Source organism: Pezoporus wallicus, unplaced genomic scaffold (genome assembly GCF_028554395.1).
Source record: "Pezoporus wallicus isolate ANWC-B61680 ecotype Strahan unplaced genomic scaffold, APGP_CSIRO_Pwel_v1 contig_3568, whole genome shotgun sequence".
Taxonomy (NCBI): Eukaryota; Metazoa; Chordata; class Aves; order Psittaciformes; family Psittacidae; genus Pezoporus; species Pezoporus wallicus.
Genome location: NW_026637826.1, coordinates 1 through 975,087, shown reverse-complemented (window position 1 = coordinate 975,087; position 975,087 = coordinate 1). Strand labels below are relative to the sequence as shown.

General features: G+C 47.0%; 29 protein-coding genes and 1 long non-coding RNA gene across 65 annotated transcripts; 21 read left to right on the top strand and 9 right to left on the bottom strand.

Moving 5' to 3' along the window:
- Positions 1–11,958: 11,958 nt before the first annotated feature.
- Positions 11,959–125,252, top strand: MAPKAPK3 (MAPK activated protein kinase 3). Of its 4 annotated transcripts, none has more exons than XM_057407691.1 (13): positions 11,959–12,150; positions 14,859–14,935; positions 77,608–77,958; positions 94,046–94,099; positions 111,453–111,592; positions 112,383–112,447; positions 114,560–114,639; positions 116,320–116,443; positions 117,972–118,047; positions 118,224–118,348; positions 120,163–120,248; positions 122,829–122,909; positions 124,429–125,252. In XM_057407691.1, the coding sequence occupies exons 3-13, from the start codon at positions 77,734–77,736 to the stop codon at positions 124,585–124,587; spliced, it is 1,215 nt and encodes a 404-aa protein (XP_057263674.1). In that variant the 5' UTR covers positions 11,959–12,150; positions 14,859–14,935; positions 77,608–77,733; the 3' UTR covers positions 124,588–125,252. The 4 variants fall into 4 exon arrangements, with proteins under 4 accessions (XP_057263674.1, XP_057263676.1, XP_057263678.1 ...); XM_057407693.1 differs by having other exon boundaries at positions 11,959–12,154; XM_057407695.1 differs by lacking the exon at positions 94,046–94,099 and having other exon boundaries at positions 11,978–12,150.
- CISH (cytokine inducible SH2 containing protein) lies at positions 59,856–67,335 on the bottom strand. The gene is made up of 3 exons (XM_057407698.1): positions 67,144–67,335; positions 62,802–63,028; positions 59,856–62,287 (listed from the first exon to the last, which is right to left on the bottom strand). Exons 1-3 carry the CDS (start codon positions 67,188–67,190, stop codon positions 61,785–61,787), a joined length of 777 nt encoding a protein of 258 aa, XP_057263681.1. The 5' UTR covers positions 67,191–67,335; the 3' UTR covers positions 59,856–61,784.
- Positions 125,253–179,480: 54,228 nt separating the features above from the next.
- DOCK3 (dedicator of cytokinesis 3) lies at positions 179,481–383,061 on the top strand. Of its 9 annotated transcripts, none has more exons than XM_057407679.1 (55): positions 179,481–179,775; positions 199,651–199,734; positions 209,458–209,498; positions 211,473–211,528; positions 213,795–213,891; positions 244,251–244,399; positions 252,488–252,572; positions 257,407–257,448; positions 259,390–259,544; positions 281,536–281,617; positions 288,050–288,110; positions 290,991–291,138; positions 297,262–297,350; positions 300,918–301,043; positions 310,737–310,861; positions 316,643–316,805; positions 317,284–317,390; positions 318,068–318,239; positions 318,916–319,013; positions 320,890–320,973; positions 321,322–321,422; positions 322,716–322,797; positions 328,509–328,679; positions 332,267–332,459; positions 334,270–334,397; positions 335,363–335,467; positions 337,566–337,664; positions 339,745–339,839; positions 340,652–340,727; positions 341,666–341,766; positions 342,038–342,096; positions 344,051–344,199; positions 346,086–346,171; positions 347,999–348,025; positions 348,146–348,241; positions 349,855–349,915; positions 350,340–350,433; positions 351,302–351,450; positions 356,313–356,399; positions 358,049–358,153; positions 361,710–361,851; positions 363,109–363,275; positions 363,818–363,904; positions 364,364–364,543; positions 365,485–365,568; positions 366,796–366,912; positions 368,037–368,158; positions 369,627–369,762; positions 370,308–370,389; positions 372,327–372,479; positions 375,971–376,089; positions 376,997–377,084; positions 380,375–380,497; positions 381,083–381,165; positions 381,662–383,061. In XM_057407679.1, exons 1-55 carry the CDS (start codon positions 179,739–179,741, stop codon positions 382,166–382,168), a joined length of 6,255 nt encoding a protein of 2,084 aa, XP_057263662.1. In that variant the 5' UTR covers positions 179,481–179,738; the 3' UTR covers positions 382,169–383,061. The 9 variants fall into 9 exon arrangements, with proteins under 9 accessions (XP_057263662.1, XP_057263665.1, XP_057263660.1 ...); XM_057407677.1 differs by having other exon boundaries at positions 179,482–179,775; positions 335,363–335,509; positions 375,989–376,089; XM_057407676.1 differs by having other exon boundaries at positions 179,482–179,775; positions 335,363–335,509.
- On the bottom strand, positions 382,662–383,868 carry LOC130598355 (uncharacterized). The gene is made up of 2 exons (XR_008971990.1): positions 383,615–383,868; positions 382,662–383,492 (listed from the first exon to the last, which is right to left on the bottom strand). It is a non-coding gene; the product is annotated as an uncharacterized LOC130598355 (long non-coding RNA).
- Positions 383,869–395,054: 11,186 nt separating this feature from the next.
- MANF (mesencephalic astrocyte derived neurotrophic factor) lies at positions 395,055–399,269 on the top strand. Its single transcript, XM_057407839.1, has 4 exons — positions 395,055–395,247; positions 396,996–397,123; positions 397,921–398,062; positions 399,030–399,269. The coding sequence occupies exons 1-4, from the start codon at positions 395,055–395,057 to the stop codon at positions 399,212–399,214; spliced, it is 648 nt and encodes a 215-aa protein (XP_057263822.1). The 3' UTR covers positions 399,215–399,269.
- A 291-nt stretch (positions 399,270–399,560) lies between these two features.
- Positions 399,561–402,716, top strand: RBM15B (RNA binding motif protein 15B). Its single transcript, XM_057407690.1, has one exon. The coding sequence runs from the start codon at positions 399,687–399,689 to the stop codon at positions 402,450–402,452; it is 2,766 nt and encodes a 921-aa protein (XP_057263673.1). The 5' UTR covers positions 399,561–399,686; the 3' UTR covers positions 402,453–402,716.
- A 4,952-nt stretch (positions 402,717–407,668) lies between these two features.
- DCAF1 (DDB1 and CUL4 associated factor 1) lies at positions 407,669–463,631 on the bottom strand. Of its 4 annotated transcripts, XM_057407688.1 has the most exons (25): positions 463,474–463,631; positions 458,088–458,205; positions 453,671–453,747; positions 453,063–453,136; positions 451,964–452,077; positions 448,613–448,750; positions 447,097–447,600; positions 445,838–445,939; positions 444,459–444,617; positions 441,832–442,011; positions 440,816–441,025; positions 439,590–439,759; positions 437,752–437,876; positions 435,414–436,674; positions 434,281–434,479; positions 433,501–433,583; positions 432,534–432,618; positions 430,917–431,150; positions 430,295–430,388; positions 429,721–429,825; positions 428,926–428,999; positions 427,619–427,723; positions 412,269–412,524; positions 409,537–409,592; positions 407,669–408,673 (listed from the first exon to the last, which is right to left on the bottom strand). In XM_057407688.1, exons 2-24 carry the CDS (start codon positions 458,195–458,197, stop codon positions 409,573–409,575), a joined length of 4,479 nt encoding a protein of 1,492 aa, XP_057263671.1. In that variant the 5' UTR covers positions 458,198–458,205; positions 463,474–463,631; the 3' UTR covers positions 407,669–408,673; positions 409,537–409,572. The 4 variants fall into 4 exon arrangements, with proteins under 4 accessions (XP_057263671.1, XP_057263669.1, XP_057263670.1 ...); XM_057407686.1 differs by lacking the exon at positions 409,537–409,592; XM_057407687.1 differs by lacking the exons at positions 409,537–409,592; positions 463,474–463,631 and adding an exon at positions 460,364–460,385.
- Positions 463,632–500,125: 36,494 nt separating this feature from the next.
- RAD54L2 (RAD54 like 2) lies at positions 500,126–552,501 on the top strand. 4 transcript variants are annotated; one of them, XM_057407675.1, is made up of 23 exons: positions 500,126–500,314; positions 506,682–506,888; positions 531,931–532,129; positions 533,482–533,621; positions 535,256–535,387; positions 536,149–536,381; positions 536,848–537,030; positions 537,305–537,438; positions 538,704–538,900; positions 539,416–539,758; positions 541,569–541,746; positions 542,335–542,586; positions 543,192–543,310; positions 543,617–543,732; positions 544,708–544,807; positions 545,153–545,358; positions 546,515–546,690; positions 547,398–547,594; positions 547,709–547,905; positions 548,384–548,473; positions 549,028–549,120; positions 549,339–549,803; positions 552,396–552,501. In XM_057407675.1, the coding sequence occupies exons 2-23, from the start codon at positions 506,738–506,740 to the stop codon at positions 552,461–552,463; spliced, it is 3,969 nt and encodes a 1,322-aa protein (XP_057263658.1). In that variant the 5' UTR covers positions 500,126–500,314; positions 506,682–506,737; the 3' UTR covers positions 552,464–552,501. The 4 variants fall into 4 exon arrangements, with proteins under 4 accessions (XP_057263658.1, XP_057263655.1, XP_057263657.1 ...); XM_057407672.1 differs by lacking the exon at positions 552,396–552,501 and having other exon boundaries at positions 549,339–550,439; XM_057407674.1 differs by lacking the exons at positions 500,126–500,314; positions 506,682–506,888; positions 552,396–552,501 and adding exons at positions 520,397–520,966; positions 527,376–527,483 and having other exon boundaries at positions 549,339–550,439.
- Positions 552,502–555,013: 2,512 nt separating this feature from the next.
- LOC130598339 (semaphorin-3D-like) lies at positions 555,014–584,821 on the bottom strand. Of its 4 annotated transcripts, none has more exons than XM_057407653.1 (18): positions 584,202–584,821; positions 566,238–566,446; positions 561,639–561,799; positions 560,932–560,994; positions 560,588–560,707; positions 560,190–560,292; positions 559,873–560,001; positions 559,437–559,582; positions 559,130–559,244; positions 558,904–558,973; positions 558,413–558,557; positions 558,111–558,333; positions 557,602–557,690; positions 557,140–557,181; positions 556,776–556,933; positions 556,541–556,605; positions 556,214–556,344; positions 555,014–556,129 (listed from the first exon to the last, which is right to left on the bottom strand). In XM_057407653.1, the coding sequence occupies exons 2-18, from the start codon at positions 566,359–566,361 to the stop codon at positions 555,713–555,715; spliced, it is 2,301 nt and encodes a 766-aa protein (XP_057263636.1). In that variant the 5' UTR covers positions 566,362–566,446; positions 584,202–584,821; the 3' UTR covers positions 555,014–555,712. The 4 variants fall into 4 exon arrangements, with proteins under 4 accessions (XP_057263636.1, XP_057263634.1, XP_057263635.1 ...); XM_057407651.1 differs by lacking the exon at positions 584,202–584,821 and adding an exon at positions 577,696–577,836; XM_057407652.1 differs by lacking the exon at positions 584,202–584,821 and adding an exon at positions 577,696–577,836 and having other exon boundaries at positions 558,111–558,300.
- A 396-nt stretch (positions 584,822–585,217) lies between these two features.
- On the bottom strand, positions 585,218–640,565 carry RBM6 (RNA binding motif protein 6). 3 transcript variants are annotated; one of them, XM_057407645.1, is made up of 23 exons: positions 640,483–640,564; positions 638,725–638,833; positions 635,350–636,688; positions 634,710–634,799; positions 633,658–633,727; positions 621,214–621,287; positions 601,569–601,643; positions 599,817–599,877; positions 598,669–598,737; positions 597,342–597,590; positions 596,680–596,840; positions 595,907–596,004; positions 595,399–595,441; positions 594,748–594,808; positions 593,695–593,786; positions 592,824–593,003; positions 591,708–591,797; positions 590,827–590,916; positions 589,935–590,204; positions 589,286–589,360; positions 588,621–588,718; positions 587,263–587,374; positions 585,218–585,494 (listed from the first exon to the last, which is right to left on the bottom strand). In XM_057407645.1, exons 2-23 carry the CDS (start codon positions 638,766–638,768, stop codon positions 585,369–585,371), a joined length of 3,567 nt encoding a protein of 1,188 aa, XP_057263628.1. In that variant the 5' UTR covers positions 638,769–638,833; positions 640,483–640,564; the 3' UTR covers positions 585,218–585,368. The 3 variants fall into 3 exon arrangements, with proteins under 3 accessions (XP_057263628.1, XP_057263627.1, XP_057263629.1); XM_057407644.1 differs by having other exon boundaries at positions 597,342–597,593; positions 640,483–640,563; XM_057407646.1 differs by lacking the exon at positions 590,827–590,916 and having other exon boundaries at positions 597,342–597,593; positions 640,483–640,565.
- A 3,460-nt stretch (positions 640,566–644,025) lies between these two features.
- On the top strand, positions 644,026–648,958 carry MON1A (MON1 homolog A, secretory trafficking associated). 3 transcript variants are annotated; one of them, XM_057407660.1, is made up of 6 exons: positions 644,026–644,185; positions 645,104–645,245; positions 645,516–645,983; positions 646,185–646,950; positions 647,041–647,188; positions 647,625–648,958. In XM_057407660.1, exons 2-6 carry the CDS (start codon positions 645,119–645,121, stop codon positions 647,763–647,765), a joined length of 1,650 nt encoding a protein of 549 aa, XP_057263643.1. In that variant the 5' UTR covers positions 644,026–644,185; positions 645,104–645,118; the 3' UTR covers positions 647,766–648,958. The 3 variants fall into 3 exon arrangements, with proteins under 3 accessions (XP_057263643.1, XP_057263644.1, XP_057263645.1); XM_057407661.1 differs by lacking the exon at positions 644,026–644,185 and adding an exon at positions 644,213–644,460; XM_057407662.1 differs by lacking the exon at positions 644,026–644,185 and adding an exon at positions 644,213–644,494.
- A 1,313-nt stretch (positions 648,959–650,271) lies between these two features.
- MST1R (macrophage stimulating 1 receptor) lies at positions 650,272–658,494 on the top strand. 3 transcript variants are annotated; one of them, XM_057407643.1, is made up of 21 exons: positions 650,272–650,373; positions 650,875–652,179; positions 653,198–653,386; positions 653,468–653,593; positions 653,671–653,841; positions 653,973–654,142; positions 654,234–654,420; positions 654,524–654,669; positions 654,772–654,933; positions 655,097–655,190; positions 655,283–655,510; positions 655,591–655,737; positions 655,810–655,969; positions 656,051–656,143; positions 656,217–656,444; positions 656,704–656,784; positions 656,862–657,043; positions 657,127–657,236; positions 657,342–657,507; positions 657,582–657,718; positions 657,788–658,494. In XM_057407643.1, the coding sequence occupies exons 2-21, from the start codon at positions 650,962–650,964 to the stop codon at positions 658,068–658,070; spliced, it is 4,278 nt and encodes a 1,425-aa protein (XP_057263626.1). In that variant the 5' UTR covers positions 650,272–650,373; positions 650,875–650,961; the 3' UTR covers positions 658,071–658,494. The 3 variants fall into 3 exon arrangements, with proteins under 3 accessions (XP_057263626.1, XP_057263625.1, XP_057263624.1); XM_057407642.1 differs by having other exon boundaries at positions 654,751–654,933; XM_057407641.1 differs by having other exon boundaries at positions 654,751–654,933; positions 655,591–655,969.
- Positions 658,495–662,029: 3,535 nt separating this feature from the next.
- On the top strand, positions 662,030–663,351 carry LOC130598422 (uncharacterized). Its single transcript, XM_057407838.1, has one exon. It carries the CDS (start codon positions 662,350–662,352, stop codon positions 663,349–663,351), a length of 1,002 nt encoding a protein of 333 aa, XP_057263821.1. The 5' UTR covers positions 662,030–662,349.
- Positions 663,352–665,535: 2,184 nt separating this feature from the next.
- CAMKV (CaM kinase like vesicle associated) lies at positions 665,536–672,298 on the top strand. The gene is made up of 11 exons (XM_057407668.1): positions 665,536–665,711; positions 668,673–668,781; positions 669,914–670,045; positions 670,125–670,199; positions 670,275–670,413; positions 670,493–670,613; positions 671,036–671,111; positions 671,194–671,330; positions 671,413–671,491; positions 671,575–671,662; positions 671,869–672,298. The coding sequence occupies exons 2-11, from the start codon at positions 668,687–668,689 to the stop codon at positions 672,163–672,165; spliced, it is 1,239 nt and encodes a 412-aa protein (XP_057263651.1). The 5' UTR covers positions 665,536–665,711; positions 668,673–668,686; the 3' UTR covers positions 672,166–672,298.
- Positions 672,299–672,663: 365 nt separating this feature from the next.
- TRAIP (TRAF interacting protein) lies at positions 672,664–691,693 on the top strand. 2 transcript variants are annotated; one of them, XM_057407665.1, is made up of 16 exons: positions 672,743–672,798; positions 673,774–673,831; positions 674,879–675,018; positions 675,105–675,188; positions 679,161–679,200; positions 681,778–681,905; positions 684,605–684,699; positions 685,200–685,313; positions 686,254–686,341; positions 687,878–687,967; positions 688,194–688,282; positions 689,016–689,171; positions 689,372–689,420; positions 689,919–690,044; positions 690,580–690,630; positions 691,426–691,693. In XM_057407665.1, the coding sequence occupies exons 3-16, from the start codon at positions 675,016–675,018 to the stop codon at positions 691,552–691,554; spliced, it is 1,242 nt and encodes a 413-aa protein (XP_057263648.1). In that variant the 5' UTR covers positions 672,743–672,798; positions 673,774–673,831; positions 674,879–675,015; the 3' UTR covers positions 691,555–691,693. The 2 variants fall into 2 exon arrangements, with proteins under 2 accessions (XP_057263647.1, XP_057263648.1); XM_057407664.1 differs by lacking the exon at positions 674,879–675,018 and having other exon boundaries at positions 672,664–672,798.
- A 3,010-nt stretch (positions 691,694–694,703) lies between these two features.
- On the top strand, positions 694,704–790,053 carry BSN (bassoon presynaptic cytomatrix protein). The gene is made up of 12 exons (XM_057407670.1): positions 694,704–694,888; positions 718,241–718,640; positions 744,446–745,228; positions 774,052–774,483; positions 775,946–782,578; positions 783,276–785,385; positions 785,699–786,447; positions 786,748–786,841; positions 786,963–787,103; positions 787,269–787,323; positions 787,409–787,505; positions 787,970–790,053. Exons 1-10 carry the CDS (start codon positions 694,719–694,721, stop codon positions 787,307–787,309), a joined length of 11,553 nt encoding a protein of 3,850 aa, XP_057263653.1. The 5' UTR covers positions 694,704–694,718; the 3' UTR covers positions 787,310–787,323; positions 787,409–787,505; positions 787,970–790,053.
- Positions 790,054–790,799: 746 nt separating this feature from the next.
- LOC130598342 (acylamino-acid-releasing enzyme-like) lies at positions 790,800–794,681 on the top strand. The gene is made up of 21 exons (XM_057407659.1): positions 790,800–790,955; positions 791,038–791,164; positions 791,250–791,340; positions 791,434–791,509; positions 791,575–791,732; positions 791,804–791,941; positions 792,021–792,112; positions 792,187–792,227; positions 792,304–792,425; positions 792,552–792,612; positions 792,682–792,776; positions 792,867–792,918; positions 793,004–793,092; positions 793,166–793,304; positions 793,378–793,461; positions 793,543–793,623; positions 793,729–793,817; positions 793,921–794,111; positions 794,180–794,282; positions 794,350–794,456; positions 794,525–794,681. The coding sequence occupies exons 1-21, from the start codon at positions 790,826–790,828 to the stop codon at positions 794,628–794,630; spliced, it is 2,172 nt and encodes a 723-aa protein (XP_057263642.1). The 5' UTR covers positions 790,800–790,825; the 3' UTR covers positions 794,631–794,681.
- Positions 794,682–794,695: 14 nt separating this feature from the next.
- APEH (acylaminoacyl-peptide hydrolase) lies at positions 794,696–800,298 on the top strand. Its single transcript, XM_057407836.1, is given in 22 exon segments — positions 794,696–794,771; positions 795,054–795,162; positions 795,463–795,544; positions 795,661–795,736; positions 795,864–796,006; positions 796,352–796,492; positions 796,566–796,657; positions 796,767–796,807; positions 796,873–796,994; positions 797,576–797,636; positions 797,739–797,833; positions 797,916–797,967; positions 798,038–798,126; positions 798,668–798,809; positions 798,930–799,007; positions 799,079–799,159; positions 799,237–799,410; positions 799,413–799,616; positions 799,695–799,797; positions 799,870–799,976; positions 800,067–800,219; positions 800,222–800,298. Coding segments are annotated over 22 exon segments (2,298 nt in total).
- Positions 800,299–800,359: 61 nt separating this feature from the next.
- On the bottom strand, positions 800,360–804,867 carry MST1 (macrophage stimulating 1). 4 transcript variants are annotated; one of them, XM_057407656.1, is made up of 18 exons: positions 804,743–804,867; positions 804,236–804,377; positions 804,000–804,112; positions 803,801–803,915; positions 803,439–803,575; positions 803,247–803,367; positions 803,020–803,138; positions 802,764–802,929; positions 802,539–802,669; positions 802,366–802,468; positions 802,106–802,242; positions 801,948–801,983; positions 801,754–801,865; positions 801,609–801,686; positions 801,395–801,541; positions 801,212–801,318; positions 800,675–800,814; positions 800,360–800,595 (listed from the first exon to the last, which is right to left on the bottom strand). In XM_057407656.1, the coding sequence occupies exons 1-18, from the start codon at positions 804,789–804,791 to the stop codon at positions 800,434–800,436; spliced, it is 2,115 nt and encodes a 704-aa protein (XP_057263639.1). In that variant the 5' UTR covers positions 804,792–804,867; the 3' UTR covers positions 800,360–800,433. The 4 variants fall into 4 exon arrangements, with proteins under 4 accessions (XP_057263639.1, XP_057263640.1, XP_057263638.1 ...); XM_057407657.1 differs by having other exon boundaries at positions 802,764–802,926; XM_057407655.1 differs by having other exon boundaries at positions 802,764–803,138.
- A 276-nt stretch (positions 804,868–805,143) lies between these two features.
- DAG1 (dystroglycan 1) lies at positions 805,144–857,728 on the top strand. 3 transcript variants are annotated; one of them, XM_057407648.1, is made up of 3 exons: positions 805,144–805,268; positions 841,715–842,119; positions 854,862–857,728. In XM_057407648.1, exons 2-3 carry the CDS (start codon positions 841,838–841,840, stop codon positions 857,268–857,270), a joined length of 2,691 nt encoding a protein of 896 aa, XP_057263631.1. In that variant the 5' UTR covers positions 805,144–805,268; positions 841,715–841,837; the 3' UTR covers positions 857,271–857,728. The 3 variants fall into 3 exon arrangements, with proteins under 3 accessions (XP_057263631.1, XP_057263630.1, XP_057263633.1); XM_057407647.1 differs by lacking the exon at positions 805,144–805,268 and adding an exon at positions 808,230–808,373; XM_057407650.1 differs by lacking the exon at positions 805,144–805,268 and adding an exon at positions 818,266–818,284.
- Positions 857,729–858,835: 1,107 nt separating this feature from the next.
- NICN1 (nicolin 1, tubulin polyglutamylase complex subunit) lies at positions 858,836–862,202 on the top strand. The gene is made up of 6 exons (XM_057407669.1): positions 858,836–859,015; positions 859,514–859,687; positions 860,132–860,245; positions 860,666–860,737; positions 861,803–861,907; positions 862,058–862,202. The coding sequence occupies exons 1-6, from the start codon at positions 858,851–858,853 to the stop codon at positions 862,097–862,099; spliced, it is 672 nt and encodes a 223-aa protein (XP_057263652.1). The 5' UTR covers positions 858,836–858,850; the 3' UTR covers positions 862,100–862,202.
- A 404-nt stretch (positions 862,203–862,606) lies between these two features.
- AMT (aminomethyltransferase) lies at positions 862,607–864,754 on the top strand. The gene is made up of 8 exons (XM_057407666.1): positions 862,607–862,925; positions 863,047–863,127; positions 863,238–863,369; positions 863,523–863,601; positions 863,720–863,865; positions 863,947–864,127; positions 864,252–864,407; positions 864,519–864,754. The coding sequence occupies exons 1-8, from the start codon at positions 862,641–862,643 to the stop codon at positions 864,695–864,697; spliced, it is 1,239 nt and encodes a 412-aa protein (XP_057263649.1). The 5' UTR covers positions 862,607–862,640; the 3' UTR covers positions 864,698–864,754.
- A 54-nt stretch (positions 864,755–864,808) lies between these two features.
- Positions 864,809–865,508, bottom strand: TCTA (T cell leukemia translocation altered; the record flags this gene model as incomplete). The annotated part of the gene is made up of 2 exons (XM_057407835.1): positions 864,809–864,902; positions 865,165–865,508. Coding segments are annotated over 2 exons (387 nt in total), but the record flags the coding sequence as incomplete, so codon positions are not given.
- Positions 865,509–865,518: 10 nt separating this feature from the next.
- UBA7 (ubiquitin like modifier activating enzyme 7) lies at positions 865,519–873,762 on the top strand (the record flags this gene model as incomplete). The annotated part of the gene is made up of 23 exons (XM_057407857.1): positions 865,519–865,577; positions 865,651–865,816; positions 866,425–866,693; positions 866,881–866,971; positions 867,055–867,196; positions 867,295–867,392; positions 867,486–867,632; positions 867,713–867,871; positions 868,060–868,167; positions 868,246–868,326; positions 868,406–868,561; positions 868,677–868,842; positions 868,920–869,116; positions 869,353–869,417; positions 869,553–869,736; positions 869,840–869,914; positions 870,270–870,450; positions 870,621–870,730; positions 870,817–870,903; positions 870,991–871,182; positions 872,979–873,080; positions 873,151–873,251; positions 873,542–873,762. Coding segments are annotated over 23 exons (3,063 nt in total), but the record flags the coding sequence as incomplete, so codon positions are not given.
- Positions 873,763–873,796: 34 nt separating this feature from the next.
- Positions 873,797–876,039, bottom strand: INKA1 (inka box actin regulator 1). Its single transcript, XM_057407667.1, has 2 exons — positions 875,973–876,039; positions 873,797–874,713 (listed from the first exon to the last, which is right to left on the bottom strand). Exons 1-2 carry the CDS (start codon positions 876,021–876,023, stop codon positions 873,847–873,849), a joined length of 918 nt encoding a protein of 305 aa, XP_057263650.1. The 5' UTR covers positions 876,024–876,039; the 3' UTR covers positions 873,797–873,846.
- A 722-nt stretch (positions 876,040–876,761) lies between these two features.
- Positions 876,762–882,901, top strand: CDHR4 (cadherin related family member 4). Of its 2 annotated transcripts, none has more exons than XM_057407849.1 (20): positions 876,762–876,893; positions 877,200–877,220; positions 877,354–877,544; positions 877,620–877,782; positions 877,863–877,948; positions 878,067–878,162; positions 878,602–878,705; positions 878,778–878,914; positions 878,995–879,160; positions 879,251–879,401; positions 879,799–879,901; positions 880,133–880,348; positions 880,420–880,559; positions 880,636–880,783; positions 880,858–881,060; positions 881,147–881,286; positions 881,371–881,406; positions 882,375–882,441; positions 882,540–882,570; positions 882,700–882,901. In XM_057407849.1, the coding sequence occupies exons 1-20, from the start codon at positions 876,842–876,844 to the stop codon at positions 882,768–882,770; spliced, it is 2,322 nt and encodes a 773-aa protein (XP_057263832.1). In that variant the 5' UTR covers positions 876,762–876,841; the 3' UTR covers positions 882,771–882,901. The 2 variants fall into 2 exon arrangements, with proteins under 2 accessions (XP_057263832.1, XP_057263831.1); XM_057407848.1 differs by having other exon boundaries at positions 877,354–877,550; positions 880,639–880,783.
- A 4,176-nt stretch (positions 882,902–887,077) lies between these two features.
- IP6K1 (inositol hexakisphosphate kinase 1) lies at positions 887,078–922,335 on the top strand. Its single transcript, XM_057407640.1, has 6 exons — positions 887,078–887,282; positions 913,192–913,537; positions 915,825–916,035; positions 916,649–916,833; positions 918,963–919,138; positions 919,988–922,335. The coding sequence occupies exons 2-6, from the start codon at positions 913,315–913,317 to the stop codon at positions 920,495–920,497; spliced, it is 1,305 nt and encodes a 434-aa protein (XP_057263623.1). The 5' UTR covers positions 887,078–887,282; positions 913,192–913,314; the 3' UTR covers positions 920,498–922,335.
- A 265-nt stretch (positions 922,336–922,600) lies between these two features.
- On the top strand, positions 922,601–924,822 carry GMPPB (GDP-mannose pyrophosphorylase B). The gene is made up of 7 exons (XM_057407639.1): positions 922,601–922,835; positions 922,910–922,958; positions 923,412–923,713; positions 923,790–923,868; positions 923,964–924,091; positions 924,284–924,466; positions 924,636–924,822. The coding sequence occupies exons 1-7, from the start codon at positions 922,626–922,628 to the stop codon at positions 924,765–924,767; spliced, it is 1,083 nt and encodes a 360-aa protein (XP_057263622.1). The 5' UTR covers positions 922,601–922,625; the 3' UTR covers positions 924,768–924,822.
- Positions 924,823–924,899: 77 nt separating this feature from the next.
- On the bottom strand, positions 924,900–972,221 carry RNF123 (ring finger protein 123). 3 transcript variants are annotated; one of them, XR_008971989.1, is made up of 39 exons: positions 972,004–972,221; positions 971,151–971,235; positions 969,019–969,098; positions 968,099–968,196; positions 966,985–967,039; positions 966,575–966,660; positions 965,749–965,835; positions 965,198–965,265; positions 964,186–964,311; positions 963,487–963,601; positions 962,627–962,731; positions 962,371–962,496; positions 961,302–961,394; positions 961,034–961,107; positions 960,505–960,622; positions 959,955–960,054; positions 959,441–959,502; positions 959,280–959,351; positions 958,486–958,606; positions 957,555–957,656; positions 956,289–956,395; positions 955,552–955,750; positions 954,115–954,260; positions 953,857–954,021; positions 953,124–953,231; positions 950,174–950,351; positions 949,063–949,137; positions 948,555–948,642; positions 948,210–948,297; positions 948,009–948,093; positions 940,683–940,822; positions 940,304–940,492; positions 938,585–938,660; positions 937,830–937,914; positions 926,102–926,244; positions 925,660–925,754; positions 925,459–925,544; positions 925,164–925,345; positions 924,900–925,132 (listed from the first exon to the last, which is right to left on the bottom strand). XR_008971989.1 is itself a non-coding variant. In XM_057407635.1 (38 exons), the coding sequence occupies exons 1-38, from the start codon at positions 972,083–972,085 to the stop codon at positions 925,246–925,248; spliced, it is 4,008 nt and encodes a 1,335-aa protein (XP_057263618.1). In that variant the 5' UTR covers positions 972,086–972,221; the 3' UTR covers positions 925,145–925,245. The 3 variants fall into 3 exon arrangements, 2 of the variants coding, with proteins under 2 accessions (XP_057263618.1, XP_057263620.1); XM_057407635.1 differs by lacking the exon at positions 924,900–925,132 and having other exon boundaries at positions 925,145–925,345; XM_057407637.1 differs by lacking the exon at positions 924,900–925,132 and having other exon boundaries at positions 925,145–925,345; positions 953,857–953,940.
- On the top strand, positions 927,184–929,968 carry AMIGO3 (adhesion molecule with Ig like domain 3). The gene has a single exon (XM_057407638.1). It carries the CDS (start codon positions 927,948–927,950, stop codon positions 929,601–929,603), a length of 1,656 nt encoding a protein of 551 aa, XP_057263621.1. The 5' UTR covers positions 927,184–927,947; the 3' UTR covers positions 929,604–929,968.
- Positions 972,222–975,087: the final 2,866 nt, after the last annotated feature.

The window sequence follows — 975,087 nt, the reverse complement described above, 5'->3', positions numbered from 1 at the left end:
AGGTGCTCTGTCCGGGCTGAACCTGCAGTACATAGCCAAAATAGTGGGTAGGAGATGTATCAGCAAACTGCATCTGTTTAGGAGGCTGCAACAGATTCAAAGGACTTTACATGAGCACTGATAGATGTGGTCCCTTCCCCGCACTCCACACTCCTTCATTTGCTCTTTAACTCTTAAACATTGGCCCTGCTTTTCCACAGAGACCCAAGCTCTGTCTGATGTACCAGTGCTCAGGTCTCTTGACTGGATCCTTTGCCCACCCTGTTCACAGAGTGGCCTTTCACCCATCCTACCCTTCACACTGTGTTTATTGTCCCCACCACTCTGTGCACCCCAGCCCCAGTAGTTCCCCACATCCCAAACACTCTTTACTCGAAGTTACGAGCCTCTCTGATCTGCAGTACCTGCCCTGGTTAAAGACAGTGGAGGAAATCTAGGGAAGGAGAGAACTAACACAAGTTCAGTTAAAATGCACATGGTTCTAGGTTTAGAAATAAAGTTCCGGTGCAGCTGATTTCTGGCAGGTTTGCCTGTCAGAGCTGAGAGTACAGATTGTAGTCAGAAAGGTGGTTTGGTTCGGGGATTTTTAGGGGTTTATTTTTTAAATAGTAGCTTAGGGTCTTTTTTTAAGACCAGTTTGTCAGACTTGGTTTAAAAATTGAAAGAACTGAGTTCACAGATTTCCTGTGGGTGTTTGCAATGTTTATGTATGAAGCAGCAACATGCACAGCTTCTGCTGGGTGGTTTACTGGCTTGTGAGGAGAGTGTGAAACAGCATCATGTTGCATTCTTCAAGGGGTAGGCTGATTCCCTACAGCAGGCTGGGGTTAGATGTCCCTCTTGGTGGCTGGGCTGCAGAAAGCAGCGTGCCTTTTCTGGGAAGCATCAGTCACTTGTCCAAGCTCTGAGCAGCCCGCTTTCCCTGTGAGACAGACTATTGGTCTAATCCAGTAAGACAAGTGTTAAATTCCTATATTTATAGCTGAAGCAGTAATAAAAATGCTTGCATTTCTGTGGGTTTGCGTTATGCAGTGCTTATATGTCTCGGAAAATCACATGGTGCTGCTGACCTTCTCATAAAGACAAGACAGGAGAAAAATTATCCTTCCTCCCCAGAGGCTGCATTTGTCATTCTCGCATCCGAGGGAATGCGCCGGTGCAGTACAATGTGTTCTGCAGTGCTTTACGCAGATTGGCCCAGGCTAATTTTGGTACAGAAGCACTGCAGAGCTTTTTGGGGCTGGTGGTTTTAAGGAACCAGAGGCACTGCCAGACCCTGGCTGAAGCACTGGGCCGTGCCTGTGCTGTCCTTGTGCCTGTGCGCGGGAGGCTCGGCTGACGCCAGCGCTGTGCTGTGCACATGAGCTCTCTGCAGAGGCATAGGCTGTAGCTGCTTCCTGGAGCCACACAAGGCTGGTGCTTCAGTCATCACTTTACCTAATCTAGGATCTGACATGCATTTAAATTTCTGGGAATTTCCTGGGTCTTTGGAGCTGTATCAAAACACTGATTTGTTTCCTGAAGTGATGCTGCCAGAGGAGCGCTTTGTTTTGCGCTAGGACCCTGAAGAGGGTGGCTGTGTGTGTGTGCTCAGGTCTCTGTTTTGGAGAGTTACTAGGTGTGAAGTATCTCCTAGGATAACGCTGGCCTTCCCGGTGGAGCTGGTGGGAGCTTGGTCCTTGGCAGAGCCCTGCAGATGGTGCTGTGTCCCAGCCTAGGTGCATCTGCGCTGGAGAACAGTCCTGCCACCGCTTCCCGCTGTATGGGGAGCACGGCAGGGTGCAGCCCCCAGTGAAAGAGCTCGGGCCAACAGAGGGCTTCAGTGTTGACACAGCTGCAAAGGGGGGCTTTAACCTCTAGCCCTGTGCCAGTCAAACAGCTTCAGTGCAGGGACCTCACAGCTTGTGACTGCGGTTGTATCTCATGCTGTTAATGGGAGGCTCGAAGCCCAGCTGCATTAATCCATGGGTTTGGACAATCCCTGGTATACTGGAGGACAGAGATGGTTACCGTTCCTGCCTCTCTGAAATGATAAGTGGAAGTGTGGAGCTGAGGACTTTCATACAGGAGGCAGACTGAGCATCTCTGCTTAGTGTCTGTACTTTAAAGCGTTACTGGAGGCCCTTCTCCAGTGTGGATGGCTTTCTGCTGGACCATGGGCAATGGGCAAGCAACAGCAAACAGGGTCACAGGACTCTGAGGAGCCTTGTCGATCAGGAGCAGAGCACTGCTCAGTGTCACAAAGGTGCCACTGCCCGAGTTTCTATCAACACTAACTGCACAGTTAGATAGGAGTATATGAGAGGCAGAACTCTGCTTCTAGTGGTATATCTTCAGCAGTTCTTACATGGAAGATTTTGATTTCCACTTTATGCTAGCTGCTGCCTATAATTTTAGTTCCCCACCTGCTGCTGCTCCTTTCTTGATGGTTAGCTCACTCCTGTGTTTTGTATATACTCTATAGCATGTGCACAGTGGGGCATGCTCATCAGTGTGACAGCACAGTGCCTGTGCAGTGGAGTCTTTACCTGGCAGCCTGAGCTGCTGCAAGAGCTGCAGTACCCAGCAATGCTGGTGGAAGAGTGGCTTCTGCCATCAAAATCCTCACTGTTTATTTGAAATACTCATCCAAGACAGTCAAGAATGTGAACACAATTCCTTGGGTTGTTGAAAAAGGCTTGAATTATTATAAAATTCCTGGCCTGTCATTTGGTTTATGATTAATTACTTTGGTTTGTGTGGTGATTTGATGTCCCAGCTGTAAATCCAGAGTAAGCTGCTACAGCTCTGTTGTCCTCAGTGGAGTCAGCCCACTCACGCCAGTTGGGTTGATGTTAGCTCACCTGGTGATATGTGGTATTTGTGTTCTGTGAAACAAGCATCCAGTCATTGATTTAAGCCTTTACAGGGACTGGAGGCTGTTAAGCTGTTAATCTTTTATCCTTTTCTGTATTGCTCTGCCACTTACCTGGGAGTTACCTTCTTGCCATAGCTTTTGACTTTGGGCTTGCCGCCTCTCTGGAGCCCTTTGCTGAGCCTTTGCAGCTCATGGTGTGTTTATATTGCTGTAGTGCTTAGAAGCTTTGCTTGCAGGTTGCTCCATCTCTAAGCTTTCAGTACTCTATTCCCCTGCCAGTCTCTTGTTGTGTAACTGTCCCCCTGCCAACGTTGTTGGCTTGCATTGATAAATTTCTCCATGCTAGATAACTGAGAGTAACCTTGTGACTGAAACATCCTGATGTAAAAAGCAGTTCAGCCTTGCATTCTCCTTCACATGATTTTGCTGCTCCTGGGGTTTGTCGGCGTGGGAGTCATGGCACTGGCATGTGCTCTCTGCTTGAGAAGAGCAGAATAAGCTCATACTTCACTCAAACAAGGCTTCTTCATTTAATGTGTATGGGCAACGGGCACTCAGGCTGAAAGTAGATTTTGTACTTTAACTTCCAGGTCAGTGAGTTTTTTGTCTCGTTCATGTCAGCAGACAGCAGGCCTTTGTTCAGCATCACAACGCACACGTGATGCAGATCCTGAATCGTGCAAGAAACTCCACGGTAAGGTCCATAAGCCCAGGAAATACATCATCTGTTCTGCTTCATGGCTTCATTGTGTGCCGTATTGACTGGCACTAAAGCCAAGAACATAGTTAGTTACTCATTTAGTTTGGCTCTTCCATCCATCATTGCCTGTGTGGGAAATAAAAGGGGCATAAACACTTGGAGAGTGAAATTTCTGTCTGTGGAGAGGTGGCCTTTGCAGCTTGTGGGAGCCGAATCATTTAGTGAAATTAGTCAAGTATTAGATTAAGTAGTTAATGTAGTAATTAAGTCATTTTGTTACTAAGTAGGGCCAGGATTGAGGCCATGAGCAGGAATAGTCATGAGTCATGCACACAAAAGTTAAAGGTTAGTGCACCCGGATGAATGCCCTGTGGCCCATTGTTGGTGTTCTGATCACAGAGCTGCTGGAAACCCCACCTCTGCGGTGGGTGGTGCTTGCTGGCACGCTCCTCTGCTAATGCAGCTCCGGAAAAGCAGGAAGGGAGGCACCATCTGTGGTGGATGGCGTTCCTTTTCCTGAGCACCCCTTGAGAAGGTGCAGGCACTTGCCCATAGGGCCTCGATCATCCATGTATGGATGGGTAGTGGTATATGTTCCACACAGGACCATTACACTTCTCCCTCTTGAGGTCTCACCTGCTGCACTGCTGCAGGCAGTGGGCAGAAGAGTGAAGGCAACCCCTTTTTCCCTTGCTCTTCTATTCTGGCAGTGCCTTAGTCCTCCACTGAAGCTTTGCTCAGCCCTGGCTCATTCTCACACCCAGCTGTGCCTGACCTCCCATAACCTCTCTGTTTGTGCTGTGGATCCCTGCAGAATTCCCTCCATCCTGAGCCTCTTGGACTTTGTCCTGGCAAAAAATCCTACTCAAGCTTCTCAGAATTAATGCACATCAGCCTAACTCAGAATTGCCTTTTCCTGGGAAGCTCTGGCACTGTAAAGCCTGTTTGGTGTCCTGTGTCTACCCCCACTTCCCCCCCCCCCCTTGAATCAGAATTAACTAATTTCTCTTTCCCATTTCCTTTGAGCACTTTGTGTCCCAGGCTGGGGCTTTTAGAAATGTTTTGCTGTGGGATTTCTGTTTCGGTTGTATCCACTGTAAGCTGTTGCGCTGCTTATGCTTACTGCTCCTTTGCTAAGGACAGACTGGTAGCAGGTCACAGTATGTGACCTATATTATATATAGGTATAAGAAAACCCAAGAGTTAGTCACCTCCCTTTTTTAATCAATTAGAACAGCTGCTGCTTAATATGACTGAAACATATCCTCTTACTCTCTAGATCAAGAAGTCCCTTGTTTGCAATGCAATGAAAGTCTGACACTGCCATTACAACGCCCAGGAATGTCCATCTAGACAAGCAGGTAACATTTCATTCTGTAGTAAGCAGTGATTCATCTTAATGATCTAAAAAGTAATAAGATATTTCACTGCTTCTGTCATGTTCGAGCAGGGTAATAACCCTGCTTGTGGGGTAGCAACCTCCGAGATAAAATATGTACAGTTTGGAAGTTTCAAAGGAGAGCTTCTGAACTGCCAGAAACAAAGCTGCTCCAAGTAGCTTTGACAGGAACTTTTATCAAAATCAACAGGTTTTCAAAACAAATTTAAAAGCCACCTAAACTGTTCTTAAAGGAAGGGTTTTTTTCCCAAGAGGATGTTTTGGTGCTGCTTTTCCACTAGCTGTCTTTCTGTCCTAGCAAAGGCACTCTTTGTTATGCTCCATTCTGAATAGAGAAGACCAAGACATTTCCCGCTATGACTTAAACCCAAGTATCCACAGTGAAAGACCTACAAATTCCTTCCTTCCACAAGCTGCCCATCTCTGGCTCCCATGCTGCTTTTGTGCCGCTTGTAACACGTCACATCAGGTGTGAAATAATTCTGCTTATCCTGAGGCAGGAGCATGCTAGTCAAACAGCTGCTGTCTTTCCTGGCCCTCACATGGGAAAAGGGCAGTGTGCTCTCACTGTTGGACCCCTTCCATGAAGGCTTCCCTCCATGCAGAGGAAATGACAAATGTCATGCCTGTTTCTCCTTTCCAAGGTGCTGCCCAAACAAACAACACAAATAAGTTCCAAAGAAACTCCAGGATGGCCTGAGCAGGGAAGGATAGCTTGCATGGCTGGGAGGCCACAAAATTAATAGAGCCAAAGTTTCCTTTCCTGTCATGCTGTGTGTGACATGAGTTGATCAGATGAGATTTGATGACTGGTGGGTGGGCCTTTGCTGCTTTTGTGAAGGAAAGTGTTCCTGCAGTTTGCTTTCAGCATTTATCACTGCAGACACTGGTGAGAAGCCATGGACTGGGGAAGCAAATGCCAGTGTGGCTCACAGCACAGATGAAGAGTTTGTCAGTCTTACAGTAAATCCATGCAACTATTATATCCTGTAGTTAAAAAGAAAACAAACTGATACCATAGGAGCAGCTTGCTTGTTTTGAGCAAACATGTTTAATTTGGGAATGGTATTCACAGTGGAGGAGCAGACGAGGGCTGTGGCATGGCAAAGGGCTGCAGTGGCAATGGGCTTTCTAAGTAGGGTATTTTCATGGGGGTTGGAGACAACCCAGGCATCAGTAGTTGTAAGATGGGAAGTATCCCAGCAGAGAAGCATGAGGCAGCAGTGTGCCGCCAAATGTGGCCTGCCTTTAGAAGACATAGCTGCCATGTTCATCCCACCACACTGATTTAGAGGCTTTCTTCTTTTTAATAGTATCAGCGAAAGAAACTTACTTAACAGGGAGGGCTAAGCTCTCCTGAAGTCAGAAATAAAGATGCTGACAGCTTTCTTGCAAAGGCAAAGATAAGAAGATGAGCGACAATTTTTGAGTTACTGTAGAACAAGCAGATTTCATGAACTGGTTTATGCTGTGTGACCTTAATGCCACTGTTACTGCAAGGGCCTGGGAGCAGTGCACGAGTGAGGGCAGGGTGCGAGGGCAGTTTGAGGAGCCGTGCATTGAAACAGCCCTGGACAAGTTCCCATGGACGTGCTCCTCTGAATTTCATTTTCACAAGACAACGGATGTCCCTGCTTGCCCCAGTTCACAGAATTAGACTGAGGGTTGGAAAATGGAAGAATTCTTTATTCCCTAGGGTAAGATCTGGGTTTAGCTATGTCCAAATTGATTCTTTATGCAAGTATGAAAATGCTTTTGCTTGTTCTTGTATGGTGTTTTGTATGCCCTTATTGCCCTGTCTGCGTTTATGCTGAAAGTAGATCTTTGAAAGGCTAAGCAGAAGGCTGTCATCTGGGAGACATCACCAGCTTCCTCTACAACACTAGGAGCTACAGGGAAGCCGCAGTGTAGTGAGGACAGCAGGAATTCTGCCCATGAGCAGGGAACGAGTGTTTCATTAGCAGGGAAGCCTGAGGAGAACTGGCCCATGTTAGGAAAAAGATGTTCCCATTGTTCATGGCAGCATGGAAGATCCGGTGGGTGTATCTGGCCGGTCTGAGGGGGTGGTTTTGCTGCATTTTAGAGCTTGCAGAGTCTAGTTAAGGGCTGTGTTCTTTTAAGTAGGACAGAGATTAGAGGGTCTAAGGGAGGCCCTGTCCATCTGTCAGCACTGTCTGAGCCATATAAATCCAGGGTGGAAAGCCAGTGAGTCAGTGGTGTTCAGAGCTGCCTAGAGCAAAGGAGGGGGACGCAGGAGGCCCAGGATCAGGAGAGTCTTCTGTGGGAGTTGTGTTTAAGTCGAGGAGCAGTACTTGCAGTGTGCGTGGGAAAGCCCTGAGGAAGCACAGAGAGCTGGGGGCTGAGTGCTGGCACTGGCTTCACACCACGTGTGTCCCCAGCTAGGGTGGGAATGATGCGCATGAGGTGCATGAGGTGCTGGCAGGCAAGAGCAGAGGAGGGAATGATCCAAGTCAGCGCTGAGGAGGCTGCTGGAGGCAGCAGAGCAACTTTGATGTATGGTGGAGCAGTGTCAGGGCTCAGGCGGTTGCAGAGTAGCTTCAAGGGGACAACCCTGCTACAAACAGGGAAGTTTAAAACCAAGATGCAAGAGTGTGCCAAGAACACTGTGTACAGCTTGTGCAGGAGCAGGTGCAGAGCAGGGCTGTGATGAGGATGAGAAAGGGACACAAAGCTTAGCAGAGGGGAGAAAACCCAAAGAGATGAGCTTGTTTTGCCGAGCAAAACAAAGACAGGGAGGAATGTGATGTTCCCCTGTAAACATTTTGTTGCAAAATGAATACTAGAGGGGAAGAAAAAGTCTTTGTAATTAAGATCAATGGTGGCGCAAGGGCAAATTGATACAAATTTGCTATTAATACACTTAGCCTGAAAGTTAGATTTTCAAACACTAGAGGAGTGAGATTCTGGAGCAGTCTCTCAAAGGGAGAAATGGAAACCAAAGGAGCTTTGTAAGGAAGTCTGAGGAGCCTGCAGTACTGAACGGAGAGTAAATTAAATCTCTGACACACTCTCATTTTATTTTCTGCATGTTGGTGCTACAGACAGCCTGAACCAGAGTCTAGGCAGGAGGGCAAGTTGCAGCAGAAGATGGAAGCAGTCAGCAGCTGTAATTAAGAATCAATAGCAAAGTTACAAGTCAGCTGCAAGAGATGGGGAGTTTCAGGATAGCCGAGCTGTGCACATACCCAGCTTTGGCTGTATCTAGTGTTCGAGAACAGAGACTTCACCAAACTGACTTAGGGCCTTTTCAGAGCATCTTTAAGAACCAAACCTTGCACAGTAGGGCTCTGCTAAATCTTCCTTCTCTACTTCCCAGTTGCTGCCTTTTTCTGCTCCATTTTGGCATGGGTCTACATTGCAGCTGCAGTAGCTTTGTCTCTGTGCTCCTAATTCCTTGTTCATAAAATATTAGGATATGTTTTAAGCCATATTTTAAGAATGCCTCCAGTTTTGCTGGAGAATTCCCAAGAGAGCCTTTTGGCATGCAGTTGTAGAAGGAAGGTTAGCAAAGGTTAGCCGAGCTGCCTTTGTCAGAGGAGGTGCTGGGATCCTTTTGCAAACCAGCTTGTTGGCTGCAAGAAGCTTGGAATTGTGTTGGTAAGTTTTTGGATTAAGGGAAAATGAAGTCATTTCTTGAAATTGTTTTCAAAACTTCAGTGTTATCCCAGGTCAGAACTGAGGAACACTCGCCTATAGGACAAGCTGAACTTTTCAGGCTAGAAAATGAGGGGGAAATGCAAATAGATAAGCAAAAAGCCATCCAGCTAAAATAAGAACTTAATGGTGATACACAGAAGGATATTCCCAGAACTGGCAATTCTTTGGAACTGGGATGCAGAATGCAAGAAGCAAGCAATAAGATGCACTTGGACAGAAATGTGAGGAATGCAAGAAGGTTTAGTAGGGCAGGCAGAGCATGTATTGGTTTTTCAGCTCCTAATCAGATAGGGGCATTCAAGGCAAAGAGTTTACTTCTCACTCATGGGAACATGAGCATTATTGCCCATCTGAAGAAGAAAGTCTGCTGCTGCTTTGAATTTTGCCATAGTATCTATGGTATAGCTTTGCTGAGTTTGGATTTCTGTGCAGCATTTTTCTCTTACTAATAGCCTTTACTTGTCCCCCAGCTCAATCCTGACTTGGCAGAAAACTAAGCAGAGCATTGGGAAGTTGCCATCGATCGATGGAGTCAATGCATTGAGGGATAAAGTTAATATAAAAATTGCATTTCCCAGAGGAGGCTCTTTCTGATGATGTGAGAAGTCATAGGTCTGTCAGAAGTTTCCAGCTTCTCTTGCTCCAGCTCATTAAAGCCTTCTGTCCTTGCATTTTCAAGTGATCATGGGGCAGTGTGCACTTGCAGCCCAGAAGGCCAACTGTATCCTGGGCTGCATCACAAGGAGCATGAACTGCAGGTCAAAGGAGGTGATCCTGCCCCTCTACTCTGCTCTTGTGAGACCTCACCTGGAGCATTGTGTGCAGTTCTGGTGTCCTCAACATAAAAAGGACATGGAACTGTTGGAACAAGTCCAGAGGAGGCCACAAGGATGATCAGGGACTGGAGCACCTCCTGTATGAAGACAGGGTGAGGAAGTTGGGGCTGTTCAGCCTGGAGAAGAGAAGGCTGCATGGAGACCTCATAGCAGCCTTCCAGTATCTGAAGGGGGCCTATAGGGGTGCTGGGGAGGGACTCTTCATTAGGGACTGTAGTGACAGGACAAGGGGTAACGGGTTCAAACTTAAACAGGGGAAGTTTAGGTTGGATATAAGAAGGAAATTCTTTCCTGTGAGGGTGGTGAGGCACTGGAATGGGTTGCCCAGGGAGGTTGTGAATGCTCCATCCCTGGCAGTGTCCAAGACCAGGTTGGACGAGGCCTTGGGTGAGATGGTTTAGTGTGAGGTGTCCCTGCCCATGGCAGGGGGGTTGGAACTGGATGATCTTAAGGTCCTTTCCAACCCTAACGGTTCTATGATTCTATGATTCTAAGATGTATTGAAAAAAACAACCACAGTTTTACTGTCACCTGAATGCTCCTATTGGTGATTGTCAAGATTTTTCCATTAAAAGGATAAAATCCCTGCACTTAGTAATGACAGGTCTTTATCCTGGAAGTTACAGTCCTCACTTGTGGTCTTGCTTAGGACATTAGTGTATGTCTGATACAAAGGACACCCCATCTCCTGTCCAATCCTCCTGCCAGCTATTCCTGTCTCCACAATTAGCTTGGCAGCTGGGGTGATTCTTTGTGCTGGTGCAGCGTGTTTGCTCAAGCTGAGGTGGTTTCTTGCTGCCATGAAGGAAAAGGTTAAGAACTAAAACAAGCTCTTCCATCATCTCTAAGGCATTAGGAGTGTGGTGCTGCTTCTGCCTTGCAGAATTCCAACACCAGATGGACTGGACCTTGCTGCCTTCTCTGGAAGGCAAGCCAGCTGCGGGGGTATTATAAATACCCTTTCCTGCGGTGGATGGGAGCGTGGCAGGATGGAACTCGGCACATGCTTGTGGCTTGGTTCAGATTCAAGCAATGTGAGCCTGTTCTGGAAATATGTCAGTTACAACCAGTGCCATGTCATCATACTTGGTCTAGAAATATCTGAGGGGGTAAATCCTGGCCCATTTGGAGGTGGAGGGCCTTCAATGCTTATTTCAGTCACTGCTTGCAGTCTCCTTGAGAGGATGCAGCAAATCAAGAGGAGGAGCAGATGGCATTAGAAGATGGATGAATAAAATGAGGAAGAAGGCTGCTAGCACTGCAGATTCCCCCCATCTTTCCCTCTTCCTGGGAAGGCTTCTGCACTCTAATGCAGAGCTCAGTGCCGAGCTGAGAAGGATGGTCCAACTGCTGAGGTGGCTATAGTGTTTAGTGTGCCCACTTCCTTATCTAGGATAATGGATAGTGGCACTTCTTTTTAACATCTGAATGCAAGTGAGCCTGCATTTGGTGTTGTCTGCTGCCCAAAGGTTAGACTTAAAAGTAGCTGAACAGTCAGGGAGGAGGATGAAGGCATGTTTGTATGATGCTGAAGTCACTGTTCAAGGCAGTAGTGCTGGACTCTGGAGAGGAAATCCATTTAAGGAAGCGAACTAACATGATGCAATGCTCTGAGAAAAACCACCAAATCAGGAACTGCACCAGCCTCAGTGCTGCACCTTTTGGTCTGCCTCTTCTGCTGTTGACCAGGAGGTGCAGTGCTGCACAGTCCCTGCAGGTGATGGGGATTTGCCTTTCATTTCACTGGGTCGGGATACTGGATATCAAATAGAGACAGGACATCATCTGTAAAAGTTAAGTTTAGCTGCAGCTATCACAGTGATACTTACATGAGGTGCTTCTCTTCTAACCCATACTATGCAGGTGTAACGCTTCTTGGTTTAACCACTTTTCTGAAGTGGTAAACCATGCCTGAGCCATTCATGTTGACACCTGGTAGAAGTATCTGAAGTGCAACCAGGCAGATTGACCTGGTTACCCAATGGGTTGTTACACACCTGAATTTTCTACCTTAAATCCTAATACTGCAGGAGGAGGGTTAATGATAAGTGTGACTCATGACCTGTCTGTCTTGACAGCTCTGATAAAATCTCTGCAAAGGGGTTTTGGAGGATCACTTGCTCTGATCACACCAGCTTATGTGGGTGCTTGTCTCCAAACTCTTGTCTCTGCTGGCAGAAATCTTATTTGAAGATTGGAAGTTGCCAGCTCACATCAAGCTTGTCAGTGACTTTAGCAGAAGGATGTTTAAGCTGCATTTATGATGTTGCATCACAGGTTGAGCATCAAATAGTTTGGGATTTTTTTTTTATTCTCTTCGAAGGGACAACAAAAACATTGGCCAGGTTATTGGAAAATATTCTGGTTCTTGAGCTTGTCTCTGTTGGGTTCTGCCACTGCTCGGTGCTGAGCTCAGTCCACGCTGGGGATGGATGACATTTGTGAAGTAGTCAAGTGATTGGATTGGTAACTGGGGCACCTGTGACAAATGACCTTTTCACCTGGCTGTGAGGGCTGCTAAATGCTTGCCCTCCATGCAGGTGTTACTCATAGCCAGGCAGGAGCTAAGTGTGAGTTAGGACTGTGCCTACTGTAGAGAGCATGTGGAGCAGCTTGGGTGCAGGTCTGGCTTGCAGCAGTGCTTCTTTACGTTTCCCTGGTAGAGTCAAGGTGTCTGAAAGTAGGTATGAATTAATTTGTCATCTGCTTGACCTTCTTTCCTCAGTGACAGGATGGTAGAGAGGCACTGTGACAGGAGGGCCGAGCAAGCTGGTCAGTTCTGCTCAGCAGGGTGGCATGATGGGGCTGCGATTGTGGGCTGAAAAACTGGTGGTGTGTTGGTTTGTTCCAAATGCTAGCACTGTTCCCATGCAAGGAAGGAAGAGGTGAAGAATTGTGTTTAATATTCATTTTCAGTGAAACAATTAATTGTAGAGTTCTCTAAAAAGTGAATGTATCCCTTTTCCTAGCATTCTTCTCTTTGTTAAACTGAGCCTAGATGAAAGCATTGGCTTCCTAAGACACCTATATCAGCACAAGGGCATTTTGGTTTTGTCTCGTTGTTTCATGTGCATTAAAAGGAAACAAATCCAGCTTTACTTGTACACCTGGAAGATGAGAGTTAAATTTAGTACACTTCCTTCTTCAGAAAGAAGAGCAGGACCAACCCTGATTGCCTTTGAAAACTGAAATGTTTGGGGTTCAACATATGTAAAAAAGAAGAGGTTTTATGTAGCTCTGCACAAGAAATGGAAGAACAACAACAGTCCTTAAACATACTGGGAGAGAAAAGTATTTTCCACGGAATTGAAAACATTTGATTAAAAAGGCCATGCTTGAAGGCAAAGTTTTGGGTTTTTTTTTTAACTTGAATTGTTTCCCTATTATTGCTAATCTGTGGTTTGACCAGCGCGTTATGCACTGCACTTAACTGTGAGATGGTTATGGCAGCTTATCTGTAATAGCTGTACCTCAGCCTGGGTCAGACTTGCAGCAGGCAGTTGTGTTTATTTGATAGCTGAGATCAACTATTTATTCTTTGTGACCTAGTGAGAGATACAGAAGAGATAGTATATAGAATGATAATATGTTCAGTACAGCTTTTATGTAGCAAGAATGGCACAGGGTACGCAGTGATCCAGTTTACAGTGGAGCATGAAAATGGCTGTGCTGAAGGCTTTGGGAAAGGGAAAATGGCTGTAGGAGAAAGTAAAGGCATTGCAGGCTTGTGTGGCAAATTACCAGTTTCCCTTCTGTAGCAGTGGAATGACAATCGAAACAGCCATTTCCTTGCACACTCTTGTTGTGTTTGAATGAGCGTGTTTTGTCTAGGAGCGTGGTCCCAGGCTTCAAATCGTATCTCAGACATCTGTGATAAAGTGGGGATCTCTGAGCTGCTTTGTTCTGTCTTATTTCAGATTAAATACTGTGGCCCCATAAATGTGGGCCGGCTCAATCTTGTGCTCTGTAAGGGAATAGTGCTGGCTTTTTATATTACTCACAAAAATGTGTATAATATATCCTCATAGGGCGTGGTGGTGGTTGAATTTTGATACTCAAAAGAGGCACTGAGATGTAAAACCATGAGGATGTTGCATCCCATTTGTTTCCCAAGGAGCTACCCCTTTGTGCTGCAGGCTGCCACGTAACTAGTGGTGGTTATGCCTGAAGCCCCTAAGTGAAACTCTTCCCCAGCAAGTGATCCAGCAATGGTCTGACCCTGGATTGAACAGGGAAACAAGGAAAGGCCAAGTGCCTGAGCAGTCCTGCACTGCGAGGCTTACAGGACTCGTACAAATGGAGAGAGCATCTCCAGTCTTTCCCGAGGTTGATGAACCTCCGCAGCAGTAGACAGCAGAGCCCTGCTGCTGGCTCAGGAAGCTGTGACACACAGAAAGGCCTTGGTGGTGGCCACAAACATGCAGCGTTCAGTGACACCAAGGACAGGAGGCACTGGCTGTACCTGCCAGTGAGCCCACAGCTTGTCTGAGTGTGCCAGCGGGACCATGGCTCGGAGTGGGAGGAGCCCATTCCTCACACTGCTTAGGAAGCTGCCAAGTGCAGTTCATCTTAGGGCTTCAACGGGCACAGCAGGGACAGAGTGAAGGGGAAGGGAAAGTTTGGGACGTGGTTCCAGAAGCATTACAACTCCTCCTTTGCAGCCCATCGGCAGGTTCACACCTCTGGGGTGGCAGCAGTTCCTGGCTCCCACTGTGCTCCTGCAAGGTCAGGAGCTGCTGCCTCACCCAGGACAAGCGCTTCATTCTTTCCACTTTGAGGAAGAAGCAAGAAAAGAGTATGTTGGATTTCAGAAGGGGGCAGTAGCCGTATCAGTCCATGTCATACAGCAAATTGCAACCGAAGTTCCCAGTTCAGGGGCATTTATGAGGTCTAGAAAATGCAGAAGCAGGTCCTGAACAATGAGGTGCTGAAAATGGGCTCAGCTGCCACGGGGAAAGGAGCAGAAGGAGGCTTAAAAAGATATATTTTTTTTCCAAACAGGCCGGGTAATCAGGCTCTTTGCCTCTGATCCTTGAAGGGACAGCAGAATAAACTTGGTAGAGTCATAGGATATGAGCCTACAAACTTAAGAAATGCTGGATCCTCCAGCAGGGCAATCTGGGCGTTGCAAATGATAGGGCAGATTTGAGTAAAATGTGTCTTTCTGTCTTCATTAGAGATGCTTAAAGAAGCTCATGTTCTAAGAATTTCAGTTAGATGCCTACATTTAGCTGGATCAATATAGGCATTAAGGGCTTATAGTACTCTTGTGCTGAATTAAAGGGGGGGGAAAGGTCCAATGTGTTTAGTGAATCAGTTTTTCCTGGAAGAACATATTCCCAAAGTGTAAAATTACCTTTTTCTTTTTTTTTGCTTCCTTTAAATCAGTTTCAAAGACATGAATGGAGCTGAAGTGATGCACAAGTCTGGGAAGAATCCTCTCCCAGCTCAGAATTTCTCCCCAGGTAAGTCACTGGCCTGCTTTAACATCGTTACACCATCAGTGTCGTTCTTTGTGCCCTGTGGTAACAGTATAAAGCCAGCAGTGCTGGGGAGACGATGATGTTCTTTTATGCCTGTTCTGTTCTAATGGGCCCAGCAGGCTAAAGACACCTTGGGGTGCTCACAAATGAAACACAACTCTTGAGGTGAGCTGTGTGTGCAGGTGGAAATTCCTGTGACTGTTTCTAACGTGATGTATAGTTGGTACACAGCTCCTGCCCTGCCCTCTGCCCTCTGCGCTGGGGCTTGCTGGAAGGGGACTCCCAGGAATGCCTTCAAAATAAGGGAATGTCACGCAAAGAAAGAGTTGGGATCTGCCTCAGGTTCTCCCATCTACTTATGCTGTGTCCCAGGAGTTGTCTTTGGCTGTTTTCTCTTGCTTGTTCTGTGTCTGTGTTTCTTATACTGAGTTTAGTGAACATGCTTCCCTCAGAGTTTTTTCCTGTCAGTATCACAATGAAGTAAAGATATGTGGGTAAAACACAGAGGTTCCTTCCAGAGCACTCTTTCTGTGCACAGGACAATTCAAGGCAGCAGCAAAGCATCACAAAACCCACAGTATGCTGGTACTATATTATAGTACCTCTTGAGCAGCAGTTGTTGGTTATGTTCGGTTGGCTGAGGAGCCAGGAATTATCAGCAAGTGGTAAAAGCCAATCTGACTGAAGAGTAATTGTTCTAAACAAAGATATAAAAGCATTTATGTGATTGGCTGGGAGGTATTGAGTGAATTTAATAAATCTGTTTTCCAGTTTCTCAAAAAGCTGTTAATTTTTAACAAATTCTGTCTGTGAATGTATCGATGAAAAATGACAGCATATTTATTTGAGGATGGAGTGCATATATTTAAGTTATAATACTGTTGGCTGTCTGATAAACAGTGAAATAAATCATGAGAAGAACTTTTAGAAGTAGCTCACAAGGCTGCAGAGCTCCATGGGAACAGGATGGGTCCACGGGTTGCAAGCTGAAATGGGCCTTTTGGCTTTAGCTTGACTTCTCAGGATTGATTAGTGAATGCTGCTTAAAGAATCTTCCTCCTCTTAAAAGTCAGCATTTTGACTTAAAACCTATTTCATTTAATACTGAGTGATTTTTATATGAAAAAAGGACTGTAGCTGTCATTGCTGAAAGCTAAAAGTACAGTTAGAGCGGAAGTAAATAGCCACATACCGTAAAGGCTACATGCTGCGGCTCAAGAAGCACCCACAAAACCCATCTTTTCTCATGAATGGCTTTTTCTTCTCAGACTTCTAGTTCCTGAAAGAGTTGGTATGTAGGAGACTGTGCAGTACATCTCAAACTTCATCAGACCCAGTTAGCCAGAAGAGAGCAAGACAGGTTCCAGACAGAAGGACAAAAGCTCTTTGGTTTCCTCAGAGAGGTTTCCCATTACTGCAAGCATTCTCACATCACCCCCTCCTCTGCACAGAAGGGAACCTACCAAAGCACTGAAACTAATTGCCTTTCTCCTGGATGAAGGATCAGGGTGTGATCTAGAAAAACCTATCCACAAAGACTGCTTTGGGCAACAGCACAGGATCCCCTGGTTGCTGTCAATATTGTTTCATTCCTGGAGACCTCTGTGGCCGAAAACTTGGAACTGAAAGAGAGTAGATCTAGGTTAAATGTAAAGAAGCAGCTCTTCCCTGTGAGGGTGCTGAGGCACTGGCACAGCGTGCCCAGAGAAGCTGTGGGTGCCCCATCCCTGACAGTGTTCAAGGGCAGGTTGGATGGGGCTTGGAACAACCTGCTCTAGTGGAAGGTGTCCCTGCCCGTGACAAGGAGTTGGAACTGGATAAGCTTTAAGTCTCTTCCAACCCAAACCACTCTGGTTCTATGATCACCATGGCCAATGACAGGAAAGGGAAGATGCCTTGTGATTTTAGGGTGAATCTGACCAGTGGTGAAAACAGCCATTCATGTCTTATGGAGTGATGGCACTGCAAGTAAGGATATATCATGGGTGACACGTCAGCCAGCCAGCCTGACCTGAGTGGTGCTGTTTGCTAAACCCAGGCTGTCATCAGAGTCTCAGAGATGAGGGGTGTTGGGGTTTTAGGGCTTTGAGATAGACTTGTCTCAGCTAAAAGAAGTTAAATAACACCCAGATGACGCAAATGTTCCTCACAGGCTTTTTGTTGTGTACGTGGATGTTTCCAGTAGTTAGGAGCAGCCCTGAGTACTGTTGTTTCTGTTCCTATGTAACTACATGACCATATAGCTGTCTCCACAGACACTGGTGTTGACACATTTACCCAGCTCTAAGTCACTCTGCTGCAAAGGATTGAAAGTGGGGCCATACACCGAAATCACTCTGAAACTGAACTCACTCTGAAACTGAAGCCATCACAAAATAAGGGCTGCTTGTTATGCAGTGCGTCATGGAGAGAACATGTGGCAACAGTTTCTGAGAGCTCATATTGGCTTAACTGGTATCAAATTGGAATTCAGCCTGTTGTAACCTGTGCCAGGGGTTCCCAGATTTGTGTTGCTGTAGTGCACAGGCAGTAGCAGTCATAGGTATTAGCAACAGCCATCATTGTAAGTACTGGAGTCAAGGGCAGATCATGAGACAGTGGCTGCTGGAAATGTGCTGTTCCATGCCTATGGGGAGGTGTGCCTCCCATCTGCACCTTCCCATCATATACTTTCCTAATCCTTAAGCTACCATATTCCTTCCCAGAGGTACCCATCCTCCCTGTCTTGAGTCAAGATCCACACTGCACTTTGATTTACAAAACCCCATCTCTGTCAGCTATAACTGTGTTCATGGAGATACCTTCGCTGTGACCTGGGTAGTTACGCCTTCAGGGATTCCAGTACCCCGGGTTAGGAACCACTGCCATGTGTGTTCACAAACATATCGAGGTGATCTCTTTATCTTTTCACTTTCGGAGAGTGCTTCTATCCCTGCAGGAGGTGGATCCAGCGGAGGGATGTTCCTGTGTGGGTTTTACACAGAGCCCTTGAGATAAGTTTAAGGCAGGCCATTGCTGAGATATACTAACCAGTGAATGCCAGAAATGCATCCCTTGTAAACTGCATTGCATTAGTAATGAATTAAATGAATTGCTGAGATATCAAAACAGTGCAGGCTGGGGTGAAATGTAACTTGTAAGTGGGAAAGACAGCGATGAGTGGAAAAAGCCTTGAAAATAAATCAAGCCACGTTGCTCTTTCCTGATTTTTCTAGGGCTGGTTGGTTCTTTAACGTCTTTATTAAGTCTATAGAGGTGAGCTGACTCCAGCACAGAACTGAAATAAAACCAGTGGACAGGCACTAATGCTTTCAAGCAAAGGGCGTAACAGCTTTCCGAGTTTGCCTGTATTCCACCTTTCCAACCTTTAAAGGAGATTGCAGTGAAAAAAATACCTTCATAAAATAGAGACAATCAATTACATTTAGTAAAGCATGAATGAATTACAGAAAATAAGGCAGGAAGGTCTGTGTCTCTTGTCCCAGGGCAAGGCCAGATCTCTGACCTCTTTAATAGCCTCTGCTGCATAGGAGAAAGGTCCCAGGGACAGTGTTTCAGTGAAGACTGGTGCATTGCAAAGCAGGCTCCTCGAACACCTGCAGCTTCAAAGCAGCACAGGGTGGCCAGCTCAGGTGTTTTGTGGTGAAGTAAACCTTATTTACTGTTCATAAAGCTTCTCATGTGGCATTATGCTTGATAGATCCTAGCTTCCAGAGGCAGAATAGCGCAATGTTCTTTATTTGTCCTTTTAAGGTTACAGTTGATAATGTAGGTGACCGATCCAGACAAAACTGATGTTCTAATGACTCGTAATGACATTCCAAAAGAGCTTGAAGATTTGAATTGAAGCACTGGCAAGGCATACATGTTGTAGGATGTACTTTGCATGTAAGTGGATGTGTACAGTTGCCACAGAACCAGGAACTATTGGTAACTATGTGTAGAGAGTACTGGGTGCTTTATCTTCTTCTGTCCTTAATATTGTAATTAGTGCAAGGAATTAAAACTGCAAAGAAAAGTTTTCCTCTCGGCATCCATGGTTTTGCTAGTTCAGAGTCAGAGTGCGGTGTCACCAGACGTGGGTTTATTTCTCCACTTAGTTCTCCAGTAAAAAACTGATGAAAGTCAAACATGTCAAGGACGGCAGCAGATTGCCTCAGAGTTTAGAACAGTTCTCCATTTGTATAGTAAAGGATGGGGCTGAGGAGGTTTTAAAAGAAATGGGATTGTGCAGTATGTTAATCTGAGAATTCTTTAGTGGCTTTGTGCTGTTTCTGTAACTCAGATGTATGTAGCATTGACCAGATAAAATGACAATTTTATATGATACTCTGTTATTGCATGGATGGCCTGTGAGTGTGAAGTAACATTTGGAAACCACTTATGGAAGCCAAAAGGTCATCAGGGAGCTCTTGGCTGTTCTCCCTCCTGGTAGGCTGCTCTCCACATCCAAGAGTAAACACCAGTTTGGCTTTCAGGAGCTGTGGCTAAACACTTGTCCTGGTTTGTAACAATGCTTTCACTCTACAGATGGGAAGAACTCCTTTGGAAATGCCACAGTTTGTTAGTTTGGTCCAGTATTTGGTCTATTTGTATATGTCTCCTCTCGCAACAGAACTAATTGCGGACCTGATGTGTCAGAACTCATATGGATAATGTCCTGAGCAATCCGGTCTAATTGGAGGTTACCCTGCTTTGAGCTAAATTGGTGGACTCAATGAAACCCAGACATCCCTTCCAAACTCAATTACATCATGACAGACATGCTGAATTACTCTGGTGCTGGTTGTAGCACTCACTTTTTAGTGCCTGGCTATGTAGTGAGAAGCTGAGAGTCTTTGTTTAGCCACTGACAATTGTCTTTACCTTTAAGCCTGAATCTTCTCCATGGTCGTTTTCAGCAGCTGGGTGTATTCTGTCATCTTTGCTACGTTCTTCAGAATCAGGCTTTGTGAATTCTTGTGCAAAAAACCTGACAAGATAGAGAGGGGGCTGGGGAAAGCAGAAGAGTTGAGGTCCAAGCACAAGACAAGCCTTTAAAAGAACCTCTCCCTTAATTATACATAATGGACTTTTGTTTGTTTTTTCCTTCCCTTTGAAGTCCTGGGAACTGTCAGATGTGGGGGAAGATTTGGCTGGATCCTAGCATTGATCTTGTTGGGCAATTTGGGGGGTGATTTTTAAGTTACCCTAAGATCTGTGGTTAGTTCTGAACACACCAAGTGCCTGAGCTGCTTTTCAGATGAAACCTCTAATTTGCCTGCTGACATTCCAAACCCAGATTTTTTTTTCTACCTCCTTCTACCCTTCTCTAAGACCAAAAAATGCAGTTCTTCAAAGAAGAACTTTGAGGGATCATTTCGGGCTCTAACATACAAGTATCAGCAAGAAGTGTAGGCAAGGATCTGTTTGGTTGGGGTTTGAAGTGTTCCCATGGTGAGATTTAGTGAACACCCTGAGTTCCTGGCTAGGCCTGGCTTCAGCCCACTGGAGGTATCTGGGGCAGCTGAGGCTGGCAGCTCAGAGGGAGTTTGTGTTTGGCTTTGCACAGGATGGTTCAGTGAAGGTGCTGGGGGGAGCAGCTCAACCAAACACTTAATTGAATGCTAAAAGCAACAGTTCTATGAGTAGTTTCTTGTTGGGTAGCATGAGGTACCTGTGCTCCCAGGATTTAAAAGCTTTTCAGTAAATGCAGTTGTTCTTCTGACCCTTTTCCATTCTTTTCTCCTCTGGGCTCCACCTAGGAGGGTTCTGCCCCAAAGAGACACCCAGCAAGATATTTCTGCTCCTTTCACTGATGGTCTCTTCCTGTTCCTTTCCTTTTGTCCTTGCGGGAATCCCCCAGGCAAAGTGGGATCTTAATCCCCAGCTGCCAGTCTTCATCATGATCAGCACTGGTCAGAATCCAGGTTCTTACATTGTCCCTCTCTGCTGTTTTCCAGCCATGATGTTTTTCTTCCCTTTCTTTCACATCCATTTTAGGAGCACTTCTTCTAAGGTCTGGGTCTAAGCCCAGCACCCAGTCAAAGCAGTGGGAAGATGGTTTGCATGCCAAGGAGAGCAGAGTTCTCACTTGGTGGTGGGGGTGGAAGTGAGTATTAGTCCCTGCTGCTACATTGACTCAGTGGCTGTTCTGCAACTGGAGTTCACGAATCTGGATCCAGAGAAGGTAAGTGCCTGATGGTCACACAAATCACCAGGTGTAGCCTCTTGGACTGGAAGGATTTATGTGCTGTGTGGCTTACAAGAAATCACTGGGTAGTGTTTCAACAGACAGGGCACATCTGAATTGGAAGTTGGGAGTATTTCCATGATTGCAACCTCGTTGAAGATAAATCTAAATAAAAAGACTTTCCCAGCTAATAATGTGATGTGTAATTACCCAGAGTTGAAGGACTTTTTCAGTTAAGCTTGAGGAATGTTTCTAGTAAAAAAAACCACCAAATTAGAATTAGATATTCTTTTAGAACAGTGCTTTATATGAAAAGAACTGTGATTCTGCCCCCAGGAAAGAGGCATCTTCGTGAAAGCTGATCGTTGTTCTGTTGTGAAGACAGTATTAGGAACAGAAAAGTAAAAGCAACGTGGAAGGGAGCGTGGGGTACAGTTAATATAAATGAGCAATGAAGTGCAGAAAACTGGAAATGAAAAGGAAAACGTAAAATTATCCTTGGCTGCTGTCTTCAAGGACGACAGAGAATTCAAACATCCGGCTTGAAACAGAAAAAGGATTGTGTAAGGCCTCTTTGAAATGGAAATGGTGCAATTGTTAATGATGAAAATAAGTAGAAGCCTTTAGTGAGTAGTTCTGATCTGTGTTTGGATGACAGCAGAATAATACGCTAGAATCACAGGAGGATAATGAATTAATTTCTAAATTATTAGGCCTCAAGAAAAAGGTATTATAAAACACTGACTGGTAATAAGCTTTTTAGAAAGTACATGTTCAGATAACTTGCAGACAAGAGCCCCAGCAGCGGTGTTAAGATAGGTGGTTTGCAGATGGCAGTTTTTAATACTGGGGAAATCTGGGACATCAGATTTTTGGCTGGGGTTTCAATGTGCCAAAAGGGATTACTCAAGAAAAACAACTATATGGGAGTTCAGAGTGAAGAACTTTTCCCCTGGCTTCTTCCTTCTGTATGGCTGTAGGGATGAGCTCTGGGGGGATTATCCTTCTGTGTGCCTGCTGGATTTAAGGCCTCTCGTGACTCTTGCAGGCCAGAATGACACTTCAGCTCCTTTAGGAATAGGTTGTTCATAGCTATTGAATCAAAATAGAAAATAAATGAAAAGGCTCTGGGTCAGGAAAGGTCACAGCGTGCTGCTGGTTTGAGGGGGAGGTGAGCTGGCTGGGATTCAAAGCCATCACCCCCCCAAAGCAGTATCAATTTTGGATTAAGTGTCAGTGGGAGGTGGTAGCCCGGTGGTTATTCTTGGATGTTCTGTTCATTGGCGAGTTAAGCTCCTGCTAAACTCATGAATTGATTTCCTTTGAAAATGTTCTGAATGATGGTGCAGATGCTGAAGCTATAATTCCTCTTTTGATGAGCTGGGAAGGGAGCGTGGGGTCTGTACAGCTTCGAGCCTCCCTGCTAAAGCAAAGATGCTGCGCTCACTGTTGAGCTTTTGTGCATGCCATGGCCCTGTCCAGCTGCATGAGAGAGCATGCCTGGGAGCTGAGGGAATTCTCCCACCTTTGTACCTGCTCCAGGAAAGGATTTATAAGAACGATAGGCAGGTCTTCCTATGTGCTGGCTGTGCCTCCGCAGGGACATGTTACAGGGGTTTGCCTGCTATGGGCGCAAGGCCTGGATGAGATTTGAAAGCCCAGACTGCTCCTACATAACAAATTGCAGCAGAAGAGCGTGAGATGTTGCCCCAGGAAGCTCTTCAAAGGTACAGGCACGTACCCCAATGCCACTTACCAGCTGGTTCATTTGAGCTCCTTGCTGCCAAAGCATGCAACAGTAAGGAAAAGCCTGTTCAAAAGAACAGCAAGCCTTTGGGCAGAAAAAGAAGACAGGGCTAAGAGTGAAGTGTTAAACTAGTTCACATGCTGATTCTGCTTTGAGTTGTATGATAAGAGATACTTATTATATATATGTCTGTATGCTCCCCTACCTCCCCATTGGCTTTGCCTCACAGCTTCTCATTGGTCTTCCAGTACAGCTCTGCTGTTCTCAGCTTGAATAGGTTCACCACAATGGCAGAAGTGGTAATCCTGCTTCTGTTTCCTCACTGTTCTCTTGATGAGAAGGTAACTTGGCTTTTCTTAAAACACTGCAGTGTGTTTCCCTGAATTGCATGACGTGTTTTTCAAAGGTACTTAGGTCTCCAGTGGGTGTTTTGTAATTTAAGAGTAAATGATTTCTCCTCAGTCTTCTTCTAGGAAATGCCAGTATCTGTGGATATCAAAGAGGCTTTTGTGTTGCGAGGTTAACTTGGAGGTTAGGGCAATCCATTTGTGCACTCTCACACTTCCCAGTTTGCGCCTGGTATTATTCATCACCATTCATCACAAATACGATTCTCTGCCTAATCGTTTGTTCCTCCTATCAAGCAATGATGATGAGAAAGCAATATTAATTATTAGACGAATGGAAGGAACAGAACTAGGCATGGAATGAAAATGAATTATTAATATTTATGAATGCTTTATTATGCTGTAATGTTTCGTGGACCTGCATTCAACTGCACCATACAAGAAACCCTTTCCCTAATGTAGTTTTACATAATCAATTCTGAGTGTCTGGAGCTTTGAGTGTTTCTTAGATTCAGCTTTAGAGCCCAGTGCTGCTTTTCCACTGCAGGTGATGAAGGAGAGCGGCTGGGCCCTTCCTGCTCATCTGTCTTGCCTCAGGCTGAATCAAAGGCACAGTGGCTGATTTAGGTTTGTGCTGCTGCTGTCTGGTTCCTGTGTCCTCTTTCTCTCTACTTTCTCGCTTTCCCTGCTCTGTTTTCACCTTGGGGTGAGAGTATGAAAGCAGTGCAGGGGAGCTCTTAATCTTTCTACCTCATCTCTCTTGATCCAGTAGCGATCCCACGTTACACAGGAGAAATTTGCCAAGAGAAGTCAGTAGCTTCTACATGTGGGAAGTAAATTCAGTCCTAAAACGTCTTTGGCAGAGGCTGCTTAGAGGACATTTCTAGGGACATGCTCTGCGCATGCCAGGCTGCTACATCTGCTGGCAGAACAGTTGCATACAGCATGAGCAGAAGAGGTGGGGAGATACAACTGACCTCTTCAAGGGTATTGCCAAAGCTAGAAAACACAGCTCTAAAATACATCTGAAAAGACCTTCCTGTGACTTAGCTCTGCATGCATGGTGTCTTTGCATGTCCTAACTGGCACTGTGAGGCTTGAGGTGCTGATACTGTAGAAATACATAAAAATGATGCTTCTTTGCATTCACTGTCAGCTGCAAGCTTTGACAGTTTCTGAAGCATATCAACACTTCTTAAATGTCTCACTGTTCTCTGCTTAGAGAATATTTTCTTTGTCCTATTCTTCTAGCATTTAGCTTAGAATATGAAGAGCTCTTCCTAACAGTAATATGAAAGCTAGTGACAGAAAAAGAAGATATTTTTAAGTGTAATTCTCTTATTCAGGCCCCCCCCCCCCCCCCCCCCAGTAAAATGTAGAGGATTAAGAAGAAGAGAAAGAAGAAAATGGAGTCTTCTAGTTTATCTTGTAAGATTTATTAACAGCGAATTTGAACAAGTGCAGTGCCACAAGTTCCTGCCTTCTTTTCTTGCTTTAAGTGCTGCTGCAGCACTGTTGCCGCCTGCTGTATGCGGTTTGTACACTGGATTAGTCTTTCAGTCTCTGTTTTCTAAACCTGTTGCTGTTCACAAAAGCCACTGACAGAAACAGGTTAGCATTATTGCAGAGGTACTTCAGACAAGTCATTTCCTTCATCTATTAAGGATGAAGGGTTCAAGGACGTTCTTATTGTACAGTGAATTGCAGACCATGACAGTTACATCTGCTCAGTAATTCCTTGTGCGTGGGCTGTGCTCTCTGAAGTGTTTCATGCAATCCCTAGCCTGGGTCACTGAAGCCACGTTTCATTTGAACAAGGGTATATTCAGCTGGCCAGGATGAGTGTTTGGACTTGAAACTCATGGTGGTTTCCTCCTGTCTCCATGGGGCTGATTACCACACATTCCTTTCTTTTAATTTCAGCCCTCTGCAGTTCTAGGAAAAGGTCTTTGATTAAGTACTGAGAAACCAGTCTATTTGCAGGTCTAATTTTGTTGCTTCAATTACATTACTGTATGCTAAATATAGGAAGGCACCAAGCAAATCCCCAGTTCCTGAACTGAACAGGGTGTTCAAGAGCACTGAATTTCAATCTTGTGGCTTGGGCCTCTGTTTAATTCTAGCTAATGAGCCTATTTCTCATAGAGTGTAAATCAGCATGTCCACATTGATTTATGGACAAGTAGCCGGGTCATCACAGTTTCACACAGCTAAAAATGAGCCTAGTGCCCAAGTCTTTGCTTCCTGTTCCTAATTGAAGGTAGCAGAGATAAATGGTGTGTCATGCTGGTGGAAGTCTGAAGTCCCAGAGGGACAGGAGAGCGCTTCAGTGTCTTAGCTGGTGTCTGAGAACCTAGAAATCAGCAAGTGGAAAATGTCTGACAACCTGTAAACTGGTCTTGCAGTTTGCTGCTGACTCTACATTGCTTTCTGTGCTGTTCCCTGGCTGGGTTTTGGTTTTATAGCCCCCAAATCTATGAAAGAGAGCACTGAAGCCTGCTTGTCTTCTAAACATTGGCATTGCAAGGAGCTTCAGAGTCCTGTGTAAATGCAGATTTGCATTTTCCTTCTGTACAGCAGGTGAAAAAACACACCCGACAAACACAAAAGCGCAGCATTTTAAGTGCATGGGGCACTTGTGTTAGGTGGGAGACCGATTGCACTGGAGACAGGCGGCTTATCTGCTGAACAGCTCCTGTGTATCTCAGGCAGCAGCTCCTCCCGCAGTGCCTCTCGCAGCCCTGGCCCTGTCCTGGCGTGACCAGTTGTTAGTCTGAGCTGCTGTCTGGCCCATTCATTCCTGGCCTCTTGGCCAAGATGCCTGGCAAGGGAGCCCGTTTGCTGGGTGCTCAGCTGGGGCCTGTGGGCACACATGTCACAGCCTTTCTTTTCTCTTCCTGCAGGGAGACTTGGGTCTGTATAAAAGATGGGGTGAATTCTCCTCCAGCCACGCTGCTGCCTGCAGACTGCAGCAGGATTTCTCCCTCTGTTCACAGCTCTGTGCTGCTGCCTTGTATTTCAAGGGCAGCTTGTGAGGAACAAACTCAGCCTGATTCCTGTTTTCCTTTTGTGTGCGCCTCGAGGCTCTCCTCGCAGCTGGTGACTGCTCTATTTCCCTGAATCTCATTCAGAGTACTGTACCTACAAGCCAGATACTTGTCATCTCTAAAAGATGTTTGTTTCCACAGAAGAATAGCAATGAGGTTACCGTCTGCTCCCTTCGCAGTCAGCCAGGCTGGGAGAAGTCCAAATATCCAATCATCCCTTGGAATTTGTATTGCATGAAGATAAAGCAGCCAAAAATAGTTTCCATGAGCTGGATGGTTCTATAGCTTTCTGTGTTTATCTAACAAGAAAATGTTAAGAAGTACAGTAGGTCGTGCACTAAAGTGAGCAAAATCATGGGGCATGTGGGAGTTCATGGAGATGAGCTTATCGTTTATTTATGAGATTAACTTAACCTCTCTCTGCTTAAGAATTGCCTGCAGTTTTCTTGCATTGCTCTTATGTTTATCTGATAAAAGGAAAAACCAACCCAGCTGTTCTGTGAGGAATTAGAGATGCTGAAAGAGGCTTTTGGGGAGGGGAGAGAGGAGAGTTTGCACAGCTCTGCCAGAGCCTTATTTTTTCCTGCCTTCCAAGAACAGGGCTGTGTTCCATCTCCTGCTGCCCCCTCAGCTGGTGCTGGGAAGAGCAGCTGAGTTTAGCTCACTGTTCCTGGAAGTCACTGAGACACTGAGCATCTAGAAACCAGCATTTTCTGTAGCAGGCTCTGCCTGAATGGAAAAGATGAGCTGATCTTCATCCCCCTTATTCGCTAGCCTGGATTAACCCTCAATGCACCAAGGCAGACTACAGGGGCTACAGAATGTGCAGTCTTAGGAAGGGACAGCAGCTTTCTTCCTTCACTGGGGCCGTGCGCCTGGAAGCTGCTCTGAAATACAATGTCACATCATCAGCCAAGTGTATCCCTGGTGTAAGTCAGGTTCCCTAGCTATATTCTGTCTTACTATTTCTTCCCCTTGCCTATCAGATTTGTAGCAGGAGCAGCTGTTCAGCCAGGCAGTGGCCAGCGTCCTCTTGGGCTCCACACTTCTGTAAGGAAAGTGCCTTTTAGGGTGCAAGAAACTGCTCAGCCACAAACTCCCCCCCAGTTGTCTTGGTTAAGGCATACTTTGAGAGGGTAATTACAGGATGGTGCTGGGTACTGGTGCACAAAGGGTTTGATAATGTGCTTTTAGAACCATATAAAGACTGTCCGCGCTGTAGGGTAAATTTCAGTCAGTTAAATGAAATTACTTATATGAGAGTCTGCATTTGTGTTATAGATAGGGAGGAGGAGTTTGAGGTTTGTAATCTTGTTATTTGGATTCTGTTCCTTGCTGCATGATTGGGACCAAGTGCTGTTCTCCTCTGCCTGGGTTTGCCCTGTGCAGTATAAGAGGTACTGATAACTGTGGTTCAGCTGGGGATTGTGAGGGTTCATAAATGCCTGTGAGTCCCCAGGCAGAGATCTCTCTGGAAACACAAACCATTACTGGATCACTGGGAAGGCGCTGGCTCATTTGCTTCTTTCTTAGGGTGACTCAAAGCTTATTGTTCCACAGCTCTGACTGTCACAGCTGCAGCCCCAGTGCCAAATTTATCTGAGTTTGATGCCTGTGATGAATCTGACAAGGTCCAGAAAACAGTTTAAGGTGACCAAAACATAGCAGGTGTGGGCATTTCTGTTGCTATTTCCATGGATGCAATTAGCTGAAAACGAGTAGTCCAGAGGTTTTTCTCTTTCAATGTTTCTGGCTTTCTTTATTCAGGGAAAAAAGGAAATCTGTTCCTTTCCCTCTGTGCCTGAAAATAGTTTAGACTCCTCACTTGAGGCTTGCCGTGCTGCCTTTCAAGTTTCATGCTTCACACTCTGCAACCTGTAGTACTGCAAAGCAGAGAAGAGGCTGTGGTGTGTGAATCCTGTCCAGGAGTATGGCCCTTGGGAGGGAGCTGAGTGAACAGCCCTATCTCCTGCCTTCTCCCTACCACCGCCGAGGAAGCACTGTGGTTTGGTTAGCTGCCTGGACAAACAGCAGTGGGGAGGGTTTTCTGCATGAGCACATTCTGGGGCAGTGTAACAGCACGGTGCTGGAGCCTGCCCACCCCCCTCCGGTGTCTGCAGGGTGCTGAGGTGCTGTTGGGGCAGCTCCCTGCGTGCGTCGCTCAGCCCTTCTGTTGCGTGTGGTCTCGGTTTAGGTTGTGCAGATTCTTGCTGCAGTGTGGGAAGGTGCCGGAGCAGCGATGCTGATGAGAGTGTAGAAGTTTCTTTGACTGCTTCAGTTCTTGGAATTGAGCTGGGCCAGGCAGCATCTTCAAAAACAATGACTAGAAAAATAAAGTCTATCTGCTGATGCATTGCTATCAGCACAGATTGAGAGGGGAAGATGGAGCTGCTGCAAAAGAGTGCAGACATGCTGCATAGGGAGGAGGTGTCAGCAGCTGAGCCAGGCTCACGAAACATCATTTAAGCAAAAATCCAGGAGTACCTGCTTGGCTGGACACAGCTTCCTCGCTGTACTGGGCTGCATCAAAAGGAGTGTGCCCAGCAGGTCGAAGGAGGTGATCCTGCCCCTCTACTCTGCTCTCATGAGACCTCACCTGGAGCATTGTGGGCAGTTCTGGTGTCCTCAACATAAAAAGGACATGGAACTGTTGGAACAAGTCCAGAGGAGGCCACGAGGATGATCAGGGGACTGGAGCACCTTCTGTATGAAGACAGGCTGAGAAAGTTGGGGCTGTTCAGCCTGGAGAAGGGAAGGCTGCGTGGAGACCTCAGAGCAGCCTTCCAGTATCTTAAGGGGACCTATAGGGATGCTGGGGAGGGACTCTTCATTAGAGACTGTAGCGATAGGACAAGGGGTAACGGGTTAAAACTTCAACAGGGGAAGTTTAGATTGGATATAAGGAGGAAATTCTTTCCTGTGAGGGTGGTGAGGCACTGGAATGGGTTGCCCAGGGAGGTTGTGAATGCTCCATCCCTGGCAGCATTCAAGACCGGGTTGGATGGAGCCTCGGGTGACATGGTTTAGTGTGAGGTGTCCCTGCCCATGGCAGGGGGGTTGGAACTGGATGATCTTAAGGTCCTTTCCAACCCTAACTATTCTATGATTCTATGATACTGTGTCCACAAAGTGTGTGAGTGCTTGCAGGGGGCAGAAAAACTAACACATGCTTATAAAGCAGGGTATTGATAGTTTCAGTCCTTGCTCCATGGCATTACAGATGCTGCCTGCAGGAACAAAATATACTCCTTTTTCTGAGGAACAGACTGATCACAGTGCAATAAGGAATTACAGTATAGGATCTCACTGAACCCATTATAACAACCACAGAGTTCCATGAAATTGGTTTTCCACCAGCCTCGAGTTTACATGGCTGAGGAATAAGAATTTCCTTTGATTTTGAGTTTTACGATAAAATGTTGCTTTTCTGGTCCCAGAAGCTGTAGGGTTGGTTGCCTGGTTGCTTGCTCCCTGCGTGCAGTTCTTGTACACAGCTCTTCTTTCCCGGCTGAATAGCCCTGGGACATTAGGTCATATGAGCTGTGACATTTGTCCTAGAAATACCAAGCTTGAACCTTAAAGTACTCATTATTATTTCCATTACAGACCTATTCAGCATTTTGCAGTTTGGGATGCATTTATTGTTACAGGCATATACTGTCCAGCAGCCAACACCCAAGAAACTTGCATTCAATACCAGTGAGGCAAAGAAAAAGGGAGAAAAGGGACCTGGAGCCCAAGGCGCACAGTGGGTTGTCTCAGGATAGCTGACAGGTTGGGGAAGAAATGAAAATAAGCTTTAGGTCTTCTGGGTCTCAGCCAGCATCTTCGCTGCCCCTTAGTTGTGGGTAAAAGTCTCTGAAGCTGATGGCTCAATTACTTCCACCTCCTGACTCAAGCATAAAGAGCATAACAATTTGCAGTTGAAAGACTATACAGTATTTTTTAGTGCCATATTGTGCGTGGTTAGGACTCTGAAACAGCACCTGAAATGCAGGGTATATCTACTTCAGATGGGCAGAGTGTCTGTGCCCCTGCAGCCCCAGGGCCTGCTTGTGTGGTGGAGTGTGAAGCTCTCCTGGGAATCTCAGAACAGTCCCTTCTGGAAGTGATGCTTCTTGGGAGTGGATTCCCTTTGTGGGAAGGGCTGGGCTTCCCTAACTTGTGCTGTGTTCGTGACTGCTGACACCACTGAATCGGGACAGGCTGGGGCCTCTTCTGACTCCATAGGAGCAGAAGGTTGGAGTTTGGAAGTTCAGCTGGCATCGAGCTCCCAGAGGTGCCTGGGAGCTTTACTTGTACAGCAGAGGTTTCCAGAAGTCTGCTCGTGCTCTGAGACCCTTTTGCACCAGGCACTGTGCTGACACAGGCAAAGGGCAGACCTTGTGAGTGCTAATGCTGCTTGTCCCTGCGTTCGTGGTGATGAAACAGGGACAATCCTGTATGGCTGAAAGAGAGTGATTTTTGTGTCATGTTCCACCCCCCTGCTTTGGGGCTCTGGTTGTTTTCTAGGAGTAGCCTTTACACAAAGACTGAGAAATGGCAGCTCTGGCTCTGGTGTGTAATGAGAACTCAAAATGGATGGTGGCCTCTCTCCCTCAATGTAACGTTTCTTTGTTCTCTCAATCCCAAGGGCATTTTGTTTTCACTGTACTTTCCTCATCAGTCTGAAGTGACTCTACCTACAATCTTTCCTCTGTGCTCTCTGCTCCCTTGCTTGGCCTGCACTCTTGGCTTCTTTCCTCCCAGTATCTCAGGTAGAGCTCTCCCTGACTGTCCCCTCACCAGTCCTGACTGTACAGTCTCTTCCCCTCCTATTGCCACCACGCTTGTCCTCTTCTTTGTCGAATTCTCCCTTTGTTAAAGCCTCCTCTCTGCTTTATAGCCGGTTCCTCTGTGGCTTTTCTCTGCCTGTGAAAGGAGAATAAACAGACCAAACAAGAGGTTTGCCAGGTCTTTGCTGTGCTCCTGATAAATTCAGTGCTTCTGTAGCTGCCGGTCCTGCTGCTGGTGCGGGCAGGGAGCCCAGCATCCCCCTCCCACACGATGAGCTCACAGGGAGCTGTCGCAGTTTATTCTAAGAAATCAGCTAATGTACAGTACCCGGCAGACGCACCCCTCCCCTGGGAGGATCAGCAGAATTAGGATGTGCAGCAAGTTATCTTGGGGATTACACAATCTTATCACCTCCGCCAGGGTGCCAGGGAGCAGAGAGCACCAGGCCCTCTGAGTCACGCTTCCCCCTGAAACAGGTTTCCTGACTCACTTCCTCCCAGGTTTCCTTAGGTCTCTGCACCAACATCACAAGCCAAAAGAGAGTGTCAGAGGCAGGGAAGTCAAGGCAGCCATGGCCTCCAAGCCATGGTAGTGCCTGTTTCATACTCCTGTATCTCCTGACTTTGGGTGGAAGGCAGTGCTGCTCGGCTCCTGTGCTCTTGCAGCACACAAGAGCCACTTCCTCAGTGCTGGGGAGGTGGTAAGAGTTTTATTTGGCCTGTTAAGACAGCTGGGACCTACCAGAACATTTTCAGTTCCATGGCTGGTTTGTATTTTTGACTTGCAAACACCCCTTTATATAGCTACAAATGACACGCACATGAATGATCGTCTTCGTGGCATAGGCAGCTTGTTCTTGTATCATCTGAGCCTGGAACACAGAGAAGGGGTAGGAGTTGGGAGTGGGCAGAGCTGCTGTGGCACAAATCCTGCCCAGCACCCAGCTGGTTGCCAAAAGCAGGTGATCTGGGTGATGCAGGTGAGCTTGCCTTGCTGCTGGCTCTTTGAGAGCTGGCTCCAGCATCAGGGGGATGCTCTGGTAGTTGTTAGCTCTCTGCATACTTACCGGTTTTCTTCAAGCCTCTGGCTCTGGATTTGTAATTCTCTCTCATGATGAGATGGTCTATGTTTTTTTTTTATTCTTTGTTTTATTTTTAACAAGTTCTCAGCTGTTGTAGTGACAGGGAGAGCTTGGAAAATCTGACTTTCCAAAGGATCAGTAGTCTGAAGGCCAGTAACCAGCCGCATGCAACTGTTCCATCCTGACACCTCTATTACTAGCATTTCAGTCTCTTGAATTCTTGAGATCTGACTCCTGGGTTCAGAGCACTTGGAATAATGCTCATGTCACTCACTCACCTACTCCAGTGGAGTGGGAGGAGAGTGGTGAGTTACTGGAATAGCTCTCTTCAATACCTGGAAACATTCTTTCTCTCTGCATCACAGCTTAATTTTGGAGTGCACCATGTGACATAAATTGAAGTTCAAGTTGCTAGTCATCCCCAGGCCTCAATTGTGTCAAGCCTTTATATAAGAGAAAGGATCTGTATGAGGTCTAAAAAGTGCTGCTTATCTTTGCAGTGACCTGACTGGCAGCATGCTTTTCCAGGACACGTTGATAGGAAGTCAGAGCCGGGTTTGGTGTAGCCCTCCCATGCAGAGCTCCAGATCAGAGTGTAGCAGCTGGTGGACTTCCTGACATCTGCCTCTGATACCACCCATGTGCACTTTTAAGTCAGTAATATAAGTTATCCTACTGACCTGCTAGCTTGGGTCTCCTCTCTGCTGTTAGAGGACACATAAAAGTGAATAGGCCTTTCCATGTTTTTTAGTATGACTTTCCTGAAAACACTAGAAGGAGCTTAAAAGAGAGTAAATGTGACACCCAGTTCCCGTGTTTATTTGCATGCTTGTAGTTTGGCTGCTAGACAGGAAAGGGAACTGTGACTGTATGAGACTCCAGCTGGGACTCCTTGCCTCCTACCCAGGGTGTGTGGTGTTGAACGGAGATTTACTCACACTAGTTAGTGAATAAATTGTCCTGGGGAACTGGATGTGGGTTAGTTCTTTGGGAAGTTTGGCTTTCTGTCCAGGTCAGTAGGATGGCATGTGGGACAACCAAGCCCCACTGAGATGTAGGTAACTTGTATTCTGCCTCACAGATGAACTCTTTGCAAGGGATGAAATGCCTTGGACTGGGTAGAGCATATTGTTTCCTGTTACTCTGGTAGCAGAGATGACAAGAAGGGGGTTTTCTTTTTTCTTTCCCTTTTTTCTTCCCCTGTCCCCCCTTACCCTCCAAGCATCAGCATACGCTGCTCATCTTGTTAGCTACTACTAGCCCAGTAGTGCTGTATCCCAGCAATGATGTCCCTCTGCCTCAGCCAGGAGATAATAGTCATACAGAAGCCAGCAACTGTACTCGTGCAAGAATCATACAGTCGAGTACTGGTTTTGGAGAAGGAAAGACACCTAAAGTTCCCCAGCTTTGAGTTTGCAGAAGGGAAGAAAAGGAGAGCCTGCAGCACACCTGTGCTTGGAGAACAGGAGTAAGAGCACTGGCCTCTGCTTTGGGCAGAGGGAGATGGTTTGGGGAGCCTCCGCAGCAGGGGAATAGGAGGGGCCTGTTGTGGAATATCCCAGAGAGTGTCAGGTTTATCACTTTTGAAAGGGAGGGATTACGCATGTGGCCAGATCTTAACACTGAGCATGTGAGAAGACTGGCATCTCCTCTTGGAAATACGTAGCAGCTGATTACTGGGCCCATTCCTCTGTGCGTTGTGTGACTGTGTCTTTCCATTTCTTTTTGCTCCCTTTGATTGGGAGCCTCTGGCCTCTAGACAAAAGAAAAGCTATAGAATAGTGTTGAATTCCTATTAGGAGTGGCGTAGGAGAAGCCTGACCTAACACAGCTGATTCTACCACAGGCCCCTCTTACCCTGTACTCACACAGCATAGCTTGTGTGGGAGTCGGGTGGATTGAAGAGCAAGGAATGGCTTGGATGTGACTAGCAGAGGAGAGGCTCCTCTGCCAACTTTGGAAAACGGCCAGCTTGGCCCTAGCTGTCCCATGCTCAGAGGTGGAAGGATTTCCTAATAGCACCTGGTCCATTCTTCCTTCCCCCTCTGATATTCCCGAGTACTGTCCTGGAATGGTGGGAGCTCATCCCCTGTCTCTGTGAAGATTTTCTCTTAATATATCTGAGAGTTAAAGTAGTAGTTTTACATTCTTGCCTTCTGCTTATGGAAAAAGTCCTTGCTTGGCAGCTCTTGCAATCTAAATAATGCAAGATAAAACCACGACAGATAAAACACAGGGCACGAATCACAGGAAGGGTTAGCGAGAGGACAGCTTAGACGTAAAACAGTTGAGACAAACTGAACCAATCTATGGGTTTTTTCCACAGGAAAGGTTGAAGTTGGTCACAAGGGGAGAGGACTTTCCTTGGAGGCTTGCACTGATTTCGTAGATCTGGTCAGAATAGAGCCCTTTGCCCAGCTGCTTCCATGGCTCAGTCTGCTAAACCTGCAGAAGGGGAAAGTCTGTGCAGCAAACAAAAGGCAGCTTTGACGTCAAGACCTGGGACTGTTGCCCTGACACTGGGAGGTGGAGCACAGAAAGGAATCCACAGCTAATAGGCCCTGGACTGGAGTGCACTTTGGCAGAGGGACAGCTACTACCCCTTCTTTCCAGGAATAATATTGTTTGTTTCTATCTTTCTCTCTGGCTAAAGTTACCCTAGTCAGGTTTCAATTCACCTGTCTCTACCATAAAGTCATCAGCGCCCAGGCAAATCTAATCTGTAGGCTCCCTGTTCTCCGTGCCCTCTTCCCCGAAGAGCTACGCTGCATATTTGTTTTGTTGCTTTGCTTTGATGAGTTCATGACCGCAACTTTCTCCTACCGAAGCTCTTGCTGGTGCAATTTAATAAGCACATACACATGCAGTTTGCTCTGTGTGTGGCTGCATGTGTATGTGAAGATGTTCGAGTGGGGATCGTCCTTGCCTGCGAAGGAGGAGCGGTCTCTGTGTGTGTGTGTAGAACTCACTGTTAGCAGCAGCAGGTTCATTTCAGATGGCTCTGTCCTGAGGACGAAAGCTTCGTTCTGGGAAGTTTCAAAGTGTTGCAACACAGTGCAGTAACAACCTGAAGTTCAGTGGATTGGTTACATGGCTCTGGATTTGTTCAGAAAGGCACTATTTTTACATCAGTTTCAGGTTGCCAGCCTTTCCTGGGCAGACTTTACAAACTGTTGAGTCATGGATCAAACCTTTAGTAAACCGTCCCGTATTTTCTGTTCTATTCAGCTTTCCGAGCTCTGCAGTTCAGGTCAGTGCATAATCGCTCTCTGTGCACTTAGGAACACTGTGCAGCCTTTGAAAGTTTAGGAGCTGAATCCCAGCCTGTGCGCAGGATGACAAAGGCACCCTCAGGTATAGCAGTGTTTGGATGCGTATGACCCAGATGAAGGAGAACTTCATGACCAGTTTTGGAAAGCTTCACTAAGTAAATCAAATACAAGTTTGTCTCAGAGTCCTGTGAGTTGTCACTTGTCCTTCAGGTTAGCTAGAGGGAGAAACCTGTAAATAAGCATTCCCAACATGGCTGCTACTCAGGCTGCTATAGTAACAGACTTTTCACCAGCTCTTATTTAAACCCTTCAGAGATTTAAGATCATGAAAGTGCGTGGCCACTCTTTTTCCCTATGCACACGATATGAATGAGAAGTTTATGAGCTATTAGTGGTGTGAGAGTTTACAACTCTTTTGGGGTCTGAGATTTTTGAATGAAATTCACCCCTTTAAAATATGTGAGTCCATTTTTCCATTCAGTCAGTTACTCAGGATTGTCCCTGGTGAGATCTGAGTTGCTCTGCTGTGTTGGTGGTCATTTGCTTCCACCTCCCACTTCAAATACAAATGTTAAAATCGTGGAGGTTATGAACTGAGTGTTCAGCAGCCTCTCAAATTAAGGAGCATTTAAAAGGGGGTATTTTTCCCTCCAGTTCCTAGTACAAGCCTGTTGCTCTCATCTTACAACAAACACTTGAGGATCTGCAAGTTTTCGTCTTGGTTCAGAGCTGAGCTGTCTGTGTTTCTCTCTGTACTTCCCTAATCTGAATTCCTCACTGTGTATGTGTTGTAAGAGTTTCTTTATGTGTCATACTACACAGAAGCCAGATCCTAAGAAACAGTAAAAGCTTCTCTTTAAAAAATGAGTTTCCTCTTACAGCCTCTTGCCCCTGCTGTATGATCAGTGGTTGGCAGATGAGTGATTCTGCTCTTGACTTGTCTGATTTCCTGGAAGAGCCTGGCTGCTGGCTGAAGTTACTGCAGGAAAGAGGATGGGAGGGACTGCCTTGCAAAAAGGCTGGTGGCAATTAATGGTGAAGAAGGAGTTCTTGGATCTAGTTTAATTTCCCCAGCCTTCCCAAGAAAGGGAGGAGAATGAATGCACTCTCCAACACTGCGCTGTTCCAGCTGCCTTCTGCCCTTCCAGATAGGCAGCAGCTCAATGTTTCCATATTGAGCAACAGAGAAGATGCTCTGGTCTGTGTCTAAAGCATCTTAACCCTTTATACTTTGGTTTCTTGCTTTGTTTTCCATTGCGTTTTCATTAGAGCTTATATTATGTTGTCACTTGGAGCCTTTGTTGTCTCTTTAGACTGCATTGTGAGGAGAGAAGGTGCCACCCAGCTGTTTCAGCAGTGGTGGAGCACTTGGAGACACAGGAGAGGACTTGAAAGATGAGCACACTGGCTGGGTGCTTCTGATAAACTGATTAGTAGTGAAGTAATTAGCACAGGCACACTGCCATCACTGAGTATTGATGCAATTAGCTTGGGTCAGGCTTTGAAGGGTTTTAGCCCAAGTCCTGGTCCCAGCAACCCCATTGTTACAGTAGAGGGGAAACTTGGTTGATAAACCGGATGGCTGCCCAGCTATGATAGCTGTAGCTGAGAGATGAAAATGGGCAAGTAGAGAATTCCTGAGTATTGATAAAGGAAAATCAAAACCCTGTTTGGAAACCAGGTGTATGGGAAATCATAGAATTTGGAACGGCTTTGAGTTTTATGCTAGCTGGACAGAATTACATGATGTGGAGTAATTAAAGTCCAAGCGATGAGGCTGTGACACAAGTAGTTTGTTGGGAAAATGCAGCCAATACCTTAGTGGTAAATGAAGAAGTTAACTGAGAAATGGGCTGTTTCTTTGGACAGGCTTTCAGTGGGTTTCATGCTCAAACTCTGAGAACCCAGAAGAAACAGGGAGAGGCACAAAGAACAGCAAGAATGGGGAAGATGCTTTTTGTTGGTTTTATTTATTCATTTATTTTTAACCCTGCATTGGTATGAGATCAGGCGAATGACTGACTGCATTTGCAGTGACTGTTCCTTTCAGTTTAGAACATTTGTGCATTTATGTTGAGATCAGAAGAAAATGGGGGAAATGAAGGATATTGGAAGTCCCCTTTGGAAAATGGGTAAGATGGGGAGGGAATGTGTGATAGAAGAATGAAGAAACTGAGGGAATTGTGAAGACTAGAAATCAACTGAGGAGCCACTTTCTTTTAAAGAGTGGAAACAATACAGGGAGTGAAAACAGCAGCTGTGAAGGAAGAGAGTGAGTGGAATATGGCCTGCATAAAACAGGCAAAGAAAGCAGCAGAAGTGTGTGAATTGATGTGGTTTTTAGTTTGGTTCTGTATGTTACTGATTTCCATGATTCCAGCTAATGTCAGACTGTTTGCTCCTTCCCATCTTTACATTGTGTGTAAATGTGCGGGAGCTTTTGTGACAGGGGCTGGGCTTACAGTGCAACCAGGGTTGCTTTGGCCTCAGTGAAGGTTCACAGCATCTTGCTGTCCTTGGCAGGGCACAGCTCCAGCTGCTGTGCTGGGGGCAAAGCCTCCTCTGGCTCATCAGGAATTCACGGTTCCTAAGGTCTATTGCAGACCTACTCTTTTCTCCTGAATGCTTCCTTTCTTAACACCTCCACCACATGGGACGTAGTGTAAAAGGCAGGTTTCTGATGCTGTAGCAATAATGAGTGAGTTTCAACACCATCTGGAGGATTAGATATTATTTATAGTTTTGGGCAATTAGGCCTTATGGCTGCAGACAGAACCAAAGAGTAAGGAAGGAACATCTTGTTCAGCTGATCAGCCATTCTCTGAGAAAAGGTGGAAGCCCTGCAGTCCTGTCATAGGCAAGATAAAGCAGTGGCACAATTAAAGCTGTGGAGCAAGGAATTAAGGACAGCCATTTCTCAGACTTGAGTACGGCTGCATGTGCAAATTGGCAGCAGCGATGGTACGCGCTGTATCAAGAGGTGAATACATGGAGGAAGAGTTACGTACTGGGTTTTGTGTTGCCTGGAGGGTGGGATCACACCTGCTTTGTTTCTATTGTATTTTGCTGCTGGGATTCAAAACTGCACTGTTCTGGCCAGCAGAATTGGGCTGAAAAGCAAGCACAAGAAATAGCTGGTTTTCTAAATAGAAAAAAAGATGGTTTTCTTGGAGTGCTTCCTGCATCTTCTTTCATATCAATAAAATTACCAATTCTGCTTTGCCCAAGCAAGAGTTAATTTTGCTCTATTGTTATTGCTATAAGTTATTGTTATATAAGTTGTTGCTATAACTTAATAGCAGCTTGAGTTACAGCAACTGTAACTGAAACAGCAGATTTAAGGTGTTTTCTGTGTAGCTGTATGCTTACTAAAAACGTTGCCTGTTTATACCTCATATGCTAGATGTCAGTACTTAAGAGGTAGGTTACTACTAGGTGCATTGTCGTAGAGCTGCCACCTTCTCAGAGAATTGTCCTTAAAGCTGTTGCCCAGCTCACCTGATGCTGTTCTCCTGCCACTCTAAAAGGGGTTTCTGCTTGCATCATGTCGGTGCAATCAGAGGGGGTTAAGAACATGGTTAAAACTTTTCACCTGTCTGCCATCTGCAAGAGGTTAGGATCTGTTGTATTGTAGTCTCCTTTTTAGAGATGATTACTCAAGGAAGCTGCTTGGTATTTAACAGGAGGAGCTAAATTAGGAAGGAGTGAATATAGCTCAGTATGTAGGTAGGAGAAGGAAGAGCATCACCTGTCATTCCCCTCTCAAGGCATTCAAAGACCCAGAGAAACTGTTTGCAACTCATCACTTGGGGTCCTGGTTGTCAAAACTTCTGGCAGGAGTAACTCAAAACCTTCCCATCAGAAAGTCCTCCTGACAGCAGGCTTCCTCTAATTAGTCATCTTTCATGGATGTTAGCAGTAACCCATGGAAACCCCCCACTTCTGAGTGGTTTGGAGGACTGCAGCTTGAAAACCACATAAACATAAGACAGCTTTGATGATGCCTCTGGTAAAATCTGTGTGTATTTTCTGATGTCTTGTCTTCCCTTTCTGCGTCAGAAAGGGACTTGAATCTGAGGGAAGTCAGACTGCATTCCCATGTGGTCACTGTGGTCATTGTGCTGCTGGGTCAAAGCCAGTGCAAGTTTGTCCAGAGACAGTGCAGGTGGGACTTAAGCATCAGCTCATATCCTTCCCCATCTGGCATGTTCCGACCTCAGGAGGTGTCTCAGGAGTGTGGGGTTTTGTCCATCATTCTGTGCTTGGGTTGAAGGGGTGGTTTCCTTTGCAGTTGTTCCTTCTGGAAAAGAGAGACCAAGTTGTGGACCGGTGTCAGGCTTCTGATCTCCTTGATGTCTGACTGTTTCTGGAGCCACTACAAACAGAAAAAGGACTGTCACCAAATAGACCATGGAGTTTGGGGATGAGGACAGTAAGACAGATGCCTTTTGCATGGTATGTGTGTGCTTGATGGCCTCTTTTTACAAACTACAGTTTGTAAGTGTGGGTCCATGAAGTTACATCCTGCTGAGGTTTCCAACCTCATAAAGTAAGCCAGTAAGCCATGCCACTGGGTTTTTATGTCCCATGGAAAAGGCAGTGTTGCTCATTGCTCACTGCAGCTTCTGTCTACCTATTTAAATATGGATGTGAACACAGTAGCCCTGGTATTATGGTGGTCCATAATAACAGTACTTACTGCTAGAGTTCTTCACAGAGATCAGTGTGAACAACAACCTGGATGTGCCTTGTCTGTGATCGGTGGCTAGAGAGGACCAGGACTGTGCTCTGGGAGCACTGTAAAGTCTAGATCTTGACATTTTCTTCTTTTTCCTCTTGCATGTAATAAATAATCTTTTAAGAAGCTGTTGAGAAGGATGTGGAATGAGACGAAAATCCTTCATCCTTCTCTCTTCCACCCCCCCCCCCCCCCAGTATATGTAAGCACCAGTAAATATTTTTCATGGCAACGGCCACACTTGAAGATCATGAAGGTGAAAGTCCATAGTAAACTTTCTGTGTTACCCAAATACGATTCTTTGACCTTATGAAAACCAAATAAACACGGTGTATTGTGGCCTTGGGGACAGGCCAGGAAAAACTCTGTAAATGGAGCAATATCATCACCTTTCATTGCAGCGCGGATGACTGAAGGAAAAATATGTGCTGTCAGAGCAAGGAAACCCATTCAATTTATTTACTGTCTTTCAGCTCCTAATTTTCTTCCCCCCATGTTCTGGGTTTTTCTGGCTGTTATTTTTCAGCCAGGTACTAGGAGAGCTTCCTTCTGAACACACTGTCTGTCTGCAGCTGCATGCTTTGCTGGGGGACGCTGCACTGCAGGCCAAATTCTTTCTCCATCACCTTGGCACAGTTTTCTTGAAGCAAGAGGGATTGCATGTGGTTAGTTAAGAAATTGGTCCCAGGCAAGTCTGGCTCACCCTATAGACATCTATACCCTAGAAATACATTCTGTAGCTAGGTGTGTGATGGGCTATACACACAGCTGCTTAGAGGAGAGTTAGGAGCCAAGGTGGCTCCATGTGAATGCTTGGGAAAGCCATGATGTAGAAAAGCTGCTCTATAAAATGATGACACGACTGCAGTACCATACAGCCTTTGTCCACAGCCAGCATCCAGGGAGCTGGTGATGGACATCATTCCCAATGTAGGTTGCCAGTGTTAGGCTTAGTCTAGTTTAAACACTCACTGTTGAGTGGGAAATTTCCTTCCTAGTGATATTTGTTACTGCTGATGTTTCTGGGTGTAATGTGTGCTGACGCTTGGAAAGGAGCTTTGGTGTGATGCTAGGCATGGCTACCACCTCTAGCAGAGTCACTTTCAAACCCAGGAGCTGGAATTACTGAAAGCAAACCCAAGGTATGGCAGGAGCAGAGAGGCAGCACCAGCCAGGGGAGCAGGGGAAGAGGTGGGAGCCGCTGCTGGCAGTGCCGACAGGCTGCAGCTTGGCTCATCCCTGTGCTCCCCAACACTTAAAACCAAGGTAAAAATAATCCTCCTGGGATTCGCATGTAATAGGAGAGGGGAATGCCTGGAGAAGTGAGGGGGCTGCGCAACGTGGTGCCTTCCCCGTCATCCTTCCTCCCCCTCCTCTGCCCCTCTTCTCATGGAGCCTCCCCAGCCCTGGGGGGTGAACCAAGGCCCGGCGGTTCTAGGAAGAGCTTGAGCAGAGTCAGCAGCCGCCAGTTCCGGGAACTGCGGCCCTGGGCCCCGCGGGACGCTTCAGGGAATTCTCGCTGCTATTCCAAGGATGGCAAAAGAGCTCGTCCAGTGACCTGGGGCTCCCCAGCGGCAGGGGGCAAAAGTCTGGAGTCACGCCGTGGGACTGGGAATATTACCACAGACATAAGGGCCTGGAGATTTATGCCCCGCTCAGAACTGTACTACAGTAAGTTGTTTGGCTTCTTGGGGCAGAGAGAGAAAGAATTTGCTACATAGGAGATACCAGCAGTGACCACAGGAATTTAGAAAAGGGATATGGAGTTAAAAGGTCAAAATTTCCCACTATCGGTCATCATCTCCTTGGTAGGAGTTGGAGAGGGTGCCAGAAGCTCAGACACATTTCCAGACCCTGAAACCTCCCACAACCCCATGATCTTGAGTAAATGAAGCAAGCAGCAGCTAATTGAGGTTGAGCCTGGCTTATGCTGCTGTGCTGTACTTTGTGCTTCCCAGCGCCATGGCTCTCATCAATCATTCGCCTATTTCGGGTTCAGGCCTGCTGCACGTTCACTCCTTCCAAAGCAGGAGGCGATGGGAACTTTCTTCCCAAGCCCTGCCGAGCGTCTAAGGAAAACACTCAGCATGACACTGACAAATTAATGTTGTTATTGCTGCCCATTTACAAGATAAAATGATTTCACATGCTGCTGGCAGCCTGGGAGGAGTGAATTTCTCACAGCGCTGGACTTTAAATGCATACCGTACGTGCAGTTACTGAGTTGCTCTGGGTCAGCTTCACATGAGCAGAGATTTGAGGGAAGGAAGTGTTGGGTATTGGCTTGCAAGATCCTTCTATAAGTCACTGTAGCAATGCTGCAGGCTGTAGATAGTGCCTGCTCTGTCTGGGTTCATGCAGTGCACACGCTGAAGGGCTGCGTTCCTGGAAGAGGCGGTCAAACCCCCTGCGAGCTGCTCAAAGAGCAGAGGCAAGGAGTCATGTTTCCTGGCCTTCTCCTGGGGCGGACCAGATGGGTCCTGTAGGCCTTGACATCATCAGTGCCATGACTTTTATCGGGATATTATCGTCCTGCACACGACTCTCGGAGAAGTCCTGCGAACTCTTCCACCTCTGACCCCGAGTTTTGCTGCTCTTTTTAGACTCCGATAACCACAGCTCTGTCCCATTGTGCTCCAGGCAGCAAGTGCGTTGTCTTCTGGGGTTGTTCATTTAATGCCATCAGCTTTTCCCTAGGCACTGTTTCTTTGCTTTGACATTTAATGTCTTCCTAAGGTATCAGTCAGCCTCCAAGCCTCTTTCTTCCCATGTATTTACTGTGATTCTGCTTCTGGTGTTTGATCAGGCTTTCTGATACTGCTTTTGAGCCTTTCTACTTCCCTGGTTTTTGTTATATTTTTTTTCTGTGTGTTTTTCCATTGTGGAGAAACTCTCACAAAGGAAGAGCTAGCAAAATCTTTTCAGCTCGCATATGCCCTTGGTTTGGGAAGAAGCGTATGCATGTGTTTGGGGAGAGGCAGATGTTCTTGCGTTTTATGTAAAAAACCTTAATGGATTCACAGGATTATGCTGCTGGAATAGCTGTTTCATCAAAGCCATAGCAACTTCCTTCTTTGCCTTTCATTTTCTTAGTCTGTTAGATGCATTTGGTTTCTATGAACAGCTAATTAAAATGCAGAAGAGTAGCTCTTTATTAAGGTTTTATTAACATTTAATTTGCTTTTTAGGTTTTGGTAGGAGATCAAAAGGCTTAGCTCTTTCCTAGAAAGATAACAAAGGGTTGCAGTGCTGTGCTGAGATAATCTCCCTCTAATAACATCATGCGCTCTGTGACGATGTGGTCAGATTCTTGCCATGGGGAGGGTGTAGAAGGAAGGTGCCGAAGGGGTGTGTGCCCGGTGGCCAAACTGGAATTCGGGTTTCTCGTGGTGCCCCAGGCAGGAGCAGCTCTGCCAGCTGCGCTGAGAGCATCCCCCCTGCCCCTGGTGTGGGGGGCATCCTGCAGCCTACATGCTCATCTCAAATCCTGAATCCAGGCCCTCTGGAGCTTGCCCTCCCTCAAGCCATCTCCCTGTACCTGATGCCTCCTCCCTGTTGTGCGGGAGGGTGATGCTTAGTAGAGGGTGATTTCTTGTTACAGCTTCTTCATGGTCTCCTGAGGTTCTGCTGGTGTGTAGTTGATGCAGGCTCTGATGAATGAGAGTGGGCACACTTAGCCATCTTGCAAAGACTGCCTGTAGACTCTTCATCTGGAATCTTCTTTCTTCTCCGAACAGGTTCAGTGTCTTTTTAGTGACCTTTCTGTGCAAAGTCCTTGAGCTATGGGAGAGCAATATATTTGGGTTATTTGCAGATGCTTTGCTTAACTCCTTTATGGAGTTACTCTCAGACCTTTTAGGGTGTCTTCACTGTAACTGAATGTAGCTAGAACAATGTACGTAGCTTTTTCTTTCACGTCTCTATTTTTGCCCTCCTTCACCAAATACTCTTCTTTTGCACGTAGGCATATGTTTGAAATACACAGGTTTCCTTCTAGGTTTTGTGACTTGTTGCTTTTTTGCAGAAGAGAGTCAAGATGGAGCTGAGGGAGAAATTCTATACCAGGTTAAAAAAAGAGCGATCTTTATAGCTTCTCTCTTTCTACTGCTGCAACTGGCCTAAATAGGTGCAGGTGCCACATGTCATTATTCCCTCAGTTATATGCTATGTCAGCAGCTACTGCTTAGTGAATAGAAACTGCATTTCAGATGTTCCCTACGGCCAAGGTAGAGGGGACTTTTGATGACACAAACTTCTTGCTGCCAATGCTCTGATATAGTAGAGCAGTTACCATTTTTATTTGCAACGTCTTGAGTGATTCTGATCCAGCCATTCTTGCATTTTCTATTTACTTTCTTCCTAGGAAAGGTATGGTTTGAAGTTGGGGCATAACTTGTCTATTATGTGCGTCTCCAAGAGGCGAAACAAGTCTCATATTTCCCATCTGTTAGCTTTCAAACAAGCTGTACAGTGATTCCTCGAAGTAGCTATCAGTGAGTTAACTTTTTATCTAATCTGAAGGATAAGGTGTTCAGCTTGCTTTTCCTATGGGAAACTGGTATCCTATAGCAAAGAGATCCTACCCCCAAACATACAGATATATTGCTATAATGCTCCCTTTGTCCTGCCAGAAGAGTACCCCCTCTTCCAGGCTTAAATGCATCATTATTTCCTGCCAAAGCAAGTTTCCTTGCAAGTGATGAGCAATGCCTGGGATTTGGAATCTGAGCATGGCTGCATCCTCTGCAGCTTGGCCTGGCTCTCCATGGCACTGTGGCTACCTGAGTTGTGCCAGATGCTGTTTTGGCTCCTTGAGCAAAGAAGCTTTTCCCTTTTTTCCTCTTGGGTGTTCTCTGTGCAACACTGTCATGCCAAGAGTTGCAGTGGAAAATCCTGCTTGCTGGGCTCCATGGAACCTGAGGGCTGGCAGGAGGGAGTTTGGAGCAACTGGAAAGCAGTGGGAAGAGTTGTAGCATAAGGTTTAAAAACTGTCCTGATCTCTTTGTGGTGCTCTAAGAAGGGTGCAGAAGGTATGAGACTCCCTGTTCTGTTAGCTGTGGGAGACGTGGGTCCAATCTGAAGTTAGCACTATCACTGGAAGAAGCTTTTCCCCACAAAGTGGCTCTCGGGTGGGTTTTGGGGGAGGCCTGTGCGGTTTTCTTGCTCAGTGGCAGGTGGAAACCCTCCAAAGGTATTCACAGTGCCATATGGTTGCAACATGATCTAGTACCAGTGTATTAATTCCCGCCTGATACTGCATATCTCTCCCTATTTGTTTGCCTTCTCACTTGTTAGTTTATTCTCCTGTTGCATGAGACTTATCTATCTGGGAGAAGGTTGGAGGGAACAGAGGGAGGGGAAAGGCTTACAAACACCCAGTATCCTGCAGAAATGCAGTAGCAGTTGTCTTCATTGCTGCTTCTTGGTCCAAAGGAGATGTTTAAGCAGCTTGAAGACTGTACAAACCATCTGTGGCAACAGCAGATCACAGAGCAGAGGCTGGACGTGAGCTAGTGCAGCCCTCACTCACCCCTCAGCTGGAAACACTGAGCCTCTAAACCTGCCTGGATGCAAATGGGGGGTGTCTGCAGGATTTCCACCCTGCCAGCAGTGACTCACTTTGGCAGGAGGACCTGCTGGTGCCCAGCTATAGCTATGCTGCCTGCAGACCTGAGCAGGAGAGCGCATGCAGTGTGGGCTGGTGCCTTTGCAGCTGGATAATCTGCTACAGGGAGAACATCTGCACTGAGCTCCCCTTCCCTGTTCCGAGGCCTTCCTGGGGAGGGCAGCCACATCTGCAAGGGGCCATTTGGGGTGGTTTCTGCTCAGAAATATTAGGAATTTGATAATGTTCTTTTCTAGCTGCAAGTGCTGGAGGAATCTAAATAGAATTCGTGAATCTGGCAGCTACACAAGCCTTTCTGTGAATTTACTCCCATAAATAGGAGGTATCAGGGAGACATTGAAGATGTCATCTCAACTCCCTTCATCCTTCCACTTGATGATTATCTGTGCCTGAGCCCTTCACCTCGCACAGCACTCGAAATCCACTGTTCACATGGGAGAGATACGAACTTCTAGGCAAAGAGCCCAAGACAGTGTAATGTAAAAAAGCAAGCAATAATATTCACATCCTGTCCAGCCTATGCTTATGGATAATGTGTTTCACCTCCCTAAATTCCTGGTTTCCAAACTGGAGTTTAGAGGTGTAAGGAATTGTTGTCTTTGTTTTGTAGGATAGAGATGTACGGAGTAATTCGTACATATCCTTTAGTGATTTGTACATCAATATCTAACACATATAAATATCCTTTTTCATAAATCCTTTAGAAAACCTCACATGGAAAATCTGTAGAAGCCAGTTGCTATAAATAACTGTGGTATGTCGCTGTATTTCTGTTTATGTTGCCATTGCAGTGAGGACTATGATGTGTATGGGGTTTCAAAGTTTGTTTCCTATCTGCTCCATCTTTATGTCCATACCCATGAGCTACAGTACTGAGCAACCTCATCTCTTTTTGAAGTCTGGAGAGATGTTTGTGTACTGCAGCAAGTCAGGTTGCAGAGATGCTCAAACCAGAGCTCCTCTGAGCTCCTGCATCTGTTCAGTACATGGCCTTGATGGTATTGGCTTGGGTCCCAGGAGCACCATAGCTTTCTGTGGGACCCTGTGTCCCCAGGCTCATAAAACCATGGCCAGGGCCTGATGGGTGCCTTCCCATTCAGCCCCATGCTTGCTCTGGTCCATTCTGAGATAGCCTTTTACTTCTGAGTGAAGTTGTAGGGAGTATAGGTGGGATTGAATGGGGTCATCCTGTATGTCCCCTTCTACTTTTTAGGTAATCAAGGTATGACTCTCCCAGTCTTGCAGTGCTCTGGGTCCTTATAACATCGAGATTAATTTTGGAACCCAGTGCAGCAGGAAGGTAAGTTGTTTTATGAGTTATTACAGCATAGAGAGGGCAAGTGGAGCTCTACAAATACAGAGTGTGTGCTCAGCGTCCTTGGCCTTATTGCCACCACTTTGGTGTGCTAATCACTGCCAATGGGTTTGCGTAGTCAATAGCAGTTCCTGTCACATGATGGATTCAGAGTCATTTTTTGCCCCACGGTGGCACTGAAAAGCGCATGAAACTGCTGTCTCACTGCTTCTTCCAGGCATCGATCCCCAAACCAAGGCATCCCTCTGCAAATTGGACGGTACCGGCTGGGTATGGGTCTTACGTCCCTTCCAGATACCAGGGGAAGTTCACCATCGGCTTTGTGTGGTTCCATAAACACAATTTCCAGCTGATCCTGTGTCTAGCATCTTACCCCCTGGGTTTTCTGTTTCACAGAATTTGCCCATCAGGCAAAGCAGTGGGTGGTGTTTATTATTTTTTCTTTTCCTTTTTTTTTGTTTTTAGTTTTTAATAAAACATATTCAATGAGCTGCTTTAGAAAAGCCTCCCTCAGAGCTCTGATTGGGTGTCTGGCAGAGGAGGGACTGCTGTCAGCATGTCTGAGTTCCTGGAAGAGCTAAAGTGCAGTGAAAATGACCCCAGGGAGCAATGGGCTTTCCACAGAAACCTGACAGTCTGGGGGAGGGCTGACGGAGACTTGATGGGTTTAAGAGCTCATTTAGTTTCCTTTCTGCAGCCTGACAGTAGTGCTGCACAAAGCTTTAGTCACAGCCTGCATCAGTAGGGTCTGAATGCTCCCTGCAGCACTGTGCAGGTAAAGGCACTGGGCCATCCTTCCTTGATGTTGCTGTGTGCTGCAGGGCACCCTGCAGGTACTGTCAGCATCCTTCTTGTTCCTGGAGACTCAGCAGCTCAGCAGATAACTTGTTCACTCCTTATTTACACTACAGACTTTTAATTCTAGATGGCATTCCCATTTGTATGATGTTTTCCTTCCCTTTCACTATTTTACTTGCACTATACTTGCCTCCCTGCTTTTAAAAAACCAAACTGCAAATTTTGTAGCTGTGATCTGGCCTTTTCCTTGGCTTGTGCCTCTGAGCTGATCTGATGATAGGCCCCGTTCTCATCTTTTTTTATCACTATCATCCCACATGTTTTGGTATTTAGAGAGTCACTTAAAGCTTCTGTGTTCTTTTATCTGAAACATATGCCTTTTGCCTAGCGTCTGAGGGCATTCAGGGAAGAAGGGAGCAATACCACTTCAGTCCTCATAGCAGAGGCCTAAGGAAATTAACATTAAATGGAAATCTGCCTATACTACAATCTGGAAATAGCAGTAGAAAGGAAAGATCTGTGGCTTGCTTTCCATCCCAGCTTGATGCCTGTGAGTGCAGAGGGCAGTGTTCTTGGTGCAGCCTGAGCTGTGAGCAAGCAGGGGAAAGTGCTCCTGCTTCGGTGCTGTCAGCCTGAGACTGCTGTGAGGGAAAGTGCATGTACCTGCTTTGCATGAGAGCAGTTTTGTTGCTGTGTGCTGCGCAGCAGGAAGGCAGTAGACCTTTGGAGTCTACGGCTTCAACTGCCTTGAGTTCAGGAGCTTGTCTTTATCAGGAAGTCAAAGTGCACTAAGCCTTGTGCATGGATTTATAGTGTGCTTGCTGCTCTCCTTGTACTTGCGGTGTCTTCCAAGAGGTCGATTTTCTATAACTTAATAACTTGCTGAAATGATTTCATTACCTTGTGTCTGAAACTGAGACCAGAGCCATGGGGGACTCGAGGTACTCTGTGGGTTATGCCACCCTCCTGCAGGTTCTGCCAGGCTCTGGGCATGACAAATAACCCAGTCAGGATTTATTCCCACTCTGGCCGTGTAGGGCAAGCATCACCTGGGACTGCAAGCTCTGCTGGCACTAAGACCTGAAATTGTTTTCTTGCCTGCAGAGGTGATTCTTCAGAGTTTAAGTAGAAGAAAGAGGCACGCTGCTGTCGGTGTTACGTTTGATCTGTGGCTGGATCCTGCTCAACCACAGCAGATGTAACTCATCTTCTTGGCTAGTGAAAAGACAGAAGCAGCTCTGCTTTCATTTCCCACCCTAGGATGCATGAGCAGCCCAGTAACATGAGTTTCCCCCCTGGCTCCTCCATTCCCACATCAAAGCCCTTCCCTGGGCTGGCTGCAGCCCCTGCTGCACGTAGTGGGTGGGACTGCCCTTTCGCACAAACTTCCACAGCTTGGGTGACTTAGCTAGGAGCTGCACTGCATTCACCACAACATGGGAGGAAGATCAAGCCCAAAGTGTGGTCCATAGGTTACAAAATATTACTGCACCATATGACGGGGCAAAAAGTACCTTTCCAAGCATGGAGGTTGACTACAGTAAAAAGAGTTATCTTTCCAAGCTGCTTTGATCTGCTTTGGAGACTCAAAAAAGTAAGTGTATGCATAACAGAAGTACTTGACATTTAACAGCACAGGGAAATGAAACTACTCAGATACGTGTATGGAGACAGCAGGAGCGAACTGCTGTTTTGTAGTTGGTCTCTTTCCAAGCAAATCATCTTAGTCATCTGTCAAGCAAACACAGGGTGGAATAGGTGTTTGTCATCAGAAGGGTGTACCTAGATGCAATTAGTAACAGAATCCAACTTCCATTAGCTGACATGGGGAGCCTGACCTGTTCGGGTACTTGAATGTTACACTGCTCCTGCTAAGTCAGAGTGAGTTTTCAAAGAGGAACTGTGATTCACCCCACTCAGCAGCAAGCTACCCACCACCACGATGGGAAGGATGGGCTGTCTTTAGCACTCCAGCAGGCAGAGTGCTTCTGTCTGTGCAAGAGCAATAAAAGCATAGGGTGCGAGCTGTCGGGGGAGAGGTGAAGTTAGACTGTTTTTTGTTTGAGAAAGGACCTGTATATGGTTTGGAGCCCAAGAGACAGCTTTACTTCCTGAGCTCACAAAGCCAGGGTTGGAAATATGAGCTTTTTCTCTGTATGGGGCTATGTGGTTGGTTGCCCTATAGACGAGAGGACAGATTTAGTTAAGTCATTGTGCTTTCTTCTGTCGTCCTACCAGTCTGATGGACTTGCCTGTCCTCTGGTAGCGCTGGGAAGAAGGGAGGTTGGGCCATTTACCAACTGTTCTTGCTCAGATTTGAGGCAGCATTGCAAAGGGCAAGAAAAAGTCACCTTTGTACAGAGTAGCTTTGGGCCTGACTTGCTTTTTGTTAAGGTTCCTTGTATCTGTTTGGCCCCAGCAGGGGCAGCAGCGCCGAGAACCAGCCCCTTGTGTGCTGGCCGGAATCATTTCTCCAGACTTGTTTGTGAGGTTGTTTTCACATTGCACTGCAGGAGACTCTTTGGGCTTGGGTAGGGCCGCGTTCGCGTTGGTGACGGGCTTTCTGCCCATTGTTCATAGAGGGCACTCCCGTTGCGGCGGTTCCCAGCCGGGCGCGTCGCCCGGGGCTCTGCGCGAGGCTCCGAGCTGTGGCTTTGGGTCACAGAAGGAAGTCTGGGGGACTCGAGCTCAGCGTGGTCCCCTGTGCCCATCACCCAGGGGACCTCCTCGAGGCACCCATAGGCAGCCTTTGTCTCCTCACCGCCACGCGTAAATTCACTGACTGAAGCGTTGGTGCAGTGCTGTGACATCCCTGGGGATAAAGGAATGATTTGAACACAGCCTCTGGTCTTGGGTTGTTCAGAGGACTTTTAGTAAGGTGCACGGGTTTAATTTTAGCTTAAGATAGCACTAGGAGCTGCGTCATAGCTGGAATAGCTGGTTTGAGTAAACACAGCTATGGTGAGCCTGGTTTGAATTTGACATGGAAGAAATGACCTACTTTGGGCAGGGAGAGCTGTCATTTTAGAACAGATGTCAAATTGTTACTTGGTAAGTGTGTTGGGTTTGAAGTGTGTTTAATAGGCCTGCTTTGTCCTCAGCTGCTGCATTTTGCAGCTGCCTTTGTGTGTCTCAAGGTCAGGTTGGTCACCACTGATAATTTTGTATCCCTCAGACATTTTCTAATGGTGTGGAAGCGGATCACCAGGACAGGGAACAGAAAGGAGGAATGGAATGGAAACTCCACTTGCCCAAGTACTCGTGTCAAGTACCGTGTAGGGGATGTACACTCAGTCCTTGTGTCCTCAGCTTTTTAGTTCCTGCCTCCCCACTGGAGGCTATGGAGGGGGGACACACAGCCCCAGCATCTTTCTGCCTAGAAGAAGAAACTTCTTTATCTTCCAGCTTACCTTATGTTCCCTGGACATGCACATTATTCAGCTGAGACAGGAGGGGGGGAAAAGACCCTAAAAGAAGTTGCTGGGGTTCATAGATTCAAACAATTAAAAAGAATAATAAAATCCAGAGACTTTTGTATGTAGATTGCTGAGCTCTTTGCCATTTCCCTGTATTGACGCCATTGCTATAACTGTTTATAGGCTTGCTAGTACGTGTGTACCACCATCCTTTTCCTTGTTGCTGTTAGAAAGGATCACAGCCATGATTCTTTCAGGACTGGGAGCGAGTGAAGGGATTTGTGTCCATGCAGTAGGACTTCAGAACACGTTTTGTGTGGGTTTTCAGCACTCATCTTGGCATGCATACTGAGGTTTAGACACTGGGGTTGGAAGATGAAGCTGGAGAGAGCCTATGTGACCAGTATTTCATGACTAGCATTCTTCACACACGCACACACACACACACACACACATGTATGATTCAGGGGATGTCTTTCCCCATACTGAGCTGGGCTGTTTCTTTGGAACTGGTTCCAGCTGGCATAATGCCTAATGACAGTGACAGTGAAGGGCCTGGTTCTTCCCCTCTTCCTTTGGATGATACAATAACACATACATCTCATTTGACTTCATCTCTCTTTGCATCAAAAAAGCCAAAACAAAAGATTCATGTAAAAATCAGTGGTCCCTGGCATAATTTGAAGTGCTTCCTTTTGTAGGCTTTCGTCACCAATTGCCTGAGACACAGCATTGCTGTACTGATTTTATCAGCCATAGGAAGGTTTGAGTGCAAGGGTAATAAAGTAATTCCTTTATACTTTGGTTTCCTGTGATACCATCTTTCAAAGTGCCCATCCTAGAAAGCAAACACAGTGGAACAGCAAGGCACAGGGAATATTTATATCTCTATAGCTGGTCAAGGTAAGCCCTGTGAGGAGTGTTGACCTCAGCTAGGTACGTCATCCAGTATTTGTTGGGTTGTTACAGGAAATAGCTGGCTACCTGGAATCCACCAGTGTCTGTAACGTGTTCCCTTTTCATTAAGTCATTTCTTTTGTCAATAACTGCAGAGAGAATTTTGAGAGCTTTCTGTTTCTGCTCCAGTAAGAATTAATGATGCTAGATACAGGGGTCACCAAAGGATATACAGCATTTGCTGTAAGTCTTTGGGGGTTTAATTCCACCTAAGAGGGATGCTGGCAGCTGCTGCTGGTAGGGAATGGAAACAGAGAGTGAGGAAACAACTTCTTCAACAGTTACCTATTTCTCTTTGCCCAAGCATAAGAAGAGAATGCTTCCTTTGGCTCATAGGAAAAGGATTGTCCTTGGTTTAAGAAGCAGTTTGACAGATGTATTTCTCTTCCATCAACTAATTCCTCTAAGATAAGCTGAGACAAAGGAGGTGATTTTGAGAGTAATAATAGGCCCAAAGGAAAATACAAAATAAGCATACAAAATCCTGCTTGTTGCCTCCTGCAAATGGGATAAGAAGTAGAAACAAGATAAGATATTTATTTTTATTATTAGTCAATAACCATATGTGTAGCAGGGGTTATCTGTTGTTGTAAAGTGGACCATCTCCTCCTGAACTCGCCTCTCTTCCCATCCAAGACTGAGCGGAGCATTTCCCCTTCCAGTAGCTGTGATGGACCCTCCCTTCGAAACCATGATTTATATGAAGAAGTAATACCAACATGATGTTCAGTGCATATTTTGTGTCAAAACCTGCTTACACACTTCGATGTTAGGAAACAACAGAAGCCAGCATGTGGCATTTTTATGTACTACACAAGTCCGTGTCACTCTGACTTGACGCTAGCGTGAGTTACTTTGATTTCAGCTGCGTGCCTGGTTTGTGCTGGTTTGTGTATAAAAGGCTCATCTTTTCACACAGGACGGGCTGCCTTGTACAGCCAGGCAGCAGAGAGCTAAGGGATGCAAAAAATAATAGTCTCCAGGGACCTCCTGCACATGGCACATCTGAGGGACCCACGTACTAGGGACTATGGGGATCTGGACTCCTCCCTACCCAGCACACAGACTGGCAAGGCACAGTGGAAGTCTTACCCTAACCCAGAGCCGAGCTAGAAGGTTACAAGCAGCCTGGGGGTGCACGAGGGTGTCAGGTAGAAGATGATGTGGATGAAGAGAGATGGAGTGAATCAAGTAGGAGTGGTGTACCAGGCCTGGCTGTGTCACCTGGGGGATCCACATTGAAAGCAGAAAGTGCAGTTCTTCACTTTGTAACAGTATCAGAGTCTTCTGTAGCAGTGTTTTCCCCTTCACCCTAATGACCAAACTCTTATCTCCCAGCTAGTTTTCAGTATCCTGAGGCACTGAGGTTGTTTTGTTTGCACACTCTTGCTTGGAACTGCTGTTTGTGAATACCCCTGAGCCAGTACATTAACTCCACTCCTAAGGGTTCGATCAGCAAGAAGAGGTTTTGCATGCCAAAGGGAAGCCTTTAATCTCCTTTATTCTTGGAGATAAAAGAGTACTGGAGAGTCACTGTGTTGGCCCCACACGGGGACTGCTCGCCCCCAGCTGATTTTTGCCTTGCAGTGTATTTTTACATGGGTTTCCCAAAATGTTGCCCAGCACCTTCCAGCCAAGATGACTTCCATAAGACAGGACTGGGGGGAAGGGACGTAAAGAGGGGTAAATTGCAAAGCATCTCAGAAGAAAGTAAGGAGTATTCCAAATCCAAAGGCTTAGAAGAGAAGACGGTTATTTTCAAAGAGAGTTACATAGACTTCCCAAAAAGTCCCCTGGCAATAATATTAGGTCATGATTTAGGCTTTTTCAGATTCACGTTTGTATCTTAACAGCACCTTTTATTACTACTTCACACTTTCAGACAAGTGCAAACACATAGCATGTGCACTGTGGAACATGTTTCTGCAACATATTTACAGTCCTGGAGGTAGTGTTTTGAACTCTGCCTCTGCAGCGTTTGGCAGTGACTGCAATGACACTTGCATGATGGGAAGAGTCGTTGCCAAGTTGGGTAACTCCTGACAAGTATAAACGCAGCTCTGCCTTCTGTAAACTGCATTTCAAACTGTTCCAGGGAAGAGACACTCCTGACATTAAAGGCTATGCAGTCTCTCTGATCAGCTATTAAATCTCTCTGCTGGTTTGCATTGAGCGAGGCCATAAAGAACAAGCAGCAAGGGACAGTTGGGTGGGAAGAGTGTCCCAGGAACTTTGTACTGGGTCTTGCTGTCTCTTTGTCACAAATACAACCCAGATGTGTGGGTTTTAGGAGTTCTTACTGGGAGCTCTGTCTAAGCCAACATGAAACAAGTTGCCTGAGCTCCGTCCAGGTTTGTCTGTTTGGTTTTCCACGGGCTAATGCTTACGTCTCCAGGTGGCATTGCAAATGTTCTGACAGGCATATTAGAGGTGAATTCAAGGGAAGCCAGAACTTAACTGTACAACGCATGATGAGCTTTCCTTTTGCTTTTAAGGAAGAAATGTCCAGGCTATGGTGTGTGCATGTTGGTGGGGCAGTGCGTAAAGGAAGGCTCTAGGTAAGCTGCACTTCAGTGTTTATTTTCTTGTAATGGCAAATTCATGTCAGAATTACATCAGGGGTAAAATCCTTGTCTGTAAACCTAGGCCTATGAAATGGACCGAATTCTGCCCTGGCGTGAATGAATTCCCATCACACTCAATGGGAAGTGAATGGGATGCAGCCCATTTTGGTTTTCAGTTTTCCTCAGCAGGGCTGTTTCTGTAAGAGCAGCACTTCTCCAACGGCCGTGATTGGAAAAGGTGCAGCGTATCTTCTAGATGAAGGCAATCACACGGGGGAGTCACACAGGCTGCCAGGCTGGAGGCCAAGAAGCTCATGTCCGGGCTGAGCTCTGCCAGTGAGTTTTGGTTGACCAACTCTTCCTTTGTCCTTCCCTCTGGCAGATTTATAGTGCAGGGTTTTGAGACATACCAACTCTCTGATTATATGTTTGAACAATCTAATGTGCAGTAGCCACTATTATTTCAAGCCTTCATTGTCACTGCAGTTATACAGGGGTACATTAGAGCAAATGCCTTTCCTGCCTTGATAGTGCTCTTAAAATAGCTAGTCATACAAAGCCTGACATTGTATACATATTTGCAACTCAAATCTGAGCTGCTGCAGAGTGCAGTTACGCTGTATTTAATGGCATTCAGGAGAAAAACCTTGCCAGTGAGGGCTGGGGAAGAGGAGCAAAAGGGTGAGAGTAGTTCCTGTCCACAAAGGGAAACCCCTCTCTGCAAATCTAGGTTGGTGCATCGGATGGGAGCAGATCTGAGTGGATGCTTTCCTTTGCTGGGGCAGGCTGCTTTCTACAGGGTTGGTCTCTTCTGTATTTAAATCATTCAAATGATGACTTTGCCAGAATGCAAGACCAGCTTTATGTGGAGCTGCCCTGTGGGCAGCAAGCCCAATAACCTGCCTCCAGCTGTGACCACGATCACTGCCTCAGGAAATTGCAAGGACTAAGCCACAAATGATTTGCAGTAAAATCTCCTTTTTCATCAAGTCTCATCTTTAGTGAATATTAGCTAAATTTATGAAGATTTGTCGCATTCCCTCCCCTTTCCCAATCTAAAAAGCCCTCTACATTATCATGTTAAGATTGTTATTATGTAAAATCCCAATTATATTTTACTTACTTTTCATAGTTTCTTTTCGAAGGTTAATGCCCAAGCTAACAGCGAAGCTGTTAAAACAGTCTCTCTTCCATCTGGCCTACCTCCTGCCTACCAGTAGCCTTTTCCTCCGAACAAAGTAATCCTTCTTAAGGTGAAAAAACAAAACCAAAACAACTTAGTTCTCGCTAAAATTTGGAAGAGAATGTTTGTGGGCACTCATCAGTCTATGTGACGTGAATATGGAAAAGACTCTCATTTTATTCCTAGCCTCACTTTGTCACTGTTCTTGAAACCTGGTTTTTGATGTATAGCGAAGGTGGTGATTGCTGCCTGATTGATGTTGCAGCATTATGCCTGCTCCCAAGGGCCACTTGTGTTACTTGTTTGGGTAGGGTGTAGCAGAAGCCACGGGCTGCTTGTGTTTCTCAGGAAGCAGAAGTGAAACATGGCAGTGGGGTTCACACGAGGCAGCGTTAGCCTCCAGATAAAGCCGTGCCTCCCTGTGTGCACATTCCCTGGCACGCCGGCACCCGTGATTGTAAAAACCAGAAATAGGCAGCCCTGGGTGTGGGCAGAAAATAGGCACGTCTCAAAAGGAATGAGTCGGAGTCTGAACGTGTTACCAACGCGCTTAGCAACTGCAAAGCCCTCTCTTTGCTATTGCGCTGTTAGGCAATACTGGCAGGACTGGCTTCCCTTGTACTCCCTCTTTCAAATTCAGTGGTACGTTGCTGTGAACAGAAAAAGGCAAAAGGATGAATGTTTCTGCCCAAGGATAAGGCAGATCTCTTTAAATAATATCTTATTTTTACCTTGGGCTGGTTTGTTTCATGTAGAGCTGCCTAGTCTGGTGGGTTTAGCTTTCATTTTCTCCTGTGAATGATAGTTGGGGTTCACTGAATGAGATATGAATGTTGTTGACAGTGCTGTAGCAACTGAGTTGGAAGATGTTACTTGTCATCCCAAGTTGCTCTGGCACCTCTTTACTGGATATTGCTTCACCATGGGCTCCACACCTTGGGACTGCTGCTGAGTTCATGGGTGGGGAAGAGGACAGTGCATTTCCATGAGGATTGCAAGTGCTTCAGCAGTCAGCAGGGAGAGGCAGGAAGGGACCGTGATAACTTGTTACAGATTTGAACGTGAGGTCCAGCAGAGCAGAAGAACCATGCATGCAGTGTCCAGTTAATTCTGATTTTCATTTTCTTAATTCCTTAGGTAGCATGCTAAACTGACAATGGGGTTTGGACTACAAATGCCATGGAGCAGGTAGATAGCTGGCAACAACACCTGACCATGTCTGTCGTAAGAGAATTAAATACACTCTGCTGATTCACTTCACTTCTTGCTGGTTCATCTGGCTTCGGCTAAGGGAAGTTATTAACTTGAGAGGATGTGGGGAAAGGAGTAAGATTTCAGGAAGTTGGAGAGGATAGGAACATGTGCACATAAACGGGTTATTTTTCCCTTGCCTGTGTTGCCGTTTCAGAAAGCTGAGTATTTAAGACAGAAAATGCTACCATATGTGCCTGACAAGCTGCAGGGTATTTGTGCTGTGGCGGTGAGCCATGGCAGCATGGTTTCAGTCATGGACTGGGATTCCTATTCCCAATCCTGTCAGTCTGATTTTCATCCGCTCTCGGGGGGGGGCTCCACGTCCAAATGTCTGTCTGTAGTCAGAAACTGCAAAGCAGGAGAGAATCCAACCAAATCATATGCATGGGCTCAGCAGACTATGCAGGTGTCACGGGGAGAGGTGTGGCAGCTCTCCTTCAGTGATGATAAAGGTCAGTCTACAACTCCCCGCATGCTCCTGCTTCCGGAGATATGGAACTCTACTGTAAGAATCAGCTGAGCCTGCACGGAGGTTTAGCGTGGGAGCTTGCAGAACATGAGCCTGTTTGCTTTAACAAAATGTGCTGAAGATGCAGGAGTGGGAGTCGTTAAGATAACAGCGATGCAGTAAAGCCGCGTGTGACTGCAGTTATGTGTTGGCTTGACTCATGCCAATTGATTCTGCCTTCAGCCTGTAGAGAGGAGCAGCAGGGTTTCATGTGTGTAGCTGGGGGGAGAGTTTAGCCCAACTACATTAAGAAATCACTTAATAATGCATCAGAAATGCTGCATCTTTCTTTGCAGTATTTTCCAGGGTTTTCGAAGTTCCCCTTCAAAGATGGATGCAGCTTTTCCTTCCTTTTGTCTTCGTTTTTGCACTGACTCTATTGTGTTTTGTTTGTACCCTGTCTAGCTTGCTTCCCGCGTTTCCCCTGAACCCAAGAGGGATGTGACTGTTTTTGTTTAACAACTGAAACTTGAGCAGATTATTCCATTGCCAACATGTCCTGGTTGGTGTGCAATGGAAATTACCCATAAGCTCACTTTGATGAGGTTGTGGAAACAATGTTCACTACTGAATGCCTGCCCCGTGATTGGCATAGGAAGGACAGCACATGCTTTAGGAACACCTTAAAGCAGGTTTTTGAACTTTGAAGCCAGGGGATTCAGAAAGGGAGAATGACAGAGAGGAAGTAGTGGAAATGTTTTGGTTTTGTGAGCTTATTTTGGTGTTTCCAGTGGTTTAGAGCGTGCCATGATTTGCGTTGGGCAGGATGGGGGCACTGTGGCAGGAGGATCTCTCCTGGGAAGTGAGTGCAAAGGGGGCCCAGTGGAGTCATGGGCCAGGAGCAGGGTTGTCTCAGGGTATTCCCTGTGTTTTACAGAGGTGGGAGGGATGAGGTGGTCTCTGATACCATAGGGCAGATCCAGCTCCCAGTGGTTTCCCCAGCTGTGTGTCTGGTGCAGGAGGTGATGAGGAAGGGAAGGGGTGCTGGGCCGGACTGCATATATGAGGAGACTGAGGCCCAGCAGCAGCACATGAGGAAAAGCTGATGCTGTGTCTGCCACCCAAGGTATGGTCTGCCCCTTATGGCCTCGATTTTCAACCATGAGCAGAGTTGTAGGGCCAACTTGAAGCCTGCTCTGAACAAGTTGCCAAACTTCCAGTCACGTTCCGTCTCTTTTCCCCTAGATTGTAGTGGTTTTCTGTGGCACACAGAAGCAAGGCCAAAACCATTGCTGTGTTTTGCTCCACCATTAAAGAATGTTCCTTCAACCCATACTAACTTGGGACTTGTGGTCTGCCGCTGCTCATCTGTGTGTGGCAGAAACCAGGCCCACGCTGATGATGATGCTGGTGTTAACTCCCCCAGTACCTGAGGGGCTTTTCTTTTTGTTAAAGGTTTTTGTGTCTTGTTGAAACACACAAAAAAAATGGTCAAGAGTTTGCCCAGTCTTTCTGGGCAGGATTCCTGTGAGTAGGAAATGAATCCGTCCATTTGGACGTTACCAAGACTTTTACATTGAGTGGCTTCAAAATATCTTTAAAACGTTTATTTAAAATCCAAATCCAATGATTTTTAACAAACTGTCTCAAGATAGAAGAAACTGAGGTTTTGGAGTAACTGTATTGTTTATTCTTGGTATTGCAGTAGCACCTAGAGAACCCTATTGTGCTAGATGCGGAACAAACATACAACAGAGATGGTCCCTGCCCATGTGAGCTTACAGCCTTCAGCTCAGCCTCTGCATCGTCCTGCTGGGGGTGGAACAGGCAGTCATTCTCTTCACATGCTTCTCCCATTCTAGCTGGGCTCTCCTGGGGCAGTGTGGTCAAACCTGCAAGCTCAATTTCCTCCTTACCCCAACAGAGAACAGATTGAATAGGAGGCAAGTCTCAGAGCTGAACAACTCGCCCTTTCTCAAACTGATTGCTGTAGATACAAGCCTGTGGCTGAGCCATGTGGGCTTCCTGAGATCACTGCTGCTCCTTCAAGAGCTGTGGTTCCCTTGTTCCCAGTGTCCTCAGGCAGACAGAGGTGTTAGGATAAAAGGAAGCCTTTTCAGTGGTTTATGGTTTATATCATTAAGAAACCAAACCAAAACACTTTCTTGTTGTCTCCTAAGTTTTCATTCTCATTTGGTACCTTCCCACGGTTACTGCCATATGGGGTAAGGGGGAAGGATGTAATAAAAAGCAAATCTCACACATGCACGCTGTCAATCATCAAAGTATCAAAACCAAAGCTTGCAAGAGCACAAACTTACATAAATGTGGTGAAAAAAACCAAGGACAGTGACTGAGCACATCAGGCCATCTTGTCCCTTTGGGCAGCTTTAAGATAGGATGAAAAAAACTCACCCGTTTTTTGAGCTTGTCTCCTGGGTCACTATCCCATCCTTTTCCACCTCCTCTTCCAGCCCTCAGGTGTAGCTGGGGTTTGTCTATTCTAATTTACAGAGAGCCTCAGAGAGACAGTCCCATTGGTTCAAGCATGGTCAAGTTACAGGGTCTTAGAGGCAAAAGAAGCTGAAAAATAATTGCTACAGACCTTTTCTGTTCCCTTCTGTGCTCTCACTTGATGGTGTGGACTGGCTCCTACAGGCTGGGAAGGCGATGGGATCAAGCAAGTTAACAGGAGGGGGCAGCTCCTGTCTATGCTTAGTTTGGGGCAGACCCCATCTGCTGTTTGTCCCTCCTACCCCCCAAAGAGCAAGGGAAAGCCATTGTGCTTCGTTTGCAGGGGTGTGAGAAGTAAACCCAAAGCAAAGAATCCAGTGAAGGATATCCAACATGCAGGTCAGAGAAAGGGAGAGGAGAGGTCTGGACCTAGGCAAACAGCAACGCTGAACTGTGATTTCCAGTGTGTGCTAGAGCCTTGCTCTGATTGAAGCTGCGTGCTTCCTGCATAATGCTGGCAGAGGCGGAGCAACTGCAGTCTGGCGTTGTGTTAGCAGAGGGGAAGGACAGCTCTTTCTGCTGAGGTGCTTCTAACTTGGAACCCCCCCCAAATAAATAAATAAATATCCTGAAGCTCTGTGTGTGTCACTGGTGCAGCTCAGCAGAGCTGTCTCTGAACCCCCCCACTTGCTTGCGAGGCAAGGGTAATGGCAGGAAACAGCACTTCCAAAACACAGGCCACATGCAGAGTGCTCTGAAACCAGCCTGCAAATAAGAAAGTTGGGGGTCTGATTACTTGTGTCTAAATGTTTTGTCATGGACACAGAGAAGATGGAAGGCAAAAAAAAATGGGATGAGTGCTCCCTGGCTCAAGCTCAGTATTGAGAATCTCTGCTAAGAGCTGTCAAGGAAGAAGGGCTTCCTTGGCAAAGTCTCTTGTCCACAACCTATGATGCAGAATGCATCTCTGGGAGCTACCAGTGTGCTTTGAGGTTATGATACCCAGTCCCTTGGAGCTAAGGAAGGGGAAATAAAAAGTACTCTTTACCTCTGCAGAGGTGGGTCTGAGTCCCACATACCCCAGAAGTCTGGGGGAACTTGAATGGACTCCTGTGACCTGTTACAGGGACAGGTTCAAACAGGTACTATTTGAATGCGAATCCAAATTCCCACAGATTTCTGGCTGTCATTTGGCTGGGGGACTTTCTTCTATCTGTAATTCCACAAAAGAAAAAGAAACAAAAAATAATAAAGTAAAAGGTGCTTTTAAAATACTACGAGGAGAGAAACTGCCATGGAAATAAATAGTGAAAATAACAATGTTAACATTGCCGGTGTCACAGCAGCTCTGAAATTCAAGTAGTGTGACCATGCCTACAGCACTTTCTCACAGCCACTGTCGGCACGGCCTGAGGTTCAGAGCTCGGATTTGTGTCCCATTGTTCACTGAAACAACCAACTCCTCCCTGGCGCTGGAATGGATACAGAAAGAAAGGGAGAGGAAAGATTGATGCAGTCTCTGCTGATAATCAGGTCTTTACTGTGCCCACCTGATGTCGTGCTTCAGCGGGACAAAGACACAAAGTTCTCTTATTTCTGTCCCTGTCTGTCATGCCTGAGATGTAACGGCCATGCTTCAGAGTTGGAAAGGGTATTGCTTCAAATAGTCCCCCATCCGCCGGGGCAGAGGGAGCTGGTCCACGTCGGCTGTAGCCTTGTTAATCCGCAGCCGGCAGAGGTGCTGGAGACTGGGGATGTTGTCTTTGCGGCCGAGCGGCCGGATGAGTTTCAAGTGCACTGCAGCTGCTGCCATCTCTTTCTGCAGGGGAGGTAGAGGAGACGGAGGCGGGTAAGGAGCCTCGTTCTTGCTTTCTGTTGTGCAGGACATGACATAGTGCTGGATAAGACTGACCACATCTGGGAAGGCCAGGATGCGAGGTTTGGACAAGTAGTTGGAGTCTAGCCGGAACTTGCTGTCAGTGTATTCGATGCGCACGTTTGTGGGACCTCGGTTTGTCTTGACAGAGAGTGTGAACAGGTAGCTGGGGTGGGTGCTGTCCCGTACCAGGAAGGTGCCCTCAGGCATCTTTTGGAGATGCTGCTTAGCCTCACTGGCAGTGATAGATCCCCAGTACCAACCTGGAAAAGCATCCGAGAAAGAACTCGTTAGGCAAAGAATGTATTAAAGGACTGGCACTATACTTAGGGAAGCCTCAAAGCCAACTGAGCTCAGAACCTGGTAAGCAACCAAGCCCAGTTTCAGTAAGACCTTCAGAAATCGACCATCTCTTAGTTCTTAGGGTTCTTAGAACCCTTCGTTCTAAGGGTTTCATACCTATGCTTGTCATTGCCATGCTGGGGCTGGGGATGAGGATGACTACTCTTGCAGCTATTGCAGTTTGCAGAGAAAGAGAGACTTTTTTTGCAATTCTCCATCTTGACTCAGTTATAAAGGACAAAGCTTTTGCTTATAGTGATAATTACTTCAGGATACAAGTTTGCAGAGACTGAAAATACACTTGCTGCATCCACAAGCCAGCCATGGCTGTAACAGAGCCAGGTTCCTATCTGAAGTGGGATCACGAGATTGTTGCTGGAGCTCAGACTGCAGAGTTGGCGCCCTGCAGCCATGACTTTGTGAGCTGAACCTTACCAGACTCTCGAAGATAGGAGAAAGTTTTTGCAATACAGAGAAGGTCTTCTTCAGGGTCTCGGATCTGAGGTGGGTTGCTCTCTGGAACTGGGGCTGCAAAGGCAGGTGCAGACTCCTCCTGGAAGGCCATAACTGGGAGAGGCTGCATGATGGGCTCTGACAGTTCCACCACAAGGCCCCTGAGTGAGAGTCTCCTGATCTTTTCCTCCGCCAGCAAAGGATGAGGTCTGAAAGGAAGAGCATACTCTGCTATGTTTCCTTGCCTTGAAAGAGGTTGCAGTGTCTGTTCAGTGCATGCTGCATACATGTTATGTTAAGCAGGTCCTCAATATGAGAATGTTTCAAACAGAGAGGAAAGGGGGAGAAAATTACACAGCTAAAGATGAGCCTTTAGAAACAGGGAGAAAGAGTTGGCCTCTTCTGCCTTGTAAAAGGTGATCTATCTTGCAGTTTAGGTTGATTTTAAACCTGGTAATTTTAGATGTTGCCTTTTAGTGTGTAGTTTCAGAGGCAGTAAAGTTCACAGCATCATTACAGCTTCACTTGCACCACGACAATGCTGGAACATTTCTCTTTGTGCCACTGGGTTTGTTAGTCATCTACTGTAATATAATTAGAAGGAGAATAGCTTCAGGTTTGTTCTACCCGATTCCTGCTCGGGGTGACCTGATCCTAAATGTGTCTGTTAGAAATCAGGGGGAGCTGATCTTGTAGTAGAATAATGGGAGTTCTTGTTTTAGCTAAGCCTGTTCACCACACAATCCCTAGTGTTCAACTGCATGGCAGATCTCAGTGCAACTGTAATCCCTGCAGGATTACAGAGGGAAGAGGTGCTGCCATGACTGGGCTGCTATGAATATTAATCCCTCTGTGGCCTAGAGAGAGTGGCAGTGTAGCCATCCAGCATCTAAGTGCAGTTTCATAAAACCTGGAGCTCTCATGGGCCATAGGTGCTCCTTCTCTGCAGCAGCAGGATTCCTAAAGGAAAGCAGAGCTCCAGGGTGAGGGCAGATGCTGGGGGCCAGGGAAGTCTTCACCCCCAGGCAAGCTCCTGAACAAAACTATTAGTTTGTCTTTTCTCCTAGGCTGTTTGCCTCTGTGTGCCCTGTACTGCTGCATGCCTGTGTTGTGTCACCCACATGCACTCACTTGCTTGAGACATTCTTTCAGACACTTAACATAAGATGGGTGAGTTTTCAGAGAGAATCAGAGTCCTCAATGTGAGACCATCACAGCACCACTGGAGCTGATGGTGATTGCAAAGGCAGCAGCCTCGTCCTCCCGTATCAGTGAGAAGTGGAAGGAGACTTCCCTTAAGCACTTCCCTTCTCATCTTTCTCCTTCTCTGTGCTTTATGTGAAGAGTGACACTTGAGGTACATACATAAATGTGTTGTCAACTGATGTGCACACTCCACCGTCCTGTGTATGGCTATTGCAGTACACAGCAAAATCCCACTAGTATTTAGAAAAGAACATTCTTTTTTCCCTATGTCAAATCACGTTTCAGAACCAGGATATCTACTTGACGTTCATAGTATTTGATGTTCATTGCTTAGTATCTCTTAATGGGTAGGAAGCCAAAGCTAATAAAAGTGATTTGATTGCTGGCCCTTCTCCAGGCACCCTTGATCGCATGGACTGTTCTTTCAGTGCCTTTCACAGAACCGTAGTTCTGAAGAGACTTTTCTACCTGGATATTGCTGTTGGGAAACCTCTGAGCTCTCTTTTAAGTCCCACCTGAGTTACATTTGTAGGTGTTGAGGCCTGCATTCTCAAAGGTATTTGGTTATCTCCATCTTAATGTCATGGTCTTTGCAAGTGTCTGGCTGCTTGCCTTCCTGGAGGGAGGAGATTCCTGAGATTCTCCGCTTCCCCCCATTTTGAGCAGTAGAGGTCTATAAACCAGATCCTTCCCTGTACTGAACCTGATAGAACAGTTCGTGCTGTGCAAAGAGGGTCTGCTGGCAGAGCGTTCTCCATCAGGTGTGTTCTGATGCCAACTGTTCACTGAGCTGAAAAGGACAGTGATCAATGTTAAGTAAAATCAGTCTTGCACTGCTCACTGCCCATTAGCTCCCCAGAGCTTGGACACTGCAGTCCAAATTCCAAACCTCTCTGTACTTATTTTCCTCTTTGGTTTTGAACAGGAAGAAAACTTTTCTTGTTTTCCTAGCATGGAACTACGTTTTATATACACCTGCTTTTGAGAGGGCATTAGGAATTGGCTAAGAGCCTGGGAAGGAAGAGACAGCAAAGTTACGCAGGGAAACATACGCCTGATTCCCTCTGGAAAGGTGTTCATTTCAAGGGCTGAACCGGCTCACAGCTGAGTCCTCCGAAAGACATCAGCTGTGTGAATTTGTCAGTAGGTTTGTTTAATAGAGCCACTGTGGATCTCCGAAGCAGAGCCTGTGTGCTTGAGATGAGGTTTCCCACTGTGCTCCCTCGTTCTGCCACTTGAAGCTGAAGGAGCCCAGACCCCGTGTAGTGGAACAGGGAGGGGGGATTGGAAATTCTCATAGACCGGGAGGCAACAGCGTCTTAAACAACTTTGTGTGTGGGTTGAAGACAGAGGAGCTGCTGCTGTGACCAAACAGAGCAGCTCCGAGCACAAGAAAGGGAGAGTAGAGGGATCAGTGAGTAACAGCAGACTGCAAGTTTTAACAGAGATACATTTGCAAGAGGGTTAAGAAGAGTTTTCTGGGATAAGGACATGTTGAAAAAGGTACTGGCATGAAAAGTCAGCCCTTTCAGGGGCACAGTAAGTACTTGAAAATAAGGAGCGCCTGTATGAAAGAAAGTAGAGGGGAGATGTGGAGGATCAGGACTGAGCAAAGTGTTGGTACAACAACTGCCATGCAGAAGAAAACAAATGTACAAAATACAGCACGTGTAGCTGGTAGCCTGTGTGGAATCTGCAGAGAAACAGCAAATGAACTGCCTTGTGCTTTGGCAATTAGGGTTTCTACAGGCCATGGAAAGCCAAGAAAGTTTAAGAGAATCAGGTATGTCTGATAGCATTTAGTGTTAGCTTTGCAGTCCCTTTGCTGATAAGCTAAACTTTGTAACACAGTACAAATAGTACAAGAAAAAGTGTATTGAGCTGCTCTCCCTTCCATCAGCCACATCCCAAGACTCCCAAGGGAGCTCGGTCTGGATAGGAGAGAGAGAGCATGGAGCCAGGCTATATGAAATCCTATAGGATAGTGAAAACTGAGCAATAAGTGGTCATTAAAATAGATATTAAGAGGCAACCATCTACGTGTTGGGCTACATAACAAGTTCTTAGTGAGTGAAGGGAAACAGTAGCTCTGGAATGTTAACCCTGGAGAAAAGCTTCACATAAGGGTTTCACAAAGCCCAAGCTGAAACATGAATTCCCTTTGCCTATAGGGCTATGGGAACTGCAGTAGCAGACTGCAGATGCGGGTGAAAACAGTCCCACTTGAGTAGTAGGAAAGTGTTGGTAAGCATGAGCTCTGCCTATCTGTGGAACAGATTTGGGGGGAAATAGCAGAAAAATTCCCATGCTTTAGTCATTTAAAGCACACAAGGCAAATGCGTTGCCTCTGCGGAAAACCCGCATAGGCAATGCTGACGCTACAGCTCCGGCTGAAACAAATGCTGACACCTTCCAAATAACACAGTGTGTGTAAAAATGCTGAGTGATCCCCGCAGGTCAAGTATTAACACATGTTGATGACTTTAGCTGGTCACAGAGACACTGGAGTGCCAGCACACTGATACCGGAGAAGGGACGTGGTCGTTACCTGTTCTACTGACTAAAAGTGGTGTAACCATACATGTGCCCCCCCACACCTTTCATGCATGGGTAGGTCTCTATGTATGTACCTACATTTAATCTTCACCCATAAAAGCAATTGGAAAATGAAATTAATGAGTTAAACACAAATACTGACTTAGAAATCGGCAAAACCATCTGAATTGTGGGGAAGTTTTTCCCTGTAAGCAGTTTGCTGCTGCCGGGACATGAGAGAAGCCCTACAGTCCTGGGTTGGTGTCCCCACTGGTATTACACACGCCGCTGAACAACACACTCCAAGGTTTTCCTGATTTTTACTCCCCCCCCCCGACTTTGAAAACCATGTAGCTTGGCAGCAGAGCGCAGGAATACTTCATGGTCCCATGATTTCAGCCGTGGAATGTAAAGAGTTGATACACAGGACACACAGAACTCAGCACTGAGCTAGTGTAAGCCATTACTGTTCCATTACAATCACACATGGCAACTCACACGAGCCGAAAAACTATCCCTGGGAATCTCACTAATTACAATTGTCAAACCACATCATTTAAAAGAAGGTTGCAGAGTCTCTTACCCCTGAACACAGAGGATCATGTCACTCCTGGACCAAGGGAAAAGCATTAAGTCTTCAAGGTGGTGGGAAATGCTTTCTCCTCTTCTTTTTGTCTCCTTTTTCTTTGCTTCCTTGCCGGAGCAAGCTAGTCCCAGCCTCTGGTTAGGGGCTCACAGTCAGAGAAGGCTGGAGAGCCCCAGCAAACGCCTTCCACTGAAGACACAGAAAAAGCCAAGCCGAAAGCGAATCGGGCTGTCCGAGAGAGGCTTCACAGCGCGTTCAGCAACTTCAGCCGGGAAGATGCGTTCCCTCTCGCTCTGTGCTTCAGAAAATGAAGTGTTCTTGTTCTGCTTTCCACAGAAAGACAACAACAAAAAAAAGTTTAAAAAAATACCCAGAGAAAAGGGAAATTACATGTGTGTAAAGCGGAACTAATCTTCCTTCAGAGCAATCCGGGAGAAAAAAGCATCCAGAGCGCTCTGAAATAGCAATAAATAGGTAGCAATAAATAAGGGTGCAGGGGGAGGAGAGCGGGAGCGCAGCGCCCTGCGTTGGCCCTGTCTGCCCCAGTGGAGAGGCTCGGCGGGGAGAAAAAGAGAAGGAGCCTCCTGGCTAATCTTTTGTGTGCCCCTTTTAATCTGTTCCAGGAAGCGAGGGGTTCCTGGAATCGCATTGTGTTCACATCACGCTGCCGGTGTCAGCCACGCGGGAAGCGGAGGGAGGGGAAGCAGAGGGTATAAATAGCGGTGTCCGTAACGGCCGCGGTGGGGCAGAGCAGGGCAGGGCGGGCTGCGGCCGTGCGGGACCCGGACCCGGACCGGGAGCGGGACCGGCGCCGCCGCGCGTGTTCGCGGAAACGCCTTTGATCCGTTTCCAAGAACTTTCCAGGAACGCGGGGCCGCCGCGGCGGGCTCTGCCAATGGGCGCCGCCGCCGCCGCCCGTCCGCCAATGAGCGCCGCCGCCGCCGCCCGCCCGCCAATGAGCGCCGCCGCTGTCTTCCCCGCCCGCCAATGGGCGGCGCCGCGCCTCCCGCCCACCGCATGCGCGGGAGCGCCGGGGTGGAGTGCCGTGGGGTGCGGCGGGTCCCGGCTTGGGCATCCGCTGTGTGTGAGCGGCCGTCGGCACGCCGAGCTCCCCGCAGTCCCCTTGCTCACACGCGTTTGTTTTTACCCCTCCCATGCGGGTTAACGCGTTTGTGCTGTTTCTGGGCTCATTGTCATTTTGTTCTGCCTGTTTCAGCACCCTCCCCGCGTGGCAGCATCCTCCCGCACCCGCAGCGCCTCCCTGGGTCATGGGAACGTTTGCGCAGTTGGGTGCTGAGGGAGGTGGTGGCTGTGGGGCTGAGAGCAGGGTCTGAGCCCCCCCTCCGGTAAGCAAGGGAGGTTGTCACACTGCGCACGGCGCTTTCATGCCTTGGTCATCCGGGAATCCCCTGTGGATTTGGATTTCAGACTCCTGGGAAAGGTTCGACCACCCCCACCAGTTTGTCCTGCGTTCATAGGTCATTGTCAAGTTAGAGCTGGGTAACCCAAGGGGAAGAATTTCAGTTGCTTATAGCCTTGTTGAGCCTCTCCAAATGCTTTATAACAGAAGCGTGATTGTTCTTTCCCTGCCATGGGGTGCCACCTCTTCACGTAGCAGGGAGCAGAGAGAGTGTGAGAGTGGAGTGCCTGTGACCTCCACTGAAGTAGATTGAATATTTAGAAATAGTAGTCATTGTGCTGTTCAGAACCAAAGTGGATGGGGTGGGAACAGAGGGGAAGGTGATGGCAAGGGTAAGTGTCAGAGGATGCTCTCACAGGCCAGACACGAGCCTGAGAGCAGGAAGCCTAAGTTCAGCTCCTTACTCAGCCTTTGGCTCCTGCTGTTTCCTTTAGCTGCTGTTTAGCCTTCTGCATGCTTCCATCTCTGTTCTTTACTACATCAGGGGCAGTGCTGTAACAAGGACTACTGCCAGTACCGAGCTGTACAAAGAGAGGTGCTGAGGGCCCTCTAAGAGCTGTCCAGTGGGATGGGAATGTCATCAAGCATGCCCCCCCCCCCCCCCCCCCACCAGTTTGCGTCTCAGCCTGAGGCTGACTTCAGCTCATGCTTCATCTGGATATGGGTAAATTCACAGGAGAGGTGAGGAGCTGGCAGAGGAATTTCAGTCCTCACCTGCCCTATGCAAGCACAACAGTCAAAAGATCGTTCAAAGGCGTAGTCCTGGCTCAGGGTTGCAGGGGGATGCCTGCATGGCGGTGCTCCTTCCTGTCTCAGTTCAGAGGGATTTAAAACCTTGTATTGGTGGTGCAGCAGCACAATGGATGTGAACAGAGCTATCTAGCCTAGAGAGTAGGAAGTGGGTGCTGCCTCCCGCAAGCTGTAGTTAACCTGCATGTTCAGGTGTTTCGTCCTCAGCCTTGGAGGAGACACAGAGATCTCAGCTGTTGTGTTTCTGAGGCAGGAGCACTGCAGCCCAGCGCAGCCATTGAGAAGGGAGCTTTACTTGCTTTTGTACTTAGAATTGGCTCCATCTAGTGATCTTCTGGAGAAGCCTTTGTGTGCGGGCTCTGTGCTGTGGGTGGAGTAGCCGTTTGTATGTCGGGAGCAGAAACACAACGCTGACTTACAGCGGAAACATCGCATGGGAAGGGGGGCTCGGTCAGCAGTTCGGTATCTGTGCTCCGTGGAAGCAGTGTAGGTGTTCATACCAGTGCAGACCCTACTTTGCTCAGTATGCATTGCATTCCGATGCAGTGGTTTCCCCCTGCAGTCACTAGATCCATGCTGCTCTTCCCCCGAGTCCTGAAAGATGACCATTAAATTGAAGTAGCTGGTGGGTGTGAGTATTAATGTAAGGAGCTTTCATTTTCACTGGAAACTTTTCTAGGGGCCCAGCCCAAACCAGTATTCAGGCTAATGCCTGGGTTATTTATCGACAGAATTAGTGATGGGGGTTTAAGTCAGGAGCGTTCAGTAATACTTCATCACTCTGCCTAACCGTTTTGCCCCTCATTGGTATTCCTCACGCACTGGTAATGCCCTAAGTAGGAAACAGAACGGTGTGCCTGCTTTGCCCATGCCCCACTGTTAGTGCCATTGATTACCTGTGCACAGCCAATATAAATTGCTGCCATTTCAACAAATTGGTTGTTTAAACCCAGTTTATACTGGTCTAAATGGCTCTTCAGGGGTCAGTGTTGAAGAATTAGAAGACGGCAGAGGCAGTAACAAGAAATCCCGTTGAGTGATAGGCTTTATTGTGAAAGGCATCAAAGAAAGCCCAGGATAGTCAGGGAGGTAGGAAAATCCAGAAATCGAGAGCCAGGCAGTCCCTTCGGAAGTTCACCAACACAACAGCACCATCTACTGATGAATGTGTGTTTGGGAAGGCAGGCGGCCAGAGTCGCCTTCCCACTGCGGGCAGGTCACGCTGCTTCAGCTGCACGTTTCTGTAACCGTGTTAGAGTTGGTGAAGAAGAAAAATAACATCCAAAATCGTAACTCTCGAGAGTTGTCTCGAGGACTAGATTTGCCTTTCTTATAAGCTTGTATATGAAAGAGTGAAAGTTGCCCCTCTGGCTGCTGTGTGGCCATAAGCCATCTCTGACCCTCACCCGTGTGGTGATGTAAGGAGTAGCATGCGACCCCACACACATTACAGCAATAAGCATCTGTCCTTGTTTAGATGGACCATCTGGTTGTTGAGTAGGGCACAGCAATTTCTGTAATCAAGACACACGGGTGATGGACTTACTGTTGTGGTTTTGATTTCCCAGCCTGGTGTGGAGTAATGGACAGGTCTCCAGCGTGTGGGTGAGCTGTGCCATGGAGGCGGCCGCATCTGAGCTGGTTCCATGGGAAGTGTGGGACAGCAATGGGCTTCGTTTCAGACTACAGACACCTTGGTGTTCCTGTAAGGACCTCACTGTATTCATTGTCCCTAGGCTTGCTGGCATGTGGTGGCCTAGAAGATGATTGCAGTCCCTAACAGATGCTTCTATGTTAGAGACTTTTCTGCCTGTATTAAATGGTGTGTTTCTGCAAAAACTGCATTCCTGAGAGGCCTGAAAGGCCACCCCGGACTATCAGACACTGTTGTCATACCACTAGCTGCAGGATATTTTTCAAATGAGAGATCAATTTCTTGTGTTCCACTGCAGCACAAAATTAAGCAGCATCTTCTGTAGATAGATTGGAAAACTTCTGATCTTTTGATTTATGATACTTTTATGAAAACCCCTGCTGTTTTATTTTTCTCTCTCTCTGCTGAAATGGAAATGTCCAACCCCCTCAGGAAATGCCTGACTCCCTCTGTACATAAGCCTTGTCCCAGAGCTCCTTCTGTTCTGGGGTCCCTGAGCAGCAACTCTTAGTAGAGGAGCAGGGATTGGAGCCTCCCAAAACATTTGTGATAAGCAAGACAAGGTATCTACAATAAGTTGTCTGAGTCCAGGATTATAAAAGCAACTGTTCTAGCCTCACCTGTATTTCTGTGGGAAAACGCCTGGTGAGTATGTGGGGATTACAGGGAGGAAGTGATTTTGAGGAACTGAGGTATCAGGACATGCTCTCCAGATAGTGAGACTGATGCTCTTGAGACTTCCTTTTCCTTCACTGGCAGCTGGTTCATAGCCACAATTTGTAATTCCTCCTAGAAACCATGTTATAATCCCAGGTCAGGGCAGAGGATTTGAGAATAAAAAAGAGGTAGTTCTAGTTTGGTGATCACAAAGCATGACGTAAACATCACTGACTATGAAAGAACTTTATAAGCTGGTGTTACCTCAGCTATGGAGAGAAAAGAGGTTGCTCTGTTTGCTGTTGAGCTTTCCCAGTTGTTTGCATGATAGAAACTGTTTCAATTTGTGGCCTGTTGTTGAGCTTTTCTCTCTCCCCCCCCCCCCCTTCTTTCTTGACTTTATAAGTCTGAGGCAGACATCTCCAGAGCAGAACTGCAAGGCAGGAGAAAAACATGTACATAGTCTCTCTTAAGACCACCGTGTACATGACAGACTACACTGAAGATCCTACAAGAAGCTTTTCTTCTCCCTCATATCACAATATTGTTCTGTAAAGCTGCCCTTCCTTTCTTTTAGTGTCACAGACGCAGTCTGAAGAACTTCCTGAGAGATTTAATAAGCTTTGTCTGACTGCAGCCTCCCAGTCAGACAAAGCTGTGTCCTCGCTTTAACCTGACAATACAAAGGACTTTCTCTTTGGTGACATCTATATAACACATCCCAGAGAGTGGATTTCTCATAACGCCAGAAAAATATAAATAGCTATTACTCAGAGGAAGGAGTGTTTCAGAAAACAAGTCACAATATTTTCAGCTGATGGTGATAATTTGTTATTATAGCTGATATTGATCTCCACAAGACACTGCTATCAAAGGACTGACCTCCATGCAAATCAGTTCTGTATGTAAACTTAGGTAACTGTAGCTTTCCAGTATTACTTTTCCAAAATAGGCTATCCCTTAAAGAATTTGATGACATCAGCTTTCTTAGCTCTCCAGATGACAGCAAACTCAGGTATTTCATTTCATTTTTGCTAAGAAACATGATATTTGAAAGTCTGAAATGTCTCTGAAACCAGATATTGCTGTTGTTGAATTGCTACAGCATGTTCAAAAGGCAGTGACAATAGCCAGTGGGATAGCCAAAATTAACCTGCTGTATTTCAACAGTAGTGCTTTCTGTGTGTAAACCAAGTATCTGTGATTTCCAGTACATTATAAGCTTGGACAGGGGAGATTTAGATTCAATATAAGGAAGTTCTTTACTGTGAGGGTGCTGAGGCACTGGCTTAGGTTGCCCAAAGATGTTGTGGCTGCCCCATCCCTGGCAGTGTTCAAGGCCAGGTTAGATGGGGCTTGGAGCAACCTGCTCTAGTGGAAGGTGTCCCTGCCTGTGGCAGGGGGTTGGAACTGAATGAGCTTTAAGGTCTTTGCCACCCCAAACCAGTCTTTGATTCGATGAAGTAAGGAACAAAGTGCTGGCTGTAGTACAATGCTGCACTTGATTAACACACTAGCTTACGGAAAAGGGGCTGCTTCCTCAAATCTTGTTCCAAGATTAGGGTCTTATTGTTTGGCTATTTTCTCCTATGAGCTACTCTTCTAGTTTGGGGCAAGGCAGGCACAGCTGAGCTACTAAATTCACTCTTGAAATAAGTTATTTTGTGTTGTTGCTGGTGGGAATTTTTGGTAAAACCAGGATTAATATTTAATTTACCAGTTTAGGGATTTTTGTGAGGATGAAAGAACTTTTGACACAGTGGGCTGTTACCCTGTAATAGTACTGTGCTTGGGTTCTTTTAAGCTTCAAAAAGCAAACATCGGTGAATAAATAAAAAGCCTCTTTTCAATGAAAAAAGTCCCCTGGCTCAGTCAGCTGCAGTGGGCCTGTCAGCATGGCCTCCATCAGTATGTCCAAAGGATGCTAACACAGCTTAACCTGCCATAAGCACGAGAGAAGCTGCAGGATTCACAGGTGTAAGTTTTTAATCTTATGAGATGTAATTCCTGGGGAGATGTAAAGGTGGCATTTAAAGCAGACATTGTGGGCAACGCTCCCGGAGCCAGACCAGGGGGCAGCTGCGGCCACTTTGCTTGCCTTTAGGATGCCAGAGGTGTTGGGGTGAAGTGGTTAACCCAGATGTTAACTCTAAGCTGTGTGCCTGGACCCAGAACGCTTGGCCCTTCCCAGGGCTTGTTAGGAATTATAAAACTTTAAGCAGCTCAAGAGTAGGACATTGCACAAAGGAATGTTCTTGGCTCTGTGCAAACTGCGCGTGGATTGCAAAGGCCAGGATTTATGAGTGTGGGAAGTTCAGAGCAGGTACCTGGCACAGGTCTGCAGGTCCAGTCCCCTAAGATGCCACACCAGGTCACTGTAGCAGTCATTTCACTGGTGCAGCACCCAAACCGGGCTGCCTTGGGGCTGCCCAGCATAGTCAGAGTAACTCTGAATAGCCAGTAGCAGCTGAGCATGATCAGGGGAGATGTCCGGTGGCAGAGATTCTGAAGTTAGCACAAGAGCAGGGGATGGTTTTGGCTGTTACAGTATCAGGTTGCATCTTGTCACTTGTGAAAACACTCTGTTAAAAAGACTTTTGATATTGAGAAAAACTGTCAGTCAGCAGTTTTAGAGGTTTTCTGCACATGATATTTGTGTTTTGCCTGGGGTAGAGGTATGTCTTGTGCTTGGACAGCCTATCCAAGACAAAAAATGCACACAGAAAGCAAGGGAATATATTTGCTCTTTGTTCCTCAGCTGTGGTTATCCTGGTGTACAGTGAGGCTGTTTGATCCTTGGGCTGGTGCTGGGAAGGCTTTTTCAGAGTTTATGGTGGGTGAAATTAGCAGAGGGTTGCTGTAAGGCCTTATTAACCATGATTCACACTGGAATTTTAAGGTCTTTGCCCTGATTAAATTATTACTGGTTCCTGGTAAAACAGTGAACTTTGTTAAGAGCATATACAGACAATACTGAGCAGTGTACCCAGACAAGCACAGCTTTCAGTAAGGTACCGTTTCCAGCAGTGACTTGAAAAATGTGTTTTGTATCCTACCAGTTGAACTCTTCTCAGTGGGAGACTGTTTGTAACAGAGACACGTAGAACCAAGTATTTTCACATGGAAGAATCCTGCCTTTATTCCCTCATCTTTCCTGCTTTCTTTCTAGGCAAAGCTAATTTTGTAGGAACTCATTCTTGTAATAGTTAGAGTCATAATTTCTTAATGAAATTCCTTGCTTCTGACACACTCTGTAAAAAATAGCAACCCCTTGGGTAGACATGTGTTTGGAATTTTTCGCAGTGTTTAATATTTCCCAGAATGGGACCATGAATTACCTTCTGCTAAACTCCAGTGTGCTGGTCATTGTAACTTCTGCTTGCTTTGGTCAGCCATAGACTTCTGTGTAAGAGTTAGAGGGGAAGATCAGAAGTGGGGTGGGCATGGGACCTTACACATCAGTGTGAGTGAGTATTTCTCAAATTATAGAATACAGAAGAGATCTGGGAGATTGAGAAGTTTTCTGAAGGGTCTGGCCCCCGGTGACTGAGAGCTGGCTACAGGACTATAGTTACCTCCTGCAAAGAGAAGGGAATTACCATCCAGGACAAATAAACCAGCCGGTACAGACAGAAGCCGTGGGAAGGGAAATAAGAGCAAGCTGCTGACTGCAGAACAGTGCTACTGAAGGTTTGCAGCCTGGGAGCTTACAGTTACGTATACATTTCCCTGAGATGTCACAGTGGGAGGTGGTGCAAAGCCTAAGAAGGCTGGAAGCCAAACCTGAGAAGGAAAGGCTGGAAATAGCTGGTTTCCTCTGGGATTTGATTAGCCCAGAATAGGTGAACAGAAGTAGGGGACCAGGCTCTCCAGTAGCTGAACTGCTGAACGCCTGGGAGGGAAACCTGAGGCAGAATAGCGGTAGCATCCTATCACGTGGCAATATGCTGCAGAGCTGCATCCTGCTAAGTTGAACTAGTTTTTATTCCTTGGAGAAAGGACTCATTAGCCCTTTTAATTATTTCCCTAACCGTCAGAACTCCAGATGCCGTTATGTTATGTAAAACGACGAATGTATTTTTAACTTGTAAAGCATGTGAACTTTAAGCTCTATCCAGTGATACAAACACAGCTCCATTTCAACACATGACTCATCTTCACATGGAGGAAAAACTCAGCGCTTCACATCCCTGTAACTGCACCCTGTGCACCAGTGAGGAGCGACAGTTGCTGTGGGAACCATCACTTTCAATATCCTGACTGTGCATACTGAAGCTCCCAAGGAATACCGACTGCTTATTTGGCAGAAAAGGTCGCCTTTAATAACAGCACCGGCTGTTTCGGTAGCCACAGCGCATGAAGGATCATAGTGTGTCCAGTATCGACTCTCTGGGCTTTGCTCCATAGCAACAGCCTCACCGTTTGACACAGGTTTCAGAGGGAACGTGTCGGCCCTTTCCCGTTCCTAAAAGGATGGCGCGGGGACGGGGACGGGGCCGGCGCTGCTCCCGACCTGGCCTGGCCTGGCCTTGCCTTGCCTTGCCTGGCCTGGCGTCGCCTCCCTCCCTGCCACCGCGCGGGCGCGCTGCGGCACAAACCCAGGGCCGCCGAGGCAGCTCCGTCCCCGGCCGCTTCCCCCGGTAAATGAGCGACGTGGCCGGTGCCTTAAAACCACCACGTTCCCCACCACCCGCTCGTCCGTCCCCGGGCACCGCCCGTCCTGCCCCACGCAGCCGCGGGGACGAGGCAGCTCCCCCCGCCTCAGCCCACAGGGGCCCGGTCCGGCCCGGCCCGAACCCGAAGGAGCCGCCGGCTTCCCTCGGGATGGGACCGATCCTGCCGGGGCCCCGCCGCAGGCAGGCTCCCCTTAGCGCAGGGGGTAGGCGGCGCGCACCTGCCCAGGGCGCCGGGGCGGGCCCAGGCAAACCCCGCCCTCCGGGACTCCGCACCGGGAAGCCTCGGCTGGGGCCGCGCCGCGCCGCCACAGGCAGGTAACCGTGCTCCGGCGGGCCCAGCGCTGGCCCCCCCCGTTACCACCCCGGCCGTCCCCCTCCGCCGCCTCCCCCCTGCGCGCCGCGGGGCCCGCCTCGCCTCGCCTCACCTCACCTCAGGGTTTCCCGCCCTCCTCTGCCGCGCCAAGAGGGGGCTGAGGGAGCCGCCTCGCTGGAGTTGCTGCTTCCCAGTCCGGGGCTGCAGTGTGCGGGGCGGGCCTCGGGCTCCTCGGCGTGAGCAGTGGCCTCGGGCTCCCCGTGCTGCCTCGCCTGCTCGTGGTTCAGCCCTCTTATCGGGGCTCGGAGGCCCTGGCAGCGGTTCCTCCCCCGGGGCTGCAGTCCGGAGAGGTCAGGGCCTGCTGGTCCCCAGCGGTGTCCGGCAGCTCCTCGCCTCTGGGAGCCATGCCGCTCTATTTCCACATACCCGAGTTCCTTGGGTGGTTTGATGGTCCCGTCAGTAATGCAGCACCTGCCCCACGCTCTATGGAGCGGGGAGATTTGGTAAGTGCTGGCCCAGCATCAGGCCTGATACCTGTCCAGGCAGTGCCCTTCTTGGGCTTAACCCAGGTATTTGTAGTTCTCTTGTGTAACTCGGATGAGGCAGGGGACTGTTGTGGAGGTTTCTCCCTAAAATGCTGAGGCAACAAGTTGTTGGTGCAGGTTTATAACTTCGTTGAATCAGAGGTTATCTCTGTTGTGTTATACACAGCTTAGCTGAGACCTTAGTTCACCACTCGGCATAGACACTTGTTGCAGTAAAAGAAGTAATGTATAACTTCAGACTGAGATACATATACATGTGTGTGTGAGTATTGGAATGAGGGTGACTGCTCTGTAAAACTAAACCAAGTATGCTTTCCTGAGGTGAACCTCCATTTCTGGTCTCTAGAGCCTGGTCATCTTGTTAAGAGAGGGAGAGAGAAAAGCAGTTGAGTGCAAGAATGATCAGTTGACATCAGTTGCTAATACCCATTTACATTTTCACTCAGGACTAAATGGCCAGCAGATGGACTGTTTGAAGCACTTGGTTTGACCAGCTGAGAGGAGGGACTTTGCTGAGGATACCCTACAGGGAATCTGTTGGGTATTGCTGCCATCTCAGACTCTTCCCTGATATGGAACAAAGTGAAGGTGAACAGGAATCGCAGCCAGAGAGTCACGCGGATAGCAAGAGCAGCGTGAAAGCCTTGCCTGGGGGAGAGGCCCATGTCAAGCTAGAGATAAAGAAACATGCAGTTACAGATGACTACAAACTCTCCAAACGGGTGCTAGGGTTAGGAATCAATGGCAAGGTACTGGAGTGTTTCAACAAGGAGACAGGCCAGAAATGTGCTTTGAAGGTATGTAGGCTTTTTCTTTATTTCTTTACTTCCAGTTTGGAGGCCAGAGTTCATTCCCAAGGCCCTGTAAAAGCTACTTGTTCTGTTGCTTCCTTTTCACAGAGCGCTGCTTGAAGGATTTGACCATGTGGAGACGTTTGCCATTACTTATAGGGCTGTAATGCATACTTGAGTCTTTTCCAGAATTTTCTGTGTGAGTTTCCAGAAGAATGTTATCAGCTGTGAATTTCTCGTGTTCATATTTATGAGACAAAAAAAGCGGAGGAGAGAGCAGTGTCGTGTGTTCTGTGAGAAAACTTGCTACATTTTGAATGAACATATTATGCAATACTTGGGAAGGAAACTATTTTGGATCTTGCGCAATGAAATAGCCCTAAATGGGGAAGTGTTTAAATGCTCATTTGTCTTCGGGCTTTCCTCCCTTTGAAGACTTTTCTTAAGGGGCATTTCTAGTTGTTTACTTGCTTATTCTCTGCTTTATTATTGTGATCCCTTTGCAGAAGGCTATTACCTGGCAAAGCACTGATTACACCAATATGCCAAGGAAGTTTAGTAGATATCTATGGTGATAAGTGCCACTTAAATAAATGGGGCAATAACCATTCTGTAGAGAACATAAAGCTTACCTGCCTTTTGCTCTGTGGCTTTTAAATTTGAAGACTTCTCTGATGCCTTTAAACCATATCATTAGGAAAAAAGCAGCCCAGTTGTGGACCAGAGTGGTTCTGTATGGTGAGACTAAAAAACAGCTGAAGTAATTGTCATGGGAATTCCTTAAGAAAGCTACCAAGTCCTTGCTGGTGTTAACCTGATTAATTGGGATGTTCAGAAGGCTTTTGGATACCCTTCATTTTGTTAAACCTCACAGTCCGTGCTTGCTGACAGCAGAACAAATCTGTTAGTGGTCACGTAAGAGGTCTGTCAGGGTCTGGGTAGAGTCTTATCTTTACTAAGCTACGACTATCCCCAGCAAAGCCCTTGAACTGTGATGGAGCAAACTGGAAATACCTGGTAGCTTTGTGTATTGAATAGGTTTTTAACAGAGAACTAGGAAAGCTTATAATATGGTAACATGCTGATTAATTCACATGTTTCCAGCACTCGTTTTCTTTATGACACTGGTTTTTGTATTGGCATCACGTAGCTGACTCAGTTTGTCATGGGGATACAGGAGATTTTGGTAAACAGACTGGAACCACTGGGGTTTTGCGCCTGCTTGGGGGAATGTCAGGTTTTTACAACTCTGAGGTAATCCGTTAATCAGATCTGTCTGAAGTGCTATCAACATTAATTTCTCTACTTGGCATACTGTGATGAAGGATAGTAGCTAATACTGAAGCCATTCTCCTGTTTTGAAGAGTTCAGTGGGTTTGTTGCTAATTATAGACCATTCATACTTCAAAAGTTTTACAGTCATAAGGGCTGGAAGCATTTTAAAATGGAGTTGCTTCCAGAGCACAATCCAGTGGTAACAAGTGTGTTCCGGAGCAAATTCTGTAACTCTGAGATCAAATAGGAAATAAATCCCTATGGATGGTAGCATCTACTTAATTAGTCTCTTAGAGTTGGGTGGGGAGGATAAGAGGACTAATGTTGCTGTGCCCTGAGAGTGTCCTATGACTGGTGGAGAGGAGGAACCTACAGCAGATCCTCTTAATACTAGCTTCTGTTCAGCATTGGTTGAGTTGGCTGGCTCTTCTCAGAACTTTTAATATATATAAAGGACCAAAGTACCCCCCTGTTCGCAAACTGGAGTTTTGTTAGGAGTGGCGAATGTATCACTAAATTGTTATATATATGTGTTTGTCATCTTCACCGGTCCAGCTCTGGAATATCTGCACTTTTCTTCTGAAAGGGACAGAAATGCTGAGATTTTGTGAGTTCTTGAGGGAGTTTAAATGGCAGATAATAGTTTGCTGCTTGCATGTATGTGTTTCTCATCATTATGTGTTCAAGATCTGAATAAAAAGTTAAATATGCAATTAAGTAAAACTGCCAGCAGCCCAGAGAGAATCCACTATTCTCTCCAAAGATGATCTAATGAGAAGATTACCCAACAAGGAAGGATAAAAACTGTGCTTGGTTAATTGGCAAGAATAGAAAGATCTTTTCCTAGCCCTGGAGATATTTGCAGGGATGAGAATATTCAGAGGGATTTTTTCTGCTGTTTCTTGTAAAACCTGAACTGTGCCACACTGATCCCAGACCTGCTCCAGATGAGATTTCAGAGCAAACCATCCAGTCAAACCTGCTCCAGATGAGATTTCAGAGCAAATCATCCAGCCAAAACAGTTATGGAAGAGGGACAAGAAAATTAGGAATGTTGAGAAACAGCCTCAGTGCAGAATCCTTTGTGGAGGGACAGTAGGGCCTTGGCATTTCTTCTGCCTTGCCGCTGCTCATACTTCCTAGGTGTAATGGCAGGGTTGTCGTTAACTTACAGGAGTAGAAAGTGGAGGCTGATGAAGCTGTCGCAGGAAGAAAACAGCTGGCATGACAGGTAAAGAGAAAAAGGGGAGCTGGATGGAATTTTATTCTCTGAAGGCTGCTTGTGCAGAAACTGTTGATATCTATGTATATTTGTGGGCAAATACTTCAGGCATGAGCGTGCTCACTGTAACCTACTCCTGGGAAAGGAAAAACATCACTCCTGCTGCTGAAGATAAAGCATAATAGTTTGTTCCCCTTCACACCATACTTGTCCATTAAAGCAGCTTCTGACTTGGCAGATGGCATTGCTTTCTGCCTGCAGGTTTTCTTTTATATGGGAACAAACACAACACAGCCAGGATCTGGATGGAAATTACTCAATGGAAGGAATTTTAACTGAGGTACTCGAGAGGAAAGAGCTCCAACAGGCAGAAACATTCATCCCCAGAGCCAGGTGTCAGTCAAGCACTACATACTGGAATTGGGAGGTCCCTGTCATCTTCTTTAGCCTGTGTCCATAATTGGGCCTAGTTAGAATGTCACTAATCATTTTAGAGTGGGAAAATACAAGACATCCTCTCAGAGTTACTGCAGGGTTTTGTCATTCCCCCGCCCGCCAAAAGTATTACATGGCTCGGTTTACTCTGCTTGGCATTGTGATTTGCCACACGCATTTCCAGTGTGCTTTCAGCTTTGTTTCCTTAGATTGAAATGCCACACGCATTGCTGTCCTGCTCCAGAAAATCTCATCTGGGTGCTCACTTAGATTCATAATGGCATTTTGTGAGAGCATGAGGATTCAGAAAAGTAGCAGCATAAACAAAACTGCTGTGCAGGGCTGGCCTTCTAGAAGGCAGCTATGTGTTGGTCTCTCTTTCTCTTACAAATAGAAAACCTTCTCAGAGCTCTCCCCATAGTTGATCCAGAAATAGCAGTCAAGTGAAGTCTAGTCACACTTCTAATTTTATCTCTTCTTTGCCAGCCTGCCCCCTTCTGTTCACTTTACCTTTTGGGGCTAAAATTTAACCTCCACTCCTTTAACACTCTGATCTGCTTGAGTGTTCTCTGCTGCTCTTCACACTTCTCCCTGTTTTTAGGGAGAGGAGGAGACCAAAATAGCTGACTACCTGTGAGGATAAATGTGAACTCTTGGGATTTGCCTCCCATTAAAGAAACCCTAACCTACACTTTCTTGTTCTTTCTTTCTTTTTCCTTTACTTTTTATTTTTGGCACAAATTCCTGCTATGTGGTGTCAAAATAATATTTCAATGACCTACTTAATTTCTGTGAAAGATGATAGAAATAACTCAGAGTGGGATTGAGGAAAGAGAGAGAGTGTTCTGCAGGGGTATAGGGACTTCTCTGCATCTGTAGCTTGAGGACTTTGGTGAATGGTTCAGAATGTCAAAATAGTGTTAAGTGTCATTATTCACCTGCAATAAACAGATGTTGCTGCTTCCCAGGAGAAGAAAAGGAAGGACAATTTGGGCATAGCAGCAAAACAAAGACCCTTGGAACTTCAGGAGACCAGAGTACACTGGTTATGAGCGTATTGGTACTTTTGGTATGGAAACTCTCCTGAATAACAGTGTAGCAGTTGTGAAGTACTTCTCCCCTAAGCCCTGTGCCTGTACTGCAGCTGCCTTCCAGGCGTCTGAGACTTCTAGCTTAAGGTGGAGTATATATGAATGGACCTGCTAGTTCATAGAATTGCAGAATCATTTAGGTTGGAAAAGACCTTTAAGACCACGAAGTCCGACCGTTAGCCCAGCACTGCCAAACCCACTACAAAACCATGTCCTTAAGTGAACATCTACGCATAGGCCTTATCCTGTAGAACAAGCAGTGAGTTGAGCAATGACCTGCCTCGTGGAAAATGCCCTGTGCTGCTAAGTGCCAACAGTACAGTGTATGTGACTGCTGATTTGAAGACAAATAGGTGAAGCCCAAATGTTAAGTAAAGCAAAAAGCAAACACAAAAATTAGTAGGCTCTTTGCCTTTTAGATTTAACATTAGTGAATTTGATTGAACATTTGATGAATGATACAAATTCTGATCATGGAGTAGGAGGCTCTGCTGTTATTCATAAGAGTATTAGCATAGCTTTGTGATTAGAAGGAAGGGAAACAGGTAATGGAGAAAGAAATTTTGCAGAAGGAAGTCCTGAAATGACTTGGAAGGCACACAGAGGATTATATAGAGAATGTTGTTCTGCTTTCCAAAGTGGAATAACTGTGAAGAAAGGCAGTCATTCTGCATCACCTCAATTTCATTTAGTCTAGAGCTACATTTCTGCATTTCACTCAACTTTAATGTTTCTGGTTGCATTAAGTAATACTACATCACATAAGCTAATTACTGGATAGTCTGTTTTCAGTTAGTATACCCTGAAGTCAGGTCATGGTTGCTCACAACTAGAAGACTGTACAGGTTGAAGTATTTGTTTTGTAAGTTACTTAAATAGCTGTTACTTGTAAAATACCCTGTTTATTGTCTGAAATAAGATGATGTTTAAGGAAAACAAGGAAGCAATGGAGAACACAATGCATACAGTGAAAACAAAGTTATTTTAGGCTGATGATTGATTGTAGAATAGGAAATTTTAACAGTCTTCTTAGGTGCTATAGAGGGCATTTTTAGAAGAGAAAAATATTATGCCAGATTAGGAATGAAACATTTCAGCTTCTTTAGAATTAGGAGGAATACGTTGTACTAAGCTAGAACTGTGGTGGGAACTCAGGGGTCCCAAGTGTTGGTTAGGTTTTGTGCTGGATGAAGGAGCTCTTGCTTTAGTGGAGTGACTGTATGTTTCTGGAGGAAATGAGCACTTTCTAGTGAAGTATTCTGTAGTTTCCTTTTACCTACCGTGTTTCCTGTAGCCTGTTTATACTGGCTTATCTAATGCTACAGGACATTCATGTCAGTAATGCAGCTGAGTATGAGTAATAAACTCCAGGAGCTGTGTATTGTAGATCAAAGCCAGATACGGTGTAGAATGAATATGAGTTCAGAAAAGTTCTAGCTAAATGGCAGCCCTGAGGCTGGAGGAGTACCTGAAATATGGATAGCATGAGACTGGTCCTTGAATTTTATCCTTCAGTGCCAATCTTGGTAAGTATTACGTAAATATGCATAAAACACCTAAAATAACATCCAGTCGATTAAAAAGTGGGTCGTTTCTACTGCTACAAGAGTTGCTTTTTAAACCAGTGAGTCATTCAAGACCTGAGTCTTTGAGCACTTTGTTTGTATTTGGACCAGAATGGCACCTTCAGGAGTGTCAGCTAGACCAGTTAACTTAAAAAACGTGGACTTTATCAGTTTACTTTGAAGATCTGATATTCTTGACTGGTCTTCTTATTTGAAATAGAGCAAATAAATAATAATAAGATAAAAAGAAGACAGGCTTGGTCTGATATAATAAAACCATGTGGAGTAAATTCTTACAAGGTTCAGTGGCACTTCATGAAGCCTAAAAAGTGCAAGCAGAAAGACAAATGTTATAAAGCAATAAGACATCTTGGAAAAAAAAAAAAAAAAACAAACCCAAAACTATGTTGATGCTGCTTTGCACCTTCTGTGTTCTCTTGCAGTCTACGAGCAAGCTGGCACAAGTTATACCCTGACTTGTGTAGCAGCAAAGCTTGGGAAGATCAAGGTGTGTTGCCCTGCCTTCAGTTGCAAAGATCTGAGAAAGTATTCTAGATATGTGCCTTATTTCAACTGCGAAGTTTCTAAAGGGAGAGCATACATGTGTGTTGGTCAGACAGGACTAATGAAGTGACATCCTTTCTGGACTAGAAGAGCCCTTCTCTTTGTCTTTCCCTCCTCCCCTTAGAATCTAAATCCCCCTATTCCATTTAATTTAAGTAAAACCTTGCTGATTCATGCTAGCTGGGAGACTTCTTACAGATAACTAGATTTTGCAAATCAGCTTTAGTGGAAGGGAACAATAATTTAAAGCGTTTTAAAGTTCATTTACAAGACAAGTGTACTTCAGCCTCATTGACTTACAGTGATACCATCTAAAGAGATGGCCGGACTGGAAAAAACTCACAGCAACTTTCCAAATTTTGGGGGAACTGGGGCCACAACAGAACATCATGGCTCACACACAGCTTTCTTTTCCTTAGTATATTTTTCTCTGTTTGTGGCAGCAGCCTGGTCTGAGAATAAATGACTTGTCATGATATCTTGCTGCCAGTTAAGTCTCAACAGAATAAAGAGATTATCTTCATGCTGTGATAAATTCATGCATAGAGAAGGAAGACGTCACTGTCATTGGGAGGAAGAGCCAGTGTGAATTTAAGTAAGTTAATAGATGAATCTCTTGCACATAAAGACCGTTTTGTTTTAACGGTATCTAGTGATTATTTCCTTTCTAAACAACAACAGCAACAGCAAAAAAGATGCAATCATTGATTTATTTAATTATTATTTAATTATGTGCTACATTTTGGTATTTGCTTGACCCTGAGAAAGTTCCCATTTCTCATATGGTGTGCATGTTTTCTTGTTAGAGTTTTTCCATGTTAAATATATCTTTAGAACACCAGACTATAGGATTATGTGTAATACTGTAATAGCAAAAGTACAGCTGTCTGCATAGCTCCCCTCATTGCTTTGGGTACAGTGAAGTTCTGTGAAGGATTTGTGTTGTGGCTGTTATGCTGTGAGAAGACATGGCTCCGTTCATGGAAAGGGAGGTGGCAGACATAGGCCACTGTTGTAGATGACCTGTTTGCTTCATTGGAAAACCATGAGAATGCCTTTCCATCATTATCGGTGAAAGCTGGTGGTGCAGTCTGTCTGGATTAGAGTGTATAAACTGTGTGGATTGTGGTATTTTACACAGACTTCCTAAGTACTTAAGATGATTCAAAGCTCCGTAAATGAGATTAAGCTGTAACACTCCAGCATTTTAATACCTCAGGAGTGAAGGGGGAGAGAATTCTCCTTCAGCATGTCAATCACGCATGGCCCACTAGTTCTGAAGCTTTGTAATAGATGGCATTTTGTACTGAGGCTTTCATGGCCTTTTTTGAGAGAAAAAGCAAATATTAAATTAACTAATCTTTCCTCTAGAAAAGTTTGCTGCTGAATGTACTTAAAAAACCCCAAACAAACCACCCCGAATGTGCCATCTTTAGGAGTGATTTCAGATGTTCTGGCTGAGGAGCCGATCTTATTAAACTTGCACTGTTCGCAGATCTTCAGTCTTGCCAGTTCAAACTCTGGCTCTTCTCCATGGGCTTTTTCCCAGGATTATTTTTTTTGCTTTGCATACTCTCCTAACTACGCCGGCGCTCCAAGGAACAGGCCCTGAGGCAGCTCCTGGGATCTGAGTCAGCTGGGGCTGAGGACAGATTTATTAAGCCTATTGTAAGGGCTCAGAAAAACTGTTTAGATTTGGGGTATTTTTGGACAGCAGTGCTCAAATACCTGAACTGGATAGGGGCAGGGTGTGGAGCGACTCGTGCTCCTCACCCACTGAACTGTCTTGAGTGGTGGAATTCAGGTTGCGGCTTGTGGTTTACTAGGTGTGGATCAGCTGTGAGCCTTACGAAAGCTCTGGAGCAGTGATTTGTAGCTGCTCCTGCTTTCTGTTGTACAGTAGGGTGGAGCTGGGTTTTAGTTTTGTTTTCAAAGGAGAGCAGTTAAGAACTGGGTAGGGAGCAACTGCCTCACACCTGATGGGGCTCCTTAGCACCAAATCTACCGTGAATTTCAGGGGTGAAGAGTCCTTAAAATCCCGTTTGCAGTGCCATAAGGCCTGACATTCAGAGCTTCTGTAGCTGCCAGTGTGGTGCTTGCTTGTAATTCTAGCGATGACAAATCCTATTCTTTACTTGCTTCATTTTTAACCAATAATGTATTTCTTTTTCTTGTAAAGGATGAATTTCTCTCCGGGCCTTATTCCGCTTTCCCACATGTTGCTGGTAGTCAATGTGGCTTTGTCAGAGCAGTCTGGTTTCCAAGCAACGGGGCTGTAACCCCAAAGATGTCAGTGCTGAAGGTAGGGAGGGGAGGGGGCTGCAGTTTCTGGCTCAGCTGCCTTGCCACAGTGGAGGCCCTTGCTGCAGCCACGCTGCAGTACAACATCTCCATTGTCTCTTTGAAGCGTAAAAGCCTTTCATTTTGTTCTACTCTTCCCTTTCCAATCAATTTACAGTCAAAATTTGACACTTGGGAGGATGACAGGACTTGATGGTTCCTTGATGCTTAGAAGCTTCCTGTTCTTTCAAGCACTCTGTTCTGAAGGGCGCTGCTCTGTCCACTGCTTTTCAAAGAGTTTGTTGGTGAACAAAATAGCACTTGCAGTCACACAAAACTTGTAGCAGTAAGTTTGTGATAGAGGAGAGTTGAGCACCATTCTTTTTGACACATATTCGATGTCTGCTCATGAATGATAACATGAAAAATGATCAGTCCTTTTACGATGCCCAGTAACGTGAGACCTGCTCTGATTAAACCTGCTTGGATGGGTTTTCTGAGGCACTCATCCCCTTAGGATGGGAACTCAGCCTTGTGCCTATTGAACTTGGAAAATTGCATTGGTTAAAAGCACTTTCTCATACACAGTTAACCTGTGAATTTCATTGCCTCAGGAGGTGAATGGTAGCAATGCTGTGAAGATCTTGAGAGAGAGCATCACTGCTCTGAGTATTGCCACATTAAAAAAACAGTTTCAATAAACCATACAAGTATCCTTTTGGATCATATTGTTACAACTTGTAATTACAAACCTGTCAGGCTAAATAATGAAACTTTGATCTTCAGAAGGCCTCTCATGTGTTAAGTGTATTTTACACCTTGCTGCTGTGGGTGGATGAGGAGAGGGAGGAGGAGCTTCAGGCTCAGCTTTGCAGGTGGCTGTGGCTTTGGGTAATGTCCATCGCTTGCATAATAGTTTCATCTAAGGGTGTGACTTCCTGGGAAGTTGTTCTTGTCTGAACTAGGGTGTAAACATAAAGTGAGATTGATTTTTTTCACAATGGCTGTTCATATTTAGATCCCTGTTTGTTGAGGCTTTTTTTTTCCCTCTAATGAAGGGCAGGGCAGGAAAGCACTTTACTAGACCTGACCCATGGAAATGCAAACAGTGTAATGTTGGAACTTCTTTCCTGGCTCATTCTGGTGCTTTTTTTCATCTTTAATAGAAATTATGGTAAAAAAGCAGCTAAACTCAGAAGCTGAAACGTCAGTGAAATGGGAAATGAATGCTTTAAACTACCTCAAATACATGATGAAATCACATACCCAAATGCAGATATGGTTTTAATTCAAATCTTGGATGCCTATTACTAATTTTTAAAGACTAAGCTTTGTATCTGCAACTTAGAATAGAATCACAACCTGCTTTTGCTAACTGCTTGTGTTCTTACTTTTTGTTTCTGTCACTTAACAAGTATCTGGCTCTGCTCTGGAGTTTTCGGTGTACAAGTTATTCTTCCAGAAGGCAAAATCTCTGGATAGGTGTCTTGTCTACTGGAATTGCATGTTTTGCCAGGTTTATCACATTTAGTTGGGTGGTTTTTCAGTTTGTTTTCTTTATGTTTGGAAACCTACAAAGTAGCATCTCCCAGGATTTCCAGCACCAGAGTGCAGGGAAGCAGACTAACAAGAGAGTGGTGGATGAGGAAAGGTCAATTAATTTAGAAACAGTCTCTGTTCTGGTGGATTGGTATCAAGTGGATTTTTTCCTCCAGTCTTTCAGCTCTGTAATAACTTTTTCTTGGTGCTGAGATGCTGTGATTAAAGGCTTCCTGAAGGCAGAGGGAATGAGGGCAGCTTTCAGTTCCAGCTGTATTTCAGAAACCCTGATTGCCAGGCATGCCTCTGTTTTGGCAGGTGAGTGTAACTGCCTTGACTAGACCTGGGCCAATATGCCTGTTACTGTTGAAAAATGGGATGCGAGACTCAAGATCTGCAAAACCTAACCTCTTACTGCAGTAGGCAGGAGGAGAAAACAGCAGTATACATTACTGATAAAAGACTTTATACAAGAGCAATTAACTCTGAGACTTTCCCACCTCTCTGCTGTCTGAATCACTGTTGTGGAGGTGTGAGGGAGGGTGAATGACTGCAGCGTTGAGTGTTTGTGCACAAAAGCCAAGTCTCACAGGAGAAGTACGGAGAAAGTTCTCACAAGTGTTGGTTCAATAAAACAACCAACACAGCGATAATAATCTTTTATTAAATCAAAATACCACAAACTGGTTCTTGGTATCCTTGACAGTCTTGATTTTTTGGCAGTAAGAGTTAATAATGAGGTAGGACTGTTTAATTTAAAAACTATAGTAGAAGTTCACCTGCATCCTACAAGGGAAGGGGCGTGTTTCACAGGAGAGAATTTCTGCAGAGGGAGAGGGATATGAGCTTGGAGCCTGGGTAGTCAAGTCAGTGTGAGAAAGGGCTGTGTGACAGTTCCCTAAGGGTAGGCTGGGAAAGCATCCATGATCCTGCTGAACATGGAGTTTCTCATATGTCATCTCTTCCATCTACCCCAAGCATCAAAAGTCATGTGGAGGCTGGTGCTCTCTGCTTTTATTCAGGTAAACTTTGTGAACTCAGACACCTGAGCCTGTTCAGTGTGCTGTGACCTAGTACTGTGCTGAACAACCATTGTCTAACACAAGCTGTGTGTGTTCCGGATATGCTTTCTTCATTCCTTCATCTCTGTTGAGGATGCTCTGGCACAGCAGACCAAAGTGGTCATTTCTGTCTTTTAAAACTGATCTACTGACCTGCATTTGAGCAAGTTAAAGCAGGGATGACTTGGGATTGTTAATATCGCTGCTAGTCACCAACTTCTCATGTGCACAACACACCACCTACATCACTGAGGAATGCTGCGCTCTTTTACATTCAAAATGAGTAACGTTAATGTGTTCCATCCTCACTTGGTTTCCTGCTGTGTTAGGGGATTACCAGTAGACAGCTGCATGTTATTTCTCCTTTCTGTGTACAAGAGCATTAAATGCTCTTTGGTTGAGATTAGCCATGTTAATATATTATTAATATGAATCAAGATTCTGTTTTATGGTTGCTTCTTATTACCCAGGGGTTCCTCACCTTCTCTGAAGGATGGTGTCTTTCAAAGCTTCCCAGTACATCAGGCTTTTTTGTAAAAGAGCTTACCAGAGTAAAGTCCCCTCGATTTCAAGTACGTAACTTCAGAGGATCCAAAGGGGGAATGCTTTTTCTAATGTGCTGATTCTACTGAGAAATCAGGCTGCATTGAGTTGTCTTAAGCTGTCTGCTGAAGCCTTCAAATAATACTTTAATTAAAAAATAAATTAATCATTTACCCTTTCATACCACATTTAATCTAAATCTTCAAGTTATTAATCAAAATACCTTATGCCTTTGGACTTTAGTCAGTCTTTAGATTCCTTTGTGAATTTTGTTGCATGATCACACAGAAGTCTTGACTGATATTTTGCATTTCAGTTTGTGTCTTCATGGAGTGATTGGTGTCCCTGCTGCAAAACCCATGAGGATTTTCTTCTTCTCTGATTCCTTTTTAAAAATAGATTAAAGTTAGAAGGGATTTTCTTAAATGACTAAAATCCTGTTCAGATTCTGAGCTGTGCTGATGCTGTGTTTACTGGTCACTCATCATTGCCATCAGGAGCAGTGATCTCTTTCCCAGTTCAGGATGACTGATTAGCATTAATGGTTTATAGCTGAGTGCTTGTCTTTTAGGAAATATTTCTTGGGAGCCCAAAATCAGTATTCCTGGGACCTCTGACATCCTCCTTCATGCCTGGGAGAACTTCATCTGCAAGTACTCGTGGTTTTGTGCTTTTATTCGGTTCATTTCAGGCACTTCTCCATGTTTTTTCTTCTGTGTAATAAGGGCAGAAGTCGATTCCCTTCTCTTCCACCCCCACCTTTTTCTGCTATTCATTCTCTGGAAAGATTACATTTTAACTGCTTAAATGTCAGTAAATGTCAATTTTTCCTTCCACCCCAAAACTTCCATTTTATTATTAACAATTATCTGAGAGGAAAGTAATGTCAGACACTGCTCCTCACAGTTCTTCCCTTTTGCTTCTCTCAGATCCATTTAGCATTCAATAAATAGAAGCTGTACTTCCAAAGTAGGATTAAATTTGCTGTTAATCTTCTTCCAAACACCTAAATTAGGAGTTTTCAGTATTGAATTTTTCATATAATAAGTCCTACATTGAAGAAGAAAACAGTAAAATTGCTTTAAATATAAAACAAGTATTTGCATTCATTTTCTGAGGCCAGGTAGAAGTGATTTTCTTCGCAGTTGATAGGCTCCCCAATTAGTTTTTAATGATTCCTTGGGGTTTTTTACTAGTTACATGTAAGCTCTGGTACATTATTTGCTTGTTTCTTGTTTTCTGAAATCATAGCTCTTGTTAGGCCAAAGTAAAATACGCTGGGTTTTTTGCATGTTTGTATATATCTTTGTGTGAGAACATGAGGGCCAGAATTTGTGTTATATAGAAAAAGGGTCACAAATAAACCTTAATTAAAGGGAAGTGTAGCCCACTAGAGGCTTGTTTGCTAAACACAACTATCCAACAAAATGAAACTTGCAGGATGAGTAACTAGACTGAAAACGTTACATTCCTTTTTGCCTTCTTCCTGAAAAGTCTGTTGGAGTTTGGCTTGTATTAGTAGTTCAGTTTTGGCCTTCTCTTTGTTTTCTAACTGACTGTGAAAATAGAAGTCAGTAAGCATTGCTGTCTTTAGGAAATACTCAGGCTTCCATGCATAGTATAAATCAAGGATATAGGAAGTAGTCCTAAAATAGATTGCATACCGCTGCTGCAGTTCAACATAACTGTGCTGCATTTGTGCTTCTGATGATGGGGTGGTAACCCATGTTTCTCTGATTTAACACTGGGGCTGTGAGGTCTATGTTCCAATTTCAACATTTACATTTTCTGTCTATTCACACAGAATCACAGTTTGCATCTTAAAAGCTGCCAAATGCGTGACAAGAAAAAAGTTGTATCTGTGAAGCTTTCACTGTCTAGTATATACCAAAGTTTACTGAGTTATTTTGTTTAAGTGCTGCTATGGGAGACTTGGAGGAGTTATGTTCATCCAGTACTTAAACTGTTTGGCCAAATGCAAACAGTTGCATATTACATGCGGTTGTTACTTTTCCATGCAGTTTTAAAAGGGTTGGAGTGCATTGGGGAAATACTCCCTGTGTGTGTTTCCCCCTAGGCTGTGTTATGAGTAGTGCATTATGTTGTACTGAGCAGCAATGTTGCCTACCTGCAGAGCTGTTCTGGGGTACACATCTCCAGAGCAACTGCCTGTAAAGGACAGGCTTTGATTACACAGGAACAAGGGGTGTGTGCATGTGTTCTAACTGTGCATGCTCTCCACTAATCTGAGTTTTCCTTAACACATAGTCAGGTAGGTCTTCCAGGATGGCATCTTCCTTACCACCTTTCAGGTGGCTTCTCTGTTGAGGTTGTCACAGGTATAAAGGTGAGAGAGGATGATGTGGAATGATGACCTCGCAGATGATAAGAAAGTGCCCAGCTCAAGCTCTTAGCTAGAGGGCTGTAACCTGAAGTTGAATGCAGGTATCAAAGACTGTAGTCTTCTGTAACCTGAAGTTACAACATCTCATTCTGTGTGAGCAGTAACAATTTATATAGTGTCTGGAGTTAGCTGATTGAAAACATGAGCCAACTGTTAACACTGCCTTCCAGGAAGCTTGGCTGTGCTACGAGCTGCTTCTACGCACTGTACGTCAGCCGCCTTCCCCTTGCTCTTACTGTTGAGCTGGGGTCTCTGCTGAAGCAAGAGACATAAGCATTAGACAAAGCCTAGCACAGAATTGGCCCAATAGTCTTTGATATCTTTAGTTTGACTATGTTTATTTTAAATTCTCTTCTATTCTTAAAATGTTGTTAATTGGCCCAAAAGTAAGGCCATGAAATAAATCATAGAATCATAGAATAGTTAGGGTTGGAAAGGACCTTAAGATCATCAAGTTCCAACCCCTCTGTTGTGGGCAGGAACACCACACACTAAACCATGTCACCCAAGACTCTGTCCAACCTGGCCTTGAACACTGCCAGGGATGGAGCATTCACAACCTCCCTGGGCAACCCATTCCAGTGTCGCACCACTCTCACAGGAAAGAACTTCTTCCTTATAACTAACCTAAACATACCCTGTTTAAGTTTAAACCCATTCCCTCTTGTCCTGTCTCTACAGTCCCTAATGAAGAGTCCCTCTCCAGCATCCTGGTAGGCCCCCTTCAGAGTCTGGAAGGGTATCCCCTTTTCCAGTCATTGGGAACTTCACCTGACTGTCATGATTTTTCAAATATGATGGCCAGTGGCTTAGCAGCTTCATTCTCCAGCTGCTTCAGGACCAGTGGATGGATTTCATCAGGTCCCATGGACTTGTACACGTTCAGGTTCTTAAGATGATCTTGACCCCGATCCTCTCCTACAGTGGGCCTGAGTTCTTCATTCTCACAGTCCCTGCATCTGCTTTCTAACTTCAGCCATTTTATTGCTAGTTTGAAATAGGAAAATAGGAGGCAGCAAATTACTTATGTATAGACTTTGTACAAAAAAGAAATAAGGCATGCACATGATCTAGTGTTGCTCAGTGGAACTGAGGAAAAAAATAACCAATAAGTGTACCAGGTTTAAAAGACAGAGATAATGACTGCTGCTGAAAGAAGAGACAGTTGGATAAATGCATCTGAAGTACTGATTTTATTATTTTAATTTAAATAAACCAAAATGAAAGTGAAAGAAAATTACATTTTTTAAAAAAGCAATGTAGTGGCATGATTTTGTGTAATATAGTGGTGAAATAATGCTAATGCCTAGTTTTGTTTATTGGATTGTGCAGGCACTAATAAAGTCAGAAGGCTTTTTATTCAAGCCTTTGGTTCTTTGCTACACCTGTTCTTCATAGAAAAATTTGGCTGAATTTGAACAAAGCAAATGAAGTTACAGTAACAGATGCTGAGAGTTGTGTTAAGTCACAATTCCTCTGGTTTTGGAAATGATTTTTAAGCAGAAGTAAAAGGTACAGAGTAATGACAGTTAAGTAATCAATACAGTGTTAACAAAATGAAAGCAAAGTGGAAGAAATGTAGCTCTCCAGGCATGGGAGGAACAGGCAGAAGTAAAATACTGAGAATGGTGCAGACTGATGCTTGAGTACAAGTTTATTCCTTTGGGGGATTGATTAATGACAGCATAGCAGCATTTAAAAAGTTGAAGAACTTCCTATGCAGCTGCACTTGGAGACAGTCAGTGGTATTTGGTGCATCAGGGTTCATTTGAGTCTCTACAGTAGTGCTGCTGTTGGAACTACTTCATGTGTGGATGGAATTCCCATGTGCACCCTGCAAATTTCAGCATCAAGTGACAGATCTGCCTATCAAGAGCGATGGGGAGCCATCAATTATTTGAATTGTTCCAAGAGCAGATCATTCTGTTTAATAGGTTTTTGCAAGGGTGAGCAAAGATCAAGGTTGAGTACATATGGTTTGAAGGCAGCATCAGGAAAAGACATCTCAGATCAAGCAGGGATTAGTTTTCTGATATAATTAACTTCTCAGGAAGTATCAGAGTTAATGGTGGAAAGAAACAAAAATAATCACTAAGGTCATTGTCTTTGCTCAGGCAGATATCTGTTCACTTCAGAGAGTGGTTTATCTTGGTGAAGACATCACAACTGTGACTAACGTGATAATTCTTGTGTAAATATCAAAATGTGATGATCTTGTGAGGTCAGTGGTGTGAGTGCTCTTAACCAGGGAACTAGACTGTGCCTCTGGGAAGATGCAGAATTGGGCTGGGCAAAGCCCTGCCTGTTGGCAGGGCTCGTAGCTTACCTTCCTGGTGGGATTGCCTTGGTCTATGCAGCTTGTCATTTTACTATTCTGACACACCTGAAGGATGGTATTTCCTGTGCTGAAGAGAAATAGTTTTGCAAGAGTTTTTTGGCAGAATTTTTTCAACTATTGCCAGTAGTAATTCTAGAGGAAAAAATAGTTTTAAATAGAAATTAAGTTTGTAGCAATTTGCCTGTTACTTGGATTGAAATTATTGAGGGGGAAATTTTGTTCCAGGAGTGTCTTTCCTTGTCACCCTTAAAGTCATCCCAAGTTCGACCACATTGATGGTCAGTAGAGATCTCTACTGACAGTTCGCTTTACCACAGGTATATTTGCACTGGGCATGGTGCACGCTACAACTGAGCAGGTGTTTTCCTGCTTGAAAAAGGGATTGAATCCCTGTGCTCCTGAAATCTATCATGACTCTGGACAGAGGTACTAAGAGAAAAAATCTCTAGTCTGGCCTTTGACTCTTCCACTGTCCCCAAAGGCACAGAGGAACAGAGATCTGCTGGGTAGCTGCAGAGTGAAGGAGGAGCAGAGAAGCAGGGGCCTGGAGGTGGTAGAGAATGAGATCTGCTGAGGAGGCATTGCTGAAGGAGCAAGACACAGAGACAGAAGCAGTAAGATGACGGAGCAGAGGGACAAGGCTGAGTTTGAATGAGGAGCCCTGACACAGAGGCAGAGACAGGGAGCCAAGGGGTGGAAAATGGGGAGAAAACTAACTGGCCTCTGGGATTTGAAGGTAGAGAAACAGACAACAGGAACCAAGGAAGATCTGACAGAGTAAGGGCTGTGGTACTAGTTTCAAGGATGGGGGAAAAAAAGGTCGTTTGGGTGATGAGGCTTGCTAGCAGAGGGTGACAGGATTAAGGCAAGGGGTCAGAGGTGCACGTGGGACCAGCCTGAGGATTGAGGCTTTGGTTGGTTGGGTGGGTTTTATTTTCTCTTTTTTTCCAGAAGATAAATAGAAAGCTGCCTGGCACAGTGCTCCCCCCTCCAGGCAGGAGTGCATCCCAGAATCTCCTAGTGCCCTGCTTTCTCTCAGACATCAGTAGCTGTAAAACTCATCGGTATAAAATGTTTGACACCCTCTTGTTTATCCAGAGTTGTTATAGTCTGGTTTTGTCATTACCTCCTTTTTTAGCTGACTGTCAGAGGTCTGTGCAGGAGATATGTGAGCTTTAGCTCTGCAGATAAGTCATGAGGGGTATTGGTATGAAGATGCATAAGGGGATTTGTTATTTTCAGGCTTGTTTTGCTGTTGCTAGAAAAGAAAAAAAGCATACCACAAAAACTAGACAATCTCTCACACATAACTGCTTCCTAAAGTAGCAATTTGGGTTGGGAAACTGAGCATTCAGATGTAGTGATTTTCAGGATCCATGCTACCTATACACTTTGACTCTCTTGCACTGTATTTTCTACCACACTTCAGCCTTTTTCAGCACACAGACAATTATTAGATTGTTAAATGATTGGTTTCAATAGCTGGTTTCACTGTCATTGCTCAGTGTATGGACGAGGCTTCTTTACTTCAGTTTATTTTAGACCTACTCTGACAACAGATTTTTTCATTTCCTCCTAGTAGTGCTTTGTGGTTTTCACTCTGATGTGGAACGCTGTTATTTCCACAACATTTGCTTTAAGGTAAGTTTGCGTTGTCCTTACCTCACATATGGGGAGCAGAGGAATAGGGTGGGCTTCCAAGAGTAAATGTATGCACTGAATTTTGGGAGCTCCGCTTGAAATACCTGGGATGAGAGTGCTCCTCCCTAGCCTGCACACTGAATAGCAGGTTGCGCTTTAGTTCAAGCCAAGTTTTTTAGACCTAAGGTGTGGTACAGCAGTGAGTGCCCAGCACCTTGCAAGCAAGGCAGTTCAGGCTTCTCAGAAATGAGGTGTAGGCAATCAGTGACTACCTGCTTGGCTCAGTTGACTTCCTGAGCATTGCGTAAGACATCAGAAAGGGACAAGAGCAGAATGCAGATATTTGAGAGTAGCAATCAGCTGTGGTAACCACAAGACCTCTCTTTCTTATATTGCACTTTCCAGTTTCTATGTAAAATGAAGAGGAGGTTGAAGAGGCTCCAGATAGCAGTTCCTGTCACTCTGCATTCTGACTTGAATCCCTATTAGGTTCAGGTTGTACTTTGCCTGTTGTAAGGATGAAGTTGAAGAGGGAGGAATAGTGTATAATAATACTGTGTTTAATACAGGCATACAAAGAGAGCAATATTCAGGTTACTTGGTAGACTAATGATTCTTCTTTCATCTACAACATTTTATTATGTATTCACTGAGGGGGTTCAGAGAAAATTCAGAGAAACAGCAAAATGATGAAACTGCTACAGTGTGCTGCACGCACCGAATTCGTGTTATCAGGAGTTATTACATCCTCTGTCCTCTCTGTTTTGGAGATTCTTGAACAATTTGTGCCAGAAGCACCCCATTGCAGTAAAACATGAGGAAAGTGAGATCCAAAGATAGTTTTTGTCCCAAAAGAAGTCTTTGACCTAGAGAAAGATCTGAGATTCCTGAGTCCAGTGTCTTAATAGTAAGAGCATAGCCCCTTAACCATTCAGTCCACATGTTGCTTGTTTGTTTATCAGTTTGTCACAAGAAGCCCGTGGTATAACCTTACAGGTGCTTCCAGGGCCATGAGCTGCAGAAAGCTTGCAGTCCATGCAGCGTGTGAAGGCTGTGTTGCCCAATAGCTTTCAATAAACACTGCTCAGAGATTCAGCTGCTGGTAGGGTTATTTTTACTTCTACTATCAATCACTTCCAGTCAAGCATCGCTATTCTTCCTCTCTTTCACTGAAGCCTCTTCAGTGAAAACTGCAACCTGGACCTTGCCTGCTTTACTGCTAATTTTGCTGTTGTTGTTAGGAATATGCAAAGAGGAGGATGCAGCATTCTTTTCCTTCATTTTGTTGTACAAAAGTTACCTCATTTGCCTAGACTGGATCAGCACTTCGGGTTTCTGAACTGCCATGCAGTTTCTTTTACAGGTGCTTCTGGATGTGTGTAGTGGTTACAGTAGAGTGCAAGTGGTTCTGGTGGGAAAACAAGAGACTGTGTTTTCCCGTTTAGCTTGTAGTGGCATGGCTTTGACAGCTTAGATCTGTGAAAGAATATGAATGTATCTGAAAAATCCAAACGTTACCTGGAGGTTTTAAACCCACAGCTCTGTATATTCTGAGGAGTGAAAAGAGTCGGTGGGAGGCTCCACATGGGCTGGGATGGAGAGGGGGGAAGACATGGGGTGTGCATACGATGTCTGCTTGCTTTCAAGTGTTCAATTGATAGGACTATCACAGTGAGCGTCTATGCTACCATTACCCAAATAGTAGAACCTTAGAGACAGGATGTCTGAGCTAAAGGTACAATAAATAAACACACTGGTTGCTGATAATGAGGAAATCTGTGGCAACAGGATTTACAGGTTAACAGCATGGAGATCAAAGATAGGAAGAGGAATGTGGCTGACTGTTGACTGGGTGTCCTGAATTTTGGGACAGGCAACAACACGTGTTTTTTGGAAGGCTTGTGTAGTCAAAGGAGATGATATTATCAAGTGGCCTGGATGAAATCTGAACTGAGGAAGACTGCAACAATCTACAGTACTGTGGAGTATTTGTAATCTATCAATCTGTAATCTTTACATCTGATAGCATCTTTGCAGAATGGAACCTTTACATTTTACCTTTAAATTGCCAGGGAATATTGCTGGATCCTGGGATTTAAATATCTTTCTCTCTTTGGCTTTTTCCAGGTATTTGTTGGGTTTTGTACCTCTTACAAGGTGGGTGGCTTACAAACTGGGTGGCTGTGTCTGTCAGAGAGCAAAGCTTTTGCATGTATTGTAAAGCAGCAGGGGATTCCTGAGCAAGGCCTGCAGGGTTGCAAGGGGAACAGAGCTCAAAGGGGAGTAGCGTTTATTTCCAGGCTTCCAAAGACCTAGAGGCTTTGCAACCTTAAAGGTTGCAGTGAGGCCTTTCTTGGGCTAATTTTTGTTTAGTTAAGCTTTCCCAAATAATTGCTTAATCCAAATCTGAAACTGTGTATGCATTATAATGTTGCTTTTCTTTTTTGGGGGGGGAGGTTAGAGGGGCTGTCACAAAAAATATGTGCTTAGTCGCTTAAGCATCCAGACTTCAGTCGTGTTGCTGCAGCCAAGCCATATTCCATCTTTCTCAAAAGGCAAGATAATTTTTCTTTCTGATGCACAGGCTGAAACACCCTCTATTAGAACCTGTTATGAAAAGGCTTCACGTTCCTATTTCAAGTCCCAGGTTCTTGTGGTCTTTTCACCTAAGGCTCACAGGGATATATCAGAGGAGCAGGCATAGGTATTTATATAACTGTCCCTTGGGAAATGAGCAGTAATATTTTCCCCAGTGCTTGCTGTGTCAGTGTATGTTCTAGAAACTAAGTGCAGCTATCGCATGGCATCCCCCAGAGACCCTGTGAGAGTCCTGGTGTGCAGCTCTCCAGCTCTGCCAGCACTCATGAAACTTGCCTTAGAGGCGTCGTGTTTTCTCAGGTTCTCTTCTGCATCCCCCTCACGCTGCATGATGAGCGCATGTACCCCTGAGGAGAGTTCCTCACTAAGGCTTTTCCTTGCTTTTGTGATAATTGTTTTTAGAAATACATCCCTTCAAACTGAACAGGAAATGGTATTTTGACTGCGTGAAAACTTTATGAAATAAAAGAAAAAGTGTATTCCCCCAACTTAGAAACACCCAGGAACTTCTAAAACTCCTCATGAGAAATAAGAATAGCCATACCCATCCCTGAAATAGTGGTTGCCCTATAGCTGGGGTCTGAGGAATTCAGGGCTATGTCCCTACTTTGCCAACTTGTGTCCCAGTAGAGGAAAACGAGGGGCGTAGCAGACTGTAGACAAGCAGAGTTCCCTATAAGAGCTGTAAGGACATAGGTAGTGAAGTTTAAGACCCTGGTGCAGGCACAGCAAGGATGTGGAAGTGGATTGTGCACCCAGACTTAATAGGCAAATCAGCTGTTGGTTATCTGGTGTGTAAATGCAGGGGCTTTGGTGGGTTTGAACGGCAGTTCTGTCCAGAGCCTAAGGAAGCTTCTCTACCAATCTGTTGTATATTTTTTTTTGTGGAAGCTTTTAGTTTTAACTAAAATCATTCTGATCTTGCAGTTGGAGATACAGCTAGTGATGGATGATTATAAATTCCCCATATTCAAAATATCCCAGCCTCTTAGTTTAGAACAGTCAACCGCAAAGAAGAAACTGAGACTTCAGAAGCTCCAAGGTTTAATGCATGAAGTTTGCAATCTTGCTTTTACCATGTGTTATGCAGTGCATGAAGGTTTGAAAAATGTCTCCAGATTCTGCAATAGTTGGTGTCATCATCTAGTATTAAGAAGTGTTTTGAAAGTGTTGGCATTTGATGTGGTTGAGCTTGTACCATAGTTGTGAGATGAGAACCATCTATCATTGTCTTGATGTTCTTTCCCTGAACCTTCAGGGATTCTCCTCCCTCACCCAAAACAGAGCCATGAGAATCAAGGAGCTTGCGGTGCTAGGGATGCTGGGGTGCTCTCCAGAGCTGATCTTTTGCTGGCTGTGAGCAACCCTTATAACAGGAGGGTTGTAAGTGTGCATATGAATTTGGGCAAATACCCCCCTCCTCCATCTTCTGACACATTCTCAAATGGTGAAGACAAACCAAGAGGTTTCTGAAGGTTTTTAAAGTGGCCACAGCTTGGAAAAGGATTGTATAGCCACATGTAAATAAATACACAAGCATTTGGGTGTCCCTGCCCATGGCAGGGGGTTTGGGACTAGGTGATCTTTAAGGTGCCTTCCTTAAAGGGACCCTTCCAACCCAAGCCATTCTGTGATTTTTGGTGATAGAAGGATTAACCCATGAAAGTTGAAATAACCGTCACCTGACAGCTCTTGGGCAAAATCCTGTTTATTAAGCAAGTATCAGCCAGGTCTTACAGAGTGCTGCATGATGTTCAAAATCTGCAGTTTCCCTTCACCCTTCCTGTCTCCACTTAGGGATCTGTATTCTCAAGTGATGGGAAGCACATCATGGCCGAGTGCCTTTTCTCCTCACCACTGCCTGCTGTGGAGTGCTGCGTCGGCTCTGCTGTGAGCCCAACAGCTGCACAGCTCAGACAATCTGTTTCTCTGCTAACGTGGCTTTAGTGTGGGTATGTCTTCCTGTCACCTCTGGGAGAATGGTATTGGATGGCACCTTGCTTTTGTGAAATCATCACCTCAGAAGTCATTAACGCTTTCATGGGGCAGCTGTTTCCACAGTACTAATGTTAGCTGTGACTTTTGGCCAGAAATGTCTTCTGAGTCCCTTTTCTCCTTTGCCCCTACTTTCTGACTCCCTCCTCCCACAAGCCCAGGCTTCTCTTTCAGGCATGCTGACTTGTGGAAATGAGCCAGCGTTGCAGTGTACCACAAGCAGATATTGCAAGCAGATATTGCTGCAGGGATGGGGGGAGGAAAGGACAGTGCCTTAAGAGAGGGAAATGGATGTATGCTTCAGATTGGAAGGATGAAAAGGATTTGTATTCCTGGAATCATTTTGATTCAGCAGTGCTTTTGTTACATCTCATTTTTCTGACCCCTGTGCAGTCCTCAGCATGGCACTGCTTTAGCCAAGGCATCAAAACATTTGACTTCCAAATATTCTTGGGATCCTCCTCCTCTTCCTTTTGTATATGTAGTCATGAGGCAGCCAACACAAGACAAGAGTGGAGAGAAAGTTATTCAGGAATGTGAAGGAAATGTTCTTGACTTTGTCAGAGAAGTGCCCTTCAATTTAAGCTGCTCTGTTCTGCCTTTGTGGTGTCTGACTGCTTTCTGTTATCTGGTTGCAGGGAACGTGAAGCAGCTCTCTAACATCTGAAAAGAAATGGAAGATGGCTGCTGGGGAGGGAGCCCTCTGCTCCCACCTCTCCCTCCACAGCATGTCTCAGAATATGAAGAATGTTTAGCAAGAGGCTGGGTGACTGAGAACTGAAATACAGTGGGCAGCAAAAAGGAAAGATATTCCTTGCCTTCTGGAGCTTAGGGGAGATGAAGTCTGCTTGGGGCTAGCGAAAGTGCTGGGCTGTTGAAGGAGAACCTCCAGGGGTTTGGGGCTTGACCAGGCAGGGTGGGAGCCTGGATGGACTGAGCAAATACCTAAACAGGTTTGGATAAAGGGGAGCTGTGGCTCAGGAGGGGATTAGTTTAGATGGGGCATTTATGTGGTGGGGGAATCTTCCTTAAAGGCAGCTTACATGGTGTTTCTTGAAGGTTTCTAGGTTTCTGAAAGGAACTGGGAAGGACTGTTATGCTTGGTATGAACTGGCAGTTCCCACTTCTAGGAAGTATGTCTTCTAGGAAGTATGTGTTCCCCAGTGTCCTGGATATTAAAGAGCACTTAATCAAGTAGTGAGTGCTGTAAAGCATGAGCTGTTCCAGGAGTGTGCTCTGGGGCTTGGGAGAAAAGTGATGGTTTGATTGCTAGATCCTGATGCTGTTGGGCAAAGCAGAGCTGGAACCCTGGGTGGCCAAGCTAGTGCACTGAGGAAAATGAATCAATGAGAACTGCAACATAAATAACGGGTTTACTGCACTGTCACTTGCTTACGTTGGCTCCATCTGTTGAATTCCCTCTTCCCCCAGTTTATTTCTTTCCTTTCCTATGTAATAGTTTCCTTGGCTTTAGAATATATGTTCAAAATAAGCACAAGAAGTCTTGGGAGAGAAATTTACTTTCCTCATTCTCTTAATGGCTTCCTTTGCATGTCTGTCCTTTGCTGAATGCTGCAGGGTTTTGTTTCCATTCACAGTTACACCATTCTCTGTCATATTTTTGCTATATGCAGTAAGCAGTTTTGAGGATCTTCATGCTTGATGGAACTTCAAACCATCAACCACTGAGCTGTCTACTGAGTTGTGACTTAGAAATAGCTTTAGATCTTTGCTTGCAAATGCCAGTGGCAGAGCTTGCACAAACGTAAGTGCGAAAGCAGATACAGCAATGATTTGAAGAGAAATCTTACCAGTGTCCTTGCTGAAGGTTTTGGGACTTTGTCTTGTTTCTGAAGACAAGCCAAGGTCCCACAGGTTGCAGCTTTCAGGACTGCGTGTTTGATGTTGTGCTGGACAGAGTCACTAGAGTTATATTCTCAAGAACTGGGTGAAGAATCAGGTGTGGGACATGAGGTTCTGTCAGTGCCACTGGTGTCTGGGATTTAGCAAGTGTCCCCTGAAGTAAGGCTTAAAAGAAGAAGATAAGCCCTATGGAATGGGAGAAGGAAGATTTGAGAGTTCTTTGTTTATTTCTGGGTTCTTGTGTTTGGATGATTTAGGACTACTTGAGGTAGACAGTGCAACAGAAGAGAGAGATACTACTTGGCCTGGTATGTCACATGGCAGAAAGCACAAATGTGGGTGTAGAGAAAGAAAACGTGGAAGGAGGAAGAACAGCAGTACATCAGAGACCTGCCCTCGGGTGGCATATTGCTAACCTTTGCATGCATGGATGGATCTTAAATTCATGTGGAAATGGAGGGAGTGTCAGCTAAAAGGGAGTTTGGGTGTGCAGGCAGTGGTATGAGAGGATGGTCTCTTCATTCTGAAGTTTGCTGCCAGATGGTGGGGCTGCAGTGGTGGGGGGAAGCTCATTAAGGTATTAACTGTTAAAATGTGGTGCTAGGGTGCAGGGTAGAGTGACATGTTAAGTGCCTACAGCATGAATCCAGCATGCACCCCAGCGGCCTCTTTACTGGGAAAGCATGGCAAAGACTTCCTGGGAGTTCTCAAGTGGCTTAATCTTCCTGACTGTAGTCACACATGCAAGAGCTATAGAGAAAGGCTGGGAGCATCACAGACTCCTCTTGGAGCTACTGTTATCTGTTGTTAATGAGATTAAGCATGTTGCTAATTTTTGCTTCTACCTTGTTCAGTATTATCACTTCTGTGTTAGTTTTGATACCGCTTATTAGCATGAAGACTAGAAATAGAACATCAGGCTTAGATCTTCTCAGTACTTCTTTGTTCTGGTCTGTGCCTTCTGTCACATCCTGCTCCATCAAAGGTGCACCATGCCTTGATAATCCTGGTAGCATTGTCCTGCTGTCCTACACAGCTGTACAGGTGGGTTTCATGGCAGTTTGCATGGAAATGAGCATTAAGCACTCTGCATAGCATCTATTATCTTTGCTCTTTCATTTGTTTGGTTTTAAACAGAAGTGTAAGACCGTATCTATTAAAAAAAAATCATTATTGGGAGGAGAGGGTGTTAGGGGTGTTTAAAATGGAACTTGCTAACTGTGGCTGTCAATACTGGGAAGCGTGTGAGAGGGTCACATCCTGGCAGACATGTTCCATCCCATTTCATGACCATGAGAAGTGCTAACATGTTTTTTTTTTGGGTATTCCTGCATCGCAGTCATTGCATAGGAGAGAGGTAAAGGTAAGGAAATACAACTGACACTTAAAAAAACAAATGGGAGGGTTTTGTGATGGCCATAGTTCTCGTGTAAAGGCAAGATGTGTCCTCACTGTGGGAAGTTTCATTACTGGAGGGTAGCAAAACTGTTGGCCACAGTGTATGTCCCAAAGGTTTAAGTGATCTTTCATATCTTTGATTCAAGCATATAAAGGTGTTAGACACTTGGGAGATCAAGGTTATAGTCTTGAATTAGTTTTACTGTTCTATGAGTTGCTGAAGTCAAAGCAGAGGGAAAGTTTGATGGGTTTGTGACCTGAGGAGGTGCCACAGGATTTTATACTGTTGGAATTTTCTTAAACAGCAAAGTTTCACAAGCAAGCTCTATTACTTTTGACCAGCCAAGGACTGGGAGATATGAATTACTGAAGCCAAGTCACCTGAATCCTTGTTAGGAGAATTTATGAACTCATAGCTGGCAGGAGTGAAGGTTTTGTTGAGGGGGTTTTTTCCTCTCTTTTCCCTTCCAAAGACAAACCTCGTTTCAGACACTAGAGTGAAACTATAAAGTGTCATAGCTTTCAGCTGGGATTTTAGGTTTTCTTTTCCTCAACTCAGAAATTTAGGTGGTGGAGCTCCAGATTATTTTAATTACAACCCCGATTTATTGTAGGTATTTATGCTGTACAAGTTTAGGGAAAACTTATACTGGAGTGGAGCATATGCCCAGCTGAAGTGGGGCATATTCTCCATGGCCTTATGCTGGTACCCTATGTGCGCACTGTAGGCGGAGCAGTGCTGCAGAGCAATCAGGCTGAGCACACTGCGGTTTTAGGGGCTGCGGCTGCCAGATGTCCTGTCCTGTGTGCCTGCGGGTGCTACAGTCAAATCCTTCTTTGAGGAAGTAGGTGATAGTTGTGGTGGTGAGGAGCATCTTGTTGTCGAGCAGAACCAGATCAGGGTCCCACAGACCAAAGATCAGACACTGAAAGAGTGTCAGCACAAATCCTGTGGCTTCCCTATTGGTCCCGCATTTCTGTCTGCCTCCAGAGAAGAAAGAGGTTTTAAAACCAAGAGTGAAAAGAGCTTCAGAGCACTGCCCAGTTTTGTTTCACCTTGGATGGTCATAATATGCATATTAAAGAAGCAGGCTAAGAAAGGATGTTTGTGGTGTGTCTGGGTTTCAGAAAGGCCTTCAGAGCAGGTCTCCCTGGATGCTGCATATTGACTGCAGGTATTGAGTGCTGCTGCTGTCAGTGCTGGCTACACAGCAGTGTTCTGTGGAAGGAGTTGTCAGGAAGAGAAGGTGGAGAGATGATCTCTAGGCCTTCACTTGTAAACAAGCATTTAAGGATGTTCTTGTCTGGTAACAGCATGTTAGTAGCTGTTGGTGATTTATTTCCCTTTTAAACTATGGTTGCAGTGTTTTGAATAAAGTAGAAGCTGTGTGTAGCTGGTTTGTAGCTGTCACAGCGGAGTCTAGCTGGAATCTTAAGGTGCCAGTAAGAATTATTTTTGCATTCACATAGCAGAGCAAGTGCTGTATTAAAATGCAAACTAATCTTATGGTTGTAGCAAAATGCATGGCATGCTTTTTATTTAGATTTATATATATCCCACAGTATTGGATGGACAGTCACATACCTTTGGCACTGCAGTTCAAATAGCTTCGTGTAATATTATCAGAATATTCCTCAGGACAGTCGCTTTTCTTCGTGGCCATTTTTCGCTCATTTTTGTGCCTGCCTTTTGTTAACCTTGCGTGTTCAAATGTATACTGACGCACTGCATTGCCGTTTCGGTTGTATATGCCATATTGGCTAACATTTATGAACAAAGACAGTTGACCTTTACAGAGTGAATGGCTAGATGCGTGTATAATTAGGGAATTAATAGTGATGTCTCATTTATTTATCTCAGGCTGTAGAATCATGTTGAGTGCCCAGTGGTGATTTGAATACTGCTATAATAAATAACATCCAGAACCACACCAAAGTGATTTTTAGAAGACCTAGATGATTCACTACAGGAGAGAGGCTTGGAGCAGAATAATATTCATATGATGTGTGCTCCCTGAGGAAGGAGAAGCAGGAGTGCTCGGAGAGCTAAACTCTTCAGTGGATTTGCTGCATGGCCAGTGCACAAACTCTTACAAAGGAGCACATCTTAATCTGTTCTTTTTGTCCATTCTACTCTTCCCTCCTGTTTTCCCCTTACAATGCATGCTTAAGGAATGCGAAACCCTGTGTGTCAGCAGGAAATTGGTTTCAGAGCGCAACTCTGACACCACATGTGAGCAGTCCCCTCTGAGCCCTCTTCATCTCACTTACGCTGGCGAGATACCAAAGATCTGTTGTAGCTTTTGCTATTTCAAAGGATGAGCTGAGGAGAGATTGGAAGCATGGGGAGTAGAGGTAGGTAAAGAAGGGTCCCTCACTGCAGACAGTAAACCCTGGTACACAGTAGGTTGAGTGAAAGGATTAGATACCACAGGCAGGAGTGTTGCAGGATCGCACCGCTTGTCTGTTATTACTGACTGTTACTAATGAACTTGGAGGAGCCCACCTCTGGGAGCAGCTGTCTGCTTGAGCACTGATGGAGATGCTGGGTAATGCCAACTGCAGCAGCAGCTTGGGCAGCTCTGTGGGAATCAGGATGACAGTTTGTTTCAATGAAGCCTCTGAGCGGATTTAATTTCTAATAGCCTAAGCTGGATTTGAAATAAAAGCAGAAAAGTGAAAGATTTAGTGATGATCCACCACCTGAGCCTGCCCTGCGCAAAGTGCCTGTCTCTTGTTTCTTGACTGATGCTTCAGTGCTAATTTGAGCAGAAATGTCTTCTTTTTTAGTTAAACTAAAAATTCAGTGTGTGCTTTCTTTGGGATTTGCATGTGTGGATTTCCCTGCCTGCCGGGCTGCTGTTGCAAAGCACCACATGCTTCTTGCTGCAGCTTGACTGACTGGCAGTGCTGGTGCGTGAAGAAGAAAACCTTGATAATTTCAATCCCTTTAGTGTTCTAACACAAAGAATGGCTTTATCCCTTGTGAAGAGATCTAGAAACATAAAGATTGTTAACATTGTATTAATGGACGTAGTGCAAATAATCAAGATATGATAAAAGACAAAATGTTCAAAGCCATAGTGATAGCTCTGTTTCTCTAATCCTCTTCTTTTTGTAGCATAGGGGAGAAAGAAGAGGAAAGAAACATGATCCAAGCCTCCTTTTGCCATCAGCCCCTCTTGAATAAAGAAAGCCTGGAAGAGCTGCTCTGCAGCAAACCATGTTAGTTTCTGTGCATCAGTGTGAATTTAGATTCCAAGGCTTATTTGTAGGATTCAGCATTTTTGTGACAGCTACATGCAACGAGGAAAGAAAGCAAAAGTCAGACATTTACCCACTTACACCTTTTTTTTTTTTTTTCCAGCTAGCAAAATAAATAAAGCTACATTTAAGAGCCTATATATCAGTGTTACATGCTGAGTATCCCTGGGAATGAAAGTTTCTGCTGTCCCATTTCTGTTTTAATAATGGGAAACCTTCCTGGGAGGAAGATAGTGTAGAGATTATAAAACTGCTTGTTTGCTGAAGGGAGAGTTCGGGTTCTGGAACTGGTGCAAGTAAGTAAAAGCTGCTTGCAGCGTCAGGTGCTGCTTTAACGTAGCACGTGCAATAGATGAGAGCTGAGGCTGTAACAGTTCCAGTTCAAGCACGGCAACTGTTTGGAACTAGGAGGAATTGCTGAAGTTTAAAATCAATAAAAGGCATATGTGGGGGTCTTAATCCCCTCTGTAGGGAACAGACAGCAGGTGTAATAATAATGTGTGTAACCCACTAGTGCATATTAAAGTCGCAGAGAAGTCACTGTTCCCTGTCCTCAGCCTGTTCCGTACCTGCGCCCAGGGATATCTTCTCTCTCTGTTGCTACAATTTCAGAGTCCAGAAAAATCACTTGCCACTCCCTGAAGTCCTTAGAAGGCTATTTTCTGTATTTCAGACCGTAAAGGTATGAGGGTTCCTGCTATTCTTTTTTGCTTACACAATACTGAATCCGTGGAAAAGCAGTTGCAGGATACTGTGTTGCTTCTTTTAGTCCCATCTTTTCTTTTTTTCTGTTGAGATTGTGCAGAGGGAGGTTTCGCACAGCTGGGTAGTTCATTTCTGCGTGGGGTTGCTAACCCGAGCTAGGCCTTTACCCCAGAACAATGAGATGAGGCCTCCCTCCGCTGCCCAGGCCCTGAATTACCCAGGGCATCCTGGGCAGTCTGCCTGCGCCATTGATCCTCAGAAGCAGGCTGCGCACACCCTATGGCTTAGCTCTCTTCCCTCTCCAGCTTTTTCAGATACTAAAGACGAGTTGTGTGAATCACTAAGAGTTAGAGCTCCTGTATTTTCTTGCCTTTCATCGCCTCTGGTTTTGGTGTTCTCTCTGTAAGTAGCTGTTAATACTTGCTTCATCTGCTTTTTTTAGGTTCAGTAATGCAGATCTCCAGCAAAAATACAGTTTTCTAGTGTGTGGTTCCTATTCCAAACTATATTGTCTGACCACAGACACGGGCATCCCCATGCTGCTATGCAGAGTCTACAGCTGTGCAGATCCCATGCACTGTGCATGGGATCACTGATGTGGCTTCCTGAAAAGCTTCGAGTATGGCATGTCTCTTGGGTTTGTCTTGTTTTGAAGTTAGGTCAGTTCATGATCCTGCCCACAGCCCATCGTGACAAGCTGTGACTCAGCCAAACTGTGTGGGAATTCTAGAGGGATGACTGGGGACTCCTGGAGCTGATAGTGTGACAAACCAGCATGAACCACAGTGCTGCAGAACTTACCTGTTCAGAGCTACCTCCGCACTTGTGCAGATTGTCAGAGCAACTTGGTCATAGTCTGCTCAAAGCTATTGCAGCAGTAGAAGCACAGCCTCTCTTCAGGCTCAAGAAGGTGGCAGAATGTCCATTTATGTTCTTTGCAAGTGTGTTAAATACTGCAGGGCCATACTTTCAGTCTGTGGTTTTAAATCGTCACCTAAATTTTGTCGGAATTGGTGTTTTCAACCTGCCTGGCTTTCATTTTACAGGTGTCTGCATCTTTAAGATGTCTTAAAAGGTATAGTTAAGGCTTCCAGTTTTAGACATAAGGAAAAGATGTAACTTATTTTTAAGGCTCAGAAGGAGAAATCCAAAGGTTAACAGTTGGTTGATATATCAGATGTTGCTTGGTATGAGTATCTGCTCTTTATTTTTGCATTTCCTTTTCTCTGCTTCTCCAGGTGTCATCTTGACATGAGTACATTCAAACTTGGCACTAAGGAGTACATGAAACTTGCTTTTAGGGGTGGAAAAAAGAAACTGCAGCATCCTTGTGTGTATCGAAATGCCTTGTAAAAGCTCTTTAGAAAGCGAGAATCCAATTCTGTGTAGCAATTTTCGTAAGTGTTTGGTGCAGACATGAAAAACAACACCTCTGCACACTGTAGAAGCACAGGATACACAGCTTATAGTGCAGTTAATGTTTGTAAAGAGGATGGTTATGTCTCATTAGTAGCACAGGATAGGTGAGAAAGTTTTGAAGCTCAGAAGTGGCATTAATCCAGTAACATCCAAGCAGTAGACCCTGTAATGCTTTTCTAAACGGCCTGGTTAGTCCTGAGAGTGTTTGGGCTTTATTGTTGCACATGTAATTTAATGAACTTTTAAAAGAGACCTCTAGGCAACAGCCCAAACTCAGAAGGGCGGAGGGGAAAATGCTGATAGACAGTCCCACTGAGCTAGAACACAGTGGCTGTGAAGGAAAAGCTGCTGAATGGGCTGATGGCTGAAAGAAGTAAAGCAACTGGCTTGGACTTGCTAATGGGCTTTTTGTCCAAATTGGAGCCATCTCTTTCTTTAGGAAGTTATTTGTGTTGGAAATCAGGCCACAGCCAGGCTGGAGCAGGAAGGAAGAGGCGGATAGTGATCTCAAAAGGGTGTGCTTTGGGTGCAGAATGACAGCTGTGGAAGAAGTAGGTTGGCTGCGAGGGCATTGAACTTGGCAAGAAAGCTTCTTCAGCTCCTTGCACTGCTGCAGATCTGGCGTCATGCTGGAGCCTTTGGAGCAGAGCTGAGGGAGCCTGCAGGGCGGTCACGGTGGTGGGGCTCCCTGCCCCTTCACTGCTCCTGAGGCCACTCATGCCTTCCTGCAGCCTCTCTGTGCTTCACAAAAGTGCACTCAGCAGAGGAGTACTTGTCACCCTTTTCCTGTTCCCAGCCTCAAAAAGGGGAGAAGCCTCTTGCCTTCTGTCCAAGCGGTTCCCAAGCGCTTCCCCAGCATTTTGTAACATGTTACAGGCCTTTCCTGCCTGGTTATGGTGTCTGTTGCTGAAAAGGATGTTGAAGCACCACTGTAAGTTTAGGGCTGTGGTTTGGTTTGGGGTTGGTTTTTTTTTTCCCCCGGTGACGTAAATTATATTGGAGTCAATAAAGAAACCAGAATTTGCAACTCTTTTCCTATAAGTTTCCCTATATTGAGAGGTGCTTGTGACACCATTTGTGCCTTAGCTTGGCAATTGGGTAGAAAAACAGTCCTAGTCTGATTCATTGGTCCCTAATGACAGGTTACATGTTAATACTTGTTTTCAGCAATTACACTGGAGTTGTGTTTTGACTGAGACCTGATAGCAAACATGAATGAGAAGAGCTTCAGGCCAAGGCCCAATAGTGCAGCAATGATACTTTTTGTTTTCTGTTTGAAAACAGTATCATTGTGTGTCCCCCAGCGTTGGTGTAGTCCTTTTCCAAGGCTAATAGATCAGAGTTGATTGTTCTTGGCATCTTTTTTATTCTGTTTCAGTGCATTTAACAATGCTTTATATACCATCAGTTTTGTTGCTACTCCATCATTACAATTATCATTACTATAGGGCATAAAGTACCAAACTCGGATCACAGCTGTATTGTGTAGGAACCATACAAATGTGCAGAAAAGGGTGTCACAAAGAGTTGGTGGTGTCGAGAGATGACGCAGATGAGAAAAGACATGATTCAGCACAAAAGCTCCATTGCAGGATCTGATGCAGAGCAGTTCTTCAAATAGGCAAGGACCTCTTGTGTACAACCTTGTATGCATTTCCTGTGGACAAGGTTGCAGAATCAGGAAGGATGAGCTCTTACCTCCCCTCTAGAGATTAGCACCTTTAAAACAACCTGGCCTTGCATGTGACCAAGAAAGGTGTTCAAGCATCTAGATAAAGGTCCCTTTCTGACCCTCATGGGTCAGGGTCAGATGGGGTTCTGATGGGGTCAGAAATTTGGTAGTATTTAAGCATGTTCAGAGTCAGTGTGAAGGTCCTCATTGTTTTAAATCTCACTGAGCTGAAGGGATCTGCAGTGAACCTAGAGGTCTCTTTTCCGGGCAGGTGGGAGGGTTATTGTCCTTAGCAGAGGGATTCTTCTCTGTTGGCAAGTGCTGCAAACAAGTAGGAAAACATTGTGGTTTCCCATCCACAGGTGGGATTCATCTGAGATTTGAGATCTCTCCTTACTGCCACTCAAGGTCCTTCCAGTTCCAAGGGACCAGTTGTTTCTGTGTTCCTCAATCTAGGAAGCCAGACAGCCCAGAGATAATGAAAGTCTTATGATGGATTGTCATCCTTTGGCTGGAGAAAGTGCTAAGAGTAGCTTTTGCCCCCATCTTTGAGCTCAAATACCTGTAGGTGCCAATTTAAAGCAGAATGATACTGCCTGACTGACATTTGTCTCCTATTTCTTTACAGCTCCTGTATGACAACCCAAAAGCCCGTCAGGAAGTCGAGTATCATTGGCGAGCATCAGGGTGTCCCCACATTGTCCATGTTCTGGATGTTTATGAGAATATACATCATGGAAAGAGATGCCTCCTCATTGTCATGGAATGGTATGCACCAGCAGCAGCCTTCACCAAGCATTGCCCTTTGAGGGCCTGGAGGGAATGGGGGAATATGTTGCCTTAGGTGGCAGCTGGGTGAGCTTTCTCAGCAGTGGGATTTGGGTTTGCACAGCAGACCTTTTGCTGTCTTTATGGAACTGGTAGGGAAATGTAGAGCTGCTTCAGCATCTTGTGTGAGAAACCTTAACTGAAAGTAAGTTTTCCTTGTAGTCCGTGTCAGTTGTCCTCATTAAAGCATTGACTTATCAATACAGTCTTAAGAGATACGTCTCTACAAATATGATGAGCTTTGATTGTGATTGTCGTCGATTTCGGGTGTAAATCCAGTGATCTGACATGTTCCTTTCTGCTATTATTTTGACTTGACCTCTAATACCACAGTTACTGTTGTCTTCACTGGGGACAAATTATCTTTGCTTCCTTCTTTCTTTTTCTTTTCTCTCCAACCCTTACAAAAAAACAGCCTCCCAGTGCCAGCATATCTGACTTCCAAGCTTCCTTGGGACTGGGTACATTAAACTGAAAGCATCAGAACTCCTTGGTCTTGTTTTCAGTTTATTGTTACTGTTTTGTTTTCAGTTTATTCCATATCAGAATGGCTTTGTGCATTGATTCAAATGAGTGTGATGTTCAGGAAGCATTGGCATAGGAGGCAGCATGTAATCTTTTGTAATCTGTTCCTGCTGTGGTTGTGTGTGATTCTGTGGATGCATAGTCAGATGTTAACTTGGTCTTTTCTGCTCTTGTAAGGTGGGCTTTTTTGTGCTCTTTGTTTCAGCATGGAAGGAGGAGAGCTGTTTAGCAGGATCCAGGAGAGAGGAGATCAAGCTTTCACTGAGAGAGGTGAAATTCACACGTTTAAAATTGAAGTTTGTGAAAGATTGCTTCTCTCGTTGTGTCCCCTTGCTTAGTTCCCTTACAGGATTTTTTTCTTTGACTTGGATAATTATTTATTTGTTTTCTATTGAGCTCCGTATTAAGCAGTTATTTTTCAAAATTTGTGAAGATCAGGAATTACCAGAAATGACCAAGTTCAGGCACAGTGTGGAAGGTTTAGAGGAAAACTCTTCATACAGATCTGCTCAGCTTCTTCATTTCTGAACCACCGCAGCCTCTGTTGCTCAAGTCCCTGGTCTCCTGCCAGACCACCTCTAACATGATCAGCACAGCTCCTGCTGTGATTTCTCTTCTGGCTGCCCCTCAAGCAACATCACTGTGCACAGCTATACTGTGAGGTGATGAACATAATGAGCAAATCACTTTCGATGAAACATCTCTTAGTCAAGGGTTTTAAGTACTACTTGAAAGGAAGTGTTATTAGCCACACCGTAAACAAGTCTGCTTATCTATACAGGGACTACGTGCGAATTGAAAGACCTCCTATGAGTCAGTGACAGAGCTTGCCACAGACTAGTCTTGCCATTTTTATTCTCTTAGCTATATATTATTTGCAGAGTACCACAGAGGTACTTGACAGTGGTTCTCCTCATCCAGTCACAACCGATAAAAGCTTGTTCCTGCTCAGGAGTAAAATTGTTAACGTTTGTAACTAGCATCCTGATAAAATGAAGACAAATTTACACCTGAACTTATAAATTACTGTGGCTGTTCTGCAAGTCTGGTGTAGGTGCCAGGGATTATTAATTTTTTTTTTAGCCTGTGTTTTGCAGCCTTTAAGTGGTATTAGAGACTTGTGCAGGGAAAATGAGCATTTTCAGGAACTTTACTTGTTCCTCTCCAAAATGCCGAATTCCAGGAGGGAAACTGGTTCTGTGATCATTAGTGACTCCACTCTGCTAAAAACATGATTTTTCTACATTAGATAGCGTTGTATAGCATTCTAAATACTTACTCAGAAATCAGCTGGGAGTCTTAAACAGCAAAACCGCCTCCATTCTTTCCTGAGATAAATGAGCCCAGTTCCACTGGATTCCCCAGGTTCACTGGCTGTATATGTATCAGCCACAACTTCCCATTAGGAGCTAGAGATTGTGACCTGGGCCAGGAAGGAGGTTTTTCCCTGAAGAAGATGAGTGTTTGTGCCTTCTGATTGTCCTTGCCCGAGATGGTGCAGTTTCAGTCTCAAGCATGTAAAAAAAGGTTCCAGGTTGCAGTATGAGAATTTCTAACTCTCTCTCACTGCTGCAGCTGAGGTTTCTGCCTATGCAGAAAACAGAGGATCCGGTTAAGTTGCTAATCGTTTCCCTGTCAGCAGAGATGTAATATAATGCTCACTTGATACAATGGGAATGTCACTCCTCCCTGCTCTGAAACCTTTCCCTATGTAACTGAACTCTTCCAGGCTTTGAGAGTGCTGCTGCTGCAAGGCAGCTCACCAAACACTACAATTTCCCATTGGGGTTACACTGAATTTTCAAAACAGTATTTCAAGGTGGCAGTTTGGGCTTTGCAGAATTGAACTGATGATTTTGTTTTTCCTGAGGAAAAAAACTTCTAAAGGCAGTGAGGAATAAAGACGTGACTGATCCTAAAATTGCTGGGTTGTTCTGTTGCTCTACTTCTAGAAGATCTGTTAGATCCTCCTCTTGCCTATTACTCCTGCACTAGAAGCTGAGAGTGAAACTTCTGTCTTGGGCAGTAGAGGACATGTCCTGGTGGGGGCTTCTTTCTCCTCAGTCTTGCATGTGGCTTGCATACCTGCTCTGCTCTTGCTGCTTTTCTGGCGAGCAAAGGAAACCCAGCTTTACAAGCTCATCAAAAGCAGGATCTCAACGGTTCCGTTCGATGCCTTCTCAGGAGGAGCAGCCCAGGAATTAGGGGGAATGGTTGCCTGCAAAACCAAAACACAGCTGTTAGGGCTAATTTTAGGTTTTCTAGTCTTGACGCTAGCCCTGTATTCCAGCAAGCTGTTTGTAAGTCGTAGGCATTCCTAGGCATGTCCCTGAGTTACGGTGGGAATGTTAATGTGACCTTTCTCTAAAATTGTATTTATAGAGGCCTCTGAAATAATGAGAGACATCGGGACAGCCATCCAGTATCTGCATTCAATGAACATTGCCCATAGAGATGTCAAGGTGAGGCCTGAAGGTGTGTGGACAGGGAGAAAAAAGCATAAGGTAGAAAAATAAATGGGCATTGGTGGTTTAAATATACCTAGGAGTACAATCAGGTGGTCCAGGTGTTCCCCTTCCTGTGCCAGCATGAGAAGGGATCTCTTCACCCCTAGTGTGCAGCTAGGTAAAGGTCAGAATAGTTGTATGTTAATGCCTTCCAGTTGTGTACAGGATGCAGAGGAATTTTGTAATAGATGATTAATTAAAAAGCCTGCAATCCAGTTAATTAACAAGAAAATAACATTGCCAGAAGTAAACTTATACTGGATGCTATACCTCGATGCACAGCCTTTACCAGGTTTTAGCTGGTTTTAGGATCCTACTTGTGTAAAAAACAATCCATACCCCCCAAACCCACAAAACAAACAAAAATTCCCCTTTTCCTTCAGAAACAGGAGAGCATGCATGTGTGGGAGGAATAATACCAATTCCATGCATCCAAACCACTTTAATAGTGTATGTAAATGTTTGGGAAAATGGGGAGTTTCCCAGTTCCTACCAAGGGTACACAGATCTTGTCGTGGAGGTTTGACAGGGTTTGTAGTGTCGTGTTTGGTTTCATTCTGTGAAGAGCAAAGGCAAGAGAGCTGCACTGAGGGGGTTTCAGCGCAGTGTTGAGGCAGTGGGGTGGAGAGCAGGTTACATAATGGTAGACTGAGGCACCTGATTGATTTTGCAGCTCTGAGTTTCTGAATTCTCTACAGATGCTTCTGTGCGTTTAGCTGGAGGGAGAGCTGTCATCGCTCGGTGTCACTGAGTGGGATGTTTGAGGGTTCTTTAGGTAGGAACTGGAGAATGACTGAACAGTTTAGACTAAAAATCTGCTCACTGTTGTGGAGCTGTGTGCCATTGCCTATCCCACCATGGAAACCAAAGCACTTAGCCCCAGACACCTCCTAACCACAGTCAGTGCACTCCCATAGAAATGGTTCCAGTCCTAAATCCTGTTTTCTTTCAAGTCCTTCCTTCTGTATGTCCCTAAACACTAACATGAGAGAGGCTGTAGCTTCCTTAAAACTGAGAAACTGGAAAACAGGTTCAAACAATTGCAGGTTCTGGAGATGTGCTGTTGTCCCTGCTCTTGTGCACAAGCACTTGTATACTTCCCTCTGTGCCACTTCTGGTTTTGGAGAGCCTTTATGGAGCGTGAAGCTAGAATCGAGTTAACCCTGGTTTCACGTGGCAGAGGTGGGAGGTGGGGGGCAGGAAGGAGGCTGTGTCTGTATCAGTTAATTCTGATGGAGTTGTGTTAGTTGTTCATAGAGAGTTTGGATGATGACTTCTCTTATCTTCCACACTAGCTACTTGAATGTGGTACAGAGTGTTGTCAGATCAACTGGTGTGTTGATCAGACAGAACAATCCTAGAACAGCATGTAAATTAGAGAGGGGTTCAAGAATCCATTGGACCTGATGAGAGTCTTGTGATTTGCTCTCCTAAATACCACGTCAAGGAGGATGTTGATCCTTAGTCACAGCAGAAATGCTATGTGTTGGGAGGGTACTTTCTGCATGGTATGGTGGGGGGTGTGGGAGAAGTAACAAGACACAGATCCAGGCAAGCAAGAATGGTTTGATCTCTGAGCTCATTAGAGGTATCTCTTCATTGTCCATTTTATCCTTTCTTTTGGTGGTCTTTCAGCCTGAAAACTTGCTTTACACATCTAAAGAGAAGGATACTGTCCTCAAACTCACAGACTTCGGCTTTGCCAAAGAAACATCTGTAAATGCACTGCAGACCCCCTGTTACACTCCTTATTATGTGGGTAAGTTATCCAAAATGCATTGGTTTTGTCTTTCATTCTGTCATCCACCCCCTTGTAGTGGGCCCTGTGGACTGTAGGAATGGATGGGAAACCTTCTATTGCGGATGCAATGTAAAGAGGTAGCCTGCAGAATTTGAACTGGGGTCCAACCCAAGCCTAGTCTGGTTCCAGTACAGGTCAGCGCTCCTGCTTTCTTCCTTGGTTGCAGAGAAAACAGCCTTAACAGGGGACACAAATGAGGATCAAGGAGAGAGAGCATGTTGCCTCTGATTACACTTTGAGTAATCCTGATGTTCTTTCTGAGTGATGTGATAAAAGCCACAGTTGAACTCTGCTTCATGGTTGGTTGAGTGTTTCCTGGCGAAACTTTCCTTAGCCTAACTAGTGCAATAGGAGAGAACCGGGAGAGCACTGCCTCAGCTAATAAAGCTTCTTAAAGCTGGCAAATGTAGGAGTTACTAATAAAAGACAAATGTGACTTCATCACAGCTAAATTTTTGCCTGTATTTTGTCCCAAGACAGGGCAGTGTGTGATGAAAGCCATAGTAGGCTGTCCTTTCTGCCCTCATTTTAGAGTACATTGCTTTTGGTCTTTGAGTGGATAGTCATTTTCCATATGGTATGACTGAGGCAGTCCATATTTGGAATTTTGTTGGAGAGAAAAAAAGGCTTTTTTTTTCATTATTATTTTTGGAAGAATTATTTCTACTCTACAATGTAAGTTTTATAGGTTTTTTTCTATTGAAAAATATTGTTATTCACTGTTAGCAGCTAATTACAGTAGCAGGATTTTTTTTCCTGATGGTTTCTTCTATATTTTTGCAAGATGGGATTAGTGATAAAATGTGAAGGAATTCACAGATCCAGGGTTTTATGCCTTTATATTTGTTTATAAACAAGCTGACATTTCCCTTCTCAACACCTTTTTATAAACCAGCATGATTGCTCATATGTCTAGAGAATCATTTTCCTCACAAAATCAAGCTCCCTGCCAGTTCACCTGCCTCAGGGGAAAGCAGAAGCATCCCCTCTAAATGGGTATCTCTATTTTTTCGTTACTTAGTGAAAAATATAATACTCTGGAGGCCAAAGTAAAATAGAGTGCTCTGTAGCTGCTGGAGCTAAGCACACTCCAGCTAGGTATCATTCAAAAGTTTATCACAGCTCAAATAGGTCTTTTCTGTTCTGATTTCTGGAACATATGCTCCTGCCTCTCTCGGTGCAGTGTCTCCCTGTACACATTTAGCTATAGCTCCTTCTGCTTTTCTGTAATCTTAGTACTCTCTTGAGCAGAGAGACACTAAGGTGAAGAGTAGGGCATTTTACCAACTCCATTCCTCCTGGTTTAAAGCTGTATCAGATGTGTTTAGGAACTTGTCAATAGAAAGTACCACCCAGTTCCTGCAGTGAGTTGCAGTTTTCTAATGCATCCGCTGCTTGTTGTTGAAGTGTGTTGCTACTTATAAGGTGATGAAGATGACAGGCAACATCTGGTGCTCTGTTAATTTCTGGTTTTAATCTTCTTCAGCCCCAGAAGTCCTTGGTCCTGAGAAGTATGACAAATCATGTGACATGTGGTCGTTGGGTGTCATCACATATATTCTGTAAGTATTTGGAAAGAGGCTCAATGAACACAAGGACACATCTTGTCAAATCTGCACTTGCCAGCAATTAGTCACTAGGATCATGCAACCTGCAGAAGAGTACGAGCTTGTATGGGACTTTGTAAGAGCTGAAAGGACTTTCTGAGTTCTAAGAGTTCTCTTGTCCACTCTTCCAGCCTGTGTGGGTTCCCTCCATTCTACTCAAACACTGGTCAAGCCATTTCTCCAGGCATGAAGAGAAGAATTCGGATGGGGCAATATGGATTTCCCAATCCAGAGTGGGCTGAGGTATCAGAGGAAGGTAATGATGAGCATGTGGGTGGTGGTGTGCTTCTAAAAGCCTGTCTTTGGTTATGTTTCCTTTTGGTTTAGAACTTAAATTATTACTTGTAAGGTGATACAGAGAATGACTGGAACTCAGATCCTGGCAGCAAACAGTGCTACAGAAAGTAAATGACTACTGCAAACTTCCAGATGGCAGCTAGTGCTAGTGAATGCTGAGATTAAACCCTCTGGAAACAGAAGTCTTTAATCCTGAGAAAGGAGGCTGTCAGGACAGCTGCAATGCAAGCTGAGCTGGAGGAAAGGCAAACTGTATTAAGAAATTATTCAGTCTTTGCCCTCCTTGGTGATGCAGCCCGCAAGGATGGCAAGTTTTCCTGCTGTTTTTTTGTGATGTGGGAACCTGCCAGCCACCACTTAAATGAAGGTCAACAATTTATTTTGTATGAATCGTTGACCAAAATCTGCTGCTGTTCAGCTGTGACTTGGATGGGCTCAAACCAATGTCCTGGAAGTGGATGTTTTTGATACCCTGTTATTCTGACATCCTGGTAAGCTGGAAGTCTCACGTGCCTTTCCTATTAGAGAGGAAGGTCAGCAACCTCTGAGCATGTCTTTCTAACAAGCCCTTTACATTGCTGTTGCTTGCATCCTGTTATTGTCTGCTGTTTAGCAATAACAAATTACTGATCTGTGGCATTTTAACCCCTCATTGGATGTCATGTCTGCATGTACAGCACAGGCTACTGAGCCTTAGTAAGGAAGATGTTTTACTTGGAGGTTTCTGGCTTAATATTTTGACTGGCTTGGCTCTTGTTCTTATTACAGCAGTTACTAAAATTCTAGGGGAGCTCAGTGAGAGAACATGCACTTGGAAAATTTGGAGGGTTTCTGTGTGCTTGCTGAATGAAGATAGGTGCCCTCTACCTTTAAACCTATTCAGTCAGCTAGTTTGTGTCTTTTAGGATGATCAGGCACCTTCAGCAGACTGCTTCTTTTCCCTCTTCTGTACTTTTCTTGTCATGCTATTCTTTAATCATTCCATCAACTATGGAGACTTCCTCTGAATTCCTCTCCAGCTTCTGTAATCATTTTAATGGGTTCTTTCTGTGGTCCCCTCCTTTTCTTTCTTTGTACATTTTAGATTCTAGGTAATCTCTACTGCAAAACTCTTGCAGCCTCACTTGACAAACTTGTACCTCTGGCAGCTCCTTACAAGCATTTAGTCATGCTGCATTTGATGTTTCTGAAAGAGAACTCTTATTCAGAAGGTTTTTTAGGTTATCCCAAGGAAGTTATGTGTAAATCTAAATAAAATCTAAGCAAAGCTTGTTTGTGCAATCTGTTTCTTCTTTGTTGTCCTTTTAGTGCCCTCTGGGTTGTCAAAAGTATATTGTCCTTTTCCACAGCCTGTGCTAGTTTTTGTTCTGTGTCATTTCTCAAAACATCAGCTTATGCATTCATTCAGCCCATAATGCCAAGCTTGTTAGCATCTTTCAGACAGGCAGCGTGGCAGCTTTCTATTCCTGTGTTTCTCTTTTTCTCAAGTTCTTGCTCTCCACAGTTGATTTGGTGATGTAGATAGCATAGCTGGAATCCCCACTCCTTTGTCTTTCCTTCGTACCTCTTGTTTTGGATGCTTTCTTGTTCTGACTCTTTAAGCATAGTAGCCTACCACACTGTACATGGTTTCTTAACATGCTAATAGCCATAGGTAGGTGTTTTGAGTTCTGCAACATTATCTTTCTTCATTTAGCAGGTCTTTGCATTCTCAAGGTTATTTGGGAACACAGCAGGAGGCTACAACATGCCTTTGTTGGTCTTGTTTTTCAGCCAAACAACTGATTCGCCATTTACTGAAGACTGACCCAACGGAGAGGATGACAGTTTCTCAGTTTATGAATCACCCTTGGATTAATGTGAGTTTCAGATCTCTTTTCCTGAGATGAATTCTTACTTGCAGAACTTACTGTGCTATGTGGAGCTACATGTACTGCTGATAGCTCAATTAACTTACTGTGCCCTCCACAGAGGGCCATCTGCCTGAAGACCCACAATTTTTGGTGTTACTAGAGGTAATACAGAGAGACACCCACAAGAGCATTCTTGGAAGCAAAAGTCGAATGTATGTGTATCTCCTGTGAGCAGGCAGTCACTGTTTGACTCTTCAGCATATACATGTGTTACTCTCTTCAGAAATACAAACTCTATGTACTTACTTCATCAGGGCAGGATTTGAAGAGAGATATTATTAGTGGTCTCAGGCACCATTGTGCATGGCTGTGTTAGCCTGAACACCGTCCTGTGCTTAGTGGGGATTCTCATCCTTGGCAGAGTTTGGAAGTGCTGGAGGGAGGAGTCAGGGTCTCGGCTTAGTGCCCTGGGAGAGATTGCCAGGTAGGGTGGTACACAGAGCTATTAATGGTCCCAGCTCAGGTTTCATTCCCTGGCTTGGTTGAATTTACTTTTCCTTAAAAAATATTTTTGGGTTTAAACCCCCCCCCGCCAAACAAACAACTCTAATAATACAGTATTAATAATTTCAAACAAGAGACAGGAGTCCCAGGAGTTACCAGGCTGAGTTTCAGGGTATCATCTCTGCTCTGCAGGTGTCACTCAAAATAATAGCTTGTCCTTCTCACATTTGTGCCTGAAAGGACACCGTTCTTGTTCTCACTGCCCAAAAATCATCAGCCAGGAGCAGGAGCACGTGTACTGCTGTTCCTCCCATAATGCTTTCTCTGTCTTTGCTGACCCTCAGAGGTAGGTGCAGAAAGAGGCAGCATTTCTATAGTGTCTCTTGGAAGATCTGAAAGCCCTTAGAATGATACAGAAATGTAGCTGTGTAAGATCCCAATGAAGGAGATTTAGAATTGGAAAAGCTGAGAAACTGAGGCTACAAAAACTCCCTAGAACTAGAACAGAACCTAGACAATGTTTCTGTCCTTTCTAACCAAATAAAATTGTAATCACTGTTAAGAATAAATACCTCCAGCTTTAAGTGTTTGAAGACCCAAGAAGGAGGTGTTTCAGAAGTCAGCAGGCGATGAATTTCACAGAATGAGTGCCTAATAGCTAAGGAAGCTACCACCTACAGTGACACATGTTACTTGAAATATGCATATAACCAATTAATAAGGAGGAGATTAGAGACAAGGTCTATAGATTCTGCTGCACCAAAGAGCTGGGCTAGAATACTGTTCCTGGAAGAATGCTCTAGGAGCTGCAGGTTGGCATTTTTTATTGCTGAACCTATTGTTCCCCTGAGGCAGAGGGAGGGAGGGGGAAAGACCAACACAGTGAATGCCTGTGTTCTTCTTTTTCCTAAATCCTAAAGTGGGAACATGTTGGGAGTGATGCCCTGCACAAGCAGGGAAGGAGGATGTTTGTCTTTCCTCTTTTTTATTTTTATTTTTGTCATTAAATGGATACAGAAGTATTATTGTGGACTGTGCAAAAATTGGCTGTTATCTTGTAGGTAAGATTATTTTATCAAGTAGCAGCTCACACCAGATAGGAGGGCACCTGCAACACCTCCTCAGGGACACTACTAAAGCCTGTCAGCTGGTTTTCTATTTCTCTCATCCCAGCTGGACTTGATGGAACTATATCTGGACAGCTAGGAGCCTTTCCAGAGCATGCAGGATTCATGATTTCTTCTTCTGTAACTACTGCAGTGCTGCTGTTAGCTCGGTGGTGTCTAAGCACTGCCTCCAGTGTAATGCTTATTTTACAGTGATGTGTACAGGAATCTCCTTAGACTTTGTTGATACGTAGCTATGTCTGGCGTAGGATGCCAGTAGACAGCAAGTTTGGGTAGAAAGCATAAGGAAGATAGAATATCCAAATGAAATTACAAGGCTGGTAAGAAAATGCCATGATTCTTGCTGAATTTAGCTAGGGAACTGTCCTTCGTGTTTTAGAAATTGTACTATATTCTAATTTAAAGTATCTGCTGATCTTCCATGGCAATTGAGCATAGATCTTGGTTTTATGTGGAAGAGCATCTCAGGTGATTCATTGTCTTCTGAACTGTGCCTTACTCTGAATAATGGTATAATTTCCCCTTTTGGGCACATTTATGATCTGATAAACTGGCAATCTTAGTTAATGTATATGTACAAGAAAATAGGTCCTAACACAAATCCTAGAAGATAAAGGTCAGTTAACCACTTTAAAACATTGGCTAATGAATAGTGAAATGCCAGGTAAAATCTAAAATGAACATAAAAATTTATCCAACACTTGGCTGAATTGGAGGGGAGCAGAGTCAAAGAAACTTGGCACTGATTGCTCTTTAAAGATACTGTTATGTGGTGACTACAGTCCTTTTCTACCTCACACATGACTTTGCTTATAGAGTGCTTAAAAGCATGAATAATGAGGGCCACTGAAGGACATTAGGTAGAGCCTTATGTCCTCCATACACATAGGCATGAGCAGTTACTTCCCAAATGTGATTTTGCACACCCCTTGTTTTGTGTTTTCCCTTTTCTCAGAGATCAATGGCAGTGCCACCAACCCCTCTTCATACTGCACGGGTCCTGCAAGAGGATAAAGACCACTGGGATGAAGTTAAAGTGAGTCAATCTGTAGTTCAGATTTCTTGAAGTCAAGTCTGGTAGGAGATTAGATAGGCTGGCTTCTCCTTGATCCTTGGAGATCATGGCTAGTTTGAATACAGCCATGTTTAACAAGGGAAGCATAAACAGTCTTGGTTAGAACAGTAGTGTATGCAACTGTTAAAAACCAGAATGCTATTTGAGCTTCATCTGACATCCTTGCAGCTGTGCCAAATGTCACAGGTATTACTGATGCTACCTGCTGAGCCCCTGTATGTGGTTACAGAGGAGAAGGGACAGTGTTGTGGGAATTTCAAGTTTGTTAAAGTGAAGTGAAGAATATGATGGAAATGCAGGGGACAGGGTGGGACGGTTGAGCTACATTCTGGTTTTCTGCTCTGTTCCTGTATTGTAAACCAGCATTGAATAGCCTTAGCCTTGTGATGACATGGGAGGGGAGAAAAACAACGTATCTATCTTTCCCTTAGTCTAACCAGGTGCCTCACCTACAGTTTGTAGTGATAACAGCTGAATGCTTCCTGCAAAGTGAAACTATAGAGCAGACTAAAAGTTGTTTGCAAGCCTTGACTCTTTCCTGCTGGCCTTTATCAGGTTGGCATGCTTTTACAATTAGTTCTGAATTTTCTCCACTTACAGTGCTTGGCATGTTGGTAATTGCAACATTCCTGAGGTGTATTTTACTGATTACTGATTTTATTTAAATTACTGATGGATTTAAATGGATTTAAATACGATTACTGATGGCACGGATGTACCCTTCCATAGCTCAACAGGCTCAGGTGTTGAGCTGTGTAATAGTAAAATTTCAGAGACCTAGGCAACTTTTGCCGCCTAAGTCAAAGAGATCAAACAGATCTTTTGACTCAGCCTTCTTCATTTCCATTCTTGTGCTTTGTCTAGGTCCCAGAGGTATTCCGTTGGGCCACCGACATTCCCATAATATTTAATCATTTTCCCTTTCCTGAGCTAAATGCCTAGATGTTCGTTGACATCTTCTTGTTCACAACCTAATCTAAAAGTTTTAAATTTGCCTGCAATTAAACATTAACTCAAACTAAGGAAGCATGTGAATTTGAAGCACATAATTTTAAGCAACTTGATGTGGGCTCTTTATTCCAGCTCCTGCTACCCTAGTTTGGTGAGAGAGCAAGGCAGGCAGCGTTCCGAGTCTGGTACAGGCAGTTCCGGCTCAGAGGCTGATGGAGGCCCAGAGCCAGGCAGTAGGAAATGCTGTGCATAGAGACATGGTGGAATTTAGGCCAGTGGAGTGTGGTCCTGCGTGCTCATGTATGAAACACTGTGTGAATAGTTCCTCCTGAATGAGTCCATGAGTAGAACGAAGCCTTTAGTCACAGTCCACCGCAGCAGGAAGGGCTCAGCTATTTCTGGCCGTCGTGTAACAGAGGGTTCCTTTTTGTACATTCATCTCCTGGCAGTAGTGCAGTAGTGGAGGGGGGGAAGTGGCTGAATGCTCAGTGCCTCAGGGATTTCAATACATTGCTTCCTTGGTTTACAGGAGGAGATGACCAGTGCTTTGGCTACCATGAGAGTGGACTATGATCAGGTGAAAATCAAAGACTTGAAAACATCCAACAACCGCCTCTTGAACAAACGCCGTAAGAAACAGAAGCAGGCAGGCACCTCTTCTGCAGCCCCGGGGTGCAATAACCAGTGAGAAGCCAAGGACCTGTGGGTGGAGGGTAGAACTTTAAAAGGAACAACTGAAAATCAGTCTGATCAACTCAGTCCGTACCACAAATCTGGGCAATGAGATCAAGAAGAAGCTATCCTGCCAAGAGGGAGCAGTGTGAATGATTACATTTTTCTAACTTGAATTGGGGCTTTGCTTTTCAAGTCTAACATATATGACATGATTCTGTTGCATATTGCCGGGGAAGGGACAGTAATACCAGAAATGTTACGGGTTTTTGTTCTGGCTTTGATACTGTTGGATGAGAGGAAAGATCAGGTGGAAGTCTCAGAATACTAATGCACTGAGGCCTTAACAGCCATCTACAAGAGTAACTTCTGCTACTGTTTTCAAGTTGGGAATAGAAAAATGCCAAGTGTTCTGCTAGGAGAGTTCTAGCAGTTCAAACATGAGTAGTGAGAACGGAGAAAAATGTCACTGCTCTTTATGCAAGTAGCACGGGTGCAGCTCTATTATGGATGCATCTGGACAGCATTTCATGTTAGAGTTGGTAATAGTCAATTATTTCCAAACTTACCTCCTATAGTTACAGAATATCACCTCTAAACAGTAATCAGTTATTCCTGTTGCAGGAAAAAAGCATCCATACATTTCCATTTTTATAAAGTCTTCCTCTGCGCTCATGTGAAGATTTGAGTTTGTCTTGGAGTCTCATTTGATAACATGTAAGTTTTCTAAATTGTAACCATTGTGTCATGTCTGTGCCAGTCACATCCCTCTCTTGTAATGTTTTTAATTTAAATAGTGCTTTATGTGAAGAGTTTAATAAGGATTGAATTAGTTGAAAGTATCCTGCAGAGAATATTGCTGTTCCTCTTGGATCCATAACCTCTAGGGTGTGCAGCTGGACATGCAATTGTATACAAGAGACTGCTCTAGAAAACAGACTTCTGAAATTCGGGAAGAAGTGGTAAATGCATGTCCTGTGAATAGACCCTGGTGTCTGCCAGCATCCCTTCTGGTAATTACCTCCAGGTCCTGTGCCTGACATCTGCTGATCATAACAAGTTTTGTGGTGCTGGGGTTGGGTTTATTCCTGGGGTCAGGGAGGGGAGGATGCTACTTTATTTGCAGTGCTTTGTCAGTGTTTCTGCATCCAAAGATTTTTGCCACTTAAGAGAAATCACCTTTGAGTATAACCACCTATTCCCCCCCCCCCCCCCATCTTTTGTCTTTGTTTTATGGGATTCTAGCTTTGGTTTGCTGATTTGTTTTACTTTGTGATCAAAATAGCTCCTCTCATTGTATTTTGGTTGTTTGGGGTTTTTTGGGTTTTGGTGTGGTTTTTTTTTGAAGTTGAGGTGAAACAAATATTTGTGAAAGTATTATCAGAGTCTGGGGTGAGAATCCTGTGCTTCCAGTGATGCAGGCAAAAATGCCATGGTGGTAGGCACACAGGGTACTGTAGTGGTAATAGGCTGAGAAGAATGTTGAAGGTTAAAAAGGAAAACAAGGCACCAGAGAGGATCCTAATTGCCACGTCTGACTGCCAAACAGATTTGGTCACCCCAACAAAGATCACCTCAAGGCTTTGGACATTTTCTGGTGAGCCCTGTTCCCATCTTCAGAATGTCGGATGAGACTTCCATTCTTCTCTGTGAACTGGCCCTAGGGTTTTATAAACTGATTTTAATAAATCATGTTATAACATTCCTTCCTCCTGTCATCCCTGATTTGTTGAGATGCTGCAGAATTTGTATTGCTTTGTAAGGTACATCTGTGTTGAAGGTGATGGGAAAGGGGAGAAGGAACGTGTTCAGTGATGTTCGTGTTCAAAGGCTGCCCAGTCTGGAGTGGGTTTTAAGATGACAAGGATTTGGTTTTAAAATCAGCCCCTGCAAAACTATGTTTTAAAATTATTTTGTGAATATAGGTATTTCTGTGATTATAGTGTGTTCTTATGTATTACCCCTCTGAATTATGCAAATATTATTCACTGCCTATAAATTATAGCACATAAGAGCTGTGACATGTTCAGGGTGCAGCAGTTGACATTAGAGCCAGATCCAAGTTTCTGCCCCTTTAGCCCAATTTTTGAGGGTGCTGAGTACATGACTCCCACCTTCCCATCTCTGTGCCCCACCTGGGCAATGCATGCTCCCCCCTGGCCTAGTTCATAGGGCAACCTGTGCATAATGCAGGATGTCCTGGCTGCCTTGGGTACTGAAATTGTTGCAGCCCATGTTTCTGCTACTGTCTTGCCCAGAGTTTGAGCAGGGGCACTCAGTTTCCAGTTGGCATCTTGTCAGTTTACTCTGGAGCTTGAAGACGTGTCTGTTCCGGAGCAGTTTTCCATGGGGAGCTAAAAGCTCACTGGGCCTGATTCCTTCCTGTGGGGCTCCAGCACTGCAGCTCACAAGCTGGAGTGATGAAGTGATGAACTTGGGGACAGCACCTTCAGCTTTCAGTCCCTGTATAGTAGAACAATACCATCTCATTAAATTTGGACTAATAGTTCTTGCCTTCTACCCTGCAGTGACAACACCCAGGAATACCGTAAAGCCCAGCGAAAACCTGAGAAGGGCCTCAAAATGGCAGACATGGAAGTGTATGCAAGTATTGTACCAAAGTGTGCTTATTTTACTGAAGAAAGGAGGCAGCTCCTTGGGAAGCTGGGAAGCATCTGAGCTGCAGTGTACGCATCCTCAAACTGCCATCCAGCTTGTGGCACAGCTGCCTCCTGTGGCACAGTAGGGGCAGGGGTCAGAGCTTCGCTCTCGTGTTAACCATGTCTGAGCCAACTGAAGCTCTGAGAATCTGCCAGGGCCCCGGTCTGGGGGCTATGTTTGCTGCCACCCCTTCCTGGGGGTGCACATGTGCCCCCAGCAGCGTTTATGTCTCTGGACACGTCTGTACCTCCCTGCAGACACCCGTGGCAGTGTGTGTGTGTGTGTGTGTGGGCACAGGGCAGCCTCCACTGCCTGTGTGCCCCTCTGCTGCTGCAGAGCCCTGGCTGCTGCGCTGGGTACCGGGGCTCTCCCGAGAGCTCCCACAGCTCCTGTAGCTGGCATCAATCAGATCCAAAACCTGCGGGATCTCGGGCTCTGTGTCACATTCGTGCTCTTGCCAAAGCCTGCAGGGAGCCCTGCCTAGGGCTAGCATGTGGGCTTTGGCCCTGCAGGAGCCTGGAGGAGGAGGTTCATGTGTAGTTGTGCAGCAGAGCTTTCCCTTCTGGCTGCTAGCTCTGCTAGATGAAGGGCCTGCCTTCTAGCCGCATTCACGCTGAACTCTGATGTGCTAGTGGTGGTATTTGGGTCTTGCCTCTTCCCCCCAGCCATATAATATAATGGTCTTTTTAGAAGCTGCTGCTTAGGATCCAAATTTATAGCCTGTTTTTAGAAAGGATAAGCTATTACAGAACTGATTGTGCATTTGCATATTCATCAGCCATATAGAGGAGGTAAAGAGCTGGGAAGGGAAAGAAGAAATGAATGGTCAATAGAGAAGGAGCCGAGGAGAGCACAGATTAAAAGGTCTATTTATTTTTTCTGCAGCAGAAGCTAAAAAAGGGCTGTGCACAATTCCCCACCCCCATTCCTTTTCATAGCAATTGCTTATGGACCACTGCTTCCCCTTGTGTTTCTAGGCACTGTACTCCTCATAGACATGCATTCTTACTCACAAGTGCTCTTTCTCTGATTCACACTCAAGTGTGTATGCAAGCACAGATCAGATTCCCTCCCTCACTTCTCCATTTCTTGCACTACACGGTTTCTTACCTCTTAGACCACATGTGCCATAACATGAACCTTTTTTTTTTTGACGTGGTACAATTAAAAACCAACATTGATGGCAAGCTCTTGGCCTACTTCTGTGTTTTTCTATTTGTCAAAACCCAGCGTGCAGTCCTGGGATTGCTTTTCCCTCTTAACACTTCACTGCCTAGAGTCTGGAGGCCCAATTATGTAACTGCTTCTGACTTGTCTGACATGAGGGATAATGAGAATGCTACATACTCAGTTTGATCTAATTTCCTGTCCTCTTTTTCAATTCAGACTTTATTTGGTCCGTGTTTAGACAAAGGCACTTTTGAAAAAAGGAAGATACAGTGATGAGGAGAAATCTGAAGCTTTAAATTCCTTGACCATGATCATAAGCACCTGCACTGTTTTAAACCTGTGCTGAAGGTAGGGAAGAGGTGTTAATCTGAATCCAGCTGCTTTGATATATTTCCATGCTTAGCCTAAGGATAAGGCCAGCCATGGGAGCCAGCTCTGCTGTACTTAATGGGGTAAAACTTGTACTTGAGGATGTACCCCAGCTCATTGACCAGTGCCCTTTCACACCCTCAGCCACAGGGAAAAAGAGAGTGAAGGCAAGAAGGGAATTGATTTACATGTTTTGAAGAGTTTTTTGTGGAACTATCAGAATTCTCTTTTTCCTAGGTTCCAGTATTTCCCAAATACACCTGGCTGTTCTCAGCAGTCAAGCTGGCACAGCTGAGAATGAAGCTGAGAATAGTTGATACTCTTCTAGAGAGCCTAAACAGAAGGAAGACAAGGAAGCACACTTGGAAGACAGAGAACACAGGCTTGAAACCTCAAAGAAAAAGGATGTTATTAAAAATTCTTGCAAGCTAGCAAGCCAGGTTAGTTCAGGAACGTACTGAAATGCATCTGGAAAATTGAGGTTAGAGCAATCCCAGGTCATAACATGTGCTGAAGAAATGTTCCCCTGAAAACTTTGCACTGGGTAAGAAAATGCATTTTGAGCATTAAGTACAGCTTTAAAATAGGATTAGTTTTTTTCAGTCTCTGTGGTTAGAAGAATTAAAGAGGCAAAGGGAGTAGAAATGGGGGATGACGTGCCATGTTGAAGAATAAGATATGTCTGCTGTTGTATTCTACTCTAACTTATATTATTACTGCAAGTGCTACCTCTGTAGAGACAGAGCAAGCTAGATTCAAGTTTTTATTAGGCCTTTTTTGCACTGGAGGAGGAGGATGTTCCTGCAGTCTAGGGAAATGTGGAAGATAACCTTGTGACTGTAGATGAACATTTAAGATCTAAGTCTGCTCTAGCTGCATGAAGGCACAGAGGCATTATTGTCAGTGGGCTTTCTCATACTACTTGACACTGTAAGAAGAAGAAATTGCTGAAATGTACTGCAGCATTTACCTTCCAGGAGCCACAAGTGAAAAAATGCAGCTCTCAAGTAGCTGGAGGTGACATGAAGGGCCAGAGGTGGGTGGTACTTGAAAATAGTGTCCAGGTATCTTGCCCTTGTTTCACTTCAGCTTCCAGATTTGTTCATAATAAACATGTTTTAGCGGGGGGGGCTGTGGGTCCAAGTTACCAGTAAAGTCGCCGCTGCTTTGACAGCATGTGGGGTTTTTCCACCGTTAGCCACTGAAATGTACTTAACTTGGTTCATGGTTGCAAACCATTTAGCATTCATGGTCCTGGGGCTGCAGTGAAGCTGAATAATTCAGAAAAGGAGGAGTTGCATCGTTTTGTTCCATGTTAAGCTTCTAAATTTATTCTGTTGAATTTTACTGCATTCAAGTTAATTACTGGTATTGCGACTGCAGCCACTGCTGCTTCTTGCACCTTCCTTATTTGTTAACAGGGAGCATGGCAAGTGCTTCTTTTAGGGAGTGTGTCTTTTTGTCTTCTGCATCTTAGCAGGTTTATTTCAGTTTTGAAATTCACTGGCATGGTTATTTTGCTTAATACTGCTCTCCCAAAACAGGGTAATCCATTTGGGAAACATGGAAGATGTTCTCAAGAGATTTCTTATTGCTTAGCTACTGAAACACCTGCTAAAGCTGAGCTCTTGAAAAAACTGAAAATTATTTAAATGTGAAAAAGAGTGGGTTGATCTGGAAAAGAAACTTCTCAAAAGCCTAAAATTAGAAAGAAAAGTGTTAGAAGAGAAATACTGGTGGGGGAAGAGGACTAAGGGGTTTTAAAATAAAAATGCTACTGCTTGAGTAATGCTCAAGGAAATTGGGGTTAGGATATTAGCTGCAGCTCCAAGCGGAGTCGTTCCTGAAATCCAAAATAATTATGTTTCCCTAAAGAGAAATCTACAATACAGCTCCTTTTTATTTTTTTTTTTTTTCCTTCCTGTGGTAGTCTAAAGCAAGGCTCAGTTCACAGAAACACAGAATGGTTTGGGTTGGAAAGAACCTTAAGATCGTTTAGTTCCAACTCCCTGCCATGGGCAGGGATGCCTCACGCTAGACTGTGTCACCCAAGGCTGTGTCCAACCTGGCCTTGAGCACTGCCAGGGATGGGGCATTTACCACTTCCAGTGCCTCACCACTCTCAAACATCAGTTTGATATTTATAAATGAGACTTTTGAATAAATGCTGTTAGTATCCCACATAAATGGCCCTCTTTCTTTTGAGCAACTTAGAACAAATATGCACTGCAGATTGAGTTCTGCTTTTCCAAAGTTGCCTGAGTGAGCTCCCTTTCTGCTTGCAGAAACCTTGTCAAGGTGAGGTTAGCTTTCTTTTTTGCTTTCAGGCAGTTTGCATTTCTCTCTTGCACTTTCTCACTCTTGTGTTTGACTTTTGTCTTGAGTAAAAGTCTGATTAGTTGTCTCAAGGCTAACATTCCATCATGTGTTTTCTTTTTTGGCTCCATTACAGTTGTAGCACATCTTTTATTTCTGAACTTCTTCTGGTGTAAAGTATTGGAAGATTTTTAAGGAAATCCATTACCTGGCAGGAAACTAGAAACTCCATTGTATGTAAAATGGTAAGGAGGAATGTACCAAGCGATAGTTAATGGTAGGAAGAATATTCCCTCTGAGGGTGATAGAAGACCTCCACAAAGAAATGAACCTAGCTAGAACTTAATACTTTTTCTGCCTGTTTGAGAATGGGCTGGGGGTAAATTCTCCAGTATTTACAGGTGTCTCCTTTAGAGGTAACCCAAAAGGCTGCTGGTCTTCCTTCAGGGTCATTGAAGCCCCCTGTTTGCTGGTGTATGAGCAGCTCTGCTGTGCTTGCCTCACTGAGACCTCCCAGAGGTTGATGCACTTCTTCCATCATCATTTCTCATCCCCAAGGTGCCGTGGTGAATGCAGGGGTATAAGTCAAGTCATCAGCCCTTTCAGCTCCTGCACACAATGTTTTAAACTTTGCTTTTTTTCCAGCTTTATACAGAATAAATGTGTTTAAATTTCTTGGGGAATTCTGTTACTTTAAAATCCTATTTCCTATGGGATTTAAGCTTTTCTTTTTCTTTCAGTCAGCTCTGTAAAGAACATGCTAGTGCCCTGGATTATAAAACTTAATCCAAAACCCCTTGGTGTTAGTTGTACATGATCTCACTGAGAAGTAGCCACTTAGAGCAGAAATACTTTTATTTCCTCCTGGCTTTTAAGTCTTTATGTGGAATACTTCATTTAACTACAAAGAGTTAGACAAGGTGGTCTAGTTATTTTCCTTTAAAATCCTTTGATCTTCTTCTTGATTTTGCTAGTTTGATGTATTTTGCACTGCTTGGAAGTCACGAGTGCTTCCTTTAGAGAGACTTGACTGCAGTATCTCAGTTTCTTAAACATAAAAAAATCCTATAGAAGCTGCTTTTTTGCTATAGGATATTTTAAAGGCAAGGAGTAGGAAGGAATTGAATTTCCTGATATAAAGTGACTCAGCTAGGTCTGCCTTCTTGTTTCGTAATAGTGTCTCTGCATCCAGCTCAAACCTTGGCTGGCACTCAGTAGAGTTATCAGATGTTTTCTCGATTAATTTCTTGTTCCTGCACAAAGTCAGATTTTAAGCTGTTCCTTGAGGATCCTGGAACAACTCTCTAGTAAGCTCAAAAAGTGCTTATGACTCTGTGTGTCCTAAGGCATCTGGTGCTATCACCTGAAGTTAGCTTGGCTAACAGAAACTCAGTAATAATAAGGGATTAGTTAACACTGTTTGCTTTCCTAGCAGATCTACACAAACCTCCTTTCTATAACTCCAGTCTAATATATAGAGTTACTTTATTTGTGCATAAAACCTAAATGGTGGTGGTGGTTTGTGTGAGCAAATTAACTTTAAAGCATTTCTTTTAAGCCTAAAACTTTTCTGTGTAGGATTCCTGAGATTGTGTATTTCCCTTTGGAGCTGATCTTATTCCCAACTTCGGAAAATCATTTCCAGTGAAAACTTGAGAAGAAAGTTCATAATTGTTAAACAGAAAGTTGATATTTGTGTGCCATGTAGCATTGCATATGTTTAAGTAATAATGTGGAAGAATCTAGTTAATAGAATCATAGAGTTACAGAATAGTTAGGGTTGGAAAGGACCTTAAGATCATCCAGTTCCAACCCCCCTGCCATGGGCAGGGACACCTCACACTAAACCATCTCACCTAAGGCTTCATCCAGCCTGGTCTTGAACACCTCCAGAGATGGAGCATTCACACCCTCCCTTGGCAACCCATTCCAGTGCCTCACCACCCTAACAGGAAAGAATACTATCTGGACAACTGAAAACCTTGAGCTTGCTTAATTAGGATTAACCACTGCATACAAGAAAGGAGAAATTTCATTCAAATTTCTATTAATCAGAAGTACCATTCCACCAAAATTACTGGTTTTAGGAGCCGTGCTGCTCTGTTTGACCACCATGGCAAGACTGATTTTGTGTGCTTGCGTCTTTGAAGTTAGGTATCCTAAAGTTAAGTACACATGAAAGTACTTCAGGTATTGTGGGCCTGATGCTTTCAGTTCAGAAGTACAAATCAAATCTACATTTACATATATAGAATTATACTCTGGTGCAAAGCATCAAGAAATTCAGCCTGAACTTTCATTGTCAGGTTCACTTTTTTCTTCCCACAGACTCATGAAAGCAGGGTTCTCACTGCCCGTACCTGTGTGGTTTTGTGTCTCTGTCACATCTTTCCCGTCTGCCACTGGACATTGCTTAGTCCAAGGAAGAGGAGTGAAGCAGTTGGGGAGAGCTCTGGCTAGAATTGCCTGTGTTAAGGAAGCCTGGCAGGTCAGGTAAAAGGATGTAGTTGTCTGTCTGTACGCATTGGTCAGTATCTGTACCTCAGCTCTATAGGAAACTTTAGGTTTGTGGGAAGCTGCCTGGCAGATCATGTCCTATCATCCTGTCCCTGAGAACAGGCCCAGTCCTAGCAGGCATATGTTGGAGGAGAGAAGGTGTTAGCACAGAATGAGAACTGTGCTGTAATACAAATGGTGAGCAGGCGTGAGCAGTCTGCTCTGAGGGCTGGACTTTCATACAGCATCTAGCAAGGGTTACTGGCAGTCCTCCCCACTTATGGTCTGCTGAACTCTGTGGCAGGTGAGGGATAAAGCAGACTGTCTGTGATGCACCGGTGGTTAGCACTTGACTGACCACTTATAAGTCGTACTTAAGGGGATTTTCTGTTTCTCCTGACACAGTCAGATTGTAAGAAGAAAACTGTGTTCCATCAAAATAGCTGTAGCGTTAGTGAAAGGCTGTTTTACTTGCTGAACAGTAGCTTTATGTTCATTGGTATGTCACAAGCTGTCAAGGAGCATGGCAAAATACTAACTCTTGATCTGAAATGCTACCAGGCCCAAAGATGTCGGCATGTTTTATTGTCAGTGCTCAGGCCAGGTTTGGAGGCTGTCTGCCTGTCTTTGTAAGTCCTGAGAAGTCCCAGTGACACAAGTCAGTGCGTTGTGGCAATGTCATAGACCAGTGATGTCCAGTCTTTCTGTCCAGCCCTGGCAGCATGGACAACATCATCTACAACATCATCTTCTTATATAGGACACGTGGAGGTAGGTGGCAATTTCTGCAACAAATGTTTGAACATATTTTATCATCTGTGTGATGATTTGCAGGGGCAGAACTTCATCTGTGACCACTTGTCACAAAAGTGGAAATACACCACTCACATGTGCAAGACATGTACAAGGTGCTGTCCTGTTATACAGTGCGACCAGGAAAAGAAATCATATGGGAATGGCCAAATACTGAATTTCATGTCCTGTTGGACTGTATGTTTAGCTCGGGGCTGAACATCAGTCTTCCGTGATATAGAAATTAATAGATTCTCTTTGAAAGCAGATCAGAGCAGAGTGTGTTCAACTATGCACCAAAGTGCAGAAATACAAACGTTAGTCTAAATTCCAAAATCTCAGCATGTGTAGGAACAAAGAGGAAAGCAGTATAAAGTGTACAAGCAGACTTAGCATCATGCCTTGCTTTGAAAATAATTCATAGTAGTCTGGATGTTGTTTACAATGCTGTCTGTGGGCATTAAATACTTGTTTTATGAAGGAACTGTGTGATATTCCTATCTTTGTAAGTTGAAAGGGACTTACTATACACCTTGTGGTGTTTGAAATAATAATCCTAAGGTTTAATTCTGTATATGCTTTTAAGGGAGGTGAGAAAAAGGAGGTGAATCTGAAAGGAACTGGGATGAAGAGTGGGTTGCACTGAGCATCAGTTCATCTGTATCTGTCTCTGCAGCTGCAGGACTGCAGAGGAGAGTAAAATCCAGGCCTTGGTTATAGCAGAGGCCAGACCTTGAATTCCTGTGACTCCTGCATTGGAGGGCAGAACTGAGGCTACAGTAATTTGTTTCTCATTTAGTCCTTCATCTTCTATCTTTATTCATGTCGCTAGAGATAGGATCACTCTGACAGCCCTAAAGAAGGGAGCAGGACATTTCAGGCCGTTGCCTGCTGTATTTGTGACAAATGAAGAGCCCCATCCATGTGCAGAGTGAGCTGCAGAGTGAGCTGCAGAGCTCGAGCATGTGCTGAGTTCCAGCACAGCGCCTATGAGAGATCTGACCTTGTGCTGCTGCAGACAGGGTCGTGTGCCTGGTAGCACAGCTGTTCCATGTTCAATACACCTTTTTTAAATCACTCTTATCGTAGGAAAGGTGTGACCATGCAAAAGACTCCTGTGCTCTTATTTCTGACGTGCATGTATGTCCCTTTCCACTGTTTTCCTGGAGTGAGGTCCCTTCCAAACCAAACTATTCTGTGGTTCTATGATTCACGCTGTCATTGGGAGTGAACAGAGACCACCCTATGGTCACATAGTCTAAGCACTGACAGACCCATGCAGCAGCTATTGACAAAGGGGAGCTAATGTCCCTTTGAATGTCCCCAGTTAGGTTAATTCTGTTTTTTCACTGTTCATTCATTAGCAGAGAAGTAAACAGTGCAGACAGAAGGTTGTGAAGCAGGGTGTTTATTCACTTGTTTTCTAGCCTTCTCTCCGGATTAATGAAGTGACTCACAGGCAGTAATAACCTGCTCGGAGGGGAATTTACAGAATAAAAAATAAGGTAGGACATGTGAGGCCAAATATTCCTGTCAGGACACCCACATCTCACCATCCGGACATATGTGATTTGATTCTCTTTGTTACATGGAAAGAATGGCTCCGTTTTACAGGTAGCCAAATCCCCCCAGGGCAAAAGAATCAAACAGGCATCTGGTAAGTGCCGGCTGGTTTAGAGATGTGTGAATGAAAAGGGTTGCTGGTGACAATGTGAGGCTATGCAATGGTTCTGTGCAAAAGTACTTTTAAATATTTTTCTCCCTTTTGTGCCTCTCTGACATGTTGTATGTTGCCAAACAGTCTCTCAAATGCCCATGCCCTAATCATGCTCAAACCCCTCCCAGTCTTACGGAGTGATGAAGGTGCATTAGTGTGACTACGCTGATTTCAAAGACACTCAAGGACTTGTTTGCCTCAGAATCTGGAACTGAAAGACTAGGAAAGGTTACGTGAACTTCAGGCAGAGAAGGAAACTGAACACAAAACTAGGTATCAAAGATGCACTTTGAGCACTGGACCATCTTTGTCCTCTACTGCAGTCCTCTCAAGGAACACTCAGACCCATCTTTATGAAGCTCGTGTATCTGCTTTTGAATTGTTTACTAATAAAAGTCTACAAGGTTTCCATATAGAAAGCTGCATGAGTGACAAAGCACAGGTATGTTTTAGCATAACAGCAGGAATTTTCTGCAAGGTTCAACAAACTGAAAGCAGGACAAGAGAGGAATGATAATTGTGGAAATCCTGGGAAGAATTAATTATACTACCAGCAAATCTGATGCTGGAAAAAATAAACTGACATGCGCCTATGTGATACTTTCACATACAGAAAATACTGCTCAGCACTTGTATTGGATTCTGAATTGGTAGTAATTTCTGTGTTATTTAAGGGAAATAATAGGTGTAATACTGTCATAAAGACATCTCTGAATATGGCTTTTTCTCCATGGGAGTACATAACACATGGAAACCTAAACCCCTCAGCCACCTCCTGCTCTCAAATCTGCTTAATTTATAAATTCTCCAGAAATTGGTACACAGCCAAGATGTTCTGCTATTTATTGTTACTTTATTTAAAACTGTTTATTGGTACTTTCTGTGTCGTTTCATTTTGAGAGGAGCCACTATGTCTAGGATGGAGATTTAAGCCACATGAGGCAAAAAATGGGGATGAAGCTGGAGAAGGACCCTGTCAGAGCCTATGGAGAAGTGAGGATAATCAATCAGACAAATGGAGATAGAGAGCAGGTGTGCAGAGGGAGTAGTCTGATGGAACAAAAGGCAGTGGAATGAAAATGAATGTCAGATGAGGTGAGTTTTTCTTTGTGTTATAAATTGTAAACTGTAGCAACAGGAGTTTTCCTTGTCAGCCTGACTTTCTGTTTTTAAAAAATAGCCTTGCAAGCATGAATCAAAGCAGCAGCATTTTAAATGTGTTTTCTTTTTAATTGCAAATTGTTTATTTTATATAAATAAATTGATTTGGTGCTGACTGTTTAAACAGTGGGATATGAAACCCACTCACAGCCTATGAATTCCAGCAAATGACTAAAATATTTTATGTGAAAACGTAGTTTCTGTAATATGGGCAAAGGAATTATATTAAAGATGCTAAACTGAGAAAAGAAAGGGAAATGTAGAGCAAGGGCAAAACCAGTTTTCCCTTGACATGTTTGTAAACCAAACATCGCAGTATTTAGGTCAGTGCAGGAGGCAAAAAATATGGTTTATAAACTGAAGGCAAAGTGAGCAGTTAAGATTCATATCCAAGCAGACAGTCTAAGGTCAATGCTCCCATTTCTCTGTGCAACAAAGTAGTGTCACCTACTTCTCCAGGGAGCAAGAGTGTGGCTGGCAGCCCCAAAGACCGTCAGAAATGGAAATGCATTCACTGCTGTCGCAGAGAGAAGCAGCTGGGATCACTTACTTGTCTGAGATCGGAGGGAAATGCTCTCTGATTCCATGTTTTGTTAGCAGTTCCTACACAGAGCTGCTAAGGAGACTGTGGCTGCACCAAGGCTTTCCAGGTCCTATCTGCACTTTTTTTCTCTTCTCAGGGCAGTACTGAAGTGTTCTCCCTGGACATTTTGTTGTTCCCTGGAGGCTGTAAGACTGGGAACACACTCAGAAGGTTTGCAGGGCAGATCAAAAGGGTTGGCTTTCCTAGAGAATAGAGAGGGAAAATTTGGAGGAGTATTTTGGAATGGATAAAAAGGGAAGGAAGGAAGCTTGAGGGATCCAAAGACCATGATCCTACGGACTGGCAAATGGGATCATCTGAGATGTTAACACCCCTGAGCTGGTTTTCTGTGGTGTGGCAGCCAAGACTAATGGGAATGCCCACTTCTTTTCTTGCAGCTGGTCCTTCTTCTGACCAAGTTAACTAGGAAACACTGAGCGTGATGATGTAACAGCACAGCTGAAGAAGCAAGTTGTTGGTAAAGGAATAAGGTTTTTTAGTAGTAACTGAAATATCATCTGAGTCTACACAGAGCATTAGAGTAAGTACAGAGGGGCAGAGGGGCATGGGTTGGGCCCTCTTGGGATGGGGGGGTACAAGTTAGTTAATTCAGAGTACTGATTCTAATCCTTTCTCCTGTTCAATGAGTGAAAGTTATGCCTTTACTGTAAAGTACAAGTTGGCAGTAAATTACAAAGAAAATAAATTTTGAGCCAGGTGAGTATCAGTGTCTAGTACCTGCAGTTTAATTGTGTGATTTAATCTTCCCACAAGATGATGGCAGGTGCCATCTCTAGGTGCCCCCCTTGTTGTGGAGCTTTGTGATAACTATAAGCTAGCTTTTTGCATGAGGAATCAAAGACTGTGTTCTAGGTAGGTAGGAAAGCTTAATGGAACTTGCCTGTTCTAGCTGCAGAGGAAGCAAACTGCCAGAGTCATTGCAGCAAGTCACAGCCTTTTTTTTTTAACTCTGAGGAAATATTAGCAGAGACTGGACTGAACACCAAACAGGTTATTCCTAGGCAAGCTCAGCAAGGCAGACTGTGTTCACTCCTTCCTTTGTCCCTGTGGATTTAACCAAGGTGCCTGTTTAGGTCCAGGGTCAGTGGGATCACAGCTGTGGTATCTTCAGCCGTTTGCTTTCCCTCAGAAGTTCATTGAGAGCTCTGCGTGGAGTTGGCAAAGGGTAAAGTCAGTTGTTTCTTAGTGTTGAAGTAGACTGGCCAACACAATTTTCCCAAGGTCATCACTGTTCTTGAACTCTTTGTACTGCAGCTGCTCTGCAAATAGGTGAGTTTTGTACTCCTTATTAGCCAGTGACCATACACAATACACTAAACCCAACCTACCTTCTTCCAGGCTTTGCATTCCTTTATGGAAGACAACCTCACAAAATCATGTCTAATTGTGAATTTAAAATGATGCTGATGAACTTTCTGAGATTAGGGAACTTTTTAATAGTGGTCATTCCTGGAGTTGTTTAAATAATTGGCCTGTGCATGCCGTGCTAACCGATGCCCTGAAGGGCTGCCTCAGAGCCCTGTAATGGGGAAGTCCAAGAACATCTTTCTTGTATTAAAAATAAAAACATTTAATCCCTGTTAATTTAGTACTTGTGAAAGAAGCAGACTTGACAGCTTCAGTGGGAAGTCCTTTGCTTAGCTATAAACCAGAGCTATTGCAAAAAGCTTCCTTCTGTCTGCATCAGCCCTATATGAGATTTTCATAATACCCTTAAAAACTCATTCCTGGTGTAAAATGTGTCTGTACCCTCTCTCCAACCTTGGCATCTATAGTTGTGGCATCACAGATGCTGGACCTGTATCATGAGCTCTCATCAACGGCGTTTAAAACTATCTTGACAGCTGTAGAAGTAGTAGGTTTGGGTCACTTTCATTTAGCACTGCAGGGCATGCATGTACATTCTAATAACTTTTTCCCTCATTTGTAGGCAAACTTGATATATGGAGTTTGCAGTCCAGTTCTGTTAAAATTAAGTGGTATTAATAGCTTTTAGATTAGCCCTTTCATGTTCACTTGATTATCAGTACCTAAATATTTCCCATGTTGTTTAAAATATTATCTGGATATTTATGCTTTACCCATCGGACGTGCCCACAAAACCCAAAACAGAATGTCAAATCCTTAAAGCCTCCATGTAGATGCTGGTGGGTGATCTCTGCTGCTTTCCCAAAAGGAAGTTAGACATTCCGTGTTACCGATCCAGTAAGTTAAGAGTGCAAATGTCTAAAGCAGTCACGAGTCATTAATTTAACAGGAAAATCAGAATAAGCTCATGAAAAAAAATGGCTCCCATAGAGAAATCTGTTGTCTGTCTCTTTTAATGTATGGTATTTACTGTAATCCAAGGTGAATTTCTTTTCATCCTGTAGAGATTTGAAAACTAAGAGTCATCTTTTATCTGCTTGCTAGGGATAAAAATGTGCCTAGAATACTTTAGGGCTGCTGTGTTCCACAGAGGGTCCCTATTGTGCTTTGTGTAATGTACTCATAGCTCACCATGGGTGTTCTTATATGGCTTCATTTTTTTGTGAAGCCTTCTTATTTTTAGAATAAGCTTATGCTCTGCTGCAGGTTCACAGCATTTCATGGATATGCAGATGGAAGAAAATTGCTATCATAAATCAATCTTAAAAGAAAGAGAGTGCAAAAGTAGGATAAGGTCCCATCTTCATATGTTAGAAGGAAAAAAAATAGATGGGGTTTGAATTACTTCCCCACTGCCTGGGTAGCTGGGTGTTTGGATAAAGTACCACAGTGACTTCTGTTCAGGGAATAATATTTATCTGTAATGCGTTTCCATGGTGTGCTTCAGATAACTGAATGCAGAGGGGTCTTCTTTTATGAGCATTGACCTTGGGAGCATGACAACACAGCAAACATTTCAGGGATCGTCTATGGCAAGTTATGCTGAAGAGTTTGTGGCAGGGAGGCACAACACTGCTTCTAACAAAGCAGATCCTGGCGTCGTGTGTGGCATGTGTAGCAGCACACTGTCATTGCCAGGAAGGGAGTATGTGTACATGTTGCTTAGCTAATGGGTTAGGAGCGTGCTTGTAGGAGGTGGAGGGAGATGATGGAACTGACAGTAAGCACTGAGGGGAAGCACCAGGCACATTGTCAGGGTGGTGACTGTGATAGCAATTCATTGTTATTTGCACTGACAAACTCCTATGTCACTCATAGGAGTCATACATAATGCATTGATGTTTTCAGAGTACAGCTGTATTCAAGCTCAGAATTACTTTTTTGTGACGTTATTTATTGTGGTTTTCATTGTATCTTGGTTTTAAGTTTCATTTGATTAGGGGTTAAAATTCCTCATGGAAGTAATACTTTAAAGTTAGTTCTTATGCCACACTTAAAAACTTTATGAGCCTGTCGTGCATCCGTCGATGTATCTGATTAAAATGGCTTTTCTTCCCTGGCCTGCTAATAGACTGGAGTTGTGTGTTACAGGCAGTGCAGTGATGACCAGCGGAGCATAAAACATCGCAGGGCAGGCAGTGGTTGCACACAGATCTTTTGAGAAATATCTAATAAATCTGAGGGAGCAAACAAGATTTGCTGGGTTTGTCTTGTAGACATGTGAAGTCAGAAGGCTCCTCACTGCTTGGTTCACTCTTTTCCTTCTGTGTCAGAGGGAGAAGATTTACCTGCATAAGTTAGGGACACCGAGCGGTGATCTTACAGCATCACCTAGAAACAGCAGATAGTGCCACTTCCTCTTTCTCAAGCTTGTTTAAGCAGTGAATCAAACGGAGCATTGCGGTACAGTCTTGGTAGGTTGTGCTTCTACTTGCAGGAAATAAACCTTGCACTGATGAATGAGAATTAAGCTGTGCTCCATACAGGGATCACATCCCAATTCCTCTAAATTCTCTAGAGCCAGCACTACTCCGTGAAAAAATAAATCAGTCGATGTTAAAAGGCAGGCAATCACGAGGGGCAGCTAATGAGATTTGTGCAAACATGATGCAGGAGATCTTGATGTCAGACTGAGAGAGATAAGAGATGCAATGTCTGTTGCCAGCAGGTGTATAGGTTTGGACAATGGCCATTATATTTTTGTTGGTTTTCACAGATACCAGGTTTTTCCTTGTGTAGCATGGTCAGTACTATTCCTTTTAACATCTCTCACTTTTTAACTTCCTCTGATGCTGTGAGGTAAATATTTGCTACGTTTTCCTTTTTTGCTTATGGTTTAAATTTCAATTCTGTAAGACTTTAGGAGCTTGGATTTTAGATTGGCCTCTATCTTTCCCAGTAAAATATGGGAAACGGTGTGTTTGGTTGTATGTATGCCTACATATGTACACGTATTTAGATGGGGATACTTGTAGTGATAGGACAAGGGGTAATGGGTTAAAACTGAAACAGGGGAAGTTTAGATTGGATATAAGGAGGAAATTCTTTCCTGTGAGGGTGCTGAGGCACTGGAATGGGTTGCCCAGGGAGGTTGTGAATGCTCCATCCCTGGCAGTGTTCAAGACCAGGTTGGACGAGGCCTTGGGTGAGATGGTTTAGTGTGAGGTGTCCCTGCCCATGGCAGGGGGGTTGGACCTTGGTGATCTTAAGGTCCTTTCCAACCCTAACTATTCTATGATTCTATGAATACTTGCTGTACCTACACAGAATTTGGCAGGAACTGAGTTAACAGCATATAAGGAGCCACAGCAGGTGAGTGTAGCGTGTTAAATGTTCAGGTGACTTCCAGGGCCTAAGTGAACTTGAAAAGTGCACGTAAGACACAGCACTGCTTAATTTGGGGACCCCATTACTGAGAATTCAGTAAGCCTCATTCTGTTAGCTTGATTCCCTCTAAGTGAATTAAATTCCCCTGAAATAAGTGTGTGTAGGAACAGTTCTGCTTAAAATTCATGCAGTATTTTAATCTGATTTAACTTGCTAGATAGACAACCAATTTTCCTCTTATCTTGCATAATTCGGTATGTGGCTAACACTGTAGGGTATAATAAATAAAGATTACTTTTTTATTTGACTGGTTTTATGTTAGGATAAAACCGTGCAATTGTTCAGAAAATACAGCATTGTAGCACCTTTCTGTGCTATTTTTATGCATATTCCCTATCAACAGCATTGAAAGGAAATTATTATGGTTCCACTTCTCCTCTGTCAGTGATGATTTAGAGCTAGGAGATTGTTATCTGGAAGATTCAGCTGGATAGTGATCCCTTCTTGTTAATCTGCTGTTCTTAAAAACGAATTAGGATTAGGAAAGTAACCCGTTAGCATGAATAATGAACACTAAAAGAAGGTCACAGGAAGGTTACCTGCAGCCCCCATCTGGGCATTTCTTGTGGACAGTTTTGGCTGGAAGGATTTTGCTGTTTCATTTCTCTGAACCTGTTCTATTTGGCTTTTCTCTTATTGCTGCCCTATAGCTCCAATCGTCTGAGAATCTTTTCCACATTATTCTAATTATTCTTCTAAGTTTCTCTTCTCTTTCCTCTGGTGTGTGTCCTCTTGTGTCTGTGCTCTTTTCTGTCCTCCTTTAGCATATCTCGGTTTCATCTTTATTAATAAGCATTTTTTAGCTTCAAAGTACTTTGAAGAGCAGTGAGTTGTTTATAGGGTTCCTATTAGGCAAGTTGTACACCAATGAGGAGAATGAAATTAAAAGAAGTAAGGAATTTGCCTTGGGGGAGGTTTGGTGTGCAGACCAGGATAAGGGATCTGTTCCTAACCTTCCATTTTGTGATTCAGGTGGCACTTTCTTCTTTCTTCCCAGCCTTGTCATATTTATTTTTCTGCATTCTCTTTTCTTTCCTCCCTGCATCAATTCCCTTTGCATTCATTGAAAAAGCATCACCTCTGACCAGGACCTTTGCCAGATGGCTTTGCATAGCAAACGCAAGTCTGCTCTGGAAGCGCTGATTCAGCACAGAGAGTTTTGTGGCAGTGACAGTATTCAGTGGAAACTGTTGGAAAGCGTGCTGGAGCTGGACAGAGCTGCAGTTTGTAACAGGCTGATGAGCCTTCCCAGAAGCTTTGCTTAATGAGGACCTTACCCATAGATGGGAACGTTTCCTGCTGCTGCTGTTGCGTGGTGGTGATGAACAGCTCCTACAGAACTGCCACTTTTCCTGTCCCTGCTGTGAAGGGCTCTTAGAAACAGGATCCTACAGACTAAAATCCTGATTAGTCTCTACTTGGCCTTAGAGTTCAGTCATGTGTCCAGTGGCCAATCTTCAGCCCTTATTCTGCCCACTGTGCATTATATGGAGGTTTTATAGTCAGGTTTTGGGCTTTTTTTTTTTAAGCTAAAGCAGGTAACTATTTTACTTAAATTTAATGATTCTATTACCTGTTGAAATCAGCTGCTGATGTCAGTATCTGCTCATCCTTTCTTTCTCATAAGAAATTAAGGTTATGGTTAAAGAGGTCCCCTCTGGTCTCATTTTCTCTTGAAACCTTAAGAGGTTTTTTTAAACTTATTTGAGGGAAAGTAAAGTTTGGAGCTATTCAGGATTCCTTTATTCATATTGGTTTCGTTGCAGTTCCTGATGAATTATAATTTATCCCAAGTAGGAAATAGTGTAAGCTATCTTCCAGCTAAGTAACATAAAAGAGTAAAACATGTCAAGTATAGTTCAACTTCGTTTATCTGTGTTTCTTCTATGTATAGGCAGACAGTTCCATTCCTGTAAATCAGAATTAAATAGATTTTATGGTCTCAATCCTGTGTTATTAATTAAAGCCCATATGGCAAAGGAAAAAAAAAACAGCTGTTAAGTAATCCATATTCAGTCTCCTAATGTAAGGCAAAAGATACTGAAAATGGTGTATGAAAGTAGAGTAAACTGCAGCTTTCCAGCTAGAACGGAAAGGTCTCAACTCTCAGTCCAGTGACAGTAGGATGACTTAAAAAAAGAAAAGCAATTGAGACAAGCAATGTGGGGATGTGAAGTCTGGCATCCCCTAACTCAAAAGAGTGTAGAACCAAATCCAGTTCCTTTGAAGTGCAGCTTGACATAGGGCATCCTTCCAGTGAAAACCACTGAGAGCTGCATAAGAACAGACATCAGAAGAATGGCTGAGAGGAACCAGAACACATCTTGTTTGTGTTTATTCTTGCTTTTGCAGAACATTTTAAGTAGGATAACCCATTATTTGATAGTAAATTTATTGATACTGTTTGGGCTTAGCCTTCTGTCCACAGCACGCTGTGAAGGATTGATACAGTGGTCAGGGTAAGTGTTCTGTGGAATTTAGTTCAGCAACAAAGCACCTATTCACTTTAAAAATGAATGGGTAAAGGGAAGAGCTCTGTGAGGAGAAAGGAAATAATTTGGCATCATTTTCAGTCCCCAGGTTTGTAACCTGCAGTTTCTAGAGACAGAAGAGACCACATTTTCTGATTCAGAGTGGTTACCAGTTTGTGGTCTGGAGATTTGCAGGGAGCCTGAGAACTGCTTTTGAGTGCCCTACGCAGAGAAAAGTTACTTGGCTGTTGCAGGCCTAAATTCAACTGAAAGTCGTATTTCCATTGTAAAATACTTTTTGGAAACAGCATGTAAGAGAGTGTGTTGAAGGTACGTGCATGCTCAGGGAGAAATGGAAGCTCCATCAGTTAAGTAGCTGAGATGTACTCAAAGGGCAGCAGGTTCCTGGCCACTAGAAATAACAGCATTTCCTTTCTGCTGTCTGAGCCCTTTTAACTTGAACTTGAGACTCTCTTTTGCTGCACTGAGGAAGCTGAGGTTGCACACGATGAGGGCAGAGCTGGCTTCAAGGGCTTCTTGGGGGCAGGTAGAAGGAAAGGAACCTTCTGTTCCTTCCTCTAGAACTGTCGTTTCGTTGTTAAATTGGATTCTTTGGACTCTTGTTCATGTGGCATGTGTTTCTGTGGTTTTGCACTCTGCATGGATATTCTATGATTCTAGGAAGTACGTACTTCTGTTTCTGTTTTAAAGCAAAGCTGAATATCCCATGCATTACCTGGATAAAGAAATCTGCCCAAATTCCATCACTGTTCAGAAGATGGTATTGAGTCTTCTGTTTAGAAGATATTGAGTCTTCTTTCAGCTCTAATCCAAGAATATTCTATAGTACCACTTTAGAAAGGTAATATGAACACAAGAGAATGCTTCCTCTGTAAACTACTGTTTCCTTTTTGGAAGCTGGGAAAAAGAAGCTGTATAACTTTTTCCAGAGCATGGTTTTTATTGATTCTCTGGTTTCCTGTGTGACATGTTCAGAACATAAACGTGTATAAGGAGCAGTCACTTAGTGTTCCTGAGCAGCCTTTGCTTGCAAAAGAAGGACAGGAGCGGAGGAAGGGTATTGTAATTATATGTTGACCTCCTGCTTCTTGAAAGAACTCCAGAAAATCTGAAATAATTGCCTCCTGCTCTTGTCTCCCTTTGGGATTAATAAATTCAGGTGTTCTTGTAGCCTCTGAGGTATCTGACCTTAGTGTGATGTGCGCACAGAGACCATTCAGATCAGCGTGAAGCAGCATCAAAGCAGAAGGGGAAAGCAGTGGTGATAAGTGCCCTGTGTAGCAATGGTAGATCTAGGCTCTTTGTCTCTTCCAGGCTCCATGGACTTGGAACCTTTGTCACTCGTTGGCCAGGGAAGTCTCTTGCTATGAGGTTAGAAATTTGCCAATGGCTAGGAAGATAAAGTCAGGATTCAGGAGGCTGGAGAGAATGAAAAAGGATTAAAAGTTTCATGGTGTGCTAGGGAGACCAGTCATGAAGGTTTCAGTTTCACTTCCCAGGGCTGTTGATACTTGGTCCCTCTTTATTGGATGAAATACATAACCACTTTTCCACCATCAAAGCTGTTTAGTGTTTGTGCAACCCTTGAATTACATAACTGGCTCCAGATCCAGCACTAGCTCTGTTGTTCCCCCTGTGGGCCACTGTGCAGTGTGCATAAATCCTTATCCAGATGTCTCAGGTTTGTAAGTGTGCTAGACCAAGGGTAGATCTGATACAAGAAAAACTCTTCAGTCTTTACTGCTGGTTGGTTTAATTACTGCATTACTCTATGTATTATGGACCTGCTTGAGCATGTCCAGAGGAGGCCACAAAGGTGCTCTGAGGGCTGGAGCACCTTTGCTATGGAGGCAGGCTGAGAGAGTTGGGCTTGTTCAGCCTGGAGAAGACGACTCTGGGGAGACCTTAGAGCACCTCCCAGTGCCTGAAGGGGAGAAACCTGGAGAAGGGCTTTTGACAAGGGCCTGTAGGGACAGGCCAAGGGGAATGGCTTTAACCTGACAGAGGAGAGACTGAGATGAGCTCTTAGGCAGAAGCTCTTCCCTGTGAGGGTGCTGAGGCGCTGGCACAGGGTGCCCAGAGAAGCTGTGGCTGCCCCATCCCTGGCAGTGTTCAAGGCCAGGTTGGACACAGGGGCTTGGAGCAAGCTGCTCCAGTGGAAGGTGTCCCTGCCCATGGCAGGGGTTGGAGCTGGAGGAGCTTTAGGGTCCCTTCAGACCCAAACCAGTCCGGGATTTTACGGTTATCTATTGTGAAACTTGCTTTTAGGTGCCTTTCTTTGCATGACTTGTGCAGAAAGTTGAGCGGTGGCATTCTAAGTGGGAGGCCAGTGTGATGACCATCTGTGTGCCCCAGCACCTCTTCTCATCTATGTCCTGTCCCCTGGGTACTTATATTAGTGTCTCCCCTCTTGGTAGGGTAAAGTGAGTCCATTATTTCTGCAGGAATTCATTTGTGGCTGCATTGTATATTACACAATGGTGTATGTGGTTCTGCAGTTGCCTAAGAATATATATAAAATATTTTACTGAAAAACTATATTTATGTTAAGGCATCAGAGAAGTAGATCTGGAAGCACTGGTATTAATAAAAGTGTTACATTCCTATGCATTCACATCTCACTTGAGTGACCACAGTATCTTATATGGTGCAGACTGAAGACATGACTGTTCTTTTCCATGTGGTGTTTATGTGTGTATGAGGACTCGCTCTGCTGTTGCTAGGAAGACGTGCACATCAGTGTTTTCTCCTCTCACTGCCTGTGTTTGTGAATTTGTAGGATCTAGATGACTTCTCAAATCAACCAACAGGTTGTGGGTGGAACAAAAGCAAAAGACAAGAGACAGGAGTACTGTTTCAAGCCAAATCTGTTTTCATGGCTCATTGTTTTAATGGGAAAACAGACTAAAAATGCCTCTTCATTATGTTTGCATATCTTGAGATTTGAATGGAGTTTGTGTTTGGGGTTATTTGTGTGTGTTTGTTGCTCTGTTTCAATAAAACCTCAGAAAGGCAATGTAATCGCTTTAATGCTTAGGAGGCACTGAACTTAGGATGTGCAAACTATGCCTAATATGAAACTACATGGGTTTTTTTCCCTTTCCAAAACTGCCATTTTTCAAGCTCACAAATGTAGTTTTATCTTTGTAATGACATTGGTAATCATCTGACTTCCTTATCTCCAGTGAAAATTGTGTTATTATCTGAATGAATGTGTGCATGCAACACCAAGGAAGTTTCTAAGCTACGGATATAGAAAGTGGCTTAGGGCTTTCTTTTTGTTCATTAATTTAGCCTGCTGAGGGGTGTACAGCAAAATGGATTGTTTACTGTGCAGTTTCTCACAGCACAGGCAGCTATGACTAGAGTTTAACAAGTGCAATTTTCTGTCATAAGTTTATTTTGGAAGAAGCACATAATTTATTTTCCTTTCCTTTTTTCCATGAAAAGTCAAGTTTCCAACTAGTTTTAGCTGCTGAGGGCTTGTAGCCTTGTAAGTCCCTTGGTACTGAAATGCAGAAAGATGACTTTATACAAGTGCCACACAGCTCACATTTTGCACCTCGTATCAAGATATACTAATCATATGACAGATCACATTTTACATAGCTTTTATCTTAAGAGTACCAGAGGGCTTGCCAAGTGAAATATTCATTCCTACTTCAATTGCGAACACCTGTAAGGCGAATTGATGTTTATCAGCTCAGTGTCTTATATTAAGAAGACAGCATGATCACTACGGTATTTGGATAAAGCTAACTGAATTTAATGTGATAGAATGTAAGCTTGCTTACCATTGCTTAAGAGAAGCTCAAAATGCCAGTAAATCTTCACTGGGCTTACCAACGAACTAGTATTAAAATGATCTTCTGGTAGAAATGAAAGAAGTCCGAGCAGGCAGTTATTTTGAAGTATTCCACTTCTGCAGAGTCTTTCAGATCCATTTAAAAGCCTGCAGCCTGATGTTTGAAAGGAGTTTGAGCCTTCTAAAATTGCACTGTGTAATTAAAATTCCAGCCATGTGTCATCAGATTCAAAGTAGCGCATTGTTTTCTGCCTGATAACATACACTGATAACTGTGCTAGCCTTGAGGAAATCCACTCTCTAAAATCTCCAAGGAAATAAAGAGAAGAGGGACCGCCTGGGTCAAGAGTCCAAGCCATTTCTATCATAAGCAATCATATCAGTATAAATCCCTTTGGCAAATGGATTAAACTTAATCTCAGAAATGTAAATTGTCCCTGAAACTCTTCTTGGAAGACTGTAATGGAATCTTATTCCCCTTTTCATTTTGCTGCAATCAGTTTCTGTCCACTGATTTGTGATGTAGGTGTTATTTAGCCTGGATCATTGTTTTCTCCTTTCCTCCTCACTTAGCTGAGTTCTTAAAGCAAATAATAATCTTCTTAGCCTTTGTTTAGACAAGCCAACCTTACTCCTTATAAAAGGTAGGCTTTCAGTTCCTTGTATTTTTATAGTAGTCCCTCAAACTGGTGTTGGTGCAGGAAATTATTACTTATAAAAACTCATTACCAGAGTTCTAAAGGGGGTAACTTGCCTGATGGTACTCCTCTACCTCTTCTTGACCTTTCTCTCTTAAGTCCCAGCATGGTGCTGCAGTGTTCATGATGGTGTCACACAGGTGACTTTGGGCCAGCTTTGGATTTACTAATAAAGAGGTTTTTTTCTTCTGTCATTGGCCCCAGGTAAGGCAAAGGCTTATGGTAATCTTTTCATTTGATTACTAGTAGCTGTGTATTATTAAATTTGTATCTGTTCTGATTATTCTCTTAAACAAGATCATCCATGAATAAAACCCTTGTGTAAAGCTTAGCCTCTGCATATTCTGTACATGCTGACTATGCTTCCCTTACGTTGTCAGGAACTCTCACAAGTGCTCTCCTACTTCTTGTACCAGCACTATTAATTAAAATACTAAATAAAAATGGTCCCAAATGCAAAGCTGGGAAACACCAGTAGTGATCATCTTCATGCACAGCATTTTCCCATTCAGAGCAGCACAGTCAGGTTTTTATACTGCTCTCTTTTTATCACTCCGTTATTTCTCATGTGGTTCTATACTGCCTGTTTCACAAAGGCACAGACTGTGTGGCATTCAGGTCATAAGTTTCCTTAGATGTAAATAAATCTTAAATTGCAAGCAAACCCAAGTTCCGTGGAGATATCTTATCTGAGGCTGCCTGTGTTCATAGCCCATCATAAAATCTAGGAAATGGGATGTTTTCCTTCCTTTTAATGGTTTTCCTTGAAAACAGAATAAGAATAAATTGAGTTACTCACGGATTAAAAATGCAGTAACTAAACTGATTCAACTAAGACTGAAGTGCTGCAATAATTCAAGTGGGTATCTACAAATTAATATACCTGTAATGAATGCAAAGTGCTGGCATTAGAATTGTCTAGTCTCATTTAATAAGACAATGTCTAATCTGGAGGGAACATAAGAAGGCAGATTCTTTTTAGTCAGGCACCCCATCCACTGCTCTAGTCAATGATGTCTAATGATTTAGCTGTTGTTAGGCATAAAGTACAAGACCCTCGACATATGTATTTGTTCTGGTACTAAACCCTCTCAAAGAGAAACTCTTAACCCCGACTGTAAAGGCTGATTTGGATTGCTTTATGGCAAAATGGGGGTTTGACTTTTATAGCATTGCTTTTATTATCTGGAATCAGGCAGTGGAGGTTTAGTTAGCACAGCAAAGCATGTGTGATCTCACATCCAACTAGACTGGTCGGCCTGGCCATAGCAGTAACTCAGCTATTTCCCCTTTTCCTTCTGGATGGCTTGTGAAGAGAAGAATAGATACAGCCTCCAAAATTTCTGGGTCATTCTTGATGCATTTTGCCTTTATGCAACCTTTGCATTGTGTGAGTGCCATTTACTTCAGGAACTGTGCTCATACCTTCAACATCTACTTAAACCCATCTGGTCTGCTTCTCAGAGAGCAAAATCCAAAGGGTGAATCAGAAAAGATTAAATACCAGCAATGTGAAGAACAGGATATGTGAGTGGTTTCTGCTGGTAAAGTAACAATACCAGGCTTTTGACAGAGACCGTGAGATCAGTAACCACAATGTCTTCAAATTATCTAGCAATCTAATCAACATATTCTTTCCACGCACATGTTCTTGTCATCGCAGTGATCTTTGTGTGCTCGTCATTTCTCTCTTCGAAGTAGCTCCTGCCACAGAAGAATGGACTCGGGATTAGCAACAGCAGTCTGATGAACGTGCACAGGCTCCTTCTCGGGGTCAATAGGGCCTGGGTCAAAAAGATTGTCTTCATCTCTGTCCTCAGTCTTTGCAGCCATGGCAGCAACCGGTGGAGGTTCAGTGGAGGGGGAACGGGACACTGGACTCCACGATCTCACTTTTAGACTTTAACACCTCTAAAATAGTTCTCCAAATGACTAACAAATTTTTCACAGTGTCGTTGCCTTTTGTGGCTGCGTCCCACAATTTAACTCCTGCGCCACCCCATAGAGAGACCTCAAACACGGTAGACTCATCAACCTCTGGATAACGCGTCTTCGAGCATTTCAACATTAAATTTAAGTCTGTCTCTTTAAAGGTTGCTCCCTTCACCTTAAGAAGGACTGAAAACATCCATAAAACAGAGGCTTCTTCCTCAGTGATTTTTTTCCCAAGTCCCAAGCTCAAAGGCTTCGCCAACCCCTGGATTAACTCCTTCTCCTTATTACAGAGCAACAATCTTTTTAGCATAGCTTCAGTGAACAATATGACAATGAACGCTATAAAGCGTGTTTGGCTTGTGCATCAAGGAAAAGGGGGAGATGTGGATGGGTTTTTAGCAAAGAATGGCCACATTCCCAAAGTCAGCAAGTGCCTGCATGGAGCTCGACATGAACCGAGGATGAAGGAGGACATGGGTAAGGAAGAAAGAGTAACGGTGCAAGCAAGGTAAGAAGAAACTGGAATGTGCTAAGATACAAAAGAGTGAACTGTTGGCAAGTTTTAAAGATTAGGTTCCCATGCTTTTGTTTGACCAGTTATATACTAGTTGCTGTGTGCTGCAAGAATATGCATCCAATTATAATACAGCAAGCTATTGTAAGCAGATGCAGAGAACAGTATAAAAAGGATGGATGCTTTTTATTAAACGGCCTTGGTCTGATCACATTGATCTCTGACTGAGTCCGTTTTCTGTAGCAAGTTCCCCAAGACACTTCTGCTAAATAAAAATCACATCTTAATGCACAAACTCTATTTACATTTTATGCAAAAATTACGTAAAAGAATATGCAAAACGATTTATGTAAAAGGAGACTGTGCCTATGTGATTATAGGTTTCAGAGGGCCAGCTTACATCAAACCATGTGGTTCTCAGCTGCTGTTCCCTTGTTCCATTGCTTGAATCCTGCTCTTTTAATTTCTTGCTAGGAATTGCTGATTGGCCTAACATTGCCACTTCTGTGAGAACTGGCAGGACCATGGGCAGAATGAAAAGCTTCTCAGCTGTAATTACTCATCCTTTCTGTGAATATTCTGGGATTTGCATTTTGCCTAGCTACTAATCTATAGATTAATTATCTATAATGCAATAATAAATTGATCACTATCACTAACCAGTGAATAGGAGCAGTGACTTCAAAGAATCAGACAGCTGTACTAAGTCTAAAAGTCACACGCTTAAAGATAGAGCAAGTTCTTCAGGCATGGGCCATCTGAATGAAGTTGTTTTACCTGGGAGAGAAATGGGTCTGTGCTTCCCTCAGTATGCGTGCAGCTCCTGTCAGCATTAACTGGAGTGCTGGGTGAAATTCATAAAGAAAATAGACCCTGAGCTGTTGGTTTCAGAGCCAGCAGCACAGCAGATTCTACAGTTGTGTATTTGTAATTGTGCCACCATGGAACAAGCCCTGGAGCAAGCAAAGAGGTTCCCCACCTCCCTGACAGCTTTTCTGACTAATGCAGCTGTGCTGGCAAGTACTGCTGGTTAGCTGCATTGCTGTTTTCAGAATAAAGAGTATCCAGTACCGGGCAAGGGGTGACAGGAGTGACATTTCCTCCTTTGTTTAACCCTTCTGCCATGTGTAACAGCCATTATGTGGGTGTGATAAGACTTCAAAGATCCTTTTGAGTATTAACGAAACATTGGCTTCTAGCTGCCCAATTGATCTCTCTTTAAATGCTGACTCCAGGAGTTTAAAATACAAATACCTAGAGGCCTTTTTAGTAGTAGCTTTTCCCTTCTGTAAGCACGTCTGAGAATCTGGCTAGCCTGGGAAAGCAGCCTGTTTTGATGTGTTGAGAAACAGACTGCTTTACTTGAAAGTTCTGTCTTCCAGCAGAGATTTCACATGAGCTGCACCTTGCGCACCCCAGCCCACCCAAGCTCTGCCTCTGCATGGGAGCAGTTCTCAACTAGGTCTTTCTGCAGCCCTCTGGCACTGGCTCTGCACAGTCAGTATGTGGACAGACCAAACTTTCTTGTCCCTCTCGTGATGTCCCAGTGAAGTACAGCCTTCCACCCAGCTTCCGCCAGTGCGTGGTTGGGAATTCCCTTCCTTTGACAAGACTCCAGAGGAACTCTTGCTCTCTGCTGTCATTCCCAGCTTGAACCTGATTAGATTTGAATTTTAGTTTGAGGGAGCTATAGTAACAATATAAAGAAAGGGTAAAGAATACCAGCATGATCATTTGTTCAGTTTTGCTTAAGATATGGAGAAAACAGAGAAGGCTTCTTCCAATAAGAAACCCATTTATTCCATAAAGTAATAAAATATTTCTGCAGAAAATTGCAATAAAGAGGTAATTTTTAATGCATAAAGATTACCAGAATAACTTGAGTGATCAGTCTGTTGTCTTCTGGTGTATGCAAAGTTTTTTATGCATCAAAAATAACTGCAACTCCAGTTTAGAGCCTTTGTGACTACAAGACCATTCCTTTACAATTACTCTGATACTCTCCTGATAGTCTTCTAATACTAAGAGGTGGGGATTTCAGTTTATTCCTTTGGAGCTCACTGAGGACCAGTTTTCTTGGTGGTTTTTTTTCTCCAGTTCTTTTGAGACTGCTTTTGACATGTGTGCCATGGCAGTCACTGGGTTTTTTAAGCAGAGAGAAGCCTGTGGGCGTCCATCTTCTGAGAGCTTCCCAGATGAGATGAGGTTAGAAAGTGGATGGAGTTATAATGTGGATTTCAGGAGCAGCATGGTCATTGCCTGACACTGAAAGTGTGATGAAAATTGTGTCAGTGGTTTTTCAGAAGGGGCCAGGATTCATTTTTTATGTTAGTAAAATAATATGTTTTCCCTACTCTAGTTCTGTTGTTACCATCCATCAACCAATATTGTTACCCTTAAACCACCCATCGATAAGGGAAGTAAGCAAACTACCCTGCAGGTGATGTTCAGCATCAAAATACTGAGGCTAAATGGATGAAGTCTGGCAAAATTCTGGCTAACTGAAAACTGAGCCTCCTGATTGTGAAGCTTTAGTGAATAGTATTAGTTCTGCTTTTGCACATTTATAGCAGAAACCTCAGTGAGTCCTAGAAGGAAACAGAGTCAGCTTGATGGCTGTGGAAGTGAAAACTGAAGGTTCTTTCCTGTACTGTTTTAATGTCTCTTTGTGTTGGTGTTGCACTACTCAGCTGAGTAAGATAGTACCTAATAATCCTGCAGCTCTTGCAGCAGCATTGCCAGGTCTGCTGCTATTAGAAAGATGATAACTTGCAGGAATAACTATAATTCAGTTGAATTTTAAATAAAAACTGTGGAAAATATGTTGCTTTTGGGGAGATGAAAATATACCAGCAATATTGATCTTAGTACCATATGATGTTCCTGCTGAATTCAAATCTGACAGGACAAAACAGATTAAAATGAAGAGCTGGCTGCCTCGCACAGGATTCAGCAGCCTTCTAAAGGCAGGGATGTTGCTTTATGTTTCTCCTACCGGTTCCTCTTCCTTTCTAACACTGGTGAGAAAGAGGTGCAAAAGGAGAGCTTCCTGGGTTTCTAGCTGTTCACTTTTCTGTGAGAAGTTTTGGATGTGTTTGTTTTGAATAAAAAGCTATTCCTCGAGGCTAGGATGTAAAAGAGGTTTGCAAGTGAAAGAGCTTGCTGCTTGTAGTGAGTAATTCTTCTCCAAGCCCATAATTTTTCTGAAAAGTATGTAGGACCCTGACCCCCTCTCTCCCTGAAATTTTTGCTTTCTCTTTTAATTTTAGGAACACGAGCGTTTTCATTCCTGTATGCCAAGAACGGAGCTTAGAGTCAGTATAACCATGTAGACCGCATCAAGAAGTGATGAAACCTTAAGGGTAGCTGTATATGTAGATTCTTGTCTACTAGGGGAAAATACATATTCTATAAACACTTAAGTTACTGAGTATTGAATTCATCTAAAGGAAGCAAACACGTCTCCAAACATTATTCTCGGGTTTCATTTACAAGCTTTGGGCAGAATTTTACAAGACAAATGATTCCATCTGTTCAGCTAAAGGCAAACCTAAAACTTATTTTCAATACAGAAGCTGTAACTGGAGGTGATTAAGTAATTTATTGTAGTTTACAAGCCAACAGCAATATATAGATCTATATCTATCTCGTAAAAATCCATATGGTGACATACAAGCATTTCTCTCCAATAGTATTTGTTTAGAAAATGTCTGGCCGTGCCAGTGCTTGAAGCAGTTTCAGAGTAAGCCTTTGGCTAGTGTCATAAACATCTTCTGCTCCTCTCTGCTAAAGAATGGTGTAAACCAGCTGCAGGGCTGAGGCTGTGCACCATACTCTTTCAGTCCTTTCCTAGGGCAGAGGGCCAGGTATCTTGGTTTTCGTTAGGCAGAAATACCGGTGTTTCTTGCAGTTGTTTTCAGTGGAGTCTCATTTATTTATTTCAGCAGGCAGAATAGCTTTGTCTGCCTCTCTGGTTATGAATCCAGATGATGAAGCTTTATGGCTGATTGGGCGATGTGCCTTTGCAGCTTTGAACCAGCTTGTTCTACCATTCACTGAGCAGTTGGAAGCTAGGACAACACGGAACGTGAAAAGGCAGTTCAGTGCTGAAAGGAATGCACAAATGCAAGTAGTTTCTCTGTAGCCCTTTTGCCACGATCTGGTCAACATTTAGCAGCGGCAGAAATGTATCTTAACATCCCTGCTGTAGCTGTGTGATTCTCTGAACTGCACAGCATTTCCTTGCTGATCCTTTTCACCTTTCTACTTGAGCTAAGAGTTTTCTGTTAGAGAGGATTAGAAACCCTGAAACTTTCTTCTTCCCTATTACTAGGGTAAGGTTGTGTGTAATATCTTTCACAGTTCTGGCTACCAAGCTGTCGTCATCCACTTCAGTCATGTTTGTGTCTGAGGACGTGCTGCTGGCACCATTTTGTTTTATCTGTGCTAGAAGGCTGCCTCTTCTCCTTCTGTTCTTGTGCTGATCTAAGTCCCAGATTTTTCCTTAACAGGAAAGCTCATTATGTTTCTGTCATGGCAAATTCTCATTTTAGTTGAGTAATCCTGTTTTTAACTTTCCAATCAATCATTGTAAGGTAACATAACAAGACTTTGGTGTGAATGCAGCGTGATCTGTGTTCCATCATGTCTCTTGAGAACGCGTGCAGCCACATAACCCCACCGACTGCCTGATTCAAAGTGGGCCACTTCTAAGAATGTGAGCAGGCATGGCACTAGGATATGGGGCCAGGAGTGCTGGGGCTGATGCTGGTTGTATTTTTGTTTAGGTTTTATTTCTGTATAAGAAACAGAAGTGGGGCAGACTGTTGGGAATGATAGTGGTTATGGCATACAGGAAGATTTTGGTACAGGCAGGTGGCTGTGCTTAGCAGATAATAGTGCCAGCTATAAGATTTTTGTCTATATTTAACTTCCCTTAATGAACAGACTGGTTTGTATTCGAACCTGTTTTCACATTACAAATGGCAAGGGAAGAAATATTGCTTCAAAAGAAATTCAGTAATAGCTGGTGAAAGACCTAAGCTTCATCTTTTTGTTCAATACAGATTATTTTCCATTTGTGATTTCCAGAAGTATTTCCTAATAGATAATCTCTTGAGTAAATAAACCACGTGCTTCTCTAACAATTCCAAGTTCTGATCGTTCATTTTTGTTCTCTCTTGCAAACGCTTCAGTTCTGCAAGGGAACAGAACATTACCCCAATAAGTCTTTAATATTCTGTACAACATGGGAAATTTGGATGGGTTTTGTTGTTGGTGGGTTTGGATTTATTTTGCTTGGGGATGGGGTTCTTTGATAAAAAGTGTCTTAGACCTAAGTAAACTTAACTCCATTTCAGATTCAATGTAACAAGTCTTTTATACTGTAGAATGTGCAGATAAATTATAGCTTTGAAAATGTTGTATCCTGATAGAGGACATGCATTAGGCCAGCTCCTCTGCTGGTAATTATTTGGGTGGAGCTAAACTAATTTACACCAAAAATATGTATGTTGCTGCTGTCTGAAGGAAACTGATGAGCAGGAAATGTGCTGACTGAGGTCTCGATAGAACAAGAACTGGATATACTGAAGTCCTGTTCAGAAATTACGTGGTTTTATCTATTTCCATATGGAAGGATCTTTCAGGGTGGGAGAATCAAGATGTGTGAATAACTTCAATGATTAAAGTGTCCCACAAATGGACCTGTCATATACTGTTCAGAAAAACCTCATTGGGAATAACTGCAATTAATAGCCAAGTGGCCGTCCCCCCCCCCCCCCCAAAAAAAAAGATCTATAGATCTTTTCCATTTCCTTTATGCCTCCCTGGCTTCTCTTGTTTCATTGCCAGTATTCATAGAGTGAACCTTTAAAAATTAGATCCATGAAGAAATGTGTATGTCAGGCAAACACATGCAAAATGCTGTGCATTGTGCGATGCTTCTGTTCTTTCTCAACACAACAGAGGGATGAGGAAAGAATAGAAAGAACCACCATGCTTATATCTTTGAGGTTTTCCAGGGTTGAAGACCTTGGGTCTTTGTTTACATATGATGGCAGTTCTCAAATCTAGAGTTCAGTGGAAATTCTTGGATCAAACCTCTTGTTGCATGCACATCAAATCCAGTTCTGTGGTGCCTCTGGAAAACAGTGCTCTTTTGAAGTTTGTGTAGCCCCTGTTTGTAAATAAGAGCATCTGACACTTTACAGTGGTTGGGCCAGTCTTCAAAGACTGGCTCTGGGATCGCCAGCTTTCTTCAATCTCTCTAACTTCATGCAGCAGCAGACATTGAACTCCTTTTTCTGCACCTTCTCACAGTACCGGTACCACTGCAGGGCCCGCAGATGGATCCTTTCAGAAGCAGGCCTGCGAGCTCTGTTGCTGTTTCTGCACTGGCGTTCATTGTATTTGCACGTACACAGGAGCTCAGGTGGGTAAGAAGAACCTGCCTCTTAGCGCTTGGATTCACTTTGGGAACGGTGCATTTCTAGTGCAAAGTGTCTGGAGTGATCCAGGTCTTAGAGAAGTTTCTAGATGTCGAGAAAAACCTATCAGTAAGCTTACTAAGGGTTAACAAATAAACATAGTGTGTGCAGAGTGTGGTTACAGATTTAGGGAGCCCAAAACCTCTTGTTTCCGAGCGCTGTGAATAACTCAGGCTTTCTGGCAGTGTCCCTGGGATTATATTAATTTCTCCTGAAGCTGCAAATGGATTAAATTAAATAAATGCAGGACCCCTAATGACATGCTTTAGTTTCCTTTCGATTGCAGCAGCATGTTAGTCTTACATTTGGAATTTGCATCACATGGTAGTTTGCTGTTCGAAAGGGCAACTAGTCAGGATCTAGTCATATGTAATACAGTGAAGCTTCTGACCACAGCTACTAAAATTAAAAACAGAGGAGGGAAGTCTTACAATCCTGCTTCATACACAGCTTTATGGTGATGGAAAAAGGCTGCTTTTTTCAGTCATTTTTCATGATTCTGTGGACTTCTAAGGGTGTTCTCTAGGTGTAGTGCTGAAACATCTTTTCCAAGGAAATTTCTCTATTTGCTTCTGAAAGCTTCAAAACCACTCTGAGTGTGTGTCACTGGACTCCAGGTTTGTGCAACTTGTAGTGTTAGTGCCCACTGATGAAGCCATACATTACTTTTTTTATCCCCCGTATACAAATACACAGGAGACAGATTGCTCTGGCTCACTGGGACAGTATGGGGGCTCTGGCCACAAGCTTTTGGTGGAATCTCATCTGGTTTTATGCATCAAATTCTCTTCAGCTAAAGTTTGTATCAGAATGGCTGTTTTTGCTCCCTTCTCACCATCTCTGTTTCCTAAGCTATAGTGAGGCTTTTGCCACCTTGGAGCAACTCTCTTTATCTTGCATGCTGTCCTTTCCTGGTGTCTCTCTGCCTTGACATCTCTGCTGTAGCTCTGGGCTGGTATCTTTGTCTCCTAGGTGGCAGTTGGAACTTCTGTGACTCCAATCTATTTATTCCTTATGGCACCCTTCATCCACTTCCATCAATATCCCAAGTCCCTTTCACTTGTCTTTAATAAATGACCGAATTTCATTTCTTTTAAGAAGTGACTGAATAGTCATTCCTTATTTAAATGAACTCTTATATACAGTGGGATTGATGTAATATTTTCCACCTCTGTATTTTGCTTATGTATCACAGCACTGTCTCTAGCTCATGTCTGAGTATTTGTTTAGATAGCAATTGCCTTGAGGTCAGAACTGTATCTGTGCATGTGTGTGTGCATGCATTGTGCCCATAAGAGCAGCAGCTCTTCTTCTGTCTGTTGAGAACCAAAGGGAGCTGAAGTATATTCCGTCTACTTAGTATAGTTTGAAAGTGTTTCACATAGCCTGATCCGAATTAATGACAAAACATTTAAACAGTTCTATGTTGAGACAGTTCCTTTGACTTTAAATGAGATTTGGGCATTGCTTAAAATTGCACCTTGAAAGTCTTATCTCTAAAACTTTTTTAATCAAGCCAAACTCAGTATTGTATCTAATTCAGTGTAATTTACATTTTCTTTTACCTGTGTCCATACAAAATTATTGAGGTTCCCATTTAGATACTCCCCAAAATGAGCTTCGCATCTCATTGATACACTGCTATTGCAATTTAATTAAATTAACTCTTACACCAGCCTCTGGTAACAGAGCAGAGATGCCTCAACTCTGCACAGTCTTCACTGGTTCAGGGTGTTTTATGTAGTCACAAACCAGGCTTGCAGAAAAGCTTGTTTGCTGTACAAGCACTGTGAGTGCTTGTTTCTCTAAGCATTCAGCGTCGTGGGTACTCAGCAGGAGTAAAACTTGGCCATAGCTGCTAGTGCCGAGCCACACAGTCTGTCTCAGAAGATCATAGAATCATAGAATCACAGAATAGTTAGGGTTGGAAAGGACCTAAAGATCATCCAGTTCCAACCCCCCTGCCATGGGCAGGGACACCTCACACTAAACCATCTCACCCAAGGCCTTGTCCAACCTGGTCTTTAACACTGCCAGGGATGGAGCATTCACAACCTCCCTGGGCAACCCATTCCAGTGCCTCACCACCCTAACAGGAAAGAATTTCCTCCTTATATCCAATCTAAACTTCCCCTGTTTAAGTTTGAACCCGTTACCCCTTGTCCTGTCACTCCAGTCCCTAATGAAGAGTCCCTCCCCAGCATCCCTATAGGCCCCCTTCACATACTGGAAGGCTGCTCTGAGGTCTCCACGCAGCCTTCTCTTCTCCAGGCTGAACAGCCCCAACTTTCTCAGCCTGTCTTCATACAGGAGGTGCTCCAGCCCCTGATCATCCTCGTGGCCTCCTCTGGACTTGTTCCAACAGTTCCATGTCCTTTTTATGTTGAGGACACCAGAACTGCCCACAGTACTCCAGGTGAGGTCTCATGAGGGCAGAGCAGAGGGGCAGGATCACCTCCTTCGACCTGCTGGTCACGCTCCTTTGGATGCAGCCCAGGTATAGGAGTTTATTTTCTCAAGTTCTCTCAAAGTTGGGAGGTGAGGAATCCCTTTGAAACACAAAACCAGGCTCTAGATAGCTCGGAAGTGAAGTGAATATTTCTCTCTGTTGGGGGGTGTTTTACTGATGTTGGTTGCAAGAATGCAAAGCTGGAACTGGAATAACAAGGGAAGGACAGAAATTGCTTTTGAAACAAATTTTGAGATTACATTACAAAAATCAGGCTTCTTTAATGCTGTTGAGGTAAAACGTCAGGTGATTTTGCTAGTCAACTGCGTACTTGTGTGTGTGTGTTTTGAAATGCAATTATACAAGTTTGGTATTTGGCATACGTGGGTATTAACATCAGTTTTCACAGCAGGAGTAAAATTGAGAGAGCAGAACCCCAGCCTGTTTTCACAGGAGCTGCATACTGAAATTTCTCCTGTTATTAGCTCGTCTGGAAACAGTCATCCTTGAACAAGCTGCACGTATTTTTGCCCATGTAAATGACTGTCCCTGTACTAGGAAAGCTGTGATTTTTTTTTCCTTATGAATTCCTTTGTATCTCTTCCTTCCTATGAGGTTCTTGAAGGCCATTTTCCATATAAACCAGCTTTACTCTGTCAAGCAACAGTCACAGGAAACCAAGGCTGCAGAAATCCTGCAGGGTCCTCCCACTCAGTATTGCCTGGCAAGCCAATTAGCTTGATATTTTTATCTCTAACCTGATTTGGAACTAATTGTAAATTACAACTTCACCATTCTGTTTTCTGTGATAAATGTCCTACTCAATTATTATTAGATCTGCTCCTAGGACAGATGACTCTCCTTTTTTTCTATGCCTTACCATTGTGGCTCTGCAACCTAAGGAGGATACAGAAGCAACCTCTCATCCTACTTCACTAATTCTTGCTCTTAGCCCAGAGAACAGGGGAATGAATGTGTTCACTCTTCCACACAGTGCAGGATTTTGTGGTAAATCCTTGGGAAAAGATTTTTACCATAAAAAGTCCTTCACTGTGGTAAAAGTACCTGTTTATATGAAGGTTCATGTCAGTCGGTTTGAATCTCTCAAGCTGCCTTCAAAGCAAAGCCTAATTCTCTACACTTAAGAAAGAGCCAGTTCACATTTTACTCCAACTCAGTGTTCTCTGAGATGACTATTTTCAATCTCAGAGGGGTCTACCATGAGATAACATTTGTTTCAAAGCATGAGATGCAGTTTTTATCACGAGTGCGTCTGCCTTTGATGCAATTTTGAAGTAATCCCCTCAGTCGTTCCCGTTTTCTGCACCTTCCCCCACATCACTGAGTGGTGTCAGAGCACACAAATGGGATTCCTCCTGGTTAAAACTAAACTAGAACATACACCCCAGGAACACCCTTGAATGTCCATTAAGCAGTGGGAGAATGTCAGTTCCTGGGTCTGCACCAGAGCTTATCCAAAGTGACAGGTATTGTTGACGCCTGGTTCTCAGCACCAACTGTTTTGCTGTGCAGGTGTTCTCCTGTCTCACTTCGGAGGGCAGGAACACCGAGTTGACAGTATGCATGTGAATCTTGAGCAGAAAGTAGGGCTGTGGTCTGAGAAGGTTCTTCCTTGGCCCAGTTTTGGGGAGTTCATTGGAGATGGAGAAGTAGGATCAGAGAAATAAATAGCTCTGCTCATTACTGACTTTTCTCTTCCCCATTTCTGTTCCTGCTCTGTGCTCAGGGAACTGGAGATCTTGCCAACTGTTTCAGTTAAGGCTACTGAGCAGGCATGCTCCTGTGACTGTATCTTAGGTAACTTACCTGGATGCCAATAGCACAGTATACAGGCCACTGACTGAAGAAGCAGGAGAGCAGTTTGCAAACTGAATTTTTAGTGTGTCCTAAGTAACAGTACTGCCTAGCTACAGCTAACAGGAATCATCAGACTCACACCCAGCTCCCTGCAGATCTTCGGTACCTGGCTCCATATAACTACTGAAAGGAAATGCAAGGTTAATCTATCCAATTTTGTCATCTCCATCTGAGCTTTCCGTGTAACTTCAGTGTGGTCATTCAAGCCAGCAATTCTCTCACAGGCAGCTGAGTTCATGGAGTCGTGTATTGGAAAGTCTCACCCAGAAGTGAACTCTCCAAATCACTGAGATGATGCCTTTTCTATTAGCACTTTAATCAAGGCCTTTGCTACAGTAAACGTTTAGGACTGTAAGTAATTGGTAGAGACTGCTGATCTGGTAGTACTGCAGTAGGTTCAGCCTAATCTGACAAAAAAATCCCATAAAACATTTACTGCATTAGCTGATGCAATGAATCATCAAAATAGCAAAGCATGATCTGAGTGTTGTGTGCAGCAAGTAGAAATATGCCTGGAATATTTCAGAAGGGTAACACAGAGAAGAATCAAAAAAAAGCTGCCCAGAGAAGAGCATTTTCCATGCTGCTCCATGGGAGCTGTCACACAGAGACCCCCTCAGGCTGCTCCCTTTGGCAGCAAGAACCAGTGTGCAGGTGTGGAAATACCGTGCCTGCTTTTAGCATCCCAAAGTGATTTTTCAATTGGAAAGTGTGCACAAAGTCCTCATCTTATTGGAAATCTGTTCTCTGCCTTCTGAACATCTGACTCTTAGCCACTTGGTAATTGATTCAAGGATTGTGTGGTTCAAAAGCAGTACATGGTTAGGAAAGCTGTTAGAGATTACAGAGTATTAAGAAGTTCTTTTTCCCTTTCTCTAAGCAAAGAGAAGCTTGAGGAGACTGTGGAAGGCTGTTCACCTTAGCACAGAGCAGGTGAGTATGAAGGCTGGAGCAGAAGATAGTGGGTTCTTTTGTATTTAATTCATTTGCTTGGGAGTGAGTGTTGGGCTGAGAGCCCTTGGGTGCTACCCCTGCCCAGCGCTCTGTTCTGCCAGGGAGACAGGAATGTGACAACAAACTGTCATAGAATGGTTTGGGTTGGAAAGGACCTTAAGATCATCCAGTTCCACCCCCCTGCCATGGGCAGGGACACCTCACACTAAACCATCTCACCCAAGGTTCTGTCCAACCCAGCCTTGAGCACCGCCAGGGATGGAGCATTCACGACATCCCTGGGCAGCCCATTCCAGTGCTTCACCACCCTTACAGTAAAGAACTTCCTCCTTATATCCAATCTAAACTTCCCCTGTTTAAGTTTTAATTATGTGCCAAGGAGTGGGAGACCCTGTCAGCCTCCCATCCTTTGGCACAGGAATCAAGACTGAAGAATGATCATAGTCTGAGAGGAAAGAGCAAGCGTATGGACAGCCAGATAACAAAACAAACAGAAGTAATGGTTAAGTAGATATCATTAGAGTTGTGTACTTAACAACTGCTAATATGTGGTCAGTATTGACCATCTCACTGACACCCTGCTTGCTAAGCCATCATTTCCAGGGTTTATTGAGCCGTTCCAAACCTCTGAGGAGCTTCAGCCAGCTGCATTTCCTAAATGAACAGGCAGACCTGTGGTTCTCTCCTGAAAACCAAATGTAGATGGTATTGCCCACTGAGACTAAGCGTAGTCTGTCAATATGCCAGTGAGAGCTGTCAGCTCTGTAGCATCTTTTGGTTTATTGAGCCTTGAAGGAAGTTTAAAACTATAAAAATAAGAAAATTCACAGGATCCTCACAGCTGAAACATTTCTTTTTCCTGGCTGTGAAAATTCCAAAGAAGCCAAAGTTTGTGGACATCTTTTTTTTTTATTTTTAGACTCTTTCAGGCAATATGTAATGAGGCTTCTCTCCTTTGACTCATGCCCAAATGAAATTCTCTGTGGAAAAGGATGCAAAAATGGTTTTGGTTCTTGGACAAGTTTGTTTCCCTAAAATAGACACCATAAAACCTCACATGTAGCATTTAGTGATGTAACTTTAAAACCAGACCTGTATGTGCTAGTATATTTACATAAATATATCTTAATTTTCAATAATGAAAATGAATTTGAGTGAGGATCACCTACTTCATAATTCATTCGATAGGAAACGATAACAGTAACCAACCTTGAACAACATGGCTCCGAGAATTTCAAGTCAGAATTCCCTCAAAACTGTCCTTTCTGGTTGAGCTAATGAGTGTTTCTGCCAGTGATGGCCACCGTAGAGTAAAAAGCTGAAACACAAAAACCGGTTTACATGTTCTGGTAAGTTGTACCCATTTTCCATTTACTCCTGTGATTAAAAGTCTGCAGCTATTGCAGTCTGAATAGGCCATCAGCACCGGGCCTTTTCATTTCATAATGCCTTTGGCTGCTGGATTTAAAGAAATCTCCATGAAGAAATGCTCCTAGACACCGATCATATCTCACACTTCTTCCTGATAGAGCTGAAGACATCGATCTCTTTAAATTTCTGGTTTAGGAAGCTTTATTTATTTTATTTTTTTTTCAGACCTCGAGTTATTTTTTGGCTATTTTCCATGAAGCTTTTCTGTTTTCCTTTTGGGGAGGGGTGGACATCACAAGTTAGCACACTATGTTACAAGATGAAAGGCATGCAAAACTTTGTGGTAAGATTAGATTCATGCAAGCTAGAAATAATTGTTTTCCTTTTCATTTGAGTCCATCCAAACTCCATGTTGCTCTCACAGAGACTTGTAGCACTATGAGGCTCGTTATGATCAGTTCTATAGCTGGTTATCATCTGACTGCTTCATTCGAGTTGTCTGGACTGAGCTGCTGCTAGTAACAGTAGTCAGATCTTCAGAGTGTTGTATTAGACTGTAATAGATCTGGAATGCCCAGGATGCACATCAGTGGTGTTTTAGGAATGACAGTTACCATTATGGTTTTCAATATTACGCTTCTGTCCCAAAAGCATTTTAGCTAACACGTTTATATGACATGAAGTGATAAGCCTCCTATGATTCATATTCCTTGTAAATAGAAATATTTTTTAATATTTCAGCAAATAATCCTAGAGAAATGAGGCATCTGTGGATTGTAAAGATCTGAATCAGTGGAAGTTATTCCTGAAAGCATATTGGATGTCTTACTGCTTCAGCATGCAAAGCTCCTTGCGTAGCATTCATCGCTATTTCATAGCTTGCTGGAGTTAATCATATGGTCTTGGTTGGCCTCTGAATCAGTATTTCCTAGGCTGCAATTCTCATAAACATCTATTTAGAATAAAACAGAAGAATGTGACTTCCTATCTTCAGGTAGCTCACCCCATCTCTCTGTCTCTGCTGTAAGCAAGCTAATGTACTATGTATGTATTTCTTGTAGCTCACTGTGTCGCTTGCAGTATAATATTTGTAACATTATGCAAAGTTCAGAAGTGCTCCTGGCTATGATCAGTAGATGGTATAGTATTTTCTATTACTGTACTAAATTTGTCCTGAAGTGTCTGTAAGAGGTTACTCTTTGCATCAGTCATGTTCCATGTTTGGGAAGAACAAGTTGGCGCCCATGCAAACTGTTTAGTGTACGTTCTGGGTACGTGCTTTGGCTCCTGCACCTCATCTGCGTCCTGTTACAGCAGCAAAAAGCCAGGCAGGTTGATACTACCTCTTGTCTGTTTTTATCATTGTTACATGATACATAAATTTTCCTCCCTCCAAAAAAAATGGTGCTAAATGTATTTTAAAAAATGGGGGAAATGCACTGAATAAAATATTTGTTTTATTACAGTATCGATATAAACCTTTTTACTGTATAACACAGTCTTTCTAATGAACATTGGATGGACTGGCAGTGATGTCCTAAGAGCAACTGCATCTTCTCTTTGTTTTTCTTGGCTAGACCAGCAAAGTTTCTTCTCTTCATCTCTTGTGATAGAGCTTCCATTTACCTAATTGTTCTAATAGCCTTTCTTTGGACTTGCATTAATAGTACTGGAAGATGGGCGATGTTAATACATAAAGTACTCCTGACTTTTTGCTTACAGTTTTTACTGAGGCTTGGTTGAGCAGTCTATTGTTAATGAAAAGATTTGTCCTGTTTCATCCTAGTACCATGCTTGGGTTTTTTCCCCCTTGGCTGCACCACAAAACAGGCTGATCCTGTGATCAGCCCCATACAGGCTGTTTCCCTCGTCAGTCATCTTCAACCAATGTATCTTAAGCTTATAGCAGATGTTATTTCTGAGAGCATGATTTTCCACTTCCTTCTATTAGGATTTATCCCATCCTGATTGCTGTCATTAAAATTTCTCATTTCTTTCGAAAACACTCTGATCTACTGATCTGCCATGTTGTCTTGCAGTCAGTTTGTATGAATATGGTTTCTGAGTTTGTGGAAATGCTATTAACATAAATACTATGTGAAAATATGATCTCAGAAAGAACCCTCGGGGGACTCACACCTAAAAAAGTCAGCTCCAAAAGAGATCTTTTTTCTCTACCTTGTGCCTCATTGACTATCATAGATCATATATAGTTTTATCTAGGAAAGTAGTTACTTTATATTTAAATAAAGCTTATGTTTTGTCACATTTTCTGATTTCCCTGTAGCTTTTCACTCAAAACATTTGAGAACTTTGCATGCTGCAGATGATTGACTACTAAGGAAATAGCTGCTTGGATCACCTGTTCTGCATCTAAATGCAGGTAATGAATCTGTCTCATTGTAAGACTGGAATACAAAGATGAAATATATCACAAATCTCAGATTTCAGAAGACGAGACCCAGGCATCGAGATATTTCAGGATTTGGAGCTGGATACTGTGAGGATCCTGACTAGGCTGCGTTGTGCTCTTTGGCTTTTGCCTCCTACATGTAATTCTTTTTGCGTGTACACCAAATCCTGATGTTAATTTGCCATTCAGCATGGGAACCTGTCACGTGTGCTTACTGAAAATTGAAAAAGGGAGGTTTTTACTAGATTACCTTTAATTGGCAATAAGATTGGCTCATTTTCACTGCAGGATAGTCCAACTTTTTGCCTTTATTTTTTAAAAAAATGGCCTGGAAAATCATTTATTGTCCTTTCCAAAGTTTAGTTCTAATTGATTTCTGGAAGCTCTGACTTTCTCCCTTCACGTTGTACACTTGTAAGTTGTACCTCTCTCTTTGACATCGTACCTTTTTAAAGTCCTTTTAGGGTTTTCATTTGCACTATTAACTTTCGTTGGGGTGGTTTCTCTTCTGCAGCCCACTTCTACTGAAGTCTCTTTGCTTGGTGCTCTTGTTGTAGAAATAGTAATCAATTTACAAATTAAATACATTCAAGACCTTCATGTTCAGGTTCATAAGTTTTTCAGCCCCATTAATTTCAGTAAATAGTTACCATAGTTACTCAAAGATTCTTCTTCTGAAATCAAGATTGAGCCCAATGTTTGTTCATCACTCCATTTAATTTCAATTGAATCATCTCATGTGCATTCACCAAAGGTTGTTTGATCTACTCTTTTGTAATGTCCTTGTTGCAATCAAAATCACATTCACAATAGTATCACTTCATGTGAATTTGCCGAACAGTTGGGAAAGAAATCTGTCAGCTCTCACACTAAGGAGTATATAGATGCCACCACTAACAGGAACATTTATTTTCCCTTCTCTGTCTGAAAAGCTTGTTCCTATGTTGATACAATTTCCAGAAGCAAATTAAAAAGTTCTCTAATTAAATCTAATCCTAGAATGCTCTTGGAAATCTTGAGCAAACTCGCTTGTTTGCTCATCATTCTCCAGCATTATTTTGGCTCAGACAAGTTGTGCTTTGCCCATGCTACCTCCATTTCTTCAACCTGTTGTCTCCTTGTTTCATAGCACAAGTGTATCTGTATTTCTGCAATTTATTTGTGTCACTTTTCGTTATAATTTTCCTTAGATGTTTTCATTAGGTTCTATTAAATGATACATTAGACGTGTGGGTTAATTATGAGTTGCTCAGGCAGCTATCTCCCACCCAACAGTAAAATGTTTCACTTATAACATAGTGTTATGTGTTCCCTTTTTTTAGTTATATCTTTTTATTCTTCAGGGATAAGCTGTATTTCATAATTCCAACTATACTTTGGTATATTTGTGTAATAAATTCTAGTCCTTGTTCTTTAAATGCACTGGTGGTGATTTTAAGAACATTATTTCTTCAGTGGCTTGTGTGCACAAAATCGAGTCTCTCCCTTCCCTCAAAGTTGCATGAGTTGCTCTAATAAAAGATGCTTATGCTGACTTCATTATTTGTGATAGAATGAGCAGCTTGCAAACTGCAGCAATCAATATGAATTCCAGACTAGTTAGTAAGGAATAGTAAATTTATTTTAGTGGGCAAACAACAGATTTTACCAGGTTGCAATAGAATTAGTATTAGTGGAAGATTACCTGTCCTCTAGAAATCCTGCCGTTAGCTCCTCCAGACAGCGGCTTGAAATCTTAAATCTCTGCTGAATGCATCCTGGCTGGAGGGTGACAAGGAACAGCTGTCACGGTTCAACTCCAGCTAATGCAGTCAAGCATTTTGAGAACAAAACAATATTTTGAACTGCAGGGAATGAGACATGTATCAGACACCAAAAGGAAAGATTTCAGAGTAATAGAAAAATGTGATAATTCTAAACAGGACAGCATCTGCAGCAGTGTATATACCAAGTCGAAATTCGTGGAGATCCTTCTCTATTACCAATAGGGGGAAAAAAAGGAGTTATTAAAAATTACCTGCATTTTATCTTCATAATCCTAGCAGGTTCAGTTAGCTAAGCAGTCTGTTTGCAGTGTGTATTTACTTGACAGGCATGCTACATTTGTATATTGGTTGCTGGGTTTAGTACTACTAAACAAACACGTAAGGGTTTTTATCCTGTGTAGGACGGTTGCAGTGGCCATAGCCAATCCAAAACCTGATGGTGCATAATTCATGAATCATAGATGAAAAATAAACCTTGTAACTGAAGGTTGTCCTTCACTATGTGTCATGGGCGGTAGGTAGAAGTATGCCTGTAAAAAATAGCTCTTGCAAACGCTTCTCCAGGTCTTCCTTTCCTTTTGAAGGAATGAATGGGTTTAATGAAGTCTTCAAAGTTGTGCTTTTGTGGCTGAAACACTACCTGGAGCATAGCTGGTGTCTGAGCAATCCTTTAAACTTCTGTCCTCATTATGTTTCCCACGTGTGACATTTTGTGCCTGACACTGACCATTTTACGGTGTGGGTGTGCTTTCCTCTTTCAGTGGCCTGCCTTCAGATGGAATGTATCTGTCAGAGCTTTCCTGGAGAATCATAGAATAGTTAGGGTTGGAAAGGACCTTAAGGTCATCTAATTCCAACCCCCCTGCCATGGGCAGGGACGCCTCACGCTAAATCATATCACCCAAGGCCTCATCCAGCCTGGTCTTGAACACTGCCAGGGATGGAGCATTCACAGCCTCCCTGGGCAACCCATTCCAGTGTCTCACCACCCTAACAGGAAAGAATTTCCTCCTTATATCCAATCTAAACTTCCCCTGTTTAAGTTTTAACCCATTACCCCTTGTCCTATCACTACAGTCCCTAATGAAGAGTCCCTCCCCAGTATCCCTATAGGCCCCCTTCAGATATGCTGTACTCCTGACAGTTACATACGCTTATATTGCTATTTAGTTAGTATGTTAATGACAACATAAAGAGCTAAAGTTTCATTGCATAGCTTTATAGGAGATAAAGAACATACTGCTTGCCTTTACCTAGCACCTGCGCCATCTTAGATGGTAATTTCTTTCATGCAGAGGACAACCTACTTAATCTAGGCTTTTCCTCCCTCTGATTCAACTGCCTGATTCAGTCACTTCATGATATAAGGTCATTTCTTCCTGTTTTTCAGAAAAGTGCCTCTTGTACACACTGAGCTGTTTGCACGTCTGTAACACCTAAACAGCATCTTGAGGAGCTCTAGGCTAAGTCTTTACTGCTTGAGTTTAGACAATGATTGTTCACTGAACTGGGATGTGGGAGGGTGACTGCAATCCGTATTCTTTTTGCCTTGTGAACAACTATCAGCAGTGACTTACTCTATTGCTAAAGTGTCAAGAACTTTGTTGAGGGACGGTGAATATTCAACACCCTTGAGAAGACACATGGATGTAATCTAACTCCATTTCTCTGCTTCTGAGTAGAAGGTAGCTAGATTGTGTAATTAATGATTACTTTCTTGTGGCAATAGCTGATGAAATGTTCAATGCTTTTGTTATTCAGATGAATCAGCTGCTGGTCACTTTGTGCTGATTCACTCTCAGAGCTGCATATAAGTATTTGGATGGATTTAGAGCAACTTCATCCTTTTTACTCAAGAGATATGCCAGTCGAAGTAATTGTTATGACTAATTGTTCTGCTATGTCAGGTAACAAAATACTATTTCTTTTATTCTTCTCAAGAAGGTCTTAATTACATTAAATAGGTCAAAGCTCTTAAAATAAGTTTCTATCATTTTTTTTTCCACTTAACACAAGTGACACGTGAGTATCTTTGGATGTAGCTGTGAGGCGTGCATGAGACAAACTTTGCTCTACAGGAGACAGAAATGGTTTTGGCATGCTGGGAACACAAGTAAAAGATATCTCTTTCTCTTAAATATATGAATATTATAATGTCTTTCACAAGGACTATATTTCAAATGCATTTCGGAATCTGAAGCTCATATGAAGCCTTAAATATTGTATACTTGTTAAGTGGAAAATCTCACTTTGGCACATGACATCAGCAGTTAGAAATGTGATTTGACTATCTATTGAACTAATTACATTTTAATTGTTCCAATCTTAGCAATATTTATTGTTTTAAGGCTAATACTATCAGAATGCAATTTATTATTTATTTTGAATATACATACATACAATACTGAATTTATCTAGATTAAAATAACCAAAATAATTTTGCAGGTAAGCATATAGGACTGTCATCTTTTTTAATATAAATATGTAGTTAATATGGACAGTCCATTACTAGAAATTGTTAAGCAGTGTTTCCTGGGTGTTGAGCACCTTGCCATGACTGTGCATTTCCATAATCATTCTTCTCAGTAGCTGGACTGGAACAATATGCCTGGAACTGCATGCCTGGAACTGCATGCACCAGCATTCCTGTAAGAAAAAATGGGATGACTTCAGGTAGGTCCAGCATGACTGCAAATTATCCATTACAGTATTTCTAAATTCCATTTTTACCAATTGTTTCTGTTAGGGCTAGTTTTATTTCAAGATAACAACATATTTCTCTGTACAGGTCAAAAGGTAACAGCCAGATATAAGGCTGATCCTTGAGTTCAGGGGTTGACCAACACGGCCAGCTAGTGCTCTCTTCATGGAAATGCTGAGGTATGGAAAGAGCGGGACTTCATGTCCTTTGCTGGAATGGCTGCGGGAGGTTGACCTGAAGTGATGTATGACAGAGGAGGATGGTGAACTCTTGAATTCAGGAGGTCCCAGGAAATGGCCCCGGACTGGTGCCTCACAGGCAGCCCTGCCCGCAGCAGGAGTCAATGCCTTTGGCGCGGCCCCACGGCAGTACCATGGACAGCGCCCCGGCCGCCGGCCCGGCAGGGGCCGTGCCCGCACCGGCGGCGCGCTGAGCAGGGACTCGGGAGCAGGAGGGGCTGTGATTTCATTTGATCCTGCGGCTGCCGTCACCAACACGTGGAACAGGGTGTTTTGGCCTTTCAGCCCGTTCAAAATTGAATACATCTGCTCGCTTTTTCTGTTTACAGATCAACACAGTGTATGTAAATAAGGATCTAGAACTGTTTAGTCATTACATAAGGGTTTGGGTTGGAAGGGACCTTAAAGCTCATCTGCTTCAAACCCCGTGCCATAGCAGGGAGACCTACTAAAAGAGGTTGTTCCAAGGCCCGTCCAACCCGGCCTTGAACACTGCCAGGGATGGGGCAGCTACAGCTTCTCCAGGCAACCTCTGCCAGTGCCTCAGCACCCTCCCAGGGAAGAGCTTCTTCTTAATAGTTAATCTAAATCTCCCCTCTGTCAGGTTAAAGCCATCCTCCCTTGTCCTATCAGCACATGCCCTTATAAAAAGTCCAGATTTCTTATGAGCCCCTTTAGGCACTGGAGCTGCTCTAAGTTCTCCCCAGAGCCTTCTCTTCTCCAGGCTGAGCAAGCCCAGCTCTCTCAGCCTGCCTATATAGCAGAGGTGCTCCAGCCCTCGGAGCATCTTGGTGATCTCCTCTGGACTCACTAATCCCTGGAGGTGTGTTAGATTGTTCTTGGTGGACCAAGGTGCAATTTTCCCTGAGACAAAGCAATAACATGAGAGAGAGCACTTTAAAATAACAAATGAAAACAAACCCAAAACAACCTAACAAAAATCCCCAACCACATTCACTTGTAGAGGTTTCACTAGGACTTGATTGAGTGAGCACTAGAATCAGTTAAGGCAGCCCCTGGAATGGCAACCCTGTTGCATTTCCATGAGTGATGAAACCAGTTCTCTGATGTTTTCGCTCAATACTATAAATTTCTTAGCATGAAAGAGATCTCTTTCAAGGCAATAAAGAAAAATATGATCAAAAATACGTAAGGTCAGAAATGAAAAAAGCCCCAGAAGAGCATGCTCACAAGAAGAGTTCACAAATGTTTCTGTACTCTCATTTCAAAAAATAAGACAGGAGCTAATTATTAATTTGGAGGGTTTCCTATATCCTGACTAGTCAAAGAAATTAATAGGAAAAGACATCAATTTGCCACAAAAGTGCTAATTAACATTCTGTGGTTTCTGACTCTTCTATTAGGTAATTTGCTGTAGTGAGAACATTAGAGATGCGTGAGAATGAAGCTGCAATAGTATTCTTAAATTTCTTAATTATTTATCAGACATGACTGAAATGGCTCTCTTCCTTTTTCACTAATTGAAGAACAAAAAGCTCTGTGTAGTATCAGGGAAACGTTTTCTGGCATAATCTCTGATCTGCTTTAAATAAAGGTCCACCTTACGAAATATTTACCACCCGCACTGGGAGTTTTTGATAACTGTACTTGATGTGCTGCTGTTAAACATCAGTCAGTCCAGTCTTTACTGCTGTGCTAAAAAAAAACCCTAAAAATTGTCCTGACTTAATCCAGATGCCTTCTAGGCAAGCAACAGAGACACTTCAAACTGTGGTATGTTGGCATAACATCATTGATCCATGCTTGTCCCTACAGAAGTCCTTGTCTTCTCTGGTTTTGTAATTTGTTTTCAAGCAATATTCCAACTGGAGTAGAAGTAACTTCTAACATTTTATTTGTAACTGCAAGTTGTGTTATTTGTTCTTAGTTGGTGTTATTGTGTTTGGGGTTTTTTTTAGGTAAAGCTTAACTCCAAATGCCTAATGTTCTGGAGGGTTTTGAAAGTACCCCTTGCTCTGCCCGATATCACTTTTAGGTCACCTTTGCTCTGAGGAAGATAACACCAGAAACAGGGAATGTACTGGTGTGGATGGATTTTTAGCAAAGAATGGCCACGTTCCCAAGTCAGCAAGTGCCTATGTGGAGCTCGACATGAATCGAGGATGAAGGAGGATGTGGGTAAGGAAGCAAAAGTAATGGTGCAAGCAAGGTAAGAAGAAACTGGAATGTGCTAAGATACAAAAGAGTGAACTGTTGGCAAGTTTTAAAGGTTAAGTTGCCATACACTTATTTGATTAATTGTATACTAGTTACTGTATGTTGCAAGAATATGTATCAAAGCATAATATACTAAGCTATTGTATATGTATCCAAATATAATACAGCGAGCTATTGTATATGTAGCCGTAGTTGCTGTGTGCTACAAGAATATGTATCCAGTTATAATACAGCAAGCTATTGTAAGCAGATGCAGACAACAGTATGAAAAGGATAGATGCTTTGTAATAAGCGACTTTGGTCTGATCACATTGATCTCCGACTGAGTCCATTTTTTCTGCAGCATACTGGAATATTTTATGCTGACTCCCATTCTGCATGAAAGACAAATTTTGGTGTTAAAGGGATGGATCCATAGAACTATTGTAATTGAGATGTTCCTAGGATTGACGGAAGGTTACATCTCACATGATAAAGCTAGATGTATATTGGTTGTTTTCAGTCATGAGCTTCTTCCTCAGAGATAAGGAATAGCTGATAGAGTGATGACTTAACTGCAGGCTGGAAGTGCTGCCTGGTGGGTAGGGGTCTGCTTTTCTTTCATGCCACTTTGAGAAATGTTGAGGGTTGGGAGCAGGCTTGCTTACAGGCAGCTCATTCTGAATTAAACATGAAAAAAAGGAGTCTTAAGATAACGACCTTTAAAACACTACTCCAGTGCTGAGCACTAATCAGAAATCATCCTGATGAAAGAATGATGAGGTGAAAGAAGTTGTGGGTCACAGACACTGCAAAACTGCTGTCATTTGCTGCATTGGACTCCTAATATGATGGTTTGGTCTTTTCTTCATAAGGAAAAAAATCCATGAAGTGGCCTTATGCAATAAGACAAAGACTGTAATTTGGATCTGTACATCAGAAGCTGAGACCTCCTGCTTAAAAGTTTTAGAAGATTACTGCATCAAAGGAAGCATAGCTCCGTTCTTGGGACATGTGAATACCTATTTTGAGGCACAAGCAAGAAACACTTGGTGCTTCAAAAGGACCTGCGAGGTTGTCAGAGATGGTGGTAGAGCGTATTTGCTTTGGTTCCTTTTGTTTCTCCCTGCAAGGTGAGGAATTTATAATTTAATGGGGAAGTCAAATTGTTTAATGGCTTGAACCATCTTATCAACAGGGAAAGAATATGAACTTTAAAGGAACCGGAATGCAAAATTGGAACATCAAGCGTAGGAAAGGAGGTAACTTAAACAAATTGACTGTCAGAGGGAGTTAAAAATCATCCTTGATATTTTTGTGATAGCAGGGGTTCAGGGCCATATTTCTAAAACAGGAGTTCGAAGTAATAATAGAAGTAGCAGGATCTATAGCCCAGAGAAAGTGTAAAGTATGGGGATGCTCTTACCTGAAAGAGAGGGCAAGAGGGTGATGTGTTCCATGATACCTCAAGGCTGAAATAACAGAAAAATTTGCTTGCAGGGAGGTATGAGAATCTCTCTGCTTTCTGCACTCTGCCCTTCCGTTGTCCCTTGCAGAGCATTTGAAAGGATTGTGCAGTTCCCTTGATCTATTTAAGAGAAAGAAACTGTGTCAGATCTCTTCAATCCCAAGCCAGCTGCCTTTCAGATCACATCTATATTATGGCAGGATAGTGTGATGTAAGATGAACTATTTAATGTGTTTTAATTAATACTGTGTTAAATATTAACGTGTATTCTGTTTGGTTAAGGATAATTGTGTTTGCAGTAACTTAACCATAAGCAACTCACCATGAAGCCTGGGGTGAGATGGTTTAGTGTGAGGTGTCCCTGCCCATGGCAGGGGGTTTGGAACTGGATGATCTTAAGGTCCTTTCCAACCCTAACTATTCTATGATTCTATGAATTCTCACATAACAGCTCCTGTATGCAGTGGACATGAAGTAACTTTCAGCAGTGTTACTTAAAGTGATTCGTGCTCTCCTTCTAATTTGGCTTGTTCAGTTAAATAAAGTCCTGAATCATGTATTTGCCACCATTTCCATATGGTGCCACACAGAAGTTGAGTGGCAAAGACTCAGAATGGCAGCTCAGAAGATTTCTGCCAAGGGGAGGCCACTTTTCTCTGAAACCTGTTAGTGTTGGGGATCCATGGTATCCACCAACAGAAGCTGTTCTTGTAGGAGCTCTGACATTTAGAGCAGATTTTACCATTCAGTTCAATTCCTGACATTAGTTTTTAAAACTTCCTAAACCCAAAAACCAACCCCAAAACAAAACCCAAACCCCCGAAATACCACCTTGAAACCGTTTAAATAATCTAATGAAGGCACAGGATTCTAATTTTGTAGTGGTAGTTTTTGAATGTGCTATTTTTACAGTAAGATAAAATAAAAACACCTCCAGAAGAAAAACTGCTGGAGCATATAACCCTCAGAATTTCTTTTTTTTATGCTTGCATAATACTACTCTGCTTTTCCCATTCTTTACAGAGTGGTATGAATATTGAGGTTGGCAGGAGTGAGCCCTAAGAGAGGAGGCAGACAGGAGAAACAGTTGTCCTGCAGCCCAGCGCAATGGTCGCCGTTTGCTTTGGTCTGTCTCCTTTGCAGGTGGCGATCCTGAATACCTCCTTGCTGCCTGGGAGATCAGTGCCTCTGCCTCCTTCACACGATGAGATGTTTGTTCTGTGCTACACTTAAGCTAAGAACATTTACTAAAGCCATCAGTATTTATGTAGAGGTGATAGGAGACTCATCAGGCTGGTGAATGCAGGTATCGGAGGAATGGGTGCAAATATATTCGGTAACTTCAAGTTATGCAAACTTGCATTCCACTGACTCTACAGTGAAATACACACACTCATTTTTTTCCTTCCTGAAGTGGGTCATATGCCCCGCTACTGACTCTTGCTGTTCAAAAATAGGCATCACCAGCAGCAGTGCAAAGAAGTGTTAGGAATAAATATGTAATAATGTGTACTGTATTTCAAATCAAAGTAATCTTTCATCAATAGGACTGTTAATGCTGTCAAGTACATGTCCACAAATAGCATAGTTCCCTTTAAACAAAATGTTTCTTGTATGCTGTTAGGTCTTTGTGGGTCCCATTCTGTTCACTATTTTGGTGTTCCCCTCCGGGTTTATCTAACCTTGCAAGGTCCTCACCTTCTCTTCCCAAGTTCCCCTTCATTCCATATTCACTGTAAGAGTCCACTCAGACATGGCAGTATTTTGAAAAACAAAATGAAATTAAATCTGCTGCGTTTTTTCTTGCAGCAGGAGTTTCTGTTTAAGTACAGGTTCACTGGGCAGCAGGAAGAATCCAGGAAGTGCTGAGGCTGGAGAATGAAGAGGCTGGAAGAATAAACCAACTCCTGTCACTACAGAGGTTTTCTGCTCCCAAAGTTCTAGGAACAGATGAAGAGGTACTTATTATTGACATATGCATATATATGTATATATAAAAAAGAAATCTTGAGCCCAGCAGCAGCTTATCTCCAACAGATGCAGCTCAATGACTTTGTCAGGCTTTGTCCCTTCAAAAAGCTATTTCTGCATGCTGTGGGAGTGCCTCAGGAAGGAAAGTAATGAAGCTATTGTAAATACATATGCCTAAATGTGAATGTGAATTAAGGTATGACTGAATAAGTTGGTTTTTCTAAGTCAATAATGCACAGCCGTGCTTACTTACTGGCCACTTTCTGTTAGCAGTCTGCACAGGAAAGCAAAACCCAGCAGCCCCAGATCAAACAGAGGCACAGACAGAAAGCTGTCCCCTGCTCCGTGTTGAAGCAGAAGTTGAACGTGTTAAAAAAATAAATAATGAGGGTTTCCACAGCAACCTAAGTTCTGCGGTGCAAATTGATGACTTTCGCTCTGGTTTATTATATAATGATAGAACAGATAGTCTATAAAAAGTGGTGGGTACAGCTGAAGTTTAGTTCCGTTATTAACTATTATTACGTTTAGTTACGTTATTAACTATATTATTCCGTTCAGTGCGATCTTAAACCTTCGCCCCAAGCCATTTGTTTGCAAGGGTTTCTGAAAATGCTGTGTCAAAAGAGCCTCTTTGTGCCTTTTAGCTTCGGGAAGGCTCTGACCGGAGCAAAGTCACTTGTCTGGCAGAGCCTTTACAGTGATCAGAATTTCCGTTACAGGAGCAGGTTTGAGTTACATGAATCAGCTTTTACTTTGCTGCGAGGAATTCAAGGTTGGGTTTAATGGAAGGAGCGGAAGGGAAGGATGAAATCTAAGAACTGTTTCGAGTTTTGGATGATTATTCCTGCGCAACCTCTGCAGAATTTTGCCAGCTCCTCAGACGCCTTGGAAATGAATTTAAGACACTATTAAATCGGTGTTAGACGAATGTTGATCTGGTGTCACCAGCAAGGGTGCTGACAGCACGTCCTGTTTCTGCTCCAGTGCCAACCTCAAGTGCTGCCACTGCGCAACTCAGTCAAATCCATTCTTTCTCTTTATTTCTAATGCTAGTACCTCCTTGGGCCGTTTGCGATGATCTGGTTTGAGCATCCCTGGTTGTGTGAAGCAATGTCCCGCTCCGAGGCCTCGCTTGGCAGAGGGAGCATCACCCAGCGCGCGCAGCCCGGCATCCCCGTGGCACAAGGGCACCCACAGGGGCGGGTTGGATCCGGCCTCGGGACCACACCCCTCCCCCACCCCTTTCCCTCCGCCCCCGCGCCTCGCGCCCGCGCGCGCCTCGTGCGGCCGCGCGGGGAGGGGGAGCGACAAGGTGGGGGGGGGAGGCAGTGAGGCGGTGCTAGCCGCGCATGCGCGTCGGCCTCCACCGGGAGAAGTAAGGGGGGGGGGCGCGGCAGCCGGAGTCCTTCGGCGGTGGCGACGGCGGCGGGAGCGGCGAGGGGGAGGCTGAGGGGCCGCCGAACTCCGCGGGGCCGCCGCGTCGGCGGGGCGGGAGCCCGCTGGGGCGGCGGGGCCGCGCTAGGAGAGGCGCTGAGGCCGGCGGCGAGCGCCCGCCGGGAGCTGAGGGGAGCGGCAGCTGTTGCTGCCCGGGCGGGCGGGGGGCGACCTCCCCCTCCCCGCCCCCCGGCAGCGGCGAAGCGGCCCCTGAGAGCAGCCCCGTCCGGAGCGTGAGGCGCGGGCTGCCGGCGCGGCGGCAGCGGAGCAGCGCCCCCGCGGAGGGGGGGAGGAGCGGGAGCAGCCGCCCCCGCTCCATGAGCGGCCCTCGCCGGCCCCGAAGTGCCCAGAGGAGCCGCGGCCGAGGTCGGCTGCCGCCGCCGCAGCAGCATGTGGAGCCCGACCGAGGAGGAGAAATACGGCGTGGGTAGGTGCTGCCACATCCCCTCCCCCGCCCCGCCGACCCCCCTCGCGCGGCTCTCCGCAGCGGCCGGACCGCGGGGGCTGAGGGGGAGGCAGCGGCGGCTGCTTCCCCCCGCCGCTCTTGGTCCGCCACTGCCTCTCTGAGGGGCGGCGATGGTCGCCTCAGCGGCGCTGCCCCTCCCGCTGCCCCGCAGGTGGAGAGCGGGGAGATGGCAAAGGAGGGTGGCGGGCCCTGTCCCCCCCTGCTCTGCCGGTAGGGCTCTGGGAGGCTGCTGGGGACGGCGGGATGGGCTGTGCCCGCCGCCTCCCCTGCCCGCAGAGCCCGGCATCCCGTCAGCGTGTGCTCCGACATGGGCTATCGCCCCGAGTTTTTCCTCCGCGAAGCCACGGGCCGCGAGAAAAAAAGTCGCCTTTCGGGTCCCGATGGCATAAATAATCATAAACCGAGTCGCTGAGCCCTTAATCTACTTAAGCCCGCGATTCCTTTTTTTTCCTTTCCGTTTCAGTCTGCGGTTTGTGGTGATCTTGTTGATGTGGAGTTTCGGGCGAGGGAACGGCTCTGGCGCGGTGGCATTAGGGGGCGTCGGTGATGCACCTGCTCGGCGGCAGCGGGCCCGGTGCCGCCGGCGGCTCCGTTCGGCCGGCCGCGATGCCCGTGGCGCACTGCGCGCCCTGCCAGCGGCTCCCCGTGCTGCCGGGCGCGTTGTGTCGGCCGTTTAGGTTGTTAGCGGTGAATCAGGTTTTAGTGCCGCCGCGAATCGCGTTTGCGCCGCTGGGAAAGCCCATCGCTGGTGGCGTTGGGTTTGTTTGTTTTGGTAATCTTAGCGTGAGGTGATTTCTGAGCGGAGCAGAAATGTAACACCTCGTGAGGTGGAAGGAGGACACAGCCTGTCCTTAGCTTCCCTTTCCTTTGTTTTGATCTAATTTATAAAACGCAACGTTGTTGACATGGATGATAATGCAAGTAGGTAGCATCTGCCCTCGTTCGTTACCTAAATGCTTCATTAAATTTATACTTCTCAGTTGTTCGTACTGATTTTTAAGCTCCACGGTGTGTAGCAGTGATCAGTTTCTGCACATATTTAAAGTAAATATCAAAACAGTTGCTGCAAAGGTCTGTAAACGTGGACTGTCAGCGTGAGGTTTGGACAGTTGACTTGTGGGCAGGTAGTGCCGGTGAATATTTACAGCACGTTTTGAGCAGGTAGTTAACAAGCAATAAAATGGATCAGTACTTGTTAATTTTTTATCTTTTGCAAGAATATTTAGTTTAGTACATTCAGCCTATTTATAATGAATAGAAGTACAGAATTTGCTCTTTATAAAAACCCAACTGTGTTAGATGAGAACCTCTAAGTGCCCTTATCTAAGGGCAGTATACACAAGTGGGTTAAAATAATACAAGTCATTACTTACAGTACTGTTGCTATGTCACTGGAAGTATGTAAAGTTAACAAGCTTTGTTATGTCTCAGCCAGATGGATGTTCAAATAGTACAAAGCATCCAGGCTTTCTTATATCTTGCCTATTGGTGGAAGGCCATCTTCGTTGTCCTAGGACTAAACTTGCTGGTGTCATTGTAATAGATACTTCGGTGAAACAGAACATTAATTTTTCAAGTCTTGCTGGTTTTCCCCTGTTGCAGTTGCATGGTCATTTCTCTTTGCTGTGTTGCAGGGTTTGAGACTCAGTTTTGTTTGTTTGTGTTTGGCCTGTGTTCTCAAATAAGAAAACACGTATGCTACCTGAATCGAAAAGTAGGTGAACTAATTGTTTTTACACAGACGCCTGCGAGGAAAGGGTAGGAAATCTTCATTCAGGCTGTAAACAAGTCTAGAAGAGGCAGCCGGAAGACAGTGAATGAAAACAAGTGTTAATGAATAGTCTGTAGCCTTGAGAATATTCCTGTGAAGTTGGATTTTCCTTTTCAGACAGCGCACATATCAGTAGGGCTGAGATAATGGCTAAGTCTGAAGAATTTTGGTGATGTCTGGGCAAGTTTGCTTTATTCTTGAGCAGCTTTAATTACTTTTCTTTGGTTGATAAGCCTCCAGAGAGTGAGAATAGGTGAAAAATGCCACTTAGGCCTGGAGTTTACAAGTGGGGAGAGGAATCTCAGAGGAGAACCAGTATTTCAAAAGTAGATCTGTTATTGCTTGCTGGAGTGGTTGGATTTATGCATTTTGGAGAAGCTTGTCTATAGATGGGGTGGGGGGCTTTGGGTGGTTTGTTTTGGCTTTTTTCCCCTGATCTAAGTTATCCCGATTTCACAAATAAAATTATAGTTGCAAGAATAATTTTCTCGGCATGAGTTCCTGAGTCACTGGTATGAAGGTTATGCCTTGGGCTTTAGTTGTTCAATTTTGACCACAGTCTGTCACAAAAAAGCCCCGTGTGTTGTCTCTGTGCTCTTGTTAAACAATGACAAATTTTTGATCTGCCTTTGGATTAAGGTAATAGACTTTATGTCCCTGTGCATGTAAGTTGGGAGGGGAAAAAAGGAGTTGTTGCTGCAACTGGAATACCACAAAGAGCTTTCAGGTGAAATACAAAGGTATGTCTGGGCATCCAGGCCCTGTACATAGCTGTTCCTGTGTATCAAGGAAAGTGAAAATATCATACAAAGTATAATTTTCTCTTTGAAAATAAATAGCAGTCCGTGTCATCTTCTCATCTAGGTAGTTGGCTCAGAGGCGTTGATTTATGGAAATTATTCCTTCAGGAAGACACCACATTCCCTCTCTCAACATGTGGGTACAGAAGGGCTTTGTATTCTGCAGTGGCTTTCAAGGAGTTTAAGCCAAAGGCATTTCTTAACCTGCTTGCTGGAGCCCCTTCACAGATCCCCTTTACAGGCTCTTGACTTTGCACATGCTCTTGACTGCAAGAGCCCAGGTTAAATTTACTGATATGCATGTCCAGTGGTGCATTCTGAAGTTCTCTTTGCTTGTCTAGCTGTGATTGAAAGAAGCTTTCAGTGCTTACAGTTGTAGACTGCTGTTGTATTGCCCAGTTCTTGTGCAAGTCATTGTATACTTCTGCAACAAAGATATTAAACGATTACTCAGGATATTTATAAATAAATAATTAAACCGAACACTCCTCTGACAACATTGAAGTTCTTTGCTTGTAATTCTCGGTACTATAGCAACTACCTGGTAGCTGTTGTGAATAATTCCCTTCTGTTCTATTTAGAAATGCTTATGTTCAGTGACTCCGATCCTAGCTGCACTTTTAGAGCTTCAGACTGTTGAAAGGCAAACAGTTTTTCCAGAAATGCTGAAGATGACCAGTTATGAAAACAGGGAGCGAGATTTCTTAAACTGGTCACTGAAGACAGCTAGCTCTCTAGCCCTCTAGTGTTTTAGTGTTCTTAAAGCAGTCTCTAAGATAGTATTTACTAAAGTGATCTGATTATTTACATTAGTCTTCTAAAGCGAGTATTAAATAATAATGAATTAAAAGAAAAAGAGAACTCTTTAGTAAATCACTGGTAATTAAAATCTGGCAAACGTGTGAGAGCTGATTATGTATTTCATTAGACTGTCAGTTTATGCTGCTTTAGTTTTGTGCAAGGAGCACGTTTAGGTGATTCACATGAAAGTTGGGGGATTTTGTTTGTTTGTTTTTAAATGTGGTTAATCCTGTACTTTGTATGGCAGACAATATTAAATATATATGTGGAGAAGAAGGAAAACCTGCCTGCATAAACAGCACTTACTCCTAGTTTATTCAAAGAGTTGGTGTTAAAACCTGGTAATTGTATCACTTAAAATGAATTTTTATCCGTGTTTTTACCACTTTATTGTAGCAATAAAAACAAATACATAAGCATGAATATATATAACTAATATTACAGCAACTGTGCCTTGCTCCTATCTAAGAAAAGATGCAACTTTGCAATGTCCTAGTTACAGTTCTGTGCTGCAGCCTTCTGCTTTTTGATCACTGTCTTGAGTTTTGATTTATTTTTCTTCCCCTATCACTAAATTTTGGCTTGCACACTTCCCAACTCATATGTGTGCTTGGAAAAACAGGGCTGCAGAACTTCTACTCTGTTCCTACCTGTTCACATGGAAGGCAGCTGCTAAACAAGGAAGTGCTTCGCATTGATTGATATTGTAGTTTCTCTGTACCACTGAGCAGTTTGTTATAGGTTTAAAATGAAAAGCTCTAGAGAGAGATAAAAAAAATCCCTCCCCATAATTAGGAAAAAGTCCATCTTCAGTAATCTGGGAAGTGCCATTAATCATTGCAGCTGGGTTCTGTGTTATGGGATGTATATTGTCTTTCACCTTCTCTTTTGTCCCCTATTGCCAGAAATTGTACTTGTCTGGCAGCAGGAGGGAGGTGACTAAGGATATTCTTCTGTGAGCTGTCCTGGAACCAAAGCTACGTGGAGAGATGTACTTGTAAACCTTCTGTGCAGCGCTGTTTTGGGAGGTGGTGGCAATGCCTGGGGGCTTGCTCATTAATAAGGAAAACCAGATGATCTGTGGGCTTTGCCCCTTAGGGCCTTTTTTTACCCTGAGGACTTCAGAATGAACAAAAGAGTTTGTCAGGCAGGGGTCATAAAGGAAATGTATATGTGTTATTTAGCTGAATGAGAAATGAATCACACCTTGAAATGTCTCTGGGAAAGAGCAACTCCCAAGATGCACCCAAGTGGAGACTTTCAGCATAGACAGGAAAGTTTAGTGAGGGTTGGTAATACAGTGGGTAATTTTAGTTTCAGTCTATCATAAGTCTGTATTTCTGTTGTTGTGATATAACTTGGAGATCAAATATACTGTTTTGTGGCAAGAGATTAATATATTCTGGCTCATTTATCCTAGAAAAGACTAGCCAAAAGACATTGTGGTTACTCTTACGAATACCAGGTCTGCAGAAGTGAATGAGAATTAATCTGTAAGGTATTACTGGTTTGAGATAATCTAAATACCAGTTGTCCACAAATACAGGTACAGCAGAAACTAGTGCAAACTTTATAAATACAGGAGGAATGAGGCTGAGAAACAGCTTTTCATCTTGCTTGCAAAGACAAGGAATGCCATGTGTATTTAGCAGTTTATTGTATGGTTCGCATGGGAATATGGGCATGATCTTACAGTAAGAAGTGATAGTATCATAATATGGGGTTTAATGTTTGATGCTTTGATGGTTGTGAGAGCAATTTTATCAAGACTTCAGCTGCTTGCCAATAGGAGGGCAAAAGTGGTTCCTCTCTGATTTTATCCACAGTGCAGAATTGGTTTTATATTCATACCAGTTTCCTAACATTGGAAGTCCAACTGTTCAGGCTTTCTGTCTGAACATTTGGACTTCCTAACAATGCCTCTCATCCAGCGATGAGAGACATTTATGTTGAGAATTGGCTGTCTTGGGCATACATTTCCTACTGACTTAATGAAAATTGATGGCTGGGTAGGAAAGAAAGAGCTTGCTACAGTAAGTGTGGATAGTAGTGCAGATAAGCAGCTACTGACTTGGTGAAAAGAATGGGTAATAAAGTTCTGTGAGGGCTCTTCCCAATGCAAGTTTTTTGATTGTTTGCTGGAGAATGTGAAGGGGAACTGTTAATGTGGGGGGGCTCTATAGACAGGAATACTCAAGAACAGGACTGGGAATGGTGAAAGATTAAAAGTCCAATGGTTCTGTGTTTGGTTTATCATGGGACCATGAGAGAAATGGAGGGAATATGAGTATTCATTGGTAGGAAACCAGTTATTTTTCTTCCTTTTTAATGCAGCTGGTGTCACAATTAAAACCGTGGTGTGTGACAGCATGCCTTGAGTGTTTGCTCTTGGAAAACTTAGGTGATTCTTTGGTGTTACTTATTTGTATGCGTTGGGTTTAAATTCATTGTCAAGTCTGTAGTGCAGGAAGGGCGATTCTTCAGTGTGAAATTAGTGTGAAAAATCTGAAGTTTTTTCTCCTTTGAATAATTTAAGGCACAGGAATTTGGTGTGTGAGTGTGGGGTGATGATGGTGCAGGTTGTGGTTTGCACTTGTATGTAGGAGGAAGAGAAGAAAGATGCTATTTTTGCTAATCCTTCTGAAGGCAGGTTTCTAGGTTTACAGTCAATAGCATAGCTCAGCTGGACTCGAGTCTCGCTGTCTTTCAGAGCCCTTCTTTTCAGCAGTTCTGTACTTAAAAAGTCAGACTCCAGTATAAACATCAGGGAAACATGTAAGAACTATGGCCAGAACTTGTGACCTAGAAAATTCTCTACCAGGTATTTGACGGCCTTTAAAAGACCACAGAAAGGGGATGATTTGGAAAGACGAAGAGTTCTTTGTCTTCATGTGCACAACAACATGTAGGTACACAAGCTTTTCCAATTAATATTTTAATTATTTGAAACATAGCTCATATGTGGAAGAGCTGTAAATGCCTGGTGACCTCCAGCAAGTAGAGTTATGAGTGGCCGTACACATGTCCTAGCTTTGTTCTTCTGCGAAACGGGAGCTCTTTTCCGATGTGGATGTGAAAACACTGACCAAAGAATGAGAAGTCTTTGCAAGATTATTCAGCTGTTAAAAAGCCTGATGCAACTTTCTCCTGCTTCAGAGCAATTTTGTAATTTGTATAGTGAATTAAGTTTATTGTGTTCTTCTCTCAGCTGTGATACTGATGAAGAGGGTAAGGGAAGCATACAGTAGGATCCTGGTTCAAAACCAGTTGCAACTGACAGCAGTCCTTTCACTGATTGTTTTTAAGCTATAAATCAGCCTTAATATCTGTACTTTTTTATTTTCTGTTGTTTCAAAATCTGTATGATCACTGAACCTCAAGGCGAAGAGATGAAATATCTCACTCAAGTGACTGATGTTAAAATCAAACTTGCATTCAGATTTTTGCCTGTCAAAATGAATGTTATGATCTCTTCTGAGATCCTGAAAGGATCTCCTAAGTTTTTTTAGCTGTAATTTCTTCCTCTTAAACATATTTTAGCGTTTGTTTAAGCAAGTCTTTTAGTCAAAACTTACTGAGGGTATTAGGAAGACTGGTAACTGTGGGTTTGAGCGCACCAAGTGCTCTCCAGTGTTGTTGTGAAGCGATTACTTATTACAAAGATAAGAATTCCCTTTTGCCCCACTTCAGCATTTTACTACATTTTCATTACTTGAGTGTTTCTGGATATTAGGCCTTAAGTAAGGCTTATGAAGTGGTGCCAGCTAGCTCTTGGTGATTAAAAGCAGGTCATCATTCTGCTTTCACTTACTCTCTGAAACAACAATAAAAGGTTTGTCTAGCTGTTATAAGGAAGCTTATGCACTTAAACACTTTCAGTGTCGGCAGTAGGTAGTTGATGGAGTCGTGAATTGTTTTCTTTCTTTTTGTTTTGAAGATAGCACCCAGAATGCTAGAGTGTCATTCACTGAGCTTCTGCAGGTGATTCACTGTTCCAGAATGCTCCTGTTTCTGTGTATTTGAACAGCAGAGGCCTTGCTCTTCCCTCTAGTTGTGTTGTGAGATGTTTATGCCAGCTGTTAATGTAGAGTACCTGCCTTTTCAGTCTTCCTCTTGATAAATGAGGCCTTGCATACATGTCTGAGGAACCAGAAGAACTGTTAAACAAGCCCACTGAAAGACATGTAGAACTCTTTACAGGCACTGTCTACAGTCCTTTGTGTTACTGGGGTGTGTGGTCTACCAAAACGAGTTGTAAGGAAGTAGAAAACCTTTCATAGGAGGCTATCGCAGACAGTTAATAATCTCCGTGAGAAGTGGTTTGTATGCTTCCAACCACTGCATCTGGATCTGGGAGGATAGGAGGAGATGTTTCTATTTCACCCATTTCCTCCTTTGTGGAGAAAACGCCTATGGAAATGTTTGTGTCAAGTTGCCCCCTTCAGCAATGCACATGTTCTCATTTATGTAAGTTTATGTATATAATATACATACTGTACAAAATGGAGCTGTATCTACCTGTGCACCTGGCATGAAGAGAGTGAGTAGGTGAATCATCTACGTACCCATGTTTTTGTTTAAAGGCTACATTTACTGTCTCTTCCTCTGGCAATGACTCAGTAGTATGGGAAGAGCTGGCCCTGGGCACAGAGAGACCAGCTCTGTGAGCTGATGTGCTTGGACCTGCTGTCTGCTGACCACGCAGCTCAGCATCCGCTTGGAACAGCTTGTGCTCTGCTGTCACTAGTACTCCTCATCACCTTGTCATGCATGCAGTAATCTGCAGCTATCCGTTCTGCCCACTTGCTGTTCTGTTTCAGCCTATCTGGGTATGTTGATCTGATTAGAATTATGATCAAAGTTGCTCTATGTTTTGGGTTGATGTTTGGTATGTGGTTTGGGTGGTGGTTTTTTTTCCCCTTTCTGATAAGTATACTGTTATCTCTGTGGTCCAAGGGTTTTACACCAAGGAAGACTGCTTCTGAAGCATTGATCTTGCAGAAACAGCTGCTCTTTTGACTCTGTGGAAGTGGGGTAGAAAATAGGCTTCTTTCTCTAAATTTATGCATCACAGCAGGGCCCTAAACTGCAGCTTTGGGTTTTGGGCTGTTTTGGGGTTTTTTTTTCAGTTCTGGAGTGACTACATTTCGGGTTGCTGACACAAGACAGTTGTCTTCTTTTAATAATGAAGGAAAAAAAAATTGTTTCAATCTGGGTGGAAGATGCAGTAAGAGAAAAAAGACTTTCCCAGTGTTTCAGATGATGTTGACAACATTAAATAATGTATGGTTGCTTAAGCCAACATTAGAAGAGGTAAAAATTCTTTAGGTCTCATGGAAAAAAAAAGGAAAAAAAAAGCATCTTCAGTTATGTCAGTCAAATACTTCATTTTTTTTTTTTTTGTGTCTTAGTAGCAAATAGTTTACCAAAAGGGCCAGTGTTCTTGTGTGGGGGTTGAAAGGTGTTTTAGGAGTTTTCTAAACCATCTTGAGATGTCCACAAAAGTTCTTGTGTGGTAGACAAGCCAAGTATAGGCTAAAACACAGAGTTTTCAACTAAGATGCAGGAGCTGGTATTTTGATAAATATACTTTTCTATATCTGCCCTATTCTTCCCTTTCTCCTCCTCTTCACTTACTGACCATAAAGGTAACTTTAGCAGTTATGAACTTACTTAACAGACAGGAGGACTGAAAGTCTTATGATGTAGTCAGTATAAAATGGGATGGTATATAAAATGCTATGGGATAATACCTATATTTTTGCATGTGTGAACATGAATCAGTGGTGCTCTCGTATAGCTAGCTGCATACTAGGCTGTATTCCTATACGACCAGGATGTTGATAGAAGTGATCGTTTCCTTCTTTGGGGAATCACTCCTGGGGCCTCATCTAGAGCACTGTATGTCACAGTATGAGGGGTGAGATTAATAAATGGTTAGGAGACTGGAGCAAATGATGGGAGAGGAATGTCTGCGAGACCTAGGGTGGTAAGACCTGTAGAAGAGGAGGATACAAAGGGGTCTGGTTTGCGGTTAGCCACCTTTTATGGAGTTATGGAGAAGACAGAGCCAAACACTTCTGCATTGGGAAAGGAGAAGCAGTGTTGGTGAATTAAAGTAAGGGACATTGATTTCCATAATGTGTACGGTACAGCACTGGAGCAGGTTGTTAGAGAGGTGCTGCAGTCTTCAACCTCCAGGATATTCAAAACTTCACTGGTTTCTTACTTTGTTTCCTAGTGTTCATCAGTAAAGTGCAGCCATTTCTGGCTCACATTTGCATTCTGTGGAATGCAACAGTGGAGAATGACTCCACACTCCTCTATGCAAAGGGTGCTATAGTCAGTGTTTTCCTCCTCTTTGCAAGTTAGGCACTGGAAAGAGGGAGAGGGGTTTCAGAAACTGAAACAGCCTTTGTCTCTGCTTAAAAGGGAGAAAAAGAAACTGCTGCATTTACTTCCCACAGAAAGGGAGTGATGTATGGGTGAGGGACTTTGGTGCTGCCAGAGTGGAAGTTGAATGAACTGATACAGATTTACAGGAGGAGGATGAGTAACTAGGATGGATGCCTGCAAAGCTAGAAGCTCAAAATCAGTCCATTAATACAGGTAAAGGTGGTGGGCACGGCTGTGGGCTTTTGGTCTGTTCCTTCAGTTCTACCTCATGCCACCAGGATGTACAAAACTATTTTAAACAGCTCATGATTTTCCAGCCTAATCTCTATTTTTACCTCGGAGGGTAGGGGAAGGATGCTAGCAATAATTCACTTTGCTAGTGAATGATCACCTTCTTCTCAGGCATCTGTTTCTTTTTTACATGAATATTTTCATAGTGATGGCATGACTCAGTAGAAAGAGGCGGTGTTGCTAGGCAGCACTTTGAGCACTTTGCAGATGCCATGTGATGGCAGTAAGCTGCCTTGTAATAATCCATTGGTGGCAGTATTCCTGGCTGAGGTTCTGTACTGCACAAAGAAGCATCTCTGACAGGAGCAGATGCTGCCTAGCAACTGCCACTGCTCCCTAACCAACCTGAAATACTTTCACTTAATTGTCATGTAATTTTGGTAATACACAGAACCTAAAGTGTAGCAGATTGCTGAAGGATATTTTTCTTCCTCAAGGTTTTTGCATAAAAGTTCATTCAGACCATTAATAAGGTCAGAAAATTCTTTAGCCGTCTTCTAAATCATGTCTTTTGTTTAATCCCTACTCTTCGATTGTAATGTTTGGATGGCTTTTAATCAGCTTTTGATAATCTTTTTTTGTATGTGTGTGTGTATTACATTAGTGCTGGCAATTCCAATCGGATTAGGGCACTGTTCTGTCTCATGTGTACCCATATACTCTGCCAGAAATGCCCCTTGCTGCAGAAACCTTGTGCTTTATTTGTGTAGTTAATTGGATATATACTCTCCTTCATACCTAAATTCTTCATATTGTCCATCTTGCTTAAATAGCAGAATGTTTTAGAAGTCTGGGGTTTGTTCCCCCTTTCCTCTGTAAGCATACTCACTGAATATGACCTGAACTTGCAAAGAAATCTGTGTGTATCAGAATCATTTTGGGCAAATAACTGAAACTCTCACCCACAATTAATCATTCAAATACTTGGAAGCTATACTGGGAAGGTGAAAACGTTCTTCTAGGTATTTGCAGAATAAAATGAAAATGTTTTAATTTTAATTTCCTCGTGGTTCTGCTTCCTTGTCAAGTATCATCAGAGTCTAACTGTGCAATTCATGAGGCTGCCAGCTTTAATCAGGCACTTCCACAAAAAATTAATTATATTGGCCTTTAATTTGCTATTAGAATGTGGAGAATTTTTTCCTTCATAAACTATATTTTTGTCTTTTAAATTATTAAACCCACAATTTTCTGTTTGGAAGAACTGCCGCTTTCTGTTGGGAAAAGGTTGGTAGTTCTGAGGGGCTGAGACTGGGAGGTATGCGGTGGTTTGGGAAGTATGAATTCTTTGCTGCCTGTAGGCATGATCGTGCAACACAGTTGCCTTAAAGAAAGGTAAAGCTAAATCTTGACTCTGGCTGTCTTTTCCTCTGCGTGGTAACTTCTGTCAATGTTGGGTTTTTAACTTGTGCAGTTACATTGCTGTGGCTTAGAGGCTTTGCCTTGTCTGCCAGATCTAAACACAAATAATGAGCATCTGTCACCCTTCTTGGAAAAGAAATTATTAAGAAAAGGTAGTTTGGAAGATTCTAAACCCATAAATACTGTGTAGGGGAAGAATAGACATTGATCGTTCGCTTGGTTTTAATACAGTTCCCAGAGGCATTGGTGATGCCAGATCCCAACAACTAAAAACTGCTTTCCATATGATGCAGAAGTGAAGCTTGGAGTTCTGGGGTGGTGTTGATATGGTTCAAGAATATGTGGTTGGCTCTGTAGAAGAAGTGGTATAGAGAGTGCTATTAAATACATGGATAAAGTTAATACTAATAAAACCTTCTACTTTAGGAAGTCTCAATTCACAGATGACTCAAGCTGGGGAAAGCTACATCCTTGCCCTAATCTAACACCCACCCTCTGCCTCCTGTTTTGCCTCTGTTAAGGGAAAGGTATAGGGTTTAAAGCCACCTCACCTACTTCAGTGACTCTTACATTATGTTGCATGGAGCCTTAAGTATCATCTGGGTATTACAGGGAAGAAAATAAAGTTAATCTTGTTCAGCTGTTAAGACTATCTTATACTGCTTGATACTAGATACTTTTAATAGATAGATTAATAGATTAATACAAACCCCACATTTTAAGGGAAGAAACATCCTCATCATAACATTAATTTATTAGCCTGAAGTAATTACATTATTTTCTTAAAGTTTAATCAATATTAATCAATCTTAGGCTCAGGGATTGACTTATCCCATCTTAACTAGTAGTAGTGAGAATGACTAGAGTTAAATATGAAATTTTTTTGTAAGGACTGTGCCATTTAAGAGTTTGTTATATGTGTTTACCCAAAGTAAAAATGAGCACCAAATTCTTAGCTGGTGTGATAAAAGTTGTGAGTTTAAAGTATGGTTATGTGTTACAAAGCATGAATTACACCATCAGAAAAACTTTGGCATTTGTGGCATAGGGCACAATTCGGTATCTGCTGACTGTGATCATGAATTGGTAGGGTATGGAATTACGTAATCTGGGTATAGAGCAACACAACTGCAGCTGTGCTTCTCCCATGCAATAATACCCTTGCTGTTCCTTCTGAAATTAATTTGGTCAAAGATATACTTAGGACTTGATCAGTGCAGAACCTGAATAACTGCAGGCTGAGTGTAATACAAAGCATTTACAGAAATTAAATGGCAAGTTTTAATCTGAAATGCTTGTTCTGCGAGTGCCAGCTAGAAATATTGCAAGTTACCAGAATTTTAATAAGACAGATAATAATAATGAGTTGATGTCCTAGGTTCAGCTGTAGCAGTTATTTTTCTCCTTCTTAGTAGCTGCTGCAGTGCTGTGTAGCTGAACCCAGGACAGTTGTGAACTGGAGAATACTGTCACAAAGGCCAGGGACATGTGTCCTTTGAAGCCAGTAATGAGTAAATAGAGATTTGTTGAAAGTTTGCAAAGTGGTGATTGTTACAGTGGAAGGAGTTTAAGAACTTTTTTGTTGTCACATTATGCAGCTAAAAAAGGCCCAGTGAAACAAGAAAAGGCATGTTCGCAGCTGATAATATGAAATGTGGTGAGTTTTTCCCTGAAGATAACCCATAGAGTTCATTAAATCAAGGCCTCACCAATATCTTAGAATAAACTAATGTGTTTTAGCATATTGGATCTTTTCTAGCAGCAAGGATTTCCACTGGGGAAGAGAAAACATGAGAAATAAATAATAGTCCAACTTTATGATTAGAGAAACCTTATTTAGATTTGGAGAAGGAAGAGGGGAGAATGGAAGCATGGAGACCTCCTGAACTGATTTTGGTTTTCAGCCTGCATCTAAATTAATACTTCCAATTTCTATTGGCACATCTTGGATGGTGGGGAGGGAGAGGGCAGGAAAAGGGCTCTGTTCGTTTATGAAAATAAATTCCTTATTATGGGCTGAACTGTTATTTCATCTTGTAAATAGAACATTAAGCTGTGTCAAAATATTTTTGTAGGCTTAACTACAATGTATAGAAGTAGGTTGAGGAAAAACTAAGTGTGTGAGAAGGCATGTGCCTGAGGCAGTTCCTTGTTCTGCAAAGCATTTCTATGTCTAAGAAAACCTGCCATTCCAGGGGAATTAGCAGCTAGATGTTGCATGATCTGTATTTGGCTGTATTGTGCTGGACTGTACTCTGGCATTTACCTGTTCTTGTCTTCGGTTTTCCCACTGTTCATACAAAAAACGTGACACATTTTTACTACTATGTTTATCACATAATTGACATAGTTGGCATAATCCATTTGAGAAGAAAAATGGTGTGTGGAAGCATTGCAACCCAGGTGAGACTGGGTGGGGAAGCTGGGACGTAGGGAGTTGAATTAGAAGGAATTATGAAAGGAAGCTGTATTTTAAACTGTAGCACAGCAAAAGTGGAAACAGCTCTTTTGTTTAGGCAGGCAGCAGAAAGGAATAATGACGCACATGAAATCTAATTTAGCGTTTCTCTTAAGAGTGAATCGTAGTCTCTCTTTTTACCATAATACTGTTCAGATGAGGTCACAAATCAACTGACAGCAAGAGGCAGCAAAAGTTCAGGCTGTGATCCCAGTAATAACAGTATGAGAGTTGTCATAACACTCCAGCCACATGCCCACCTCATTCAGTGTCCTGCCCGTGGCAGTGACCAGCAGCAGGTATTTACAGTAGGTAGCACAGTGAGGTGAGCGTATGTGATGCTTTCCCAAGACTGAAGTGCTTTCTGGGTCAGGGTCTTGTAGAGCCTCAGGTATTACACATCCATTAATTTGCCCTATTTGCCTTTGAACAAGTGATTTATGTTTTTATTATCTTTTTATCACTCCCAGCATCTCGTGAGGAGTTGAACAGTTTTATGCGCTGTGTGGAAAAGTGCTTTATTTAATAAAATCCTGCTTGGCTTTTTTTGTACTGGAAGAGATGGTCGGCAATTGTTCCTTGTTCACCCTGTCCATGCAACTTCTGAGTAACATTCTCTCCACCTCTTTCAGCTGTCAGTCTTACTGGGGTTAGAGTCCTATCTTGGTTAACAATCATGCAAAAGCCTTTATGCAGTCCTTCTCTTGCATCACTTTCTATCTTTTCTTAATCTGTTCCAACCTTTTAGACAAAGGGAGAAGGGGAAAACTGGCACACGGGGGTTCACTGTGGATTTTATACAGTAGTAGAGGTAATAGTGTCTTCCCTTTTTTTCCTCCAAGATGGCATTCTGCTGGGATGTCTTAGTGCTGAGGGCAGGTGATGCTGGACAGTGGCTGAGCCTTGAGCTTATTTCAAGAGCTCTGGGTGGCATTTCAGGGTTTCACTCAGTGCAGTAAGATCAAGGGGGAGAGACCTTCGATTTCTATGTAGGGTGAGGATTGTTGGTCCCTTATGAAACAATGTAGATGAACTCAGTTGTGTTCATCTGCCAGTTCTATTTGTGGTACATGGGGCCATTGGCAACTCTTTATTACCCCAAATAGCTTGAGTGGCTTCACAAACTTTGTCACTTTTCTAAATGATCAGCTTTTCTGGAGCATTTAGAAATATTTCAAACAGAAACAGCTCCAACAGAGAACCCATTAGAGTTTGCTGGTCAATCTGTCTTCACTGAGAAAACCAACTGCTACTTTTATTCCATATCTTTTTGCTAGTCATTTATCTGTGCAAATGCCTTCCCACTTTATCGCAGCCACGCTCAGTTTCTGCAAGAGCTTTTGACAGGGGCTGTTTGAGAACTTATTTTGTAAAGCCTACTGAATTGTATCAACTGCATCTTCTTTGTCCACATAGCATGCAGCTGCTTTAGATATCTAATGTAAAAGGAGTCAGTAAGCTGTGCATAGAGGCACTGACTCTTTCTTAAGATGTCATGTTTATCTCCGTGCCTTTTTTCTTTTGAAGCAGTTTCTCTTACTGCTGGTGGCTTACAATGGAGTGGCTTATACTGTGTCAGGGCATGTCCATAGGCAAGTGAAATGCTTCTGAGTCTGTCCTCTCCTCTGTCTTTGGCTTTCCAAACTGTTATTCCAGTGCCATCAGTTCTTACATGTTATACCCTCCAGTTCCTCCATACTTTCTGCTGCAGCTCCAGAGTAACTGCTTATGCAAACTAGTTTGTCTTTCTTGTTGATAAATTACAGAGGTGCAGAGGGTTTATTTTGCTGTGGCCCACTTTGGTACAGTTCAGGTACCACAGTTACGGAACCTCTGGCTTGGAGATGATTCCTGAAAGCGACATGTGCTCTTTGGCAGAAGGTTGGGTTTAACTGCTGCCTGAAATTACATTCTGTGCTGGGAAACTGTGACCTCCTTATAAACTTGAATGGTAGCAAGGGGGTTTAATAGAGGAAAATAGATGCTAAGTGTTTTGGCAGTCTGTCCTGGAATCCCAGAGGGATCATTCAGATCTGTTACCTGGTGGGTAAAAGCTTTGCTCTGTGCCTGTTTTGATGATACATCACTTCTGTATTCTGGTGACTGAGGAGATGACTGTTGTAGACTTGTTGGTTGATGGACAGTTTGTAGATGATCATATGCTCTAATGAATTTCTCTGTGGGAAGGACAGGAGTCAGTTATCAGAATCCTCTCTGTGAATTATTTTCTCCACAATGGTTGAATTATTCCATGTTTTCTACACACGTTTGTGCTCATATTTTTCAAATAGTGCTGCTAAGAAGAATTCTGTATCTGAACCCGGCTTCATCAATAAGGTTGTGTTGCATAATGCATTTTTAGCTTAACAAATGAGTAACTTTGGAAGTAACTTTGGGATCATATACTACAAAATAGCCTCTAATTTCCAAGATGCTGTAATAATCAGTAGTTATTCTTACTCTTTTTTTTTATTTAGAGGTGTTAAATTGTGTTCTTGTTAAGAGTTTTAACAAGGTGTGGTTTGATGTATTTGGTCGCGTTATTTGGGTTCCTTAGTTTTTCCTGACTTGGATTTAGTGTGGCTGCAAAGTTCAGCTGTGCTTGAGATTTGGCTTGTATTGTTTTGAAAATACGCATATTACTTTTCCCACCCCCTATTGATTATTAAGATGGTCAAGCAGAAGAGACTTGTGTAATTCATGCTTGACCACAGATTTATCAATGAAGAAATCAAGTTTCATACTGCTGTGTGAATTCAGCATGAGGAACATGAGAGGGTGTTATTTTTGTATGAGAACTTATGTTGAGAATGCTCATCTGGATTGTATCTGCAGCTGATGGGATCAGGTCATTTCTTTGCTGTCATTTTTGGTTGTTTAGTCTTTTTTTTTTCTTGACTGAAGTAGATCTAAGAGCAGAGTTTTGGCTGTTCTTAGTAATAGAGTACTAAAAGGCTGATTCCATGTTGATGCAGTAGAGTCCTTATATTTTCTTTGTGTGACCAGTAGAACCCGTTTATAAATGGACAGTTTGTATCTCTAAACTAGCAGATCTATTACAATGACTTCTTGTGAGCCTCAGTATATTAAAGTCATTATTCTTGGCCATATTTTCAAAATCTATTATATCTGCAGTTGGAAAAAAACCCAGTAGTGCATTTTCCTGCTACCTTTCCTTTGGCTTTTGTTTTCCAAGCTCACTTTTTATTGTTAGATAACAGGCAGATACTTGATGGCCAGAGTACTAGTAGCTGCATCACACCCAGTTTCTTTCTTGGTCATATTCTTTATTTAGCAGTTTTCTTATAGTAAATAATTGTCATAGGAAGCCAGCTGTTTGCCAGTTTAACACTTGAAATACAGTGTTAACATGCAGTGATGGTTTTCGAGCTGTTACTTGTTGGGCCCAGGTAGATCAGTCAGTCATTAATCTCTCTATAATTCAAACTACTCGTTTGCCTACAAGCACTAAAACTCATGTGTGCCGAAACTGGTGTCTCTGTGTCATGACAATCTTGGTTGCCATGTTCAGAAAAGTTGAAAATGGTCTGAAAATTTGATTTAATATTGCCATATATATTAATTTTTTAATAGTTATGTGTTTAGAATTTCATAAATGAGTCTATCTTGTTACTGTATTAACATTTCTCTATTTTTCTGATGTTCCCAGTAGTAGCTTTTCACCCAGGATTTTTAAAATCATGTAGGTTTGAGACATACTTGGACTTTTAGGAAAGATTAAACCACATAGGCTTTAGTCTGTACAGAAAAGTCACGTTGTTTTAATATAGGTTTTTATTTTGCAGAGCAGCTTAAAAATCAAAGGTGCTTGTACCTTTCTGGTAAAACTGCCTATTAGCAAGAGGAATGTCCTATATTGAAAGGATACTGGTATCTAAAATACTGGATAAAGCTGTTAGAGGTTTGATTGTGTCCTGCACCTTAAGTGTTTGGCAGTTGTTGGTGTTCCTGCACTTTGGGAGAAGCATTAAGTAGTTTTTCTTTGGTTGAAATCCATACTTATGATTTCTCTATGGGCAAAGAATGAGTCCAGAATGCTGATAAGCTTAGTGCTTTCCTTGGATTATGTTGTCTGTGTTGCTCCAGTCTGGAGCCAATTGTCTCGTATGAAGACAGGCTGAGAAAGTTGGGGCTGTTCAGCCTGGAGAAGAGAAGGCTGCGTGGAGACCTCATAGCAGCCTGCCAGTATCTGAAGGGGGCCTATAGGGATGCTGGGGAGGGACTCTTCATTAGGGACTGGAGTGATAGGACAAGGGGTAACGGGTTAAAACTTAAACAGGGGCAGTTTAGATTGGATCTAAGGAGGAAATTCTTTCCTGTTAGGGTGGTGAGGCACTGGAATGGGTTGCCCGGGGAGGTTGTGAATGCTCCATCCGTGGCAGTGTTCAAGGCCAGGTTGGACGAGGCCTTGGGTGAGATGGTTTAGTGTGAGGTGTCCCCCCCCCGCATGGCAGGGGGATTGGAACTGGATGATCTTAAAGTCCTTTCCAGCCCTAACTATTCTATGATTCTCTCTCTGTAAACAAGCGTTTACAACCTCATCTGGCCAGCAGTGACTTCTGGGCTGAACGAGCTGAGAGACCAGTTTAGGTTGGTTGATGGAATCCCTGGTTTTGTTTTGCTCTTTAATGAAACACTGAATTGAGTCTCGCCGTGGAAGAGCAAAAGTTTGATGCTGTTTGGTTCCCTTCAGAGTTTGATTCAAGTTCTTTCTCATATCAGTGTCATCTGTGTGGGTATTTGCCTTGTGTATGTGGTTTGTTGGGCTTTGCCGTTTCCCTTTGTGAGATTTGTGTATACAGGTTGAAACTGTTTTATTTTGGTGGAAGTTTTCACTATGCTTTTCTCATTATATTTTTTTTAAATTCAAGTTTCAGGAAACATCCCCTGGGGTGGGTTGTGCAGTTGATAATCTTAGTTTCCATGCTGTTCTTCCCCTGGACTTCAGAGTTTTTGGTTAGCTGCTTGAAGTTCTGCAGAGAGAGGCTTTTAGTCGGTAACGGATTTGGTGGCTTTGACGCAAAAAGGCATTCAGGGAGGAGATGAAATGCAGCTCCATCCCATGGGAGCATCTCACCCATAGCTTGAGTGTTTGCATTTAAAGGGGGTTGTTCTCTTAAACTGGGAAGAAGGACGATGCCCACTGGTGGTCACTGTTTGAACTCGTGGAATTTCACTTGTAGTGCTCTGGTGTGTGCGTGTAGGTGTTGGGGAATAACTCTGTGTCTCAACATGTATTTACTTAGGACAAGGTACTTGAATGATTGAATTAAATCTGTGCCTAAGTGAGGTTTTGAATGCTGATAAACAGGTGTTACAGGACTAGGGGTGGGGGTGGGCCTTGTTTGCAATTCATCCTTTTTTTGACATGTTATGTTTCGGGTAACTACCCATTTCCATGTCCCTGTTGTATTTTGATAACTGTGGTTAAAGGATAACTCATAATGATAACTTTTTAAATTTTATCTTTAAAGTTGTTTCATTCCCTAATTTTTGCAGTGTATTAATTGCACAAATGGTACTTCAAATAGTTTCAACTTGGAGGAAAGTAATTCCTGCAGTTGACTTCCTATTGTAATCTTTGCAGTTAGGGCTGCCTTTTCCATTGATGAGTTGTTACTAAGAGGAAGAATTGTGAGATAGGGAAATCTCTGTATGTAATTTGAATCAGAGCTTGGTGATTAAAGCGATTACAAGCCTTGCTTAATTCAAAAGTCTTTTTAAAAGCACAGCTTTTATGTTGCTGCTAAGCTCCATTTCTGATAAGGGCCAAAATAAAGATACCTGCTGAGGAAAAGGGGGCTGCCAGGTTTTCTGGGCAGCTATGTAATAGCTATTTTTGTGTAAGGAGTGAGCTAAAGTGCTATGCTTAGGAGAAAAATTCACACAAAGATTCAACCCTCATATGTGTGTCTCTCTTTCTCCCCACCCTCTAGTGATATGCAGCTTCCGAGGAACGGTACCGCAAGGCTTGGTCCTGGAACTAGGTGAAACTGTCCAGATCCTAGAGAAATGTGAAGGTAAGTGTGATGTCCAAGAAGGAATCCCATTCTTTTGTAGAAGAATATGCAAATATTTGAATCTAGCAGATTTTAATAAGTTGTTTGCAAATCATAATGCATCAAATGAAAGCTCTTAAATAAACCTTATCTGACCCACTTTCTGTAGGAAAGGCTGAGTGCTCTTGGCACTAATCCAGTCTGATAGGGGGTCAGTGTGTTTTAAGTTAACCATCTGTCCAGAAAATCTTGAACCCTGACCTGATTGTTGTACTGTAATTGGGTCTTGCAGTGAATTTTCGTAATGTAAAATATATAATCATATCTTATTTTACTATATTTTTCTCAATGCTACTGTATTTCAATTAAGTATATCAGGGTGCATTATTTAGGAACATTTGAACACATGAAAAATATTACTTAAGAAATAGGTTAGCAAATCATTTGGGAGCAACACAGTGAAAAATCTAAAGAATATGGATTTAGGGGGGATTGCTTTGCATTTATCTTTATGTGTGGTTTTGTACCTAAAGGAAAACGCTGTTGTAAGCATATAGCTATAGTTTTTTCTTCAGTGGCTGAAGATCTCTGTGTGCTAACAAATTGAATGGCCTGATCCTTTTGCTTTATTCGCATGAACAGTGTGATTGAACTTGTTGTATGTAAGAGAATTATTTTTACCCTAATGTTCAAGCAAGTCGTGTAAAACATGTCTGTTGAGAAGTAGGTTGACAAGATGCAGTATGAGAACATGTTTCACTATTGAATGAGGTGGAATAATGTAACCTTAATCCTGAAGTGTTAAAACAAATTTAAACCCCAGATCCGCACATTTGAATTCCAAATTAGCAGAGAGTTGTAGGTTTGGTTTTGTGTTTGTTTAGTTTACACCATTTTTCATCTCCAGTGTTAGTGTTGCTGCACCAACCTTCTGCATGTTTATCAGGAGGCTGCTTTTCTTCTCTCATGCCTAGGTCTGTCTTTTGCTCCTGATGCTTTTTCTTCTCAGGTGTTTTGTTTCTTTACCTACTGACTTAACTCTTCACAAAGAAGTGACTTCTTGCATGCTATTTTTAATAAGAAAGTAGTAGCTTCTTGACCTACATGTGTAAAAAGAATCTGTTGAATGAGACTTGTGCAGTGCAATAGTGATGTTTAATCCATGAAGAAGTGTGCTGTGAACGATACCTGCAGTATTATACCTGCAAATGATAATGTTTAAAAAACCCCCACATGGTGTAATGGGCTAAGCTTTGCTCAAGCACCGTGTGGTGATTGTAGTCATTCTGTCAGATCTTGTGAATTAGTACATGGTGCAAGCTCAGGAGAAATCTATTACTTTATATAGGATAGCATAACTCTAAGATAAAACTGTGCATCTTGCTGAAAGCACTCCTGGTCTTTTCAAGTAAGACCTGGTAATCAAGGAAACTTTCAAAACCCTGGGAAATAAAAGCACAATCTCAAAGGAGCAGGGTGCTTACAGGAAAACAAAAGGATAATCCAGTGTCTCTTTACAGTGTTGTAATAATTATGCTCTGTATTTCCTTTGCCAGTAGTTTTGAGGATGATCCCTTAAAGCCAGTTCATGCCAGTTTTCAAATTGCTGAGAAAGGAGGTCCTCAGACAAAGTGCTTTCCTGACTAGAAGGAGGTGTTTGCACAGGGGTGTTTTAGGTTTTGTTTTTTAAGCCCTCTATCCTGTCATTTTACTGAAGGTGCCTTTACCCCGGACTTTACATACAGAAAAAGATACGTTGATTTTGATTATAGTATCTGCAACTCCCCAAGATGAAACTCATCTGAATATTCAGATCGTTTGCGCTGCCGCTCCTGTACGTGTGAATTAGGCCGGAAGCACGCTAGCTGAGCAAAGTTGGTTCTTAAAAGAAAAACAAAGTGTCTGTTGTTGAAGCATTCTTGGCTGAGTGGCTCTTCAGTGTGGTCCTTGGTTTGCCTTGAAAATCTAAAATCAAACATATCTCATCTTCTACTTCTGCCTGACTTCTCAGGATTCTTTTGTCAGACAATTTGGAGAAATTAATGTGAACCCATGCAAATAAGGGTCACTGCTGCGGGAGTCGACAGAAGATCCATTGCTGTTTCAGCTTCACTTCTTAGAACAGTTTGTGCATAATTCTCTAAGTGGCGACTTTGCTGTCTGGGTTAAAAGGATTCACATACACACGAACCTTCTAGTGACGTGAAGAATGATTTTAGAGACTTGCTGAAGAATTCAAGGCTCCAAAAGATTCAGATAACTAGCTATATTTCTGAATGTGCTTATTATTAATCATAATGACTTACTGAACAACTGTAGTATTATTCCAAAAGAGCAAGTGCTCTTTTGTAGTGACTGGTGTACAAAGCATTCAATTGCTACATTTAGAGCAATTGAATGAAAGAGCAGGAAATGTAGGGAATCTCCTGTACTAAGTTCTCAGGTACCTCTGCAGCTAAGTTTTATATATTCTTGTAGAATAAAGGAATAAATATATATGCATGCACACACATGCATACACACATGTGCATTTGAGTCTTACAAATCTGGATACCAATTGATAACGCATTTAACTTTCATTATGGTTGTGTATGCATTTTTTTAAATAAAATGCGGTGAAATAGTTGTCTTTGTTACTCTGGAACTGTTCATGTGCTTGAAATCGGAATTCTTGAGTTTCAGTCAGTTTGTGTGCCTGCCATTCTGCATGCTTTCATACCAGGACACGGAAGTCTAAATGGCTGTTTTCTAACCCTACCTAAACCTGATGAATGTCTCCTACTGCATTCCCCGCTCCCCAGTTTAATGTGACAGGGTTGAAATCCATGTGCTATTGCATCTGCCTTTCCCCAGAAGCTACAAAAAACTCCATCCATGTTTCATGAAATGCCATGCTCTCTCTAAAGCATGTGATGTTGCTGTGGTAGTTTGAATGACTCTGAGATCCTTGACTGGTCTCACTCAAGTTATCAGGACATCAGTTGTGCGCATGCTTGTCTTTCATAGCTTTCCCCTCTCTCCGTTCTCCTCTATGCACCCTTCCGCTTATGATCTCCACTTGAGAGAGAACTGAAACAGTAAATGGTGTTACCTTGTCTGCATGCCATGCACTGAGGAGGTGAAAGGGTGTGGCAATAGTTTGCCACCTGTCAGTGCTGAAAGACAGTTTTCTTCTGTCAAGTGACAAAGCATGAGCATCCTTCTGGATTGAAATACACGTGGGCTGCACGTTCTAAAGAACACCCTATTTTCCAAGTCAGATGGCTGTAGCCCTGCTGCTGGCAGTAGCTGTGAGTAGCTAACAGCATTCAGAGTAAAATTCAAAATGTCTGGTTTATCCATTTATTTTTATTGCTAGGGAGCAGGTTTGCTCAGATTAAAAATGTTACAACTTCAGTGACTTTAATTATTACCTTGAGACTCTCATATAGTCACTGAAGAAACACCAGCTGATGCCTGAAGCACCAGTTAAGAGTATTATCTTAGCCCTGCAAATTCTGGTATCCACACAAGTGTTGATTTGCATGCTGTTAATGCGTGTGTATGTTAATAACAGCGTTCTTAAGCCATGCATGTGATATCTTTAAAGTTTCTGTTACTGCAGCAGTGGAAGCATGGCCAAATAAAGGCTGTATGGTATTTGGGACACCTAAGCAGCAGATACAGCTTGAAATCAGGGCTTTTGAGAAGTGATAATCTTTGCCATGCTTCCAAGTTGTACCATGCAGATGAGTGAGGAATCGCACTTCACACTGTCCGTCATTGCTGTGGAACAGTGCAGGTTTCCTTCCACCTGCTGTCCTGTGCCTGGGCCTAATTGAGTCACTCCCAGTACCCTGGGTTTACCCTGAGAAAGAGATCTCCAGTGAGATACCTCTTTTCCCTTTTCATCCCGTTTCCTCTTTGCCTGTTGTGCAATGTGCCAGTGGAGCTGAAGTCTCTTGGACCCACAGAGCTGCTGCAGAAGATCTTCCCTGGCTATTAAACTAGTCTTTGGAGCACAGGAGTGGCTTCTTGATGGTCCTCTATTTGGCTAAGGCCAAGATAAAAAACCTTCTATCTCTTCTGCTTTTGTTGCAGCATCTCTGAGTTCATTGTTAGCGTATTCCTGTGGTTCTGCTGGCATGAGGTTGCTCCCTGACATGGTGTTGGCAGCTTGGGTTAGGTATTCATCTGCTGCTTGTCCTTGTCCTGGCACTGCTCAGAGCAGCAAGCTCTGAACAGAGTGGTCTTGGCATTGATGGTTTTGGCATCAAGAAGCTTTTGCTAAACAAAGTTACAATCCCTCTTCTGGGTCACTTCGAGTGCCTTTAGCTCTGCACACTAGTTATATGCAGGTTGAAAGGTAAAAGCAATTATTTATTGGCCATTCTGTGCAAAAGAGAGCTTTCCTCCTAGAAAAGATTTGAGGGTTACTCATGTTACAGCAAAGTACGCTTATTTTTGTAGGACAAAGAAGGTTTGAATCTTGAAACGGAATCTCCTGACAGTGCTTTCTTTAAGAGCCAAGTTCAGCTTTAGGACTTGCTGTAAATACTTGTGTAGTTTATTTTCAGAATTCTGCTGGTTACGGTACTGTATGTGGGTTTTTTCCCCTGCAGTCTGCAGCTGATGAGACTTTATTTAACCCAGGTAGCTGAGCTTTATTCTTCTGAGAAGAGATCAATCCCCTTCAATTAGGACCCTTTTGTTTTCCCACTGCTGAGTTTTCCATGGGGCACACCTCTTGTTCCTTAAGTGGAAATCTGAAAAAGGTTATGAGGTGGCTTTTAGAAATAACACCTTGTTTTGTTCAAGGCACTTCTGAGATCCGAAAACATTGATAGCTCTTCTGACTGCGTAGATTAGGAAGTTGAGGTGTGTGGGCCTGCCCCAGGGTTCCTTTTGCTACTTAGGTAAGCTTGCGCTATTGCTGAGACCTGTGAGTGAGATCCATCTTTGGAAAGACTGTTTCTCTTCATCCAAGAGTACGCAGGTTCCTGGCTTCATGTTTCCCACACTGTGAATTTCCATCTGTACAGGTAGCTGTAGGTGAATGATTGCTTGTTTACCTAAGCCTTTTTTTTTTATATGTGGTGGTGTGACAGTCCATTTTTCTGTCCTGCTTTTCAGAGGCCTTGTTGAATTCTAGGGTTCAGAGGAGCTAGAGCAGGAAGCCTAATGCTTTCTATAGCTGAAAAAGCCCTAGAAACAAAGGGAAGGGCCGGAGATGCGTTCTTGCATATACTGCTAAGTAATTTAGCTTTTATTACTGGCCCTCAAGTAGCCTCCAGTGTGAATATATGTACATACAATGCATTTAGAAGGAAACGTTGTAAGTTAATGCTGGTCTTGATGTGCAGGGGAACAGGCATAATGGGGCACTTTTCCTTCTGTTTTCCTCAGATTTTATTACCATGGAAGTAATTCTTCTTGCAGCTCTTTGAGGAATTCTTTGTTGGGTAGGATAAACAGGGAGCAGAGCTGTGTATCAGCTTACTCTTCACTTTTCTTAGCTTGTATCAAATGTTGCTGGATGGTATTGAAAAAAGCAGTTGCAAATGATTGCGTGCTTTCCTAGGTTCTGTGTTTCACCTAAGAAACATCCTGTTTAGGCTCTATGGTAGGTTTAGCTGGAATGGATCACTATGCAGTGTGGTTGTGTCACTTTGGGTAGTCTGCTTGGTTTATCTTCTGCACTGTGCAGTACAGCCCATGCAAAAGCAAAGTTGAAATAGTTTGCAACAAAGTTGACTTGTCCAGAACACACTGGAATGGATATGATTCTATTTGCTTTTAGAGTACTTGGATTAAAAGTTTGTCTTGGGCATAGTAAGGATATAAAGCATGAGGTGTTCAAAATCGGTTAAATTGGGAAAGCACAGGTAATTCCTGTGCTCTTCAAGGCCAGGGTGGACAGGGCCTTGAACAACCTGGCCTAGTGGAAGGTGTCCCTGCCTATGGCAGGGGGTTGGAACTGGATGGTCTTAAGGTCCTTTCCAACCCAACCCATTCTGTGATCCTGTCATACTCAGTTTCTTCAAACCGAACAACGTTGCCCTGCCATTCATCAGGATTTATCATGTAGGTGTCTTTGTCATGACATTTACCCAGAAATACACATTGATGCAACATTAAGATGCAATGCAAAGTACTGCATTTGTTCCTCGTGTCCTCATAAATGTTCAGGCATAACACCACTTTCTTCAGTTCTTACTGTGCACTAGTGGAAGCAGTAGGCTCATCCTATGCCTCTCTTCCTCTGCGCTGAAAGACACAAAGGATAATTGCTAGACAGTTCATCTGTTCAAATTGTGGACACTTACAACTGTTATTTTGCATCAACTTCCTTACAGAATTCTTGTAGTTTCATAACCATGTTTCTCTGATTCTTAAATTTTAAATCCCATCTTTTTCACCATTTTCTTGAAGTCAGATCCCTTTAAAGTCTATGTACCACTAGAAAATGAACGCCATAAAGAGTTAACAACTACTTATTTGTAATATAGTAACATCTAAAAACCATAGTCACTGTTGAGGTTTAACTACGTTGTATGTGTTTTAATCACAACTAGCTGGTGCACCTGCCTGGATTTGTTGACCGTTGTGATTGAATCCTCCAAAATAAGTGTTCTTTAAAATATATTATGAGATCAGTAGTAATCAATTTAAGACTTAATTCCAGAGTGAAGCTTTAGTGCATTTTAGTGAAAAATGGAATGCAGAGGTAACTTTCTATATGTGTTTTCTTTAAAAAAGCATTGTGCCTTTTCTCATAGCTTTTACTTTGAGATACAGAGTGAGGTTTTGGTGGTGTTCCCTGTAAGCAAATCAGGAATTACCACTTAGTGCATTCAGGTTCTGATGAGCTCTTTTTACTTTATCTTGCTTGCATGGAGTTTGAGGAAACTTAGAGAAGGGTGATTCCAAAAATGTACCACACTGAAAAAAAGGAAAGGGAAACTAAGATTTGGAGGGCAGAATCTACAAGATAAAAGGGAAATAGAAGAATTTTCAAATATATGAAAGTACCTACAAAAGGGAGGTCAATAAAATGTTTTCCATTGTCTCCAAAAGAAAAAAATCCTGGAGGCAAATAGCAGCAAAGGAAGTTCAGTTTACAAGGTGCATGTACGTTGTCTGAGCCACTGTAATAGGTTGTCCAGTGAGGATTTACATCTCCACTTGACATTAATATTCTAGGGTTTTAAGCAAGCTGTGCAACACCACCACTTTTAAACTGATCTGTGTGGGTGTGGAACAGCAGAAATACCCTCTGTTTCCTTGGAATACTGTGCAGAAATACCTTGGAATTTAGGTTTAGCGAATGTTGTGTGGCTCATTTCCACAGGCTAGGAGGGCTGTGTTGTTCAGTCCTCATAATAAATTACTGGACACCGTTTAAAACCAGGCGAAACCTCTGTGAGGAGAGGTTTAAGGCATGAGCTAGGGGATTTCTCAGGGGTGCTTCCATTCTGGTTTTCTACAGCTCTGTAAACACATCACGTTTCAGCTTTGAGGGTTTGTTTTGAGATTAAGAACAGGAAACTCAGAAATAAGGTAGTTTTCTTTGATACGTGCTTTATCCTCTAGCCTGCCTATCTCTAAATCATTAATAGACGCCTTGGGTTGTGTTCTAACTGCTGCAGTTCTGTTCAGCAAACTTAGGGGAAACCACGTTTTTCCGTATTTAGTGACAAGTTTGCCATGCTGTGTACCTTGAAGTTGAAATGCATGCTTATTTCTAAGATTCAGAGTCTATGAATGTAAAAGTTAGCAGCAGGCTGTTATTTAATGTTGATAACAATGAATCATAGGACAGATACATCATGTTTTCTCCTGTGACCTTAAAAATGCATAGCATGTTACTCAAAAACAGGTGTTGCTGGCACAGTTGCGTGGACTTAATGGAAATCACCCATTTTAAGGAGCTGTATGTGGTGTTTGTGCATATATTTATATTGATATGATTGCTATGAAGTTTGATCAATTATAGAAATAAATGGAAAGCAGTTTTGTTTTTAAATATAAGCAGTCATTTCATGGGAAAATAAATCTTTATGTCCTATCTTAATGAGAAATTTGTTTAATAAAGAAGATGGAGTTTGATTTTTTTTCCATGCTAAGATTTGTGTATGTCTTGGATCCATCAATTATTTTCTTTTATATTGACTCAGATTTCCTAGCAGGCTGTATTTAAAACAAAATCAAGGCGCTCTTTGCCACTTCTGAGCCTCATGATGAGACATAGCATAGTTCAGCCAAGTATGGAGTCCTTGTTCTGAGAAACAATATACAGGTACTTTGTGCTGTTCTTCTCTGTTCTTCATAGCAAATTAACGACAAGTTTTCTCAGCGCTCTTTTAAATGTTGCAGGTACTAAATCATATCTGTCCTCTCTCTGTAGGAAGAAAAACATTAAAAGTAGGAAGTTGCTGGAAAAAAAATGATTTTTAAGGATAGTGGCCTTAGGTTATCTGAGTTTAGTTTTACCAAGTTTGGGTTCTTGCCTGTGTGAATACTGGGCTGCAGTAGGTAGAAGATGATGTGCAGGCAGTTGAACGTGCTGCTTGTGTAGTAGTTGGGCCTGGCCAGCTTTGCCTGTGGATCTCTGATGGTTGGGCATGGCCAGGCCTCCTCCATACAACTCACACCCTGGAACTCCTCAGCATGCGTGCTCCTGTGGGGTCTTCCAGGCTCAGTTCTTAATGGTTAGTTAGCTTTACATTCTGAGGCTGAAGCATTAGACCCAGATATGAGGAGAGCAGCATATTTTAAACAAGAATTCAAGTATTGTGTGTCCTGCGGAGTGGAGGAGCAGCTCATCTACCATGATGTGCTCCGTTTCCGTTGTTGAATTGGGTGGTGTTTTCAGCACCTTTTTCCTGATGGACCTTGCATGGAGGGACGTTACTTTCACCTGTGCAAAACAGGAGTAATTGGGTTCTGTTCAACTTGTAGCTTTTGCAGCATTGACTTTTACTCCTGGTTTATTGACCTCTCTGGGGCTGCTACCTGATAAATACAAGAAGAATAATTGGGTTTGTGAATTTAGATCCTGAAGTCTGGTCTCTAGTCTCACAGACATACCAAAGATCAGACACGTACAAAGGATTTATGTTTGTTTAAACAACACTAGAAATGCATGGTAATGGCTTTTCCTGTCTTCAAAAAGACAGGTTTTTAAAGGCTGGAGTTTTTATTAAAAGAAGTACTACAAAAAGACTCGTGTACCAGCACATGAGGAAAGTGCTCAGTAGAGAGTCTTGCTGGAGTGACTGCATGCATCTTTGCCACAGTGGCTAATGAGTTTGAGTACAGTGAATTAAGTATACTAAGCTGCTTTTATTCGTGTTGGGAATTCCAGGTTCTTAATTGCTTGTCATCATTGCAGAGCGAAAGAATCATAGAATAGTTAGAGTTGGAAAGGACCTTAAGGTCATCCAGTTCCAACCCCCCTGCTGTGGGCAGGGACACCTCACACTAAACCATGTCACCCAAGGCTTCATCCAGCCTGGCCTTGAACACTGCCAGGGAATATTGAATTAAAAGGAAACATCACAAAAAACCCCAAACAAAACTAAAAAAAACCCAAGAACAAATAAGCACGCAAGCAAAAACCCAAACCCTTAAAAACTTTGGGCCTCTGTGAGGCACAGCTGGTTTTTGAGATGATCTCAGCAGCTGCATAGTTCTCAGTCACTTTGCTTCTGTGTGAAGTAGGCAATGCCACAAATTAACATAGCGTGGTTTGTCTGTTTTCAGGCTGGTACAGAGGTGTTTCCATTAAGAAGCCCAATGTAAAGGTAAGTGTATATACATCTTTCTAATCTAGTGGGAGATTATATCCATCTTGCTTTTGCAACCTAATAACCTTTTTGTTTTCCTCACCCTTAGGATTTTACTTCTCTAACTTGTTTTCCTGTGGGAGGATTGGCTTTATTTTCTATATTGAGAGAATGATGCTTGTTAGTTACCCAAAGGATCAGAAAACTTCCTGACATGTACCATGTAATCGTTCCATCATTTCTAATTCCCTTTAAGAAAAGCATAGATGGGTGATCTAGCACTGCTTGGTTCAGGGTTTTTAAAGAACAAGTTTTAAAAATTACATTATTAATCTAAGACAACTTTGAAAAAAGTCCCATGAAAAAGAGTATTGTGAGTTCGTTCTTTTTTTCAGATCTTCATACTCTGAGCACTGCATTGGGTTGTTTTCCAGTCATATCCCTTTATTGCTCTTGGAGGAATTTTTGAGTGTTCTGATATGAATCATTTGCAAGTGCATGTATATTTTTGTAAGTGTATATATCCAAACAGGTAAATAGTTGCTTCTATGTAAGCATCACTTCATTATGTTTTGGTTTAAATATAGCTTGTATTTAAAAAAGGAGAGTACCAGATTCCTCATGCTTACCAGTGTCATGGAATATTATACTACCTGTATTATGCTTTCATGACCGTAATACTCTCTTAATGGGAAAGCCTGCATTCATTGTGCGCATCTTGGTATGACTTCTGCTTGCCTGTATGTTCAGTTTTGATAAGAGAGCTCTTCAAAGCTTCTTTGGTTTCTTAGGTAACCAGTACAGGATCACAGAAATAAATGGCATTAACTGGAAGTGAATCAAACCAGAAACTGAAGTAGCATTTCTTCCTTTTCCAGACTTTTGTGTGGCTGACAGCATGCACATTTGCTTTTTTGTCTGATGAAGTCATTCCTGTTAGAGTCATCTTTTTTCCTTCTGCAATTTCAGTCTTGCCCATGAAAGAGGAATTTTTGTTACCAGTTTGAATCATCTTTGCTTAGTATTCCTTTCAACCCCTCCATGGAAACTTTTCTTCCTCAATTGTACTGCTTAAAGCTCTAAAAATTTAAAGCTCAAGTGTGACTTGAGCACTGACGTTTTTGTCAGAGGCTGTCAGTTGTTGTTAACCTGAAGATTGCCAATGCTGATCCTGTATGACCATGAAAGTGCCGGCTTACTGGTCTTACACTGGGTCTGCTCTGGGGATTCAGGGCCACGTGTTTTACAGAGATAATAGACTGCTATGAAAAGTTGGTTTATATTACCCCTTTCCTCATCACGCAAGAGCACAATGGCACAGGAAAGGTTAGAATCCAACCATCATGGGAGCAAGCAGAAGGCAAATAACTGGAGCTAGACCAAGGGTTTAAACAGCTTTGTGTTGGAAAGAGAGAGGAAAACTGGATAGCTCCAATGTATGCAAGTAATTTTTTTAGACCTATGTCCTTGTCATCTAATGTAATGTAGCATTCGGAGGCCTGGTCTGGAAGGATACTGATGCTATGCTGCAGGCTGCACAATAGCCACTTCTCTGGCTCTCCTGGCTAACTTGCATCTCTCCACTAAATGTTCCTGGTAGATACCTCTAGTACTCACTCCTTTCTGTTGACTGCAAGCTGACGCTTGACACACCTCCTTCCTGCCTGCTCATCACCTTACTGGATTACTGGGCTCAGTCTTTGCAGTCGGAAGACAATGGGCTAAACTTAAATATTTACTTTTAAATCAGTCTTGTTCCTTCCAAGGCAGCTGTGGAGGTGGTTTGAGTCAGTGTGCAGTCCTGTGCTAAGAATGACTGATGTGATGACTTGTGACTAACTGCTTGGTGACTTTTGACTCTGGCATCTTTGACACAGTGTTAGGGGGTTTGGGTTTTTTTAATAGGTATATTGATATTTATTGTGGCTTAAGATATGAGCACTATAAACTGCAAATGTGTTTTTCTAATGTACAGACATTTTTCTCTTGCAGGGGATTTTTCCTGCAAACTATATCCACTTGAAAAAAGCAATCGTCAGTAACAGAGGGTGAGTATTTCTCCATCTTTCTAAGAAGCTGCCATGCTTCTCATCTAGAAGGGAATCTAAGCAATAGTTAATAAAATTGATAGAGTGGTTTTAGTTCATCGTAGCTTGTGTATTAGGGTTTGAAAATTCAATGTAATTCTGCAGAGTTTTAGGGAGTTTTTTTGTTCTTTAATAAAGCAAGACTCAATTCTCTTGGTTACCCCTGTTCACATTTGGTACCTCTAAAGTTACAATTTTATGAGCATCTGGAACACAAACATTTTCAAGAGCTCTGTTAAACATTTTTCCTTTCTGCTTGTTTCTTCACTAGTAAAGTTCTCTGTGTTCCTGTTTGTTGTGGAGGCACTGGCCTGTAGACAGCCTGCCTCATGTATCAGCAGTTTCAGTGAGGCATAGTCATGTTACTTTGAAACTTTGCAAAAGGATCCAACCTGCCACACCTCAAACCAAAGAATAACTGAAGCACACTGCTGGAAATGCTGTGCCTTCACTGTGTTTATATATAGCTTGTATGTTGCTGGAGGTGGGTCTAGTTTAGTCCATGTGAATAGCTAAACTAATGGCAGTCGAATGTCAGATTTTACTGTGAGTAGGCTCTAAACCCTGCAAAGTTTTCTGAGAGATTGACTGAGACTCCTGAAATCAATATCTTGTGTCTTCACAGCTTTTCTAACCTGCATATTCTAGATTAAGGCCCCTGCGGGGAGATAAGTGCAGCATTGCAGACAGTGACCCAAGGCAATAAATTAAATGTGGAACGTAAACCACATTAAATGGCATTTAGTGAAGTACCTGCAGAAAAATGGGACTTCTGATAGTCTTGTTTTGTATGTTTGCCCTCAGAGGGACTGTGTAAAGATTACTAAGGGCAGCTGTAATACTAATGCTTCATCAATTTGGGGTGTAATAAAATTATAGCATAGAATTACTACTCCTAATGTGTACTCTTCTTAGGGGGAAGACCTGTTTCCTGCAATCTGTAATTAATTAGTACTTAGTTCAGAATTTATAAGGGACATTTATTATGAAAATATTTTACTTAATTTCAGTTATTAAGCTGTTGTTCACTCATCCCACGGGTTTTACCTTTTCTGATTCTCTTCCTCATCCCACCACGGGATGGGGAGGGAGTGGCTGTGTGGCTGGCTGGTATTTGTCCACTTCAGTTAAAAACACAGCACTGCACCAGCTACTAATAAGGAGAAAAGTAACTGTTAGAGCTGAACCCAGGAGAGGCTTAATTCACGAGGGTATGTTGTCAGCATCATTCTCATCCTAAATCCAAAGCCCAGGACTATACCAGTTACTAGGAAGAAAATTATCCCAGATGAAACAAGGACAGCATGGCATATAATAATCTTATATTTGAGTCATAGACCCAGTGTAATATCATTAATATATAGTCGTTATAACAGAGGAAGTGCAGGGTTAGAGGGATGAAAACCATCCAATTTACACGGTTAAATGTTGTCCTGATGTGTGCTCTTTTTAAATGCAGCCATACTGTTGAAGGCTCGTCTTCCGGAATGTTTTCTTTTTCACTCATGCCAAAAGTGTACAAATCCATTTCTAAAAATAGTATTTAGAAAAAACACCTTTCATTGGTTTTGTTTTTAACTCTCATGTTAGCTGAACAGTACAGTGTGATTCCTTTCATCCGTTAGTTTTCCGTGCTTTCCTACTGGAATGTTGAACTATTTTGAGTCCCTTCCCTGTAATATCATTTTATGGATATTGGAAAAGAACTGTATTTGGCTTGATAATAGGAAGAAACCTGTGATCTGCTTTAGTGTCCTGCAATACTGAAACAGTCTCCTGGATAGGAAAGATTAATAGATGGTAGATCTTCTTGGTATTTAATGACATTGGCTAACATATGAATTTGAGGGGGAAAAAAGGTTGGTCTGTCTTAGAGAGAAGGGATACAAACCTGTGAAGACCCCACTTCACAGGCAAGTTAATTTAACGTGCTGTAATCATGAAAGGCGTTTTCATTGACCTTGATTAGAATGAAATGATAGATTTTGAACAGGTAACTGGGAAATGCTTCATATAAGCTGCTCTTATGGAATGTAATGAAGGAGCAGCTGATACGGCTCTGGAGTTGCTTTAGACAAAGTGTTCCCCTTAAGATATTTTCCTTTATGTTGAACAAATTCAAACAAATTCAAGTTGTAGCATTTCACAGATTACTGTGCTGGCATTTATTTCTTTTTCTACCTTTTCCAGGGCACTTTTCCTAACTTTTTCCCCTCTTCTTGTCTAGGCAATATGAAACAGTCGTGCCGCTTGAAGATTCTGTTGTGACTGAAGTCACAGCGACACTGCAGGAATGGGCCGTGCTATGGAAACAGCTGTATGTGGTAAGAACAGTACTTTCCTCCCTGTATTTTACCTCTCAGATCTCTTTGGAGATATGTTGCCTGCATTTCAGTCAATTAGGAAAAAAGGATCATCAACATAGAACTGTTAGATTCATCTTATCTCTTGGGGGGTCCGCTAACTGCAGATCACTGATCAAGTGAGGTTCATATGGGCTACAGTGGAAATTTCAGCAGTTTTGGAATTCTGCATTCAGATCTGAAAGCTTCATTGTTTAAAAATAAGTAAGCAAATTAGTGTTCTTAAATAGGAAAGAAATAATATATGTGTTGAGTAACACAAAATGAAAGCCTTCTGTAAGTCCCTTCAAAGAATTATTCAGACAGTATGTATTTGTTTTAGCATCTGGAGTTTGAAAGAAGAACTCGGAGGTGTTTTTGTATGATTGTTCCTTCATCTATTAGAAATAAAACCTCAAGATACTGCCTTGAGCTCTATACTCATCTGTTTTATATAATTTTCAGTTGCTGCCACATAATGTCACCTACTTCAGTTTTCATTATGTTCTTCTCTTCTTAATTGCCAAATCCCATAGAGCAGCAAATAAAACTTGCACATTTGAAAATATTTTTTCTGGTTGTTTTAATTTTTTTCTCCTTTTAGCTTGGTAATTAAAGGCCAGAACTGTAGGTTGTACAAGCATCAATATCCTTTCTTTCCTTACTTTAGAGAAATACATCTATATAGAGGTACAGCAGCTTTGTCTCCTTATTTAAACCTGATGTGACGGTAGTTAGATCTGTAGGAAATAAAGCCAGAAAAGATGCAGTTAAATGAGTCTAGTGTATCCCTAGCATAAGCAGCCATGTCCTGTACGCCCTTCAGAAAGCAATCAAGTCTATCATGAAATAAATTTCACTTTTGTTGCACTCACTTCTCCTATGGGGATCATATGCCTCTGAAGAAATTTTCTTGGAAAGTAGCATCTGACCTAATGTGGGGGCCTGGCACACATTATACACACTTTTTTAATGCCGCCGTTACACCTAGGATTCTTTCTTTTTTACCAGTTCAAATAGTTACCTCTCTGGTGTATGAATAAAGCAATCATTTCTGGTTTCCTCCTGCAAGATTTCTCTCTCCCCAGCGTCAGATGAAGAGGACAACAACAATACTGACAGTGGTATTAAATTGGAAAAAGGGGGATCATTTTACCTACAAACGAGTTGCACTTCCTCTCTACTAATCCATTTCTTTTTTATTGTTCAGACTAGTTCCTTGAGGGGAGGGAGAAAGCTCTAGCTATAAACTTTCGCTTTGTGATTTTCTTTCTGGGACTTGTTCCTATTCTAGCTCATTATACTCATTATAACATTGCACATAATGTTATTGCATTCTTAAATAACAGGGGAAAGAATTTAGTGTTTCCATAGAACTTGAGAAGGGAGCATCTGTTCCATTACGAAAGAAATAGCAGAGCTTCGAGCAGAAAATTTTTGTGGTGGCTTTCTTCCAGAAATTGGGCAGGAGTGGGGATATCTAACCTAGAAATAATCCCAGAATTGTTTAGGTTGGAAGGTCTCTTGAGAGCATCTAGTTCAACTGCCTTCTCAAGTAGGGCCAGCTAGACCAGAGTTTCTAGGACTGCATCCAGTCAGGCTTTGAGTTTCTTGTCAATGGGGACTCTACAACTTCCCTGGGCAAAGCTGCCAGTGTTTGACCACCTTTAGTCTTTTCATACGTTGAAGACTACTGATGTAGTACCATTGCCTTTCTGATGTGAGGGGGCAATCTACACTGTTGTTAGGTGGGGAGCAGAAATTTATCCCATTTATAGACTGTAAAGTTGAGGCCTGAGGAGGTGTGCAGAGGCTCACAAAAGGACGTGGCAGAGCTGGAGTTAGGATTTTATACTTTGTGTTCAGGCTAGAAGCTATGCTGTAAGGTCATGTCTTAAAGTATATTAAGAGACTAAATGGCAGTGCTTGCTTGTTGTGGGATCAGCAGCAGCAGAAAATTTTATTAGTCCCAAACTGTAATAAGAATCATGTTAGAAATCTAATTAATGTTATTTATCATGCTGCTGTGCCTAGTCAGCTTTGTAGAAGAGTTTCTTCTTGTAGTGAAAGTTCAAATGCTAATTGTTCCTGCAGATGCTTTCAGTAGGTCAGTACCTATAAATGGCAACAATAGGCACTTCATTATTCTGTAGCATTGCACTGTAAGGCAGCTGTCAAACAACATGTACAGCATCTCTTCATGCCTCTGAATAGGCTTAAATGTTCTTCTTGTGCTTTGATACAAAATTCTCACTTGGATTATGGTTTGAAAGACCCAAGTTTGTTTCAATCAAAAATTCTAAGAACTTGCTTTATTGTTATCATTGAGCTACATTGTAAGGTTTGTATTTCCCTTTCAGTTAAACAGTAGGAACTGGACTGTAATGCCCAGGAAACCTGGAGTGATTAAAACACTATCTGAAGAAGGATGCTATGTTGTTCCTAGGTAAAACAGCTCAGCTGGCAGAAAACTGGAGGGAGGAGGAGGAGGACAGTGAGAAATGGGAGGGCAAAGTGAAGCACAATTTTGAGAGACGCAGTAGTAGAAAATTAGTTTGTGTAAAATATTGGCTATTTCCTCAGCTCTTTCTGACCACAGAAAGTCCGTGATATTATCAGGAAGAAGCTGTGCATGGGGAAGCTTGAATAGATTTGAGTTCTAAGAGCTGTGCAGTCATTTTAGTTTCTCTGTGAAATATATATTGGACAGATTAGCCTGAATTCACTATACTACACTGGGCTGTGATGTTTCAGTGATTTTTGCCATCAGGGTGAAAGCAAAGTGCTAGTCATAGTAGAACTAGAAGCTGAGACTGGAGAAAAAGGCATTTTTGTGCAGGAAGTTTGTAGAGGAACTCAATGCACGAAATTCATTGTCAGCACAGCAGACAATGTCAGACAAAGGATCATTGTGCTGACAATGAATTTGAACGAAAAAGATGTATGGTGTGTTATTTGCTTTTCTGTAATATGTTATGCTTTTGGTAGTTGGATTCTGGTATTACAACTCCTAAAATGCTAGTGAAATGATAAGATTTTGGAAATGCAAGAGGTTTCTTTCAAATTAGAAAGGGAAAAGGATACAAGTAATACCGATATGGAAGCTATTGGAATTTGTTATTTAGAGTGGATGTTTTCTGTAGCAGTCATAGAATAGTTAGGGTTGGAAAGGACCTTAAGATCATCTAGTTCATGACAACCTAGTTAATTCTATGCCTACCTAAAAATCACCTTCGTTACTGAGTAATCAGTAATAGTATTTCAATATTTCATATTTTTAAAGGAGTAAAGATGATATGACTTTTATGGTTCTGGGGACAGACATTTTAGCAGGGCCTGTTGCAATAGGACATGGGGTGATGGCTTTAAAACAAGGGTAGATTCAGACTAGATGTAAGGAAGAATTTTTTTACAACGTGAAAACATTGTCACAGGTTGCCCAGAGAAGTGATCAATGCCCCATCCCTGGACACATTCAAAGTCAGGTTGGATGGGGCTCTGAGCAGCCTGACCTGTTTGAATATGTCCCTGCCTGTGGCACAGGGATTGGACTAGATGACCCTTAAGGGTCCCTTATAATGCAAATCATTCTATGATTCTATGAAAAGAGCACATTTTTTCCCCCTATTTGAATGTATAGTCTGTGTGCAGATAGATACAGTGTCATGACACTGGAAAATAAAAAAGCAGTTCTTTGCTTTCTGATCTGTGTCCTAGCTTCTAGTATGAGCACAGGAACAGTAAGATTTAGTAACTGCTTTCTTTCAAAAAGGTCACTGATTTATTTAACCTACTGGGTTTGGGGTTTTCCTACTTTCTCTGCCGTTGTACAAAATCTTTGGGAAGGAGTTCATGGGAGGTGAGTGCTCAGAATCTGCTATTTAAACACTGTATACCAAATTGCTGGTGAATTGGGCAGAGTTCCTGATAGCCAGAGCTGACCAGATGTGTGTGTGTGCATCTGTATGCACACACGCACACAGATAGATACATATACTGCCACTGAGCATATGGACCCTCTATCTATGTTACTGTTGTGTGGCTCAAATACTCCCTGTTTTCAGATCAATTTGGACAGGATGCCTACTTTGTTTTGTGGGAAGCCTAACAAATTAAAAGCAGGTCCTACTTATCCTTTCTTAGTATTACAAAGGCTTACAAACAAAAGTGATTCCCTTCTGCAATACTTTAATATAGAGTGGAAGTAAATAAGTAAGGTTATTACTGGTACCACTATAGGAAGCTGAGCTTGTTCTTGTGCCTACTCTAAAGGGACAAGGAAGAGAGAGCAGAAAAGACAAAATGAACCTTTAGGAGACTTCTGTAGGCACAGAGGTGGGTAAAGATGTAGAACTGCATTTGTTACGGGGGAACGTATGTGTGCAGCTCTCGTGTAGTTGCTCAGATGACTTTCACTGAGACAGCAAAATAGTGCCAGTAAGGTAGATCACTTTCTCTCTTATTCTGTACGTGTTGATAAGATTTGTTACTTCTGTAGTACTTCTGGAAAGGATCTGCAAGTTCTCTGTCAACTTTTGTTAATTAGGTCAGACAAGGCTCCTGTGAGTTAAGTCAGCTTAAAGAGATCACTGAAACTCACAGTTGGAGCATAGTAGCTATTTTAACAGCAAAACAGAATTCCTCAGAGTTTCAGATGTGATGTGAGGGCTATTTCAGTTGAAATGGAAGATGCCTGTAAAGAGAACAAACATAACTGCCCAATTTAGAATTTAGTCACATCAGTTCAATAAAGGTAAGTTGCTACTTTTATGCAGTAGGAGAGTGGATGAAAAAGTGTGGAGTGACATCTAGTTTCGGGAGTAAGACCTAACGGCATGGGGAATAGAAGGAATTTCTTGCCAGTTGAATCCGAAACAAATTGCGTATTGTCTCCTTTTAAATTTTCTGAGGATTGTGATCAGAGGAAAAGAGAGTGGGTAACAGGACTTGGCACGATTGAAGCTGATTTGGGTGGTTTAGGGTGTCCCTAAAATTGAAGCTTTACTTCAAAACTCATCTTAAAAACCAACTAATGGACAAACCCCAACAAAACCTGTTCACTGAATCACTAATGTAATTTACTCTTGTAGTAGAGTATTTTGAGGCTTTTTTCTTTAGCTGGATGCCTTTTGCTTCATAGCTGATAAAGTATGGAACTGCTGGTGGATTTTTCTGAAATATGTAGACAGAAGAAAGTGTGGCGTGGTCCAAACCAGACATGCTGCACCTGAGGTGGCTTCAGAAGGTCTCCCTTGAAGGAGAGGGATTCCCTCAAATTAAGGCCGAGCATATTTCATGCATACCTACAGTTCTGTACAAGCAAACTCGTTGAAAGATGAGGTATTTGTGCCAAGATATACTTACAGAATGGTACTGCACGTTGGTATTGGTCCTCTGTCCTCTTTTGGAGTCATTTTCAAGCTTACCTGAAAATCAGCAATTCCTTTAGGATGGTCGTTCAGGTATTGTGAAAGACGCATCTAAAAGTATTCTAAAGAGCTGGTCTGGTTGACAGACTATAAAGGGTCCTCATTATTATTATTTTTCCCTTCCCTATTTTTAAGAGATTTAATGCAGTCAGTCTCACATAGCAATTTGTGGAAGTCTTTGAGCTTTAAGGAATTAGAAGTAGGCATACATTTTTCTGAGAGTGAAATAAGATTAGTTTGTAAGCAAGTCTTTTATCATTAAAATTTGAAAAATTGCTGTAATTGGTTTGAAAGTTACTTTCCTTTGCAGAACACAAAACTTATGGTTAGTTTATTGCATTCAAAGAAAAGTACAACCAGGAGCAATATCTGCAGTACCTTTTATTTACTTCCACATACAGATTTATGTTGTCATTTAAGATTATTAGCATGAACTAGACAGTTCTTAAGAATTTTCAAACAAACAAAGGGTTGACTCTGAAACAGAAATTACAAAGTATTAATCAGACTCTATGGGAGGAATATATGTTTTGAGTTGCCATGGAGATTTTAATAGATCTTTCAAACTGAGACAGAATTAAATGTAAGTCACCTTCTGGTGTCCTTGGCAAGTCCTGCTGTGACAAACTGTGTGCAGGGTGGGTTTATCTTTTCTTGGTTTGTAGGAGAATATTTAGGTATTGATATGAGAGGCCATAATAGGCTCTTTTATTTTAGTGAACAGAAGGGAATCGCTGCCTTCCCAGTACTGAAATTCATGGCAAATTGTGAGGGGGGCTGATGCCAACGTCATGAAGTTTAACCATGCCAAGTGCAAGGTCCTACACCTGGGTCGGAGCAATCCCAGGCACAGCTACAGGTTGGGCAGAGAAGAGATTCAGAGCAGCCCAAGGAGAAGGGCTTGGGGGTGTTGGTTGATGAGAAAATGAACATGAGCTGGCTTCAGTGTGCACCTGCATCCCAGAAACCAACCGTATCCTGGGCCGCATCCAAAGGAGCGTGACCAGCAGGTCGAAGGAGGTGATCCTGCCCCTCTACTCTGCTCTTGTGAGACCTCACCTGGAGCATTGTGTGCAGTTCTGGTGCCCTCAACATAAAAAGGACATGGAACTGTTGGAACAGGTCCAGAGGAGGCCACGAGGATGATCAGGGACTGGAGCACCTCCTGTATGAAGACAGGGTGAGGAAGTTGGGGCTGTTCAGCCTGGAGAAGAGAAGGCTGTGTGGAGACCTCATAGCAGCCTTCCAGTACCTGAAGGGGGCCTATAGGGATGCTGGGGAGGGACTCTTCATTAGGGACTGTAGTGACAGGACAAGGGGTAACGGGTTCAAACTGAAACAGGGGAAGTTTAAATTGGATATAAGGAGGAAATTCTTTCCTGTGAGGGTGGTGAGGCACTGGAATGGGTTGCCCAGGGAGGTTGTGAATGCTCCATCCCTGGCAGTGTTCAAGACCAGGTTGGACGAGGCCTTGGGTGAGATGGTTTAGTGTGAGGTGTCCCTGCCCATGGCAGGGGGGTTGGAACTGCATGATCTCAAGGTCCTTTCCAACCCTAACTATTCTATGATTCTATGATTTGGAGGGTTTGGGTTTTTTGGTTTGTTTTTTTTTTTTAGATTAATTTTAAATCTTTGAAGTTTACAGTTAACAAAGAGCAGTTTCCTCTCAGAACAATATCCAGTCTACTGTATGTGTTACAGTGAACCCGTGAAGTACATGTGCAATATTTGAACATGGGAAATGGATTTTATTGAATGCTGGAGTCAGACTAGCTGTGAACAGAAAACCAGCAAGGAAACAATAGAATTTGCTCAGTGGCTGACCTGCAGATGCTTTCAAACTTACTTCTTTTGTGTTGTAAATATACTGAACACTTAATTACATTAGCCCAGGGAAAGAAGTTCTTAATCCAAAATCCAAACAGGAGTTTGAGAGTTTCCTCATCTTTAACTGCAGAGACCTGGTTTGTTCCAAATACGATGTTGTGACAGAATTGCACGTGAAATAGGGGCAAGTAGTAGTGTGGTTTGATTTTAATTTTCCAGAGATGAATTTTGAAGAAGCATGGCAGTTTGTATTGGGTTTGTTTTATTTTTAAAGAACAGAGAATAGAGAAAAGGGGGTGGGGTGGGGAGAGGAGGTAGGGGAAATGGCAATCTGGCTTTTTGGTGTGAGTGAGCAAGCTTGCGTGCATGTATAAAACTTAGAAGGGAAAAGACTGGTCATCCTTAAAGGGCATTTATTGGAACTAGAAAGCCTGTTTGTTGGATTTCATTTTATAGAAGACAGAGATGCTTTTAAAATAGAAAAGCAAAGAACATCTGTCCTTTTGGCAGCCTGTATGACACTGTCGTCCATGTGGAATCAGGAAGTGTCCTTCGGTCTTATCTTGATGTATGTTACTTTCTAGCCATAACCATTTCTGTTGTTTCTAACCATAAGACATGGAGAGGAAAAGGTAACAAACATAATATTATAGCTATTAATAATTATTGTAAATTATATATATCTGTATGCACCTATTTAACATAATTATATGTGTTTTCTAAGGAAAGTGGGTAATAGGAAGTTTTATGGGTGGGAGGGCTAGAAAAATCACTAACAAGAATTAGTATATATGTGCAGTAGTAGTAAAAACCTTGTGGCTGGAGCAGCATAGACCCCTGTAGCTGCAGCAGTGCACAGCCATCTCTTGGCCTGCCAAATCTGATTACTCTGCATTGTTGCATTTGGCTGGAGTGGAGGTTGTGGTTGACTATTGTGTCCTTCTTAAAAAAACAGGAATAAAAATACATCTAAATGGCTGGAAAATGAACAGATACTTGAGTTTATATAAGGTATTAAGGGGAAATTAAAACATGTAACAAGGTTATTAAAGACCCATTTCTTTTTCTTTATTTCGACTTCCAGCCATATGGTTATGGACATAACTGTAGAGATAATTGGTAAGTAAAAATTGATCTAAAAGTGTAAGTAGGATCCCAAATGCAAGCATTGAAGAACCAGAGAAATGCTGCTGCTCTCAATTTAGTCTACTTTTTCTGTAAGAGTTATAAGACCTTTTATCTTGTGGTCAATTACTGTATGGTAAGGAGACTGTAAACTATTCCTCATATTTCAACTACCCAGTGAATAGTGAGTAAGTGTGACTTCCAGAAAGAGGGAGAGCACATAGGGTGCTGAAGCACATAGACTTGAAGCACTCGGTTGCTGCATGTCGGGTAAAAATGCTTAGGAATGGGGAATGTCTGCCTTCATGGTAAGGTTTGAATAATTTTTAGTAAGCTGAGCCCTAAGAACCATACATTGAGCCACAAATGATAATGAGAAGCTGAATGGCAGTTTGTTAGATTGTCAAAATAAAGAGGTTCTGCATGTGGTCATGCAATCAAAAGCTATTGTAAATCATACGTACAGGAGCCAGGGTTGATTTTGGTTATTGTTTGTCCTCGTTTTCTTGAGTGCTGGACTTTCTCTTTGAGCAATTTCCTCATAACATGTTTTTTGTGAATGCTGGAATGAAAAGGGGAGAATACATTTAAAATGTATCTTTGGAGACCACTCACATGATTCCTTAAATTGGTTGCCTCTTAGTTTTGAGCTAATAGTGATTCATGGCCTTTAGAGAAATGTGGTCTCCGTTCAGAACCTCTGTCTCCTGAAGTTTGACTGTTTAATGCGAGTTATCATACAATGTTTTGCACATAAAGATTGCTTAATATAGAAGGAATACAAAGAAGTTAATGTATGCACTAATTGCCCTTAAGAAATTGGGGAGGTTTCTGCACGAGCTGTCATTTGGCTTCTTCACATCTTTATTGTGTTCCTCTTCCTGTAAATTTCATAGTTCTTTTGTTCCATTCTTCATTTAGAAGCAGAGCCTTGTGCTGGCTTATTGATCATAGATACAACTTTGGGTTTAGTCATAAATGTTGATGGAATATTAAAAGAACAGCGATTGCCAAGTTTGATTTTTAAAGTATTTAACTGTTGTCCCTGTCCTCTATAGTAAGTGCTTCTTCAGGTGGCGAGAATACTTTGTGATTGTACATTTACCCCTAAAAATAACATACCGCCTTTGAGGAAAAATAAATACATTATCAGTTGATATGAGAAGTTAACACCAAAAGAGAAATGAATTTAGAACACGCTGATGGCTTATAAAACAAATGCCCATTTCTTTTTAGTGCCAGTACTCGCTGCCAAGATCCAGTGTGTTTCGATGAGATCCAATCATATTGTGGGGAAAAAACTGTTGATGCAGTAATGGAAAACATAAATCACATCTAGGCTTATATTATTTTCTGATAATAGCCGCTGATACACAGATTCCTCTTTGTATCAGTAGCTTCCTGTTGGTGTGGGCTCTAGTTTATTTTCTTTCAACACAAATGCATGCTGCTGCTGGTCCCGAAGAGCACTGCAAACGTTGAAGCACACAAATGCTGCTTGGCCAAACGCTGCCTGTGTGTGGCCAAGAGTGGCTCCAGTGGCTCCTGTGGCTCCTGTGGCTGTTGCAGCAGCAAGTTCAGAGATGTGGGAAATTCCAGGGGTGAGGGAGGAGGCAGTAGCTTTGGGTACAAAGGAATTGAGTGGTTTCTTAAAAATGCTCAAGTCCACTCTTCTGCTCAAAGCCTTATCCTCAACAGTTAAGATTGCATGCACGTGTGACTTGTCACAAGGCTTCCTGGGGCTGGTACAGTGCATGAAGCCTTTCTTCTCGCTGCGTTTTGCTGAGCTGTGTGTTGATTTTGGAATGCCCCTGAGCTGAAACAACTTTAACAGATTTTGACAATCGAGAGTCCCAAGTTCTTTATCTGGAGGGTCTTTTTGGAAGGGGTGTGTTTTGGGGTGGTTGGGTTGTTTTTATGTTGTTCTGTTTGTTGTTGGGGGTGGCTTGGTTGTTTTTTGAGGGGTGGTTCTTTAGTAAAATGACAGCAGTCTGAATTCAAAGACCTTTGCACAACAGGGGAAATAGCATTCTTTGCCACCAAGCATTAGCTCTTTGATCTTAATTAAATGGCAGTTGATGGAGCAGATTTCAGTTTATTCTATCAGAATTGTCCTTAGAGGTGATGAGGAATTTGTGAATGCTCGCTCTGTAGTCTCTGCAAGGGCAGGCATTCAGAAATGAAGCTGAGACTGCATCCTTCCAGGCTGTTATTTAATACCTCTCTGGACCTCTCATGCCGCTGTTAGCTGGCACTGCAGCTGGAAGGGGCAGTTTGTCTCCTTCCCGTCCCCCTCCCAGAGCCCATTCCCACCCTGTCCTCTCTGGCAGCAGACCGGTATGTAGGCACCAAGTGGACTGAGAGCTGTCCTGTGCTCTCACTTGGCAGCTGATTAGGGGGAGTTTGAGCCTCACTCTTGTTTAATCCATGACTTAATTATAAACCTGCATCTTTGATAAGCATCAGTGTCACAGTTCTAGGAAAAGGCATTATTACTTTACAGTAAAGTCTTTTAATTTCAGAGTAATAGTTATTTTTTTTTTCTTATGAATTAGCTTAAGCTCAGTTTATTGTGTAGAAATGCATGTATTGTCAGTGTGTCCCAATGCAGTAGTTACAGTGCTAGTAGTGACCCTAGTGCCATTACTTTTCCACACTTTCCGCTACTGACAGCATGTAATATTTTTGTCTATTTTTAGACAGGGTAAGCCAGTAAAGCGTTGAAGGCAGTAATTTCATTTCAGGAATCCATCTGTACCTTCCTCTGTTATTTCCCCGAAGAGCCTCAGGACTTGAGGTAATAGTTAATAAAGTCTTTTTGTCCTATGTATAACCTGACATTCTTGGCCATCTTGCAGAGTACATGCTGAAGATGCCATGAGTTACCCATTTTAAGGAGGAAGGTAGTAACGTTTTTGGTCTCAGAGTTTCTGTTTTGACCTCAATAGCTCAAGTTTAATTTGAAGCGCACAAAGCCAGTTGTGTTCCACAGTGAGGTAAACTGCAGTTTCTCTGTGCATCAGGTCACTGCCTAGTAAGTATCTAGTGATTTTAAGTGCTTACGCTGATGCTATCAGATGGACTTGCTGTTTTCTTATTAGAGGAACATGCTTGAAAGCCAGCTTAGATAGGGTTTAATGAATTTCTAAAATGTAGCATAGATTAGGGGCTCATAATACTAAAAGAAAATGATCATTTTTGGGAAAACTGGGGAAGAACAGCATCAGGGGTTCTTTTTAACCTTTCTTTCTGTGTGTTTACTCATGAAAAGGAAGCTGTAAAGAAACAGGTGTCAGGTTTTCATGAATGTGTTGATAGAGTTAATGGAGTTAATAAAATGAATGTAAATAAAACATTAATTAGGGAATGTTTGATGGAACGGAAGAGCGGGAAGAAGGAAATATGATCTTAACCACTCTGGTGGGTTTTTTTCGGAACCACCAAATAACTTCGAAGGGTATTGTATATAGCTGTTACTAGTATCTTCATATCATAGAATCAGAGAATAGTTCGGGTTGGAAAGGACCTCAGGATCATCCAGTTCCAACCCCCCTGCCATGGGCAGGGACACCTCACACTAAACCATCTCACCCAAGGCCTCATCCAACCTGGCCTTGAACACTGCCAGGGATGGAGCATTCACAACCTCCCTGGGCAACCCATTCCAGTGCCTCACCAGCGTGTATGGTGACAGAAACTTTTGATCTTGGAAGTTATTGGCCCGTGTGCTGGATCCTTAGATAGATGTAGTGTATTTTTAATATTTGGAAGTATTTCTTTTTAAAGAAACCATCCTGTCACTTTGAATGGGGAGGTGCATACTGCATAAACACTGTGCTTTTTCAGAAGGCATCAAACCCTGTCGCCTTTCTCCTGCTCAGTCAGAAAGATGTGTGCAGTGTGGCAGACCTGTTTGAATTGGCACAGCACTGGGCTCTGAAGATCTGCCCCAAGTTTCGCAGAACTTACAGCAATTATGCAGTGGACCTCAGATGTTAAACAAAACGCCCAACCTAAACATTGGGAAGCTTCTGATTTGTACTTTCATGCAGGGAGCTCAGCTGCTCCATTTCTCTCATCTTTTGTCCCCTTTTGTCCCATTCTTGTCCAGGTTCCCAATCTGAGCTTGTCATAACCTTTCCCAGGTTCCTTCTCAGTTATTGCCCAGTTGTTCCCAGTGATGTATGTGTTTGTCTTTATTTTGATGAAACCTTAGTCTGTTTTCTTCTATTTGCTGAATTTTATCGGGTACTTTCTGCTTTCCTACATTACATCATTTTTTGTTTGTTTATTGTTACTGTAACTGTTACGAAAGGACAAAGTAGAATAAGTGTTGACTTCATTTTCCCTGCAGTTAAAAAATTGCCTGGACGATTTATTTAGCTGACAAGAAGTGATACACAGAGATGTTTTAGTGGTTAGCAGAGGTACCAAAGTGAAATGGAGATACCCAGTTGGCTTTCACAAGAGGAAAATATGGCGACCAATCCAGTGCTGAAAGGATGCAAGCCAAAGAGAAGTTTAATCAGTTTTTGTCTGGCCCTTGCGTCACAGGATGTAAACAGAATGGCAGTTTGTTTTAGGGGAACTAGCAGCATCACTGACAAACTTAGAATTGGATGGGTGATTTTAATGAGCCAGTTAGGCTTGTTGTTGGATTTGGGTGTCATACTCTGAAGTAGCTGCTGAGTTGGCTGTCTCAGATCTGACAATAATTGCAGGCATGTCAGCTCTCACTGTAATGCTGCTGGCTGTCATCATGTAGATCTACATTAGAAACACATCTAAATGCAAGTATTTAACAGTTACTCCATTACCAGTATGGTAGTCTAGAAATAACATAATTGTGATTTGATATTTCAGTTGAAATAAATGGCATTGCTGTGTCAGATAAAGCATTCGAGTTAAAATATTCAAATAGTTGCATAAAAGGGAAAGACAGGCATTGGGTATATTTCCTTATTTAAAAGTGATGGGTGTGAAACAAGCTAAAGTAAATCTTTTCTAGTTGTCAGGTTAATTTTTCCTAAAAAGGCCATACCCTGTTCTAAGATACAATTTTTCAATACCTTAGTTCTTCATTCCACTGCCATCTTTAAGGGTTTTTTTCTTTGTAGGTAGATGTGGGAAATACATAACTACATAGCTCACAGGGTTTTCTTACACCTGGACTGAAACATACACCGTGTGTATAATGTCTATCCGTGGTGTGACTTCCTAATGCAGAGAGTGATAGTATCTCAGGTGCCCTTTTTTTGAGAGAGAGAACATTACTGTGCAGCGAAACCCACCATATCTCTGATAGAATTCTCCCATATTATTAAAGTATATCGGAAAGATGTACCTTATGAATCAGCTTTTGTTAAAGGTCCTTAAATTGGCTTGGCCAGGGCCTCCTGATGGGTGTCCCTTTGGGTTCTCTAGACAAACCATTTCCTTCTTTCTTCTACCCTCCTGCCCTATTATGTTGAATCTATACCAGTTCTAACTCGGACCAAAAGATTAATTTTCTTGGAAATAAGTGGCAGCGTAGAGGGAAGAAATGTAATTTTATTGCTCCTTCCATAGAAAGCACTGGAATGCGATTTCATCCCTACTGTGAAGCAGAAGGTAATTCAGACAGGAACAAGCTTTGAGAAGCCAGGCTTCATAATGTACACTGCTTCTTGCCCTTATGCCTTATGCACTAGTGTCTGTGCAATGAGAATTAGGGCATTTTCCAGCTGAACACTAACCATTTTTAATTCTGTTGCCTTTTTCTGGCGGACCTGATTCTTGATGGGGTTCACTGTACAAGTGCCAGTCAGAGTGTGCATAAAGGAGGCAATACAGCGAGGAGGTTTGAGACTCCTTTTTTTAGCAGCCTGTATTTCTGGTGGGTTAAACTGGCTGTGCTCCCACAGTGTTACACTGCCATAAAGAAGTTACCAATAAAAAGAGGGTTTTTTTTTTATACTATTGGTAATATTCTAATGGCAGGGGTTATTATGTGGTTCTCGCAAACGCTTCTGTTGTGGTTCTTGATTCCTGCTGTGTTTATCTCCCTCATAGAGTTTTGGCTTAAAAACCAGACAGAAACAGGCAAAAATTATTCTCATGGCTCATAGGCAGTTTTAGTGTTGTCTTAAGTTTTACAAGCATAGAATCCAGTAGATTGAAAGGAACTTCGGAGGGGGCTCCAGTACAACCTCTTCCTCCCAGGAGCAAAACCTACTAGAGCATGTTGTTGAGCATCTTGTCCAGCTAAGTTCTGAATACTGTGAAGATCCCACAACCTCTCTGGGTAAACCTATGTTTTACATTTTGGCCACCCCCAAGGGAGGAATGTTTTCCCTTTATCGACTTGGAATTTCCAGTGTCTGTTGCCTTTAATCCTATTCTGTTTCACCTGCGAGAAGAATCTGCATTCAGCTTCTCTAAATATTCTCACCTGGCAGTTGTACATGGTAAATAAGCACTCCGTATGTCTCATGACTAGTGAAGAATTGCCTCCCCTGGCCTGCAGGCTGCATATACAGCCTAGTACATGGCTGGTCTTTGCTGCAGGGGCAGCACTGCAGGCTCCAGTTCAGCTTCTTCACAGGATCACCAGGTTGTCTTCCATAAAGCTGCTGCCTGCTGGTTGAGTTTCCCTGTTTTCTAGTGCTGACCTTTGTCAACCGTGTCAGAGATAACCGTGCACACCCTTAAATCTGATTACAAGTTGCATTGATAAAGTTAGCAGTAAATGTAGGACTTCTGCAGGCATTAACTAACCCTCCCTTGACACTGTGATTTAAAGAAATTAACAGTGCAGAATAAAATACAGCATTTGCAAAATGGTTTAAAAACGGATGAATTGACAACAAAGCAGTTGAAAATGGAGAACTGTTATTCAGTGCTGCTGCTTGTAATAGGACTCTGTTCTTGCCTCTTTGTTACTCGCTGTTCTCATAATAGGATCAGAAAAAATTGGTGCAGTCTCATAAAATTTGCTGATGATGCAGAAGTAGAAAGTTAAATAACGATTACTTCAGAAACAGTGCGGTTTGTCAGATACTTGGCTCATTCAAACAGCATCTATTCTAATACATCCAAATATAGAAAGGACCTACAGATGGTGTTTGTGTCCTGAAGTGCAATGACACTTAACATGATGAAACATTATTATGACTAACCAATTGAACATCAGCCCCTTCCTTGATTTTGATAGCTAAGAGGATAAGAAGTCTCGCCTTTATAGGCAGAGGGGCAGAGAAGGAGAGTAATAGAAAATTTCTCTGTATAGACTAAATGAGGTGATTGTTGAGCAGTTGCTACAGATTGATTCTGCAGTGTCTTATTCAGGATAGATGTGGGAAAGCTAGGAAGATTCAGAGGTGATCTGCAGTGCTTGATTCTTACAAGGTAAGGAGAGATAGGGGAACATAGAATGGGAGGGGAGGACCTAGAATGGATCTTCATGTTACATGGTCCATCTGACTCCTTTAAAGGCAGGTTCATTTCTAACTATGGCATTTTCAACATGTGCTTGTCTTGCCTGTTTTTAAAAAACACATCTGCACAGTGGATATTTTGCAGCCTCTCAAAAAGTTCAGTATGTTTTGGCCCATACTGTTACAGACTTTTTTCCTGAAACCTATACTCAGTGTTTCTTTCTGCTGGTTGTTTCTTGTTCTGCTTGCCATGGACAAGGAGAATAGATAATTGCATTTCTCTTTCAGGCAAGTTTTTGGTTAAAATTGTTTTCCTAATTCTTGTCATTTCTAGACTAAAAAAAACTACAGTCAAATCCAATCTTTAAAATGTAACATCTCATGGATATTCTTAGTATTGTTTCTCAATGTATAGTAGATAAAATATCTAGAGAAGTAAATATAGGAAAGTGACAGGAGCCTTACAAATGCAGAGTGAAGATACTATTTTGGCCCAGAAAGCCAGCTGTATCCTGGGCTGCATCAAAAGGAGCGTGACCAGCAGGTTGAAAGAGGTGATCCTGCCCCTTTACTGTGGTCTCATGAGAGCCCACTTGGAGCACTGTGTGCAGTTCTGGTGTCCTCAACATAAAAAGGACATGGAACTTTTGGAACAAGTCCAGAGGAGGCCACGAGGATGATCAGGGACTGGAGCAGCTCCTGTATGAAGATAGGCTGAGGAAGTTGGGGCTGTTCAGCCTGGAGAAGAGAAGGCTGCGTGGAGACCTCAGAGCAGCCTTCCAGTGTCTGAAGGGGGCCTATAGGGATGCTGGGGAGGGACTCTTCATTAGGGACTGTAGTGATAGGACAAGGGGTAACGGGTTCTAAACAGGAAAAGTTCAGGTTAGATATAAGGAGGAAATTCTTTACCGTGAGTGTGGTGAGGCACTGGAACAGGCTGCCCAAAGAACCTGTGAATGCTCCACCCTTGGCAGTGATCAAGGCCAGGCTGGAGGGGGCTTGGAGCAACCTGGTCTAGTGAGAGGTGTCCCTGCCCGTGGCAGGGGGGGTTGGAACTGGATGATCTTGAGGTCCTTTCCAACCCAAACCATTCTATGATTTTATGATTTATACAGAGAAACTGCAAAAGTTCAGTGAGGAGGCAGCCTCTTCATGGCTTACTTTTAGGTACATGGAGAAAGGTTTAAGGAAGGTGATTGCTAATTGAGGTAATCTGTCAAAAATCTGTCTCAAGCTGTTAGTTCTGTCAAAAAAGATATAACAAAGTCCAGTATTTACAAATGAAAGCGATGCAAATTCATAATGGAAATGAAGCCACTTTTTAATAATTGGGGTAATTAACAATAAATTAATCATGAAAAGCAGTTGCTTCTTTATTACTGATATCTTTAAAACAAGACTGTATTGGATTTTCAATGATCTGTTACCACATCAGTTTATAGGACGTATGTTGCAGCAAGCTGTGAGTGAGTTTCTATGGCATGTGCCCCGCAGGAAGTCAAACTAGATAATCACAGTAATCCTTTATAGTCTTGAAATTGATGAATCTTTAAATCTGTTTAGTCAGGAACAGCTGTGTTGAAAAACAGCATTACTAAAATACAATAAAAGATGCTAAGAAGGAGTGGATATACTGCACTGATGTGCTTTAATTCTTTCAGGCAAGAGTTGCGTGCAGAAGTCTAATGGTTTTTTAGCGATGTCTTTCTGAGGTGATATGCTAATTCTTGTACCCCTTTAAACATATTCTTTATGGTTTTTGATGACTTTTCTCCTTGGCAAGGACTCGCTTTTTAGCTATTTTTATATAAACTGTGAAAAAAGATTGACATTCAATACTTTTTTTGGCTGTCTTATGTTTCAAACAATGTAGAGAACCGCAGATATTTTGGATGTCTTTGAGTGGGAGATCACCAGAAACCATTCAGATGCTGTGTAAAGGTGTAAGAGTAAGTCAATAGCTAGTTCTTTTGCTTTTGAGGCTGTACTGCTGCAGCAGCTGAGCATCGGTAGTGTGCTTGAGGGTACTGCATTGCCAGATGCGCTTTGTTTCAGTCACAGTATAATGCTGACATAATGCTTGACTGTTATGTATTAACTGGAGTTTTTAACCATTACACATAAGCTGAGCGTTAGCCTAATGAGAAAATGTTATTTTTCTTCCTTTCCTTTTGGCTTTTGGCTGTAGAGCATCCTATAACGTTTTAAGCACTGATGGAAACACCTCACTTCCACCTCAGAAGGTGACCCTCTTTAAAACAGATTTAGAACACCCTCAGTATCCCACACTAACAGGAATGCTTTGGGGGTTTTCTATTTTAATTTTTCTTTTTCATAAGCAAGGAGATGCCCGTAGTGGAAACCACGGTTTTGTTCTGATGTTACTTGGATCTTTGTTTCAAATGTGCAGTTTTGACAGCTGCCAGCCACAGGTCTGTTACAAATATTTGCAGTGTTGTTGTCACTTACATGAAATGAACGGTTTTAAATTGAAGGGGTTGGAATTAGTTCTTTATCCTGGGTGTTGCACCCGTTTTCTCTTTGCTGTTTATTTGCAGCTCTGCTGCTCATCTTTTAACTATTTCAATTTTTTATTTACCAAAACATTGACTGTCTTACAGAGCAAATAGTCATTTGAAAAGAGGCTTTACTCATGATTTACATCCTGCTTGCTGCATTCTGCTGGGTTTTGTGCCTTTTGTTTATCTACTAAATTGTAATTTATGTTTGCAGTCCTGCTATGTCTTGAGGTGGCTGTCAGCCCAGTGCTGGAGTTTACAGCTAGTCTGCTTCACACATTGTTTCATAGGGTGAAGGAGGTTATCTTCAGCTTACATTTGAATCAGTTATTTTACTAGTACTCTTCCCAAGGCTGTACGTGGTGCTGTGTTTACTGTTAAGGCAGAAGAAATTGCTTGTTATATAAATCTGATTTTGTCACAGAGTTGATTATATAGTACATTTCTATTTGCTATTAGCTGTCTGGAAGCATTTTAGCTAAATCATGGAGATACTTTGCACCTAAGCATAGCCAGCACCACCTGCGTGGTGCAGAGATGTCTGTATCAGCAGGGTTGCCAACTAAAACAGTTTCTGCTTTCACTAGCTTTGTGTCCTTGACTGAGCAGCTGAGACGGAGGCTCCAGTCAAATGGTACTAGTCATTGACATAACTGATATACTTTGACTCTTTCTCTTTAGGAAAGACTTTGTTCGTCATATATGAACACTAAAACCTGAACTTGAACATGTAAAAAAGGACAGTTGTTTAGTCAGTAGTAGGTTGGTTTTATGTGTGTGGGTCCCATGACCTGCCCTTTATGTCTCCTTCTGTCATACTCTAAATTAGGAGTATCGTAGATGGCTTGCATAAAAGCTGTGGCTGCTGCATTCGTTTCCTTTTTCATAATAGTAGGGGAGGCATATAATATGTTTGAGACACGAATGTGCATCACTGGTAAAAATGTTGATACATCAATATGAATTTGTATAGATTGAAATGGCTCAAAGAGCCATAAGGAAATGATTACTCTCAGTAAGTAGAAAATACTCATGTATAAGGGAATTTTGGGCTACAGTTTTCTCCTGTATTTTCCTCTGCTGAGCAGTGGTCTCTAATTTTTGGAAGCTTCTTCAGTTAAGGTTCAGTATTAGAACTTTCTCATACTTCAGGGAGATATTCTGTTTTTTTAATCTTGCCTTTTTTCCCTCTCTTCTTAAAAACAAGGATAAAGATTAATGCTTCTAATGTGTGTAAAGCAGTTACGATTTTATCAGTAGCATTGGATTCAGTAGTCCTCTCCTGACAGAAATGTGAATCTTGGGTTTCAATGTATCAGGTAAATCGGGTGGACTCGGTTCATTCAGACTATAAGAAGATGTATTGTGTTGCCTGTGCTGCCTTTAACTGCACAAGGATATGTGCTGCAGGTAAAATGTGAATGTAAACTTTTACTTCGTGTTAATCTCTATCTAAACAGAATGACTCTTCTTAAGTTCAAAGTCAAGATTTTAAGAACAACAAATGGGAATTTGGAATTAGGTACTTTTTCATTTCTTAATGTAATCTAAGGAGGTGACACTGAATACTGTGGGAATTGCAGTAAATGTTAATGATACTACTAAGTAGCTGTTTGCAGAATAAATATTGCATAATAGAATTTCCATGTTGTTTGCTGACTCTGAAACAGATTTCTGTGACCAGAATCATAAACAAAATGACAGATGCTACCATAGGTTAAGGCATAAGAAACCAGTGTGCTGTTTAAATTAGAACTGTTCCTCTTAAGGTGAAATTGTCACTTCTAAAGGAGTGACTTTTACTGGAACCTGTCAATGAGAAGCAGAGCTGAAGCGTTGTTGCCATTGAACGATATTGAAGTGTCTTTATTTTTTAATTTACATAAGACGTATGTAGTTAAGAAACTGTTGGAATCCATTCAGCCATTTTCTCTAGGGATTCACAGAAATGTTGCAGAACCAGTGGTGGCATCATGCCCAGGATCATCAATTACAAAATGCACTAATCAAACTGGTCTGCAAACAGTGGTCTGTGTTCTATATATTATTGGGATAAGAGTGTGTGGTTTAGTTGTGGATTGTTTTCCTTAACATCTTAGGTGCCCAAATACAACTATAAAGCCTGTTTTTTTAACAGAATGAACTCATATTGCATGTCCCATGTGAAGGTCCTAACACAGACAAAGACTTGTCAGAGACTTTTAAGGTTACATGTATTGACCTGGTATTGACTCTGTGGCTTCTTGTGAAACTTCCCTTCTTGCTAGTGTTTGTCGGGGCCAAGTTCTCATTCCACATGTTTGAATGAGAATATTACTTTTGTGTGCTGCATGATAGTGTGTGAGAGGAGCTGGAAAAAGGGTGAAAGTACCAGGTTAGACACTTGAACCACATAGCAGTGGGGCTGAATTTCCTGTCGAGTATGTAAATAGCATTGAAAGAGCAGATGTTTAACTTCAATGCAATGGCAGTGTTTTGGGGATAAAGTATCTTTCCCCTTTAGCATTTGGTGCTGCTAAGAGGAAAATATTTACATGACAGCACATGTTATATACTGTTACCAGTTTGCATTTCGTGATAGATATTTATCATGGAAGTTGTTATTGAGACAGGTTGATTGTTACTGAGTAGTGTGAATGTTAATTCTTCATACACCTTGTAATAAAAATAGCATGTTTCTTCAAAGTGGAAACAAAAGCATTTAACTCTAGTTTAAAACCCATGCAAAAGTTAATATGATTTCTCTGTCATGCAAAAGAATTACCTTAAAATACTGATCTGTGGGGTGGATTTATTGTATTTCCAAAAAAATATGGCCATTTGGTCATGGGTAGGAAGCTTTCTTGGGAATGTTACAAGTTCTTTTGCATTTAAACAATGGTAAAAAGTCTACTAGAAGTATGAAATACAGAAGCTTTCACACTTATTCGATACTGCTTCAGTTTCTTTCAGAGCAAAATGTTTCCATTTATTACCTCTCTGACGGGTAAATACTGCCAGTTACTATTGATTGCAGTGTCTTCCTCACATCTGCCAGATTTATGTATTTTTCAGATGGAGGCCCTACAGCTTCCTCTTTTCTAATACATCAGAGGATAAATGGCTTCTGCTGGTACTCAAAGAGTGCTTCCAGCAGGAGGCATTTTGAATGACTGTAACAGAGATGGTAGCAGGAGGTTGAGAGTCCTCCTCTTTCAGCAGATTTACCAATACTCCAAGCTCTGCAGGACCAGAACTTCTGGGGGAAAATCCACTTGTTGTGGATCAAGATAATCGGTTTTACCTCTGGGAGACCATGTAATTCAGCATATATATTTTGGGATGTTAAGCACTGTTATGACTGTGATTTTTCTGTAAGTAGAGGACACAAGTCTACAAAGAAACTGATGATGTGAGCAGGGAAAGTTTGATACCAATTCTAGTTTTGCTTATTGAAGCTTGTTCGCTGCTGGGACCTCACATTTGCAAACAAGGAAGGGCAGGTTGGGGATGTGAAGGTCAAAGGCTTCCTTAGCTGCAGTGACCTTGAGATGGTATAGCTGAGGATGCAGCAGGACAAAAAGCAGGATAACAAACCTGGACAAAATCTGACCTCCTCAGAGATCTGCTTGAAACAGTCCTATGGAAGGAACTAAGGAACTTGGGTCTTTCAAGAATTACCTTGCCCAAACTTAAGCAAGAGTCCATTCCAGCAAGCAGTAAAGATGCCAGGAGGCTTGTGTGGATGAACAAGAAGCTTCTAGCAGAACTCGGATATAAAAAGTATACAGAAGGTGGAAGGAAGGACAGGGAATCTGAGAGGAATATAGAGATACTGGCCAAGTATGGAGAGACTAGGAAAGCCAGCAACCCACCTGGAGCTACATCAGCTAAAGGATGTCAGAAGTGGCAAGAGGGATGGAACTACTGGAGAGAGTCCAGAAGAGGGCTCCTGGGATGGTTGAGGGACTGGAGTATCTCACGTACAAGGAAAGGCTGAACGAGCTGGGACTGCTTAGCCTGGAGAAGAGAAGGCTCAGGGGGAAATACCAGCAAAGTGTATACATAGCTGAAGGGAGGGTATAAAGAAGACAGAAGCAGGCTTTTATCAGTGGTGCCCACAGTGACAAGGCAACAGGCACAAACTGAAATGCAGAAGGCTCTGGCTGGCCATAAGGAAGCACTTGTGCTGTGAGGGTAACCAAGTATCAGAACAGGTTGCCTGGAGTCCATTGCCCGTGGAGTCTCCATTTTTGGAGCTACTCAAAAGCCACCTGGACATGGGCCTGATCAACCTGCTCTGGTTGGCCCTGTTTGAGCAGGAGCATAGGACAAGACGACTTCCTGAGGCCCTTGACAGCATCAGTCATTCTATGATGGTTTCTGTTGGTGACAGAGTAACCAAAGGTCCATGTAGATGGTGCAGCAAAAGAGTAATGGTTTTTGTCAGAAGCAGCATTTAATCACTTGTGATACCTCTGTCTTCTGTGGAGGGAATGGTGTTGAGCATGACTAGCAACATGATTAAACAGGTATTCTCAGTGCTGTCCAATTTGGAGATGTTATCACAAGTCTCATGCTATTTATAGTTGTTCTCAAAGTCCCAAACTCTACAGTCTTGCAATCAGGATAATTTATTCATCATGTAAAAAAGGAAAAGGAAAATTACGCTTTTCAAGCTCAGAGAAGGTCTGGAAAACGTGGATACTCAGCACAGAAGATCTTTATACATCTTCCAGAGGCACAACAGAATTACCAGAAGTCATGTATGTGCATATAAGATTTTTTCTTTCCCCTTTAGTTGCTTTACAGACCTTTGTTCTTCACTCATATTTCTGTTTTGGTGGAGCTGATCTTATTCAGAGAGATATTTGGGGCCATGTGCTGGGGAAAAAGGAAGCCTCTTCGATGTTCTTAGGTTCTTTCCTTCATGTATTATCTTTCAGAAGGTTGATGTATTTTTGTCTATTTAGTTAGTGATACTTCTGAAGATACACAATAAAGCAAAATGTTGTCTTGTCCTGTTGTGTCCTTTTACATAACATGAAGCCTTCCAGAAATGGGGCGAGACGCCAGGAATCTGAATCCCAAGAAGTCATTCTTGATTAAGTAGCAAACCCCTTGTACATATAGTTATTTTCCTTCAGAAGGGAAACGGAACTTAACCGGAACTTGTATGTTCTTACATTTCAAAATAAAAACCAAAGTAAATACATTTAATATGCAGAGGATTTGGAACTGGCTTCAATAAATATAATATGGATTGAAAAGGGGTGGGAGTGTTAATGTTGCTTGTTTTACAGTATTAGGAATGAAGAATTAAACCTGCAAGTTTATCAGGATAGTTATCCCCTTCAATTACATTTCCTGAAGCTTTGCTAAAAGTTTACTATGATGGTATGAAATGAGGTTAATGTTGCTGTTACTCCTGTAAAGAATTAGGAACATCACTTGAATTTCAACCAAATAATGGTAAGCTGCAGTCTCATTCTGTAGGTTTTTCCAGCACTTGGCTACCATCAGTTGGAGCCAGGATAGGGGTGGGCTGGAGACAGGGGGTCCCTTTAGGGTATTTCTTTAACCAAACTTTTCCTCTTCTCAAGGTAATTATCCCACTTACTTTTCTTGAAGAAGCCCAGTCTCCCTTCTTTGCATTTATTTTCTGTTAACAAAAGGAAAACCCCTAAGCAGCACTAATTTACACTCAGAATACCTGTCTCATTCTGGCCAAGTTGTGTTCCCTGGTGATGATACAGAGCCTGAAAGTAAAAAAAGCTTCACTACTAGCATGAAGTCAGACACAAAAGCTGTGCCAGATTTGTTTAAAATTGTTTCTGTAGCTGTAAGTGTTGCCATCTGTTACTTGTCCCAGGTTGCTGTATTAGACAGCTCAGGTATCTGCAATGGTAAACTTGGAGGTATTTACGTATGTGGTATAACTGATTTTTAAAGTGGAAAAGCTGTTTATACAGCAAATTGAAAAATAGAATTTACTTTGTACCATACTGCATTGCTATCAATAATCATAGATTCTGAATTGCATCTCTAAGTTAGAGACCTTTTAAGGCCTGTGAAGTGATACAAATAAATAGGAAAAAAGTTCTCATCTTGAACAAGGGCAATGGCATCATACTAACCCTTCATAAATCTTCGTAATATTCTGTGAAGAGCTCTGAACTTGAGATGGTTTGACTTGTTAAATACAGAGCACTGTGATAATAGGTTTAAGTATTACCTGCTGTCCTTCATAGACAGTAATGGAGGTCTTGGAATACGGCCCTTATCAAAGCTTTTTGTTCTTGAAATCATTAGGAGGACATGCCCTCTTCTGTGTTGTGGCGTTACCTTAAGTGTTGCTATTGCTGTAATATTACCTGGCTTCCTCTCACCAGGATGTTTATAGCTATGAAAAGCTTGTAGGGTATTGGTTTGTAATAGATACACCAGGTTTTTGGACTTGTTGGTAAATAGCTTTGATTTAAATACACCATTTGGGTTTTAGAGCAGATCAAGTATCTTAAAAGGAAGAAGCAAGTGGACATAGTATAGCCATCAGAAAGTTACTCTACTGCTAAAGTTTGATACATGGTGATTCAGATGTGTCATTTAATCCAAAGGGAAGGCTTGTAGCAACATCTCTGTTCATCTTGTAAAGGCTTTATTTTGTTGGTTTGCTCCGCTTTTGCTTTCTTTATTGATACTCCATCATTCTTTTACCTCTGATGTTTTTGCTTTGTCGTGTGTCAGCATTTTAAGCTATTTTGCACAATTTCTTTGGCAAAAGAGTCTGAAGAATTTGTTTTTCTGTCACTAATTTATTCTGCTTTAATACGCTCTGAATGCAGTATAGAATCAAGTTAAAACAGATTTATAGTACAATAATTACTGTTTGAAACGAAAAGCTTTGAATATTCATAGAAGAAAATAAATACTATTCATGTTAACGTATCCTTACTAATAAATAGAGAGCTAGTAAACAGAGAACTTCAGGGCAAAAGAATGAAAATAAACCCAAAATGAGGTGCTCTCCTTTCTTAGACTGTTACTTCTTTGAAAGACTGATGTTATTTATTGAACACTCAATGGTGTGATGTGCAAGAAGTGTGAGCTCAGCCCCAGACTCCAGGATGGTACCATGACCCTTCATAAATGTACTTTGCAGTTTTAGCTGGGAGAGGGTGTAATTTACTCAACTTTATTCTTGCTTTTTTCTTATTTCCTTTCTGTATTTTTTTAACTGTTACTGGAGTCCATTTTAGTTCTGTCATCAAACGGGACAAGATGTCTAGACATACACATAGACTGCAAGAATATGTGCAAGTACTAATTGCATACTCAGATTGCTTTGCTTTTCTGTGGGTGGCAGGCTTGATACCTGTGCGCTATCACATCTCCCCCACAAGCTTTACTTCAGTTTCTTTCCCTGTTTGAGACATCCTTGTATTGACCTGTAAAACCTGATCTGTATTCATCAACAGGCACTTGAATACTGTCTGATTTGATGGGTACTGTTTAAGGTTTGCATGGCAATAATAGTAGAGATTTGTGGTAAGATTAAGCTGTAATTACTGCACAAATCTATGAACTCCATCAGAGCTTTACTATAAAATAATTTGCTTAATTAAAAAATCGAGACAAAACTGAAAAGAAAGGGATGAGTTTGGTGTCGTTTCAGCTTTAGCATTTCCTTTCATGTGCTGTTGATGTTTGCAGGCTTTAATATCTAATTTAGGCACTGAAATCCATAACGAGGAACCTGGGAAAAGCTATTCACTTGCTTTTATAAAGAAAATAACTTTTGGTGCCTTCTCCCCCATTATAGCCTGAGGCAATGCTATAGGAAATTTCTGAAGGGGCTGCTCCCGAGAGAGCCCAAATCCTGACTTCGTTAGAGTCGTGTTAAATGAAGTCGTGGTGACAAAATGACTATAAATAGGTTATCCTCCATAATACAGCGTTCCAGATAGTCTCACATGACGTGGTCTTTCTTCACAGCAGGATGGCAAAGGCAGCTTGCGTGTTTCAGAGCCACCGTGGGCACGCAGCGGGGAGCGGCTTGGGTTTGTGGTTCCCCTTAACCCCCGTCAGCTGCGCTGGGGCCGTGCCCAGGTGTGCGCCATGCCGAGTCCCTGCGGGGAGAGGCCGGTTCCAGCCGGTTCCAGCACAGGGCGGCCTCAGGGCACAGCTGAGCCCGTTAGCCGGGCCGGCAGCGCCTCAGGGAGAGCAGGGTGGAGAAGCAGCAAGTGGGCATGCAGGCAGTGAGGATGAGGAGAAAAAGAGTGAGGAACAGCGCCAGAGCAGGCTGGCCAGAGCAGGAGGAGCTGAGCAGGTATCTGAGTGACTGTGGTCTGAGGGAAGGAGCGCACGGAGCAGGCTTGTCCTGAAGTACTGCAGCCCAGGGACAGAACCCAGCTGGAGCAGGGGAAGGGTGTGAAGAGGAAGGAGAAGCAGAGAGAAGCTGCTATGGACTGCCAGCCCCAGTTCCTCTGCTGGGAGGGAGGAAGGGCATGGGTCTTGGGGACAGGGGGCTTTAAGGGGGTTTCGTCTTTGTTTCTCACCAACGAACTCTATTTTAACTGGCAATAAAACACATTTCTGCCAACTGGATGTTTTGCTGGGGCGGTCATTGGTAAGTGATCTCCTGTCTTTATCGCATCCCATAGATATTTTCATTGTATTCCTCCCTGCTTCGTCTGTTGAAGAGGGGGAGTGAGAGAGTGGCTGGGGGGGGCACCTGGCAAAGGTCAAAGTCAGCCCACCACAACCAACCCCAGAACCATCTCCTGACCTGTTTGCCACAGAGTTAATATGGAGTCAGTAAAAGGGAAGAAAACCCCTACTGCCACAACTCTGCCTTTTGATGTGTAGCTGTCAATGTGAAGATTATCCAGGTGTTGGTAAGTGTAACTTGTTAGTAGTAACAGAGCCAATGCAGCAAATGGGTTTGTACCTGGGGATAGTAAAATAAGGCAACAAGATGTGCTTGAGGACAGACGTGCTGTTTGTGACAAGAGAGCCCGCAGTTCATCAGGTCTGTCCAGATGCTTTATCCCTGACACACCTCATTATTACTGCCAAAGTTTTTCTGTAAATGCTTTTATATTCTGGATGTGAAGCATTTGCCAAATATGTTCCTAAATGCGCAGAGCAGATCATTCTGGATGGACTGACCAAGTGTTCATTGCTGCGTAGCTTGTGACAAAGCCAGGTGAAAACTGTGAGGTTATAGGTTGTAGGAAAATTGACTGTAAAAGAGAATGGATGCTTGCATACCAGATTGACTGGTGTCTTCTTACTCAGCTGCTTTCAAGATGATAAAGTTTTGAGGTTTGTTTATGGTGCTACTCTGACTACAGCCATTAAAATCTGTGCATCTTCCTCCTCCTCCCAGAAATGTAATTTATTAGTCCCTAGAGTCTTGTGGCGTGAGGAGGGCTGTTATAAACTGCTTTTTGACTGCTTTAAACTCTTTTTAGCCTGGAGTTAAGCTACATTTAACTCTGTTCTACCTCCTCTTTCACACAAGTAATTTCCTTCACTTTAATGGATTTTGCATCTATGGTTCACTTCATAACTGTTTGCCTGAGATCACAGCTACAGCTTCCCTGCTTTCCCTTTGCTGATACCTCCTCCTTCTTTCTTCCTTCCTTATAGAGGACGTTGTGTTGTATGAAAAGGACAACATATGTTTAGCTCTCTGAATATTGATACTTGTTCGTTTTGTTTAAAGCAGTTTTTTGAAGGATAAGACTGAGAACTGGAACTGAAAAGGGCATATTGGAGCACAAGAGAGAGATTGGAGGCTCGAGAGAGGGTTGAGTTTGAGGGTTTTTCTTTTTTAATCACTGCATAGGACCTAATGTGACCAGCTTTTACAAAATTGTGTTCCAAAATCTCATTTCTCATTTCTATTTAAAGTAAGTACTTGTGATACTTATGTAAAAATACGTAAAAAAAACATAGTGTAATTTAAAAGCAAAGTGTTCTGGACTTGAGTGCACTGGTAGCCTTGAACCATCGGTGCAAGAGTGAGGGCGTAGCTCTTTCAGCAGTTCTGTTTGGAAAGTCTGAACATGATGATTTTTGTGCTGATTCATTTCATTGCCAACTGTTTTACTAATAGACCCAAAAGACCTTTTAAATAGACCAGATTTGCTTATTTGATAGTCACAAACTCCATTGTCTTCACCTTGTGTTAGAAGTTAGAACTTGTTCACATTAATAGTGTATTACAGTGGATATTTCCTGTCTTCAGCTTATATTTACTTTGGACCACATCTAGTGGTAAGATCTAACCAGAAATTTAGTGATTTTATATTTATAGCTGTGCACGATTATCTTCCTACAGTAAGTATTTTCAGCCCTGGACATGTATGTCTTTCTGTTAGATCTCGTGTCTGTATTTCATTTTTCAGGCAGGGCCAGAAGCAATGTTGGTGCATAGTTGAAAGCTTGTGCATCTTTTCGTCTCGATATTGTTTGATAAGAATGCCAGATGATTCCATCTGTGCTTAACCTGCTTCAGCAAAACAGATGTATAAGCAGGTTCAGAGAAGTTCACAAATTGCTGATCAAACTGGATTGCACTGAAATCTGTTTTCCTAAGTCACGCAAATCTAGTGGTCTCTCAGGAACTCAAGTAGATGGAATTTCATCTCATTTTACCTATTTTTGGTAAAACATTTTTTTCTAATAATTTGTTACAGTAGAAAACACTTCTGTTTTTCTTTGTGATGTTATTCTGTCAGATCTAGTTTATGAGCACAGGTATCTTTATTTAGAGGCCTTTTATAAAGCACTCATTTACAAGCAGAAACACGACCAGGACAGTGCTAACTTAGAAAGTCTCACTTTCAGGCCACCCAGTCAGTGTTTCCCCAAGTGAGATTCAGGCATTTCAAGCTTTGTATACAAGTGGGAATGGTGCTTATTTGTTTAAAAAACAGCATTCTGCTGTAAAAGGAGATTTTATCTTTCAACTTGGGATCCTCACTCACTGCACATTGGCAGTTTTATGCAGTGTGAGACATGGCCATGTAGAAAAGAGCTGCCTTGACACACAGTTTTTACCTAGAAATCTGGAATAGTTTGGACATGCTTCCTTGCCTTAGGGTACCTTGGTGTTAGCCTCAGACTTTCCTTTTTGTGGGTTCCCATATATCTATTTCCTGCAGGGGCAAAAAAGTATTTACACTTCTGGCTGGACTTGGAGAGTTTAGTTTTGCTTTCCCCTCCCTTCCCCTTTTCTTCACTCTCATATTTGAAGAATGCTAAAGAATAGTAGTCCTTTTAGGAAGGATTGTGGTGGTGTTTTAGACTTCATTTATTTTTCCTGATGGGTATGGTGTGGGTTTTGCTTTGGGGTTGTTTTTTTTTTGTACTCTCTATGGTAATATTAATCTTTTAAAGTAGTTTTGCAGGTGGATTTTATCATTAATTGCTTTAGTCCATATTAAAGTGCAGATAACAGATATTCATATCCCCCCCCCCAACATAGATACCTGTGTCAGTCTTAGTAACTGGGATATAAAAAACATTAGGAGTGGTTTTCTTTTGTGGTGAATTGTTCCTGCTGTTCAGAGCTATGATGTTATTGACTGGCAGAAAAACAACTTTTTCACCTCTCCATTACTTGAAATCTAAAATACTGGATTTATTATATGATTGAAATAAGTGATTCCTGCTGTACATAATAAATCCTCTTATCAGCAGCATGAGGTTCTGTCAGAAAATGGACCCCTTAGCAGACTGAACCTGAATTTTTAGAAATACAAAGTTACTCAGGTTAAGTAGCATCAGTTAACTCTGCTTTTTGATAGAACTATTTTAAAGCTTGTACGAAGTCGATTAATGTTCCTGTAGGGTAATAAATGAAAGTTTGGTGACTTATTAATCTCTTTCTCTTTATCTCTCTTTGTCTTTCTCACACTTTTTCTCTTTCCAAACTTATTAATCTCTCCCTCCCTCTTTCTCTCCCCTCCTCCCCCACCCCCCTTTATTTCTTTCTCACTCTCTTCCCCTCTCCTCCCAAAAATATGCCTTTACAGAAACATAAGGTAGATCTTTTCTACAAACTGCGGCATGTGATGAATGAGCTCATTGACCTACGTAGACAGCTGCTGTCAGGTCACTTGACACAGGATCAGGTGCGAGAGGTCAAGAGACACCTCACAGTGAGGCTGGACTGGGGCAATGAGTAAGTACAGGTACCAGCTGGGTACTGTTTGTTCTGATTGTTTTGAAATAGCTTTTATAAAACATACAAGCAAAACAACCAACAGCTTTTACCTTCCACTAGTATTTGTACACAAGAAGAACTTTTGAGTATCTGGAAATCAAATATAACATTTACAGTGAGATTATTGCTTAGTTCTTCTACTATTACTATAAAACGAGCTGTTTGCTTATTAGTAGACCTTTTCCAAGTCTCTCTGCACTTTTAAAAGGATTAGGTCACTTTACATATTTTATATGAATGTAGTGAATATTAGGCCTGGGATGATGTTTGTATAGATACTAAATCCACATTTTTTTCAATTGAAGAAGTGTTTTCATGGTTGGCGCAATGAGAGGATCTCGCTGGCAGCAGTGACATTGGAGCTGGAGGTGTGATATTTAGACTTTATTTTAGATAAAGTAATTTCTCAGAGGTTTAGGCTCTCTTTGGTCAGTTCCATGGTGAATTTGCTGAGAGGTTTTTTCAGAGCCAAAGATGACTGCAATTCAGATAAAAGCTGAAATGGAAATAAATGGCTATTAGACAAAAACTGACCCTTCACCAGAGTTGGTTTTGTTCTGACAATGTTATCAGACAGTAAGTTTTGTATAAAATGCACATGGCCTTTTCAGAGGAAATCTCCCCCTCCTCAGACATTGCTTTTCAACTAGGAGGAGGATTAGTCTAATTAATATATGGGGGCAGGAGGGAATTCTGGATGTTGACAGCTAAGGAAGAAAGTAAAGTGTTTTTCACTAACGTATCTTTGTTATGACTCTGTTCTTTAGTCACCTACTTCAGGACTCCCTCTGAGGGACATACTTGACTAAGTTCAAGATATGACTAGCTCCCATGCTACGTTTCATTTCTCTCTTGTCGAAAGCAAGCTTTGAAGGACATAGACTAATAGATTGCATCAAGTCATTGTTCTGCAGTGCCAAGTTACAGATTTTTTCCATTTTTATTCCCAGTGGAGTAAATGGAACCAAGAGACCATTTTTGAACATTATGCCTAGGTGTTTTTATTCAAAGAATGTATAGATAAAATCAGCATCAGGAAGCTGCAAAAATGTTAGAAGAAAAAAAGATGAGGAGAGTAGACATGAGTGCAGCAGTGAAGAAAATAGCCTGTTCAGTGAGGTGGCTATAGACATCTTTATTCATGTAAAATCATTAAATACAAAGTACATTAAAACTATAAAGGTAAATCTAATACATGACAATTATGGAGAAGCATCAGTGAAAACAGTAAATATAAATATGTAATTAAATTAATCTGCTCAGGATGCTTATTTAGGAAAAATATATTTGTGTTTCTTACTACATAAAAATAGGGACTCACTGCCCTAGAGTAAAAGGTGTATATTATCAGAGATACATGCTTAAACAGAAGAGGGTATTAATAAGGGAACTGCATAAAAAGGCATGTGAGTGCAGAGGTATTTAATGAAATCTGTACACCCTGCAGTCTGGGATTTTGGAAGGTCTTTCTGCAAAATCACTCTTTTCTGCGGAATTTCTGGGAGATCCTGGCACTTTCTTGTGCCTCCCTTCTCCTGAGTCTATCATAAAACTCATGACCACCTGGCTTATCTTTAAAAAAAATCCTAATGATTTTCAGATACATATTCAGATAGTGCTGCCCTTTCTCAAATAATGTAATAAAAGAATGTTGATTGCTGGTATACTTGACACTTGCAAATAAAAGAAATGAAAAATGTTACTAATGTTCCTTAATGTTAACTGAGAACCTTAAATCCATGCAGTTTGTACTAGTTTGAATAGTTACAGACTTGCTCAATCTGAGACATTCCATGACCACGTAACTTTCAGGAAACAGGTGATCTTACACATTCAATATGTAGCATGTATGCTTATCTAGTGTAAAGCTACTTTTATCCTCACCTTGATCATTAATCCATTGTATTATTTGGGATGAAAGTCACACTTCTGTCACCAGCAGTTAGTTTTTTTTCCATTTGTTGAGCTGGTATCATTTTCCCTTAAATACACTGGCAGTGGTTCTGGTAGTCATCCTTGGTGTTCTCATGGGAGTTGGTGGAGATCAAGGGACAAATGCACTCTTTGGATTAGTAAGTAAAAAACTTTTTGTAAAAGGAATCAGACTATTTTCAGAAATACTACAGGGAATTTTTCTTATTTCTGTATACTTAGTCTAAGAGGTTTTGCTCTGTAGTTTGGTCTATTAAAAGTGTAGAAATAGAACTTATTTTACAGTTACTGCTGCTAACCTTTTGTATTGTTACTAGTAGTTCGTATAATGCAATACTGATGTCCACTTCCTGTAGCAACTTAATTTTCTGTTGCTTACACGTTTTCTCCCCACGACAAAAATATGATCCTGGATGCATCTTTTTTATGATGCTTCATTACTTTTACCAGTTGCCCACAGTTAGCTTGGATTTCTGTGCATATAATGAGTGTTACCGCTGTATTTGCCAGTTGTTCAAAAGAGCAGAATTTACTGTGTTCAGGTAAGCATCTTAGTGGGTTTAGACTTTCAGTTTTAAACATCCTTCTGTGTATTTTTGTACAGGTGAAATCTCGGATGTTGTCTTTTTTTCCTACAAATCTTGCCATGTTTTTTATACAGAATGTTACAAATACTTGTGTTTTTAAAAATGTTTCACTTGGATACAATTTATTAGACTATTGATCTGTTGAAGTCTGAAATGCTATTGGAATTGTCCAATGGTCTGTAAATAACAAGGGGAGGGTTGTAGAGCAGGAAGCAAAGAAAACATGAAGCTGAAGTCTGCAGTTTATCATAATATTTTAAATCATGTTATGGAGTTAAATCTGCAGTGCTTCATCTCATTTTAAATCATATTGTAAGTAAAATAGAAACTTGATTGTGAATTATTTGTTTTTGTGGGGTTTTGTCTAATGAATAGTTAAGTTTTTCAACTTTTACTAGTGATTAGAATGGGAAACCAGAATTAACCTTTAGTAAAAGAACTGTTTCATTCTATAGTCTTTGGCATCAAAAACAGATGAAAGAATTTCACAGAGCTTCTGTTTGAAATGTTTCTGTTCCAGTGCAAAAAATTATTATAGCAGTATGTGCTTATCTTACTTAACAAAAGGGCAGATGAGATTTCTTTAAACTAATAGAATGTAAAAATCAGAGGTCATCTTAAACATTTTCAGGATTGATTCTTTCAGGTTAATATAAAACCTGTCAGGAGATTAACAGAAAGCATCCAGGTTTCTGAGCACAATGAATTTCCTTTTTATACTGAGGGAAGACACTTCTTTGCTATAAATGTGGGGATGGATACTCTATTCAGGTTCAGAAGCGGCGTAGGGCGTGGGGAACCACTAATAGTTTGCGATTTTTGAGAGGTAAAAGCCATAAAGAAGATGAGTTTGTGGGCTTCTGTTACTTTTTAGTCAAAGGTTATTCTTTTTCACATAAAATGGTACTGAAGTCATTGCATTAAAAGAAATCTTCCAAATAGTTGCCATAAATTCTGCACAGAAAGATCCACAGAGAGCCAAAAGTTACAAATGAACATTGAGAAGGAAGAGTAGTGTGTGTGTGTGTGTGTGTGTGTGTGTGTGTGATGTTAGAAATAAATCTTTGACACTGTCATACAAATAAAATGAAGCACTGTTTTAAAGTCATGGACTTCCTCTTCCATCGAAATTGAAGTCGCAAAGCCATTGACAGTTGCAATGTTAGTACCTACTGGCTACTAACATATATTACACTGTTGAGGGAAGAGTGTGATCCAGGGAAGTAAGCATAGTTTTTAAAATTGTCCTAAATTTCAGCGCTCACATCCTGAGAAGGTTATTTTGGGACTCTGAGTGACATACCTTAGTGTCTTTTTTTTAATTGACGTAAAAGGAATAATAATCACTTCCTGGCAATGTTGCAACTATTAGCTCAAAGTTCATAAAATGCAGTTGGAGATACGTATTAAATGTACCTATGAGATCGTAATAGCTGGAAATCAGTTTGAGAGTTAAAGAATTTCTTAATACTGTAGTTGTTATTGTTGCAGGTAATAGAAAGGAGCGAACGGTTTAAACAACCATAATGAAATGCCCTTAAGATTGCAAGGATAGTTGCCATTTCTCTCTAAACATGTATTTTTTTTCTCTCTCCTGAATATACTTGTAGTAACGGTTGAATAAGGATTAAAACTGTAAGAAACTTTTGGATATCAGTCTTTGGGGGAAGCCTTAATTACCTCTCTCTGTGGTCTTGTACTCCCATGCTCAGATGTGTTTGCCGCCATTTCCTTTAATCAGTTCCTCACTAGGATTGCTTACCTTCATCTCATCAGCTTCATGTTAAGAAATAATTTCCTGTGTGGCATTACATCAGTGCTTTACTAATTTCTTTACAGATTACAGCCCCTGCAGTTTTTGTATAACTTAAAATAACTTGATTCTGTCAAGTAAGTTGTATTTGCCCAGAAAACTTTCACAAACATGTTTCTAATCAATTTCATTTTCCATGGTATTTCTTTCAAAGTCTTCTTTCGAAGTCTGCACGTAACCCATGGGAATCACTGTCAGGATCATTTCCTTTCCTTTCACCACCTTTAGAATGAGGCTTTGATACAGTGAGAGAAGGAGCACAAGGCAAATGGGTGGCTGTAACATTAAAGCTGAAAAGAGTCAAGGTGAAGTGCACATTTATGGAGCAAAGGGGATGAGATCTTGCGCACTCTAGAGATGTGATGAGTTCTCCCAATCTGTTCTTTAAGAGTGGATGTGCAGCTTAAAGGCATTTTTTTTTTTTAGTCAGATGACTTATTTCTGTAATATTCTTCTAGGAAGAGTTGTTCTAACTTGGGGTTTTAGGAATTCTAAATGGTGTAGCATTTGTATTATAAGGAAATGAAAAGGTTAGAAATGAGGATTGTTCTTTGAACTTACTGTTTAAACCAAGTTGACTTTATCTAGAAGCCCAGTTAATCTGAAGTAGTCTGATGGCCATCCCTTTCAGTATTGAAAGTGCTATTTCTGTTTATCAGCCTGTTTCCATATTAGTTGTGAGACACCTAGAGACAGCGTGTGGTGGACTTTTAATTCCTTTTTTCTCCAAAAAAAGGAAATTTCTCAAGACTTCTATGTAGAAGAGGAGGAATATCTAAATTTCAGGTGGAGTTATCCCAGGCATATGCTATCAAGAGCTAATTGAGAGGCTTTGGGGCAATTCTGTTGGTATGCTTGGGAAATATTGTTGAAAGGCAGTTCAATGTTAAAGCAGAACAGAAAGCACATAAATTTGCTTGTAAAATAAAGTATTGTGGAGAGAGGAACTGTCACATAAACAAACCAGCACATTATCTAATTTTTATGCATGCTGTGTTGTGGAGAAATACTGCTTGGCAGCTGGTGCTCTTACATTCCCACAGTGTTTGATACTGGAGAGTGAAATTGGGGCACTGACTAGTGTTGCCATGTCAAGCGTTACGTTGTCAGTCCTTCGCAGGGAACAAATAGAAGACACAAATAAAGTGCATAAACCCAGACTTCCACGTGCACAATAAATGGCAGCATGTTAGTACTAAAGCACAAGGCACCTTTATTTGCTGGGGGCAAGTAATGTGCAGGATTAACATAGTATTAGAGAATGAGAATCTTCTGGGTTGAAAATCCATGGTGTTAAGGGATTTAACTAAAAATAGGATATCGGATAAGTTTCACAGAGATGCCACTGCAGTTGTGCAGAACATTATTAAGCAGAAGATAATACCTTTGTCATGAATTGAGTAATGAGTCCAACCACTGTTTGACCTCAGTTCTCTGGAGAGTTGAAATTAGGAGAATAGAACAGTATCAGACCATTGCTTAGCTTTGGCAGCTTTTTCTGTGAAGCTTTAATAGTGCTTTGTAACTGCATTGGAACTGTAATGCACTTAAAAGCGAGCTTGATAACATTATTAGGAAATAATTTGTTAATATCTGTATGTTGAGGAGAAATTCCTTTATGAATGTACTTCAGGGGTGGGTGTGTTTACCTGGGAGTGACAGGGAATTTTGGAGGTGGTTTAGATTTCAGATTCAGGAAAACTCTGTGAAAATGATGAGCATTAACTTCTTTAAAACAAACTTTCGTGGTGGCTCTTTGCATGTCACTATTTTAGCTGTTAACCATCCTTTTTCAATTATATTTCTTTTATATTTCTATTTATAGGTTTCTGTTACAAGTAGGCTCAAGCAGCAGCTGCAGGTTAAGGATTACTTAGTGCATTCTTATTTTAATCTTTTCATTTGGTGAACAGATACAGTAATTTTCCTTTTTGCAGCTGCAGCTTTCAGGTACTGGTTTTGGGCCACTTGTGTCTGTCAGGTTTAATCAAAACGAAGCATGGGAAAGCTGTATAACCATCACTTTCACAATTTAGCCTTAGAGTTTAGAAACCAGTATTTGGCATGAAAACTGCATCGAAGAGGGAATATTATTCCTTTTTCCATTGAAAATAATAATTAATTTTGGCAAAGAACTAAGAATGTGGAAATTGCAGTTTGTCAGTACACTATTTAAATCGCAGTTATAGCAGTGCCTAACGGTTTTTTGCCAGCAAGTGGCCTAGGGCTGAGCTTAATTTTTGAGATGTTATGGTTTAGGGATATAATTAAAGAAGGAAAACCTGATTAAACAAAGTTTCAGCAAGAATTAGGGAGGAACATAATGAAACTTATGGGTAAACTCAGCGGTCAGTGGAGGTTCTTCACACAAACCACGCGTCAAGGGCTTCATACAAACCGTGTGTCCTTCCAGGCTGCTGTCTTAAGTTCATTGCTCAGAAAGACACGCTGTGTTGCCTGGAGCCTTCTGTTTATTGCACCGTACAATTACTCTGCAGTACCTGAGAGGTTGTTTCCAATGAATTTTTTTCATTTGCCATCAGGAGCAAGTTTATGCAGGATGTTTCCCTCTCTGATTACAAAATTGATCACAAAGGAAAAGAGAAAGTCAATTTAGTGTCAGAGTGCAGAGGTGGTCCATGAGGGCACCTCTTCTGATTTGTTTTTTTCTCTAAGCCTATAAAGTATTTCAGTATAAAACATCTGTAAATGAAGTATCGCAGTTACAGAAGATGAAAGCAGGAAAATGGTTCATTCGGCTGTTTTTTCAATTTCAATTCTATCCTGGATGTATGTGTTTAGAATAGCTTTCTGTTCTAATGCTCAGGTCTACTTATGCCTCAGAACCTGAAGAGCTAAGAAGCAAAAGTTGGGTTTTGGCACCTTTTAGGTTGTCTTGTTCTACGCTTTACAATTATTACTCAATATTGTTAATAGTTGTTAATTTATTTCTCTGGATGCAAAATACCTTATGCTGCCTACTGTTCACGTGCAGCTATGACCTGAACTGCCTTCTTTACTGCAGAATCTTTTAACTAATCACCCTCTTTACACTGGTATGCTTTTTTTTTGGTAAAATATTTTGGCTCAAATCAAATGTATAAGCTGTTATCTCAGTTCAGAGTAATTAAAAGGGTTTTTTTTTGGTATGTGTGTGTTAAAAATACAGATTAAAATTCTTGTTGTAGTTATTGTGTGTTATAAAAAAAAAACCCAACTGTTTATACAATAATAAAGTTGGGGATTTAGTTGCATGAACACCAGGAATTCCAAAGCAGCTTCCCAAGGTGCAGTATCTATTTGCACATTTGAACAGGGTTGCTAATGGAACTCCTTCATTATGTGTTGAAGGAACCTACTCAAGTCATGCAGCTGAAACCAGAGTATCAACTTTATTTGCCTGCTGCATTTCCATGTATGAAATTAACTTGTTCCGGATTCTGCGCCAATATATTGGCCAAAAGTTTCACCTCTCACTAATTGCCCCAGCTGCACTGAAGTCAGTGAACAAAAAGTAGCAAGTTCATAGTGTATTTTTGATATTTGCATTTGATTTTATTTAGAAGGATTAGCTGTTTAATGATGAATAATTGCAAAAAGATTTAAATAGTTTCATATTGCTTGTATCATTGCCTTGAGTAAGCACATATTGTAGATAATAGTGACCACTCTAATGTATTATAATTACTGTTGTTCCTTCATTCTCTTTTGCAGACATTTGGGCCTAGATTTAGTTCCTCGGAAGGACTTCGAGGTTGTGGATTCAGATCAGATCAGTGTTTCAGATCTTTATAAAATGGTAAGAAATCTGTGGGAGTTGTCTTTGGGTTTTCACTTTGGGAGGCAAAGGAAGGGGAAAGTGATTAGATCAGTGTCGAAATGTGAATGTGTTTTTCATTTGCCCTCCAGTTTCCAGAACAGTCAGTGTCTCTATACCCAGAGTTTAGTAAGAATGAGCTAACTTTCTTTCAGAAATGGTCTGTATTTTAATTTTAATTTACAACGTAACATGGAATGAAAACTGGGAAAGGTAATTTTGAATGTTGTTTCTTCCTACAGTTTTCTTGGCTTTAAAATCTATTGTTTTAGAAGCTGCAAATGATGTTCTGAAAAATTAGATGTGTCACGTATAGCTAATGGGAATCCTTTTAAACTTTTGGAGAGCAAAGTTAAGGTTGCTTTAGAAATGTGGATTGTGCCATTAATAACCTGTAAAGCCACTAATGCATTTTACAATTTAACTGCAGTTGGTTTCTTCGTTAGTAGGACTGTGTAATACAGTTAACTTTGTTATGGTTAATGATATTAGTGTAAATGGAGAAGCAACATGGAATGTTCACTGAAAACTGAATGAAAACCTTTCCTGAGGGGAAACAAAAAACCCACAACAACCAAGCAGACCAGCAGTTACTTTAATACAATTTCTTAGCTTAATGTCTTCGAAAGAAAATAGTGGGTTATCTAAATAAATATTGTTACAGTGTCCCTCTCTTCTAGTAAGCTTTTAATTTCCTATTTTAAAATGGTTTTGGCTTTCAGCTACCTAAGATTAGAGAGTGACAGGTCCATGCCTAGGTGGGAGGAGTTTGATATGCAAGAGGTACTTCCTCTATAAAACAAAGGCATGTTTTCTAAACATGCTGTTGCTGGTTTGGATTCTTTGCACCGTGTAACAGTGGATTTCATGGAAAGGAATTAAAGTTGTTACATAAGAAATATTGAAGTTCATTGTTCCGTAGTATTGCTGATGTTTGTTCCTGATTTGCCGTAGTCCGAGGCGAGTTTGGTGTGATTCCAGCAGAGTTTTCCTTCAAATACAGTATAGAAATAACTCAGTACAAAATTCAATTAGTGATGACTCAGAGAATGCCAGGCAAGCTGCTAATAGGATTGCTTTATTACTGTTTCATTCTGCAGGGTTCTTTTACGCTGAATACCTGGAGTACAGCAGATAGCTAATGAATTGTCAGATTAGTCTGATTATGTCACCCATCTTAGTCCTGAAGAAAATGCACACAGCACAGTTTGCTGCTCAATGCTGTGCTGGTATCAGGACATGACCATTAGTCAGTTCATGCTTGTCTCTTGCTTTAGTTTGTAGATTCAAGAAGACACTGCTGTCTTATCGTATCTAGTTTGTAGCTAGAAGGCACTTTCAGGAATGAAAATAGCTGAAAACCTGTTATCTTTTTAACTCAAATTGATCAGGAATTGGCATAGGGGAATATGAGTGGGTGTTCTGTTGTTCTGAGGGGTTTGGTGTGGCTTCTGTTATTTCACAAAAAGCTGGGGAGAGAATCCTCCTTCCTGGCAAAATACTGAGCAGTTTCTCAAATGAGCAACAAGGTTGTAAAATAATCTTGCAGGAGTAGTTGGGAGAGCCCAATTAGTCTCTCTTGCTTGCAGGATTGTAGAATGTTAAATGTAACTTAGGAAACAGTCTTATATTAGCAAAACAATGGCTGAGGTGGCACATAAGGCTTTCCTACCTGTGACAGCCGGTTTGGGCATTTTATAGAGTCATTAGACTCAGAATTACTTTCCTTGGTAAATTTTAAGTATATTTCCAATTTTGAGCACCATTTTCAGCTGTCAGTTTTATTGCTTGAGTGTATTTGTGACTCCTGTATGACTACTTTATTCATCTCTGTCAGAACTGTTGTGCTTTGAGGCCTTGTAGATCCCGTTTCTCCAGGTTAGTCACGGTGAAGCTAAATACTGCTGGCTTCAGGTTGCACAACTTTTGTCAGAAATCATTGCTTTACTCCTGAAGGAAACCAGATTGCCCTTTCCCTGGGACAGTGTTTGTGATTTAAGCTAATACGATGGAACACATTTTTATAATTCACATGGCTTTTGAAATTGTGGGAAAATCCGTGCTCAGAATCCTGCCACAGAGCTCAGTTGCCACTAGACTGAAGCTGTCATTTAGCAGCACAAGTCCAGCAGAAGGTCAGAAAAACTCGAGTGGTGTTTTTTAGTGAAGGGGGTCACAAGACCCGAATGTTGGAGACATTTGCAGAAATCAGAAATGGTGAAACCTGGTGATCAAATATGTTCGGCTTTTCTCTAAATTTACTGATTTGTGTATGTGTCTTCAGGTGTGTGTAAGACAGCCCTATCGGCTGTGTTACTGCTGGCTGTTAGCCGTTACTTTCAACTATCTGAAAAACACCAGCAGGTGTTCCTAATAAGTAGCCAAGTTAATGCTGCCACACCTCGTAACTGCTTATTCTTTATTCAAACGGAAAGCAAGATTGGTAAGAACGCACAGTTATAAAAATTGCAAATAGAGGCTTCAATTGCCCAGACCTCTGCTAGAAAAGAAAACCCACTGGGCACAAACTGCAGGGAACTCATGAAATCTGTCAGTTGTTTGACTGTCTAATAAAGACTGGGAGAGGACAGGTTTGTGTACATTTGGTTCTAACCCCTAGTAAGAAGACATCAGTTGACAAAATGGAGATAGGTGGTGGTTTGTTTGAGGTTGACTTGGTAATGACAGGACTTGTTCACTTTCCAAGTATCATTAGGAAGGGAAGGAGGAATAACAACAATAAAAGCTAATATTGGTAGGTAAGTTATCATGAGAAGCAAGTTTGATGGGAAGGAAAGAAGTAGGTAGGGTTGATAGTTCTTTCAGTAAATCCAAACCAAAACCACAATATACTTGCTAACAGGCCAAGTTGGATAAATTAAGAATTCTTCATTGCCTTCAGTCACTAGAGTGAAGGGAAATTAAGATAAGTAAGAGCACGGATAGAAGAAGAGAAGTACAGAAAAGTATAATGGAATAGCATAAATGAGTTAATAGAACAGTTAGAAAGGCAATGCACAAATTAATATATAACAAAGAAATATTGGCAGTTGTATCAAGAAACAGTTTTTGGTTTTTTGAACAAACAGTAACTGGGAAACTAAAAAGTTTTTATACTGGGGGAATCTTGCACATGATGCAAGAAAGTAACATGGTGCTTAAGATGCTTTTTGCCTCCCTCAAGCTCTAGTAAGGGGATAAAGTCACAATACCTGTGGAAAAGGGAAGGGAGTCACACCTGAATGGTGTGTGGGGAAGTTCATGCAGTAGTTACTGGTTCCAGGGTATTTAGAACTACGTACTTATTTCATTCGGAATGTCTAGAGAAGCCAAATCAGAAATGTTAGTAGTAATCATTGGGAAGATGGGTAAGGTTCCAGAATGCTGGCACAGGGCAAGGGTACTTTACAACTTAAGAAAATGTGATGGAGAAAGAGGATCCAGTGATCATTCTCTCCCTGTAAAAAATGCTGGAACAGAAAAAAAACACAATTATTTGCAAGAAGGAAATGGGTAATAGTGACTGTGAACTTGTTCAGAATAAGCAGTTTAAATTTAAAAGTTCCAGTTCACTTCCAGAACATGAAGGTGCCTAGTGGATACAGAGAAAAGCAGCCTTTCTCATAGATAGGCATCGCATTTGCTAATCTGCTGTCAACTGGGACCTCCCTAGCTAGTCAGGACTGCTGATAAATGATAGAAAGTGGCTTGTGAGCACTTCTGCCAGCTCCCTCTGTACCCTGATATCTTCTTGATGTAGTCTCATTAGGAAGATTATCTCTCCTTTTGTAGTAAAAGGTCTTTTTTTGGTTCTGTGTGAAGGACAGTGACAAAGCTTGAAAAAAAGTATTGCCTAGTATGTTTTGTGGGCTCTTTGGCTCTTATCTCTTTTGAAGCTATGGGGTTATCAACAGATTGCTAGTCCTGTTACAGAGTGTATGTGCTTTGGTCAGAGTAAGATGTTGGATATGTAATAAAAGGAGGCAAATGAAGAGAATGGCTAGTAACATGTGGTAGTGTTAATGTCAATATTTCAATTTAAAATGCTAATGTTAAGATGAATGTGTGTGGAACAGGCATAGCAGAATCATTAATGATATGGTTGTTAAAGCTCTCTGAAACCTTTTCAATTTAGATTAGTATTTAAATCTCCCCTCGGAGATTAAATGGGTTCAGTGAGTCCTGCAGTCCATTTTCTGATTATAACATTTTCTAGCATGAAAGACTTTAAGTACAGCATCTGAGTTCCATTTTGGGGATGCAGCTCTTTATTTTAATGCTTCTTTACAGGTATTGGTCACCTGAAATTGTAGAAAAGTCTTTAACCATTTATCAGAATTTAATTTTCTGATCAGAACAATAAGTTTAAGCAAAGTCTAAAATCCATATCTGTGTTTTGAACAAATGCATCTTTTCATAGACAACATACTGGTAGGTGAGGATTAGTACTGAGGTATTTCCCCATTTAGCAAAAGAATACATAAATTCTACGGTATAGGGTGATGGACTTTTCAGAAAGAAATGTTATTACAGTGTTGGAAATTCTGTCTAGCTGATTACAGCCATTAACTTTAAAAGCTAATTTACTACCTGTAAATTCAAGTAGTTAGGCTAAGAAATGGCTTACCTGAGAGAAGCCTTTAGGAAAGCTAGTGGTCTTGTGAGTGATAATACACTGTCAAATATGGCTGTGAAAATCTGGTCATAACCTTGAACAGTCACATTTTTAAATGACTATTCTTATGCTGCACAGATATAATGTAAGTATTTCTTACTTTCAAAAAGGTTTAAGTGTTACTGTTTTGTATCTCCACAGCATTTGTCAAGTAGACACAGTGTCCAGCAGAGCACATCACAGGTAAACATCATCTACATACAGATTTTTGTTGTCTTTAAGGTATTGGTACTGTATGTAAATGCATGATGGATATCGTTGGTTAAGTCCCTACCCATAGAACACTTCCTCAGGAGATCCCCAAGTAATGATCTGACTGAGGTCCTTCTTCAGCTTTTGTTTAGGTCTCTCTTCCTTAGCTCTAACTGTTGTTCTTAAAAGATAACTTTTGTAGTGAAATCAGAAGCCTTTCTCTGTGTATGTAAGTTGTCTTTCCACCTGCTAACACATGGCTTACTAAGCTTCTGTTTCACGTATCCTTTCTGTAGTAACGTAATCCATTCCTGGTCATGGAATCTGGATCTAATCTTTTCAAGGCACCTGTCCTTTCACAGGTACCGGTCTTGAAAGGATGAGGATTTACTTGGATTTAATTTAAAATCCAGAACAAAATTCAATTGAATCTTTATTTTTAAAGCTAGTACAAATCTAGTTTTCAAGTCTGAAAACTTCAAACTTTTCTTTGTTAGTGCGTACCTGTCTGTGCACTTGGAGAAGGCGAGCCTAGTGAGTTTAGGGTATTCCTGCAACCTGTTTATTAAGATCAGCATAGAAAAGATATAAAGGGCTATAAATATTGATCAATAAACTTATTTCTAATTATGCTTCTTTCTCTTATCTCTACCCCAATTTTCACTGTTTATAAAAAAGTCTCAATATACGGAGTCAAAATATAAACCTTTCTGCTATCCTTCCAGTACCTAATAGGGCCAACAAGAAAGCTGGAGATGGACTTTTTACAAGGGCATGTAGGGACAGGACAAAGGGGAATGACTTAACCTGACAGAGGAGAGATTTAGGTTAGACACTGGGAAGAAGTTCTTCCCTGTGAGGGTGCTGAAGCGCTGGCACAGGTTCCCAGAGAAGCTGTGGCTGCCCCATGCCTGGCAGTGTTCAAGGTCAGGGTGGACAGGGCTTAGAGCAACCTGGTCTAGTGGAAGGTGTCCCTGCTTGTGGCAGGGTGTTGGAATACAGATGATCTTTAAGGTGCCTTCCAACCCAAGCTGTTCTGCGATTCTCTTTGACTTTATTGATTGCTCATGTTATCAACCAATGTTAAGATGTTGTTTTTTTTTTTATATACCTGCAGGACATATTAGCCTGTAGAGCCTGGCTCTAAATCATAGAATCATAGAATTGTTTAGTTTGGGAAGACCTTTAAGATCATTGAGTTCAACCATTACCCAAGCACTGCCAAGTCCACCACTAAACCATGTCTCTTAAGTGCCACATCTGCATGTCTCTTAAGTATGTCCAGAGATGATGAGTCGACCACGTCCCTGGGCAGCCTGTTCCAATGTTTAACAACCCTTTTAGTGAAGGAATTTTTCCTAATAGCCAGTCTAAATCTAATGCAACTTGAGGCCATTTCCTCTTCTCCTATCAGTGGTGCAGCCTCACCAGTGCAAGTATGGGGGGGGGGTTGGGGAAATCCCTTCCCTGGTCTAGCTGGGCCCCATAAGTGACCTCCATAAATGAATTATAGTTGCTGCAAAGAAATAAGGTAACAAATGTTATTCTAAAAAATGCTTTGAAGTCCATCTGTTTTAAATGGAAATCTTCAAGAGCCACCCTACCACCACTTTAAAATAGTTTGTTTTCAGTACCAGAATCAAGACAATATTTGAGAAATAGGTGTAATTGGTCTCTTGATAAAAATGGATTGCAAATGCATAAATCATTTATCTCTAGTTGGTTATCATGGTTTCTCAAACTATTCAAATTAAAAGTGGGGAAAACCAGGATGAAAACTTAATCTGGCATGCATCTCTGAAGCAGGGTATATTGAGATTCAGGTTTTATGTGATGGAGAAAGTACTGCAGAATCTCAGTTAAAGTTATCACGTTGGTCACGTGCCCTTTATTAGTGAAGAGTTTAAAGTCACTGTTACTGTTTTTAATCAGGTGGATACGATTCGTCAGCGTCACGGGGAAGCTTGTCGTATGCCAGTGCCTCATCACTTCTTCCTCAGTCTAAAGAGCTTCACCTACAATACAATTGGAGAAGACACAGATGTCTTTTTTTCTCTGTACGATGTTCGAGAGGGCAAGCAGATCAGGTAGGACTGTATCAAGTAACTAAAAAGCTTACTAGGTAAAAGATTATGAGCAAAGCAAATACGTTGGAGAGAAACATATGAGCTGTTCTTGTGACACAACTGGAAGGACAAAGCTGATAAATCATAAATTGACAGCCCTGCATTGCATGCTCGAGAACATCACTAATACTGATCATTGCATATGACATATTGTGCTTACATATAAGCAAAGAATTAAAGCCACAGAATAATTCAACTGTGTTCAGGTTTCTGACTTTGCCTCCACATATTACTGGAGGTCTTAGTGTTTAGTAGCTGCCTTTTTAGGGCCGTGGTTTAAGAAATACCAGTAATGGCAGGACCATGGTGTATGCCTGTTTTGGAAAGAGGGCTGCTATTCGGGTGCTGAATTGAGGCTCTTTAATGCAAAACCCACTCTTTGCCTTGCAGGCATGTTACAGTATAGCTTGTTTTCATTACTTTTGCTATCAATATAAAGTGAACTATTCATATTCATCCCTGTGTCTACACTGGACAACTGTGCTGCTCAGGACATTGGGGTAATTGTTACTAATGTTAGCAAATAAGATACGTGCTGTATTTTTTGTTTACAAGCATGTGTTTTGAAAACATCAGAATTTGTAAAAAGTACTGCAGCGTATGCACTGTGTCTCAGAAATTAAGTAGGTGTATCTTAGGCTAAAGTGTGGCTTGATCTAAAGTACACCGTGTTTGTGAGGTTTTTTGGGTTTTGATTAAGGCATGTCCTGAGAGTTGGCACAGACCATGTTTGCCACTACTGTGGTCAAAACTGTCCTGTTTTCAGCAAATTAGGTTTAGATTTGTTCTAAACAGAGGAAAGAGACCCAAAGGGTTCAGAGTAGAGTGGTAACAGTTTTGTAGCTCTTCAGAATACATCCCACTAAAAAAGTGGTCTATATTAGAAAGCTCTTGACTGCAGTTTATAAATACATGTCTGCCACCATTTAGTTAGGCAACTTAAAGATCATTTTGCAGAAAATGGCAAGAATGCCTAAGCTGGTACTACATCATGTTTATTTCACCCCCACGAGGTGAGAAATGCTTGTTTTGATGTAGTTAGGGAGGACATGCCTCTAATTCCCCTATTGAGAGAATTAACAAAAAATAGGTGTTAAGAGGGAAAGGTGAAAATGGAAAAACAAAACAAAAAATATGCACAATTAATTAGTTCATACCTCAAAGCAGTAAAATATCAGATTATTTAGATGAAGGAAGCTGCAGGGAAGGGGAAGGGACAAGCTGATCCCCTGACTATGAAAGGTCTCAGAAATTGCCTCAAAAGGAGATGAATTATCTTGCGCTGCAGTTTGCATAGTATGTAAACATTGAGTGGGAAAGCCTCGAAGAGGGTTTGCAAATGATTAAAAAAAGAAAATAATAGTGAGAAAAAGCAAAAGAATGGTTCAGGCACTTTTAAATATCTATAATAATGTTTTGATGTGCAAACAGTTGTTATTACTTAGCTCTTCATCAGTGATCTGATGCAGTGAGAACAGCATAATTTTACATTTTCTTGTGTCCCAGAGAGTGGTGGAGAAGAAATGTGTAATGAGGCTGAGCTCTGGTTTAGTGAAGGAAGTTAAAGCCAGAAAACAGACAAACACGCTGCTGCAAATTCAGAATGATTTTTTCGTATCTATTTTAAAAGATTAAGTTTCTTTCCTCTCAGGAGACAGTACATTAAGGTAAAAAGCAAAGCTCCTGCACGCTGCATTCTAAATGAAAAAGACAAATTGAGTTTTCTGAAATGGTTTCAAGGTTGATAAATTCCTTGCCCAGACAGTTCACATTGGAGGTTGACTGGCTTTCAGTGTTACTGCTTTGGACATAGAGTAGATTAAAAACCTTATGGAATCTGCTGGTTGCAATAGTTATTTCCCAGTTAGGTTAAGTGAAGAACTGGTGAAAGCTCCAGTATCTTTGAAGAGCTGAAGTAATAGCATGTACAAGTTATGGATTAGGAATCGGAAGGTTGGAGCAGGAGCTGAAATGCAGTTTGAGATATATTCCCAGGTTCTGAATACAAATGTGGATCTGTTCTGTGTTCAATGGTTTGTGCTTTCTAGAAATGAGAAGCAGCCAAAGATGACAGTGAGGAAATACGGATAGCAAGAATAAGCATGTTGGTATTGGAGGGGTAGAACATAGAGGTAAAAAATGGGGAAAAGTGACTTAATTTTTACTGTTGACAGGATTATGAAAAGTAACTAGAACTAGATGGATGAATGTCTGCGTCAAAACTTTACTTCAGTCCACAACAGAAACAACCTGTCAATCAGAGTATGAGTTAATGGCTCATATGAAAAGAGATAGAAATCTTTTATTTGTATGTTTTAAAGTATTTGGCATTTTTTGATGCAAAAATTGTCATATATTCTTACCTACAGAAAGCATTAGTGTAGCAACAAAATCTTTCCTCCTAAACTTGAATACTTCCATTTCTTTGCCATGTGGAAGTTAGCAGAAAATAATGAGACTATTAACCTAGTTTTGATTACAGTCAAATGGGGAGTACAGCCCCAAGTGTGAGAAGTACCTTGGGATGAATGATCATGAAATGATAGAGTTGATAGTAACTAGAAAAGGAAAGAAAGATAATGCTAATGTACAGATGGTAAACTTCAGTAAGGCAGATGTCAATAAACATCACAAAAAGATAGGTAAACTGATACAGAGAAAAGAAATCTGAGAGTTGTCGCTTTCTTAATGATACTATTGAAGAGTACAAAAGCAAATTGTTTCAATATGAAGGAAATTGTATATATGGAATCATCAGAAAGTCTGTATCACGTAGTCTTTGGTGAAATGGAGTCTGGAAGGAAATATAAAAAAGGAGAAACTAATGAAATTGCACAAGCAGGGATGGGAAGAGACAGAAAATTGTAGGAAAAAAAAATGCAATTACCGAAGGACATCAAGGAGAAAAAAAGAATAATTCTATAATGCTTTACCAGCAAATATATTTTTTTTACAAAATCATGAAATAACTGAAGAGATTAAAGGGGACATTAAGCTATCAGCAGATGTTACCAAGATAACTGGAGAATTTAGTAGCTGTTTTGCTTCAATCTCCCTAAGGTAAGCTACAGTCAGATGACAAATGCGAAAGGTTCTGGAACAAATAAACTATTAGCAGTGAGAAGCTAACCAGATGATAAGTACAAGTCAACACAGATTTGTCAAGCAGAAGTCACATCAGAGCCAGCTAATTTGTTTCTGCTATATGGGGATGCGATGTATGCCTCAGCATTAAACTTGCTAGGGTAAAGCAAGGAGACTCAGATTGAACTATTATAAAAGGGCTGGAAAACTGGTGGAAAACCTGATCCAGAGTATTATCCGTGCTGGAGGGATGCAATGAATATGGGTTGTTTTGGTTTTGGTTTTTGCAGTATTATTTTGATGAGAGGAAAAAAAACTCTATTCAGTAAAGTGATGAGGTTTGGCTACTTTTAAATAGCTCCTTTTTACTAATAAATGCATAAAAACACACATAATTTCAGAAATGACGCATTCCAAAACCATGAGATCAGTTTTTTTCTGAAAACAAGCTTGAAGAATCCGCTAAGTATGAAAATGGATAAATAAATCTCAGATTTTTTTCTTTATAAAGCTTATGTTTAAACATGTAAAGGCTTTTTTTATTCTGCCTGCGTCTTAAACCAGAATAGATGTTTCTATCACTGTTTTACCAGTTACCCTATTTTACTCCACCGGGATTGAAGAGTTTCTTGTCATCTATAAATAACCTTAATTATGGAGAGTGAATAGAACAAAAAAAGAAATTCTAATGTGATTGAATTTGAAAAACTGGGGCCTAATCAGTAATTATGCATGGAAAATAGTGTCATGCATATTTCTGGTTGTAACTCCTCCATCTGCCTACTTACTGTGTCTTTACCATGCCCATTGTAATACAGGCCTCCTTATGACAGGAGATTGTGGAAGATGTGCTAAGCATCCATGGGAGTGTTGATGGCTTTGACAGAGGAAGTCCATGTGTACATTTTGCATATAGAATACACTTGAGTCCTTTTTGTTGCGAGACCACTCTCTCTCTCCAGTGTCTGTAGGAGGCATCATTTGCTGATGCATCCTCTTTTCAATACATGGCACTATGAGAAGCCTTATGATCTTTCAGCTAGTCTGTTCAGTCTGAATGTGCCACTACCTGGGGTGTTCTGCTTGTTTGCTTGTGTGTTTCTTTTTGCTGTCAGTTTATCGTGGTGTTGCATTCTATGGAGTATAAGATTGGCCCACTCTGACATGCAGACAGTCAAGAAGTTACATGAGATTAGCTACTTGGAGAAATAAAAAATTGTCTGTGCAAGTAAAGACTGGATTATAAAAGTTCAGCTGGAGTTGAATGTAGAGAGGGAGAGAAAGTTACTCACACATGAACACCAGCTGCTGTAAGTACATCGCCAGCAGATGGGCAACAAAGGAAAACATGGCTCAAATTAGGAGCAGGGCAGTATATGATGCAGCATGAGGAAAAGGTAACTAAGAACAGTGGCTGGTTCAAGTAGTGAATATTTTGAGCTTAAACAGTTGTAGTAGTAGCAACAGGTGGCCGTACATTTTTCTAGATGTAAATATACAGTGGCGATTGGTGACTAAGGACATTTACCATGACCTAGTAATGAAACTCTTCAGATTTTATGATGGGTTTTGTAAAATGTTCTCAAAGAAAGACATTGAAAGTACATTCTTTGGTTTGCATTGTGCACAAGCAAAAGTTTGGTAGCTCCTAATTTGCTGCTCTTGTGCCATCTGTCTTATAATTGGCTCTTCACTTACAAGATCACATACTGTTCAGAGAGCACCATAGCACACATTATATTTTCTCCTATCTGCTTATATGACTGTCCTTATTAGCATTTATTATTCTATTCTCTCCAACTCAAAAATCTATGTAACTATTTTTGCAGTGTCTTCATGGTACGAACTTTATTTTGGTTTTGGAAACAAAAAGGAAATCATAGCAATTTTTCAGGGTATTGCATTCTTTTTCTTCAACACGTGCATAACAAGGTCACCCAGAAGTGATCTCATAGAACAAATGAAGAAAACATTTAGGGATAGGTAGATGTTATTCAGTTTAAGAACTGCTTTTTCTTCTACACTGTGCTATTCCAATGTTTTTCTGTTTGATGCTCCCAGCACATCAATGCATGATACAATTATGTTATGAAAAATACTAAAATGTCCAGTATTTTAAAAGTCTATATTACAGACATGCAGTCAAAATAAGAGTTTAAAGTTCATGAAAATGTACTCTGGAAGTCTTACTTAAGGAACCAGAAAGGATGAGAAGTACATCTTTTCCCTACATTAAAAAAAGGGGGGAGAGGAATATAATGGAAAAAAAGATGGTACTTTTTATTCTGTGGGTTTGCCTGGGAAGGTAGCAGAGAATAGGACAGGAGAAGCAGCAGCTGCTCTAACCAAAAATATTCCTGTCGGAAATTAGGATTCCAGTTTACCTAAAGAAAGGTGAAAGCCAACTGAGATCCTGACAGCCACTGGGGAATCCTTAATGTGATCTTCATGATGCATCCTGTGGATCAGCATTACTTTAATTTATTCAGTAGTCTGAAGTGTTTAATTAAGCATCTTTAGCCATAAATTCTGTCTAGGTAAGAATGATTGTTGATCAGAGTCCAAACTTGTCTTGCTCGTAATTGTGGCAGATATTTAAACTTGGAGTACTGTAGCATTTTTAGAGGCTGGTTGGTTGCTTGGCACTTTGTTAGTAGGGCAGGCAGGGTGGGGGTTAGCGTGTTCATCCACAGAAGTTATGCAAACAGAGGAAATACCTTCCACTGGCAGAGGAGAGTTTTATGGCATATGCAGTATGGTAGTGGTAAGTCTAGACTCTAAAGGTCACTCAGGAGTTAGTATTATATCCAGCTCCCTATTTTAGTGCATAAAAAGGCAAGTTTAGGTTTATCAATTTTACTTGCATCTTTTTTCCTGTTACGACTCCTTAGTCGTAACAGAGCATCCTTAGGATGCTTTGAATCCTGGAATGATCATAGAATAGTTAGGATTGGAAAGGACTGTAAGATTATCTAGTTCTCTGTTATCTGACTTCGTAGACAAAAATTCCTCTGAAGATTAAGATTTTGGATTCAGATGTCTGTGGTTGAACTGGAAACCTGTCTGCATCATCCTCCATCAAAACTGAGTTTATTCTAATATGAGTGACCCTCTTAAATAAGAGGGATCAGATAAAATTACGAAAGGCACCAATTTTCACTGATCCATCTAATTATTTTGTAGCTGCCATCTATGTCTTGGAATTTTTTCAATGCTATGGAAAAGGCAAAACAAGATCGTAGCAAAAATCATAGAATGGTTTGGTTTGGAAGAGACCTCTAAAGGTCATCTAGTTCAACCTACCTGCAGTGAGCAGGGACATCTTCATCTAGTTCAACCTACCTGCAGTGAGCAGGGACATCTTCATCTAGTTCAACCTACCTGCAGTGAGCAGGGACATCTTCATCTAGTTCAACCTACCTGCAGTGAGCAGGGACATCTTCATCTAGTTCAACCTACCTGCAGTGAGCAGGGACATCTTCAACTAGATCGGATTGCTCAGAACCCTGTCTAACCTGACTTTAAATTTTCCACGGATAAGGGATCTGCCACCCCTCTGGGCAATCTCTTCCATTTCACCACCTTCAGAAAAATTTCTTCCTTATATCTAGTCTAAATCTACCTTCTTTTAGTTTAAAACCATCATGTGTTGCCTTATCACAAAAGGACCTACTAAAAGTTGGTCCCCATCTTTCATATAAGCACCCTTTAGGTACTGGAAGGCCATAGTAAGGCCTCCCTGAAGCCTTTCCTTCTCAAGGCTGAAAATGAAGATGAGTGTAACTTCTACTGAGATGCAATTGGAACGGTGCTTGTCAAAGAAAAGTTATTTTTGTGTGAGGGGTTTTTTGGTTTGTTGCTGGGGTTGGTCGTTCTGTGTTGTTTTTTAATCATGCAGTTGACATCTCTTACACGGGCCTGTCCCAGTAAAAGAAAAGGCAAGCATGGAAGGATTTAAAACCAGAAAAAGTTCAGTCTCGGTATGGACTACTGTCTGTTCCTCGTGTGAGGGCACGTAGCAATGGACCATGTAGCTTTAGTTACGTGTGTTTCAGTATGAAGATAGGCTGAGAAAGTTGGGGCTGTTCAGCCTGGAGAAGAGAAGGCTGCGTGGAGACCTCAGAGCAGCCTTCCAGTATCTGAAGGGGGGCTATAGGGATGCTGAAGAGGGGCTCTTTATTAGGGACTGTAGTGACAGGACAAGGGGTAACGGGTTAAAACTTAAACAGGGGAAGTTTAGATTGGATCTAAGGAGGAAATTCTTTCCTGTTAGGGTGGTGAGGCACTGGAATGGGTTGCCCAGGGAGGTTGTGAATGCTCCATCCCTGGCAGTGTACAAGACCAGGTTGGACAGAGCCTTGGGTGAGTTGGTCTAGTGTGAGGTGTGTCCCCCGCCATGGCAGGGGGGTTGGAACTGGATGATCTTAAGGTCCTTTCCAACCCTAACTATTCTAGGATTCTATTATTTTGTTGGACAGTTTTGTATCATCTAGTCAGCTTTGAGGGAATTTATGTCAGATGTTGGGGAAAGAGTTAAGTGGGGAAGTAAATGCACCTGCAAATGCAGAACATATCCCTTCCTCTTTAAGCACACATTCCTTCCACTTAGGTGCTTCCCAGCTGGATTCTAAAACATAGTACATGGGAAATTTCTGGGGCTCATCAGAGATGATCAGGTTTAAAGACATGTAGGAACTTGTATACTGATGACCCATCTCTCACACAGTACAGTGAAACGCGAAGAAAGGTGCTGCATAGTTATGGACCTTGAAAGCTCTGACTAGTTCTCAGGTATGCATATTCTTGCACTTTTTCTGGAGGGGTCTCATTTCCATAGTGCCTCTCTGAGTGCACTAATACACTCTTCTACCCACTGAGGTTTTTCATGTGTCTTTGTCTTTTAATTCTGTTTCTCTAGGAGCTAATCAAATAGAGATCTAAGCTTTTCAGCTTGCAACAGGTTTGTTTTTTCCTTAAACCATTCCTTTCATTTCCTTTTGCAGGCATCCATTCTGCAATAATTTGCTATTAATTTGGGTTTTCTTCAGATCTTATTTTTTTTCTCTGCTGTCAGTATAAGAGGAACATCCAGATGGAATTAGTAGAATTTCTTCCTCTGAGTATCATTTAAAATAATTTGATTTGGGAAATAAGATATTCTTTTGTTTTGTTTTAAGGGGGAAGAGGGAGGGGAAAAAATAGTAATGGAATTAAAATTATTAATGAGCACCAGTTTGTTAGACTGTGAAACACTGAAATGAGAGAGAAATGTAGGAAAGATACTAACAGGTAGTAATAATCTGGGTGGTTATTAACTTGGACTGATTAGCATTTCACACCTTTGGGTTTTTACTCTATACTAAACTGTGCCTGTGGGCTTTATCTAAATGACTTTGCCCAGTATAACTGTAGCCTTACACAATGAGTACATATCATTGTTGATATATTTTTTTTTTTATTACTGAAGTGATGAATGTAATAGTGCAGATAACGTGCTCAGATTTTCGGGTATGGGGGCAGGGTATGACTTGCTACCAAGAAACGTTTGCTGTAATGTAAGATGCCTGTCCAAAATTTTGTATTGAAGGACTGTGTACTACCAGAGTATGCTTCATTCTTCTACACTATAGGTTGATATCCTGATACACATCATAAATATAAATCATTTGCACTCTCATGTAAGGAAAGAGGCAGCAACTGCTCATATGAAGAATAATAAGAAGGTATGGAATAAAAAAAGGAGGTACTGCAAACTACATATTTTTATAAGCCAAACATCTGCCTCAGCCTCCTCCTCCCCTCCCCACCCCCTCACATCTTAAAACTAAGAAATCCAAAGTTATATATTAAGATAAATGGTGTGTGGTCTGTGTTACGTAGTAGACCAGATTGAATTATTTTAATGATCCCATCTGCTCTTATAACTAATCTCTTATGTATGCTTTTTTTTTCTACTGCATTACATCAGCTGGTAGTTTCCTAGCAGCATCATGATGGACAGTGATCTTGACTAGGTATTGCAATTGGGAAAGAGTATGTTGGCAAAACATTCTCCTTCCAAAGGTTCTGCCTTAGAATTCCAGATTTCACACTGTTCCTCTTTGTTTAGGACAATAAGACGCAGGGTGGAGAAGCATGTGTCTGCTCTGAAGCAAGACTTTATCCTTCAGTGCTTAATTTATAACTGCTTGTAGCTCTTCTTATGCAAATCAACCTTTTTGGTTGGGTGCATTACAGAGAAAGTTCTTGCTCTTTTAAAAAAGAAATTAATCTTCTGACGTTCATAAAGCAGCTTCATTGCCTCATGCTTTTCTCTTGTGTCTTTGATTCTTACCTCAGAGTACGTGGAGGTATTAACAAAGTCAACATGTAGCTGTTTATAAAGCACCTCATTGTGTTTTGTTGAGGTACCTTTTCACATTCTTTTCCTTCTCACTGAAAGATAAAATTATAATCCGTTCTTTCTCAGCAGATGGCTAGGTAAAACATGTGCAGCAGGGTGAGAAAACAGACCCATACCGATTATAAAATACTAGAAATGTAGAGGCAGATCTATCCAGCTGCCAGATTTCAATACAGTGCTAGGAATTTGGTGATAATGAAACATCTATTTCTGTGTTAAAATTGAAAAGCAGTAGGCAAAACGAAAGAAGCGACCTTTCTCTTTAATGCTATTGCTAATAGGTGATATGGGAAGATCTTTTTTGTGGAAATATTCTGAATTCGTAGGTGGATGTTGGGGATGTGGATGTGAGTAGTACAGTCAGTCTCGTCTTCTGTCTTAAGAATTTAGTGCCATTGACAAAGCAGCTCTCAGGAGAAAAACATGATTTGGAAACCATTTTGAACTAAAAACTATGCTGTTAATCGACATCATGATTGATAGGTGGGTTTAGCTGCTCTGAAGTCATCTAACCTAAAATCATCTGCCACTTTTTCAAGGCTGAATCAAAAAATTTTGAGCATTAATGTTTTGCTGTTAATGCTGGTACCATCGTGGCGACTGCAGGAGTAATGTAGGTGATTACTTTCTGTTTGTAATTCGTCTCATGTTCTTGAGATACTTTCCAAACAAATTATTTTACCTTGTAAAAATTGACAGTCAAATATAGAGAAGTTTAAGATATTAAAGGTATAAAAATATTAGAGAACAAGATGATCATAATTTTAAATGCATTGCCTCCTTGGCCTTGTAAACATGTAAACTTCTACCGCATGACCAGACTGGGTTCAGTTTGATCAGTGTTGACTGTGTTAGGAAAGGAAGAATTTTCTCAAGCTCCTACTCACTTGTACAGTCTTGTCCTCTTTTAGCATCTCTAAACTTCCATTACTTATAGTTGTTACTGAATTGATAGAGGTCACAGCACTGCTGGGGGGGGAGGCACCGTAAAAAAGAAAACGTGAGTGTTTTGCTAGAGTAGAATAAAATTCACCAGTTTGAAACACTGGATTTAGAAATGATGAATTTGTTGATTTTTCACTTTTCCTACAGTAGAGTTTTCTCTGACACAGTATTCCTCATTCAGATGTCAGAATACAAATACATACACCAATTTGCAGCATGTAACCTTGACAAATATAACAGGAATTCTTCATCTCTTTGTGTATTTATTGATGACAGTTAGTTCCGGGGTTCTCATCATCATTTAGTCATATTTATTCTGACTCTTAAAGTGTCAGTAGGAATGTATATCAGCTGCTAATAAATGTTAGCAAGAACAGTGTAGCTAAAAGTACATTGTGTTTACACATATCATCTTGAATAATTTTCCTGTAACACGTCCTATTGTAGGCGATTGCCATTGTCTGGGACTTTCATTTTGAACACTAAGCAAACTTCTGAAGAAGCAAGGGCAAATCTTCCCACAAGTTCTGTCTGACCAAGCAGGGGTTTGAGTCTTCTCAAAGCTCTGGTATGCCAGGTCAGCATGCTTAATGGGAGAACACCTTTACGGAACAGGTCCACGTGCTCCAAATCAAAGCTGTAGAAGCTGTTTGCATCTTAGAAATCGGATGCTGCTTGGGTTGAGGGAGGCCTAGCAGTTGGGAATGTCAAAGCGGTTGGAGAGGTACACGCAGGTAAAGAATAAACAGGAAGATAGGCTTTAATAAGGTCAGAAGAAAAAAAGACTGGGTAGTTGAATATGGTTGAACAGCCGAAAAAAAAAGATGAAGTTGGTTAACGTGGAAAGATCCACAATAAAAGCTGTGGCAAAAAAGTTTGGCCACATTCTCTCCCAGACTGTGGAACTGACCTTAAGATCCCCTTTTGTGCATTATTTCTCTCTTCAGGTAATAGCTCTGGGAGTGCTGTGACAGTGTGTGTGTAGTTATCCCCTGCTAATTGCTTTAAAATATTATCATGTTCCACTATTGTTAGTTGTTATGTTAGGAAGCAGAAAATGATATTCTACTTTTATTGTGCAATTACATGCTAAACTTTGCATTTGTTATGTTTTTAATAGCAACCTCCTCATAGTTATTTTAAAATAGAAACATTATCTCATTCACTGTCAGTATAATGATTTGTCTACTGGGAAAAATCAATTTTGTATCATTCAGAATTATTTCTTTAATATTCAGAGAATTTTCTGAGGGATTAGGCTTGCTAACTAATGAGGCTTTTCTTCTGCTTAGTCATGAAAAAAATCCATCTTTCTAATTTTTACATCTTTTCTAGCTATCTGCTCTGTTGGATAGCTAATCCTCCATCAGTTCCTCCTATACTTCAGTTATTTTGTTCATTTATTGTGTTTTTTTCAAGGCAGGTATTTTTCTGACTTGTGCAATAGATAATCCCCAGCAATTGTAATGAGGAGGGTGTCAGTTCTTGATCCTGCTCAAGATGGACTTCCCTAAAACCATCATCAGCCATAGCCCTTGTTCTGATCGCTCTTGTTAACATGGAAAATAGGTGGGTTTAATGGACGCATATGACAGGGGACAAAGAGCCTTTTAATATGTAACTTTCAGAAAACACAAGCGTGGTCATCACTGGAGACAGATATAAGCTCCACAGTATTTTGCAAGGGGTATCTGTATGTGTGCAGTTTCTTACAAGAGGGCTAAGGAGTATTAACACCTTTTCATTTTCTCTACCACTTGCTTCAGCTGCTTTTCATTCCCTAGATTTCTCTCCCAAATCTGCATTTGCTTGGTTTTCCTGTTTGTCCCTTTTCTTGTTAATATTATATATTTTAAAGAAAGTATGACTGTGGATTTGTATATGAAAGTTGCTCTAGAGAGGTATGTGGTGTTACTAGACAAAAATCAATCTTATCTCTCTCCAGCCCCACCCCCTTTCCTGCCCTAATGTTTTTTCAGGTTGGGGATTAGATATGACATATCAATAGTTAGGGATAAAGATTTTTGTACAGGGGTATTTTGATTTTTTTAGTTGTTAAAGAGAAGGAAATCAATTAGTTGCAGGTATTCAAAGTTGTTCTTCCCTTTTTCTGCTCCGACAAATTTGAAATGTATCATGAACACACAGCTAGGAGAGATTTTAATGTCTTAACTGGCAGGGTGCAAATACATGTTTATATCAACTGCAGAGCTCAGAGAAAGCAATTACAAGTAATTTCCTGTCTGTAGGAAGGCCTACTCTAATGAATACTACTCTTAATACCTGAGCTCTTCCTGTTGCAGAATTTGCTGTCAAAACCCAGTTCCTTGCCTCTGACTGAAACTGTCAAATACAAAGCCAAGTAATCAGGGGTATGCAGTTTGTAGAGCAGGAATTAATGAGATAGGTGCTGTATTAGACCTCAGAACCATTAGCTTTTCCAGGTTAGAGATGCTGATAAAATAGTTACTCTGAAATACATGTAATCTAAAATTAGAAGCCTTCCCTGCAGTTATGGTCGAAGCATTTCACACCTACCACCAGGCAGGGTCAGTCTGGCTTTCTTTTCATTAGTTAGAATCACGATCACTGGCAGGGACTCAGGAATCACACTGCATGACTAAAGTCTCTTTTTTTGGAAACAAACTTTTTTTCTAGCTCATGGGGAGGATTCCTTTCAGGAACACAAATCTTCCATGATGAAAATAACACAAAAGTACTAATGAATGTGTCACATGTTTGAGTGTGGCAGACTCACAAAACCCCAAGGAAGAATGTAACTGGGGCTTAGCTACAGTTCTGCAAGCTTTAACAGTGTTTTTAACATTGTGGTGGTTTTTCCTTGAAATACGGTAGAAATGGCAGGTAGTTATTTTCACTATTTTCTGTTTCCATGGAAACCCAGTGTTTGCAGTAACAGTCTTACTGTAAGCTCTGTTATCCTCCCCCAGGGCTTCTATCCAATGTGGTAATTTAATAATTCATGAGCATTAGGCCTGAATTTGCTAGGAAGCAAACTGCGTTGCTTGGAGCCGTTTTCTTAGAGCCAGATTAATTTCCCTCACAGATTTGGTGTTCTTTTCTCTAAGATGTCTCTATAAAATGCACTCCATAAACTAAAGCAGCGTTCTTCCCTTCACTTGTTTGTGAAAGTGGGGTTATCGCAGATGTGCGGGGTAAGGCAGCTCGTGAAAGAACTCTCCTCCCTTCCCCGAAGAAGGGAAAAAACCCAAACACGCACCATGAGCACTTGCCTGAAAAGGAAGAGCTGAAATAGTCCCTGAGTCATTGTTCAGATGATATGCAAACTCAGAGTTCAGCAGAGGTAATCTCAGGGGTTCAGGACTGACAGATATGATGGATTGCTCAAATCTTGCTTTGCCATGGGATCTAGTACACGCTGTTGGTTTTACATTGTAAGTGGGAACCGAGTTCTTTGCAAACACAGTGTCATTCTGTGCATAGGCTTTGATGCTCTCACACTTCAGCTGAGAACCACAGATTCGTTCTGTGGAGCACTGAGAGATTTTATTGTTAGGTCAGTCTTACAGCAGCTGTAAGGACTTCGATTTATTTCGAAGAGGATGAGTAGAAATCAGCAACTCTGAAAGGTAAATGTCATTAACAAAAATAAACTGGAAGAGCTATTTACAGACAGTACTCCTAAATGGACTGCAAATAAATTGCTTAGTTATCCTAAGAGTTCTGCTTTTTTAAGTATGATGGCAACATGTAGATGCATTCTGAAGTATTTTCACAAAAAAAGGAAACTTTGTTTAAAGTATTTATGATCTTTCCACAAAATAGTATTTAGAAGAGACTTCCACTTTTAGGAGCCAGAATTATTTACCCTTCGGTTATAACATTAGTTTTCTATTTCTTCACATACTTACATAGGTGTCATGAACAGTTGTATTCAATTGCAAACCCTTCCTCTTATTGCTTAAATCATCTGTCAAGATCAAGATCAACCCAATATTTACAACAGTAGGAAACGGCTGAAATGTTAGTATACATGTGTGATTTCTTCACGAATATGAGAGCATCCAGTTGAAATAGAAGCTCAGAAGGACTGATATGGAACTTGTTTCTTATTTAGATAGCTTCTACAGTGTGTTTTCAGAAGCATCAGGATACAGTGATGTCCTTCAGTGACCATTTTGATCACTGTAATGTTTTTGCAGTTGACAGACATGAGACAGATTTTGACAAATTTGGCAGATGGAATGAAAATAAAAATCTGTGTTTTGCCTAGTCTGAGGTTGTACGAGCAAATACGAGAAGCGTCCCATAGTTATTGTTATCTGTATTGCAGGAGCAGCCCAAATGGAAAGCCAGGGCAACACAGCCAGGCTTTTCTCTTTGCCATTACACACACAACTGGGGAACAGTAATTGCTTTCCTGAAAAATAAGCTAATGCTGCTGCACTGGGGCTGTAAAATATCTGTTGTGCTGGTTCAGTGTACTTCCTCTGTGATAAAAAGAACAGTTTCACAAGTTAATTTATGCAAATATTAGCTTTTCCAAACTGTAAGGTTTAGAGACTGGAGTTCAGCTCTCTTTCCCCCACCAGACCCCAGGAATCTCTTGCATGGTGCTTCTCTGCTAATTTATGGCTGTTTTCAAACAAGTGCCTTTTTTTTGTAGCTTTAAGAAAATATGTTGGCCATACACAGTAATTCCTAATATAATCCATTCACCTGGTCAGCATAATGTCCTTGAAGAGCTTGTACACACAGTGATAGAGGGAATGCAGTATTACACGGCATTGATGAAGTGAGCTGCCTGAAATGTGGTGTGCACAGCAAGACTGCAGTGTCTTTAAGGCAGATGCTGGCAACATTTCTCATAGCAAATGAGTAGCTCATGCTGAGGTCTGTCCTGGGTGGCTTGGGCTTGCAGTGCATAGGCTTTATTCTCGAGGTTTATCTGGGACAAAAAACGGTGCCTTTACAGTAACATCTTAAAATGTTTGATGTTCATATGCCAACTTAAATTTCATTCTGGAATTATTGGCATTCAGTAAAAGAAGAGACTGGCAGATTCTTCAAGACCAGGTTGGACAAGGCCTTGGGTGATATGATTTAGCGTAAGGTGTCCCTGCCCACGGCAGGGGGGTTGGAACTGGATGATCTTAAGGTCCTTTCCAACCCTAACGATTCTATGATTCTGTGATACTATTTAAGAAATTAAATAATGTCATGCTTATCAGCATTTCTTAAATGGTAGGGCTGAGTATGATGGAAGGAGGTGAACTGTGCTGACGAGCACAGTATATTTGTATGTAGCTTATTCCTGCTAGCTTCTGTGACAGCCTCTTCAGATTTTTGCTCCTGAATCTGTATTTTGTATGCAGGGAGGGATTTACATGCTACTAGAGGAGTGAGAAAGAAACCCAGGGAGACACTGCAAGAAGATCAAGGACTAAAATGTTATAGTTATTATATGATCTTCTTAGCTACCATATGACCCTTTGCACACAGCACTGGTACATATGTCGTAGCACCAATGTGTATTTTAAAAAGAACCTTTGTTCTTTTAGTCAGATGCTAGATTCTGAAAACCCAGTTAAATACAGCTTTTGAGAATGGACTGAGGTGTTTGTAGAGATGTTGGGATTTTTCAGTGTGCCCTCAGTTGTCCTTTGGAAATAGGAAACACTGAGGAAAATAAGAAAAAGAAAGGAACAGATTTGTAACTTTACCTGACATATTGGAATAGAGAGGGGGAAGAAGGCATCTGTTTCTGGGAGAAATGGCTACCGAACCGCTATTTAAGACAAGGGAAAGGCACAAGGTGTGAAGTTTCTCCTTAAGGGCATTGACACTCTAATGTGTCGCTGTCTCAGCTTCAGAAAACCAATCTCCTATGCATTGTTAAAGAATGTGGTTTTTAAATCCATGTTCTTTATTATCAGCTTCCAGTTCAAACAAAAAACTGATACTGCAGTCTCTCTACAGTCTACTACATCTATGGATGTACAGTGCATTCAGAAATTTATATATAGTCAGGATTTTTGCCTTACAACCCCACACTAATTAATACAGGGGAGCTCATTTCTTTATTCCAAGCTTTTTACCCAGCCTTTTGTTGTAATCTTCTCATGTTATGCAAAAAGCCCCACAAACAACCTCAACAAGAAAAACTCCCTCCAGGCATAATGCCACTCCTGCTCACCCAACAGTAAATTTTGTCCCTGTTTGCCCCTTCCTTCATGCTGAAAATGTAATGTCCCAGGCCACTGATTGCTTCCTTCCTTTTTGCAGAAACAGATGCCAGTTCAGTATGGTCCTGCTTTTCAGACAGTTAAAGGAAGCCAAGAAGTGAAACACTACACTCCTTTCATTTTTCATCCTTTCAAGAAAAAGAACAAGAAGCTATTTTACTTGGCTTATCAGAGCAATGTTTCTTGTCTTTGAGTACCTTTAGCAATTATCAATCATGCAAGTGATTGTAAAACCTGACTTATTGCTGCACAAGAGGTGGTTTCACTCTGATGTGAGTTAGCACAGGAGGAGATCTTGCAGTTAAAGTAATTGATGATTACTTATAGCCTGTAGGAACAAGAGGAATAAATAAGCTTTTGTTTAAGATACTGCTACTTACTGGTATAGCGCATTTTAGGTCTGAACTGAACAAGGTAAAATGTTCATTCTTTTCTCCATTTTGGTTCTTACCTCCAATTTTATGCAAGAGGGACCTGGTTTTGATGTATTTTCGGAGCAGCTGAAAGATAGGTTTTTTTACAGTAGTTTGATCAAGCAGTCAGATTGCATCAAGCACTTGTAATACCTCCCCATTCTCCATTTCCACCACTCATTTGGCAGTTATAGTGAGTTTTTAAATGTTCTTTATGATGTATTTCAGGGTTTTCTAACAGAGTAGCATGTGCCTGTTTTAAGTAATTAGAGAATATTCCGTTAGAGTAAGAATAATGTTGAATGCATAGAAACATGGGCAGTTATTTCCATTTGCAGTTTACTCAGATCTGATATTTTTGCCTCACTAAACTAGACTTTAATTTTGTCTAGATTCTGTGCATGCTTTTTGTCGTTGTGCAGAAGATGATCCTGAGGAATAGACACACTGAAGACTGAACTCTTTCAAAGGAAGTAGCTGCCAAAATAAAAAATTAAGTGGCTGAATTCCTCTTAGGTTTCTTGACCCTCAGTGTGTGTCTCTGTTTAAAGAAAAGGAGCTATAATGATAGCTGAAAGCACTGGATCTTCAGATCATTGCAAACAGGTTATTCTTCCTGGTTTGCTTTGACATAGAAATAAATCTGCACTTGTAAAATAGGGAGCATTTTACTAATTTGTAATATAGGTCAACAGTGTGAAAAGGTTCAAGTCCTGTTCCAGCGTATACTAACAATATCAGCACTAGTGAGACCTTAGTGGAATATTTAGACTAGTTGTTATAAACTGTTCTTGAACACTAATACCGAAGATGAGAGACATTCTGGAGATGAGAAACAAAACTAAGTTTAGGAGAAATGACCTGCAGGGGAAGGTGGGAGAAGTTGAGGTGCTTAGGCTTTTAAGATTGCCTGTTAGCACTGCTCTCTTTTCATTCTCCTTGTGCTGTCAGTGGATCTCTCCTTTGACAGAAAGCCTCTTCATCATGTTCCACCATTCTCAAATGCTGCAGTTTTCTCAAAGTTCCCTTAATTATTTAGTCACACAAACTCAAGAAGACTCAGGGGAGGATTGAAAATTAAAGGAAGGAATTTAAAGGTTGTTAGGTAGTGCTGGAATAAGGGAACAATTGATGAGAAGGCAGGTAAAAAAGGTGGTGGTCTGCTTCATTTCTTGCAAAGGACAGGAACCAGATTTTCTCCATGGCTGTAACAAGAAAAAGGGTGAATTCCAAATTTTAAAATACTTACACTTGTTAATGGAGCAAAACCTTGCACGAGGCTATCAAATGGGCCTTCAAAACACCTCTCTTTTGATGTTTTGAAAGCAGACAAAGCAATAGGACTGTTGCTGATAAATCAAGTATAAATAGACAGATGAAAGACTTAACTGCTATTGTCAAAGGGACAGCCTGCACGGGATTCTGTAAGGCACAGTATTGTATTCAACTACAGTTATAAAAATTAAGTGCTTACTAGTGGTGAAATAGTTTTTCAAAGAAAGTGTTGGAAGTTCAAAAATACAAAACTTGCTCGAGATTTAAAATAAAATATGTAACATTGTTATTGAGATCAGTGGAGGTAAAAAAAATACCTTTACCATTATTTCTTGAAGAACTTCAATTTAATGAGTTTTAATTCTTAGATTCGTACGTTGTGTTATATGATTTAAACTTAAACAGGGGAAGTTCTTGTTAGATCTAAGGAAGAAGTTCTTTATTATGAAGATGGTGAGGAACAGACTGCCTAGAGAAGTGGTAAATGCCCCATCCCTGTCAGTGTTCAAGGCCAGGTTGGACAGAGCCTTGGGCAACATGGTCTAGCGTGAGGTGTCCTTGCCCATGGCAGGGGGGTTGGAAGTAGATGGTCTTAAGTCCCTTTCCAACCCAAACGATTCTGTGATGTATATATATATGCATTTATATGACACATATATGTATTATAAATTGCTGCAGAGTTCATTCTCTAACGAAGTATCTCAATGGCTAGTAAGAATTTTTTAAGCATGAATACATTTCTGGGTTCAGTATATCCAGGCCTATTGAACTCGAAGGTATTGCTGTTATTCTTGAGCTGCACTGTGGTGTAAGCTCTTGGTACATATCAGCAGAATATTATCCTATACTTTTTTTAGTCTTCTATTTTTTTTCCCTAATTATCCCCCACTGGATGTTGTTGGAGAGAGGATGCTGGTAGGGTAAGATGGACTCTTGCATGGAGGGCAGTTTTAATGATTTGTCTGGTTTTGCCCTCAACTCAGTTTATCAGTGACCCGCGTCTTATGATTCTCTAGTACTGAATAGTAGCATGTATTTCCTGTACTTTTCCCAGAATTTGAAAATACTCTCAGTCAGCAGTACATTTTCAAATGTCTGTTTTTCCCTTTCTCTAATCAATCCTTTATCTCACAGAAGAGCTTGGTGCTCTGCTCGTGGTTTCCCTTTAAAATATCAGTCATCCACTCAATTAAGAAAACCAGCCTTGATCTGACCACTGCAATGAAAGTGAAGAGAGATTCCAGGTGTTTATTATATAAGGCATAATAACTTGCAGAGCTTTGCAGTCAAATATGGGTGAGCCAGCTTTGATTTCCATTTTGATTTTTGGATGGACATCTTCACTAGTGAATGCATTTTTCCCTGCAGACCTAGTAATTACAGTAATTATTATAGTAATATAGTAGTTATTTTTGAGTGCGCTCATAGAGGGTGTTGGAAGATTTGCACTTAAGAAATAAACTGCAGTCATTGTCATTTTTTCAAGTTCAGCTTTGAAGAGGACCAGTATTTACTTTATGAAGGTAACTTCTGTGACTCTGCAGCTCATCATGGATTCTGGTTCGTTTTCTTTATGGAATTTTACTTTTCTTTATGGAAGGAGACATATTTTACAAATTACGCTTGTAACAGAAATGAAATGCGTGTTACCTTCTCATCTTTCTAAATGAAACATTTTACAGTGAAATCAATTCAAGGATTAAAATGAAATGGATTTAATGAATTAAATTCCCCCTAAGCAGTACTTTTAAAGGCATTAGAAATATTGGTGCTTGACGCTGCAGTTTGAAAGGAACGCGACTATGAGTTGATAACTTTTTAAATTACTAAATATTTTTGCTGGTATCAAGCATGATTCCTGTTTGGAAATTGATGGTGTGTTACCGTCTCAATTATTCATTGTATTAACTAGAGCTTATCCGTGGGCATCACTGCTACTGCCCTGCCTGCTCTTCTTCTGAAATTCATTGAGGTGAATACCAGCAACTGACACTAAACTAACACCTATTTGAGTTTCTGTTGCATTTAATTGCTCATGTGGTGCTGGAGGTCCTGTTCAGGTGGCCCTTTTGCAGAAGCTACAAAGGACTGAAGCAAACAGCTGGGAGAAGCCAGCCACTTTGGCCATCCTGCTTGAATTGCATGCTACTGTGTGGTTTCACAACCTTAATTAGTTGCCAGCAAAATAGTGTGCACAAGACTGAGTTAATGATAAAGGTTAAGAGTGGAATTAATGTGGTTTTATTGAACATAGGTCTTATGTTGAAAGTTGTAGCTTAATTTTTTTTGTGGTTTATGTGTTAGATAGAAGTAGCTATGAACACCTAATATAGTTGTAATGTAACTGTTACTGCAATGTACTGATGTTGTAATATTGTACTGTACTCCATACACCATAAAATTCTTACTAAAATATTAGATTTTACGATGTCATTAAAGCTAAATGTTTGCTAAAACATTATTAACTTACTAACTGACATCTGAAAAAGTAGTTGTAGGTCAAGAATCATCAGATACCTGTTTCTTGTGGTTTCCTTTGGGGCATGTTGGCAATCTCCAGGGTTTATAAGCATCTGCTGCAGATTACTTGAAATTATCATCGCCTGAGGTTGTGGGATGCATGGAGACTGGGGTAATAGTGAGTAACAGGGAGACTGAAACAGCTAGAGAGCCCAATCTGGATTGCTCAGCAAGATGAACAGAAGCAAATAAACGTGTGAAAGTGTATAACAAGGTGACAGAATTGTGATGGAAGTAGCAATTCTGAAAATATATCAGTATTTAGAATGGACACCATGATGCTGTAGTGAAAAGGCTAAGATTTGATGTTCGATAAATTACAGTTAGGGTTAGTAAGGACTTGATTTCACACGTGTGACATACACGTGAGTATGTGTAATTATAGTATAGGTGGTACCAGTACTAGACTGTTACAAACTTACATTTTTTTAGAACTGTTCATGTAATTTATTTGTATACAGAAATTTTCTGTCTTAAGAAATAATATCAATGTCCATGGTTTAGCATCCATAGTAAGGATTATTTATCTTGCAGTCTGGCTACACGTGCTGGTTTTGCTTGTAAAAAGACTGTTTAATTTTATTTATAAGCATTTCTGTCAATTGAATCTTGATGTGTTTGAATTGGTATATTGCTTCTATAAATAGTATAGTGGAAGGAGGTTGCTTAATCAGTATTCTTGTTGCCTGTAGTTTTGAGTGGATTTTAATAAACTCCGTTTTACTGAAGGCAATGTACTCCTCAGCAAGTGCGCCTTAGCTTTTGCCTGAAGTAGTTGTAATATGTTCAAATTCTGTGCTTCGTATATTCACCTTATTATAATGTTATTGCATCATGAATATGCATCAGGATGGTGTTTTCACATGCAGAGTACTTGCTATTAAAAGTCTTCCATGCTATTCCATGTGATGTTATCTATATCAGTGAGTTCTATTATCTATATCTGTTCAATATTATTTGGGATTTAAAAAAAAGAAAAAAGTATAAAACCCAGTGCATCTTTTAAAAGAAATCTACCTGTATTTTTATGCTGAAGTGTGTACATGAAGCTCTTACTAATTTTTTTAATATCGTTTGCTTTTTAGTGAGAGGTTTATGGTGAGGTTAAACAAGAACGGAGGCCCCAGAAACCCGGAGAAGATAGATCGAATGTGTGCACTTTTCACAGTACGTGTCTGTTCCCTTTCTTCTTCCCTTACAGTAGTTTGATTGTAGATATAGTCACCCTGAGGGGAGAAAACCCGGTTCTTTCTTTCCAATTTGAGTGGAACAGAAACTGATTTTAAGTTTTGTTATGGTTATAATTAAATGTTAATAAAGAAAATGGACATATAAATTATTCTTCTGGCTAAGTAAATATACTGAAGTACTTCCTTTTAAGTGCATTTATTCCTGCTTGTAGTTTGAAATTTTGAGTATTTTCATTGCATGTATTCTTAGATAACAGGTCACAGGTTGGCCTGAATGTGAAGCAAGGCACTTTCTCCAGAATCTAAGTTTGTCAAACAACTACAACACCACACACAGAAACCCAGAAAATTCTCCAAACAAATTACTGTCATAGCCCATTCAAGAGTCCATGTAGCACCCCCAGGTAGATGGTGCTGCAGCATCTTCCCAGGTCTGTGGCACAGTGTGTGGGATGGAACAGAACAGACCGGGATGTGCTGCAGAAGCAGCAGCCAAGTTGAGCTGCAGAGAGGTGGTTGTGATAAAGGAAACACTGTGACTTCCTAAGTTTCTGCAGCCGGTCTGTGCAATAGCTACCCCGTCCTGACACAAGGCAGATATGACCGACGGTACCAGCAGTCTTTAACCATCTGTGCCAGAAAGACAGGAGAAGGAATTACCCATCTGGCTTCTACCAGATGATACCTCAGTTGGGAGTAAAATAGCCAACTAAGATTTACCTCCTTTTAATCCTTCAGACTCACCTCTCACCTAACTGCCTTCTTGCTTTATAGTTTTGCTGCTATACCAAGATAGTAGTTTTAAAAACTTCAAGCCTCAATATCCATTCTGTGCTGGTCTTAAGTTCTGTTAAACATTGCCTCAGAATCATGTGTCAGACCGTGATTTTATCTGCCCCTTCTTCTCAGAAAGAATATGGAAATCTAGAGACACTGAAACTTAACAGCTCATCACAGAATAGCTGTAAGGGATTTCAGATCCCAAGTGTGATAAAACACCTTCCATCGTGATGCACCTTTAGCTAGTGCACATAATAGAAGCTCTTTGACAGAGGTATTTTTACCTCCAGTGAAGAAAAAAACATGGCAAGCAGCTTTGGTATAAACTTACCTTCTGGCAGTGAAACCCTCTAAGGTCAGGCAGGGCTGGTTGCTGAAACAGGCATGGTTCCCAGCACCATTCCCTTTTCTCCTTTAGGAAGATAGCTGAATTTCTCCTTTTAAGGAACAGAATGTATGTAAGGATATAAGGATGCCCAGTTCTGCCTCCATCTGGATATGAGATGCAGGTCAGTCCAAGAATAGCACTGACACTGATGCTGACATGAGTAGCAGTTCTGGTTTTGGTATCATCAGTAAAGTGCTACCAGCTGATTAAACGTCATCAGAGGTAACAGTGTCTTAGTATTGCCCCTGGCACTGACTATACTGACTATACTGTTGGTAGCTCAAAACCAAGTTATCTCCCTCTTCTCAGAGAAAGGTGGCCAGGGAGCAAGCTTCAGCACTGGTGTCTGGATCATGCAAAACAGTGCAGGGTTGAAGAACTGCTCTAAGGATTATTCCCAAAAGGCAGCACAGACTGGTTCATATCAAGTTTGGCACTTTCTGGCCTCTAAGGTTCATCCTCTCAAAAAGATTTTCGCCAGCAAACTTCCCCCATCTACATTGGTGCCACACTGCTTAAAGGTCATGTAAGAACCATCCTGTTTCACACCATTCTGTGAAGTGTGAAACAGTTTTGCTCCACTGACCTGCAAACCAGTCTTTGCACGCTTTCAAAGATACAAAGAGAATAATGATAAGCTATATCAGGGGCACAACGTTCCAGATGAGACCTGCTGCATGTTGCAAACGGGGCTAGCGTACTATAAAAGAGGCCAGCCCTGAGCATTGCGGACTGGTGCCACTCTGTAGGACTTATCTTTCTGACCAGGGATCACTCCCAAGCTACCTTTCAATTTAGCTGTACAAAAATACCAGAGCTCTTGCAGTAGTGGCTCTCTGGGGTGCTTAGACTTGTTATCTATCACTCTCTTTGGTAGAATGTGTACTCTACGTAACAGGAATAATGATAACTGGGAAATCTATTGTACAAAAAAAAAGCACACTTCTGATAAGATATTTTCATCAGTGTATTCAAAGAACTTTCCAAAATATGTAGCAAAGGAGCAACAAATAACAGCTTTTTGAGTAACCCTTGTATCCACAATGAAATTATCGTAACTTCTATATATTATCTACAATATATTATTATATCATAACTATATATTCTGAAATGCATATAAAATAGGATAGTTCTACAATTTTCAGGTTTGTTCCTAAGGCTGTGTTAGTTTTGACTCTTGATTTCCTCACCCTCCCCCACCACCCCACAGTATCTTTCTAAGACTCTAATCTTTCCCAGAGGCAAGAAGCCCTATATCTTAGATGATTCAAGGTATGCCTGTCTTTTCCTGCCATCTCTTTTGCTTCTAGGGGTTCAGCTGTCTCCTTGTGTGAGATATCAAAATTACTTAGGTTGTGTTTTTACATCTGCTGTCATATCGCACTAAAGGTGAAAGACTGCTTCCTCAGAAGATTAAAGCTCACTCAAGCAAACCTCAGCCTATGCATGCTTTGAAAACATTCCTGTGTCTGAATTAAAAAGTAACCGCACAGTATAAGCTTGCTGTTTTTGTTAAATACCTCACTCTGTCACCTGTGATGTTGGCAACTGAATTTGGTAAAGCTCTTAAAAGAACTGATCAGTGGCAGGCAGGTATCCTGGATTCACTGATTTGGGGGTGGTAGTGTTTGTTTTTTTAACATACAGTTAGACCTTTATAGGGACCGGCATGATAAAAAAACTAACCATTGTTATAGAGTAACATTTTTCCATATCCAGTATGGTGGGGGGGAAAAGAGGTGATTTTCTAACAAGCCATGGAATTAGAATTATTATGAAATTATTTTGCTTATCAACCAGTAGCATTTAAGAAGCTCAGAAGGATATGGGAAATAATTCCCCTGTGGACGCAGTCCTAAGAGCACCTTTCTGGAAGTTGGTTTACTTATGCTGCACCCAGGCAAATAATGAACTTAGTTTGTCCTCTTCTGGTCCTAAGTCATGCGTGTGGATTCTCTAGAGAGAAATTACCTGAAGAATTCCTCAAATGGGCTGGAGTTTTTTGGTGTTTGTCCATGTCATAGTAGGAATTTCTCGCCTTGTAAAAAGCCTCTGCTGTACAAAGTGAAATACAAGGCCATCTGGGCCCACATTTTTTTGTCTTTTGACTGTGACACAGTATATTTTTTGTGAAACTGCAAAGCAACGGAAGTGTGAACCCATCAATATGTTCATGCCCTCCATTTCCTGATATTTTGACAGCTGCCCTTTGAAAATAATAGTTCTCTAAATTGCTGTTAATTACAACTGGTAATCTGATAGTAATAAAATTCCCCATCAGATTGCAGATACTTGCAAAAATCTGTTACTCTCTAGAGTATTAAATACTACCTCCAAGGTTTGTTGCTTTTTCAGTGTATTGTCAGGCACTCCTGAGATTAAAACTATGTCAAATCCCTTCTTAGCATGGAACTTCAATTTCTCCAAGATGTGCACGCTAAAGCCTACCATATGCTATGTTGGTATGTTAGGTGATGAAAGCCTGGAAAGTATGTTCCTTTATTCATGCAGCAGCAAAATAAGACTTGAAGAGAAAACGGTAAAGAAGATTTATATAGCTTAATTCTTTGGCTTCAGAGAGACATGATCTGCTAGCTAGTAAGCATACCAAGCAGTGTGTTTGCAACTCTGCATATGCTGCCCAGAGAAACACAGTGCTCCTTTTAAATGGAGTCAGAAGATACAGCCATGAATTTATTACTTGCCTGCTGTAATTTAGCAATATAACAGTATTTGAAAGGGACTGAAACTTCTCCTTAGAATAAATTCTCTTTATGCCTAGCTCTCAGTCAGTGAGCCCAGATTTTATTGTGCTATATGTCACTTTAATCTGAAGCTCAGTGTTTATGTGCATTGCCATCATAATCTCAGTAGTTGAGATTTGGTTTCTCAAGTCACATGGGTAAGGAATTTTCTGTGTGACTTTTAAAGTTCATATCTTAGCTTCCAGCAAAATGCAATTTTTAATTCACTGAATTAGTTCAAAGTAGGAATGACAGAACTTAGATGTCCACAGTTTAAAATTTCCTCCTCCTTTATGTAAAAATTGGATTTTTTTCATTTTACAGCGCTTTTAATACATTTAATTGTGTTTTTTTTCTAAAGGAAAATAGTAGATTTTATTTGAACCTGGTATTTTTCCAGTTTTTTGCATTGCTTTTGCACAAGAAAAAATAGAGTATTAGAAGTCCAAGCTACATCTGTGCATAGGCAGATCCATCAGTGTTGTCCCCATACAGCTGTACATTTTAGAGGGGATGGTTACTTCTGGGATATGCATCTTTATTCAGTTGAAAAGGGAACAAAAAAAAAGGTAGAAGAACACATAGCTATCATCTCAAGTTGTTTGTGAAGTCATATGTGAAGCCCTAGAGCTGTTTTTAAAAAGCCTTATGTTGAAATCATTTTGTACAAACCAACAAAAAAATTGAGGAAGATGTGAGGTGATGTCGGTTGCTTCAGTGTAAGGGGAGGAGTGGAGGAAAACAACAGTAACTGAGCTGAAGCCCTCCTTTTTGGGTATGTCTCTTTCCTATGCATTCACACTTCGCTCTCCCATATTCTTAGGAAGAATGCATTAATCATTTTGCATTTCCAGTTGCTCTTCTCCTGAGAAATGAGTGGAGCACCACCCTTTACCTCTGGGGAGAATTTGGAGGCTGTCTGGTGTAAGTCAGGACGTAACAGTAAGATGGTAGCACTTAGCAGAGGGAAGAAAGAGGCAACAGCTGTTGTTGTAGAGCTCAAAGAGCCCTTTTGCAACAGTCTAAAACATGAATATTCTCATAGTACACAAACATGTGGTGTTTAGAACCTCCTTGTCTTGGAGGTTAGTACCATAAGGAAAACTTGTTTAAACAATGCTAATCTTTTTAGAAAGAAGTGTTTCCTAGTTCTTTTCTCCAGTTAAAAAAAGAATGGAGGGGAATGTCTTTGTTTATAATGTTATCAGAGAAAAGCACAACATGCCAAGGAAATTGCAATTAAGACAGCTTCAAACATGTGAAGGCAAAATGCCACAGCGGTGAATTGTTGGAAAGTACTTTATGCATATTTCTTAATTCATTTTCTTTAATAATAAAGCTTTGTCAGGGCCAGTAATACTGTTTTGTCTTCACTAGCTTCAGCTTTTTTTGCTCTGTAGGTTCTCCTTTTCCCAGTTTTTGCAGTTCTTCAAGCTCATTTTTAAGTTTTGACCTGGAACTTCAGAGTTTTCATCCGTGTACATGAATGCTTGCCATAAAAATAGCTTTTCAGAGATCTTAAAGTCCTGTATTTTGCTAAGCAATTATCTTAAAACTGAATTTATTTCTTAGTTTTCCCAATACACTATCACTGTTTCAAATGTCATTAAACCATTAGAATGGTTTTTTTGCCGAATGTGGCCCTTTCCAGCTACTCTGCTCCTCAAATCATCACTCGGCATGTTTCAGCAGTTGGAATGGGGCAGAGAGCGTTTCCAGACAGCAGTTTTGCATGCATCCTGCCCTGGTTTTGAATGTTAAAGCAGGTTAGCTATGAACTAGCTGCCTCTGGCTCTCTGACCTCATGGTTGAGACGCTGCCTTGCTGCTTTTGTAGTGTAATGAACACATATGAAAAAGAATAGCACATTTACAAGCATTAAAATAAATCACGTCTCTTGACTCTTCCGCTTTTTGTCCTGTTGAGACTTTTACTTGTTCGGAGGAATTGTACCAATCCACTCCTAAAACAGAGGTTAGTTCAAAATGCATTTTGAATCCGAATTGTGGCAGTCGTGCTGCAGACTTTTCTGGAGCCATCATGTGCCACAAAGACTACACAATGAGAAGTCAAAAGACAAAAAAAGGAAAGCAGAAGGGAAGGAAAAGGCTTAGAGACAGGGCTGGGACCTGCAGTCAGGGGATGGGGTGAAGGAAGCCAGCAGAGTTGCAGTTAAGGTAACTCAAGGGTTTAAATTTACCATGTAAATTTAATACAGTCTAATAATGTGTTTGAATTAAGGGTTAAATGAATGTTTTAAGTGTTTGCCAGAATTTTGATATATCATTGGAGTCAGAAGCTTCAATTTATTTTCCTTTTAAAGACTATTCAACCAATTATAATCCTATACTCATAATACTTTCACTTATTAAAGATGGAGGAGCTAGATGAATGGAGTGTAGTACTGTGTGGTCCTTGCTACTGTTTGTGGGAGTTTTGCAGGCCCTTATTTTGGAAGTTAATTTTTTTTAATGTCTATTTTTTTCCAATCTTTTAGGATCTCAGCAGTAAGGACATGAAGAGAGATTTGTACATAGTCGCCCATGTAATCCGAATAGGTACAGTATGATTTAAAACTTGAAATATATATAATTAACTATGGTTTTACCTTACTTTTAGGTGTGTTTTTTAATTGACATTATAATGATTTAACCAGTGATAAAACTCAGTTATACACCAGACCTATCTGCTGAGATTAATATTCAGACCATATGTAGCTAAGTGTTATAAAGTTACTGATGACTGTTTCACAGTGATTTTTTTTTTTCTCAGTATGAAACAAAATACTTGATTAAATGCCATGTTTGAGGGAAGATGGAGAAATTAAAAGGCTTTTAGTTTAATGTTTCAAAATTTAAAATGAGGTCTTTTTACTGATGATACGTACTTAGTTTGCAGGACGGGACATCAGCGTACCTGGCCATTCACGTCTAGTAAATCAGAGGCTGTTAGACAAATACACATAAAAATCCGGTTTCTGCTGTGTAGGAGTCTGTAGTGCTTCCAAGAACCCACACTCAAGTTTAGGAAGATGCCTCTAAAACACAAGAGCAGGGAAGCTGTCACACCTGTCAGGTGTTCTTCCTACCCACTGATGCCAGAGAGGAGCATTAGCAGAAGTACCTGCCTGTGGGAAGCCTGTCAAGCTTGCAGCCCGACATTTAGCAGCATACGCTGCTGCTTTGCTTTTCAGGTTCTCTTGGCTGCTCACGTACAGCTGTCTGAAGGAGAGAGCTGGATGTGTAGTGCCTGGACCTGACCCTACCCAGGGAATAAAGCCCTTCCTTGCTAATTCGCTTGACTAGAAACCCTTTATAGAGTGGGTTTCTCTGAGTGTTCGTAGGCCAAGCTAGGCTTAATTTGTTCTTGTTGAGATTTGCAGTAGCAGGAATGGAAAGTGTTTATGATTGAAATTGAATTTAGAATGTATCTTTCAAGGCATAATGCAGTGCTGAAAACTAGTTCATGGACAGCTAGATGGGCTTTTGAGCCCAGTAGTGTGTTTGAGTGACTGTATGACTGTATAACTTCTGGTATTGGAATTAAATTGCTACAATCTCTTTTAGATGGAAGGTGTTTGGTAGAAAAAAGCTCTAGTTAAAAAGGGTATCATTAGTTAGTACAGGGAGTTGGTAACAGGGTTAACTACAGCTGCAGTTAAATGCTTCTAAATTATGAATGTGTGTACTTCCATGGAGAAATGAGCAAGTATGAATTTTACCTATGTTAAGTGTGTCTTATTTCAAATATTTAGGCTGAAGCTGTTATCAACATATAATAGGAGTAACAGTCTCTTCAGCTGTTTTATTCTCAACAACTAAGTAGTGCACTCTCTTTCACGTGTTTCAGGTTTTCAGTTAGCTGAAAAAAGGCTAGGTAGTGTTTGCAGTGAAAGGGTATTTAACCCTAATTCCAGCCCATTCACTGCTTGCGTCCACTACCAGTCACAGATACCTTGTCTGAAATACAGAAGGTCTAAATGGCTTAGTGAAACTGTAGCTTTGTTGTGCTATCTTGTGACTGACAGTGTGCCTTCTAAGTCACAAAGGTGGTGGAAGGCTTGGTTTTTCATTATCTGGCTTCACTGTGTTATAAGGTGTGGAAAGGTTAGAATTACTCTGTATCACTGGAGATGATAAGTGAAGCTTGCAGAAGGATACAGTGTAGTTCAAGCTCAGGTTTTTAAGCTTGACGCAAGAAGTGCTGGGCAAATTACTATGTGTAATGTTACCAGTTGGCTTAGATTATCATGGTGATTTTTCTGGTCTTGGTGTTTTTTACTCCATTAAAAAATAGCTTTAGCAATAGGAAGTTGAGCAGGTTTGTACCTCGGAATTCTCCTTTAGGCACTCCAAGACAAGTATGATAGATGACACAATATATAATACATTTCTTTAAAGCAGCTGTATAAAGGGAAAATTAGTGTAAATACTGGACTGTAATGGGAGGACCAGAGTGAATCCCTGTGTGGATGCTGGGAGGAGACTACCAGCTGTATTCTTGGCTCATTATACAGATGACTTGTAGTCAGACAGACCAGCTGAATACAAATATGTGTCATGGAGCTGCAAATCAAAGATGGCCAGACATGATGCTGTTCACTTTGCCCTTGAGTGTTCTGTTAGCTGAAGGAGGTGATGTGCCTTATTCAGAGTAGCCCAGTCAGCCAGGTGGGTTCACGTGGACCTCTGGATTTGAAATAGTGTAAGAAGAAAAAGAGTGAGAAGTTGTGGTGTGTTGACTTTGGCTGGGTACCAGGTACCCACCAAACTGCTTTATCACTCCTCATCAGGACAGGGTGGGGGAGAAAATAAGGTAGAAAACCCCTTGTGGGTGAAGAGAAAAGCTGTTTCATACAGGAAAGGCTGTGCATGGAAGCAGAGCTAAACAAAAGATTTATTCTTTACTTCCCATCAGCTGGCAATATCCAGCCACTTCCTGGGAAGTAGCACTGTAGTACATATAGTGGTTGCTCCAGAAGACAAATGTCATAATAACAAATGCCCTCTCTCCTCCTCCTTTCTCTTAGCTTTTATTGCTGAGCAGACATCATATGACCCAGGAATATCTCTTGGGTCAGTTTGGATCAGCTGCCGTGGCTGTGTCCCATCTCAGGATCTCACCCACCTTCAGTCTACTGGGTCAGGTCGGGGGAATGTTGGAGATACGGCCTTGATGCTGTACGAGCGCTGTTCAGCAGCAGCCAAAACACTGATGTGTTACCGACACCTTTTCTAGCTGCCAATACAAAGCACAGCACTATATGGGCTGCTGTGGGGAAAATCAAGTCTGTCTCAGACAGACCCAATGCAGAAGGATAGGAAAGGCTGCAGGCTGTAGTTGAAACTTGCTATAGGTATGCATGCTCAGAGGCATAACAGAACAGACAAAATGGCTGCGTGTGAATCTCTAATGTTTTAAATTTCTGTTAATTTTAGGTCGCATGTTGCTGAATGACTCAAAAAAAGGGCCCCCTCATTTACACTATCGCCGCCCCTATGGCTGTGCAGTGCTGAGCATCATGGATGTACTTCAGTCAATCTCTGAAATAAAAGAAGAAAAGGATTTTGTTCTCAAAGTTTACACGTGAGTAACTCCTAAAGGAAGAAGGTTAGGAAAAATACTTTGTATATGTTGAGTGATGAGAGACTAAAGAGATAGCGAATATCAAGGTGCCGTTAACTGCGTTTGCTGCTTTATCCTCCCCACAAGGTGAACTAGTGCTGCTGGCACTGGGTTTTGCTCCTTTATTGTTCCAGAAGCTCATAGAAATTAATGAATATTATCAAAGATGTTTCAGGTATGTGAAATGCTTCAGAAATTACTGAGTATTTCCCAAATCCGTGTGATGTGCACTTTTATTAATGTGATTTATTTAAAATCTGCTAAACTGAAAATGAAATAATTATGCAGTATTTCTCCTGATGAAGGGAGTAGGTACTCATGCCCCATCTCCTATTCATTATCAGTCATGGTGACCAACAAAAGAAGTAGAAAACAGCTGAAGTCAACAGCATGTGACCGGAATCTCACCAAAAGCCAACATTTTTTGAGCAGGAATCTGTCTACAGTTATTGTGATTTTGAACTTTGAACTAACAAATTCTTATTATGAAATGTGGTCTTACACTTGTAATAAAGAGGCAACAGACAAACTGTCTGGAGACTGCAGGGAATAGTTAAGTCTCTTGTCAGTGAGGATAAATACTGGCATGATCTGCTTTGCAGATTGCCCGAGATACAACTGACATTATTTAGTGGTCTGTAGTCACTGTTCTGAGTCCTAAGATAACTTGGGGGGGTTATTCTTTGAGAAGTGCATTCAGCAGCAGAAAATTTGACATTCAAGGGAGCCTGTAAATGAAAAATGGCTTTTGCTGTTCACTGAAAGATTCTTGGGTATTTCTTCCTGCATTAGAAATCTGCAAGTCCAAAGAAAAGTCTCTCAGTCAGTTCTTCCATTCTTTTTTTGCCAACAGTTATGAAAACTGCAGCAAAAAAGTTACAGGGAAGAAAATTGTCATCTTTCTTCTTTTTGTCAATAGAATCTGCATAGTCTTGGTGTTTTGTCAACGTTCAGTTTCAGCTTGTCTCAAACCAGTGGTTTTTGGTTATATAGTTTATGTTAATATTGGCCTTGTAGCTATGGTGTTAATATACTGGAACTGCAGCATTTTGAATATTTACAATAATGGAACATTCTGAATATCAGATTTCTTTTTTGATGCCCTTTTAATGCATTTTCAGCTTCTTACTCACTGAAAAATCAGAGAAAAATCTAAACTACTGGATTTCTCTATCTGCCAGTGACAAATAAAAGTACTGCAGCCAGTTAGAGCAATCCAAAGTCCTGGTACTATGGTCAACAAAATCACAGGATAGAGAGCTTCCCTTTTCTTCCTCTTAATCTGAAGTGCTTTGTTAATATGGATTCCCTTCGCACCACCGAAAGGACAAACTGAAATGGTTAAGTAGGTTTATACCAGCTGTTGTTCTTCATGTCTGTTTCCCCACACTTTGTTTTCAACATCCACACACAGCCATTACTGCCATCCCAGAGAGGAAGTAGAACCCATAACAGAATTCAGCTCTGTAATCAGGTGCTTGTAATTTTTTATCACTGTTGTCATTTCTTTGGTTTGTAATAAGTCTTGTACATCATTGTTTTATGTTACTGCAGTTTCTTTGTAAGCATCTAACAAAAATGTTCAGAAGGGAAAACAGATGTATCTGAAGGGCACCAGCTTATCCATTTTGCAGCTTTCATAGCTGTTGGTCTTCCATGACAGAAAGTTTTCACAGGTTTACCCACTTGCATCTTCTCTTTGCACATTCTTTTAGCTAACCTACCTTTTCTTGCTTTTATAGGCTAAAATTGAAATGACAGTTTTTTGTTCTTCGTAAGTTTAAAGTTATATATGTGAATGCTTAAATGCTGAACTGATTTTTTTACCTGCTGTTCTCATTTTGATTATTGTTAAAATGCCTCAGGCCAACCCAAAAACATCATAAAGATGAAATAAAGAAGGAGGTGTATTTGTATTTTTAAAGAAGCAGTAAAAGACTTTCTTTTTGTGCACTATCTAGCTAAAGCTAAAGCTTACAGCTGCCACAAATGAGGCAGTCAGCATACAGCCAGAAAAGCCTTTTCATGGGGAGAAGCTGGAAAAAATTTGAGGGACTGAAAACCTGACAAAGGCTGAGACAAATAACATGGTGTTTCAATGGAGACTTGCTGCATCCGCAAGAGGGAATACTTATGTGAGGAAAAAAAATCAATTTACTTCACCAGTATTTCTCAGCTTGCCTTATTATTGTTAAAGATTTATGGCTGAAAAATACTTCCTTCTCACAATCCAGATTTTCCTGTTTGCTAATCCCACAGTCATGTTATAATCTTACTAAGAGGATATAGTACCACAGCTCTAGTTATAAGCTCATTATGTAAAAGCATGAAGGTTTACTTTTATAATTCTTTTTAATAATATACATATAAAATATTTTACAAGTGAGATGGAAATTAAATTGTCAGTCCATTTTCATGTTTCTTATGATTTTTTTGTCTTTAATGGAAAGTTTTCATCATTGAACTCTTTGTGTCAGTCTTCCCATTCCCCTAAAAACTTTCCCTATTTCTGTTTCATATTATCTTGTCTTTATTTATTTTGTCCTATTTTCTCACAGTCCTTTTATTTCCTCCTTCTCAGCACTAGCTCTTAAAATTCCCACCTCTTAATGTGGTGTATTGCCTGAATGCCTTTCCCTTTTGTTAATTCAGTTGTTGCTATTTGCCCAGCTGGATGAGAATGTACATCGCATTTCTGTCCCCATCTGTCTGACATCAGGGTCTGATGTAGTATGGCAAACATTCCAAATGGTAAATTCACTGTAGAACCAGCCAACCTGAAAAGGTGATGGATGGCTCAGGAGAAAATTCTTGTTTGAACGAGAAATAGATTTTGTAATGTATTTGGTATTTAGACAAGTAGAATGTTAACACAATAAAATGCATTACAAGCAAGTGGGTTTGGGCCAGCATTTCAAACTTGGGAGAATATTATTCTTCTTTGTGTTCAGGAAATGTAAAGTGCAGCTTATGTTGGTAGTTGGTACAAAACTAGCTTTAAGCTATCTTCACAGTCCATTGATTTTGGGTTAACTTTGTTCCAGGTTAATTTGCAGGCATAAGTCACTGGAGGCTGAAATCTATTTTAACTTGTTCTCCAGAGGCTGAGCAACTAAAGAATTTCCAGAGGTTAGAAACTTTCTGTAGTCTCATCGGCAAGGATGGAGGATGGTACACAATTTGTCCTAGAGGTTATCTCTCTTGCCTTAAGGAGAATACTGTTTGCAGTAGGAAAAATTACTTTTAATGTCTTGGCAGTGTGAAGATAATTATTATTTTTTCAACAAGTAAGTTGAACATTGGTCCAAGTTCTGAGTTGACACAGAACACCACAGTTACTGAAAGGGGCTTTGTGCTACCCGTTAATGTCTTAGCTCTCTTGTGTTTTGGCTTTGAGAGATTGAGCAAGTACAAATGTAGTCAATTTGCCATACTCCTAAGTTCTGGAAGTTTACTTCAGTGCTGATCTGTCTTGAGTTACTGTGTGGATATCTGTTTCTGTCCTCCCAGAACGGATATAGTAGTTACAGAGGGTATGGAGCAGAGCAGTTAAAATGTTTGATCTCATAGTGTTGTTTATGAGAGAGATTAAGCATGGGTGGAGCTTCAGCTTGGAGAAGAGTGGTAGTGGGAACGAATACAACCAGCCAAAACTTTAAAAGTCGTGGTGGAGGGTAAATTGTTGTTCATGGAATATAACTGTACAGGAATTAGGGATGCTCAATGAAATTGGTAGGAGATGACATTAAAAAAGATGGAAGAAAGTACTTTCTGGCTTTGGATCCTAAATACAAGTGTGGCACTTCTGACTCAAGTGCCCAAGATCCAGAAAGATTCAAGCATCCAGGTGAACTTTTGCTGCATCCTGCTTTGCTGGCTCTCTGCTCATGTGTTTTTTATTCCTTTTTTGGGGGGTTATTGTTAAAAGGAATCTGTAGTTCTCCACGACTGGAAAGGAAGCTGAAACATCTGCTCTGGTGCTCTCAGCCCTCTCTGTTGAGTGTAATTTCCAAAATGCTGCAGTGTCCCTAATTTCTCTCTCCAGAATCTTGCCATCAGAGTAATGAGAATATCCACAGAGCTATAGATAAAGTCATTTACAGAAGGCTTTTTTATTTTTTTTTGTGATGTTGCTCCACTTCAGAATATTTCTACATAAGGCATGGACTGGAGCAGTAAGAGATAATGGGTTTGACTTTAGACTGCACAGTTATACCGTCTGATTTCATGGTGATGGAGTAGCATCATGCTGCAGTAGAGAGCGTTGCCCGCTCTTTGTTATATCTCGTTGTTGTCATCATAATTCTTATTAACTTGTTTTTTGAAGATAATACATTTCACTTTGAGAAAACAGTCCTGAGAAAAGTGAAGAATAGAGGAGGAAATTGGAAGTTAGCCATAAAAAAAAACGTACAGAAAGAAACTCTCATGTAAGTGCACACAATGTCATGCAGTTAGTCTGAAGTCTCCAGAATTACTAAAGGCATTGGAATGGTGATGGGAGACGTTAGGAGCTGCTGGATCCAGTAGCCCGACAGAAGTAAGGCTGCCACAGCTCCATGCCCCCAGGTCCAGCCAGGTACAAGGCTGAGCCTGTATTCTGTGTGTGCATACACACCATACATACACTTAGAGCCTGCCACACAGATCAACACAGGCAGAAAGTACACGCTAATACTAACACATACACCACCAAAGGCCTCATCCTATTTTCCTTTCTAGCTTAGTAGGGTAAGAACTTGTTAGTGGAAAACATACGTACATATGCACACTACAGACTCCTCCAGTCTGTTGTTTTAAACACTCGATTCCATCACAGGGCATGGCCAGGCAAGCATACTGACAGCAAGCTATCCACATATGCATGGGCTATTTTATACCATTATCCTTCTGTTTCCCTATAGTTTGTATATAGTCTTGAACAACTCCAAATGCTCTTCCCCAGCATCCTGTAATGAGTCATGTATCACCAAAGGCAGGAGCCCATTTCAGTCTTTAAAGCTAACTGATCTTGCTGGATTTCAACCTGGACAATGTACTGAACATCCTTCTGCAGCAGATGTTGTTCCCCAGTTGCCATTGTTCCTCTTCTCCTTTGTGTTCCAGATGAGCCTTTAATTGCATATCCTAATAGGAAAGATAAAAGTTAGTAGGAAATAATTAGAACAATTTTGTTTATAGGTGCTGCCATTAGGTGGTCATCTTGGTACGATGCACATCCAGCAGGTTTGAATCTGATTGATCAAGGGCAGCCAGCTGTCCTGCCTGAATGTTGCTTGTGTTACAATCCACACACCAAATTGTTATGTGCTCATGGAACTGATATTAATGACTGAATTTTTCCTGCTGAGAAAGTATTGAGTGGAAAAATGAGACATCTATTGTCAAATTATTACATTGTAATTTCTGTCCTAGGAATTGGTTGAGGATTTACAGATGGTAACATAAGAAATGAAATATAACAGTATTTAAAGATGCTTTTTAAAATTACATCTAGATGAGCAGAGAGTTGTAAAAATGCTCCTTCAGAAGATGATGTATGTACAGAAGTATACTTTGTGGTGTTATATATCTTCATCTTACAGCTTGGGTGGGGGGGATGCATCATGTTTCAAGGAACTCTGTAAAATATGTGGGTAAGCAAAAGACTTAGATACTAAAAAACAGGGCTTGATTTATTCTTTCATATTTCACTTATTTCTTGATTTTAACTTTTTTTTATCTTACTAAAAAAAAAGGTAATAAATGACAAGAGTTAATTCATGCAGAGAATTCAAATAAGATGTCCCAACTTTTCTTCATTCTGTCACAATATGAAGAGTGAAACAACGGCTTTGGTAACAGAAAAATCACCACAGGTTCCAAAGTGTCCATAAAAAGGAGAATAACCATTTGGGAATGTTTTGTTTGTGGAATGTCTTCCACTTTTAAAACCAAGAGTTATGTGGGATTTCTCTCATTCATAAAAAATCCCACAACCTTTCCAAAACCTTTCATGCTGTCTCTGCAGCAAAGTTGACTTCCCTGACCTAAGGTGGTTCAGCATAAAGCATTTTAACTTGAATTAGTGTTCTTTTATTTTAGGTGTAACAACGAAAACGAATGGTGCCAGATCCATGAAAACATTATTCGCAAGTCCAGCACCAAATACACAGCACCCAGCTCAAACTATGGTAAATATTGACTTGTACATTTTTGTCGTAATATCAGCTGAAGATTTGCTTTAGGAAGTTGTTAATTATTTATGGCCAAGAAACTCAGTGAGTTGCAGGATTATATATAGCCGAATTTTTCTTGTGGTGATTTAAAAGTTCAGCTGAAGTTAATTCACATTCAGTTTACAGGTGATAAGCTGTATCATGTCTGTCAGTTTAACCAGGAAGTAAGAAAACACCAACACCTGATACTTCTCCGTCTCTGATACAGCTGACAATGGCATTAATTCAGCATGCTAGATTTCCTTCATGGTTATACCCATAGTGTTATTCTTATCCTGAGAGAGGTCAGCAATGAAGAGAGAAAGTGGCCTGTTACAGTATTAGCTTACTTTGAGTATTCGTTTATTGGCTGTTACAGTTACTGAGTGTAACCATGCTTCTGAAAATTGCTAGCCCATGGGAGGATACAGCATAAGCAGCAATCAGTATTGGCAGAACTCCTTTAAAAGGTGTTTTTTTGTGACACTGAACTAAGTCACTGTGACCAGGCTGGGGTCCACAGGAAATGAAGAATTTAGATTTTATTCATCAGAGTTCCCTTGAGTGAAACCGTCTTCCTTTTCATCCTGTATTCCCTTGAAAATTCCAGGTATAACACATATCCAGAGCTTGCTCTCTTGAGGGTACCATGCATTCTTGTCAAAAGAAGCAAAACCAGGGGTTCAATTTGTCTAACATTTGTCTGACTGCTCAGAAAATCCTGGCTCTCCAGAAAACAAGCAGTGGGTTTGTGCTGACAGATTAATTGTCAGGAAGACTCTCTGTGATAGCTGCAGTGCTAAATGTTTCAATTCATAGTTCATGAGAATAACTGTCTTGGCAGGGGGTTTGCCACCTTTCAAATCCCTTTTTATCTTCCTAGCTAATGACAGGTAACTGTGGAAAGTGAATTTTGTCTTGTTACCTTATTTAATGATTTCTGCAGTTTGCTAATTCAGAGAGATCATTACTGTTCCATCCCAAATGACCCAGCCCATAGGATGCAGATCTACTTCATTACAGCTCACTTTGCATTCATTACCACATGCCTGATTTATCAGCCTACTGATGTCCGAATACTTTCTCTCAGCGCACTGGTGCCTGAATATTGTCTTAATTTCATTTGTTTGCATATGGAGTTTATTGAGGTGTTGTAGTGGAATATGCAGTTCACACTCCTGTAGAAGGTATTAAGTACAACAGCAAACAAAAAAACAGTCCTCGGGTTTGGAACTTTATTATATGCAAAGCAGGTCTCCTTCCCTGCTGTTCTTCCTGTTCCAGCTAAGGTCATCCGCTGCTTATCATTAAAACATTTTCCTGAATTATTTATAACTTTGAAACCTGGGCTGTTTGCATTGATTTCCAGGGCCAGGTGTCTGCCTAAAACTTTCAGTATTTTTTTTGCCAAGCATGAACTTTATTGAAGAGCAGAAAGAAGGGCAAATAGATAGCTTTTTACTCTTGCCTTTGGCTTTTACAAATAATTATTTCAGCCGTTTCATTAAGATCTAGTACATCTCTGGGGCAGGAGGTTGGAACTTGATAGAGGTCCTGTGGGAGGGGCACTATTGCAGGCTGACATGATTTAAGCCTAAGTAGTACAGTTTGGGCTTCTGAGAACCTGCTCTTACATGGAGGAACTGCTCAGTTCACAAGTGCGATTTTTCCCTGAAGAAAAGCTCATGGGTTGTTTCTCTCCCAGCTTCCCAGGTCTTGTAAAAAAAGTCAGCTCTCAGACCTGCTACAAGAAATAGAAAAAACCCAAAAGGATAGGCTGGGTAGGAAGGAGGACTGGAGAGTGCATTTACAAAACCTCTTAGGGAAGTTATTTGGGGTGGAATATGTGAGAGGATATGATGTAAGTAACGTATGTAATATTGTGTTGGAAAATCGCATTGCGTATTTCCTCTAGTGACTGATTTTTATAAGTAATAGATTGATTCTAGTGCTATTTGTTAAGCACTGTGGGTGCTGGGAGTGGGGAGGTCTGAACTTCCAAATTTGCTCCACTCCTTTCTGCTGGAATTTTTAAAAATTATTTTCATTTATTTGGTTTTGATAGCAAAAGAGGATCAAAAACGAACAAGTTTCTCCTGTAAGTGGCAAAAATAAGACTGATTTCTAAAGAATTTATCTCATGTTCTGTTAAATCTTCTGTACACATCCACACACAGATGTACACGCCTGGGTGATACTCAGTGAGTTTGAATTTTTTCCGTGGTTACAAAGCCTCTGTTTTCCCTGCAGTGCTTTGCAGTGTTCTTCTGCCTACTTAGCTGGACAGTTGCAAGTCCATGTTTTGGCAGCCTTTGAGTACATACATGCTGATTGTCCAGCTGGCTGGTTGACCTCTCTTTTCCTTTGCTTTAAAGCTCTATGCTCTTTTTTTCATTCCAACTCCCAGTATTCATAAAACTTGTACAATCTCCATGTTATCTAGGTGTCTGTTTACTTGCCAGATTTGGCTGAAGCTAAACAACGGCCTGAATATTATTCCAAGGGAAGAGAGCAGAAATTGGATGGGAGGTTCATGATGTTACTGGTTCCATTCGCCATGTAACTAGCCTAACAAAATGGTGATTAAATATTTTTTGCAAAGCCCATATATTAAGTTTAGGAAATGGCAGAACTTTAGGTGTCTCTTGCAAGATTATGTATACAAGGCACTGTTTGTTTCAGTATGTGCTGTTCCAGTCGGTGAACAGAGAGGGCAGAAAGAACTATTGACTAACTATCATTCATTGAAGGAGATAAAGATTGTGGAAAATTACTATGTGAGCAAAATTCTCATTGGTATGTGAAGCTGGTAACGTATGCTCAGCAGATGAGGCTAAACTTGTTAAGCTTCATTCTGGCATTTTCTGCTATCATAATTCTTAACTTTGTAACTTTACCAATATACTGTACTCCTTTTAAGGGGGTAGTGTGCTATAAATTAAAAGCAACAAGGGAAAGCGATTGGACTGAGATTTACCATGTAATTTCTCCTAGTCAAGCTATATATAGTTGATACACTAAAAGGTTGCATTGAAAGAGCTGGTTGATAAACTCAGTGTGACCAGTTGGTACTCTTGAAATATGTTAACAAAGGGAATTCCATTAAAATCAACATTCCTGTATGAAGTAGTTAAAGAAACAAGTGAAACAGGTATTATACTTTTTTTGCAGTATGAAGAAGGACTCTAGTGTTGTGTGATGTGGTAGTTCAGACAGAGATAGCGTTGTTCATACCTGTGTTGTAACCTGCTGTATGTGAGGAGTAGAAATAATGCTAATTACTTCACTGTAACTTCTGACATACCTGCAAAATTAAGTATTCTGGTTTTAATGTAATGTTATGCTCTCAACTGGTGCCTTAAAGCAGTTTTGTTTCTTTCATTTCAGTTTTAAATTGCTCCAAGAGAGAAAAGAACTCTGGTTTTATATATTTGTATCAAATTAACTGTGGAGCAAAGCATTATTTTTACCTGCATGCCTTGTATATACAGACATGTCACCTTTAGGTCTGAAATAATGAACATCTTTGGGTTTTTTTCCCAGGACTTATAATATCTCTTCAGCTTCTTCGTGGTGACATGGAGCAGATTCGAAGGGAAAACCCCATGATTTTTAACAGAGGTGTTTCTGTTACCAGGAAGCTGGGATTTCCTGATGTTATCATGCCAGGTAAACTTAACAATTCTAATCTTAAACTGTTGGTCTTTTTTTTTCTCATACTCTCCTAGACAGGCTCCACTGGGATGGGTGCTTTACGTGAAGAAGGTTAATAATAGAAGAGTGGCCTTATTTATCAGTAAATGCCATTTCCAGGTTCAGGGGGGCATGCTGAAACATTTTAATCAACAAGTATTATAGTAATAGAAGGTGTTAAGTTCACATGTATAGAAGGTGATCTAGAAAGATTGATTTGCTATTTCTACTCCCTCCCTCACTGGTTAGATGTCTGTCATGTATGCTGAGCATATAGATTTTTGTCTATAAAAATGATTTTGTATCCATTAAATTAGATTTTAAATTAGATTTTTATCTTTTAAAATGCATGAAATTTCTTCTTCCCAATAATCCAAAGCCTGGAAAAAGAGTTTCTACTTTGACACCTTGATTTTTGGAGTTAGTACGATGCTTTTGTAATGGCTGACGATAGGTGAGGCTACAAATCTGGTGGGATTTCCCAGCTGGCCTAATGGAGCACCTAGTCTGTGCAACAGCTGTCTTGGCTGAAGCATTGCTGTACTTTGTTTGCTCCTTACTTCTGAAGCAGCAGCTTGAGATGCTTCTTGTTTTGGCACAAGTTGAACCAGCCCCAGCATAGCCAAGAGTTCACTTAGGGAGGAAACCAGAACCTAGCCAGTCATGCAATCAGTCAGTATAAAACCTGGCATTATACAGTCTTGATTTTCACAGTGTAATAAGAAATAGGCTTACTAACTTTATTGCATGTATAGCATTTGAAATAGTACGTTATTGCTATGCATTATAAACTAAGACCAAGGATGACTTTGCAGACATGGGAAATGTTATGAAAGCATAATGGGAAAAGTACCTCATTTTATTACTCAGAAGACTGCAATGACACATCAGTGTCAAAAGTAGTTGTTGCAACCTCATTAGGGAAGCTCTTCAAAAAGCACAGTAAGAATAGGGAGTAGGTGTGAAGAAGTTCTGGAAACTAAAGTAAAAGCATTTAGAACAGTATGTGTTTTATTTACTAACAAACTTGAAAATAATAGTAATAGAACAACACGATGTTGGCTTTAGAGCCAGTTATAAGTTTTACTTTCCAGTGACCTTATAGCAGTTCAAGTCTTAACCCTAAGCAATCAAATAAAAGTTTAAATATTGTCTGTTGATATGCAGGCACAACTGCTGCAAGCTGGTCTGCTGTAATTGAGATCACAGCTAGAAAAGTCAACTTAAAGAGTAACATTTACTTACCTGTGAATTGATTTGCCTGCAAGAATTTCCTTGTCCTCCACTTGTATAGAGGTGTTCCTCAGGTGCTTCAGACCACTGAATTTTAGCAAGCTGAAGGAACAGCTTTATGGTCTCAGCATTCCTCCTAATGGTTTGGGGTTTTTTTCTGGGCCCTAGCTTCTTTTTGCAAGCTGGCATAGTGAGCTGTCTTCCCTGCAGTTCCGCTGGGTTAGGCAATGCTTTGGTCCAGGGCTTGAACAAGCAGGTCAGCAGCTTTCATGTGCAAATGTTCTCACCCTAAGCTTTAAATACTCATTGAACCTAATTGAAATTTCCAAAGTGTCTTTCTCTATTTAAGAACTCTAGCAAAAGTGCTGCCTCAGTGCAAAAGATGTCCACCAAATCTTAAGTATATTGTTATGATCTTTGTGATAATCAGCATTAGACATTTAAGTAAATCAAAACCAGATTCCTGCGTGTGTGTACAGCACTCCTGTTGTAATGCTCACTGTACAGGTACAGCAGTGATCTTCCCAGCTCTGGCCATCCCCTCTGTTTTTCCACTGGTATTCTTCGAAGGACCATAGCTGCTTGCTAATGTCATGTTTATGAGAACCACAATTCTTTCTTGGAGAAATCATAGAGATTTGAAGATTATAATCTATTTGGAATTGGGCTCATATACATATAGATCTGCTTAAAATACTGATTGATACAAATGAATATGTGAAAGGACAACCACTCTGCTCTTAAACGCTCATTGCCTCTCTAGAGGTGCTGGACACCCAGAACTTCTCAATTCAGAGGGAGCTACACGAGGTCTGCATGTATAGAGTTTAGAGGCAAAGCTTTAGGTGTTTGTATTTGGGGCAGAAAAAAAAAGGCTCACATTTGTGGATAAAGGCAGTTTGTGAATGTCTTTAAACATAGGTAAGAAAAGAAAGGCAGCCATGGAAGGGTGAATAGGCTTTCAGTGTAAAGATAAATTATAACATTGCCAAGGTAGAGATACTATGTGAGGAGAAGTAGCCGTGGGTGGTGCTCTGAACAAGAATTTTCATTATCCTGGGTATTCTCTGGGATAATGAAATCTCTGGAAAAATTAGGAGATTAAAATAAAATGTAATGATGCAGTGAACAAATTTTTATCCCATTTCTTAAAACATTTCAAACAACAGCAGATACTTGCCTGTTGTTTGCTTTTAAAACAACAGATGAGACTGGAGTTTGAGTTTACCTGATGTCCAGGATGGAACATTTGGGTAGGGTAAGTTATCTTGCAGGTCGATGAGCCAGGCTATACGAACAAGGAATGCTTGTCAGCTTACTTTCTGCTTGTTGTTGGCAGCCAGGATCAGTCATTCTTTCTTAGATTTACTGGTATTGTCTGAAGTTAGAAAATATTTCATGGGGGAAGGGAGAGCAAAAAAACCCACCAAACAAATGAGAAAACAACTCTGTCATGCACGTTAGCAGTTCTCAATCACGTCTGCTGCTTTAAATGTCTTTGTCAAACTACCTTTTCCTTGCTTTGCTTCAGAACTGCTTCTTTCTCATTAAAGATAGGGTTTCCTCTTCCAGAAGGAGCACAGAAAGTTCATGACTTGTATTTTGCAAGTGGATGCAGATTTTTCAAGGCAGTATGATTTTTAAAACGTTTTTTGAATAAGTTAATCAAGGCTACGTCACCTCCTATTGTTAAAATATGCAGTGATCTTGCTCCTGAACCAGGAAATCTATTTTTAAAAAATACATAGCTCTAACATTTCAAATTAATCTTCTTGGTCATAGGTTTTAACATGTTCATTTTCTTTTTTAATAGGAAATCTTTTCAAATGCACAGAGCCATTAAAATTACATAGCTGTCTTATCCCCCAGTTTTCCTATACATTTTGTTTTCTAAACTGTAACATCAGTTCCTGTATTGAGCCCTCTTTTGCCCTCACTCAGGTATGAGCAACAGAAGTGGTAGTGGTCGTTACTAAGAAAGAAGGTGGAACTGGTCTTTATGTGCTTATATTTGGCATGGTTATCCAGAACAAGGTTAATGTTCTACAAAATCACCATGCCTGTCTTCAGTTCTAAAGATAAAATGTTCTTTGTTTCCTACTGTGTTGTGATCTGATAAGGTCATCATAAAGCACTGAATTCTTTTTTGTCCTCAGCAGAGGGATTCAGTCAAACCAGCCTCCTGAGGAGGTGTGGAGGGGTTTTGTTCATTTGTGGGTTTGGGTTTTTTTTTTTTACTAAATTGCTACCGGGTTTAAGACCGTCCATCTGACCCTGACAATTTTACCTTTCCCCAGAGATAAAAGCAATGAGGCATGTGCTGCTTGCCTTTTGGATTGCAACTTTATTTGTATACAGAACTTGCTGATCAGAAATCTATTGCATAGGCATGGCGTTTGTCAGTTCCCCAAAGGACATCCCTTCCCTTCCCCATGTGCTGATAAGTATTCTGTCTTTTACTTTGATCCTCTGATGAAAAGTGCATGCTTCATCTTCTACTTGTGAGTGATGTTTGTTTCTCTTTTTTTTTCTCTCTCCTTGTCTTAATTTCCTGGCTTCTCTCCCTTTCCTTTCCCTTTATTCCCTCCTCTTTCTTTCTGATGCAGAGATGAAGATAGTTGGGTGTAAGTGTCTGCTTTTTTGTGTAATGTCTGCTTATTGCTTGCTTTTTCCCATTTTCATATCTCTCATGTAATGTTGGGGACTGGTAAAGATAGCAAATCATGACATCATAGGGAAGCTTTGGTAACAGAGAGGCAAAGATTCATCTTACCAGTCTCTCTCCATACCACAGTGTTCCAGACAAATTTAGTAGCTGTGACAGAGGAATCCTTGTAAATGCAGACAAATGCAAAGGTGAGAAACATCTCAGCATCTGTGAGCACAAAGGCATGGCAAAAAAAATACGTTAAGAAATGGATACAGCAAAATCCATCAGCTGTTCTCAGAATATTTATGGCAAGAGAGTCAGTGAGACTTAAGACATAATTATGTAATAATTATTCCCCAAAAGCATTTACAAGAGTAAAAAATATTTTTATCATAAATAAACTTGCAGAGCTGAAGGAGATAAAAAAAAATATAGTAAAAATCAACTTTATACTACTGAAAGGAAGGCGTTTTCAGGGAAATAATTGAATTTAAAAGAGCATTGTGTGACTTCTTCTCTATACACAAACAATGGATAGCAAGTGATCCAAGTGTCATTTGTTCCTTTTCCTAGAAACAATTGAGTGTTCTGTTCACTGAAAGCTAGAGTTAAGCTTAAATAATATGGGGGGGGGGGGAGTTAATTGCCATAGAGGCAGTAGGTAAAAGCTAAAGCTGTTCCCCCTTGCTGTTGTAATATTACTTACATGTTAATAGTTGCATACTACAGCTATTTCCAGAATATAGGCCTAAAAATAATTAGTGACTGGTGAAGGGTCAGAGAAATAAGCTGCTGAAGTGGATCTAATGTGATTCCCAGAGGCTGTCAGATCACACCAGGCTTCTTAACAGGCAAGTAGTAGTACAGTGGTCAGTACAGAGAATTTACACTAGTGTCAAAGGCAACTTCACTGTTAAGGGAGAATCATGCAGCATGAGGCTGGCACTCTTCATCATTTGAGAAATGACTGAGAAGAAGTCCATGATGGCCAGCCAGCAAGAAGGCCAAGAGCATTTGAGACCCATCCCATGCGTCACACTTTGTCAGTTTTTCCTTTAGTCTGGTTTGTAAAAATCACGTGGTGATCACAGTGTGATTGTGGACATCGCTCTGTTAACCTTGTCTGTGTTGAAATTACTGCATCTCAGGTGTAGTTGTGTGGGTTTTATTTGGAGAAAGTTACAACTAAGAGCAGGGTGTAGTGTGCTGTTTGAGAGCAGAATCCAGTTGCTGGCACCCTGCTCCTGTGCAACAGCCTCCAAAGCTACCACGGAGAAGAGCTGTCCATCAGAAGAGAAACAGGTTTGATATACTTTTGGCCAGGAAGAAGAGCAGTTACCATTGTAAAGAACTAGAACAGATACAGCTAAAGCGCATTGTAACACTATACGTGAATACCAGTAATTCTGCACTTTCCAGTTTGTTTCCAAGACCTTACTTGCTGGACTGAGTCTCCTAGAGTCAAACCCCTGATTGTTTCAACTGCTCTAACTTCATTTAAGTCAGTGGGGTGATGCTGATTAGTTGGGGGGGGTGTTCATTTATGTGCAGAGCATAAATATATGGGCTTGTTTTATCTTCAGCCATTGTGGAATATACTCTGAGTGTCCTTCTTGCCCGTTGATGCTCTGCAGGCTACTAGTATTATGTTAAACCCAGCCATGTTAGAGAGGCAAGTAGATAGTGTGTCATAGTGTTGGGCCACAATTGGTGAAGATCATCTCAACAATTCAACAAATATAGACATAAATACTAATTTTTATAGATAGCTTTTTAATATACTTGGCTGCTTAGACTAAAGTCTCAGTATTAAAGAAAGAACAATTAGAATTTCCTGGATAAGTATAGTTATTAAGTTACTTGAAACTAGACCTGCATATCCTCAGTGTTGTGAGTTGCCACTTTTCCCCAGCTTACAGGTATATGTGTCCTTTACAGGTTCACAAAGTCGCAGAACACTGACTTCTTAAGAAACAAATTTGCTAGAATCAGGAAGTCAAGGATCTGTTTGGCTTTCTCCTGTTGGAGGTTCTATGAATTATGTAGCTTTTTTTTGACACAGTATCCATCTGTATAAAACGGGGACAATTTCTGTCCTCAGTGTACAGAATCTTGCAGGATCCCTGAGTAAAAAGTCTTAGATTAAATGCAGATGGTTTCTATAAATTGCTACCGCTTTGCAGCTCAAGTTATGGGTTAGTTTTCTAGTGGAAAACCTACATATCTTATCAGGATAAATCTCCTACCTATTCTAATAGATACTAGGCAATTATTGGCCGTTGGACTACCTAATGTTATTAAGTCTTGAAGGTAATCAATAACCATTTGGAAGTCTTCCAGTACATTTCTTTATTTTGTAAACACAAAATCGATATTTGGCTCCTGTGGCCTTTTCCACTGCTCCTTTTTTTCCTTTTTGCTGTTAAAATAGGTTCAAGTGATTGGGAGAGGATTTCATTTCAGTATAAGCGAACCCCCAAAGCTGTAATTTATTCTTTATAATTTAAACCCTTGTGCATTTGACATAAGGCTTTGTAAATAGATTAAACCAAAGAAACAGACCCAAAACCCCATGCAGGTGAAGGGAGAGTAAAGGAAGAGCCACATAACACATCAGAAAATAAATATTTTATATGATTGTGAAAAATACTGGTGTCCAGGGTATTTCATAAAGAATGACTCTTGGCAACTGCCTATGTAAAACTGCACATATTTTATTCTAAAAAGCAGTTTGTTTGTTTTTAAATTGAAAACAATTGTAGAGATGGGCTTTAAACCAGATACCATTCTCAAAGCTCATTAGGTTTTCAGTTCATCCTTGTCAGCCATCTAACGCAAAGAGACATCAGCTTAAGCTACCATCCGCAGGTTTTAGTCTATAAACGCTTCTGGCCTACTGGCCTTGTAGCACTTTTGTATTCCTATGCTAGTGCTAGGAGGCCACAGCTAACCCAGTTTTGTGGTCAGCACTGCTCTTTGTGAAGCTGTGAGGCCTGTGGGATGCAGGTTGGTGAACCACGCTGGTTTGCTCTCAGAATGCAGTTCTGCCACACAGAGCCAGTACTGTTTGTATGATGGTTTGCCGGAGAGAGGACATGAATTGTCTGCTTTGTTAAACAAGTTCTTTATTTATCATCTTTTCACGATGGAATCAAACATGGGAAAAGCTCTGTCTGCCAAGATTTTTGACTTGAGATGTAGCTGTCATTCCGTGTTAGAGCTGCCAGGGATCACTTCTCGATCCTACTGACCACGCTTTTTGTTCAGTCGCATCCAGGCAGCACTGCGCTGTCTGTGCACTCGTGTGGTGGTGTGCAGGCTGCCAATTGCATCCTCAAAATAAATCTGTTACTAAACTGCTCTCTCTGGTCAAGCATGTGCTCTAGTTTCTGTGCAGCCCATTAGTGCAGCTGAGCTCAAACTCCTCAAAACCAGTAGCAACTGGAGGAAAAGGGTGGCTTGAGCAGACTCAGCAAGTGATGTCATTAATGATGGCAGAAAGATACATCTTTGTAGTAAGGTTATTTTTGCTAACTAAACAGAAGTGTTTGAGTTTGTAGCTGGAACTCCACTTCAAAGAAACTGATGGGCTCCATAACTGAGAGCCAAATGCTTTTTATCTTGGCCAGATACTTTTCTGTTTTTTTAAGACTTGCAAGACAGTACTTTTACAAGAGAAGATGCACCATTATAGTTCACTAAAATACTTTTTCCCTTCTTATTTTCTTCATTTTGATGTAAATCCACTGTTTTTTAGGTCCTTTACCCCCCACCCCAAAGGCATATTTTTAATTAGTGCAGTAATAGACCTCCTGTTAAACTTAATGGAAGATAAGATGCTATTTATAACCAGATGCTGCCTTTAATTTAGGCTGGAAAATTATTTGCTATCTGACATTGGACTTTGCGTAGCCAAACTGTCTTTCAGAAAACAGGTCATAAATAAGGAAGCTCCAAAATGCTAATTATAATGAGTACAATTAATTTCTATTAAGATTCAGAGCATACAAATGGAAACTTTTTTCCTTATGCAAACTGCTAAGGAAAAAGGATGGAGTCTGTTAAGCAGGATTTTCAAAATGAAAGTCCCTATGTAACCTATCTTTTGGGATGAAATTTGTATTTCCTTGATACTTCTATAGTCAACATACAGATAGCTCAGCTTGACTGTGAACAGCAAGATCAGTTTCTCTGTTGTTGTAGACCGTGGAGTATGGCTTTTGATGACTATTCTTTGAGAAGAAAAACCAGATCAAGTATTTGAGGCCTTTCACCAGCCTCTTGCTGTCATCTTTTTCCTGTTAATGAACCACAGCATTTTCAGACCTCTAACTGTGAGGTGTTTCAAGTAGTCAACTCTGTGTGAATCCACAGTGAGAGAGAGGTTGATGGAAAAAGGGGGACATTTTGCATACAGATGCCCATTCATAGAGAGTTCCTAGCAAAAAGCACTGAGTGTCAGCTACAGGGCTGTATTTTCCATGCTTAAAAAGTTGTACTTTCCTCCAGAAATAAAAATGAAAATAAAGACAGGACTGAAAGCTTCTATTGTTTGTCCCTACAGTAGCTTAAGGAACAAATTCTGGGGGGTTATAGACTTCAGGAAGAATTTAAAGTGCTGCTTTGCCAGACACAAAAGGATATCCCACACTGCCTGAAAGCAAATGCTGCCTATTTCATTGTGCTTCTGATTAATAAACAGATTTAACTGCATCAGTTTCTCCAAGTGGAAGAAATCAGACACTCAAGGAGTCTCTGCTTTGCTGGATAACCATTCCATTACTTCATTATTTAGTCTCTTGAGACTGCTTAACAAAATATTGCCCTGAAAGGGTTTAAATTTTTTTTATTTCATTTTTTTTGTAGTTTTATATATTGCCCTTTAGTCTGTTTGCCTTTCTGACAAGTAAATGAGAGCAAGTGCTAAGTGCAAACCATCATGAAAAGGTGACAGCAACTAAATCTTACAGAAGAATAGGTGCTACCTGCTATCCTTTTAGTGCATGATTTAGGGCTGGCTGCATTAGTTTCAACAGCAGAGTTTCACAAACCAGATTCTTAAAAAAAACCCAAACCAGTTGAGCTAGAACTGTGAAATTCAGGATAACAAGATGCTGAGAGGGATGATAGCATTTCTATTTCTGAATATAGTCATTTGCTCTGAAAGCTCTTGAAAATGAGAAATTGGCAAGTATCCATACTGCCCGCTTTCTTATCCATGCATATGGATACCAGAGGCTAGCCAGGAATCTAGCAAAAAAAATAATTTATGGTTCCTTCAAAACCCTTCTGAACTGAATTACAACCAGGTTCCCCAAAAGACTGCTTTTATTTTGGTGTTATGATAAAAACATATTATGAAAATACAGAAAATCCTAAAGGGCTAACTGAACATAATTTTCTGCTCATCATCACAAGAACACTTATTTTTCTTAAAATATATTGGAAATAGGAAGAATGTTTTGTCAGGCTTAGCCTGATGCTTCCAAATCAGCTAACTAGGCAAAGTAGTAGAAGGTTTTCTCCCTTCCCACTTACACAATAAAAGCAAGTACTGATTCTGAGTTCACATTTAATAAAGGCATTACTAACAATGGTCTGATTTTATGCATTGATATTAAAATGTTCATCTCTATTAACAATTAACTTGCTGCTTGGAATGATTTGAGCATCAGCCATGGTCTTGCAGAACACAGAAAACGATTTGCACAATCCAGATATATTGCACACAGGCACAGAGTGTTCTGTGTTGAATTGACATGTGTGACTCCACTCTTTTACTGCAGGTGATATACGCAATGACTTATACCTGACGTTAGAGAAGGGAGACTTTGAAAGAGGTGGGAAAAGTGTGCAGAAGAACATTGAAGTGACCATGTATGTGCTCTATGCTGATGGGGAAATCTTGAAGGTAAGCGCTTATTATTCCTTCTTTGAGCTTCAGGTGCCGTCTGCTTGCTCTACGGACATGTTCTTGTTTCCTTGTCCCTGCTGCAAGGGAAGCACTAAAATAAAACTAGATCTTATTTTTTGAACCATGTATTATGATGAAGTGGTCAGTTAGAAATTTGAAAGCATCTGGAGCAGTTCCCCTTTACGGCAATAGAGGACTTGGAGAAAATATTCATAAACTGAAAAGCTTATGTAATTTCAGATGTGATGTTGGTGGCTATAGAAAAAGAAAAATCAGGGTAACTGATCAGAAATAACTGAAGAGTATCTGACAAATATCTAAAATTATATAACGTGTTCTGTACAACATGATGGACTGCGATTACAAGAGAGACTTTTAAATCTGAGTTGTTGGAGTTAGTTTTGGGAAATAAATTTGAGTAGCTGTATTGCCAAGGTCTTGATTTACACCCTGGGATGGTTCCATTCCAGCTGTGGATGGTGATGGTTAATGTTTTTCTTTCTTCCTCCATTCTTTTAGTATTCCTAAAGAGTAGAAGATAGGCAAGTCAGCTTGGGGGGGAGAAGGTGTGAGGACAGAGAAGTAAATGGAAAGTATTCCAATATAAACATCTATCAGAAATAACTCCCCCCCCCCCCCCTTTTTTTTTTTACCTCCACTGCCATTTTATGGCCTTCAGAGCCACTACCTTAGAAGAGCCTGAACACCACAGCGCTTGTGTACCAAACTCACTGCCACAGTCTGGTTTGTTGGGTTTGGGTTTTGTTGTGTTGGCTTTTTTAGTTGAAAGGATGTATTTTCCTTTATTACTATAATTATTTGTGTTTCCATTGAAAGTAAAGTATATCTCTTGTAAGGAAACGGTTTGCACTCATAGCTGTTGCAGGAAGATCACAATGCTTTTCTGTTGAATTGCATTAGGCATGCCTTTCAAACTGAGTGGCAGATTTTTAATCATGGCTTTGTTTCAGAGCAGTCTGCCAAAGACCAGTATAGGTCTTTTCCCTCCAAACTGCAATATCATCATCTTCAACCACTAATGTACATAAAGGTAGAGAATTTTACTGGAATTGTAAGTATGAAAGCCGTATAATTTCTAGACATTATCAGTCTTCTGTGGTTTTGGTTGGAATGGTCATACACAGTTACTAAGTTATCTTTTTCTTACCTTTTCCTGTAACAGTACTTCAGGGCTTTACCAGGGGATAGTGGAACAAACGTGGTACAAAGACTAGTGGAAGGCAGTCAATCCAAGCAGAAAAAAAGAACGGTGAATGTTTGTCATAAAAGAGAGACTTTGCATAGAAAGGATTTTTGGGATGGGTTGTTTTTTGGTTTTGTTTTTTTTTAAGCAAAAACCACATAGTTAAAATCTGTACCAGTTTTTATGTTACTGCTCCTCTGTACAGTTGTAGTTAAAGTAACAAAGATCCTTCATTTATGTCAGGGAGATCAGTTCATGACATCCGATGATGCCAAAGATCCATTGTGTTTCAAACATGCAGGCATTAGAAGTTTTCTACATAGGAAATACTTATATGATAGTGTAAGCTATTATATCTTCTCAAAAATAAGTAAAAGGGGCATCAAGGACACTAGAAGTTGAACTCTCCTTCCCTTTAATTAGCACTCCTCACTGCTTAGGTACGTTTTTGTTCTTTCTTAACTGCAGATTGGAACTAGGAAAACAACATGTAATACTGTCAGTTGAACTGACTGTAGAGGCATAGTTCAAAAGTGCTGCATAGAATAGTTAGGGTTGGAAAGGACCTTAAGATCATCCAGTTCCACCCCCCCTGCCATGGGCAGGGACACCTCACACTAAACCATCTCACCCAAGGCCTCATCCAACCTGGCCTTGAACACTGCCAGGGATGGAGCATTCACAACCTCCCTGGGCAGCCCATTCCAGTGCCTCACCACCCTCACAGGAAGGAATTTCCTCCTTATATCCAACCTAAACTTCCCCTGTTTAACTTTGAACCCGTTACCCCTTGTCCTATCACTACAGTCCCTAATGAAGAGTCCCTCCCCAGCATCCCTATAGGCCCCCTTCAGACACCGGAAGGCTGCTCTGAGGTCTCCACGCAGCTTCTCTTCTCCAGGCTGAACAGCCCCAACTTCCTCAGCCTGTCTTCATACAGGAGGTGCTCCAGCCCCTGATCATCCTCGTGGCCTCCTCTGGACTTGTTCCAACAGTTCCATGTCCTTTTTATGTTGAGGACACCAGAACTGCACACAATGCTCCAGGTGAGGTCTCACAAGAGCAGAGCAGAGGGGCAGGATCACCTCCTTCGACCTGCTGGTGACTCTCCTTTTGACATGCACATAAGAGAGAGAATCAGCCACCTAGACCCGAGTTTGAAAACTGATCACGTGTCTTCTTTTTTCGTTGCTGCCATAGTTTCCACATGATTTAAAAAATCTGCAAATTCATCTACAAAAGTTAAAGCGCATGAAGCAGCCATCTGGGATTGCTTCTAACTTAGTGGGTTATCTTGCCATTCGCTGGTAACACCCTTGTAGAAGACAGTTGACCCTGTTAAGTGTATGTATATGGTTGCTATAAGTCTATAGAAATGCTCTGAAAATGGTAAGGATTCAGTTCCTTAAACTACAGATTTCCGATTTGTCTCAATTTCAGAATGCAAATTTTGGTTGTAAAATACAGGCAAAATTTATGCTTAGGATCTTGCCATGCTTCAGGTGAAAAGCCCACTCAATTCTGACCATCCCACCTGTGCAGTGGGCTTTGGGAAGTCTGGGTATCCGTTTGTCTAAAACTTTGCACAGCTCTGTTAGTCAGGCTTATTTTAGTATCCCAAATGGATACTGGTTTATCTTTTGTGTTAAGAATTTAGTTTTACATCCTAGGTGGCTTGTTTTTCACTGCAACCATCTAGTTTATGTAATCTTCAGTATGTACACCTTAGAGCAGTGTTCTGTGAGGAAGGAGCTGGTTTACCCAAAGGCAGAATGTAACCATTCCTAGATGAAGCAGCTGTGAAGAGACTGATAGATCTGGGCTTTCATCTCAGTCATTCAGCATAATTTAAAAGAAAATACTGAAGAGTGCAACAAGATGAGTCTAACAGCTTTTTAATTTAAATGTTAAGAATAAGGTTTGTGTTGGGTAGGGCTTGGTGCAGAACTGAAGGCAATTGCTTTCTTTGGATCCCCTGACCCCCAGATGGTCACTTGCGTGACCCGAGGTTGTTTTCACAGTCAAGTGTAGCTATTTTATTTCTTCTGTTTTCTTTGTGTAATGATGACATTAATTTGGTAACTTTCAGTAGGTGATAGAGTAGAGAAGTTAATAAAAAACTCCAACCTTACAATAGTATGGGCAGAACACTGGAAGTTCAATCACTGACCCAAAGCGCTGCTCTTGGTTGAAATATCTTTTACTGTTCCTGATGTATGCCTTTCCTTAGTAGAGACTGCCAAATGGGATAGAGCATGCTGAGTTATGCCATACAGCTGTGAAATTGCCACACAATATTCATCTGATACTAGAATAAAATCTCTAAACTTTGCCTGACCAGCAGCACAATCCACAATTACGCCTTTGTGCATGAAAGTCTTTGTGAAGACTTAAGCAGAGCCACACACAGTGTTAAAGAGATTATTCTGTCTGCCTCAAATCTTTATTGCTGTTGAATATATCTTGGTCCAAAAATAGTCCTATTGAAAGCAGTGAAATTATCCCCCGAATATAGTGCTGTCCAAAATGAAAATGAGTATTTTCTTTTCAAAATGGTCTTACTCAATTGTTAGCTTCTTTCCATACAGTCTGAAAAATAAAAACCCTTGACACATTTCTCACTTATTCTTCTCTCTGTTCCAGTGTCAGGAATATCTTACTAACCGCAAGGCATACCTTAAATGGTAAAATTCTGACCTAATACTGCTTCTACTTCAGCTTCCCTTACTTGCCTCTGCCCTCTAGTTCACCTACATACTTGGTTCTCATGGTAACTAGGTGTACAAAACCTATTTTCATAATGATATTTTTGCCAGTCACAACTCGGAAGGAATTAAAGATGAAACCAGCCTCCCTCCTCAGCCTATAGACTGTAGTATAAACATTTATCAACTATATTAACAACCGGAAGGAAAGACTCATCTGGTATTTGTTCATCACTCAGCAACTGACCAGTTGTCTGCCACGCAGGTAATTTTTTTGAGGCAAAGGAAAAAAGCTCACATTAAAATTAGAATTCTTCTTGTACCTTACAGAAGAACACAAACACTTTTATTGTCTCCTAAGAACCTCACACAGAAGGAGGTTTCAGTTGTCGTGTTGAAGCCCAGCAAGTTACTCTGAATACAAAATGTAACTGGAATGTTGCAGGCATTCTGTTTTTACTGCTGCCCCCACTAGGCTCACTCCAACCTGTTCATATCTGCAACAGTTAATTCTTGTTGCTGTACAAAAAAAATAATCAACTGTGTGCTGGGATTGTGGCACATCCCATATGATGGCTACGGCTTACGTGAAGGGACTGAGTTTTGGGAGTGAATGCTAGTCACTCGGGTTGGATTAGAGCCTTTGCAGTGAATCTCCGTCCAGGGAGGCTGTTCTTGCTTTGAATCCTAAGCTTCCAGATAGCTTTTATTTCCTTTGGGGCTCCTTCACAAATTCTTAACTGTCCTGAAGGCAGAAGAATATTAGCACAGGCCAAACTAACTGAGTCTGGTTGATGGGATATGCTTGATTTGGTAGTCTTCTGATTACAGGTGAATAAATCAAGTCAACATTGTTGGTATTTTCTTGGGATAGAATTTAGAGATGCCTTGAAGAAATGACCAGTAGTTTTTCTTGTCATGGGTACTGTTCTTTCTGAGGTGTTTTATACTGCATGTGTTGTTCTGGGTCTGCTTAGCTTCTGTTTCTTTGTGGATTCTTATCCTTACAGATGCTAAAAGTGAAGAATCCCCTAGCTCTTTTTTCTGCATGGTTTTGTAAGATGTCATATCTTTTGGATCACTTTGTAAGTGCCAGGTCTAGAACATGGGGTAGTGCTTATATAAATAAATGTGCTTCCTGCTCCATGTCTTCATTAAAAAGGACTTTTTACTGACCGTATTTCAGGATTTCTCCTTTGCTCACGTTTGGACGATAGTCACTTATGTTTTCTGTCATCTGTATTTTGAGGATGCATAGATTGGTCAAGATCTCTGAGCTTTTTATATCTCAAAGCAAAAATTTAGATCCCATTATATTTTTAGGTGATGACAGTTCAACAGAAATTCTTTGCTTACCAGGAAGAAAGTAGTTTGATTTTCTGGGATTTTCTGGGATACTCAGTGAGGCTGGATAGTTGTAGTTTAAAAAGACCAACGTTTTTAAGAGCTTGAAAAGTTCAGGTGTCACTTCTGAACCGAGATACTGGAGCAGAAATCTGATTAAACTGTATTTTCAAGAAAGTCTAACATTACAAGTGATGGAACTATTAAGAATTCTTTTTTATTAATCTTTATACATTTGGATTTACGTGTTTATTGTATCTGTTCTATACTTGATAGAAAACTTAGCTTAAATAATAAGTTAAGATGCAGTATCATGGGTCTCCTAGCTTATCCTTTGACCCAAAACACAGTTTAAAGAGCTCTTAAAAAAATAATGATTTTATTGTGTCTGAGTTTCTGCTTCTGACTCTTCCTTTGTGTCTACAGAAGGATATGAATTATATAAAGGTTATCCCTGTGCAATAATATGACTCATCCATAGTGATGTGCTGTCTTTTAATCTTGAACTGTTTTCTTTTCTTCCAGGACTGCATCAGCCTGGGCTCAGGAGAGCCGAGCAGGAGTGCATACCACTCTTTTGTGCTTTACCACAATAACAGCCCTCGATGGGGGGAAATCATAAAGTTGCCCATCCCTATAGACAGATTCCGTGGGTCTCACCTCCGGTTTGAGTTCAGGCATTGCTCCAGTGAGTGCCAAATGTAACCAAGAGAAATCCAGCAAAGCTGAGGTCTTTCCAGTGTCAATTTATAGTTGGATGAGTCTGTAACTGGGTGGAAAGCAGGAAAGGGCACTGACCTAAAATACAGCAAAGGTGCACTGCTAATTAGCCAGTTGCTATGTTTATTACCACATTTAAACCACCATGATAATCGGTGCAGGGCAAAACATTCTGTAAATGTTCTCCCCTGCTGTGCTTTTGCTGTATTTTCTTGCAGAATGTTTTTGTTACAAGCATGTATATTCTATATTTCACTGTGTTGGGCATGTTTGTTTTGAGGCTTGCCGATCATTTGCATGGAATTAGATAAAGTGTATTGTATGTTGTTTCTTAGGTAATCTGCATGCTTTTTGTTAGGCATGCAGAGAAGTTGGTGAATAACCTTGGGGTATATATAGACAGAATATGTACAAATATGATTCCTTGCTTCTGTCTCTTGCTACAGCAAAAGACAAGGGAGAAAAGAAGCTCTTTGGTTTTGCATTCACTCCGTTGATGAGAGATGATGGCACTACTTTGTCTGATGATATCCATGAGCTTTATGTTTATAAGGTACCAGTTCCTCTGCAGACTTCCTACTCATTCCTACTCATCTCTTCTTGAGTTTAAATATGTAACAATCATTACATTATCTTCCCCCCACACACCCCAATTGGAATTATGTGAGGAACAGGTTAGTAGTAGTTTCAAGACTTTATAAGCTCAAACATGGATGACCAGATACGGACAAAGCCTCCTGTTCTAAGGACAGATAACGGTGATCTAGCGTCTGTTAATCCTATCTGTTTTGAATTCAAACGTAGTAGTGTTTATGAGCATTCAGGAGTTTTACCTGCCTGTGGCATTACTCTATGCCTTTGTAGTATGAAATCATGCTACAGCTTGGCAACCCTGTAGCAAGGGGTTTGGGGTGGGTTGTTAGGGTTTTTTCCTCCTGCTGATTTACCTCGGTTTATTTCTTCAGTATGATTTTCAGACAGCAGCACTAAGTTCTGCAGTTGGAAGACTGTGATAAGTTCTAAAGAGTCATTGGGAAGGAGACCACACTTTCTAGAGCTGGGTTGGTTTGTGTACGTGCAGGTCCTGAAGGCAGCAAGCACAACTTTTTCTTAGAAGTGTTTTTGTGCACCCAGAAATTAATATAAGTAGTTAGGCAGTTGCTTTCCAGGTGTGAGTGTGTGGAATGAGATAGACTGGGTGCGATTCCATTTCTTGTCCTATACCCACAGTGTGATGAGAACAGCACATTTAACAATCACGCACTGTACCTGGGGCTGCCTTGCTGCAAAGAGGACTACAACGGCTGCCCCAACATCCCCTCGAGCCTCATTTTCCAGCGCAGCACCAAAGAGACCTTTTCAGTCTCCACACAGCTTTCTTCTACCAAACTGACCCAGAATGGTAAGTAGTGCATCCTTCGAAACTGCCCAGAGAAACAGGGATTTTGAAAAAGAGAAATAACATGGCTATGCTTGTGCTGTGTTTATTTTACTAAAATATTCCTTTGTTATAATTTAATTATATGTAGGCTTTTTTTTTACTAACATGACTGAAACGAGCAGAAAGGTTTTTTTGAGGAAATAAGGATATTGAGAGACGGCAGAGAAATTACAAACGCTACTGTAAGTGCAAGAGAAGGGTTATGACAGAATATGTTAAAGCAAAGTTTTCATTAAATGATTGAAGAACAAAAAATTCAATGCTGGCTCTTCTGCACAAGCCAAAGGTTTTGTGCATCTTTTGTTACACGGTTGCTAAGCAAATAAAAATTTGTTATGGCAACATCCCTGAAGCATGGGAAGGCAGAAATGGATTGTCCACAGTGCAGTGTGAACTCACATAGGGAAAAATGCAATCTCTGCTCTTTCTAAAGTACTTTGCCATTCCTCCCTTCTTTATTGTTGTTAGTAGTATTGGACTTACTCCCTGTTTCTCTCTCTTACTGTGTTTTTTGCCCTGAGAAGTGTGAACTGCAACAAGAGCAGAAGTGTAACATGCACTGAATCTCTGGTGGGGCTGGGGTTGCCATTCTTCCTTCTGTGTATGGATTCTAGCTCTTTCTCTCACTCCTCTGCAGTGGATTTGCTTGCCCTACTGAAATGGAAAGCTTACCCAGATCGTGTGATGGATATTTTAGGAAGACTGAGACATGTCAGTGGCGAGGAAATTGTCAAGGTATTACATGAAATAACAGGTTTTGGATGTATCTGTGATAGCAGGGGAACTCAGACCTGCAGGGCACTTCAGAATGTCCCCTCTTACTGTACTTTTTTGTTCATGCTGTGAATTTAGAGGGTAAGAATTGGGATTTTATTTTGACATGAAACTGAGCGGGGAGGTACACTCCAAAAATTGATGAGCAATTAGTCCTTGGGATCAAAACAGAGCTAATCTTTAGTAATTCGTTCGCTCACATGTGCTGCAAGTATCAGCACCAACTGTATGGCCACTCTTGTTGAGCCATGCTGCTTGCTGATGTAAACGCAACCACTGGCAGTGATGGTCTGTGCAGACTTACCTGTCCCAGTAGTCTTTTCTAGAGGACCTTCTCCAAAATGGCCTCAGTGTGGTTGGTCATTTCTAGAGTGAAGAAAACAGAGTTGACTCGGAAAACGTGACCTTTTCTATGTTCCAAACAAGCGTGTAGAGGAGAAACATGAGATGTAGAAAGTCAAGTTTTGCTCAATAACCAGGGAACCATCCTGCAAATCCATTCTCCTGTCCCCAGCACTGTGAAGTGGAGCTGTTGCCTAGAGCACCAGTTGCTCTGGTGTTGTCTCCACTGCTACACTACATGCCAATCCTTTGTGTGACCTGAACTTCCTTAGGTCAGATGAACTTCTGCATGCATTTGCATGCTTGTGGTTTCGGGGGGAAGGTGGGGGGGTGTGAAGTGCATTCCAGGTATCCTTCTGATAATTTTAGGTGCTGAGAACTCTCCCTAGAATTTGCTTCTATAAATCTTCTAAGTAAAAGCAGGAGATAATTTGTAACGGTAAACAACCAAAGAGAAGAAACCAAAGCAACATCCAATCATTTAATTAGTAGTTTCTGATTAAATTCACTTTGCTGTAAGTCATTAGAATGTTGACACATCTTGAATATTAATGTTCCTGAGAACTTTGTAATGGTAACAGAAGGGAATTCTTCAAGAATGTCACGTTTTGTACACGTTGTTTGCAGGGTAGTGCAAGTATCTGTTTTTTTTAATAGAGAAAAGCATAAGATGTGGGTTAAATTATTCCAAGGGGAGAAGTAATTGATTCACTCCCTAACTCACCTGCTATTTGGCACTGGGATATGCAATAATTCAGAAAAAAAAAAGAAATTTTATCCTTCTGGGGACTCCATAAATTGTTACATTTTATTTCTTGCTTTCCACATCAGAAATTTAATTAGAATAGATTACAAAATCATGGGAGAATATGCAGTTGACTTGATCTTCATCATTCTTCACAGTCATCCTTTCCAAGGACTGTGCTTTCAGGAAAGAAAATCGCCGAGTTGTTTGCATTCAGTAAGCCTCAGTGTGAGGGAGAAAAGAAACAATTGGCAGTATGTAACTTGTCCCAGTTAATGCTGTTACAAAAGCTTTACTTTGTCATACAACAAAACTTTTCAGTATTAAACACGATTTGAAGCACCGGTTAATGTGCTTCCAAGCCTTAAATTTGATGATAAGCAGTATGTGATCCACAGTAACGACATCAAAGTAAGTTGTTTTGCCACTGTTGTTAGGCAGCACTTTAAGTCAGCTTACAGTGAAAGGAACACTGGGTTATATTTACAGATCAGTCATGCGGTACATATTTGTGGTTTTCTAGTTTTTCTGTCATTTTTGGTTTGAAATACTCATTTAAAGAGGAGAATTCTTCTTCATCAAAACAAATGAAAATCTATCACGTCACATGGATGAACCTGAAGTGGTTCGTCTTTGGCAAGCGTTTCACAAAAATACCAACGTGTATGAAATAATTAAAGCAGGGGGAGAATAACCTTCGTTTGAATACGATTTCAATTTGAAATTCTGTGTTTATTCATGTCATTTTAGTTCCTACAAGATATTCTCGACACGTTGTTTGTAGTTTTGGATGACAACACAGAAAAGTATGGTCTGTTGGTCTTTCAGTCTTTGGTAAGTTCCTGCGTTGTTACTTTATTTCATGGTCAGTGAGTTTTAAGTTTCTTATTGTCATGTAACTGGTATTTTACTTCCATAAAATATGAAATACTTAGCTGGATCAGGCCTTATATTTTCTGTAGTCATCTTGGGTGAGGAGGGCAGGTAGTCCAAACAGATCTGAGGTAGCAATATTTGCTGTCACTTGGGAGAAGCAAACAATAACACCTAATAACACAGCTACTGACTGTTTAAAGAAACTCATGTATTTCTTTGTTCCTTAGCTTGTGTGACTTGCTTATAGAAACCTAGCAACAATGTGCAATTTCCTTTAGTATGGGTTCACTTTTTCATCTCCCACAGGTATTCATCATAAACCTGCTGCGTGACAGCAAGTATTTTCATTTTCGACCTGTGATGGACACTTATATTCAGAAGCACTTTGCAGGAGCACTTGCTTACAAGTAGGTGTTGTTTATCCATCACTTCAAGAGATGGTATTAGCACACTTTTGAGCAATGTTGCCATCAGAATCTTAACCTTCATGTTAGTCGTGGTTTTCAAAAGCAGAACTACTCAGATGAAAGTTTTGCAGCACAGTTGCAGAGAAAAGAGCTGAATGTCACCTGTGGCTAAGAAAGACTTTGGAGTTTGGCTGAACTGGCAAAACCTATTTTCTTTTTTTTTTTTAGCTGAAGAGACACTGTCACTCAGCAACAGCTCATTATCAGGCTGTACTAATGAGCTACCAAGAGCATATACATCTCTTGTCTTAAAGGTGTTTGGATAAAAGACTTGTGTGACAGCTTAGGCAACTAACAGTAATTTCCTCTTCCAAGGTAGACAGGTATTCACATGAGATGTTCTATTTGATTACAGTAAACAATTTCAGGAGATCAGAAACTTACTTTCCCTGTCACTTTGAAGATTCTCCCTTGCTTTCTAGTATTTGAGTTTTGCATCAGGGAACAGGACAGATTTTTGAAAGCAGTAGCAGTTACCATTCAGGGTGTTGTTTTTCCTTTCTCTTAGACCATTTATTTATTTATTACACCATTTGAGCATATTCTATCTATTATAAACTATTAAAAATGGCTTATAATTGACTGGTTTAAGCCATTCACATTTTAGTGTAATTAAAACAAATATAAAAATTCAATCAGTGGTAGGTAAAACTGTAGATACTGTGCAACACAGGAGAGCAAAGTAATCTTCAGAGGGTAAAAAGATGTTCTGCTTCGTGTTAATTATCACCTCTTTCAGACAAAACAAGTGATTTTTTGATAGTCTGATGTCTGAAATAAAACATGCTTTTAATACAACCCTTGAGGTTAGCCCAGATGGTATTGTTCACTTAGGAAATGGGTACATGTATTTTCTTTGTGACCTTTGTTTCTAAAAACTTAGAGGAGATCTGGAATTTCTTATCAAAAAAGAAACAAGAGGATGCTTTGGTCTTAAAACTGTATTACATGCCTTTATCAAAGCTGTCTCTTTAGTAACACCTCTTTGATGTTCTCCTAGTCTGCCTCATGATGTAAGTCAGTTACAGAGAAGAAATTGTTTCTGGTTTTGAAACCTGACTAACCATACATATTTTGTGAATTCTGCGGCTGGGACAGCAGTAGGTGACCACTGAAAGGGAGTGATATGAGACTATTTTATAGATTTCTCGCTAAACCCAACGTGCTTGTTGCCTGTCTAATTTTAAAGCAGTGCTGAAGTTTCCTCTTCTTTTCACTGTTTGTTATATTCAGAGAACTGATCCGATGTCTGAAGTGGTACATGGACCGCTCAGCTGAGCTTGTGCGCCAGGACCACATCCAGGAAGCAATGCGAGTGCGTATTCAGTGGAGTGTTTCTGTGTCTGTTCCATCTGTGGCTACAAAAACCCCAGGGAAGCTGTAAATACAACTCAGGGTAGTCTGGCACTGAGTTCTTATTTGTTTAACCAGATTTTATATGTGTATATATATATATATATATATTGCCAAAAAATTTATTTTGGAGGCGATTCACTCTTGTGCATTAAAAACTAGAATTGTGTCTCCTTAAGTCCTTTTGAAGCCCTATGGAGAACTTAAGCGTGACTTACATGGGACATATATGCTATGGCCATTTATATATGCAGTCTGCACCATGCACTTCAAGAAGCAGTTATTGTGAAAGTATTTGGCAGAGGTGCTGTGGATCAGAGATATGCTTTTTATTTCTGGCTGTGAGACAGGGTTTTTGTATTAGGAGTTGAATTTCTGGATTACTTTAAGGAGGAGAAAAACGAGCTTTTAAGTAGATGGAAATTCTAACCGTCATTGCACAGGACTGAATCACACCTCTGTGATGAGGGCATAATCTCGCAGCAAGGCACAGCTTCCCAATGGTGTGGAAACAAAGGGAATCGTTTTGGTGCCATTGCAGAGAAATCACAGAATAAATAGAGTGTTAAATACATAGTTTAAAACAAAAAGACAACGTGTCATGTACATCCTGTACACAAATACCAGGTTCCAAAATGTGTGGCAAGATACTTTTCTCTGTGTGAATGTCCATCTGTACCTTCTTACTCTGAGCAGGCTTGTGTCCGAACATTTGAGTCTGAGCACTCTGAGAGCTGGTAGCCATGGCAGAGATGAGCTCTTCCTTTGTCTCTCTTTCTCCTGTCAGGACAAATAGGTGAAGCATCTCACAGATGAAGCACGCACACATACATACACTATTCCTTTAATTTCTGGCAACCATTTGGGAAAGTCAGAGTTTGTTCCTTGTAAATGTGTTTATGCTTGGTGTGTGTTTCAGGCTTTCTTGTGGCTCTCTCTTTCTTGTGTTATTTTTGTTCTTTGTTTTGCCTCCTTTAGTCTGATTTAGTCAGCATTTTAGAGGAAGTAATTATTTTTTGAGAATCCTGGTTCCATTTGAATGGTATGGCATCACTGCCATCAACTAGCTTCCAAGCTCTCCTGTTAAGATCATATCCTCTTACTTACAAGGGCATTATACCACTGTTTACTTTGTCTTTTGTAGCTATATGCATACTTAGAAACAACTTCTTTGCAGTACTTTTCAACCACAGATTCATAGGAAATGTTAAAAATGGGGCAAAGATAGCTTTTCAAGAAATTAACAACTTCCTCATTCTTTTTGTTTCCTTCCTTCTTTTTTTGAATTACAAAGAAACTTACTAAAATTACCAGATGAGAGGAAGATCTCTAGCTGGAGTGACTTTTAGAGGGTTTTCTTCCCTCTCAAACCACCCATTAGTGCTCTGTGCAGTGCAGCAAGGAGAGATATGTGATACTGTCTCTATGTGATCTGCATATTTTGAACCTCATAGTAAACTTCTTCAGAAATTATAAGGAAGAAGTTCTTTACTGTAAGGGTGGTGAGGCACTGGAATGGGTTGCCCAGGGAGGTTGTGAATGCTCCATCCCTGGCAGTGTTCAAGGCCAGGTTGAACAGAGCTTTGGGTGAGATGGTTTAGTGTGAGGTGTCCCTGCCCATGGCAGGGGGGTTGGAACTGGATGATCTTAAGGTCCTTTCCAACCCTAACTATTCTATGATTCTATATTAAAAATACGAATGCTGGAATGGCTTTCAGGAGCTGGTTACTCAACACAGTTTGGGAGAAAGGTACGTTCTTTCTAGGATTCCAAGGCAGCTCTTTGCTTACTTGGACCCTCAAGTGCTTGCTTAGAAAATAGCTGTTGCCTCCATGAGCAAGGTCAGCTGGAAGACCAGACAGCCCAGGCCTTTCCAAGCACAGGGATTATAATTACCACCAGAATTTCTGCAGACCCAACAGCGCATCCTCTGCCACAGACACTGCTGTCACATCTGATTTGGGCAGTTGCTTTTGCAGGTTTATCTTGGAGACCCAGACTGATGTCTTTACCTTCTTCCATTACAGGAAAGTGATTGATTCTATTTCCAGATTTTATTTCAGGCACCAAAACCATTATCACTGCTAACTGTATTCCACTGTTGGCAGTTTCTGTGGTCTTGGATATCTTCACTACATTCCTTGGACTAGTAGTTCTTCAGCTGAGAAAACAGAATGGTTCTCTATGCCTTCTGCCTTGGATTAGCTGTTAAATGTAGTACCCTGAAGCAGGTGTTGAAATCTCTCTGCACTCCTTTTTGGCTCTTGACTGCCCATGCACATTCATGATGGATATGCAGATGCCTCAATGGATTCTGATTTTCAACCTTGGCATTAGCAAGCAGTGCCCTAGGCTATTTCTAAAATTACTTACCTGCCTCAAGACTGCTCTTAATTGTCAGAAAACTTGTATGAAACCTGAAGGAGTTTATAACTGAAAGGACATCTGTACCTGGATTTCTTCCCTCTCAAGCTGCTCATCAGTGCTATATGCAATGCATCGAATAGAGATATGTGATACTGTCCCTATGTGAACATATAAACTGCATCGAGGTACAGCTGCCTGTGACTCCACAGGCAGTTTTACTTTCCGCACCAGTCATGGCAAGACTTAGGTAGCGTCTCTAGGCGATGCTCTCAGCCTCGGTTATCTTCCAGTGGTAGAACCACAGGTGATTTTTGCCTAGATTGAGGAACACACTGGAAAAGCAAGACTTTTTCTTCCTTAGGAAGTCACATCTTCATATCAGTATTCTGGAGCTGAACTGCACGGAACAGGCATCAAACTTAACTTTAGGGACTTTGAGGTACTGCATACCATTGCTATGGGGCTTTATGTGAGTCAGTGATAGGGAAATGGTCAGTCTTCAGAGCTGATTCCTTCAAGCCGCTGCTCATGCTTTCTGAACCATGTCAGCCAGGGAGCTAGTGAATGAGAGATTAGGAATTGCATCCTCAGCCTGAATTTTGAGACTGGGCACTCCCCAGAATGGTTTTCTTCACCCTGAATTTAACAAAGAAATGCCAGTCAGTTGCATTTGAGATCAGTCTGTTTTTGGAATTATTAATTACTTCATTCAGAAATAATTACCAGATTTGGTGACTTATATTTTATGCAGTCTCACCTCTTCTAAGAATACCAGAAAATTGCTGATGTAATTGTAATTCTTCCACCCTGGTCAGCCTGTCTGTGGGACTTGCTCCTTCTTTTCTTGCTGATTCCTTGAGCTTTGCCCTAAGTCATTTATCTGCTCTCACAAGGCTCACATTGGTACCTTCACTTGAACCTTTGTACTTTTTTCCCCCAAACTGCATCATAAATGCTTATTGTACTTGATGCAAGTATGCTGTTCTCTGGAGGAACACACTGACATTAACTGGAAGAAGTTTTCCACCTGCTCTTGAATGGTGAAGTGGATACTCAGAGACTACTGAAAATGGCTTTATTCACTTGTTAGGAAAGTGAAAGAGATTCAGACCTTCAGAGCTAATCTACTTTACGTACACTGTACTTCTGATAAGGTTACCCTTTCTATGTACTCCAGATCCTTTCCTAAAGTAATCTTCGGGTTTCTTGAGTGCACTTCTGTGTCTTTAGGCACCGATATGCTTCATATCTGTGATTTTTTAAGTAGTAAGAGACAGTCCAAGTGCTGATTTTTACTAACAAGACTTGATTTGTGTTTTTACCATCTCAGCCATCTGCCTGAACCCTTTGTGAGTTCATTCTAGGCAGCAGTTTAAGGTTGTTTGTGCTAAGGGTGTGGAGTGTCTCTGAGCCTGGAGTTTCACTTTCTACAGAAGATTATAGAACTCCATAAATAAATCCTCTGATTCATTGCAAAACATAATCTTCACATTAAAGATACAAGCTTTCAGGTTAGAATTATGGTTGTCTATACCAAACCTATAAAACAGCTTCTGTAATCCCTTGGTTTGCTGTTATTTGGTGTTAACAACAGTGATGCTAACCTTAAAGAGCTGACTCTCGTGAACCAATTGACCTTTGTCTGGAAACTGTCCATAAATACACAGTGCTATTTCCTGATGATGTTCCTTGTTGAAAGGAAGCTTCACTGGGGGAAGTTCTAGTACCGAATTATAAACAATGTACTGCCAAGTGGCCCAAGTTGCCGTCATTCCTGAAAGAAAAATGCCTGTAAGTATCAGTTGCATTTTGAAATCTGTGATGGCTTTATCAGGAATTTCACATTCCCCTTCTCTCTCCTTAAAGCTGCAGCATTCTAAACCTTAGAACATAACGTTGCATCTTTGTGCATATAGTGTGGTGGTTCAATGAGAGGTGCCTTAGGAATGCAGAAACATCTGATGAGGGCAAAATTTGTCTTCAAATGAACTTTACTTTTCAAACTGTGAAGGAAGACAAGAATACTTTCCAGCCAATACAGTGCAATATTACTAATATTTCTGTACAGACTATAATGACTGAAGCTCCAGCCTGTTTGTTTCCCATGCTGAATTTTGAGGATATCATCAAACTATGCCTCATGATGTTTTCTCTTAATCCCGCTTTTATGGCGTATCACGTTAAGCAGTAAGGGAAGGAGGGAAGTCAAAATGTCACTGGTCCGTAGTGCAGTTCAGTGTTGACAGTTGCACACACCAAATGATCAAAAAGGCCTCGTTACTGTGTAGAACGTTACGTTGCTGTGTTAGTGCCTGTGAGAACCTTTGATCGGTTGGTAAGCCTGTTAAGGGCTGCACAGAACGTCGTCTTCTTCATTGACACTGCTGCCAAATAAGTGGAGTTCTGAATAATGCCCTTTACAAACTGTTAGTTAAAGATATTTAGTTTGCAAATTCAGACTTAATGCAGACGTGTCATTGAGCAAGTTACTCTACTACGGAAAGATAACAATTGCCAGCCCTTTGGCACTGCATCATTTCTTGCACATTGTACAGCAGTGCTAAATGCCATCTTCTCTGCAGGTTACTCTGCCTCTGCTGGGTGCTCTCCCAGTTTCATGTGTGATGGTAACAGAAAGATGCTTTAACTTATCACAGCTCGAAGTTAAAAGCTGCTCGCTACAGTACTGCTGCCTGCTACTATTTTGATCTGCCAGAGGGCATCACATGCTGCTCTTGTCATCTTCTATTTCTGCATCTGCATTTATTTCTGTTTGTACATGTAGCTGCCAGAAATAAAAGTGAACCTTGCTGTTGTGTTCATAATAAAAAGTAGATTCTCCTTTTTCCAGGTAATCCTTCCTCTGTTCCACTGACAGTCCACTTAATCTAAAGTAGCTAACTCAAGTAATTGAAGGTAATATTTGAATGGAAGCAGGAGAATAGCTTCTTCAGGCATCTACAGGCATTGTGCCAAGTCATGAGAAAACTGGAAGCCTGTTATCTTCACCAAGATTTTCCTCAAATGACCCAATTCAGATTTCTGTTTGACTTAAATGTATGCTAGTTTTGCTAGTGGGACATACTGGTAGAAAAGATTATGGGTTGAGAATGGGTACTTGCGTGTGAGTGGCTCTTCCCTAACTGAATTATGTAACTTGCAAAATCTGTTTTTCTTTCTCGTTTCTAAAACTGAAGAATTTAGTTTTTATGCACTTAGAATCTTTCCTGGTTCTCTTTAAAGCTCCTTTATTTTTCTTTCTTTCTTTTTCCCTGTCTTAATCTCCTCCCTCTCCTACTCCTTAAGGCTTTGGAATATCTTTTCAAGTTCATTGTCCAATCTCGGATCCTTTACTCCAGAGCTACTTGTGGAATGGAAGAAGAACAGTTCCGCTCCAGCATCCAGGAGCTTTTCCAGTCCATCAGATTTGTGCTCAGCCTGGACAGCAGGAGCTCTGAGACCCTCATCTTCACACAGGTTTGCTGTTTTCTGCACTTCAGCGGCAAATGAAAAGGCACAGGTAGTATATACAGATACATGACAGTTAAATGCAAGTTAGTAGGATTTTCCCCCTCTAACTAGCTGATGATACTGGAAAATAACATAGCCAGTTAATGTTATTAGACAAACACTGCAACTCTTCACAGACACAGGTGAGCTCAGCTGTGAACTTTCAAGAGGAAAGTGACTTGTCAATGGGAATATAATTTTTGCTCTTCACTAAACTGTATTTTCAAGTCTCATATGTCTTATGGTTGGCTTCAAGAAATTTTAAATCCTTTATTGTAGTAGCTCAAGTCAATACTTAGGGTTATAACAACATCACAGTCGAGAAGTTCAATTGATGTACTCACAGTCAGGTAATCTTCATTCCAGCGTACTCTAAAATTAGAGTCAGGATCACACGCAGCCTGACCACCAGCATACTGTGATACCCGCACTAACATTGAATACATTATATTGAATATGGCCCAGGTGACTTCACGAAGATTTCATGTGGGCTTAAGATACTGCTCTAAGTAAGGGAGCTGCTAAGTTATGTTTCCTATTTTAAAGACCACTGTACTAAATTACATATCTGTGTTTAAAAGTTTTAAATAGCAATGTCACATGTTACGCGTGTGCCTTAGCTCAGAGAATGGCAAAATGGACCACCTAGAAGAAAGCGAGTTGTAATCACTAATTTACTGTTTACAGATGTTCTGAACACCAGTGTAGTTTGCCAAAGAAGCAGTTGCCATGAACATTGCAACAAAACAGGGTGACTCCAGTGGTTAAGGAAGCTGCCAGCAGCGTGATCTTCTTAAGAAGCTGCTCTGAAAGACAGTGAGAACAGCTACCCTAATCTTCTATTTAATCACCCATTAGTGGGTATAATAAAATAAGCCAGGAACATGAGAAATCAGAATTTTGCTGGCAGACTGACAGCAGAAACAGCATCCTGTGAATTCAGGCTGGCCAGGGATCGTCTTTGTTTTTCAGTTGTGTTGCTCACAAATGCAATACTAGATTAGGGGATGGGGTTGTTTTCCCTTCTTGTCTCTTTTTTTTTCTCCTTTCTCTCACTATGGTATTTCTTACCTTGGACTTTTGTAATTTGTAAAGTCTGTCCTTGTTTAATCTTTGAAAAGTTTACTTTTTGTTTCCCCCTTGCCACTATGTTGCCCCTTGATCCCAATTGCCCCATAGGCCTCTCAGCCTGGAGGGCAGGCGAGCGGAGCTGGGACTTGTGCCCCACAAAAATGTGGTGGTACTTCAAGGCCGTCATTTAATTCTGTAAGTAATGATCCCCAGAACTGCACAAGTATTTCATCGTGGATGTTCCCAATTAATCCCTTTTCCCTACCCCAAACCCTCTTTTCCTGCATATAAAGTGGAATTTAATGTTTAAGTGGCTCATACATTAAAACTAGGTAATGTGGAATATCTCAGTAATGAATGGAACAGCTTGTGGCATCCACACACAAAGACAGTACTGAGGATATATACAAGAGTGTGTATGTCAGATTGTTCAGGAGGACCAAGGAGTTTATGTACTAGTTCTGGAAACCTGGACAACAGTTAAACATCTACAGAAACGCTCGAGGCCCTAGGAGACATAATTTTCTTCACACTTGTCCTCTTATCTGGAATATTGGAGAGATCTCAGTACAGCTCTTTAAAGCAAAGAGATTAAAACTGATCGTGTCCTTCCAGGCAGTGAAGTTGACGTGAGTAATGTTTCAGCTTATTTTTGGGTGTTGTACAAAAAAAAAAGGGCCCTTCAAGGTACTGATGAGACATTGTACCTCTTCCTCAAGACAGCTCCAAAGCTTCCTGAAATGATCCCCTGCATATCCTTAGATAGCTACTGATACCCTAAATCACCACAGAAATCCTTCTGCTTTATCTGAATAGTTTGAAATAAGTTTAGGAAAACTCCTGTAAGGATTTGTTGGGCCAATACTGCAGTTTTGCTTTTATTATCCCAAACAATTATCCCAAAGGTAAAGATGATGACTGGATTTGCAGATGTTACCAAGAGTACCATGAGCAGTATTTAAATGATTCGTATTTGTTGATTTTGTTGGTACATCGTTTGTATGTACGTAGTGACAAATAGGTGACAACACCCAGAAGGCTACCTGTGGGTTTGTGTAATCTGAATTGGTTGTAACAAAAGACATTAAGAGAGAACAAGTGTGAAGAACAAAGAGGTAAATTCATATTCAGGATAATTTAATGAGCTCTGCAGTGTTAGTTATAAAACTAACTTAGACTTTACTCAAAGACTATTAAATAGATATCACCGTCGTTGGAAGGAAAAGACACTTTGTGGAAAGACTTGACAAAGAAGGAAGCTGTGTATTACATGGGATTAGGAGAGGCGTGCCAGTGTTAGAGCCAGCATGGGAGAGGTACAGAAACGTAGGCAATGAGGAAACAAATCTGCAAGCAGAAGGAGAACTTGCAGAACGGAAGAAAATGCTGACAGGAGGTGAGACTCTGGAAGGGCAGAGCTAAACAGAGAGGTTTGGTGAATCTGAACTTGTGCTCGAAGTCAGTGGGGTTCATGTGGAGAGCTGCAGGCAAAGGGGGCGGCGACAGCTAGGAGGGAGTTGTGCAGGGGTGCTGTGGCTGGGGTGAGGAGGGGTAAAGGCACCTGACCCAAAACCAGGCTGTGCAGCAGCTAAATAAAGCAAGCAGCCAGGAATCTTAGTAGTTTCAATGAGGAAACAGGCATGGACCTTGTGTAGGATGGAGAGGAAGAAGGAGTTTTAAAACCAGAGGTGTGTGTCTGCTCTTGGGTATGACACCAAGTCTGTGGAACTTGAGGATAGGGTGATGCAGGGAATTTTCTGCTGTTATGAAGAAATTAATTGAAAAAGTGATTAATTGATACACGAGATGGAAAGGGTTGGGTTTGTGGTTGTGCTGTTGTTTCTGCACTTCAAGAAACAACACCTACAAGGATAGCTCCAGTTTCTAGGACATACCTGTTACTGCAAGAATCACGTGAACGCTCACTTGCATGATGGGATGCCTCTTTCACATGAAATCACACCCACCCCACTGCAGAAATGCTGTAATGCCACATGACAGTGCTGCTGTGGTTAAGGGTCTGTCGACATGGTCTTCAAAATACTTCTGAAGAGTTTCAGCTGTCTCAGGTGCTTGCTTGGTACAAAATTTGGTGTGGAACTCTCATCAGAAGCAAGCTTAGTATTTGTTGAAAAAAGTGAATAAGCAGAAAAGGGCTATTTTCTGTTATCCCAGATTTTTTCTGTTTTATAAGCTGTGTCCTAAAATACAGCCTTCTGAAGCTTTGCAGTAGGCATGTGTTGCACTTACCAGAAGACTTAGTATTTCAGCAGCGCTTGATTTTAAAATACTGTGTGTGGTTTGCTCACTGTGAACTTTAGGTGTTGCAAAACATTAACACCAGCCGTAGCACCCTGTTCAGTAGCTTTTTGCAGACCCTTAATTCAGTTTTGCTGTTGTTTCTGTTTCACTGTATTTAGGTGCAGTTACGGAAATCGCTATTTTCAATCTTCAATATTCAGTTTCTACCTTGACTTTTCCAGGCTGCTCTGCTGAACTCCTTCCCCGCTATCTTTGATGAGCTGTTGCAGATGTTCACTGTGCAGGAAGTAGCCGAGTTCGTGCGGGGCACTCTGGGCAGCATGCCCAGCACAGTGCACATTGGGCAGTCCATGGATGTGGTTAAGCTACAGTCTATTGCACGCACTGTTGACAGCCGCCTGTTCTCTTTCCCAGGTAGGACAGAGGTATCTGAGGTTAAGTCTTGCTGCTAAGAACACGTTATATTTACTCGTCACTTGTGTAGGAACACGTTACATTTACTCATTACTGTTGCAGACAAGTCATTACTGAATGCAAATGATCTTGATAATTATCTTGGTGGCATCATTGTTACACATATTCACCGTGGCTACTCTTTAAGTTTCCCTGGGGTAGAAAATGTTTATAAATCTATTATGGATAAATTGTATTTACTAAAGGTTAATAAAAATATGTCCGTTAACAAATCAATTCAGTTATTAACACTGCCAGATCTCTCTTGATACTTTCTGTTACCGTCTGTGGTTGCATGGATAGGAGGGTAACCTCCTTCCCAGCAAGCTTATTGTCTGAGAAACGGGAAGATAAATTTATGTGAGAAAGCCACCACATTCTCTTAAAGTATGTATAACCTCCATTATAACTTTACCATCTCTTTAACTCAACATACTAGTAATCCTTTAGGAATTAATTGAACAAAGAAGGATTGAAGATTGTGAATTATTTCATACATAAGGAAAGAAGCTACGAAGGTAATAGTGCAAGATAAAAAGCACCATTTGGCCTTATCTTCCCTGTAGTGAAGTTAGTTCACTCAAATTATTCTACTTGGTGGAAGGTGAGAATGGGAACAACACAGAATTCTGTTTAAACATCCATTGCAATCGTTTATAAACATTTAATTGTTTTTTTTTATTTGACAATCATCTCAATGGTCCAAAGGTGGCTTTGAAACAGGCAGTGAAAATTATCTAATGATAGTGTTGGGAACCTATTGATAACAATATTTGTCTTTGTGGGTGCCATTTCATGGGCAAAAACCTCCTCTTCTGTCTTTTCAAGAAAGCCAGGTGTAACTTTCCCCCAGGGTCCAGGGCCTAGTCATTGCCATTAACCTTCATTTCTCCTTCCCAATGCCACTGGCACAACTAACAGTGCTTTTAGCTGCTGCAGAGCACCGTGACATCTCACTACAGCATCAAAAGCCAGAAAGCAAGCTCCTGCTGTGCGAGGCAGCCCTGACTGTAAAGATGCCACATTTTCCACCCAACCTGATGGTAGACCCCTATCCTGTTCCTTCCCGTGGAGACATGACTCCTGGATCAGCAGTCTCTCCCATGTCCTGTCTGTCCCTGGGAAAATGAATCTAGTTTCCCAAGTTCCCCTTTGCGTTCCCACCCTACCATCTTTTCAGGTCTTGCAATTTAAAGGAACATACATTCTCTTTTTCTTGCCTCCCATATGGTGATGACCTGTTTTCCTTCTCTGTCTCCTACCAGCCTGATTACTGACATGTTGCCACTTTTCCCTCTTCTTTTCTTTTTTCCAGTTTTGGCTACTGCTTTCTGCAGCTGCTACCTGCTCTCCCTTCTTTAATAAGATTAAGGTTTGTAAGCCAGCTAAAAGAGAAGAATTAGCCAGCTTCCAAGAGGTATACGTTGAAGAAGCTCTGTTAGCTGTTGGCAATAGAACTGGAAAGCAACACGAAGTGAGGATGGGTTTGCACTAAGTAAATCAAGATTAGAAAGTCTCGGTTCACAACTGTTGTTCCAGACTGAATCACTGTTGAGAACATCATGTACACTGCACTTACAGACTTTAGAAGCTAGGTGCACTGCTCGTTCATTAGATACAGTTCTTAGAGAAGTGTAGTGCAGTCTGTACAACAGAGGTTGCACCAGTTAATCAGACATAGGTTAGTTTGGATACCAAAGGCTGCTCATTGGGATGGTTGAAATTGAATTTTCTTCTGGAAGAACCTGCAATCTGATTTTCCTTCTTTCAGAGTCCCGGCGCATCCTGCTACCTGTAGTTCTTCACCACATTCACCTTCACCTACGACAGCAGAAGGAGTTACTTATCTGCTCTGGGATCCTCAGTAGTATCTTCTCCATAATCAAGACCAGCTCTTTGGTAATCTGCGGCTTGATTATTTATTTTTTTTTAATTGCACCACTTTTTTATAAAATAAAGAGTGAGGGATTTTTGTAGGATTTATACAGGTGGGGTTTTTTAATGAAATTGTGCTAACTTCTGTCAGCAGGAGAAGTGAGGGTCTGCTTTTGTGTGTGTGACTCAGAGCATTCTGATTACACAGTGTTCTTGCTGTTAGGATGGGAAAAAAGCGTATGCATTTACCGGGTTTGACACTGTTTAATTTTCTTCACCCAAGCCCAGAACTTAGATGTCAGTGGAGTTTAAAAGCTTTACACAGCTCTAGGTCTTGTAGTTCTGCAAGAGACAGTAACTAGCACTTTGTGATTCATGTTAAGAGAATACTCTAAAATTATCCAATCAATGAAATCACACTTACTTCTGGAAATTGCTGCTGAGTTTAAACACCCGGCGTTGATGATCACAATAAGCTGATCTCAAATGGTAACTTGATCGTTTAAAGCAGTGCTCACACAGAGAGTGGGGAAGCTTCCCCACCTGACTCTAAAGGAGGAAGCTCATGATGCTAAACATAATTCATACCAATGTGTACTTCCAATTGCAAGTTACGGTTTTGTGTGAAAGGAATGAGATGAAAGGTATCATGGTCATAAGCTAAAATAACAACTGCCATGGCATGAAGGTTCCTGAACATAACTTGATCCCGTTGTGTTCTAGAGTGTATGCAGACCTTTGATTATAGATTTACCTTTATGGCTGTGACCCTGAATGTTTCCATCAGAGACTGACGAGGTAACACACACACTGGCATCACAACAGTGTCTGGTACCAATGTGGAATTTGATTGTACTTCTTTGAACCTCTGTTGCGAAGCACTCGATCAAAACAAGTTTGTGGTATGGATGGCTCTGCTGCAGAACTGTCTTTGTTAATTCCATTCTCTCCAGTTTCTAACTGTCGTGTTTGCTCACCACTTACCGTAGGAGGGAGATGTCGTGGAGGAGGTTGAGATGATGGTGGAGAGCCTCCTGGATGTGCTTTTACAAACTCTGCTTACAATCATGAGTAAATCGCAGTCTCAGGAGGCGGTAAGAGGGCAGCGTTGCCCGCAGTGCACAGCAGAAATCACTGTTAGTAACTAACAATCAGTTTCTATTTCCTGCTTCTCTAACCTTTGGTTCAGCCCCTCACCATCACTGGCACCTCATTATCATCTCTGCTGCATGAATGCCTGGGGCTTTGTCTCCTTCCCTTAATAAGCCACATATCCATTCCTTCATCTGCGCAGCAGTGAGGTCTGCAGGAAGCAGTGGAGATCAGGAAGTTTTTGTGGATTTCCCAGGTTATTTTCTTGACTTTGCAGCTGTAATTGAGAGAATCTGAGGCATATGGTAGCTGGGTAGCTGCCTAGGTCTTTACCCCCACATAGGTGTCACCAAGGGCTATATGAGTATCAGTCTCTGATTCCTGATGTTCAGTGAGATGGGTCCCTGTTCTTAACACCCTGGAGAGCTTCTGTCCAGACTCACTGGTTATTTCATGCAAATGAAACAGAACATAAAATTAACAGATCCTAAATCAAGTGAGCTGTTGAGCTTGGTGGGAGAAGGGGGAAAAGCCACCGTTTTGTCCAGACTGTCAGCATAAGCCACAGGGAAGAAATTTTTCATTGACATGCAATGGAAGAGGAGGAAAAGAATTCTGCTGTTCAGCTCTCTTCTTTTCTGGATTTGTTGGCCTTTTCTATTCTAGCTTACTGTAGGGGTTTTTTGCATGTCAGAGTTTCTGCTGCAGCTTTTGCCCAGTGTTAAGCTGTTGTTCAGAACATCCCTTTTTTTTAGACTTGCTTTTCTATCAGGCTGAAACCTCAGAGGTGTTGCTGGGGGCAGAGGTGCACTAAGGTACACCTCTCACAAAAAGACAAGGTTGTATCTTTCCATGTTAACTCAGATAAAGTAACAAATGGTAGAATCCTAATAAAGAACAAGGCATTTAGTAGTTTTCAGACATGTTCTTTGATACAAAACAAGAAAGGTGCTACCTTGCCAATGTCCAGGAACATCTCTGTTTCCTTTTACTGCCACCATTTGACTTACTGTTATTTATCACATGCCACCTCACACATAAGAGCACACCTTCTTTTCCTAACAAAGTTCATCCCTGTAAAGTTTATTGGAGCAGCCTACATCAAAGCCTCCGGGTAGATGCTTGAGCCAAGTAGAAAATAAGATCAGAATGGGACGGACGGTCCCAAGTACAAAATCCCCTTGTATTTGTTCCTGAATTTATATTTCCCAGCACAGTGATACATGGAATCTCACTAGATACTGCTTAGAAAGTAGTGTGCATATTTTCCAAATGGAGTGCTCATTGTTGCAGAAAAAATCAGTGTTGTACAAGCAGCTGGCAATCAAAAGACATAGTCCTGACGTTCTTGGCACTGCCTTGCTTGTTACCTTGGACAGATTGCTTAACTTCTCTGTGCTTTGCTTTCAGATATATAAAATGGGGGAGCTCATCTTTGGAAAACACTTTGGGATACTGTGGTAACTGGTTAGGGTGCATCTGTTTTGCAGGCCAGAAATGTAATTGTAGCTCATTTAGGCTTACCCAAGCTATATTCAGAACATCTCGCTGGCATGCTGCTAGTCCTGTAGCTACGACAGCACATAACTTGGTGCACAATAATAAGCCAAGTATTTACAAGATTCCAGACACATTTTGTAGCCCATACTGATGCCATGCTGTCATCGTGGTATCAGTACCTAACCAATCAGTTTAACTAATTCCTGGTATGTCTGCGTGAGCTGCAGTCACACCTTTGATAGGCATAATGTATTAAGAAACTGAAAGAGGTGATTGACAAAACCTGCATGCTTGGAGGGCAATTCATTAATGTCTGTATTAATAATTTTAAATTGGTTTTGGTTAGACTACAACATTGCTTAGAAGACCTTTAAAACTGGCATCTATGGAGGAGCCTCTAAGAGGTGTATTCCTATGTATAACAGTAATTCAAGAACTGTTAACACGCAGTATTTTTTAATCTCTGTGCATGTCAGCTTTCCTCTCATAGGCATCGGGGCCATTTCAGACCCCTCCCTTTGTACCCTTCCCCAGGTTGAATTTTATCTTGAGGAAATTCCAGGTTGTCTGAATGAAACGGTTTCTCATTTTGGTCAACAGGGAGAGTATGTCTCCTGCCTTTTATCTTTGCTTCGTCAGATGTCAGACACTCATTTCCAGCACTTACTGGACAACTTCCAAAGCAAGGATGAACTAAAGGTACAACAGAACGTCATGTTTGTAGGGTGATTCACTCAGAATAGGGAGAGCCAAGGGGAATCCGTGCATCATTACTTGCTCTGCTGATCATTCCCATTCACTGGCACTCTATTCATGGACCTTCCTTTCACTTTTATAATAATAGGTATTGTAGTACAAAAACATTTAAGACCAGGGGGCACTGAATTATCTTCAAGTCCCAAGATAGATGTTATTTGACACAAAAGGATAATTTTATTGTACCACACAACATAGTCAAAGGAACAGGGGTTCTTAATCCTGTGAATGTAAGGTCAGTAGTTCTGCAGCATGTTACTAGATGTTCAGTATGCATTGGAGCTTACTAAGGGTGTTGATTTTATGCCAAAAGAGAATTTCAAGCCTTTTGGGAGATACAAATGTCTCTAGCAGATGAACTCTTTCTTGGCAAAGCAGTAGCTGTACTACTCCACCTGCTGCATGCTTCCCAAGTTCGTGAGCATTAACTTGAATCATGGCCTTTCAGGAGCAGGAGGAGTTAAGTGAGGGGTACAGACCTCTGGTGGCCTTTCTGCCACTGGCACTCTGAAATAGCACATCTCCCAGCAGCAGAAAATAACTCAGCTTGCACAGGAAAGAGGAGAATCACCAACATGATGAGTGTTTAAAGGCAGGATAATCTAATAAAGATAAGATTTTATATAAAATGGTTTTGATTAGCATGGCAATAAAATATGGACAGTAAGAAAAAAACCCTGATGTAGCAGGCAGTTATGTTAACACATGAAAAGGGGAAGCAGCGAGAAGTCCTCTCTGAATAGGCTTTCAGCTTCTAAACACTGCATGTGCATAGAGAGGCTGAATAAATCAGGGAGATAAATTTGGGATGATGTTTTTTTTTACCTTTAGGTTGCAGGGTTCGGGGTATCTCAGGTTGATCGTTACCTGAGATTACTACCTTTCAGGCAACTTTCTAATTGCTCATAGGAAAATGATTTGCTAAGTTAATTCACATGAATTTTAATACTTTTTTTAAAAAGCTAAATTATAGTTCTTATGTCAGACCAGTGAAAAGGTTTGTCATTGAACTGAAACTGGTCGTTACACGTGAAGACCAAACACTGTTGTACCTCTGATAATCTCAAGGATATGTTCCAGGAGTATCACAGAGCCTGAAGAGTTTATAACCAGCTTTATATATATATGTGTATATATATATATCAATTTTTCCCTTTCACATATTGATGTAACATTTCCAACACTTTTTTCTTGCTTGGAAGGGCATCGTGCTCACCTACTACTGTTAGCGAAAATGAGGCCAGGAGTCAGGGAGCTTCTGGTGCTTTACTCTTATCTCAGTTGCACCAAGATATTAACCTACCCCCACCCCAACACAGGAGCAATGGTTGGACAGTTCTGAAGAAGCCTTGCCCTGCCACTTCTGTGCTGTCTTGATTTTCTGTAGAAGAAAAACTAATAAAATCATAGCCTGCAAGGCCAGCAGCTGTGTGTGTCTCATCCTCACTGTTGTTCTTTGTAGACATAGGGATGTAGGTCACCAAAACCCAGGAATGTCTTCAGGTTCGGGGATTTTTTTGGAAAGCAAATAGCTGAATGTGTTTAAGGGATCCTTTCTGCTGCATTATCACCAGAAATGGGGGGTTCTGTTACTCTTTTAGAAAGTGTATGAGAAGTTGTATTGGGCTTGGGTGTGTGTTCTTTGTCAAATTTGTAACAGAAGTGCAAAGACATTTGGAAAGATACGTTAATGAAATGAATGCATAAAAAGATGATTATGATTCCAGTATATTTGAGAATAGCTGCAAATTGACACTGGAACTATGGGAAGACAAACACAATTACACGCATAAAGTTTTCCATCCCAGTGTAGATGTTAAGATGCAACTTTAGTACATCTTAGGTGCATAGGAAATGAGTAGATTCATATCCCCATGTATGTTGTATCCATGGTTTCAGGTGAATGGCCTAGTAACACAAAGCTCCAGGGGAGCACACAGCTTAATTGTCTGTCTTATAATCAAGAAAACAGCTTAATCTGAGCTGCTGGTGGTTTTATTAATTTTGTTTGCCTATGTGACAGGAGTTCCTCCTGAAGATTTTCTGTGTATTTCGGAACCTGATGAAAATGAGTGTCTTTCCTCGAGACTGGATGGTGATGCGGTTGCTCACCAGCAAGTAAGTAGAGAAGCATGTACAAACTGTTGATGTTCTGTGCTGGAATTTTTTCTGCTTAGCTGGGCAGAGGAGACCTGTGATGCAGTGTGTCTCATCAGACTGAGATGTGGTGATCGGGACAGGAACTCTGTTTATCCTCATTTGCAGTTAGTTTAACACTCAGGACCAAACTGGGACTTCTGTACTCATTCTGTTTCTTAAACTCTCCCAATACGCACAGGTATCAAGAGTTAAAAGTTTAAACCCAAAGCTGAAGTAGCTGCATTAAGGGTAAGAGTGACACAGCAACTATAATAATGCATGGCAAGGAACAGCTGCCCGCACGGAGTGGTAGCAACGGGCACGCCTCTCAAGTCCCTTTCCCAGTAAACTAACATCTGGCTCTTCCCATGAACACCACTCCTTAACCTACCTAGCAGGAGGACTTTTGAAGAGGAGGAGCAGACCCTAGTGATGACACCAAGTGTGTTACAAGTAGCTCAAACTTTAGGAAATGCTCCTCTCTGGGGAAACAAACACAAAAAATCTTCATGTTTAAAACAGGAGAAAGATGAGTGTATGCTTTCATTTCAGCAGAGGTGACACGGCCCAGCCATGCAAAATAGACAGGATTTTAAATGCTCCCATGTAAAGTCTCAGTCTCTGTTACTTAATGCAAATTGTTCATTAAACCAGAGAAAGACACACAACTTCTATGTGAACTTAGCAGTGATTCTGTGGAAAATGCCTCTGTACATAAACATCACCCTAATATGTTATACACCAGACTGAAATGTTGTTTTTCTGTTTTCTTTCTTTGTCTCTGACTGCAGTATCATAGTTACAACAGTTCAGTACCTGTCATCTGCACTGCATAAGAATTTCACCGAAACGGACTTTGATTTTAAAGTAAGAATTAATACTCAACAAATGTTATGACATCTTGTCAAACTAGCAGTAACAACTCCACAAGAGCTGTTCTCTACATTAGCTGATTATACTTGCAATATTTATGTGAGTATCTGTGAGGAAGATGACCTAATGATAAAAGACTTGGACTTGAATCTGCTGTGGAATTAAGCGGTAGCAAAACAGGTACAAAGTGAGATCAAATCAGGAAGATTGAGCCCCCTCATAAAGGGAGCAAGTATCTTCATAAACAGTGGAACTAACAAAGTGTGGTGTGTTAGAGATTCATGGCTAATGAAATGTAAACTCAGTCAGTGCTTTCCCTGAAGCTGGGGCATCTGTGATCTTCTCCTCCCAGAGGTGTCTCTTTCTGGCTGTTGGCTTTAAACTTGGAGGAACACAGTATCTTGGAGAGTGTTTTCCCTATATGTGATGTAGTTGAAAATGGGCAACAAGTTCGGTGTTACTAAGGAAAAGCTAACAGACATGTACCTAGGCACATGTACAACACAGCATGATGGCAAAAGCCTCGTTTGGGGAAAAAAAAACAAATTACAGAGCTCTCATTCCTGATCTAATATACTCTCTGGGGATTTTTGACGGATCAAATCTGTTTAACCTACAGAAAAAAAGGATTTAAAACTTTGCTGAAGTCACCAAGTTTACTCATTTCTGAACTCTGGTGCAAAGAGGAAAACCCAATGGCATTACCTTCTTGGGTTTTTTAATTGTAGTTCCTACCAGGTTTTAACTAATCCCCTGGTATCCTTTAGAGTTTAGTATCTCAATAGTTAATGCATACTGACTAAGTTATGTCTTAATTACAAAAAGAAGCAGTCTGATTCTGCATATAAAGGAATGTGTGTCTGTCTTGCTACACTTGTTTAGAACTTAATCCTTGGAGTCTCATGTTGCAAAACTTCCTTCCTGTGTCACAGGTGTGGAACTCTTACTTCAGCCTGGCAGTGCTCTTTATAAACCAGCCAAGTCTCCAACTAGAAAGTGCCACACCAGCTAAGCGGAAGAAGATCCTGGATAAGTAAGAACATGTTTTGCTGGGTTCCCAGCCTATTCTGCCACTTCAAAAAGGAGATTTCTTTTTCCACCACAAGTCCCTGTGATTTATTATGGAACTTGGGATGTGGAAATGCATGGGAAATAAGTACATCTCCTAATACTGTGTTCAGTGATGAGTCAAGTTGTTTGATATTCTTAGGTTGACTTAAATGTGAATTTGATTACATTTTTTTAACATCACTGCCTTGCCAGTTCTTGTTCAGTTAGGCAGTTGTCCATCTCCTCTCTTTCAGATACGGCGATATGAGAGTGATGATGGCATATGAGCTCTTCAGCATGTGGCAGAACCTGGGTATGTCTCTTCTCTGTCCTAACAACCAAAGCCTGCTTTCCTGTTGGAATGTTCATTTTTTTGGCTGTAAAGCAGAAATGTAATTTGCCACAGCTAAAAGCAACTTTAAAAGTCTGCAGGTGATTCAAAAGCCGAAGCTGTCCTGATTCAGAATTGCAGAATCAGGACAAGGTTGGAAAAGACCCTTAAGATCATCGAGTCCAACTGTAAACCTAATGCTGCCAAGTCCACCACTAAATCATAGCTGCGTGTTGGATAATAAAGCCCAGAAGTGGCATACACTGAAGCTTTTTTTTTGGTGTCTTCAGGTATCTGGTACATACAGCAAATTCTGCAGTACTACTTTAAGAACACCAAACAGAAAATCCAAACCAAAAGCCCTGTCCACAGTAACACAACGTTTGTGTTTTAAAATTTCACCTTCCTTTTCCTATATATTTTGATGAAGAATGAGGGAAATATATCTTGTCACAGGTCTGAAAAGGTAAATGGAGATTTTTTTCATCTAGGACTTGCACTTTCAGAAGTGTGCTGCAGCAGTCTCGGGTTTAGGTAATTTAGGTAATCAGGATTTTATTAATAGGAGAGCCACGTAACATCTGTATGGCATCGGAGCAAGTCCAGCTTGGCCAGTGTCCTGCCTCCCTCAGTGACCAAAAATGATACCTGTGGAAATGTTCTGAGGACAATCCAAGCATGTAGTTATTCTAGATGGAAATAAAAAATGCTTGCTGATAGGGATCACAAACAATAGAAGGTTCTGAGAGCAGGGAAATCATTAAGAGGGTAAAAGAATGATACAAATGAGATTGGATAACTTGATAATGTGGCTGCAAGCAATATATTAAAAAAGCCAAATACGAACATTTTACTTACAGGAATATAGGTAGGAGTGCTGTTTGAGAAACAGGGACTATAAATGCATCCTGCTGATAATGAGTGAATGGGAGCTACCTGTAAAATGCCATGAGTAAAAAAGACACCATAATCTTGGAGAAGATGTGTAAGACTCCTTTGTCAGAGAAGAGGGCTGATACTACTGCCCCATTTTTTGCTTAAGTGCACCTGATTCTAGAGTAGTTTGTCTGGTTCTGCTTTCCTGCTCAAAAAAAAACCCAAAACCAAACAAGCAAAGTCAAGTTGGACAGAGCTCAGAGAGCAGTCAGGAAGATGATTATGGAAGCAAGAAAACGCCTTATTATAAAATACAGAATAAGCCTGCCTCGTCTGGCACAGCTGAGATGATACAGCCAGACTTGATCACAGTTTCTAAGCATCTGTGTGGAGACTAGAAGGCTCTCCAATAAAACAGAGTTCGAATAACCAGAAGACAATGCTAGACAAACTCATGAGAAGCAAGAAGCCCATTTTAGATCTTTCAATACAGATATTTATCACTGAATGCTGTTCCAGACATGACTATTCTGATTTATTCTCTGTGACTGCACAGTAAGCATGCCACAGAAGAGATTCTTGGCAAAATGCCTTGAGTTTCTGTTGCTGAAAAGCAAAAGCAATTTGGTCCTAAGTCAAGGTCAGTTATGAAATTGAGACTTCCGCAGCACTGAGGATGAAGAGCTCTGTAGTTCTCTGAAATCTAAATATGCTCTATTAAATACCATTGTTCCCAATAGCCCTTTCAGAATCATTTTCTTCATAAGTTAGAGGTATCTGTAGGCTCTTTTCCCCATTTTAGTGGTTAATTTTGACATTTCAATTCCTTTGCAAGTAAAATGCACTGACAGTCTTTGCTGAAGGCTTTCACAGTGAAATTCAGAATGCTCACAGAGCCTTTGCAAGGAATGGTATAAAGCAGATACTGTTTCCCAGTCCTTTCAGGAAAAGAATGTGTTTGCTTTCCTAATGCTCATGCCGAGACTTTGTATTGCAGGGGTTCCCTATTTTCTCAGTGACAGAGGCTTTTCTTTAATTACAATTGCTTTGTGTTGTACAGGTGAACATAAGATTCACTTTATTCCGGGAATGATTGGCCCCTTTCTTGGTGTTACACTTGTTCCACAACCAGAAGTCCGGAATATCATGATCCCCATCTTCCATGACATGATGGACTGGGAGCAGAGAAAGAATGGCAACTTCAAACAGGTGAAGTGGCTTCCCAAGTATTTGCAGTATTCTTTTCCTTGTTACTGTGTTTGGGGAAATACTGGGGGCAAGTGTCTGGATAAATGCTCTGAAGTAGTAAATTCTTTTCTTTAAATTGTCATTAATTCATGTGGTTATTTATCATCCACACACTCATTAAAATGGCAGATCTAAACTATCATGAGAGAATAACAGACCTTTTCCATAACCTGACCTTTTAAAGGCTGTGTGGAAAAGCATTACCAGGACCTTATGTTTTTCTTTCTCTTCAACTCCCCTAATTACTACTATTGTTATTATTTACTACTGTTCTTATTACAGTAGCATTTGATCATGGTGCTCTTTCTGGTTTAGCTTAAGAATAGAACAGTCCCTGCTGTGGCATGTACAGTTATAAGTACTGATACTGACAGTCAAGTTTCAGGACCTGTTTGCATTTTATGTATTAAGATAAACTCTTCACAATCTTCATTTAATTCTTATTCTCAGTAATGTATTCTAAACTAGAGCTCCAAGATATTTCTTAAATTACCTGTGGAGCAGTTTTCCACAGTGTTTTATGAAGCATATATGAGAACTTTTTAAGATTAAAGACAGAATAATCATGTATCTTAGTGAGAATGAAATAGTTAAATAGCACAAGATGTATTAAACCTTAATAACATCAGCTGCTGGAACCAGGAAATTACTTGTTGTCCAGTGCAGTGCCAGAGAGCTGACAGATAGATGCATTATGGATTTCTGTCAAGTCATTGTAGATCACAAGCAAGGAGAGGGTAATTTTTTTAATGTTGAGCTTCTCTTTACTTCTGGAATACTGAACTGGTTCTCGGCAAACACTAAAATCCTGGAAGTTCCTTTTCGAGCCCTTTTTTTATTCTCTCACATTTTAAGGTTATTTTTTCAGCAATACAGAAGAATGGTGCAGTCTGATTCACGGGCTAAATCAGGTCACCCTTTAATGATTTCCAGCAACAAGAGCACCAGCCCCATTTGTGTGCCACTGGGTGATTTGCTTTTCCTTCTCATCTTTACTTTCTTTGCAATTTGGCAGCTGAAAAACAGAGAAACTCAAATTATACTTGTCTGCAAATAAAAACAAGCTGTATTTCTACAAATGTTCTCAACCTTTAGGAACCTCTGTCTTCAATAGGACTGAAACTGTGTTTTCTACAAGATTTTCCCAGACTACATGAAATGGTTCTGTTTAATGTTGGGCACGTTGATTTTTGCACTTGAATCAATTTAATGGCAATGTCTGATATCGGACTTGATAATAGGTGGTATTAGACTAGGGGGGAAATGAATACATGTTCAAAACCTTTTTAAGGAAATAGAAACATAATGATACTGTTGTGTGAAAAGAAAATGCATCATATAATCATAGAGAGGCTCAACAAATCTGGATTTAATGAACACCTAATCTTCCAGTGTAATGATGTCTGGATGACTGGAAATCACTTACCTAGCAGCAGAACCATCACAACAGACCAGGGGCAAGCACGCCATGCACTGGCTTCTCTGCATGGGCATTCTGTGACAATACAGGATGTAGTTTATCTGATACACTCGTTCACAGAAGTGTGTCTGAGTGATTTATTTGGTAAGAGATAAACTTCAGAAGGTCTTTGAGGAAGAAGTGTTTCCTCCCAAAAATGTTTATTTAGACCCTGATAAGTGAAAGGATAATTTAGTATTAGTCCTGTTCCACTGAAAAATAAGAAGACTGTTCCCATTTAACTGAGCCAAGGAGAAATAAATCACTTGCACATAGAAGTGGGCAGCCCCAAGGCTGAGAAATAAAATATTCTTCCATTCTTCCTACTGTTTGGAGCTCATCTTTTTACATGAGCAGCTAATCTGTGACCAATTGCTTCTTCCTCCAGGTGGAAGCCGAGCTGATTGATAAGCTGGACAGCTTGGTGTCCGAAGGAAAAGGTGATGAGAACTACAGGGAACTCTTCAGCCTGCTGTAAGCTATGCCAGTGTCCGCTCACTCTGTGTGGGGCAGGGTCATTGAAAGAGTCAAAGGCAGCAACTTGTACAGTCAGAGCTCCAGGGCTGATCCTCACAGAAAGGAGTAATGGGCTTTCTGGCAGGTTTTCATGACATGGCTTAGTGAAATAGAAATACATCACTGATTCTGAATGGAATATAAACTCTAAATTCTCTCTTCTTTCTGTGACATCTGATATGCTGCACAGGTAAGTAGTTACCATCCTCCTGTCAAAACTTGCCAGAGAAACCAGTGCCTTTCTTTTTACATAGCAGTAAGTGAAACTGTGGCCTGACGATTGTTCAGAAGAAGCCTGTACTGTCAAGTAAGTCAGGCCTTGTTAGAGCACAAGAGGTTTTCCTCAGCATTGTCCTTTGCTTCTTCCAGTTTTGAAGATCGTGCTCTGGTTGGCTCAGCAGTTGCAAGGTGCTTCCTCCACGGTCTGTAATGACAGTGTGGGTCCACTCCCTTTCACACACTTAGAGGATAAACTTACAGACTTGACATGTGACCCTCCTCTTGGTTGGTGACTGACCTGTCTCCAAATTTCACTTCCAGTGATCCTGGTTGATTTCAAAAGAACTTATTTTGAAATGAATTCGGAGTCCAGAGCCATTAACCCTGAATCTTTTAGTGCTCCAGTGAGCCTCAGAGCAGAATTTTAGCCATGTATCCCAGCCAATTTTATGTGGCCCTTAATAGCATGGCAGAAGTTTGAGGCTCAGCCTTTGTTTTGCTGGAGCCAATACCTGTATTTCTGCATTTACAATGGCACATACATTCAGTTTCAAGATAGATCAGCCTGCCCTGCCTGTGTGCTTACTTATCCTTAGGAAGCTCGTGAATGTATTCACTTTTGATTTGTGTATATTCAGCCTTGGGAAGTCCTCAGGCTATTTCAGGGATAAAGGAAAGAAAATATCTATCCATTCTTATTTTTTTTATTTCATTTACCTGGCAAGGGGAATATTGTGCATTTCTTTTGCTCCAGTTGAAGACATTTGTCACCTGAAATGTTAAGAATTCACGGACTGTAGCTTGTTAAATGATAGCAACTGGATGTAATACCAAGAAACAGCCTGGAAGTGCAGCAACCTTTTAGTTTATATTTGCTACTGACTTCTGAGAACAATGAGGAAACAGTTCCACAAAGCTAATAAATGCTGTGTGATAATGAACAGCTGACCCTGAATTTCTGCTGTCTCAGCTATGCTGCTGAAATGTGAATTGGCTCCCTCAGCTGGAAATCATTCCAGTACAGAAGAGTTTGCCTCTTCTGAGGACAGCTGTGGAACCCAGCAGAATTTGTTTCTTCTTGCCAGTACGGAAGTGGCAAGTTCTGTACCAGAGATGGAGGTTCAGAGATGGAGTTTACTTCGCATGTAAATTTACTTCCTTTTTTCAGGTTTAAAACCTGATTTTCAGTGTTCTCACTCTAGCCTTCTCGCATCCTTCACAGCTGTCTCAGGGAGATGCTCACTGTGGTGTCTGGTTTGCTGAGCAGGAACAAATTGCCTTTATTTACAGTTTAAATAAATTGTGATTTAAGGTATGTTGGTGGCTAATTAGACAAAACTTCATGTAGGGATGAGCAATGAAGAGGTATTTGCAGGAGGATTAGACTCCTTTCCAACTCCTGACTGCTGTTTGCAGTTTCTAGGCTACAGGTAATAATGTGGGCATCAAATCTTGCCATGAGCTCTGCTCTTTCTCATAGATTTTATATGACAATGTGAAGATACTTTTCCCCTCTCCTGTCAGTCCTGTAATTCCCTTGTCTTTGCTTCATGCTGCCTGGAGTAGAACCCAGCTCTTTGGGCCTTATCCCAGGTAAGAGAGTAATTCTATGAATTTGTTTGATGAGGGAGAATCCAAGTTTTCTGTGGCTGAATGCATGCACTGTACCACTTCCTTGCAAGTTTCATCTGCTGCGTTTCCATCTCCAAACAGTTTGCTGGAGAAGATTGAGCAAGAAACATGGCGGGAGACTGGAATCTCTTTTGTTACATCAGTTACTCGTCTCATGGAGCGTCTGCTTGACTACAGGTACCTGGTTATATCTTCCAAGTGTAAGAAGTGTGTAAAGAGGTAGTACCAAATTTCTTTGCTACAGGGAGTATTTTTATTGTTTATCAAGCCACATGCTTTTCCGATGGCAAGTACTATGTAAGCAGGTCTAACCCACTGCTGTTGTACTGAGGTTTAGTCAGGTTGCTAAATAATTAATTCCTCCTATTACTGCAGTGTACTCGCCTAATTCAGCCAAATGGATCCTAAATGCAAGAACGAGCTGAAATGCCTTTGCTGGACCAAGATGTGCTGAATGCCTCATGCAGGGCTAGAAAACTTTCCATCTGAGGAGAGTGACGTGTCAGCTGGTGACTCATGTGTACAAGACTCCACTCTAAATTAGGTGTCCTTTGTTAAGTTTTAGACTGAAGCTTGCAGGACTATTGTGTCAATACAGCTGAGCTTTCATTCAGTTACAGGAGTATTTTAGTTTCATATATATACAGACAGACATTCAGAGATGTCTTTATGGAATGACAGACAATTTGAAACTAAATGGAACTGCCCCAAATATTTCTATCTTTAGCCTCCTGACAGGAGTGCAAATTATTTCTGCTCCTTCTGCTGCTCATTATAGGTGAACACCTGTGACTAGGCTGGGTATTCTGCAATCCCAGATCATTTTCTGTGCTTTCTGGTTTGCTGCTCTTGTTATCCTTACCAGTTTGATCGGATCTCCTGCTTGTTTCCCCACAACAGCTCCCACAGTTGCTATGCCAAGACCAGGTATTGCGAGACCTTTAAAGGGAATGCAGGGGAGTTTTTTCTTCTTTAATGACATCTGCTGTCAACACAACTTTGCTACACAGATACACCTTTTCATGCTTAATTGAGGAACACATACCAGGGTTTGATTTTTTTAATACACATCAAACCTTTTCAATCCCAGAACAGGATCTTGGAATCACACCGGCATCTCTTGGAGTCCAGCTGCCAGTTAGTCAACGCTGTAGTTCTCAAGGCCATTTGCTGTGTCACTGCTTTAAACATCTTGTCTCTTTTTCACAGTTGAATTTGACTTGATCTCAAGTCACAATTAGTAATTTCTGAAGCCTTTAACTTTTCATACTGCTTGAACAGGAATGATTTCTAAATTATTCCAGAAACTAAAGATAAATTTTGTGATTTACCTATGAAAAGTGAGCAGTCTAGTCAAAATTACCGAGGTTGGATCTTTCAGCGTGCCAGCAGTACACTGGATAGGTGAATTCATGAAGCTAATGCTTTGACTAGGAAACCACTAAATATTTACATCTGCATAAATAATATTCTTTCACTTTTATAGTAGATTTTGCATTCAGATGATTTTTGGCCACTATTACGTGATTTTTGTTCAGATTGTTGTGAGAAATGAAGTAGCAGTCATTACAGGTGCTTGTTCTCTGAAGCAGACATGTAAGAGGACACTCAGTTCCTGTATCATTTAAGCCATAATACGGAGTTTTTTCTTAGAGGAACTTCATAAAATAAAGTGTATGATGAACTGTTGCTTGTGATCTAAGGAAACTCTGGAGGATAAGACAGCTTCAGATTTATTTTCAAAGGACTTTTTTCGCAGATGTATGTTTCAACACTGTCTGCTTTCCTAGGGACTGTATGAAAGGAGATGAAACAGAAAACAAGAAAATTGGCTGCACCGTTAACCTTATGGTAAAGATGTTTCCTTTCTCTCTTTGTACTCCTGTGCAACGCTATCAAAACTGGGCTGGGAAAGGCTGGGATAGGAATCTGGTTCAGGCAAGTGTAGTAGCTTCAGAATCCAAGCACTGGGATGACAGAACAGAACAACAGGGATTGTGCTTGAATTGGAGCCAAATGGGTCAGGTTCCTCGGGGCCTTGTCCAGCTGAGTTCTAAGTATCCCTGTGACAGGTTCCACAACTTCTGTTGCCTTTTCTTTCATCTTTTGACTAGCTTTGCTTAAAAAAAAATCATGACAAGATAAAAATTAGTGGGTTCAGTCAATGTGAATGTGAAAAGAATTATTACTTCTCTTTCACACGAATAACACGTTCTCTTTTCAGTAACTTTATGCACACACAGGGGCTCAATAACAGCTCTCTTTTCTTTCACAGAATTTCTACAAATCCGAAATTAACAAGGAAGAGATGTACATCCGCTACATCCACAAGCTGTGTGACATGCACTTACAGGCTGAGAACTACACAGGTTAGTAACACATCGCACTGCGGTCTGCTTGAAATCCTGTGGAAGGTTTTGAGTTGCCCAGCGTTACGCTCTAACATCGGATTCATTCTTCGGGAAAGAATTGTATGAATCAGTTCTGGCAGTTGGGAAGGAAAGAATCACAGGATCACAGAATCATTTGGGTTGGAAATGACCTCTGGAGATCTTCAAGTCCAACCCCTGCCAAGGCAGCGCCACCCAGAGCACATTACACAGGAACGTCTCCAGAGACGGAGAGTCTGCAGCCCCCCCGGGCAGCCTGTTCCAGTGCTCTGCCACCCTCAAGAACCTGAGGTCCAGCTCATTCCCTCAAGCCAAATAATGTATGTCTGTGCCCACACAACCATGTAACTATTTGGTTACATTCTGAATTTTGCATTACAGTGTTCTAAGGGAAAAAAGGATCCAAAAAATCACAAGAGTGGATCAGATTTAGAGGAAGTTTAAAATCACAAAACCAGCATTATATTATCATTTGTCGTATTTCCCTGCACTGTAGTATTTAGAGAGCACTTAGAAAGTGTAAAGACTCCAATTTTGTCTTGTCTAAGTTCTAGTTACATACCAGCCTAGTTACATACGTGAATATCTGACCATGCATTTAAATCAAGGAGTGGTGAAAAGAAACTTGACATATTTGTATGTAAAAATCACGTTTGTAGGAAACAGCTTTTTGCTGCTATTTTAGGTAACTGAATAATTAATGATCATCTAAGACTTGAGAATTTTGTCTCAGGTTGTAAATCAGAAGTTACAGGCTGTTTAGGAAGCAGGTCTAGTGACCATTCAACTACCGGCTCTATTTGTTTGTTGTCATTGATTCAGTGTTCAATAATTCCATTTCCAACAGAGGCTGCATTTACTTTGCTTTTGTACTGTGAGTTGCTTCAGTGGGAGGACAGACCTCTGAGAGAGTTCCTGCATTACCCATCTCAGTCAGAGTGGCAACGTAAGGAAGGTCTGTGCCGTAAGATTATCCATTACTTCAACAAAGGGAAGGTATGCCAACTTCTTCTCTCTTCCAGCAGCTTCCTTCCCTTTTCCTGACTTAACTTAGGGCTTGCAAGCCTGTCCTCTCAGTTCTGGAAGTAAATTTGTATCAAAAGCTTTTCTAACTTGACACATTGCTTCTTGGCTTTCTGGACAAAAGAAAAACAGATGAAAAAATGGATATGGGTATTGCATGATGCATAACATTTGGAACTAGTTTAGGCAGGCCAACAGGAAAAACACCAAAACATGTTTATACCTTTAAACCAAACTGTGGATCACCTAATGTGGCAGAGTGACACCAGTTCCACAGCTTTCTGGGTCAGGACGACATTCGGTAGTTGTCTATGCAGATTGCTGTATTATGACTCACTTTAGGATTTGTTTTGTTTCTAAGCTATAGAAGTAAATGGCAGGCAGTGCCCTTTATTAAAGAAGACTTAAGTCTTTCCAGTGTCACTGTTCAAGTGGCTTTCAATCAAAGTGCAGTTCCATCCATTGCACAAGGAGAAAATCAATACATTCCAATTTCACATATTCAGTTTGGGTTTCCTACAGTAAGTATTTTTTTACTTGCTGCAGAGGTGGGTGTTGAGTCCCTTGTGTCATGTGCTTGGGGAACATTTCAGAGATGAACCTTACAAGTGATATCATCTGTCAGAATGTTTTCAGATTTTTCCTTTCTCTAGAAAAATTCCTGCAGCTTCTGTTACTGGAAGATAACATCTGTGTGTGCGCCTCGGGGTTGGTTTTGCCAGTGATGACAACGACAGTGGCATTAAATACAAATGTGATTCAGTTCTCATATGGGGCTGCCATTCCAGCTCCTTTCCTAGCCCTGATAATAGAAAGTTGCATTTGGCAGCGATATTCTCTGCAGAACCTACAAAAGGAAGTCAGATTCCTGTGTGTAGGAAGAAATGGCCTATTTATGAAGAAGTGATTCATTAAGAATAATTATTTATGGGGTTGTTTTTACCGGAATTGTTCTTTTGTAATAACAGTGCATATGGTTCTCTGCAGTTTCAGAAAGTCTCGGGGTTTTTCAGATTGCACTTGAATTACTGATTTGTGCAAATACTGCGGTCCTGCGCTGCCTGAGCAGGCAAAGATCATCTAGAGGCTATGTAAAGGAAATGAGCCTGTGTTTTTAACAAAACCAGGCGCTCCACGGATGCACTGAAGGGGACTGAAAACTTGACGGATGTAATTTCACTATAAAACTCCAAACCGATTATAGTGTTAACCTCTTGAGGGTTTTTCCCCACTGGATGTTTCTGGAGTTCTTTGACTTTGTCTTTTAATCCTTTTTTATTATAAATGGTAACCAGATAACTAAGTAATCCACTTAAGCAGTGTATATGTCACCCAAACTGTGGAAGTCAAAGATGCTGAGAAGCCAAATTCTGCTGCTGCTTTTCAGCACTCTTTCTGTTGCTGCGTAACAGGGAACAAACAGTTCAGGGAGTGGAAGAGATCTGCTTCCCTCACCTTATGTCTGATAACTTCTTTCTGTGCTACCCTAAGATGGTCCCTTCTCACGTCCCAAAGACTGGAATGTGTTGTTCTGTGTCCTGTTGCATTTCTAGAGTTAAATTTCTCATGCTGCTCCTGGTATCTCCCACTAAGAAAGGAGGTCAAAGCAGCATTAAAAGGAAGTAAAAAATATCTGCATTTGTTGGTGGGACAATTTTCTCAGCACAGCAATGGGGTAAAACTATGGCCACAAGACTGCCTTGTGAGTCTGACATAAAGGCCATGCCAGTGGAGGACAAGGAGTGGTGGTATGGCCCATGGCAGGCCTGGGGCACTGCAGTGGGATGCAGAATTGAGTCACTCCTATTCTCAAGATTGTTGGCTGCAGCTGTGTGCTGGGAAGGAACAAAGGTATTGAAAGCCCTTTTAGCCTTCACTCTGGTTGTGTGCTCCCTCCTATTGATTCCTGGTATGCTTTGAATTGGTTTCTGGCTCAGTCAGGAGAGTGTGCAGGTGCAGAACTGTAACTGAAGATTTTTATCTTTTTTTTTTTTAAACTCACAATTTTGTCTGTTAAAACTCAAAAGTTTTCTGGTTGAAGAAGACTGAATAGAACAGTTTGAACCCAGCTGATCATGCTTCTGGACAGCAGTAGCTTAAAAACTACACAACCCTTTTCTGTCCAGTTCACTGCTAGATTTTACTAACTAAAATTCTGACCAGCTCCAGTTGCAGCACCACTGTGTGTATTCTCCTTTGAGCCAGCCAAGTGCTGTGAGAGACCCAAAGCTGTATTTCCGAAGTCATTCAGTTTTAGATCGTGTGCTCCATACCCAATATTTAAATTTTTCTTGTGCACCCTCATGTAAATTATACTTCCAAAAGAAATCTGCGCCCTGGGATGTGAGTAGATGTAAGCTGCACACTTACAGAAGCCAGTTGTCTCTATCTGTGCCTCTTTGTGTGCAGTCAGTAGCACTCAACTGAGAGTTCCTGGTGCCATAGGAGAAAGCTGCAATAATTGTCATATGAATGTGTTTTTCAAGAGAAGGACATGATATAGAACATGCAACCAGATCAGACCTCAGCAAGACAGAAAGTAGTGATGAGGGAAATGAACAGTGGAGACACTAGGAAATTATTTGAAGGGGGGAAGAACGACGCTCTGGAGGGAAGTGACCCTTGCACAGCACATGGAATTACATATTAACTTTCTAGACTGTGAGGATGGTACTCATGAACATCACAGATTTTAAAAGTGAGGATCCCAGTGACTCAGATACCCATTCATTCTTTTTTCCTTTCAAATGTCTTCAAACCCTTTTCTCTCTCTAAGAAGTTACCTGTATATTGTGTTTCTTTGCTTCTCTATCTCATGTCGTAGCTGCAGAATATCCAGGTAGCAGAGTGGATTTTATCTGTGTGGAAATCCAACTGAAACAAAGAGAAAGCCTGAGTTAGTGTGATGGGAATAGTATCAGGGTACATGTAAAAGAGCTGGTATAAAGAGAAATAAGATGTGAAAAGGAGCTTGAAAAGGTCACATCTTTAGGATCACCTTGAGGGAAGACAGCCAGGTAGCTTTCTGCTGCTGTCCACAAGGCAGATTAGAGAATTATATAGCATCCCATTTGGAAGTGAGACTCTGCTCACACTCTGTGTGACCAAAGCCATTTATTCTTGGCCAGATGTTTCAGAGAGACTTTCCCATTATTTCAAGTGAATATAGATCAGGTAAGGACTGAAAATCTGTGTGTGGTACCTCTCTAAAAAACATTGAAACCTGCTAAACAATGCAATGGTGCTTGTGTTTGCAAATATAAACATGGAACTGGTAACTGCTGTTGATCCCAATTCAGTGTATCAGTTTGTATGCCATGGATTTTGACAACTCACAGTGAAAATCCTGTTTGAGATCACAGATACCTGAGTAATATTGTGAGTAGTCAAGTACCTGGTCTTTTAGTTAATTTCTTGTAAGTATTGTATTTAGCTAAATAAACCTCAGGCTTCCCATCATCTCAAATTACTGTCAGAATATCCCAATTGATTCTGAAAGAATCTTCTATCTAGCAAATTCTTATGTAAGTTTTTGTAATTAACTGAACCTAAATAGATGTACAATCATTATTTTTGCATTTTTAGTTCTTACTAAATCCCTTGTTTTAATAAAAAAGTTCCTACATGTAGTAGTTTTGCTGTTCAGCAAATAGCTATTTGCTATTTGCCTACATGTAGTAGTATTTGCCGTTTTGCTACAATACTACATGTGGTAGTTTTGCTATGCAGAGATAAAAAGCTTTCCTGATGTTAAGGATGAGAGGCCAAACACTACAAATATGTGTGAAGTTTTGTAAAGTACTTAATACACTAAAACAGACAGTGTAGAGATTCGTTTTTAAATGCAGATACATGTAACCAGGAAAAGTATTTCCATATTGAGTGCTAATATTTTACATAATTACTGTTAATTGCTGTTACCAATAATTTACAATATTGCTACAAATATTCCTAAAACCTTAGGTGATAGTCTAACTCACACATTAATTTTGTTTTCACTGCAACAGAGTCCCCATTAAAACAACAGGCAAGTTAGCCCAGTAATGCATAAAAGTTAATCCAGTAGAGGTTCAACTGAGACCTTGGGGTTCCTTTATGTAAGTGTGGTAACAAGCAGTCAGTGCCCCCTAGAGGCTTCCTGTCTGCAAGATAAAGAGATGGAGAGATTTCAGATCAAGGTGTAGAATGAGCGCTTTAAGAAGCTAAGTGATGTAACAGGAGTCTTTCAGAGTGAGGTGCCCAAACTCAGTCTCTCTCTGCCTTACCTCTGAGGGTAATGTGTATGGTATGCTAGGGAGGATTTATTGTATGCAGACTGGAAGATTTTTTGCTTTCAGTTCTAAATACGGGTATTCACTCAGAGCAGTAATAACTGCAGTTCTGAGGGTGTTCTGTCCGTCTATTTGAGTGTTTCCCATTGCTTGACAGTTTTGTGCTTTCAGTAAGAAGCAGCAGCCCTGTAAGTAGGGGAGCATTTTGCTGGGGAGCCCCAGCTCTGCTCCAGGGAGTTTTAGTGCAGAAATCAAAGGATATTGGGGGTAGGTTAAAGGGGTATATTATCTTTCTCTGCATTAAGTTCCCAGTCTCATGAATGAACTGTCAAAAGCAAGCAGTATGTGTGTGTGATTTCAATGGAACATATGCCTCCGTTACCATCTTGAAGAAGGAATTAATCTGATACTTAATGGAAACCGTTTCATCACACTGCATTTTCACATCTAATCCCTGGCATTTCATACCAGATGAATTCCCAAAATTGAGCTTCCATATTCCTCTCAGCTGCGCTGGCAGTAACAGTCTGTTTGCTGTGAGTGTGATCTGCTTTGGTTTCACAGAGCTGGGAGTTTGGAATCCCGCTGTGCAGAGAACTGGCCATCCAGTACGAAAGCCTCTATGATTATCAGAGCCTCAGCTGGATTCGAGTAAGTAGCAGCAGTTTGTCTCGTCTAGTCCAACCTCCTGCTCAAATGGCCTGGAAACACATATTTCATTTTAATTCCAAAAGTATGACAGACAGCTTGTGTCTCCCTTGACATGAGAGGAACAAGAGAGAATGAAGGCAAACATTTCTGGTGTTCTTAGCAATTTACAAGAACCAGTAAAACCAAGCACATGATGAAATCAGGGCACATTTGCAGCATCGTGCAAGTCAAAAGTTCAGGTTGTTACTTAAAAGCTTTATGAATGTTAAAATATTTCATTCTGCTTTTGTCCCCTGGGGTAGCATGCATGTATCCAAATTGAAGATTTAGGCTGTGTGGATGTATTCTTATACACAGTGGTTTACATTCTCTTTAAAAGTCAAATTTATTCTTATCCAAATATACCTGTCTAATGAGGACTCATGAACTGCACTTCTGAAGAACCTGTTTTCCTCAGAGTGACCCTCAAGAGCGTTTAGGTGACCATCCTGGATGTACACTTCTTTATTGTAGACATGTAGAACATCTTGTTGTACAGGAGATACCGTAATCATGAATGATGAGCAGGATAAAGGCTTAGTCCAGTTGTGAATCAAAGACTTTCTTTCCTAAAACATCAGTAAATCAGCTGTTCTTGCTGCTGCCTCATTATTATTTGGATCTAATCAGCTGGCAGATGAAGAGCATCTCAGCTGATCAGTAGAACCAGTTCACCTCATCCTTTCACTCACCTGTGTGGGACTGGTTTTCTGTTCAGGTTTCCTAAATCTGCGTTGCCTTGAACCAACTAGAATTTCTCCCCACTCTTTAGAGTTCTTCTCTGTGCCACTCACATCATTCAACACATCCCTTCACTTTTCCTGCAGTGATTTGGGGATTTTCTCCATTTTAGAACGGAGAGGTGTGGGAACCAAGAACAAAACCTTGATACAATGTTGGAACTCAGAGCTGCTGTTAGGGTTCCCTGCAGTGGAAGCAATGATGTCAAACTGCTGCTTCCCTTCAAAAAGCTATCTTTTTGCTATAATGAAATTCCTGTGAGCCTTTCAACTGAGATTCAGTTTGGCAAGGGGTCTTGAAATCCCACTCTGGATATAAATGCTAGCACAGTGCCACAAAGCTAATAATTGGAACTAGAGAAAAGTCCTTTTACTTTTTCAAAACCCCTTTTTCTTCCATGTTAAACCTACTGGTGCACAGAGCTGTAGAAGATTTAATTTTGTTTCAGTCTTTTTCATGCGCCTCAACTCAATTAAGGCGAACCCAATTGACTTGATGTAATTTCCCAGGCAGTGGTATAGATTTTGAGCTGTAGGAAAGAATAGGACACTGTGAGCTAGGCAACATAGATCTTAATCTCAGCTCTGCCATTAATTCTGCAGTGCTAAGAAGATTACATGCAAGACCTGTTTAATTTAAAATGGGATACAAGAAGATGATTTTCATATGTCATCTCCAGAAGTGCAGAATGAGTATGAGGATCCCATAGTCTGTTCCACCATGAACAGAGACTGTTTCATTAGTAGCTTTTAACAGAATTCTGGTCTTTTCATACAAATAGTGGGAGCAAAAGGGTAATGTGATGTCTCAGTGTGTCCTGAGATGCTAATGTTTAAGGGTCTGATAGCAGCTATTTTTGTTCTCCACAGAAAATGGAAGCCACCTATTACGATAATATCATGGAGCAGCAGCGCTTAGAACCCGAGTTTTTCAGAGTTGGCTTTTATGGTCGGAAATTCCCATTTTTCCTGCGGGTAAGCCAGGCTTATGCAAAATCTGACAAAGCAGCCAGGCTCAGAGCAGCAGTTAAAGGCTGTGTACTTTCGCTGTGGAGATACGGTGTCTGCTACCCAGCTTATGTTTTTTCTCTGCCTGCACAAGTAGAAACAGCTTTCTGGCTGAACTGAAGGATGGGGTCCATTGGAAATGTTCTTGGGAATGGAGAGCAGAAGTTTGAGTCATGCCTGTGTGTATTTTTGACGACCTGCAGATGCAGCACAAACTGCCTCTATATTAAGCAAAACGCTGTACTGCAGCAATGCTGGGTCATTACTCAACTAATTTTCATCATCTCAAATTATCAGGCTTTAAAAAGTCTCACACGACAGAATGATTCTAATACCAGAGTGATGACTCTCTTACACTGTCTGCAAGCAAAAATTGCCTCTTTCAGCAAAAGCCTAGAATCTTCTCTGGCCATGTTCTCACTTTGAGCTTATTGTCTGCTGGTGCAAACAACATCAGCTGGGTCTGCAGTCCATTTTAGAAGGGCAGTTATCTTCTTTTTCTAACGAGGAATCAAAATGGACAGTTGCTCATCCCATGCCTTGTTGTTAGCTCAGAGCAAGGAAGGAATATAATCTGACAACTGCTGCAAGAGCCGTCTACAAATTGATGGTAAATGCCATCTAGCTTGACAGGCCAAGCTAACTTAGAGCATGCTTTCAAGGACTGGAGGTGCATGTTTTGTGTTCTCTCTAAACAAGTAGCTTGTCAGGAGATGGCACCACTCGAGTTACACAGTAAGAAGCCACAAAAAGCCAAACTGTACCATTTTGAAAACTGTACTCTTTAAATTTCCCTCTGATTTGGGGTTGGTTGGTTTGGGGTTTTGGGATTATTTTTTTTTAACTAGAACTTAAACATTGGTGTTTAATTACAGTCTTTAAATGGAAGCATGGGCAGGGGAAATAAAGGCAAGTTGGAATTAACCAAGGTGAAAACACCAATGGATAAAGAAGTGGCTTCATGTTATTCAAGGGTGAAGAGTGCCATAATGTAGCAGCCTAAATGGGTTTGTGAAACATACCTGCAGAGGAATCTGAAGAAGTGACAGCTGTTACAGTACTGGGCAGTAGCAGCCCTTTGATGACCTCCATACAATCATAGAATCCTAGAATGGTTTGGATTGGAAGGGACCTTAAAGCTCATCCAGTTCCAACCCCTGCCGTGGGCAGGGACACCTTCCACGAGACCAGGTTGCTCCAAGCCCTGTCCAATCTGGCCTTGAACACTGCCAGGGATGGGGCAGCCATAACTTCTCTGGAAAGCCTGAGCCAGTGCCTCACCACTCTCACAGGGAAGAAAACTGACAATTTCTTTTTCATATCTAACAACAGATGTTTCATAAAATGAATGACAACAAAGTCGTTATGGTACATAAGCATTCCTACATTGGAAGTAATATCAGTGAATCTAACTTCTCTTACGATGTTGTGGAAGTTTTCTCTTGCACCCTTGCATGGCTGAGGTGCCCCACACCACACAAGTTTCCAGGGCGCAGCCCTCTGTGGAACAGTCTAACAACATGGGTACTAGGCTGGAGACATTAACAGTGAACATGAGCGTACATAATTATAATCCTTGTTAATTCTGCAATTATATTTGGTAGCAGTACTTCTGATAGCAGATTACTAATGTAGCAATCTCATTAAAAGTCATCCTCCTCCTTTCTCTCTCTAATGATCCATACAGCGCACACATTGCAAAGCACAGCCTAAGCCCATTAGCAATCACATCAGCATGGATCACACTGTAAAGAGATTGGAAGCAGCTATTCTAGAGAAGAAAAAGATTTACATGGATTTAAAATTTTCAAATGGATATGGGAGTGATTTAAAATGATCAAATAACTCCATGTTCTTTTCTCATTTTTTGTCTATTGCTGTATGGCTTAAGACAGAACATAACTTCTTTCTAAATCTGTAAGAACCCTTTGTCTAGAAATGCCATTGTTCATGTTTCTATGGATTCTGCATCTATTTCTAGCCTTCCTACATAAGTAAATTAAAACTGTCCATGTCTTCCACCTACCAGAAGTTCAAGTAAGACCTGACAAGCCACGTTCTGAGATCTTGTGTTGGCAAGTCTATTAAATTTAGCTTTGAGGTGTTTTCAGGGCATTATTTTTAGAATCACAATAACATTATTTATAGGCTTACAGTTTTCTGGATTGCTGCAATCAAAAGCTAAAATAGAGAATGCAACGCCATGAAGAGATTCACCTTCAAATATGGACTCACTCCAAATTTAATAATGGCTGCAGTGTTTGAGCATTACAGACTGAACTGCCAGGATTCATCATGCCATTTGTCTCCCAGTTCGTTGGTTGCTGTGAGTGATGCATACAAAGTGACATATGTCACAGCTGGAACATGAGATCTGCTCCATAAAGTTGAAATGCAAAGCCAAAGATAACTACACTCCTTGGCTGTGTTTCATGATGGGGTTTTGCTGCTTTCTCTTTGATTTTGCTACAAGATCAAGAACTGCTCGGCCAGAACCCTTTTCCAGAGCAATTAACAAAACATGATTGCATATACTGTAGCTTCCACATGCAGGAAATGGAAGGGGAGGAACTCTTCTTTGGTTTATGAAGGTGAAAATTCTTCCTGTACTTCTAGTTACTGCTACAGGTTTGAGAGTTAAAACTAGGGTTAAAGACACTTTAGGACAGACTTTATGACACTGAGGACTTTAGAAATCCTGTGTGTTGCTGTTCAAAGTTTGAGATGGCTCAAAAAGCATCGAGGAACTCTCCACAAGCGGTTTAATGCCTCGCGAGGCATATCTAAGTGAAAGCTTTCCATTACTAGCAGAAACAAAGTTTTGTTCATCAAGAGGGAAGTGCTTTTAGGGCTTTTAGTGAGAATTCTTGGTAAAGCTTTTCCGTATTACTCCAGTACAGACAGGGGAGTTCCTGAGGATGGATTGTTCAGCATGATCAGAGGAGGACTGTATGGCTGTGACAATACAGCAGTGATGAAGCAGTGATTTTTATGAACAGTTTGTTACGACTCCTCTCTACGTATAACTGATAAATTGGTAAACGTATCTATCTCCCACTGTTCTATGGAATGCTGAGGACGTTTATCCATCTCTGGTGTAAATTGTATTTGACAGCAGCTTTCCCAGCATAGAGCAGTGAGCTGGTGACTTGGTATTAAGTTTTGATTGATATGTTTCAGTATAGTCCATTTTAAAAAGCATCCCTTTTCAGTTGTCTGAAAAGCAAATAGGAAAAGACAATAGGACTGAATGCTGTGTGTGTATGGACCAGAGGCATCTTCCTGCTGAGAGGTCGCTGGAACAGCCTACTTATTCATCACTTCTTGATGAAATGCATTGTAAAGGAAAAGGAAGGAATTATTGCTGTATCAGCTGTGTTAAATGCACATTTTATTCTCACATTAGCATATTGACACCGTCATTTGTCTTTGGGTTTGAAGCAGCAAAATTTAAAGTGAGATAAAAGCCAACAGAATTTAACTTACTTTTAAGGAGACTAATTTATGCTTGTCCTTCTTGCAGAACAAGGAGTATGTTTGTCGGGGCCACGACTATGAGAGGCTGGAAGCCTTCCAGCAGAGGATGCTAAGCGAGTTCCCACAAGCCATTGCAATGCAGCACCCAAACCACCCGGATGATTCGATACTGCAGTGTGATGCCCAGTGTATCCTTCAATGATACAAGTAGAGCAGCTGTGGTGTTCACAGAGAAGGGTGGTACTGAGAAGGTCATCAACCTGGACACCTCAGTTCCTCAGTGCCTTAGGTACAAAACCATGTCCTATAGACAAACCCACACCCCTGTCTATAGCAGACATTAACTGGCTCATTGTGTTATGTGCTTTTGAAAAGAATGGTCATGTCTGCTTAGTCACATCCTTGTGTTAGCTTTCCGTCAGCATTGCCATAATGTGTGTTTTGTGTCCTTAAAAGTATTCTTGGTATCTTCTCGTGGAGAATATTTTGTTGGGAATGGATAGTCCTTCCAAAGTGTTATTTTCCACTGTGTTTTATTTTTCACATCAGTATTATTATATTTGCAGTCGCCCTTTTCCTTTAAACTGCTGAACCATTTCATACCTAAGGCTTTGAATCTCATTTCCTCTCACTGGTAATCTGCACTGTGATTTGATGCAACCAGTACAATTCTATATACATTTAATGACTGAACCATATAACATTTAATGTGTCTGCAGAGATTTGTGGAGATTTCAGTCATGAGGACGCTGCTTTTTGGCTTGTGTGACAGCAGCAAAGATACTGCACAGGCCTTTAACCATCAGGAAATTGTCATCAAGTGAACTCTCCTGAAATAGGCTGCTGTTTCCCACTTGTCTTTTGTAACACATGCTTTTCACTCTTTGCTGTATGACGCTGGTACTTTCATAGACAGTGGGGTATTGTATTTGTACTTCGGTTGGTTTGTTTATGCTTGCAGAGAGCTTCTCTGTAACACTGAGGTTAAAGTGGCTCAATTAAACTGTGCTGTAAATTGATGGAATTAGGACACCTTTGGTTTGTAGACAAAGCTGAAGTATCTACGGTGAAATCTGTCAAACAGAAATATTATTTAGATACTTAAGTGCATTGACTGAAGTTTCTGCACAAATGAGGCACCTAGCTCTAATAAAACTGATAGGAACTGGGTATTTTCCCTGCTTTAGGTATTTTGGATGTCTTACTACATACTCTCTGCATCCTCAGTCATTGTCCTCTTTGGCTAATCTGGCTGTGAGGTACTATAACTCTCTAGACTCTCCTAGGACTCTACTCTAGCATTCTGTTGGATCACTTGCAAAAGAAGAGTATTGGAAAATGCAGAGGAGCATGACTTACTGAATTCACCATCCTTTTTGTTCCCACAGCAGGGATAGCTTTTCTGTTTGATGTCCTGTGGCTTTCTTTGACTACCTAATTTACAGATCTACAGATCTATGCAGTGACTCCCATCCCAGACAATATAGATGTGTTGCAAATGGACCGTGTCCCTGATCGCATAAAGAGCTTTTACCGAGTCAACAACATCCGGAAATTCCGTTATGACAGGCCCTTCCACAAAGGCCCAAAGGACAAGGAGAATGAATTTAAGGTAGAAGTAGTGAATAAGCAGTGTTTAAGTGTTTATCTCTTCAAGGCAAATACTGTCTTGTTATTTTATGCTGATACAGCCTTTCAAGTAACCCTGATTTGATGGCCCGAGATGCTGTAGTAACTCAAATAACAAGTAGCTGTTGCATCTAAAGGTTACACACCTGACCTGATAAAAGCATTTAGTTTAAAGGTGAGTTGTTGTAGTGGCAGGAGGAATGCATTTTCAAGCAAGGATGGGGCTTTCTCGTTTGGCTGGATTGTTTTTTCTTACTGCCATATCTATGCCCACAATGTCATCTTGGTTCCCTTGACCGACCTTTAAAAATGAATGGAGATCTTGAATGTGTTGCTTTAGAGCATACTGAATTCTGGGGTTGTTGTTCCAAGTGACTTTCAACGTGACATTCTGCAAAATGAGTTACTGCTCAGGAGGTTGATGTATTCTTGTCTGAACTTTACCTACTTAGCACCTCTAGTAAGAGTACAGATGATGTGATTGTGATTCACCTGGTACCTCACACCCTCAATTACTCTTTGCAGAGCTTGTGGATTGAACGAACCACTCTGACCTTAACTCACAGCTTGCCTGGGATTTCTCGTTGGTTTGAAGTGGAGAGAAGAGAGCTGGTAACATTCATAGTTCCTGTGATTGGGGTTTGAAATGATGAGTTACTGAGAACATGGGATAGGCAGCTTAAAACTCCTATGGCTGAAATCTTGCAGTTTAAAATGATGAAGTTTACCAATGATTAAGTATGTCCTTTTTCTACCATTTAGTCTAAAAAATTGCTGAACATAACCAGGGGAATCATGTGAGGGAATGTCACAGTATAATGGAGACAGTGCCAAAAAGATGCAATAATTGCACCATTGCCATGTCTTCAGAATACAGAAAGAAGCTGTCACAATTCGGTGACCTGAAACACAGCATTGCCAACAGTGAAGTTTATTATGTAGCTTATTTTGTACAAAGCAGTAAAAACTAAGAGAGATCACTGAACAATCCCAGAGTATCATTTCATTACAAGAAGATAATAAATCTCAGTGAAGTGTCCATGGAATAAACTATATTTTATTGCCTTTGAGGTTGAAGTAAGTCCTTTGGAAAATGCCATTCAAGTGGTTGAGAACAAAAACCAGGAGCTGAGAACACTGATAAGCCAGTACCAGCATAAACAAATGCATGGTAACATTAATCTTCTCAGTATGTGTCTGAATGGAGTGATTGATGCAGCAGTTAATGGGGGAATTGCACGGTACCAGGAGGTAAGCCAGGCTCTGCTTCCATATTTACTATCACCTTTTGTCAATTTTATTTCCACTTCTGTTTCAAAGAGAGTATGATTTAAGAAGATAAGGAATTTTCACCTACATGATCTAAATATGAGGTCAAAACCCCTATTTGATCATTCTGCATCAGTGCATAGCCACATGTCAACAGGAGGATCCAGAGATGGAGCTGGAATATTGCATTACAGTAGGTGCAGTTGACAGTGGAGTTTCTCAAGAATGAAACCTGGCTTAGCTGAAAATCCTCACTTGGCAGGAAAGAGTGAAACAGGTTGTTTGTACTGCTTACATTATACATTTATTTTGCAATACAAGCATGTAATGGGACTTATGGTAATTGAGACTGATTGGGCCTGTAATCAGGAAAACCCACCAATTTGTGTGACTCAGCCCTTATCTTTGGCTAATTTCAGACTCACTGTAACCCTAAAATGATCTTACATGCAGTATGTTAGTGGGCATCATCTTTGGCAAACTGTTACTTAAACTCTGCATTGCAACAGGTAAGTCTAGGGTGAAATACTGCAAAATGGCAGCAGTGGTCCAGGGGTGTGGGACACATCTTCCCTACAGAGCTGTGAAGAGAATGCTCTCCACGCCTTACATTAGTAGCCACTCAATTCCTGTATCTTTAGACAGTTCTGTGAAGGAAACTATATAAAATTCAAATAACTGGATAATACAAGGCTCAGGGTTATTGCTTATCACTGTCACATGGAGAAACCTGGTCAGATCTTCATCTTGGTTGCTAAAACCATACTGCAGTTTTACCCAGATCCCGGAGTGCTGAAAGCTATAAAAATGAGCTGCTGCTGTTAGCTTAATGTATTTAGTTTTCCTTTTCCTCTCATCCTTGACACCAAATTACAATGAATTATCTTCCAGTAAGCAGAAGGCTTTTTTCCCTTTTCCTACAGGCTTTTTTCGATAAAGATTATATCACAAAGCACCCTGGAGATGCAGAGAAGATCACACAGCTCAAGGAACTCATGCAGGAGCAGGTACTGGTTTTCAGATGCAAAAGAACATCACCACAGTGTTTGGGTTCATCAGCAGTCAGTCTAGACATATCAGATCCAACTGATTCATTCAGAAGCAAACAATTTTGATACAGGAGATCTAAAAAATGGGGAAGATAGCCAAGGAGTTTATGAATAAGCCATTCACCTTATGGGATGTGAGGTGAAGCTCAGCTTGAAGTACATTAATTTTGCTGTCTCCGTTTATTATCCAGTATGAATCTTGCTACATTCCAAGCTTGCTGTTCATTTTTGGCATTTTGAGTTATGTCTTCCCAATAAATACCAGAGACAGAACAGGTCAGGCTTGTGCTTAAACTGGCAGAGTTGCTTAGGGAGGCTTAATGCCCGTTTATATGCTCTGCAGTTTTATTTTTCTTTAGTGTGTTTGTGACCTATCTTGATAGATAAAGCTAGCTGGATGCTGTGATGGGAGCGAAATCAGAAAATCACATCCCTCATAACTGACAGTGTGGCAAGATATACCCCATTAAACAGTGTGTCCAAGTCTGAACAGAGCTGCCTGGCCTGTTTCTGCAACAAATCACCTAACTGCATTTCAGATTTCCCATCTGTAAAATAAAGATAATGCTTATCTCCCTTCAGTCCTCAAGAGGATGTTTGAAGATTAATTAGTTATTGTTTGTACAGATTTTGGATCATGTAGGGAATTATATACATCTTCAGCCTACTATCATTGCTATTTTCTTTCATCTGAGAGCTTATATAATCTCATTCAACCACTAGAATTGTATGTTTAACCTCCGAAAAAGTGACCTTTGAAAATAGATAATGAGCAACAGAAAGAGTGACTGTGCATTGTCACTGCTGCTGTTCTGCTTGAGTATCAGAAACTCCTTTTAGAAGTCTCTGTTGGCAACTTTGACCCCTTCTCTGACACTGGGTGGAAGGAATTTCCTCTGTGTGAGGATGTAATGCAGTTCACTCCAGAGGAGAGAATCAAGCTGGTAATTTCTTACAGTTCTCTCTTAACGTAATCCAACATGACATAAATGTGCTTGTCTCACAAAGTACTTGCTGAAGTACTGTGAACTTGCCAGGCCTCCTTAGGCTTGCTTCATTACCAGCAGCCTTGTAAATGAACTGTGGCATATTTTACAGTACTCCCTTGCACACTGACAGAGCTGCAGGACAGGCTCTTAGACGCAAGTTATTTGGGTTTGTGATGTGATGTTTTCTTTTTACCAGGTACATGTCTTAGGAGTGGGTCTGGCAGTCCATGAGAAATTTGTACACCCAGAAATGCGTCCCCTGCATAAGAAACTCATAGACCAGTTCCAGATGATGCGATCCAGTCTGTACCACGTAAGCTGACATACTCAGAGTTATGATTTAATGTCTGTTAGTGGCAGTAAAGTTCAGAGTAGAACTGGGCTTGAGTCAGCATTGCTGAATCTACTGGATTGCCAGATTATCAAAAGAATTCTTGATTTTTGTGCAAGAAGGAAGTCTGTACCTAGTCTGTATGTTAATTTAGCCTTTCATTTAATCTAGAATTTGAAATGTTTGTGTGACCTTGATTGTGCCACAGAACAATTGTAAAGCTTGGGTTTAAATTACTGCCTTACACAGCAGAAAATGATGTAAAGCAGAGGAAAAAAGATTAAAAGAAAGTGTTAGATGTTGAGCTCTTTGAAAGAGCTGCTGCAGTTTGGAGAAGCATGACATGGATTAGGCCCTCCAGAAGTGTTTTTGTGTAGACAGCAACAGAAATTCCTGTTGGAATTCCTCCAAGAATGGTACCTTTCCTTCTATGTGTGCTCTGCTGTACTTAAGTATTCTGAGACAACTATACTCGAGACATCTTTCCCAGATGGGTCTCAGACATCTGCAGCGCATTCTCCTCTTCTTGGTACAGTGAAATCTTTAGGAATACCTAGATGCAATCTTGACCATTATCACAATCAAACTAAAGGGTATCTTTCTATAATGTGAAAGAATTATCTTAAATATGTCTGTTAGCACTTTACTTTCAATGTATTTTCCACGACAGCTTCTAACTTGAAGGCTTTCTCCTCCACTTTTAGAAGTGAACACTGTGTAAGGAGGGCCAGAAATAACAGCACCAGAATTTTACAGTGTGGCCTTTCTCTTTCAAAGCAGATAAGATCTGCAGAGGTCACAGATGACAGTTTTTGTTCACTACCTTTCTTGAGAGTTTGGGCATGATCTGTATTGTTGAGTGCACATTCCTTTGTTTTGGAAAATGCAGGTGGCTATAATTTTGGCCACATTATGCCTCTATTTTTCTCCTTAATTCCTGAAGCAGTGGCTAGAAAGGGTTATTGGAAATAAACAGAATGGGGTTTTAAAGCACTACAGCTCTTTATCCTGTGGAAATAAGGACATGGAAACAGGTAAGGACTTCTCTGAGAAGAAAACTCGTAATTTTCCATGACCAACTTAGCTAAAGTATGTTTCCTTTGTAGGAGTTACCAGGTTTGGATAAGCTGAGTCCGGCCTGTTCTGGCACTAGTACACCACGCAGCAATGTTCTGGTTTCACACGGCCCTATGAGCCCAGAGAGCATAAAGCTGGTGCATCGACACAGGTACCTTGGTTTTCTTTGACTGAAATATCCAGGATCTCTGCACGCTGTTAAGACTCAAGGATCCGAGAACTGGCTGTAACAGTACTGCAAGAGGAGAATGAGTTTTGGCAGAAGTTCCTTGTGTCTTCATTCAGTGCTAATTATTAAAGTTTGAGGAGTGGAATAAAAAAGTTGAGAAATCCAATTTGCAGTAAATGCTACTCCATCACTTACTATAGAAGCAGAAACAGACATCTGCTACTCAGACCTTCAGATTCAATCTGACTTTGGAGGTTCCACCTTCTCTTAAGCGAACATCAAATAAATAGGTCCTTACAAAAAGAGTATTTTATTGCTTGATTTAGAACCCAGCTCAATATGTGCCCATTTTTAAGGATCAAAGAATGTTCCTATCGTTGTTCTTTGTAATTCTGATCAAATCAGAACCCAAATATAAGAAAGGCTGCTGAGATGTTTTGCATAGAATGCCACAGAATGGCTCAGCCTTCACAGAAACATCTGAAAACGTGTATGCTTATTCAAACTGAATACCATCTATGAAAACTGAGATCATGATGGAGGATAAAAATTGGGATTTTCAGGGCAAAACAGTGGTTTTGTATCCAGCCAAAACTGATTATTTGGAGTTGTTCCTATCCATGCCAGTATGACAAACAGTGATGGGAATGTCACTGAAGCTATACAACTTTAATTGTACTTCAGGTTGGATTTCTCTTGGTGGTCTTCCATGGCTTAGCTTGTTTCAAAGCCTGGCATGAAAAGCTGTGGAAGCTTGGTCTTGACACCATCCAGGATGGTGTCATTCTTTTTGCTATTAAAATTGAGTAGCTCTTACCCTTTAGTGACTTGGCAGCTGACAGCTGTCTCTGAAATTTTCTTCTCCAAAATTCCTCACTCTGTAAAGCCTTTTTCAGTTCTCAGGGCAAACAAGGGAGATTCTCTAGTGTACACAATATGTATTTGTGTGTGTGGTGACAAAGAAAATTTGATTTCCTGAGTGAGATGAGGGTGCAGCCTGCACACCAGCTGGGCTGTATTAATTTACTGTCAGCTACAGAGTTGCCTTCAACTTGCTGAGGCCCAGCAGATGCAAGAAGGAAAACTGTATTTTGACCTGTGTGTCTTGTGTTTGGCTTCCTTTGGCATGTGTTTTTGAAGCTGCTCCCACTCATCATGCATCAGCATTAAAAATGAGAGTGCTTTCAGAAAGCTCTCTTATAAACAAATATGCACCCAGCATCATGATGGGTGGCTTTTATTCCAAATTCTGCATCCTATGTTGTCTTACATATGACCTTATCATCACTTACTTCACATTTACGGATTTGTTTAAGCTTACTTGGCCTGATTTTTAAAAGCATCTGACACCTAGAGGTGACCTAAAGCATCAGGTAACTGTAGGTACTTACAGCTTGTAAAACACAGGTTCAAAAAATAGGCCTTTGTTCTGTCTCTGGTTTTGTTCCAGCCCACTGAACTTGCTTGGTTCAGTCCGACACTCGTCATCCTCTCTGTCATCCCACACCTCCAGTGAGACAGGAAACCTGGTTATCCTAACAGACAGCTCTGTGGGGGAGACTGCTGAAGACATGTACCACATGCAGGTACAGCTCCAGCACAGGCAGCAGCGGCTGTCAGAGACGACACAGAACATGCTCTGGAGGGTTATGGTTAGGAGGAGTACACTTCACCTACACACATACATTGGATCTGCCCTGTGATGTTTTTTTCAAAGGGCTGAACAGGTAGAATCTAACATTGGTCAAAAAAGGTAACACAATAACTCAGTTACGTTTGCTTTGGGGGGAAACACTATGCAGATCTGGTGGTCCAAGATCATACTGTTGCCCTCAGAAAGTGAGATTTTAGTTGGCATGTTATTTATCTGACCTGTTCTTATGCAGTTAGGATTCCTCTTGGTTTGTGGGAGGGTGAAATAAGTCCCATAGTCCTGAGTGCTAATCGGTGGCCTGCACCAAAGCTGTTTCCTAGACAGAGGATGCACTGAGTGATCGGAGGCAGGTAAATATCTAATGCACTGATCCACTCAGTCCTCTCTCGATGATTCCTCTGCCTCCTGCAGCTTGTTTACCTTAACTCCAGGTACCAAAGCTCAGTCACCAACGACTCTGTTTTGTCCCCATCCCAGGCTAGCCCTTCCACCTCAAGCCTGAGCTCCACTCACTCGGCACCGTCCCAGATGATCAACTCTGCCCCTTCCAGTGCTCGAGGTAAGAACGGATGGGTCCAAGTGAAGGGTTAAGTGTCTCTGCAGGCATTCCCTGAACTTGGCAACGCCAGCCAAAGACCACCTACACTGAGATACACTGCTGTTTCTCTTTCGGAGCTGTAAATGCCTCTTCAAAAACTGTTTCTTAAAAATTGCTTTTCATTCTCCAGAAATGGATTTAATGATTTATTATTTTTTTTCAGCAGTATTTTGGAATGTATCTTTAATACATGCTGGTTTCAGGCAGTCAAATTTCATAATGATTTCCATTGTTCCGCCACAGCACTGTGCAGGCAGTCAGGAGGAAAATAAGAATAGTCTTTGGTACAGTAATTAAAAGAAAGAGAGAGATCATGAACACAAAGGAAAAAAAAAAAATCATTTTCTGCATTTAATGAAATTATGGCACAAAATAGAACTTGAGACAGTTTAGCCAGAAATATGTGTATACAAAAGCATAGGTATACAATGAATGTTGAAAGATAGGAATTTTAACTACTGCCATTAAAGAAGGGCTTCCCCGCTGGGAAATTCTTGAAGAAAGGAAAAATGCAAAAACAGACTCCAGGGGTACTCATAATGGTTCTGCTGTTACAGTAGCTGGGCTTGATACTGCTCATCATTTTCTTCCCAAGGCTCAGAGCTGAAGCAAAACCATTCTGTGCACCTGCCTGACTTTGGTAACTTCCGTTCAAGTTTTGTTTCCTCTCATTTCCGATTCTCAACTGCAGGTTCGCAAATTTCTCACCACTTTCCACAGGCATCTGAGGAAGGTATCCAGGATATAGACAGAGATATAGGCTGATATATAAATCTTACCCGTTTTTTCCATGCAGGAGAACTGTATGTCTCCTTATGGACAGAGAATACAGAGAAGGGCCCTTTCTCTCAGGCCAGCTCAATCTTACACTGAAATCTTAATTGACTGGCTGTTGTTACCACACAAATGCATCAAAGCGATTTAATTTATGGCTCAGATGGAGTATGAAGGTGAGAAGTGGACATCCTCAGGTAGAGGCAAATAGCTTCACAAATTACCAAGGGCTAGAAGGAAAATGATGGCAATTCATATAGTGAAGTAACCAGATGAAACTGGCACAAACAGGAAAGGGAAAAGGGGACTGAGTACAGGGCTGTCATGTCAGGAAGATGTCCTTAAATGGATGTGCCTCAGCTGGCATGTGAGGTCTGAATCTTTAGGGGTTTGGTGCTCACAGTGACAGGCTGTGACAGCCTTTCTGAGCTTGACGACCTCACAGCATCACCAGCTTCCCTCTTCACTGTATTCTTTGTTCTTGCTTAGAAAACAATGCTGAACGCTACAAAGGGTATAGTGCTGATGAATGAGCCAACAGCACCTCCCAGAGATGAGAACTAGACACTGTAAATGACCACAAAGAGAAAGCAATAAGAGAAGTAATGATTTTTAAAACTAGTTCAATATATGTATCTATTTTATTCTTCACTCTTACTAACTTGTTTTGCTAGCCTATGATACGACATTTCTTCTCTGCTCGTTTTGTTCACTTTTAAGTTAGGTGAGCACAGCATTCAGACGTTACCCACTGACAGTGGGATTTCATGTCCAGTAAAGTCCCAGATGCTGTGTTTCACACTGTGCGAGTTTACTACTGTGGTTATTACAACACCACTGTCTGGAATGGAGTTGTCTGTAACAAGATAAAACCCTTACACCTAAGTTCCACTGTGGTAACAGAGCTTTGTTTTTCTCCTTGGTGATTTTTCCTTTTGTTTTGTTTTTCAATTGGGTGAATTTAATGGTTGTGAAAATGAGAGACCAGTATCATAGGCTGGAGCAAGGTACTTCAGAAACCTTACATGTGCAGCTCTGTCAATGCACCTCTATCCTTTCTTTTTTCTTTTTCTTTTTTTTTTTTTCCTTTTTTTTGGTATTTATTTATATTCTTTTTAATTTAGTGCTGGTGAAAGGTGCTGGATTGACACCACTGGAGGCTGAAGCCCTCTATTTACCCACAGAGCAGATACAGCATGGGCGGCAGCCGTGCAAGTTTCCCCACGCTGCCCCCACCAATGTGCCTCATCTCTGTCCTGGAGGGACCACCTCTAGAGGTGAGAGGATAGTTCAGTCACCATGACCCATCCAATCCTTGGCCTTTCTGCTGAGACTGCCAACAAAGCTACGATAGTCACGATGCTGCAGCTAAACCACATTTCACATGGGAAGTATACGAAGGCCCAATGATTCATTTTGTACAGGCCACCTAAATTTACTGACTTGGCATCTTTGTCACCTGTGGCTTTAACTTGAGCATGGTTAAGTAGGGTTTCTAGGTTTTTTGTCAGGTGCTTAAATGCTTCTCTCATTGATTCAAACATTAGAGATGAAACCCGACTATCCTTTTATCCAGATATTTATACCACCTTCTCTGTTTAACTACAGAGTCCTTTCTGGAGCTCGGCTACTAGCACTATTCTGAGGGTATCTTTATAATACAGATTAGTTCTATAAGTCACCAAAGGAAGCCATGGCTGTTTGTAATAAGAATCCAGCAGATATTTAAATCATACTTCCAATTCTTCATTTCCAAAACATGACCCTTTCACTGATGTTTAAAACAGCAACACAGCAAATGATTTGGCCAGTCCAAAGAAAATAATAAAGCCATTAATCCAAAATTTTTAAAGGATACTTATCCAGACAGCAGATTAATGACTTGATATCACTGAACAGCAGATTAAAGCAGCAAACCTTACATTTGTTGTAATGCGCACAAGTTAGAGCAAAATTCTTAAACAGAATTGTAATCAGAATACAGTAAGAACTTTCTAACCGTGCTAATGATAAAGGCATTACTAGTTACTGTTTCAGATGAACAAACTTCTTCCCTGTTAAGAAAGCAACAAAGGTTTTGAATGGAGAATCAATAAGAAATTCAGAGTTTGGTTTGGCTTCATTTGAGGTGACTCATAAGGCAGTGCTCTAACCTTACTGCAGTTAAAAGATTGCATAAGCTCATGTTTGTTAAGCAGAAATTGTAATACAAAGCAGCCTGGCAAGAGCTAGGAATTGGTATGGGGGTTTTCAGTAACTTCATTTAAAATATGGCTGGGACTCCTCCAGTTGCTCTAAAAGCACTTCCCACTTGACACTAGATGACTCGCCTCTTAAAGCATTCCTACTCCTTCCTCAACACAGGCCCCTTTTCAAGGTGTAGGAAGAGTCCTGGTGTCTTACTCAGCACTTTGTAAGAACCCATGTGCTTACATTAAAAACTTCCTTCTTAAAGCAAAAAAAGTTATGATTTGGTGCAGGAGAGAACTGTTTTCATAACAGTAATGAAAATGATGCATCAGGAGAAGGGATTCATTGATTTTGGAGTTTAACTACATTGAGTTTCAGTTCTATTCCTTAGAACTGATACTTGTCACAATTAGATTAGCATTTTCATAATTAAAAAAGAAAAACTACCTCTGCTTCACATAGGTTTTTCTCTCATTAATAGTACATTCAGTGCAGCATGCATGCAGTGTACCAAGCTACAAGCTAAAAGGAATAAGCCCTGATACGTGCTGCAGTGTCTTATATGGCCACTGGCTGCTCTGGAAACTTTTAAAAGCTTTTTTGACTTTGTTTTTTAAGTCCAACAGTCTGTGAGAGGAGCCATGGTAGTTGTGCTCACTTTCTGGGCAAAGAAGCAGGCCTGATTATTAATAAAAGCTTCAGTTATAGCCACTCCTCTCGTGGCCCACAATTCAAAAGTATCAGTACTTCATTTTGGTTGCAGACTGGATACTTGGCATAATCTGTTACACTCCTATAGCTATAGTTATTTCAAATTTAGGGTACCAAACAGCAGAGCTGTTTTGTAAACTAGACTGCCACCTTACTTAGCACATACGGGATTTTTCAGGTCATGCAGAGCAAGGTCTGTGGAAACTATAATCCCATACAAACTGATGGCACATAAAGGTGGTTTGCATCTTAGATATAAAAGAACAAAGGATATCAAGATAAAAAGGAAAAGTTTACAGTGTAGGTTGTGCTGTGACATAGTTCTGGGCACACCTAAATGTTCAGCATCCTTACATTGGTCATGCAGAAACAGGACTATCTGTGATGTGTGAGTAAAAGAGACTCAGCATAAAGCGTTAACACTGTGTTTTCCAAGCTGATGTTGTATATAAGAGCAAATAATGTTGTCTAATTATGTTTCTGTTTTATGTCTGGGGAGAAAATGAGTTCGGAACTAGAATGCAGATAATCTGCGGCTGTTCATGTCGGAGTGGGGGTGTAGATTAATCTGGGATCTGCCACCCCTGATGGAATTGTTGCAATTGTAGGACCTTATCCTGCATTCTGCTGGACACATTGTTCCTTCCACTGTGTGCTGAGTATCAGTCCCCAAAACTGCATGTTTGCTTTTGCTGGGGTAAAAGCTGCATTAACCAGCACCAATGCCTTTGCTCATACGTTGGAGTGCTGCGCAGGTAATGCGTGTGGTTGTGGAAAGTTTGCAAAGCAGGCATGTATTCCCAACAGCTGGCATGGCTCTGTAATGCGCTGTGTGCTGCCATCTGTTAAGTGCGTGTCTGTGACGCAATGAAATTAGCAGTGCAAATTAAAGCTCGCTCCAGCAGCTTCAGAACATCAATTCCTGCCTAATACTGTGCATCCCAAGGGATGCATGTATCAGTAATATCAGAATTCAGGAAGTCACTAATGAGAATCATTCTCTTGGGAAAAATCCATTGTCAGCTGTTGCATATCAGAAGGCATATTGTTACATGACACTTACCTTGAAGGACGCAAGTCCCAGGTAATTCCACATGCCAGGAAGCTTACATTAAATACCCCAACATTTTAAATGGCAACTATACAGATAACTAAGAGTTAAGTCAAGTATATTCCTACTAGCTAACTCTAAGCACTGGTAAACGTCCTGCTGTCATAAAATGGCTCAGATACCAACATGCTCAGCAGTACTCAAATGTTACCCAGCAGCATTGTAAGCAAAGCGCCACCCACATTTATAGACAATTCTGTTTACTGCTGGGTTTTGTTTTGCTGTAACAAAGAGGAAGCTGGCCAAGGTATCACCACCTAAATGGTAACACCTCAGACTATCTCTACGAGAACTGAGGAATGAAGTAGCTTCCTGTAACTTCCTGCATCTACAGCTTTTATCCCTTTCTCCCACATTCAGTCCTAAAATGCACAATTTTATGGAGTTCTGTAACTCTGCAACACTTTATGGAGCAAGGGAGTATTAGGCATTGTACAGCAGCTGATTCCACACAGGTGCCCACTTTTTTTTTTGTCACTTAAGAGGAAACACTTTCCAACAGACAGCTAGGGACACATGCATCTTATACCCTTCATGTGGTATGTCTTTAGTTGTATATAACAAGCCAGTTGTTACCTCATCCTCGTGCTATGCACCCCACCAACAGTTAGCTGCTTAGTGGGCTCAGCACCATGTTTTCTTGAGTCCTGTAAGATCATCCGTGTGAACAAAGTGCAAGGAGGAGTAGATCCCTGGGCATGCGGAGACCTGGCTGTTGTTTGTCACGTGTACGTGATTGCTCTCACTTGTTTACAGGCTCTCCCTCTCTACCAGATAAGTACCGCCACTCTCGGGAGATGATGATGTTGCTGCCAGCCCATCGGGACCGACCCAGCAGCGCCATGTATCCCGCAGCTATTATGGAAAACGGACAGGTAGCAGATCTCATTTCTGTCAGTTCAACCCCTGAAACTGTGACTTTTACTCTCTCTGACCACCTTAAAGCTTCCCTTTTTATTTCTGGAAAGCACACCACCTAGCTTAGGATCATTTTGCAGAGGCAATGCAACTTTTCATCCCCTAGAGCCGCACCCTTTTGTAGTCAAGTGCTACAAATTGTAATGACTGAAAACTGCAAATACATCCTGTGAAAATGGACTCTTCTTACTTCCCAACTTTATCCTGTGAGCCCTGATCTACTGCAGGTAGTCACACCATTTTATTGATTAATTTTTCTAGAACCATGGCCATCCTTTGCAGTCTAGCCTCAAAGTTGATTCTGAATAGCTTTATCCTGGTTTCCAGAGGCTGAAATAATATGCTGATATAAGGTTTCCAAACAGTCTGTGCCTGTATCTACTACTTTCTCTGGACAAGCTGAAAAATTAAAAAGTGCCTGCATGTAAGCATTTTAACTTAGCCCTGGCGTGCACTTTTGAAGGGAATCACTTCAGTTCATATCAGAGAACTCCCTCACAGCATGCAAACCTCAGAGCATGCACACTCAGTTCTTTCAAATGATACCAAAGCAAAAGGTGAGCTCCATAAGGGCACATAATGCATTCGAGCTAATAATGGGCACGAGACCAGGCCAAACCTAGTTTGAAGTAACCCCTCCAGAGAAAACAAGCGTCATGGCACATGGGTCCTCGGCACTGTTACACTCTCTAGATGCACTAGTGTTGCACTGCAGTACCTGCTAAGGTAGACACAGCCTAAGGCTCCCATGAATATTTTAGTTAAGAAACTTTGTTTAAAAGAAGCCTCAGGGTTCTGCACAGCTGGGCTGTAACTGGTTTCCTTTTTATTTTACTTTTCTTTGCTAACTTTGTTCTCCCTTAGCCTCCAAACTTCCAGCGCGCCTTGATCCAACAGATGATTGGACCATGCAAACCGTGCAGTGATCCCAACCTGTCTGTGGCTGAGAAAGGTACTCTTTGTCCTAGTTGGCATGCATGCTTTCTAAAATACTATTCCTCTGTTCACGCTACAGCAAGTAATGAATGGGCTTTTGCATCTCCTGGCAGAGTGCGTTCTTTCACATTGTTTTAATTAACAGTTTAATTAACTGGGCCTTCTGCCAACCTCTGGTCATTTCAGATCATTCACACAAGGGTGGAGTTGCACAAACCTCTTTATTTCAGAAAGCTTGTTACTGAAACAAATCCTGCAGCCTTTCTCCAGCAAAACTTCCAAAGCAGCACATGAGAAGCTGTCTGCAAGAAGAGTGCAAGATTTGGACTGTACTTTAAAATCATGAGAGATACTGCTTTTTTAAATACGCATTTATTTTCCCAAATATTAACATCTCCTGGAATGCCTTTCTGGGGTAGTTTTATGTGTATTGAAGTTTATTATTAGGAATGTAAACTTTCTTATCTCATTGCTTTGAAAAAAACAGGCAGAGCCCCCGCAGAGAAAGAAATGTGAAAGAAGACGAAGAGTTGGTTTGTTTGGGGCCAGAGAAAAAGAGGAAGCTTGTGAAAGGGGTGGCATGGACAAAGTGATAGGCTCAAAAAAAATTACCTAAAAAGCAGAAAAGAGCAAAAATTCCTGAGTCAAAATCTGAGGCCAGAAGGCTGCCCCAGCAGGCAACAGTCTCATGTATTGCTGGGAAAAATGGTACCTTACAAGGTCTCTAAGGCCAGGAAAAACCATCGCAACTCTCTAGTCTGACCTACAGAATGCACTCCTCCATGAGACTTTTATCAGTAGTTTGGTTTCAGTGACTGTGCCTGAGCTGAATTGAAAGAAAAATTGAAAACAAAAATCCAAATTTTATTTTAGGATTTCTAAAAACTCAGCATCCACAACTTCACCGGTGTCACAGCCTTATGGAGCAGTCCAGCCTGAAGCCAAGAGCCAGCCTACAGTTCTGACGAAATGGCAGAACGATGGCTTGATGACAATAATAAATGATGACAACAGAGTTCAGAGTAGGGGGTTAGGGGTGAAGAGCTCCATCTTAGCTCAAGTGTTAGTTTGAACTGAACATACAACAGAAATCTTTTTACTGGACAGGAGAAAGATCTAGAAAAGGAAGTAAGTATTTATTAGCTCTCTGGGAAGAATACTTAAATTTGTATTTGTGGGCAATCCTATGCAAGAGTGTAGTATACAGTGCAAAAAGAAGGGGATCAAAGGCAGAATCCCCTCCAGAAGCCCAAAGAAACCATGAAAGACACCAGTGATGTTCAGTAAGTGTTCGTAGGGAACGGTGTGATGGGAATCCCAGCTCTTCAGCCAGGTTGGTAGCATCAATGCAGCTACAGGCATCATCATTCTAAGTCAGGATGCCATGTGTCTTGGGTTTTGTTAACAGTCATTCCCTGTGAATTCACCCACCCCCTTCCTTGCCATGTCAGAAGCTCAGCTCACTAATTCTCACTGACAGCAGGGTGACATCAGTCGCCTGGAGCAGAATGGTTCAAATGCAGCTTCCCTACTAATTAAACTCAGCCACTGAACAGTTATGGAGAGAGAGATGGGCTAGGACAGAGCACTGGGAGCTCCCTGCTTAGGTTCCTCCATGAAGCATTTTGGATAAAACACTGGTTTTAACAGGCAGCAGTCACTCTCCAACAGCACCTAACCTTAGGATTTCCAGCACTCCTAAATAGGACTAAAAAGGGTATGAATGAGGGAATACTGGGAAAGTATAAATGGATTATGCACTGGGGTGCCAGGTTCTCTTCTTCACATTCTTCTTCTGCATCTCAGTGTTCAAAAAACCAAAACAAAAGCCAAGCACACCACTCACTTCACAGGCCAAGCCACTGAGGTTTTGTTCTGCCCTTTTCACTTGCTGCTGGTAAACTGCAGGGGGTTGTTATGCATCTTGTCCCTCTGTTTTAGCTGACACCTAATGGAGTAGTGCAGAGGAGAGCACTCTGGCATGTGTACAGGGTGCTCAGAAAATTCACCTGAAGCCACATTACTTGTCTTGAGATGTAGCCCTTGGTTTGAACCTGTTCTCTGTCAAGATTCTTACTGTCTTCTTTGTGTGCCTTTCTCAGTTTGAGGGTCTCTCTTTAAAAACATTTACTTTATGGGGTTTCTTCTGTCTTATGAAGCTGTCACTTTGCAATCTTTTTTGCTGTAGGGAGTTTTAGGTCTCAGGCAGCCTGTGTTCATGTCAACTCATGAACTAAGGAGAAAAAAATAACACCAAAGCAACCTTTCAGAGTCATTTTAGAAAAGAAACACGCCAAAACATGGCTGCAGGGATTTTAATTAAGGAGAAATCTTCTTCAACTGTCAAATTCCCTGTTCATTTCTCGAGGCTTCCATTTTCCAAATGGAAGATGGAAACAGCTGTTCTTATCTCAGTTTTCTTTGGTAGGCCTCACTGAGTTATTTTGTTTTCCTTTTTTCTTTGCTAATCTGAAGAACTCATTTATTGTTTTTAAATACACATAACCATTATTGCCTGTCTGTCTTCTCAGAACTAATTAGGTCTTGCAGTGTGTTTGGAAGAAAGGAAGGTGCATTTTAATGTTTAAAGTTGACAGAATTCTCAAGATCTTGAAAACTGTTCATGTTAGAAGCAGCTTTTATTTCTGTAAAAAAAACGGACTCACAAAAATCATACTCAGTATCTGTTGCATGAGCAAAGCCTTCCTCTCTCTATACTTCCTGATTAACAAAGACATGATCTCTTCAGGTGACTAATACGAGGAGTCTGAACTGCTGTCTCTCTTGAACTCTGATCAAAATTCTTGATCAACTCTGTAGCTTAGTAAATCAGGGCTTTAAAGTCATGATTTCTTTCATAACAACAGACTGAGGTGTGACTTCCCTCATGTCCTTTATTCAGTGTTCACTTAGCCACTGTAGTGTAGCAACAGGCCTTCCTGTGTTTCATGTGGGTTCTGCCACATGTTCCTTTCTGCTTTGTCAGTGGTTTGCAAGAAAAAAAAACCCTAGCAGGCTTCTACTGCTCTTCAGACCTGAGAGAAATGAGCCAAGGGGTCATGGCAGGGAGATGGGCAGACTAACACTACAATCATCTAACTCTTGCTTCCTTAACTAAGCAACCTATAAACTTACTTAACAGACTGTAGACTAGACAATGTCTTTGTATGCTTTCAGTCCTCCTGTTCAAGTCCCTACGATCTGTCTCTCTACTGCTGACGAGCCCACTGGAAAGCCAGTCCCTTCTGGCCAGCCCCACAACCCCCCTGTTATATTTCCCAAGTTAAATCTGTTTCAATCCTTCAGCTGTGCCAGCAGCGCCCAGTAGCTGGAGCCTAGACAGCGGAACCAGAGAGACCCTGCCATTCCTGTCTGCCCACGTTGGGAGCATCTTGGCCCTACCAGTGCCTCCCCGAAGCCTGCCCCATGGTAAGGAAATGCCCAGTAGGCCTGCTGCATAAATCCTGTGGAGAGAAATCTACACCATCTGAAAGCTGACCGTAGCCTTTTTCCCCCCCCACCACATGAAAACGAATCAGAAACAAAAACCCAAAGTCTTTCCTGGTCTGCTCTGTTTGCACTGGACAAAGTTTTCAGTTCTTTTTCTCAAAATCTTCAAATCTGTTGCAGTCCGCACGGTAATAATGGACTAGTGTATCTTTTCGCAGTAGAATTAGGTGTGTGAGTGTGAAACTTGGCCTGGCTTCGTGACCATATTTAGTAGTAATTTAAGGTTACAAAGCTATTAAATGAAACCTCAAAAGTTCATTGTTTTATGAGCCTGTTGCCTTGCCATGAGATCCTTGATAACAGGGGTGGGTGGAAATATCACCGTGCTTCTCGTTAGCATTTTGTGTATGACAGATGCACTCTACAATACTTGTCAGAAAGGAAACTCTAGGTTGGAGTTACCAGCATTTGGAGCTGTAACCTGGCATTACAGAGCCTAAACCCCAGCTCTTTGGCTGCAGTGGGGCACATCAGTCTGCATTTCTGATCCTTGTCTCATTCCAGGACACTACTCACTGCACTTTGATGCCTTCCATCACCAGCTCAGTGATGCTCCTCCGGCACTGCCTGCACGAACGTTGCGCAAGGTAAAAAGCAGGAAAGCAGAGAGGGGTGTAGAGGAAAAATAACAAACTCCTGAAGGAGTCCCCCTATTCTGCCCCCTCCAAGCAGCTTTTGAATACAGAAACATTGTTTTTAACATGCTAGTAACTTACATATAAGAAAATCCACTGAAAGCTCATGACCTATTCCAGAGTTGAATTCTATAGAAATAACTTACACATGTTCTAGGCTCTTTCACTTTCCTTCTTTGCATCATATACCGTGACGCAGGCACCCCGGTTTTCTCCTCAACTACTGTTTAACAGCTCTGGTGGCGGTAAATGCACTTGTCTGCCCACAAGAGGTAATTTCATACAAGTCAGGGGAGGGCACATGTAATGCAATCAATCATCACTGACATTCTGAACACAAACAGAACTGCACCATTGTTAACATCACTGTCAAAAGCTGCAATGTGGAACAAGGTGCATCACTGCCTCCTTTTGTCAATTGTAACCTGGTTTTGTTTTTCTCCGGCAGTCCCCACTTCATCCTATCCCTGCATCACCCACCAGTCCGCAGTCTGGTCTAGATGGAAGTAACTCCACTTTATCCGGTAGTGCCAGCAGTGGTGTTTCTTCCTTGAGTGAAAGCAATTTTGGACATTCTTCTGAACCACCTCCTCGCACAGACACCATGGATTCTGTCCCCAGCCAGGCCTGGAACACTGATGAAGATCTAGAGACACCCTACCTCCCTGTCAGGTACAGTCTCTCTGAGCCTGATGTCCTAGAGTCACTCAAGTCCCAGCCATGCCGAAGCCACTCTGCTCCAACTGGAGTCATTCCTCAGGACACCATGGACCCTCCTGCTCTACCCCCCAAACCTTACCACTCCCGGCTGCCAAACATGGAGAACGAGGAGGGGATGATCATTGAAGATGATGACAAACACCGCCCACTGCATCGTAAAGTGTCCCAACCAGTGAGTGGTGGAAAGGAAGAGCAGGCCAGGGTAGCATGGGAGCATGGCATCAGCGAGCAGTAGGGACAACTCCTGGTAAGCAGCCTGCATCATCATTCCAGGTCTGACTACAAAGCAGAGAGAGGAGGACTCGGAGAACAGCAAACCAATTTTCTACTGCCGCAAGTTTATGTCTGGAGCCCCAGAGCAATCGGGCCAGCATGGGAGGTTGCTGCTTTCCTTTTTAATTTGTTTTTACACCTTTCCATTATGTTTTTTAACTTTCTGTGCAGTGGACAGTTTACTCCTTCTGCAGTTTCTTAACCACATCGTATGGCAGATGAGCCATAGAGACTGGTAGAAGCTGAAAAATATACTTTCAAGCAGAGGGGGAAAAAAGGGGGAATGTGGCAAGTTGATTTTGAAACTGCTTTCCTCCTGGTTCTGAGACGCACACAAGTAGAAGCAGTTGCACTAGGGACCTATTTCTTTGCTGTACAGAAGTGAAAGCTCATTGCTGAAATCAGGGATTCTATGAACTGTCAGGCTGGAAGGTGCATGAGCTGCAGGCTGTGGAAAGATAGAAATTCTAAGAAGAAATTGGCTCTTTTGAGAGCAGGATTGTACATATCTGTGCAGTGATCTCCCTGCGTTGGTTCATAGGTGCTGAGGCAATCTAACCAGTGCTGATGCACTGATTTCCAAGATACCATTTCCAACAAACTCTGCCTCCTTTGTTTTTTTATGTACTGTTTGATTTCTTAAATTTGGCTTTCACTGGCTAAACCAACCTGCTTTCTCATTGGAACCATGTGCTATTCATCTGTGCTACAGAATGAGAGGGGGTTAGTAGCCATTGGAGCTGCAACCTAATTGTAGGCCTTTCCCGTGCCCAGCTTTGGGCAGGCTGTTGACACCAGCATTTCTATTCCAGTTAAAAAAATAAAAAAAAAAAAATAAAGAAAAACACAACCAAATTGAGTTTCTTATGCCACAAGCTGGTTGATTGACCCAGCCAGGAAAGTTAAGGTGGCTTACATGCATCACATCCAACAATCCTTGCCTCAGGGCTGAACATCACAGTTCTCACCAACTTCCATCCCCCAGGAGCTGAGATTTATTCCCTGTTATCATAATGTCCTCGGTCCCCCCAAAAACCTCACTGCAGCTGGTGTGCAGAAAGAATCTCCATCCCTCAGAGTAGACAGAGAACACCAACATTCAAGAACTGCCCAGTATATAGTGTACACCCTAGAGTCAGGGATCTTAAAGGCAACCTGTAAAGAAGAAATGTTGCTTTCCTCTTTTGCTTCTTTAGAACATATAAAGAAGCTTTAAGAGCTTCTTCTCTATTCTGGAAGGTCGATTTCTTTTGTCCTCAGGCAGCAATACAGCCTTCCCCCAACCCCTCCATCACCACCTTTGTTTTTAAGAGCTTCTTCTTTTTAAGATTCTTCTTTACTAGCTTCTTCTCTATTCTAGAAGGTTGATTTCTTTTGTCCTCAGGCAGCAATACAGCCTTCCCCGAACCCTTCCATCACCGCCTTTGTTTTTATTGACAGATTCCGGAACAAACCCAAGAAACAGAGCTATGCAGAGGTGAAGACAGTACAAGCCTATGAACACCAAACAAGCCTTTTAATCAGTATTTGCTTAGTTCAAGTACATGACAAACCAGGAAAAAATTCTGTGGGTAACAGAACCAAGGTCTGTTCTTTGAAAAGAACACCAAGAAATCTTTTCATTCCTGTTTTCCTAAATTTTTTCAAGAAACTTTAATTGAGAGTATCAAATACTTATTTAGATAAGCAACGTTCCTTCCCCTGACCATGCCCATCTCAGCCTTCCTTAGAACCCCCTTCACCACCGACTCCAAAGCATGCTCCAGAGGATGCGAACCTACCACCCTCTTTCTTACCACTGAAAAATCTGAAGCAAATTCAGGTCAGAGACTTACCTCCACTATAGAAATTAGTGTCAGAAACAGGAATAGCACTCAATTTTTATACTGAATTCTTGCCCTAACCACAGAGTTTCTCATGCCACAAACAGCATAAAGAAGCAAAAAAGGATTATTATAAATCTTTTACAGGTCACCTTTAGCACTACCTCTAAATACAGGACTGGGCAGAGTACATTGCTTCTGAACTCTCCTAAAGATGGTCTGTTTGTACAAAGCCTGGACTCGGCGGTTGTATGAAGGGGATTTTAAGAGGATTTGTTTATTTTCTTTCTCAAGCTCTAGCCCATGCCAAACTACTAAGTTATGAATTTGTTTCTTAAATGGCCTGTTTGGCTGGAACAAAGTCTCTCTTGCTTCCTCTATTTTGTTACTAACACAGGCTGCTTGTAATCATTATATCCTTCACAATTAAGACAACAATAATAAAACCTGGCCTATAGTGGGTGTTTCATCTCCACCAGGAAGGAGTTTTTCAATGCTAGGAGAGTCCTAACCATTAAAGAACCAAGCTGGATCTCTGATATAGAACACATGTGAAAACTCAACTCAAAATCATGTTTTTGGTGAAGGTAAGTCAAGATAATTCCTCAGAAGTGAGTGAAATATGTTCATATATGCTATTCTCCAGTCTGACTGAGACTCTTCAAGTGAAGGTTTCAAGAGAACTAAGTATTCAATTCCATCTCCCCTGCCCCTAATGGTTTTTTTTGGGTTTGTTTGTTTGGTTTTTGTTATTGTTTGGCAGGAAGATTAACAGCAGTAAATGTAGTGACTTACTGAGCTTCCTTATTGCAAAAACCCAGCAGGTCTTGCAGATAAAACCAAGAATGCAACTAACATGGGACTAAGTCCCAGTCAGCTGGAAAACCTGCCCACTAGAGCTCTAATCAGTCTCCCAAAACATACCATCCTGCTCTGATGAAAGACATAGTACTACAGCAGTGAGTCCATTTTGGGAGTCTGACATTACTATGTATTTGTAAGGGTTTGAAGATCAATCAGATCATGTATATAAATGCCTTGTTAATGGCAGTGCCACACAGAGAAGGACAGAATAAATCGCTGAATTTACCAAATTTAAGCTTCTGTGGAGTTAAATTTCTGTTACTGTTCTGGTATCTACCATGTGTTCTGTCTCCCTTTTCAGTGCTTGCCTTAAAGGGGACAGAAGATAGAAAGACTTAATTAAGATTTTGGGAATGTCGGAACTAATACTTCTTGGAACTAATACTTCTCTGTAGGGTGAGGTGTCTTACAGCATAGTACAACTCCAACACCAAGCTCAGTTCTGGAGTAGGAGGAAGCAACAGCAGCTGTTGCACTTGCCCAGCAGGACTGAAGATTCCTTGTATAAACCACAGCAACAGGATGTTTTGAACAGGACCTTGTCATTCTATATCTAACTGTAATTCAAACTTAATATGTACTTGCCTTCATTGGGTTTTCTTTGCGTAACAAAATAGCATGTGTACTCCTGAGAAAATTGGTGGAATTCTGCTACAAATCTCTCACTGGCCCCATCTGAAACAAAAATGAGAAGGAACTACAGTAGTAGAAGAAAAGCAATTAAAACAATTTCTCTGAATCCTACAGTTTTTCTCCAGTGGTTGGGTCGGGTTTATTACTATGTGCAAGACCAAGATTCTTTTCCTCCTTTTGGTTTTTAGCTTACTTACCCTTTCTTAGGTAAGGGATATTGCATATCCCTTCTGTGGGAGAATCAGCCAAAACTGGGGAGGCTGGAGAGAGCAAGAGCCTTTGGGAAACAAATTACGTGATATTTAAAATTTCCTCTGATCATGCTTCTTTGTAAATACCCCCATTTGAATGCTGTGTATTTGTACAGGAAATTGAGCAAAAAATGTATAGATTGTGATGTCTGACTGGTATTCTGCCCTGTAAATGTGTTTTTAACCTCTGGCATTCTGTGCTTATTTAAAAAAAGGCAAAGACCTCTAACCACTTCTCTTTTGTGTATTCATGTTTAAAATAAAATGAAAACAGCTATCTTATCTATAATGGAAATCCAATTTAAAAGGAAACAAAATAATTTGTACAAGTGTCCTAAAGGTACTTCATTGTATATATTGTGATAGCATGTTTCCAGAACCAACAAATAAGTGGTGTGAATTTTAGATGTAAATATCTACCATTTGTTTTGGGTTTCTTTCCCTTACCCATTCACTCGACTGCTGTGATGTGGAATTAAAGATTAATACCTGACATTAAAACGGTAGAGCTGTATGTTCATTGTTGTCCTCCAGCTAGGGTTATCCTCAGGCTAAACCCTCAGGTTCACAAGGAATGTGGGAACAGCCATCGCTTCCCATTTTTGTGTCAGTGAGGAAAATGGGGGTGGCCAAAAGGGCCTTGTGGCTGTTAAGCGTTGTGAGGAAACAGCTTCCACATTATTCTCTTAGCTGACAGTATACTATTCTATTTAATATCAACTTCTTAAAGCAAGCACCAGGCACATCCACCAGCCTGTCCAGTCAGGTGGATTTACGTTTACACCTGGAACAGCTGGAGACACAGCCTCGAAGCAATACTTTCAGAGATGAGCTGAATCAGCGATTAGCTCTCCTGTATGTAAGTCAATGCACAGGTCGTTACTTGATGAGTGACACATCACTTCTTTTATTGCAATAGCAAGACATTTTGGGAGTGATGTAATTTCTCAATCTTAGGTATTTAAATACCAATCATTTTAACAGAATAGGTGAGGAAGAATAGTAATCATACACACAGAAACACAGCTTTTGGGAATTAAAGGCCACAGTGACTTCCACACACAGGTAACCTCAAAGATGTGCATTTTCTTCTGTTACCACTAATTAAGCATGTCAAGGAACATGAGACAGAAAAAGTAAGCTCTCCCATCCTGTCTTGAGGAACCAATTAAAAAAACCCAAAACTTGCCCCAAAAGACATTTAGCAGTAAGATCTAGTAACAGCTGCCCACAGGGTGTACACAAACTGCCAGACCACCCTTGTCATTAAGTCCATGCCACATACAAATAATATAATGAGAAGAGAAAAACTGTAACAAAGTACTTCAAAGCGCATCTAAAGTACCAAAGTGTGGCTTAGCTAAAGTGTTCCCCTGACACCTGAAAAACAGCTGTATAAATCAGATCCAAGCGCAGGAATCGAAAACTTTATTTGGCACAACAAAAGATACGTGAAGCCTTCAGTTTTAAACAAGAGTGAAGAAAAAATATCTACTTTCTGTTAAAACCAGAATCTTTTTCAGTGCAAGTCAAATACTTAAATAAATTATTAATTTATTTATTAAAATAAAATTGAACCACTAAGTGACAGGTGAGGTCAAGGATATCATGGGGGCGGGCTAGGGTGCCTGTGATTCAGCCCTGTACCCAATGTGGAGTATTTTCACAGCCCAGTGGAACCCGAGTGATTTCCATAACGTTGAGGACATGACATGAAGGGTAAGGAATGAAAGATTGACTGAGGCTGGGAGGGAACCTGCTTGAGATCTCTAGAACATCCAATTCAAAGCAAAGTCATACCAGGTTGCTCACAGTTTTATCCAAATGGGTTTATGGCATGACTCAAGCCCAGCTGGTAACTCAGAACCATGCTACCACTCACTCACCATCCCCCCACTTTCTCCCCCCTGCTCCTGGAGGGATGGGGAAGAGAACTGAAAGACTGTAAACCCCACGGGTTGAGTTAACAGTCCAGTAACTAAAGTACAATGCAATACAAAACTACTGCTGCTACCACCAATAATAATGATAAGGGAAATAACACGGGGAGAAAATATAAAGCTAAAAAAGGAAAAAAAAAAACTAACAAACCAACAACAACAAACACAAGTGATGCACAACACAACTGCTCACCACCTGCTGACCAACACCCAGCCTGACCCAAGCAGCCATATGCCCTGCAGGGTGACTCCCCCCAGTTAATATACTGGGCATGATGTGCTGTGGTATGGAATACCTCTTTGGCTAGTTTGGGTAAGGTGTCCTGTCTCTGCTCCCTCCTGGCTTCCCGTGCCCCTCCTCACCGGCAGAATGCATGAGACTGAAGTCCTTGATCGGACTAAGCATTATTTAGCAACAACTAAAACACTGGTGTGTTACCAGACTAAACTTGAAAACACAGCACTGCACCAGACACATACTAAGGAGAAAAATTACTGTTACATCTGAGCCCAGGACATTATGAAAAACTTCCATCCCCGGCAGTACACACACCTTGGGAAACAGCTTCCCATGTCCGAGTCACATTATAGCCAAAGCTTCTCTTTCTACTGAGCCTGACCCCAATGTTTGAGGCCACTGCCTCATACGGTGCTCCTGTCTTGCACCATAGTGTCATGGAAACCTCACCATAGGCAGTACAAATCTGTTACATCCTCCCTGCAAAGCCCTCCATCGTCTAGGCTGAACAAGCCCAGCTCCATCAGCCTCTGCTAAGAGGAGAAGTGCTCCAACCCAAACCATCTCCATGGCCCTACACTGAATTTCTGTCACTTGCCAATGTATCCCTGGCATTGTGGAGCACCAAAACCCAGACAAGTAGTGTGGATATGGTGTAACAAGAGGTGAGCAGGATATAATGATTTCCCCTAGCTGTGCTCCTGCTCATACAGCCTGTCGTGGTTTAAACCCAGTCAGGCAACTTGCTCACTCACTCCCAGTAAGTGGTGCCGAGCTGACAACAATCGAGGGCTGCCGCCCCCCCCCACCGGGGCTCTCCCCTTCCCCGCTCCTGGAGGAACGGGGAGGAGGATCAAAAGAGTGCAACTCCCACAGGTTGAGACAAGAACAATCCAGCAACCAATGTACAACACAAATCACCACCGCTACCACCAACGACAACAACAACAAGGAAAAATAACAAGGGAAGAGAATACGATACCACCGGCCAAGAAACGAGTCCCACCCAGAACCCCTTGTCCTTCTGGGTAACTCCCAGTTACCCCCCCACCCCGGGCATGACGTGCTGTGGTATGGAATACCTCCCTGGCTAGCCCGGGTCAGGCACCCCATCTCTGCTTCCTCACAGCGTCCCCTCCTCCCTGGCAGAGCATGAGCCTCACAAAGTCCTTGGTCAGGGTAAACATCACTTAGCAACAACCGAAAACATCGGCTTCACCAACACTGTTCCCAGGCTGGAAGTCAAAACACAGCACTGCACCAGCTAACACAAAGGAAAAACATGACTGCTACTGCTGAACCCAGGACACAGCCCAAGATGCTGCTGGCCTTAAAGATGTTGATATTTTGCCTAGAGTAACCCAAGGAACACCAGAGCCTCCCACAGAGCTGCTCCCCACGTAGGCAATCCCTGGTCTTGGTCTATGGCTTTTGTCTGCTGTAGGGGAAAGACTCTGTGTACTTCCTGATTGGATATCATGAGGTTCCTATTGGCCAATGCTTCCAGCCAGTCTAGGTAACTTGGCATGGCAGCCCTGCCCTCCGATGTAGTGTCTTCTCTGCTATAAATCTTACGAAAAACATGTAACATGAGACATATTACATGTCATCTATAAATGTTATGAAAAACAATCACCTTCTCATCTCCTCCAGGTCATTTAAAAAAACACATTAAACAGGGTAGGCTGCAGGACAGAGCCCGGCTGCCCGACAGAGCCCGGCTGCAGGACAACTGCTTCCTGGGCTCCTGTCTCGCACCACTAATGTCTGAAGCCAGGGAGACACTGGTCAGACTGAAATCTGAACACCACGTTCAAACACCTCTCCTTAGCTAAATTAAAAAAATACTTCATCACAGTTTTAATCTATGACTTGTGCAACTCAGTATGAACCACAGAATCATAGAATCAACCAGGCTGGAAAAGACCTTTAAGATCATCAAGTCCAAGCTTACTCACCCAGCACTGCCAAGTCCTCCACTAAACCATGTCACTAAGCACCTAATCTACAAGAAACACTACCTTACAGCTCTCCTTTCAGTCGGCTATCGTTATCAAGCTGATAAAACGAAGATTCAGCCCCCTACGCCTCTACATAAATATGTCTCTATTTGTAGGCTCTTAACAAATCACAGACACACAGCCAATATTCAGAAGGATATATACACACACACTACCTAGGCCAGTGCCAAGAGGCCCTAACTGCAGGCGTTCTCCTTACTATTATAATTCACATACTGCTTCTCCCTTCTCACGGGCCTTAATATCAATCTTACATAAATCAAAACAAAATTTGGAATAGTAGTAGTTCCACTACACTCCAGCTTCTATTCAGCATTTGTTCACAGCAATAATGTGTTGCATTTTTCCACCAAACTAACAACATGGTTTCACCTCCACCCTGAAAAAGCACACACTGTCCTCACAGTCTAACCCCTGAAGCTGAACCCCTCATCCACTCTGACAGCAATACACTGATTTGCATTCTCAGACTGCAAAGCCAGCAAAAGTCCAGTCCACAGAGCAGCCTCACCATGAACACACAGCTTCTATCCCTCACCTAACTTGACCCTCTAACAACTCCAGCCCCCACAGAGCTACCAAGCCAAGTGAACTCTCCAGCTGACTCTGAACATGCTACTATACCCCTGTAAGCCTGTAGTGGCTGGGTGGTTAGCCCAGAGAAGGATTCAGACAGACCTTCGAACAGCCTTCTGGTACCTAAAGGGGCAGACAAGAAAGGTGGGGAAGGACTCTTCATCATAGAGTGTAGTAATCAAAGGAGGGGGTAATGACTTTAAACTGGAAGAGGGTAGATTTAGATTAGATATTACTAATAAATCCTTCACTGTGAGGTTGGTAAGGCCCTGGCACACTTTTCCCAGAGAAGCTGGGGCAGCCCCATCCCTGGCAGTGTTCAAGGCCAAATGGCACGGGGCTTGGAGCAACCTGGTCTAGTGGGAGGTGCCCCTGTCTGTGGCAGGGGGCTGGAACTGGATGAGCTTTAATGTCCCTTCCAACACAAACCATTCTGGGATTCTATGACCTCTTCTTATCAGGCCACTATTTAAAAAGCTGAGCATAGTCAACTCCCCCATTAGCCCCACCCTCTGTACTTACTGGACCGCCAAGGAGATGTACTGCAGGAGCCCTCAGCACAAAACAAACATTTATAGCTACCTGGTTCCTCTTCATTTTCTTAATAGCATTTTCAGCTATAGCAACTGCCCAGTTAGAAACAACCTGAATCCCAACTTTGGCTTTATCAACGGGGAACAGAAGCAAACCATTTCAACGCTGGAATCAACTTCTGCTTCCAGCAGTTCCTTCTCCCTAACCATGCCCTTTTCTGCATGCAGAATTGAAAACAGATATTCTGTTTAGGTATTAATTATGTCACCCACCCTTCTCTCTCTCACACATGCCCAGATACAACGGAATAATGCCTAGCCTTCACTGTAAAACCACCAATGCCCTAGAAAAATGGAGTCACAGGTCTACATTCTATACAGTCACATGTAACACTAAATTCCTAGCAGACTGCTTATCAATAATCACAGCACTCTGTGGTATCATCACACCTGATTCCAAAAGTCTGCAAAAATTATTACCAGAAGTCGTTAGGGGTTTACTCCTCACTCAGCCACGTTCCAGCTCTAAATCATAGAAGGTTTGGGTTGGAAAGGGTCTTAAGATCACCCAGTTCCAACCCCTTGACACACGCAGGGATGCCTTACACTACAGCAGGTTGCTCCAAGCCCTGTCCAACCTGGCCTTGAACACTGCCAGGAATGGGGCATTCACACTTCTTTGGGCAGCCTGTTCCAGTGCCTCACCACTCTCACAGTAAAGAATTTCTTCCTTACATACAACCTAAATCTCCTATTTAAGTTTGAACCCATTGCCCCTTGCCCTATGTGGTGGTGCATCCCTCCCTCTCTCTTCTGTATCCCTCTGCTTCCACAAGAATTCCTGTTAGGCCCCAGCCTTTGGACAGATGGCAGGAGTTGGATGGATGGGTGCTTCCTGGCTGTATCAGGAACTCTAATTGCCTAAGGGAAGCTCCACACAGATAACAAGAAAACTTGGATACTCCCTTATCATATCAGGAGTTCTTTTGAGATGGTAAATTATTCACCAGCAAAGATGTGATCCCAGGATAAGGACATTTTAATTCCTGCAACAGGAGTGGCCTGACAGGATTTCTTCCACACATTTTTACATTTTTATTCCAGTGCAAGTGATCAACTACAAAGTGATTTAGCTGTAATGAAAGCATGAAGGGGAGTATCGACCCTTTTTTGAGCTATGGAGACAGGGGTTTTCTGGAGACAAATCTAAGGCTAGTCCTCAATCCAAGCCTGTCTAAATCATCACCAATTCAGACACGATCTCTCCCTGTACATAACAGAGCAAACCTTGCCATTGAATTCTGTTGAACCACATATTTATAAATTTCTATTAAAATTACTTTTGTTAGTAACTCTGTCCATTATTCTTTTAGCAATCCTAAACATTCAGTTTCATGACATCCTATCACTACAGTCCCTGATGAAGAGTCCCTCTCCTGCATCCTTGTCAGCCCCTTCAGGTACTGGTACAGCAACTCTCCTTTTTCCCAGGACTTCACTTGTATTTGGCTTAGCTAATGCTATGACCAAACCCACAGTCAAACATTTGCACGAGCATGGGGAACAAACACAACCACCTACGTCTCTCACAGTATCCTGCAGGGTGTATAATGGACACAACAGTAGCAACCTCCTCAAAAGAGAGCCAATACTTTCTGTTTAATCAACCTAATTGCACAATTCAGGACAGGACTAGAAACCCTCATCACTGGCTCCTACATCCTTTGCATCTTCGTAATAATAATGTAAAGCTCCACCCAAGTTTTGTCTACCTCAAATTCTCACATACAAGATGACCTCATTTCCCTCCTTGTTCTTGTAAGATCCCTATTTATTTTGAAGAGGGAATTAATTAATATCCTCCTGCAGCTATAGTTGTAACTCAAACATTAAAACAGCAGTAAAACAGGAGCTAAAGCTTCCTTCACAACCTAGGGGTTTTTAAACAATAAAAGCAACCGACTTTTGCATCCCAAACCAAATCCTCAGCTCAATCACACTTGAAAGACAGACATTAGGAACCATGGATCTTCATGCAACCAAAAGTATACTGAGCCATGACTCTGGGGCTCAACCAGTCTTCTGAATATTTCCACTTACTGCTTATACAGGTAGAAATCAAGGAATACATTTAAGCAAAAGAAAGGGGGAGTGGGCAGAAATAGGCAGTTTTTTGCTTTTCCAACACCCATCCAACTTAGACTGGTAAAAGTCAGAATGTCCCAACACCACTGAGGACCTGCACAAACTGTCTATCATCCATGTTTTGGACATGACAAATCCCTAATGCGCCAGAGAAACAATGGCTGGAGGATGGTAGAATGAACAGAACCCTAGAAACCTTCCTTGCCAGGGACCAAAAGAGAGGCAAAAGGTCAAATGAAGGCAACCCTTCCTAGCTGCTGGAAGGCTAGAAGATAAACTACGAGTAACAAGAAGGGGGTGGGTGGGAAATAATCAAAAGAAGTCTTTGTTTTTCCAAAGAGTCATCTGGGGATCCTATACTGAAATACACAGAGAGGATCATTCCCCAAACCCAAATAAAAATCACTCGTATCCTGTCACACAGCCCGTCCTACAAAAGGGTCAAAAATTCCAGCTTTGTCTGAATAGCTGTTTTGTAACTGCATTCCTTTGATAGTTAAATTCAGAATTGGGAGAATTCAGGAGCTTCACAATAAGGAGGAAGTTTAAGCCCTACTTCCAACTAATTAATAAGCCACTTCATCTTACAGCTCTCTTGGCCACTATTCTGGTAAGAAACAAGGGTAATGTAAGTAACATAAACCACTGAAGTGACTTCTGTGGGCAATCAGCATAAATTCAGAAAAGCCAATAACCTTCTGAAGTACATCAATATGGAGTAATGGTGGGAATCATTATGGGCTGATTTTTAAAACACAGGCAGCAATACCACTACCAAACTTAACAAACCCATTTTGAGCAATAACAAGATCTAGAAAGGTGAAAAGCCACCCCTCTGCCCGGTAACCACAGGTTATTTATTCACACTGGTGAGACGGCATCCTAATTACTACTCACCTGCGAGGTGATCTTGGCTGAACCCAGCTGTTCCTCCTCCCCTGCCTCTCACCTCATCAGGCTTATAATTGGCAGCTGATGACCTGCAAGAAAATTCAGGCTTAGAGACTGGAAAATTCCCCACAGATCATGGCTTTACTTGGAGCAGCTGGGCTACCTCTGTAGTATTCCTGTGCCAAAGAACTCACCAAGCTGTAGCACAGGGTTATATGACTTTGTCTCTACCTTCTTTTACTAAACCGACATCCTAAAATGCGTACAGTTAGACATACAGGTGCATGCTCCTCACACTGACTGCAGTTTCAAAGGGATGTGGGAATGAAAGGCAACAGGCCAGTAACTGGGTTAGCAAGAACTTAAAAAGTAAATAAATAAAATAAATTTAAATGAATTTGTTTGCTTGACTCTGCAGAACAGCCACCCACGAAGCCAGTAACAAGCAGCACACGGGTTCCTATTGTAACTACCCACCTTCCAGCTATCCCCTCAAATAAATCGGCTTTGTAACTCACAGGGCGTACAAGCATAACCACAAGGCACCAGTAAAGGGCTTCACCAGCGTGGACCCCAAGGCTGAGGAGAAGCATGGCTGCACTCTTCATGGCCCCGCTGAACGCCTCACCCAGCCTCTCACCACACACCCTCAGCCCACAGGAGCCTGCAGCTCCCACAGGCACCAAACCCCACGCTGCTCGAGGGCAGCAGGCGGGCATCCACCTCACCCTCACCTCACACCTCACCCCTCACACCTCACCTCAACACCTCACCTCACACCTCACACCTCACCCCTCACACTCACCTCACACTCCGACACGGCCTGCAGACAAAGAGCTCCTCCCGCACCGTGCCGCTCGGCTCGGCCCCAGAGCAACGTCTGACCCCCCAACACAACCCCGCCACAGGTGTGAGAATCTGCCCCTCTACAAGATGGCGCCCACAGCCAGGCGGGAAGAAGCGCACGAGGACGTTTTGCCCTTAATAAAAATGGCGGGAGACCACCGGGTCGTCTCCTTGTCGGGAGGGGATATCGGCGCCTCGGCTTTGGCGGCGCGGGGCATCTCCCCGCCAGCCTCTCGAGCCGGGAAACAGCGATCGGAGCGCTCGAGCTACGGGGCAGCGAGTGCGGTCACTCACCGGCTCTCCATTGCTCACCACAGCATTACGTTTACCTTGGCTTTGCCCCTGGCTGCTGGAGCACTGGGCGTCCTCCCTTGAATGTGTAACGCCAGCAGCGGTGCTCAGCCCATCTCCATCGAGCTGGGCTTTACCTGCCACCTGGATACGAAAGCCTCTGGGGTGGAAGCTGTTGAGCTGCACAGCAAATTAAACTGCTCTTGCTTGGTGGAACAGGAGAGATTTCCCAGGGGAAGCAAGAAAAACACCTGAGATGGGGCTGCTGGTTGGGAGCTTGTGGTACTAACACTCATCCCTCCCTCCTTTTTGTAGGGAGAGAAACAGTAAGACGGAGGGGGAGGGAACATAGAAATCAAACTTTCGGCTGCTATCCCGGCACTAGGTTGGACACGGGTTTCTACTGTCCTGTAGCCATCAGTACCGCTGCCTGCAGCATCTTTATTCTTTCCAAAGGTTTTCACTTCCAAACAGTGCACAGTGGACATCAGTGTGTGTCTGTGACTGGGGACAGACCGATGTGAGGTAAACGATGGTGGTGTGTGCAAAACAGTATTTTCCTAAATGGCCCAATAATCTAGATTCAATATAATGACTGTTAAGTTTCTACTTGGTCTCATGATGAGCATACTGGATTTCCTGTAGCTGCCCAACTCCTGTGCCACAGCGTGTGTTCAGAGTTGAATGCAGGTTGCTAATGACAATGATATCTGCCAGCCCTTTCCTGGTGGGGTAAAGGAGTCACATAAAAGACATAACTTGTGCCTTTCCCTTAGAGGTAGGCCGGTGCCTGGCACTTCTTTCTGGATGTGGTGAGACCCCACAGACCCCTCTGCAGGAACTGGGGCCATGGAGTTCTCAGTCCAGGTGATGCCAATGTTCACAGGCGAGTGTGCGAGCAGCAGAAAGCGAAATCTGGCACTCAATGAACTCGCAGTGTCCCTCAGTCACCCCATCACACGGATCCTGTGTGTTGTGGTTACCATAGGCATCTGCTCTCCTCCCTGCTGCACACAGTGCTGTGCTCAGTCTGGAAGTGTGCAGAGTGACGGCGGCCAAAGGGAAGTATGATGACTGCGTTGCAGGTGCCCTCCCCACAGGCAGGAGCTTGGATCTGTCCTCTCAACTGCTGGTGTGCTTGTGGGAGTTCTGTTATCTTTAAGACTTTCCCTTGTTCCAGTCTGAAACCAATTCAGAAGCTTGTGGGACTTAAGAGAAGAAATACATCAAGTGGACAAAGTGTGTGATCACATAATTTGTTTTTCTTTTGGAAATAACTTAAGAACTGACCCAACTTGATAACCAGTGACACTGTATTGCTAAAAACAGCACACATGGAGTCTTAACGAGATTATGTAGAGGGAGTTGGTTTTCAGTCACAACTGGTTTTGAAGCCCAAAGCAGCGGCAGTAAGAGAGAGAATTAAGTTTCTACTCCTTTGTCTTGTATCCCTCAGCAGGATCCTGCTGCTCACTCAGGACAGCATGCAGACACTGGACACTTCCATGGATCTGGTTTCTCAGATGGTTGGAACCCCACCAAAAATACCAGGGCACACTGTTGATTCTCATGTGCTTTGAAAGACTTACTGACATACATGTGAAGTCACTGGCTGCTAATGCAGCTTCTAGAAGTTCTGTTCTCCAAATCCCTTATTCTGTTTCCCTGCGAGTGCCCTCTAAGAGCTGCTGTGAGGTTACTGCAGTGGTGGGTAACTCCGTCCATCTTCCCTTCCAGTGTGCGTCGTGTTCCTGGGAAGGTTCTACCAGAGTCTAAAGGACAACGACGTTGAATTCACACCTGCCAGTATTGAGAAGGAGCTCTTAAAATCCTGCAAAGAAGCAAAAGGCAAAGAGAATCGCCTGGTGAGTAGTACAGTTCAGTGACACTTGCATCGTGAGGGAGTAAGTTGTAGAATACTTGGCAAACGCAGGGAAACTGGTGCTTCTGCGTTTGTATGATTTGGTTTACCAGCTCTTCCTAGTTTTGTGGGCACAATTGGTCCTGTATTTTTTATATAAGAGAGTACTTGAGGTGTTCAACCTTTTCACCTTAAGCCCACTCCCCCACCCCCAAAGCCCCCAGTCTGTCAACAGACATCTTAACTGGCTGACCTTCTTCCTCCACGTTACTGAAGTGCTGGGGATTACAGTTTTTGTTTGCTGTAGGGCTTGCTTGTGCCTTAAACTGTATTTGGGGTGCTATATAAGCTGTTAAAATACTTATGTTCTTTGGCTGTTTACCTGAAAACTAAATAAAGGAAACCTCAAATTGTCCTAACTAAAGAGAGAGGGCAGTCAGCAAATGAAGAGTCCCAGGGAAGAGGCCCTGAGCTCTCCTCAGAAGAAAACTTCAGAGAGACACCATCAAAGAGGAGCACTTCAAAAAGTCTTCCTCCTTGAGCAAAGAAAACTACTCGGAATCCAACTCCATTTTTTAAAGAGCTGAGAAACAAGATGACCAGCCTGCCCAGCTTTAACTGCAGTGTGATGGGAAGAGTCTGCTCAGCACCCTGGACTCAGTGTTAGGCTTCCTTTTCCCTGTCTTTAACAGTCCCTTGGAAAGGTTTGGTAACAGTAAAACCAAGCGAGAAGATGGGCCAAAACCTCCTTTTAGAAGCATCTTTCTGTGCATGCCTACCTCATTCTTTTCTCCCTTCTAGTGCTATTATATTGGGGCCACAAGTGATGCAGCCACCAAAATCATTAACGAGGTATCAAAGCCCATGAGTCATCACATCCCCGTGGAAAAGATCTGCGAGAAGCTAAAGAAGAAAGACAGTCAGATCTGTGAACTAAAATACGGTGAGTGGCCAACACAAGAGGAAATGCCTGTGCTTTTCTGGGGTGTGGATCATTTGGGGTACAACAGCACCCTGAAGCTGCTCATTCCTAAATTCTGTAGCAAGATCGCTACCCTGAGTAATTGCACAACGTGGGTTGCCCGCCATGAGCACCCTCGAGGGTTTTATGGAGATGCTCGGGTAAGGTTTTTGCTACTAACCCTTTTTAGCTCCTGTAGAGCCTCTGATCTGCCTTGGGCTGAGTAACTCTTAGGCCTATCTGCACTACTGTGCCCAGGCCACAATTTGGAGTAACCTATCTTGGAGGGTATGTGCAGTAAGACTTGTCCTGGGGCTGAGGTTTGAGCTCTGTAACCCCAGGTTGTGGCAATGGGTCGATAAACACCTCTTCCTCACCTCTGGTGTCTGCTCAGAGTATGTAGCACTCTGTTTCTTAGCACGTTCCTTGACCTCTCACGTTCCTGTGTGCTCCAGTGTGTTCCTCCTGAAAAGACTAATATGAAGAAGTCTGGGAAATGCCTCCGTCTGGCTGCTTTTCTGTACCTCTGTCCTTCTGTTCCCTGGAGACACCCCTTGGATTGTGGGTCTTTATACTTCTCTTTTCTCTTACTAATGTCCTGTTGCTTCCTAACAAGCTTTTTGTTGTCATCGTTTGCCTTTCCTCTGAAATCACTCTGCTACCTTCTATTTGTCTTTTAAGAGAGAACTGAAATACTGCTGCTCAGATAATAAAGGGGCTTTCAGGGTTGTTGTGGAACTCCTACATCTAAGCTGCACCCCAACCTCCTGGCTTCTAACAATGACTTTTAGTGTTTAAAACCATCCTCTGCTGTCAGAAGCCTAACTCGGCGGTGCCTTCTGCCCCCTCTCCTCTCGTACCGCGCTCCGCCGCAGCCGCGGGGCTCCTCTCCTCGCCGTGCCCGCACACGAACGGCCCCCCGCTGAGCGCGGCTCTGCTCTCCCCGCAGACAAGCAGATCGACCTGAGCACCGCGGACCTGCGCAAGCTGCGCGTCAAGGAGCTGCGACGCATCCTGGAGGACTGGGGCGAGGCGTGCAAGGGCTGCGCCGAGAAGTCCGACTTCATCCGCAGGATCCACGAACTGATGCCCAAGTACGCGCCGCGGGCCGCGGGCGCCCGCGCGGACCTCTGAGGCGGCTCGCGCTGTACCACGGGGCGCTCATTAAAGTACCACGGTCTTTACCGGGCGGACGCGTGTGCTGTGATTGCGGGATAACTGTCCGCGTACATCCCTACACTCATCCATCCGTACATCCATCCATCCGCGCACCCGCTCCCGTTATCCCCGTTATTCCTGCCGCCGGGATGCGGCGCTGCCCGCCCGCGCGCGCGCGCGCACCCGCTCCACACGGCAGGGGGCGGGGCTTGGCTGCGCGCGCCCCGCCGCCGCCCTCGGCGATTGGCCCACCGGCCCGCAGGCGGGAGGCGCTCTTGCGTCACGTCGCCGGACCGCGCCATTCGCGGCCCTGACGCCGCCATGCGGCGGGACGCGGGGCGATGACGTAGAGCCCGCGCGGCGCGGCGGCCGGAGCCGCCTTCGTTCCCTTTTGTCCAAGATGGCGGCGGCCGCCGGAGGCGTCTCCTGAGCCGCGGGCCCCGGCGCCATGAAGCGGGGCAGCGAACGGGACTCCAGCCCGCAGGGGGCCGGGGGAGGCCGCGCCGCCGCCGCTAAGCGGCCCCGCGAGCGCGAACGCGAGAGCAGCAGCCGGCGCGGCCCGCACCGGAGCTCGGGCGCCTCCCGCAGCAGCCGGGACAAGTCCACGCCCGGCGGCGGCAGCGGCGGAGGCACCACAACCACCAGCAGCGGCGGTAGCAGCGGCGGAGGCGGCTCCAGCTCCCGCAGCCACCGCGGCGATGAGCGCGCCGGCGGCGGCAGCGGCGACTCCAACCACCGCCCGGCGGGGAGCGGCTCGGCCTCGGGCGCCCGCGGCGGCAGCAGCCAGGCCGCCCCCTCGTCCTCCTCTTCCTCCTCCTCCTCGTCCCGCGCGCTCGGCGTGCCCAAGGCCAAGGCCCTGCCCGGCGCCGTGGTGGCCCCCTCGCTGCTGCTGGCCGGGCCGCCGCCGGGCGCCGCGCCCTCGCTGCTGCTGGCGCCGCTGGGGGGCTCGGCGGGCCTGGCCGGGGAGCCGCCCGGCTCCTGTGAGTACAAGACGCTGCTGGTGAGCGGGCTGAGCGCGGCCCTGCCCGACCAGCTGCTGGAGGACGGCCTGTTCCGCCTCTTCCAGCGCTTCGCGGGGGGGGGCGCCGGGGACATCAGTGTCAAACTCTCCCACACGCCCGAGCTCGGCCGTGTCGCCTACGTCAACTTCCGACACCCCGGGGACGCCCGCGACGCCCGGCGGCACGCCCGGGCCCGGCAGCTGCTCCTCTACGATCGGCCCCTCAAGGTGGAGCCGGTGTACCTGCGCGGGGGTCGGAGGAGCCGCACGCCGCCCCCCGCGCCCTCCCCGGAGCCGCTGGGGTACCTGCCGCCCATCCACAGCACCTACCAGTACAAGCAGAGATCGCTCTCTCCTGTCACCAGCCCCTTACTACGGGAGCCGCGGCCCAGGCACGCTCACGCCGCAGCCGCCGCCTTCGCCTTGGAAGCAGCTGCCATCGGGCTCTCCCGGGAGCGGGAGAGGGCCCTGGATTACTATGGGCTGTACGACGAGCGCGGACGCCCTTACAGTTACCCCATCGTGGCTGAGGAAGACCTGATGCCGGAGGATGACCAGAGAGCCACTCGCAACCTCTTCATTGGCAACCTGGACCACAATGTCTCGGAGGTGGAGCTGAGACGTGCCTTTGAGAAGTACGGCATCATTGAAGAAGTGGTGATCAAGCGCCCTGCCCGGGGCCAAGGTGGGGCTTATGCTTTCCTCAAGTTCCAAAACTTGGACATGGCACATCGGGCCAAAGTCGCCATGTCGGGCCGCGTTGTCGGCAGGAACCCTATCAAAATTGGCTACGGGAAAGCCAACCCTACTACCAGGCTGTGGGTGGGTGGTCTTGGTCCGAGTACTTCCCTGGCTGCCCTGGCCAGGGAGTTCGACCGCTTCGGCAGCATCAGGACTATTGACTACGTGAAAGGAGACAGCTTCGCTTATATCCAGTACGAAAGCTTGGATGCTGCCCAGGCTGCGTGTGCCCAGATGAGGGGTTTCCCTTTGGGTGGCCCGGAGAGGAGACTCCGTGTGGATTTTGCCAAAGCCGAAGAGACGAGATACCCACAGCAGTACCAGCCTGCACCGCTCCCCGTGCACTACGAACTGCTGGCTGACGGGTACAGCAGACACAGAAGCCTAGAGCAAGACTTGAGGGTGCGAGATAGGACTCCTCCACATCTCCTGTACTCGGACAGAGACAGGAGCTTTGCAGAGGCAGACTGGGCCAGCCCTGCCAAAAACGCTGAACGCAGAAACAACTTGGAAAGCTACAGCCGGTCGGTGCGTAGCCGGAGCGGAGAGCGCTGGGGCAGCGACAGCGATCGCGGCGTGCCCAAACCATGGGAAGAGAGGCGGAAACGCCGGAGCCTTTCCAGTGACCGCGGGAGGACTACTCACTCGCCTTACGAGGACAGAAGCAGGACAAAGGCCAGTGGGCCAGCTTTAGACCGCAGCCCAGACAGGGCTCGCAAGGAGAATCACACTACAGAATCCGGAGCTGAGAAAGAGCAGGGTAACTCCCTTCAGAACAATCGTCACGCGACTGAGGAGAAACCCTATCGTGAGCCATCCGATGCTCCCCAGCCTAAAAAAAGGGACAGCGAGCGCAATCATCGAACGGGTGAATCGGAATCAAAAACTCATGAGGAGCCAAAATCTGAGACCAAAAAGCTAAAGAATTTATCGGAATACGCTCAGACACTGCAACTTGCTTGGAATGGGCTTCTTGTGCTAAAAAACAGCTGCTTCCCCACCTCTATGCACATCCTGGAGGGAGACCTCGGCGTCATCAATGGGCTCCTTAAAGACCATGCGTCTGGCGGGAAGTTAACGCAGCTCAAAATCGCTCAGAGACTTCGGCTTGACCAGCCCAAGCTGGATGAAGTCACTCGCCGTATCAAACAAGGCAGCCCCAACGGCTATGCTGTGCTCCTGGCCACCCAGTCCGCCCCGGGCGGGGCAGAGGCCGAGGGGACCTTCCCTGTTGTAGAGCCTGGCTTGCAGCGACGGCTTCTCAGGAATCTGGTCTCCTACTTGAAACAGAAGCAGGCTGCTGGGGTTATCAGCCTGCCCGTGGGAGGGGCGAAGGGCAGAGACAGCACAGGCATGCTTTACGCGTTCCCTCCTTGTGAATTCTCTCAGCAGTACCTCCAGTCAGCACTAAGGACATTGGGAAAGTTAGAAGAAGAACATATGGTGATAGTTATAGTCAAAGACACTGCCTAGCCCACACTGTCTTTTCGAATTCCATGTTTTCTTTGTGTGTCACAAAACCCAGTTGTTTTTAAGGCAGATCATTTTGGGGGAGGCTCAAAACACCTCAGCCAAAGTGGTAAGATTTTTAGTTCCTAATTAATTTTAATCCCATTTAAATAGAGCCCATTTTATTCGTTTTTAATATGTGACACTGTCCGCTGTTGTTCTGTATTTTTATTTTTTAACTGTATGAAAAGTTGTCAGTAAAGCCTTGTTCACTGATGGATTTCTAAACTTGTGCGCTATCCTAGTTTTTGTGGCCTGGAAAGGGCTGGCTCCCTGTGCTGTCAGGGGCTGGAAGGGGATGGTCCCAACCCAGTTCAGTTTCTGAGGCCCTAGCCTTCTGCTTCTCCTTATCTCCTTATTCATGTCCTGCAAGGTGGGTGGGGACGGGCGGTTCTTTGTGCTGTATGAGAGGTTGATGCTAGACCTCGCCTTTTTTTGGTCCCGATAGCTTTTTATTTCATCAATTTGAGGCTGGATGCGTTCCTGTTGGCTCTCAGGTTGAGGATAGAAGCCTCCCAGGAAGCCAGCTCCCAAGGAAGCAAATCACGATCAAGAAATGGGGTTTATACACAACAAAACAATTACAGTTAATACTTGGTACAAGGTTTGCCACTAAGGAGTCAACTTTGTATTCAGCTCTGTGAGGTTTGAGAGCACTTGATACACGTCTCAGTCAGAAGTTCTTGGGTAAAACAAAAGTGAGGGTTGGCATTCCCAGTTTTAGAAAAGGAAAAGGAAAAAGAAGCAGGAGAAACGAAAAAAAGTCATTTAAGGGGGAACCCTCTTGGGCCTGTATTAGTTGTAGAGAAGCAAATAAAGGGCACAAGGGTTTTGGCAAACTGTAGGTGTCTCTTGCGTAGTTGATCGTGTTGCACTCTCTGAACTCCTTTATCGAAAGAGAAACAGCAAAGGGGGGTTGGCTGTTAAAGTTGAAGCTTGTTTGCAGGCTTACAGAAAAAACCACCCATCTGGCTGGCTGACAACGTGTTCTGTTCCCTCAAGTACCTTGTGCCTGTAGGAAACAAGCTCACAGACTGGACTGTAGGATGGGGTGGTCGTCACCTTCCCTGTGTGTGCTGTAAGTCAGGGGTTCAGGAGAGCAGCCGGGACAGCTCTGTGTGCTCACTAGCAGGAGGATACATAAGTAGTTCAGATGTGAGCTACAGTACATGCTGTTCGGTTTGGGGATACTGTTATTTTTTAAAATGATGCCTGTAGATTTTAGGAAGCTTCTGGAAAATCGTGTGGGATTAAAAACACTAAAGTTTAAAGTTTCTTTAAACGTGCAGGTGGGTGGTTTGGTGGTAAGCAAGTGAACCAAATCCTGGGAGAAGCAGAGTCTGACTTGCACCAGTCTCTGTGACCAAGCAGACTCGCTTCCTGACAGGTGCCAAAGGTCCTTTTAAGCCTGTACTCTCAGATATAATTGGTGTCAGATGCTTTGCAGCAGGGAGCATAACTCACTCTAAGGTTGCTTTTATTCTTTCTTTCTTAATCCTGCAATGTCACAGTAGGGACATCATCAGCTGATGATGTTTGAGCAGTTGCTTAATTGAATGATGTCTTGATAGCAACAAGTAAGGGGTGGTTTGTTGGGGTTTGTTTCTTTTTTCTCCTTTTAAACTTTTAATACTGTGATTATATTAAAAGTAAATCTGACGAGTTAGTGTGAGGGGGTCAGCATTTCACTTGATGATGCATCTTCTGTACCCCAGGAAACATAAATTTATCTGTAAGGGCCCGAGTACAGCTACAATGTGAGGGGATGTCCCATGGTGAGAGGTGAGCTGGCTCCTCTGCTGAGAGCTGCTGAGTTGTGCTGTAGGAGCAGAGGAGCAACCCTGCTGCTCCCACAGCCAAGTCATGCCTCACTACACTGGGCAGTGCAGAGGCAGCTCCATGGCTGCACAGTGCAGGGTAACTGGCCTGCCCCTGGTTTTACACGGTTACAGGGACGCTGACTTTTAACCTTGTGACCGAGTCCCCGCCGCTGTTGTAAATGTAGACAGTGCCAAACATCAACAATTGTAACCGTTGAGTACTGCCTGAAACCAAGTGCTATTAAATACCCCTTATGGCCAGAGTCATAGAGTGATTAGAGCTTTTTGTCAGAGTATCCTATGTGTTGGAGGTGTCCGGTCAGTCTGTGGCAGAGTGCATGGTGCTGCCCTGGCTGGCTTCTCAGTGGCAGCTCCAGAGGCTGTGGAGTGGCTTTGTGTGTGTGTGTGTGTGTTATGGTGAGTGAATGTGAGGAATCGGAAGGGGGAAAAAAAAAATCAATACATGATAAAAGCTGCAACTGCTTGATGGCAAAAAGCCAGGGAACCACCAGAAATCCCCACCTCCTGCTTTCCTTTGGAGACGAGCAAATGATAATGGAAAGGGGTTTTAGAACACAAACATTGTCACGCTTTGGGTTGGATAGGATTTTTTCATGCTGGTATTTCTGTACCCAGCAAAGTGCCTGACGCGTGTGAGCATGTGTGCGTGAATGGGGGACCAGCCAATCTCCCTTCTACAAACAAATTAGCAGGCCTAAGTGAGGAGTCAGAGAGTTTAAGGAAAAAAAAAAGGGGACAGAAGCAGCATAAGCCCTCTAACCTGATGACCTGAGCCTTCCCAGCTCCACTGCATGCAGGTGAGCCACAGCCGTTGTTGGAACCCACTGTGCTGAGGCTACAACCCCTGTTCCTGCAGTCCTGGATATGATCCTGGCCCCTCAGACATGAATCCTGGCTGGTTCCAAGAGAAACAGGCCTGGAAAAAGGTAGATCATTACAGTAAATGCAATGATTTACTTGTATCTCTTACAGCTTGCAAGACTTGGCCCTTAAATTGAGATGGGATGCAGTACCAGGGAGAAGATAGCTAGTGGCAGGGGGGTGGGAGAAACACCACAGCCTAGCTGCGAGGCCCAAGACAATGATGATGGAAGATGGTGAGTGTAACAGTGCTGAAGGGGTATCTTTCAGCTCACCTGGTACAGCAGTGGCTGTAAGGTAACTGCACCAGTGTAATGGCCTCTGTCTCTCTGAGGGTGATCTGAAACTCAAGGTGGGACCAGAGTGTGAGGTGATGGATGTGGTGGTCTGATAAGTGTTCAGATTTGAGTTACTCCTCTTTTTTCTTTTCCAACACCCATTCAGCAAGTACTCTGTCTTAACAAAGCCTCTTTTTAACACCAGCTACCATCTGTCTTTACTGTAACAGGAACATTGACAAAAGGGCTAGACCCTGGCAGTCCCTGTGCCCAGCATGTGCTGATGAGCTGACCATACCCTGGTGATTACCCTTAGCTATCAGGCAGGTTAACCAGCCCTGAGGTTTCCACTCTGCTCTCCTATCCATGGCCTATATGAGATTTTATCTGAACCACTGCACTGCAAGCGTATGCGTGCAACCTCCCAGTATGCTGGCACAATGGGCACACAGCTTGGACTCGAGTGTGCAGTGCACTAAATGGGCCAAGCAGTTACTCATGGTCCCCCCATCTCAAGTAGTTGGAGAAACAAACCAACCAACCAACCCCTGCTAGTCCTCATTTTGCACCCAGCCTGCTGCAGTCACCCTATTCCTCCAGCACATCTTGAGCCATGCCCCTCAAGAACAAAGGCAGTAGCACAGGGTGCAGGCAACCCCCCCCAGTTGCATCCCTACAGCAGCTCTGCAATAAGCAAGCAGAGGGGCCCAGAGTCTCCCCAGGCCAGGCAGAGGGACTGCTTTGGCAGTGTTGGGTGGGTGACCTGTGGGCTAAGGCCATTCAATGAGGTAGGTGTGGGAGGGGAGGGACAGCAGATGTACTCACAGTGGCCTGGTTTCAAGTCAAACTTCTGAATAGGAGCTCTGTGCTGGTTGTTTTGGTTCTGTCTCACAAAACCAGTTAGTAAATTCCTCTGAGATAGCCTGGCCCAAAACAGCAAGAGATGGAGCTGCTGACAGTTGTGGTGTCACACCAGAAGACGCAGACATCTGGGACAGCATCTCCTTCTGGTGGTAGCAGTAGCTCAGTATGTTTTTTCTTTCTCTCCTTTTCAGCAGCACATTTTCTCAGGTGAAGTTGCACAAGGAGGGTTATGATAAGGCAGAGACTGGCTTCTACAGCTGTTGGGTGCCCTATCTGATTTCCAATCCCATCATTTAATCAGAATGCCGCTCCAATTGCTGGTCTTACATGCTGCAGCAATCACAACTTGTCTTTATCAACTCTGGAGGGTACAATTATCCATTATAAGCTGCAGCAGAAACTTTCCTTTTTAATTATTAACAAGCAGCCCTGGGTCAGTGCATTAAGTAGATGCCACTCTGGAGGGAAGAAAAGCCATCCCTTCTCTTGGTTAAAAAGAAAATCCTTTCTCTTCAAGCAGCGAAACCTTGAGCCTTAGTTGAGATGAGCACAGGTCTTGGTGGAGCAACTGCTGTAGTGTCAAGGAGCAGGCAGGCTCCAGCTCCCTCTTCTGTCTCAAACTATTCTGCAAGTGGCCGAAACAAAGAGTAAAAAGCTGAGTGGATGTTACCTAACACCTGGGAATAAGCAGCACATTTCTGGCCCTGTCCAAGCAAGCAACAAGCACGCTCACCTTCCGGCTCTGACTCACAGAACCAAGCTGTGTGCTCTACAGGGAAATTAAACACTCAACTGCTATTGTTCTTCCTCCCCTTCTAAGGGCAGGGCCTCTTTGCCACGTTCAAACAGGAGCACCGACCCTGCCTTCTGCCGCTACAGCCACACGGCAAACGCCAAACCACAGAGACGAGGAGGCCCAGCGCTGCTCCTGCCTTCCGACGCACCGTGGGCAAGGCTCCCTGGGCTTCCGGTAACTCAGCCACAGGGTGGATCTTCTGGTCCATCCAACCAGATCACAGCCCGGCATTAGCAGCGCCTTCCAGCTCCCACATTGCGCAGCGCGGGTGTGCACGGAGAATTCCAGGCTGTCGGGCAAACCAAGCAGTCAGGTTTGAAGCCAGAGGCACTGGGAAGCGTCTCATGAAGCTCTGGACGTCCCCAAGGACTAGAGCCTGCACTCCCACAGATCTCAGCCCATGTTTCCTTTGCCTTTCCTTATTACAGCCAGGCCAGCACCTACGGCTAGTGGCTCCCTGGCTGAGCAACTCTGTGCAGAGCATGAATAGGAGGCAGAGGAACGCATGGCTGCAACTCACAGCCAAAAACAGAGACAGGATTTGTATTTAATTTTTTAATAAATACACTTTACATTAAAGAAAAAGGCTTCAATTTGCATTTTCCACACAGAGGGCAAGGAAACAAACAAACAAACAAACAAAAAAACCAAAACATTAAAAAACTTGAACCATAAAGGGCAGAGGGGAGAAAGAGGGCTCCAACGTCAATCCCAGATCTCCTTGTCTTCAGGAATACCAGACTCTGACTAGGCCAACACAGGATTTCAGCCTCTCATTACAAGAGTTTCAAACAGCCTGTACCTTCAGTCACCAAATGCCCACAGGGCTCTTCCCTGGAGGACAAAAGCACCTGGAAAGCCACTGACCCACTAGCAGGGGTTAACTCCTGTTGCTTCTTTCTTTTAAGAATAAAATCATATTTAAAAGAAAAATATCCTCACTCCTCACCAATATCAGAACCCAGGATGCTTGGATTTCACTGGGTTGCATAAAAATGCCTCTTCTTTTAATTTTAAACAATTTTTCTCCCCCGAACCTACCCCATGGTAACAAGGTATTACAGGAATACAAAGTTCATCCCCTCTTTACTAGAACACCTGCCTTTTATTTTTTTTTTTCCTTTTTTTTTTATTTTATATAAAACTATTTCTGTTCTTTAGGAAAGAACTTTATACAAAGAAAATATATTGCGAAATATCTTCAGAAGTTTCCTTGAAGAGGAGAATCATCTCAGCCTAAAATAAAAAATAAAAAAAAAAAAAAGGCAGAGAAAAGAGGCCTAACTCCAGATTTCTTTATTGTAGAGCCTCAGACTCAGCCCCAAGCCTCAAACTGACTCAAACCAACACAGCGGATGGGCTGGAGTTCCTCAGGTTGTCCCAGACGAAGGGTTGGGGTGCTCAGGATTGGTTTCCCATTTGGTCTCTGGTTGCCTGCTGGGAAGGGAGCGTCTCCTCTCGCCAACACCCCGCCTGCAGTCGCTCCTCACTCATTCAGAGACAGGATAATGTCGTCCTCCAAGTCGGAGTTATCTGAGCTGTCGGCTGCAAGGAAGACATGCAGGTTATGTTTGGTTTGTGGAGGAACACAGCTGTCAGGGCTGCCAAGCAAGGCAAATCATTCAGAGTTACAAGAGATAGCCACCACCTGCTTGAGACCAGCAGCTCCCAGCAATGACGCAGGCAGCTAGCACCATTAGTGCATTTCAAATCAATCAAAAGCAGTTAGCAAATCTGCACCAGAGCTTCCTTTCCCTGCTTGAAGCAGAGGGTCAAGAGGAGAGCAGCTTTAGCAAGTGCAGTCTGTATTAGCTGGCAGGCGTTTTACCCCACGACAAGATGGGGGAGAAAGACAACCAGCAGTAAGTTACCTGCACGTGAGCTGCCTCTACAACCTACTGTGCACATCTAAGTGCAACAGCTCTTCATGCTGGGGGCTGGACAGATCTGGCAGCCATTCCTCACAGCTGTTATCTGAAAGCAAGCTTGACAGTTCCACCAACCCAATGTGGTGAAATATGGCTTCTGTATAATGTGCATGGGGCTAATTCATTCCACAGCAAGTTAGACCTAGGCTTCCTCAGGACAAGGTTCTTACTGGTGTGTCACTCCCCTCTGCACAGCACAGAGGGGAAACAATCCATACATCCACAATTAGAAGCTTCCTCTAGCAACCCAAAGATTTCTGTAATTAATTTAACTACTCAGCACTCATTAAAGGTGACCTGAAAATTGTAGTTTTCCTGATTTTCTTCACCATGGTACAGAATGAAGGCATGGAAGGCTTTGCCAGAAGCAGTAACACACACACAATTGCTTTTTTATCTTAAGACATAAGATTTCTCCTCCCTCAGTTGTGCAAGAGGGAAGTGGTAGCAGCTCTGGCAGCAAGAGGTCTCCTGCCTTACCTTAGAGGTGATGTTGGCTCTTTTTCTTATGTGATTTCATTGGATGCTGCAGTTAACTAGTGTTAAAAATAGTAAAAAACAAAACAAAAACACAAAAAAGACACCAAGACTTCCTCTTAGCCATCCCAGTTACACTGGATCTCTAACATTCCTGTCAAGGTAAGCAAAGCCTTCTGGAAGTTTCACCCTTTCTCAGGTGCTTTCCTTAGGAAAAGAACCACAGACAAGCAGCAGAGGGCACAAACCCTTTCCCAAAGCCTCCTCTCTGAAGATCAGCAATGAATGCTCCAGTCACACCACCCTTCATACTAAGCCTAAGCTGGAGGGCCAAGTGCTCCTAGAACAGCTACAGTAATGTAAGGGTAGTTGGAAAGCACCAGCAAGTGCTGCAGCAGCTACACTTATCCAGTAAGAGGGAAAGAAGCACAAGCAAGATAATCCAGAAACTCTGGAGAAGAAAAGAAACTGCTGTGGGTTTTATTTTTAAACACCAAAGGAGACCTTTGAAAAGGGATCTCCTACTTCTTTATTCTCCAGTTCACCACACAGCCTTCCAGTTTTGAGCTCAGGGTAAACCTGGCTGCAGTTAAATGCTGGGCAGAAGCCTAAAGACCTGCCTGGAAATAGCCATTTTTGATAACAGAAGAAGAAAGAAGAGTCAGCCATGCTGCTGGTGAGAATTCCATGTATTTTTTCCATCCTGTGTCACACCCCACCTGTCCAGGAACAGTATCTGCACACTGTCTAAACTGCTATGGACAAAACAGATCTACCCACCCCAAGGAGGTGGCAAAGGAGGAGGAAGATAAATTTATACTTAAAAGGTTCTCCATGGATGATTCCTGAAAAGGAAATAAAACCTCTTCTAAAGCACAAAGGACCAAAGCAGTTTCAATTGTTTTTTGAATTATTTTGTTTTGAAGCATGCCCACTGTATGTGGTGGAGGTTCATCCAAAACACAGCAATGGTCTGCAGTAGAAGCACTCTAATTTTACCACCATGCCTCAGGTCTGTACTGGGCAACAGTGTCAGTGCCCTTACAACTTTTCATTCTGGAACACAGCATAAGCAAAGAGGAGGGAAATTTTAATTGCTTTTGCTGGGTGAGAAACAAAAGCAAGCCAGATGAAGTTGAAGTCACAGAGAAGCAGTCACAGAACCCCACTCATCAAACCCTGTGCAAGGACCACACATCAGCTTGGCAGAGCTGCGCTCCCTGCTTTAAGTTCCCAACGATGCTGCTAAGCAACCTAACAGCCACAGAATCATTTGGCTGCAGCTCCACTGCGATACCAGATCAAAGTTCTACCTCTAAACAGTGTACAGATGTGACCATTTCATAATATACAGTGCTCTGCAGAGCACACTTGAAATACCCAAGTGTCAAGTAGCACCTAGTTTTGTTTCAGGCCATTTCATTAACTATTCCTGTACTTATATTTCATTCTGCCCCTTGGACAGTTCCAGTTCCAGCACTCTGGGTGCTCTCTTAATAACTTCTGTCCCTGCACCCCATGAGGAAACAGAAGTGAAGTTGTGTCAAAAATGTCCTGACAGCTACTGGGACAGGCAGAAGTTATCCACGGTCCCAAAGCGTTGAACTGCAATATGCTATTAATGAATTTGAGCTATGTAAATGCCCTATAAAGCCCTGCATTGTATGCCTACTACCTTCAAGAGAACAACAAACTTACCCCACACAATAACTCTGGCAACTATATGTGGCCACATTCTTAAAAATGACTGTGCTACATGTGAACAGAGAAGACGTGGATGAGTCTGCCAGCCACATCAGTGCCAAAACAGAGTCCTGGCATGCTTAATCCTCCAGCACACAGGCAGGGAAGATTGATTCCACCACAGCCCTCACATTTATCTCCTACCACTGCAGGACTTCACATTCCTTGCACTCTGTAATTACTCATCCTTACCCACCTTCTAACTTAAGATAACTATGTTAATCCCCATTTTACAGCTTGGAAATTAAAAATAACTTGGCTGTGCATACTAAAAACTTGTGCTGCAAAAAAAGGGAACAGAATCTGGTGTCACAAATCCCAAGCCTGACGCTATCCTACTCACCTTCTTGTTCTTGTGAAGCCTTTTTACAAATGTAATTGTTACATACAAAGTTCAGTGCTTTCTTTCTCATACATACACAGAAGTACACACGCACTGTTAACTTTTCAAATCTGTGGAATGCCAGAAAAAGAACAATTTAAATGTTCTCCCAAAAGTTATGTTAGCTTCAGAAGAAGCTAAAAAAGGAAGTGAAGTCAGAAATGCCACGTTTGTTTTGCACTTTAAGCAATTACAGAAGAGAAAGAATAGCACCAAGAACCAAAAATGCTTTTCTGTCCTTACAAGTACAAATAAGGCAAAGAAGACAGGTGAGGTAACAGATCAACCAGTATCTTGTTGAAGGGTGGGACAGACAAGCAACCAGACAAGGCTCCTTCACACGGACCTTCTTGGCTTGCCAAGTTCTCACATATGCACCTGGGAGCACTTGAAGAAAGGAGGCACCTTCCTTTCCAGAACTTTCAGTTGTTCTCTCAGATAGTAGCTGTCTTTACTGACAGATTACTCACCTGAGAGACCACAGGTGAACAAGGCCACAATGATTAGTGCCTTTCATACCAGCAAGAGGGAAAGTCAAGCTAAGTCATTTCAGAGAAGACTTAGGTAGAGAACAAGTCACCTGTGGTCACCAAGCTAGGCACACACTTACTATCTCCAAGAATCAGCTCGACTTCCTCATCAGCATCAGAATCTTCATCTTCACCCTCATCTCCCTCTTCCAGGAGGTTGGCAAGCTCCTCATCATCAGAGGGAGAAAAGTCATTTTCTCCATCCTCACCAGCATTCTCATTGTTCTCATCCTCCTCCAGCTCAGCCTCTAGCAGCTGGTCCGTATCTAGTTCATCAAGGTCATCTGTATCATCATCATCTTCATCATCGTCTTCTTCCTCTTGCTCTTCTTCCTCCTACAGACACAGCAAAAATAGTCCATTGCAGACATTAAAACAAATGTAAAATGGAGTAAGAATAACTGAAGAAAGCATACCTGTTGTTTCACTTCTCCCCATATCCAGACATCACACATTATAAACACCACACATTATAAACACTTCCTCTCCACAACTACAGAACATGACACACGCTACCATCATTTGCAGGCCAGCAAAGCCTTATCTGCAAAATGCTGGGGCAGCACAGGTACCATTGGCTCAAGCTCCTCTCCCATATTGGCCATCAACATGTGCCACCAGAATGCACTTCTGAGGAGGACATGCAGTAAGACCTGTTAATCCATGGCTTTGTTACTACTCTCATACAAACTGCTTTAGTTTCAGCTGGACCAAAACCTCTTATTTTGCATTAAACAGCATACATGTTCAGTCTCTCAGCCATTCCTGATTTAGATGTAAGATGTAGAGTAAGATACTATTAGCTTAACCCAATCCCTGAATCACTCATATGACAGAACTGTTTAAAGCAGCTCAGGAGTCTCATCTTTGGCATTTACCTGTGGATCAAAATCTTTCTGTGTCAAACCACAAGAATTTGCATTCAATAAAGCAAGTGAATTCCTCATTGTACAGATCAAATCCAGAAATCTGTATCTAGCAGATAATACTGAGTGGGAAGAAGCTGTTACAGTCCTTCTGTTCTTCCAGACAAACCAGAGGCCAAGAAGGGCCATCATGAGCCAAGCTCTAAGAAGTCTCCAAGACTCAAAGAAAGGGTTCAGTATACCTGCATCTCTCCTCAGAGTCACACCCTCTTTCTCTAACAGAATGTTCTTGTGTGGCAGGAAGGCAGCTCAAGTCATTCAGTCTTAATTGTCCTTTTGTTTCAGGAAAGATCACGTTTTGCCAAATTATAAAGCAGTTAAGACAGATATTTAACAACCCACTTCAAGGATTAGTTTGGTGCTCAAGCTCACCACACTCGCACTGTGCTGTTCAGACCACTGTATTTTCAGATCTAAAAGGACAGAGGAAAAATACCTCCCTGTCATCTCCCCAGTCTGCTTTTTCTTCAGTCAGCGCTATAAAAAAAATCCACCACACCCACCCAAATCCAACATCTGTCACAGGCAAAAGGAACAAGGAATGGCAAAAAGCCTGGGCAACTTTTATTGTTTCTTTGCTTGTAAAAAGCAGTCAAGTCTCCACCAGTGACCAGAAGTGCTGTGCTATTTAAATGGAGCACGAAAGCTTTGCTTTAGTACATAGAATTTTCTTTCTGAATAAGCATATATTAGGTATAAAATTAAAACAACCTGTGTTACAGCCTATGCCTATTGTAGGCAATTAAAAACTCCAAGTCAGTGAGTCCTCAGCTAAGTGGACACTGCTTTTTGAATTGTATACACACTGGGAAAGGAAATACCTTACTTGCAGTTCAGTTTTAAACTGCAGGGCCATACCATATTGAGTATAATTTTCCACGGAATATGTTGAATCAAGTATGAAAGCTTTTGCCTTACTTTTACTTTTGTTCTGTGCAATATCTGCAGAGAGAACAGTGTCTTCAGCTTTAGTCAGGATTGAAAACTGATTAAAAACTTTTCCTTTTTCAGTATCTAAACTCTGAGACTGGAAAGGAAGAGGTCAATTTGCTTTAAAAGCTTGGAAAAATTAAGCCAAGTTTTTCAGTGTCTGGAAACAGAGACAATTGTAGACAGGAGGAAAAAAGTGTATTGTCTAAAAGATTCATTTAGAGTCCATGTTGCTGAAAACTAAAGGATTCTGAAATGACTTAGGTACCCTCTGCTTCCACAACTGTGGACTTTCTGAAAGCATTTTTTTTCCTAAATATCTAGCTCACAATGACTTAAAATGTCAAACACTACTGAATTTGATTATGTTTCACATTTACTGTATTTATTGGAAACTGAAATACTGTTTTGTCAACGTTTTCATTCAAGCTTACGGTGAGGAATATGTAGCAACATCATCCTTTAAATACAGGATGAAGTGAAATATAGTTCTAAAAAGCTAAAGATTTCTTCCATCTGAAAGAATAAGAGCCAAATTAAATAAAGGGTGCATCATTCAGCCGCAAATCAACTTGGAAGGATAATATCAACCAGTGAGGAAACAGTCCTTTGTGAAAATACAAATAGCAACAGAAGAGTAGGGAACTGAAATGTTTCCACCTTTCCACTTTAAATTACTTTACCCGAAGTAGGTGATTAGAATCAGGCCACACTCATTTAACCAACCTAAGAACAGTAAGACAAGATCTTAATTATATCTGTCCTTGGTAAACCAGAAAATAGTGTGAAACACACGCTACAAGAAGTCCTGTGTGACAGAGGGAGCACAACACGCACACAAGTGCGTGTTTTCACCAAGCTGAATGAGTGACATAGAGCACAGTTCAAGAGGAGTCATCTTAACTAGTGAGAAGCCTGTACCTCATCTCCCTTTAAAGAACGAAACTTAGAAAGTGATGCTTCTGCTAACAGGCAAGTTAATTCTGCATTAGCTTCTGAACTATCTCCAAGCACAAACCTCTGCAGGCACACAGCATTACTCCAGTTTAGAAATACAAGGCTTGCATGTATGTGGTGAGATCTCTCTTGAGAAAGAACACTGAGCTTCTGCACCCAAAGCCAATCTGTGGGAAATACAGCCGAGAAAGGTGTGAGGAAATAGCAAGTGGAGTCTGACACCATCATATGTAAGCGATATCCAGACTGTTAATGGGCATTTAGGATGTATGCTCACCAAATACCACAAATGTCTCCCATAGGGATCCATATACAGATAAAAAATGGCATGCCTTCCCCCATGACACATGCAAGCACAGCAATAACAACAGTGAAACAAATCCTTGTGCAATGTCACAAGGGAAGATAGGCAGAACAATTATTCCAAACCATATCTGGGTCTGTGAAGGACCCTGCAAAAGCAAGCTCCTACCTACCCATCAGCAGTTCCCAAGAGCTTTGGGTGCTGGTAGAAAGAACACATGTGCTGGTAGAAAGAACCACTAACATGGACATCTATGCAAAATAAGCTTGTACCTGTGCTTATCTTCCTCTTTAAATTGATCCACAAGAATCCATGGACCAGCACACTCCATACAACTTAAACAATACCAAGGAATTCTTTTAGCTATCACTAACTTCTTTAGATGCCGAAAGATGTTCTTCTATTTGGGCTGCTCTCTGTAAAAGCTGCTTAGATCAGAACTTCATGTTGTCTTCCGAGGAATCAGAGGAGGAATGTGAGAATATTCTTTTACCTCTCCAACAGAAGCCACTTCACAGCTGCCAGTTATCTTATCTTTGCAGAAGGTACAAGCGTAGTATTACAGAATCACAAACTGACCATCTCATAACCTGTTCTCTGTAAAACACTTTACCTCACTATCAGAACTCGCAACTCACTGCCTGATATTCTTAGGTGCCTACTCTACACCCAGGGGCACTATTATTACGGTACAGCTAGACCAAAACCCTACCTTCCTATTTAATTCATTACAAACAATCCCAGCCTGAAGAAAAAAGAGGAAATCCAGTTCTCCCTTTTAAATAGAGTAGGCAACACTCACAGGGAGAAGACAAGAGCTCAGTTTTTTGCATGAAGGATGTCACATTGCTACCCATTTTAGTTACACTGTGATTCAGGTATATTAATTGTTTGTAGATACCTAAATTTAGGATTAACTTAAGGAAGCTTTAACTTGATAGATAACAAGAGTAGAACAGTATGCAGTGCCCACTGAGTACCATACTAGTGTTACTTGTCTTCGTCTCCAGCATACACAGATGTCAGTGTGAAACAGCTGCAACACAGATGGCAATATAGTATCAGCATACCTGGATGGCCAACTCTTTCTGCTCTTCAAAAACACAGCACTGAGATTATAAAGGAATTCTGATCTAGGAAACATCCACCCTGTTTCATACACAAAATGGCCTGGTGGCCCCACTTCTCTACATAAATACACAGGTGTTGACTTCACCCCGGTTAAAGAAAAGGCTGAAAAATAAAGTAATGAACAAAGACAAAGCTGGAAATTTAAGTGAACAAGAGAACAAAACAAAACAGCAAAGAGGCTGCAACTTTAGTGCAGAATAGCTATCCACAGATCTAAGTAGGATGTCAGTACAGAGACAGGCCCCAGTTCAACTTACAAATTGCTTGACTCAACTGAAGAGTTAGCATCATAGAAGAGTTATGGTTGGAAAGGACCTTAAGATTATCCAGTTCCAACCCCCCTGCCATGGGCAGGGACACCTCACACTAAACCATCTCACCCAAGGCTTCGTCCAACCTGGCCTTGAACACTGCCAGGGATGGAGCATTCACAACTTCCCTGGGCAACCCATTCCAGTGCCTCACCACCCTCACAGGAAAGAATTTCCTCCTTAGATCCAATCTAAACTTCCCCTGTTTAAGTTTTAACCCGTTACCCCTTGTCCTGTCACTACAGTCCCTAATGAAGAGTCCCCTCCCCAGCATCCCTATAGGCCCCCTTCAGATACTGGAAGGCTGCTATGAGGTCTCCACGCAGCCTTCTCTTCTCCAGGCTGAACAGCCCCAACTTCCTCAGCCTGTCTTCATACAGGAGGTGCTCCAGTCCCTGATCATCCTCGTGGCCTCCTCTGGACTTGTTCCAACAGTTCCATGTCCTTTTTATGTTGAGGACACCAGAACTGCACACAATGCTCCAGGTGAGGTCTCACAAGAGCAGAGTAGAGGGGCAGGATCACCTCCTTCACCCTGCTGGTCACGCTCCTTTTGATGCAGCCCAGGATACGGTTGGTTTCTGGGCTGCAAGCACACACTGAAGCCGGCTCATGTTCATTTTCTCATCAACCAACACCCCCAAGTCCTTCTCCGCAGGTCTGCTCTGAATCTCTTCTCTGCCCAACCTGTAGCTGTGCCTGGGATTGCTCCCATCCAGGTGCAGAACCTTGCACTTGGCATGGTTAAACTCCATGAGGTTGGCATCAGCCCACCTCACAAGCGTGTCGAGGTCCCTCTGGATGGCATTCCTTCCCTCCAGGGTATCAACCGAACCACACAGCTCGGTGTCATCAGCAAACTTGCTGAGGGCGCACTCAATCCCACTGTCCATGGCAGCGACAAAGATGTTGAACAAGACCGGTCCCAACAGAGATCCCTGAGGGACACCACTCGTTACTGGTCTCCGGCCGGACATTGAGCCACTGACTGCAATTCTTTGTGTGCAGCCAGCCCTGATCCGTGCCCCTGGTAGACAACACACATCCCTTGAGACCGGGTCAGGCCGATAGACGAGTGCTTTTGTCCCTTTCAGTGTAGAGTCCCCTACTGCTACGACCCACTGCTTTTTCCTGGCAGCACCAGTAGAGATCTTCTTTACCAGTGCATCAGCTGCCTGTTTCCGGTGCAAGTGCATTTCCTCATTAGCCTCCTGCAGGACAACAAAGCAGTTCTGGGTGGGGACAACAGATTTAGGAGGAAGCCCCTTGCTTTTAATTGTCCTTTTCCTCCTTTTTTTGTTGGTTTTTTTTTGGTCACTATTTCCCAGCTTCCCAGGTTAATGGCCTCCTTCTTTCCTTCATGAGCTACAGGGGAAGCTTGAGGCCCCTGCACATTTTGGGCCAGGAACAAGCATTCCTGCTTCCTCTCAGCTACCCTGACATCTTGCAGCCTATGAATAGCATCCCGCAGCTCAGCCACCTGCTGCAGGAGGACCTCCACCAGGGAGCACCGAGTGCAGCCCTGCCCATTGTGCACCATTCCCTCACCAGACCAGTGCAGGCACTCTCTGCACCCCGAGCTCTGCACTGCAGCCTCCCCTCTCATCGGCTCTGTCTGGGTGCCTACGCTGCCACTGCCGGGGCAGCCAGAGCACAGCTCCCAGACCGGGCCCTGCTCATACAACAGTGCTCACCATCCTGCTCTAACTGCCACGCAAACTGCCTCGCCGCGCTCCCTGGGGCAGGTTTTTACCCACTCAGGGCTGGTGCTGCTGCTCCTGGCTCTGCCCCCTGTGAGTCCCTGCTTGCATCAGCTGAACTGCCAGCTCCTGGGCATGTCCCTCGGTGGCTCTTGTCGCTCTGAGTTGAGGCTCCTGGACGCTGATCTCCCCCCTGCTCCAGTGTTGAAGGCGTCCTCTCTCGAGCTACTCACCTCAGCGATAGAGTTAATTTGATTCAACTAATAAAGGCTAGTTTAGTCAGAAAAACGGCATTTCAGGGTAGGATCAGCAAGTCAAAAAGTCTTAAGAGTATAACTCAGTACTGTACAGTATTCATTAGTCGTACATTTTAGACAAGTACAAAGGATGCAGGAACTGTAAGTTCTAGAGTAAGACTGCAAAATGGGACAATTAAGTGTGCATCATAAGAGAAATCTCTCAACACTCACCAAAATCCACTAATTCACACAGTAGCACATAAATGGCTTCAACACACAACCTATGATCCTAGAACTACTTTGAGGATGTTTTAAGAGGTCAAAAGTGACTCACATCAGCTGTTTAACATGCCTGCATACAGGCAGATTTACAAAGACGTAGCAGCACAAGAAAACTACTGAGCATCAACTTACAGAACCAGAAAAGTTGATTACATAGAAAAGGATTATACCTAGATAATCTCAAAGCAAATCACTGGTAACTTCTCTACCCGGTTTGTGATCCCACGTGAACACTCAGAAAGCCAAGTAAGTTGATTCAATTAATTTATCATTTATACCTACAAAGGAAAAAACTTTCCTAGAAGTTTTCCTAAAGGAATGGCATTCTAGTAATGTAAACATCCCCTAAAGGAATGGCATTTTGTAAATGCCCCTACATAACGGTACCTATAAGGGTGGCAGCTGTAACTGTAACTGTAACTGCTTGACCTAACTCATAATGTTGTCAGTATTTACAGCCTGTTAAGAGCTTAGTAAATACACTTTGCTCTTGTTCAAGGGTTATGTTATTTTCTTCCATATTGTTGTTCGATGCGCATTTGCACATACTTTATAGAATGACAGTGGTTTGGGTTGGAAGGGACCTTAAAGCTCATTTAGTTCCAATCCCCTGCCATGGGCAGGGACGCCTCACACCAGACCAGGTTGCTCAAAGCCGCATCCAACCTGGCCTTGAACACTGCTAGGGATGGGGCAGCCACAGCTTCCTTGGGCACCCTGTGCCAGCTCCTCGCCATTCTCACAGTGAAGAATTTCTTCCTTATATCTAAACTAAAGCTCTTCTGTTTAAGTTTAAACCCATTGCTCCTTGTCCCATTGCTACAGTCCCTGATGAAGAGTCCCTCTGGCATTCTTGCAGGCCTCCTTCAGATACTCGAAGCTGCTTTGAGGTCTCCACACAGCTTCTCTTCTCCAGGCTGAACAGTCCCAGTTTCCTTAGCCTGTCATTAAGTTCTTAGCCTGTCATATTAGGTTTGGAAACCTTAAGTCAAGTTTTCAGATTTACAGGTCATTGGTCATTTGCTTATTTGACATGGTTTCAACTGTTACAATAAGCTTAATTTTTCCATCTGACACCTCACTTCCTCTCCCTAAGAGTCCAAAGCAAGTATTTATGTCAACAAGTTTCTGCTCAACTTCCCCTGTTACTGCTCTATGAACTGTTTGGCTATCACCATCTCACAACTGCTCCTTCTCCAGCCCCATGCTTACCTCCTGTCAGCATTTCCAAGTCAACACCTCCCACCTGCAGATGCTTTCCAGCAATAGCCCCTTTGCTTGAAAGCACAATCTCTACTGCATCTCGGTCTGAATCATACTATATATATGGCATTACTATTCTTATTTTCATATATGAGGATGTCTTCTCTCTACCTGCAAAACAGTTAATCAAAGGTCAGTGAAGTTTTTCCCACTCTCTGGCTATTTTCACTTCTGGCTATTTGTAGCTAGGGTTTTTCTGGTTGGTTTGTGGGGTTTTTGTGGTTTGTTGTTTTTTTTTTTAAATATTTCCAGAGCCTCATTATTTTGGTCAATTTATTTGCTTTTGCAAGAAACTCCCTACTAGTTTATTTCTCCTTGTCTTTCACCCTCCTCCCCCCTGGTTTCTCCTAAAGAACAGAAAACTCATTTTTAATAATCTGATCTCTTCCAAAATATCAATATTATTTTAATTAGCTATTTGCAGCATGGGAAGGAGCTTTGCTTTCATATAAAAAGAACACATGATTATTCAAATACAGGTTTTACTCCAGAGGAATAAATCTCCCCTTGGTTTAGTAATTCAACTTTCTCCAATCAATCTTTCTCCAAGACAATCCCCTTGTCACATCTTCTGACAATTATTTTCTTTGCTTCCACAGCATCTGTGTAGCATACTGGTACTTTCTCATCCTTTGCCACACAATTCTCCAAAGTGACAAAGTGACAATGTCTGGTTTTCAGTCACAAGAGCTTCCATCCAATCCTCCTCTCACACACACACTTCTTAACACTCCCTGAACAACAGACAATGGAAAATCTTAAATATAGCCAACAGTCCTTCTAGGGGGTCAAGCATGTAAGGAATTTTATGCCCTAGATTACCTTGTCTCCACCCTTCCCCTCAGCCAGCAAACTCAAATTCGTTTCATATTATCATACCATTAAATTAATTCTAAGTATTCCTCTCGCTCACCCTGCGGGCCCGTACCTACTTTTACCTCCTTGGATATTTCAGTGTTAGAATTTCTACTTCTTCATAGCCATTAATGAGGTCACAGAGCTAAAAACGTAGAAGCCTGAGAATGCACATAAGTTACTACAAGTAACAAGCAAGGAATCTTACCACAGGGCTCTATGCAGATGTAGGTATGTGCAGATTTAATACAGGAAACAGCACACAGTATGTCACAGAGGCAACACATGGAGTGAAGAAATAAGAAAAGCAGTTATTCTCTTAGTCTATGTAAGTAGGTTTAGCTTGTCTAACAATGACTACTTACCTGTGCTGAATGGAAGAGCACCCATGACACAGATAAAAACTTCAAAGTAACTGGGCCTCTGTTGGGTTGGCACGTTCAGTAGGGACTCTTTCAACCACTACCCTGGTTTTGCCTGTGAACTGTTTCCATTTTAACATGACTGTATGTAGCTGACAGCAATCAAACTCCAGAGTCACTGCCCTCTCCGAGACGCATGCACAAGTCATCGTTCTGCAGTTGATACAGTCCTTAATACTGAGGATAAATGTGTTTTAATGTGACTAGCATATTCTCTGCGCTGCAGGGCTCAGAAATAACAACTTAAGGAGCTCAGAACTAGGTGCAATTTCTGAATTTGCTTCTCATCCTTCCTCTCACTGATCTCACACTCAGTCACAAAAATAAGCCCATTCCTTTAATTGCATAACAAAAACCAGCAGTGTGTCCAGGAATTTCACCATTTGGCAGGTAAATGCACTCTCCTTCTATGAATGAGAATTTGTTCTTTATTTTCTCAAGCTTCTGGCTGACGTTTCTCATCACAGCTGAGGCAGCTCCTATTTTCTCGGATCCCGGCTACTCTGGGAATTCTAGAAAGATGTGTTAGGTGAGAGGACGTCAACCTTTGATTTGCTTTCTGTCACTGAACAGGTAGAATATGCTTTTATCTCTGCTGAAGCTGTTTTTCTCCATAACACTAGGTCTAGCCTTCTGAAAAGCTCCAATTACTTTTTCCTTTCCAGTAATTCCCTCTGTTTGCACTGACAGTTAATGAAACTAGATTCTGAAACAGCAGAAGAGGCTGAAGCTGTCAGTTACTTGCTACTATCTAAAAATGGGTTAAGAAGTACAGGTATAGGGAAAACTTTATTACTATTATTCTTTAACTATTTGGTTTGGAGGATGCCTGTTCAAAAGATGTGTCTGTTACGTGAACAGGTCTTTGACAAAAAACACTCTGTAGTTAGCCTCCCCAGCTGCAACAAAGATCCTTATTAAAGTGTGGAATAAACACATGTATATTATTATCTTTTCAGACATTTGTCTGAAAATACTTGCTCCCAGCTATTATCCTTTAAACCATCTTGTCTCAAGGAAGGTTTATGAACAAAGTCTATCTTCAAATGTTAACAGCTCCTGAAAAACTAGGGGTCCTCAGGCAGCCTGTAGTGACAAAGCACCACCATGGTCTGATGGCTCTCAAATACATGGGACAATATGGATTAAGGTTTATGGTTTGGTTTTTTTTTCCCCCAGCAAATAAGTATCTACATGAAAACAAGCCTGTATCAGACTAACAGCAATAAAAATACAGTGGAATTGCTGTTGCAGGCAAAAAGGGGGAAAGTTCTAAAACACAAGTAAGAAACTGGGATCCCAAAGACCACATAGGAATCTGAGGAAAAACATTCTTCATCCTGGCTAAATCATATCCTAAAATAGTAATTGTCTTTTGAGTCATTACTGCCTTATCTCCAAAGCTTTGATTTCACATGACCTACAATTTTCTAAACCAATGCAAAAAGACAAAACACCTACCATCACCATTTCGATAGCCCAGAAGCACTGCAGGATAATTAACAGTTCTTCAGTTCTGGCAAAAGAAGTAGAACACACTTTATAGGACAGGGACAGCTAGGTGAAGCAATCTGCTGAATCAGCCATAGATCTCTCTGTACATGACAGTAACTGAGAATACTACTTAAGCCTCATGGATGCACCATCATCCACATATACCACAGAGAGAAAAAAAGGCCTTAAAGCTCTAATATGGAAAGAAAAACTAAAATAAGAGATAAAAATGCACAGACTGAAAATGCTGTAACCCACTCAGAAGATCATGCCATCCAGACTTAAGGTTCACAGTTTGAGTCTACTCTGTGGTCTATTTGGTTTTAACTTTTCTGATCACTTTGTATTTCTGAAGTGTCCCCTTCTAGCGTGTAGGAACTACCATGTGGCCCTTTCTAGGCCAGACCAGTACATTTACTTTCCTTTGCACCATTTCCTCTGAAATTCCTGGTTTGCCACACTGCAGAAAACAGTAGATTACTGTGTGAGACACAGGATCCTGATCAGCCAAGAAACGGAAATAAATAAGAATTAAGCAAGTTAACAACCAAAAGATGGTCCAGCATCTGTATCAGTAGCTCAAATACTCCTTTTTGCTAAGTCTAACTCTGAAGGGATGTATTAAAACAGTGGCAAATACACAAGGAAGAAGAGGAGGATCTTGCTGCAGGACTAAAGAATACGAAACTCTGCCTATTTCCCCAGAGTTTCATATTTGTATAGACTGAATATAGTCTTGCAATTACTTGTGAGACCTGGTCACTGACAGACCCATTTAGGTACTCACCTAGCAGTGAATAATACACAAAATTCATGAAAGCTCAAGGCAGAAAGACTAATTCTTTTGGAATAAAACATCCAACAAAGAAAAGCACACAAACCTGCTCTTGCTAAGCATGCTGTAGCTTCGCTTTCCCTCAATTATCATAGTAAGTACAAAGTACAGAGTATCAATATCTGTTTAGCATTTGTTCTGTTAACCAAGACTTGACAGCTCTGGATTACTGGCCATAACTAGGACAAGGCAGCTTTTTTTTTTCCAGAGCTCTTATATGGAGGGCTAGCACAACAGCCAAGGAAGAACTCAGCTACACTGGGGCTATTTTCAAGCATTTCAAACAAAACTATCAACATCTATTGCAGCAATACCAAGTGCAAGCCATCTAAGTCAGCCTGATCATTTAATCTGAAGGTAATTTATGTAACAGTTCAGTTTGGTTTGAGAAAGAGGGAGTAATAGAATTGCTTTGTTTCTTTGCTTAAATGAGAGAAGGAATCGAAAGATACCTAAGGCCAAATTCCCCTGCAAGGTTCATTTTACAGGCTCTCAGTCTTTTGGTTTTCAAAAGCCTGTCACAAAGCTATCAGTTGACATTTGTCAAACCTGACATTATGAGGCATCAAAATTGAAACTAAAAAATAATGTCAGGCAGATACTTTTCACAGTTCCTGTCTCAAGCACAATTTTAAAGCAGTTTTATTCTGCATCATGTGACTTCCAAGCAAGGCTTGCCCATGCACCAATTTGGTTACTTACTACTTTCTGTACAGGCAAAAAATTATACTCATGGACCCATGCAGATCATATACAAATATATATATATATATATGCATAATGTCAAGGTGCGAAGATACAGGGGCCAAACAACCAGCATCTGCTCTACGAATCTTGACCAAAGAGACACCAGATTAACACTGACTCACGTGGATTTCCACACACACCACATTGATTAAAAAGATTAGAAAACATCTTCTTCTAGCCAGAAGGCATTTTAGAATATATGGGAGAAATCCCAACAAACTGGAAAGCTTATTTCCCATTTTCAAAGCCTAAATCACAGAAACTAAGTAGGCAAGTAGTAAACATGCACATATATGTGACCATACTTATACACAGACAACTCCTGTTCATCAGTAAGCAAATTACTCTTGTTAGCCCTAACACACAAACATGCCAGAGATTCTGTCCTTATTCGGGAAAGCCTCTACTCATTCTAGCTCAATGCTGAATGTCTCTATGGAGACAAGTTACATTTTGTAAGCCTGAGATTAGAACAAACCTGGAGGAACAGCAGTGAACAGCTGTGGGACAGAAAGCCAGGGGTTTATATTTTGTGGACAGAAAGCCAGGGGTTTATATTTTGTTAAACATATACAGACTGAAATGAATTGGGGCTTATAAATGTTGTTTATATTAATGCCAAATCTCTCTTACTAAAAGACACTTGACTGTAACCATCCCTAGCAGTTACTGTCCAGGAAACATCTATACACCCCAGAAATAGACCATAAAAAGCAGCAATTATGTAATATCAACTAGTCACTCTTAACTTAGCAAATCAATCTGAGAGCAGCTTTGTCCGAATACTCCATAAACCTTCTAGAAAACCTTTTAGCATACTTCAGTTCTGCTGGGGTCACCTCCATTTCTAAGACAGGAAACATCCCCAGTCACATTTAATGGATGATAGATACCTTATCTCTGCTTGGTACCTAGTGTTACAGCCTGGAACCAACAGCATTCAGACTGTGTCCTCTTATACAAACACAGACCTCCACTTAAGTCAACACGTACCAGTGATGTCACAAAACAGCTGCTAGTTAATCATTGTATAATGCAAAACCAATTTCTGCTTCAAACTGGGTTTTGAGATTTCATAAAGAAATAAGCTTACTAAGATATACTGAATGTGAACAAAACTAGCAGAAGCAGAGACAAAAACAGGAACCACTGCCTAAGGTAAGGACTGTAAGAAAGTAGAAACACTTTGGAAGGCACAGTAATTTCCACGCCGCTCATTGCTTCCCATGGAATTCTACTCTTTACCAATCATTCAGTTCCTAAACTGAGTCCATCCAATCTAGGGACAGAAACAGCAACCAATGATTTCATAAGAATGGAAAGACTTCACCTGCAAATTCATAAAACACTGAGAGGACACGACAGCAAACTATGTATCCAAACAGAACTACTGCTTTATCTTCAGAATTGCAGTGAAAGTGTGATAGTAACAACAAGCTACAAAAAAAAAAGTACTCTTTCCTGGGACCTGCATCCAGTCTGCTGAACTACAAAGTAAGTTTTAACCCAGCAACACAAAGATTCAGAGATAGAAAGCGTATCAGAAACCCAGCTTTCTACACAGTCTGGAAAAGCTCAGCAAACTATTACCTTCTGGTATTCTTTGGGAAAAGGTGAAGTCAGCTTTTCATGCAGGAGATACAAATACATGATTTTACTAGAATGCAGACACCAAAGAGCATTTAAAATCTTCAGGGAATTAAAGCATAAGGTCTTTGCCTGTTCAAGACAAAAAAAGCCAGAAAACCCCCAAAACCCAAACCAAAACTCAAAACCAAACCAAGAGAACCCCCACCTGACACCCTAAAAGCTACAAATGTGTCTTTACTTCTCACTGTACTGTAGTATTTTGTGCTACTGCGTGTTCTACCAACTGCAGCCTGAGGTGCACTTACTGCAGTTCTTAGCTCTTTCATCAAGTTGCCAGAGATCAAATGGCTGATCTGAGAATGAAAACCAACACATCCCAATGCAAGCCCACACCTTTCCTGAAAGTTCTTCAAACATTCTGCTGTGTAGAAGCAGGGTGCAGTTTCACTGCATCAGTCACAAGTTGTGTCTCATTCAGAACTGGTGACAAGTTATGCCCAAATATGACACTTGGAATATAAAAAAAGGAAACACTCATATACCACCATCTCTACTGGGTGTTAAAATACTAAAAAAAAACCCAAACCAACCAACCCTAGTATAATAAATCTCAAAGTTTCTAACCAGCAGGTCAAACAAGGTGATTCTGCCCCGCTACTCTGCTCTCATGAGACCTCACTTGGAGTACTGTATACAGTTCTGGTGTCCCCAACACATGAAGGACATGGAACTGTTGGAGCAAGTCCAGGGGAGGGCCATGAGAATGATCAGGGGCTGGAGCACCTCCCATACAAAGACAGGCTGAGAAAACTGGGGCTGTTCAGCCTGGAGAAGAGAAGCTGGGTGAAGACCTCATAGCAGCCTTCCAGTATCTGAAGGGGGCCTATAGGGATGCTGGAGAGGGACTCTTCATTAGGGACTGTAGTGACAGGACAAGGGGTAACGGGTTCAAACTGAAAAAGGGGAAGTTTAGATTGGATATAAGGAGGAAATTCTTTCCTGTTAGGGTGGTGAGGCACTGGAATGGGTTGCCCAAGGAAGCTGTGGCTGCCCCATCCCTGGTGGTGTTCAAGGACAGGTTGGGTGGGGCTTTGAGCAACCTGATCTGGTGGGAGGTGACCCAGCCTGCGGCAGGGGACTGGAACTAGATGAGCTTTAAGATCCCTTCTGAAACAAACCATTCTATGATTCTATGAAGACTGAAATACTTAGGGAAACTAATAAAGAAACTACAAACTACTATGTCTTTTACAGGGCACAAAGTTCACACAGGTACTGCAAGATAGTCTCAATTTTATGCTGATGGTAAAGCGACCTGCTTCATATTAGGTGACATCAAATGAGGCATCTGTACTTTATGGGTAACAAAGAACACCTATGGCCTCTCACATGTACATGGCTAACAGCTACTCTTGAACAAGTAGGTTAATGCTATACTTCTCACCTGATCATCTTCTTCATCCTCTTCATCTTCTGCCAGACGCTGCCTGCCCACTTCATACAGTCTGCAAACTGTATCCATATTCATGGCATCCATGCTCCCTTGATTCTGAAGAGGAGATGCCCACACAGGAATTAGCCCCAGGAATTAAGCTCAGTGTTCATATTCAGTGCTGTATCTGATCTCAGCCACAGAAACATTCACAAAATCTTTTCCTCCCATTTAGTAACAGCAGTACAATTAGCACTAAAACCAAGTTCTTTTGGTTTCAAGGACCAGTCCAGGAGTGATGTAGAGATTTACTTTCTGCTTCCATCACCTGCAAGTCACACACTTACTAGTAGATTTAAAACATTTACTGGATCCTTAACATGCTACGGGTCCATTCTCACCTGACTACACACCACTTCCCTATAAATTTGCCGCCCTGACATACCATTGAACCATACGCCTTGAGAGAATGCTAAAAGCTGTCATATTGCAAGAGTTCAAGCAGACAGTAGTCTGACCCCAGCAACCACTGCTGCCACATACCCTGAAGTAACATTTCCAATGGCTCCTATAAATGAAAGTTTTCATTATCTGGGCCTCACTACCTTGACAACTCCAACTCCAGGAGTTAAAACATGAAGCTTGTCCTCCTATAAATTCTTGACTAGCTTTTTGTTGTCTTTAAGGATCAGTGGTTCAGAGTATTAACTAGACAGGATTTTAAATTAGTCCATACTCAGGGTCAAGAAACTAGGTACTGGCAACATACTATTGGACAAAGAACTGGACCCGTTAGTTTAATTTTACTTCCCCCCCTACCAAACAAGAAGTTTCACTCAGTAACTTTGGCTTCAAATCCTTAGCTTCTGGATTTTGCTAGGAAGACAAGTGAAAAAGGAACAATAAGAGTGATTCACAGAAAAGCTCCATGGGAAGTCCCAGGAAGATTACTTTCCTGGTTATTTGATACAGTGCAAATTTTAATAGGAAATTACTGCTATAAATAGGTAAAAAATTGCATTTCTCTATGCTTATGAAAAGGAAAACCTCTGCACATTTTAAAATGGGAAGTGTTTGAAGAAGAGAGGCAAACTGTTTGGAAGTTTAAGGAATCGCAGGCAGAAACAGAAGACTGCTGTGGGTGGACAAGAAAAAACTAACAACATATTTACCATCATCAGAACACCACCACTGCCTGGGACATGAATTTAACATTAGGAACTCCAGAATCATCACTTTTGAAGGTTTTAAGAAGAAACTAGAAGTATTGCGCTCAAACCGCAGCTACAGAGCCCAGAGTGTATTCTTAACTCCTTTACCTCAATGACAGCCAGATAGCAGTCCTTGCTGTCTGTGCACAAGTCGAAGATATTCCGCTTGACGTCAATGGTAGCTGGAAAACATCACAAAACAAACTCAGTGGTTAACTGCATATTACTCAATGCTTGCTGAAATAAAAGATCTAAGTCTAAAAGCAGATAATAAAATTGTGGGACAAGAAACAACAGCTGAAGTGAAATAAACATTTGTAACAAACTCCACCTGTAATAAGGAATCATCCCTTGATAACACATTTATTGGCTTCTCTAAGCACAGTAAACAACAGATAATCTTCCAGGATAGGTGGCAACCAAGGGACCGAGTTGTGAGCCATGTCTCCTTTCATAGCAAACCCCACATTTGTTTATGTCCATAGCAGCAATTAGCCTAGCTGCAGAAGCTTTGCAAGCTGGAGGCCAAACTGACAGCATTCTGAACTACCAGCAAGGGGAAATGCTGCTGGGAAAAGGGGAGGTGGGGACGGACTTTCTGAAAATGGACCAAAGACATCTTGGCCAAATGACCTACATTGTCAGATTATGCCCTACTTGGAAAGATGAAAGGAAAATAAAGCCAAAAATGCCGAATGGGAGCAAGTAAGACAGTCACACACTGAACAGGATATGATAGTTGAACCTATTTCAGTGTTAAACCCAACTGCCACACTTCAGTCAGAGCAGGTCATAGCAGGATTTTTGTCACTCATGCAAAGGAATGCAGGAAGTGAAGGTTACTAAGCAGAACTTTCAATAAATCTTTAAACCTCCGGACCAAGCTATTTGCTTCTCTCTTACCTATAGGTTTATAATCAGTTGCATTAAATGTCCTGAAAGAAGAGCCAAAGGGACTTCTCATTCTCTCCTCCAGAAGGTCATCTTCATCATCTGCCTGCAGCATAGCTGATACAAAGAAAAGATTATGCCACAAATCCACCTTCCATTCATCATGATCATTAATCAACTTAAGATCAAATTAGACTCTTAAATGAATTTTCTTTTTATTTAATAGCTTAGTAAGATCCGTTTGATGTATACTCTTCAGAGCTGCCTTTATTGATACTGCAGATCACTGAAAATTAATACAGAGGATAAAATTCTTCTCAAGCATCATCAGATCTGCTGTTACACACATTTTCTTTTTCAATAGGTTGATTTTTAATCTCACAAATGAGTTGTGGTATTGCTGTTAGAAAAAACTGACTTTGTCAGCAACACACAGAGCATAAATATCCTGTAAAAAACAGCTCACACATGCCAGTAAGGCCTGGAGTGAGACAGACTCTCTGAAGCTTCCAGTTTCACAGAACAAGAGAACTTATCTCAAACCAGAGGTGATCAAGGACAGTAATGTGAAACTGAGAAGTCCTACCTCCATACATAACTGTGCCAGTATAGTTGAAGACCACACGACACTGGTCCAGTGCAGGTACTGTGTGTAATAAATGAAAAGTTCGGAGGTCCCACTGAAAAAAAACAGGCTAAGGAGCAACAAACAATCAAAAGTCTCTATTTTCTTTTCAGTACAGCATCAAACAACTGATTGTGTTCAAGAAACACCACTGCCACCCTCTTGCAAATATGGCAGAACCAGAGCTAAATTCTAGCACCACAATCCCTTCCATGTGTTCAAACTGAAAAAGCTCTTACACTCAAAATGCCACTCCTAGTTATGAGAAGTTACTGCAGTAGCTTCAAGGTTGATCTTGGGATGGGAATAGAGCAGAGGTACCACACAATATATTACTAATCTCTCTTACTCTCTCTCTGTGTTAAGTATTTCCTCTAGGCTGTATCAGAGGCAGAATCTAGATTTAAGTTAGCTAGCTCTGACAGCCCCTACTTACTTCAGTGTTCACAGACAAAACTGTTGTTACCATTCATAACCTGTAACACAACAGATGATTAATACGATTTCTGCAAACAGCTACTTGTTTATCAACATAAATTCTTTATGTCCAGCACGTCATTTATCAGAGTGGCCAAAAGGATACAATTTCTGTGTTGACTATGACCTCTAGCCCATTGGGATGGAAAACACCACTGATGGTCATGTTGAATTTGTCAAACTTGTGGATGGCTTGTGCTGATCTGACATCCCAGAGGACACCATCATTTAGGACAAGATCATCAGTGGGGTTAAAAGTGGCACAGTTCTTCTTGTAGTTGTTGGCAAGATCTGGGTTAAACAGAGTCAATAGCTTGTTGCCAGTCTGAATATCATAGATCTTTTAGATTAAAAAGAAAAAGAAAGATTAGTCACAATTTGTAATGTACCTGTGCCTAAGTCCAGCCCATGTTCCCCCTTCTAGATTGTTTCCAGAATCACCCCTTTTCCTATTTTGCTTTTCCATTTCAAGTGAGAGTGTTCCCAAGATAAGCCTTCCCACCAGACCTTTACTTGTTCTTCACAGCTGGAACCTAGTCTCACAACATGTTTCGGCCAGTACTTAGCTTACTGCAAGCTCACTGATATATTTCAATACGATCAGGATTAGCTCCAGAAAAACTAACCCCATCATGAAAAGTGGGCTGCAAAGCTGCAGTCACAAGGTACCACTTAGCCAGAAACTGTTTGGAAATGGAACTGCCTTCAGAGCAGATGGTATTTACAAACACAAAACTCCACACACTGAGGGGAAAAAAGCCAGAAACTGTTGAAGAGGAGTTAAACTTCCTGGCAACTTTGTGAGCTTTGTCCCAACAAACTTTTGGAAGATACAAAGGTAAAAAGGGCTTTAACTAGTACAAAGGCTTTATGACCATCTTCTCCTATAAATTTGACCTGTACCATCCCTCAGAGCCTAGCCCTCACTCAAACCCGAGAGGAAAACAATCTCTAGAATTAGAAAACAAATCTGTTTACCACATAAACACACAATACACAAACTGATCTTATAACAAATCAGAGCAGTATGTAAAATCACACATAATTTGAATAAATCACGTTTCATGACAATTTCTTATGCAAATACTCTCAAAAGAGACAGTGCCTATAATGAATGTAAATTAACACAGAACAGAAGCATTCTGAAGCCCATGTCTGTCACACCTGCAGGTATTCATATAAAAAAATTAGATTCTCTGGAAATAATTAAAAAACTTAAATACCCAAATATTAATTAATAATTAAATAGTAATTTAAGATACCCAAAAGCAAGTGGCAAATTTGGGGGACAAAAGGAGAACACTTTTAATAGGCCATTTCCCACAGATGTTGGCTGAGCTACTCTTAACAGTGGAACTTTTATTATCATTATTACTGACAAGTAAGGCAAAGGAGGCAACTTCAGGCACTGGGGGGGAAAGGAGGGGAAGGGGAAGTCCTGCATGATATGTCTCAAAGCAAAACAAAGCAAATGCCACAACTGCCCAGAATACTAACTACAGAGGCAAGACATTGCACACAGTGTGCTACATTTGGTTTGGAATGGTCAAGTTTATACCCTTAGACACAGGGAGAAGTTATTTGACACTTTCTAAGCTTTCTTCTAAAGCCTCTTAGTTCATCAGCTGCACAGAGCATCACAGCACCCGGATCTGTATAAATGTTCTCTGAAGAATTATATTCTTGTCCCAGCTTCACAACCATGACCTTTGCTGATACTTACATGGGCAATGTCTGCTTTTGTGCCAATGACCCTATCCTGAGAGTGCTTGCTGAATTCCACATAGTGGTCATCAGGGAAGGAATGCCTGTAGATAGAGTCAGTAAAGAAGTAAAGGAACTGAAGATTCAAATCACCTTGTGAACCAAGCACTACCCCAACACCTCCAGCAGAGGTTTCAACAATTCAGAAAACTAAAAAAGTAGAGAAAAGGCTTTGGCAGGAAAATATCTATTACAAACACAGCCTTTACAGCAGACCAGTGAAAAAACAAGCAGCAAATTCAGACTTGTCATCAACAGGGTCTGCCATGAGCATAACGCTATTTAGAGGACTGAGCAATGAACAGCACCATGAATGTTCAAACACACATGCAAGCCTGGGGCACATGAAACTTTTTATCTGACAAATGCCCCCTAGCTGACCTAAAACAGGTCACAACAGAACTGTTGCTTACAACTAAGGTAGACAACAGTCAAACCTTATAAAAGCAAAGAACCTTCCACCCATTTTTTTTAACAAGAAGGAACAAATGTTAGTACTGAATTCCTATTTAAATAGCTTTATTCAGGGCTGAAATAGCTTGTATCCAGGTCTGAAAATCTCACCAAGCCAATCACTGTGCTAGGAAAATCCTGTAACTGGCTACAGAAATATTGTCAAGATAATTTACAAACATGAGAATAAAATTGCAAACGTACGTCTTTGCCTTCAGAGACAACAGTGATTCCACTTATCTAGCTTGCATTAAACAGGACTTTAGGTAGTCAGAATTTAGCAAAGCTGCCTGTACCAAATAAAATAGGGAAGATACTCAACAGAGGAAAGGCAGCATATTTTATTTTTTCACAAGAGACTTTGAGAGCTGAGCTGTACTGTTCTTTCAGGATTTGTTCTTAAGAGTTTCTGCCTATATTGAATGGTTCTTCTAACTGCAAAATACCCCACAGCTGGCTCAGAGTATACCTACTTCATATCAAAGACAGACTTCATTCCCCACAAGGCAGACAAAGGTTGGCTCCACGTAGCAGATGTCAGCAATAAAGATCCATCCTATATTTTCAGTTGGGAGTGGAGGGGGAGGAAGGGAAAAGAATATCAAGGAAAACAGAGGTTATTTTGCCTGTACATTTTAACTTACAATATGAACTTTGGAACTGTAGCAGATTTTGTGCTTATTAAACTATTCCTATGAGGATAAAGTCTAGGTATCTAATATGTATTAAGAGAAAGAGCCCCAGGCAGACAAAGGAAAATGTTATAGATAACAATGGGAACTATCTATGATTTTAATAGAAACAAATCAGGATAATCCATGCTTGTATTTTGCTGCCCTGTGAGTAGAGTTCATTCTACTTATAATTCCTTTTATTTCTTCCTAGAATCATCCCCCAAAATATTTATTTCTCCAACAGAGGTTATATAAACTGATATCTTATCACACATTTATCGTAAATACATAATCAATTTAAGCATTTTTCCACTTCCAAGCATATATATTCATTACTTATGAATGTACATAGCCACTTGTGCATCTTTTCTATTATCATGGGAAGAAAAACAAATACTAATTCTAGAACTCACAGACAGAGAGCATGTGAGTATGTAACTACTACAAGCACTTTAATGACAGGCATTGCAGCCCACCCAGCAGTGCATTTTAGATTTACATATCCAGATAGGCTCACAACATACTAGGGCTTAGGCTATGAGAACTTCTAAAACTCAGAACAGGTCTTTGATTACTCACCCTGGATGGCTCAAGGTGCGTGATGGCAGAGTTATGGCAGTTGTAACTGGCCTCTTCCTGTCCACCAAACACATTATAGAGTTTCAACTGCCCTGTGCAAGTACCCAGCATTAAGAATCGTTCCCTTGCAGAAAACGCACAACAGGTAAAGCCACTCTCATCCTCATTTGCTTCCCTGAACACAGAAATAGGCCGGAACCTGGAGAAGGTAGAAACAGAAGGGTCAGCCAAAAGACAGAAGAAAAGCAAAAACTAAAATGCTGCATGATGATATTAAATCCAGTCCCTAAATGTCATGTAGGTACAACTTACAGCTTTCTTCTAGGACAAGCTAAGTGCAAGTTGTAAGACTAGTGCTCAAGTGAGTGTGTTACAACCATGTTTGCATCATTTCAGGGTTTGTTTTGCACTATTAAGTACTTCTGTTAAAGGACATCATTAAGTTGAAGCATTTTGAGTCCATCTTCAAATCTCCATTGATGGAAAACCTGTAATGCTGTCACCTGGATAAGTAGAGACAGTCAGCAAAAAATCTTCTCACAGTTCTGAAACACTCAACACAAAAAGACCCAGGACATCAGCCAAATAACCTCCTATCATAATTTCCCAAGCTCATACTGGTTTCACTGTGAAGATGCTTTCATCTATGTGTCACCTTTATTTTTATAAACTTTACATCATCTTCTAATATAACCTCTGCAAAGAAAGGCCACAGAAAAAGGTTAACAATTGTGGTGCTGTGGATATAGCTGCAAGAGCAAAACATGGATTCTGCTGTCCTGCATCTGTCAGCCGACCAACCTCAAGGCTATGCTACACTCCTGTGTAAAACCAGTGATACATACTTACCTTCCAATGGAAAACAAAGAGCTGTAAGCTTCATTAGTCAACGTTGCTACTGAATTAACATAATACTGGAAATAAAGTGTGCTTTATGTACTAAGGGTCAGTATAAGAAAAACAGAACAACTTCTGAAAAAGCTTTTCAAGGCTCTCCCACTTGTCACTGTTGAATTGAAACACTTTTCTCTTCAAGGATATTCCTCTGTGGGACTGCACAGCCTGAATCCAGGTAAGGCTTTTTGTCACAGGATACATCCTGAGAGGGATCAAGAAACATTTTTCTTCCTTACCTGCTAAATATAAGGTGTCTATCAAAGCAGCCACCATCCACCCCTCCGTACTTCGGAAAGGCTGCCCTGCGGGTCAGCCGTGAGGTAAAGTTAGTTGGCGCTTGGCGCCTCTGTTTTGGCTCAGGACACTGGTGGGGAGTAAAAAGAGAGAAAGGGGGACAGGTGGCAACAGGGTTCTTGCAGCGGGCGTGCTGCTCCCTAAGGTACTCTGTGATTATACTGTCCAGGGTGGGTGGGGAAGGAAGGTGTCTGTCCAACTGCTTTTTGATAGCTGGGCTCTGGCTGTAGGCGCCATGGTCCGATTTTTGTCGCAACACTCTGATTTTTCTGCCGTTGCAGGGAGATGGCCGCTCCCTCACAAAACTAATCCTGCCAATCAGAGGAGAGTTACTGGCATAAGAAGGGCCTGGAAGAGCAAGTGGACCTTGGGATGCAGATGGCCTTGTCTGAGCATGGACAGAGGTGGCAGTGGAACCTACAGATGTGTGGCTACTCAAACGGGCTGAGATGCCATTAGCTATGCGAGGAGTGCGAGGCAGGGTCACAGGAGAGGCAGCAGCCGCAACAGGGGTGAAGGCAGATGAATGAGATGCTGCAGTCATAGGTAGATCAGCCTCTTTAGTAAGGATAGATGCAGTTTCTCCTAGGCCCTTGGAGATGAGATGGTTCCGAATCAGGAGCAGCAGCTCCTTCTCGGGAAACGTGATCCTTGACTGGGCCACCACATCTGCTTTCTGCAACCGAGCCAGAGACACATCTGTGCCAATCAGCAATGGCTTCCCCGAGACACGCTCGATCAGCTCTGCAGCGTATTTGCAAAACTTGACATGCTCACTGCGCTTGTCCTGGAGCACCGGCTCCTTCATCAGCTGCTGAATTTGGCAGCTGCTGAAGAGCGGCAGTTTGCTGATGATCTGCCGGACAGTGCTGCTACGCGAGAGCCCCACCAAGGCTTTACAGGATAACGCCCGGATCTGATCTGCATCTGTGATTGGCATCTTTATAGACAGCAATGACAGCAGCACTTTGATGCCATTGTTGGACTGTACCACATTCCACATCTTGGCTAATGTGTGCTCACTGCTCTTGGGCGCCTGAGGAAGCTTTCGACGAGGAGTTCCAGAGATGAATTTGCCAATACTGGAGATCCGATTATCTGGGCCGCACACACAGTTGATGATGATTTGAAGGGCTGATTTCTGAATCTCAGCATCATGGATGAAAAACTCACCCTCAGCAACTCCAAGGATGATACTAATACCTAGTGAGGGAAACAAATAGTTTCTTTAGTACTGTAAAATGTATCTTACACAGTTCATCAGAAAAGTAAGGGCGTCTTCAACAAATGTGTGTAAAAGAGGTAATTCTGTTTTCATTCTGGGAATTCCTGACATTCTCTTAATAAGTGTAAGACATATTCTACCTCCCTCGCAAAACATTTTCATACACAGATGCTCCTCCACTTCATCACCAGTAAGTGGTCGATCTTTCAGAGAAGGTGATCAGGCATGGCCCAGAACACAAAGCCTGGGATAGCCGGCACAGAGAAAGATGCACAGGCACGCCTCTGATTCTTACTGCAGAAAGCAACTGTCTTGTATAAATACTAACAAAGTGGAAACAGAGAAGAAAGAAGGGGACCCTGTTATACAAGAAAAAAAAAACAAAAAAAAAACAAACCAAACCAACACCCATATCACAGCTTCCAAAGGGAGGCAGGCCTGACAAAGTACCTGTTTGTTTCATGTTGCTTCAGAAGATCAAAACCCTCACTCAAGAAAGAACTGGTGTTTTGTCTAGAAAAAGGATTTGTGCAAAATAAATCCTTTTGCCCATACCTAACTCTGCCTTTTTCTATTCTTAAGAAAATAGAGTCAAGCCCCAGTTAATGCATAAGCCCTAGATCTGATCCCCGCACATCTCATTCATTTGCATACTGAACCTGCAGATAACCATTCGAGCATAACTTAAACAACTATAAGTGCTCCTCTCCCATATTCTCAGATGCCATATCCCCAGGAGAACTACATTTCTGGGAAGTTCAGGAACCTAATACTCCCATTACAACAGCAGATTTGCCTCCATTTGTATTTAATGAGCTCTTGAAAACAAGTGCAACTCAAAGACCATGTCTTCAAATCTGTAACCCAGCCACAGTTCTAATCATGACACAATTCTAACCACAGTCTACTCTCCCATGTATTTGCATCCTTGACAATAACTCTAAATACATGAATTACTTTAACCCTTGTCTCACTAACCCCAGGTGAGAGACAGCTAAAAAACATGTAGCAGAAGACAACTGATAAGTAAGTCATAAGGACCATATTCAGCTTACCCACAGTGGAAACAGTAGATCCAGCTTCATCTAACACATCCACAGGTTCTGCCAGCTGCAACTGGATTTTAGGAACCACAGTCAGGATGGCTAGTACATCCAAAGCGTATCGTACTGTGTCGTTCCTGGAAGACAACAACAGAAAGACTTCTTAGAGGTATACACAGAGAGTTGTTTCGATACATAACATAGTATTCAAGCTATTCTGCTCCAACAAATAGGAGTAAATCAGTCCCATCTGACGTATTTAATGGTGCCTTTTCATTTTAGTAGGTTTCACTTTTAATGGGCTTGCCTCCACAGAAGGCAGTGCTCACATGCATACCATTGCCTGCAGTCTGTCAACATTCATCCCACACTGCCCACAGGCTCCTAAAAGCACTGTCAATTTCTGTTTATGTAAGCAAGAATGTTAAGACTTATCCACAAAAGTATTCTAAATTAAGCTTTGAAATCTAACATTAACTGTACATGGTAGATAGAAAACACATCTAAAATACAGTCACAGTCAACTAGGAAGGCAGTTTTTCTGAAGTGAAGGGAAACTGTTCAGCAGTAGAACAGGCAACTGTGACAGGAAAAAGGCATCAACACAGGCACCAGTTTAAGAAAGGCACAGGCACATGGAAGATGAAAAGAGCTGACAAACAAGGGGCAGGAGAGCAGAATGCAAGAAAAGGGGTGAAGGCTTGTAAGCCCATGTGGGAAGGTAACAGTTAACCCAAGCAGCAATTAGAAAACAGCTGCAGAGAATAAAAAACAGGAGAACAGAAACTACCCAGGAGAGTGCAACCTGAGAGAGGGAAAGGTAGGCAGGGGACTGCAGAAACAAAACAGATTTCAAGGCTTTGAAGTTGAATTAGGAAAGGAACTCATGCAGGCAGCAGAAATAAGGAGGGGGGAATCCTGGTGACAAGAATACTGCTTATGACAATTAGTTACAGCAAACAGTGACTCACCAGAACATATCTCTAGAGATATCTCAGTTCACTCTGGGAAGCAGATGGTCATTAGGATAAATAAAGACTGGAAATTTGCACCCATCCTCCTTTTGAACTGGGGACAGGATCCTAATGGTATTCTATCACAGTTTCCTTTCTTTTCTAAGGATGCTGCAAATATTTTGGGTAGGGAGACTGAGGGAAAGATAACAGAATATTGTGGTGCTCTCACAGCTTGTCTGCAGTCAAGACAAGGGAGAAACTTAAAAGTGGAGCACTATAAGGTGAGCCCCCCCTAACACCATGTTGAGTTTAACAGCTGGTTGTGTATCTTCTAGGAACATGAACCTGAGCAATCCACAGTAACAATCTTCAGTCTTTTTCCTATCTTGAATACTGGCTTGTTGCATATTCACACAACTCTTCTGTACAGCTGTATCTGCTCAGGAAACTTCAAACATCAAAAATCAAAGTGATACACAGTGTCCTTTTCAAGTCAGCTACATTTACTACACCCGAACAGACAATCCACCTCTTTCCAGGATTAAGAGATCTTCATTTCACCCTCTACTTCAAAGGTTTTTTAGTCTAACAAAAAGATGAATTATGAGACAGAAAGTGATTAAGCTCTACTATGACGCTGATTTGACAGAAATCAAAGGCCTGAGGCATTTTGGCTCTTCAGAAATCCCTCTCTACCTCAAAATTTTAGTCCTGCTTTCCACGTTGTTAACTTCTACAAGCACCGAGTAGCTACAGCACAGGCCCTAACAGCACTAACCAGTATGGGCCTGTTTTAAATGCTATCAGAAAGGTAGAAAACTCTCAAAATGCAATGTCCTGCCCAATAACTGCAACTTACTTTACTAAAATGCAGTACCACAGCAAACTGCTCACCTTGCATAGTACGTCTTCCAGTTGCATGCTATTGAAATGAGCTGAAGCATGAGTTGGACACAAGACAATTTGAGGAAAACCTCTGCTGGCTCCCAGAAGAGCTGTGCTGGACCATATTCAATCAGGAACTCCATCATCTCTACAATCTGCTCATGGGTATATGAACAGGCCTGCGGGGAAATAAAGTTGAAAGCATTAGAAGAGATCACAAGGGTTACAAACCTGCACTATGATATTCTGTTATCAAGTCCCCCACTGCTGGCATTTAACCAAAAATGACATTCACGAAGAGCAGACCAAAACTGTCTCTTGCAGATTAAGTATTTACTGTCTGATTTATTCCCCAATTAGAAAAGAGTACAGCAACTGTCACTATAATATACAATAATAAGCTTAAGAAAAATATCCTTTAAGTTTCTTTGCAGTCCTACAAGGCTTAGGCCAATTTAAGAAATTACATTAAATTAAAACTCTACTTAGTAGCTTTTACGCTATTAATGTAGTAGTCACTAGATTATCATTCAAAATGTATTTCTCCTAAGCACTAAAAAAAGCTGCAAAAAATAACAATTAGTTTCTAAGTTTTGACTATAAAACCTACTAAAGAAAAAAAAGGAAATTCCTAACAAGCATTCCTTTCAATAATTTGTTTAAATTACATAAGAAGGTAACAGCTTACATACATTTCTTTAGTTACCAAAATAACTGATTTTTGCAGGAGCAAAAGCCCCCTTGTGTTTTCTTATTTCAGCTCTTATACATGGCCAGGACAAGAATCTTCCTGATTGTTCCTAAAAACAATGGTGTATGAAAGACATTTCTGTTTTCATTATAAAATCAAACTTATTTCCAAGTTTTTCAATATTGTGGCATTTTCTGTACATAAAAATACTGCCCTTTCAGAGATTAAAAGATCAAAAATCCCACAAATATCAAAAAAAAACCCTGCCTTTAACTTAAGCTTTTGAGAGATGGAAATGGAACATCATTCTAATGTATCAAATTATTACTTAATCAAATGTAGTTCAGATGAACCTTAAAGGCTCTTCTGTATTGCAGTTTCATTCCACAAGGCAGGAAAAAAGTACAATTAAAATCCCTATCTCTGTAAGTTGCACACTGCCTAGTTATTCCACTGGCTTCCAAAGACATCCATGTATTCCTGCAGCTTAGATTCACTTGAAAAATGCAACCACCATGTTAACAGCTTGTAACATGCTACTCACCTTGTAGGGGGGCTGTGGATGGACCAGAATGCCACCCTCAGTGCGCTGAAGTGACTGCTTCACCTGTTCAAGTTTGATAGCAAGGTGAGCCTCAAAGTACCGACGCAAGGCCATGCAGGTGTGTTTCCCAGTCTGGCGACTGGCAAAGATCTCATCATCACTCAAGAGGGCTCCTTGGTCTTCCAGGTTTAAGATCTCAAGAGTGCTTATCTTCAGGAAGAGGTTGGGTGGGAGGCAAAAAGAAAGTTTCATCAGCTCACTCTTTGGGGGGGTGGAAAAAGCACCTTCAATTCTCAGCGGCACTTGCACTAAACCAAACAACTTCCCTTGCACACAAGACATACACAAGCTCTCTCCGAGAGCTGACAAAAGTTGGCTGAATAGAAAAGGCTATCTGCATATAGCAAGTTTAAAAAGAACCACTTCCCCCTACCTATGAAGAAAGAAATCCAGAAGAGAAGTGACATCAGTGTAGATCTGGAGGCAGTGTTGTGCCTAATACTACTAGGCATTATACTACACAACACAAAGTGTGCTCACACCCTGCAGTGACATTCTCAAGTTAGATACAACCCAAGCTATTAGGACTGCATATTTTTTTTGTACATAGTATAATTTGTGCTCAAAAAGTTGTACTTCTCCTGGAACAAGGCTGGATTTATCTGCATCCAAAAGGGTGCATGACAATATCACACATGTATGTGGAATGGTGAGAAACTTCCGAACTAACATTAAGCCACCACTGTTTGGATAAGTACTGCTTAACCCAGTTGTACCAGTAAGCTCTTTGAAGGGTAGCAAGTCTCTGTAGACAATAATCATACAATAAGAAGAAAAATGATAAAGGGGTCCATGTGTACATTGCTCAGAAAACTCATCCCACCTTTCCATATCCTGGGAAGTAAGGAGAGAAAAAAAACAACCAAGCAAAAGAACAGAACTCTCCACATCTGCCCTCTAAAGAGTGCAAAACCTGACATAAAATCCAGTTCACCTTATAAAACTACAAGCCTTACCAGATTAACCAGACGCCGAAGGCCATCATGCCTGTCAAAGAGCTCCAGGACAGCACGGAAGGAGAAGCAAATGGAAAAGAACATGGTAGCATGGCAGCATCCCGAGGCATGGGAGCACTCCATTAGCCATAAGGTGTAGTTCACTACATCTGAAAGAACATTATGGGGGTGCATGCACACCTAGAAAACAAAATAACATTCTTGAGAAGGACTTCAGATTGCTGAAGGAAAACTGTCCAAGGAGAATGAGGGCTCTTTAAGGGGAAATAGACAGAGGACAAATATCAGTTTCTTCCAGCTTGAACTGGGACATCTCAGACATGAAATAAAAAGTCCCATTTCCAGACCAGTAGAAGAGAGACCCTGTGAGACTAATAAAGGCTCTGATGTGGCAACGTAGGACTAGCAATTGGTCCATTCCCTGACCATTACAGTCTTAGTGCAGTGTAACTCCAGAGAGTCCTTTTCCATGCCACTTCAAGCTATCCAAAGCATGCTTCACTAGAGGCAGGGAAGGAAGAGAAGTTTCCACTGAAGAAACAAAAATTCTTCTCAGAGTAACAGTATCATACACAGTTCTAGCAAACTGTGGATGCATGGAAGCCTAAGGGAATTGCAAGGATCATCAAACGCTTGACTTTCTGTGGCAATAGATAACTGAGCCAGCCTTTTTGTTTTCTCAGATGATGCCTCTGAGACGTGCAGACCATGTGTTGGAGCTGCACTTTTGCATATGTTTGTTAGCTTATAACAATGAGGAACTTGGAACCCTCTGCCAGGGTCAGTGCCAAGAGGAATAGCACAGACAGCTGAAGCACTGGCACCAGCTGCCAAATGTCAAGTGAGCAGATTTTTTTGTTTCTGCTGGTGTTGGACATATTCAAGGAATACACTGCTACCAGGTCCAGCCTTGGTTTCACTTCAAGACCAGAGGCTTGGCATAAACTACAAGACAAAGGACTGCCCCTTGAAACTTGCTTCCTCTGAAATCCAAAGACAAGAGTTCCCATATGCGAGTACTAAGAGACGAACATACCACAGAAACCTGCTCTACCTTCTATCTGTATTAGGGATAACATCTAGCAAATGAGTCGATGTCACTACAAAACAGCTGTATGGTTTCATGACATGGCATGAGGAGTCAAAATCCTAACAGTGCACCCTGCCACAGCTTTTGGTTATCCTTTTGAACAACAATGCAAGCAGTAAGTGAAATCAGGAAGAAAAAAGGAGAAAAGGGAGCATGCAGCGTTTTCTCAAGACAAAGCTCATGCCACCAGGATCCATCTTTCTGACATAGTGGGCAAAAAAAGTGGAGGGAACATTATTCCAATTTCACCTTTATTGCCCTCATAAGTGAGATTTAATAAAGGATACAGACAGCCCTAATCAGCTGCGAATACCAACAGGTTTTTGAACACACTCATACAAATGCCAGCAGAATCCATACAGACTGAGCCTTAAACAACCACTACTAGTCTAGATGGTATGTGCTCAAGAGTGTTAAGCTCATAACACACACTCAGACATCAAAAACTAGGAAGATATAAGCAGAAATGTACAGTTATCAGTTTAACTGCTTCAATTTTCAGCTAAAAAAAACAAACATGAAAAACCAAATAAAAACCCCCAAGCCCCTAGACAATGCCAGGGACAGGCCAGGAACGCAAAGCTATCACTCAAAGCAGAGCAGAGCTGCAAGGCTTTAGGCTACAACTTTGCAGTTGCTTTGAATGTTAGAGCATGATGTTCGCATATGCGAGTACTAATGCTCTCAAGCTGAAAGTTCATCTCTTTTTACTTGGCACGGTAGCAGCTTCAGGATAAAGTGGATCGGTTCATAGCACGTAAGTGTTGCCACCAGTATAGAGAAATAAAGAAACAGAATCAATGTTTAAAGTACCTGGGAAACTGAAGTTTAAAGGTGCACTGCCAGTATCAGCCTGTCTAAAGGGATCTTGCTGGAGGAACACAACTGAGCTGAGAGGAGGATTTCTTTTAAGTCTTTTTTTCTGTGTCAAAATATGACATGAGGAACTTCACCTTCATGGTCAGCTGTTTTGACATTGATAAGCTCAGGCCACAGAGAACGTTTAGTGTCATTTAGTTTGATTTCCTGAACAATTCAGACTAGACATGCACTGGTGTTCTGCTGCACTCTAGCATCACCATAGAGGCTGTGCTGCCATGCAGAATCTGACTTGAGGTACGTGTAACACTGAAGCTATCCACACTGGGACCGTGCATGGAAAAACACAATATTGGGTATCCATTGGAACAGCCAGGAAAGGCAAGGCAAATGAGAATGGGGGAGGCTTTTTGGGTTTGGTGGGGTTTTTTGAAGAAAATGAAGGAACAGTAAGATGAAAAGGGAGATAAAAGTATTGAGACAATGCTGACAAAACAGAGATCTTCTGTTAACTCCCTAGGAACTGAAATCCAAACTCTTGAAACAAAACACTCAAATACACCATTATTTATATACTACCTGCTACCTGCACATACCAAAGTCTTCTACATAGATTTACTTTTTAGGTTAGAAGTTGTTTGTTCACTGTTTGAACACAGGTAGAAACACTGAGAAACAACAGACACCGCTGCTGTTATAGTGAAAGCATGCCTCTTACCCTCTCCATGGCATCTTGATTGTAAGACAAATAATACAAGCACATGGAGACCCCTGTTGCTGCCATGGAAGGACGAGGAATCTCCAGCAACTTTTGCACTCCTCCATGAGCAACAAACTCCGTTGCAAACTTATTGTGCAGCAGCAATGATGCCAAATGCTAAGGAAGGATAAAAACAGATTAGACTGGGATTCTTCAAACTGTCATCAATTCCATCCCCCACCCCACAGAAAAACAGATGGCAGAAGAAACACATGCTCTGTGCTTTGCCCACCTTATTACCTCCTCCAATTACGTCTAACTGCAGAACATAGTATTTATCCCAACAGCAAGAGCAAAAAAGACACCATAACTTTGTATTACACATCTTGAAAAAATACAGGAAAAGTGGAGCAACTTAGAAACTATCCAATTGGCCACCTTAAGTCTTCTTTTCATACTTACTCGCCATTATCACCAAGAAATATTTAAATTTGCATTCACAGTTCGTAAATGCCACATTGCTGGCAAGAAGAATGTTACAAAATAAAGTTTAAAGGCTATTGTTAAAACCAAAGTCTGCAGCTGCACTGAAGTTTACTACACATTCCTGTATTACCAACACCTTCAGAAGGAACAGTAAGAACTGTAAGAAGTAAGTAAGAAAGAAGGAACAGTAAATCCAACCCACTCCCAGCTGAAATAACCTACAACTTTGGTAGGAACACTGCTCCTTGTAAACAAATCCTCAGACAAGTGACAGTGAAATGAGGAGACAGATGATGCTTGGAGGATCAGAGGCAGAGAAGTTACCACGACAGACAGAAAGAACACACAGAAAAACACAACTTGCACTGATCCACTGCAGGTTTGGCTTGAATAAGGTTATTTTCGTGGTTCTGTACCTTGGCGAGGTAACCTTAAAGACTAATCACACAAAACTATTGTATTTCAAACATTAAGCTCAGAGATGTCATGCTGGGGCTTCTGGGAATAAGACACTTACACTTCTTACCCCTCACAAATGTCCTATGAGAAGAGAAGCAGTGGAACAACTCAGGAATGCTGTCTAAGGGCAACAGGGACACAAGCATTTGACCAAAAAAAGAATTTTTATCCTCTTATTTTAGGCAGATGGCGGGAGAAATTAATGGCACTTCCTGCACAAGTAAGATCTTCTCATCCCTTCCCCCCCTTTTTTAATTTTAAATACTTGAGAGCTATAAAACCAAAACCACAATGCATTTAAGCTGAGTGAAAGCCAATTTCAACTCCAGGGAATGCACACAGGCCTAAAGAAGGTGAGCATTTGCCTTTGCCACAAGCAGTAGACATACATTCAATCCTTTTACAATGTTTATGGTCCATTTTAGACCATACACATTATGAAAGTAATTTACCTTAAGGGCCTCAAAAGTGAGCAGCACATCGTTGGTTTGCTTCAGGTCGATGTAATACATCATCAGGTCCCTTGATCCCAGTTGCATAAAGATGGGTAGCAGCTGAGAAAAAGAGTGGGAGACTAGCTGAATGTTTTAGGGAAAATACAAGATCTCTTTTGGTTTTTACTCTCTAAAACCCCCAGTTTTCCCCTATTAGCAGATACCTGTTATGAGAGGTCAGTGGTAACCAGCTCCATCCATAGGAAGCAATAAAGGTTAACAGACCTCTTGTAATACATCTGCTGACTGCAGCAAGGTGCATGACAGCTGCCACACGGAAATCTTAAGACTCTCCTTCAAGTGCGGCTATGGCAAATCCACACAGATACCACCCTGGCGATAGGTTCCACTTTCCATCTGTGCAAAGACAACTACCCAACAACTGAACAGAAAAAACAGGAGAGCAGGGCAACAAACCAAAACCCTTTGCATAATTCTTTGTGTAACAGCTTTATAGTATTAATTCCTATTTTTATATCCTATTATTGCTGGCATATGAAGTAATCCAGTCAGCATGCAGGGTATTAGGGGGATAATGGTTTCTCTGGCTCTCACAGAAGCAAGGCACACACGTGCACTTATAATGTATATCACAAAGCAAAACTGTGTTGCTTTGTTCTATTTCAAATTGAGCTAAACCACCTAAAAAAAAGATTAGGCCTGCAGACCTATGCTAACTTAAGGTTTATGGTTAAGGGAAAAAAGGAAACACACTTTGGTAAATCTGGCACTGCCCAACTACTTTGTCCATTTCAGTAACAACAGCTCTCAAAAATATCTGCATAACATCATGACTCCTACAGAGCTTAAACCACTTCATTTTGAATTTCAAGTTCATTATTTCCTCAGACTTTTAACTGCAAGAGTCTCTCTCATCCCCAGAGGAAAGATGTCTGTAATTTCAAAGTGACTTGCCCTGTGCCATCTAAACCATCACCGAATTTAACAGAAACCAGGAATAAAATACCTACTGCCATGCTCCAACTACTAGACCACACACCTGCTGGGCTCCAGTTTGAGTATTACCAAGTAATACTGAAACTAATGACTTCACCAATTTGGAAGTCATCAACAACTCCACATAGGTTACCGATCTCCTTTGTATCAAGCAACATCAGAGTGATATGAGAGTTCTGCATATTCATCTCCACAATACCACTCAGTTTTGTCAGGAGAATTCAAGCACAGGGTGCTTCCTCCCACCTTCATGTGCTCACCTCTTGGTACTCCCCTAAAGGAGTCAGGTATTGAAGAATTAGCCTCTGCTCTATGGCGGGAGTCAAAGGGTAAAGTGTATAATTAGTGCCAATCACCCACGGGGACATTTCTGACCAGCTGCTGTTGGACAGTTCAACAAATATCCGCTCTGGTTCTGAAGTGGAGAAGCCCAGCTTCTGCTTGGCCTTCCGGAAGCCGTCTCTTTCATGCTGTTTCCCTGATTTGCTTTTTCTCAGTCCTCCATCATCTAGCTTTGTAGCAGAGTTTACTCTGCTACTGGTCTTATGACTTGAATCAAGATGAAAGGAGATATCCACATCACCAGTAACTTCCTCTTGCTCTCCATCTACCGCCATCTCCCCATAATCCATATCCACAGCTTCTTCATCTAGAGGCAGCAGAGGATCTGACGGCACTTTCCGAGGACTGGGCCGCTTGTTTTCTTGTTTTGTAGTCATTTCAGTCACCTGGAGCTCTCGTAGACGCCGAAGCACCAAAGCCACCTGTTTCACAAAAGCAGCATGTATAAGAACACACTTCTTGCTTTGGTCATGCAACTCACACTGGCTATATTTTTTGTTCTTATCATACAACCAACCCTGCAGCATAAAGCGTGTAGATAAATGCTGTGGTGTACATTTGCCCAGAGAAATAATGATTTCAAAGTGACTAAGAAAATTCCAATCCTTTTTGCTACAGCTACTTTCATTTTGAAGTATTTGCACCTCATCTCCTGCATGAGAAGGAAGTGGTTTAAAAGCCATTAGAAGTAGATGAGCTATACTGGTGCTAACAGAATCACATACCAGCTTGCACCATCCCTCCATTGTCTCTGCCTAGCCTAAAGACAACATTCCCTTTGAAATACAGCAGCTTTGACAAATTGCAGGTCCACACAGCCTAAGGTCATGCTTTTACTTTTAAAGGTTTTATCTGTGCAAGAATTAGGATTCACCTATGCTTCAACACACTGTACACTGTCCTGGGAGACAAATTTGCCTACCCTACTTTCTAAAAGTAATCCCAATTGCTGGTAAACATCATGCAGAATCAACACTAAACTGGTAAAAGGTTTAGTATTGAAGTGAATGAAATTTCATATTAAGTTGTTCCCATGTTGATTTACCTTTCATTTTAAAATCCCTGCCTGGTACATAAATCACAACATGTGACAGTTACAGATGTAAAGGTTCTGAAAATGTTTCTTTAAGGAAGCTATGAACATGAGTCCCATTAAAAAACATTATTTGCCTTCTTTCCTAGGTTTCCACTACTCTTTTTAGCACAACTGGTATAACAGAATAATCACACCGCATGCCCCAAGCTCAGCAAATGGGGGAAATCAGTCAGGAAAGGATGGAAAGCATGAGCTACTGACTCGCACAGATATTATAACCACTCTAAGACTCACATACTAACTCATGTATGTGAGCTCCCCACAAATGAAATAATTAAAACCCAAACAAGGTAAGGGAATCTGCCCTCTAAAAAGGAAAGTGATGGAGAGATCATTACCAGCTGTGAGTTCTCATCCCTGTAATTTGCAGCAATATCTTGGTTTTCCATTGCTCCTCCTAATAGCCCTGTTGCATATGTCCTTAGTGGCTGGTCGGCCTCCCGTGCCCACTTAAAGAGATTTTCAACTATGCCTTCCTAGAATGAAGAAAATAAGAAAGCAATTCCAACAGTTATATTCCATTTTTAACTTCTCAGTCCCAGGGAAAACATCTGTTGGTAACAATTCTCCCCATCTCTAGTAATGACCGGGCTACATTTCCTACCCATCATGTAATTAAGTGAAAATATATGAAACCAGAAAAAGAAACAAATTAACATTTTAAGCTGCATAAAACTATTGCCAGGCATAAGATCTTTGGAATTGGGATTTGCATACCTGCAAAAGCGCTTCTGAAGAGGCCAGTCAACCTACTGCCTAGGAGGCAGTCAAACACTACAGGTATAAATTGATGAGTTGAAACAAGCCCAAAGCTCCTGTTGGTTTCACCAATATAGAATCACAGAATCACAAAACAGTTTGGGTTGGAAAGGACTTTGTCGTGGTTTAAGCCCAGCCGGTAACTCAGAACCATGTAGCCACTCGCTCACTCCCCCCCACCCTTCTTCCTCCCCTTGCTCCCAAAGGGATGGGGAAGAGAACTAAAGAATGTAACTCCCAAGGGTTGAGGCAATAACAGCCCAGAAACTAAGGTATAACATAAACCACTACTGCTACCACCAATAATGATAAGGGAAACAACAAGGGAAGAGAATACAACCGCTCACCACCCACCGACTGATACCCAGCCTGATTCAAGAAGCAATCTAGCCCTTCCTGGAAACTGCCCCCAGTTTATATACTGGGCATGGTGTGCTGTGGTATGGAATACCCCTTTGGCTAGTGTGGGTTGGGTGTCCTGTCTCTGCTTCCTCCCAGTTTCCCCTCCTCCCTGGCACAGCACGAGACTGAGAAAGTTCGGAGTAAACATTACTTAGCAACAACTAAAAACATCGGTGTTATCAGCACTGTTCCCAGGCTGAAAGTTAAAAACACAGCACTGGAACACAGGAGAAAAATGACTGCTACTGCTGAACCCAGGACAGACTTTAAAATCATCAAGTACCAGCTCGCTGCCACAGGCTGGGTCACCTCCCAAAAGACCAGGTTGCTCAAAGCCCCATCCAACCTGGCCTTGAACACTGCCAGGAATGGAGCATTTACCACTTCCTTTGGCAACCTGTTCCAGTGCCTCACCACTTTCACAGTAAAGAACTTCTTCCTTATATCGAACCTGAACTTACCCTGCTTAAGTTTAAACCCATTCCTCCTTGTCCTATTGCTACAGTCACAGATGAAAAGTCCCTCTCCAACATCCTTGTAGGCCCCTCCAGATACTGGAAGGCTGCTCTGAGGTCTCCATGCAGCCTTCTCTTCTCCAGGCTGAACAGCCCCAACTTTCTCAGCCTGTCTTCATACCGGAGGTGCTCCAGCCCCTGATCATCCTTGTTGCTCTCCTCTGGATATATCTCCAACAATTTATCAGATTTCAAAGAAGCCACATTGAACTGACACCAAGTAGAACAGAATTTGGCTAAATCTTACGTTTCACTAAAAGCTTACTAGGGCTAAATTGAAAAGTCTTAAATGAGCAAGCTACCTGGTGCCAGAGGAACTCTACATACTAATGACTAATCACTAGCCAAAAGAACAATTCTCCACAATGTTTGGAGACGAGAGAAATGCATGCAAGTATACCAATCTGTACATATGAAGATCTTCATGTTAAATATGGTTAACAATTTTAATAGCAACACAATCTGCAGTGTTCAAACACAGGCTGCCAGGCACCTTTTCTTAACTAGGCTGGATGTTATTTAAAATTTAAAGCAGTCAATTGAAAATACAATGGTTTAGAATGAAAGATTCCTTTTTTACCTCATTTTCTCTCTCTAAATCATTACTGGATGTTGAAACATCACACAACACATCATTATCGTGACACGAACACTGCACGTAATTTGAATCACAGGTACAATACAGTAAAAAGATCAATTAAAAGTAATAAGGAGGACATACATTTCAATGAGAACTCTCAGCTTACAGATTTTTAAAGAGTTGTCTGTTATATATTTAAAGAAAACTGTATTATTATTTAAATGCTCTGAGATGTCATTAAAAAAAAAAAATTAAGCTGATGAGGCAGAGACCATGGCCACCAGAGGGCCTCTTCCCTGCCAGAACAGCACCCTCTTGAACCGGATCCCGGAGCTACCCTGGAATCTCCTGCATACATACAGGAACCCAAAGGGCCCTAACAGAACTCTCTATATTCATAGAGCCGCAAAATGGTTTGGGTTGGAAGAGACCTTAAAGTTCATTTAGTTCCAGCCCCCTGCCATGGGGAGGGACACCTTTCACTAGATTTGGTTGCTCACAGCCCCATCCAAACTGGCCTTGAACACTGCCAGGGATGGGGCAGCCACATTATCAAGTCCAAAAAACAGTCCTTAAGTGTAAAACTTAAATGAAAAACACACTTTCAATTTACACAGAGATTTAGTCTGAAAGAAACCTATATATTGTGCAAGTGGGGAACTAGTGCCTTGTTAATTTTTTTGGATTAAAGCCTTGCAGCCTTAGCTTTTGAGCAGATCACAAAGACCTCAAATTAAATTCAATCCTTCACAAACGGAGCACATTATTACTTCATTTTATCATGCTTTAGAATTCACATCTGTATTTCCAATACTAAAGAAATTAATTTAGACTTTTGTATAAAGCACTACCTGATTTCCAAACTTCAGAAAAACATTACATTAATTTTTAGATAGGGAAACTGTGGCTCAGAAGTGAAATCTTTCTCCTCACTTTCAACTCTCTGTGCATTCCTTCAGAAAACCACACTTGCCAACACAGAGAAGACCGATTCAGCTGTCCATCACAGCTCCAGATAATCCCCACAAAGCATGTGGGGATTTCAGTCTGCTTAGTTAAAGCATGACTCACTTATCAGTTCGCTCTAATACTGCTATTGCTCTGCTGTAGCTGGGGATTACTGGACAAGACTCCTACAGCAAGTTTGCACGCTCTATATAGCCTGTGCCATTCACTGGCCTATAAAATAATTTGAATGACATTTCCCAAAACATTACACTAAGTTCCAGCTCCTCTGTTTGAATCAGTCCTGTTATACCTTAATAAATGTGAAATACCCAAGATTTGATCACTTGAACATGCCAAGATCAAAAAGCTGCGAGCAGATTGTCTCACAGAGACAGGATTTTAACGTGGCTTTTTACCAGTTTCTCTTACAGGAAAGACCACCGTGGCACATAATTCACCAAGATTAAAAAACAGGCCTTAGATACCTTTTCCTGAAAGACAACAGCTGTTTCCAGTCCTGGCATGATATCCAGAAGAAGTCGGCAGGCAGCAGTGTTTAATGGAGGTTCTCTGCTTGTCATCACATAAGCATTCACTAGCTAGAGAAGATCAGGAACATTGGTTTGAAATTCAACTCTGAACAAAACCAGGGCAGTGAAAGCCTTACAACTTCCACAGTAGCAAAATGATTAAGTGAGAAATGTCAGTATGTAAACCCTGGATCTTAAGATGACCAAACCTTAACCTGCTCCCCTCAGTGCCACACAAATTGAAATTACTTCTCAGAGAAACAGGAGTCCCCTCTGCTGTGCACCAACTAAATACCTAACTTGAACTGATCTGTAAAGACAAGTGCCCATAAAAAAATTGCTGTTTAGTAATAGTGCAAACACAAAAACACAGTAGCTAAAAAAGTCATCATAAAAATAGCACATTTTTAATGGCATCTATGTTTGCTTATCACTTGCAGTTTAAGACAGAAAGCTACATGCAAGCAATCTGTCAGAATCTTACAGCAATGTCAAGTGCTTGCAGGGATGTGAGGCTACCAAAATTCTAGCTAGTAACTCATGTTAGAGTACAGCAATGCAAGAGGGAAGTCAAACTCTTGCCTTCTAATTCTCTGTATGAGTCTTCTAGAGCTGACATACTCCTCTGCTTCCACAGGCAGTCCAGCATTTCCAAATATTCTGAGATAAGGCATTGGAATTAGTGGTATTAATTTCCCTTACAGAAATTAATTATGTTTTTAAACTTGTATTAGAGAAGCTACGGTCATTTTTAAAGAGATTGATAAGCCTTGAGAAGAGCTAATTCAATTGTTGCTATACACATTCCAGCATTCCTGAACAGCTCATGAACTTCCCCTTCCTTGAGTCCCTTTAACAGTGACAAATCAGTTGCACTTCAATCCATTCAAAAAACCACAGCTACGCAAGAGCTAGTCCTGACAGCAGGAAAATAAATATTAAATAAGTAGTGAGGTTAACCAGCACAGATTAAACAAAAATGATAAGGCGATGTCAGGAACTCATATCGTAGAGCAACACAGAACTGACAGATAGAGCTCTAGAGCAAACCTACCGCGTTCATGAAATCATCATTCTTGAATAGTATCCTCAGTAAGTGACCAAGCATGCACTCTGGGTCTGCTCGACCTGTGGGAGAAACAGGAAGAGATTTAGCCACCTACCTCAAGATGTCAAGATTAACACTGAACTGCTATCTTCAGATTGGTTGTGGAATAGTCTAGTTAGCCAGACCTCTCTCAGAAGGAGAATTACAGAAGAAATCATATGAATTACTCACTGACTTAGCATTTTTTTTCTAGCAGGCATTCCATCCCTAGAATGCCTACTAGTCAAAGCACGACACATTTTAGTGGTCCAATGGTATGAAACTGGCATTTTCATACATTGAAGATGCAGATGTCAGGCAAACTGTTCCAGTAACTTGTAATTAAGCCACCTCCAAAAAAAAAATATCCAAGGATAACAAGATAAAAAGCATCACTTTACATAAAAACTGCCTGATATCAGCACTACAGCACACATACCTAGTGCAAAAGCAGTTTCAGACCTTGATCAGCAGTAGGTACATTCAGGGTAAAATTTTTTTACACTTAAACATGAATTACCTGGTATCCACTGTGACAAGAGTTAGTGCTGCCAAAACCATTCAGGACATCTTACCTGGGTGTCGGTCATCAAATGGGTCCGGATCACCTTTCCGATACTCTTCAGTCTCTTTCTCAATCAGCTCGGACATTCTGCAGAAGGAATGACATCAAATGAGCAGAATTCACACTGTCTTCTCCTAGTGCACAGCTCCTCACAATAGCCTATCTGTTGAAGTGCTATAAAACAGCTCATCAGCTTTCATTTGAACAGTATTCAGTGCCACTAGAGGAATTCAGACTGTTCACAATAGAGGGGTGAGAAAAGAGACTTGCCACTAATATCTCATTCCCCCCATTGCTGTTCCAAAACACACTGAACCCGTATCAACATACCAGTGATAACACAAGCATGATACTTTGGGTGGCCAACACCTCTTACTTACTTATGTTAGAGTCCTGGTGACGTTCTGTGACATAAACTGTAGAGAACTAAAGTAAATAAAGGGCTCGAGTAGTACTTCCCAACACCATAGTCTTTCTTTTGCAGCAAATCAAGTCCTGAAGAGGGAACTTAGTCCCCTCTCCTATTCAGTCTGTGCAGGGGCACCTGCTCAAACTGCCTACACAACTTTTTTTTATTTATGCATATTATATTTTGATATTATTATATTTAATATTGTGTGATAGTAAAAGTATTTAATATTTAATAGTGTTGTGTAATCTCTATTCAGCATATCCCTACAGCTCCATCAAAGCTCAACTTTTTAGCATGTGTCAGTTACTGTAATGGGTAAGACAAGGAGAAACTCAGCCATCTCCCTATTCATAGACCTTCAAAACACATTAAATGCTCTCCAGACCAGGAAAAAAAAGGCTATACCCTCCCTTAAAATGAGAAGCAGCCTCATCAGACACAAGAAGTCCTATACTCCACTTAGAATGGGCAGCAGGGGAATTAACTATTATTTTTATTTAAACAAAATCAAGAAGAGGGAGATTATCTCATGGTCAAGCAATAAATAATTCCATACTCATCCCCTGTCCTTCTCCATAAAGTGTTACAGCAGAAATATATGCAGTTTGAGGGGAAAGAAAGAGCAATATTCAGTAAGCAGTAGCAAATTAAATCTTATTTCTTTGGTATAAGACCTCGTTCCCTCCCTCCTACTGAAATCTAGAGTGGGGTGCAGAGTCTATGTGCAGCATAACATTGTAAAACAAGTTCTTAATACCTTGAGATCAGGATTTATTACAAGGGAGGGAGAACCACTGCAAAAACATTTGTCTTTTGCAGAGGATTTCCCTTACAGAACGCCACTGACTTCTCCATTCCGGTTACTTTCCAGAAAATACCCTGTGCTCCTGTGGACAATTAGAGGGAAGAATGTTACTTGGTCCTGCCCCGGCGAACTACACTGACTTGCCCACATGACAGAGGATGGTGTTATGAAGCCTGCCCAGATTTCAGGAACAGCAAATTAGCTCATCAGGAATGAGCAGAGAACTTTCCTGCTTGTCTCTGATCTGACAACTCTCTTTCAGCATACTGTTTATCCTATGGGCTTCTAATATTTACTTTTAGTAAGCCTGAATGTGAGGAGATGGAAATTGTGTCCCTTGCTAACAGGTGGCACAGCTTGAGCTCTCACAATCTGCTGGCAAAAGCAAGCTACTTATATACTTCTCTGCCAGCTCCTCTTTTTTTTTTTCCATAGGAACTAATAGCTTGAGAGGTGTCTGCTGACAGACAACTGGGACAAATGGGGAGTTGAGAAGCTGCACCCTCAGCTTGTCAGGTCTTTTTAGGTGAGAATCAGCATTTTGACAATGTGCCAGAAAGGACAGACAAGCAGCATGGAAAGTGAGCATAACATTCTCATCAGTCCATCCTGCTTAGGTAGGCAGCCAAGCAGCATGCCAACTGAAGCTGCCAAGTGGTTTCAGGGACGACAACATTATCACAGCCTAGATGAAACAGGCTTGTGAATCACCAGTTATAGGGGGGTTGAGACTATTAGTCACAATTGCTTGAGCAAAAATAAAAAAGCATTGCCTCTTCAAAATTTACTTTCAAAAGGGGAAAAAAAAATAAAACACAGGCTTGTTGACAATACCCTTCTCTTAACTAACACATACAAAGGTGGTGTGTGAAGTGATTCGGATTAATCTATCTAGATCAACAGCTTTGTCAATTCTCAGTTGAAGGAGCAGGAGAGTCAAACAACAGTGGTATACATAAAAGCATGTCAACCTTCCAAGACTCCCAGGATCTAGAGGGCATAATATAAAACAATTCTAACATTGCATTAATTCACCATTAATGACCAACCTGAGCCTTTACAACAGACTGCAACAGCATAAGATGCTCTAGGATCCCCCACCACAACACACTTGGTTTGTGGAGATGAAGAATGATGCTAAGCTGCTGATTTACTCCCTTTTTGAAAAGGGCTCCAGGGATGCAGTGAGGATCTGACTCCCAGGATTTGCCAGAATGGTAGAACACAACTCGCACCCAGACTATGAACTAATGCTCTTGCAAGATTACTTCAATTTGCAACATTTTGAAGAATACATATACACTAAATATCTGTTGCTTGCTGACATGCTTTCTAAGCAACTTTTTCAAATCCTACCTTCTGACACTCCAGAGTTCATAAATTCAGGAAACTGGTTTATTTGGAAGCGACAATCAGCTGTGACCTATAAGCCACACTGTTGTTGTTCTTGTCCTGTGACTGTCAAAATACTCACTACTGCCCATCCACATATGCTACTTCAGCATCACATTCAGCAAATCCCCATCCACACAGAGAGGTTTTCTTCTATTTAGCTCAGAAGGAGGAAGGAAGCAGAAAAATGTCACTCACCAACAAGCATTACCACAGCTTCCTCTACCTAAAACAATATTCAAGGGCATTACTCTGCATCAGGACACCAGCAAGCTGCAGTTGGGGATTCCAATTATCAATTCCTGCAAACTCCTTTAAATCTATGCTGTATCTAAACCCCTCTCCTCCAGACAGACATATGGCTTTCACTGATACCTGAAGCACTGTAAATCCAGCTTCTGCCAGAGCCAGTAGACCCCCTTGCTATCTACCACAAATAAATCTGTATTATCTCCACTGAAGCCAATATACCCAAGCTTTCACCATCCATAACCACTCTGCCTGCTGCACAGAAACCTTGGAGAACCAACAGAGTTATCAGACTTGTCTGGGCATAAGTAATGTATGGAACTCAAGGAACTGAGGGGGAGCAAGAAGTGCCAGACTGCTATAAACACAAGAAAAGACATGTTTAATTTAAACGTCTTTAAATTTCTTAGACTATAGTAAATTTCTGCTGTTTATGCCTGTAAGAAAAAGCCTTGAAATAGCACATATGTTTCCTTCAAGACACAATTCAGACAATACACAAAGATACACCAAAACATGTCTCATGATTTTCAAGAGACCTACTCATTTTCAACTGTTCAGGATTGCCTTTCTGCTGCTCATCTCCCTCTTCTGTGCTGCTAACTTTAAAACATAGCAACAGCACCCTAGTGGTGCCCACTAGGTGAGGCATGGCAAAGATCTGTGCAAAGAAGCTACGCCAGATTCCTGTTCCTTCCATCCAGTGCCAGCTCAGGATCTGTGCACTGACTTGTCTGACCAACAATGCAGAACAGAAACCTGGATTGCTCTTAATGTACAAGTGCAGTTAAGTCTCTCTGCATATACTAGGCAGGCCACAGGTCTGCCACCAGCAGCATGAGGAATTGGGTGGAATTTCTGTGAATCTCCTGTTAAAGCAAGAGTAATACCAGTTTATCCAAGACACAATACAATTGACAATTCAAATGATTCTCTTGTAATAGAAGAGGTCTTATAATTAATGGTGTTACTGATACCTACACAGCTCCTTAGTTATTTATTGGTCCAGGGAATATTTTCCTCATAGATACAGTACAACACACCAGTCAACCAACATTCAGTTTAAAAATAATTATTCAAGTTTTAATATTTCACTTTAAACATGCCCTATAAATTTCAATAAAATCTTTCCAATGTAATCTCTTGAATTCATCCAAGGAGTTGCTCTCGCCCTTTCATTTAATCTGACCAATGTTACACCAACCATAAACCCCAAACCACCACTCTGATGAACAACATTCTCATAGCTTTTGATCTTTATCAATGTTTTACAAGCTCTGGGTGAAGACACCGAAGTTATTTCAACTATTTAATGATTCCCCTGACTTCTATTATTTCGGTGAATTTAATTTATGTTTTAGAGGCACTTAGTGTAAATTCCACGCAATACAAATCTTACCAAAAATTGTGTGTATGAAACACCAGACTTAAGAGCTCAACTTTCAAACCAAGAAAATTAATTACCAACAGGTAATCAGGTATGTAAAAATCACAAGCAAAAACATGGTAAAAGCTGCTGTCAAGTATCTTCAGATATTCAGTGTTAGGAATTTAGTTAATAGATCTTACCTGGTGAGAATAGGGACCATGTCTTGCCCGCTGCCATGTTCTTTCTCCCATTGCTCAAGCAAAGCAGTGAGCTCAGCCTTGGAGTCCACATGCCCAGATCCTGAAGTCATGGCTTAGCCTAAGGCAAAGGTAACACCCAAAAAAGAAGAGGGGGGGGCTGTAAAAAAATGCGCAAGAAATCCCATACAGTTTAGCTATATTCATTGAAATAATCTAAACCAAAGTTTACATGTCATTGGGAAGAGGCAAGTCAGCAACAAGGAATGAGAATGAGAAGATTAAGTGACTGCTGAAGTTCACTTTCAATGTTGGAAGTTCCGCTTTAGTCCTTTGCCTGAAGAATAAAGAACAAGCACACACTTTGAGCACAAGTCTTAACTGGTATATGACAACCCTGACCATGATGGGAAGAATGTACCTAACCACAGGCGTGCTCAGTACTGAAGCTTTTTAAGCTCTACCTTAATGCCATGAGCAGACCTCAGTTAGCCTTTTGCTGTTGCTCAGGGATTTACTCAAGAAACAACAAAGTTAGGACAAGAAGAGCATTTACAGTGTCATTATTCCAGTTTAGCACCCTCCGGACAGCTGTGAAAGAGCCAAGAATCATATTAGCTTCACACTGCCAAAAAGGCAGAAGGCAGGGGCTCTGAGCAGCAGCGGGCAGTGGAAGGAGCACCAAAAGAGCTGGAGGTGGGAAACAGCAGGTTGCTGCATTGCTACTTGTTCAAGGGTTCCAAGAACAGTCAGCGACTCTGGTAAGAAGGAAGAATGATCGCAGGAGGGAGCACTAGAGCAATTACGTCCAAGTTTATCAGCTTTTACTTGCCAGACAGCAACTGACAGGAGATTTATCTTCCCATCCTCATAAGTGAGATCCCGCTACAGTACTGAGAGACTTGTCAAGGTACCATTTAACAACAGGAACTATCACTCCAGATTCTGTTGAAGCCTCTGAATTTCCACATGTCAATTTTTGTCAGTCTGATAAAGATCTTCTAGAAATATTAACAGGCCAAACTAGAGCAAAAGCCACCCCAAAACACTGCCAAAGCTCTTAGTTTCCAATCTGACAGACTGTGATTGCTGTGAAGAGGGGTAATTTCTGGAGGAAGGAACACCCAATCCTAATTTATAAATTGACCTTGTATTGGTGAGGGGAGAGGAGAATGGGTCAAAGCAAAAGAAATTCTTTCACATCCAAAACCACACAAGAATTGCCAGCATTTCATTAGCCATAACATGGCCAATATCCATCTGCCATGAAATTAAATATTCTTTTGTCATAACTGACCAGGAGAGAGAACTTCTCAAACCAATGTTAAATATAGATCTGTTTAAGACAGTGATACACACACCTACTCCTGAAATACATATTGATGAACCAGTCAAATGACAGGCTGTAAAGGGGGCCATAGGTCCACCGAGATTAAATAAGCATTTAAAGGCCAGGTACATTCTGAAAACCATGGCCATGTTTAACCCAGTGTTAGATAACTCCAATGGGTTAAAACCTTTTTCTCCCTCAGGAAATGGATGAGCAATCCTGCAGCTCTACCTCATGCCTCATAGGTGCTTCAGACTTTAACATACTGTGACTGGTGAGTTAAATGGGAGACAAGAAGTGAAGATCACCTGCCTGAAGACAAAACTGACTGAAACTGCACAAAAATCATCCCCCAAAGATGATGGAAAAATAAACCTGCAACTACAAGACACCCAGTGTGAGGAAAACCATTTTAAAAAGTACTTTATGAAGTGAACATCTGCTACCAAAAAACCTACCTATGCATAAAGAAAGATGATGTTTTCTAAATGACAAGCAATTACAATTTTATCTGGCGCATTCATTTTTCATTCATCACAAAATCAGACTGGGAAAGAAAAAAACACTATCTATATGCAGGCAACAACACCTAAGACTGTACACACACACTGAAACAGCTCTGAAAAAGAAAACTTCCAAGCTCATAAAGCTCCATTCCCTTTTTCATTAACTGAACAACACTTGCCAGCAGCACTTTGGAGCTTTTAACCATACAGATAAACATCCAGACAAATCTACTCGGCCTCAGAACGCAAGTGCTGTATCTGCATTCAACCAGTTGAGACATCTCCACCTTCGGTCTACAGCCAAGGGATATAGAATAAAGTGCCTTGTGACCCCAGAGCTTGTATAAGGCCTGTACAGGCCCTCCTGCAGTCTGAAGAATGGTTTACTTCCCCCAACAACCTTGAACTGCTTCAGCTAGAAAATAAAAAAGGTCCAGCAATACCTGCAACAGGACAACAAAGTTCCAGTCAGGAAGACTATAGGAAATGCTCACATTGCCCTCTGGGACACCCTGCTCTACACCATAACCACGCAAAACCAGAAAGTACATTATGGGTCTAATGTACTTAAAGTACATTATGGGTCTAAATAACTGGTGCTGAGACACAACCGTTTTCCTGAAATGAAGTTAAAACACAAAAATATCACCCTTTCTATAGGTACACAGCAATGAAAGTAAATGTCTCGCTACGGCACCTCAACTATTCCAAAGGCCTATCCCTCCCAACCTATTCAAAACAATTTGACTGTTCTACATGGCACCGCAAAGAGCAGTGACAATAGCAACTACCTCAGAAGCATCTGCTTCCACAGTTCTCATATTAATACACATCAGCAGCAAAATACAGATATATGGATAGAATAGTATGGCAGGTGGATAACTTTTTAAATACAAACCCCAAACCAACTCCTACTGCACTCACTTTTTGCAAGAATTCCATCTTACAGCCAAGTGAAGAACTCTACAGAAAAGGACAAGATCAGAAATGGTATGAACTAAACTGGAGCTGTCAGAACTATCCCAGCCTGTTAGACGGGAAGGCCTCAGAGAGCAACTCGGACTTTCACTATTTCCTTTGCACAGGCTGGTGAATAAATTCAATCTTAAATTGCCTTCCAGGAACAAGCAGAACAGGGAGCAGCAGCAAGATGGGGAGCAGGTATCTCACTGGGGATTTAAATCCATAGGGGCATGACTTATCTTTTATAACATTTGGAAATCATGGCCTCTACAGATTTCAATTACAGTATGTAATAAGCTAAGGACTGGAATAGTTTTTTTCCAAACACCATTACTGTCAATATTATATTTAGAATCAACAGAACTGAAATTTAAAAAGCATAAAGCACTTTCTCAAAGGATTTGATAGTGAAAGACATATTTACAACCTTAACTATCACAGTGAATACTCCCACTGAAAATCCACATACACGTTTCAGCACTTGGCATTGCTTTAAGGTTAAACGCTACTTAGTACCCCAATATTATAGCATAGATTTTGTGAGCACTGAACTTAGATGTAAAAATTGGACAGAAAAGGGAAACCCAGAAGTATTCAGACACAGATACCTGGACGTACCCGCTACTCACCTGCTACTCAAGACACCTTAGTGCTTGTGTCACTTTAGTCAGACACCTCTGAATGCCAGAAACCCAAGTCCCACAGACCTCTAACTTCAAACCTCGAGCAGGTCATGACAGTTCAGCTTCACCCTTTGTTCCCCAACATATCTGAGTGTTGCACTGACTGCAACACTACCCCAGGTCATTCACTTACTGACTTTGTGTTGCGTTCACGAAAAGGACTGCGAGGTTCCCAACACACTTCAATGCAGATACACATTTTAAAGTATGAAAATAAATCTAATTGTAAAATCTGAAATCCAACAATTTGGTTACTTGAGAAATAAGTGCAAAATCCATATTTTAGCAATTTAAATGGAAAAAAAAGAACCACATAAACCCACAAATCATTCCTCGGGGGGGGGGGGGGAAGGGGACGGGACCAAAACAACCAAATTTAATCAACTCTGTAGAAAAGACTGTACATTTCTACTGATATGTGGACAAAAATTACACGAGGATTTGTACATCCATATGGATAGCACCAACTCACATTTTAGTAACTGCACTGTGACCCAGCTTAAACAATCAAGTTTCATATTGTTCCTAAACATGATTTTATGTGTGGCAGAGGACACAACGTAGATGAAAAGTCAAATATAACACTGTAAGGGAAAATTAAGAACTTATGATTGGAATCCAGCAAAATACACAGCAAGCTGACCAGCGTACCTCTATGCTCTTCCATATTTATAACACAAATAATTCCCTACTTTTTAAAACTATTAAAGTCTCCCTTCAATCACAACTATTCTTTAAATTCCGAGATACCAGACAGCTATTTGCCGAAACCTGTTCAGTCTGAAACAACCAACGGTAATGAACTGTCATGACCTGTCAACACCAGAGTTCACTTGTGGAAGGAAGTATGCCCCAAACTAACCAAACTTCCACGATCTATGGAGCATAAAATCCTGGTTTGGTGTCATACATGAGGGAAGTCCTGGCTGGTTCAGCTTCCCGCTGTAACCCCTAACAACACCCCAATTGGGCTAGTAGAGAATATTCCTAGTGTTGCTTTAAATATTAGCTTTTAAAAGGACCAATTTTTACGGTTTTAAGGCCAGAGAAAACCACAGAGTTATTCAGTTTCCCAGAATTTCCGCTTTTACAAACCAAACTTGGAATTACGGGCTGCTCTGCCAGGACAAGCACAAAAACAGAGGAACAAACTTCTGCTGTCGACAAAAAGAAGGTAAAAAAGAAAACAACGCTCTGTTTTAACATCAGTTCCCCTCTACACGTCTGGAACCAACACCATGAGGCCCCAACTAACCCTGAGGAGCGCTGGGCCCGGGCAGCGGCAGTGACAGCTCCAGCGGGCCCCGGCGCCGCAGCAAGGCCAGCAGCACGCGGGAGCTGCCCGCCGGTTCAACGGTTCGCCGGGACTCAAGGGAAGGAACCGCCGTCGCTGCCCGGCCGATGCAGAGCTTTAAAGGACAGCAAAGGGGGAAGAGGGAGCGCCCCAAGCCGGGGAGCCAGCCAGCCTGCCTCCTTCCCTCCTTCCTCAAGCCGGCCCAGCGGAGCCCCGCGCGAACCAGCAACTCCGGAGGCCCCGGAGCAACAGAAAGAGTCCCAGAGGAGGGAGGCAAGGGCCGGCCGGGCCGGCCGGCAGAGCACCGAGGCCGGCGCAGCGCAGTCCCACCCCCGCCGGGAGAGCTGACAGGCCCAGTGGGGCCGGGCCGGGGTCAGCGCCCGCCGGGCCTCGCCGTTCCCCCTCTCACCTTGTGCTTCCGAGAGCGCCCCCTAGCGCGGGGGCGGGGCGCGCAGCCCGACCGGCCTCAACCGGCGGCTCTCGCAGGCCCTGAGGGAGCCACCTCTGCCACGCGCGGAGGCCGCGGCCGCCAACCGGTCCTGCCTCACCGGGCCGTGCCCAGGGCCAGCGCGGCGGCGGAGCGGCCCGCCCCACCCGGCCCAGCGCCCCGTACCTGCCCGATGCCCCGCTGGGTCCCCGCCGCTGCCCCCGGCCCCTGAGCTCGGCCCCGCACACCCCGCGGCGGCCGCGATTGCTATGGCAGGCACACACTTTGCGCGTCACCACGCTGGGGGCGGGTCAAAGTGCGCGAGCCGGCGCGAGCGACGGGCGGGGACGAAGGGAAACGGTGGCAAGGCCCCGCGCTCGGCCTGCCGGGAAACGGAGTTCGCGTGGAGGCGAGCCCCTCCTGCGCACGCGCCTTCCGGGCGGCTCCGCGGAGGAGCCTGGGAGTTGTAGTTCCCGGTGCGCGCAGCCGTTGCCCTCCAGAGGCCGGCCTGGCCCAGCGCACAGCTGCTGCGGCGGCTCGTAGCGAAGGGGCGTTCTCCAGGGAGGGAGCGGGGCTGTTTACTCGAGCTTCTTCCAGGTTGGCACTGAGGAGCCACCGAGCAGCAGCTGCCGGCCCTGATACCGGGGTGTCGGCCGCGATAGCGGCACAGCGACACGCACGCTGCCATCCCGCCCTCCAGCCCCACGGGGCACTGCAGGGACTGCACCATCTGCGCCTTTTTCTTCCCTTCGCATGCGAAGGCCGAGTGTCCACTCGTGCATCGTTCCCCTGCTTAACGTTACCTCTGGGCAGAGAGCGGGGTGTGTTAGTGGGAGGGCGGCTGGAAGAGGAGCTTAGCTGGGGAGCGTGCCTGCCTCCACTGCTTCTGCAGAGTGGTCTCTTCTTATCTGCAAGAGAGGAACACCATGCTGTTTGTTAGCAGTTAAACAGGGACCGGTTTTGGCAGTTGGCGCCAACTGCCCACCTCTGCTCTGGGCACGCCCAACAGCTGGAAACAGACGGAACCGAAGTGTTTCTCAGGCTCTCCTGAGGCCAAGCTCCTATTCCCACATCCCCACCCTTCCTCCCAGCTGTGACAGTGCATCCTCTCCTCTCACAGCCCCCAGGAGAAGCTGATGAGAGCCTGCGCACAGGGAAACCCTTCAGCATTGTGTAGCTCTATCCGTGTTTCTTTCCACATGCAAAGTCTTCCATTCCTCTGGGATCTATTTTTCCTTGCCTGTTGGCTGCAGGGTAGGAGCTGCCCAGCTCCCCAGCCAGCAATGTGTGCTTTCGCAGCTGTAGTAAGTTGTTATTCCTCACTGTCCCTTGCCCCAGCCTATTGAGTTACCTATGGAGAAGGTCTATGCGCTCTCAGCAAGGTTACTGTTTCTGAGGGGGAAGACCTGGAAGGGTACAATTCTTTGCCATGCCCTCATGACTGGTTGGAGCATCAAATGTATCAGACCTGCATATAGCATTATCTAGGGAAGAGCAGCACATCCACAGCTGCACTCTCTTCTCCCTCTGCAAGGCACCAGGCAGGCTCTGCGCCAGCCACAGAGCTGTTCAGGAGGAAGCTCCAGGGGTTAATGCTCCCACCTCCCTCATAGAATCACAGCACCAACCAGGTTGGAGCAGAACTTTAAGATCGTCAAGTGGAACCCTTACCTCAGGACAGCCAAGCCCACCACTAAACCAAGTCACTAAGTTCAAAGGGCTAAAAGCAAAATGAAGGTTTCCAGTTCCTGCCACATCTGTGGTGCACCAGAGATAAGGTCAGTTCTCAGAAACAGTGGGGTTCAGTCCCACGGCTCACCCATGCAGGTAAGGGGGTTTGGAGCCTGCTGCTTCATTGCAAGAGCCTGGAACGTTGCTGGAATAGGATAGCTTGCAGCTATCCCTGCAGTTCTGCCACAGCCTCCTATGCAAGCTGCCTGAAATGCTCAGGCCTCCAGCTCCTGCATTTCCATGCCTCAGGAGATATTTGGGAAGAACTCAGTCTAACACCTTTGTTCCCCACAGGGCAGGTGAGAGTTCCACTGGCTCAGTTGGCAGGGATAAGACAGCATGAGCTCTACTTTAATTTGGGTTCCCTTTAAAAACAGTGAAACCCCAGCTTGTGCTGCAGTCCTCTAGTAATTGCCCAGGTACTGGCAGAAGCTCTTCTCTTAAAAGAATAAGTAAGAGTTAAAAATGAGTAAAGAAGAGGAAGCTGGGTCCTCCCTGTCTTCATAAGCACTAGCACTATTCCCAGCTGAGATGCTTCCTGCCCCTCAGTATGCCCATTAACACCCTTTCCAACACTGAAACTGTATAAACCCCTACACCAGGCAGCGTTTGGACAGGTACAGATTCTGCTACCACACTTACAATATATGACTATGAAGTCTTGATTAACTACAGGATAACAACTGCAACAGTGAGAACCCTGCAGCAGAAATCCCCCTGAGCAAGTAGTGAGTAAGCCCCCACCCTCCCACCAACAGTTTACTTTAATAATGCAATTGACGAAGGAAAAACATCAAGAAAACCAAAAGTCAACAACAAAACATCACTCTGGTTAGCAGAACAGTAAGCACAGCAGGTCAGCAGTAAGCTTGCACCTCTCTGTAACATCTTGTGGCTGAGAGAGAGGCCTGTGGTGTGCAGGAGGGGAAGGTTATCTCTGCCTGCTCACCTCCACAGGCTTCCCAGCCAGAAAGACAACATCCACACATAGGATGGTCAACTGATAGTAATGATGACTTACTGCTGAATCAAAGCTTGGGCACCTGTGAACAAAATAACCACTTCTTCCCATAGCTGTCATATCCCAGATCACTTTGCAATACTGTGGTAAGATGAGCAGTTTATAACAGAGGATAAACCAACTTCATCAGCCTCTAATAAGCTTCTAGACTTAAGGGCAATCAACTGTGGGATCAGAGGAGGAGCGGCACTGGTAAGAGAAGCCAGGAAGACAGAAGCTGTTTCCAAAGGATGCCTCGAGTACAGTGAAGAGTGAAAGTACTTGGAAGATAAAGGCAGAGAGCCCCAGGCAGCAGCTTCACTTTCCTGCCTGAGCAAACCTTTGTTCTGAGAATGAGAAAAAAGGCTCTCATCAGAGAGCTCGCAACACTCGAGCTGCTCACTGCTGCCACCCTGTGAGGTCAAGGAAGGACCCTTTAGACCTTTAGGAGCATTAATTGCTTACCTTGACCTCCAGCATAGATCTACAGTGATAAAGTTCACTGACTTCCTACACTTCACCTTGTATTAATTGCCCCATCTACCTGTGGCAGTCACTTCACTCATCACCGTGTTTCTACTTGCAATTGAGTTTCTGTTGTAGGGTAGTTACTGACTTTGCAGCTGCCAACCTCTGCAGCATAATTTTGCTATGTGACTCATAGCAGGTGAATAGTAAGTCCAGTAATAAAGCTCAGTCCCTTCTCAGCACTTGTGTGTATCACTCTGCTGCTGCAACCACACAGCATCCAGCTGGATTCCCTGGCAGCATCTAGGGAAGGGGACAATGCCAGGAGCTGAACCTTTGGGAGGGTCTAAACCTGCCCTGTGAAGATGGCTGTAAACTGACGGGTGGTTCTGTACAACTCCCGTGCCCCAGGGGACTGTAGAAAGCAGGTGGGAGGTCAGATGTCTGGAGAGCTGCACCTGAGCAGAGGACTTTTCCCAGCGGCAGTGGAGGCCGGTCTGCCTGCGCACCAGCTTGGCTGTGAGGCACTCCTCTACAGAGTGCTTTCCTCCCTTCCACCCTGCCCCTCTCCTGCAGAGCCTGTGGGTGTCTCGGGAGTGAGCAGCAGACACAAAGCTCTCCAAGGAAGGCCTCAGCTCCAGCCTTAGCATCAACTATTGCTCTTCCAGCCTTTATCTCCCCAAATAGTTCAGTTGTTTTATGAGGCGTGATGCAGTACTGTGGCAGCTAACATTTGCAATGGTATCCCTCACGCCACAGGAGCTTTAAACACTGCCTAGACTCCCCAACAGCATTTCTTTGCCATGTATATAAAGTTTTGTATGCTGTGCAAAAATATTGCTTGATGGATTAGATTATGGCCGTGGGTGATCTGTGGGCAGCCAGCACATCAGCAAATGGTCTGGTCCCATTCCTTGCCTTTATTTGAGAGAAGGCAGATACTACAGTAGAAAGATGGGAGAAAAGACATTCCTGCAGGAATAAGCAGGGGAAAGCAGTGCAGTGGGATCCTTCCTGCCTGGACAGATGCAGCAGAGCAGAGGGGCTGCAGGCATTGCCACAGATTGCCTGCAGTCCAGGTAACTGTGGAGATATGGGCAAAAGATGTGCACTCAGTGCCCATGATAAATGATGTACGACGAGGGAATAGTCCAATCACTAGATGGCACACCAGGATCATCACACCAGGCCAGCACCCTCTTGGAAGAAGAAGAAAGAGTCCAAGGTAGCCCAAAGCCTGAATTAACAAGCAGTCATCCGGGGCTTAGAAAGAGCCACTTCTGTGCACACAGGTAGAGCAAAACCATCCAACAACTGGATGGAGAAATAAAATGTAAAAGTGCAGAACAAAATTTGTTCATTCAATCAAATTCTGAATGTGCTCCTTTGCTGGTTCTAAGTTATAGTGTAGTATAGGGCCTAAGTATAGGGCAGGAGAGACTCACTGAGGAATGGAGCATGAAGAGGCAATGCACAGCAGGCAGCAGAGGTGGATGTTGCTCCAGGGACCACCTCTTCTGAGTGTTATGCCCACTTTTGTGTATGGAAAGAGCATTCGAGTTTTCTTTCCAGCAAAAAAAGTCCAAGTAAAGTGCAAAGAGAGGCTTCTTGCAGCAGATAAAACTTCCCCACTTCCCAGATGGAGATGAAGTGAGGTTTAGTGGCAGCAGGCTGATATTACCTGCTGCAAAAGCTCAAAGGTAGTTATCTGTGGGGAAGAAAAGTGATAGAAGAGTGATAGCATCATTCCTGGAGCAGTTTTTCTTTTGGCTGGAGCAAACACAAGCTACAACCAGCTAAGGTATTTATGAGGAGGAGCTAGGGAGAGACCCATGTTTTGGCAGAAGACCAGCAGCCACTGTGTATTGTTCTGCTACTGTAGATCAGTAGAAGCAGTACACTCTTGAAAGCATCAAGGACTGTATCATGGCCAGCTGCACTAACTCTTCTGGATGCTCTCAGGGTCTGCAGGACTTGCCATCAGGCAGACAGTGAGACAGTGCACCTCAGGCTTTCCAAGTGTTTGCATGAATTCAGCAGTGCAGACACAGGCTTGCCAGCCAGCTACCCCTGAGCAATCGTGTGGCTGAGAATTTAGTGCAGACTGAAGAGAAAACCCAGATATATATCTAAGAACATAGAAATGCAGAAGAATGTAGTTCATCAGCTCAGATACTAATGAAAACATGAGCAAGCAAACAGCTTTCTTCCAAACAGCCTAGTGCCAAACCCCTCCATTCAGACACTCAGGCCAATGCCAAGAGCACATAACTCTGCCTAGCTGAGCATCTGAATGACAGCACATCTGCCTTTGCAAGTTAAAAGTCAACAGGAAAATTAAATAATACAAAGTGATCACTGTTGTGTGAAGTGGAGGTTCATGCTTTGGCATAAACCTCTTGCTTCCAGTAGCACAGCACTCGAATCCAGACCTTGCTGCAGTACTAAAATACAGTAGCTAGTACTGAGCAGAGTCTTGCTCAGAGCTTTACGCTCAGCTTCTCACAGGCATCCAGCAGCTTCAAGCAGACATTCATACCTCTCCCAGATCACTGTAAAGTGTGGTTATTGGTGTGTCCTGTGATATATGGGCTGTGCATTATCCAGGGGGGATGCAGCCATGATCCAGCAATTGGAAAGGAGAACTCTGGGAGAAAGGAAGTGCACAGATAAACCATGTACACAGAACATGCAATGGAGAACATGAAAAAAGTAAGGGATTGTAAGTATACAGAGCATATTGCATTGGAGCAATAAGATGTGGTTTTCTGACCAAACACATTTGTCTAACTGGGAATGAGTTACAAGTTCATTTCAGGTATCACACAGAATCCCTTGCTAGTTTTTGAGGTTTAACAAGGGTTTTCCCTTTTTTATCTGTTTTGTTACTATAGCAAACAGCCAATCAATCAGCAAAGAAAATTCTTCATAGAGGAAGAAGCAAGGGAAGATTATGCACAGCATGCTGTGAAATGCCTGCAGGACACACTGGGAATATAAACAAATTCTCCCTAATGTTTTCCAGCAACAAGGATCTTAGGGATTAGTTGTAACAACAGCAGCTTTAAAAAAACAAAGACTAAACAAACCCAGGAAACAGTATGTTTCTGAAAAAGTATCCTTTTTCAGAGGAGGGACGGATTTGGTTTGGGTTTTTTCTCTCTTTCTAAGAGAGAATGTCAGTCCTTAAGTGCAGGTTATGTACCTGTTCCCCTCATGACTTCTTTCTACAGGAGTTAACGGGGTCAAGTGTCTGTATGTGACAGTTTTGACGCATGAGGAAACAGTAAGCAGGCTGCCAAAGGTGGGCTATAATGATTACAGGCACTGTAGATATGTGCAAACATGTTAATTTTGGATTCATGTATTGTTTTATTGCTGAGGGATTCCATCTAGGGTCTTAGTAACAGCTATGTGGTGTTTGTCGTATGTACCTTCTCCAGTATTTGGCAATCCTAATCTTTAGCTTGACAGTGGTGGTGGTTACTGCTTCCAAACCTCAGCACATATCAGCTCCAAGCAGCCACATGAGCAGGTACCACTGTGATCACTACTGAGACATTTAGTTGGACCACTGTAAAGTCTGAACACAGAAAACTCTACTCTCATTTACGTTTATCACATGCAGGAAAAAGCTCTGAAGCTGCCATAGCAGCATAAATACTTCAACAGCCTTTGACACAGGGAAAATGGTCAGCTGAAGTGAGGTAATGTAGAGGGACTGGCTGCAGGAACTTGTGCTGGGATTTACCCAGGACACTTGCCCTAAGTTTCCCTCTTCCATGAAACAGCTCATGTCTTCACCCAAAAGGAATGACTTCCTCTGGCAACACCTCTCTTTGTGCTGCCCTGACCCCAGATGGCCTCTGCAGCCCCAGAAACATTCCAGGACAGGGACATTTCAGGGCAGCTTACCGAAACATGAAGGACCACCAAGCCCATACCTTGGAAATGCAGGCATGCCTCAGTGCATGATGTTAACGGCACAGACCCAGATCTCCATCGTCATGGATGACTTCATAAAATGTCAGTTCTACTGCTGAACTCAGAATTCCAGGGCAAGATGGCAGCACTTGCTTGAGGACTCTTCCCATCCCTCTTCCACACGCTTTCTTCCCATCCTTTCTTCCATATGCTCTATAGCCCTAGTCAGTGGGGAGGGAATATAGCAAGAATGAAGTTTCATGCATTTCCTTGTACAACTAAAACAGAAGCACTTGATGATAGGGCAGAAGGAGAAGGGAAAAGCACTGAAATGTTAAGAATTAAATCAGTGCCAACCCATAAAGGAGAAAAGTCCCACTGCCTCCCAGGGCACAGCACACTGTGCTAGCGACTGCAGGGACATACTCATGGGCTTTGCTCCCCAGGGAGTTTTGTTTGTGAACATTTAGTTGTGTTTAAAGGAGTGCAGGGAATTTTGTATAGCAGCCTGTTCCTTTAGGATGCAGATAAGTGTTGGGATGCAGTTCCTTATCCTTATTCTGAAACCAGCACTTGTAAATGATAAGCAGAAAAGCATCTGAACATCCTCCCTGCTTCTGGGCTGTCATTAGGAGTGGTTCAGATGCCCAGTAATGACTGCTAACGACAGTAAATTGGTGATGTGAAGCTCTGCATCACTGTGCAAGCTGAATGCCCAGCACACTCTTATAACACACACCTCATTCTGTAATGGAAGAGAATTCTGAGAAAGACACATTTTTACCACTTCTGGACAAAAAGGAGCAACAAACTATAAAAATGCCAATTTTAGTACTGAGCATTTACCTGTGTGTACCATTCAGAGACTGTGAGTATACTTGACTTGCAACAAGTTGCATTTGTATGGCAAACCTTAAGCCTGACAAATACCATTGTCTAAAAAGTACATTACTCCAGGCCTAATTCCATCTCTTAGGTGTATGTATCTACCTGTGGCAATATGATTGTTAAGTTGTGATAAAATGCAACTAATTATGAAGTAGGGGCATTCCCCACTGAGAAGAATTGAGATACTATCTTTTTTCTCTTGATTCTTTCTGCTTCAAGTCTTTTTCAGAGAAAAATATCCTTTTGAGCTGTTGGACATACCAAAGCACCAGTATGACTGGATAGGACTGACAAATTTTTCCCTGTATTACCTTATTTAACAGTCTGTGTTTTGTGTTCAATGTAATGTTTGTTTGCTTTTCATAATACAACATTACATTTTAATGCAGTCTCTGGACAGTAATCTTCAGTGTAGTCTGGAAGAGAAACAATGCTTTAGCCCAAAGAGAAGTTAAAAAGACAGGAGGAAGTGATGAGAGATGTTTATGGCTTTTACAGGCTGTTTGGACAGCAGAACTCGCAGGAGATTTCAGCAATAGCTACAAAGCTTTGAGCCAGGAAGGAAGAGGGAGGCGTATTTAGCCACTTCTTGAGGCTAGGATGCTATTTTCCATTAAGCAGAGTTTTGCCTTGTAGCTGCAAGTACCAAGGTTTGTTTTATCTTTGGGTTGTGCAAGTAAAATGCTGGTCCTCCTTGAAATACGTGGCTTGTTGGTGCTTAAGATAATAAAGGCAAGATTTCACTGTAGACATTTTGAATCATCTCCATCCAGCCTCTCCCAGGATGCTGGTTGGGATTGTTCCCAGCCAGTTTTGTAGCAGATAGGTGTGTCAGGCAACACTACCTGCTGCTGAACTCCTTGTGATACACAGCCTTCTCCTGTTATGTTCTCCTGGGCTACAGAAAACTGCCCATGAGCCATGGGAGAATCTCCTGGAAGATTAGTGGCCGAGGGAGAGCCACAGGGAACAACACTGCCTGCTGTGAAGTTTTACAAACCAGCTGTGGTTGCCCACCACCCAGGAGATGAATATTTGGTGTTTGCTTTAAAGCAGCATCTCCAGATCTTACCATGCAACACCCTATATCTCCCTTTCACAAAAGCAACCAGCTAAAAAGGGAGTGCTGAGGTCTCAGCTTCAGCACTTCTGAACTAGTTTGCTCCTTGCCTGGAGTTGACCAGCATCACTCTCCCAAGAGCCTTGTAAAATGGGAGAGGAGGAGGAATAAACTAGCTTCCTTGCAGCCATGCACGATCACAAACCCATTTGGCTTCTGGGCTGGCAGCAGAGACTCTCCAGACTACCAGAGAAAAGATTTTGCTCCTGTTCCCAATGCTGAGATTTTGGCAACACATGGATTTTGTAGTCAGTGAAGTGGTACCCCTTCCACTGTGCATGTAGGAGAAGGCATCTCCCTGCAGACACTATCATATGCCACAGCTTTTATCTCCCTTCCTCAGGGAATAGTACCTGATGGTGGGAATTTGCCCAGTTAGGAATAACTGCCAGGAGATATTTGCAGCTGGCTGAGGTGGGGTTTGCTAGAGGGAGGCCCGTGGCTCCTCTCTTCCCCATAGAAATGTTAGAGGCAGCATTCTTCAGTCCTGAGCTGAGTTTTCCTGGAAGGTCTCTTTGACTTCACCCTGTGTTTCTGAAGCAGTCACAGCATCCAGGTCTGCAAGTTTTGCTCAGGGCTTCTCATCCTATCTTCAGCTACATGATGGTGGTGAATGGCTGGGAGCACTTGCATCCCAATTCTCTCTTGGGAATTCAGCAGTCTCCTTCTCATGCAGGCAAGAGCTGCAAGCAATCCGTTCCTGCTCAGCTCTGCACCCAGACTGTATGCAAGAAATTTTAAACCCAGGGTGTGGACTCGTTGAATATGACTAAGAAAACGAAAGATGACTAAGAAAAACAAGTCTGTGTGCTGTGGAATGCATCTCCAGCCTGAAAAGAGCAGAAGAGCTCCATGATTCTCCTGCAAAGTCCCGAGATGTGCTCAGATCTCATAATACCAGAGCACTGAAAGGCAGAGTCCCTGCCTCCAGCTCATCTCCCAGCATGGCACTCATGTTCAGAAACACCTCCGCTGTCTTGTGGCCTTCCAGGAGCCTGTATCAGTGGAAAAACCTCCTCTGCCCACTGCTTTTCACTCCTGTGGAGCAAGTGTCTGTGCAGAGGATCAGCAGAGCTGTCACCTCCTGCTGCAGCCTTCTGCCCCACATCCTGTCCATTTGGGACTCCATGTCAAAGCACACCAGGGTCACTGTGCCCATGAAAGCCATTGACAGGAACACGCAATCTTTTCTGGGTAAATTTTACTTCTATTCCTTGGCTGATTCCTAGTTCTCTACAGCTACAGTTCCAGTCATCCTCCAGCTTCTTCTGTCACTTCCTCTGTGTTTTTCTTTCATTTTTCCCCTAATACATCACACAATTCTGGTTGCTATGCAGTCTTTCCAGGCTCAGCCATCCAAACAATCTCCCACCATGGGTGTGTGCAGCTTGGCTGCAGTGTGGATGCTTTGCTGATTAATTTGCCTTTTTTTTGTGTAGTTATTTTGGATGCTTGGAAATAAATCGAGACTGAAACTGTTACTAATACCTTCCCCCTCCTAGTGCCAATAAGCTTCAGCAAATACATGTTTTCAAAATCATCTTCTGTGTGGTCTAGACCAGGGTGCATACAGTAATATAAACTATGCAGCTTAATTTACTGTCCAGTTTTGTTCTCACCAGTGCCCTCTCAATGAGGAAGTGGCTAGAAGGGAGCGAGGAAGTAGCACAGTACAACTGCAAGCCAGAAAGGAGACATCTGGACAGGTCCTGTGCTGGCTGAGCACATAGAGTGATGAGGGGAGTCCCAGAGGCTTCTTCTTTTACCAGAAGCTGGAGAAAAGGAAGGATCTGACCCCTCTTTTCTCCACATGCTGAGAACATCCCAGTCCCTGGACTGCTAAAAAGCAACCTTTTACTGTTTCATAACCCTTTGACAGTGACTAAAAGGGAGTGCTGCACAGTTCCCAAAGCTCTTCCAACAGGAATGTTGTCACCTCAACTGCTATTGTGGTCTGTAAACGGTAAGTCTCCAAAAATAATCACCCAGCCTCTTGATTGCTTTGTCCTCCCCTCCTACCTGCCAATGGCCTGGGCAGGTCATGTTGCATTTGAGCAAGAAAGGTCATTCACCTGCCATGGCTCCAGCCATGCAGGTGAAGAGACAATATTTAAATGTGCCTTCCCATTTTATGCATCAGGACATTTTATGCATACAAGACTACCTCCTTCATACATACAGTTCCATAATTTCCCTACTTAAATACATTCACCATCAAAACTATTTGCTAAATCATGCCCCACAGAGAGAAAGCCTTGGAGGAATGAAAATGTGCTTTTGAAACAAAGATACTTCCTTAAGCTCCTGAATCTCAGAAGCAATTGTAAAGTCAGAGGAGTCAATGAAAGGGAGAAATGCTGTTTAATGTAGTTTAAATGGTTGTTGTTTAGGGGTTGTTTTTCACAAGTGAAAATGCTTCACTCATGTGAAAAACATGAGTTTGCATATTGCAGAGGAAAAGCAGACTACAGTGATGTTAGATTACTCCAAAATTCAGATATCCACTGCAGGAAGACAGAGACTGCAGAGAGCACTGGTTGAATTACACCAGCATATTCCCACCGAGTGAGAAAGCAGGAGCAACTGCTGTGAGATTCCTTCCCAGTGCCAGGAAATGCTGTGGTGGTAGAGCATGATGAATTATGGCTTTTAAGCACATCAGTTTCTGCCGTCAGTACGATTATGTTCAACTCCACCAATGTTTTAGCATGATGTTTTGGCATCATGAATGTGACTAATATCTGCTGATAATAAAATAGGAGGACTTCAGAGTAGCAACAAGGAAAATAGGTACAAATCAGAAGATCCTATAGCTTGCATTTATAAATACAACCTATACTACAATAGAAGTTGTTTGAAACATTTAAATGCTAATTGCAGTGCACAGGGTGTTGAGGAAACCCCTGTAGTACAACAAGCTCTGCATAGTGGGCAATGGCTGCAGGGCTCCAAGTGGAATGCAACTACAGACACCAGTGGAGTGCCAGGAAAGGAGCAGCTCCTGGTGACACTAACAGCTCATTGTCTGAGTAAGCAGTTCAGTGTATGACCAGGGAGTCTCACATGGTGCATTGCCTCAGGATCACTATACTAAAAGGGAAACATTGCTGCTAATAAATAAGAAATGAAATTAGTGCTAATCACTAAAATGGGCTCTTAAATCAAAGCATTTGCAGTGTTTACAGGTGTTCTAATAAACAAAAGATTATCTCCACATGAAGAACAAAGGGAGTAAAAAACATACTGAAAAGCAGAGAGAAAAGCTAGCTATCCTGTTTTATGGCTGCAGATTAATATAAACCCTGGATGAGACTGAAGAATAAAGAAGCAGGTCTTATCAGCATTAATATAAAATGTGCACTAAATTCTCTTTCCAAGCCTTGATAATCCACCCATAGTCCTTCTGCCTGGTGTGCATCTGCTCAAAACCAAAACATCTTTTACTATTACTCATTCAATTGCACATATCCCTCTTTGCTTCCAAACCGAAGCCTTTCCTTTGCCATGCTCATCTGCAAGAATAGACATCAGGAAAAACAATTCAAGTGCAGCTGTAAGGTGAGCAAAACAGGAAAACCCTTGCTGTTTCTAGCTGTTCTATAGCCATCTTATCTACCAGCATCATTCATACACAGTTCTTAGTCACAGCAAAGCCCCACAGACTTCATCAGCAGACAATTTGAAGGTAGAGGCCAATTACTTCAAGCGCCGAGAGAAAAGCAGGGACTGAGAAGTAGTCCCTCACTTCTTTATCAATAGTAAATACCTGCTGCTCTTAAAGGAACAAGAAACCAGGATCTAAGTGGATCCTAGAACCAGCAGGGCCTCACCAGCCAGTGCTCATACCACAATACCTGAGTCAAGGTAAGCCATCCTGGCTGCAAGATAGCAGTCAGCATCAATTAAGAATTCAGACCATTAGGCAAGCTTACAGTGATAAAGCAGAGCCAAAACCAAGCTAAGATGCAAGTCTACAGACCACATGCAGCAATACTAATCAGAATCGAGCACAACCATGGGTTGAACTTAAATAGAGTCCCTGTGCCAATGGGCAGGAGGGTGCCAGTGGAAGCCCCAGGTGAAGCTGGTCAGGGCCATTAAAGCCCTTTACAGCCCTGACATTGGTGGCTCCATACAGAGACAGTGTTATTACACAGGAGAAAACCCCATTGTATGGGGTATCATCAAAGTTAATTCCTTTGGAGAAAGCTTATTGTAGCATTAGGAAGGAGGACTTGGCAAAGAAGCAGCAGGGAGAACCTGTTCACCTTAGTTATGGATCGTCTTATTCTGGCACATGAAAAACAACGAGGTGGTTGGTGACAGCCAGCATGGCTTCACTAAGGGGAAATCCTGCCTGACCAATTTGGTGGCCTTCTATGATGGGGCTACAGAACTGATGGACAGGGGTAGAGCAGTTGATGTCATCTACCTGGACTTGTGCAAAATGCTTGACACTGTCCCACACGACATCCTTGTCTCTAAATTGGAGCGACATCAATTTGATGGATGGACCACTCGGTGGATAAAGAACTGGCTGAATGGCCGCACACAAAGAGTTGTGGTCAATGGCTCAATGTCCGGCTGGAGACCAGTAACAAGTGGTGTCCCTCAGGGATCGGTGTTGGGACCGGTCTTGTTCAACATCTTCGTCGCTGACATGGACAGTGGGATTGAGTGTGCCCTCAGCAAGTTTGCTGATGACACCAAGCTGTGTGGTTCGGTTGATACCTGGGAGGGAAGGAATGTCATCCAGAGGGACCTTGACACGCTTGTGAGGGGGGCTGTTGCCAACCTCATGAAGTTTAACCATGCCAAGTGCAAGGTCCTACACCTGGGTGGGAGCAATCCCAGGCACAGCTACAGGTTGGGCAGAGAAGAGATTCAGAGCAGACCTGCGGAGAAGGACTTGGGGGTGTTGGTTGATGAGAAAATGAACATGAGCCGGCTTCAGTGTGCGCTTGCAGCCCAGAAAGCATCCATATCATGGACTACATCAAAAGCAGCGTGACCAGCAGGTCGAAGGAGGTGATCCTGCCCCTTTGCTCTTGTGAGACCTCACCTGGAGCATTGTGTGCAGTTCTGGTGTCCTCAACATAAAAAGGACATGGAACTGTTGGAACAAGTCCAGAGGAGGCCACGAGGATGATCAGGGACTGGAGCACCTCCTGTATGAAGAGAGGCTGAGAAAGTTGGGGCTGTTCAGCCTGGAGAAGAGAAGGCTGCGTGGAGACCTCATAGCAGCCTTCCAGTGTCTGAAGGGGGCCTATAGGGATGCTGGGGAGGGACTCTTCATTAGGGACTGTAGTGACGGGACAAGGGGTAACGGGTTAAAACTTAAACAAGGGAAGTTTAGATTGGATATAAGGAGGAAATTCTTTCCTGTGAGGGTGGTGAGGCACTGGAATGGGTTGCCCATGGAGGTTGTGAATGCTCCATCCCTGGCAGTGTTCAAGGCCAGGTTGGACAGAGCCTCAGGTGACATGGTTTAATGAGAGGTGTCCCTGCCCATGGGCAGGGAGTTGGAACTTGATGATCTTAAGGTCCTTTCCAATCCTAACTATTCTAGGATTCTGATTCTGTGATCTCCTCTGTCCCCCAGCTAATGACAGAGAAGTAGAGCAAAAGCACAGTGAACACCAGCCTCCCCCAGCTCTGTGACTCAGCTCCTCTCTTGGCAGGAGGTTGTCTTGTCTCTTTGGAGTGCCATAAAAGTTGGTTGTGCCTCCAGTAAGGACCAGCCTAGAGCTGTCTGCTGGAAAGACATAACCCCTCAATGCCTTCTCCTTGTAGCTTCCAAAGCACAGCTGGGAGCAGGGCAGTCCTGACCAGCCACAGGGTTTATTTTCCACTAAGGAAGGTGAGAAGATGATTTTGCCCCTGTGCTGTCCTCTTGTCCTAGGTAAGTGAAATGTCCTGGGATGCAGAAAGCCCATGCTGGCCAGGAAAGGGTCAGTGCATTTTAGGGGTGGAGTTGTAGGCAGATGCTGTTGTCCTCACCTTGCTGCACCTGCTGTAACCAACTGGCTTGGAAGGAGGATTTAAAAGCAGTGAGCTGAGCCTGGGAGGGAGCATGAGGAGGTCTGGTTTCTCAGGCTGGGATGAGAAGTGCAAGAATCTGATAATGTGTTGCTGTGAGACTATATTTTGTTTACTTATTTCTTATTGCACCACAGTATGCCATTCTGCCTAAGCAGAGCAAGAAGAAAATTGTGTAATTTCAAGATGGTTTTGAACTTGCTGTGAATTTGCTAATGGGCCTTCACAGGTAATGCAATGATCCACTTACATGCGCTGGAGTTGCAGGTTTAAATTTGTCCTCATCTGTAGGAGGTCTGGGCAATGCAGATCCCCGTGGGCTTTGCTGCTGGCCCCACAGTCCTTATCCTTGTAGTAGGTGGCTAAAGAGGCTGCTCCTCGTTTCAGCCAGGTACCCTGCTGTGGGGATTGCCAGGATCAGCCAGGTGACCTTTTCTAATAAGGTGTTGCCTTGTATTAATTCTTGAACTTGTTTGTTTTGTTTCTCTAAATGTATCAGTACCTCTTCTATGAGCAAAGCAGCCTATCTTGCCCTTATTTCTTCCTGTTACTCTGTATGCTATCAAATCTTTGCTATTCTTTTTCCTCACCTGAAACTATAAACCCTTCCACCTTCCTCTAGAAAAGGTGGTGCCCTGTTTTTGATTCCTGTTGCCTTCTCCAGGTGGCTGCACCCAATTCTATCACCCACTGTTTGAGAATGGGGTGTTGAAGAGTGTTTCCAGGGAGCAGTGCTGTGTTGAGTTATACAATGGTATTACAGCATTATACTATTGTAATCCTTCCCAAAGCAGCTCACCATAGGGTTAAGAAAACAAAATAAATGCCTGTTCTCTAAGCAGAGAGCTCTTGCTCTGTAATGGCGCTGAGTCTCTTCTGGATTGGGCTAGTGCAGAGCCAAACATGCAGAGGAAATATTCAAGTTGTTTCATGTAACCAGGATTCTTTAACTTGCCCATAACGAAACTCGTTTGCTTCTGTTCTCCAGTGTCTGGTTCTTAGCCCCTTCTAGCGGCGAAAGGAGAAGGCTGCAGACAGTGTTGAGCAAGTGAAATCTAAGCCGAGTATCATGATACTGGTTAAACGTCTGTGGAGCTGAACCACCAAGAACTTAACGGGCTCCTGTGAGATAAGACTCCCCGGTAACTTCTTCAGCACAAAGCTTGATGTTACATTAAGTGTGATGTTAGAAATAGTCAATTTCTGCTTCTGATTTTTCACCTTCTTTTCCTCTGCATGGCTGACTGCTTGAATCCTTCTCTCAGGATGGAAACAGTTTGGCAGCACCTGCACGTTTCCCATCCTGCAGTTTAGATGCTGGCTGGAGTGCATTTCTTTCTTCCACAGTGGGATGGTAAGGGAGCGCAGAACAGCACCATGAGCAAGCACCAAATGAATGGGGAAAAATCAGGCAAGTAAAGGCATGTGGTAAAGGAGGAAATGCAAATGTGGGTAAGCAGGTGAATAGTGCTGTGATGCAGGGCACTGTGTAGCACTGCTGGCCAGGGAAGGTCTCCAGGAAGCATGAAGCAGTGTCACCATCACGCAGTGGTGACTATGCCTTCTTCAAGTCAGGTGGTAACACAGGTTAGACACAATACTTGCAAGAAAAGCCTCTAAGAAAGGGCATGTCCACCAGCAGTAGGAACTGTGCTGTAGCAGTTTTAGTGCTGTCACTAGAGTACTTGAGAAACAATTGCTGTGATTTATAGTCCCATCAAACCCAACGCACTTGTGCCAGTGATGAGGTTTGTGATTTATGGCTTTGAATGGGGTGTCATATGCTGACTCCCAGCTGCCTGGGTTATAGGGTGAAATTCAGACCTGCTCCTGTGACTGTGTTTGTGGGCTGCACCTTGATAATATCTGTATCTGTTTCCAAGCATCCTATCACAGGCTTTCAGTTTTCAGAACTCTTGGACTAAGCTTAGGATGGGAGAATCCTGAAGTATGGTAGTGTCAGGCAGAGCTGAGTTACCCTCCTGATGGGATATGTATTTTTCTCCTGCTCTAGAGACAGCCTCCATAGAGCCTTGTGCCCTGTGGCGAGGTGAGTAGGTTCAGGAGATGCTTCTATAACTTCCATGGAAAGCTTTTGCAAAGGCATTTCAGCTCCCTGCATGTTTTGTAAGTTATTGCACTTCAGAACATTTGTTCAGAGGGGCAAAGACCTTCCCCAATCCTGCTTTTCACCTCTTTTAAAGACCCTGAAGTGGGGAAAGGCCCCAGAGTATATAAAGCAGTACTGACTTCCCAGTCAGGACACTGAGCATCAGTGCAGCAGTTACTTGATAGGCACAAAACTGAGAACTGATGGCTGTGTAGTGAGATCTACCTTGAGGCTCTGATCAGAAAAGTCATGAAAGAAAATTCTTTGAAAGTGCCTTTTCCAAGTGGCATGAAACTTCATAAATTGTGCTCTGCTGGACAAGAACAACATAGCCAAGTGCAGAAGTGCTCATGGTTATGAGAGAATCAATTAGGGCATGTTGATGAATAATGCATGTGCAGCTTAGGAGGGATGGATGACACTGGTTTTATTTTTGTACTGTTAATTGAGAGCGATTCTAGGACAGAAAAAAGCACAAAGGCAAGATGGGGAGCTTTGGGGGAGTTCTGCTTGAAGTGTCAGAAGCTGGAGGCTCACCAGCAACACTTCCTGTCCATTAAGCTGTAAAAACCTCAGGAAGGGGAATTGTACTAATGTCCTCTACAGCTCCTAATCCATGTAACCGATACTGCCCAAGAACCCAATTCAGACTGTAAATGATATGATCATTTAAAGAGATAGAAGTTGAAGCTGTTGCTTTGAAATCTGATGGCATTTTCTGTATTAAGATAATGTCTGTCTTGTTCCTTTGGGGCCCAGTTGTAGGATATTGTTCAGCTCTATTTATCCCTGGGTATGAGGCTCTGCTCTTCCTTGTATGTGCAAGGGTTCTCTAAAGTAGAGCTGGTGCACTGGGATGCTGGAGGAAGCCTGGACCCCGGTGGGAAATGATCTGTTGCTGCTCATTCTATATGTGGCAAAGATCCCCATGTACTGGTGTGCAGCTGAATCATGAGAAGACAGGTCAAAATCAACTGCCCTACAAATCTTGCGGGTCTCCCCTTGGGCTTGTGCACTGGCTGGCTGTGCAGAAGCCAGGGATTCTATATCAACTCAGGCCTAACTTTTGCAGGCTAGAGTAGAAGCAAAAGAGGAGCAGTGCTCCATATCCCTCTGCATTGGTGTCCCCTACATCCAGCTAAGGGAATTTCCCCCATGCTCGGGTGCCTACCCAGCTCAGAGCAAAGCCTGCTGCAGGTACCCATTAGTATTCACTTGAGGTGAAGGACATGAGGGAAGATGAGAGGGCACATTGCTGCAGTAAGCAACCAGCCACTGGTCCCCAGAGAAACCATGTCAATTTGTTTGTGTAGCATTTCTGATGGTGGCTGATGTGTGTCTGAAAGGGTGAGAAGGCACTTGGAGGGTTCTGTGGGTGGTTGCTTCACTCAAGTTGGGTGGAAACCACTCATTCCACCTGGGAGATTCCATACTGTTCCTGAACTTGCTTACCCTAGGAGGGGGTTACTCCTTCAATCTCATCTCCTACAGTGACCATAAAGGACAACTGGTAGGTTTTTAAGGGGCCAGAGCTACCATGTGTGGTGGGACTTGAGGATACTTGTATTTCCTTGAGGAATAACACCTGATGCTGTAGCCAGCTCCCTTCTGCCAAACTCAACACATCCACTGGACAATATGGATGTTTGATCACAAAGGTTCACTGACTTAGAAATATAGTGGTTGTACATCTATAGAAGCCAAGAATAATTTTCTAGGTCTGTTTTAGCTGCTTTGGCTAACTTCATAGGAACAAGGAGAAGGTGCTAGGTGCTGTAGTGCTTATGGGCCTGTGAAGAGGCCCCCCCTTAGCTGGACTGTGCTTGTCAGTGCAGCTGTAGAGCAAACACCTGAAGCATCACATGCTTGTTTAATGTTGTAATGTGGAATAAAATCAAACAAGAACTCACTGCTCTGCTGGGGGCTCTTCTACCTGCTTCAGCTTCCACTTATTCCACTCTGCCTCTGAGGCTTCTGCCATCATCCCTCTTTCTGAATGTGTCCTCTGTGTGACAGGGAAGCAAACCCTGGAATTTCATCTTGGATTTAACAGAAGGAGGTCCCACAGAGGATTTCCTTATGTCTAGGTGGAGAGGTGGGTGAAGGCTTTCTGCGATACCTCATGTCTTTGCAAAGTCCCAGGGACATGCAGTTTGTGAGGTGGCTCTGTGGTGGTCTGGTGCTCTCATTCTGGATCAGCTCTGGCTTTCCTGAAATCTAGGAGACCCTTGAAAGACGAAGGGTTGAGTTATACTGACCATGCCACTACATATCCAGAGTCAGATACCAGCCTCCCGCTTTTATTTTTCATGCCCTAGATATTTGAGCACCGGCCTGGGGAACCTGGCAGGCACTTTCTCTGCTGTTCTTGTTCGTTTTTCTTCCTGTTAACAAAAGGGAACACCAGGCTCCTGCTGTTGTACAGGATAAGCAGCACGCTCTCGGTGTGGTGTCAGCAGTGCGGCCTGCCAGCGACAAAGGCTGCCGGTGTGCTGGGCTGTGTCTGGCCCTGGGACCACGGCCAGCCGGTGGAGGTGAGCAACGAGATTGCTTTTACTCAGCATTAGATCACATCTGAAATGCTGTGTGGGGGTTTGGACACCCCCCAGTCTGCGAAGGAGGTGAATTTAAGCAAGTCATGTGGAGGTTGTGAAAAGGCTGGGGTGTAGGTGGATGGGTTGAGCTGCAGAAGGGTTTTGGGGGGATTCTGGTGGTCATCAGGTATCCATTGGGAGGGTATGGAGGTGAAGAAGCCAGATTCACGTCAGCAGCATGAGAAACGCTGGTTGTAAATGTAAACGGGTCTTGCATCAGACTGGATACGAGGGAAAGTTCTCTCCTCTGAGGAAAGCAGCCTGGTGCTGGAGTTGGGAGCTCAGAGGCTGGTGGAGCTTCACACGTGCATGGTTTTAAGAGCAGACAGGATAAGGCCCAGAGCTGAGCTCCACAGTCCCTGCCTTGAAGGGGGAACGGAGGAGAAGACCCCCTGAAGTCCCTCAACCTCAGTTACCATGGCACTCTCTGGCTAATTAACAGCATCCCTCGGGGAAGGGGGGTTATCCCCACGCTCCATACAGTAACACCCCCCGGCTGAGCGCCGACACCGGCACGGAGGCGGGCGGGCGGCCACCAGCTCCCGGGGCCCGCCGCGGCCCGCAGCCCCCCCGCCCCCTGCCGAGGTGAGAGCCTAGCGCTGCGGCGCGCCGCTGGAGCCGCCGCCACAATGGGAGCGAGCCGGGAAGGGGCGCGGCGGCGGAGGCCCGCGGCTGCCCTGCCCGCCCCGCCCCGCCCCACCGGGCTGTGTGGACAGCAGCGTGGGGCTACGGCCACCCGGTCCGGGGGGTGGGGGGTTGTGCTACGGCGGTGGGTGAGCGGGCACCCGGGCTGGGGGACAGTGGGGCAACGGCTGCCGGGCCTGGCGGAGCGAGTGGGGGCGGCGGGAAACGGCCCCTCCGCCTGAGGGACCGGGCGATGTTGCTGCCGCCGGGCCCGAGGGTGCGAGGCCGGCGGGGCAATGGTCCCGGCTGCAGTGAAGCGGCGGGACAGCTCCGCCGGGCCGGGGGCGGCAGGGGGGCGGCCGGAGCTGAGCTTGGCGGCGGGGGGAGCGCTGAGCTGCTGCCGGGGCAGGGGGGCGGCTGGGCGGGCATTGCCGGGGTCTGCGGGGCAGGGCGGCTCTGTCAGAATCCTGCCGAGTTTCGGTCGGTGCACGCCGTGTTTCCGGGCCTAAGCGAGTTTCTGATTCTGGGGGGCTGGGGCCAGCGGAGCCTGACGGTGTCCGGCTGTGCCCATGTGCGGTGGTTGTCACACTCCCGCGGTGACAGAACGGCAGCGGTCTGGTCCATAGACGCGCGAAGTCCGTGAGGGACTCGCTGGTGACCTTTGGAGGGGGAGGTTCGGTGTGTTGAGCTGTTACCGCTTCTTATTTGATCCTATCTCACCGCTTTTTAACCTGCTCCCTGCGTGGAAAGGTTTGTGGGGGACTTTTGCTGAAGGTTACGGTGGTGACTGAAGTTCCTGTGCTCAGTAACTGTTTTTGAGAGATGCTCCAAGCTCCACTGATTCCCCCGCCTGCCCCTTCATTGATTTGAACAAAACTGGTTCTTTGACAAGTTCTTAGTAAATCACTGCACAGTCTACATGCAGCTGTGGAGTTTTTATTAATAAAAGAGAAAAAAGGAGCTCTTTTGCCCCTCCTTTATGCTAATAAGATGCTAATGATTACAATTGGTTGCCTTCTTAACTTTCTTAAAGTTGGATATTCTTTGTGGAATATCCTTTGTATGGTTATCCAAGAATCTTGCTTAGTGAATAATTGCCTAACCTACAGGAAATCACTGCAGAAACTTCTGTACTGATGCAAGATGTTCCTGCTGCCTGGTTGAAGGTGGTAACTCCCCTTCTGGACTTAGGGTAATGGACCTTGTGTGGACTCTGTCTGCTTCAGTGCAAAATCAATTAGTTTAGAATAAACAGCCGTTGTTTTAATAGCTCTGCTTTAGGGGCAGTAGCCCCCAGCAGAGAGATGAAACCAAACCAGCCCACTGAGACCACTGCAGGTGCCTTTGGTGGAGCTCTGGTGTGGCCTTGGTTTGCTAATTGAGGTTTCTTTCCCTAGATGTGAAGCTATGCATCCTGAATACACAGAGTGAACAACATAGCTTCTTATCCTGTGACCTATCAGCATCAGACTATAGGGGTTATTCATTAACGGTAGGTGCTGAATGTGACATTTCCAAGAAAAATGCAGTTGCAGCTTTAAGGAGGAGCTGTTGAGGATGTGTGATGTTTTCTGGGTTGGCAGGGCCTCACACTGAATACCACCTTCTCCTCCTCCAGAAAAGCTGTATGTTTTAGCCGCTGTGTTCCAATTGTACGGTACTGGGGTAACTGGTAACTTCTGCATCCCTAAAATATCTTGAAATTCCAGTTCTTATGTTCGAGAGTATTGCAGATCCTGTATGGGAACATCATGTACTCTTTTGAGGAGATGAACCAAACGATGTGTTTTCCATCTCATATCAATAGTGGTTGCATTTCAGTGGAGATTTGAAAAGTACAATCTAGCATAGAAAATTGCAACAGGCCATTACAGTGTTCTCTGGGATCCAAGTTGATGTCATAGAGTAATTCATGTTGGAAGCAGCCTCAGGAGGTGTCTAGTCCAGTCTGTTGCTCAAAGTGGCATCAGCATTACGTTTAGGGCAGGGCTTTGTTCTCTCAGGTCTTAAACCCTCCAAAGACAAAAGATTAATCAGTCTCTGCATCCCTCTTCCAGTGCTTGACTGTCCTCTCAGGGAAAACTGTTTATTTAATGTCAGCTCACAGTCTCTGCTGTTGCAGTTTGTCTCTTGTCCTGCTGCCACATACCTCTGTGCACAGTCCTCTTGATAACCTCTGTGTAGGTACAGGAGATAAGCAGTCAGCTCCCTGGGGAGCCTTTTCTTCTCCAGTCTGGACAGCCCTGTCTCTCACAGCCCCTCTGCACCAAGCAAGTGCTCTATCCCTCTGAGCATCTTGGTAACCCTCCACTGAATTTGCTCTGGTTTATCTATGTCTTGTAGTGGGGATGTCTGAAACTCCACGTGGTGTTTCAGATGGCTCCAGAAGTGCGAAGTGAGAAGGCATGATGGCTTCCTTTGCTCAGACAGGCTGTGGTCTTGATACAGGTCAGCATGCTGTTAGCTTGCATCACAGCCAGGGCACATTGCTGTCTACCAGATACTGCATTCTGTGTTTGTGGGTGCATATACACGTATGTACCTGTATGTATTTATATACACATGCATACAACTGTTCGTCTGTCATCATCCTCCTGTGTATCTATGAAAAGAGCCTCATTAATGTATATCTGTGTATATATGTGTGTGTGGGTATGTACACACATGTGTCAAATTACACTTTCCGCAGCACTGAACAGTTGCTTTTCCATCCTTTCCACACATTCCTGTTGTTGCTAGTGGTGTCCGTCAACTACCTGGCCTTCCCTACTTCTTGTCCTGTGGCACATCCCCTGTCTGGTTGTGCCTCCCAGCCAGCAGGTCTGTCTGTAGCCTTGCCTTGACTTTGTTTCTCAAAATTCCATTGTTTCAAATACCTCTGAGATGTATCAGGTTACTAGGCTAGGAAGGGAGTGGCAGTGGAGCAAGGCTTTTCCCGTGAGGATTGAGTTGAATCCCATTTGATTAAATTCAAATCCAGAATGTAATAACGTAGGAAGTATGTTTTCAAATAGTGTTGTTTATGGGTGCAAGTTAAATGAAACATTTAGATGCAGTATTTTGAAGGAGGCAGTTAGTTGCAGTGCAATTATGTTCATGTAAATTCTTGGAACTTGTTTTCTTCAGGTGCTTTGAAGTTTTGGGGAGATAATACCCCATAGGATAACTATTCTCTGCTAACTGATTTTCTTATTTTAAACTGAATTCTGGAGTACCATTTGATATTCCTACGTGCTTGGTTCAGATATAATTCTGAGACATGTGTTTTCTGCTTACACAAACTGATTTCTACATAATGTTTTCCTGATTGTCAAGTGTGTTTGAGTTAATTACAGCCAGGTTTGCTTCAGAGAATGCTCATTGCAAGACAGGAATTTGTTGTGTTTAAGTGATATTTTTAGCTATATAAAAATAAAAGAATCTATAGAGAGCTGTGGTTTTCCCCTGCCCCCCAGATCAGTGTTTATTAGAGTGCTTGCACCAACACAGAAGTAGAAATCAGACTTGTAGGATAGCATGTGTAGAGTCTGATATTCAAGTAATGCAAAACAATGAACGGAAATTTCTGGTTAACTTTTGGAAACCTTAAGTTTAGTTTCTAGGGGTTTATGTTTATTAAGAAACAATCCTAGAGATGAAGAGAAATGATAAAATAACACCATTTGTTGTTTTGAGAAACAGGCGGAATTAGCTGATGAATTCAAGTGTCATTACATCCTGTGATAAAGAAGAAGGTGGAATTACAGGTGTCTGTGAGAGGGGAAAAATTGTTGAACAAGCACCTTGAGAAGCTCTTTGGACTTCTGAGAACATGGTGGTGGTGCTTTGTTGTTGTTTTGTTGTTTCTTTAAGTCATTTTCTTTTAAACTAGCTAGCTAGTGACTTTAAGTAATGCTTGGAAAGTTACTGATCGATATTTCGTATGTGGTAACCAGCAAATGCTAATTCATGTATTTGTTAACAAAAGGATTGCATCTGAAGTTAAACAAGTTTGGGAGGGGGAAGGATGGAATAGTAGCCATGCAGGTAGAAAACTTATCAAGAATCATTGCTTTAAAAAATACCTCAAACTATAGAAAATAGGCTTTTAGAAGTTCTTGAAGGTCAGACAGACCGTTGACTTGATTTTATGTCTGAAGTGGAATAGCAAAATGTCAGTTTAGTCCTGTGAGCAAGACTAATTCAGTGCTATTGTAATCTCCAAGCAGCTGTGATAATTTAAATCTTGTTCTTGCTCAGTGGGAATGCTGGAGTTCAGGTCAGCCTGACACCTCCAGAAAGCTCGTGGCATTTTGAAGGTAACTAGAATTCGTTTGAAAGAGGAGAAGGAAAATGTATTACATTACTTAAATTTAATAACAGCGTTTTCAGCATGCTCTAAAATATGCAAGTAGGAGCGGTGATTTGAAGCTCTCTGTGGTGGCCTGTCAGCTTGTCCCAGAGCTGCTGTTCTGCAGGTGTATCTGAAGTTTGAATGCAGGAACAAAGAATGGGAGAATGAATCAACTTCTATTAGTGACAGTTGACTATTCAAACATTAGAGAAGACATAAATGCTGGTATGAGCCTGTCTAGAGGAAGTATTGATTCTCTGCTTGAGAAAAATGCTGAATAACGTAATGTCTGAAGATACCATTTAAGGATGCAGAAATCTGAAGTGGAAGACTTTTAGCCAGTTGCTTCAAAAAGAAGCTGAAGAAATCTATTAAGTTGCCCTAGTTTGGCTTGTAGTATAAACAGAGTACAATGCTGAAACTTTGTGAACAGTGCCCTATACTACTGTCCTAAATCCTAGGAGGTTTTGGGCTGTGCTGTGCAGTTGCCATTAGTTTCTTGAACACCTGTCTGAAAAGGAGGAGAGCTGGTGAGATGAACAAGCACCTTGCTGATATGACTTGATGTGACTCTGTCCTCTTCCTCTGCTACACTGCACGCATGATAGAAGCTATAGTAGATGCAATACACTGGCACAAGACACTTTCTACTGCTGTAACTGAAATTTCTACAAGAATTAAGCATCTTAACAGAAGCTCTCTTCTGCCACTGTAACTGGTTCTACGCTGGTGGACTAATTCTTACAGATGAGTAGAAAATCCAAGTTGGAAAAGCTCCATGTACCCACGTGGTTTCTTGTGTTACAAATAGATCAAAATTTTGCTGAACATGAGGACTTTGATCAAGGTCTAACAATTAAAACAAGATGCTTTACATAAGAGAGCCTTAAGAGAGGCACAGAATTTACAAAAGCAGTTAAAGAGGTTTGTAGTGATTTGGCAGATAACTGCTCTGGCATTCTTTGTGGAAAGCTAGCTTGATCTAATTAACAAAGAACTGGAACTGTGCAGGGGCAGAACTGATTACCAAGTGCAGAGCCCTTCTATTACTTGGCTGATATGGCTGATCAGGTACAAAGAGTTTGTAGGGCAAGCAATGTATGGGTAAAACTGAAACATGGTGGAGGTAACGGAATCTTGACTTGATCTTTTTTCCCTCAACAATGAAAATTTTTACCTAAAATTTCTGCTTGCAAAGAAAGCTCTTTGAGCCCATCAGAACTGTGGAAATGATATTTTAGAGATGTGATGATTCATCAGAGATTTCCTCCAGTCCTTCATAACCATAAGCTTACCCAGGATATCAGCATCAATTAAGTGTGGGGGGGGTTATGTTTGGAGTTGTTGATTCTGGAATAAATAGGTTGTTAAAGTGTATTGTTTTCATGTGAATTGCTCTGTTGTACCCAAAGACAACAACAACCAAACCCCAAAGCAAACAAAATCTATGAACCTGACAAAGCCTTGAAAGGGACTGTAGAGTGGAGGTACTCACACAGACTACAAAGTCAACTTGGAGAATGGGATGTTACTCAAAAAGGAACTGATTCAGGAGGGCTGGTGGTAGGATTCACTCAAAATTCTTGAAGGCAAAGAGGCTGTTAAATGGTTGGTGAGTGCCAGTGCTCTGGAGGATCAAAAAATTGTAATTAAAGCTCTTGTATCAAACTTGCGCTTAAGTAAGGGGTTTGTGTGATAGTTGTATTCCCAGGCCTCTTCTAATGATAATCAATGAGGGTGTTGTTGGAAAATGAATCTTGTTTAACAGATACAATTTCATGTATGTTCAGTGAGTCAAAATCTAGATTAAACATAGTGGATGTGAGAAACAGAATATGAATGGAGGATTTTTTGGGGGCATTTATAGTAGGTCCAGGGCTTTGTAGTATTTTTATCAGTGGCCTGGAAGAAAACATGATGTTAGAGCTGATCAAATTTGTGGATTATGTAAAGGTTACGGTGAGTGGCGAAGCATGAAGAAGGAATGGCAGCTGTGCAGTGTCCTCTGAGTTGTTTGGGTAACTGGGTCTAATATTGTCAAATATGTTTTTATAGAGCTGGAGCACAGTTATGTGTGTTAGGGAAAGACTGCAGGCTGTAGGTCTAGAATAAAGAATTGTTCTTCCAGAAACCAGTGACCTTGGAAAGGATGGCAAGAGCATAGCGGGTTCCTTGGCAGTATGCGAGTCCTCAGAGTAACACTGTAGGTATGAGGGCTACTAAAATAAGCTAATTACTTTTTCAATACTAATGTATATCCATAGTAACAGGATATACTGAATAAGGTCAGAGAGGTGAGATCTGCTGGGGAATATTTTGACCAGGTTTAATATTAGTGTTTTTAAAGAGGTGCTCAAAAGCAACAGAGATGTAGTGCTCAGTGTTGCTTGGCTGATTAAGTCACTCGTTATAAAACTTTTTCTTAAAGTGCTCGATTGGTTTAGCTTATCTCGATGTATTTAAAAGTTACTCAATTTTCTTCGGCCAAAATAGGCTGTGTACCAAAGGGCTCTTTAGTTTAGTGGGAAAAGCTGTGATAGCAGCCAGTGCCTGGAAGTTAAAAAGATTATTTCAAATTAGGAAGAAGGCACAGATTGTTAACAATGAATGTGGTTAAGCACTGAAGGCATTAGGAAGATGCTTGTAACTATTAAGGGAAATTAGGATGTCTCCATCTCTTGAAGACATCAAGTCAGGATGAAATATCATTTGCAGGATATGCATGAGCAATATTTGCACAGGTACACTGTATGTGTGCTTGTAGATCTACAAGTGTAGATGCCACTGTACAAATGCAAGAGTGCTTGAACATGCCAAACAGATCTTGCCCAGTTGTGTTCAGACTAGGTCTCTCTGCTTGCCCAAACTGGGATGAGTTAAATGATCTGATTATGGTAGCTGTTAATTTTCTGTCAAGGGAATAAATGTTCTCATATGAACCACTGTAATTTTTGATGATGTGGTAAGGAAGGGGCTGTATGGGGAAGGACAGGGATGACTCTTTCATTTCCTGAACAAACTGAATATCTACCTGCAGGTTCTTGGTGGCACGTCAGGATAGTTGATTGGGATGTTTTCCTAAACCCGTCTGGGAGGGTGATGGGAAGTAGTCCAGTTGTGACAGCAGCTTACTCCTGGTAGGCATCTTTCCAGACATCTTGATTGTCTCCCCATCATAGAATGAGTGTGTACCCAGTCATGTGATGGATAAAGGGCAGTGGGAAACATAGCCTACAGGAGCTGGATGCTTTCCTTGTGGCACATTGCTGCTAGATGGGCTTTTCCCCAGGTGCTCCCTCAGCTTCAGTAGGAAATGGGTATGCACACCAAACACCTGTTGTGCAGAAGAGGTGCTTCCGGCAAATGTCAGACATAATATGTATGTTCAGTTGCTCTGGTTTGGGGGAAAGGCAGGGGCTATAGCAAGCAACTGACATCACTGAAAGAGACCGTCCTGTTGGAAGAAGTCACGTCCTTGGACCATTTTCCAGCCAAGTGCTCCATTTCCCCTTCTATCGCTTATATTATTACTCACCAAGGCAGGCAAGGTGTTGTATTCTGGTCTTTGCACTCTTGGGCTGTCCTGTGCAGAAAGACTTAGGTATAAAATCCTTTTGTTGAGGGAAGCTGTTTATATCTTAATCTTTGAAATTCCCTGCCTCTTAGAGGGGGTGTGTCTTTCCTAACTGTTACCTCGTCTGATTCATTTTGCTAACGAAGAGAAAGCAGTGAAGAAAGAGAGACAGAAGTGGTTATAAATGAAGTTTCTTTACTTGCAGTCTTACAAGGACCCCCTTTTTCTGCAAGTGATCTTCTGGCTTCTCTTTACATTTGCTTCTGCTCAAGGAGTGTTTCGAGTTAGAAAGTCCTTTCCCTCATGTGCATTTTTCTCCTTGCCTGTGGCTGTTGCGGGCAGTTGCATCACTAGAGGGCTGGTGGAGTCCTGCATCTGGCTGCGGGGTCTCATGCCTCAATGCAAGCTTTGGAGAGTTGATACAACTCGGTGTGTAGCCCTGAGATTTCAGTGATTGGCAAGAGACAGGCAGCAATGTTGAGTTATAATCATAGTCTAGACAGCATTTTTGAGCTCTGTATGTCATTCTGGAGGGCTGTCAGCCTCCACAGCAGACCAGACTTAAGAGGACACAAAACTTGAACTTGAGGCTCCTTTCTCTTATTTTTCTGTTACAGATAATCATTGTGAACTAGAATGGCTCTGATAGTAATGATCCTTCTTTTCTAAATTTTTTGCCAATCTCTGTCAGTTTTCTAGTGTTTTGGATTCTAGTTTTCCTTAAAATATCCTGTCATGTACTTTAAATGGAATTCTCTAGTTTTTCCAAGTCTTGCTGATTTCACTACAGCTGTTGTTATTATTGTGGGAAAATTAGAACGTAAGAACTGCAGACGAGCGAGAGCTGAAAACGAAGCTGTAATTTAGCTAACATTTCTGCTGATTTCCTTATGGAAACTCCAGAATGGTACCAAAAAACCCCAACTTTGACTCCAGACACTCTTTCTAGATTTCCAGAAGTAATGAATCTTCCTTTTGAACTTCAATTTGTATTTTTAAATACTGAGTAAAAAACCCCTCACCTTTACCTTACAGAAAACGGGTTTGAAAGTTGAAATTTGAGATGCCTTTTCCTTAAATAAAAATAATCCTGCAATCTCACCTTCATTTTTTACTGTCCAGGTTTCAGGTTCGCTAGGTTGTGCTAGTAACATGCTAGCCAAAAGAAACTCAACCCTACCCTTTAACGAGTTTTTTGAGCTCTTGGAGATTCTCGGTTTTGTTTTCTTCATGGGTGGCTTTTTGATTTGTGTTTAGTGTCTTAGAAAATAAAAAAGGCTGTGGCACAGGGGAAGCAAACAAGTTTTTGGCTGTTACTCTGTGAAATCCCATCACTTTCATGCTGCTGCTCCCCATGAGTATTGTCACCTAACTCCACCTCTCTTGGTATTTATGGTAGGGAAGATTGAGGGGGAACAGAGTTAATTGTCCAGGAGGCTGGATGAGATTTTGGGGATGGGTGAGGATTGCAGAACTCAGGAGATTTCAGGTTTTTCTGCTTTGTTATGGCTTACAGTGTTGGAACTCCTCCTTCATCCTATACCAGACAGGTATCTTTCTCGTGGCTGCTGAGGAGGCCTGCCTCTTCTCTCCTCAGCTATCTCTTTGCTTGTCTGTGACATTAGTATTAGTTTGTAAAATGTCTAAGGGGTTACCTGTGGCCTGGGTCAGTAAACGGGGACCAAGAGTAGTGGTTTCTGGAGTGGCAACTTCATTGGTAACAGGAGAAAGAATAGGGTAAGTCTTTTAGAAGTTCATGACAAAGGTCGTTATGCCTCCTTGACTGAGCAGTTTGGGTGACGCTCAAGAGTCAAGTGAAACAAGCCCAAAGCCAGCAGGGAATGTGTGAGAGGCTGTGTATGCCAGTGTGTATTTGTGGCTGGAACTCCACAGTGGCCCTAGGTTGCACAGGGTGGGTTGGGGTGTCCTGCTGTTGCAGGACGGTTAGTCCTCCAGTGGAGAAAGCAATGTATGCCAGGGCTTTTCAAGCAGACAGCAAAGTATAGTGTAGATTGTGAGCAGAGCAAAGGTGTTTGACATCATGAATAAAATAATGTATTGATGCCCTGCAGATCTCAGGAAAAGGTCTATGTTCTAGGACAGCCCAGGAATGTCTGCTTATCCCAGATGTAATAAAATACAACATGAAAACAAAGAAAGGTAGAGGGATAAAGCAAGTGATTTTCTTTTATTCAAGTACTAAAAATTAGCCCTTGATCTCGGGCAAGGGCATCATGGCCAAAGAAAATTCCTCTTAATGAAGTTAAAGAAATTACCCATTTGTTCTAATGGTGCAGGTTGCATTGCTTCCCTTTGATACCACACAGAGGTGTTCTTTCATCAGTCCTGCTTGAGTGCATTTAGGAGAACATCTGCCCTTACCTGGAGAAGTTTCTGTCAGTGCTAGTTACTAGTTTCTCTAGGTCAGGGCAGGTTATCTTCCTGCTCCCCAGAATAGAGCCTTATCCATTTATTGCCTCTTTAATGCCAGTACCCAAATGTAATTGCAAGGACCTGTTCACAGAGGCTATAGTTAAACATGAAGGACTTGTGTGAGGAGATCTGTTGGTATTTTGCTTTGAGCTCTGAGCAGTTTAAAAGTGTTTGCTATGGGGAGAGAGATGTGCACAGCAAAGGTGTCTAGCTGCATGGTATATTTGATGATACTTTTGCCCTTTGAATGGCAGTTGCATTGATTTGTCAATTAAAAAAAAACCCAAACCCCAAATGAACTTCAAAAATAGATACCCTTCCACACAAACCACGTAGCGATGCCATGACTATTTAAAGGAGGAGGCAATTGAGAGGACTGAGTATGAGAATGTTCATGTCTCGCCTCAGATACATGAACCAGCCTTTTGATTGATGTTTGTATTGAAGGTAAGGAAACTGTCACAAGGACCACCTCACTTGCTCAAATCAAAACGCTGTCCCTCCCCTCTATTGCAGTAGCATTCTGGCCACTCTCCATGGCTCTGTGGGCAGTGATGCCAGCTTGGTCAGGCCATACCCATGGCTGCATATTCCCACCATCTGACTGTTTTAACCCTTGTGCCTGCACAGCTCTTCTTGGAACTTTGGATTAAAACGCATATGGGAGCTGAATTTTGCTTCCAGGTTGGTTTTCAGTGGAATCAGTTTGCTGTTCAACCATGCAGATAGTTGTGCTGGTGCAGTACGCAAGCTGTGTGCTGGTGGGAAAGAGCAGCTGCTGCAGAGAGTGTGTCCGAGGCCTGAGAAGCTGCAATCAGCAAGAGGGAAAATGGGTAATTTAATGAGGGCTAAATCTTTATTATCCTTCTGATGCCTGTGAAATCTGAAAACTGTTTGTCAGTGTCAGAGCATGTCACTGTCTCTCTAATTGGTAGGATTAGCATCAGGTTTTGGTTGCCATCTTCTGTTTGTTACTCTCTTTAGGCTTTGCATTTATTATTTGCATCACTCATGGATGAAAGTGAAAGAAACTGCATTCATAGTGTAATCTAACTGTCCAGAGGTTTAGATTACTTTTGCTGCATTGCTACTTGTCTGAAAAGGGGGCTGGCTCTGGCTTCTCCTTTCCAGAAGCAGTGCAAGAATTGTACATTCCTTCCTTAAAAGAAGTGCCAGGGTTATGGAGTGCATCTTGGCTACCAAACACAAGCTTCCGGGCATGGGAAATAAGGAAAGTGAGCTTGGTTTTGCAGGGGATGTTGGGGTGTGGGAGGTAGCAGGAACAAAGAGTATTTCTTAAGTCAAGAAGTTGTTGTAGGGGTCATGTCACTGGTTGGGTTTTAAGTTTCTTGTCCGTACGTGGCAACGAATTGAGGGGACAGGACCGAAAAAATAAACCTTACAGAATCAGTGCCTTGCACCACTTGGTGGATGAAGTGTATAGAATCATAGAATCATAGAATGGTTAGGGTTGGAAAGGACCTTTAGATCATCCAGTTCCAACCCCCCTGCCATGGGCAGGGACACCTCACACTAAACCATCTCACCCAAGGCCTCATCCAACCTGGTCTTGAACACTGCCAGGGATGGAGCATTCACAACCTCCCTGGGCAACCCATTCCAGTGCCTCACCACCCTAACAGGACAGAATTTCCTTCTTATATCCAATCTAAACTTCCCCTGTTTAAGTTTTAACCCGTTACCCCTTGTCCTATCACTACAGTCTCTAATTAAGAGTCCCTCCCCAGCATCCCTATATCACCAGCATCCCTGTATCACAAGCTCTGAACTGGAAAGCAAGTGCCTTGAAAACTGGATGGCAAGATGACTATTGCATAGAATAAAGAAGGTTTGGGGTTGAAGAAGTTAGCTGCTTTTGTGATGAGATCTTTGGGGAAAAGGAGTTATCCCAGAAGAGAACTTTTCCTAGAATGTTGTCCTGTTACTTCTAGAGGAGAATTTCCTGGGAAAGCTGGTTTATCCTGGGGGGAAGCTCTTAACTCCGGACAATGCACAGTAATACTTACCTTAGCCAGCATTTTTAAGTTTCTGTCCCCTGTAACTTGCATCCTGTTCTCCAAGGAATATGAGCAGCTCAGGTCTTTATTGTGTAATCTGAATTGGTTTGTAATGGCAATAGTTTACTACTTCAGAGAAAGAAGACCCAGATACTGAGCAGAGAACACTGAGGAAATGGGTGATCTGCTTTGTCATGAACACTCCTTAAGAAAAGGTTTTTTTCTGACTCTCCCTTAAAAAAAACCAAACAACCCAGACCAGAGAAGTGCCTTTTTCTTCCTCCTGTCCTTACCACAGCACTTGTGAGAAAACAGAGAGGAGAGCTTTTATTTCAACCAAATCAACGCTTCTGGTCAGTAAAGTACTTATTTTAATAGAATGAGATGAGTAGTTAGCCTCTGCTGCTGGTGTGGAACCTTTTTGTGAATATATCTCTCTTTATATACACATATGCACACTTTTCTTGTGATGAGAAGGTACATCCTCTAGGAAGTCTTTAACTTTTCTTATTTGCTTTCTTCATTCCTAACAGAATTAAATGAATTAAATTGAGTGAGATTTTACAGGGCTGCTGGTAGATCTGCTCTGGAAATGCCTGCCTTATAACTAGTTTTTTTCTGTTAAAGGATGCTATTAATCACAGCCAAGAACTCATGTCAAAAGAAGAGTTGTAGTTACTATTCATATTGGAGTTCAACCCAAATCAATAATGATCAAGAGTAGACAAATGGGTAGTCAGTAAAATGACTTGGCAACCTTGATTCAAGGCTAATAATTCAATAATCCAGCTAATAATTGAAGAGGAGGGGAGGAAAAAATAGAGATGGGACAAGAAATTCTGTTCCTGTTATATTTTGGGAGAGAGAGGCTGCTGAGTGTAGGGATGTTGACTTACAGCATATGGTCCTCTTTGCTTGGGATGGTAATGTGTCAACAGGACGCTGGGAGAACTGGCTTGCCTGCAGTTCCTTCTGTACATGCTCGCTGGGTATGGCTGCCAGTCAGGCAGCATTTGCAAATGCTAAATGAGCTTGGATAGAAAAAGTGGTCACTTGGGGAAGGCAGTTAACTGAAACTTGCCCTCAACTTTGAGAGAAAGCATACCCAAAAGGTTAAGGTTTTTTTAAAGATCACAGCTGAATGCTCTGTATCGTTCTGCTTCTGAATCTCGGAAACATAACATTTGGATTCTGCACGGGTATGAATATCTCTACAGTACTGTCTGTTCTGTAACTACAAAAGACATTCCTAACATTTATGAAAGAGGATTTGTACATTTGGGAGATAGTGACATTTTTACTGTAAAAGAGTCATGTCTAATAGCCAGCAGCTAATTCTGTAGCTGACTTGTGGTGCTTATTCACCATAGTGATTTTTAGTTTTTCCTAGTACGTTCCTTTTCAACTGCACCTTCTTTTCTTAGCACTGGATATGCTTGTGCCTGTTCATAATGGCAATTCATGTCCTGGTTAACGTTTGTTAGGACTGGACAGTTGGATATGTTTACCAAAAGGGTATGGTGACCCACAGGGTATATTATCTTTCTGTTAATATTTGCGTATCTCCTTAGCCAAACTTGCATTGTGCTGCTTTTAAAGCTCTTTTGGAAGTAAGCTGAAGTATGTGGAGTCATACAATCACAAGCTTAGAATCATAGAATGGTTTAGGTTGAAAAAGACCTTAAATTTGTCTAGTTCCAACCCCCATGCTGTGGACAGGGACACGTCACACTAGACCATGTCATTCAAGGCTCTGTCCAGCCTGGCCTTGAACAGTGCCAGGTACAGGACATTTACAGCTTCCTTGGGCAGCCTGTTCCAGTGCCTCACCACCCTCACCCTGAAGAACTTCTTTCTTACATCTAACCCTGATTAAGTTTAAACCCATCACCCCTTGTCCTGTCGCTACAGTCCCTAATGAAGAGTCCCTCTCCAGCATCCTTGTAGCCTCCTTCAGGTACTGGAAGGCTGCTCTGAGGTGTCCATGCAGCTTCTCCAGGCTGAACAGCCCCAACTTTCTCAGCCTGTCTTCATGTGGGAGGTGCTCCAGTCCCTGATCATCCTCATGGCCTCCTCTGGACTTGCTCTAACAAGCAGTAAGCTAAATTTATAAGCTAATTTATTCGCTAAAAATGTAATAACTACATCATGAGATTCATAGCTCAGTCTCTTCTGTGAAATAATACCTATTATCTCTAAGTGGGGTGTTTTCTGTGTGTGTATGCAAATGATCCCCTAACAGTACTGTGTGGTGAGAGGCAGTAACCTCCATTCTTCTCCCTTGCAGGCCCATCCAAACCATTGGGAGGTTTTGAGCCAGCAAAGTGCAACTAAAGTGGTGCTTCCATTACAAAGGACAAAACCACAGGAGACTTATTTCATCCAGTTGCTTTCCATGTGAGCTGCCTGTAGTGTCAATCTTAAGTATTATTGAAACAAATATATTTGTGCAGGATAGGTGAGGATCTATGTGGGTGTTTTATTTTGACCTGTCTAGTGGGAAAGGCAAAAATGAACAGATTTTGGTGACTTTGTTCTCAAAACCAGCAGAAGAGTGACCTTTATAAGTGGTGCTGCATATTATAAGTTTTCCCAGCACTGTGCAAGCAGTATGTTCTGTTGGAAGGAATGACTCTGAAAGAAACCCCTGTTTCTGACAGTTCTTAATCTCCTAATGGGTTCTTAATCCACAGTGGAATCCAATCAAATTTAGTTTAATGTCTGATTGCTTGACAGACTGCAGCAACTTGGGTCTAACATATGCTAATTGTCATCTTTGTATCATGCGAGTTCAAAACTGTTTATTTCCATTTCCTCCTACTTCAGGATTTTTTGGTTTTCTTCTTTCTTTTTTCGCTGATGTTCAAGTCTCTTTGGTAAACTGTAGGTGGCATAAGTAATGCTTTCTCGTCGCTGGTGTAATTATCATTGCTGGAGGTGGGATAGGGAATAAAGAGGCACAAAACCATGTTAAATTCTTCCTTTTTCTAAAAACTGCATCAACCAGAACCTCAGGTTTTAGTCCAGTTCTGAAAATGAAGAAAAGATGAGGCACCAGAAAAAAACTTCCAGACCTCTTCAGCTTTTTCTAGAGAAATGCAGACATACAACTAAAGGAAGAGTTAAGCTGTGTTTACTTTGCACACTGTCATCAACAAATCACATTGTGACTGGTGTCTGTCTCAGAGGAGATGGTGAGTTGCCCTGGCCTGCTGCTGCTGGTGGGAAAGCTTGTTTCCTGAGCAGAGACACAGTCAAAAGCAGTGAATCATTTCCCCATAATGAAATGTGCTGCTCTGGGAGGCAGAGGAACAAGAGTGTGTGTATGGGGTGATGCTGAGAAAACAGGATAGATCAACTAGGCCTTTCAGCATTGGGAAAACATGCAGTGTTCCCCATTTTGAAAGATGAAAACATTATTTATGGGCTATTTCAGTCTGTTTCTGTGGGATACTCTTCAAGGAAGTAAGCCATAATGTTAGTGTATCTCAATGACCAAAGCCATAGTTTGTCTTCATCAAGTGACAGTGACTGATCTTTACTTGAGAAGGTTAGCTCATTGCTTTTTCACTCCTCTCTGTTCCACTGCTTCTGTTCATGTAATTTACTCTTGATTTATTACATAACTTCTCTGGCACCTATGTATGTGTAACGAGAGCTTAAACTCCTAGAGGGATCTTTCAGTTATCTGGATCTTCCTTGCTTGTGGAAATTGGCTTATGTTTTGACATAGTTTGGGTACTCACAAAGACAAGGCTTGCCATGCCTCTCTCATGAGCTGACTTCTATAATCTATCTTTTGGGGTTTGAGAATGGTTGTCATTGCAGGGTAGGCAAATTTGCACCAAACTACTCTGCCATATACAATGTATTGAATATAGTTTGGGATCCTGACATGCTATGCCCTACTATCAAGTCTTCCCCATCATTTGAAATCTTTTATTTTTACCTTACTTCCTCAAAGGTACTGGTTGTTTTTCTATAGCCATAGCACCATGAGTAAAACACATAAGAACACACTTGGAAGTGTCTTCTATGTTGAAATGCTGTTTGCTTTGAAAGCAGAAACAGGGATCAAGGAAAGCAAGTTCCCTTTTCTCAACATTTCAGGAATGCACGTGCCATTTGTACAGACGTTGCCAGAGCTGAAAACAACTGGAGGTTCTGTGAAGTAAGAGACAAGATATTTATTCATTTGTGATAGTGTTGATCCAGATGAATATCAGTAATTACTGGAAGCAAAGCCATTCACATGCTTCTTACCTCAGCCTGAGCTTTTATGGAGCACAAAACAAACTGCCCTTCTAGATAGTGCGGTTCACGGGTAAAGAACGCTTTGAGCTGATTTATAGGAAGTCAGTTTCTACTTTAATATAATTAAATAAAGTCACTTTTAAAAGCAATGCAACATTATTTAGTGACATCTTCATTAGAGACTGTAGTGATAAGACAAGAGGTAACAGGTTAAAACTTAAACAGGGGAAGTTTAGATTGGATATAAGGAGGAAATTCTTTCCTGTGAGGGTGGTGAGGCATTGGAATGGGTTGCCCAGGGAGGTTGTGAATGCTCCATCCCTGGCAGTGTTCAAGACCAGGTTGGACGAGGCCTTGGGTGATATGGTTTAGTGTGAGGTGTCCCTGCCCATGGCAGGGGGGTTGGAACTGGATGATCTTAAGGTCCTTTCCAACCCGAACTATTGTATGATTCTATGACATGATTGTGTACTTACATATATGCAAACATTAAAGGAATTTGCCCATATCTGCTGGCTCTGTCCAGAGGTAAAGAGCTTGTCAGTGCCTTACAATATCTGAGGGAAGTGAGCACTGACACTTTATGCAAAGTATTGAGGTTTTTTCTTTAAAGGTTACAAAATGTTGGCACTCCTGGCAGTAGGGTGTACCCACATCCCTGTTAAAATGCAGGGGAGAGAGGATGCTGTGGCAGGAGGTTTCTGCCGGAGCTGATGGATGACCAGTGTGTGCCACTGCCACCACCAATTCAGGTCGTGGCAGATCTGCAGATGCTGCCACTGACTTGGCGCTAGCTCTTTTTGTTTGGGATCACAGTGGGAGCCAGACCTTATGTAATGTTCATTGTCACATTCTCCGTGCCAGCACTGTCATGTCAGCAGAGGGGAAGGATTAGCTCTCTTTTCTTTCTTAATGGGCTGGTTTTAGGGTGGTTGGTTGTTATGTTTGGTTTTTTTTTTCATTATTATTCTGCTTTCTCCCACCCCTTCTTGCAGCAGCTTTTGTTAATCTTGTTCTCAGGGAACAACCAGTTTCAGGCTGTTTTTAGTAGTGCGTTGCCTTTTAGGAAGGTGATTGTTAACCTAGAGAGAATGAAAGAGCAAGCCCTGCAACTCTCCAGGACTGATACACTGAAGAGTTTTTTAAAGCAGTCTGTTATATTTGTTCTTGATTCCTGCTCCCCACAGATCACAGTGGGCTCCTTAATACTCACCTCAAGCGTGGGCGAAGACTAAATGCATTGTGCCTGTGTTTATGTGGGATGGGGAGAAGCATCCCTTCTTGCTCAGAAGGCTGGTTCAGGGCAAGCAGATGCTCTCCAGTTTATGATTTTACAGGTTCCTGCTTTGTCTTTTCTTCAGTTTAATATTCCTGTAAGTAAACATATCACTTATAGAGGGAATCAATGCCACTTCGTTTTGTGGTGGTTTGAGCAGGAGGAAATGAAGGAGAATTGTTTTCTTCCTTCCCAGCTAGCAGTGTGTGGCCACCAGTTACCTGTGAGTCACAGTTGAAAAACTGCATTGCTCGAGTCCTAACAGTCTCAGCCTGCGAAGGAAGAAGGGATTTAAATCACGAACTAATCAATTAAGGATTGCTTTAAAGGCAATTTGTGGGAGTTATAGCTGGGGGAAAGAAGTTCCTGTGGGTTTTTCAGTAAGCACTCAAGTTCACTTTGTTAAAAACATGGAGGAGATCTGCAGGTTTAGTGTTGGTCAGTAACACTGTTGGCTCTTTTTTGAGAAAATATCCTTTTGAGTGATTTCCCCCCACTGTTTTTTACATGATAATGTAAAATAGAGATGTTAGTGTTGCATAATGGAAGATCGAGAAGTTCTCAGATTTGTTAGACTCAAACTACCCAAACCCACCGATCTCGGGTTTATTTCTTACTGCATTTTTGAACGGAACAGGAAAGTATTACTGGTTATTTTGCAATAACATTGCAAGTTATTACTTGCAAACCATTACAAGATTTTTTTTATCATACAGAGAAGCTTAAGGTCATGACTTTTTTAGCGATACATCTGTATGCTTTATAGTAATTTTCCATTAGTTACTGAAGGCTACCTGTAAGCTATCAAAACCGTGCTAGCAGCAATCTAGCAACAAGATGAGATTTCTCCGGATGAGCCAGCTGTTACCTTTGTACGCGTCCAGGTTGAAGTGTTTGTGTGCGAGCTGAGTGTATAAGAGGAGTTTTATGGCCCCAGCCAGTGCACCATTTTGCTGCCAAAGAAAAAGATAAAGGAAATTATTATTACCATAGAACATGACTTTATATAGCAGAAACTGGAGAGCGTTGTGCCGCACTGACTTTGAAATACCTGGTTTTATTAAGCTGTCTGTGCAAATCCTCTTGTGATTTGCCAGCGCGCTCAATCCTGTTCCTATGGGCAGGCACCACAATGACTGAAGTGAGGTCTTGGTTACAAAACAGGCTTTAAGGGACAAATCTTGATGAGTCCCAGATATTGGGCTTGGCTGGAGGTTGGAGAGGTGATGGAATCCTCTTTACTGTTCAGCGCTGTAGTAGCATTAGTGTTAAACCTGGAGGCTTCCTGGAGGCCCAAGGGAATCCTGCTCCTCCTTGGCCAGGTGGGGAAGGACTCTAATCTGCCCTGCATCCTTCCTTGTCTAGATTTGTAGTAGTTAATGAAATAATAGTTTAGTTTATAGTGTTGATGAGTACTCTGATGCAGGTAGCAATGTTGTACAGAAATCACAGGATGCCATGATGTTTGCTGGTTTTTTTACTTAATCGCATGGCTTATGGCATGTGTGACCCTGCAGTGAAAAACTGTCACTCTCTCTACTTCAGATGTAAGAAAAAATGGTGACTTTTCAAGCCCTTGCAGAGTGAAAGAAAAACCCAAGGACAACAGAAACGTGCCCAAATGTGCAAGCTCTTGAAGTTTCCTCATCCAGAGCTGGGCCTTCTTCCTGTGCCTGCTGAGGAGGCAGCAGCCATCATTGCATGGCATTTACTTACTATCTGAAATGTTCTACCTTAAAAAAGCAAAGGCCCCCAAACTTTGGAACTATTTTTGTCATTGTTGAAAGACAGGACATAATACATGAGAGAGGCTGTCTTGGATGTGAATTTGATGTGCAGTTGATTGCAGGGTTTAACTTCCTGGGTAGGATAAACACGACAGCTCTTTTCTTCTCCCTGAGTAAGCAAGAGGAATTTTTCAGTGTTTTCACCCAATACCCCAGCAGCCTCACCAGGTATTGGACTGGCTGCTGCACTCTATGGACTTCTGGCTTTCTGTGGTGAGCCATGGTGTGGCTGGCTTGGTTTGTGTTTCTTGGTGCTGGTAAACCCTCCTTACAGCATAATGCTTGAGGTGCAGCATCCCATTTTGCATCAGGGCAGAGGGTTTGTGGATTGGTTTAATGTGGGACAGCCAAAAAGTCCAGACAAACAGTAACTTTGATTAGTGAAGGTAAGCTGTTTATCTCTCACAAAGTGCCCTTCCTACAGTGATTAAATGTTGAGTGTGGTGCAAAGGCAAGAGAACGGGGCACGTTGGAGTCACTCGGCCATAAAACAGTAGCGGCAGCTACAATCTGGCCCTGTTGTGTAATTCCCCTTGGTGGAAGGCTCTGAACTGGGTCAGATCGGTGTGAGAAACGAGGGCAGTCTCGTGGTGTGTAATGTGTACCTGCCTGTCCTGCTGTGTCCCCGCTGCGTGCTCCAGTGCCACCAGGCAGGGTGGGAGCCCTCCCGAGACCCTGTGCTTACACAACGCAACGGAGAGCAGCTGTGGAGCTGCGAGAGCTGAGGAGCAGGATGGGAGGGAGGAAGCCAGACAGCAGCGTGACAATAGGCACAGAGGAGTTAACCATCTTTGTTTCACCCAGCTTCTGTGAGATTTAATTAAGTCTTTTCGAAAGCTTCTTTTTAACTCTCCTGCATATGGCTGGGGCTGCTGAATGGATGTCAGGAGTTACCTTATAAAGAACATGTACTTACTGCTAAACAAAAATAAAGCATAGATTAGAGCCCTTTTGTATTCCAGCCTGAGATACAGCTGCTCTCCACTGAGTTTGATTTTATTTATAGAAATACAAAGACTTCTATTCTTTCCTTTAAACAGTTTTCAGAAAGTGTTTTGTTGTGGGGTTCCCCCCCCCCCTTTTTCCTGTTCTTTTTTAAGGATCTGCGACAAATGATGAAACATGAGAGATGACACACGGGAGGATGCTAATGGGAGAAACTGTATCGTGTGTTATTCTTTGACCTGGAGTGTTTAGTGGCATTCAGCCCTTCTGCTTTTCCTGTTTGTAGATGAGAATTCACTCCTGCCATTTTGGTAGTGTTTGTATTTCTTCTTTTTTGTTGGTTTTGTTGTTGTTTTTTTTTTTTTTTTTTTTTTTGGGGGGGGGGTGGTGCTTAATTTAATGGGGTAGTAAAACATGGATATTTTTTAATATGCTTCTGTTGGTACGGTTTCCTGCAGATTGCGTGCGCGGTGCTTTATAGCACAGTATAGACAACATGGGAATAAATAAATCTCTCTGAAATCCCAGGCGACCAGCAAAGACCCACAGAGGTAACACTACTGCCCATCTCCTGAAATGGAAAGAGACACGTGCACCTTTACAGTTGCAGGTTTGAGTGCAACCTGTAAAGTGTGAAGAAATGCCTGTTTTCCGTAGGGCTGGATATCAGCCGGAAGAGCCCCATGGTTGCTATTTAAAAGTAAAAAGAAACCACTGTTTTGAAACACATGTAGACTTCAGCACAGCATTTGTGAGGAAAAACTTCTGATAATAGATACTGCTGATTTGTGCCTGCAGTCCTTGACTGAAGTCACCAGACATCAGCAGTAAGCGATGCCGCAGGTCCCTATATTGCAGCAGGCTGACAGCAGCAGGGCTCGGTACCTGCCTACCAGCAGGCCACAGAAGCTGAATTAATCTCTTTGGCTTGTGTAAACTGGCACAGTTCCACGGAGCTAATTTAGATTTTGGCCTTTTCTACCATCTGCTCGACAAAGCCAACTTATTTTGTGTGGCATGTGTAATAGTGTAGGGACTTCAGTTGTCTGCCTGGTGGCAAAGTGCTCCTGGGCCCTGGTGGTGAAAGGCTTCCCATTCCAATATCAATCTCCACAAAGTTCTTTCCTCGTGTTTATTTTCTTTCAGACACTCTTCAATGTTATTGAGGAGCTGAGAGAGGCAAAGCAGGAACTGATGAGTTCAGCTGGAATAATTCAGCATGCTTGACAGTTAGATTTTCAGCCCTGCTTACAGGGGTGTTGAGTTGTGTCTTTAACCTTCAAGATCCTGAGCTCATCTACTTACTGCTGAAACACAGCTGAAAATGCTTTTTTTCTAGGTTTGTAGATATATGTGCTGCCTTCTCTGCTTCCAAGTCCTTTTTTGATTTTTTTTCTTTAAGTGGTTGATTAGTTCTCCAGTATTTTATAGTTTACAATGGAAATGTGGTGTAAGTAGGGGGCACTGGAAAATGAGTGATGAGGAAATGTTTCCCTTGTCTTTCTTTAAAGCTTTCTGGGGAATGTGTGGGTAGTAGTTCTTCTGAGGCTTGCTTTTTTGAACACATCCTTTGCTTTATGTTCCTTAAGATCAAGATGCCTTCTTTATTTTCCTTTCTTGGTTGTGTCTCTTTCTTTGCATCCATCTTATGCAGCTCTTTGGTAATTCATTGTGCATGAAAGAGGAATACCCAGGAGTACCCATCACTATCCAGAAGTGACAGTGCGTGTTGTGAAGAGATAAACTTGTGACTTTGTGATTGCCTTGGCCCTTTCTTTAGGCTTTGTTGTTTTGTACCCTGATTTCTGCTGTGATGCACTGGAGTAGTGTAACAGAGGAATGGCACAGCAAGCTCCAGTTCTTGTTCTGTGGGTTTCTGTGACTGATTTTTTTTCCTATGCTTCATGTTTGGATGGTAGTGTTCCGAAGTTGTTCACATCATTCATTTATTTTACATCTTTGTATAATCAGACATTGATACTAGGGATCTTTCTGCTGTATGCATGTCAAAGGTACCAACAGAAAGATGTTTTTTTTAGAGATTAGTCAATATGTTGGTTCTGTTACTGATTCTACAATGCTGGGCCAATATTATGATACATTGCTTATGGTATCCATTTTCTACACAGGATTTTGTGTGCAGCCTGATGTAACTGTTATTTAAAAGACTGATGGCAGATTTGTGCTTTTATATGCAGTAATCTGTCTATGATCTTGAGTCTTGAGGCTCACAGGCTGGGATTCACTGGGCTCATTATTTACCTCTTTTCTTGCAGGGCTGCCTCACGGTAGAACATGAGCAGGTAATGCACAAGGAGCATCACTGGGAATCATGTCAGACGAGTCAATCTCAGGGAGTGATCCGGACCTGGACCCGGACTTGGAGCAGGAGGATATGGAAGAGGAGGAGGAGGAAGATGAGGAGGAGGCGATGGAGGAGGACAATGATGGGGATGACGAGGAGGACTTACTTGATGAGAGTGGTGAGTGGGGTTGTGGATCTCTGCATACATTTGTTATACAAAGCTGGTGTTACTAATTTTGGTGAGTGACACATAGGTAGATTGTATAAGGGTTAGAGTTTGTCCAGTGCTTGGCAGGGAGAAGTTCTTATGTGGGTGTTCAGTTTAAAGAGGGATTTAATGTGGGTTAAACTTGGACTTCTGGACACAAAAAAATAGAATTTCATCATAAAAACAAGCCACAAACATAAATTGGAAAGAGGAGAAAATTTTAAAATAGCTACAGATTTTGGGAAAGCCATTGTATAAAGAAGTAAATAAATCAGTTTAGTTACCTGTATTATGAACAAGATCTGGTGTCAGATGCAAACATGTTTGCATCAGTGGTTTGCCTATAGGTAAACAATTTAATGGATGCTATGAGCAATTATTGATTACTTACAATAATTGTCTTTAACAACTGGAAAATGTTCCTTTCCGACAGCACCCAGGTTGAGTTTATTTTCCTTTCGTTGACAATATGAAAGGTGGCTGTGCTAAGTTACCACCTTCTATCCTCGCCTAGTTGTAGCTGCCCCACTCTCCTCTTCAGTTAGGAGCAGTGTAGTTGTTGTGGACCTGTGCTGTGCAGGTTACATTTGAGCTAGATTAGATAACTGTGAGGTTCCTGGCATGATCCTAGGAATAGGTTTGTTGATCCAGCAGAAGGGCTGATGTTTGAGGGCACATAGACAAGAGTACATGGCTCAGGTGGGAATTCCCCATGCTGTATTTGCCAACAGCCTCCTTCTATCATAAAACTACAGCCCAAGCCTAAGGGAATGCTGTGTTTGCTTCTTTTAAAATTGTGATTTTTAATCATTTCAAAGGGTGAGCAGGTTTTGGAATGCACCAAGTTAAACCTACTGAGAATAGAATGTGTTTAAAGACAGACACATGTAGTTACTAAAGTATTTTTATTTCCAAAGTACATTGTTGTCCTCAAGTGTTCTTTGGTTGTTTTGTTGTTTTGTTTGTGGTTGTTTTTTTTTTCCCCAGGAGATAGCTATAGGCCCATAGATTACTTTGTTTCAGAGAGACTCGTCACTTTGTTCACAGGAACCTGCACCCAAGGGAGCAATAGGAAGCGTGACATAGCCAACTTATTAACAGAGAGGACTGGCTGTATGTCATGTCCAAGTGGGTCTTTCCCCATGGCTATTTTACCATGGACCTATGTATTTTATCATCTACATCTATATTATTGTGGCTAAATACTTATAATTGTCAGGATTATTCTTTCCAAAGCAAGTAAAATTAATATAGGTTTATCAGAACATCGCTAGCTCTAATGACAGCTGTTTATTTTCATCTTAAAATGCTAGGAAAATGTTTATGCTTTGTATTTCTTTAGTGACTAATTAAAAATAAATTTTAACAAATGTAGGAAATAATAAGGGAGAGTAAAAAGACAATTTACATATAACTAACACAAAATGTCTTCATAGTTGTCCATTAGGTACAGGCAGAACTCTCTCGTGCACAATCTAAGCAAAGCTAGATTGCATCTGAGGTTTCAGATGTTTCAGCTTTAGTTCTGCCTGCCAGAATAGCAGGATGCTTTCTGTGTGCTTAGCTGTATAATTACTGCTTTCTGTGGAGATGTCCACTCGGCTTCTCGTGATACCTCTTCACAGCTGCATACTGCCTCAGGAATGTCATTTGATACCTATATTACCTTAGAGCTAATATAAAAACAGTATCCTGTTGTTTGGCCTATGAAATACATCTAACTTCAGAATTAAGAGGATCATTTTATTTTCCCCATCTGATGTTTATAGTCCTGTCTCTTTGTCGATGACCCTTGTTCATAAAAATCATCTTGGCAACATGCAGTTACTTTTAGTCACAAGAAGAAAGTTCTAATGTTTATACTGTGGAGTTTAATAGCTTAATCTTAATAATTTCTGTTAAAACTTTGTTCTCCCTGTTGCCAGATGTGCTGTTCTCCTCCTCTTCCTGTATTGTGGCTGTTCTGTAGATGTTCCAGTGGGGATCCTGTGGGATCCTTCCCTTGTGGGCAGACTCTTGTGTATTTCTAGCACTACAAGATTTGGAAGACTATTAATCTATCCCTGTTATTTCCTTGGAAGGGCAACAGGCTTCAAATATGTTTTCTCCAAACTGAAACTGGTGGCTTGTTTTAAATTACAGTGATTATAGCAATTATAAACCTAACATTTTACTGCTTGCTTGCAAAAGAGTTTTAGAAATCTAGGTTTTCCACATTTTGATGGTGACTCAAATTACTTAAGAAACTTCCAGGTTTCATGTAATGTTATCTGCACAACTGATGGCGGATAGTATAGTCTCAGACTTAACAGTGACTTGTGTTTTGCATGTTTAACCTGGTTTTATCCTTTTTGATATATGGTGTGTGTGGAATTAATACTTGTGGTCTTTTCAGTTTCGGAATTTTCTTGAATTTCTTGTTACATTCTGGTAAGGAAGGGTTTTGGTGTTGTTTTTCTCATTTCTGCTCCAGGTTTTGTTTGCATCTAGTATAGGCTGTCCCATAGGTGGTCTGGAGTTTTCCTTAGTTTGGAATTCTGTGGTACTGCTTTGATGAAAACAGTTCCTAAATCTTCTCCCTCTGCCCTTAAGGAAGAGAAGGAGTACAGAAGGGTAGTTTTCTGAATATTTCTGAACAAGTGAGAGCTAATAAGCTTACATCCTTTGTGCCATTCTTCAGTGTGATCAGTTAAAGAACCTTAGCATTTATGTTTTTCTAGAACACTTCTTCCAGGATATACCTACCCTGACACTTATAACCCCTTCCCAGTGGCTGCCAGACTGTACACCCACTCTAGCAGCACGCTTCAGTCCTAGCCGGAGGCTTCCACTGGTTTTCCAGCCTTGTCATCCCTGCCCACTGCATCTGTTTTCTCATCACTTGTGGGTAGCAGCACTTGTTTTATCATGTTTGATTTTGTGATACGAGTGTGTGATGGCTAAGAACTTTTTTTGCTAACTCCATAAATCGTTTTCACTCGAAATGTGATGTACTGATGACTGTAGAGATAAAGGGCTGTTTCAAGTCCTGCACTTCTCTGATGCTGGTAGTTGCTCAGGGCTGTGCAGAACTCCATAGGAATAAAAGCTAATTTGAGCAAAGAGGAAACAAACCTCCAATATGGATTTTAGAGATCCTTTCAAATGTAGGGACTGTTTATACCTCAGAGCTTTCCTGAGGAAAGCTGTTTAGTGTTTGAATGAATCCCGCTGTAGTGCTCTGTTTTTCCACTTTCTGAATGCCTTTGGATTATTCTGATTGAAGTCTCTGGAGTTCATCATCTCTTATACATATTGCTGTAATTCTGTTATTAATAGTGATGGCAAGTTGCATGTTTTCTTACCTCTGAGTATATGGGTTAAACGCTTTTTTGAAGTGTAGTTCAGGGGAAAAGTGTAAAGGGCTGGTTGTTTCAGTTCTTTTGAAAGATGCCTTAAGGAGCACAGGCATTCAGACACTGTTGTCAAAGACTTCTAGTTGTGTTTGCATTACAGGGTGTGTGGTACAGCACACAGGGATTTAGAATCAGTACTTCTGGGGTGTAGGAGTGGATAATTTTCTAGTACCTTCTTAATGTATGGATATATCAGGCAGCACCAGCTAATAGCATGTTAGGTGCTGCTATGATATGATAATCTCCATGCAATTGGCCTTGTCTTCTGCCTGTGTTGTCCACTTTGCCCATTTTCTGTCTTCTCTTCCCCTCTTTCTTTCCACAGGGCTGGGGGCATTCTAGCTGCATGCCATCTCTGACTAGTGGAGAACAGAAGATGGAGGCAGTGCTTCCTCTTCCCACCTCAGACTCATTCTGTTACTCCTCCTTGCTGGCAAAGTGCTGAAGCTAAACAAAACTGATTTGTGTTGGATTTCCAGGGACATATGGACCCTTAAAGAGGAGTGAATGATGAGCACAGTTGTGGTGGTGGTACAGAATCCCAAGTCCCAGGAAAGTGGAGGACATGCAGCTGCCTGTGCTCTTTTGCTCTGCAGTTTCTTAGTAGAGTGAAGGCACCAGGCAAAAGTCTCAGAACCTCTGAAGGTTTGGCACAGGAGGTTAATAAGGGGGAAAGAGATCCTTTTTCTCACCCTCACCTCCTAAAGCTGTGCTAATCCCTGCCTTTGACATGTGATAGTTTCATGACAGATTCAAACAGACCTACCTGTTGTGTCTGGAGTGTGATCCAGAATGTATTTCAATGGCTGCATTTTGTTTGAACTTGAGTGTGCAACTGGGCACTCACAGTTTTGAGTTTCCCAAGGTAGCAAGGGGGGAGTTCTTGACTTCAGGTGACAGCCACTGTTGATTCCGGTTTGAAAAGCTCTTTGCTTTCCTCAGGCTCCTTCAGGAGGAAAGCCAGGTTATTTGAAGGAGTACTGCTGGGTCAGCTCTGTGTACAGTTTTCACTTGGTGGTTGGGGAAAAAACGTTGCATGAAATTATAGCAAGAATGGATTTTGTTTAACGTGATGATGGTCCTCTGTGGGTCATCATCAGGCACCAAGAGGTGCAATTACATTGAAAGTGAAATCTATTTGTAGCTGCCCAGATAATTTCCTTGTCTAACCTGATGGGAAAAATCAGTAGCTAACACCATCCTTACTAGGAAGTTCATTGGCGCCTGGGGTTATAAAACCTGAAATTATTCCGGAAGTCTGTTTTTAAAGTCACGTGGAAGGTTGGGGTTAAGATATTTTTGAATGATACATGGATGCATCCTTGAGGTGCGGGGAGATGCTGCTCATTTGGAAGCTTGTGTTATTCATGTGCTTCCCAGCCCAAAGGTGTTCCAGCTTTGCTTCTCCCCCACAAAGTGCTGGAACAAAACAAAACTGTGGTGTGTGTGGGAGTCCCCAGCAGGATGTGTGGGGTTGGGAATAGAGCAAACTTTTGTCCTTACAGGGGAAGAGAAGGAAGTCTTTGGTATAAATCTGTTCACTTAGCAGCCTCCTCCTGCTCATGTACATGGGTTTTTGCTTCTCATGTGAAGTTGTTAATGTGAATTACGTCATGTTATACTCACCTGTATGAAACTTGAGGCAGAGTGTGGAGACAGTCTTGTCAATAATACCCAGCTAAATGGTATGCTGTTCTATATCATTTTATATCCAAATTTAGGAATACCCATAATGCTGGAGGAAAAAAGAAGATAAAACCTGGGGAACTGCTGTTAGAAAGTAGTTCACTTGCACTTTTTACTTCAATTGGGCTGTCCTTCTTGTATTGGTAGATGGAGATTAGCCCCGGCAACCTGAAATCTTTTTGCCTTCTGGTTTTGATCAGGATGCACGTTTTCTCTTGGGAAACACTGATTTTAAGTTTTCCTCCTTATGTAGTAGAAAATGAAATGCATCCCTCAAGAAGAGGAGGAGCAAATACGTACTTGCTTCTTTAATCTCAGTTCCTTTTTGGTAGCTTTTCACAACTGTGTCTTTGGGTGGTTATTGAGGGTAGGTGGGCAGCCCAAGGTCCAGGCAGCCTCTGGCACTATAGCTGCTCCTTGAGGAACCCTTTAATGAGATGTTTCCATCTGCTGCATTACATGGGTATAGTGGGCTTGACTGCTGCTTTGTTCTCTGCTTCAGACTGGTGATAACGTGCTTTCACCTCTTGCCCTTGTTTAACTGGAGGCTGGTGGCAGGCACTAAGGGAAGGCGCAGGCCTCTTGGGGTAAGCTTGGAGTGCAGAGGAGGCTTTTGTTGATGAAAGTGGATGAGTCGGAGAAAAGAGTGTGGAAAGAAACAGAAGTCATTACTTCCCTAAACCCAGAAAAGCACTGAGGGTGGCCATGAGGCTTGCTTCTTTAAGCTCAGCTATGTTCTGTGTGTACGGACGCCAGAGTGATGGGTGCCAGTAAGTGCTAATCCTATAATTTAACCTTCAAGTTAACGTTTGCAGAGTGGAAAAGTGGATTTCTAGGGGGGAAGGAAGCGTGGTGATTGACATCTTTCCATTTTTTCCTTCTTGGTGGACTTTCTTATCTTGACTCCTTTATTTTAGTTACTTGTGGCTGGATGCAGCTCCCTCTAGAGTCCACCAGTACTATTTCCAAGGAAGCTAAAGGGCAAATCCTGGGGGAAACAAGCCTCTTCTCAACAGTTTGTTGGCTTCACAAAGACCCTAACCTTTGTAAGCCTGGGAAGCCAAACCTGAACTTCTGTGTACCACTGTGCACTTTGCTATGCTTAAACAACTAGGCAGATTTTAATGCTTGTAGTGGCTTTTCATAGACTGCCAATAATTGCATGCCAGGTGATGTCATGTTGATATCAGAGATACAAAAGTAATTGCTACATGTGAAAACTTACTTGTGAATTAATATCCTGCATATTGGCATGTGTTTAAACTTTATCAGATTGTTATGGGAAGCTGCATTACCTTAGCAGGTGATCCTTATGGATCAGAGTGTTTAAATATGCTTTATCAAACTCTGGGGCTCAACATCAAGTCAGCTGATTGTGGGTAACTCAGCAAACATGAGTCCAGCTGCAGATACTGGATGCATTGCTAGAACTAAGAAATTGAGGGGGTTTTATTGTTTTCTCAATCTCCAAAAGGGATAAGAGCATCTCCGAAGTTGCTTTCCATCTGTTAAGCATACACTCTCCACCTCTGCAAATCCTGCATTGGACATTTCTGTTGTTTTCTTAAGACTCAGAAAATTCCCAGCTGGCTGTCTTCAATGTTTCCACAGTCCAGCCGAATAAATAGGAAAGATATAGTTAGTATCAAAGGTGAGAAGTGGCTGGATACTAGCCCTTGCAATTTTAGCAGTCCTCCTTACTGAATAATGCAGAAAGGTTACACTGAAATTGCAGGGAAGAAGGTTTGCCTCCCGTTTAGGCAACAGCCCCACTGGTTTCTCTGGGAACTTTGCTTTATTACAGAAGGCTGGGTATTTTAACTCTGTCAGTTTCCCTGTAGTACAGCCTGTCTTTCATAAGGAATGGTGTTTCTGTGTGCTAGCTTTGGGCCTGCCCAGCTAGCAAGTGTCTGTGTACCCAGCGCGTTGTACAGGAGCTGCTAATGCCCATGCAGAACCTGTGGTAGGCACCCAGCAGCCAGCTCCCTTGAAAGTGGATTTATTGGACTCGCTAAAGGGTGACATTAAAATAAAAAGTCCTCGTGGGTGCTTTGCTGGGAACAGCCAGTACTGTGTACTTTGTCAGCTCCCTTTGTGCCAAACCCAAAGCTGCATGTTGCCTCTGGGGGCATTTTGCTTGACTGGGGCACTTTAGGTCGCTGGAGGGTGACAGAGGTGGAGTTCCCTTGTCTACAGGCTGTTTGCCCACAAATCAGGGAGGAATAGGGGCAGGTAACAGGCTTGGAGAGGAGTATGGAGGAGTGGTGCCTGGGCTTTGTGGGGTTTTACTGACTGACTCCAGCATTTTAACTAACCCTGTGAACTAGGTTATTCTAGGTTATTCTCAGCAGGGTGAGGTGTGGCTTGACAGCTTCGGTGGGAAGGAAGGATGAGATCCTGACAGTGCTGTCCCCCAGCCCCCTTTGCAGGGAGTTACAGACTGACGATGCTGCAGGTCAGTCGCTGAGCCTTTCACCATCTGCCTCCTCTGCCTGAAAGTGCGGGCTCTGTCCCGGTGTCCTCTGCTTATCCTAAGCAGGGGGAAGCTCCGAATGAAAACTGTGGTGACTCCTCTGCCCGCCTCCCAGGCTTTCTGACAGCGGCTTCCTTTCTGAGAGGGTGGCACAAAGTCTGGCATAGTCTCCATGTTATATAACCTGGAGTAATGACTTGCTTTACTTCTTTAAAAGGAGGTGATGACGCCAGAGCTCTGCTTCCTTCAGACCTACTGGCTGGGCACAGGAACTGCCTCATCTCCTCAAATGATGTGCTGGTGTAACTAGCCACCCTTTTCCTCCCCCCTCTTTTCTTCCTCCTTCCCTTTGGTATATTGCATATCCTGGAGTACAAAATAGACATCCTTCTGTGTGGTTCAAGAACAGCCCACTTTCATGGCTTTGCATTGTATATATATAATATATATATACATGGACATGGATTTTTTCAATTGTTTTTTTTCTTTTACCTGTAGCTACAGGCTCTCTTAAAGCTGCCACAAATGTGAGACTAGAATGGGTTCATGGGTAGCAGGGTCAATGAGTAAGCAGTTATTAGCTATTAGTTATTAACAAAGAATTCTTCCAAGTCTTCAGTGGAGAGAAGTGTCTTGTTTCTTCCTGCTTTTCTCATAGGCTTTACAGGATATGGGGATTGTGCTTTGTTGGCCGAAAATTTGCTTTTCTCTTTTCCCAAAGCAGCCAGAGAATCTGTAAGGAAGAACAGTTGCACTTCTCTGTCATGTTTGGTACCTTTTTCCCTATGTACGTTTTCAATAGCAAGCATTGTACCACACCGAGTCACCGCTCATAGATACCGTACTCCATCATGTGCCACTTCTGCAACCATGATGAAATCACAAGGAAATTAAGTAGCCAATTTGTAACGTGGTATTTTCCCTCTAGGACAGGTAAGAAGTGGCAAAGCAATTTTGCCAAGGTCACCCAATGAATGTGATGAACCCAAAGCAAAAATCTCCTGCTTTACAATTTAGGTAGCGCCCCTCTTATTTTCAAATGTACTAAGTGAAACTCTTCCCTGTTTTGCATTTGAGTTGCAGTTATGCCAGGGGTCCCTATTTTTATTTTTCCTTCATTTATCTGGTATTGTGCTGGTTTTAATGACTGGTTAACTAAAATGTGTATGTTGTACAGGTGTAATATTTACAGCCAAGAAGCAGCAGCAAGTTTGGAAGAAGGGGAAACTGTTTTAATTAAATTAGAACTATTCTTAGGATTTTAAAATACAACATCACATTATATCATATTACTGTTCTTGGCTTTATTTGTTATTGGCTTTCAGTTTCCTGCTTAGGCTTTATAGAAAACAGCAACAGTGAACTTTCAGAAGTGTCTGGCTCATGGTTTGGCTCAAAGTTTTTGATGCAAGACCCATTTATTTTAATAACAGTAGTTTGTACGACAGATGTTGAAAAGGTCTTGTTCACATTTTCTTCAACATGCAGTTCACTGACTCAGTCCCAAAAAAATTCTAAGTAGGAGTTGGAAGACATTATTTTCACTTGCAAATACGCAAATAGGAATGAGACGGGAGAAAGCTGCAAGAGAAAATCTTTTGGGGTGAGCAAAAACTTGCTGTTTAAATCTCTGTCAAAACAAATTTTGCAATTAAAACATCTGTAGGTAATCTTCATCTATGTAAAATATTTAATTACTTGAACTATTAGAAGCAATTTAAAAATGGCACTTTTGTATGTGATTTATGTCAAATTTGCACTTAAATGAAAACTGAAATGAAATTAGAGTTATAAAAAATCACTCTTCTGTGGTGCACAAATACCTCGTGTCATCTTCAGCCGCAGTAATGTAGTGAGTTACAGGAAGAGATGGTAATCGGCTTCTTGAATGTAACTGGGATTGTAACTCAGTGGATTTAGCTTAAGATGATGATAAATATCTATGATATAAATCCTTCCACTTAGAATCAGTACATCTTGTTTTCTTCAGTGCATTTAAACAACCTTTGAAAACCTGGGACTGAAGTGTGAAGCAGTGTTTTGCCGCAGTGACAGAGTGAAAAGTATTTGCAGAAGGCACTTCATTTTGTCACTGTCTGTATTTTGTGTGGTACACCGCCACCACCACCACCCCACTCTCCATTGTGATTTAAAGTGTGGTACCAAGGTTTATATGAATACAAATCAGATGAGAAAAAAAAACAGATTGATAGATTTTATGCCTTATATTTCAGTTCAAAACTCACTAAAGTCAATTGAAAGACTCCTCTGTTTTTCTATGGTTGGTTTAGATCTTACCCAAAGAGGTTTTATTTACAGTGCAGTGTTTGTTTAAAAAGCAAATGATTCTTAAAGCCCATCAATACTCTGCTTCCAACAGATAATAGTGTAGAGTTCAAGTTTGATTCCAGCTGAACTGTTTCAGGTTGATGAACATCACCTTAAACCATATCCACCTCAAACCTGATATTCTTGTGTGTTTTCCATGTTGCTAAAACAACATGGAAGACAGGACAGGGAAAGTGGCCTTCATGGTGTTTGTGCATGCTACTAGCAGCTAGCAGCTGATGATCAGAGTGAAATTTGGCTGTCAAGCCTAGTTTGTATTTAATAACTTACAAACAAGTCAGGTTTGCAGCAGCTTCTCTACTTGTTGGAGATCAGTGGAATGTGTAGAAGCAGCCGCTGGATGTGGAGCACGCCTGTGAGAAAGCTGTAGTGTGGGGAAGGGAGCACACAGCCAGCATGGAGCAGTCAAAGATATGCCGGGAATGTCTCTTCTGTTCTGCAGGGCGGCAGTGAAGGTGAAGAGCACCCAGGGTGGTCGTTGTAGGGAAGGGAATGACTTGGGTTAATGTTGAGCAGTCCTGGAGTTGCTTGGCAGTGGGTTGAGAGAACCAGGTTCAAAGTGAAGAACAGGCATGGGGACACGAAGGAGCTACTCCAACTGGAGAGGATGGGGAAGGAGAGTAACTTGTGATGGGTTTTGTAATGTTTTGTTGAACCTTTTTAGTTGAACTGAGTTTAGGTGATTCCTCTCTTGCCCATCTCCAGTGGTCTCTGCTCTACAGAGGAGCTAGTGTCCTGAAAAACTTTACAGTTGAGCTTCTTGTGTGTATAAGCAGATTTAGGTGCAAGTTTTAACCACTAAGAATTTGCAGTGCTCGGGGATGCTGACACTGCTGGTGAAAAGACTTGTCAGTTGAATAAAACCATGTTCTAAAGGGCCTTTGTCTTGATATTCTATGAAAATACAAACTTTCTAGTGACTTTTTTTTTTCCTTAACAAGGAAATCTCACATGTTGTTGCAAGGGAACCTCTCAAGTGACAGCAGTTTCTTGAGAAGCCTCTTCTGATGTATAGCATAGTCATGCAATTGCAGAGAGCTGATGGTTTGAGCATGAGGTAGGTGAGGCATGACAGCTAGGTAAGATTTCAGCCCATGTAGGGGAGGGAGAGCATTCTTCCTTACCAGCAAGGCTGGCCTCACAGAAAAGCTATTCAGTAAATGGGCTTATCTGTATCAAGATTACCTTCCATGAGGAGATAATTTTATAAACTGACTGTTTCTGGCAGATTTAATTCTTGGCTGTGTGGATACATATTTATTATGGCTAACAGTGCTGGCCTCACCAGTAGGCTGTTTTGAGTAGAAAAGTGCTAGAGAAATTCCTTTCTGGCTTGCACACTGAGATGAAGAAGGAAATTCCCTTTTTATTGCTGTGTGCAGGTATAAGCCACCTGTTTTCCCCAGTGTATTGAACTTCTCTTTTCCTTGTGCTTGATTGCTGTAATAAGCATGTGTTGTGTTTTAACCCCAGCAGGCAGCTGAGCCCCACGCAGTCGCTCACTCATTCACTCCCCCCTGATGGGATGGGGGAGAGAATCAGAAGAGTAAATGTGAGAAAACTTGTGGGTTGAGATAAAGACAGTTTAAGAGGTAAAGCAAAATAAAGAATTCATTCACCACTTCCCATGGCCAAGCAGGTGCTCAGCCATCCCCAGGAAAGCAGGGCTCCATTCATGTAACAATGACTTTGGGAAGACAAATGGCATCACTCCCAATGTTCCCTTCCCGCTTCCTTCTTCTACTCCCAGTTTTATATGCTGAGCATGATGTCCTATATCATCATGGGATCTATATAGGGTGTGGGATATCCCTTGGGTCAGTTGGGGTCAGCTGTATCCCCTCCCATTTCCTTGTGCGCCCCCAGCCTCTTCGCTGGTGGGGTGAGGAGCAGTAAAGGCTTTGATGCTCTGTAAGCACTGCTCAGCAGTAACTAAAACATCCCTGAATTATCAACACTGTTTCCAGCACAAATCCAAACCAGATCCCATCCTAGCTCCTATGAAGAAAATTAACTCTATCCCAGCCAAAACCAGCACAGCATGCCTGGGAAAGTACCCAGTTGTATTTACACAAAGACTGTCTTTAAATCTTACTTCCCAGTTTCTGTTAGGTCAGATGCTGAGATTATGTTTGGTTATTTATGCCAACCCTACAAAGTCCTTATAATGTCTGCTTACAAGATGCTCAGCTATGTACTTAATATATTTGTCCCTCTTCCCCCTTGATAAACAGTGTATGTTTTTGTGTACCAGCCAGGCTATCTGAATCTGTGACATAGGTGAAAGGCTGTCTTGTTACCAAGCCTCTTAATTTTAATACAGTTCATCTTTTCTTTGGTAAGATTTATATGGCTCTAATGATGAATATAGCACCTTTGGTTTGTTTCAGAGTTGTTTCACAGTACCATGAAGGATATTTTGATGGTAACAAGCATTCCCTGTGTCCTACCGCCCTCTTGAATGAAAGGTCTAATAAAAATGGCTGGAGTCACACAAAGGGTAATGTGGCTCTGCCTCAGATGCGTTTGCAGACCTTTAAATCAACCTGTACTGTTGCGAGTGCTGCTTGTTACCCTGGAGTCCTGCAGATCAGAGCTAGGGCTCTTCAGGCTTGCCTCGGGCTTTTTGAGCCCATCCTGGTTTCCCTGACTTGCATTTGGCAGTTGTTTCAAGCAAAAAGCTGACTTCATTATGTGGACAAATGCTTGCTAGCAGTGAATGGATTTCATTACGTGTCTATCAGCCCAGGTTTGCTCTTTGTTACTGACATTGGGTATGCCTGTGAAGGGAATCAGGCATGGAAGAAGACTGTAGCACTGAAGAAGGTTAAGTGTGATGGTTAGCCTTTAAGGGTTCAACCACAGCTTTAAAGTTCTTATCTCTCCTGTACTTGTTCTCTGCTGTACCTGTCCTTCTGGTGCAGATGGACAATGTGGAGGAAGGCTTGCTTAGGTTAACTTGCACTCCACACATTCAGGCAGGTTGTTTCCTAAAACCAGAGGAATCCCATTCGTAGTCCATTTGCTGCAGTAGGAGCCTTCTGCAGACTAGCAGTGCTGTACAAGCTGCTGATTTAACAAAGAGAACAGGGTGCTCTTTTGCCTGTTGCTGTGCAAACAGGTTGCCGGCTTGCATCGCATCGCTCCGGTTTCAGTCTCGGTTGTCTAGGTTTCTTGGAAGTTAGCAAACAAATACTGATAAAATCACAGATACCACAGTTGTTCTCAAAGCCAAAAGGGCTGTACTTCGTCTTAAACTCACTCCCCATCTCTTTTCCTTCTGCGCTGTGAAACCTGGGAGCAGGGTAATGTCCCCGCTCTGAAGGTGCTGTTGTCTGTTGGGATTCCCCTTGCGCGGGGCCCCGTCGGAGCCTGACGGTTATGTAAGGATTTTTATTTTATTCCCAGTCTCGGTCTCTGCCACTAGTTGAACTGGATCAGGGCTGAGTGAATGGGATCCGATCTGTTGCTCCCGAGGAGAGACCTCCCCCGTACACACCCACCCAGCCTCCCTGCTCTTCTGTTCTCTCCTAAAACTCCTCTCCCGGGCATAACCGAGGTTGCTGTGGCTGATCGGGAACGCGTTCCGAAGCCAAACCGGGCGGGCAGTGCAGCTCCAGGCGCCTGTCCCCAGTGGAGCAGCAGCTACCTGGGGCCGGACTGTGTTGTTTGACTCCCCAGGCAGGGGAGGAGATAGTCACAATTTTGATTTAGGCTGAACACGAGGCATATTTAAGCAGTTATATAAGTGACCCGGACCGTCTCGGCTGGGTGCAGGAGGATATGTGCGTACTGATTCCCGTCACACCGCCTGGGTGGATTCAAGCACTAGGAGCTATTTACCAAAGTTATTTTCAGAAACCTTAAGTGCAGGTTTCGCTGCCCGTACCCTGGACTGTTTTATCAGGAGGCATTTCCCGCTTGCAGACTGAACAGCCAGTGGGAGTGGATTTAGTGTTCGCTGGGCTGTGGGCAGAGATAAGGAGTTCTCAGGAGTGACTGGAAACTTTGGTCCTGAAGACCCTGAGACAAGAATAGCAGAAGGCTGAGAGTGTGCAGCCTCATTGAACGAGTGCTGGGGCAGAGGTCTTGCCTCGGTGCGCTGAGCAGCATGTTACTCTTGGATGAGTCTCAGCAGTTTCCAGGTAGGACACAGGTTGCTCTTTTTGTGGGTTGATTTCCTCCCTTCCCTGTTTTCTTTTGCCTCTTGCTTTCCTGTTACAGACCATTCATTTACTTGCCCCTGTGCTGGGGAGCACCCTACTCAGAGGCTAGCAAAGTGCCTCAGGAGCCCAGACTCTTCTGTGGGGCTCAGGTTTTAATTTACTACCTACCAGGCAGGGCTGGAAATGGTTAAGTTTTCCAAGTCTTGCAGTGCTTGCTGGTTTGATGAAGGGGATATGAGAAGGAAGCTTGCTTTCTCTTTGTGCTTTTAATTCTGAAGACTTTGATGTGACACTCTGAGTCTGGCTGTTATTGTTTCTACCGCTGTCATATTGTAACGCTGCAAGAGTAATTTTTAGCAAGAGGGGAGGCAGTTATTAATATCAATGTGTTGTATCAGTCTGATTTTTATATCTGATGTCCTCTCCCCCAACCCCTTCAACTTTTTATGTATACTTTCCCCTAACATCCTACTTTATAAGAGTTTCAAGAGCTTTTGGTGGTGAAATGTAGGGTGACTTGCTGACCAGGCAGCGGGCAGAGCTGTTGGTGCTTGCTCCAGATCCCCTAGTTAGTGCCTAACAAACTAAGAACTACCTGGGTCTTTTTTTTTCCCCTCTATCAAATAGAAGATGCTGGTGAAACCCTGCCATAAGTTTACAGTTTTGGGCTGGCTGCTGTTTAGTTTGCTTGCTGGCGGGAGGATGCTGTGTGCTGGAGAAAAAACTTTGTTCAGATTTAAAGAACTTTCTGAATTTGTAATATAACTTGTTACTTTGAGGTCAGGTACTCGGGGCTGCCAAGCTTCTTCCACCTTGTTCACGTGAGAAATACCTCCAAAGTTCATGCTATGAACTTAATAGGTCACAACTGATGCCCAGGAGCTCCAGCTCAGGGTTTCCACCAGTTTATTGCAGGAGTCCAGTGCAGCGTGGTCTTCATGAGGAGTTTTGATGGAAATAAGCCATGGAGTATTTGTTGAAGGGAGTGGATTCTAGCAAAAAACCCTCCATCTTTTCTTTCTTTCTGATTTCTGTGGTTGTGGTGGTAGGACAAAGCAGCTAATTCTGTGAGTGTGTGAACTGAGAAAGGAATTATGATACAAAATGAGTTTGGATAAATGAGGAATCTGGGTGATACAAGTGGCTTATGTAACTCAGTCTAGATAATAGGTATAAAAAAGAGAAGACGGGAGGGAAAGATGGTTTTGGAAATGAGACTGTAGGTCATTGTTGAAGGAAGAATTCAAGGTTAGAGACCTTCTAAAAATTTCTGTCTAAGGTTATTTTGGGGTCAGTTGTACAAACCTAAGAGAGCAAGAATGCAGATGAACTCCTTGTACAGCATTGCTTGTCAAGCCATAAAGTCTAGAGCAAGGTTTATCACAGGCTGTTCTACCAGTGGGAGAAGTACCTCTGTTTGAGGTAGCCAGTCTAATGTGGCTGTGCTCTGAGTGGTAGATCCAGGAGGGTCTCCATCCCACTTCTCCATTGCCTTTTGTCCCCAGAGAGCTTGATAAAACTGCACAAGGTCACAAGAGTGAGTCAGGGGCAGAACTGACACACCGTGTTCTTTGCCCTTGTGCTTCAACCGTGGCTCAGCGCTTCTTTTCCAGTGGTTTATGTGGCTTTTTCTCACTCCAGGTGCCTGAACTCTTCTTTGGGGTCTTCAAAGTAGCAAGCACTTGTATATGCAGTGCTTTGCTATCAGTTTATAATTTTAGAAGTGGTTTTGGGAAGTTAAGAGAGGATTTTAGTTGTTTCTTTTGGTAGCACCCACCAGCTAGTACATCAGGGTTTGTTGCAGTACATCACCTGTTGCCCTGCAAGAAAAATGTCTTTAAATAAGAGCCCTGTCTCTTCCCCCTATACAGATATGCTTCTGTTTTGACTGTAGAAGTAGTTGTAATTTTAGCAGCCTTATGAAGGCACCAGTGCTTGCTTTGTTTATTTGTTTGGTATTTTTTCAGGCTGCAACGTATTTAGTTTTTGGGGTGTCACATGCTTTGGCTGGGGCTGTCTTTGTGACATTGTGGCTTCAATTTGTGTGCGTCTGAGTGCCGTGAACGACTTTGCAGCCCTTTGTCAAACTCCTTTAGCAGCACATGAAGCAGTACCAATATTTTGAAAAGGAAAACTAGAAACAGGTTGTTCTTTGAGTGATGGTCTTTCATCCTGGTCTCATTAGCTTTCTCTAGTGCTCTGGGTCACTTTTCTGGCTGCAGCTGATGGGAGAAGTGCCAGTGGAATGTGGTGGCACACAGGCTCAAGCTCAACAATTTGCATTTTTTACCCAAGTGATGCCTCCCTAATTAAACAGAGTCCTTACAAATTCCTCTGAAATGACTTTAGAGACTGAAGCAGAAGAAAGGGAATGCAGCTGAAGTTCTGTGCTGTGTTACAGTTCTAAAAACATCCCCAACTATGTTTTGTTTTTCCAAGTGAGAAATTATATTTAAGGAGAGGAAAGAGATCCTGTTGGTCAGAGCATAGGACAGGGAGCCAGCAGCTTGGGAGTTAGCACTGATGCCTACCTGATTTGTCTGCTTTAGTTTCCTCCTCTGCAAGATGGACAGGAGAGTGTACCACAGGTTATTGTAATGACTGGGTCGCGCTTGTGAACTCCTTTGACACTGAAGTGCAAATGCCAGGTATTATACTTTTGAAATCTTTCCTCTCGTATCATTGCCATGATGAGCACCAACAAAGGAGCACGGGGATGCTGAAGGGTACTTTATGCTGGGTTTATTTCCCATGCTGGTCTTTTAAATCAGGAGTATCCGTTGTCTCATGTCCCCCACCCCATGCCGTTAACAGGTCCTGAACAAAGCTATGGTGAGGGCTTAAAGCAGAGATTAAAGCTCGGATTGTGCTTGTTGTTTGTTTGCCATTTTGGTGGCCTTGGAAGCGTGTGGCAGCAATAATCCCTACTTTATTATTTCTCATTGCTCTGAGGGTGTTCTGGTATAAAGCTAATACACAACTCCCAGCTACCTAGTGTAAACTAATGCTTATGTAATCATTGCATAATGCAGAATGCTTGCTCCCCTACTCGTCCTCTTTTCTTAGTCCCTGAAATTTATCCCTAGAAGAGTCACGGTTGCAGCCAGCTGGATTCACTGTGCTGGGAACAGTCAAGCCCCCGTATGCATCTATTTTCTGAAGTTGGGAGGGGAAATTTATCTCTGTTACCTAAATCAATACTTACCCACCTTAATAGAATAGAGCAGTTTTTCATTTGATTTTTCTTGTAAAGTTTTGAACTCTTGTGAAAACAAGGAAGATCTGGTAGTTAAATCTGATTACTGGTGGTTTAGATCCCTGCGGTAATTTTTGTAACCTGGCTGACAGCTATATTCTGGGTTACTAGTTAACTGGGATAGCCACAAAGGGGAGGTTTCAGCTCCCTCCTGTGCGCAGCTTGTTCAGAACTTCCCAGCACTCGAGCCTGGAACACTTCCTGACTCCGGTGCAGTAGTTTTATGTAACTCAGTTGCTCTCCACACCCCCGGCTAGAGGACAAATGTAACCCATCCCTGCTTCACTCCCTGTGTTTCCTGGCTTTGTTTCCTTGTCTTGACTAATGCCCACAGTGCCTGCGTGCGAGAGGGGAGGCTCCTGAGAAGGAGGCAGTTTACGTTTTAGGTTTGAGGTTATTAAGAGAAGTGATTTTGGTTACGTGCATAGAAGAGGGATGCCAGGGAGCAGTGTGTCACCTTTCTCCAGTTCTGGCCATCTCAGAGCACTATGGAAATGCCCAATTTTAAACTTCACAACCCACTTTTGAGCATATCAGAGGTGGGAACGGGCAGGAGGTTGCCTGGTGCTCTGGAGTAACCAACCACCTTTCCTCCTGGTGGTGCCGGTGAGAGGGAGGACAACCTGCCGGGCTTGTGCAGGGGCTGTGGTGTCATGGGGTGCCGGTGGCTGCCAGCCTGTGCCATACAGCCGTTATATAAGTGCTCTTTGGGGTTTATGTAACCCGGGTCTCAGTGTCCGCAGTGCTGAGGCCCCGCCAGAACAAGATCTCTTGGGTATTTGGGGCCCGGTTCTGCTTGCATAATCCCAGGGTTAGGAGATATATTGTCTGTCACCAAAGTTGGCTCTCTGGTGTTCCAGTTTGCCTCTCAGCACTTCTTGGCTGCTTCCTTTCCCTTTGGTTTTTGGGTGGTATCTCCCTTGCTCCTGCCCTTCAATTCTGCTGCCCTTTGTTCCTGAAGTATTCCTTCAGGCCAGGAAAGGAGTTTTGTTCTGCAGCATAACCTCATCAGTAACTGATATGCTGAAAGACCTCTGAAGGGAAAAAAGAAGGGCAGTGCTGCCTTGTAATTTATCTTTTAAAGTTTTCCATCGACTGGGGCTTAGCTCCTGCCCAAGAAGGAGTCTGGACATGGGTTTGGCTTTTGTGTGTTCCTGGTCTGGCTCCCTCCCTGCGCTCTGGCCCACAGAGCCTGTGCTGGTGGTGTTTTCTTCAGAGCTCATTTCACATCTCTCCCCTCCATCCTGTGGTCCTGGACTGCGGATGGAGGCAGCCTGCCATCTCTCACCAGCAGTCTGCATATTCCACGTAGGTGTCTTGAACCCTCAGCTGCTGATTGCTTTACAGGTACCTAGAGAAATGAAAAATGTGTTACTCAGACTTCAAGCAGTGCTATTTGTTATACCAATATGACAGTCTGTGTCTGGTTACAGTGACAAGTCTGAGCAAAAGTCCTGAGGTGTTTAACTCCTAGATAAATCAGCAACGGGGATGAAGACGTTAGAGCTGATGTATGTGCTGCTTGACAGGCAAGGGAAGCTTCTCCTGGGAGCAGGCAAGCTCAGGGGCTAGGCAGACTCAGCCCAAAGGATGCCTTTGTGTCTCGCAGTACTGTGGCTGTGACTCAGCAGGACACCAACCGCTGCAGCCAGCACAGAGCTGGGGTGAGAGCAGTGGTGGACATCAGTCGTTCCTCTGATCGGTGGGCTGTGTTTCGCTGGAGTCGAGTGGGGATCGCAGGCAGCAAGGGGCTCGGGGCTGCCAGGGTGCAGCACTGAGGGGCACCCCGGTGAGCGCAGGGGTACCCCACACGTGCAGGAAACCACGGGTGCAGACAGAAGGCCGATCCCTGCTCGTTGCCAGCTCTCGTGCCGGCAGTGAGCAGGCAGCTGGAGAGGACCAAGGGGTGTCCGGCGCAGGGTGCTGCTGCACGGGCACAGGGTGGCTGTGCCGGGTTATGTAAAGCTTACATAATTAGTGCTTTGTTGAACAGCCGTGGCCGGGAGGAGCGTCCTGCCCTCCCAGACTGAGCCCCATTATTTTCTGAGGAGAACAGAGCCTTGTTGCTAATTAGCTGCCCTGATAGTGGCTGCAGGGGTGGCCATGGCCCTGGGTCCCCTGAGGGGCTGTGTTCCACTCCATCCCCACTGCGGCTGGCTTTCCTGGTGCTTCTGGAGGAAGGAACCAGGTGTTGATGTGTGTCAAGCCCTGGGAGGGGGTTTTGTGGCTCTCCTGGATGTTACAACAGGTAGGAGGAGGGAGTCTGAGCTTCCCCCTTGCTTTTGCCTACACTGTCCTTGAGAGGTTTCGCAAGCAATTTCCTGCCTCCGGCCGTGGAGTGTCAATGCTGCCTTTGTGAGAGGGTGCTCTGTGCAGACACCCCTCCTCCCTTCTTGCGTGACATCCATGCACCAGTTGCATACAGAGAAAGATTAAATATTTTCAGAATATTCTATGTTCCACAGCTGAATACAGGATGAACCAGAGCACTCTGGCTCTTGCCAGCCTCTGAGATGATTGCTGTGCCACAGTCAGAGAACTGCTGTTCCTCAGGTGTCACGTACAGTTGAACTGTGGCATCAGCTACACACCTCTCCAGTGCCCAGTGCACTGGGAAAGCATCACATAACCCCAGAGAACATCTTCCATCCTGCCAGTGCCTTTGCAGTCAGGCTTGCTCTGCAGATTTCCTTCTCTAGCCTTTGGCACAGTTGTAGTTCAGTGTGTCAGTGGCTGCGAGTGTTGCAGCTGGAGCTGTGCAATTAGTCTTGCTTGTGCAGTCCCTCACTGCTCCTCCCATTCTTGCTTTGACAGCTCAGGACCGGCTGCAGTAGTACCAGCTAGTACTAGCTAGTCTCTGACAAGCCTTTGCCCACAAAGTGCATGGAAGTTCCCAGAACGCCTGCAATAATATTTAACTGCTCCTTGCTCATTGTGCAGTACAAAAGACGGCTCCCAAAGTAAGAATTAACTCCCGCTGCTCTTCGTGCAGCTACCTTCCTCACCAGGTGTACACACCTCTGTCCTTAGGATAGGAAATAATTCCCAAAGGCTCAGCCAAATAGTGATGTTCAGTACCCTGAGTTTCCATAGTGAAATGATTTTAGAAATAAACAAGTGTCTGCTTTTTAGTGGTGTGCCTTCCCTGGAGATGCTGATGTTACTCTAGCAGAGAAGTTGGCCTCCCAGGAGGATGGTGTACTTCCTAGCTAGCCACATTAGCTAGCTAGTAACTGAGAGGTAAGGAAGTAATCATCTTACACAGTGTTTTGTCCAATGAGGGGTCTCTTGGACCTTCTTGAGTAACAGCCTCAGGTAGGGGACCTTCAGGCCTTACCCTGAATGGCAATTTCTATACCTCTAGGAGTGCTGGACTGCTTCTAGAGCTGAGCTGTGGATGTCCACTTGCGTGTGCACAAACACATGGACTTACCAAGGCTTGCCTTAGAGTTTGGAGACTGGATGCAACTATAACACCGTTTCTCACACACCTTGGTGTCAGGCGACTGTGTTAGTTAAAGAAATCTCACACCTCAAATAAACATACCTGCTGCTTCGTGACACTTCACAGCAACCCGTGCCCCTTCACAGAGCAAAGGCTGTGTGTGTCAAGAGCAATTCATTGCTGAATCGAACATGCTAGAGAATATTCTCCAGGCTGCTTCCCATGCTGTTTTAAGGGAAGTTTGAGAGTATTCTGCAAGGAGGTGATGAGGTGAGTTTTATAAGTGTGGGTGCAATAGAAAGTGCCCAACTGTGGGACAAATCATTAGCTCTGTCAGGCATCATGAGTCACACCTGTGTGCAGTGTTTAGGGGCAGCTCCAGCAGTCACACCACATAGGGAGCATCAAAAGCAGAGCAGAATGAGAGCAGTCACGACTCTATTCCTTACAGAGACTTCTAAAGCGTAATACACAAGTGTTGGTCGAGAAGCCAAACACCTCCCCCTGCTTGTATGTACAGCTGGGGGTGGTGGTTGCTGCTGCTTATTGAGCAAAGAAAACTGGCAACCCCTGGTCTGCAGCACAAACCAGAACCGTGCTGCAATCACGTCTGTTGGGTTTTGATAGTGCAGGCACATATAAACTTTTAAAGTGCATGATAGAATAGTTGTGCCCCTCTTGGAATTCAGGATGCCTTGCAGGATAGAGTGCCTGGGTGTTTGCAGTGTCTAACCCAGGACCTGCACAGTGGGAACTGCTTGGGGACCTCTCAAATGGAGAGCTGTAACCCACCTGTATAAGCTTCTTGAAGCTTACTGTCTGCATTGCTGTTATCACCACTGCCCTCAGGAAACCCTCCTTGTAGATCTGGTACCTCTTCTGATGAGCACAGTGCAAAACATGCAACAGAACTGGTGTGAACCCAGCAGTTGTTTGCGTTCCAGCTGATTCTCAGTGCCCACAGTGTGTAAGCATGGATGGGTTTACATCCTCATCGGCCACCACAACTGACCCATGGCTGTTTCCTGCTGAGCAGATTTGGGCCACTCTTTCACCCAGCTGTGCTTGGGCATATGTGGCTGATCTCCCTGCGCAAGGCTGTGCTGGGTGGTGGCAATGCTTTTCTCATTCAGGCAGTGTGGGTAACTGCTTGCATCTTCCTAGAGTACACTAACAGCATGAGCATGATCAGGCAGTTGTCAACATGCAAACATGGCTGATGAATTGATGAGTTTGTGTATTGTGTAAAAAGCTACTTGTATAGCCATGTCAGAGTAACCTGTTGAGCTCCTGTTACAAAACCATAATTGCATTTCTCTTGCAGATTTAGTCTTGGCAAAATTGGGGCAGGTATTATTCCATTGATTACCTGATGGGACCTGTTCAACGAGGCTGTTCCCACACTCACTCCAACCCAACTGCAACTTTGTCTTGCACAAAATAGGTTTTTGTGTATGTATTTATTGCTTCCTGTTGTGTTCCTGTCCCAGTGTGGGTCCCAGTTACACAGCTTGGAGCTCACCGTGCTGGAGCTCAGCCACACGGCTGCAGCAGGGAGCCTCGCTGTTCACAGGCTGTGTACACAATCAGGAGTTTAGTACAAAACATCAACCAAACCATTCCAGTTAGGCACTGCCAGCTTGTGTCACAGGTGTGGTGGGAGCTCTTGCATGGTTAAACTTGTGATTTTATCACTGTGTTACTAAGCTTTGTTGAAAGTGGCTTTATTCATTATAGTGGCAAGGATGAGCCCAGCCTCAGGAAGCGGGCTGTCCTCTGTGCTGATTGCTGCACCTCAATCAGTGTGGCATTCGGCTCTGTCACTAGTTTGGAAGAGATCTCAGTGTCTAGATGTGTATGTGTCAGGAATGTGGGCTGAGGTACAGGTTGTGTTCCTCACCTCAGAACTTGTATTGACAGGACAAACACCAGCCTGAGCAGACATGGCTGTGGCAGTTGAGAGCTTGTACTCAGTGCAGGACCCAATTTATCATCAGATTTTGGGCTTCAGGCTCCTGGTCACATAAGTCATATTTAAAAAAAACCCTGTCTGATCCAGCTGTGCAAAGGTTTCACCAGAGCTTGCATTACGTATGATTAAGAGGAAAGAAAAGGTAAAATGCAGAGGTGGAATGATCTACATAGGAATTGGACAAATAGGAAAACATAGAGAGGAGACTTGTAATGGCCTCACTTTTAGGCTGCTGAGCCCTTGGGTTTTGTTAGCATCACCCCCATCCCGAAGGCACCCTTTCCTGGCATGGCGGAACGGGTGGCAGAGTCACTGCCAAAGGAGGTGACGTGGATAATTGCTGGGGTGTGGGGAGAAAAGTGCTTCCTCTTCCAAACAAGCATGACTTTGTGCTCTCCGATGCCTTGTCAAGGTCCCCTGGGCCTGGGGTGAGATGGCAGCAGTGTAACCATGGCAGTGTTTGTCTCCGGTTTAATGACTCATCCCAGAGCGTGTGGTCACGTGTGCAGCCTCCCTGCTTCCCTTTGCCCTATTTCATCCAGTCTTTTGATCTAGTTATATAAGCAGGAGTCGAGAGGGCCAGGGGGAAGGAAACGGTGTCCAAGAATTGCAGGTAGTGTGACTGAAACTTGTCCATAGCTCGAATAGCAGAGCTCTTGTCTGGGAAGCCTGGGAAACTGGGTTTATTCCCAGCACAGTTCTCTCTCTGGAAGTGAATGTGATGTGTCCTATCTGAGCTTGGAAGTTTAAGAAGGCGTGGTGGGAGGACAGGGCTCCAAGACCTTGGCTGTGGCAGCAGAACTATCATGGTTGTAGCAGCAAACCCTTTTGCCTTTAGCTTCACATGCAGCGTAATTCTTTCTTGCATTCATCCTGAGATCTGTTCCATCCCATAAGTTGTGGATACCTGTTTTTCCAGTATATGTAGGACTTGCTGGGGCTGATGTTTGCAGAAATGTTTGAGCTGCTCTGCTGGTACTGATCCATGGTGGGATGAGCCCTGAAGTCCTAAAGAAATTCTGATAGACTGTGAGTAAATGCTGGGGCAGGTCTGGTGGCATGTCTGGAGAGGAAGCTTGCAAAATTGGTACTTTTGACTGAGGTGTGGATCTAGTTCTTGTCATCTCGATTTTAAGAGGTGATACCAGTGGTAAGGTTAATTTAATAGGCACATTAACATGGCAGCTGTAGAGATGCCTGTATGTGGAATGTGCTATACTGAAGCATCCTTCGTTTAAGCTCTCAGTTCTTTGCCTCCACATCCCAGAGTCACAATGTGAATTTTGTTGGTTCTGTATTACTTCATCTGCTACATTCTTCTGCACTAAAGTTGTCTTTCCTTCATAATTCTAAGTGTCAGTCCAGTTCAGTCATTAGCACGGATACACTGTATAAGCAAGAAAGCTGGTTATGAGATGAGGGTCAGGGTCTCTCTTTGCCTGACGCAAGGGGACAGGATGCTCTGAAGAAGCTATTCTAATGCTTGTCAAAACCAGTTTACTTCAAGGGAAGCTTTTGATAAGAAACGTCTTCTTTCTGTGTTCTGCAAGTATCAGTTTGGTCACTGCCAGCCTGTTGAAGAGCAAAATGTCACATAGAACAAGGTGTCATTTCACATAGTGCTTAAGACTGAAATCAGCCATTAATGGAAGTCTGAAAACAGTCAAATGCAGATAAAAAGGAATGTGTGTGATTTATAATGCAGAAAGGGTATTGCCACTTACTTTTTGGTTTTAAAAAAGCTTGCTAGATGTTACCGTTTAACTCATGAGTGAAGCCTGGTGATAAAACCACAGAGTGGGCTGCTAAGCCATGGCCCAGTGTTTGAGCGACATAACCTCTTGCATGGTGTGTCCTGTTAACTTGGAAGGTGGTTACAGGTGTCATATAAATGGAAATTTCCACCTTTCTTTGTGTAACAAAGAAAGAGATTGGAGTTGTTTTCATCAGAGCTCATCAGGCCCGTGTAGGAAAACAGACCTTTGGGGCAGCAAGTGCTCTGCATGGACTGAAATAATTTTGCCTTGTTTTCTTGTCGGGATGCTTTTGGGTTGTGTGTTAGTCTTGGCTTTCACTGGGAGCAGACCCTTCACTGTGAAACTTCACTGGCTGTCGGAGACAACCCCAGTTTGCACCTTGAGAGAAACATGCTTGCAAATGAGTGTGAGTAGGGATTGTTGGTTTCCATTCAGCTCAAATACTGACAAACGCTCAGGTAAAAGCCAGCCTGGCAAAGTTGTTCTCATGTTATTACCTCCTTGTCTTTTCAGACCAACCCCAGGAAGCTGTGTTCAGCAGTGACCATGTTGAACACACAGAGGATGGAGAATGGCAGCGCTCTACTTCAACTACCTCATCTCAGAGTGAGCGGGCAGAGAGACACTTGCAGAACCAGCACAAGAGCCTGGCCTCTGAGGACACCAAAAAGAAGAGGGCTCAGAAACCGTCTCACATGCGGAGGAACATAAGGTAGACAGAGGATAATAGAAGGAACTAGGGTCCTATTATAGCCCTTTGGGTAAAAACAAAATCTCTGGACTTTGCTTCCACTGCTGGAAAACCAGATGGCTTTCTTTTCCAAAACCTTAGGATTTCACTAGTGGGAGTAGTATGTTCTCAGACTGGAGTGCTGCGTGTGGGTGCAGACTTGTTTGGTATTTCAGAAGAGTGAATATTTGGATATGGAATATATATTGCAAAAATGGTGTATTTGCGGCTGGCTTTTAAAACATGCAGTTGAAAAACAGCACCACCATTAAGTAAATATCCAGTTTCAGATATTTGCTGATGAGGATCCTATTGCAAATAGCCTAAAATATAGTCCTCCTCTCTACTATCTTGGTAAATTGTTGGCAGGATGCTGTGACTGAAATGTTGGAAATCAATTTCACCTGGATTTTATAAGGCAGTAATTGATTGCATAAGTCACCACATATATCCTGGGACAGGTTGTGAAGTGGTAATTCCCTTTGAAATTCTGTTCAAGGGGATCTAAAATGCTTAAAGAAGTCACAATGGAGCAGGAACTCCTGTGGCAGCAAGTAGCTCTTTTGCCCTGTATGTAATGCCCTGGTGGTCTTTGGTTCATACTTAACCTTGTGCAGGGTGATTTTCTTACAGCCAAAGAAATGAGCATTGACTAGGCCTTGGAAAGTGGGTTGGGTGGATTTAAAGGTTAGTTTCAGGGAGCTGCATTTTAGCACTCCTTCTACTGCACCCCTCCTCTGGCAAAAGAACCTTCACTTCTAGGCAGCACGTGTGAAACTGAAGAGGGGAGCAACTTTTGGAAGTAATGAGAATTACCTGTAAAATTAAGATGTTTTGCAAGCATCCTTTGAAACAATTGCTAAAGCCATTAGAATTCCTAGTTCCTGAAAATAGCCTTTAAGGGGAGAATCGGGGTGATGACTTTTTTGTGAGTGAATTGATGCCTTTTGTAACTTCTTTGCATGACTTTGTGCGTTTTCTCTTTATAAACTGCATAGCAATAAATAACATCCTTTCAGGTGGACGAACTTGTCAGTGATAACCTAGTTTAAGGATATTCTTACCTACTCCCAGTTTTCCTTCTTTCATTATTTTGCTTCTGTCAAACTTTTGTCTTTTCCTTGACTAATAGTAGTGTTACCTATAGTTGGGAAGCACAGGCCTGAAATAGCTGTAGAATTTGTCTATAGAATTTGGAGATGATGTTGCTAGTCTGTGTAGCTGACAGACTATCTTCAGCTTGTCAATCATCTTTTGAGCCAGCAGTACAGCCATTCATGTTTCTGGAAGAAACTGAGTGTAACTAAATCACGGTTTTCTGCTCCTGTGTTCAGAAAGCTGTTGCGTGAGGACCAACTGGAAGCTGTGACAAAAACAGCCCAACAGGAAGAGTTGGAGAGAAGGAAACGGCTAGAGCAGCAGCGGAAGGATTATCCAGCCACTATACCAACCGTACCCCTTGAGTTTCTTCCTGGTAAGCAGTGGGAGATGTCGCCTGAAGCAAGATTCATAGGGATAGAAGAAGAAGGTAGTGCTGTGCTTGTCCATGATAAGACATGGGGTAATGTTTTTAAACTAAAAGAAGGTATATTCAGGCTAGATACAAGGGTTTTTTTTCTTTTTAATGATGAGGGTGATGAAACACTGGCACAGGTTGCCTAGAGAAGTGGTAGGTATCCCATCCCTGGAAACATTCAGGGCCAGGCTGGATGTGGCTCTGGGCAGCCTGATCTAGTTGAAGATGTCCCTGCTCATTGCAGGAGGAGTCAGCCTAGGTGACCTTTAAAGATCCCTTCCAACCCAAACCATTCTATAACTCTATGCTGCACTTGGACTTTCAAGTGTAAACTCTTGAAAGGGCAGTTCCAAACCACTTGTGGGTTCAGTGTAGTAACTCAGAAGTTGTAGTGTTCAGTGTAGTTAGTGTTCACTGTAGTTACTCAGAAGTGGGTTCCACTTCTGGGTTAGTCCTGAATTAAGATGCTGTGGCTGTATGGTGAAAGGTAACTTTTGTTGAAGATATTTTGACAAGTTAATTGCATGTAAGCAGGATGCTGGAACAGGTCTCTCGTGCCTTTCCAACTGCTGTGGAACCTTAAACCAATGGTCTTGACAGAATTGCTGTGACCTTGACCCAGGTCATACTTATGCTGTGAATGATCTGATAATGCATAGATCTGGTACTAGGGATGGTAGAATAATAGGCTGGGTGCACATACGTTCATGGTGTAACGTTGTCTTTTCTTGCATGTTTCAGCAAGCAGTGAAGTAGGGAGTATAAATGGTTAAGCATCACCCTTGTCTTCTGGTGGATATGTCATCTTGCGTTGTCTTATAAGCCGGTGATTTCAGTGCTATATTTTATAGCACAGCCTCTAAGACTGGTGTAAAGGGCAGAGAAGTGCAGTTGGAAGTTGTGGTGGGGGTAAGGAGTTCTTGAATTGACTTTGTCTCTGAAGAAAATGTATATTCTCCCTCAAGTGCAAGCGTTCAAAACATTTTTACGAGTAGGAGAGAAGGAATAAGAGTTACTTAAAACAGTTTAACTCTTGCAGAGTAGGTTGCAGCCCTTGAAAACGTCGTTGCTTGCTGAGTCACTGCAGTAGTGCTATTTGGTCCTGTTAGCTAGTCTCTCCCCACATGGCAGCACTTAAACATGCAAACAAATGGTCTTGATCCGCAAAAGTTGTTTATGATATGTGGGATGTAATTATTACAGCATCCCTACTAACAAAGGGCCATTATCATCCCTTCAGCAATTGGTACTTTCTCTGCTGGAGGAAGAACAGCTTTTACTCCTGAGACAGCCCCCCCCCAAAAAAAAAAGGGACTTTAGCACGTTGCATGGTTGGTGTACCCTATCCAGGGTATGCAGTAGAGAGGGTGCCTTCAGCACTGGGCTATTGTTAGGCATATTGAGAAAGAAGGAGATTGTGACCCAGGAAGCTGAGTCATAGCAGTATTGTAGACAGTGAGAGTCTGTTATGGAAAATTCCAGGGATAAGTTATTGAAGCAAAAGTGGAAGAAAATACTGTCTGGTTTCTGAACAGTTTTGTCTCCTTCCCCATTATTATGAATTACTTATTGTTTGTAATTTATGTTTGTAGAGGACATAGTTTTCAGAACAGCTGAGGCTACCCAGCTCCCTCCTCAGGTCCTGGCTGAGGAAGTGATCTGCCTAGATAGTACCAGCAGTGGCAGTGAAGATGATGCTAAAGGAAAAAATAGCATTAAAGATGGTAAGTGACCAATTGCCTTGGCCTGCTCTTCTCACCCTATGCTGCTTATTTAGCCACAGATCTCCTGTTTTCATCTAATCAGATGCTCCAGCAGTGAATCACTGCAGATTTTTGTAGGCCTATTGGTTTCCAAATAAATGGCCAGTTCTGGACTTTGACATTTATAAAATGGCCTGTCAGGCACTCTTGCAAACTTGTGTTTATTTCTGCTTTATAAATGCACTTAATTTTGCTCAGAGCTCTGCTGAAGAATGCTTGTATGAGATGTGGCATCATCTGCTGTGTATAAAAGAAGCATCAGAGTATTCAGATCTGCAACTGAAAGTGGTCTTTGTGTCCCTTGTCCCGTATGGATCTAACCTGACACTTCTGTGCCACTCTGGTAGAGTGCCTGATTTCCTTGATGGTCCTTAGACATTACATCAACAGATAAAATGCATGTCTGGTTTTGGGAATTAAGAAGACATGTGGAGGAGACTTACAGAAACTCTCATGTTCTGTTTGGATCAGCTCAGGGTAACGTTCTCAGACACATGGGGAAACTCATGGAAACTCATGCTTTTACATGCCGGTCTGAGGAGCCTGATGTGTGCCTGTGTTGTGCCTACGTGTTCAGAAGAGGTCATTAGGCGAGTGTGGAACTATGAAAGATGGTAGCCTTATTTTCCTGATATGATTTTTTTTATTGTCTCGTCAGCATGATAATCCTGATGGCAAGTTAACCTTTACCCTTATTCTCTCCTGTTTTGATTACATTACAGAAGTGATTGAGCTGAGTTCAGGAGAGGATGATGCCCTTCAAATTGTGGACAGCAGTGACTCTGGCAATGAAGGGGAGGAGGATGGCAGTGAAGAGAGCAGTGGTTCTCATGTGAATGATGCCTTAAATCAGTCAGATGCTCTAGGGCAAGTCATTGTCAATATCAACCATCCACCAAATGAGGAGGACATTTTCCTAGCTCCCCAGCTTGCACATGCAGTAAAACCTCATCAGGTAGGCTTTAATAGTCTTGAAAATGCAATGAATTCAGGTAATTGTAATCTCAACAGAACTTCTTTGGTGAGCTCTGTGACCACTCCGGTTGTGGTGGTGGCTGTTGTGGACAGGCAAATGGTAAGGACAAATTAAAGGAAGGCCAGGGCTATTGTTATCATCAGACCTTTGCAGATTTAGATGAATACTTTAAAAATAGAGTTATATTTATACTCAAACTAATCAACCCCAATTCAGATTCTCTGGCTACAGGTGAATTTTGATTTTTTGTTATATTCTCAGGAAGTTTTATGAGTATCTAAAAATACTGAGCTCTCCCTAGATTAGAGAACTGTAATGAACTTGAAACATCCCCTTTAGATCTTCATGGTTTATGCAATCCTGATGTGCTTACCACTCTAAATTCATACCCACCTTGGTTTTTTTCCTCCCACAATTCTAATACCTTTTATACTTTTCTCTCTAGATTGGTGGGATCCGATTCCTGTATGACAACTTGATTGAGTCTTTGGAGAGATTTAAAACCAGCAGTGGGTTTGGGTGCATTTTAGCACATAGCATGGGCCTGGGGAAGACAATACAGGTCATCTCTTTCTTGGATGTACTTTTTCGGCACACAGAGGCAAAGACTGTTCTTGCCATTGTACCTGTAAGTAGCCATGTGAAGGGCTGGCTGAGGGGCTTCTTTGCCCTGCTTCTTTCTTAGCATAGAGAAGATCAATTATTTGTCCCATCTCATGACAAGCTCTGTCACACCCTTGCTGCTCTTCTCCCTCTTTCATCCCCTGTGTCCCTGAGTTTGCATGCTGTGGTCTGCTCCTGTCTGGGCACAGCTGGGTGTCATTCCCTATTCTCATTTTTACTCTTAAAATCCTGAGTGCCTCAGTTGGGTTTTTAATCCTTCCATGGGTAACTTTTTTCAGGTGAATACACTCCAAAACTGGCTAGCAGAATTCAACATGTGGCTCCCAGCACCTGAAAATCTTCCTGCTGATTATAACTCCAAAGAGGTCCAGCCCCGCACCTTCAAAGTCCACATCCTGAATGATGAACACAAGTAGGTGCCACTAAAAGCCCTTTTGAGCCCTTGAATTGCATCTTATGGAACTGTTATAAGTATTGCTGTTGCAGACTGTTTAGTTTGGGCTAATTCTGTACTGTTGACTCCCAGCTCTTTCCCACTCTGCATTTGTTGTGGATACTGTCTTTGAAGGGAGGATTTTGGTACCTGGGAAAGAATACCTGCCATTCATTCAGTGTTTATGTCTTGTACTTCCTTCTCACACTGTTCTTCTATATATGCTGAGATCAGGAACCCAGTTCCAGAGACAGAGCTGTTTCTGCAGAGAGGTGCAGAAGTGCTATGGTTTGTTTCTGGTGGTGCACTACTAGTTCTGTCAGAATCTTGGGATTCCTGAGGCATGTGCTCCCTCTACCACATGTCTCTCATTTTAAATGTGGGTTGTTTTTTCATGAGATTTTTCACACACACTGGGATTTCTCTACCCGACACTGTGACTTTCTGTGAATTCTATTGTCCTTGAGGGATTCTGGCAAGTTATACAAAGCCTCCTTGTCCAGAAAGCAGAGATTAGTGATTGCAGTTACAGCCTGGTCTGAAGTATATTCTTGGCTCATGGGTCTCTGCTTCCTTTCTGGTCATTTGTCTTGCATGGCTCAGGACAATGTAGTGATCCTAAGGAGGAACTCTCAGTTTATCACATATGTTCGTACACTTATCTGCTGAGATCTTCACCTTCTGGGTGGAACTGTACTTTGAATCTGCTGATGCTACTTCAACCATATGTTTACTATTGGATAGGATCTGGTGTGCTCTGGGAGGATTGAGTGAGGACAGTGTCTTGATTTGAACCAATTCTGAGCAGACTGGCAGAGAAGGAATAATTGAGGGACACTAGCATTGGAAGAGACGACAAGGTGGGATAAACAACTAGACAATTACAACCATGTACGTCAGTGAAAATGTTTTTTGCAGAGGTCATCTCCTTAACAGCTCTTTAAAAAGGTGCTCTCAAGTTTGATATGCTTTTGTACATGACAAACTTCTCCAGCTCAGTTCCTGTCAGGATTTGTCATTCTCAACCTGCTACTGTGGCACGTAAGAGACAACTTTTCTTTTCCTCTCTACCAAATTGTGTCCTGAAGAAACTTCATTGTATTCCTCTGTCTGGTTTGATGTGAGAAAGTGCTTTAATTAATTGAACAGGTTTCTTTTTCTCCTGGCAGACTCCAATCCAGTGATTCAAACTGAAACTGGAGAGAACGCTTACAGCTTCTTTGGCTGATTGGTTTGTTTTGCAGGACAACAGCTGCACGTGCAAAGGTGGTGAATGACTGGGTGACAGAAGGTGGTGTGCTGCTGATGGGATATGAGATGTACCGTCTTCTCTCATTGAAGAAATCCTTTGCCACTGGCAGGAAGAAGAAAACAAAGAAACAAGCTGGCCCTGTCATTATTGACTTGGATGAAGAAGACAGGCAGCAAGAGCTTCTGAAAGGTGGGAGGCCAGGTCTTGAGAGACATAAAGAGTGTGATCCTGTTGTCCAGCTATCAGCTCTGGCAGCACAGGGAAACAACCTATAACTTACTTCTAGCATCCCTGACACAATCAAATTCTGCTGGGCAGGATCGTGTCTTTTGAGCCAGAACGTTGTTGAGCTTTGGTTTAGTCTTTTGTTTCTTGCAATAGCTGCAAGTAAGTATAGAAGTCTGAACTTGGGGATCTGTCTGTGTGAGATTTGCCAGTCTGATCTGCTGCAAGAAACCTAAATTGATAGAGTGCAGGTCATTGAGCAGAAATCAAGGCACAGTTATGTCTGGTCATTACGACATTATGCTAAATTGGAGCTAGTCACATTTTATCTCCTGAATCAGCCTTGCTTTCTGTCACTCATGAGTACCACTCTTTTTCAGAACTACCCTTCTTTTTCCCTTTGTCAAGTTGGTGACCATACAAAACCAGAACTTTGTCTTACTCAACTCTAACTAAGACTTAATTTTCCTTGTCCTCAGGGATTGAGAAAGCTTTGTCTCGCCCTGGCCCAGATGTGGTTATTTGTGATGAGGGACACCGGATAAAGAACTGCCATGCCAGCACTTCGCAGGCCCTGAAGAACATCCGCTCCCGCCGGCGGGTCGTGCTGACTGGCTACCCGCTCCAGAACAACCTCATTGAGTATTGGTGCATGGTAGACTTTGTCCGACCTGACTTTCTAGGCTCTCGTCAGGAATTCAGCAACATGTTTGAGCGCCCTATTCTGAATGGGCAGTGTATTGACAGCACCCCTCAAGACGTCCGTCTCATGAGGTATCGCAGTCATGTCCTGCATAGCCTGCTGGAAGGCTTTGTGCAGCGGTGAGTCCACAAGGAGTTCTTGATGGTAGTCCATGCAAAGAGTTCATTCATCCCAAATTAGCCTGCTTGTTTGCTGAGTTTATTGCAGTACGGCTGATCTTAACTGCCTTATGGAATCATAGAATCATTTAGGCTGGAAAAGACCCTTAAGATCATGGAGTTCAGCTGTTAACCTAACACTACCAAGTCTACCATAAACCATGCCCTTAAATGCCACATCTACACATATTTTGGATACCTCTGGGGATAGTGACTGAATCACTTCCCTGGGCAGCCTGTTCCAATGCTTGACAACCCTGTCGGTGAAGAAATTTTTTCTAATACCCAACCTAAACCTCTCCTGGCACAGCTTGAGGCCCTTTTCTCTTGTCCTGTTACTTGTTACCTGGGGAAAGAGACCAACAGCCACCTCATCACAGCCTCTGTCCAGGTAGTTGTGGAGAGCAATAAGCTTTCCCCTGAGCCTTCTTTTCTCCAGTCTAAACAGCCCCAGTTCATTCAGCTGCTTCTCATACAACTTGTGCTCTAGATCCTTCACCAACTTTGTTGCTGTTCTTTGGACCCACTCCAGCACCTGTGTCTCTTTGCAGTGAGGGGTCCAGAACAGAACACAAGGTTCAAGGTGTGGCCTCACCAGCGCCAAGTACAGGGGGATGATCACTGCATTGGTCCTGCTGGCCACACTATTGCTGATACAAGCTAGGGTATTCAACTGGCTGTTGGCCAAGACCCCCACGTCCTCTTCCTCTGGGGAGCTTTCAAGCCACTCTGCCCCAAGTCTGTAGTGGTGCATGGGGTTGTTGTGACTCAAGAGCAGGACAGAGCACTGAGCCTTGTTGACCCTCATGCAATTGAGCTTAGCCCATCGATCCAGCTTCTTAGGCTTGAGTTTTAAACAGGTACCTTAACTGTGTTTGTGGGAGGATCTTAAGCATACAGAGGACGTTCTTGGGTTAGCAGCTCCATATTTACCTCAGAATCTCTGTCTTGTTCAATCTGTCGACTGTAAAGTGGTCCTTATGGCTCTGTTTTGCCTTGTGGGTAAAAGTAAAGTTGGTTTGCTTTGGTACCACAGTCTCTGACAATGGAGAACAATATCCCTAACTGCACGAGTGATTTCAGTTTTATTTTGATGTCTTAATAGTTAATTTCAATATTCAGTTCTTGACATCCTTTACCCAAGGATCTGAAAGTGTTTCATGAACCTTCAGTCATGAAAAGTGACAGTGACTCCACTGCTCTGGAAACAAATCAGCTTTGTTTCTCAGGTGAGGGTTCTAAGATGCTGGACCAGTGATTTGGATGGAGATTTTAGTCATTGGCAGACCTAAAAAGAGATCATGGAAAGCAGAACTTCATCACCCTCTTAACCCCATGACCTGTGCTAGAAGATTATTCCAGTGGTGAGGCACTGGAATAGGTTGCCCAGGGAGGTTGTGAATGCTTCATCCCTGGCAGTGTTCAAGGCCAGGTTGGACGAGGCCTTGGGTGATATGATTTAGCGTAAGGTGTCCCTGCCCATGGCCGGGGGGTTGGAACTGGATGATCTTAAGGTCCTTTCCAACCCTAATGATTCTATGATTCTATGATTATAACATTTGATATCTCTGTAATTGTGCTTACAGTTGGTTTTGGCTGCAGGGGGAGTATCTTGGAAGTGTTGTGCATTAGAGAAGCATACAACTAGAGGTCTTTTTCCCTGCAGCCAGGTGGGCAAGAAGTCAAAATCTTACCCTACAGGCACCCACAGAGAGATCAGATTGGGAAATTCCCTTCCCTCTATTAATCTCTCTCTTTATTTCCTCCACAGGCGAGGCCACAGTGTGCTGAAGGTTCAGCTCCCATCTAAGGAAGAACATGTCATTTTGGTACGTCTGTCAAAGATCCAGCGGGCCCTTTATACGGAGTTCATGAACCGGTTCCGAGATGCAGGCAACAGTGGCTGGCTGGGACTCAACCCACTGAAAGCTTTCTGCGTCTGTTGTAAGGTAGGTTTTGGCAGGAGATATAAAGAAATATTCTGGGATGTAAGGGAAAGCCAAGAATAGGAGTCAAAACAGGAGCTCGAAATGTGATTGACCAGGCCCATCTTCTCTCCCCAGAGTGCCCTGCAGTGGCCTAGCAGAATTGTTATCCCCACTTTCAGAACTGGGGTGCAGGGATGTTAAATGTCTTTTTCATATTTGTGTAAGAAACTTGCAGCCATCAGCCGGTACCTTATCTATTTACCTGCTGCAGTGCAAACAAGCAGCTTCCTCTGTGTTTGTGCTGTGTGGGATGCACAGTGGCCTTTTGGTTTGTTCTCAAGGAAAGAATTGAGCAGTTTTAAAGTTGGGATAGCCTGAGTTAAGATGGTTTATACCTTGTGTTGTGGCAGAGTCATGTTTCCTGTTTTCAGTACCTTAATGCAGTCAGACTTGTTTTCTTTGCAGTGCCTTGCAGTTCCATGTGGGGATGGTGAGATGATTGAGCTATTACTTCTTTCCTTTGAATAGCTGTGGGAGTTTTCAGTCCACAATCATGGGCAAGCAGCAGGCCAGCGCAGGCCTAACCACTTTCTTTTGTTACCCCTTCAGATCTGGAACCATCCAGATGTGTTGTATGAAGCTCTGCAAAAGCAAAATCTGGCAAACGAGCAGGATTTAGATGTGGATGACCTTGGCACAGCAAGTACTAATTCCCGCTGCCAGCCTCAGGGAATTAAAGTCAAAACAGAGAGTAATGCTTTGGCATCACCAGCTGGAGAAGCTACCAACAGCAAGTTCCTCCAGAGCGTTGGCTTCAACCCTTTTCAGGAGAGAGCAAATCAGGTCGTTACTTACGAGTGGGTGAGTACCAGTGGTAGAAAACTCTTCATTTGGAGTGTTATGATAAACATCAGTTAGATACTTTGGAAGACTGTACCTCTTTTTGTTAAGGCATTTTTCAGAAGTAGGACAAAGAAAGGACTCTTCTCTTTAAGAGTTGGGAGTTTCTCTTTTCTTTACCACATGGCATCTTGCTAAGCATGTCTGCAAGGTGTTACGGTGGGGTCTGGGGGACTCTCCTGAGGCTGGAGTGCAGGCAGCACTCTTCTATACCATTTATTTCATCTGACCAAAAAGGGTGTGGACTTCGTTGTTTGAAAAAGGTGTTAGGGTAAAGTTTAATCTAGATAAGATGGTGGTAAATTTAGTGGGCTGAAGGAGAGGTCTTGGGATAAAGAGTCATGAAAGGTTAAGAGGATGCTCATTCGTCCATACTCCAAGAAGGCTGTCATCTGGAGCTTCTGGAATGTGAAGTAGGCAGCAGTAGTTGGGAGGAACATTGTCACTTGAACCAACTGAATGTCTGTAACCTCTCTGCAATGACTTATTTCTCTCACCAACATTCACTGTTGAACTGAACAGAGAATGAGCAACTCCACCTGTAATAGTCTCCTGTTTCTTGGTAGGCCAAAGACATCTTGTGTGATTACCAGACGGGAGTCTTGGAGAACTCACCTAAGATGGTGTTACTCTTCCACCTAATTGAAGAAAGTGTGAAGCTTGGAGACAAGATCTTGGTCTTCAGGTAAGCAAAGTTTCAACCACTGATCCTAGAGTCACTAAATGCTGGAGCAGTTGGACCCCTCCTGGTACTAGGAGGTTGTTACACAAGGGGAATAGTGTGGCAGTTCCCCTTTTCTCCTTTGTTGTATTAAATCCTGTTTTTCCTCCATGGATTTTATACATCTGCCACTATCATTTATTACTGAGAGGTGTGCTGCTGCAAATGGGGTTTGACAACCACCAGTGCTGGAATGGTTGGGAAAGAGTTCTGATTCTCCACCTTTGCTGCTGTGGGGCTTTCTCCTGAACAGAGATCTTGATTTTGCAGCCAGAGCTTGTCTACCTTATCTGTCATTGAAGAGTTTTTGGCAAAGAGACCAATGCCGAGTCCTCCAGGCTCAGATGGAGGAGTTCACAACTGGGTCCGAAACATCAACTATTACAGTGAGTGCAACCAATCCTCCTCTCTTTCGGGGTGACGTTTGATCCTCTGTGATGGACTAATTCCTGAAAGTCACCTTCCATCTTGTAATTGTCCCTGTGCATGAAAATGCTCTTTTGAAGCATTTTTCTGATGAAGTTTCTTTCAGATTTCCTACTTTAGGTGCTTGAGAAGACAGTCAGTTAGATAGCAAATAACTGATAATTTCTAAATCCTCTTTTCGACATCTTGTTTAGAAGATGTTAGACATATTTAGCAACTCACCTACTAGTGCTTTTTTAAGTTGCAAAAGATACTTTTTATTTCCTATTTGGCTATCTTCTAGATCTTGCTTCCCAAGCCAGAATCACCGTGGAACGCTTTCACTAGCTCAGGGCTGTGAATTTCTCCTCCCTTCTTCCCCAGCTTTAAATCTTGTCCTGGCATGGGCGGTTGTTTTGTGTGGCTACGTTACAAGCCAGGACTGAGAGGAGCAGTGAATACGGTGTTCTGATTTTTGCAGAGCTGCCAGAAGTAAGCTGCTGCCCAGGAACAGAGATGATACCCCCCTGCACTCCTTTAGACCAGTACTCTCTGTGCTCAAATCCAGTCTTTGGGGGTTTGCCAAAGGCTTTCATTATTTTGCTTTCTCTTGTTCCTGCTGTTCTTGCTTGCTGTCCATCTTGCCTAATACAGAACCTTAATGGGCTAGGTGTTTTGTAGCTCTCCCAGTCCTGGACTTGGCAAGCTTGAGTAATGTTTCACTTGATCTTTCAGTTGAACAAATCCCAGCCTGGCTGACTGTATTGCACCTGCCTGATTGGGCAAATTAGAGGTACAGAGTGGCCCAGCTGAGGTCCAGGAGTGCATGACTTGAGGAAGACTTGTAATTGGTTCTGAGCAAGTTACAAAGCTCAGTGTTTGAGAAGTGGGTTTGTCCTGATGGGATTCCCCCAGACATGCAGAGCTTTGAGATGTGTCTTTAATTTCCTCCTCAGGACTGGATGGCAGCACCTCTGCCTCAGAAAGGGAACGACTGATTAACCAGTTTAATGATCTCAGCAACACCTCTGTTTGGCTCTTTCTTTTGTCCACACGGTAAGTTGGCTGGAGCAGAAAGCCAGTGTGGAGAACTCGCGCACTGATGCTCTGTATGCTTATGAGGTTTCAGTTCTTAACTTTCTTCATAACATGGTCTCAGGACTCTATGGGATGATAGTGCCATCTGCTTCTGAATTCCCTAGGGGTGTAGAATTTTAGCCTTAGTCCTCTGCAACACTTAACAGCAGTCTTGGAAACCAAACATGGGTTTGAAGTTACCTGCATGGTTGGAGGGAATGTTCCATAGGTGTTTCATGGACTCTTGGCTGTTATGATTGTCCCTGCCTAGAAGCTTTGAAAATTGGCCGAGGCAGCAGTTTGAAATTTGCCTTTCATTTCCAGTGCTGGGTGTTTGGGTGTTAACCTCATTGGAGCAAACAGAGTGGTGGTGTTTGATGCTTCTTGGAACCCATGCCATGACGCCCAGGCCGTGTGCCGAGTGTACCGCTATGGGCAGAAGAAGCCATGCCACATTTACAGACTGGTTTCTGATTACACTCTGGAGAAGAAGATCTATGACCGTCAGATCTCCAAGCAGGGCATGTCAGGTAATGTTGAGGGACATGGCACTCCACTCTTTAGTTTTCAGTCTTTTTAGATCCTTTAAGTTCCATTTCTGTGGTTTTCCTAACCTCTGGTTTCATAAGGTTGAGAAACAGCCAAAGAAGTGACAGAGATACTATCCTAGGGCTTTGTTTGACATTTATGAGTCGAAAGTGACGTGACATCCTATAAGCAATTCATGGCAGAGCAGTAGGGGTTGTAGAGCCAGCATCCTGCAGGGGGGGTGTGCACAACCTGTCTTAAACTGGACATTATTCATTAAATAGCTCTGTGCTTCAATTTCTCCAGCAGCAAGAGGGGGAAATAGTGAAATTAAAATACATATTGATACCTTTGACTGATAGTGCTTACTTAAGGGCCAAGAATAATGAATTCATTCCAGTTCTGACCTGCGCTTGTACCAGAAATACCTTTTGTGTTGGCTTGTGCCAGCTGTCAAGCTGCTGTCGTAGAGCAGGCAGCTGAGGGTTGGAGTGACCCAGAAACAGTTCTGCTGCCCATGTCCTTCTTTGTCTCCAAATCTAACTCCAGAGACAGCAGCCCAGCATGATCAGTATGCTGTCTTGCACTTGAGGTGGAGACCCCTGGCAGCTGGCCTGGCTCCCAGGAGAGTCCTGGCTATGAATGTTTTCTCCATGTGCTCCCATTTGCCCTGTGTGCAGGAACGAATGTCCAAAGAAAACTTTAGGCTCTTGTGGGCGATGGACCATTGCTGTATTTCTGAACTTTCAACAGAGTTATAAAAATTTCAGTTCCTGGTTATTAACTTGAGCTTTTTTAGTGGGAATTCTGGGAGGGCACATGCTGACATAGCTGCAGTTCTGTCTCAGGGCTTGTATATTTTCCATTTTGTGATGTGAGATGGGACATCATCTGTAATTAGCTTCATGTTTGTGTATGCCAGTAGCCCAGTGATTGCATTGCTGTGCAGTGTGGAGGACAAGGCATTTGTCAGCCTGATTTAGTCAAGCAGGCTTATCTATGAATGTGGCTGATGATTTTTCCTCCTGCCCTGACATTTGCAGAAGGCTTCTGAGGATGCTGCAGATGGCAGTGAGGGAGCTCTATTAGGGCAGGGGTGTAGGAAGGGCAGCACTACCTATCACTTCCCTTCTCTGCTCACTCCGCTCCCTTTTCCAGATCGGGTGGTGGATGATCTGAACCCAGTGTTGAACTTTACTCGGCGAGAGGTGGAGAACCTGCTGCATTTTGTGGAAGAGGAATCTGACCCTGCTCAGCTCTCCCTCAATCCAAGCAAGATAAAGGAGTCTGTTCTACAATTAGCCTGTCTCAAGTATCCTCACCTCATCACCAAGGTAAGATCAGCCTGCTGGCACAGGCAGTAGGTCTAAAGGAGTCTGACTGGGTGATGATGACATGGTGGCCAGGAGTATGTGTGTGCTGGTGCAAATAGGTAAAAAATCCTCTACAGAGAGCCCTAAGAGCCTTGCAATATCTTCTGCACATTTAGAGCCACCTCTGTCCTGATTAGGTTTGGGTGCCGGGTGTAGGGCAACTCGGTGCTGGGTGGGAAGGTGGCAGTGGCATGTCCCAGCTTGCTGCCACCTCTCTCCCTGGTGTGGCTTTAAAACAAAGCTGTGACAGCCAGCACTTGCCTGTGTTGTCAAGAGTTCCCCTGACAGGGTGGTGCTGCAGAGTGGGCCTGTGACTGAGTGCCATGGGGCTCTAGTGGCTAGTGTCTTGGTAGTCTCTGTGCTTGTGCTCAGCCTGGCCTTTGGCTTGTGGGTTTTACTGTGTGCTCATGGTAAGCAATGACCTTGGCTGGGCAGGCTTAGTGATGGCTTAGCTGTCTGTCTCACTCTTCAAGCTGAGCTTTGGTCACATCCAAGCATTGCCCCACGCATGCTTTGCCGTGCCCAGCTCTGCCTCCAGCTCCCGTCTCCACTGCTCCTGCCTGGGATGGAGCCGTGCTGATGCAGGAACGGGGTGGCTGCCATTTGAGGCATGTTGGTTCCCTCTTGTGGTGTGTTGGTGTCAAAACCTCGGTGCTGTGGGGTTGCAGGAGCCTTTTCAGCATGAGTCACTGCTGATCGACCGGAAGGAGCACAAGCTGACCAAGGCAGAGAAGAAAGCAGCCAAGAAGAGCTACGAGGAGGAAAAGCGAGCATCCGTCCCCTATACCCGGCCGTCCTACGCACAGTATTACCCAGCCAGTGATCAGAGCCTGACAAGCATCCCTGCCTTTAGCCAGAGGAATTGGTGAGTACCTGCCTCTTCCTTTTCTTCCTGTGCTGTAGACATGAAATGAAGAGGCAGAGGATGCTTATCCCTGTCAGTTGGGGCACTGAACTTTCCTCCTTCTTCTCTCACTAGGCGACCAGCCCTAAAGGGTGAGGACAAGCCAGTGGCAAGTGTCCGCCCAGTTCAATCCACTCCCATTCCTATGATGCCTCGACATGTCCCCATAGGCAATGCAGGATCAACCTCAAGTTCCAACCCTGCTGTCAACTTTCCCATCAACTATCTACAGCGAGCTGGTGTCTTTGTGCAGAAGATTGTCACCACCACAGGTTAGTGGCTGATGTTCACAGCGAGTTGAGTTGTGATGCCCATGGTGAATTGAGGGGTAGGGTGAGTTGCTGATGCCCTCATGGGCTGTAGGCAGATGGCCATCAGAACCACTGATACGACCTCTGCATTTGAGTGGTTCCTCTGTACCTGGGGGACTTTCCCTGCAGGTGTCCAAAGGGGATGGGCCTAGTGGGTTGTTTAGAGTGAATTTCCCATCAGAGGGCCTTAAGTACCATCACCAATAGTCCTTGTTGGAACAGGGGAGATGCTGTGCCAGGGCAGCATGGCTTTTGCTTCCTTGGAGCCTCTGCTCCCTTCTGATGCTGCTCAGAAATCAACCCAGGGCTTGCTTCTAGCAGCACATATAGAAGAAACAGCTGTATTGAAGCTGAGGGGTTTGGTGGTACACCTCCCCACTCCTGACTGTGCCTGGTATGTGATTTCATGGGCACTGTTCTGTTCCTTCCCCACTGCCAGATATTGTGATTCCTGGTACGAACACATCCACTGATGTACAGGCAAGAATCAGTGCTGGAGAGAGCATCCACATCATCCGAGGGACAAAAGGTAAGTCTCTGTCTTGGTAAGACTTGTGGATAGGGTCCTAGCCAATGCTAATTAGCAAAGACAAGGATGTAAAAGCATGAATCAGTCCCTTGAGAGGAAAAGTAACAAGAAGAGGGAGAGATCTAGACTTTCAGTGGCTTGCTTGCAGCCCATGCTTTGGGTGTGCTACCATAGCTGATGTGTCAGGACTATTGCAACAGTGGCTGCTCATGCCTTTGAGAGGAGCTGTTGAACTTTGTGACTTGGCGTCTCATTTTCACAACACATACTGCGTATACTGTGGCAGTGAAACACTTCCTGGTGCTCCCAGAGCAAACTTAGTCTCAAGCATGAAGTTCCACATTTCTCTCCCACAGCACATTGGGAGGAGGAGCTCCAACACAGGAAAGCTGAAAGTGGAAGTGATGAATGAGGAAGGGGGCAGAAACCCCTCACTGACCTCCCTGCATGATCTGTGGGCTGGCCTTATGCAGCACTGCTGTCCTACTCCTGTCCCGGCAGTCTCACAGGCTCATGGATTCAGGATGAATGAAGTTGTTCTGCCTCTGTTCCAGGGACGTATATCCGGACCAGTGATGGGCGGATTTTTGCTATCCGGACCACTGGGAAGCCAAAGGGCAACGAAGACCGTCGAACAGCTGCCTCAGGTAGGGGCTCGTGAGCGCTGTGTGGGGCTTACTCACATGCTTCCCTACCTGAGTGTCTGGGGTGGTGTTCCTTGGCCATGTTCCATCATGCCTGTGTTCAGAGGCGGCCCCACAGTCTCCCTGTGATCATCCCCACCTTCCTTTCTGCCGTTGCCTCTCTGCGCCCAGGTTTTTCTCCAGGGTCGTCTTTCTCACTTCCTCCGTCTCTTTGTTTCCAGGCTCCCAGAGCTCGTCACTGGAGTCCACAAGCAATGGCAGACACAGTGCCTCGTCACCGCAGCTCCCCAGTGCAGAGGAGCTCACTCGGCCCATATCCCCTGACAGCCCCGAGATCATCAGCGAGCTGCAGCAGTACGCGGAGGCAGCGGCTGCCCGGGAGTCCCGGCACAGCTCTCCCAGCACCAACGCAGCACAAGGCCTCCCTGCCCGCATGGACAATGCGCCCGGCTTAACAGCCCGAGGAGCTGAGCAGCATGTGGGGATTCACTGCATGGCTCCCTCCGTGTCTTCAGCCCTGCCAGCCACCAGCCAGCACGTGGATGCCCACTCAGTGTTGGACTTACGGGGCAACAAGCGCAAGTCAACCTCACCGTCGGCTCCAGAGGAGCAAGCCCGCAGGCAGCAGAAGAAGCGGCAGTTGCAATCGTCCGTGCAGCCGTACGAACACGGGTACCCCGTCTCTGGTGGGTTCACCATGCCTCCTGTCTCTTTAAACCACAACCTAACCCATCCATTTGCCTCCCAACCAGGAAACTCCTTATACATGGGCACTGGCTCCTCTTATTACCAGCTGCCCAATTTACTCCCAGACCCTCATCTGGTGTTCCCTGTGACTACTGACCCTCTGCTGACAGCCGGCACCGCCAGCTCTTCTGCTGCTACCTCAGTCACCGCCAGCGTCCCCTCATTCATGCTAAACCCTTCTCTGACAGGGGTGCTGCCCAATTACTCGCTTCCCTTCACGCAGTCACTCCTGCCCGAGCCCAGGATGTTTGCTCCTTTCCCAGCCCCCGTCTTGCCTAGCAGCCTTCCCAGGAGCATGGCATCTGCCTACCCTGGCTACATGTCCCCTCACTCGGGCTACCCGGCTGGGGGCCTCCTTCGGTCCCAGGTGCCTCAGTTTGAAACCCAGGAGGTCCCAGAGGTGGGATGCAGCTCTAATGACGAGGACAAAGACGACGATGTTATAGAGATCACAGGGAAATAATGGGCCCAGCTCCTGCTCGGTCTCAGCTCTGCCAGGAGGCAAAAGTTGCAGGACCTTTTTGGGAGTCAGGATTTCCCCTCTGGGCCACTGCAGCAGGTGGAGAAAGATGCGAAGGGTGGTTTTGTTCTTTTCGTTTTATTTCGTTGTTGTTTTAGCTGTCAAGGATCTGAACTGTATTAGGGGCTGGGAGATGGGAGGATAGAGTGGACCCGTGAGGGCCTTGGGGCTGAGGGGAGCAAGAGCCAGGGGAGGAGGGGAGCAGCAATGCAAACCATAGGAGTGCCTCCCTCCCATGCTCTGTCTGTCTGTCTGTCACTGTTCTCTGTCTTGTCTGGAAGGGGGAGGCTTGGTGCTGCAAGTCAAAGCCCTTCTCAGGCCTGGAGGCACAGGCTTGACCACTGGCAGGGCCGAGCTCCCTTTCACACGAACTGCCTTATCTGTGAACTTCTCTCACTCCTGGAGGTGTGGGCTGGGGGTGGGGGGGTGACTCCAGCAGAGGTTGGGGAAGAAGTATTTTTACTGGGGAGGGAGTGTGGGGGGGGCTTCTACATCATGTATAGGGGGTGGGATTGATGTAAGAAAAAGAAGAGAAAAAAAGAAACAAAACACCCCACAAACAATTTGTGATCCTCTTCAAATCTGCATGGAACTAGTGTGAGGGCTCCCGGCAGCCCCTGCTGCAGTGGTGAGGGCAGGGCTCTGGTGGGGGCTCCCCTGGACCCTTCGGGAGGGTCCCATCCAAGGTAGGTTGGTCCTGTGGTTCTGATGCCAGCTCTGTGTGCCAGATGAGTGGAGCAATCCCAGATGTCTCAGTGGCCATCAGAGGGGAATCCTGGCGACTCCCCTGGTTCTGTGGCTTTTCCATGGCCATGTCTCACCCAGCTGTGGCCCACCACAGGAGGTGGGCTCCCTGCTGCTTCTGAACAGTTCAAGGCAAGGGAAAAGGTTGGGGACACACACACACACTGGACCCAGTGCTGGTTGCTGTTGAATCTGTGATTGGAGCAACTTCCCCCTGCACAGAATCTCTACATTAATTTATTTCTTGAAGGCGTAGTATTTATTGTTTGGAGGAGTCTTTCTTTCTACTTTTAAATTCATTTCCATGTTAAAAAATAAAATGCTGGCCTCCATCACGCAGTGGTTGCTTGTTGGGTTGTCTGTGTGGGGAGAAGCAGCTGGTTGACCAAAGCATAGCCTAGAAGCGGGGCCAGCTGCGGAGGTTGCCTGTTTCTGAGCCGTGTCATGTTGGCTGGATGTGCCCATCAGGGGATCATGTCAGAGCAGGGAGGAGCTGCTCTGCGTGTTCTGCAGCAGCTGGAAAGAGAATGGAGTCCTCTTGTTGTGTTGGGGCAAGTAGAAAGGCTGGAAAGCCTCCCATGCTCATTCCCAGTGAGGAGGAGGGCTGTGGGGCATTTGGAGTTAGGAAGGCAGAGCTGCTGTGCTTGGCTCAGACCTGCTCTGCACATGGGAGCAGAGGCTGGCCCTAGCCCTGACAGCAAACATGCTGGCTGCTTACCTTGGTGCAGGGCTCCTAAGGAGAGGCTGGGCTACCCAACTGCAGCTGGCTTTGGTGTGTGTGACTGTGTGAACGTGTTAGGATGGAGACTTGGAATCCAGGAATCTCTGTGTTGCGTCTGTACGTTACCAGGCAGATGTGGTCCCTTCCTTACGTGGGATGTTCCTGGGACCTTAGAGCACTGGTAGCTTGTAGGGGACCTCTTGAGCTGTGGAAGCTGCAGTCACTGGTGTTTGCTGGGACAAACTAGGAGTAGGAAAGGGCAGGATGTCCTGACATCCTCCATCAAAGGGGCGATGGAAGATTGGGACCTCACTTCCTGAGTGAGAGAGAGGGGGGTGTGTGCACACGTGCATTACAAAATCATAATAAAAGATGTTATGGGGCTTTCCTAGTGTCTTTCTCTGTTCAATGGACATTGTCTGTCAAACGTAACCACACCATTCATAGAAGCCTTAGATCAACAGTTTAGCTATGCAAATTATTTTAATTATTTTTTGAAAAGAAAACAAACATTAAAATAGTGCTTTCTTCTTTAACATATCCTAGGAGTTGAAAACCGAGGGGTTCTGAGCAAACTGCTGGACAACTTGTCTTTGGATGCACCATGGAAATAAAAATCAAACCCCCCCACAAAAGTAACAAAGCAAATTAACTGATGGTGTTCATGCAAGTTTCTCCAAAGACTTGACAGTGCTGCATCTGTGAGTCGTGCCCTCCTGTGCTCTGTGTGTCCACCTCATGCACAACCCTGTGACACTGATTGTATGACGAGCTTGCCCAGATGTCCGTTGCATTCCTGTGAGGCTGTCAGTTTGCCGGTGGATTTGGGGAATGGACCTAGGCAAGGGCTTTCCTTGTCGAGAGTAGCAAGTGTTGAGACCTGCGGGTGCATGCGGGAGGCCGGAGTGGGAGCAGCCCCTCGCCAGGGCCCTGCTGCAGCCCCTGTCCTCATGGGTGGCAGTCAGGGCAGTGGGATTCATCCGAGGGACCCTCCCAAGTCCTCTGTGGCTCTGTGCTGGGACAAGGCATAAAGCTGCAGCAGGGGCAGTTGGCACTGCGGCTCTGGATGTGGTACCTGTGCCTGTGCTGTTTTCTTTGCTCCTTGTCTCTCCAGGAGAGCACCCGGGGCTTCCTCAGTGGGCCCTGGTGCATCCCATGCTGCTGTCTGATCTCCAGGGGTTCCTCTGTCGGTGGCCAGCACTCGGCTGCTGCAGGGTGCATAGAGTCATAGAATCAGAGAATCGTTAGGGTTGGAAAGGACCTTAAGATCATCCAGTTCCAACCCCCCTGCCATGGGCAGGGACACCTCACACTAAACCATCTCACCCAAGGCCTCCTCCAACCTGGCCCTGAACACTGCCAGGGATGGAGCATTCACAACCTCCCTGGGCAGCCCACTCCATGCATGCTTGTGCAATGGGCTGGCAGTTCACCAGGGTGAAGTGCAAGGGCTCTCCTGGCTCCTGCGTGGCCATGGCAGTTTAAAGACCCCTCATTGCCCTTCCGTGCCGTGTCTGTCCCCCGATGCAACCAGCTGCGAGGGGCTTCCTTGTGCTGGGATACATCTGTAGCTTGAGACAGCCACAGCATGGTTACCCTGCGCAGCAAGCACCCAAGTTAGAGCCCCAGCCACCTATCCCGAGCACAGTGGGGCCATGCAGCACCTCTGTTCCCCTCACCAGCCACGCGCAGCCCCTCAGAGCCTTGTCTGGGAGGTGGTCACAGAGGTAACAGTGATACCCTGGCTGGGGGCTGGCAGCAGCTGGGGGTGCTCCAAGGCAACCGGAGGCACCTGCAGCACGGTGGGAAGGATTTCCTCCACCCCACAAATGCCATGAGGGTGTGCGGGTTATGATGGGGCTTTCCAAGTGGGGGGACCTCGCTGAGCCCTAAAACCCCTCTCCCATGGGATTTCTCCCTCTCATCTGCCCTCCCCAGATCTTATTCCTTTTCAGCACGTGGTTGTGCTGCAGGGGGTTCTGTCTGGGTTTCCCTGAGCCCAGAACAGAGGCTGTCCCTGCACAGGTTAACTTTTGCTGCCGAGTTTCTGTCCCCCAATGACCGGATGGAAGCAGCTGCCGGTTGGTGGCAGGGCTTTGGGTGACGCTGAGGGCAGCAGTGCAGGACTCTGCTGAGGGGTTTGGACACTAAAGAAGATCTCTGAGCACAGGGCTGTGGGGGTGTCCAGCTGCCCCCCACATTGGCACCCAGCCCTCAGCCCTCCTCTTAAGGTGGGAGGATTCCACTCCTGGGCACAGTGGATGAACGCTGGGTACCGCTGCAGGACATAATGCCCCGGGCAAGGAGAGGGATTGCGGCTGTACCTCAGTCTTGATGTTCTTGTTGCTTCCTAACGGTGTAGACCTTGGGGTATTGGGAAGGTTTGTGGGGAGGGGGCAACACAGCCCAGCCTGGCCCATGGATGGGGCAGGATCTGCTGCACACTGACGGCACTGGGGTGCCTGGGTGGGGTGGATGCAGGTACTCACAGAAAGCCGATATTCCAGCAAGCAAAGGATGGGATTTCCATGGGGGCTTCACTTCATACTTTGGCTTAATGATGTCAGCAAATTGGTGAATGCAAGAGAATTGCTGTTGGTTTGTGGGTGGTTTCCAGGCCAACAGGGACAAGTTCAGCAAATACCTTCATGGCCGGTGTTTCTCGCCACACTGCAGTGAACTTTGTTAATCCAGTCTTGGAAGGACCGGGGTGGGAGGGCTGGGGCGGGGGGCAGAAGTTAAGAGGGGAACATAGTCCAGTTAGGATACAGTGAGGTGATGGCTCCTTGTGACTCAGAGCAAGTGCTCCCTTCAAGGGGACACGGTGGAAGGGAGGAAGAGCAACCTGCCGCCTCCCAGACCACAGGGCTGCTTGTGGCACCGGGCTCGGAGCTGCAGTCTCTGGCAGACCCAGGGAGCCTGAAGGAATCCATCGCTGAGTCTCATCTGGGGTTTTCTGGTGGTTTGGGGTTCTTTTTCTGTTTTTTTCTGTTATTTTTCACTACCGCCTTAGTTTGTGGCCTGTCTTTTTGTGGTTGGAAAGAGGAGTCTCGCTAGCAGGGTGGGTTGGTCGGATGGCCCCACGCATGATCGTGTGCTTCCCTCTTCTCTGTGTTGAACGGGATGCACTTCGCCTGATCTCCCAGAACAGAGACTTTGAACAATTTGTTGTTTATATGATGTATTTATTTTTACTTGTGTTTCATGTCATTTTTAAAAAAAAATAATAAATTGTAAGTTGGTATAACTGCCTGGTGGCTCTCTTTTATTTGTTTTTGTAAAATACATGTCAAAATTAACCAGCTGGTGTGGTCTGAAGTGGAGCAGAGCTGGGTATGGGCATCTCTTCAAACCGCAGGTGCCCAAGCCCAACAAGGAGCTGTGCCCTGCTGCCTCCAGTGGCATTTGGAATCCACTGGTACCTCTGCAGCCATCCAAGTGAGCACCCCACAGGGGCCTGCTCCCTGTGGAAGGGAGGGAGGTTGGGGGCACGATGTCCATGGCAGGGCTGGATGCTGCTGGGTGTTGGAGAACCATCTATGGGAGCTCACCGTTTCCCTTCTCTGTCCTCTGTGCTTATTACTGCTGCTGATAACAATTGTCATGAAGGGCCAGGGGAAAACAGGGAGAATAAATACTCTGCAGGGTGTAAATAGCTTTGAGTCTCGGAGCCGGTGCGGGCTGCGTGCCCTGGCCCAGCGTGCCCTGTGGGGAGCATGGAGGGGACTGGCAGGTTTGAGGTAGTAACAGCGAGGCGCTTTGTGCACGGGAAGCTGGAGGCGTCTCGGAGCTGATCCTGTGAGCGAGAAGGGCCCCGGGCGGAGCGGGGAGGGAGCAGCGGGCGGCCCCGGCTCCTCTGCCCCTCACAGGGGCTGGCGGTGCCGCCGCACCCGGCCGCCCTTGCTGTCCGGGGATGGGTGCTGCCACTTCTGGTGCCAGGCTTTCTGCCGCTGCCTCTCCTGCAGGCGCAGGGCGTTGCAGTAGACATCCAGGCTGGTGCCCGGTGCCCCCAGGGCCCGCGGGAAGCCCTTGTAGCCGGGGTGCAGGTCAGTGCGGGGCCGGGGGCTCTGGTGGGTCCCTCCCAGCTCGGCTCCCTTGCTCCGTTTGTAAGGTGACAGCTCCATGGCCTCGTGCCTGATGACGCGGAGGCTGTACCGGGTGAGGGGCCGGGAGAAGGAGCGCTCCACGGCCCGGCACTCGTAGGTGCCCGCGTCCTCCGGAGCCAGCTGCCGGATCAGCAGCCCCTGCTCCAGCACCGAGAAGCGCCCGTGGCTCCCGACCTGCGGCAACGGCAGAGCACCGTGGGTCAGTCCCCGGGACAGAGCCACCCCTGCGCCTCGTCCCACTGCCCTGTCCCCTCGTACCTCGCTCAGGTCCGCGTCCTCGCCGTGCCGCACCAGCCACCGCACAGTGGTCTGCGGGGAGCGCGCCAGGCACTCGAGGAAGGTTGAGTTCTTCTCCACCCCGAACACCAGCTTCTCCACAGCGGCCGTCCCTGTGCAGGGCGGGACAGGACAGGGGAAGGGTGAGTACCCTGCGCGGGAGCTGTGCGTGACAGGCGGGGAGGGAGGGAAGCACGGAGCACCCAGCACAGGCTCTGCGCTGGACGCTGGGGTCCCAGCACCATGCTGGCCCGGCACAGAGCTGGTGCCCGCACCGGGCTCCCCGGGGAGGCTGGGGCTGGTGCTCACCCTCTGCGGTGTCCTGGCACTGGCTGAGCGGGTCAGACTTTAGCACGTCCTGGCAGCGGGCACGCCTGTGGGGCAGCAGACAGGGCTGTGGGACCCCCTCATGCAGCAGCCAGGGGAGGAAGGAGGGCAGGGGGGGAAGTAGGGGACTGGGCTGGTGGATAAAGCTTGCCCTTCCCTGCTCCAAACGCCATCCCTTTGCATGGGAGCAGCAGGGCTGGTGCGAGTTCCCATTCACCTCTTCTCGGTGAGCACGTGTGGGGAGCAGGTCCTGCTGTCCCAGGTGCAGTAAGGGTCCCTGGCCAAGCAGCAGTCGGTGCAGGTTTTGCCATAGAGCTCGCAGCGGTACAGGGAGAGCTGGATCAGCCCGTGAGTGCTGCTCACAAACAGCTCCTGCTGCTCAGGCAAGAACAGGACCAGTCAGCACCCGTGGCTGGGGACTGGGGCAAGCTGCAGAACCTGCTGTGCTGGGGTAGGGGCACTGGGAGGCAGGGGAAACGCGAGACAGAGACCCCCCAGGCTGCCCTGGCAGGATCCCATTCCCTAAACATGCAAACACTGGGGCCAAGGCACCCAGGCAGAGGGGCTGGGGGGGGACTCACCCGCTTCAGTGACAGCTTCATGTCAAGGATGGGAGAAGGCACCTGGAGGGGAAGGAGAGGGTGCTGCAGCCTTGTGGGGACCTCCTGGGTACCCCAAGCCTGCCAGTGGGGCTGGGACCCTGGCCCCGGTCCCTGTTCCCAGTTCCTCCTGCTCCATATGAGCAGCCTGGGCTGGCTCTGCTCCATGTGCCCCTGCCTGCAGCCACACTTTCAAACTTGGGCTCAGCCCCCCCATTTCAGTTCAAGATCTGGTGTGCACCCCTATGCCCCCAGGGACTGGATCGGGAGCTGGGAGATGACGTGGCTCCAGTGCTCCTGCTTCCCCTCCGTGGTAACTGCATGGGCTGCCACTGACAGACAGGCAAGGGACCCAAGAGAGGCCAGTGACCTGCTGCAGGAGCTTGAAGGGAGGATGCCAAAGGGTGAAGGGTGGCTGCGTGGCTCAGCCCCAGCCTCCTGTACCTTAGTGACGCTGATCTCCTCCAGGCTGATCACCTCGGTGCCACGGCTCATGCCACCGGCCAGCCCCACCTTCAGGACTTTACCTTCATCTATGAAAGCAGCGGGAGAAGGAGCTGTCAGGGCCGGTGTGCCCTGCTGACAGCATCCCTGTGCTGAGAGCATCCCTGTGCTGACTGCATCCCTGTGCTGACTGCATCCCTGCGCTGAGAGCATCCCTGTGCTGACTGCATCCCTGTGCTGAGAGCATCCCTGTGCTGACTGCATCCCTGCGCTGAGAGCATCCCTGTGCTGACTGCATCCCTGTGCTGAGAGCATCCCTGTGCTGAGAGCATCCCTGTGCTGACTGCATCCCTGCGCTGAGAGCATCCCTGTGCTGACTGCATCCCTGTGCTGAGAGCATCCCTGTGCTGACTGCATCCCTGTGCTGAGAGCATCCCTGTGCTGACTGCATCCCTGTGCTGACTGCATCCCTGTGCTGACAGCGTCCCCAGGGCTGTGTGAGCTCCCACCTGTGCCGAGGAAGAGCACGTCGTAGTGCCGGTTCTCCACCTCCAGCCTGTGCACCAGCAGGCGCCGCAGCCGGTAAGGAACATTGACCCTGGCCAGGACGGGCTGGCGGCCCTGCGGGTACACGGGCTCCCACATCAGCTGATGGGTGCGCATGAAGCTGATCACCTCGTCGGGGAAGTCCTTGGTGGACTGCAGCAGGGGGTCGTACGTCTCGCTGGGGCACTGCAGGGAGGCACGGAGGCTGCGTCAGGGCCAGCCCACTCTGTCCTGCCCGCTGCCACCCTGCTCCCCAGCCCCTTACCGTGCCGGGGCGGGGGTAGGGGACACGGCCCTTGTATTCTACCCAGCGGTAGTCAAATCCTTCCTTGTGTGCGAAGGGGCCGCTGAAGGCAGCTCTCACAGCAGCCATGGAGTAGACGCAGACGGCAGAGCCGCTGAAGACACCGCTGCGGGGAGCGTGGGGCTGTCAGTGTCCCTGCTGCTCCACGGGGACACCCTTGAGCCCACCCAACTCCTGTCAGCCCTGGGGTTGTGCATGGAGTCCCTTTGGCACAGCCACTCCAGCCTGGAAACTGCTGTCGGTGCCAACACCAAGCCTGGTGGCTTGGCAGATGGATTGGTGAGCCAGCAGCAGGGAAAGCAGTGACTTGGCTGGTGGCGCTTCCTCTGCCAGCTGGGTGCCACTCTTGCCCTTCTGCCCATCCAGGACTCCCCATCTCCCCATGGAGCAGCACTAGCGAGGGGCTGGTGGTCTGCACTGCCCCAGATAGGGGGTAGCACAGCCCTGCTCACCTGGAGACCGTGAAGAGCCCAAAGACGAGGGGGTTCTGGGGGTCCCGGGTGCGCAGGAGGAAAACATCCTCTGCAACAAGAGGGATGGATGTGAGGCACGGGAGCTGGAGCGCCAGTCCAGGGGATGCAGTGGGCATTCTCAGGGCCAGTCCCACCTCCCTGGGGCATGTCGGGAGGAGCAGCCATGGCCGTGCTGCTCCGGCTGCAGGCTGGGCTGTGCACTCACCGAGCTGGTCAAAGTGTGTCTCGGTGCCGTGGGGCCCGGGGATGGAGCACACCAGGCGGGCCTTGAGGAACGTGCTCCAGCGGTTGATGAGGCTGTGCTTCCCTCCAACGTCGTTCTGCGGCACCAACAGCCAGGCTCAGCCCTCTCTGAGCCTCCCCCACACCTCCCGCTCCTCCATCCCCATAGCAGGTCACCCCCAGCCCTGAGCCCTCTGCACTTTGTCACCCTCATGTCCTGCTGTTGGACCCGGCTTGGGCCAGAGGAGGTGAATCCCACTGGGAGGACCTGATGGCCTCTGGTGACTGACCTTGCAGACCCGGGCCACCCTGGCTTGGATGTGCCGCCTCTCCCACTGCCCAGCTTCCATGGCTGTCTCACGGAAGAAGATGTAGACCTTGTCATCATGTGGGTTGTAGGTATCAGGGATGGCGTAGGCACCGACGAATGCGGGCTCTGCAGGGGGAAGGAACAGCACAACGTGTCCCTGTGTCCTGATCTGACCCTGTGGTACTGCCCTTGGGAGCGGTGTGAGATGCTGAGGGAGCCCCAGGGAGCCCCGTGGCAGAGCCCCATTCCTGGTGCTCAGGCTGCAGAGCATGTGCTGGAGCTTGAGTCCCACCAGAGGCTTCGTCGGTGCCTCCTCCCAGAGAGGTGAAGAGAACCAGACCACTGAGCTCGGGGCCCAGCGCTGGCCCCAGCCTCTCCCCAGCAGGCAGGAGAGCCCCCGTGGCCCCTGTTCCTACCATGTAGCCAGTGGTCCTGGTTCTGCTCTGTCCGGATGTAGCTCTGCTCGGCCCCATGGACCCAGGTCCGGAAGAAGGCAGCGCTGCTGCCCATGAAGTCACTGGAGGTACCAGAATACAGCTCCCCATCTGCGGGTCAGAGGGGTGCTGGGTGGGTTGGGTGCCAGGAGCAGGCTCTGTGGGATGGCTCCTCTCACTCGCACACACTTGGGCACCAGCCCAGGACCACAGCAGGAGCAGGCACTGCTGCCAGCACCTCCCAGCACAGACCATTCCCAGCACTTCCACCTTCAGCATCCTCTTCTCCCCTCTCTTACCCACAAGGAGCCCTGTGAAGGGTTCATGGGGGCTGTACGGGCACCGTCCTCGCCCCGATTCCAAGGAGTGAGTCACCAACCGCATGATGGGAGCTCCGGCAGCCTGCCAGAGCCAAAGGGGAGGTGTCAGCCATGGGGGAAGCTGGAACCAAGCTGGGTATGTGGAGAAGAGCTGGAAGCGCTCAGCTCTGATGAGCAGGTCCCTTGAGAGGGCTGCCACAACCTGGTGCTTTCCCCATGGAGAGCACCCTGGCACTGCCACACCAGGGCTGCTTCTTGCCACGCTCATCAAGGACACATAAGTGCCAGGGACCACCAGGCTGGCTCCCCTGGCTCCAGGGCTCACTTGCTGAAAGGGGGCTCTCAATGGGTATGGCTCTGGTCAGGGTGTCCCTCACCTTCCCCCGGGCTCCCAGCTGGATGAAGGCACAGACGGGCTGGTAGGAGCCGGTCCCGCAGGCGAACACGTGGGTCCTGTTGAAGGGCTGGAGGAGGCGGATGAAGTTGGCACACTCCGTCTGCGCGAGGGGAGATGTTTGTTATCGGGCTGAGCCCAGGCCTGGGCGCTCATGCCCAGCTCCATGGTGTGTCTGCTCGGGATGCAGGAGCCCGGCCAGGTCTTGCCCTGGCAGCTGGCAAGCTGAGCTGAATTCTGGCCGGCTCAACAACCTTCTGTCAGGCAGAGCGCAGGGCTCCGTTATGGGGTGATGCTGGTGTTTAATACTCAGGGTAAGCTGCTTACCTCCACATTCTTCCCAGCCAGCTGGCAATGCTCGACCTGCTCCCGGGAGGCTGGCCAGAAAATCTGCAACACAAAGACCCCAGGATGCAGCCCTGCTTTCCTTGACCAGAGGCACTGATAGGAACGCGCTTGGCCAAAGGGGCCAGGCTTAGGCACATGGTGAGGGGCTGCTCTGCAGTGGCTCTGTGTCCCCAGGGCCTGGCTGAGCTTGGCAGGCAGCCTGCAAACAGGCTCAAAGGGAATCTGGCACGGGGTCAGAGCTGGGTGGGCCACGGCACACCCGGCAGTGGGCAGGAGATCCTGGATCCCAGCCCATGGGAACGCCAGGCTGCAGCGCCTTAATGGGCTTTGCTTTTGTCGGGCTGGAGCGGCGCACCCGGCAGCAGGATGTCTTGGGATGACATTAGTGGTCCCGCTGCTGGAGCTCCTGCAGCAGCAGCAGGGATAGGTGGGATAACAGGGCTCTGGGCACTGCCCTTGCACCGCACCCAGGTCCACCCAGGTCTCCCGGCCCTGGCCCTCCCCGGCGTCGGCCCGTCCCAGCGGGGCTCAGCACCGCCAGGGATGGGTTGACCCCACTGATTGAGGCATCCTGGTGTAAATGTGTCCCTGGTGACGTTAGAGCAGCCCAGCTCCGAGCACATCCACCTCCACGCCCCGGCATGGAACCAGGAGCGGCTCCCGGGGAGGAAGGGGCCAGCACCGACCTTCTCAGGCTCCCTGCTGGGATGGTCCAGGTGGAGCAGGAAGATGTGGTTTTTCGCTCCCACCATCAGCCAGGCCATGTCTTCATCCACCAAAAGGGCTTGGAAATCCATCCCGTCCCCTGAGGCCAGCAACAGGCGAGAGCTGTTGGATTTCAGCAGATCTGTGGAGCACATTGTGGGGCAAAGAGAAACCCATCCATGAGCAACACAAGAAGCAGCCAGAGGCCCCGTGCTGCCCCTCTCCAGGACAGCTCTGGCTACCCATGTCTGCCCAAGGGCATCCAACTTTCCAGCCAATGCCCTAGCAAAAACCCACCACCTCGGTACCCCAAAGCTCATGAAGCCTCCTCCCATGAGCCTACCTGGAGGAAACAGCGAGTCACCCCTGCAAAGAGGAAAACTGCGCTGAATATGCTCTGGGCTGGTTTGCAGGGTTGGGGGCCCAAGGAGCCCAGGCTCCATTTCAGAGGAGCTCTGAAATGTCCTAAAGCCTCTGCACCCTGAAACCATGGAGAGAGGGCTAAGAAGAGAGGAGAATTGCTTGCTGTAACTCTGAGCATGCTTCCCTGGGCTTCAGAACAGAAGAGTTCACATAAAAAATGGGGCTTGGCTATCCTCTGGGGCAAAGCATCCTCCAAGGGAAGGCTATGTGCCATCACAGCCCAATCAGGACACCTTCCCTCGCCCACCCCGAGGCCCTTTAGTGTGCCATGGACCTAGCTCCATGTGGAGCAGAGGCATGGCAGTGGGAAAGGCTCTGCTGCTCAGGCTGTAGCCCCTCCTGTGCAGCAGCCTGAGGTGGCCAGCATGGCCCCTCCAGCACAGTTGCAGGCACGTGGGTGCGCGAGAGGCACAATAAGCTCTTGTCTCCTGTTAACCACTCCTGAAACAACATCTGTGGGGCTGTGATGTGCAGCACCAGGTTTGGGGGTGGCTGCTGGGGTGAGCATCCCCCAGTACCGCCACGGCGACTGCTGCACCGGACATGGGATCACAGCAGCTGCCATCCCAGGGATAAAGGCAGGGGAGGCCAGCAGGGAGGCTGGACCTTACAGCTTCCAGAAGTCACAGCACGCTGCTTTCCTCTTCAAAAGCGGCAGGGTACAGCTAGGGACAGGCTGGCTATGCTGGCAAGGCTGCTCTTGCCTTTGGTGCTGTGCAGGAAAAGGTGCAAACGCAGGGACATGGAGACAGACTGCTGCTGGATGGGAGGTGGAGCATGGCTGGAAAGCCCAGGGTGATCCCTAAGAGCCAGTCTGAGAGATGACCCAAAACCGTGCGGCTTGGAGCAGTGTGTCAGAGCACAGGGGGGATGCTCTCAAGGGGAGCGGTGCCGGCCAGGTGATGGGTCACGGGTGGACGTGCGGGCCCGGGTGCAGGTGGGGTGGACGTGGGTACGGGCACGTTTCCATCCGAGGGGAACCGGCTGACCCGGAGGCTGCGTCTCTCTTCCTTCCACCCCGTTTCCAGGGCAGAGGGGAAACGGGGCCAGTGCCTGCGGGCTGGAAATGCCACTGACGTCTGCTGCTCCCTGCGGGGGAAGGACCTGCCGGGCCGCGGGCAGCAGGCAGGGATCGCTGCCCGGATCCGCCGCAGCCAGGCTTGCTCCCAGCTGGCGCTTCCTTCTCCCCTTCCTCCCGGGTCAGGCTCCAGTTACCGTGGGACACAAACCCCCCTCTGCCAGGAGCTGCTCCCGGCTGCCTCAGAGAGCTCCTGGCCCTCCTCCTGTCCCCACAACTGTTGTGCACAGCCCCACTTCATCCCCCCTACCCTTGGGTGCCGCAGGGCTCTCCTCTGGGTGCCGTGGGTAAAGGGCAGCACATTTCCAAGCCATTTCCCACCAGCTGAACGGGGTTAACAGCTGAATTCCTGTCCGTGCCTGTGGGCCATTGTCACTGCTGGGTCCCAAGCAGGCTGCTGTGCATCGCGCCCTCCTGTGATGGCCAACACTGCCGGCACCTGCCCAATCCAGGGGGAAATGTTGGGCAAATCATTGGGAAGTTGAGTGTGGGTGGGAGGGAAGGTCAATGGGTGCAGTGAAGTAGATCTGCCTTAATCATGAGGACAAGGTCAGGCAGGATGACAAAGGAGCCCTCCCTGCTGCCGTGATAGTCCACGGGAGGATCCAGGGAGGAGCTGCTACCTGGCACTAGCACCATGAGCCCTCTGGCAGGGTTAATGACAATGAGGATCTGAGCCTGACTCTGTGGCAGTTCTGCCCCCTCACCAAGGGGATGTCACACATAAGGCATTTGATCCAAACCCCAACCTCAAGGCAGGGAACCAGGCGGTCTCTGCAGCAGCTGCACGGTGGCTAAGCCGATGGGTGAGCACAGAGAAACATCCTTTCCTTTGTGTTCATTGTCTCCCAAGGCCACGGTGTTTTTGTTTATTGTCAGGACCACTGTAACCTCCTTGTCCCATCCATCATCTCCGCCTGCCCCTCAGCTACAGCATCCTCCGTGCAGGGCGACCCTGGGCTTCCTGGGGTCACAGCCCGGCTGTGCTGCAGGGCTGTCCTCTCCCCTTCCCCCAGCCACCACACGGGGCAGATCACGAAGGACATCCCCAAAGCCAGGGGGAAGCTTGGTGCTAAACCTGGCTCCAGCCTCTCACTGCTGTTGGCTGATAAGAGACGTGCCAGTGCAGCTTGGTGCTGATAACCAGAGACCCACCGGCCACTTGCTGCATAGAGATGGCTGCTGGGTGCTGCCCGGCTGGGCTGGCTGCAGATCAGAGGCTGGCAGAAGACCCATTTGCCAGCTCCTAGCTGTGCCTGCCCTGGTCACTGCAGTAAGAGGAGCTGGGAGGCATGCTGTGGGCTCACTGCGTAGCTGCACTGCTCCATGGCCTTGGAAAAGAGAGGCTCGGCTCCGGGCAGCACCAGGGCTGACCCAGCCTGACCCAGAGCACCCGGAGGCTGCCTTTCACAGGCAGTGGTTGCTGGTGTGCTATTATAAACCTCCCTGGCAGGGTGGGAGCCACTGCTGTTGTTCCTGGCCCCGTGCCCCATGCCCCATCCTTCCTTTGCTCTCCCAGCCTTCGGTGCTGTCATTTCCTCCTCTCAAGCCTCTTGCATCTTCTCCTCCGGCCCCACCAAGGGCTCTGCCTGCCTCCCCCATGCTGGGATCTGAGGGTAAGGCTGATCCTGTAGATGCACTCTCAAAGGCCTCCTTTTATTTATTTATTTTAGGGGGTTTTAAACCTAAACTTCTCAAGGCATTGTGTCCTTGAACCTGCCCTGTGCTGTCCGTGAGTCACATCCCCTGCCATTGTTCACGTTGTCCTTGAGCCCTCCTGATGCTGGGAGCTTCCTCTTCTGCCTCTGCCCAAGACTTGAGGGCTTTTGGCATGTCTGGCCCCAGCACACTGTGGGGCTTTGAAGTCAGCAGTCCCTCAGTGCTCCTGCAGCCTTGCTCTGCCTCCTCTGGCTCCAAGGAAAGGCAGACCCTGCACAGTGTTTCCAGTCTGGGCTATCAGCAGGGTCAGCTCCTTGCAGGGATATCCTGCATCCCTGGGAGGTCCAGCTCTCTTCAGCAGCAAGCTGGAGGCATCAATCACCTCTCTGGCTGGAGAGCAGCTTCTCAGGGTGATGGAGCAGGCAGAGAGGATGGCACCTGAGCTTTGAGTGCAATAGCCTTGGAAAAGCTGCACTGCAACCACACAGCTTGGAGAATGGCTGGTTGAGCACTGAGGATGTGCTGAGCTGCCTGTCCTCCAAAGCAAGTTGCTCTTTTTCACACAGGAGAAGCTGGAAGCAGGTAAATTGGCCAAGCCTGTGCTGCAGGTCCAAGGCAGGGTGACCAGCTGCAGAGCTCTGCTCCAACTGCTCAGGTCATTCCCCTGCAGAGACCCTTTCCCTAGAAGCTCCCTTTCTGCACATCTCTGCTGGGCTGTGCAGTGTGCTCCCAGCCAGTCTGCTCTTGTTGCACCTTCAGATCACTGATAGCAGCCCCTCCTTTGCATCAGCAACCTCTGCCTCCCCTGAAGAGCTCCTAATCTCAACAGGCAAGACAGATGCAGGGGAGAAGGGTAAAGTGCAGCAGGGAAATGATGGAAAGGAGGGCAGGAAAGGAGAGGTAAAGGCAGGAGGGCTGTGCTGGGGCAGGGCTGTGCTGGGGCAGGGCTGTGCTGGTGGGAGGCAGGGGAAGGGGCCAGCAGCACTGCCTGGGGCTCAGTGTCCCCACTGCACTGTGAGGATGAAGAGAGGGGACATTCCCCTGGGGCTGCCCAGGTCAGCTCCAGTCCAGGACACACCAGAAAATGCCCAGAGTGAGTCTGAGCAGAAGGAGACATCCCTTCTGGTCCCCATGTTGTGGTGGACCAGGGCAGGGGATTCCCTGCTCAGCACCCTTCTCTGATGCCAGCAGCATCCTCAGGTGCTCTGATGCCACAGCACCAGCAGCATCCTCAGGTGCTGTGCTTGGAGCTGCATCCATAAAACATCCCAAGGGCCCAACATGTGGAGATGTTGCAGCCGCAGCAGCGGGGTTACCTCCTGCCTGGCTGCCCCCTTCGCTCCCTGCCTATAGAAAGCTCTCCCAGCCCTCCCAAGCAGGATGCAGACCCCAAGGACACCCATCTGGGCAGTCCCCTTACCTTTGTAGGCGAGACGAAGGCGCGGGGCATGCTGCTTCCATGCCTTGCTGCTGCCCAGCTGCTGCAGGAGGAGGCAGAGCAGGAGTGCGGCGAGGGGCAGGCTGCGGTGAGGGGCAGGATGCATTCTGGCGCTCAGCAGTGGGAAGGGGACAGACACCTCGTCCTCACAGCACCATGGTCCAGCGCTGAGATGCCACCCCCGCTGCCAGCTGCAAGCAGAGAAGGGGGAAGGCTGCACTGTGGTGGGCTGTGTGCTTGTGAGGACCCCCAGCCCACCGGCCCCTGGCTGCAGAGGGTGCTGCAGGGATGGTGAGTGATGGTGTGTGACGAGGCACAGCCTGGGGACCCTGCGGCACCCACCGCAAGCGCCTGTCAGCGGTTATCAGAGCAGAGCACCCACAGGGCTCCGGGAGACAAGGCTTGTCTGGAGGAGCTCCTGCAGCCTGAACTGGCTGGGCTGGGAGGGAAAGCAGGGCCAAGGAGGCGGGTGTCTCGCTGGCTGGGCTGTCCTTGCAGCCTCAGAGGTCATCCATGGCTCTGGCCGGGTGAGGAGCATTCCTGAACACCTCCATTGCTGTGAGCTGTGCTGGTGGTCCCTGTGGGACACCCTGCACCCTCCTCCTCTGAGAGCTGTGGGTACCGTGGCTGCGAGACCCATGCACCCGCTGCACTGGCTGCCACCCAGGATCTCCAGCACGTTTCATGTGCAGGGACTCCAGAGGACCAGCTATTACAGCCTGCCCAGGGAAGGTGCCGCGTGAGGCTGACGTGCCCATGGCATGTGGTGCTCGGGAGGGTTTGGATGCGAGCATCCTGGGGGTGACTGCTGTGAGGGAAGCGGTGAGGAGTGCCTGGGGAGCAGTACACACTCCAGCAGGCTCTCAGGGCTTGACCAGAGCCTGATGAGGGATCCCAAATATTCACCGTAGCTCAGCATGGGGTTAAATCTTGCCCTTCTGACTGAAGGGGGAGTTAAAGTTTGGAGCACTGTCCATAAACACCACTTCTGTGATCCCTTCAGCATCAGCCACGGCTCTGTGTGTACAGGATACACCACTCTGGCCGGCAGCTCTGGTCACCGCAGACCTCTCTGAGGCTACCAGCATCCGCTGGCTCTGGGATGCTGCAGGCAGGAAGGACTCTCTTACATTCACACTCCCACAGGGATGTGCAGGGTTTCACAGCCTCCTCCGCCAGCTCCCACACCTCCTGTGGGGAGCAGGGCCAGCCTGCCAGCAATCTGCAGTTAATTCAGGCAATTTAGGTTCTTTTCCCTGCTTATAAACGTCCCGGACCCTAACTGGCAGCTGTGAGTAACTCCCCCTCTTGCTGCGTATTAAGTTCTTCCAGTTTTATGGCTGAAAGATTTTAAATGAGCTTTTTGGCTCATTCCTGGCCGGAGGCTCTTGGCTCTGGGAGCAGGGGATTTCTGCCATCCGGTGGAGGGCTGTAGGAGGGATGGTGCAGCCAAGCCTCTCCAGCTGCCTTGGTCTCTGCCTTCCACAAGAAGGAGCACTCACTCTGCTTAGGACTCAGAGTCTTAAGGTTTCTCCCCGTGCCGGCAGACAGGGAGAAGGCAGCAGCCCCTTGGCATAGCTCCTCTCCTGCCCTTTCCCTGCCCTTGCTGCTGCCTTGCTTTCACTCTGGCCAGCACAACCTGCTGCTGCTCCCATCCAGGAGACCTGGCACCGCAGCGGACCTGGACACGGCCTCAGGGCGGTGGCTGTGCTGTTTTCTGTCTCTTTAGATTGATTCCAGAGGAGGGGGCTTCCCAGGTAGGAGCCCCGTCAGCCACGCTGGGGACCCGCTGACAGGGAGTGCTGCCCTCATTTCCCTCCCAAACACCTTCCCAGTGGCTTTCCTGTGCTGGGGATGCTCCGGCACTTTCAGCTCTTCCCCACACTCAGCTGCCTGCAGTGGAGCCTCCCAGACCCGTCCTGCAGACCCGCAGCCATGCCCTGAGCCCTGCAATCCCAGGGGTCATCGCAAGGATGTGCCTGGGATTTGGCAGGGATGTTTCTTCCTCACCCGTGTTCATTGGGTTGCTGAAGGACTTGGGGAAACTGCTGGCCTCTAATTGCAGCTTTCTATAAATGGAGTAGGGCCTGTGCTAGGCTTAGGTTTGAGCTAAGCCAGCCCTGGAGGAACCTTCCATGACCCAGAGCTCCAGGGGATGCCGGGGTGGGTTGGGATTCTGAGGATGGCAGGCAGGGCACTGCTGCTGCCTCAGGACACACGTGCATGGCCACCGGGTGAGCTCTAAGGATGCTTCACATGCCTGCAGCAGGGGCTGGAGCAGTGGGGCAGGCACGCAGGCCACATACAGCTGGGTTACACCAGCACTCCGGCTCCTCACCCTGCCACAGGCAGGTTTGATGGGGGCAGGAGCCGCAGCCACACACAGGAGGAACCCTGAGCCTTGGCAGAGCTTGGCTGCAGGGTCAGGGATGGTGAGGATTATGCTGGAGGGGCTTGTGGTGGACAAAGGAAGACAAGTTGTCAGAGGATGACTTCAGTGAGAAAGGCTTCCCCTGTGTGTCATTCTTTCACCAAGACTTCGGGGCTCCCCTGGGTCATGCCCAGGCAGCAGTGGGGGGCTTGGCACATCCTTCTCCTGATGCACAGCCAAAATCCCAGCCTCAGCATCCCTTGCTGCGTGAAGTCAGAGCGGGGACACTGGGGGAACCCGCTGTGGGGCCACGGCCCCTGCTGTAAACCTCTGCCCAAATCTGCCTGGAGGTGAAGGGCTTGGCAGAGACAGAGTTTACACTGAGAGGGGGAGCACGGGTGTCTGCTGGATGGAAACAAGCTGTAGATTATGAATCCAGGGTTAAATTAAACACTCCCGACAGCTTTAAATAATCAACTGTCCAGAGCAGCAACTCTTTCCATCTCGGTTTGGAAAGGGAAGTGCTGATGAGGGCAGGCTGCTGGGCAAGGGGATGTCTGAGGGTGAAGGTTTCATACCCCGGGCACCACAGGGTGTGAGGGGGGGGGAACATGGGTGATTGCAGCCCTGTTTTGGGGGGGGCAGCAGTCATCAGGAGTGTCTTGCTGTAGGTGACATGGGTGCTGACACTGCGGCACCGGGCTGACTTTGTGCCAAGAGTCTACCAGATGGCCTGGTCCCAGTGGTCATCCTTTGGCCCTCCCCTCCCACTGGCAACCTGCACAAGGCCAACAGGTTTAAGGCTCCGGGCTGTCACCTCGAGTCACCATTTCATGGCATGGTGCTGAACTTTATCTTTGGAGACAAAGTCCCCTGGAAGGTCTTGCCTTAGACTGAGCAACAGAGAAAAGACAAATCCCTCCTGTCTGGGACATGCGGGTATGGGAGGGAATTGGTCATCCGTGAAAGCATCGATTTCCTCCTGACAACACCTATTTGGACAGTGCAAACCAGCCCCAATTTCAGAGGGGGAAGGGCCCGGCAGTGGATTTATCAGGCTGTGGATTATCTCCCAGGAGGGAAGAGCACGCTGAACTCGAGCTCTGCAGCGACCCTGCGGCACTGAGAGCAGCCCCCGCGCTGCCTCCCTGCCCGGCGCAGCTCGCCATGTGCTCCGGCACTCTCACAGGCCCCGATTGTGTCCCAGCTAATCCCCACACGCCATTTGCAGCCTAGTGCCTTCTTCAGTTACACTGCGGGGCTGGCGGGGCCACGGGCAGGGGGTGAAATGTGGCCCCAGCAGCTGGGGGACCTCAAGGGAGAGGAGCCGGAGGGAGGAGAGGAGCTGCGCCCCGTGCCAGCATTCAGCCACAGGGGATGGAGACACTGCGCTAGGACCTGAGCTGAGGAGGCAGCTGAGACCCTCTCCACCTTCCCGAGCACCCAGGTCTGGCTCCTGCTCCCCATGCTCTTGAGGCCGTCCTGTCTTCCCCAGCACAAGCCCTGTGTGCAGGCGGTTCCCTCTCTGACACTTCCGGGAGCTGGGATGAACGAGTCTCGCCCCAGTAAAGGGGCAAAGCCAGGCAAGGAGGTCCAGCAGTCAAAACAGCCCTATCCCGCAGTCTCCTCTCCCATCCCTTCCCACAGCTCAGCCCGATGCCCACCCCTGCGCACACACCGCATGGTCCGTACTGTTGTGAGCGCGGGGCCACATGTGCAGGGAGCGTGCACAGCTGGAGCTGTTGGCGTGTGCCTTCGTGTGCACCCCTGCCTGTGGCTGTCGCTCATCCCAAAGCCCCTCCTGCCCCCATGCCTGCCCCTGCAGGCACAGAACTCTGCCTGAAGGCCCGGCTGGGATGGGGCTGCTCCGCTCCATCCCGCGCCGGATGATGGATGCTCCGGCAGCTGCACCAGAGCAGCTGTCGTCCTTCTCCTGCCGGGGGGGACAAAGGCACCAGGGTGAGCCCCCAGCTCCCTCCTGCCTTCCCTAGCGCTGCCTGGCTGGGGCAGGACCAGCACCGGGGAGCCTGCAGCTCTGAGCTGATTGTGGGAGGGGGATGTGATGCTCCTGCAGTGTAACACCAGAGCTGGGGCCACACAAACCGACCCCAGAGCTCAGAGGGCTTGGGGGCACCACGGTGTGCCCTGCGAAAAGGCAGTTCCAGCAAATCCCGCAGTGACACAGGTCAACGTGCCCGTGCAGAGCCCCAGGGATGAGGGGGGTGGGGGAGAGCAGATTTTGGAGGGTTTGAACAGAGGAAATGATGAACAGCAGCAGGAGGCTGAGGCTGCTCAAGCAAGTTTCTCTGCTATCAGTCGGCAAAGCTGGCCAGCAGGCTCCCTTCCAACCGGGACATCTCCTGACAGCCTCTTACGCTCCCACCTCCAGAGATTAAAGCCCATGGTCACAATTAGCCCCAGCTCACCCTTCCTTGCCAACCAGCACTGCCAAAGCGTGCCAAGCACCGTGAGTGGGGAGGAACGAGTCCTGGCTGCTGCTGGCACACTGCAGCCCATCAGCGCATCACTCCTGCCAGGCTCCTCACTAATGGTACCGGTGATAATGGTGATGGGACAGGGACAGCTCTGTGTCTGTGTGTTGTCAGGGGGACCTCACTGCCTGTGCTGACACTTCAGAGCTCTGTCTGGGACCATATCCTTTGAAAGCAAACGGGGAATTGCCAAGCCCAAAGCTGGCCAGGATATTAATAACTGTTTATGAAGGGATAAGGAGCTGGCTTCACTTAACATCCTGCTAATCCCTTTCTCGGGAGGCCGCTGGCTCAGGCCCTACCTTTCCCTTGCTACCGAGGGAGGTGAAGCCTGCTCTGGCTTGGCTCCCTGGTGTCAGGCTGGGAAGGTGGCCCAGTGGCTGGGCTTGTCTCACTGCACAGTCATGGACATGATGATGGACATGGTGAGGGGCTGGGCTGGCCCATGCTGTCGGACAGTGCTTCCTACAGGGCTTTTTGGTGTTCCTGAATGTGGTGCTTGAGCCAGGCAGTGCCAGCTGAGAAACCTCTGTCGTTCCTGCCTCTGATTCACCCCAAGGACATCCAGCATCAGGGAGGCAGCAAGTCCAGAGGCAAATTCAGAGGAAGACGCTGAAGACGCTGGGCTCCTCCGCAGACAAAGCAGGAGGTCAGGGAGGTGGGACAAGCGTGCAGCAAGCATGTCTCATGCTGGGCAGCAGCCGTACAGCTCAGTCCAGCCAGGATGCATAGGATCACAGAACCACAGAACAGTTTGGGCTGGAAGGGACCTTCAAAAGTCACCTAGTCCAACCTCCCTGCAGTGAGGATTGACTTGGACTATGAAACTCCAGATTAAACTCGGAATTGGCTGGGCATATTGAGCTCCCAGCCTACCTCCTGATGCAATTGAGAAGCTTAAAATTCTCTCATTTTGGGGCAGGGACTCGCCACCCTCTGGTGTTGAGTTAAAGCACCCAAATAAGGTAGCTCAGAGGCTCTGTACTGCCCGCTCCGCTGCCAGCCCAGCTCCCCAAAGCCTTGGGAGTCCCCAGGGGCAGAGCCGCATTCCTCAGAGCCATTTATACCACAGCTCCAAGGGCTGAAACCCACCCTTGTCACCTGCCCGCCACATGGCCTGACATTCCATACAGCCCTTGGAGGCTTGGGGAGCTCAGGAGATGGGCTCTGGGCTCCAGACTTTCCAGGCTGGGTCTGGGGGAATCACACACGTGCAGGGGCTCCGGGGCCAGGGGTCAGCATGGACTGCGGCCAGGGATGGGTTTGTTAATGCTCCTCGCTGGCTGAAAGACCTTGGCTGGGAAGAGGGGCCAGGGGACACTCAGGGTTCTTTTACAGAGATTGCCAGCTCGAACCTGGGCAGGCTCAGCCATCACCTTGTGTCATGGGGGGCTGGCCCTTTGGTGGCACCTGGAAAAGAAGCGATGGGCTTGGTCAGGGTCCTGGTGGGCACGTACCAGCATCAATGGGGTCTGTCTGAAGTACCCCAGCAGGGAGCTGAGGGCTGGAGGCAGCTACATCCCTGGGGTGTCTCATGAGACCCTGAACCCTGGGGAGCACAGGTGCATCCCTGCTCCTTGGGCAGGCAGGCTGCAGCCTTTCCCAGCACTCCCAAGCCACAGTCTATTGCTACCTTAACCAGGGCATTTTGCAGCAAACCTGCACAATTTAACACACGTTTCCCTCGTTCAAAGCGGATCTTCTAGGTCTGCTTCCCACCTCCAGACCTATCGGGCAGGGATGCTCAGCACTTCTCAGAAAGCTGTTGGCTTCACCACATTTCCCTAGCTGTGATCCCAGGGCCATTCCATGCAGGAGCTGGCTGTGAAGCACCTGCTGTGCCGCTCAGTGACCCGGCTCATCCACTGCCCCATGGCCAGCCACCGACAGGGCTGCCGGTCACACTCCCAGGGCCTCTCACTGTCCCAGCCAGGCCTCCCCTGGCTCTTGAAAGCGCTGCAGTGTTTTCTTTTCATCAAGGGGATCCCTGCTCCCTGCTCTCCCCATCCCGCTGCGCTAATTGGAACAGGCTGGGCAGGCGTGGGGGCTCTGCTGGAGAAAGTATTTTAATGAGGGCGGAGGGTGCCTGCACCGTTATCTGCTTCTTCTCACAGCCTCCTGACCGGGCTCCTCGGTAATTACAGCCTGGCTTGCCGGGTAAGCTCTCTGCCCCGCAAGCCTTGGACCCCTGCGGAGCACCACGCTCCGGCAGCCTGCAGCGGGCTGCCCTTTGCTCCGGCACGCTGCTCCGGAGCTGCGGGACGCATCTTGGCCACAGCAGCGCTGCCGCCTTGGGACTACGAGGTGGCTGAGCCACCCGGAGCTCCCGGCCAGGCAAAGGGAGCTGGATGGAGCAAGGCAGCAGGGGGGAATTTCCGAGGGTCAACGACCAGCAGCGGCGATGGGGATGGACGCGGGGCTGTTCACCCCAGCTGGCTGCTCCTTCACGCCTCCTCAGGAGGCAGCAGGGCAGCTCCGGGCTGAGCTGAAGAGGAAGGCACGTCTGTCAGGGCTGGGGCCGCGCACTCGCTCCTCCGCTGCTGTAGCTTTTGCTCAAGGGGAGCCAGCAGGCTGGCAGCAGCATGCCCTAGGGCGCAGAGCTCCCATCCACAACCAGCTCACTGCCTGGCCGGAACAGAGCTACCCCAACCCAATGGATTATTGCCTCCTCACAGCACCACTCCTGGGGCCAGTGTTTCCAGCTGGCCAGTACAGCCCAGAAGCAACCACCACCTGTACCACAGTCAAGGCGCTGCTCTCAGGACACATCCTTCCTATCCAGCCCTTTCATGTGAAGGCATCTCCACCCTCCATACACTCATCTGCAGAGCATCGTGCTGTGGAAGCCCCACCATGGCTCTCACACAGCGTGGAGCTGAGGCACAGATATACTGAGTGACCTGCACACAGCCAAATGGAAACTGTAGCAGAGCAGAGATTGCAGAATCGTTGAACAGTTTGTGTTGGAAGGGACCTTAAAGCTCATCCAGTTCCAATCCCTGCCGTGGGCAGGGACCCCTTCCACTAGAGCAGCTTGCTCCAAGCCCCTGTGTCCAACCTGGCCTTGAACACTGCCAGGGATGGGGCAGCCACAGCTTCTCTGTGCACCCTGTGCCAGCGCCTCAGCACCCTCACAGGGAAGAGCTTCTGCCTAAGATCTAATCTAAATATACTCTTTTTCAGTAGGATGGACCCCGAGTGTCCCATCTCCCTCCAAACAGCAGCTCATCCTCCTACAGCACAGACCAGCTCAGCACTAAGCCTGACTGCAGGCTGCAGCACACGGTGGCAGAGCTGTCACCGCTGCCTGCGTGGGAGCACGCACGGTGGGAAGAGCAGCCCTCCTCTCAGTGGACAATGGGCAGATTGAAACTGAAAGCCTTTCAGTGGGTGGTTTTTTTTTCACACGACACAGTGCTCAAGTGGAATTGGCTGACATCAGTGGTCTCCTCCTGGAACGCAGGGAAACAAACCTGGACCCGACGGTGGGAGAAGCAGCGTGGTTCCTGCACACAATAAACGGCAGCTCGCCAGCACATGAGACAAGAACAATAACTCCACACGGCCGTGTGCCTGTGAACAGCATTGTTTTAGGGAAACCATGCCCTGGGCAGGCTCCAAATCGACTGAGGGTGACGTTGGCAATAACTGTGCTCTGTGCCATGCCATCCCGCTGGTAGAGCTGGGTAGTGCCGGCCCGGAGCACGTGTGGTGTGCCTGCAGGTACAGCGGAGCCAGGGGCGGATCAGGGGGTTCTGTGGGGTTGTTGAGCATGGAGATGGCAGAGCCCAAATATCCTACAGTGCCCAAATCAGGGAATAATAAAGGCTTATCTCTACTGGGAATATGGAGCTCCTGGGTACCATGAAATCACTGTCATTCCTTGTCATCTAGATACAAGTTGGGGGTTTATAGCTGTGATTTGGGATAATACAGTCTTTAGGGAGGCAGAATGACCTCGTCCCCTGTGCTTTGAGCCCAGCTCTGAACACTAAACTGGTCATTTTGCTACTCTCTGCTTCGGTTTCCCCAGGCAAAAAGCATGGGAGAAGGTGCAGCCAGTTCCTGTGAGCAGGGCAGAAGGGAGAAGTCACTGGGGAGGAGAAGGGGTGGTTCAAAAGAACCAGAAAGGATTAAAGCTGGACGCCCAGTCCAAAACAATAATGCTGCTTTCACCCTCTTGCCCATTACACTGTTCTCTGCAGGAGCTCTTTGCCACCCCACGCGGGGTGATCTCCTGAGCAGATCTCTCAGGGGAGGGCTCCTCAAAGAGGCTGGGTGCCCCCCATTCCCCACCCAAAAGCCATTCCCAGCTGTCTCCGAGGGCAGGAGCTTGCTCAGCTGACTGATCTCTCTGTCTTTGCTTTCAACAGCAGGTTTGTAACTGTGTGAGAGCCTGTAAAGTCCTAACTACCCCATGCTCTTGAAGCCGCCGCTTGCTGTAATCTCAGCTGGATCAGGGACAGCCCGAACTTGGAGGAAGAGGCAGCTCCAGAGTCCGGGAGCCAACATTTACAATAAATCTTCATCCTTGCTGTAAACAGCCCCTGAGAGGGTGTCACAGGAGCGCAGCAAAGAGTGAGGCAGCCAGAAACGCTCGCCGGTGAGAGCCTCTGCCAGCCTGGCTGGCTCAAGGCCTTGCTTTAGCAAAGAGCATCCTTAGCAGTGAGCTGTGCTGAGGACCCCGCGCTTGGCTCCCGCTCCCTCTGCTTGAGCTCCATGTGCTGGATGTTGCTGCTTGGCAGCCCTGCAGCCTGGCATCACCTCTTATCGAGCCAGAGGAAATAGCTCAGGCCGTGGCAGCCCATCTCCAGCCTCCACACACAAGCACATTGCTGTTTGGGAGAATAAGTTAGACCCTTGGGGGGTTTTCTGTTTAATTCTCAACCTAAGGAAACCAGAGCAAATGATCCATCTTGCACCCTTGTGGAATTCAGTGAGATTAGATTAGGGATGAATTCTTCCCATATTTCTTATAGGGCTGATATCTCTGCCCTGGCTTTCCGATTGACTTCCCCATCGCTGGCTCATAAATCACAAGGGTGTTTGGGTTTCTGCTCTTTTCAATACCGTTAACTCTGCAGGAGAAGTCTACGCTACAGCAACCCATCGTGTCAAATCAGCGACCCGTGGGGCTGCCAGACCCCCTCCCTTTGAAGGCTGTGCGAGGGCCGGCAGCGGGAAGCTGGGACACGCTCCACTTGGCAAAGAGAAAGCTCCCCGAGGGTCGCGTGGCCGGCATGTGTGCGGGATAGCTGCGGTTCTGTGACCCAGCCTCCTGCAGCACTGTCCCCCTTCCCTTGGGCACACGCCTGCACCAGGAAGTGCTGCTTCCCAGCTTAGCAGAAATTCCACGCGGGTGCTCAGCAGCCGGATGAGTGTAGTGGTTCCTTCTGGGCAATAAACTGCTTAACACAGCCATGGCAGCAACATCAGGCTCGGGGCTCGCTGACGTTCACCTACACCCTGCCTGTGAGATGCCTCCTGATGATGTCCAGTGGACAGTGCACGCCTTGGCCAGGCTGCCCGCCTGCCATGGCCGTGCCTGCACGCTTTCAGGAGCCATAATTCATGCCAGAGGTGGCCTTATTTCGAGGTGAGGAAGAAACAACCCTCCTTGTCTCAAGTTGGTCAAGTGCTTTGTTATTTGTTTTCAGACATAAGCAAACATTTCACTTTCTCCCTCCCACCCTCAGCCCGAGCATCACAACCCCATCACACTGGAACATCCACCCGTCACCTTCAAAGCATGCAAGGCTCCCAACTCCCAGCCGTCCCTACCCAGGCTCTGCAATGCTTCCAGGCAGAGGGATCATCAGTTAAAGGATGCCTTTAGAGAGCACCTGGCGTTTCTCAGGCTCTGTTTCTTTTCTGCCTGCTGTGTTGTATGTCCTGAGGTTTCTGAGAGGTGAGGCCTTGCAGAGAGAGGCTGAAGAAGCACAATTGCCCTGTCCTGACAGATTTCATGAAACCCAAGCACAAGGACAATCCCTCCATGGACCAGGGAGGATATTTCTACCCCTAGGACCACGGCTGTCACAACTGATCAGAGGCAAATGATTGGTTTTTATTCGGAGGGGATGTAGGAAATCCAACAAAGCTGTCTCTGGGCAGTGGAAAAGTCCCCAGCATGGGCTAGGCATTAGCAACAATCTGGCCAAATGGGACTTGGGGCTGTTAAACCCGAGCAGCAAAGCAGAACGTCAAAGTGAAGAAGCCCCAGAGAACCCAGCTCTGGAGACAAAGAGCTTTACCATAGTGATAAACAATAAAACCTTCTGGGATCCAAGTTAAGGCATTCATAGATATAACCAGGAAAGATCATTACAGCAGTCTCCTCACTGCGTACGATGGCAAAGGGAGCAGCAGCAGGAGCTCTGCTCTCCCTGTAGGAGCTCCTCACGGGTTACCCTGCGCACAGATCTAACTCGCAGTAAAGCGAAGGGTAAGAGCAAAGCGCGCAGCGGGTCAGAGCCGGTTCAGCCGCCCGGGCTGAGCTGCTCCCGGCGGGAGAGGAGCCCCGGTCCTGCCCGGTGCCCAGCTCGGGAGCAATTCCACCCCAGTCTCAGCTACTCACCAGCCCAGGAGCCCGCGGGATCTCAGCGGCGGCGAGCGCGCCCAGCTGCCAGCCCGACCGCGAGTACCTGGAGGCTGAGCAGCAGGGAGGAGCTGGGGGCAGCGGGGCAGCCCCTCATTCATAAACCAGCCCCGGCTGCCGGCGCGCTCGCCCCGCCGGGATGGGGCCGGGATGGGGCCGGGATCCGCGGACAGCAGTCGCCATCTACCGGTAACGGCGCTGCCCTGGCCGAGGATGCGCACCCATGGGGAAGCAGCGCTCGGCCCAGGAATGTTTCACTCCTCGGCCGCGGGCACACCGAGGGGCGGTGGGATCGTCATGCAGCCCATCGGGTGCATCGCTCCTTTTTACTCCTTGTAAGTCGTGGATCCGAACTGCAGCGGAGTGGATGGGGACCAGCGGCACGCAGGAACCGTCCTGCTGCTGCCTGGCTGGGGGAATTGAGGAAGGAAAGCTCTGGTTCACAAGTGATCAAGAGCAAAATGCTAGGGAAAGGGACATCTGGGATGATTCAGGCTCTGATGGCTGTGCACAGTGTGGCAGGAGCAGATCCGTGCATCCAAGGACCCAACACACACACTATACATTTACAAGTTGTCTATTTTTCACTCCAGACAAGCTCTGGGCTGATGCTGCAGCCGAAACTCCCATCAGTGGCTGGGGAGCATGAGGTGCATTGCTGGAGCACATTCGATCTGGTTTCATCTGAAAGGAATCCACTTGATGCTCTCCCAAGCCTGAGCTCTCCAGGACTCAATCCAAAGCATAGAAAAGTGGGGAAAGTTGGGATATCAGTTTCAGAAATGCACCCCTGAGCCAAGTTAATGTGCTGGAGCAGGCCCACCCCAGCAGGGCTTTGGAGAGAAGGGGCTTTGCGGTCCGACCGCCCCACATCCAGAGAGATGCTTGGCGCCTCTCCTAAGTAAGCACAAGCAATAGGAAGGACACAAGGGTGCAGCACTAAGGTGTAAGTGGGGCCAGAAAGGGTGTCAGGGCCTTCTGGCACTAAGTGGCTTCAGGTGGGCCCCCCACACCCACCTGCTGCCCATTGGGCTGGGGCCTCCATTTAAGGCCAGGCTTGGGCTAGGAGTCTTCTCCTAAGGTGTGCTGCAGGCCCAGACTGCTCTCCTGTGGATTTCAGGCAGGCCTGTCTCCTTGATGGACGTTGAACCGGTGCTACAGGCAGCTTTGTTACCAGCTTGTTGATGGGACCTGTCACTACTACCGTAGCAGGACTGCACCCTGGTGGGTAAGGGTGACCCTCCTTGGTGGGAATCCAAACCATGTCACCACATGGTGCTTAGGCTGATCCTCTTCTTCCCTCCAGATGAAGCCTGACACCATGTAAAGTGATGTGGTATGTAGGCACAGAAGCATCCTGCAGCATGGGAGCTGTACACTGCAGTTGTCTGCAACGGTAGTGCTTGTAGGGTGGACGGCAGACAGTGCCAAGGTGAGCTTCAAGCTGTTACCCAGCTCCCTGCCATTTCTGGACCAGCCCATCCTTCCATTGTGCAGGATGGGGGACTCTGTCCCCTGGGGGTGTTACGCTCAGTCCGCAGCTTCCTTGCAGCACACCCAAGCACTCTGCAGGGAAGTGAACTCCACTTTAGCAGCTGGATGGGACAGGCCTCCTCCAGGCTGCAAATGGGCAGAGCAACACATGCATGGAACACCCCCATGCTTCTGGAGGTGATGAGAAGTGCTTATGGCAGCACTGGGCTGGTCTTTGTGTTGCTGATCCACTTCAGTTCCCAGGGATGGAGCCAGGCTGGTGTGCCCCAGGGCAAGAAGCAGATGGTGGATAAATATCAGCACAATTATGGTAAGCTGTATATCCCCCCCTCCATGACTGGAAATGCTATGGAATCATAGAACAGTTTGGGTTGCAAGGGATCTTTAATAGTCATCGAGTCCCCCTGCAGGGACATCTTCAAATAGATCAGGTTGCTCCAAGCTCCACCCAACCTGACCTTGAGTGTTTCCAGGATGGGGAATCTACCACCTCTCTGAGCAACCCGTGCCAGTGTTTCACCTCCCTCATTGTAAAAAACTCTTCTTTGTATCTAGTCTGAACCTACCCTCTTCCAGTTTAAAACCATTACCCCTTGTCCTATCAACTGCTGCTGTCTTTCTCCTCTGCTGGGACTAACCCAGCAGCAGCTGGGTTACCAACAGCTTATTCTCCTTTCAGCAGCACTTGCAAGGGAGGAAGGAATCAACGTGGGTGAGTGCACATCATGCCCAGAGTGGTCCAGAGCATGCATCAAGGGATGTGCTGCAGCAGCAGGACCCTGAGCACACATGGTGGAGTTTGGACACTGGCAGGTTAGCGTGGAAAGGGTTTTGTTACGGTGTTATCCCCTGGGCCAGCACTGTGTCACCCATGGGGAGGGGTGCTTCTGTGGGTCAGCCTGGTGCCTTCTTGTCCCATTCAATCCCATCCCCACACACGCCAGCAGCGACTTGGCCAAGACATTTCCCCTTCAAAATGTGCTGGCAGAAATGATCCCTGTAGAATTTGGACAAGGGCTTGTGTCTGTGCTTATCTTGGTTATTCCGGTCATTATGGGACTTACTATAGTGTCATTCATCTTCCTTTGAGATGGAAGCTGAAGTGCAGTTTCACAAAGCTTATGCTTGCTGACATTTGAAAGCATAATGTCCCCAGTGCAAGGAACACAGAATAGAATGGTCCTTCTATGTAGATGGATAAATACAGAACTTACATTAAAATGGGGTCATGATTTGAGCAACGCTCTGAACACTGAACTGCTCCTCTTGTCTTAAAACAGTAAATGAATAAAGTTGTTCATGATGCTCATCTGGCATCTTCCCATATCTAACAGGAGACAAGTACATTTTTATTACTCTTTCATTTCAAATATAGAGAGGTCCTACGGATTTGTTTGAAAGACATTTGAAAAAAAGGTTAATTGCAGTGTATTTGCTCCTAAAGATGTTACCAGTGTAACTGCAGCCCACTCACATTCTGCTTACCGGTGTCCTGGACTCTTGGGGGTGGTCTGGCAAAGCTTTGCCTGTGGAGGGCTTGTCTGAGCGCCAAGCCCAGCTCAGCCATCCCTGTACAAGGGTGCAATGCCCCTGAGGGCCAGCAGTAGCTGCACCTGTGATATTAGACAAAAAATCCCCTGGGGCTGGTGTTTTTTTAGTTCACTTGCAGCTAAGTGCTAGAAACCCAGTTTGTGCAGCATCAGGTTTTGCCTCTGAGAAAAACAGGGGGGTTAATGCCATTGCTGGTGCACCTGAGCTGTAGGGGTGTGAGATTTTTCTATGCTAAAATAAAGCATTTCAGAGAGGGTCCCCAGATAGACCTGCTGCAGGTCAAGGAGATGGTGTCAGCGTTTGTCTCAGGTTTTGTACCAGCCAGTAACATGCATTTTGCATTCCCAGGTCCGTGTTGCAGGTGGGATAGGTACCTCACCCTGTGCCCATCTCTTGCCTAGCTGCTTGGGCTGTCTGCACACTCCAGCCAGAGCTGCAAGGAGCAAGATGCCTGTTCTGCAGAAGGAGGAGTCGCAAGCTCCTGCCTTCAGGGACCCCTGTGGTGCCACACTGCAGGGGAAAGCAGCCCCATGGTATTTGCTGCTGCCAACTTGTTCTGCTCCCTCCAGCCCATGCCCCCCTTGCTGTGGGTGTTAGCTGAGCAGGAACCACACATTAGCAAGTCTGTGTCACTTCTGCTCTTTGAATGAAATCTGGAAAGAGCCACAACTGAGCTACAGCAGCACTTGTTTTATTGAACCTCCAGCAGAAAGGTCCTGCTCCCATCTTGCAGAGGGACAGCTTGCATCAGTCCTTCCCTGGCTGTGCTGGAGCTGAGAGAGGCAGCCCCAGCCCCATCCTCCTTCCAGCTGCACCCCTTCTCTCCTTGCAGCTGGTTACTGCTGTGGAAGGAAGCACATTCACTGGTTTCTCTCTCTCTCCTTCCCCTTTACAAATGCTTCCCTCTTCCCACCTTGCTGCTTTCTTCCTTTAGAAAGCACAGCTCCAGCTCTTTACATCAATGTTCCATTTACAAGGTCCTGACTAACTGCTGTATCAACATGACTAAATATTAGAAATTGAAGATTATCTACTGGGGGGGGGGGAGTGGCTCTCACTCCAGAGAGTCTCAGATGTTCAAAGCAGCCTCCTGCATCCCAACCTTTGCGGCTGATAGGGCTCAGAGATGGACCTTCCTTGGGCACGGGCACAAGTAGAAGGTCCCCTGCCTGAACCTCCCACCCTGGAAAGGGTGGACTTAACCTCCCCTTTGGTGTCCCCCTCCAAACCAGCCCCTATGTTGCACGTTCCTAAGATCATCCCCTTGGTGAGTGCTGCCAGCAGCTGTGGTCCAGGAGCAGTGGCCTTCCTTACCCACATAGGCCATCCATTTAAATCCCTCTGCCTTTTCTGCCCAGGCTTCCTTGCACACGTACGCTTCGTACCAACCTTAGTACTGGTTACAGTACTAAGTAACCGGTCTTCCTCCTGTGAATAACACAGCTGTGGCAATCAACTGCTCCATCACAGGACTGACTTTGTGATCAATTCCACTAATTCTTATCAGGACTTTCCAAAAAGTCAAAATAAATAGTCATCTTCAGTCATCGCCATCACCACAGGATGGCACAAAGGCAACATGATGAATGTGGCAACAGCTCTAATACAGTAATATTGGAATAATCAATAATAATACAAACAAAATAACTCTAAGATACAAAGGCAGTTGCAATGCAGCTGTGGCTTTAGGTGACCATCCTTTAAAAAACATTGAAGACATCAAAACCGCTACACCAGTGACAGTCAGGGGTTCTACATCATCACCTGTGCTGCCATTTCCTTAAGATAACATGACATTTTCTGGCTTGGTTCTTATTTGTCATACTTTCAGCTTCTCACTCTGTTAATCTGTTCTGGCTCATCAATAACCTCATTACAGTCACCTCATCCCAACCCCAGTGGGGGCTCCTCCACATTCCCTAATCCTGGGTTTTCCCTGGCTGATGTACAACATGGGTGGACATCACACAGACATGCACATCTTCAAGGGAATACACAGAGACACCTGCTGGGTTGCCTTCAGGAAGAGGAATTCAGAGGAATTAAGCCAATATCAAACACAGGGAGTACCTTCATTTTCATGGCTGGTACTGGGATACTCTCTTTGGTCCAGGTAAGTGGCATTTTCAAGCCACACACACTGCACACCTTGAAATCCCACACTTCTGTAACATGCCATTGTTCCAACATCGGAAGATGCAAGTATTATTCCTGATTCCCCATCATCATTTACTATGATCCTTAGAAATACTTGATTTGTTGGCTTCTATGGTTAATGTAACTAACAGGAGCTAGATCTGCCTCCACAGAGAGAAAAGGGATTTCTCTTGACTGGAGACAGATGCACCCTGCAATTACAGTCTTTATTATTATTTTTTTCCCCCTTTTCCCTGCCGTCTGTTCCTGCTCCTCTCCTGTTCCTGACTTGAGCCCTGGCAACTGGCCTACAATGAGAGCGTCTCCTTTCACATATGCACATCACGCTGCCTACAAGCGAGCAAGTAAGCGAGCACGAAGCTAAGCCAAGGAACATACATTATTTAGTGAGGTCCATCTGCCCAAAGGAAGCTGCTCTTACATTTATCTGGTTTATAATCTTCTAATTAATCACGTATCATCAGTCGTTAACAGGTTTTCACTAAGATGGATGTACCCACTTAGCAAATTAATAAAGCCAGATAAAGGGCTCCTGCAGTTGGTGGCTGTAAAGGCTCCCTCCTGTTTTGTTGGGGAATGACGCTCTTTTGGTGCTCATTTTTGGCACATGCAGATGCCTGGCATGGGACAGCCTGTACAGCAGCTACTGGTCCGCTCCCAGATTCCCCATTCCCCTCCAGTGCCATTGGAAGTGATGTCCTGCCAAGTCATGCTTCTTTCCCCTTTGTACATGAATGATTTCCAGACTCAAGAGCACCAGCTTGTTCCTCCAGCCCCCAGGCCACTACAACTGCTCCTTCTTAGGGACTACATCCCCAGGAGCCCATCACCTTCCCTGTCGTCCCGTCCCATCCCCAGGGGAGTGTGAAGGGTTGCTACCCTTTGAGGTTTTGCACTACTGAGGTTCTAGTTTGTGGTATTTCTTTGCTAGTTCCACTGTAACAGAGCTATTGGGGGTCATCATCCATTATGTCCATTATGGTCATTACATGAACCTTCCCAACCTACAGACTCGGACAAGCTGCTCCTGACTGCTGGCTGTGCCATGTCGTCCCCAAGTGTATTTTATAGCGCAAACATTCAAGTGCCCCTTCCTGCATCTGAACTTCCACTGGCTCTCTGAAGGAAGTTTCTTGAGCAGCTCCTCTCCCCTCGTTTGCACAGGGAGCCCCTAAACCCAACATGGAGGGGCTCTGGAAGGAGGGGGCTGTTGTAGACCCTTTCTAAACAACACAGCTTGCCCTGGGCACACACGTGCTCTCCCCTCACCTCCATGTACTCACCAGCACCACAGTGCTTGTCCCCACCTCCACCATCGCTGGGTGCAGCACCAGGGACTTGGGTGCCAGAGAGCAAGTCCCCCAAGCTTCTCTGGAGTTGCCTGTGTTGGAGACAAGGAAATGCAGCCTGGAGAGGATGTTTGTTGCCTTTAGAAGTTGTCATCACCACTGCCCTTATCCATACAGGCCACACTCAGACTTGTCACCCATGGCCCCTGTTCCAGTAACTCTTACCAGGATACTCCAGACATCAAAATTGTCATCTTCAGTCATCCACATCGCAATCACCACAGGATGGCACGAAGGCACATGGTGAAGGTGGCAACAGCACTAGCACAGTTGTGAAAATCTTGTAAATACAAACAAAATAACTGTAAGATATAAAGGCAGTTGCAACATAGCTGGGGCTTTAGGTGACCACCCTTTAAAAAACATTAAAGACAGGAAGATCACTACACCAGTGATAAAGACGGTTTCTAACTTCCCCAGGTGCCTCTGCACTCTCTGGGCTATACCAGCAGCACTTGCTCAAAATGGCTTTTTCTCTCACAAACACAGCCCCTACAACCCTGATCCAGCATGGCTGTGTCACTCAAGGGTCCTCAACACCACTGCCACCAGGTCCAGCCCTCCAGTGGAGAGGATGGGGAAGGCTCTGGCTTGGTTGGGAAGCTCAGATATCACCCCGCATGCATTAGACTACCTTTAGCCACTAAGCTCTTGCTGTTAACTGAATTCAGTTGTCCTTGCTAGCAGCCAGGAGTTGCTCCTGCTCTCAGATTCCTTCCAGGTCTTGGGGCTGTCCCCTGCTCCCAGTTCACATCCTGGCCTACGAGTACAGGACACCAGGAGGTGGCAGGAAACACACTGCAGGCAGGACCACGCATGACCAAACCTGTCCCAGACCTCCAGAACGGCTGCAGCAACCAGAGTCTGCACCAGCAGAGAGCAAAACATGCTGAGAATCTCCCAAACCTGTGATGCTTTACAACACACCACATTAGGCAAGAGACAAGCACTGACAAATTTTCAGTTTTATTAAAAAACTCCTAGCAGCAAAACCTGTAACAATTCAAAAAAAAAAAAAATAATAAGACCAAACTCCCAAAAGAAAATGACACAGAGAGAAAGACAGATGGAGGAAGACAGGCTTGGGGTTTTCTGCACCCTTCACTCCAGTTCCTTATAGCGGGCAAACATGACCCTCCTGACGGCATCGCGGTAGGTCTCATTGGACTGCCTCTTGCTGGGCTTCCCTGGGGCCCCCAGGCCAGGGCCCTTCCTCCGATTTTCTCCCTGCAAAGAGACACACTTTGGGTTAGTGATTTCTCCTCCTCGCTGTCTGCCCATAAAGAAAAAGCTTCCCCTGGGCTGCTTCAGGGCAGCCGACTGCTGCCATGGGGATCCGGGAGAGGAGGAATAGCAAGTGAAGTGTGCTCCTTCAAAAGCTGTTCAGGGGAAACTGTCGGCCCTCTGTGGGCAACAAAACCAGCCAACAAATGCCCAGTGGGAATGGAATCACAGGGACTGGCTGCAGGGAACAACACGAGCATATGGCTGGTGGGAGCGGGCAGCCAAAACAGGCAACAGCCGTGTGTGAGCGAGGATTGAAACAGAGCAAAGGGAAGTGCCAGCAAGAGCTGGGCTCCCAGGGAGCTGTCTGCAGTTAGCCTGCATTTGCAGAAGCTCAGCTGTTTTCTCCTCTAATATGAGTTCCCATGGGCTCTGGTAGCTCGCTTTGAATTTCAACCAGTTTTTAAGGACTGGCTTTTGCAGCCAGCATCTGAATTATTCAGTAAACCTGCCTAGAGTTAGCCCAGGAGAGCAGGCCTAAGGCTGAAAGTTTCTCTCGCTTTAAAGTCCAACTTATTTGAGTACCAGAGATGTCATCAATTAGGCCAAGAGATCAAAGTCCTGTAGTGCTGAAGTGGGCACGTGGCTTTGCCCAGCATGACCTGGAAGTGAAAAGCAAGCACATCTCCAGGGTTCTTTTTGGAGGCCTTCATAGGAATTGCCCAAGAGCTTTGCTGTCAGCTCCCCCATCCAGTCTGGGAAGCTCTGATCAGAGGTTGGACTCCCAGAGCGCATCACTGGAGCTGGCTCTTCAACAAAGCCCGTTTTATGGTCACAGGAAACTCTCCATGAGAACTGAGCAACAGCTGGGGTTGCTGTTTGCACTGAAAAGGGAATCTTGCCTCGTGTGTGTGAGCTCAAGCAAACACACGTCATGAAGCCTCAAATATTTGCCTTTAATGATACACTCGACAGTAAGCCCAGTGTCGCAACATGAGCTGCGCTGCCATCGCCTGCCCCTCGAGGAAGCACCGACACCACAGCAGCGAGGCAGCCCGATGACAGACCTGCCACCACCACCAACAGCATCACAAGTGACAGCAGCCACATGGTGCTGCTCATGTGCCCTGGGCAAGGGGGATAGTCCCTGCCGTAGGCCGCTTGTCAGATAAACCCTCTGCAGCAAATTAAAGTCCACTGGGCGACCAGCCCGCCCCAGAAGGCAGGATCTACCCAGCCCTGCCTATCCCTGCAGTCCTTTACTGACAGAGACTGCTTCTCATCAGATGATGTATCCTGCTATTACCTTCCGAAGTCCAGAGTCCAGAGCAGCAGCGAGAGCCTCACAAGCACTAGGCAGAGTAGACAAATAGCATCACGTGCCCTGTGGCTTTGGCTCTGCTCACACCTCCTCCTCCTTGGAGGTTCACCTTTTCCCCTAGCTCACGTGGCTGCAGAGCACTGAGCTAACAACCTGCTCCTAAACCCCAACCTGGCTTCAGGCAGGTATTAATCAGATGCTATGACCTTCACTGTAACTTTACTGTTACTCTATTTTCAACACCTCAACACCCATATAAATTCTAACCTTTTTTTGACTGCCAACATATTTGCAGCCCCTCCCAGCCTGCAAAGTTAATCAGTGCACATGTATTATTCCATCTAGCAGGTCTTGCAGCCTGACTCGTTCCAGCTGGGAACTCCCTCCAGCCATCCTGGGGGACATTACTAGCTGCAGGTCATTGTGTTTTGAAAGGAAGGGAAGACTCACCTCCACTGGGGATGTTGTGCCCTGCTGGTTGTGGCCGAAGCCTTTCTTCCACCCTGCGGACTGCAACATTCGGTTCCCTCTGTTGTTACTATCGATCCTTGGGTCATAGTCACTGCAAAAGATGGAGAATCAATTGTCTGGTCTTGCTTCAAACACATGCCAGGGATCTTTAGCTCTGCTAATAGCACCTTCATTGATACTCCAGCTTCTCCTAAGGGAGACCCAAATTGCCTGCAAAAAGGACACTGGCCAAGGAAAGCAACACAGTGGATTCTGTGTGCAGGGCTCAAACAACTTTAACTGCAAAATTTCTTGTCCCACCTCAGGGGAAAATACACCAGGGTGCAGGAAATGAGCTCAGGCTCCAAAATAGTTATGGTACAAGCAAGCCAGAAGCAGTCTGTGCTTGCATTTCTTCATCGATTTTTAGCACTAGCAAGGAAGTGAAGCGTAATCCATGCTGCTCTGCCAGATCTTTCTTTTCTTTCAGTGCTGTGGTCATGGAGCTTGATGGATGCAGTGTTGATTTGGACACCCCTTCTCCCACCTGGTCATTTCTCACCCAACACCATTAACCTAAACCCATAGTTTTGAAAACTGCTCAGCACAAAAATAGTTTTCTTCAGGAAAGTTCTACATTGTGGCTGCTGCTGATGCCACACACAAACTGCTTTACTTTATCCACAGCTGTTCCAGGAAACAAGGAAGAGAAGATGTGGATTTTTAAACTGCAAGACATGGAGGAAAGGTCTGCTTCTGAGGTGCTGTATCAGAAGAGGACAAGCACACAACCAGTTTTGTCTTCACCACATGCCTAGCAGTTCCTCAGCCCACTGGAACACGCGAGCTTGCAGCAGGCAGGTCTTTTGAGAGCTCCACACAGCATGCACTTTCTTCCTCCACCTACTCTGCATGAGATGGAAACAGCTCCCAGTGTTCCTCTGAGTCAGTGGAACAGATGAAACACAGCTTTGCTCTTTCTTTCAATGGCTAGATGCCAGGACAGGAGGACAGCAAGTGCCTTAAGGACAAGGTGGATGGAAACAGGTTGCATTCTGGTCCCTGCGCCTGGCCAGGCACACTCAAATCTCCCCAGTCTCACTTCCCAAGCACCAGGCACCTTGTCTCTGCTTTCCCATAAACCCTTTTCACCTCTGCATCCCTGGCCTTCTCCAAGATGTTCTGCAGCACAACAGGCTCCCCTTTGGGGAACTCTACCCATGAGAATCACAGCCTGGCTGGCTGTGACTCAGGCAGATCTACCCCACCGGCTGATTCCTGGCCTTGGCACACCAGCAGTACACACGCCATCCTGGCATCAGCAGCCCCAAAGAGATCTAACCAAGAGCAGGCATTACCTCTCTGAGTCCCGGTCGTATCTGAGTCGTTTCCTCTCTGGTGAATCCATCTGCTGGAATTTCTCTCTCCGGTCATTTCCTTTGTCTTTATGTCTCCCCTTCATAACAGAGAGAACAAAGTAAGCCCAGGAGCTACAAAGGATTCAACACTTCAAGGAGACTGCTCTGCAGCCAGGTCTCGACTCATCTCATCCTTAGCTGGCTGGAAATCTGTCCTGGAGACTGACTGAACGTTTCTGGGATCCACAGTCCACTTTTCTATCCTGATGGCATCTGCTGGGCTAACCCAGATCTGTGGTTGCAGCCTTCCAGTTACGGCATCGGGAGCAGCACTGCTACCCTCCAAACAACAGCTCTCCCATTCACGCCCAGGCAGCGGCAGCCCACACACCACATTGATTTTAGATGGACATCTGGGTCCCTCTTAGGTCAGAGCCCAGCACTGGCTTGCAGGACAAAAGAACCACACTCAGAACCTTCTGGGAGGAAGAAGACCTGCTCTGAGAAATCAGAGCACTGTCTACAGCTGCAGTGTGCGTCCATAGTTCAGTCTAAGACTCTCTGGGAGGCATTTGATGCCCAAGCTGCAGATGCACTAGTGGAGGGTCCAACATCCCTCTCGTGAAGAGCCACAAACACAAGTCTGTCCACCACCGCAGACCCACCTCACGCTCTCTCTTCTCCAAATATGCCAGTTCCTGCTCAGATCGTTTGATCTTCATATGTATCTCCAGGTTTTGCTGAAAGAAGGAAAACAGAAGCCAGCATCAGCAGAGGATACAAGCTGTCAGGGTCAACTGCTACACCCATAAGGAGTACAGGTAGGGCAGCATACTCTTGTACCTGCACTACATCAGGCACAGCAGCATCTCCTGCAGCCCAGACTACCTGTTCTCCCCCAGAGACCACGAGCCCTTCCTCTCCACAGTAAGGAAGTTCTATTTTAACCTGAGTGCAGTTTGGCCCTCCTAGAAGCAAGAGCTCAAAGGCAGCACAGAACACAGGGAGGCATGTGCTAAGTTCTTACTGCTATCACACTCCTGTGTGCCAGCACCCTACTCTCTCCAAGGCTCAGCTATCTCGCTACAGCTTAAAAAGTCACACCTTGACATTACAGCACTCCCATGGCAGGAACAAGCAGCTCACACAATGCTTTGAACAGAGCTTTGATGGGAAGTTTGCCTGCTACTGTGTCAAATTCAGCACAGCTCTTCCCACCCAACCATTGCATTTTTCTCTGCAAATAGCAACGCTGCTGAGCCAAAGGCAGCTTCCAGCACACACACAGCCCCACAGTCACCAGCTCTCCCACACCTTGTGCAGGTTGGAAAGCTGCTGGTGCTTGATGAGCACTTCCTTGTTGGGAAACTGCCTCCTGCAGAGCAAGCAGGCCAGCTTGTTCCAGTCGGTCAGCTTGTCATCGCTGGCCTTGGCCTTCCTCAGCTGCTCCTCGCGTTGTGCTGGTGGGTGGGGAGGTGGCAGCCACTGAGCCTGTGACTGGTCCTCCTCTTCCTCCTCCTCTTCATTGTCGCTGTCTCCTCCATACTCTCCCAGAAGTCCTATCAGAGGGTTCACCACCTTGGGCTGAGGGAAGTGGTAGAAAAGCATTTTTAGCATTAGCAATTTTTAGCATCATGTCTGCCCTGCCATGTGGGGCTCTGCTTCCCCAGCCAATCTCCCCATGACTTCTGTCTTTGTTCCAGCCCAGGAGCTAGGGAGCAGCATCCCAGCAACACAGGTAGGGAATGGAAAGAAGCTGACTGGGCAGCATTTAAACACCACAGGGTGGAAGCCCTTCTGCTCTCCAGACAGGCTGTGCTTTGGTGCCAGGCTTTCCCAATCTGCTACACACCTAAGCACAAGAATACGACCAAAGCTGCAGCTATTTGGCAAAGAGTTGCTGTCAGTCACTTCCTCTAGCAATGGAAAGCAGTGAGGAGGCAGCTGGAAATTTTCTGCCTGAGAACTGCTTGAGCAAGAAGACCCCGCTTAAATGCAGCTATTAAATTTCCCCATGGTAGAAGTCCACAAGCAAACTCGGTGTTACAAACCAAACTGCCTTCACCATTCCATCTCCAATGCTACTTCCTTTGTGTGAGCAGCTGGCACCTCTGTCACTCAAGGTCACGGCCAGGCTTTGGTGAGCCTCTTTGGTCCTGCACCCAAGTACAAACAAGGCAAAGCCCAATCTTATGGAGCCACTTACTGGGGCTGCGCTCTCATCCTTTTTCACAGAGGGAGGTAACGGTTTTTTAAAGACATCTTCTGCAGAGAACTTCTCCTCTCCAGCCTCATTCTGAAACAGTCAAGATCAGGTGTTAAGACCGCCATAGCATGGATTCAGTGCACACAACAGCTAAGCACCCACTTAAACAGGCCTCCAAGGAAACCAGGCAGTTGCCAGAAATGAGGTGATGGTTTTGGTGGGAGACATTCTCATTCTGGGGAAGCCATAGCTCTCCTGGAGCTATGCCTTTGGTTTCAGGGACAGCTGCAGCTCACCATGCCATCCTAGTCTGCTCCACTCTCACTCTCTGCTGGACTGTGATGCTGACAGCAGTGCCAGCCATGCCTCAGACCAGTGAGGATGCTGAGGCAGGGCCAGGTCACATTTGTACACCTCTGTGTGCGCACAAAGGACATGGAGACCAGGAGCAAAGAAACCCAGGAAGAGCTGCAGTTCTGCTTGCCTGTGAGAGGCAAGACAAAGCACAAGTACTACAGGTGGGAAGGGGAAAAGATGACAACACCAGTTTTCTCTGCTGTGTTTGTGGCACAGCATATGTCCAGGCTCAATCAGGGTGGTGGTGTTTCCAGGATCTTCTTTATACCAGTCAAAGAACACCCTTCATACTGGCCAAAGAAGACCAGAGACTGCAGTCACACAACAAATGCAACAGGAAGAGCCTGTGATGCTCACTTGTATGCTCAGCAGCTCAAAGAGTAGCCTGGAGTGAAGCTTCACATTTACATGCTTTACAGAGAACTGGTTTGGATCCCTGGCCATGCTCTAGTTTAGCAGTTCATTAGCTACTCATACATGACTAGGGACTATGCATACTTGACTAATGCTATGCAACATCTTACCAGGCCTGTACTCTCATCCTTTTTCACAGAGGGAGGCAATGGCTTTTTGAAGACATCTTCTGCAAAGAACCTCTCTTCTCCAGGCTCATTCTGAAAAACCCAAGATTGGATATTAGGCCAACAGCAGCACAGGGGTCAGAGAACTCACAGAGCAGCCAGGAAGCCACTTCTGAGCATCCACAGAAAACACGCAGCCATGAAAAATGATGAAAGGATTTCTACTGGAGATGCTTTCACCCTCCAGTCATACAAGACCATGTTTGTCCTACGTCGGTGCCCTTGAAAGCAGGCATCCTCCATACCAGATGAGACCTCTTGGCTGGCTTGGTATCAACCTCAGGGACAACCTTGGGTCCCAACTGCCCAGGACTGGTCATGCCACAGAATATATACAGACCAACAGGCAAGGAGGAAAACAAAGTTTGTGCATCCATGGCTAAACCAATTCTACAAATTCTTCTAGCGAACCTCAGGCCCATTCGGTATCACAGCAATGGGCTGTGGTCCAACACCCATGCTCAAACATCACCTTGGGCAGCTACTCCTAGCCAGCAATTCCCTGTGCTAGGGAGGCATCATTTGCTTACTGGAAGCAGCACTGAAGGGCACTTGCCCCAGGACTGGGCCTCTGAGAGGGACTGTACAGGATACAACTGCACTGTACTTTAGCAATGCACAGCCTGGCTCATCTTCCTGCCTGTCCATGATGTTTGAAGGGGGCAGTGAGGGGAGAGCCGAGTCTCTGTTATTACGTGACTTGGTACGTTTAAATATCTCTGCTATTTTTTGATGGCCCTGTTACAACAGCTGGGTGCTTCCAGTAGCACAAGTAAAACGTGTGTCTCAGTTACCTAAATGTTTCTGAATCCTTTACCATAAGGAAGGAATGAGAAGCCCCCACTTAATGTCACAAGAGAAAAATTTCAGTAACTTAGTCCCACTTAGCCTGACAACAATCACGCTCCTGGCCTGCTGCAGACCCCATGTATTTCATCCCTTCCTCTCACTGTCCCTCTTCTTTGCATCCTCTATAAATTACTCTCTATTTTCTAACCTCTCTTACCTCAGCCTCCTGGCCTCACACCTCTGATCATTCTGATGCTTGTAGGGATTTACCTTAGCAGAAGTGCTTTTCCCTTTCTCCCTTTTGTCCCTGTTGTCCCTGCTGTGTGGCTCCACCCTTTCATTTGTCCGCTCCTGGCGTTCTTGGCTCCCATGCCGCTCTTGGCTCCCATGCCGCCGCCTCCTGCTCTCTGGAGGTGATGAACAAGCTTCTCGGTCTATTGTGACTTCTCTCTGAAAGACGCATTTGGAAAAGACTTATCCAACCCCTGCAATCTTCTTTATTGGGCTTATTGGACTGGGAGACCAGGACAGAAGGAAATGCAGAGCCTCAGACAACTGAGGGCAAAGGCTTCAGAACTTTGCTGGGGGAGGAGACAGGCTACCACAGTCAGGTCATCACAGGTACTACTCTGCTCACCCAGAGCATGGGTAACTCCAGAATCACAAAACCAAGATCATAGTCCCGAAGAACCTCTGCTGAAGCCTCTTTATTGACATCCTTGTAACAATTGCTGGCTGGGGTCAGGGAGCAAATAAACCACAGATGAAACAGAGCTCTGCTGTGCATATTTGAATAGAGAGCTACATATCATAGGTCTTCAGAAAAATCTAGCAAGGATACTCTGCCTGAAAGTCTACTCAGTGAAGAGGAGACCAAAAACCCCCCAAGGCAGGGCTTCAGAGGCCAAAAAGGCAGCTATGGTAACTGGTTCAAGGCACAGCTAAAGGGTTCCTAGCATCTCATTAAGTGGGTATTTTGAAACATGTATCCCTTTTACACAGGTCAGAGGACTGAGAGAAACGAAGCTGCCTCTATGCTGTCCCATGCTGGCCTGTCTTCGGGATCTAGATTCAAAATACTTCCAGAGAAGAACAATTTGTAAGGATGCACTGCATGTAACGCTTCCTTCCACACACTCACCTGAGTTCTGGGGTCATAGTATGTCCCAGCTATAGGGTCATAGTAATTCCCAGTTTCAGGATCATATATGTATGTGGACACATCTGATGGAGCTGAACAGAGAGACAAGAGTTAACACCACAATCTTCCACAGGCAGAACTTGTATTTTACGAAGACAAAGATAAAAGCATGAGCAAATATTACACCAGTGAAAGGATCAAGAGTGGGAAAGAATTTTTCTCTCCTGGCAACAGAGGTATGAGTAGCCTCACTCACTTGACCTACATATTCTTTTCTTTAAGGAGTAAGAAGGGAAATGGGTTTTCACAATTCTTCTGGTTTAGGACTCTGGCAAAATTTCCACATCAAAACATACTCACAGGGGCTGTGCTGAGATCACCAGACCACAACACTTGACTGGACAAAGACATGAAATCCAGTAATTTCCCTAAGAATGGGGTAATGAGTTCCAGGCTCTGTGTCCACCCACCCTTGTGAACAAGGAAGACTTCTGTGCTCTTTCAAACAGTCTCCTGTTTAAGTGATGACACTCCCCATATCCCTTCCACCCCGTGGGTGCATGAAAGCCCTGGACAAGAAAGGGGAGCAAACTGTTTCTACATGGAAAGTCAAGGGCCTTAAGGGTAAGCCCATAATGTGAGGACTGTTTCTCATTTCCAAAGTGTTATTAGACAGAGTTCAGCTACAAACAAGTTAGTAAAAGAATGAGGAGTGTTCTTCTAGCTACTGGCACTGCCACATAAAATGCATTTTCTTCTGTCTCATCTAGTAATTGCCAGGCTGATTTTATCCCATCAGTTTACCACAACAAGGAAAAGCATGCAGCAAGTTTTCTTTATCTGCATGTAGTTTTGCACAGTAAGAGAAGAGAGAAACACATCATCAGATAGGAAAATGTGACTAAACAAAGTTGGCAACAAACCTCAGAAGTGGGTGTAGCAAACAAACCTACTCCAAGCCTTTAAAAATATTGTGGGGCTGATTTCTACATGTCAGTGCCCTTTTAAGGAAGAAAAGTGTCCACAGTAGGAGTAAGGCAGAGCTTAACTTACACTGTGCTCTTGTGCGTCTCTGTGATTCGCCACCCCTCCTGTCTCTCATGCCCCTTCTGCCCTGGAGTAAGTAAACAACACAAACAGATCAGAGACTCTTTGACATATTGCTTTACCTCCCTCTCACAGGCCCAAAGCTCAGGAAAACAGCTCATTTAGCTGCCCTAAATAGAGTACAAGCAGACATAGCTTTTCACCTACAGAGGAATGGACAGTGTTGGAAAGCAGGAGACCCCTGTAGCTTCCATGAACCTTAAAATTAGGTGTTCCTGGCAATCTGAATGGAAGCCTCTAGCCCTTTCAGTATGGGAAGAGCCCTGTAGTCTAGTAACAAGCACTAAAGAAGAGACATTCACTCCAAGAACTGAGATCAGTCATCAATTAAATCACTTTGCATAAGCATGGTACAGAGTAATCCAGCCCAGAACTCCCTCCAGCAGCACCTGCAGTCTGACTTGCACATCTATGCACACTACAAACACAGTGTTAGGGGCAGAGTAGCAGCAAGGAGCACACCTGAGCATTATAATCCCATCTTCAAACATGTTAAACTTTCAGCAGCCCAAAGGAAAAAGTCTAACAAAGTCAGGGCTATAATTCCCAGTGCTCCCTCCCTTTCCAGCGACCTGCAGGGAAGCTGTGCAGACCTACCGGGCCATAGTAGGAATTGTCACCGTGCTCCCCATAGTCATTCCTGTTGAGATAAAGGTCACAGGTTAATGTTTATCTGGCTTCATATTAGCCTCAGTATACTCAAAATGATCAGCAGGACCAATAAAGACAGAAAGACCGTCTTTGCTGGCCACATGTTGGATTGTGTCCATCACTGTCTCCACAAGAGTTATGACCACACTCTGCTGTGTCTGCAAAGATGACTCTCTCCAACTGCTTTTTAAAAAGCTGAACCCATTAATCCCCTCACAATGGGATTTGATGGCTGGACAACAACAGGCCATGCAATATGATTATTAATCCCATACTGCTCAATCACTGAAGCTTCTTCTAGCTCCAATGCCTTCACCTCTCCAACATATTTTTACGTTGTAGGAACATCTGTGCTAATTCATGTGCCAACCTTTAAGCATTTGGTCTGACAACACAGCTCTAGGCTTGCAGCACATCACACAAAGGACAACTCTACCATCTCATCTGTCTATACCTTCTCCTCCCTGTAGCAAGATTCACTTCCACCGTACGACCATCAATGCAGATTGGGGGATCCAGATTCTGCAGTATCTTTAGCAACCTCATCGCCTCCTGTAAAAGAAAGGAGAATTTCACATCCATGAGAAGGAAATTATGCTTGTTTCTCAAATCCAGCCTGCCTGAAAGGAAGGCTTTGTGCTTACAGGACGACCATACTAGGGCAGGAAACACAACACTCTTGTCTAAATATTAATGAAAGGTATTTAGGATGAGACAAAAGGGATCAATTCATTGTTAGGGTCTCTGCTTGTCCTATGCGTGTTTTCAGCAGCCAGCTAGGGCTGCCTATTCTCCTAGGGCTACTGGACAATGCAGCACTGTCGTTGCTCTTGCACCCTCTGAGGCAATGCCAGAGAGCACAGCTATGGAGCCTGGGAGTCACCCTAGAACCAGAAAATGTGAATCCTCCACCATGGGACTGTCTGTTAATTAAGATTCTTGCCTTCTGCAGGCAGAAATCATTGAATTCAAGTTCCCTGAAACAAAATATCTGTGTAAGAGGTGCTGAAGTTTAGGAGGGTCTACAAAGAAAGGTCTTCATGCCAGAAATTCACCAAGTATCACGACTTCTGACAACAATCTTTGCCTCCTAAAGCCAGACAAGCAGAAGAGAGGACTCACTCCAGCACAGATGCCTTGCAAGTACAGCTATTTCTTGCAGTAATGTCTCTACTACAGACTACAGACGCCAACAGAGGGAGCATGTGAAAGCAGGAAACCACTTACAGCATGTGATTCCAGTTCAATGAAGCCATAGGTTTGCCCCATCCGTCCAGCCTTGTTTTTCATGATGCGCACACTGGATGTGGAGAGACGCACGTATGGGGCCAGAAGCCCCACAATCACCTCTGGTGGGGTGAAGCGAGTTATACGCTTCAGCATAATTGCTGTGAAGGCCAACAGGAGACATGGCCAGGAAGGAAAAAGTAGAAAAAGATAATTCAGATCTAAGTTTATTGTGACAGCACAGGTAAAACTAAACCCATTCAAAGCAACAGCGTGGTTACTTGCAGTTGAGTCTGAAGGCCATCGCTGTTTTTCTCTCCACTTTGCAGGATGGTCAGAGCACTGCTTCCAATTGCTAACCTTTCCTTCCCAGAAAACACAGCAGAAAGTAGGCCCCTCCTCAGAGGAGCTCAGCCCACAGTAACTTCTGGCCAGAGACGCTTTTGCTGCTGTGTTAACTGTGCCATCCTGAAGCCACCATGCCCTGGCTTAATTTTCTTAAAGGCAATGGGCCGTGGCTTTTGGGGCTGGACAGCCCATCATTACTTCATTTGGATAACACAGAAACCTCCTCCAGAGATTTTAGTGAAATGCTGCCCTTTCTGCAGCCTCACGGGAGTGCAGGCAAGAGGAACCCAAAAACTGGGCCCTGTGCCACTCACTTCTGCTTCCTCCACCATCCTGTGGTGTGGTTTCCTCTGCTTCTCTCCGAGAAGGCAGCTCCTGGTGCCGGTCCATGTCTCGTCTCTTCTCCTGTGAAGGCCGCCGCTCTCTCCCTTCATCTCTCTTCCTTGGCTCCTGTTCCTGAGGCTGACACTCCTGCTGTGGAGCGGGAACCGGAGGCTGGAGAGGCTGCTTTGGAGATCCTGGTGGTCCTGATAATTCTTGCTCAGGTTTTTCAAGCTTTGTCTCTGCTATTAGAGAGAAGAAATGGACTGGTTCTACATAGTGTTTCAGCATGTGTTTTTCTTCTCCTATTTTCTGACCACTGCATCAACACCCCTCAAAAAAGGCTAACCTGTTCTGCCCTTTGCATATCCTCTCTCTTAACACTCTGCAGGCACAAGGTGTGTAAAGAACAAACTAGATACTGCTCATCCTTCCACTGCCTTGTTTCATGTTGGGCTCCTTTACCTGACCTCTCCTGTCAGACAGGAGGCTTTTTTGGCTCCTTTTAGGATTGGCTCTTGACTGAGCAAATGTGAATCAGGGACTGGTTTGGATATGTTCCCTCTATGTCGAGAACAATCTATATGGCAGTGATATCCTTACTATTCCTGGTGCATTCTTGAACACCCATAGCTGAACAGTATCAACTAGTAAATGCCACTCTATCTGTATGCTAGAGGAAAACTGGGTTCAGGCCCCTATGGTAACCAAGTGAAATGCATCATAATACACTGATTTTATCAGGCACCTACTTACCACAGATGAGGAAGACATGTGGAAACACCCTTCTCCCCCCACCTATCTGTGCAATACAAAGAAGACAAATCCCACCAAGCTTCTGTGCTTGAAGGCCTCTGAAGCCTCTGCCTTCACTTTAGAAGAGATCCCTACCAAAGCTGTGGGGCTGCAAAGTCAGACATCACCAGCCCTGCACCTGCTGCTGAAGTCTCTTCCCACAAAAAGAAAGAAATGAAGAGTGCAAAACCTGGCACAGTGAAGCTTCACTTTTAAATGTCCCCCAAAGCACCTCCCCACTCTCTTCTGTCTGGGCAGTGGGCAGCATGGCAGAACACACAGAGATTCTGCACATAAATGTTGGGAAAGCTGGACGCTGACTGGCTTGGCTGTAAGCACAGCTTGTGTTGGACAGACCTACATCAATTCATCTGCAGTTTGCAGCGTGCAGAGTTTTGGCTATACTTGATGAGACACATAAAATTTGCATATGAATCCAGTCTGCACATACAGCTGAGAAAACTGCCCATGCAAACCAAGCAGACATGAGCACAACCCCAGAGATGAGGAGAGCAATTCTCTTACTGAATTCTTGCTCAGCTGGTGTGTCCTCTCCCTCAGAAGCACCTCTGGACTCTGGGCCTGCTCTGCTCCCTGTAAGAGAGGCATATTAAAGTCTGTTTCAAGCCCATCAATCACAAAGCACGCAAGAACTCATGCAAAGCTGAGGCAACAACTGTATATGCCTAGAAAGTTGTTTTGTTTCACCCAGAAATTAAAGGGCAGAGAGATTACCTTATTACCTACATGTTTTCACAGTCAACAAAAGCAGGTCAGTAAGAAGCATGCGCCACAATCTGTCTTCACAGCATCTTAAGGCTCTGTTTAATTTGCTCCTCGGCAGTTTTATTACAACCCACAGTTGTGTTGGGCCAGCTTTGTCTTCATAATGCTGACAGAGGAGCTACAGTGCAAGGAAGGCATAACCATGGGGACAGTGCTTCAGTAAACAGAGAATTCTGCATCAGCAGTTGTTTTAATGCCCTTCTGTCTGGGGTATGCAGGTGAGAAATGCAAAACATGAGCAGTCTGCTCAAACACACAGAGCCAAAGCTTACAGAGTGCCTGGAATACCTGCTCATTCCAAGGAAATCAGTTCCTCAAGAGAGTACTCTGGCTCTCATGCCCTCCCAACCGCAAAAAGCAGAGGTGCTAGCAGGGTTAAGGAAAAGCTCCTGGAGGAGCAGAACTCCTTTCCATGAACTTCTTACAGTCAGCAAGGAGAGTTCAGCAATTCAGATCCTGGATTCACCTCTAATCTAAGAGCCTCAAAAGAATAACACCAAAACTATGTAGCTGTATCTCCCAGGGAAGGTGAGTCAAGGGGAAGCCATCAAGGGCCAGCAGTACTAGCTCACAGTGCTGGAGAACACACAACCTGCAACTCCACAGACGAAGGACAATGCTAAAGTAACAGAAAGGAAAGGCTTTGTGCAGCAAGACACCTGTCCACCAAGCCTCAAAAGAACAGAGAACACGGTAGCAACAGATCCACAGGTAACATCTTTAGGGTGGACAGGGAAAAGGGTCTAAATGAAGCAAAACTAGTAACACTCTGACACTGCCCAGATAGTCAAACAAGAAGGATACCACAGGGAAGCCAGAGGAGAAACTTACATGGCAGGGCAGATGAAACTTCTAACCAACCAAGCACAGGGACCAGATATACTCACCATCTCTTGGGAGCTTGCAATAGGAGCAGGAAGATCTGTAGCCCACTGTACACACCTTACACTGCAATGGAAGACGGACAGCATGAGGAAGTCATGTTTTGAAGGCAGTGGGTATAATCTACTCCAGAATGCTACATGACACAGTGCTTTCAGAAGGTAACTACAGCCACAGAAAGGTTACACAAAGAGCCTGAGAGACAGGATGGTAATGGCAGCAGGAGCCTTGGCTGGAATGGAAAGGAAACACTCATAAGGCTTAAAGCTGGGACTGCCTTGGAAACAGGATTTTCACACAACTTCTGAGCACAGATCACCATGGAGGTACTTCACTAGTCCCTGGTGACTAGTGAAGACATTAAGATGGGACTGTTAGCCTCTCAAGTGATGCTGGACCAAAAAGCTACATGCTAGGCACCATGTTGCCAGCATCATGTTGTTTCAAAGGATTCAAAGTTACATCTAATCTCAACTCACTCCTAAAGCAGTGACAAAGTCCTTATCTGAGCTACACTGTAGATGCTGATGTAATTTACTGCACAGGGAGAGTCAACGAAGATGTATCAGCTAAATAAGGGCTAGGGGTGTACGGGCTCAGATGTTCATGCCACACAGAACCACCATGGAAAGAGCCAAGCGCCCCGTCTTCAGAGCTCTCTCCAGACACAGCACTTCCTGTTCAAGCTCTTTGGAAATGCATTGCTTCTCTTTCATACCATTTTCTTTTTTCTCTAACTGAAGATCTGCATATGCTTTAGGGCACAAGGAAGCTCTTTCAGGCCATACTTACGCACAAAAACAATGGGGACAATATGGCTACTTCTTGTCACACAGAGAGCTGTTGAAGAAACAACTGCCTGAAACGTCTGTCTCTACTTGATCTCTGAAGCACTGCAAGCACAGACAAGCACCGAGCAGTGGCTCTGTTGGCATCTGGAGTGCATCCAGTTAGCCTGGATGAGGGTTTTTATAGCCCAGTGTGTCCAGTGGTCAAGGTGGGAGCATAACTACAGCTGATCCCTTCCTACCCTGCCACAACCTCTTGTCTGCGGCAGGTGGGAAGTGCAGGCAACAACCTGCTCTAGCACTTTAGGTCTTTGCTCTAGCAGTCCCCCCCAGCCTTCTGCAGCCAAAAGTGCCCATTCTGGGAGAACCATGGGAAGGGCATGGAACAAAACAGGCCCTTGGCCAACTGTGCTTCTACTGAAATGGGCCACCTCCAATCTGTACTCACTGCTGCCTGGACATGCACCTATTTCTATGCTTCCTTCCTTGCTGCGCTTACTACGCTTAAATCCAGATCACAGGTTCCTGCATGAGACACGGGTGGTTTGCACTGTTTGTGGTTTTGCTGGTGAAAGCTCTGGTTACCTGGCCAGTGAAGACACTGTGGTAACACATGTGAACCAGAGTGAAAGCCTGTTCACCCTGGTTGGCAGCATCACTGTCTCATTTTGTTTTTTAAGGAGAAGGGACCCACACACTACTTTCCCCACATGTTAAAAGGGAACCACTGCAGAGGGAAGAAACTGCTCGGCATATAAAACACTGACTACCTGTACCAAAGCAACACTCACTCACATAGGTGGTGTCAGAAACAAGGTAAGGAAAACCACAGCATTTAGAAGAGCTTCAGGACACAAATATCACTCTTAAGGATCTTCAGCCACAGAGCAAACATCTCGCACTCCTCCCTGCTTCACTACCCTGAGATCCAGCAGGGGAGGCACAACACAGCTCTCATCACATACTTACACGTTTGCAGCGCCAAAACTCTGGGCATGGGGTGTACTCAAGGGTCACTTCTTTGCCACCGATCGAAAGAGTTCCCTGTTGAGATAAGGGGGTAAATGACGAACATGCCCAGCACACACAGATTACTTGGAGGCAAAGAAAGGGGTTAAAGCTCTGGTTCCTAAAGGTTTTACAAGTGAAACAAGGTGAAAAGGGGAGGAAGTCTCCCAGTTCAGTTAGCTGGAGCTCTGTCATGGAAGGGAAACTCTGCATCCTGCTCTAGCACAGTGTAACAAAGCTGTTAGCTCCAGAGGAACTAGGCAGAAGAGGCTTTGCCACCTCCCAGGAAGAGTAGAGACAGAGTAACCAGAGCATGAGAGGGAAGCTGCTTTAACCTGCTTTTGTCCACATACTGGAAAGGGGCACCTGGACAGCCTCTCTCACACCAGCCACCACCAGGCTGGCCTCAAGGCAGCTGTTTGAGGAGGAATACAAGGAAAAACACTGCTGAGGTGAGAGAATTTTCATACTTGGGTTAGTCTTCATGTCACTCACGAAACCCTTCAGAGAAGTATGCCAGCAGGTAGCAAGTCACTGGCTCCACCGCCAGCAGAGCTGCTGCTCTGCAGCCAATCCTTGGTGGAGTGCCCTTGAGCACTGGTGCAGCAGCTGCGGAGGAGCTCCACCGCCTATAAAGCCACATTGTTTTCAGCTCCACGCATGATGCTTTGAAAAGACATCAGGAGCCCAACAAATCCACAAGCTTTGCTGAAATGTAGATGATTTAAGGATGAAATGAAGTCGTAGGTGCAAGTTCCCCAACTCCTGCCTGGAACAGCCCCTAAAAGCAGTGAGCAGCAAGGATTACTGGCGGCTCTCATCTGCTGTGGACAAGACCATGCCTGGGCATGCAAGATGCAGGCTGGGCCGCAAGTACATGGTGCTGTGAGATATTTCATGTCACTGGAGGTACTGTCAGACCATGCAGTCATTACTTCCCAATACCACAATATGAGACTCAGTGACAATAATGAGACTCAGACCCAGGTCTCTCAAACCTCAGGAGAGCAGTTGCTCTTCTTGCCCACTGCTGAACGGTACAGACAGATATCAGGGAGCTGTAAATGCCCCAAGCTATCCTGGGGAGCTCTGATGAGTGAGAAGCTTCCCAGGTACTCTGACCCAGTAGCCTAGTCGCACAAGAGCCAACAGAGCAAACCATGAACATGAGAAAACAAGCTCCCAGAGTTATCATTCAGAAGTCATGATACACCCATGCATAAACTGCTGTGCAGAACATGAAGGAGATGCTCAGGAATATGTAAAGTAGAGGGAAGAGTTCATGGCAGGGAATCACTAAGCGGCGGTACAGCAATAATCCTTTAAACCCTGAGACAAAAAACCGCAGCAGAGAAAGCTGGAGACCAAAGACACTGGCCTATACAGTGGGGTTGCAGAGTTCCCTTCTCCACAGCCTGCCTTTTATGAACCAACACCATCCTTTCCTACCAGGCCTATACACAAAGGGTTTCCTTCCTACTCTTCAGCAGTTTAAGCAGTGCTTTCTAGCATGGATTTGCCTTTGCCTTACAGAAAGCTGAGCCATTCCTAGGACTTTGCTGAGGGCTGGCGTTTGCACCCAGTGCTGCAACCTCAGATGCAAGGAATCTCCTCAGGGTCTATTCACATTGTGGAGCATTGCCTGCTTTTCATGCCCAGGAGAAAGTCTGCACCTTCTTTAAGGCACGTGAGGAAACACAAGTGAGAAGGACAGGGAGGAGGCAATAAAGGCTGTCCCACTGGGACTGTTGGTCCCCCTGAGATGGACATGCTCCCTCTCCGAAGCAGGGCACCCATCATATCATATCACATCACATCACACACTCAGGAGATGGGCAGTTGCCAGAAGAGCACTCTAGAAGCGCCCATGCATGCCTCAGGACCCACTGAGTGCAGGCAGGGAGAGAAGGCAGGGTGCACATCCCCACGAGCAGAGCTGCAGCACTGAGTCCAGGGAAGCCCTTGGAAACAGCAGCTCCTCAGCAGACACTTCCAGCCCTGCCTATGAGCTCCGGAAATAAGGACAACTTAGATCTGAGGACACATCCTCTAGTAAGGCAAACCATCACACAGCTTCATCCATCTATACAAGTCATTGAGGATAATACTTGCCAGAAAGCTTTAAGATTATTTTTGGGTTTATGGAAAATGTTGTGTGTAGTGCTGGTCTCTACTGCAAATTCAGTTCCTGGAGACTGCAGAAAGTGTCACTTGCATAATTACTCCCTGATTTCCTTAGCACCCTGCTGACTGCCTGCTTACTTTTCCAACAAGCTTTCTCTTACTGATTTCTTCTTGATAAAGTCATTTTCAAGGTTGCAATCATCATTTAACACCACAAAATGAGTCCTTCGTTTACGACACACATTGTCAGGATTCAGTGACTTTAAATTCCTCATTCCCCCATTTTGTTACTATAGAATACTTTCAGAACCTTTATTTCCTCTAGTTCCTGTCACTGCTTGTTCTTTTTATCTCTATCTTCTTCCTTTTCTCCACAGAATATTTTGGATAATACCCTAATTCTCAGTTCACCACTTTCAACTGAGCAGATCTTTGTGAAAACACACGGATTCTCTGCGAATTTCAGGAAACAGTGCTAAGGGAAAAGAAAATGTATGCCAAAGGTATGCCAGATGTACTACCTGGCACTTAGACTGTAACCATCTCTTCCATATTCATGCATTTTAGCCTGGACCTCTCTCACCGACTGACCTGCTCTACATCCGTTAATCCTCCTGTGGGTTTTCAACCTTCTGTTCTTCTGAGCAGCTTGGCCTTTTCTCTCTAAATCAGTAAGCTACAGAAATGTCTCTTTGGTCCTCCCAGTCAGGAACCTCCCCCTCAAAACGAGCTGTAAACACACAGTTGACTCACCAGTGAAGGGTTTAAAAGGCTGCCCAGCTCCGCAGTCATGGAACACTGAGCTCTCAGCCATGGAAATGTCTGGATTTCCAAGGACACAAGCAGATTCTACTGTTTTTTTCTGAATTCATCAAAACCATGCCAAATTCATCAAAACAAAGCATTGCGACTTTACTTCTGGGAGCAATGATTTATGCTATTGTTTGGTATCTTCCAAACACAGTTAGACATGTTTTTTCACTCAGAAGTCTGATGCAGTGCTGGATTCTAAGCTAAGTGATACAATTCAGTACAAACCATTTCAGCTAAAGCTACTAAAACACCTGCATCATCTTGAATAATAGCTGATGGCCTAGTGTGCAAATATTACTGGCAATAGACTGATCAACTGAGCAATCTCACCATGAGGTGGTTCTAGAGAGTGATGCCATGAATCCATAAACCCTGTCTGCAGAAAGAGCACACAGCAAGTACTAATGTGTCAGAGCCTTTCACTGAGCAGGAGCAAACCCCACAAGTACAGGTTACTTCAAGAGAGGGAAAAAAAAAGGGAAGATCCCTTAGCTATGATGCCCACAGGTGATGAAATCCTTCCAAAAGCACTTTGGAGGCTGCGCATCTACTGGGCAACAGAATTCCTACCAGAGTTACCAGAGCACTTTCCAAGCTCTGTCTGCAAAGACAGTTAAACTGGAAGCATCAAAAGAGTATCAGTAAGATCTAAGTGGTAAAGGTAAGCCTAACTGTAAGAAAAAAACCCAGACCACACTCTTAGCACATGTAACACCCACCCATGAGGCTGGTTTTAACTCATCTCTAGTTTAACATCTTTCCAATCAAACTAGTTTAAGAAGGCAAGAACTCACCTCCTGCTCCGAACGGAGCACAGCTAACTCACTGCCTGCTGCCGAGTTGTGCAGTGTGTGAGCACGGATCACTTTGATCATGCTTCCTAGGGAAGCAAGGCAGCTCCTGACAGGGCCAGGAGACAGACTGCTGCAGGTCAGGCATGGCACGAGCTACCCACTTCAGCTGCTTATCTGTCAATTAGCATTTACAGTTGGCATGCTGGGATTTCTCATGCTTGCTGACAGCCTTCTAATGATGATGACTGGGGGTTAAGGAGGGGGAGAACTTGCCAAAAAAGTATCTCTGTGCTCTCCAAGACTGAGATGACAGAAGAATATAAATCATCAATGTCAAAGATTTTGCTAACTGTTTCTTTGGAAAAAAAAAATAAATCAGAGCATCCAAGAGTGACCTAGAAAATGTGAAATGTGGAGAGCTTTCGGAGCACGGCATACTCCCGCACATCAAACCAGGCTTCTGCTTTAATTGAAGCTGGCCAAACATTAAAACCTGCAGTAAAATCTCACTTCAGAGTCTCTTAACAATGAGCTGACAGCTCTCCAAGTATCCTACCCCACAGCTCAGGCTTCAGCAGCTACCACCCAGGCTGCCAAAACTGCATGGAGAAGTGGATGTAGCAAGCAGTACCACTGTGGATTGCTGTGGAGGAAGTGTGCTCTGGCTCTTCCAGTGGGATGGTAATCGCTTGCCACCGTCCCGTGGCACAAGAAAGGCCATGGGTACCTGACTCAGTGCAACAGCAGTCGTCAGTCTCAGCTTTACAGATGACAACACCTGGAGCAGCCGCAGGTCATTCTTGGCACAGAACCAGGGCTCACCTCTTGAGACCCCAAATCCACAAAGATTAGTAAGCCAAAGTTTTCTCCTTGACTACAACCACAGAGCAGCAACCAAGGGAGTGCACTATAAGTGAACCATAGTCAGATCTCCTTCAGCAGCTGGCTCGTGCACAAAACCAAACACCACTTCAGCTAATTATTTCCTTATATTGTTCATAGCTTGATTAAATGGAAAATATCCATGCCATGAACTAAAAGGTTCTGATATCCTTCTTGCTGAGTAATAACCAAGTCAGAAGACTGACATGGTTCCACATGTTGAAAATTAACTTAAAATATCATTTGCAAACAGATACAAAATTGCATACAAAGATTATGACAAAAGAATGCTTACGGGCAGCACAGCAAAGCAGTCCCATTCAAAAACCAGAATTAACCTCACTTACGTGATGCTAATTCAACCCTCTTATGCATCTTTACTATAATTAGGATGGTTATTCAAAAATCATTACACATCCATCATTTAAAAATTACTTAAACCGATTAATGATGTTTTTATTGCCATGGGGAGGCAGCCTGGGAATGCAGAGGGAGCCCATGGTCCCAGCAGCACTTCCTACAACAGGATGCTCCCAGCACCCACAGGGTATTTCCCAGTCCTGGCCTCCACATGCACTGGTCAGGACAGCACAGGGATACAGGCGGCTGGCAGCAGCAGGAGGGTTATCCAAGTGTAACCACTAACCAAACTGCTTTCAGGTTTTCTCCTATTTGACTATGGACTATAAATGCAAATTTAACAACCCCAACCACAACACTGTGTAAATTACATAGCCAGATCCTATTCCGCTGGCGTGGTGCTCATCTCTGTGCAGAGCCTGGAGAGCACAAGGCTCTCTCCCTCAAGATATTTATCTTCAGGTAAAGCAAGCAGGCAGGGTCAAGCACCAAAGGTTCCTCTAACCCACACATACCCAGCTGCTCGTGGAATTCCAGAGGCAGCAGCTTCCCAGGACGGAGCAGAGGGCCAACACCTGGGAACGTAAGAGACCAGCTGGGTATATTTCAAAACAAGATCATCTCAGCCACAGAAACTGGCTTCCCATCCCATTTTTTCCATATGCTTAAGTTTTTATCCCCGAGCTCCTTGGCAGCTGCTGCACAAGGGATTCAACTCTACAGAGCAAGAGGCAGAACATCTGCTTACCTTTGACAAAAAGCAGATGAGAAAAGCTGTGAACCCACAAACCACAATCCATCTGTAATTAAACATTTAGAAAACAGAGCATGACGTGGAGAGACGAAGAAACAACAGTGATCCAGCCTACTGCAAGGTACTGCAGCAGTCTGGCATTTCCTACAGGAACAGTAACTACAAGCACATTCCTAGTGTAGAGGGAATTTTTCCAAGGCTTTCAGTCCCCTTCTCCAGCTCCCTAACCATTTGCAGCTCAAGGACTTCTTTTTAGTGGCCTGATTTACCAGGGTCCAGTACTCTCCTGCTGAGTAGCTGACAGTCATGATAGAAGTTTCACGAGATACAAGGGAAAAAGATGGTCTGACAATCAGTGGATCCCTGAGGAATGGTTACATCACCATGTGTATCCAAATGACTATGCTGTCTATTATTATTACAGGTCTCTATCAAGATTAACACTGACATGAATCATTCATAAGTGTTGTGTTCGTGGTCACTTAAAAAGGAGGACGTTTGGCTCCTGGGCGTCAGCGATGCCACGGAGGTGGAGAGCATGTGGCATCACCTCGAAGCATTTAGCAGCAAGGCATGCATTTCAACAATGATCTGAAGCTATCCAGCACAGCATGCTCAGGGCTCATGGTCTTCAAGGTCAGAGGAGGCCTGAGACGGAGAGCCCAAAGACGTCACAACAATCCTGAGTTAGCAGAACATGATTTCAGGCACATCGCTGACGGGCATGTTAAACACAATTGGCACTAACACAGAACTGAGGCATTAGGAGGATAACTTGAGAGCCCTAAAGATGTAGTAGCTAAATATAACAGATTAAGATGCTATGTAAGGATTTTTTTATCTCAGATAGCACCCAGTGCCTGTTTTTCAAACTCCTTTCATCCCCTTTCACTGGGACCATCCATTGTGACACACAGGTTTCCCCTTCTGCTTGCTCCTAGATAGCCCTCCTCAGGCCTTGCTTTCTGCCTGCTTATCCAGGACATTTGTCCTTTAGCAGAAGGTGCCAGTCTACATCCTTTAAGTACCTTCTTTCCAGACACCTCATTTAGCCTGCTGAGACACCTCCAGTTTTCTTCCTACGATTTCTGAATTCCCTGGATACAAGCCATACTCTTTTGAAGCAAGTCCCAGTATCTTTCTGTAACTCATCTCCCTCCACTGACATCCTTCTTGCAAATAGACACAGAAATTGCCTTTCAGGCTATGCCAGCTCTCTACATTTTATTTCCTGAAGTCTGAACTCCAGTTCACTTCCAAGTGAGGTCTCTCAAAGTGCTTATCTTTTAAACACAGCATTTGCTCCACTTGTCAGCACACTCAGTCCCACTCTGAGAACTCTACCACCAAAACAGTTGGTACAGGCAAGCTCCCAATTACGGCTCCAGGAAGGATAACAGTGATGTGTTGCAGCTTGAGAAAACACACAATGTGCTTCATGCTTCTAAGGCCAGCTTTGGGTGGTAGGTGGTATGAATGGCTTCTGTATTTCACCCTGTAAGGAGATTTCAACACATCTGAAAGTTTTATTTCATCCAGTGAAGCAAAGACACCAAAAGTTCTAACATCTCCTTGCCCAGCTAATACTAACCTCCAGCTTCCCCCACCCTCCAAAGAGGACCCTTTGCAAATCAGCTTTACAGCATCACTGACAAAATGAGGAAATTTTAAAATGAAATCCTTTCTTATACAGTACAAAGGGGTCAGAAGAGACTTTCTAAAGTTCAGACAGTGAGGGCCTGGGGACATCAGGAAATAACAGCTCAAAGGGAGCCAAGTTTTGCACTCTGGTATTACTGTCTGTGCTCCCAATCCACAGCTGAAGAGAAGCATGAATGGTTAAGGGCTTATTAGGGGGTAAGCAAAGAAGGTCATGCATATGATCTTCTTTAATGGCTGGACTCGATGACCTTTAAAGGTCTTTTCCAACCTAAATGAGTCTTTATCAAGCACTTGTTCCCAAGAAAGCATGAATCAGGCTAATCCTCTATTTGAAAAGTGTGCTTAAACTATCAAAACTTAAAGAGTATTTAAATATTTAGCATATTGAGTATCATTATCCACAGAAGGCTCTAGGGAAGGGTCCACATAGCTCTGCCTCATCTATATTCCTTTTCTGACTCACTATGGTCTACTGCCTGGACACTGTGTTTGAACAACAGCTGCTTCAAAGACTCCCTTTGCTCCCAACACAGGGATTTCCCTTCTCTCTCCAAAAGGCTGCTCTACTGCCTGGACATAATCCTCAATACTTTGTTATATGGCCACCTTCTTCCTCAAAGGTCATCTCATCCCATAATGTTTTTAAATGATATAAAGATAAGGAAGGTTAGCACAATGCACTAATGCACCCCAGGACCTTCCTGTGCATTTCCCCCAGGGGTACTTTGCAATTAGGAATGGCCATTAGGAAGCTGGGAAACAATGAGAAAAGGTCCAGCTCTTTTTTCACAGTTTTGAAGCACAGTATCAAAACACTAAAGAGAATTCCAATGCAAAATCAGTCTGGAAAGCTCTGCCTTAAAGAAGCAAACTTATTCCTACACAACTCAGCCTGTTTGAAGCCTTTAAAGACCCAACACCCAAACAAAAGCAGGTCCTTTTGCTGGAGCATGTAACCATGGAATTACACACCAATTCCAAGATAGCTTGACCTGCACGGTGAACAGAGCGCAGGATGTTCTGTGAAGCAGCAAGTGTCTACTAATGTTCAACTAAGAACACAACCAACTGAGGCGAGAGCAGTGCAGAGGCTCCTCCAGACATGTACCCACTGAATTAAGCTCTCGGAGCCTTCACTGGCAATGCTCTCTCTGCTGCCAGTGCTCATGTAAGCTTCCTGTGGGGCAGCCTCTCTGCTGAAAGGAGAAGACCCCAAAAATCCTACGAAGAGGGAGCAGCTTCGGATAAAAAGAGGATTTTGTCCTTGGGGAATTCATTTCTCAACATCTGTAAATTCCCAGTTAATGGCAAAACTGGGTGCCTGATACTGACTCCCAAAGGATAAGAGAAAAACCCCTGGCCAGTTGTCAGGACAAATTTACCAGCAGCACAACACTTACCTGTGCCTTCTCAATGATCATTCCCAACACATCATCACATCCTTGAGGTGGCCTGACCAAAAGCTATATCCAGCTCCTTAACAGTCACATTTGGACAGAATGAGAGTGCAGCTGGCATATCTTCAGGCTGGCACCTGTACTAATTTCTATATCTGAGCAAATGCTGCCTCTTAAGAGAGTTCTTCTTAGGAGCTGCTTTAACCTCTTTTGTCAGTATTTGCCCAAGAAACCTGTCACAGTGTGAGAACAGAGCTACTGAGCCCTTTGGAAGGAAATGAGTTTCTACTGCCTGCCTTGCTTGGGTGCAATGTCCCACTAGTGGGTGTCACAGCTCCCCACAGGACCCAGCAGCTCCTCCTTTAGAGGGGCTTGGAGGTTTAAGAAGTTCATCCTGGCAACTGCACTACACAACATCCAGAGGCACATCCAGATCCCTCCTTACTGTCTGGGGACTCAGCAGTCCCCAGAACTGTTGAAGAAAGGAGCTTAGTGGCTTGTCAGGGGGCAAGAGGCAGAAGAAGCAATTCTCCTGAGTGAATATCCAGGCTCTGAGCTATGGTAGCTGCCCTCAGCTCTCCAGGAGAGTCTAGTCAGAGAGTGAGCATGCAGGACATCAGTTTCTACAATAACCCTGACAAGGAGGAAGAAACAGATCATGATTCCCTGTTGTGTCAGAAGTGCCCCAGCTTGGCTGAATCCCTAAGGGACTAGAAAGTGGAGCAGCACACACAGACATCGCCTTAAACTGACAGACAAGTAGCACAGTAGCGGGTGGCTCAGCTATTGCCACTTGAACCTCTTTTGGGACTCTTAATACCCAGGGATGTATCAAGCCAGACAGCGACACATGGCTCAGTCCAGACAGACACAGAGGTACTGCCTGCAGCTCCTGGTGTGCAGCTGCTCATCTCAAGCACTAGAGCACCAGAGACATGTTGCTTTCAGCTGCTCCTCTTGGAATTGGGTGGATTACTTGTCCCTAAGAGGTGTTTATTACGCAGTCTGGACTTCACTTCTTACATTTAATGATGGGTCCAGTCCACACCCAAAAGAGGAAAAACAGGCAAGCTAAGCTAGTGCAATGGGTAGAGAAGCAGGTAGTGGTAGAAGACAAACGCTGATCTCACATGGACGAGGCACAGAAGAACATCTTGCCGCGGATATAAAACCAAACCACCTCAGCTCTCTTCTCCAGTGATACCACAAGTTCAGAAGAATCAATCAGGCTTTCAAAACCTACGACTATAAACAGTAAAATACTTTAGTCATTATATCATTAATGCACAGCTTTGCATCGTGAGACACCTTCTTAGCAAGACTTCCCAACCTGGTTTTACAGATATGAAAATGCATCTTGGGATTCTGCGGACTTAAAATTACTGTCTCTGTTAAGTCTGCTCTTGAGATCCTGACAGAAAAGCACATCAAATATTTGCTTGGGCTTTTACTGCCATCCTGGCTCAAATCTGGAACAAGGAGCCCATCTGAATATTGCTAATTTCCTGCTAAGACGTGGACTGCGCATCACAAGAACTAAGATATCTCCCCTGCCGTCTATGAAAACAGGAGAGAATTACTTTCACCCTCTTCCTCTAAAGAAGACAGTTTCAGAAATTTCAGTACTTAAATCTCTTGTTTACAGCTTCATAGCTTTGACCCTCATAAAAAATGTAATTCATTTCACAACACACTTGATATAGACCCCTGTCCTTTGGGGAGTCTACTTCTGGAAGCTTTTGTTCACCCTGCGGAAGACATCTCTAGCCAAAATTACAAGTAACCTGAAGTGAGGGATATGCAAGAGGACACTTGGAAGCAACATCTGGTAGCTGTCAACGCATACACACCGTGCAATAGGACAGCAAACCAAACATTAAGGCAGAGTGCTACTTTATATCAGACACTTCACTGCAACAAGTCGACCACGCATTGCACAGTTGCTGTCATTGCAGAAGCCAAGAAGAACCTTCCACCTCCCTCCTCCATCTCCTTGCACAAAACGGCTTCAGGATTTTCCCCTATTGCCCTCTTCTGGGAGCAATCACAGCCAAAGGTTCAGCAAGCTGGTCACACTGTGGTACTGAGGACCTCTCAGTTGCTGCCCCACTCACACAGGTTGGGTTAAACAGGTTGCCAGATATGATGGAAGAAGAAATTTCCTCCAGCTGAAATTAGAGAGGATCAAGGGCAGTTTGTGCCCTTCTCAGAAGTACAGGGGGCTGTTGTCTGCTAGCACCCTTGGTGCCCTTCCACCTAATGTGTTTTCTTGTCCCACACAGATGCAGAATGACAGCAACATTCCTGATCTCTGATCCTGCAGCATACAGTGCTTCTTGTGATTTTTGTAGGCATTAAAGCTTTAATAAGGGTCTTGGAAGTGCTCTGTGGCTGCAGGGGAAGGGGGCGGATAGTCACTGTGTGTCCTTCTGTGTTAAATACCTGTTTCATTGTTGACTGTGACTTATGGCTAATGATGCAATAGTCCACTCAGGCATGCCAGCCCCCATTTTCCACTGTAATCATGTTTCATTTCTAGCCACAAACATCAACAGCCCTGTTATAATCAAATGGAAACAGAAATTCACAAATAAAAGCTGCTGACTGCCATAGCTTTGCTCTTGCACCTTCAAACTCAAAACATCTGAATTTCATCTTTTGCCTGAGCAGAAAATGGCAAAATTCAAGGTACTCTTTTTGAACGTATCCCAGGTTAAGGTAGACAGACTTCCATGATTTACCTTGAAAAGGCCCAACACAAACTCCAATGGGAAGAAAACAGACTAACATCCACATCTCTGAGGGAATCGCAGCTCTCTTTCACTATCATAAGCATAGTTATGCAAAAACAAAATACACAGTATCTGCAGAGAAGCAGGCAGAGAATGGGTGTTCTAAGAGGAGAAACGGTGCTTCTGCCTTCCTTAACCCTAGGGAGAGTGCAGTTTGACTTCTTTTCAACCTCTACACTCAACTTTTTACCTTCCTGTTCCAGCAATCCAACATCAACAGCGCACCAAGGAACAGAAGAGCAACCGCCGCTAAGATAGCATAAAAGCATGAACAAACATCTGAAGCTAACAAAGACGACTCATCAAGTGAAAATTGCAACACCACTTTGGTGTGCTCCCACTTATCGAAACAGCCCAGATGGAGTCTTAGTACTGTAATCTGGCTCACGGGCTTGTAAAACGTATCTGGTGTTCCCTTCAGTGTTGCTGGGATTGGGCTGAGAAGACCGCTGCCTTGTTCACCACAACAGCTCCCGTGCAAACCACTGTGGCAAAAATCACGATGGAAAGCGGTCTTGTTCTGGAAAGGAAAGTTAAGGTGTGTTCACCAAAATGCCTCTAGTCATGCACACTGAGCCCATACAGACATTTCCCCCTCAATGCCCCTTTGTCTCCTTTAAGTAACTTCAGTCATATCAGCATCATCCACTTCTAAGAGTACAGAGGGAATTTCTGAGAGCGCATCTGAAGTTCTGTTAGTCACCAGCTTACTTAGGGGATGACTTCAAAAGCATTAAAGCAAATTAGTGGCATGAGTCCTACTAACTTTCATATAGGAGCCTGATCAAGGGATTTTATATCTTAATCCAAAATCACCAGCTCACCACGTACATAATCTATCAATTGTGGTAACACTATTTGTCCTACAGCTGATTTACCATACTCCTTTGAAGCACTTTGACACTACAATAATAAACATCTTCCAAACGGTTAGACAGGAATATATTTAACAGTTTCTACAGATCTTCACAGAAAATCAACTCAATTAGAAACATACAATCTGAAAGAGCAGCCAGCAGTAGAACACTGCTCTTCATTTTAAGGTGAAACTGCACCTATTCATAGCTTCTGTGAGTAAGATTTCCTCCATTGTCACACAACTGTTCCATTATCACCTTAAGAGGAGAGGACCTGACAGCTACACAGACAAGGTAGCATCTGTATTCTGCGTATGCACCCAAGGACTACTTCAAATTCCTTCTGGCTCAAGGCAAAAATCTCACCTACAAACAAACTCAAAGGATGAGTGTGCCAGATGCCATGTCACTCAGGATAAAGCACTGCGCATTGACAATGACTGAAACAAAGCTATTTCTTAGGTGTTGCTCTGAAAACAACTGCTCCACGTTACAAGGTTAGCTCTATGGAAGGGGCAGAGAGCACACTTATTTGTGGTACATGCTGCATTTCATGTTCACAAGCAAAAGCTTTCAAGTACTCCATTTTCACAACAGCCATGATGTACATGAAGCCCCATGCACCTCTGGATGATGCACAGCAGCATGTGGTACCCAGCAGGAGTAAGTGATGCACTGCATGATCATACAGTCAGCCAGAGGAATGGAGGAATGGACACTTATCTTAGCAATCACTCATGGATCAAGTTATTCAAATGAATTTCAGGAAATCACAACTATTCCTTAATGTTTGCCAGCTCAAGCTTCTGCACTGTAAATAGAACATCTACCCCAACAGAGTAAAACTTGCTTGACAAAGCATTTGATATCTACAGGGAAAGAATAGGTATTTCAGACATACATCATCACACAGATCTGTTAATGTCAATGGGCAAAAAAGCCCAACAAACCCATAGCCACAACATAAATGCCCAGGGGCCAGAGGGAGGGCAGTTTCATCTTAAAGCATCCCTCCCCACCCTTCTCTATGTGGAACAACCTATTTATATAGCAGCCAAAGTGAACTTCAGCACACAGAAGAGATGATTCTGCAATATACATCAATATTTGATTCCTGAGATAACCCTGCTGGGCCATACCTATGTCCCCAGCAGCAACCAGAGATTCTAAGGAATTCTTCTTAAGCATCTGCTGCATGCTCTGAGCAGCTCACCCAGAAGCTGTCCTCTGGGACAACCCCATTACACAGCAGCAGTTTAGCAGTAGCAAATGCATACAATCCTCATCACATGGGTAAGGCTGAAGGGAAAAAGGAGGAAGGAAAAGAGGAGGACAGGATTTTGGAATAAAAGCAGGGAGGTAGAGGGACATGACAAGCTGGGATCACACAAGTAGAGCAAGAAGATGCAGCTTCACAACTCTTCCAGTTCAAAGTGCACTTCTTTTAAAATACATAGGTTAGCACGGTTTGCTTCCTGAGGCAAAGCAGGACAGAGCTGCCAAGAAGGCAGTTGTAGGGTTGAAGGAGGAGTGTGTGAAGTCTTTGGCAGAAGATGTCTTATGACCTCCTGTGCCAATGGAAGAGACTAAGAAGATTCACACAGCTTGAACAGTTGAGATGACAGATGTTAAGATGCCAGAAGAGAAGGTGGTCCAGGGAAGTATTTTTAGTACCAGAATTTTTTGGCAGTTACATTTACAACAAAATCCACCCTTCTCTGCACAGGGAAGGTCTCTGTAGAATGCAGAGAAGTCAGTCCTTCCGAACAGCAAAGCAGACAGTGTATTTATCACAACATCCCTGCAGGATACGTATGTACACCCACACTCCCAGCCCTGTCACAGGCCAGATCCAGCTGCTTATTCACAGGCAAGTGTCTGCCCAGCACGAGAAGCCTCCCCCTGCAGGCTTCTGTACTGATCTCAGAGGCTCACAGCTCCAGTTAACGACAGTACGAGGCAGTTATCAGTGAGACACAAGCAGGATTGACTCAACATGTTGAGCCTCAGTGATGTGAGACCAGGGTGAGCTCGTGACAAGGTCACACGCTGAGTCAGACACAGTAAGAAAACACAGATCAGCTCTGCTGTCTGGAAATGCACCCATCTGATTACAAAGTAGACTATGAAGGGAACTTTCTATAGGTCACTGGGATCATAAAAATTACTCCATAATGTGCATAGTTCCCAAAGCATTAGGATGTTTACAGAAGAAACTGCCTAGGTATACAAGCCTTTCCCCTCTCTAAACACATGCTCAAAGTGGAAAAAATCCAAAAGGCAACTCTAGAAATCCACACTTCCAAAAAGCAGGAGAGGTTTAATAGGGGAAAAGATGTGTTCTAATGATACAACCTGAGCAGAATCCACACACCTAATACACAAGAAAAGCAGAACACAGTGTAGTGATAATCCAAGGAAGACGTATCAGAAGCAAGGCCATCTCCAGCACTCTTAGCCTAACATGCAAATGGATTTCAATGTATTTTTGGACACACTCAGTTGTCACCATCACCCTCAACTGCAGGTTAAAGCTGAAGAGATGGAATGACATTGTCAAGCAAGTAAATAATAAGATACCAGACAGGCCATAAAATACACTTAAAGCAGGTGTCATCTTCCATTGCAGAGGGCATTTTGCAGATTCTAGGAAAAAATGCCTAATTCCACAACTCTGCATATCCTACCGACAGGAAAACAAGGATTTTGATGTTTGGACACACATTTTCTTTTACAGATTGCAACACGCTCCTTGCACCACAGGCTTCAAAAAACACTCTGAGGCTGCAGGTCACCAGAGCAGATACATTCTCAGGATAACCACAAACTCCTTCAGTATTTAACTCAGAAGCTACAGAGTTGTGACTGGTTACTCAAAATATTTTCAGGACAGAAAGTCCTAAGCTTTGCCTGCTTGTCACAGCATCTTGTGGATTTTAACACCAACAGCTACAGTGAAAAGCCTGTGAAGTCTAATCTGTACCAGAAGCTATCTATGTTCACACTAAATGCAGAAAAGCACTGCAGTGAATGGAGAAAATGGGATTGGCTCAGAGCAGGAGCAACACACTGCTGATGCCTCCAGTTGCATGGCGGTGGGATGTGCTCAAGAAAAGCGAGCTCCCACACAATCCAGTAAGAATCCCTCTTAGCCTCCCCAGTAAGAAACAGGCAGGGAAGGGAGGTGTCACTGCGCTCAGCAAGCTAAACCAGGGAAACTGCTCTGACACGTGCCAGCTTCAGTGCAGGAAGGCACAAGAGCAAGTCCTGGAATAACCGCTCCAGCACACGCCTGGAAACCTCCACAGTGATTTACAAAGCATGTATTTTTAAAAGTTCATGCTATAGCTCTCCCATTTTTTGCCCTCTTACTTAAGAAACAGGAGGAAAGGATTACAAAGATGTTAGTTACTAGCAACAAAAGCCAGGAAATACACTGCCAGTGTTGCTAAGTTTGAGGCCTGAGAGGATTTGGAGACAATACCATATAGTCGGTCAAGACTAATTATTTGCTCCTCATCTTAAATCCTTCTGCTTCCATATGAATAACAACCAGCTCCACCTCAGTGAAAACAGCAAAACATCCAGGCAGCAGGGACAGGCTCTCTCCATTTCTCCTCCTTCACCTGCCTTAATGACATGTGACAGTGACAGTACATGAAGGGTACTTCATTTCCCACATGATTTTCTCACATCCAGCAACAATCTGAATACGTGTGTTTCTCTTACGGCTCAAGAAGGAGCGCAGAGAGATCCCAGTGCCTATGGAGAACAAGAGCCATAGGATGTATTCCCCAAGTTGCTTCCAAGAAGCCATCTGGGGGCTACACCAAGCCTGAATGAAAAGAAAACACAGTAAGACAAATGCCACACCACACCGCAACCTTCCAAAAATGAGAATAAAGGGGGAAAGATTATGTAGGGGAAACCATGTGCCTTAGCAACAGAAATCCCATTTTCCATTCAAAATACCTGTCTTTCCCCCATGGAAAACCAGCTCATCACAGACAGAAAAAAGGTCTCCTCATCAAACAACAGCCAACTTGTAACAAAAGACCAACAAGAGCATCACCTGCCATCAGGTTGCAACAAGGGCTGCACCCAGGCTCTGCAAAGCAACTCAAGAGCCCACCTCCCCTACCAGGGCAAATAGTCCCCCACAGCCAGCAGGAGAGTGGGCAGCCAGCACTCAGCTCAGCCAGACCTGCTGCCCAACACCTCTGCACGAGCACTAACAGCAATCCATCAGTTCCACACACATCACACGGAACCCTTGAGCTGTAATAAATTGCCAACACAACAGTCAACAAGGCAAAGCAATTAAATAAGGGCGGCATTTTCATTACTTTAGCTGCAGCAGTTAATACAAGTGGAATAAAACTCTCCTACAAGATTAGGGCAACACAGAGGATGGATGTTTCCTTATCACGATGTACTTAACAGGAAGCCCCCTCAAATCGCAGTGGTCACATACATGTGTGAGCCTTACTGAACAGAAGGAGTTGGACCTGGTAAATCTGTAGCTAGTGAATTTGGAAATGATTTTAAAGTGGGTGCTGGTATGTGCTGTGTAAAACAAAATTTGGAATTGATTTTGGAATTTGGAAATGATTTTAAAGTGGGTGCTGGTATGTGCTGTGTAAAACAAAATGATTTCACAACGCAGGAATTATAAAATATAGGGATGTAGCAAATTGTTCTTCAGGCAGGGGCAGTTGAAGATGCATTAAATGGCAACAAAACCCACCATCTCTGCAAAAGCTATTTATTCCCAGCCAACAGATGACTGAGAAAGAAGCAGGTTGACTAGTGAGGGACTAGGATGTCACTGTGAGCTGACACTGGTTTGCTATTTATGCTCTCACAAGCGACTGAATTTGACAGGGATAGCTGATAACCTTCTGAAAATAACTATCAAAGAATCTACATCTTAGCTAACACAGGGTTTGGTTTTTGCAGCCTGTAAAAATGCAGATTAATTCTCTATCTAAGGAGACAATCTTACAACTGTACACTGGAAGATATTAAAATTGGGTATCTACTGCCTGAGGACAACTGAACTGCACAAATCCCTTTCTGAGTATCTCTATTTGGCTTTTACTGAGAACTTAAAAGTCAGCTCCCTTCATTGCAGCAGGTCACATATAAATCTTACTACTTTATTTTTAATTTAAATAATTAGAAGGCCTATTTTCTTTCAAGTTCAATCAAGAGCAAATTAAAGAAGTTAACCTATGTGCGGTAATCCAGAGGTTACAATTCTCCTGACCAAATTCATTCATCCCAAAAAGCATATTTCTTGCTTCACTAAGTATAAACTACAGTAGCTCTACTAAAATATAGTGAAATTGGCACATGCAGGCTTTGGAGATGATCCCATCCAATCACTCTATCTTCCAGGTTTCCTCTGCGCACACACACACACACACACGTACAGCAGTAAGGAAAACTGGAAGACTTCCTACCCTATCAGTTTTTAACATGTCCCAGATAGAGCACATGGCTGGGACCACTGCCCCCACCTCTGGCAGGATTTGGGCAGCACCATGCCTGAATGTTGGAAGGGAAACACGGTAAAAAAACTACTCATTCTGAAGGCCTGCTATAACTGTTGCTGGGGAGAGTCAACGTAAGCAGCACTTGAAGGCCAGCCAGAACTTCTTCATGTGCATACAGTGATTTACTGAGCATCTCTTAGCACTTAGCTCAATTCAAGGACTGGCGCTTACTGCTCTTTGCTGTAGCAATAAAGCAAATCTGATCATGTCAAACACCTCTCCAAATACACAGGGATGCTCCAAATGGGAGAAGGGGAAGAGCAGCCACCAACAACAAAGAAAAGAGGAATTCCCAAATTCCCAGGAACTTGGGAATTGCTCAAGCGTAGGGAGACATTTTTTCCTGTGAGCAGAATTGTGGAGAGAATACGGAGAGGTATTTGGTTTAAAGGAATGTCATACAGAATTAGGTTCCTCAGTGACAACAAAATGAATTGGGAATTGTAGCAACACTGACAAAGAAATAGAAGTTGTCACTGTGGTAAAAGTAGTAAGTGATTCCCGGTGGGAATGCACCAGGCTCTTTCCCAGCAACAGAATTATTTCTGTAAAATATTCTTTAAGTTGTTATACCTCTGTAACTGAAAATAAAGGCAAATGCAAGCGCTTAGTGGGACCTTTGGAACCCCAGCTGTGAAGACTCATTAACTGTAAGTACATTTTTGCAGATGCACAGCTCTGAATCTGACTCATGACTCTCTTCCCCTGACAGTGAGACTTGGGATTGAGGTAAAAAGGCTTTAGATAATTGACGTGGATTCTTACTCAGGCAAATTAAGAGGAAAAAAGAAGCAGAGAAGAGGCTTAAGCGATTTAGTGACGAAGGGAGATCAATTGTTTAGTGTTTTTTCCTCGAGTGATCCATCACCTGCAGTTCCAACTCACAGGGAGGATGGTGTGAGACGGGAATCTGTTTTATCTAACAAACTTTATGCATTTTGAATAGCGGACAACTAGCCTCAAACACCAGCTCAGAGTAAAAGCTCCCCTTGGGTACTTAGTCACTGGGGATTTAAGCCGTTTTGCACTTTTAAGGGCTGGATATGTTCAGATTTACCAGGTACAACTGCACGTAGGGTAGTCTTCATGTTTGCAGCTTTTGCTTGCAAAGGACAGGATACATGTGGGGGAGACACAATTACAAATCTCTCCCACACACAAGGCATACAGAAAAGTGGAGCGTGCAAGGCACAGCTGACTCAGAGCTGCACACCCGAGGCCTCACCTCCAGTCACATGTGTATATGCATGTGCACGCAGAGCCGGGGGAAGCATTTGATGCTCACAGAGCTCTTTCCAACTGGATTTCAGTGTGAGTGCAAAAGCATCAGGCCAAAACCTGGGTTAGGAGTCTGTCAACCCCCAGCCTCTGACTTTACCCACATACATCAGCGAGGAGGGCAACCCATTTGGTGTCCAGCAGCTCTTTCACACTGGCGTTTCTAAGCCTTTTACAAGTTTCTGGAAACAACATTTAAACCGCAGTGTTGTGTATTATACAAGAACAGATCTTCCTTCGAATGGTTCAAAAATAAACCTCATTGCCTTTCCACCACCCCACCAAAAAATAAAATTTAAAATCTTCTAGCAGCATTGACCGAAGTGTAAAGCAACCTGGTTGGCTTCCATGCATCCGATGGCCTCTTCCAAGAGTGAAAACTCCACGCAGACATAGCCATAGTCGTAACCTGGGGACAGCATTTAAATACAGACGGGAGTCATGTTAGTGCCTTGTCATAAAGAAAGCCACATCAAATATTCACTTTCCCTCCAATGACAAACCCTTTAACCACCACCCCTCTACTCCAGAACGAAAAGGAGAGAAATCAGGGACTAGCTGGATGATGATTAACTGGGCAGTTTATCATGAATGTTAATAGTACAGTGTTCCCACTTCCCCTTACACAACCCAGTGACAGGCACACCCTTCCTCAGGGCAAGAAAGAATTGCTTTGTTGTTTTTTTTAAAGGCATAGTGATTTTCCATTGCTAGTTTCACATTTTGTGCTACCTTGGAGGCAGTGCTCCCCAAAGCAAGTGTCGATAAGTCATTTTGAAGTACCTTGCTGCAAATGTATTTTACATGAACAGCCAGCATTTTAATTGGGCAATATTTCAGACAGAACTAACACGATTCCTTTGCCTGCGCTGTTTTTCCTTCAACACCTGCTTACTTTTGAAGTCCAATCCTTTGTATTATGAAAAAGTACAGCAGAGCAGGAATGAGAACTCCAGCTTTCTCATTTTGGTATAGATGGGATTGCACATATAACAAGAGGGTGTGGGAGCTTAAGTTTAGATGCAAGAAACTAGAGAGCCTTTAATCTTCTCACTCCTTGGAAAGCTGTCATCTCAGTCAGTGGCAGAAGGGACTCACTGATGCAACCGTGTACTCCAGTCACCTGCCCTGAAATGTTATGTCCCACAGAAAAGTGCAGGTTGAACACCACGGAAGCTAAGACCATCCTAAGAGCCATCCTTGATGTTCAAACTATTTCCAAGAACTGAAGTGCTAAGGAACAACCTGAAGTCACAACCTCACCCTCCGCATGCCAAGGCCACCTCCAAAACAGTGCTTTCCAGATGATCGTGGGCTGAGATGCTCCTACATGAACGAACAGTGAGAGGAAAGGCTCAGTTCCCTCCTGCTGCTCTTTTGGCTGGTTAGGAATGAGAAGAAAGGCAGTCTGCGTGTGGCTTGTATCATTTTAGGCACCTAGCTGTCCTGGTGAAGAGCTCATCTCCTCTCCTGAAGATGCATACCTTAATACTAGTACCTTCAAACCAGGTACATATCTGGTTCCTAGAGCTTCAGCCCCTCACCTTCCACAGGAAGGTAACTCCACACACACTTCTTTCAAGCAAGGCATTCCAGTCTCCTGGAAAACAGCCCACATCTCCAAGCCTACGCCAAAGAATATTTGCTGCACTCCTCAATTTTTCCCTGTTTCTTTACCATCTTCGTACTTAACCACATCAGAGACAAGGCCACACAAAACTGTTTCATCATCAAACCCTACTGATATTTTTTTTTTACTATTATTATTATTCTGAGAGCTCTCTGCGCAAGCTTGTAACAACCCAATCCTGACTGTGCCCATTAGCCTTCAACAACAAGACTCCAATTTGAATCTAGCTCCTCCTCTACCCCACAGAGGAATTTATTCCCCTTCCCCATTTTATTTTAGTCAATATAATTATACTAAAATGAAATTTATCATCTGGGTGCTCTTCAGCTCAGTGAAAGATGCAGCCCAGCAGCATACCATCTGTAGTGGGATGCAGCTAAAGCAACTCAATACTCTGACATGAAGTAGGCACCTGGACCTAGAGGTACACTTTCAGCTGACAGCATCGACAAACCCAAATTCACCCAGCTGTTCCCAGCACATCCATTCTGCTCTGCAGTTCCAGCTGCAGACTAAATCCCATTTTGGAAACGAAGCAGCTCTCCTGGCTGCAGACAGAACTGCTCTCCAGGAGCAGTGCTGCCCCTTGCTGGGAGACTGCTTTGCATTCTGGGCAGACACCTCGACTACTTCACCGCACAGCATGCAGGCTCACATGGCACATTTTAAACTCTTATTCAAATCCAGAAATCTAGATTTGAGCTCTTCTTTCCCTCCTGTTTAGAAAAGTGCTGCATGAATGATATTTTTCAGCCTGATTCCCCTTCACAGGATGCTGCTGTAAACAGCAAGCCAGGATCAGTGTTATCTTACTTCCAGGTGCCTGTGAAGCAGGGGGTCTCCTGACAGGCAGGAAACAAGATTGCAGAAGTTTTCACTGTTTGCTGTACAATGAGAGACAGTTTACATCCCAGTCCCCATGAAGCGAATGAGTGGTTCAGACATGGATTTAATCCAGCATGACACAACTGAGAGTTCAATGCTGAATGTTACACGTAGATTAAAAAAGCTGAGATGCTTGCAGGAATGTACACTAGAGGACCCTTCCAAACATTACATGATAGATAGGGGCAGATGAGCACATTTTCTCCTTCGACACTTTCCTGCCTCTGCTCTTCCCCCCAAACTCACCCCCCGCCCCCATAAAGCATAGCTGCAGTAACATGCACAATGAAAACAAACCCAGAAACTGTGGCCCCGTATCCTGCCAAAAAACAACTTGAGGCCAAATATTCAGCTCTTGTGGTCAGGTTGCAGAGGGACACAGCGTTCTGCAATTCACTACAGGCTGGCCTTGCACAGACAGCACTGAAGCAGTGACACAAGAAGAGAGCAGTCTGGAGCCACTGCTCCACTTCAAACCCCTGGGGAAGATCTGGGGGCACTTCACACCTTCCCCTGCCCCCAGATCCAGCCCTTTGCACAGGTCAGACAGGCGGCTCAGCACGTGAGAACTACAGAGTAACATCAGTTCTGGATGGTACAGCACCCCTACTCTGTCCCACTGTCCCCAGCTCCACAAGAGATCCTCCCGTTTCAGACTGTGATAGAGCGGTCACTGAAATGGAAGCATGTGGAACAGCAGCACTGCGACAGAGTACCTTCAAAACACAATGCTCGCTGACTTTTCCACGATCTGCAATATTCACATTACCCAGAGCACACCACTTGAAACAAAACCAAGTGACCTGAGGCTGATTCTTAAGGGAGAGCAGCTATAGAGGCTCCTGCCACCAACTATTGTACCTTTTCCCTGCCTCCTCTGTAGGGATGGTTCAGCTCTTTGTGTAGCAGCTGCTGACCTTGTATAGTTTTATTTCTAAAGCCTTCACGCACTTTGCCTGTCAGAATGCAGCAATTCAGCTGCTGTAATCAGAACAGGGCAGGGGATTTTGACAGAGGCACAGGGCCAGGCACCTAATGGCAGGAATTGGTTCAACAGGCATCCCAAGGTGAATGGGAATGCTCAGACACCCACTGGTTATTCTTCAAGCCATTATAGTAAAACCAAAGCGATCAAACCAGCAAAGCAAAATCACTGCTGAAGATTACAGCATGGGTTTTTTGACTCAAAGTGGCCTAAATTCACATGCAAGGTTTCACATGAAGATATAAATCCTGATACATTCTTAATTTGATTCTTCACTTACTGATTGGTACAATAATAGTTTCAGGATACACAAAAAAGTGGAGTGGAGTAAGAAGTGCCTTATGTTTTGGCAGACATGTATGTGATCCACACAGACTGTCAAAAAGGAAAGAAGTCAGTATTTCCCCCCACGCAAGCTCTGAGCATGCTGCAGCACAGTTACACTGTCCCCATGAACTTTCCTACAGAACAGTCCTCCAACACTTGAACTCATCCAGATTTTGGCCTTAGCATAGCCATAAAACATGCATGTCCTTATCCACCTGTGTTTCAGGTCAACTGTGAAAAAGGACTTTTGTACCTTATTTAACCTCTCATCTGCACAAGTACCACAAGCTGTATACAACGGGTGAAAGAGGAACACAGAAAGAGCACATAAAAAACAGGAGGCTTCTGTTTTAAGTACTTCTATGTATACACATTCCTTTACAGATGTTCCCAAATCATGCTCAGCTGTTTTCTGCACTGGAAATGGGCACGACTGCTTAATACTTCGGAATAAGGACACATTTTGAGCTCCAGGAAGCTGGTCTGCAAACATTTGAATAGGGAATACTTTGCCTCTGAAAGAGATGGGCTTTAGTGAAGTGAATTTTGACAACAAATAGCAGGTCCCTGTTAGCATGCCATAGTTTGGCTAAAAATCCTGAAAGCCTGACTTAGAATTACTGTTCTTTTGCTTCAGATAAAAAGATCAAAGATTTGGGATTTAAAATAAGACTTGCTTCTATACACACAGTTTCTACTGAACAACTGACACACAGTAATGTGTTACTTCATGATAGTTTGATATATCAAAGATCTAAATAAAGGAAAACCATACTGTTGCTCTGATTGGGGCTGTAAGCAGTGTGAAGGCATCAAAAAAATATCTCTGGAGTTTTTGGAGGCCAAGTGAAAAGATCATGTAATGACAGCAGCCCTGCCTATGCCAAAGCAAAGATACTTTTCAAAGAAGGCATGATGGCAACATGACAAAGGCATCCAGTCTGAGAGGTGATCCATCTTCTTGATTCTAGGAATGAGCACGCAGCAAGTCACGTTACCACCCACCCCTACAAGCTTAAGGCATTAGGTAACCATAAGTCCATGGTGAAGCACCACCTGCATTCTCAAAACCATCTGCTACAACCCCCATCTGCTGTGGTGCAATATGAAGATATTCTCTCTCCTCTGTCCTGGAAAGCAAGAAGATGGCCTCCTGTTAAAGTAACTCCATATAACAGCTTGTCAAAAGACAACTATGCTAAACTGGATTGCTGGGCCAACTGAGAACATGGTGGAGGTCCCTGACTCTGCCAGGAGGGCAGAAGATGATAATGATGGAGTCTCCATAGGCAGAGAGCTTCTCAACCATCTCAACACCACTTCACTTGTGTTTTCTGTAGAATGAAGCAGAACTACCACAGAGGAAAAGCATTTGCAACTTTGGGTACTTCTTGGACTCAGAGAGATAGCACATTAAAGCAGATCCACGGCCAACCTGCTGAACAAGTTTATTCTTGCTGCTTGCTCTCTCCAGAGACAGCATGACAAAGCCAAGTGCAGCTGAGGAAATGTTCTTGCAGATGTTCATATATGTTGGGGAAGAAAGTTCTATTGCTTGAAAAGCAACTATGACATGAAGCACATAGTGGATATGAAGGACTTCCACATGCCTTGAAGGAATCTGCAGTCTCAAACATTGTCCTTTGCACAGCTTGCGTAGCGGAGACAAGATTTAGCACACTGTTCTCAGAGAACCTGCTGTTCCTTGGTTTGAAAGGAAGACCTATCTCATCTGGGGAAGATTTGGACAACATGCCCATGACCCCATCCACAAATCTGTTTTCTCCAAGGAAAGATGCAGATGTAGGTCATCCCTACTAAACAGCAAATACCCCATCACAAGAAAACACTGGAAAACACAAGGCTTTCTCTGTATCTCTGTGCTATTACAGCGTACTGTTAACAGGCATAATACACTCAATGCTTCCAAGAAGCCAGGAGCTCCTGGGCACGCACTGTACTGCCTTTACCCGTGCTTATGCAGCGCGTCTTGTTATTGCAGCAAGGATGGGCAACAGCATAGTGCCTTCTGTGGTGAGCAGAGAAAATAAAGCTGCACTCACAGTCTGAAAACTTGGAGGGATGCAGCACGACGAGCTATCTGTGCTAACACAAGCCCAGAAGCCAAAACCAAGAGCGCTTTCAATACCAGCTGGTGGATTCTGAGCATCCATAAATTTGTCAGATCTCTTTACTGCACAGATAAATTGGTCTTCAGAGCTACTAAAGCTGAAGAGCTGTACCAGAATAAACAGGATGATCTGTGACAAGCCATATCCTCAATTTCTTTCAAAGGCTGAGCATTTACAAGCCACACCTGGCTGCTGGGAAAAGGTCTGTCACTTCATACTGTCCCCTCTGAATAAAAAACTATTTACACACTCATTCATGACAGTGCTGCGTAAGAGAACAGGATATGAAACACAGCTATATTCTGAAAGGCAGAGCACTATAGTCCATCCTCTTCCGTCCATCCAGGAGGACAAGAGACAGAAAGGACCTGCCTGAGATGTCCTCAAAAGCAGGCACAGGCAGCCTTATAAACTACAACAGTCTGAGCCCCAAATGGCTGTCAACCCTTCTTGGCCCAGAAGGGGAGTAGTTTGTACACCAGCACAGAGAAGAGGAGGGAAAAACCCACAGTACTAAGATCATACACACTGTAGCTTTATTAAAGACAAAGTATTATGTTATATTTGTACAGAAACCAGGAATCCTAGGGCCCATCACAAAACCCCATGAGAGGGCTGGAGGCTACATACCTGGGAAAGTGTTGCAGACAGGAACTTGGTTTTAAAGCATTCCTAATGTGAACCTGGTCTCTGGGATATATGATCTGTACTTATCACACATGACTGAGAAAGCAAGCAACGCAATAAAGTCAGCACACTATGTAAAGCCTTTAAGTTCTGTGCTGAAGATGCAGAAAGGGTGAGTGTGTTTGTAAAAGTGGCAACAGAGGGAAGGATTCTGCATGTGAAAAAGACTGTATGTTTTATGGATGAATATGTTTGTTGCCTTTTCTGTAGAACAAGCCTTATAACCCTGAATCAAAGCTGATCACTATCTCAAACACTGACTTAAAACAGATTTGTACTTCCAATTTTCAAAGCCACCACATCACAAATGAGGAAAAATGGGCAATAATGCCTTTTGCTTCCAAGAGACAATGCAATACTGCCCTGAAATCAAGCAGGACTAGTCAAAAGCCTACTGCCCACACAGCTGGGAAAACTGGCAAGGACTGGTATTGACGACCATGGACTAATTCCAACTAAGTGCTTTTTTAGGCCTCACCAAGCTATTCTGGCTACAAACAAGAATCAACTGCTTCATGCAGATCAGTGCTAAGTTATTTCTTCAGCTTTCGAAAGGTGAGCCCCTGCAGACTGCAGAACTCTGCTGATGAGCACATGATCTGATCATGCCTCAAGAGGAAACTTCATGTGTGCTACAGCATCTTGTGAGCTCATGGATCATCACTTCAGCTGTCAGCAAGTGCCCAAGATCTGCATGCCCTTATTCGTGGCTGATGCAGTAGAGTGGGCCAGTCTTCACTGAGCAAAGCAGTAAACACAGCAACAGTTGACTATTCTTCCTGTGGTGCATTAGCACCAGCCTTGATGGTGGGCCAAGTTGTCTTCAGTATAATTAGCACAACAGGCAAGATTCACCTCTGTGCCACAGCATGTATCTGAGACATCTCACATCAACCCACAGCACATTCTTTGTACTAACCCAAAGAATGTAAGTCCTTGTGGGATCTACTGCTAATCAAACTCCGTAAGGTTGGTGCCAAGCCCTGATCATGAGGAAGCTACTAACGGGCCACAAATCCACCCTTCAGAGGGGTTTACCCAAGGGTAATACATCACTCCTAAAAGGAAACAAAAGGTCCCAGTTTAGCACAGTGCCGCTGCACACCTCCAGAAGCATCCTCTCCCTGTGCAGAGCAGCAGCTCAGCTCCCCAGCCCCATCTAAGGCTGGAAGCTGCAGCACGAGGCATCAGGCACTGGGAGCAAGCACAGTACTTAACCAGCCTTTTGGCATTACCAACCCAAACCCCACCTGCATGTACAGCTACAGTGAGGGAACTAATACCTGGGCCAGACAAATGCATAGCCATGCCTGTTACCACAGTAGCAGCTCTGCTTGAAAGGAGAGGAGCTCTTACTGCCTCGGGACTCACTCCAGCTATAGAAAATGGAGAATTTATCCCTAGTATGGAGAGGAGCACCACTCAGAAGTCTGCACCAATTTTTCCACCACGAAATATGAAGTTCTAGACTTCAGATTAATGAGTTTTAGAAAAATGCAGTACTAAAGAATAAAAATGTAAATTTCAGAGGGCTCCTGAAATATTTCTGAAGCCAGCAACTCACTGTTCTGATATACAAGAGAGACTGCACTTGAAAGAAAAGAAGCACCTTTGAAAGGTTTATCTAAGGGGCTTATTAATATTTAACAGGGCACCAATGTGGCAGAGCTCAGCAAGAAGCAGCAAGATATTCCAGTTTCTTCTAGGACTCAGCCAAGGCAGTTAAAGTTTAACAAAGAAATGGATGAGGGGGGCAGTTCCAAGCACGACATAAGGGCCAGGTCTGGAGAAATGAAACAAAAAACAAATGCTGGTGCCAGAAGGTGTCTAAGCAAGCAATAAAGTACATTTAGCACCAATAGTACTTGCTAAAACAAAAACTTTTCAACACAGAGCATGCAGCTGCCATTACACAGCTGCTAGGTTAGTCCTATTTTCAGGTGACACTACATTTCCTGCAGGTACCTCCACCACAGGAGGATGCCTGTCCTTCAGCATCAGTCACCTGTATTCAGGTGCACATCCCTCTGCCCCCAAGCATTTCTGCTGTTCAGAGCTCCTCCCTGCTCCAGTCATCCCATTTCCATGGGTGCTTTGCTCCTTAGGGGTGCAGCACTGTGCTCCTGCATCCCCATCCAGGGTTCAAAAGTGAGTATTCAGAAGAGTCAGAGAGGGTTAACAAACCCAAATCTACCAATTTCTAAAGTGCTGCACTAATTTAGAGGGTACACAAAGGAGCTAGGGTATTCCTTGCTGCTCCTTCTGATGCAGCCCAGCTCACCCGGTCCCTCCAGGTTCACTTCACAGAGCTCCCCTCTGGGCATGCTGCTTTCCATCTCTGTCAGTGTGTCCATTCTCCACCAGTTTCTCCCAGCTTAGGAAAACCTCTCAGCTCTCCAGATGGGCTTGCAGGGTAAGCTAGAAAAGCCTCACGGGCTGCCAGCAATTTCTCAGGCTCATTTTCCCTGAACAGCTTTTCCCAACTGCTGGTACCAACCCTAACATGAACCCTGGTTGGAAAACATACATTCTAAGCTTGTCCCACTACAGACTACATCCAGGAGAATCACTTGAACAGAAGACTCGGAGTACACTTTATGTTTTCACTTATTACTTGTCCACCGTTGCAGCATCTTTTAAGGATGAACGAGTCATAGTAAGCAGCCCTTTAAGACAAAGATAGCTCCATGTGACCTCTTCTTCAGGTCATATGTGTGTGTTCAGCCAAAGAGTTCTGTGTGTATCAGATACTCAAGATGATATCTCAGACTTTGCTTATGCTTGGCATTAGTCAGGAAAGCAGAAATACAGCTTGAAGAGAATCAGGCAGGAGATAAGTTTAAAATACGATCAAAATCAAACCCAGGACAAGGCGTGTTCGTGTTAGATTCCTCGAAGATCAAAAGGTACAGGTTTCAAGTTCCAGGCAGTCAGCACCAACACAGGCAGCAACAGGAGAATGACAGACACCATGCCACAAGTAGCCTGGTGCTGTTACACACTGCAGTAGCAGCTCCACAGATTGAGGCCCACACTGTAAACCCACATGAGAGCCTTGACACCAGTGAGCAGAGGTAAGTACCTTCAGATGGGATAGGGGGAGCTCACAAGCCATTACTGACAACCCCTTCTGAGCGAGCCTCTGCTAAGTCAACACCGATAGCATCTACAGAAGCAGCAGTAGATCCCTGGTGCTGCCTCTGCATGAGGTATCACATACTAAAACAGCTGATGGTCTTTGAGAAGACTCCACTATCACCTCATGGTTTATTCTTTGTAATGATTAATTGAACAGACATGACCAAACACACTTGAAAAGGCAAGCTGACAGATAAGCCAACAGTCTAATACAGTTATTCCTGCCAAGGGTTACACATTACGTTGAAAGCATCCCTCTTCCCCCACAAATGGATCTGATACTTTCAGTCTGAACATACAGGCACCAATTCAAAAATCTATCTGATTGAAATTACAAGTCGACATTGTGTAGAGTAAAACTATAAAGTCTGACTTGGGTTTCGTCATTGTCTCTAAATATCTGCCTTTTTGATGTAAATAGAATTATTATGCCACTTCTTGGGGTCTCTTACTACCTCGATTAAAATCTAACCACCATTTCAGTCTGCGGGCTTCAGTGGCAAAATAATCTAAAGAATAAACAGCTTGAATGTGTACCAAAATCGTATCAGGTATATTAAGAACAGTGTTCCATGCTCAGCACAATCTTCAGTGAAAATATGCTTCCCTTAGCACATACACAGTACATAAAAAGAAAGGGCTTTATAAAGAACTTGAGCTGTGTTTTCCAAGGAAAAAAATCAACCACATATTTTCCCCCAAAACAGAAAGAGTCTCGTGAAGATCATACAGTGGAATTATCATGCTGAAGCTGCTGAGATAAGCTTTATGATCAGCGTTATCTTTTTGTGAAGCTGATCCGAACCTCACTTATTCCAAGTTAATTGCGTGTTGTTTGTTATGGCTGTTATTGTTCTCCACCAGCTGCAGGCATTCTTCTCTCAAACACACTCCACATGCATACTCATGATTAATGTTATTTTTAACCTTTCTGGACAGCACTCCAAACTATACAACCCACTCAGACAGGCTCAGCACGCGCTCCTCTGAGCCAGCCTGCCGCCATCCCATTGAGCGGATAGAGCAATGCAGCCAGTGGGTCCAGGTGTATCCAGGAGACAGAAATAATCCAGCAAGTTTGCTTCTGATTCTTATGAATATTTACATACACACCTAAAAGCATTGTTTCACTCATGACTGGCCTCTAGTTTCAAACACGCTTGGCCTTTCACAAGTCAATATGACTTCAGTTTCACATACTTCTCTATAGGATGACCTCATGTGAAAAGCTGGATTGAATTTACTACAGCTTCTAGTAAACCCATTGTCAAGAAGAAGTTTTCAGAATTCAGGAAGCTATTATTGTCCTAGACGTATCCATCTTGTGTAAGAAGATCAGAAAGCTGTTTAAATTAGCAGCTGCACTTGCAGCCTCAGGACATACTGCAAAACAAAGTCTATGAAGCATCCACATAATAATGCTCCACTGCTTAAATTACTGATGTTGACAGGACCAGGTTAAACAACAGCTTTAAATAGTTCATAAAATACGAGCTAATTTTAACTTCATTCTTTCCCTTCCCACAATTGCCAGGGAAAAAGAAAAAAACAAACAACCTTTGCAGCTGAGGAGACAAGACTTAAAGAGAATGCACCCTTTAGGGAGAGAGCAAAGAACTGCACCCCTCATATTACAAGCAACCACCAGTAGATACTAGGGCTTCTGCACATAACTTCAAACACTGCTTCTCATCCTTTGAAATAGGGAATGGGAAGCAGAAGACAACAGTTCTCTAATGACGGCAAGAAGTCCTAATAACATATATAAGAGACTTACGAAGATATTTCCAGTTCAAGTTGATTTATTACTGAAAAGTGATGTGTTTCAGAAAAGAAACAGCTAACAAATCACATCAGCACAGGCAAAAAAATAAGGATGTTGCAATTATTGGGTTGCAGTGAGTGTTGTGCGAGTGACGACAGCCATGCTCTACTATACTCAGAAAAGGGGAAAGGAAGTAAAAAAGACTGAGTGTGCCTGCTTGTTGGGCCAGACCACATTACGTGACACAGGAGTACACTTTAGTTCAAAGGTTCACAAAAAGGTTGTGAAATCTCCTTTGACAGCTTCCAGAAACAAAAATACACTTGAGAAATAGCCACTGGCCCAGTTTCGCTCCTCAGCTACTAAACATACAGGAAGCCTTTATACAATGCATTGACACCAAGAATTCCAGCTGTTTCATGTGCAACCCATGCTGCTAAGAAGAAAGCACTGGTGAAGGCAGAAGCCTCTGCTTTTGTAAGTTTAAGAAATAAAAAGTACTGTTTACCAGGTATTTCCTACCAGTATTATCCAAACCGATCCCCAGGACTCACCCTGCATTTCCTACCATCGCACATCTCTGTTCCAGTACAACTTTCTCACAAAGCAGCCTTGTAAAATATTTCTTTCTTCAGAATCCTATACATACTGATCAGAAGTACAGCAAAACTTTATTCTTTGAATGAGGAAGAGCATCCAGACCCAGTACTTGGATATTTGCTTATAAAACTTACTTTTTCCTTTTTTTTAACCTGTCTTCATGTCTAAGTAACATCTCATGTTACCGAAGGAGAAATGTTAGGATGTATCAGTTTTCCTGAGGACATTACTTGTGCAGGACATGTTCCACAGTAAGACCATCTCAGAAACAAGGTACAGAACAATCCAAAAGGATTTAATAATAATTGCTTTTAAATTTATTGAGGAATTAGGCTGCTGTTCCATGTCAGTACTGGCTTTACTCTTGAGGGCTATTAGAACAGCCTGTTTTCTTGCTGCTCTTACATCTCTCTAGAGGCACCAGGACATACACCTTATCTCTGAAGTACCAGTGGGCACAGCCATCAGTTTTTAAGACAAGAGGACAAACTACAGAACCCAGTGAGCATTTTCGGTCAAAAATGCCTGTAATTATGGCACCAAGACTTAATCAAACTGCCAACGTGAGTGTCAGTGTGAAAAATGCCTTTTGTAAACTTGAAACTAAAAGCACTAGAAAAGCATTCTCACCTGAACTGTAATCTTTCAGTCGCAAGTCCTTCACAGGTGTTCCATCAGGTCCTCGGAAAGCATTGAGGATCTACAGGAAAACCAAGACCCACTTCAGTCTCCAAACTCAAACCTCAGAAAGTGAAGCACCTGCTAATGCACACTTCTCTCTCCCCAAGACTTCTTTTCTTTCTCAGTTAACTTTGTTACAAACTGAGACATTTTTCTGATTAGGTTCCAGCAGTACCTGAGAGCTGTTCTTTGAGTTTGGGAAGTATTTTGGGGTTTTGTGTAAGTAAGTAAGCACCATTTACACCACAATCCAACTGTGCAAAGGCTTATTATGCTGCTTTCAGCCAGACAGCTCACCTCTGATCCTTATTTAAGGTCAGAGATATCTTGATGCCTTTCAGAAATCACAGGACATGGGGCGACTTTTCTTAGTCTTATCATCCCCTGATGGCCAAAGTTTCTGCCATGAGTTCTCCCGTACCAAGCCTCTGACCACCACATCTAACCCTAGCAAAAACTGTTGCATGTAGGGATTCTCATACCTGGAACTGCCACCAAAAAACCCCAACCTAATTCAAAGTGGAGCCTTTCGGAAAGGGAGCTTCTTTCACCTGGTAGCCTAGATTATTTTTTGCCTTTTTACTACAATCAGCAGTAGCAGCAGACATCTTTTCCATCTTTATAAGATCTCATTTAAGCAATTTCAAGTAACTAAGAATAAACAAGTTCACTTCAACACTACATGTCTTCTGAGCCCAAAATATAACAACAAAATAATAATATTTGGTATATAAAGCAATGATGGAAGTAAGGCATGTTAAAGAGTCTGGAGTTGAGGCTTTTAGCCACCAACACCCCACACATGACTGCAGAAAAACTCATCACTTACAGACTCCCCAAACCCCAGAATAACAAGGTAAAAGATAACACTGCAATGACTTCTAAATCTGGATTTTTTCCTGAGGAAAATGACAGACCATCTGTACTACATTAACCAGACTTAAAATGGTGCTTTTAAAAACCCCTGAAAGAAGTTTTTGGATTAAAAACATCCCACTTACATCATCCTTTGTGGCAGTTTCAGGCACTCCTCCTAACCGAATGAGCTTGCTTGGCTTCACATATTTGGGACAGGTCCGGTAATCTTGGTCCTTGAGTTCACAAAATCAAGATGTTTTTTACAAATGAGAGACGGTAGCACACAATTCAATCTCAACAGTAGTTATTAATTCAGTAGTTACCATCACCTTCAAAGTTAACTCTGAAGGAAAAGCAAGCCTGCATGAGAACAGCTGTACTGTTCTACACAGGTCCACGCAGGCAAGTAGCTCCTCTATGGTAGTGCTCATAAGCAATGTCCAGGAGAAAACAACAAAATAAGCTTTTCTATGTATTATTTTCCCCCAACTCTCTCCTTCCCTCTGGTCATTTTCAACTTGGGACCTTTCTGAACCAAATCTGGTTCCATGTATTTTAACAATTCCCAACTGCTAAACTGCATTTCTCTTGAGAAGAAAGTATTTGTGAGATAGAAAAGGTGCTCATTAAAACAACCTGGAGCATGAGGATGATCTCAGAGAAGGACGGTGAATTAGGATAGAACTGAAGTGATGGGATATGAACAGAAGACTCCTTCATAGCTCCTTCCATTCTTTGGCCAACACACATTTAACAGAAACATCACCTGACAAAACCACCTACCTGAAGGCTCTTATAGGGCCTAGAATCTTTGCTGGGTTTTCCTTCTGAAAAGGACTTGCCATGTTCATAATCAAACATCTGATGCCCTGGCAGCCGGTGATCCACATCACGATACTCAATGTTTCGGTAGTCAGTGTCTTGCCTTCCAAGGAAATCCAAGCCACCTTCACCCTTTAACCCAAGATCAGAATCGGATCTTTGCTGCTCCCCCCCAGAAAGCTGCTGCTGTTGCTGCTTGTTAGAAAAGGTCTGAGGTTGCTCCTCTTGTTCCTGAAGAGTAGGAAGAGGTCCACAGCTATTTTGGAAATTGTGTGAAGCGTCGTCTTCAAGACCCAATCCATGGGATTCCTCTTTTCTGGGTGGTGCTTCTGAATGTTGAAATTCTCCTTTTTGGCTACCAAAGGGAGTTCTATCTAGATCAAGTGCAGACTCCTCTCTCTTGCTGGTGCTTAAACCAGAGCCCTCTCTTTCTGCTAAAGGTACAGTAGATTGGTTGCGCCTAAAATCTACAATACTTTGATCCACAGGAGGCATTTCCCTGTCTGAGAAGTCCATAGGAGGAGCCACATCTCTGCTCCTAAAATCCTGATCAGATCGGGACCTGTGCCTATTTCTGAAGTCTGATGATGGTGCATTTCTGTTTCTGAAGTCCAAATCAGAGGTGCCCACACCCCTGAAGTCCCAGTCAGGTACGTCCCTATTTCTGAAGTCTGAATAGGAATGCTCTCTGCCCCTGTAGTCTAACTCAGACATATCTCTCACCCTGAAGTCTGAATGAGATCCATCTCGACCTCTGAAGTCTAGATCAAAAGACCCCCTTCCCCTGAAGTCTGATGGAGGTTCATCTCTGCCCCTGTAATCCATATTATGCACTTCCCTATCCCTATTGTTCATACGGAATGTCTCCCTATTCCTGTAGTCCACTGAAGGAACGTCCCCACCTCTGAAGTCCATAGGTGGCCCTTCTCTGTCCCTGAAGTTTCCAGGGTACATATCCCTGCCCCTGTACTCAGAAGAGTGTGGCTCCCTACCTCTGAAATCCATCTGAGACTCATCTCTGCCCTGGAAGTCAGATGGTGGAAAATCTCTGCCCCTGAAATCATGGTGCCCCTCCCCACCTCTGAAGTCACTACGTGGTCCATCTCTAGCTCCAAAGCTGAAAGAAGGTTCCTCTCTGTTGGCAAACTGAGGATTGAGGAGGCCTGTGAGTGCCTGGATATCAAAAGGAAGTGATTCTCTGCCAGAGAAGTTGCCAGAGTGTCTTTCTTGAGCAAGGCTATCAAGGGAAGGAGGATATTCCCTGTTCCACCCGGGAGCAAACCTTTCTTCTTGGCTCCCACTGTAGAAATAAAGACAGTATTATTCATAACGTGCTTAGAGTCTGAAATCTACACAGCAGCACATTCTTCTCTAAACTTTTTATAGAGTTGTGTAACAGTCTAAGATCCGCAGAAGATATTGATGTTTGGCAGTTTAAGATGAGGCAGCATACGACAGATGTGAGAAAGTAAACTTGGGTGCTCCCATTTCAGCACAATTTCCAGAAGCACTCAACAGGGAATACCTGCAATATTAATGGGTTAATGATGGTAGCAATCCACATAGTCCTGCACTGCACACAGCTGGGCAGCTGGTCAAGGTTCCACCGGCTGGTGTGTTTGCTCATTAGCATCACCAGCACACGCCTGTGAGGAACCACTTGAGCTTAAGTTCTCCAGGCAATATTACAAACAGCTAACTTAACACGTCATCCTGAGGCACATAAAAGCAGAGGTTACCAAACATGCTCCATTATCATACTACAGAGACTCATTTCTGTTTCCTTGTGCTGGAGTCTAAACTGGCACAATGCTGAAAGCTACCAGTTCAGACTCTGAGGATGCCTCACAGGAATATGCCAACAATCAGTGTTCAAGATGATCCTGTGCTTGTGCCTCCAGACTTGGTCTTACACCAAGTTTACAGCACTATAGCAGTGGGCTCTCCTGAGCTTTATCTCCTTTATCTGTATAAAACCACTCAGGAAAAGGTCTTCTCCTAAAAGAGTTTTTCAAAACCCAGTGAGGTTTTTGGTGAAGGGGAGGTTTGAGATGAAGCTACCTCATTTTTCATGCATGTGAGGCTTCAATTTTTTTTTTTTAATAGAATAACAAAATATCAACACATTTCAAAATAACACCAAATGCTACCCAAAGCAGTGGACATTTCCTTAGCAACTACAGCAAGTCATGTTGTTCTTTGAGTTTCACAACAGAATCACTCACCAACAGAATGCAAGATGACATTTACACAGTTAAACCACATACAGATCCCCTAAGCTACATACCCCTGTTTCACTACCCTGAAGAACAGTAATTAAAACTTGGTACGAGGTTAGAGTTCCCCACCCAATATCATAAGCAATTATGCCAATAAAATCCACTTAAAAATCAGCAGAACCGTTATCATCACAGAACACAATCACTCCCTCATCAATACCATTAAGACATGTGCTGGAGAATACTCATTTTCATAGCTCAGATCTCATCAGCTTTCTCAATACATTACAGTCAGACAATTACTTGAAGTATCTTATTTCAGAAACCTAAGGTATGCCACGAGGAAGTACCTTTATCACGTTGATATTTAAGTAACTGAGGTGGGCACATAAGCAAAGGATGAAAGAATTATGCACAACAGAGGAAAGCCCTAGCTTTTGGTGCCTCCATTTTCATTTTTATAGCCAGAGCCCTCTTGCAAGCACAGAGCCAACTAATAACCAGAGGAATATAAACTAAGAAAAATATCATGCTGTGCAGGTCAGTTGCATAGGAATCTTTAAGGCAGTTCCAGTGACATTCAAAACTGCCTTATGCAGGAGTATTGCCAAGAACATGGGGATATATGATCTACTTAAAACTCATGGAGAGAACTAAACTCTCAAAGTTTTCATAAGATGCTGTGTGCAATGGAAGTGCCAGAATTTCTGAAGTTAAGGCAAGCGCCACAGTTGAAGAGAATCAACATGACACTATTAGGCTTTTCTCTTCTGTGTCTTAACAGTGCATAGCACCAAAACCCACATGGCTTATCACCACCTTAGCTTACAGTGGTAAGCATCACTAGAAAAGGTGGTGTGGAGAAGGAACAGAAATACTAAAAGCAGCTGTTGTTAAAAACGATAACAAATAACAAATCTTCAGAAATACAGAAAGTTACATTGTCACTTAACTTGCCTGTTCTTTGGCAATCACACCTAGCTCAACACAGACCTCAGGAGTTCTACCAAAATAGCCTGTGTGCAGAAGGTTGCACAGAAATACTAACACACAAAGTTCCTGTGGCTTATTGTATCACAGAATGTTGCTGAAACAAACTGTACGTTCAAGTGCTTACCGAAAAGAGCCCATTCTGTTGCCTTGTCGATGGTCTCCCCACATTTTGGTCTTGTCTGGTGGTTTCCAGAAATGGTTAATTCACTCTAAGAACACCAAGACAGCAAAACCTGTTGAATAAACAGCATGGCAATAAGCCACAAAGCAAAGAACACATAACATGTGAAAAAAAACACTGCTGGTTAGAAGGGGGGGGTGTCAGGATTCTGATCAGGATCCACAAATATACAAGACCACATCCAGGCACGAATGAATTTAATTGTTGCCTTTTTCCATGTTCAAATTTGCAACCATCAAATGACTTCTGAAATCAAGCTGTCGATATGGGTGGGCAAACAATGTGATATCTGCTTTGATTAACATAAAGCTTTCCAACATGCTGTGCTGTCTGACACTATTTGGAGCGCAGCTAGACGCGAGAAAGCCACAATCATCACCAACCAGGACCGCTGCCGAACAACAGTCTGCAATTAATGTTTAATCCAAACTATTTTTTTTTTTTTTGCCAAAAGCTCCCTGTTGTTCAAGGAAACAATCACTACTATTGGCCTACTATGGTTACTCTGCCCTCAAAAGCATGTAGATAACAGAGTAGACTTTGCCAATAATCATTACAGGCACTGTTCTCCAACATTGCCCTCATCAAGCTGAGTGACGCAAATAACACTTGCCTCATCAGAGATCTAAAATTTCATCCACTTCCTCCCACCAGCAGAGAAGGTGAGGATTTCCTGGTGACTGTCAAAGCCAGGCCTTGAAATGGGAAATATTTCCATCTTTCTCCCCGAAACAAAGGTTGCAGCATAGAGCAAAAGGAGGCAGCTAACAACCTGACAGTCTCAAATCTGCTCTGGCTAATTCAGCTGCAGCAGTGTGGGAGGGCTCCTGTGCCACAGGACCAGGGTTAGGAGACCTGGTGCTCTCGTGCTGCTGCAAAACAGCTCAAAAGCAGGATTAAACTGACCACAGTGGTTGAAGAAAAGCAGATCCTGTTTCTTCTAACTTCCAAAGGTCAGCACTACCAAACAGGTGGCAGGTTGACAGAGCGGCTTGTGACAGATCTCAAACCAGGGAGCAATTCCAAGTGCTGTAGCTGGCAGTCACCTGTGCCAGGGAGCTGAAGGGAGCTGCCCTGCCAAAAGGGAGCTCCCGCTCCTGACGGGGTCCATCACCAGCCAGGGAACACTCATGTGGGAGCTGGGGAGTACGTAACAGTGTGCAAGCTGATGAAGGCAACCTGTACAACTACCACTGAATCACGTGCCCCATTTCTAAAGAAACAGGATCATTTAGTTGGCCACTTGAGCCCGAGAGCACTGGTCTTCTCATGTTTTACATGGCTCTCAATGCAAAAAGCAAGCCCCTGATCCAGAGGACTTCCTCTGTTAGCTCCATCGTATTTTCTTTCCCGGAGGTGAATCTAAGAGAACTGAGACTGTACACTTCACAGAGAGCAGGTAAACGGAGATGGTTGCGCCAGTCATCATTATGGTTGGCTGGCATCAGCTGGTCCTTCTATTTATGAACTTTTGCAGCCTACGAACACAGAATCCTAGAATTGCATAAAGGTTTGGCTTGGAAAGGACCTTAAAGCTCATCCAGTTCCAACCCCCTGCCACATGCAGGGACACCTTCCACTACTAGAGCAGGTTGCTCCAAGCCCCTGTGTCCAACCTGGCCTTGAACACTGCCAGGGATGGGGCAGCCACAGCTTCTCTGGGCAACCCATGCCAGTGCCTCACCACCCTCATCTACAGACCTGGTGTTTCTTTTTCTTCCTTTTTGGATTTCCTCCCGCAGTTCTCATTAAGTCAACAAGCTTAACAATGCTAAAAAGAAAACAGACAAACAAAAATCAAAACACAACAAACCTTTACCAGCTGGGAACTGTTTGGACATAACATTCAGATTATCAGAGGAGATAAAAAACACCATAGGGTTGACACTGGGCCTGGCACAGATCAGCTGAGCCACACAGCAACATCCATGAGTATGAGGTCATGGTTCAATAACACAGGCAGCAACACTGGCTCCGAGTCCCCTGCTCAGCCTGATACAATGTGCTCCCTCCACTCTGCCTTTGGCAAGGCACAACGCGCTAGCCGTGCCAGCCTGTGCTTTTCTAGGTCTGCACCATGGATGACCCTCCAAAAGAGAGTTATATTTAACCCAGGTCATTGCAGTGATACGGTTTACTACACAGCCCCACAAAACAAAGTGACAGCACGCTGCAGGACAGGGGCAGAAATTTCTTAGGCTGGCTTCCATCAGTGCCAAGATCTTCTGAAAGCACACCCTGGTACAGCTGCCCCAAAGATGCATGCTGAGGAGAAGCCATCAGGATTCATCCTTCTGCTGCAGGCAGGTAACTGCCAGCTCAGCTCCTACCTCCCTGCTGGAAGGCAGAAGCTAGGAGACTGGTCAGTGAGAGCAAGGCTGTTTGCCAGACACCAACAGAGCCTGGGGCTGGGGCCAGACCAGCATCAAAACACAGGAATAATCCACCCCCAAGTCCTAGGAACCGCCAGTCAATTAGTTTTGCCATAATTCAGTCACAACCATGCATCTGAAGGAGACATCAACAAAGGATGTTTCAGAATGACACAGTAACGCAACCACAGAACACATAACATGGTCCAATCACTCACAGAGCCCAGATTTAGAGTTCAAGGCAATAATTAGCTCTTACAATTAGACCGGATATTCAGGAGGATAAATACGCATCCTGAATACTGTATTTCCCTCCTCCTACCCCAGCTGGCTCTACTTCCTGTTGGCAAAGCCTCACCTCCAGTGAAGATACAGAAGGTGCATCTCGAAGGGAAGCTCTTTTGTGGTCTAAGTTCCTCCAAGGACCACTGGTCCCACGGTCTTCCTAGGAGAGGCTGATGGAGCTACAGATGCTCCCTGGTGATTACTCCCAAAGAATTTCCTCAGGACCATGCCCTGCCCTTCCCAGCATCCCCCAGTGCCTGGGGGTATTCCCGATTCCACTTTCCAAACCACACATGCCAGTCCTGACAGCAGATTCCTTTGCATCTCTTATTCCAATTCATGACATACTATGGTAAAATAATGACACTGTACATCAGAATCATGCAACTGAACCAGACTAAGAAGCTGACCTTCTTAAGGAACAACTAAAGGTCTGAGGCAAGGGGCAGAGTGAGGAATGCCAGCACAGTCCTCGGGCATCTCCTCACCAATTTACACCCAGCTTCACACCTTGTTTCCCAAATCTGGGGGAAGAGAGGAGAAATGAGTGACAGATTAGGTGAGGTGACATTTCAGAGACGCTATTTTCAGAAAAATACCCTGATATTCACAACTTCTCTCCAAACAGACCTTGCCAAAGCTGCCAGACTGGGTATTTATAGAGCATGAGGAAACCGAACACATAACTACACACAGAACTATGCTCAAAGAGCAGAGGAAGTAACTTGCTGCAGAACAACTTTCTGCACCGAGTAAAGTTTTTGCAAGCCTCTGTGAAAATCAAGTACTACAGAAGGTACAAAAGAAAACCTTTCCCCAAGCTATAGAAACTGCAAGTAGCCAAGAAAGTCTGTTATTGTCAATGTTAAAATTGAAGATGTCTAACCCAGAAATATCAAAACCATGCCACTGACATTTGAAAGCAGAGGGAGAACCATTTTGGCTCTCCCAGGTGTCAGGGTGGAGGTTTTCACTTACAAAGGGGTATGAGTGTCCTTTTCAGCTGCAAGATGCTTTTAAAAACTTGTATTAGAAACAATCAGGTGAATTTCTAGCACATATACCCCCCATTATTACCCTGACTTTGCCTGTCCCAAAGAACTTCACAAGTGCATTCCCAGCTAGGGATTGTTGGGAGAGACTTTCACACCACCAGCACCCTACGGGGTAGGAAAGTGGATTCCACCTTCAGCAGCATTTCCAAAGTTAATACCAGAGAGCAGCAATCACACCAAACTCTCATGGTGTGACTGAAAAACAAAACATGGGAGGTCACTGTTATTACTCCCTTAGCTCTATAGCCCCTGAGCACTATCCAGCCTTCGCCAGCCTCCAGCAGAAGCAAGGCCTCAGCTTGCTCCACCTAAGCTTTTATTTACAGTCCAAAATCCCATTTAGCCCATCGCAGGGAGTTACCATCAGCCAACACACTGTGCAACAGCCCCATCACCTTTCCCTGCGCCCCAGCATGTATCCAGCCCACTTTTTGTCCACCCTTTCCAAAACCACGAATGTTCTGAGGCACTTTTCACAGAAGCACATATGACGTGGCACAACCAGGCATTGATCAGGGCCTCAGGATAACACAGGTATACCCAGAAACACCACAAACACTGATGCTGGCACAGGCAGAAGGCCCCAGCACCCAGCACAGCCGTGCAGGACACTCCACAGTAGTCCTGCACCGGGGTCTGAGCCCCCAAGCCCATGTCCCACAGGCCACTGAGGCGTGGGGCTCCAAAGAGGATATGAAGTCTGAGGCCACAGCAGGGCATGGCGCAGGGCCATGCTTCCTCACAGCTCGCAGCCAAGGCAGCCCCATCCGTGATCTATCCCCATCGCAAGTGACCCCAAAAGAGACACCCCCCATCCCGATGGTCCCACAGGAGGAACGTTCTGCTCCACCGCCCCAGCGGCCCTGCGAAGGGCCTCCCCACACACGCTTCTCTATCCCAGACAGCCCCAGCGGCACACACGTCCCCATGCCGGGGGGCCGTTAGGACACACCTCCTTTACCCCAGGGAACACCCCTCCCCGCGGCCCTGCTCGGGATGCCCGCCGGGAGGCTCTGCCCAGCCGCTGCACCCCGGGAGACCCCCGGGAGCCGCGCCCGCCCCGTCACCCGGGCGGCCCCACGCCAGAGCCCGCACTCGCAGGGCTCTCCCCACACAAAACCCGCGAGCACCACCCGGTGCCGGCTCCTCCGGAGGGGCCACGGCCAGGACGGCGGGACACGGCCACCGCTCACCTCCTCCTCCTCAGCCGCCGCCTCTCCCGCCGCGCCAGGCCCAGCGCCACCACAGCGAGGAGCCGGAAGTTCCGCTGACCTCACCCCCGCCGGCGGCAACGCAATGCACACTGGGAAATGTAGTCCCGCTCCGCTACAGCTGAGCTACCGGTCCCGCCGTGCCCCGCGCCGGCGGACTACATTTCCCAGCGTGCGAGCCCCGCCGGGAGTCGGAGGTGCGGGGCCGTGGTTAGCGGTGGGGCCTGCCTACAGCTCCCATGGCTCCGCGGGGACGGTGCCCGGCCTCGGGGCGGTGAGGCCGGGCCGCGGGGGGCGGTTCCCGCCGGGGCGGGGCGCCGCGATGCCGGGGGCGCTGGGGAGACCGGGCACAGGGGCAGGGCGGGAGGTGGCCGCCCGCCGCCGGTGCCGTGCTCCCCGCCCCGCCTAGGCCGTGCTGGGGGCTGCCGGACGCCCCCCCCCCCCGCAGCTGCGCCCGGCGCCGACGGGAGGAGCCGCGAAGGTCGGTCCCTGCGCGTTGTCCGCCGGGGCTGCGGGGGGTCCCGAGCTCGGCGCTGCCCCGCGGCACATCGGCGGTCCGGGAGCGGTGACCCTCGCCCGGCCTGGGCCGCGGGGTTGCGGGGAAGGACAGCAGGCTGGCGGCGGTGCAGCCAGGAGGGAAGGGCCAGGCGCGGACCGGGCCCTCATCCGCGGCTGTTGGGTTGTCACCGGCTTTCGGGGTCAGGGCCCGGCTCCCCCCGGCGCGGCGTTACCGGCTGGGCAGGAGGTGTGGCAGGGGTCGGTGTCCAGGGTCCGTCAGCCGGCTTCGGAGGTGCAGGGTCCCTGGCTGCCAACTGTTGCGCTCGCTTGTGCCCGTGTGTGCGCTGCTGGGCTGGATCCCCCGGGCTGGGGGTACGGGTGGGCTCTGCCCAGGGGGTGAGCACCGGGAAGGGGCTCCGGGGGCCTCCTTGCTCCTAGGGGCTTACGCTGCCCGCGCTGCCTTGGCCTCAGGAGGATTGTCACCAACCTGCTCTCATCTCAGCCACCTAAGCCAGGCCGCGAAGGGCCATAAAACACACCCTTTGCAAACATGAGGCCTTTGGGTTCGTTGTGTGCAGGACCAGCCCTGTCCAGGGCTGTCTCCTTTTCCCCTCGCTGCTAGGACACTGAGCTGCTTTCCCGGCCCTCAGGGGAAATCAGGGCAAAGCCTGGATGAAAGGTGCCGGGCTGGGGGACTGGAAGGAGCTGGGGCCACGGGGGGGGAGGAAATCCTGCTGGATTACAGCAGCTTTCCTGACGTCTCACCAGAGCTCAGTGCTGCCTGCTGAGCCAGCAGGATTGGGCCGAGGATGCTGGCATGGCCATGGTTGAGAGCAGAGCCGTTTCAGGACCTGCTTTGTAGGTGATGGAACAGAGAACTGATACCGTGTGTCACGTGCAGGTCCTGCCCCGAGGAATGGCTGCGGATGTCCACAAGAAGAAAGGCTGGGAAGTGCCCAACGGGTCCCTGACACCAGGAGATGGGCAGCACACGGAGCGGTCCGAGAGCCCCACTCCGGGGCTGGCACAGGGGACGGAGCCAGGTACGGGCAGAGCTTGCTGTGGGGGCAAGCAAGGGGAAAAAACAAAGCAGCTCCTTCTCAAGTGAGCTTGGCCCTGCACAGCCCCGCAGGCAGGGGGAGATGGGCCCACTGCTGACCCCACCAGCAGGACCCACACTCCTGGGTGCTGTGGGATGGGGAAAGGAGGGCAGGTCCTTCCCTGCAAATCCCTGTCCCTTTTGCACCCTCTGTCCACCTGCTGCCTCAGCATGGGGACAGGCGGACGGATGCTGGACAGCCCGTTGTTCCCAGGGGCGGGCCAGGAGGGAGCCATGTTCGTGCACACCCGCTCCTATGAGGACCTGACGAGTCCCGAGGACGGAGCAGCTGCGGCGCGGAGCCCGGAGGAGAGGCGTGGGGAGCCGGGCGAGCCGACCACCATGGAGCAGATCAGCAAGGACTTTAGCGAGCTGAGCACACAGCTCACGGGCATGGCCCTCGACCTGGAGGAGGAGATGAGGCAGAGCAAGGAGGGGAAGCTGGAGCTGTCCCCGCAGACCACCCGCCGCGATTCGGTGCTGTCAGGCAAGGAGGAGGAGGACGTGACCATGGACGCCTGGCGCATGCATCGGAAGCATGTCTTCGTGCTGAGCGAGGCGGGCAAGCCTGTGTACTCCCGCTATGGCTCTGAGGAGGCCCTGTCCAGCACCATGGGTGTCATGATGGCCCTGGTGTCCTTCCTGGAGGCTGAGAAAAACGCCATCCGGTCCATCCATGCAGGTATCGCCTGGGGAGGAGGGGAAATGGGATGAGGGGTGTCACGGCCAGCTGTGCTGCTGCCACTCTGGGCCGCATTAGGAGTCCCCAGGGACAGATTGGTTGCTGGGGGGGGAGAGTCTGCAGCCTGTCTCCCCCTTGCAGCCATGGGTAGTCAGGCTTACAGGCTTGTCCCCGGCCCCCCGGGGACTCCCTCCCAAGCAGATGGCTACAAGGTGGTGTTTGTGCGGAGGAGCCCGCTGGTGCTGGTGGCAGTGGCACGGACCCGGCAGTCGGAGCAGGAGATCGCCCACGAGCTGCTCTACATCTATTACCAGATCCTGAGCCTGCTCACTTGGACCCAGCTCAACCACATCTTCCAGCAGAAGCAGAACTATGACCTCCGCAGGCTCCTGGCTGGCTCCGAGCGCATCACTGACAACCTCCTGGACCTCATGGCCCACGACCCCAGCTTCCTTATGGGTGCCGTGCGCTGCTTGCCCCTGGCTGCCAGTGTGCGGGACGCTGTCAGCTCCAGCCTCCAGCAGGCCAAGGCCAAGAGCCTGGTCTTCTCCATTCTTCTGTCAGGGAACCAGCTGGTGTCTCTTGTGAGGAAGAAGGACCAGTTCCTCCACCCCATTGACCTCCATCTGCTCTTTAACCTCATCAGCTCTTCTTCCTCCTTCCGGGAGGGGGAAGCCTGGACTCCCATTTGCCTCCCAAAGTTCAACTCCAGCGGCTTTTTCCATGCCCACATTTCCTACCTGGAGCAGGAGATGGACCTGTGCCTCCTGCTGGTCTCCACTGACCGTGAGGACTTCTTCACTGTGTCTGACTGTAAGCGGCGCTTCCAGGAGCGGCTGCGGCGGCGGGGGGTGCACCATGCTCTCCAGGAGGCCCTGCGCACCCCCTTCTACAGCGTGGCCCAGGTGGGCATCCCTGATCTCCGGCACTTCATCTACAAGTCCAAGAGCTCTGGGCTCTTCACCAGGTGAGGCCCACAGGGAACGTGGGGCATGGGGCAAGCCTTCTGCACAAACCCCCTTCTCCAGGGGGCTAACGGGGTGCTGTGTTCTTGCAGCCCTGAGATTGAGGCACCCTACGTGCGGGAGGAGGAGAAGGAGAGGCTTTTAGGGCTCTACCAGTACCTCCACAGCCGGGCTCACAACTCTTCGCGCCCCCTGAAGAACATCTACTTCACGGGCCCCCGTGAGAACCTCCTGGCTTGGGTAAGGGCCATCTGCAGGGTTCGGGTGAGCCCCTCTTCTCCTGTCCAGCATGGTGGAAAAGGGGGTGGTGGCACAACACAGCACCACCTCTGTGGTCTCCAGGGCGGCCACCCAGTCCTTTTGGAGGTGAGCCTGCCCCAATCCCACCCATGCCAGGGAGGGAGAGGCAGGGATCTCAGCAGCAACTGGTGAGCTCCAGCACCATGAGCTGTGCCATGCACTGTCCTTAACTCCCCAGTGCCATGGAGAAAACCCACTCTGGGGTTTGGTCCTCCTGACAAATCAGAAGCCACTCATTAAGGGTACCCCATTGCCACCTCGTGTCCCTGCACTGGAGCCCCTGTGCCCATGCCCCGCAGCCCATGGGGAAGGTGCAGTGCCAGCCCCAAGCAGGGCACAGACATGTTCCCAGAAAGTACCCCGTTTCTTTGCCCAGGTAACCAGCGCCTTTGAGCTCTACATATGCTATAGTCCCCTGGGGACCAAGGCCGGTGCCATCAGTGCTGTCAACAAGCTCATGAAGTGGATCCGCAAAGAGGAAGACCGACTTTTCATCCTCACGCCTCAGACATACTGATGGGCATTGCAGAGGGCATGGCACCAGCCAGGGGAGCCCCTGCTGTGCCAGGGAGCCTATCCCTGGGGAAGCCTGGGCCATGTGTCCAGGGGAGAGGGCATGGTGGGACGATGGAGCACAGGGAAACCCACCCATGGGACTGTCCAACCTGGGTGTTAGAGACAGGGTGCACAGCCAGGGGAAGGGGTGAGCAGAACTTTCATCTGCAGGCAGTGCCCCTAGCTGGGAGGGTTGCCCTTCCTCTGTGGCCCCCAGCTCCATCCTTAGTTGGGAGGGTCCTCGAGTGGGGCTACTGGTACCCCAGGTTGGTGGAGGGGAGCTGAGCCCCTGTGCCTGGCACCCTCCTTTCTCTGCCGTCCTGTGGCTGTGTCAAGGGTGGGGGCTCCCAGAGGAGATGTGGCAGTGATCAGGGGACCCCTGTGCTGCTCTGCCTGCAGATAGTGGCTGATGCCACCCAGGCAGGGGACAGGGCGGGCCCAGGGCATTCACTGCTCTTCTCACCGCCATGGGGGAGCCAGGTCCTCCAAGTGCCAGGCAGCCCTGGAGCCCTGCCCTGACAGGTCTGACCCCTTGGTATCTGTGTGAGCCCAGACCCTTCCCACCATGGCCATGGGAAGGATGTCCCTGGGGACACTGGTCATTAGTGTACGGGTCAACAGCTCTACTGGGACAGCAGGGTCCTGCCCACCTCCCCATGGAGACACAGAGCAGTCCCAGAGAGACTCGGGGTACCAGGGTGCCCACTGGGTTGCTTGTAGTGCTGGCTCCTGGGCAGCAGACCCTAAAGGGGTGTCTCAGGTGCAGCCTCTTGGAGACCTGCAGGCTCTGGTGTCCCCCCAGCCCAAGAAGGGTCTTTCCCTTGGCATGGGGGCACCTGCCCCCCAAACCAGCTGCTCGAGCCAGCTATGCTGAGCTTGCTGCACGGGGGCCACCTCCTCCTGGCTGTCCGCAGGCACTGGTGTGGGGCTGAGTGGCCCTGAACACCAGCCACAGCCCGATCCCGTGTTTTGGGGCTGTTTGCTGAGCACTGGGACGAGTGCTCAAAAGAGGGGCCAAGCCACCCAGGTGGGAGCCAGATGCAGAGGGAGCTGGGAAGGACCGGCAGGGCTAGCACAGGGACTCCGCTCCTGTTCTTATGCTCCTGCCAGAGTGTAATTGCTTGTCTTTGCTCATAAACATTACCTGGACCCTAAGTCTTGAAGTGTCATTCTTGTGTGATCACTTGGGGGAGTGTGGTGCTGGGGGCGTGGGGAGTTTGGTCCAAGTTTGGGTCTGGTGTGATCCAGCCCTCGGGGACCCACTGGGGGCCCGGAAATCTGCCAGGGAACAGTGGAAGGCATCCGGGGTCGTGCTGGTGGGAGCAGCAAAACCCCCTGGGACGTGCTGGCCAGGAGCAGCTCATGTCGAAACCGAGCAGGAGACGCGCAGCCAGAGGAAGGAGCTGTTGGGCAAGGCACAGGGCAACGTAACCGCTGGGCCTTGCACAACGCGGGGCAGCAGCCAGCCTGGGAGGGCTGGGGCTGGCCGGGGGATGAGGACAGGGGAGCCTGGGTTTGGTGTGTTCAGCCCCTCCTGGGACCAAAGTCCCCCTGGGAGCGCGGGGCAGCGCCCCGCTTGGGTGGAGGAGAAGTCCCTGTGCGCAGCTGGGCCCACAGCCCCAGGGGAACGGGGCACTCGAAGGGCAAATCCCTCCGGTGTATCAGGATGCAAAGCATCTGCCTTCAGTCCTGGGAACAGCAAGTCCCAGCAGTGCTGGCACCTCCTGCCACCGCAGGCAGCCGTTGATGGCGAGGAGGAAAGGACAGAGACACAAACAGAAGACAAAGGATGGACACAAGAGAAATAAGCCCCAGGGCTCGCTGCGGATCTTGCCCCCGGATGGAACCCAACACACTGAGCCTGCTGCCTCCCTTAGGGCTGCCCCGACGGCCTGCAAGCAAGTCGCAAGCGCGGTGCCAGCGCGGGCAGCTTCCGGGAAGCAGCAATTCCAGTGTCAAGAGCCCCAGCGGGGCTGGGGGCTGCTGCAAGGGGGCTCGCCCCCCCCCCCCCACACACGCCGGGGTCCTGGCAGCCACCTCCCAACACGGGGACCCTCCGACGGCCACGCTGTCGGCGTTGGGCCGCGGCGGGCACCAGAGGCATCGTGCCAGCACTGCACCCTAAGTGCTGATCAGGGTCCCGGCTCTCACCCGTGTCCCTCCGGGGCACCGCTCCCGAGCTTGTTACCCCGGGGTGCACAGCGACCGTCCAGCACCTCGGGACCGTGTGTGCCCAGGGCTCCCCGAGAACTCCCGTCCCCGCGGGCTGCGTGTGCTGGGGCCGGCCCTCGGGAGCCCCGCACCGCTCGGAGGCAGGGCCCGCCCCGTCCCGCCCCTGCTGCTCCGCCACAGCCCCACCACGGCCCCGGTCCGCCCCGCCCCGGCCCGGCCCGGCACGGAACAACCCGGCACGGCCCCGCCGCAGCGCCCAGGTGAGCGCCCGCCGCCCTGCACTGCTCAGCACCGGGCACCGGACGGGACGGGACGGTACGGGGCGGACCCCCGGGAGGAGAGGGCGGAGGCAGCCGGACCCGGCGGGGATCCCGGACGAGGACCCGTTCCCGGCCCCGGTAAGCGGTAGCTGGAAGGGGGGAGCGGAGGAAGAAGCCGGCGACGGGGGTATTTCGGGGTCCGTGTCCCGGGGGCTGGCAGGGGACTTGTCCCAGTCCCGCGGGGATCCCCTGTCCCCAGTGCTGTCGCTGGGGGCTGGCAGCGGTCCCCAGCCCCGGCCCGGCCCCAGGCGGCTCTTGGGGCCCTTGTCTGCGGGGGTAGAGGGGGGCTGGCAGAGGTCCAGCAGTCGCCAGGAGGGGAGTCTTGGAGGACAGGGACGGCTTCTGGGGTCGTCAAGGGTCTGAGGGGTGGCAGCAGGCAGGATTTGATCCCGCTGCTGCAGGCAGCTTGGCTTCACCTCCTGCTTATGGTGTTTGAGAAGAGGTTTGCTTTCCCAGCAGCGCCCGCCATTCCTGAACCAAGGACACCCCGGCACCCGCTGCCCCACACGCAGCTGACACAGTGCCCCTGGTCCTCGCCTGATGGCAGTGAGCAAAACCCTTTCTCCTGTGTTTTGGCAGCTGCGATGGTGACCAATCCTCCACGTGTCCTGACCGCACTAAGTGCTGAGCACCGTCGATAACCCCACACCAGTGGCACCACACAGCATGGGGCTGTTGTGGTGCACGTGTCTCTTGTTAGTGCTCACCCTAGCCTCGCTGGGTGCTGGCGCCTGGCAGTGTCCCCGCATCCCTTACAGCTCCACCAGGAACTTCTCTGTCCCCTACACACTGCCCAGCCTCGACGCTGGCAGCCCCGTGCAGAACATCGCCATCTTCACTGACCCCACCGGCCCGGTCGCTGTCTTCGTGGCCATCCGCAACCGCATCCTGCTGGTGAGCCCTGAGCTGCGCCTCCTCTCCATCCTCATCACTGGCCCTGTGGGCAGCGCTGAATGTGAGGTTTGCCGCCTGTGCCCGGCTGCTGTGGACAGCCCTGAGGACGCCGACAACGTCCTGCTGCTGCTGGACCCACTGGAACCATGGCTGTACAGCTGCAGCACAGCGCGGCACGGGCTGTGCTACCAGCACCAGCTGGAGGTGCGGAATGGCGAGGTGGCCATCGCAGCCACGCACTGTCTGTACTCAGCCATGGGCAACAGCCCCGCATTCTGCCCTGACTGCGTGGCCAGCCCCCTGGGGACCAGTGCCACCGTGGTGGCCACTTCCTACGCTTCTTTCTTCTACCTCGGCTCCACCATCAACAGCAGCGTGGCGGCGCGGTACAGCCCGCAGTCGGTGTCTGTCCGCAGGCTGAAAGGCACCTTGGATGGGTTTTCAGACGACTTCCAGTGGCTGACGGTGCTGCCGCAGTACCAGGACAACTACACCATCCACTATGTGTACTCCTTCGTGGATGGGGACCACGTCTACTTCCTGATGGTGCAGCCAGAGCGGCCAGGCTTGGGGACGTACCACACGCGCCTGGCGCGGCTCAGCACCCATGAGCGCGACCTCCGCCGCTACCGTGAGCTCGTCCTTGACTGCCGCTTCGAGTCCAAGCGGCGGCGGAGGCGCAGCGGTGAGGAGGGTGCTGAGCGGGACGTTGCCTACAACGTGCTGCAGGCAGCGCATGCTGCCCGCCCCGGCGCACGCCTGGCCCGAGACCTCGGCATCAACACCACCGACACCGTGCTCTTTGGTGCCTTTGCCGAGAGCCGCACGGAGAGCCGGGTGCCGAGAGCGGACTCGGCCGTCTGTGCCTTCCCCCTGCGCCTCCTCAACCAGGCCATGGAGGAGGGCATGGAGAAGTGCTGCGGCACCGGGCACCAGCCTCTGCTGAGGGGGCTCAGCTTCTTCCAGCCAACGGAGTACTGCCCGCACAACGTGAGTCCTCCGCCGCGCGCCGCATCCATCCTGGGGAGGCTGGGGGTCAGCTGGGATGCGGGGAGGTGGATTTGGAATGCTGGGAAGCACTGAGGAGGCAGGGATCCAATTGTGTCCCCACCCCAGGCACCCTGTGCTCGCCCAAGCTGGGTGCTACGGACACACAGCCTGGCACACGGGTGCACATTTGCTTGCCGTGCATCCCTTTCCTTAGTGCGGCTTCTCAAGGGAGCCGCTGCAGTCACCGTCCCCACGCTGGGCTGTCGGTGGACACCCTCTCCAGAGTGTTTATATATGCGGGGGAAGCCGCAGGGCTGTGGTGCTCCCAGGGCCGCTTCCACCTTCCCCCCCCAACCGCAGGGCCACCGCCTTCACTGGGCAAATAAACCAGAGGCGGAAGCAGGATTAGTCACCAGGGTTTCTCCTCCACTGCAGCCGCGGGGTGGGAACGTTGTGTCCCAGGTACAAGTCCTGGCACAGCCGGGATGGGCACAGACAGGAGCCCTGCAGGGCCCCCTCTGCAGGCAGGGTCCCGGCAAGAACCCATGACACGAGGTTTGGTGTTCGCAGCCAGGCGCAGGGCAAGGTGCAGCCAAATCCCCTCCACTTCCCGCACGCGGCTCATTGCCGCTGACTCACACCGGCAGCGGGGCGAGCCAGGGGGGCACTCCCAGCCCCACAACCGGTGGGGGGCCAGGGAGGACCCTGGACCCTCGCCGAGCTCCAGGGGTTGGAAAGGGCGAGGGCTGGATTTGGGGTGTGTGCCCTGTGGTGCTGGCAGTGATAACCACATCCAGATGTGTCGGGAGGGGAGGGCAGGATCTGACGCTGCGCGGGGGTTGCGGGAGGGGCCGAGGATGTGCTTTTTCCCCCAAAATATTCCCCGCCTGGAGGGAGTTTGGGCAATCGGCTGTCCCTGAAGTATCCTGTGGCTGGAGCTGGTGCTCACCCACGAGGCCATGGGGGGATTGGGGCACCAGGGCAGGCTTTGAGGCACTCACCCCATGCTCTGCCTCAGGTAAACCTCTCGGCACCAGTGGTCAACACCAGCTGTTGGGACAAGCCCACCCTTGTCCCTGCCGCCTCCCATAAGGTGGATCTGTTCAATGGGCAGCTGGCCGGCGTCCTCCTCACCTCCATCTTCGTCACCGCACTAGGAGACGTCACCGTGGCTCACCTGGGCACAGCAGAGGGACGGGTATTCCAGGTGGGATGGGGAGGCCGGGTGGGGTGGGGGTCCCAGCAAGGTGTGGGGTGCGCTCAGCCCCCCCGCTCTGCCCCACTGCAGATGGTGCTCCAGCGCTCCAGCTCCTACCTCCTCACCTTGGCCAACTTCTCCCTGGGAGAGCTGGGGCCGGTGCGGGGTGCCATGGGGCTGCAGAGCCACTCACTGTTCCTCACTGCCGGCACCAAGGTGAGTGTGGGGCGCGGGGTGTGTGGGGTGGGTGCTGAGTCCCGTGGGCCCTGCTCACCTCCGCTCTCTGTCCCCAGGTATGGCGCCTGAACGTCACCGGCCCCGGCTGCCGCCACTTCTCCACGTGCCAGCACTGCCTGCGCGCCGAGCGCTTCATGGGCTGCGGCTGGTGCGGCAATGGCTGCACGCACCACCATGAGTGCCAGGGGCAGTGGGTCCAGGACAAATGCCCGCCCGTCCTCACTGACGTAGGTCTGCGCCGCCATCCCCCTGCTCCGGCATCTCCCGGGCGCTTGGATGGGAGGGAGGTGGCAAATGGGGCGGCACAGCCATCACCGGGTACCTGGGGCTCAGGGTGACGCTGGTTCCTCTCCTGCAGTTCCACCCTCGGAGCGCCCCGCTGCGGGGCCGGACGCGGGTGACGCTGTGTGGAATGACCTTCCGCTCCCGGCCGGACCCCGAGCCCTGCCGCAGCCCCCGCGGAGCCTGCCGGGTGGTGGTGGGACAGCGAGGCTGCACTGTGCTGCCGGAGGAAAGCAAGAGCCACAGGTCCGTGGTGGTGCCAGGGCAGGGAGCAGCAGCAGAGGGGTCTGGGGCTGCCCCCCCAGCCTGGGGCTGACTCCCCATCACCGCCCCACAGACCCCTGCCCACCTCCCGCCGTAAAGACTTTGTGGATGTGCTGGTGTGCGAGCTGGAGCCAGGGGGGCCGGCAGCGGCAGAGGGCCCTGCTGATGTGGTGCTCACCGTGGAGGAACCCGATGGACCCTCTGGCTTCCCTGGCTTCCGTGTCCATGGCTCTGCCACCCTCGGGGGCTTCCTCTTTGTGGTATGGCCCCGCTCTGGCCGTTACCCCTATGTGGGCCAGCTGCCCCCTGGCAGGGTTTGGGGTCAGGGTTGGCTCACCTCCCACCCCAACGACCCCATTTCAGGAGCCCCGTGTCAGTGCCCTGCACCCCCCATTCGGCCCCCAGGGGGGTGGCACCCCCCTCTCGCTCTATGGCACCCACCTCTTGGCAGGGAGCAGCTGGCAGGTGATGGTCAATGGCTCCGCATGCCCCTTGGCCGGGCAGCCCAGGTACACCCCTGCCCCATCCCTGTGGGCACAGTGCAATCCCTGGTACAGGGACCCCCCTGCAGCCCTGCTGTGTCCCCCCAGCCACGGCCGCCGTGTCCCCAGGCAGGGTGACAGCACCATTCGGTGCACGACTCCTGCTGCCGGGGGCCTGGGCACAGCCCGGGTGTCCCTGTGGATTGATGGGGAGGAGTTCCTGGCACCCCTGCCTTTCCAGTACCGCCCCGACCCCTCTGTTTCGGCTGTCATTCCCAGCTGCAGCTATGAGTGAGTGCTGAGTTCCATTCCCTGCCCGGCCTCCCCACCACCCTGGATGGGCTGGGTGAGGTGATGGGGACCGCATGCACCCCAGGGACCATCTGCATGTCTGGGACTGCATGCACCCTGGGGGCTATGTGCACCCCAAAGCCCTGATCCCTGTCCGCTGTAGGGGCTCGATGCTCACCATCATCGGCACCCACCTGGACTCGGTGTATCGTGCCAAGATCCGCTTCGAAGCCAGCGGCGTGAGGACCAAACCCACAGTAAGCACCAGGGCAGGAGACCATGGCCTCCGTCCATGCCCTGCCACCCCAGTCCCTGTGCCAACCTGGTGCCAGCATTCCTCTGCCCGCAGGAGTGCGAGAGCCCAGTGTCGCCGGTGCGGGTGCTGTGCCGCAGCCCTGCATTCCCCTTCGAGAGCAAGGTGGAGATGACGCCGGGGAACCTGAGCGTGCTGCTGGACGGTGCCACCGGCCGCTGGCTCTTCCGCCTCCTCTACTACCCCCGGCCCAAGGTCTTCCCCTTGGAGCAAGAGGGTGGGCGCCTCCGCCTCAAGCCTGGTGACGATGAGATCGAAGTGCACGTATGTGGGGCAATGGGGTGAGTCAGGGTGGGGGGACCCACTGCCAGAGCCCCCGGGCTCATGGTGCTGTGTCCGCGCAGCAACTGGGGCTGGATGCAGTGGCTGCCTGCATGAACATCACCATGACAGTGGGGGGCCGGGACTGCCACCCCAATGTGCTGAAGAACGAGGTGACGTGCCGCCTGCCCCGCGAGCTGCGCCTGCCCCCGGCTGGGGCCCCCGTGGAGGTAGGCACCCCCCAGGTGGGTCACCCCCCCAGTGTCCCCCGTCCTCGCCCTGCTGAGCCCCTGCTCCCCCAGATCTGTGTGAACAGTGCCTGTGAGGCGCTGGGCTGGGTGCTGTCCCCTGCTGTCTCACTGGACCTGGCCTCCAGCCTGGCCCTGGGCATCAGTGTCACCTTCCTGGTCTGCGGCATCCTGGCTGCTGCACTGCTCCGCTGGCACTGGAGGAAGAGGAGGGGTGAGTGCTGTGCTCCCTAGGCACCCTGCAGCCCCGCAGCCCTCGCCTGCATCCCACCACCCACCCCATTGCTGCCTGCAGGGACGGAAAACTTGGAGCTGCTGGTGCAGCCTGGCCGCAGTGACCCCCCTGCCACCACCCAGCGCCCTGGCATCGACTACAGGGAGGTGCTGGGTAAGTGGGTGACACCGTCGGGGTGCTGGGGTGCTGGGTGCCTGCCCAGCCCTCACCCTGCCTGTCCCAGCAGTGCTGCCCACAGCAGGCAGTCCCGGCCCAGCACTGCCCCGGGCACGGTTCACTGGTGCTGGTACCGCTGCTGGTGCTGGTATGGCGGCTGGCGGCTCCCCCGTGCCCCTGCTCAGGGCCACATCCTGCTGCCTGGAGGACCTGCGGCCAGAGCTGCTGGAGGAAGTGAAGGACATCCTCATCCCCGAGGAGCGGCTCGTCACCCACCGCCACCAGGTCATCGGCAAAGGTGATGCAATGCCCCCCGTTTGCCCAGAGGAACTGTGGCTGCCCCATCCCTGGCAGTGTTCAAGGCCAGCTTGGATGAGGCTTGGAGCAACCTGATCCTGTGGAAGGTGTCCCTGCACGTGGCAGGGGTTTGGAACTGGATGAGCTTTAAGGTCCTTTCCAACCCAAACCAGTCTGGGATTCTGTGACCCTATGAATTTGGCCATGGCATTGCCCGCTCACTGTGTGCGGTGCCAGCTTTACACTGCCTGTCCCTGCAGGACACTTTGGCAGCGTCTACCATGGCACCTACTCGGACCCGCTGCTGGGGGACCTCCACTGTGCTGTCAAGTCCCTGCACCGTGAGTAGCACCCGCTGCCTCTGCGCGGCCCCGCGGCACGGCTTGGAGTCAGCGCTCCGCAGCTCAGCTCTCTGCAGGCATCACCGACGTGGAGGAGGTGGAGGAGTTCCTGCGCGAGGGCATCCTTATGAAGAGCTTTCACCACCCCCAGGTGCTCTCGCTGCTGGGGGTGTGCCTGCCCCGCCACGGGCTGCCCCTCGTCGTCCTGCCCTACATGCGCCATGGGGACCTGCGCCACTTCATCCGCGCACAGGAGCGGGTATGGGGGTACCCTGCAGGTGGGGGGGGGGGTGGTGGTGGTGTGGGATCAAGGTGTCCCCACTCACTGCTCCCACCCCACAGAGCCCCACAGTGAAGGAGCTCATCGGCTTTGGGCTGCAGGTGGCCCTGGGCATGGAGTACCTGGCCCAGAAGAAGTTTGTGCATCGGGACCTGGCAGCCAGGAATTGCATGTGAGTTTAGCCATGCCCGCCAGCCCCAGACATAGGGGTCACCCCATGGACCCGGGGGTGGGTATGAGGCGGTGTCTCTCCCCACCCAAAACTGGTGTCCCATAGGCTGGACGAGACACTGACAGTGAAGGTGGCTGACTTCGGGCTGGCACGGGACGTGTTCGGCAAGGAGTACTACAGCGTCCGGCGGCACCGCCACGCCAAGCTGCCCGTCAAGTGGATGGCACTGGAGAGCCTCCAGACCCAAAAGTTCACCACCAAGTCGGATGTGGTAGGCACGATCCCCATCCCTGTCCCCATCCCCACCATGCCTCCCCCCCTCAATGGCAGCTCTCTGCTCGGCAGTGGTCCTTCGGGGTGCTCATGTGGGAGCTGCTGACACGGGGAGCATCACCGTACCCCGGGGTGGACCCTTACGACATGACCCGCTACCTGCAGCGGGGGAGACGCCTGCCACAGCCCCAGCACTGCCCTGACACCCTGTGAGTGGGGCTGAGGTGGGGTGGGGGGGTTCCAGGGGGCTGCTGGTGCTGACGGGGGTGTTGGGACAGGTATGGGGTGATGCTGAGCTGCTGGGCACCGGCGCCGGAGGAGAGACCGTCCTTCACCGGGCTGGTGGGTGAGCTGGAGCGTGTCCTGGCCGCGCTGGAGGGTGAGCTCTACGTCAACCTGGCTGTCACCTATGTTAACCTGGAGCGTGGCCCCCCCTTCCCTCCTGCCCCTCTGGGGCTGTTGCCTGATGGTGAAGATGAGGATGAGGATAATAAGGAGGAGGACAAAGAGGAAGAGGAGGAAGAAGAGGAGGAAGAAGAGGAGGGGACAGCCATGTTTTGATGGAGTGCTCTGCACTGTGGGGGCCACTGGATCCCCATACACTATGGGCACGCTTGCCCTAGGAGGGATGCAGCGTGCAGCTGGGTGCTACGAGGCACTCTCCCTGTGGGATGGGTGCTGAGAGGCAGCTGAGTGCTGTGAGGTGCTCTCCCATGGCTCACACCCGGACCTTGCTGGGTGCTCCCCAGGCTTGGCCCTATAGCACAGGGTGCCATGGGGCTCTGTCCTGCACTGGCTGGGTTCTGGGGTCTCAGCCCCACAGTGACTGGGTGCTGTGTGGTCCCAGGCTCAGCCCCACAATAGTGAGCCTCTGCTGGGGGGCCGCGGCAGGTGCCATAGGGTGACCTGGCCCACCCATGGGTGCCTGGGTGTTTCCAGCCCCTTGGCTGCTGGAATGACTCATTAAAACCTACTTCTGTTTTTACCAAGCACTGGGCTGTGTCTCTGGGGGGGACCGTGCTTTGGCTGGCAGCACCCCTGTCCCCCTGTGAGGAGGGTGCTCACCCCCCATGGGGCACCCACTGTTCCCATACCAGCCATTCGAAGGCACCTGCACGCTGGTGCTGGTGTGGCCACCCCGGACCCTGTCCCCTGGTGCCCACCACGCTGGGACCACCCTATGCACCCCTGGGACCACCAGCCCCTGTGCTTAGGGGGGGACCCAGGGAGACACCAAGCTAAAGGATTCTCCTGAAAGTCCCTCTGGCTGGAGCCTGTAGCCCTGCTTGCTAGTGGTCCCAACGAGCAGTGGGTGCCAACTGTGCCCCTCACCTCTGCCCCCTTACCTGGGTGGCTGGGGGCTGTGGTGGTGATGTGGCATCTCACAGGTACAGCACCATACACCTGGTCTTGGGGTGATGGTGCCCCTCGGATCCCACTGCCCAAGGTGTGGGTCATGGTGACCATGGGATCACAGCATGATGGGTGACTGAGCATGGGATGAGGGTGTCCTTGGGACAACAGGTGCCTGGCTGTGGGATCACTGTGCTGCTGGTGTCACAGAGCTGAGGGTACAGGATTACAGCATCCATGGCATAGAGGTGCCACAGTGCCCAGGACATGGTGCCATGGTGGCAGATGTAGTGGTGCCCAGCCCAGAGTGGTACCCAGTACCAGAGAGTTACTCACCCTGCCTGTCTGCACAGGGTCGTGGTGGGGCACGCTGGATCAGGCTTGGGGGTTCCTGCTTGGTGACCGAGTGTCATTGCCAGTCTCACGTAATTACACCCTAATTGCTCCAGCTGCTGCCTGTGCAGGGGATGGTGCAGCTCGTGCCAGGCGCTGCCCAGGAGCAGGGAGAGCAGCTGAGCCCCAACTGATCCCACCGCCAGACTTTGCTCCTTTTGCTGGCACTGATGGCAGACCTCCCATCTGCGAGGAGCTCACTGACAAGGAGATCCTCCCCACCCCAAGTCTGGGGCAAGAATCCCCTAGAATGAGACCCTGGAAAAGAGGAAGCCATCGGTGATGGGCATCACTCCCCTGAGCTCACATCCAGTGCTCGGGGTGAGGGCAGGGGTGGGGATGGGTGGATGTGCAGGGGATGCTGAAACATGCCCCAGCCCCATGGCCACGGGCAGCTCTGCTTCCCGGTCCGTGGCCAGCCGTGGGGGTCCTGCAGCCGGCCCTGGCTTTAAATAAACCTTCCTCAGCTGCTCATTAAGCGGAGCCGGAGCCCGGGGCCGCGTCAGCTCCTATCAGCCAAGCTGTCCGTCTCCGCCGGTGTCTCACACCTGCACAGCTTTGTCGCCGCTCCCGCAGGGATATATTTAGCGAGGCTGGATCCCAGCATCCCACAGTTCTGGGACAGTGCCTCAGTTTCCCTGCAGTGGGGCCGTGCTGCTCTCCTGACCTAGTGTGGGTGCTCACTCAAGGCCAAGCAGCACCATTTCGGCTGCGCTGCTGAGTTGCTGTAGCAACGGAAAGGGCCCAGCACCGCATGGCTTAACGGGCTGAATCAAAGCCCGGAGGTGCTGGGGGATGCTAGATGCCAGATGGAATGCAGGGATGAATGGATGGATGGATGGATGGATGGATGGATGGATGGATGGATGGATGGATGGATGGACGGATGCATGGATAGGCACCTCAGTGTTACCCTCCTCAGCATGGGGCAGGGTGGCTGTGTTTGGTTGGCAGACGGGTGCCTGTCCCACCGTCTTATGGCACGGTGGGGCAGCCCCAGGGACTCACATGTGACAGAGCTGTCAGTGCCTGTGGTGGGGCAGTGCAGCCAGCTGCTTGTTAGCTGACAAGGCTTGCATGGTGGTGATGGTGATGTGCTTTGAGGAGGGCGCCCGCCTCAGGCTGTCATGTGTGTCCCCCCTTAAATGTGCTAGCAGAGATGACAGATTTCATGCTAATATGCATTTATCCTGCCCTAATTACGCTGCGGGAAGTGAGGAGTGAGCACCAGGCCTTCAAAGCCATGGGCTGGCATATGTCTACCCCTGTCTGTCCCTGCCTGCCTCTCCCTGCTGCCAGCCAGGTCCAGTGCTGGTGCTACAGCACAGGGGACAGGCAGGGGCCATCACAGGGTGGCATCTCACATGGCACCTAGCACCCATGCTGCATCTTGGAGGTGTCTCAGAGGTGCTGCCTGGGCTTGGGTGGGCACTCAAGTGGCACCCTGAGGTGCTGCATGGCTGGGCATGGTTGGTAGAGCACCCCGTTGAGCGGTGGGCATGTGTGGCCATGGCATGCCACGCTGTGCAGCGCCACATCGCAGCATGCCCACCCGCCACGGCTGCAGCAGAGCAGCCGGCGTCCCGCCCCGGCAGCACGCCTTGCACACACAGCACTTTAAATGTTTTATTTGGGGAAAGTGCTGTCGTTAGCAGGGATTAATTATTAAAATCGGAGCCATCTATAAAGCATGAGAGGCTGCGGGCACACGGGCAGAGCCGGGCACGGACCCGCTGCCAGCAGCGCCTGGGGATGTGCTGCAATGGCGTTTGCCCGTGCTGCCGCAATGGCACCTCGCGCACCTCGGTTCTGAGCCCCTCGTGGCAAAGCGGGTGCAAAGACTGGGTGCAGGCAATGGGTGCACCCATTCCTGTCCCCCCTTCACCTCCACCGCACCCAGGGACGGGGGCTGGAGTGGAGGACGGCCAAAACGGCGTCAAATCAGCGTCGGAGCGAAGCGGCGGTCGCGGCGTCAGCCGGGCCGGCGAGAGGTGGCAGGAGGCAGCAGGCAGCGCCGAGCTGTTTTTAGCGCTGCCGGCGCTGGGGAGCGGGCGTGAAGAGCGGCTGCCGCGGCTCCGCCGAGACGTTTATAGAAACCAGCAGGTCTTGCTAATGATGGCTGTGAGCCGCGGGGGGGGCTGACTGCACCCCGGCCCCGCACCCTGGCACCCCGGTCCTGCTGCCAGCCCTGTACCTCTGCCCTCCCATGCTCGTGCTGGCACCCCTGCAGCCATCTGGGGCTCTGCTGGCCCCCAGGGAGCTCAGATGGACCTGGGGCATCTCTGATGGTCTCTGAGGAGCTTCAGCGGTCTTTGGGGAGCTTTGGTAGCCCTTGGGGATCTCTGATGGACTCCAGAATGCTCTAGTGGTCCCCAGGCAGCTCTGGTGGGCTCCAGGGATCTGTTCTTCACCCTGAAGCCTTACAGCATATAAGACACATCTTTTCTCCTTTTCCTGTCCCTGAGAGAGCACCCACCCTCAGCCAAGGCGGCTCACCCCATCCCAGCACCTGATCAGGACCTGTGCCAGTGCTGGTCCCAGTCTTCTGCCTCAAGATCAGTTCTCTCCCAGCAAGGAGCCCCACATGAAACTCCTTGCCCTGAGCAGCCTCTCTGTGCCCTGGTCCGTACAACCACAGGTACTGCCCCAGTGAGACTCAGGGACCCCCAAAGGTCTTCCGATGGGAAGGGGAACCAAAGCCTGATGCCATGGGTGATGTCATCACAGTGATGCAGGCAGTTGCTACGGCGACTGAGCTCTCACCCCCACCAAGGCAGAGCTCCAGGTAGCAGCGCAAGCACTGGATGTGATGGGGGCCAAGCCAATGGACAGGTACAAGGCTTTGTGCGCTGTTGTCATTGACACGGGGACAGGCCACACAAGGAGCGGGCTGGCTGGGGATGAGCAGCTGCGGTCGGTGGTGCCCAGCCAGGCTGGGGGCAGCCCCGTCCTCACCCACGGTGTGGTCACTGACTGGGACGGGCTGGAGGAGCTGTGACACCGCATCCTCTACCAGGAGCTGTGTGTCTGCCCCGAGGAGGTGGCCGTGCTGGCCACGGACGCCCCGCTTTCCCCCACCGCCAACCGGGAGAAGATGGCCGAGCTGCTCTTCGAGGGCTTCGGGGTGCCGGCCATGCTGGTGCTGCCCCGCTCCCTGCTCGCCGCATACTCCTATGGGCGCACCACCGGCGTGGTGGTGGGCTCCGGCGCCGGTACCTCAGACGCGGCAGGGGTGCGGGAAGGCTACGCGCTGCCACACGCCACCTTCCGCCTGGACGTGGCTGGGGATGCCCTCACCCTCTACCTGGGCCAGCTGCTGGAGTCCCGCGGGGTCCACCTCGACACTTACCCCCTGTGCCACCTGAAGGAGACCTGCTGCTGCGTCCTGCCGTGTGCCGGGAGGCCCCAGCCCGTCACCCCCCCAGCACCTCGGGGCTGCTCCAAGAGGATGAGCGGTTCCAGTGCCCCGAGATGCTGGTGGCCCCCACGGCCCTGGGGCTGCCGGGGCCAGGGCTGCTGGAGCAGGCATCCCATAGCCTGCACCGCTGTGGGAGCCCCACCGGCAGCCCCCCACCCTGCCTGCTGCTGGCAGGGGGCACCACGCTGCTGCATGGCCTCCCCCAGCGCCTGTCAGCAGAGCTGGGGGTCCCTGCCGAGGCCGCCCCACACCGCCATGCAGCTGCCTGGCTGGGAGGGTCACTGGCCGCTGCCCTCGATGGCTTCCAGGGAGCATGGGTGCCACGGGACGTCTATGCAGAGGGCGGCCCTGCCATCGTGCACTCCCACTGCTGCTGACCCTAATAAAGGCCCACGAGTGGCAACTGGCGGCTGCACCCCTTTATTTTCTCCCTCCCCCCCTCTACCAGCCCCCCGAAAGGATGGATGGGGTTTATTTGGCCCCGTTGCCAGGCCGACACACGCAATTACCGCTGATTGCCTGACGGTTGCCATGGCGATGGCGAGCACGCAGGGATGTGGTGCCGCGTGGCGCTTGAGTCACGGCCATGCTGCACGGCCCCCCGCTGCACCCCGCTGCACCCCGCTGCACCCCACTGCACCCCAGCAGCAGCCCCCCGGCATGGGGCTGCCAGGCTAGGCTGGCCCTGGACCCCCTCCAACACTGTCTGGGGCAGAGAGGTACAGCCAGGTGTCCCTCATCCTGTGTCCCCCCCACCCGAGCAAAGGGTCCCCAGCCTTGGCAGATCCACCTTGGCAGCCTCTCGTGCCAGAAGGCCTACAGAAAATGTCACTCCAGACCAGTCAAGTCACCCTGAACCCAGCTCTGGGCTCACCATGGGCCAGTGGGAAGGGTGGTGGGTGCGTGGAGGACTGGGTGCATGGAGCACTGGATGTATGTGGTGATGAGTGCATGGGGCAGTGGGTGAGCAGGTCAGCGGGTCAGGGCACAGCAGGGACAAATGCTGGTGGGTTCAGCAGAGCTGATCATCCCAAAATGGGGCACGGGGTGATGCGAGATCTGAACCAGAGGGCAGTGATGGAACCCTGGGGCAGTTCTGCCATGGCAGGAGGCTGGTGCCAGGAGGTGCTGGGCACGAGGCAGGCTGAAGGGGCTGGAGGCACTACAGGGGACAGAGTGGCCACGAGGGGTGGAGGAGTCACAAGGGATGGAGGAGCCCATCCCACCCCTTGTGTTGTGAGCCGCTGCTGGGCAGTGCTGAGCCGTGCCGGGCGCCTGCTGGGTAATTGTGAGTTACGCTCCAGGTTCCTGCAAGGTGCAGAGATTAATAACTGCGCTGCACTGCTGCCAGCCGCTATGATTAAACTCTTGATTAGAAGCTCAAACTACAGGGCCCTGCTAATTCCCCAGCTCTCACGCGCCGTTAATTACCCAGTGCGGGTGACGATGGGCCTGGGTCTTGCGGTGGGTCAGATGCAGGGGGTACCCTTGTGCTGCATCTGCCTTGGGGTGCTGGCTGGTCTCCCTGGGAGCAGAGGGGAGATGCCAGCTTTAGGGATGGGATCCTGGTGTCTCCTGCCCATGGGTCTGCCTCACCCAAGCTTGTGGGGCTGGGGAGAGGATGTGGCCCTGTGACAGCTCAGGACCAGGCAGTTTTGGAGAGCTGGGGTTTGGTGGGTGCAGGGCAGAAGGGGAGGCGAGTGCGGGTGCAGCTCAGAAGCGGCACCATATGGGCCACAAATGCCAGTGTGCAGCATGATGCCATGCGGGAGGCTCCACGCACGCAGCTGCATTGCATGAGGAGCGAGGTGCTCTGGGAACTGGGGGAAGGGGTGGCGGGCCCTGCTGCACCCCAGGGCTGTGCTGTCCACCCTGGGCTGGCTGCCATGTCCAGGAGGTGGGCAGAGTTAACAGTATTAGGGTGGCTGATTTCTTGCCCCTTTCTTCCCCTTGGCCTGGGCTGTGGGGAATGGATAATCCCTGTCCATGGGGGAGTGAGTGGGGACGCACAACTGTGGAAGGAGGACAAAGGAAGTTGCCTGGTTCCCGTAGGATCATGGCACAGAAGTGGGACCATGTGTCTGCGTGTGTCTTCATGGTATATGTGACGCTGGGCCCACACTCAGCTCTGCTAATAACCTGCTCCTGTCCCATCTTATCCAGCCTGTTTCATCCCACCCCACTCCATCCACCCTGTCCTATTCCATCCCATCCATCCCACAACATGTCAATCCACCTTATCGTACCCCATTCTTCCCATCCATCCCATCCTACACCACCCATCCCATCTCTCTCATCTGTCCTGTCCCATCCCACCCACCCCATCCTATCCTGCACCATCCCATCCGGGGCAGGCAGCCACGGCCCAGCCCAAGGGACCCTGGTGCATCCCAGCGTTTTGCATCTCACTTCAGTCCCCACCACCTCAGTGAAGCCCACCGTGACACCAGAGCTGCACCAGGAGCCTGCAGGCTCGGTGTCCCTTTGGGTGAGCACCTCCTCGGCCGAACAGAAAGGATGGGGAGAGTGCCACGGGCTTGGGGGACATCGCAGACCGCTCTGTCTCACCCGGCTGGGCAGCAGCAGGACCTGAGCACCCCACGGGGGCTCGCGGGTATTGGCGCACCCCACACGTGGGTGCTGGTGGGGGTCCCGCGGGGTGCCCCTGACCGTGTTTACGCCCTGCCCGCGTTGCGGGGCAGCTCCGGAGCCGCGGCCGCCCCGTCCCGCCGCGCTGCGGGACTCGCCCCATCACCACGCGTGACCGTTCCCGCGGTGCCTCTCGGGCGGGGCGCGAAGTTTGGCAGTGACGTCAGGGGCGGGGCGGGGCTCTCGGCGGGGGGCGGGCCCCCGAGGTCCCGCCCCCCCAACTTGCCGCGCCGGGCGCGCGGGGCCGCGCCGCGACGGACCGACGGCTCGGCTCGACTCGGCTCGGCTCCGCACCGGCCCCGCGCGGAGGGAGCGAGGGAGGGGCGTGCGGCCCCCCCGAGCGGCGGCCCCGGGCCGCGGCCCCCCTTTGCGGTCGAAGAGGCGTGCAGGTGAGAGCGCCGCCGCGCCGGGACAGAGCCGAGCAGAGCCGGTCCGGTCCGTGCCGCGGGCGGGGGGGGGGGAGCCAGGACCGGGATGGGGGCGTTGATGGGACTTGGCACTTGTGGGCTCGGGGCTGTCCCCCACGCACCCCCCACCCCCCCATCCGCGGTGGCCCGGGGACATCGCGGCCGGTCCGTGCTCGGCTCCGTGCGCGCTCCGACGGCCGCCCGCTGCTGCCCCGTCCCTGCCGGCATCCCGCGTCCCGCAGACCCCGAGCCCCGACGGGGGCCCCGAAGTCCGGCTCCCCCCCGCGCCTCCCCGCTCGCCGCCCCCGTGCCGCTTCTGCGCGGAGCCCGGAGAGCCCCGTGACGGGGCAATGATGCTGGAGACCCTCGCCCCGCTCTCCCGCCGCCGGGCGTTTCCTTCTGGGTCCATGCTCCTCTCCCTGCAGCCCGCTCCCTTCCCGCTGCCGCATCACTCCGAGCCGGCCCCTGCCGAGACTTCGCCCGCGGTGCGCGGCCCGGGCCGCCCCTCCGCACTATCCCGGGGCTCCCCCCGCCAGCCCGGGTGCTCCTGCGGCCAGCGGGCGGCTGGCGCAGCCCCTCCGCCTGCCGTTGCCCGGCTCCCCCCTGCGCCAGCAACACTTCGGTCCGTCTCGGCCCGGCTGCGGTTTCTCGCTCTCCGCGGTACATCCTCTACCACAGATGTTGGGAGGAATGGGGGGCGACAGCGGGGACCCCCGACACAGACTCGTCCGGGGCAGCTGCAGGTGGAAGCGGGGCCGGGGCAGGAGCCCGGCCGGGGGTACCCGCGCCGTGGGGCAGATCCGGGGTTCGGGGGGCTGGGGGACCCCGCTGGTGAGGGCTGTGGGGCTGCGTCATCTCTTCGTGCCGTCCGCACCCAGCCACCCACTTCCCCGCTATTGTCTTACACCCGCTGTTGCTTCTTGCTCCCAAATTAGATGCTTCAGCGGGGGGGGATGTGCGCGGGTGCCGGTGCAGCACCCAACCTCCCCCCCCCCCCCCCAGCACCCCGGGGAGGGAGCACTCCCCTTTCACCCACTGCTTGCCTGGGTGCCCCTGCCATAGTGGGGGTACTCTCACCTGTGGGGTGCAGGTGTTGGCCCTGATGTAGGGCTGGGTGCCAGCCTCCCTTGTGGGGTACCCGGTGTACAGTGAGCCATGCCTCAAGCCAGCCTGGGACCAGCAAGGGTGCCGGTGCTCAGCCCCAGCAGGATGGGTCCCTGCTAAATGAACGGGAACTAATTTTATGAGCGCAGATTAGCTGATCACTCGCAGAGACAGCAATAAAATCCTGATATATCATCCCGCCCGGGTCCCCTTCCTGGCTAATCCTGGCATCACGCCATTGGCGCTGGCAGCCTGCCCGCAGGACAGCCTTACCCCTGCCAGCACTGAGCCTGCCACCACGCCAGCAGCTGCCGGGACAGCCCTTGTGCTCCTCTGCTGGGCATGGTGGCACGGCAGAGCTGGTGTCATGCAGCACAGGGTCATGGAGGTGCCAGGCAGGGCATATTTGCTGGGAAGGCTGTTGGATGTGATGAGCGTGGGCTGGAAAGCCTCAGCCGGTCTGTGCCATGGGTAAGGGTGTCCCATGGGTGCTCTGCTTCTCTTTTGGGACTGAGTGCACCCTTAGCGGGACAGGGATGGGTGCTTTTGCCCAACATGGGCTTTTCGGCAGGAGGGTGCCTGGGTGTCGGGTAATGTGGGAGCACCCATCCTGCAAGCATTGCTCAGGCAGACACAGAGGCAAGTCAGCCCCAAGGGGTGGAAGCAGGAAGGAGCATGCCCCCATTCTCTGGCTCACTGCACCCACATCCCACCCAGGTTTGGGGTCAGTCACCCTAGGGAGTGCTCAGGTGCATGTCCTGGGTGCTGCAGGCAGGATCACCTTCCTCCTGGGGCCTGCGTGGCAGGAACGGTGCCGTGCACCCGCAGGTGGGTCGAGCGCTGCTGGGTGCTGCCCGTCCCTGCCCCCTCCTCCCAAGGATGTGCCGCTTTCTGCATCTCCAGCTCCCATTGCCATAGCAACAGGCTCGGCGCTTGGGTACCCGTGATGCCGACTCCGCATCCCGCACTGCCATCCTGCCCGTGGCCCGCCAGGGCCCAGGCGTTGCTGCCATGGCACTACATGATGAGGCGGGCACAGCACAGTGTGGTGGTTCAGGAACTTCAGGATCGGGCAATGTGTGCCCTCAGCGTTGTGCCAGCATCCCATTGCAGGGCCCCACTCAGGCCCTTCCAAGAGGGCTAGTGGAGCTAGGTAGCCCTGTCTCCTTCTGAGCCATCAGAAAAGAACATCTGCTGAGATTTCCTCCCAGTAACAGGATGGGAAAGGGGAAAAAATTACTTTATGGGGCCCATTTTTTGCTGGAATGCGTCTTAGCAGGGTCTGGCTTTGAAGGGTTCCTAGTAGGAAAGCAAGGGGCAAAATGTCCTTCCTAAAGGGCTGGAGGAGCCAGTGTGTTCCATGGCTGGTGTTCTGTCTGCTGCCAAACCGGGGTGCTGCGGTTGGGCCACTGCAGCTATTAGGGGACAGGGAGTTGAGGCTGGTGTAACTCATTGCACATGTGATGTTGTGTGGCGATGCTCTGCTGGCGGAAGAAGAAATGTCAACGTGGGGCACAACTGGGCTGAGAAATGAGAAAGGGTCTGTTCTCCTCTGCTGCCTCCCCAGCGTGTGCTCCGAGCTCTGCGCTAGCCCTGGCTACTTAAATCATTACCGATCTGCAAACAGGGGCCAGAAGGGCTGGCCACCGGCAGCCCGAGCCCCAGCAGAGCAGCTGGATGCCACAGGGCTGAACATACATTGGTGAGGCTGGGCATGTGGTGGCCAGCGGCGGCCAAGAAGCACCAGCAGCCGCTGCGCTTCGTTAGGCTTCACATTAATTAGTACAGCTACAGGGGCTGGTGGTGCTGGGTGCTCAAAGCCTCTCCCTGCCCTGCCAGCACCGGGCCCTGCGATGCCGTTTGGCTGCGTGACGCTGGGAGACAAGAAAGATTATAACCAGCCGTCCGAGGTGACCGACAGATATGACCTGGGCCAAGTCATCAAAACGTGAGTTGGTCCCTTCCCAGACCCACGGTGCCTAGGGGACCCCAACCCCCTGCATGTCCTGAGCTTAGCGGGGGGGGGGGGGATGCTTTCAGGGTGCTGCTCCCCAGCTGGGATAGGCAGGGTGCATTTTGGGGTGGCTGTCCCCTCCTTTGTCCCTCTCACTGGTGGGCACTCACCACCACCTCTGAGGAAGGCAGCTGCTGCCAGCTGCAGCTGGGTGGCTCCCCATATCCCTCCCCCCAACATTGCAGGAATCCTGCATGATCCTGGCTCCCCCGAGCACTCCAGGAAGCAGGAGGGCTCTGCTCCAGCAAAAGAAAGTGCATCTGGGGGTGGGAGCGGAGCGCTTCTGCTTCTCCCCAACTTTTATTGCCGTGCTGGGGGACCCTCTAGAAAGCGCTCCAAAACCTGGAACCTTCAGACTCAATGAGAGTGGTTTGACCCCAAAATATGCACCAACATTTTTCCCATTGGCCTCTAAAACACTGGGACCACATGGCCGTGGGTCACACCTGGCAGGGTTACACTGGGCATCTTGTTGGGTGCTGGCAGAGCTCTGCTCCAATCTTTGGGCAGCCTATCCCAAAGCCCATGGGTCTCAGCTTCCATGCACCTAGGGCAGATGCCACAAGGGTTTTGGCACAGCCAAGGTAGCTGGAAAGCCAAAGGCTTTGTTGGAGCGGTGCTGAGGTCCGTCCCCCCCGCCCCCATCCCGGGGGCTTCCTGCAGCTCTGGCTTGGCTGATGGGCTGGAGCACCATTAATAATAGAACAGACCTATTGCAGCATCCCCCTGCACCAGTGCGTCTCCCCTTTTCTCTTCCTGACTGCAGCACTGACATTAATGCCGGGGTGTGCTGCTGTTCCTCCGCGGCACACGCAGCAGGTCCTGCCCTGGCTGTCATGGGGAGGGGGCCTTTTAATCAGCAAAATTCCCCCTTCCCTATAAGTTTGATTATTCCCCATCAGTTCCTTTTCACTGCCCTCTTTCCTCCATGCTATGGAGAGGATTTTAGCCGCAGCTTCCTTCCACTCCTGCAGCATCTCCCCTTGCCGGTGGGATGGGGTGGTGCTGGGGACCACCTGAACACCTCAAGCTCCCCAGGAGGGTGATGCTGTGGGTGCTCTTACAGGGAAGAGTTCTGTGAGATCTTCCGGGCCAAGGAGAAGTCAACGGGGAAGCTGTACACCTGCAAGAAGTTTCTGAAGCGGGACGGGCGGAAAGTGCGGAAGGCAGCCAAAAACGAAATCATCATCCTCAAAATGTGAGTGCTGGGACTGGGGTTGGCTCCCATGCCGCGGAGCAAAGCAGGGACCCCCACCCATGCCCCTATTTCTCCATAGGGTGAAGCACCCCAACATCCTGCAGCTGGTGGATGTCTACATCACCCGCAAGGAGTATTTCATCTTCCTGGAGCTGTAAGTGTTAGGGGTGCAGGGGGGGCTGGCTGGGGCTGCCCCAGGGGTGGGTTTTGGAAGAGCTGCTGTTGGCAGGGCCACCGGCCGGGAGGTCTTTGACTGGATCCTGGACCAGGGCTACTACTCGGAGAAGGACACCAGCAACGTCATCCGGCAGGTGCTGGAGGCTGTTGCCTACCTGCACTCACTCAAGATTGTCCACAGGAACCTCAAGGTCGGTGGTGGTGGGGTGGGAGCACCCATGGGTGCTGGTGTGCCCCCAAGCCCGGCACTCACAGCCCCTGCTCCGGCAGCTGGAGAACCTGGTGTACTATAACCGCCTGAAGAACTCCAAGATCGTCATCAGTGACTTCCACCTGGCCAAGCTGGAGAACGGGCTCATCAAGGAGCCCTGTGGCACCCCCGAGTACTTGGGTGGGTGAGAGCCGGGTGGACAGGCAGCACAGCTGGGGTCCCAGCAAATCCCTGCTTCTCCTTGCTACCCTGGGGACCAGTTCTGGGGGCTCCCATTAGGTCCCTTCCAATGGTCATGGGTGCTCCTAGTGGATTCCCTCTGTTGCTCATCACCCGTGGGCTGATCCTGGGAGCCCCTGGTGTGTCCCTCTCCACCCCATCACCCCAGGGGCTGATCCTGGGTGCTTCCAGTGGGTCCCTCTCGCTCCCTGTCACACCAGGGGTTGATTCTGGGTGCTCACAGTGGGTCCCATTCTCTCCCCATTACCCCAGGGGTTAATCCTGGGTGCTCCTGGTGGGTCCCTCTGCGCCCCATCGCCTTGGGGACGAGGCACCAGGGGGTTGGGGACCCCAGGGCAGGGCCACTCTCTTGTCCCTCACAGCTCCGGAGGTGGTGGGGCGGCAGCGGTACGGGCGGCCGGTGGACTGCTGGGCTATCGGTGTCATCATGTACATCCTGTGAGTGCAGGGTGAGGGATGGGGTGGCTGTGGGGGGCTGTGGGCCATGACCGGGGCTGAGTCCCCCAACACTGCCCCCCAGCCTTTCGGGGAACCCCCCCTTCTATGAGGAGACGGAGGAGGAAGACTACGAGAACCACGACAAGAACCTCTTCCGCAAAATCCTGGCCGGGGACTATGAGTTTGACCCTCCATACTGGGACGACATCTCGCAGGCGGGTGAGCCCCACGGTGTGGGGGGAACACATGGGGTGCCTCAGTGTTCCCCCCAGGCACTGACTTCCTCACGCTGTACCCTCAGCCAAGGAGCTGGTGACCCGCCTAATGGAGGTGGAGCAGGACCAGCGGATCACGGCGGAGGAGGCCATCTCCCACGAGTGGTGAGGGGCGGAGGGGGCAGACGGGGCACTGGGGGGGGGGGGGGGGGCTGGTGGGGGCCGCTCACCCTTCCTCACCTCCCCAGGATCTCCGGCAACGCCGCCTCTGACAAGAACATCAAGGACGGCGTCTGTGCCCAGATCGAGAAGAACTTCGCCCGGGCCAAGTGGAAGGTGAGTGGGGGTGCCCCGTGCCTCAGTTTTCCCTCCCGGCCGACCCCAGTCCCCCGGCACGGGGCTGTCAGCCTCGGGGGTTCCCGGCCCCAGCGAATCCCGCAGCCTCCAGCAGGCATCTGCGGTGGGGAACCCGACTCCGCGGTGAGGGGCCCGGGGGCAGCGGAGCACCCGTGCCCGACGGCTCCTTGCCTCTCCCCACGCAGAAAGCGGTGCGAGTGACCACGCTCATGAAACGCCTGCGGGCGCCCGAGCAGGCGGAGACGGGCCCGGCCTCGGCTTCGGCCTCGGCTTCGGGTCCGGCCCGGGCCGCGGGTCCAGCCTCGCTCCTTGCCCGCGCCGCCGCCGCTGCCAAGGACAATGCGGCCTCCGCTGCTCCCAGCCCGCCGCCCGCCGCCGCGCAGCCCGAAGCCCCCGGCACGCCGCCCGCCGAGCCCACCACGTGTAACGGGGAAGGGGCTGCCGCCGCCGCCGCCGAGCCCCCCAGCGAGCAGACCGGCTGAGCAGCGGCGGCCCCGGCACCCCCCTTTGTACATAGCCCCGGCATGGCCCCCGCGCCCCCGCCTGCGCCCCCTTTTCTACGTGCCCCGACGGAGAGCCGGCCGCGGGGCAGAGCCCTGCATGGAGCCCGTCCGACCCGCCTGTATCTGGCAAATAAAGACCCCGCTGAGGACAAACTGAGACAGCACCAGCGCCGCCTGCACCGTCTCTCTGTGGGGCGCGGGGTGCCGGCAGCTGGACGGGATAAGTAATGGCCGCGGGGTGCCCCCCCCCCCCGACCCCCCGTTAGGCTTCAGCGTACACGACCGGAGAGACCCGAGGGAGCGGCGGGCGTAGAGACCCGGCGGCGCGGCCCGCAGGACACGCCCCCCCACCGAGGCTCCGCCCCCCCAGCTTCTCCTCTCTCCCCTTGAGGTCACATCCGCACCGGGCCGGAAGCGGCGGGTGCGCGGCCGTATTTGAACGGCGGGGTACCGCGCGGCTGCCGCGGTCGCGGGTTCGTGTCCCGCTGGGGCCGCCCGCCCACCCGGCCCCGCCATGCCCATCCGCGCACACTGCACCATCTGCTCCGACTTCTTCGACAACGAGCGCGACGTGGCGGCCGCGCCCTGCGGCCACACGTTCCACTACGTCTGGTGAGCGCGGGCCTGCGAGGGGGATGTGGGCGTTGTGTTTTCCGGTCCCGCCGCGGTACCGGTACCGCCGGCTCCCGTTCTCGCTCCGGTTGCCGTCGCTCTGATGCGCCGTTTCGCTTTGCAGCGGCACCCGGTGGTGCCGTCAGCCCGCGGCCTCCCCACTGCGGAGCCGGCAGGTTGCTCCGGGCAGGGTGTGTGTGCGGAGGGGCCGGTGCCGTGCTCCCGCTGCGGGTGTTCTGGAAGTGCTGGTGTCGGAAGAAGCGTTTCTCGGTCAGAAATAAACGCTGTGTGCGGGGAGGGAGCGGCTGTTTGCTTCCCGGGGCCGGCCGCCTCTTGACCAGGGGCACAGCTCGGGCTTGCGCTCCTCGAACGGCCGGCGGAGGAGGGAGAGCTTCCAAAGGAAACCTGCCAGCTCCAGGTTGTTGCGGTGCTCCAAAAATAAACCCTTCTGAGCGTGACGTGATGCCTTGGTTGCAGAATGCACTCGCAGCTCTCCCGGGGAGCCCGGCAGGTTGGTGTTCATCATCGCGGGGCACAGCGGCCCAGGCTCCCTCCCTCCACAGATGTGTGTTTGGTGTCAGCAGCACCCTTTGGAGCTGACCCTGCTGGGGATCTCAGCTGTTGTATCCTGATACGGCAGCTCCTGCGCTGTTCTTTGTGGCGATCTGAGTGCTCCTGCAAAGCTCTGGTTATTCAAAGGCTCTTTCCTAGGGAGATCTGAGTGCTGTGAAGGCTCTGCCCTGGTAAAGATAAGCTCACGTGCTAAATTCAGCTGGGAATTGTCTCGGGGGTGAAGGAAGGGTGCCTGTGCTGCAGCACAGTGTTCCTGTTAGCTGCACCTCTGGACTAAATGCTTTTTCTGGTTTTAGCTGTGAAAAGGAGGTGCATCCTGCTGTCTTCTGGTGAGCCAGGGGGCTCTGGGAGCAGTGCTCCTAGGGTTTCAGGATTGACCACGTGTTTCTTTTCCTTTCTCAGTCTGATCCAGTGGTTTGACACAGCACCTAGCCGGACCTGCCCGCAGTGCAGAATCCAGGTAAAACCATCCCCTGTGTACACCTCTCTATGGCACAACTCTCTGCAGATGCCCTCAAGGAGCTGTGGCCTAGGCCTGGGGTGGTGTGAGGAAGAGGCTTAGGGTATGAAACACAGTTTTCTGTCACTTCAGGCTCTCCTCAAAGGGTCCGAGAGCGATCTCCCTTCAGCAGCCATTCCAATCAGAGGGGTGGTCTGGGGGTGCCCTGCTGCTGTTCCTGTTGTAGCTTTTCCAGAAAGGGTCTCTAGGTTTTCATGGCTTTTATTTAGGCTGAGTAAGCATTGTCATAATGATGGAAAGGGCTCAAAGGGGTTAATCAGGCCAGGTTAATCCGACTTGTGTTTCTGGAGTACCCTACCCCTTGCCATCAGGTAAGCAGCCCCTTCTGCTGCATGTGGTCCTTGTAATTGAGGTGCTTTGCAGCACTTGGCTCTTTATTGAGCATAGCAAAAGCTGGAGAGGGAAGGAGGGATGTGAAGGAAGGATGTGCTTCTGAGACGGGAAGCCAAGGCTTGGGAATCCAGTGGCTTAACTGGGACCTGAACTTCTGAAGTCCTTTGTGTCACCAGCCTTGATGCTGCCAGTAGGTCTTGGTGTGTAGCGGCTGCAGGAGATGTTGACGCACACTCAGATGTGGGTTTTCAGGCAGCTGCAGCTCGGGATTGTTCTGTGTTCGTGCTTCTTTTTTTCTCTCAAGGTCTTGGCCCTTGTTCCTTCCCTGACTTGTTGATTCCCTCTGTTCTTCACTGCCTCTTACATCTCTGGGTTACCATGGAGTTATCGCGAAATAACATCTCATGTAGCAGTAACCATGCAATTAGCTGGTGTCATGACTGTATATAATACTTAAAACACAAAGCTGTAACTGCATGGGGGAGGTGTGGAGAGCTATCAAATTCAATTACAGCACCTTCTGCCTGCAGAAAGCATCACGTACTTCTGTCTTAGGATTTGGCATCATGTTAGCTCAGCGTCAGCTGCTTGGGCCTTAGCTGCCAGAGAACAGACTGCGCTTGATTCAGAAATGCCTGAATCTTTCTGCTGCAGCTCAGGAGCTTGGCTGGAGTCGCGCTCACAAAACTGAGTGGGGGGGTCTGCTGCTCTTCTGATGAGCCAAAGCAGAGCATCGTCACTAACGGCATTGAGCACGTGATCTGACTTGTCTTTCATGGCCTTGTGACAAGATGGTACCTTTTCCACCCTCCATCTGTCTTCAATATCCGTTGTGTTTCTGTATCTGTGCCCATCAACCTCTTCTGTCTCCTGTGTTTAGGTTGGCAGAAAACACATCATCCATAAGCTGTTTTTTGATGTTGCCTTGGAGGAGCAGGCAGTGCCGGATGCAGAGACCTTGCAGGTAATTTGGCTATGTGGATCTGTTGTGTGATGCTTCAGCACCCTGAGATCATGGTCTGGGCTGCCCATCCTCTGCCAGCAGCTGCTTCCTGAGCTGGTGCTTACAGTGCTGTGCTCATGTTTCAGATCTGAAGCACATCAGTGTCTCCTGCCTGTCTCTGTTCTCCCTCTTGGTGCTCACCCAGTCTCAGCCCTGTTGCAAGGAAGTCTCCATACGGTGGTTTAAGAGCTCCCCCTGACCAGGACTTGTGAAGCCTCCTCTACTTCAGTGCTCTTTCTTCTGGTTCTCACCTTGCCTGGAAAGCTCCCAAAGCAGCACCAAGCAAACATCCACCTGCCGCTTCTCCCTTGGTGTGCTGAAGCCTTGGGGATGAGGCTACAGAGCTCTTCCAAAAGGCAGCAGAAGGAAAATCCCAAATGCAGTTAATTGCTGCTAGTGTCTGTGGCTTGGTTGTGTGTGAGGTCTTCTTACCCCTTCATTAGAGGAAGTGCCCTGTCCTCACTTGCGTGCAGGTGGGCTTGTTTGCACAGACTGTAAGGAAATGGGACAGGGTGGTGAGAGTCATGGTTCCCCAAGAGAGATTAGAAATAGATTGCCTGAAGCTGCACCAGCAGTGGTGACAGTGCTGAGGCTGGTCCCTGGGGAGGATCCTGGCTGGAGCTGGTTCATGTTCTCTAAGCTCCACTTTTAGGTGTAGAGAGCTGGGGGTGAGAAGGGATGAATGCGCAGGGGCTGTTCCACTGTTCCATGTTCTCCTCCTTTGCTTAGCGTGGATGAAACATGGCTCCTTATGTCTTGGAGTTGTCCCAAAAAAGTAACTGGTTGACCTTGGTATAATGGGATGCTTGTACCCTCTCATGTTTAGAATCAGCATGTGCAGCAATTACCATAATTAGCAGTTGCCATGACAATGCTATATGTATATCGTATGTTTTTAAAATAGAGCCAGCCAGACTATAATGTCAGCAGCACTGCCGTTCTCCAAGATCGCTAATAGAGGAACTGCAGGCTGAAGTGTGTGTGCTGAGGAAATGAAGATGCATCTCTGGGCACTTGAAGCTGTGTTCCTTAGAAGCAAAGCAATGGCTTGGAGCAGATAAACATTGCCTTTAGTACATACTCCGATCTGCTCTCACAAATGTAAATACATGAGTGACTCAGAAATGGGTTGACTGGAGAAAATTGCCCTAGAAAAAGCTTTCTTTTCCCTCTCACCCCCACCCCAGGATCTAAGATGGGCTCCTCCAGGCAGGCTGTGCTGAAGAACTGCTCCCGTGCTCAAAGGCAGGATTGTGCAGCCACCCCTGCACAACAAGCTTGATGGTAACTCATCATCTCCTACACAGTTTGCTGTGTGGCTGTCAGAGCAGCATCTGGCCCCGAGTGTGCAGCTTCCCTAATGAGAGTGCTGAGGTCACTCTAAAGGCAACCAAATATTTTTGGTGTAGATTAGCATAGTTAGCTTGTATGGGTGTTTACTGCCTCATGCACTGATTCGGCTTGTTGCTGGGCTGATGCTGGTTTGTTACACATTTCATGTGTGCTGCCTTGTTTCTGAATGACATGGAGCACCTTAAGAGCATGGCTGACTATCAGGGGTGGGATTGGATTTAATGTCTATCTAGTCTGGAGTGATGATGGGGTATCTGTGTGGGTAGAGATACCCACATCACTGTCTCTATGGTGGGGTATCTGATACTGGGCAGGGCGGCAGTTCAGCAGAGCAAACACATGGTGGGCAATCCCCCAGCTCTTTAGAGGCTGAGAATTGGTGACATCCTCAGCCAGAAGTGATTTCACCTGAAAAAGCCTCCAAACACAGGGTTTGTTGCCAACCACTGCCTGTCCCTCCAAGAGCCTGGGCATAGAGTGGTACTTCGCTCTGAAATCAACTGGAGCTATATCTCTGCAGCCTGCAGATGTTCTGAAATGAGCATTTGGCCTCCTTCCATGGAAAGGTTGGGCTGGGGCAAGGCAGTGTGCTAGGAAGCAGAATATTAGCTGTGGTCCTCTTGGGGCTCTGAAGAAGTGGTGGCAGGGCTGCTTTGCTTTGCTTTCCATCACCAGCATCAGCTTCAACTGAAACACTGGAGGGGACTTAGTTCCCTGGAGTAGCTGCAGACCACAGGCTGAACGCTGCGACATGCCTGAGTGTTTTTGGGTGCTGAGCCTGGGTTTATCCTGTGTTGCTTTTAAAGATGGTCCTTGGTGATTAGAACAGCCTCCATGTGGCTGTTTCCAGAGTGGGAAAAGTGTGAGGTTTTGGGTGTAGCGCTGTGGTGAGACCATCTGGAACCTGATGCTTCCAGTTGCTTGTGATTTGGGGAGCAGACAGCCCTTCTTCCAAAGGAGACTAGGAGACTTTGTCTTGTTCAGCCAGGTGAAGAAGAGGAAAGAGGAGAATTCCTGCCTGTAAACCTGCTGGGGAGGGTAGAAACCTGGGAAGACAGCTGTCTGTGATGAGGATATATTAATTTGATCTTGGGGAAAATGTGGCCTTGTAACTCAGGCTGGCAGAGGGAGGAGAGCTTCTATCAGAGGAGTGAAAATTGGGAGCAGTCTTTAGGAGCTGTGGCGGAGGATGAGGATGAGGGATTTTGGATTAAGTTGATGAATGAGGTAATGTTACATAGCTGCCTGCAGTAGCCTGGGATTTCTTTGCTATCATGCTAATTAGCACATCTTGTGAGCTCACTAATCGTTACTGAATAGGACTCTGAGGAAGCTTCTCCAGAATAGCTTCTGCAGCAGAGCTAATTCCATGTCAGCCCTCCAGATGTTGTCCCCCCAGGGTCAAATCCAAGTCAACTCTGCTAGGTTTTCCATTTAGTCCCTCCTGCTTGCCAAGCTTTGCATCCCATATTCTCTTTCCTGCCTTTACTGTCGGTAGCAGAGCTTCACTCTGGTCCCGTCAGATCCGTGGTCACTGGCAGTGCTATTCTCAGCTCAGATTTGCATGTAGTGTTCCGGGCTGCACAGATTTGTGTGCTCTGCTTCAGTACTGTGTTGGCATTTTATTGTGGTTTTATTCCACTGCAGTTCCTGCCTGACTTGTTATGTGCTTTCCTCTGCAGTTCTCTAACACAGCTTTTTAAGTCATCTTCTGTTGACTCTTTCCTGTATATATTTGTGTCTCTCTTATTCTGTTTGTTTTTTCCCCTTTTTTAATATTATATATAGATAGCCTCTCTTTATAACCTCTCTACATTTTATTTGACTATTTGCCAGTGTTCATAATTCCTGTTGCTATAATTTAAGCTATGGGGCATTTGCTGCCTCTTTTTGATCCTTAATGAAGGCGTTGGAAGTATTTGATGTTCCTCAGAGCCTTGTGGCACCCAGGAGACATTACGCACTCTCATATTGCTATGGTATGGATTGGTTTATGGGTGATCTATTTGTGGCTGTTCAAGTAAGCTGTCAGCTCGTACCTGCTTCCTGAATGGCAGTGACTTCAGGGTCAGTCAGAACGCTGGCTGGTGCCTTTGGGCTGTGTGCTGGGTGACCTTCTCAGGTGTTTGGACATACCCTCCTGTCTCCCACCAGCACCTGATTCAAGTTCACTTCAGTTCAAAGCAACTCTCAATCCAGTTAGTCTGGCAACATCCCTGCCTTATTGCCTTGTTTAGGTAAAACATTATAAAAATTGCTCCTGTCTGATTTCCTGTGTTTCCCTGAGAGCCTTCCAAAATTATTCAGCTAAAACAAGATGACTGACAGTGTGAGAAATACAAGGTTGACAAGGCTAAGATGAAACTGCGATCTTCTCTTCTCCCTCTGAAGGATGCCAGTTGGAGGTGCTCTTTGCATACCCTGTGATAGTACTTGCTTGTAACTTGGTGCTTGCCACTACCGCCGTTCCCTTCTTAGCACCTGGCTGGTGCAGATGTCCTGCTGAGAAACCTCTTGGGTTCCTTTAGGATGTGGTGAAAGCTTCTCTTTCCTAATTGGGTTTTCTGTGTTGTGTTTCAGAATGAACTGGACAAGGTGAAGGCTGAGCTCTCTGTGAAAGGTGAGTCCCATCTGCCTATGGGGGTCAGCAGTCCATGATCAGCAGGTCCTCGGCTCTGCCTGTGCTAGGTGGCTTGCCCAGGCCTGAGGAGCCCCTAAGCAGAGCCCACCCATCTCTGTAGCTGGGGGTATGGTGCAGGCTGCCTTTTCTAAAGGTGGTGAGACCACCTAAAGCTGGACAAAGCTTGTTTGACAGAGCCAGAGGCCAAAGCCTGGCCCAGCTCTGCTGTAAGCGGGGAGCTTTCTGCAAGTGTGGAGACATATATGCAGTTTTCTTGCTCCTCTTCCTAATCACAAGCTCCAGCTATATCTGGAGCAGGCTTGCTGAAAGCAAAACCCTTGGTTTGCTCACTGGGAAACTCACAGCTGCTCATGGTAAAGCCTTGTTCCCTCCAACAGATCTAACTGCCCAAAAGCAGCAGTGGGAAGGCTTTGGATGTGTTTGGCTGTTGCAGTGCCACATGTGTTGCGTGAAGAGCAGACGGAGTTCAGTGTGTGAGCTTCCATTTCCCCATCTTTAATTTTAGAGGATGTTTGAGGGAGGCAGGAAAAGCAAAAGCCCTGGAGACTTGTCGATGGGTTTTAAGCATCGTCTGTAGGCAGCTTGTCATCAGAACATGAGTCATGAGCAGCAAAAGGAAAATGTCACTCTGAGTGACAGAAATCCAAAGACACAGTAGCAGAAGGGGGGGGAAAAAAAAGCTCTTTAAAGAATGCTGGGGGCTCACCCACGCCACAAGAGTCGTCTTTCCTCTGCCTTCCCTGCATGCACGAGACAGACATGAATAGCCAGTAGATTGAGGATTCGGTCCTTAGCCCAAGAGCAGAATTGGATGGTCTGCAAGTCTCTATTCTGAGGCCTGTTCTCTTGCCAGCTTAGTTGAGTTTAGTGACTTGGTAGAGAGCCAGATCTTCTGGGGAAGGTGTCTGGGATTCTTGCTAGGATGTTATCCAAGAAAAACTGCTCGAAGGCCTGCTCATCTTCTCGGCTTCTGGTAAGTAGAGGTTGGATTTGACATTCCCAGTCCCATTCTCTTTTCATATTGGAAATGAGAAGCTCCTTCCCACCTCCTGCCTCATTTGCTGCGGGCACTCTGCTCTCTGGTGGTTCTTGTGTATAAATTCTTCACTTTAAAGATGTGCTCTGTGCTGTGCGCTGTAGAGGAGCTGTGTAATTGCCAGTCACTGATCAGCTTGCAAATGGCTCTGGAGGTGCTGAGCTCTGAGCAGACCCAGCAGGCGCTGTGGGAGGCACTCTGAATGAGCTGGAAACTAATTCCTGCAGCATGGGGAGGTTCGATTCCTGCCATCTGCCTCTGGGCAGCTGGGAACGGAGGAGGGGGAAGCCCAAGCTCTTTTGGTGGATGTGGAGTCCCTGCAAATGAAGGGGGGTGCCTCCAGGCTGTGCTGCCTCTGGTGAGGAAGGGTTATTCACATCAATGGAGAGAAAAGGTTTTGCTAAGGAACAAATGTTTCCCATGGCAGCTCTGTGCTTCTGCTGGGATAGGCTCCTCTCTTCTTCCCCAGTGCCATGTGTCTCTTTTACTGTTGCATCGAGCAATGAAGCTTGCTCTGCAGGTCATGCTTCCATGGGATGTGGTGGCACAATCTGAGACTGGATTGATTGCAAGGAGAAGAAGCCCTGTTGGAAAGGGACTGATTGGCTTCCCACTACTGCCAGGCTGCAGCCATGGGCAGTTTGGGCAAAGGCAAGAGATACTGAGCTGAAGACTTTAACCTGCTCTCAGCAGGGTTAGAGAGGTTCCCTCACTGCCCAACTGCTGCAAGCTTTCCATCGATGCTAGCTGCTCCCTGCTTAGGTCTGTCAGCTTCTGATGGTGGTTGTTGCTTTTTGTGATGTTCTTTCCTTGCCTTAACAAATCAAATTGAATTCTGGTGGTGTTTTACACCACCTTCTCTCCTGTGGTCAGAGGCATGTGCTTTGTTCCTGGATTGTGTGCATGGGGAGGGACAGCAGGACTCAAAGGTTGTGCCTTGCAAAAGGTGGTCGCTCTGGGGAGTCTACTTGAGCTGTGGCATGTCCTGTGAAGTCCCCAGTGCCCAGCAGAGCTCTGCTTTACTGCCTCTTCCCCTTTGACATAGGTGCAGCAGTGTGGTGGATCACTGCGCACAGCTGCCTGACAGCCCAAGAAAGGGCTTCCTGATACAGAAGACTACACGTGGAGAGGATGGGCTCGGGGCTGTACTCTCCACCTCTGTGACAGCTCAGTGCAACTAGAGAGAAAGGCTTTCCTTGTGCAAGCCTGGCTTTGAGAGCATGCAAGAGTTAAGATGCAGCAGCGTAATGCTAGCAAGGCTGGCACTGGAAAGCTATTAAAGGGAATTTTTTATCTTTAGTAAAGAAAATCTTGAAGCCTGCTGGCAGTGGGAGAAGCAAGTGCTCAGTATAGACCCTGGTGCAGACAGCACTTGGGGAAATGTGTCTCTACAGGAACAGCCACCTCCTAGCAGCCTGGAGCCTGAGACCGCAAGCAGTGTCTTTGTCATGCTCCTGCTGCTGTGGGGCAGCTGAGGTCTGGGTTTCCAGGCCATGACCTTTTTCTTTTTTCTTTTCCAGAGAAAGAAAAGCGGGAATGCCAGGCAGTTGTGGATGGGCTGAGGGACACTCTGGATGTGCGCAATGCCACTATAGAGTCGCTCCAGAAGGTGCTCGGAGAGACAGAGATGTTGTGCTCCTCTCTCAAGGTACCTTTCCTTTCCCGGCAGGACTTCAGCTCTAACAAGTGCATGGTCAGTGTTCATTTTGTTGAAGAGCTCTGCAGGCCCTGCTAATAAAGGGATTGTCCTGGTGGGATTTTGAATCTGGTGCCTTGAGATGCCTGTCTCTTGATCTCTGAATGGCCAGAGGGCAACGGAGCTGGGTTTTCATTTTGGCTTTATTAATCCGAAGTGAGTGGTGTTGCTGGTCTTGAGGTCCTGTGTGTGCTCCACCTGGGGGTGATTCAGAGGTGTGAAAGCCAAGCCTGTGGTGGCCCTGGTTGGGGGGGGGGGAAGAAGTCCAGCCTGGGGGTTGCTGACTGAGCCTTGCTAATGAGGTGGCAGTGCTGATCATAAAGGTAGCAGTAAGAAGACAGAGTGGGAACTGGCCCCAGTGCCCCATTGCTGAAACACTGGCTCCCTGCGGTCGAATGTTCTCCTGAAATGGGTTTAGGCCAGGCGGGATTCAAGGAAAATTAGTTTGTTGGTTTGATTGGAGGAGAAGTCAAACTGAAATATACGGAGGGGGAGTTGCAAGCTTCAGCTGAGTGGGATTTGATCCAGCTAACTCTCCTGTCTGTATTCTGTTGCCAGGGCTTCTGTTTAGTTAGGCTAGTAATGTGTGAAGTCCAGGGATCAAATATTCCTGTTGTGTTTCAGCGTGCAGTGACTCAGTGTGTAGTCATGTACTGTGCGTAAACAGCAAGTGGAAGAGCAGGAGCTGCTTTGTTGAGGTGCCTTGTAGTGAGCACAACAGCTTTGCCTGGCTGGGATGGGCACTGCTGTGTGAAGAGGACATGACAGTCACAGGAAGATGGGGTGCAGGCATGTGGGGTTGTGAGCTGTAGACTGAAAGGCATGAGAGGGGTTGGCTGCACTTCCTAAGATCTCTGCTGCTTGGACCTTTGCCCAATAGCCTGAACTGCATCACGTTCCTTCACCTGCGAGGCCAAGTGGTCCAGGGAGACCTCATAGATGTTGTTGCTGGGTTGTCTTGCTCATGTCACCTGCAGCTGGGCTCCTGTGGGAGGAGCCAGCCCTGGAGGTCTGCCTGACACCACCAGTGTGGGGCTGTCACAGGGCAGGAGGACAGATACAGGTAGGAATTGATGCCAGGCAGGTCTTGCTGTGAGCCAGCACAGCTTTTTTTGGTTGTTTTTTTGCCTGAACATGGGATTATATTGAGTCTGCTTGGGTGTAAAGGCAGCCCCTGTAAAGGGCCATGCCAGAGATGCTCATGGGATCCTGGGTATATCAGGATCTGGTATACCAGTGACAGGATACTCCTGTTGCTCCCTAGTCCTGCAGAAACAACTGTGACAGTGGAAGCTGGTGTTTACTGCTCAAGTCAACAACTCTGTGCTTGGCTTTCCTGCCTTGGCACCTCAGAGGATGCTCTGTGGTTATCTTGCCTGCTGCAGAACCCTCTGTGTGTGCTTAAGTCCTTTAAGAGAAGCTGGGCAGGATGGAAGGATTAGGGGCCTGGAGGTGTCTCTTTCTGTGGTGTACAGGGCATTCTAGCTGAATGCCAAGCACTGTCTTATACTGCATCATTAAAGATTAAAGCACTAAACTTCTGCAGTGAAAATATAGATTTAATTAGCCATGGTGCAGGTCAAGCCCACAGGCTGCAAACCATTCCTGTCTTCTGCTAGCACTGTCTGATGCTGCTGAACCTTTGTGTCAGAGTTTGCTGCCCTTTCAGGCATGTCTGGGGCTGGGGACTGCTCCAACCTGGCACAAAACACTGCTTCAGGGACCTGAAATGTAGAGAGCTCTGGTTAAGGAGAGCCGAAGTTGGGCTCTGCCTTAGCAAGAGTAACATGGGAGCCTGCAGCGCTGTCCCTCTGCAAAGTCCCAGCAGTTTCACAGCTGTTTGGCTCCTGTGGTAGAGAGCAGATAAAATCCTTTAACTTCTGTGTGGAAGAGAGCTTTACGAGTGATGGTCTTCTGCCAGGCACTGTGCTGAAACCAAGCCTGAGCCCTTTGCAGGCGCTGTGCAAGGTGCCCAGGCACACACCAACCTAGACAACATGGATGCATTTAAACGATGCTAATTCTGGCCAGCTTCCCCTGTCCACACTGCAGATCGGTGCTTTTCCGGCTCAGCCGAGGTTCTCTGTTACTGCTGCCTGCTACTGGAGAGCCTGGTGAGGTGATGCCTGCAGTGGGCTTACAGCCTCTCCAGGCAGGTGAGAGAAGTTCCCTGGGTGGGCGTCCGGTTTGGATGAAGTCTCCTGGAAGAGACGCACTCAGCAATTCCTATTTATGCTCTGAGCAGCTAATAGAAGGAGAATTGGGAAGGAAAATAAAAGGATCAGCTGTGCACGGAGGAGAAAGCAATAGCAAGGTTTGCTTGCTGTGGGTTTGCTTTTGACAAACTGTCACTGCGTACAGGGGACTGCACAGCCCCACAGATACTTCCAGCTGAACAGAGGCTATGGTGTGGTTTTGGCACCAGATTCACCTTGTGCTGAACACTGAAACCCTGCAGCACTTGCAAGGAGCAGAGCTGGGGGTGCAGCAAGGAGGGAGCTAAACTCTTCATAATCCTGAGCTGCTGAGGTGGTGATAGCATTAAGAGCCAATGTGTGCTCCCAGCTGCCCGCAGTGCGCATAAGCCAGGATGTTTCTCTGACAATCCCTGGAGCCTTCCTGACGGTCTGTGTGTGCTTGCTTCTCTGCAGAAGCAGATGAAATTCCTGGAGCAGCAGCAGGAGGATAACAGAAGTTCAAAGGAGGAGGCCCGCCGCCTGCGAAACAAGCTGAAGACCATGGAGCGGTGAGATCCCAGCTCTGGGCCTTGCTGGTGGGCTGCATGCCTCTCCCCTTCTCCGGGAGGGAGGGGAGGGTCCTGCTGTGCCTGCTGCAGCCTCCACATGCTGGCTCGTCTCACCCCATGAGGTTGGAAACTGGTGCATTGTAGCAGGTCTGTCTGTGCTTTTGCCCCTGCTGTGTTTCCAGACAGTTTCAGGAGGGACAGAATCCCAGCCCAGGAATGCAGTCAGCTTCAGGGCTATAGGGCCCCAGAGCTGGGACATTGGCTCCATGTGCATTATGTGTGTGTGTGCAGCTGCCCCTTCTCTAGTCCACGTAGGGCTCTTTGTCCCTAGCAAAAAGCCCTGCCTGTGGTTGGGCAGTTGTGTCTCTTCCCCCACAACATCCAGAGTGCCTGCAGCAGGAGCTTAGGCTGCACCAGCCCCTTGGGGGGGACTCAGGGCTTCAGTTTCTCTCCCAGCTGTTTGTGACTCATGAGCTGAGGGGACCATTTCTTTTGTGCAGCATCGAGCTGTTGCTTCAGAGCCAGCGCCCTGAAGTGGAGGAGATGATCAGAGAGATGGGAGTCGGGCAGGCAGCGGTGGAGCAGCTTGCGATCTACTGTGTCTCGCTGAAAAAGTAGGTGCTGTGAGCTTGGCACTTGGCTCGTGCTGTCCTGGGTGTGCCATGGGAGAACCCTCTGCCAAGTACTAGCAGTTACATGGGCAATGTAGGGCTCTTGCTGCCTGCTTGGGCCTCCACTGGGTTTTGACTGACAGATCCTGGGGACCTAGATTGGAGCCTGTCACACTGAACTGTTCCCGTTGTCACTGTAGTGACATGTGTGTCACCATGGGAACTGTCTCCAGAGTTGTCAGTGCACCTATAAGGTGATTATTATTATTCCTTCCATTTCCCTCTCCTGCCTGGGGGGGAAATGAGTGGATGAGGGTTGCCGGCTTGTACCCTCTGCTGCACTGCACTGTGCAGCTGTGCCTCGATTGCTCTCCAGTAAGGAGGATCTGCAGTGCTGCCCTCCCCTACCTGGAAATCCATCTGGTCCTGCTGGGCAAAACCACAGCTTTTTTTTTGGGTCCGTTTTGATGGCAGCTGAATAATTGCAGCTTTGATACAGAACTGTAATGAGGCAAGTGTCCCTGTGGTGTAATTGGGAATGGATGGGCATGGCCAAGAGTGTGATGTCTCTGAAAAGTCACTTAAAGCAAAGCCCCTTCTTTGCTGCCAGCATGGAGGCTGCTCTGTTGTCTGTCTTTTCCAGTGGCAACAGAAATGTCTCTGCAATTGGCTTCCATTTTGCTGGTGAAATCTGTTCAGGCCCTCTTCTCGGGCATGGTATTCCATGCAGCTTTTGTCTTCCCCATGGTGTATTGGAATGGTTGACTCATTGTTGGGCAGTCTTGGGATACTTGAGTCTGTTCCATAAAGGCCTTTGTGTCGCCTGGCTTTTCTCTGGTGGTTCTGCAGTTGCGGAGATTCAAATTAAGGGTCTTGGCTTGTCTCTGAGAAGCTCTAGCTCAGTCCTGTCACCAATGAAATGCCTCTTCTGGTATCTTTGAAGGGAATATGAAAACTTGAAGGAGGCTCGGAAGATGTCTAGTGAGATGACAGAGAAACTGAAGAAGGAGCTATTTGCTGTCAATAGCAAGGTAAAGGGAAAGTGTGAGTCCCAAGGGTGACATGGGGCTGTCAATAGCTGTGAGCCCTCTGCAGTGACCCCCTCCCACACTGCGCACTATTTGAGTGGTACTGGTGGTGTGGAGGTGTGAGGCTGGGGTTTCTGGAGCAGGCTGTGATGCTGTGGTGAGTGAGCAGCTCCTGGGCTGCTCACTTGTCAGTCTCAGGAAGACTGGTGGGGCAGTGTGTGCAGAGCCAGCCAGAGTTTGGCAGGGAGCCTGGGCTGGAAGGCAGCAGCCTGCAGGTGCTCCGCTGCTCCCACTGGGTTCTGGAAGCAGCACTTCATCCCGCCATGCTGCCGAGCACTCCGCTGCCAGCCCTCCTGCTGCAAAACTGGGCCCACAAGAAAGATGGGAAGGGATTTGAAAGCAGCACCAGTTGAGCAGGATTTAGTACTGGCTCGGCACAGCCGCAGTAACACTCGGCCTTGTGCCTTCAGCCAACTGAACCAGGCCAGGGCTTCTGTGTGATGCTGTGCCCAGGCAGGTGAAGTTCCCAAAGTGAGGGCATGGAGGTGGCTCTGCACAGAGCCTGCCTGGGCTGGCACTGGCCTCGTCCAGAGCTTGGAGCTCCTGATGTGCCCCTGTTGCTGTGCTTCCCCTGCTCCAGGCCTGGCTGGGCTCTGTTAGCTCATGTTGGGTATTGCTTTTGTCAGTTTTGGTAGCGAGTCCCTATGAAAAGCGTGTGTGTGTAGCTTTGCTCTATGTTCCCTGGGGCATCCCCATGTGCAAGCCCACAAAGTGAGAGACTGTGGGTGGATTTGGTCTGTTTTTTGTTACTCAGCCATAGCTGTTGTCCCCTGAAATATGGAGAAGGAAGTTCTCAGATTACTGTGCTGCTCCCCAAGTGAGGTAACCTCCTACATGAGGTGCTGCTGCTGGAATCAAGCTGCTTCTGGTGGAGCTAGTGCCAAGCTGCAGTCACCAGCTTGGGTCAGGAGGATGCGAGTCAGTGCACTCAGGGCTTGGCTTGGCTGACAGAGAGCTGACTGTACCCGCACTTGTGGGCTGGCCCAGGCTCCTGAACCCACAAAGTCTCTGATGTGGTGGCAGTCCACTTCCCAATCCTTGCTCCTGGCATGTTTCCCTGTTGAATCAAGCTTGTCCATGTGCCAGTATTGCTGATGCACAACCGTTCTCCAGCCTGTGGTTTGTAATTCCTGTGCTTTGGTGTGTCCACAGTCCTGCAGGAACTCGGAATGCAGCCACCAAGTGTTAGAGCAGGGAAAAGCTGTCACCATCAGGCATAAATGCTCGGGAAATGTTATAGGAAGGGTTGTGTTGAACGAGCAGCCCTGGAGATCCCTCTGCAGGCAGCATGAGGAAATGCTTAGGCATTCGGTTGCTCTGATACAGGAGAGATTGGTCAGACTGGCACAGGAAAGCTGAGCCCTTCAACAGGGAATAGTAGGATGTGCTGCAAAGCATGCTGCACCTGCAGGGACCTGTGATCTCCCTTATCCGAGTGTAACCAGTGCTCTGCTGTATGGGGGGGGGGTTATTCTGCAGCTGCAGAAAACAGTTTTGGAGTTGGAGAAGACACAGGAGGAGTTAAAAAGCACCCAGAAGGATCTGAAGAATGCGGACAAGGAGATCTTGGTGAGCATGTTATTCCTTGGTCTGCAGTCACTGGCAGCTGGCCATGGCCTACAGCTGCAAAGCCAGGAGTTATGCTGGCTTTTGCTTGGTGACTGTTACCCAGCACATCTTGCCTTTCTTACTTGCCCACCTCTGGGTTCTACCTGATGCTGATTTATGGGAAGGGGCAAAGTATCTGCTACTAAATCATTCCTTTTCTCACTCTTGCTTTCCTTTTTCCCTCCAGAGCTTGAAGAAGAAGATAGACATCCTGCAGGATACTCTGAAGGTGCCATCCCCAACTAGAGAGACGCTCAGTCGACTAGTCTTTGAAAGGTTAGTGAAGTGCACCCCTAGATACAGGCAATGGATTGAGATGTCGGGTCCAAAGTAAGAGCTGACAGTTTAACTAGCTGTGGGAGCAGAGCTGTGCTAGTCTGGCAGGCATCACAGCAGCACAGGCGTTTTGCTCCTTGTATCCTAGTTTGTGGGGTTTTTTTTCCTTGTTTCTGACAAGGTGGTGTTTGGTTTACCTGGGAAAAGATGTGTGTTTCAGAGGGCTTGGGTTAGAATGGGCTGGGTTTTGACAAACTCTTTATCACTATGTCCCAACAAAGAAATATCCCTAAAGCTGTTCTTGTGGGTGCCTCAGAGCTGGCCTTTCAGTGAGCGTGTGCTGGTGTATGGGGGCTGAAGATCTTGGCCAGGCAGAGGAATCTAGTCTGGAAAAAGGCATCTCTTGCATATTTACCAAGTCCTTTTGTGCATAGAGCCTGTGCTGTTGCCCCAGGACAGCAGGCTGTGTTGCATACACAAAGCAGCAGTGTGCCAGGGTACACCCTGGGCTCTGGGGGTGCTGCTGTTACAGCACAGGCCATTGAGGGTGAACAGTAGTTTGGGACACTGACTATAAGCTCAGGGATTTGGAGTGTCCTTTCTGTGGCTGGTAAGCAGAGGGGGCTGTGATCCTGGTCCCACTGCTGCCTCAGCTCAGTCGTGCAGCTCTGTCTCCTCTCGTCTGCCGGTGGCAGGTGGTGGCCTCTGGCTGATGCTTTGCATGGCCTTGCAGCCCTGCTCCCGTGGAACTGCAGCACCCAAAGCTCCACCGCCCAGCCCACAGCGAGGAGATCAATCTAGATGCTTCTTTTGATGTCGACACCCCTGAACATCAGCCCTGCAGTTCTCTCTGCAGCCCTGCAAAAAGGCAGAAGCTGGATAAAAAGCCGTGAGTTTCCCCTCCTCTTTCTGCTTCCAAAGGAGATCAAAGTCTCACTTCTGTGGAAGCTGCTGTGTGAGATCAGATAGCTCTCCAGCTGCCTGATGTCGTGCTGCAAGTTTTGTCGTCATCTGCTTGGCCTTGTCTGTCCTTGCCAGCTCCACTTAAACAATGAATCTCTGCTGATTTGCTCCTTGGGCTTCTTGCAGGCCTCCTGTGGTAAATCTGGCGAAGAAGGTGCTGAAGGAAACAGTGGAGGTAAAAGGGCTACTCTTGATTTTTCTGTATCATCTCTTTGATTCCGCTGTTAATAAGGGTGGGATAAAGGACCCATTTTTCTCCGTGTAGGAGATGCTGTCACCACAGATCGGCCCATGTGTAGAACCACTGTACATGCTTCAAAGGGCTGTGCTTGCTAGTCTCCTAGAAATGCTGCCTCAGGCCTCCTGGAATTGGGCAGGAGAGGGAGGATGGGGACCCACATGCTTCTTGCTGCTTATCTTGCCTCAGATGTGCTTGGCATGATACAGCCTGGGGCTGTAGGGTCAGTGAAGGGGGCTGTTCTTCCAGCTGGGTGCCATGTCCCAGGCACTGTTCCACATAAGCCCCAGTGGGAGGTTTGAAACTACTGTTCTTTGGCCTAAGCAGTAACCGTTACCCAGAGTAGCTGTCTGCATTGTTAGTGCTCCCTGTTTATGGACTAAATTCAGCAGATCATGCTGGTTAAAGGGCTTTTCTCATTGTTTTGTGGGACAGAACTGGGCAGATGATCCGGAGGATGATACTCTTAAAGGACTGTTGCCAGCATTCATCAGGAACTCTGTTCTCTCCAAGAAGCCATCTTCGGGTAGCTTGCTGGGTCCACACAGGAACATGGGCACTGTAAGTATGACTGTCCAGTTGGTGAGCATGTCAAGGGCTGGCACTGCACTCCTCTGTCCTCAGGTGACCCTGCAGGGGGAAACGAAGGAGGCTTTTACTTTGCCACAGTGTGTGGAAAATAAATCTTGGAGCGTGACCTGGCTACTTCCCAGTCCTGCAGAGCTCCAGGGATGACAGATGCTCATTCCCTTTCTGGCAGCAGACTAAATGGCGCTTTGCATCCCATTCCTCCACCTCCTTGGAGCTTTGGGTGTTTTCCTTGTATTACTGAGTCCCAGTGACAAAATCCTAAGCTGTTGCTTTGGAGCCTCAGCTTGCTGCAGAAAGTGCCCAAGATATCCAAACTTTACTAATATCCTTGGGTCTGCCTTTTTGTAAAGGTGAGGGCTTAGCATCAGTACTGAGTGCTTCCAGGTGCTTGTTAACTCCACCACAGAAGCTGCAGCCCACAAGGCTCCCTCTTTCCCATAACCAGTGTGAGAAGTAGCCAAGGCTCTGTGCTGCTGTTCCAGACTCCTTTCTTTCTCTCTTCTAGGTGCGGATGGGTTATGATGGCATGGGAGGCAGAACAAAGTTCATACAGCCTGTATCCTTTCTTGCAGCTCGCAAGGTAATAATAATGCTGTAGGATGTTCGTGCTCATCTTGGAGTCCTCTCCACCAACCAACAAAAAAATGGGCTAGGACCCTCAAGGAACCATTAGGTTTCTCTCCATCTGACTCTGACCAAGTCTGAGTTCAGCAAAGGCATCAAGGACCTGAACTTGCTGAGAGCATTATCAGAGGTGGCTCAGGCAGAGGTGTGGATCAGCCAGAAATCGGTGCCACTTGCAGGGACTGCCTCTGCCTTTGGAATCCCTGGGCACAGCCTCTTCCTGGCTGCCTGCTCTCCAGCCTGTCTGTTCCTGTGGGATGCTGCTGCCCTGCTGTGCATGTCCTGGTGGGCAGCCCTGCAGCAGGTGAGCAGAGGCTGGGCTGAGCTCACCCTGTGATGGGGAAGCTGCTTTTCCCTGGGGAAGTAGCTTTTCCGTGGGAAGGTGTAAGCTGTAGTTTCTGTGCCTTTCCCTGCACAGTGTCCTGGCTCTGACATGCAGGGTAGGTCTTGAAACTCTGGCAGATATCCTTAAATAACTCTTTTATGTGCCAAGGTGGGTAGCACAAAAGTGGGAAGTGTTCTTTGGCCCATGGGACAGGAGCATGCCTGAGCTCTGCTGCTGTGAGTAGGGGCAAAGACCAACCTGTCCTGCAGGGAGTCTTTCTGAGCTGTGCCCAGGGAACAGCTGGGTCCCAGGTCTGTGGTTGAGGCCCATCTGCAGCTGGTATTGGATCACTTTTGTCTCCAAGGCATTGGTTCGTACTTTCCTTGACAGTTCTACCTCTAGACAAACCTGGCAGAAATCCGTCCATTAGCAGTGAGGAGCAAGAAAAAGGTCTCCAGGCAGGTGTCTGCAGCTCCCTCCACATCTTCCTCCAGCAGCAGCCAAGCCAGACTGGACAGTTTTCTGCAGTGAGAGCAGCTGGGCAGGGTGGCCATAGCACAGACCATGCTTGCCCAGAGCCTGGCACACAAAGCAATGGGCAACCGCTGTTCTGTGAGTGGCTATGATTTGCAAAGCACCTATGCTATGTGGTGGGTGAGGCAAGTTGCCCTGCAGCAAGCAGCTGGCCTTGCAGCAAGCAGCTGGCCTTGCAGCAAGCCAACAGGAGATCAAGCCTCTGGATAGTGCTTGGACTGATTTACCTCCTTCATTTTACTCTTCTTCCTCCTATTTTCATGCAGAATAAACAGGGTTTTCTCATCTTCTGCCTGCTCAGAGCTCTGCAGTTGCTGCTGCTGTTGGGCTCTGACACCAGGTCAACTGCACTTCTTGGATGCAGCTGCAAGCTGGAAGTGTGGGAAGGATATCTGGGATGTCAGTCTGGAGTAAGAGCCAGGACCTGGACCTTCTCTATGCCTGGAGTAAATGGTTCCAGTAGGGTTTCCAGGAGGAAGAAGTGTGCAGGGGGCAGAACAGTGTTGGCCTGCAGGGTGGCTGTGTAGTTATCATCAAACTAAACTTCCTTCTGCAGTGGGCCTGGGATGGTTGGGGTCCCCACAGACCACCCTGAGGCATGTTCTGGTTTGGGCTATGGAGTCCAAGTTCAAACTTGGCACTGAAATTGCTGACCTGGGGAGGGGGTGCTGGGGTGACCCCCTGCCCTGCTTGGGAATGGAGAGATGGGTGTGCTGATGTGACCTCTGTTCTTGCAATGTCAAGCTAGTGTATGAATTTCTATTGTTTTAATGAGACTGTAGGGGTGTTCTTGTTCTTTTCTGACTGCTTTGCGGGATTGGAACAGCCTGAAGAAGTGCTGAAGGTGAACAACCTCCCTTGACAGGGGGGATACTGATAGGGCTGAACCTGTCTGGGGTTCCTCAGCTTGGCGATGTGGGACTGGAGCTTCTCCCTCTCATCCCGTGGCTGAAGCAGGGCTGTTCACTGCAAGGAACGGACTTGGTGAGGCACCTCATGCTGTACAAATCCATCGTGTTTCCTGTTTTTAGCTGCTTCAGGCTGGAACCTGCAGTATGTGACTGCCTAAACCTATGCCTTTAGGGAATAAAATATAACACTATGTGCACTTGTTAACACAACTGCCTTCTGAGCATCTTCTTCCCTACTGCAGCTCAAGGTGAAGAGTTGAGTGTGGGGTGATGGATGTGCTGTGAAACCTTTGCTGCCAGCTCTTGGGGCACAGGCCCCTTCTTGACGGAAGGGCTGTGGTGGGGTGAAGCTGTGATAAAAGTGATGCCAGGCTCCAGGGCAGTGAATACAGCAACTACCCACAGCCCATCTGCTCTGTCTTCCCTGCATCAGTGGGGCTGGCTGCTGAAAAACAAACAGCCTGTTTGGCATGCTGAAAAACAGGGGTGGGGAAGACCCTAGAGGAGCACAAGGAGAGGATTCAGAGGGCTGGAAAACAAGCTTGGGGGACTTAAAGAGGGTGATAGGGGCCAAGCACTGTCTAGTTGAAGGTGGATGTTTTGAATCTCCTTGGTTTTTTTTAAAAAAAAAAAATACCCAAGCAAACACCCCAAATACCCCAAACCAGCCTTTTTTTTTTGTTTGTTTGTTTTTTATATATGTAATCATAATTTTTTTTTTCCTGTTCTGGACCTAGTGTCAGTCCTGATCTCCTTTCATCCTCCATGCTCCCACTTTCCATGTCCTTCCTATTTTTGGAAGTTTTTCCTGCTGTGTTTCTGCTCTGTTTTACTGCCTTATCCCTTCCTCCTGCCCAGACATGGAGCCTCTTTACTCTTTCTTGGGGATGATTTTGGCTGTTTCCCTCTATATTACACAGTTCACTGCCTACACAGGACAGCAGTGACCTCTGGGGTCCTTGTCTCCTGGGCTTGGAAGGGGCAGAGGTCCTATCTCCTGTGGCTGCACTGAAGCCCATGGAGCTGGAGGGGGCAGCTGCTCTCCCCCTTGCTGTGGCCACGAGTCCTGGGGGTCCTTCCTCTGCCCCCAGCCTGATCCTGGGAGTGGGAGGCTGCAGGGTCACAGCAAGGGACAAGTACCTGTGCCTGCTGAGCCCCTCCGTGTGGCCTCTGCGCTCTCTGAGCACATTAGGCAGCCTCTGACTTCATGTGGAGGAGGCACGTCTATTGGCTGAGTGCTGTGTGATGTCATGGGCATGGGTGTGCTGGTTGGCTCCTGGCTGTGACCTCCCTGCAGAAGCTGGGTGCTCAGTGGCTGAGCCTGGGCCTTAGGGGGAGCATGCAAGCCTATTGGTTGGGCCCTGTGACATCATAGAAGAACAATGATGACCATTAGGGGTGCTGGTTGGCTGCGGGCTCTATGACCTCACATCCAAGCCAGTGTGCTCACCCACTGGGCACTGTGTGACCTCACAAAAAGCTGTGTGCTCATTGCCTGGCTGGGAGTGACCTCCTATGACAGCCCATGACCTCATGAGGTGGCAGGGTGCCTATTGGCCAATAGAGTATGACGGCTCAGCGCTGCCTGTGACCTTACAGGGAGCAGGGCACTCATTGGCTGGCGGGGTGTGATGTTCTGGGGCAGCCATGACCTCATGGGTGGCAGTGTGACCTCTCAAGGGAGGGGAGTTCTCACTGGCTGACAGGACGTGACAACCGAGGGCAGCACATGACTTCACAGGGGAGGGGATGGCTCATTGGTTGGCAGCGTGTGACGTCCTGCAGCGGTCCGTGACCTCATGCGTGAGTGGGTACTCATTGGCTATCAGAGTGTAACCTCATGCGGGAGCAAGCATTCATTGGCCGCCGGGGTGTGACCTCACGGGAGGCTGCACGCTCGTTGGCTGTCACAGCGTGAGCTCGCGGGGCGCCGCCTGGCGGACGCGGGCAGTGCAGAGCGCCGATTGGTCGGTTGGGCTTGGCGGGGCGGGGCGCAAACCCGCGCGCCCGCCGCTGCCTCGCGCCGCCATTGGCTTTCCGGGCCCGCGGGGGGCACGTGCCGGCTCGGGGCGTGGGGGCGGGGCGGAGCGCTGCGATTGGCCGGGCGGGCGCGCGTGCCCGCGGCGCGGTAGCGGGCGGGCTGCGGGTAGGCGCATGCGCGGGGCGGCGGGGGCAGGCGGCGATGGCGGCGCGGGGCTGATGGCGGCGGAGGCGGCGCTGCGCTGAGGGAGCGGTCCCGCCCGGCCCGCCATGGGCAACGAGGCCAGCCTGGAGGGCGGCGGCGACGACGGGCAGATACCGCCCGGCGCCGCCGCCGCCGCTGCCACCGGGGCTCCGCCGCCGCCCGCCGCCGCCGCCGGCAAACCGCCTTCAGCACCGGGCGGCGGCGGACAGCTCCCGGGCAGCGCGACCGGGCCCAGGTGAGAGCGCGGAGCGCTGCGTGCGGGGGGCACAGCCGGGACTGGGAGCGTGGGGCAGAGCCGGGTGCCGGGCTCGGGGTGCGGGTGTGTGGGGTGCAGGCCGGGTGCGGGGGGTGGCCGGTGGCAGGTATGAGGGGTGCGTGCGGGCAGAGTGGGTGAGTGGGTGACAGGGTTGTGCAAGGGGCAGGAACCGATGAGAGAGCGGCGCCAGCTGCAGGGGTGCGGGCAGGCAGTGGGGTGGGTGGGCAGGGGCACCCACGGCGGGGCAGTGCTGGAGGGTGCAGCCCCAGGGGAGCTGGCAGCTTGGGGACGCGCATCGGTGCTGGGGTAAGGCAGGGATGCAGTTTGGGGCTGGGTGTGGGAGAGGGACAGCGTGTGCCCAGTGAAGAGCACAACGGTTTGGGGGGCAGGAGAAAGAGGGGTGCTGCCCGGCGGGCAGAGGTCCAGCAGTGAGGGCTGGGGAGACTGTCGCAGAAGTGGGGTTAGGAGGATGGAGGAACGTGGTTTGGGGTTGGGGAGCCTGGGCCGGGGGGTCTGGACAGGTGAGGAGTGGTGCCTGGTGGACCAACTGTGGCCACCCCAACCATGGCCACCCCAACCATGTACATCCCAAACGGAGCCGGCACCGAACAGGAAAGGTCCTTATGTAACAGGAGGGACGTGCGGCCCTGCCAGGAGCCTTTGGTGCGAAGCCTTGCAGGGAGCGGTGCTGAGCCACGCTCCCACTGTCAGGCAGCGCCAGCCGGCACCGAGATGCTTCGGAGGCGGGCGTGGGATTGGAGATGCTCCTTTAGGGAAAAAAAAAAAGAGTTTATCCTAAAATGCCATCCTATCTGGAGAAATAAATGCCAGGAGCAGAAAGTTGCACAGAGGGATGCGGGGGACCCGGCAGGCAGCTTGCCTACGCTGCGTGGCCAAGGTGGTGGCGTTTCGGGCTCTCCCATGCAGCGACGAGCACTGCTTGTATTGCCCCTTGTGTTACTTCAAGCGGGGAAAATTGCAAGCAGGAGCTGACCAGGAGGCTGCAGTTCTGCCTGGCGGAGCTTCCCTCTCGCTCCCAGCTGGCTGCAGTCAGTGCTTACATCCAGGCGGGATTCAGGGATCCCACAGGGCAGCTGAGCTGCGGGCAGGCTTCTCTGTGTAAAATCTGTTAGCTTTTGCACAAGAAGCATGGAAATATACCGGGAGTGGAATCGTGCCTGTTTTCCATCCTGGTTTTTCCAGCTCCCCCTTGCTAACTAATCACTGGTCCCTCAGCTTCGGACTCTGCCACTGAGAAGTTGTTCGTAGGCTGCTTGTAGTGATTTAAAATCAAAGACCTGAGGGGCTGTTCAGGCTGGTGCATGGAGATGAGCCGAGGGAGCCGTGCAGACCTGCTGTCTCTGTCTGGTTTTGACACTGCCTTGGGGCTCCCCTATTACTGCCTGGGGTCTATGTTCACTGTTGTACCAGGGCTGGGGATCCTGGGGTCTTGAAGGAGCTGCAGTCCTGCAGCACTGACCATCCTTGCTCCTCTCCTGCCAGAACACTGGCTGGGGTTTGCCAGCCATGCTCCAGCCCTCGCTGATGCTCCTGCTCCTCCTGGGGAGCTGCTGCCGGGAGCTGCCCTCCCTTGCAGTTAATTAATGCAATTAAAGAGGTGGGCCACTCGGGGCTCTGTATGCTGGCAGGGAATGCAGGCACGGAGCGGCAGTGGGATGGGGAAGATACTGATCTCTACCGGAGTGGGATGGGTGTGGGGGGCTGGGGTAACACTGAGAGGTTTTAACACAAGGTAACAAAAGTGGAAATAAAGGTAAAAGCAGGCCTGAAGAAGAAACTCATCTCTATGAGGCGCAGGAGTGGGCACGTAAGGCAGACCAGATGTTGTAGATGGTTTAGCAAAGCACGGCTCGTGCTGACCAAGCAGCGAGCGTGCGATGCACAGAGCACCGCTCCCGAAATCCCAAGTGACAAGGGAAAGGAAAGGGAATTCCTCCCAGTATCTGGGCATTTGTTTTTTTTTTTTTTGTCTGAATTAAGTAACCTAAATCTGTATGTAAGCCAATGAGGGGTGTAGTAGTGTTACTTTTCTGTGTGGTGTTTCACAACTTGCTTTGTGTTATACAGGGAATAGTCTGAATACCTGATAGGTGATACAGTGGATTTCGGGCTCTTGTGTTTAAATTCATAATAATTGTTTTCAAGAAACTGCACACACCGTGGAGAGACTTCAGAGAGTGGAAAACATCCTGTAAAGTAACATCTTCTCATGGGGTTGCGACATCTACTGCTATTTATAAGCTTTGATTTTCTGCCTGTGTGCTTTGGGTGAGGCACGGTGGAGCCAGGGGATGAAGGGAAGATGGGCACTGCACTCGGCTGAGTGCACGTGGTGCAGGGTTGCATCAGGCAAGGTGTTTTCGGTGCAGGTGAGGAGACCTTGCCCCTGCGCAAGGTGCTGCTAGAACCTCGCCTAGGGGCTTATGCCCAGCCTTAGCACTCGGGCAAGGTGATGCTGAGGAAGGACAGAAGGAAGGACTGCTGTTAGTCTGCCTGCACAGACTTTCTGTTGTCTGAAAGGAGATGAAAGATGGAGCTTTGCTAACCCATAGCATCAAAGGAACACGATGCATTTGGACTGAAAACTTTCCAGCTGCTTGCCAGGACTGAGCCCTTTCCAGGACTGGTCTGCTTCTCCAAAGAGGCCCCCTGAGCAGAAGGGACAAGATCATTTGACAGTGCAGCTTGATGGACTGATGAAGAGGGGTTGCGTGACAGAGTGGGGATGATACCAAGCTCAGAAACATAGCTTGGGGCACAGAGCTTTAGGTGGCTGGTTTTCCTGGTGTCCTGAGGAGAGACTCTGTTGCTGCTTGTGATCGTATTTGTCTGTGCCTGATTTATGACCAGTTCATTCAGGTTCTCGGTCTGTCTGCTGCTCCGCTGTAGAGCTCGTAAAAGACTTGGTTTTGATGCCTGCATGCATGAGCTAAGGCTGAAGGATGGGCGAGGGGAAGAGGGTCAGTCTCCTGGGAAGCATTGAGGACCTTCCATAAATACACGGCCTGCCAGTGGGAGCAGCGGCGCTTTCAGCATCAGTGTTTCTCTGGAGCTGGGAGATGCATATGGCAAACAGCCAGGCTGGCTGCTGGGATTCAAGGTTGGGAGGGAGCTTTCTCCCATGGCATGCCAGCACAAACCACCAAGACCATTGCTATCCGTCACAGAGAAACCACTTTACTGAATGCCCCAGAATTCCTCAGGCTTCAAGGTAGGCTTCCTGTGAGTTGAAGGTCTTGAAGTGGTTAAGAAGAGAAGTTCCCAGTGCTAAGTGACAGCATCTCCTGTGTGTGCCGTGAGTGCTCCCCAAAGCTTTGCTTGGCTTGGAACCACAAGTCAAGAGTTGATCCTGTTTATCCTGCTATATACATTTAGCATCGGTCTGTTTGAGGTGGTGGAGCTTGAAGTGAAAGATCAGGTGATAGGAAAGAGTGTAGTAGAAACAGGACTGAAAGCAGCAGCCCCCAGTTAGAGAAAGTAGCTTATCTTTGGAGGAAACGTTAGCGCAGCTCAAATGCTCAGCTCTGCCCTTCTGGTAGCTCACTTGTGTTTGCTGGTACAGGCTTGTTTTCTTGCCATAAATCCCATAGCAATAGTAGGGAATGAGTATATACAGAAAAGTAATTAAAAAAAAATCAAGTTTGCCCATTTCTCTTTCAATGGGCACTTTCCACAAGCTTGCAGAGATGAGCAGGCGATGACCATTTTCATATGACTGCGCTAGGAATGAAAGAAGGCTGTGTGATGGCAAACCAGGCTGTGGACAGGGCTTGCACTGCTCTGGAGAGCCAGCTTCGTGTTTTGTGTCCATGCTGCAGAGAGCCTGAGCCCTAAGCAGGACGGAGCAGGGTTGTTACCATCAGAGGCATTTCTGGAAACCTTTTCCTCAGATATTAAAATAGGTTTTTCCCAGCCTTTTGCTAAACTGTGGACTGGCATTCTTTAAAAGCCTGCCACTCACCCGTGCTTAGTATTTGTTTAGTACAAGGTGTCCCTTGTGTGCAAGGTGTCCTGTTAGAACTGCGTGAGCTTTAAGGTCCCTTCCAACCCAAACCAGTCTGTGACTCTGTCTGCTACAAGATGTTTGGGGGGTCAGGAGGAAGCTGAGGCTGGGTTTAAGTGAGGAAGGAAAGAGCAGATGAGCAATGCTTTAAGCTCACGGAACTTGTGCGAGCTGGATAAAAGGTAAAAGGAAGAGTACAAAATGGCATAGTTGACGGATTGAGTCAAAATATTTGCTGTGTTAAATATCCCAGTGGGCTTCAGTTCATCTTCCTCTGCCGTGATGGGCAGGCAGTGTCAGCTACGACACATCTTCCCTTTAGCAAGCGGTGCTTTGCATACTTCTGATGATGGCTCTGACAGCAGCTGCTAGGCCACTGAATTTAGATGGCACAGTTCTGGGTGCTTAAGTAACTCCAAAACCTCTTCTGTGAGCACGCTCATCAATATTCAGAATGTTTGGCATCAAACATTAATGCCTTTATTTCCAAAACAAGCACACAGATTTGCAATCGCTTCACAGGTTGGGGTTTCTCACTGCTGAAACCAGCCTGGATGTCATGCTGAAGACATGCCTCTACCCTTTGCTTTTGCTGTGGGAGGGGCTCCTGGATGCACATACAGCATCCGCTTAGGAAGAAAGACGTGGAATAGTTTGGATGGGTTGATTTAGTTCGCTCTGTTGGCTTGTGCTGGCTGAAAGTTGGAGGACTCTTTGGCTCCTCCTTGCATGGTTTCTGCTGCTTTCTGTGTGCCCAAATCCCAAGTGCTGCTGGTCAGCCTCTTCTGCTGGCGCTCAGGAGCAGTGCCACAGCTCGAGTGACTGTAGCTGCTGGTGGATCCCTCACACCATGGGTTGTGTCGGGCAGCACTGTGGGCTGGCGTCCTCTGGCATGCCTGAATAAAACTTTCTTTCCTCTGCTGTGAATTGAGCACTTAGTTGTTGCTTCCCGTCGGGTTTCCAATTCAGTGCAAACAGGTATTCAGTGTTGTGGCATATTCCTGCTGTTCATACGGGTTTGGGGAATACACGATGTGCATCTCAACAGCTACCTGCTAGGAAAACACAGCCGCAAACCCTGCCTCTCTGTGCAGCCTCCTCCCCTGTTGCCCTGGCTGGGGCTGGCACTGTCTTACCTTCAGCCAAGGGTGGTTTTCTAGTAATCCTTTTGCAACATCAGACTCATTTCCTCACGTACAAGATGCACCTTAGGAAGGATGTGACAGGCAGTCAGGCTGCAGACAGCATTTCCTGACAGCAGGGAGCTCGGTGGGGTGAAATGGCCTCCATGGCAAAGGCGTTCTGGCTTTTCACTGAATGTGGGAATAAGATGATCACGTTGTCTTTGCTAATGAGTGCTGCTGCTCCCAGATGCTGCTTGGATTTTGAGTGGCAGCACATGCCGATGGTCATCCCGGTCCCACACGTTGTAAACTGTTGTGAGCATTGCACGTATTTTCTTCAGATTGAGATTGTCGCTGTTGAGCCATTGCTGTGATTCCAAACGTCTGCTTGAGTGACAGATTTGTTATTTTTTGCATCAATCCATGGACACGACTATTCTGATGAACAGGGTTTTTGTCTTTTTTAGTGCCTGGAGGTGCCGAGCTTTGGTGTGACCCCAAAGTGCTGCTGTGCAGCCTGTCAGTCATCACTGGGCATGCCGTACTGCTTTTCATATCACTGACACTTGAAAAGGTTTCATAAATACAGGGGGCTGGCTCCTTGCTCAGAAAACCCAGCACCTCCAACAAGCTGTTCAGGAGCCTACAGGAGACAGCAGTATCCTTGTGTCCTATTAACGCTGGCCTGTGCTTTACTCCAGGGCTGGAAGATGTGTTCCTAGGGGATTCCTCACCCGTGCTCTGCTCATATTTCATGTCAAAGATGATCAAAGATGGTGATGGTGTCTCACTGACTGTTGCCTCTTTATAGCTTACTAGTGTGTGTTTGATATTGAAGATCAACCCTGGCCTGTTAACAGACTGGAGACAGCGGTGGGGCAGGAGACATCATCCACCAGGCAAGAAAAGTCTGAATGTGATCTTTATTTTGTTTTCTCTTTTCTTTTTTTCCAAGTGTTATAGTTTGGCTTGAGATGAGAAGTGTCAGTATACCATCCAACCTGACCTCTGGCACTGGGTGGTAAAGATCATTCCAATGGCTAACAAAGGCAAAAGAAAGTCCAGAGTTTACAGGTCCAAGCTAGCCAAATATCAATGAAATTTGTGTAAACAGTGAACATAAGTAGGTGTAGAAGCAGTGTACTAGAGGGTGTTATGGGATATATGATCACAGAAGGCTTAAATAAAAGCTTCGCTTCCTAAAATGCACAGTCTTCCTCAGCTGCAAATGACAGTTTCTCCTATGGACAGCAGATTAGCTGGCTTTATTCCCCCTGGAGATGTGATTAAATAATATGGTGCGTTCTCTTTTGTCAAAAATGATTTAGTTGTGTTTCTAGGTCAGTGTCCATAGAAGAAAATTGTATATATATTTAATGTGGTGAAGTGTATTAGGCATCTTCTAAGAAGAGCTACAACATCAGACCTCTCCTCTGCCTGTCCTCAGTGCCTCCTGCAGCAGCAGTCCTTCTTGAAAGCCTATTGCTCACAGGTCACCTCAGCAGACTGTCCTTGTCCTCCTCTTGCTTCCTGATATTGGGAAGAGCCTTTTTTTAATACGTTTCCCCTAGAGCAACCGAGATTAACATCTTCACTTGGAGACTGTTAGTGCTTGCTGGTGATGGGCCCAGTTGTCCAAGAGCCAAAGGACCTTAACAGTCACTTAACATAACTGTAAGGTTCTGGTGGACAAATGGTGGCTGAGGTGTTCACCTGTTTCTGGTTCTGTAGCCAGATGATGGGACATCTTGCATGGCTGGGATGCAGAGGGGTTGGTCCTTAGCATGTTGGTCAGGACTCGAAGCTGAGCCTTTGGAGATGATGTGGTAATCCTACCCTTTTCCACTATGGCCCTATCCTTTCTGTTCACAGCAGTGGGTGATAAAGGAGGCATGGAGGGGATATCATATGGACACCAAGCTTCCTCACTGTGTCACAGTTATGTGGTGATTTCCTGAGCTGTAGCTAGCACTGCACCACAGGTTCCTCTGAGCCATGAGAAGCTCTTTCTGTCCTCCTGGAAGACTGCTGAGGTCATTCCTGTGTTTCTCAGTGTTTTTTCATTCTTTGTTGGCAGGCTTCAGTGCTGTGCTGTGACTTCTATCTGGGATGTCCTGCAGCTTCTGAACCCCCATAGGAGGTGCAGGCTGCCTTCTCCTGCCTGTGACTTGCTGCCCAACACACCTACAGTCATCTGAACCTCTGTGCCTGAGCATGCTTAGCTGCTCCTCACGAGAAGAGCATCTCCTGCCCTCCTTTCAGATGGTTTCCCCACTCTTTGAAAGCTATAACACAACCTAGAGCAAGCAGATGCTGCATGGAAAATGCATCCCTGCTGCTTGAGAAATGTTGCTGAATTTGGAGGGTTTTGAGCAGGTATGACTAACCATTCGTCACTTGGCTCCAGGACCTGCCAGGGACCACAGTCTTTTAGACATGACAAAGCAGTTTCCCACACTGAATAGCTTTCAGATGAGGATTTGAGAGCTTCACTGAAGGCAGCAGAAGAAAAATCACTGTGGACCAAAGCATTGCTCAGTGCAGATGTGATGAAATCCAGTGTTTCGGCTGGTGTGTTTGAGGTCGACGTTCCCTCCTCCATTTGGCCCAGGGTGCCGAAGGCACAGCAATCTGTGTAGGTATTAGAGAGTAGGGAGACTTTCAGAGGCCAGATATCAATCACTGAGGAGCTTTGAACCTTCCTTATCTAATTTTTCTTGCCTGCCACTGGTTGCTTTTCAGCCTGTTTTGAGTGTTTCCTAGCAATGGGGGCTCACAGGCTTCTCCAGCTGCTGAGAGGGACATGAGGCTGACACTGAGCTCAGAGCCTGGCTCTAGTGGACATCCCTTCACAGGACCGGTGCTCTCATGAGGATCATAGTGTCATGAATGTAGGGATTTATGGGGGAATTTGTCTTTATTTATGGCTTTTGAGCTCTGTTAGGAGAACTTGGAGTATGTGACCTCTTCTGACATGGTCTCAGGGCGCTTCTTCTCAGGGTGCTTTCTCCTTGGAAGTTGTCCATGGGCCTGAAGTCAATGTTAGATGCATTGTCTCCAGCTATTAAATGGATTCAGAGGGGTTCTGCCCCTCTTGCCAGCTTGTGTGAGACCCAACTGGGTCTGCAATGGGCTCTTCGGTATAAGGAGTCTGTGGGTAGCTTGTGTCCTCCTTCATCAGTCTAGACATGAGGAGTATGAAGAGATTTTGCCATATTAGTGTCTGCAAAAGGATGGAATTGTGCGTGGGAATTACTTTCCGAGATTGACATGTTGTAGCTGTTAACCAGGGTGGGGGATTTTTTAACCAGAAAAAACAGATTGCAGCCTGGGAGAAACAGTGTGGGTTTTTTTTTTTCTCCCTTCTCCTAAAGAAAACATTTCAGTTACCGATATGTGAAGTTATGAGTTATAAAATAGGAATAGTTGAAATTTGGAAATGTGGAAGATCTTCAGGGACTTGGTAATTTGCCTTCCTCTTGTGAAAAAATCCAAGCAGCTGATAATACAAAGCTTATGAAAGGCTTGGGGGAAATGGCGTGCTGAACTAGATCGTTTTCCACGTTGAGTCTGAACTGTACTTTTTCCTTTGATGAAACATGAAATTACTTTTAATTTATTTTGTTCCAATCCTCGTTACATAAACTATTATTTGATTGTGCAGCTGGACTGAAAAACTGTAGGAGGTCTCACATTTAGGATTTTGCTGCCTCTTTCTCATTAAGCCTACAGACTGATTTCTTTAAATGCACCTATTAATCTTCTTAGGGAGACAAATTGTTATTTGGTTGAGTTTTTTTCTGTCTTTTTCTGTGTTTTTTTTTCCCTTTTAAACACTAAACTCCCAGTTAACTGCCAGAGTAAACACTGATGGTTTGAAGCCTTTCCAGGTATGTCTGCACTGCAGCTGGGCAATGCTGGGTTTGATCTAGTTAGCTTAAGCCCCCGAGGTGGTCAGAGCCTGAGCCATTCTCATTGCAATAACCGCCAAGCCTGCAGGATGGGGTAATGCATTTCTTTTTTCCATTTTAATTCTGCAGTCTGCTGTTCCAGTAGCTTCTCTACAGTAACTTTTGTTGTGTTGTTGCTGTCAAGTTCGGGACTTGCAGGGCTCCAAGTTTGGGACCCATTAATGTAGCTCCTGTAGGACCAGCAGTAGCATGCAGTGAACCATTAATGGGTAATGGGTTTAAACTTAAACAGGGGAAGTTCAGGCTAGATAATAAGGAAGTTGTTCTTCCTTGTGAGGGTGCTGAGGCACTGGCACAGGGTGCCCAGAGAAGCTGTGGCTGCCCCATCCCTGGCAGTGTTCAAGGGCAGGTTGGACACAGGGGCTTGGAGCAAGCTGCTCTAGTGGAAGCTGTCCCTGCCTGTGGCATGGGGTTGGAACTGGATGAGCTTTAAGGTCTTTTCCAACCCAAACCACTCTGTGATTGTATGATAACCATGTGTTGTTATTAAAGTGCACAGATCTGTCCTGTATTTCTTCTGTAGTGCATCAGCTTTGTTGTTTTCTGCCCATGGATGGTAAGCCACCAGATTTTGGGTTTCTTGTTACCCATTTATAGCAAGGTTTCTCGACGGAGCAGGCAGGTGTTGGTAGCTATCCTTCAGACCACTGGCCTTGTGGACCCTCTCTGCTCTCCCCTGCTGGGAATGGCTCTTAGGAGGGTGGGGAAACTGCTGCTCAGGCTGCTCCCAAAACACATCCGTGGGCTGCGTCTGCTCCGATATGAAGCTGCGAGATGTCTGCAGCAGATAGTGCTGGAGCACATTGTGTCAGGGCCCAGCAGCACTGGTAAATGCTGCTGCAGCTTTCCGTTGGTACTCCCAATGCTGGCTTATGTGAGGAGGCAATGCTGGGTGCTGCATGGAAACCAGCCCATGCTGCTCAGCATCTACCCTGACTGTCCCTTTGGATTTAGGGATGCTCTGGAAGCCCAAGGAGTGGAAATTTCCAAGCCTCCTCCTTTCCCCCCACCATCTGCAAGTTGTTGTGGATGTTTTGCTAGGAAATCTGTAGTTGGGGAGCACGCAAGATAAAGAGGTTGCTTCCGTGTATGCAGGGTGGAGATCTGAGTCTGCTCATCCTGTGAGTGCACCTGCAGCCTGCCCTTCTCCCTCTGGAGGTTAGGTGGTGGTGAGATCCTACCACCAAGGGCTCTGCAGCAGAGGGGGCACATGGTCCTTTCCTGTCCTTTGAACCTTTCATGGGAGTGATTTTCAGAGCATGTAAAGCCCGTTTACCACTTTATTAGACCAGGTTTGGACTGGTTACGCCACAGTCATGACAGAACATCAGTGCAAGCTTGTTTGCGTGGAGAAGATGGTCCATACTACGTTATATGCCATTGATTACCTTAATCTGACAAAAATAAGGCATCCAGAAACATCATTTGGGGAGAAAACTCTGAAGAAGTATCTCCTTGAGTGCCATTTCTGTACTGTATTTTACCTGTCTTTCTCATCTTGAAGTATTTCCCAGCTGCACTGGTTAATGAATTAGGATGTGATTCCTGTCGTCTGTACGGTTCAGTTTCATCCAACCCATTTTGGTAATTACCAACTTAATTTTGATTTATTATTACTTAAATACACATTCCCAAACGCTCTGAGTTAACAAGTTATCATGCCTTTCTTTTCCTTTGAAATGTGCAAACAAAATCAACTAGCTGCTTTGGGCACTAATAAAATACCTTCTACTTGTCAATATATCTCAAATCTAGTTCACTTATCAAGTAAACTTCTCAGCCTTAAATTTTACCTGCCTCCATTTCTGCCAAGTTCAGCCATTTGATGGGACCAGGAGGACAGATACATCAAACATTTCGATGTGTCAGTCTCTTTGGGGACAAATGTTCTGGTCTGAGGTATGTGCAGCAGGGAAATACATGCAGGGACAAGGAGCCTCAAAGAACTGCAGACGCTGGAGAAGTGTTTTCCTTTGATCCTATAAAGAATTTGGCAGGGGAATTTCAGGCTCTTGTATTTCAAAAGTACATTTAAATTGAACAGCTTGAAATATTGACGTTGATGGTGTCTCTGACAGCATTGGTAATGTATTATTCTTTGGGTTTGCTTTATCTTTCCTGTTGTGAAGACCTGGTTTACACACAAAAATGTAATTAATTCCAAGTTTAGTTTGCCATTTGCATTTGAGCTTCCAATTCAAATAGCTGAGAACCAGAAAGTGCAAACCTAAGGCACACAAACAACTGGATTGACCCTGTCCTGCACAAGGCAGTTGGCTGGCAGCCCCATGGCAGTGTCTCCAGCAGGCTCTTCCAACCATGGTCCTTGTCTTCAGTAACAGACATTGTTGGACCACGTTTGCTGATGCAGAGAACATTTGGGATGGAGAAACTTCTGCAGCCGAGAAGTGTTTCTGGCAAACACTACCTGATGTGATGTTTTCATTGAATGGTATCTGGCCGTGTTGGAGATGAAGCTCTCCTCCTTGTGGGAAAGCGTGGGCTCCTCAGTATTACTGTGTGCTCCTCTAAGTGCACGGTACTTGGAGCAATTTGGGGAGGACATGAGTTGATCACTGTTTCCTCCATCCTTGCCCAAATGATCTTCTCTTGATTCTTCTTCCACAGCTTAGGTGTCAGCTCTCCTGGTAACCTGAGGCAACAACCAAAAAACCCCAAACTTTAGGACCTAAATGGCCTGGGGAAGAGCTAGAGGGACCAAGATGCTGTGAGGTGCAAAGACGCAATTGCAGGATGGGTAAAAATGCTACAATTTTCCACAGACACACACAGAAAACCCCATTCTCTCTCGTGTTTCATTTGCCCAGGCTCAAACAAATAGGGGTACAAAGTCAGGATTTTTCTGTTGCTGCTTGCTGCAGTCACAGGAGCTGTTTGTCTCTCTGCAGTATGGTAGCCTGATTTCCTCTCCTGGAAATTGCTTTTTTAACTGGGTTTTTCTTTCCTTTTTCTAAAAATACAAGCTGGTTTCTTTCTGGTCTGTCATTACCCTCTCTTTTTTAACAGCACTTCTCTTTCACATGGATCTTCCTGTTTTTTCTGCCTGGAATGAGTGTTGCTCCTCGTTCCGGGCTGGGTTCGATTGACTCAAACTGTCACAGAGATGGGTAATGATACATATTTTTTTTACATCAGCTTTTAATTTTGGAACATGGGTGGAACTCATCCAAAAAAAAGAAGACCCTGCAGTCCTCTTAATGGTTGAATGCCAACTTCTTGCTGCTGGAGGCAGAAGCGTGGTGGTGTGGACAGGACCATGAATGCTGTCCTGGTCGGACCAGACCCTGGGATTGATCCCCTTTTATTTAGCCACTAGCAGCACCTCGGAGCATGTACCACAGCAGGCCAACAGCCAGAGAAATCCCTCCAGCTCCTGCACTGAATCAAGCCTGAAGCTGCAAAATCAGACCTTTGTGCCACTCTCCAGGGGGTGGAAAAAGCCAGAAGCGAGTCAAGGGAATGAGCTGCCTCTGCTCTTCATTTTGAATTGCTTTCCAGAATGCATTTTTCCCAAAATAACTTCATTGTGTGATTTTTCTTTTTTGGTAGATCGTTCTGTATTTGATGATGAACATAAATTGACATTTTCTGAGAACTGTCCAAAATGGCTTGAAGAACTCTTTGCAGAGAGGCAGTATCTCATTTAGAGCCCATCGCTACACGTGCCTGTGGTTCTCTTATCTTCTGCGCGTTACGCTGCATTTCTTGACCTTGGATTTCACCTGCCGTGGTGTTCTGAGACACCCATTGCAGGAGAGCCTTCTAAAGCTCCTCGCATTCAGTTTTAGCTTTGAATACTCTGAATGAATTTGTGTGGCTCAGCAAACTTGTCCCTTCATTATTCCCCTCCTTCCCGGGCCTTTTATGAATATATCCCATTTATCCTACAGCAGGCTCCTGCAGCTCTGCTTGTGGAAACCTGATCATCTACCTCTATCCTTGGCATCCGATACTGTGACCGGTTATCGGTCCACAAGAAGGTTTCCCCTTATGTCACCATCTTTTACTTCTTGTTTTTCCTTCCTTCTTTCTTTCTAGATCTTCAGTCTAACATTTCTCCTACTTAGATGATTTTTCAGACTAATCCTGTATATGAAATGTTCTGGTGTGGGAACCTTCATGAATGTCCTCTTAGTGAACAGCATGGCAAAGGTTGGATTTATCTTTTCTTTTACAGTCCAGCATTCCTCAAATATTTCTGTTGTATTTCAATCTTCATTCAGTTTTCCAGATTCTGTGGGAGATTCCCAATTTCTAAAGTTTTAGATTTTTAATCTTTTTTCTCTTGCCCAATTTACGAGCTGTTCATGGAATCCCAGACTAGTTTGGCTTGGAAAGGACCTTAAAACTCATCCAGTTCCAACCCCTGCCACGGGCAGGGACACCTTCCACTAGAGCAGCTTGCTCCAAGCCCCTGTGTCCAACCTGGCCTTGAACACTGCCAGGGATGGGGCAGCCACAGCTTCTCTGGGCACCCTGTGCCAGCGCCTCAGCACCCTCACAGGGAAGAGCTTCTGCCTAAGAGCTCATCTCAGTCTCCCTCTGTCAGGTTAAAGCCATTCCCCCTTGTCCCATCCCTACAAGCCCTTGTCAAAAGTCACTTTCCAGCTTTCTTGTCAGCCCCTTTAGATGCTGGGGAATAAAAATCCTTAAGGGATATATTTTTTGTATGCTTGAATTTTTAATTTTATTTGCCAGAATTCTGGAGATTTTGTTTTGCCTTTTTTTATCTAAATACAATTTTTACTTTTTGAAGGATTTCCTTTTACTCCTGTAGCCTTATTTGCTCCACTCCTTAATTATATTGCCTTATTATGGCCTTGTTTTAAACCCTTTCTTGATAGTGCAGGTTTTACTTGAGGCCCTAATATGCTATAACCGGTCCCATTCTTAACCTTCTACCTGCTGCTTTTAATTTCTTTTTAACAAACTTTCTCACTTCCTCTGGTCTCCTCCCCTTATTGTATCTGAATAAATAGATTGAAACTGAGTTTTATGGTTTCTGTCCTCAATTTTGGCATCTGTGAGGAGGTGCTGTGCATGTCGCACAGCAAGGCAAGAGCAGGTAGCTTTAGCCTGCATTGCTTTAGGGAACAGTTAACAACCTCCCCCAAAAATTGTGTTGCTGCCAACTAAAATCAGAGAGGCTCTTGAGGAGGGGGGGGTATAATCATAGATTTACAAGATAAGCTGTCATGATCATGTGCCATAAAAATTGCTTAGCTTCATGCTGTGGTTTATCTTTTGGCTTTGCTGTCATTTCATAACTACAGTGCAGGAATTCATGCTGTCAGCTGCACCGGGAGAAAGGTCTTTAGTTGAACGTGACTGTGGCAATTGGCTCTTTTACTGTCAGTTGCTAGAGCTCAGCTATAAGATGTAAGTGGATGGAGGCAGAGGGGAGGGTTGCCCCTTGGCTGGGGTACTTTACTTGTCCTTTCTGGCACCCACAGTATTTTCAAGATTGTCATGACCTTTTATTAATTATACAACTTTTTACATGCATAATGGGTTTTGTAGAGCACCTTCCATATGAAGACAGGCTTTTTCAGATGAGAAAATTGGGGCTGTTCAGCCTGGAGAAGAAAAGCTGCATGGAGACCTCAGAGTAGCTTCCAGTATCTGAAGGGGACCTACAAGGATGCTGGAGAGGGACTCTTTATCAGGGCCTGTAGTGATAGGATAGGGGGTGATGGGTTTAAACTGAAACAGGGTCAGTTCAGGTTAGATATAAGGAAGAAGTTCTTTAATGTGAGGGTAGTGAGGCACTGGACAAGTTGTCCAAGGAAGTGATAAATTCTTCATCCCTGGCAGTGTTCAAGGCCGGGTTGGACAGGGCTTGGAGCAACCTGGTCTAATGGAAGGTGTCCCTGCCCATGGCAGGGGGTTTGAACTAGGTGATCTTAAGGTCCTTTCTAACCCAAACTATTCTATGATTCTATGACTTGCTCACATTCTATGATTCTATGACTGTGAAGGATACAGAGGCCACACATTAATAGCTAGGTGGAAATCAGATTGAAGAGACAGCTCCAGCCTGCACCTCACTGTCCTCCTGGGGACATATATCTCCATTTCAGCTGTCCTTGCTCTGCAAGCTCCCTGGTGTTGGTTGCAGGGTTGTGTCTCTGTGGCAGGGCTCTTAATCGTTCCTTGCAGACCTTCCAAGTCCTGGTGTAAAGAGGAGAGGAGCTGTGCAGGCAGCAGCCTACTTTGCAGTCCAGCAGCCTACTTTGCAGTCCAGCCTGCAGCATCCCTTGAGCATGGCCACCCCCAGCTCTCACCCGAGTTAATGTGGAGTTTGGAATGCTTGACAAGGAGGGACTTGATGAGTCCTGCAGTCAGGCAGGTGTGCTGAGCATCCTCTCCTGTGGCAGTATTCTTGGAGCCAGCTGCTGGCGTGCCTGCTGCCTCCTCTCCTTCCAGCTCTCCCCAAGGCCTCCAAGGCTGATCTTCACCTGCACTGATGGTCCAAAGCTCACCTACCGACTGCACCCATTCACTGGCAGAGCTGCCATTCCTCCTTGATTTATATCTTCTAGGTACTTTGTAAGTACCCAGATAGGTGCAGATGCTGGATCAGAAATCCTGTCGCCCTTTCTACTGGCTCCACATTCACCCCAGGGACAGTGTTCCTGCAGGTACAGTGGAGCCAGGGCTCCTGCCTTGCATCTGCACCCTCCTGGCTCTCAGTAGTTAGCTGTTAATTGTGTCATGATCTAGAAGTGGCTTCTACTTTGTCTCTGGAAGATATATAGGTAGTTTTGTGCTATGACAGAGGAAACAGATTTTCTGTGACACCGAGGCAGAATAGATACTGGACATCCCCGGGAGATTTTAATGCTTTGAAGCTCAAGATTGTAAATGTTCTCAGCAACAGTTATACCACTTGAAAAGGAGACCGAATCTTCCAACCTTCAGTGTGCCTGCTCCTGTAAAGCTATCTGAGAAGAAATCTCTTTGATATATATTGGACTGAGATCATTGCCTGCGGGCTCTTCTGTCATGCCAGTTGCTGGTGGCTCTGAGGGGCTTGGCAAAGATCCTGACAGTGGTGTCTGCCCATCTCAGGTATAGGCAGCTGAAAGAGCAGCTCCCCAGAGCAGCGTGTGGTGGTCTGCAGGTCAGTCAGTGACTTTCTGGCTTGCGAGGGCTCTTGAGAGATAAGCAAAAGTCTCCTGACTCCAGTTCAGGTCTTGGGGTTCATGGAGGCTGCTCTGGACTCTCTAGGGATCATGGTCTGCTAGTAGTTGTCAGACCTTGGGGTTCTCTGGAGAGAGGTTTGGGGATGCTGGGCTGGTGGATGCAAGCAGCCTGTCTGTGCTCTACTTTTGTGTTGTTGCAAAGCGTCCTAGGGGAAATTGCTCTTAGCTCAACCAGGGCCAAGGGAGCTGCAAATTAAGTATTTACTTGCGTATAGCAAAAGTAGCCTAGGGTGGAGTAGAGTGGAATGGAATGAAAGGTAACGAAATGGAACGTAACGGAAGGTAATGCAACGGAACAGAAAAGAACAGGGGCTGCAGTGATCATCTAGTCCAACTGCAACGGATAATGATTCCCAAACACTTACAAAAGGCATTGTGTGGGGATGAAAATAAGGAAGTAAGTGTTTAGTTAGAGCTTAAATCAGTCATAAGCCTCTTTTTCAGTACATGGATTCATCTAATGAGACAGCAGATGCTTCTTACCAACCGTGCTTCATACAGCAGGGTGAGTGACAGTGATGTGTTAGCATGTTGCTGATTCTCGGTTGAACTAGACATGGTGCTAATAAGGTGGAGAATAACTGGTTTGTGGTGGAGGCTTTTCCTAATCTTGCCTTTCCAAGTCATGCATCTATAATGTGGATGTAAATTGGAAAACTTTGGGTTCTTGTTGCCTTGCCATGGGTTGCATAATCATCTGTGTTTTAAACTAAGGGAAAAGCTGGCATCAGCACTAAGAGTGTTATCTTCTGCAAAACCAGGGGCCAGAAGAGGATGATGGCACTCTGTGCATCACAGAGTTGCTTGCCCCATGGCAGCATCGTGCTGGGACATGGTTTCTCTGGCAGGATCATTAGTCTGGTGTGTTAAGTGCAAGTGGCTGCTGCCACCGCCTGCCTGACAGCCCTTTCTTGAACCCCAGCCCCAGTGGGGTTTAACAGGGAGGCAGAGGACTCAAGGATGTTGCGTTCCTCTGTATTTATGAGAACAGGTATGTGGGTGGAGGTTAGGGACCCAAGTGATTGCCCAGATTGGGCAAAAGCCTTGAGCAGGGAGCTCAACTATAGTGTTCATCATCAGGAGATACATTAGGGATGCCTTGGTTGCAGTCAAAATGCCTGGCAGAAGCTGCATCTCTTTGAGGGGGTTAAAGCAACCCTGGAGCACGAAGCTGCAGGAGAGCAGGGTTTTTCCACTGCTCACAAAAGCAAGTCATTAAACACTGTGGCCTTTCACAAGAGTGCTTGTGTTGCCATCTAACAGAATATTTCCTGACGGTTTCCAGTCACCATTTCATGTTTTCCATTTTGTTTTCAGTTGTGTGGTATTCGCTGGGTTTAAACCATCAAGTACACGCATCTCCAGCATGAACATCTTCCTGCATGGACATAAATGTAATAAGTCAGGGATGCATGGGTTTAAATGGGCACTGTTTTGTAATTCTTTATTGTCAAAGCAGAGTCTGTTGGATCTAACATTACTTAGCGCTACAAAGCTGCCACCAGTAAGACTCCCAAGCTCAATGGATATTTTAACATCACTAGTGTGAGATTTCCAGAGCACATAGCTCGAATCAGAGGCCCTCCGCATCAGACACTTATTTTACTGTTGATTTATTGAAAGGTTGCATGTCCTATTTGCTAGTCTGATATGCTGATCGGTAGTTTATGTCACCTAATATTTGATATTACCCCACACAGTTCCTATGCCAACCCATAAGCTTTAGGAATTGTTCTTCTGAGTTAAACTCAGTGCCATTTTGACCTAGAGTGCAAGTGCCCTTTTATCACCTGTTGGGTTTTTTCCTAAATAAGTGATTCTTAAAATCAGTCATGTGGATGTTCACATCGGGTTTCAGTTGAACCAGCTAGGTCAAATCTCTGCTTGTAGCTCTAGTTCTTGTTCTTTAACCCAGCCTCCCTCTTCTGGGTGTGAGCATCTGTACATCTTCTCTTTTCATGCTGTATCTTGATTCGTTTTCTTCTCATACCCTTGGTTTTACTGCAGGTAAGCAGTTGTGTGTTTTCCTTCTTTTTCTACTAACAGAAAAGACTTGCTTCTCCCCATTTTGCTTATATTTGGTATGGATGTGAAGCTAGGAGCTCCCTTCCACGGACAAACCCAGCTTTTCTTTGGAAAGCTTTTGTAATGGTGGTGATGGTGCCATTTGTTTTCATGTTCTTTTTATATACTATAATGCAGTAATTAGATCAGTTGCCCAGTGAGCAACCCATTTCAGTTGGCACCAGACAGAGGAGGGATGCAGTCCATGTTGCATAAAAGGGCTGCAGCTCCTGAAGGATTTACTCAGACCAAAAATGCCAAGTCCCCGTGGGTGTCAGAGGGCTGCCAGGGTTCAGTGGCAGCTGAGCAGATGGATGTAGCCAGTGTGTTCAAGGGGAGAACGTGAAATTAGGAGAAAACCAGTGCACGTGCTCTTGAGCTTTTCCACACACCACGCCTGGACAAGACTCGAGTTACCAGCCATGTGTGTAGATTTTGTGTAATGTCATTATCACTTGATTTTAAAGCAAAGATGGTGGTGGTGTTGGCATTTACCTTGCAGTGGTTGTCGCTCCCAAGTTAGTGTCTGGTGTGCAAAAGGAGCCATTGACATCTCTTGGGATGCTGGCTCCAAGCTTGGGTCTTGTTTGTACAATGTAGTGGTACCTATGAACCTACCTGAGTGAAATGAGAGCAATTCCCTTCTACAGACCCTGACTTTACCTTGGAATTCCTGAATAAGAAGGCTGTACCAAGTTACTGGAAGAGAATTGTAAACCAGAACTATGTCACTGTATTGCTTTCATCTTTCCTAAAGCTGCTGACATATTTTTACTGGCACTCCTATGCCATCAAATGTTAGGTCTAGGGCAAATCTTTTTATTTCCTGAAATTAAACATTAACTAGCAAGCACCCTAACATTTGTTTCGGTTGTAAATAGGATTTTGGTTTTAAAACCTTCATAATTCTTGTTATTTCAATCGAAAACTAATTTTTACAAACGGGATAAAATCAAGCATAAAAAAAATCCCTAAGGTTCTTGTAACATCTTACACCACTGAGCTTGATTTTGTGGAGAATGGCTTTGACCCTTGGTTTTCGCTACGCTGTTCATCGTTCTGATCATCTTACCTTCTTCCTCCTCATCTTTTTCCATCTCTGCCCAGCCTGCCAGGACGTTTGCTCCAGCCCTAAATAGACAGGCTGGTTTCAGATCCGTGCCTGTTCCCGAGTGGAACGGGGGAAGTTCGATGCCTTTTTAATCAGAACTATCCGTCAGTGAGGCAGACCCGGGTACAGATGAATGTCTCGGCGTGGTTTTGGCTATGTGGCAAGCAACCTTACAGCTTAGCCTCCTCTCTAGCGTGGAGCTGAGGGTTAGTTTCTGTGGGTGTTTTGTAGTGCTTCACATCAAGAGACGTGCAGTTGCTTCTTTCGCTGTGTAGGGAAGGTAAGAGGTAGCAGGGATGTGATGCAGAGCTGGGACTGAAACCCAGGCTTCTGATATTGGAGACCCAGGACTACCCCCTACTTCTGGAGGGTGAAATGCTGTGTTCCTCCCTGCACAAAGCAGAGGCTGGTGCTGTGTGCTGCTACAGCTGGTTGGATGCCCCATGTTCAAAGGATGGTGGGAGTTCAGCTCCAAACAAGCTTGGGGAGGGCTGGGCAAGAGGCAGAGGAGCAGATGGCTGATGGTGGGTATTGCTCCGGCCGGCTGGGCTGCACCAGGGCAGGAGGCTGGTTGTGGCATTGTTCAGTGCTGTGTCAGTGTTACGCTGGAAAATGGAGCTTCAGAAAGCGAGAAGGTAGCCACTGGTTTTCAGCTCAAAAATGAAAGAACACAACATCTTCCTGGCTGCCCAACTGGTCTGTGACTGCAGGAAGATTAGCAGGGCTGCCTGCCTCACCTTCTCTTGATAAAGCATTAATAGACAGAATACAATAAATAGAAACCTCGACAATATAATTGTTAATAAGCTTGGTCAAACACATTTGATATTCTTTACTTGGACAAAATTATAACCCTGTTGGTAACTGAGAGCGCTGCTGCATTTGGAGCCTGCAGAGAAGTTTTACCAGTCACCATTACTACCAGTTATCACCGATGTTTCTAATTCAACAATTAGGGTGGTGCAGAATCAATACAGCTGCCATCAAGTGGGGGAAATCCTGCCTCATTAAGACATCTCAATGTAATTGTTAATAAGTGATATAGTGATTTTGGGGGGCTATTTTTGGGAACTGGTTAGCAGCCTGATGCTAGTTAGTATTTTTATGAGTGATAAAGAAGGCTGTCATGACAAAAGGGGATGAGCTGCATTTTGTGTAACAGCAAAAAAAAGGGGTTCATAGGTAGGTATAAACCATACAAACATTGGAGCGTCCTAGATGCAGGGAGTGTGGACCTGTGTCTGATTCCATATGACTGTTCTCATGTTCTTTCCTGGGGCATCTCTCCTGTTTCTGTATTTGACAGACCAGATGATTCCTTCTGGTCTCAAAATTTCACAGACACGTTCAACTGGTGCAAGTGAGAGACAGTCCAGCCCGGAAGGATGAGGCATCTTGGATAATTATAACCTAAATAAATGCAGTGATAAGTGCACAGAGTGAAACCACTGCTGCGAGCAGGATGGAGATGCTGCATGGCATTTCTTCACTCCTGAAAAGGTGAAGGGAGCCGGAAGGGAGCTTGGTCCCGGGCTGGGAGAGCATCTCTGGAGCAGCACTGTCCCGCTGGGCAACAACCACCCAACCGCCCTCTTCCTTCTGCACCAGGAATGATGCTCAAGGCAAAATAACAGCACCATGTGTATTCTTCTCATGGGTTTTGCTTTTTCAAGAGAGTCACAGGCTCCGTTTTGGATAGGAAATGTAGTGAGTGTGTCTATGCCTTGTGTGACAGCCCCTCTTGGTGGAGCGCAGCTCTGGCGGTACGGCGCTCCTCACTCTGCTTTGCTGCAAGAAATTCCCTAAGCAAAAACTTCACCCTTCTTTAAAGCAAGGCACTTGAAGCAAACAAGCCAGACTGCTAGTACTGCTCATGCCAGCTGCAAAAAGGGGTGGCGATCACTAATACACTGCTAAACACTTGTGCTGGGGGTAGCTGCTCTAAATTTCTCCCATTTCACACAGAGCTGAGAAGGGAAGCCGTGACTGAGTGGTATTTTTGTGGCAGAGCCAATTTGGAGTCAGAATTCCTACTTGGTGGCAAACAGTTTTTTCATATTAAATGGGGAAAAAAAGTTTGAATTTTGAAATTTGCACTGGAAGAACCATTCTCTTTGTTCCAAATAACAGTTATTTGGCTGTGTACACATTAATCACTTCAAATAACAATATTTTACTGTTGTTTAACACACCATTAGATCAGCAGGCATTCTGATACCTGTGAGGATTAAATTCAAGGAGAAAAAACTCATTTTGCTTTCTGACAGCACTGCCTCATGGTGTCTGGGGCTGAGCTCTCCCATTCCACCAGCTGCAGGTGTCACGTGTTTTATGGGGCAGCAGCTCTGCAGCCCTCAGCATTGAGAGGCAAATCCCTGTTCTGGACTCAAGGGCATCAGTATGAAATGATGAAGGAGCAGCGGGTGCAAGCGACACTTAGTACAGGTGCCTTGCTGCAGGGCCAGGGCTGGTTTGCTCTTTAGTCTGGAGCAGTTACTCCCTTATTGCTTTGCTTTATGATGATTGTGCAATTCCTCTTTCAGAGAAGTGGGTTTCAATCTGAGCCGGGAAGTATTCCCAAAGTGCTATTTTAATATTTATTTTCATTCGACTTCCTATTACTGTGGCAACATGCACTTTGAATTTCATTAGTTTTATGCATTTAAGTTCCCTTTTTAAACCTTTGTAAGGTCAGACCCTGCTTGGGTAAATCAAGTTTATTAAATTTGAGATTCGGAGTAATATTTTTCCTCAGCCAGCTGTAGATCACAGGCAGTGAGGGCACTGGGGCTTCTGCCTTTTTGAAGAACATTTGTGGGCATTACTGATAATGTGCATGTGCACCATTAGATAAACATCTTCCAATGCAGATTCATCCTCATGCACTCAGGGTCCACTGGCAACACGTTACCTGCACTGGGATCATGTGGAAGGTGGGGTGTACAGGACCTCGTGCCATGCTCATCAGCACAAGAGCTCAGAGCTTTTGCAGATGAAGCAGCTCCAGAGCTCCTTGGGGTGGCAAGAAGCACATTGAGCACACTAGGCAGGCTATGGGACTGCTGCCTGACCTCAGCATCACTCCTTCTGGGTAGCTCTGGTTTCACAGGGAGCTCTTAGGCAGAAGCTCTTCCCTATGAGGGTGCTGAGGCGCTGGCACAGGGTGCCCAGAGAAGCTGTGGCTGCCCCATCCCTGGCAGTGTTCAAGGCCACGTTGGACACAGGGGCTTGGAGCAAGCTGCTCTAGTGGAAGGGGTCCCTGCCTGCGGCATGGGGTTGGAGCTGGAGGAGCTTTAAGGCCCCTTCCAGCCCAAACCACTCTGGTTCTTTATGGTTCTGGTTTCACAGTTTTTGCCCTGGTGACCTGATGCAAGTAGGTTGTGAGAAGATAGGTTAGTGTGTATTGGCTATCTCCCTGCAGGAAGGGCCCCACAGTCTGCAAACCAGAGGTGCTGGAGAAGTAATGGGGAGCCCCTTGCTGTCAGGAGGCTGAGCTGCCCCAAACTTTTCACTGCTATTTTATGTGCAACTTCCTGACTAAAGTTCAACTTGGAATACACCAGATAATTCAATTACATCTCTGCTGCTGGGTTATATAAGAGAAAGCTGAAACTGTGCCTCATTTCGTAAGGTAAAGTGTGTTCTTCTGCAGATGTGAGCAATTTCCCTGCTTCACAGCATGGTTTCTCTGTGCCTCCTTGGCCGAGCTGGGGCTTCAAGTGTGGAGAGGCGGCTGTAGAGATTTTGTGCCCCGGCATCTTTGGACTGTGCTAAACCTGGGCTGATGATGTGTATTTTACTGGTGTTTCAGCACGCTGAGGAGACCGGAGCAGCTGGATCAGACCGCGGGCCAGCGATCAGCATCCCCCTCCCTCGCACAGACTGCACCCAGCTCCCAGAGCCCACGGGAGATGAGGGGCCGGGGCCAGCCTGGGCCGGCAGCGGAGGCACCGCGGAAGATGCTGCAGGTGGATGCCCGGAGCCAGGGCTCGGGGAGGTCTCCGTCGGTGTCGCCAGACCGGGGCAGCACCCCTACATCCCCCTACTCACTCCCACAGATCGCCCCCCTGCCCAGCAGCACGCTCTGCCCCATCTGCAAGACGACAGAGCTCACCTCGTCCCCCGGCCAGCCCAACTTCAACGCCTGCACCCAGTGTCACAGCAAAGTCTGCAACCAGTGCGGCTTCAACCCCAACCCGCACCTCACCCAGGTAACAGCTCCTCTGCCGCAGGCAGCCTGCCCGGCCGGTTCGGGTGGGTGGTGGGATGGCTGCTGGCAGGTTTTGCAAGAAGAGGTTCTTGCTTTCTTCAAGCATAGAAACTGCACCTTTGGCTTGGGCAGCTGCAAAGCATTGACCGAGAGGAAAAGCTCTGCTGGCTAATTAGGGGATAATTGTGATAACATGAGCTTTAATGAGATGGGGGGGGTAAGTTATTTAAAGGGATGCTGTGGATCACTGGAGAGGTTCAATCTCTGTTGCTGAGATGTCAGAACGCTTGGCTGAGGTGAGATCTCCATACACACAGTTGTCCTGAAGTCAGAGGACTCAAGAGCAGGAGGGGAGCAGAGGGCTTGCTGGCAACCCCAAGGTGTTGAGCATCTTAGACCCTGACTCATCCCAGGTGATGTTTTGGTGGCAGATGAGTTTCAGACAGCATTCCCCTCGGTGGCAGGAGAGAAGCGCGAAGTCGTGCACAAGATGATGCCTTGCTGGGGGAGCGTTTAGTGGGATGTGTGAGATGGAGGCACGGGGTTCCTGGGGGTGGATCCAGCGGCAGTGGTGAGCTGGGGGTGCCAGGGTGTGGGGCTCCCTATGCCAATCCATCATGCTGGAGACCTGCCCACAGGGTGGGAAGTGACATGGAGGGTTTTTGCAGCTGTTAAGAGCCAAACCATGGCAATTTCTGTTCTTGGGCTTAATAACAGAAACTTCACGCCAGGCTTTGGAAAGCCACTGTGCCATTCCAGTGTGTGTGAGAAAACAGGATTTGGGCATTGAAGTCCTTGCATTTCCATGTTTCATTGCTAGTAGCTGTTTCTGGTGAGCACGCAATGCTTGCTGCTGATACTAGGCATAGAGGTTCCTAAACACCATTGTCTGAGCGAGACCTCAGCCTTCCAGTCCTTTTCCCAGACGAAGGGGAGCTGAGGTAACTGATACTCCTGGGTATGGAAAGACACGATTAGCTGGGTACTGCTTGTACCCCTGTAAAGAGTTATTTACCACTACGAAGATAAGGTCTCAGATCTTATAAAGGCCCTTGAGGCAGAAATCCAGTCTCCTGCAAGGAAATGCTATGGGTCACATTTCTGTTTCACTTCTAGATTTGCCACACGTTTGTTTTGTTGTCCTAGCATTGCATTGAAGGCTGGCCATCCATTCTGAATATTATCATTTAGTGGCTAACAAACAGAAATGCACCAATTGCTTTGTTTTCTGCTCCGCCTGGACCTTGTCTCCTCTGCCTTGCCCAAGAGCTTTCCCACAGTGTGCTCTATCCCGAGTCTGTCTTCCACATACTGAAGTTAAAATGTGTGTGTGCACAGAGATTCTGCTTAGCATCTCTAGGCCATCTCTTAGCATCTCTAGGTCTCTGTGAACTGTGATTGCCTGCAGAGCATTTCTAAACATCAAATCATAAAAAATGGGACCTGGAATGAAGAAAGATGTGTGTTGGGGGGGTTTTGTTTGTTCAGAGTTTCAACATTTCCACAGCAAGTAACCTTAGGACTTGTAAGTAGGTCACTGAGGGAGCTGGGGATGAAAACAGAAAACAGTCGTCCAAGAGAAGCATTTACAGCTCGCGTTGGCAGTTTGTGTGATGGGCTGGCTGGGGGAGTAGTGGTGGTTCTGTCTTGTTGAAGTGTGACTTGCTTTCTGCAGCAGGGTTACTTGTGCTGCTGTTCCTGAGCCGCACAGAAAGGTGTCTGAAGCAGTTTGGTGGTGTTAAAAAGGGTTAATGGGAGGCAGCTCAGAGGTTTGTCTCTTTCTTGATGGTAGGAGTCAGGTTGGAAAGGACCTCCAGAGGTTGCCTGATCCAGCCTCTGCTCAAAACAGGGATGAGGTGAGAGGGCTTTGGTCTTTATTCAGTGGGTCTCAAACTCCCAAGGATGGATGTGCTGGTCCCACCTGCTTGACTGTCCTTGCAGGAAATAAAACATGTGCCCAGTTTGGTCCCTCCAACCCTGCAGATGCTGTCGGATGGCTAATGATTGCTGATGAGGCCATTTGTGGGGTTGTATTTTCCATTAGCAGTTCTTTATGAAATGAATAGATTTCCATGTGAATAGTTGAAGTTCCTACTTTGTGCTGCAGTAGATACAGATTTGTAGCTTCTCTTTCTGCTCTTAAGGCTCTTAGCAGCATTAAATTTTCTTGAAAATGTGATAGTTTTGACAACCAAACCCAAGGAAACCGAAATTGTGTTTTAATGGTACATTGTCTCCTCCACAATCTGGGGGGCTGCAAGGAACTGCAGATGTGGTGAGGTGGGAACTCCAATACTTGTTTGGTGTGATGATTTCTGAAACCATTTTAAGAGCCTGGTTTTGAAAGTAAAGTGTTTATATAAGCTTGATGTGTCTTTTATAACTATATGTATATGCTATAAAATAGCTTATCTATTATATCTATATATTAATAAAATAACAGACTTGGTGTATGAGCTGTAGTCCATCATGCTCCATCCTGCCACTTACAATGCCAAAAGCAGATTGTTCAGGAGGGTTAACTGTACCTCCTAGCAGAGCGCCTTAACTTGGTGATTAGGTGGTACCTTCTCCTCAGAAGCACGTATGTTCCTTTGAAATACTCTTTCTTCCTTTTTTGCGTGGTTTGATGGCCCTTTTGTCTTAAAGGTGAGTAATGAATTTCCATCATGACGAAGCAGTTGGCCTCTGCGATACCTTGAGTTGATCCTTGCTGAGAGGAAAAAACCTATCTATTTTGGGGTTTTTATTTGCTGTCTTTTTGTTCCTTTGAGCCACCAGCTCATTCTTGTTTCACAAGGCTGGGCAAACAGCAGCTCCTGTCTGCTGTTGGTGTCACTCAGTATTTCACATGTAGACAGTCGTATTCTCCCCTCTGTTCATCTCCGTGCTCTGAAATAACCACTGCCATCGTCTTCAGCTGGCTTGCGTGCTGGCGTGCCCATTGTCTCATTCATTCACTTATTCCTGAAGGTCAGCGCTCTTGCCATACACAGTTATTTTAAGCAAGGGAAAATGTGAAGCAGGGAGCTGTGATGGCACCATTAAAGACAAAGAGTTCTGAAAAAGCGTGGTAAAATGTAGCAGTTTGCTTACGCTCCTTGTGTAGGAAATAGGTTTCTGAATGGAGATGAGTTATTTTAAACGCGATCTTGCAGCCCTCTGTTCTAGGAGGATTTTTAATGTCTCATTGAAACTTCTTCCTAGTTTCCCTCTGTGCTGTCTTTGAAGGCTTTTTTTGGGCAGCTTGTTCTGCAGGAGCGTACCAGCAATGCTGTCGTCTCCTCGGGGGGGAATAGCTCAGTTTCAAGCCAGCACAATACATTTAGAAAATCCTTTCTTTATACATCTTTCACTTTGTAATGCCACTCCTGTGGCTTTCGCCTGACTGATCCTGCAGCATGTTCATCTGATTGGATTTGCTCTGTTTGGCATCATAAGGAGTAACCTGCAGGCATCCTTTCTGTGTCTCTAGGGTTTTGAAGTGCCACTGCACACTGCTAATTTGATAAATTAATTTCTTCTTCAGTGTTCCCTTAAAATTTGTTGGGTTTCAGTTGTTTCCTCCCCATCCAAAGCGCTAAATGAGAAAATGTAGAACTTGGGTTGGATTTTAATCGAGAGCTGTGGCTCAGCATTAAAATAGGTGCTTTAGTTAGTGCTGTAGTGAAGCTCGAAATGTCTGGCTGCTGAACAGGTTTGGGGCTTTAGAAAATCTTTGTGTTCTCCCTTATGTTTCTATTGTGCTTTTTTTTCTACTTGAAATCTTGTTCATCCAGTGCAGTTTCATAAGTGTTCAGATGCACACAATAGATGGGTTTTTCTTTCCCCTACCCTGGATAAAAGGAGCATATTTATACATGTATGTTCTTCCCCAAATTACTTTCTTTTTGAAGCCCCTGCATTTGCCTCTGAGCCATTTTGAATGTATTCACTGTATTTATGACTGTATGAAGGGGCGATGCTTGATAAACTTCAGTTCTTTCCCACGTCTTTAGCTCTACTTGGGAAGACTGAAGAGATTCTTTGTACTTCCTGCATTATGAATATAATGTAATATGAAATATTTAAAATATTTCAGAATAAATCTGTTCCCTACATGCTCTGTGCCTTGAAATTCATCACCAACCTTTGATCACAGACCTTCAGCAAGTGAAACATGGAAAGTCCCAGGGAGGATTAAAAACTTGCTGGTTGGTTTCCCAACAGGGGTCAGGGTCCTCTGTCAGGAGAGGAAAACCTCTCAGCAGCTCCTGAGTTATCTGTGGAAGGAGATACCTGAAAAATCACTTAAACTTTTTAGGTAAATGTTTAAATTGAATTGTATTAATGGGAAAGAGACTATTAGCTGGGGAGATGAGAATGAAATGGTGTAAGTACGAATGTGGTGAGGCACTGGAATGGGTTGCCCAGGGAGGTTGTGAATGCTCCATCCCTGGCAGTGTTCAAGGTCAGGTTGGATGAGGCCTTGGGTGAGATGGTTTAGTGTGAGGTGTCCCTGCCCATGGCAGAGGGGTTGGAACTGGATGATCTTAAGGTCCTTTCCAACCCTAACTATTCTATGATTCTGTGATTCTATGTACAGTGTAGGGCTGTAGTTATACTATCATAATGTAACAGTAGGTGGTTTTCTGCTCAACTGTGTAAGAAAATTTGGGTAAAGAGGAGCAAAGAAGAAGGAGCTGGGGGCAGCAGAGGGATGACAAGTGCTCAGCAGAGCATCTCGAGGTAGGAGCAAAACTTGTTGGTGCTGGAGGTATGGCCTTGGTCCAAACCTTCTCCGGCCCAGCTCCACCAGCAGGAGTGGTGCCTGCCCACAGCATCACATCATTCATTTAGCAAATTACTTTAAACCACAACAAAACCAGCAACAAAACAACCCCCCAAAAGCCCACCACAAAACCCCCTGAACGTCACAGAAGTTGGGACTGCGTTCATGTGCTTCTTTTCGTAACAGCCCCTATCTCGTTTGGTTCATCGTCTCAGTTTTGTACCTTGCAGTGTATTGGTGTCCAGTTGTCAGTAAAACATGCTGGTTTTGTGAATTAAAAGCACAATCTGAAATACTTATGCTTCAGGAGGCTTTGGCTTGACCAGTGACCACAGGTTCGGTGGCCCTGCAAACAAAGGGCTTCGCTTAGCAGTGCCAGGGGGGTTATTAGTTCTATGTTGAAACAATGACTGTTATTAATAGCAGTAAATCCCCAATCTCTTCCTCTCATCTACCTCATCTCCAGCCTGTCGTTCTTTGAACATCCAAGCATTTACAGGTCTGATACCCACTGCATTGGCCAAATCCCCTTTGGCATCAGTGGTTTTACCCTGGGGTCTCGGAGATGCTGAAACAATTTGATGGGAGCATGACTGTCATTTATGTTTCTGTAATTTCTGTGCCCTGAAGCCATTATTTTACAATAGGTTGTGCTCTGACATACTGGCCTGTTGTTCCTGGTTTTTAATGTGGTGGTTACTGGAACTCTGGCTCACCACTGTGAGCTCTGGGGCACCAAGGGGCGAGCACTAGAGGACTGGATAAAAAGGGTATCAACGTGCCAGTAGATAACTAACCATTATTTTTATGAGAGATGAAATCTTCCCTGTCTGTCTGTGCCTTTTCAAACAACCAGAGTGGTCCTTCTCCTTCTTGGCTCTTCAGTGAGGACATGCAGGGTGATGCTGGCATGGCATCTCCTAAATGTCCAAGTTTTTTCGCGGTGCGTCAGCCCCGTGTTTGATTTAGCTCATTGCAATGGCAGTGACGGCAGAGGAGGAGCTGTGAGGTCACATTTACATTGTCCCTTCTCTTCCCAGCAAGGTTTCCTCCTGCCCTTGGGACCTCGCTGGCTATTCATTTTCCCACCTGTGAAGCAGCCTGCGTCCTCAGCCATTTGCATGCGTGCAGCACTGCACCTCCAAGGGGTATCATTGTGCTCATGCAGAAACATGAGGCTGCATTTAGACATTATAGCTCCCCCTCCCCTGAAAGAATGGGGTTTGGGTCTGGAAGATGCTGGATCTCAAAAAGCAGATCGTGAAGTGTTTTAAGTGTTCCTTTGGACTGGCTTTCCTTGGGTGATTTCAACCCCACTGTCATGCTTGTTGTGGCTGTGGCTGAAGAGTGGGTTGCTGGGGAGGTAAGACTGTAGGGCTGGCTCTGTAAGCAGCAATCCTCCCTTCTGTGCACCTTTCAGCAAGTTCAGGAGCAGTTTTTTTCCTCCTGTGATCAGATCAAAACCCAGTTCACCCTCGGGCAGGCAGGATTTATGTGCTGTTGTGGTGTTAGACAGCTTTTTGCATGTGTACATGGTCAGGTTACACCCTCTATCGTATTGCTGAGTCAAGTTGCCTGTTTCAGAATTATTTCTCTTTTGAGATCATTCTCCTTCATGATACAGCTGTAGAAATAAATCTGGCATTAGCGTTACGTGGCAGATCCGGGAGAAATTTTCCATTGGGTCAGGTGGTGTAAGAGGAGAGAAATGGGAGTTTCATTCCAATTTGTTTGGTTTCAGCAGAGCTCCAGGCAGCAGTGACCTGTATGCTTAGTGTGTGATGCTGTTTGCATGAGCCTCACGCTCATCATGGCTGTTGCCTCCTCATAAGGATGCAGGAATTTGGGCAGCATCTGCCCTGAGAAGCATCCACCCGTGGGATGCTTGGCCCTGGTGCTTGGGTCAGTATCTGCAGTATGGGCTGGATGGGACCAGCACTTCCTGGGGATGTGCCCACCTGAAGAAGCCCTGCAGTTCTCTTCAGGAGCACCTCGTGAGCCAGACACTGAAAATATGCTCTTGTGAGTGCAGTGAATATCCTCTATTTTTTTAATGGTGAGAAAACATTGATAGGAACCTGGAATTTATCACCCTGGACAAGCAAGTTCTGTGTGTGTGTGTATGTGTATTTCCCACGTTTTAGCCTTTCCTCACCATTGCCCTTAATTTTTTAATCCCCTTATGCTTACACCAAGTACCCCAGCCTCATTTCATCCTGTATCTGCAGTGTTGCAGTGAAGGATGCTTCTGTTGTTCGTTGGTTGGCCTTTTTTTTCCCTGCTCTTTTTTTAATGGAGTGAATAGTACTGAATAAAGCAACTAATACGAAGCTGGAGAGTAGCATTCTTGAACTTGCTGAGGCTTTCAACGTATAAATGACTCATTTGCCTTTCTGGCCCCTGCTGCAGCCTGAACAGGGGCTTCTCCCAGCCGCCTGGAGCAGCGTGTGATTGTCTGTTCAGCAGATCACAGTTTAAGTTAGAGCCAGCGCAAGAAAAAGCAGCTCATGAGTAATTCTGGCTGTTCCTCCCTGTGTGCCGCCTTTTGCTGCGCTCGGCGTAGATGATTCAAATAATGCAAAACTCTCTTGTATAAAATGTCAAAAGCTATCTTGGCTAAACGGTTCCCGGTGACTAATGGGGCTGGTGCTGCTCACGTGGCTCCGATGAGCCACAGCAGCAGGGACCTGGCTGCGGGGACAGAGAAGGGTCTATAGTGACGTGTTAAATTGTTTGGAGGGGACAGGAGAGTGTGGGTTTCCCCCTCCGCTGGCATGATGCTGGAGGGCAGAGGGGTAATGAAAGCAACTGCAAGGAAAGATGAATATTCCTGAGAGGTGGGAAGTGGCCTGCTTCTTTCTTGGCATCTTGTCGCTTGATAAATATCAAGCCCAGCAGGCTGCATGCGCTGAGCCACCACCGCCCTGCGTCGTCCTTCCCTCGGTACATTAAGTTACAGCAAGCTGTTTGCTTGGACAAGGTACGGGTTTCCTCTGGCTTTCAGCTCACATATCACTTTGCCATTAAAAAGAAAAGTAAGCTGAGGACTGGAAGCAGCTGACAAGCTCTCCAAAGCACAGCGGGGTACCGAGTCAGAGGGTCCCCCCTGTGTTTGAAAGCTTTGTTGTGTCTGTTGCTTGCTTTCTGTTCCCACCTCTGGACATCCCCAGGCAGAGGAGTAGGATCATGTACAGCCTGTGGTGGTGGATGGAGCTATTTTGCTCACACGGATGTTGCTTAAGGTTTTCCTATGTGAGATTTCACATAGGTTGAATGTCCCTCTGCATCCTGCTCACTGCACTCAGAGTATCCCAGAGAGCAGCAATGGCACAGGGCTTTACAGCCCTTGGTGGTACAATCTTGTTTGCAGTGTGGGCTTGGTGGTGAAATGTGCTGCCTTTGGGGAGTACTTAGAAGGAAACTTCCAGCACTTTCAGTGCCTCAATGGAGATTGACTTAATCCCAGCTGAATTAGTTCCTATTCACCATCTTTCTCCAAGCAGCAGAGAGCAGGGTGGTTGTAATAGGGGGTGCCAGATGCTCCCCAATAGTTTATTGCACCCCTGTGGCCTCAGCGGGCCATGTCTCTGGTGTGGCAGAGGGTGTCCAGCAGGAGAGCCCCGGCACAGGAGATGCTGTGCTGTGGCTCTTCCCACCCCAGCTGGTAGTGACATACAAGGTCCATCTGGTTCTTAAAGATAGCAGCGCTTGGCAGAGGTGGTGGCATCCTGGCAGTGTCTCTTTTGCTCTGAATTTCAGCTGATCACTGTTGATACTTCTAGAGCTGCGTGGGCTCCCATCACCAGAAACCAACTTGCTTCTTCCTAACCCTGTCTCTTACCTGTCTCTTGGCCGTGGTCATGTTTAGGTGCTATAAAGGGATTTGCTCAGTGTGGCAGACTGAAAAGCATCAGAGATTTCTGAAAAGAGCCCTGTGAATGCAGGGAGGTGTTTGTGGGGCAGCAGTTCATGCCTGCAGATGTGTTCCTCATCACCTTAATCCAAGCTCGTACCACCTTGCTCCTGGATCTTGCCCTGCTGTCGTACCTAGCTCCTCATCTCGAAGGTGTAATATGCAGCCATGCTCCTGGACAGCCTTATCCTAGGGGGTATGGTGCTAACTGGACTATGAAAACTGGCTAGAAATGCTTTATCTCGGCTGTAAACCTTCTGAGCAAGGACAGCCGAAGGGTGGGATTTTTCAGTTCTGGATTTAGTTCATGTTGTAAACAGGCTGTGCAGTTGCCTTGGCTTTCTGCTCCGGGTGAAATCAGAGCCAAGTTGTTGGAATGGCTCAACAGGGAAATCCAGAGAGCGAAATGTGGTTGTAATGGGATGGGAGTGGACTGTGCATCAGGTCCGTTTGTCAAAACGAGTTAAGGCATGGACTTTACATGGCAGTAAAGCAGCTCGAAGTCAGTTTTGAAGATTGAATGGCCCGTGTGTCCCTTCCTTTCCTCCCTTGCCCCCTGCCATGTCCACACTGCCCATCTTCTGCATCTTAATCAAGCCCCAACTGCTTGTGCAACAGCCCTGCTGCTAGATTGCAGCTCACGTAAAGCCCCTAAGATGGGAAGAAGAGTTAACACTGACTCCTTTCTCACTCCCCACCTGCACTGTCACCCCCTTGCTATATCCAATCCATAGTGTTAGGCTGGCCAGACCCCTGAGCTGGACACCTCCGTGGAAGAGGCCTGAGCGATGGGCAGGAAAGATGTGCCCTTCAGTGTTATGGACTAGACGTTTTGGTGCCCACCTCCCTCCAGCCACCTCTCCCCTTTCTGACGAGCAGGACACAGCATTCCAGTTGCACAGAGACAGAAGCGCAAACACTCGGGCTCATGTTCAGCAGAGCCCAGATTATTCTGAATCATCCACTCTCCTTATCAGAGCGCTACAGACGGCGCCTGCATCACTCGCAGCACAGGCCAGCGGAGCTGTGGCAGCACTCTGCCTGTTTTAATTGCCACAAGCGAGCAGCTATTTGAAGCCCTGTCCCCAAAGAGCAAAGGAGCTTGTCACTGTGCGGAACTCGGCAAGAAACGCGGGCTCATCACGCGTTCCCATCCTGCTAAGGATGCAGATGTATAGGGGTGCACGTATAATGCCTCAACCAGGTGGGCGTGTTGGAGTGGGGACACTTCTAGGCTTGGCTCTGGGAATGGGAGCTGCGCTTGGGATTTTAGTTTGGGTTTTTTTCCTCCTCTCTATTCATTGTGGAATACCCTGATGCCTAAAGACATGGGCTGGGGGGAGCTGGAAGGGCTGTGTCCCTGCAACTCCTCAGGTGTGAGGTTCTTCCAAACCCACCTTCATCGTGGCTCTGGGCTGCACATCGGTTCTGCTCAGCCCCTCCTGTGTTCACAGATGTACCATGTCTCTTTGCCAGGAGGCATCCCATGTTTTCCCTGATCTCCTGCAAGGCACTGCTTGCTGCTCCTTCCCCCCATGTAAACGTGATGCCCAGTAGATAAAATACCAGGTCTAGTGGAAAGGCCTGCCTAAAAATTACTGGTCTGTGCTAAAATTGCCCTTTGGAACCTATGAAGGGTTGGATTACCTGAATTTCTGGATTCCTCAGAAATAATGAGCGTGCTTACTGTGGGGAGAGGCTTGTCCTTGAGCATGCCTGCCTCTTTTGCCCCAGTGGGCAGTGCATGCTCTACATACTGCACAACCTTTTGAGCCTTGGGGAAAGGAAATACCCTTGTGTTTGATGGAGCATAGTGTGATAATGCAGGACCAACAGTGCTGGGGCAGGGGGGTGCCCTCCTGCAAGGTTAAGCCCAGTTAAAGTGAGCCTTCATGTAGTTCTGAGCAACCTGCCTGAGGGGCCTTTGGCGAGACTGGGGAATGAACCCTGATCTGGGGGTTTTGGAGTCCCAAATCAGTTCTGAGATGCTGTGCCAGGCCCGCTAATGCCCTGAAATTAGTTTTTACAAACTCTACCTTATGTTCTGACCTGCCATATTAATTTTCCAGATGATGAGATTGTGGCTTTTAAATTGGAGAGAGCTTTGAGAAATATCACCAAACAGGCATGCTGCTGCTGCCATCTGTCTTTGAGCTGCTCCTGGGATCCCATTACTTGCTCTCAGCAGACAATTGTTATTGCTTTATTGAATTAGGAAGAAGAAAAGCCAGCGACTTCCGAAATAGCTGTTTTCCATAACTAATTCCAGGTGCTAAATTCTCTCACCTAATTTGTTGAGACCTGGGGGATGTGTTGAAATAATGCTTTATGCAGCTCCTGGGCGTGCAGTTTTTACAGGTCTGCCCAGAAAAGTGCCATGATCTGACAGTTTTGAAGGGCGTGTCATTGGGAGGGCTCTGAACAGCTCCAGCACCACTGCATCAAGTGATCTCAAAGCCATGCCACCCCAACCAGGAGCCAACATTGGGCGATAGGTTCCTGTCTGTAAAAAGTGAAGGCTTCCTTGCCCTTCCTGATGGTTTTGGCCAGCTCAAGCTGTTGTCCCAAGTCTCCCTTCTTCTCCAGCTGATTCCTCTTCCCATGTCCTCCTCCTGCAGGCACTAGTCCCGTGCCACCCAGCCTGCATCCCACCGGGAAGTAGAGGTCTCAGCACAGCAGGACCCTCTCCCTGGGCATGTGGGTTCCTGTGCACTGATGAGCAGCATCCCCAAGGTGATGTTGACCATGCACAGTGTGGCATTTTGCATCCCGATGCCTGCTTCTCCTCCTTGTCTTTCTCTGCAGAGTGCCAGGAGCCAGCCTTGCCAGGCACAGGGATTAACACCAGCAGACAAGGCTGTAGGCAGATAAAAGCGTATGGGAAGGTGGTATTTGTTGGGATGTAAAATGCACCCCCTGGGTGCATGGATCCTGCTGCTTCCCCCTTCTGGCCAACCCAGTCCTTACTTGCCCGATTTAAGGCAGTTCGGGTGTGATTGCTCGCAGTCAGCACCGCTCTCACCATTCAGCTGGAGGCTTTGGTGCACACCACTTGAAAATCAGAGGTGAGACCTCTCCAGCTGAACACCCAAAACTGGAGGGAGCAGAAACTGCTCCTGCTACCTTGCCTGCAAAAAATGCCCTGTGGATCCGAGTCAGTCCTGTGGTAATTGCACTGGGTTTGCAGCTGGGGCACGGTGACAAGATTTACTGTTTCTCTCCAAAAGTGGTTTCTAATTAGCATTGAAGCAAATCAAAGTGGGGGTGAAATCAGCTTGAACTGCTCAGTTTGCTCCTCTGTAGTTTCTTTCCTGTGACCAGCAGGTCGAAGGAGGTGATCCTGCCCCTCTACTCTGCTCTTGTGAAACGTCTCCTGGAGCATTGTGTGCAGTTCTGGTGTCCTCAACATAAAAAGGACATGGAACTGTTGGAACAAGTCCAGAGGAGGCCACGAGGATGATCAGGGACTGGAGCACCTCCTGTATGAAGAGAGGCTGAGAAAGTTGGGGCTGTTCAGCCTGGAGAAGAGAAGGCTGCGTGGAGACCTCATAGCAGCCTTCCAGTACCTGAAGGGGGCCTATAGGGATGCTGGGGAGGGACTCTTCATTAGGGACTGTAGTGACAGGACAAGGGGTAACGGGTTAAAACTTAAACGGGGGAAGTTTAGGTTGGGTATAAGGAGGAAATTCTTTCCTGTGAGGGTGGTGAGGCACTGGAATGAGTTGCCCAGGGAGGTTGTGAATGCTCCATCCCTGGCAGTGTTCAAGGCCAGGTTGGACGAGGCCTTGGGTGATATGGTTTAGTGTGAGGTGTCCCTGCCCATGGCAGGGGGGTTGGAATTGGATGATCTAAAGGTCCTTTCCAACCCTAACTATTCTATGGCTCTATGACTCTATGGATGGACATGGAGTGATGCCATTCCCAGTGCACTTCATTGCCTGTCACCCAGTCCAGTGTGCTCCTTGGCTGCAGCACTGGTGGATGGGACCTTGCGTGGAGGTGCTTCGCACATTCAGCACCTACAGGTGATGTGTTGAGCTCTAGGGCTTGAGTAAGAAATGCTTTAGTAGAAAGTGTGCCCCTTTCCAGAAGCATCCTGCCAGAGGCATAGGATGGCTTCCCGGAGGTGGCTGTCACAGCTGTGATACTTTAATCAAAAAGGCACAATTTACAAGTGAGAGAAGGTTGGTTTCGGGTTTGCTTTTTTTCTCTTTGCCTGACAAATTAATTTGAGATTTCATTAAACCACGGTCCATTGCTGCACACCGAGCTGTCGGCTCTGATGGCGTGGACGGATGCCCTTGCTGAGGAGCTCTTAAACACTTTGCTCAAACAAGCAACCTGATTTATTCCTCTCGTAATTATTGCTTGGGTTGCGTGCACCACTGTGTCCGATGCCTCTCTATCTCTCCTTCCATCTTCTCTTTGCAGCCACCAGTGCCAGAAATGCTGCTGTAGCTCAGTGGTGGGAGCACAGTCTCAGGAAGGGAGATGGACCCCATGGTACGTGGGGTGCATATTGGCATGTAGGCAATAAGGAGCTAAGGGCAGCATTGAAATAGCAGTTGATGGTGGTGTGTATGCACAAAAAGGGTGTTTGGGAGGGAATGCTTGCATGGTGGGTTTGGGAGGGGGTGTTGTTGGTTGGTTGGGTTTTTTTTGTGTCAGCCAAAAGCTGCTGCTGCCATTTGCAGCTCTCAAAGAAAAGCTGAGCAGCCACAAAAGGTGGAGGAAAGTTTTCCTTCTGTGGTATTTCCTTTAACTGAGCCATTGCTATTTGAACTTGTAATGGTTTCTAGTTTTGCCATCGAGGATTTGGCCCCTCATTTGAGCAGAACCAACTAGCTTTCATGGTAAGCTTCCCAGGGTTTAAGTTGGGCTGATGACTCTATGGGGATCCTTTGAGCCCCTCATCAGGAGGGCAGCAGAGAGTGTCCCTAATTGTGTAACTTCATATTTTGGCCTGGGTGATGATAGAAGGTGCATCCTTCTGAACATCAGGATTCCTTCTGATTAAGAGCAGCTCAGATCTCAATGGCAACAATGACTGTAGGTCAGCAAGCAAAATACCATTATTTGAAGGACCAATTTTAATCTTGCTTTGCAACTAGCATTTGTTTTTGAACGCAGGGTGATAGCCATTGTAAACTGGCTTCCAGTTAAGTATCCCCTCCTTAGAGGGTATATAGTGGCTATAAAAACCCAATTAATGTGGCTTTATGGGTGTCTGTTCACATTCTAATTGTTTGCAGAGTTTTGTGTTAGAATTGGTGTATTTTGCTTAGTAGAGGATGATGACTTATGAGCTGGGTCCAGGTGCATTTGGATGGGGATAGGAATTCCAACGCAGAAAACCTATTCTAATTTATTAACATAGGTGGTTGGTGGCTGGACAAGCTGTTTCTGGTGTTTATGGCCATACTTGCAAGCCACTCAAGTGGGTGTCTCCAAAAGAAGGTGAGAGAGGCGGTGGGTCTAGGGGCAGGTGATCTGTAGGCTCCATAGATGGGACTGTGCAGAGCTGAGCTCCTTCCATAGCACATGGTCCTTCAAAACTGCCTGAGCAGCTCCTAAAAAATGCACAGAAACTGGACCTGGAAATGCAGAAAACCGTTAATTGGGTCTGAAGGCCATGGAGGTGCCATGGAGGTGCCGTGGAGCCCCAGGGAGATCAAGACCAGAGATCTGCAGCACAAAGTTGGTGGCCAGTCACTTCTAGGAGACATTTAGCGCATTGTGGTCTTGGTGCCAAGACATGCTCCCCTGGATGGAGGCCTTCTGCAGGGTAGCTGATCACAGGCTGGTTTTACTGGATAAAAGAGCTGCTGTTCAGTGTTTGTGGTCTGTAGGATGGCAACTAATGGACTGAGACTGCAAGGAAGATTTAGGTTAGTATTTTGGGAATGTTTTCTAGCAGTGAGGATGGTTAAGCCAAAGCTCCTTTATTCCCCCTTTCGCTGCCCAACCAGTAAGTCCACAAGTGATGGGGAGTTTTAAAGCCCAAATTAGACAAACGTCTGTCGGCAGCAATGCAGGCTTGTTTGATCCTGCCTCGGGCAAAAGATAGAACCAGAGCCTTTTGGAGGCCATTGCAGCCCTATCTTCTTGCTGCTGCAAGACATCGGGGTGAAATCCTGAGGCCTTTAATATGGGTTGGTTGGAATGAAGCAGCAGCATAAACAGAACTCAGATGTGGGAGCATCTGTTGGAAAGAGCTGGGAATGGGGCAGGGAAGGGCAATGCTGGGTGCCCAGGCTGGAGGAAACCCACCCAGCACCTCTCTTCTGCTTATCAGAGAATCATAAAGATGCTCAAGGCTTATGATAGGACCTCAAGCCTTATAGGGAAGCTTCTTGCATTCATCTGGCGTCACTGGAGCCCAGAGGTGGTGCCTGCCCCTCTCACTGGTGGATGTGTGGTTGGTACAATGGTTTTCCCAAGCAGTGCTTGGCGCTGTGGTTCGTTACCCCTCTGCTGTGGGAAGGGGCTCTGTCATGGGTTTAGGATTAACCCTCTTTCTGGAGACCTTCCAGGTCTCCCTCTCAGGTCTCTTGTATTTGAGCATGGCAAGTCCTTTCATCCCCCCAGGCGTTCTCCTTCCCCTGCCTCCTCCATTGCGTTCTTTCTGATTGCTGTCCCTTGTGATGGCCCCGGCAGGCCTCCATCCTCCAGTGCACTGCATCTTGCTGTGCTTCACTGCAGCTCTTTAAGCTCAGTCACGACCATCTAATGAAATCCCTGGATAAACTGGTAAGCCAGCTCCTGAGGAGGGGCTTGGGGGACACCCAGCAGTGTCTGGACCAGGAACAGAAGAGGGTATGTGCTGTGCCTGCCTCCTCCCAGGTGCACATCCGAACTTTGTGCCTATTCAATTTGTTCACTATTTACAACCTCTGAGTCGCACAATAACCCAAGTGAAGGTATGGGCTGTTGGAGTGATTCCAGCGATGTTTAGACCTGCTCCAGGCAGACTGTGCTGCTGCCCCTTTGGTAACAAGAGGGGTGTCTTGGGATCATGGCATCTGCTTGCTTTCCCTTTGCCTCAGCCATAGATTTGTGTTTCATAGATTGTGTGGCTAGCTGGATTATAAATTATTCATGGCAGGGAACTTATCGTGTTTATCTGGAATAATTGAGCAATTAAGTCTGTTTAGGTATGTAAAAAGATTGTGCAATGGCTTGTCTATCTTCAGGCCTCACATTCTGCAAGAGCATTTATTACATATTTAATCCAGAATAATAAAAAAGGCAGAAAATACATTCTGCTTTGATGCATCGATCCACTCTGATACGTTCATTTGCAGAAGTTGTTCATTCCAGCGGCTCCACTCATAAATGCTTATTGGCCCAGGATAAATGAGACCTAACTTGGCTCCTTCTGTCTGGAGAAAATGTGAGGCCATAACACCAGGTCTGTGACTGTCTCTGAAAGTACTTTGGGCTATTTACGCAGGAACTGGGGTTGTCTTTACTGTTCAAGAGCTTCTGTCCCAGACACTTGCTACTGAGTCAGAGGATCACGATCCTCTCCACCCTGACTGCTGCTGTACCATACTGAGATATTGATGCTGTCAAGGTAATGCAGTGTTTGGAGTGTAAAAGCACCTTCAAATATTCCAGCATGTTTAGTTTAGTCCCTGAACTACAGCCATTATCTCCTATTGCTGTAATTGCCCAGGAAGCTTCCCAAAGGAGCCAGAAACTTTCAGACAAGGCTGCAGCAGGGACCACTCATAACTGAATAAATTGAAGCCGTGCAGTAAATGAATTCTGTGTTGCCAATAGGAAACTGGGCAAGTTTATTAAATAGACTGTTCTAAGTCTATTTACTGAGAGCAGCATATGCTCTGCATCACCTCTGTACGTGGTGTACCACGCTGCAGCCAGAGAAACCCCGTGGCCTCATGCATTTCTCTGCTTTGGGCAGGAGGTACCACTGAGTGGAAAGTTTTGAGCTCCTCTCCTCCCTCCCAGGCTGCTATTTTAGTGCTGCAGAAGACAATGAGTGAGCAGGACCGGAGGCTCCTGTTACTCTGGATGTCTGTCCTTCAGCAGCAGCAGAAGGCAAAGCAAGCCATTAGGCTTTCCTTGGCCGAGAAGGGCTCGTGTGGAAGTCCTGCATAACAGAGCGGGAGCGGACCTGGGGCTGCACTTAGAGCACATCAGCGTGCAGAGCTCGAGAGGTTAAAACCTGGGGTGAGCTCTTTGCCATCCTCCCTGACCAGGCCCAGGAGACAGCATCCTCTGAGCACGCACAGACGTCCAAACCTTTCATGCTCTCCTGCGGACAAGGAACAAAGGCTGTCTAAACAGGAGCTAGTGAGGCAGCAAATTGCACAAGAAACATTCCCTAATGAACTGGAAGGACTTGTCCCTTCGCCTCGGGCAGTGGCACTGCTTCGCTAGGCAGTGCCTTGCTTTGGAGGGGGCACCCGTGCTCCCAGGGAGCAGAGGAGCAGCGCTGGGTGAAGGTTTCCTCCTGCCCATCTGCTTCTCTCCACCAGCAAGGGCGAGGAGTGAAGAAGGGGATGGTTGTGGTTACCGAGGAGCTAGCAGCTCGATCGCCGCCTTAGCCATGGGGATGCTGCTGGGGGAGCACCGTGATGGCACAGCAAGGTTAGTTGCAAAGCTGCTCAGTTATATTCTTTGAATGTTTGCTTCATCTCTGCGTGGGGTGGGCAAGGATCATCCAAACAGCAAGGCACAGGAGCTGGAGGTTGAGGGTCTGCAGAGCCTTGTGTGGGTTAATGCCTCCTGAGGCCCTCTGGGGAGAGGAGAAGACTTGCTCTAGCAGCCTTCTCTTGGGAGTGCTAACTAGAGAAAAGGAAGCTGGTTAAGGAGTGACTAATAGGATGAAATGGCACTGTCTGATTCCGCAGCTCGGTTCTCAGGACAAACGTGGTTTCCCATCTGTTATTTACAGTGCAGGAGATGAGTTTGGGGGTTGGTTCCTCTCGCTCGCCAGCAAGCGAGCAAGTTGATTATTTTCTGGCAAGTGCCAGCAGGATGATTGCTGACTGCTTCAGTGGCTTCCCCTTCTGGGCAGGAGTGCTAAGGACTGGGTTTTATTTGTATTGAGATGTTTGAGGATAAAGATGAGCATAAGGTGGCCTTTTTCAGACATGCCTCAGTGACCAATCCCCCTGTCACTTAAGTGCCAGAGCACTCCTAATTGCACAGTTCCTCTGGAGGCCTGGGTTCTCCTCAAACTGTGCTTTAGATTTGGACCAGGAAGCCTCAGCCCACGCTGCCTGTGTGTTTGCATCCGCCTCCTCTCCACCTGGATGCAGGCGTGAATTTTGGTGATGTCTTGACGTGCAGCCTGGCCACAGATACATGACAATTCCTGCACCCTGGACCGTTCGCGGTCCTCCAGAGGTGCCTTAGGAGACTTCATCTCCTGACCTTATCCGCTCCCCCTACATCACACCACACTTCAGCCTCCCACGGGATGCTTTGCAGGCTTCTCATTTCATCCGCTCGCAGGCTGCACACTGATCCCAACAGGAGCTGGTTTTCCTACCCTCAGCACGTGAGCTTCATGGCAAGCTGTCCCTGCGCTGCTGTAGGAGAAATCAGCAATAGTTCTTCTGTAAAAAACAATCCTCCAGCCTTCCGAATAAGACATAGATTTGTATTTGTCGTACGTTCCACCAGCCAGTCTGAGATGGTGTGGGAAGCCTTCTCCATGCGCTCCCTTTAGAGTCTTCCATGCATCAGCAGCTCTGCCAGGTTTTGCTGAGCTTTCCCTGCTCTCCTACAGCAATCCCCACCTCCTGCCTTCCCAGCAGCATCCTGCCGCAGCTTGCTGTGGCCTCTGTTCTCTAGCCAAGGGCTGCCTTCTCGCACGGCCTCTTCCCTTGGACCAGGATGTTGCTTTAGTTGCAGGGTACGTGGCTTTGACAGGTTTCAGCATGACAATGTAAAAGGCAAGACGTGCTCCTGGAGAGCTCCCCTGGAGTGGATCCGGGAGTCATGGAGGGGAAGGGACGTTTTGCTGACTGGCTGATTTTGGGAGATGACGGTTCTTCATCTCGGGCAGAGCTGATGAATTGGATGCACATGAGGATACCCTTAGGCAGACTACTGGCAGCTTTTGCAGCTCTAGGGAGAGGCCAGGCTGGTGCAGTGCTCCTCCAGGATAAACCAGTAGCACCCATTAATGAAACCCTTCTTCATCCAGTCAGTGGTCTTGGCATTGAGCCTCTCCGTTAGCCTGATTGATTAACACAGTACCTTCATTACCAATTCCAGCTTGGGTTATTCTTATACTCTTCTAGGTCTGGCTGTTCTGGTGCCTGTGAAAGGAAGAGGAGGGAGCTGTGACTGTGGCCTCGGGGTGGATCTGCTGGGTTTTGGCTCCATGAGTGGTGGCTCTGGGGCTCTCAGAGTCAAAGAGCTCCTGCCAAAGGCTTGCTGCCTTCCTCTTCCCAAACGTGTTGGGTTTTTATTCCAGGTTTTCCAGTTTTGTAGGATATTAAATACACATTTAGGGCAACTTGGAGAAATCCCATGCTCCTTTTCTCCTCTGATTTCCCATGAATTTGGCTTCCTGTTTTTCACCTAGTTCTGTACCCTGTTCCCTCACACCAGAGGAGGAGGATGAGTTGTATCTTCTGCTGAACAAAGCTCCTTTGCTTCATCCTGGTCAAAGTGGCCAACCTTTGGTGGGATTGACCACACTTGACTCAAGATGACTTGGGAGCTGGTCTTCACAGCCTGAAATAATCATTTGTAACAAGTCAGATGGGCTCTGCTCCTGTAGTGCTGAATGATACAGGCCTCCTTTGATAATACAGGGTCATATAGCTAGCCTGGTCAAATGGCTTTGGCTGCAGTAAGGTTTTGTAAATGGGTAGAGCTGGTGAGAAACCATTTAGTCTCAAGTCTCCAAAGTCTTAAATGTGGCCATCTAATGCTGCTTTTTTTGGTTTTATTATTTTTATGTAGTAGGATTGCACATCCTGGGTGACCTCCAAATGGTCCAAAATAACCAACCCTCAGCAAAGGCAGAATTGCCCTTCATTATAATCCTAAATTTTGGCTTGAAGAGATCCTGGATGTTCAGTTAAGAAGTCTTTCTGCTTACAGCTCATTTTAAAGCTTCCCCTGCCTTTTGCAAAGGCTGAACTTTATACTTGAGATACTTTTAGAGCTGTATTGTCTTACCGCAGGAGAACAAAACAACCTGTACATCACCAGCATTCCCTTGCATCTCCTGGTAACAAATCCAGGGGATGGGCTGTTTCCATATTGTTTCCTGAAATAGGTGGTGTCAGAATAGCTTTAGAAGCATTATAAACTCAAGCTGTCTCTCTTGTTTCAGGTGATTTTGAACTGGGTGCTTTTCTTGGGGGTTTTCTAGAGGGATCCTTAAGCTGCAGCACACAGGGATGCTTTTTGGTCCTCTACGTGTACCTCTGCAAAACCTTGCTCTCCTCTACTGCATCCCTCTGCAGAGCACCAGGATCTGACCCACCATGCACGTGCCCATCTATAATTCTTACTGGTCTGTAAATCTGCCCCAGGTACAGCCAGCATGTGCTGTGAATGCTCCTGCTACATCTGGCTTTTTAGGGAAATGCTGATTGGAAACATTTTCACTCCTAATGGGATTAGCAAATGGTCCTTACTCACAGCTGCAGGATGGCACTGAGAGGGGGAGGCACATCTGGCAGTGGTGACCCTGCAGATGCTGCAGGTTGCAGACCTGCCCATGAGCTGGGGAATAACAGGATTTGGGAAAGGCTTTAGAGGAATATTCTGGGATGTTGCAGGGGTCTGTGGTGGGAAGGGGCAGGCTGATGGTCGTGGTTGCACTGGGCTGCATGCAGGGCTGGGTCAGGTATTGGGTGTCAGTAAAGATGAGGTGGTTCAAACTTTCAAAGCTCTTGAGATCAGTATGGGTATAAAACACCCTATAGATGAAAGGCCTGCAGGCTTCACCTCCCTCAGTCTTCTGCTGAGCCCAACAGCATGCGTATAATTTGCTTTAATGGTTAGAAACATCTGCTGTTAAAAGTGATGCTTAATATATTTGGCTTCTACTTCCAGTCATTAGTTCTTCTTATGCCTTTTTCTGCCTAATTAAGAACCTTTTAGTACCTGATATTGTTTCCACTGAATGTGCTGCTATATCGTAATCAAGTCGCTTCTTAATCTTCTCTTTGATAAACGAAAAAGATCAACCTCTTTAATTCTCTCATTTCAGACATTTTCTGCATCCATAGAATCACTCTTGCAGATCCGGTCTCTATCTCCCACAGTTTTTTACTAAACCTCCTTAAAATGTCGGTGTGGAAGAGCTGAGGGGTCTGGAAGGAGTCCCTTGATGCTGGAAGAGGAGGCAGAGCCACCTCCTCCCTACTACTCCAGCTCTTGGCTTCCCACACAGAGCAAGTGCATGTTTACCAGGCAGCAGAGACTTGTCTTCGTTGATATTCATCATTTTACCCCAAATCTGCTGTGTGAGTGGTGTTAGCCATAGTCAGATGAAGACCTCAGTAGAGAGATACGTGAGCAGTGCTGAATCCTTGTTGTCTCCCAGATCAGCCAGCTAACTGGTCTGAAAATCCATTGAACATACTCACTATTAGTATTTTATAGTGCTTTTTTTTGTTGGTCAGGATTTCATACGTGGTCAAAGCACCTTTGGGCACCAAGGATATTGCTTCTGTGCATTACTAATATCAAACATGCAGAGAATAAATTCAGACTTGCTTGCTGTGACCTATTTTGCCTAAAAACACATTGACTGGCATGTACACGTGCCCTTCAGTTCTCTGCTGCATGAATCCAGCAGTGTCTTTCTGTCTTGGACAGATGTCTGGCTAACTGTCCCCTTCAGGCCATGCCTTTGCCTTCTTGGATATTCAAGGAGACTCTTCCGGTCTTGTAAGATTTCCTCTTAAATCCAAACATCAGCACGCAGCAGTTTACTTCGCTGTCTTGGATCTCTTGGATGCAAAATTATTCAGATCTGCCAAATTTAAATCTCTTCTGGTGCTGGTAGATGTTGTTCAATGTTCTTCTCGATTGCTAATAAGTTGGAAATGCTTCATCCTTGTAATGAGTGTTATCCTGCTTCTTCCCCAGTGCTCAATGACAGTAATTACAGCACATCTGCCAGATCTGTCTTATTAACAGCTTTGCCACCTCTACCCAGTGATGGACCCTTGTCCTTTCTAGGATGGCCTTTGTCCCTCATGCCCTTGATCAGTCCTTCCTCCTGCTCCCCAAGAGACTTTTTCCTGAAGTTCCTTTATTTTCACATGGTTTAAGCACTTCACAGCTTTTCATGTGCTGAGCTCTGATATTTGCTGATTCTCTATTTCTAATGGTGCTCTGTTTTGCAGAGCAGACACCTTCACTTTGAGCCCTTCATTGAGGCATCAGCATGCATTCAGAACTATCATCTGTGTCCCCATTTTCTTTGTGTTTTTCAGTATTTCCCCCAGTCCCATTTCCTGGGGTGGAGGAGGATAGCATGCCAGCTTCAGACTTTTCAACAGAGCACAGTTTTACCTCCCTGATTTTAGAGTATAATGGTGTCTTCAGCATTCTCACCAGGTGAGCTGGAACTCTAGTTTTCAGTAATGTTGGTCTTTTTCGCTTCTCACTGATAGATGTTTCATTCTGTTGGTTACCCTGACTGTTAGCAGAGATAAAGTAATAGTCGGGTACATTATTCTTTCCATATTCTTGGCCTCTGCTTCTCTACTGTTTCCTGAGCATCTTCCCACTGCATGATGAGTCTGCAGGGAAGAAGAGGACAACAATGCCAGCCAAATAAATAGTTTAATCTATTTCTTTGTCATATTTGCTCAGTTCTCCACCAAGTGAAAAATTTCAGGGGTTGGATTAGTAAAGTTTTACACCCAGGCTTTTCCATCCTCCTTTCTCTTTCTTGGGGGAAGGATCTTTGGCAAGATGACTTGGCCCTTCCTCTTTACTGTTTTCCCTCCGGGATCCTTTAAGTCCTCTTTGATCTGTGTAATCCACACATTGTGTCATCAGTTGCATCAGCAGAGGCTGGTCAGGCAATTTGTGATAATCCCAACTAAATTTACATCTCAAACGCTCGCTCTGAGAGAGAGCTGCCCCACTGCATCCCTGCAGCTTCCTCCTGCTCCTCAGGACAGGCGTTCTTCAGCAGTTGCTCACCAGGTCACTGAGAGAGATTTGATGGTTCCCATCCCATCTGAAAGCCCCCTGGCTTTTTTCTGACTTGATCACGTAAACTGGGTTTATTGCGGTAAGGGAGAAAGCTCCAGTGATCATGTTGTTCCCCAGCCCTGAACTCAGGAAGATCCTTGTGGGCTTGTCCATGAGCCATACTGTGGCCTGTGGACCTGGACATGGTACCTCCTGGTACCTAGGGAGCAGCTCTTCTGCACAGGCCTTGCCCAGGGGCAAAGCAGGGGCATGGAGAGAGGGTGAACCAACAGAGCTGGAGCTGTTTGGTGTCCACCAGCAGCACTTGCTTCTTGCTAAAGCTGGCAGACAGTCAAGGGCAATCAGTTGAATTCCCTCTATTTTGTTGGATTGTTTGGAAGTTTATGCAGGAGAGCAGCAAAGTATTTTTCTCGTTCCAAGAAATAAGTTAAATCTTGTGCCAGGTTACAATAAATACAGACAAGGCGAACCCAGGAGCGTGGAGCATCTCTTTTTTTTCATGTACCTTTTTGTTATGGTCCCTTAAAATCCAGATGCAAACAGCCCCGATCGTGGGTTTGGGAAGATCTCCTCTTGCCCCAGTTTTTTCCTCACCGGAGGGTCTTAAAGTGTGAGTAAGGAGATTATGTGGAGAGGGAAGATTTGCATTTCTCAGATACTGGGAACTTTGCAGGGAGAGAGAACCTCAATAGAAAGGATTGGTTCTCCCTTAATTGGAACTGATGGGGACGGCAGGCAAAGCTGATGGGATTCTGGGAGGTGTTCTGAAATAGAATAGTGGGAAGAAATTCCAGGGGGTGTGAAAGCAAAAATAACACGAGGCATTCTGTGTGTCAGAAGAGAGACAGCAAGACCAGGAGAAATGATAAAAACTAAAATGCTATTTTCAGAACCTAACTATAATGTGGTTCGTTTGGAACAACCCGGAGAGCCGGCGATGTAGCGCGGGATTGCTGGGGGAAAACTGAGGCTGCTTCGCACACAGCTCTGGCTGCAAATACTCGAGCAGAGGCTGGTGGGGATAGCGGCGTGGGAGCTCTGCTAGCACAGTGCAGGCTGCAAAGAGCACAGAGCTGATGTGCAGCCAGGCTTGTAAGGCTTTGCTGGAGACGAAGAGGCAATGCAGAGCTCTCTGCAAGCCAATGAGCCAGCCAGTGCTGGGCAGGGAGTGGGCAGGGGAGATTTGCTCATGCACTCTTCTTTGATTCTGATCCATCTTTCCTGGTTGCGCTGAATTTCCTCTATTTTGAAAGTTTATTATTTGAAGGCTTGGCTTTATGAGAGCCCCCCTTGGGGGGGGGTTGAGAGGGTTCAGGGCATATCTGCCTCTAATCCTGGGGACTTGCTGTCCAATCCCATCATAGGACCTGCCAAAAGACCCAACTGCATCTCTGTGGGCAGCTCCTACGAGCAGAAAACGGTCAAAACATGCCTGTGATTGCAGCAGGGGGAGAAAAAAACCCAGTAGCCAGGTTATGAATCAGTTGTGCAGCACCCAAAAGGCCATGCAGAGCTGGAGAGATGGGGCTGAGCGAGGTGGTTGAGGCAGTTAATGTCTCTGCAGGGGGGATTAAGCTGAGCCTTGGGGGTGAGCCATAACTCTGGGATGAGGAGATGGCTCCTGAATTGAAAGGCAGGAAGATCCACATCTCGTGCAGTTTATGCTGGGATGTGCAGCCCCAGGAGAGCGCAGGGGCTGGAAGCTGTTGGGTGCTGTGTGTGCAGCTGCCCATGCCAGACTCTGGGTGCACTTGTCCTGTGTGCTGCTCTGGTTTTGGGGAGCACTCTGGTCATTTTTGCCACCCTAGTTGCTTGCCTCAGAGAAACCTTCTTGCAGGCAGACCTGGTTGTGCTGCTGACTGTGCTGTATATTAATATTTGCACAGGAGCTGAGCATCCTGGGGGCTGCTGGTATGGGAAGGCTCACAGCTTTCATATGGCCTCTTTAATTAATTTAATTCAGACATTAGGGTGTGACAGGGAATGTCTCTCAAGGGGGGGGAAGTCTTTCATTTATCACCACTTAGCCAGGGAGCATTATAGTTTTCATTTGCATCCCAAAGTTCTTTGTGGTGAGAGTGGGAATTAACCGTGTACTGCCCAGCAGCACAGATGCACTGTGTGAGGGGAACCTGCTCTCTGCTGTCCCTTAAGGGCTGCAGCACCAGGTTTTTGTGTGGGATATCACAACCAGAAGAGCCATCTCTCCTGGCCTTGGGGAAGCATCAGGCATCTCTTGGTGGGTTTTCCTCTGGGAAGTACCTGGCAACAGCAGGCAGCGTGCCGGTGCTGGGGAGCATTGCAGTTGTACACATGCGTGATAGCAGCATCTCTCTGTACGCCTGCACTGGACCTCCTGCCAGCCCTCTGCTCCTGTCTGAGGGGCCCTGCCTGTTTTCTGGTCATTGTTGCCAAGTGACCAGACATTTGCTCTGGTCACCAAGTGGTGCCTGGAGAAGCTGTGGCTGCCCCATCCCTGGCAGTGCTCAAGGCCAGGTTGGACACAGGGGCTTGAAACAAGCTGCTCTAGTGGAAGGTGTCCCTGCCCATGGCAGGGGGTTGGAACTGGATGAGCTTTAAGGTCCTTTCCAACACAAACCAGGCTGGGATTTGATGAAGTGGGAGGAAAAACAAATGGGCTTTAGGGAGGTGGTGGGGCCAGGAGCAGAGCCCATCACTAGCAGGAGCATTACAGCAGAAGCTTTGGAAGCAAACCAGTGCTAATTAAAGCTTGCTCTTGCACCGGCATGTTGTGCCATGGGTACCTGTGACAGATGGGGTCTGTTCACCGTGACTGCGAGATACTTTCTGGGGAGAACATGGTACCAAAATGGTTTTCAGGAGTTGCTGCTTGTTCTTATGTCTACACAGGGCTTGTCTGGGGGAACCTCATGGTGTGCTGGGCTTGCCCCCTGCTCACTGCCTGTGTCTTCTCCTTGTCTCACAGGTGAAGGAATGGTTGTGCTTGAACTGCCAGATGCAGCGTGCGCTGGGGATGGACATGACCACTGCTCCTCGCTCCAAGAGCCAGCAGCAGCTGCACTCTCCTTCACCATCCCCATCCCACTCCCCGGCCAAGCACCCACCACCCTCGGCTGCTGATAAGACCCCACCGGCCACCCGCACCCTGCCATCAGAGCCACCCAAACCTCACCCCACCACACCACAGAGGGACCCGCATGGCCAAGGCCAGCCAAAACCTCAGGAGGCGGCCAGGTCCTCCCCACAGCATCAGCAAGCCAAGCCTTCCCCCTCCGAGCAGAGAAAGGCAACAGGAGATGCGGGGGCAAAGCCTGCAGCCCCGACCCCCGGGGCTGGAGCACAAGAGCAGCCCCAGGAGGGGCTCACAGGGAAGCTCTTTGGCTTCGGGGCGTCCCTCCTGACCCAGGCAAGCACACTAATGTCTGTCCAGCCAGAGGCCCCCCCTCCGAGCCAGCCATCTCCTGGCAAAGTGCCTCCAAAAATCGTCTTCAGCGATGCCAGCAAAGAAGCTGGTCCCAAAGCGCCGGGGGCACAGGGCCGTGCCGGGGCCGCAGCGGCCGCGAAGCCGGGCAAGCCGGAGCAGGGTGTCAAGCCAAAGGAAGTGCCGAAAGCGAAGGTCTTGTGCCCCCTGTGCAAGGCAGAGATCAACGTGGGCTCCAGCGAGCCCCCCAACTACAACACGTGCACAACCTGTCGGCAGCAGGTCTGCAACATGTGTGGCTTCAACCCCACGCCTCACCTGGTGGAGGTAAGGGGGCTGTGAGGGTGGGCGCGTGCTGATGGGGGGACGGTGCTTTTTCCTTGCTTAAAATGGAGAAAAGGTGGTGTGCTTTCCTTCAAAGGTTTAAAGCCTTTAAGAAGCTGCTGAAGCTAAGTCCTTCCTGGGGGAAACCCTAAGGCTGGAGGAAATGGTTCTCCACCTCTTGACAAAGACATGGATTTCATATGTGTACACTGATTTCATGCTGGTTTCATGCAAGTAGAGCAAGGGGTGGTTGTTGCTTGGGGCACCCCAAGCAGTGTCCAAGGGTGAGGAAACAGAAAAAGGTCATATAAGGGGCAAAGTCACCAAGAAACATCCTCCTCCTGGTGCTGCAGTTGGGACAAGGCTGGTGAAGGATGTTTTGCAGCTCCTGCATCCTCAGATGATGAGTGTGCAAGGAAAATGGTGTGTGGGGGGGAAGTGGTAGAACCTCAGCAAGAGGGTTTTGGATCAGCTGCAGGCACGCAATAGCCCACTGGAGTTTGTTGCCCTGCTCCACTGTGCAGGGTGCAAGGGAATGGGCTGAGCAGAGGATGCATGTGGAGATGTCCATAATGCTGTTCAGATGTGAAATGGCTGGGGGTCTTGCAGTCTGCTGTGATGGAGTGCAAGGAGAGGAGATGGGAGGTTGAGGTGGTCCAGGGTCCACCCGGTCTCACCAACCATAGTAGCGAGGTCTCTGAATTGTCGTGATGCCCACCCAGATGATCTTCACAAGGACCAAAAAGGCACCATAGCCAACTGGCCACCAGTGCCTGGAGAGTAGTGCAACTGGGGCTCAGCTGGAGCATCCTCTCACCCCTTCCACCTTGGTACCTAGGGAGGAAGATCTTCCAGACCCTTGGAGAAGGTTTCTGTTAAAGTCTAGACCCTCACCCCCTCCTCTACAGGTGGTTCAAGACGCTTGTGAGAGGAGGCCTGGGGCTTTCTTCTGGAAGTGCTGCATCTCACAGCCAGTAAGACACAAACTGTTATCACCAGCACATGGAAAAGTTAATGGGAACTTTAAATGACCAGAAGTAGTATTGCTAGTCTTGGCTCCAGTCCATGGTGGATAATTACATTTTCTGTCCCTAGCTCCTCCCTGCAGTTTCAATTACACATGGTAATTTTCTCCTCCTCCTGAAGCTGCTGCTGGTCATGGTCACGTTCATGGTGGAGGAGAGCCACTCTGTGTGTGCAGATGCAAACCCATCAGATGGCCACCCCTTGTACATAATGCTGTTTTCATCAGAAACACTCTGCTTGCTGCTCCTACCCTTGCTTCCTTCCTACCCTGAGGGCTTGGGTGAGAAATAGAAGGTATCCAGGTGTTTAGTCCCTTGGGTAGGGTTGAAGCCCATGTCGATGTGCCCCTGAGCAATGATGTGTTTCCAGGTTTCAGAAAGCTCATGAGTTGGTGAAATAGCTTTAATGTGCTCCCCTTGGAACCTGCCTGTTTAATTAATTAAAGAATTAATTTGGGGTTGGGTTGTGCCCAGTATCATGGTGCTCTCTGCAGGTACCACAGGAAGGTGACCCCTCCCCAGGGTCACTAGCTAACAATGGGGATTAAGTTTTAGATTTGGAAGGCTGAGCTCTGTCTTGGCTCTCTCAGCTCTTGAGCAAATGCCTTCAGGCACCCGTGGCACTCACCCTTGCAGGTATGTCCATCTTAGGGTTCCTTGCTGCTGCTCATCACTCTGATATCCACGGGTTTTGTTTCCCTTTACACAGCCTTGGGTTTTGTTTCCCTTTACACAGCATCACTGTCTGGCTCGGAATGGACGTGTTGGTTTAGGGGATTTATTTTCTTAAGAGTTGAGGAAGAAAAGCAACACTTGAGCTGTGAATATTCTTAAAAACTTTCTGAGGAAGGGCGGACATTGTGAGATCTGTTAACACAGCTGGGCTTTAGGTTTGCTTGAGCTTCTGAGAAAATTGCTCTGTGTTCTGATCCTCTTTTTGCCTGCAGCTCACATGAGCTTGTCCCAAGCCCCGAGATTCATACAAATACCAGAACTCGCTCTTTGAAGTAGTGACGCTTGATCCATTCATTGCTATATGAATTAGGACTCTGCCTAATCTGCCCTTGCAAATTGTGTGGAAGCTAATGAGGAGATTTGGGCCTGGGTCTGTTAGGTGCAGGAGGAGTGCGAGCTGCGGGTGAGACAAGCAGCGCCCTTGGTATGTGCCACTGGAGCCTGGGCAAAGTCTTCACCTCTGGTTCAAATGGTGGGAGTCCCAGCGAGGGAGAGGGCATTGGGCCATGGTGGCCTGTTTTTTGGGGGGAAGGATGGAGTCTTGCAGTAAAACAGGTCTAAAAGGGTGCGTGTTCTGTAAATAGAGTTGCATCGTCACTGCAAGCAGTCGAGGCTTTGTCACAGCTTCATCTGTGAGCTGCATATGTGAACTTCATTGCAAAATCATGTAACCATCTTGAGAGGGGGAAAAAGCCTTTAGGCTTGTATGTGATTATTTAGATAATTATTAAAGGTAATAAATTATCTTTAGGTAATGTTTGTGTCCTTGTACAGGACAAGTGTTTTTGCTGACTAGTGCCAGGGAGGCACTAATGAACTGGTGCTAAGGGAGACCGCTCTGCCTGTATTAGTGCAGGTTGTCACAGCTCGGTGGGAGGCAACACTCAAACTGAAACTGGTACTTACTGGGGGGCTGAATGACCCCAGTAGTATGATGGGAGCCAGAGGGCACACTGGCAGCTCTGCTTCCCTAGTGACCCCATCTCCCTGGTGGCATCAGGCATAGTGCTGAAGGTGAAGAGCATCCTGACACCCACTAATCCTAGTTAGCATGTGCTGCATTCCAAATTCATTGTGGCTGTTGAGGAATAGTCCCCACAAGCAGCTGAAGTGAATCTTGGAGGGAGCATGTGGCCAAAGCACATCTTTGGGAAGGGGATAAGGAGGTATGGAGGAGCCGCCTGCTTAAAGAGACCCCATGAGATGTACGAGCCTGCTGGTGGAGGTGAGGCTGCGTTAGGATGTTGCACACTGCTGGAAGCAGACGTCCTGCTGCATGTCTGTGTTTTGCCTTGCCGATGGGTGACCAGTGGGATGTGACAGGTCCCGACTAGCTGGACACGTGGTCAACATCAGGAGGGGCAGCCAGTCAGACCCCATGGCCACTCTCAACAGCGGGGGGGGTGGTGGGAAATATTGCTGTCTGGCAATCATTGTTATAAAATGGGGGAGAAGAAAATGAAGAATGAAATGCAGAAAGCAGGGAAAGCTTTTGCTGCGATCTGCAGCCCCCTAAAACTCCTGATTTCCCTGGAAAGATGTCTTATTTTTAGCCCATGGTATTTTCATCCCCATCCCACTCCTGATCTAAAGATGGAGTCAGAGGCTCTAGGTCCTTGTCGTCCCCTCCCACCCTCTGCAGCCGTGTGGGGAAGTATCCAAGGAGCTGCCTCCTCCCAAGCCCTTCATTCAGGCAAGCACTCTCAAACCTAGCAAAAGAGAAGAAAGCAACTCAAAGTGCTGGTTTTCTGTGGAGTCGTGGGCTGCACTGCAGAGGTGCTGAGCCACCAAAAGAAAAGGGTGACTTACACTTCCCTCGTTGTCTTTGCACTGCCATGGGCTGAGTGCTCATGTAGTCCAGTCTAGGGGAAGGTTGCTCCAAGAGCATCCCCCCCTGTGAGCAGCTGGGGAGTGCCTCCAAGTCGAGAGCTCTCACGAGATCCACCAGCAAGGCTGGCTTTCCTTTGGCTCTGGGTCTTGGTGGCCATGGTCAGAAGATGCTGGTGAGGACTGGGAGTCTAGAGCACTTGAAGAGCTCAGGTACAAGTGTGGCATTTTGGTAGGAGAAGCGCGTAGGCTTCCCATGGCTCTGGAAGCTGTGGATGACTATCAGAGAGCGGAAGCCAAACGTGTGCCTGACTTCCACTTCTTTTGCTTGTTCGCCATTATACATGTTACCCAGCTTTAAATAAGTTGTTTATGTGAATTACCAGGAGTACAGGTGCCTGGAGCTTCCTCCCACCTCATCACACCTCCTCCAGGAGCTGGCTCCTGGAAACGGCACCATGAGCTCTTCCCAAGTCAGAGCTGGCCCTTTGGGGCTCTCCCAAATTCCCTACAGCCTTAGCCTGATGACATTCAGGCAGGAAAGAGGTTTCTGCTGCAGGAAGACTGAGCACTGGGCTGTTTTGGTGGGGATGTAAGAAATCAGCCTGTTTATGGCAGTCTGCTGCAGGAGCAAGTGACCTGGCAGGAGCTGGCTTGCAGTGCGATAGCCATACGCTTGCACGATGCTCTCCTGGTAACCCTTATTGACCCCAATTGACTCCAGGGGTTTTGTGTTAAGGAACGAATGCACTATGCATGTTGTGTTACTAAATAAGCATGGCAGGATGCCCCTTTGCCTAATTAACTAGCCTGAAACAGGAGTGGTGACAAGCTTCATTGAAGAGCGCTGCTGATCCCTGGCTGCCAAGCCATGACCTCCAACAGTAGCCTTTCCCCTCAGAATGGTCCTCTTACTGGTTTGTGGTATTCTCCACACCACATCCACATCCTAAAACTGCATTTCTTTCCTTGCTTTCCCTATGCATTACAAAAGCATCCTTTAATAACCGTTGTGTTGTCATAGGCCTGCTGCTCCATCTCCCTATCTGCTCTCACCAGTCAATGCTGTTAGTTTCCTTATTACATGCATATATATTATATGCATATGATATCCTGGATTGTGATATCACAAGTCGACAAGATGCAGGAGCAGCGTTGGCTTGAGTCCTCTGCGAGACATATTCCCCCTTCTGCTGGTCCCCTCGTATGTGCAGCTTGGTACAAACCAACCCATTCAGGTGGATCTGTTGTGAATCACCATATCAAATACATTCTGGAAAGCTCTGGGCTTCTCTTTCCGTCACGCTTCAAGTCCTCCTGCTGGGCAAAATTGGGCCCTGAGCAGAAAAGCTCCTCAGGGTATGATGCTGCACTGCTCAGGTTTGAGATGCTGACGCTGAGGATGGGGCTGAGCCTGCCCTACTTGCAGAAGCAACCGTGGCAGCTCCTGCGCTCGGCAGTGAAAAAGGAGCTCGTCTGTAAGAAAGCGAGTTCAATTAGATGGAAAAATCCTCCATGAGATGAGCCTTTGTGCAGAGCAGGGTGTCGCTGCCAGAGGATGGGGTAGAGCAGGGAGGCTGAGGAAAGGTTTTGTGCCAGAATTATTTTGGTGTCAGCACATAGAAGAGGAAAAAAGCAAGCAGAGAGGAGCACTGGGCTCCTGCCTTGCTGCAGGGCTTAATGGCAGCCACGGGTCCGTGTTGGACCCCGGTGTGCTGTGCCTCCCTGCCCCCTTCCAGAGGGTCCCTGCTCTCACTGGGAATGTAATTAGCAGGTAGCTGCCAGCCAAAGAGGATTAGCCAGGTTAAGAGGGTGTCTGCAGCTCAGCGCTGTCCTGTGGTGGAAATCCCAGCCGTGGTCCTGGCGTCTGGGGCCATGCATGGTTCCTGGGTAGCCCCGTTACCTTCTTCCAGGGGGAGAAGCAGGATATAGGTGCCTCAAGAACAACCTGCCTCCTGCCCTCTGCAGCAGTGTCCGTGGTGGGGATCCCGCAGCTCACCACCCTAAAGAGCCCCGGGTTCTTCCTCTGTGTGATGCTCCACATGTGAAACCGTTCCTAAAGAGCCTCCTTCTTGGCGTGTGGTGATGGGGCACGTGGGTAACAAGGAGGGACAGGCACTTAAAGTTTGCAGACATCATTTTTCCATAAGAATCCAGGTCCTGTTATTCTTAATGGGCCTCGAGGGCCGAATGGTATTGTTGGACATGCTCTGCAACCCATGGTGTAGCAGGGAGCAGCTGTTGTCAATCACCCTTTTGAGGCTGTTGTCCCTGAAATCGGGTGTCTTGTGATGACAGCTTGGCAGGGTCCCCAGGGCTCTGCCGGACACTGAGGTGGCTGGGACCCCTTTGGGAGCAGGAGAAGTGAGGTGCCACACTGAAGGGTCTGCAATGTGTCAGACCCCAGAGTCTCCTGCAGAAGGAAGAGGTAGGCAGAGGTGTGGGCACAGAATGCAGCGGTTCCTGGGTTTCTCCTCATCTTCTGTGTAGAAATCATGATTTTTAACACACCCCCCCCCCCCGGCCTCAGGGGTATGAATATTCAGGTCAGTCACATGAAGTCAAGTCAAACCAAGAGTGCTGTGGATGACAGCGCGAGATGAAGCTGACTCGCTGGCGTGAGCCCTCGGATCTCATTACAGGTTGGTAATTAACAGCTCACTGGGACTCAGGGGTTTGCTCTGCTGCTGTAATTAAGCCAGCTCCTGCTGCTGGGCTGGGCAATGCCACACTCCCACCAGCTCCTCCTCGTCACCACAGGGGCTGTTGGTGGGGCTGGGGGTCAGCGGTGATGTGGAACCCGGCACACTGCTCTGAGTTAAGGGTGGAGTCCCATGGCGTGGGTGATGCACAGCATCCATGGGTGTCCCATCCATGCTTGTCCCATCCATGCTTCTGCAGTTGCCGCAGCCCCTCAGAACCCCCCTGCTGGTTTTGCTGCAAGCCTCTTTAGATGTTCTAGGACTACTCCAAATGCTGGGCTTCGCCTTGCTGAGCCTGCTCTCAGCTTCTGGCCACTTAGACAATTATCTGAAGAACCACTGCTCCTTTCTTTAATCAGAAGAAAACCCCAGAGCTCCAGATTCTTTTCCTCCCTTAGATGCAGTTGCATTAACAGACAAACGTCAGCCGTGCTGATTAATGCTCCAGAGGAGCCACTGCCTGCACCTGCAGATTGTTTTCAATGGTTCATAAAACCAAGTTATATATTCAGAGGGGTGACAGTGGCCGCACGAGGTGAGGGATTTCTGCCTTCATTGTGTCTAAATGAAGATATATTTGAAGTGAATGATGCTTCCCTCATGCCAGGCTGGTTTTCCAGAGCATATTTTCTGTGCTGTAGGACTTGGAGCCACTGCCTGTTGTATTGCTGTGCTCCTGGGCCAGCAGTGTCAAGGTGTTCTTCTGAAGTGTCTTGCCAGGAAGGCCAGCGGGTATGTCAAGAGCAAAGCCAGAGTGCTCACTATGGAGCAGACAGTGCAAAGATTTGGGCTTAGAACAGGAAGCTCTTTGGGTCTTGGGGTGTCAGTGTTGCTGCTGTGGACCAGCCCATGGTGCTGGAGGTCAGGTGGGTACCAGGGCAGATGTGATACCTGGATCTCCATCATAGATGTCCTTCTTGACAGCCCGTAAGCATGCAGGCAGCTGCTGTGCTAGCTCTTGGAGCCACCACCTTGCTGCTCACAGGCCAGCAATATCTTGCCATGAATTGTAGCAGCATCACTCACTGCCATTAGTGGCAAGCCACCCCCCGCTGCTCCTGCAGAAGGTAGTGATGGAGAAGATGGGCATAAGGAGGAGCCTGCAAGCCCTGGGGGAGCAAGGGCTGCTCTGGCCCTGCCGAGCAGGGGAGGGAGGCTCTGCCAGTGCCTGCCACAGTTCCAGGCTGGGAACTCGAAGGGTGACTGGTATTACCCTGTTAGGCAGCAGCATGGATTTAGTTCTATTTTAATCGATGGTGAAACTTCATCTGTACAGTATTGATTGTGGTGTTTCCTAGAAAGTGGAAGGAATAGTTTAGGGAAATGCTTTTTGCCCATATAACATGGATAGGTCTTCATGCCAGCCTCTGTCCTCTGCTAAGCTTTGATTGCTTTTCCGAACACTTATTTTGGTGGGTGTTGCAGATCTTCTTCTAAGGGGTGATGGTACTCTGTCCGTGAACTTCAATGGCACAGACTTACCCTTCAGAAACTCACGCGAGCCATCCTCGAGTGGATGGAGGGGACTGTGACCTTGCAGCAGGGATGTAGAGACAGATGTACAGGACTATCACTGCGAGAGGATTTGATACTCTCACAGGTCGAGTGCTGTGAATATTGAAATCCACCAAGGGAAGGAACAGCTTGAGTAACTTCCCATCTCCTGACTGAGGTTTCACAGCTTGGAGCTGCTCTAGGAAAGACTTGAGAGAAGATCAATAACTTCCCTAACGCTCCTTGTTGGGGACTTTCTTGACCTTGAGAAGCTTTAAAAAGAGTTACTGTTGTGCACATGAAAGGTTGAAGGCAACAAAAATAGGCAAAGTAGAAGTACAGGGAGGAAGCAGGATGAGCTAAAGCTGCCAGAGTGTTTCACAGATCTCAGAAGGGTTTCTATATGCAAGTGCTGGAGAGCAAAAAAAAAAAAACAAAAACCCAGTTCATTCACAAAATTCAGGTGTACCTGGTTCTAGCACAGGATCTTCTGCCTCTGCTCTTCAAGTCAGACCTGGCAGAGCCTCCCATGCCTTGAGGAACCCCTATGCCTCACTGCTGATTTGGGCAGTGTCACCAACATCCACTGCAGCACCAGCCCCAGATATGTCTTTGTTGGAGCTCATCAGATGAGTCGCACTTGCATGAAGATGATGCACATCTCAGTGGACACCTTGTTCAGGTACACAGCTGGCATGGTAGCAAAGTGAGAGGTTCCTGTGGCCTCCTCCTAAACGTGTGCCAACTGCAGTAAGAGCAGGAGATGCTGGAGGAAAGAAGGGAAGGGGGAGTGTGATGTTAGAGGGGAGCATGGGGGCTCTCAGCAGAATGGGGACTGCCTGGACCTTCATTCTTGCTCATGCTGCATCTTGTATTGAACAACTAGTGGCTAAAGAAGCTCGGGAGTAGTCCCCAGCACAGGGACTGGTACCCAACATGAGTAGGTTTTTGCCATCTCTGCCCTGGGAGAGGTGGTTGTGGGATCAGAGTGGCCTGGGGATGCTCAGAGGCCTCTAAGTGTGCTGTATAGAATTACAGACTGTTTCTGCTTTAAGGGGCAGTGTTGCTTGGGTCTTGTCTGTGACACTCAGCTTGGTGGGATGGCTTGTTGGGGACTGGTAGGACACAGTAGCACTGACCCTTGAATGGAGGCTGGGCTCCTGTGTTACGAGCAGGGGCTGGAGGAGGTGGAGAACATCTGTGCATGGCACACACTGCTCTTACAAAGACAAGAAGTCCGTGAAGGGGGTCGTGTTGGAAGGGATCTTTGGAGCAGCATGCTGTGAGCAGCACCATGGGGACTGGTGGTGGAGGTGCACGGTCACCAGGCAGGTACCTGCAGCAGACAGCAAGGCTGGCGGGACCATGTACATCAGAGTCTTGCTCTGAAGATGTGGGCAGAGAGAAACAGCTCTTTTTGTTGGAGGTGGTGATGGGGTTTGGCTGTTCAGCTCCCATTTCCACCCCTTGGGAGCAGGCACAGATTATCCTGGTGTGCTCCTCGCAGGCCATTACACAACCTGGATCTTTCTTCTTTCCTTTTATTTTTTTATGCCGTGCCATGTTAGTACTTTATTTGGGAACATGTTGGAACACTTAATCGAGCGTTTAATTGGCTTTGTAACAGTGGATTTCTGAGTGGGTTGAGGAGGAGGCTGCAGTGGAGATGCTCAGTTTTCCAGCTGTGGTGGGAGCATCTCAGACTGATTTTGTTGGTGTTGATCCACCTCCCAAAGCACTGTTGTGTCTGTCCCCCCCCGTCCCTGTCCCCATCCCCTCCCTTTCTTTAGCATCTGGAAAGGTCCATGGAACAAAATTAGAGTGAGGAGAGGGGCTGCCAGTGGTGAAGTGTGTGGCCATGATGCTGATGATGGCATTACCAGCTGGATGAGCATTGATAGCTCAGGCCAGGCTCTTGTGTCAATTCACTCCTTCCCACATAAACCCCATTGTTGTTGAAGTCCCTGGGCAGCACAAAGCCCTGTTGGCAGCACAGCCTCCTGATGCTGGAGGCACATTGATGCTGCGCTGCTGACACAAGGCCAAGCATTCACCAGCCCCATGCACGTTAGTGAAGATTGTGTCCTTCTCCAAGTGCCAGCAGGACCCAAAAGACAGTTTTATTATATCTACAACTCAACCACTGCAGGGTTTCACCCTGGTTTGGTAATGTTTCACAAACCATGAGTTCAGCATCCAGTCCTTGCTGTGTGTTGGGTTGCCCTAGTTTCCTGATGATGTGTGTGTCAGGACAAGCCATGCGAGGTGAGCACTACAAGATCCCGTCTCCTGAGTACATTGAGTGTTGGAGAAAGCGCCGCTGGGCAAAGGAAGAAAATCTATGCAGAGAGATGGCTTTATGAGTGTAGTGACATGTGAAAGCTCAGGAGTCAGCTGCAAGGTGTTCATTTTCTTTCCCTGTTAAATGGCCTTGGGGCTTTGCTGAAGGGACACAGCTCTGTCCCACCAGGGTGGTGGTACTGCCAGGAGGTGCAGGATGGAGAGCTGAGCCCTCACCATCATCCCTCTCTTTGGGTCTCCCTGCATTTCAGTGTGAACTCTGGTTTCCCTTTCTCCCCAGTCGGAAGGGAAGCCTTGTGTAATTAATGTTGTTGGGGGAATTGGGGTTCTGCTCTGCCACCATGCCTGGGACTCGACAGAGCCCTGGTGCAGTGTGCCCTGCGAACAGCAATCCTCTTGCTGGGTGATGCAGGCAGCAGCGAGCAGTGTGAGCCAGGGCACTTCAGCCTCTCATTTATGAAAATACAACCTCCCAGCACGTTTAAAGGCAAAAAGCTGAAGGGAAGTGGCTGGCTGCCTCCTCCTCCTGGCCTGGCTGCTGGGCTGCTGAGCTGGGGATGGTGGATGGTACCAGCCTGCAGCGAAAATAAATGCCAACATGAAATAGAAAATGAAAGCAAGCTCTTTCTTTGAAGCGCACCAAGGCTCAGAACCTGTGCAGGTCCCTGGATGGAGGTTTTGAGTGACATTTCATTCCTGTAATATCCGGGCTGATTTTCATACTTGGGGGTGGACCTATTAGCATGGCCACCTCACAGCTTCCTTTTGAATGATGTTTCAGACACGGGTCAGGAACTGACTGGAAACACATGATTAAACACCGTTTGGGTTGATATTTGCCACTTCACTCAAGGGTGAAATGTTTCACAGGGATGGTTTGATTTCTCGAGGTGCCCATGCAGTAAACACCCGAATGCTAGAAATGGGGTTATTTTTATTGTTTATTTACACTTATTTTCTGCTTTTCCAATGGAAATCCTTAGGCTGGCTCCTGGGGACCTGCATCCTGGCGTGCAGAGGAATTGGGTACCAGATCGTTGACACAGACCCCCCCAAGGTGCATCTGCCTCAAAGCCTTTGCATGTCTGCTGTCTTGGCATCCAGGTCCCTCTGTCTCATGGGCCCTGCCCTCTTCTGTCTTTTATTCACACAGGAAGAGAAGAGAAGACACGTCCCTGCATTTTCCACTCCCCGTTCATTTTGCAGCTTTCAGCAAGCCTGTTCAGTGCTCAACATCATCCCTGCCCCTGCCATTTAAACTGATACAGCTTCGTTTTCCTACGCATCTCTCTCTTTTTCGGCTAGGAAGTGCGCCTAGCAGCAGCTGCTCTGCTGGCCAGACCAAAAGCCGTGCTGCAGCTTCCCTGATGCTGATACAGGATTTCATATGAAGCCCAATGCTCCCTTAGTCTCGTTTTTCACCTAAGGCTGTAAAGCAGCTCCTTTCCAATAACTGGAAGTGTAGGAGGGATTAGCTAGGAGGTGCAGTTATTAATGTAAGTGATTGTAATTATAAGCCAAGGCATTCACGTAGATGCTCATGCTTGATCCTGAAATGACTTCGCTCTTTCCCATCTTTGATTTTTATCCTATTTCCACCCCTGTGAGCAGGTGGGAAGGCTTGGCCAGCACCTGAGCTGCTGCAGCTTGAAGCACTTGGTGACTTGCAAGCCAGTGTCCGTTTCTGGCGTCAGGGCAGTCTCCATCTCCCTCTTACCTCTGGCTTTGCTACCCATTATTTCTGACAGCCCAAATGGTGGTGACAGCTCTCCTGTGGTGTTTGGGACAGGGCGTCCCACCTCTCTCATGGCCTAAATGTGGCTCTGTGGGACAGGCGGCTGCTTGTCCTTCCTGCACACTCACCCTGCCTCTGCTCTGGCTTTGCCCATAAATGACTGTGCTGGATAGGGTCTGATTGCATAGGCAGTATGTAGAAGCCCTGAGGGATAAAACACTCCATCAAATGTGTGAGTGTTCCCTGAGAAAACAGGGAATTTTAGGAAATGTCCCTTGAGAAGCTCACAACGCGGAGGAGGGTGCCAAGGGCTGGGATGGGGAGGGCTCCTGCGCCTCCCGAGGCTCGCCTGCCCCAGTACAGACTGTGTTTCATTCTAAAATACCTTCCTGTTGTGCAAATGCCAGCACCAAAGAGCAGAAAAATCCCCCCCGTGGGGACAGCTGCTGCCATCCTGTTTGGCTCCTCTCAGGCTTGCTCGCTAGATGATGTGCTAACGTGGGTACATTTGGGTAACGTCCTCCTTTGGCGTTTGGTGCGTCACAGACTGTTCGCTGGTGAAACAGCAGATTCGAGGTATTGTCACATCTGAATTACCTGTGATTTTAGGAAGTTTCTAGAGTAATTTTTCTGGAGATCTTTGATTTTACCTTGTTATTCCCCTCTCCCTAATTCAGCTTGGTCTGGCTGTAGTTGGGAAATGGCTCCATCTCCCAGGCTGGGCACAGAGGGAATCATAGAATCACAACTGGTTTGGGTTGAAGGGACCTTAAAGCTCATCCAGTTCCAACCCCTGCCACGGGCAGGGACCCCTTCCACTGGAGCAGCTTGCTCCAAGCCCCTGTGTCCAACCTGACCTTGAACACTGCCAGGGATGGGGCAGCCACAGCTTCTCTGGGCACCCTGTGCCAGCGCCTCAGCACCCTCACAGGGAAGAGCTTCTGCTTAAGAGCTCATCTCAGTCTCCCTCTGTCAGGTTAAAGCCATTCCCCCTTGTCCCTCTCCATGTTTCCTGTTAGCCCCCTTAGGTATAAGACTGTTACAAGGTCAGCACCTTCCCCTGTCCTGTGCATGTGCTCAGGGATGATCACTCCCAGCACCAGGGGACAATGATGGGGGGGTGTGCTGCCTGCAAGTGGCATCAGTGTGGCTGCTCTGCCACCCAATTAACTTCAGTTTAAAATCCCCCCAATTTTAAAGGTGATCCTGGCCAGACATAAGAACCTAGATGAGAAATGGGACACAAAATGAAAGTTTAAGGAGGGAGCATAGCCACAGCATTGCTGAGCCCTGGGGTGGCTGCTTCCCTCCCGTGAGTGGGAGCTGGTGCACCCACAGTCTCAGAAAGACATCCACAATTATACATTATTTTGTATTTTGCCAAGAGTTTCTAAATATGTTGCCTGAAATGGCACCTATAGAAGTGAGATCTTCTAAAAAGTAAGCAAAATGAGCAACTATAAGTAAGCAACCCATAAAGGGAATTCTGTCACTATCTCTCTGCATCGAAAAGTCCTCTCTTTGGGGAGGTAAAAGGTTGTCAGCTAAGAGCTAAATTCCCCCTTGCCTGCAGTTCAGGCACCCGGGGCAATAGCAGCTCCAATGCTTAGCCTGGGAGCCTCCTGCACTGGTGAGAGGGAATGGGAGCTATTAAAAATTGCCTGATTTCTTCGTGTGCTGGGAAGGAATCTGCTGGGGGGGGGGGGGGGGGGGGGCACAGGTGTAGCCCAGTGCTCAGCTCACCGCTCAAGAAGAAATGCTTTTCCCTTCGGAGGCTGTTCCTAGAGCTCATATTAAAAGCTGTTTAGGAGCTCCTGGAAATGATTCCCGACCAAGCAAATGGTTTCAGCTAATTAGGAACCTGATGCGAAAGCCCCAGGTGATACTTTGCAACTTAAACAACTTTCTGGGGCGTTTGGAAGAGAAACAGTTTTAAAGGCGCAGCTGCCCGAGTTGTGTTTTCTGTGTTGCGGAGATTGAGGAGGACGTGGATGTGGTTACTGTGGGCTCCCCTGCCCTGCCCTGCCCCATGGTGCTTTACCCTGCCCATCTCACTGAATGTGAAGGGAACAGCAGGATGCTCGGGCTTCCCTGCTCTCGCCAGGTCCCATGTGGATTGTGTCTGTCTTGCAAAGCCTTTGCCACTGTCACAGTGAGCATCCTGCTAGCTGTACTAGTGGGGTATGATCCCAGCGCTGGGCACAGGGGTGTGCTGGGAGGTGCCACAGGGCAAGTAGGGGACAAACCATCTTCTCCAACATATCCGGAGTCCCAGCTCTGGCTGCCGCTGCTGGGCTGGTCCCTGTGTGCTGTTGTTACGGTCCTCAGCTCTGCAATGGGTCAGAGAGGAGGAAGAACCAGGCTGCTCTCCAGAGCATCCCCTGCATTTCAGGAAGGGAGGATCCTGGGCAGCAGCCCTGAGACGTTGAGGCTCAGCCCAGGGCAGCAGTGGGGAAAGGACCCCCGAAGCCTCACAGGCAGGAGGCACTGTAGCTGAAGCACCTTCTCGCCAGGGCTAAAAGCCTCTGCAAGGCTCTGCCTCCTTTTGCTGAAGGATTATTCCGGTTCTCTTTGTGCCTCACCGAGGCCATGCTGAGCCAGAGCCAGCTGTCCCTGCCGAGCGCTGTTTGGGAACCCAGGCAGGCTTCTCCTCATCTCTGCTCTCTGTGGCTGTAGGTCCCCCACCAGCAACCCCTTGAGGTGCCTCAAAGCTCATCCTGGTGGCAACTGTCGAAATGCACCAAACGCCCTCGGCAGAGCACAGGGCTTTATTTCAAAAGCCTTCTCTTTGCTTCTGCTTTGCCTCCTTATCTTCCCACTGCCATCTGCTCTGCCTGCTAAAATAAGGCAGCGTGCTGTGGATGAGGTGTGCTCTGCGCAGGGAACTCCATCTTGCCCTGCCTGGGCTTCCTAATGGCAGCTCGGCACACAGGGACTCTCACTGGGCATCTGCCATGGCCAAGGGGAGGCTGCTGCGTCTGAGGGTAGGGTTTGTCCGCCCCAGTTTCAGGTTTATCACTCCACGATGATGGAGACAGTGATACCCACCAAGGGTATTGGCTTCTCACCCTGGAGATGCCCATCTCACACCTGGGGCAGATGATGACTCGCTGAGACCAGCTGCCCAAAGTTTAGGCAGTGAAGTGAAATGAACTCTACATTAAGAGATGGGAAATCTTCAGAGACCAGCCCAAGTCCTTCATCCCTTTCTCATCCCTTGATGCCCTCTCGTTGTGGAGAAGTCACCCACCATAGGGTGACATCTTCACCACCCTCTTCCTTGGTATTAATGAGAAGTCTTAAAGGTAGATTTTCCAAGAGCCCTTTTGCACCCAGCAAAGTGAATGCCCAGCATGGGGTGGAATGGGAGTTGCTCAGTCACCCACAGCACAAGTGGCAGGGCAGAGCGAGATCTTGCAGCAGCTTTTATGTCTCTCACAACAAAAAGCCAAGAGGAGAGGTGAGGTTGGGAAGTGGGGAGAAGATGTTTTGCACAGTTAGCCCAGAAACTTCATTGCTTTGGATTACTTGAAGCAAAAACTACAGCAAAACATTAGAACCCAGGGGGAGGATTGGGGGAAAATGGAGACACCTTTGGGAGCCATAAGAGGGCTTTTTAATTTAGAGAAGTACTTTGGGATCTCCAGATGGTATCTCTGAGTGCTTTGTGATTTCCTGTGCCACGGCTAGAAGCTTTTGGCCATTATTTGTGCTGTGACTGGGAGATAACTTTGTAGGCAACCTCTGATCTCTGACATGAGATTTGGGGGTTTTGGTTAGGTTATTTTTAATTACTTGGAGCACAAAGAGCACTTGGCTCCTAAGCCTGTTGAAGCAGAAGAGCATTGACTTCAGTGGGGTTCGGTCGACTCAGAGAACAAATATTCTCCAATAAAACCCCTAGTTTGGCAAAGAAATGAGGTATTGGGTTGGGAATAACCCCTGCGGATGTGGATGCGGGTGTAAGGATCAGGACCTGTGCTGTGGGTTTGGGCTCTGTCCTCGCCAGGGCTGCACCCAGGCTCTGGGCTGGTTGGGATGAGTGTGCCCTAGTGCCAGCATGGCATTCCCTGGATTACACAGGCTCGGGGGCTGCAGATCCTGCTAGCTCCCAGGTATGAACACCCGCGCTGCACCCAAAGGGCTCACTGTCTGCAAGGGAGCTGTGAAACTCCCGTCTTCACATGATTCCTGATTTACTCGGAGCTGTTAAGTATGACCAACAGTCATCTGCTTGCCGAGAGCAAGTGGGACATGGGGAAAAGAAGAGCAAACTAGAGCTAGGCAGCGGTATTTTTAACAAATCTGGGGTTTTGTTGAGGCTGCAAGTCAGATGAGTGCTGCCGCCTTCAGAGGAGCAGGCTTCTGCAGTGGCCTCAAACTACTCTTGAAGTGGAGCTTCTTCAGTTACTTAAAGGGTTTAAATGAGGTGGTTGCTCCTGTGGCTTCAGTCTGTCTGGTCTTAGTCTTCTGGAGAGGGAAGTGCCTTCACAGATGCATTTTAATCTGAGTAAGCATTCATGTGATTTTTAATGCATTCTTTTTAAGCAACCATTTCCTGTGGACTTCACCATTTCCTTTTGGTTCTTAGCTTCATTCTTGCTGCATTTACTCCTCCTGAGGTGGAAAATCTCAGCTCTTCCACCCCAGCACCTGTAGCCAGTTCCTACCCCCCAGCTTCAGGGAGACCTGTTGCATGATGGGAGCATCCATCCAGATTGGGATCACCGTCAAACCAACACGCAGCAGCTGGGGGGCTCTCAGCTATTTTAAAAGTAAAAATAAAGGGAGGACTTAAAATAAGCTTAAAGATGATGAAAATTGTATTTGACCCACTGCGACACATCCCCCCCTCTGTGGGAACTCATGGATTCCCCAAGCGTGCCCTTACAGCCCAGATTTTAGGCATTTTGGTGGAGCTGGGTATCACACAAGATGAGTGGGTGAGGACAGGGAGATACTCTCTGGATGAGGAGAGCCGGGAGCTGGATCTCAGTGGTGCCAGATGCTGGGTGTGCTGCTCCAGCTTTGCTATGAGCAGCAGGCGAGGAAATGGGAGCAGGGTGTGTGAGGCATGAGCATGGAGAGATGCTGCTGTGTATAATCTGGGGAGGGAAATGGCTCATCTGTCTCTGTTGTAACAACGGAGTTTTACTAGAGTGTGTTTCTAGAACGTTTCCCAGCCTGTTATTGTAATATTGACCTGCACAGAAGCATGAAAGATTATGAGATTTAGTTTTTCAAGCTTATCACTTGATTTATTCCATAAAGGTAGTTCATTTAATTAAAATATTTCTGCTGCTGAAATCAGAACTCGCGATCTTGGAGCCTGGAGCAGGGCATATGGGCTTTTTTTGAAGCAGCAGTCATTTAATGATTTCAAACAGCATCGCCCACAGAAAGCAAAGTGTCCAGTTCTCTGCAGATAGATGTGTTTCAGGGCAATTCTAGAGAGAGTCATAGAAATAGAACAGACGGAGGAACAGAGGAAGGGCTAAAATCAGGAGGTCATAAAGATGTCTGCCCATGTCTGCACAGCACTGGCTGCTCTCCACCCAAAAGTGAAGCCTTTGGTGCCCTGTTTTCCAAGTGCTAAACAAGGAGAAAAGCCTGGAGGTGACTTCATGTGCTCTGACAGGGCCTGGGAGAGGTGAGGACAGCTGTTACCAGATGTCTCGCCCAGGGGTGCATCCACCCGATGTGCAAGGACCATGGGGAGGTGGATTTGGTAGGTCTCGGCAGTAGAGCCCCGAGGACCCTCAGCAATGTCCACGTGGGGTTCTTGGTCTCTGCTGATGTAGGGGTGTCTCTGGGAAACTATTAACATCATTGTTAAAGTTTCGATAGCACAGTATGACTGTGCAGGTGCCACAGGACATCAGCTGGTGATGTTCTCAGCCTCCAAGCCATGCAGCTGATGGCTCCCCAGCATGCTTTGAAAGTGATCCATCATGATCGTGAAATGGCTTCAAACCCCATTTGCTGCTGCTAGAGTGATTTGGGGGTGAGGGGACTGGGGACTGAACAGCTCGTGATGCGAAGGAAGCTGAAACTCCTAACAAGGCAGATTTTCTTGTGTTTTGGAAGTGAGTGGCTGCTGCCTGATAAACACTTGGGGCTCTTTGCAATTTAAAAAAGAGCAATCAGACAGCTTGAATCTGCTTTTGTCACATGCAGAAAATTACTAGTTGGATATTTTAGTCAATACCACTGCCTATGAAAAACCAAGGTTTTGATTAAATAAGACTTCTCTGATAAACTTAGCTCTTCTTGGATCTGCTTCCATTCTGTTGGAAAACAGAATAGAATATTTTGTTTTCTGCAGAGTCTGGCCAGGTTTCTCTCTGCCAGCAGTATTTTGTTGCAAACTTGAAATCTTCCACTTTTAGGTTCAAATGGTTCCTGAAGAAACATGGTTATTGCATCAAATGTATGCAGGAAATAGCAGCATGGCCATGAGAAACACCTTGCTCCTACCCCATGCCAGTGCACCAAAGGGAGTTAGGATCCACGGTGACCAGGGTACGGGCTCTGCTGGACCCAACTCACATTTGCTGGGTGTTATTGTGGGTTTATTATCATGCAGCCAGTGTTCAGAGATCCTCCTGCTGCTGTTAACCTTGGCTGAGAAACACATCCCAATAATGGGGGCTGTTAAAGATAAGGCTGGCTGGCAGGCTGATAAATCTCGTTAAGGAGTACTACATCACGGAATAAATTACAATGCACGGCTGGATCGGTGCAAACAAAGATGAACAATATATTAACTTCTTTATCAGTGGGGGGAAAAAGAGACTCCTGCCTCTGTGCTGGTGCATTTTAGTGCTGGATCCGGAGCTGTGGCGTGGTGTTGGTGGAAGGTGTCCTTGCCCATAGCAGGGGATTGGAACCAGGTGAGCTTTAAGGTTCCTTCCAACCCAAACCGTTCCATGATTCTATGATATTCGTGTCAGGGCTTGCTGAGAAGATGCAGTTTGTCAGTGGGTGCATCTTTGGCAGTGCTGGAGTAGGAACCCAGTGAGGAGGGTGCACTGGGAGCAACCGGTCTGTGTGTGGGCAAGACAGGACAAGAGCCACGTCCCTCTCTCCTACATGCTTAAATGATGGTCATTTCAGTCTGGTCTGTAATGACTGTAAATGACCCAGACAGCTTTATGAATGTCACATTGGAACAAATTGGGGAAAATCAGAGCTTGTCTTCCTTGGGACAGCCATAGCTAATCGTTGAAAACCAGACCAAACCCTCCGCTGCTTTAATACTGTTGGCTGGGTTTTATTGTGAACAGAAAATCTTCTTAATTCTCCCTCCATTTGGATCCAGTCTCTCAGAACTGAGCTGGTGTTAATTTAGCTCTTCCTCCAAGATAAAACAGAAAGAAGTAGTAAGGCTCAGTGAAAAGTGCTTTCAGTGCCCAAGACTCGCTCTCTCATTCCTCCTCTATTTTTCTTACTCTTTGTGATTTTCATTTTTCTCAAACACGCAGTGCCGTGCTCCTGCATTTCCTCCTGCGATGGCACCTTCAGCCTGGATGCCTTGTTCCTCCCATTTCTTTGCATAGATGCTCCATCTTGTCTTTGTCCCAGGCCAGGAGCTGCTTCATCTCCATCTGCTCACTGCAGAAAGGGACATGGGATAATGATCAAGGTAACAGAAGATGAATGGTGATGCTAGTGGCCAGGAAAAAAAGGGAGCTCATCCAGACTGGAAATAAGAACAGAAAATGAGTATCAAAACTGCTGGGCAGCAGTGGTAATAACCATGTGCAATCAAGGGTGTATTTTATCTGAAACAAGGTGCTGTGGTGGTGCTTTAGCTTCTCGGGTTGGAGTGAGGATGGGCATTGCTGGTGGTCTCACCTCCTCACCACCTCTAGGCCAACCTGCTTGCGTCCATCTCCACTACCACTGCCATGCTGGGAGCTGATGGCTCTGCTTCCCGTTCTCCATGGCAGCTGGGTTATTGCTGGATGTCTGTGTTATTGCAGAAGGGTGGCAGTGCCACTGATGCTCAGCAGGACATTCAGGGATGGATGTCCAGGGATGGATGCTCACCCACACCCCTGGGAGTTGGCTTTTAGACAAGCCAAAAGCGTCCAAGTACTGTCCTCAATATTGTACTGATTTTTTAAGATGGTGGGTTTTTATATCTAATGAACTGGAAGGAAATATGTTGAGTGGGGAGGGATGTCTATATATATTCTGCAACAGCCCTGGTTTCCAAATTCTGGACAGCTGTGTACCCTTTTTTAGCAGCCCCTTCACACAACCCACACAGCACCCAGGCTCTCGCAATTGGGCTCGTTTGGAAATAGGCTTCCTTGATTGCGAAATAGTTTAAATCCTCTGACTTAGAAACATTCTTGCTATTCTAAAAGGTTTTTTTTTATAAGCTTCAAAAATACAGAAGGTGCTTCCTGCCACAGCAGATGCCCTAATTTCGGAGGTGGTGGAAGATGGGCAGGGGGCAGGCATGAGCCTGGCTCAAGGTTGTGGCCACACAAGGATGTGGGCACTGAGATGCTCTGAAGCTGGGATCTGCTGGTTGCTGCTGGCCAGGCGTGTTTCAGCTGGATGCCAGAGCTGGGGAGAGGGATTTACTCTGGAGCCTTGGCTGGGTGATCCAAACAGGTTGTCCAGCTGGCCCTTTGGCATTTGAGTCAGTCAAGGTGGGTTTCTTTCCATGCTCTGTGGAATAAAATCATTGGGATCCAGCAGTTAAATAGCAATATCAAAAAGTAGTCTAAGCTTGACCCTAACACTGCAATTCCTAATAACATGGAAGAGTTGGCAGCCTTTTCCTCTAGTCTCTATCAAGCCAAATTTAGGAAGGACCCTTGCTGGGAATGCTGGGACAGCTCAGGAGACAGCAGAGCAGTGTATGCCTGTATCCATGGCCCAAAAAGCCTATTGGTTTTCTGCAGATCTCCACTTCTGCTGCAGGAGGAGCTGCTTGGAATGGCAATGCCCTGATCCAGGGCACAGCCACTGGGATTTGCAGCTGGACAAGGAGGCCTCAGGTGGTCCAGGCTGGCTGTGCTGGCGTAAACCAGGTCTGCGGCTCTCCTGCAGCCCCTGTGGCCACATTCACTGGCCTGGCCATCAGCTGCTGCTGTGGAATAAGCTGGACTTGGCAAGAGCACAGCTATTCCTCGAAGGCAAGCGGAGGGGAGCATTGCTCTTACTCATCACTCAAAGACTTTCAGCTGGAATAATCCTCTGCTGGCTATGCAGTGGATCGAATGGCAGGGTGGGAGGCTATGAATGCTGCGGGGGCTGTTGCTCTGATGCTCAGGCTCTGCCTTGAAGGGCTGGTGCATCCCTGCTGCGGCCAGGAGCGGGGAAGGAAAAATATCCCTGGCACAAGGCCTGTGCAGGGGGAAGGAGAAGGTAGAGCCAAGGGAGGCGGGTGCTCCTGGTCACCACAGGAACAGGGCTGAGATGGACACTTTGGTACCTGGCTCCTCATCTCTGCTCTGCCTTCTCCTCTCCGTGGCACAAGTAAAGGCAGTGGGTGGTAGGGTAGACACGGCTGCTCCTGCTCATGGTCCCCTCTGAGTAGTTATGGTTAGGGAATGGAGCACTGGGGCGAGACACAACACCTCCTTTGTGGCTTCTGTGGAGGTGGGGCTGGGAGCTACACTGCCCATGTCCTTCCACCTTCCATTCCCTCCTGATGTGGCAGCCTCAGCACTTGACCATTCTGTGCAGCTTCTTCTATCTTCTCTTTCTGTGTCTTTATTTTCCACCTGGGAGAGGTCCCTGTACAGAGAAGGAAGCAGGATGGAGTGGAGCAGATGGGAGGCAGAAAACAAGCCTGCAATACAGAGCTCATCCCGGCGAGCTCATTACCCTGCGCTGCTTTTAATCACATTATTGCAGTGTGAAGGCCACTGATACATCGCACACATCTAAAATAAAGCTGAGGAAGTGCTGTCAGCTTCATTAGCCTGAGAGAGGCCATGGGAACAGATAAGAATAGGCTGATGCTGGAAAACACATCACCGGGTTGCTTAGTCAAAAGCTATATTTAGCAAGGGATTGAAATAACTGTAGTGGTTTTCAGCTGGGCTAATCTGTAAACCCTGGTTGCAGTAATACTTGCCCCGTTGATGGTACTGAAATCAATCAGTGGCTGCAGGAGGTGTCTGCAGTCCCCTTGCTGTCTTTCCCTGTAGATGGTCCCGGGAGCCTGTGGCTTAACGCTGGGGGGAATGCTGGCTCTTTGCTGAACTGCCTGCACCAGAAACACGACCTGCTCCACTGGACTGCATTTGAGAGTTGCATTTAGCACTCCTTTTCATTTACAGACTGTATAGATACGTATGCACGCATGAACTTCAGAAGCAGCACACACAAATGCAGTTAGCGAGCACAAGTGCAGGCAGGCTCTCCCTCATCCCAGAGCTGGCTGTCCCACGGTGATGTGTGAACACGCATGTGTGCACCACTGTCCATGCACAGCCAGCCCTGCCTGTCCCCCAGCTCCCCAGGGCTGCCCCTGCCTGCCCGCTGCCTCCGGTCCACTTTGCTCCTGGTCCCATCCTGTTGCCAGGGCCACCTGGATCCTCTCCATTCTCTGCCCACCACTGGCGTGGCTCTGACGAGCATCTCCTGCGTTTGCTCCATCTCGCCTCCTGCTCTCCAGTGCTTCCGGCATCACGGTGTGTTTCCTTGCCCTCGTTTCAAATCCCATCACTGCTTCAGCCTTCTAGGAGATACAGGGGCTGGGTGGAGGTAAAACCAGGCTCGTGGTTATTTGCTGATGGCACATGAGGTTTAAAACCACCCTTTGTGAACATGCTGTGGTCAGGACCGTGATGTGCATCCTCCCTCTGTGGGTGAGCATCCCAGAGAAGCAGTGACTGGCACAGGTTGGCACCCTCCCCTTGGCCCTGAAACTGCAGTAGCTTGGTTGAAGGGGTTTGGCAGGGGTGCGTGCTTCCTCCAGCCACACGGAGACAGTTTGGAAGGGCTCAGGAGAGTCCAGCTGTGAGAATGGGCTGAAATCAAGGGGGAGCAAGCACCAGCCAGAGCTCCTGCAGCGACATCCAAAGTGAATGAACACTGGGGTTTGCCTGGGGAGGCTGCTGGCAGAGAGAGCATCTTTGCCAAAGGGAGAGAAGGGCATAGGAGCACTTGGGGGGTGGAACCTGCCAGCCAGACCCCAGGCACTGCCTAAGATGGGTCTGAAACAGCCCTGGCATCTGATGATCAAGCATGACTCAGTCCCTTTCCTTTAAAACTGTACTAGAAACCATCCACAGCATGGACAGAACTGTGGTGTTCTTAGCACAGGGATGCTCAGTGCTTGGGAGATGGGATCCTACAGTGAGATGCCTCCATTTCTGCTGTGGGATGATGTGCAGAAGGTGTCTGGATGTCAGGAGCCCTCCTAAACGGGAGGTTTCCTGCAAGCAGGCTGAAAGGAGTGCTTGAGAATTGATTCTATGAGGTTCTTGTTGTTAATTTGGATCTTGATTCAGATACCAGAAGTGTTTTCCATATTTTCCAGGCACCCATCTGTCACAGTGATGAGCCCTGCACAGTACTTGTCAGCAAATAAATGAAATATTCCGGTGAGATTCACCGCATTTAATGCTGGGAGATGAGATCTGGCTTGCAAGATACTTACACTTCATGCTGCTTATCTTATTTTATACAGGTTTTTGTCCTGGTATTTTAATAGATACTGTTCTGATTGTGTAAAATAATACCACAGGACATAAATAACTGGGCAGAGTCCTATGGATGATGTTGTAGGGAGCAGTTTGTACTGGGGTGAAGACCATGGCTGTGCATTTCCCAGAGCCTGTAAAGGTTGCAGTAAGGGTCTTGGGGACGGTGGGACTGTCAGCAAGGGGCTAAATGGGGAAGCCTCTGGCACCGCTGGCTCCCACCAAGGCTCTCAGACCTCTGAGTCGCCGAACAGGGGGTTCATGTGCAACCGTGACGCTGAAGCTCGCTGGCTCTGTTGAAAACAACCCAACCCGCAGCTCTGGGGAATTCAGCATTTAATTAACTTGCCAAGCAGTAACGTTGACCAGAATTATGCGGGAAGGCTTCTATTTTCCTCAATTACAGTTTTGTTGTTGCCCATTAGTACATTAAAACAATTGCAGGGTAAAACCCAGTGGAGGTTGGCAAGCACAGCCATGGCTACATGCCACTGGGTACAGCTCTCAGGGGATGCTGGGTGCATCCCCCTGCATGCAGACCCTGCACCCTGTATCATCTTGGGGTATTGCAGCAGCATCCAGGGGGCTCCTCTCTCCAGAAACTTACTTTTTCCCATAACTCCTCTGCAGATCCCCGTGTTTGGAGGTGAGAAAGGCTGGGAACCGAGGCGTGCAGGCAGTGATGCTCCCAGGGGTGTAAGCTGATAACCTCGCTGGGCTGGGTAGCCCCGGCGCCTTTGCCACCTGCCTGCCCGCTGGCCGGTCTCCAGCCTGCCGTGCCAGCGCCTCTTCATTTAAGGCGGTATCTCAGGCGCTCTTTGGTTTCATCCTTCTTTTTAATTATTGATGCTTTCCTCTACCTGGAGCCCGCTCTGCATCCCAGTGGCTTCATCAGCCCCGGTGCCTATAGCCTGCACACCATGTGGTTAAACCCCCTGTGGCCGTCACCGCAGTGTGTCCTACGGCAGCAAACCTCAGTGCAGAGCGAAACCCCCATCCTGATCAGGGCCAAGGTTTCCAGCATCCTTAAGCACAGACACTCAGACAGGCGCGCCGTGTCTTGCTGTAAGCTCCTTACCCACTTACCACCCTGGCGAGGGGCACCCTGGCTTCCCAGGCACCCAACAGTTTGGCCATGCAAAGCACTAAATACAGCCTAATTATGATTATCTTCATGGGATCTGGTTAATCTCGATGGGGATTTACAAGCTGTTAGCAAATCAGACGGTCGTCGGATGTTTGCATTTTCTCAGGGGCAGCTTAATCCCGTTGGCTGTGTTAGCTGGAGTGTCTGTGGCCAAGTGATATGTATAGGGGAACTGCTTCTGAGTCAGCCTGTCTGGGAGGGAGCAGAGGTGCTGCAGGATAGCTAAACACAGTGCTGGTAACACTGCAGGACCACAGGAGAGGGATCGGTTATCTTCATGTGTTATCTTCATCAGGGACTGTAGCAATAGGACAAAGGGTAATAGGTTAAAACTTAAACAGGGGAGGTTTAGGGTAGATCTTAGGCAGAAGCTCTTCCCTGTGAGGGTGCTGAGGCGCTGGCACAGGGTGCCCAGAGAAGCTGTGGCTGCCCCATCCCTGGCAGTGTTCAAGGCCAGGTTGGACACAGGGGCTTGGAGCAACCTGCTCTAGTGGAAGGGGTCCCTGCCCGTGGCAGGGGTTGGAACTGGATGAGCTTTAAGGTCCCTTCCAACATAAACCAGTCTGGGATTCTGTGATTCCATCTGGCAGTGGCAGAATGTGAGGTGCCAGCACGTGGCTGTGGGGTGCCTCAAGTGCAGCATCTTCACTGAGCCCCTGGGTTTTAGCATCCAGAAGCTTGATGGGTGTGAGTGCTGGTGCTGGTGGGGCTGCAGAGGTCTGTTAAAGACAGGGACTGAGAGTCTGGAGAGGTTGTGCTGAGATGTTCCTGCTGGGCAGGGGCAGCTTTTCTTGCCTTCGTCTTCCCACTGCTGCAGCGGGCATGTGTAGGAGCTGGGCATCTCCTGCTGCTGGAGATACTCACTGCAGCAAGTGCAGGGATGCGATGGCAGATGCTGTGCTGGCTGCTGCAGCACAGTCTGTGCTCACAGTCTACACAGGCTGCTGCTGAGGCCTGGGTATGTCCTGTGGGACACTGGGAAAATCCAGTTATCCCTTCCTGGTTTTCTGCCATCCGAGGCTGTAACCGGAGTGATTTTCCACAGGGGCTCACACTAATGCAGGGTGCTGGACTGTTGGCAGGGTATCTCTGGCATGGGAGACCCCAGAGATGCTGAAAGAAAAGGCAGGAAGAGAAAATGCAAGCTCAGTATGTGCCAGGCTGTCATCCTGGGCATCTCCCAGGGCTTGACTAGCATCTCTCTGCCTGCTCTTTAGGCACGGGGTGTTTCAGAGTAGAGCTCCACAATCTTTCTGGCAGGGCTGGTTTCAGCAGAGACCATTCCCCTCCCCGCTTCCTGGTGTGGTCCCATGGAGAGTCGAGCTGGCACGTCTGTGAGAGCAGGACAGCAGGGTGAGCTGCTCCAAGTGGGGCAGCCGCTGAGAGCAATGGCTGCTGCAGAGCCCACAGCAGGGAGCAGCCTGAAGGGAGGATGCTCAGGCCAATCTGTGGAGTCATCAGATCCCCATGGCATGAATCAGTGCCATCTTGAAGGGCCTCTAAGCCTTGTCCTGATGAGATGACACCATTAGGTCCTTACCACTGACACCTGCCTTGCACCGTGGTGGTGTCCCTTGCCTTCATGGACTCAGAAAGGTGTTGGTGGGGGAATGTGGTGTCTCCAGCCCAGCCACCCACACAGAGCAGGGCAGCCACCAACGTGAGGGGCTTGATCTAGCAAAGTCTTGAACACCTCCAAGGGTGGAAACCCCATGGAGACTGTCCTGGGGTGCACCATGGCCTCAGGAAAGGGGCTTTTCCTAATGTCACCCTGAACCTCTGCTCTTGCAAAGCTTGGACATCTGTACCCAGGAAAACTCAGACAAAAGGAGTGTGCTGATCCAGGAGGCTGCACATTTTGAAGGGTTGTCCCAGCAGGGCACTGGCCAGAATGTGTGTGACTGGCACAAGAGCCACCTCCTTGGATGAGACCTGATGGGTACTCAGCATCCAGGCTTGGCACTTGATGGCCAGCATTGACTTTCCATGGTCATCCTTGGACTGAATTTTGGCCTGGAAGGGCAAAAGCAGTTGTGCCCATCCCACGAGCACACGGTCTGGCAGGGTGGGATATCATGAGCATGGGCAATGCCCCATTCAGGGAGTGTATTAAGGGCCTGGATGGGGCAGGCTGGGTAGTTCAAAGCAGGCTGCTCTCTGGTTCCTTCAGGATCAAGGTAGGAGCTGGCATGATGATGTGGCAGAGAGAGATGGGCAGGAGCTGTTAGCCTCGAGGAAGGAGCTCTGATGAAGGAAAATGGGATTCCTGAAAGAAAAATGAAAGGCCGTGTATTTCCATGAGGCAGGGATTCAATTTGTGACACGCAATCACATCTCCTTCTGCACTCTGGAATAATTACACAGCAGAGCAGGGCGAGGAGACCTGATTCAGAGGCACAGGGATGAGACCAAGTTCTGAAATAAAAGAAGACAAATGCAATCATTAGGATACAATAGGCTGCACTTGCTCCTTAATTAGACTTTCTCTTTGATTAAGCAGTAATTAAATATTACCGTGCTGAAAGGGAATTTTTTTATGGCCCTCCGAAGCCCTAATGTATTCTTAAGATGTCTGTGTGAAGAGCAGGGGCTCTGCGGGGTGGTGGGAGGGAGGATGCTGCACCCCTTCCCTGCAGAAGAAGCCCTCCTGCCACTCTTGCCTGGAGAGCATGGGCTGGATGGCTGCTGCTGGTCCAGATCACTGTGGGAGTCACTTGTGTTCCCCAAGTGTCCGTGGGGAACCCTGCTCCCGGCCACCTCCCACTGTGAAGCATCTCCAGCATCTCACTGTCCATGGGGACTCCTGGGCGAGGGATGCAGGTACCAAGCCCCACTGCACTGCTGCCGTGCTGTAGGTATGGTTGTTAGAGTCATAGAGTCACAGAATCATTTAGGTTGGAAAAGACCCTTAAGATCATTGAGTCCAACCATTAACTCAGCACTACCAATTCCACCAGTAAACCATGTCTATGCATCTTCTCGGTGCCTCCAGGATGGTGACTGAATCACCTCCCGGGGCAGCCTGTCTCAGTGCTTGACAACCCTTTTGGTAAAGAAATTTTCCCTAGTAACCAATCTGATCCTCCCCTGGCACAGCTTGAGCCCATGTCCTTGAGGCCGTTTTGGTGAACCTCATCTTCTACATGGAGACCATGGCCTCTGTGGCCCCAGGAGGCACAGCTGGCTCGCAGCCCCTGCCCCAGGCTGGTCCAGCTGAAGACCAAGACTACCTCCCTGGGGCCAGCCATGCCCTGAGGTTTGCCACCCCAAGCTTTGCAAGCAATGGATCAGCAAAAGAGGAGGCTGGGCAAAGGACTTGGAGCATAGTGGGCTTTTAGCAGCGAAACCAGAAAATGTTTAAGCTGATGAAACATCAAAAGGGAAGGAAATGTCAGGCTCCTATTCCTGGACATTCCTGGGTGGGTAAAAATAGCCCCTGGGCGACACATGGGGTGAAAGTGCTTCTGATCTCTTAATGCAGAGCCCCTGCCATAGCCCCATGGGCTCTCTGCCACTCACAGCCCTGCTTGCAAGCTGCTTTTTCCAGGCCATAAAACGCCAGCTCTTGCTGAGAATTTCACTAGACAAGATTGTCTTGTTCTTTTCCTGCACAGTGGGTACTTCAGGTAATATCTTTGGGAAATTTTTGCCTACTTGTGTACCCAGTATTTTTTTTATAATCTAGGGGGAAAAAAAAAAAGATCCTGAAGTATTATGATTATGCTGTTAAACCTTTGTTGTATCAAGGAAAACAAATCAGAGCAAGAGGGAAGCTGTGTGGAGCCTGGGAAGTGTTAAGCAGTGGTAGCAGTCTGTCTTTGCTGTTTAATTTCACTTAAAACCAAACTACCAGCAAGACTGGAGATGAAAAGAGCTGGTGATGCTGAAGTGTCGTGGGGGAGAGGGTGAAATCCCTGTGTCATAGCCACTGTCTGAACATCACTGGGGTCTGAATAAGGGCAGGGGTAGGTGTAAGCTCGGTGGTCAGTCTCTTCTAGATGGCTTTTAGGGTACAGCTGCAACACCTCATGCCCCTCGGCAGCTCGTGCTGGTGTTCTGGCACTTGCCTGGCCTCTCCGAAGGTGACGGTTTGGTTTGGGTGTGCTGAGCCCTTTGCACCATGGCCATGTGTCCCGTCAGCTGAACGTCTGGGTGAGCTGAGCTTCGCCTCTCTCTGTTTTGCAGAAGAACGAGTGGCTGTGTTTGAACTGCCAAACTCAGCGGCTGCTGGAGGGCAGCCTGGGCGACCCTGCCCCAATGCCGCTGCCTGCCCCGAAGCAGCCTGCACCCGGCTCCCCCAGGCACCAGCCGCCAGCGGCCAGCCAGCAGCAGCGAGCAGCCGCGCCGGCCCCCACCGAGCCGGCTGCACCCCCCGAGCGCCAGCCTTCGCCTGCCAAGAGCCTCCGGGCTGGCGAGCAGAGCAGGGCCCCCAGCCCTGCCCCGGCAGAGAAGAAGCCCCCGGCGCCGGCAGAGGACAAGCCACTGCCCAAAGCTGCGCCGGAGCCTCCCAGAGCTCCTGAGAGCACGGCACCGAAGGGGAAGAGCGTGACCCCCAAACCGGAGGTGGAGAGCAAAGAGAGCCGGGCACCCGCCGAGGCACCACGGGCCAAGGAGGAGGTGAGCTATTAGGGTGCATGCAGCTCCCGCATCCCCCGGGACCACATCCTGCCCGGGTCTGGCCTGGCTCTGAGTCATGCCTCTGCCAGCTGCCATGCTCAGAATCATCAAATAAACCAGGTTGGCAAAGACCTTTAAGATCATCAAGTCCAACCATTACCCCAGCGCTGCCAAGGCCACTGCTAACCCATGGCACTGAGGGCCTTGGCTACGTGGGTGTTGAGCACTTCCAGGGACAGTGATTCCACCACTGGCCTGGGAAGTGAGGGTTTATTCCAAGTCAGAGCAGAAATTATGCCATTGAGGCCATTTGCTTCAGGAAATGGCCTTTTGGAAAGCAGTGAGCTCAAAACACTGCTGTCTCAGCATTTCCAAACCACTTAGAAACTTCATGGGCTATATAGCAGCATACTGGTTTTGCCTTCTTCTTATTAGGAATACATCGATTTGGGCATAGTCCAGGTCATCATCAGCCTTTGGATTTGTTTTAAAATAATGTGAGGGCAGTTGAATTTCTTCTGTAACAGAAAACTTATTTCACAATGTTTCATGTTGCAGCAGACAGCGTTTTACAAGCTCCTCGTCCCACCTCTTTTTCTAAATTCAACAAAATTTGGGGAAACATTTGGCTGCATTGGGACTGTTTTCTCCCAGCAGCAACCATCCCAGCAGCAGCCAGCACAGTCCCCCGTGGGAAGGGGATCCCACCACCCTGGAGGTGTGGGATCACGGCTGCCCCCCTGTGACATCAAGCAGCTCCCAAGGAAGAGGCTTCTCAAATAAAGCCCATGGAGCCTCTGTGGGGTGATGGGCCCTGCTGGGAGCACTGGGGCTGGGCATGATGATGGTGCTTTTCCCATGGCTTGGAGGTTTGCCCCCTGCGCTGCCTAATTGTAATGTCAATTAGAAGGGTCTGTTTCTTTCTGCTGGTATCTAATGAAGATCCTGGGGGCCCCCTGCCTCTGAAGGCTGCTTTTGCAGGGCTGTCAGTCATGGAACTTAACATTCTTTAGAAGGTGGCTGCTCTTTACGGCTGCCACTGGTCCTTTCAGTGCCACCACACCAGCCTGGCCAGGCACCGGGGTACAAGGGCTGCTCCCTCCACATACACGCATTCCCTCACTGGCTCTCTAAGTGATGGGCAGTGAAAGCTGTCAATATTGCCATTAGACAGATGTCTTGTGTTTGTTACTGAGGACAGATGATACTGATGGGGCCCAGTTTCTTAAATGTATTTATGGGTCCCACAGTGCCTTTGCTCCTGGAGACATTTGCTGTGCTATGCCCCGTTTGCAAGACACCACTGATAGGGGTGACACTGGGTGGCCCCCAGCCATCATGCTGGGCTGGCTCCCAGTGCTGCCCAGACTTTCCGCATGCTTCCAAGAAGAGGATTTGGGCTTAGCAGGGCAGCAGCCCCACAGCTGCCTGTGTCTGATGCTGTGCTGTCTCTTGCCAACAGGATGGGAGCAAGCCTTACCCCCCGGACCTGTCCCGCAGCCCCCAGAGCCTGAGTGACACCGGATACTCCTCTGATGGCATCTCCAGCTCGCAGAGCGAGATCACAGGCCTGGTGCAGCAGGAGGAGGAGAAGCTGAGCAGCACCGGGCTGGCCGGGCAGAGTCCCCCCAGCCCCTCTGAGCTCACCAAGCTGGAGAGCAGCATGCGGCCTCTCCTGGAGGGCCGGGGTGCACCGCCGGAGCCCACTGAGCGTGGCAAGAGCAGCACGGAGCCGCGGGAGGAGCAGCGGCAGCGGCAGCGGCCACGGTACCTCTCCATCACCCCCGAAGCCTTCGACTCGGATGAGGAGCTGGAGGACATCCTGGAGGAGGATGAGGACTCGCTGGAGTGGGAGAACCAGCGGGAGCGGAGGGAGAGCGCGGAGTCGTCGGATGAGTTCGGCAGCAAGCTGCGGCACGACTACGTGGAGGACAGCAGCGAAGGGGGCTTCTCCCCGGTACCTCCCCGGCCCAAGGGCCGTGAGGCTGACGTGAGCGATGAGGAGTTCATGCGGAGGCAGATCCTGGAGATGAGCGCAGAGGAGGACAACCTCGAAGAGGAGGAGGAGGAAGGCTATGGGCGCACCAAGTACAGCGTCCCCAAAGCTGGGCAGAAGGCCGAGGCAGAGAAGGGCAAAGAGCCCGCTAAGCGGCGCCTGCCACATGGTGCCAGCAGCATGTATGAGGAGAGAAAGGAGGTGGAGACAGCAGAGGGTGATGACCTGAGCACGGCACAGGGGGGGCTGCGGCGCTTCAAGACCATCGAGCTGAACAGCACAACTGGCTACGGCCGGGAGATGGAGATAGGGCAGGAGGTGGATGCCAGCCTAGACCGGGAGCCTGAGCTGGAGATGGAGAGCCTGACGGGCTCCCCCGAAGAGCGCTCCCGGGGCGAGTACTCCTCCACCCTGCCAGCCACGACACCCAGCTACACCTCGGGCACTTCACCCACCTCCATCTCCTCCCTGGAGGAAGACAGTGACAGCAGCCCCAGCCGTCGACAGCGCCTGGAGGAGGTGAAGCAGCAGAGAAAGGCTCGCCACCGCTCGCATGGTCCCTTGCTGCCCACCATTGAGGACTCATCTGAGGAGGAGGAGCTGCGGGAGGAAGAAGAGCTGCTGCGGGAGCAGGAGAAGATGCGGGAGGTGGAGCAGCAGCGCATCCGGAGCACAGCACGCAAGACCAAGCGCGACAAGGAGGAGCTGAGGGCCCAGCGGAGGAGAGAGCGCTCCAAAACCCCCCCCAGCAACCTCTCCCCCATCGAGGATGCCTCCCCCACTGAGGAGCTGCGGCAGGCGGCAGAGATGGAGGAGCTGCACCGCTCCTCCTGTTCTGAGTACTCACCCTCCATCGACTCAGAGGCTGAGAGCTTTGACGCAGTGACCTCCAAGCTGTACAAGTCAGGCAGCGAATACAACCTGCCCACCTTCATGTCACTGTACTCCCCGACGGAGAAGGGGGAGAGCAGCCCCAGCCAGCCTGCCAGCAAGCCCCTCAAGAGCGCTGAGGAAGCCTACGAGGAGATGATGAGGAAGGCAGAGATGATGCAGAAGCAGCAGGTCCAGCAGGCTCAGCCAGCGGTTTCCTACGGCAGCACCTACCAGCAGGTCAGCTACCACGGCACCGAGGGCCAGAAGAACAGCTTCGATTACCAGTACACGGAGGAGTACCGATACGATGGTGGCCCCGCACACCCCTCCCAGCCCAGCTATCCAAGCGGGAAGGCAGGAGCGGTGTATGAGGAGATCCTACAGACCTCACAGAGCATCTCCAGGATGCATCGGTCCTCCTCCTTCGACCTGTCCCTTGAGCAGGGAGAGAAGACAAAGGGGCAGGAGGAGACGTACCAGGAGAAGCACTTCCTCCATGCCGAGAGTGCCTACGCTGACCTGATGAAGCAGAATGGTGGCCCGCTCACCCCTGGCACCAGCCCCACGCAGCTCTCCGCTCCCGTCTCTTTTGCCACTTCCGACAGCAGCACAGCCAAGGCCATTCCCGATGTCCGGGTCACCCAGCATTTTGCAAAAGAGGGGCAAGACCCAGCCAAGCTCCAGGGCACCCCGGCAGCTCCCAGCCCAGCATTCAAGGCTCCTACCACTCCTTACGCCTACAGCAAAGGTGCTAGCACAGTGACAACAGCAGCAGCCAGCCCTGGGAGCGTGCTGCGCACCTACAGCTCCCCAGCTCCAGAGGCCCCATCCGTACCTAGCAGAAGCTACAGCCCGGTGAAGAGCACTGTCAGCTACGGCTCGCAGACGGAGGACATCAGCAGAAGCAAGGCAGTGGTGGAGATCAGTGTGCAGACAGCCAGGGAGAAGCTCCCGGCTGTGAGCGACAGCAAGCCCCTGCCACCAAAGACGTACACCTTCTACAAGAGCTCCAGCCCTCCCCTCTCACCCACCTCCCCCACGCAGAGTCCCACCCGCACCACAAAGGCCACGGCAGAGTTTTCCACGCAGACGCAGAGCCCCCTCCTGCCCTACGAGGGTCCCACCGCCAGCCCCCCCACCTCTTCCCCCATGGTAGCACAGGGGACGCAGACACCCCACCGGGCGGGCTCCCCACGCCTGGTGCGGCAGCCCTCCTCACAGGATGCTCCCTTCATGCTGATCCCTCTGGCGGCTGACGCAGCCAGCCAGACTAAGCCAACCAGCTCCGGCTCCTCAACATCTCCCACCTCATCGCCCACCAAGCCGAGCCGGCAGCTGCCAGCACACGGCTACAGCCAGGCGCCAGAGACGGAGCAGCCGCTGACTGCCTACATCAGGGTACAGCCGGTGAAGGAGCACACCCAGAAGGCACCCGCTGTGACTTCAGCTGCTGATGGCATCACGGGGCTGTACGGCTGGGGAGCACTCCCTGCAGAAAACATCTCCCTCTGCCGCATTTCCTCCATCCCCGGCACATCCCGGGTCGAGCCAGGGCCCAAGGTGCCGAGCACTAACGCCATGGACTTACGGACCGCGCTGAAATCTGCCCCCATCATCATAACAGACCAAGGCATGGATCTCACCTCCTTGGCCACAGAGGCCAGGAAGTACTGCCTGACCTTGGACCACATCCCGAGCCGGCAGTCCACAGCCATCCAGCCCCTGATCATCAACCTCAACGCACAGGAGCAGCCCCACGCCATCATCGCAGCAGCCAGCACTGCCAGCCTGGCCATCGCCTCCCCCATGCTCCTCTCGCAGCCCAAGCAGCCCGTGGTCTATGGAGACCCTTTCCAGAGCCGGGTGGACTTCGGGCAGGGGACCGGGAGCCCAGTGTGCTTGGCACAGGTGAAGCAGGTGGAGCAGGGCGTCCAGACGGCTGCTGTCAGAGCCAGTGGGGTGCCTGTTGCCAAGTCTGAGCCCTCCGCTGCCCCCCAGCCCAAGTTTGCAAGGTACGGTGTGCCGGGACAGATGGTGAAGAAGGACATGCTCATCACACAGACCGGTGCAGCACAGAATGTTGGTGGCCTCCAGCAGCCCTTCCTGCCAGAGCCAGGATCAGAGCTGTACCGGGCAGTGCCGGTGGAGCTAAAAAGCCAGAGCCCTCTCCTTGCCCTGGGTGGGAAGAAGTCCCAGGTGATGATGGTGCAGATGGAGGAGGCAGCAGCTGGCCCAGTGACCAAAGTGCTGAAGGAGGAACCACCGGCCAATGTTCTGGACCTCACGGGCATGAAGCCAGAGAGCCAGGTTGCCTGCTGTGACGTGGTCTACAAGTTCCCCTTTGGTGGCAGCTGCACCGGCGCCTTCAACCCCACCTCCAAGATGCCAGAGAAGAAAGCTGGGGAGGCAGCAGCGCCTGGCCGGAAAGCCAGTGGGCCCCTCTATGGCAGCAGGGAGCCAGAGCTGACGGAGACCTTCCCCTTCCGTGAGCAGCCAGCACCGGCACCCCCAGTCTACGAGGAGCAGAAGTTTTACCCCAGTGGCGCCTTCGGCCGCCTCTACTCCTCCATGTCAGACACAAACCTCTCCGAAATTGGGGTGGGCTACTACCCCACAAAGGGGGATCAGCCCTTCGCCTCCCCAGCGGGTGATGCCGCCGTGGACCTCAGCACCATGAAGCACTCCTACAGCGTGGGCTTCGCCGAGGAGGGGTACCTGGGCCAGGGGCTGCAGTATGGCTCCTTCTCCGACCTCCGCCAGCCAGCGGAGCTGCTGGGCCGCCCGCTGCCCATGCGCAGGTACAGCTCAGCCTCCAACATCTACTCTGACTACCGCTTCTCGCCCCGGGCAGACCTGGCCAGCTTCCAGGAGTCCAGTCTGGCCCACTACAGTGCCACCACAGCACGGGAGATCAGCCGCATGTGCGCGGCCCTCAACTCCATGGACCAGTATGGCGGCCGGCACGCCAATGGCCCCGACCTGATGCCCTACGGCCCCGGTGCCGGGCCAGGGGGGCCGGGCGGGGTGGCGGCTCCACAGCAGGGCCCTGTGCCCCCCAAACCCAGCGGGATGTACAACCCCAGCTTCCCTGAGGGGCGGCAGGGCTTCGGCAGCCTGGCACAGTACAACATCCCCGGCGTCCGCCTGGGCACCATCCGGCAGATGTTCCCTTCCACCGCCACCGTGCGGGCCGCCGACGGCATGATCTACTCAACCATCAACACGCCCATCGCCTCCACGCTGCCCATCACCACCCAGCCAGCCTCGGTGCTGCGGCCCATGCTGCGTGGGCTCTACAGACCCTACAGCCCGGGCGGTGTGGCAGCGGTGCCTCTGGCCAGCCTGGCCAGGCTGCCGGTCGTCACCCCCCGTGTCCCACTGGCAGCACAGGGCCTCTACCGCTACCCAGCGCCGAGCCGGCCGGCCCCGCCAGCCTCACTGATGGAGACACCCGTGTACCTGGGCAAGCCCATCAGCACAGCACCGGCGGCAGCGGGTGCCAGTCCCGCTCCCAAAGTCCCCACCACCAGTGGCTTGCAGAGAGCGGAGCCGGCGGGAGCTGCTCCCCGTGCCGAGGGGCCAGCGGCACCAGCGGCCAGCAAGGAGGGCGGGCAGGCAGCGCCGGTGGCCAAGGCAGCTCAGGATGGAGGTGCGCAGCGGGAGGAGCGGGAGCGGGAGGAGGAGCGGCAGCGCAAGCAGCAGGAGCACGTGCTGCAGCTGGAGCGGGAGCGCGTGGAGCTGGAGAAGCTGCGCCAGCTGCGGCTGCAGGAGGAGCTGGAGCGGGAGCGAGCGGAGCTGCAGCGGCACCGGGAGAAGGAGCAGCTGCTGGTGCAGCGGGAGCTGCAGGAGCTGCAGTGCATCAAGCAGCAGGTGCTGCAGCAGCAGCAGGAGGAGCGGCACGCACAGCTGGCGCTGCAGCGGGAGCAGCTCGCACAGCAGCGCCTGCAGCTCGAGCACATCCACCAGCTCCAGCACCAGCTGCAGCAGCAGCTCGAGGAGCAGAAGAGGCAGAAGAGCGCGTTCCCCGCGCCCGCCGAACCCAGCGCCCGCCCACCCGAGGGGCCTGCCGAGGGGCCGCGGGGTCTGCCGCAGCACAACGGGCACGCGTGGCCGCCACCCAGCCAGGCGCCTCTGGATGGCCCTGCCGGGCCCCGCTACCCCGCGCCACAGCGCCCGCTCAGCAGCTCGGCCTCGGACATGTCGCTGCAAGCCGAGGATTCCTGGGAACCTGGACGGGGCATCAAGAAGAGGAACTCGATGCCCCGGCTGCGGGACGCCTACGAGAAGGAGGCTTCGCGGGAAGCCTTTGCGGGGAGGAAGACGGCGGACAGCAGTGTGCAGACGGACGAGGAGGACAGCGAGGAGCGGTACCTGCTGTCACGGCGGCGGCGGGCGCGGCGCAGCACCGACTGCAGCGTGCAGACGGATGAGGAGGACAGCGGGGAGTGGGAGCAGCCCGTGCGCCGCCGACGCTCCCGGCCCTCGCGGCACACGGAGGCTGGTGCCGAGGGCAAGGCGGAGGGTACAGCCCGCGGTATGGCCAGCGTGGGCATCCAGACCATCAGCGACTGCTCGGTGCAGACAGAGCCTGACCAGCTCCTCCGCGTCTCCCCCTCCATCCACATCACCACCCACGACCCCCGGGTGGAGATCATCAAGTACATCTCAGCTCCGGAGAAGACACAGCGTGGCGAGAGCCTGGCGTGTCAGACGGAGCCAGAGCCAGCCCCCCAGCCCGGCGTCGTGGTGCCCCAGCTGACGGTGCCCACCACCATCCCGCCCTACTCCACCAACCTTCAGATGGTGAGCACAGGCCCCCTGGACCCCCACGCCATCCGGCAGCAGACCCTGGGCAAATTTGAGAAGAAGAAACCTGATCCCCTGGAAATTGGCTACCAGTCCCATCTGCCGGCCGAGTCCCTCTCCCAGCTGGTGACCCGCCAGCCGCCCCGCTCTCCTCAGGTCCTCTACTCGCCTGTCTCTCCCTTGTCGCCCCATCGCCTCCTGGAGTCCTCCTTCGCCACCAGTGAGCGGCTGAACAAGGCTCACGTCCCCCCGCAGAAGCACTTCACCACCGACTTGTCCCCCCGCCAGCAGACGCTGCCGCGACCCATCAAGACCATGCAGCGCTCCCTCTCAGACCCCAAGCCCATCAGCCCCACTGCCGAGGAGGCCGGCAAGGACAGGTTCTCCCTCTACCAGCATGCGCTGCTCCCTGGCACACAGGTATGTCAGCATGGGGAACAAACATTCCCTCGGGGAATGGCCTCAGGAGGCGCCTCGGGACATTCTGGTTTCATTAGCACTGCGGCAATTAATGATTTAAAAAGCTGGCTTCTCACAGTGACTGGTGACAGCCAGTGGACACAGACCAAAGCTGGCTGCTGGAGGGAGGCCCTGGAGATCCATGGGCTGCACGAGCCCATCGGTGGGCAGGAGCTGCTGCTGGCTGTCAGGGTTGTACCCTGTCCCCTGCCCCAGCTGTGTCCTCTTCCTCTCCCAGGGAGCAGCCGACATGCATGGCTCTGGTTTGGGTGTTGGTGGCTCTTATTCCCACCTTTGTCCCCTTGGGCTGCCAAGTGCCCAGCAAAGAGCCCTGGGGCAATATGCAGGGCAGGAGCAGCTCCAACCTCTCTGAAGCCAAACACCTGAGGACAGAAAGCATTTCTTGTGGCACGGGGCCGTCACGGCGCTTGGCCAGCTGCCACCCTCGGAATTACTCACTGAAAGCGCCCTGCCTGTTACTTCCATCCTATTTATTGTGCTTTTACATAAATGCTGCTTCCTCAGTGCATGGGGGAACACGTGCACGGTGGCTGCCTGACCGCAACCTCTGGGCATGGGAGGAGCTCCATGATACTCAAGGGGGAGCATGGGGGGACACCCTCCTGCATCACTGACCAAGCGTTCCTTTGTTTTGCAGGTTGGGGGGCTGCAGTCAAGCCCACTGTCACGGAAGGTGAAGCGGACACTGCCCAGCCCACCACCCGAGGAGCCCCATGTGCCCCTGGCCAGCTCAGCCACCCCCCAGCTCTACCTGAGCAGCCTGGCACCCAAAGCCACCGCGCCAGTCACCAAGGCCAGCCTGCTGAAGGAGCTGGACCGTGACCTGAGGCTGGTGGAGCACGAGGCCACCAAGCTGCGGAAGAAGCAGGCAGAGCTGGACGAGGAGGAGAAGGAGATCGACGCCAAGCTGAAGTACCTGGAGCTGGGCATCACCCAGCGCAAGGAATCGCTGCTGAAGGAGCGTGGAGGTGGGCGAGACCACCCTTACCTGCGCTGCGCCGGGGACCGCCGCGACTACCTGTCGGACAGCGAGCTGCACAGCCTGCGCCTCGCCGCCTATGACGGCACCGGCCTGCGCCCTGTGCCCGCCGGGCAGTACCCTGACTTTGCCGCTGCCTCCTACGGCGCCTACCCATACCCTGCCCCGCAGGGCCCCGCTGCTTTCCCGCCGCCACGCCTGCAGCATCCCCAGTACCCCGCAGCCAGCACCGCACAGGATGGCTTGCCAGCGGCCCCACTGCCTGCCTTCGCCTCGCCTGGTGCCTTCACAGCCCCCGGCGCTGCATACCCAGAGCTGGGCACTCCAGGCCAGCCGGGCTTCCAGCCCCAAAACCCCTACCAAGCCCCGAGCGCCTTTGCCGGAGCGGCCACCATGCCAGCGGCACAGCCTGCCCTCTTCCAGAGCCCAGCAGACGTAGCTGGTGCGCACCAGAAGCCACGGCAGACCTCGCTGGCTGACCTGGAACAGAAGATCCCCACCAACTACGAGGTCATTGGCGCAGCCACCACCTCCTCCGCCATTCCCGATGTCACCTTCAGCACCGCGCCAGCCAGCGGTAGCTATGAGCAGTACAAGGCACCAGAGGCCCGGCAGGCTGAGAGAGCCAGTGCAGCTCCAGGCCCCTCAGCAAGCTTCTCTTCAGAGTCCCTCTACACCAGCCTGGAGCAGAACATCCCCCGTAACTACGTGATGATCGAGGACATCAGCGAGCTCACCAAGGAGAGCCCAGCAGTGGAGGGGCAGAAAGCAGAGCCAACGGGCACAGGCACTGACAGCCGCCATGGCAGAGAGAAGAGCGAGCTGGGGGATGCCGAGAGCTCCAGCCGGCCCTGCTGCTACAGCAAAGCTGAGGAGGAGTCTGAGGAGGACATCTATGACCACCATGGCCACGACTATCGAGGGAAGAACAGCTACCATCGGGGCACGGAGACCAATGGCAGGGTGTCAGGTGGCTCTACCGGCTCATCCTACTACTATGGGGACAGTGAGTACCGGCACTCCTCAAGGGTGGACAAGCACGGCTCTGGTGCAGCTCTACCGAAACATTCATCCAAGAACCTGGCACCGGCCGTTGTCTCCTCAAAGCGCAGCAAGCACAGGAAGCAGGGCATGGAGCAGAAGATCTCCAAGTTCTCCCCCATCGAAGAAGCCAAAGACGTGGAGTCAGACCTGGCCTCCTATTCAGCGACAAGCTCAGTCGGCAGCAGCAACGTGGCCTCCAGGGCCAAGAAGTTGCAGGAGGAGATCACCTATGGCCTGAAGAAGAACGTCTATGAGCAGCAGAAGTACTACGGTGTCTCCAGCCGGGATCTGGTAGACGAGGAGGAGCGGGTCTATGCCGCCGGCAGAACCCGCTCCTCTGGCTATGGGGTGGAGAAGTCCTCTGGCAGGGAGGCAGGCAGCCGGAGCAAGTCCTATGAGCGGGAGGGCACAGAGCGCTCCCAGAAAGGTGGCTCCAAGCCCTCGTCCCTCAGCATGAGCCAGAGCCGTGGGCGGGCACCCATCCGCACACAGCCCTCAGAGGAGGAGAGCCCTGTCAGCCCCCTGGGGAAGGCGGTGGGGGCACCACGTGCTGCCGGGGGGCCCGGTCCCCAGTCAGCAGGGGACCCCTGCTCCCAGTTCTGCTCCAGCCACTCGTTGCCTGATGTACAAAAGCACATCAAAGACGTGCCAAGGAGTCACTCGTACAAGCATGAGGAGGGCTACGGCATGGATGATGCCCATTGCGTTGTCTCGGACAGTGAAGGTAACGGCTACCCGTGGTGACCACCCCAGAGCATGGCACTTCCCCGGGGCATGCCCGTCCGCTCGTACGCAGAGACACTTTCACCGCCTCAGTTTGCTTGACATGTGCCTTCCTCCCCTTGCCCTGGGTGTTCGGTGTTAGCCGGTCCCACCGGTCCCACACCGTGCCCTGCCGTGCCGCGTCCCATCCCCACCGGCAACGGGCTGTCCCCTGCGCGCGTGCCCGCTGCTTGCCTCTCCCTCATCATTGCATGGCTTCCACCCGGGCAGCCTTGACCGAGACATTGACTGTGGTTTGTTTTTGGTTTCTGAAGCCTATCATTTGGGTCAGGAGGAGACAGACTGGTTTGATAAGCCCAGGGAGGCACGCGCGGAGCGGGTCAGGCACTACGGTGGCCACTCTTCCTCGCAGAAGAGACCCCCCGTTAAGCACACCTACCATGACTACGACGAGCCCCTCGACGAGGACCCATGGCAGCACGATGACTACCCCCAGCACCGCGAGCACCGGCACCACAGGGAGTACGATCGCCATGCTGGCAGCTCCCGGCACGCCGGCGATGAGCCCCCGCGCCGCTCGGCCAAGCAGCACCCACGAGAGCCCAGCCGCCATGAGCCCCGAGGCCACGGGCCACCGGCTGCCACCAAGAAGGCGCAGCAGCCTGAGCCCCGTGCGCCCGCACCCTACGGCCCCAGCTCTGCTGAGTACACCCCATCGTCCCGCCCTACTGCTCACCACCACGGCGCTGAGACCCCCAAGGCGCAGAAGCCTCCCCAGCCACACGGGCCGGCCACCCCAGCGCCGAAGCAGGAGCCCCTCACACACACGCAGCAGCCGGCGAGCAGACAGCAGCAGGCAGGGCAGCAGGCAGCACGGCAGCAGCCGGCGGCAAGGCAGGCTGCCCAGCCCACGGGCTCAGCGCAGCCTGAGGCGAGGGGCAGGACGCAGGGACCCCCATCGGCCCGGCCACCGCAGCAGCAGCAGCAGCCAGGGCCAGCGCAGGCCGCAGGGAAGGCACCGGCCACAGTCCATGCACAGCCAGGAGGGCACCCAGCGCCGGCGGTAAGTACTGGCTCAGCTGTGTCCTGGCCACGCAGCATTGCCATGGGCAAGGGCTGGCAGGGGTTTAGGAATGGGAGCCATGGGGCAAGATGTATTCTACCCATGTGCCCACCATAGCCACCCTGAGTGCCACAGGAGCAGCAGTCCCTTTGAAGGGACCCAGGAGGGGCCATCCCCATGCCTTAGATCCCTTGCTGCCTCTTTTGGGGCTGTGGAGCAGTGTTTGGGGTTTTTGGTGTCGCCTCCCTGCCCATGCCACCCCTAGAGGATGCTCTCTAAGAGTTATTTTCCCTGTTCCAGCCAAAACCGGAGCAGACGGATGCACCCAAACCTGCAGCAAAAGTGCCACAGCAGCCGGGGAGAGCGCCCACATCACAGCCTCTGGGAGCAGCAGGTCAGTAGGTCTGGCAGCACACTGCCATTCACCCCCACACTGGCTGCCTGGCACCCCTGCGGCTCAGCCGAGCTCCCATGGCCATCCCCTGCTAATGGTGGCTTCATTTGTCCCCTAGCAGATGTCAAGGCCGGTCCAAGGGCACCCGGGCCGCGTGGTCCTGCCGGCACAGCCATGGGGCAGCCCGGGGTGGAAGGAGAGAGTGTCTTCTCCAAAATCCTGCCAGGGGGGGCAGCGGAACAGGCAGGCAAATTGACTGAAGGTGAGGGCTGCACCAGGGGATGGGGATGGCACGGTGGTGCTCTCCTGCACCAACACTCAGTCGGGCACCTTGGGGGTGGCCACGGTGCTCCTGCGGTTTGGGATCTGGTGAGGTGGGGACCAGGGTGTCTGCGCCATGCTGACACCTCTCCTGCCTTCCCCACAGCGGTGTCAGCTTTTGGCAAGAAGTTCACTTCGTTCTGGTGAGAGAACGGCACAAGGTGAGTGCAGCCGCGCCGGGCGCTGTGCCACAAGCTCTCGATGCCCTGGCCAGGCCTGACGCCCTGCTGTTCCCTCCTGCTGCAGGAGTTTGGGAAGCGAGTGGAGATCGAGTCGTTGCAGTGGAAAAACCTATGAAGAAGCCACTGAATTCAGCACACGGCGCCAGACTCTGAGTATAACAGTGAGTGTCCGGGGCAGCTGCACACAAGTTCCCTCCATTGCACCGGTCCCCTCCTCCATGCCATCCCTGGGGTTCCCATGGCACCGCTGTCCCCACTGGCACGTGCCAAGTCGTGCCTCCAGGGTGAGGAGGACATGGTGCAGCCCTGTCCTCTTCACACTGAGCCACTCATTCCCATCTTCATCCCCAAGTGCCGGCCCCAAGCTCAGGCGTGGGGTTTGGCCTTGTTCCCCAGTCTCAGCAGTGCCATGTGAGCCGATGCCACGTGGATGCTGGTGCAGACCCTGGGTTTGTGGGGAAGGTTTGGGCAGCCTGAGCTCTGCTCTGGGAGCCCGTCCAGCATGGGGGTGGCAGCAGCTGCTCTGCCAGCAGCGCCACTTGGCTTGCCATGGCCCATGTGATAGGGTCCCTTCCGCGGGGACATCGCTGCTCGTGCCAACGCCTCTCTCTGTGTCTCTTGCAAGCTTTTGAAAGCAGGGCAATCCCTGGATGCTGGACCAAACGGCGGCCAAACGGGGCCCCAGCGGACGCCCTGGGGCAGGTGCCCCCCACGCCTGGCGAGCAGCTCCGGTGCGCACACGGCAAAGCCCCAGCAGCCGCCCCAAGGGGACAGGCCTGATCCGGAGCATCGGGTCAGGCCCCGTAGGTGGGCCGTGGCCCTTTCTCAAGATTATACACAGAGTTGCTCCCTCCGAACTCCAGCTCTGGCCTCTTCATAGGTTTTTCCCCCTCTGAGGGCTGGGTGCCATGTGCGCCGTTCCTCCTTCCTGACCCCGTCCGCCCCACCAGGGTGTCCCCGCGGCCCCTGCACTGTGGCCCGCTCCTGGCCCCACCGGGGAGCCCCCGGAGCGCGTCAGCTAGGACCTAACACTGTTTCACTACTGAAATACGAGGCCATAGGACTCTGACAGGTGGCACGGCCGGCCTTTGCTGCCGCAGCCGCCAGCTGGGCACATGTCCCGGCACTCAGTGCCGCCCCGAAGCCATTGGAAGCATTGAAAGGGCCGCGCTTGCCCTTGCCACACAGCCAGCGCGCCCACCGCCGGGCACCCCTTTTCTTTCAAGAACAGCCTTAATCATCCCACTTTGATTTCTGTGTATACCTCATCCACACTGGGGAGGGCACGGGGCGTCGTTGGGGAGGGATCCTTTCTTTTCTCAGTTTCTTTTGAGTTCTTTTGGTTTTGGTTTTGGTTTTGTTTTCTAAACTTTATACCAAATCCTCTTCCCTCTTTGCTTTGTGCGATGAGTTAGCACACGGGCTGTCGTCTGTAGAAGCAATAGAGTGCAGGAGGCTACAAAAGAGCACAAATCCCGTGGAACAAGATCAGGAGAGCTTTGCCTCCGGCAGTATCTTCCTCTTACTGTGCAATCCAAGTCCTTCTCAAGCCATTTCGTGGGGACAGCCAGTGCGGCGGCCGGTGGCCAAAGCCCACTCGCCCTGCCAGGAGGGGGTTACTTGGGGATGGGGAGCAGCTGGCAGGCAAGGAGGAGGCTTGCCCACGCCCCGCTGCCTCCCCATGCCGGCAGCACCCGCCAGTGCCCCCGCTCACCCGCCTGATGTTCTATGCAACGAAATAACACGACTCCAGAACAAGACCTGTGAATAGCTAATCGGTTTAATGTCGCGCCTAAAGGGTTTCATCGCAAAGCGTGCCGCCGAGCGACCCAAGAACTTACTCTTTACCAACCACCCGTGCGTATGAATTCGTGGCATGTTCGACCCACGGAGGGCCACTTTGCCAAAGGGCAGCCCTAGCGCCCGTGACCGTCTGTCCCGTCGTAGAGCATGGCTTGCTACTTCTCTGCACGGTTCCACCCGCCTTTCAGTGCTTGCTGTTCTTTGCCTGGACTTTTCTTTTTCTCTTTTCCATCAGTCCATCGCTGTACTGAAAGCTCTTTGCAGATTTATGCACTTGTTATCAAGGGCCCAGTTCCCGAGGGATGCCCACGCTCTGCGGCAGGTCCCTCGTGGGGGCTCTGTCTGCCCCAAGGCTGGGGAAGAGGCCAGCAGCTGTGGGACCAGAGGGAGCGTGGAGTTCTCGTGGGGGGAACGGAGGACAGCCCTACCCTTGCGAGCACCCATTGATGACAAGTGGGTTCCTCCTCCGGGCCCCGCTGCCCCTCGCGCTGTAAATACTTGTACAGTGTGTAAACTGCCCGCGGGACTGAGACCCCCGCCGAGGCCCGTTCTGCCGCCCGAGCACACCCGCCACCTCGCCTTGGTGTCCGCCGGGACTGGGGGCACGTGTCCCACCCCGCCGGGCCGCCAGGCTGCAGTCTGCTGGCCGGCGCGGGGGGACGGAGGGTGCGAAGGGCCGGGCGCCGTTGGCAGCAGTAGGCGCGATGCCGGGTGCGCTCCCTCTGAACATTGTGACGGTGTGCGTGTCTGCTGTGCTCTGTGCCACCCGTAGTGACCCCGTTCCGTGCCGTACCGTGCTGTACCGTGCCGTGCCGCCCCGCCGCTGTGTCGTGACTCCCTCCCAGAAGCTGCCCCCTCACCAGGTGTTTCTGTGGGAACAGAATAAAAAGGACTTGACACAAACCACCGACTGGCCCCGATTCCTGCCTGCGAAGGGGGGGGGGGGGGGGGGGGGGCCGGGACATCGGCAGGGCTGGGAGTGCGGGTCTGGCCGGTGCCCAGCACCGGCGGGATGGGGGTCCCGGTGGGGCCCGATCTCCTCAGCCTGCATCCGGAGCGACACTCAGCGCTGCAGCCGCCTGCCGGGGGTACCGCTCCGGGGCGGCCCAGAGGCCCGCGGTGAACGAGTGCCCCCGGCCGGCAGCGGCCCCGAACCCCGCACCTCCTGCGGCAGCGGTGGCGGCGCCGCGCGTGCCCACCAGGGGGCGCCTCAACGCGGGACGTTGGGCCAGCGCCGCAGCCAATAGGAGGCGCCGCAGTCCGCAGGCCCCTCCTCTCTATCCCGGAAGTGCTGGCCCTGGCCACGCCCCCGCTCTACCGCCGCGACATGGAGTCACCGGTGAGGGGCTGCGGGGGGGGGGGGACGGGACGGGGGGCGCGTGACGTCACTGCGCGGGACCCCGCCGGCCCAGCTCCCGCCAGGGCTGCACCCCGGTACCTGCCCGCGGTGCCCCGGGTCCAGCCTGGCTCTGCTCGCCGGGGCTGCCCAGCACCGCAGTCACCGCCCCTCCACCCTCGTACACCCTCCGTGCCCTAGTGAGTGCCCCCAGTGCCGTCCTCATCCCCCCGTGTACCCCAGGACCTTCCTAATCCCCCGTGCACCCTCCTGCACCCCACCATGCCCTGGTCCTCGCCGCCCTGCACCGTGTCCCCCAGCCACCCTGTGGCTGTCCCACAGATGCCCCTGATCCCGGAGGAGATGGTGGAGCTGTACCGGGAGCTGAGCGGGCACCCGGGGCTCAGCACCGCCAGCCTCGGCCCTGATGTCACCACCCAGTACGGGGGCAAGCACTGCAGCCTCAGCACCGGTACGGGGGTGAGGTGGGGGTCCGGGGGGTCCCTGCCTGCCTGGCGGGGCTGCGGCCGGTGAGCTCACCCCACTTCTCGTAGAGTGGTTGCAGCGGGACCTGGAGCGGGCTGAGAACATCAGGTTCTGCCGCCAGTACCTCATCTTCCACGACGGGGCCTCCATCGTCTACTCGGGACCCACCGGCACCTGCTCTGAGATCAAGGGCGAGTGAGTCTCGTCCTATCCTGCCCTTTGCTGGCATCCCCTCGGGGTGCTGATGGCGGGGGGCTGATGGGCACCCATACACCCACAGGCTGCTGAGCCAGGTGTCCCCCAGCGGGGCCCTGAAGGCTGTTCTGCGCAAGGTCTCCAACAAGGAGAAGAAGGAGAAGCAGTTCCTGGAGGTGAGAGGGGGATCGGGGCCGGCCTGGGTACTCTGTGGGCTTGGGGATGGATCCACATTGAACCCTGGGGCTGTTGCGTATCTCTGCCCCCAGGTCTGGGATCAGAACCGCAAGGTGAAGAGCATTGACCTGACGACGCTGGACAAGCACGGCAGCGTCTATGATGATGGTGAGGGTCTGGGGGATGTGGAGTATGGGGGGACGGGGTGACTGGTGCCTGACCCACCTCTGCAGATGAGTTTGGCTGCCTGGCCTGGTCACACTCGGAGACCCACCTGCTCTACGTGGCGGAGAAGAAGCGTCCCAAGGCTGAGTCCTTCTTCCAGAGAAAAGAGCTGCATGTCTCAGATGAGGACATGGAGCAGCCAAAGAAGGAGGATGAACCTCTCAAGGTGGGGTCCCCCCACTCTGATGCAGACTGTGACGAGTGGGATGACGATGGGGCTGACGGGGCTGTGCGCAGGGTGAGCAGTTCGTGTACCACGAGGACTGGGGGGAAACACTGAGCACCCGCAGCGTGCCCGTCCTCTGCGTCCTGGACATTGAGGGCAGCAGCATCTCAGTGCTGGAGGGCATCCCGGATCACCTCTCCCCTGGCCAGGTCAGGATGGGGAACGCACAGAAAGGGAGGTTTTGGGGGCCATTGGCAGTGCAAGCTGCTTATTCTCCTCTCCCCACAGGCTTTCTGGTGTCCAGGTGATACCGGTGTGGTGTTCGTGGGCTGGTGGCACGAGCCCTTCCGCCTGGGGCTGCGACACTGCACCAACCGCCGGTGAGTCCCTACAGGGCACCCTGCCCCACAGCCAGGCCCCCCAGCCCCATGGTGACACCCATCTCTGCCGGCAGGTCAGCGCTATTCTACGTGGACCTGACGGGCGGGAGTTGCGGTGAGCAGCGCGTACCCCAGTTCCGCAGGTGCCCCGGCTCCGAGCAGTGCCTCACTGTGTCTTCATGCCCATGCAGAGCTGCTCTCCGAGGACACCAAGGCTGTGTGGTCCCCGCGGCTCAGCCCGGATCACTGCCGCATCGTCTACCTGGAAAACGATGCCATGGGCCCCCACCAGCAGTGCAGCCGGCTCCGCATGGTGAGCAGCACCAGTGGGACACTGGTATGGTGCCCGTGCTGCAGGGGGGGCTGGCAGCAGGGCAGTGTGACCCCCTCCTAAAGCTCTAGTGGGGACAACACCCGCCCTGTGCTGTGCCTCCTGCAGTACGACTGGTACACCGAAGAGACCAGCACAGTGCTGGAGGTGGTGCCGCGGCAAGTGTGGGGTGAGTGCAGCCCTGAGGGTGTTTAGGGGGGTCACAGAACGGTGCTGAGCACCACCGCTCTCATTGCAGGTGCTTTCCCGGGTATCTACAATGTGCTGCCAGGGCTGTGCTGGGCAGCCGACAGCCGCAGGATCGTGCTGGATACGGTCCAGCGCAGTCAGCAGGTGAGGGCTGCCATGCTGGGACGGCACTGCGGGGCACAGGGCAGCTGAGACACGTCAGGGCTCTGTTGGACTCTGCCCTCGTGCCCCTAGGACGTGTTTGTGGTGGACACGGTGACGGGTGCCACAACCTCACTGACTGCTGGTGAGTGGGGGGCCAGCAGCACCATCCCAGTGCTGGGGCAGGGTAGGTGGTCACGTCTGCAGGTCCGATCCCCTCTCCTCCCCAGATGCCCCCCAGGGATGCTGGTCTGTCCTCACCATTGACCGGAACATCTTGGTGGCCAGCTTCTCCACCCCTAGCTGCCCCCCAGCACTGGTAAGGTGATGTCCCCCTCCCTCCTCAGTGCCCACCAGCCCCTCAGTGCTGACGCTCACCTTCTCCCATGCAGAAAGTGGCCATGCTGCCCGAGGCTGGCCAGGAGGCGCAGGTACGGTGGGTCTGCCTGCAGGATGCACCCTCTGTGCCCAGTATCAGCTGGGACATCCGCACCTTGCAGCCCCCGCCAGAGCAGGAGAACCCCCAGTATGGTGAGTGCTGTGGGGCCAGGCTGGGCTTCACCACCCACCCCGAACCCTGCCGCCCCTCACCCTGCCTCCACAGCGGGCCTGGACTTCGATGCCATCTTCCTGCGCCCAAGCGAGGGCCCTGCTGCTCAGAAACCGCCCCTGGTTGTGATGCCCCATGGTAAGAGCTTGCCCCTGCCCGGCTCTGGCCCCTGCCCTGGCCACACAGTGTCACCCCCACCTTTACCTTTGCCTTTTGCAGGGGGTCCCCACTCTGTCTTCACAGCTGGGTGGATGCTGTACCCGGCGGCACTGTGCCGCATGGGCTTTGCTGTGCTACTGGGTGAGTGACACAAGGGCTCTGGGGCACTGCTGGGTGTCACAGCGCCCACGGTGTGCCCAGGACAGGGGGAGGAAAGGCTCTGATGCTGCCCCGTTCCCACCCCAGTGAATTACCGTGGCTCACTGGGCTTTGGCCAGGACAGTGTGGCCTCGCTGCCAGGCAACGTGGGCACGCAGGATGTACGTGATGTGCAGGTATGGCCCTGACAATAGAGTCCTGCAGCCCCCTGAGCTCCCAGGGTGCCCCGAGGAGGGGAAGCAGATCTTCCTGCCTCACGGGTATCCCCCGCGATGGCAGCTCTGTGTGGAGCGGGTGCTGCAGGAGGAGGCGCTGGATGCCAGCCGGGTGGCACTAGTGGGTGGCTCACATGGAGGCTTCCTGGCGTGCCACCTCCTGGGCCAGTTCCCCGACACGTACCACGCCTGCGTGGTCCGCAACCCCGTGGTGAACATTGCCTCCATGGTGGGCACCACCGACATCCCTGACTGGTGAGTACCAACGCCCTCACCTGCCTGCACCCCAGCCCTGCGTGCATCCCCGTCCCTCTCACCCACAGGTGCCTGACGGAGACGGGGCTGCCCTATGCACCCGATGCACTCCCAGACCCAGCCCAGTGGACGGAGATGCTGCACAAGTCCCCCGTGCGCTACGTGAACCAGGTACATCACCATCCCTCTCCCCATCCCCGGCAGCAGAGCCGGTGCTGAGGCTGTGCCGATCCCACAGGTCCGTGCCCCCGTGCTGCTGCTGCTTGGAGAGGACGACCGGCGTGTGCCCCCCAGGCAGGGGCTGGAGTATTACCGTGCCCTCAAGGCCCGGGGTGTCCCCACACGGTGAGTGGGGTGCAGGGTGCCTGGGCAGTGGGGTGTAGGCACAGCACTAACCCCCCTCTCCCCTGCAGGCTGCTCTGGTACCCAGGGAACAGCCACGCATTGGCGGGCGTTGAGGCCGAAGCTGACGGCTTCATGAACATAGCGCTGTGGCTGTCCAAGCACCTTCGGTGCTAACAGCCACCACCACGTTGCCCCCCTCACCCCAATAAACGGTGTAGCTCAGCAGCCCGGTGTCTGTGATGGTGGTGGTGTTGGTGTTACCTCTGCTTCCAGTGCCCTGGGAGCTCAGAGCCACTGGGCCTTTGTCCAGGGCAGGTCAGTGGTGTGACACAGCACAGGGTGAACCCTGCCTGGGCACGGCTGCCACCTGCCGTGCCCCTCGCTCCAGGCTGTTGCACACACCCTGGCAGCCTGCCCCGGCCGAGCGGCCGGCACCAGCAGCACGGCACGGCACAGCACAGTCCCATGGCCTCCAGGACCCAGCAGGGCACAGAGGTGGGCAAAGGGAGCTCAGGAGGGGCTGCATGAGAGGGCACAGCCCTGATTCGGGAGGGTGGTCATGGGCAGAGGGGTGAGCTCTGCCCCTTCCCCGGCCAGGCTGCCCGCAGCCCCACCGCCTGCTACCGGGAGCTGAGCCAGTTCCCAGCTGTCACGGGCGCCGCGCTCGGGGCCGCCACAGGGGCACAGAGCTTCCAGCTCTACACCGGTGAGTCATGGGCTCGGTGCCCTGGTGCTGTGGGCCGGTGGGCCTGGCACGGTGCGGTGCGGTGGGTGCTGACGGTACCGCCCCGCAGAGTGCAGTCGCCCCGACCTGCCCCGCCGACGGCTTCTGCGGTTCAGCCGCCATTACAGCCTGCACCGCACCGGCAATGGTGGCCTCACTGTCAGCCGGGCAGCGCTCAGCGCCGAGATCAACAACCAGTACGGCACACGCAGGCTGCTGGATGGGGCAGTGAGGCTGGTGCTGTGGCATGGCCACTGCAGCCTCCTTCCCTCCCACCCTCAGGCTCCTGAGCCGGGACTCACCCACCGGGCAGCACCGCGCCGTGCTCAGCTGCTGCCCACGGCAGGGCCATGAGCTGCTAGAGGTAACAGGGTTGCCCCAGTCACAGCAGCTTCAGGCTCAACGGGGTGGCTACAGTGTCAGCGGGGGGCAGTGGGTGCTACGGTTCTGGTGTGCTGGTGCTGACCCCCATCCCCTCAGGTGTGGGGCAGCAGTGGGCGCAGCCATAGCGTGGACCTCACAGTGCTGGGGAAGCATGGGGAGGTCTACACAGAGGGTAGGGCCCCTTCCCCACAACCCTGCCCACAACACAGGCGAGGGTGGCATGGCCAGTGGCCTCTGCCTGCCTGGTACCCATCTGTGCCTGTGCCAGGCTGGTCTTTGGCACCCTCTTACTGTGCCAGGGCCCTTTGCCTGCCTGGCCTGGTCCCACTCGGAGACACGGCTGCTCTATGTGGCCGAGAAAAGCCGACCCAAGCGATGGGCACCCTGCGCCTGGGATGTGCCAGGAGCAGCCAGGCCGGCGGAGGAGGTCGAGGATGAGGAGGTGGGTGCTGTGTACCCCATGAGTACACTGTGTATGCCATAGGCATGCCGTGTACCCGATGAGAATGCCGTGCACCTTGTGAGCGTGCCGTGCATGCTGTGAGCATGGCACATGCCTCACTAGCACTCTGTGAACCCCACGAACGTGCCATGCACCTCGTAAGAGTGGTGTGCACCCCATGACCATGGTATGCACCCTGTGAGTGTGCCATGCATGCTGTGAGCATCCCCATGCCTCGTCAGCATCACACATACCCTATGAGCATGCTATGCACCCCACAAGCATGCCATGCTGAGCTCCATGTCTGGGGCTGCCAACCATGGGACTGGGGGGTCTTTGCCACAGGACAAGGAGCAGTTTGTGTACCACGAGGACTGGGGGGAGGCACTGAGCACCCGCAGCATGCCTGTCCTCTGCGCCCTGGACCTGGAGAGTAGCAGCCTCTCGGTGCTGGAGGGCGTCCCAGAGCACCTCTCCCCTGGCCAGGTCAGGACAGGGTGCAGGGAGAGCCCTGGGGGAAGCATCCTGGGGCTGTGGGACAAGCCTGGCTGTCACACAGGCCCTGTGGTCCCCGGGTGACCGTGGTGTGGTGTTCGTGGGCTGGTGGCACGAGCCCTTCCGCCTGGGGCTGAACGCCTGCTCTAACAGGAGGTGGGTCCCCCCATGCTCCCCGCGCCAGGCTGGGATGCCCACGCTGTGCTGGCACAGTGGGGCTCAGCATGGTCATGGGGCTCCATCCTGACACACGCCTCCTCTTCAGGTCAGGGATTTTCTACTTGGACCTGAGCAGCAGGAGCTGCGGTGAGCACCGGGGCCGCAGAGGGGGTCCCTGTGTCCCTGAGGTGCTGACCTCCTGCCTCGCACAGAACTGCTGTCAGCCGAGCACAGAGCTGCCTTCTCCCCACGGCTGAGCCCCGACGGCCGGCGCCTGCTCTACCTGGAGGGTGGTGTGGGGGGACCGCATCGGCAGTGCCTGTGCCTGCGCATGGTGAGCATGGCGGCGCAGTACCGAGCCTGGGCATCACAGCCCCTCACGGTGCCCCCATGCCTTGGTTTCGCTGGTGGGGGACTGTCCATAAGAAGGACGTGGGGCTGTTGAAGCCACGAGGGATGATCAGGGGACTGGAGCACCTCCCGTATGAAGATAGGCTGAGAAAGTTGGGGCTGTTCAGCCTGGAGAAGAGAAGGCTGCGTGGAGACCTCATAGCAGCCTTCCAGTATCTGAAGGGGGCCTATAGGGATGCTGGGGAGGGACTCTTCATTAGGGACTGTAGTGACAGGACAAGGGGTGATGGGTTTAACCTTAAGTAGGGGAAGTCCACGTTAGATATAAGGAAGAAGTTCTTTACTGTTAGGATGGTGAGGCACTGAACAGGTTGCCCAAGGAAGTGGTAAATGCTCCATCCCTGGCAGTGTTCAAGGCCAGGTTGGACGGAGTCTTGGGTGACATGGTTTATAGTGTGAGGTGTCCCTGCCCATGGCGGGGGGGGGGTGGAACTGGATGATCTTAAGGTCCTTTCCAACCCTAACTATTCTGTGATTCTATCCCTGACTGCTGGCTCCCTGCAGCTCACCTGGCAGACGAGGCAGACACTGATGGTGCTCGATGTAGTGCAGGAGCCCACAGAGGGTGAGTGTTACACGGTGGGCAGGGCTGAGTGCTGCTGGGGGCTTGGACCCCCCACACTGGGTGGCCATGGCTCTGCTCACTAACACTCTGCCCTGCTTGCAGCCTTCGCCGGGCTGTTCACAGAGGTGCTGCCACTGCGGTGCTGGGCAGCCGACAGCCGGCGAGCCGTGCTGGGCACCCCGCAGCGCAGCCGCACTGTGAGCCCCAGGGACTGCAGGGATGGGGATGTGGTCCCTGCGCCCTGCAGTGATGCAGCTGCCTGTGCTCTGCCCCTCATAGGACCTGCTCCTGGTGGACACGGAGGCAGCCACCGTCACCAACCTGACGGCAGGTACGTGGCATTGGTTGCCCACAGTGCCCAGGTGAGTGTCTGCAAGCACTAATGTGATCTCTGTCCCTAGGGTCACCCGAAGGGTGCTGGGAGCTGCTCACCCTCCAGTGGGACCTGCTGGTAGCCACATGCTCAGCACCACACCACCCCCCTAGCCTGGTGAGCAGAGCCCTGGCACCACATGATGTGGCATGGCAAAGTGCGGTGGGGCTCCGTATGGTGTGGCATAGCATGGCATGACACAGCCAAGCACGGCCAGGCATAGCACAGCAAGGCATAGAATTACACAGCACAGCATTGCATGGCATGGCACATCACAGGCAGATCCTGAATGGCATTGCATGATGCAGCATGGCATGGCATGGCATAGCCAGATCCAGTCTAGCATAGCTATGCAAAGCCTTGGCATGACATGGCCCAGCTTTGCATGGCATAGTCAAACACAGTGTGGTGAAGCACAGCCAGCTACAGCATGGCATTGCAGAGCATGGTGTGGCGAGGAACAGCAAAGCTTGACATTGCATGCCAGGGCCAGGTACAGCATGGCACAGCCAAGGGCAGCACGGCGTGGCACAGAGCTGTATAACTAGGCATGACATAGCACATCTGTGCATGGAACAGGGCAGCACCAGAGCACTGGGCCTGCAGTGGGGGCTGTTACAGCTGCCCCCGTGCCGATGCCACCAACTGTGGTTCCCAGGTAGTGACGGCGCTGCCACCGGCGGGCCAGGAGCTGCCCCTTCGCTGGGTGCCGGTGGAGGACACCCCAATAGTGCCCGGTGTCACCTGGAAGACCCTGATGGTCCGGTCCCCCTGCAGTGGGCAGACCCCAGCTGTGCACAGTGAGGGCCCGGGGGTCCCTGATGTGCCTGGGTGCTGCCTGGGTGCCAGGGATACCCGGGATGGGAGGTACCAGGGTAGGGGTCCTGGGGTGGGGGGTTCTGAGCGGCACCCCTTCCCAGGCACCCAGGCTTTCGAGGCCCTGCTGCTGAGCCCACCAGACAGCATGGCACCGCACCCCCTCGTTGTGTGTCCCCATGGTGAGTGAGGGGACAGTGGGGACACCCTGGCAGTGTTGGTGGCACCTGGGTGACATCCCCACTGGCCCCAGGTGGCCCCCATGCTGTCTTCGATGCCCGCTGGCGCCCAGGCATGGCCGCGCTGTGCTGGCTGGGCTTTGCCGTGCTCCTGGGTGAGTGCTGGGGAGCCTGGGGATGTGGCCACTGCACTTCACTGGAGACACCACACCCATGGTCCCCATCTCCCCAGTGAACTACCGTGGCTCTCTGGGCTTTGGCCAGGCCAGCATCAGCTCCCTGCTGTCCCGAGTGGGTGAACAGGATGTGGCGGACACCCAGGTGAGGGGCACTGGGATGGAGGGGTGGAGGGTGCTGATGGAGGTGTGCTGCTGGTGGGGTCTGCTGGGAGGATGCTAATGGTGGGTGCCCATGGATGCAGCTGGCAGTGGAGCAGGCGCTGCACAGTGAGCCCCTGGACCCAAACCGCCTGGCCCTGCTGGCTGGTTCCCATGGAGCCTTCATCGCCCTCCACCTCCTCACCCGTGAGCCCAAGCGCTACCGAGCCTGCGCCCTGCGCAGCCCCGTTTCCAACCTGCCTGCACTGCTTGGGACCTCCGACATCCCCGACTGGTGAGTGTCACTCCCTGTGCCATGCCGTGCTCCCCCTGGTCCCCACAGCACCCACCTCACCAGCACACTGTGCCACAGGCGCTACACCTCCCTGGGGCTGCCCTACTCCTTCGAGCGGGTACCACGTGCCGAGGAGGTGGCCACCATGCTGCTGCGTTCCCCCATTGCCCAGGCGGCACAGGTAAGGCAGGGCAGGATGGGTGTGGAGGGCAGGGTGCAGGGTGCCAGGCACTCACCGCTGCATGTGCTGCAGGTGCAGACACCAGTGCTGCTGTGTGTGGGTGCGCGGGACCGACGTGTCAGCCCCACGCAGGCGCTGGAGCTCTACCGGGTGCTGCGGGCCAGGGGGGTGCCCGTGCGGTGAGTGGGGAATAGGGGGGTAGAGCAGGGAGGGAGCCCTGGTGTGCCGGCTGATCATCCCCCTCTATTCCATCCCATCCCACCCTGCAGGCTGTTGTGGTACCCGCAGGGTGGCCATGCACTAGCCGGCGTGGAGATGGAGGCCGATGTCTTCAAGAACTGCGCCCAGTGGCTCCTTCAGCACGTGGGGATGCCCTGATGGGACAGGACAGGAGAGCACAGCCCCCAGCACCTACGGTGACCCTGCCTCTGTGCCAGCCCCAAGGATGACCACTGGCCCTGGGGACCATGCCAGGACCAAAGAAGGATGAAGCAAGTGTAGCTGGAGGCAGGATAGGATGCAAGCTGGGGTTTGGTCTTAAATAAACATGAGAGACCCTATGCAGTGCTAATGGCCGTGGCCAAGGCTGTGCCTTTATTGCATGGTGGTGGCTGTGCCAGGCTGGGCCGAGCCGGCTCAGCCCATCTTCATCACCTTGTAGATCCAGTCAACGTAGAGCGACACACGGATGAAGAGGGCAGGCTGGTCAGTGCGGGCGCAGACACGGGATGGGGTGATCACCCCCTCCAGCACCCAGCAGTCGGCAGTGAGGCAAGCCAGTGGCCCCCCGTAATCCCCCTGTGGCACCCAGGCAGCAGCGTCACCCCGGTGCCAGCACCCTGGACTCCCCCAAGGCAGCACTCCGGGCCCAGCTCACCTCACAGGCCCCCACACCGGCGCGCAGCGGGGCTGTGCAGAGCTCGCTGTCCTTCACGCGTCCGCGCAGCGCTGCATTGCACTCACCATGGGCCAACACCGGCAGCCACGCCACGTTCAGCACACCACCATCCGCCGTGCCTGTGGGCAGGGGAGGCACCAGTGGGGGATGCCACGGCAGTGGGGACGGCACAGGCAGGGGGGTGCCATGGCACAGGGGTGGCACTGGCAGGCAGGTACCATGGCAGGGGGCACACAACATAGAAGGTAATGTTTGCAGGAGTGCCCTCACAGGGAGTACTGTGGGCAGGGAGTGAGCTGGAGGGTACTGTGGACAGGGATGATGTGGTGGGCAGGGGGCTGGCACAGGCAGGAAAATGCCACAGAAGGGAGATGCTGTAAGGAAGGGGATGTCATCAACTTTGGGATGCTGTCGGCAGGGGATGCCATTGCAGGGGAATAGCATAGGCAGGGGATGTCGGGCAGGGGATGCCGGGCAGGGGATGCCGGGGTTTCAGGGGCTGCCCATGGCAGGTACCTCTGGTCTCCCCCCAGCCGGCGATCTCGCAGATGGTGCCCGCGGGCACAATATAGCGCTCAGGTGGGAGGCAGATCAGGGCCACGCGCCTGTTCAGAGTTGCTGGACTGCAGCGAGAGGAACAGTGGGACGTAGTGGCAGCCTGGCCAGCCATGGGGTACCAGAGGGACTGGGGCAGCTCACCTCGCCAGCTTCAGCATCACCAGCTGGGATTCAGAGGGGCCGCAGACGATCCGTGTGATGGGGATTGTCTGCAGGTCTGGGTCTCCAGGGCCGGGGTCCTTGAAGAGAGTCCCCAGGTGCACCTCATAGCCCGTGAGGTCAGCATCACTGCAGGATGGGGATGTGAGGACATGGGGGGGGGTCCCATCACCCCACACCCCAGCCCCAGCCTTACCAGGAGGAGAAGCACTGTCTTGTGCTGATCACCCACTGTTCCTTCACCAGGGTTCCCCCACAGAAGTGCACACCGGCGCTGTGGGGATGGGGGTCAGCTCCAGGAGGACACTGGCTGCGTGGCAGGGAGCTGGGGAGCCACTCACCGGTTGCGGATGCTGACAGTCCAGGGCGAGTTGCCGGGCTGGCCACCAACAATGCGCCCTTTCAGCTGCAACCTCTCATCCCGCTGGCCACACTCCTTGAAAGCCACTATGTCTGCGGGCACGGTGGGTGTCAGATGGGGCCATGCCACCAGCACTTGCCCCACGGCAGTCACCCGGCACCTGTGGGCCCCAACCTGCATTCTCCAGGACAGAGGGCACTGTGCTGCCAGCTGTGGAGAGAAAGCACAGGGTGGCACTACAGCAGGGTCCAGCCATCCTGGGGGGACCAAAATCACCCTAGGGGGTGACCAGGGACACCCTTAGCGCTGCAGGGGTGCGGATAGGGGCTCACAGCAGGGCTTGATGGCACAATAGTCAAAAGGGGTGTGGGGGTCCATGGTGTAGCACCAGGGGCCATGGCTGTCATTATCGGGGTTGCGGCAGTAGTTCTCCTCCAGGTGTGCTTCAGGGTGGGTGAGAGGTGAGATCCTGCCACGAACAAGTAACTGTCACCATCACCATTCTGTTCCCCATATACCCATCTCCATCCCCAACCCTGTGTCCATCCCTGTCCCCACACACTGACCCCAGTGTGCTCCCTCGCATACTCACTGGGGCACGTGGGGTGTCTGGGCAGCCCACGGCTGGCAGGTGATGCCTTTTCGTGTCTTGCTGACATGACCGCGGTAGTGCTCGCCATGGCCATGGTAGCACTCTGGAGACAGGCAGGGAGGGCTGGCACCCACAGCAAGCACCCCACAAATGGGTGCCTGGGGTTGGCTCACCTTGGGCGCCCAGCTCATCAGGGCAGCGGCGGATGTGGAAGCAGAAGGCGATGCGGACAGTGGAGCGGGCAGTGAAGCACCATGGAGCCTCTGAGCCGTCAGGGTTGCGGCAGTAGTTCTCTTGCAGGTCCCTGGTGGAGGGGCTGCATGGGTGCCCCCCAACCGCACACCCGGGTGTGCTGCTCACAGCCACCCTCCCCAGGTGCATCCCCCCAACCCCCTTACTTGCAGGGGTACTTCTTGGGTGTGAAGTGGTGCTGGTGGGGCACCTGGGTGTCCCAGCGCTGACAGGGGATCCCTGACACGGTGATGTTCACCCGTCCCCGGTAGCCTTCGCCTTTGCCCCTGAAGCAGCTGGTGGTGACGTTGAGGGGCCGTGGGCGTTTCTCTGCTTGCATGGCCGGAGAGGAGCAGAGTGGCACAGTTAGGGTGCACCGGGACACCCGGCCCCAGCCGCACGGTGACATCAGCAGGCACGTACTGCACAGGCGGATGCGGCAGTACTCGCGCTCCCGCCCGGGGTCGATGGTGTAGCACCAGGGCCGTTCTGAGCTGTCAGGGTTGCGGCAGTAGTTGTCGTCCAGCCCCTTGTCAGGGTACCTGGTGCAGAGACAGGGAGCAGTGGTTGACGGTGGTCCCAGCGCCCCAGCACATGGCACAGCTGGGGCTGCATGCTGCCCAACACTGCGCACTGCCCGGAGCTGGTACTTGTGGGGATGGTAGGGGTGCTTGTGTGGGTGCTGCATGTCCCAGCGCTGGCACTCTGTCCCTGACTCGGTGTGGTCCACAGTGCCGCGGTAGTCCTCCCCATTGCAGGTCATGCAGACGGCTGCCAACAGCCAGGGGGCACTCAGTGAGGGGGACACAGGCCACAGGGAGTCCCTGTGATGCAGCACTCACCATCCTCACACTTCTTGATGCCGCAACTCTGGTGTCGGATGTTGGGGTCAACGGTGTAACACCACGGGCCCCGCTTGTCCCGGTCTGGATTGCGGCAGTAATTCTCCTCTAGACCATTGTGGGGTGACGGTAGGAACCTGCAGGCAGCAGAGGAGGTAGGAGGGCTGTGGGGAGACCCTTGCCCTGGGGTGGGCATAGCCCAGTGCTATGCTACCCTGGGCAGTGCCACTGCACCTACATGGTCCCCATTGCCCCCATGCGGTCCCTATTGCCACCATGCTGTCCCCAGCCTACTCCCTCTTGCCCCAAGCTGCCTGGGGCCACTGGTGGGTGCTGTGGAGCAGCTGGGGACATGGAGGCACCTGTGGTCATGGGGTGTTGTGGCTTGCCAGGGCTGGCAGCGCAGACCCTTCTCCGTCACGGCCCGTGTGCCACGGTAACTGGAGCCATTGGCCACGATGCAGTCCCGCAGGAAGACTGGGGAAAGCAGAGCATACGAGCAGTGAGGAGCCCTGTGCCTGGTCTGTGATGTCCCCATGCTCACCCATGGCACCAGCCCACCTTTCTTCTGGTACAGGTCATAGTGGATGTTTTTCTGCAGCTGGATGTGGGGTGAGTTCTGGGTCCAGGGCAGCAGCTGGCACAGCTGGCTCTGCCGGTTGTGGTGGAAAGCCCTGGGAGGCACAGGGGGAGCCTGGCGTGGACCCATAAGGGGCAGGACCAAGGGGCACACATGTGGGCACCCAGCAAAGAGCACGGAGTGAGCCCTGTGTCATGACCCTCCCAGTCCCGCTCACCGGCAGGCCAGGCTGGTGGCACAGAGCCAGGCACACTGCTCCTCAGAGCCCTGCTCTGGCGGCGGCAGCGGTGGGTCTGCAGGCACTGCCAGCAGCTCGGTGGCTCGCAGGCACTGGAAGTCATTGAGAGGGGAACGGTGGCCTGCAGAGGGTGGCAAGAACTTGGAGAGACAGCATGGACATACAGGCCCTGCTGAGCGCGGGGTCCAGCCCCACAGAGCAGGAGATCTCTGTCCTGTGGAGTGTGGGATCCCAGACCCACTCTGTCCTGTGGAGCGTGGGATCCTGCCCCGCAGGGCACAGGACCATGGACCCATGTCCCATGGAGCAGGAGGGTCCCTGCACAGCACCTGCTGCAGGCCTCTAGCTCCTGCTGTCCCCCTGTGCCGCAGGCCCGGGCAGTGTCCTGAAGGCTCCTATCCCGACCCCACGTCCTACCTAGGTCCCGCACTGCCCCACGCCCTCGGCCACCACGGGAGCCCCACAGCGCCCGGCCCGGGTCCCTACCTGAGGCCAGGGCCGCGGCCAGGGCGAGGACCCCCAGCACGGGCTGCATGGCGGCGTCCCCGCGCTGCGGCAGCGCCGGGGCGGCCCCGAGCAAATATTTGCCCGCGGGACCGGGGCCAGGCGGCGCCGGGGTCGGCCTTCGGCGGGAACGCACGTGGGCCGCGGGGCGGGGCCTAAGACACGGGGGGCGTGGCACACGGTATGGAGGCGGGGGTCTGCTGTGGGGGCGTGGTCTAAGGCACGGGAGAGGGACTGGAACCGATATTGGGGCGGGGCTTGGAGCGACGCCAAAAGGGGCGTGTGTTGCGGTGGGCGGGGCTCCACCAGGGACGGCCGCAGGGCGCGCGATTGGCCGCGGCGCGCTCGTGCCGCCGGTTGCTAAGCGCCGCGCGCCCCTCCCCTAGGTACGTGCCCGCGCGGGGTCGCGCTCGCTCCGCGCCGCCCGCTCGGTGCGTCGGGGCCGCTGGCGGCGGGAGGCGGCGGGGAGCGGCCTCCGGGGAGCGGCTTCCGCGCCCGGCTACGCACGGTGAGCGGTCCGCGGGAACTGGGGTCGGGGCGCGGGTCTGGCCTACGCCCGGTGGCGGCACCTGCCGGGCCGCGCTGCCCTTGGCCTACCGGGCTGGCTGGGTGCGGGGCCGGGAGCAGTGGCGCGGCCTGAGGCAGAGGCGCGGCGGGCCCGGGCCTCCCGGTGTGCGGGCAGCTGCTCGGCGCGGCGCGGCCCGGCGCGCCCTCCGCGGCCTGTCGGGGCCCGGTGCGGGCGGCGGCCCGGGCGCCGTGCGGGGTCCGGTCCCGGCGCCGCTACCCTGTCGTTCCGCTCTTCCCTCCTTCTCCTCGCTGCTTTCCCGCCTCCCAGCTGCACCGGAGCCGCTGTTCGGGCGCCGTCCGGGACCCCCCGGGGCCTGGGTGGCCGCCGCGCCCGGGGGTGCCCGCCGGGGGGCCGGCTCTGCCGGCGGGCGGGAGGCCGAGCGGGCCCGGGCCGGGGTACTGGACGGCCGGGCCGGGTACGACTGTGCCGAGCGAGGCGTGGGGCTCCGCTGCAGCCGCCGGTAGGGCGGTAGGAGCGGCTGGGCTGTGCTGGGGGCGGCGGTAGTCGGTCGGTCCCTGGACGCGCCGTAGTGCCGGAGCCTGTGTGTGCTCCTGGGCTCTGCCCCGCGGGTCTGCAGGAGCCCGCCCGGCGGCTCTTCGTGTTCACCGGGACCGGCCGGGCCCCGGTGGGTGTCCAGGAACCGGTGGGTCTCGTTGTGTCTCTGAGCACGCTCCCCATGCAGTGGTGCCGGGACTCTCGGCTCCACGTCCGCACCGGCCTGACCTGCCGGGGGCTTTGCGGGGTCCCTCCGGCTCCCAGGGCTGACTCTCGGCGGAGGCTGCTCCAGGCACGACAGACCTACAGTCAGACTTGTGAGGGTGCGTACATGCGAGTAAATAGTTCTGCTGAGGTGTGAATGTGGGATGCTCCCCGTGGCCTCCCAGGCTCCTCAGAAGCAACAGGCTCTGAAGCAGCTTGCACGGGTCTCCAGTGAATTTAGCAAATTTTTGCCCCAGGTTTGAAGTTTGAAAACCTCCCGTGTGTGTTTTTAGAGTGTCACTGGGTCTCTGCTGCCCAGGATAGGGGGACATGAGAGGGTAGCAGAGCTTGCAATTATTCCCTGAGATCCTGGAGCTTTTGGCTTTTCAGCTTGGGAAAATGGCACTTATGTTGTTCACCTGTATCCAAAATGAGATTAAAATCCTATTTTTATATAAAAAGACCAAACATTTGCCTGTCTTCTCTCAGTCCCTCCAGGCAGGGTCTTCTTTCCACTGCCATGACATGATGGACTGCTACTGTATTTTGCTTTGGGAATACTGTTCTTCACAAAATCTGTTATTTAACTGTTTATGTGAAATGCTTTTTCTCCCATCTTTAGCTTTATAGATTTCATTCCTCGCTTTAGGACTTCCTAACTTGTAAATTTCTTCACAGAGTCTCTGTCACTATAGTGAGCATCGTAGACCACTTATTCATTCTTCACAATGCTTGTCATTGCACTCTTCTATCCTAAATATAGGGTAGTATGCCAATGAGAGAAGCTCGAGAGCAAGCTGAAGTGCTGGAAACACCACTGTTTACTCAGAGGAGTAATCAGCAAAGCCTGGCTGATTCCAGGTTGCGCCGTCTTCTTGCTGCAGGAGCTTGCTCTCAGTTCTGTGGGAGCTGGCACAAATTGTTGAATAATGACAAAATGTTGACAGCACATGTTAGCTTAGAAATACCCATTTCTTTAAAGAATTGTGTAAACCGAGTAGTAAATTCTGCTTAATTACTGATTTGGGGCCTGGAGAGGTGGATATCTCTAGCATACTGTGATATCAATGGAGGTGTTCTGCACCTTGCTGTATACCTGTAGGTTTTGTATGAGATTTGTTAACCCTGACCACTTCTCTGCTTTTAGAAATGGCTGGTGCTCACTGCTAGTTCCAGCACTGCTTACCCACTTCTTTCTCATCTCCCACTGCCTGGTGTGCTGGGCTCGCTGCTACAAGAAGTGAAGGAGGATGCGTGACAGAGCGAGACCTTTTGCCAGCTTCAGCCGCAAAGCACGTGGGTAGAATTGGCTCGAAGTTGTGACCATAGCTTGTCTTCCACGGACGGCTGGTCTGGAGGAATTCCCACATTGTGTCTTGTCGGTAGAGCTGCTCTCTGGCAGTGAGGGGTAAGGTCTGAGGGAGTGCTGCTGCGTCCTGGCTGTGCGAGCACGCTGGCTGACAAGCCTGAGAGGTGCTTTGCACTAAAGAGCAGCGGTCCTCCTCAGCTCCTGATGGAGGAGAAGACTGTGTGGTTGCATAAGCTAGGTCCTGTGGGAGTTTTAAAGCTTCAGTGCCCACAGCAGAGGTGTGAGATGCAGCCTGTTGTCAGCCTGGCACAGAAGATGCGATGGTTCTGCCCTGGCAGGAGTGCTGTTTTTCAACAATAGGAATGGTGTCTCCTTGTCTTTTCCATGTCCCTTGGAGGAAGGGATAATGAGAGAAGTTGTGCCAGTGTGGGGAGGAAGCCCAACTGATGGGAGTAAAACTGTCTTGTTTTGGCAGTGCCAGCTATCTGGAAAGTTTTGTGGTGGGGATGATTTTGGATGGTTTGTGCTTTTACTCCTGTTAGCTGAGGAATATTGAAGAGGATTTATTCTAGTAATGATTAATTGGAGTGAGGGGAAAATGCAGACTCTGAATTCTCCGTGGGCAAACAGGGGTCATGTAAATAAATGCCTCTGACATTCTTTGTGGTGCTTGTGGACTGTCTACCAATTACTTCTGGTCTCTTGCTGAATCAGTGAGGGGCTGTCACTCCTTGAGCTCAGAGTACTTCAGCAGTGATTTGGCCGAAATACAAATAAACGCAGTTGGACTGACCTAGTGTATCTGAGCTCTTGGTATGCTGAAAATGTTTGTTCTTGGGATGTTTGTGCAGTCTGGAGAGCTCTGTACCTTAAACCTGATTTGCAGAGGACCCTGACCATGCTTAAGCAGTGAAACATAAATGATCAGCCTGAAGAACTTGTGCTTTTAGGACTCGTTCTGCGAGACTAAGTTTGAGCAAACTACTAAGGTGCTGCTGGATGGGAAGTTAATACATTAACCTATGTGAATACACTAGGTAGGTGCCCTTTCTAATCCAGTGTCTTTTTCTCTGTGTGTGGGTGTGTGTATCCCTGCACTTATTCATTGGCTTAAACTGTTTCTGGTTCAGCTTTTCTGGGATAAAGTTTTAGCTTGCCAGTGGGGAAGATGGTTGCCTGTATTTGGTGTTACCACTTTCTTTGTCATTGCATTTTGGATGACCTGATCTGCTGGTGCAGCACTGTCCAAAGGAGATGGTCCAAGTTCCCTGGCCAGGCAGGCCTGTTCCCTTCTTGTGGGTGCCTGCTGGGCCTGTCAGCTGATGGTCCCAGGGACCAGCAGAAAGTTCCTTGGCTGTTGTGTGTGTTGTGAACTGTTCTGGGTGTCTGGTGAGGAGGAGAGGGGACGAGGTGAGTGGCACGCCTTTGTTCAGGGTATGGGGAGGCAATGGGGGCCTCCCACTTCTGTTGGCAGTGATCTGCTTGGGTCAGCAAATGTGTCTTGGAAACACAGCCTGAATTAAAGCTGGAGCTTCTTGCCTGATGGTAGCTTCTGCCCGAGTGATTAGCTGGGGTGAAAGCAATGTAAGGCACCCTAGGAATGCACCCCGTTTTCCTGGATGCCGTGTCCTGCTCAAGGTCACCTCAGACTGGCAGTGCTGGTTTTTGGGAGCTAGGCTTGATGTACACTAGGAAGTTCCCTGGAGTGTCTGCTTATAGCAGCCTCTCCTCTTCCGCATCTAGGGTCCCATCCCTGGGCAGTGTGCTGGGGTCTGAGAGCCAGGGAGGGCTGCTGGGCTACCACAGCTCCTGACGGTGGGCCTTGGATATGTCTAACTGTGGAGAGCTCACGACAGCCTCCCAAAACCTTAACAGAAATGGTTTTCTGCCATGTGGCCCCATGGGCTATGTCACTGCCAGGCCATGTCAGTCCCAATGCCGATGCCACCATGGCAGTCCTGGGGTGAGCCACAGAGGGTTAAGTTGTGTGGGATGGCTGAGCTGGTGTATGGTTTGCTGCTTTCAGAGAGGAGAGGTCCAACCTCCAGACATGCAGTTGTGGTGGTTGCATTTGAGCTGATCTTTTTTCCTGGGTTAACTTTCTGTGGCTTAGTAACCTGGATTGTCCATGGTAGGAGCCCCAACCAGAAGCAACTTGTCAGCGCTCCAGCAGTGTGGGTGGAGAGGAAGCGAGGCCCAGCGTGGAGAAGAGGTAGAGGAGGAAGCAGTGGGCATGGTCCCCATGCTGGAAAGCAGTGGGTTAGCTCAGGACAAGTGGTTGCCTCAGCCAGCCTCATGGTTTGATGCTCTTTAAAAGGGCCTTTTGCCTGCTTTCAGCTGTGCTTCCTCCCACATACCAGCCGTGGTGCTGGGCTGATGCATTGGTCAACTGGCTTTGCTAACTTGTCATAGCTGGGGTTTTTCAGCTAGACCCATTCTTCGCTGGCTTTGCAAAGTGGTCAGGAGTGGTGTTGAAGGTAAGGAACCGTTGTAGTGGCAAAGCCTTTTCTTGGGATGGTGCTCCTAGCCGTAATGGATATTTGCTTTTTCAGGGTTGAGCTGTCCCCCAGGTTTCACTGTCCTGCGGGTGTCCTCTAGGTCTGTGGAGTAATTCTTGGTTGGATTCAAAGCACACTGTCTCTGGCAAACCTTCACATGCTGATAGGGCTTGGAAAGAGTGTAGAACTTATCCCAGCCCTGCAGGTGGACAGTGTTCAGTTTTGGCTTGGGTTTTTCTTTAGAAAAACAGCCTCCTGGCCTCACCTAGCCTGTAAGATATATTTGAATGAAAATTTTTGCTGTTGAGTTCTGCTTTCTTCCCCTTTTCTTGTGTTTGGTCTCACCACAGTACTCAGCTATGGCATTTGCTGTTACTGCAATCCTAAATAAGGGTACGGTGTGTATTTTATACTTCTGAGAAGGACTCGATTCATAGAGGGTTACATGGGCAGCTTCAGAAATATTTTGGATTCTGGCTCCTCTGAGCTTTCTAACAAACTGGCTTAGAAGCCTCTTCCTGCAATGCAAATGCTCCTTGGTAAGGACCTGATGAGCGGCATTCCTCCTCTCCCTCCTTAGGGGGTGAAAAAGTGATTACGGAGAGGTTTCAGTTTACTCTAGCATGGTTACAGGTCACGAGAGTGCTGAATGCATATAGGCCATGAATTCACACTGGGTCTTTTCTTTTTTTTGATCTAGATTGTACATTTAGACTTCAGAAAGCTTAGTCTTCTGTGAAGTGTGTTCCTTAAGGGTGGGGATTAGCATTCAGTAATTTTGATAAGGGTTTCCGGTAGCAGATACCAATCATTTTTATATCGGTCCCAAAGGCTGATTGATTTTTGGATGAGCCCAAGTAAGAAGAAGCCCGGAGAGGGTTTGAAGCAGCGCTTTTTCACTTGATTGTTGAATTACAACAGGTAACCTGAAAGCCTCGTGCCACTGTCACAACTTCAGATCGCAATGTGGGGGCTGTCTGTGCTGTTGCTCCCTTGCGGGTAGCGCTGCTTGTTGCTTGTCACATAGGCTGCTTTCTTTCATGTGCTAGGTCAGAGCCCAAGTGGACTCCTTCCTCCAAGCTCTTTGGGAAATGCATCTCTTCCCAGAGCTCCTATGAGGCCCCGAAAGGATTTCCTTAGATGTGTGTGGCTTCTTTGGGACTTTTTGATTACAGGGCAAATGGACCAGGAGTGGTCGATTAAAAATGATCCCTGTCTCTAGTGCTCAGTTAGTCAGCAGCCCAGGATGCTGTTCAAATACTACTTTAATCAGAATATTTAATATTTAATCAGAAATAGTTGCTGAGTTTTTCCAGTATGGCTTCAGTGCCTCTCCTATAAACTCATCTGCAGCCCTTCAGTGCTGGTTTGTAGCTGAGAGTGTCTTCTGCAGCAAGGAAATTTTCATCTGGCCTTCTTTACTTACTGCTGAAGCAATGTATAAGGTGAGATCTTTTGTTATCTTTGTGTCTCCTGGGATTCCTATGGGAAGACCTTACACAGGTGTGGGCTTCTGGGTGGGTAACAAAAGGCATTTAGAGCCAGGAGGCAAAACAAGATGAGTATATGCTGATATTGAATGCTTTGGGGCTTGCTTTTACCTCTAAGGAAAAGACCTTCTCTCTAGATCAGCTTTCTCTGAGGATGAGAACTTTCTTTTCCCAAAGGAAGGAATTCTTCTAATGAAATGGTCTTGCAGTCATCTACAAACAGAGTTGTGGAAAATCTGCCATGATGATTTTGACACGGGTTGTGATGATTCCCTCTTGGTGTTCCTCAGACTTTCTAGCTGGGTCTTGACACCTGTGGAGCGTGAGCTCTGTGTGCTGTAGGAGCCGATTCCTGCATGACGTGCCATGCATGGTGTGTTCCCACCCCAAAGGAAATATTTCTAGTGGAATTTTTATGATGGTGCCTGGGGCCTCCATTAGAGAATAAAAGGTGGCTATTCTAAAGCCTTCTCCAAATTAAACTTTGCATGATCCTATCAGGAAGATGCACAGAATCAGTGTAGCTCTGCCGCTCTGAAAATTAGACTTCTGTAGACGCAGTGTGAAGATTGGCTGGAGACAGGGGTGCGACAGCACTGGTTCAAAGGGAGAACCTTCCTCTAGTATTTTGCCTAAAGTTCAAAACCCCTTTGCCTATCTGCTCCAAACATTCCTCAGCATCTTTCCTTTTTCCTGCACACTGTACAGTAGCACATGTTTTAAGACATGTTGGAAAGTGTGATTTTGGTAGTAGTGGCAACAACAGGCACAAACAACTTGTATCATTGATATAATTAATTCTTGCTTTGAGTTCATTGAAAGCTTATGCTTTACATACAGCAGTGGAATAGCTGTTTTATGGAGTCTGTAAGCGGTCCTGCAGGTGTTGGAATGTGGTCACAACGCTGATCTGTCTGTCCTGTGTGGAATGAAGCATCAGGAATAAGGCAATAAACCTTAATATAATTAGTGTCCAGGTTAGATCAGCTGTTTTTTAGGCTGGGCATTAATGATTTTGTTGGTGGCAGTAATGCAGAAGTGATTTGGACTAACGATCTCATGGAACTTGGCATGAAGGTCTGTGCCACGGCACTGTGTATGTTCACAGGGTATAGGTTTGGGTCCCCCAGAGTGAGATATTTGGCCAAAATGTGAAACTTTGTGTCCTCTGCATGGAGAATTTTGTGCCTCCACTGGTGTTTGTGAAGCTGGTGCTTTATGTTTACCCATGTGCCATCAGCCTTGTGCTGCTGGCTCTTTCAGCAAACACTTGATCATATCTTAGAATAAGATTTTATTTGAGTATCAGGTAAGGGAGGTGAAAAGTTTGGTCTTTGGAGAGTAAACACAAATCTCCTTCAGTGCAGAGGAAGCTAAAGCAACCTGTTGTAACGGCAAATCCCCATGAGCTTGTGGTAGTAAGCTATAAGGGAAGTAAAACAGTAGGGCTTTATAGCCTCTAGGAAACTTTGTGATTGAAGCTTACAGAAAAAAGGGCTTCATTTGCTACAGGGAACAATGACATTGTATATTGTGGACTTAAAGCCTTGCAAAGGCAGTGGTGCTCCCCAGTGTCATAATGGTGATAAGCCGGGATAAAAGTTGTGTATGATTCTGCCTGCTGAGTGTGGGAGAGAGAAGTATTCCGTGATTACCATGGCTAATTTAGGTGTGAGAAGGTTTGCTTGGAAGCCTCAGTCAGAAGTGGATGAGCTCCTGGAGTCTAGAAGCAGTCCTCCAGACCTCTGATGTGGCCCAGCCACCACCCTTCCCTCAAACCAGTGTCCCAGCACTGGTACCATAGTGCTGGGATCAAAACTGCGCGCCCTGTTTTCCTGGAAACTGGAATCCCCACCCTCCTCTTCCTTCTCCCCACTGCGCTGGTTCTGTGCTGCTAGACCAAAGCCTGCTGTGCTCCTGAAGCATCCTAGTCTTTGGGTCAAGTGGAAGCAATGGAAGTGCTGCTCGCCCTTGCCTCCTGCTTTCCCCGTGCCCAGCAGCGCTGGCTGGAGCCAGGACCTGAGGGACAGGTAGGGCCATGTATTGCTTACAGCCCCTCAGTGACTTCTGATGTGCAGACTGACTGCTGTGTGAGCTCAGCCTGGCCTGGCGGTGGATGTCCTCAGGGAGAGGGGCCATGGTGTTGTCCTGCCATCACAGGAAGAAGCTGTTTCCTGCAGACCTCTGTGCTGCAGCCTGGTGCTGTGTGCCTCGCTCTGGTGTGACCCGGCTCAGCTGCCTCCAGACTTTTTCTCTTCCCTGAATTGCAGACTCCTAAAGCTTCCCTGGAGGTGCATAACTTTGTATAGCAAGCTTAATCCTGCTGTCTTCAGGTAAGCCTTTTTGCACCTTCGATGGATTTCTGACAGTCTGTTCACACGCTGGTTAAAAACCTTTGCCTTGATGCGGTGCTTCAGGAGATGGTTTGAGGCAGCTTCTCCCCTGTTCCATAACGAAAAGCAGAAAACAGAGAAGGCAGATTTGGGATTTGATTTTTCCTGAAGTTGAGATGAAATCAAGGCACTGCAAATAGGAGCAGTTCTGCCCTTGCTGCCCTGGCCGTGTGTACCTGTTCAGCTCAGATCCCGCTGGAAAAGCAGTCCACCGCCAGCATGAGGAGATCACAGAGCACAAGGTTGGGTGCAGAGCTCTTCCCTGTGAGTGTCTTTTGGACTGGTGTAGTTCGTGGCTTGGTCACTCCAGCTGGGAGCCTGGGAAGGAGTGCTTCACATGCTGAAGTCCTGTTTTCTGGTCATATATGGGAATTCAGGCTGGTTAAGCCGACTCCTGATGCAAGTGTTTAGGGGTGGGATGATTCTTTAAGCAGTGACTTAAGATGATGATTCTTGGTGAATTCTGTGCAGCTGACTCTAAGCCCTGTTTGGAACCAACAGTTGTGGGCTGTGCCAACTGGAAAAGGTCAGCTGAAGCAAGGAGCCAAGGGGCACATGGCAAGGTGTCTGGTTGGGAGCGAGGAAGAGCCACCCTCAGTATCCGTAGAAGCAGATGGCTCTGCTCAGCTCTGCAGCTTGTACTGATCCAGGAGCAGACACCTTTCATTCCCTAGCATGTCAGTGTCTGCTCTGGTCTGAGGCAGACCCAGGCGGGTACAGTAAGTACATGGGTCTGCATCTCAAAAGATCAGAAAAGCTGTCTGCTTCCCACTGGGAGCGGAGGAAGAGTCTTGATGGGAATCTTGGTGATGTGAATCTACTCTAAGGAGACAGGCTTTGAGGATCAGCTGGAGTCATTGAAGTGGCCAGTGTTGTCCCGCTTGGGCTTTGTGGTAGCAGCCAGCTGAGCTGACTTACAAAGCACTTTGAAAGGCAAACAGTTGTCCTATTTACCTCGCCTCTCCTCAATGGAGAGGAATTACCTGTGTCAGCAGAGCCAGGAAGTTGTTTTTCTTCTTTACGCTTGGTTAGGAGGAGCATACATTTGAACTCTTCCGGGTGTAATGAGTTAAAGATCTTTCTGGAGCAGAAACAAGGCAAAACAGTGCAGCTCCCCATCTGGGTGGTGATCCTGAATGGAAGCACAGCCCCTTGGGGAAAAGCGGTAGCTGATGCTGCCGAGCAGGCTTCATAATGCTCCAGGTTTTTATCACAGGCTGATCTGCTGGACTCCAACAAGTTGATGATATGGAGGCTGTTGGTGCAGGAAAGAGGTCTTGCAGCAGTGTCTTGTTCCATTTGCTGTTGGCAGGCTTTAGAGCAGTCCCTTGCATAGAAAAGTCACATGAGAAAAGCATTTAATGTATTTTTAGATGTCTTTTAAAGTGCCTTAGTGCCTGAGAGCAAACCTGTGTCGGGTTGCTTGCCTGCTTGCTGCAGTTTGCCCAGAAGTGTTCAGGCAGACTGTTAATGTGGGATAGATCCAGTCAGAGACTTCTACTGTAAGGGATTTGTTCTGCCTGCTACCAGGATGCAGCTGGCTGTGGGTGGTGGCCCTCACTGTCAATATGGTTGCTGCTTAGGACAATAGTGGGAAATGAATGGGAGATGTCCAGCTGAAAGTAGTTTAATTTCTTTTTCTCTTTTGGAATTATTTGGGTTTTCTTGTGTGACTTTGTGCAGTGCTCTTGCATGGCACAGTTTTACAGGGTCCAAACTTGGCATGCTTAGCTTCTCAGTTGGTTTGAGTTGCTGCTGCTGGCCCAAGAGGTCCTGCCTTTCACTTGTGCTGGTGCAGGGGAAAAAGGGAAGTGGTCTTGTAGACCCTCCATGCAGCCAGGAAACTGAGCCAGGTGGAAGCTGGCCTCTTGTTTTGTCTCTTGCTGGATTTCTTTAGTGTGTGTCAGTTTCCCTCATCCACTTCTCTGTGGTTGTAACACTTGTACCACCACAAATAGGAGAGAGGAGTGGGATGGGAGAGGTGGAAATGCTTCCTATACAAAGAACACTGGCTTAAAATGACTGAAGCTGGCCACGATGCTGCTATGTATCTTCAAGCAGGCCAGGGCACATATGCCATGTGAAGAAGAGTTGAGGAAAAGGTTCAGCCATTCCTCTCTCTAAAAACCATTGAGTTTCCAGCTCCTTTGCCAACATGGGAGAATGAGTGCTGCTGGTGTTGCGTGATCTCCTGAGATCTTTGTGGGCCACTGAATAGGAGGAAAAGTGCACTGGAGTAGGAAGGAAGCATGATGCACTGCATTGCCTCCCATCAGGAATGGGACTGTCGCTGTGATGTGTGCATGGGAGGGTGGAAGTATGAGCTGAAATCCTGGGTTGTGCACACAGGGTGGGATCACTGGTGTCTCAGTTATCTGGTGCTTGTTTGGTGGCCAGGCTGTTATACCAGTGCCTACCTGACAAGAAGAAAACTTCTTTCCAGGAGTCCTGCGCTTACAGAGTAAGGTAAAAGAATGGGAGGTGATGGCAGGTGGGGAGAGCAGGGGACTCTAGAGGAGCCTCCTTTAAAAGCAGCAGTATTTATGTAACAGCTCACACAAAATGTTAATGTAAATATGACAAGCTGTGATTTTTTTACCTTGGAGCATCTGGTGAGGTGACTCTTAAGAGTGGTTTGTAGGCAGGTGGGACAAGAGAGCTGGAAAGTTCTAGATCTCTCTCCTTGTTCTCTGAGATGGTTTTGACACTAAATGGTGAAAGTCTGCATATAGCAAGAGGAGGAAGAGGAAGCCAACAAAGTAAAACCTGGAAAAGGTGCACTTTTCTCTCATTTATTTACTAGGGTGCTTAATGGAAAGAAGATGACTGTGGCTTTCCCATCTCTTGAAGCCTTTGACTCAAGACAATGTGCGAGATTGACTTTAGTCAAGAGTTGTAAACCTTTGGGACTTGTGTAACAGCTGTTGCTAGATGCTGGCTTTTGACCTGATGTGGACGTGTTTAAGGACACAATCTAAACCAGAAATGTTGAGCTTTTCAGTACAGCCAGCTCAACTAAATGTGTATTTAGCAAGCAAATTTGTTTTTCTTGTTCCTGTCACTTAAAATGAGCATGGCTGCGCTAAGAGCTCTTCTGAGGTGCTGCTGCATCTCACCCAAAGCCCCAAATTGCTGCTTAATTTATGCCGACTCAATTGGAACCCAGGTTTCTGGAGGTGAATTCTAATAGCGAAAGCGGAGCCAGTGCCGGAGCATGGCGGGTGCCAGAGAACCAGTGCCTGCCTTGTGCTGCTGGAGCACTCTGGCTATGGTGAGGTGAGGCAGGCAGGCAGCAGATGGATGGCTGCATGTGCCGCGGCCAGCACTGCCTTGTAGGGAGATGTGCCGGCAGCTGGTCACTTGTGGGCCCGCTCCTGCGCGCTTGGCTCACGGGGCTCGGGTGCTTTTCCCTGGGGTGCCTTTCAGTGCGTGTATAAATACAAGCAGGTTTCAGAGGCACTGCAGGGTCTCCTCTGGCCCCTTTTTAAGGCTGAGTCATAAATAGGTCGGTGTCTGTGGGTCTGGCTGATCTGTCGTCAGGAATGATGTAATGATCAAACCTAGCTTCATGATGGCTTTCCTGCGGTGATGCTCTCCTAGGTCTGTTTTTTCTGTTCTCTTTAGGCCTGAGCATCCCAGGTGCCAGGTGAGGTACATTTAGGCCCTGGAAAAAAGTTAATTTATCAGAACTTGCTATGAAGTGATGTTCTTATGGTGAGCCAAACTGGTCACGGTGTCTCTTCTCCTTTTGATGCAGACACTGATTGTGCTCGCTTGCTTCCTGGGGAGCCCGTCTGGCTGCAGCACAGCTTTGCACTAGGTTTTATAGTTAACACGCTTTGGAATAAGTGTCATTTAAAAAGTATCCAGCCAAGAAAGAGCACAAGATGTAATTCCAGTGACGTGTTGGGTTTATTTTCTTCTAGGAGGACAGTAGTTTCTATTAAAGGGAATTGGCAGTGCCTGGCCTTTAGCCCTGGGCGGGACATGAGCTTTGAGGGTGCATGCCTTTGCTGTGGAGCCAAGGTGGGTTTCTAAACTCTTCCAAACAGTGCAAAGCTCAAATCAAGATGTTCCTTGCACGTCTGGTATTCTCACAGTTAACCTGTAAAGCTTTTGTGCTCAAAGCAGAGGTCCTGGGAAGGGATGAGAAACAAGCTATTTTTACTCCATCGCAAATAGGGCTTGGCATGTTTATTTTAGACTCCGAAGCTGCTCAGGCCAGTGTGGGTTTTTTTTTTATAGTCTTCTACTGTTGCTATCGGATTAAAAAATAAACTCAAACTGGAAATCACGGGAAAACTGGGTGCCCTGGTGTATTTGGTGCCAGTGAGGCTCTGAGGAAGCTGAAGGGAGGAGTTGGCGTGTTCTGGTCTCGGGGTCTCTTGCATATTGGAAGAGTCCTTGCTGAGCCATCAGCTGATGATGGGCAGTGTGCCCTTCTACAGCATAAAGCGCTCTGCAGAGAAACTGTTCCCTTGGTGGGTGTTCTAACTGCATTTTAAATGAATCCCCAGGTGAATGACTTGAGGAACTCTGGGGAGCCAGAGCAGAGCTTGGCCATTAGGTGAGTGATGCTGCAGCAGGATGTTTGCTGCCTCCTGCTCCAGAGAAGATTCAAGTTGCCAGGTCACTGGCATAGCTTTGAATCATGTTTTTCATTGCAGAAAAGTTCACCAGGCAGCGGGAGGTGAAATTAATGAGATTGGCTCATTTTCCTCTTGCCACCTGAGTCTGAGAGAGGGAAGATTTAGGTCTGCCCTGCTCGAAGGGTGGGAGGACCCGAGGTGGGCCCTGTGGCCCGCTCTCTGGTCTTGCTAATGTGGTGTGGTAGAGGAGTGTCTCTAATTGCAGGTGTGCTTTACATGGGTACTTAAAACTTTGAAGCTCTTTATCCTGGTTTATTATTAGAAGCTATTAAAACTGTGGCCAGCGGTGTGGTGGTGTGCACAGCTTTTGGTTGGTGGGTCACAGCCTCTTTGTGTTGGGCATTGCACAAACATGTGACACAAGCAGCCGGGGTTGCATCTGCCCACGCAGGCTTAACCAAGCTCCTCTGCTTAACTGAGATTCATAGATAGCAGCTAGCCCAAACCCTGGGGCTGAGCATCTGGTTTGATCCGACCCTTTGGGCTGCAGGCTGGAGACACAGCTGATTTGAGAGACTACAATTATCATAGAATCACAACTGGTTTGGATTGGAAGGGACCTTAGCTCATCCAGTTCCAGCCCCTTGCCACAGGCAGGGACCCCTTCCACTGGAGCAGGTTGCTCCAAGCCCCTGTGTCCAACCTGGCCTTGAACACTGCCAGGGATGGGGCAGCCACAGCTTCTCTGGGCACCCTGTGCCAGCACCTCAGCACCCTCACAGGGAAGAGCTTCTGCCTTATATCTAATCTATTTTATATTTAATCTCCCCTCTTTCAATTTAAAGCCATTCCCCTTTGTCCTATCCCTACATGCCCTCATAAAAAGTCTCCCTCCAACTTTCTTCTCAGCCTCTTTAGGTTGGAAGCTGCTCTAAGGTCTCCCTGTAGCCTTCTCTTCTCCATCTCTCTCAGGCTGTCCTCAGGGCAGAGCTGCTCCAGCCCTCAGAACATCTTCTTGGCCTCGTCTGGACTCGCTCCAACAGCTCTACATCCCTCTTGTGTTTGGGGCCTCAGAGCTGAATGCAGGACTGCAGGGACAGGTCTCACAGCGCATGAAGAATTCATGAAGCAGTGCTCTGCTGAGAACCTCGTTGAGTTATTGACTGTTTAATTGATTCACTAATAAACACCACTGATACTAATTTTAGAGCATTTTGCACGCTTACAGTTCTAAAGCTAGTAATTATTACTGCTAAATCTGACAAATCACAGTACTGTTGAATTGCAAATCTGTCACCCTTCCTGCCCATGCCACTTCATGTTAGGGTGTGAGTTCGCCCTGGTTTGTTCCCCCATGGCAAGTGTCTTGTATATAGGCTGGGTGGAGAGACCAGCAGGTTGTCCAGGGGGGTTCATCTGCACAGTGGGGTTGTGGCTGTCCCTAAGTGCTCCTACTCCTGCCAAAAGGAGTTCGACCCTCCTTTGTTCTTGATATTACACCTATTTTCCTTTTTTTTTCTTTTCTCTGTTTTAGGACTCATCTCTTCATTGCTCCATCCCTCCTTCCCTCCCTCCCTTTCTGTGCCCAGACTCTCAAATAATAGCCCCCTTATTACTTTTTGCTCATTGGTTTCAACTCTGCTGCATCCCTACCCAAATCTGATCCTGTTACTTAGGCAGTCTCAACCTTACATCAGTGTTACGGTTATCTTGGTACAGGTGGCTTTGCAAGTCTCCACACCCTAAAGCTCCCCTACCATTATGTGATGCTTGTTGGGTATCCTACACCAAAGACACATCATTTCAGTCTGTATTCCTCTACCTGTGTCCAGTTAAGTAGTTTCTTAGGTGCAGGCTGCATGCATTTATTCACATTTTCCATAGTTTTTAGGTTTACCCAGCATCCTTATGCTGGAGTGGTTGGAAGTGCTGCTGTGGCTCCCTGTGAAAGTTGCAGCTAGCCATGGCCAGCAGGTCTGTCCCTGAAGAATTTACAGCCTGAGCTGTTAAGGATGGGAAAGGAGATAAGAGAGCCCCATTCCTGCTGAATGGTCGCAGAGCACCTCTAACCTGATTTAGCTGATAACTCAGAGGAACCCTGACAGGCAGCTACCTGCTCCACCAGGCATACCATCTCCCCGTCTGGCTGGTAGAGATGAGTGTAGTACCTTCAGGGTGTTTTCCCCCTTTCAGTAGCAACTAAGAGCTTCAAAACCAGAAAGGTTTGTGGTGAGGATTGATGTTTCAGCTTGGTTATCTGTTCAGTTGACTTAAATCTGGCAATAGGTAAGGCAACCAGGCTCGGAGTGTCTGGTCTGTTCTCCAAAGAAAGCACATGCTTGGCCACAGCTATGTGTTCTTTGGATTAAGCAGGTTTGTGAATATTAATATTTGTGTACTGTAAAGCACTGGTGGAAATCTGTGCTCTGTGAATGTTAAGCTGTATTTTGTTGGTATCTCTCGTGCACAAGAATCCGTATTCCTGATGGACTGCAAGTTTGGAGTGGCAGAGCTGGGATGCAGGATCTTGCCTTTAGCCATACCCTTCTATTTGCTGGTCCTTCGGACCTTCCAAAACAACAACTGTCTGTGTTTTCCTGTTTTGCCTGATCTATAACCCTTTGCAGAGGGCTATATGTCACTGTGAATGCAGCATGTTGAAGAAGCATACAGGTCTAGACCTGGTTGCAGGCAGGGTACCCAGGTTAGGATGCAGGCTGATCTCTTTTCCCCCTGCACACTGCTTTGCTGTGTCTTCGGGGAGCTTTGGCATGTCCATGGTGTAGTTGGCTTGTTACGTGCAGCCCTTGTTTTCTGGCAGCCTCATGTTCTGCTCAGATGGAGCTCCCAGGAATTGCTGCCAGTTGTATGTACTGTGGCTTTGTCACTGACAAAAATACCTAGTTCTGGAGAGTTACTTTGCATGCAGGATTACTGGTGTGTTTTCTTTTGCTTATTGGCCTGTAAAAAGGAAAAAAAAAACACCCTTAGATTTGAAAATAAACCGACTGTTGTTGGTTTGTGAATAAAGATGTGTTAATCCACAGGGCTTGATGTATCAGTAGAGACCTCATGTTATAGCACAGAATACAAGTGTGCAGAAGAGCACCTGAAACCCCCCCAGAGATGATCCTATGTTATACCCAAGGTAACACAGAACAGTTCAGAAATTGGCAACAAATTTGGCTGGCAGCCTGTAGGTCTAACCTTTGAAGCATTGCACTGCACTTGACTAATAAGTCTTGAAACTAAGCGACTTAAAATATTTATAGAAAATATACTTGGGGACTGGAATGCAACTATACTGATGCTTAAAATACCCCTGGAAAAGTTGTATGGCTGGTCGGTGTTCATTTCCCAAACTCTATTTTCATCTCTTCCAAACATTTCCATAGGTCTTTAGGACAGCTTCTTCCCTGGCATGCTGCATCCTTAAGCTGGTGCCCGCAGGCTGTGAGAGCCAGTCCGCCAGGAGGACTCTGCCCTGAGCCCCCCAGCATAAGAAATCTGCTGGGGGTCCTCGAGCAGGGTGCTGGGAGGGCTGCCTGGGGTCTGACACCAGACCTCCTTCCCAGCTGGCATGGGTCCCTTATCCTGGGACAGGTGCTGCTGTGGACCTGCTCTTCGTGTTGCCAGAGGAATTCAGCCCCTCTCCCAAAGCACTCACTCCTCCTTTCCCAGGGTGAGCAGCCTGTCTGCTGGTGAAACAGCCCTTCGCAGGCCCTTGCTGCCAGGGCTCTCCTTCCACTGCTCAGGGTGACCTTGGGGAATGAGCATCCCACCACACACCCATCCTCCTTGTGCACCCCGAGCAGATCTGAGATAGAAGTTCTTCCCTGTGAGGGTGCTGAGGCGCTGGCACAGGGTGCCCAGAGAAGCTGTGGCTGCCCCATCCCTGGCAGTGTTCAAGGGCAGGTTGGACACAGGGGCTTGGAGCAACCTGCTCTAGTGGAAGGTGTCCCTGCCTGTGGCAGGGGGTTGGAGCTTTCGGATCCCTGCCAACCCAAACCAGTCTATGTTTTCCCACATTTGCTGTGCTGGCTTCTCCCTCCTCCTGGTTTCCTCAAAACTGGGGACCTCTCATTTGTAAAAATGTACCTACGTTTTTACCAACAGAATATCCTCTTGAGGAAGAGGAAGCCAGAAGGGGGTTGGTGTTGGTCAAGAGTGTCTATAACCACCTTATCTCTTTCAGCTTCCAGATCTGGAAGGAGTTGAGATCAGTGTGTTTGCTGCTCCCGCAGAGGAAACAGCCTTGCGAGGACTTTGGCTGTCTTTCCGAGGCTGTTGTGTCATTTGCTTTCTGGGACAAAGTCTACTTAAACATCTGGATTGCATTGGGGATTTTAGGGGAAACATAAATTATTAGCTTGCTGTGAATCGAGAATGACTTTGATTGCTTCACGGGTGTGCTTTCACCAGCTCACTACTGCATAGGCTAAATCCACGTTCTCCTGCTTCGGAAGGAGAAACTCCAACTGCGGAGGCTGTTTGCCGTGTCCTGGGAACGGGGGGCTGAGCAGACCTTTCCTGACCTTCTGGTGCATTGAAAACATGCTCATTTTATGGGCAGTTAATTTATAGAAAGTTCCTGTTTAAATTTCCTCCAAGAGCTGTAAAACCGGAGGACAGCTGCACCCATGAGCCAGCTAATCAAATGCTGCTCACACCTGCCTTGCCCTCCTTTCCCCTCACCACGGCTAACTTCTGGTTCCTTGGACGCGGCGAGCGTGGCAGCTTGGGGAAGTACCTTCAGGAACTGGTTGAGAAGCTGCTCTGCAGAGGGGTGTAGCCAGCTGTGCTCATGGAGTTTGGGGCGTCCTGCTTGCCGAGCCCCTGCTCTCGGGGCTGGGCTGTTCCCCAGGAGCATCCAGGATAAGTCCACTTTTATATGGCATTCACCCTGGTTTGTAAAGGCACCGCTCCCTGTCTGCCTGTAGATGGAAATAACCACTGCGGTCTGAAACTGCAGTTCAGTTTCATGAGGAAAGCTGCTTTTACTTCCTGCTGCCTTCTCCCTCCTTCCCAAAGCAAAAACTCATAGATGTGTTTGCGGTTGTGTGTGTTCATCTTTCAGTGAAAGGAAATCGCATTTAGATGGGTGCTGGGGCACCTGAACTCCAGAAACCCACCTTTGCCTTGGCTCCCTGCAGCAACCAGGCTGATAGGATTTCAACACGAGTATGTGCTCTAATAAGCTTGATCCTAATAGCTAATTTTGGTCTTTGATAGTTTGACAGAGAGGTTGGTATCTTAAAGACACTGAGCTCTTGACAACACCTCAGAGCTGTTTTTCCTTCTTCTGACAGCACAGAGGCTTATGTTCATAAAATCATAGAATCCCAGGCTGGTTTGGGTTGGAAGGGACCCTAAAGCTCATCCAGTTCATCCCCCTGCCACAGGCAGCGACCCCTTCCACTAGAGCAGCTTGCTCCGAGCCTCTGTGTCCAACCTGGCCTTGAACACTGCCAGGGATGGGGCAGCCACAGCTTCTCTGGGCACCCTGTGCCAGCACCTCAGCACCCTCACAGGGAAGAGCTTCTGCCTAAGAGCTCATCTCAGTCTCCCCTCTGGCAGGTTAAAGCCATTCCCCTTGGCCTGTCCCTACAGGCCCTTGTCCAAAGCCCCTCTCCAGGTTTCCTGCAGCCCCTTTAGGCACTGGAGCTGCTCTCAGGTCTCCCCTTCAGGAGCCTTCTCTTCTCCAGGCTGACCCAGCCCAGCTCTCTCAGCCTGGCTCCAGAGCAGAGCTGCTCCAGCCTTCTGCTCAGAGCCTCCGCTATAATTGTACCAGTCTATTTTCCTTCACCTTCTTGCTGTGTTAAAACTAAGGAGGAGCTCCAGCCCATGTCCAGGGCTGAAGACCAGAACAGAACTCCAGCTCCTTCATTCCCAGGACTATCTGTCACTGCTGTGAGCAGCTGTCCTGCAGCTCTCCCGGCTGTCTGTGCTCATCATCCCTCCGCTGTGGGAAAGGCAGTGAAGCCTTCACCCTGCTGGAGAGGCTGGCGTGTGTTCACCCCTATCTCCCTTTTGTTCTAGGGGTGGTTGACCAGTACAGAAAATGACTTTGGCATGCATGGCTGGAGGCTACAGAGATTTTCTGGAGCCCCTGCTTTATCTGCAAGGAATTTAATAGCGGTATGATGGCAGTAATGAGCAAAGGGGAGTGCTTAACACCCATTACAAGTTTCTGAATCTTCTGGGGCTGCTGGTATAACCCCCTGCAGCAGGCTCCCTGATGTGATGCAAGAAAAACTGGTGTGCTTGGGGCCTGAAATCTCTTCATTTTGTTTAAGCTGGGCCCTGTTTCGCTACCTTTAAATCTCTGCAGCAGTTGATAAGCAGCGGGTCCCTTCTCAGGGAGAAAATGCTGCAGAAAGAAATGCCAGGAATGTGAACAGCAGGTGGGGACTGGCAGATGTACTTATCAATCATGACAGGCTGACGAGTGGTTTATTCCTCTAAAGAGGAACTGTTTGCCTCTGGCTCCATTTGTGTGTGTCCTCTCCAACCCCTCCAGCCTCTACCGGGGTTCGAGATAAGAGCGGTGTAGTTTTCCCATCTTTTTCCTGCATCGTGGCATGCTCTGTGCAGGACTCCCTGCTCCAGGCACCCGGGAGGAGTGTGGGGTGGAGGCAGACCCTCGAGGTCACCCACTGGAAGGGTCACAGCAGCATACCTAGTAAATAACATGTTACATCTTGGGGATGGGCTCTGGGAAATCCGCCTTCCACGTTGGCCAAGCAGAAGGCAGACTCGATGAGTTAATTGAATTTGATGCGCTGTTGCTTTTCAGAACACGACTCATATCTCAGAAGAGCCTGGAATTATTTCTGTGGACAAACCCCTGTTTTAAGGTGGCAATACTTGGAGGAGATCACCTGCATTGACAAGTGTGTGAGAAGACTGCAGCTCTGGAGTGCAGAACTGCACCCATAGAAAGGGGAGCAGGACCTTCTGATCGTGGGGGGGTTGTGGTCTGAAGGGATTCAGCCCTGGTGGGAGTACTTCTTAAACTTGTCTTGATGAGGCTGCTCCGGATTTTTTGAGCACCTTGCTCTTCATATGGAGATGCCTTTTTGTAGCAGGGCAACCTGATTTACATGAAATAACAGGCTGAATGGTGAAAAGCCTTTATCGGTTGATCTCTAAGCAGCTTTTCCCCGGGTGTGTTGGCAGGGTATGTTACAAGCAGAGCAAACCTGCTGTCACAAGTGACATTATGGATGCTTTTCCCAGCCTCTAAACTTTCATTCCAGCTGACGAGCTTGTGTCAGAGCATGAGTTATCCCAGTGCTTCGGATCCACTTCTATTCTGTGTGCTGGTGCTTGCAATACGCACAATAAGCTGTAGACTTGTAGGTGATGTGATTAGACCTCTCCTTCAATGACTTGTGGGGAGTTTTGATAGGCTACTTCAGCTGGTCTGGAAAGTGCTGTTGCCTGCAGTGCCTTGGGGCACCCATTTCCAGTACCTTCATAAGGACACTACTGATGTAGATAGCTGGTATCTTTAAAAAAAATAAGTAAAATGAAGGCGCAAGTCCTCTTATCAGTTTTTCTTCAGATTGTTTCTTGGTTTTGTGGAAGAAAGTGGAAAGAAAGAAAGTGGAAGAAAGAAATAGCTTTCTCAAGGAAGAAAAGCAGTGGACATGATGGAGCAGGCAGCACTATGGCATTGAGAAAAGATCTCAGGAGCATAACCTTTTGCAGCAGCAAAATGATACTTTCAAACTCTGCTCAGGCAAACAGTGCATTGGGAGGTGCTTCCTTCAGGTTTTAATATAGTCTAGATTCTGTAGTCAGGAAGGTACCAGTTTAGGGAGGAGTGATGCTAATCACAGTGCCATTGCGCTGCCACCTAAGTTCATTCTATGTGCCCCCTCGATCATGGACCAGTTGGAAACCAGCATCCCAAGGAGGCATCTCTTCAGTCTGCTTGCCTCATGGCTGGAAGTGGGTCAGCCCGTGAGTAATGTTCCCATGGAGCTGCCTTCAAGGGGAATTGTCCATCGGAGGCTGGGATGGAGCAGGGCGTATCGTAGGAGCACGCACGTCCAGATGCTGTAAACCCCTTAGCACATTCCAAAGGAGTTGCCTCCCAGTTGAAGTGATTTGGCCAGAGCTCACTCTTGCAGACTTCCCCGAACTCATTCCCATTCACACTGTTCCTGGGTGTGGGGTGGCCTGCTTTAGCCGCTGTGATAGCTCTTCCTTGACAGGCCTGTGTGAAGGAGCAGTGAGTGTCTTGGCCACACCAGTTGCAGTGACACTACTGTTGCAGAGAAGAGACTGACAGTGGAGTTGCATTTAAGTTGCATCTTGAACTTAATTGCTTGCACTGGAATTTCCCATGCTGTGTCCCTGCCTCAGGCTTTGTTTGGGGTTTTCATCAAAAGCAGTACATGCATTTCCAAGTGTTAAAGGATAAAAAAAAAACAACCGAGGCAGCTTTAGGTTGTCAGCGTTTAAAAAGCCAAACAGGACCTAACTGCCTGCATTGAGAGGTATTTGGCCTGGCACAATGGAAGGTTGGCAGCAAGGATGTGCCATCTCCTCTCCAACAAAAATGCCCTCTATTTTATTATCTTATCAGGTTACAGGCGTCTGAAAGGCTCCCAGTTCACCAGTGCTTTATGGACTTGATCTGCCCAGTTAAGGTTTGCAAAGATCCTGTCGAGGGCCTTTTTCCAGCCCAGCCCGAGGGGCTGAATCACTGCTGAGGGTGGGAGGGAAGAAGGGAGGTGCTGCCACTGGCCGCCGCAGCCCTGGAGCAGGATCCTGCCCTGTCTCTCCTGGGCTGCTTGCTGACAGCCATGGATGGGTGAAAGGCTTGCCTGTCTCAGAGGGAGAGAGAACAAGGAGCTGCAATAAGGTTGAAGAATAGGAGTGAATTGTGGTGCTTCCTGTGACCAGCTCATGGACAACCTTAATTCTCAGGTATTCTTTTTTCAACTCACTTTGTAACCTTGATGTTTTGGGAATTGGCTGTGTTACCTTAGAGCAACATCATGTGCTGTTGTGGGGTTAGGCTCAGCCTAATGAGCAAACCTTCCAGCTGGCATAAGGTTTTGAAGAATAACTGAGAGGCAGCCTGTCTCCTGCAGCTGCCCTGCCGTGGGAGGCACCAGGCATCTCTGAAAGTTTGGTTTTTTTCCCTGTGTTTTTTGTGGAAGGTGCTTCAGTTCTGGAATATAGTTTTGTTTGCTCTGGGCTTTACTGCAATAGGGCAGCAAAGGCCTTTGGAGGATAGCACTGAATTTACGGTTATATTTGAGAAGTCCCAAAACTGCATCATTGTTGAACGTTACAGTGATTTTTCTCCCCACAGCTGTTGTAGCTGTTGTCGTACATGACTTTGGGAAGTGCCAGGTACAGAACTGCCAGGGGAGCCCAGCCCCTTCAGCAGACAGGGCTGCAGATGCAGCAAAGCTGCACTAGAGACCTTGTCTGAGCTGGAAGAAAACGTTTCCTCTGGGGAGGCTGGCAAAAGAGTCCTGGCCATCTACTACTTTAAAAACAGCTAACTGCTTGATGTGAAACACCTTCATGGAGGGAGTATCCTCTCCTGTCCAGTGTGCTGTGGTGCAGACAGGGCTTTGATCATCAGAGACTGCTAAGTGAGCGGTTGGTCACTCTAACTAGTAAGCCAGCTTATTTTTGGCACAGTGTCTCTGCTTTATAAGGGATGGACTGAGCTGCTAAACCACATTTTCCCTCGACAGCCCATTATTAAGTCCAGAAGAGGCTCAAGTGCCAGTCCAGAGCTGCTCTTCCAAGATGGAGCTGGAGGCTGAGCCTGGCTGCAGTGTAACTGTGGTTTTAGTTTAAAACTTTAAGCTGAGCCCCTCCAGGTGAGGAAATGATGACAGCTGTGACCAGGGTTTGTAACGGGCTCTGCTTGAATGACTTGGAAGTCACCTGCCCACATCTGGCTGCTTCTGCATGCCATGCAACATGCAGCCGGGTCTCAGCTGAGACTTTACAAGTTGTTCATGGACTTAAAAGTCTTTTAGTGACAGCCGAGGAAATACTATATAACCACTGAAGTAAAACAACATAAGCAAAGCTTTGGTGCACATAATTGGGTACCTAATTGCTGTGCTTGCCACCTGGGGATTGGAATTGCTCTCCCGTTCTGGAGGCTGAATGGGACATACTGTGATAAGCAGTTTAATTGTTTCCTCACATCTGCAGCAGCACTGTGAAGCGAAGGCAAGCTGAACAACACACCTTCAGAGCTTAACGGCCTCTCTGCAACTCCGAGGCTGCGTTTTTCCTGTGGTGCTTGAACATCTCTCTTCATACAGCCCTCTTGCTAAACTGTTTATGTTCTCCTATGCCATTTGATAGCAACGAACCATCAGGTTTTTCTGGGAAGTGTTTCAGATTTACTTGTATCTAAGAACAGCCTGTGTGAGCAGCAAGGAGTGTCCAGTGGGTGCTAGTAATGCAATGACCTCTTAAACTAATTACTTGTATTTGGGGATCACACTGTTAATGAAGAACAGGCAGTGCTGAGCAGAAATCAAAGCAAGAGTGACTTGGGGAGGGGGGGGGAGATGGAGAAGAAAAGACTTGGAGTGATTAAGGATAAATGTATTTTTCTGCTGTTACAGGCTCTAGATGCTCTCAGGAACACTTAGGACTTCTACAGGTTGTTGTTGAGTTGGGAAGTGGGGTTATCCTCATTTCTCTCCTGGGGTCCACACAGACTGTGCCTAGGGCTGGGTCCTGCTCTGTTCTGGCTGCCTTGAGGGAGAGAAGATGGCTCTATGGGAGTAGAGCTTGAAGTAATGACAGTATGGGCATAGAGGCACTGCTGTTGCAAAGGATTATGAAGTCTTGGGTATGCCAAACTTGGCTAAGAAATACAGACACAAAGGAAAGGGAAAGTGGTTTTTGGGTATCCAAAGCACATGTAGCGAGCAAGAAGAGATGATGCTTGGATCAGAGAGGCTTGAACTGATTTAATTTTCCTTCTTGCCTCAGAATGGCATCCAGTTGTTTTGCTGCTTCATACATAGGAGCTGTAATGACTTTGTCCCCATTCCTGGGATTCTTGTAGAGGGAGTAGGTAGCCATCATCACATGCTCTGCCGTGTTACTCTGCACTGGGAAAGAAGTCAGTACAGGATCTGGCCCATCTTATTTCATTTGTTTTTTCCTCTTTACAACTTAAATTCATGTTTTAATCTGCTCACTTGAGCAGGAGGAGGGTAAGCATTGCCATCTTCCATGTCCATGTGCAGCTCTGAGTCCATGCTGCTGTCCCTTCACCATCCGGACTGTCACCAAGGAAGCAGCGGGACACAAAGTCAGTGTGCTGGGAATGCAGGGCTCAGTCCTTCTGTGTAGAACTGCAATGGCAAGTCAAAACAGAGGGATGCAGCCTGTGCTCACCCTGTTGGAAATAAGCTGTAACTTGGGGGAGTGGTGTTCCTCTCAAAAACATGCAGATCTTGTTTTCAACCCCTCTGGCCTGTACAGGACAGATTTCCTGTGAGGAAGGGAGAAATTGGTGGATTTTTGTGCTGTGGTACATCCTTGGGACCGTTTTTTAGGACTGATACCAGATGCCATGCCAGCTAGTTAACTGTCACAGGTGTGTTACGCTACGTGAGTACTGTGGCTGCTTATGGAAGAAATCCATCAGTTTTCCTTGTCTTGTCCTTGCTGTCTCCCTGCCTCTCCTTTTTCCTGTGGGCACTCTGCCCTTATCCAGTTTGTCCTCAGGTCCCTGGACATACATATATAAATAACTGTGCAGTGCCTGAGCAGGACAGTTTGATCCTGTTTTTAAGTCCTTTGGACTTTCTTGTTTGTGGAATTTGGGTACTGGGAATGACAGGATGTTTGCATTTGGCATTGCTGCAGGGGGATTGCTCGGAGCAATCTTTGAAGCTTCTTTTGCAGTGCTGTGCTGCTTGCAGAGGGACCGTGTTGCCCTGCAATGTATTTAGTCCATCGTCCTGGCTTTGTGTGTGACAGGGTTGCTTCTCTGGCCCTTTTTGGCCAGACCCTTAATGCACCGTTCCTGATGTAAGCAGTGAGCACTGTGACTGAATGCGTCCTGTATCCATGTGGATGGGGCAGAATGTTTTTGTTTAAAAAAGCCTAAATCCCACTGATGTGGCTTCCAGTGAAGTAGTGTGGTCTCTCCTTGAAATAATTCAACCTGTCTCATGGTTTCTCCATATCAGAGCGGAGTGGGGAGAAAAGCTGGAGCTGTTTCTGCCTTGGTGGACTTGTGATGAGCAGCTCCAGCCTTCCTGCTCCTGTGGATGAAGCCACTAAGGCCATGGTCAAAACCAGATGAGGGATGTTTTTTAATTACATAATGCAGGTAAACAAGATAATTTAGCTGAACGATAACAGAGTGAAATCAATGCTGCAGGAATGTGGTGCGGATTCTGTCACTGTCTTGTCTTTTTTAAGGTGCTTGTCTTTGCTTTTTCATTTAAATCAATCTTCTTGCACCAGAGCAGTTGGGAAGCAGATGGACCTGTGAAGCCACTTACTGTCCTTCTGCCTCAGTAAGCTTGTGCCATCAGTGATCTTTGTTGCACTTACTGTGTGATCAGAAGCTGAGGCCAGAGATTATTGTGAGGAGCAGTTTTACTGAAGCAGTCCAGCCCTTTGCCCCCTGATCTCTAGCAAGAGGAGAAGACATCTATAAAAATGTGTACCTGGAGGAAGAGCTTGTCCCTTTGATGGTTTATAGTGATTCCTGAAGTTCTGTGGGTTTAAAGGAATGTGCTGTCCAGCTGGAAGCTGCTGATCTTTAGGGAGTTAATTCCTCTTCCAGAAGCTTTCTCTGCCTCTGTGGCATGGGAGCAGTGCTGCTTCATTCTGCAGCTTTCCCATTTTATGCTTGATGGTTAAAGTTGGATCATTTATATCTCATTCTGCCAAGAAGCATTTAGAATAGTTTTCATGAGAAAACATCAAAAGTTGCAGGTCCATGGCTGATGCCCTGGCTGCTCTGCATAAATCACTGGGTGGTAAACAGATTTAAATGAAGAGCTGTGGCAGTCTTGCTAGCTGAGTAATAAATAAGGGCTGAGCAACACCATAAAGTTGAATCTTAATGCCTTGGCTTGGAGTTGTAGGGTGGGGTGGTAAAGCCGATGGAACAGCGGGTTGTTTCTAAACAGAATGTGTCTGCCCTTAGTTACGCTGCCACAAAGGATATAAATGATGCTGCATACGTAACCAAAGTGCTGAAAATGGCTTTTTGTTGGTGTCACTTGCCTTGTTTTGTACATCCACTTCATGTCAGCCTTTTGTGCTTTACTCCCCTTTGGTAGGAGCAGCAATCTTGTGCATGGCAGTCAGGTCCCTGGAGGTAGGGAAGAATGCCTGATCCTTGCCTTCCAGTCCTGAGCTTAGTGACATCAACCTGTAGGAAGTTATGGTGCTTAAACATTTTCAAGGACTTGCTCGAAATATTTCATTATCTGAGGAATTTTGTGGAATTCCCAGAAGGTGATTATAAACCCTTGGAATGCGGCTGCCTCTCCACAGAAGACTCCAGCCAAACAGCATTTTGAGGCGACTCTCAGAATACAAAACCTCCATCAAGTTTTCCTTATTTTCAGACCTGTATTTAGTGCCTGCAGCCTTTGGGCTGTTTGTTCCTCTCACTGGAGAAACTCCTGCCCAAACTGCCTGCTCTGGGTGCTCCTGCAGTTCCCTGCCTCTTTCAGAACCATTAGCAAAGCTGATGCTTGCCGGTGGCTGCTGTACTGGCATATCCCAGGAGAGCCTGAATGCTGTTCTCGGTGCTGTGCTGGTGATGAGAAAAGTACTCTGCCATTCCCAGGTCAAAATATGGGTGGGTGTCCTGCCACAAGCCCTCTGGCCAGGCTCAGGTGTACTGCCAGAGCTGGAGCCTCGGAAGGCTTTCCTGCAGAAGGGGATTTGGAATTATGATCAGGTTTCTTAAGAAGGTGATTTTCAGGACTGTCCTTCACCCCTCTAAGCTTCTACTTGCTAATTTGACAGAAAGAGCTCTATACCTTTGTTATTAAGTTAAAAAATAGAGTAGGTGGGAGAGTTTTGGCTAAAGGACGTGCCAAAGCTTGCCACACTCCTCTGTGTGACTTGTACAATGTGCTCCAAAAGCCAAACTGTGGCAGAAACTTCAGTAAGATTTCCTGCCTTGCTAGAAATGAGAGTTCATCCCTCTGTGTCTTTCTCTTCTTGTGTGTACTCTTTAGTTCTTAATAAGACAAAATGTCCAGTGGAAGCTTCCTCTGCGATTAGGATATTCGTTGTTTCTCTTCCGTGTTGGTTCTCTGAAGGCTCAATAAGGGTTTTTTGTTCAGCCTTTAATTCAATAAAGAAATCAAGCAAGAGATGCAAATCTTTTTAGCCTCATCAGTTTCAGTGCTCATGACTACATCTGGAGAGAACATCTACATACTACAGCAGAGCAGCTTAGGGAAGAAGTATTTTTCCAGGCTTCAGCTGAGGTTTCAGGTGCTGCTGGAGGCTTGTGGATGATTTTGTCCCTTTGGAGCATGGGGTGAAGGAAAGACTGTGCTCGCCCATCCATGATGGTGCTTTGGTTTAAACCCTTTTCCGAAGCAGCATCCTTGATGGAAACCAGCTTTCCAGCTGGGTGACTTCTATCAAAGGTCATTAGCTGGTGTGAATTAGACTTGAAACAGCTGGTGGATGGTGAGTGACACCGGGGGACAGGACACACGGGTGACTGTCACACCCGCTGCTCTTGCACGAGTCCTCTGGCACTAGCTGGGGAACGACCTGCCCACTGAGGAATACGAGATTGGGCTCTGATGCCTCGTAGGCCTTGCATTTATAAAGTCTTGTATCTTGCTTCTTGGTTTTGTGTACTTTTCTTGTCAGGTGCCTCAACTATACTTTCTCATGAGGGCTGCCAGCGGGTCCTCTAGATATCTTGTTAGACTGCCCTATAAACAAAGTGTATTTTGCTATTTTAGAAGTTACCCTTTGTACCTTTCATGGATGGGAAGGCTGAGAGACAGTCTGGGCGCATCTTTGTGTACCTGAAGACTTGTATTTTGGTACAAAAATCCACATTCAGTTTTAAAGCTACGTAAAACTTGGCTTTCTACCTGCCAAATTCACTTGTAAACCCGTTGGCCCCCTGTGAAAGTTATTTCTAGAAAGCCTAGAATCAGACTTCAGTGAACACAAGCTGCTACAGCACAGTGAGCCTATGGAGGGCCTAGGAATTTATCTCAAGAGTCCTCTATCTTCTACTTCCAATGTTTCTAGTAATTAGTGCTCCTCAAATCTGAGTGCACTGTCATGGGGACTGGTCTGTGTTGTGTATGCAAACCACTGAGATAACTCTGTCATGGTCCAAATTAAAATTGCTCTAATATTTCGGAACAGTGCTTTGGTCTCCGCTGATGGACTTCTGCCAGCCTTGGTGTCCTCTGTCCTGGATGGCTCCTGCTGAAATGCTCTTCTGTAGCGCCGTGGTCTTCATCAGAATTAATGTCCGACAAAGATACGAAGCTTTCCTTACAAAGAAGAAATTTAGGGTCAGAAATACCTATTTTATCCTGATGCTTTGAGTTCTGGTTTTTACTCCATCTTGTGTGCATGTGTATATATACACACATAAAACACATGTTGTGTTTATCTTCAAAATATGCGTTTTCGTGGCATTTGTATGGAAGGAGCTCTTGCTTTTATTTTGTTGGTTTGCTCTTTTTTTAACCTTTTGTAGTTTAATTTCCTGTGGATTTTAGTACTAGCTTTAGCTTACATTCCCTTAAGCACAGAAATAAATATTCAGATTTTTACACTCTCGCTCTGTTTCTAGACAAAACCAGGAGTTACCAGTAGTAGAGTCTTTAGGGGCTTGCTCTGGCTGGCTACACACTGGAAATGCAAATGGAGCCAAAACCACGTTAAACTGCATGCCCTTTGCCAGACAGACCCTTCCCCTGCCCTGCTACAGCTGTATATTTAGCCTCTGCCCTTTCCAGTAACAGCCGGGAGAAGATGCCTGGAGAGGAATGTGAGCCACCGTTTGACTGCATGCCATCCTGGGACCCTGCTATCTGTCACACAGTGCTGGTTGAGCCAGAAATGCTGCCCTGGTAACTCTGCCTTCTATGAAATTGTCCCATCTCACTTTGTTCTCTCCCAGCTTCTTCCAGGAAGGATCCATTTTATACGTTTGATCCCCATCACCTTTCTCCACCAGCCTTCCCTTGTGACAGGGCTGGCTCAAGGGATGCAAGGCATATGGAGCTGCACTGGTGAAGCTGTCACTCTGCTTTGGCTTGTTGGTGGGGATTCATATCCTAATTTGCTTGCTGCCAGCAGCGAGGAAAATGGCAGTTCTACCTGGCTGTGATGTTTGTAATTACAGGGGAAAAAATGATCTCTGAGGCCTTCTAAATACTTGGGAAGATAATATCTGAGTTTCCTTTCAACTGAATGCACTTGAAGATACAATCTGAGTTGGCTGTCTGGGAATAACTAAGTGGGAGGAAGGGATTGATTGTGGTTGCTGAAGCTTTCATCCAAGAGCCAGAAGTCTTACCTAGCCAAAATCTGCAGCTGCCGGTCACTGCGGCGGGTCAGGCACAGCGGCTGTTTGGGGCATGGCTCAAGCATAGGACAAGTGGCACACATGCTGCAAGATTGACAAGCAGTGGGACATCCACATGGTCTGCCAGCAAATGTCAGGTCAGTGTGCAAGTGTGTAGTCTAGAGGTGCTTGTGGGTACCACAATAATCCTCTCCTGCCTCCTTGGGGCTGCAGGAGGCTGGGGAAGGTGCTTGCCTCCAGAAGTCTTATCACTGCACCTTGTGAGGGAAGCGTACTCTGCAGGGAAAGTAAAATGCTCTGTGTCCAGCTCCGGTGTCCTTGGTGTTTCTGCTGCTGCTCTGCAGTGCCCCTTGCACACAGCTCTGTAGGAGTACTCTGGCTGGGGTTCCAGGAGCTGCTGATGCTGTTTCCTCACCTGCACAGCTCTTGCTGGAGGCGGGGGGATACCAGGATCATATCCCATGTGCTTACCTTTGCCAGAGCAAGAGTTCTTCCTGGGAGCAGAGTCCCAGGCTGGGAAGGATAGTGTGGTGGCCCAGCTTCTGGACAGGCAGATGCGATATGGGGCAGGGCGAAAGGCGAATTCTGCTTTTTGCATCTTTTCTGTCTTGGAGCTGCCTCTGCATTCCCTCTGCAGGAGGAGCTGGAGGTCGCACGTCCTCATGAGCACAAAGCCTGTGCTGGGTGGTGAGAAGTCCACCTTGCCCCAGCTGCTCGCTCAGTACTTGGAGCAGAGGCATCCATCAGTGCCTCTGGTCCCAGGCTGGGAGAGAGCCACGAGCAGGTTTTGTTGGCCAAGGGGAGACACAAGATGCACAAATGAGAGGGGTATGGGAAAGCTTCATTCCTCCTCATTGGCGCAAACTGTAGTTTTCAAACAGAAGGTAATGGAAGTTAGTAGAAAGGTTCCTCTTAGCTACAGGAAAGTTCAATATTTTGGTGCTTTACCAAAAACCCGCTGTGAGGTACTGATTGCTGTGACCACTTCCTGTTCAAGCTTCATGAAGCTGCTTGTGGCATGTGTGACGTGAAGCAACAAGTCAGTGACAGTTTGCAGCAGAGCTCCCCATCAGCAGGAGGGTGCTGCTCACTTCCCTGCCCAGCACACAATTTCAGCACTTCTGGTTTGGTTTTGTTTGCGTTTGCGTTTTTTCCTCAGGATTTGTTTTTCAGTGTCAGGGTTTGCTGTTACTGACACCAGATGTGCTGGAGACAGACAGTGCACAAATAGAGGAAGGAACAAGACTGAGAAACAGCATCTTTTCTATGTGGATATCCTTTGAGCTAGGTGTCAGGTCTGTTGGGCAAATAGCTTGGTGACAATACAAGGTGGGCATAGCTGCAGAAGTGTGTTGAAATGCAGTTCTAGGGTGAAGAGTTGAGTACAGCTTGGCTTGTACCTTCTGGACTGATGGTGTTTGAGGTGACCAGCTAATGACAGCAAGCTTGTCAACTGGCTGCAAGGGACAGAGGGTGCAAGAGTCGGCCAGAGCACTCGTCTGGGCTCTCTCTCCTAAAGCAGCTTTCTCTTTCAGTCTGATCTCTGATGCTGAGCTGGCTGCTACTTTGAGTTTGATGCACGGCTGGCTCTAAACAGGTAGCTGTGATTGTTGCATTAAGCCAAAACCTTGTGGATGAACTTGTCTTTTAGAGAGACAGCCAGTCTTGGTGTAAAGCTACTGTCACCACTGATGCCTGCTCAGTACCGTGGGGACAGGATGCTGTTGCTCTGAGCAGGGAACTACATTAGCAGTGAATCTTCCTTCTGCCTCCTTGCCTGTTCTCTTGCAGCAGCTGCCTGCTGGTCAGTCTGTGTGTGATGAATGCATCCCTGTGCAGTTGCCCTCCTGTACCTCCCTTTCCATAACTTATCCTGGGTGCAGCAGCCTGGAGCTGTGAACATGGCTGAAGCCATTGAGGTTGGAAATAATCCCCAAAGTTATTTTCAGCAGGTTTCCCTTGCTTATAACACAGGCTGTTGGAGGGAATGCTGCCTGCGTTTCAGGGTACGTCCGGAGCTGGGCAAGCACGGAAGCTCTTGTTTCCTAAATTTCACGCTCCAGAGTGTCCTTTGTGCACGTAATGTGTCGGACTCGCTGACTGGCATGCTCTTACCCTTGAGGAGCCCGTATCTCTTAGTTCAGAAATGTGGCGATGGGTTGCTCTGCCCAGACGTGCTGCCTCCGAGCTGTTTGTCCCTCCTATCCCCATTTTCAGGCTCCGCCAGTGTGTGCCGTCGCGTTCTGGGCCGGGGAGCGTGCACGGCAGAGTGCCACCTTTGTGTGCCTGCCCGGTGACGCCGGGTTTCATCATTCCTCCTGCTCTCTGCCTTGACACGCAGCCGCGCGGCAGCTGACGGGACTTGCCCAGAGATCCTCCTGTGGAAACACGCACGGGAGATCTGTGCAGAGACAATAACTCTGTTCTGGAAAGTTGCACCGGCCCTGTTTAGCCAAGCCCGAGTTTGCTTCCTCAGAGGAAGGCCACTCGTTTAAAGCTCCTTTTAATGAAGATACTGGTAAATAAGCAGTCAGGTAAGTGGGATTCCTCTGAACTCTTCTAAATACCTTCTTATCTGGAGTAGAGAATTGCACGGAGGTTACTTGAGCTTTCCGTACACTGGGCTCAGTGGCATTAAAATGCTGGCAGTGATTAATTACCTCAGACCAGTGATGTGATTGTGTGCTTCAGCAATTGGATTAGATGTAGTTGGACACAGACTTCACTTTCACTGGTTCTTGCTGAAGTGGTGGCAGCATAATCGGCCAAGGAGGAGGAGTGGTTTCTGGGCAGCCATGCTCCTGCTGCTGGGATGCTTCCCTGCGCCCCATACTGCTGATCTTGTGGTGGGCAGAAGGAAAGGTCTCTGGCAGGATGCGTGGCTGGAGTAGCTACTTTGTCCTGCTCTCAGTCCTTCCTTTCATTCCCATCTTCTGGTTGCACTGTTCTGCGTTCCTGAATCATGAAGGTAGAGTGTGTCCTTAACATGTCAGCGGGCCTTGTAGCTGCATGGAGAAGGAGCAAGCTCCAGCATTGTCTTGACAAGTCAGCATCATATCAAGTGCAGCATCATATCAACATAACTTCACCAAGCAGGCCCAGTTCTGTGTCTCCATATTGGGGGGTTTGGCACTGGAGATGAGGCATCAACATTGGCAAATGCACCGAGCGCTAGGACTGAAGCAGATGTTGATGCTGACTTTGATGTTTCATCCAACACTCTGGAGGCTCAAACTTGAGACCAAAAGATCTCTCACAGAAGCAGGAGGATAAAGAGAAAGTTGGTTCTTTCAGAAGATCAGACGGAGCAAAACATCCTGAAATTCAGGACTAACCTGAACATTTGTGTGTGTTCTGCAAAACTGGGCAGTACAGATCCTGCTGGAAGGAGCACTGTGTCATGAAGTGAAGCTGGGGTGGTCTAGCTTTCCCTTGTAGCTTGAAAGTGCTGTCTGAGTCAGCTGGCCCTATGGCCTGATGCTTTCAGAGATCAGCAGAAGACCACCTGCTGAATGCCATCTGCGTTTGGGGTTTGGCCCTGTTGTGAGATTGTGGGAAGCTGTGTGAGGTGTTGAGATTTTTGCTCCCCCAGAGCTCCAGCTCTGTGCCACTCACTGGGCATGGGCCATGACTCGGAACGCTGACCTTTTCCACATACAACTGGCATGATGTCTTACACAAGCGGGTCTGGGGTTTGCCCATGGTAGTCTCACAGGAAATAGTGTGGGCTCCTCAACTTGACAGAGGCACCACACAGGTCCCAGTGCTTGTTAAAGCTTCTCTGCAGGTAGCTCTCGCTCTGTTCTGCAGCTGCATCGAGACCTGCAGTGCTGTGCCTGGTGGACTTGCTGGCTTAGGCAGAGGACCTTCTATCCCAAAAAGCATTCTGCCTTGAAGCAACAGTCCACATGGACCTCAGCACTGCAGGGCAGTGCCTTGTTCCAGCTATCTGTAGAGCTGTACCACCCTTCCTTTCCTCCTTAGCACTCAGTGTGAGAGTCTGGCACTGTTTCAGCTTCTGTCGATTGTTTGGTGAGGTGGAGTTGTGTTAAGAGATTTTTTGGTGGTGCAAGTTTGTTCTCAGCTCCTGTTGGTATTTTGTTATCAGCTCCTGAATTCCTCCTACACCTCCTGTGTGCTCCACTTACAAATGCAGAGACTGTTCTCCTGTAGTTCCCCTAAAATGAAAATCTGAATTCGTGTGACCTGCAAGTGTCACACAAGATCTTGAGTTCCTTGGCTGAGGGGTGCGTATCGAACAGGCAGTGTTTGTTGCCTGCTCAGATAAGTGTTTCTGAAATGTGCAATGACTTCATCTTCCTCCCCTGCTTGCCACAGATATCGAGAACCAGCTCCTTTCTGCCCAAATACTCCATCCAAGAAAAACGCCACAGGCCAGATCAAGTCATTTGGCCAAGCAACACAGAGCTGCACCGTGCTTGTGCATGAGCTCCGCTGACAGCCTGGGGCAAGGGCTGGCCTGAAGCCGTGGTGCTGAACCTCTCCAGGTGTTTTTACAGCTCTCTGTGGTTGTACACCATGTGTCTGGGTGTTTCTCCTCCACTCAGATGTGGAGGCTCCTCGCAGCTGTGAGAGGCAGCCCTGTTTCCATGCTGATAGCATCTCTGCCGCACAGCAGCCATGGGGCTGCTGAGTTCTGCTGCTGCCACATTCCTCCCCTGGCTGCAAGTCTCTGATCCTGCCTGTACTTGCTGGGGTTGCTTTCCAGGTCCTCACACAGCAGGGCTTCCCAATGAGCAGGCTACAGGAGAAGTAGCTCATGGACAAGGAGGGCATCATCACTGCAGTGTCTGTATCCCAGAAGGTGGTTCTTCTCTCTGCTTTTTAAGGCACTCTGCAGGGATGAGCGTCCCCCAGTTTCCTGCTGTGGTGATCAGTGGCCTCCTCAGCACCTCTTGCTGATGTCTGCTCCATCTCTGTAGCTCATTCACACAGCTTGTGTTGAGTCACACTGAGGTGACTCTAGGTTCCTCCAAAAGCAGCTGGTGTGTGTTGGGTCCTCTGACCACACAGGGAGCTGGTAGGAGAGACATGTCCTGTAGGAAGTGGGGCTTCTGGAGAAGCAGCTCAGGCACCTCACTCCGAATGAAGATCACCACATGTTCTTTGGGAAGAGCCTGGCCCTGTTGCTTCATCTGGTGTCCTTCCAGCTGCCTGAACTGATTGGGACAGGAGTACAAGACTGGTGCTTTCTTCTGGTGTTGGGATCCCACACCAGCCATCCTCCTGTCTGTCTTGTGGTTCCCAGCAATGTTATTCTGTCTCTGCTGTGTCTTTTGCTTTTCAATCAGGACAGGTTTTCCACAACTCAAATTCAGTATCTGCCTCATGGATGCTGTAGTCATTGGTTATTGCATTCAGCTCATAATTTCTGCTACCCGCAGCCCTCTGCTACTTGCGACTGTGCTTGCTGGGCCTATTACCTTGGGATGGGAGGTGTCAGCCCCATCTGCACGAGTGATTTATGGTGAAAAGTCCCATCAAGGGGTGAGGATGTGCTGGTCTTTACATGCTACCTCTCAGCTTCTCTAGGGTGTAGGTTTTAGGGTGAACAATCAAATTTTACCTCTCCTGTTATTCCTGTGGTAACCTTGGCCTTGGTTGCCTGTGTGGACAGGCTCTCTGCCTACTTCTGCAAGCCTATGGTGGGCAGTAAAGGGCACAGCACATTGAGTTGGCTGGTCTTGCTGTTGTGCTGCCCTGGGAGGTCTGCGAGGGCAAGAAGCAGTAATAGGATTTCCCTTCCCACCCGGTCTGTCTCCAGGGTCTCTTGGGACAGCCTGATGTGCATCACACAATGCAGCAGGAGGAGGCTAAAATAAATCAGAGCTGTGCCCAGAGGACTGGGAGCCAGTGTTTAGAAGTTGGGCTGGGTTTGCCCTGGGAATTAGGAATCAGGCTCTCTCAGTCTGGAAATAAAGGAGTTGGTTCAAGACACAAGAGTGCCTGGCCCCAGGAGCCCAGTCCTGTGTGCTCCGGGGGGCTGAACAGCACCCTCTTGGTCCATGCATCTGTCGTGCAGCCTGTCCTGCAGACAGGCTTTGCAGAGGAACCTGGGGTGTGTGCAGATCCATGACTCCTTCATACTGCAGCTGGACCCAGTCTGGAGGGAGAAGCAACTGGGGAAGTGAAAGAAGAATAGCGAGGGAGAGCTGGAGATGTTTCTTGGGTGAGGTGTGCAAGCAGGAGGGAGCCGGATGGCAGGTAGCAGTGTGGGACACTGTGTGCATGGCTTCCTCTGGTCTGACTTTGGGGTCTGTATTGCTGGCCCCCAGATCAAATCTAAACACACTAATACCAAAAGCTGGAACTGAGAGGAGACCTGGCTTGAAAGCCGGGCTCGTGGGTCAGAGAAGCAGAAGTGTCTGTTGTGCATCAAGCTGTCAAGATGGCAGCTTTGGAGTACCAGAGGTTTCTTGGGACCTTCATGGGCAGTTGCTGGCATGTAACTGGCAGTTACTGATGCCCCGGCCTGATTCCAGCTTGCCTTTAAAGGTCACCTATTACCTCTGACCTATTACCACTGTCTTGGCTTCAGTTTTATCTGCCCCATCTCCTTACCTGCGGATATCTCGGGATGCTGTGGCTCCAGAGCAGGAGAAACATGGTTGTGCACATGAAAAGCAGAAGGCTCTTGTTTCTTTAGAGGTGCTGTAGGTCAGAAGAGGAGTTGAGAAGCATTTGCTCCCTTTAACAGTTGTAAAAACTCTCCATTTAAATCAAAAAGCTGAATAGAAGGGGGTAGCGCAGCAGGTATCCCTTGCAAGGAGGTCTGTCTGTGGTTATTGTCACGAATGTGCTGACTGGGTTTTCTATGTTTAACCAGGTTCCCAGGACTCCTAGGATGAGGCTTCTGTGAAGAGCCAGTGGGTCCCTGCCTGCGCTGCGGTGCCTGCAGATCCCTGTGGTCCCCTTTCCGGCTGGAGCAGTGCCAAAGCCGCCGGGAAGAATGACTGTTGGATGCCTCGTGCAGCCCCCTTTCCTGGGGAGGACTTGGCTCCCTGTGCTGCTGCTGGCGGCCTCTGCTCACTGCCACTGGCCCAGCGAGCCGGCAGAAGTGGTTCGGGACTGGGAAAACCAGCTGGAGGCCTCCATGCACTCCATGCTCTCGGACCTCCGGGAGGTTGTGCCGGCTGTGGTGGGCATACCAGACAGCTCTGCCGTGGTGGGACGCTTCTTCAGAGTCTCCATTCCCACAGATTTAATTGCTTCCAATGGAGAAATTGTCCAGGTGAGAAATCCCATCCCATGAGGCTTGTTTTCAGTTACATTCTTGCAGGAGCTGAGCTGATCACCCCACTGGGTCATGAGGGTTGCTGTGAAGCAGCGTTAAGGTTTTGTAGGACTATGGGAGAAGGATTTAAACTCTTCACCTCACTGCAAAGTTCCTTTCCTCTATAATGAGGAGAGGAGATTTCTCAGGGATGACTGATCAGTTTGTTGGCTGTATTTAAACTGTGAGACAGCTCTGCCCCTGGAACGATGAGCACATTCATAAGGAGATGTTGCCTCAGGATCTAGGGAGCCCCACAGTTCCTGGGACTGCAGCTCCGAGGCCCAGGGAGTTTGCTTTGCTGTGGTAACAAAACACTGGTAGACAAATAGACCTTGTTCTGCCAGCAGGGCTCTGGGCTGCCTTTGACACAGTCTCTCCTGACCTCGTCCCTAAGTCCTCTTGGGAAAAATAGGAGCTGTTCTCTTTATCTGACATACCCTTGTACTGCTGGCACTGCAGACACTTAAAAACTGAGTTTGGGAATCAGTCCTAAGGGCAAGAATAGCCCAGAGAAGGGTAGGCACTGCTGAACACATTGCTTATCTTCAGTCCTTTCTTGGGAAGGTGCTGAGAAGACAACTTCTCGGCATCTGCTTGCTTGGATCATGTGGTGTTCAGAAAATTCTGGGTTTAAAAAAAAAAAAAAAGAATTACATTTCAATCTTGGGATTTTTTTTTTTTATTTTTTTCCAAAGAGCAAAACTGAAAAACAGTTTTAAAAATCCGTTTTTAGAAAACATTCTAAAAAGGCAGCCTTCTGGTGTGTCTGAGAAGATCAGAGGGAGATGAAGAGCAAGTCAGGAGAGAGCCTGAAATCTCAGCTTCTCCTTGAAGGCAGGTTTGTTTTAGCTCTGCGTCCTGTCACGCAGTTCTCAATCCAGCTACGTGATCCCGCTGGCTCCAGCAAGGGAGCCGGGGCCGCGATGTGCCAGTGGTAGGCAGATAAATCTGAGGAATGCATCTGCTGTTGGCAGACAGGCAGATGGGGAGGAGGAACGTGGTGGGTGAGCCCCTGGCTCGTGGGGTTGGAGCAGGGAATGGGCCCGTTCTACAGCAAAGACCGTGACATTTATTGACTGCAGCCAAGGAGGCGCGGACGGGGGGCAGCGGTGCCTGCCCTGCTCTCACACCGCCTGTGCTCTGAGCATGGGGCACCACTATAGCACTGGGCTGCAAGAGTTCAGTGCTACAGGCAGGTGCCGTTACCCAGGATCTTGTGTTACAGAAATGGTAACTCTGGGTTGGTATTTTGCATCAGAGTGGCTTGTCCTGGTGTTGTCTAATAGCTACTTTGATGGCAAGAATAATGTTCAGTGTTTGTATAACACCACAGCTTCCTCTTGTCTCCTTTTCTGGCACAAAAGTCATCTTTAACTCCACTAGCTGCAGGAAAATCCTGATAGATGATTTCCACCCCACCTTATTGCTTCAAACCATCCCTCTGCCATTTTGGTGTTGAGGCGTGTTTGCTGACACCAGCAGATGCCTGAAGAGCCTCAAATGGACTGGGTTGGAGCAGGACCCAACAGTTGCTGGATGTGCATAGTTCAGCAAACACTGGGAGTGATTTTCATGCTTGTCCGTGGGCTTGACCACGTGTGTGTTGCATCTGTTCACCTTGAAATTGATTTTAAAGGAGCAGCAGGCTCTGGGGCACTGTAAGCATCCTTAGATGGTGTATCTGGAAGGTCTTTTCCTTGCAGGGGATGCCTGTTGGCTGCTGAGCACAGCTGACCTTTGTTATGGGGATTTGATTCCTGGCTAGCAAGAACTGCGTAGGCAATTCTGGGTGCTGGGGTGCATTTTTGTTTTACTGGAAAGTTTCAGGACAAACGGCTCTGGTCTTTTTCTCAGGCTGCCATGCATTTCTCAGCTGGAGCAGTAAAAGCTTTAATAGTTCTGGATCTTGCTAATTGATTCTCTGTTCTAAAGAGAAAGAATAAGGGCTGTGCCCTTTGAGGTGAAATAGCAGGTCAGAGTTCACAGCATGATGTGGTTGCCTACACTTAGTCCCCTTAAGTATCGGAGAAATAGGCTATAATTTCATTAATTCTTTTTTTAAAGCTGATGTCCCCAAACTCCTATCTGGAGCCTGAAGAAGGTGTGGTGGCTTCCTTTTCAGAGAGTTCCCACTGACTGTTTCTAGGCTCGGTTTGTATTGCTGTGGAGATCACCTTGAAGCTGCTTCTCGGATCCTTTCAGTGCTTGTTAGCAGATTCCAGCTGGCTGTAGACAAAATACTTTTCTCTGCAGCCTTGGCTGTGGGATGGAAACAACGCCAGGCATCCGGAGGAGTGCCTCGCAGGCACGCACTCCTGCACACGCGGGAGGGCTCTGTGTGAACCAGGTATGTGTTCCTGGGAGCAGTGCTGCTGGAGGACAGGTGAGATCTCAGAGTTAAGGACAAAACCAAGTCTATTCTAGCACGCGGAGGCAGGCACACAGAAAAGTTAAAAACTACCTTGTGTCTTAATTTCGGAGTCTCATTGCCATGTTGCTCAGAGCCAGCTGCTGGCACAGCTTTGTGGCCATTGTAACTTACTGGCCATTAGAAATCCCCTTCCCGTGTGCCTTGTCTTCCCAGATGAGTCCTCTCTCAGGACTCAATGTGTCCTTTGAAGGTTGGCTGCAGCTTGCAGGTATTTCAGCTGTTGAATTTGATGGCAGTTCAGTCCAGATGCTGTCCTCTAGCTTCCTCGCTACAGCAAGGCTTCTCACTGCAGGATTGCTCTCCTGGTGTCTGAAGGTATCATGGAAATGAAGACTCTTTGCTGTGCCTTCCCAAAAGGGTTAACAGTAGCGTCTGACACCAAAACCTTGGCACTTTATAAGAGCTGGGTTAAACCATCCAATCTCCACATATGGTACAACCGCTTCACCATGCAGACAGGTAGTACAAGGGTGTGCATGTTCCCATTAGCTCCTAGTTATCCTGGGAGCAGGGTAGCCATGGCTGTTGGTGCTGGCACCCTCACCACAATCAGTCATCACTGGCCTGACAATCTGTTTTCCCTGTTTCCACTGAAAGCTGTGTGGAGTCTGACCTGTTACCTCTCAGCTGTGTCCTGTTGTTGAAGAACATCATGCTCAGGCCAAAGACCAGGTGGATTTCCTGTTCCTGCCACTTCCATTTGAAGCTGCTCCGGAATTTGTTCTGATTAAAAAATGCAGCTTCTAGCCTAAATTTAGAGATGGCTGGAAATATTTATATGTGCTGTCCTTTAGCTTAAATCAGTTCTACCTTCATAATATTTACTTCCTTTTTGTATTTATAAGGGACAGACGTATTCCTCTGTGTTGATTTTACTGGGTAAAGCAAGCCAGCCTCTTCAGCCTTTTTCATAAAGTAAGTTTTCCTGTCCTCTCCTCTTCTTTATAGCTGTCTTCTGCACCTCTTCCAGCTTGAGTTTATTTTTCTTATGTTTGCATGACCACAGCTATGCAAAATACTCCAGATGAACGTTTACCAGAGCCTCCATCAAAACTTCCTTTCCTCTTCTATAAATAACCTTGTTTGATACATCCTACAGTCGTTTGCTTTTCCATGGCTGCCTTGCTTTGCTCAGACATCTTGCCATCAGCTGAAATAGCTGGGTCTGTAGTTTCTGCTTCCAGTTGTTGAGGTCCCAGAAGTGGACATTAGGCAAAGTATGTGTGATGGTTGATTTTTACAGTGCTGACCATGGTCTCCAGGAGGTCTGCTAGTCCTGTCTCAAAGGTTGTCCCATTTTATCTGTATGAAAACCTAACCTGTTGCTGTCCAGGTGAGGACAGTGGCACTAGCACTGATAGCACCTCTGTCGGCATTTGGGATGGTGGCTTTGCAGTAAACATGGCCCTCCCCTCATCCCACCAGTGATGTACACTGCCACACACTGGGAAAGCTGACACTGGCCTTGATCCATGAAAGACAAAACACACAAAAGAAGGCATTTATGTGGTGTCTACCTTCATCCTGCAGGATGCTTATCTGACTTGGTGTGCAAACTGCTGTAGAAAGCATCTGTTGTCTCTAAGCCTATGAGAAAGACTTTCTGACTCTGAGCCATGGGCTATAGAGGCTGTGATGGCGTTTCTCTAAGCTGTGTGCAATGAATGGAATAAATCTGGGCTTCAAATGCCACTTCCAGAAGCACCAGGCACTGCACTTGGGTCTCAGTATTAAATACAGTCACGAAGTGGCATTGCTGTGGCAATTCCTGCTTCTCCCTTAGGATGCAGGGATAAATCCAGTTCCCTCTAATAAATATGAGTGTAGCCACAAGATACTTGAGCCCTTGCACAATCCAACATCCTAAGTGCAGGTGCCCAGGGTTCATAAAGACAAGCAATTTGATGGCTTCTGTTTAAAGGTGGGTCTAAAAGTATGCTGGAAGGAAAGAAACTCCTGGTGCACAGTGCTTCCCAAGGCACATCCCTGAGCAAGAGGTGATGTGCTGTGTCTTCCTTGAAGCTAATGTAAAGCTGCTGACCTGCCTTCATCCTGGTAGTGTTGGGTATGGATGGATCCCATGGGGTAGATCTGCTGTGGGTTTGTTAGGTGATGCTAAGGAGGAGTTCCCAGGTGAGCACAGCTAAGTCTTGGCTCCTGGTGTTTGGGTTTGAAGTACATGGTCTCAGCAGGGCTTTGTTGGGAAGACAGATATAACACATAGTGGGGCCCCCTAGAAGCTGCTGTTTTATGCAAACATAGCTGGTGGAAAAGTGATTAGAAAGACTGTATTAACTCACGTAGCCGGTTTACACAGTGCAGCTATGCAATGGGCTTGTGAGCTTATCAGAGCACTGGATATTAATCTGGGCAAAAAGATTCTTGCTTTCATTGAATATTAGCATTATTTATGTTGGAAAAGATCAAGTCCAGCCATTAACCCAGCACTGCCAAGTCCACCACTAAACTTTCTAAGCAGCTGTATTTTCCAATGATTGCTCTATTTGCTGTCTGTTGAAGTGGCTTTTATTGAACAGCTTTACATTTACCAGGCTTCAGGGACCTTGTTTTATGATCGGGATCTGCAGGGATTGAGTTGCAGGAGTCCTGACATGTAGTACCTGCTGTTAGGGCTGTGCTGCACCCCTCAGCCTTGCTCCGACCCCAGAGCAAAGGGCTGGATGCTGGCACCAAGACTGCAGTCCCAAGACACACTCGGTTTCTGGGAAGGAAAGCCACAAAATACTGATTTTTATTTTTTCTTTCTTTTCCTCTTGCAATGATCCTTATTTCAAAGAGTTTGAACTGAATGTGAATTTTATGAAAGAGGTAGACAAGCACAGAGTGCTCCTCAGGGGCTATGGGATGACAAGATAAGTTGGGTATCTTAAAAAGCTCTCTATGTCAAAGCATTTGGACTTCACCTCGTCCCTGGGGTCCCCAGTTTTCTTGGATTAATCAGGTGCAGCAACAGGCACTATTTACAGGGGAGTGCGTAGGGATAAATGGCAGTGTCTGGAACAGGTCCAGGCAGAGGATGACTTGGGCAGGGCTCTGCTTGGCTGCCATGCTGCAATCTTGATGATAAGATGAGCTGATAAGATTTCTGCTGGGGGGCCGAGGGGGCCGCTTATCTTTTTCCTGCAGCGAGGCCAAGTCAGGGAATTTGGCATTTTCAGTGCTTAGTAACAAGCTCTGAGTTCGGAGGAGTGGAAAATGTGACTCAGTCTAATTATAAACCAGCCTTTCAGACAGGCTGGGAAGTTCCTTCTTTTGTCCTGCTCTCACAGGTTGTTGCTCTGAGCATCCAGGGAGACTGGGGAATGCAGCGGTAAGGAGAATCCTACAAAGGAGCAGCGTGAGATAGTGGGATCCGGTTCGCCCTTCCTTGCCACGCTCTTGAGTGCCAGCTTCCCAGCAATCTGCTGATGGCAGGAATAAATTGCTGGGGCTGGTTAGCTGTGCGGCGGCAGCACTAAACCCCCAGCACTTGGCATCGCTGCTGTGTGGTATTTTTGCTTCCCCTTGGCCTTTCGCTTATAAAAAGTCATGCTGAAAGAAGAGCCCGGCTGAACTTTTGATTTAAGCTGTTGAAGGCTTTTCCTGCCCCCTGAACAAGGGAGAAAGCGGGGTGTGGGCAGCCCGTGCTGACCCCAGCCCCAGCGCAGGCGGGCTGCGCCTTCCCGCTCCAACAATAAGGCTAAACAAATCCTTCCAAGCTGCTTGCATGAACCCATGAAAGGAGGATTTCTTGGGACACTCAATGTTTTGTAGTGACCTCCCAGTGAAACAGCTGTTGTGTTCCCTTGCCCAGGCAGTGTGGGACGCTGAATAGTGTCCTTATAGCAGACACAGAGGCGCATCTGGAAAAGAAGCCGTCATGGTAGGAGTATGCAGGGATGGCATGGGCTGGGCATAGCTGCTCAGCCTGCCTTGTCGTGGAGCCATTTTACTGATCGTGAAGAAGTTATCGAGACCAAGTGCTGCTTTTGGGGCAGGCAGGCAGAGCCCTGGGCTTGCATCCCCAAAGGAAAGGGGTTGCTTTCCATGCATGAGGCTTCACTTGCCCTTGGAAATGCAGATTAGCAGCAGATACATGAACATCCCTTTCAGATTTTCACAAGTGTGTAAAAGTAGAGCAGCTGCTTTGCCACCTGGTCCCTCAGGGACTGGAGTTTGAAGTTGAGGGCCAGGACCTGTGATCCAGCCTCTGCAGCCTTATCCTCCCTTATCTCAGTTTTCGAAGCTGGAAGGTTTGAATTTTCTGAGGCAACATTTCAGTGCACACAGATGTGCAGGAAGGGTTTTGCAGGGCTTTCGCAGGCACCAGCTGAAGCATGTGGTTAGTTCAACTGCCCTGACCTACCCTGTGCTCAAAGGAAGCACCAATTACCGGCTGTTCCCATATAGCTTTCAGTCTCTCAACAGAGGTGGTGAGCTCCTGCTGGTAACGAAGACTCGGGTCACCAAGGCTGACGTACTTCTAGAAGCCAGTGAAGTCTCTGGGCTGTTTTTAGACTTTCCGGGGCAGATGCATGGCATGAAATGTCCTGGAGCAGCTTGGTTTTTGTCTGCGAGTACCTGTGCCTTTTGTCCAAAGCTCGCAGTGGCTCCAAGCACCACCATCTGCTGAGGATACCCAAAAGCTCTGTCAGATACCGCAGTCCCCTCTGTTGGGAAGTGCATGTGCTGCCGTTCCTCCCTGCTCCTTGTGGCAAGTAAATGCAACTTCCCTTTCTTCAGGCTGAGCTTTCCCATAGCACACCACTGTGCAGTGACACTGTAGCAGTGCTCTGGAAGCAGAAGACTAAAAGGTGCCCATCCGCCTTTCACCAAGTGTTTTCTGCACCTTGTGTTTCTAGGCAGGACCACTCTGATGTCCTAGTGGTCCTATACGTGCAGTTCTGATGTACTTGAGGAAAGAGGGCATGTAAGATCAGAGGCTCCTCACGTCATCATCTGGTTGCATACAGACAAGCTTTCCTGTCAGGGCTGTTCCTTGGGGCTAAAGGCTCACGGCTGTTGTGGTCTGATGGTTGTCCAGCTCCTGCCTCTAGCCACTGTGTTCCTTGACCCGATGCAGCAGCCTCTGCTGCAGGACTTGCCTGGGGCAGTGGTGTCTGGATAGCGTGGCCAACCTGCAGGCTGTGTGTTCTCATTGTTTCTCTTGGTTCCAGCACCACAAATCACTGCAGCGCCCGCAGCTCCAGCAGCACTGGAGGGGGGATCTGAGACGGATGTTTGGCCCCAGATCTGCCTGCCTGGGGTATCTGATTTGGGGCTGAGACCTCCTGTTGCTTCTGCTGACAAAACTGCCTGGTGCTACTGCATTAGCCAGGGGATTAAGATGAAGTTGGGATTTAGGCAAACAGCTTAGGTTTGACTCTTTCTCTGCAGTTATATTTGCATTTGAATTGCATTTGAATTTCCATTTTCTTTTCCCTGCCTGCTGGTTAATTGCTTGCAGAAGCCTGAGTGCTGCAGACTTGGTTTAACACTGGTTAGGTCAGTCAGCTTGAGCACAGTTCAGCCTGCCTTCTGTTCAGGTGCTGAGAGGGCTGGTTTTCATTACTGGCCATGTGTGTTAGGGTAATGCTGAAGGAGAGCCTGTTGTCATCAGTAATTATGCTCCAGTTGAAATCCCTGGCATGGGTCTGTCTCAGCAGCAGCTGGGGACAAGCAGGGGAAGGGGGCAGTGGGAGATCTGGCAGAGCTGAGCTGCAGGAGTGTTCACGCTCACCCCTGCCCAAGAGCACTCGGGGCTTTTTAGGACTGATAGGAAAGGGTGCAGGAAGGAGCAGAGTCCCTGGCTGCTGCTGCCGCCTGTGGAAAGCCTGACAGCAGAGACTGGGGAGATCCCATCTGATGCCTCCAGGACTGGGAGGTGTTCATAGTGGTGTGCCAAAGGGAGACCTGTGGCAGGATCCTATGGTACCTGTCTCCTGGCAAAGCACTTGTTGCCTCCTTTGTGAAGGATTCATCGTGAGGAGGAGGACTGAATACCTGGAGGATTTAGAGGGCACTGCTGTAGGCAAGAATGTGGATTTTTGCCTGGATTCCCTTGGAGGCAGTGGTTTTGCTCGCTGTTTGTTTGCTTATCTTTGTCTTGTTGGCTATAGGGCTTTTAAGATCTAAATATCAAAAACCCAAATCAAACTGAGCTGTCTTCTTTTGTGAGCTGACTGCGATTAGCTGGCCTAAACATGGCCTGTTACTGTTATCTGAAAGGACTTTATGAACCAGGTCTTCAAAACCAGCAAGGCCACTGTATGGGTATCGAATCCCAGACACAGGTAATTTTTAATGGTCTTCCATACACTGCCAGGTTTGTGTAATCTTTAACCTATAAGCATTTATTTCCAATTATCTCAAATAATGGGAAAACAAAGACAGCCTTTTCTTTTTCCTCTTGAGCAACGGAAGAGTTATTTTGAAACCAGAGCCCTTGCGGGAAATGGCAGGGCTTAAGGCTCATATTTATTGCATACATAGAAAACAGGGAAACTTTTAACATGGAAACTAGAGATCCCAAATCATTAACTATGTGTAGCCTTAACAAACACCCTTTGAAGCAGTATTTGAAGGAAACATTGGTAGAACAGAGTCCACAGTTCACCGTATCATGACCACAGCAGCAACTGCGACCAGGACAGACCCACACCAACGGCTCCTCTGGTTAGCCTTCATTTAGGAACAAGTATTTTTATTCAGCCTGATAATCGCTTTAATTATCTACCCTAATCTTGCTGGTCTCTTCCTTTTCATGTGAGCACAGATGGATTCTGCTGCCAGGGCAGCAGTTCTGTTTAAAGCAGAGCCATGGTATCAAACCTGTTGCCTTCCCAAAGGTTTCCCAGGCACAGGCATCATCATGGATTTCATCAGCGTAATGCATGTGATTTTGTTAAAATCACCTCTTGCAGAACCCTTAGAAACAGTCCACATCTCCTCACAGGTTGAATGCAGCTGAACTAGCTCAGCTCTTTTTAGATCAAGTTTAAGTGGGTTTAGAAATGTTTTGCAACCGTTGCATCCCTGCTAGAACAAGTTGTCCCAGTAGGTGATGATTGCCTGGCCTGTTTTTGTTTTTCAGGAGAGCCTAGTTTTTTTCAGTGTGAATCTGTCTAGCTGCAGTTTCATTTTCTAGCATGGGCCCTTAAGAGCATGAGCTCATATGTAAGCTGTAGCTTAAAAATGAGTTTCCAAGCAGAAATACTCAGGGTGGCTAGTGCCACTCTCACTGTCCATTTTGCACAGGGGTCGGCCACCTTTCCTAAGTAGTTTGGTTATCAAGCATGGGAGCACACGTGGTTGAAGGGAGATGCACCCTGTGACGTGGGATTAGGTATGGTAATGCTTGCTGTGCCTCTCTTCCAGTCACAGGCTGTGCCCGGGGAGGACAGAGCAGCAGCAAATCCCAACTCCCAGGAAAGCTCTGGAGGATGGCTGTGGAGTGTGTGATCCTGTAATTAAGGGCTTTTGCAGAGTGCATGGAAAGGAAAGATTTGTTCCAAATGTAGCCTGAAATTACACATTCAGCGTGCATTTAACCACTCGCTATTAACATTTTTATCCTTCTTGATTGTGTGAGTCTCCGTAATGCTGGGCCTTTGTCCTGGCTTCTTAAAGTTCTGTTCCTGTTGTGCGCCCAGCCCTGCCCTTCCTCCTCCCCATATGCAGGTTAGTGGCTAATTTTGGCTGAGGGGATAAGGAGTGGCACCATCCAGATCCTGCTGCTGTAAGTGCTGGGTTCCACTGGGCACTGTCCTGGCAGCTCAGTTTTTAAAGGGTGTGATGGAATTTACCCTTTTTTAAAGGAACACAAGTGCAGCTCAGCTCTTCTGGCTGGGCAGGAGCAGCCCCTGCCTTTGTTCTCTCTTGGCAGAAGAGATGCCAAGGAAGGACAATTTGGTCCTTTGTTGGAGGAGGCCTGGCTCCATGTTGCCGGTCTCAGGTGAAGGGCTGGGATAAAAGCAGCTCCTGTCATTGCTGTGGTGGGCTGTGGGCATGCAGCAGCAGCCCTGCCAAAACCTGCTGTTGGCTGCCAGGAGCAGAGGTGAACAGCAAGGCTGAGTGGAAGCACTTTCACATCTCAGGACCTTGATTCAGGTGGGCTGCACTGGGGTATAGGGGTATAGGTCCCATGGGGTGGTTTCTTCCAGCTGATGTAAGCAAGATTCTCAGTTTCCTGCTCTCAGATGTTGCTGCTGAGGAGTTAACCAAAAACTGTGCTAATAGCTTTAAACTCTGCTCTATAAACTGTACCCAGCATGTGTCTCATGATGTGCTCTGCAGCTTGTCCAGGCTGGGTGAACACGGGGCTGATCCTCTGCAGAGGCAAGGAATGCGGGTGGTGCCTGTGTGATCATGGCCGAAACCCGCTGCGGCTCTTGCACAAAAGCTTTTTCATGCTCCTCTTACCAAAATGCTTTTGGGTCCTATGTTACTCTTGCAAAGCCACACATCCAGGCCCTTCAGTGTGCTGAAACCCGCAGCAGGGGTGCTCTGTGAGCCCCACTGCCCTCCCTTCAGTGTGCTGCCTGCACCGGGCATGGGGGAGATGTGCCCAGGATTCATGGTCTGCCCAGCCCTGCAGCACTGGGCATCGCTCTGGATGCCATCCCAGGGGCTTTCCCAAGCAGGACCTGTGGCTGGCAGGTCTGGGGAGTCCAGCCCCATCTCTGCACCCACTGCTGGACACAGGGGCACTCCTGCAAGGCAGTGTTCCTTGTGAAACTCCTGGCCCAGCGTTGCGTTTGGATAAACTATGAAATATGCATGAGCATTACAGAATTGCAGAGTAACCAGAGCCCCCTGTGTTGGACTGAGGCAAGCCCAGAGCCTCAACCAAGCTGCTAAATGTGTCCCTGTGAGCCCCAAAACGCCCTGTTTCCTCTGGGGAGATACCTGGTGGTGAAGCCCAGCCTGGGCACTTTGAAACTCATCCGGGCAAAGCTCAAGTTACTTGTCCTGCTGTACCTATAGCCCCAGGAAATGTCACAGCTGGCCAAGCTGGCGCTGTCACCCATTCCACTGTGCAGCCTTGGTGGCTCTACAGTGCCTTGTGATCCATGAGTGGCTATAGAGCAGATGGATGGATGTCAGCTGGAGTTGGGGGGGGGGGGTGTATGTGTTTGCATCCACCCTCAACTACAGCCCAGGGCAGGAGGCAGGAGTCCCGCAGGTTGTGACACATGTGGCTTTCCCCTGCACGGGGCAGAGAGCACCTTGACAGGGTGTCAGCTGGGCTGGTGGCATTTTGGAGAGAATCTGGGTCTTTTCCACATGAGCAAAAGGAGACCTGCAGGGTCTGGGCATGGGCTGGCTGGGAAGGAGACCTGAAGTTGAGAGAGGAGGGTGGGCTGAGAAAGGTACAAATGGATGAAGAAGGACTGGGAAGAGGAGGCAGCCAGTGAGGTTACCACAAGCTTGCTCCTCTAGACTGTAGGGACACCCCATCGCTGCATGCTTTGGCCCTGCTTTGGGGCTGGGCAGTTTGAAGGGGAGGACTGTGCTTTATCAGTCTGCACCACAAGTCATGTAAAAGAAAAGGTGTTGCTGTTGACCTAAAAGAGGTAGTTAAATAGTGTGTTGAGTCCTGAGGTGCCTGTGGTCTGGCCAAAGCCACTTGTTTGTAGTCTGCAGAAGCAAGGTACTGTATGAAAGTGAAATCTTTCTCGTCTTAAGCTAACCTGAGCCCTGGTTGGTGTGCCGCTGTGTGCCATGTCCAGCAATGCCCCAGTGCTGAGACCCTGGCTGCACACACTCTGTGGCAGTGCTGTGCTGGCCGCATGTCAGGCCACTGGAGCGATGGGCTTGCAGGGCATGATCAGGAGAGGAAAGGAGTGAGAAAGCAGGGATGGGAGAGGAGGGGGTGGGAAGAGGGCAGTTGTTGGATCGTCTCTGTTGTGTGGTGTAACTTTATCCTCAGCTTTGTAGCTGTCCCCATGACTTAAACTCCCCTTCTGCCCTCAAAGAAAATGAACCACTTGTGCTAGAGAGCTGGTGCCTGCAGGTGAGAGACCTTTACAGGGCTTCATGACCTCCTGTGGCTCCTGAAACCCTTTGGGACCAGTGCCCTACAGAGCTCGTCCTTGCCACCATAGAGAGGAGAAGACACAGGCTGTTTCTCTGTAGCCAGGATGTTCTTCCCTCCTTATGCTTCAGGTTTTTTTCTTTAATCCTTCAAATTAAGTGTCATTACTGCTAAAACCTGTGCTAATGATGTACTTCTAAGAGCACCTTCTTCTTTTCTTCCTTTGGTAGATCTCCGAAGCTGGGAAGGACTCCTTGCCTTCCTGGTTACACTGGAACGCGGAGAGCAGCTCCCTGGAAGGGCTGCCCCTTGACACAGATAAGGGCGTCCATTACATCTCGGTGACCACGCTGCAGCCCTTCCCCAATGGGAGCTATGTGCCACAGACTGCAAACGTCTTCTCTGTTGAGGTCCACCAAGAAGACCACAACGAGCCTCAGTCAGTGCGAGCGGCCATCCAAGACACGAGTGATGCGGCACCATTTGTGTGTGGCTCGGAAGAGCCAGTCACCATCCTAACTGTCATTTTGGATGCCGACCTAACAAAAATGACACCAAAGCAGAGGATTGAACTCTTAAGCAGAATGAGAAGCTTCTCAGAGGTAGAACTTCACAACATGAAGTTGGTTCCTGTTGTAAATAACAGACTTTTTGACATGTCGGCTTTCATGGCTGGACCAGGAAATGCAAAGAAGGTGGTGGAAAACGGGGCCTTACTTTCATGGAAACTGGGATGTTCTCTGAGCCAAAACAGTGTCCCCAACATCAGCAAGGTGGAGGCTCCAGCTAAGGAAGGAACCATGTCTGCCCGCCTGGGCTACCCTGTTGTTGGCTGGCACATTGCTAACAAGAAGCCTCACCTCCCAAAGAGGATGCGGCGGCAGATCAATGCCACCCCTACGCCTCTGACTGCCATCGGGCCACCCACTACTGCCGCACAAGAGCCACCGACCAGGATTGTCCCCACCCCAACGTCACCTGCCATTGCACCTCCAACAGAGACAACGGCACCCCCGGTCCGGGAGCCCATACCGCTGCCGAGGAAGCCTACAGTCACCATCAGAACGAGAGGCCCCATCGTCCAGACACCCACTCTGGGACCCATCCAGCCAACCAGGGTAGCAGAAGGCACTGGCACGGCCACTGTGCCAATTCGCCCCACGATGCCAGGGTACGTAGAGCCCACGGCAGTGATCACACCACCCACAACCACCACCAAGAAACCAAGAGTCTCCACTCTGAAGCCAGCCACGCCATCCACCACAGATTCCTCCACAACGATGACACGAAGGCCTACTCGGAGACCCAAAACACCCCGTCCAACAAAGCCCCCCAGCACCACCAGATCCCCCATCTCCAAGCTGACAACAGCCTCACCACCAACCCGCGTACGCACCACAGCTAGCGGGATCCCCCGGCCCTGGGAGCCAAATGAGCCACCCAAGCTGACAAACCACATTGACAGGGTCGATGCTTGGGAAGGTACTTACTTTGAGGTTAAAATACCATCTGATACCTTCTATGACAAGGAGGATACCACCACTGATAAACTGCAGCTGACCTTGAAGCTGAAGGAGCAGCAGATGATAGAGGAGAACTCGTGGGTGCAGTTCAACAGCACCAGCCAGCTCATGTACGGCATGCCCGACCACAGCCACATAGGGAAGCACGAGTACTTCATGTATGCAACTGACAAAGGTGGGCTTTTTGCGGTGGATGCTTTTGAAATCCATGTCCACAAACGCCCGCATGGGGACAAGTCACCAGTGAAGTTCAAGGCCAGGCTGGAAGGGGACCACAATGCTGTGGTAAATGACATCAATAAGAAGATCATGCTGGTAAAGAAGCTGGCTCTGGCATTCGGTGACAGGAACAGCAGCACCATCACAGTGCAGGATATTGCCAAAGGCTCCATCGTAGTGGAGTGGACGAACAACACACTGCCCCTAGAGCCCTGCCCCCGAGAGCAGATCCGGACTTTGAGCAAAAAAATTGCGGATGACTCTGGCAGGCCGAGCCCGGGGTTCTCCAACGTCCTGCAGCCTGAGTTCAAGCCTCTGAATGTGTCGGTGGTGGGCTCTGGCAGCTGCAGGCACATCCAGTTCATCCCCGTGACAAAGGATGGAAGGGTGATCTCGGAGGCGACGCCAACGGTGGCAGCAGGCAAAGACCCCGAGAAGAGCAGCGAGGACGATGTGTACCTGCACACCGTCATCCCTGCCGTGGTGGTGGCCGCCATCCTCCTCGTGGCCGGTATCATTGCTATGATCTGCTACCGCAAGAAGAGAAAAGGAAAGCTGACCATCGAAGACCAGGCCACCTTCATAAAGAAAGGCGTGCCCATCATCTTTGCTGATGAGCTGGATGACTCAAAGCCCCCGCCATCCTCCAGCATGCCCCTCATCCTCCAGGAGGAGAAAGCCCCACTGCCCCCCCCAGAGTACCCCAACCAGAGCATGCCAGAGACCACGCCGCTTAACCAGGACACCATCGGGGAGTACACACCGCTGCGGGATGAGGACCCCAATGCACCGCCCTACCAGCCCCCCCCACCCTTCACCGCACCCATGGAAGGCAAAGGCTCCCGTCCGAAGAACATGACCCCATACAGGTCCCCGCCACCCTACGTGCCCCCTTAACGAACAGGAGGATCTTGGGGGGGGGAGAAGGGGCCTCCACTCCAGCTCCACACCAGTGCTGTCTGTGGGCCGTCAGCCCCCTCGCCAGCCGGGAACACAGAACCCCAGCAGACGCTCCCTGGCTGTGCCCGCTGCACTCGTGGGACTCGGGGGGACACTTGTTTTATTTTTGCCTAACAAGCTTTGGTTTTATTTTATTCATAGAGAAACAAAAAAATCTCGGCTCAAACACGCCTTCCTGGCGGCTGGGCTTCGGGCCAGGGCCGGGCGGCGGGCAGGGAGGGGATGGGATGGGTCGGGACGGGAAGAGCAGGCAGCACTGGGGTAGCACTCTGGGTCTCCGCTGTTTGCCTTTAACACTAACTGTACTGTTTTTTCTATTCACGTGTGTCTAGCTACAGGACGTAACATGAAAGGTAGCCTAAAACAAAATAATTAAATTCAAGGGACTTTCTGAAGCCGATGGTTTTAAGTTTTTACATTTAATCTGCTGTTCCCCTAAACCGGGATGTGTAGGTTTGGGAAAGGGGAGGGCAGTGCTGTGCTGCAGCTGAGCTCCAGGGTGATAGGGGGCTGGTTAAGGAGAGACCCTGGAGGGCAGCCAACCTCCTCCTCCTCAGAGGTGGGGATCAGCTTCTAGATTTGGGGGTCGATTCTTTTAATTTTGTTTTTTAATGAAAGAAATGCTATTTTCTCTCACATCATGCAGTAGTCATCACTTGAGTCAGACTGGCTGCGGGTACCTCTGGGTTCAGCACTGTGCCCAGAGGGTGAGTGGGACCCCCATGATGCAACAGCGTCTCCTCTTCCCCTCGAGTACTGGGGTTGGGGTGGCCTTTTATTGAGCAAACCGCACACCCCGAGAGGGGTTTGAGTGATGATGGGGGGGGGGGGGGGGGGGGGGCGTTCTCTGAGGCTGGTGCTGTCTCTTTGCCTCCGCTTTTGGGAGCGGTGCTGGATCAGCCTCCCCAGCCCCTGGCTGCGGGTTGTGCACTTCCTCCCGGCTGCTCAGTGCCGGGATGCTGTTGGAAAAGATAAAAGGTTAAAGGGGCAGGGGGGGAAGAGAAGGGAAAAAAAGGGGGGAAGAAAAAAAAGCAGGACAGGGTCAGTTCACAGTAAAACCATCAGTGAAGTCTCAAACCTGATTTTTTACAAGAGTTTTGATACAGCCTCCAGAAGTTTATTAAAAGAGTTAAACCCGGTGTAGCGCTGCCCGCCGTTTGTACGAGCTCGGCCCCCCGCGGCCGCCGCCTCCCTCCCTTCCCCCTCTTTCTCCTTGACGCCGACTACGCTCGGATCCGCGCTTTCCCGGGGCGCCCTTTCGGGTCGGTTTTGCCGGGAGGACAGGTCACCTCGGCGGCACGCACCGGGGCCGCGCCCGCTGCTGCCGCCCTTGCCGGGGGCGGGGGGGGGGTCTGCCCGCGGTGAACGGGCCCGGCCCGCCGGTAACGCGTGCGCGCGCCCCCCGCACCAACACCGGGCGAGCGGCGCCCCCTGCTGGCGGGAGTGGGGTCCCCGCTTCCGGTCGGCATCGCCCCGGTGCCGGTCCCGCCCAGGAAGGGCGGCCGCGCGGCGCCGCCATGTCGGGAGCGGCGGGGCCGGGGCCGCCGGTGGGGCCGGGCCGCTCCCCGCTTCCCTGCGCACCCCGCCCCGCCGCCGCGCTACAGCTGAGCGGGGGCACCGAGCCCGCCCGGCCCGGGGTCGCTGTCATCGACCTGCGCTTCCCCCGCGGCGCCGCCGCCGATGTGAGTGCGGCCTGGGGCGGGACGGTACCGCTGTGGAGGGGACAGAGGGGTGCTGGGGGGAGTGGTCCCGGTGCGGGGAGGGGATGCCGGTGGCGGTGCCCGGTATTGCCAGGGACAACACTCGTACCGGTGTTGGGCGGGATGCTAGGGGTGGGTGGCCAGGTGCCGGTGCCCGTCCCAGTAGCGGAGGAGGGGGATGCTGGTGCCGGTATGGGAGGGCACGGGCGGTGCCTTTTTGGGGGGTGTGTGTTACCGGTTCCGGTATGGGGAGTGAAGGCTCCAGTACTGAGGGGGGGCGTTTGTGCTGGTGTTTGGGGGGCGTTGTGCTGGTGTGGGGTGGAGTTGCCAGTGCCGATATGGGGAGGAGGCGCTGGGGTCGGTAAGGGGGTTGCTGGTGTGGGGGATACCGGCTCTGCTAAGAGGGGTGCTGGTGTGGGGGATGCCGCTGCCGGTTTTGGAGGCGCCGGGGCGGGATCTGAGCCGCCGGTTCCACCGCAGGTACAGGAGATCGTCTTCAAGAACTTCTACACGGCGTTCCTGAGCGTGCGGGTGCAGCGGCCCGGCCCCGGCGGCTCCCGGCGCTGGGTGACCTGCCTGCGGGACATGTGCCTCATGCCCTGCCCGCACACCGAGCAGGGCGCGCAGGACTACTTCTCCCTCCACCGCAACCAGGTCGGCACGGCTGCACGGTGGCCGTGGCATCACCCGTGCTCTGGGGCTCACCCCTCTTTGCCCACCCCCCAAGGACAGCTCCCAGTCCCTAAGGCCCTGTGCTGATGTCCCACCGTGTACACCCCCAGCAGCGAGGGTCCTGGTGCTGGTCGTGCCCCTGCCGCGCTCAGCCCAGACAGCCACCACGAGGTGACACTTCCCTCGGGCTCCTTCCGTTCAGGGTGGGTTGGGTTTTTTTGGAGGAAGTCTAGAGTGAAGTGTCCGTGAAGGTCAGGTTGGCCAGGGCTTGGAGCAACCTGGTCTAGTGGGAGGTGTCCCTGCCCATGGCAGGGGGTTGGAACTGAATGAGCTTTAAGGTCCCTTACAATCCCAAAAGCTGTCCCTGCGCAGCGTGGCCTGGCCAGCCCCTGTTGGTGACTGCTGTCCCCATCCTTGCCCCAGTAGATGCTGTGTGACATGGACCAGGTGACAGCAGTACGGTTCATTCTGCGGCAGCCCTCCCCAGTCTGGCTCCAGTTCACCATCGAGGAGCTGCAGATTTTCCCCCCTGGACAGAAGGTGAGCGGGTGGGAGCTGCCCTCCCCAAGTCCATGCAAGGCCACTTCTCAAGTGTTGCTCCCTGCAGCTATGGGGGCTTCAGGCTCCCTCGTGTGGACACAAGGATGTGGGTCCAAGTCCTTATCCTTTGCTGGAGCTCTTGGGGGCCAAAGGGAGGAATGGCTCCAGCCAGCCCCAGCCCTGCCTATTCCTGAGGTAGATGTTTGACAAGCAGGGCTAGAGCTGGAGGTTACTGCAACAACTCAAGGGTGGCAAACAACAACTCAAAACACAAAATTTCCTTTAATGATGGTAAAGTGTCACTTACATCCCTAGCAATATAAATATGCCGGGGCTTTGAACCACGTAGCGTGCTGCATGGTGTGAGAGATGGAGGTGGTATTGGGGACACCCTTATGTGACCCTCTGGATGTGTTTCAGAGCCCCCAGACGGATTTTCCCTCCTGGCTCTCCCAGCTGACCCCTCCGGAGCAGCCAGCCAGCCTGCCTGGGGTGAGTGACCTTGCTGAGGTACTGGGGGGAAGAGAGACCTGTGTGGGGTGCTGGCCATGGACCTTAGCATCCCTGGTGGGGCTGCTAGCCCCAACCCTGCCCCACTGGCTCCAGACCCCACCAGGAAGGTGCATGCTGCAGAATACATTGCCCAGCCAAGGCAGCCCATGGGCAGAGGGAGCTCACAGCTATGGTGCATTTACAGCTTGTGAGGCACATCTGCCTGGCAGCGGCTTCCAGTGAGCAAAATCTGGGCAGAGCAAGGCACAGGGGGCAGCTGGTCTGTGAGAACCTGCAGAATCAGCCAAGAGCAGGCTGGGCCAGGAGCCGTGCCACACTGCCCAGCAGCAGCACAGCAGTTCTGCTGCTGAACTTGGGTGCTGTGGAGTTCACATTGCATCGGTGGCAAGGGTTCTGCCAGGCCTGGCAGGACTTGGGAGCATAGGCCCCTGCCCACTGTCTGCTGGGGAGGACACCCCAGTCTCTTGCTTGGATCACATCCGCCTTCTCAAGGGATGGTCCAGGGAGATGCCACGGGCATTGGCACGAAGCACCCACCAGCACCTTGGCACTGTGGGCAGGGCTGGCCAGGGCAGAAGCAGTGCAGAGCTTCACCCCAGCCTGGGGAGCTGCTGCTGAGCCCATGGGTCCCACTTGGCCCCCATGGTGAACCAGAACCTGCAGCAGGCTTTCTGTCACCAAACCCAGAGAGCACTGCAGAGGGAAGCAGTTGGGAAACTCCAGACTGTGCAATTAGGTGTTTAATCATAAGCCAGCGCTATGCTTTCTGTCATCCTGGGTGCCTGCCAGCAGAGGTGGGCTGTGTCGGCACCATGGCACCCAGGGATCAGGGTCACCCATGTCCTCAGCCGCCCATTTTCCTAGAGTGGGGCCCTGCTTACCCTGCATTGAGAAACCACCAGCAGGTTGGGAGCATGGGCACTATTGGATAGTGCCTGGTTCCCAGGGAGCACAGCCATCCGGCCACACCACTGCTCAAGCTTGCAGTGACTAAGCCCACCTGGCCCATTCCCACTCTGCAGCACTGTGCCTGTTTCTTTCCAGGAGCTACCTGACCCGGAGAAGGTGTCAACAGAGGTCCAGCAAATGTGGGTGCTGACAGAGGTGATCCGCACTCGCCAGGCAGCTGCCCGCATCGGGCGCTTCGACGTGAGTTCCACCACCCTGCTCACAGAGCTTCAGCCTGGCCACATTGCTGGGGGAGCCTGCTGGAGGGGCTGCTCCTGGCAGGATGGGGGTTTGGGGTGTCCCGGTAGAGGGATGGTGCAGTGCAGGGCTGACAGTTGTTCTCTTTCCCAGGTGGATGGCTGCTACGATGTCAACCTGCTTTCCTACACGTGAGCCCTGGCGGTGCTGGCCGGAGGGAGCTGCCTGCCCCGTGCCCAAGCGGACTCCAGTGCTCCCACATCGGCCTTTGTCCCTGTGGCGCTGGGGGGGGGGGTGTGTGTGCGTGTGTTCTGGGCCCTCCCCGTGCCCTTCCCCAGCTCCTCCTGTGCTGTCTGCCCGCGGTGAGCAGCGCTGCCGCCCCAGAGGCCCCTGAGAGCCTCTCCCAGGCCGGTGCCCTCCAGCTCCCGTCGCTCTGCCGGTCCCCGCACCCTGCGTCTGCCCCAGGCAGCAGCCCCTGGCCCTGCCTGCGCGACAAAAGGCTCCCGCGGACAAGGGGGACCGAGGAGATGCGGGCGGGGGTGCTTCCACCACCACTAAAAGCTGCTACGTTGGCCCTGCCTGTGCGTGCCTGTCTGTAAGGCGGGTGGCCGTGCCCCAGCATACCCCCAGGCCGGCGCCGGGGGGCGGGTCGGGGGCGGGTCGGGGGCCGGCCGGACTCCATGTCCCAGGCGCCCCGGGTCCGTACCGGGCTGTGCCGGGGAGGGAAGGAGGGAGGATGCTGCGGGCGGGCTGCCGCGCCGCGCTGTCCCGCCGCCCCCCGCAGGGCTCCGCGCCTCGCCGCGGGGCCGGGGAGCAGCGCCCCGGGGGGGCAGAGGCGGCGGCGGCGGCGGGGCAGAGTCTTAAGCGGACGCCGCTGGACGCGCTGCACCGGTCCCGCGGCGGGCGGATGGTGCCGTTCGCGGGCTGGAGCCTGCCGCTGCACTACGAACAAGGCCATCTCCAGTCCCACCTGCACACCCGCCGCCGCTGCTCCCTCTTCGATGTCTCCCACATGCTGCAGGTACCCGGGTGTGTGTGTGTGTGTGTGTGTGTGTGTGTGTGTGTGTGTGTGTGTGTGTGTGTGTGTGTGTGTACTACGGGGGTCACCCACACGGCCTCACGCCCCTCCCGGCCTATTCCAGACTCGTGTGTACGGCCAGGACCGCATCAGGTTCATGGAGAGCCTGGTGGTGGGGGACATCGCTGAGCTGAAGCCAGGACAGGTATGGGGGTACAAGGTGTCTGGCAGGGCCAGAGGGCCCTGGGCATGTCCAAGAGGGACACAGGAGGACATGAGCAGCCTGCCCGCGCTCCTGAGGGCCATGTCCCACAGGGCACCCTAACGCTGCTCACCAACGAGAGAGGCGGCATCATGGATGACCTCATTGTCACCAACACACTGGAAGATCACCTCTATGTTGTGTCCAACGCCGGCTGCGCTGACAAGGACTTGGCCATCATGAGGGTACATGGCTGCCTGAACCCCATGGGAGGGGGGAAGCGCTGTGGGAATGAGTCTTCCCACCTCCTGGGGAGATCTGTGGCTGCATGCACAGAGGTGGCTATGGCCACACATGGGGTTGGCCCCCAGGGCAGCAGTGCACTGTCACCCTGGCAGGGCAGAGCAGCAGAGTTGCAGGCCACCGGTGGTGACATCCATGTGGAGGTGTTGGACAACGCTCTGCTGGCTCTGCAAGGTAGCAGGGCCCACAAGGGCCTGCCCTCCTCTGGGCCCTTGCCCAGTAGATGTCAGTGCCCTTTTCCCATCCCACCCTTCCCTGGACACTGCCATCTCCTAGACACCTGCCTCCCCAGGTCCCTCCATGGCACGGGTGCTGCAGGCGGGGCTGTCAGATGACCTAGCCAAGCTCTCCTTCATGAATAGCATCACCACAACGGTCTTTGGCGTGCCAGGCTGCCGGGTCACGCGCTGCGGCTACACTGGCGAGGATGGCGTGGAGGTACTTTGGGAGCTGCACCTGTACCGAGGCACCAAGGGAGGGGAAAGCCATGTCCCACTGACCCTGCCATGTCCCCTGCAGATCTCAGTGCCCGCAGGGCGGGCAGTGGAACTGGCTGAGCAGCTGCTGGGTGTCCCGGACGTGTGGCCGGCAGGGCTGGCAGCCAGGGACAGCCTGCGCCTGGAGGCTGGGCTCTGCCTCTATGGAAACGACATCGATGAGACCACCACACCTGCTGAGGCTGGGCTGATGTGGACCTTGGGTAGGCTGTGGCCATGGCCATTTCCTCCTTGGGGCAAGCAGAGGGGTGAGGTGTCCCCAGGTCCCCAACAGGGCAGAAGGGGACCAGGAGACATCAAAGACCCTCCCCCGTCTCTGCCCCACAGGGAAGCGCCGGCGCAAAGCCATGGACTTCCCTGGCGCACAGATCATCATGGCACAAGTGAAAGAGAAGCCAAGACGCAGGCGTGTGGGGCTGACGTCAGTGGGACCCCCCATACGGCCCCACATGGCCATCCTGGACCCTGAGGGCACTCCTGTGGGTGGGTGGGGCAGCGGGGCTTGTGTGGGTATAACCCCAAACTGCGCCTGTGGCAAGGGAGGGTGCTGGGACTGCCAGCCCCTGCTCACCTCCCCTGTCCTCATGTCCGCAGGCACTGTGACCAGCGGCTGCCCCTCGCCCTCCCTGGGCAAGAACATCGCCATGGGCTACGTGGAGGCAGTGCACAGCCGGGCTGGCACTACACTCACCGTCGAGGTGCGGAAGAAGCAGCACCCAGCTCTCGTCACCAAGATGCCCTTCGTGCCCACCCAGTACTACATGGCCAAGTGAGGCCATCGCCTGCTGCGGGCACAGTGCCCCAGCCCCAATAAATGTCCCTGCCCCAGTCTCCTGTCTCCTCTGTGGTGATGGCAGCAGGTGCCAAAGCAAGGGGTGGCAGGGGAAGCACAGCGCTTTAATGGTGCAGGCAGCGCCCAGCCGTCTTGGCAGTCCTCATTCCCGGTGCGTCTTCCCTGGCTCCGTTGCCAGGCCGTCCCTGCAAGAGAGGGGCAGCATGAGCTGGGCTGGGCAGCACCCCGGCAGCGGGCAGGGCTGGCTGGGGCCGCATTTACTGGGAGCACTGGTGTGCGGATGCAGACGCGGGGGGGGCCGTTCGCTGGGTACGGTGGCACTACCCGGAAGACACTCGGGGGCATGCAGGGCTGGGGGGGGGCGGCTCACGGAGGTGCCGGTGCCGGGCGGGGAGGCCGCGACGCGGGGGTGAAAGCGGTCGGGGCCCGGTGTCGGTCGGGACTCACCGGGGCAGGCAGTGCCGCTCGGCAGCGCCGTTGCGTCCGGCCCGGCCTGCGGGGGAGAAGGAGTGAGCGTGGGGCCGCGCGGGCCCGGGGCTGGAGGCAGTTCCGCGGGGGCGGCGGGCGGCGGGGTCCGTCCGGTAGCAGAGCTCGGCCACCGCCTCGCCGTAGACACGCCAGGCCAGCAGCACGCCCAGCAGGCTGAGCCCCAGCCAGAGCAGCAGCAACTGGCACAGCGCGGACCGCACGTCCTGCTCTGCCCACTCGTCCGCCAGCTGCCGGCCCAGCGCACCCAGCGCCCTCCACGGCGCCTGCCAGCCCGCCGACATGGCTGCCGGGAAGCACCGCGGGCGGGGCCGTTATGGCGGGCGGGGCCGTTATGGCGGCAGCGCCGAGGAGGGGTTGTACTCGCGGCAGCTGTGAGCACCGGATTCGGGGCTGGGGCTGCGGGTCCCCGCGCCTCGTGTTCCGCTGACGGCCCGTGCCCCACAGGTACGTGCTGGGCGGCGGCGCACGCCGGTTGTCCGGGGCAGCGGTGCTGGTGTCGGGGCTCCGCGGGACAGGAGCGCAGGTGGCAGCGGCGCTGGTGCTGGCAGGGACCGGGCGCGTCGTGTTGCACGACCGCGGAGAGGCTTCCCTAGCCGACCGAGGCCAGCAGGTACGGCGGGGCCGGGTGGGGGGGGCCGGTAACAGGGACTGGTACAGGTGAGGGTCTCGGTGGCGGGAGGACGGGGGTGCCGGTATCGGGAGCAGGTGTGGGTGGGGATCCTCGTAATAGGCATGGGCAGGGGTCCTTGTAATGGGTAGGGTACAGACGAGGGTCCCAGTAATGGGTACAGGTGTGGATGGGGGTCCCCATAATGGGTCTGGGTATAGACAGGGGTCCTGGTGATGGGTACAGGTACCAGTGAGGGTCCCAGTACTAGGTACTGGTGTGGGGGGATTTCACAGTAATGGATGTAGGTGCAACTGGGAGATCCCTGTTGCATGGGTGTGGTGTGAGGGGGCTTCCAGTACCAGATACGCGGGGTCCTGGTAAGGAATGTGGGATGGGAGGTCCCTGTCATGGCTATGGCCCATGGAGCCCCCTCATTGTCGTGGCTATGGCCTATGGAGCCCCCTCATTGTCATGGGTAGGGCCCATGAGGTGTCCTGTATCACAGGTGTGGTCCTCATCACAGGGCCCCCACCAGCGTTGGCAAGGTCCTGTGGGGCATTCTGCTGTGGTGAGCAGCACCCCGAACCTGCCATATGCCCACCCCACAGTTCCTCCTGCGGGAGAGCGACATAGGGCAGAACCGAGCCGAGGCATCCCGGCAGGCCCTGGCCGAGCTGAACCCCCGCGTGGCAGTGGTGGCTTACACCGGGGAGCTGTCAGAGGCCTTCCTCACCTGCTTCCAGCAGAGCCCATTCACAGCACAGGCACACGTGGTGGTGCTGACCGGGTCCCCGCTGGAAGAGCAGATCCGCATTGGGAACTTCTGCCATGCCCAAGGCATCTGCTTTATCGTGGCTGACGCTAAGGGGCTGGCGGGGTAAGAGGTCTCTATACAGGGTCCTGCCACTGGCTCTGGGTCAACTTGTCCCCAGAGTCCCCAGCCCTGCTCTGCAGCCCATCTCCCCATCCCACTGGCATGACTGCTCTGTCCAGGCAGGACCTGGCAGTGCTCAGGCAGCTTGGTGAGGTGGCTCCTCTGGCAAAACCCCATCTGTCCTGTCCAGGCAGCTGTTCTGCGACTTTGGGGAGCACTTCATCGTTAATGACCCAGCAGAAGGGGAGCCGGTATGTGCTGCCGTGAAGCACATCTCCAAGGTAGGAGAACAGCTGTTGCAGGCTCCCCCAGAACACTGCTGCTTCCTCCAGGACCCCAATCTCACATCCCTTCCCCTCCTCAGGGCAACCCAGGCATAGTGACATGCACGGGGATGGAGGGCAGCCGTGGCCACCTCTTCAGTGATGGTGACCTGGTGACATTTTCTGGTGTGGAGGGGATGACGGAGCTGAATGGCCTGGAGCCTGTCCCCGTGCAAGTGACGGGTGAGCCACCAGGGAATCCTGGCTGCTCTGGCCCAGGTTTGGTAAACTTGCTGGGTTCTTGGTGGTGGCCGTGACATTCATGCCCTTCTCGTCCCCAGATGCCTTCAGGCTGAAGATTGGTGACACCAGGTCCTTCTCGCGCTACCGCTGCAGGGGCCTGGTTTCGCAGGTGCGGCTGCCCCAGGTGCGCTCCTATGTAAGTGCCCCCTTGGTCCCATGGTGCTGCCACATCCTGCCATGCCCCAGCCTGGCTGACGTGCTCACCTCAGCCCTGGTGCTGTGTCGGCAGAAGCCCCTGTCCCAGGCACTGGCAGAGCCCAAGATCCAAGTGGCAAATCCTTCGGAGCTGCCGCGCAGCCGCAGCCTCCATGCTGCCTTCCAGGCCCTGCACGCTTTCTGTAAGGAGCAGGGTCGCCTGCCCCGGCCCAGGGCACCAGTGAGTCCCTGTCCTGCCCCTGCCCACCCTGCCGACTCCCACCACCCTGCCTGGGACTGCCGTCACCCCTCTGCCCGCAGGCGGATGCCAAGCGGGTGCTGGAGCTGGCGTGGAGCCTGGCGGTGCAGCCTGGTCCCCTGGACGAGGACGTCGTGCGAGCCTTTGCCAGCGTCAGTGCAGGGGATCTGTGCCCTGTGGCTGCTGTTGTCGGGGCCGTGGCAGCCCAGGAGGCCCTGAAGGTGAGCGGGATGGGGTTTTCCGGACCCTGCGGTCCCACTGGTCGTGCTCTACAGTGTTTGGTGACCACGAGAGGGCACTTGCTGCCTGTCTGGGGACACTGGGCTGAGCAGCAAGGCTGGGCTGGTTTATGGGGACCGGGGACCCTGTTGGCCATGGAGCTGGACCAATAGGGCCCCGTTTGCCCCAGGCCATCACTGGGAAGTTCCTGCCCCTAGACCAGTGGTTGTACTTCGATGCCCTTGAGTGCCTGGCGCTGGAGGGGGTCACACAGCTGACAGAGGAGGACTGTGTCCCGGTGAGAGCACACAGAGGGTGACTTGGGTACCAGGGTGTTGTGGCCTCCTGTGCTCACGCAGCTCCTCCGTCCCAATAGAGGGGCTGTCGCTATGATGGGCAGATTACCGTCTTCGGGGCCGCATTCCAAGAGCTGCTGGGCCGCCAGAAGTACTTGGTGGTGAGCTGGGGTGGGCACCAGGAGAGGCTGCAGAGCAGGCAGCAGCACCTGGGGAGCTGCAGTGGCTCTGCCCTGGCAGGTGGGAGCTGGTGCTATCGGCTGCGAGCTGCTCAAAAACTTTGCCATGATGGGGCTGGCGGCCGGGCCAGAGGGGCACATCACTGTCATTGACATGGACACCGTCGCCCTCTCCAACCTCCATCGGCAGCTCCTCTACCGTTCAGCAGATGTATCGGTGAGGCACCTCGACGCGGTGGCCGAGCTCCCCCCAGAGGGCACCCTGCCTGTCCTGCTGGCCCCACTGGGCTGTGGGGTGGGGAGAGCTGCCCACCCTCTCTCTGCCTGGGCAGAAGCCAAAGTCAGTGGTGGCTGCAGCGGCTGTGCGGCGCATGAACCCCAATATCAGAGTGACAGCTCATCAGAATCAGGTGGGACCTGCCACCGAGATGCTCTACGGGGATGATTTCTTCCGGCACCTGGATGGTGTTGCTAGTGCCCTGGACACGCTGGAGGCACATGAGTGCTGAGAGGGGTAAAGGGGCCAAGCCCCTGGACATGCCCTCCAGCTCCCCAGCACCCCCGGCTCCCTGCAGGTGCCTACTTGGAGAGCTGCTGCTTCCGCTACCTCACGCCACTGCTGGACTCGGGTACGGAGGGACCACGGGGGAACGTACTGGCCATGGTGCCCCACCTGACCAAGCTGCTGGGGCCGGCTGCTGCCCCTGAGGATGACACCTTCTCTGTCTGCACCCTCCGGTACTTCCCTCACACCATCCAGCACACACTGCAGGTTGGCTGTGCCACACCGGCACCAGCACCCAGTAAGAAGCACCGGGACCTTTGTCTTCCTTTCCCATTTCCCGGCAGTGGGCCACGCACAGGATATGGCCCCAGCTGCTTCCTGCTGGCAGCACAAGCTTTACCGCTGGCCCCAGCCCCAGCATGGCCTCTCCCTCCCCCTGGGCTTGGGCTGGGGGTGATGTGATTGTGGGGTCCCAGTACTCAACACCTGCTCCCCCTCCACAGTGGGCCCGTGATGAGTTTGAGGGGCTTTTCCAGCTGCCTGCGGAGCATGTCAACCGCTTCATGGAGTGAGTGGGCCTGGGGGAGTGGTGCCAGGGGAGGGGCTGCCAGAGAATGGGGAGAAGGGGACAGACCACCATGTCCCACCTGGGTGCCCTGTGGGATTGCTCCGAGGCCAGCGGCAGTGGTGCCTGGTTTTGCAGAGATCCGGCTTTCCCAGAGCAGCTGCCAACAGGGAAGGCCGTGGAGGTCCTGGAACAAGTGCGGAGGAGCCTTCAGGAGTGGCCACGGGACTGGCAGGACTGCGTTCGCTGGGCTCGCCGGCACTGGCAGAGCTGCTACCATGATGCCGTTGCCCAGCTGCTGCACACCTTCCCCCCGGAGCATGTGAGCACAGTGCCCATGGGGCTGGCACCCCCAGCATCACCTGCCCTGCGCTGCCCACCCTGCTGCAGCATCCCAGGGCCTGACTTTGCCCTCTCTGTGCCAGGAAGTCAGGCCGGGTGTCCCCTTCTGGGCATGGGACAGGACCTGTCCCCATCCACTGATATTCAACCCCGACAATGTGAGTGCAAGGGGGAGCTGTGGGGTCCCTGCTGGGGACAGCACGGGCAGGGGCACAGTTGAACCTGTGCGGGGGGTACAGTGCATGCCTGACTGTGGCTGTGCTCCCCCTGCCACAGCCCACCTGGGGCTGCCAGGCCCTGGGCTGGGTCTGTCCTTGTCTCCTGGTCAGTGGAGGCATTTCTGGGAACAGCCCATGTGTGCTCTGTGTCTGGAGGAGGAGAGGCACCTCCATGTCTACCTCAGGGCAAAGCCAGGCTGCTCTGCGCAACAGTGGCAGTGCAGGCAGTCTTTGGCCGTGTGGGCTTATGAACCACCCCAACAAGGCACTCCGTGGCCCCCACTCTGCCCCACAGGACACCCACCTGGAGTACATCATGTGTGCTGCCCACCTCTTTGCCCAGTCACACAAGATACCACCATGCAGCAACCGTGCATCCACCCAGACTGTCCTCCGCAGTGTGGTCTTGCCGCCCTTCGTGCCCCAGGAGGGATTCCAGATCCACTTCACAGAGGAGCAGGAGGAGGTGCTGGCAGGTGAGGCTCCCTGGGTCCCCCAGGACATGTCCCCAGGCTCCCAGGTCCAGCCTGGTGGTAGTGGGGCTGCAGTGCTGCTCATCCCTGCCCGAGCACTCAGACCGAGAGGGGGCATCCTGCCAAGCCCCCACAGTGCCAGGGTACCACCCCTGGGGTCCCTGTGCCCCCAGATGACAAGAGACTGGAAGAGCTCACCCGGGACCTGGGGCAGCAGAGACAGGAGCTGATAGGGGGTGAAGAAGCGCAAGTGCCCCTGATGGAGCCCATCCACTTTGAGAAGGTACCCAGGGCTATGCAGGCAGCCCTGCTCAGCCTGGGGGTTGGTGTCCCCAGGGGATGCTAATCTCCCCATACTGTTCCCCACAGGACAATGACATCCACATAGACTTTATCACAGCAGCATCGAACCTGCGTGCAGAGAGCTACAGCATCGCTGCCGCCAGCCGGCTGATGGTAAGATGGGTAACCCATTGGGATCCCTGCCTGTGCAGGGGTCCCCATCCTGTGCAGGGCAGCCAGTAACACCCCTCCTGTCCTCAGAGCAAGCGGATCACAGGGCGGATCGTGCCTGCCATCATCACTACCACAGCGGCCATGGCTGGGCTGATGTGCCTGGAGGTCTACAAGCTGGTGCGGGGGTGCCAGGACCTCAGTTGCTACCGCAACAGCAACTTCTCCCTGTCTGACTGCCTGCTGCTCCACTTCCAGCCCCCGCCATCTTCTGTCTACTGGGTAGGTCTTTCTTCCCCAGGGCAGGATGGGGTAGGGAGGGGGGGGGCGCCCAGGGGTCTTGGGGTGCCCCAGTTCTCAGTGGCAGCTGATGTGGGGCCATGTCAAGGGAACCTAGGAGCAAGGCCATGCAAGAGGGACAGCCCTGGCCATGGGGCTCCAGAAATGGATTCAGGTACTGCAACAGCCTGGGCGCATTGCCAGGCAGTGAGGAACCAGCTCCTGCCTGTGTCTGCCCCCCGGAACCAAGTGGCTGCCACTGTCCCACTTGCCCCGGCTTTGGGCCCAACTGGGACACTCTGGGGTGTCCATGGGGCTGAGGCAGCCCCACTGCCCCACAGTGGGCCCCATGATGAGCCCCACAGCCAGGGGACCACAGCAGCTGTACACATCTGGCTTATGGAAACCAGCTGCAGCAGCCAGAGCGCAGCTGGCACCGGGCCGGGAAGGGCTGTCCGGGGGGAGCGGGGCCGGGGGTCCTGATGGCGGGGGGCCAGGCCGCAGCCGCTCTGCCAGGGGGGAGAGTGGGGGCCGGGGCAGGGCCAGATTGGGACCGTCTGGGCAATAGAGGCCCCTTTGTCTGGGGGTTTATGGCGTGCGAGGCAGCCCTTCCGGCATGGCAGGAAGCGCCGATTGGAACCAGATTGGCCCGGGAGGCCCAGGGCCGGGGGCAGGAAGAGGGGGAGGGAGGCACATCCACTGCTTTACGCCAGCTCTAGCACTGCTTCAGGCTGCCCCACAGCCCCCTCACACTCCACCAGCTGCCCAGCCTGCTGCAGCGTGGCTGCCATGCCCCTGCGTTGGCACCATCCCTGGGTGGAGGATGCTGCTGGTGCTGCCCATGCCCTCAAGTCCCTGGAGAGCACCCGGCACCTCTGTGACCCTCGGCAGGATGGTTTGTGTCCGGCTGCTTAGCCATGGTGGGAGCACATGTCTCCTAGACCTGTGTGACATGACCTGCGGTCCTGCACGGCCTGGGGAGCCCACCTGAGATGGATGCACTTTCTGGGGTGCCGGGATGGACAGTGGTGTCTCCTCTGTGCTGGGCAGTCGCTGTCCTGGTGAGGATGGAGTTAAACCCTTTCCACCCTGGTGGGATAAGTGCAGGCAGCAGAAGGTGAGAAGGCAGCAGAAGGCAGAAGGTGAGAAGGCAGCAGGAGGCAGGAGGGAAGCAGCCAGGTGTGAGCACCCCATCTCGAGAGGGGCTGTGGCCAGGGCCAGGACGGATCTGGTGCTGCCCGCAGCTAGGGCAGATGGCAGCGCAGGCGTGCCAGACACATGGGGCTGCATCCGGCACTTGGCCCCAGGGCTGATGCCTCGCTGACCCCCTTGGGCAGGAGCTGGGCTCTGTGCAGGGGAGGGAGGGGGGAAGAAGGCGTGAGAAGAGGCGATTGTGTGGGGCTGGGCAACACTTCAATGGCCCTTTGTGCATTTTTCCTGGCCCGCGGCTGGGGACAGGGACAGCCCCACACCAACCCTGGCCCTTGGAGTGATGTTGGGGTCCCTAGACCCTGGTGGTGCTGGGCAGCGGGGATGATAGCCATGCTCCTGTTGCCCCCCAGGCCCAACAATGGTAGGAGGAGGACTGTGCCCCTCCATACCCCTGGATCTCAGCAGGGCTGGGAAGACAGTTGTGTCCCCCATTGCCTCTGGACTACCATGTGTCCCTGTCCCCCTGCCTCAGACTGGTCTCTTGCTGTACCCCAGCCCTCATGCCCCATCAGTCCCTGCTTTATGGGGCTGGGGAGCCAGGATGTGGGGTGCCAGTGCTGGCTGCTACCCTGAACTCCCGTTTGCAGTACTGTGGGCGGGAGTGGAGCTGCTGGGACCGGCTGGAGATACAGGCAGTCAGTGCAGACGGAGAGGAGATGACAGTCCAGAACATACTAGACTGGATGCAGGTGAGCCCTGCGTGGGACCCAGCACCCCACTGGATCACCCTGGCAGGATCCTGACACCCACCTCTTGCAGAGGACACATGGCTGGACCGTGACCATGCTCCTGCATGGTTTCACTGTACTCTATGACAGCGGGGAGAATGAAGGAATACGAGCCCTGATGCAGAAACAGAGGTAGGTCCACAGCTCTAGGCTCAGTCCTGCCCTGGGGGTGCTGCCAGACACATCTTCCTCCATCCTGAGCTGCTCCAGCTGCAGTGCAGCTCCCAGCCAGCTGCTGGATAAACATCCTGCCGGCAGCACTTCCCATGGCGGGACCCCTGCCCGGCCCCTCACTGCCGGCCCCTACATCCCCCCAGCCTGGCCAGGCGAGGTGCCCCAGAGGGTCCTAGGGCTCCCCTGGGGCACCAAGCCAGCCTAGGGGGGGCAAAAGAGAACCCCAAGACCCCCTTTCCCTGCTACAGGTTATCAGCGACCCTGGAGAATGCCGGGGAGCCACAGCAGCGGGTGCTGAAGCTGGAGTATGTGTGCGAGGAAGAGGATGCTGAGACTGAAGCTACCCATCCCCCTCTCATGTGCTTCCTACCCTGAGGGAGGGCTGGCATCCCCGACCCCATGCGATGAAAGCCTCAGGATGCATTGGCCCTTGTCACAAAACCCCATACATACCCCAGAGGTGGGGTGCAGGCAGCCCCGCTCGATAAACATCGCTGCGCCCATACCGTACAAAACCAGGGTTTATTTACAGCAGAGGAGGGCACGGGCAGGGCTAAATGTAGCCAATAACGTCGTTGCAGATGATGGGCTGGCGGCTGCGGCTGTTCATGAGGGCAGTGAAGCGGTGGAAGTCCGTGGCCAGCTGGGCAATGTTGCTGTGGGACTGGTGGAAGCAGGCACCCTTGGGCTGCCCGCCCAGCCCCAGCGGGCAGGAGAAACGCTTGGTGGCATCACGGCCCCCTGACCGGGCACCCTCGGCTCCACGAGGCCGGGCCATGTTGGCCAGCTTACGGCGCACATTGCCTGAGAGGCTGAGCAGGAAGGCAGGAGGCTTGGCCAGCCGGCGGGAGGGCTCAGCACTGGCTCGGCGCCGAGGTTCAGTGCCCACCTCGGGCAGGTCCATCCAGTTCTCTACCAGGTCAGCAAAGCAGTTGTCACCCAGCACTAAGGGCTGTCGATTCCGGCTCTGTGACAGCAGCGCCACGGTCCAGTCCTGTGTGTCGGTTGGCTCCAGTGCCCGCCAGTGCTCGAGGCAGGCGTCCGAGGTGGATTTGGGGCGGATGCGGCGGGCGGGGGCAGGCGGGGGGGCGGCGGGGCCAGCCGAGAGCCGGTGTGCGCGCTGGCAGGGCAGCGGGTGCCGCCTCCGCACCGGAGCCTCTTCCTCACGCCACGTGCCTCCCGACGCCTCCGAATACCCCGAGTCGAACTCCAGGCTGCGCTCGCTGGCTGGGGGGGAGCGGGTGGCCGGGCCCCCCCCCGCCTCCTCCTCACCCCCTGCCTCCAGGCTGCAGGCTGAGTCCGCCGCCGAGCCGGGGCGCGGGGGGCATGGGGCACGGGGGGGCCCAACGACGTGATGTGGTGCTGGCCGTGTGCTGTGCATGTGCGCCCGTGGTGCTGCCCCGGCCTCCCGCTGGCACCCCTGGTGGGAAAAGGACAGGTCAGTGCGTTTGTCCCCACTCCCTCCGGGCCAGCACTATGACCCCCATCCTGTGCCCCCTGTGCCCCCAGCCCCGAATCAGGTGGGCTTTGCTGGCAGAGCCGGGCGCGCAGCGGGGAGCAGGACGCAGGCTCCAGCTTGCCTGCAGCCCCGGGCCCCGCTTTCCTGCTGCTCCTGCGTGGAGCCGGGCGGCGTGCAGCAGCATGTCAGGTGAGCAAGCAGGCACCCAGCCCCGGCCGTGCCTGCGGGAAATGACACAGGGCCACGGCACGTAGGAGCCGGGCGCCCCACTGCCCCCCAGCTGGCCCCTCAACCCCCCCCCCCACCGCGGTGGGGCGGCAGCGGGGACACCCCATGTGCAGGACCCTGCTCTGTGGCACAGGGCAGGCTGCAGCTTCGGGGCACCCATGGATGCTGGGGTGCGGCGCTCCCCCCACGCGTTGGCAGGGCCACCCCTCCCACCCTGTGCCCTCTAGCCGGGGACACCCGGCTGACGTCAGGGTGCAGCCAGGCCTGCGCCCAGGGCCAGGGACCCTCAACAGCGGCAGAGAGCGTGGGGGGCAGGAGAGCCGGGGCCGAGCGGAGTATGGCCTGACGGGCGCTGGAAGGGGCGGCTGGCTCCTGCAGCTGGGCCGCTCCTCTCTCTTGAATTCCTATTGTCTGAACCCCAAAGCAGGGTGTTACGTCCGCTTTCCTTTCTGCTCTGGAGCCACGGGAAGCCGAGCAAGCAGGAGGGATCGCTCCCCGGTAGCAGTAAACCCGTCCCCCTTGGCCGACACCAACGGAGCTGCTGGCCGGGCTGTCCCTGTCCCCGTCCCTGTCTCAGTTCCTGTCCCCTTCCCCGCTGACTGAAACCCTCCCAGCCAGCCCCACTGGCGACGTGCCACCTCTTCGGGCTGCCCTGTCCCAGCGCTGGCCGGGGACGCCGTCGCACCGGCCGATGGGGAGCCGGGCAGGCGTGCGGCAGGCCCAGGGGAGCCGGCTGGGCCACCCTGTCACCGCCTGTCCCGCAGGGCAGCCCAGCTGGGCGGCAGTGGCCGCGCAGGGGGGACCGTGCCGCTAGCACCCTGACGGCTGGACACCGCGTCCCACGGCCACCCGCGGTCACCCCCGTCCCCCGCGCCGCCGCCTGGGCCTCGCCATGATGTCACTGCACTGATGTCACCGGCTACACCCTGACATCACGGAGATGCCCCGGCGGGGCTGCCCCGTCCCCTCCCGGTGCCCGCGGCAGCACTCACCCGCTCGGCGCCGAGCTGTCCCGGGCAGGCCTCCTGGCGGGCGCTGTGCATGCCCGGCCCGGCCCGGCCCGGCCCGGCCCGGTCCCGCTCCCGCTCCCGGTCCCGGTCCCTCCGGTGCCGGCGGAGGAGCAGCAGCAGCGGAGCGCGCCCGTCCCCGCCGCCTCCCGGCGCTGCCTGGGCGGTACTGCCCCGCCCCGCCGCAGCCAATGAGGCTGCCGTAACGTGAGCCCGGCCCGTACCGGCACCGGCACCGCCGCCCCGGGGCCCCGCCCCTCCCCGCCGCCCCGGGGCCCCGCGCCAGCACCACCCGGGCACCGCCGGGCGAGGCAGGACTGGGGGCACCAGTCGAGCAGCACCCCAGCGCCAGGGGTCCCGGGAGCCTCGGCGGGAAGGAGGGCAGCCCCGTTACAGGGGCCCGGCTGAGGCTCCCGTGGCTCCCGGGCTACCGAAATGGATTTGAGTACCGGAGGAGGGAAAGGTGACCCCTACCGCAGGGGCCGCGCTCCGCCAGAGCCTATTAATTTGGAACTAATAGCGCTTAATAGGAATTCCGGGAGAAGCGGCTCTGGTTTGCAAATGAAGGAGAACACGGCCAAAAATTACCTCCCAGCTAATTTTCTCGGGTCCCGAGCGCCCTGAATGGCGAGGCAGCGTGATACAGCGGCGAAACCCCACGGAGCATCGCTGCCCTCCTACCCAGCACCGGCCGGGGATGGCGAAAGGCAGTGGGGAAGCTCTGGGCACCGGGGCTGTGCCCTGTCCCTGCCCCGGAGCCGGGCTGTTCGCGGGTGGCCGCGGTGACGCTGGGCCGGGTGGTGCCCAGCACCCCTGGCAACGGGCTGCAGCTTGTCCTAAACAGCCAGCAAGCCATGGGCATGCACGGACGCCTCACCTTCCTCCTCCTCAGCCTCTGTGCCCCAGGTAGGCACTTTAGGTTCACAGCGTCAGGGGCACCCTTTGCCAAACTCTGGGTGTGGGACCAAAAGGGGAGGGATAGGAGACAGGCTCCCCTCGGTTGCCCCTATGGGGGCTAACTCCAGGGTGAGCAGAGGAGCCGGCAGCTCCGTGGCCAGGTTCAGGTGGGCTGGGGGCTTTCTTGGGTCATCACCAGGGCATTACTGGGGTATCCTGGGGACATCACTGGGGCATATCCATGCACCTCTGGGGCATCTTTGGGGTGCCCTGGGACACACCAGGCAGGCTGGGGTGACAATCTCCTTTTTGCAGGGACTTTCGTCAGAGCAGCAGGTAAGAGTGGGGTGCTTTGGGTGCTGCCCAGGAGACCCATGCCATCATGGGTGCCTGGGTGCAAGTGCAGAGCTCCCTAAGCACGGCTGGGCGAGCTGTTGGTGTAAGGCTGGCCTCTGTGGTCTCCTACCAGCCTTGCTTGACCTGCCCTGCATGGTGACCCTGAGTGAGGATGCAGTGCCGGGCACTAGTGTGGCTGAGGTGACCGTGTCCTGTAGCAACACAAGTGACAGCCCCAACGTAACCCTGCATGGCACTGAGCCCAGCCACCCCTTCAGCCTCATTACCAGCAGCACTGACCCCATGGCAAACACCACATTTCAGGTAGAGGTGCTGCTGAGGGGCAGGGAGTGGGACAGACGCCCCTGGGCACCCTGCTGAACAGTGTCTCCACAGCAGGTGATGCTGCGTGCTGGTGTGGAGCTCAATGCCCACTGGATGAACATGTACACCCTGACCCTGCGGGCCACTTGTCCTGGTGAGGACGAGGTGGAAAAGCAGCTCTTTGTGTGGGTGAAAGGGGGGCAGGTGCTGCATTGTAATGCCCCATTCACCAGCACAGGTAGGAGCCGGGGGGTACGGGGTGGCGGGGGCCACTGGTGCTGGCCAGTGCTGTGCTTCCACGGCCATGCTGTGCTGCAGCGGGAGATGTGGTGCGGGTGCTGGCAGACGTGGCGCCTCGGACACCCCTGTATGCTGTGATGCCACAGCCACTCGGCGGGCTGACGGTGAGTGGGGTCTGCCCTGGGGGCCACAACCTTCCACAGGCGGGAGCACCCCTGGGGATACCGAAACCCCAGGCATGGAGGAGGGGGACAGGGGCTCCCACCACCCATCTCTTTGCAGTTCAGACTCCGAAACCACAACACACCGCTCGTGCTCACCGACCAGGGCCTGGTGCTGGCACCTGCCGGTGGCTTTGACCCCAGCAAGGGCACCCAGGTGGGCACCAGCATCTCCAGGCTGTCACAGCCACCTCCCAGCCCACAAAGGCTTAGCCCCTAGCTGGCACTTTCTGTAGCTCTCAGCTCTCTGCACCCTGCTCCTCCTATTGGGCTCCGGTCTCCCTCTGATCCCAGGAGTGCTCCAACCTGTTCTCTGGCTCTTGCCCCTTCTGCATTTTGAGTCCTGTCCCAGTCCTCCTCCACCTCCCTGTTTCTGTCCCCATTCAAGTCTCCAGCTCATCCTCATCTCCATCCCTGTTCCCACCCATGTTCTCACTCCAAGCCCCCATTCTTGTGTCTGTCCCCTCCCCTTTTCCCATTTCTGTCCCTGTTCCTGTCCTCATTACTGTCCTTATCCCCATTCCTATCCCTGTCTCAATCTCCATCCCTGGTGCCACTTGGTGCTGTCCCACGGCCACCCTGGCACTACCCCACAGACATTCAGGCTGGAGATCGAGGTGATGGACAGCAAAGGGCACAACTGCAGTGGAGCTGTGAGTGTGGAGGTTCTGCCATCGTGCCGTCCTTGTGTCTCTTTCCTGTGAGTAGGGCTGGGCCAGGTGGTGGGTGCTGGTGGCATCAGGCCATGCCATGCTGCCCACCTTGCCTCCAGTGAGCCGCAGCAGGCTGTGACGGTGCCAGGTGTCATTGGGCCCTTGGAGGTGGTCACACAGGTCCGTGCCAGCGGTGACAATGTCCGCTATGCCATCCTTGCACCCACGGCACCCACGTTCTTCACCATCGATGAGAGTGAGTGGAGTGGTGGCAGTCCCCAAGGCCACCCTTTCCCCATCCCCATGCCTGGTGCAAGGCCATGCTTTGTCCCGCAGTGACAGGCAAGATCCACAGCACCCGCCAGCTGGAGGTGGCCCAGGAACAACTCCTAGTTCAGGCTTACAATGCACTGCACCCTGATGACCATGCTACCACCATACTCAACATTACCGTGCAGGGCACGGACCAGCAGGAGCTGAGCTGTGTCCCAGCCATCTTTGTGTACGGTTTGGGATGAGAGTGGGCAAAGGGGATGCTCTGCCATACCCACAACATGGGGCCAGAGCTGAGCTGCTGGCTGCCGCACTGCAGGTCCCAGGTGCCTGAGACAGAGCTCCCTGGCAGCACCCTGGTGACACTGAGGTGCACTGGCTGTGAAGGTGCTGAGGGGTGCCTGCGTTATGCCCTCGAGGGGCCCCCTGCTTCCCGATCCCACTTCCGCATGGAGGGGCCACAGCTGCAGGTGAGCAGGGCCATGGGCAGCACCCAGTGCCGAGCAAGCCCAGACTTGGGGAGCCCAGTGGGACAGTGGGGACCCTCTGACAGGATGTGCTGTCACACCAGGTCCCAGGCCAGGGTGTCCTGGGCTCCCTGCTCCCCAAGGCCTGGTTTCACAGCAAAGCTGTGGCTGCCCTATCCCTGGCAGTGTTCAAGGCCAGGCTGGACAGAGCTTGGAGCAACCTGCTCTAGCAGAAGGTGTCCCTGCCCATGGCAGGGGGTTGGAACTGGATGAGCTTTAAGGTCCTTTCCAACAGAAATCATTCTATGATTTCCCCCCTTGCTCCCTTCAGCTTTGTGGCATACCCCAGCTTTGCAGGGCACTTGAGCTCTGCCTGACACCCCTTGCCCTGGCTCGGCAGGTCAGCACCACCCTGGACTATGACTCGAAGGCTGTGGCCACTGTGGGCTTTCAGTTCACAGCCACCATCGTGGTGACAGCAGGAGGACAGCCCCCACGGAGCAGTGAGTGCCTGTATCCATGGAAGGGTCATGGGGAAGGAGGGAAGAGCTTCTTTCTGGCCCTAAACCCCACAGATCACAGAGGAAGCATTCCTCCCTGCTGCCCAGGGGGATGCCACTGTTCCCATGTCCCTGAGCCTGCCCAGGGAGGATCTTGCCCAGGGCAGAGCCCACCCAGCCCAGTGTGGACTGTGGGGTGGTGCCGATGGGACTGAGACACCGTGTGCCACACAGCCCGTGTGCCCATGCTCGTGACCTTGACACCTGTCAATGAATTCACACCGGTGTGCCCCAATGGTACCACCTTCACCGTGCCAGAGACAGCAGCTTTCGGCAGTGCTGTGGGACTCATCGCTGGCACTGACCGTGACTACCCACCAGACAGCCTTGAGTACAGCCTGGAGGGGGGCCCTGGTCCTGAGCAGCCGTTCTCCATCGATGTACACACTGGTGAGCACCCGTCCCCTTCCCCCAAAGCCTACTGCACCCCATGGCACCCAGCAGCTCCTGCTGCCCTGCAGGTGAGATCCGTGTGGTGGGACCCCTTGACTCCCGACAGCGCAAGAGCTACCGGCTGACGGTGCGGCTGACAGACACCCGCAATGACTTGGACCCGGCAAAGCAGCGGAGCTGCCTGTGCGCCGTGACTGTACATGTGCAGGTGCGAGTGAAAGCCCTTCTGGTGAGCTGTGGTGGGAGCCAGCCCTGTGGTGCCATTCCACCTCCCCTGCTCCCAGCAGGCTGTGCTGGACCAGGTGCCGGTGTGCATCCCCGAGGTGCAGGAGCTGTGGATCATAGCCAGGTCAGGTAGCCGCCAGCCTGTCACCCGCCTAGCATGCCAGGGAAGCCGTGATGGTACCACGCTGACATACAACATTGCTGGAGGTGAGGGGCGGCCAAGCCACAGCACAACCCAGCCCCTTACTGCAGTGTGGCACTGAGCAGACACTCTTGTCCAGGCAATGAGGATGGGCACTTTCAGCTGGAGAGGAACACCGTCCTGTACCTCCCCAATAACCTACCTGAGCCCCGCACCTTTGTGCTGCTGGTGGAGGTGTCGGGTGGCTCCGGCACCTCCCGCCACAGCACTGTGGTGGCACTGGTGGTGCACATCACTCCCCGGAGCACACCGGTGCCACCCAGCACCACGACTCAGCGCACGGTGAGCAGAGCCCAATGCAGGCGGTGCTCCCAGGCTCCTGAGGCACCCTGGCCCTCGTGAGTCCCCTCACCCCACCACATCCACAGACACCGCTGAAGGAACGTCTGGTTGTGACACGGGTGGAGGCAGTGTGGCGCCCACCAGCCTGGTTCGTGGCTGTTCTGACTGTCTCTGGTGCCCTGCTGCTGGCTGCCCTGGGCTGCATGGCCCGGAGCCTGCTGTGCAGGTGAGTCCCAGTCCCATGGTATGGCATGGCACAGCACAAAGAGCAAGACCAGGGGCTCACAGCTGCCTTCTGCTCCTCCCACAGCAATCGAGTCCCTGGCAAGCTGCTGCTGGGCAAGAGGTAGGTGCTGCATGGCCAGGGCAGTTGTACCAGCGAGAGGCAGCCATTCATGTTGGCACAGGCTCCCAGAGTGTCCCCACAGGCAGCTGAGCAGACACAGCACATGGCGGGTGTTTAACGTGCACTGCATTTGGCTATGGTCCATGGGTTGCTGTGCTGGGGAGACATCTCTGCCCAGAGCAAGGGTGCAGCACTGATGAGAGCTGTGAATACACCTTGGCCATGGGACAGCCATGGTGGTGGTGGCTAGACTGGGGCACAAACTGCAGTGGGCAGGGTGGGATGACACAGTGCTGGGTCCCACCACCAAGCTGGGCCCACTGAAGCTCACCAGGGGAGCCCCAGTTTGACATGGAAAACTCCCGGGAAGAGGTGTGCACTCTGCAACCCCTGGGAGGATGAATGAGGAGTGACAGGAGATGGAGGGGAGAGCCCAAGGAGGACTGGAGCCAGCCCAGCAAGCGTGAGGCGCCTGCACAGAGAGGAGGAGGATAACAGCCTCCTCTATGGCAAAACCACCTCAGGATGATGTATGGCTGGGTCCGTGTTCATTAGTCAGTTTGGGGCTCTAGTGCTGGGTGCCACTGGAGGTGTAGTGGCCATGTAGGAGAGAACACTTGGGCTCAGGGCTGCAGCTCCCCCAGCACAGCATCCTCCAAGCACAAGATCGCTGCATGCCAGCACATGGGCAAACAAGCAGATGTGGTGGTGGACACACTTGCTGCTTTTTAGCACCACTTGAAGGTGGTGGTGCTTTCGGGAGCACAGCCCCTGCCGCGGTCCCCTTCAGTGCCCAGGGGACACATGGGCTGGGTAAGGGGACCATCAGGTAGGTGGATGATGGGCTGATGGGGCACAGCTGGCAGTGCAAAGCCTGGCTGGCAACCTGCTTCCAGCAGCACCCCTCAGGGTCAAGGCCAGGGGCCCATCACCAACAGCATGCTCTTGCCTTCCTCTACCCTCTGCAGCCCCTGGGATGTGGTGGAGCAGAAGGGGGATGAGGGGGAGCCGGGCAGCTCCCATGCCAGCAGCATGGTAAGTGTGTGCCATGGTGGTAAGGGCACGTGCCACTCTGGGGGTGCAGGAGGGAGCCCTGGGGCCCGTCAACATTCTCTCCCATCTCTACTCCACAGGAGCAGTTTGATGGCCGTGCCCAGGACCCTGGTGAGTGCCCTGTCCCATGGCCCTGGCATTCTTGGGCTGCATCTCTCAGGGCAGAGGGGTCTGGGGGATGAGCAGTGATGTGTGGGCAGCACTCATGGGGCAACTGCTGAGTGCTGCCTCCCAACTCAGGCACTGGCAGGGACTATCTCTTCAACAGCAAGACGGGCACGGCGCTGGATCTGAGAGGATTGACTTGGTGAGGGGCTCCCTGTGATACACAGTTCCCCGAGGGCCATGGCAGCCAGAGCACTGGTGTGGCTTTGGGGCCTGGGAGGAGGACGGGATCCCTCCTCTGTGGATCTGTGCAGCCCCAGAGCCAGTGCAGGCCTAATAAACAGTGGTAGAGACTGCACTCGCTGCTGTGATTGCCGTCGGGAGTGCTGGGGCAGTGCAGTTCCGCCGGCGGCTGTCTTGCCGTCTCCAGTCAGGACGAGGATAGCAGCTAGGGCAGCACCGGCCTCAGGCTGGGGTTTGCACTGAGATACACGTGTCAAGGGCTTTGGCAGGGTCTGCTCCGGTCACGGCAGCGCCTCTGTAGGCTCTGGATGTGATCCAGCTGGGGCAGTCCTCCACAGAGACGTGATCTGGGGCAAGAAAATGGAATCCCGGCTGATTTTGAGAAACTTTTGCCCTGTGTCCCGTATCTCCTTCAAGCTCTCCCTTGTTCCAGCGCTCCCAGGAGCAGCTGGTCGGAGGCGGAGCCGCTGGCTTTCTTAACTGGGAGGAAAAGTGAATTAGTGCACAGGCAGGTAGGCGTGACACGCTGAAGCAGTTAGCAGGGCCCGGCGAACCGCGCTTTGAACGCTCTGGAGTCGGGCAGCGCGGGAAGGTGGGAAACCCGCTCTTTGAATTTCAAAGGAGCGCGCCGCGGGATGCCTCCGCGGCAGCTCCCGGGAAATGAAGCGCTGGCGGGAAAGTGGAGAGAGACTAAACTGGGGAGGGGGTGACGGGAGGGAGGGAGAGGGAGCAGTAGCCAGCCGTGAAACTTCATAGCGAGGAGGGGTCAGCGTGTGAGACTGCCCGAGGCTCCCGCATCCTGAGCCCAAAGGAACCGTGACCGTTCGGGAGTTAAGCCCTTTATTGTGCCGGAGCGGTGAGCAAGCTCCGGGCGCAGCCCAGCGGAGGAGCTGTCCTGGGACAGGCCGCAGAGGGGGAAGCGGGGTTTAGTCCGGCTGAACCCCGCAGGACGCTCCGCACCGAGCGGCTCCCCAGCGCTGCCCGAGGGGGCGGCGGCGGCGGTGAGGTGGAGGGACCGAGGGCTGTGCCGGGGGGCGAGCCAGGGACGGGCCCATGGGAGCGGGGATCTAGGCGCGGTCTTCGTGTTTGTGATGTGTGCGGGGGGACACTCGGGTGTGCAAGTCTCTTCTGTAGTACAGCTGGGGCAGGAGGCTCGACCCCCGCGTGGGGAGAGTTCTAGGAGCTGGGCTTAGCAAGGACAGCCCCGTGGGCAGGGCTGCTCTGCCCCTGCCTTGGCCTTGCCTGGCAGGCAGCTCTAGCGTCCCCTCCCTTTGTGTCCTTCCCTTCCACAGAAGCTGCGTACAGGAAGGAACAATGCTGGATGCCCCAGTGGTTACTGGAAGGTGCCTGGCAGTTCCTGGAGGTGAATGTGCTCATGGGTTTGCAGACCTGGCCTGAAACCAACCTTCCCTGGGGTTTCCAAGTAGGACGTAGATTAGGAGAGGTGGTAGTGACTCCTGTTCAGTTTTCAGCTACTCTGAATTTAAATTAGTACCAGGCTCCATGTCCCTCCATCGTAAAGCTCTGAATCAGTAATACGCTTTAGTGTGTGCTGCCGTTCTCATTTCAGCCTGTCTTGCTATGTTTCTGCTCTGTCCTGCTTTTTCTCCTGTCAGTTTCACCTAGCTTAACTTGGTGTTCAGAGTTTCCAAAGCTGAATTCCAAGTTTGGCTTTTGCTAATGAAGCACTGAATGGTGTGGGCTTGGGTTTCTGTTCATTCTTAATGCAATATTTCTATAGGCAGTAGTTCTGTTTGTGTAGACTTAGTTGGTAGCTTTTGTGAATAGCATCACTGTGTGCTTCATCATCAAGATGACAGTACTGGGAACGTCCTTACAAAAATATTCTGGAAAGTGAAATTAGATGTGCTTTAGGATCCCTTCTCATGGCCCGTTGTGTAAGTGACTGACCTGCTAGCTGTTCTTTATTGCGTTGCACGGAGTGAGAAGTCAAGGTTAGAACAGCAGGCACTCAGAGGTCAAAAATGCCCAGGTTGAAGCAGTACCTGTGTCCTTAATCGGCTGATTAACCGTCTCAGCAAGCACTATGATTTCTTCTTAATCATGCAGTTGCAGGCTGTTCCCATCCCATTTGAGCTGCCTCGTTTGTTTCTTCTCTTCTGTCCTCCCTCGCATATAGAGCTTATTCATTTTGCGTAAAATTATCAGACTGAAAATGTGACCTCCTTCAGCTTGACTAGTGCAAGATGATGAGGCCTGTACAAGCTTGGAGCTGTTTGTTGACCATCTGCTTACAGGACACAGTCTCTTTGGTTCAGTGGATCACCAAATGTTTGTTAAAAGGTCTTATCGCTTGTCGTTATATCAGGTTTTAGTTGATTTCTCTGAAGGTGGTTGTGGATCTGGTGGGTGCTGACTGGCACACTGGGGGAGGGGGTGGCACTGTTTTATGATCTCCATTGGAATCAGAAATGTAGATGGCCAGTTTGAAGTTGAATACCCACAGCCTGTGCTCTAGAGAAGGAGTATTTCTTCCATCTGTGGTTGAAATGCAGATGCTGAAGCCATAGAAAATCTGATGGAGGCCTTGTTTGCAGTGCCCAAGTAATGGGCAGTTTACATGCTTGCCATCACGTTCCCTCAGTCTGCCCATCGGCAATTAGTTCGCAACATGTTGAGACATGTGCATCACAGTTGAACGTTGATGCTGGGATTTATAGTCTCAGAACTTACTGTTTGGACTGGATGATCTTAAAGGTCTTTTCCAACTTGGTTGATTCAATGATTCTATGACTGCAGCCTGATTTGTTTACCCTTGCATTTGACAGTGGCACACTGTCAGTCTTGGTGCTGGGCAGGATTTAGGTTTGAACTTGACTTGTGGAGTTTGTGTGTGGCAGCTCAGTAGAGCTGTGGCTCTGCACTTGCTTGTTCGTATGATGCTACTTGCCTAGGAGCAACTGCTTTTATTTGTGATTTCTGTCTTTGAGAAAGAATGTATGAAAACCAAGCCTAGTAAATCCAGGGGGTCCCTAGTGAGCTCTGAAATGGGTGAGCTAGAAAAAAGGAGTGAAAGTAAAGAAGAAAATGTGACAGAAACCTCTGCAAGAATCATGTCAAGTATTTGTATTGCTTCCTGTAAACTGAAGGACCCCTTCAGATACATGGAGGAGCAGTTAGCAGTCTTTCTCTTTTCTATTCCTGATGTGACAGGAATGCAGAGCAGGATGCTGGCGAGAGTTTAATATCAGGTTTGTTGCTGCTGTCGTAGGGGTGGTGGGGGAGGAAGAGGAAGTGTTTATGCATGGCTGCTTAGTTTCTGTTTTGCAGGCATCGCCTGTATGCAGTACTTGTGCTGTTCTGATGTGGCAGCAGCTGTTATTTTTGGCTTTCCCAGTGTGCTGTTCGGGTAGATGAACGTTCTAATAGATGCAGTTCTCTTAATTGGCATGTGAGGTGCCTGTGCTTCCCTATGTAGTCCACATAGGTGCAAACTACTCTGCAGATAGTATTAAGATGCAAGTAATTTGCCTTAATTTATTTCTGTAAGCTTGTCTTTGTGCATTTTGAATGGCATTAACTGTGTATAAAAGACAAGCTTCTTTAAGCTTTCTTTTATTTTGCAGAACTCCCTGTCAGTATGGGGTCAGTTTAATTCACAATAAATGATTTATCCCCTTCTCAGGTAGTAAAGGAATAAGTTTTGATATGATAGGGTACCTCCCCATCTATATAATGCTATCCATGGAAGTCAACAGTGATGTGATTGTTTCTGTTAAAAAATAACATGGGCGTAGCTGCCATAATTATATTAGTAGAAGATCTGTGTCAACCCAATCTGATAAAAGCAGTGAAAAAGGTCATGAGATCTTATGTGTCTCTGCTGGTACGATGTTCCTACACGTTTGAAAGCTCTGACAGATAAGCTGTCTCTGATTTAGCTTTTGTAGTTGGAAAGGTTATCTTTTCCACCAGCTGTCCTGTTTCTTTGCCAAATGCTACCTCCCTTGTGTTACGGCCTACAGCAGTGCCTGCTCAGATGCCACAGATTAAGGTAGTAGGCTTCAGCCCTTTTTCCTTAATACCCATCAGTGTCTTGTGGGCCAGACCAGGTGAAGAACAGGCATGCATCCTGTTTTGCTCCAGCTGCTGGCTGGTAGTCTTCAGCTGAGGGATGGAGGAGGCAGCTGGGGGCAGTGGTTTCCTCAGCCCCAGTGCTACCTTTGATAAAGAGCATGTGGGACCCCAGAGGAATCAGTGAGAGTATCTGCATCCTGAAGGGAGCTTGCTGTGATTTCTGGTCCCAGACTTGAGGGAATGTGTGCTCTCAAAAGTTCTGAACTGATGAGCAAGTAAAGATTTAAATAAAAGCTGATTTAGCCCTTGCTAACTCATTTCCATACAACATCTTGCAGGCTGACTTACTTCTGGCATCCTACTCCCTCTTGATTGTGAGAGGTTGGCTCCATATTCCAGTGACTGCTCAACAGAGAGAGCTTGGGTGACACCTCTAACTTTTCTCTGTTTTGCCCAGAATACGTTTGCAACTACCTTAAATATCATGCAAAGAAAAATAAGTTGCTTCCTTTTTGCCTCTCACTTTGTAATTTTACCCTCTAAGTAAGTATATGTATGTATTGTTTGTGGGGATACACTGTTATCTTTGGAGGATGCTACAGGAATGCTTAAGTAAGTCCACTAGAACAGAGTAAAAAGCTCAGTCCTGTTCATTCACCAAATTGATGTCAGGTTTTTTGAATAAAAACTACCAAGATTTGGAACCTAACTTTTATGCTCTAGCAGTTTTGGCCATTTAGGTGGCTGAATTGCAGCTGAATTGTCTTACAGTGGTTTTGGAACTCTGTCATTGTCTGTGTTTTATTTTTTCCTTTCCATTCTGAGGTTAGCTTGCTGAAAGTTGATAGACTGGCTTCACAGTCTTCCAGGCTGAAAGGGGTTACTTTGTGCTTTCTAAATATGGAAGAAAGTCTGGCATATCCGTTTTCTCCCTGTTCTTTATCAGCAAAGATATGACTAGGTATTTGTACCTGTGGTGTAAGCATTTGTTTGCCAGCAGACTTGAATAACCTTGTTTCCTTGAGACACTGCATTTAAACAGTGGTTGTGTCACACAGTTCACTTTTCTGGTAGGAGGTCCTTGACCTGTGTGACTAGTGATTGGTTTGAAGTGCAACAGGTAATGACCAAAGGTGCCAAGTACATTCCCGGGATAGGGATAGGAGCTTTGCAGTGCCTTCTTTGTGGGGATGCTCCTGTATCTTTGTCACAGCTGATTCAACTGTGATCTAAAGGTGAGCTATTGTATGACTCGGTTATTCTGCTGTGGCATCCACCCCTTCATGTAGTTCTATTTTGAGCTTCATTTTCCCCATTTTTTTTTTTAAACTGACACAGTGGGTTTATGCAAAATATCATGTAATCTTTAGTTTTGATTGGCACTGTCCATTGCTGGTGTCACGTTATTGTCAAGCATTTAAAAAAGTGAGTTTAGAAATCCTAAAAAGGCACAAGAAGGTAGGGCTGGTTGGTTGTTCTGTGTCCTTTGACAGTAATGTCTAAGCAGCTTAAGCATGTGCGGGGAGGCAGTCATCTCATTACAGCTAACTATAGATGATAAGCAGCTTTGAGCACCAAAATCAGTTCACCAGTGAATGCAGATGTCAGTGAGTTATTTAAAGCAGGAAGGATTTGGGAGAGAAGCCTAAGGGGACTACGTACTCCTGTGTCTTACTCAGTGGCTGAATTGAACCAAAGAGTTACTTCAGTGAAAAATGTTGGAGCTGTTGCAGAAGATGAGGTATTGTGCTCTTTCTTTGAGTATTGTTATGGAGTATAAATAAAATTGGAAGGGTTCTGGAGTTTTGGAAGGCCCTCACAACACCTACTGACTAGTGGAAGGTATATTTCACTTCTCTAAACTGTGGTGTGTGTGTGAAGCTACATGACAGATCTGAGGAAGGGGTCGACTCTCTCATCCATAGATATGGGGTAGGGGGAAGACTTTTTTTTTTTTTTTTTTTTTTTTTTTAAATCCTTTTGAGTCTGACCCAAAAGAATTGTTAAAGCAGTCTGAAACTCAGTTTGTGTTGAAACTGTACTTGTGCAGGGTTTTTCAGATAGTTTTATTAGACAAAAGCCCCTCACACCTCCCACAGTAAAACCTACATCAGTTTAATCTGGAACGTGCATATTTTGCTTGGATTAAGTGTGACCATATACAGAATGATTGTGGATACCTGTACTTCTACAAATGTTGGAATTGTTTGATTTGCTTCCCATTTGGACCGAATATTGTGTTTTTTCATGTACTGTGCAAGTGGTATTTTCCTTGAGTATAAATCTTTTATGTAATTGAGTTCTTAATATTTCATATTGTTATCACAAGTGTTGACCTGAATACACTATTAACATTTGAAGGTAAGCTAAATCTGAACCAGAAGTGTTACCAAGCATGCTTTATGCATCTTTCGCTTTTACAGAGCTGAGAAAAAACCTCTGATTCTGTTAGTCAGACCGAGTGCGTGCCACTGTTGTGTACCATGTGTAATCTGAATAGTTTTCACTCTTCTTCAGGTGCTATACATGTTGTTGTGGTTATTTTTTTTGTATTTAATTTTCCTTCCTGTAATAGCAGCGCTCAGGGTTCCTGTTTTTCCCCTTAATTACTCTGCTTTAGTTAAGATCACAGGTATTTCTCTTTGCTTGGTCTGTTCACTACACATGTAGCATCCTTAGGACTAACGCTTTTACACATATTTCAGCAGTTGAGAATACAGTGAACCTATTAACAACTTAAAAACCAAAAATCCAGTTGTCTTAAAATAATTTGCATTTGTAAATGTATCTTGACTCAAATATTCATAGTAAAAATAGTCATTGTATCGCTTGCCAGCCAAAAGTAAACCAAGCTCTTTATTCCCTGCAGTTAAAGTACCTTCCTTAAACCTGGCAAGTAAAAGTTACAGGTGAAGCTTTTCCAGACTTCGGGGGGCTTTTTTTATACTTCATCCTCTTGTGACGTGACAACCCAAAGAAAATTCAAAACCCTTTTAAAATTCTGATAGGGTCAGTTGTGTGATGATGAGTTTGGCAATTTGACTCTTCTTGTAGGTGCAGAGATATTTTTCTTGTTTCAAGTTTGCTATCATGTGCAATCTTCTTATTATAGTTGAAGAAAACTGTTATTTTTCTACATGTAGTGCTTGCTAGTTTATCTTTCAATCCAAGAGGGAACACTTCTGGCACTTGTTACTACACTGTATTAAACTGAAGAAGAAAACTAAAGAGTAAATTTGCTTTCTTTAGCTATGTATGGCCCATGATGTATTGTAACCCAGTTGGCTGTGAGAGTACATCTGATTTAGCAGTTTGGTGTTTTGTAGAAGCTCCAACATGGTCTTCCAGTATCTTGAGAGGAATTTAAGGCATGAAAAGTCAAGGTAGCTTTTATACACCTGAGACAGACCTGTAATAGTCTGTGTCTTCCAAATGAATGTGCTGTGCTTTTTTTAGCATACAGAGCAAAAGTAATTTATATACATATATATATACACACACGCATGCAGGTGATGCACTTAATAATTATATGCAAGCCAATTTGTTAAACCTGATCTGTTGTCAAATTATTTTCTTCTTCCTTTGGCTTTACATCTATGTTACTTAGCCAATGGCCTTGGTTGTAAGTGGCGCTCCAGAAAGTCTGTTGGGAAAGGGTTTTGAGCTCTACTTCAGCAGCTTAACATTTAGATAAGATATTGGAAATCCGTGACCTGTAGAGTGCTTACAAGAACTTGTTTGCAACTCTTGCAGTGAATAGGAAGTTAAATATAGGCTTCATTTGTATGATTCTTTACTTCATTTGAAAAGGAGGAGTTCCTTGTTTCAGACCAGAACTGGCTGGTGTTTTAGCATATTCCAAGAGGTCTGCTGCCCTGTGTCAGTATATAAGGAGAGTAATAATGAAGATTTTGGGTATTAAAGGTCTCTTTCCCTTGGAAGGAGCTTAAGAAATACATTAGGATGAATTGTGTTCATGGACTGCTGCTTTGGCATCTAGAAGCTCCCTTCTCCTTGGATATTTCCTTTAGTGAAGCCAAAGTTACATTGGATGCCTTGGAAGTGTGTGGCTTGCTAGAAGGCGGCACCAAAGGATGGCAGCGCTGGCTGCTGCTCAGGTAAAATGATCTTGCAGACATCTTTAAATGCCGAGTTTTGTTTTTTTTCCCTTCAAAACATGTAAGCTGTTGCCAAGCTTGAAGTTGTGACTAGCTGTCCCATTCATGTATCTTCTGAGAAGATAGTCTCAGGTGCAGATTGTCTTTTATTTTCCCTCAAGTGGCTGGGGGGCATCTCTGTTAATTCTTTTCCCTTTGCCTTCCAGAGCACACTGCAAGCTACAAAACAGCCGTGAGGTGTTTTAACAGTTTTAAGATTTGCAGTAGGAGTGATTGAATCTTGCAGATTATGCTGATCCCCAGAAGAGTAACAAGTAACAGGATAACAAGGCCCTGATCAAAATCCCTCCCATGACCCTGTGTTGTGTGCCATGTATGTTTTGCCATATTGGATTTTTTAATGTCACAATGGATGTGGGACTATCCTTGTATGAAATTCTCTTCAAAGTTGCAGCTAATTTCAAATTAAGTCTACTACCTTAGCTGTAAGGGCCATCAGATACTCTGTAATATATTTTACGTAAGTACTAGCTTTAGTGCACTGTCTTTGTCCAAAATGTTTGCTATGACAAACTTTTAAAGTTGTTTCCTATTTAAAACTGAAATGTTGCACTTTATCGCCATATTTTCCATGCCATTGTCGTGTAGCGCTTGACTTGAGATACTTTTTTCCTTCCCACCATGGAGCTCAGATTTTTCTCTTCTCTTTTTTTTTTAATGTGGGTTGACTGTGCAAGAGCATGCACTGTATATGACAGTGTACCTTCATTTGGTACTTTCTCATGGAAAAAATAACAATGAAGTGTCAAGTTGGGAACTTACAGCTCCTGTGACCCTTAAGGGTCATCTGCCAGGAAAATTAAACTGGTATCAAGTAGGGGGCATGGATTTGCAATGTGATTATGTGGCTTTAACTCTCTGTTGACGTGCTTCTAAGGTCATTTCTGCTACAAACGCTTGGGACAGCTTGCATTAATCAGCACATTCATTCCCACCTAGTGCAGCTCTGCCAGTGGAATCCCTTAATGTAGATACAGTTACAGGGATAAAACTGCACTTTTAAAATGAAACTTGTTTGGCTGGGGGTATTGAAAAGGTAGATGGTGATGTGCTTTTTTGTCATTGGGACTAGCACTTTTTCCAAGGAAAGAAGGATTAGGTAGAAAAGTAGGGCCCCAAAACATGTCTTTTCCAGCTGAACTAATTTTTTAATCAGCTGTGTAAAAATAGAAGGGGTTGCAGTGGGGGAGGAGAGCATCCTCTATCAGTTGCTCTAATAAAAGGTTTTACCTATCTCTACAGACCTTTATTTCAGAGTGGGTGTAACCTGCAGTTCCCCTTTCTGACACAGTCCATTAAGCTGTGTCCTGAGCATTGATATAATCTGTAGTACTGTACATTTGACTGCCTTGGGTTTCTCTGTTCTTTTAAGATGCTTAAGAAAGCCCTGAGTTTTGTTTAGTACCAGCATCTTGGAACTGTGTTAGCAGAAGAAACCACTTGATAACAGCTGCTCCTTGTGCTTTTGGCATGAGGATTTGTTTACCAGAGTGAAGTGAGTTTGGTTGGATAATCTTGCTTTTATGCTCTTAAGTCTTTCTGAGGAACTGATGTGCTCCTAGGTTGTCCTTTTCTGTTTCTGCCGTTTGAGCATTTCAGCCAAACAGCACCACATTCACTTGAAAGAGGTGCCCCAATTTCAGTCTGTATTGATGAACAGAATTCAGTTGTTGTTGGACTAGAAGAGAAGATCTTAAAAACTTGAGAATTTAATTATGAGGTAAGAGTAAGTTGATTTGGAGTGCAAGGGGGTCATGGAAAATAAGATCACCAAACTGCAGTCTTTTCAAACCAGTGTACAGGTCGTTTACTTGACTATCCTGCTGTTTCTTTTCCAAATGCTGTTTTGCCAATGGCTGAAGTGCCTCAGGACTGAATGGTTTGACAAGATCATGGAAACATCAGTGGAAGCACAAAAACCTGTAGCCTGTTGCTGGCTCTTTCCATTTGAATGATGTTGGATAGATTGTGGTTATCTAAAAGGTCTGTTAATCAAATCAACTGTGCACTTTGCTGACCTGGTAAACTTCGGTGGAGGGATGTAAGAGTTGCTGGATTTCTCCTGGCTTTAAATGTTTTAACAGTGTTCAGCCAAAAGCTGGGCTGTCCAGTAAAACTGCATGGTGCCATTTGGGACCTGCCAAATGCGAGTGTTGTCGGCTTCCCCATGTAGAAAAAGACAAGTGTAGCTGAAGCAAACTGTTTGTTCTGCTTTATCTTCAAAGTAAGACAGAGAAAATTCTAACGCACAAGGCTCTCCATTTGCTCTCAAACTCTGTTCTGACTGCTGAAATGCCCTGGTGTATCTCTGCCTGCATATATGAGATTAAAGTCCTCTTGAGTGGTGAAATTCCAGATCACATGAGGATGTAAAGCTTAACTGCCTTGCTTTACATGGAGGAGTAGGTGAAGCTCATGCAGAGAATATATTGAAGTCAGTACCAACATTTTTGTCCAAAGCTGCTGTCTGTGTATCGCCTCCAGTTTTGGTAGAACTTCCTCAGGTCGGGATGCGACTCTGATGTGGTCTAGTGGTGACAGGAGGAAGAGGTAGAACCCACGCCACGGCTAAGCTTATGCTCGATTCTGGCCGCAAGTGAGAAGATGGGTGTAGTACTGATGTTTGCTTGGTTGGATCTTAATCTCGTTTCCTTTCTAACAGCAGAGTTGTACTGAATGGGCACTGCTACAGGTTTCTTGAGGACAGAGATCCACGAGTCCTCAGTTCCCTTATGAGAGCCAGTTGCTTGGAATGCCGTTATCTAATGGTATTAATTTCCACCATAATTAATTCTCAGACAGCTTAGAAAAAGGACAATGTATAGATCTGAGGAGGAGATGGATCAGAGTGGTGTCACAGCCCATAGCATACTATAGGAATTGTAAAGCTGCTTTACAGTGAGCATGAAGTGAACCAAATTAAATGCTGGTTTGAAAGGCTTTAGGGTGAGATTAGCAGGTTTGTGATGGTTCTCCACGGCAAGTTTGTGTTTGGCTATAATCCATAACTCTCAGACTTGATAGGTTTAAATCAAGATGGCATCCTAATTGCTAGGAAACAAAACATTTGTGCTGCTTCCTGTGCACTGGAGCCAGCTTCTGCTCCTTACCGTCTGACTTTGCAAAGGGAGGGAAGAGCATGGAATGTGTTGTTGCTTGCAATGTGCTCTTTGGACAGAGTTCCTGAATCTCTGCTGCAGGGTCAGTCTCTTCAAAATGAGAAACATTCCTCTTCACAGATCCTAAATGGATGCTTAACAGTAGCTGTGCTCCATTGCTTTGGAAATTCCCTTTTCCTTGTCACAGCTGGGAGTGGGATGTGGGGTCTTTGCTTAGCTTTCCTCCTCGGTAGCTCACAAGCAAACCAGAGACAGAAGAAAAGTGCGTGAGTACCTGCTTAAGTTTTCTGAGCGGCAGAGTATTGCAAGGCTGCATTCTGGAGGTAAAGGTTTGAACTTTGTGAAATCCAAATGTGTGGCCAAACAGTAGCGCAACGTTCTGGTAGCAGTGGTAGGAAGAGGCAGGTAGGAGCATTTTTCTCCTCTGGCCCAAATGAGGTCTGTTTGCCTTTTGCATTTAAGATCTCAACATAAATATGTGGGGTGGCAAGTCACTGCAAAGGGATTTTTGCTTAAGTCAGGTCTCAGTCAGCAGCTTAATAGAATTTGTTTTCTGTAACTTATGGAGAAGGCTTATGCATATCATGCAAGTTAATGTATATCATGCAGGTTTTGCTGTAGTTGCTATATTTTATTTATTTTGGGGAAATAAGTAGTAGAGATACTGGGGTAAAGGACAGGGGTGCACATCTGCATTGTGACCTGAGAAATGAATCAGCTGAGTCATAACAAATCTGTAGTGAATTGTCAGGCTGTTTCTTGGCAGGCGTAAGTTTATCAGTGGCTTTAACGTATGGGTAAAGAAAATCCAGTTTGAAACTGTCTCTGCAGCAGAAGGACATGTCCTTAATATCCATGGCTTTGCTGAAGGTACTCTTGCTTGAGGCAAAAGTACTTTCTGTTTTTCTTTCGGTTGTTTACACAAGTAAACAATTTTAGCATTGGAAGTAGATATTGAAGTTTTCAAATCCACCTTGTTCCCAGAAGGGGGCAGGGGAGCCTTGTGCCTTCTGGAGTCTGATAAAACATACTTTTGTTTGCTTGTGTTACACTTCCGTGGTTGCTTCCAGACACAGTAGGCACTGGCATCGCTTTGGCAGTCTGAACATGGCACAATGAGATGCCTGCTCAGTGCCAGGAGCCTGCAGCAATGGCTGAGGCTGCAAGCGTTTTGTGTCCTTTGGCTCTCCTGAGTCTTGGGGTGCATTAGAACAGCTTTAAGTTTTCTCCTGCCATTACCCTATATCTGATACATTGAGATACTATGCTTGAGAAAATGGAATCATCATAAAGCATCTCCTTTTCTATACCTAGAGCTGTCTGGCTAGTTGGCATCTAACTGGGTAAAAAGTCTTACTCCATTGTCTAGATTTTTCTTAGCGATTAAAGCTGAAAAGAAGCTTCTCAATGAAAGTGTCTTAGGAATTTTCAGGAAGCCCTAAGTTTGCTCTTTACAGAGTCCACTTCCCTTTATTGGCCAGGCTGAGTGAGTTTAGCAGAGGGAGGCTTTTTTGCCACATGGCGTAGAAATGGGGTCATGCAGCTCTACAGCAAGTTGGTTTTACATCCTGCAAAGATCCTGTCGTTTCTTTAACAACGTGGAATACAAACAGAACAAACTTGGCTGTGTTAATCTGCATTTCTGTATTTGTGTTGTAGAAGCAGCTACTTTGTCTCAGAACAGTGCTTATTACAACATCCCTGATAATTCTGATGTAGCTTTTACCTCTCCATCAGCAGTAAAACGCTAAACGAAGACTGCTGAATAAGGTGGCTGAATGAGTGACTGTTGGCACAGAGTTGCTTGAAGTGCTTTTTATGCTTGTCTTCATCAGTAGGGTCTGGGCTCCTGTGTTCAGAAGCAGGGTTCAAAGAGGAAACAGGAATCGGAAGCAAATGCAAACCGAGTGAGAGAATTTGAGCCATGTGAGTCTCTGAGTCCTGATGGGCTGCACTCAGGAGTGCTGAGCTGGCTGTGTGATGGTGATGCCAGTCTTGTCCATGTTTGAAAAGTGATGGATGTCTCTGATCACTTGACAAAGACAAATCCCAGACTGGTTTGTGTTGGAAGGGACCTTAAAGCTCATCCAGCTCCATCCACCTGCCACAGGCAGGGACACCCTGCACCAGAGCAGGTTGCTCCAAGCCGTGTCCAACCTGGCCTTGAACGCTGCCAGGGATGGGGGAGCCACAGCTTCTCTGGGCACCCTGTGCTGGTGCCTCACCACCCTCACAGTGATTGCACTGCTCTTCAGAATAGTCCCAAAGGGACTACAGTATAAGGACCTACAGGCTGGTCTGCCGCAGAAAAAATACGGACTCAGTCAGAGATCAGTGTGATCAGGCAAAAGCTGTTTATTACAAAGCATCTATCCTTTTTATACTGTTCTCTGCATCGGCTTACAATAGCTTGTTGTATTATAATCGGATACATATTCTTGTAGCACGCAGCAATTACAGCTACACATACAATAGCTCGCTATACAATATTTGGATACATCTACAATAGCTCACTGTAGTATAATTAGATACATCTTCAATAGCTTGCTGTATTATGATTGGATACATATACAATAGCTTAGTATATTATGCTTTGATACATATTCTTGCAACATACAGTAACTAGTATACAATTAATTAAATAAGCGTATGGGAACTTAACCTTTAAAACTTGCTAACAGTTCACTATTTGGTATCTTAACACAGTCCAGTTTCTTCTTACTTGCTTGCACCGTTACTCTTGCTTCCTTACCCACGTCCTTCATCCTCGATTCATGTTGAGCTCCATGTAGGCACTTGCTGACTTGGGAACGTGGCCATTCTTTGCTAAAAATCCATCCACATCTCCCCCTTTTTCTTGTTGCACAAGCCAAACAGGCTTCCTAGTGTTCACTGTCATACATTGAATACATTGTAACAAACAAGGTACAATATAGATAATGGCAAAAAAGACAAGCAACAAGATCAATCCTCCTTTGACCAAGACTAATAACCATCCAGTTATACCCCAGCCAGAAAAAAGTGATGATAGCTAATCTTTATCATCTTAACTTCATCACACTATCTTTCAATTTACGGATACTTTCATGTATAGATTCTGAATGATCTGACAAGTTCATACGCTGGTCAGCCTCACTTCAGCCGTGCGGACAGTTGTGGTGCAGGTCCTTTTGGTACACCTTTCTGGGAATGTGACTGGTAACAGTCAGTATGGATTTACTGAAAGTTATTCTGACCCACCTCAATGTCTCCTGTGATAAAATAACTGGACTTGTAGATGAAGAAAAGCACTAGAGGCCATTTAGCTTAAGTTTAGTGAGTGTTTTGATACTGTCTTCCAGGGTATTAGTGTATGCAAGTTGAGACATTACAGTCTGGGTGGATGGAGCATGAATTCAAGCACATCAGGGAATTCTGAAGAGTAAATGAAGTCAGAGGAGGATGACCTGGTGATTCATGGAGCTCTTTCCACAGAGCAGGATGATAGTTTCTGAAAGTATACTCTTAATCTGTCTTTTATTTCTGAGTGTCATCCTTTGCCACAATTCAATTAGATGGATGGAAGACAGAGGCTGTCTGGTTGCATTCATCAGTCTTGTTGTTTATCAGTGAAGAAGATTAATCTGTATTTTCTTGGGGTATGTGGGGAGGGTTGACATGTATGCTCTCCAAGATTACCTTGTTTTGTTTTTCAGTCAGTTACACATGTGTATGTGATAGCCACTGAACTATAGTTAAGTATAATGCATGGCAGTTTTAGATTTCAGTCGTACCTAACTTAGAGTGCCATGGCGGATGTGTGTGGGATGCTGACATGTTTGTAAAGAAGAAAAAGTCACTCAAAATGTGAAGTAATTTCCTTTTCAGCAAGTTACAGCCTCTTCATGTTTGACTTGCATTCTAGTATAAAAGGTGAGTTGGACGTTTCCGTCAGTCCAGATCTACTCTGTATTTTGGTTTCTCTTCAGTGTTCCTAAAATAAGAGGGAGTATTGATAATCTCTTTGGGGTTACAAACCTGGAAAAAATACTGTTTCATTAGAGCTGGACAGGCTCTGGTATATCTACTTGTGCCCAAGGAACTGTAATTGCAAAATTCATTATATGATGCTTGCTTGGGGATTTTTCCCCCCTTTCTGTTACTGCTTTACTGCAGCCAGTGGTACGCTTTGGCATTAAGAGTTCAGTTTAAGCTATTTAGTGTGGTGGTGTGCTAAATTAAGGTGCCAGTTATGAGTGAAGAGGTTAATGGTCTTATATAACATTTGTCTTGAGGTTTTTTGTCACTGCAGAATTAAATATAGCTATTAGAAGTTCTCTTTTGTCCTAGTTGTGTTTTTTTTTCTTTTCTGTGGAAATCAATCATCTGCTGCAACTGACTTTTTTCTTTTTTGTCCCCAAAGCTCCTCTTTCCATTTTAAAAGCATCATAACTCAAAAGTTGAGAACAGATACTAAGAATCCAAGTTCACCACAAGCTGCGTATGTTTGTCTTTCAGTTAGTGCTCTCTTGGAAAGCTGTAGATCATTCTTATTTTAACAACTACTTAAGGAATGTAATTTGAGCTCCTCTGCATCTACAGCTTTTGTAATAATTCTTCACAGGTTTAGCTCCTTGGGGCTTGTTCTTCTGTGGTTAACCCTGTAGCTTCTCTGTACAATTAGTAGTTAAAACTCCTACTGTTGGCTTCACTTAGCTATTGCACTGTGCAGCTTAAACCAGCCAAAACCATGGAGTGTTCTTACAGATGCATCTGAGATCTTCTCTTGTGTGAGTCACATACTTCTCAGAACATTTTACCATATGTCCTAAATCGGAACTAACTGTATCCGTTGGAATTAGCTTATATATGTGTCTAATCTCATCCCAGATCTCCATTCACAGGGATTACATCCTTGCTGGCAATGTGTTCCTACCTGATAAGGTTTCTCTTCATATTTAGTCTTTATAGTTTTTGTAACTGTGGAATTCATAATGCCTTTTAACTTTGATTACTTTATGAAGGAAAACCCATATGTCACCTGCATGGCAGCATAGATTGCTGTACATCTGTGCACTACTAAGTAGCAAGGGAAATGATTCCTGATTGCTGTTGGCTAGGGATCATTCATGGCTGGCTTCATAGACTCCATTGAGAAGTGTCCAAATGGTGTTTTGTTGGAAGGTGCAAACCCAAAAAGAACTGGGGAAAAAATGTCCTTAAATTCTTGGTTTCTGGTGTCATAGAATCATAGAATAGTTTGGGTTGGAAAGGATCTTAAGATCATCTAGTTCCAACCCCCCCTGCCATGGGCAGGGACACCTCACACTAAACCATGCCACCCAAGGCTCTGTCCAACCTGGCCTTGAACACTGCCAGGGACTGGAGCTTTCACAACCTCCCTGGGCAACCCATTCCAGTGCCTCACCACCCTTACAGTAAAGAATTTCCTCCTTAGATCCAATCTAAACTTCCCCTGTTTCAGTTTTAACCCATCACCCCTTGTCCTGTCACTACAGTCCCTAATGAAGAGTCCCTCCCCAGCATCCCTATAGGCCCCCTTCAGGTACTGGATGGCTGCTATGAGGTCTCCACGCAGCCTTCTCTTTTCCAGGCTGAACAGCCCCAACTTCCTCAGCCTGTGTTCATACAGGAGGTGCTCCAGTCCCCTGATCATCCTTGTGGCCTCCTCTGGACTTGTTCCAACAGTTCCATGTCCTTTTTATGTTGAGGACACCAGAACTGCACACAGTACTCCAAGTGAGATCTCACGAGAGTATAGTGAGCGCAGAGAGGGCAGGATCACTTCCTCGACCTGCTGGTCATGCTCCTTTTGATGCAGCTCAGCATACAGTTGGCTTTCTTGGCTGCGAGCACACACTGCCGGCTCACGTTCATTTTCTCATCGACCAACACGCCCAAGTCCTCTACAGGGCTGCTCTGAAAAACAAAGATTTATGCAATTGAATTTGCTGCAGTCTACTCCTTGGCTTTCCATTTTAGATGCCAGTGTCCTTATAGTGCATCGCTGCTCCTAACTTCTTGAAAGTACACCTGGGCTTAGTGCTTGTCAGGACTCTCTTTGGTCTGGTACATGAGCTGTGGAGCTGCGAACTGCATTCACTAGGCCTGGCCTAGTTTTTTACTGTATCATTATCTCTGGTTTTCAGTTACTCCTTCATTAGATGTCTGTCCTAGAGCAGTTGGGAGCCTGCATGCACAAATAAGCTGGATTGGTATTTGAGCAGGAATCACTAAGCAGAGCTGCAGCTGGGTGTGTGGCAGCCGCAAAGCAGAGTCCTCACCAAACACCACTGGCTGTGGCTTTCCCTGCGTGCATTAGAGGTTCTATTTAAAGTCCTGATCTTTGAACAATGACCTTACACAGTGTTCTAATATCTCTCTGCTGATAGCACCGAAGAGACAAGACTCAGTATTAATGTGTAATATCAATGGGCCAGTAGCTGAGCAGTGGTCTCCCAAGGGTAGGCTTCATAATCCTTTTACAGGAGAGGAGAGTCGAAGAGGCTTTGGGAGGTCACCTTCTGTGGGGTGAGAAACAATACCTGTGTGAAGCTCTGCCTCTTTGTGATCAATTTTTCTTCCTTTTCCATACTTCATCTCACAGCAGCAGAAAATAGATTTAGATGAATCCTCCAAGAGTCTTAACCTCTGTAAAACGACTGTTTCAGGTTTGCACCAGCAGAGGCTACCTGCCAGGAGACAGCTGTGTGTAAATGGGTCAGTAATCTTATGTGACAGAATTATGAAGTCTTACTCCATACAGATACGAGTTTATTACTCGTCAGACACTTGGAGCATGCTTTGATCTAAATGGGCCCACGTGCTTCTGCTTAGCACTGGGCAGCTTCACTGTAGTTTTACCTTTGCCTTTTTTTGTCACACCTACATTTTATTTGTATGGGAGAGATGTGGGAAATTCAGGTGTCTAAAAGGTGTCTAAATACAGTCCTGAATGATGGCTTTACTGAATTTTCTTAGTGTTTTAAAATCCTTCAATTTGTGTATTTGCTATTTAAAGAGAAATACCTCCATTGTTAGTGACTATCAAGAATGTATTAAGGTAAACTTATTGCTTCTGATTTACAATGTTCTAGTGACGTGTTGTAGCATTTGCTCATAAACACACTCCTTTCTTTGAAAGGACATACTCCCCCCCCTGCCCCCCTATTGTCCACATGCAGTAGTGCTGGAAAGTTGCTGCCTCTTCAAGAGGCAGCCACAGCTTTAACACTTGGTTTTGGAGGAGTGAATTGCGTATGAAATAGCCCAAACTGTTGAGTGTGCTGATCTCCAAGTGGCAGCATTATGACAAGCAGAAATAGAGCTTGCTGCATCTCTGAGGCAAAACCATGTCTTCCAGGAATACCCTACTTGATTCATACTGTGTCCAGAGCCAGGTGTTACAAGCAGTGACAAGAGCTAGTTAAAACAAATGTTGAGCATGAGGGGAATGGGTGTCAGGCTAAAGTCATGAAACATACCTTATGAATAAGTGAAATTCCTCTGAGAAGACCCTGCAATGTCACCAGCATTAAGGTACTGCAATGCATAGTGAATGGTGAAGTGTTCAGTCTCTAGCAGATGAGGGGTATGTACATACAGGCAGCTTTTGGAGCTGTGATGGCACAAGACCCCTTTCATGGTGAGGCAGGGGACAAATGACTAGTTCCAGCTTCATGTTGCCTTTCATTGCAACATACTTGGTGAGGCTTTCCGCTTTCTGACAGCACATGGGGAGCTCTGGTATATTGACTGGCAACTAGTCTGGGTAACCAGTTGTGTGTGTTACTGCTGAAACCTATTTGATGATGGATCACTTCATGGTAACTGTTGCAGTGGTTTCCTCCATAAAGCCTTTCAGATGGATCACTTCATGGTAACTGTTGCAGTGATTTCCTCCATAAAGCCTTTCAGATGGATCTGCTCTTGCTTCCAAAAAAGCTTGGTTGTGCAGAAGCGGCCAGCTTTCTGATGTGACTTTCTTACTAGCTTAACCAAGGTAAAGAGAGCCTTGGACATAGACCAGGCAGCAAATTCTAAGACTTCTTTGTTGTTCATGAATCAGTGTTGGTTGTGCAATGTTGTCACTGTTCTTCCTGTCTTTGCTCCCCAGTACTGCTTGCACATGCTGCTGCTGTTTGTCATGCCCTAGTTAATCACAGCAGGCTGTTTCTCACTCTCCCCTATATATTTTTAGTAGCATCTTTGTGTTGAAAAAAATGCTGGTAACAAATTAAAGCTATGTTTTTGAGGAAATAGGGCATTTTAAATATTAATGGTGTGTTGTGAAAAATTAAAACATAAAGAAATAGATTAAAAAATGGTACAAAAGTGTTTTTGTATAAATACTCCATAGTCCTGTTATATTTTGTCTGTGTTAAGAGTGCAGCTTCACAGTTGCTTGAAGTTGAACCTTGTGTTTAGCCACAGGTTCTCACTTTCCTCCCTTGTTTTGATGCTTGGGGGATTGTTAAACCTTACGGTCTGATTAGTTAGACACCTGATCCAGCTGAAAACTAAAGGAGTTTTGTTTTATATGTTGCTGTATTAATCTCCTACCAGGTCAGGTACTTAATCTGGCTGTCTGCAAGAGTGTTGATGCTGGTGTAAAGATGTCAGGAGAGCAGTGAAAAAATTGCACCATCCTTCTGCTGGGAGCAACAACTCGGGTTTCTCTATAGCCAGGGTGAGACTGTTCCCTGAGCACATGGTTGTGGGACATTTGAAGCTGAATGAAATAGGTACTGCTTCTCTTCTGCCTGCCCTTCCCCTGATTCTCCCCCTTTACTTTCATTGAGTATTGGCACTAAACTACTTTAGGAAGTTACATTGATGAGAACACCTTTTTTTTTCCCTGGGTTAACTTTATTGCCAGGCTGGTTTCTGAGCAGGATGAGGTGAGTGCCAGTGCTGACTCAGGAGAGAGGATATGTTTGAAGGGTGCTGACTTTGATATACTTAAGCTGTTGTGGAGCTGTACCCTGAGATGCACATTAAGGAATGAAGGGTAAGATTCACCAGTACCAATTTTGTTGGTTTTCTGCATCCTCTCAGTTTGATTTGACATCTACAAACCAAGGGTGCTGAACAGCTTAGAGGTTGTGATTCTTGCCTTCTAGTGTTTCCTAAAGCTGTTTCATTAACATGCCTCTTACACTGTTCTAGAAATGAAGTCATACTGGTTATTTAATCTTTTGTGCTTCATTTCAATGAGAAGACATGTAGTTGTGTGTGTCTGATGTGGGCACCTACCACCAGGTGAAAGTGGAGAACTGAGAACCCAGTCCTTTCTGGCAGGTTGCCAGGCAGCCATCAAATGGGAAGTGTTTTCAGTTGGTTTTGTTTCAAACAGTATTTGAGCTGGTAATTTGGGAAAACCTTCAGTCTCTTTCTCTCTGGGTCATTTCAAATCCATGTTACCATCTTATTGTTGCTTAAGTGCTCATTTTGGTTTTCTGTCTTCCTTTCTGTATTTCCATGTTAATGTAAAATTCACCTGCAGTTGACGAGTTGCTAGAACTGCAGATAGACTCCCCATCCCTTGAACGTCACCGTCTTCATGACGTTCCCTCCCTTCATAGGTGGGAATCTGCATGTCACGTAGGCTTGAGTTTTTTTGAGTGGAAGATCACCAAGATAGTTAAGTTATGCAATTTCTAGGAGAGTTTTGTTTCAGATCTTGGCCCAAAGCTGTTCATTCACATTTGTGGCTTTGTTAGTCATGGTTTTGTATTTATTTCAGTGTGCAGACTGCAAAAATGACATATAATTTAGGACAAGCAACAGCTCGAGGGAGCTCAGTAGCCGTGCCTTGCTTGAAGATACACATCAGTGTGACCTCATTTTGTCTCATTAAAGAGACCCTCCACGTGATTGCAAGCTGCAGCATAACGTATCCTACATGTTCAGTTTAGCAAGTAATCCTGTTCTAGAGCAGCTGTGAAAGGAGAGGTGAGCTGGGAATGCAAATGTTGGCTTTAGACACCAGGATAACCATCAGCAGTTCAGGCACCTTGTGCTGATACAACTGTTTGTACAGCTGCACAATAGATTGGGGATCTGACCTGGGTTGAGAAGTAATCCTTTAAAAAAACAAAACAAAGTGCTGGTTTATTTTTAACTGCGATCAGTTCCCTAACTTGAGTCATGGTGAGGTTGCAAACAGTTGTACCAGCAAAGCAGAGCTGAGTGGGAGGATGCTGCTTATGCTGGTGTGGCCGTCAGAGAATTACCTGTGTAACCATGGTTTGAAGAAATAACTGAAGGAGGAATTATAAGCTGGTTTGGCTCAACGGGTGCCAAAAGAAATCAGAGCATAATTTTTCCCCTTTTTTTTTTTTTTTTTTTAATTCAAAGCAAGGCATTTGGATGGACTTAGTTTCATTGTGGAGGATCACGTTAAGGAACAACCAAGACAAGCAGTTTCTCCACCTCAAAAGCTCCTCAATCTGCCTGTGTTTTACCAAGCTAGAGAGAACATGGTGAATGAATAAAGTCTCACATGCACTCATTTCTTGTGCAGACCAAGCTTTTGATGTCTTTTTTACTTTTCCCTTTGAGAGTGCTGTGGCCTAGCTGTTCACCTTGATCTTCTTCCTTAATCCAGTGTTTTTTCAACATTCTGAAAGCGTAAAAATTATAAAGTGCAGGTAGATGAAACCATTTTTGCTCAAGTTTTAATTTTGAGTAGATTTTATATTTTGTTTTTATATTCTGTTTTTTTCCTCTTGTTTACCTTATCTTCTGAGAATTCCTTATGAGATTGGTGGAGGGCAAAGAGCCAGAAAACACCACTTCTCTCTTCTTTGGCAGCCCACATATATTCCACTTATAGACTGTATGTGTGTTCTTGCTCTTGGGCTGGGGAGTTGACTGTTTTTCCTCTTACAGAATCCTGACTTTGGCCTCCCTACTTTGCTTTCTCTGTGTGGCAGGCGTAAGATGCAGCACTTCAGTTGTTCCTTTCAGTTCCTGTCAACCTCCATCTCAAGCCTGAAAATTGGTTTTATTGTTGCACATTAAAGTTCCCTTTCCTGGGATTTTTGTGCTTTCACTGGAAATTTCTTCTAGTTCTTACGCAAACTGGGAGGATCTCATCCCATCTTTTATCAGCTTTCCAGTTCTCTGTGCTGGCTAAGTGAGACATTGTGGTTGAATGACACAAGCCTAAGGTGCACAACCATTTCTGCTTGAGTCTCTGTGGAGGTGTGAGTTGGCGCTCAAGCTGCAGAGCTGCTTGCACAAGTGTATGGTGACAGCATCTTGTGTATGATGACAGCATCTTTCCAGCTTGGGGACTGGCAGTTACTCTGTAGGTGATGAGGTCAAACTAGCTTCCTTGGCTCCGGCCTTGATGCCTCCAGGGACTTCTGGGGGGCGTTTTTAACCAGAGGATGATGAGGTAAGAACTTACTTAGGAGGTGCCAGTTGTTCTCTTTGTGCCCTGTTGTAGCCCAAACTTGAGACTGCCACTGGGCCTGAGTGTGGTGGATTCTCTTCTGTTTGATGAGCTGCCCCTGGCACTGAGCAGTCTTTTCCAGTGCCATCCATCTGGCTAAATTCTGTGCACGCTACCACAGAATCCCACCTTCCTTTTCTGTGCCAGCGGTGGCTTGCTGCGTGGTGTGTTTGTCTTCTGGTTCAACACAAGCATCAACAACTCTGACTCGCTTTCTTAGTGTCAGCAGATTAGCATGGTGCATTTACCTGCTCATCTGTCCCACCTTCTGATGCTGTTGAGGTTGTAGAATTTGGTACCCACAGCTGACATGAAAGTGCAGTGTTTCTGAACGTACGTGTCCTCAAGCTGAACTCAGCATAGTCGTTCCATCTTTTTCCTACTGAGGAGGCATTTAGGTGGAGTAACCGTGATTGTCCAGTCCTTCAGGACTTCCTTGGGGATGTGTCTGGCTTATTTAAGCTTCACTGTTGAGGAGGAGGCTAAGATCTATGACTGAAGAGCAGGCATGCTTTATTACCAGCATTAATGAAAGCTTTAAACATAGGATTTTTGAGGCAGGAGGTGAAATTGTTTCCTCTGCTTATTCAGTCTGTAAGTTGAGTTGCAAATTCTTTCCAAGTTAGTCTTTGAGCCAAACCTCTTCAGTGGGATTGATGTATTTTTCCTTCCCCCCCTGCCCCCCTCCCAGCTATGAATGCAAGCACTACAGTTTCCTGGTGCTGAGCCTGTTGATGAGTTTTCTGGGCCCCTTCACTAGTGTGAATTCAAGAAAAGTCTTTTCTTGGTGGGTTAGGTTGATTTCTCATGATTTGTGACTGTTGAAAATAAGTTCCTTTCTGTCTCTGTTGGATCCAAGAGCTGCGCTGACCAGCAACTTTTGTGTTGGAATAGTTTAAAAATAACCTGTATCTAATAGAGACATTTTTCCCTCTTTTTAAATGAAGTGAAGCCAGAAATTAGCTCACAGAAAGCTGAGCAATTGATTTTTCCCTAAGCTCTTCTCTAGAAAGCATGTGTCATATTCTTATCTCTCCAGTGAAATACAGAGCTGGTATTGGACGACCCTGCTCTCTTAGGCACAAGCTTTGAGGAAACTCTTCTGGGCTGGTAGTGATAAAGCAATCTTTTGTTAATGTACGTGTTCGATCAGGTCTTGCTTCTATGGAAACTCTGGGGCTTGGATTGAAGCCAGTGCTGCTGAACAGCAAAGGAAGGTGCCCTTACTACCAAGGCAGGGTATATTTGTGGCGAGGTGCAGCAGGATTTAGCAGTTCCGGAGAGGAAAGAATGGTGATGACTGAACCAGGGCTGGACCTGCCTCCAGCCTCCCCTTTGCAGTGACACTGAGAACAGTGACAAGGACTGCCAGGTCCCCAGGCAGCCTGTGCCCTCCTGCCAATGCATTGCATTTCTTCAGTGGAGAAGGGGAAGCCTGGAGGAAAGAGCAGCAGGAGAACTAAATCAGCTTATATCATTCCTGTTACGTGCAGCCCTCTCCTGCTCCCCAGCCTGATGTTATTGCAGTAGTGCTAGCTTTTCTAGCATCAGGCCAAACAGGAACACAAGCTGGAAGTGGCCATTTGTGCTATTTGATCCCGGCTTTGGTTTACCCTCACTTGTAGACAGCTGCATGACAGATGTTCGCAGAGCACCAGCTCCATATGTTGCTAGATGTGACAGGCGTTCCCTGTCTTGCACCAAGGCTTGGCTTAAAAAAAAGACAGCTACCTCTATGCTGGTGTGAGAAAACAGGTGCTCTCTGTGCTTTGGGTCTAGATCCCTAACAAGGACTTGAAGTACCTCATCCCCCCTTGAAAGTGTGCCATGCTTTTTGAGTAGGCGACAGCAGAAGGACCTTTGCAATTCCTGCTAATCTGGTTTCTAAGAAAAAAGCCTTCTTTAACCCCAGATACAGGCACTGGTTTTTAACGAATGGTTTAGGCATTCCAGCCATAGTTAAAAGTACATAGCTGAGCCTCTCTTTCTTCAGAAAGAACTGAAAAGGCTTAGCTTCCGCTCCTTTCTTAGGAAGAGGAGAACATTCTTGGTCTCACAGGCTACTGGCAGAAGTGCCAAAGCTTTGTGATTTAGTGTGATAGAAGTATGGCACAGACAGCCTGCTGTGGTTTAACCCCAGCTGGCAGCTCAGCCCCAAGCTGCCACTTGCACATTCCCCCAGTGGGATGGGGTGAGAATCAAAAGGTGAGAAAACTTGTGGGTAAAGGCAGTTTAATTGGGAAAGCAAAAGCCACGTGTGCAAGCAAAGCAAATTAAGGAATTCAGCTGTTCAGCCATCTCCAAAGAAAGCAGGGCTCCATTATGCCTAAAGGTGAATTGGGAAGACAAGTGCCTTCACTCCCACTGTCCCTCACTTCCTCCTCCTCCCCCCCCCCACCTCCATTTTGTATGCTGAGCATGATGTCCTATGCTGTGGAATACCCCTTGGGACAGTTGGGGTCAGTTGTGTTTCCTCCCATTTCCTTGTGCACCCCCAGCCCCCTCGCTGGTGGGGTGAGGAGCAGAAAAGGTTTTCATACCCTGTAAGCACTGCTCAGCAGTAACCAGAACATCCCTAAATTATCAGCACTGTTTCCAGCACAAATGCAAAACAGATCCCATCCAAGCTGCTAGAAGAAAAATTAGCTCAGATCGCAGCGAAAACCAGCACACAGTCTTCTTTCAGATCTCTAGGAGATAAGGTATGCATAAGGACTTCTATTACAATTTTATTTTCTACGTGGTCCTTTCTGTAGGTACGGTGAAGCTCTGTTCGAAAGTAGGTTAGGCTCTTTCCTTATGTACAGTTCAGCAGTCAGTGCGTTTGTGCCCTGTCGCTGAGGCAGGAAGTGTGTTGGTGAAGGAAGCGTGCTGCTGCTGTTCAGCTCACTGCACAGAGCGGAGTGTACCTATGGCTGCTGTTCTCTCTGTGGTCTTGCTTACTGCAGTTCCTCCACCAGCCTTACTGTTGGCTTTCTCTTCCTCAGCTGGCATTCTTCAGTGCTTTTTCCTAAGACTTCTCTTTCACTTTTGATGGATGTGTGCTGGTTGTATTCTATCTGGCCTTGATCTGAAGAGCTACGCTTTTCTTGGTGAGGGCAGTGTATCCAAAAAGGGCTGTATTTGATAATAGTTCAAACACGGTGCAGGGGAAGGCTCAGGATTCAAAGCTGTGTGCTCAAGCACACTGGGAAGGTTTGCAGCTTCCTGCATACCATGCTGACCAAATGTTTCTAGTTATGTCCTGAATATTGCTGCAGGTTCTTGGAGAGTTTGTTCTCTGCCCAAGGGTCCAGGGTCTCCAAGGGTCATCTCCGTTCTCTGCTGACTAGACAGACATGTCTCAGGCCTATGAATAAGCTTTTGTGTTGGGAAGCTGATCTCACAGCACAGTGGGAGAAGCTTTATTTTCTTAGACTGAATTTTCCTGTGTAGAAGTTGTTACCCAGTCCAGTGTAACTAGAAAACACCAAGCTTTTCAGCATGGATGTAGCTGCTGCTTCTCTTTGCTAACACATCTATCTCACAAGAAGCAGTCACCAGTTACCCATTGGCCAAATGCTGTAGTCCTCTTGCCTGGTATGTACTGGTATCCTGTATTCTTGTTCTTTGCTCCTGGCTGCTTTGAGGTTGTTAAGGGAAAGTCTACTTCTGTCAGTGTGACATTGAAGTCAGTATTTATTCTTTGCCGGTGGCCCAGCTCCAGAATCATCAGTGGCCATCTGCCTTGGTCTTCAGCACAGCAGGTCCTGAGGGCTGGCTATATCCTAGGAGCCACAGCAAGGTGGTGCTGGAAAGATGGACTAGTAAGCTGCTTACAACAAAGGCATGAGTCAACAGTGCTTAATGCAGTCAGCTTTCTTGCTGTGCAACTGTCACGATTTTAAATGCTAGTTCTATTTATTTTGGAAAATAGATTTACTAGCAAGTCGTGAAGCATTGCCGCTGTACAAGACTGCTTATATAGAGTGGGGACATCAGCGTCGTGGTGTGGTCTGCAGTAATTCTCACACCCGTTGCAGCGCAGCTCGCTGTCCCCACCTCTCAAGTGTGTGGTAACCTCTGAGGCTAGTTACCCTGTCACCTGAAGTTACATCATCGAAGAGAACATCTCTGTTCTTTAGCTCTGGCGGTGGTCTGGTAAGACGTGGGAAGGTCTTCAGCTAAGGTTCCGTAATGTTTAAGAGTGCTCTGGGTATTCAAGAGCACAGCACTGTTTGTTTCTGTGGAGGGGCATATTCCCTCCTTAAGAGTAATGTTGGTATTGGGGGCAGGGTTTTTCCCACTTGATAGTTTGGAAGAGCAGAGTTTGTGTCTTCCTGACTTCTGTTTGAAAGTATTTTGTGCTCTTTATGCCCATCCTGCTAATAAGTGTTTGAACAGTGAAGTATGCAGTTCACATTTGGAGCAGATACACTAACAGACAAGCATCCAGACTTAAATATATATTAATAATGTCTCTTCCAGTACAAGAGTGGGGGATGCACAGCACAGCACAGGATGTGGTATGTCCTTCTGTAGTCACTGATAACTCTGCTCCTAAACTTCACCCCCCTCCTCCTGCAAGTCTGCCTTTATGGGTGATCTGTCTTGCTAACTATAGATCAGTCTGTTGGAAGGGAGGATGCTAAACTAAATGTTTTACTGCTGTTTGAGCTATAGCAGTGATGTTGGAGGATCTGCTTCCATAAATTGGTCTCCCTCAAGCTGTTGTGTGAATTGTTCACTGCATTTTACAGTATGATTGGAAGAACTCTGAATTTTATATGCCAGCTAAAATAGTTGAACCCATGCCTTTGTTTAACAGAGGAAGGATGAGTAATATTTAGGCCTTCAAACAATTTCTGCTTTAAATTTGTTTGAGACTCCTGGGATTATTCTGTATTTGTAGATAGTGTCCATGTTTAGTAATAACCTTTTACTTTGAGTAGGTCTCATGGAAAACACTAAGCTGTATCTGAGCTATAAAGTGTCTGTTTCTCAAGCCCTGTAGATGGCTTCCCTTTTAGAAAAGTTGTCTCTGAAACGTTGCTTGTGCAGAAGTATTTTCTTATGCCTGCTTGTATGTGGGGAAAATACCGGCTGTATCACTGTTTTTTTTAGAACATGTGGATGACTATGTAGAGCAGTCGTAACTGGGTTTAGACTCTCCCCACCTGGTGCCCGGCTCCTTCTTTTGTGTCACAGCCATGGAATGTGTTGTTTTGTGGCTGTCACTCCCTCCCAGCTGTGCCTGCACATCCAAAACCTGTCATGTTGGGTTTTCTTGGGGGCTGTGGGCAGCTTGGCAGTGAGCCTGGGGCACTTCTTAGAGGCTGCATCCTGCTTTCACTGCCACTGTCCCAAAAGCCATCTCACATGTACGTCTAGGCTATGCAATGGAGAAGGCTTAAGGGACTCTGCAGAGTGAGTGGCTGCTGTCCTCAGAATAATTCAGGTGGTGAGTGCTTGGGTTTTGCCCACCTTTAGGAAAGAAGGCTACTGGAAGTAGGCAGAGGGTTCAGATCTCTTGCTCTGATGGCCAACATCTGCCTGTAGCCCATAGGTGAGGTGCTGCTGTGAGAACACACTGGGGGGGGAGGGTGTGTCTGCCTGGGTGCTTGTGATCTCCATCTTAGTGAAGTTGTCTGAAGCTAATGAATCTGCTTGGATAAACCCCCTTCTTTGAAGTATGGGTAATAGTACTTCCTTCCGTCACTGGTCGGGACCCTGAGATTTTCTGATTGGCTTTTGGTGAAAACTGGGACTAGTACCAGACTTGAGCATCATAATATGTCCTAAGTATGGCAACCCCTGGTATTGCGCAGATGGATCTTCTCTTATCCCATAAAGTTTAAACTCTGTTACAGAAATACGAGAAGTTAAAGTTGTCCCATGTATTGTTCGCAGTAACTGAAAACTCTGCTTTAGTCACTGGCAAAATAAAAGAAGTTGAATCCAAGATAAAGCTGTGATAGGCAGGGGAGATGTAAATCTGTAAAGCGTTCATCTGAAATCTGAAGTGCTGATCTGTTGCAGATGCTGGCACCTTGCTTGTTCTTAGATACTAACTACCATTAAACCAAACTAAACCATACACGATGTAAGCAAGCCTTTGCTGCTGAAATTTCTTGTTGTTGATAAAGCAGATAAGAGGGAGGAGAGAAATCCACAGCATGTTTTTGTCTTTGTGATACAACTTGGGCTTTGAGTTGATTTTAGGAGACAGAGGCTTTGAAGGATACCTTGAAGAAACTGATACGAGTTGCTACAGAGAGGGACCATCTGTGGTGTTGATGTTTTTGTTTCCCTCCTCACCCCCACTCCCTCTCCTCACTGTAAAAGCCAGCTAAATATTCCCATTATTCCCTTTACACTGAGTCTAGTTGTGTGGTCATGTAACCACAAAAGGAAATGTTTTCCATCAGCTCAGTGAGATGATTCAACTCACGCTGTTCCAAAACCCAGTGCGAGGGAGCGAGCAGGGACATGCAGTTAGGGTGGGAGAAGCATTGTCCTGTTGCGGAGAGTTTTGTAATTAGATGGGTTAAACATCCTGGGAAGTATCGCTGCTACTTTTGAATCTCTTGAACTGTATCTCCTGCATGATTGAATTGAAGGGAGGGAGAAGAGCCTGTCTTCATGCAGAGCTTCCCCCAGCTTGGCAGTGCTGTGTAGCTGTGATGACATCCCGTGGCCACATGAGGAACAGCCTGAACCCTTGTCCGGGCCTCCAGGATCCCTCGAATTACTGCCCTTATGTGTGGCTGTGCCAAGAAACTGGAAATTTGATGAATTCACAGAAACTGTAGTCACCATATGGTTCTTGTACCAAAGACTGGATAACTCATCATTGTGAGGAAATCCCATGGAGTTTTCGCCAGCAGCCTCAGGAGCAGCTACGATCTAAGCTGGAAAGGGAAAGTCAGCAGGAGAGAATTTGAATGGCTTTACTTTTCCATCATCCCATGGCTGCGTGAGGCAGTCTGCAAGCATGAAAAGAGCATCTGTCTTCTCCAAAGCACTTCTAATCTCATTTGGATTTAGTGATCTCTCTTGCCTACCTCTGGAGATCAGGGACCTGTTGTGCATGTAGGTGCTGTGAATATCTGGAAATAGGTGTTGTCCTGAAGGGCTTAGAGTAATAAAGGAGAGAATCATTATGTAGTTTTTCAGATGTTAAAAATGCAGAGGCACAAGGAGTGGAATTCAGAGTCTTGAAATCTTTGTTTTGCTTGTGACAGTCTCTGTTACAGGCTTGGTTTTAGTTGTGCTGTACCTTTCCGTTTGTGCCCCATTACCATCTTGCCTTACTGATAAGATTAACTAGAGGAAAGAAATAGTATTTTTCTACAGATGGAAGGCTCAGAATACTCACATCTCCTATCAACACTATTAGAGAAGCTGTATATGAGACTGCCTCCAAATGAGCGCGTGCTTACCTGTGGGATTAAAGTGGTGGTGAAGAGCATGCTGGAGCAAGTGTGATGTAAACAGAGAACAGAAGAAGAATAGTTATGGATATAAATAAATACAAGAGCCTTTTCTGAGCCAACAGAGAGTGAACACAAGTGGTCCTCTGTTCACAGGAATCTCCTTTGCTTTTTCAGGTCATTGTAAGGGAGCAGATCACCAGGATTTCTCCCCTGTGTCTGCCTGACCGCTGCTGAGCCACCCTCCCAGCCCATGTGGCTCTCCCCATGCTCCAAGAGTCCAACTGGTGCCCAACGCAATGTGTGTTTGTCAAACCATGGAAGTGGGCAAGTATGGCAAGAATGCCACTCGATCTGGAGACCGGGGGGTCCTGCTGGAGCCTTTCATTCACCAGGTTGGTGGCCACAGCAGCATGATGCGCTATGACGACCACACTGTCTGCAAGCCCCTCATTACCAGAGAACAGCGCTTCTATGAATCTCTGCCCCCAGAAATGAAGGAGTTCACACCTGAGTACAAAGGTGAGACCTGTTGTCTTTCCAGAACGCAGTTACATGTGTCAGGAACCTGACCTCATTTTCCTGCAGCTGCTTATGTCTTGCTGTCTTCTGGTGCTGCCTTATTTGTTGGTTTTAATTCTCTTTTCAGGCTAGCAGTTTTGTAGGAGCACATGGACAGGAAAAAGTATTTTTCTGTAGGCATGCAGAAATCAGCGTGCTTCACTTTTTAGACAGTGTGCAGCGTATGCAGACTACAACTAACAGTTGTAGTCTGACGCTTAAGGTTATGGGTGTGTAACTGAAGTAATTTTACTACCAAGTATTTGTCAATTACAGCCTTGACCTTGAGTAAATGAAGTTAGATCATATACCGAGCATTGGCACCTTCCAGTCCCATAATTTAGTGCTTCCTCATCCCATCTCTTTTATGGACATGTATCAGAAAGCTGCTGAAGCAGGAAGCATTGCTTTCTGAGTGCTGAGGTGAAGCCTTGTCCTCAGTCACTGTGAGGGAATGGAATTTTCCAGTGTCTGTATCACTGTAAGAGACTGGGAGCTCATCTGTGTCTTTCAGATGGTGATGCTGGCAGGCAGCCTTGTGGGGGGACTTAGTGTTCCTATTGCCTCTCCTTCTTTGTCATCATGTGGTGCTGGGGCAGACGGTGCTTTGCTGGGACCACCACCTGTTCGGGGTCTTGCTGTTTGATTGATTGCAGCCTGAGGGTCTCAAAGCAGTGTCAGCTTACCTGTGTCTGTGTGCAGGTCATGAATGAAGGCCTCCAACAGATGGGTCCTCTTGTACCCTCAAACCACTCTGGGGCCATATGGTGCTTTAGTGGCCCATTGGAAACCTCAGCTGAAGCCTATGTAATGACTCAAATCAATATGATGGCAGGATTTTCTTGGGAGTTATATTTAAAACTGGTGAAGCTGATAGTCCAGATGGAGATCTGCCTTCTTGAAGTCAGATACTTCCTGGTAGCCTAAAGCTATAGAACATGCATGTCCACCCCAGCGTGGGACTTCATCTGGTAGTCCCAGAAGTCTGTCCTGCTGATCTGGAGGAGAGGAAGATTGGGGAGGATACTTCCTGTCTGAGCACTGACATCTTACTATAAGATTGCTCTTTCATGGAGATGTCCATATACAGGCAGCCAGAGCACTCAGAGTGGCATATGTGTAGTGACATGCTGGAGTTCCAAACTGCTCGGAAGTTGTGTTGAGCCACCTGAACCTTCTCAGCATTGTCATGTGCAGATAAGGGAAAAAGAAGGGCAGTAACATGATGGCCTGCATCATCCAAATAGTGCAAGCCTTTGTGATGATTTATTTGAATCAGTCAGTAGTGTCTGATACTTCTGGCAGCTTTCAGTGCTTCACAAGCTAGTGAAGGATTTTTGTCATTGCAGGTTAGGAGATGGGCTGGTAGCCTCATTTTCAGGGCTGGAGATGGTCCTGAAGATGAAGATGTCAGCTCTTACTAGCGTGCCAGCTGTCTTACTCTCTGGCTGGCCAGGTAGATACATTCAGAGTCTGTGCTGTTAAAGGTTGATACCTTCCCTTGGACCGTGGTGCTTTCCAGGAGCCTTCAGAAGGTAAAACTGCACAGGACACAAATGGTCTTGCTTGCCTGCACCTGGCTGAGGTAGTTTTACTTCAAGACCCTCCTGTTTTTATTGCTAGGAAACCCTGGCACATTGTAGGTCCCTTTTCTGTGAGACTGGCTGACTTGTGGTAACAGATGCAAGCGTCATCTCATCCTCAGAGCTCTGTACTTCATACTTGAGATACTAGAGAGCTTCTTTAGAGGAGAAAGATAAAACAAGGACATTGCTCCTCAGCCAGTGATGTCCTTGTCAACAGCAGGAGTGCTTCTAGACATAGATACTTGCTCCAATGAACCATATGTATTTTGTATGCTTTGCTCTCCTCAATATTTTGGTGGGCTGTGCTTGACTTTCTCCAGTTTGGTGACATTTGCTGCAAGACTGAAGGGAAGGAAATAATCACACCCCTCAGTCTACCAGCTGCGCTTTTGTCCTTCATTTCCTGTGGTAGCAGAGCTTCCCCTGCTGCTACTGACTGACTGCTCAGGTAGCAGCTCAGACCACTATATTGGGGATTTCTCCTCTATGCTGTGCTTAACATTTGGGTTCTTGTAGTCTTAAAACCTCCTTTACATTGCTCTGGATTTGCTTTGCTGCTCTGTGAGCTACATTTTCCTCTCTTCTGTTGAACATCTGGGTGCTAGTGGTTGTGTATTCCTTGCCCAGAGAAACAGAACTGACATGCCACTTGTCTTTGGCAGGTGTGGTATCTGTGTGTTTTGAAGGAGACAGCGACGGTTACATTAACCTGGTGGCCTATCCCTATGTGGAGAATGAGGCTGTGGAGCAGGATGACATGCCAGAGAGGGACCAGCCACGACGCAAGCACTCGCGTCGGAGTCTTCACAGATCAAGCAGTGGCACTGAGCACAAGGAGGAGAGGCCTGGCCTGGCCAGTGACAGCACTGAAAGGTAAAACTTGGAGGGTCCAGTGACAACACGATGAGTGGAAAATCTCTCTTCCCCTTTCAGCTCTGGTGCTTCTTTTGTTGCAGTTGTTCTTCACTTGCATAGAGTGCTCAGGCTGTCTTGCACTTGCTCACTTGGCACATGGGGGCACTGCAAACTGTGTCAAGAGTTCTGCTGGGCTTAGGATGAACTCATCCATGTGAAATGCTTCTGACAGGATAACCCTTGTCAGTTTATTGGATGTGGAGCCAAAGTATGTGGAGCAGGTTCAAACACCCTTTAATCCACCTGGTTATTAACACAGAGGTTTCTTCCAGGGATGCTTTGAATATGGGTCTCTATCTTCACACCAGCCAGAGTTCCCTGAGAAACAAATGTTCCTGTTACTCTATCATTACAATAAAACCTAGCAGAGATGTTAGACCAGATCCTTGAGCGTGAATCCACAGCTCAGGGTATTAGTGAAGATTTGCTGTTAATAAGATTTGAATTGTGTGAAGCATGTGGCTGGAGAAGGAATAGGAAATAATTGTGTGCAAGGGGAGGATGTGACACTTGCAGGTATCTGGAGAATGTGTGGATTTTAACAGGAAAGTTTGTTCTGTCTTTCTACCAGCAGCATCCAGGAAACAAAGAGTCCCAGGGGGGACCTGCACATCCATTCAGATGTTCCATTTCAGATGTTGGATGGGAACAGTGGTCTGAGCTCTGAAAAGATCAGCTATAATCCCTGGAGCCTACGCTGTCATAAGCAGCAGCTGAGCCGCATGCGGTCGGAGTCCAAGGACCGAAAACTCTACAGTATCCTTTGGGAAGCAGAAATAAGTGTCAGGTTGCTGTTGCTACCTTGGCCTTACATGTTTGTGCCTGGGGCAGCCAGGCCTGCATTTCCTTTGGGTTTCCTATCCTTCACACAAGCAAAGGTGTTACGAGTTTCTTTTTACTATTTCTTTCTGCTTCCCATACAGTGGCACATGTCTGACACTGATGCTCAGAGAAGCTGTGTTTCTGATTAGATCCCGCATTTTCTTTCTTCTCTGATCCTTCTCTTTGTTGGTTTGTGTTTTGAACTGTATTTTTTCATGTTGGCAGCAGAATCAGGTCTGTGCTGTTCAGTAATCCCTTAGGAGGGAACTATGTCTTTGTCACCTTTTGTGAGTCTCTTCCAGTTGAACTGTGTCCTTCTGGAGACAGTGACCGGAACTGCACACAATACAGAAGGGGCATTTGAGCCAGAGATTTCCACTGTTGTTTAATGTGGTTGTGTCTCTTTCCCCCTCATTATTCCTAACACACTGTCTTGTTCCAAATACGATTTCATTACCCCAGGATCCCATTCCTGACTGGTAATAATTGTCTCAAACCCATTGCTTTATACATGAATATTTTTCTCCATATGTTTATCATCTTGCATATAAACTTGAGTGGATTTTGTCTGCCCATTTAATGGCCACATCAGGCTCATAAGATCCTTGTGAAGTTCTGCACAGCTGTTCCTCATTTTTGCAGCCTTGAGTAACTAGTACTTGGAGCAGATTTCTCATCTCACTTTTGTGGATTGCTTGTGGAACAGAGTAGATCTTCACACAAAGACCCTGCTGGCAACTCTGGCTCTAACACCATTCAGGCTAGGTTATAGTTCCCCAGATCAGTGTAGCTTAGTGCTGTGGTAGCCCCACTGTCTCCTGGTATTAAGGCAGAGAGTTAAATGAGTTACACATCTCTTTATTTTCTGTTTGCCATACAGTTTCTTCTCTTGGCATTTCAGTTTGAGGATTCTATGAGCTCAGAAAGAAGGGTTCTGTCTTTGGAATCCCCATAGCTTTCACCCAGTAAATAAAGCAGCAAAACACTAATTTTATTTCTCTTTTAGGGGGTCTCTTCACACCCCTATCCCACCCGTCTCCCCTGTAGCTCCGTTTGTACTTTGTGTTTAACCTCTTTGGGCGGTCTGGCTGGTTTGCTCATGGTTGAAGATGGATTTGTTATGTTCTGTGCCTTTGCAAATGAGTCTTGTGCTTTTTGTCTTGAACTTGTCATCTTGTGGGTTTTTTGTTTGTTTCTGTTTCACCTGCTGGAGCTTGATTCTGTTTCCCTCACATAGGAACAAACTTACTTTTAATAGCTGTATTCTTCACCATTTTAACTGTGTGGGCTTCCTTTTCCTATTCTCAAGTGTGTACTTTGAGCCTCCAGCTTTTATTTTTAAATAGCCTGCATCACTTGCAGAGAAGCAATTCCCTTCAGCTGTCCCTTTTAATCACAGTTCCTTATTCTTACAAAGTTCCTCTTTCAAAATGAAGCATAGCTGATGATAGATTTTTCTGAGTGTTAAACTTCCTTGCAGGTTTAATCTGGCTGTGCTCTGGTTGCCATTTCAGCATAACACGTTGAACTGTGCCCTGCCAGGGCTACTTAGGGCAAACCTCAGGGTTGTTTTTCTTCCCTTTGGCACAAGCTGATGCACTGATTGTCTCAGGCTTGTTCTCAGTCTGTGCTCTGATTGTGTGTGCTGGTAATTAAAGGCTCCCATTACTGTTCTGTTTCCTGTCTTTGTAGCCTCCTCAGTTCCCCCCCCCCCATGTGTTGGGCAACAGTACTGTGCTATTGCTTGGGCCTTCAGTTTTCAGTCCGTGGGGATTGTATTGTTTATCCATATGGTTAAATTGCTAATTTCAGTAGACCTTAAGCTCTTGCTTAATATATCAGCAGTTCTTATTCCCATACCATGTCTTTTCTGACATTAGAGTTCTGCTCATTGGTTCCTCCTGCTGCGTTTCCAGTACCCTGCATGTGATCTTCTTGCTGTTTGGGTTTTGTCCTTTTCTTCACCTCCCAGTTTGTGCTGTCTGTTTGTTGCCTGTCCCTGTCTGTGATGTCCCAGGGAGTGGTGTCTCTGGCAAGTGAGTTCTCCTTGACCTGTCTCCCAGAGTTCCTTTTGTTGGAGAACGTGGTGCATCACTTTAGGCTTCCCTGTGTACTTGATCTGAAGATGGGGACCAGACAGCACGGAGATGATGCATCTGAGGAGAAGGCTGCTCGGCAGATGAAAAAGTGTGAACAGAGCACTTCTGCCACCTTGGGCGTGCGCGTGTGTGGGATGCAGGTAGGGATCCCCAAGGCTGCAGGTGCTGCATGTTTCTCTTTGCAGCCCTGTTAGACCTTCCAGTTAGTGTTTTCTGCTGAGCACTGAGTCTCCCACTTCAGGTAAGTACACCTGTGTTCATGCGACATGCTTTTTGTCTTTGTTCCTAAGCCCTAGGACAAAGGAACCTACTTCTCCTGAGATGGCCTGGTTTAGCCAAAGCTGTTTGGTTCACACACAGTTACAGTGTTTTTTAATAAAATTATTTTTGTGGCGTATTGTTCAGCTAGAATTGTGGTGCCTGGGGAGGGACGTGTCCCCCCCCATCCCAGCAGCTGCTGACATTTGCTTCTGTACTGAAGTGAAAGTTGAAAAGTTGCCCTCTTCTTGTGGCTGGGCCCTGCACGCAAGGATTTGCTGCTGGTGCTGTTGTGCAGTTGTTGCTCTTTTCCGTGCCTGCAGAAGGATCTTGCCCACAGACTCACAAGCAGTCAGGTGCCCTCATTAATCATATGCCACACAATGGCGGCAGTAATGTATTGGCAGCTCCAAGTTGCTGTAAGACTTTGCTTTCTAAGCCTTTGGGGTCTGTTGTGCCATGCCTCTTGGGGACACTCAGACTGATGAGATGCCTGATGGTGTCCTGGAAGAGACTGTCAGTGTTTGGGCATTGTGGCTGTGCCTGTGGAATGCACCCTTGAGCTGCTGTGGAGTTCAGGGAACAGGCAGAGCTGTTTCCTGCTTGCTCTTGGGTTTGGTGGGGACAGAATGAGTCCCCTCTGCCCTGTCAGTGCAGGACAGCTCAGGGCTCTCTGTGTGTGACCTTAACCTGTTGCTCCCACTTGATAAGCATTTCTTTTGGTGTTCCAGGTCTATCAGCTGGACACAGGGCATTACTTATGCAGGAATAAGTACTATGGACGCGGTCTTTCCATCGAGGGCTTCCGTAATGCTCTCTACCAGTATCTCCACAACGGCATTGAGCTTCGCAAAGACCTCTTTGAGCCTATCCTCACCAAACTGCGAAGCCTGAAGGCAGTTTTGGAAAGACAGGCCTCCTACCGCTTCTACTCCAGCTCCCTCCTCATCATTTATGATGGGAAGGACAGCAGGGCAGGAATGTTTGTGGAGCGCCGTCCAGAGATGCGCCTGAAGCGGGTGGACAGCTCTGTCCCGGAGAGCCCGCAGGATGGTGGCAGCACAGAGCCCAGCTCCTCGGCCCAGCCCAAGGTGGATGTGCGTATGATTGACTTTGCACATAGCACGTTCAAAGGCTTTCGCGATGACCCCACGGTGCATGATGGACCTGACATGGGTTACATGTTTGGGCTGGAAAGCCTCATCAACATCATGGAACAGATGCGTGAGGAAAACCAGTAGACCTGAGCTACAGCGTTTTAATCTTGTCATGGTGGCAGGAGCAGACACAACCACCTACTACCACAGGAAAAAAAGCAGACAACTTTGGTTTTAAACAATTGTATTGCTCCATTGTTTTTAAATGTACTTGGATAGAAGAGCTGAGGGGAAGCAGGATGGAAGAGCTCCTTATGCTGACCCGATGCTTCCAACCACACTAGCTCTGCCTTCTGGAGGAGGCTCTGTAGATGCCTGCTGGGTGTTGGGTGTCCTGGTTCTTCACTTCTTGTGTATGCAGTCTGGAGGGAGGACCTGGACATAGGGAAGAAAAAGCAGGAGAGCCCGGGCTCTCCGGGGGGGCTGGAGCTGTGGCATGAGGAGCCTCCTACCTCAGGAGCCCCTGGGAGATCCTTCCCTTTGTAATTCTCCTGAGTTATTTGGAAGTTGGCAGTGTCTGTGGGGCTGATGGTGAGCAGCACAGGTGCTGGTCCATTCATTTGGTGTGAGCTCTGCCCTGGGTTTTGCTGAGGGGGCTTTGCTTTTGATGCTGCCTTTTTTCTGCTGTTTGGGCACTGTGAGTAACCAACCCAAACATGGAAATAAAATGACCAAATGCAACCCCTGGCAGAGCTGTGGCCGGGAGGGAATGCTTGCACACCTGCAATTGTGCTCAAGCCCGGGGCAGGCACAGGGCTTGGTAAGAGTAACTCTGCCCTGGCCTATTGACCAAGCAAGAACTCAGCTCATGGGCTAGCAATAGTATCTGTAGCAGTTAACGTGACCCTAGCTGTGCAGCGGGGCATTTCGGACCATTTCAACCCTTCCTGTCCTGTAATGTTGGTCCCACAGGTCCTACGTGTGTGTGTCCCTCCAGGCCCAGGCTGCCCTCTTCCCCTCCGGCCCTTCTGGCTGGTCCATGCACGGGGGTGATGGAAGGGAAGGCTGATGGTTAGGGCTGACCCCCTTCCTCCTCCGTAAGGGGCTCAAGGGGGGCAGGTGAGGGGGCACCTGGCTGAGCAGCCAGTGCTATGGCCTGACTGCTTAGCTTTGCTTCACGGGGTCAGTCTTTCCTGAAATAAACCACCAGTCTGTAGGTGAAGCAGCCAGCTGGGGTGTGCTCTGCTGCCTTGGTTCCCTCCCTGAGCCCATGTGTTACCCACTGCCTCCCTTGATGAGGGCATTAATGTTTGATACTGTGGCCTCGTGGTACCAAACCATACCCTGCTCTGCATCACCTCCCACCCCATGTTTCTGTGCTGGGACCCCCAAGCTCCCTCCCCAGTGTCACTGACTTGTTCCATGGTGTTCCCATTACCCTGGCTGCTGGAGAGGCCGCCTGGGTACTGGTGAGGTTGGTCTGGTTTTGTTTTTTGCACTTCAGGAAAGCTTGTTAAGGGAATGCTCGCATGTCGCATGTGTCCTGACTTGATGTGTGCACAGTCTGCTTGGGAATTGTCAGTGCTTGGCTAGCGAGAGCAGGCACAGGTCCATGGCACTGTGTGTGGAAGGGGCAAGGGAAGTGCCAGCTTTGTCCTGAACCGTACCCCTGCCTGTCTCCTAAGCCACTACTCCCCTCTGGCTGAAGACCTTTATTCACACCACACTGCTCTGTGCTGGGTTACTTCATTGCTTCTGCGAGTCACTGCCGCACGAGGCAGGGCCCCTGGGAATGTTGGGGAGCAGGGGTGGCTGGACAGAGCGAGGGGGGCTAAGGGCTGTAGTTGTGGGTGCCTTGGGTACCTCCCAACAGCCGTGTTGCCCATCGCAGCCCACCCTGTGCATGCCCTTGTCCCTTGTGGGCTGTGCTTGGGCAGGTGCAGGCCCCTTTCCTGGGAGGCATCTCGGCCTCCCCCCCACTTCCCTGTGGCCCTGCCTGCCCCTCTCCCCTTTGGACCACGGCAGTGGGACTGCACAGCTTGTACATAGCCTCAACCCTGTTTGTTTTTACATGAATAATCACTCCGTTTGTGCTTCACAGAGAACCAAAAACCATTAAAGGATCTGTTTTTGTCCGCGGTGTGCCGTGCCTGCCTGTTCCTGGCGGCTGGGCTGGGGGTGCGGCTGAGCCCTTCCGCTTCTAGGACGCGGGGCGGGCCGTCAGCAGTGGCGGGCGCTAGGACGGCGCGCGGTGCTGACGTGGCGCGGTGCGATGCGGGCGCTGATTTTGGTGGGGGGCTTCGGGACGCGGCTGCGGCCGCTGACCCTGAGCCGGCCGAAGCCGCTGGTGGAGTTCTGCAACAAGGCGGTGCTGCTGCACCAGCTGGAGGCCCTGCGCCAGGCGGGGGTCACCCATGTGGTGCTGGCCGTGAGCTACATGTCGGAGGCGCTGGGAGCCGCCATGCGGGAGCAGGAGCAGCGGGTAAGGGTCCCCGGCATCCCCCGTCCCGACCCGCGGCACCCGGCTCGCACCCCCCGCTCACACTGTGCCCGCAGCTCGGCATCCGCATCTCCCTGTCTCACGAGAAGGAGCCGCTGGGCACAGGTAGGGTGCGGGCAGCTGACAGGGATAGAGGCGCTGGGGCTTGGGCTGGCACAGGGGATAGCAGCGTGGGCAGCGGGGGACTAGACGGAAGTGGACAGTGGGAGGTTGGCAGGGGGACAACCGGAGGAGGGGGCACTGAGGACAGCAGTCTGGATATGGGTAGGGCTAGGGGATGCCGAGAGCAGGGACGGTACAGACGGATAGGGCTGTGAGGACCTGGGACATGGCAAGGTGTACACCAGGGTGGGCGTAGGCAGGACAAGGGTGAGGGGTACACCAGGATGGGCATGGACAGGATAAGAGGGACAAGGGGTGTCAGAAGAGGCTGACAATAAGGACCAGGGACAGTGGGACTGAGTGAGGCTCTTGGGGCACTGGCGAGCTGGGATGGGCACAGGTGAGGCCAGGCGTTGGGCTCAACCTGTCCCCGTGGCGTCACTGATGGCCGGGCAGCGGGGCCCCTGGCGCTGGCACGGGACCTGCTGGCCGAGGACGGGGAGCCCTTCTTTGTCCTCAACAGCGACGTGATCTGCGAGTTCCCCTTTGTGGCGTTGGCCGAGTTCCACCGGCATCACGGCGGTGAGGGCTCACTTGTGGTGACCCGTGTGGAGGAGCCAGCCAAGTACGGTGTGGTGGTGAGTGAGCCCGGCACCGGCCGCATCTGCCGCTTTGTGGAGAAGCCACGTGTCTTCGTGTCCAACAAGATCAATGCTGGGCTCTATATCTTCAGTCCCGGCATCCTACAGCGCATCCAGGTACAGGCTGGGATGCTGGCCTGGGCCAGGCTGGGGGTCCAGGCCCCTGGCTCAGCCCTGTGCCCTGTCCTTGCAGCTGCGCCCCACCTCCATTGAGAAGGAGATCTTCCCTGCCATGGCGCAGGAAGGGCAGCTCTATGCCATGGAGCTGCAGGGTAAGGTGCTGCACGTGCTGTAGGCAGCATGGGGAGGTCTTGCCCGCACTGTCACCGTTGTGCTGGTGGCTGTTACAATGGCCCTGTTCCCACAGGCTTCTGGATGGACATCGGGCAGCCAAAGGACTTCCTTACGGGCATGTGCATGTACCTGCAGGCGCTGCGGGCTCAGCACCCTGAGAAGCTGCACTCAGGGCCTGGTGTTGTAGGGAATGTGCTGGTGGTAAGTGCCAGCCCCCGGCACACTGGCCTTTAGCACACATCATGGACTTTCTGTCTTCCCACCACTGTCCTCGCTGCTGTCCTCGAGCTGTGGGCTGCTGTTCACACACTGTCCGGGTGGTGTGGGCCATGCTGGGAGCTCTGGCTGAGAGCTCTGCCCTCCCGGCCCCAGCACAGCCGCTCTTCCTTCCAGGACCCCAGCGCCAAGATTGGGGCTAACTGCGTCATCGGCCCCAATGTGACGATTGGGGCTGGCGTGGTGGTGGAGGATGGGGTGCGCATCAAGCGCTGCACCGTGCTGGAGGGGGCCCGCATTCGCTCCCACTCCTGGTTGGAGTCCTGCATCGTCGGCTGGAGCTGCTCTGTGGGGCAATGGGTGAGAACGTGGGTGCACCTGTGGGAGACTGGGGCTCAGCTCTTGTGCTCCTGCTGCCTCAGGCTGCACAAGGAGGGATGGAGGGATGCACTGGTGCCTGTGGGCAGGAGCAGGAGCGTGGCACCAAGACCTGAGCCAGGGCAGGCGTGATAGGGCTTCTCTGGAGCAGGTGCGCATGGAGAACGTGACGGTGCTGGGTGAGGATGTCATCGTCAACGACGAGCTCTACCTCAACGGGGCCAACGTGCTGCCACACAAGTCCATTTCTGAGTCGGTGCCAGAGCCGCGCATCATTATGTAGCAGCCCCCACTGGGCCCTGTGCTCCCGGCTTGGATTAAATATTTATATTTCCATCTACTGAGTGTGGCCTGAGCACTGGCGTGCTCCCCAGCACCGGCCTGGCTTCCCCTCCCCATGTCTCAAGACACCGCATAAGGAAGAATAATTTAATGCTGCATTTCATGAAATCAGGCCCCAGCCAGGGGCAAGGTAACAGCCCGAACACCCAGCCCGGCCCCCTGCCCTGGCCTGGGACTGCCGTGTGTTCCCAGTGCTGCCACAGAGCTGAGGCCTTGGGGTCCCCTCCCTGAGAACGGCCCATGGGGCAAGGGGGCTGCTATGGTCCAGATGCTGAGCAGTGGGATGCTGCACCCCCCACCACCAGCCTCTCTCTCCCTGCAGCCCCAAGCCCCACACTGCAGCCCCCCTGGTCTGGGCAGCATGAATATTTGGGGAGAAGCTGGTGTGTGGCGGGGAACCCGTGGTGTGGGGCTGGGCTCTACGAGCTGGCTGGCTTGATAAAGTCATCCACCCCTGTGATGGTGGCCTTGCAGAAGAAGCAGTCCTTGTTGTTCATCAGGTGCTGGTTGATGCAGGCTCTGGGACAGAGGAGGACATAGTGTGAGCTCCCCAGCACAGCATGAAGGGCAGGAGGAGGGGGCAGGTGCTGGCAGTCACCCTGGTGTTAGGGTCACACATGGAAGCTACTCACTTGCAAGACTTGTGGGAACAGGGTCTGAAGATGGCTGAGATGGGGTGTGCGTAGCAGATGGGGCAGAGATCTTCCTCACTGGTGGGCTGTTGTGGGAGGCACCAGGCAGTTAATAGTAGCAGCAAAAGCCCTGTATCCCAGGGCAGCTCTGCCAGGAGCCAGGGCTGCTGCTGAGCATGGGGAGCGGGCTGGGGCACTCACCAGTGTGGTGGCAGCTGCCTGCTTGGACTCCTCGCTTAGGTGGTTCAGCATCTTGTCCACCTTCACCAACTCCTCAGTACTGATGTAATCTGTGTCTGTGGGGACAAACTGGGTGTGTGTGGTGTGAATATGACACACATATGTATGTGTCCCGAGGTGGCTGGGCAATGCATGAGTGGCTGTGACTGCTCTTGGTGCCCAGCCAGGGCAGGGGGCCTGGTGCTGGGGACAGGGATCCCCATGCTGGGGGCAGCAAGATGGACACGGGGCACTGCGAAGGGACAACACTGCTGAAAGCAGGCACTGGACACAACCCCATCCCAAGTGCCACTGCTGGGGATCAGCAAGGGGGCCATGGACCCCTGTCCCCAGTGCTAAGGAAGGGGACTGGGACACATCACAGGGGCAGCCCTGCTCTGCCCATCGCAGGGCCAGCACTTACAGGTGTGCAGGGAGAAATGACGCTTCTCAGTGGCCGGGGCGGTGGCTGCCAGGGCTGAGGGCTCAGCGTGGCCCAGCAGGTACTGGATGGAGCGCAGCTGGAAACAGGGGTCCGCCAGCAGCACCGCCGTTGCACGCTCGACCCTGTGGAGGGACAGTCAGGCTTCTGCCCTAGGAACAACCCTCCTGTGATCACAAACCACCACCCAGCTGCACACACACAACCCCCCCCCCCCATTCCCTGCATCATCAGTACAGGCTCAAATGCAGCTGAAGGGCAGCAGCCATCCTCCTCCTCCTCCATCATCTCTGCACAGAGGCTCCGGGGATCGATATGGTGCATCAGCACTTGCTGAGGCTGCAGCCCTCATGCACCGGTGCCTGGCTGGAGCTGCAGGGCAGCTGAAGCAGCCAGCACTGCCCTCACTTTGAAGCACCAGGGTGAGAGCTGCCACGCAGCAGCCTCATGTTGGGTGCTGTGCTCCCCCAGCCTCTGCACCAAGATGCCCCTAGGGCAAGTGGGTGCCCCCACAGGGCAGGAAGGAGCAGTCATGGCTCTCCTTGGCTTCAAGCATCAGTGAGGACAGCAGGACAGATGAAGGTCACCTTAGTGAGTATTTCCATCAGGTGCTGCAGCTTGTTCACTGCCCTGGTGAAGGAGCAGAGCTGGCTCCATGGCCAGCCCTGGGGCAAGCACAGATACTGAGGCAGGAGGCAATGCAAGGGAGAAACCAGTGGCACAGGCTGAGCCTGGGCCGGGGCACAGGGAGTTAACAGCCCCTTGATGCGCAGGCAGCTGCAGCCGCCAAATTAGCTTTTTGCTGCCCTAATGGAAACCAATTCCCCAGCCGGTTTTCCGCTCCTCACTAACGCACCCAGGCTCTGGATAATGACATTCCTGCATGTCCTTCACCCTGTGACCACCCCTTCCTTGCCATGGCCTCCCCCTCTGCTATAGGGCTCACCCCATGGCTGGGAGTGCTGGGGGGGGTCCCTGCCAGCTCGTGCAGGATGAGAGCAGCAGGAAGGACCACAAGTGGGTGTAGAGTGTGTGTCTGATGACCTTCATCTCTGCTACCAGCCTGGGTGCAGGACTGGACATGAGGGTCTCCCAGCGGTGACAATGGGGTGGGTTTATTCCAGCATCCTCCCAGAGGCTGGGCAGTCACAAAGCAGCCGGCACGGCTGCCTTACAGATTACAGCGGGTCGAGGTTGCCATTCTCCAGCCAGAGGGACAGCAGCCGTGCACCAATGAGGCTGGAGGGTCGGCAAAGCGGCTCTGAGCACCCCTGGGGACAAGCAACCACGCAGGGGCTGGTGGTGGCTGCACATCACCCTGCCCGCTCGCAGGACAACAAGGGTGGACCATGGCCACCACTGCAGCCACCACTCCCCGTGCTGGGACCAATGGGATCCCGCCCAGCCCACACGCCAGCGCGTAAATAGGGGCAGGAGCGGGACCGCGCTCCTGCTGCGAGCCCAGCTCCCGGGAGATACTGGCCGGGAGGGAACTGGCTGCTGGACGGGGCTCACCGGCGGCTGGAGCGTGGGGATGTGCCGCGGCGGCACTGAGCCCCGAGAAACTTGGCACTCCAGAGACACAGGGCTCCAGGACGCAGCGAGGCGTTCGCTCATCCCGAAACAGCGCTGAAGCAGCAGAGCATCTCAACCCCCTGGTGCTGGACACCGGCTCCCCCCGCACCTCAGTGCTGGACAGCCCACGGTCAGCTGGAGCACAGGTACGAGGCAGCTTCGCTGGGCAGGGAGATGCCACCCTTTAACTCTTACCAAGCCCCACAGCTGGAAACAGGATCCTCCTCTACAGGGTGCAAAGTGGCATCTATGGATGCTTGGTAGAGCACCCAGCCAGGGCAACACAGGGGTAGATCGGGGAGGACTGGGGCACGTTTCCTCTTGTCTTATCTATCAAGCCTGGCTGTGCTGCCGGGCTGCACAGAGACTGCTGCCCGGCACAATGTCCCCACGAGCACCCGCAGACCAGCTCTGGCCATGGGTGATGAAGCTTCTGCTGCTGCTCCAGCTGCGTGCCCATGGCCATGCTTCCCACGCCTCCCCACTGCCCCGCAGCTGCCCCAGTACCTGCATCTGCACCTCTGACCTGCTGAGCTGCAGCCGGCGGATGCTGCAGCATGTCCCCCATGCGCTGCCACCCACCGCCACCACCCTGGACCTCAGCCACAATGCCCTCACCCAGCTCCACGACCGCTGGCTGGCCGCCGTCCCACACCTTGAGGCCCTCCACATCAGTCACAACCAGATCAAGGACCTGTCTCTGCAGGCTTTCCACAATGCCTCCTACCTGCGGCACCTCGACATGTCCTCCAACCACCTGCATGCTGTGGAGACACACTACTTTGACATGCTGGTGAGCTTGGAGGAGCTGCTGCTCTACAACAACCACATCACTCGAGTGGATGAAAATGCCTTTGCTAAGCTGAGCGGCCTGCGGAAAGTCTACCTGAGCTGGAACAACCTCACCACCTTCCCCTTCCACTCGGTGCAGGGGCTGGGAAACTACAGCCTCCGCACATTGGACCTCTCTTCCAACAGCCTGAGCAGCATCCCTGTGGAGCAGCTGGCAGCTCTGCCCGAAAACATCAGGAATGGTTTGTACCTGCACAACAACCCCATCAGGTGCAGCTGCCCGCTCTACCTGATGCTCCAGCACTGGAAGCAGCGAGGTTTCAGCTCTGTGAAGGATTTTTTCGAGGAACATACCTGCAGGGTGTCTGACAACGTGCCCCGGTCCCTCATCAAGTTCCTCAAATATAACCACATGTTTGAGAACTGCTCGACGGGCCCTGAAGACGTGCACCCCTTGCCCTTCCCTGTGATGGTGGGCCAGACCCTTCTGCTTACCTGCAACACCAGCCTCCCGGCTGCAGCCACCACCTACATGTGGATCTCCCCACACCACGAGCCCATCAAACACCCAGGGAACAGCAACCGCTCCTTGGAAGTCTACCACAATGGCAGCCTGAAGATCACAGCGGCCAAGCCCTGGCACTCAGGGGTCTACGTAGGCTTGGCCATCAACAGCCCCCACAACTTCAGCAGGCTGTGTGAGGTCAACGTGACAGTCCACTACCCCAAGCTGGATGGGGAGACCTTTAGCACTGGCCTCACAACCCTGCTGGGGTGCATCGTGAGCCTGGTGCTGGTGCTCATCTACTTGTACCTCACGCCCTGCCACTGCCTGAACTGCTGCAAGAAGCCAGCTCCTCTCAGCCCTCCGCAGGAGTGCAGCGCCCAGTCCTCCATCCTCAGCACCACTCCCCCCGCCACTGACGGGCCCAACCGCAAGGTCAGTGCCAACAAGCATGTGGTATTCCTTGAGCCCATCAGGGAGACACAGAATGGCAAGATCCGCCTGGCCCTTGGCGAGGACTTCCCTGACCCCAAGAACCCCAAGGTCCTGCAGCTCAAGTCAGACTCGGAGTCCATCAGCTCTGTCTTTTCAGACACCCCCATTGTGTCATAGCGGAGCAGAGCCAAGTGCCCTCGTCAACACCGAGGCATTCCAAGAGATCTTCTCCTCCATTGCTGCAGGATAACTGAACACCCTGAATTCCTGGCTTGACTGCGACCCATAAGGGTGATCAGCACCACCCACAACTGCTTCAGCCATGAGCTTCTGGTGGGTTTTGGGCCGGGGCATACCAGTGCCTGGCAAGAGCTCCTTGTGTGAACAAGGCAATGGCCTTGTTAGCATAAGGGCAACGCTGATGAATCCAGCATGACTGAGAAACCCCCACTTCATGTGGGCACCCCAGCTCCCTAATGCTGACACGGAGGCTGGTGGTCTGCCACGTCCCTGGGCATAAGACCAAACACGGTGCCACCGCCACAGACCCCCACACCAAGGAATAGCCATGATGAGTGCAGCACTCATGCCAGGGCCCCTGGGGGTGGCAATGCCACCATCCTCTTCCAGCCCCTGCCATCCCCATCAATATACCATGCCTGGGAGCTCAGGAGAGCGTGACCCTGTCACAAGGGGGTTAGGCACCCTCTCCCCAGTGGTGGCCACGCAGGAGAGAGATGCAGCTCAGCCCCTGACCATGCAGCCAAGCAAACATCGCAAGCTTTTGCTTCCCAAGAAGCTGTAAATAGTCACGGCAGGATTAGGTGATGTGATACACCACTCGACCGCATTGCTCAGAGCTCCTCATGCCACCAAGGACAATGAGGTCTCGGATGCACCACCCTCCTTCACTGCTTCTCCTTGAGGTGGACAAATGCGCTGCTAAAGCACAGCTATTTAGGCAGTAATCTAATAAGCCTATCGATAAATGTGAGTAATCCTCTCCTCTCCTGGGTTGTAATTCTCTAGTTACATTGAAATAAAAATGCCTATTTTTTTAAGCTTATGCTGGGCTGAGTGTCTCCTTGCCCTTGCAGGGCAGCAGCATGCAGCCACCCTGCAACCCCTGGGCACAGTGGTGGGAGTTGGGGGTGGTCTGAGGGAGCCCTGAATTTCTGCTGGCCCAGTACACAGATTTGCACTGGGCTTTGCAGCCTCTGTTCCCATCAAACGGCTTTAGGGTGGCATCAGTGAGGGGGTTAAATGTGGTGAGACAGAGCTGGTGGCCTGGGGCTGGTGCAAGAGGGCATCAAGTGCCTTGTCCCCAAGAGCAGGTCTGCAAAGTGATGCCTGAGGGCTGGAACAGAGCAGCACCTACTGACGCAAGGGCACAACCAGACCCCAAAAGGGACAAACAGGATGTAGATGTAGGGGAGAGGCACTCTGGAGAGACCGTGAGTCTCCATGCCCTCAGCAGACAGAGCCTCCACCTCACTGGACACCTCTGCTGCTTTCCCAGCACCCACCCCTGGCACAAGGAGCAGCTCTACCCCCCACATCACCTGCCTAGTCCTGCAGAGGGATAAGGGTGTCCCCCCCCACCTCTGCTGGCCACCATGATCCCAGCCACAGCCAGAACAGGAGCATGTGGCTGTCACCTGCAGCACAGGGGATGCTGGGCCCACCTTGCTGCAGGAGCACAGCTCAGACACAACCTGGGCAGCACAAACAGGAACTAGGACCCCTCACAAACAATCCCTCTAACCCACAGCCCGCCACGGCCATGCACCGCAGCCCCAAGAGCTGCTGGCAGCACTGTGACTGGTGGGAGGGGAAGGTCCCTGCAGCATCAGGGCAGTGCTAGCACCCATCCTTCAAGTCTTTCAGCCAGGAAAAAAGCAGCTTTTTTGGGTCTTTTTTTTTCCCAGCAAAACCCCAACCCTGCCCAAAGCACTTGCCGGAAACCCCTCACCCATTCTAGGAGCAGAGAGCATTTGGAAAGCAGCTATCCTGAGACAACCTCCCAGTGCTCCTCCTGACACCAACCTTGCTCACAGCCTCATGTGATACATGCCCCAGTACTGTGCACCCCGTGCTGCTGCCTAGCAGTCAGCACAGGCGATGAGATGCGGAGCGACAGGCCCCGCAGCCTGCACCCTCACCCCTGCCACTGCCAGCCTGCCACCTCCCGTCAGTGCACAGCTCCTGACGAGCCTGCGATGCTGAGCTGGCCCCACTGGGGAGCTACAGCAGGGTGATGAGGTGCTTCTGTGTCAGATGGATAGGTGAGTGGTATCCTGTCCCTTGAGAATGGATGAGGCAATGCCATCCCCTGGTTTTACACCCAGGCAGGGATCCCACAGGAAGGATGGACTGAATTTGCCCTGGGAGTATCTGGGAAAGAGACCTAGCCAACAGGGCCCAGGTCCAAACCTCTTGCCATCCTTGTAGGTCTCCTTGCTGGTGCTAACATCAACTTCCCAGGCATTAATGCCTCTGCAAACCTGCATCCTTGGCTGTGGCTAATGACTGGACCTTGGGGAAACTGGAGTGTGAAGAAACTCCTGAGGGCTCCCCTCTGGGGACACTCCAGCCTGGAGAAGTCCAGGAGAGCCCTTCTAGGCTGGCTGCAATACTCCTATCCCTGCAGGGAGTCTGAGCTCCACTATGTCAGGGACAACACACCTGAGGTTTGTGTCAGTGCTGCCCCCAAGGTCTCCCCCCTGCCTTTACCCAGGAAAATCCTGCTGCTCTGTTTCACACCTTCCGGATGCTCGGGAAGGACCCCACGCCACACTGCTGCTCCAACGAGCAAGGCAAGGCAGTTTGAACTGTCAAAGCCATTCATTAAGCAGCTTGAAAGGCAAAACATCTCAGCAAGGAAAAACATAGCCCGGAACACTGCCTCCCTGCCAGGGGGGAGTTGGGAAATGTAATGGATCCTCTCAGAGGAATACACTGTCCTCTCTTGGCAGCTTTTTGCACCATTACAGCCCTGGCTTGCTGCCAAAGTGGCCTCCTGCTCCTTGACTCTGCAGGGTAAAGCAAAGGATCAGCACAAAGCTCAGTGTCCCCAGCACACAGGGACCTGTCCCGCGCACACAAGGATAAGGACTGGGCTTTGCGACCGGCCTCCAATGCTGACTCCTGTCTCCCCCAGTACAGCTCAGCCAGGACAATATGGGTGCACTGAATGCCAGTTCCTGCCTGTCCTCCTGCCACCAGGGCTGGACACACCATGGCTGGACTTGGATCCTGTCCTCACAGTTTTCCAAAGAGCTCAAAGCAGAAAAGCCCGGTGCTGGCCCACACAATACCTGCTCCTGCCTCCCAGCATGTCCCTGATAGCCCCGAGGAGCCAGGAGATCCCAGCCTTGGCAGTCCCCCTGCTCTGGTTTGGAGCCTGTAAAAACTAAGATCAGTAGATCAGACTCCATTTTAAACCATGAAACTTAGGTCTGAGCTAGTCGTTCCTCCATACAGGGACTCCTTTAGACTGAGTGCTCCTGGCACCTTCTTCCAACACAGCTTGCTCATCAATCCATGTTGAAGGAGCATTAGCATTTAAGTGATCAGTAATTACAGTGTCCTACAGGACTGTAGAGAATTACCATGTCCAGCAGGGACCTGCCAAGTCCCCAGAATCCCAGCAGTGCTCAAGCATGTAGATGAGTGACCAGGCTGAGTTTAGGAACCTGCAGGCTGGGATCTTCTGTGACTTTTCCAATGGGGGTGACCCCAAAACCAGATCCTGCTTGGCCTGCCTCCCCCACCTGGTGCATCCTCACCTTTCTGCTTACCAGTGTGTTACTTCTGCCCAAGGAATCTCTCCATCCCCGCCCTCCCGCCAGTCCCTCTGCACCCATCTGTACTGTACAAAGGAGAAGAGTGTTAGGGATCCAGCCAGAATTACCCCAACATCATATCAGCCCAGTGCTGCAGCTCCTGGCAAGTCCCACTGACTCATACTCAGCATCCCACTGGCACAGTGTGGTTGGTTTTGGCCCAGGATCCCCATCCTGTGCTTTGCTGGCTGGTACCACCATGTTCCTGGTGACCAAAGGGCTCTTTCCTCCTGTCCTCTCCATCTTCTGGGCAGAAGTCTCTTGGAGATACACCCTGAAGGCTGCTTAGGTCTTTTCTTGTACAGTTGCACTGCAGACAAGTTTGCTGACTCCTTGCATGTGTCTTAATGCTCTAACTCACACTGAGAGCATCAGCTAAGGGCAAGGCTGAGGAACATCCTCGCCTGGCCTTGCTCCCCACGCTTCTGAGGGCATGGTGTCAATGGGGCATGACAGAAGCTGAAGGAGTGGAATGGTGGCCAAGATCTGATACAACACAGCTCATTTCTGCTCTGGAATGGCCACTCACTTCCCACAAAGCCTGTTCCAATCCATATGCCCAATCCTAATTACAACATGCCCTCACACACAGAGAACCAACAGCTTCACCTTTGGGCCTCACCCCTTCCCCTGCTGCTTGCTTGTGCCAGGATCCTTACACAAGCTCTGGCCAACTCTGCTCCATTAGCTCACTCCAAAAGAGGCTTGATAGAAAATCTGCTCAATTATTTAGCAGACCAACATGGGGATGATACCTGCTCAGCCTGCCAGATCCTGCCTTCCCTCTCCTCCCACAAACCCAAGGCTCAGTCGGTAGGCAACAGGTGGTGAACAGGCAGCACACAAGTATCCCTCCTCCCCGTCCCTGCCAGGCACTGAGGCTCCCTGCAACGAAGGTGCTGCTCAACTGCTGTCAGACCTGAGGGTGGGTGAGAGCAGCATGTCAGGACACTCAACAAGTCCCATGACAACACTGCAAAGACCAAAATAGTTTTAAATGAAGAAGCTGTTGTCTGTCAGTGAGCCCAGGCCCCAGCACCAGGCTGCCCTTCTCTCACCTGCTGACAAGGTTTAGCTCCCTCCCGGCAAGCCCTCAAGGGACAGGCAACTCCCATGCTCCTGTCTGTGAACTAGAAGACCCTCTGATGACGGACTCCAGCTTGAGCCAGCAGCTCCCTACCTGTGTCCTGCACTAATTCTCTGCCCCTGTTTGCAAAGTCCATTACAGAGAGGGACTTGAGCCACAAAATCTCCAGGCCCTGCTACAAAGATCAGTAAGCCTGGACAAAGTGGGCAAGAAGCTTTGGTTAACCACAAGCAGCACTAGCCATCCCCAGTGAGGAAACATTTCTTTTCTCTCAAAAGCAGAGCCTGCTCCATCCAGGGACTAAGGTGTATGATGTATCAACTGCCTCATCACATCCCAGCCTGGGCAAGGTTCTCTTTTCTTGTGCTTAATGGTTCTGATGCCAGGAGTCTGAAGCGAGAGGACTCGATGCCTGGCTGAGAGTTCTGTGCTGGGCAAGGAGCAGCTGAGGCATCCTGACAATGAAGCTGAGTGAGTTGGCAGGGCTTTGGCTCTCTACTCCCACCCATTCCCCATTGGCTCCATAAATGGGACTTCACTCCTCCACTTCCAGATGAACCCACTCTCTCTGTCCTAGGACAAAGCTTGCTCAAGTGCCTGGTACAGCATCAGTTTGCTGCGTTCGAGGCAACCAGAAAAAACACAGCAAAACCAAGGAAGTCACCCAATATCTCATTCTCTGTCATCCTCTGGGGCAGAGCCTCCTCACAGGGGACCAGTCAGGCTAACATCTAGAGTCCCAAGTAATTCCCACAGAGAAGTTCCTACATGCAAATGTGGGCGAGATAATCTCTCTGCTTTTAATTTCTAGCAATCTGGGAGTTATCAAATGGCACCTGGAAAAGATTTCTACCTGCTTCCAGCACTGCCTGGGCAGAGTGCTTCCAAGCAAGGAAAAAAGCCTGTCCTGTTATCCTGCTTGCTGCACTGAGAGGAAGAGAAGAAAGAAGCTGTCTCCTTCTGAGTTCATATAAATGGGTTTGCTCTGGAGACTGTGGTTACATATGGGATCCTTTGAGCAACAAGACCCATAGCAATCATCTCCCATGGGAGCATACAGACCCAAGGAAGATTTAAATTCTCCTTTTCCATTCCATGGACCATCCTTTTGCTCACACACGTGCAGACACTTCCCATTGCCCTGCTCCTGGCCAGCTGTTGCTGACCTGTACCATTACCCTGGTTTTACGTGACTGTGAGGATGGGGCTATGCTCACACCAAGGGCACCTCTCAGTCTTCAGCATCCTGTGGCGATTGTGCCAAGAGACTTGCAAATCAGCACTGAACCCTCAAGGAACACAAAGGCAGCAGAAAACCCTCTGTGTTTCCTCTCATATCCGCAGTTTCCCTCCATCCTATCCTTGTTTGCCGTTTTTCAACATGCCTGCACAGCACAGAACCACTCTATAAGCAGGGTACAACACTTGCACCCCAGTCCTCCGTTCAGAATGCTACAAAGAGGGTGAATGGATCAGTTTTCCCTTCCCTGTGAGGTACTCTGCCTGCAGCCATGCTGCTCTCTAGCATGAGGCTGCCCATCTCCTCTGCTTGGCTAGAAGCAGAGGGTCTCCAAGCCATCAGCCTTGATTCTTCTGTCTTGATTGACCTCAGTGGGTCCCCTGCAACGTTTGCTTGCCTTTTATAGATCCGTGACATACCAAACCTCAGATTTATTGCAGAGCTTTTCAAAACCACATAGAACCATTTTGGTTTATAGACATTTTTACCTGGGCTTTCTCCTGCTCCACCTTGTGCTTCTCCTGCTTAGCTAGGTCCACCATAAAGAGATGATGCTTTTCTTGCATCACTCCCCCATTTCGTATTTATTTCTGCTTTTCAGTGACAAAGTAGGTGACTACAGAGCCCCTGAAGATCAATCAGAGACTTGTCACTTCCAGAGGAGACAGCACCTCTGGTTTGTAACTCTGCAGCCTGCTGCTACCCCAGGCACAGAGGATGCTGTTGGCAGACGGGACAATGTGGTCTGGGGGCAAACAGCCCCTTTGACACTGCCTGTTTCAGTTTCATTAACCCAAAGCACAACTGGCTTTTCAGGTAAAGACACAGTCTAGAAGCTTTTTGTCTCCCCAGGACAACCTGCAGGCTAGGAAGGATGTAATTATCACATTACCATCTTCCCAGCGGTCTTCAGAGTTTGCTACACTGAGAACCAGAGCAAAAGCTTTATACCTTCCCCCCTTTGACTCTACAAGCAACCTGACCTGGGACAGATGTTCAAGGTTCAGGGAGCAAGTGAAGGCCTTCTTATCCTGCCTGGCGTGCAGGGAACTGCTTTATCACATCCCCCCTTCCCTCCAGGAAGAAGTGTCTAGTTGTTGCGTCAAATTCATGATGTTTGCCCTTTCCACGGAGCAGGATTCTGGGGGCGAGCAAAATTCCCCCCTGTTCCCAGTCCAGAAAGGCCACTGATCAATGACCTTGTGCTAAGCTGTTGGCACTGTAACACCTGGGGCTGTGAGACTGGTGCAGCAGCCACAGAGGCAGGATATAATTAGATACATTTGTGTACATCTTTGAGTCCTTCAGAGAAAAAGCCGAAAGACTGGCTGCAGGGCTGAGCTGCTTGGCCAGATGGGGCTCTGCTCTCCATAAAGCCAGAGATTATCATGTTCTCCAAATGTGAAAACAAGCAGGATATACAGCACAGAGAGAAGAGCCCCATCTTCTATAGCACCCTACAGTGCGCAGTGGCTAGGCAAGACACCTACGAATGACAGTGGAAGAGAGCAAAGGCAGAGCTGCAAAGGGCATCAGAACAGGCTTATCTGCAGGACTTGGTACAAGCAGGCACAGACACATAGAAACCAACAGGTCAGATGCAGCTCTGTCAAGCCACATCACTCCCCCAGTGCTATCTCTCTGAATAGTTGGTTACCACAAAGACAAGATTTGCTTCATCTGAAAATCAGCATCACCTAAGTGCCTGGGCAGGATTTGTCTCACTTTGTGTCACAGGTTTGGGAAGCCAGAGGGCTCTGCACACATTTGATGCCTTCCTGAGATAAATCCAGAGTAAAGGAAATTTAATGAACCCCAACCCACTGCTGTGAACTGCAGCACTGCCTGTGTCACCACATCAGCACAGCTCTTTTACATGCAGCACTCACAGCCTCCGACAGCAGCTGTCCTGTCACACTGAGTGCCAGACCCCTTCCTGAGGAGGAAGGTACACATATGCTGTCAGCACAGCACCTCGTAGCTACCTCTCACAAGGGCTTTCCTGCACCACAGGAAGGAGTTTCGCACCCAGCAGCACTGGGATGCAGCTCCTGCAGGGGCATGCAGCTCTTTGGTTTCTGCATGCTCCATCACATCTGCTTCACCTCACTCTGCTGGTCCCTGCGCACCCACATCACTCCTGCAACACCTCCCATGGCACTGACTATCGCAGCACCCAAAGCAATGCCACATGCAGTGATTCCATGCTTTGGGAATCAAAAGCCACTCACCCCTGAGCATCAGTGTCCACAAGCAGCCGGACCAGTATCCCCGTCACAGCCACAAGGATTGGGTAATGGTCCACGCTCTCCAGCCCTATGAAAGCAAAAGAGAAAGGTAGAGCTGCTGCCACCGCAACAGGCAAGAGCTGCTCTATAGGAAATATAGGATGCCCATAACACAGCACCTGGAGCCAGTCTGCTACCAGACCCAACTCAGCTGCCCACAGTCACTTTCACAAAGAAGAGGGCTGATATTGCTAAGAATGGCTTCCCTCAGCAATTCAGTGCACCCTTTACACAATGCAGAACCCAGCAACCAAGCCTACTAACTAAACTGCAATCTGTCCAGGGTTTGAACCTTTCAAACAGCACCACCTAACCTATGTCAGATCAGTGTCTAGCAAGATACCTCCTCGTCCAAGCACAGCATGGCTACCACTTTAACTGCGACAGCCAGACCCATGTATCAGCTGTCTCATGGGGACAGAGATCCTGGTGGGTACCAGAGCTACTGAACAGACAGAGGTTTAGGGCCTAGGAAGAGCACCAACACTCATTTACATCTGGAGGATTTACATGTCTTCTGAAGACAGCATTCCTGTGGCAGTCTGTGGGACCAGACTGGTTTCCCAAGCCAGGGATGTGCCAGGCCTGAGGTCTAATCCCATAGACCTCTACACCAACCTTCAATACAAGCCATCCCTCACGTCCCAATAGCATTCATTCAGCATGGAGCAGGACACATTGTTGATGTACAGACTCACCTGGCAGACGGAGATTGACCACTCTGTCAAACAAGTTCCTTTCAGCTGTCACACGGTTCAGCACCTGGTTCAAGAGCTGTGCAGGGAAAAGCAGAGAGGGTCTGTATTATCTGAATGGGCCTTTCTGTAAGCAGCATCCAAACACCATGCTTTGGGGCAGCACGTCCTTATAGTTCAGGTTTGGTGCCTGGGAGCAGGTAAATGCACCAAGGGAGGCTTACAGCACAGACCTTGTTTGGCCCTGGCATGACGGAGATGGCACCTTACCACCTTGGTTGTATCAGACCCAAACCTCCTAGGGAAAACTCAGTCTGAGGTCAAGACACCTGAATCTCAGCATCTTTCACTTAAATCTGAATCCCACCTAAAGAAGCCAAGCTACTTCTGTGGATAAAGCCTCCTGGCAAGCAGAAGCTACAGTTCCTAGGACACCCACAGGCTGTGAAGAGCAGGCTAGCAGCCGCAGGCAAAAGCAGTGTCAGCAGGGTGAAGCACAGTCCAGGTCCTGCCCTGCCTGGAGCTGTCAGCTGGATGGACCTCCCAGCCCTGAAGCACAGGATGAGCACAGAGAGCAGTCTGCTGCTCTGCTTGAGAGAACATCACCACAGGCAGAGATTTCTGCCTATGACCAGCACAGAAGGAATCAACTGTAAAGACACTTCATTAGCCACCATTAGCTCTCACCCAAACCCCCAGTGGGATGAGTGGGGTCTCCTCCAGGCTTGATACAACTGCTGCAAGCTGAGCACCATCTCTCAAATGCAGCATCCCTCTTCCTGTTGCCCTCATGCACAAAGAGCAGAATACTGCACCCCTCTGTGGACACGTTCAGAAGTGGGGCATGACTTCATAGTATCACCAGGACATGAGTGGGATGCTGCAGTGCCCTTCTCTCTGCTGCCTATTCTCCTGCTTGCCTAGACCACCTGCTAAGGGCCCCTCACTTTCCTCCTCACACAGTGATCCCTACAGAAATCCCAGGATCAAATCTGAACACTCCCCGACTGTACTAGACCCCACTATGTCCCGCTTTGACTTGTCTGCTCAGAGTCCTGAGCCTCAACCCTTGTATCAACCCAACCCTCGTAGTATAGGTAAGGTATGTACGACTGCTCTCCACCAGGCTGGCTCCTACAAGAGCAGTCTGTACTTGGGCTTTCCAGGATTGCCCATGCTTTAGAACAGAAACTAATTTACTGGAGCCTAAATGCTGTTGTAGTTTGGAACAGGGCTGTACGATCACCCCAGCAAGCAAGTGGAGATGTTTGATGCCATATCCTAAGAATGAAGGATAACAGATCAAGATGCCTGTCCAAACATGAGGGCATGATCCCTGTGAAGCCAGCTACACTCTGCACAGCAGTTTGCTCAGAGGTACCATGCTTCCTTCTCTAGATTTCATGACACTGCTTGACACAGGAGAATTCAGCATTTACTGAGTGGAAGCAACTGGTCATAGCCCCTCTGAAGGAAGATTTAAGTAGCTGTCCTCCGCCTTCCCAGCAGAGGCAGAAATCAGCTGTGACCACAGTAGTTGCAAAGGAGGGGAGCAGTTGATGTGTAGTGATTTTAGGGAGCACCACTTGCTCTGTGGCAGCTGGGTTTGCTGTGGCAGCTTTAAATACTCCAGTATTTGGAGCAGGAGTCCCCACTTCACAGCACATCTGGAGAGAAGGCAGAGGGACCCCTATGCCCTTTCACTCCACTAAAGGATGATACCTGGGCAAGCCTCCGAAGCAGCAGTTCTGATGATGGTCGATTCCAGTCAAGGAAGATCTCTGGTGCCAGTGTGACAGTCATCTCCAGCACCCTGAGCAAGCTCACTGACAGGTCAAAGCAGGTAGCACACACTTTCAGCTGCCGGCTGTCCACAAAGTTCCTCTCCAAGCGCTCTGCTGCCTGCTGGATCTGCCAAGCAACGGAGACAGCTTAACAAGGTGCCCCCTTCCCAAAAGAAGGTCTGTGACCCCAGCCCACTCAGCTCCCACACATGCGGGGGAACCACAGCACACCCAACCCTGAGAGTTGGGTCTTGAACCTTGCCGTGTGTAGGACATAAGCACTCATTGAGTACCAGACCCCTGGGTGGCACACTCACCTCCTGAATCATGCCGATGAACTCAGAGAAAGCCCAGTTCAGCTGGTTGAGGACACTGTTGAGGAAGCTGGGGGCCAGGTCACGGTCACTGCTGAGCAGATCTGCCATGTGCCGCTGCAGCAAGGTGGAGGGACATGGCTCTGAAACCAGACAGCAACAGCTTCAGTGGCCTGGTCCCAGAGTGGCCATGGGTGGGGAGCAAGGCCACGCTGGGAGCCCAGTCCTGGGCTTGGTAAATGTTGGCTTGTGTTATATAGTAAGCAGAGGTGGCAGGGCACTGAGAGCTGGAGTGCAGGGACTATTCAGCAATCTCACCTGTTGTGCCTCCAAGCGCTCCTTTTGGAATGCCAGCCTGAATTAACCAGGGAAGAGCCCTGTTTGCTCACTGCTGCCCATGTGCACTGAAGCACTGCCCTGCAGCTCTGCATCCCTCCTGCTCAACTCTGCAGCCCATGGTCAGCTCAGCATTAACTGTTTCTGATACCAGTGTGGCAGCAGCTGCCTGGAGCTAGCACGGCCATCCTTGGTCTCACGTGGCCGTGCCTGTCTACCTGCATCCAGGGAGGAAGGTACCTAGTAAATTCCACTCCTCAGAGGCTTCTGCATGGAGCTAGGGCTGGCTCTGCCCTGGGCAGACTCAGGCAGAGCTGCCCATGCTCTCTGGCCAGATTCAGCCTGAGCACAGACACATCCCCACGGTACACGGTATATCACCTCGGGGCTTTTTCACTATCAAGAGCACAGACAGGGTCAGACACAGCAGCTGTCAGGGTTTTGGGGGGCACTGGCCCCATGGCCACACAGGGAAAGGAAGGGGGCACAAACAAAACCGATGCCTCTCATGAGCAGGACTCACTGTCAGTGAAAGGCTCACAAAAGCATTTACCACTGCGGGGAGGGTATGAAAGTTCAAACCACAGGCTAAAATTCAGAGCTTGGAGAAAGAAACTTGAACAGATTTACCAAATACAGGGAAAACCTCCAATCTAACTACTTTTCCCTCTATTAGAAGCTGTTAGTAAGAGCATGTGGAAGCTCTGACAGCACTGTGGTGCCCAGAGGAACAAGCCATGCTGTGTCTTTGGAGTGGCAGCTTCTTGAAAGGCCAGCCCAGGCAAATGAAACACAGGGCAACGTCCACCACATCCCTAGGGATTGAGAAGCAATGCATAACTACAGGCAGATTGTTAGCTGGGATTAGCAAAGCCAGAAGGGAATGGCAGGAGACCATCAGCTCAAATAGAAACAGGATAAATGATACTGTAAATACCCACTAGCAAGTTGTTATGGAGGACACTGCTGATAGTGCATAATTACTTTGGGCAGGCCAGCACCCTGGCTTTGATCCTGCCTAAAAGCACATATTTGGGAGGGATTCCATCACAACAAATATCTTTGATGTCCTGGTCCCACCCACAAGTACTTTCTCAGCCCTTGGCTACACATGGCTCAGGGACTGCCCAAGCTAGATGTCCTTTATACATATTTAGTGGTCCTCAGTCGACTTGTTGCCCAGCATCCCCTTAAATTGTGTAAGTCTTTAGCACTGAACATATCCTGGAGCAATTATTTCACAGCCCAGTTCTGTGCAGTGGGACGAATTTGGATTTGAGCTTGGTTCCTACTCACTTTATTTGGTATTTATCCTCTGCAACCGTCTCCTGGTGGGACAGACAGCAAAATGCTGCCCTCCAGTCAATTCCTCCAGCTAGCCATGCTTCCAAGCCTTCACAATAGTCTTTTGAATGGGAACAGCCCCAGCCTGTTCAGTTTCTCCTATAGAAACTATTCCCTTTGCCATCCCTCCCCGAGCCTTGCCAGTTCTCCCAGATTTTCTTTGGAGAAGTGGAACCAGAAGCTCACACAGCATCCAAACCACAAGCATGTGGCAGATTTGCACGAAGGCATAATGTAGTTTTGGTTTAGTTCTGTTTTCCTTCCTCAGAATTGCTGTAGTGTGATTTGTTCCTTTCACTGGGCATCAAGCTGGTATTTTTCAAAAGACTGCAATAGGTTGACAGTTCAAGAGTAACCCTCAGGAACTTGCAAGGCACAAGTGGAGAAGCCCAGGAGTGAACACTGGAACCAACCTCACTGTCTTCTCTGACAGTGATGGATGATGGCGTACAGCACACCCTTACCAAATTTGCTGATGACACTAAACCAGCAGCTTTGTCCAATGTCCTAGGGGCACCCTGAGAAACTTGAGGACTGGGACAAAAAACTTGATTGTATTCAACATAAAGGAGAAAATTCTGGGGAAGAATGACCCCAAATCTCACTCCTGACTGGGAAATAAGGATTTGGACACCATTAAAGGGGTTATGGAAGATACCAGCTTGAATAGGGAACAGATGAGAGCTTGCAGCCCGCTGGTTTTTAATCACATTTTCCTTTCCCATTTATCACTCCACACCTGGTGATGCTAAATTCCATCAGCATTTTCTCTCCCAGTCATTCAGAAGTGGAAGGTCCTTTTGGAGGGTTAAGTTTTTCATGTCTTCTTTTCTCGAGCTTCCCCTCAGCATACAAAAAGTGCTTTTTATTAAAACTGCTGCCATATCAGCTTCCTTCCAGCCTTCAAATACCAAAGCAGCTCTAAGCAAGGATCACCACTCCTCATGGATGAGCTCTGTGGGCTGACCTGTTGGTCTGTCGCCAAAGCCTCTTTTACCAACATTTCAAGTCAGGACAGATCTTAAATGAATCGCCCAGCCAAAGTCTACCTCATTAGAAGGTAGCTTTGGCTTTCTGAAGGATGCTTTTATGCTTGCAATAACTTGCTTTATCCTGATTATTAGCCAATGACTATTTCCTCATGGTCTTTTTCCAATAAGTGGTATGACTTTGCTCCAAACCTCCAATTCTAGGTTCTTAAATGCTTTCCCTGCTGCTGTCGAAGACTGTGCCCATCTATAAAAGCACTAAAAAATGGTGCCTGTTGTCAAACTTCTCCACAATTATGCAGGGTTTTTTAAGGTTTTAAGCTAACACCAGGGAACAGTGAACTTCTTTCTTTGGCTTTTGTTGCTCCCAAGAGGATTCTGCATTTAAAGATGCTGCTGTCAGTGCTATTTTTCGAAAGCAACATAAGAAACCAGCCCTGGAATACAGCAAGAGCAGCTTCATTTCTTGCATGAGTTCTCAGATGAGGTTCTCCATGGTGCAGTCATTAGTGGTATCCAGAAACCTAGCCCTGGTGCTGTGTTTATCTTCATTTGCAAGATGTTTGCCTTTGTTGAGGCATTTCCACCCACATCCCTCAGGTTTCAGTTCCCACTGCTTTCCTGGGTAATGACACATCCCCTACATGTGCCATTTCAGACAGGGAGATCGTTTCATAGGGAGTCTGTGGATACGTACTGATGTGGTTATATTCTTGATCCTGACAATAGTATGTCATTAGTGTTTCTAAAACTTGTAACTCCCTACTACAAAAACCACTCAATCTTGGCTTAGCCTTCATTATGACAGATAAAGATCATTCATTGGAACAGGTATCAGTGGTTTTCCAAGGCCAGAAAATATGACTTTAATACATTTAATGTGGGCAACAGACTATGACCCCAGCAGTTATAGATATAACCGATGTTTCCACAACAGAAACTTCCCTGCAAAAATATAAGCAAAAGAGGAAAAAAGTAATCTAGGGGTGTGTGTGTGGGAATAGTGAATAAAAACACAGAGATCTTTAAGAAGATATTAGGCAGCCAGAAAGCTCCAGTGCTACAGCAAGCACTTGTGTTAAAAGGTTTACTGAGACCAGGATGAAACAAAGACGTAAGTTAAAATGGAAAGCGGAAAGTGAACATAACCAAACATAGCCAGCAGTTGATGAAAACAAGAAGAAAAGGGGTAACAGAAGGAGAAGACCTAAAAGAAACATCCATGACTAACCATGCTACATGCAAAGTTTCTTCAACTACAGGGAAAAAAATCTAGCAGAATTAGTAAAAAAACCCCAAACCCAGTAGTAATGGAGAAAGTCTGATAGCAGCAGAGGCCCATTAATAGAGTTAAAAATTAATAAAGCAGACAAAGTGGAAGCCTTCAATAAGTGCTCCTGCTAGATACCTGTAAAGAAGCAGGGTCATGTACTTTCATCACACAAAGATGATCATGTACTTTATAATTTGCTAATGACCCAAGAAGATTTATAACAGGGTTATTTGTGAAACTCCTTGGTCAGCAGCCCAAGGGGGGGTCTCTGGACACACTGCAGCATTTACAGTAGAGCTGACAGCATACGGGAGGAAAGCCTCAAATGGACCACATTCAGAAGTAAAGCAGCTGCACACAATGCTAATCTAAGATTTTGAAAGGATCCAGATGCAGTTGTGCAATAGCTGCCACTCAGTGTCTGTGGCTGTTGGACTGATGAAACAACAGGGAAAGAGGTAAGCTCAGGATGCAGCAATCCATATCAGCGGTAAACTGTGCCTGTTCAAAGATGTAATTAGAACACTGAAGGGAATGTTACAGGGTGAGGCAGAAGGAAAGCAAGAGGCATCGCAGGGGTGAGGTATCAATAAGGTTGAGTGTAAGGCATCAGGACACCCCAGTGCACACCTGGGGCTCACACATGCCTCCAAAGCAAAGCACTGGTAAGCAGGCTAATGCAAGTTTTGGCTCCTTAACTGGTGGATCATGGAAGCGTTCCAGACAGCATGACACTGGCACCTCTGGGGCTGCTAAAACATGGGAAGGGCTCATGGAAAAGCAACCCCCCATCCTGAATAAGACACAGAGGTTGCACTTTCTTTTCACTATTAGAAAGGACCAAGAAATGAGGTTACTCTGGAACACAAGCACTTTTGAAGAACAAAATGTTGTAATGCACGCTTCAACTCAGCAGAGAAAGGCAGAGCAACAGCAGCGGAAGACAGAAGATGAGGTTAGGTATATTCCCATCATGAAAAAGTGGTGAATTTATTTCTGAGGATGAGGAACCACTATCAGAAGGGTTTGGAGAGTTCAACTGCCACCAGTTGAAGCCTTTGGTGTTGTCAGATCAAGATGGGTTTTCTTCCTGAAAGAACTCTTCAGCTTGGGCAATTTTCTAGGCTTGGAAAGGGACCGTGGGTATATTTTCTGGCCTTCATTGCACCACAGCTCAGCTCAGATGATCTCATGGTCCCATCCACCTACCCTTCACTGCTTGACGGATGTGTGGGCAGAAGGCCTGGGGCAGAGGAGCCCTGTGCTGCAACCTGGAGGCACCCTGCAGCTTGGTGAAAGTAAGACATGCTGGGCCTGGCACAGGGCCACTGCTGCTGATCACTGTGTTCATGACCAAACAGCACCCGGCCTTGCCTAGAAGTCATGATGAAAGTAAACCAAGTTTCCACAGCAGAACTGCCACTGCCTCTGAACAGAGTCCCCAGCTGCTGTCAGGAGCCAAATTGAAGGCAGAGCTCTGTCTGCATGAGAGCTATTTTGCCAGCAGGATTAAGGTACAACTTGGGGAGGTAGCAGGAGCACAGAAGCAGGAACAGACATGGCCTTTCTGAGCCTTTCCCCCAACCTGGGCTAACCCAAGCAGCCACCTCGCTGCTCACCATCAGCAAGTATGGGCAAAAGGCAACACAGGACTGTTCACAGATACGGCAAGGCAGCACACCCTCCCCACCTGCAGAGTCCTCCAAAGAAGCATTCCCAAAGCAGGACAAGGCTGGAGCACCAGCGAAGAGGCATTTGCCCAAGCTCCCTTCAGACTGGCCTGCAGAAGCAGCCCCAGACAAACAGGGATTTCTTTTTTGCCCCATTGTCCCTGCCAATGCTCAATTTGCAACAAGGTGAAGACTGATGGGTGGGAAGGCAGGCAGGTTATCTCCTCTTCCTTCCCTGGGTAGCATCACAAGGACACATTTGAGTCTCCTGTTCCTCTTCAATTAAATCAGCATTCATTATTGATTTGGTTGCACCTTAAAATAGCAATTCCAGGAGCAAGTCCCCCGTAGATAACCCAGCCCCCTCCAGGATCAGACTGTGCAGAGCCACCCAGGGATGGATGGAGAGAGACTTCGCAAGCTGAGGAAGTTCTGCTTCTGCTCCAGAGCTCCCCAGGACAGGTGAGCTTGGTCACTGCCCCACAGGACTGGTGGCAGCCACTCAGAAACTTGCTTGTGTGGCAGAAGGGTGAGGAGATAGTCAGCAGTGCTTTCCCTTCATCCTGCAAGGATGAGAGGAATCCAAGGCTGGCACAGCCTGCAGCAGGGTTCTGACCCCAGAAGTAACCCTGGTAAGAGCACGTCCACGATGTAGCCCTAGAGACTGCCATGTGGGCACCAGCTTGCAGGCATCTCCCAGGGACTTCACTGAGAAAAATGATCACAGTGTGGAGCCCTCTGCCCTCAAGAAGGGTCTCTAGACTGAAGAGGGGAAGGAAGGAGCTCTCTAAACCTACGTCACCAGACAAGAGATGGTCACACAACAAACTTACTCTGGAAACTAGCAACAGAGAGATCTCCTGAGCACCCATGGGCAGGAGAGAGAAACAGAACAAGAATGCTGTTAAAACAGAGTTGAAACAGAGACTGGCAGCCCTCCCTGCTGGACAGAGCTTAGTGCACACCTCTACATGCTGCCCACCCACATCGGGCTGCAGCACCCTCTGCTCTCCAGGTGCAAGGTCTGGCACAAAGCCTTTTCCACAGCAGAGGGGGATCAGGAATGTATATGAACATGCCCAGACTGTGCAAGGGTGAAGCTGGGGACATATTCTTCAGCTCAAGAAAGGTACCTTCTCCTCTCCACATCTTTCTCAGCCATAACAGAGCTGAGGAATCCCTCAGTTTGGTAACAGTACTGAGAACCAAATTGCAGTGCCAAAGATAGGACAGGCTCCACCAGGCTCTAAGAGAGACGTCTGGTTAAAACACTTCCTGCTTAAAAACTTGCCCAGTGCCCTGTCTCCTTGGGCACCCACTCCCACTCATGGGGTACCTACTGCCTGGCACACCTATAAACATTTCCCCACAGCAGCTGTGGACATCAGAGAGCTTTCTCCCAGGCTTACATGTTGGGGAAAAGCTCTCGTAAGGATGCAGCCCTGGACCTCTCTCCTCTCCCTTGAAGGGCAGAACCTCTCCTCAGGATGGATCTAACCCACCACCCAGCATGCAAAAAAAGTCACCAGCCAGTGCAGAGAAGCTGGGGATGTCCAGGCTACAATGATCAGGCCTGGATATTTGATAAGGACTCCTCTACTTCAGCAGCCACCTCACAAGCTGGCCTGGCCCATGGTAGGGACAGCTGTGAGAGAAAAGGCTGGTCCTGCCTCACCACTCATCATAATCCCAAGTGCCCATCCCCTGCCCCACTCACTCTGCAGGCTGGGGAGGCTGGCATCCTCAGGCTTCGTTTTCAGCAGGTGTGGGAGCCTTGTATATCTGTACCCAAAGCCACAGCCCTGGTAAAAGAGATAAGAAAATATCTTAAGAGCCTGGAAAAGAGCTGGGTTTTTCCTGCCACTGGGAAGTAAAATGCTCTCAGATGTTGGGAAGGGCAAGGACACAGGATGCTCACCCGCCACAGCCTGACAAGGATCCAGTTGGTCTGTGCCCAGGGTCGCTGCTCATAGGGAGCCAGGAGGTTCTTCATCATTGAGATCCGCCTGCCGGAGAAGGACTTAAGTCAGCTCAAAGGGTTTGGGGACAGCGGATTAAATAAGACACACAGTACAACCTACGGAGCTGGGGGAGAGCAAAGCCACTGGTATGAGAGTGACAGAAGGCTTTCAAGTCAACTCCAGCACTCTGCTGCAGCTTCTGGACCTTCAACAGTGCTTGGCAGCTCACCTGCTCCACCACCCACCCTGCCACCACTCCAGCCCTGCCCCAGCTCCCCAGGAACAGGCAGGGCAGCACTTACTGCTCTTCTGGGATCCTCTCTACAGCACGCAGTGAGTGGGGGTAGCAGACGTAGCTGGCCAACGCCTGCATCAGGGAGTCACGGATGTCTGAGGAGGAATAAGAATGGACTAGGCCGGGCACTCAAGGACATGCAGCATACCAGGGAGCACCTGAACACCAGAGGCTAGGAGAGACTGATCCTCACTTAGAGAGGCACACTATCCCAGCTGATGTGGAGAGCATGCTAATGCTCAGGCAGCTAAGGAATAACCCCAGAGTGGAAATCTAAAAATTTAAAACTAAAAAACCAAAAAGACTCTTAAAAGGGTATCCTAGGTCATGTATCTCATTCTGGAAGAAGCAGAACAGGCCAGACAAGGGCAGTGCCCACCATTTCTGTACACTAAGACATAAAGCCCTCAACAGAGTCAGCAGATAGATCTCAACAGCAGTCTGGTGAGCCTCTGGCTGTGGGATCAGCCAGACCTGCAACATTATCACTCCAAAGCAGAGAAGTGCAGTTTTACCTGTGCCCACAATCCTTGAGTCAGCAAAATGCTTGGCCAGGATGGCAGCAAGGCGCATCAGGGTCTCCTCATAGCCTGCAAAGAGAAAGAGGGAGCAGGGTTCACACCAACAGCCTAATGGGCAGTCCAGTGGCCCCAGCATTCCTGTGGACATGGCACAGGCCATGGAATTCATTCCTGCTACAACTAACTCCAGCCTTGAGGTGTGTCTAGTTGTCAAAGCAGACAGCTGGGAAAACACATCTCCCAGCAGAGCTTCTCACCTCAGTCTGCAGATTCTGAAACATTTACTCAGAGAAAGGTAAAATCATGTAACTGAGTCAGACAGCAAGTGAGAGAGGACTAATGCAGAAGAGGCTGAGCCACACAAGTAACACCCTAGATCTATGCTGAAAAGCCATGTCCAGCCTGCAGGCCCTGAAGAAATCTGCTAACACAATTCTGCTGCTCCCTGAACAGCAGGCACAGCTCCCACTTAATGGATCTGAACACTTTATCTATGTCTTATTGGTAGGACAGAAGCTCTTCTTACCTTTGTGAGCTCTGGAAAGCACAGAACTATCTGCTAAGAGCTTAGTGGGATCACTGAGCCAGGAAAAGCACAGAGAGCACACAGAGGGAATCTACCTAAACAGACTCTGGCACCCACTGGGTGGTATCTTGATAGGAACATATCCAAATCCCAAGAGGATTCAAAAGCAGTCCCAATTTCTGCACACAGGGCACTTCCCCTCCCACCCAGAAACCAGCATGTAGTGGCACACATTGCTGGGGCAGTCACATCTTCCAGCATCCCAGCCCATTCCTGGTACCTCCTTGGAAACAAAATTTTTAGCTGCCAATGATTTCCACACTGACAGCTTTGGGCAAGGCATGGGCAAGGCATGGGCCCCTCCCTGAGCACAGCAAAGGCATGGCTCACCAGTGGGTATCTGCTCAAGGAACAGCACTCAGTGCCTGGTTCACCATACACAGATAACATACTGAGGCAGCACACCAACCAGGAAAGGACACAGAAGGGATGATGCTCAACTACCACTACTTCACCGTAAGAATGCAGCTTGCTTTACACTTTATCAGGCCAGAACTAGCAGACTCCTCATCCCCTTACCTGGAAGCTCCTCCATGCTGTTTACAGGGCTAAAGTAGTTCTTGAGTGCACTGTAGCTGTTCATAGCCACACTGAGGTAGAACTCCGGCATGAAAGCGAAAAGCGAGCCTATCCTGTCCCCATGCTCGATGGTGCGGATGCACACTCGCAGCAGCCAATATATATCCTGCATCTTTTCCTGGCCAGAGAACACACAACAACCCCCATTCAGTCTTGCCCAGTTTCTCTTTGGAGAAACACAACAATCAGCACCACACTTAGACCTGAGAAACATCTCCACAGCTAAGATGTTCCTCAGACCACCGCTTTAAATTCATTAACCAGATCTATGACATTTGGTCTTTTCATAAAGCCATAGAAGCATCAGGTAGAAGGAACAGTCAGAGATCTCTACACCAACCTCAAGTTCAGAGCACAAACATCACCAACGTGACATCAGACCAACTGTGTCTTCGTCTCACTGAGCCTTGAAACCCTCCAAGAACTGTTCCTTGGCAGTGCATATCTGACCACACAGGCCTGATCACAATAAAAGGCATGCTTTTATTCCAAGGACACTGGCTGAAGGAAGGCAGACATTAGCAAACCCAGCATAAATCTGCTGGAAAGAAGGCTGGTCCTCTGTCTGAATTAAACAGGAACAGGCTGAAAGTTCATGCCAGCTCAGAGCTTTATAATAGGCAGCCACAGCCTTTCGGATTCTGTGCCAGCCATTCAAGCACATTTACTGTCCTGAGGAACATCGGCCTCTTGCTTCTCTAAGCAAAATTCAGAGGCTCCTAAATTAAAACCAGGAAAATTAAGAGCATCTACATAACTTTGAGCTATAAAAATCAACACCAACAAAGCCATAAAAAGAGGAAATACTATTTCATATCCTGCAATGCCAAGAAATATCATAAGCAACAGCAATTTGCATCAAAGTAGACGGAGGAAGGTAATACTTCTGATTTAAAAACAAATTAAAATGAGAGGTGTAGATAAGCAATTTCACTTCCTTAGTGGCTTTTCTTTTTAATACTCACTACCACCTTTGGGAGATTAACATGGGTTTGTTCTGTAAATCAGTCAGAACTAGTGCAAATCAACTAAATTTACTAAAAGACATCTTTATTTCAACACTGACACATATCTCAGCTCAACTGTTGCTTTCAGGCTAAAAAGCAGTTCTGCAGACAACATTAAGGTAAAGAAAGCTGCATTTGGTTTTATTAAGATATTTATTTGATAACCTCATAACATCATTTCAGGGATTACCAAGCTAGAAGAAAGCCTACACCAAGAGGAAACAAAGACGTGATTACCCACGTGTGATGGATAAACACAGGGTTGTAATAAAATAAGTTGAAATGGTCTTCTCACAGGGATGTTTTGAGGGCAGGATTGTTTACTTTAAGAGTGTTTGTAAGCTGTAGCACTCCCTTTTATCTAAACTTGAATCCCTCGGCTCAGAATAAACTAGTGACTAATTGCCCTTAAGCAGCAGCCTCCTCCGTGCTCTGACACCTCAGCACAGAGCAGGACTTCCCCTGTAGACAGAGCCTGTCTCTTTCTCCCCATCAGCATGAGCAGTGCCTGCAACACTCATACAAACGTGTCCCTCCACTGCACACAAGTCCCAGGGACTTCCTGTTGGAAGGATGTCTCCATTGGAGACAGCAGAGACCTGTGATGGCTGTGAGATGGAGCCCTGAAGGTATAGGCAGTATGGACAGCCTCCTCTGAGCAGCCACATTCCTCTCCAGAGCAAGCTCACTCAGCTCCTGGGGCACATTTCACAGCCCAAGCCATCTACTGAACTGCTCTCCCTGTGGGCCATGCAAACCAGGACAGGAGCACAAGCGGAGAAGGCTGTAGCCTTCATTCCCAAATGTTGCTGATTCACCCAGAAAGGAGACACCACACTTCTGATGGGAGGCAAGCACCTGCATTTAATGATAACAGATCATGTAGAGACATGAACAGTATTTCTGCATGGGCATCGTGATGATACCTGCAATATACACTGGTAATGCCCCTCTGCCTTTCAAGAACAGTCTGGGAAGAAAGGCCTATTTTCTGGCAAGCATGGGCTATGCTAATGGAGCTCGAGAGCTTCTGCAGCACAGCACTGTGCCCTGCCGTCCTGTTCTGGGAGTGAAGGAGGGGACAAGCAAAGAGCTCATGAGTCAGGCTCAGCCACTTCAGCTCTGCCAAATGTGCTCATATGAGCTACCCATCCTGTTTACATCCTGGGACACATGCATGTTCAGGGAACCCTGCTACCACAGCATGTTCAGGAACACATGTCTTCTTCCCCAGCACAAAAAAAGCTACAGAGATGGGGCAAGGCAATATGCAAGGGAAGACAGTGAAATCAGCAGAGTGTAACAGCAAAACTGCTCATGAGAAAACACACCAGAGATTTTATCCTGGAAAATGGTGAGTGCAGGGAAAAAAAAGACAACCTGTACAAACAGTCACTGCACTATTAACTGCAGAATGCACTCTCTCTATGTGGGAACCAAGTGAAGAAGAGAACACGTGAAGAAAATCACTGAGGCTTGGATCCTTCAAATTTCAGGAAAAGCAGCACTAAAGAGATCCCCCTGTGACATACAGCATAGCTCATGGAAATGGTTCAAAGTAGCCTCTATCCTCTAGACATACCCCAAGAACTGAATCTCCCTTCTACCTGCACCCTCTGATGTCCAAAGGAAAAGCCTACAGCACCATGCACAGCTCAGAACAGACTGGGCTATGCCCTAACAAACAAAATTGGACCACGTCTGGGACAGGCAGGGCTCACGCCTAGGAAGGAGTCTCTGATGCACAAGGGAAAACCAAGCCCCAGAGATCACTGGTAATGATCCAACACCAGGGAAAATGACACTTGTGACATGTGAGCCAAGCAGCACAGAAACAGAGGCACCTGGCTTGGTCTCGCCTGAGCTGCTCACATTACACTCACCTTTGAATAAATGGTGACGTTTATCCAAGCAAGGCGTCGGCTTAGGTGATTGAGCTTCTCAGAGAAAACCTTTTGGCTCTTCAGCAGTTCCTCATGGATGTCTCTCCTCTGAAAAGGGTGCAGAGATGTGAGGGCAGATGCCACTGCCATTTATAGCACTCTTTTTTCAGAGCTGGACAAACAATGCAAAAGCAAATACCACCTTGGGGCTAGCTAAGGAGTATTGGCAGGAGGGAAAGTGATCAGCAGTCTTTCTATGTAGAGAGTGGGAATCAGTGCTATAAAGAGCACTTACCAGTCTCAGCAGTAGCCTACAAGGCCTGATGCAGATGCTGGCCCGGGATGGGCAGCAGCTTTAGAGTCACCTACTGTCAGATACTTTTTTAACATCATCAGATACACTGTCTCCTGCAGCTGGAATAGGACAGCACTGGAGAGTTCCCACCACAGGAAACCATCTCCAAGGCATCTATCTGCAGCACGTGGAAGTTTGCAAGCTGCCATGGCTTGTCTGGGAGAAGCTGAAGTGGTTGCTTCAGTCCCTTTGTTCCTTGAGCCTGTGGTACAATCGGTTGGCACAGTACGAAATGCAGCTGCCAGCTCCAGGCATAGGTTACTACCCCATCCAAGACATTGGCTGCTCCAAGGCTAGAAATCACCCACTGTGCTTCATCCTTTTTGCTAGATACTGAGGCTTACTAGAGAAGGAAGCTGGGAATCCAGAGACACTTACCCTCTTTGGGCAGCGGCTGATTTTTTCCTCTGTGTCTTTCAGTGCCATGGCATATTCATTCACATCATCTGACACACCAACCATCTGAAAAACAGCAGATTTCAACCTCAAATGAGGGAATTTTGTCCTAGACATATAAGCATGCAGCCAGATCCCCCATGGAAGCTGGGAGAAGAAAAGGGCACACACAGTCACCAGATAAGCAGGAAACAGTGTAGAAGCATGGATGCTTCTGCAGAGGCATAGATTCCTGCTTACCTTCCCAAGCTGCTGGTGGACACTGAGGTTGTACATCATGATGATCCCATCCAGGACTTCTAGGAGAGAGTTCTCTGTGATGGGCTGATCTGGCTCCTCTGGGGGTTTGCCCAGTAAGAGACCCTCGTTTCCATGGCTGCCTTCAACTGCAGTGCATCCCCCAGACAGAAAAGAGATTCTCAGCAAGGCATTCTGGCACCTCAGCTTCTGCCTGCACCCCTCTAAAGCCAAAGCCCTGCTGTGTCTTTCTAACACAGTGTCCCTTCCCAGCCCATGTGGTTCACTAGATACACTTACATACCATTCCCATCTCACTGCATGCATCAGATTGACCTGCTGGATCTGTTCAAACAGATCCATAGAATCATAGAATAGTGTGGGCTGGAAAGGACCTTAAGATCATTTAGTTCCAACCCCACTGCCATGGGCAGGGACACCACAAACTGAACCATGTCACCCCAGACTCCGTTCAACCTGGCCTTGAACACTGCCAGGGATGGAGCATTTATCACTTCTTTAGGCAACCTGTTCAGTGCCTCACCACCCTCACAGTAAAGAACTTCTTCCTTATATCTAACCTGAACTTCCCCTCTTTAAGTTTGAACCTGGTACCCCTTATCCTATCACTACAGTCCTTGATGATGAGTCCCTCTCCAGCATCCCTATAGGCCCCCTTCAGATACTGGAAGGCTGCTATGAGGTCTCCACGCAGCCTTCTCTTCTCCAGGCTGAAGAGCCCCAACTTTCTCAGCCTATCTTCATACAGGAGGTGCTCCAGTCCCCTGATCATCCTCGTGGCCCTTCTCTGGACTTGTTCCAACAGTTCCGTGTCTTTCTTAGTTGACACCAGAACTGTACACAGTACTCCAAGTGGGGTCTCATGAGAGCAGAGTAGAGGGGCAGGATCACCTCCCTTCACCGGCTGGTCATGCTCCTTTTGATGCAGCTCAGTATATGGTTGGCTTTCTGGGCTGCGAACACACACTGCTAGCTCATGTTCATTTTCTCATCGACCAATACCCCGAAGTCCTTCTTCGCAGGGCTGCTCTGAATCACTTCTCCCCCCAACTTTCTTGAGCCCTGCACATGTGTCAGAGACCTGCCTGGCGCAACATAGCAGCAATGGTGTTGCTACTGCACACATCATCATCCAGCTTGTCTGTGTTCAAAGCAAGTGTGTCTACAGCTCTTTCTGGATTACCTCTCTGCAAAGTCTCACTGCGCTTGCAGAAACAAGGCAGCATCTCCTAACATGCAGAAGGTGACAGCATCCCCAGTGTCATGTTCAGGATGACAAATTAGGTAACTATGGACTTGTGGGTGTCAGCAAAGCTGGAAGTAAACAGATTGCATTCCTCTTGAGAATACTGGGAGCTGGAAGATGCCATTCTCCCAGGGATCACCTGGGCCACGCTAGCATGCAGCAGAGGTACTCACTGTCCTCCTCTGTCCGCTGCTCCACACTTAGGGTGCGCACTTTAATCTTCTCCAGAGCTCCAAGAGGCCGCCGTGGGTTCATCAGGCTGACGGCTGCTGTGCTGAGGAAGCGGTTGGCACGGCCTAAAGTGGGGGAGCTGAGCCAGCCAGGTCTGGCAAGAGCTCCTCCAATGGCGAGGGCAGCAGAGGGACGCTGGGACTGGAATTGAAGAAGAAACAGTTCTAGCTGTTTGGCTGCCCACTATTCCTCCCTTATCCCTGCAAAGATGTTGGTAAAGATGAGCAGTGGTCACTGGAAGGTGAGCAGGTACCTTCCCTATCAAGTCTAGGCCCACAGTGCCAGGTTAGCAAATGGATATTCCTTCCTCTAAGGGCACATGCCAAGTACAAGCAGCAGCTCTGCAACCAAGAAGCTGCTCTGTCTGCAGCTGTCTTGCACCCTTTCAAATGCAAGCACCAACACCTGCCATGGAGAGGAAGGGACGTACGTAGATCAATGGGTAGTGAGAGAGCAGAGCAAAGAAAATTTCACTGCCCAAACCTGGTGCATCCAGGACTTTGCTGATCTCCAGCAACTCTCATGCAAGTGAAGCTATTTATTTGGTTGTCCATGGACTGTTAAGAGTCCTGGCCCAGACTCTGCTTTCTTCTAAGGCAAAGCTTTTCTAGGCAGAGGCTGAGCTTGCTGTGCCAGCACCAGAGTACCCACAGGTGAATTACAGTAAATCCTGGCTCACTTGTGCTGCTGATGTTGCTGATTCCTCATCTTCATCGAGATCATCCATAGTCACTGCCTGCAGCTCCGCAGGGTCAATGAGCACATTGGCTTTTGCAGCCAGGTCATCTGCACAGAGCACACCAAAGCAGCTGTAAACACAGGAATCATTCTTTGCTTCCCATAAAACAGCCGTAGGCTCATCCTCTTTCCTGCTTCTTGGCAGTAGAGGAGGTTGCTGTACCAGAACAAGCTCACCTTCCCCCCAGCTTCCTTATGTGGAATAGGTCTGCCCTTGCTAACACAGCAGAGACAAAGCAGCAATGGGTGCTGCTCACCCAGGACCCATTTCTGTTCCTGGTCCTACCAGCAACAAATAGAATAACTGAGGAACCAGAGGACAACCACCAGGACCAAAATGAACTAGCAGAGGGAAGGAAACTCAGGGACTGAGACCATTTTTAAGCACTGCGTTCTTCAATGCTCTCCCATGATATGTCCCCGAGTCTCTAGGACTGTGACTTAGACCAGAAACCATTCTCAGCTCAGAGGAAGGCTGTGTTGATAGCTATGCTGCACAAAGCCTGAACAATGTGTCCTCTAATCTATAGCCTTGTCTTTAAAGCTGGCCAGGAAGACCTTGGTTAGAGATCAGAGGAGATGACATGGTTCTCAAGTTAAGTAATCTGATTTTGAACAGCCAGGGAGCAACCCGAGACAGTGAAAATTTTCTGAATCTTGCAAACACACTGGGAAAGGAGATCTGAGCTACAGGCAAGTGCACATGAGCCAAAAACCAGAGACAAACCAAGTCTAACGGAATGGCAAGGGGTTTCTAACCTTCCAAAAGGGATGTCTATTGTGTGAGTAGCATGCTGCATACAACCATACAGCTGCAGTATATACACAGGGCTGCTCTTGCTTGCCCTGAGTGGTACAGCAAGTAAATCCTGGACATCCTTCACACCCAGCAAAGCCAGGCAGATGGTCAGCTCTTTGACAGCTCCCAGCCCTTGGCTATGGTGCAGCAAGAGCACCACACCAGAGGGTACTTCCAGGTGACTCTGCCCCACCAGCCATATGCCCCATTCAGGGATATAAACAGTAAACTGTTCACTTAAAGGATGCTCAACCCAAGAGGGAATGTGTCTTCTTCAGCATAACTTGCATCTCCTTTCCTTAAATTTAAACACAATTCACTATCCGCAGCTTCCTCTCTCCCTGGGATGTCTCTTGAATTAACTCCAGCCAGGACCTGGATGCAGCTATTTGAAGTAAGACCATTTACCTTTCAGAGTCTTCTTAAGATGAGACAGGAGTCCTCCAAGTCGCTGAAGGTCAAAATAATCCACCTTGCCATTATAGAACAGTTGAGGAGGGACATATGCCTCTAAAGCAGAGATTTGATTCTTCCATGAGTCACATACTCAGGATCCACACAGACATGTAAGTTCTCCTGTGACAGACCCCAGGGCCCAGCCTGGACTAATATTCAGTGACAACTTTTGTTGTCACAAAGCACAAGCCATTAAGGCAGAGGTGATTTCCACAGTGAAACAAGCATTAGATCCACGCAGAAACAGAAGTAACCCGTGGCCATTAACAACAAACCTCCCAGCACTTCCTCCCTCCCAGCAACAGTCACTGGAGGAAACTGGATCATCAGAAACCCTGGCAGCTCTCCATCTGGCTACTCTAGCTCTGTCACTTAGTCCCACAGGAATTACTAAGGCACTTACTGACTCTTAAGAAAAGGCCAGCCCAAAGAAAGAAAAGGGAGTGCCAAGCAGATCATGGCAGGACAGGCAAGGTAGGGTTTGAGAATGGGAAAGCAACTGGCACTGATTTGGTTTCCCCTTAATCCCACTGTCTGGGAATCACAAAACCAGACAAATATCTTCCCCTAAACTTTGACTATGGGATCATTGAGCTGCCCTTCTATAGACCCATAATCAAAACTGGACTCTGCTCCAGAGCAGACAAGGTGAAACAGCAAACAGTAGAGGTGCCCCTTTGCAAGCCTCAGGTCTGGATGTTTACTGCAATAGGTCTGCACACAGGAATTTCCCAGGGTGACCGGGAACTATGGAAATAGGGTGACAGAAAGCTCAGGCACCCATGAGAAGCAGAACATTTCCAGCATCTTGGAGAGCACTGCCAAGACGTAAGCCTTGTCCTAACCACAGAAATGCCTTCAAAGCTTCTCCTCCAGGCCTTACCTTCACTGCTCACTGTGGCTGGGCTTTTCGCCTTGTGGCCATCCCAGAAGAAACGCAGGGCAGCAATAAGGCGGTGCAGGAAGCACACCATGTACTCTGGCGGGCACAACACAGTCAAATTCTAGGGCATGAATGAGAGTTCAGCCATCAGGATAGGTGTGAAAGTTCATCTTATTCCCAGTGGACATACGGTACAAGCAGAAACTCTGGTGCTTTCAGCCTTGCTAGCATCTCTAGAATCCAGCACTGGTAGAGAGGCCAGCCCTAATGGTAGGGAGCAGTTTCCACCTCTAGAAAGTCCTGGTCACTGAAACAACAAGCTGGTCTGACAGAGGAGGATGGATACAATGTGCTCCACCATGAAATACAGGGCTGATCACGAACACAGAGATGCAGGTAAAGAAAGGGTTTCCTGCAACAGCAGATGCCTACCCAAACCTGCAGCCCAAGAAACTGCTCCAGGGCCAGAACAGTCCTTACCCAGGCAGTGAAGAGGATGCCAAAGCCAGCAGGCCGCAGAGCACTCCACAGCCGTGCTCCCTGAGAGGTTTTAGGAGGTCATTCAGCTCCCACCTAAGGCTCTGCCCAAGGACGACCTTCCTACAAATGACTGCATAGGACTTGGATAAATTGCCTGGCTTCTAGCCTTAGACCTTCTCCCCACTCCCTGCCGTATCTAGACCTCAGTTATCAATTGCTGGAAGCAGCCTGGTCAAAAGGGCTGAGCTCCCAGTCTGAAGGTGCCAGAGAGCTCTCAAGATGAGGCCTGAGGGAAGGATGACCTTCTGACTTACCCCTCTATTGCTAGCATTTTCCTGAAGAAACTTGCGGAATTTGTTTAGGAAGATGTATCTGGAGGCTTCCCCCTGGCAGGAGGAAAAGCAGGTGGTAAATCTATGCCTTAAAAGTCCTGTGATGTGGGGATACTGCAGCGAAAGATTCACAGAGTACTTACCCCTCCTCTGTCCTTGTTGTTCAGCAGCAGCTTCAGAATCTGAACCTGGAGACCTTCCACCACTAAAATGGAGACAACATCTGCCATCAGAAAACAAGCACTCGAGAGTAACTACCCATACTAACCCCAACTGCAGTACCACGTCCCCAGGAGAAAGGCCACCTCATCTGCAGAGGGGCCCAGGAAGAACTGGTGCCAGCAGAAAGCTGATCACATCACTGAGAATTTTCTCTCCCACCACCCAGCAATAAATCCATCCACATAAACAATACCCCTGAAGGTGAGTTTGGCCCTGTGGTGGGATGCTGCAGGTCTGTGCACATGGGTCCCAGCACTCTTAACCCTCTAATAGATAATGGCATGACTAGCCCCCACCTCTGCAGCACATCCCATCCTGGCAGGAACACAACTGGACTTCACATTGTGATGGGAATTTAGAAACAGCTCAAGGGTTGGTCCCTTTTACTGAACAAAACATAGGGGGTCTTGACAATTTCCCTTCTTCCTCAGAGACCTTCAATGCGTTTCTTCAGCCTCTGGCAGCCTCTCTCATATGCTCGCCGCCTCAGTCTCTCCTCAGCACTTTCCTCCTTCACCTCCTTATTCTCCTTGCCCTGATTGGGGGACAGACACTGATTACTAGGAGAATTCTTCACAGGGAAAACATCTTGCCAAATGGAGAGCAGAAACTCCCTGAAACAACATACCAGTGTGTGACTGGCAGCACACCTAAAGAGGCCTTCCCTGGCCTTGTAATGAGTAAGGGCAGGAGATCTTTTGAGGATACCCATGTCAACCTGGAATTTCTTAGATGCTGTGAGATCTGTTGCCATAGAAAATGCCCCCCTTCTCTGTTCTAAGCAACACACTCCAAACATCTCCTCTAAGGTGACAGTAAAGATGACAGCACAATGGACAAGCTATAGCTCTCACACAACTCTGAAGGATGCACCAGTACTAATGCAGCTGGAAACATCAGCCAATCAATTTCCTCAGCCAGAAAATGATGGGGCAGCAGGCCACAGAATTTCTTCAGACTGCTTAGTGGAAGTGCCTTTACTCACCTCCTTGGTGAAGCGGTTTGGCCACCATGTGGTTGGAATGAGCTCCTGCAAACCAGCCTCCTCCACACGCAGCGGGCTCTTAATGTAGAAGAATACAACAGAACGGAGCACATCAAAGCTGCAGCCAAGTTAAAGCAAGCACAGAAGCTACGTCAGGACAATATACAGGGTTTGTTTCCAGAGCTGTAGTGAGAGATTCCTTTCCAAACAACCACTCAAAGGTCTACCAGATCAAGAGCCCCTTTCTCCTGGGAGAAGCCCCAGGCAGTTATCACAGCAGCTGGACTGCTCTGAAAGCATTTTTGCTCTAGTGACATTAGAGACGTCAGTCAGGTAGAAATGAACTGTATGACACTGCTCCACCTCCTCAAAGCAGGACCTTGTAGAGAATGGTGTCAGACTGACAGGGGAAACCTGAGCAGTTAAAAATGACTTCTCAAAGACAGGTAGTTTCTGCCTCCCAAGACCTTCAAATCCTTGAAGCCTCCTGGCCTGCATTATTGAGGGCAGGGAGAGGCACAAAGGATACAGAACATTGCTGAGTAAGTATTTTCTGGATTTCTCATGCTTCAAGACTGCTATGGTGAGCCGGAGGTAGTGAATCTAAGGAAACAGAAAAAGCAAAAATGACTCCATCTGCAGAAGAGGCTATGACTCTCCAACGGATCCAGCGTGACAGAACCACCATCTCTAGATCAAACAACTGCAAAATCCAAAACATCATGTACCTTTGGACAAGGGGACATAACAGATGCTGCCTAGTCACAGATTCCTGGGGATTCAGAAGTGCAACTCACTTGTAATCCCAGGTCTGGGATGATGGGGGAGAACCTGTAAGCCCGCAGCAGGGACATCAGTAGCTGCTTGAGGCACTCGTGCACTTCATACTCCTGAGAAAATAAAAAACACATTAAACAGCAGCAGCATCAAGTAGGGAACAGCTACAGTTCCCAGAGCATGACCTTGGAGGGAAGCATTCACTTCAGATCTGAAAAAGCAGGCGCTCTGAACCCATAGTGGCTGTCCACCTGACTCCATAGGAGAGTCCAAGCAGAAGTTGGTGCCATCGCTTTGCTACAGGAAAACATGCATTAGTAAAACAAACCCCAAAATCACCTAAAAAACCCCCGAAGTCTCGGGTCCTCTGTAGCTGGGCAGTCTCCCACCTTCGTATCTCTGGAGCTTATCAAACATACCATCTTTGACAACAAACTCAGAAAGAAGAGAAGTAAATGTGATGATGAAATTTTTTGAGTCTAACTCATAGCCAAACAGCAGAAGTCCAGTGCTGTTAATTGTCCATCTGTTAATTGTTACCCCAAAGGACAGACATGCTGTCTCCAAGCAGATTTCTGGCAGTGATTGGCTCTGTGTAACTACCCCAGCCCTCCAGCAGCAGCAGCTTTCCAGTGGCTAGTAAAGGCTGCCCCAAACAAGTGTCCCTTGAGTGACCACATCCAGCTTGCACACAAAGGGCCATGGGAAATCGGAGGTTTTTTTGCCAGTGGTGCTGGAGGTGGTGAAAGTGCAGTGCCCATTTCCACCCCAGTCCTGCACACTGTGGTCTATCTCCTGGGGCACATGGTGGAATTTAGGACATCCACAGTCATGTAAGGATCAAAAACACCTAAGAGACCAACTCATTTCTGATTGATAAATTTGAAGTTCTCAGAAGCAGGAAGTTACTCAACATAACCAGCTCCTTTGGCAGTAGGAGAAGCTTAGAAATGCCTTGTAAGCTCTTTGCTAGTATCACCACTACCATTCAGTATTGAGTCATTCAGTATTGAACCCTGTCCTCAGCACAACCTCTTCCCAGGGTTTCCTTGTGATCCCTGGGGAAGAACCAGCACCCTAGCAACTCACCTCCATAAGAAGCCACATGAGATCCAGCAGCTGCTGAATAAGGGGATGGGACTCCACTGCCCCTCCTCGCTCAAGGATGCTCAACAGGAAGGTCATGAGCACATCTTCCACCAGATACACCTTGCACTAAGACAGAGAGCCATGTAAACAGTACTCCAAGGCACAGTCACCTCCCAGAAAAAGCTGAGGTTTATCTCCCCTTGCAAGCACAGTAACAGGCATCTACAGAAGCTTTTAATACATGGATAAAACTCACCAGAAGAGGGGAGAAATAATTGAATATGTGGGCTAATGTAATCAACACTGTGGGTTCTCCTTGCAGCTGCCACATGGATGTGTCCTTTTCAACCAGCTTCCCCTCCTGCAATGACAAATGCAGGTAAACACACAGCTTGGATCCAGCCCAATCCACCAGTCACCAGTGACTGAATGAACCAGAGGGCTAGGGCAGCCACTGTTTTTACAGGCTGAGTGCAGTAAAAGCCTTGAACATGGGAATTCAGGAAGGCAAAGCAGTCAGGCTCATGCCTCTGGAGAGCTGTCATGCAGTAGAGATGTCAGCTATTATTAACCACATGGATACACCTTGATAAGGTTTTTCCAAAAGGGTTTTAAGTGTAGATGATTCACAGGTTGTAAATGGGAATCCCTGCAGAGGAGGTCAACTAGTAAAGCAGGTCTCCATTCAAGCCACAACCATGGCAGATAGCATAAACTGGTCAACAGTGCCGCAGCCAAAACAGTTCTCAAGGCAGACCTGACAGAATTTCACCACATCACTAGGAAAGCAGTAAAAAGTTTAGAATATGAACAAGCTTCTCTCAAGGCTGCAAAATTAAATCCAACAGTTCTGACCCTGACAAACACCACTTCTTGTACACTGGGAATGACACCTCGCAGGACTGAGAACAGTAAAACCCAGTATGATTTAAATTAAGTCCTGGAACTATTAGGAATCCCATTTTGTAAGCCAACATGCACAGCTTATGCAAAAGCATACAAACATTTAGACTCCAGCTACGTGGAAACATCTGAGCTGTTGGCATGTGCTGAGAAGTGCAGAACCACATTTTCCAGTGTGGTGCCCCACAGTTCCACCTAGGAACAACAGCTTACTGTCACATCTATTCCAATATGGATCACATTCTTCAAGTAGCCTAGCAGCTTGTGAGCCTTCACTAGATCTGCAGCAGGAGGATCTTGCAAAGGGCAGTAACCTTCCACTGGATAAGTAGGCAAGTGTTAAGGTAAAATGCAATCTGATCCTTTCAGGACTTCTTTTGTTAATGCAAAGAAAAGACTGAGTCTCTATTTTACTTCATACCCACACATGCCCCAGTCACAGTTCAAACCTCAATGCCTTCTAAATGGATGGTAAGCCACAAGCTCTTATCCCCACTTCCTCAATATTGCTAATACCATGCCAGAAGTCCCGTATGAATAGGAAGTAGAAAAGACCAGTGGCCAAGAGGCTCACCAGTATTAGGGTTTCCAAAACTGGACAGTGAGACTATTGAAGGATCAGGGTGTCTGGGAACAGGCAGCCCCAGGCTGCAGCAGTAGTCGCTCATCCAGAGCTGAAAGCAAAGCTCATTTCAGAAGCTGTCAGGGACCAGCACTCATGTTTGTGTGCCCTGCAGTTCTGCTCCAGCTGAGGATGTATCTGATTCTTGTCTCCATGACCCTGCCGTGGGAACAAGTGTGAACAGAAGAAAGTGACCTGCAGTCAGGTATGTATATTTTTCAGCTTCCAGAGATGGTCTCAGGACATGTTCTTCTCCCCTCAGACCTCCTCTCTGCACACATAAAGGATATCGGAGTGGACGGCTTCCAAAGTTAAAAGCCACGGATTCTTTGAATGAGAGACTGATGGCAGGGAAGTAAGCCATTCCAGCACCCCTCGTGATGTTATCAAAAGCAGTCCCCAGAGACATGCCATTCCTGAAAGAAGGAAAACCCACAATATTTTAGTCACAACAGGAGGGTTTGAGGTCAACTGGGCAATCCAGGTATCTGTTTTCCCCTCCCAGCAACATGGCAACACAGACACACCAGTCAGTCATGCCTCCCATCACTCTTAATCTGCCACACATGCAAACACCACAGCTCTGCTGAGTAGCAGCCATGAGAAGCACATCAACACTCCTGTTTTCATACAGGTAGGCACCGGAGTCTGAACAACGTGCAGAGCCCATGAAGCTTCAAGGGCAACCCAAATCCTTACAAGATAACCAGCAGGTCATTTGAAAGGCAGGTGAGATTTTTGGCCTCATCCACTTATGCTGGTGGAGATAGAAGGATAACGCTCTCAATCTACTCTTCTCTCAAAGATGACATGGAGCAACTAATAGTTTTAAATTCCATCTGACTTGTCCAGGCTGTAGTTTACGGACAGTGAACAATTCTTATTCAGCCTGGCCTTTCCCGTTGAACATGGGAGTTGGAGGCTAGAGATTCATCAGACTTTCCACTGCTCCTTGTGAATCTAGGACAGGCAAGGTCTACAGCAACCACAAAAGCTATCAGTGTGGTTCAGCCAGCTGTAGTATTAAGCATCAAAAGAGATGCCCTCCCCTCCAAAATCCTAGCAAACTCTGTAGCTTGAACACCTTTCTGCCAAATGCTCCCACCTCAACTTAGGAGACTCAACAACCCATTTAGATGGTTTCTGAATGTAATGCAGAAAAGCAACAGGATGGAACTACCAAGGAACTTAAAGGGGAGAGGGCAGAAATAGGGCTCAGCAATCTGCTAAGCAGTGAGGAAACTTTGATGTTTCACACCACACAGACATCAACAAAGCAGGCAACTGGGCAAAAATGCTTACAAGCAGAAAGCAATGGTGCCCTCATCAAGGTCTATCAGACAGCTGACGATGTCTCCTGCTGCCCAAGACTGCAGTAAAGGGAGAGAAAAGGTTAAATATATATCCGGGGTGTTCCCACATCAAAAGAGTGTCTGAAACACAACCAATCCCATGGGTTTCAGGGTTGAAGAAGAGAGAGCTCCTTCTCACTCCAGTTCACACTGAATTTTCTGAAAGCTGCATGTAAGCCACTGATTGGGATCTTTTTCCCTCCAGCAACAGGAACATGCACAGGATCAACACTGCATCATCCTCTGGTGTGCTACAGAGAACCAAAACCTTCCAGAGACCAACAGCAGCACTATGCTGGGCATCAGTCTGCTGAGGCTGCTAAACAAAGCACCCAGACAGCATGTCCAGCAACCTTAAAGTACAAACAATTGCTGGCACTCAGCCTCTAAAAGAACAGAGTGAAGCAGGAAGGGCAGCTTGAGGGTGTTCCACAAGGCCCAGAAACCACCTGTTTCCTTCTGATTCCTCTGCAACCCGTTTCTGGGAGGACGGCTACTCACTTTGCCATAGTTGGTAGTAGTCACGTTCCACTTGCGCACCCTGTTTCCATCATATGCATATGAATCTGGTGTATCTCCAACTCCTTCCTGCACCGAAGTATCAAAGAGGAGACTCAGACCAGACCAAGCATGGGGGATCCCTCTTACCGCAAGGGCATCTTTAAGGAGGAGACCAAATCAGCTGACAGCACACATGTTCTACCTGAGAAAAACCCTCATTCTAGGTATAAATCCAGTGGCCTGTGATCCGTGGCTCAGAGAAATACACCACTTACTACTCATTTTGAAGTCAGAAGAAGAGTACTGGCATCCTACACTTCTAATTTCTGCCAAAGCAGCCCAGAAGAATGACCATCACCTCCTCCCTCATATGTTGCAGAGTGGCAAGTTAATGAAACTGCACCTGACATCCCTTCACAGCACCAAACATCCCAAGAGCTGGCCTGGGCCTGCCTCTCCTGGGCAAAAAAACCCTACAGCGCTAGCTGATGAGGGCCATCCCAACAGCCTGGCTGCCAGCACTGCAGACACGCACCCTCTCCAGAGATGATGCCAGCAGAAAGTCAACACTTTGTAGCTATGTGCAGCAAAAGCACAGCAACACACCCAGTGTAGAAGACTTTCACAGCCTGCACCACTCTGTGAACACAGACCAGAGAGTCTAGTGAAGATTTCTAAACCAGCAGATCTTGTATTTCTAGTGTGTGTGCTGGGCACCACATGCCAGCAGGGCAGGAGCACAGCACCAATGCAATGCTCCACACTGACCTAAGAAGCAGTAGAGGAACACAGAGCAACCCTGTGCCACGTGCAGCAGTTACACTACCTCCTGATTAAATTTGCAGTTGAGAGTACACCAGCCAATCTGCATGAGTCCCTGGGAGGAGATGAGCACCTCGTAAATCCATTTCCCTGAAAGAAAGAGATGCCACACAGTGAATCCCTGCTGCCTGGCTCATTGCCAGAGAAGCCAAACCTGATGCTGCTCCCACAGAAATAAACGTGATACTCAAAGGAGCTTTGAGACATCCCCAGCATGCCCCTCCGACCTCTTGGCTCCAGCATCACACAATCCTCCATCCTTCTGACTTCCTGGAAAAGCCAGCGGATGAAGGTGGGAAGAGAAGGCTCAAGATGTGAAACACATTCAAGATTTCCTGAGCTCTCTAATTGTGTAACTCTCCATACACTCTTCCCAGGTTCTTTTCTCAACACATAGCTGGTTTATCTCCTTACCTTTATACACGCACGTCGTGGCCCTGATGGACCCAAAATTACTGTGGCCAATCACCTGGACCAACAAACAAAAGATATTTTGAAATCAGGCAAAAAGGTAGATGGAGAGTTATTCACAAGCACAGTGTAGGAAAGAGATGGAACATCCTCCCCATCCCAGTAGCTGTACTCAGAGCCCTGGGAAGACATCCAGGTCCTTTCCACAGCTCATCCATACTCAGTGAACTGCAGTGAAGCATGCAACATGGCAGCAGTACAAAGGCAATGTCATGAATGACAGGTTCCTACTGAGATGTGACAGGTATTCAAAAGTGACTATTATATACAAAAGACATCTGAAACCTGGACAACTTAGAAAAACCCTACAGATTCAGGACATCCAGACTAAAGGCAGAGGAATGGCAGGTAACATAACAGACCATGAAGAAGAGGTGAAGGTAGCAACAAGGAAATCACAGGCAAGTCAGCCTGATCCAGCATGAGGGTAAATTCTAGGTACAGCCAAGGTAAGCTACAGCAGGTGGTCAAAGGGAAAAGGGAGACCAGGGCAGCCTCCCCTGCTAGAAGTAAAAAACGATACACTGATTAAGGAGGGAATGAGCACAGGAACACTGTTCTCAGTGAAGGGGTGAAAGGAGTGCAGAAATCGATCAAGTAGGAAAGGATTACACTCCAGTGGATTCTTTCCACTGATTTACTGCATGAGGAGCACCACCTAAGGAGCAAGCAGCAAGCCAGTGGAAACAAAGGAGAAAGGACAGGCTCAGCTTCAGCCTCTCGCCACCAGAAGAGAAGGAAGAAGCAGTCTGCTGAAAGTCTGGGCAGGAAAGCTGACTGCTGGCCTTTGCTTACAGCAAACTCTTCAGCAAGCCCTTGGACCAGGGTAAACCTTTCAATCCCTCACAGCTCCACTCAGAGCTTGCTGAGATTTAGGGGTACTGATAGACCCAGAAGAGCTCATTTCCTTCAGGATCCTGCAGCCTTCTGGGTAGACTCCATTTACAACACACTACAAAGCCAATGACAGGGATCTGTTATGAAGAACAAACCAAGAAACCCCAAGTGCTTTTAGTTCCACAAGACCATTTTCTGCTGCCCCCAGCACCACACTCACCCCAAGTAAGTCATCATCCACCAGCAGAAGCCCCTCAAAACCACTTGTGTGGTCCAACACCACAGTAGATGGACCAAGCCGGCCCTCTGCTACCTGATCTGAAACAAGAGTTGCAGAAAAAAACCTTAGGGAAAGTTGTGCAGGATTTAGCAGTACAGCTGATGAGTGTCTCCAGGTAAACCTACAAGAGCACCTGGATTCTGCTGCAGTGGAAGAAAACTAAGCTAGCATTACCCATGAGAACCTCTGGAAAGGAGACACCAGTGACATTTAAAAGGAGGTTTTCACAGCAACACACAAGGTCTTAGCTATGCAACATGCAGGACATATGCTAAGTTTTCCACATCACATCAAAATCTTACTTTGGCAAAATTTAAAGACCAAACTAAACTCTGAGCCAAATATTTCGCCAACATATCACACTTTGATTGAAGCCAGCAAGAAAAGTTCTTTTTAAGAGAGGAGCCAGGTTGTATCCTGCCACATCCTGACTCATTCAGGGAAATGGATGCTAGCAAGAATACAGGCAACAGCCTGAGGCCTAAAGGGAATACTTACAGTGGAGACCAATATGTACAATTGTCAACAAGCCTCTGCATTTCCCACTGAGGAAAACGCTGCATGTTGCTGGTCACAGCAACGGCTCTGCTTCTCATTACCAGTGAAATACCTTCAACATTTGTCCCCAAACTGTTTTTCCAGGCATTTTCACCTGAAAATACACCCCCTGCTTCCACCAGCATACCTGCTCCAAGGATGGCTGATGAGCCCCTCACAGGCAGGATTTAAAGGTACAGTAAATTAGAGCACAGGAGAGCAGAACAAGGCTCACTCAGAGAACTGCCTTTCATGATACAACTTGTCCTCCCAACTAAGCAGTACAAGCAGAAAGTGCAAACCAGACACTCGGTGTCTCCTACCTCGACTGTCTTCAGAGCCACTCTTCTCTGCTAGCAACCAGTCAAGGTGCTCCTGCAGGTTCTGGAACGTCAGGTGTTTTCTGGGGAATACACATGCACAGGAGCTATTCAGAAAACTCTGTCTCCAAGTTTTAAAGAGCTGCAGCCCACACACATGACCACACAGTCCTGTGCTGTGAGACATGAACTGGAAGTTCCATTGATCTGTATTTCTTGTGACGAATCAGGGGAATTTGCTGCTCACCACATCGGGGCAATAAGTGAACTGAGGATTCAATATAGCAGGAACAAGCAAAGCAGCTAACAAAGAATCTTAGAGTCTTCAGTTTGCTCAGGAGTATTTTGTGGCAGTAAGAAAGCATGCCTGGGCAACAGCCAGAACAATTTTGTTTGCATACTGAGAATTCTCTCATGCACCCTCTCTGGGCCACTACTTTAGAGTACTTTCTCATACTGCCCTCGTCTAGTTCTTTGTCTTCAAGGCTAGTTCATTTAGCTGTTCCTTGTAAAAGAGCCATCCTAGACACCTGACTCATCCTTCCTCAAAACCCCTGCAGCATGAAAATACCCTTTTGAATCTGGCAAGACGAAAATGATATGGTACTCGAGATGAGGGTAAACCACAAATTTACTCATGATGATTCTCCTTATCCCTTTCCTAACAATTCCTGACTTCCTATTTTCTTTTCCTGACAGTATGTCATGCCAATCTCATTCCACTGTAGTAAAGATCAGCCCAGGGCCCACCATTTTATTCACAATATTGAGGCTGTTCCCCTTTCAATACATCACTTTACACTTCCATCTGTGGAACAATGTCCCACTTCTGCAGGACTAGAGCTTTTCCTAAGACTGTGGTGAGAGACTTTTTGAAAGCCTGATGGATGTGAAGATGCACAGAAGTGGAATCAAAAAATCAGTTTGGGTTGCCATGAGAGAGGGTGCCTTCCATGGAGCAGTTTCATCAGAAGCTAGCATGGAGCAGGAGTTCTGGAAGGAGAAGAGCTAGCCAGAGAGATGTCTGCAATGAGCTCCTCTGTGAGGAATTTAGGCCTCTGAAGACAAGATGTCATACAATAAAATTTCTCTCATATGGCAAATGTTATTTCAAGACCTATTTGACTGCTACTGGCCTTTCTACCAAATAGCCAAGTCTAGGCAATAGGCTGGAAGGAAGAAAGGAAAGAAAACAGAAAGCGAGAGACCAATCCAACAAACTATCAGTTCTGAGCTTTCAAGGCATTAATCACCAGGGAAAGAAATTCAAAATACTGAAAACCAAAACACTCAGGCAGATGGAATATTCCAGCTGGCAGGAGAGCTTGTGGCAAACCCCTGCCATAAGCCTCGCTCTCCAAGAGTGGAGAAGGCCAACAGCTATTTTTAGCAGCTCTGAGCTCACATTTGAGCTGGCAGTACTAAGTATAGCCCCTGGAATGTGAGCCCAGCCACTCTGCAGCACAGCCAACCAGCAGGAACAACAGGCCTACCTTGCTCTGCCTTCCCTGAACCTGTCTGACTTGCCTCAGGCAAAGCAGCTAAATGCAAGGGAAATTTTTCTCATCCAAAGCTACAAGTTTCTGGCCTACAAGGTGAAGAACTGAAAACAAGTAAAAGAAAACAGACACTAAACAGGAATTTTGTGATTCTTTTCCTTTGCTGACTCCTAATAATAAAAGTACCAACAGTTCCACAGCCTGAGAAATGCATGGTATTCTATATATCAGTAATAGCCTTGACTTTAGTTTACAGGGCACTGACAACCTGTTTTTCATTCTTGTACCTAGAGCCTGGGCATTTTGTACTTCCTTACAAGTAAAGACAGAACAGAAACAATCAAGTGAATGCCTATCTGCCCGTTTATCTCAGGAAAATTGCCTAGAGACTTTGTGTATGGGTTGGGTTTTTTTCATGCAAAAACAAATCTGAAGAATCCTTCCTAGCAAGCCCCGCAATTTGAAAAAGCTATTAAAAGATGAAACCCAAGAATCATTTCTATACCTCAGGGCTGCTGTGCTCATAACAAATATCACTGTGTGGCACTAAAATACCTTTCCTTCCACCACAGTGCTGTATATAGCTGGGCACTGATACAGCATCACTTGCTATCTAGTGAATGAGAAGTCCAATACCTGTAAGCAGCTGCAGGCTGGTTCCCATCAGCACTGGTAAAGACACAATGCAGGTAATCATTCAGCAGCCTACTGTTCACGATCCCTTGGGAAAAACAGGAAGGAAATGAGCTGAGGGAGGCAGGAGGCAAACTCAAACATTAGTTTCACTTATAAGCAAGAAACTGGTAACTATGGGAAAATCATATTCAAGTTTGCAGATAACACAGTGGAAAACACAGCTTCAAGAAGTCAGTTCTCATCTCACTGTCTTCACCAGCAGCCCCGGAGTCTGCATTTATCGGGCGCATCTCCTCAACAAGGGCTCTTTCCAATTTGAGCTGCTCTACTATAGCAAATGGGAGGCTCTAAGTTGGTCCCCACAAGTGGAACTACATCCTCAGGAATCCCACTGGTGCAACAGTGCCCTCAAATCTGTGGTCTCCTTTGACAGATTTGTGGTCTCATAAGCACAATTCTGAGGGATTGGTGAGTCCAAGAGAAAACAGACTGCCTAGCAGGTACCAAAATTTCCCAGAAAAGGATTAATATGAGAACTTGACAAGCTGTTCATCCTGGAAGGGGAACTCCCAAAATCAGATGGATGAAGGCAGGCAACAACACATTCTCCAGCCTCACAAGACAGGGCTGTGTGTCAAAGAAACAGCACCATGACAGGACTTTTTGAAGTCCTTGTTACTACAGGAATGTCCCTCCCAAAATCTCAGTTCACGAACTTACTCAGTTTCAGCTTCACCACACCTCACATCAGCAAGGTAACTGCAACTGGAAGGCAGCTGATCTCAAGTGAGGCAAGGGCTGCTCACCGGGTCCACAGCGGTCCTGCTTTTACCCAGCACATACAGGCCCATACCTGTAACCTTGGACTTCTCTGGCTCGGTGCTCAGCCTGTAGTTCTTCCTCGAGAAAGAAGTTCCAGCACCTTTTGACGTCATTCTATACAGGCACCACTCCCAGAGTGGACGTAAGACAGACAGAAGCCTAGAATAGAACTGTCTGGGGAGGATGCTGCCTTTAGTCTTCTTCCTTTCTCGGATGCTGATGTACCTGGATTTAACAGCAGGGATAAGTCAAAATATAGCCAAAGTCCTTGCACTGACATCATCATACAGGAGACCAAAGCCAACTAACTGCCAACTCTGCCCTCAGCCCCACCCATCCAACAACCCAAAATCTTCCCAAAGCAGAACAACGTATGAAGCCACACTCCAGACAACACCACAGACACGACTTCAACCAAGGGCACAGGCAGAACCAGGCCAGAAAGAGGCAACCTCTGCACCAAGGTTGAGCTAGAACCACTGAGCCAGCACAGGGCCGCAGGTACCACAGCTGCCAAACACCACCACAACTGGTCACCGCATGGCACTGCTACTCATGTCCTGATGAGACAACTCTGCCTTCCTCTCCCACTCTATTAAGAGAGACACATGCACCTGGTTAATATTCTGTTTAACAGATAGATTATTATGCTACCCAAAACGGAGAGAGAGGGAGAAGGAATGAGACAAATGCAGATCACAGAATCACAGACTGGTTTGGGTTAGAAAACACCTTAAAGCTCACCCAGTTCCAACCCCCTGCCACAAACAGGGACACCTCACACTAGATCAGGCTGCTCCAAGCCCTGTTAAACCTGGCCTTGACCACTGCCAGGGATGGGGCATTTACCACTGTTCTCAGCAACCTGACCCAGTGCCTCACCACCCTCACAGTACAGAGCTTCTTCCTCATACCTAACTTGATATAAGCTGGATGAACTGGACTACAAAACAATGCCACTGACTACAAAACCAAAGGCCCAGCTGATGCTTTTTTATGGACAAAAGCAGACGCTTGTAGAAATACACAGAAGGGTTTACAGCCGAAAACCTACCATGAGACTAAAGATTCATGACCCTTCCTGGTATCACGGGAATGCAAAGTAAGCTATCAGAGCTGATCTGACATCATGCGTCAGGACAGAAAGAATAAATTCAAGGTGCTAGTTCCACCCAGCTTCAGAAGGTTATGTTACACCCCTCTCATGTTCCTGACTGCCTCAGCAGCCGACCATCATGAGAAGTCTCTCAATCACTAGACAGCTGCTGACAAAATGCTTTGTGGCATGCAGACCAACAGGAAGATGCAACAGGAGCAAAGGCTGCCACAATTAAAGGCTTGCTGGCAATCTCAAACAGAGCTGAAGCTAAGCTGAACCCAAGAAAAGTTAGTGAACTCGTGAAGTGACAAAAGTGCCTCGGCAGCTCCACTGGCAGAAGATCGCTTGAGTTTCAGCTAGACCCAGGAGAGCATTTACCAAAACCCCTTTCCTCAGGGCCACCACAGCATCCAACTGCAGCACTGCTCAGCGTCCCTCCTGTTCCACTGTCAAGGCTATACAGGAGCAAAGCAAATACCAGACAGGATCAATGGCCCTGACTGATGGGCATCAGAGACCCAAAACAAGCAAGAGAACAATTAAACTATAAACAGAAACACATCATTTAATACTAAAGCAGAGCAGACAGTACAACGTGTGCTATCCTATAAGTACCTTAAATGTGACAGATGTGATTTCACCTCTGTCAGGACAAGTTAAAAACACCTGAGGGGTAGCAAGGAGCGCTACCAGCTCTTCCCAAGGGCAGCCAGTTCGGTACCCACGCTGTTCACACAGCCTGAATGCCCAGGCAGAGAGCAAATCATGGCCACACTGGCACCATACAAGGGGCATTCCTGGCACTGCTGCACTTCCAGGGTTTGGGTTTCTTTTGGCTGGTGCAGGAGCTGGCTTCAACAGGTCAGAGAAAGGGCAGACTGGGGGAACACACATTAGAGCCATGTAAAATTCACAAAATCGGCCCCGGCAGCTCCAGCAAAGACACCCAGCTCTGAGCCTGGCTGCGGGTTAAACTCCCTCATCTGGGCAACAAACAGAAAGCAGTTTCCAGCAGGAGGACACAACAGACAACACAGGGAAAGCCAGACCTTAAGTTGAGCTGAGTGGAGGCAGGTGAGGAGGCTGAGAAGCTGGGCCAGAAAACACAGCTTTGTCCAGCAGCTGGTGACCGAGGCCTCCCACTCTCGCAGGGCAGAGGGGAGAAGCCATCCGGGAGCCAGCTCGGAAACCTGCTCCGTGTAAACTACAAGCTCTGTGGCACCCTCAGCCTGGCAGCACCCCCAAACCACAAATACTGGGCAGTAGTGACCAAAGCCAGGAACCGACTCTAAACCCAGGAACATCCCACACACGGCAGCATCCCTGAAGCCTGCAGCACGCTGCAAGCCCACCAACACCCCCAAACCCAGAGACACCCCTAAACCTGGCAGCCGGCAGCCACAGACACCCCTCAGCCCCGGCAGCACTCTCCATGCCCACAAACGCACACCCACGACCCGGGGGAGCCCCCACACCTGGCGACAACCTCTGAAACCAGAAATGATGTGTCCCCCCGCCCCAACACCGCACGACACCCCCCGAGATCGACCATTGCCCGAAACATGTGGCTGCAAAAGCAGCCCCCGGCAGGGCCCAGCGGGGACCCGCAATGGCGGGGATAGGTACGGGCGCAGGGGGGACAGGAACCGGCAGGAAAGGGGTAGGCCCGCTGCCCGCCCCACTCACCAAAAGCCCCGCCGCGGCAACCCCGCCGCAACGCGGGTCTACGGAAAGCCGCGAGGGCCGTGCCGTGCGGACGGGCGGAAGGGCGGGCGGAGCACGCGTTGCCGGGAGACAGGAGGCCCCGCTGGGCGCGCTGCGGTGTGGAAGGTGCTGAGGGCTCGAGGACAGAGCCCGGGTAACAGGACAGGGTGCGGACGTGCAGCAGAAAACTGAGCCGGCTGCGAGGCGCACAAGGCCCGAAACCCACAGCCAAGGCGCTGGCAGCCAGCCAAGGGCGACCAGCGAAGAGGAAAGTCTGGGGAAGGGGCTGCCAACCCCTTGGAGAGGATAGTG

Excerpts from the sequence above, each read along its gene's own strand:
- INKA1 (XM_057407667.1), bottom strand. The coding sequence starts at position 876,023 with ATGCACAGCGCCCGCCAGGAGGCCTGCCCGGGACAGCTCGGCGCCGAG. Across the intron at positions 874,714-875,972 it reads GACAGCTCGGCGCCGAGCGG|GGGTGCCAGCGGGAGGCCGG; the intron begins GTGAGTGCTGCC and ends TTTTCCCACCAG.
- MST1 (XM_057407655.1), bottom strand. The coding sequence starts at position 804,791 with ATGCAGCCCGTGCTGGGGGTCCTCGCCCTGGCCGCGGCCCTGGCCTCA. Across the intron at positions 803,576-803,800 it reads ACAACACCCCATGACCACAG|GTTCCTACCGTCACCCCACA; the intron begins GTGCCTCCATGT and ends TGCTGCCTGCAG. Across the intron at positions 800,596-800,674 it reads CCGGTGTGGGGGCCTGTGAG|GGGGATTACGGGGGGCCACT; the intron begins GTGAGCTGGGCC and ends TGGGTGCCACAG.
- CISH (XM_057407698.1), bottom strand. The coding sequence starts at position 67,190 with ATGCTTTTCCCTTGGTCCAGGAGTGACATGATCCTCTGTGTTCAGGG. Across the intron at positions 63,029-67,143 it reads ATGATCCTCTGTGTTCAGGG|ACCTCATCCTTTGCTGGCGG; the intron begins GTAAGAGACTCT and ends TCTTCCTTTCAG. Across the intron at positions 62,288-62,801 it reads CTCCTATCTTCGAGAGTCTG|GTTGGTACTGGGGATCTATC; the intron begins GTAAGGTTCAGC and ends ATGCTTTTCCAG.
- DCAF1 (XM_057407686.1), bottom strand. The coding sequence starts at position 458,197 with ATGACTTCAGGATCTGGGCATGTGGACTCCAAGGCTGAGCTCACTGCT. Across the intron at positions 453,137-453,670 it reads ATTTGATGACCGACACCCAG|GTCGAGCAGACCCAGAGTGC; the intron begins GTAAGATGTCCT and ends TTTCTCCCACAG. Across the intron at positions 408,674-412,268 it reads CGAGCTGATTCTTGGAGATA|CCGACAGCTCAGATAACTCC; the intron begins GTAAGTGTGTGC and ends TCTTCCTTGCAG.
- TRAIP (XM_057407664.1), top strand. The coding sequence starts at position 672,701 with ATGCCCATCCGCGCACACTGCACCATCTGCTCCGACTTCTTCGACAAC. Across the intron at positions 681,906-684,604 it reads TGTTGTGCTCCTCTCTCAAG|AAGCAGATGAAATTCCTGGA; the intron begins GTACCTTTCCTT and ends GCTTCTCTGCAG. Across the intron at positions 686,342-687,877 it reads TATTTGCTGTCAATAGCAAG|CTGCAGAAAACAGTTTTGGA; the intron begins GTAAAGGGAAAG and ends GTTATTCTGCAG.
- BSN (XM_057407670.1), top strand. The coding sequence starts at position 694,719 with ATGGGCAACGAGGCCAGCCTGGAGGGCGGCGGCGACGACGGGCAGATA. Across the intron at positions 774,484-775,945 it reads CACCACGGGCCAAGGAGGAG|GATGGGAGCAAGCCTTACCC; the intron begins GTGAGCTATTAG and ends TCTTGCCAACAG. Across the intron at positions 785,386-785,698 it reads CGTTGTCTCGGACAGTGAAG|CCTATCATTTGGGTCAGGAG; the intron begins GTAACGGCTACC and ends TGGTTTCTGAAG.
- RNF123 (XM_057407635.1), bottom strand. The coding sequence starts at position 972,085 with ATGACGTCAAAAGGTGCTGGAACTTCTTTCTCGAGGAAGAACTACAGG. Across the intron at positions 948,643-949,062 it reads CTCAAGGATTGTGGGCACAG|ACATCCGTGACTCCCTGATG; the intron begins GTAAAACTGCAC and ends ATTCCTCCTCAG. Across the intron at positions 948,298-948,554 it reads GAGAGGATCCCAGAAGAGCA|GCGGATCTCAATGATGAAGA; the intron begins GTAAGTGCTGCC and ends CTTCTCCGGCAG.
- MAPKAPK3 (XM_057407691.1), top strand. The coding sequence starts at position 77,734 with ATGGAACAAAGTGAAGGTGAACAGGAATCGCAGCCAGAGAGTCACGCG. Across the intron at positions 94,100-111,452 it reads TTGGTGAAGACATCACAACT|CTCCTGTATGACAACCCAAA; the intron begins GTGACTAACGTG and ends ATTTCTTTACAG. Across the intron at positions 112,448-114,559 it reads TCAAGCTTTCACTGAGAGAG|AGGCCTCTGAAATAATGAGA; the intron begins GTGAAATTCACA and ends TTGTATTTATAG.
- RBM15B (XM_057407690.1), top strand. The coding sequence starts at position 399,687 with ATGAAGCGGGGCAGCGAACGGGACTCCAGCCCGCAGGGGGCCGGGGGA.
- LOC130598339 (XM_057407651.1), bottom strand. The coding sequence starts at position 577,817 with ATGAATGAGGGGCTGCCCCGCTGCCCCCAGCTCCTCCCTGCTGCTCAG. Across the intron at positions 556,934-557,139 it reads TGAAGCTGTCACTGAAGCGG|CAGGAGCTGTTTGTGAGCAG; the intron begins GTGAGTCCCCCC and ends TTGCCTGAGCAG. Across the intron at positions 556,606-556,775 it reads CACGTGCTCACCGAGAAGAG|GCGTGCCCGCTGCCAGGACG; the intron begins GTGAATGGGAAC and ends GCTGCCCCACAG.
- MANF (XM_057407839.1), top strand. The coding sequence starts at position 395,055 with ATGGCGCCCACAGCCAGGCGGGAAGAAGCGCACGAGGACGTTTTGCCC. Across the intron at positions 395,248-396,995 it reads CTCGAGCTACGGGGCAGCGA|TGTGCGTCGTGTTCCTGGGA; the intron begins GTGCGGTCACTC and ends CTTCCCTTCCAG. Across the intron at positions 397,124-397,920 it reads AAGGCAAAGAGAATCGCCTG|TGCTATTATATTGGGGCCAC; the intron begins GTGAGTAGTACA and ends TCTCCCTTCTAG.
- RAD54L2 (XM_057407672.1), top strand. The coding sequence starts at position 506,738 with ATGTCAGACGAGTCAATCTCAGGGAGTGATCCGGACCTGGACCCGGAC. Across the intron at positions 538,901-539,415 it reads GCAGCAAGAGCTTCTGAAAG|GGATTGAGAAAGCTTTGTCT; the intron begins GTGGGAGGCCAG and ends CCTTGTCCTCAG. Across the intron at positions 545,359-546,514 it reads CTCCAAGCAGGGCATGTCAG|ATCGGGTGGTGGATGATCTG; the intron begins GTAATGTTGAGG and ends TCCCTTTTCCAG.
- NICN1 (XM_057407669.1), top strand. The coding sequence starts at position 858,851 with ATGTCGGGAGCGGCGGGGCCGGGGCCGCCGGTGGGGCCGGGCCGCTCC. Across the intron at positions 859,016-859,513 it reads CCCGCGGCGCCGCCGCCGAT|GTACAGGAGATCGTCTTCAA; the intron begins GTGAGTGCGGCC and ends GTTCCACCGCAG. Across the intron at positions 861,908-862,057 it reads CCCGCATCGGGCGCTTCGAC|GTGGATGGCTGCTACGATGT; the intron begins GTGAGTTCCACC and ends TCTCTTTCCCAG.
- DAG1 (XM_057407648.1), top strand. The coding sequence starts at position 841,838 with ATGACTGTTGGATGCCTCGTGCAGCCCCCTTTCCTGGGGAGGACTTGG. Across the intron at positions 842,120-854,861 it reads CCAATGGAGAAATTGTCCAG|ATCTCCGAAGCTGGGAAGGA; the intron begins GTGAGAAATCCC and ends TTCCTTTGGTAG.
- LOC130598422 (XM_057407838.1), top strand. The coding sequence starts at position 662,350 with ATGGCCGAGCTGCTCTTCGAGGGCTTCGGGGTGCCGGCCATGCTGGTG.
- RBM6 (XM_057407644.1), bottom strand. The coding sequence starts at position 638,768 with ATGTGGGGAGACCATCGACAAGGCAACAGAATGGGCTCTTTTCG. Across the intron at positions 636,689-638,724 it reads AACAGAATGGGCTCTTTTCG|TGGGAGCCAAGAAGAAAGGT; the intron begins GTAAGCACTTGA and ends TTATTTCTACAG. Across the intron at positions 596,005-596,679 it reads TTGAACTGGAATCACATGCT|GAGGCGATGAGGTTGCTAAA; the intron begins GTAAGTGGTTTC and ends TTTCTTTTACAG.
- IP6K1 (XM_057407640.1), top strand. The coding sequence starts at position 913,315 with ATGTGTGTTTGTCAAACCATGGAAGTGGGCAAGTATGGCAAGAATGCC. Across the intron at positions 913,538-915,824 it reads GTTCACACCTGAGTACAAAG|GTGTGGTATCTGTGTGTTTT; the intron begins GTGAGACCTGTT and ends TGTCTTTGGCAG. Across the intron at positions 916,834-918,962 it reads CAAGGACCGAAAACTCTACA|AGTTCCTTTTGTTGGAGAAC; the intron begins GTATCCTTTGGG and ends CCTGTCTCCCAG.
- CDHR4 (XM_057407848.1), top strand. The coding sequence starts at position 876,842 with ATGGGCATGCACGGACGCCTCACCTTCCTCCTCCTCAGCCTCTGTGCC. Across the intron at positions 877,551-877,619 it reads ACACCACATTTCAGGTAGAG|GTGATGCTGCGTGCTGGTGT; the intron begins GTGCTGCTGAGG and ends TCTCCACAGCAG. Across the intron at positions 879,402-879,798 it reads TGGAGGGGCCACAGCTGCAG|GTCAGCACCACCCTGGACTA; the intron begins GTGAGCAGGGCC and ends CTGGCTCGGCAG.
- GMPPB (XM_057407639.1), top strand. The coding sequence starts at position 922,626 with ATGCGGGCGCTGATTTTGGTGGGGGGCTTCGGGACGCGGCTGCGGCCG. Across the intron at positions 922,959-923,411 it reads GAAGGAGCCGCTGGGCACAG|CGGGGCCCCTGGCGCTGGCA; the intron begins GTAGGGTGCGGG and ends ATGGCCGGGCAG. Across the intron at positions 924,467-924,635 it reads GCTGCTCTGTGGGGCAATGG|GTGCGCATGGAGAACGTGAC; the intron begins GTGAGAACGTGG and ends TCTCTGGAGCAG.
- LOC130598342 (XM_057407659.1), top strand. The coding sequence starts at position 790,826 with ATGCCCCTGATCCCGGAGGAGATGGTGGAGCTGTACCGGGAGCTGAGC. Across the intron at positions 793,093-793,165 it reads CTAGCTGCCCCCCAGCACTG|AAAGTGGCCATGCTGCCCGA; the intron begins GTAAGGTGATGT and ends TCTCCCATGCAG. Across the intron at positions 793,624-793,728 it reads GGGCTTTGCTGTGCTACTGG|TGAATTACCGTGGCTCACTG; the intron begins GTGAGTGACACA and ends TTCCCACCCCAG.
- MON1A (XM_057407660.1), top strand. The coding sequence starts at position 645,119 with ATGGCTGCGGATGTCCACAAGAAGAAAGGCTGGGAAGTGCCCAACGGG. Across the intron at positions 645,984-646,184 it reads CATCCGGTCCATCCATGCAG|ATGGCTACAAGGTGGTGTTT; the intron begins GTATCGCCTGGG and ends CCTCCCAAGCAG. Across the intron at positions 647,189-647,624 it reads GTGAGAACCTCCTGGCTTGG|GTAACCAGCGCCTTTGAGCT; the intron begins GTAAGGGCCATC and ends TTCTTTGCCCAG.
- AMT (XM_057407666.1), top strand. The coding sequence starts at position 862,641 with ATGCTGCGGGCGGGCTGCCGCGCCGCGCTGTCCCGCCGCCCCCCGCAG. Across the intron at positions 862,926-863,046 it reads ATGTCTCCCACATGCTGCAG|ACTCGTGTGTACGGCCAGGA; the intron begins GTACCCGGGTGT and ends GGCCTATTCCAG. Across the intron at positions 863,128-863,237 it reads CTGAGCTGAAGCCAGGACAG|GGCACCCTAACGCTGCTCAC; the intron begins GTATGGGGGTAC and ends CATGTCCCACAG.
- DOCK3 (XM_057407676.1), top strand. The coding sequence starts at position 179,739 with ATGTGGAGCCCGACCGAGGAGGAGAAATACGGCGTGG. Across the intron at positions 316,806-317,283 it reads TGAGTTCAGGCATTGCTCCA|CAAAAGACAAGGGAGAAAAG; the intron begins GTGAGTGCCAAA and ends CTCTTGCTACAG. Across the intron at positions 350,434-351,301 it reads ACAGGCTGAGAACTACACAG|AGGCTGCATTTACTTTGCTT; the intron begins GTTAGTAACACA and ends CATTTCCAACAG.
- AMIGO3 (XM_057407638.1), top strand. The coding sequence starts at position 927,948 with ATGCTTGGTAGAGCACCCAGCCAGGGCAACACAGGGGTAGATCGGGGA.
- CAMKV (XM_057407668.1), top strand. The coding sequence starts at position 668,687 with ATGCCGTTTGGCTGCGTGACGCTGGGAGACAAGAAAGATTATAACCAG. Across the intron at positions 668,782-669,913 it reads CTGGGCCAAGTCATCAAAAC|GGAAGAGTTCTGTGAGATCT; the intron begins GTGAGTTGGTCC and ends GTGCTCTTACAG. Across the intron at positions 670,414-670,492 it reads TTGTCCACAGGAACCTCAAG|CTGGAGAACCTGGTGTACTA; the intron begins GTCGGTGGTGGT and ends CTGCTCCGGCAG.
- MST1R (XM_057407641.1), top strand. The coding sequence starts at position 650,962 with ATGGGGCTGTTGTGGTGCACGTGTCTCTTGTTAGTGCTCACCCTAGCC. Across the intron at positions 654,143-654,233 it reads GAGGAAAGCAAGAGCCACAG|ACCCCTGCCCACCTCCCGCC; the intron begins GTCCGTGGTGGT and ends ACCGCCCCACAG. Across the intron at positions 655,191-655,282 it reads GCGTGAGGACCAAACCCACA|GAGTGCGAGAGCCCAGTGTC; the intron begins GTAAGCACCAGG and ends CTCTGCCCGCAG.